The sequence below is a fragment of the Podarcis gaigeae genome (assembly GCF_964106915.1).
Source record: "Podarcis gaigeae genome assembly, chromosome: 10".
NCBI lineage: Eukaryota > Metazoa > Chordata > Lepidosauria > Squamata > Lacertidae > Podarcis > Podarcis gaigeae.
Window position 1 is genome coordinate 1162447 of NC_139686.1, and position 1131450 is coordinate 2293896.

At 48.8% G+C, this 1131450-nt stretch overlaps 45 protein-coding genes and 6 long non-coding RNA genes across 135 annotated transcripts in view; 22 read left to right on the forward strand and 29 right to left on the reverse strand.

The window, feature by feature from the left end:
• Window positions 1-3421: 3421 nt before the first annotated feature.
• LEP (leptin) lies at window positions 3422-13948 on the forward strand. The gene is made up of 3 exons (XM_083701027.1): window positions 3422-3444; window positions 8962-9118; window positions 10844-13948. Exons 2-3 carry the CDS (start codon window positions 8975-8977, stop codon window positions 11201-11203), a joined length of 504 nt encoding a protein of 167 aa, XP_083557153.1. The 5' UTR covers window positions 3422-3444; window positions 8962-8974; the 3' UTR covers window positions 11204-13948.
• An 18258-nt stretch (window positions 13949-32206) lies between these two features.
• RBM28 (RNA binding motif protein 28) lies at window positions 32207-60168 on the reverse strand. Of its 3 annotated transcripts, none has more exons than XM_083700210.1 (19): window positions 60007-60168; window positions 58292-58455; window positions 56076-56150; window positions 54906-54981; window positions 54472-54564; window positions 53114-53188; window positions 51612-51732; window positions 50764-50939; window positions 50297-50375; window positions 48226-48335; window positions 45033-45106; window positions 44744-44879; window positions 44397-44461; window positions 41752-41910; window positions 40054-40203; window positions 39784-39858; window positions 37125-37468; window positions 36229-36325; window positions 32207-32733 (listed from the first exon to the last, which is right to left on the reverse strand). In XM_083700210.1, the coding sequence occupies exons 1-19, from the start codon at window positions 60143-60145 to the stop codon at window positions 32587-32589; spliced, it is 2355 nt and encodes a 784-aa protein (XP_083556336.1). In that variant the 5' UTR covers window positions 60146-60168; the 3' UTR covers window positions 32207-32586. The 3 variants fall into 3 exon arrangements, with proteins under 3 accessions (XP_083556336.1, XP_083556335.1, XP_083556334.1); XM_083700209.1 differs by having other exon boundaries at window positions 50297-50372; window positions 56076-56170; window positions 58303-58455; window positions 60007-60162; XM_083700208.1 differs by having other exon boundaries at window positions 56076-56170; window positions 58303-58455; window positions 60007-60161.
• Window positions 60169-74564: 14396 nt separating this feature from the next.
• PRRT4 (proline rich transmembrane protein 4) lies at window positions 74565-102680 on the forward strand. Its single transcript, XM_083700150.1, has 4 exons — window positions 74565-74745; window positions 90220-90967; window positions 94089-94187; window positions 100336-102680. The coding sequence occupies exons 2-4, from the start codon at window positions 90271-90273 to the stop codon at window positions 102165-102167; spliced, it is 2628 nt and encodes an 875-aa protein (XP_083556276.1). The 5' UTR covers window positions 74565-74745; window positions 90220-90270; the 3' UTR covers window positions 102168-102680.
• On the reverse strand, window positions 95540-97171 carry LOC310826090 (adenylate kinase 8-like). Its single transcript, XM_083700661.1, has one exon. It carries the CDS (start codon window positions 97095-97097, stop codon window positions 95658-95660), a length of 1440 nt encoding a protein of 479 aa, XP_083556787.1. The 5' UTR covers window positions 97098-97171; the 3' UTR covers window positions 95540-95657.
• An 18737-nt stretch (window positions 102681-121417) lies between the features above and the next one.
• Window positions 121418-131646, forward strand: LOC310826179 (transmembrane protein 53-A-like). Of its 3 annotated transcripts, none has more exons than XM_083700890.1 (4): window positions 121418-121770; window positions 125944-126086; window positions 129019-129615; window positions 130533-131646. In XM_083700890.1, exons 3-4 carry the CDS (start codon window positions 129078-129080, stop codon window positions 130907-130909), a joined length of 915 nt encoding a protein of 304 aa, XP_083557016.1. In that variant the 5' UTR covers window positions 121418-121770; window positions 125944-126086; window positions 129019-129077; the 3' UTR covers window positions 130910-131646. The 3 variants fall into 3 exon arrangements, with proteins under 3 accessions (XP_083557016.1, XP_083557017.1, XP_083557018.1); XM_083700891.1 differs by lacking the exon at window positions 121418-121770 and adding an exon at window positions 124651-124778; XM_083700892.1 differs by lacking the exon at window positions 121418-121770 and adding an exon at window positions 124876-125160.
• IMPDH1 (inosine monophosphate dehydrogenase 1) lies at window positions 131636-195134 on the reverse strand. 7 transcript variants are annotated; one of them, XM_083700335.1, is made up of 16 exons: window positions 194739-194855; window positions 172063-172161; window positions 158315-158363; window positions 155125-155226; window positions 154537-154611; window positions 152618-152824; window positions 151325-151412; window positions 150212-150411; window positions 148649-148740; window positions 147110-147213; window positions 145081-145224; window positions 143914-144058; window positions 140873-141016; window positions 138326-138409; window positions 134205-134221; window positions 131636-132634 (listed from the first exon to the last, which is right to left on the reverse strand). In XM_083700335.1, the coding sequence occupies exons 2-16, from the start codon at window positions 172158-172160 to the stop codon at window positions 132534-132536; spliced, it is 1650 nt and encodes a 549-aa protein (XP_083556461.1). In that variant the 5' UTR covers window position 172161; window positions 194739-194855; the 3' UTR covers window positions 131636-132533. The 7 variants fall into 7 exon arrangements, with proteins under 7 accessions (XP_083556461.1, XP_083556462.1, XP_083556466.1 ...); XM_083700336.1 differs by having other exon boundaries at window positions 147110-147205; window positions 148650-148740; window positions 194739-194854; XM_083700340.1 differs by lacking the exon at window positions 194739-194855 and adding an exon at window positions 172477-172626 and having other exon boundaries at window positions 147110-147205; window positions 148650-148740.
• Window positions 195135-213524: 18390 nt separating this feature from the next.
• Window positions 213525-223716, forward strand: LOC310826379. The gene is made up of 2 exons (XR_014555807.1): window positions 213525-213619; window positions 223472-223716. It is a non-coding gene; the product is annotated as an uncharacterized lncRNA (long non-coding RNA).
• On the forward strand, window positions 217117-265523 carry LOC310826051 (uncharacterized protein). Its single transcript, XM_083700534.1, has 2 exons — window positions 217117-218811; window positions 265499-265523. Exon 1 carries the CDS (start codon window positions 217211-217213, stop codon window positions 218801-218803), a length of 1593 nt encoding a protein of 530 aa, XP_083556660.1. The 5' UTR covers window positions 217117-217210; the 3' UTR covers window positions 218804-218811; window positions 265499-265523.
• On the forward strand, window positions 238854-267321 carry LOC310826073 (uncharacterized protein). 6 transcript variants are annotated; one of them, XR_014555626.1, is made up of 5 exons: window positions 238854-239043; window positions 239855-240027; window positions 241224-241362; window positions 243016-245581; window positions 246654-247872. XR_014555626.1 is itself a non-coding variant. In XM_083700593.1 (5 exons), exons 4-5 carry the CDS (start codon window positions 243361-243363, stop codon window positions 244703-244705), a joined length of 1266 nt encoding a protein of 421 aa, XP_083556719.1. In that variant the 5' UTR covers window positions 238871-239043; window positions 239855-240032; window positions 241224-241362; window positions 243016-243360; the 3' UTR covers window positions 244706-246048. The 6 variants fall into 6 exon arrangements, 4 of the variants coding, with proteins under 4 accessions (XP_083556717.1, XP_083556719.1, XP_083556718.1 ...); XR_014555627.1 differs by lacking the exon at window positions 246654-247872 and adding an exon at window positions 266184-267321 and having other exon boundaries at window positions 238862-239043; window positions 243016-245526; XM_083700593.1 differs by lacking the exon at window positions 246654-247872 and having other exon boundaries at window positions 238871-239043; window positions 239855-240032; window positions 243016-243392; window positions 243472-246048.
• On the forward strand, window positions 241369-267321 carry LOC310826130 (uncharacterized protein). The gene is made up of 2 exons (XM_083700786.1): window positions 241369-241479; window positions 264185-267321. Exon 2 carries the CDS (start codon window positions 264366-264368, stop codon window positions 265533-265535), a length of 1170 nt encoding a protein of 389 aa, XP_083556912.1. The 5' UTR covers window positions 241369-241479; window positions 264185-264365; the 3' UTR covers window positions 265536-267321.
• Window positions 252750-315190, forward strand: LOC310825960 (uncharacterized protein). 13 transcript variants are annotated; one of them, XM_083700242.1, is made up of 6 exons: window positions 281116-281602; window positions 282585-282762; window positions 286403-286547; window positions 302592-302764; window positions 304190-304328; window positions 308869-315190. In XM_083700242.1, the coding sequence occupies exon 6, from the start codon at window positions 308992-308994 to the stop codon at window positions 311308-311310; it is 2319 nt and encodes a 772-aa protein (XP_083556368.1). In that variant the 5' UTR covers window positions 281116-281602; window positions 282585-282762; window positions 286403-286547; window positions 302592-302764; window positions 304190-304328; window positions 308869-308991; the 3' UTR covers window positions 311311-315190. The 13 variants fall into 13 exon arrangements, with proteins under 13 accessions (XP_083556371.1, XP_083556375.1, XP_083556369.1 ...); XM_083700237.1 differs by having other exon boundaries at window positions 281117-281602; window positions 282585-282757; XM_083700245.1 differs by lacking the exons at window positions 281116-281602; window positions 282585-282762 and adding an exon at window positions 252750-252951.
• Window positions 265792-311970, reverse strand: LOC310826286. The gene is made up of 2 exons (XR_014555678.1): window positions 311850-311970; window positions 265792-266013 (listed from the first exon to the last, which is right to left on the reverse strand). It is a non-coding gene; the product is annotated as an uncharacterized lncRNA (long non-coding RNA).
• On the forward strand, window positions 268393-425236 carry LOC310826021 (uncharacterized protein). 15 transcript variants are annotated; one of them, XM_083700452.1, is made up of 7 exons: window positions 268393-269560; window positions 275012-275184; window positions 365607-365747; window positions 405754-405926; window positions 406883-407021; window positions 422491-422635; window positions 423156-425236. In XM_083700452.1, exon 7 carries the CDS (start codon window positions 423274-423276, stop codon window positions 425086-425088), a length of 1815 nt encoding a protein of 604 aa, XP_083556578.1. In that variant the 5' UTR covers window positions 268393-269560; window positions 275012-275184; window positions 365607-365747; window positions 405754-405926; window positions 406883-407021; window positions 422491-422635; window positions 423156-423273; the 3' UTR covers window positions 425089-425236. The 15 variants fall into 15 exon arrangements, 14 of the variants coding, with proteins under 14 accessions (XP_083556578.1, XP_083556572.1, XP_083556581.1 ...); XM_083700446.1 differs by lacking the exons at window positions 268393-269560; window positions 275012-275184; window positions 365607-365747 and adding an exon at window positions 320353-320545; XM_083700455.1 differs by lacking the exons at window positions 268393-269560; window positions 275012-275184; window positions 365607-365747 and adding an exon at window positions 361806-362203.
• Window positions 305431-310111, reverse strand: LOC310826299. Its single transcript, XR_014555711.1, has 2 exons — window positions 308563-310111; window positions 305431-308478 (listed from the first exon to the last, which is right to left on the reverse strand). It is a non-coding gene; the product is annotated as an uncharacterized lncRNA (long non-coding RNA).
• On the forward strand, window positions 321566-372483 carry LOC310826057 (uncharacterized protein; the record flags this gene model as incomplete). 7 transcript variants are annotated; one of them, XM_083700548.1, is made up of 4 exons in its annotated part: window positions 321583-321647; window positions 367993-368108; window positions 368993-369131; window positions 370795-372483. In XM_083700548.1, exon 4 carries the CDS (start codon window positions 370918-370920, stop codon window positions 372481-372483), a length of 1566 nt encoding a protein of 521 aa, XP_083556674.1. In that variant the 5' UTR covers window positions 321583-321647; window positions 367993-368108; window positions 368993-369131; window positions 370795-370917. The 7 variants fall into 7 exon arrangements, with proteins under 7 accessions (XP_083556675.1, XP_083556674.1, XP_083556670.1 ...); XM_083700547.1 differs by lacking the exon at window positions 321583-321647 and adding an exon at window positions 367609-367785; XM_083700549.1 differs by lacking the exon at window positions 367993-368108 and having other exon boundaries at window positions 321566-321647.
• On the reverse strand, window positions 342836-491601 carry LOC310825931 (uncharacterized protein). 4 transcript variants are annotated; one of them, XR_014555569.1, is made up of 7 exons: window positions 491269-491601; window positions 488029-488531; window positions 487759-487840; window positions 487430-487512; window positions 486559-486685; window positions 482637-485488; window positions 342836-343221 (listed from the first exon to the last, which is right to left on the reverse strand). XR_014555569.1 is itself a non-coding variant. In XM_083700121.1 (5 exons), exons 1-5 carry the CDS (start codon window positions 488440-488442, stop codon window positions 483420-483422), a joined length of 2775 nt encoding a protein of 924 aa, XP_083556247.1. In that variant the 5' UTR covers window positions 488443-488526; the 3' UTR covers window positions 482235-483419. The 4 variants fall into 4 exon arrangements, 1 of the variants encoding a protein (XP_083556247.1); XR_014555570.1 differs by having other exon boundaries at window positions 488029-488277; window positions 491269-491597; XR_014555571.1 differs by lacking the exon at window positions 491269-491601 and adding an exon at window positions 491047-491088 and having other exon boundaries at window positions 488029-488277.
• Window positions 344087-349499, reverse strand: LOC310826270 (zinc finger protein 213-like). Its single transcript, XM_083701060.1, has 5 exons — window positions 349426-349499; window positions 346065-346541; window positions 345801-345882; window positions 345478-345560; window positions 344087-344742 (listed from the first exon to the last, which is right to left on the reverse strand). The coding sequence occupies exons 2-5, from the start codon at window positions 346476-346478 to the stop codon at window positions 344497-344499; spliced, it is 825 nt and encodes a 274-aa protein (XP_083557186.1). The 5' UTR covers window positions 346479-346541; window positions 349426-349499; the 3' UTR covers window positions 344087-344496.
• LOC310826297 lies at window positions 373280-526315 on the reverse strand. Its single transcript, XR_014555709.1, has 4 exons — window positions 526232-526315; window positions 446039-446568; window positions 390306-390388; window positions 373280-373366 (listed from the first exon to the last, which is right to left on the reverse strand). It is a non-coding gene; the product is annotated as an uncharacterized lncRNA (long non-coding RNA).
• On the forward strand, window positions 442037-526220 carry LOC310826028 (uncharacterized protein). Of its 11 annotated transcripts, none has more exons than XM_083700473.1 (4): window positions 442037-442084; window positions 460901-461073; window positions 462247-462419; window positions 472608-477798. In XM_083700473.1, the coding sequence occupies exon 4, from the start codon at window positions 472850-472852 to the stop codon at window positions 474629-474631; it is 1782 nt and encodes a 593-aa protein (XP_083556599.1). In that variant the 5' UTR covers window positions 442037-442084; window positions 460901-461073; window positions 462247-462419; window positions 472608-472849; the 3' UTR covers window positions 474632-477798. The 11 variants fall into 11 exon arrangements, with proteins under 11 accessions (XP_083556599.1, XP_083556607.1, XP_083556602.1 ...); XM_083700476.1 differs by lacking the exon at window positions 442037-442084 and adding an exon at window positions 454148-454330; XM_083700477.1 differs by lacking the exon at window positions 442037-442084 and adding an exon at window positions 454749-454861.
• On the reverse strand, window positions 481329-514729 carry LOC310826366. Its single transcript, XR_014555794.1, has 2 exons — window positions 514692-514729; window positions 481329-481524 (listed from the first exon to the last, which is right to left on the reverse strand). It is a non-coding gene; the product is annotated as an uncharacterized lncRNA (long non-coding RNA).
• LOC310825814 (uncharacterized protein) lies at window positions 491815-511752 on the forward strand (the record flags this gene model as incomplete). Its single annotated transcript, XM_083699635.1, has 2 exons — window positions 491815-492035; window positions 510636-511752. The coding sequence occupies exon 2, from the start codon at window positions 510778-510780 to the stop codon at window positions 511750-511752; it is 975 nt and encodes a 324-aa protein (XP_083555761.1). The 5' UTR covers window positions 491815-492035; window positions 510636-510777.
• LOC310826155 (uncharacterized protein) lies at window positions 497238-512047 on the forward strand. The gene is made up of 2 exons (XM_083700838.1): window positions 497238-498379; window positions 511847-512047. Exon 1 carries the CDS (start codon window positions 497273-497275, stop codon window positions 498272-498274), a length of 1002 nt encoding a protein of 333 aa, XP_083556964.1. The 5' UTR covers window positions 497238-497272; the 3' UTR covers window positions 498275-498379; window positions 511847-512047.
• Window positions 526316-532325: 6010 nt separating the features above from the next.
• SCO2 (synthesis of cytochrome C oxidase 2) lies at window positions 532326-536919 on the forward strand. Of its 3 annotated transcripts, none has more exons than XM_083699597.1 (2): window positions 532326-532415; window positions 535728-536919. In XM_083699597.1, the coding sequence occupies exon 2, from the start codon at window positions 535739-535741 to the stop codon at window positions 536708-536710; it is 972 nt and encodes a 323-aa protein (XP_083555723.1). In that variant the 5' UTR covers window positions 532326-532415; window positions 535728-535738; the 3' UTR covers window positions 536711-536919. The 3 variants fall into 3 exon arrangements, with proteins under 3 accessions (XP_083555723.1, XP_083555725.1, XP_083555724.1); XM_083699599.1 differs by having other exon boundaries at window positions 532354-532415; window positions 535713-536919; XM_083699598.1 differs by lacking the exon at window positions 532326-532415 and adding an exon at window positions 532516-532648.
• Window positions 536920-540646: 3727 nt separating this feature from the next.
• On the reverse strand, window positions 540647-573332 carry NCAPH2 (non-SMC condensin II complex subunit H2). Of its 6 annotated transcripts, none has more exons than XM_083700376.1 (21): window positions 573248-573332; window positions 570116-570302; window positions 569207-569308; window positions 569032-569087; window positions 567247-567328; window positions 565713-565784; window positions 563093-563172; window positions 562371-562507; window positions 562121-562213; window positions 559790-559911; window positions 559635-559700; window positions 556838-556904; window positions 554861-554968; window positions 552814-552867; window positions 551239-551312; window positions 549746-549854; window positions 549363-549431; window positions 547244-547299; window positions 544320-544421; window positions 543285-543434; window positions 540647-540922 (listed from the first exon to the last, which is right to left on the reverse strand). In XM_083700376.1, the coding sequence occupies exons 2-21, from the start codon at window positions 570236-570238 to the stop codon at window positions 540782-540784; spliced, it is 1863 nt and encodes a 620-aa protein (XP_083556502.1). In that variant the 5' UTR covers window positions 570239-570302; window positions 573248-573332; the 3' UTR covers window positions 540647-540781. The 6 variants fall into 6 exon arrangements, with proteins under 6 accessions (XP_083556502.1, XP_083556500.1, XP_083556504.1 ...); XM_083700374.1 differs by having other exon boundaries at window positions 559790-559914; XM_083700378.1 differs by lacking the exon at window positions 573248-573332 and adding an exon at window positions 573018-573205.
• A 207-nt stretch (window positions 573333-573539) lies between these two features.
• On the forward strand, window positions 573540-609881 carry LMF2 (lipase maturation factor 2). The gene is made up of 14 exons (XM_083700269.1): window positions 573540-573684; window positions 577937-578190; window positions 583621-583649; window positions 586293-586489; window positions 589157-589335; window positions 590259-590397; window positions 591840-591974; window positions 594541-594646; window positions 595973-596069; window positions 597797-597979; window positions 602390-602558; window positions 603415-603526; window positions 605531-605639; window positions 608495-609881. The coding sequence occupies exons 1-14, from the start codon at window positions 573585-573587 to the stop codon at window positions 608861-608863; spliced, it is 2178 nt and encodes a 725-aa protein (XP_083556395.1). The 5' UTR covers window positions 573540-573584; the 3' UTR covers window positions 608864-609881.
• Window positions 609882-610586: 705 nt separating this feature from the next.
• On the reverse strand, window positions 610587-629619 carry MIOX (myo-inositol oxygenase). The gene is made up of 10 exons (XM_083700911.1): window positions 629553-629619; window positions 625905-625985; window positions 624162-624242; window positions 623025-623187; window positions 620251-620318; window positions 618624-618733; window positions 618362-618429; window positions 618008-618057; window positions 612963-613075; window positions 610587-611437 (listed from the first exon to the last, which is right to left on the reverse strand). The coding sequence occupies exons 1-10, from the start codon at window positions 629568-629570 to the stop codon at window positions 611329-611331; spliced, it is 861 nt and encodes a 286-aa protein (XP_083557037.1). The 5' UTR covers window positions 629571-629619; the 3' UTR covers window positions 610587-611328.
• Window positions 629620-637325: 7706 nt separating this feature from the next.
• Window positions 637326-649928, reverse strand: LOC310826231 (guanylyl cyclase-activating protein 1-like). The gene is made up of 4 exons (XM_083700995.1): window positions 647873-649928; window positions 645332-645481; window positions 641239-641329; window positions 637326-638569 (listed from the first exon to the last, which is right to left on the reverse strand). The coding sequence occupies exons 1-4, from the start codon at window positions 648068-648070 to the stop codon at window positions 638439-638441; spliced, it is 570 nt and encodes a 189-aa protein (XP_083557121.1). The 5' UTR covers window positions 648071-649928; the 3' UTR covers window positions 637326-638438.
• A 7886-nt stretch (window positions 649929-657814) lies between these two features.
• Window positions 657815-746104, forward strand: GOLGB1 (golgin B1). 3 transcript variants are annotated; one of them, XM_083699696.1, is made up of 37 exons: window positions 657815-657933; window positions 662698-662802; window positions 664384-664536; window positions 666212-666355; window positions 667224-667343; window positions 668768-668890; window positions 669075-669188; window positions 671297-671693; window positions 673115-673212; window positions 673346-673436; window positions 676353-676426; window positions 679420-679513; window positions 679881-679954; window positions 680774-685596; window positions 687659-689567; window positions 692976-693133; window positions 694338-694473; window positions 696184-696333; window positions 697234-697392; window positions 697642-697739; window positions 697991-698125; window positions 700103-700208; window positions 709186-709269; window positions 711831-711904; window positions 726912-727041; window positions 727509-727619; window positions 728553-728607; window positions 731530-731640; window positions 732731-732841; window positions 733037-733092; window positions 733308-733377; window positions 734834-735015; window positions 736013-736138; window positions 737217-737577; window positions 740823-740873; window positions 743147-743445; window positions 743704-746104. In XM_083699696.1, exons 2-36 carry the CDS (start codon window positions 662713-662715, stop codon window positions 743281-743283), a joined length of 10905 nt encoding a protein of 3634 aa, XP_083555822.1. In that variant the 5' UTR covers window positions 657815-657933; window positions 662698-662712; the 3' UTR covers window positions 743284-743445; window positions 743704-746104. The 3 variants fall into 3 exon arrangements, with proteins under 3 accessions (XP_083555822.1, XP_083555820.1, XP_083555821.1); XM_083699694.1 differs by lacking the exons at window positions 709186-709269; window positions 711831-711904; window positions 726912-727041; ... (10 more) ...; window positions 743147-743445; window positions 743704-746104 and adding an exon at window positions 701283-702609; XM_083699695.1 differs by lacking the exons at window positions 709186-709269; window positions 711831-711904; window positions 726912-727041; ... (10 more) ...; window positions 743147-743445; window positions 743704-746104 and adding an exon at window positions 701283-702609 and having other exon boundaries at window positions 679423-679513.
• Window positions 746105-746303: 199 nt separating this feature from the next.
• Window positions 746304-747737, reverse strand: LOC310826152 (olfactory receptor 5T7-like). Its single transcript, XM_083700835.1, has one exon. It carries the CDS (start codon window positions 747435-747437, stop codon window positions 746415-746417), a length of 1023 nt encoding a protein of 340 aa, XP_083556961.1. The 5' UTR covers window positions 747438-747737; the 3' UTR covers window positions 746304-746414.
• A 4426-nt stretch (window positions 747738-752163) lies between these two features.
• On the reverse strand, window positions 752164-753129 carry LOC310825838 (olfactory receptor 5T7-like; the record flags this gene model as incomplete). The annotated part of the gene is made up of 1 exon (XM_083699660.1): window positions 752164-753129. Exon 1 carries the CDS (start codon window positions 753124-753126, stop codon window positions 752164-752166), a length of 963 nt encoding a protein of 320 aa, XP_083555786.1. The 5' UTR covers window positions 753127-753129.
• Window positions 753130-761865: 8736 nt separating this feature from the next.
• On the reverse strand, window positions 761866-762819 carry LOC310825815 (olfactory receptor 5T7-like; the record flags this gene model as incomplete). The annotated part of the gene is made up of 1 exon (XM_083699636.1): window positions 761866-762819. The coding sequence occupies one exon, from the start codon at window positions 762817-762819 to the stop codon at window positions 761866-761868; it is 954 nt and encodes a 317-aa protein (XP_083555762.1).
• Window positions 762820-769696: 6877 nt separating this feature from the next.
• Window positions 769697-770662, reverse strand: LOC310825816 (olfactory receptor 5V1-like; the record flags this gene model as incomplete). The annotated part of the gene is made up of 1 exon (XM_083699637.1): window positions 769697-770662. The coding sequence occupies exon 1, from the start codon at window positions 770657-770659 to the stop codon at window positions 769697-769699; it is 963 nt and encodes a 320-aa protein (XP_083555763.1). The 5' UTR covers window positions 770660-770662.
• Window positions 770663-779025: 8363 nt separating this feature from the next.
• LOC310825779 (olfactory receptor 5V1-like) lies at window positions 779026-779961 on the reverse strand (the record flags this gene model as incomplete). The annotated part of the gene is made up of 1 exon (XM_083699581.1): window positions 779026-779961. The coding sequence occupies one exon, from the start codon at window positions 779959-779961 to the stop codon at window positions 779026-779028; it is 936 nt and encodes a 311-aa protein (XP_083555707.1).
• Window positions 779962-784596: 4635 nt separating this feature from the next.
• Window positions 784597-791600, reverse strand: LOC310826165 (olfactory receptor 1f45-like; the record flags this gene model as incomplete). The annotated part of the gene is made up of 2 exons (XM_083700862.1): window positions 791540-791600; window positions 784597-785552 (listed from the first exon to the last, which is right to left on the reverse strand). Exons 1-2 carry the CDS (start codon window positions 791544-791546, stop codon window positions 784597-784599), a joined length of 963 nt encoding a protein of 320 aa, XP_083556988.1. The 5' UTR covers window positions 791547-791600.
• A 1033-nt stretch (window positions 791601-792633) lies between these two features.
• On the reverse strand, window positions 792634-793588 carry LOC310826674 (olfactory receptor 5B21-like; the record flags this gene model as incomplete). The annotated part of the gene is made up of 1 exon (XM_083701836.1): window positions 792634-793588. Exon 1 carries the CDS (start codon window positions 793567-793569, stop codon window positions 792634-792636), a length of 936 nt encoding a protein of 311 aa, XP_083557962.1. The 5' UTR covers window positions 793570-793588.
• A 17031-nt stretch (window positions 793589-810619) lies between these two features.
• Window positions 810620-811555, reverse strand: LOC310825783 (olfactory receptor 5V1-like; the record flags this gene model as incomplete). The annotated part of the gene is made up of 1 exon (XM_083699583.1): window positions 810620-811555. One exon carries the CDS (start codon window positions 811553-811555, stop codon window positions 810620-810622), a length of 936 nt encoding a protein of 311 aa, XP_083555709.1.
• A 3848-nt stretch (window positions 811556-815403) lies between these two features.
• On the reverse strand, window positions 815404-816354 carry LOC310825839 (olfactory receptor 5V1-like; the record flags this gene model as incomplete). Its single annotated transcript, XM_083699661.1, has 1 exon — window positions 815404-816354. The coding sequence occupies one exon, from the start codon at window positions 816352-816354 to the stop codon at window positions 815404-815406; it is 951 nt and encodes a 316-aa protein (XP_083555787.1).
• A 5340-nt stretch (window positions 816355-821694) lies between these two features.
• LOC310826167 (olfactory receptor 5T7-like) lies at window positions 821695-830484 on the reverse strand. The gene is made up of 2 exons (XM_083700864.1): window positions 829564-830484; window positions 821695-823217 (listed from the first exon to the last, which is right to left on the reverse strand). The coding sequence occupies exon 2, from the start codon at window positions 823203-823205 to the stop codon at window positions 822249-822251; it is 957 nt and encodes a 318-aa protein (XP_083556990.1). The 5' UTR covers window positions 823206-823217; window positions 829564-830484; the 3' UTR covers window positions 821695-822248.
• Window positions 830485-836730: 6246 nt separating this feature from the next.
• Window positions 836731-849556, reverse strand: LOC310826245 (nucleoside diphosphate kinase 6-like). Of its 2 annotated transcripts, none has more exons than XM_083701022.1 (6): window positions 849528-849556; window positions 846487-846667; window positions 844802-844904; window positions 841635-841674; window positions 838518-838678; window positions 836731-837847 (listed from the first exon to the last, which is right to left on the reverse strand). In XM_083701022.1, exons 2-6 carry the CDS (start codon window positions 846661-846663, stop codon window positions 837681-837683), a joined length of 648 nt encoding a protein of 215 aa, XP_083557148.1. In that variant the 5' UTR covers window positions 846664-846667; window positions 849528-849556; the 3' UTR covers window positions 836731-837680. The 2 variants fall into 2 exon arrangements, with proteins under 2 accessions (XP_083557148.1, XP_083557147.1); XM_083701021.1 differs by lacking the exon at window positions 849528-849556 and adding an exon at window positions 846150-846286 and having other exon boundaries at window positions 846487-846605.
• An 8-nt stretch (window positions 849557-849564) lies between these two features.
• On the forward strand, window positions 849565-865203 carry RABL2B (RAB, member of RAS oncogene family like 2B). The gene is made up of 9 exons (XM_083700969.1): window positions 849565-849779; window positions 852870-853012; window positions 854076-854105; window positions 854577-854656; window positions 857104-857183; window positions 858763-858874; window positions 862370-862467; window positions 862639-862722; window positions 864770-865203. Exons 2-9 carry the CDS (start codon window positions 852897-852899, stop codon window positions 864848-864850), a joined length of 681 nt encoding a protein of 226 aa, XP_083557095.1. The 5' UTR covers window positions 849565-849779; window positions 852870-852896; the 3' UTR covers window positions 864851-865203.
• Window positions 865204-868451: 3248 nt separating this feature from the next.
• On the reverse strand, window positions 868452-877503 carry LOC310825888 (uncharacterized protein). 2 transcript variants are annotated; one of them, XM_083699851.1, is made up of 6 exons: window positions 877357-877503; window positions 875174-875338; window positions 874037-874302; window positions 873166-873311; window positions 871582-872024; window positions 868452-871491 (listed from the first exon to the last, which is right to left on the reverse strand). In XM_083699851.1, exons 1-6 carry the CDS (start codon window positions 877428-877430, stop codon window positions 868542-868544), a joined length of 4044 nt encoding a protein of 1347 aa, XP_083555977.1. In that variant the 5' UTR covers window positions 877431-877503; the 3' UTR covers window positions 868452-868541. The 2 variants fall into 2 exon arrangements, with proteins under 2 accessions (XP_083555977.1, XP_083555976.1); XM_083699850.1 differs by having other exon boundaries at window positions 875135-875338.
• Window positions 877504-881969: 4466 nt separating this feature from the next.
• On the reverse strand, window positions 881970-893602 carry LOC310826100 (acrosin-like). Of its 2 annotated transcripts, none has more exons than XM_083700686.1 (5): window positions 893477-893602; window positions 891462-891679; window positions 887356-887627; window positions 885079-885227; window positions 881970-883057 (listed from the first exon to the last, which is right to left on the reverse strand). In XM_083700686.1, the coding sequence occupies exons 2-5, from the start codon at window positions 891593-891595 to the stop codon at window positions 882386-882388; spliced, it is 1227 nt and encodes a 408-aa protein (XP_083556812.1). In that variant the 5' UTR covers window positions 891596-891679; window positions 893477-893602; the 3' UTR covers window positions 881970-882385. The 2 variants fall into 2 exon arrangements, with proteins under 2 accessions (XP_083556812.1, XP_083556811.1); XM_083700685.1 differs by having other exon boundaries at window positions 891476-891679; window positions 893477-893596.
• A 16906-nt stretch (window positions 893603-910508) lies between these two features.
• LOC310826254 (struthiocalcin-1-like) lies at window positions 910509-916078 on the forward strand. Its single transcript, XM_083701032.1, has 5 exons — window positions 910509-910627; window positions 912317-912414; window positions 913213-913350; window positions 914544-914658; window positions 915770-916078. Exons 1-5 carry the CDS (start codon window positions 910561-910563, stop codon window positions 915829-915831), a joined length of 480 nt encoding a protein of 159 aa, XP_083557158.1. The 5' UTR covers window positions 910509-910560; the 3' UTR covers window positions 915832-916078.
• Window positions 916079-920252: 4174 nt separating this feature from the next.
• CPT1B (carnitine palmitoyltransferase 1B) lies at window positions 920253-955046 on the reverse strand. 5 transcript variants are annotated; one of them, XM_083700213.1, is made up of 20 exons: window positions 946059-946243; window positions 945731-945878; window positions 943799-943959; window positions 940496-940635; window positions 939606-939783; window positions 938424-938525; window positions 936483-936620; window positions 934737-934814; window positions 934229-934336; window positions 932738-932822; window positions 931138-931333; window positions 930374-930559; window positions 927589-927694; window positions 926917-927033; window positions 926131-926295; window positions 923719-923853; window positions 922486-922638; window positions 922173-922286; window positions 921277-921369; window positions 920253-920658 (listed from the first exon to the last, which is right to left on the reverse strand). In XM_083700213.1, the coding sequence occupies exons 3-20, from the start codon at window positions 943937-943939 to the stop codon at window positions 920569-920571; spliced, it is 2325 nt and encodes a 774-aa protein (XP_083556339.1). In that variant the 5' UTR covers window positions 943940-943959; window positions 945731-945878; window positions 946059-946243; the 3' UTR covers window positions 920253-920568. The 5 variants fall into 5 exon arrangements, with proteins under 5 accessions (XP_083556339.1, XP_083556340.1, XP_083556341.1 ...); XM_083700214.1 differs by having other exon boundaries at window positions 945734-945878; window positions 946059-946212; XM_083700215.1 differs by having other exon boundaries at window positions 945678-945878; window positions 946059-946212.
• Window positions 955047-956472: 1426 nt separating this feature from the next.
• Window positions 956473-958442, forward strand: LOC310826284 (lys-63-specific deubiquitinase BRCC36-like). Its single transcript, XM_083701078.1, has 2 exons — window positions 956473-956857; window positions 957304-958442. The coding sequence occupies exons 1-2, from the start codon at window positions 956569-956571 to the stop codon at window positions 957819-957821; spliced, it is 807 nt and encodes a 268-aa protein (XP_083557204.1). The 5' UTR covers window positions 956473-956568; the 3' UTR covers window positions 957822-958442.
• A 1248-nt stretch (window positions 958443-959690) lies between these two features.
• LOC310826039 (kelch repeat and BTB domain-containing protein 13-like) lies at window positions 959691-964877 on the reverse strand. Its single transcript, XM_083700506.1, has 4 exons — window positions 964542-964877; window positions 962707-963438; window positions 961446-961746; window positions 959691-960163 (listed from the first exon to the last, which is right to left on the reverse strand). Exons 1-4 carry the CDS (start codon window positions 964812-964814, stop codon window positions 959769-959771), a joined length of 1701 nt encoding a protein of 566 aa, XP_083556632.1. The 5' UTR covers window positions 964815-964877; the 3' UTR covers window positions 959691-959768.
• A 3269-nt stretch (window positions 964878-968146) lies between these two features.
• Window positions 968147-984896, reverse strand: CHKB (choline kinase beta). The gene is made up of 11 exons (XM_083700791.1): window positions 984530-984896; window positions 981281-981389; window positions 979893-980006; window positions 978481-978614; window positions 977411-977515; window positions 976110-976168; window positions 974732-974819; window positions 973254-973362; window positions 970842-970948; window positions 969778-969859; window positions 968147-969577 (listed from the first exon to the last, which is right to left on the reverse strand). Exons 1-11 carry the CDS (start codon window positions 984706-984708, stop codon window positions 969521-969523), a joined length of 1143 nt encoding a protein of 380 aa, XP_083556917.1. The 5' UTR covers window positions 984709-984896; the 3' UTR covers window positions 968147-969520.
• A 126-nt stretch (window positions 984897-985022) lies between these two features.
• Window positions 985023-997341, forward strand: LOC310826213 (uncharacterized protein). Its single transcript, XM_083700964.1, has 5 exons — window positions 985023-985158; window positions 986983-987138; window positions 990359-990460; window positions 994496-994621; window positions 996974-997341. The coding sequence occupies exons 2-5, from the start codon at window positions 986983-986985 to the stop codon at window positions 997115-997117; spliced, it is 528 nt and encodes a 175-aa protein (XP_083557090.1). The 5' UTR covers window positions 985023-985158; the 3' UTR covers window positions 997118-997341.
• A 5853-nt stretch (window positions 997342-1003194) lies between these two features.
• On the forward strand, window positions 1003195-1005542 carry LOC310826300. Its single transcript, XR_014555712.1, has 2 exons — window positions 1003195-1003694; window positions 1004469-1005542. It is a non-coding gene; the product is annotated as an uncharacterized lncRNA (long non-coding RNA).
• A 6455-nt stretch (window positions 1005543-1011997) lies between these two features.
• On the forward strand, window positions 1011998-1059773 carry MAPK8IP2 (mitogen-activated protein kinase 8 interacting protein 2). Its single transcript, XM_083700010.1, has 12 exons — window positions 1011998-1012130; window positions 1031438-1031543; window positions 1038513-1038737; window positions 1045031-1045148; window positions 1047137-1049425; window positions 1050954-1051029; window positions 1052889-1053061; window positions 1053874-1053983; window positions 1055208-1055327; window positions 1056628-1056698; window positions 1057113-1057211; window positions 1058078-1059773. Exons 1-12 carry the CDS (start codon window positions 1012066-1012068, stop codon window positions 1058148-1058150), a joined length of 3525 nt encoding a protein of 1174 aa, XP_083556136.1. The 5' UTR covers window positions 1011998-1012065; the 3' UTR covers window positions 1058151-1059773.
• Window positions 1059774-1064850: 5077 nt separating this feature from the next.
• The window catches only part of SHANK3 (SH3 and multiple ankyrin repeat domains 3), a 410336-nt gene continuing 343736 nt past the window's right edge, over window positions 1064851-1131450 (reverse strand). For 4 of the 9 annotated variants that reach the window (XM_083699822.1, XM_083699823.1, XM_083699827.1 and 1 more), the window contains 7 exons: window positions 1126455-1126590; window positions 1120847-1120927; window positions 1119433-1119456; window positions 1114253-1114380; window positions 1112615-1112708; window positions 1094270-1096583; window positions 1064851-1074494 (listed from right to left, as the gene is read on the reverse strand). In XM_083699822.1, coding sequence (XP_083555948.1) covers window positions 1073951-1074494; window positions 1094270-1096583; window positions 1112615-1112708; window positions 1114253-1114380; window positions 1119433-1119456; window positions 1120847-1120927; window positions 1126455-1126590 — 3321 coding nt within the window. In that variant the 3' untranslated portion in view covers window positions 1064851-1073950. Of the gene's footprint in view, window positions 1074495-1084065; window positions 1084660-1090808; window positions 1090862-1094269; window positions 1096584-1112614; window positions 1112709-1114252; window positions 1114381-1119432; window positions 1119457-1120846; window positions 1120928-1126454; window positions 1126591-1131450 lie in introns of all 9 variants that reach the window. The other 5 variants (XR_014555552.1, XR_014555553.1, XM_083699825.1 and 2 more) reach the window with 5 other exon arrangements.

Sequence of the window (1131450 nt, forward strand, 5' to 3'; positions counted from 1 at the left end):
CCCGGAGAGGCTTGGCGTTCTCTAAGATCCGTCTCAAATGTGACATTTCAAAGGGACGCAAAATCCCGATTCTGCCGATCGGAACCTGAGCACCGCTTCGTGACCGCGGTTGTGGTTGTTGTTGTTCATTTTCTTTGCTTACCAAAAGTCCGTGCATTGTCCGTTTTTTCAGGTTGTACAGAGCGCGGTTCTGAGCGGCCCAGATTCCAGCCCCACCTCGGAGAAAGTCCCCCTGGGCTCCTCCTTCCCGCGATCCAGTCTCAGTTATCCATCTGCAGAATAGGAATATAAAAATAACACGGCCGTGGGCAGGGGAGGGGGGGATCCAGGGGCAAGGTGTGGGGGCAGAAGAACCTAAGAAGAGCATGCCGGATCAGGCCACTTGGACCATCTAGTCCAGGATCCGAGTGCCAGACCCCCGCCCCCCGCGGCTTACAGCAAGGGACATTCAGAAGCGCTGCTGCCTCCAACGCGTCTAGGAGTCAACTTCCTCCAGAATTGGTCTTTTAAAAATAGTAAGAAGAAATAATAATGAATTTTTATTTGTATCCCGCCCACCCCGGCCGAGGCCGGGCTCAGAGCGGCTAACATAAAAAGCCATCCAAGTTCGGTGCCATCATTGGCTCCTGTGGAGGGGAGTTCCGTAGTTCATCTCTGAGCTGCGTGAAGAAGGACTTTCTTCTGTCTGCCCTGATTTCCCCCACATTCAGCTTCGTTTGGATGCCCACGAGTTCCGGGGTTATGAAACAGGAAGAAAAAACATTTCTCTCTCCACTTTATCCAGGCCAGGTATAATTTTATATACTTCTGACCTGTCGCCTTTTACTCGCTTTTTCTCCGGACTAAAAATTCCCAAACGCTGCCATATTTCTTCCTAGATGACCCCCTTCGATCACCTTTTCTGAACATTTTCCAACTCTGCAATATCCTTTGTTGTTGTTGTTTAGTCGTTTAGTCGTGTCCGCCTCTTCGTGACCCCCTGGACCAGAGCACGCCAGGCCCTCCTGTCTTCCACTGCCTCCCTCATGCTGGTAGCTTCGAGAACACTGTCCCACCATCTCGTCCTCTGTCGTCCCCTTCTCCTTGTGCCCTCCATCTTTCCAAACATCAGGGTCTTTTCCAGGGAGTCTTCTCTTCTCATGAGGTGGCCAAAGTCTTGGAGTCTCAGCTTCAGGATCTGTCCTTCCAGTGAGCGCAATATCCTTTAGAGACCACTGGAAACCTCCCCAAAAAACACGCGCTTATATTTCCTAGCCACGCAATAAAATCTAGCGTTGGGCAGGGATTGAAGGGGGAAGACCCTCGCTCCCATTTCGACGTGGGGCGGGGCGGGGCGGGGGGGATTCCTCCAGGCGGAGTCTCTGCAAAGGACGACCGTGGAAACTCGAGGCTTCCTGCCTGGCATATACTTGAAAATGCACCAGCGAAATTAAGCGTAGCTTCGTTGAAAGCAAAAAGTCACTTTTGTTCCTGGTGTTAATTTCTCCCTTGTTTTAACTTTGTGGGAGGGTCTTCGTTCACATTTCGTTACGCCAAAATTATCGCCCCCGATTGGGGGTTTATAAAGATTTTTTTTCAAGGGCGCAAGGGAACGTTTACAAAAAGGGACCGAGGCCGGATCAGCAAATCCGAAAAGAATGCTGTAGAGGTTTCTAAAATAATACTGTTGACCCGGAATGGCCGAGGAGGGGATTCCCCGGACCCCGTTTCTCCACCCACCCACCCAAAATTTGCGGGTTTCTACCGAGAGTAGGAGGACCCCGCGGCGCGCGCTACGAATTCGGGGTCGCCAGTCGAGCTGGAGTCTTAAAAACTTTCTGTCTTTTGGGTTGGGGCGGAGCTTGGAGTTTCGAATTTGTTTTTGATATATAATTTTTATATATGCATGTATATCGAAAGCCAAAACGAATTCTCAAAGCGTTGGCTAATTCGGTTTTATGCTGTATTTTGCATTTGTAGATCGCTCAGAGAACCCCGGTGGTCGGGCAGCGGATAAATATCGTTAATAATAATGGACAACGTTAATTATTAATAATAAATCATTCGTCGTCATTAATAATTTTAATTGTGAAACAATATAAAGAATCGAGTTACGGTTTTCCTCTGGGCGAGATACATGAGTTGAGGTTGTCAGCCTCGATGGCACCAGAACAGCAACTCAAGCACCGAGTGAAATCCAGCGACGACAGCACAGGAGGAGACCAGCGGCGGTGGATCGGGTCGAATCCCGGGTCCCCACGCAGCTCCGCCGCAGAGCGCGCCGGCTCCGGACCTTCTCCTCCCGCACCTCCTCAGCATCTGGCCTCAAGAAGAGGGAGAAGGAAGAGGCCCCCCCTCAGTTATGGCCGCTCTTCTAAAGCCGCCCAGGTTGGTGGGCATCCCATCTTCCTGCGGGAGGGAGTTCCGTGGGTTAACTCTGCGCTGCTGAATCTCCCGACCTTCCGTTTCGCGAGAGAGCAATTTTTACGCGAGCAAAACTTTTCTCTCTCTCTCTACTTTCTCCTTTTATACCCTCCTATCACGTCGCCTCTTCCTCGTTTTTTCTCTGTACTAAAAAGTCGTCGTCCCCCCCCCCAGCTGCCCCCTTCCCTCTCAGCGGAGTCGCTCTACCGGCTTGAGGATCTCCGACTGCCTTTTCTGAACTGTTTTGCGCCCGCAGCGGCGCCGCACCCCAGACTTGCCCATTGGAAGCCGGCGATTTCATTTTCGACCCCTTTCCTTGTGATAAATATTGTTGCTGGTATTTTCCCCTTAAAAAATCATTTATAGAGATCACCAGAACAGCCCCGAAGTCGAGCGAGGCGTGGAACCGGAGCGGCTTTGGAGCGAGCGCCGGATTTCACTCTGGACTGAATTCAAAACCGGGTGCGGGGATCCCCAAAAAATCTGGACAGAAGGTCTCTCCCCCCCACCCCACGACCAGCGCGCACTGCCCCGACCCTTGAAGTTCAGCAAACACAAATTCAGGAACCGTTAATTAAGCTAAAATATTTTTATTTTTTCCAGGGGTTAGTGGGTACATGCAAAAATACATTTCCCCTATTTCCTCTTTCTGATTTTTGATTCCCTGGCTATTTTCTTAGCAAAAGGCGAGGAAATAAACGTGTTTGGTTGCGGGAGGCATCATTTCCTACCTGGACGGTCCCCTTTTGACCCCTTTTCTCTAATACATTTGGGCGGCTCCTTTTCCCAAAAAGCCTTGCCCCACTCCCCTCCCTCCGGGGCAGCGCTCGGGGCTCCCGGGGTAGCGGCGGCGGCAGCAGGGGGTTTTGCGGCGCCGCGGGGTCCCCGCCTCCCGCGCCCGCCCGCGCCGCCTCCCCCGCCCCGGGCCGGGCAGGGAGGGGCCGGGCCGCGGCCGGGCGAGTTGTGCAACCCGGCGCGCCTTATAAAAGTGTCGCGGCGGCGATGGAGCCTCAGAAGGCCGGCGGAGGCAGCGCGAGAGAGGTGAGCCGAGGCGGGGGGGAGGTGCCTGAATATTGAGGGAGAGCGCAGGGGTGATGGGGAGCTTGCTCCAGGGGTGAACTTTCCTTATCGATCCGCTTTGGACTGTCAGGACTCCTGGAACCAAGCTGTCTGCTCGCGCGGCGCTGGGCGCCCCAGAGTGCCTCTGAGCGCATGCAGACATCCTTTGCTACAGAGCGCGTCGGCGCAGGTTACGCGTTGAGGCTTCCAGACTAGAGGAAAGCCGCTTAGCCGGTGGGGTACCCGTACCTCTTCCTTCTGTCCCCACAGATCCCCATCCCTCTGGGAGAAAAGGCCGAGGAGCTCAGCCGGCCTTTTCCTCCACGTGCGTCTAGCTCCGGCTTTTTCCTGACTGCTGCTTCCCTCACTTCCCAAGGGCGAGGTGGATTGTTTCCGCCTGGCCCGGCACCTCTTCCGAAGGCCAGCCCTGCAAATTGAGCGGTTGGGGTGGGGGGGGGGAGAGATCTGGGGCCGCTGGGGAGGGCGAGATTTCCCCGGATCCCCTCCCGTCTCCATCTCCCATTCACTGCGTCGCCAGGGGGACTGACCGGTTGAGGAGCGGAGGAGGGCAGGACGAGGTGTGTTGGAGTGGGGAGTCGGAGGGCTTTCCGGGGCCGAGGGGGCGTCCGCACTGCCGCCCCGGACTGACCCCGGCTTCGCTTCGCCTCGCTTCACCCCGGGAGGCCGGGCTGGGCCGGTTCTGGGAAGGAGGTGCGGGGAGAGGACCAACTCCCTCCCGCTCCGCTCGCTTTTGCGGAATGGGAAAGGCAGGTCAGCTGCCTCGGAGGGAGGGAGGGAGGCCGGAGGAAAGACCCCGAGAGAGCATGTGCAGAGCGCCTGTGCTTAGCCGGCCTCGCGGTGCTGCCGGACAAGTGTGAGCCTCGGGATCTCCTGGTTCTGAAGTAAAGAGTAGGGAGCGGGGGGGGGGAGGTCAGTCTGAAAAGGCAGGAGGGGAGCCCACGGGTTTTCCACAGGCTTAGATGCCCCCCCATCCTCCATCCGAGGCTGAGGATGAGCTAAATACCCCACCCCACCCCTCAAGCTCTGATTCTGGAAATTGGAGCAGGATGAAGCCAAGCAAGCGCCCAGATTTCTCCCTGGGGCACTGAGAACTGCTCTTCTAGACAAACTGGGGCTGGATGGGGAAGAGTGAGCAACGTGGGGTGTGGAGCCTCTGGACTGGGGCATGAGAATTTTTTTGGGGGGGGGTCGGGCTCTGCTCTCCTAGAAAATGGTCCCCCAGTCATTTGGGGAAGGTCAGTGGCTCAGTGCACTGCTGTGTATGTAGAAAATAAGAAGAGTCATGGAATGACAGAGCACCCCAAAGGCCATCTAGACCAACCCCCTCCAATGCGGAACCTCAACCAAAGAATCCCCAAAGAGCCTGGCAGGATCAGGCCCATATAGTCTACCCTCCTTTCCTCACAATGGCACAGAAAGGTCGCTGGCACAGTCTCCATGGGCAAGGCTGGGGGAGTTTCCCCACCTGAAATCCTGGAGGCTAGAACTAGACTGACCCCTGTGCTCTGCCTCTAGCGTAGGACAGCCGCTTCCTCCGTTCCTCATCTGATCTGCTGGCTCCGAGGTCCCACTTCCAGGCTCCGGCAAATGAAACAGGCCAGGGGGCAACCTGGTCAGCCCCAAATGCCAGGCTGGGCGGTGGGCACCGTCAGGTGGCAGTGAAGGGGCAGAACCCAAGTTGTGACCCAACTTTGCAGGCCAGGGGTTTGGGCAGCCTTCTGCTCAGGTAAGAGGGATCCTTGGAGACTCTGGGCTTCTCTGCAGTGCTCCAAGCACAGGCCGAGCATTGCTTCGCTTTCTTAGGCTCATGGAATTCTAGAATCGTAAAGTTGGAAGGGACACCAAAGGTCATGTAGTCCAACCAGCCCCCCATGCAGGAATCTCAGCCACTGCAGTCATGACAGATGGCCATCCAAGCTCTGCTTAAAAGCCTCCAGTGAAGAAGAATCCTTCCAGTAGCACCTTAGAGACCAACTAAGTTTGTTCTTGGTATGAGCTTCCGTGTGCATGCGCACTTCTTCAGATACACTGAGACAGAAGTCACCAGACCCTTACATATAGTGAGAGGGTGGGGAGGGGTATTACTCAGCAGGGTGGTGGGAATGGGTGATTGGCTGATAGGTGTGCTAAATCTTTTGACAACTGTTAAGGACTGCAACTGGTCTTACAGGAAAAAGCAAGGGGTGAGATGGCCAAAAATAGCTTTATCATTTATAATGAGATAAGAATCCAATGTCTCTATTCAGACCAGGTCTCTCCATGGTTTTAAGTTTGGTAACCAGTTGCAATTCAGCAACTTCTCTTTCCAGTCTATTTCTGAAATTCTTTTGTAATAAGACAGCTACTTTGAAATCTTGTGTAGAATGTCCTAGGAGACTGAAGTGTTCTCCTACCGGTTTCTCTAGCTGGTGCTGAGAACGCCAAGGTTTCAGATTTGGGGATCCCTGTAGGGAACAGCTGCCTATTCCTGCATTGCAGCAGGTTGGACTGGATGACCCTCAGGGTCCCTTCCAAGTCTACAATTCTAGGATTTTGCCAGGGGGCCCTGGGCTCTGCTGCTGAGCCACACCCCCTTTTGAGAGAAACAGCAAGCATCAAAGCCACCTATTCATGTCAGCCTCCGATGCCGACAAGTTGCCCCTTAGTGTCCTGAGTTCAGAGAAGCCTCCACTTCGCTGTGCTGCTGGCCCCAGATTCCTCATTTCGGCATCGTGTTTACCGCTCTGTTATCACGGCGGTCGGATTTATGTAACACCCATGTGTGTGGGGTGCAGTGCAGCTGGATGGCCACGGGCCTCGGCCCTGGGAAGGCAGGCAGGCAGGCAGGCAGGCAGGCAGACTCTGTTCCTGCTTGCCACTGACAGCCAGATGTTGCCAAAACTGTCAACGGCACTGCTTGAGATTCTCAGGAAACACACATGCCCAACGGGCCCTGCAGATTTGCTGGGCTGCCTTAATCTCCTTCCCACCTGGTGCACGGAGTCCTCCTTCCTTGAGATGTTTTGAAGTGAAACTCCAGAAACATTGGGATGCGGCCGGGATCTTGCCGTGGTAAACACTGTCAGTGGGAACTTTAGCGGGGGAGGCAGATGCGCCAGTGCCCTTGGTGTGGCAGCTGCTGGGCACCACGCCTCATGCCAGGCAGCTTGGAAGACGCTTCCTGGAGGAGTCTTCCCTCACCCCTCGCAAGGCCAGAACTCAGGAGAGCCATTCAGGCAGCCAGTGTGGTGTCCTGGTTAAGGAGAGTGTCAGACTGGGGTCTGGGAGACCAGGGTTCAAATCATCCCCGCTGACTTTGGGTCAGTCACAATGCCTCTCAGCCGAAGCTTCCTCACAGGGATGTTGTGTGGGGAGAGAACTGTGTGAGCCAGCCTGGAGAGCTCAGTTGGTTAGAGCGTGGTGCTGAGAACGCCAAGGTTGCAGCTTTGATCTCCGTACAGGACAGCTGCATACTTCTGCATTGCAGGGGGTTGGACTGGATGACCCTCGGGGTCCCTTCCAATTCTGTGATCCTGTTATGCTATGCCACCTTCAGCTCCATGGAGGAAGAGGCGGGGTGTAATTCTGCAGGGCCATCCAGGAAGCTGGATGTTGGAAGATTGAGGGCTGTAGACCCTGTGCGTATAAGCTAAACAAGCTATAGCTTAGGGCCCCACTCTCTTGCCCCCCCAAAAAAAAATTAAAAGGGAAAAAAACCGGATGTATATTTCAAAAATATAAGATAAGCAACAATAAAATAAAACCTACACCAGCAACAGTGTTTTGTGTTGTGTAGGCTCTTCTGATGTAAGTCATGGGCCCCGCCTGCTCGCCTGCTCCCTCAAATATCCCTGGTTTGCTCCTTTCTATATATAGGATGCCTACATTCTGCATGGACTGGTTGCATGGTAACATGGGCAAATGGCTTGAGATGCCTATTGGGTCCATAAATTACCATATAGCATATATTCAACACAAAAAACAGCGACAATTTGTTGTTGACAAAGCTTAGAACCTCATCAAACCTAAATCTGGCCCTGGGAAGACCCGATAAAGTCAGTGAACCAACGTTAGCCATGTCCAATAGCATCAGTGGCCCTACTCTGAGTAGGGCCAGCATTGGACACAAACTAGAGGGAAAGGAAATACTTTTTTTCCACACAGCACAAAACTGTACTGTTGGATTTTCTCCCCCAAGAGGTAGCAACTACAATGGATTGCGATGTGTTTTCGGTTGGCTTGGTGAACACCCAGAAAGGTAGCTACTTGCAGAGGCTTTGTAGATTGAGGGTCTTTGGTTTTGAGAAATGGGCCGGTGTGCAAGGGCCGGAAATCTCCCCTTGCTGCGAAATTTCACAACTTACGTTTTGGGGCCCAGGTGAGCCCCATCACTCCTCTCACCAGCCAGCCTGAACTTTCAGGTACAGATCATCTCCCTCTGTTGTTTTACGATGTCACTCATTTGCTTGGCTCTAATTTTAATTTGCTCTGTTCGTTAAGTTTGTGCTCGCATTACTTTTTGCACGCTGTAAGGAGGAGGGGGGGTGTATAAGGAAATTGATTCTCAAGAGCCTCTAACACCAGCTGCTTTGGCAGACTTCTCCTGCCCAAGTGGACTTTGCTAAGAGCCCTTCCGGGTAGGGGAGAGGAGTTAGGGAAGCAAGACCCCCACTGGGGGGGGGGGGGAAGTCACTCACTCCAGAGATTTGACAAGCTCAGCTCCTTTACCAACAATGTGATGAGCAGAGGAAGCTAAAGGAGTCTTTCCAGGGAAAAGGTTAACATGCAAGATAGTAAGAAAAGGGACATCTTTTAGGCCCATGGTGATGTTCAGTTCTGCCCATTTTGTTTTTCACTTGGTTTTCCTTCAGGGAGTGTCATGCACACACACACAAACACACACACACACACACACCCTCGCCCCATCTTTTATCTCCCAACAACAACCCTATGAGGTTGTTCACCTGCGCATTTGTTCCTAAAGCAAAGGTTAGTCTCTTTCCAAGTTTAGAAAGAGTGAGACATAGTGGAATGGAAGAGTTGTAGAGTTGGAAGAGACCTCAAAGGCTCCTCCTGCAATGCAGGAATCACAGCATCTGATCCAAAGTCAGACAGGGAGAGAGTCTGGCCAGGGGATCCCAGAAGCAGGATCCGAGCACAAGAGTCCTTTTGGGGATTCAGAAGCATCGGTGCCTCTGACCGTGGAGGGCAAGCCACCAGAAGCCCTCTCCTCCTCTGTGTCTCCTCCTCTTTTAAAGCCATCTAATTAGGTTACCTTTATTTCCTCCTGTGGGAGGGAGTTCCACAGTTCAACTCTGCGCTGCATGAAGAAGTCCTTTCTTTTCTCTGTCCTGAATCTTCTAACTTTTGGCTTCTGGTGTTACAAGACAGGAAGAAAACCTTCTCTCTTTCTACCCACGTTCCCTGTGAGGACGTACACCCCTTCTTCAGGAAACCCAGAGGAGCTCCCCTAACTGGTTTTCCTCTTTATCTGCACAGGCTGAAGGAGAAGATGCGCTGCCCCAACATCTCCTTGTGTGGTTTGCTATGGGTCTGGCTGCCCCTCTTCCACGGCCGGCCTGTGAAAATTGACAAGGTCGTAGCTGACACTAAAAGCCTCACCAAAACCATCATGGCCAGGATCCAGGAGCACCAGGTAAGAGGTGGGGCAAGAACAGGCTCCGTCCCCTCCTTCCCACCTACTCATAGAAGCAGCTGGAAGGGTCCCCCAGGGGTCATCTAGTCCAGCCCCACAAAAGAATCGTGGCCATTCAGGGTCTGATTGTGTCTTCCTGGAGCTCATTGCAGTCTGCAGGACCTTCTGCTCTCCTCCAAGCTGATGATAGCAAGCCAGGCTTCTCCTGCATTCGTACTAGCCACCCAGGCAGACGGCATACTCAGTATCATGGCACACAAACCAGACAGCCCAGAATGCCCCCTCCTCAGTGCCTGTCTGCGGCAACGGGCTATCAGAGTGGGGAGCATGGATGAATTGTACTGGAGCAATTGTACCAGGGCCCAGGCCTTCAAAGGGATTGGGGGCTGAGTTTCATTCAAAAAGAACTAGGCTTCCTAGAAGGAAGTTACACAACAAAATGTGCAGGCAGCCTTCTGGGTGGTTTCTGTGAAAAGAGCCAGCCTAGCTGCTCCTGTCATTGTGTTTTAGCCAATGAGTGAAGTCAGAACTGTGACTGATGAGTGAGTTGTTTGGAAACCAGCCAATAGGATTTCCTGGGGTCCTAAAGACATAGAGTTTTCCCCTTCCCCTTTAGTTCCCTCCCACCCACCTTGTTTTCTAGTCTTCTCATCCCCCTTCCCCTTTCCTTTCTCCCTAGCAACCAGGACACACCTTTCCTGTGGTAGGTTCACTGAGGTCGGGTACCCCCTAGAAGCTATTTTCTGCAAATACTACTGCACAATAAGTGCAGGTGGGTGTTACATAATTCTCCCCCTGCAAGCGGCAAATGCCAAAAAGTTGCAAAGAGGCCTAATGGCAGCTCTTTGGAATCCATCCCTTGTGCATGCTCACCTGGGAATATGCTCAACCGAACACCCGTGGTTCTCAGGCATCTGAAACATGCAATAACTAGGCCAAATTAAGACCAATTGAAGCCTTGGAGCTGTACTAATTTTCAGGGTTGTAGAATAATATGCAGGTGCTTTGAGAGTTTATTTAGGTCATGGGCCAGGACTTCTCTGCGGTAAACATTTCAACCCTCCCTGCCAAGCCTGCCACAATAATAACAACAACAATTTCTTGCACCCCGCCCATCTGACTGGATTGCCCCAGCCACTCTGGGCAGCTTCCAAGAGAGGATGGGTGTCTGTTTGGCATTCTGTGGCACAAGTGTTCAAGGCATGCGCCTGTCTCATGTGCTCCAGAGTGGTGTGAGCAGCACTGGGTGACACTCTTGCTTTGGGAAAGCAGCCCTTCCTCCTTCCTTCCATTTTCCTCAAGGCTAAGCCTTGCTGTCAGGGATGCGGGTGGCACTGTGGTCTAAACCACAGAGCCTAGGACCTGCGGATCAGAAGGTTGGCGGTTCAAATCCCCATGACAGGGTGAGCTCCCGTTGCTCAGTCCCAGCCAACCTAGCAGTTCAAAAGCACATCAAAGTGCAAGTAGATAAATAGGTACCACTCCGGCGGGCATTTCCATGCGCTGCTCTGGTTTGCCAGAAGCGGCTTAGTCCTGCTGGCCACATCACCCGGAAGCTGTACGCCGGCTCCCTCGGCCAATAAAGCGAGATGAGCGCCACAACCCCAGAGTCGGCCACGACTGGACCTAATGGTCAGGGGTCCCTTTACCTATACCTTTAAGCCTTGCTGTCATCTGCAGCAGAGCTTGGCTTAACCGCCTGTGATTTCCCTCTTCCTGTTGCAGTTTCCTCCAGTGAACCTGAAGATCAACGGGTTTGATTTCATCCCTGGGCAGCTGCCGGCAGAAAGCCTGGAGGCCATCGACGAGACCCTGCAGATCTTCCACCAGGTCCTCTCCAGCCTGCCTCTGGAGGCCCCCGTGGTGCAAATCTCCAACGACGTGGAGAACCTCCGCAGCCTCCTTCAGATGCTGAGCGCCCACCTGGGCTGCCTGCTCCGCAGACCTTCTGCGGCCGACAACCTGGGCAACCTCACAGAGCTGATGACCGTCTCCCCGTACACGACAGCCGTGGTGACCTTGGACCGGCTCCACAAGTGCCTAGAAAGCATCGCAAAGTACTTGGACCACGTTCAGAACTGCTAGGGTGTGCGGGCGCCTCTGTGTGCAAACGCACAGAGCCTCTTTGTGCCTCACCCACAGGGTGCGACACCTATGCAAGAAGCAAAACGCCTCAGGTTACGATATCTATGATGACAGCAAAACCAGCCTCGGAGCAAAACAGTCACACATTTACTTGCACCAGGAATTGATCTGCGAATGTTATTGGACTATCACTGTGTTCCTGGGCATCCTCTCTCAGGGTAGACTTGACTCAGTTCGGGGGCAGCTCAGTTTGCGGGGGGGGGGGGTCACTCGATTGTGTCTGGTTGTGGTTTGCATGAATGGGAGACTGCAAGGGAATCATAGAAGGGTAGGTAGGCAGGGACCCCTAGAGTCATCTAGTCCAAACCCGGGAGCTAAGCAGCTCCTGACAGATGGCCAGTCAACATCCATTCCACTGTTAAATGGTTCTTAGCACCAGAAAGTCCTTCCTAATTGAATCTCCTTCCTTGTCATTTGAATTCGATGGTTCGGGTCTTCCTCTCCAGAGCAGCAGAAAAGAAGTTTGCTCCATGCGAGATGCGTGGTTCAAAAAGGGGGGACTCCCTATCCTTTGGAGGGGCTTCTGTTTTTCCTTTTTCATTTTGGAGGGCTGGTCTGGCTCTCTCATGCTCCCTGGAGAGACTCAGACCAGGCAAAGTGAGAGGCAACCGCCCCCCAGAAAGCTGAATGCCAGAACACAGGAGCAGAAGTTGTTCCTCAGTAGCCCTCTTCTCTGCTGCCTCCAGCGACACAGAGCTCTTCAGTGGGGCAAGGCAGGGCAGGATGGGGCTGGTTCAGATTTCTATGGGTGGGGGGTGGTTTGTTCCAGGGTGGAGGTACAATTCAGCATGGTCCAAATCTTGCTTTTGGACAGGTTCAAGGTTATATACTGCAAAAAAGAAAAGAAAAAAAAGGAGCAACGCATTTGAAGAGCAGACCCCACTGTTAACTTTTCAGACCTCGGAATAACTGATGTAGCAATATCACCCACGTGGATCAAAATTAAGCAAAACTTGGGTTTGCTTCTTTGGCACACAGGGCAAGCCAGTGTTTCCTTCTCATTCGTCAGAATCACTCCTGGGCAAACGACACTTTGGTGCATGTAATGACAAAACCCATAATTTTTTTGTGTGTTTTTTTTGTTATTGTTATTTTCAGCAAAATGGCGCCTGGGGTGGGGGAGGGGTGTGTGTGTGTGTTTGTGTGGTTTTGAGCTGAGCAGCAAGGCCAGCCAGGGGGTGTGGGCGTGGGAATGCCTAGTGATTCCCAGTCCCCGTTTCACGCAGAACATGCCCCTACCACTCACTCAGGGCCCGGATTCGAGTTTACGGAGGAAGACACACTAATAAGCAGCAGGGCATTAGACGCAGGCCGTCAGAAGCAGAATTCCTCACGGAATCATAGAACTGGATAATGATCTGGTCCCAACCCCCTGCAAAGCAGGGATCACGGCTGAATTATCCCTGGCAGGTAGCCAAGCAACCTTTGCTTTTAAACCTCCACCACCTCCTTCAAATCAGAATGTTCTTCTTCATGCTCAGAAAAGTTCTTCTCCTGCAGATTGAGATTCCAGGAAATGCCCATCTCGCCCTCTGTGGATGGAGATGGTGGTTTGTGGAAGACTTCACTTCCCATGTGCAAAGTGCCTGCCTTCAGTTCCCACCCAGTCAAGTTTCGGAAAAAATGGGGAAGGCTGCAAACTGTGCTCAGCAGAGGTAAAGGATTCGGGGGGGGGGGAGAGGAGTATCCACCCTACAAGCAGCAGACCCCCCTTTCCTACTGCCTTCAACCCTCTAAGAAAAATGATTGCAAAGGGCCTCTGAGCTGCAAGGCAGGGGGTTGGACTAGATGACTGGTGGGTCCCTTCCCACTCTACAGTTCTGTGATACTAAGGCAAGTAGCACAAAGGAGGCAGAGAGGAGCTTGACAGCTTCCCTTCTGTGATTCTGCAGCAGGCGGTTTCCCTACATCAGCTGGGGGTTGGGCTGGATGACCTTTGGGGGATCCCTTCTGATTCTGTGATTCACTCTTACAGCTGTAGTGAGTGGGAAATGGATGGGCCCCATTGCAAACCTGCCTGCCCCGGTCCAGGCTTTCCGCTCTGCAAAGGTCTCTCCCTCGTCTGGGTGCTCATGGATTGAAGCACAGCTGGGGGCAGCTAGGGCTTCATCCTGACTCTCGCAAGGAGGCCTCTGTGCCTCTGCACACCAGGTGCCCTTGTCTGGCTCCCTTCCCTTTGAGGCAGGGGGAGATCCCCTCCTCCCTCTCCCCGCATCTGCTCTCAGCACCTGGGGGTTTCAGTGCAAGGATGGGCGGGAGGAATTCCGCGTCAAGGGAGCAGCTAAGGTGCTGTGCTCAGACTTCTTAGAAAGAGCCTTTTACAACTCTCCCATTTCCCCTTAGGTGGCATTTCAGTTGCAAGACCAAAACGTTTTTTCCGAGGGTGTGATGGGTCATTCAGGGTGCTGCATTCCTTCCCTGCTCTGTGAGCTGGAGGGCTCTCTTGCTGGGCTGTGTGTGTGTGTGTGTGTGTGTGTGTGTGTCTTGTGGGGAGGGCTGCTCTGAAAGACTCAAGTCAGGAAGAGAGCAGATCTTCCCAAGCAGACCTGAAAAAGCCTCCGTACTGTTAAACTCGCCGTTCTTATTTATTTTCGTTTCCCATTACGACGTTTGTTGGCAATTTTTGCTTTTCTTTCTGTATCTGGAATAATATTTATATTTTATAAACATGTGCTGCATTTTGAATAGTGACAGGTTTTTGCTTTGCTCACCCCCAGGATCCTGGGGGGGGGGGGAGCTGCTTTTCTTTCTGGTGGGTTATAATGGGGGGAGCAGGGAAAAGGAGGAGGAGGGGGGAGAACATTGACACATCCAGGGTCAATATATGAGGTGGGGGTCCTATTCCCACCCTGCGCTCAGCTCTCACCTGTGGCTCCTAGCAGCTGTCAGCATGCGACAGCGGCCACAATCCCAGGAAACGGCTTCGACTGGCTGGCTAAACCAGGTGAGGATAGCCAAGGGGTCTCAAACCTTTGGTCAGTTAGGGGCTTCCCCTGCATGTGAAGAGAGGATCCAGCAGATGGAGCAGAGGAGATCAAGTGTGGGTCCAACGGTCAAGAAGTCGGTTTCTACATGAGATGCAGAGGGAAGTGAGGGGCAGATGAGGTTCATCAACCTGGGAAGGGAGCCCATTTAGGAGAAGGAAAACTCTGGTCCTAAATCTCTGCTGCCTTTCTCATCAGAGTAAATCCCGAGTAAAAATCCGTATCCGCTGCCTTGTGGGACATCTTCAGCAGAAAAAAGGCTAAGGAGTAAACCAGACACAAATCTGGAGTAGAGCCCCTAAGGTGGTTGGATGGTGTCTTGTACACCCCCTTCTGACAACCTCTTCCTGGTACGTTTCCGAGCATAATTCAAAATGTTGGTGCTGACCTTAAAGCCCTAAACGGCCTCAAAGGCCCAGTAGACCCGAAGGAGCGTCTCCACCCCCATCATTTAGCCCAGACACTGAGGTCCAGGTCTGAGGGCCTTCTGGCGGTTCATCTCCCTGCGAGAAGTGAGGTTACAGGGAACCAGGCAGAGGGCCTTCTTGGTGGTGGCGCCCGCCCTGTGGAATGCCCTCCCACCAGATGTAAAGGCATTAAACAACTACCAGACTTTTAGAAGACATCTGAAGGCGGCCCTGTTTAGGAAAGATTTTAATGTTTGATGTATTTATCATGTTTTTAATATTCTATGGGGAGCCGCCCAGAGTGGCTGGGGAAACCCAGCCAGGTGGGCAGGGCATAAGTAAGAAATGATGATGATGATGATGATGATGAAGAAGCTGATGCCAAATGTCCCCCTTGGCTCTGCTTTCCTTGGGATCCCATCTGTGCCCCCCCCCCCCGGGAGGTCAATTAATGCTGCAAACAGAGCAAAAACAGTGTGTGGTTCTGGAAAGTGCCGTGTAATCCACTGACATGGTTATGAGAGGTAGACAAACAAAGGAGTGAAAAAGACAAAGGCTTTACAAAGATTCCTTTCTCAGTTTAGCTGGCGAGTCATCCAGAAATCTTCCTCCTTGCTAAGCCAGGGACCTCTGGGGTATTCCTCTACTTTCACGGCGGCTTCCAAATATTGTTTCCATCACAGCTTCTTAACGGTTTTAAAGCTGAACGTTGGAAGATTCAGGTCCGATAAAGAAAGTCCTTCATGCAGCACATAGTTAAACTATGGAACTCCCTGCCTCAGGAGGCAGTGGTGCCCACCAGGCTTTAAAAGAGGATTAGGCCAATTCCAGGAGGGCTAATGGAGGCAGCCAGCCATAATGGCGATGCACTGTCTCTATGGTCAGAAGCAAGCAGGCACCTGAATGCCAGTTGCTGGAAACAACGGGAGGGGAGAGTTGCTCTTGTCCTGGCATCCTGCTTGCTGGTTTCCCACTGGTATCTGATTGGCCACTGTGGGAACAGGATGCTGGACTAGGTAAGCCATTGGCCTGATACAGAAGGCTCGTCCTACCTTCTTATGTCCTTATAGCCTCCTTCATGGCTGATATTATCAGCTCCATCTGTTTATCAGCTCCACCTGGTACGCAGGCTGAGACCCTCCCTGCCCACAGACTCTCTTCAGAGTGGTGCATGCTCTAGTTATCTCCCGCTTGGACTACTGCCATGCGCTCTACGTGGGGCTACCTTTGAAGGTGACCCGGAAACTACAACTAATCCAGAACGCGGCAGCTAGACTGGTGACTGGGAGTGGCCACCAAGACCCCATAACACCGGTCTTGGCTCCCAGTACGTTTTCAAGCACAATTCAAAGTGTTGGTGCTGAACTCTAAAGCCCTAAACGGCCTTGGTCCAGTATACCTGAAGGAGTGTCTCCACCCCCATCGTTCTACCCGGACGCTGAGGTCCAGCTCCGAGGGCCTTCTGGCATTTCGCTCGCTGCGAGAAGCCAAGTTACAGGGAAACAGCCTTCTCGGTGGTGGCACCCGCCCTGTGCAACACCCTCCTACCAGATGTCAAAGAGAAAAGCAACTACCATACTGAAGGCAGCCCTGTTTAGGGAAGCTTTTAATGTTTAATAGGTTATTGTATTTTAATATTCCATTGGAAATTGCCCAGAGTTGCTGGGGAAACCCAGCCAGGTGGGCGGGGTATAAATAATTTTATTATTATTATTATTATTATTATTATTATTATTATTATTATTGCCATCGATTGTCCTATTCTCCATGAATTTGTCCAGTCCTCTTTTAAAACTGCCCCAAACCACTGGACTCCGTGGAGCTGTGGGGAAAAGAGACAGGGCCTTTTTGGTGGTGGTCCTCAACCCCAACACTAAGGAGAGCAACAGGCCCCTGCCTTGTTTTGCAACAACAAGCCTCCCCTGGTTCCTTTGTTATGAAACCAGCTGCCAGAGTCACGAATGTCTAAGGGGGCGGGTGTGCCTGTTTTTGTTATTCTGTGCAGAGCCTGAGAAGAAGTTGCTGGATCAGGCCCATGACCCATCATCCTGCTCTCAAAGTGTCCGACCAGATGCCTTCATGTTGTGGTGGTGACTCAATGCCCCACTTCCTCAAGATCCTCCCTTGTAGCTTTCTCAACCTCATATGGCTCCCATCTGCTCCACCCTGGATGCCAGAAGATCCAGGGACGGCTGCCCCAGAACTGTGCCCGATCTAGGGCATTCTGGCAGAGCAACACGGGGGGGGGGGTGCCAGGAGGCGGGGGCCCCAATCACCTCCCTGGGAGCTTTGTCTCCAGCTACTTATTTGTAAAAGCATTTATACAACAGGTATCAGTAGCCAGCAGGGGGTTATTCTTTATACTGCCTGGCTAAGACTCGGGAGGGATAAAAGAAAGAACTTGCTGGCTTTCAAAGAGCACTGGGTCATGCAGAAAAGGGCTATTGGCAGCTTCCTGCCATGATGGCTCTGCTCTGCCTTCGCTGTGGGAGCAGCAGTGCTTCTGAGAGCCAGTGTCTGGGAGCCACAGGAGGGGAGAGTTGCTCTTGCGCTCGGATCCTGCTCGCTGGTTTCCCATAATGGGAGAAGAGTCCCATTGGTGAGGAGGTGGTGGACTGGATGGGCCTTTGGCTGGATCCAGCAGCCTCTTATTCTGATGTTCTTATACGACATAGGTAAAGGTAAGGGGACCCCTGACTGTTAGGTCCAGTTGCGGACGACTCTGGGATTGCGGTGCTCATCTCGCTTTATCAGCCAAGGGAGCCAGTGTATAGCTTCCGGGTCATGTGGCCAGCAGGACTAAGCCGCTTCTGGCGAACCAGAGCAGCGCACGGAAACGCCGTTTACCTTCCCGCCAGAGTGGTACCTATTTATCTACTTGCACTTTGACGTGCTTTCGAACTGCCAGGTTGGCAGGAGCAGGGACCGAGCAATGGGAGCTCACCCTGTCATGGGGATTCGAACTGCCAACCTTCCGATCGGCAAGCCCTAGGCTCTGTGGTTTAGACCACCATTAACAATCAATGCAGGTGACTTGCTGATGAAACCAACCAGCCAGTGAAATTTAATAGCTGCTGGTGATGTTCTGGAGGCCTAAAGAAGCAGAACCGGTATGACTATTGGGCAGAGGGAGGCAACTGCTCCAGGTGGCATAGCTGAGGGGCGGCAGAAGTGCCACTTCCTTGACTGTTCCCCTCTCCTGGAGAGCAGGAACAGGAACGTCCTGCAGCCCCTAAACTAGCCAGACGCCATCAGATGTGCTGGGTGATGCTGCTATCCTGAGTCATCTCAGCCCAGCCACTTTCAGAACATGGAAGGGACACACACAGCATCTTGTTGGTTGCCTCCGGCAGCAAAATGTCTTGGGCCGGCTCTGGAAAGATACCTGAAGAAGAAGTGTGCATGCACAGGTATCTGAAGAAGTGTGCATGCACACGGAAGCTCATACTAAAAACAAACTTAAATGGTCTCTAAGGTGCTACTGGAAGGAATTTTTTTATTTTGTTTCGACTAATACAAATTAAAGTAAAATTAATAAACTAAATTAAAATAAAATACAGTGAAAGCAGCTAGTCCACTGAGGTACTGTACAAAGACAGGAGACCAGGCAGGTTTTCCTTCCGAGCCTAGCGCAGGGTTTCCTGGAGATATTTCCTGGGCCTCGTCGCACCTTCAAGGGGCGCATTCAAATGCAACGATCGGACTAAAAGCCATAGATAGATAGATAGATAGATAGATAGATAGATAGATAGATAGATGATAGAGATAGATAGATAGATGATAGATAGATAATTTCCCGGTAGAAATGCGGCTTGCTGAGGTTCTCCGTACCTGCCCCGGCCGCGAGCGCCCCCGCCTGTCCCGCCCCCTCCTGCGAGAGATCCTGCCTTGGCACAGGATCACGCGCTCCCTTCAATTAGGCAGGCGACTCCTCCTTAGCACGGAAGCCCCCAGGCGGCTGCTGCGAGCGAGCGTCTCCTTGCTTGCCCCGGCTCTGGGGACCCGGGCCCGGCCTTGGCAGCCGGCCAGAAATGTGGGGCGGGGGGCGCCCCCGACCTCCCTTCCCGGGGGCCCGGCAGCCCGCGCAGCTTTGCTGCTGACTTTGCAAAGGGGGTGGGCTTCGCTGGAAAGGCGCCGCCGGCCCCCAAACAGGAGCGGGAGTGTGGAGTCTGTTTCAAAGAGGGCCCGGGGCTTGGCTGCCCTCCAAGGAAGAAGCCGCCCCCAGCCGCGTCCTCCCGTAACCTCCTCCCCCCCCCCCCCCACGGCATCAAGGAGGCCTCTCGCGTGTGTCACGGCAAGAGGCCACGTCGGGACGCTCCTGCACCTGGGACTGGGGCGGGGAGGAAGAGGGGCTGCTGCTGTCACCGCCCTCTCCAACCCCAAATCAGCTCCCTCCCCGCAGAGCGCAGGATTCCTCGGGGATCAAGAAGCAGGCTGCGGAAGAGCTTGCAGGATCGGGCCCATCTGGTCCGCATCCTGATCTGGAGCAGGACCCCCTCTTCCCCTCCTGTGGTCTCCCCAAGAAGATGATTCTACGCTGGAAACTGCCCTGCGGTCTTCGGGTGATAAATAAATAAAGTAATAATTAAGAAGAGCCTGCAGGATCAGACCAAGATCCCATCCAGTCCATCGTTCTGCTTCTGGATTTCTGGATTTCCCAAATGAGGCAGCTTGTTGGCCACAGTGAGAACTCAGGATGGTGGAATAGAAGGGCCAGGGACCTTATGGGGGACAGTTGAGGGAGCTGGGTTGAGCCTGTAGAAGATAAGTCTTCTGAGATAAGTCTGTCCACCTTTGGTCCCTACCCTGCACTCAGTTCTCACCGGTCAACATGCAACAGCAGCCACAGCCCAGGAACAGCTTCAACCGGCCAGCTAAACCAGGTGAAGATAGCTGATGGCTCTCAAATCCTTGGTGGGTTGGGGAATTCTGCTGCAGGTGAAGGCAGGCCCTGGTGGGTGGAGAGGATGAGACCAAGCAGATGAGACTGTCGAGAAGGCAGATTCTGCAGGTGCTGTAGAGGGAAGTGAAGGGCAGATGGAGCTCATCAACCGGGGAAGGGAGCCCATCCAGAACTCTGATCCTAAAACTCCACTGTCTTGTGGGACATCTTTGGGAGAAGAGAAGGTTCAGGAGTAAATGCCACACAAATCTGGAGTCCCTCAGGTGCTTGGTCACACCTCATATGGCTCCTTCCCCCAAAGCCTCTCCTAGCCCTATGGCCACTGAAAAATCCAGGAAACTCTTAAATCGTGTGGTGGCACGCAAATGGCGCTATAGGTATGGCCATGTGATTCTGCATGCTGACACCTGGTTCAGCGAGTTGTCTTTGTTTCTTGAGGACGGTGTTCACCTTTCAGACTCGGCAATGATATTGGGCTGGCCGACAAAATCAGAAGCCTTAGGGATTGGTTGCAGCTGTGAGGGTATTGGCAGCGAGCCTCTTTTGGCTCCGGTGGCGGTTAGGCATTGGAATATGTTTGTGTATTGGAGGGCAGGGTGTGGCCATCGCCTACCCCTCCATCCGGGGGTCGTGGATCCTGTCCAAAGCCCTTGCTGGTGGCTAGGCACGACCCCCCTCCCCCTCCCCCGACCCCCCCTCCCCATGACATCAGGGGGAAGCTTTCAGTTGTATTTGCATCAACAGGCTCTTCCCACTGGTGGTTAACCCTTGTTAGACTCCTTGAGGGGGTGGAGTCACGCTCTGTTGTTTTATCCAATGCCTAAGCCAATACAGTGGTACCTCAGGTTACATACGCTTCAGGTTACATACGCTTCAGGTTACAGACTCCGCTAACCCAGAAATAGTGCTTCAGGTTAAGAACTTTGGTTCAGGATGAGAACAAAAATCGCACAGCGGCAGCAGGAGGCCCCATTAGCTAAAGTGGTGCTTCAGGTTAAGAACAGTTTCAGGTTAAGAACAGACCTCCAGAACGAATTAAGTACTTAGCCTGAGGTACCACTGTACCTCTCACATGCTGTAATCAATAAGGTTGTGGCCTTTTTTAACCCATTAACCTAATAGACTGTGTCCATGTGTCTTTCTTATTCTGAAGCGGGTGGCGGGTCCTTGAATCACAACCAGCCAAGCTGGTGCCAAAGGTCTTGCTCTGCTTCCATCAGTGAGGCCGGGAGAGGGGTCTTGTCTTCTGGGCAGCTGAGGACCTCCAGCCACACTGCCCAGGTTTTCGCCCTGGGGAGGCCACTTCAGTGCTGTTAATGCAATGGTTTGACTTCACCCCTGGAGGCAAATTCCACTGTCTCTCAGAGGCAGATGGATGCCAACAGTACGTCCCATGGAAGATGGAACAAGCTTGTTTTCTCCGGCTCTGGAGAGCAGCACCTGAAACGGTGGATTCATTTTCCAAGAAAGGAGATTCAGAGGAAGCGTTAGGAAGAGCTTTCTGAGCATTAGAGCTCTTTGACTGTGGAACAGACTCCCTCGGAAGGTGGTCAAAGGTGTCATGGATTTTGAAACAAAATTTAAAAAATCCTTCCAGTAGCACCTTAGAGACCAACCAAGTTTGTTATTGGTATGAGCTTTCGTATGCATGCACACTTCTTCAGATGCATGCTGAAGAAAGGATTTTGAAGATGCTCAAACTCAGGACAAAAGGGAGAAACCTGCTAAGAGGAAGGCTTGGCAAACCCTCATTTTTAAAGCCCTATACAGCCTAGGACCCTCGTATCTACGGGACCGCCTCTCCTGGTATGTCCCATGGAGGACCTTACGGTCTTCAAACAAAAACATCTTGGAGATCCCGGGCTACAGGGAGGTTAGGCTGGCCTCAACCAGAGCCAGGGCTTTTTCGGCTGTGGCCCCAATCTGGTGGAACGCTCTGTCCCAAGAGACTAGGCCCCTGTGGGACTTGACATCTGTCCACAGGGCCTGCAAGACGGAGCTGTTCCACCTGGCCTTTGGCCAAGGCACAGTCTAACCCCCTCCTTTGGTAATCCTCATAGAACTCTTGCCATTAATCTGATTTGAACTGATTTTAGAATGAATTGATTTTAGAAATGCTGTGTTACTTTTATTGTTGTTAGCCGCTCTGAGCCCGGCTTCGGCTGGGGAGGGTGGGATATAAAGAAAATTTTATTAGTTTTATTATTATTTATCTTAATCAACTCCCACTTGGAAACCAATGTCCCCACTGTGGAAGGACGTGTGGATCCAGAACAGGCCTCGACAGTCACTTACGGATTCACTTTTAAGACCGTGTTCATGGAAGACAATCTTACTCGGCCACGAGGGATCGCCAGAGAAGAAGACGTTGAGATTCCTGCATCGCAGGAGGTTGACCTAGAGGATCCCCTTCCAGTTCTACCATTCATTGAAACTTTGCTGCAGTTGCAGCTCCCGTGAGGAGCACCACGTGCTGGGAACCCCAGGCCTGCAGGGTGGAGATGGCGTTAAGCTGCAGCTGGCGTCTCCACGGCAACCCCAGGTCAATGGAGGATACTCAGAGTGTGAACACCGGCCAAGCCCTTGACTCCTCCGAGGAGAGAAAGAGAGAGTAGCTGGCAGGCAGCCAAACCAGGGCTGGGGGGAGAAAAGAGGGGAGACACACAGGAGGAGGGGCTGCCAGTGGCACACAGAGCGAGGAGGAGGAGGAGGAGGAGGAGGAGGAGGAGGGTGAAGAGGCAGGCCGGGGGCTGCTCCTTCTTGGCTGCCTTCCCAGCAGCATCACCTGAGCCAAAAACTGGTGGCACTTGGGATGACGTGGCCGGGGATTGCTCAGTCACCGACCCCACATGACCTGCTGAGGAATGAGAGAAGCTGCCTCATCATCTCTCGCCCAGAAGCCGCCGTCCCTCGGCCAGGCTCTCCGCTTCCCTCCAACCCCCCCCCCCCCGCTGTTCGGCTGCCTGCCCACAGCCCCACCCGGCAAGGGTGTCGTCACCATGTGCCGCTCAGCCTGCCTGAGCTGCATCCTCCATGGGAACTGACAGCTCCTAGGAATGTCAGAAGAGCCGGCTGGATCAGGCCCAAGGCCCAGCTAAGCACAGCATCACAGTGGCCAGCCAGATTCCTCAATGGGAAAGCATCAAACAGGATCCAAGCACAAGAGCAGTCTCCCCTCCTGTGGTTCCCAGAAACTCGGATTCAGAAGCACGGCTGCCTCTGGCTCTGAAGGAAAAGCAGAGCCGTCCATTAATTTGTCTAACTCTCTTTTAAAACCAATTAGGTTGGTGGCCGTGGCTGGAGTAGATGGGCCCCTGGCCTCATCCAGCAGATCGTCTTATAAGCAACTTCTTAACAATCTGTGTGGCAGCCAACTGAAGCCCCATGAGCTGCTTGCTGAGCCAAGCGCAGGACTCCGCCCCCCCCCCCAGGCATACACTTTCTCTTGCTGCGTTTCCAGGCAGACTTGTGCTGTTGGCCAGCTGCCTGGGGGGAGAAATTTGCCAATACATTTCCAGCATTCAGCCCCTGCTAAAGCTGAATGATCTGAGAGCGCCTCGGGGCAGGGACCCTGGCGTCCGTCCCCGCTGCTGCCTGCCCAGCATGGGTGTAGCGTGGGTTGCCGGTGCCCAGGGCAAGTGTTGTGGTCTGTCCCTTCGCCGGCCAGCGTCTCATCAAGGGCATCTCTCCTTGCAAACTAGCTCCAACCTAGGAGTAGAGATAAGGCAGAGAAAGCGCCGCTATGTCACCTCACCAGGGCCGTCTTACCCATAGGCGTTAGGGGTGTGGGGCGCTCAGGTGCCGGGCTCTCTGGGGCACCAGGCCAAGAGTCCGGCGCCTGAGAGCTGTCCGGGGAAGAGCCCACCCATCGGTCGGAGCGCCACGGCAGGCTCTTCTGCTGTGGGTGGCTCCGTGCCACGACTTCAGGGGCGACCGAGCCAGTGAGACGCTGAGGCGGCTGGCCGGCTCTGCCCGCCTGCGCGCCTGGAACTGGGTAACCTGGTGGGCGCATGGCGTCAGGTGGATCTTTTCACCCTGGTGCTGCATGTGCTTAAGACAGCCCTGCACCTCACCTGTCCTTGCAGTGAGGCGCTCTGGGCAACGCACATGGCTCCGGCAGTGCTTTCCCACCTTCCTCTTCCTCCCTTCCTCTTTGGGGGGGCAGTGGTGCTCTCCCCTCATCGGCAGAGTATGCGGGGGCATCCCTTGGTCACCTGCAAGGAGGCGGCACTGCAACCTCCCAGCCCCAAAGACCCAGCCTGGGTATGGCTTGCTTCCCTGCGGTTCTGGTCTCGACGAGGGAGCCTTTCCCGGGGGCGCTTGGTTTCACCCCCTTATAAATTTGCACTTGGGGTCACAGCCCCATGTTATTGCTACCCAGCCAGAGGTCTGGGCTTTGAGGTCAAGGCCCACAGCTTGCAGGGTCCCTGGACGCCCCCTGGGAGAGCGGGAGGCGGTGTGGGCAAAGGCAAGCGGGGCCAAGTCACCTCCTGACCTGCTGACCTCCGTAGCGGATGCCTCTGGTCACCACCGCACATTCCCTTGCTTCTTATTTTAAACAAGAGGTTTCAAGGCCGGAGGGTGACGTTTGGGCACGCTCGTGGTTGCAGAAGCCCCTTTCGTTCTGCTCGCTTGGAGAAGAGCCTTATCTTCATTTTGCTTCCTTGAAACATTCCGAGGCTGAATTTCCCGAGCAGATGCCCTTCGAAGGAAGCTCGCAAGCAAAACAAAAGATGATAAAAATAGAGCAAAATTTAAATCGGGGCAGGCCAGCTCTAATAGGAGGAAGGTTGAAACCGCATGGAAATGTGGGGAGGGTAGAGAGAGAGAAGGGGCATGTGAATGCATTTGTGCCCCATAACGGAAGGAATGCTCACGGCTGCCTACAGCCTCCCCCCACAACCCGTCCCAGCAACGCCCCCAGGCCCTGGGGTCTAGGACAACCTGCCCGCCCCCGTCACCCTCATCCTCTTTCCCCATGACGCAGAGCTTGGCTCTTGCCTGAGCCAAGGAGAAACGGCTCCCTTCCCACCTCAGGGTGAGGAAACAGATCCTGGGCTCCTGGCCCAGACTGCGTTGCCCGGGCCAGCCCAATGCGAGCATTTGGGGGGGCCTCCGGGAGCTTCCCTGGCAGACAGGAGACGGAGATTTTAATGAGGCAAAGCGAGAGGCATGAAATGGCGAAGGTGCTTGACGTCAGCTGTGACGCGAGGAGGAGATCGACCGGCAAGTCAGCATTCGGGGACTGCGCTCCCGTCTGACCGCAGTAGGTTTGTGTGTCGGGATGAGAACCGCTTCCCTGGAATTTGGGGAGTTAATTTGAAATTGAGGTGATCGGTCAGAGGGGTTTGGGTTTGACATGGCAGAGAGCTCTCTGTCTTCAGGCAAGGAGCGAAGGCCTCTGGGAAGGAAAGGCAAGAGTGACTGGGCATCTAATGCATGCAGAAAAGGAAATGAATAAATCCCACAAGATGAGCCTGCAAGACAAGGCCAATGGCCCACGTAGGTCAGCATCCTATTCTCACTGTGGCTGAACAGTTTATTTATTGAACTTGTGTACCCCCCTTCATTCGCAAATCTCAGGGGGCTTCGTGGCATAAAAATGCAAGAAAAGAACACAAAATAATAATAAAAACAAGAACAAAGCAAGCCACTATCGCTCCTCCTCCGCCACCACAACCTCCTCTGCACATTCGCCTCTGCAAAAAGCAGCAAGCAGGATTCGAACACAAGAGCAACTCTCCCCTCCTGCGGTTTCCAGCAACTGGGATTCAGAAGCACAGCTGCCTCCGGCTGCAGAGACAGAGCAGAGGTGGGCAGGAGACATCCATCGCCCTCCAAGAGTCATTTTACTGTCTGGAGGGGTCACTTTCTGGTTTGCATGGATAAGCTGTTTTTAACAGAGCCCAGAACTGGCCAGAAGAGTGCAGCTGTATGGAGGCAGCACCAGATGTTGAAATTTTGTGCTCCAAACAATTTTGCGCCCCTGTGGGACCCCCTCATGCTATGCCACTGTTCTGGTTCTCAGGTCTTCCTTGGGGGGTTTCCCATTGGGGCATCTGGTCAGCCACTGTGAGAGCAGGATACTACTACCACTAAATGTAAAGGTACCCCTGACCGTTAGGTCCAGTTGCAGACAGCTCATCTCACTCTATAGGCCGAGGGAGCCGGCATTTGTCCACAGACAGCTTCCGGGTCATGTGGCCAGCATGATTAAGCCGCTTCTGGCAAACCAGAGCAGCGCACAGAAACGCCGTTTACCTTCCCGCCGGAGCGGTACCTATTTATCTACCTGCACTATGACATGCTTTCGAACTGCTAGGTTGGCAGGAGCTGGGACCGAGAAACGGGAGCTCACCCCAGGGATTCGAACCGCCAACCTTCTGATCAGCAAGCCCAAGAGGCTCAGTGGTTTGGACCACAGCACCACCCGCATCCCACTACTACTACTATTACTTTATTATTTATACCACGCCCATCCGGCTGGGTTTCCCCAGCCACTCTGGGCGGCTCCCAACAGAATTAAAAGTACGATAAAACATCAAACATTAAAAACTTCCCTAAGCAGGGCTGCCTTGAGATGTCTTCTAAAAGTCAGATAGTTGTTTATTTCCTTGACATCTGGTGGGAGGGCATTCCACAGGGCGGGCGCCACTAGCGAGAAGGCCCTCTGCCTGGTTCCCTGTAACTTCATTTCTCGCAATGAGGGAACTGCCAGAAGGCCCTGGAGCTGGACCTCAGTGTTTGGGCTGAATGATGGAGGTATATCCTTCAGGTATACTGGGCTGCGACTAGGTGGGCCATTGGCCTGATCCAGCCAGCACATCAGAGTTCTAATGTACTTATTTGCATCTTCAGCGCCCCTTGGCTCTTAGCAACCCGGCAGGTGACGCTGTGGGTTAAACCACAGAGCCTAGGGCTTGCCGATCAGAAGGTCGGCGGTTTGAATCCCCGCGACGGGGTGAGCTCCTGTCGCTCTGTTCCTGCTCCTGCCAACCTAGCAGTTCGAAAGCACATCAAAGTGCAAGTAGATAAATAGGCACTGCTCTGGGGGGAAGGTAAACGGCGTTTCCGTGCGCTGCTCTGGTTCGACAGAAGCGGCTTCGTCATGCTGGCCACATGACCCAGAAGCTGTATGCCGGCTCCCTTGGCCGGTAAAGCGAGATGAGCGCCGCAACCCCAGAGTCAGTCATGACTGGACCTAATGGTCAGGGGTCCCTTTACCCTTTACTATGTAATCCTACTGCCCCCCAGGGGGGTTGTACCACCTGCAATGGGAACCAGGGCATTAGATCTCTCATGGAAGGCCTGCAAAGTGGAATAAAGGGATGTTTTATTTGTGTGCATGCACACAAAAGCTCATACCAATAACAAACTTAGTTGGTCTCTAAGGCACTACTGGAATGAATTGTATTTTGTTTCCAACACGGCTACCTACCTGTAACTAAAGCAATGCTTGTTCCTCCTACATTGCAGGTGGCTGGTCTAGATGGCCCCGGGGAGGGCCCTTCCAACTCTATAATTCTGCAATAGATGCTCAAGAACCACAGTGCCTCCAAACACCAGCACCCCGGACTTCTGAAGCAGGAGCATGAGCAGGATCAGAACTGGTGAGTGAGGGCTCTCTCCCACGTCCCCATCTCCCCCTGCATTTCTCTTGCATCAGCTTGCAGTTATAACACCGCCTGTCTCTGCTCTCCATTACCCAGCGAGGGAGAGCGGCTGGCCTTGCCCCTTCCCAGAAATCTGCCCGAGGTGCCAGTCCCCTCGGGACACTCTGGTGCGTAAGAGGCATCCGACTCATTGGGCTGGCTAAGCCTGCGCCACTGGCAGCCGCAGGGGTGACAAGGACGGCCGTCACCTCCCCGGGACACCCTGCTCTCCCACACCAGGCACAGCCAAGAGGGGATGGTGCCAGAGCCCGGGCCAGGGATCTCTCTCCCCGCCTTCTTGGCAGGAACGCATCAGGCCATCCGCCAGGGAGGCACAGCGGCTGGGGGAGAGACCCAGCCAGAAGGAGGCTTGGCTGGCAAAGGGCTTCTGGCAGCAGAGGACCAGAGGGAGCAGCCGCAGCAGCTGTCGCAAAGCCACTGCACTCTGTTGTTATCATTTCTTATTTATGAAAGTCTTTCTGTACCGCTAAATCACAGAACACACTGAAGCGGCTGACTACATTTACAAAGATTTTAAATGAAAGTGTTTTTTAAAGCCATTCAAAAGCAGAAACGCAGGAATCCATAAACCAAGATGCGAGATGCACTCGTTTGCCTGTGTGGGTCCTGGAGGAATGGGAAATGCTCCCAGCACTTGGCACGGATGGTGCTGTGGGTTAAACCACAGAGCCTAGGGCTTGCTGATCAGAAGGTCAGAGGTTTGAATCCCCGCGACAGGGTGAGCGCCCGTTGCTCAGTCCCTGTTCCTGCCAACCTAGCAGTTCGAAAGCACGTCAAAGTGCAAGCAGATAAATAGGTACCGCTCCGGCTGTGCGTTGCTCTGGTTCACCAGAAGCGGCTTAGTCCTGCTGGCCACATGACCCAGAAGCTGGACGCCAGCTCCCTCGGCTCATAGAGCAAGATGAGACCACAACCCCAGAGTTGGTCACGACTGGACCTAATGGTCAGGGGTCCCTTTATTTACCTTCACCTTTTACTTGGCATGGAAGGAGCCTGTTGTCAAATGAGCCTCGCCAACTTGGGGAACATTCCCTCTGAAAGCCGAAGGTGGGAAAGAGACTTTGCCTTTTGTGTTAAGCGAAGGGCTACCAGGCATGTGGTCCACACATACGGGGGGGGGGGGGAGAGAATCTGAATCTGTTTCACTAAGGACCACTGGACAGATTCCCTTTCAAGTCTGCGGTTCATAACGGCCCAGAAGTCACAGCTTTCCATGATTAAGGACTCGCATCCATAGAATTCATAAGAGTTGTAGAGTTGGAAGGGAACCCCAAAGGTCTTCTAGTCTAACCCCCTGCAATGCAGGGATCTTTTGCCCAACATGGGGCTCGAATCCACGATCCTGAGATTAAGAGTCTCCTGCTCTACCCACTGAGCCATCCCAGGAAAGATTGACGTATTAATTCAAGTTCAAGTTTCAAGTTCAAAAGTTTATTGCTCCAGCCAAAGGCCATGACAAACCTGTATTAGGCGATAGTATTAATAAAATAATAGAGAACATCTATCCATAATATAAAAACCCCTAACATTTACAAGACTTTGCCAGGTTCCTGAGCATTAAAATAGCTTCCTTTGTGCATCTCCAATAGCTCCCATTCTAATATTCTTTTGCCATTTTAAAATCCAATTTGCCAACAACCATGAGATAAGTTACTAGAGAAACCAACAAACTCAAATCCAGCTTGATTCCAGGTTATACCTATGAATCATCACAACTTAGTGTGATTTAATCTAACTCCTTTTTCCTGATTTTTTTTTGTTTGCTTGTTTTGCAGCCACTGTGTTGTGAAGCTCTTATACCCTCTCAAAAGAAACCAAACAGATTCTGCCAGGTGTGCCTGCTTCCTTGTGTGAACAAAGTTTTCAGAAAGCGATCTCTTGGTTCTCTATGTAAGGGGCAGGCTAGTGGGTGATGAGTCATGCCTTCCACCTGAGAAGGTTACGTTTAGCCTGGAGGAGAGGAGACTGAGAAGAGAATAGGATAACCATCTTCACATATCTCAAGGGCTGTCTCATGGAAGAGGGAGCAAGCTTCCCTTCTCCTGCTCTGGAGGGTAGGACTCGAACCCGTGGCTTCAAGGCACAAGAAAGGGGTTTCCGACTCAATGCCAGGAAGAGCAGAGGATGGACGGCCATCTGTCACAGATGCTTGAGCTGGGTTGGACTGGGTGCCCTCTGGGGGTCCCTTCTGACTCTACCTTTTGTGATTCTATGGTTCTGTGTTCTTCCCTCTAGCAGCTTTTTGTTCAATGGCACAGAGCAACATCTTCAGTTCTGCTAATCATGCCGCTTGGCTAGTCCTCCAGATGCTTTGGGACTACAACTCCCACCATCCCTGGCCACTGGTCCGTGTTAGCTAAGGGATCATGGGAGTTGTAGTCCCCAAAAACATCTGGAGGGCCGAGTTTGCCTATGCCTGGCCTAGACATAGGGACTGGTTGGGAAAGCTTGTTGTACCCCCCCCAGATATGAGAACCCAAGAACTGGAAGAGACCCCCACCCTGGAAAAAAAAAAACCCTATGTTGCTAGGCAGACACCCCACTGTTCTGCACAGATTTTCAAAATCTGACAGGCAGGCAGGCAGGAAGCAAGGAAAGCACCGCTGCCCTCAAAAATCTACGTGGCTGTTTTTCAGGCAGAGGGTGATGTCAATTCAAACAGGCCGTGCCTCTCTTGTAAACCCCAAACCTCCCCCTCAGATCTCCTGGTCAGACTCGCCCAGCCCTGCCAGTACGACAGGCCAACTTAAAAAACCGTAGGGATTCTGCAAACAAGTCAGCACACGGATCCCCATTTGCACAGTGGGACTTTCCACCTCTCCGCGATGGGAGTCCCACGCCCTCCCCAAACCTGCTCCAGGGGGTTGGGGAAAACCCCGGAACAGGTTTTTTTTTGGGGGGGAGGGAGAGGAGGGAGAATGTCCATCCGAGCAGCAAACCTCACACTGACTGTAGCGCCACATGGCATTAAACCCAGCTTTCTTAACCTTCAAAAATGCTTTTCCGATGTTTGCAATAGCTTGCAATTGGGTTTCATTCTTAACTGTACGGGTTTTTATTGCTTTGCTGCCCAGGGCTCCTGGGGGAGGGAGGGCAAGACGGAATTTTAATAAATAAGGAAGGAAAATGAGTCAGGAGCCTCGGAAGCCACAGCTGCCTCTGGCAGGGAAGGAAGGCCATTCACATCTCCGCTGAGAACTTGGCAGAAAAAAAGACCGTGGAATGTTAAGAGCGCAAGGAGAGCCCGGTGGATCGGGGCCATGGCCCCTCTGGCCCAACATCCTGTTCTCACAGGGGCCAACCAGATGCCCCAAAGGGAAACTAGTGGCAGGATCCGAGCACAAGAGCAACACTCTCCCCTCGGGGCAAAGAGGTCCCTTTCTCTCATCTGTCCTGGCTGAATGTGGTCAAGGATGGAGCAGCACTACCACCTTGTGGAACTGTAAGGAAACGAACCAGAGGAATTTGGAGACCCCTCCAATGCCTGGCTTTGGGAAAGGTTGGTATCAGGAGAGGGAGACTGTGGAAGTCATTAGAAGTTGCAATTTCAGCTGAATCTGGGCGAACCACTGGAAGCGTCAGTTGTGTTGGGCAGCTGAGCTATTTCCAAGCGCTTTTGTTTGATTTGCACATTGCAAACAGCTGGAGGACTGTAAATTTTGATAAGAAACCTGATTTGCAATGGGGGGTTGAATAGTTTTCGATTGCAACTGCATACAGGACAGCTGTCTACCAGCTCCATCTGGGACGCAGGCTGAGACGCTACCTGCCCGTAGAGTGCCTCTCCAGAGTGGTGCATGCTCTGGTTATCTCCCGCTTGGACTACTGCAATGCGCTCTATGTGGGGCTACCTTGGAAGGTGACCCGGAAACTACAACTAATCCAGAATGCGGCAGCCAGACTAGTGACTGGGAGCAGCCACCGGGACCACATAACACCGGTCCTGAAAGGCCTACATTGGCTCCCAGGACGTTTCCGAGCACAATTCAAAGTGTTGGTGCTGACCTTGAAAGCCCTAAACGGCCTCGGTCCAGTATACCTGAAAGAGCATCTCCATCCCCATCGTTCTGCCTGGACACTGAGGTCCAGATCCGAGGGCCTTCTGGCGTTTCTCTCCCTGTGAGAAGCCAAGTTACACGGAACCAGGCAGAGGGCCTTCTCGGTAGTGGTTCCCGCCCTGCGGAACACTCTCCCACCAGATGTCAAGGCCTGTTTAGGGAAGCTTTTAATATTAAATGCTGTATTGTTTTTAACACTTGGGAGCCGCCCAGAGTGGCTGGGGAAACTCAGCCAGATGGGTATAAATAAATTATTATTATTATTATTATTATTAGCACCTTGGACTTGGCCGAGTAGCAAATGGGCAACCAGGGGCAAGCACAGCTGTTTTCAGCTGTCAAGGCCTCCTGGCAGCAATTGTGCTGCAGCATCCTGCACTCCCTGTGGCCTCGCGGTCAAACGCACGGGGAGCCCCACACAGAGCGCATTGCAAGGCTGGGATTTAAGAAGCTGCATTTCTCAAACCCTTCGAATGTGGCAATGGCTTCCCTGAACCCCACGTACAGAAAGCCTGAGATACACAACAGCCTTAACTCCAGCCGGTCCCAGCTGTGCTGGCTGGGAGCTGATGGGAGCTGGAGTCCACAAACATCTGGTTGGAACAGATTTGGGGACGGGCAGTTGCCCTTGCAGCAATATTTCAGTGCGTGCAACCGCTGGAAGGATTTTGGCGCTCCACCACGCCCAGCCTTGGGTTGCTGGGACATCCCAGGAGAAATCGTTAAAGGTGCTGAAGGGTGGATTCGAACTCGTGCACACACGACCTCCAGCCAGCGTGAGAAGGAGCCCGCCAGGGCCAACCGGAAGAAGCTGCTCATTTATATATTCATTGCACCTCAGCCCTGTTCTGGGACTGAGTGAGGGAGGTGGTTCCCAGAGACTCTCTCTGTTCCTGGGGGGGGGGGGGGGGAGGTAGATTTTTAATAAAACCCTTTTATTAAAAAATGTTTGCGGCGATAACAACACAGGCCTCTCTTGTTCAGAGATGCCAAAAATATATAGGGCAAATTTTCACCCGCTGGTGTGTGTGTCTCTCCCTGATCCTGGGTCCTGCAAGCACTTCCCAAAAATCTGCCGACTAGCCTTGGCCAGCAAAGGGGGGCACCTTGGGGACCAGACCCCCCCCCTCTATGCACCCCTGCAAAGAGAGCTCAGGAGGCTCTTGGCTGCTTCCTTGCACAGTCCAGTAGTCCGAGATGGCAGAGATGGGGGTGGAGGGGTGGATGATGCCCTTGCCTGGGCTCAACCCCAGCCAGGCGTCCCTCTCCCCCCCCCCCAGTCTCCCCCAGGGCCTCCCTCAGCTCTCAAACCATTTGCTCCTCCTGGCTGACGCCGCAGCCTTGTTGCCGCCGCCGCCCAGGATCTTGCGTTTGTACTGCTCCACCAGCTGCTCAAAGCGGGTCTCCGCCTGGCTGCGCTTCCCCCGAAGGTGCTTCCTAGGTGCCTGTGAGGAGGAGGAGGAGGAGAGCTGCATCAGGAAGGGGGCGCCCCACGGTTTGGCCAGGGAGGTTGGGGGCAGGGGCACTCGAGCAAAGCCAGGGGGCAGGGGCAAGGGAAGGAGCGAGCCGGTGGAGAGCAGCAAAGGAGGTTTTATCTCTGGCATCCCCTTCCCCGGGGAGGAGAAATTTGTCGAGCATAACCTTCCTGCGTCGCAGCGGGTTGGACTAGATGACCCGAGGGGACCCTCTCCTCTGCAAAATTTTAGGGTTCTGCAAATGGATCAGAAGACAGGCATATCCACCAGGTTTTCCGAGCTTCTCCAATTTTTGCAGTTTCAGCTCCAGGTTACGGGGATCCAATGAGGACAACCCCCCTCCTAAAATCCCATTGGCTGGCTTTATTTTTCAAGCCAGGGATGGGGAACATGGGGCCCTCAGTTGGTTTCGGGAAGGTCTGGCGTGATGGTCAAAACACCCTTCTGCGTGCTGTTTGCAAGGAATAAACGGAGGCAAGCTTCTATCACCTCCTAGAGACCCGTCCATTCACAGAATCGTAGAATTGCAGAGTCAAAAGGGACCCCGAGGGTCATCTAGTCCAAGGACTGAACCCGTGACCGTGGCATTATCGGCACCAACCACGCTTCAACCAGCTGAGCTAACTGGATTCCATCAGGCATTAAGGGGCTCCTAAAACCCATCACGTGGGACGCGGATGGCGCTGTGATCTAAACCACAGAGCCTAGGACTTGCCGATCAGAAGGTCGGCAGTTCGAATCCCCGTGACGGGGTGAGGTTCCGTTGCTCGGTCCCTGCTCCTGCCAACCTAGCAGTTTGAAAGCATGTCAAAGTGCAAGTAGATAAATAGGTACCACTCTGGCGGGAAGGTGAACGGCGTTTCCGTGTGCTGCTCTGGTTCGCCAGAAGCGGCTTAGTCATGCTGGCCATATGACCCGGAAGCTGTACTCTGGCTCCCTCGGCCAGTAAAGCAAAATGAGCGCCGCAACCCCAGAGTCGGCCACAACTGGACCTAATGGTCAGGGGTCCCTTTTCCTTTACCTTAAACCCATCACACCCTTCTGTTTTATTGTTTAGTGATATCTAACTGGACCTTTTATTCTGTTTTTCCTGGTGCATTTCCTTGTATGTTTGATTCTAAATGTCTGCATGTTGATTTCTCTTTTGCTTTAAAATCTCTTGCTGTGCTTTCTGTAAAAACCACCTAGGGATTCTGTGTACTAAACGGTACATAAAATCACAGACTCCTCCTAGAGCTGGAAGGGACCCTAAGGGTCATCCAGCCCCACCCCCTGCAAGGCAGCAATCACAATAAATATCAGACGATGAGAATGGGCTCCAAAAATGCATGCAAAAATGTGTGTTCTATGAAAGAAACGCAGAGGAAATGGCTTTCTTTAGGGGAACAGCATGTACAAAATACGTGAATGGTTCCAATGCAGTTTTTTTGGGTGGGAGGCCTTTTTGTTTTTTTCCTGCAGAAAACCCAGAGAAGAGCTGATGGTTGGAGAACGCTGAAGGACCTCGCGATGTGGCCAGGAGAATACAGAGCAGAGCTGGTTTTACTATCCATTAGGTCTTCTAGGTTGGGAAGATTCAGGGCCGAGAAGAGAAAGTCCTTCTTCAAGCAGCACACAGTTGAACCTGTGGAACTCACTGCCACAGGATGGCTTTGACAGAGGAATAGACTTTAGGGGTGCAAATATCCAGAGTGTGTGTGTGGGGGGGGGGTGTCAGGTGGGATTGCTATGAGGAATTATGAAATACGGAGCAAGCCATTGCGTCGGCAGTGAAAGCACTGCGTTGACTGGGTTTGAATCATTGACGATAATTTCTGATCGAATCCCACAAGCCCCTGCACCTCTGCCATTTGCTTTCTCTACACCTGACAGGCACCTCTAAGCATTCTAAGCACAGACCACTTGCCAGGTGCTTCATCAGGCATCCTGGGTCATAAAGATAGAAGGTAGTTTCTTTGATGTACCTTTCTTTAGTTTTGTTATTCTAAGGGCCAGGAAGAGAGTTCACAAGGAGATACCTGTCAGTCTTCCTCTCCTGTTTTGACCTCTGGGGTTTCCTAAAGGCATTCCTCCTTCCTCCTTGATTCCTATTTTATTTACTCTCAACTATGTATGCATGCTCAAGTAGGAAATAGTTTCTTTGTAGTTTTAACTTTAACTTTGTCCCATGTGGGGTTTCTTGAAATGCTCAGAGGAAATCTGATTGGTTCTTACAAACACTGTGTACAGTGGTACCTCGGGTTGAGTACTTAATTCGTTCCGGAGGTCCGTTCTTAACCTGAAACTGTTCTTAACCTGAAGCACCACTTTAGCTAATGGGGCCTCCTGCTGCCACCGCGCGATTTCTGTTCTCATCCTGAAGCAAAGTTCTTAAGCTGAGGTACAATTTCTGGGTTAGCGGAGTCTGTAACCTGAAGCGCATGTAACACGAGTTACCACTGTATAAAGCTTTTTTGTGAATAAAACTACTTGGGCCACGGGGTGGAGAGGATTATTACTGGCACCTCCTCCCAGAGTCTTGCTGGTCAAGCCTCATGTGTATTCTATTAATCAGGGTCTAATCCTTCCTCTGCTTTTGGAGTGCAACAATAGACAAATTCATGGAGGAGGAGGAGCCTACAGGATGGCTCCGCCTCCACAGATAGAGGCAGCCAGGCTTCTGAATCCCAGATACTGGAAACAGCGGGGGGGGGGGGGGGGCTGCTTTTGTCCTTGCAAGCGGCTTGCAGGATTCCCGTTGGTGCATCTGGTTGTCCTCTGGACCGGACGGGCCGCTGGCCTGATCCGTTCATCTAATCTTGGGTTCTTATAATAAAAATAATAATAAATTTTATTTATACCCCGCCCTTCCTGGATCAGAAAACTGGGCTCAGGGCGGCTAACAACAAATTTAAAACACTTAATTGATGCAACAAAAACCAGCATAAAATACAATATAAAATCTGAATAAGAATAAATTCAGAATTCAAAAATCAATTTGGGGGGGGGGGGGGGAATCCATCCAATAAACATTAGATGATCCCCAGGGCTAGCTGGCTAAATTAGTCCTATTTGGGCCAGCGAGGAGACCAGGGGAGAATTAGCTGTGGGGTCCCAGAGCGGTTAATCTTCATAAAAAGGGGAGAGGGAGGGAAGGAAGGGGAATAAAAGATCAGGCTAAGGTCAAATTGAAAGCCAGGTGGAATAGCTCTGTCTTACAGGCCCTGCGGAAGGAAGTTCAATCCTGCAGGGCCCTGGTCTCATGGGACAGAGCATACCACCAGGTCGGAGCCATCACTGAGAAGGCCCTGGCCCTGGTGGAGGATAATCTGACTTCCTTAGGGACCTCTAAACTATGGTTATTCATGGACCTTAAGGTCCTCTGCGGGGCAGACCAGGAGAGGCGGTTCTGTAAATCTTGACAAACCCTTGGCTGTTGGCATGAAAGAGGCCGCCCCCCCCCCAATGTCCCCACAACCGACTGACCTGCTTGGGCCCCTGGCTGATCTTCTCCTGCCTGCGCGTTGGGCCGGAGGGGGCCATCTTCTTCGCGGGGGGGTTCACTCTCCCCTTGTCCCGCTTCCTGCCAAGAGAGAGAGAGAGAGACGCAGCTCAGCAGACGGAGGAAGAGGCCGGGCCACGGCTGCTCTCCCTGATCCGGGGGAGACCCAGGACCCCAGAAGGAGCTGCTGAGCCCCCCCCCCCGGGACCACCTCCTGAATTCCCCCTCCAGCTCCCTCTCCCTGCCCTTCAATGCACACCAAACCCCCAGGGAGACAGGCTCTGGGTAGCCCCCTGACCAGACCCTGCCCTGTGGTGATCCTGGAGCACAGGAGCCAAATGCGGCCCCCGAGAGACCCTCTCCTTCCAGTGCCCCCGCCTGGCTGCAACACGTCCCCCATCTGGGACGGCGCTTCTTCCTTGCTAGGAAGGAAAGGGCTGTGTGTTGTGTTGCTGCAAAAACTGCCGCTTTCCGAGTGGCCGGAATGCCCCCCCCCCGTGCCAGAACTGCCCCCATTGCTCCGTCCACTCCTCCACCTTGCCCCCGCCCCCCACGGGGACATGCCCCCCCCCCGAAGGAATGCACATGATGGAACATGGCCCCTTCTCTGTAACAGCTTCCCCACCCCAAGGGCTGTGCTCCCTTAGTGGGAAAATTCCTGGAAACAGGCGGGGGGGGAGATCAGAGCAGGCGAAGGGCAGCCGGGGGGAGGGGGCGGAAGGGCAAAGACGGAAGGGAAACCGAGGCAGGGGGCAGGCAGGAGGGGAAACTGGTCCTGAGGCCTTGACACAGAGACTCAAGGGGATGTTTGTGAGTGGCAGCGGCAGCACCCTGCCTTCCCCCCCCCCCATAGGCTCATATACTCCCCGCCCCCCCTTACCTGATCTTGGGGCCCCGTTTGGAGGGCAGAGGCAGAACTTTGCGCCGCTTCCTGCCGTCCGGCAGCTCCACCTGTTCTATTTCTGCCCGTGTCTGGAAACCCGCCCAGGATACGGAGCCCTCCGGCGGCCGGGGGGCTTCCGGACGCTGCTGCTTGGCTGCTGGGGAGACCCTGGGCTTCTTCTCGGGGGGCTCTGATGGGTCCTCGTGCCCCTGAGAAGCCCTCTCCGCTTCTTTCGCATTGGGGGGCTTCTTCTTCCGCCTTCTGGGAGGCTTTTTGGAGGCGCTGGCATTGGGCTGCTTGCCGGCCGCCTCCTCGGGGGGCTGCTTCTGCCTCAGCTTTTGCTGCACAGGAGAAAAGGGGGGCAGGGAAGGTTTGTCCCACTGCAGGAGCCCAAGGGAGCTCAGCGAGGGAGGCCACCCACTTCTCTTTCAAATAACATATATTCCCCTCTCCCCCTGAGCACCCATTATTTTTATTGATTATTGATTGGTAATTCTTTATTGTAACTGTTAAGTGTAAACTGTTTAATTATTATGTGCTGGTGCTTTACTGTTTAGGGACGCGGGTGGCGCTGTGGGTTAAACCACAGAGCCTAGGACTTGCCGATTAGGTCGGCGGTTCAAATCCCTGCGATGGAGCTCGCTCGCATTGCCCTGTCCCAGCTCCTGCCAACCTCGCAGTTCAAAAGCACAAAGTGCAAGTAGATAAATAGGTACTGCTCTGGCGGGAAGGTAAACGGCGTTTCTGTGCACTGCTCTGGTTCGCCAGAAGCGGCTTAGTCCTGCTGGCCACATGACCTGGAAGCTGTACGCCAGCCCCCTCGGCCAGTAAAGCGAGATGAGCGCCGCAACCCCAGAGTCGGCCACGACTGGACCTAATGGTCAGGGGTCCCTTTACTGTTTACTATTAGAATGGATGCTCGGGCTGCGAACGTGATCCGTGTGGGATGCACATTTGCAACCTGCGTCTGTGCGCTTCTGCGCATGCGCGACCATCAAAACCCGGAAGTAACCCGTTCCAGTACTTCTGGATTTTGGCAGTCCGTAACCAGAAAAAACACAGTATATTATAATGGGTTATTGAATATTGCTTTATTTGAGATATGGTGCTTATTTCGAAGTTATGATTCCAGTATGACTTTTTGTATGCTGGATCAGAGGTTTTGCGATCTTTGCTGCCTATTTAGTTGTTTCCCCAGCTGGTAGACTGCCTTGCACAAATATAGAAAGGCGGGATACAAACCGAAAGTGAAATGAAAAGAAAATCATGCATCAGGTTCACAGAGCCGTTTGCAATATTCCAAGAATCGTAAAACTGTAGAGTTGGCCGGGACCCCCGAGGGTCATCTAGTCCAACCCCCTGCAATGCAGGAATCTCAGCTCAAGCATCCCTGACAGATGGCCATCCAGCCTCTGCTTAAAAATAGGGTGGCCATACGTCCAGACATGACAGGGATTTAGCCGTCGTGAAGAGCGTCTGAGCGGGAATTTCTTTAATGTCTGGGAAAACCTGGATCTTAAATCAACAACTTTTCGGTCCAGATTTTCACTTTCTATTTAAAACCTCCAAGGAAGGAGAGTCCACAACCTCCTTTGCGTGAAAAGGGCAATAAAAGCAGCCATGGGCTAATAATTAAACCAATTCCTGACCAGTCAAAAGGGGAAAAAAGAGAGGAGCAACAGGAATTATGATTCAGAAGGAAAACGGAGCATTTGGTTCCCAGCTATTCCCTCCAGCCACTCAACTCCTCCACAGTCAAAGTGGGAAGGTAAGTCTGGGGGTGCAATGGCAGGACCCCACAAACAAAGGGGTTCCACGCAGGCTGAGGACGACTCCAGGGGCTAAGCAGAACTTTCCCACCTGCCTGGAGAGACCACTGCAGGGGGGTAGAATGCACAGAGCCCTCTGCCTTGCGGGTGAGGACCCCGGCCCCAAAGAGCACCCTATGAGACTTCCCAGGAGGCTGCAAAGCTGGTAAAAGGTAAAGGACCCCTGGATGGTTAAGTCCAGTCAAAGGCCACTATGGGGTTGCGGCGCTCATCTCGCTTTCAGGCCGAGGGAGCCAGCATTGGTCCACAGACAGCTTTCCGGGTCATGTGCCCAGCAGGACTAAACCGCTTCTGGTGCAACAGGACACCATGATGGAAGCCGGAGCGCACGGAAACGCCATTCACCTTCCCGCCAGAGCGGTACCTATTTATCTACTTGCACTGGTGTGCTTTCGAACTGCTAGGTTGGCAGGAGCAGGGACAGGGCAATGCGAGCGAGCTCCATTGCGGGGATTTGAACCGCCGACCTTCCGATCGGCAAGGCCAAGAGGCTCAGTGGTTTGGACCACAGCGCTACCCGTGTCGCAAAGCTGGACACCCCCAGAGCTGCAAAGACCCCTTTCCCAGGGCTGAGTCCCCACCGGTTCCTCTCCCTAGTGTAGGATTCCCCCTCCCCTCGCCCTCGGCAGCCATTCGCAGCAATGGCGCCGCCTTCTAAGAAGGCGGAGGTCGCAGGAGCATCTGACTGCAATTGCTTCATTGCTGGGGGTTGGACGAGATGAGCCTGAGGGTCCCCCCTCCAACTCTGCGGGGTTCTAGGGTACCTCCTGCTCCTCAGCCAGATGGGTGGAGTCCAAATAAATTATGATTATGATTATTATTCCTACCAGGCTGCGCTGGGCTCGCTGCTCCTTCAGCTTCAGCTTCCGGCGGTCCTCCAGGGAGAATTCCACGATGGGACGCTGTGGGGAGAAAGGGCAACCTGAGAAGACCAGGAGAGTTGGGCCACCTATTCTCACGGGGGCCACCAGGTGCCCCCTAGGGAAACTAGCAACGCGCTCCAGAAACTGATATTCTATAGCCCTCTCCTCTGTGAATCTGCCCCACCTCTTTCCAGTGCCCCATCTGGAAGGAACGGGGAGGGGGGGGGACCTTACCTTCTGGTCCCCAAAGACCTGGGGGTTGTTGTTGAGGTGTCGCAGGGCAGCCAGGGCCTGCTCGTGTTCCTGGAACTCCACAAAGGCATAGCCCAGCGACTGGCCCTTCCCCTTCCCAGCGGGCGCTTTCAGGTCCTGCATAACACGGCACTGGAGAGAGAGAGAGAGAGAGAGAGAGAGAGAGAGAGAGAGAATCGCAGAGCTGGAGGGGAACCAAGGGTCATCCAGTCCAACCCGAGTGGATTAAAAATCAATGGGTTTAAAAAAAATATCAGATTTTTTTATTTAAGTTGGATTTTCAAAATAAAATGCTTTTGGAGGAAAAACCTTTCTAAAGGTAGTTTTCCATTTAAGTTACATTATAGTCCAAAGGCTGTTCATCAGGAAATAAGGATTTGTTTTAAGTTTTTCATGTGGGCTAAAACTCAAGTCTGTTTTCTTTTCTTTTTTTAAAAAAAAGTTTAACCACATCTGTCAGGGGTTCAGAAGGAGAGACACAGGAGGGGGAGCAAATGGAGAGTGAGGAGGAGGAGTACGAGGGAGGCGCAGGCAGTGACAGTGGCCAGAGTTATTCCACAAGCCTCTCTAGCGAATCGGAGGACTCACAGAAGGGAGCGCCGGTGGCCAGAGCGAAGGGGGCTCCAGGGGGGAAGCCCCAGGAGGAAGGGGCTAGCGGGGAGTCCCTGAGCAGCAGCTGGAAATCAGGACCAGCTTCTCCACCAGAGCGCAGGGGGGAGGGGGAGTCCCAGGAGTCGGGACCAGTGTCCTCACCACCAGAGGGAGGAGAGGAGTCAGGTTTGGCAACGCCCACATCAGGAAGCGGGGAAACGGTCAGAAGGAAAGTCACCGGCTGGGCGCGCGCGCCAAGTTCAAATGTACAGGAGCGCGGCACAGCAGGGAGCCCAGAAAGGGAGCCGGTCTAGCGTCGAGACGTGGGTCTGCGCGCCCAGAGCTTGGAAATGGAAACTAAACTTTAATAAAGACTTTTGTATATAACATCCACTGGGCGTTGGTCCTCTGTGAGCTGGGACCTAGCGGCAGTCCTGACAACATCAGTTAACAAACACGGCTAAATATGCTATAAAGCTATTGTTAATAACAATTGTTTAAATTGTTATTAAGGAAATCACTATTTTTCTACTTCCAATAAAGTACAGCAGAAAGTTGTCCAGATATAAAAGGTTAACTTATTAAACCTCACAATAATTTCATAATTATCTCTCTGTGTATTTCTTAATAGTACAACAAAACCAGTGGTTTTTGATATAACTGTAATAACTACCCTGAACATTTATTATTCCAAAAATGAAACCTTCATCTGGTTGTAAATATTAAGATTATACCAGCAAGAATGAGTCTTTCTGTTAAAAAATTATTTAAATCGAGTCTTACGGACTAGTGATTTAAATCAAGTCTTACGGACTAGTGATTTAAGTCGAGATTTAAATCAATTTGCTTTAAATCGAGTCCACCCTGAGTCCAAGGCAGGAATCTCAGCTCAAGCGTCCGTGACGAGGATGAAGCCAGAAGCTCAACAGGTGGTTCTTGGCAGGAGATCTGAGGGACGGGAGCCGTTTTGTCATTTCATGCCCAGCTTTTCCTCCAGGGAGGCGATGCTGGTTCCCTCCTGCCCCTCCCCGCTTAATCCCTGCCACCCCCCTGCGGGGGGGGGGGGCCTGCAATGAGAGGCAGGCTCACCTCCTTGAGCCGGAGGCCGGGGCTTCCCTTGGCCGCCTGCAGCATCAGCTTCCGGAGCCGGACGTCGTCAACGCCTTTGGGCAGGTTGTGGACGCAGAGCCTGGTCCGAGACACGAAGATGTTCTGGTCCTTCAGCTTGTGACGCTTCAGCTCCTCAAACTGGGGGAGGGAAAAGGAGGGGTCAGCACAGCCTTGCAAGGTGGAGCAGGCAGGCAGGCAGGATGGCCGGGGGGGGGGGAGGAGGCAAGGGGAGAAAGCCAGCCCACCACTCTGCTTGGAAGACTCGCCTGCTTTTGCAGGTTATCTCCCGCGTCCATTGTGTTAGGCAGCTGAGCTATTTCACAGGCTTTTGTTTGATTTGCTCATTGCAAACAGCTGAAGGTCTGTAAATTTTGATAAGAAACCTGGGGGGTTGAATGAATTTTGATTGCAACTGCATACAGGGCGGCTGTCTACCAGCTCCATCTGGGACGCAGGCTGAGACCCTCCCTGCCCACAGACTGTCTCTCCAGAGTGGTGCATGCTCTAGTTATCTCCTGCTTGGACTACTGCAATGCGCTCTATGTGGGGCTACCTTGGAAGGTGACCTGGAAACGACAACTAATCCAGAATGCGGCAGCCAGACTGGGGACTGGGAGCAGCCACTGAGACCATATAACACTGGTCTTGAAAGACCTACATTGGCTCCCAGGATGTTCCCAGGCACAATTCAAAGTGTTGGTGCTGACCTTTAAAGCCCTAAATGGCATCAGCCCAGTATACCTGAAGGAGCGTCTCCACCCCCATCGTTCTGCCCAGACACTGAGGTCCAGCGCAGAGGGCCTTCTGGTGGTTCCCTCATTGCAAGAAGTGAGGTTACAGGGAAGCAGGCACAGGGCCTTCTTGGTAGTGGCACCCGCCCTGGAAATAGACAACTATCTGACTTTTAGAAGACATCTGAAGGCAGCCCTGTTTGGAGAAGTTTTTAATGTTTTAGTGTGCTTTAAATATTCTGTTGGGAGCAGCCCTGAGTGGCTGGGGAAACCCAGCCAGATGGGCAGGGTATAAACAATAAATTATTATTATTCTTTTACAGAATCACAGAACTGCCAGATGGGAAGGGATCCCTGATGATCATCTATTCTGACCCCCTGCGATGCAGGAAACACAGATCTCTCAAGGAGCACCTCGTCCCACACCCCAACTCGGCTGCAGGAGTTCATGCGCCGGTTACTTCACAACAGGATTCCTGCAATGTGCTCTATGTGGGGCTTCCTTCGTGCTTGAGCCAGAAGCTGCAGTGCCTGCAGGATGCTGCCGCCAATTGCTGACGGAGGCCTTGCCGATTTCCTACCGGGCCAAGTTACTGTTAGCGTGTAAAGCCCTCAATGACCCGGGACCACGAGATCGCCTTGCCCCATAGACAATCTCTGGACCACTTCTTGGAGTGTGGCAGCATCTCCACTTTGGAACTCCCTGCCAATTGATATCAGGCACCGAACACTTTTCAGCGCCTGCTCAAAACATTTGTGTTTAGACAAGCCCACCCAGATGTTTAGAAAGTGTGCGGGGGTTTTGATTTGTTTTAGTCTGTTATCTAGTGGCTGTAACTTTCTGTATGTTGTAAACTTTTCTAGACTTCTATTGTTTCGTAAATTGCTTCGAGGCTTGTTGTTTTTTTACACTCAGCGTGTGATTCATAAAGTTCGTATGCCGTTTGAGTGTTAAAAAAAACACCCCACTCAAAGCGGTTTACAAAAGGATAAAACAATAAAATCAAGAACTGTTTAAAGAATACAAAAGTTTAAAATAGTTTTTTTAAAAAAAAAATTTAACTCCCGTCAACTTCCTAAGCATCTGGGCAGGTTTTCCTAAGCAAGAATGGTTTTAGCAGTAGCTGAAACGAAGACAGTGAAGCAGCCTTCTGCATCTCAGCAGGTAGGGAGTTCCAGAGTTGTAAGGGCTGCCACAGAAAACAAATGCAGAACAGGTATCATGTGGGAAATAAACAGGAAAAAAGAAAGAGAGAGAGAGAGAGATTCGGCAAATTTATGGCTCTCCGCAACTACACAACATGATGTCCTCTTGCTACGTGGAGAGTCTGGGGCCTCAGGCGGGCCCTGCGTGCGAGGGGCAGGGATTCGTACGCAGCAGAGGGCTCCTGTCCATCAGAGACAGGCTAGATGGTCAGCAAACTTTTTTCAGCAGGGGGCCGGTCTACTGTCCCTCAGACCTTGTGGGGGGCCGCATTTTTTGGGGGGTGGAAATGAACAAATTCCTACACCCCATAAATAACCCAGAGATGCATTTTAAATAAAAGGACACATTCTACTCATGTAAAAACACACTGATTCCTGGACCGTATGTGGGCTGGATTTAGAAGGCAATTGGGCCGCATCCAGCCCCCGGGCCTTAGTGTGCCTACCCATGGGCTAGATTCAGCACACCCACCTCGACCTGGCCCAGCAGGGGTCTTCTGGCATCCTTAAGGAGGGAAAGCTTGGAGCTTCTAGGCCAGCCTTTCTCAGCCTTGGGTCTCCAGATGTTGGCCTACAACTCCCATCAGCCCTTGCAAGCAGGACCGGTGGTCAGAGATGATGGGAGTTGTAGTCCCAAGCTTGAGAAAGGCTGGGCTAGACACATACACACAGAAAGCGAGAACTTACCCGTGCCCTCTTGGCCAGGTCAGCATCGCTCATCCCCTCGGCAGCTTTTGTTCCAGCACGGATCACTGCAGAGGAAAAAGGAGCATTGAAAAGCAGTACAGAATCACAGACTGGGAAGGGACCCTCACAGCTCATCTAGCCCAACCCCTTGCAATGCAGGAATCGTGGCTAAAGAATCCCTGACACAGGGCCACCCAACGTCTGCTTAAAAACCTCCAAGGAAGGAGAGCCTGCCGCCACCTCCAGCCCCTTCCACATGGGAAGGAACATGCCCCCGTAGCCCTGCCCACAAGGCAAGGTGAGCCCAGGTGAATCCAGCCCCGCCCAGCCGCTTCCTTCGCACTCACAGCCTTCGCGTGCTAGGTACAAGTTCCGGGTGCCAGTGGGTTTCTTCGTCTTCTGGCTCCGCAGCTGCTGGGCTTCCTCCCGGCTGACAGCCAGGTCCACTCGCAGGCGGCGGCCCCCCAGGTGCAGCCCCCCGCCCTTCGGGGGAGAAGGAGAGACAGTGAGAGGAAGGGAGGCAAGGAAGGGGCACCCACAGGCACGGCCAGAGACAGGCCGAGCCAGTCCCGGTGGAGGCAGGGGGAACTACCACGCTCCCACCCCGCTGAGGGGGAAAAAACCCCCAGCTCTCACCTCGCTCTCATCCTGAGCCACCTGAATGCACTTCTGGGCAGCTTCCTGGGACAGGAACTGGGCAAAGGCACAGCCTGGTGGTGGGATTTTGGGGAGTGGGGAGGAGAGAGGCATGTTTAGGAAGCTGTCTTACAGTGACCCACGGCATCATAGAATTGTAGACTTGGGAGAGACCTCAAGGAATGCAGGAATCTCAGCTAAACAAATACAGTCATACCTTGGGTTAAAGCTGCTTTAGGCTGTTTTTTTGGGTTGCGTCCCGCGGCGACCCGGAATTACCAGAAAGGGTTACTTCCGGGTTTCGCCACTCGCGCATACGTTCAAAGTGACGTCACACACGTGCGCAGAAGTGGCAAATTGCAACCAGCATACGTGCAGACGCGGGTTGCTTTCTTTTCAGGTTGTGAACGGGCCTCCAGAACGGATCCCGTTCACAATCAGGGGTACCACTGTACCTTGTAACACAGATGCAATAGTTACAACATACAGTGGACACTCGGGTTGTGAGGGTGATCCGTGCAGGATGCATGTTCGCAACCTGCAGTGGCGCGTCTGCACAAGCACGGGTTGTGATTTGGCGCTTCTGTGTTTCGGCACGTCCGTAACCTGAAAAAACTCAACCTGAAGCAGCTGTAACCCGAGGTCGACTGTATAGAGTGCGAGAGGCTGCGTGGTCATGTTTGTAACAAATGTCTTTACTACTTCTTCCTATCATACGAATCAAGTCCAGGATGAACAACTTATACAATCCTTAAGCAAGGTATATAACCTATTTAATTAAATCCAAGGCAGATATATTCCTTCCTTCATACAGTGGTGCCCCGCAAGACGAATGCCTCGCTAAACGAAAAACCCGCAAGACGAAAGGGTTTTCCGATTTTTTAGCGGCTTCGCAAGACGAATTTCCCTATGGGCTTGCTTCGCAAGACGAAAGCCCATAGGGAAATCTCCGGGGACAGCGGGGAAGCGCAGCACGCCTTCTCCTCTGTTCCCGGACCTGTCCTAAGGCTTGCGGTGGGAGGTCCGGGAACAGAGGACAAGGCGCGAAGGGCTTCTCCTCTGTTCCCGGGGCTTGCGGTGGGAGGAGGGTTTTTCCTCCCCACCGCCAACATTCAGAACAGCCTTCTGAATGTTGGCGGTGGGGAGGAAAGCCCTCCTCCCACCGCAAGCCTTCAGAAGAGTTCCCGCCTAGGCTGCGGATAGAGCGCAGAGCAGGGGAAGTCCTGCAGGGCTCCCCAAGCTGCGAATGTCTGCCCCTCACGCGGGGCAGCAGGCTGCTATCCGCAGCTTGGAGAGCCCTTTGCACCTCTTCTGAAGGCTGGAGGGGGGCAAAAGTCTTTGTCCCCCCTGCCTGCCTTCCCGGGGGCTTTTAAATCGCCCTGGGACAGCGGAGAATTCATCCGCTGTCCCGGGGCGATTTAAAAATGCTGGCGGGCGGCAGCGCTGCCGCCCGCCAGCATTTTAAGATCGCCCCGGGACAGCGGATGAATTCTCCGCTGTCCCGGGAAGGCAGGTGGGGGGAAGCAAAGACTTTCGCCCCCCCCCCCCGCCGGCCTTCAGAAGAGGTCGGGGGACAGACTGTCCCCGGACCTGGTCTGAAGGCGGTTTCCATAGGAACGCATTGATTGATTTTCAATGCATTCCTATGGGAAACCGTGCTTCGCAAGACGAAAAACTTGCAAGACGAAAAGACTTGCGGAACGAATTAATTTCGTCTTGCGAGGCACCACTGTACAGTGGTACCTCGCAAGACGAATGCCGCGCAAGACGAAAGAGTTTTCCATTTTTTGAGTCGTTCCGCAAGACGAATTTCCCTATGGGCTTGTTTCGCAAGAGAAACATCTTGCGAGTTCTTGCGAGTTTGTTTCCTTTTTCTTAAAGCCGCTAAGCCGTTAATAGCCGCTAAGCCGCTAAGCCGTTAATAGCCGCTAAGCCGCGAATAGCCGTGCTTCGCAAGACGAAAAAACCGCAAGACGAAGAGACTTGCGGAACGGATTAATTTCGTCTTGCGAGGCACCACTGTACATTCTTGTTTGAATTCATATATTACAAAGTCCTTGAATGTGGTTAAGGAAAGGTACCCGGAATGTCACGGGCAATACAGCTGATGAGGTTGGCTAGCATGGGTAGCAGACACAGGCAGGCTGGCTCAGGCAGCTGGGGAGGGTAGAGGACAGAACAAGATTTCTGGATATTTCCTTGTTTCACCCCAAAGGGCTTCCTCAGCTGTTAATAGTTCTATATACAGTCATACCTCATGTTACATTTGCTTCATGTTATGTTTTTCAGGTTGTGTCCCGTGGCAACCAGGAAGTACTGGAAAGGGTTACTTCTGGGTTTTGTCGCTCGTGCATGTGCAGAAGCGCTAAATCGCACTTCGCGCATGCACAGAAGTGCCAAATTGCGCTGTGCACCTGCGCAGATACGGCGCTGCAGGTTGCGGGCTATTCATGTTGCGAACAGGCATCCGGAACGGATCCTGTTCGCAACCAGAGGTACCACTGTAATATAAATATAAACACTTGATAATACAAGGTTTAATATTTGATATGTAGATATTACAAATATAAATCTGTTACATCATGACTGAAAAACAGAGTTCATACATTATTAAGCATTATCAAGCATTAGAAGATACAGAGGCTGTACATACCATCGAAGTGTGTAACAGATTACGTAAGCCATGATTCTTGGACGGTTCTCAATAGTAACGGCCAAGAAAGGAAGAAATATATCTGCGTTGGATTTAATTAAACAGGCATCTCAGCTCAAGCATCCCTGACAGATGGCCATCCAGCCTCTGCTTAAAAACCTCCCAGGAAGGAGAGGCCATTATTTGGCACACGCTCAATTTCTACACCTTTTCTAATACCAGACAATTACCAATTCAGTGCTGTATAGTTCATGATAGTAGTGGCCTCATATAAAACACAGTTATTGTGCGAATGTGTTCTTGGCAAAAATAAAGGTCAAAATAAGGAGAATGATGTAACTCCAACAATGTTTATGTAAACAGATATAATACAGACACCCCCAGAAGGACAAAAAAAGAGATATTTTTTAGTTGCTACTTTTGAGGCGGAATCTGAACTCAGGTCCCCGAGGACTCCGCCCCTCCCCACCTAATACAAAATTATTCTGGCTCAGTCTGCCCCCCTCCCTTCCAACCCCCCCCCCGTCTCACCCCCATTACCTTTGGAGTGTTCCGTGTCTGGGTGAAGCACAATCCGCACGTACTTCAGATCTCCAAACTGCTCCAGCAGCTCCCCCAGCTCCTCCTCCTCGCTGTCGAAGGACAAATTCCTAGGGGGGAAAGCAGGGGGCACGTGAAGATGCGCCCCACACCCAGGGAGGACAAGAGCCGGTTTGGATCCCAGGGGAAAAACATGTCTGGGGGCCCAAAGCAAGGGCGGACTGGCAAAAAAGTCCTTGCACAGGATAAAAAACAACAACATGCTTTTGATTTCATGATAATGATAAATATGAAAATCTTATTGTTGTTGTTTATTGAATTTACTGTATGTTTCGCTTCATAAGACGCATCTAGTTTTTAGAGGGGGAATGCAAGAAAAAAAAATATTCTTTTAAAGGAGTGCTGAACAGAGCCTGTATGCATCGCAGGCTCTGCTCAGCGCTCCCTTTCAGGAGCCGCGAGGAGCATGTGTGCGGCGCTTGCAGGCTTTTCCTCCTCAGGGAAAAGCCCCCAAGAGCCGACCACACGCTCCACGTGGCTCTTGCGGGCTTTTCCAGGAGGTGGAGTCCCTTCCCCCACCTCCCACAAAGGCAGCAAGAGCCGCGCGAAGCCTCCTAAGGGCAGCGGGATGAAGGCATGGCGAAGCCAGAACAGCAAGAGGGAGCACTGCGTAGCAATCCCTCTCGCTGCTCTGGCTTCTGGCTTAGCTGTGCAGCCTGCATTCTCTCCATAAGACGCACACACACTCCCCCTTACTTTTTAGGAGGGAAAAAATGTGTCTTATAGAGCGAAAAATATGGTATATACCGCCCTATACCCAGAGGTCTCAGGGCAGTTTGCAGAAAAGGTCAACATAAAAACCACAATATATATATATAATCAAAATAAAAGCAACAACCCAATAACACCCTGTAGGGGTCAGATGGGATTACCATGAGGAATTATAAAATATACATCAAGCCATCGTGTCCACGATGAAGACATTGTGTTGACTGGGTTTGATATATTGACGATAATTTCTGATTAAATCCCATAAGATTCTACATTCGTGCCCTTTTCATGCCCTTTTGCCTCTGCTGCCCATTTCTCCCTGCTCTTCACGAATCACATACACACTTATAGACAGGCAGGAGTCCTGTGTCCTCAAAGACTGGGCAGTTTCGTCTTTGTAGTTTTCTGATAGTTAATCTTAGGGCCAGGAAACAGATCTCACATGAAGGTGGTAGTGATCTGGTCTTTCTGGCCATCCTTCTTATCATGTTTATTTCTCAGCTCTGGGGTTGCCAGATGCACCTCTTTGTAGTTCTCAACTTATTTACCACCCCTTTGTAGTTCTCAACATATTTACCCCAAAATATATGCATGCTAATTAGTGTTGTAGTGTAACTTTTTCCCCACGTGGGGTTTGATGAAATGCTCAGAGGAAATATGATGGGTTCTTACGAGCACTGTGTAAAAGATTCTTTTGCTAATAAAATGGCCTGGTGAGGGGTGTGGTTTACGGACTTTTCTCCAAGAGCCTTGCTGGTCAAAGCCTCGTGTCTTGTTTTTAATCAGGGTCCAATCCTTCCTTTACTTTGCAAACGCAACAACACCCTTTTTACCTGTTAAGAATATTAAGAACTTAAGGGCTAGTATCAACCACGGAAGCACTCACATGATTGCTGCTGAACGAACCTGACACTTGTTAAACTTGTGTTGATTTTTAGGAAAATATAAATATTTGCACTTGTTGAGAATGTTAAGATCCTAAGGGTTAGCATCAATGATATTCCAACCCCCCACGATGAAGAATGTTAAACGATATATTGATGCATGGAATGACCTCAGCCCATTTTTCCTTCCTTCCCATAAGGTATTACATAGGTCTACAGATGGATATGTTGCTGTGAGTCACTTGGAGACGTTCAGATGACAAGCAGCTAATCATCTTAAAAAGTAGTAAGGAGAAACAGCCATAAATGTACGTTGGAGCAGGGTTCTCTAAGCCCCGCAAGGATGCAGAAGGAGCAGGGCAGCAGCCTCCTGGCTTCTCTCCCAAGGCGATGCTGAGCCCATGGCCTCCACCCACCTGATGAAGACGGTCCTTCCTTCGGTGACGTCTGATGGGAGCTTCTGGACTTTTTTCCGCTTCGAAGGGACGTCAGCTTCTGGAACGGGAGCAGACCGGGGAGAGGAAAATCATGAGCAAGGTGTTCTCGAAAGGCCACAGAATGGCTGGAAGGGACCCCAAGGGTCATCCAGTCCAACCCTCAGCAAAGCAGGAATCTTTGGTAAATATTATTATTATGCCACTCTCACTGGGCAAGGTGGCAGTGCCCAGTCTCCAAAGACCAAGGCGGAGGAGGGCCAAGTTCCCAGCAGAGGCCATTAAATTTCACGTGGGGGCTGGCAGCTTTCAGAAAGAGGAATGCTGGGTTGAAATTGATTTTTTAACCAGACCAAACAGGTCTCTCCTGGCGCTCCTTTGAGGTGCCAGCTTTTTAAGGGTTTGCCACCTGCCCTGGCATCCAACCCCTCAGAAACTGCAAAACCAACCTTCTTCATCTTCCTCGTCACCTTCTTCTTCCTCCTCCTCCTCATCAGAGCTCAGGGCTTTGCCAGGCTCCCCCTCTTCCTCATCGGAGTCCTGCGTCTCTTGCTCTTCCTCCTCCTCCTCCTCCTCCTCCTCCTCCTCGCTATCCGCAGGAGGTGGAGCGACCTGCTCAAAGTACCTGTCCAAGAAATCATGCAAGGAAAGAGCTGTCAGAAGCAGGCAGCTGAACTCTGCGTCCAAAGGGCTTAATTCTGGGGTTCTGGAATCTTGGAGCTGGCTGGATTTGGGCAGAGGGAGGAAGCCAGAGGCAGCCCTGCCGCTTCCTGCTGGCAGAGACAGAGCAGGAATTTGGTGTTGGGATGCGTCCAAGGAAATGGGGGCAATTGGCAGGCCCCAGCTCACCAGCCAGCAGCGGGGCGAACTCTGGTCCTTGGTTCTGCATCAAACTGCGAGCTTTAGAAGCCTTTCAGAAGCTGAGCATGCAAGCCAGCAGAGATAAGAACTCTTTGCAATGGAAGGGCAGAGAGAGGCATATGTAAAGCATATTTACAAGCATTTTATTCAGCATCAGGACAAAGGAAAAACACGTCTGCTCCCCTTCCGTGTCCAAGCAAAAAGCATAAGCGAAAGCTATACACAACGGAAGTTCCCAGGAGGCTGTGCTGGAATGTAAACAGGCATGTGACATACAACAACTCCACATCTCTCTTCCTCTTAGGTGGAAGGGAACATCAATATCCTAACACACAGAGGGCACAGAGGGCGGCTTAGTGTGCCCGCCCCCTGATCCCCACGTCAGCAGCAGAGTGAGCCCGTCCCGGGTCCTCTGGAGCAAGCCCCTTGCACTCACCTGCCCTGCCTCGCTGGCTCAGCAGGCTCTGAACTTTCGTCTTCCAGATTGTCGTCATCGTCGCCAGCCTGAGTTGTGTCCGCTTGCTGGGCCTGGCTTTGCTTCTTCTTCTCCTGGACCCCTGGTTGGGGGAGAGAGGCAAAGAAGCAGGAGGGTGAGACGCCTCTGCCCAGTTTCTCTCAAGGAAGACGCCCATTTCTAGCTTCACCCAATAATCCTGGCAAATCTCGCCATTGCTGAGTCCTGCTTGCTGGCTTCCCATAATAGGCACCCGGTTGGTCCCTGTGAGAATGGGAGGCTGGAGTAGATGGGCCCCCTTTGGCCTGATCCAGAGGGGGCATCTTGGGTTCTCGCGAAAAGCCATGCCAGGGAGGTCCCTGCGGCCAGATCCCAAACGGGCCACAGAACAAAGAAACAGGAGTCCAAACGAAGGAGCCACACCTGCAAAGCCTCGACTGGGCAGGAATTGGAACAGAAGGAGGAGGCTTTCTAAGGGCACAACGGCTGGCAGGAGAAAGACCCTGTCGGAACATGGCGCTTCTGATGCCCAGAGATCTGCCCTGGTTGCCCAGTAGCTACCAGGCCAACGTCAAGGGCTTACTATTAGTCCGTAAGGCCCTTCACAACGTGGGACCCGTGAGATCACCTGACCCAGAGACACACAACTAATAATAATAATAGTTCATTATTTATACCCCGCCCATCTGGCTGGGTTTCCCCAGCCACTCTGGGCAGCTTCCAACAAAATATTAAAATATAATAGTCTGTTAAACATTAAAAGCTTCCCTAAGCAGGGCTGCCTCCAGACCGCTCCCATTCACAGAACTGGCCCTGTTCCAAGTGCCACGTAAAATCCATTCCATGTTTTGTAGGAACTGAAGCGTTGAGTGTGGCTCCGCCTTCACTTTGGAACTCCCTGCCTCTTGACACGTTGCGCTCTTTTCAGCGCCTGCTGGAAACGTTCTTGTTTAGACAAGCCCGCCCGGATGCTTAGAAATCTGGTGCAAATTTTAACCTGTTTTTAGTCTGCTGTCATTTCAGCTCGTCTAAAGTCATGAATTATTGCTGTTATTTTTTCAATGATGACTTTATTCTTTTATCCACTCTGATGGTTTTTTTTTTTTAAAAAAAGAATCAAAGAGTGCATACATGTTGTGAATAATAATAATTTATTATTTCTACCCCACCCATCTGGCTGGGTTTCCCTAGCCACTCTGTACGGCTTCCAACAAAAGATTAAAAATACATTTATGAAATGAATAAGCAAGAGGGGGGCCTGTTGCTTCTGAAGGTCAGCTCTGCTCTCAGAACCAGACAGTTTCACACACACAGGCAATTGCCTGGCTACAAAGACTCAGGACAGATGTCCCCCTGCCACTCTCAGCCGGTTGGCGTGAGGTCAAGATTGGGCCTCTTCACCCGCCACTCAAGAGCACACACAGAGCGAGGCTGCCTACCTGAGATGCCCAGAGCAGGATGACTCCTGCCCCGGAGCCACTCACCTGCCGGAGATGCCACTGCCTGCATCGCTTGGTACTTCTCCCGGGCCACAGCCCAGTCCACAGCCACCGGGCGCTCTGCGGAGGGAAAGAGAAGCTCTGAGGCTGGCTTGGCGAGGGGGCAGCGCAGCTACAAATCCCAGGGACCGAAATCCCATTCGTAAGAACTCAACTGTTTAGTGTGGCAGCCCCTACCCTCTGGAACTCCCTCCCTCTTGACACCAGCCTTCGCTGTACAATTTTTGGCACCTGCTAAAACTGTTTAGACAGGCCTGTCCAGATGCTTAGAAAATGGAGGCAATTTTAATCTGTTTTAGTATTTTAACTTTCCTATGTTTTAAAGGAGGGTTGAAATCCCCATGCCAAAAAACGTTCGTGTTTCATATTTTTGTAAACCACTTTGAGGGCTTTTTTTTTTTTTTTTTTTTTACAATCAAGCGGTGTGCAAATTATATGAAATAAAAAGTCATGGTTAACACTGAGTTAAAAACAAAAGAGGAATGTAAATGGGTAAAATTGATGGTAACTGCAGCCAAACAGGTTATAGCAAGTAATTGGAAAAATGCAGAAGAGCTAGGGGTGAACCAATGGAGGAAAAAACTGAATATTATTATAATTTTAGAATTTCTAACTGTGAAAATACACAGAATGAAAGGGTTTAAGGTCAGTGAGAAAGGGGAGGATTGGTTTGAGAAGATATTGAATTATTTGGGTGGGTTTGAACAATTTGGGGCAATTAAAATGTTAAAAGTTAAATAAACCTTGTGGATGGAGGAGCGTTAATGTATATAAAATTGTACATATGGTTGATTTGAATATGTTATTATGTATACCCAATGTATCAGCTGCCTGGCAGGTTTCACTGTTTGTGTTTTGGTTCTTGGTAAAAAAATTAAAAACCTTTTTTAAAAAGTCATGGTGTCTGTGTGTTTGCAGAGGAGAGCCGAAGTCAGTCTGCCCCACTGCCTGAACACCCCTGCATATTCAACTCTCCTGCGGATGTTCCAGCATCCCCAGCACAAGAGGACCAGCAAGGGAGTCAGTGGTGGGGAGAGCGTCAGACTAGGACCCGGGAGACCAGGGTTCAAACCCCTTCCGCTCGGCCACGAAGCTCGCTGGGTGTGACTTTGGGCCAGTCGCTGAATCTCAGCCTGACCTACCTCACAGGGTTGTTGTGGGGATTCAGCGAGGCGGGAGAGAAGCACGTGTGCCGCCTCGAGCTCCTTGCAGAAAAAGGTGGGATATCAAGAGCAATAGATGAACAAGTATTATCTCGCCTGACCCTCCGCACAGGCAGCTCCCATCCGACATAAACAGGACCTCAAATCACGCGGCTCCTTTTAAGAAAGCGCCAGACTCACCCTTGATCTCCTTCATGTTCATCCCCTTCAGGGCCTTCCCTGCTTCCAGGACATTCTTGAACTGCACAAAGGCAAAGCCACGCATCTTTCCATCTGGAAGCGACAGGAAAGCAACTTATTTCTGACTATTTTAGAATAATATTAGTAGCCTGCGCATGGGATTCCACTTATAGGGAGACAAGAGGAGCAGCCAGAGTCATAACCAAGAAGCCAGGTGGGACTTCATTCTTCAGCTTAAGACGGCGGACAGCAGAAACATGAGCCAGCCAGTGCTCCTATCTCTGATGTGTGGAATTCCTAGTTCCAAAGGGGAACGCAGTGATCCATGAATGGCTCGGGATAATCCAGGACAGGTGTGCAGTTTAAATGGAATGCTACCTTCCTCCTCCAGTAGCGCCCCACTGGCCCTTTCCCACCAGGCCACCTGGCCATACCTGGTTTCTTGGGGATGGTAGTCTCCAGCACTGTGCCAAACTGAGAGAACGAAGCCTTCAGGTCATCTTCTGTGCACTAAGGAGAGAAGAAACGAGACCAATGGCAGAAGTCATCACAGTGCTTTGTGTATTTTTCAAAAACTCCAAGTCTTAGGAAGGATCTGGGCTGCTGCTCCAATGTTCTGTGAGCAGACTGTGCTCTCTGGTGGGAAATCCAAAAGGGGGGCTTGGGGCTCCTATTACTGCTCCATTAAATGGAGCGCTCAGCTGTGATTTGCACCAAATTACACAAAACAAATGAAATACCGTGAAAATCCCTGAAACGAGAAGCAATGGTCTAGAAATATTATCTTATAGAAATAAACTAAATTATAAAAATCAAAAAGTTTAAGGGAAAAATTAGAAAAACCTAGAATTGAACAAAGCCTTAATGGGATGACGGCTACGAACCTCGTTTCACTGAAATATTCAGTTTCCTCAGAAGGAAATAGAGAAATAATAAACCTTAAATGACCAAATTCAAAGAAAGTGGGTAAAACTCCCCAAAATTCTGAAGTATTATAATCCTAGCTCGACCTAGGTGAAGCAAAGCGCAGTAATAAAGGATTGAGGACTCAAAGATACAGTTTCTAAAACTGAGTTTACAAAAAGGGTTTGAAAACCTAATTAGCAAGTTTTAGACACAGCCCAACTTGAAGAAAGCCAAGCACAATAAAAAAGAGTTGAGGACTCAGCTGTGAAAATTTTAGTATTGCCTTTACAAAAAGGTTTAAAAAACCTAAATGGCCCAAATTCAAAGAAAGGAATACCAGATAAGCTGTTTTAGATTTTAAACAAACTCAAGAACAGGGCTGAAACTCTCCCATGATCTAGATGTTACTGCTGATGTGAAAGACTGATTTACACCAAAAAGCTGCTAAGAAATGGACAGATGGAGGGCAATCTCTCAGGGAGTTGGACTAGATGGCCCTGGGGTGGCCTTTCCAACTCTACGATTCTGCGAAACAGCACTACGTCAGTGCTCTGAATCTCAGGCAGGAGTGCCGTGAAAGGTTAACCCTGCCAATCCACTTTTAACGGCCTCGTTCCAAGAAAAGAATGGGGGTGGCTCAGAAAGAGAACCCCAGCCCCATCAAAGAAGCAGGCGACTCTCCTGCCTTCGGCTCGTACCTTGAAGCTCAGATTGCGAATGATCAGCCTGGCTTTTTTGGAGGCTCCTTTTGCCTTTGGGGGCTTCTTCCCTCGCTGGGGGACCTCAGAGGCACCTGGAACCAAAGCAAATGGGACACGGCAAGGACAATGACACACTAAGAACACAGCGGAGGAATCATCACGAGGCCCAAGCGCTGATGCGCTCAGGTCACACCCACAAGCATCCCATGGGCCCAAGCATCTGGTTGGCCAGCCTGAGAACAGGAGGCTGGACTGGACGGGTCTGGAGTCTGCAAGGACCGTGGACTGTAAGAGGACTGAGCTTGCTTCTGTCTTAAGGACACATCTCTCTTACAGAGTCAGCACGAAGGTGGGTGAAAAGGGTGAAGGAAGTATGGAAAGTGTGAGGGGTTTTGACTAGCAATGCTGCTTCCCTGTGTTCTCCCCACAAAGCTGCTGCAGCAGCAGCAGCAGCTACTGCTTCTTCTTTTTCTTCTTCTTCTTCTTCTTATTATTATTATTACGATGATTTGTACACTGCCCTATACCCGGAGGTCTCAGGGCGGTTCACAAACAAAATCATCATATATAAAATCAAATTTAAAAAGAACCCAATAAAAGAATCCCAAAAGAGCCACATTCTAAAAGGGCATTGGATGTCAATCAGATCAACCAAAGGCCTGGTTAAAAAGGAACGTTTTTGCTGGTGCATAAAGGTGTATAATGAAGGCGCCAGGCGAAGTTCCCTGGGGAGAGCATTCCATACACAGGGAGCCACTGCAGAGAAGGCCCCATTCTCGTGTTGCCACCTCTGGACCTCTTGAGGAGGCGGCACACGAAGAAGAGCCTCAGAAGATGATATCAGGGTCTGGATAGGGTCATATGGAAAGAGGCGCTCCTAGAGGTATTGTGGTCCTGAGCCGTTTATTTATTGTGGTTTCTTATTAACCAGGTGTGAGAACCTTGCCATACCTACAAAAGACATTAACTTCTGTATGTAAGCTGAACAGTCTATGGATCAGCTCAGAAAAGAGTCTGGCGGGTGGAGGTCTTCTCCAACACAACTGCCTTGTCTTGCTCAACAGGGTCTTGAGCAGGTGGGAAGATTATTTTCTTCTGCAACTGGATGTGACCCCCTTTGGTCTGATCCAGCAGCCAGGCTCTTCTGATGTGCTTACGAGAACCTCCTGTCAAAAGCCCGGGAGATGCAGCTGAAGAACCCCGACACCATGCCTGGAGCAGGAGAGTCTGCTGTAGTCGAAACAAAATAAAGAAAATTCCTTCCAGCAGCACCTTAGAGACCAACTCAGTTTGTTATTGGTATGAGCTTGTGTGCATGCACACTTTTTCAGATACGTGTGCATGTATCAGAAGAGGTATCTGAAGATGTGTGCATGCACATGAAAGCTCATACCAATTACAAATTAGTTGGTCTCTAAGTTGCTACTGGAAGGAATTTTTTAATTTTGTTTGGAGCAGGAGAGAAACTCCAGCAGACAAGGCATCTTCTCCCTTTACAAGCAGCCAGGCAGGACAGGCAAAGCATAAAGATGCTGCTGGAGAGGCGAGTGAAGGCAAGGAACAATTGGCTCCTCTGCCAGCTCCGCCAACAGTCCTCCTCTTCATACATATAGGCCAGATTTGTATTTTAACAACTTGCCTGGTAGCCACAGCTGTCTAGGAATCCCATACAGGCCATTAAGTGGCAGTGAATGGACCCTTCCATCCCTCCTTGGCCTGCCAACTCATCTGGTTGCTCTGCTGGTGGGGGGGGGGGAGGCAATTCTTTCATAGCCAGCATAGGAAACAAGGAGGTTATTGGAGGGGAGGCAAGCGGCTGCATCCCTCCTACCTCAGTCCGCCTGACAGGAATCCCTTTTCTTTTCCACTGGCCTGTTAAGTGGCAAGGAGGCTACACTTCCCTGCTGGCTGCAGAGGCAGTTTGTTCGACTGCAGAGGTATAACTGGCAATGTCTTGGTCTCCAAGGTGCTACTGGACAATTTTTCATTTTATTTATTGGGAATGTCTTGGAATTGTGTACTGTAAGGAAATCAAAACCCATCTTCTGGACTGTGAGAACATGTCAGAAAGGGTGCTGGAAGCCTCGAAGGCAGCGCAGGTCATGTGGGACCAAAGAAAAGCCTCTTCTGTCTTTCTAACTGTGCTCAGCAAAACTGGTGCTAAGTGTCAACAGCAGCGCACAGAAAATCCTGGCACCCCACAAAAAAAAGACCTTGAACTTACCTTCTTTCTTCTTTCCTTTCTGCCGTGGTTTCGGATTAGCAAGGGCTACCGTGATCTTGCGTTTCCCAAAGGCTGTGATCTCCTGGATGGCTCTCTGAGCGTCTTCCGGCAAGGAGAAAGTGACAAAGCCAAACCCACGACAGGTTTTCTTGCCTATCCAACAGATTTAAAGGCATATTAATATTATTATGACTAGTTAAGCTTATTAAACTCCTTTTCTCACTGTAAGGAACTCAAGGTATCTTTCCTAACAACAACAACAACATAGAGCAACAGTCAGCAACTTGGCCAGGGAACGAAAAGCCATGTCACTCCACCCACCCTGCAATTCAAGAAAAAGGCTTGGGGGGGGTTAGGTAGATAACCCAAACCATACAAAATATTTTAAGCATGAGTTCATATGAAGATGCGTCATTCGAAGGAGATGCCATCACAACCTTATGCCAACTGGCTCTACAGTGGTAGCTCTACTTATGAATGTGATCCGTTTAGGGGTGCCGTTCGCACCCCGAAAAGTCCATAAGCATAGTGCCGCTACTGCGCATGCACGAAGAGTGATAGGGCGCTTCTGCGCCTGCACACGCGGCAAACCTGGAAGTAAACACTTTGCCGCGTTCGTAATCTGAAAATCTGCAATGTGCAGCACAGCCAGGAAAGATGCCTTCTTGGTGGGGGCTCATTCTGGTGCCAGGTGGGCTCCGTGATGCACAGGTGGTCCTGACTGGGGGTGGTGCCAGCGGTCAATAATAATAATAATAACCAGTGCTTTTTTTCGGGGGGGGGGGAGATGCAGGGGTACGCATACCCATAAACATTTTGTGACTCTAAGTTTGTCCTCATTGAGAGGCAGTATTTCAATATGAATAGGAAAATAAGAGTCCCCCCTAAACATTTTTTAAAGAAAATAAGAAATAATAATAATAATAATAATAATAATAATAATAATAATAGGGGTGCAGCACTACCAGGAAAGATGCCTTGCGGGGGGGGGGGGCTCATTCTGGTGCCAGGTGGGCTCCATGATCCAGTGGTAGTACTGACTGGTGGTGCTGTTGCCAGTGGTTAATAATAATAATAATAATGTTTTTTTTCTGGAGGGACACCGGGGTGCACGTACCCCTCAACATTTTGTGACTCTAAGTTTGTCCTCATTGAGAGGCAGTATTTCAATATGAATAGGAAAATAAGAGTCCCCCCTAAACATTTTTTAAAGAAAATAAGAAATAATAATAATAATAATAATAATAATAATAATAATAGGGGTGCAAGCACTGCCTTGTTGGGGGGGGGCTCATTCTGGTGCCAGGGGGACTCCATGATCCAGTGGTAGTACTGACTGGTGGTGCTGTTGCCAGTGGTTAATAATAATAATAATAATAATAATAATAATAATAATAATAATGTTTTTTCTGGAGGGACACTGGGGTGCACGTACCCCTCAACATTTTGTGACTCTAAGTTTGGCCTCATTGAGAGGCAGTATTTCAATAGGAATAGGAAAATGAGAGTAACCCCAAACATCCTTTTTGGGGGAAAGCACTGCCTAGAACAAGGGGTCCCCGCGGGGTCATCTAGCCCAGCCCCCCAGCCCAGCCTCAGAGGAGGGGCGAGGGTGGGGCAGCCCCTGGTGGGCCGCAGGGGGGGGTGGAAGCGCCCCTTCCCTCCCTCCCTCCCGCCCGGCCTCCCCCCCCCGTCCCCGCTCACCGGGCTCCGTCACGGCCACCGCCCGCCGCACCGGCCCCGCCCGGCCGAACTCCCTCTCCAGCTCGGCGGCGCAGGCCGAGGGCGGCAGGCCCCGCACCAGCACCGTCCGACCGGCGCCCGCCGTCGCCTTCTCCGCCATGGCCCCGCCGACCCTCCTCCACTCGCCCAGCACGTTAGGCCAGCCTGGGCGCCGCCATGTTGGGTCCGCCGCTGAAAAGGGCCCGGCCGGAAACGCGGCCCGGCGCGCGCGAGTTCCTTCCGGAAGCGAGATGGGCGCGGAGGGAGAGCGCCCTCTGACGAAAGGAGGAGGCGAGACAGGTTGCTAGTCTCTCTGCGCACGCGCGGAGGAGCCTCTGTCCTGGGAACGCGCCGCGCGCGCGCCCGCTTCGCCTTGCAAGCCACGTGCACGCGCGTTTTATTCAAATTATTGCAATACTGTAACTGTCTTTGGGCGGGGAAAACGAATTTCCAGTGTTCGGTGGCATGGAAGAGGGAGGAAGCTTGTGCTCTCCTGCTCTGGGTGGTAGGACTCGAACTCAGGACTTCCAGCTGCAAACAAGGGGGTTCCAACTAAATAGCCAGAAAAAAACTTTCTGACTGTAAAAGCTGTTTGGCAGTGGAACAGACTCCCTCAAGAGGTGGTGGACTCTCCTTCCTTGGAAGTTTTTAAACAGAGTTTGGATGGACATCGGCAGGCCAGATTTCGGCTGGATGAGGCCCTAAGCTATTGAAAGTCATGCGGCCCTTGATATGTCCAGCTGTCCTTTGTCCACAACAAATGCTCACTGTTTTTTGTGTGTTGAATATATGCTATATGGTCACTGATGGACCTAATCGGTATCTCAAGCCATTTGCACATGACAAAATACAGTGGTGCCTCGCTAGACAAAAAGAATCCATTCCGCGATTCTCTTCGTCTAGCGGTTTTTTCGTCTTGCGAAGCAAGCCCATTGACAGCTTAGCGGATTAGTGCTAGAGCTGTCAAGCGGCTTCCAGCGATCAGCTGTTAAGCGGCTTATCAGCGGAACAGCTGATAAGCGGCTTAGCGGCTTAGGAAAAGGGCAAAAAAAGCAAAAAAAAACCGCTGGGGGACGCAAGATTTTTTCGTCTTGTGAAGCAACCCCATAGGGAAATTCGTTTTGCGAAGCGCCTCCAAAACAGAAAAACCCTTTCGTCTAGCGGGTTTTTCGTCTTGCGAGGCGTTCGTCTTGCGGGGCACCACTGTATGTATTTTATCAAAGTAATTGTTGAAAAGTCCATGCAGAATGCAAAGTACATGCAGAATGTAGGTACCCTATATCTAGAAAGGAGCAAATTAGGGATATTTTAGGGAGCAGGCTAGCAGGTGGGGGCCATGACTTACATCTCAGGAGCCTACACAACACAAAACACAATTGCTGCATGTAGGTTTTATTTTATTTGTTTTTTATCTTATATTTTGGGAATGTACATCCAGTTTCCCCCACCCCTTTAATTTTTTTTGGGGGGGGGCACAACAACCCTGTGAGGTGAGTTAGGCTGAGACAGACCTGAAATGTCCCTTTATTTCTTTATTTTCTTCTTGCTTCCTTCAGCCTTTTAGGAATTATCGGTACCCAGATCCCAAAGTACCAGAGGAAAGTGGTGCTTCAGGTTAAGAACAGTTTCAGGTTAAGAACAGACCTTCAGAATGAATTAAGTTCTTAAACCGAGATACCACTGTATTTTAATGTTTTGTTGTGAATTATTGTATTTTAATGTTTTGTTGGAAGCCGCCCAGAGTGGATGGGGAAACTCAGCCAGATGGGTGGGGTATTAATAATAATAATAATAATAATAATAATAATAATAATAATAATAATTAATAATAATAATAATAATTAGTGTATGAATCACTGTTTATGGCTGAGATATATTGCAAATAAAGAAAAACACCATTTGTTTTATATTGCTTTATGCAGACTGCTTAGTGTGTTTTTCATTGATTGATTATGTGAAATAAATACAGGCCAGACTCTGATGAGCTGAAGGGAACGTTTGGGGGTTAAGGGGACAGCGGCCGCTAATGGCGAGGAATGAGCCTTCTATCGCAGCCTCTGGAGGGAGGGGAGCGTAGCCCCTGTGGCCGGGAGCTCCAGATAGCCTGTCTTCCCATGTCAAGCACACGGCAGCTGTCAATCCTTGAGGTTGCAAAGGAATTGATGAGCCGGGTGCAAAGGATCCCTCTTCTCCAAGGAACAGGTGACACCTGGCTTGAGAGCAGTACATGTGAAAAGGATCTGGGAGTCTTGGTTGACCACAAACTTGACATGAGCCAACAGTGTGACGCGGCAGCTAAAAAAGCCAATGCAATTCTGGGCTGCATCAATAGGAGCATAGCATCTAGATCAAGGGAAGTAATAGTGCCACTGTATTCTGCTCTGGTCAGACCTCACCTGGAGTACTGTGTCCAGTTCTGGGCACCACAGTTCAAGAAGGACACGGACAAACTGGAACGTGTCCAGAGGAGGGCAACCAAAATGGTCAAAGGCCTGGAAACGATGCCTTATGAGGAACGGCTAAGGGAGCTGGGCATGTTTAGCCTGGAGAAGAGGAGGTTAAGGGGGGATATGATAGCCATGTTCAAATATATAAAAGGATGTCACATAGAGGAGGGAGAAAGGTTGTTTTCTGCTGCTCCAGAGAAGCGGACACGGAGCAATGGATCCAAACTACAAGAAAGAAGATTCCACCTAAACATTAGGAAGAACTTCCTGACAGTAAGAGCTGTTCGACAGTGGAATTTGCTGCCAAGGAGTGTGGTGGAGTCTCCTTCTTTGGAGGTCTTTAAGCAGAGGCTTGACAAGCATATGTCAGGAGTGCTCTGATGGTGTTTCCTGCTTGGCAGGGGGTTGGACTCGATGGCCCTTGTGGTCTCTTCCAACTCTAGGATTCTCTGAGTCCTTCTTGCCATTAGCCTCTGCTTCCAGAAGAGGGCAGCAACACCTCATGGACCAGTTGCTAAGCAACACTCTCAGGTGGGTGCCCAGGTGAGTGTGAACACAGAGCATCCAAGGGCCTTTCCATCCACTGCTGCGTCCGAAGTAAATCTGTGACCTGGTGAAACAGTTACGTTTTTCTCATACAGCCTAAAGTTCTTTTAGGCTTTTGGGTTTGGGGGGGGTGTTTCCAGGCCATAAGATTAGGGGGACCCAGGTTCAGATCCTTCACTCGTTAAGCTCCCTGTGCCAGTTGCGACCTCTCAGCCTAGCCTACCTCGCAGAGGGCAAAACAGAGTCAGGCAATTGCTTTAAGCTTCCTGGAGGAAATGGAATGTGAATAATAATAATAATTATTATTATTATTATTATTATTATTATTATTATTATTATTTATTTATTTACACCCTGCCCATTTGGCTGGGTTTCCCCAGCCACTCTGGACAGCTTTCAATAGAACATTAAAAACAGAATAAAACTTCAAACACTGAAAACTTCCCTAAATGTTTATATTTCCGAACCTCAAATTTTATTGTTATTCATGTTTTTATACTGTATTTTATGCTGCTTTTACAATTAAGTGTTTTAAATTTGTTGTTAGCCACCCTGAGCCCGGTTTTTGAACCGAGAAGGGAGGGTATAAATAATTTTTTTATTATTTGTTATTTATTATTACCATTATTAAACAGGGCTGCCTTCACATGTCTTCTAAATGTCATATAGTTGTTTATTTCTTTGACATCTGGTGGGAGGGTGTTCCACAGGGCGGGTGCCACCACTGAGAAGGCCCTCTCCCTTCTTCCCTGTAACTTCGCTTCTCACAGGGAGGGAACCGCCAGAAGGCCCTCGGAGCTGGACCTCCATGTCTGGGCAGAACGATGGAGGTGGAGACTCTCCTTCAGATATACTGGACCAAGGCCGTTTAGGGCTTTCAAGGTCAGAACCAACACTTTGAATTGTGCTTGGAAACGATTACGGTAATTCATGTTCGCACAATACCTGGAGTTGCAGCAGGGTAGAAATCTTGGGGAGGGGTGCATACAAAGGGGCTGGGGGGGCTGGAACTGGCAATGGTGCACCCATTGTGTTTCTGACAGAAGTAGGGGAGAGAGAAGAGGTGGAAGAGAAAGAGAGAACTCTCCCTGCCCTCTTTTTCCCTTTCATCCCCCCCCCCCCCCAAGTGTGGCTACTACCCACAATAGCTCTGCCCTGCAATGATCCTGAATGGCAGCTGCTGGAAACCACACGAGGGAAGAGTTCCTCTTGTGCTCAGATCCTGACTACATTCCCTCCAACATTCCTCGGATGAAAATAGGAACATTCTGCTATACATCAGTATCCCTCTAATTAGTTGCATTTATTGATTTGGGGTTTGCTTTTTCCCTCGGGCTTCCCTAAGTGCAATAACATCAACTTCACTGGACTGTGAAATATACTCGGAGTCGAGAGTGGATTTCATGCTCTTTATTCAGCTCATAGTAGTCAGGAATGGAAGTTCCCCCAGAATGTCTGCTTTATATACATTATTTACACAATGGGCCCCACGTGATTGGCTAATTCCAGGATTCACCTGTAGCCCAATCAGGTTGCGGATTCACTTCCACCTGGAGCTGGATTGGGTGGCTCCTGTGGACCAATCAGACTGCTGCGTTCTGAATCCTATTGTTCCAGGACCAATCAGACTGCTGCCTTTTGGATCCTATTCAACTCAGTACATAACAGACTGGTCATGTTGTGTGGAGGCCTGATGATCGTCTTCCAAAGCAACTTCTCTATTCCCAACTTAAAAATGGAAAGCGTCATGCTGGTGGTCAACAAAAGAGGTTCAAAGACTCTCTCAAGGCAAATCTAATAAATGTAGTATAAACACCGACAACTGGGAAGCACTGGCCTGCGAGCGCCCCTGTTGGAGAACAGTCTTGACCAAAGGTGTCATGGGCTTTGAAGACACTCGAACTCAGGACGCAAGGGAGAACCATGCTAAGAGGAAGGCACGCTTGGCAAACCCTCATTGTGATCAGCTCCTGTCCGGAAACCAATGTCTCCACTGTGGAAGGATGTGTGGGTCCAGAATTGGCCTCCACAGTCACTTACAGACTCACTGTTAAACCATGTTTGTGGAAGACAATCTTACTTGACTTTGAGTGATCATCAAAGAAGAAGAAGACATAAGTTCAAAAATACCTCTGCAGTTCTCTGTGTTTCCTCTAATAACTTTGGCACTTGACCTGGAGAAAATGCTCAAGCCGTGATACTGACAGAGAAGAGAACGTCCCTATTTTCATCTGAGGAATGTTGGAGGGCATGTGCTTGTGGCTTCCCGCCACTGGGACGCCTGCCTGGCCACTGTGGGAACAGGAGACTGGACTGGATGGGGCCTTGGCCTGATCCTGCAGGCTCTCCTTTAGGTTCCAGCTACATCTCTGCTAGGAATGAAAGGAAGGCAGGGCAGGGGGGAGGAGAGGAAAGGAGAGGAAGGGTGAGCAGGCCTTCGCCCTCTGCTCTGGGGGGGGGGGGGGGGATTTAATTAAAGCAGCAGGCCTTGGCAACTCGTCCCAGAATGCGCCATCATCTCCTCTGCTGGCTCCTTCCCTCCATGCTCGGGCGGCTGAAGGAATCAGGGACTCATCAAGCCATCTCAATTAGCAGGCAGAAGTTTATTGCAGCCCAGAAAGTGATGGATGGTGACAGCAGCAGCCCTGCTGAGCTCTTGTGGGGTTTTTTGTTTTTTTTGCTGCGCCACAAGAGCCAGCCACCCAGGCAGCTGCTAGAGCCAGCATTGTGCCCTGTGTGATGGCCTGGGAATCCGATTCAGAGTCTGAACCGGAGGAATCCCAGCCTGCACAGGAGTCCCCGCCTCCAGGGCTTGCTGAGCTGGGGCAGGGCCTTGATTCTGAAGTGCCTACACCTGTGCCGGATCCTCAGGAGCAGGAACCAGGTGAATCCACTCTGGCTCCGGAGGTGGTTGAGGACTCAGTGCCTACAGGTGAGTCTCCCCCTGGGCCCAGTAACCCTTCAGCCTCTCCTGAACTGCAGAGGCTCAGGGCAGAGAGGCGAAGGGAACTGGTTTCTCCCAGGAGGAGTGCTCGCCTTAAGGCCAGGAGAGGCGGGGCTCCTGGGGGCCAGGACCGCCCCTGGCCTCAGAGAAGATAAAGGCCAGTCAGCCCAGTCCCAGGTTGCGGGTGCAACGTCGTTGAAGAGTTGTTTCGGCCAGCATCCAGTCCTGTTTTCCCCAGAGTTCCTGTCCTTGCCCGGCTTCCCGCTGTGGACCCCGCTTCGCCCGAGGAGGACTGTCTGCCGACCCTCAACTCAGGTCCTGGACCTTGCCCCACGGTAACCTCCCCCCCTGGACCAGCACACCTGATTCTGAGGTCTCTCACCTACTTTTTAAGTCTCTCAATTCAATTTTATCCATATGAACCCAAACAAGCAAAAAAAGAACCTTAGAAGACAAACGCATGAAGACCCAACCCAGGCTGGCATGAGATGTTCTATTCACAAAAAGAAAGGATAAGATTCCAGTTGTTTCCTTGTCTGGTCTGGAAACAACAGCAAATACCAGCAGTAGAAGAATGGCGACAGAAGGTAATGGAATATGCAGAAATAACCAAATTAACAAGGAAAATAAAACAACAGGGCAAGGAAACATTTCAAAAAAACCAAAATGGGAAACATTTATGTCGTATATAGGAAAGATAAGACGAAATAGTGAAACCAGTAGAATTGGAAATAAACCTCATAATGGGAAAGATTAAGAAAAGTGATGGATAATGAAAATAATAAGAAGCAAAATGTATAAGGAGATTAAATGAATACAGAGAACAAGAATTGTATAAACAGGAGGATTTATTTGTTTATGGATATACTATAGACAAATATGGAAAATGAATAACAATATACAAAATGGATGAAAATAATGCGATAAAATTATATGTGGTATAAAAAACCAGAAGAAGGAAGGAGGGAAGTCAGTGCTTAGGAGCAAGTATAAATGTAAAATGCAACACATTATGTGTATGTGGAGTATGTAACCGGAAAACTAATAAAGATTATTTGCGGGGGGGGGGGGGGGAGAGAAGAAGCAGCAAGGATGAGAAGCTGTTTATCTGGAGATTTGTGGTGCAGAGGGGGAAGAAAGGGGGGAAGAGGCGAGGGGCAGACATCTCTCCTGCCCCTGAAGGGAGCATCCTGGTGGAGTCCCCCCCTCCCCAAGGAGCAAGTTGCCACCTGAGGCAAACCAGAAAACGGCAAACCAGAAAACAAAAAAAATCACACCAATATTTCTGTTTTGGTGTGCTTTCTGGTGACAATCTCATCCGTCTATATTGCATCTTGCAAACAGTTTTTCCTGGCCTTGTTTATCATCTTTGCCTCCCACTTGCGATAAAGAGTTTTGCGCTGCCTGTGGACTGTTAACAAAAAAATAATAACAATGTTTTGTGTGTGGGAGTCTCGAGGGAAGGAGTAAACAGTCCTATTTTTTCTTCTTCTGGGTGTGCTGCATTCATCAGCCTTTCAAACAACTAACTGCCCCGGACCCAAAATGACATCTCTGCTGCCGAAGATGCTTTTGTGATTCTGTTGCTGGATACTATTCTTGGAAGTTGAAATATACAGTGATTTCATGCTCTTTATCGCAGCTTGTAAAACAGTGATTGAATTGCCCCCCAAACCTCAGGCTTTTATATACTGTACATTATTTCCACAGTGAGTCCCGTCTGATTGGCTGATTCTGCTTCCCTCCTGGAGCCTGATTGGTCTTCTCCTGCAAGCCAATCAGTTCTTGCATTCTAGGATCCTACTTGCCCATTGCTCTAGGATCCAAGCTTAGTACATAACAAAAGTGAATCAAAATAAACCCCCCAAATGGCACATGCACACCCCCCCCCGTCAACACCTGAGGAGAGTGCGTCAGCGAGGCTAATGGGCAGGGTGGCCTGACTCTGTGGCCACGGCTGTCTCCTACCAGTTTCATCTGGTTCTCCACCTTTTTAAATAATAATAATAATAATAATAATAATAATAATAATTAATTTTTCCATTTTAACAATCCAATCCAATCACATTAAATATTCCAAATTATACATATACATATCAAATAATCCAAATATTCTGCCGAATTATAATTTTGTTGTTGTTGGGGCTTCCCATGCTTCGAGTTCAGGGGGGCTGTGATCATCTCATTTCTCTGCTGCTTTTGATAGTCATTTCTAATAGTTCCTTTAAATCTTCCTGTTGTTTTCCTTCTTCCGCTGTCTCTAAGTTGTTTCCACAGGCGAGTTGAAGTAAAATGCTATGTTTCTGTGTGGATTCATCTGGTTCTCCACCTTTGGCTGTTCCTGGACAGGAACAACCTGACCACGGTGGTCCAGCCATGAATTGATTGGATCCCCTTGAGAGCTCCCTCCTGTGGCAGGGAGTTCCATAGTTGAACTGAGCACAGAAGATGCAGCAGGAGGGCACTCTGGGGTGGCAGAGGGGACCTCCACATGGGCTCTTGTGGCAGCCCTCTGCCAGCTGCTCCCCCCTCTGCACAGCCAAAGGTGACAGCCATTAGGCCCTGGCCTCATTTGCCGGCTCCGCTAATTCCCCTTGGCAGCCCTGCCAGGCTGCACGCTCCCCGCTCTCCCCCAGCCGCTCTCTTGGGCTGAGCTCACGGGGTGCTTCTCCGGCTCATCTGCAGCTTGGCTAAGCAGCCCTTTCATGCCCGAGTCTCCATTGTCCTGCTGCCTCCAGCCTGTCTGCCGAGCAGGAAGTGATTTCAGGGCCTGGGATTTGCAGGCTGTCCACCCCCCAGGCTGCCCTGGGGGTGCCTTTGTTTCCTGAAACAGAATGCAGGCCGGCCGCTTGCTTGGCAGCCCTCACCCTCCCAGGAGGGAGCCACAAATGAATGCCCAGCAATGGACTCTGCTTCAGTAGCCACAGGGAGGCCTTCCCCCCCCCCACCTGAGAATGTCAGAGGGTGCAAGGGGACGTGCGGAATTCCCTGCTGCAGGATCTGACAGTAGCCGTAACAGTGGTTGTTTTTAATTCATTCCCTCTCTTCTCTTTTTTCTCAATGTGTTATCATGCATTATGGGGGGGGGTGTCCCAGGTGGTCTCCCTCCTGGCAAACACCAGACTCTGCCCTGTTTAGTTTCTCCCCCCCCCCCCAATCTACCAATAGCTGCCCCACTTAATTTTCTTAGAGCTTGGGGTAGTTCTCTGGGCCGTAGGGCAGCGGCTGGTCGAGGTATTCAGTGGTGGGGGTTGTGAACGTCGCACACTTCTTGAAGGGGGAGTCACCGGTCCGGATATTGGAGACGCCCGGCACCTGTCGGCAGTGCTCCAACCAGAAGGTCTGCGGCTGCTCCAGGCGGTAGTCGTGGGGCTTGGTGGGGGCAGGGGCCACCGACACGAAGCCCTCCTTGCGATAGTGGTCGTGCGTCTTGGAGATGGTATCCATGGGCCCACATGGGGGGCCGTCATCGTCCTCCTCCTCCTTCAGCTCCTTGCTGTGCTTCTGGTACAGGAGCCACTCCAGCATGGCCTCACCCTGCCCTCTTATGGGGAGCGGTAGGCGTCCTTCATGGTGGTGTTGCTGCTCAGGCCAGCCAGCCAGTGCTGGGTGAGCAGCCCCCGGTGCCCGTGCCGGTAGAAGGAGGCCTCTGTGCCCCACTCGGGACAGGGCACTCATTAGTGGCTCTGTCCTCCTGCCAGTTGTAGATCAGGCACTTTCCCCAAATGGGGAGCCCCTCATGGGCTCGAGGGGGACGACGGGGATGGCCTCCTGTTCCGTGGCCGGCAGCTCCCCCAGAGTGGGTCCCGGGACCCCGTGGCAGGGAGGCAGCTCCACCGAGTAGGCTGGGGTGCGGACCACCACCGGGAGATCTTCTGCCCTGTTTAGTTTCAACATCCAGGGTTTCCAGACCCCAGAATGATCAAGGGGAAGGAGCGACGCTGCAATGAAGAAAAGAATTTGGGACATTTTAGTTTCGAGAAAAGGCAAGCAAGAGGTGGCGTGACAGACATTTATAAAATTATGAATGGCAAGGGGGAAAGTGGGTGGAGGAAAGGTTTTCCTCCCTCTCTCACAACCCGAGAAGTCAGGAACATCCAGGGACGTAGAAGGTCTTAGTTTGAACCAGGCGCAGGGCCTCTACTGAATGCTAGGACTCAGCCACTGGATATAGGAAGACAGTGCCTCTGAGCATGAGCAGAGTGCACAGGCAGTGGCCGAGTCCCTGGAAGACAACTCCTCCCACCTGGACTCTCTGGAGGCTTTTCCAGGCTTGCCAAAAGAGCTCTTCATGCAGCCCCACTTGTTGTGGGGGTTAAAAGAGAACGATGTACGCCACCTTGAGCTCTCTGGAGAAAAAGGCATTATATAAAGGCAATGAATAAAAATAAAATAAAATGAATGTCTGAGGCACAACGCATCCAGCACCCAAAGGATGGCTGTGCAGCACCTCCCCATATTTCCCCCCACCTGCCTGGTACCCAGAGATCAGGCAGCCAGACCCAAAGCAGAGAGAGAACCGCCTGTGTAGCATGAAGCCCTGGCTCAGAGTAAGCCCTGCGCAAACACAGGACCTCTGAATTTTCCTCCCCCTCAGATTGCTCAGGGCTGGCTGGTACGTTCTGGGGTACAAGCCTCTGCCCCTGCCCCAGGCCCCGCTCCGCACGCATCTCCCTGGCAACGCTTGGCAGGGAAAAGCGCCTGGCAACAATTACATCACCTTCCTCCTGGTTCTCCTGCCTCCCTCCCGGCTCATTGGCTGCTGCTGCTGCTCCGCAAGAGGCCAAGAAGGGATGCCTGCAAAGAGACCACTGAGCCTTTTAAGAACTCGAGCTGGCAGGATCAGGCCAGCGGCCCATACAAGCCAGCATCCTGTTCCCAAGGTGGCTGGAGAGGCAGCCCTGAAAAATCTCGGCTCCGGGTGCAGCAGCTGCTGCTACTCCTCAGCACGGAATGTGGGATTGTGTTGAGATGGAATAAGAGCAAAAGAATATGGGAAGAGGCCAATGGATCAGGCCAAGGGGCCCCATCCTGGCCCCGTCCTGTTCTCACAGTGACAGATCAGATGCCCCACTGGGAAGCCCCAAAGCAGCAACTGGTGTTCAGAAGCATCGCTGCCTCAAATTGTGGAGTCAGGAGCCATGATAGCTCTGCCTTCCTCCTCCATGAGTCTATCCCTCTTTTAAAGCCGTCTGGGTGGGTCACCGTCACTGAGTCATGGGGAAGGGAGTTCCATAGGTTAACTCTGTGCTGTGAATAATTGAATCACAGAATTAAAGTTGGAAGGGATCGTGATCAGGGCCAGATTTAGGTCTGATGACACCCTAAGCTCCTGAAGATAATGGGGCCCTTGATATGTCCAGCTGTCCTTTGTCCACAACAAATGGTCACTTTTTGTGTTGAATACAGTGGTACCTCAGGTTACATACACTTCACGTTACATACACTTCAGGTTACATGCTCCACTAACCCAGAAATAGTGCTTCAGGTTAAGAACTTTGCTTCAGGTTGAGAACAGAAATCATGTTCCGGTGGCATGGCAGCAACGGGAGGCCCCATTAGCTAAAGTGGTGCTTCAGGTTAAGAACAGTTTCAGGTTAAGTACGGACCTCTGAAACGAATTAAGTACTTAACCTGAGGTACCACTGTATATGCTAGATGGTGAATTATGGATCTAATGGGTATCTAAAGCCATTTGCAACCAGTCCATGCAGAATGTACTCTATATATAGAAATGAGCAAACCAGTGATATTTTAGGGAGCAGGCTAGCAGACGGGACCCGTTACTTACATCAGAGGAGCCTACACAACACAGAACACGGTTGCTGTTTGTAGGTTTTATTTTACAGTGGTACCTCAGGTTAAGAACTTTATTTGTTCTGGAGATCCATTCTTAACCTGAAACTGTTCTTAACCTGAGGTACCACTTTAGCTAATGGGGCCTCCCACTGCCGCCGCACAATTTCTGTTCTCATCCTGAAGCAAAGTTCTTAACCTGAGGTACTATTTCTGGGTTAGTGGAGTCTGTAACCTGAAGCGTCTGTAACCCAAGGTACCACTGTATTTGTTTTTTATCTTATATTTTGGAAATGTACATCCAGTTTTTTCCCCTTTAAATTTTTTTGGGGGGCCCAAGAGAGTGGGGGCCTAAGCTGGAGCTTGTTTAGCTTATACGCAAATCCGGCACTGATCGTGAGGATCAGCTAGATGGGTGAGGTATAAAATCATCATCACCATCATGTCGAACCCCCTGCAATGCAGGGAGCTTTTGCCCAAAGACACGGGGCTCCAACTCCAGGGGTGATATGATAGCCATGTTCAAATATATAAAAGGATGTCACATAGAGGAGGGAGAAAGGTTGTTTTCTGCTGCTCCAGAGAAGCGGACACGGAGCAATGGATCCAAACTACAAGAAAGAAGATTCCACCTAAACATTAGGAAGAACTTCCTGACAGTAAGAGCTGTTGGACAGTGGAATTTGCTGCCCAGGAGTGTGGTGGAGTCTCCTTCTTTGGAGGTCTTTAAGCAGAGGCTTGACAACCATATGTCAGGAGTGCTCTGGTGCTGTTTCCTGCTTGGCAGGGGGTTGGACTCGATGGCCCTTGGGGTCTCTTCCAACTCTAGGATTCTATGATTCTAACTCACAACCTTGAGATTAAGCGTTACACGCTCTGCAGACTGAGCTGTAGACTGACGGAGGATCTGTCCTGAATCTTCTAGCATTTGGCTTCCTTTGCCCAATGGGACTGGGGAGACCTCAGGGTGAGGTGGGTGCAGGGAAGCCCCCCCCCCAGCCACAGAAGGCAAGGCAAAAGCCCGGATGCCCATGGGGTGGCAAGAGACTCCCCAGCGCCTTCTGGGCTCTGGTGACATTTGGCTGCTCATTCCAGGACGGCAGCCTGGCTGGGAGATTCCCTGGCACCAAGGGGCTCTTGCTCACCCTGGCAGCTGCCCTTCCCACCACAGCAGGTGCTGCTGCATGCCAGCCATGGGCGAGGCCAGCTTCCCTGGGGGGGCAAACGAGTTTATCCAGGGACAGATTCCTCCCAGGAGAAGGAGGCGGCAGAGCTGGATCTTGAGAGTTCAGAGCGTGGCAGTGTGGCAAGGTCCCTGGCTCAGTCCACAGCATCTCCAGGTAGGGCAATGGAAAGACCCCCTTGCCCCCCAGGCAGAAGCTGCCAGTCAGTGTAGGCAATATTGAGCGAGATGGACCAAAGGTCCAGCTAAGTGGAAGGTGGCTGCCTGTGGTGTGTGTGTTGAACATCTCCAAAGCCACAATGGCTGGGCAGGCCTCCCTGGTCAGAGGCAAACCAAATGCCCCCCCCCAAGTGCTGTACAGTTAAAAGGGACTCCCAAGGGTCATCTAGTCCTACCCTCTGGAGCAGCAGAATAAAAGATGGTGACAGCCCCTCAGAGCTCTCATAGCACATCTCAGTCTCCTCTTCCCCAGGCTACACATAATTGAAATACAGTGGTATCTCGGGTTACGTACTTAATTCATTCCAGAGGTCCGTTCTTAACCTGAAACTGTTCTTAACCTGAAGCACCACTTTAGCTAATGGGGCCTCCTGCTGCCACCGCGCCACCGAAGCACGATTTCTGTTCTCATCCTGAAGCAAAGTTCTTAGCCCGAGGTACTATTTCTGGGTTAGTAGAGTCTGTAACCTGTAGCGTCTGTAACCTGAAGCATCTGTAACCCGAGGTACCACTGTACTTTATTGTCACTTGTACATAGCCAGCTCCTTCAACCACTCCTCATCAGGCTTGGTTTTCGGACCCTTGATCATCTTGGCTGCCCTCCTCTGCACACCTTCCAGCTTGTCAAAATCCTTCTCAAATTGTGGTGCCCAGAACTGGACACAGTATTCCAGGTGGGATCTGACCAAGGCAGAATAGGGCGGGACTATGACTTCCCTTGATCTGGACACCAGACTTCTGTTGATGAAGCCTAGAATAGGCTTAGCTTTTTTCGCTGCTGCATCTCACTGTGGGCTCATGTTCACCTTGTGCTCCACCAAAACCCATAGATCCTTTTCACACGTACTGCTAGTAATCCAGGCGTCCCCCATCCTAATCTAATTTTTCCTAGAATCATAGACTTGCCCAGGCTTGCGCCCCAGGGAGGTCACTTCAGTGCTGCTAACACAGCGGTTTGACTTCACACCCGAACAGACGAACGGCAACAAGAACCCTAGAGCTGGAAGGGACCCTGAAGGTCATCCAGCCCAACCCCCTGCAATGAAGGAATCTCAACAAAAGCATCCCTGGCAGACGGCCACCCAACCTCTGCTTAAAAACCTCGTGTTGAACCTTGGATTTCTTCCTACTGAAATCCATTTTGTGAGTTTGGGTCCAATCATATCCTCTTGAATGCTCACTCTGCCTTCTGCGGTAGCAAAGGTTGGTGGGTCTCTGCTGCCATGGGCTGGTGGTCCTCTGTACATGCTCGGGCACCCTTTCTCCTTGAGTCCGAAGCCCTCTCCCCGGTCCTCGGGCCCCCAGCGAGCCTGCGGCTGCGGCGAGGGCGGGGATGAGCGTCGGCGCGCGCGCCAGTGGATGCGCACGGAATCCGGAGTGGCTCCGCCAGGGAGGGGGCGGCCCGGGCGCTCGCCTGCCTCCTCGGCGCGCTGCTGCTGCTGCTGCGCGCGTCCCTCCGACGGGCGGCAGAGAGGAGGAGCCGCGGCCGGCGCTGCTGCTGCTGCTCGTCGCCTCCGCCTCGTCGTGCGCGGCGCCAGCCGAGGAGCCCAGCCCGAGCCAGGCGGCTGCGGCAACAGCGCGTCCAGGTGAGCGGCTCCGGCGCGGGGCGAGGAGCGGCCGGGGCCGGAAAGCCCCCCGACGGGCGGCCGCGGCGGGGCTGCGCGGCAAGCCAGAGGCGCCTTCCGTGGGGCAGGAGGGGGGCAGAGTTGGGTGCAGGCTGTGCCGGGGGCGGGCGGGGGGGGGGGAGGAGAGAAAGGCCGGCTCTGCTGCTGAAATGCAGGCTAGAAGAGGGGGGGGGGTGCTGAGTTGCCGCAGGCGCCCTCGCGGGAGGGGAGCGGGGGGCACCTCCATCCCTCCTCCTGCTGAAGGGCAGGAGCCCTCCAGGATCGGGGCCCTGGGTTGGGGACAGGGCTCTCCGTCGCCCGCCCCCCTGCTCGCCTGCCCGGGACCGTCCGCGGGGCAAGGAAGCCGACGGGGCGGACTGGCCGGGGCTGATGTGCGCGCGGCTTTTACGCGCCCGCTCTCGCTCTCTCTGGGTCAGCTGCGCTCCGCGGAAGATGCGCGCGGTGTTGTGCTGGGGGGCTATTTTTCCAAGAGGCCCTCTCGCTCTCTCCCCCTCCCGTACCTTCATCTGGCAGTGCCGAACGTTCAGACGAGACGGTGCAAGGGCAGTTTGGATTCTGACCTGATTCGAGGCGGCCAGAGTAGCCTTACCCTCCCCTCTAATGACTCTGGTTGCGTTCTGAGAAGCGGGCGCTGCTCTTCTCTTGCCTGCAGCTTGGCTGGCTGACTAGAGCCCTCTGGCTCACCGAGGTTCCGCAGGCGCCTTGCCCAGTGGCCTGGCCTTCTTTGGGGCACGTGTGGACGCCCTCAGTCCCCCCCCCCTTTCCCGGCATGTGGGTTGCTTTTAGGTTCTGAGGTCTCCTTCTCACCTCGCCTGGGTCTTAAGAGTTACTGCGAGGCGTTAAGGATGGCCGGACTCTGCCTCGCCAGTCGGAGGCGGCAACGCTTCTGAATGCCAGTGGCTGGAAACCGCAGGAGGGGAGATTCGCTCCTCTTGAGCTCCGATCCTGCTTGCTGGTTTCCCCACAGGCAGGCTGGAGGAGATGAGCCCTTGGCCGGACCGGGCAAGTTCTTCCCACGTTCTCCTTCTACACGCTGTGACAGAGAAGGAGAGGAACAGAATGGGCTTCAGATTGGCCGTAAGGGGGGGCACCAGCTGTCCTCTGGGAGGAGCAGGACAGCTTTTTCCATGGGGCAATTTGCACACCCACAAGCTCACATAGGGCAGAGGGAGAGGCTGTAGCAGAACAGCCCAGAGAGGGGCATTTAAAACGTGCAAAGATTCACTGGGGCCAAAAACGCATCTGACAGCCCCATGGCAGGGAGATCTCTCCATTCAGCCTGCAGGTAAGGAAGACAGCTCCCTCCCATCTCTGGGGCAGAGGGACTTGAGGGCTGGTTTCCTTCTTACTTGAGCCTCCTGCCACCTTTCTGCCTGGGTGTTCAAAGCTCTTGCAGGCAATTTGGAATCTGCAGCTAGCCCTGAATACAGTCAGGGCCATTAACATGGATGGACTTAGTCATGCCTCTTGATTTCAATGGGTATACTCTGAGTAGGGCTTGGGGGCAGGTGCAACCCACAGTATTTGCACAGACCTGGGGCCTGGGTCTCTTTGTGTGTGGCAGCTCCCAGTTTCTTTCCAGGCTCAACTCGGACTGCTGCTCCTTGTTGACCTTGAAATCCCTCCCCAGCTGAGGAGGGGGAGACCGGAGGGGCCCCCAAAGGGTCCCTGGGGTCCATGTCATGTGCTTGTCCACATTGCACCAGGATCCTGTCTCTGGCGCTCCTGCCCTCTAAGGGGTGGCTGGAGGGACGAAGAAGGGCCTTCTTGGTGGTGGCACCGTGACTTTGCAACACTCTCATTGCTTAGGAATCTTTCCCCTCATTTCCCCAGGCTTCCCAGTCCTGCAAATGCAGCTTTTCTCCTGCTGCTTCATACTGGAAGGTTGTGAATTTCCCCTTTGCAATTTAAACTGGTTGAAGGGAAAGGGCACATGAGCAGATAATAACATATGGTACTAAAACAAGGCAGGAAAGCAAAGTGCCATGGTTTGCATTGGGCGCTGGCTGGGGTCTCTTTCGGGGGGACTGGCAGCCTACCCTGCCCACTGCCCTCCCCATGGGCACCCAGGACAGGGAGAGGCATCTGCTTGCCCTGGCCGGTTGCCATGGGGGAGAGGGTGCTGGGATCACCAAGCATGGCCTCCCGGGCAGGCTCCGAGGACAGAAGGCATTCTGCACATGCCCCAAAGTGCTCTTGGTGCTCTGACTTCTCCTGGCCCTACTCAGGAGAAGAGTTTCACCGCCATTTGCCCAAAACTAAACCTGAAAGGTGGGCAGCTTTTCATACCTTCGGGACCCTGGAGCTGAAAGGAAGATGCTTCTGGGCTCAGGTGGGCCCCTGTCCCCCCCCCCCATCCTCACACGCCCTGCCTGGTGTGTTCGGTGAGAGCCAGCTCCTGCCTTGCCACGTAAGATCTTAACGATAATCCTGCTGGATCAGGCCAGTGGCTCACCCAGTCCGGCATTCTGTTCTCACAGGTGCCTGTGGGAAACCAGCAAACACAAGAGCTGCTCTCCCCTCCTACGGTTTTCAGCTGCTGGGATTCAGAAGCACGGCTGCCTCTGACTGTGGAGAGCAAAGCGTAGCCATCCCAGAATCGTAGAACGGGAAGGGACCGCGAGGGTCATCTGGTCCAACCTCCCCTGCAAAGCATGACTCTTTTGCCCAATGTGGAACTCGAACCCACAACCCTGAAGTGTTTCATACCCTAGCAACTGAGCTATGCGCAGGGGCAGAGCAAGGTGGGGGCGGTAGGGGGCGGACTGCCCCAGGTGTCATTGAGGGGGCTGACATTCGGCGCATCACCCGCCCGCAACTCCCGCCTACCCCGATCCATCTGGGGAAGGGCAGGAGCTGCGGTGTCCCCCCCTTCCGCCTTCGTTTATACAGCCCCGCGCTCCCGGGCTGGTGGAGAAGGCATGCAGGGAGAGGACGTGAAGGAGGCAGGCGAGCAAACAGGCAGAGGGGAGGGGGAACTCTGGAGCAAAAAGCTGAACAACTTTGGCAAACCCTGGAATCCCCCCAAAAAAGCTCAGCGAAAAGATTTCAATGTGCGGGGTGGGTGCTGAGAAATTTTCTGCACCGGGTACCACCTGACCCTGCTACGCCACTGGCTATAAAGGTAAAGGGACCCCTGACCATTAGGTCCAATCGCAGACGACTCTGGGGTTGCAGCGTACATCTTGCTTTACTGGCCGAGGGAGCCAGCGTACAGCTTCTGGGTCATGTGGCCAGCAGGACTAAGCCGCTTCTGGCGAACCAGAGCAGCGCACGGAAACGCCGTTTACCTTCCCGCCGGAGTGGTACCTATTTATCTACTTGCACTTTGAGGTGCTTTCGAACTGCTAGGTTGGCAGGAGCTGGGGCTGAGCAACAGGAGCTCACCCCATCGCAGGGATTCGAACCGCTGACCTTCTGATCGGCAAGTCCTAGGCTCTGTGGGTTAACCCACAGTGCCACCAGCGTCCCTAGCTATAGGTGGCTATAGGTGAGCACAACAGCTAGCAGCTACCCAGAGCTCTCTCCTGCTCCATGAATTTGCTCAATCCTCTTTGAAAACCACCCTCCTCCTCCTCCTCCTGCTCACTTTCTGCCATGGTGACTGTTGTGGGTTGTGGGTGTGCAGAGCTGTCCATGCGCCTCTTGTCGGGGCTGTGTTGTTTGCCACCCACCCAGCCCCGTGACTCAGACGGCTTGTTGTTGAGGGTTTGGCTGGGGCTGTTTTGCTGCAAGCTGCTTGGGGGGTGGGGAGAGGGGGGTGTCTCTGTGCTTACCCTGGGATTTAGGAGCCTTGCTGTCCCTGGGGCCAAGGCCAGCTCCGAGAGCCAGATGCCTCGGCAGGTCTGCTCCTGTCTCTCATATTTCCGCCCTCTCTCTCTGCAACCCCTCACCTCTTGCCTGGCCCCTCCAAAGAAGCAGAGGGTCCTGTCCCCCCCCCCAGACAAGCACAATGGGGAGTCGGGGCAGCTCACATGTGCTCTCCATTCCACATGCACACATATGCACCCAGCAGAGGGCATGCATGTCATAAGAACATTAGGAGAGTCTCCTGGATTCGGCCGCTTCTAGTCGAGCAAGAGAGGGGCTTCGGGTGCTGGCATTTGACTGCCTTCTGGGTGGCCCATCCTGGGTAAAAGGTAAAAAAGGTAAAGGACCCCTGGACAGTTAAGTCCAGTCAAAGGCAACTAAGGGGTTGTGGCACTCATCTTGCTTTCAGGCCGAGGGAGCTGGTGTTTGTCCACAGACAGCTTTCTGGGTCATGTGGCCAGCAGGACTAAACCGCTTCTGGTATAACAGAACACTGTGGTGGAAACCAGAGCACATGGAAATGCCGTTTACCTGCCCGCCGGAGCGATACCTATTTATCTACTTGTGCTGGCATGCTTTCAAAGTGCTAGGTTGGCAGGAGCTGGGACAGAGCAACGGGAGCTCACCCCGTCGTATGGATTCGAACTGATTGGCAAGCCCAAGAGGCTCAGTGGTTTAGACCACAGCGCCACCCGTGTCCCATGCTGGGTGTAAATTGCAGAGCAGTGAGGAACTCCTTTCTCCCAAGCCCCAGGTCGGTTCGATCAAATGGGACCGGAGGAAGCAGCTGCCTCAGACAGAGTCAGACCACCTTTATTTAATTTGTATTCTACCTTTCGTCCGAAGAACCCAGGGCAGGTTCACAGAACGAAACTGCAACGTACCTAATGATAACCAGAACAAACCAATGCCCTCACCTCCCAAACTGGTCCATTGAGCTCTGGGTGACACTTCCATCAGCTCCTGATGGGGGATCTCAGACAGGGGGCTTCCCTCAGCCCTGCCTGGTTTTGATAGGGAGTGAACTGGGGTTCTTCTGCAGACAAATCAGGGGGGCCCTACCGGTCTGTGATTCTGTCCCAGGGCTCAGCACCCCCTCTCCCAGGACTCCTCCAGCCAGGGAAGGGCTGCTGCTCAGCGGCAGGACATCTGCCTTGCATGCAGAATGCCCCGGGTTCAATTCCTGACATCTCCGCGTACGGCTGGAGGGACTCAGAGCAGACCAGCTTCCCACATTCCAAGCCTCACTCCAGGATGGGATTCCCTCGTCTCCTTTGTGAACGGCTCGCATGCAGCCCATCCGGGTGGAAATGGCCAGTTTTCCTGGCAAAACAGGTGGAGGAAGATGCCTCGCACCCAGTGCCGGATTTACGTATAAGCTAAAGAAGCTATAGCTTAGGGCCCCCTCTCTTGGGGGCCCACAAAAAAAATATTAAAGGAAAAACAAACAAGATGTACATTTCCAAAATAGAAAATAAAAAACAAATAAAATAAAACCTACATGCAGCAACAGTGTTTTGTGTTGTGTGGGCTCCTAGGATGTAAGTCATGGGCCCCGCCTGCTAGCCTGCTCCCTAAAATATCACTGGTTTCTATATAGAGGGTGCTGACATTCTGCATTGACTTTTCAACAACTACGTATTTTGTTATGTGCAAATGGCTTTAGTTACCTATAGCAAAAAAAGCCTGTGACAATTTGCTGTGGACAAAGGACAGCTGGACATATCAAGGGCCCCATGACCTTCAGGAGCTGAGGGCCTCATCAAACCTCAATCCGGCCCTGTTCTCACCCTTGCTTATTTCACAGAGTGGGGGACGTTCCCTCATTCACACTGGCACCCTTCCCCATCGATGCTGCCAGGCATGTGGAGTTTGTACTCGAGGCAGCAGACGGGCCCCGACTGGGTGCAAAACGTACAAGTCGCAGCCTATTTATTTATATATCGCATTTCACAGAAACGCATCTGTGCTCAAAGCTGTTCAGAAGCAGCCACCAGCTAGAGGCCTTTCTAAGCCTAGTTCGCATATGGATGGACCGAATGCATTTTCATTCCCTGATTTTTTTGCCTCTAAAGAGCTCAACGTGGCTTGCATAGGCCTCCCTGTTTTATCATCACAACAGCCCTGTGAGGTAGGCTGGGTTGAAAGAGGCAGTGACTGGCCCCCCAAGGCCCCCCAGCAAGCTTTGTGGCTGAGTGGGGAATCCTGGCCTCTCCCAGGTCCTAGTCTGACACTCTAACCATTACGCCACACTTCCCTTTCCTCCAGTCTTTCCAGGCATGGTCTGCACTTTAAAGCTCTGTGTCCGAGCATCCCCTCTTTTTTTGCTGCAGAGCTTTCCCCGTGAAAACACACTCTTTAGCGCTCAGTCGGAGCAAACATCAGTCTGTGGAAACCCTGAATTGCTGTTTGCTCCAGTTGAGCACTAAAGAGTGGAGGGGGGTTGTGGGAAAAGCTCTGGAGCAAAGACGAAAATGCCTTTAAGTGCAGACTGGAAAGAGTGGGGCAAAAAGGTATGTGATGATAAGCCCTGGCTGTCTGGTTCCTGACGTCTTTTGATTTCTGTATAGCTGCGACTATCCCTGGGCAGGTATAGATGGCCTGAATCTCACGGAGTGTGGAGCTGTCCCAGCCCAGCAAAACCACTGTCGTGGGCTAGGCTCCCATGGGACGCTGCATCCTGCTAGATGCTCGCAGGGTGTCCCAGCCACCCCGACCATCAGCTCCCCAGCTGGTTCCTGAGCCTTTGGAGAGCAGGAGCCAGGAAGGAGGGGGCTTTCCTGCCCTGGCCGCTGGGCCACTGCAATGCCAACCTGGTGCTGCATTGCACTGGAGGCAAACCTGCTGTCCTGTTCTACAATAGTTCTGTAAAGAAGCATTTTGGTTTCCCTGCGAATGTCCAGGTCCTCAAACACTCTGCACTTCATTCGGGAGAAAGCCATACTCACAGAGCTCAGGACCCTTGTGGGAAGACAGACGAACTAATGCCAGTGTACTGGAAGAAGCAAAGATCACCAGTGTTGAAGCAATGATTCTTCAACATCAACTTTGTTGGACTGGTCATGTTGGGCAGATGCCTGATGATTGTCTGCTGAAGCAACTACTCTATTCTGAACTTAAAAATGGAAAGGGTAATGCTGGTGGTCAACAAGAGGTTTAAAGACTCTCTCAAGGCAAATCTAAAAAAAGGTAGTATAAGCACCGACAACTGGGAAACACTGGCCTGCAAGTGCTCCAGTTGGAGAACAGCCTTTCCCAAAGGTGCCATGGGCTTTGAAGACACTCGAACTCAGGACGCAAGAGAGAAACGTGCTAGGAGGAAGGCACGCTTGGCAAATCCACACCGGGATCAACTTCTGCCTGGAAACCAATGTCCCCACTGTGGAAGGATGTGTGGATCCAGAATTGGCCTCCACAGTCACTTACAGACTCGCTGTTAAAACCGTGTTTATGGAAGACAATCTTACTTGGCTACGAGGGATCGCAGAAGAAGAAGAAGAAGAAGAAGAAGAAGAAGAAGAAGAAGAAGAAGAAGAAGAAGAGGACGTCCCATTCTGGCAGCCCTCTGTGCCTCAAAGGTGTGGCTGGCGGGGGACTTGGGGTGCTCCAGGGAGAAGCCTTTCTGCCCTCCCCCCGGGTCAGCCATAGGTCATGGGCTCAGGCAAAGAATCCTGACTTCCCGGCTTCTCTGCATGCCAGAGATAAGAGGAGCCCTGCAAAGATCTACAAAGATCTGAAAGGGGCGTTGGCTCCCCGGGGGGGGGGGGGCTCTTTGCCTCTCAGCGCCTCCCAGCTTCTAATGGGCCCTGTTGATGCGTCAATCCCAGAAGCAGAGAATCCTCGAGCTGGGAGGAAACCCAAATGCCGTCTAGTCCACCCCCCCCCCCCCGCAATGCGAGTTTTCTAAGCATGGAGAAGAAATGTGCAAATGTCTAGTGAGCCTTTAGAGGGCTATTGGATCATTTCTTCATTGTTTAAAACACTTTATGACCCGCCTGTCATCCATTTGGGTACCCAACTACCCACCCACGGATGGGGTGCAATGCGTAATACCTGCTCACTTTCGGCCATAAGAACATGAGACGAGCCTCCTGGATCAGGCCCATGGCCCCTGATCAGGGCCGGATTTGATGTGGCCCTCAGCTACTGATGGTAATGGGGCCCTTGATATGTCCAGCTGTCCTTTGTCAACAACAAATTGTCACTGGTTTTTGTGTTGAATAGATGCTATATGGTCATTGATGGACCTAATACAGTGGTACCTCGGGTTAAGAACTTAAATCGTTCTGGAGGTCTGTTCTTAACCTGAAACTGTTCTTAACCTGAAGCACCACTTTAGCTAATGGGGCCTCCTGCTGCCGCCGCGCTGCCACCGCACGATTTCTGTTCTCATCCTGAAGCAAAGTTTTTAACCCGAGGTACTATTTCTGGGTTAGTGGAGTCTGTAACCTGAAGTGTCTGTAACCTGAAGCGTCTGTAACCCAAGATACCACTGTACATATCTCAAGCTATTTGCATATGTTGTCATGCAACCAGTCCATTTAGAATGTAGGCACCCAATATATAGAAAGGAGCAAACCGGTGATACTTTAGGGAGCAGGCTAGCAGGCGGGGCCCATGACTTACATCCGAGGAGCCAACACAACACAAAACACGGTTGCTGTATGTAGCTTTTATTTTATTTGTTTTTTATCTTATATTTTGGAAATGTACATCCAGTTTTTTCCCTTTAAATTTTTTTGGGGCCCCCAAGAGAGTGGGGCCCTAAGCTAGAGCTTGTTTAGCTTATACGCAAATCTAGCACTTAAATCAGCATCTTAAAAAGCAGAGACATCCCCTTGCCAACAAAGGTCCGTATAGTTAAAGCTATGGTTTTCCTAGTAGTAATGTATGAAAGTGAGAGCTGGACCATAAAGAAGGCTGATCGCCAAAGAATTGATGCTTTTGAATTCTGGCGCTGGAGAAGACTCTGGAGAGTCCCATGGACTGCAAGAAGATCAAACCTCTCCATTCTTAAGGAAATCAGCCCTGAGTGCTCACTGGAAGGACAGATCCTGAAGCTGAGACTCCAATACTTTGGCCACCTCATGAGAAGAGAAGACTCCCTGGAAAAGACCCTGATGTTGGGAAGATGGAGGGCACAAGGAGAAGGGGACGACAGAGGGCAAGATGGTGGGACAGTGTTCTCGAAGATACCAGCATGAGTTTGACCAAACTGTGGGAGGCAGTGGAGGACAGAGGTGCCTGACGTGCTCTGGTCCAGGGGGTCACGAAGAGGCAGACACGACTAAACGACTAAACAACAACAACAAATCCAGCACTGGCCTCTGATCATTCTGCGCCCACTTTTGCACCCATGTGTGCCCCCATACCCATAGCTTTGGGTCATTCAGGGACCCGAGCAAAAAGCCTTGGGTTGCTATCTGGGTGCCGGCTGATGGTGCGTCAAACAGGGGCTGCAGAATGGGTGCCGTCGATTGGGAAGGGTGGGTCCTTGCAGTGCTTGCCAGACCCAGCACCACAGCAGCCGTGTGTGTCCCCCTCCTCCCCAGCCCCCACCACCGGCACGTCCAGACTGTGCCGTCCGCGTGAGGCCTCCAGCCGCTCCGCAAGGAACTGCTGCGCTCGGCAGAGGACTGTCAGCCCGATTGACGTCCTGCTTCTACACCTGTCGGCCGACCGGCCCCCTCGGGGAAGGGTGCCGCCGAGGTGCCAGCCTGCATTCTGCCCTGTCTCTTCACATCCCTGCCGAGCCGGTTTCAGGAAGGGCGTCGTGGCTGCGCTGATGCGACACTGCGGAAAGAGAGTTTGTCAGGGCACAAGTGCCCAGGGCTGAACTCTGCCGTGCTTCTTCAAAGAGGCAAGGATGGGCAGGTCAGCTGGCAGCAGAATACCCCAAAGAGCCTCAGAAGAGCCTGCTGGATCAGCCATTGGCCCATCCAGTCCAGCATTCTGTTCTCACGGCGGCCAAAAAGACACTCCTGAAGGAGTGTCTCCATCCCTGTCGTTCAGCCCGGACACTGAGGTCCAGCTCTGAGGGCCTTCTGGCGGTTCCCTCCCTGTGAGAAGCCAAGTTACAGGGAACCAGGCAGAGGGCCTTCTCGGTGGTGGCGCCCACCCTGTGGAACGCCCTCCCTTCAGATGCCACGGAGATAAAAAACTTACAGTCATACCTCTAGTTGCGTTAGGTTCCTGTTGCGGATTTTTGGGTTCTGAACACAGCAAACCCGGAAGTGTATACTTCCACACGCACATGTACAGAAGCGTTCTGTGCACTTAGCGCATGCGCAGGAACGCTCTATTGTGTCATGTGCAGAAGCGGCACTCAATTTACGGACTTTTCAGGGTGCAAATGGCACCGCGGAACAGATCACGTCCATAGGTAGAGGTAAAGATAAAGGTAAAGGGACCCCTGACCATTAGATCCAGTCATGGCCGACTCTGGGGTTGCGGCACTCATCTCGCTTTATTGGCCGAGGGAGCTGGCGTATAGCTTCCGGGTCATGTGGCCAGCAGGACCAAGCCGCTTCTGGCAAACCAGAGCAGCGCACGGAAACGCCGTTTACCTTCCCGCCAGAGTGGTACCTATTTATCTACTTGCAGTTTGACGTGCTTTCGAACTGCTAGGTTGGCAGGAGCAGGGACTGAGCATTGGGAGCTCACCCCGTGGCAGGGATTCCAACAACAACAACAACACCCCGCTCAGCCAGATGGGCGGGGTGTTGTTGTTGTTGTTGTTGTAAATCCGCAAACAGGATTCCAGCCCAAGAACCCTGTCCCCTCCTGTGGCAGTGGCAGACCTTGGGGTTTCAAAGTGGTTGCTCTCCCTTAAGTCCACCTCTTTGTGGCTTCCAGCAACTGGCACTCAGAAGCCTCAGTGCCTCTGACCACGGAGGCAGAGCAGATCCATGGTGCCTAGGAGCCATCGATCGCCCTCTCCTCCTCCCCCTCCTCTTGCCACCTTTGGGAGCAAGTTCCCTAGTTTCCTCCAAAGGCATGGCTTCTTCAGTGAGAGGTTTAAAACTCTGTATCCACTTGCTCTTTCTTTTTTGGCAGAAACCCAGCTCTTTAAAGCAGAAGCACAAAAATAAATAAATGGCAATTTGGTTTGCCCATGGATTGCCATTTCTTCCGATTCCGCTTTAAAGAGCAGGTTTCTGCAGGGAAGGCTCCAGAGAAAAGAAAGAGCACAGCGTTTTAAAGCTCTGGCTGTGCAGAAGGAAGGTAAGTGGGGATAAGTCCATAGTTGCGGAGCGTTCAGGACCATTGCTCAGGCTTTCAGGATTTTTAGGTTTTTAGGTTTAGATTTTTCAGGTTCCCCTGGGGAAGAGGAAGAGCCCCTCTTTGGACGCAGGTGGCTCACTCTTCCTACTCCAGTTAAGGCGGGGGTTGTGTGCTTGCCTGAAACCCAGGAGAGTCGCTGCCAGTCTGAGCAGGCAATACGGAACTAGATGGACCACTGATCTGGGTTTTCCGGAGAGAAGCGAGGCAGTTTGGCCGGCCTCAGAGGAGCAGCCTGTGCAAGACGGGGCGAGACTTGGTGACTTTGCCTTGTCTTCCTGCTTCCCTCCCAGCGCACTCCAACCGCCAGCTCAGCTCAGCCTGGGTGACAGTGACGACCCGCCACACTCCCGCTCTCGCCAGAGAGTGGCAGGAGGGTAGTTTCTTCTTGGCTGCGTGTGCTGTGCGCTCGTGCATGATCCCGTCTCGCTGGAGGGACCGCTCCTCACGTCCCTGCTCCAACTGGGACGCTGGAGCGGAAACCGTCACCTCCCGCGTCTCCTCGTCCTCTTGTCACATCGATTGCACGGGACGCTTCTCCCCGACTGAGCTCGGAGGGAGCTGGGCGCCTGGCGGGATCCACTTTCTAACTTGGTCACCAGGCTGTGTGGTGATGGGGGGTGGGGGTGGGGCGTGCGACCTGCTCCAGAAGCAAATGACACAACTCTGGCTTGTTGGAAACAGAAAGCTGCCTTACTGTGAGTTAGACTAATGGAGCTCACCATTCCCTAGGTCAGGGGTTCCCAAAGAGATGGGGTTCCCTGGGAGGGGTTGGCAAGGTGTGGGGGTGGGTAGGTGGGTGTTGAGGACCACCCGACTTCATAAAGAGAGCGTCACATGAACTGCAACATTGCTTGTTATTGGCATCACACTCCAACCAACCGAGCTATCCAGGAAGTTCCAACCACTTTGCCCATTGAATTAGGGCGAGATGTTTCAGGGCCAACTCTCTGGGGAGCATCACAACAACAACAACAACAACAACAACAACAACAACAATTATTTATTATATTTATTATTTATACCCCGCCCATCTGGCTGGGCTTCCCCAGCCATTCTGGGCAGCTTCCAACAAAATATTAAAATACAGTAATGGAGGCTCCAAGACCTTGGCCACCTCATGAGAAGAGAAGACTCCCTGGAAAAGACCCTGATATTGGGAAAGATGGAGGGCACAAGGAGAAGGGGACGGCAGAGGACGAGATAGTGGGACAGTGTTCTCGAAGCTACCAGCATGAGTTTGACCAAACTGTGGGAGGCAGTGGAAGACAGGAGGGCCTGGCGTGCTCTGGTCCAGGGGGTCACGAAGAATTGGACACAGCTAAACAACTAAACAACAACAATGCATCAAACATTAAAAGCTTCCCTAAACAGGGCTGCCTTCAAATGTCTTCTAAAAGTCTGGTAGTTGTTGTTCTCTTTGACATCTGGTGGGAGGGTGTTTCACAGGGCGGGCGCCACTACCGAGAAGGCCCTCTACCTGGTTCCCTGTAACCTTGCTTCTCACAGGGAGGGAACCGCCAGAAGGCCCTCGGAGCTGGACCTCGGTGTCTGGGCTATACTGGGCTGAGGCCATTTAGGCACCAACACTTTGAATTGTGCTCGGAAACGTACTGGGAGCCAGTGTAGGTCTTTTGAAAAGGAGATGACCTCTTGACTCTCCGTCTGGGATTTCTGAGCTGTGATCTCAGCATCGCAGGGGGGTTTGACTAGATGACACCCAGGGGTACCTTCCATGATTCTATGGCCCATGAGGAATGAATGCACGGGGGGGGGGGTGTCTGATACTGTGTGTCCCTCTAGGACAGGCTTTGCCAAACCCAAGCCTCCTGCTGTTTTTCGGACTACAACTCCCCCCATCTCTAGCTAGCAGGGCCAGGCGCCAGGGTGATGGGAATTGCAGTCCAAAAGCAGCTGGAGACCCAATTTTCGGAAACACGGATCTGGGAGAAAAGCCCATAAAGTGGGGGATTTTTACTCCTGCCCTCATGTGCATATCTGTGACAAATGATGGCAGAGCTGCAGTTCCCAAAAGGGGAGCCATAGGGAATTCTGCCCAAAATTTTCCATAAGTTTACTGAGGGTCAAGGAGTCCTTTTCTGCAATAGCTGGGGGCACCTAATGACCCTGTTTGTTTATTGCTTGCTCTTATCTCCCCACAACCCTCCGCTTAATTGCAGGCAAGCCAAGTCTGACCTTCCAGATTCGGCTGGACCAAGGACTGGGGCTGAAGGGGGACGGAGGCGGGGGTTTGCTTTTCTCTCTGCCTGTGGCCTCCCAGGGTGGCCGGGAGGGCAAGTGGGGGAGCTGGCCAGGCATGGGCACGGGAAACCCCCAAATCATGCCATAGAAACAGCCAAAGAGAGCGCAGGTACATGTGAGGAGGTGATAAGGATCAGACCAGACTCCAGGGTCAGGGAGAGGGAGCTGTGGTGCTCTAGAGCAGGGGTCAGCAAACTTTTTCAGCAGGGAGCCGGTCCACTGTCCCTCAGACCTTGTGGGGGGCTGGATTATATTTTGAAAAAAGTAGAACGAATTTCTCTGCCCCACAAATAACACAGAGATGGATTTTAAATAAAAGGATGCATTCTACTCATGTTAAAACACGCTGATTCCTGGACCGTCTGTGGGCCGGATTCAGAAGGCGATTGGGCTGGATCTGGCCCCCAGGCCTTAGTTTCTCTACCCCTGCTCTAGAGAGATTCCCCCTCCTAACTCTCCCCAGGAAGGATCACCTGGCGCCCTTCCTCAAACACCTTTAGGCACCAGGTGAAAACCTTCATCTCCAACCAGGCCGCTGGCTGATGGAGGTCTGATGCCCTTTGAAATGTGCTGGGTGTGTGGGGGGGGGGGACTCTCGGTTTGCTTTTGTTTTTATTTCTATTATGAATTTTGCGGTTTAGGGAAGTTTTTAATGTTTGACGTTTTATCGTGTTTTTAATACAGTGGTACCTTGGTTTAAGAACAGTCCTGTTTATGAACAATTCTGTTTACGAGCTCCGCAAAACTGGAAGTAGTGTTTGAGAACTTTACCTCGGTCTAAGAACAGAATCCGAATGGTGGAAGGGCACTGGTGGCGGGAGGCATCATTAGGGAAAGTGCACCTCGGTTTAAGAACAGTTTTGGTTTAAGAACGGACATCTGGAATGCATTGAGTTCATAAACCCAGGTACCAATGGGTTACATACGCTGCAGGTTACAGACTTCACTAACCCAGAAATAGTACTTCAGGTTAAGAACTTTGCTTCAGGATGAGAACAGAAATTGTGCGGGAGCGGTGCAGCAGCAGCGGGAGGCCCCATTAGCTAAAGTGGTGCTTCAGGTTAAGAACAGTTTCAGGTTAAGAATGGACCTCCAGAACAAATTAAGTACTTAACCCGAGCTACTACTGTATTCTGTTGGGAGCTACCCAGAGTGGCTGGGGAAACCCAGCCAGGTGGGCGGGGTATAAATACTGTTATTATAATTATTATTATTATTATTAATAATAATAATAAATGATTTTATGTTGCAAACCACCCTGGAGCCTATGGATGGAGGGTAGTATGCAAAGTTAATTAATTAATCAATCATCATCATGGAGCTCTGCAGCACCTTACCCCCCCCCCCCCCGTCCCCCGCTCGCCTTGGCACCCGGGGCCAAGGAACTGGTTGCCAGTGGTGGACTTTGGGGTGTCAGATTTCAGCAGCGCTCTACACAATGCCTCCCACAATCATTGCTTCACTCTCTTAACTTGGTGCCTAGAGTGTGCACAGTGGTTGCTGTCCCCTAACCATAGCTGTCAACATTTTCCTTTTTTAAAGGGAAATTCCCTTATTCCGAATAAGATTCCTTGCAAGAAAAGGGAAAAGTTGACAGCTATGCCCCTAACCCCACCTCTGTGGCCAGTGGCGTAGCAAGGTCAGGTGGTACCCGGTGTGGAAAAGTTCTTGTCTCCCCCATACACCTTGAAATTTTTGTTTTATTTTTGCCGGCAAAAATGGTTTGATTTTATTTCATATTTTTTGGAGGGGGACCAGAGTTGTTGAGCTTTTTTTGCACCTTGCGACAAGGAGTCTGCCGGCCACCCTACAGCTGAGGGGGACCTTTTGGCAACCAAAGCCTTTTGCGCACACCAAAGCCACAGTGTCTCTCCCAGACGTTAAATGCCACACAGCATTTCTTCACACACCTCAGAGGTGACACCCAGGGCAAACCGCACCCACCTTCCTCCACCCCCTCTGTGGCTGCCCACTGTGATGCCAGCCTCGTTGGCCCATCGGCAAGATCCGGCCCCCTCTTTTGACGTCTTCCCTCCCTCTCCCCGTCCTGCTGACCCACTTTCTCTTCTCTCTGTTCTCCAGGCTCCACCTGCAAGAGGCTGGCAGACAGAGCCTGCAACGAGACGGAGGCCAATGTGGAGGTTCCTGCTCCTCCTCTGCCTGCCCCCTCTGGGCTCCGGGACGCCCCCCGGCCCCCGCCAGCTGGCGGGGCTCAGCGACAACAACTCCAGCCATGGGCTCCAGGCCCCCGGCACGTCCCCCACCCCCCCACCGGTGACCCCCACCCTGCTGCCCACCCACAGTGAAGCCCCTGGTCTGTCCCTAAACCTGGGGCTCAACTTCAAGATCAAGGTGCGAGGCAAGGGCCGGGGGGGCGAGGGGCCGGCCAGCACAAAGCCCCCCGCCCAGCCAGCTGCCCCCACCCACTCCCACTCCCAGGCGCCGGGCGCCAGTCGCTTCTGGGCAGAGGCCCTGGGGGGCTCCGGGTGGCAGGCTAGCATCCCTGCTGAGGAGCTCCCCCCTGGGCCCGGGGGGTGGGCCTGGGGTGGCCCCCCAGCACCCGCTGACCCCAACCTCCCGGGCCCCGGACCCACCCCTCAGCACCCGCTGACGCTCTGGCCCAGGCTGACGGAGAAGGCCTTGGCTGCCCCCGTGGGCGAAGACAGCAAGGAGCTGGAATTCAAGATCGACATTGACCTGACGGCCGGGCTGGGCAAGGAGGGAGGCCTGGCGTCCAACAGTAGCAGCGGCGGCACTGCCAGGCGGTACCCGCTGCTCCCTGGGCTCCGGGTGGGGATCTCGGAGATTGCCAGCAAACTGGGGGGACCGGGTGAGTATCTGTTGCAAGGGGAGGGAGGCCAACATTAGGGGGCGCTGGAGCCCATGACTAGGAAGAGGTGCCTCCTCCTAGCTTTGCCCCATCTTCCACCTCCCTGCTGAGTTCCTCCAGAGTTGAACTGTGGAACTCCCCGCTGCAGTGACGGCCAACCCATTTGGAAGGCTTTAAGAGAGGGTTGGAGAAATTCATAGGGCAAAAGAGGCTTGCAATAGCTCTGCTCTGCCTCTCGGTCGCTCAGAGATGGAGAGAGTTGCTGCTCCGCTCGGATCCCTCTTGCGGGTTCCCCATTGGGAAATCTGGCCAGCCACTGAGAGAGCAGGTCTCTGGACTAGATGGGCCCTTGGCCTGATCCTGCAGGCTCTTCTTGTGGGTGGCTGGTGCCCCTTGGGAGGGGTAGTAAGAATACTAGTAACAAGTATATTTCACAATTTTTAAACAGGAAATCTATGAATAATAATAATAATAATAATAATAATAATAATAATAATAATAAATTGTATTTATACCCCGCCCTTCCTGGTTCAGAAAACCGGGCTCAGGGCGGCTAACAACAAATTTAAAACAATTGATGCAACAAAAAACAGCATAAGATACAGTATAAAACATGAATAACAATAAATTCAGAATTCAAAAATCAATTTGGGGGGGAATCCATCCAATAAACATGAGATGATCATAAGGACTAGCTGGCTAAATTAGTCCTATTTGGGCCAGCAAGGAGACCAGGGGAGAATTAGCTGTGGGGTCTCAGAGCGGGGAATCTTCATAAAAAGGGGAGGGGGAGGGAAAGAAGGGGAATAAAAGATCAGGCTGAAATCAAATTAAAGGCCAGGCAGAATAGCTCTGTCTTACAGGCCCTGTGGAAGGAAGTTAAATCCTGCAGGGCCCTGGTCTCCTGGGACAGAGCATTCCACCAGGTCGGAGCCATAACTGAGAAGGCCCTGGCTCTGGTGGAGGAAAATCTGACTTCCTTAGGGCCCGGGACCTCTAAACTATGATGGAGTCACAAATAGTACAATTCAATCAAAATTGCATGCACCAAATCAAAACAAGTAGTCAAATGATATCACAGAAGCAAACAAGCCTTTCAATTGAATTTTCCGTTTAAAAATTGTGAAATATACTTGTTACTAATATTCTTATTAGCCCCATTTTCCCTGTGATTGTTTAGAGTTTGTCTATTTTTGCAACACAGGGGATTTCCTTTGTTACACCTGGGGAGGGGCGGGAGGCTGGAAGGCCAACAGTAGGGGGCAGCAGAGCAGAGCCAAGCCATTATATCTTCCTCCTCCTCGGGGCCGTGCCACCCTCTGGACTGGCCGCAAAGGGGGCAGGTGGGGGCTGGCTGGGTTCCAAGAGGGAGGTTGGCAGGATGGCTCCCCGGTTACTCTAACGGAGCAGCCTCCACTGAGTTGGCACAGAATGACGCTGAACCCTGGAAGATCCCAGGGGGAAAAAAGTAGGGCAGATATTGACTGGCACCTTCCAGTGGTTTGCAGCAGCTGGTCAGCAGAAGGGTCATAGCCTCCGGCTGAGGAGGGCACTGTCAGCATCACCCTTGAGCCAGTGCCACCGACTGGACTCATCCACTTCAGCCCCGACCGAGTCAGGCGAGCTGGGTAGCACTTCCAGAGACCACCTTCTGCACAGGAACAGGTCAAAGTGCTGTGGACTCACAGCTCAGAGTTGTGAGCACCAGATTCACTTCCGAAGACAGTCGTTGCACAGCAGAGCATAAACCACTCGGAGAACAGCTCTGTAGAATGACTACTTTTATTCTATCTACAACAACTATTATACAAACTATATACAGAGCTAAATGGAGAAGCTGAACTGCACTGAGTGTCTGCAGCTGCTCTTAGCAGCAACCTTATCAATACAGAGATAACACTCTCTCTCTCTCTCTAACACTCAGTCTCTCTCTTTGATGTGAGGCTGGAGCGGAATAAGTAGTGAGCAGAAACCGTCCCCCTCCTCACTGGAGAATCAGCAGAGAACATCAGCAGATTCTTGGAATGGGAGGGGTGAAATCTCCTCAGGCACAGCTTGGCCATCCTGGCTAGGAGCCCTCGACAGCCGTTGGCCATGCCAGGCTCTATCTGAAGCCGCTGCTCCCTCTCCAGCTCGGCTGTGTGGCACAGCCATCTTTGCCCAGGCCTGCCGTGGCGCAGCGGGCAAGAAGCAAGACCTCTCTCGCGATGGAGCCAGGCAGAGTAGAGAAGCATCTCCTCCGTGGCCGGACAAAGGGGATCCCTTAGGGATTCTTCAGCCCTGATTCCTGCATTGTAGCGGGTTGGACTAGATGAGTCTTGGGGGTCCCTTCCAACACCACAGTTCTGTATTAAACAAAAATCTGGCCTTATTCCCTTATGGGGAATAGAGTCCTTTGTCGGTTCTCCATCGGTTGGAGAAAATAACAGAGGCCAACCAGAGAATACTGAGAAGCAAAGCAGCTAGTAAGCCTGATCTTTATTAATCTGTTGCAACAAGGTGCCCCCTTCACATGCAGGAAAGGAGGAGGACCCAGAACAAAGGTGTGCCCCCTCCTTATATAGACATTTTAAATTGCCCACCCTGGATCCAAGACCACCCCCAGGAACATCATACCTGCATCACAGAAAAGGTGGTCTACAACAGGACTCTAAGTGCATTGTTTACCTCCTGTCTGGCAGGTTACCTGTTCATGCTTACTTGATTGGATACCCTGGGGAGCCTGGCCAGTCTTTTGTAATGACAAATACTTAGTTCCTGAGCTGGGTCACAGGCTCACACCCTATTCACACACAGGCATACCCTTAAGACAGGATTTGTGAAGGGAAAGACAATGGGGAGGCTTTTCCATTTTCCTTCGACCTTGCAGAGAAATATTTGAGGTCAATTTGGGAGGGACAAAATGGTTTCAGGACTTTTTCTGTGGGGTTTCAGACATGCGGTTTATATATGCAGTTGTGAACATTTATCTTTTATATATAAGACCTTCAGTTTTTTATTTCAGTTCTAATCTGCCTGGGAGGGTCTGGCATTGGCCTAGGTGCCTGATGGCCTCGTGGCGGGACAGAGAGAGGGGAGCAGTGCCCCCCAACCCCTCTCAATTCTCCACTTCTCTCCTCAGGCCTATTTGGATCCACGCTGCCGCCTGAGCCTCCCGAGTGGAACGTCACAGGCAGCGCCGGGGAGCCACCTGGGGGCTCCTACCCAACCCCAGAGCAAGGTGAGAGCGTCAGAGAGGCAGGCGAGGGAAGATGGGAGGGAGAGAGAGTTGGTCCCAAGATGCTCACCTGAGCTCCAGGCTCCAAAGGATGGAGAGGCTCGCAGGAGCTTGGCGATCCGTGGCCAGGATTGCTGCAGGACGAGGGCTGGCCCAGGGGTTAAGAGCCTGCTGGATGAGGCCAATGGCCCACCTAGTCCAGCATCCTCTTTCCACAGTGGGTGAATTGTTGACTGTGGGAAACCCACCAGCAGGATCTGAGCACGAGAGCAACTCTCCCCTCCTGAAATGGTTTTCAGAAGCACTGCCCCCTCCAACTGTGGAGAGCAGAGCAGAGCCAAAATCTGACTCGCAGCCAGAATCTTTCTAATCCCCTTTTCAAACCATCCAGCTTGGTGGTCAATGCTGCCTCCTGCTGGAGGGAGTTCCATAGTTTAACAGCTGTGAACTTTTAGAGCAGATCACTACAAGACATGTCTCTGAAAAAATTTACACATCACTTGGGAGGATAGGCGAACTAATGCCAGTGAAGACGGGTGAACTAATACCAGTGTAGTGGAAGAAGCAAAGATCACCAGTGTTGAAGCAATGATTCTTCAGCATCAACTTCGTTGGACTAGTCATGTTGTGCGGAGGCCTGATGATCGTCTTCCAAAGCAAATACTCTATTCCGAACTCAAAAATGGAAAGTGTAATGCTGGTGGTCAACAAAAGAGGTTTAAAGACTGTCTCAAGGCAAATCTAAAAAAATGTAGTACAAACACCCACAATTGGGAAACATTGGCCTGCGAGCGCTCTAATTGGAGAACAGCCTTGACCAAAGGTGTCATCGGCTTTGAAGACACTCAAACTCAGGACGCAAGGCAGAAACGTGCCAAGAGGAAGGCACGCTTGGCAAACCCTCACCAGGATTAACTCCCGCCCGGAAACCTGTGCCCCACTCAGTGGTGGAGGAAGGGGGCAAGGGGAGCGAACCGCCCTGGCACCATCAGGGATGGGGGTACCAATGAGGTCGACACCCCCAGACACGCGACACGCCCCCCCCATGCGCCGGGCGCCACACCCTCAAGATGCATGCCACACCCCCGTGATGTGCACCAGCCATGCTCCCATCTGTTCTCTGCCCCTGGTGCCGAAGCATGCAGCTTTGCCACTGGCCCCACTGAGGAAGGACGTGTGGATCCAGAATTGGCCTCCACAGTCACTTACGGACTCATTGTTAAAACCATGTTTATGGAAGGCAATCTTACTTAGCTACGAGGGATTCCCAGAGAAGGAGAAAGGAGAAGGGAGAACACCCTGGAGCCCAGGAAGCCGCAGACGCATGTTTAAATGAAACAGAAACAAGGTCCACCTCGAAGCCAAAATACTTTTATTCTCTTAACTCTACAAATATCGATCTCTCCTCTGCCCCGCTGAGCCTCCCCGGCTGCTCTCTCCCATGGTGCAAGACCCGCCGGCCTCTGGCATTGCTCACCTCCTCTGGACGGGCAGTGGCTTGACCAGGAAGCTCTCGATGTGCTCGAAAATGGTGTAGGGGTCCTGGTCCGCGTTCAGGAAGATGGCTTCCTCGTAGTAGTCCTCCAGCTCCGTTACCTGCCGGTTGTAGATGTCGGCCTTCTTCTCCACCAGGCTGGGAGCGTCCCTGGGGTTCCGCCGCAGGCGCTGGTGGACGTCCTCGTCGGCCGGAGGCTTGAAGATGGTGTGGTACCTCTCTCCCGAGACGGGGTCAGTGGCCCGCTGGCAGATGCGCTGCAAGGCCACCTCGGTGGGCAGGTTGAGGAAGAAGACCCGGTTGGGCTCGAACCCCGTGTGCTTGAAGAGGTCCGCCTGGTCCACGTCGCGGGGGAAGCCGTGCAGCACCCAGCCGTTGGTCAGGCAGTCCCGCTCCGACAGCCGGTCCTTGAGGACGCTCAGAGCGATGCTGTCTCTGACGGGGTAGCCGCTCTCAAAGAAGGGCTTGATGAGCTCGCCCACCGCCGTCTTGGCCGCCACCTTTTCCCGCAGCAAGTCGCCAAAGAAGATGTTGACCAGCCCGTACTTCTGGGCCAGCAGAGCAGCCTGCAGGCTCTTGCCGCAGCCGGGTGGACCTAGGAGCAGCACTCGGGGGCTGAAGGGGGCGTCCGAGTGTGGGCGGCTCTGCACAAAATTCAGGACCTGGGCAAAGACGTCCACGCAGGGCTGGTCGGCGTTGATGGCCTTGTGGCACCCCTCGTACGCCTGGATGATGCCGGGCAGGTTGCGGTGGCTCTCCAGGAGGCGCCTGGCCGTGGCTGGTGCCGAAACGCCCTCCGGCCTCACCAGGCGCTTCTGGACGGCAAAGTCGACCGGCCAGTCGAAGGTGGTGTGGTAGACCTCCTGGGTGAGCGGGTCCAGCAGCTTGCCCAGGTTCCTCTCCATCAGGACGGTGTCCGGAGCGGAGAGGACCACCACGTGCCGGGGGGCGATGCCCGTGGACTGCAGCACCAGGGCCTGGCTCCTCGTCTCGGGGAAGCCGTCCAGCACCCAGCCCAGCTTGATGCAGTCCACGTCGTTCAAGCGCTCCTCCAAGAGGGCGGCCCACAGATCGTTGGGGATCTGCTTCTTCTGATCCCGCAAGGCCATGGCCTCGCTGGATCTCTTGAGAAGCTTGCTGCGCATGAGGTCCTGGGGACAGAGGTAGGTGGCGCTCAGGTGCTTGCAGATCCAGCGGGAGATGGTCGTCTTCCCAGAGGCTGGAGGCCCCACGACAAAGATCTTGGGCACCTCGTCGTTGTCCCTCTTCAGGTGGGCGATCATGAAGTCGATGGGGTCCTCGGGCTGATACACCAGGAGGTCCTCCATCAGGCTCTGCATGAGCTGGAAGATGTTGTGTTTCTCGGCGTAGACGGCCATCGCCGGAGGGACTTGGTGGGGCTTGGTCGTGACGTCCATCTCTGCCTGCTGGCGCCACTGGAGCAGAAAGCCAGGTTCTCAAACAGGTGTTGTGTTCCGAGGTCGCCCAGCAGCGACTGGTGACATCACCATCCATAAAAGCGGAACACAGAACGGCGCACAGCCCTCGGAGCGCAGAGCCATCCTGAGCGCAGCCTGGCCACTGTTTTTATTGATTAGGACCGAGTAGCAATTAAAGCTATGTTTTTCCCAGTAGTGATGTATGGAAGTGAGAGCTGGACCATCAATAAGGCTGATCGCCGAAGAATGGATGCTTTTGAATTATGGTGCTGGAGGAGACTCTTGAGAGTCCCATGGACTGCAAGAAGATCAAACCTCTCCATTCTGAAGGAAATCAGCCCTGAGTGCTCACTGGAAGGGCAGATCCTGAAGCTGAGGCTCCAAGATTTGGCCACCTCGTGAGAAGAGAAGACCCCCTGGAAAAGGTCCTAACGTTGGAAAGATGGAGGGCACAAGGAGAAGGGGACTACAGAGGACGAGATGGTGGGACAGTGTTCTCGAAGCTACCAGCATGAGTTTGACCAAACTGCGGGAGGCAGTGGAAGACAGGAGTGCCTGGCGTGCTCTGGTCCAGGGGGTCACGAAGAGGCGGACACGACTAAACAACTAAACAACAAGAGAGTAGCAATTTATCGTACTTGCTGAGCACAGATGCCTGTTTAGTTTTTAGTTGCTGATATTCTGTGAGTTGTTTTCATTTGTTAAAGTCTTTTCATAATACAGTAAGAGAAATTCCTCTTAAATAAAAACAAAACAAGGAGAGAAAGAGAAAACACCAAAGGGAAAACCCCCAAAATAGCAGAAGACAAAAGAGAAGAAGAGAAGAAAAATAAAAAGGATTTCTCGTCTGTCAGTTACATAACAGAAATTGTTCAAGATATTCACTCTAGAATGGCACCCAACTGATCTACTTTCTAGTAGGCAATATTTACCCAAATGGATTGATTCATTTCCCTTTTTACACAAAAAGTCCAAAAGGAAGGGTTCTGTTGTCGTTGTTGTTGTTGTTGTTGTTGAATGTCAGCAATACAGTCATACCTCGGGTTACAGACGCTTCAGGTTGTGCGTTTTCAGGATACGGACACGCCGAAACCTGGAGGTACTGGAACAGGTTACTTCTGGGTTTCAGCACTCACACATGCGCAGAAGCACTAAATTGCGCTTTGCGCATGCGCAGAAGTGCAGAGTCGCAACCCACACGTGTGCAGATGCCGCTGTGGGTTGCGGACATTGCGGGTTGCAAATGTGGCTTCCACACGGACCACGTTTGCAACCTGAGCGTCCACTGTAGTTTTTCTCTCCAGTAACTTCAACAACCATTCCTCCATATTAAACAGTAGTAAATCTTTCCATCTTTGTCCACACAAGACTCTCTGCATTTCCATTTCCTGTTGTATTTGCCATGGTTTTCCATCTTGATTTTTTTTGGGGGGGAAAGGCTCTTCCATTAACACTTCTCCCATTCTGTTTCCTAGAAAAGCTCCAGAGGCTTGACAGCTTTCCCCTCTAAATTCACTCCAAATTTTACACAGAGTCCTCCTTTCTTTCTCAACTCTATCTCTGCTGGCTCAGGGTGTCTTTTCATATAGCCATCCATGGAACACCTGTGTGAAGGACTTCTAAAAAAATAAGAAACCTGGGAGCTGTAGTTTGCTAAGGTTGCTGGGAACTGGAAGTCCTGCAAGGGATAGACTACAGTTCCCATGATTCTTGTGGGGAGGGGGATGTGCTTTAAAGAGATGATATTTGTTGTTGGTCCAGGAACAGCAGGAGCCTGGAGCTCAGTGAGCAGGACTGAGAACGTGGTGTTTGCTCTGGCTTCCTGTGTGCTTAGGAGAGGCCCAGGGCCTCTGCAAACAGCACCCGGCAGGGGCCTCTGTTGCTCCAGACGAGGCACCCCACCTCCTGGCTGACCTCCCATCTCAGCTCCCTTGAAAAGGGTTGCATTGCAGGAGACTTTGTGCAAATATCAGAAGTATCCCAGGACCATTGATTCAGGGGGTCAACCCCGTCCCCTTCTGCCTGATCTGTTGGGATGGATTTACTCAGTCCACAGAGGGGCTGATTCTCCAGTTGTCCTTGCCCACCTGCAATAGCTTCCCCCCCATGCTCTCTCTCCCCCCCCCCATGTTTCAGGCCAAATGAGAATCCTTTCTTCCTGTCTGAATTCCTTCCCAATAATCCTTCCCTTTGAGCCCTTAAAGGGTCTCTTCAAATGCAAATCTTCAAAAACGAGCCATCAGTATGGAAGAAGCAAAGTTCACCCCTGTTGGGCTGCCTGATGATCATCTGCCAAAGCAACTACTCTATTCCGAACTTAAAAATGGAAAGCACAATGCTGGTGGTCAACAAAAGAGGTTTAAAGACTCTCTCAAAGCAAATCTAAAAAAAAAATGTATAAACACTGATTGGCCTGCGAGCGCTCCAATTGGAGAGCAGCCTTTACCAAAGGTGTTGTGGGCTTTGAAGACACTCAAACTCAGGAAGCAAGGGAGAAACGTGCTAAGAGGAAGGCAGCTTGGCAAACCCTCACCAGGATCAACTCCTGCCTGGAAACCTCTGTCCCCACTGTGGAAGGACGTGTGGATCCAGAACTGGCCCCCATAGTCACCTACGGATTCACTGTTAAGATAGGGTTACCAGACATTCCCAGTTCCCGGGGACAATCCCCGGATTTGCAAATCTGTCTCCAGGAAACGTGGCAGCGGCAGCCTCAGAAACCTGGAGCCAGCCTGGTAGTGCAGTTGGCTCTGGCTGGCTCCAGGAGCTGCTTGCTGCCATAGCGCCCACCATTTTTCCTCACCAAAAGTCCCCATATGATGTGTCTTGTGCGCAACACATCCTATGGGGACTTCTGGCAAGGAAAAATGGTGGGTGCCACGGCAGTGAGCAGCAAGCAGCTCTTGAAGCCAGCCAGAGCCAACTGTGCTACCAGGCTGGCTCTGGGCTGCTGACTGCCGCTGCCACTGCCGCCATTGCTGAAAGGGAACTGGAGATGTCCGGTTTTTAAAATCACTGACCTTCTAAGTCCAGGATGTATGCATTATCCAATATAATCCACTCTTAACTAACACAAACAGGCTGTCTCATAATACATTTGCAGGTCTGGCAGCTTCCTTCCATCCTTTGGGTGGGATCAAAGATGGGGCTTTCAGGGACTTGCTCCCGGCGAACAAACCAACCTCTCAGTCCACCCGCTTTTCTCCTCCCCCCATAGGTTCCGAATCCAGCAGCCTCTCTGCATCTCCCGGCAGCGAAGGGGCTTTCGTGGCTCTGCCAGGCTGCCCACCTGACCTCCTGAACGACTGCGGTTCACCGCTGCCCGACCCCGGCTCACCCCCGGCCTCCTCACTGCTCTCGCCGGCCCTGCCCCTCTTCGTGCCGCTGCACGCCGACTGGGACGTAGCCCTGGCAGAGTGGGGCCTGGCCTGGGAGGCTCATGTCTATGGGGCAGGCTCCCTCTTTGCCCTCCTGGCCCTCCTCTCCCTGCTGGGCCTGCTGGGCCTCCCTTGCCGCTGTCCTGCCGGCTGCAAGACCCTGGCGCTGCTGCAGCTCCTGCTGCTGGGGGCGGGCGGCGGGCGAGCCACCCTCCTCCTGGGTGACGCCTGTGGGCACCTCGAGCTGCTGCCCGCCTTTGCCCTGCGGCTGCTCCATGACCTGGCACTGCCCTGCCTGACCTCGGCCCTGGCCGCCACCCTGCTGCTGCTTTCACGCCGCGCCCGCCTGGAGCACTCCTCGCCCTCCGGCCTGCGCCACCCTTGCCTGCTGGCTGCCCTGGTCCTGCTGCACTTCTCAGTGGCCACGGGGGCCGTTCTGGCTACTGACCTCCTCCACCAGCTGCCCTTCCTGCTCCTGGCTTCACGGGGTGCCTTTGCCCTCCTGGCTGCCCTGCTCTCCGTCTCCTTCCTCATCTTCCACTGCAGGGCGCGAGCCGAGGCCGCACAGATCTACGACCTCAAGAGCGCCACGCAGCCAGCCTGCCGCTGCCCCTTCGCCGACACCCGCCAGTGGAAGCAGGCTGCCCACACCGCCCTCCCGGCTGCCTTCTTTGGGCTGCTGAGCGCCAGCCTGCACACCTACGCCATCCTGCATGCCCTGGGCTACGGCCTGCGCCCCCAGCTCTTTGGGCCCTGGCCCTGGTGGGGGCTGCAGCTGGCCTGCCGCATCTGCGAGGCGGGCATGGGGCTGCCCTTGGCTTTCCTGGGGCTCTACGCCACCTTCTGCTCCTCTCCGGCCAGTGGGCCGCCCTGCTGCGCCCGCTGCTGCTGCCTCTCTGCGGACCCCGCTGCTGCCAAGGCCCAGCTCCTGCCCAACAACTTCCAGTGGGCATTGTCTCACCATGAGAAGCTGGTGGTCTGTGACACCATCGCCCGCAGCGAGTCCGACTACCTCCCGCTCTACGCCCTGCCTGCCGGGGAGTCTGACGACGCCAAAGCCGTCTCTGTGCTGAGTGTGGCCGTGGAGGCTGGCGACCCCACGGCCGATTTCCAGCCCCCCTCGCCCATCGACCTCCGGCGCAGCATCGACGAAGCTCTGTGCAGCGAGGGGCTCTTCCTCCAGGATGGGGGCTCTCCTTACGCCCCCTCCAGCACCCTGTCGCTCAGCCTGGCCCGGGAGCGGTCTGCAGAGAGCGAGCTCTACCGCACGGCCTCCTGCCTGGAGCTGGTGCCTGCCCGATCCTGGGGGGCCGGCGGGGAGGGGGCCAGCGGAGCCACCACCGCCGCCTCCTCGTCCCCGGAGCCTTGGGGGGGCGGCGAGGGCGGCAGCAGCACCTGCTCCACCTGCCCCTACAGACACTCCACGGACGACACCTCTCTCGTGCTCAGCTCCAGCCCCGGGAAAAGCCCCCCGCGGGGCTCGCCGGCCTGTGGGAGCCCCCCGCCTCCGGGCCGCCAGAGCTGGCCCCAGGCTCCCGTCTCCCAAGAATCCCTGGTGTCGTCGTCTTCGGGGCCCCGGGGGCCACACGCAGCCCTCCTGCAGGAGGAGTTCATGGACGTGTGCCGCCAAATCGACGCCCTCAGCGTCAGCAGCGACACCATAGACTTGTAGGCGTGCTGGGCGGAGGGAGGGGAGGCTGACCTTTGACCCCCCCAAAAAGGCACGTGCAATTCTCAGCCCGACTTTGCATGGGTCAGGAATCGTGGTGCGGCTGAGCATGGGGGGCTGCTCTTGTCTGCTCTGCTCCCCCCACCCCCAAGGGGAAGGAAAGACAAACGGACATCCCTGCTGGGGCACAGCCATATGCAATGCCCCCCCTGCCCCAAACCTGTGTCCTCCTCTGGTCTGCTGAGGCCGCAGGGTTAGAATAGAGCCTGCCCCACATCCCCCCCCCTCCGGACTTGCTTTCCCATCCCCTAAGGGTGGGGGCTGCCCTCCAGCAAGAGTTTGTTCCCTTTAGTAGCGATGAAAGAGGATGTCTTGCCTTGTTCCGTGGTGTCTTCGACTAAGAAGAAAAGGAAGCAGGTGAGGACCCCCCCCCTCCTCACCAGGGCTGGGGGAGGGAGCAGGGAAAGCGAGAGAGAGAGTTTTAACCTTTATTTATCAATAAAAGAGTTTTATGGAGACACGTGTCTGGGTTTCCTCTTTGGGAAGCGCAACGGAGATTCACCTGCGAGTTCTGCATCGCAAAGGGGTGGGATGGATGACCCTGTGGGGGTCCGATGGGACTGTGGTTCTGTGCCGCCTGGTCCCCCACTGCTACCCCTCTTATAGCAAACAGAGGGAGCTGCCTTCTGCTGAGCCAGACCCATGGGCCTATCTAGGTTGGTTCTTCCCGCACTGGCGGGCAGAGGCTGCCCAGGGTTTCGCTCCAGCCCTGCTGTAGCACCCTGCTTGTGGTTAACGCTTAGCTGGAATGAAATATTCAACGCAGCAATAGAGAAATTAAAATAATAATTTATTTGTCAGACAAATAAATGAGAGGCTCAGTGGTATATGGTTACCAAGCTCTGGCCTGGCCTCTTGCCATCCTGGCCAGCACTTATATTCCCTTAATCCAGCCCCCTTTGCTCCTCCTGTGGCTGCCTCTGTCCAATCAGCCTGGTTGAAATTCCTATTGGCTGTTTGGTAGAACCAATCACAAAAGATACACCCACAAAAGATACACCCACTTCCTTGCCCTTATAAGGGAGACAAAGAGCTATATATAAATGACAAATAAGTAATAATATATCTTACATGGAATCTTAATTACCAGCTCACCTCTTGCCCTCCTTGCCCTCCTTGCCCTATTGCCTTCTAAAACAAATGTTTAATCTTACATTTTTATGTTCAACAGATGTCAAGGATCTTGAGTTTCACATCAATATTGAAAGATTTCCTTCATTTGAAAGTTTCTAAACAAATGCCTGACAACCATATATATATCAAGAGTGCTTGGATGGCGTCTTCTGTCTAGCAGGGGGGCTAGGCTGGTGGCTGACTTAATTTCAGGATAAATACAACTCTTACAACCATATGAAATAAGAATCTAGCATTCCTTAAATCCTTTGCATAATTACATTTAAGCCAATATATTTAAGCTAATATATTTCATTCACTTATCATAGGTAGCCTTTTAAAAGAATAAAGCCTTTGTAAAGTAAAAAGGAACTCAGTAAAAAACAGCTTTTAAAAAGAAGCCTCTTCAGTTTACACCTCCCCCCTTTCCCCCTCCTTTCCCAGCCAGCTAGATGCTTCTCCCATTAGCTCTTCCCAACAGCTTTAGAAAATTTCCCAAAAATGCTCTTTTTTCTTCTAGCCAAGCCAGTTGCCTTTTTCACTGCTCTTGGCCTTTCAACCTTGGAAAGAAGATCTGGCTCATTTTACTGAGAGGCACATTGGTATTATTTTACTATTTACCCTTGCCTTTAATTGTGTTTTCTCAGCCTTGGGGCAGCATATGTAATTCTCCCTTTTTTATGACTTTGAGAATTGTTTTTCTACTATAAATCAATGGGGCCCCCTTGTCTTAGGAGAAAAACCTCTTGCCAAGGTTCTTTCTGCCTGGCATGAAACATTTGAAAATCTAAGCCCATTTAATTTAGGAACCTGATCAAGATATAAGCCAATATAAGTCTTGATTAAAAATGCAGTCTATATTCAAATGCCACATTCCCCCCTTTCAAGCTCAAGGACCTTCATCCCAAGTGTCCTTGATAGCTTGACCTTCATCATATTCCTGAGGTAAAGCTCTGTATAGGGCCATGATATGAGGTAGAGTTTCATTTGAAACCATCTTGCTAATTGTACTTCTAAAACATGAAATGATACATGGCATCATACACAAAACCATTACCACTACTGTCAAGAAAAACAAGCAAGACAATAGTATCCCTTTGAGTCCTGTGACATTAGGTAACCAATTGGTGAGCCATCCCATATCCCATCCTTCCCATGTTTGTACTGGGACATGTGCTATATTCTCCATCTTTGTGGCCAACACACGGATTGCCTCACCATTATCTGAAATGTTAAAGCAACAGGCATTCCCTGTCAAGTTCAAGACTCCACATAGGCCTCCCTGCCTGGCAAGTATATAATCCATTCCCATTTTCAGCTGCAAAATGGCGGCTCTACTTTCATCCAACTGTTGTGCAATAAGTCTCAAACTCTGTGCCGTTGCATTGGTTACAAGTTCCACTACTGCTTGCAATCGAATTATTCTGTTTAGATTATAAATAGGATCCCGTGCCCCTTGTATGAGCTCACCAGGATTCCAGGAGGCAGGATCATAATAGGCTATAATGCGCTCTGGCGGCCAATCATCAGTACCGCTCCAACTTTGGGTACTTCCTCCTGCTATATGAGAAATATCAGCATTCCTTCGTGTTCGCCTGGCCGAACTAGTGGGCATAATCCACATTGGTGGTAATACCCAACCCAAGAAACAAGTCCCACTCCATTTGGAAGGGAGCTTTTTGTATGCCCATTCTCCACATATCCACCACAACCATCGGGTCTGAGGTTTTTGGTACGTGGAGTACAGAAGGCGAAATACCAAAAGAGGTAGAGAGTTCACAGTGCAGTATGTTAGATTGCCTTTTTCTGTCACAGTTATGTTCCACACCACTTTCCATGCGTGAATAAAAGGAGGTGCACAGGGCAAGGTATTCCGAGTTCGATAGGTAGTACCGTGTGCCCAGGTATGACTATTCTTAATATAATCCCAAGTATAGTGACAATGAGAAGAGCCTATCATGGGAGAATCAGCTGCATCTGATGATTTATGTACACAGAATTCCCCTTGTACAGGTATAACTCGTAATGGTTTAGTTGAGTTCCATCCGGGGAAATTCTGTATTTCTGTTTGGTGTGGCATTTCGCTTACCATACCAATGGCATCTAATGGTATCGGTAATAAGGGCATACCTCCCTCTGAATCATCTGGCCCAAGAGAGCAAACAAGGCAATTGGTCCTATTTGCAACATTGGCTACCATCTCAGCTAAGCCTACCCACATATTGTGGTCATGGCTGAATCCATATTTAGCCAATTTGGTCAGATTCAAGGACCCTTCCCCTTCCCAAGGGATCAGGATTAATAATAAAATCATGTTGATGTCTAGTATATGCATTCCTTCCACAAAAGATTACCTTATTGTGATAGCAAATAATTATTAGCCCCAATATAATTCCCCCAGTGACAGAAATGGGGTACCACCAAGACCAAAACATATATCCCGAGGATCCCCAATGAGTAATATCTCTGATAATTGTTCCACAAGGGGGCAGTCAATCAATTGTATTAGAGAATCTTTCCGTTCACAGTCGCTGGTTCAGACGCTCCTCAAGCTTCAGGCGTGCGCAGGTCAGCCAGCTTCCAGGTTGTGGCTGCAGCAGGCCGGTCGTCAAATGTTGCCCGTGACCTAGCCCGTTCCCGGTAGGGCTAGATACAGGGGTTTTTGGAGAGAGTTAGTTTTAAAGGATTAGAGGGGTCACCTTTGCACGTCCAACTGCCTTCGGACTTCTTCAAACGAGAGTGATGAATCCAGGGGGTCACCTCAGCTACCTTCACCGCTGTTGGAGTAGAGAGCAAGACGGTGTAAGGTCCACGCCACTTTGGTGCAAGTGGATCACGTTTCCACTCTTTCACCCATACGCTATCGCCAGCCTGGAACTGATGAATCGGCTCGGCAATGCTGCACGGCGTGCGTTCGAGGGCCCACCTGTTAAGAGAAACAAAAACACGGGAGAGAGATTGCACTTGTCCCTGTGTCACATGATCTCCTATTTGTTTAAGGTCAGCTGGAATATCCTGAACAAAGGAGGGCGGTCTCCCATACAGGAGCTCAAAAGGTGACAACTTAAGTCTTTTTGTGGGTGCACACCGAACACGAAACAGTGTTATGGGTAACACATCTACCCATCCCAATCCCGTTTCCTGGGTTAATTTTGCCAATTGGGTTTTCAGAGTCCGATTCATTCTTTCAGTTTTCCCTGAACTCTGAGGCCTATATGCTGCATGCAGTCTCCATTTTACTTGTAGGACTCGACATACTTCTTGTACTACTTGATCAATGAACGCTGGCCCATTATCACTTCCAATGCATCTAGGTAATCCAAACCTTGGGATCAATTCAGTGAGGAGTCTCTTAGTTACCTCTCGTGCCTTTTCAGTTCGGGTGGGAAAAGCTTCAACCCATCCGGTAAGAGTATCTACAAACACAAGGAGATACTTGAATCCCTTAGAAGGGACCAGCTCTGTGAAGTCCACAATTAGACTTTCCATGGGGACATATCCCACATGTTGGATTCCAGGAGGTTGTACTGGTCCCTGCCTGGGATTGTTTTTAGCACAAAGAACACATTTCTGTGAAATGCAAGTTGCTAATTGTGATAGATTAATAATATACAACTTCCGACTGAGACTCTCTCTGGTTGCAGTACCGCCAAGGTGAGTAGATTCATGATAATTTCTTACAATTGTGCCTGCTAGATGATGAGGTACATAAATCCTATTGTCCGGCAGGATCATCCAACCGTCCTTCACAACCGCTCCTTCCTGTTCAGCCCACTTCCTCTCTTCTGGGGTATAGTGAGGTTTAACTTCTTCTGGAACTACCTCTGGTATGAGGGCTGCTATAAATCCTCCCACAGGCTTTTGGGCTGCCTCTCGGGCTGCTTTGTCAGCAGCATGATTTCCTCTGGTTATTGGATCCCTTCCTCGTCCATGACCTTTGCAGTGCATTACAGCAATCTGTTCTGGAGCCCATACTGCTTCTAACAGGATTTCTACTTCAGGTCCATATTTCAAGGCCTTCCCGTGGGCTCCTATTAGACCTCTTTCTTTCCATAGAGCTCCATGTGCATGCAGGGTTAAGAAGGCATATTTAGAATCAGTATAGATGTTTGCCTTACATCCAGCTGCCAATTGCAGAGCTCTAGTTAAGCCTATAAGTTCAGCTTTTTGTGCTGATGTGCCAGCAGGCAAAGCTTCAGCTTCCACAACTTCCTCATTGGTGACCACAGCATATCCTGCTCGTCTGGCACCTTCATGAAGGTAACTGCTACCATCCGTATAATATACAACATCTGGATTTTTCAATGGTTCATCTTTCAGATCAGGTCTACTGGAATAAACTTCATCCATTACTTGGAGACAATCATGTGATTCCTCATCATCTACCTCTGGTAGGGGCAGCAAAGTCGCTGGATTGAGCATATTCACTACTCGTAGATGAATCCTGGGATTTTCACACAATAGGCCTTGGTATCTAGCCATCCTTGGGTTCGTTAGCCAATAACTACCCTTATATTCCATGAGTGTCAGAACAGCATGAGGTACATTCACATACATCGTCTGGCCGAAGGTAAATTTATCAGCTTCTTTGACAAGGCTTGCAGTGGCCGCTACTGCCCTTAGGCATGGAGGCCATCCTTTTGCTACTGAGTCCAATTGTTTAGACAAATAAGCTACTGGGCGGTTCCAACTTCCTAATCTCTGGGTCAGGACTGCAGCTGCAATCCCATTCTGTTCATGTACATACAGCTGAAAGGGTTTTTCCGAATTAGGCAATCCAAGGGCTGGGGCCTCCATAAGTCGTTGTTTGATAACTAAAAAGGCTTGTTTCTGCTCAGGTCCCCATACGAATGGGTCCTTTTCTGCACCTCGAGTGCTTTCATGTAAGGGCTTGGCCAGACTGCTGAAATCAGGTATCCATAGTCTACAAAACCCTGCTGTTCCCAGGAATCCTCTAAGTTGTTTTCTTGTGGTAGGTTCCTTGATAAGGCAAATAGCTTCTTTCCTCTCTGGTCTCAATGCTCGTTGTTGGTGTGAGATGTCAAAGCCCAAATATTTGACCTTTTCTAAACATAACTGTGCCTTTTTCTGGGAAACTCGGTAGCCAGCTTCCCAGAGCAAGTGGAGCAGTTCCTCTGTCCCTTCTTTACAGGTATTAAAATCCTTTGCCGCTAGTATAAGATCATCTACATATTGCAGAACCACCTTTTCTCCCGGTATTGAGGGGTAACTTGTTAGATCCCTCGCCAAGGCAGTGCCAAATAAAGTTGGGGAATTTTTAAATCCCTGGGGCAATCTTGTCCAGGTTAGCTGGCCTTTTGTTCCTGTCAAAGGGTCTTCCCACTGGAAGGCAAATATAGGTTGGCTCTGTGGTGCCAGCCGGCAACAGAAGAATGCATCTTTCAAGTCCAATACAGTAAAAAATGTTGCTTCTGGTGGGATCAAACTCAACAAGGTATATGGGTTTGGTACATTTGGGTGCAAGGTCTCGATAGCCTGGTTTACGAGCCTCAAGTCCTGCACTGGCCTGTATTCATCTGTCCCAGGTTTTCGAACAGGCAAAAGGGGTGTGTTCCATTCTGATTGGCAAGGCTTAAGCAGACCATATTTTAATAGGCGGTCCAAATGTTTCTGGATGCCCTCTGCTGCTCGCCGGGGTAAGGGATATTGCTTTACAGATACGGGGGTAGCCATAGGTTTTAGGGTTACTACAATTGGAGCTATATTCTTAGCCATTCCTGGTGGGCTATTTTCGGCCCATACTCCTGGTGGCACCTGTAGAGTTCGGAGGAGCTTGTTTAATTCTGTATCCAATGTGGGTTGGACTTGCAGGGCTGACATTAGGCGCCATGATTGTTCCTTAGGTACTGAGAGGGTAATTATTCCTGCTGCTTTTGATGGCAGTTTCATTTCTGGACCTCGAGGAGTGAAGGTGATTTGGGCCTGCAATTTGGACAGCATATCTCTGCCTAAGAGAGGTATTGGACACTCAGGTATATACAAAAACTGATGGGTTAAACGATGTCCCCCAATCTGGCATTCCAAAGGTTGGAGGAAAGACCTCTTAGCTGACTGTCCAGTGGCACTTTTAATGACTACACTTTTGGATGCCTTTTTCTGCAATAGTTCTGGGAGTACTGAGTATTCAGCCCCAGTATCAATCATAAAGTCTATTAAATGGCTCCCTAATTGAATCGTGACCGTGGGCTCCTGGAAGCCTAACTTTATGGAGTCCGGTCGTTCCTAGTCTTGAGTAAAATCCTCTTCTGCCAGTCCAATGAAATTGTCTCTATTCTGTCCTTGTCCTGGTCTCTGATATCTTCCATTTCGGATCATTCCCCGTCCCCGTCCCTGGTTTCTTGGGCCGGAGCCTGGGCCTGGGCCTGGGCCTGGGCCTGGGCGTACTTCTTCCAACCTCAGGGGTTCAGGACACTCCCGCTTCCAATGACCCTCCTTCTTGCAATTTGCACATTGATTCCTTCCCAGTGGTGGATTCCTTCCTCGCCCTCTCCCTCCATTTAAGGGGCGGTGGTCTTGCTTCACTGCTGTGGCTAGCATTACCATCTTTTCCTTCTGCCACTTCTTCTTCTCTTGCTTCTCAGCCTCATCCCTATTCCGATAAACTCGGCGTGCAATGGCCATAATTTGGCTCATCAGCATCCCTTCCCATCCTTCTGATTTCTGAATTTTCTTACGAATATCAGAAGCGCACTGGGCCACAAATGTAGCAGTAATCATTCTGCTGTTTTCAGGGGCTTCAGGGTCAAAAGGAGTCCATATACGATAGGCTTCTTGCAGCCTCTCTAAAAAGTCTCCTGGACTCTCATTTGGTTTCTGTTCTACTTCTGAGACTTTAGACATATTAGTGGGCTTCTGGCATGCCCTGCGGATACCTTGCACAAGCGTCTGGCGGTAGGTGGTAAGTCTGGCCAGATGAATTCCATTGTTTGGATCCCAATTAGGATCTTCCAAGGGAAAGTTATCTTGGAGATGACGGTCAATATTAAAAATATTTCCCACTCTGGCCTGCTCACGCAAATATATCTGTGCCTTTTCAATTATGTCTCTCCTTTCCTCAGTGGTGAAAAGAGTATTTAGGAGCTGGCGACAATCTGTCCAAGTAGGGCTATGAGTATTTACTATTGAAGTCACCAAGTCCATCATAGCCTGAGGTTTTTCTGCAAAAGATGGGGTGTGTGTTTTCCAATTCATCAAATCTGTAGTTGTGAATGGAATATATTGCAGGGTCGAAGTTCGAGGTGGCCGTGGTCCGGGTTGCCCGTTAACCAGCGCAGGCTCCTCAAGTGCATCAAATACTCTTCTAAGAGGGGCTACTACGTGATCTTTCTCTTCGCTTTGCTCCAGGGGCCTCAAATCATAGGGGATGGTATTTGTCCCAAGGCGTTCTTTTAGCAGCTTTATACGCCTGGCTGTATTGCTTGCTGACCGATTAAGGTCTCCCTGTAACTTCTGTAATAATTCTCTAGGACTTGGATGTACAGGGGTTTGGGGTGGGCAATCAGTTGTTCCACTAAAGGAGACTGTAGATGCAGGTCTATTAGGAGTCACAGGTGGAATAACCACTTCTGCTTGGGCTTTATTATAGGACTCCAATGCCTCCTGAAGATATTTATCATAATCTATCAAGGAATCAAGCTCTGTGACTCCACTCCCATTATTCATTCCACTTTCTTGCCTTGGGGTTACAACTGGCGGAGTGTTTGAATTAAGCTCCCTTCGATGTGGAGCATAGGGTGGAGGTGGAAGCACCTCTTCCTCTGGTCCCTCAAAAATGGGTTTGAGTTTATTTGGCAAGATTCCTTTCCTAGCTTCAGCTTTTACAGCCAATAATTTGCATCGTTTGACTTTGCATTCCCTTATCCATGGAGGATTTTTATTTAATGTGCTCAGCCAGGAATCTATATATGGAAATTGTTCTGGGCACCCTCCAGTTTCTTTGGCGATATTAGACCAAAGTTTGCTTACTAAATTTATATCAAAAGTTCCCTGAGATGGCCATTCAGTATTTTGTTTCGGCCATTCTAGTTCACATAACGTTCTCAAGCACTCTGGCGTCATTTTGACTCCATATGCCCCTGAGAAGGCTTTCTTAAAATTATTTAACATACACTCAAGAGGTGTATTTTCCCCCTTTGAACCCCCAACTCCCATTGTATGGCCCTGTGAAGTATCCACTCAGTCACTCACACACACGCTTTGTGGGTTTCCTTGCCTAGTGAAGTCGCCTTACTAAGAACCGAAGTACTGCCCACTCCACACTCAGGTCAGCTACAGATTGCTCTGTACTTTCTCACACATACAATGCGCTAGATACTTCACCACACTCTACCTCCCAATTTTCCCTTTTCCTCCACCAGACCAACATCTGATGTACCCAACCACCTAGCGTACTCAGTTTCCCCTTACTGAGACGCAGAAGTTTGATCAAGACTTCTCTTCCTCCCAATTAATTGGAGGGCCAAAAATCCCTTTGTGCACTTACCCTTGGTTGGTTCCCTGTTTCCCCCGGTCCGTCGCCGCCAGTGAGCAGGGTATCAGACAGACGAGTCTTCTGCGTTCCCCCTGGAAAAATTTACCAGTGCGCGCTGGGTAAGCAGTGGTCCTCTCTCTTGTACCCTGCCCAGTAGGGCGAAGGGGCTGCGTTCCAGCAGACCACTTATCCGAGTCACAGTGGCACCATAAAATGTAGCACCCTGCTTGTGGTTAACGCTTAGCTGGAATGAAATATTCAACGCAGCAATAGAGAAATTAAAATAATAATTTATTTGTCAGACAAATAAATGAGAGGCTCAGTGGTATATGGTTACCAAGCTCTGGCCTGGCCTCTTGCCATCCTGGCCAGCACTTATATTCCCTTAATCCAGCCCCCTTTGCTCCTCCTGTGGCTGCCTCTGTCCAATCAGCCTGGTTGAAATTCCTATTGGCTGTTTGGTAGAACCAATCACAAAAGATACACCCACAAAAGATACACCCACTTCCTTGCCCTTATAAGGGAGACAAAGAGCTATATATAAATGACAAATAAGTAATAATATATCTTACATGGAATCTTAATTACCAGCTCACCTCTTGCCCTCCTTGCCCTCCTTGCCCTATTGCCTTCTAAAACAAATGTTTAATCTTACATTTTTATGTTCAACAGATGTCAAGGATCTTGAGTTTCACATCAATATTGAAAGATTTCCTTCATTTGAAAGTTTCTAAACAAATGCCTGACAACCATATATATATCAAGAGTGCTTGGATGGCGTCTTCTGTCTAGCAGGGGGGCTAGGCTGGTGGCTGACTTAATTTCAGGATAAATACAACTCTTACAACCATATGAAATAAGAATCTAGCATTCCTTAAATCCTTTGCATAATTACATTTAAGCCAATATATTTAAGCTAATATATTTCATTCACTTATCATAGGTAGCCTTTTAAAAGAATAAAGCCTTTGTAAAGTAAAAAGGAACTCAGTAAAAAACAGCTTTTAAAAAGAAGCCTCTTCAGTTTACACCTCCCCCCTTTCCCCCTCCTTTCCCAGCCAGCTAGATGCTTCTCCCATTAGCTCTTCCCAACAGCTTTAGAAAATTTCCCAAAAATGCTCTTTTTTCTTCTAGCCAAGCCAGTTGCCTTTTTCACTGCTCTTGGCCTTTCAACCTTGGAAAGAAGATCTGGCTCATTTTACTGAGAGGCACATTGGTATTATTTTACTATTTACCCTTGCCTTTAATTGTGTTTTCTCAGCCTTGGGGCAGCATATGTAATTCTCCCTTTTTTATGACTTTGAGAATTGTTTTTCTACTATAAATCAATGGGGCCCCCTTGTCTTAGGAGAAAAACCTCTTGCCAAGGTTCTTTCTGCCTGGCATGAAACATTTGAAAATCTAAGCCCATTTAATTTAGGAACCTGATCAAGATATAAGCCAATATAAGTCTTGATTAAAAATGCAGTCTATATTCAAATGCCACACTGCCAGGAGCCAGAGTCGTACCTAGGCTCCCTTGCACCCTTGAGAAGCAGCTGTGTCAGCACCTCCAGAGGCAGGAGAGACCGTGGACCAGAAACCCAGAAAAGTTTGCTTTCTGTTCCCTTTGTTATGACCGCCCACACACTTCCGCCGCGCTTTCCTGTTTGTGTGGTGGCACCTCGACAAAACCACTTCTTACTGTTTGTAGCAGAGTTTTCCCCAGAGGCAGAGGACAAGACAGGAGTCATACTCAAATTCACAGTCAAGAGCTGCTTCATTGCTTGACTGGTTACACAAGCATTTCTGTACCTATTATATACAGTGGTGCCCCGCTAGACGAAAGGGTTTTCCGTTTTGGAGGCGCTTCGCAAAACGAATTTCCCTATGGGCTTCCTTCGCAAGACGAAAGCCCATAGGGAAATCTCCGGGACAGCGGGGAAGCGCAGTGCGTCTTCCCCACTGTCCTCGGACCTCCTCCGAAGGTTGGCGGTGGGGCGGAGAGCCCTTCTCCCCGCGCCAGCCTTCGGATGGCTGTCCTGAAGGCTTGTGGTGGGGAGAAAAGCCCTTCTCCGCACCGCCAGCCTGGCAAGCGGTCTCCATAGGAACGCATTAATTGATTTTTAATGCATTCCTATGGGAAACCGTGCTTCGCAAGACGAAAAACTCGCAAGAAGAAAAAACTTGCGGAACGAATTAATTTCGTCTTGCGAGGCAGCACTGTACAAGCTATTTACATTCCTTCTCTATCTCTCCAGCACGGTATACTCTCAGTCCAGTAATTAACAATCCTGACACAGCAAAACTCACAGTATCAGCAGCACATGTTGTCTTACTTCCAACCTTGTTGTCAGCGTTCGTGCTGACTGTGTGTGTGTGTTTGTGTGTGTGTGTGTGTTTTCCTCTTGTGGAAATTGCAGCCTGCAGCTTCCTTTATTTGCACCTCTGGTTGACACCAATCAAATCTCAAGTGCCACTACTACACACTAAAGAAAACTCTGGAACCCTCTTTAAAGCTTCCAGGAACTTTTATCTGTTTCTTAAAGAATGTTTTCACCACATTTGTGACTTCTGCCATGGACATCAAGATGGGTTCTGCTCCTTCTCTTCCTCCTCCTCCTCCTCTGGTCCCTCGGTCTGCCAGCCACTTTCCGTTCTATCTCCCTTCCTGTTCCCTCCTCTTGCAAGTCCCTCCCCTCCCAACAACCTCTCCATTTTTCTTCAAATAATAATAATAATAATAATAATAATAATAATAATAATAATAATAATAATAATAATAATAATTTATTTCCCCCCTCCATCTGGCTGGGTTTCTGCAGCCACTCTGGGTGGCTTCCAACAAAGACTAAAAATACATTAAAATGTCACACATTAAAAATTTCCCTAAACGGGGCTGCCTTCAGATGTCTTCTAAAAGTCTGGTACGTAGTTGTTTTTCTCTTTGACATCTGGTGGGAGGGCATTCCACAGGGAAGGCGCCACCACCGAGAAGGCCCTCTGCCTGGCTCCCTGTAACTTGGCTTCTCGCAGTGAGGGAACCGACAGAAGGCCCTCGGAGCTGGACCTCAGTGTCCGGCAGAACGATGGGGGTGGAGACGCTCCTTCAGGTATACAGGACTGAGGTTATTTAGGCCCCTACTGAGCACCACTGGGGAGGGGGCCCTGCAAGGCTGTTGTGACGGCCCACAGCAGTGACTGGATTACTCCTCAGAGGTGCCCAGAGGGTCTTGCACACCTCTCCCGGCTGCCCAGGACAACAGAGGAGCCGTCCAAGGAGCGCACAGATAGGCGGTCAGGCTCCTAGCCCCACCACAAAATATGCCACAGAGGAAAATAGGATGTGCATCTTTCAGGGATACACTCCCGTGTGAGTCACATGACTTGCACAAGAGGGCGGTCCCCCGGATAGGGGCCACACTCTTTTTTTTAAAAAAAAATAATATTTATTAAAGTTTCCAGAATAAAAAAGGAAAGATAGAAAAAAGAAAAGAATAAAGTTTACACTTAATTTCGTTGACATCTTTCCCGGACTTCTCCCCCCTCCCCTCTTATATTCCCATTCCATAAAATTAATTCCACAAATTCTTACCCCAAATTTTAAAACCTTATTATAATTATAAATAACCCATTTATTCAAAATTAATTTATCTTATTTAACCATTTCTCCTTATGATTTTTATGCTTCCCTAAGCTTGACCCCAATTCCCTTCCACGAATTCCCCTATTTTCATAGAACAAGAAAAAATAAGAGAAAAGAAAAGAAAGAAAAAATATGTAATTTTACAGCCTTTGGATTCCAAATCTCCCTCCCACTTTTCCCGGTTCCGATCCCCAAAGTTCATCCATCTGTCTACTGCCAAACTGGAGAACCCACGTCCATGTCTCAGTTCCACTTTGCCGTCTTTTGATAGCTTTTGATTTCAGAAAGTCCAATCTCGGAGAAACTCTCAGAAAAGATCATTCTTCTTCCATCCAGACCTCTATGTTTAAGAGTATAACTCAAATTCTGTTTCTTGATCCTTTTAAAGTCTGGATGGCCCAAATGTTCCAACTTTGAGTTTAGTCCAGCTCTTATTCCTCAGGTTTCTTTTCCTGTTCTGCTGCAAAAACCTTCTAATTCAGAAACTTCTTGTTCTCCACAGAGGCTTTATTTATTCAGGAACATAAACTTACGTCAAGTCCCTTCCTTTCTTCAATAGATAAATCCATTGTCTCCTTTAGTGTAGAAACCTCTGTAGACAAAATAATGCTTCGTTTTTGCAGCTTTCCCAAGAGATAACAAATCCTGCTCAATTTCATAGTATTTTTCCACTTGCTGCTACTGTTGCAATGTCCCAACCTCCCTCTAGAGGGAATATGGTAACTTAATTTCTTTCCAGATCAGACCCAAAAGTCAAATAACTTGTTGCCTTTATTTCCAATAATTTATGTCCAAATTGTAACAAATCTAACCAGCAAAGCCATCGTAACAAAGTTCTCTTTTATTTTCCTGCTTTGACAGCTACTTTGACAGCTGTCAAAGTTTCTGTGTCTCTTCGCCAGTCTCTCATAATGGATCGCTCCCGGTTCCCGGGGGGGGGGGGGTTGCATTTTAGTTCTCACAAACCAATCTTCTGCTCCAGCACAATTATTGTAATTTCCCTTTGTGAAATTAATTTTTTTCAAATAAACAAGTTCATATCTCGATCTTAGTTGTCAAATCCTTGCGTTAAAACATCTACAACAGGGGGGGGCGGACTTCCTTTTTGCACCTCCCCCGCTCGCTCCAAATTCATAAATCAAATTTTTCCTTTTAAATTTACTCATGGGTTGTTCTTTTTAATCCAAATCCAAAATTTTCCAAAGAAGAAGTCGTTGCTCTCTGCCGAATGGCATGCGGCTTCGCTGGGCAGGGGAAGCAGTGGACTCATAGCACCACACACACCTCGTCACCCGCTCCGCAGCCTTTAAAAAGGCTCCTTCGCGGGTCTGGGGGGCGCAAACGGTGCCCGCCGAGTCACCAAGTCCATGGGCATCACCGCCCATGGTTTTTGAGGGTCCCCGCGTCGCCGGCGCGGCAGGACCCAACCCCTACCCAGCAGGCTCCCTCCGGAGCTCGGAGGGAGTCCGCCATTCGGCGATGGCACCGACCCGGAAGTCCCTATAGGGGCCACACTCTTATCACAGGAGCCAGGTGACTCGTGTAAGAGCACACTCCCCCCCAAAAAAAACTGCCATCTTTTGGGGTTGTGCTCTTGTGGGAGCATCCTGGGATTCAGCCGGAAGCTGGAATGGCTTCTGTAATTCTGGGATGTCCCGCTTGAAGCGGAACAGTTGAAGGGTATGGCCACCACGAGCCTGACTAGAGAGGTGCGGATTTCGCACATGCACCCTGGAGCTGTCGATGGAGGCGCAGGTCAATTGTTTGTCCAGGGCAGCTGTCTACCAGCTCCACCTGGGACGCAGGCTGAGACCCTACCTGCCCGCAGACTGTCTCGCCAGAGTGGTACATGCTCTAGTTATCTCTTGCTTGGACTACTGCAATGCGCTCTATGTGGGGCTGCCTTTGAAGGTGACCCAGAAGCTGCAATTAATGCAGAATGCGGCAGCTAGAAAGGTGACTGGGAGCAGCCGCCGAGACCATATAACACCGGTTTTGAAAGACCTACATGGGCTCCCAGTAGGTTTCCAGGCCAACGCAATTCAAAGTGTTGGTGCTGACCTGGAAAGCCCTAAACGGCCTTGGTCCAGTAGCGTCTGAAGGAGCGTCTGAAGGAGCGTCTCCACCCACATCATTCTGCCCGGACACTGAGGTCCAGATCCGAGGGCCTTCTGGCGGTTCCCTCCCTGCAAGAAGTGAGGTTACAGGGAACCAGGCAGAGATGGAGCCCGCCCTGTGGAACGCCCCCCCCCACCAGATGTCAAAGAGAAAAACAACTACCAGACTTTTAAAAGACATCTGAAGGCAGCCCTGTTTAGGGAAACTTTTAATGTTTAATGGGTTATTGTATTTTAGTGTTTTGTTAGAATCCACCCAGAGTGGCTGGGGAAACCCAGCCAGGTGGGTGGGGTATAAATAATTTATTATTATTATTATTATTAATATTATTATTATTATTATTGTTATTATTATTAGCAGGGGACAACCTGATCGACCCCTAGTTATGCCTCTGCCAGGAGCCAACGAGAATTGAACCCACAACGTTTAGCACAGAACACAGCCTCTCTGACGCCGTCTCTCTGCCACCGCTGCCTCCTCTGTGTGGAACCCGGAGGCATTGCAGAGGGAGGGTCTAGATGACCCCCCAGGTCCCTTCCAAGGCTGCTGCTCTCTGATTCTAAGGAAAGTGGTCCTCTCCAAGCTGTGGCTTCCCAGCCTGCCTGCCCCTTCCTGCAGTTCAGCTGTGCCAAACCCTGCTGGGGGTCCCTGCCCTGCTCCCTGCAAACAGACCCCCCCTTCACTCCCCCTTGCCTGCCTCTCCTCCCTCCAGGGCATACACAGCTCCAGACAGTATGACTGACACCCATCGATCTCTCTCTGCACACCCAGCTTTTCTCTCTCTCTCCCTTTTCGCAACATAATTTTTTATTAATTCTTCCAAGCCTTTTCACAGTAGTCTTCATCCCAAATAACTACATTGCTTCATAAACTGACCTCCGCAGTGCATTCTACCCAAACCCTTTCTACCGCATTTTATCTTTATCCAGTGCAAAAGGTGTCTCCATTTACCGTTATCTTAACATTTTTTCTTCCCCTGCCTTCATCATGAATCCTGTTCATGAAATTTCATTTGACTAGAGTGTTTTTTCCAAGCAGTCCACAAAAGGCCTTCTTCTATCAAAGCGGCTCATTCTGATCTCTCCGTTTCGCAGCCAGCCTTGCCATTTCTGCACAGTCCAGGGCACACACACGGCTCCAACTGGTGTGCCTGGCGCCCATCGATCTCTCGCTGCTCACCCGGCTTTTCCACTCTGGGTCAGACAGGCGCAGGAAAGGCCTCTTTTCTCCAGGCTGCAGAGAACTGGGTTGCTCCGCCTGCTTGCATCGCATGGCGAGTGAAATTGGGGCCGAGCCCTGTGGCCGCACCCTGACCCTGTGCCTGGATGGTTGGATAAGCTCAGTGCAGAGCTGAGCTCCTGCTGAAGAAGGGAGGGAGCATGTGCAGAGGGCCTTTTGCAAGAAGAACGAAAGCTGCCTTTGTTGTTGTCTAGTTGTTTAGTCGTGTCCGCCTCTTCGTGACCCCCTGGACCAGAGCACGCCAGGCCCTCCCGTCTTCCACTGCCTCCCACAGTTTGGTCAAACTCATGCAGATGGTCTTTAAGCAGAGGCTTGACAACCATATGTCAGGAGTGCTCTGATGGTGTTTCCTGCTTGGCAGGGGGTTGGACTCGATGGCCCTTATGGTCTCTTCCAATCTATGATTCCTCCACCTGCAGCTGCTGGGGGACCTTGGGCTAGTCACACTTCTCTGAAGTCTCTCAGCCCCACTCACCTCACAGAGTGTTTGTTGTGGGGGAGGAAGGGAAAGGAGACTGTTAGCCGCTTTGAGACTCCTTCGGGTAGCGATAAAGTGGGATATCAAATCAAACTCCTCTTCTTCATCATCCTGCCTTGGAGCCTTCATGTTGTGGGCATTTTGTGTGGATGCCTGATGATCGTCTGTCAAAGCAACCACTCTATTCTGGACTTGAAAATGGAAAGCATAATGCTGGTGGTCAACAAACAAGGTTTAAAGACTCTCTCAAGGAGCGGAGACGTGAACCCGGTTCCCCAGATTACGAGACTACCACTCTTCACCACTACACCCCACTGCTCGGCTCTGCCCTCCACAGTCAGAGGCAGTGATGCTTCTGAATGCCAGCAGCTGGACCCTGCAGGAGGAGGAGAAATGCTATCGTGCTCAGATCCTGATTGGAGGTTCTAGGGCATGATCCTGCAGGCTCTTTTGGGGTTCTTATTGTTTCCACACTATTGCCACCTATGGGCTTGTTAACGGAGAAATCTGAGGGCTCCCTTGGACAAAAAACAAGGAGACCAGCCAGGAATAGCAGAGCAAAAGAGCAGCCAGTCGGCTTGGTCTTGATTGAAGACTGTCGTAACAGGACTCCCACCTGCCACCAGGTGGAACAAGATGGAAGCCCAGAACAAGAGAGAACCCAAACTTTTATTAGCTGCTAATCCCCATGTTATTGGGACGCGGGTGGCACTGTGAGTTAAACCACAGAGCCTAGGACTTGCCAATTAGAAGGTCGACGGTTCGAATCCCCACGACAGGGTGAGCTCCCGTTGCTCGGTCCCTGCTCCTGCCAACCTAGCAGTTCGAAAGCATGTCAAGTGCAATTAGATAAATAGGTACTGCTCTGACGGGAAGGTAAACGGCATTTCCGTGCACTGCTCTGGTTTGCCAGAAGCGGCTTAGTCCTGCTGGCCACATGACCTGGAAGCTGTACGCCGGCTCCCTCGGCCAGTAAAGCGAGATGAGCACTGCAACCCCAGAGTCGGCCATGACAGGACATAATGGTCAGGGGTCCCTTTACCTTTAACCCCCCCAAAAAAACTACATCACTCATACATCATGGTTACATCATGAAAGGGGAGGTCTGGCGGCAGTAATCTGAGCATCCTGGACCCTGCCCCATGGTTCTCCTTGCCCTCCACCAAACACCCATGGAGTGTCACAAAAGAGATCTTTACATTTCCCCATTTCCCAGCCAAGTTAATCACACCTTTTTGTCTTCATCTGAGTTTGTTATTTCTGGCATGGCTACCTGTCTGGTATTCAGGTATCAGGATGCCAGGGATTATCAGTCAGGCAGAGGGGCTGCTGAGTAGCTGAGCTCACATGTCTATGTGGATTTCTGGAGTTTTCCCGGTGAGCCAGTACGGAGATACATTTATCAGGGAATTCTTACATTTGGTATTGTGCAGCAGAGGCCCTTTGAATAGAGAGGAAGAAACTGTGACCAAGTGTTTTGTGGGGACAAATCACAAAAATGATTGTGCTGGTTTTGGTAGTGGGCTGCATCTGCATGAGATCTGCTGGAGGGGCAACCCCCCCCAACCTATACATAAATTCTTGCCTCCTCCAGCTCCTCGATCTTTAGGAAGATCCACATGAGGGGCGAAGGGGAAAAGATCTGCACCCGGATTTGCTGCCCCAGTGGATCCTGCCGCCTGTGGCACTCACATTGCTTCATGTTAGGGCAGTGTTTGCTTTTGTCTGTTTGTTTATTAAATTTGCATACAGCCCTTCACCCGTACATCTCACGGCGGTTCATTGCATAACATTGCAATATATTTAAAAACAAAATACATAGTAAAAAATAAGAACAAAAGGAACATTCCTGCCCGAATTCCTGACCTAAGCTGGCTCAGCTGGCTGCCTGCCCGCTAGCAGCTCCCGCGCCAAGAAAAAGGGGAAGAGGCGGCGGCCGCTGCACCGGTTGAATTTCGGTCTGTGCCCGAACCGAGGTCGGGGGGGGGGCCGCCCCGCGGCGAGGCGGAAGCTGACCAGGCTGCTGCCCGAGCCTATTTCGGAGGCGCACGGAGCCCAGCCGGACCGAGGCGAGGAGGCGGCCGCTCGGCGGGGCGAGGCGAGCGGAGCTCCGGGCCGGAGGCGGCGGTGAGTCCGAGGCGGCCGGGGAAGGAGAGGGGTCGGCGGCGGAATCCCTGCGCGGCGCTCCGCTTCTCCTCTCCGCGCATTGCGCCCCCTCTCCAAAGACGCGCGGCCCGTCCGAAGATTCCCTCCTTCCCCAGGGTCAGGGGGGTTGTCTTCCCTCTTCCGAGTCTCGCTCCCCGTTGGCTTGAGACCCGCTGCTCCTTGCAAGGCACTCTGCACGCGCTCAGGGGCGCTCTGGATCCGGGCGAAGGAAGGTGCGCGCCGAGGAGACGGCGCTGAGCCGGGCACCTCGCTCAACCCTCCCCAGGCAGGACCAGCGGGACAGCCGCACCCCCGGGAGGCATACGGATGTGAGGTGGTCAGAATTGTCGAGTTGGACTGGGTCCCAGGGGTCATCTAGTCTAACCCGCTGCGATGGCCGCTCAGGCATCCCTGGCAGAGAAGCCCCGCAAGCTCTGCTCCGAGTTCCCCTCCTGGAGCCAGAGAACAGATGCGCTCGGCCGGTTGCAGCGCCATCCCCGGTAGGGGCGGAGGGGCTCGTACTTGGGGCGGGGTGGGGGGCAGGAGCCCGGCCAGCGCTGCAGGGCCACGCGGAAAGTGGGTCACCGATGCTCAGGTGGCTCCGCGGAGGTGGCCGGCCGCTCTCCGCCAGGGCGCGCCTTGCGTAAAAGCAGGCGAGCGCGGCTCCTTCCACCCAGGGCTGCTTCTACCTGGGGGGAAGACGGCCCCACTTGGGGGACCTCAAATACCCTCCTCTCCCCAGTACCCCCAGACTGAATTCACTGACCCATAGCCCCCTCTTGGGTGCACCCAGTTTCCCTAGAGCTCCTCGGAGGGGGGAGTGTTGGGTTGAAATAACGACAGACAGGTAGCGAGCGTCATCTGGGAGGCACTTCTCGAGCAAGTCTCGAGGAGTCTCTTTTATTGAATATTACAGCATTGCCACGTATGTGCTTATTGCTGATTGGTTAACACAAATACAAAGCAAAGGTTGCATATAGTCATTAATCACCAATAGATTAAAGGGTGGGAAAGGGAACACATCCGTAGATGTGGTCAACTATGCATTAAGAAGGGTCAGGTACAATGTTTTCCTGAACTCAATGTGAACTGAACGTTCTAAGGTGGTGAGTGAATGTCTTAGTATTAGAATGGTTTGTGCAGCATTATGTACAGAAGCGAAGCTTAGGAGCAAGACTTCCCATCAGGCCACAGTCATGTGCAAGACTCATAGCATCCCATCAGGGGAGCTTAAGGGAGATTTTTTTGGGGGGGGGGACACGCGGTGCAGAGACTCCTGGAGGAATGCTTGAGCGGCCCAGAGAGAGGGAAAGGAAGGCCCAGCTGTCTGGAGAGGGGCGCAATGGGGGCAGGGGGCTGGCTCCGCGTCACTGCAACAGTCTGCCGCCTCCTGCTCCCCCACTGTTTTTGCAGAGAGGAAGCTCAGAGCTCAAGCCCCCTCCCCCCTAGAGGAGGAGCCCTACCTGCGGATCTCAGGTGTGTGTTGGAGTGGAGGAAGTGGGACTGGCTGTGCTTACCTAGCGGTGCAAATTGGTTGTACTTAATTGGGGAGGGGGGGTGTTGGCCTGGCATGCGCTATCTGGGGACCACAGAACTGCAATTGGAAGGGAACCTCAAGAGTTATCTAGTTCAACCCTATGCAGTGCAGGAAGCACAGCTAAAGGATCCTGAACAGATGGACACCTGACCTTTGCTTAAAAACCTCCAGGGAGAGCCCACCACCTTCGGAGGGAGAGACTGCTCCACTGGCGAGAATCTCCTTTCTTGTACTGTAATTTGAAGAACTGAAGGAGGGTCTCAGAGCAAAGCATCTGCAGGAACTATCCTGCTTAAAAATAGCAGAGGTCACCTTTGGGACCTGAGCTGGGCTTATGCGCTGCTGATACGAAGCGTGTAGACATTGGAGAGAGGAGGAGAACAGCTCTGTTCCCCCGGAATCGATAAACAGGGGAAAGGTCTGTAGGCTGTCCTGATAGCTTCAGGAGGTTCATTTAGGGGAGAGAAAATACGGGCTATCTGAAGGCCTTTGTAGCACACATTCCACCAGCAAATCCGCAGCAAACCCCCTTCTTAGAAGGACAGGCGGCAGTCAAAATGGCAAGGTTCTCGATCTGAAAGCTGCAGTCCTCACAGAATGCTGCAGCGCGATTGCTGACAAGAGCAAGACCTTGTCAGCGTAGAATAATGGACTTGTAGAGTTGGAGGGACCAGGCTTCCTCAACCTCAGCCCTCCAGATGTTTTGAGACTACAGTTCCCAGCATCCTTGACCACTGGTCCTGCTAGCTAGGGATCATGGGAGTTGTAGGCCCAAAACATCTGGAGGCCCGAGGCTGAGGAAGCCTGATCTAGGCCAACCCTGCAGAGCAGGAATCTTTTGCCCAACGTGGGGATTGAACTCACGAAAGTCAGAGTCTCAAGCACAGGCGCTCAGAGATCTGCAGCGGGGTTTACTTACGAGATCACCTTGCCCCAGCTGTGCCCACTTGGCTGCTCCGATTGGAGGAATTGGCACTACCGCAGGGGCCAAATGAGACCCGTTCCTTTGGAACGCCCTGCCTATTGATATCAGGCAGGATCTTTCACTGTACAGTGGTACCTCGGTTTAAGAACAGTCCGGTTTAAGAATGATTTGGTTTAAAAACTCCGCAAAACCGGATATAGTGTCTTGGTTTGAGAACTTTACCTTGGAATCCAAACAATGGAAGGGCACTGGCGGCGGGAGGCCTCATTAGGGAAAGCACGCCTCGGTTGAAGAACGATTTTGGTTTAAGAATGGATTTCCGGAATGGATTAAGTTCATAAACCAGAGTACCCCTGTATTCTTTTAAGCACCTGCTAAAAACGTTCCTGTTTTGGCAAGCCTTACCCAGAAACTCAAAAGGCGATACCAATTTTAAGCTGTGTAAGTAGTTTAACCATGTGCTTTTCTCCTCGTTATCTTTTTGCATCCTGCCTAGAGGTTCTTAAACAATCCAGTGATGTATAAATCTCATGAAAGGAAAAGAAATGGAAAGGGTGAAAGGGTGCCAACTGATGCCAGGCCTGGGTGATCCTGGGCTCATCTGTGGCCAATAGCTCCCCCCCCCCCATTCTCGCTTCCTTTCCCCCCTGAGCAGGTCTTTGGCTCAGACAGGTGCCAGTTCCTGGCACCTCCAGGTCTGGAGAGGGAGGGGGCACAGTGCCAAGGGGTCTCCATAGTGACCGGGAGACTCCTCTGTGACCCAGACTCCGTGTGCCTTGATCCAGTCTGCTTCGATCTTGCCAGCCCAGGGAGCAGCTGCGGCGGCTTCTTGGTGTACAAAGTGCTCTGTTGTGATGGATTGCCCTTGTGACAACCATGTGAGGTAGGCGGTGGGGGGGCAGGGGTGGCCACCAACTTGGATGGCTTTTAAAGAAGATCAGACAAATTCACGGAGGAGGAGGGGGCTATGGGGGGCTACCAGCCACAACGGCTTCCCGGTTGGAGGCAGGAATCGCAGGAGAGGAGAGGGGTCTTGTGTTCCGATCTTGCTAGCTGGTTTTGCACAGGTCAACCGTTGTGAGAACAGGATTCTGGGCTAGATTTGGCCTGATCCGGAAGGCTGCTCTGCCCTCCTCCTGGGGATTTCTGGCTCGTTGGACTCTCTGGACTCTCCTCTTTGGTGTATACAGCGGCCACCCCTCAGATCTTCCCTTCCTCATTCTTGCTGTGGACTTTGCGCCCAGAGAGATAAACACGTCCCACAGGTGCTTAACCCAATTTGAAACTGGCTGCTTCTTAGCATGTCAATCAGATTGTCATGACATACTTTGTGTGTCATGACTCATAATGTTCTTCCTGATGTTTACAGAAACCCTATACGGCCTAGGACCCTCGTACCTATGGGACCCCTTCTCCTGGTATGTCCCACGGAGGACCTTATGGTCTTCAAACAAAAACATCTTGGAGGTCCTGGGCCACAGGGAGGTTAGGCTGGCCTCAACCAGAGCCAGGGCTTTTTCGGTTGTGGCCCCGATCTGGTGGAACGCTCTGTCCCAAGAGACCACGGCCCTGCAGGACTTGACATCTTTCCGCATGGCCTGCAAGACGGAACTGTTCCACCAAGCCTTTGGCCAAGGCACAGTCTGACCTCCTCTCTCCTTCTGTAATCTTCATAGAAATCTAGCCCGATGGTTGCCATTAATTTGATTCTGAATTGATTTTAAAATGAATTGATTTTAGAATGCTGTGTTACTTTTATTGTTGTTAGCCACTCTGAGCCCAGCTTTGGCTGGGATATAAATAAAATTATTATCATTATCATTATTATTATTATCAGGAAGAACATTCTGAGTGGAGCAGGCTCCCTGAGAAGGTGGCCAACTCTCCTTCCTCAGAGCTTTTTCAGCAGAGGCCAGATCTACCAGCGCTTATTCAGTTGAGATCCCTGCATCGCAGGGGGCAGACTAGATGGCCCCTGGGGTTCCCTTCAACTCTACAATTCTATGAGTGCCTTGCCTGGATGATCCGTGTATTTCTCCTTTTTCCAGTTCAGGCTGCCTTATTTTTTTGGAGAAATGTGCAAGGACGACCCGACATACGAAGTGATCTTCTCCGGAATGCGCTTCCACCCAAACGGGGCGGCGAGATCCTTTCCTAGGGAGCGATAAAGAGGGCAGCCCTTCAAGGAGGAGTGAGCAATTAGAGCTTGCGGAGGAAAAAGCACAACGTTTCTATTTAGGGCTGCATGCTTCAATCAATTGGTTAATTAGTCTAATTAATCAACCGAACTTTGGTTGCAGATTAAAGCTCCCCGCCCCCTCTCCTGTGTGTGCATGGGGGGGTAAGCAGAATTTGGGGTGCCCCGTGATGCAGAGAAGAGGGGGGGGAAGAAAGATGCAGGTGGGGGGCTCATGGGGCCCAGGGAGACGGGGGGGGGCTATTCTCTGCCTCTCTGCTCCTCTTGGCACTTTGCCACCTCTTCCTTTCTGGAGAGATTTAGAGCATTAGGGTCAGGCAGGGGGCAGGGAAGGGAGTTAGTCCCGGTCTGTTCCCATGGAAACGCAGCAGATCAGGTGGGGGGGCGGAGTGTCCTGTCCCCCCCAGGAAGTTCCCCTAGGGGGCCTCTCTTCCCCATCCCTCCCCCTGCAATTGCGCACTTCCTGCAGTTCCAGAGAACCACCCAGATGATCTTTGAGCTGAGCCCTTTCGCAATCCTCTTCTTGCCTCTGGAGTTTCCTTCGCTAGATCTCTTGCTTCTTCTAGGAATGGATTTCTCGTTTGTTGCCTTTCGGAATTGTGTTCCTCATAAAACAGCCTGAAGCATCTCTCCCCCTCCCCCCCTCTCTCTCTCATCTATATCTATCTATCTATCTATCTATCTATCTATCTATCTATCTATCTATCTATCTATCTATCTATCTATCTATCTATCTATCTATCTCTATTTATCATCTATCTATCTATCTATCTATCTATCTATCTATCTATCTATCTATCTATCTATCTATCATCTATCACTATCATCTATCTATATCTCTATCCTCTCTCTCTCTCTAATCTATCTCTCTCTATCTATCATCTTATCTATCTATCACTATCATCTATCACTATCATCTATCTATCTATCTATCTATCTATCTATCTATCTAATCTCTGTCTATCTATCTATCTATCTATCTATATCTATCTATCTAATCTATCTATATCTATCTATCTATCTATCTATCTATCTATCTATCTATAATCTATCTCTATCTATCATCTATCTATCATCTATCTATCTATCTATCTATCTATCTATCTATCTATCATCTATCTCTATCTATCATCTATCTATCATCTATCTATCTATCTATCTATCTATCTATCTATCTATCTAATCTATCTATCTATCATCTATCATCTATCTATCTATCTATCTATCTATCTATCTATCTATCTATCTGTCATCTATCTATCTACCACTACCACTACCACTACCTCTATCTATCTATCTATCTATCTATCTATCTATCTGGTCAAATACAGACAGGATCATATATTATTGCATTGCATTTATATCCATGATTCCGCAACCTCCTCCTTTAATCTCCACAACCCCCCTGTGTGGCAGGCCAGGCTGAGAGGCAGGGACTGGCTTTGTGCTTGAGTGGGCATTTGAACCCTGGTCTCTCCCAGGTCCTAGCCTGGCACTTGGAGACATCGGATGAAGCTGAAGGTTGGAAGATGCAGGAGAGATCAAATGAAGGACCGTGGAACTCCCTGCCACAGTAGGCAGTGATGGCCACCAACTTGGATGGCTTTAAAAGAGGTTTAGACCAGTTCATGGAGGAGGAGAGGACCATGGATGACTTTGAGCCAGGATCCGTGCTCTGCCTCCACCATCGGAGGCAACAGGAGACCCCTGGAGGGAGAGGTATCTTGAGTTCGAATCCTGATTGCAGGTTTCCCACAGGCAACCATTCAGCGCCTATGAGAAGGGGAAGCTGGACTAGGTGGGACAAGGGCCTGATCCAGCACAGGCTCTCCTTAGGCTCTTCTATTCTTACAGATAATTACAATAAAAACATGGGGGCGGGTCCAAGATGTTGCCCCTAGTGGCAGACAATGATGATATAAACATTGTCCAAAAATCTTCTCATGTGCTCCTTTGACATTTTCCTTCTTTAAATAAAAAAATCTTTTTTATTCAGTTTTACAATGCACGTTTAAATTCAAACATTAGACATCATCAGCAGCATTTAGGATTCTCTGGTTTCCATTTTCAATCTTTTTCAACTGCCTCACATATTTTTTCTATTTGTCTTAAATAATCCATTTTTACCTTAGTTTTTAGTACATTTCAAGCATCACTCAAATCCTGCCAAAGTTCCTCTCTTCCTGGTTTCTTATTTTCCTGGTCATTTTCGCCATTTTGGCATAGTCCATCATGTTCGTGATTGTTTCTGGTCAGGACTTTATATTCTTTCCATCTCTGGGCCAGTAGTATCCGTGCTGCTGTCGTCGCATACATAAATAATAGCAATAATAGCAACTTCTACATCTTATTCAAATTTTTGACTTCCATCAATCCTGTCTGAAAATTTCCCAATCTAATCTCTCAGTATGCATTTCTTATCTTCCCTATTACATTTCAAACTCATAACCAATATCACTATCTTTTTCTACTTTGTAACACTTCGTATATTTCTCCTTACAAAACTTCTTGTAGTCCTAGTGTAATTTGTTGATTACAGTTGCTCTTCAAATAATTCATATACTTCTCACAATCTTCTGTAAATCTCTGGTCCCTCAGGTTTCGAACCCTTCCTGTCATTTTGTCCAATTCTGCATAGTCCATTAATTTCATCTGCCATTCTTCTTTCATCAGAATTTATTCTTGCTTCCATTTCTGGGCTAACAATACTCTTGCCGCAGTTGTTGCACATAAAAACAATTTAACATCTTGCCTATCAGTGTCCTGGCCTATAATACCAAGTAAAAATGCTTCTGGTTTTTTTAAAAAATGTGTATTTCAACATCTTTTTCATCTCATTATATAGCATTTCCCAGAAGTTCTTTACTTTTTTACATTCCCACCACATATGACAAAATGTTCCTTCTGGTCCTTTGACATTTTCCAGGGCTGCCTGTCCTCCCAGGTGAAGCGCAGGTGGCAGACCTTGCAGGAGCGGCCCCTGTGATGCCTCCCACCGAAACCGAGGCCCCTCCTGCCATCAGACCCGAAGGCGCCTTGGTGGAGGACCCACCCGCGGGCAGCCCGGAAGCGAGCCATGCCTCTCTGCCGCCTGGCACGGCCGTGACGCCCATCTCGCGCACCATCTGCCTATACCGGCCTGCGGGCACCTTTGCCGACTCGCAGCCCCTTGTCCTGCTGCTGCCCTGGTTTGGCGCCCGGCCCGGTGCCCTGGCCAAATACCTCTCCCTCTACCTGGGCCGCGGCTGGGCTGTGCTGGTGGCCGAGAGCAGCCTGGGACACTTCCTGTGGCCGCGGTGGGGCCTGGCATACGCGGAGCAGCTCCTGGGGCTCCTGGGGGAGGGCAAGGCCCTGGGCACCCAGCCCCTCCTCATCCACGCCTTCTCCATCGGAGGGTACACCTTTGCCCAGATGATGGTGCACCTTGCCAGACACCCTGAGCGGCACGCCGGCATCGGAGAGCGCATTTGCGGCTGTGTCTACGACAGCCTGGTCGCAGGGAGCCTGGAGAATATGGCTCAGGGTGAGCAGTGGGCCTCCTGGGGTGGGGAGGAAGGGGATGGCGGGACCGGTTTGCTCGCCACGGGCCGTGCCCAAAGCAGCTCACAGCCGGCATTCGAAACATCAAAGTGCAGAATTCAGTAGCACCTTGGTCCTCAAACTTAATCTGTTCCGGAGGTCCGTTCTCCACCCCCATCGTTCTACATGGATGCTGAGGTCCAGCGCCAAGGCCTTCTGGCGGTTCCCTCCCTGCGAGAAGTGAGGTTACAGGGAACCAGGCAGAGGGCCTTCTTGGTGGTGGCGCCCGCCCTGTGGAACGCCTTCCCTTCAGATGACAAGGCAATAAACAACCATTTCACTTTTAAAAGACACCTGTTTAGGGAAGTTTTTAATGTCGGTGACGCTGTATTGTTTTTGATATTTGATTGGAAGCCGCCCGACAAGGGATGCGGTGGTGCTGTGGGTTAAACTACAGAGCCTAGGACTTGCCGATCAGAAGGTCGGCGGTTCGAATCCCCGCAATGGGGTGAGTTCCCGTTGCTCGGTCCCTGCTCCTGCCAACCTAGCAGTTCGAAAGCACGTCAAAGTGCAAGGAGATAAATAGGTTCCGCTCTGGTGGGGAGGTAAACGGTGTTTCCATGAGCTGCTCTGGTTCGCCCGAAGTGGCTTAGTCCTGCTGGCCACATGACCCGGAAGCTGTACGCCGGCTCCCTCGGCCAGTAAAGCGAGATGAGCGCCGCAACCCCAGTCTCGTCTGCGACTGGACCTAAAGGTCAGGGGTCCCTTTACCTTTACCTGGAAGCCGCCCAGAGTGGCTGGGGAGACTCAGTCAGATGGGCGGGGTATTATTATTATTATTCCTTCCCGCATCTCTGTCTCCTACCCCCCCCAAAAAAAACCTGGGATGCTTGAGCTGCCTTCTTTCTCTCCCCTCCCCAGGCGTGGCCAGGATGACCAGCTCTTCTGCGGCCGTTCGGCCTCTCCTCCGCGGAGGCGCCCTGCTGTACTTCTGCCTCTTCCGGCCGTGCACCGTGGCACACTACGAGGCCGCCCTGGGCGCCTTCCACCGCCCGCCCCTCCGCTGCCCCGTGCTGGTCTTCTTCTGCCACAATGACCCGCTGAGCGACGCCCACACCATGCAGCAGCTGCTGGGCGCCTGGCGGGCGCTGGGCCTTCGCGTCCAGGTGCAGGAGTGGCCAGTCTCTCGCCACGCCCAACACCTGCGCCTCTACCCCCAGGAATACACCCGGGCGCTGGGCGCTTTCCTGCAGCAGCTGGGCCTCCTGCCCGCCTCCGGACTCCAGGCGAAACTTTAGCGAGCGAGAGGGAACCAGAAATGCACACTCAGCAGAGGAGGAAGACATCGCCGCTGCCATCCCTGCGGCGGGCATGGAGGCGAAAGGCCCTTTTGCCAGAGCTGCTCCAGGAGGCTGAAACCGGGAGGGTGGCTGGACTTGGGGGTCCCAATGGAGCAACCCTCCTCACCCAAAAATACCCCTCACTTTGAGCACTGCAGCCTGTTGCAATGGAAGTGCCCAGGAAATAGGTGCCATGGATGGGTGGCATGGAGCTGAACTGCCACCAGCAGAAGGAGCGCAAGCAGCAAGGCTGTTCCCCCTGCCCTGCTACAGTTGTGGGGTCTTCTAACATGTCAGCAGCGGAGGCTGGGAAGCCAGGATTGCAATGGGGGAAGTAGGCAACGGAAAGTCTCCCCCCCCCCCCAAATCTGCCCTGCATCTTGAGTCATTGAGAGGGGCAAGCAGAGGGCACACCGCACACACCGGCTAGACCGAGGGACCTCCACCCCAGATGGCTTTTGAAAAGGGGGCTTGGACCGATCCACGGAGGAGAAGGATCTGCAGAACTTGCCGCTGCAGGAAGCCAGGACGGCTGCCAACCTGGATGGCTTCTGAATGCTGGAAATTATGGGAAGGGGGCGTTGCTCTTGTGCTCGGATCCGATGGTGGGCTCCCCCCACCCCGGGGCTGATCCAGCGAGGTTTTCCTTGCGTTCCTCACGCCAGACCATTAAACGAGGCTCCGTAGCTTTAATATTCTTTAATAATACACAGTGACACAAGAGGAGACCTTGAGCATGCGCAAGAGTTACAGCCTTGAGGTGGGGGGGAGGGAGGGGGCGACTCTGAAGGAGCCCCCAAGACCCAGCCGGGCTCTGGCCAGCAGCAGCAGCTGCCCCCCACCCACCCCCAGCGGCCAAGAGAAGGGCGAGGGTCTGCTGCCCCTGTTGCTTGGCAGGAATGAGACCCAAACGGGGCAGGATGCGGCCCCATCGGCTTTAAGGGGGAGGCTGTGACCCCAAACCAACTGCCTCAGTGCCCCCCAAGTGCAGCTGCCCCCGACTGCACAAACCTCCCGAGGGTCCTGAGATGAGATGGGGTGCAGAGTCCCCTGGGGACGTTTCCCTGGCTCTCCCCATTTCTCCCCCCCCCCCAATTAACATCAGTCGGGAAAGCGGGTGCCCCAGCAAGCCTGGCTGGGGTGGGGGCTGCAGCACCCCCTCAGCCCCAACAGCCTCTGGGAATTTGGGGGGCCCCGTTTGGGGTGGGGTTTGGGGGAGGTGCCTGGTCCCAGGATCCTGGCTCCCACAGCAGGGGGCCTGGCCACTAGTCCCCTCCTCCCCCCAACTGTGTGTGGGGGGAGCGGGCATGGAGGGGGTGTGCCGTCCCCCCCCCTCGTGGCTTCTGGCAGAGATCCGTGAGGCTGCCAGCAGGTCCTGCCCGTGGGGGGGGGGAGAGTCAGTCCCCCCCCTCCAGCGCTGGGGCAGAAAGAGAGAGAGAGAGATGGACAGAACGAGACAGAGAAGAGGAGGGTGGCACACGGCTCTGGCGCCAGCCAGGTGGTTCGTAGTGCAAGTCTTTGCCTGTCAGCGCGGCCAGAGAGGCCGGGGGGGGGGGGGCGGCGGCCGGGTGAGCCCTCCCCTTCAGGTGCGCTGGCAGCGGGCGACGGGGGCCGGGACGGTGGGGGCCGCTCGCTGGGCGCCGCTGCTCCGGAATCCGTCCTCAGTACAGCCGCTTCTCGTAACTGCGGAGGGAGGGGAAAGGAGGAATCAGTAGCGTCGGAAGGGGGCCCTGCGGTCATCTATCCCAACCCGCTGCGAGGCAGGCCCCGTTCTCTCTGACGCCCCCTGCAGGACAGGGCGGCAGCGCTCGGGCATCCAGATTCTGCCCGACCTCAAAGCAGGGGTCGCTTGGAGAGCATGGCTTCTGAGCCAGAGTCGCCCCACATCCCATGCCAGGGTTGCTCTCCCCTCGAGGTGGGGCAGGGGAGGACCCGCAGAGGGAACATGGAGACCGGCAGAGTCTGCTTGTTCTCCTGAAGACCCCTCCCTTCCCCAAAAGCCCCTCCACCCCACTGGCAGTGGACCCCCCCCCCAAGCGGCCAAACGGAGGACCACTCATAGACTCTGGGGAGGCAGCAAGGCATGAAAGGTGTGTGAGAGGAGGAGGGAGGAGGAAGCCAGACCATGCGGTGAGGGGTGGGGGGGTGGGGGGCGGGGAAAGCTTGGGAGCCAGGCAGGCAAGGGGCCCGGAAACCTCGGAGCCCCAGATGCCTCGGGGCCACAGAGCTGGAAGGGACCCAAGGGTCACCCAGTCCAACCCCCCGCAAGGCAGGGGAGTGCGGAAGGGAACCCCCAGCTGAAGACGGGTGCCAACGGCCGGGCACTGGAACTCCCCCCTTTCCCCACCCTGATCTCCCACCCCCATGGGCTCAGCTGTGCCCCTCTTTGCCACCAAGCGGCGCCAGGGGGCAGCCGAGGCCTCCGCGCGGCGCATGTGACCAGGACAGCATCTGCGCCCCCCACAGAACCTTGGGGAGCCAGGAGGTGCAGCAGTGCACCTTCCTGTGGGTCGTCAAAGCACCTCTAGGGCAAAGGGCAGGGCTGGCGGGCAGAGGGTGCCCATCCTGGTCCCCCTTGCCCTAAAAGCAGACTCCACTCCCGGGTCTTGCTGTACACATTCATGCTCCCTGCAAGGTGGGGAATTTAGTCATTCTTGCCATAGCGACGTAGCATTGCAGGGTTGGCAGGGACCCCCAGAGGCCATCTAGTTCAACCCCCTGCGAGGCATCCATGGCAGGGACCCCCCCCCCACCTCTGCTCAGGATTGTCTGGCCAGGGCAGGATCCTCGGACCACGTTGTTGGCCAAAGGTGGGACTCAGGTCAGGGCAACTGCCCCAGTGGAGAGAAGTAGAAAGGAATCCTCCTTCCTGCCCCACGGACTCTGTCCAAGGGCCCCGGGCCCCGATCCCCCGCAGCCCAGAGAGGTCGGGGGTGGGTGGGTGAGGGGCTCCGAGAGAGAAGGAAGCTTTTCTGGGTCTGGGGAGAACAGCCTGACAACACTCATTGCAGATCCACCATTTTTGGGGTGGGGAGGGTTGGTGTGGGGAGAGCAGGGGGGGGAAGCTTGCAAAAGCGGTGGGGGAGGTGTGGGTGTTGAGAGGGGGCTGCGTGTCGTCCCCCCCCTCCCGGCCGTAACTATCCCCCCAGAAGTGCCCGGGGGAGAGCGGAGGGGGAGAATGCAGCAGCTGACCCACATCCAAGACAGGCGGGGTGGGGACGGACCTGCGGAACTCCCCGCCCCAGTTACTTACATGGCAGAAACGTAAAACTACAGGAAGGCGGCCATGGGCGTGGGCAGGAGAGAGAGAGAAGGTCACAAGGTCAACGTGTTCCTGCCCAGGACACACACAGCCTCCGCACAGCCCCCTCCCCAAAAACACCAGCAGAGCTGCCGCCACCAAGCCTGGAGCCCCACAGCTGCCCGTCACTGCCCCCCAGCGTCTGCCGGGGCGTCCCACTCCCAAGCTAGCACTAGGCAAGACCTCCTAGGCCCCTCTATGGCCCAAGCAAAGCTTCGGACCCTCGCCTTCCGACCCACACGCAAAGGGGACACGGCCGAGAACGGGGGGCAGGGGCCCAGGAGGCCACCCCCTGCCAGCCAACACCCCCTAAGAGGGAGACGTGGTCTTGGCTGGAATCCCAAAATTCCAAAGCTGGAACAGTGCGAAGGTGAACTGCGGAACTCACTGCCACAGGACAGTGGCGACAAGCCACGATGGCTTAAAAAGAGGGTGAGACAAAATCAATGGCCCCCGGCCAGGCTCTTGTCTCCCGTGTCGGAGGCAGCGATGTTCCTGAATGCCGGCTGCTCTGGGAAACAGGAGGGGAGACAATGGCTCTTGTGTTCGAATCCTGCTTGCTGGCTACCCACAAGGGGCACCTGGTTAGGTGGCTGGACTAGGTGGGCCCCCTGGGGCCTGATCCAGCCTCGTCTTTCAGAAGCCTTTGATTTCAGATCAAAATGGAAAGCCAAATTTTTTTTTTTGGGGGGGGGGTGTTGAGATGGAAGGGAAGGCGAGGGAAGCCTGGGGGTTTCTAATGTTTTGCTACGTCCCCAGGGCCCCCCTGCCCAAGCAGGCACCCAATTTTGCGAGAGTAAAGGGGCCACGGGCATGATCCTGCCGGCTCTTCTGATCTTCTGAGTCTGGAATCCAAACCATCCAGGTTGCAGGAATCTGCTGCAAAGGTTGAAGTGCTGGACATCGCCCCCTTTCCCTGACAACCCCCCCATGCCCACCCAAACCCTGCAGGGGAAGAGGCGCCCCAGGAATACATAGAGCTGCACCCCGGGAAACGAAGAGCCAAAGCTCTCCCATCCCGTCCAATGCGCATTTAACACGCACTGCTTCGTCTGTGCACGGTTCAAGGCCGGCAGGCTGAAATTGCGCATGTGAAATCCAAGCATAGCAGAGAGTGAAAAAGCTCTTTTTTTTGGGGGGGGCACCAGGTTCGCTCGGGGTTTCCACAGCACCTGAAGAGCTTTTAAGCTCTCTGCCTTGTTTGGGGGGTGAGGGCACGGCCCGCTCAACGCGCCAGCTCTGGGGCGCTCGCGGGAACTCGAACCCAGAGCCACAGAAATCCCTGCAGAGACTCGCACAAATGCCCCTGGCCTCCCAGAGCTGGTCGCCCGATGGGTCTTGCCCCCAAAGCATGGCAGAGCGTGCAAAAGCTCTTTCTGACTTGGGGTACCCGCCCTGCTTGCCTGGCAAAGACCCCTTGGCGTGTGGGCTCTGGGAGGGTGGGGGATTTTCTCTCTCTCTCCCCCCCCACCCTGCAATTTTGGGGTACACATGGAACCCTAGAAACTGAACCTCTCACATAAGATGTGGCCGTGCCGCACTTTAGAGAGCATGGAGCCCAGGATGTGCCAAGAGTTGGGCTGGTACCCGTGAGGCTGCCCCACTCCAAATTGGGTTCAGACCTCTTTGCCTCTCTCTGGCGAGGGGGCCACCAGTGGAAGGGCCCAGCAAAATGACCCCCAGCCCACCCTCGAAAAGAAATAGGGGTCTGCCCGCCAGACTCATGAAAAAGCTGACTCGTTTTTGGGGATGATTCCATGAAGTTGCACAACTCTCTTTGTTTTTTCCCAAAGGGTTGCTGGCAAGGTCCGTGGGACTGGAAGAGGAGAGGGATGGGGGGGGGCTGGGGAACTGGGGGGGGGTGTCCAAGGGTCAGGGGGAAGGTCGGCCACCACTTCCCCCATGATTCTGGCCTTGGTTGGCCCCAAAATTTCTCACCAGGACTAGAAACCTGAGAAACCCCAAACCAGAAAGCCAATGGGTCCAGGGCTCTGCGAATTTCACCCCATTTAAAGAACCAGACTTGGGAGGTGCCCCCCCCCAATTCCCAGCTCAGTCACTGTCCATATTAAACTGGCCCAGCCTTCTTGGGTTTGCAGGGCGAATAGCACAGCAGCAAGAGAACTCTTGCAGAGAAAAAGACACAGAGCAGGTCTTTTGGGGGGGAGTTAGGGGGGGGGTTCCTTCCACGATTGAGGGACCCAGCTATGCAGCTGGTTCCAGGAAACGCCAGGAAAAAGGCTACTTTGGGGGTCTGTGAGCAACCGCCACCCTTACGCTAAACCCCATGAAGCAAGCGGGTGCCACACTTTCCTAGCCTGAGACCCCCCCCAAAAAAGATGCCTTCTGTCCTCATTGCTGCAGTGGGGGGGGGTTGGAAGATGGGGGTGGCCTTGGCCCCACATTCGCTCCAGATCAACTGTCCTGTGCAGTTCATAGCTGTCAACTTTCCCCTTTTTTAAAGGGAAATTCCCTTCTTCCGAATAGGATTCCTTGCTAGAAATGGGAAGAGTTGACAGCTATGGCAGAGTTTGATCCTGGGGGACCCCCACACCCCCAAGGAACCAACCTTTCTCCGATCTTGTAGGAAGGTTCAAGGCAGATCATAGAAAACCCTTCGCACACTGCAGAGCCGACCTGCGAAACTCCCTGCCACAGGAGACCGCGATGGCATTAAACTATTGGACAAATCCATATACGGATGAGAGGCAGCCCTGGTCCTATGCCCCAGTTGCTGGAAACCGAAGGGGAAATGGGCTCTTGGGCTCAGATCCTGCTTGCCCAGGGAGAAAAGGGGGCCTAGATGGGTGGTGGAGCCTGGCTCAAACGGCCGCAGGATGGCCCCCTGCGCTTCTTGGACCAGAAGACCCTTGGGATCCATTCCAGCTCTAGAATACAGTGGTCCCTTGGTTCTCAAACTTAATCCGTTCCCGAAGTCAGTTCCAAAAGCAAAGCGATCCAAAAGTGAGGCGCGCTTTCCCATAGAAAGCAATGCAAAATGGATGAATCCGTTCCAGACTTTTAAATAAAACAACCCCCAAAACAGCAATTTAACATGAATTTTACTATCTAACAAGACCATTGATCCATTGACTTCCCTTCCAAGATGGCGACGGGAGTAGCAGCCTCGTTAGAGCTCTCCCGCTCGAATCCATGGTTTTAACTAGCCTGTTCCCTTGATTTTTGCACTGAAATGAGGCTGCATTTTAATGTTTTAATGTTGTATTTTAATTTTGTTTTTTAAGCTGTGGTTCAATCAATTGTTTTTATATTTGGTGTTAGCCGCCCTGAGTCCAGTCTTGGCTGGGGAGGGCGGGGTATAAATGATGATGATGATGATGATGATGAAAGCAATAAACAATGTACTGCAGTCAATACCTGAACCGTCGCAAAAACAAAACGAAAAAGCCGCTGAAACAAAAACGCAAAATAAAGAGCAAAAAGAGACAGAGCTCTGCGTGGCACTCAAAACGGAGCACGTTCAGCTTCCGAAAAAGGTTCACAAATCGGAACACTGACTTCTGGGTTTGCAGCGTTCGGGTTCCAAGTTTGACTACCAAGCTGTTTGAGAACCAAGGGACCACTATATAGTTGGGACCACATAAAGGATCTTCATCGGCTCCCAGTATGTTTTCAAGCACGATTCAAAGTGTGTGTGTGTGGGGGGGGGGGGGTGACCTTGAAAGCCCTAGACAGCTTTGGCCCTGGACACCTGAAGGGCATCTAGCCCAACCCGCTGCAACGCAGGAAGAGGTTGGAGGGAAGAAATGAACCCCCCCTTAAAAAATGAACACCCACCTTCCGAGAAGCTGGGGGAGCAGCTGCCTCTCTCTCCGAGGCCGCCCTCCAGAAAGCCAAGGGCAGGCAGTGGGGTGGCCCCCTTCTCTCCCTAGACAAGCCCTTGAAAAGGGGGGGTGTGGGCGGGAGAGTCCTTTGGGGGGGTCTGTGCTCAGGCAGGAAGGAGGTTTGAGAGCAGGAACGGAGGCGAGGGCAGCACCGGGGAAAGCAGAAAGGGGGGGGGGAGGCCCAGATGGCGATGGATTTTCAGGGGGGCGGAAGAGGGGGTTACTCACGAGTGCAGGCCGTGGACGCCCCCCTCGATCTGGGCCGACATCGTCCGCTTCTCAAACTTCAGTTCACCGGAGTACATCATGGACCTGTAAAGGAGATGCAGCCGGCTAAGTGTCTGAGGCGGAAGGGGGGGTCTCCAGGGGGCATCTAGTCCACCCCACCCCTGCTCAGGATGTGACGACGGTGTCCCCGGCCAGCCCCAGTGAAGAGGAGGCTGCTGCGCACCCCCCAAACTGCTCCAGCTCAGTCCCTCTTCTACTGTCCAACAGCTCTAACCATTGGTCGGCACTTCCCCCACCAACAGGAAGCCACAGTCACTCCCTGGACCCACCCGGTCAAACCCCGACAGCTAAACCACCCCGTCTTTAACCACGGAGGCAGGGCAGAGGCAGCCTGGCTAGAAGCCATCCATCACCCTTTCCTCCAGTGGCAGGGAGTTCCACAGTTCCGCCACGCTTTGCGCAGAGAAAGGCCTCCATCGTTTTAGAAGCAGCTGTCATGCTCGCCTCTTGCTCGCTTTCCCTTCAAGCCAGGGTACCCGAAATTCGGATCTCCAGCGGTTGCTGGACTACAGCTCCCATCATCTCTAGGACCAGTGATCAGGGATGCTGGGAACTGTGGCCCCAAGACAATTTGGAAAACTAAAAAGAGACAGCCTGGTCCATCTGTGACAGACCGGCCACCGGCCCTGGAGACTTTTGAAGAGCCCTCTTGCGTGCTGACCCTTCTCCGAATGCGCCCTCAGAGGCTTTGTGTTCGAATCCTGCTGGCGGGTTTCCCATTTGGGGCATCCGGTCAGCCGCTGTGGGAACAGTATGCTGGACGAGATGTGCCTGATCCAGCAAAATCTCCAGCACCCAGGGGGCTCACCGATGCAATTCTGAACAGAATCATAGAATCTCAGTCAAAAGGGGCCCAAGGGTCATCTAGTCAAACCCCCTTCAATGCGTGAATCTCAGCTAAAGTCTCCAGGATGGTTGTTCTCTTTTTGGCAGAGTTGGCTTAAGGCCGGCATAGGCAAGCTCCGGCCCTCCAGATGTTTTGGGACTACAACTCCCATCATCCCTAGCTAACAGGACCAGTGGTCAGGGATGATGGGAATTGTAGTCTCAAAACATCTGGAAGGCCGGAGTTTGCCTAGGCCTGGCTTAAGGGATATTTTGACGTAGTTTCCAACAGCTGGGTTGGCATTGGCAGCTGAGAAAATGCTGCCGCTTATTCCCACCTTTCGCCCACCTTCTGCGCGGAAAGGAAAATAACTTTGCCAAAACATTGTGAGATTTCTGCCAGCAGGCAGAAGGCGCTTTCCCTACGGCGCTTGAGCAGCCACCCCACAGCGAGGGGCCTGGGATGCCCCATTCAGCCTCCTGGTCAAACCTCCTCCAAGTTTCCCGTGCCAGAATAAGGGAGAGGGGCCATCTCTCCCCTTACAGCGCAGAGCTAGACTGTGGAACTCCCTGCTGCAGGAGGCAGCGACGGCAACCAGCCTGGGTGGCTTTAAAAGAAGACTGGACTAATTTATGGGGTACGAAGGCGATCAGTGTCCGCTAGCGCATCCCCTCACTTCTGAAGGAGCGGCAACTGCAACGCAGGGGGCTGCGGGGAGACTGCGTCCCACACGGTGCCGAATTTACGAATAAGCTAAATAAGCTATAGCTTAGGGCCCCACTCTCTTGGGGCCCCCAAAAAAATTACAGGAAAAAACCCACTGGATATACATTTCCAAAATATAAGATAAAAAAGCTAATAAAATGAAACCTACATCCAGCAACCGTGTTTTGTGTTGTGTTGGCTCCTATGATGTAAGTCATGGGCCCTGCCTGCTCCCTAAAATATCACTGGTTTGCTATTATTATTTCATGTTATAGCAAGTTTCTAGAGGCTAATTATGAGTCTTTGCAAATGGTGTTTCTAAAGGAACTTTTGTCATTGCCCAATGCCAATGTGTTTGCATTGTTAAGTTCGTTATGAATAAAACATCATTTTAAGTTAGAGCTCAATAATCATTTCAGGATTAATATGCAGTGTAACCTTCGGCAGCGAACGTGATCCATGCGGGAGGCACGTTCGCGACCTGCAGCGTTCACAACCTGCAGTGCCGTGTCTGTGCACGCATGGGTCGCGATTTGGTGCTTCTCCACATGTGCAAAGCACAATTTAGCGCTTCTGCGCATGCGCCAAGTAACCCATTCTGGTACTTCCAGGTTCAGCGCAGTGCGCAACCCAAAATCGCTTAACCTGAAGCATCGGTACCGCTGTACTTCTTCTTAATTGTATTTCACTATTAACATACTTCAGTTCAACAATTACGTTGATAAAATACCTATTTTGTGATATGCAAATGGCTTCAGATACCTGTTAGGTCCATCAGTGACCATATAGCATCTATTCGACACAAAAAAACAGGGACCATTTGTTGTGGACAAAGGACATCTGGACATAGAAAGGGCCAAATTACCTTCAGGAGCTGAGGGTCGCATCCAGCCTGAATCCGGCCCTGATCCCGCACCCCCCTGCGAGGAGAGAGAGAGAGCACCCCAGGCACTCACCGCAGGATGGAGAGGCTCTTGGCGCCAATGTCTTGGCAGCCGTGCTGGATGCCAGCGATCAGGTAGGGCACAAACTTCTGGATGGAACCCTTGTCCTGGATGGATCCGGAGACGCCTTGCGCCACCTTGACCTTGTCTCCCTCGCTTTAAAGGAAGGAGGAGACGCTGCGTGGGTCACCTGTTCCCGTCTCCGGAGCCCCCGTTCACCCCTGCCAAACCACATTTTCTCCTCCCATCCATCAAACCTTCTGATGGCTAATCTGAAAACCTGCTAACGTACCAAACTCCTTTTTTATTTTAATTTTTTTTTTTTTTTGCAAAGTTTCCACACATACAAAGGGGGGGGGGGAATCAAAAGAGAAAAAATGAGCTTGTCTGACATGGGATAGTCTTAGATTGGAATAATGATTACAATGCACATAATAAAATTGTCGTAAGATCTAGACTAACTATATAAATGTGAATATAAATATGGTAACATTACAGAGAATAAATGGGGGGAGAGAGAGAAAAGGAGAGGCGGGAAAGAAAGAGAAAGAAAAAAGAGAGAGACAAAGAAAAGAAAAGAAGAAGAAAAGAAAACAGTAAAACCGAAAAACTATTAAAGAATAAAAATACATATCAATTGCTAAGTACAGTGGATGCGGGAGGCACGTTCACAACCTGCAGCGCAGCATCTGTGCTTTTGAGGGTTGCGATTCAGCACTTCTGCACATGCGCAAAGTGCGATTTAGCGCTTCTGCGCATGCGCCGAAACCTGGAAGTAACCCGTTCCAGTACTTCCGGTTTGGGCGCAGTGCGCAACATTAAATTCCGCAACCTGCAGCGTCTGTAACCCGAGGGATGACTGTACAGTAGAGCCTCTACTTACGACCACCACTACTTGGGCCCGATCCAAGTTTCGACTGCGGCAAACCCGCCGCGATTGGTTTGCTGCGATGTGTGCATGCGCAGAAGCGCGCTGCTGCCGAATGCGCCTGCGCACAACGGTGCTTCTGCCTTGACCCGGATCAACTTACGGACAGAGCTCCGGGATGGATTATGTCCGTTAAGTAGAGGTTCCGCTGTAGTGTTTAATTTATTCATAAGGACTCCTACTCCCCGTGGTGGGTTTTCCAAAGCTGACAACGCCCTTAGTTTGTACGTCTCTGATTAAATCCTTATTTCCGTCATTCTCTCCTAAGATCTCTGAGCAGCCCTTCCAGGGCCAAACTCAAGGGGGGGCACCTTGCCTTGCCCCCCACTCTGTGTATCACGGGTTTTAGCCAAATCCAAGCATTGCGCAGGATGGAAAACCCAAACACATCACAACGCCATGCTGGTGGCCATTACATAGCTGCCCTGAGACCTGCGGGTATGGGGCAGTATATACAAATCTAACAACAACAACAGCAACAACAACTTTTATTTGTATCCGGACCTCTCCGGCCAAGACTAGGCTCAGGGCAGCTAGCATCCAATATAAACATTGATATAAAATCAAACAATAATTAAATCACCTCTTAAAAACAAATCAGGACAGAATTAAAATCTGAATTCGATGGCTTTCCGCAGGATTTGGGTTGGGGAAAGTGGCTGCTCATCAGGCCCAACTGTGTACGCTGATCTTATACGGGCCTCTGAGAATGCTGGGAGGCCTCTTTCGTACTAATTCTTATACAAGAATTTGGAGACATAATTTATAATGAACTCAAAAAGATCTTTAAATTCTCGTTTCAAAAAAACAACAACACCTGAAGCCTTTGCATTAGGTATGATGCCCATTGATATACAAAAAAAGCTACAAAAACCCATTTTATGTATGCACCCGCAGCAGCGAGGATTTTAATAGCAAAAAAACTGGGAAGGTGACTTAATCCTCACAAAAACGGACTGGCAAGCGAAGATGATAGAATATTTAGAACTTGCGAAGAGGAATGGGAGAATAAGAGGAAACTCTAACCAGAAAGCCAGTAGAGATTGGACAATATTCAAAGAATATATATGAAAGCACTGTGATAACACAAATCTCCTGACAGATTTGGATTGAATCTTGAAGTTTAAGGAAATTATAAAAGCAAAAAAATTATCTTGATAAGTAACAGAAAAGAATAATAAATAATGAAGTGCGTATAGATTAGTAAGATATAAAAAATACAATGAGCTGAATTGGAATTCAAAGAGTATGTAATGTCAAATGATGTGATGTTAGTCAGTGTCTATGGTTTGTTTGTGTTCCTTTTGGTTTAGTTTACATTTTAAGTAAATTGTTTTGTAGTAAAGAATCTTTTCAAAAATTAAAAAATACAAATTTAAGGAACCATAACAAGCTTTGTGTATCGATCTCTACATTAGTATAACTTTCTCAAGTCACTTGTAATAAGATGAAGGAGGTTTTAAAATGGGTTTTGTTAAGAAAAAAAGGGCCTCATCTGAGTCGGGCTTTATGGGGGCTGCAGTAAAAAATAATAATCTGGAGGGCCCCACTTTGGGGAAGGTTTCTCTGCTGCGACACCCCTCGTCTGTAAAAATTTATTTTCAGTTTACGAAGCAATTCTATATGCTCCCACCACGCTGACGAAGAATTCTACAAAACAGCAGTCAATATCCGGAGTCACTGTTCAGCGTTGGACATCATATTTGCTGAAGACACAGAGCTTCACAGCTTGTCTGTCATAAAGCCTGGGACCTCGCTTCATTTAAAGATTTCCAGAGACTTTGAGACTAAAGATTTCATTTTAGACTTGTTATGGTTTGAAGGAACTCTATAAAAAAGATTGTTTATTGCATATGGACGTGGTCGTCGTGTCGCCTAGACATCGTTAGGCAAGGAGGATGATTTGCCTTTGATCAATTGTTATGTTGAAATTTTCAATCAAAATTATTCGAAAGATAAAAGGATATCACCTGGTGCAGCCAGTCCCCACCGCACGCCCCCTTGCTCCACCCCTGCCTGGAAGCCGCTGCCCCTTTGCATGCGCCCGCGTCCGGCCTGTGCAAAGCCAAGGCAGGCGCGCGCCCCCCCAAGCCCGCCCCTTGTCCCAGGTGCCCCCTCTCCGTACCTGAAGTAGCGCTTCTGGCTGCTGCTGTTCTTCTCCATGGCGTCGAGGGAGCCCATCCCCCGGTACTTCTTCAGCCGGACCCCGTCCGAAAAGAAGTATTCGCCGGGGGCCTCCGTGGTGGCAGCCAGCAGGGAGCCCATCATCACTGGGGGAGAGGGAGAAAGGGGGATCAGGGCCAGAGCGCATGGGGGGAGCCCAAGCGCAGGGCGGAGCTGAGGGACACCAAGCTGGACGGCTGGGGAAGAGGACTGGACAAACTGGTGGGCAGTGCTGCCCTAGGGCTGGAAGGGACGCCCAAAGGTCATCCATTCTGACCCCCTTCGATGCAGGACTCTCAGCTAGTACATCCATGACAGATGGCCCTCCAAGCTCTGCTCAAAAACCTCCAGGGAAGGAGAGGAGATGGGAAGACAACAGGGACCAGAACTGGAATAGACTCAGCTGGGCACAGATCATAGCTGTCAACTTTTCCCTTTTCTTGCGAGGAATCCTATTCGGAATAAGGGAATTTCCCTTTAAAAAGGGGGGAAACGTTGACAGCTATGGCACAGATTCAAGGATATAGAACAAGAAAAGAACGGCAGAATATTTAGACTTTAACACGGACAGGAGAATTTACAAATTCTCAATCTGGAGGCCTGGGGGTAGGAATTACTGGAGGCCAAGGGGACATTAAAGAAAAAACATGCCTGACATTTGTTGAGAATAAACCTAATTTGGGAACCCCTCTTGGATTTTCCATGAGAAAAGGAAATGAATGCCTTTGAGACACCTGGACATAAAAGAAAAATCAATTAACAGATAGCAGAGAAGATGAATGTTGTCATAGACTGAATGTCTTAAACAACCGGCAGATGGAAAATCAGAAGTCCTCTTTTTAATGACTTCTTTTTCCTTTCCTGCTTCCTTCTCTTCTCTTTCCCTTTCTCTTCTGTAGCTGTTTTTGCCTCTTTTTTCCATTTACATTAAGTTTTCTATTATGAATTGTTAAAAAAAAGAAAATCAACAAGCATCAGCGATGGAGACACAGAGTGAGGCGTCAACTCCTTCCCTGCTTAGCTGCTCAGCCAGAGGAGGAGGAGGCCACCAGCATGCATTTTATTATTATTATTAATAATAATAATGTAATTAATGATGATGGTGATGGCGACAGGATTCCCAGCTCACCTGTCGAGGCTCCCAAAGAAAGCGCCTTGACCACGTGGCCCACGGTTTGGATCCCGCCATCGGCAATGACCGGTACGCCGAACCTGCGGGCGTACTCGGCTACTTTATAGACCGCTGTCCCCTGGGGCCGGCCGCACGCCATCACTGGCCAGGAGAGAGAAAAGGAAGAGGGGCCGTCACTGCCAGGGGGCCAGCCTCCCGGAGAACCCCGAAATTCTGAGCTGCCAGCGTGTGGGGTTTAAATAGCGATTTAGTTGTATTGTTTCCGAGACACGACACAAAAGGGAACAGGGCGTGGAGGGAGAAAGAAAGAAGCAAGCTCAGGTTACGTGGCAGAGATCGCGAAGGGAGAAGCAGGGAGGGAAACATCTGAGACTCCCCAAATCCCAGGAGGTTACTTGGCCTTGAAGGAACTGCCCTCTGCATATGCTCAGAGGTGGCCTCTTTTAATTGCCTTACCCCTGGGAATGGAAATAGGTTCTGGGGCTTACGGGATGGAGCTATGAAGAAAGGTTGCAGCTGGAGAAAAAACTGCTCATATAATAATAATAATAATAATAATAATAATAATAATAATAATAATAATAATATATTATTTATACCCCGCCCATCTGGCTGAGTTTCCCCAGCCACTCTGGGTGGCTTCCAACAAAACACTAAAATACAATAACATGAAAAGCTTCCCTGAACAGGGCTGCCTTCAGATGTCTTCTAAAAGTTTGGTAGTTATTTTTCTCTTTGACATCTGGTGGGGGGTTGTTCCACAGGGTGGGCGCCACCACCGAGAAGGCCCTCTGCCTGGTTCCCTGTGACCTCACTTCTCGCAGCGAGGGAACCGCCAGAAGGCCCTTGGCGCTGGACCTCATTGTCCGGGAAGAACGATGGAAGTGGAGACTCTCCTTCAGGTCTACTGGGTCCTTGAGGCAATTTAGGGCTTTCAAGGTCAGCATCAACACTTTGAATTGTGCTTGGAAACGTACTGGGAGCCAATGTAAGTCTTTCAAGACCGGTGTTATATGGTCTTGGTGGCCGCTCCCATTCACCAGTCTAGCTACAACTAGCGGCTAGGATCTTGCCAGTGCAAAGATGGAAGAGCGTTGAAATACCAACCAAAGAGGAATGGCAGGGGAAAGCGATGGAATAATACGCGGAAATGGCAAAATGAATGGAAAGGCTTTGAGACAAAGACAACAGAGAGTTTAAGAAAGACTGGGAACCGTTTATGTCCTATCTGCAGAATCAACGTAAAGAAATGGACTCACTTGCGGGGTTTGATTAAACACTTGCAATTAACAAAACAAATGCAGAAATAGAAACACCACGTTAAAAGGCTAGGAGAATAATAATATATTTTTTTAAAAAAAATAAAGAATATGAAATAACCAATAAGCAGGGAGAGATAATATGCCCATAAACCAGAAAAGGAAGTCATGGTGGGGGTGGTTTGGGGATCTATATTATATTGTGGTTTTTTTTGAATAATAATAATAATAATAATAATAATAATAATAATAATAATAATTTATTATTCATACCCCGCCCATCTGGCTGAGTTTCCCAGCCACTCTGGGCGGCTCCCAATCAAGTGTTAAAACAGTACAGCATTAAATGTTAATATTAAATATTAAACATTACAATTAAAATGGCTGTGGTGATGACAAAATTGTAAATATAGATAGCTAAGATAGTATTTTTCGCTCTGCAAGACACACCAGACCATAAGACGCACCTAGTTTTTGGAGGAGGAAAACAAGAAAAAAAATATTCTGAATCTCAGAAGCCAGAACAGCAAGAGGGATCGCTGCGCAGAGAAAACAGCGATCCCTCTTGCTGTTCTGGCTTCTGAGAAAGCTGCGCAGCCTGCATTCGCTCCATAAGACGCACACACATTTCCCCCTACTGTTTAGGAGGGAAAAGGTGCGTCTTATAGAGCGAAAAATACAGTATATATATTTTCAAAGGGCGCAGCGTTTGGGAGCTTCCCTCCCTCTCTCGGTAACCTTCGAACCCGCTCCCAGCCGGGACTCACCTTCCTGTGTGATGCAGATGGAGCCACAGCCCATGCCCACCCGGAGGGCGTCCACGCCAGCGTCGATGAGGTTCTTGGCCTGCGCTGCTGTCACCACTGTGCATCCAATAGGGGAGAAAGCAAAGGCACCTGTGAAATACCTGGCCGGCTGGCCAGGGGGTTGGGCTAGATGGCCTTTGGGGTGTCCCTGTCCAGCTCTACGCTTGCAGGTCTACTCAGAAGTGGCTAGGGGAATAGGAATAATAAACGTGTGGCCAACTCTATAAATTCACAAGGTTCGTTTTGCTGCTCTACTATTGAGGGGACAATGTCCCCGTTCCCATTTTTAGCTATTGGTATTCTAGTGTCTATCAGATTCCAATCGAACCGGAAACTGAAGAAAGAATGGGAATGTGGGGAAGAATATATGACAAAACGTCGTTCAGAAACCACAGTAACAATATGTGTTGACTGAAGTTCGTAAAGTTAAGGATAAAACATGGAAAGATGGTTAAGGAGGGATACGCTAACAATATTTATAACACCTTAGCTGAGCTAAGGTGGAGAGAAGTCACAGGGGTAGGAATAAGATAAAAATATGTAATTAAAATGAGATGCTTATATTATATACTGTATAACTTGGAAGGTATGGTAAAGAATGAAAAAATATAATGATTGGTCTAAGTAACCAAAAAGATCAGGAGTTATTTTCTTTGAATAGAGGGCAGTACTGTGTTTTCCCCCCATGTTACCTCTATTCTCAATTTAGGGTTTTTCTTCTCTGGGAGATGCATTGTCTTTGTAAAACAAACATTGATTTCTCCAATTTTTCTGTTAACGGCGAAGAATGGAAATAGAATAAAGTCTTACTGATTTTGAAAAAAAAAGAAAAAAAGAAAAAAAATGTATATGAATGTATAACCATTAAAAAAATTGAAAAAATAAAAATAAAATTACCGTATTTTCGCCCTATAGGACGCACTTTTTCCCCTCCAAAAATGAAGGGGAAATGTGTGTGTGTCCTATGGGGCGAATGCAGGCCGACCCCTCTCGCTCTCCAGGTTTCAGGAAGCTATCCACAAGCCTCGCAAGCCCCTCCGGAGGACGCCCCGTGCTTTGCGCAGGTGTCCGCAAGCCTTGCGTGCCCAGGGGGAGTTCCCGCTGGGCTCGCAAGGCTTGCAGGCAGTAGCCTATTCTGGGGGCTGGGGTCAGGGGAAGCTTGGGCTGGGGGGGAAATAAATAAAAATCTAGGTGCGTCCTATGGGGCGAAAAATACGGTATCCTTATTTTCAGAAGCAAACCCCACTGAAGTCCCTGGGGCTTACTCGTGAGTAAACAGGGCCGCAACTGAACCTCTCTGTTTCGTACCGATTTCCGCCTTTATTTCCCCTGCCCCTCCGGAAATTTGACCAATGAGCAAAACAAAACAGCTTTTATTACCTCGGCTGAAACTCCCCATCCAACCACCCCAAGGCGGGTGTGTGTGTGTGTGTGAAGAACACTGTTTTTTTTGGGGGGGGGGCAGATCATGTCTCCCTGCCAAGGCCATCCAGATACTCACCATTGCCTCCAATGACCTGGAGATCTGGGTATTTGTGTTTGATGTAGTGGATCATGCCAATCTGATAGACAGAGTTTCCCTGAGATGAGTCCTTTTGGGGGGGGGGGGGAGGAAAGAGAAGAGAGGAGCCTGTTAACATTCCCACATTGCAGGGGTGGGGGTTGGTCTAGATGGCCTTTGGGGGTCCCCCCAAACTCTACAGTTTTAGGATTCTACGAGGGTTCGAATCCCCACTGGGCCTGCCTTCCTCCGCCCAGGCTACCTGGCAGGGTTGTGGTGGGGGTTGAATGGGAGAGGACAGAACCAGGCCCACCCCCTCCAGCTCCTGGGAGGTGCATATAATTAACATCTCATAGGCTGCCACCAATTTGCAAAGGCAGCTACAGCAGTACCTTGGTTCTCAAAATTAATGTATATACTCGAGTATAAGCAAACTTTTTCAGCATATTTTTAATGCTGAAAAAGGCCCCCTCGGCTTATACTCGAGTGAGGCAGGCGGTGGCGGAGGGACGAGCGGCGAGAAAGGAGCCCGTTCTCGCCCCTGGTCCCACCACCTGCCTCTCGCAAGGGGAGCAGGCACAGGAGCGGCGGCGGTTGGGAGAGGTGCAGTGCTCCTATGCTTGCTCTTGCGAGTGGCAGAGGCGGCGACGGAGAGACGAGCAGCCTGAAAGGGCTCCTTCCTCCTCCTCCTGCTGCTGCCGCCACCACCAGGTTTGTGGTTTGTGGTGTGGTGAACTGGCTTATACTCGAGTCAATAATTTCCCCAGTTTTTTGTGCTAAAATTATATGCCTCGGCTTATACTCAAGTATATACGGTAATCCGTTCCAGAAGTCCGTTCGAAAACCAAAGCGTTCCAAAACCAAGATGCAGTTTCCCATAGGAAGCAATGCAAAATGGACTAATCCGTTCCAGACTCTGGAAAACAACCCCTCAAACAGCAACTGAACACGAATTCTGCTATCTGACGAGAGCATGGATCCATAAAATGAAAGCAATAAACAATGTATTGCAGTCATGCAATCAATCAGTCAGCAGCTGAACTGGGTTCCACACAGTCGCAAAAAACAAAACAAAAAGAGCCGCAAAGACAAAAACGCAAAATAAATAGCAGAAACAGAAAGACCTCAGCGTAACACTGAAAATGGAATTTATCTGGAATTTATCTGAAGAATGCATGCACACGAAAGCTCATACCAATAACTAACTTAGTTGGTCTCTAAGGTGCTGTTGGAAGGAATTTTTTTATTTTATTTTGTTTCGACTCAAAACGGAAGTGCGGCACTCAAAATGGAGCACGTTTGGCTTCTGAATAAAGTCCACAAACCGGAACAATGACGTCCGGGTTTGCAGTGTTTGGATTCCAAGTTGTTTGAGTGCCAAGGTGTTTGAGAACCAAGGCGCCACTGTACTCGTTTTATTTTCAAGGTGCAAAACTGGGGTGCTGGCAGAGGGGGAGCCGGCCCTTCCGAAAATGCGCCTCTGCGAATTCAGCACAGAGGACCATCCTTGCCCCCGGAGCCACAGCCCTCCGGCCCCCTGGCCAGATGCGGCGGGCACCCACCAGCACGACCACGTCGACGCCCGCCTGCATGAGGAGGTCCAGGCGGTACTTGTCGTCTTCCCGGGTGCCAATGGCCGCCCCGCACAGCAGCTGCTTCCGGGAGTCTTTGGAGGCCAGAGGGTAGTCGCGGTTCTTCTTCAGGTCCGTGCGGGCGATGATGGCCACCAGCTCGTCCACGTCGTTCACGATAGGCAGCTTCCCTGCGCGGAAGAAGGCAGAGGGAGGCAGGGCAGCTGAGAGCCTGGCGGTCGGATCGGGCCCAAAACCGCCCAGCACCCAGAAAAAGAGGGAACATTTTATCACATGTGGTGGGAATGTAAAAAGGTGAAATGCTTCTGGGAGATGATATATAATGAGTTGAAAATAATGTTGGCATATACATTTATAAAGAAACCAGAAGCATTTTTATTGGGCATTGTGGGGAGTGACATAAATAGAAAGGAATGTAAGCTCTTTTTATACGCAATAACAGCAGCAAGAATATTATTGACCCAAAAATGGAAGCAAGAAGAATTACCGACGATTGAAAAATGGAGGATGAAGTTAATGGACTATGCAGAACTAGATAAACTAAAAGGAAGGATTTGAAACCGGCAAGATCAGAAATTCACGGAAGACTGGAGTAAATTTACGGACTATTTGAAAAGTATTTGTGAAGAACAGACGATGTTTGTAGGGTTGCAAGAAGTTTTGTGAGGAGTATTATTAGAAGTATTGTAAAAATAGACAAGGGGGAGGATGATTTGTTAAAGAGATGTAAAGGCAATATAAAGTTAAGAAATGCATAAAAAGTGGTTAAAACGGTGGATCATCAGAGGGGCTGATGGAAGTCTAAAAAGATTGTATAAGTGATAAGTTTTGTGGTATATTTTATAATTTATATGTTATAATTAATAAAAAATATTACATATATAAAAACCGCCCAGCACCCTGACTCTGGCTCCCCACCACCTGGTACCCAAAGGCAGACTGCCCCAGGGGGTGGAGGTTCTGCTCTAATTCCTGCAGCAGAACCGGCCCAGATTACCGGCTCCAACTGAGGAGGGCAGAGCAAAGCCAGCCTTAGGGGTCCATGGGGGGAAAGGGTTACCCCCCCTACCCCCCCCTGCGTACCTTTTTTGCTCCTCTGAAGGATCTCGTTGGCTTCTTTCAGCGTGACTCCGGCGGGGGCCACCACCAAGTCATTGCGCTTCGTCATGACCTGCGTGGGGGGCAGGAAAGGGGGCCGTCTGGGGTGAACTGGCCCCAGACACACAAACACACACAGAGCCAGTTTGGCCACCCCAGGAAAACTGGGACCGGGCATTTTGGGGGCGCCTCTAGATCTCCTGGATGCGGGTGGCACTGTGGTCTAAACCACTGAGCCTCTTGGGCTTGCCGATCAGAAGGTCGGCAGTTCGAATCCCCGCGACGGGGTGAGCTCCCGTTGCTCGGTCCCTGCTCCTGCCAACCTAGCAGTTCGAAAGCACATCAAAGTGATCATGCCTGACCTTCCTCTCGGCTGGTGGCCCTCGCGGCCTCAGGTGGGAGGGAATTCCACAGTTGGACTATGTGCTGTGCCTCCATTCCAGGCATAGTTTGAGAAACTTCCCTATGCATCTCCCAACACACTGCAACTAATCCAGAATGTGGCAGCTAGACTGGGGACTGGGAGCGTTCGCTGGGACCGCATAACACCCGTCCTGAAAGACCTACATTGGCTCCCAGTACGTTTCCGAGCTCAATTCAAAGTGTTGGTGTTGACCTTTCAAGTGCTAAACCTGGCCCAGTATCCCTGAAGGAGCATCTCCACCCCCATCATTCAGCCCGGACACTGAGGTCCAGCTCCGAGGGCCTTCTGACGGTTCCCTCACTGTGAGACATGAAACTACAGGGAACCAGGCAGAGGGCCTTCTCGGTGGTGGCGCCCGCCCTGTGGAACACCCTCCCACCAGATGTCAAGGAAATAATCAGCTATCTGACTATTAGAAGACATCTGAAGGCATTCCTGTTTAGGGAAGTTTTTAATGCCTGATGTTTTATTGTGTTTTAATATTTTGCTGGAAGCCGCCCAGAGTGGTGAGTCAGATGGGTGAGGTATAAATAATAAATTATTATTCTAATATTATTATTATGAAGAAGGACTTTCTTTCTCTGTCCTGAATCTTCTCAGAGGATGGAGGAAGACACAAGGGGTGGCATTTGAATTGGGCAGGAGATGGGAGACCATCCCATGAATTCAAGGCGGACGTGAACGGCAGTGGCAGAAATTCAAGAGAGAGCATTTTTTCGGCAGCTCTGCCCTCTTTCCCCCAGACCCACATTGCAGAGGGTTGGACTGGATGACCCCTGTGGTTCCCTCCCAGCTCTATGCCCGTTTCTTCCCTTTCGTCTGCTGCCAAGGGAGGCGGGCGCCCCGGCTCCTACCTCGCTGAGCGCGATGCCGTAATCCTTCTCGGAAAGGAAGTCGATGTCCCGGGAGGTGACGATGCCCACCAGCTTGCTGCCCATCTTGCCCGTCTCGGTGACCGGGATGCCCGAGAAGCCGTGCCGGATCTTGGCCTCGAAGACGTCGCCCACCGTGTGCGCAGGGCTCAGCACCACCGGGTCCGTGATGAAGCCCTGCTCAAATTTCTGCAGAAAGAGGAGAGAATAATTGGGCGCACTCTTCCCACCTTGGATCAAATCTATGCTTCCAGGTGTCATAAGAAAGCTGCAGAGATAGCGCAGGATAGTGCGCACCCCGGAAATGATCTCTTTCAGCTTCTCCCTTCTGGAAGAAGGTACAGGGTTATAAAGACTAGGACTAGCCACCTGAGAAACAGTTTCTATCCAAATGCAATTTTGGTTTTAAACACAGTGCAAGGTAGTCTTTAGACGGGGGTGGCGCTGTGGGTTAAACCACAGAGCCTAGGGCTTGCCGATCAGAAGGTCGGTGGTTAGAATCCCCATGACATGGTGAGCTCCCGTTGCTCGGTCCCTGCTCCTGCCAACCTAGCAGTTCGAAAGCACATCAAAGTGCAAGTAGATAAATAGGTACCGCTCTGGCGGGAAGGCAAACGGCGTCTCTGTGCGCTGCTCTGGTTCGCCAGAAGCGGCTTAGTCCTGCTGGCCACATGACCCAGAAGCTGTACACCGGCTCCCTCGGCCAATAAAGCGAGATGAGCGCTGCAACCCCGGAGTCGGCCACGACTGGACCTAATGGTTAGGGATCCCTTTACCTTTACTTTAAGGTAGTCTTTATGTGAGTATACTGTATTTAAAAATGGGGTATCAGAGTTTTTAGGGGGCTAACCAGGTTGGGATAGCTGGGATAGCAGGCTTGTTGGTTTTGAATGTCTTATGTAGATTTTTCTTTTCCAATTTCGTTGTTCTGTATGGGACAATGACAATAAAGATTATCGTATCGTAAACCTTGCTAATTCCTGCGCCAGGAGAATCCAAGGCCAGGGACACCCCCCTGGGATAAAGTGGTGTGGCACCAGGAAACACCTGCAAGCCCACCCTGCCTTCCTCCATAAATGTGTCCAGTCCTCTTTTAAAGCCATCCTTCAGCAAGGAGTTCCGCAGTTCAACTCTGCTCCGCGAAAAAGGGCTTTCTTTTACCTGCCCTGAACCTTCCAGCACTCAGATCCATCGGAAGCCTGATAATTCTGGCATTTTAAGAGAGTGGCTAGGATTTTACTAGCCAGAAATGGGAGGATGGCAAGATGCCAGCGAAAAAAGAATGGCAAGCGAAACCTGTGGACTACGCCAAAATGGCGAAGCTTATGGGAAAACTCAGAGGCAAGGAAAATAAAGACTTTTTAGAAGACTGTTTATAACTGTTAATGATGTGCTTACAGGAATACTGCAAAGAAACCCTCACTAGCGGGGTTTGAGTAAACACTTACAATTAAGGGGGGAAGTGTGCAAGTCAAGGAGCAATGAATGGGAAAACAACAAAACATAAGAAGTAATTTGGAAAGATATAGTATAAAAATGGCAAGAATATAAGAATATTTAGTTGGAAGATTTTTAAAATCAAGGTAAACAACATAAGCAGAAGGAGCAAATATTTAAAGAATCAGAAAAGGAGGTTGGTGAATTTTTAAATTGTGTTTATGATGATTGTCTTGAATATAAAATTATAAATCCTAATTTTAAAAAGAGAGCGCGAGAAAAACCTTCCCCTGCTGCCCACTTCCTCCCTGCCAGGCATCATCTTACAAACCCTTTCTTTGCTTTTTCGGCCAGCCAGGGGGGAGGAGTGGGCCTGCTCCCCCCAAGTACCCCGGGGCCTGCCTCGCGGCTCTGTCCCCACCCCAATACGGGGCCCTTCGCCAGCCCCAAATCCGGGCACTCACCTTGACTTTCCGGACCTCGTTGGCCTGGAATTCCGGGGTGCAGTTATGGTGGATGATCCCAATGCCGCCCATGAGCTGCAGGGGGGAGACGGGGGGGGGAAACAAAGTCACAGAAGCTGCATTCTCCCTGGTCCCAGCCCCCCAGATTCCCCACCCCACTCCAAAGCTCTGGGTGCTGTTTTCTCCCCACGCAGAGCCTCCTTTTAACCATGGAAAGGGCGTCATATCAGTAAATCTGTGTGTCTGTGCGAATGCCCCCAGGCAAAGTCTGTTTCGGGGGGCCTAATCCAGCCCACTGGTTGGTCTAATCCAGCCCCCCCCCCGTGGCAGTTTATTTCCTGGGGTAAAATCCTAAAATAAACCTCACCAACTTAAAAAAAGCTCAACAACCAACTGTGGGGTAAAATCCTTCAAAGGTCACCAATTTCAATCTGGCCCTCTTTGGAAAAAAATTTGGACCCCACTGCCCCAGACCTGTGGGCAAAACTGCCTCCCCGGGGCTCTTGCTGGGGGAAGACGTGGAAAAAGAGTGGGGGGACCATCCCCACCCCCTGGGAGGCCCTGCCCCCTCTCGGGGCGGTCACTCACCGCCATTGCAATGGCCATGTCTGACTCGGTCACCGTGTCCATCGGGGAGGAGATGAGAGGCGTCTTGAGGGTGATCTTGCGGGTCAAGGCTGAGGTCAGGTCCTGCGGAGGAGGGAGAGGGGGGTGGAGGGATGGAAGAGACACCAAGGCTCATCCGGCCCAACCCCCAGGGCGCCCCCAAACCCCAAAGAAACACAACAGGGCCAGGCGACATTCAGCACCAGAGGTTCTCCATGCGGGCACTCTTGCCCCCGGAACGCAACACAAGAACCTTGGTGGGGGTGCCAAGAGGCATGGGGGTGTCAGGGAGGTGCTGGGGGTGTCTATTATTATTATTATTATTAGTAGTACCCTGCCCATCTGGCTGGGTTTGCCCAGCCACTCTGGACGGCTTCCAACAAAGATTAAAAATACATCAAAATGTCACACATTAAAAACTTCCCTGAAGTTTTTGATCGTTCTCTTACTTTGAAAAACCAATATCCCTGAATAAAGTTCATCTGTTCTGTCAACTTCATTGCACTAGTTTCCATTGGGCTTTGAAGAAAAGGGAAACTCATTTTTTATTTTTATTGTGTGGTTATTCTCCTTAGTAGGTCATGTGAACCGCTGTTCTGAATAATGATTTTTGCATGCACTGGGGATGAGTTTATGGGCAGGCATTGCCAAATTTGGCCCTCCAGCTGTTTTGGGACTACAACTCCCATCATCCCTAGCTAACAGAACCAGTGGTCAGGGATGATGGGAATTGTAGTCCCAAAACATCTGGAGGGCCGAGTTTGCCCATGCTGGGGGGGGGGGCGCAGCAAAAAAACTATCACACACAAAAGGGGGGGGTGTTTGTGTGTTTTCAAATGATAAATTTTCACCATAGACATATGACTTCCTGTCCCGTCCAATTTCCCCCTTTTAATAAACTCATTGCTTAAATTTGTCTGTTTTATTATTACAAAAGTAATAATAATAATAATAATAATAATTATTATTATTATTATTTATTTGTACCCCGCCACTCTGAGCAGCTTCCAACAAACAAAGACTAAAAATACATTAAGACTAAAAATACATTTTTCTTAACATATTTGTTGTTGTTGTTTAGTCATTTAGTCGTGTCCACCTCTTGGTGACCCCATGGACCAGAGCACGCCAGCCCCTCCTGTCTTCCACTGCCTCCCACAGTTTGGTCAAACTCATGCTGGTAGCTTCGAGAACACTATCCAACCATCTCATCCTCTGTCGCCCCCTTCTCCTTGTGCCCTCCATCTTTCCCAACATCAGGGTCTTTTCCAGGAAGTCTTCTCTTCTCATGAGGTGGCCAAAGTATTGGGGCCTCAGCTTCAGGATCTGTCCTTCCAGTGAGCACTCAGGGCTGATTTCCTTCAGAATGGAGAGGTTGGATCTTCTTGCAGTCCATGGGACTCTCAAGAGTCTCCTCCAGCACCTTAATTCAAAAGCATCCATTCTCCGGCGATCGGCCTTCTTGATGGTCCAGCTCTCACTTCCATACATCACTACTGGGAAAACCAGAGCTTGAACTATACGGACCTTTCTCTACTTAACATATAGTGTCTACCAAAGTTATTCCAAGGCGGCTGCCGTCTTGAGATTGTAACAACTGCTTTTGAAATATTCCTTGAAGAATTCCCAACTGGAGACATCTCTCATTTCGTCCCTTGCAAAGAATCCTAGTTTTCCAGGGTCGTTGGGAACTGTAGCACCGCGAGGGAGAGGGCTCCGTCCCCAGCGTTTCTCGCCTCGGCCAGCTGTCTGACCTTCAACACCCCGGTCGGCCGATTAGGCGCCAACTCCATTCGGCCTAATTAGCCTTGACGAGCTTATCTCTGCAGGGCCGGCAGCCTCCCCACCCCCGCATGGGCTACACCACGCCAGCGCTCCCCAAACCGGCGCCCCCTCCCAGATGTTTCGAGGGCCCAGCCCTGGGCAGCACAGCTGGAGGCCAGGTGGGGAGAGGCTGGCGGGGTCCCCAAGAGCGCAAGGCAAACCCTGAGGGTGCCAGGTGAGCCCCCCTTTTATTAGAAGCCTGTTGCTGCTTTTTTTTAGAAAAATAAAGTTTGCCTATTTATATTAAAAAATAACATATACCGTATTTTTCGCCCTACAGGACGCACTTTTCCCCCTCCAAAAATGAAGGGGAAATGCGTGTGCGTCCTATGGGGCGAATGCAGGCTTCAGGAGAGCCGCAGCGCCAGTCCCACAAGGTCGGGGGACAGCGGGGAGGCGGAACGCCGCCATCCCGCTGTCTCCCGATGTGGTTTGGAGGCTGACGGCGTGCTTCTCCCCGCCGTCAGCCCCGCAAGCCCTGGGGACAGCTGGGAGGCGCAGCGCATCTTCCCGCTGTCCCCGGACCTGGTCTGCAGGCGGGCAGCGGGGAGAAGAGCGCTTCTCCCCACTGCGGGCCCCACAAGCGCCTGGGGGGGGGGAAATAATTTTTCCCCCTTTATTTCCCCCCCAAAAAACTTGGTGCATCCTATGGGGCGAAAAATACGGTGCCACTGTATCACAGAATGTACAACAATATCGTGTTTTAAATATTTTTATTGTGTTTTTAATATTTTTATCGAGTTTTTGATATTCTGTTGGGAGCCGCCCAGAGTGGCTGGGGAAGCCCACCCAGATGGGCAGGGTATAAATTATTATTATTATTATTATTATTATTATTATTATTATTATTATTAAATCACAAGAGAGCCATCTGGTGCTCCTTCCTTGGAGGTTTTCCAGCAGAGCTTGGATGGGCATCTTATGTCAGGGATGCTTTAGTGGAGATTCCTGCACTGCAGGGGGTTGGGCTGGATGACCCCTGGAGGGCCCCGTCCAACTCTACGATTCCACGAAAACCATATAGTAAAATCACAAAAATATTGCAAACGAGTGAAGAGCAAAATAATTCCCAACACCTACACCAGGGGGCTCATTTCTTTGGGAAGGAAGGAAAAGGTTAGAGATGGGAAGGTTCCCACGTGGGAAGAGGGATGGCTGGGGACTTTAGAGCGGGGAGCGAATGGCTTGTATATTTGTGCTGCTCTGCAGCTCAAAAAGGGGGTCTAGGGTCGCCGCCCCCCCAAGCACCCACCAAGGGGAGAAGGGAGCAGCCACACTCAGTCCCCTGGGACCCCTCAGGCAGCCCCACCCGACAAACGGCGCTGCCCGGTGGGGAACTCGAACTCACCACCTCGTCCGCCGTGAAGTCGATGAAGCCTGGGAGGATCAGGAAGTCGCTGGGGAGAAAGGAACAAACTGTGGTTAGCGGCAATTCGTGCATCATGCCAGGTTGGAATGCATGACCTCCGGGGGACCCATCCAGCTCTACTAATCTTTTCCTTTTTTTGCTAAAGGGTTTTGCTTTATTTTCAATTCCAGTGGACACTCGGGTTGCAAACGTGATCCGTGCGGGCGGCACATTCACAACCCGCAGCGTTCAGAACCTGTGACCCACACGTCTGTGCATGCGCGGGTTGCGATCGGCGCTTCTGCACATGCGCAAAGCGTGATTTAGCGCTTCTGCGCATGCACAGAAACCCGGAAGTGACCGTTCCAGTACTTCCAGGTTCGGTGCGGTGCGCAACCTGAAATCGCACAAGCCGAAGCGTCTGTAACCCGAGGTAGGACTGTACAAAAATCCAATATGCGCCATATTATATCAATAGCAAATAGCAATACCAATTCAAACACAAATCAATTACATAGCCAATTATATATTTTGTGTGGCTTCCCACGTGCTGGCCTTCAAGGTCTGATTCTCTTTAATTCTGCCTCCAGACTGTTGCTCAAACCAAATACATATCCAAGATGAATGTACTGCCAATAAATGCTATTTCTATTCTAATTAATCCTGGCAATAAGTAATATGGCATGTTTTAGGTAAAGGTAAAGGGGCCCCTGACCTTTAGGTCCAGTTGTGGCCGACTCTGGGGTTGCGGCGCTTATCTCGCTTTATTGGCCGAGGGAGCCGGCGTACAGCTTCCGGGTCATGTGGCCAGAATGACTAAGCCGCTTCTGGCGAACCAGAGCAGCGCACGGAAACGCCATTTACCTTCCCTCCGGAGCAGTACCTATTTATCTACGTGCACTTTGATGTGCTTTCGAACTGATAGGTTGGCAGGAGCAGGGACTGAGCAACGGGAGCTCACCCCGTCACGGGGATTCAAACCGCCGACCTTCTGATCGGCAGGTCCTAGGCTCTGTGGTTTAACCCACAGCACCACCCGCGTCACAATTATGGTACATCATAATTGGGACGCAGTGGTACCTCAAGTTACAGACACTTCAGGTTACAGACTCTGCTAACCCAGAAATAATGCTTCAGGTTTGCTTCAGGATGAGAACAGAAATCGTGCTCCGGGAGCAAGGAGGTAGCAGGAGGCCCCATTAGCTAAAGTGGTGCTTCAGGTTAAGAACAGTTTCAGGTTAAGAACGGACCTCCGGAACGAATTAAGTACGTAACCCGAGGTACCACTGTATTATGATATAAAAGCTAAAAACAGAAAGAAAAACAGAAAGAAAATGGGGTAATAATGAACTAAGAAGGAAACAGTTTACCAAAAACGAAAAGAGAACCGTGCTGAGGATGAAGGAAGTCAATTGGCAGAAAAGAAGAATTGAAATTATTTATCTATCTATATATGGGACGCAGGTGGCGCTGTGGGTTAAAGCCTCAGCACCTAGGACTTGCCGATCAAAAGGTTGGCGGTTCGAATCCCTGCGGCGGGGTGCGCTCCCGCTGCTCGGTCCCAGCGCCTGCCAACCTAGCAGTTCGAAAGCACCTCCGGATGCAAGTAGATAAATAGGGACCGCTTACCAGCGGGAAGGTAAACGGCGTTTCCGTGTGCGGCTCTGGCTCGCCAGAGCAGCGATGTCACGCTGGCCACGTGACCCGGAAGTGTCTCCGGACAGCGCTGGCCCCTGGCCTCTTGAGTGAGATGGGCGCACAACCCCAGAGTCTGTCAAGACTGGCCCGTACGGGCAGGGGTACCTTTACCTTTACCTATCTATCTATATACACATACATTGTTGACTATTTGATCTGTCTAAGTTTCCATGTCATTATGTTTTATTTGTATTCATTTGTATTTTGATTGTTTTTGTTTATGTATTGCTACTTTTATATTTAGTTTTATGACACTGTGTTTATGTGTTGTAAAATAAACTTAATAATAATAATATAAGACATAAGAACATGGGAAGCACCCTTTTCTCATAGTGACCCACCAGAGGCCAGTCATGAGAACCCCGCAAGCAAGATCCGAGTGCGAGAGCCTTCGGGATCCCCCTCTGCCGTTGAATGCTACTTTTTGATGTAGGTTGCCTATTTTAAAGTTATGTTTTATTATCACATTTTCGTATTGCATTAGATTGTTATAAGATGTACATTTTTTGCTTCTTCAGCTTTGAGTATTGTTAAGACAGAAAGACGGTATACAAATTAAAAATGATGATGATGATGATCCATTGTGGCTGGGAGCCTTTGAGAGCCCTCTCTGCTGTGAATTGGAAAAGGGCACCCCAGGAGGGGCATCACACACCCCGGGGGCAAGAGGGGGGCACTTAGAAGCGCGGCCGCTCCTGGAGAGAACGGGTGTGTGTGTGTGTGTGCTTAGGCTCAAGACCCCAAGGCGGGTGGACTCCCAAAAGCCAGACCCCGTGTGTTAATTCAGGGATTCGTTCCCCGGCAGCCTCTGCCCCCACCCCCCAAAAAAACAAAAGGGTCTGGAGGGGCCCCACAGCAACCGCTGCAAAGCCATTCATGGGCACCCGGCGTGAGTAATGGGGCTTAGAGAGGGAGGCCCAGGGCAGCCGGCCCTATTTTGGCTGGGGGACCGGGGGGGGGGGTCAGAGGAACAGGAGGCTGAAAGCTGGAGCACAGGAGCTCCACGCCCCCCCCCCCAGCACTGTCAACGTTTTCTGCCCCCCGACGGACAGAATTCAACCAAGGCCAGACCAGGGTTGCGGTGTTAGAAACTCAGATGATAGCAGTAGTAATAATAATAATAAATTATTTTTATACCCCACCCATCTGGCCGGGTTTCCCCAGCTTCCAGCAGAATATTAAAATACAATGATTCTTCAAATATTAAACAGAGCTCCCTAAACAGAGCTGCCTTCAGATGTCTTCTGAAAGTCCGATGGTAGTTTATTTCCTTGACATCTGGTAGGAGGGCATTCCACAGGGAGGGCGCCACTACCGAGAAGGACCTCAGAGCTGGACCTCAGCGTCCAGGCAGAATGATGGGGCTGGAGATGCTCCTTCAGGTCTACTGGGCCTTTGAGGCCGTTTAGGGCTTTCAAGGTCAGCACCAACACTTTGAATTGTGCCCGGAAACGTACTGGGAGCCAATGTAGGTCTTTCAAGGTGTTGGTGAATCATTGCTTCAACTCTGGTGATCTTTGCTTCTTCCAGTACACTGGCATTAGTTCACCTGTCTACCCAAGTGATGTGTTAAAATTTCCGGAGACCCCGTTGATGGAATCTTTCGAGGAGCTGGATGTTGAAAAGCTAGAAGGTATGCAGAGGAGGGCAACAAATATGATCCAGGGTCTGGAAACCAAGCCTAATGAGGAGCGGTTGAAGGAGGTGGGTAGGAGATAGGAGAGCCCTCTTCAAATATCTCAAGGGTTGTCACATGGAAGAGAGAACAAGCTTGTTTTCTCCTACTCTGGAGGGCAGGACTCGAACCCATGGCTTCAAGAACTTTCTGATGGTAAGAGCCGTTTGAAGGGACTTCCTTGGGGGGTGGAGGACTCTCCTTCCTTGGAGGCCGGATGGTGATTTGTCAGGGAATCTTTAGCTGCGATTCCTGCATTGCAGGGGGTGGGACTAGATGGCCCCTGGAGTTCCCTTCCAGCCCTTCACTTCTATGAATGATATCAAAAACAAGCACATTTTGAAGCACGAAGAGCACACCATGCCACCCGCTCGCTTGAGGGGAAGCAGAGCAAAGACCAAACACCCCCCTGGACTGGGAAGGGAATCCGGTGGCAATGGGGAGATCAGAGATCCCTTACGCAGCAGCTCCGCTCTCGGCCTCCGCGCAGAGAAGCCCAGGCAGCTCCCTTTGCAATTCCCACCCAGAAATGTCAGCCCACATGCATAATTGATATTTGCAACCGCAAGACCCATCAAAAAAACCTCGGTCAGCCATCCAGAGGGAGCTCAGCCCCTCCCAGGCAGGAGCAAAAAAGGAAATTAATTGCATTTGGAATGCATCCAAACTGGCACACGCCTTTGTGTAAAAATTAAAGGGGGGTGGGAGATGAGGCTTCTCCAAAAACTGAGAAAAATGCTTCACAGGAATAAAATAAAAATAATTAAAAGGGGGGGCTGCTAAAATACTTGCTGTAGTCAGACCTTCACATGAGACCAACTCTCTAACCAGGAGGCAGAAAGGGACCTAACCCAGCAAACACTTACACACCCCTCTGTAACCTGAAAGGTCCACAAAGTGTCTCTTGCTCTTTGCCACTTGCCCTACCAGGGCTCCCCATTAAAATTGGGGTGTCCTGCATATTTTATGTACCATAGACAGTAGGCCTCTTGCAGCAACCCCACTCTAAGGAAGGCATACAATGGCACAGTCCCGTGATTTGACCTAACATCGAACAGCTGCCAGTCGGGACACTCTGGGCCAAACCCGGACAAGACCGTCTCCGAATGCAGCAGACTGAAGCCTCCTGGGGTCCCTCAGCCATGCGCTGGGTGGTCTTGGGGACCCTGCAGCCAGCGCCACAACTCAGCACCTCCAGAATTCACGACTCTTTGGCACCGACAGCTGCAGTGGCCCTGAACAGGACCCAGGCCCAAAGGGGACAGGATTCTGTGTACATCCTTCCTCTAATCAATCCGGATCGATAGACAGCTGCTTCATGCGCAATCGTTTGTGGAGGGCGGAGAGAAGATTCAGAAGCACGGCTTCCTCTGACCGTGGAGGAAGAGCAAGCCGTTGAGAGGCCTCTCCTCCTCCGTGAATTTGTCCGATCTTTTAAATTGCGCTTTGCGCATGCGCAGAGGCACCAAATGGCAACCCGTGCGTTCGCAGATGTGGCACTGTGGGTTGCAAACGTGCCTCTCACACGGATCACATTCGCAACCCGAGCGTCCACTGTATTATTAATAATAATGCATTTCTTATAGCCCGCCCATCTGACTGCGATGCCCCAGCCACTCTGGGCAGCTTCCGGCAAAAATACAGAAGGAAGGGGGGTGGGGAACCATCAAGCATTAAAGGAATGGTGGTTTGGGGGGTACAGGGGGCGGGCAGGTGCAGAGGACTCCCTGGTCCTGAATGGGGTAACTGTGCCCCTGAAGGACCAGGAGCTCAGCCTGGGGGTCATTTTGGACTCAGAGCTGTCCATGGAGGCGCAGGTCAATTCTGTGTCCAGGGCAGCTGTCTACCAGCTCCATCTGGTACGCAGGATGAGACCCTCCCTGCCCGCAGACTGTCTGGCCAGAGTGGTGCGTGCTCTGCTTATCTCCCACTTGGACTACTGCAATGCACTCTACTTGGGGCTACCTTGGAAGGTGACCCGGAAACTACAACTAATCCAGAATGCGGCAGCTAGACTGGTGACTGGGAGCAGCTGCCGAGACCACATAACACCGGTCTTGAAAGACCTACACTGGCTCCCGGTACGTTTCCGAGCACAATTCAAAGTGTTGGTGCTGACCTTGAAAGCCCTAAACGGCCTCGGTCCTGTATACCTGAAGGAGTGTCTCCACCCCTATCGTTCTACCTGGAGGGTCCAGCACCGAGGGCCTTCTGGCGGTTCCTTCCCTGCGAGAAGCCAAGTTACAGGGAACCAGGCAGAGGGACTTCTCGGTAGTGGCGCCCACCTTGTGGAACACCCCCTCATCAGATGTCAAGGAAATAAACAACATCTGAAGGCGGCCCTCTTTAGTGAAGTTTTAAATGTCTAATGTTTTCTTGTGTTTTTATTATTTCGTTGGAAGCTGCCCAAAGTGGCTGGGGAAACCTAGTCAGATGGCTCAGGTATAAGTAAGAAATTATTATTATTTTATGATAAGGATGAGGAGGAGGATGGACTTTCTTTCTCTGTCCTGAATCTTCTCAGAGGATGGAGGAAGGCACAAGGGGTGGCATTTGAACTGGGTGCAGAGCGGGAGACCACCCCACGAATTCAAGGCTGATGTGAACGGCAGTGGCAGAAATCCAAGAGAGATCCTTTTTATGGCAGCGGCGGGGATCTGCCAAGATGAAAAGCCGTTTCTTCAATTATTAGCGTCAAAGGATGACAAGGTTTTCTTAAACCACGCACTTACTCATTCACCGCTCCTCGTTCCACGCCCACCAGATTTGCACAGTTTGGGGGGAAACAAGAGAGATGAGAGATTCTCTCCGCGAAGCCCCAGGCTGCATCCCTCCTCCTATCCTTGGCTTCAGGGAAAAGGCGGCGCTATTCTCTGCAAGGATAACCAGAAGGATCTTCCCATTCCTCCTTCCCTTCCTCTGATCTCCTTAAATTTCTGTGGTTTTGCTTCCTCTGCACTCAGAGCTTGAGGGCAGGAAGAAAGATCTCCACTACAAGGACCCAGAACAATCTGACACCCTGTCAAATTCAGATAATAATAATAATAATAATAATAATAATAATAATAATAATATAAAACTAAAATTTATTTATACCCCGCCTTCCCCAGCCAAGGCTGGGCTCAGGGCGGCTAACAACCAATAATAAAAACAAGTTGAATGAATACAACTTAAAAACAAGGCACACTCTCTCCAAGCCACAGTGTGCCCGCAAAATGGAAAAAGGGTGCTTTCAGAAATAAAGGGCCGGAAAGCTGGGAAACCAGTTTCTGCCAGTGCGAGAAACTCAAGATATATGCTAGCATTCGATTGATGTTGGAGAGAGACTGAGCTGAGAAATAAGACCAAGGGTACATATTGATATAGGAATGTATTAGATAAAATGGAAATACACAATAAGAAGAGTACATTCATTTGTAAAAAAGGAATATACAACGGGATAGACAGGAAGTCCAAAGTGTTGGTAGATATATGATTTTTGGAATAGTTTTTTGTCCTTGTTTCTTTTCTTTAGGTATATAAACTTTGTATATATGCTGGAAATTATATTATAATATGCCTTGTGATGTAATATGATAATGTTTGCCGATGTAACATTAGAACATTAATAAATAAATAAAACTCAAAAAAAGAAAAGGGGAAAAAAGAAACTCAGGTATATGAGCTAATTGCCAAATGACAGCTTAAACCAAGGTTACGGTCGCCACAATGGAGCATCTATGCACCATTTTTCCCCATAGTGAGATTTACTATTTTTATTACTACTATTATTATTATTTCCATTTCTATAGCACTTCATCTTTCAAAGAAAAAACCTCAGAGCTGCTTACGAACACATTAAGACGTCAAATAAAACTACCCCGTACAAAACAAATTCAAGCCTCAGGGCCAATATTTCAGAGCCTTCTCTAAGTGACTGCAAATGAGTTTATAGAACCCGGATGGGGAATGGGCACCAATGACTGAAACAATGGAAGTCCTGCCCGAAATGAGGAGAGAAGGAAGGAACACAAACTCTGGCAAAACAAATTCAAATTAAGAGGGAGGATTGGGGGAAGAAGTTACCAGAAGAATGAAGACCAGCATTAATACATTATTTTTAAATACATCAGAAGTGTGAAAAGGGGTGCCAAAGGGAGCAGAGGGAGACGGCAGAAAAGGGGAGTGAATTATTTCTGTTGGTCTTCACTGCAGAAGATTCTGGACAGGTGTCTGTGCCCAAACCAGTTCTGAGGCATGTCGTGGTGGTTATTTTTTATTTTTATTTTTTAAAGAGGGGCATCTGAAGAATTAAGTCAAGCAGGAATGACAAGAGACGAAGGTCTAGGGCCAAGTGACAAGCGAAGGACAAGTCGCTGAGTCCAGATGGAAGACGTCCAGTTCTAACAGAAATGTGAAAATGCTGATCTTCTAATAAAAAGGGGCGGCTTGTTGCTAAAAATCAATTTCCCTCTTGAGGGGCTGGAAGGCGGCCCGTTTTTAAATGAAGGAATTAGGAGGGAATTACAGACCCACGAGCCCACCACCTCTCTCTGGCAAATTTGCAGGCAGCATTGTTAAAATCCGAATAACTGAACATACGGAAGAACAAGCCTGGACAAAGAGAGAAAATCAGCATGGCTTTTGCAGCAGGAAATCTTCCTTCGCCGTGTCCTGAGCATCAGCAACCAGGGAGAGATGGGAGATAATCTGGTATAAAAATAGTATGCAAGTAGCCGCTCCTCCTGAGTCCAATTACTTGGACATTAAGTCCCGCTGTGCTTCCAGCTAAGTGTGCACAGGATCGTGACCTTGCAGCACAACCCAAAGCGTGTTTACTCAGAAGCAAGTTGCATCCAGTTAAGCAGCGCTTACTCCTCAGGAAGCATCCTGGGGATTAGAGCCTCTTTTCCCCAAAAAACCTCTAAATTATCCCAGGGGATGAGGAGGGGCCCTCCTTATAGGGGAGCCTCTGGCTATAGGAAAGAAAAACCAGGACCGCAAAGATACTCGGCCCATTCTCGCAGCGGAGGGGAGCCAGGGCTGGGGTCTTCCAGGGCCCGGCACTTTTAAACTACTTCCTTAAGTGATCTTGGGTGAACAGTAAGGTGAGTAAACTTGCACCAGGGAACTCAGGAGTTCCAGAAGGATCGCTTCAAACTGGCTGAACGAGTAATAATAATAATAATAATAATAATAATAATTTATACCCCGCCCATCTGGCTGGGTTTCCCCAGCCACTCTGGGCGGCTTCCAACAGAACACTAAAATACAATAACCTATTAAACATTAAATGCTTCCTGAAACAGGGCTGCCTTCAGATGTCTTCTAAAAGTCTGGTAGTTGTTCTCTTTGACATCTGGTGGGAGGACGTTCCACAGGGCGGGTGCCCCTACTGAGAAGGCCCTCTGCCTGGTTCGGTGTAACTTGGTTTTTCGCGGGGAGGGAACCACCAGAAGGACCTCGGAGCTGGATCTCAGTGTCCGGGCAGAACGATGGGGTGGAGACGCTTCTTCAGGTATACTGGGCCAAGGCCATTTAGGGCTTTAAAGGTCAGCACCAACACTTTGAATTGTGCTCGGAAATGTACTGGGAGCCCATGTAGGTCTTTCAAGACCGGTGTTATGTGGTCTCTGCGGCTGCTCCCAGTCACCAGTCTGGCTGCCGCATTCTGGATTAGTTGCAGTTTCCGGGTCACCTTCAAAGGTAGCCCCATGCAGAGCACATTGCAGTAGTCCAAGCAGGAGATAACTAGAGCATGCACCACTCTGGAGAGACAGTCCGCGGGCAGGGAGGGTCTCATCTTGCGTACCAGATGGAGCTGATAAATACATCAATACATCAAACAGAGATCAGTATCTGCAAGATGACGAAGGGCCTGATGAGGAGCGGTCGAAGGAGCTGGGGATGCATAGCCAGCAAAACAGGAGATTTGAGAGCCATCTTCAAATATCTAAAGGGCTGTCACATGGAAGGTGGGGGGGCAAGATTGTTTTCTCCCGCTCTGGAGAGTAGGACTCAAAGCAGTGGATTCGAGTTGCAAGAAAGGAGATTCCAACTGAATATTTTTCGGGCAGTTCTGAGCTGTCCGACAGGATTTCTCACAAGTACGGCCGTGATTCTGTATAAAGGGAGAACGGAACTAGGGTCCAGTACACAAACCCAGAGCCCCGCCTTTTGACTCAGGAAGCTTCCTCTTTGACCTCCGGCCCATGAACCTCGTCCGGCAGAAGGAGCACAGACAATCTCAAGGCATTTCTTGCCGCTTAGCGCGGCAATGGCCATGGGACATAGATTGTTTTTAAAAGGGGGTGAAGATGATATTCAAAGTGTTGGAGAAGAGGTCTATCCACGGCAGCTGGCCATGAAAGCGAAACGGAGCCTCCACAGTCAGCTGCAGTCTACCTCCGAATACCAGGGTAGCAATATCGGGAGACGGTTGCTGAACGCCCCCTGCTCTGATCCTGGCTAACAACCTGCGCAAGGAGAATATTTGCTGCAAGTTTTGCTTACATGCATTCTCTGTGTGTGGCCTTTTCACTGCGAATTCAAAAGAAGGGAAGGGGGGGGGGGACCACAAAGCGAGCAGAATTCTTTCGAGCCTCAACAAAATTATTTAAAAAATTAAAAATGTGGAGGCAACGCAGGGGGGGGAGGATGACCGTGGTAATCTGATTAATGGATCATCTTCCATCATATGAGGAGAAGCTTAAACTGTTGGGCTTTTATATACTGGTGGGCGGGGTAAGCAGGGGAACTCTCAACTGTGCCAGAGCAAGAATGCAATTTATAGGAGTGCACACAGCAGAGCTAAACCACGAGATTCAGTCCCAGTTTGGATCAGACAATTCCAAAAGCTTCTGGTCATGAAGGCTGAGCTCTGCCCTCCCTCTCTGGTCCCTCAGGATCGAGAAGATGCACAGCAAAGCATGGAGGAAGCAGGATTTTATGCAACGGCTCACTAAGAAGTCACACTATCCATCACAGCCTGCTTGTGGGTTTTCTAGGGGGGGATTCGGGTTGGCTGCTGCTTCTGCCCTGTAGACCTGAAGGAGCGTCTCCACCCCCATCGTGCTGCCCAGACACTGAGGTCCAGCTCCGAGGGCCTTCTGGTGGTTCCCTCCCTGCGAGAAGTGAGGTTACAGGGAACCAGGCAGAGGGCCTTCTCGGTGGTGGCGCCCGCCCTGTGGAATGCCTCCCTTTAGATGTCAAGGAAATGAACAACTGCACAACTTCAATATCTAAAGACAGCCCTGTATTGGGAAGTTTTTAATGGCTGATGTTATATTGAGTTTATATATATATTGATAACTGCCCAGAGTGGCTGGGGCAACCCAGTCAGATGGGCAGGATACCATTATTATTACAATCATTATTATTATTAGATGCTAGACTATGTGGGCCCTTATTGGCCTCATCCAGTTATGGGGCATTTCTTATGTTCTCAAGGAAAAGGAGAACCAACGGGGTTCTAGGATAGTTCTGTAGGTTAGAGCGTGACGCTGGAAGAGACTCTTGAGAGTCCCATGGACTGTAAGAAGATCAAACGGATCCATTCTTAAGGAGATCAGCCCTGAGTGCTCCCTGGAAGGACAGATCCTGAAGCTGAGGCTCCAAGACTTTGGCCACCTCCGAGGAAGAGAAGACTCCCTGGAAAAGACCCTGATGTTGGGAAAGATGGAGGGCACAGGGAGAAGGGGCTGACAGAGGACGAGATGGCTGGACAGTGTTCTCGAAGCTACCAGCATGAGTTTGACCAAACTGCGGGAGGCAGTGGAAGACAGGAGTGCCTGGCGTGCTCTGGTCCAGGCGGTCATGAAGAGGCGGACACAACTAAACAACAACAAGACCATTGATCCCTAAAACGAAAGCAATAAACAATGTACTGCAGTCACACAATCAATCCATCAGGAGCTGGACTGGGTTCCACACAGTAGCAAAAACAAAATGAAAAAGCCGCTGAAACAAAAACGCAAAATAAAGAGCAAAAACAGACAGACCTCAGCGTGGCACTCAAAACGGAGCACGTTCAGCTTCCGAAAAAGATTTGCAAACCGGAACACTGACTTTCGGGTTTGCAGCGCTCGGGTTCCAAGTTGTTTGACTACCAAGCCATTCAAGAACCAAGGGACCACTGTATAGCTGGGACCACATAAAGGATCTTCATTGGCTAGATCAGGTTTCCTGGACTTGGGTCGCCAGGTGCTTTTAGACTACAATTCCCGGGTTCTGTTAGCTGGAGATGCTGGGAGCTGTAGTCCTACAACCGTTGGAAAAGACCCAATTTTAGGACTCAATGATCCTTGGGGTCCCTTCTAACTCTTCAGTTATATTAATCTACATAAACGCAACATTTGGGAGATATCTGCTGAAGCTCCTACTCTTCAGATAAGAAGGACAAGAACTTAGGGAGAGGCTGCTGGATCAGGCCAGAGGCCCACTGAGTCCAGCATCCTGTTCTCACAGTGGCTAACCAGATGCAAGCAGGATCCCAGCGCCAGAGCATCTCTCCAGGCTTGAGATTTCCAGCAACTGGGATGCAGAGCCGTCCTGGCTGGGGGCCTCTGAGAGCCCCCCCTCCTTGAGGATTACTTCCCTGGACCAGAAATGGCCTGCTTGGAACTCACAGCCGTAGGATGTGGTCATGAACACTGGCACGACTTGCTTTTCTTAAAATAAAACGAAATGAGTATCCTAGGGGAAAGGGAAAGTCCATTCTTGGTTGTGAGCCCATCGCTGGCAGAAATGCAGCCTCCGCTATCTGAGTGACGGAAAACGCCAGGCAGCAAGGGAGCGTTTGGGGCCTGGGAGGCGGCTGGATTGCAGCAAAACCGAGGCTCCTGAAAGCCAGGCTGGATACAGTATTAAGGGCACAGGAATCTTTCTTTCCCTGCCATTGAACCAAAACGCAGACTCAAACCTGAAAGCTGAAATTCTTATTAATAGATCGCCTTTCCCCACCCAGGCCAGGACTCAAAGCAGCTACTGCAACTTAAAACGGCACAGGTAAAACCCAAAAAGCTAAAGGTGTGTCAAAGGTGAACGATTTAAAATGCAATGAAATGTAGAATTAAAACCACAGATCTGTTTTAAACGCAGGTGGCAAAAACAGCGCAGGACTATCAGAAACCCCTTTCTTTCCAAACAAAATGCAGTCAGTTCCCAAAGGCCTGTTGGAAAATCTTCACCGGCCAGTGGAAGGACAGAAAGGAGGGAGCCAATCTGGCTTCCCTCGGCAGGGAGTTCCAAAGTTTCCTGGGAGAAGCCACCACCGAGAAGGCCCTCTCCTGCACCCCCACCCAGCGGGATTGTGAGGGGGGTGGGACCGAGAGAAGAGCCCCCCTGAAGATCTCGGAGCCCGGCAGGTTCGCCTGGGAGAAGACAGTGGTTCAGACAGCCCAGGCCTGACAGTATCGGGCTCTGGAGGTTGTAACCCGAAATTTGGATAGCAGAAACCCTTTCCATGCAAATTCACTCCAAAACCCGCACCGTGATGGAGGAGGAAGATGCACCCAGCCAGACACAGGAAGAGGAGGCGGCCCATTCGGGAATATTTTTGCCCTCTACCCACCTCCCCGCCAACCCCAAAGGCTCAGCAAATTCCTTCTCCCAAGGCTGTCACCAGCTTCCTCAATTAAGAGTTGACCAGGAGGTTTTGAGCAACAAACCTGCTTCCCCCGAAGATTCGCTCTTTTTGCAAAAAAGGAAAGCGATAAGAAAAAAAAAACTTTGGAAAGGCAGGGAGGGATGACGCTTGCGTTGACGCAACACCGAGTAACCTCCCCACAAACAGACTGGAATGAAAATGCATTGAACGGACAACGCTGCCTAATGTCCCTGCACCCAAATCAGAACAAACAGCGGCGTCTCCTGGAAGCGCAGAGAGTGACAAGCAGCCCATTTCACAGATTCCCATGCAGGAAAAGCAAGGCAGGCCCTGTTGGCAGTTGCAGAGGTCTACAGGCCGGACTGTTCAGCAGAGCCAACCAAGGGGTCCCCCAGGTCGCTGCCACGTTTCAAAGAGGTAAATGAGAAGGACATTTCCGCCATGCGCCATCTGCTCTTTGCAGGGCCTGGTCAGAGATTCTGATCCGGAGATTCAGGTTGGGCACTAAGTTGGGGTTGACTGCTGGGGGGGGGGTATGCAGCGGACTGTGTGGGGAGGGTCCCCTTGGGGTCAGGAGGAGGACCCCCACCATCCATGCAGGGAAGGGGGTCCTTGCCATGGGGTGATGCCAGCCGTCTCCATCCGCCCCTGGCGCTTGGGCAGGTGGCGCGGAGACGCCCTTCCTAGCCAGGGACCCTTTTCCTGGGGGTGCCATCTGCTGGGGGGCCCCAGGCAGGGTGCCAGCTGGGAGCCACGTGGGGGGAGGCCCCGCCCCCTTGCCCCCCTTACTTGTAGGTGAGTCCGTCGGCGATGGCGAAGAGCTGCTGCGCCGTCAGGCCGTCCTCGGGGACGTAGCCGGTGCCGCCGCTGATCAGGTAGTCGGCCATGCTGCGGAGGCAAGGGAGAGAGGAGAGAGACCGTCAGCGCTCTGCACATGCTCAGGGGCCGCCTGCCCAGCCAAGCGGGCGCGGGCCGGAGCAGGAGCGCGGGGGCCAGGCGGCGGGGCTGGCCCTGCCTGGCGCACGGACGAGGGCGCACGGCGCCTGCCCGGGGAGTTGGGTGGGTGCTCGGGCACCCGGGGCGCCCAGGGGCCGCCGATGCCAGCAGCAGCAGCAGCAGCAGCAGCCCCGGCCCGGCCCGCTTCCTGCCTCCTCGCCTCCTCCCCGGCCGTGCGCTCCCCCTGGCGCGGCCCGGCGCGCCTACCTGAGCGGCTCGCCTTCGCCCATGGCGCCGCCGCAGCCGCCGGGCCGGGCTCGCCTCCGCCGCCGCCGCTTCCTCGTCGTCGTCGTCCGGCGGGCGGGCGGGCGGGGGGCTTCCTCGGTCCGCCGTTGGCTGCGCTCGGCGCCCGCCCCGCGCTCTCTGCGCCGCCGCCGCCGCCGCCGCGCCGCGGAGCCACCAAGCGGCGCCCAAGAGGAAGAGGAGGAGGAGGAGGGCGGAGCGCGGGGCGCGGACAGCCCGGGAGGGCGGCTCCTCCCTCCGGCGAAGGAGGGAGGGAAGGAGAAGGAGAAGGAAGGAGGATGGGGAGGAAGGGAGGAAGGAAAAGGAAGGAGAGAACGAGGAAAAGGAAGAAGGATGGATGGAAAAGGAAGGAAGGAGAAAGGAAAAGGAAAGGGAAAAGGAAGGAAGGAGGAGATGGAAGGAGGGTGGGAAGGAAAGAAAGGGGGGGAGGAAAAAGAAGGGAGGAGAAGGAAGAAGTAAGGAGGATGGGGAGGGAGGAAAAGTAAAGAAGGAGAAGGGAGGGAGGGGGAGAAGGAATGAAGATGGAAAGGAAGGAAGGAAAAGGAAGGAGAGAAAGAGGAAAAGGAGAAGGATGGAAGGAAAAGGAAGGAAGGAAGGAAGGAAGGAAGGAAGGAAGGAAGGAGAAAGGAAAAGGAAGGAAGAAGGAAGGGGTTTCCTGCTTCCTGGTGCCCGAGGAGGCCTCAGAAGGACCCCCCATCCATCCATCCATCCTCCGGCCACAATTGTGCTCCCCCTCCCCCAAAGAGGAAGCGCAGGTTTTGGGTCAGGCAGGCGCCGCTCTTTGGGCAAAAGCAGACTGGCTGACAAACAAAGGAAGGCTCTTTGGCATCCAAATGTGGGGAACCAGCAAAGGACTTAAGGGTCTGAGAACCCAGGTCGGAACGTCGGAGCGACACTGGTTTTAACTGGGGTCAATGGGCAGGCAGCTCCCGAGTGAATCCTAGGATTGGGGAGCTGGAAGGGACCGTGAGGATCATCTAGTCCAGGGATCAGCAGACTTTTTCAGCAGGGGGCCGGTCCACTGTCCCTCAGACCTTGTGGGGGGCCGGACTATATTTTTTGGGGGGAAAGAGAGAACGAATTCCTATACCCCAAAAATAACCCAGAGATGCATTTTAAATATAAGGACACATTCTACTCATGTAAAAACACGCTGATTCCTGGACCATCCGCGGGCCGGATTGAGAAGGCGATTGGGCTGGATCCGGCCCCCCGGGCCTTAGGTTGCCTACCCCTGATCTAGTCCAAGGCAGGAGTCTTTTGTCCAACGTGGGACTCAAACCCAGGAGCCATCTCACAGAATCCTAGGATAGGGTTACCAGACGCCCCCGCCCCGGTTTCTGGGGACAGTTCCCAGATTCACCAATCTGTCCCCGGACAAAATCTGTCCCTGGAATGTCTCCGGATTTATGCCTGGGGACTTCCGGTGGGCAACATGGTGGGCGCCATGGCAGTGAGTAGCACTGGAGGTCCCGGCCACATCAAAGTTCCAGCCAGCCAATCCGCTGGCTGGTGTTGGGGCTATTTAAACCGAGGCGCAAGCCAGAGAGCTTCGTTCTGGCTCACTTCCTTGATCAACGCTCACCCCGAACTCGCGCAGAGCCGCCCGCAGCAGAAGAGCCTGTGGCGCTCCAACGGGCTCTGAGCCACTCGGCTGCCTTGTTATGTACTGAAGTTCTCACCCTGGGCCAGCAGGGGGATACTGTAGATAGTTCAGGTCCACATATGCAAATAAGGGATCGAAAGTGACGTTCAGTGATTGGCTAGTTACAGAAAGTTGTTACAGTTACGTTGTACTGGAGCTCTATATAAGAAGGCTGAACCCTTCAGTTCAGTTCTGTTCTGGCCTGTGAATAAACAAGAGCTGTTTGAAGAATCGCTGTGTCATCTGATATGTTCACCCACAACTTAACATGCCTTGTGTGTGTGTTTTAATGCGTGTTTTCCCATGACCAGCGAGCGCCTCTATTCAATCTCTCTCCACACACAACCCGCCACCTTTTTTTTTTATTTGCATTTGTGTGTTTGTAGATGGGCTTCTCCGCCTGCCTTGTGTTGAGGTGTGTGCTTCACAACTTTGGGGATTCCCCCCCCCCCAAAAAAATAGGTCAAGAACTTTGGGCAACCCTTTTCTAAAACAATAAAGCATGGAATTCAGGAAAAAAAGGAAAGAGAAAAAGAAAGTGTCCCCGGATTCCTTGAAAAAAATCTGGTAACCATATCCTAGGACTCTGCCTTGCTTATTTTAATCCTTGGAATGTTTTAAATCGTTGGGTTTTTATATTAAAAAAAAACCCTTCTGCTGATAATTTTATTGCTTTATTCATTTGGAAAAGCGCTTTGAGGCTGTTGGGCCTTTTTAAAAACAAGTGGGATGTAAATCTTAAGGAGAAAATAAATAAACAATCAAGTTTAGAAATGCTTTTTAAATTTAAAAAACACACATCCTGTTGTTAGGCAGTGCTGCATTTTGCATTTTGGGACAATTGATCACCCCTCCCCCCCCCTTTGTGGACAGCTTGATGAAGTGGACTGCATCTTCAGCCGTGATAAAAGGGTTCCGGGTGCTGGAAATACTCTTTGTTGTTTTGCTGCAACGGATTTGCATGGCTGTTCCCCCACCCACCCCCGCCAATCTGATAATAGGGTTGACCTTCATTCCCCAGAAGCCATGACAACTGCCGGGAGAGTCTCTTTAATATTACTGAGAAGCGACATGGTAAAGGTAAAGGGACCCCTGACCATTAGGTCCAGTCGTCACTGACTCTGGGGTTGTGGTGCTCATCTCGCTTTACTGGCCAAGGGAGCCAGCGTACAGCTTCTGGGTCATGTGGCCAGCATGACTAAGACGCTTCTGGTGAACCAGAGCAGTGCATGGAAACGCCGTTTACCTTCCCGCCAGAGTGGTACTTATTTATCTACTTGCACTTTGACGTGCTTTCAAAGTGCTAGGTTGGCAAGAGCAGGGACTGAGCAACGGGAGCTCACCCAGTTGTGGGGATTCGAACCGCCAACCTTCTGATCGGCAAGTCCTAGGCTCTGTGGTTTAACCCACAGCGCCACCCTGTGTTCCAAGCGACACGGTAGCCATCACCTAATATCAGGTGGAGGACGGAGCAAACTTGTTCTCTCCTGCTGCGGAGGGTAGGACTCGAACCCATGGCTTCAAGTTACAAGAAAGGAGATTCCCACTAAACCCAGGATTGGGCTGGTGACCCTTGGGGGTCCCTTTGACTCTACAATTTCATGGTTCCATGAGGGTTCTTGTGATTATTATTATGCTTTCCTGCGCTCAAGTCATGCGCTTGTGGAGAGGCCAGGATCTCCGCGCAGTAAATTGGCCTAATGGACCACAAGGTGCTGAATTATTCCAGACTCGCTTCCTCTGCAGCTAAATTCCTTCCTCACATGATTTCAGAACTTGCCGCCATTCAAGAATCCCTTTAATTTCATTTACGGACGTCAGAAGAGCCTCGGGCTGGATCCTGCCAGTTGCCCCTCTTGTGCAACATACTGTTCTCAAAGTCCCCAAGCAGATGCCCATTCTGGGAGACCTGCAAGCAGGATCCGGGCTGCCCTTTGCAAAGGGCCATGGCTCAGGGAGAGGACACCTGCCCTGCATGCAGAAGGGCCCCAGGGGCAATCCCCAGCGGCAGGGGATCTCCAGGCAGGGCTCAGGGGAAACCCCTGCTTGGAAAATCCACTGCCAGTCAGAGTAAGCACTACTGAACTGGATGGATCAATTTATTACTCGTTCACTACTCATTATACACCTCTTGTCTTTAAGGTGGAGCCGGGGTGGGGGTGGGGACCCAAGCGGCTTCCAAAAACAATAATAAAAGTATCCGTAAGAAACATTAGCAGTAGTTATTTTAAAACTTTTCAAAAGTGGAACTAATAATAGGCTAAAAGTAGATTAAACCACGGACGCGGCTGGTGCTGTGGGTTAAACCACAGAGCCTAGGACTTGCTGATCAGAAGGTCGGTGGTTCGAATCCCCGCAACGACAGGGTGAGCTCCCATTGCTCTGTCCCAGCTCCTGCCAACCTAGCAGTTCGAAAGCACATCAAAGTGCAAGTAAATAAATAGATACCGCTCCAGCGGGAAGGTAAACGGCGTTTCCGTGCGCTGCTCTGGTTCTCCAGAAGCGGCTTAGTCATGCTGGCCACATGACCCGGAAGCTGTATGCCGGCTCCCTCAGCCAGTAAAGTGAGATGAGCGCCACAACCCCAGAGTCGGCCATGACTGGACCTAATGGTCAGGGGTCCCTTTACCTTTACTTTTAGATTAAACCACCCATCGAGTTTCTAGATGTCTGGACGGGCTAGTCTAAACAAGAATGCTTTCAGCAGGTTCCAAAAGGCTTACGGTGCTTGATCTCAATAGGCGAGGAGTTCCAAAGGGGAGGCGACTGAGTTCTTACAAATGCTGACAGGGGATTATGGGCACCTGTAGCAATGCCAGTTCCACTGATTCTAGCAGCCGCGTGGGCACATCTGGGGCAGCAAATTGGCAGCCCATCTGAGCAGCCCAGGTGTTCTGTGCTGGCAAGGCCTTGCCTGTCAGCACTTTTGCTGCAGCATCCTGCACTCACTGCAGCCAGACACGATGGCCTGGTAGCAGAAGGCAGCTCTGCTCCTGTGGTCAAGGAAACCGCCCTGAGCCTGACTGCAAAGCAAAGAGCAGAGGAAACCTCGGGGGACAGAGAAAAACCTTGGGACTCGGATCTTGAACTCGTGACTCAAGCCAGCTCTTCCCCTGACTCCTTTCCATCTGTATGAAAATAATAGAGGAAGTGAAATCAATCCAGCGAGCAAATTCTGCCCGTGTGGTTTGCATTTAATTTCCATTTCAAACTCTTGCAAACCACGATGGTTCTTTCTGGGAGAGGCTTCCTGGGCTTCCGACCAAACCTCCATCACACACTTCTTCCTTTTTTTCCAGCCAGGAAAAGCTGGTCAGGTCCAAAACACAAGGTTTTTCTTGGCATGCAAACAGGAGTTTCATTTATGTCCCCCGAGGAGAGTCTGGAGTTCGAGGGAGAAATCGAGGCGGGCAGATTGCGTGCCCGGTGCTCAGGCCAGCTGCTCCTGGGCTCAGCACCCCTTGTCAAAGGGGCTTGATCCTGCAAGGGGAGGCGCTGCTTTTTAATGCAGCCACAACTTTCAATGTGTGCACCCTGGCTGCGTGTACTCAGCACTGACACCAATGCACTCTGCGCATCCTCAAGAGGCCGTTCTCTTTCTTTCCTTCTTGGGGTGAGCCCTGGTGCTAAAAGCCGCTTTTTCCTGAGGGGTTTGTTGGCTGGGAATGATGGACTCAAGGGCATCCTGATCAAATTTGCAGATGACACCAAACTGGGAGGGGTGGCTAACACCCCAGAGGACAGGATCACACTTCAAAACGACCTTGACAGATTAGAGAACTGGGCCAAAACAAACAAGATGAATTTTAACAGGGAGAAATGTAAAGTATTGCACTTGGGCAAAAAAATGGGAGGCACAAATACAAGATGGGTGACACCTGGCTTGAGAGCAGTACATGTGAAAAGGATCTAGGAGTCTTGGTTGACCACAAACTTGACATGAGCCAACAGTGTGACGCAGCAGCTAAAAAAGCCAATGCAATTCTGGGCTGCATCAATAGGAGTATAGCATCTAGATCAAGGGAAGTAATAGTGCCACTGTATTCTGCTCTGGTCAGACCTCACCTGGAGTACTGTGTCCAGTTCTGGGCACCACAGTTCAAGAAGGACACGGACAAACTGGAACGTGTCCAGAGGAGGGCAACCAAAATGGTCAAAGGCCTGGAAACGATACCTTATGAGGAATGGCTAAGGGAGCTGGGCATGTTTAGCCTGGAGAAGCGGAGGTTAAGGGGTGATATGATAGCCATGTTCAAATATATAAAAGGATGTCACATAGAGGAGGGAGAAAGGTTGTTCTCTGCTGCTCCAGAGAAGCGGGCACGGAGCAATGGATCCAAACTACAAGAAAGAAGATTCCACCTAAACATTAGGAAGAACTTCCTGACAGTAAGAGCTGTTTGACAGTGGAATTTGCTGCCAAGGAGTGTGGTGGAGTCTCCTTCTTTGGAGGTCTTTAAGCAGAGGCTTGACAACCATATGTCAGGAGTGCTCTGATGGTGTTTCCTGCTTGGCAGGGGGTTGGACTCGATGGCCCTTGTGGTCTCTTCCAACTCTAGGATTCTATGATTCTAATGTGAGATTTGGCCTCCCTGCCTAAGGCTGATGTCCTCTGCCGTCCCCCCAAGAGCAAAGGCACCAGGAGTCCATTCGCCAGTTCAGCAGAACCGCGTCCAACTACATTTTGGGGTTCATGAGTCACTGGCCAAAGGGCGGCAGCGGAATTGATACAGAGGGAAAGCGATTTGGGCTCCTTTTGCTCCAGGGCCTTGCCTCGACGTCTGTCTTGAACACCGGGCTCTGCTTGGAGGAAATTATTATTATTATTATTATTATTATTATTATTATTATTATTATTATTATTATTATTATTACTCTCATCTGGCTGGGTTTCCCCAGCCACTCTGGATGGCTTCCAACAGAACATTAAAAACAAAATAAAATTTCAAACATTAAAAACTTCCCTAAACAGGGCTGCCTTCAGGTGTCTTCTAAAAGTCATGATTCTAGATTCAGGTAGGTAGCCGTGTTGGTCTGACGCAGTTGAAATAAATTTAAAAAATTGTCTGGTAGCACCTTAGAGACCAACTAAGTTTGTTCTGGGTTTAAGCTTTTGTGTGCATGTATCTGAAGAAGACAATTTTTTTATTTGTTTCTAAACATCAGATAGTTGTTTATTTCCTTGATATCTGATGGGAGGGTGTTCCCCAGGGTGGGCACCACCACCGAGAAGGCCCTCTGCCTGGTTCCCTGTAACCTCACTTCTCGCAGGGAGGGAACTGTCAGAAGGCCCTCGGCGCTGGACCTCAATGTCTGGGATGGATGATGGAGGTGGAGACATTCCTTCAGGGATACTGTTTGCAAGCCAAGAAAAATCTTTCTGCCATCGTAGAATCATGAAATACCCCAAGGGTCACCTAGTCCAGGCCCCTGCAATGCAGGAATCTCAGCTCCAGGATCCAACCTCTGCTTAAAAACCTCCAAGGAAGGAGCGTCCACCCCCTTCGAAGGGAGTCCATTCTACTGTCAAACAGCTCTCGCCCGCAGAAAGTTCTTCCGCAGGGTTGGTTGGAATCTCATTCCTCATTTGGATCTGTTGGCTTGGGTCCTCCCCTCCACAGCATCAGAGAACAAGCTCGCTCCATCTTCCATGGGGCAGCCCCACAAATATTTGAAGAAGGCCGTCATATCACTTATCAGACTCCTCTTTTCCAAGCTAAACATACTCAACTCCTTCAACCATTCCTCATCAGGCTTGGTTTCCAGACCCTGGATCCTCTTGGTCACCCTCCTCTGTACACCTTCCAGCTTGTCAACATCCTCCTTAAATTGGGGAGCCCCGAACTGGAAACAGTATTCCCAGTGTGGTCTGACCAAGGCAGAATAGAGTGGGACTATGACTTCCCTAGGGATGCGGGTGCCACTGTGGTTAAAACCACTGAGCCTCTTGGGCTTGCAAATCAGAAGGTCGGCGGTTTGAATCCCCACGATGGGGTGAGCTCCTGTTGCTCTGTCCCAGCTCCTGCCAACCTAGCATTTCAAAAGCACACCCGTGCAAGTAGATAAATAGGTACCGCTCTGGCGGGAAGGTGAATGGTGTTTCCGTGCACTCTGGTTTCCGCCACAGTGTTCTGTTGCGGCAGAAGCAGTTTAGTCCTGTCTGTCGACAAATGCCAGCTCCCTCGGCCTGAAAGCAAGATAAGCGCCGCAACCCCGTAGTCGCCTTTGGCTGGACTTAACCGTCCTTTGCCTTTTTACCTATGAAGGTAAAAGGTATAGGGATCCCTGACCATTAGGTCCAGTTGTGACTGGGGTTGCGGCGCTCATCTCGCTTTACTGGCCGAGGGAGCCGGCATACAGCTTCCGGGTCATGTGGCCAGCAGGACTAAGTCGCTTCTGGCGAACCAGAGCAGCACACGGAAACGCCGTTTACCTTTCCGACAGAGTCTTACCTATTTATCTACTTGCGCTTTGACTGCTTTTGAACTGCTAGGTTGGCAGGAGCAGGGACCAAGCAACGGGAGCTCACCCCGTCATGGGGATTCGAACTGCCGACCTTCTGTCTGTGGTTTAACCCACAGCACACCCGCATCCCCTTTTTTACCTATAGCCGGGGTTTATTTTAGGGGGACAAGCTTTATTGTAAGGGCAGAACCGAGTTACCTGCGATGCAATTGGTCAATTCGTTAAGTACTTTTTTATTTATTTGCTTGATGGGGGGCAACTGACCTCCTGCATTCCCCTGCCTTCACCCATAGTGCCCAGACCTGGATACAGGAGTCTTTGTGAAGTCTGACCAGGGCAGAATGGAGGGGTACCCTGTCTTTCCTGGAAGAATTGCATCTGGCAGGACGATTCGGATGGCCGTCCCTATGCAGACACTGGGTTAAAAACAGCAGCGCATGCCCCTCCCGACCTGTTTGCTCAGGGTCTCCTGCAATGTTGATTAACAGCTTCCTCCTTGCAATGTCTCCCCTCCTTATTGCTCCTGCCATATCAATGGGCAACCTCTGAACTGTACCTCATTTACAGGACAGTTCCTGCTCCAAAGAGAGGGCTTTCATCGCGGGGTTTTCTCTCATTTTTGTCCTCAGCAAAAAAACTAAAAACATAGCAGGTTTGTAGCCAGCATACATGTACCTTCTGACAGTACCTGCCTGGTTTCCAGAGACCCGGAGTTCCAAAGGGTACACAAAAGGTTTGCGCTCTTACAAATGCGGAGCAGGGTTTTGTGTGACCCCTGTAACAGGGCCAGTTCTGCAGATGGTCCAGCGGACACTGGTGGGCTAAACTGGTCCCGAGTTGTTAAGGTCTTCATATACCAGGGGTAAGTAACACCTTGGAGTTGGCTCGGTAGCAGCTCTGCAGCCTCTGCAGTGGGCAGTGGGCATCTGAAGACCTGAAGAGGCAAGAAGCTGCCCCTCGCAGCTCCTGGGGTGCTGTGCCCCAGGAATGCCAACCAGGCCAGGGTAGCCGGACAAGCGAAAGAGGACACCTCTGCTGCCCTCCAGTGGCCAGACGGGGAACCTCAGGCCCACTTACACCGGCCTGTTTCCCCAGTGCAATTGCAAAATAATAATAATAATAATAATAATAATAATAATAATAATAATAATAATACAGTAATAATAATAATAATTTATTTGTACCCCGCCCATCTGGCTGTGTTTCCCCAGCCACTCTGGGCGGCTTCCAACAAAACACTAAAATGCAATAACATTAAAAGCTTCCCTAAACAGGGCTGCCTTCAGATGTCTTCTAAAAATTTGGTAGTTATTTTTCTCTTTGACATCTGGTGGGAGGGCGTTCCACAGGGAGGGTGCCGCTACCAAGAAGGCCCTCTGCCTGGTTCCCTGTAGCTTTGCTTCTCGCAGGGAGGGAACCGCCAGAAGGCCCTCAGAGCTGGACCTCAGTGTCCAGGTAGAACGATGGGGGTGGAGACGCTCCTTCAGGTATACAGCGGGAAGGGACCCAAGGATCATCTGGCCTTGGCCGGGGAGGGTGGGGTGTAAATTATTATTATTATTATTAGTCCAACGCACTGCAATGCAGGGAGCTTTTGCCCGAAGTGGGGCTCAAACCCAAGTTCCTGAGATTAAGAGTTTTCTCTGCAGGGCTGCTGTTTCAGAAGGGGATGCTGGAGGCTTTTAAGCAGAGGTTGGGTAGCCATCTGCCAGGAATGCTTTGGTTGTGATCTCGGTATTGCCGGGGGTTGGACTAGATGACCCTCAGGGGTCCCATCCAACTCTACAGTTTTATGGTTCTTCACCATCTTATCTTGGCTGGCAGCCTGAAATAAGCAGGGCATGGGAAGGTGGAGAAATGTCCTCTGTTTGATTTCCACAGAGCAAGCTGCTGTTTTTGTCTGGGCTAAAGGGGGGAAGTGGGATAGGGGAAGAGTTTGCAAAGCTTCGCTGGCCATTTTTTATGGTTTCCTCATTTATATCCTCCAGCTTTGCTCTGGGCATCTCCCTTTATTGAAGCTCTTGCTGGTGACTCCATTGTGACCCACACTTTAAGCGTGCAGAGTGGCGGGGGGCTGCCCCCCCCCGTGGTAAATCTTTACTAATATTTCCTTTTAATGAGGTTCATCCCGACTTTTAAACTAGAGAATTGTATTCATGGCTGCCAGTTCCCTCCTCCCAGGGTACTGCCTTGCTGCTACTTCCCTTATGTTTATTATCGTTCTGTGAGGTGGTTTTAATTCCTTATTCTTAGCTGCCTTGAAACACTTGTAAAAGATGGGATTGGGTAAATCCTGGAATGAAAGAATGAATGACTCAAGCCAGGGTTGAATTTATGCTTCTTTTGTTTCCCAATTTAAAGTGAAGCTGTGTGTCCACACCCCCCCCCCAGCTTGCACCCCAACAAAAAGACTACATTGAGAATTTCTCTCTCTCTCAGAGGAGTTCACCATCACCCCGTTGTGTCTCTGTGTGCATAATCAACCTGGATGCGGCTTCTTCAGATAACTGGGCTGTGCCTCTGCATGGGGAGTGATCGGCCAAATGAGCCAGTTTCACCCGCTCCAGGGAAACAGCAGAATCATCTGCGTCAAGCACAGCCGGGGGGGGGGGGACAGGCTGGGGAGTCCAGCCCAGAACGGTGAATCACGCAGAGACAGAGCAGGCAGCCTCCTCTGAGGACCCTGGGATCTTTTCTTGAATCCGTTCTCTGGCAAGATGCTTGCTGGGCAGGGATCTCTGCTCCAGGGGGCAGCACTTTGCCTACAGAAACGCATATTTTCCGTTTGCAGAGCTGTTGCCTGTCTTTGAGTCTTTGGCAGCAAGAACAACAAAGCCGTCTCTCTTGGGACAGCGCAATTTATTTCGGCATCAACTTTCCTGGCCTCTCATCTCTCCCCTTCGTTGAATGTATCCTGGGAGTCAGGATCCAGCTTCACCAGGAGACGCGCACTGCGTCTTCTGAATGATGTCTCTGCCTGAGGTTCTTTCCTTTGTTCTTTGTGTAGGGCTGCCCTTGCACCTTGCTTGTGGGATGCTGCAGCCCAATTGCTGACAGCAGCGAGGTCTCGTCAGTCTGTGACACCTGCGCTCAGAAATCTGCGCTGGCTGCTGATTTGCTACTGGGCCAAGATTAGTATACAAAGCCCCTGGGACCAGTTTGCCTACGAGATCGCCTCACCCTGCATGTGGCCACTTCACCTCTTCAATCTTCACGAATTATGGGAACCGGATCCCCGTCCTCTTGCCAGACGGGTCTTGAAAGGTCCAGGAGAGCCAGGGGGGAAGGCAGGCAGCCTCTCAGGGTGCAGGCTTGCAGGCGGCAGAAGCTGGTTGTGGGCCACTTCCCATTAGGCGCCACTTCCCATTAGGTGCAAATCCCTGGCTGCAATTTTTAGGAAGGAGGAAAGAGGGTGAGCCCACCTGGCCATGTCCCACCCTCGGGCTGGGAAATAGGAGAAGAGTTTGCTTCTTGATCAGCCCATCCAGTCATCACAGTGGCCAAATACCTCCAGGGATCAAGATAGACTGCCCCTGGCCCTGCAGGTTCCATAAGAACACAAGGAAAACCCTGCCGGATCAGGCCCATCTAGTCCAGCATCCTGTTCCCACAGTGGCAAGCCAGGCACCCGTTATGGGAAGCCAGGAAGCAGGATTCGAGCACAAGAGTAACTCTCTCTCACACACACCCCTGTCGTTTCCAGCAACTGACATTCAGAAACATCGCTTCCTCCTGCTGGGGAGGCCCGGCCCAGCCGTGATGGCCAGGATCCACGGACCAGGTGGCCAACGCCTTATCTATGCCCCCACCTCCAGGCTGCCTTTCCTCTCAAAGTACCAATGAGGTGCCGTTCAGGGTTGACCTGTGCATGGCACAAACCACATGCATAGTTAACCTGTGGAACTCCCTCCCACCGGAGGCAGGGACTGCCACCAACTTGGGTGGCTTCAAAGGAGGGTTGTACAAATTCAGGGAGGAGGAGAGAGGCTGTTGATGGCTCCTAGACATGTTGGCTCTGCTCTGCTTCCGCAGTCGGACTGAGCAGTGCTTCTGAATGCCAGAGATGGCAGGAGAGGAGAGTCTTGCTCCTGGTGGAGTGCAGGATCAGGTTTAAGGTGCTGGTTTTAACCTTTAAAGCCCTATACGGCCAAGGACCCTCGTACCTATGGGACCGCCTCTCCTGGTATGTCCCACGGAGGACCTTACGGTCTTCAAACAAAAACGTCTTGGAGATCCCAAGTCACAGGGAGGTTAGACTGGCCTCAGCCAGAGCCAGGGCTTTTTTGGCGGTGGCCCCGATCTGGTGCAACACTCTGTCACAAGAGACCGGGGCCCTGCGGGACTTGACATCTTTCCACAGGGCCTGGAAGGCAGAGCTGTTCCACCAGGCCTTTGGCCAAGGCACCTCCTTTGGCAATCCTCATAGAACTCTAGCCCAATGGTTGCCATTGATTTGATTTGAGCTGATTTTATAACAATTTGATTATAGAATGCTGTATTACTTTACTGTTGTTAGCAGCTCTGAGCCCAGCTTTTGCTGGGGAGGGTGGGATATAAATAAATTATCATTATCATTATTATTATTATTATTATTATGCTCAAATCTTGCATACAGGTTTCCCAGATGAGAGCCCTTTGGCCTGATCAGCTTCTTCAGCCCTCCTCTCACACTGCAGGAGCAGAAAGAGAGTTTCCCTGTTCCGGCTCCCCTGCCAGCCTGCGCCCGCGGCTGAGGCTTGTGTACAGCTGCAGGCAGGCAGCTCCCCAGTGCCCAGAGCGGCCTGGCACAGTTAATTATGCCCCAGGAGAGGCAGGCAGGAAAACAGCCCCATGGCAGCTAGCCTTGTTTTCGTTCCAGAGAAGGAAGCCTCTCTGGCGGCAGCAGAGGCGGGTGAGCCTGCCAGCTAGCTAGCCGGCCCTCGTTCCCTGGCACCCGCTTGAGAAGAGGCTGCTGGATCACTTAGGGGCCAGCCAGATGCCCATGGTGGAAAAGCAGGATCTGAGCACAAGGGCCACACTCTCCCCTCCTGCGGTTTCCCACAAGTGGCATTCTGAAGCACTGCTGCCTCTGACCTCAGAGGTCAGAGCAGAGCCATTCTGGCCAGGAGCCACTGATATCCCTCCCCTCCATGAATGGGCTTAATCCTGTTTTATAGCCGTCCCAATTGGGAATCATTGCTGCCTCCTGGGGGAGCCATTCTATGTGCCCATTACCACAAGGCCTCCTCTCTCAGATGCTTCATTGATTTTGTTTGCCAAATACCGTATTTTTCGCTCCATAAGACGCACTTTTTTCTTCCTAAAAAGTAAGGGGGGATGTCTGTGCATCTTATGGAGCGAATGTGTGGTCCCTGGAGCTGAATTGCCCTGGGGCAAAAAGCAGATCATGCTTTTTATTTTTTATTTTTTTGAAAGAGGGAAGTGGGTGTTGAAACAAAGCCGCTGATCGTTTGCCCATCAGGGAGAGAGATAAGGGACGCTAGAGATAAAGGAGGCTGCCTGGGAGGGGGGAGGCAAAGACAGCAAACTTGCAAAGGGGGGGAACAGGAAGATGAAAGCAATAAGGAGAGAAATTAGAAGAAAAGGAGGAGCAAAAAACTGCTCCAGCTAAGGAAAAGACACTAAGGCAAACAAGAGGGAAGGGAGTGTTGAAAGGAAACAGCTGATCGGTGGGATCGGGAGGGAGATAAGGGACGCTAGCGGAGGCTGCCTGGGAGGGGGGAGGTAAAAGCCCATGGATCCTCAGGATTTTTACACTGGGTCACCCCGAATTCACCATCAGATCACATAGCATGCCCATGGCTTCATCCTGCACCCAAAAAATCACGCACCTGCTGTTGCGTGGGGCAATGGCACAAAAACATGGTTACAAAGCACGGATCCACATGGATCCTCAGGATTTTTGCATTGGGTCATCCCAAATTCACCATCAGATCACATGTCTTTGGCCACAGCATGAACCACAAAAATCATACATCCACTGTTTCGTTCAGAATATATTTTCCCCTTGTTTTCCTCCTCTAAAAACTAGGTGCGTCTTATGGTCAGGTGCGTCTTATGGAGTGAAAAATATGGTATTTGCCAAATGTGTGTGCAATGGACACACTCTTATTTAACACTAGGTGGCGTTTGGGATTATTGCTTTTGACTGACAGCTGACAGGCAGTGAGCGGCATTTGATGGCATTTGACAGTTTCTGAGCTCACCGGCCTTCCCCGAAAGCTGGACCAAATCTAGTCCAAACTGTTCAAATTCTGAGACGGGTATCAGATGCAAAACGGAGAAATCTGAAATGTGGGCTAATCTTCAAGGTGCTTCTGTTCTACCTGGAAACCTTTGCACCACAGCTCACAGAATCGCAGAGGGAGCCCCAGGGGTCATCTAGTCCAACCCCCTGCAATGCAGGGACCGCAGCTAAGCTCTTGGTGACCTATTACAGGGGTCTGCAACCTTTAAGACAAAAAGAGCCACTTGGACCCGTTTCCGGAGGAAAAATAAACTGGGAGCCGCAAAACTCGTCATTATAAAAATAACTTTTTTGTCATTTTTTTATTATTTCTTTCTTTGACCCCTCAGAATTACTCCTCCTCATAGAAATAAACGTTAAATTAACAATTTACCTTTGTGTGTGTGTGTGTGTTCTTCACTCCCTTCAAAACAGTGACCAGCGTACATGTCCCCTTTCAATGCAGTGACCAGCGTACATGCCCCTTACAATGTAGCGGGCGGAAAGGTGACGTCGGGACAGTGTGTGACTAATGCACGCACTGCCCCCATGCGACGTCACAGCCAGTACAGCACCCGCCACAGTGGGGAGTGTCGGGGTGCACAGTGCGCCTCCTCCCCTCACTAGTATCCGCCCCGGAGCCGCGGTAAAGGTGTAAAAGAGCCACATGCGGCTCCGGAGCCGCGGGTTGCAGACCCCTGACCTATTACTATGGAGGCAACCTGGCTGCTCATCCCACTAGTTCCCTCCTTTGACCTGATCTCCGTGGGGTCCCAAGTCCTGACGGGACACCACTTTGGGGGGCAAACTGCTTGGGATCTGAAGGGATTGGAAGCTGTCTGGTCCAGATTGGGAGAAGGGAGGCGAGACGCTCCCTGATCTCCAAGGACCACCCTATTCTTTTTTTATTACTATTAGCAAAAAACATAAAGAAAAAATAAACAGAAAACGCATATGTAAAAAGGAAAATAGAAAAAGAAAAGAAAAAGTAATCTTACAATAAATGTTCTTGGACTGATAAATATCTTATCTTATATATTGCGAAATTGTTTAGAAATCTAAGATTTATATACTAATGTAGTTATACAATAAGGTAAAGGTAAAGGGACCCCTGACCATTAGGTCCAGTTGTGACCAACTCTGGGGTTGCGGCGCTCATTTTGCTTTATTGGCCAAGGGAGCTGGTGTACAGCTTCCGGGTCATGTGGCCAGCATGACTAAGCCACTTCTGGCGAACCAGAGCAGCGCACAGAAATGCCGTTTACCTTCCCACCAGAGTGGTACCTATTTATCTACTTGCACGGGTGTGCTTTTGAACTGCTAGGTTGGCAGGAGCAGGGACCGAGCAATGGGAGCTCACCCCGTTGTGGGGATTCGAACCGCCGACCTTCTGATTAGCAAGCCCTAGGCTCTGTGGTTTAACCCACAGCGCCACCCATTTCCCAATCTTTTTTTTTATTATTAGCAAAATAACATACAGGAAAAAACAAACAGAAAAAGCATACGTAAAAAGGAAAATGGAAAAAGAAAAGAAAAAGTAATCTTACAATAAATGTTCTTTGACTGATATAGATCTTATCCTATATATAGTGAAATTACAGTGGTACCTCGGGTTACAGACACTTCAGGTTACATACGCTTCAGGTTACGGACTCCGCTAACCCAGAAATAGTACCTTGGGTTAAGAACTTTGCTTCAGGATGAGAACAGAAATCATGCTCTGGCGGAGCAACGGCAGCAGGAGGCCCCATGAGCTAAAGTGGTGCTTCAGGTTAAAAACAGTTTCAGGTTAAGAACGGACTTCTAGAACCAATTAAGTACTTAACCCGAGGTACCACTGTATTTAGAAATCTAAGATTTATATACTAATGTAGTTATACAATACAATACAATACAATACAATACAATACAATACAATACAATACAATACAATACAGTATCTTAAAAAGAGAGAAATTTGTTCACAAGATCAAGGGACTGAATCGGACATTGCCACGTCCTTCTGGAGCAAGACCAAAAGCCTTGACTCTCGTGTCCTGGAATAACCGAGATTGGTGACCACTTTCCCAAGTCAGCCCAAGACAGGCAGTCTATGGGCAGGAAACGGAAGCCCTCCAAGCAGCCCAGAGGTCTGGGGGCATGGGAAGAGGGAGGCGCCCCACCTTTGCCCAGGGGAACAGCAGCTGAGGCCACCCTGTATATGCCTCTTCCCTGCTGTCTCTGCTCAGCCCATCGCAGCCAGGCCACAATTAGCAGCATTTGCTACCTGGGAGATTAAGGTCTCCAACGTCACTCCTCTATCCTGCGGCAGAAATAGCCAGGAGCAGCTTTGCGGGGCAAGGGTGCGCCAGAAAAAGGTAGGCAGCGTTTCCGGAGGGGTCCACAGAAGCCAATGCCCTGCCCTGGTTCTCTTAATGTGTGTAGAAAGCAGAGCCAGAAGAATCATGAGTTTGTGTGCATTGGCAAGTCCATGTGGACATCCCAGTCTTCTGCTGGGCAGTAGATATTCTCTTTCTGCCTTCCTACTTTACACAGCTATAGGCTCCTGTTGATCTACCCAGAAACAGACCTTGTTAGCATTGCAGCGTCTGACATCGAGGAACTGGACCTCACCGATTTGCGCGGCTCCAAAGAAATTCTGGGCTTTTTACAAAGTTACTGAAGTGCCCTGTGCATTCGGCACCTTAAGTGCCCAAAAAAGGGACAAGGAAATTCTTGCTTAGAATGCTTTTGGGGCTGGGCATGTCACCAGACCTCATGGAGAATAGATAAGATAATCCTTGCAGGTGCTGGTGGACTCCATCCCCTGGTCGCCCTCCTAGTTTTCCATTGTCAAAGGCAGGAGGGACTGCTGGAGAGCCCCCGCCCTGCCTTTCCCTCCAAAAGACCCCCAATTCAGTCCTGCAAAGAACTTGAGGAAGAGCTCTTTGCCACTGGCTGCTATCTGAGGATCGCTGTGTATACTAGAGGCTATCTCAGGATTGAACCACCTTGTGATCTTTAGATGATGATGATGATGATGATGATGATGATGATGATGATGATGATAATAATAATAATAATAATAATAGGTATGCATAAGGTCCCAGGTTCAGTTCTGCATGGCAGGGCTAGGAGCAGACCCCGCTGCCTGAAGCCCTGGAGCACTAGCTGTGTTCCTACACTTGGGCCCAATCCACTTGTCTGCCCTCAATGGGTCAAGCCCAAGGCCAGCCCAGCTGAGCTGCTTTCCTCCTCAGCTACCTTTCGACAGACAATAGCTGAGGACCTCAGAGTGTAATAGATGGCTGGAGTCAATTCTCCTGCTCCCATCCTGCTATTCTCTGTGCTTTGTGGGGCTCAGGAACCCTTCAAAGCAGGTTTGACCAGGCAGGGCAGCTGGAAGAGAGGCCCCCCTCTTTCAAAGGGGGAGAGGGTCTCTGGGTGGCTCCTCGCCATGACGCCCACACTCTGCCTCCGCAATGAAGAAGCAGCAATGCACCTGAATAACAGCTGCTGGAAATGGTAGAATAGTGCTTTTCTGCTCAGGTGCCAATTGCAGGTTTCCCAGTAGAGACATCTGGCTGGCTACTGTGAGAACTGTGTTGAGCCACCGGCTGGATCTGGCAGCCAGGCTCTTCTCATAGTCCTACTCTCTGCAGCAGTGGCAGGATGGGGACAGGCTGGGTCTCACGCATCCCTTTTGGGTCCTCCTGAGCTCTGGAAAGCCCATGGGCACCCATCATTCAGGCAGCTCAGCTGGACTTGACCCAAGGGGGCTCCCTGCCTTCCACGAGTTTACGGCGTAGGTTTTCAGCCCCTCTGATTCGGCACACAAGTGCCGCCAGCAAAACCCATCCAGACCTGGGTGAGATGGCCCTGGGCCAACGCCCGCCCCCTCCCCACCGCCAGCAGATGCTACGCAGATCAGATGAGCACCTGCCAAATTCATATTAAGCCTTTAAAAGTCATTACGTAAGAGCTCAGACACTTTAGGCCAAAGGCAGATAACTAGCCCCCGAGCAGCCGTCCGAAAAGAGCTCCCACCCCGGGGTCACCCAGGGTCTCTGCTGAGCAGATGGAGACTCAAGCGCCACTTGCGGGAAAAATTAAATCATAATCGTCACCCACCCAGCTTAGGCAGCCTTCAGATTCGCCATGGAGCCTCAACTCCGGAGCCTCAGCCCCCAGCCCCTTTGGGGTCATTCCCAGTTCCTGGCTGAAGAGCTTGGGCACCCACCCTTCTGTGGGGATCCTCACCCCTGGAAAGGGGCTCAGATTCCTCCTGCAGCCCAGGCCTCTATGCCTTCTCCCTTAGGTGCCACCAAACTGTCTATGCCAGCGCTCTCTTAAGCCACGGCCTAGGACCCTCGTACCTACAGGACCTCCTCTCCCGTTATGCCCCACGGAGGACCTTAAGGTCCATAAATAGCAACACCCTTGTGGCCCCAAGGAAGTCAGATTAGCCTCAACCAGAGCCAGGGCCTTTTCAGTGATGGCTCCGCCTGGTGGAACGCTCTGCCTCATGAGACCAGGGCCCTGCAGGATCTGATTTCTTTCCGCAGGGCCTGTAAGACAGAATTGTTCCGCCTGGCCTTTGGCTTGGAATCAGTTTGATTCCCCTCCCCTCTTTCTTTTTCCTTTCTCCTCCTTTGATGAGGCTGCATTTTAATGTTTTAATGTCATATTTTAATCTTGTTTTTAAGTTGTATTCATTCAACTTGTTTTTATTATTGCTTGTTAGCTACGCTGAGCCCAGCCTTGGCTGGGGAGGGCAGGGTATAAATAAATTATTATTATTATTATTATTATTATTATTATTATTGTTATTGTTATTGTTATTATTATTATTAGCCTCCTGGTGGACCAGCTGGTCTTTCAGTAAACAGGTTGGATCAGTGATTTGCTCTTTGGCATCATCCCAGCTGGGGCCCAGTTTACCTGTGAGGTCACCTTACCCCTCAAGTGCCCTCTTGACCTCTTCGGGACGAGGCCTCTCTCCTGTCAGCAGCCTGTTTTTTTATTGTTTGAATCCTATTATAGTTTAACTGCATCTATAGTGGTACCTCGGATTAAGAACAGTCCTGTTTACGAACGATTTGGTTTACGAACTCCACAAAACCGGATGTAGTGTCCCAGTCTGAGAACTTTACCTCGGTCTACAAACAGAATCCAAGCGGTCAAAGGGCACTGACAGCGAGAGGCCTCATTAGGCAAAGCACGCCTTGATTTAAGAACGGTTTTGGTTTAAGAACGGACTTCCAGAACGGATTGAGTTCATAAACCGAGATACCACTGTATTTCAAATTATGACTTTAGTCTTCCCCATTTGATCTGTATTGTTTTGATTAATAATAATAATAACAATTATTATTATTATTATTTAAACCCCACCCTCCCTGGCCAGAGTTGGGCTCAGAGCGGCTAATACCAATAAAATCACAGTAAAAACATAAGGGGGGGGGACCAATTTAAAATACAGGTTAGAATGCAATTTAAAATGCACCCTCATTTTAAAGTAGCCGATAAATCAAAACCATAAGGGGAGGGAAACATAAGGGTCAGACTGAGTCCAAACCAAAGGCCAGGCGGAACAGTTCCGTCTTGCAGGCCCTGTGGAAAGATGTCAAGTCCCGCAGGGCCCTAGTCTCTTGTGACAGAGCGTTCCACCAAGTCGGGGCCAGTGCTGAAAAGGCCCTGGCCCTAGTTGAGACCAATCTAACCTCCTTGCGACTTGGGACCTCCAAAGTGTTGTCATTTGTGGACCTTAAGGTCCTCCGCAGGACATACCAGGAGAGGTGGTCCCATAGGTACATGGGTCCTGGGCTGCATTTGTGCAGGCTGCCTTCGTTCCTGGTCTGGGGAAAACACAGGATATTGATAAACATTAATTTTATTACTATGGCCCAGATACGCTCACAGGGACCAGCACACACTCCATGCCACATGCAGAGCTTTCCCCTCCATGATGATTCCTGTTTCAGCCGGGGAGACACACACACACACTTGTGTAGTTGCTTTGGGCAGCTCACCTTCCGTTGGGAATAACAGTGGCCTACCTTGCTCTGTGTGCATGTGCCAGCCCACAAGAAGGCCTCTGCCGGGTCAGGCCACAGGTCATTTCAACGGGACTTTTGCACAATGAAGACCTCCCCCTGCAGTTGCATCCCAGGTGATCAGGGGACAAGAAATGGGGCAGCCTTCAAAAACTGGCATGTCTGGAGCCTACAGGGCTGGCTGTGCAAGCGAGAAGCAGGGACCAGGGGCTGTCACAAGGATACTGGGCAGGGGCCCTGGAGGTCAGGGGTCCCTTTCCTTTGCACTGAGATGGACCCGGGTTCAAGCCCTAATAGTGCTGCTGTCTCCAGGCACGGCTGGTTATGGCCCCTGCCTGAAATTCTAGGCAGCTGCTGCCGACAGCGAGTGGAGAAGAGCCTTTCTGAACTTCGGGTCCCCAGAAGTTCTGGCACCCCTGACCACAGGCCATGCTGGGGTGATGGGATTTGTAGTCCTGCAACATCTAGGGACCATGAGAGGCTGATGCCGAAAATACTGAGCTGGGTGGGCTGAGCTCTGCCTCTGTGCAAGGCAGGGGGGTGTCTCAGGATCCTGCCCAGGGTTCTGGGTGCCCCCAGGTCACCTCTTGACTTGGCTTGGCAGTGGAGGGGGGATGTTGCAAATGTCTTCAAGGCCTCTTGGAGGTCTTGGGACCTCCGGGTGAATTCCAGGGACATTTTGGGAGGCAGTGGTAGATTTCAGGTCTGCAGCAGCATCTACTCTGTTTCTTTTTGAACCCAAAACACTGAAAGCTCTCTAAGCCCAGGGATTTGTTTTGAGGGTCAGGACTGAAGGGAGCTCCCACTTGGGGTTGGGCCTGAAGAAGGGAAGGTGTAGAGGTGAGACCGTAGGATGGAGCAAGCTGGTTTTCTTCTGCTCCAGTCGGAAGGATCTGAACCAGTGGATTCAAAGGACAGGAAATGCGATTCCGACTCAACATACGGAACAGACTTTCCAGTGCTAAGAGCTGTTTGGCAGTGGAACGGTCTCCCTCAGGAGGCTGTGGGCTCTCCTTCCTTGGAGGTTTTTAAGCAGAGGTTGGGTGGCCATCTGTCCTGGATGATCTAGTTGAGACTCCTGCATTGAAGGGCGTTGGACTAGATGACCTAAGGGGGTCCCTTTCAACACACACCGCCAAACTTTATTCATTTCAGTTGGTTAATGTAGGGAGGCAGAAGAGCCAGCTTGTTGCTACTGTTGTTATTGTTATTAATTCAGTTCCTCACATTCCCCTTCCCCAGGATGTCCCAGGGTGGCTAAACTCAAAAATTACAATATTAACGCCAATTAAAACCAATGTACAACTACTAAAAATATACCCCCTGTGGCACAGTCAAATGGTTTTGAGCCACTGGAAGTCAGAAACCCTTGCTGATCTACTTTGGGTCACCCAGAGGTCCACCAGTCGATTCCCGCCTAACCTCTGCCACTCAAGGGCTGTGGGGACAGTCGGGAACCTCCGAGAAGCAGAGAAGCCCCAAGCTGGGAGTGTCTCTCCTGGCACGGCAAGCGCAGCGACGGGGGGGGGGGGGTGGCTGGTGCTCTCCAAGGGCTACCCGGAGCCAGTCGCCCCCACTCGCCAGTCGAGCCCACCTCGCGGGGTAAAACCGGGATGAGCGCGCGTGTGGACGCGCACCTGGCGCCCAGGTGCAGAATAAGCAAGTGCGCAGCCCGTCTGAGTTCCGCCTGCGAAACTAAAACGACCCTTTTGCCAAGAACTGAAGTTCAGAAGCACCGCGATTGGTTCCGGAGTTAGTGGGGAGCGACCCTTTGGAAACCAGCCGTGGGGAAGGAGAGACTAGCTCTCACCCCGACCCCCCACCCGGGGGCTTCCCCGAATCCTGTGCCGCTCACCTCTCCGGCTCGTAACCGGCCTGCAGGAGACGAGCGTTGTACCTCTGCGCCGCCGTCTCGTGTCCCGCGTAGATGGGGGCGCAGCCGTTGGCCGGCCCGCCGGGGCGCCGCGTCCTCTGGCCGGGGGCCGCGGGCTCGCGCAGCGGCCCCACGATGCGGCTGTAGTCGTAGTGGGGCGCCCCCGACGCCTCTTCGCCCGCCTCGACGCCGCACAGCGCCGCCTGCCCGTCCATGGCGAGCAGCCTCGACGGGGCGCACGGCGCGCTGCGGCGCCCCGGACACTGCCCGAGCCGCGTCCCCCGAGCGGATGGCCCTCAACGGCGCGCTTGCGGGCGGCTCTCCCCGGCAAGGCGCTCCCGGCTCCTGCGCGCCCGTCCTCTGCCGCCGCCGCTGCCCTGCCCGCGCTGCCTCCACCCCCGCCGGGCAGAAGCGGCCGAGGCTCCGTGCCAGCAGCCGTGCCCGGAGACGCGCACGCCGAGGAGCGCAGGACGCCCTCCCGTGGACACAGGAGCTCTCCGGGGGGCCTCGAGGGACGCCCCTGGGGAGCCCTTCCGAGGCAGGGCCCCCTGGAGACCCCGCCTCGCCCCGCTCAGCCAGGTCCCTCCAAACCCCGCACCCTCTCCTGTTCCTCTGGCAAAGCGGAGGTGCCTCTGCACATGGGCAGAGGGCGATTTCTGTCCCGGCGAGTTTAGGGTCAGCCAGGGGGCAGGGAAGGTTTTTAAGCAGATCTTTAGCTGAGATTCCTGCATTGCGGCGGGTTGGACTAGATGACCCCTGGAGGTGCCCTTCCAACTCTACCATTCTATGCATGTGGATGCCCACTTTTCTCTTTAGATATTGGGTGGTGGTCTGGACAGGCAGAGCAGCTGGTTTCCTTGGCTGGGGACCCCAGCCTGGAATTGGGGGGGGGCACAGGGAAGGCGCTTGGGTGGGCAATGTACCAGCACGGTTTTTGGGTTTTGCCGTGATGCTGCCATCACTCATCTTCCTTTAAAACACACACACACTGCTTCTAGGGTGGCTGGTATTGATATTTGATGAATTATTGTATTTTAATATTTTGCTGGAAGCCGCCCAGAGTGGCTGGGGAAACCCTGCCAGACGGGTGGGGTATAAATTGCTGTTGTTGTTGTACCAATTGCCACATGCAGATTTTGTGCAATTTTGTGCACAAATGCCCCGAGATGGTCGCACCTAAACACATACCTAAACAGTACACCACAAAGTTAACTATGGAGAGGGAACCTCTGAGCATACCCTGAGTGGTTTTCACTCACCTCGCAGCTCACCCTGCCCCTGGGTTAAGGGGGAAGGGGCTTCCCGGTCCTGATCCCACGCTGCAGCACTGGGTTTCCTTTGGCCTGCACCAGAGATCCAAAGGCCACCGATGGAGCCCAGTCCCCAGCTGGCCAAGAGGGAGGAAGGGCATCTCTGGCCAGTGCCTCTGCCCGCCCCACCCCTCTAACATTCTCTGCCAGGTCATGATGAACCACAACGAAGGGGCCTTTCAGGACACCGGGCTCACAGTGACCCACGCCAAGAAGTCCAGCCATTGCACGCTGCATGGGAAAGGGCCCTCGCGTCCAACAACGAGCATCACCAATCCCCAGTCGCAAGAAGGGAACCCCGAGGGTCATCCAGTCCACCCCCTGCAATGCAGGAATCTCAGCTAAAGCATCCATGACAGACGGCCATCCAGCCTCTGCTTAAATACCTCCGAGGAAGGAGAGTCCACCACCTCTTGTGGGAGTCTGTTCCACTGGCAAACAGCTCCTGCTGTCAGAAAGTTCTTCCTGATGTTTAATCGGAATCTCCTTCCTTGTAACTTGAAGCCACGGGTTCGAGTCCTAACCCTCCGGAGCAGGAGGAAAACAAGCTTGCTCCATCCTCCGTGGGATAGCCCTCTAGATGACCCTCTACAAGTTGATGATTCTAGATCCCCTGAATTCTAGATCCATGGCTCTGCCAGCTTCCTCTCCAGACTCCTGGACCCTCAGCATGTGGTGCAGGCCCAGGCAGGCAGCAGGCAGCTCCGTCCCTTCTAATGCCCGTGAAAGCGCCCAGGGAGGGAGGCACAACTACAGCCAAGTCCAAGGAGCATCCGAGTGACCTCTCCTGACCTTCCTCCTTCCACGTGGACCATCCCAGGAGTCACTGAGTGCTAATATTGACTTTCCCTGCTTGGCCTGCAGCCGCCTGGGCTCCCAAGCTGTGACCTGTCATGTGCCGGCGAAGAGACAGCAAGCTTGCCAGGGCAATTCCTCTGTCCAGGCAATGGCTTTGGCAGACTTGAGAAGTACCAGGATGAGCCAGCGCCAGATCTGGCTTGGGCGAGCGGCTGGTGGTTGGTGGGCAGAAAGGCTCACCCTGAGATCCTGTGGTGAAGGGTGGTATATTATTATTATTATTATTATTATTATTATTATTATTATTATTATTATTAACAACAACAACAACAACAACAACAACAGTGGTAGTGGTGGTAGCATTGTTCCCAGTGCTTACTTATTAAATTATTAAATTTGTATACTGCCCTATGCCCGCAGGTCTCAGGGCGGTTCACAAGATAAAATCACAAGATAAAACATCAACTTCTTTTTCTTTGGCGATCCCTCGTAGCCGAGGAAGATTGTCTTCCATAAACATGGTTTTAACAATGAGTCCGTAAGTGACTGTGGAGGCCAATTCTGGATCCACACGTCCTTCCACAGTGGGGACATTGGTTTCCGGGCGGGAGTTGATCACAGTGTGGATTTGCCAAGCGTGCCTTCCTCTTGGCACGTTTCTCCCTTGCGTCCTGAGTTCGAGTGTCTTCAAAGCCCAGGACACCTTTGGTCAAGGCTGTTCTCCAATCGGAGGGCGTGCAGGCCGGTGTTTCCCAATTGTTGGTGTTTATACTACATTTTTAAAGATTTGCCTTGAGAGAGTCTTTAAACCTCTTTCGCTGACCGCCAGCATGACGCTTTCCATTTTAATAAAAATAAAAACAACCCAATAATCAGATCCACAATGAAGTGAAGAGACCCTCAGGCATACAGAGCAGAGAGGAGCCCAGTTTGCCTCTGAAGGATGAAGAGACACAGCTTCAGAAGAGGCCGTCCAAGATGAGTATGCCATCCTCGGAGCCACACAAGCAGGTGTTTTGGAAATATTTCGGTACGCCCCTCAAAGCATTGTAAAAATAAGTTTGCAGCATCATTTCCCCGAGAGGTTTCCTGTGCATTTAACAGCTGCATGGTAGCAGGCAGTCAAGTGGACCACTATTTTCCAACCCCAAGAAGAGGAAAAATGGAAATGTGGTGATCTTTCGTCACCACATCTCCATTTTTTCTTCTTCTGCAACAGGTTTTTCAGTGACATTGCTGTCAGCTTTGAGGTGAGATTTGACCGTTGGATTTTAAATCCGGACTCCGATACTTATTTTATCTTCAGTTATTCAGAATCTCTGGGGACGGGAAGGTGCAAACTATTTTTAATATTGTGTTTTAATGTCATAGCTCGCCCTGGGACCTTAGGCCGAAGGGCTGGTGAGAAATAAATTTTATATACTGTATTTGTGGGTCTGGGTGTGAATCCTGCATTGCAGGGGTGGACCAGATGCCCCCCCCCCCGGGTCCCCTCTAACTCTACAGTTTTATGATTCTAGGAATAAAGTGACTAAGTACATACAAACCTCCTGGGATTGCAAAACGCAACCAGAATTCATCCCAGTCTGGGGTGCTTGTAACAGGGTGCTCAGTAGTTAGTTGCAGCAGAGGTGACCAAAATAAAAAATCCTGGGTTTTAAAGTGCTGTGCACTTTTACGATATACGATATCTTTATTGTCATTGTCCCATACAGAACAATGAAATTGAAAAACTACATAAAACTACTACAAAACTACATAAGACATTCAAAAACCCCTAAAAACTCTGAAACCCCATTTTAAAATACACTATACTATAGAGACCCCTTATGCTGCGTTTAGAACCAGAATTGCATCTGCGTAGAAACTGATTCTCAGATGGCTAGTCCTGGCCTTTATAACCCTATACCTTCTTCCAGAAGGCAGAAGCTGAAAGAGATCATTTCTGGGGTGCGCAATATCCTGCGCTATCTCTGCCGCTTTCTTATGGCACCTGGCAGCATAGATTTGATCCAAGGTGGGAAGAGGGCACCCAATTATTCCCAGTCCCAGGTGCGCCAGGGCGTCCTTTTGCTGGTTGCAGCCATCATTTCAAGCCAAAGGGACCATAAGACAAGCCCCGCAAGATCCGGCCCATGGCCTTTCCAGTTCTGTCCATTGGGCCAACTAGAAGCCCCAATGGGAAGCCCGAAAGCAGAATTTGAGAGCAAGAGCAACTCTCCTCTCCTGCGGTATTCAGAAGCAGGGCTGCCTTCATCCTGGCTCAGAGCCATCCATAGTCCTCTCCTCCTCCTCCCCAAATCCTCTTTCGAAGCCGTCCCATTTGGTGGGATGCCTGAACTGACAGCTGATGCCTGAACTGAGCGGCTTCATTTTCTGTCTGCCACAACAGCTGCGAGAATATTGCTAGCAAAGAATGGGAAGAAACAAGATTTACCGACTATCGAAGAAGGGCAGATGAAGATGATGGACTATATGGAACTTGCAGAACTGACCGGGAGACTCCAAGACCAGAGAGAAGAGATGGTGGAAGAAGATTAGAAGAAGTTTAAGGAATATTTGAAAAAAATATGTTAATATTTAAATCTTAGAATAGCTTTGGAAGTGGATATAGGCTGTAGGGTTAGAAGTAGAAGATAGGGTATTTTAAAACAGTATTATTTGTAAGTGATAAAATGTGAAGTTATTTTAAGTGTGTTTAAAAAAAAAGATGGTTAGAAACTATGATATATGTAAACTGCTAAAGATGAAGTAAAATGAAAATCAGATAGGTGGGACTTGTTTCTAACAATGTTTAGAAAAATAAGGATAAGACAAGAATCTGTTTGTATTGTTTGTTTTTCTGTTTGTGTTCTTTATTTGTGTTATAAAATGAATAATTTTTTTTGGAAAAATAATAATGAACTGCGCAGCTTCAGGGAGAGTGTGTTGTTTGGGATCCTGGAGCCAAGTGTCTCCCAAGAGAGGTGAAATAGCAACAGCAGAAGACCAGCCCCAGATGGGGCCGCAGGATCCTGCCAGCTTCACGGAAAACCCACCCAGGTCCTCTCTGCGAATTATTACTGTTGCTGTTCATATTCATTGCGGCACAGAGTAACAGAGACCGAGCGAAAGAGGCAGGTTACAAACTGACGTCTGGAGAGATGGGGAAATAGCAGAGAGAGGGGAGACCCTGGAGGCAGCAGGGCGAGGGGAGGAACCCCACGATGAATCATAGAATTGTATTGGAAGGGACCCCGAGGGTCATCTAGTCCAACCCCCTGCCATGCAGGAATCTCAACTCAAGCAACCATGAGTGTCAGCAACTGTGGCCAATTGGATTCAGGCTTCGTGCAGCCTAGCTATGTTGCATGGTGGGTGCCGGGGGGGGCAAAAGGGAAGGGGGTGGAGTGCCCTTCCTTGAGGGCTTTTAAGCAGAGGTTGGGTGGCCATCTGTCTGGAATGCTTCAGCTGTGATTCCTGTGTTGCAGGGGGGTTGAGCTAGATGTTCTCCTGGGGTCCCTACAGCTCTGTGATTCTGTGAAACACAAGCAGGTCTCCTTTACTGTTAGAAGTTTATATATTAAGCCTGAATCATAATTGGTTCCCAGTGGCCTTTGCCCATTGTGCAATGTGGCCCTCAGTTCCATGGACAGCCATCACCTGCTTTGTGTTTCTTTCCTTTTTTAAACAAAATTTTATTGATTTTCCAACATTCTCAATCCAATATAATTAACAACAACAAAACCCAGATACAAGATTCCCTTGCATCCCTGGACCTCCCTCTACTCTTCCATGGGTTCCATATTTAACATTTCCTGCTGCATATTTTATGCCCTCCATTTATTCCATTTAACATTTGTACCTCAAGTCTCTGTTAGCTCACAAGTGTTACTGAAGTCCTGTTAAAGAGCTCAGCTCTTTACAGCAGTCTTCTAAGTACGATATCAATTTCTCCCAGTCTTTATTAAAATCTTGGTCTTCCTGATTTATTATTTTTCCACTCATTTTCGCCATCTCAACACAGTCCATCAATTTAACTTGCCATTCCTTGCCGTTGGGACCTTTTTGTTTTCTCTGGGCCACAAGCATTTTGGCAGCTGTCATTGCATATATATTAATCCTGAATCGTAATTGGCTCCCAGTGGCCATTGGCCATTGTGCGGTTGCCCCTGGCAATGTGGCGATCAGTTCCACGGACAGCCATCACCTGCTTTGTGTTTCAGACCACTCTTTTCACCCTGGCTTTTGCAAACTGGGTGGTGCTCAGTATTGCATGCGGCCCACGCTGCATATAACCAAGGGTTTTTAAGTTGCATTGCTGCTCTCAGTATTGTTCTGCAACATGTTCTATGGCAGGGGTCAGCAAACTTTTTCAGCAGGGGGCCGGTCCACTGTCCCTCAGACCTTGTGGGGGGCTGGATTATATTTTTGGGGGGCGGGGGAATGAACAAATTCCTATGCCCCACAAATAACCCAGAGATGCATTTTAAATAAAAGCGCACCTTCTGCTCATGTAAAAACACCAGGCAGGCCCCACAAATAACCCAGAGATGCATTTTAAATAAAAGCGCACATTCTACTCATGTAAAAACACATTGATTCCCGGACTGTCCATGGGCCAGATTGAGAAGGCGATTGGGCTGAATCTGGCCCCCGGGCCTTAGTTTCCCTACTCATGTTCTATGGGTTTCTGAACACTTTTGTTCCACACTTGCAAATTTTAAGCTGCTTGTATATGGTCATTTAAAAAGAAATCAGCTGTGATTCCTGATTTGGGTCCCTTCCAACTCTAGAGTTTTATGGTTCTAAATTTCATCCCATGAAGAAGAGGAGCATTGGACATGTGTGCAGGGAGATGAGGCACTGCTTTCTTTCACCTTTGGTGGACGTGCCCAAAGATTAAGACCTTCTGGGAGATGATCTATAATGAAATGAAAAAGGTATTTAAATATACCTTACAGAAGAAACCAGAGGCCTTTCTCTTGGGCATGGTCGGCCAATTGGTGCGAAAGGAGGATAGAACTTTTTTTATGTACGCCACAACAGCAGCAAGAATACTCATCGCAAAGTATTGAAAGACACAAGATCTACCCACCCGGGAAGAATGGCAGATGAAGGTGATGGAGTACATGGAACTGGCTGAGATGACTGGCAGAATCCGGGACCAAGAAGAGTCGGTGGAAGAAGATTGGAAAAAATTCAAAGTTATAATAATAATGATTTTATTGCATTAGCCATGCGGCCATAGCATAATATACATAGAAATAACAACATAAAATGGGGGTGGGGAGATAAAAGTGTATGTCGTCCTGGGCGAATACTTTGAGAAAATGCGGATAACAAAGGTAACGGGGGATTTATCTTCAGAAATATTGCAAAATTAAGGACTGTTAGAAAGATGTTGGGAAAATGAGATTATGTGGTTTTAGTAGAAATGACATAAAGGATTAAGTAAAAATGAGTTGGTGAAAGAGAGAATGTAAAATTATAGTATATTAAGACAAATTATTAAGATAAAAATAAGGTTGGAAGGATTTGCTGAAATAACAAATTGAATTAGAATACAAAAATGGGAGGTGTGAGGAGGTCAAGGAAATAAGTGAATGTAAGTAAGTGATGTACAGGTTTGACTTTTTTATCTTTTTTTCTTCTGTTTTCTGGTTTTTGATGATTTTTATTATTATTATTGTTATTGACTGTTATTATTTTCTTTTCTTTTCTGTAATCTTTAAAACCTTAATAAAAATTTATTTTAAAAAAAGGAAAAAAAGAGATGAGGCACTGCTATAAAACGCCCAGAGATGAGGGCGTTTCTTTCCTTCCAGCGCAAAGCAGCCTCTCAAACTGAACGGGACAAAGCTTCCGTTCTTGAGAGGATTAAATCGTAATCCCTTCAATTACCTCCTTATTTTATTCCTGACATTTTTATTCCACCTGGCCTCCAAGGAGCTCAGGGTCAGGCCCCTGGGTTCCCTGGCCGGGATGTCCTCGCATTCACGACAACCCTGCGAGGTGGGTGAGGAGGCAGAGAGAACATGGCGGTGGAAGCATTTGATAGGCAATGAAATAAGTGTTCCAGAACTCGTGCACATCCATTGAAGATTCGGGACAGATTAAAAAGAAAGCACTTTTTCAGGCAGCACAGAGTTAATCTCTGGAACTCCCTTCCACTTGAAGCAGCGATGGCCACCAACCTGGGTGGCTTTAAAAGATGATGGAAAAAATCATGGAGGGCTTTCCGTGGCTACTAGTCAGGATGCCGCAGGAAGGGAGAACTTCTCTTAATACTAATACTAATGCTAATACTACTACTACTACTACTACTAATAATAATAATAATAATAATAATAATTTTATTATTTATACCCTGCCCATCTGGCTGGGCCTCCCCAGCCACTCTGGGCGGCTTGCAAAAAAATATTAAAATACTGTAATACATCAAACATTAAAAGCTTCCCTAAACAGGGCTGCCTTCAGATGTCTTCTAAAAGTCTGGTAGTTGTTGTTCACTTTGACATCTGGTGGGAGGGCATTCCACAGGGCAGGTGCCACTACTGAGAAGGCCCTCTGCCTGGTTCCCTGGAACTTGGCTTCTCGCAGGGAGGGAACCGCCAGAAGGCCCTCGGCGCTGGACCTCAGTGTCCGGGCAGAGCGATGGGGGTGGAGACGCTCCTTCAGATATACTGGACCGAGGCCTCTTGCGCTCAAATCCTGATTTCTGGTTTCCCAGAATGGCCAGTGTGAAGAAGCGGGTGCTGGACTAAATGGGTCCCTTTGGCCTGACCCAGGAGGCTCTGCTTTCATTCTTCCGTTCCAGTTAAGCCCCTGCGGAGACCTTGTCGCTGCCTTCCTTGCCTGCCTCCCCCCTGAGCCCCAGCACCTAGTAACGGCCTGAGCCCAGAGGAGTGCTGCTGCTGCTGCTGCTGCTGCCGCTGTTCTGCTGCGTCCTCCGATCTGGGATTAGAGAGAAGCGCCAGCGCTGAGCCAGCAGAGGGCTGGCAGGCCAAGCCTCTTAGCAGCCGCAATCTGGGCTCAGCCCCTGCTGCCACTTGCAGGCCAAGAACACTGGCGGCGGGGGGGGGGGGGGGATTCAGTAATATCGGAAGGAGTGCCAGTTCTCGATGATTCTGTCCGCAGAGATCCCAGGTCAACTGGTGCTCCTGCAGTTATAACGGAGGGGAGGGGGACCTGGGTGTCTTGTAGCTGCAGAGATGTCTTGTTCCGCTGGAGCACCTGCCAGACCCTGGACCACCTTGGAGTAATAATAATAATAATAGTAGTAATAATTATAATAATAATTTGCCAAGTGCTGACTACTACACAGTTAATGTCTAGGCACCAGTTAAAAGCACGTGTCTTTTTGCAAACATTTGGCAGCTCTTGATAGGTATTTTGTTCATGTTTTCAGCCTATTTATTTATAATAATAATAATAATAATAATAATAATAATAATAATTTATACCCCGCCCATCTGGCTGGGCCTCCCCAGCCACTCTGGGCGGCTTCCATAGAAACCAAAAATACAGTAAAATATCACACGTTAAAAACTTCCCTGAACAGGGTTGCCTTAAGATGTCTTCTGAATGTCAGGTAGCTGTTTATCGCTTGAAGGGCGTTCCACATCTGCTGGAAGGGCGTTCCACAGGGCGGGTGCCACCACCAAGAAGCCCTCTGCCTGGTTCCCTGTAGCTTTGCTTTTCGCAATGAGGGAATTGCCAGAAGGCCCTCGGCGCTGGACCTCAGCATCCGGGCAGAATGATGGGGGTGGAGACGCTCCTTCAGGTATACTGGACCGAGGCTGTTTAGGACATTAAAGGTCAGCACCAACACTTTGAATTGTGCTCGGAAACGTACTGGGAGCCAATGTTGGTCTTTCAAGCCGGTGTTTAACCCTTGGTAGACTTGGCTCTGGGCTTGGCTTGGCTCTATGTCCAGCTGTTTGTTTTGGTGGATTCCGCTGTTTCGCCTTCCTCCCAGGAGAGCCTGGGTGGGGTCCAAAGGCAGGATATTGATCTGTTTTGTGTGTGCGCAGTGCCAGATTTACATATAAGCTAAACAAGCTGTAGCCTAGGGCCCCACTCTCTTGGTGGGGGGGGGGCAGGAAACTGTATTAATTGTATTTCAGTTCAACAATTACTTTGATAAAATACATATTTTGTGATGTGCACATGGCTTTAGATACCTATTAGGTCCATCAATTTAATAATAATAATAATAATAATAATAATAATAATAATAATAATGATGATGTATACCCCACTCTTCCTGGCCACAGCCAGGCTCAGGGTGGCTAACACCAATAAAATTACAATAAAGACATAATGGGGGGGGGGCAATTTAAAATACAGGTTTAAATACAATTTAAAAAGCAGCCTCGTTTTAATAATAGCCCAAGGATCAAAACCCTAAGGGGAGGGAACCATAAGGGTCAGACTGAGTCCAAACCAAAGGCCAGGCGGAACAGCTCTGTCTTGCAGGCCCTGCGGAAAGATGTCAAGTCCCGCAGGGCCCTGGTCTCCTGTGACAGAGCATTCCACCAAGTCGGGGCCAGTACTGAAAAGGCCCTGGCCCTAGCTGAGACCAATCTAACTACCTTGCGACTTGGGACCTCCAGAGTGTTGTCATTTGTGGACCTTAAGGTCCTCCGTGGGGCAGACCAGGAGAGGCGGTCCCGTAGGTACATTCAACACAAAAAACAGCGACCATTTGTTGTTGACAAAGGACAGCTGGACATAGAAAGGGCCCCATTACCTTCAGGATCTGAGGGCCTCATCAAACCGAAATCCGGCTCTGTTTGTGTGAGCAGACTGGAGCGGTAAGGACCTGAAATTGAGAGTCCCCTGCTCTACTGACTCAGTTATCACAGCAACAGAAGCCAACTGGTTGTTCTGCCCGTAACAAGATTTGCTGCATGCTGTGTGATCTTTAGCTGAATTTTGACAGATGGTTTCAGAACTTCTTACTTAGCAGTTCCTTTCGCAGTCTCCCCAGCTCCAGACCAGTTCAGAGATTTGGTGAGCAGCTGCCCTCGTGTGGCTTTGGGTGGCGCTGCAGCCGCTCAGCCCCCAATGCCCCTCCTCATCGCCAAGTCACGGCACAAAGCAGAACAAGCAACAACCCTCGATATACGATATCTTTATTGTCATTTTCCCATACAGAGCAATGAAATTGAAGAGCTACATAAAACATTCAAAAACCCCTAAAAACTCTGAAACCCCATTTTAAAATACAATATACTATAGAGACTCCTTATGCTGCATTTAGAACCAGAATTGCATTTGGATAGAAACTGTTTAGAATCATAGAATCATAGAATCCTAGAGTTGGAAGAGACCACAAGGGCCATCGAGTCCAACCCCCTGCCAAGCAGGAAACACCATCAGAGCACTCCTGACATATGGTTGTCAAGCCTCTGCTTAAAGACCTCCAAAGAAGGAGACTCCACCACACTCCTTGGCAGCAAATTCCACTGTCGAACAGCTCTTACTGTCAGGAAGTTCTTCCTAATGTTTAGGTGGAATCTTCTTTCTTGTAGTTTGGATCCATTGCTCCGTGCCCGCTTCTCTGGAGCAGCAGAGAACAACCTTTCTCCCTCCTCTATGTGACATCCTTTTATATATTTGAACATGGCTATCATATCACCCCTTAACCTCCTCTTCTCCAGGCTAAACATGCCCAGCTCCCTTAGCCGTTCCTCATAAGGCATCGTTTCCAGGCCTTGGACCATTTTGGTTGCCCTCCTCTGGACACGTTCCAGTTTGTCAGTGTCCTTCTTGAACTGTGGTGCCCAGAACTGGACACAGTACTCCAGGTGAGGTCTGACCAGAGCAGAATACAGTGGCACTATTACTTCCCTTGATCTAGATGCTATACTCCTATTGATGCAGCCCAGAATGGCATTGGCTTTTTTAGCTGCCGCGTCACAGGCGGTTTCTCAGGCGGATAGTCCTGGTCTTTATAATCCTATACAGTGGTGCCTCGCAAGACGAAATTAATCCGTTCCGTGAGGCTCTTCGTATAGCGGTTTTTTCGTCTTGCGAATCAAGCCCATTGACAGCTTAGCGGATTAGCGCTATTAGCGGTTTAGCGGCTTTTAGCGGATCAGCTGATAAGCGGCTTAGCGGCTTAGGAAAAGGGGGGAAAAGGGGGGGAAACCCGCAGGAACTCGCAAGACATTTCGTCTTGCGAAGCAAGCCCATAGGGAAATTCGTTTTGCGAAGCGCCTCCAAAATGGAAAACCCTTTCGTCTAGCGGGTTTTCCGTCTTGCGAGGAGTTCGTCTTGCGGGGCACCACTGTACCTTCTTCCCGAAGGCAGAAGCTGAAAGACATCTGCAGCTTTCTTATGGCACATGACAGCATAGATTTGATCCAAGGTGGGAAGAGGGCACCCTCCATGTTCTGCAAGCAGGACATGGGCAAGTGCAAAGCCACTCTGCACAAATGAGATTCCCAGTACTGTAAGTGGTAACCAGAGGCATGCAGCCAGGGGCATAGGAAAGGGGGCGCAGGGTGGGGGGCGACCCAGGTACCATCATGGAGGGGGTGAAAATTATTAAGGGATATAATAATAATTTATTATTTGTACCCTGCCCATCTGGCTGGGTTTCCCCAGCCACTCTGGGCAGCTTCCAACAAAACATTAAAATACAATAATCCGTCAAACATCAAAGGGCTGCCTTCAGATGTCTTCTAAAAGTCTGGTAGTTGTTTATCTCTTTGACATCTGATGGGAGGGCGTTCCACAGGGCGGGTGCCACTACCGAGAAGGCCCTCTGCCTGGTTCCCTGTAACGTCACTTCCCACAGTGAGCAAACCGCCAGAAGGCCCTTGGAGCTGGACCTCAGTGTCTGGGCAGAATGATGGGGCTGGAGACGCTCCTTCAGGTCTACTGGGTCTTTGAGGCCGTTTAGGGCTTTCAAGGTCAGCACCAACACTTTGAATTGTGCTCAGAAACGGAGCCAATGCAGGTCTTTCAGGACCGGTGTTATGTGGTCTTGGCGGCCGCTCCCAGTCACCAGTCTAGCTGCCGCATTCTGGATTAGTTATAGTTTCCAGGTCACCTTCAAAGGTAGCCCCACGTAGAGCACATTGCAGTAGTCCAAGCGGGAGATAACTATAGAATGCACCACTCTGGAGAGACAGTGTGTGGGCAGGGAGGGTCTCATCCTGCGTACCAGATGGAGCTGATAAACAGCTGCCCTGGACACAGATTTGACCTGTGCCTCCATGGACAGCTGCGAGTCCAAAAAGACTCCCAGACTGCACACCGGGTTCTTCAGAGGCACACTTACTCCATTCAGGACCAATTACTGCCCTACTAGGGCGGTTCATAAAAAACTTTTTTTACAAAAAAGCCTGCTCCAACGGTCTTATCTTACTACATTAGGGGTTATATAGCTATATATGGAATTTCATGCCTATCAGTTAATATCTTGACCCTCCTCCATGAAAATAGCTGTTTACTTGGCCATTTTCCTTATGTCGTGAAGGCTGAAATTTCAATTCAGTGGAGCAGGGTCAAGATATTAACTGATATGCATGAAATTTCAGATATAGCTATATAATCCCTAGTTTAGTAAGATAAGACCTTTGGAGCAGGCATTTATTTATTTATTTATTTAAGAAAAGTTTTTTATGAACTGCCCTACTGCCCTACCCTCCGCTGGGCTTTCTGAGTCCTGGAAAGTCAGCCTATGTGAAGAAAATGAGACTAGGCCAAGTAGATTAGATAATACAGAGCATGCTGAAATCACAATAAATGAAACGTCCCCTTCAAGGTTCAAGCACTACTACTGGTTCCACATAATATCTGTACTGCATTGTTTACTGTGACAGCACCTGCCCTTTGGAACTCCCTGCCTATTGCAACAAAGCACATGCCTTTGCTAAACTCTTTTCGGGCACCTGCTAAAAGCATTATTCTTTAGGCAAGCCTACCTAGATGCATAGGAAGCTGAAGTAATTTTAATCTTAATATTTTAGCTTTTGTCTGTTTAAAATAGGATTGTTAATTTTTCTTGATTTTACTAATGTGGTGTGTTTTTTGTTTTGGTAAACCACTTTGCAGGTTTTTTAAAATAAATTTTATTAAACAAACAAACAATAAATATAAATAAAATAACACAAGCCAAAACGAAACCCATCCTGTAGATTTAAGTGTTTGTCCATAGTCGCCTTCTTGTTACCAGAGGCCCAGAATCCACATTCCTTTGTAAGAAAATATGAAATAACGTAAAACCAAATAAATAAATAAATAAAAATTCAATGCGGTGGGGGGGGGGAGTCACAAGAAATTTTCTGCACCGGGTACCACCTGACGTTGCTACGCCTCTGCATGCAGCCCCCCAGCCAGGCCTGAGGGGAAGGGGGCGCAACTCAGTCGGAGCTTTAGTGAACTGAACAGAGCAAAAGGCTATAAGTCCCAGGGGGTGCAGAGACTGTGTGAATGAGCTTAGTGCTTAGCCTCTATTTCAGTTGCTATTTTGTTAATGTTTTTAACATTGTTTTACAGATTCTAAATGCTGCATTGATTTGTTAATCACACGACTTGCCATAATTGTGAGGTTCAGCTTATTTTTTAGTTACCCGTATTTTTCGCTCTATAACACGCACCCGACCATAACACGCACATAGTTTTTAGAGGAGGAAAACAAGGGGGGGGGGAAATATTCTAAACGAAACAGTGGATGTATGATTTTTGTGGTTCATGCTGTGGCCACAGACATGTGATCTGACGGTGAGTTTGGGGTAGCCCAATGCAAAAATCCTGAGGATCCATGTGGATCCATGCTTTGTAACCACGTTTTTGCACCACTGCGGCCCCAAGCAACAGTGGGTGCGTGATTTTTTTGGTGCAAGCTGTAGCCATGGACATGCTATGTGATCTGCTGGTGAATTTGGGGTGACTCGTCAAAGCGGCTCCTCTCCTCTCCCGCTTTGCTCCTTTAAAGCAAAAAGGCTCTCTGTCCCTCTCTCCTCCCCATTCAGCGGCTCTTCTCCCGCTTTGCTGTTTCAAAGCGAGCCACGGAGGAGGGAAGGAAGGGGAACCATGGATCCTCTGCTCATGACTGCAGCAGATCCCCCCGCCATCCGTAGGCATTCGCTCCGTAACACGCACAGACATTTCCCCTTACTTTCTAGGAGGAAAAAAGTGAGTGTTATGGTGCAAAAAATACGGTAAGTGCCTGAGAATACCTCCTTTATCCCGAGCAAATCGTTTTGTACGACTGGCTTTTTGGACTGATGAAGCGTGTTAGCGAAACCTGTAATATATCTGGAGAACGGGTCTCCTTTTGCCCACTTGCATTTTTCTCACCAGGGCGCTGGCTTTGAATTGCCTTCCCGTGACTGATCCATGCACATGACTTTGTGTTTCCAACTCAAGACCCACTGAAGAACATCTCGTCCAGTTCAGTCTTTGAAAAACAGCTTTGACAACCTTTTTCAGATTCTCCAGTGGGCTCCCCTTGCCGTTGTGGCGGCACAGGGTTGCCGTTCTGTGGCTGGACTTACGCTACTTGTTGAACGGTTCATTCATCCAGTCTGTATAACGTTTACGGCACATGTATCTTGTTAAGATACAGTTGTACATTTATCCACTCCATGTTTACAGTATCTCCGGGCTTTGTTTTGCACACGGCACCTTAGTATGTTTGTTGTTTGAATGGTTACAAGTCTATCTCTATTCTAGCTATTACTCTAGTAAATTTGGTTTTATACTTATAAGCTAGTTGGTGGTGGTGGTGTTTTGTATTATTATTACTGTCACCACATTTGATACTTTGTGTATATACTGTTCCTTATTCTCAGCCCATTAAGCTTCTCGAATGGCATTCCCAGCCTCTTGGCTTCTGTCCAAGCTGCCCTTGACAAAGATGCCTTCAGAGAAGCTTGGACAGAAGCCAAGAGGAGGAGAGAGATTCCTTGGGGGCCAGAGGCACCCTGGCTGCCCCACCCCTCAGCCCCCTTCCCCACAGGACCCCCTCCCTCTACCTGAGCTGCTTCCACAACCGCTGCTTCTCCTTCCCCACCAGGAATAGATGGAAGAAGAGGTCTTGCTGGCTTCATCTGGTCACCTGCAAGAGACAGAGGTAAGTGGGAAGCCAGGAGTGCAGCTGCTCTCCAAAAAGTCTCACCTTCCGAGTGCATCTGGACATTTGGACCCATTTCATAATGTTGTTGCTTTGTTGTTTAGTCGTTTAGTCGTGTCCGACTCTTCATGCCCCCCTGGACCAGAGCACGCCAGGCACTCCTGTCTTCCACTGCCTCCTGCAGTTTGGTCAGACTCATGTTTGTAGCTTCGAGAACACTGTCCCACCATCTTGCAGGGTCTTTTCCAGGCAGTCTTCTCTTCTCACGAGGTGGCCAAAGTACTGGAACCTCAGCTTCACGATCTGTCCTTCCAGTGAACACTCAGGGCTGATTTCCTTCAGAATGGATACGTTTGATCTTCTTGCAGTCCATGGGACTCTCAAGAGTCTCCTCCAGCACCAGAATTCAAAAGCATCCATTCTTCGGCGATCAGCCTTCTTTATGGTCCAGCTCTCACTTCCATGCATCACTACTGGGAAAACCAGAGCTTTAACTAGACGGACCTTTGTTGGCAAGGTGATGTCTCTGCTTTTTAAGATGCTGTCTAGGTTTGTCAATGCGATTCTCCCAAGAAGCAGGCATCTTTTAATTTTGTGACAGCTGTCACCATCTGCAGTGATCATGGAGCCCAAGAAAGTAAAATCTCTCACTGCCTCCATTTCTTCCCCTTCTATTTGCCAGGAGGTGATTTCATAATGTAGTTGGGTTAAAAAATACATCTCCCTTCCTTGGTACTCTTGGCCCCAAGTGTTCCCTCCCCCCAAAAAAGATGACAAGAACCCATGGATTCGTTTTGATATCCACAGAAAGGGACCAAACGGCTGCTGGTCCCTTACTTTCAAATCTGTAAGTTGACAGCTATGCGCCATGCAGCGCTGGGACCCCCGCTCTCCCTATGGGCCCTATCCTGGGAGAGAGGAGACTCACCGGATCCCAGCAGGCGCCCCCAGGCAGCCTCTGCAGAGCCGAACCAACGGGACCCCCACACGCCCGACTTCTTGCAGGAAAGGGAGGGGTTGAGCTTTCACACTGGAGGACCTGCCCCCCGTCTTACTTTCCTGTCTAGGAATCTAGCTCGTTTCCGTTTAACCCTTGGCAAGCCGAGCTCAGTCAACTTACGCCTCTCCCTCTCCCGAGAGCCGGAGCATCGCGCACCAATGGCATCCCGAGAAGGCGGAGCAGGAGAGGTTTATGGATTACTTCCGGAAAGGGATACATCCAGTTTTGGACAGCAGCTGAAAGGCCCCCTAACAGCTGGCCCCTGAACACGGGTCCTAAGAAATCTTCATTGGCTCCCGGTCCGTTTCCGAGCACCATTCAAAGTGTTCTGGCAGGTCCCTCATTGCGAGAGGTGAGGTCACAGGGGGCCTTTTCGGTTGTCGTGACTGCCCTGTGGAACGCTCTCCCACCAGATGTCAAGGAGACAAACCCTTATACGACCTCCCTAGACGCCTGAAACGCCTCCCCCGCCCCCCCGTGGATGTTGCAGGAAAGTACATAAGAATCCCGATGGAGGACAAAGAGGTAAAGGGGTCGGGGGGGGAGAGGGGAGAAAAGGACCAAGAGACCCCTGACAGCTCCCCAAAGCGCCTTCCGTGGGCCCCATCGGTAGTGATGCGAAGGGGGCTTTTCTCGGCCCCTTAGGCGCCTTGGCGGGGGCGGGCATGGGACCCCCACCCAGGGAGTCCCCATGAGGACCCCATCGCCCCGTGTCCCCCGCGCAGGCATCCCCAGAGCGCTGGGGGCTCCGCGCAGAGAGAGGTGGGCCACGAAAGGGTTAACGGGCACGAGGGATAGAGACCCCGTCCCTCCCCTGCTTGTCTTGTGGGGGGCGCCTCCGGCTGGAGAGATGGGGGCACAGGTTGTGGGGTGAGCGGAGCCAAGGGAGCCTCTGGATGCAGGGGAGACTCAGGAGAGAGGGAGGGGGTCAAGGAAGTGGGGGGGGGGAGGGAGAGGAGCATCCCTGGGGCAGGGAAGGGCAGCATTGGGGGGGGGGGGAGAGATAGGAAGGACAGTCTGGGTAGGGCGTCTCCATCATGACGCCCACGATGAATCTCCTGAGGTGCTGCCTTGGCTTCTCCCTCCTGCCAGGAATGCCCCCCCTTCAAGGCGACCAGAGAGGGATCCTTGGAAAGTGGGGGTCCTGTCCCCCCACCCTTCCTTCCTGCAAGCTCCATCCTCTTCCCACCCCATAAGTCCCTGCCCTGTCCAGACACAGCCATTCTGCCCAGTCCAACCACTGGTCCCCTGGAGAGGAGAGGAAATCCCGAGAGGAAGAGCAGCTCTTTGTTTCCGCAATCCCACCCAGGAAGCAGCCAGAAACCTTTTCCTCTCTCTCAGGCTTCCATCTTTATTGTCTTTTCCACTGCCTGGTTCATTGAGGATGAGGATAATGTACACCTGTCATCAGAAACAGGGGTGCAGAGTCTATGGAATGGCTCTTAGGATTGATATGGAAGTTGCACCTCAAAAGCATTTCTGTTCCTCTTATTCTTTGTAGACAATGTCAGAGTGACTGACAAGCTGAGATACAATCCACCAGCATCCGATGACAGCGACTGCATGAATCTTCCCAGTCAAAGGACCCATTTTCATGATAGAGAGTGCCTGTGGCTGGAGGCCCTACACACCGGGTGTTCCTGTGCAGGCCAAAGACTGCCAGTATTAGCACAGGTGAGATGTGTGACCTCCCCAGATTTACAGAATGTATGTGAATGAGCGTTCCTGGGTGGGATTATAATTTATGGCAACCCTGTGATTTTCTCTACCCATAACATTTTATGAGCTGATATTGCAGTACAAGCTCCAAAAAAACTAACAAAAACCCCACAATATCATCATCATCATCATAGTATTTATACCTCAGGCCTTAGTTTGCCTCCCCATGATCTAGAGAAAACACCAGCTGTGAGTCATACAAACTACCAGAACCTTCTTGAATCAATAGGTTAGGGATTATTGCTATACATTAGATCTGTACTTTTCTATGCCTGAGAAATGCAACCATGACACTGTGGGAATGTTCAAGGACGCAGGAGAGGATATATTGTTTGATTATATCCTTTTCAACTTGTGTTAACAAATTGTACAATTTAGCAGAGTAGCATTCCCCTTTTTAAACTTACGGCGGATGCGTTTCTGAGTCACCTTCAAAGGTAGCCCCATGTACAGCACATGGCAGTAGTCTAACCAGGAGATAACCAGAGCATGCACTACTCTGGCAAGACAGTCAGCGGGCAGGGAGGGTCTCAGCCTGCACACCATATGGAGCTGGTACACAGATGCACTGGACATAGAATTGACCTCCATGGACAGCTGTGAGTTGGAAATCAAACCCGAGGCTGCGCACCTGGTCCTTTAGGAGCACAGTTAACCCATCAGGACCAGGGAGTCACCCACACCTGCCCGCCTCCTGTCCCCCAAAAACAGTACTTCTTTCTTGTCAGGATTCAACCTCAATCTGTTAGCTGCCACCCATCCTCCAACCACCTCCAGGCACTAACACAGGGCATTCACCGCTTTCACTGGTTCCAATTTTAAAGAGAGGAAGAGCTGGGCATCATCCACATACTGGTAAACACCCAACCCCAACCCCCTGATGATCTCTCCCAGTGGCTGCATATAGATATTAAAAGCATGGGGGAGAGGATGGAGCCCTGGGGCAGCCCACAAGTAAGCATCCAGAGGTCTGAACACCACTTTCTGGACATGGCCCAGGAGGAAGGAGGGGAACCACTGCATAACAGCCCCCCCCAGCTCCTCTAGAGGGTCCAGAGGGATACCATGGTCAGAGGTCTCCAAAGCCACTGAGAGATCCAGCAGAACCAGGAAAGAGCTTTCTCCTCAGCCTCTAGCCCATTGGAGATGATCAAGCAGCACAACCAGGGCAGTTTCATTCCCATGATTAGGTCTGAATCCCCATTGGAAGGATCAGGGTGGAAGAAGTTTTCCTGGTCCTTCACCCCCAAGAGCTCCAGCCACAATACTTTAAAAAGTTTTCAAGGGGCCACCTGATACATGCTTGTCTTTTCTTCAAAAAACACATATTTTGAATACTTTTTCAGTGCCGCATAATGTAAAGTGTTTCTGTTTCCCTTGTTCCACATCAGAGAGACTTTGATAAACAGGTCTGAGCTCATTTCTCCACCTGAAACTTCTGTGTTAGCAGCACTGCCTGGGCAGTGTGTTTGGGGGTCCTGGGCTGCCTAGACAACAAGACCCCCTTCTCAGCCTGGCTTATATGGTCCCAAGGAAAGCAGAGCAGTACGTTAGGCACCAGCTTGGCTGCAGGAGTTTCTGGAAGGAGGTGTCTTAGAGAATCCACTCTGGATTTGTGTGGGTTTCCCTCCATAGCTTTTTCTTCTTCTGAAGATAACTCAAGAGGCAGTGAAGGTTTAGGACCAGAGTTTTCCTTCTCAATGGGCTCCCTTCCCCAGTTGATGAGCCCCATCTGCCCTTCACTTTCCTCTGCAGAATGGGAAGAATCTGCCTTCTTGACTGTGGGATTCACTTTTGGTCTCATCCTCTCCATCCACCAGGGCCTGCCTTCACCTGCAGCAGAATTCCCCAACCCACCAAGGGTTTGAGACCCATCAACTATCCTCACCTAGTTTTGCCGGCCGGTTGGAGCTGTTCCTGGGATTGTGGCCTCTGTTACACACTTACAGCTTCTGGAAACTACAGGTGAGAGCTGAGTGTAGGGTGGGGACCAATGGTGGATAAATTACCCCACAAGGTGCATGACATGTCCCCCACCAAAGGTACTACCGCTCCCCTAACACCCCACGATATCGTATAATTATGATATTTGAGACAGAACAGGAAGAAATTCATGTCTCTAGAAATAACACAGCTTCAGGCCATCAATAAATCAACACTACATATTCAAGGTTGAAGTTTTCACTAAGTACAGTTATCCATTTGCCTTGAATATCCAGCTTTTTCAGTGTCAGTTTAGGATAGTCAGAAGACAGGCATGAGATCAGGCAGCACATCATCATTATAAAGCACCATTGGGGTGGGTGTTTCCGCCTGGGATTCCCATGTGCCATCTGCTTCCCTTCTGCTTCTCCTGCTCTCTCCATGCAATGTGAGGCATGTAGACAGAGGTCCATCTCCAAGAACAGGAGCGTCCCTGAGCACCCATTCAGCTGACCCCAAGCCCCAAGCCTTGTCACTAGTTCTCTGACTGACCCAGACCACAGTCCCTGGAAAAGATGTAGACCAGGGTCTCACATAATGGTCCACATGGACCTCTTGTGGCCAATGAGACTGTGCAGGTGATTCATGATGATCTAGAGGTGGAGGGAGGATTATGATGCCGAGGATGGGGAATGTCCAAAGGAACGATGGACCAGAGAAAGAGAGGGCCTGTTCACGGACAGAGAGCAGCTGCCTTTCCTGTGAGGAAACAAGTGATTTGAAAAGGCTGTATTCCAAGATCATGCTGTGTTATTAACGATGATTGAGGATGATGAAATGTTGCTGATGCATTACTATCTGTCAGGGAACTGCCATCAGAGCCAAGAGTGGAGGTAAGGCTCCGCAATGATGCAGGAGAGGGAACCAGCAGGGGGAGAGAGAGCACTTCCTCTGGGGAAGGAAATCAGCGTTACGCCAGGAAGAAAGGGGAGTCTGAGAGGGCTTCGGAGGGAGGGCTCCGAGACTCTTCCACCGAGACCAGCGGGGAGAGCACCGGACCTCCGCTAGGGACGCCCACTCTGCGCAGAAAGCTTCCGCGCAGGGAGGCTAGGCGGAGACTTGGTGTCAAAGAACTTTTATGTTGGAAGAAGTTCAGGAAACGCCCACTGACGGATTCTGCCAGTGACTAGGACAGCCACGGAGTAAGGGTTGTCCAACCAGGGAAAGGTTGAGCCGGACAACGCAGTCTGGAGCAGTTGCGGCTTATGCACAAGCAACCCCAATTCCCATTACACTATCATTTGATGACATTGCATCTTCATTTCCAAAAAATTGGGAACATGGGTAGGAGGCGAGGGAATGTAGGAGATGTTGAAATAAGAGAAGGTTCTAACGGCGGTTGATGTGTTCTCTTTCCCTTTGTTCTCTTCCTTGAAACCTAAACAGGATTTCCTTTCCTTCCACTCTGAAGAAGGTGATGGAGAAGTCATTCAGAATTCCAGGGTATAGGCCAACTTTTGTTTCATTAGGAATAGAAATTAAAATGTGGAATATGTGGGATATGCTTCACTGAATGAGCACACATAGCTCACATCAATGACCTCCAACAGGGGAGAAACCATTTAAAGGTATGGAGAGTGTGAAATGTTTCATTGATAGTGGAAAACTTAGAACACATCAGCGGACTAACATGGGCAAGAAAGGATTCAAATGCAGGGAGTGTGGGAAGAACTTCAGTCAGAGAGGACTCCTCAATATACATCAGCGGACTCACACAGGAGAAAAACCATTTAAATGCATGGAGTGCGGAAAAAGCTTCCGTCAGAGTGGACACTTAAGTGCACATCTACGGACTCACACGGGTGAAAAACCATATAAATGCATGGAGTGTGGAAAGAGCTTCAGTCGGAGTGGACATTTAAGTTCACATCTACGGACTCACACGGGTGAAAAACCATATAAATGTATGGAGTGTGGAAAGAGATTCAGTAAGAGTGGACACCTCAGTAAACATCACCAGACTCACACAGGTGAGAAACCATATGAATGCAGGGAGTGTGGGAAGAGCTTCAGTCAGAATGCAGACCTTAAATTACACCAGCGAACTCACACTGGTGAAAAACCATATAAATGTATGGAGTGCGGAAAGAGCTTCAGTCAGAGTGGACACCGCAATATGCATCAACGGACTCACACAGGTGAGAAACCATTTAAATGTATGGCATGCGGAAAGAGCTTTAGTGAAAATGGAGCCCTTAGAATACACCAACGGACTCACACAGGGGAAAAACCATTTAAATGTATGGAATGTGGAAAGTGCTTCAGTCAGAATGCAGACCTTAAAAAACATCAACGGATTCACACAGGGGAGAAACCATTTAAATGTATGGAATGTGGAAAGAGCTTCAGTTACGATGCAGGCCTTAGATCACATCATCAGACTCACACAGGGGAGAAACCGTATGAATGTATGGAGTGTGGAAGAAGCTTCTGTCAGATTGGAACACTTAGAGTACATCAACGGACTCACACAGGGGAAAAACCATTTAAATGCATTGAGTGTGGAAAGAGCTTCAGTCAAAATGGATACCTTAAAACACATCAACGGACTCACACAGGGGAGAAACCATATAAATGTATGGAATGTGGAAAGAGCTTCAGTTATGATTCAGGCCTTAGATCACATCAGCGGACTCACACAGGGGGGAAACCATATGAATGTATGGAGTGCGGAAAGAGCTTCAGTCAAAAAGGAGACCTTAAATTACACCAGCAGACTCACACAGGGGAAAAACCATTTAAATGCATTGACTGTGGAAAGAGCTTCAGTCAGAATGGAGGTCTTAAAACACATCAACGGATTCACACAGGGGAGAAACCATATAAATGTATGGAGTGCGGAAAGAGCTTCAGTAAGAGTGGACACCTCAATATACATCAACGGACTCACACAGGGGAGAAACCATTTAAATGCATGGAATGCGGAAAGAGCTTCAGTTTCAATGCAACCCTTAGAAGTCATCAACGGACTCACACAGGGGAAAAACCATTTAAATGCATTGACTGCGGAAAGAGCTTCAGTCAGAATGGAGACCTTAAAACACATCAACGGATTCACACAGGGGAGAAACCGTATAAATGTATGGAGTGTGGAAAGAGCTTCAGTAAGAGTGGACACCTCAATATACATCAACGGACTCACACCGGGGAGAAACCTTTTTAATGCATTGGGTGTGGAAAGAGCTTCAGTCAGAATGGAGACCTTAAATTACACCAGCGGACTCACACAGGGGAGAAACCATTTAAATGCATGAATTGTTGAAAAAGCTTCAGTCAAAGTGGAAATATTAGAAAACCTCAGCAGACACACAGGGAAGAAACCATTTAAATGTATGGCATGTGGAAGGAGCTTCAGTCAGAGTGGAACCCTTGATTTACATCAACAGACTCACACAAGAGAAAACCATATAATCGTCAGGAAAGTATATTGAGGCTCAGTCCTAGTGGAAGCCCTAAATCAACAGACTCATGGCCAGGAAGAACTTCAACAGTTGACACCCTACATACCATCAATAACTCAAAGAGTAGAAGCCCTTTAAATGGAAGGATTGCAGAAAGTGCTTTAGCTATAATGCAATGTTTAAGAAACATCAAGGGACCTTCAAAGGGGAGAACCCATTTATATGTATGGAGTGTGGGACATGTTCCTCTCAGAGTCCACTCTTCTTCACAGCAAAGAACTCAGAGGAAATCTGTCTTCCTGCTTCAGGGCCAGCTGAGTCTGTTTCTCTTGGCATTTTCTCATAGCTAGGTAATTCCTCTCTAATCTGTTATGTGTCTGTGTCTCTCCCTCCTTCTGAGACCACTGGAAACGAAGGGGATGACTTTTCCCCCTCCAGCTCCTCTTCTGAGGAAAGCTGATCGGCCTGAGAATGGATTCCCCCCTTAAGGTGGGGGACCTCAACGGAGTCCCTTCATTATAAATGGACAGGACAGAAATGGACAGGAAATCTAGAAAAGGGAGACTACCACATGCATTTTTTCAAATGGTGGACAGCTTAAACCTAAGGGATGCATGGAGAGACAAAAATCCACTGGAGAAACAGTTCACACACTTTTCAGAAGCCTAACAATCGTCAGGGAGAATTTATGCAATGTAGATCTCAAATAATTTAATAATAAAAATTAAAAAACAGAGATTCACCCAAAGACAATAACAGATCATAATCCAGTGATATTAGAATTAGAAAATAAACAAAAGGGTACTAAAAGATGGCGATTAAATGAGAATTTATTAAATGATGAAAATTTGGTGATTAAAGCACAAGAATTGTTGAAATAATTCTTTGAAATCAATAAATCACAAGACACTGATATAAGAATAATTTGGGATGCCAGTAAAGCATTTCTTAGAGGCTTCTATATACAGCAAAATGCAGGGGAAAAGCTAGGTTATGAGAGAAACTTAGAGCAGTTAAGAAAAGAAATAGCGAGCAATGAAAAAATGCTAGCAAAGGAACCAAAAAATAATAAGGTAGCACCAAAAATCAAGTTATTACAAACACAATTCTCATCATTGTTAAGCGTTGGAATCCAAAATAACATAAGATGGATGAAACAGAGATCCTTTGAATTTGCAAATAGGCCCAGCAAAATACTGGCATGGCAACTGAAGAAGAGACAGAAAGAGAGATTAATAGATAAAATCAAAGATGGCGAGAAAACGAGAAGAAACAAACAAGTGTTTTATCAACCACTTCAAAAATTTATGTAATATAGGCAAGGAAACAGAAGAAGATATAAAAAATTATTTGCAGGGGAAAGACTTACCCAGAGTGGGAAAAGAAAAAATTGTGATTGCGATTGATACTATTGAATATCTTGACTGGAACCCAGGGAAGAAGGCTGCATCTGTTTTTGTGGATGCTGAGAAAGCCTTCGATAATGTATCCTGGAGGTTTGTGGATGAAGATAATTGAAAAGATGGAAGTGGGAACAAGGATATCAACTGGATTAAGAGCAATTTATCTTTTTTTTATAAAAAAAAATTATTCAAAGTTATAACAAAACATATTTTCCAAAAACATATCCTTATTTTCCCCCATTTTTCCTCCCCCTCCCCGCCACAAAACTCATCCCCCCACCCCACCCCCCGACTTCCCTCAGTTCCAGTCTTTGGTTTCTCCAATAATGCTATTTTCTGCATGTTACAGAGTTGTATAGATCCTCCAACTGTTTAGCTAATTATTATCAGTAAAAAAATTGTGAATGTTTATTCAAAACCTGCCAAGGAGTCCAGTTCGCTTTGTTGCGTCTTCAGATACTTTGTAAAGGGTTCCCATTCATCCTTAAAGTCACAGTTATCCTTGTCCCGTAGCTTGTGAGTCAATTTTGCCAGTTCTGCATAATCCATCAGTTTTTCTTGCCATGATTCTTTAGTTGGGGTTTCTTCAGTCTTCCCTCCTTGCGCTACCAGAACATGATGTTTTTCAACTTTTTTGGCAGGTCTTTCCCTACAATCCCCAACAAAAATGCCTCAGGTTTTTAAACAAATGTTAAATCGAACATTTTCTTCAGTTCATTGTATATCATTTCCCATTTTTTAAAATTACTTTACAATCCTACCACATATGATAAAACACCCCCTCCTTTTCCTTACACCTCCAACATATATTTGAACTAGTTTTGTACATTTTCCCTAACTGCACTGGTGTTGTATACCATCTGTACATCATCTTCATGTAGTTCTCCTTCAATAGGGAACAATCTGTAAATTTTAAGTCAGTTTTCCATAATTTAACCCAATCCTCCATCACAATGTTGTGATCTACATCTTGTGCCCATTTAATCATAACTGATTTTACCTCTTCATCTTTCGTCTCCCATTCTAATAGTATGCTGTATGCGGCCTTCAGTAGTTTCACTTTCCCTTCAATCACTTCTGTTTGAAACCTAGATCTAGTATAACTAAATCCTTTCTTACAGTCTTCTTTATATGTTTCATGTAGTTGTCGATAATGCAACCAACTCTGAAAGTGGTCTTTGATCTCATCATAATCTCTTAATTTCTATTTTCCATCATGTTCCTTTAATAAATCAGCATATGTGAGCCATTTTCCTTTCTTTCCAAGTGGTTTGAGCAGTAATGTTTCATGTGATGAAAGCCACCAAGAAGTCTTTTGTTCCAGTAAGTATATCTCTCCCATACTCTCATTAATGATTTCCTGATTATATGGTTGTAAAAGCTTCTATGAATCTTCCCTTTCCCCAGATTAAGAGCAATTTATCAAGACCAAAAGGCAAATTTAATAATTAATGGGGAGATGACTGAATACTTTAAAATAGAAAGGGGGACAAGACAAGGGTGTCCCCTATCTCCCTTGTTATTTATTTTAATATTGGAGGTACTAAATCAAGTTATCAGGTCAGAGGAGGAGATTAGAGGTATAACACTAGGAAGAGTCGAATATAAATTAAGAGCATTTGCCGAAATATGATTGTAATGATAGAAGAACCAAAAGGAAGTATAAGCAAGTTGCTGAGACAGATGGAGGAATTTGGCAAGGTGGCAGGATTTAGAATAAAGAAAGAAAAAACTAAGGTGGTGGTTAAGAATATGGACAAACAGAGCAAAAAGAATTTGGAGCAAGAAATGGGATTACGAATTGTACAAGAAGCAAAATATCTAGGGATAAATTTGACAATGAGGAATATCAATTTGTTTGAAGATAATTACAGTATAAGAAGACCTGGAAAGAAGTTAAAAATCAATTAGAGATTTGGCAAAGGTTAAAGTTATCAATATGGAGGTGGATTTCAGTGATTAAAATGAATATCCTGCCAAAGTTAATGTTTCTTTTTCAAATGCTAACGATAATAGGCAAAGTTGATTGAGAAAAGTTTGAGAAATGGAGAAAATGATTTAAGATTTCGTTAGGCTTAACATCTAATGACACCCCAGAGAGAAGAAAAATGTATTCCTTTACGCAACTGAATACTGATCGCAAAGAACTGGAAGGGGAAGAAAACTCATCATTATTAGAATGGCAAAAAAACTCTGCGAGTTTGTAGAAATGGCAAAATTGACGGCACTTATTAGAGGCCACTCAAATCAGAGAATAATCAAAGAGTGGGATGGTGTGAAGGAATACATGAAAAAATATTGTTCCGGAATTGAAATATTAATAGATAATGGGTAAAAAGTGCAGGGGTAAGGAAGAAAAGAATAATAGAATTAACTGAATAATTATAAAACTATAACAACACAACAAGATGGAAGAAGTAAAATGCTGAGATCACACATGGGTGAAGGGGAGTGGGGGGGGGCTTGTGGGAATCTATAATATTATTTATAATATTTTTTTTTTAACTGTGTTGCATTTACATACAGCAAGAGGAAGCCTAGAGTGATTATGTATATTTTAATTTAGGAAATCTATGTAATAGGCTTAGGGACGCGGGTGGCGCTGTGGGTTAAACCACAGAGACTAGGGCTTGCCAATCAAAAGGTCAGCGGTTCGAATCCCCAGAACGGGGTGAGCTCCCGTTTCTCGGTCCCAGCTCCTGCCAACCTAGCAGTTTGAAAGCACGTCAAAAGTGCAAGTAGATAAATAGGTACCACTCCGGCGGGAAGGTAAACGGTGTTTCCGTGCGCTGCTCTGGTTCGCCAGAAGCGGCTTAGTCATGCTGGCCACATGACCTGGAAGCTGTCTGCGGACAAACGCCGGTTTCCTTGGCCAATAAAGCGAGATGAGCGCCATAACCCCAGAGTCGGCCACGACTGGACCTAATGGTCAGGGGTCCCTTTACCTTTACCTATGTAATAGGCTTATGTCAGAATACTTGCTTGCACTTTGTTCCTTTTTGGGTTTGAGATTAAAAAAAGGAGAAGGGGGGGGGGGAGGAGAATATTCATCTTCAGACCATTCCCTGACAAAACACATTGCCCTGTGTCCTTCCAGCCTCTTTCCTCCCTTCCTCCCTTCTGCTGGTTTGTGTGCCTGACTTAGATATCCTGTGTGCTGTATTTTTCTATTGCTGAAACTGGATTTGCTCTCAGGAGCCAAGTTTTGTGTATCACTGGGGACCCAGTGAGAACTGTATGCTTTGAAAGCTCAGTAAACTATTACTGAAGAAGTCCTGCTGCCTCTGTGTGTTTTTGACCTCAGTGTGGGACTTGCTCTACGAGTGGCCCCTACTCTGCTGCTACTTGGCTCATGCCCTGCAGTTGCTCTACTCAAGCATGCATGATGGTGTGTCTGCGTGTGACTGTGTTATTTTGTACTTTTTACGGAAATGACAAGTGGGACCTACATCTTTAAAGTTGTTGCAATGTTACAAATCATCAAACCTTTATTGGCATCACTTACATTCAGAATAATCAGGCCAGTGCGATCTCGTCGCCATTTCAACAGTACAGTCATTTGCCAAAGGGAAGAAGAGGCAAGCAATCTACTTCATCTCTCCAGCAAGGGCAGGATCCTGTAGCGTACTTTGGCGACAAAAAATCAAATAGAGGAACTTAGCTACTGTCTTGGGGAGCTCCTGGTCTCTCCCCTGTAATAAGAAGCGTATCACCTCCTTCTCTGGTTTCCAGGTTGGAATGCATAGATGGTCTAAAAATTGTGGGCAGAGATCATCATAGATTTTACATTTAAGGGCCATGTCAGCTAGAGTTTCCACCAGGTGGGCATCGCATGGGCAGATCCTATCTCCTTCTGCCAAACCCACAAACCTACCCCAAAGGAGGTTAGAAGGATTAGAATTGAACCTAGGCAGAGAAAAAGCCCTTTTTTCTTACGGGTTAAACAAAAATGGTAAATAATTAAGGTTAAATTCCTGCGCCCAAGAGAGTCGAAAACAAAGAGCAGACCATGTTTTTTTCCGCAGCTGAGATGAGTTCCTGGCGATCTATGTCCCACAGCCTAGTTTTTAACATGGCCTTGGCAACTGGGAAAGCCATGATGATGATAAGGTTGCAAATATTATGCCTGAATGTATCCTTTCGACTTGACAGCTCGGGGAAGATACCTAGCTTTATAAATTTGTAGAAAATCTATACTTTAACTGATTCTCCTCATTCCAACGCCATTTTGACCCTTAAAGAAAGGGGAATTTGGGCTCCACCTCCCTCCGTGAACCAAGAAGCAGGAAATCAGATCAGCAGTGTCAGGTGCTCGTCCTATACTCGAGTAGGATCCTGGTAGAGACACATGCCCGACTGGCATGTTCTCTCCCTCCTGGTCATTCGTTCGGGAGCTTCAAAAGCTTCACAGCGACTGATGCCAACAGACATTGGCACACTTAGGGATCTGCAGAGTGTTTGCAGTTTGCGTAACAGAGCTCAGCAACTCAGCATTTTTGCTAATCTACTTTATTTACATATAAACACACACGGAGCACTGCAACACGGCTCCCTCTCTCTCTAGCATCAGACAGCAAAGAGAGAGAACAAAGGACAATAGTCTCACTTCAGGAACATAGTCTCCATCACTTCCCACTCTGTGGAGTCAAAAAGGCCATGACTGCAATCACGGAGCTGGAAATCTAACAGGCAGCAGGAACAGGGCATCCCGCCATAATCCCCCAAGCGTGAGAGCACAGACACGGCCCCCCCGTTCCCCAGTGACCAGGGGAAACAATGGACATCTGCAGAGGCAGTTGAGCAAGTCAGGTGTTCTGAAAGCCCATCTCCAGACCAGTCTTGAGGGCAAGGAGATGTCAAGAGTTTTATTGTTCTTCCGGTGATGGGGAGTTAAGAGGTGTTGGGAAAAGGGTCTGATAAAGAGACCTAATGTTGGACTTGTGTCACCCTTGTAGATAGATAGATAGATTCTTTATTGTCATTACACAAGTGCAACATTGCACAAGTGCAACGAAATTGGATTGTAGACCCCTCCCCCTTTGTGACATGGTAGTGATGATGTCTCAGTGATGCTGCTCCAAGTGTATTCTGGGATATTGTGGGAAGTTTTAAAAGAGGGGGGTCACCCCTTACTCGGGGTTCTTACTTCTGTGGGGACCTGTTGCACAACAATAAGGATCATGGTCTACTGACCGCTGTTTTGCTGGAGCTTCCTTCTTTTACTGACCACATGGACCTGCGGGGGAGCAGCATCCCAACGAGCTTGGCTGTTGAGTCGTCTCTCACCCCAGAATTTTTCATTACCAATAATGATCTTTTAAAATGTTTATATTTTTTGTTGTCTGCCACACTCCAAAAAAATTCACCATCTTTTCTATCCCCAGCTCTGCTATCTGTCTCTACTCATTTTTCTTCTGTTGTCTCATATTTTTACCAACAATTTATTTCCAATTTTTATTCAATTTAACACCTGCAACTTGGCCAAATTGATTAATCTTGTTGAACACCGTTGGTATACTTTCCGGTGGGTTTCTACTGTTACGGTAAATTCCGGGTGCGGAGTTGCCCTGCCACCCAGCTCGTCGGACTAAGTCCGCGGGTCCTAGCGGAAGAAATGAGTTCAGCCGGAGACGGAGCAAGATGCGGAGATCCGAGTTTATTGGCCAACAGGTTCAAGGCGTGATTGAACCCCGAGAATGGGGCGACATAAACTTTTAAAAGTTCCCTCCAAGTCCCAGGATACAGTGCAGAAAACGTCATGAATACATTATGGGAAGGTTGGGTTACACGGAAAAACGTCATGAATACATTACAGAAAGGTGGGGTTTCACAGATCAGCACTTCAGGAAGGGAGGGGGGAATATGCAGAGAGGGGAATATACATAGATAAGCATGGATAAATGTTTCCTGAGTACAGGTGATGACGGAACAATGGAACAGATATGCATCGTCTGCCACCCGGCATTGCCCGGAGGAAGGGTTTGGCAGAACGATCCGACCGGATTAGGGTCTTCCTGAGTACGTGACCTGTCGCTCAGGGGATTATGGAAGTGGGCAACAACATGGAGTCCAGAGAGAACGGAGTATAACGACGTCAAAATGGAGAAAATCGGAGCTTTGGTTGATTTTATATCATTTTCCGAAGCTTTCGGCCCCTTTGCCGGTCAAGTGTATATTGCATATTGAAAACGGAAACAAATGGATACATTGTAACAAGATTTTGACAGTTTTACGAGGTCGCTGGTTTCGGTTCCATTGTTCTCGCAGCGGGGGGGGGGGGCCGTCAGCAACTTGTCAGGAGGTTAAATGAGGCGTGCAAGGGCTCCCTGAGCTAGCTGCTGCAGGGGAATGCATGCTTCTGATTGGCTAAGGCGCGGCCATTATAGTCAATGGAGGACGTAGTTTGATACGGTCAACTCATGTTAAAATAGGGCGAAAGGAAGGCATAAGAAAGATGGGCTTATTTCGCCCGTATAAAGAGAAAGTGGAGGGGTATAGTGTGGTGCTTGTGCAACGGTGTAGGGGGTTTCAGGAGCTGGGCGCCGCCGAGGTCATCGCCTCGGGCCCCCTTTGAGGAGGAGGAGGAGGTGGGAAAGGTGCCCCCCCTCTCCTTCCGTATCAGTCCCCCATTCGGAGATAGATTTGCATCAAAGTTCTGTAAGAACTTGCAAATCCTTTCTCCGCACCCTATACCCCTGTGATTTCGTACTCTCCCTCCCCCAAGTGTCTCATTTGCACATATTCAGGGAAGACGGGGGCGTTGTGGGAACGGGAATAGGCTCGGAGAGAAAGAGGGGCGGATTGAGCAGGACAGCGGAGAAGAGAGCAGCAAGGAGAGACACAGTGTATAGTACAGCAGAGCACAGAGATGCAAAGGGCAACAATAAGGGCAGTAAGCAATATCACCTTAAGCAGCTGTCGGAGCCATCCGAGCTTGGGCAACCAATTCCATAAGTCCACATCGGACAGCCCCTCGTGCTGTATCTCGGTCAACCTCCCTGCCAGTTCATGGATGTTATTCAGATGTCCGGTGATATTCAGGGTCTGGTCAGTCACATACGTACAGCACTCTGTACCTATTAATGCACACGTCCCTCCTTGGCTGGACAGCAAAAAGTCCGTCGCAATCCTGGTCTGTAGGCCCATCTGTCTCACCTCTGACAGCTCCGACACCAGGGAGTCTGTGATTTGGGTTGTTTCTTGCATAAACTTAAGGAGGATGTCAGTAAGTCGGAGGATGTCGACGTGGTTAGATCCTGCCCCGTAGGCGGGGAAGAGTGCCTGACCTACGGTCTCTCCGTTTGCAGCGACGTCAGATAGGTCTGATAGTCCCTTCTGGTCCCTTTTATTCCTCTGTCTCCCCGGGGGCAGATGAGGGACCACCCTGATGCCCGGGACGATGTAACCCACGAAGCAGGAACCCGACATATGTGGACTTACCCAGGTGTATGCGCGATGGCCACATACCCAAAATAAGCCACTGAGGTAGGATTCCATCCTTCCTGAGGCAAAGGCTTGTAATAACAGAGAGTCAGTATGTTGAGGTTGCCAGGTCGGAGGGTGTCCGATGACATTGGCCCAAGCGAGAGTAAGATCTTGGAAAGTCCGGGATCCTGTCACATCGGTGACGGTGGTTTGGCCATTAGGTAGGAGTTCTAAGTTGGAGGTGCAGGTACTGGACCCGATAAATGTCCCTTCTCCGGTGAAGGTGCGGCAAAGGGGTCCCTTCGTAGGACCAGTCAGATAAAGGTATTGATGAGTCAAGTTCAATGCTGTTAAATTCCACGAGGCGACGTCTCCTGACTGGAACTGTTGTATAGTTACGGGAACCGGAACAAGGGGAAGGCTTTGCTGGAGGTGGCTGGGCGCATGGGAACAGACCCAGCACTCCGGATAGGGCGCCTCTTGGGCCACTCGGCTGAGGAGTTTGATGTAGGAGTTCTGCTCCCAGGAGGAAAGAAGGTCTTCTCCCGGGAGAGAGGCGTCGCCGCCAAGCTGGCGAGGTGCAGTGCCGAGGGGATGAAGTGGGTCGGTGGTATTGAGGAGTCGGCGATCCCTGGCTATGCCCCCGCATCTCAAAGGTCCAGTAGCATCCCACGTGGGGGGGCGAGAGGGGTGTGCCGGGTGGTACCAGCCTTCAAGGTACTCTGCCCCCTTCCAGTCGTGGGTGGCTCCGAGGTTCCAAAGGCAGCAGAACCCCCTCAGGCAAAGTCCTTGAAGCTGGGGCTTTCTGGGTTCCGGGGTCATGAGGAGGCATTGGAATCCGAAAATCAGGTTGTCCGAGGGGTCAGTCGTGTCAGTGTAGGACGATGTGGCCCCTCCCTTTTCGATTTCGGTCCAGTTAGGGTTTCTCCGGAGTTCCCCGCCTCCATAAAGGAAGTGAGTCCCGTTTTTACATTGGAGGCGGTAATAGGAGCGGTCAATGGTGACGGCGGCTGACCCAATTCGGTGTAAGTTTTTGTCTCGAACGAAGAGTTCCCAATATTCATTATTAGTTAGTCAGGGTACGAGGGAATGGCGCAGCAGTGTCCGAGATTCGGGGAGGCAGAAATCAAAGTCCCCCATTCGGTCAGGATTCGACTTCCCCCCAGTTTCCACTCGGTGGTAGTCTAAGAAGTGGTAGTCCGTGGGTAGTCCAATGCAGTGGTCCGTGGGTGTAGCTGCAGATTGGGTCAGGGTTCCGACGAAGAGGAAGCTGAAAAGGAGGTCCATAATCAGCCGTCAAACGAGCTATTAAAGGAGCTGTCAAACGAGCTGTCAAACGAGAGAAGCTGTCAAACGAGGGGAGCTGTCAAACGCGCTGTCAAACGAGGGGAGCTGTCAAACGCGCTGTCAAAGGAGCTGTCAAATGAGCTGTCAAACGAGGGGAGCTGTCAAACGCGCTGTCAAAGGAGCTGTCAAATGAGCTGTCAAACGAGGGGAGCTGTCAAACGCACTGTCAAAGGAGCTGTCAAATGAGCTGTCAAACGAGGGGAGCTGTCAAACGCGCTGTCAAAGGAGCTGTCAAATGAGCTGTCAAACGAGGGGAGCTGTCAAACGCGCTGTCAAATGAGCTGTCAAGTGAACTGTCAAACAAGGGGAGCTGTCAAACGCGCTTCAGGCGCAACTTGACAGCGTCGGGATCCGGGATAATTTCGGATGTCCAGTTGGACGGTGGTGTATCTGGTCCGGTCTGTTGGGCCCGATTCTGACCCCGATCTGGTCCGGTCTGTTGGGCCCGATTCTGACCCCGATCTGGTCCAGTCTGTTGGGTCCGATTCTGACCCCGATCTGGTCCGGTCTGTTGGGCCCGATTCTGACCCCGATCTGGTCCGGTCTGTTGGGCCCGATTCTGACCCCGATCTGGTCCGGTCTGTTGGTTGTCGTCGTCGTCTATGTATGAAGTTGGTGGGGTGGGCGGAGTCGAGAAGGTGAAGTCCTCGCCGAGACTGTCCTCTGGCTCTTGGGGAGGGGGCGATGACTTACACCTTGTGTGGTGTAGCCAGGAGTTCTTTTCACCTACTTTCACGGCGGTTGGTGAGGTCAAAAGGACCTGGTAGGGACCTTCCCACGCTGGTTGGAGCGGTTCCTTTTGGTAGACCTTGGTTAGGATCCAATCTCCGGGATGGAAGGAGTGGGCTTCGACGTCAATGGGTAGGTTCTGCCCTTCAATGGCGGCGTACTGGTGGAGGCGTTGTAGCTGTGTCTGGAGCTGAATAACATAATTAGTAAGTTCTGCTTCTCCCAGTTCCAGTTCTGAGAGTGGGAATAGAGTGTTGTAGACTGGAGGGGGTCTCCCAAATAGAAGTTCGAACGGGGAGAGTTTTAAACGTTCAGTTGGGGCACTACGTATGTTGTGGAGAACCAGTGGGAGTGCATTGACCCACTTCAGGCCCGTAAGGTTGCAAAGTTTTCCCAACTGTATTTTTATTTCTTGGTTCATTCGTTCTACTTGGCCAGAGGATTGTGGGTGATATGGTGTGTGGAGGTCCCACCTAATTTGGAGGGCCTTGGCCACTAGTTGCACTATTTCGGCAGTAAAGTGAGTTCCCCTGTCGCTGTCTAGGCGGCGAGGTATTCCATATCGGGGAATAATATCTTGAAGGAGAGCCCTAGCAACTACAGATGCGGTAGCTTTTCGGCAAGGGAATCCCTCCACCCATGAAGAGAATTGGTCCACTATAATTAAAGCGTGTTTAAAACCCTGGCATTGGGGCAGATCGATAAAGTCGAGTTGTAAGTTCTCAAAAGGGACAAAGGTCCATGGTCTAGCTCCTGGTGGTCTCCGGGGTTCGCGCTTGGGATTAAAGCGGTGACAGGTTATGCAATTCTTTGATGCTGCCGCTGAGGCGGCAGCTATCCCTGGGGCATACCAAGATCTAATAACATGTTCCATCAACCTCCCTTTTCCCCAGTGTGTCCGTTGGTGAAGAATCCTCACTAATTTTGGAGTCCAGGCCTTTGGAAGGACGGTTCTTCCATCGGGGAGGACCCAGATGCCGTTCTGTTCTGTGGCCCCTATAGATTGCCACATGGCCCTTTCGTCCTCTGGGGCAGATTTGTAAATTTCTGTTAAGTCTAGGTCAGTGGGTAGCTGCAATGCTTGGAATTCAGAGTCGTTGTTAGGGATGCGAAGGGCAGCTATTTGTGCGGCTTTATCAGCTCGTCTATTTCCTTTGGAGACCAAGTCCCTACCTTTGGTATGGGCCTTGCAGTGAACAACGGCTATCGCGGCGGGTAAGTGAATTGCCGTCAGAAGTCGTTCTACCAAGGCGGCATGTGAAATTTGGGATCCGGCGGCGGTCAGGAAACCTCTCTGAAGCCAAATTTGGCCGGTTGTATGTACTAAGCCGAAACAGTATTTACTGTCTGTATAAATGGTTACCCTTTTCCCTTCGCCAATCTCACAGGCGCGTATAAGCGCAATTAACTCGGCGGCTTGGGCACTGTATTGTGGGTTGATGGGATTTGATTCTAGTACTTCGAAGTCGGAGACCACTGCATACCCAGTCTTCCTTACCCCATCAATAACTTTAGAACTGCCATCGGTATACATTATTAAGTCCGCATTTTCCAGAGGAAGGTGATCTAAGTTTTCCCGGGGTTTTTTGGCTTGCCGGACTATGGTAGCGCAGTCATGATGCGGAGTGCCATCGTCAGGGAGGGGTAGCAAGGTGGCTGGATTTAGGGAATTGACACGCTTAATTTTGACATTAGACGGGGTTAATAAAAGTGCCTCGTACCGGTTGAGGCGGGAGTTTGAGAAATGGTGACATCCTTTTAGGGTTAGGAGGGTTGAGACCGAGTGGGGCACATGAATTGTGATCTCATGGCCCAAGACGGTTTCTTGAGCTTTCTCAAGGAGGAGTGCAGCAGCAGCGATAGCTCTTAGGCAACTGACTGCCCCCTTTGCTGTGGTGTCAAGTTGTAAACTGTAATAGGCTACTGGCCTTTCCTGGTCCCGAAAGGGTTGGGTTAGGACGCCTGAGGCAACTCCCATCTGTTCATGAATGAATAAGTTAAAGGGGACCTGGTAGTCGGGCAGTCCCAGGGCAGGGGCGGATCTCAGTTCTCGTTTTAAACGTTCAAAGGATTTATAAGCTTCCTCTTCCCAGACCAATGTGTCTGGGTGGTCCTGGCGGGTCATGGCGGTTAAAGGCTTCGTTATTTCGCCGTAGCCAGCAATCCATGCTCGACAAAAGCCGGCCATACCAAGGAAGCCGCGCAACTGTCGCTTTGTTTTTGGGAGGGGAATTTTTGTGACCATTTCAACTCGGTCGGTGGCGAGACTTCGGGTACCCACTCCCAAGATGTGCCCGAGGTACTTTACTTCTTGTTTACAGTATTGGAGTTTCTTTGGGGACACTTTATGTCCCTTCCTCGCTAGTTCAGATAGGAGGTGTTTAGTGTCTATTTTGCATGCCTCCTCACTAGTAGAGCATAGTAAGAGATCATCTACGTAAAGCAAGAGGGCGGAGCTTGCAGGGAGATGGATGTCCTGTAAATCTTGGTGTAAGATGGCTGAAAATATAGCAGGTGATTCTACATATCCCTGGGGTAGCCTTGTCCAAGTTAACTGACTGGGTCCCCAGGTAAAAGCGAAAAGGAATTGGCTAGCTGGGTCCAGGGGTATGCTGAAGAAGGCGGAGCATAAGTCCGCGGCCGAGTACCAGGTTGTTCCTGCCAGAATTGCGTTTAGGAGAGAGTTCGGGTTACCCACCACTGGGTGTCGGGGTATTACAAACTGGTTTACTAGTCTCAGGTCCTGGACAAAGCGGTATCGGACTGGGGCTCCCTCCTTCGAGGGCTTCTTCACAGGGCGTACGGGGGTATTACAGGGCGAGGCACATGGAACTAGGATCCCTTTCTCGAGGAAGTCCTCAATCATGGGTGTTAATCCTTCGATGGCTTCTTTAGGCAAGGGGTATTGCTTGGTACAAGGAAAGGGCAGGTCGGTTCTGTAGGTGATCTTAACGGGAGTGGCCGATATTAGGAGTCCGACAGAGGTTGATTCAGTGCCCCACAAGGAAGGGGGTAATTCGTTCTCTAATTCCGGGGGGAGTTCGGGAAACTGACGGTCCAATCTCGCTTCCTGTACGATACCCCGGAACGTGGGGATGGAGTCCTCAGGCATATATAGGTAGATGCCGTCCGAGGAACATTTTATGGTGGCGTTGAGTTTACAAAGGAGATCTCTGCCGAGGAGGTTAACGGGACTGCTAGTCAAAAGGAAGGTGTGTTCTGCTAGTAGGGGTCCAAGGGTTACTTTAGCCGGTTGTGAGAGTGGGCAAGTGCGGGGTATCCCGTCTAGTCCCATTACTTTCTTGGTCACTGTCCCTGGTTCCAGATGACTATCGGTTAGGGTGGAATATGTAGCCCCTGTGTCCAGCAGACATTGATAGGGGTGGCCATCGATCTCGATAGTGCAGACAGGATCTTCAGGTGACAATGTTATCACGGGGCAGATGGTCTGGGTTGGACTTTGACTGGGATCCCCTTCTAGTTGTCAATAAGTGTCTTGGCCATCAGGTGGCGGCTGGTTTGGGGGGTGCAAGGGGGGAGCCGTGGCGTTTGTCCAAGGGTGAGTAGGCGCGTCTCTGGCTGGCATTTGAGTTCTAGGGCCCAGTTGAGGTCGTTGGGTCTGAGGCATTTGGTTCGGATGCAATGGCGGGGTGTAGCCCTCCGGTTGGTGGTTAGCGTGCCCCTGGGTTAGATTGGATTGCGAGGGAAGATGAGGATAGTTCGTTCGGGTAGGAAATGGCTTGGAGTCCTGCCCCCCATAGGATGGTGTGTTGAGGTAGGGGCAGAATCTTTTTATGTGTCCCTCCTCTTGGCAGTAATAGCACCCCCCGGTACCTGGCCCCCATTGTCTATAGGGATTTGGAGGTCCTCCACCCCGGACTCCCCTACCTCGGTTGAGACCTCTACCTCGATTAGGGCCATAAGTAGTTTCCATGCTTAAGGCCAGAATTTGTTCGGCCTCGGATTTCGTTTCCTTTTTCCTTCGTTCATCTCGAGAGTTGTAAACGGATTTGGCAATGGATAAGATTTCGCTTACGCTCTTTCCATCGTATCCAATTTGGAGATTTAGAGCTTTCCTAATGTCCGGGCAAGCCTGATCCTTGAAGAAACCTTTAACGATTACTTCATGCTGTGTATTCTCGGGGTCTATCCCTCCCCACGTCTTGATGGCAGAAACCAATCTGGTATAATAATCAGACGGGTGTTCGTTTGGTCCCTGCATTATCGTCTGGACTTTGGTCCAATTTACGGTGCGTTGCCCGGCAGCCTTTACGCCGTCTAGAATGGCTTTCTTAAATAGGTTCAGGTACCAGATCCCGTTGGTGGTGTTGTAATCCCATGCAGGCTCTACTCGGAGGCATTGTGCTGTGAGAGCCTGCAATCCTTGGGGCCGTCCCCTCTGATAGTCGGGTGATTCTATTGCTTCCCCCGCTTTCGTTAGAATATCCGCCTTCTCTGCCTCGTTGAAGAGGGCGTTCAGAAGGACATGTACATCTGGCCAGGTGGGGTTATGGGTGGAAAAGATGGCGCTGATCTGGCGGTGGCATTTGTCGGGGTCGTCCCTTAGAGAGGGCATCTGGTTTGACCAAGTTACGAGGTCTGAGGTATAGAAGGGTTGATGTGTATAAACCATCCGCGGGGGTCCATCAGGTTGGAGAGGTGGAATCGGCAAAGCCCTTAGGGGCATCTGGACCGCGGTAGAGCTCACGGTAGAGCTCACCTGATCCGAGCTTCCTGGAGTTTCTGTACAGAGATCTAGAAGTTCTGCAGTGGGCACACGAGATTCTGAGGGGAGGGGGCTCCTTCTGGCCTGGGTGGGGTCCTCAACTGTGGTGCGAAGCGTTGAGGGGGGAATTTTAGTTTTTGCCTGTCCGGGGTCTTTCTGGTCCCTTTTAGCCTGTAGCCTTGTGACTCTTTTGTTCTCATTGCTTTGTGTCCCTTCATCCCCCGTATCGTCATCACTACTTGAGTTGCTACTAGGCGGTGGCGGTGGTGGTCCTCTATAGTAAAAGGGAATCAGGGCCTGTTGTACATCATCGTCTACGGAGTGCCCTTCGTAAGGGGGGGGCATGAGCTGTCGTCCGGGATTCAATATAGGTAGCTGGTAGGATGCAGTCCCTTCCGGGGCTTGGAGGAATCCCTTTACGGTCTCGAAGGTAGCCAGATATTCCAGCTGCCGGGGTTTTTCCTCCATCAAGTATTTATTTAGGTGGTTTAAGCGTTCTTCATTGAACGAACCCCCTGCCGGCCAACGCAATTCGGGCTTGGCGGAGGCGGTGCTGGCGGGCCAGATTTCAGAACAGAGGTCCTCTAATTTTTGCTTCGATAATAATCTGTGGCCAGGAATAATCCTCCAATACGTGATGACAAATTGGAGAGGAGAGTCAGGGTCCTTCTGAGACTGAGATGGCTTTCTAGAAGCCTTCTTCCCAGAGTGAGCCCGCTCGCGTTTGGAAGCCTGGGTACCCATTTTATGTTTTACGCGTGTCTAGACAGAAAGAGGGAAGAGAAAGGGTGGTAAGGGTTGGTAACTGATATACTTAATATAGGGATTTATAGTAAAGAGGGGTCTTTAGTCGCTTGGCAACTTCCTTAGAGGGTTTTTTAAAGAGCTCTAGCTATCCGGTATTCCTTCCTATTTCCTTAATCAATAACCTGGGGTCCCTTTCCACTCTGCCGATCCCTCCCAATTCCTCATGGGCTATCCCTCCTGGCAACCTCCTACCTATCGTCAATCTCAGGAAAAGGGGCCCTACTGAATGCCCGCGCCGTGCGGTGCCAGATCGGGTGGTCCCTGGATAGAATTTCGGGTCGAAAATCCCCCTTGCTTTCGGAAGCGGGCTTACGATACACGTGGTACGTAGCCCGACCGGTGCGGCTGGGATTAGGATAGAAAGCAAGACCACTTCCTGCCCCCTAGAAAGGACGCTTGGGAAGTTCGGAAAAAGAACTCCAACCCCTTGCTTTCAACTGGGATACCCGTTGCGGAGAGTCGGCTATCTTTCAAGTCGGGTCTCTCCGTCTTACTTTCGGGCCCCAATTGGTGCGGCTGGCTGGAGAAATATAGAGAAAGAGATAGAGCTCAGAACCCCCCTTTTGGGTCGAGCAGCGGTCCACGGTCTCTCTCACCAATTAGACCAAGAGACAGGCAAGAAGGAGCGATAGAGAGGAGGGCAGAGAATTCAGTTGCCAGGAGATTTCCACCCCCTTCCCACCAGTGCACTGGATTTACTTTTCCTATACTCACGCGTCTTCTACGGCGATCCCGGGATCGATGAATAAGCCGGCCGGATTCCCTTTGCTCCCCGGCTGAACCCTTGGGACGTTCGATTACCGCCCGGAGGATGGCCGGAGGTCCACAGGATCTTCCCGGGCAAAGTGGCCCGGAGCCGGCTGAAGATTTCGGGGCCCCCGGTCAGCAACACGGGAGTACCGCCCGCCCCACGTTGGGCGCCAAATGTTACGGTAAATTCCGGGTGCGGAGTTGCCCTGCCACCCAGCTCGTCGGACTAAGTCCGCGGGTCCTAGCGGAAGAAATGAGTTCAGCCGGAGACGGAGCAAGATGCGGAGATCCGAGTTTATTGGCCAACAGGTTCAAGGCGTGATTGAACCCCGAGAATGGGGCGACATAAACTTTTAAAAGTTCCCTCCAAGTCCCAGGATACAGTGCAGAAAACGTCATGAATACATTATGGGAAGGTTGGGTTACACGGAAAAACGTCATGAATACATTACAGAAAGGTGGGGTTTCACAGATCAGCACTTCAGGAAGGGAGGGGGGAATATGCAGAGAGGGGAATATACATAGATAAGCATGGATAAATGTTTCCTGAGTACAGGTGATGACGGAACAATGGAACAGATATGCATCGTCTGCCACCCGGCATTGCCCGGAGGAAGGGTTTGGCAGAACGATCCGACCGGATTAGGGTCTTCCTGAGTACGTGACCTGTCGCTCAGGGGATTATGGAAGTGGGCAACAACATGGAGTCCAGAGAGAACGGAGTATAACGACGTCAAAATGGAGAAAATCGGAGCTTTGGTTGATTTTATATCATTTTCCGAAGCTTTCGGCCCCTTTGCCGGTCAAGTGTATATTGCATATTGAAAACGGAAACAAATGGATACATTGTAACAAGATTTTGACAGTTTTACGAGGTCGCTGGTTTCGGTTCCATTGTTCTCGCAGCGGGGGGGGGGGGGGCCGTCAGCAACTTGTCAGGAGGTTAAATGAGGCGTGCAAGGGCTCCCTGAGCTAGCTGCTGCAGGGGAATGCATGCTTCTGATTGGCTAAGGCGCGGCCATTATAGTCAATGGAGGACGTAGTTTGATACGGTCAACTCATGTTAAAATAGGGCGAAAGGAAGGCATAAGAAAGATGGGCTTATTTCGCCCGTATAAAGAGAAAGTGGAGGGGTATAGTGTGGTGCTTGTGCAACGGTGTAGGGGGTTTCAGGAGCTGGGCGCCGCCGAGGTCATCGCCTCGGGCCCCCTTTGAGGAGGAGGAGGAGGTGGGAAAGGTGCCCCCCCTCTCCTTCCGTATCACTACCCTTATTACCAGGTTGTTTGCAAATGCCTTAAGTTCATATGATCTTCATCCCACTGTAATAATAATAACAATAACAATAACAATAAATTTATTTGTATCCCACCCTCCCTGGCCAAAGCCGGGCTCAGAGCGGCTAACAACAGGTAAAAATAGCCCAGTGTACAGAAAATTGCACAGTCAATTAATTAAAATACATTCTAGAATCAATTCAGAATCAAATTAATGGCAACCATCGGGTTGGGGTTCTATGAAGATTACAGAAGGAGAGGGGGGGGGGGGTCGGACTGTGCTTTGGCGAAAGGCCAGGCAGAACAGCTCCGTCTTGCAGGCCCTGAAAAAAGATATATTGATGATGCTGTGAGAACTCTATTCTGGGATATGGTGGGAAAATTTTAAATGTCAGTGTCGCCCCCTGCTCTGGGATCACTCGCTGTTGTTGAACCTGTTGCACAACAATCAAGAATCTCAGTCTACTGACTGCTGTTTTGCTCCAAATTGCTTCGCTGGAATTTCCTTCTTTTGCTGACCGCACGGACCCGCAGGGGACTTGGACCCCGATGAGCTGAGCTGTTGAGGAGACTCTCAACCCAGAATTTTCCTTATCAGAAACTTTCTGCAAATGGCCTTTGCAACACAACTCACTGCGTGGTTACAAAGTATACACATTTGCCTCTTTGCAACTGATGCTTCCGCTTAGCTCCGTTTCCTCAATGAATCCACCCATTTCGGGATGAAATAGAACTTCTGCCAGGAAAACCTGAGCTGAAATAGGAAGGAGAGCAAAACAGCAGCCCTGTCTGACCCCCGTCAGCCCCCAGACTCCCCCAGTCACGTGGCAGGAGATTCTTCCTGAGCCCCCCCCCTCCGTGAGATGGGTATGACATCATGGATGGTTCATATGATCCATTGGTGATCCACATGATCCTAGCAGACTGGCCCAAAGGGCAGATCTCTATGCCTGAATGAAAGGGGTCTGAGGTGATGGATTCTGGAGTCAAGAAATCCGCCCTTTCCAGTGATCTCTCCGGCTGGCCCGGAAAAGGCAGGGAGCAGGAATCCTCAGGGATCCCGACGGACAGACAGACTTGTCATGTTGCCAAAACCCGAACTCGGACTCTGATCTGATTTCCATGCAGAACTCATTTTGTGACTTCGCTGTTGGATTGTCGGGATCAGCCCCTCCCCCCTCTCCTGATCCCAGAAGGAAGACGGGAGGGGGGGATTTCCTCTCTCTCCCCCCCCTCAATTCTTTCCCTCCCCTCCCGGCACATCCTCCTCTCACCCCGCCCCCCAACCCCAGATCCCGCCCCCAAACATTCCTCCCCCTTCCTCCTCCTCCTCCAATCCGGCTCCTGCTCCGGGAATGAGGGGGGGGGTTGAGCCCCCTCCCACCCTCCCTTCTTCTCCCGGAAGTGGAGCTTCCACTCCGGATTGCTGCTCCGCCCCGTAGCTCTGGGGGGGCCGCTTTCTGAAAGGGGAGGGAGGAGGCAGGGGACCCCCCCCCCCGTGGATGTTGCAGGAAAGGAGAATCGGGAGCGAGGAGAAAGAGGTAAAGGGGTCCCGGGGGGGGAGAGGGGAGAAGAAGACCCAGAGACCCCTCCAGCTCCCCCAAGCGCCTTCCGTGGGGCCTGGATCCCGGCACGCGTGCTGCGAAGGGGCGGAGATGGGGCGCCCACCCACGAGGACTCCCTGGCCCCCTTTCCCCCCGCGCAGGCATCCCTGGGGCGCGGAGAGAAGCCAGGATAGAGACCCCCCTGTCCCCCTTGCTGGTCTTGGGGGGCAATAGGGACGGAGAGATGGGGGCGCAGGGCGAGGGGTGAGCCAAGGGGGCGTCTGGGTGCAGGGGAGACTCAGGGATGGGGGGGCAAGGGCAGGGAGAGGAGGAGGGAGGAGACGAGGACCCAGAGACCCCTCCAGCTCCCCCAAGCGCCTTCCGTGGGGCCTGGATCCCGGCGCGCGTGCTGCGAAGGGGCGGAAATGGGGCGCCCACCCACGAGGAGTCCATAGGGCGCGGAGAAGCGGGCCAGGAAAGGGTTAAGGGGTGCGGGAGGCGCCTGGATAGAGACCCCCCTGTCCCTCCCTTGCTCGTCTTGGGGGGCCCCTCCGAATGGAGAGATGGGGGCGCATGGCGAGGGGTGAGTCAAGGGGGCCTCTGGGTGCAGGGGGGGCCAAGGGCGGTGGAAGCAGCCAGAAACCTTTTCCTCTCTCTCAGGCTTCCATCTTTAATGTCTTTTCCGCTGAGGGTGAGGATAATGTACACCTGTCATCAGAAACAGGGGGGCAGAGTCCATGGAATGGCGCTCAGGATTAATACAGAAGTTGCACCTCAAAAGCATTTCTGTTCCCCCTATTCTTTGTAGGCAATGTCAGAGGGACTGACAAGCTGAGATACAATCCTTCATCATCCGATGACAGCGACTGCATGAATCTTCCCAGTCAAAGGACCCATTTTCAGGATAGACAGTGCCTGGGGCTGGAGGCTCTACACACCGGGTGTGCCTGTGCAGGCCAAAGACTGCCAGTGTTAGCACAGGTGAGGTCTGTGACATTCCCAAATTTACACACTGTATGTGAATGAGAGTTTGTGGGTGGGATTATAGTTTATGGCAACCCTGTGATTTTCTCTACCCATAACATTTTGTGAGCTAATATTGCAGTACGAATTCCAAAATAACTACAAAAAATCACAAGATGATAATAATAGTACAGTGGTACTTCGGGTTAAGAACTGAATTCGTTCTGGAGGTCCGTTCTTAACCTGAAACTGTTCTTAACCTGAGGTACCACTTTAGCTAATGGGGCCTCCCACTGCCGCCATGCAATTTCTGTTCTCATCCTGAAGCAAAGTTCTTAACAGAAGGTACTATTTCTGGGTTAGCAGAGTCTGTAACCTGAAGCGCCTGTAACACGAGGTACCACTCTAGACGTTATAGTATTAGTATCTTCCCCCAGCCGCTCTGGGCAGCTTACAGTACATATAGGTAAAGGTAAAGGGACCCCTGACCGTTAGGTCCAGTTGTGGCCGACTCTGGGGTTGCAGCGCTCATCTCGCTTCACTGGCCGAGGGAGCCGGCGTACAGCTTCCGGGTCATGTGGCCAGCATGACTACGCCGCTTCTGGCAAACCAGAGCAGCGCACGGAAACGCCGTTTACCTTCCCGCCGGAGCGGTACCTACCGTATTTTTCACTCTATGGCACACCTAGTTTTTTGGGGAGGAATCCAAGGGAAAAAAAATTTGAATCCCAGAAGCCAGAACAGCAAGAGGAATCTGGCTTCTGGGATACTGTGTGGCTGTTCTGGCTTCTGGGATAACAGCGCCAAGGGCAGCAGGATGAAGAGGCTAAGGCAGAAGCTGGGTCAGGCGCCTCGCTGAAGGGGTGCTGCGCAGTCCTCCCTCTTTGCGCAGCCGAAGACTGATAAGCATAACAGGATCCAAAAATAGCAAAAAGGTAACTCACAGTAAAACCCTGACTTAGCTTACCAAAACAGCACTCAAGTAAGAAACAGACAAGCAGAGTAGAGTAATATCAGAATATGAAGTGGGAGCAGGCGCATTTGAATACTGTAATTTATATATAATTCAATGTCAGAGTAACCCTGGGACTAGATAACAAGCCTCCAGGTGGACGTGCCCCCTCTGCCCTTCATGTTCCTCCTCTTCCGCACGGGCAGAATCTGCCTTCTGGACTGTGGGATTCACGGTTGTTCTCCTCCTCTCCATCCACCAGGGCTTGACTTCAGGTGCAGCAGAATTCCCCAGCCCCCCAAGGATTTGAGACCCATCAGCTTTCCTCACCCGGTTTAGCCAGTGGGTTGAAGCCGTTGCTGGAACCCCTGTTGCATGCTGACAGCTTCTGGAAGCCACAGGTGAGAGCTGAGTGCAGGGTGGGGACCAAGGGTGGAAAAATGACCCCAGCAGGTGCAGGACATGTCCCCCACCAAAGGAACTACTGCTCCCCAACACCCCATGACATCTCGATTCAGGTAGGTAGCCGTGTTGGTCTGACGCAGTTGAAATAAAACATTAAAAAATAGTCCAGTAGCACCTTAGGGACCAGCTAATTTTGTTCTAGGTATAAGCTTTGGTGTGCATGCACACTTCTTCAGATACACTGACACAGATGTCACCAGACCCTTGTATATCGTGGGAGGGTGGGCTTGGGTTTTTCTCAGAAAAGTACTCCTACCATCTCACACTACCCTTCACTATATGAAGAAGTGCGCAAGCACTTGGTCCCTAAGGTGCTGTTGCTGTTGTTGTTGTTTAGTCGCTTAGTCGTGTCCGACTCTTCGTGACCCCATGGACCAGAGCACGCCAGGCACTCCTGTCTTCCACTGCCTCCCACAGTTTGGTCAAACTCATGCTGGTAGCTTCGAGAACACTGTCCAACTATCTTGTCTTCCGTTGTCCCCTTCTCCTTGGGCCCTCCATCTTTCCCAACATCAGGGTCTTTTCCAGGGAGTCTTCTCTTCTCATGATGTGGCCAGAGTCTTGGAGCCACAGCTTCAAGATCTGTCCTTCCAGTGAGCACTCAGGGCTGATTTCCTTCAGAATGGAGAGGTTTGGTCTTCTTGCAGTCCATGGGACTCTCAAGAATCTCATCCAGCACCAGAATTCAAAAGCATCAATTCTTTGGCGATCAGCCTTCTTTATGGTCCAGCTCTCACTTCCATACATCACTACTGGGAAAACCATAGCTTTAACTATATGGACCTTTGTTGGCAAGGTGATGTCTGCTTTTTAAGATGCAGTCCAGGTTTGTCATTGCTTTTCTCCCAAGACCCTAAGTTGCTACTGGACTATTTTTGTTAATTTTTTACTTCAACTGTGTCAGACCAATATGGCTACCTACTATTAAGTACAGTTATCTCCTTGCCTTGAATATCCTGCCTTTCAGTGCCAGATTAGGATAGTCCTCTGTCAGAAGACAAGCAAAGGATCAGGCAGCACATCATCATTATAAAGAACCATTGGGGTGGGCGTTTCCGCCTGGGATTCCCATGTGCCATCTGCATTCCTTCTGCTTCTCCTGCTCTCTCCATGCAATGTGAGGCATGTAGACAGAGGTCCATCTCCAAGAAAAGGAGCTTCCCTGAGCACCTATTCAGCTGACCCCAAGCACCAAGCCTTGTCACTAGTTCTCTGACTGACCCAGACCACAGTCCCTGGAAAGGATGTAGACCTGGGTCTCACATAATGGTCCACATGGACCTCCTGAGGTCAGTGGGACTGTGCAGGTGATTCATGAAGATCTAGAGGTGGAAACGGGGGCAACCACTTGATTTGAAAGGCAGTCCCACAGGACAACGGTATTCCAAGATCATGCTGTGTTATTAAAGATGATTGAGGATTATGAAAGGTTGTTGATGCATTACTATCATTCGACATCATACCATTTACATTTTCTAAAAATTGGGAACATGGGGAGGACATGGGAGAATGTAGGAGATGTTGAAATAGGAGAAAGTGCTAATGATGGGCCCTTTTTTTCTGTGTTCTCTTTCTTGAAACCCAAACAGGATTTCCTTTGTGCCCACGCCGAAAAAGGTGATGGAGAAGACAGAATTGCAGGGGACAGGGCACCGTTCGTTTCATTAGGAATAGCCATTAAAATGTGTGAAATGTGGAATATGCTTCACTGAATGAGCACACATAGTTCACATCAACGAACACAAAAAGGAAAGAACCCATTTAAAAGGTATGGAGTGCGGAAACAGATTCTCTTTCAATGCAAAACTTAGAACACACCAGCGGACTCACAGAGAGAGAAAGCGTTTTACGTGCAGGGAGTGTGGGAAGAACTTCAGTCAGAGTGGAAACCTTACATTGCACAAGCGGACTCACACAGGGGAGAAACCATTTAAATGCATGGAGTGTGGAAAGAGCTTCAGTCAGAGTGGACACCTTAGACAACATCAACGGACTCACACAGGGGAGAAACCATTCAAATGTGTGCAGTGTGGGAAGTGCTTCAGTTTTGGTGCAAGCCTTAGATCACATCAACAGAATCACACAGGTGAGAAACCATATGAATGTATGGAGTGTGGAAAAGTCTTCAGTCAGAGTGGACACCTCAAAAGACATCAAAGGTCACACACAGGGGAGAAACCATTTGAATGCATGGAGTGCGGAAAAGTCTTCAGTCATAGTGGACACCTCAAAAGACATCAACGGACACACACAGGGGAGAAAGCCTTTGAATGCATGGAGTGCGGAAAAGTCTTCAGTCAGAGTGAAAACCTCAAAAGACATCAACGGACTCACACAGGGGAGAAACCATATAGATGCTCTGAGTGTGGAAAGAGCTTTAGTGTTAGTGGAAGCCTTAGACAACATGAACGGACTCACACAGGGGAGAAACCATATAGATGCACTGAGTGTGGAAAGAGCTTTAGTGTTAGTGGAAGCCTTAGAGAACATCAACGGACTCACACAGGGGAGAAACCATTTAAATGCATGGAGTGTGGAAAGGACTTCAGTAAAAGTTCACACCTTAGATCACATCAACAGACTCACACAGGGGAGAAACCATTTCAATGCATGGAGTGTGAAAAGAGTTTTAGTAATAGTGGAAACCTTAGAACACATCAACGGACTCACACAGGGGAGAAACCATATAAATGCATGGAGTGTGGAAAGAGCTTTAGTGGTATTGGAAGTCTTAGACAACATCAACGGATTCACACAGGGGAGAAACCATATAAATGCATGGAGTGTGAAAGGAGTTTTAGTAATAGTGGAAACCTTAGAACACATCAACGGACTCACACAGGGGAGAAACCATTTAAATGCATGGAGTGTGGAAAGAGCTTCAGTCAGAATGAAAACCTTAGACAACATCAACGGACTCACACAGGGGAGAATCCATTTAAATGCATGGAGTGTGGAAAGAGCTTTCGTCATAGTGGAAGCCTTAGAAATCATCAACGGACTCACACAGGGGAGAAACCATTTAAATGCATGGAGTGTGGAAAGAGCTTCAATCAGAGTGCAGACCTTAGACAACATCAACGGACTCACACAGGGGAGAAACCATTTAAATGTATGGAGTGTGGCAAGGACTTCAGTCGGAGTACGCACCTTAGACAACATCAACGGACTCACACAGGGGAGAAACCATATAAATGTATCAAGTGTGGAAAGAGCTTTAGTAATAGTGGAAACCTTAGAAGACATCAACGGACTCACACAGGGGAGAAACCTTTTTAAATGTATGAAATGTGGAAAGAGCTTCAGTTATAGTGGAAACTTGAGAAGACAACAACATGCTCACATCGGTAAGAAACAATTTAAATGTATGGAGTGCGGAAAGAGCTTTAGTGATAATGGAAAACTTAGAACACATCAACGGACTCAGACGGGAGAAACCATTTAAAGGTATGGACTATAAAAGGAGCTTCAGTCCGAGTGGAACCCTTGATTTATGTCAACAAACTCACACAAAAGACAAACCATATAAATATCAGGAAAGTAGATAAAGGTTCACTCTTAGTGGAAGTTCAAAATCAACAGACTTACGGACAGGAAGAACTTTAACAGTTGATACCCTTCAAACCATCACAATCTCAAAGAGGAGAAGCAGTTTATATGAAAAGACAGCAAAAACTGCTTTATTTATAATGGAGTGATTAAGGAACATCTAGGGACTCTCACATGGGAGAACCCATTTAGATGTATGGAGTGTGGGACATCTTCCTCTCAGAGTCCACTCTGAGCAATGAACTCAGCAGGAAATCATTCCTAAAAGCATGAGGTATATGTGAAGTTCTGGTGTTTATATGTAAAACTGCATAATAATGAAGGTAGCATCTCACAATAGTGAGTATAATTTTAGATGAAAGTACCTTTGGTTTTTGCACCAAACTCTGTTACTCCCCCCCCCCACCGCATGATCTCCCAGCACTGCTTCTTCACCAGAATGTCATCGCTGCCTCCTGCCCTGCGTGTTCTGAAGAAAACCTGAAATACTGAAATTGAATGGGAGATTTCCCCCCAAGCCTAATTTCAAGAGGGGGAAGGAGGGGCTGCAGGTACCAGGGAAGTCTTGCCCACCTTCACTCATGAACCCCATGGGGCAACCCCAGAGCTCCTGCTCATTCCGGGGTTTGAGGAAGATGGTCCCAGAAGTTTTGCTTCAATCATGCTTCTCAGGAGTTTTCCTACCAGAGGACCACAGTGCTGTGGCTGCTGTTGTTGTCATGGAGTGGCTGGTGAGGGGGGGGAGGCACAAGCTGGGGACCCAAAAGGGAAGAAGGCTCAGATCCTGGGGACTGGTGGTGGGATGAGCAGAAAGAGGGAGAAAAGGGAGCAGACCGGAAGGGGGGATGTTGCAAGCTGAGCAGGAAACAGGGTTTGGTGAGCGGGAAGAGTCTGGGGCAGAGAGCAGTTCAGGCTCAGAGGGAGGAGAGGAGGGGGCCAGGAGACCCAGAGGAGGCCGGCTGCTGAAGCATCCAGGGAGACTCCCCCTCCTGCTGCGACCAGCACATGCCTTTGAGTCTGGCGGTTAGAACTCTTAGAATGTGGGGATCCCATTTTTCAACCAAAGCAAAAACCCGCTAGCTTTTCCCCAGGTCTTTCCTGACCTGACAGTCGTTCATCTTCTCTACAAAGCCCTTCTCCCTCTTTATCACATGGGGTCCCAGCAACCTTTTCTGCCTCTTACACTCTAGAGAAAAGAGTCCCTTTCCATTGGACGCCTGGCAGCCCAGTGCCAAATCCGGCTGCTCCAGAGAGAACGGAAAGGAGCTGTAAATGCCCTTGCGCTCTGACGCGCACCAGTCACTTCCTCCCGGATCCTGGTGCTGCCGGTGCAGCTGCATTTACGAGAAAAAGAGGAATTGGAAACCGAGCCCAAGTCCCTCGCTATCCAAACTGGCCATTGGACCAGCCTTGGGGCGTCTTCCTTGGGAAAAAGGAAAAGTTTCAGATCTTAGGTTCCCCAACAGGGAATTGGAGCTTTGATTGGCGTTCTCCCCTTCCAGTTAATTGCCCCTCTAATTGCAGAACCCCAATTCTCCCCTTCTCCCCACCCCCTCCTCGCTACCTCTTGCCAGGAAGGCTGACAGTGAAGACCGTAAGCAAAAGAGACAGCAAAGGATGAGAATCTGGGTTGCTGGGTGTTTCAGAGAATCCCGCCCACAATCTTCTCCATTCCTAGACCCACGTCTGCTTGCGCTGCTCCTGGCCATCTCAGGGTCTTTTGCTAGATTAATTTATGGCCGGCCTGGGGCTGAAAATAAACTACCAAAAAAGTAAATTACTGACAAAAAGCCTCACAATGGAAGGGAAAAAAGAACTTCAAGAAAAAACAGGCCTGGAAATTAAAAATAAGGTTAAATACCTAAGAATCTGGATTTCAAATAAAAGTTTAAATTTATATGAGGATAATTCTAGTAAAGTATGGAAAGAATTTTTAAAAAAATATATGGAAACCTGGACCAAACTCCATCTCTCACTCTGGGGAAGAGTCTCGGCTGTGAAAATGAATATCCTCCCCAAAAAGATTTTCTTATTCCAAACAAGGCCCACTTTAGGAGGAATGAATTGTTCTAAGGAGTGGAAAAGGGAAATATCTAGATTTATATGGAGTGGAAAGAAGCCGAGAATTAAACACCAGTTATTAACAGATAAAAAGGAGAGAGGTGGGTTTTTCTGGAATTCTATCATGAGGCGGCAGGATTGGTTTGGATAAAATACACTAAAAGATACGGACATATTAGACTTGGAAGGCCACGAGAATCGGTCTGGATGGCACGCTTCTTTAATGTACAGAAAAGTGAAGGTCCACAGGGGATTTTTGAGCCATGTGAAATAAAATCTGGAAGAAATATAAAGGACTACTCGAGCCAAAAATACCCTTGTGGACATTACCAAGAGAAGCCATATACTCATGTTAGAATATTTACAACTAGCAAAACTGACGGGAAGAGTTAGTGTTGTATTGAACCGGAAAATATTTGGAGAATGGAGAATATTTAAGGATTATATAAGATCATATTGTACCAACAACGCCATATTAGCAGAACTTGAGTGATACTTGTAAACACAACAAATGCTGTTTGTGGAGTAAACCGGAACAATATTAAAGAATATAAAACTGTGCAGAAAAAACAACGACAGTATAAACAGTACAATGAGAATGATTGGAAGACTCATTTTGTCAGAATTCTTTTTTATTTAATTAAGAAGATTAAGTTTTTTCATGCACATAAATCTGCTGCTTCTTTCTTTTTCTGTATTTTCTTCTTTCCTTTTTTCTTCATTGTTTTTTCTTTAATTTTCTTTTTGCAGTATGAGATTGTAAATTCTTTGTATATATCTGTAATTTAAATCAATAAAGATTATTTTAAAAAAATAAATCAATTTGTGGCCGGCCTTATCAAGCGTTGCTTCGTCTGGTTAGCCCGGCTGAAACTCCAGTTCTTTCCAGACCCTGGGGTCACTAGAGGATTGGTGGCTCCTCCTGGCAAATGACCTGCTGCGTGCTGGATCACCAGTCCTTCCTTGCCTCCCTTGAATCCCATCTGGGGTGCCATCTGTTGTAAACAAAAGCTGCCCTTCTTCCAGTACATGTGAAAAGGATCTAGGAGTCTTGGTTGACCACAAACTTGACATGAGCCAACAGTGTGACGCGGCAGCTAAATAAGCCAATGCAATTCTGGGCTGCATCAATAGGAGTATAGCATCTAGATCAAGGGAAGTAATAGTGCCACTGTATTCTGCTCTGGTCAGACCTCACCTGGAGTACTGTGTCCAGTTCTGGGCACCACAGTTCAAGAAGGACACTGACAAACTGGAACGTGTCCAGAGGAGGGCAACCAAAATGGTCCAAGGCCTGGAAACGATGCCTTATGAGGAACGGCTAAGGGAGCTGGGCATGTTTAGCCTGGAGAAGAGGAGGTTAAGGGGTGATATGATAGCCATGTTCAATTATATAAAAGGATGTCTCATAGAGGAGGGAGAAAGGTTGTTTTCTGCTTCTCCAGAGAAGCGGACACGGAGCAATGGATCCCGACAGTAAGAGCTGTTTGACAGTGGAATTTGCTGCCAAGGAGTGTGGTGGAGTCTCCTTCTTTGGAAGTCTTTGAGCAGAGGCTTGACAACCATATGTTAGGAGAGCTGTGATGGTGTTTCCTGCTTGGCAGGGCGTTGGACTCGATGGCCCTTGTGGTCTCTTCCAACTCTATGATTCTATGATTCCCTTATGGGGGACACAAGAGCCCTTTATAGAGTCCCTTGTAGGTTCTCCATTGGTAGGAGGAAATAACAGAGACATCCAGAGACTATTGAGAAGCAAAGCAGCTAGTAAGCCTGATCTTTATTGATCTGCTGCAACAGGGTGCTCCCCTGAGGAGGACCCCAAACCAAGCCGTGCCTGCCCTTATATAGACATTTTAAATTTCCTGCCCTGGAGCTCCAGACCACCTCTCCATGCATCATACATACATCACAGAAGGGTTGTAACCCCAGACCACCCCCGCAAACATCATACCTACATCACAGAAAAGGCAGTCTGCAACAGAAATGTGAATGTTGTTTTTTTCCCTGTCTGCCAGGTTATCTGATAATGCCTTATCTGATTCCCTTTCCTGGTAGTCTGGTCGTACCTTTGAGATGGTGATTTCCCAATTCCTGAGACAATGGGAAGGTTCCCTCACCCCCTCCCTCCTTGCAGAGAAAACATTTGGTCAGTTTGGAAGTCAAAATGGTTTCAGGACGGTCTTCCTGTGCTGCTCCAGACATGTGGTCCACATATCTATGTATGCGCTTGGTTGGTACATTTATGAACATTTATTGTATATATAAGACATTGTTATGGAAAATCTAGGTGCGAGGCTGCTCTGCCACCCAGCTCATTGGACTGAGTCCGCGGGTCCCTGCGGAACAAAAGGAGCGCAGCCAGAGACCGAAGCAAGTTGGAGAAGATCCACGTTTGTTGTGCAACAGGTTCAAGGCGAGATTGAACCCCGAGGATGGGGTGACATGAACTTTCAAAACTTCCCACCATTACCCCAGATACAGTTCAAAAGCATCATCACTACATCATTGCTACATCACGATTACATCAGAACAGGGGTGGGTTCTACAGGATTAACATATGGAGGAGGGAGGGGGAAACATGCAGAGTTGGAACATGTATTGAAAGGCACATTCTGAGTACCGGTGATAAGAGAACAATGGGGTCTTAGTTTGCATAGTCTGTCACCTGGCTGAGCCTGGAGGAAGGGCTAGACTGGGTGATTTGGCATCAATGAGGTCTTTCCTGGGTGTACGTGACCGTGACCTCCCGCTTGAGGGATTATGGAAGGTACTGGGCAGTCTTGAAGTCCTGAGGAAATTGAGCAGTTTGGTATAGAAAGCAAGAGAATCGGTGGTACGAGTGATTTTCTATGAATTTTTATATTTTTTTTTAGCCCTTTAAAACAGTGGCAGCTCATTTTGGAAATGAATTGATACAATATCAATTTTGATGGGCTTAGCAAGGATACGAGGTGTCAGTCCATTCTTCTCAGAGCAGGGAGCTGTCCACAGCTTGTCAGAAGGTAAAGGAGGCCTGCAAGAGCTGACACTGCAGACCAAATGCATTGTCTTGATTGGCTGGAGGCTGCGCTCGGTGCAGGCTGATTGGTCAGGACGCTCCCGCAGGCAAATAGTCTGTTCATTCATAAAATACGCTCCTCGCTCCTCCAGTCTACCCAGGGAAATGAACGGGCGCAGGGAAAGGGCACTTTAAAAGCATGAGGTATATGTGAAGTTCTGGTGTTTATATGTAAAACTGTATAATAATGAAATAATGAAGGGAACATCTCACAATAGTGAGTACAATTTTAGATGAAGGTATCTTTGGTTTTTGCACCAAACTCTGTCACACCCACCCCACCGCACGGCTTCTTCACCTGCGCGTTCTGAAGAAAACTTGAAATACTAAAATTGAATGGGAGCTCAAGCCCTGGAGCTCAAGACCCCTCCTTACATCATAGAAGAAGAAGAAGAAGAAGAAGAAGAAGAAGAAGAAGAAGAAGAAGAAGAAGAAGAAGAAGAAGAGGAGGAGGAGTTTGGACTTGATATCCCGCTTTCTCACTCCCCTTCAGGAGTCTCAAAGCGGCTAACATTCTCCTTTCCCTTCCTCCCCCCCACAAACCCTCTGTGAGGTGAGTGGGGCTGAGAGACTTCACAGAAGTGTGACTGGCCCAAGGTCACCCAGCAGCTGCAGGTGGAGGAGCAGGGAATCAAACCCGGTTCCCCAGATTAAGAGTCCACTGTTCTTAACCACTACACCACACTGGGTCTTGACAAGACACTTAGGTTACCACCACAACTCCTCCCTCAACCCCTCCTCTTTGTGATGTGTCAATGATGTAGTCATGATGTAATCATGATGTAGTCCTGGGGGTGTAGCATGGGGGATTAGGAGCTAATAAAAGTTGGGGTCTTCTTGTTCCACCTGGTGGCAGGTGGGAGTCCTGTGGCGACAGTCTTCCATCAAGACCTAATGGCTGCTCTTTTGCTTTGCTCTTCCTGGCTGGTCTCCTTGTTTCTCATCCAAGGGGGCCCTCAGATTTTGGAATCCGCTTCTGGCTACAATTGTATCGGCTTGTTACGGAAATTACGGGGGGGGGGGCACATCTTTAAAGTTAAATATTACAAATATTATGCCTGAATATATCCTTCCAACCTGACAGCTCAGGGAATTCACCTAGCTTTAAAAATAATATAAAATCATCTCCTTTCCCAGTTCCCCCCATTCCAAAGCTATTTTCCCCTGGCAAAAGGACTCCAGGACGTTCCCAGAGGTGACAATTGCTGGGCTCATTGTTAGCCAAAGGAAGCCAAATCTCATCCCCTGACTCGCCTCAGGCTCCAGACATGCAAAGGAACTCCTATTGTACTTTTGGGTGGTGGGTACTTAAGACATATTTGTCTATGCTCATCTTATACCTGAGTCTTGCCCTGCCATGTCTGCTTATGCTAATCTGGTACCAAGGACTTGTCTGGACATGTTTGCCAAGGTTAACCCCTCCCTTTCGAACTGTATTCTGGGATGTGATGGGAAAGTTTTAAAAGTCTTTGTCACCAGTTATGGTAAAATCTGGGTGCGAGGCTGCTCTGCCACCCAGCTCGTCGGACTAAGTCCGCGGGTCCTAGCGGAAGAAAATGAGCTCAGCCGGAGACAGGAGCAAGATGCGGAGATCCAAGGTTTATTGCACAACAGGTTCAAGACGAGATTGAACAGAGAGAAAGGGGTGACATAAACTTTTGAAACTCCCTCCATGTCCCAGAATACAGTGCAAAATACATCATGAATACATTAAAGAGAGGTTGGGTTACACAGATTACATCATGAATACATTAAGAAGAGGTTGGGTTATACAGGTTACATCATGAATACATTAAGAAGAGGTTAGGTTACACAGGATTAACATATGGAGGAGGGAGGGGGAATATGCAGAGCTGGAGATATGCGCAGATAAACACTTCCTGAGTACCGGTGATGAGAAGACAATGGTCCATGTTGATGAGAAGACAATGGTCCATGTACTGGCATTGCCCGGAGGAAAGGCTTGGCAGAGTGATTTGACAGGATTAGGGTCTTGACACCTTACTTGAGGGATTATGGAGGACAGGGGAGGTGTCATGGAGTCCTAGAGAAATTGAGCAAATTGGCACGTTGATTTTCTATGAATTTTACAGATTTTAGTCCCTTTTGACATTGACAATTGGAAATAGATTGATATATTGGAGCGAAGAAGAAGGTGAAGAAGACATGCCCCCCCTTCCGTATCACACCCCATCCTCGGGGTTCAAAATTTGCTCTTTGAACCTATTGTGACTGAGCAGCCTCACACCTAGGTTTTTCCTTAACAGGCTGCTTTTCTGAGCCTCTTGGCTGTTGTGCCTGGACGGGGCCTGTGTCCAGGGTCCTTGTTCTGGCCTGAGTCAGAGGCTGGGGTGGGGAGCTGGGATTTGGGGGGGGGGGTCGTTTAGCTGCCCCCGGTTCCTGGTTCGAACAGACCCAAGACCTAAAACACGGAGGGATCTAGGCTCGTGGGGTGGGGGAGGGGAGGATCTTGCACTGCAAACCTGGTAGGCGGGACGGGACCCACTTGGCAGCTGGATCTCCGGAACCTTCTCCTCTCCCCCCCCCCCAATTCATTCCCTCCCCTCCCGGCACATCCTCCTCTCACCCGCCCCAACCCCAGATCCCGCCCCCAAACACCCCACCCCTTCCTCCTCCTCCTCCTCCTCCTCCAATCCGGCTCTTCTGTTCCAGGACTGGGGGGGTGAGCCCCCTCCCACCCTCCCTTCTTCTCCCGGAAGTGGAGCTTCCACTCCGGATTGCTGCTCCGCCCCATAGCTCTAAGGGGGGCGCTTTCGGAAAGGGGAGTTAGGAGGCAGGGGACCCCCCCCCCCCGTAGATGTTGCAGGAAAGGAGAATCGGGAGCGAGGACAAAGAGGTAAAGGGGAAGCGGGGGGGGGGGAGAGGGGAGGAAAGGGATTTGGGGGGGGGGAGTCGTTTAGCTGTCCCCCTCCATTCCTGGTTAGGACAGCACCAAGACCTAAAACACGGAGGGATCTAGGCTCGTGGGGTGGGGATGATGTTGCACTTGTGGGGGGGACCCCACTTTGCAGCTGGATCTCCGGGATCAGCCCCTCCCCCGCTCTCCTGATCCAGAAGGAAGAGGGGAGGGGGGAAACCTTCCTCCCCCCCTCAATTCTATCCCTCCCCTCCCGGCACATCCTCCTCTCACCTCGCCCCCACAACCCCAGATCCCGCCCCCAAACATCCCACCCCTTCCTCCTCCTCCTCCTCCTCCTCCTCCTCTAATCCGGCTTCTGCTCCGGAAATGGGGGTGGGGTGAGCCCCCTCCCACCCTGCCTGCTTCTCCCGGAAGTGGAGCTTCCACTCCGGATTGCTGCTCTGCCCCATAGCTGTAGGGGGGGGCGCTTTCGGAAAGGGGAGGGAGGAGGCAGGGGACCCCCCCCCCGTGGATGTTGCAGGAAAGGAGAATCGGGAGCGAGGAGAAAGAGGTAAAGGGGTCGCGGGAGGAGAAGGAGAGGGGAGTAGAGGATCGCGGGATGGAGTTGGGGGGAGATAAGGACCCAGAGAGCCCGCCAGCTCCCCCAAGCGCCTTCCGTGGGGCCTGGATCCCGGCACGCGTGCTGCGAAGGGGCGGAAATGGGGCGCGCACCCACGAGGAGTCCATAGGGCGCGGAGAAGCGGGCCAGGAAAGGGTTAAGGGGTGTGGGAGGCGCCAGGATAGAGACCCCCCTGTCCCTCCCCGGCTCGTCTTGGGGGGCAATAGGGACGGAGAGATGGGGGCGCATGGCGAGGGGTGAGCCAAGGGGGCGTCTGGGTGCAGGGGAGACTCCGGGAGAAAGAGAGGGGGTCATGCAAGTGGGGGGAGAAGGGAGGGGCATCCCCGAGTCAGGGAAGCGCAGCAATGGGGGGGTGGGAATAGGAAGACCAGTCTTGGGGGGGGGCGTCTCCCTCGTGGCTTCCTTGGGGAATCTCTGGAGGGGCTGCCTTGGCTTCTCCCTCCCGCCCAGCAATCGACCCCCCCCTTCAAGGCGAGCACAGAGGGATCCCTGGAAAGTGGGGGTTGTGTCCCCCCCACCCCTTCCTTCCTGCAGCCTCCATCCTCTTCCCACCCCATAATCCCCTGCCCTGTCCAGACGCAGGGATTCTGCCCAGTCCAGCCATTGGTCCCCTGGAGAGGAGAGGAAATCCCGAGAGGAAGAGGGGAGGGGGGAGGCCTTCTCAGAAGCGGCTCTTGCTTTCCGCAATCCCACCCAGGAAGCAGCCAGAAACCTTTTCCTCTCTCTCAGGCTTCCATCTTTATTGTCTTTTCCGCTGAGGATGAGGATAATGTACACCTGTCATCAGTAACAGGGGTGCAGAGTCCATGGAATGGCTCTCAGGATTGATACAGAAGTTGCACCTCAAAAGCATTTCTGTTACTCTTATTCTTTGTAGCCAAAGTCAGAGTGACTGACAAGCTGAGATCCATCAGCATCCAATGACAGCGACTGCATGAATCTTCCCAGTCAAAGGAGCCATTTTCAGGATAGACAGTGCCTGTGGCTGGAGGCTCTACACACCACGTGTGCCTGTGCAGGCCAAAGACTGCCAGTATTAGCACAGGTGAGGTATGTGACCTTCCCAAATTTACAGAATGTATGTGAATGAGCGTTCGTGGGTGGGATTATAGTTTACGGCAACCCTGTGATTTTGTCCACCCATAACATTTAAAGACTGCCAGTATTTATTTATTTTTTAAGAATATTTATTCGTATTTCAAAAATAGTACAAAAACAAAAAAAGAACAAAAATACAAAACTAAAAACAATTAAAAACAGATAAAATTTCAATTGCTTATTTTCTTTTAACTTATTTCCCAGACCTCCTCACACCTCCCCTTTTTGTATTCCAATTCAAATTATTAGCTCAGCAAATCCTTATTATAACTTATTATAACTTATTTTTCAACCTTTACATTCCAGCTGGGCACCACTTAATTTCTGTCCAACATCATTCTAACATTCATTAATTTTACAATGTTTCTGAAGATAGTCTTTGAATTTCTTCCAGTCTTCTTCCGCCGACTCTTCTCCCTGGTCTCGGATTCTGCCAGTCATTTCTGCTAGTCCCATATAGTCTATCACCTTCATCTGCCATTCTTCCAGAGTGGGTAGATCTTGTGTCTTCCAGTACTTGGCAATGAGTATTCTTGCTGCTGCTGTTGCATACATAAAAAATGTTCTGTCCTTCTTTGGCACCAATTGGCCGACCATGCCCCGGAGAAAGGCCTCTGGTTTCTTCAGGAAGGTATATTTAAATACCTTTTTCATTTCATTATAGATCATCTCCCAGAAGGTCTTAATCCTTGGGCACGTCCACCAAAGGTAAAAGAATGTACCTTCAGTCTCTTTACATTTCCAACATTTGTTATCGGGCAAATGATATATTTTTGTGACCTTGACTGGTGTCATGTACCACCTGTATATCATTTTCATAATATTCTCTCTTAAGGCATTACATGCTGTAAATTTCATACCGGTGGTCCACAACTGTTCCCAGTCAGCAAACATAATGTTATGACCAATATCTTGTGCCCATTTAATCATAGCTGATTTAACCGTTTCATCCTGCGTATTCCAATTTAACAGCAAGTTATACATTCTTGAAAGTATCTTAGTTTTGGGATCTAACAGTTCTGTTTCCAATTTTGATTTTTCCACCTGGAAGCCAGTTTTCCTATCCAATTTATAAGCCTCCATTATCCGATAATAATGAAGCCAGTCTCGCACTTTATCTTTTAATTTCTCAAAACTCTGCAATTTCAATTTGTCTCCTTCTTGTTCCAATATTTCCCAATATTTCGGCCATTTGGCCTCCATATTGAGTAATTTCAAAGCCTTTGCTTCCATTGGCGACAACCACCTTGGAGTTTTATTTCCCAGTAAGTCTTTATATCTTATCCAGACATTAAACAATGCTTTCCTGACAATATGATTTTTAAATGCTTTATGTGCTTTAACATTGTCGTACCACAAATATGCGTGCCACCCAAAAACATTGTTAAAACCTTCTAAATCCAAAATGTCTGTATTCTCAAGGAGCAGCCAATCTTTCAACCAGCAAAATGTTGCTGATTCATAGTAAAGTTTAAAGTCTGGCAGGGCAAGTCCCCCCCTTTCCTTTGCATCAGTTAATATCTTAAATTTTATTCTGGGCTTCTTGCCCTGCCAGACAAATCTAGAAATATCTTTCTGCCACTTCTTGAAACAGCCCATCTTGTCCACAATTTGCAATGTTTGAAACAAGAACAACATTCTAGGCAGTACATTCATCTTTATAGCTGCGATTCGACCCAACAAGGAAAGCTTCAAGTTTGACCAAATTTCTAGATCTTTTTTCACTTCCGTCCAACATTTTCCATAATTATCTTTCTTAACCACAGTCAAACCTGTCTCATTCTGAAACCTTTCTTTTTCAGTTGGTGTTAAATTTTTCTCTAAGACCTTAGTTTTTAACTTATTCAATTTAAATCCTGCCACTTGACCAAATTCTTGAATTAAGTCTAAAACCCTTTTAGTACTAGATTCTGGCTCCTGTAGCGTCAAAACTAAGTCATCTGCAAATGCTCTCAGTTTGTACTGTTTGGCTCCGACCTGTATACCTTTAACCAACCGGTCCCTTCTAATCATGTTCAGCAGGAACTCCAGGACCGATATAAAGAGCAATGGGGAAATTGGGCACCCCTGTCGAGTCCCTTTTTCTATCTTAAATTCCTCCGTCACCACATTATTTACAATTAATTTAGCTTTCTGTTCAGAATATGTTGCACCTATACCATTTTCAAAACCTTGTCCTACCCCCATCCCCTGTAGATTCTTTTTCATAAAACTCCAAGAGATGTTGTCAAAAGCTTTCTCCGCGTCCACAAATATCAAAACTGCTTTAGTGTTTATATTCACTTCTAATTTTTCCAAAATATTGATTATATTCCTCAAATTGTCAGACAAATGTCTTCCCGGGAGAAAGCCCGCTTGGTCTTTATGAATCTCTTCCATCAATACTTTTTTCAATCTTTTGGCCATTGATTGATTGATTGATTGGTTTATTACGGCCATTGGCCCATATCTAAAAACAATACATCAAAATTTATCCATAAACAATACAATTTAAACAGTTCCAAGTTAAAACACCCCTATAAAACCAATTTTACTTCAATTTAGTAAACTATACACAATAAGCTCCCTCTATGTCAACCGCAATTCAAATCCCTCAGATTTTGGGGGGTATGCGTCTTAGTTCTGGCACTTATTGATGGTTCTTAAGTTTGGCTAAGCTGTCAGAGTCATACAGTGATCCATTTCTCCTCTTATGAAATAAGACATTTATCAGGTATCTAGCGACTGCAAGGGATCTACTTGAGTCTTCGTCGTTTAATAAGTATATTATTTGGGCTTCCTGAGGTCTGTCAGCTATTCTCGATAAATATGGGGCCAGAAACTTGGACCGTGAAGCCGAATGTATAGGACAACAGAAGATTATATGATATAACGATTCTGTAGATCCACTTTTACAGTCACAGAGGAGTGAGTTCTGTCCATTGGAGAGTCTGTTACCCAACACATTTGATGGGAAAACGTTGAATCTAGCCTTTATAAAGGCGTACCTGTGCATCACCACAGATAAGGTAGTTAAATAAGATGGAAGCTTTGTTGGTGGTGTTAAGCCAAGGTTTATCGGCGAACAGGTGCCACCACCTGTCGCAATATTAAATTGTAAATCCATCTCCTCTAATTTGTGAGTTATAATTCTCTTGGCAGAAATTAAGTCCAATTTTAGTAGTTCAGATGGAGATAGTCCTAAGGACACAAGTTTCCCATGTATTATTTTTGCCCAAGGGCTAGGGAAGTCGTCTCTCCAGAGACACTGTATCAAGTGGAGATTTGGAAGTTTATGCCATAATGCCAACCAGTAACAGAGGATGCATTTCCATAATGTGGTTTCTAGAGATGTAACATTTAGTTCGAGACGTATAGCAGTATTGCCTACACACCTGGGTAATTTTAGCAACCTTCTTAGCAGCTGGTTTTGGATTACCTCCAATTGGGTTAGATTAACAAAGGACCCCCATATTGGAATTGCATATGCTATTGTTGCAATCACCTTTGCCCTGAAAACTTTTAACACTGATGGAATATGGAAAGCCCCATCTGAAAAGAAAAAACGCAGTAGCGCAAAGGAAAGGGCTTTAGCTCTATTTAATACATATGCCAGATGGACCTTCCAGCCCATGTTGTGTTGGAGAAGGACTCCCAAGTATTGAAATTTAAAGACTTGGTCAATGGCTTTTCCGTCTATTCTCCAATTATAGGTTTTTCGACTCTTGGTGAAAATTAGAACTTTGGACTTGGCATGATTAATTGTAAGAAAATTTGATTTGCAGTAAGCATCAAAGATTTTCAGTGCCCTCCTAAGGCCTACTCTTGAGAAAGATAGGATCACTGCGTCGTCTGCGTAGAGTAGAAGGGGGCAACGATATTGGGCAAGGCGGGGGGCATGGATTGTTTCTTGAGAATCTATCAGAGGCGCCCTCATATCACTTATAAATAGATTAAAAAGGGTCGGAGCAAGGATACATCCTTGACGGACACCTCTATTGATGGTTACTGAATTTGAGAGGTCGCCAGCCGGAGTGATTCTCACCCTTGCGGCTGATCCGTCATGCAATTTAGTTATTAGCCACAAAAGTCTTTTGTCTATTCCCCATCGTGCTAATTTTCCCCAAAGTAATCCCCCGGGGACGCTGTCAAAAGCGGCCTTTAAATCAATAAAGGCTGCACAAAGTTGGCCTCTATTTGGGGCGGAATATTTCCGGGCAAGGTGGTATAAAACTAAGACATGATCAACCGCAGACTGATTCGGTCTAAAACCAGCCTGTTCAGGCCCAATCAGGTTGTTCTCTTCGGCCCACTTAGTAAGCTTAGTTAACAAGAACCGTGCATATATTTTCCCAGTTATTGACAATAAACTGATATTCCTGTAATTTCCCGGGTCATCTGTCGAGAATCTTTTGGCCAAAATGTCAGCAAAAATTTTGTAATCCACATTTAATAACGATATGGGGCGGTAGTTCTTAAGTTGAGTCTTTTCAGTCTCTGTTTTCGGTATAAGTGTGATATATGCCTCTTTCCACGACTCTGGCGCCCTTTTCCCTTCCAAAATTTCATTGCAGACTTCCTTCAAAGGCTGTAATAAGCACTCCTTCAAAGATTTGTAGTACCTGGAAGTCAGCCCATCCGGTCCTGGAGACTTGCCAAATTGCATATTTTGGATGGCACCTTCTACTTCCTGTTCAGATATTTTATAGTTCAACATCAATTTACTTTCTTGAGAAATTTTTTGTAGTCCATTTGTCTTTAAAAATCGTTCTATGTCCATTTCTTTCTGTGGCCCTTGTGAATATAATTGTTTATAGTACTTCTGGAAACAGTTTCTAATCTCAGTTGGGTTGTGTATGTTTTTTCCTTCCACTTCTAAGTTTGTAATAGTGTTTAATTTTTGTCTTTTTCTCATTTGCCAAGCCAACAGTTTCCCACATTTATTCGCTGATTCAAATGTCTTTTGTCTCATTTGTTTAATTTTCCATTCTATTTCTTGATTCATCAATTCATCAATTCCATGTATTGTGTTTGATACAATTTTATTTCTTCAAGATCTCCTGCGACTTTGGTTTTGCTCTCAATTTCTTCTCCCCTTCTCTTATTTTCTCCAAAATTTTATCTTTCCTCTCATTTTGACTTCTTTATTGCATTCTGTTGTATCAGAAACCCTCTCATGACGGCTTTACTTGCGTCCCAGATTACTCTTTTTTCAACCTCAGTGTTCATATTTATTTCAAAATAGTCTCTCAAAGTTTTTTGGGCCTTTCTGTAAACTTCTTCATCTCTAAATAAGGTGTCATTCATCCTCCATTTAAGGAGCCAGTTGCTATTTGTTTCATCTCCATCCTTACAGCATTATGGTCGGAGCAAGTTTTGGGGCAGATTTCCACTTTCTTTATCTTTGGTGCCATTCCTCTAGTTACCCATATTTGGTCAATTCTAGTCCATGTCATCTTGGCTTCAGAAAAGAAGGTTCCCTCTCTTCCCAAAGGGTTCCTTATTCTCTAAATGTCCACCAAATCCATATTGTCAGTCATTTCAAAAAAAGTTTTTGGTAGTCTACCATCTTTGTCCATGTTTGTAGATACTACTCCATTCATGTCCCCCATCAAAATCAGATTGTAGTCTAGATGGTCCAGTAGGGTCTCATGCAACTTCTTAAAGAATTCAGATTTCCCCTCGTTCGGTGCATAAATTCCTACTATCAAAAATTTCTCTCCTTGGAATTGAATTTCAATTGCCAAATATCTTCCTTGCTCATCTTTGAAGATTAATTTCGGTAAAAGTCTCTCCTTTGCATATATCACCACTCCTCTTTTTTTAACTTTGTCAGATGAAATAAACTCTTGTCCCAATCTCTTATTAATAAGTATTTTCCTATGTAGCCTCATTACATGTGTTTCTTGTAGACAAATCAAGTCCAATTGTTCCTTTTTTAATATATGGAAAACACTTTTTCTCTTCCGAGGGGAGTTAAGACCATTACAGTTCCAACTTAGAAGTTGCAGAGCCATAGTGGGGTTACTTCGCTTTACCTCCAACTGCTCCAAGTAGCTGTTCTTGTTCTGTCGGTGGTGTCTCTTTCCCTGGACCAAGGAGTCCAAATGATAAGTTTGCTATGTCTAGTATTCCTTTTTCCGGTGTTCTTGGGTCTTCTCCAGATTCCGCTTCTTTCTGTAGGTCTTCTTCGTGATCTTTCAAAAACTTATCTTTATCGTTCTCTGTTCTTATTCTTATTTTCCTTTCTTTATATTTGAAAGATAGGCCTTGGGGAAATCTCCACCTGAAGAGTATTCTATTTCTCCTCAGTAGGGCAACTAGATCTCTGTAGTTGGTCCTTATGTCCAAAATATGTTTTGGAATGTCCTTGAAGATCTCCACAAATGAATCTTCAATTTCCAAGGTTCTTTGGTAGTGCAAATTCAAAATTTTGTCTCTTTCTTCTTTTGTTCGAAAAGTAATCAAACAGTCCCTTACCTTGTTCTTTCTTTGTCGTTTTCCAATTCTAAATGCACTCGCTGTCTTAAATTCTGTTGCCCTGTTGCCAAAAGTCTGTAAATTCCTTTGTAAGAAAGTCCGCCAGGTTATCCTTCTCACTTTCCGCTACCGTTCTAATTCTCAGATTCTTCTCCTTCCCTTGTAGTGCGATCATGGACAATGTCAGGTTGTGGTCCTCCAGTTTCTTATATGCTGGTAGTATCTTCTCTTGAGCGGCAATTGCAATTTCTTTTGCTTCCTCAGCTACTTTTCGGGTCGTGGCCGATTCCTCAATTAATTTTTCAATAGACTGTGTATTAGAATTCACCTTTTTCCCCAAGTCATTGATACTTGTAGTGTTCAAATCAATTTTTGCTGAAGCCTCAGCCACCTGTTTATTTGTCTCAGCCACTTGTTTATTTGTCTCTGCTACTTGTTTTGCTAAATTTTCCAAAGATTCATTAATATTACCAAGTGCCTGAGCCAATACATCTTCAGACGACATAACTTTTGATTTAGTTTGCAAAGCAGCAGCTCCTGATGTGCCTGATGCTCCAGATGTTGAGGCCCTTCATTGATATGTGATATCAGCCCGGTATTGTTTGCCAGACCTAGTAGTTTTTTCCTGTGCCAACTCTAACTTTCCTTTCTCATTTGCCATAACACTCTCATGAGAGTCCAAGGTCAAACCCACGCCTGAAAGATTTGTTTTGGAAAGGAATTTTCCAGTGGCTTAGTTATTGTTGCAACAATGTCAATGTTCCTCTAGGGGGACAACTTCAGTTCACAACTCTTTAGAAACAAAAGAACCTTACAAATCCCTTAAATCACTTAAAAGCCATAGTTTCAATGTCCCTAAAAGTTACTTTAAAGTCAGGAGAAAGTTGCTTTAAAATCAGAAGTCCAGAAACACTGTATCTCTCTCGCAGAGCTGATTCGAAAGTCTTTAACTTTTAGCTCTAGTTTGAGACAGGCTTCCGACTGATCGGCTTTTCCAATCTAAAGGCAGTCCGTTCCCAGGTTTTTGAGGCAGCGGATATAGCTTTCTTTCCCCCTTTTTCATGCAGGTAAAAAATGTTCAAATCTTTCCCCCTCCACTCCTGCAATCTGGAGGGGAAGCCCCTTTTTTGGTGATGGATTTTAAACCTTTACAAAACGTCTTTCAAGGTTTCCGCTTTACAGTCTCTTTGCTTTGATCAATCTACAGGCAGGGAAGGCAGACTTCCTGTTTATACCTTCCCGTTTCGGTGCCGAATTTATTCAATTTATTCCTCCAATTAATTCAATTTAAACCTACTCACGGGTAGCTGCTTGAGAGTCCAATTGCTCAGGAAAAAGTCAGCGCTCTCCGACAATAGCTGTGCGGCTTCACTCCACGGAAGAAGGAGTCGACTCTCAGCACCGCGCCACTCACTCCGTCCTGTTCCGAAGCCTTTAAAAGGGCTCTTTTGCAGTTTGGGGGGCGTGAATTGTGCCCGCTGAGTCCCCACACTCACAGGCTTCTCCTGCCTGTGATTCTCGAGGGTTCCCGCTTTGCCGCAGTGGCAGGACCCGATCCTGTGGAGCTAATCCCTACGGAGCTCAGAGGGAATCCGCCATTAGTCGCTGGCGCTAACCCGGAAGTCCCAAAGCCTGCCAGTATTAGCACAGGTGATGTGTGTGACCTCCCCAAATTTACAGACTGTATATGAATGAGTTTGTGGGTGGGATTATAGTTTACGGCAACCCTGTGATTTTCTCCACCCATAACATTTCGTGAGCTGATATTGCTGTACGAATTCCAAATTAACTACAAAAAAATCACATGATAAAAATAATAGTGCAATGGTACCTCGGGTTAAGAACTGAATTCATTCTGGAGGTCCATTCTTAACCTGAAACTGTTCTTAACCTGAAGCACCGCTTTAGCTAATGGGGCCTCCTGCTGCTGCCATGCGATTTCTGTTCTCATCCTGAAGCAAAGTTCTTAACAGAAGGTACTATTTCTGGGATAGCAGAGTCTGTAATCTGAAGCGTCTGTAACACGAAGTACCACTGTAAAAGTTATAGTATTCGTCTTTTCCCCCAGCCACTCTGGGCAGCTTACAGTACATATAGGTAAATGTATAGGGACCCCTGACCCTTAGGTCTAGTCGTGGCCGACTCTGGGGTTGCGGCGCTCATCTCGCTTTATTGCTGAGGAAACTGGCGTACAGCTTCCGGGTCATGTGGCCAGCATGACTGAGCTGCTTCTGGCGAACCAGAGAGGCGCACGGAAATGCCGTTTACCTTCCCGACAGTACAGTACATATATAAGACAGTAAAACATCAAACATTAAAAACCTCCTGATACAGCTGTCTTCTAAATGTCAGATGGTTGCCTACCTCCTTGCCCACAGAAGGGAGAGCATTCCATGGGGCAGGAGGCCCTCTTCCTGGTTCCCTGGAACTTCACTTCTAACAGCAAGGGAACCAGCAGAAGACCCTCGGAGGCGGACCTCCCTGTCCGGACTGAGCGATGAGGGTGATGATGCTCCTTGAGGTCCACAGGGCCGAGGCTGTTGAGGGCTTGAAGTTGCAGATCTTGCTCCTCCATAATGATCGATGTATGGTTAGCAGAGTAGGAACAAACACAGAGGCAGCAAAAAAATAATTCAGCTGAGAAATTTATTACTGAAGACAGATAAGCATAACAGGATCCCAAAATTAGCAAAAATGTAACTCACAGTAAAACTCTGACTTAGTATACCAAAACAGCACTCGACAAACAGAGTAGAGTAATATCAGAATATGAAGTGGGAGCAGGCGCATTTCAATACTGTAATTTATATATAATTCAATGTCAGAAATCATGCTGTTATTAAAGATGATTGAGGATTATGAAAGGTTGCTGATGCATTACTACCATGTGACATCATACCATTTTCATTTCCTATAAATTGGGAATATCGGTAGGACATGGGAGAATGTAGGAGATGTTGAAATAAGAGAAGGTGCTAATGGCGGTTGATGTGTCCTTTTTTCCCTGTGTTCTCTTTCCTGAAACCCAAACAGGATTTCCTTTATGCCCACTCTGAAAAAGGTGATGGAGAAGACAGAATTGCAGGGGACAGGGCACCTTTCGTTTCATTAGGAATAGCCATTAAAATGTGTGAAATGTGGAATATGCTTCACTGAATGAGCACACATAGTTCACATCAACGAACACAAAAAGGAAAGAACCCATTTAAAAGGTATGGAGTGCGGAAACAGATTCTCTTTCAATGCAAAACTTAGAACACACCAGCTGGCACACACAGAGAGAAAACGTTTCATGTGCAGGGAGTGTGGGAAGAACTTCAGTCATAGTGGACACCTCAATATACATCAACGGACACACACAGGGGAGAAACCATTTAAATGCATGGAGTGTGGAAAGAGCTTTAGTGAAAATGGAAGCCTTAGAAATCATCAACGGACTCACACAGGGGAGAAACCATTTAAATGCATGGAGTGTGGAAAGAGCTTCAATCAGAGTGGAGGCCTTAGAAATCATCAACGGACTCACACAGGGGAGAAACCATTTCAATGTATCGAGTGTGGAAAGAGCTTTAGTGATAGTGGAAGCCTTAGAAAACATCAACAGACTCACACAGGTGAGAAACCATTTAAATGTATGGAGTGTGGAAAGGACTTCAGTCAGAATGGACACCTTAGATCCCATCAACAGACTCACACAGGGGAGAAACCATTTAAATGCATGGAGTGTGGAAAGAGCTTCAGTCATAATGGACACCTTAGATCCCATCAACAGACTCACACAGGGGAGAAACCATTTAAATGCATGGAGTGTGGAAAGACCTTCAGTCAGAATGGACACCTTAGATCCCATCAAAGGACTCACACAGGTGAGAAACCATTTAAATGTATGGAGTGTGGAAAGGACTTCAGTCAGAATGGACACCTTAGATCCCATCAGCGGACTCACACAGGGGAGAAACCATTTCAATGTATGGAGTGTGGAAAGAGCTTTAGTGGAAATGGAAGCCTTAGGAACCATCAACGGACTCACACAGGGGAGAAACCATATAAATGTATTGAGTGTGGAAAGAGCTTTAGTGAAAATGGAAGCCTTAGGAACCATCAACGGACTCACACAGGGGAGAAACCATTTCAATGTATGGAGTGTGGAAAGAGCTTTAGTGAAAATGGAAGCCTTAGGAAACATCAACGGACTCACACAGGGGAGAAACCATATGAATGTATGGAGTGTGGAAAGAGCTTCAGTCAGAATGGACACCTTAGAAATCATCAACGGACTCACACAGGGGAGAAACCATTTAAATGCATGGAGTGCAGAAAGAGCTTTAGTCATAATGGAAATCTTAGAAAACATCAGCAGACACACAGGGGAGAAACCATTTAAAGGTATGGACTGTAGAAGGAGCTTCAGTCCGAGTGGAACCCTTGATTTATGTCAACAAACTCACACAAAAGACAAACCATATAAATATGAGGAAAGTAGATAGAGGTTCACTCTTAGTGGAAGTTCAAAATCAACATACTCATGGTCAGGAAAAACTTTAAGAGTTGAAGCCCTTCAAACCATCAACAAACTCAAAGAGGAGAAGCAGTTTAAATGAAAAGACTGCAAAAAGTGCTTTATTTATAACGGAGTTATCAAGGAACATCCAGGGACTCTCACCTGGGAGAACCCATTTAGATGTATGGAGTGTGGGATGTCTTCCTCTCAGAGTCCACTCTGAGCAATGAACTCAGCAGGAAATCATTCCTACAAGCATGAGGTATATGTGAAGTTCTGGTGTTTATATGTAAAACTGTATAATAATGAAATAATGAAGGCAACATCTCACAATGGTGAGTATAATTTTAGATGAAAGTACCTTTGGTTTTTGCACCAAACTCTGTCACCCCCCCCCCATGATCTCCAAGCACTGCTTCTTCACCAGAACTGCCTCCTGCCCTGCGCGTTCTGAAGAAAACTTGAAATACTGAAATTGAATGGGAGATTCCCCCCCAGCCTAATTTCAAGAGGGGGAAAGGGGGGCTGCAGGTATCAGAGAAGTCTCCTGGGGGCCCCATCTTCACTCATGAACCCCATGGGGCAACCCCAGAGCTCCTGCTCATTCTGGGGTTTGAGGAAGATAGTATTTTACCATAGTCCCAGAATTTTTGATTCAGTCATGTACTCTGGAGTTTTCCCACCAGAGGACCACAGTGCTGTAGCTGCTGCTGTTGTCATGGACTGGCTGGTGGGGGGGAGGCACCAGTTGGGGGATCCACAAGGGAAGGAGGCTCCGAGCCTGGGGACTGGTGGGGGGATGAGCCGAAAGAGGGAGAAAGGGGAGCAGACTGGAAGGGGAGGTGTTGCAAGATGAGGAGGAAACAGGGTTTGGTGAGCCGGAAGAGTCTGGGGCAGAGAGCAGTTCAGGCTCAGAGAGAGAAGAGGAGGGGGCCAGGAGACCCAGAGGAGGCCGTCAGCTGAAGCATCCAGGGAGATTCCCCCTCCTGCTGCGACCAGCTCCCCTCTCCCCTGGTCTAGAGCACACAGGGAAATCCAGTTCAGACCCCATGAGCCTGTACATGATATTAACAGGTGTTTGGTTTTTTTGTCCCAACATGCATCACTTTAATCTTATTGATAATGAACTGTATTTTCTGCCCATTCAACCCGTGTGGAGAAGTCCCTTTGGAGCTCCTTGCAATCTTTCTTTGTTTGAACAACCCTGGAGAATTTGCTGCCATCAGCAAACTTTGCCCCCTCCTAAGTCTAGATCACCTATGAACAAGTTGAAAAGCCACAGGTCCCAATACTGATCTTGAGGGGACTCCGCTTTCTGCTCCTCTCCATTCAGAGAACTGTCTGTTTACTCTCCTCGTGTTTCTGAAAGAGGGCTGCCTTCCTGGTGGTGGGATGGCGTTGGGCAGAAAGAGGGAGAAAAGGGAGCAGAGGGGGAGGTGAGGTGTTGCAAGCTGAGCAGGAAACAGGGTTTGGTGAGTGGGAAGAGTCTGGGGCAGAGAGCAGTTCAGGCTCGGAGGGAGGAGAGGAGGGGGCCAGGAGACCCAGAGGAGGCCGGCTGCTGAAGCATCCAGGGAGACTCCCCCTCCTGCTGCGACCAGCACATGCCTTTGAGTCTGGCAGTTAGAACTCTTAGAATGTGGGGATCCCATTTTTCAACCAAAGCAAAAACCCGCTAGCTTTTCCCCAGGTCTTTCCTGACCTGACAGTCGTTCGTCTTCTCTACAAAGCCCTTCTCCCTCTTTATCACATGGGGTCCCAGCACCCTTTTCTGCCTCTTACAAGGTAGGGAAAAGAGTCCCTTTCCATTGGACGCCTGGCAGCCCAGTGCCAAATCCGGCTGCTCCAGAGAGAAAGGAAAGGAGCTGTAAACGCCCTTGCACTCTGACGCGCACCAGTCACTTCCTCCCGGATCCTGGTGCTGCCGGTGCAGCTGCATTTATGAGAAAAAGAGGAATTGGAAACCGAGCCCAAGTCCCTCGCTATCCAAACTGGCCATTGGACCAGCCTTGGGGCGTCTTCCTTGGGAAAAAGGAAAAGTTTCAGATCTCAGGTTCCCCAACAGGGAATGAGAGCTTTGATTGGCCTGGAAATTGAAAATAAGGTTAAATACCTAGGGATCTGGATTTCAAATAAAGGTATAAATGTATATGAGGATAATTCTAGTAAAGTACGGAAAGAATTTAAAAAAAAAAAATATGGAAACCTGGACCAAACTCCATCTCTCACTCTGGGGAAGAGTTTCGGTTGTGAAAATGAATATCCTCCCCAAAATGATTTTCTTATTCAAAACAAGGCCCACTTTAGGAGGAATAAATTGTTCTAAGGAGTGGAAAAGGGAAATATCTAGATTTATATGGAGTGGGGGAAAAACAAGAATTAAACACTAGTTATTAACAGATAAAAAGGAGAGAGTTGGGTTTTTTTGGAATTCTACCTTCCGGCGGCAGGATTGGTTTGGATAAAAGACTGGATTACACTAAAAGATACGGACCTATTAGACTTGGAAGGCCACGAGAATCTGTCTGGATGGCACGCTTCTTTAATGTACGAAAAAGTGAAGGTCCACAGGGGATTTTTGAGCCATGTGATAAGAAAATCGTGATATAAAATCTGGAATAAATATAAAGGACTACTTGAGCCAAAAATACCCTTGTGGACATCAACAAGAGAAGCCATATACACATGTTAGAATATTTACAGCTAGCAAAAGTGACGGGCCAATCGGAAAAAAAAAAATCCGGCCAACCGAAGGTCCCATCTGGGGTGCCATCTGTTGTAAACAAAAGCTGCCCTTCTTCCCTTATGGGGGACACAAGAGCCCTTTATAGAGTCCCTTGTGGGTTCTCCATCGGTAGGAGGAAATAACAGAGGCCAACCAGAGAATACTGAGAAGCAAAGCAGCTTGTAAGCCTGATCTTTATTGATCTGTTGCAACAGGGTGCTCCCCTGAGGAGGACCCCGAACCAAGGCGTGCCTGCCCTTATAGAGACATTTTATATTCCCTGACCTGGAGCTCCAGACCACCTCTCCATGCATCATACATACATCACAGAAGGGGTGTAACCCCAGACCACCCCCCACAAACATCATACCTGCATCACAGAAAAGGCGGTCTGCAACAGAAATGTGAATGTTGTTTTTTTCCCTGCCTGCCAGGTTATCTGATAATGCCTTATCTGATTCCCTTTCCTGGTAGTCTGGTCGTACCTTCGAGATGGTGATTTCCCAATTCCTGAGACAATGGGAAGGTTCCCTCACCCCCTCCCTCCTTGCAGAGTAAACATTTGGTCAGTTTGGGAGTCAAAATGGTTTCAGGACGGTCTTCCTGTGCTGCTCCAGACATGTGGTCCACATATCTATGTATGCGCTTGGTTGGTACATTTATGAACATTTATTGTATATATAAGACATTGTTACGGAAAATCTAGGTGTGATGCTGCTCTGCCACCCAGCTCATCGGACTGAGTCCGCGGGTCCCTGCGGAACAAAAGGAGCGCAGCCAGAGACTGGAGCAAGTTGGAGAAGATCCACGTTTGTTGTGCAACAGGTTCAAGGCGAGATTGAACCCCGAGGATGGGGTGACATGAACTTTCAAAACTTCCCACCATTACCCCAGATACAGTTCAAAAGCACCATCACTACATCATTGCTACATCACGATTACATCAGAAAAGGGGTGGGTTACACGGGATTAACATATGGAGGAGGGAGGGGGAAACATGCAGAGCTGGAAAATGTATTGAAAAGCACATTCTGAGTACCGGTGATAAGAGAACAATGGGGTCTTAGTTTGCATAGTCTGTCACCCGGCTGAGCCTGGAGGAAGGGCTAGACTGGGTGATTTGGCATCAATGAGGTCTTTCCTGGGTGTACGTGACCGTGACCTCCCGCTTGAGGGATTATGGAATGTACTGGGCAGTCTTGAAGGGCTAAGGAAATTGAGCAGTTTGGCATTGAAAGCAAGAGAATCGGTGGTACGAGTGATTTTCTATGAATTTTTATATTTTTTTAGCCCTTTAAAACAGTGGCAGCTCATTTTGGAAATGAATTGATACAATATCAATTTTGATGGGCTTAGCAAGGATACGAGGTGTCAGTCCATTCTTCTCAGAGCAGGGAGCTGTCCACAGCTTGTCAGAAGGTAAAGGAGGCCTGCAAGAGCTGACACTGCAGACCAAATGCATTGTGCTGATTGGCTGGAGGCTGCGCTCGGTGCAGGCTGATTGGTCAGGACGCTCCCGTAGGCAAATAGTCTGTTCATTCATAAAATACGCTCCTCCCTCCTCTGGTCTACCCAGGGAAAGGGAAAGGGCACTTTATTTGGGGGCTTGGGTTTCGCGTGGTGTAGTTCAAAACAGTGAGGGGGCTGAGGGGTCCTTTGTAGGGCCGGGTGCCCTTGAGGTCATCGCCTCGAACCCTCTGAAGGCTTCTGGGAAGGGGGTTGACAAACATGCCCCCCTTCCGTATTAACATTAATTTTTTTATTACAGGATTCATCCATTCCAGCCTTTCACATGATGAATTCTGCATTTACGTTATATAAGCAGGGAGACAATATACAGCCTTGTCATACTCCTATCTCAATTTTGAACCAATCAGTTGTTCTATATCCAGTTCTAACTGGAGCTTCTTGTCCCACATAGAGATTTCTCAGGAGACAGATGAGGTGATCAGGCACTCCCATTTCTTTAAGAACTTGCCATCTTTGCTGTGGTCGACACAGTCAAGGGCTTTTGCATAGTCAATGAAGCAGAAGTAGATGTCTTTCTGGAACTCTGTAGCTTTCTCCATAATCCAGCGCATGTTTGCAATTTGGTCTCTGGTTCCTCTGCCCCTTCGAAATCCAGCTTGCACTTCTGGGAGTTCTCGATCCACATACTGCTTAAGCCTGCCTTGTAGCACTTTAAGCATAACCTTGCTAGCGTGTGAAATACTGCCCTTCTTTGGGATTGGGATTCATGTGTTGCAGGAAACACATGAACTCCTCTTTGTCCTCAGGAATATAATCATGGGGAGAGGAAAGGAGCAACCGGGCAGGTGACAAGAAGAAGAAGAAGAAGAAGAAGAAGAAGAAGAAGAAGAAGAAGAAGAAGAGTTTGGATTTGATATCCCGCTTTATCACTCCCCTTCAGGAGTCTCAAAGCGGCTAACATTCTCCTTTCCCTTCCTCCCCCACAACAAACCCTCTGTGGGGTGAGTGGGGCTGAGAGACTTCAGAGAAGTGTGACTAGCCCAAGGTCACCCAACAGCTGCATGTGGAGGAGCAGAGATGCGAACCCGGTTCCCCAGATTACGAGTCCACTGTTCTTAACCACTACACCACACTGGCTCTCGACAAGACACTCAGGTTACCACCACAACTCCTCCCTCAACCCCTCCTCTGTGTGATGGGTCAATGATGTAGTCATGATATAGTATTGGGGGTGTAGCATGGGGGATTAGCAGCTAATAAAAGTTGGGGTCTTCTTTTGTTGGGGGCTTCCATCTTGTTCCACCTGGTGGCAGCTGGGAATCCTGTGGCCAAAGTCTTCAATCAAGACCAAGCCGACTGGCTGCTCTTTTGCTCTGCTCTTCCTGGCTGGTCTCCTTGTTTCTGGTCCAAGGGATCCCTCAGATTTTGGAATCCGCTTCTGGCTCCCATTGTATCGGCTGCTTTTCTGAGCCTCTTGGCTGTTGTGCCTGGACGGGGCCTGTGTCCAGGGTCCTTGTCCTGGCCTGAGTCAGAGGCTGGGGTGGGGAGCTGGGATTTGGGGGGGAGTCGTTTAGCTGCCCCCCCATTCCTGGTTTGAACAGCACCAAGACCTAAAACACGGAGGGATCTAAGCTCGTGGGGTAGGGGAAGGGAGGATGTTGCACTTGTGGGGGGGGGCCCTCTTTGCAGCTGGATCTCCGGGATCAGCCCCTCCCCCGCTCTCCTGATCCACTAAAGGAAAAGGGGAGGGGGGAAACCTTCCTCCCCCCCTCAATTCTATCCCTCCGCTCCCGGCACATCCTCCTCTCACCCCGCCCCCCCCCACAACCCCAGATCCCGCCCCCAAACATCCCACCCCTCCTTCCTCCTCCTCCAATCCGGCTTCTGTTCCAGGACTGGGGGGGTGAGCCCCCTCCCACCCTGCCTGCTTCTCCCGGAAGTGGAGCTTCCACTCCGGATTGCTGCTCTGCCCCACAGCTCGGGGGGGGGGGCGCTTTCCGAAAGGGGAGGGAGGAGGCATGGGGACCCCCCCCCGTGGATGTTGCAGGAAAGGAGAATCGGGAGTGAGGAGAAAGAGGTAAAGGGGTCGGGGGGGGGGGAGAGGGGAGAAGAGGACCCAGAGACCCCGCCAGTTCCCCCAAGCGCCTTCCGTGGGGCCTGGATCCCGGCACGCCTGCTGCGAAGGGGCGGAAATGGGGCGCGCACCCACGAGGATTCCTTGGGGCTTGGAAAAGCGGGCCAGAAAGGGTTAAGGGGTGCGGGAGGCGCCTGGATAGAGACCCCCCTGTCCCTCCCTGGCTCGTCTGGGGGGGGCAATAGGGACGGAGAGATGGGGGGCGCATGGCGAGGGATGAGCCAAGCGGGCGTCTGGGTGCAGGGGAGACCCCGGGAGAGAGGAAGGGGGTCGGGGAAGTAGGGGGGAGCATTCCCGGTGCAGGGAACGGCAGCACTGGGGGAGGGGAGATAGTCTGGGGGGCCCGTCTCCATCGTGGCTTCCTTGGGGACTCTCCGGAGGGGCCGCCTTGGCTTCTCCCTCCCGCCCAGCAATCGACACCCCCCTTCAAGGCGACCAGAGAGGGATCCCTGGAAAGTGGGGGTCCAGTCCCCCCACCCTTCCATCCTGCAATCTCCATCCTCTTCCCACCCCATAAGCCCCTGACCTGGCCAGACACAGCGCATCTGCCCAGTCCAACCACTGGTCCCCTGGAGAGGAGAGGAAATCCCCAGAGGAAGAGGGGAGGGGAGAGGCCTTCTCAGAAGCGGCTCTTGGTTTCCGCAATCCCACCCAGGAAGCAGCCAGAAACCTTTTCCTCTCTCTCAGGCTTCCATCTTTATTGTCTTTTCCACTGAGGATGAGGATAATGTACACCTGTCATCAGAAATAGGGGTGCAGAGTCCATGGAATGGCTCTCAGGATTCATATAGAAGTTGCACCTCCAAAGCATTTCTGTTCCTCTTATTCTTTGTAGGCAATGTCAGAGTGACTGACAAGCTGAGATACAATCCGTCATCATCCGATGACAGTGACTGCATGAATCTTCCCAGTCAAAGGACCCATTTTCATGATAGACAGTGCCTGTGGCTGGACGCTCTACACACCAGGTGTACCTGTGCAGGCCAAAGACTGCCAGTATTAGCACAGGTGAGGTGTGTGACCTTCCCAAATTGACAGACTGTATGTGAATGAGAGTTTGTGGGTGGGATTATAGTTTACAGCAACCTTGTGATTTTCTCCACCCATAACATTTCGTAAGCTGTTATTGCAGTACGAATTCCAAATTAACTACAAAAAATCACATGACAACAATAATAACAACAGTACAGTGGTACCTCGGGTTAAGAACTGAATTTGTCTGCAGGTCCGTTCTTAACCTGAAACTGTTCTTAACCTGAAGCACCACTTTAGCTAATGGGGCCTCCTGCTGCCGCCGTGCAATTTCTGTTCTCATCCTGAAGCAAAGTTCTTAACAAAAGGTACTATTTCTGGGTTAGCAGAGAATGTAACCTGAAGTGTCTGTAACACAAGGTACCACTGTAGAAGTTCTAGTTTTCGTCTTTTCCCCCAGCCACTCTGGGCAGCTTACAGTACATATAGGTAAATGTATAGGGACCCCTGACCCTTAAGTCTAGTTGTGGCCAACTTTGGGGATACGGCGCTCATCTCGCTTTATTGGACGAGGGAGCCAGCATGACTGAGCTGCTTCTGGCGAACCAGAACAGTGCACGGAAATGCCGTTTACCTTCCCGACAGTACAATACATATGCAAGACAGTAAAACATCAAACATTACAAACCTCCTGATACAGCTGTCTTCTAAATGTCAGAGAGTTGCCTGTTTCCTTGCCCTCGAAAGTAGGGCATTCCATGGGGCAGGAGGCCCTCTTCCTGGTTCCCTGGAACTTCACTTCTAACAGCAAGGGAACCAGCAGAAGACCCTCGGAGGCGGACCTCCCTGCATGGAATGAGTGAGGGGGGGTGAAGATGCTCCTTCAGGTCCACAGGGCCAAGGCAGGGGCCAAAACAGCACTCAAGTAAGAAACAGACAAGCAGAGTAGAGTAATATCAGAATATGAAGTGGGAGCAGGCGCATTTCAATACTGTAATTCATATATAATTCAAGGTCAGAGTCACCCTGGGACTAGATAACAAGCCTCCAGGTGGACGTGCCCCCTCTGCCCTTCACGTTCCTCTTCCGCACGGGCAGAATCTGCCTTCTGGACTGTGGGATTCACGGTTGTTCTCCTCCTCTCCATCCACCAGGGCTTGACTTCAGGTGCAGCAGAATTCCCCAGCCCCCCAAGGATTTGAGACCCATCAGCTTTCCTCACCTGGTTTAGCCGGCCGGTTGAAGCCGTTGCTGGAACCCCTGTTGCATGCTGACAGCTTCTGGAAGCCACAGGTGAGAGCTGAGTGCAGGGTGGGGACCAAGGGTGGGAAAATGACCCCAGGAGGTGCAGGACATGTCTCCCACCAAAGGAACTACTGCTCCCCAACACCCCATGACATCTCGATTCAGGTAGGTAGCCGTATTGGTCTGACGCACTTAGACCAACTATGGTTGTTCTAGGCATAAGCTTTGGTGTGCATGCACACTTCTTCAGATACACTGAGACAGATGTCACCAGACCCTTGTATATTGTGGGATGGTGGGCTGGGGTTTTTCTCAGAAAGGTACTCCTACTTCCATCTCCCACTACCCTTCACTATATGAAGAAGTATGCATGCACACAAAAGCTTAGAACTCGAACAAACTTAGTTGGTCCCTAAGTTGCTGTTGTTCTTTTTTAGTCGATTAGTCGTGTCCCCCCACCCTTCCATCCTGCAACCTCCCTCCTCTTCCCACCCCATGAGCCCCTGCCCTGTCCAGACTCAGCGCTTCTGCTCATTCCAACCATTGGTCCCCTGGAGAGGAGAGGAAATCCCCAGAGGAAGAGGGGAGGGGGGAGGCCTTCTCAGAAGCGGCTCTTGGTTTCCGCAATCCCACCCAGGAAGCAGCCAGAAGCCTTTTCCTCTCTCTCAGGCTTCCATCTTTATTGTCTTTTCCGCTGAGGATGAGGATAATGTACACCTGTCATCAGAAACAGGGCTGCAGAGTCCATGGAATGGCTCTCAGGATTGATAAAGAAGTTGCACATAAAAACATTTCTGTTCCTCTTATTCTTTGTAGCCAATGTCAGAGTGACTGACAAGCTGAGATACAATCCTTCAGCATGCGATGACAGCGACTGCATGAATCTTCCCAGTCAAAGGACCCCTTTTCTTGATAGACAGTGCCTGGGGCTGGAGGCTCTACACACAGGGTGTGCCTGTGCACGCCAAAGACTGCCAGTATTAGCACAGGTGAGTGTTACTTGTTGTTGTTGTTGTTGTTTAGTCGATTAGTCGTGTCCGACTCTTCGTGACCCCATGGACCAGAGCACGCCAGGCACTCCTGTCTTCCACTGCCTCCCTCATGCTGGTAGCTTCGAGAACACTGCCCAACTATCTTGTCCTCTGTCTTCCCCTTCTCCTTGTGCCCTCCATCTTTCCCAGCATCAGGGTCTTTTCCAGGGAGTCTTCTCTTCTCATGAGGTGGCCAAAGTACTGGAGCCTCAGCTTCAGGATCTGTCCTTCCAGTGAGCACTCAGGGCTGATTTCCTTCAGTATGGAGAGGTTTGATCTTCTTGCAGTCCATGGGACTCTCAAGAGTCTCCTCCAGCATCATAATTCAAAAGCATCAATTCTTCGGCGATCAGCCTTCTTTATGGTCCAGCTCTCACTTCCATACATCACTACTGGGAAATCCATAGCTTTAACTATACGGACCTTTGTTGGCAAGATGATGTCTCTGCTTTTTAAGATGCTGTCTAGGTTTGTCATTGCTTTTCTCCCAATATCCTAAGGTGCTGCTGGACTATTTTTATTACATTTTTACTTCTACTGTGTCAGACCAATATGGCTACCTACCATTAAGTACAGTTATCTCCTTGCCTTGAATATGCAGCTTTGTCAGTGCCAGATTAGGATAGTCCTCTGTCAGAAGACAAGCACAGGATCAGGCAGCACATCATCATTATAAAGAACCATTGGGGTGGGCGTTTCCGCCTGGGATTCCCATGTGCCATCTGCATTCCTTCTGCTTCTCCTGCTCTCTTCATGCAATGTGAGGCATGTAGACAGAGGTCCATCTCCAAGAAAAGGAGCTTCCCTGAGCACCTATTCAGCTGACCCCAAGCACCAAGCCTTGTCACTAGTTCTCTGACTGACCCAGACCACAGTCCCTGGAAAGGATGTAGACCTGGGTCTCACATAATGGTCCACATGGACCTCCTGAGGTCAGTGGGACTGTGCAGGTGATTCATGAAGATCTAGAGGTGGAAATGGGGGCAACCACTTGATTTGAAAGGCAGTCCCACAGGACAACGGTATTCCAGGATCATGCTGTGTTATTAAAGATGATTGAGGATTATGAAAGGTTGTTGATGCATTACTATCATTTGACATCATAGCATTTTCATTTCCTAAAAATTGGGAAGATGGGGAGGACATGGGAGAATGTAGGAGATGTTGAAATAGGAGAAGGTGCTAATGGCGATTGATGTGCCCTTTTTTTCTGTGTTCTCTTTCCTGAAACCCAAAAAGGATTTGCTTTCTGCCCACTCTGAAAAAGGTGATGGAGAAGACAGAATTGCAGGGGACAGGGCACCGTTCGTTTCATTAGGAATAGCCATTAAAATATGTGAAATGTGGAATATGCTTCACTGAATGAGCACACATAGTTCACATCAACGAACAGAAAAAGGAAAGAACCCATTTAAAGGTATGGAGTGCGGAAAGAGCTTCTCTTTCAATGCAAAACTTAGAACACACCAGCGGACTCACAGAGAGAGAAAGCGTTTTAAGTGCAGGGAGTGTGGGAAGAACTTCTGTCAGAGTGGAAACCTTACATTGCACAAGCGGACTCACACAGGAGAGAAACCATTTAAATGCATGGAGTGTGGAAAGAGCTTCAGTCAGAGTGGACACCTTAGACAACATCAACGGACTCACACAGGGGAGAAACCATTCAAATGTGTGCAGTGTGGGAAGTGCTTCAGTTTCAGTGCAAGCCTTAGATCACATCAATGGAATCACACAGGGGAGAAACCATATGAATGTATGGAGTGCGGAAAAGTCTTCAGTCAGAATGGACACCTCAAAATACATCAAAGGTCACACACAGGGGAGAAAGCATTTGAATGCATGGAGTGCGGAAAAGTCTTCAGTCAGAGTGGACACCTCAAAAGACATCAATGGACACACACAGGGGAGAAAGCCTTTGAATGCATGGAGTGCGGAAAAGTCTTCACTCAGAGTGAAAACCTCAAAATACATCAACGGACTCACACAGGGGAGAAACCATATAGATGCACTGAGTGTGGAAAGAGCTTTAGTATTAGTGAAAGCCTTAGAAGACACCAACGGACCCACAAAGGGGAGAAACCATTTAAATGCATGGAGTGTGGAACGAGCTTTAGTGATAGTGGAAGCCTTAGAAGACATTAACGGACCCACACAGGGGAGAAACCATTTAAATGCATGGAGTGTGGAAAGAGCTTTAGTGATAGTGGAAACCTTAAAATACATCAACGGACTCATACAGGGGAGAAACCATATAAATGTATCGAGTGTGGAAACAGCTTTAGTAAAAGTGGAAGCCTTAGACAACATCAACGGACTCACACAGGGGAGAAACCATTTAAATGCATGGAGTGTGGAAAGAGCTTCAGTCAGAGTGGAGACCTTAGGAACCATCAACGGACTCATACAGAGGAGAAACCATATAAATGTATCGAGTGTGGAGACAGCTTTAGTAAAATTGGAAACCTTAGAGAACATCAACAGACTCACACAGGGAAGAAACCATATAAATGTATCGAGTGTGGAAAGAGCTTCAGTCAGAGTGGAGGCCTTAGGAACCATCAACAGACTCACACAGGGGAGAAACCATTTAAATGTGTGGAGTGTGGGAAGTGCTTCAGTTTCAGTGCAAGCCTTAGACAACATCAACGGACTCACACAGGGGAGAAACCATATAAATGTATTGAGTGTGGAAAAAGCTTTAGTTATAGTGGAAGCCTTAGAACACATCAACGGACTCACACAGGAGAGAAACCATTTAAATGTATGGAGTGTGGAAAGAGCTTCAGTCAGAGTAGAAATCTTAGAAAACATCAGCGGACACACACGGGAGAAACCATTTAAAGTTATGGATTGTGGAAGGAGCTTCAGTCAGAGTGGAACCCTTGATTTTTGTCAACAAACTCATACAAAAGACAAACCATATAAATATCAGGAAAGTAGATAGAGGTCCACTCTTAGTGGAAGTTCAGAATCAGCAGACTCACGGACAGGAAGAACTTTAAGAGTTGAAACCCTTCAAACCATCAACGAACTCAGGAGTAGCAGTTTGAATGAAAAGACTACAGAAAGTGCTTTATTTATAATGGAGTATTTAAGGAACAGGTACGCAGGTGGCGCTGTGGGTTAAAGCACATAGCCTAGGACTTGCCGATCAGAAGGTTGGCGGTTCGAATCCCCACGACGGGGTGAGCTCCTGTTGCTCAGTCCCAGCTCCTGCCAACCTAGTAGTTCAAAAGCACGTCAAAGTGCAAGCCGATAAATAGGTACCGCTCCAGCGGGAAGGTAAACGGTGTTTCTGTGCGCTGCTCTGGTTTCTGCTCAGAGTCCACTCTTTTCTTCACAGAAATGAACTCAGGAGGAAATCGGTCTTTAATACATGTTATGTATTTGAAGTTCTGGTACTTATGTGTAAAACTGCATAGTAATGAAATATTGAAGGCAATGTCAAACAATGTGATTATAATCTAGCATGTAAAGTACCTTTTGATAGAGAAGGGGTGAGGGTTTATCTGGACTGCTGGTGGTCAGTAAGGATTAGGGCAGGGCGATATAATGTTCTATACTGGTTTCTAGACCACATCGTGATAACCTTCCAAAAACAATGGATATGGCAACACCCCACAGATCACAGTGTCGGGGATGCTCATTTGCCTGGAAGCAGCCGGCAGAAAGCTTTGCTTTGTGAAGCCCCTGAATATGCTGAGTCGCTGACTAACCTCCCAGACGACAGGAAGCGAAAGACACACCTCCATTGCCCTGTGTCCTTCCAGCCTCTTTCCTCCCTTGCTCCCTTCTGCCAGTTTGTGTGCCTGACTTAGATATCTTGTGTGCTGTATTTCTTTACTGCTGCATCTGGATTTGCTCTCAGGAGCCAAGTTTTGTGCCTCACTGGGGGCCCAGGGAGAACTGTATGCTTTGAAAGCTCAGTAAACTATTACTGAAGACGACCTGCTGCCTCTCTGTGTGTTTTTGACCTCAGCGTGGGAATTGCTCTACACGTGGCCCCTACCCTGCCGATACTCTGCTCATTCCCTGGAGTTGCTGTACTCAAGCATGCAAGACGGCTGCATCTGTGTGCACTCAAAAGCAAATAAAGTAGGACTCGCCTTTCTATGAGAGTACAGTGGTACCTTGGGTTACAGACGCTTCAGGTTACAGACACATCAGGTTACAGACTCTGCTAACCCAGAAATAGTACTTTCGGTTAAGAACTTTGCTTCAGGATGAGAACAGAAATCGTGCAGTGGCAGCAGGAGGCCCCATTAGCTAAAGTGGTGTCTAGGTTAAGAACAGTTTCAGGTTAAGAATGGACTTCCAGAAGGAATTAAGTTCTTAACCAGAGGTACCACTGTAATGTGTTTTCAACTGTTTTTATTGGTTTTTTAAATTTTGTAATCTGCTCTAGGAGATTCGGATTACAGACAGGGAACTAACAGTAATGATGATGATGTTACATTGCTTAACACTCCCCCTCCCCAGTCATGAATACTTGAGGGCACTCCTGGGTCCATCATGGTCGCTTGAGGCCCATGTCCAGCTCAGGCTAGTTCCCCACCCCACAGACCTTTCGGGACAGAGAGGACATGGCCCTGGTCCTCCCTGCTCTGCACCAGATGGGATGGTTGCAACGCTCTCTGTGTGGAACTGCCTTGAAGGCGACTCGGGAACTGGCCCAAAACGCAGCAGCCAGATGATTGGCTGGGCTGCCTCTCTTTATGAATGGCATTTCTCTCCCACCTCTTTGTCCAAGGAGATCAAGGCGGCATCCATGGGTCTACCCCTCCCCACTGAGTCCCCCCACAACAAACACGTTGGATTCCTGTTTTAAAACAGTTGCACTGGTTGTTTCCTTTCCAGCAGGACCTCTCCTGCTCTGAATCCCCTGGCTTGTGAGACCTCCAGTGGTGCTTTCATGGGACTATAGAGGTGGATGTAGTCCATCCCCAGCAATAGTCCATCCCCAGCAATCTCAGAGGCCAGGCTTGCATCTGGAGGAACTGAGCACTGGAGGAGAAAATGAGCCCTGCAGGATCAGGCCAGAGGGGCCCCTCTTGAATCCAGGCTCCTGTTCCCACAGGGGCCAACCAGGGGCCCCTCGTGGGAAGCCCACCAGCAGGACTGCAGCACCAGAGCCACTTTCTCTGCCTCCTATGAGGGAGACAGAGCAGAGAAGCCCCCTATTGCCCTCTCCTCGTCCTCCACGGATTGGCCTCCTCCTCTTTTAACGCCACCTTGATTGGTGGCCTCCCTGGCTCTTGTGGGAGGGAGTTGCACGGGTTTTATTCTGCCCTGCAAGAGGAAGCGCTTTCTCTTCTCTTCCTTCCTTCCTTCCTTCCTTCCTTCCTTCCTTCCTTCCTTCCTTCCTTCCTTCCTTCCTTCTCCTTGCACAGGTGAGGTTTTAGGGACCAGGGTATATTTCATGTCCGAATGTTTCCATCCGCCTACAACCTCTGTTGTAAAAGGGGAATGATCCATACATCTGAATGGGGTTTCTCTGCATGCATTTCCCCGTTCCTGGCCCCAAGACCCCTCCCCAAGGGGCCAGCAGCGCATCCATGCAAAGGAAGAGCAGAGCTGCCGCCCTCCTGCGACCCTCCGTGCCCTGACTTGCCCCCCTCTCGCCATGCAGCCCTGGGACCCCCGCTCTCCCCATGGGCCCTATCCTGGGAGAGAGGAGACTCACCGGATCCCAGCAGGCGCCCCCAGGCAGCCTCTGCAGAGCCGAACCAAGGGGACCCCCACACACCCGACTTCTTGCAGGAAAGTTGGGCTTTCGCTCTGGAGGACCCTGCCCCCCCCCCGTCTTACTTTCCTCTCTATGAATCTAGCTCATTTCCGTTTAACCCTTGGCAAGCTGAGCTCAGTCAACTTACGCCTCTCCCTCTCTCAAGAGCCGGAGCATCGCGCACCAATGGCATCCCGAGAAGGCGGAGCAGGAGAGGTTTATGGATTACTTCCGGCAAGGGATACATTCAGTTTTGGAAAGCAGCTGAACGGCTCCCTAACAGCTGGCCCCTGAACACGGGTCCTAAGAAATCTTCACTGGTTCCCGGTCCATATCCGAGCACCATTCAAAGTGTTGGTGCTGACCTTGAAAGCCCCAAATGGTCTCAGCCCAGTAGAAGGGAAGGAGCGTCTCCACGTCCATCGCTTAGCCCGGACACTGAGGTCCAGCTCCGAGGGTCTTCTGGCAGGTCCCTCATTGCGAGAAGTGAGGTTACTTCTCGGTTGTCGTGACAGCCCTGTGGAATGCCCTCCCACCAGATGTCAAGGAGATAAACCATCATACAACCTCCCTAGACGCCTGAAACGCCTCCCCCGCCCCCCCATGGATGTTGCAGGAAAGTAAATGAAAATCCCGATGGAGGACAAAGAGGTAAAGGGGTCGCGGGGGGGGGGGAGAGGAGAGGGGAGAAAAGTACCCAGAGACCCCTGACAGCTCCCCAAAGCGCCTTCCGTGGGCCCCGTCGGCAGTGATGTGAAGGGGGCTTTTCTCGGCCCCTTAGGCGCCTTGGCAGGGGCGGGCATGGGGCCCTCGCTCAGGGGGTACCCATGAGGACCCCATCGCCCCGTGTCTCCCGCGCAGGCATCCCCGGAGCGCTGGGGGCTCCGTGCAGAGAGAGGTGGGCCACGAACGGGTTAACAGGCAGGAGGAATAGAGACGTCCCTGCCCCTCCCCTGCTTCTCTTGGGGGGGGGCGCCTCCGGCTGGAGAGATGGGGGCGCAGGGTGTGAGATTAGCGGAGCCAAGGGAGCCTCTGGATGCAGGGGAGACTCTGGAGAGAGGGAGGGGGTCAAGGAAGTGGGGGAGAGGAAGGGGAGCATCCCTGGGGCAGGGAAGGGCAGCATTGGGGGCGGAGAGATAGGAAGGACAGTCTATGGGGGGCATCTCCATCGTGGCAGCCGCGGGGGATCTCTGATAGGACCGCCTTGGCTTCTCCCTCCCGCCCGGGAATCGACCCCCCCCTTCAAGGCAACCAGAGAGGGATACCTGGAAAGTGGGGGGTCCTGTCCCCCCACCCTTCCTTCCTGTAAGCTCCATCCTCTTCCCACCCCATAAGCCCCTGCCCTGTCCAGACACAGAGCTTCTGCCCAGTCCAGCCATTGGTCCCCCTGGAGAGGAGAGGAAATCCCGAGAGGAAGAGGGGAGCGGCTCTTGGTTTCCGCAATCCCAACCAGGAAGCAGCCAGAAACCTTTTCCTCTCTCTCAGGCTTCCATCTTTATTGTCTTTTCCAGTGAGGATGAGGATAATGTACACCTCTCATCAGAAATAGGGGTGCAGAGTCCATAGAATGGCTCTCAGGGTTGATTTAGAAGCTGCACCTCAAAAGCATTTCTGTTCCTCTTATTCTTTGTAGGCAGTGTCAGAGTGACTGACGAGCTGAGATACAACCCATCATCTTCCAATGAAAGTGACTGCATGAAGCATCCCAGTCAAAGGACCCATTTTCAGGATAGACAGTGCCTGTGGCTGGAGGCTCTACACACCGGGTGTGCCTGTGCAGGCCAAAGACTGCCAGTATTAGCACAGGTGAGGTGTGTGACCTCCCCAAATTTACAGAATGTATATGAATGAGATTTCCTGGGTGGGATTATAGTTTATGGCAACCCTGTGATTTTCTCCACCCATAACATTTTATGAGCTGATATAGCAATACGAGCTCCAAAATAACTAAAAAAAACCCCCACAAGATCATCATCATCATCATCGTATTTATACCTCAGGCCTTAGTTTGCCTCCCCATGATCTAAAGAAAACACCAGCTTTGAATCATACAGAGTAAAACTACCAGAACCTTCTTGAACCAGTAGGTTAGGAATTATCGCTATACATTAGATCTGTACTTTTCTATGCCTGAAAAATGCAACCATGACACTGGGAATGTTCAGGGATGCAGGAGAGGATATTTTGTTTGATTATATCCTTTCCAACTTGTGTTAACAAGTTGTACAATTTAGCAGAGTAACATTCCCCCTTTTAAACTTACAGCGGATGCGTTTGCTCAGGCTCGCTAAAGCCTCTAAAATAAGTTTCCTTGGTAATTTCCCCTTTAGTCCCTCATAAAAAGATAAGACACGACACAGTCTTCTATAAAAGTATAAAAAGAGTTTACTCACACATTCTGTTCACAAATGGATCCCAGAAGGCAGACTTAGGTTACAAAAGTTACAAACACCTGGAAACTATCCCATAAGGAGACAGCCCAAATGAGCATCTTAGGCTAAGCAGATGTTGCTTCTTCGACGAATGTAGTCAGAGAGAGAGAGATGGCTGACCAGTCCTGCTCTTTTGTTACCTGGGCAGGTGAGGTCGCACCCACTTGTAGTCACATGCAGAAGAAGTCTGTCCCAGCCTAGGAGAAACCGGAAGTTCTGACTGGCTGCTCCAGACATCCCCTTTTATTTCCACTCTAGGGATGTTGTACTTGACTGCTCTTGTGTTTCACATCCCACAGACATTTTAAAAGCCAGCACCAACTGTTTGAATTGTGCTCGGAAATGCGCTGGGAGCCAGGGAAGATGCTTTAGAAATAGTGTTATGTGGTCTTAGTGGCTGCTCCCAGTAACTAGTCTAGCTCCCCCATTCTGGATTAGTTGCAGTTTCAGAGTCACCTTCAAAGGTAGCCCCATATGGAGCACATTGCAGTAGTCCAAGCGGGAGATAACCAGAGCATGCGCCAGTCTGGTGAGAAAGTCTGAAGGCTGGTAAATTCTCAGCCAGCGTACCAGATGGAACTGGTAAACAGCTGCCCTGAGCACAGAATTGACCTGCGCCTCCATGGTCAGCTGTGAGTCCAAAATGACCCCCAGGCTGCACACCTGGTCCTTCAGGGGCACAGTTACCCCATCAGGACCAGGAAGGCCCCCACCCTCCCCCAAGGGCAGTACTTCTGTCTTGTCAGGATTGAACCTCAATGTGTTACCCGCCATCCATCCTCCAACCACCTCCAGACAGCCACACAGGGCATTCACCATCTTCACTAGTTCCAATTTAAAAGAGAGGAAGAGCTGGGCATCATCCACATACTGGTGAACACCCAACCCAAACCCCCTGATGATCTCTCCCAGTGGCTGCATATAGATAGTAAAAAGCATGGGGGAGAGGATGGAGCCCTGGGGCACCCCACAAATAAGCATCCAGGGGTCTGAACACCACTCTCTGGACATGGCCCAGGAGGAAGGTGTCGCGAATTCCTCACGGCGCTTTTTAGCGAAATGCTCAGAGTCCCAGGTTTCTTTTCAGTGCAGTCTTTTTAATGTGAGCTATATACAAGCATTTACAAAAACAGTCCATACAGAGTACCTGCTCCTTTTGGCAAACGAATACTCTCCACCACAGCACCACCACACCTCAGCACAACCACCACAACATACTGTTGAACAGGCTTTCCTTTTAAAACAGGTGATAGCCAGTCACATCCCCGCTGAGTCACTCTGACCCAGCACTTCACAGAGTATTGCATCAGCCTGTTGAAGCCTGCAGACTTACTCAACATCCTGCGAATCCCAACAGAAGGCGGGGAACACTGCATAGCAGGGCCCCCAGCTTCCCAAGATTGTCCAGAAGGACACCATGGCCAAAGGTCTCCAAAGCCGCTGAGAGAACCAGGAAAGAGCTTCCCCCTCAGCCTCTAGCCCATCAGAGATCACCAACCAGCACAACCAGGGCAATTTCAGTCCCATGATGAGGCCTGAATCCCCATTGGAAGGATCATGGTGGCAGAAGCTTTCCTGGTCCTGCACCCCTAAAACTGCCAGCCACAATACGTTTATTAGCTTTCAAGGGGCCACATGATACACTGTGGTCTTTTCTTCGAAACACAAATAGTTTGAATACCGTACTTTCCGCCCCATAGGACGCACCGGCCCATAGGATGCACCAAGTTTTTTTGGGGGGAAATAAAGAAAAAAAATTTATTCCCCCCCCCCAGGCGCTTGTGGGGCAGGCAGCGGGGAGAAGCGCTCTTCTCCCCACTGCCCGCCTGCAGACCAGGTCCAGGAAGAGCGGGAAGACACGCTGCGCCTCCCCACTGTCCCCGGAGCTTGCGTCTCCCTGCCGTCAACCTCCAAACCACATCGGGAGACAGCCGGATGGCAGCGTTCCGCCTCCCCGCTGTCCCCCGACCTTGTGGGGCTGGCGCTACGGCTCTCCTGAAGCCTGGAGAGCGAGTGGGGTCTGTGCACACTCCAGGCTTCAGCGAAAGCCTGCATTCGCCCCATAGGACGCACACACATTTCCCCTTCATTTTTGGAGGGTAAAAAGTGCGTCCTATAGGGCAAAAAATACGGTACTTTTACAGTGCCGTATGATGTAAATATGGGACACGGGTGGCGCTGTGGGTTAAATCACAGAGCCTAGGACATGCCAATCAGAAGGTTGCCGGTTCAAATCTCCACGGCGGCGTGAGCTCCCATTGCTCAGTCATGCTCCTGCCAACCTAGCAGTTTGAAAGTACCTCAAAGTATAAGTAGATAAATAGTTACCGCTCTAGCGGGAAGGTAAACGGCGTTTCCGTGCGCTGCTCTGCTTCGCCAGAAGTGGCTTAGTCATGCTGGCCACACAACCCGGAAGCTGTACGCCTGTTCCCTCGGCCAATAAAGCAAGATGAGTGCCGCTACACCAGAGTCGGCCACGACTGGACCTAACGGTCAGGGGTCCCTTGACCTTGACCTATATCTACTGGAAGCTGCCCAAAAATTTTGTTTCTGTTTCACTTGTTCCACATCGGAGAGACTTTGATACACAGCTCTGAACTCCTCACTTGAAACTGCTGTGTTCGTAGCACTGCAAGCCTGGGCCGTGTCTTTGGGGGTCCTGGGCTGCCTAGACAACCAGACCCCCTTCTCAGTCTGGCTTATATGGTCCCAAGGAAAGCAGAGCAGTATGTTTGGCACCAGCTTGGCTGCAGGAGTTGAATGAAGAAGGTGTGCAGGACACCATCCACCGTCTTAGAGACTCCCCTCTGGATTTGTGTGGGTTTCCCTCCATAGCCTTTTCTTCTCCTGAACATAACTCACGAGGCAGTGAAGGTTTAGGACCAGAGTTTTCCTTCTCGATGGGCTTCCTTCCCCGGTTGACGATCCCATCGGCCCTTCACTTTCCTCTGCAGGATGGGCAGAATCTGCCTTCTTGACTGTGGGATTCACTGTTCTTCTCCTCCTCTCCCTACACCAGGGCTTGACTTCAGGTGCAGCAGAATTGCCCAGCCCCCCAAGGATTTGAGACCCATCAGCTATCCTCACCTGGTTTTGCCAGCCGGTTGAAGCCATTCCTGGGATTATGGCCCCTGATTCATCCTGACAGCTTCTGGAAGGCACAGGTGAGAGCATAGTGCAGGGTGGGGACCACCAAAGGTACTACCGCTCCCATGACACCTCATGACATCAGATAATAGCTATATTTGAGACAGAACAGGAATAAATTAATGTCTCTAGAAATAACACAACTTCAGGCCATCAATAAATGAACACTACATATTCAAGGTTGAAGTTTTCACTAAGTACACTTATCCATTTGCCTTTAATATGCAGCTTTTTCAGTGTCACTTTAGGATAATCAGTAGACGGACACGAGATCGGGCAGCACATCATTATTATAAGGAGCAATTGGGGTGGGTGTTTCCGTCTGGGATTCCCATTTGCCAGCTGCTTTCCTTCTGCTTCTCCTGCTCTCTCCATGCAATGTGAGGCATGTAGATGGAGGTCCATCTCCAATAACAGGAGCTTCCCTGAGCATCCATTCAGCTGACCCCAAGCACCAAGCCTTGTCACTAGTTCTCTGACTGACCCAGACCACAGTCCCTGGAGAAGATGTAGACCTGGGCCTCCCAAAATGGTCCACATGGACCTCTTGTGGCCAATGAGACTGTGCAGGTGATTCATGAAGATCTAGAGGTGGATGGAGGATTATGATGCAGAGGATGGGGAGTGTCCAAAGGAATGATGGACCAGAGAAAGAGAGGGCCTGTTCACGGACAGAGAGCAGCTGCCTTTCCTGTGAGGAAACAATTGATTTGAAAAGGCTGTATTCCAAGATCATGCTGCTTTATTAACGATGATTGAGGATTATGAAAGGTGGTGATGCATTACTATCATTTGATGACATTGCTTTTTCATTTCCAACAAATTGGGAACATGGGTAGGAGGCGGGGGAAAGTAGGAGATGTTGAAATAAGAGAAGGGGCTAATGGAGCTTGATGTGCTCTCTTTCCCTTTGTTCTCTTCCTTGAAACCCAAACAGGATTTCCTTTCCTCCCACTCTGAAGAAGGTGATGGAGAAGACATTCAGAATTCCAAGGAATGGGGCACCTTTTGTTTCATGAGGAATAGAAATTAAAATGTGTGAAATGTGGGATATGCTTCATTGAATGAGGACACATAGCTCACATCAATGACTCCGAGAGGAGAAACCATTTAAAAGTATGGAGTGTGGGAAACGTTTCACTGATAGTGGAAAACTTAGAACACATCAGCGGACTCACATGGACAAGAAAGGATTCCAATGCAGGGAGTGTGGGAAGAACTTCAGTCTAAGAGGACTCCTCAATATACACCAGCGGACTCACACAGGGGAAAAACCATTTAAATGCATGGAGTGCGGAAAAAGCTTCCGTCAGAGTGGACACTTAAGTGCACATCTACGGACTCACACGGGTGAAAAACCTTTTAAATGCATGGAGTGTGGAAAAAGCTTCAGTCGGAGTGGACACTTAAGTTCACATCTACGGACTCACACGGGAGAAAAACCATATAAATGTATGGAGTGTGGAAAGAGCTACAGTAAGAGTGGACACCTCAGTAAAAATCACACCAGACTCACACAGGGGAGAAACCATATAAATGTATGGAATGTGGAAAGAGCTTCAGTTTTGATGCAGGCCTTAGATCACATCAATGGACTCACACAGGGGAGAAACCATATGGATGTATGGAGTGTGGAAAGAGCTTCCATCAGATTGGAACACTTAGAATACATCAACGGACTCACACAGGGGAAAAACCATTTAAATGCATTGAGTGCAGAAAGAGTTTCAGTCGGAGTGGATACCTTAGAACACATCAACGGACTCACACAGGGGAGAAACCATATAAATGTATGGAATGTGGAAAAAGCTTCAGTTACCATTCAGGCCTTAGATCACACACAGGCAGGGGGAAACCATATGAATGTATGGCATGCGGGAAGAGCTTCAGTCAAATAGGAGACCTTAAATTACACCAGCAGACTCACACAGGGAAGAATCCATTTAAATGCATTGAGTGCGGAAAGAGCTTCAGTCAGAATGGAGACCTTAAAACACATGAACGGATTCACACAGGGGAGAAACCATATAAATGTATGGAGTGTGGAAAGAGCTTCAGTAAGAGTGGACACCTCAATATACATCAACAGACACACACAGGGGAGAAACCATTTAAATGCATGGAATGCGGAAAGAGATTCAGTTTCATTGCAATGCTTAGAAGTCATCAACGGACTCACACGGGAGAAACCATTTAAATGCATGAAGTGCGGAAAAAGCTTCAGTCAAAGTGGAAATCTTAGAAAACCTCAGCAGACACACAGGGAAGAAACCATTTAAATGTATGGAGTTTGGAAGGAGCTTCAGTCCGAGTGGAACCCTTGATTTACATCAACAAACTCCCACATGAGAGAAACCCTATAAATGTCAGTCCTAGTGGAATCCTACATCCACAGACTCATGGACAGGAAGAACTTTAACAGCTGACACCCTACAAACCCATCAACCCTCAAAGAGGAGAAGCTGATTAAAGGGAAAGATTGCAGAAAGTGCTTTAGTTATAATGGAGTGTTTAAGGAACATCTACGGACTCAGAGGGGAGAACCCATTTAGATGTATGGAATGAGGAATATGTTCCTTTCAGAGTTTACTCTTCTTCACAGCAATGAACTCAGCAGAAAATCCATCTTAAAAGCATGTTGTGTATTTGAGGTTCTGCTGTTTATATGTAAAACTGTATAGTAATGGACAGAGTGCCTGAAGAACTATGGATGGAGGCTCGTAACATTATACAAGAGGCAGCAACTAAAACCATCCCAATGAAAAGGAAATGCAAGAAAGCAAAGTGGCTGTCCAAGGAGGCCTTACAAATAGCAGGGGAGAGAAGGCAAGCAAAATGCGAGGGAGATGGTGAAAGATACAGGAAATTGAATGCAGATTTCCAAAGAATAGCAAGGAGAGACAAGAAGACCTTCTTAAACGAGCAATGCAAAGAAATAGAGGAAAACAATAGAATGGGAAAAACCAGAGATCTGTTCAAGAAAATTGGAGATATGAAGGAACATTTCGTACAAAGATTTCCATAATAAAAGACAAAAGTGGAAAGGACCTAACAGAAGCAGAAGACATCAAGTGGAAGTGATGATATTCCAGCTGAACTATTAAAAAATTTAAAAGATGATGCTGTTAAAGTGCTACACTCAATATGCCAGCAAATTTGGAAAACTCAGCAATGGCCAGAGGATTGGAGAAGATCAGTCTACATCCCAATCCCAAAGAAGGGCAGTGCCAAAGAATGCTCCAACTACTGCACAATTGCACTCATTTCACACGCTAGCAAGGTTATGCTTAAAATTCTACAAGGCAGGCTTAAGCAGTATGTGGACCGAGAACTCCCAGAAGTGCAAGCTGGATTTAGAAGAGGCAGAGGAACCAGAGACCAAATTGCAAACATGCGCTGGATTATGGAGAAAGCTAGAGAGTTCCACAAAGACATCTACTTCTGCTTCATTGACTATGCAAAAGCCTTTGACTATGTCGACCACAGCAAACTATGGCAAGTTCTTAAAGAAATGGGAGTGCCTGATCACCTCATCTGTCTCCCGAGAAATCTCTATGTGGGACAAGAAGCTACAGTTAGAACTGGATATGGAACAACTGATTGGTTCAAAATTGGGAAAGGACGACAACAAGGCTGTATATTCTCTCCCTGCTTATTTAACGTAAATGCAGAATTCATTCAAAATTGGGAAAGGAGTACGACAAGGCTGTATTTTGTCTCCGTGCTTATTTAACTTATTCAACTTATATGCAGAATTCATCATGCGAAAGGCTGGGCTGGATGAATCCCAAGCCGGAATTAAGATCGCCGGAAGAAATATCAACAACCTCAGATATGCAGATGACACAACCTTGATGGCAGAAAGTGAGGAGGAATTAAAGAACCTTTTAATGAGGGTGAAAGAGGAGAGCTCAAAATATGGTCTGAAGCTCAATATCAAAAAAACAAAGATCATGGCCACTGGTCCCATCACCTCCTGGCAAATAGAAGGGGAAGAAATGGAGGCAGTGAGAGATTTTACTTTCTTGGGCTCCATGATCACTGCAGATGGTGACAGCAGTCACGAAATTAAAAGACGCCTGCTTCTTGGGAGAAGGGCAATGACAGGCCTAGACAGCATCTTGAGAAGCAGAGATGTCACCTTGCCGGACTTCCGGTGGAGCGCGTCTTCCGAGCGAGAAGGGATTCGGCGGAGAGCGCGATCCCTGTCCGACAAGGGGGGGCGGGGGAAGGGGGTGCAGAAGGGCGTAAGCACCCCAGAAACACGTCCGGAGGGTGTCCGGAGGTACAGGGGGCCAGCAGAGACCGGACGCGGCTCACTTCGCTGTCAGGTAACCCTTAAAAGGCGAAGAGTACAGCGACGTTGAGCAGCAGGTCCTGGGCAGCCATTTCCTCCCTCCCCAGTATTGAACAGCCCAGTCCTCGCAGAAGGCAGCGCTCCGCTTCCAAGCATAGGAAACCGGGGAGTGAACTAAGCTTGAAGGAGCAGTAACATTGGAATAGAGAAACCCGGTAAAAAAGGAGAGAAGTTTTTTTTTCCGGGGTTCAGCCTTTATCAGGAATCAGCGAAAACGCAGAGAGACTCCAGAGCGAGGAAAAGAGAAAGTTACTACTAGTGTCCACTTTGTTCCCCTGAAAGATTCTCCTATTAAAGCATCAGATACCCTCTTAAGCAGAGGTGCCTAATACAGGGGACAGAAGGTGAAGTTATAAAATTGGAACCATCTGATAGAGTGAAGGGGGTGCCGAAGAACGCTCCCCCCTATCGTGCTGTTTTCAGTGGAAAAGCGGAAGAGAAGCGCCGACGCCATTAACTGAAGCAAAATGCGGTAATGACTAAAGTAAAAAGACTATCTTTTCTAACAGTACGGACTAACCTGGTTTAAAATTTGCGGCTGTGTTTTCATCCATCTGCTGGTGCCCGGGTGCGGGCTGTACTGATTTGCGATTTGCGAATTTTGATGACGGTCTGGCGACCGAAAGTAATCTTTAATCCTGTGCTGTGGGGCCCTTCGGCTTGCTGCGTAGAGAGTCTACCTCAAAAGCTGAACAGCGACGGAGAGAGCCATCTAGTGGACAGAGTGATTATCACGTCTGGGATTCTGTTCTGTTTTGTTTTCCACTCTCTCTCTTCTCTTTTCTCCCTACTTTCATTGTTTCATACCCCTTTTCCCCGCTTTCTCCCCCTCTCTTTCCCTCTCCCCTCTTCTTCCCGCTCTCCAGCTTACTCCAGGTGGAATCGAGGGGGCTTCGAAGTTGCAAATCCCCACCTCCTGCCTGTTAAAAAAACCTTCCAAAACGCTTTTTGAGTTGATTGAGAATATACTCCCCACTGCCTTTATACGAACCCTTGAACTTCTGAACTCTAAGACTTCATGGTTTCTACGGTTTTTTTTGATATCCCCAAAGTTACAATACGCTGAAAAGAAGTAAGTGGATCATCGTGTGCAACTTAAGGACTGTTAAAAGACTGTGGGCCGGGTCTAAATTAAGGTCAAATTAGAATTGGTTAATAAGTGTTAGCAATCAAACACTCTGATATATTGAGTATCGGGCATTGGGTATCGCAAAAAAAAAAAAAAGAATGTCAAACACTGGGAAAAGACCTGAAGGGGGAACACCAGTGGAAAGAAAGGGATCTAAACAAGAGGGGGGCTTTAGAGCAGAGATCCTTAGAATGTTTGCGGAGATAAAACAGAGTGAGAAAAATGTAGAGCACAAGTTAGAACAAGTAGAACACAGAATTGGGGAAGTGGACAAGAAGATAGATGTAACAGTAAATGAATTGAAGAGTCAATTGAAAGAGGTTTTTAGGAGGACGCAGGCAGTGGAGGAAGGTCTGAAAAAGACAAGAACGGAAGTGAGAGATGTAAAACGTGAGGAAGATAAGATAAAAGCTGAGATACTGGAACAAAAGCCAAGAGGACATGAAAGACTGGATTGCTTTGAATGAATTAAGACAGAGGGAGGCCAATCTTAGGTTGAGAGCCATACCCGAAGTTCAAGGCGAAAACATAAAAGAGAAATTAATAACAGAACTAGCCCTATGGTTAGAGACCCCAATAGAAGAGGTTGAGAAGACAGTCCAATCGGCTTTCAGATTGAAAGTCAAATCAGTAAGGAATAAAAAATTTGTTGGAGACTGTCTAGTTACATTTAAAGAAAGGGAAATGAGGAACAGGATCCTCCAAAAAAATAGAGAGAAAAGGTTAAACATTGGGGGAAATTACATAACTATTTTCAAAGACATTCCAGTTAGGCTCCTAAAACATAGGGACCCCTACAAAGAACTGGTACAGATACTGAAAAGAAATAATATTGAATTCAAGTGGGAGTTCCCTGAAGGAATTTCCTTCACATATAGGAGCAAGAGGCAAAAATTGACAAATCCAGAAGAAACAAGCAAATTTTTAAGAAAATATAAAGAACTAAAACCACAAAAAGAAGAAGACAAAGGAGAGGAGGCAGAAGGAGGGGAAAACCCAGAGGAGGAGGAGGGAGGGTTGGGGGAGGAGGAGGGGGAGAGGAGGGGGGGCAGAGGGAGGAGTCTAAAGGGAAATAGTAGCCGTTTTCTATCTTTCTCTTTAGGAAATCAATATGGCGTTAAAAATTTACAGCTGGAATGTTAATGGGATGAACAATAGGGGCAGGAGGAATAAAATTGAGCATATCCTAAAGAAAGAAGGCCTAGATATTATTTGCCTGCAGGAGACGCACATAGCGAGGAAACATAAAAGAGTCTTGACTAACCAAAGACTGGGGAATGAATTTGTATCGTCAGATCGGAGTAAAAAAAGGGGGGTGGTCATCTATATTAATAAACAAATTGAAGCGAAACAATTATTTAAAGATGAAGAAGGAAGGATAGCAGCAGTACAAATTAATTGGCAAGGAGAAAAGGTAATAGTAGTGGGGATATATGCGCCGAATGTGAATAAGTCAGAGTTCTTTAGGAGGCTAGAAGGAAAGTTATCTGATTACGCTGATCAGAAAATTATACTTTTGGGAGACATGTTGTTAGAGTTGGACAGGCAAAGGGACACGAAAAGTATAGAAGGAAAGCTACCTAGAACCTTTTTCTCTTTGGTCCAGAACTGCAATCTAGTGGATATTTGGAGATTTAAATACCCCTTGGAAAAACAACACACTTATCATTCAGAACCCAATGACTCATTTTCAAGATTAGACCAGATATGGATCTCGGCAGAATTAATCCCAAGAGCCGCAAGGGTGGGGATACAGGCCAAAACAATTTCCGACCATAACCCAGTAAAAATGGAACTGAAGGGGCTGGAAAGAAGATTAAATAGATGGAAAATGAAAGATTATTTACTGGACGACCAAGAGATAATAGAGAAAGCTCAAAACAGGTTAAAAGAATATTTTGAAGATAATTTAGGTAATGGTACAAAACCAAAGGTGGTGTGGGATGCAGGCAAGGCGGTGATGCGGGGCTTCTTTATCCAACATAATGCAATCAAGAATAAAAAGAGAGAAAAAGGGAAAAAAGAAATTTTACAACAAATATTGGAGAATGAACAGAAATTAACTAAAAATCCCAAAAATAAGAAAATAAAAGAGAACATTAAAGTTCTACAATCCCAGTACGCGATGTTGATAAATAGAGAGATAGAATGGAAAGTTAAAAAATTAAGACAAAGGAATTTCGAATATGCTAATAAATCTGGGAAGCTATTGGCTTGGCAATTAAAAAAAAGGAAGGAGCAGAATACAATAAACAAAATTGAGGTAGAAGGAGAAGAGATAAATAAGCCCAATGAAATAAGGAAGGCCTTTTTGGACTTTTACAGAGGACTCTTCAAAAACACAGAAAGGAATAACATGAGGAAAATAGAGAGATATTTAAAAGCTAAGAACATCAATAAGATTTCCACAGTAGAAAAAGAGAAGCTGAACGCTCTAATTGAGATAGAAGAAATCAAAGCAACAATTAAGAACTTAAAAAATGGGAAAGCCCCAGGCCCGGATGGGTTTACTGGCAGATACTATAAGGAGATGGAACCAGTTCTGCTGACCCCATTGCAAGAAGTAATGAATAACATCCTCAAAGAAAGAGAACTACCAGAGACGTGGAAGGAGGCATTGATCACATTAATTCCTAAACAAGACTCAGATTTACAGCAGATCAAAAACTATAGACCGATTTCCCTGTTAAATATAGACTACAAGATTTTTGCGGGAATCCTAGCAAAGAGATTAAAAGACATTCTGGTAGAAAGTATACACAAAGACCAAGCCGGCTTTTTGCCGGGTAGGCAAATGAAAGACAACATAAGAAACATAATAAACATTATAGAATACTTAACAGACAGGTGCGATAAACAAGGTTTGTTGTTATTCGTGGATGCCGAGAAAGCGTTTGATAATGTAATCTGGGATTTCCTGCTGAAACAATTGGAACATATGGAAGTGGGCACTGAATTTTACAACGGGATAAAAGCAATCTACACAGAACAAAGGGCAAGACTCATAATAAACAATGTAGAGACTGCAGAAATAATAGTAACAAAAGGAACAAGACAGGGATGCCCACTGTCCCCATTACTGTTTGTAATGGTATTAGAGGTCTTACTTAATTCCATAAGAGACAACAAAAAAATAAAAGGAGTAAGGGTCGGTCAGAACGAATATAAAATTAAAGCTTTCGCTGACGATCTGGTTGTAACAATGGAAGACCCAATAGACTCAACAAAAGAGGTACTTGAAGAATTTGATCAATTTGGAAAAGTATCGGGCTTCAAACTTAATAAAAGGAAAACAAAAATGATAGTTAAGAATATGCACAAGGACAAAGTTGAAGAACTACAAAGAGAAACGGAATTAGAGGTGACTAAGAGGGTGAAATATCTAGGAGTATGGGTAACGCCAAAAAATATAGATTTATTTAAAAATAATTATGAAATAGTATGGAAAGGAATTAAGAAAGATATAGAAACGTGGGGCAGGCTCAGATTGTCATTTTGGGGTAGAATAGCCACAATTAAAATGTCCGTACTTCCAAGAATATTATTTCTCTTCCAAAATATCCCAGTGATCAAAGGTACAAGGATATTTAAAGTCTGGCATAGGGAGATCTCAAAATTCATCTGGCAGGGGAAGAAGCCCAGAATAAAATTTAAATTGTTGACGGATGTGAAGGAAAGGGGAGGCTTCGCCCTGCCAGATCTGAAATTATATTACGAGGCATCATGCCTATGCTGGGTAAAGACATGGATCAATCTGGAGGACAGAGAAGTGTTGGACTTAGAGGGCCACGACAATCGATTTGGGTGGCACGCCTACTTGTGGCATGGGCGGAGGAGAACGCATAAGGAATTTGGAAATCACATATTTAGGGGCCCACTGATTGAGGTATGGGAAAGGTATAAAGACGTGCTAGAACCTAAAACACCCCACTGGCTGTCACCATTAGAGGTTATGTCCCTTAAAAAGACCAATATGAAGGCCAATTGGGCCACATATGAACAACTGTTCATGAAAGAGGAAGGAAAGTGGAAAATGAGGCCGTACGAGCAGGTCAAGAACCAAGTTTATGATTGGCTACATTACTTCCAGATAAATGACATGTTTAGGAAAGATATCAAAGATAAAGGATATGCTGATAAAAACTCTAGATTCCAAATTGAGATCCTGGAAAATAATATAAAAACTTTATCTAAAATGTACAATCAGTTACTGGACTGGAATCTAATTGATGAGGAAGTCAAGTCGGTAATTACACACTGGGCCAAAGACTTTGGCCGTAACATCTACTTCGAAGAATGGGAAAAACTATGGAAACAACATCTTAAGTTTACGGCTTGTGTGACACTTAAGGAGAATCTAATGAAAATGTTCTACCGTTGGTATATGACTCCTGTTAAATTAGCCAGAATGTACGGATCCTGTAATAAATGCTGGAAGTGCAAGGAAAGAGAGGGGACCTTCTACCATATGTGGTGGGAATGCCAAAAGGTTAAAGGGTTCTGGGAGAGTGTGTATAATGAAATGAAGAAAATTTTAAGCTATACTTTTGTTAAAAAACCCGAGGCATTCCTGCTGGGATTGGTAGGAAGGGAGATAAAAAGGAAAGACTACAAGCTGTTTCAGTACGCAACAACGGCAGCAAGGGTCCTGTTAGCTAAAAATTGGAAATTAGAGGGTTTGCCGACAATTGAGGATTGGAGATCAAAATTACTAGATTATGTGGAGATGGATAAGATGACAGGGAAAATCAGATATATAAAAGACCAGAGGTTTGTAAAAGATTGGGAAAGTCTTACGAAATATCTGGAAAACTTAAGCGATGGACAGATAACACTAGTGGGTTTTAAGGGAGCTCTGTAAGAAGCAAAGGGTAATGTCTAAAGAAAAACAGATGAACTAGAATGATTAACGGCACTACAAAATAAGAAATGCGGAATTATTTGCCTTTATTAATACGGATGATTTGTGGAAAGGTTGAAGGAAGTCACTTTTAAAATATGTGTGATATTAAGTGGAATATTATAGTCTGTCTTGTATTTTGATTTATGTAAACTAATAAAAATTACGCATAAAAAAAAAAAAGCAGAGATGTCACCTTGCCAACAAAGGTCCGTATAGTTAAAGCCATGGTTTTCCCAGTAGTGATGTATGGAAGTGAGAGCTGGACCATAAAGAAGGCTGATCGCCGAAGAATTGATGCTTTTGAATTAAGGTGCTGGAGGAGACTCTTGAGAGTCCCATGGACTGCAAGAAGATCAAACCTCTCCATTCTTAAGGAAATCAGCCCTGAGTGCTCACTGGAAGGACAGATCATGAAGCTGAGGCTCCAAGACTCTGGCCACATCATGAGAAGAGAAGACTCCCTGGAAAAGACCCTGATGTTGGGAAAGATGGAGGGCACAAGGAAAAGGGGGCGACAGAGGACAAGATGGTTGGATAGTGTTTTCGAGGTTACCAGCATGAGTTTAACCAAACTGCGGGAGGCAGTGGAGGACAGAGGTGCCTGGCGTTCTCTGGTTCATGGGGTCACGAAGAGTCGGGCACGACTAAACGACTAAACAACAACATAGTAATGAAATAATGAAGGTAACATCTCACAATAGTGATTATAATTTTAGATGTAAGGTACCTTTTGATAGTGAGGGGGAGAGGGTGAATCTAGATTTCTGGTGGTGAATGAGGATTAGGGCTGGGCGATATATTGATCTCATCCTATACTGGTTTCTAGACCACATCGTGATAACCTTTCAAAAACAATTGATATGGCAACACACCACAGATCACAGTGTGTGTTTCTGTGATGCCCTTTTGCCTGGAAGCACCCGGCAGAAAGCTTTGCTTTGTGAAGTCCCTGAATATGCTGAGTTGCTGACTAACCTCCCAGACGACAGGAAGTGAAAGACACACATCCTTTGCCCTGTGTCCTTCCAGCCTCTTTCCTCCCTTGCTCCCTTCTGCCGGTTTGTGTGCCTGACTTAGATATCCTGCATGCTGTATTTTTTTTTACTGCTGAAACTGGATTTGCTCTCAGAAGCAAAGTTTTGTGCCTTACTGGGGACCCAGTGAGAACTGTATGCTTTGAAAGCTCAGTAAACTATTACTGAAGAAGTCCCGCTGCCTCTGTGTGTGTTTCTGACCTCAGTGTGGGACTTGCTCTGCACGTGGCCCCTACCCTACTCCTACTTGGCTCATGCCCTGGAGTTGCTCTACTCAAGCATGCAAGATGATTTTTGCACCAAACTCTGTCATCCCCCCACCGCATGATCTCCAAGCACTAATTCTTCACCAGAAATTCATCCCTGCCTCCTAAATATTCAGAAGAAAACTTATAATACTGTGAGTTAATGGGTGATTTCCTCCCAAGCCTAATTGCAAGAGGGGGAAGGAGGGGCTGCAGGGACCAGGGAAGTCTCCTGATGGGCCCATCTTCACTCTTGAACCCCATGGGGCAACCCCAGAGCTCCTGCCTATTCTGGGGTTTGGGGAAGATAGTGCTTTTCCATAGTCCCAGAAGTTTTGATTCAATCATGCTACTCGGGAGTTTTCCTACCAGAGGACCACAGTTCATATTACCATCATACTGATTTTACTGCTGTGGCTGCTGTTGCTGTCATGGACTGGCTGGGTGCGGGGGGGGGGGGGAGTGCCAGCTGGGGAAGAAGGTGTCCACAAGGGAAGAAGGCTCAGAGCCCAGGGTCTGGTCGTGGGATGGCAATGAGCAGATAGAGGGAGAAAGGGGAGCAGACCGGGAGGGGAGGTGTTGCAAGCTGAGGAGGAAACAGGGTTTGATGAGCAGGAAGAGGCTGGGGCAGAGAGCAGTTCAGGAGAGGTGGGGCCAGGAGACACAGAGGAGGCCGGCTGCTGAAGCATCCAGGGAGACTCCCCCTCCTGCTGCGACCAGCTCCCCTCTCCCCTGGTCTAGAGCACACAGGGAAATCCAGTTCAGACCCCATGAGCCTGTACATGATATTAATGGGCGTAGGGTTTTTTTTGTTCCAACAGGCATCACTTTAATCTCATTGACAATGAGCTGTATTTTCTGCCCATTCACCCCGTTTGGAGAGGTCCTTTTGGAGCTCCTTGCAATCTCTCGTTCTTGAACAACCCTGGACAATTTGCTTCCATCAGCAAACTTTGCCCCCTCCCTGCTCCCTCCTAAGTCTAGATCATTTATGAACAAGTTGAAAAGCCACAGGTCCCAATACTGATCTTGAGGGGACTCCGCTTCTGCCCCTCTCCATTCAGAGAACTGTCCCTTCATTAATACGTGTTCCCCCCTCCCTCCTTCCTTCTGCGCAGTGAAGGGAACCCTGCAGAAAAGTTCTGGGGTGAATTTTGCTTCCCCACACATCCAACACTGGTCAGCATTCAGGGAAATGGAAGAGGAAAGCTGGCCACAATCCAAGAGACTGAGGTCAGCAGAAAACGAAGCAAAGCCTACTCCAAGGGAAGCCGCTTCAGCTTCCAGCCCGTCTGCTCCCACAATGGCTGAAGAAGAATTGCCCTTTGGGAACGGCACAGCTGAATGGAATCCCCACAATCTCTCCTGCTGGAGGAATAGGGGCATTGACCCCTATACTCAAAGGGGATGGCCAGTGATAAGGAAAATCCCGGGTTGAGAGGCTACTCAACAGCCCACCTCGTTGGGGTGCAAGTCCCCCCATGAGTCTATGAGGTCAGTGAAAGAAGGAAGCTCCAGCCAAGTACAGTGGTACCTCGAATTACAAATGGCTCATGTTACAAACGCTTCAGGTTACAAACTCCGCTAACCTTGAAGAGTTCCAGACCTCCGGAACAAATTAAGTTTGTAACTAGAGGTACCACTGTAATCTGGAGCAAACCGGTGATCAGTAGACCACGATATTTATTGTTGCACAAGAGATTCCCACATAGAGCAAGAACCCTGAGCCTGGGGTGATATCAACCTTTATAACTCCCCCCCCCTTCACTCAGATTTATTCATAGTAGCATCTTCACTAGTATGTCACAAGTGGGGAGGAGTATCAAAGGGTTACACAAGTTCAGCAGTTCATCCTTCTATCAGATACATCTCCGGACACCTCTCAAGTACCCACCACCCAGAGAACAATAAAACTATCGACATACATCCTTGCCCTCAGGGCTTCTCCTGAGATGGGCTTCCAGAACACCTGGCTTGGCCAGCTGCCTCTGTGGAAGTCTGTTGTCGCCCCTTGGTCACTCCCTGGGTGGGGCGAAGTGTAAGTGCTCTCACGCTCAAGGGATTATGGCAGGAGGCCCTGTTCTTGCTGCCTACCTGACTATCCGCTTCCAGGGTCATGGAGGAGGGTGAAGCCTAAATTCACCTTAAAATGGCGTTGGAATGGGAAGAATTGGTTAAAGAATGGCTATTATATGAATTTGCAAAGTTAGGTATCTTTCCCTGAGCTGTCAAGCTGAAAGGATACATTCAGACACAATCTTTGTAACAGTGTAGCAACTTTAGGCAATCGAAACCAAAATGGCTACATTTAATATACTTTGCCCATAGTCTGAGCAGCAAGAGGGCGCTGAGACAACCGTGCAAAGGCTGAGCTGAATGGCTGGTTTGCAGAGAGTTTCAGCCGTCTACGGATTCCCCCATTGGCTAGCTGTCAAAACAAAGCGCTCTTGATTGGTGAGTTTCAGTTATTCATAAATCCCATTCATAAAATACAGATGCCGTGTTTTCCTGTATTCATACGATGTGTGTGTTGTTCTTGTGCGACTGAGGGGAGAGGGGCTTTGGACCCAGGGGATAATGTCAGATGGTAAACACACACACCCTTGTAATTTCCGTAACACCAGGACGGAATTCCCCCACTCTTGTCACATGCAGCTGGGCTCACTTGCCAGAGCCACCTGGAGGGCCTGACGGCAATAGCCATCATCCCTGACCACTGGTCTTGCTAGCTCAGGGTGATGGGAGCTGTAGTCCAAAAGCAGCTGGAGACCCAAGTTTGGGAAACCCTGTTCTCCCAGGTATCTGAAGAAGTGTGCATGCACACGAAAGCTCATACCAAGAACTAACTTAGTTGGTCTTTAAGGTGCTACTGGAAGGAATTATTTTCCTGTTCTCCCTGAAGGACAAAGGGGGGTTCACTTGCATCAGAGCATCAGGTGAGCCCTGCAGGATCAGACACATTTCTTCTAGGGACACGTTTCTGGGGTCCCCACGGTGCGCCCCAGCCTGGCTCCACTCGGCCAGGGCAGCTGCATTTTGTTTCGCTGCAGGTGAGCCTGCCCCCTGCAATGTGGGGCTCTTAAAGGAACTTCGGGGGGGGGGGGCGCGGAGGGGCTGCAGCGCTAAGACCTAAAACACGGAGGGATCTAAGCTCGTGGGGTGGGGGAGGGCAGCATTTTGCAATGCAAACCTTGTAGGGGGACGGGACCCACTTGGCAGCTGGATCTCAGGGATCAGCCCCTCCCCCGCTCTCCTGTTCCCAGAAGGAAGAGGGGAGGGGGAAAACCTTCATCTCTCCCCTCCACCCCAATTCTTTCCCTCCCCTCCCGGCACATCCTCCTCTCACCCCGCCCCCACAACCCCAGATCCCGCCCCCAAACATCCCACCCCTTCCTCCTCCTCCTCCAATCATGGGGGGGTGACCCTGCCTGCTTCTCCCGGAAGTGGAACTTCCACTCCGGATTGCTGCTCTGCCCCGTAGCTCTAGGGGGGGGGGCGGCGCTTTTGGAAAGGGGAGGGAGGAGGCAGGGGACCCCCCCCCGTGGATTTTGCAGGAAAGGAGAATCGGGAGCGAGGAGAAAGAGGTAAAGGGGTCCCGGGGGGGGGGAGAGGGGAGAAGAGGACCCAGAGACCCCGCCAGCTCCCCCAAGCGCCTTCCGTGGGGAAGGGATCCCGGCACGCCTGCTGCGAAGGGGCGCAGATGGGGCGCCCACCCACGAGGACTCCCTGCGGAGAGAAGCGGGCCAGGAAAGGGTTAAGGAGGCGCCTGGATAGAGACCCCCCCGTCCCTCTCCGCTCGTCTTGGGGGGGCAATAGGGACGGAGAGATGGGTCGCACACCGAGGGGTGAGCCGGGCAAAGGGGCTCTGGGTGCAGAGGAGACTCTGAGAGAGGGGGGCCAAGGGCGGGGGGAGGAGGAGGGAGGAGACGAGGACCCAGAGACCCCCTCCAGCTCCCCCAATCGCCTTCCGTGGGGCCTGGATCCCGGCACGCGTGCTGCCAAGGGGGCATTCCTCGCAGGGCGGATCCCTCGCCTCGTTTCCCAGGCTCCGCGCGTCCCATGAAAGGGTTAAGGGGCGCGAGAGACGCCAGGATAGAGACCCCCCATTCAGTCGCGCTAGACTGCAGGGGAAACTGTGGGAGAGAGGGAGGGGGGAAGGGAAGAGGAGCACTGGGGGGGGGGAGAGAGAGATAGGAAGACCAGTTTTTTGGGGGGGGCGTCTCAATCGTGGCTTCCTTGGGCAATCTTCGAAGGGGCCGCCTTGGCTTCTCCCTCCCGCCCAGGAATGCCCCCCCTTCAAGGAGACCAGGGGTGCAGCGTCTATGGAATGGCTCTCAGGATTAATACAGAAGTTGCATCTCAAAAGCATTTCTGTTCCTCTTATTCTTTGTAGGCAATGTCAGAGTGACTGACAAGCTGAGATACAATCCATCACCATCCGATGACAGCGACTGCATGAATCTTCCCAGTCAAAGGACCCATTTTCATGATAGACAGTGCCTGTGGCTGGAGGCTCTACACACCGGGTGTGCCTGTGCAGGCCAAAGACTGCCAGTGTTAGCACAGGTGAGGTCTGTGACCTCCCCAAATTGACAGACTGTATGTGAATGAGAGTTTGTGGGTGGGATTATAATTTACGGCAACCCTGTGATTTTCTCTGCCCATAACATTTCGTAAGCTAATATTGTAGTAAAAATTCCAAAATAATTACAAAAAATCACACAATAATAATAATAATAGTACAGTGGTACCTCAGGTTAAGAACTGGATTCGTTCTGGAGGTCCATTCTTAACCTGAAACTGTTCTTAACGTGTGGCACCACTTTAGCTAATGGGGTCTCTTGCTGCTGCCACGCAATTTCTGTTCTCATCCTGAAGCAAAGTTCTTAACCCAAGGTACTATTTCTGGGTTAGCAGAGTCTGTAACCCGAGGTTCAACTGTAGAAGTTCTAGTATTAGTATCTTCCCCCAGCTGCTCTGGGCAGCTTACAGTACATATAGGTAAAGGTAAAGGGACCCCTGACCATTAGGTCCAGTCGTGGCCGACTCTGGGGTTGCGGCACTCATCTCGCTTTACTGGCCGAGGGAGCCGGCGTACAGCTTCCGGGTCATGTGGCCAGCATGACTAAGCCGCTTCTGGAGAACCAGAGCAGTGCACGGAAACACCGTTTACCTTCCCGCCGGAGCAGTACCTATTTATCTACTTGCTCTTTGATGTGCTTTCAAACTGCTAGGTTGGCAGGAGCAGGGACCGAGCAACGGGATCTCACCCCATCGCGGGGATTCGAACCGCCGACCTCCTGATCGGCAAGCCCTAGGCTCTATGGTTTAACCCACAACGACACCCACCTGTCTTCTAAATGTCAGATGGTTGCCTGTTTCCTTGCCCTCGGAAGGGAGGGCATTCCATGGGGCAGGAGGCCCTCTGCCTGGTTCCCTGGAACTTCACTTCTAACAGCAAGGGAACCAGCAGAAGACCCTCGGAGGCGGACCTCCCTGCATGGAATGAGTGAGGGGGGGTGAAGATGCTCCTTCAGGTCCACAGGGCCAAGGCTGATGAGGGCTTTAGGTAGCAGATCTTGCTCCTCCATAATGATCGATGTATAGTTAGCAGAGTAGGAGAAAACACTCAGAGGCAGCAAAGAATTAATTCAGCTGAGAAATTTATTACTGAAGACAGATAAGCATAACAGGATGCAAAAAAATAGCAAAAATGTAACTCACAGTAAAACCCTGACTTAGCAAACCAAAACAGCACTCAAGTAAGAAACAGACAAGCAGAGTAGAGTAATATCAGAATAGGAAGTGGGAGCAGGCGCATTTCAATACTGTAATTCATATATAATTCAATGTCAGAGTAACCCTGGGACTAGATAACAAGCCTCCAGGTGGACGTGCCCCCTCTGCCCTTCACGTTCCTCTTCCGCACGGGCAGAATCTGCCTTCTGGACTGTGGGATTCACGGTTGTTCTCCTCCTCTCCATCCACCAGGGCTTGACTTCAGGTGCAGCAGAATTCCCCAGCCCCCCAAGGATTTGAGACCCATCAGCTTTCCTCACCCGGTTTAGCCGGCCGGTTGAAGCCGTTGCTTGAACCCCTGTTGCATACTGACAGCTTCTGGAAGCCACAGGTGAGAGCTGAGTGCAGGGTGGGGACCAAGGGTGGAAAAATGACCCCAGAAGGTGCAGGACATGTCCCCCACCAAAGGAACTACTGCTCCCCAACACCCCGTGACATCTCGATTCAGTTAGGTAACCGTATTGGTCTGACACAGTTGAAAAATAAAAATAAAAAAATAGTCCAGTAGCACCTTAGAGACCAACTAAGATTGTCCTGAGTATAGGCTTTTGTGTGCATGCACACTTTATCAGATACACTGAAACAGATGTCACCAAACCCTTGTATATCGTGGGAGGGTGGGGTGGGGTTTTTCTCAGAAGGTACTCTTACTACCATCTCCTACTACCCTTCACTATATGAGGAAGTGTGCATGCACACGAAAGCTTATACCTAGAACAAACTTAGTTGGTCCCTAAGGTGCTACTGGACTATTCTTTTTTACTTCAGCTGTGTCAGACCAACACAGCTATCTACGATTAAGTACAGTTATGTCCTGCTTTTCAGTGTCACTTTAGGATAGTCAGAAGATGGGCTCGAGTTCAGGCAGCACATCATCATTATAAAGAACCATTGGGATTCCCATTTGCCAGCTGCTTTCCTTCTGCTTCTCCTGCTCTCTCCATGCAATGTGAGGCATGTAGACAGAGGTCCATCTCCAAGAACAGGAGCTTCCCTGAGCACCCATTCAGCTGACCCCAAGCACCAAGCCTTGCCACTAGTTCTCTGACTGACCCAGACCACAGTCCCTGGAAAGGATGTAGACCTGGGTCTCACATAATGGTCCACATGGACCTCCTGAGGTCAGTGGGACTGTGCAGGTGATTCATGAAGATCTAGAGGTGGAAACGGGGGCAACCACCTGATTTGAAAGGCAGTCTTAGAGTAAAAATTCTTGCTAAATGTTATCAATCTCTTTATCTCTTCATAAATCATGTTCCAAAATCTTTGTATCTCTAGAAAGGGCCACCACATATGGTAGTATGTTCCTATCTGTTCCTTACATCGCCAGCACTTGTTATTATTTGATTTATTTATTTTTGCAAGTTTTACAGGGGTCAGGTACCACCTATAGTACATTTTCATAAGATGTTCCCTTATAAGGAAACATGCCGTTAGTCCATAATTCGTTCCAAATATTGGGTTTGATCGTATGTCCCAGGTCCCTCTCCCATTTTACTGTAATTTCTTTGATATCTTCCTCCTTTCTTTGCCAATTCAAAAGTAGTTTGTACATTTTAGAAAGTGTCTTTTGATTATTATATAAAATATCCTTCTCCAGATAGGATATTTTTTTGTCAAATCTTTTGGTTCTTTTATCCTTTTCAAGGGCGGCTTTTAATTGATAATACTCCAGCCAGGTTATTCCCTTCTGTTTCAATTCGCTTAGGCCCTTTATTTTCGGATCACTACTTGTTTCCTCTACTAAATCCTTATATGTTAGCCAATCGCTGTTCATATTCATCCTGTGAACTGACATAGATTCCATTGGTGACAGCCACCATGGTGTTTTGGTTACTACTGATTTTTTTACTCCTCTCCCATACTTCATATAATGCCCTTCTCACAATGTGATTTAAAAATCCTTTGCGGGATTTAACCTTGTCATAGCCTATGTAGCCATGCCACACGTACACAATATCCCATCCGTCCAGATCTAGGACTTCCGTGTTTTTAATTAATATCCAGTCCTTAATCCATGTCCAACACACTGCCTCAAAGTACACTTTAAGGTCAGGGACCGCAAAGCCTCCTTTTCCCTTCAACTCTGTTAGTAGCTTAAATTTTATGCGTGGTTTTTCCCCTTGCCAAATAAACTTGGCAAGGTCTTTCTGCCAATCCTTAAAACACTTTACGCCTCTAATTATAGGTATTGTTTGGAACATAAAAATCATCTTTGGCAATACCATCATTTTAACTGTGGATATTCTCCCCCACAGGGATAAATTCAATTTCCCCCAAGTCTCTAATTCTTTTTTTATTTCCTTCCACTTCTTCTCATAATTGTCCTTATATAAGTTTATATTCTTATTGGTGATCCAAACCCCCAAATAATTTACCTTATTGGCTACCTTTAAACCTGTTGTATTTTCCAGTTCCTCTTGTTCCAACGTACGTAAATTTTCTGTTAATAATTTGGATTTACCTTTATTCAGTTTGAACCCAGAGACTTTCCCAAATTCTTCCAGTTGTGCACGCGTTTTTTGGATACTTTCCACTGGATTTTCAGTGGTTATGATTACATCATCGGCAAAGGCTTTAATTTTGTAGTATCGAGTTCCTAGGTTAATTCCTTTTATATTTTTATCCTTTCTTCTTGCTATTAAAAGTGGTTCCGAGGTGGCAATTTAAAGAAGTGGGGAGAGAGGGCACCCCTGTCTTGGCCCCCTTTCAATGCTGAACTCTTTGGTGATCTCGTTATTTATTAGCAATTTTGCTTTTTGGTTATCATATATCGCCCTAATTCCATTAATTATTTTCTCCAGACCTTTGAAAGTTTCCAATAGGAAATTCCATGATACTCTATCAAAAGCTTTTTCTGCATCAACCAATAACATGGCCATCTTTTTACTTGGTTTCATTTCCACATATTCCAACAGGTCAATTATTATTCTTGTATTGTCTTTTATATGTCTATCTGGTAAGAAGCCCACCTGGTCTCTGCTGATTATTTTGTTTAGAGTCTTTTTTAATCTATTAGCCATCACCCCAGCATAGATTTTATAGTCTGTATTCAACAGGGAGATTGGTCTATAATTTTTCATGTGTGTCAACTCCACTCCCTGTTTTGGGATTAGAGTGATGAGTGCTTCTTTCCATGATTGTGGTATATCTTTCCCTCCCAGTATATTATTCATTATTCTTTGTAATATAGGGAGGATTACTTCTTCCAGGTTCTCATAGTACATTAATGTGATTCCGTCAAGACCTGGTGATTTGCCACTCTTCATATTTTTTTAATACTTGTGCCATTTCATCTATTTCTATATTGGAGTTTAGGGCCTCAACTTCTTCTTTTTCAATTCTTGGTAATTTATTTTGTTGTAAATACTCTTCCATTTTATTGACCTCTAAATGTTCCTGTTTATATAAATCTTTATAAAAGTTTAAGAATTTTATTTTTATTTTTACTGGGTATGTTGTTTCCTCTCCTTGGTCCAAAATTTTATTTATAACTTTTTTTGTTTGCTTTTCCTTTATCATCCATGCTAACAACTTACCGGGCTTATTGGCGGACTCAAAATACCTATGTTTTCCCCATTTAATTTTATTTTCTACTTCCTTATTTAATATACTAGAGATATGGGATTGCAATATCTTTATTTTTTGTAATATTTCATGACTTTTTGGATTTTTGATCAACTCTTTTTCATTAATTCTTATCTGGTTATTTAGGTATTGGATATTATTGTCTTTTATCTTCTTCAGCTTAGCCATTTGTTGTATTCCAAGACCCCTCATGTACGCTTTACTAAACTACATTTATGTCTGCATTTTGTTTGCCATTTATCTCGAAAAATTCTGCTAACTTGATTTTTGCTTGCGTCACTCATTGGTCGTCTCTCCATATAATTTTTACTAGGAATGGTTTCAGATAATATTCCCAAAAACAAAACTAGGCTATTTATGTACGCAACGTCAGCAGCAAGGGTTGTAGTGGCAAAACACTGGAAAGATAAAAATATACCCACTAAAGAGGAATGGGTAGTCAAATTGTGTGAGTACTTGGAGCTCGCAAAGCTGACAGATGCAATAAGAGATAAACCTTAAAAAATGGTGAAAGAAGAATGGGAATATTTAAATAATTATGTAGGGGACAAGGGCTCAACAAGAAAGACCTGGCTATGTTTAGAATGATACCGCATAGAGAAATGCTCCCTGATACCAAGATGGGGGATTCCTTTGGAATGCAGTTAGAGGAATTGATAAGAATAATGATCTGTTTTGAGCTTGACGGAAGTGTACAATAGATGAGCTTTCCTGCTTTGGCTCATTTTTCTTTTTCTTTTTCTCTTTCTCTTTTTCTTTTTTCTTTTATCTTTCCCATAGTTGCTTATGTTCTGTGTCATGTACCTCAATATTTTTTGTAGACTTTTTCATTTTTTTTCATTACTATTAAGGAATTTTCCTTTGTAATTTTGGTTGTCGATATTTCTAAGTACCTGTTTACATGTACCTATTTAAAGCATTTCATTACTATTAAGGAATTTTCCTTTGTAATTTTGGTTGTCGATATTTCTAAGTACCTGTTTACATGTACCTATTTAAAGCAAAATAAAAGTTTTTTTAAAAAGAGAAGAAGAAAAAGAAAGGCAGGCAGTCTCAGAGGACAACGGTATTCTAAGATCATTCTGTGTTATTAAAGATGATTGAGGATTATGAAAGGTTCCTGATGCATTACTACCATTTGACATCATACCATTTTCATTTCCTAAAAATTGGGAACATGGGTAGGACATGGGAGAATGTAGGAGATGTTGATATAAGAGAAGGTGCTAATGGAGGTTGATGTGTCCTTTTTTTCTGTGTTCTCTTTCCTAAAACCCAAACAGGATTTCCTTTCTGCCCACTCTGAAAAAGGTGATGGAGAAGACAGAATTGCAGGGGACAGGGCACCGTTCGTTTCATTAGGAATAGCCATTAAAATGTGTGAAATGTGGAATATGCTTCACTGAATGAGCACACATAGTTTACATCAACGAACACAAAAAGGAAAGAACCCATTTAAAGGTATGGAGTGCGGAAAGAGCTTCTCTTTCAATGCAAAACTTAGAACATACCAGCAGACTCACACAGAGAGAAAGCGTTATAAGTGCAGGGAGTGTGGGAAGAACTTCAGTCACAGTGGAAACCTTAAAGTGCACAAACGGACTCACACCGGGGAGAAACCATTTAAATGCATGGAGTGTGGAAAGAGCTTTAGTGAAAATGGAAAACTTAGAACACATCAATGGACTCACACAGGGGAGAAACCATATAAATGTATTGAGTGTGGAAAGAGCTTTAGTGTTAGTGGAAGCCTTAGGTATCATCAACGGACTCACACAGGGGAGAAACCATTTAAATGTATTGAGTGTGGAAAGAGCTTTAGTGTTAGTGGAAGCCTTAGGTATCATAAACGGACTCACACAGGGGAGAAACCATTTAAATGTATCGAGTGTGGAAAGAGCTTTAGTAACAATGCAACCCTTAGAACACATCAACGGACTCACACAGGGGAGAAACCATTTAAATGTATCGAGTGTGGAAAGAGCTTTAGTGTTAGTGGAAGCCTTAGGTATCATAAACGGACTCACACAGGGGAGAAACCATTTAAATGTATCGAGTGTGGAAAGAGCTTTAGTAACAATGCAACCCTTAGAATACATCAACGGACTCACACAGGGGAGAAACCATTTAAATGTATTGAGTGTGGAAAGAGCTTTAGTGATAGTAGAAACCTTAAAAATCATCAACGGACTCACACAGGGGAGAAACCATATGAATGTATGGAGTGTGGAAAGAGCTTCAGTCAGCGTGGACACCTTAGAACACATCAACGGACTCACACAGGGGAGAAACCATATAAATGTATCGAGTGTGGAAAGAGCTTTAGTGATAGTGGAAGCCTTAGGTATCATCAACGGACTCACACAGGGGAGAAACCATTTAAATGTATCGAGTGTGGAAAGAGCTTTAGTGATAGTGGAAGCCTTAGACTACATCAATGGACTCACACAGGGGAGAAACCATATAAATGTATCGAGTGTGGAAAGAGCTTTAGGAACAGAGGATATCTTAGAACACATCAACGGACTCACACAGGGGAGAAACCATATACATGTATTGTGTGTGGAAAGAGCTTCAATCAGAGTGGAGACCTTAGAAACCATCAACGGACTCACACAGGGGAGAAACCATTTAAATGCATGGAGTGTGGAAAGAGCTTCAATCAGAGTGGAGACCTTAGAAACCATCAATGGACTCACACAGGGGAGAAACCATTTAAATGTATTGAGTGTGGAAAGAGCTTTAGTGATAATGGAAGCCTTAGACAACATCAACGGACTCACACAGGGGAGAAACCATATAAATGTATCGAGTGTGGAAAGAGCTTTAGGAACAGAGGATATCTTAGAACACATCAACAGACTCACACAGGGGAGAAACCATATACATGTATTGTGTGTGGAAAGAGCTTTAGTAACAATGCAACCCTTAGAATACATCAACGGACTCACACAGGGGAGAAACCATTTAAATGTATCGAGTGTGGAAAGAGCTTTAGTAACAATGCAACCCTTAGAACACATCAACGGACTCACACAGGGGAGAAACCATATACATGTATCGAGTGTGGAAAGAGCTTTAGTGTTAGTGGAAGCCTTAGGTATCATCAACGGACTCACACAGGGGAGAAACCATATGAATGTATGGAGTGTGGAAAGAGCTTCAGTCAGCGTGGACATCTTAGAACACATCAACGTACTCACACAGGGGAGAAACCATATAAATGTATCGAGTGTGGAAAGAGCTTTAGTGATAGTGGAAGCCTTAGGTATCATCAACGGACTCACACAGGGGAGAAACCATATAAATGTATCGAGTGTGGAAAGAGCTTTAGTGATAGTGGAAGCCTTAGACTACATCAACGGACTCACACAGGGGAGAAACCATATAAATGTATCGAGTGTGGAAAGAGCTTTAGGAACAGAGGATATCTTAGAACACATCAACGGACTCACACAGGGGAGAAACCATATACATGTATGGAGTGTGGAAAGAGCTTCAGTCAGTGTGGACACCTTAGAACACATCAACGGACTCACACAGGGGAGAAACCATATAAATGTATCGAGTGTGGAAAGAGCTTTAGTGATAGTGGAAACCTTAGAAATCATCAACGGACTCACACAGGGGAGAAACCATTTAAATGTATGGAGTGTGGCATGGACTTCAGTCAGAATGGAAATCTTAGAAAACATCAGCAGACACACATGGGAGAAACCATGTAAATGCATGGACTGTGGAAGGAGCTTCAGTCAGAGTGGAACCTTTGATTTATGTCAACAAACTCACACAAAAGACAAACCATATAAATATCAGGAAAGTAGATAGAGGTTCACTCTTAGTGGAAGTTCAAAATCAACATACTCATGGTCAGGAAGAACAGCCCTTCAAACCATCAACAAACTCAGCGAGGAGAAGCAGAACTCAGAGAGGAGAAGCTCCCGTTGCTTGGTCCCTGCTCCTGCCAACCTAGCAGTTCGAAAGCATGTCAAAGTGCAAGTAGATAAATAGGTACCGCTCCGGCGGGAAGGTAAACAGTGTTTCCGTGCGCTGCTCTGGCTCGCCAGAAGCGGCTTAGTCATGCTGGCCACATGACCCGGAAGCTGTAGGCCGGCTCCCTCGGCCAATAGAGCAAGATGTTCGCCACAACCCCAGAGTCGTCCGCGACTGGACCTAATGCTCAGGGGTCCCTTTACCTTTATTTAAGGAACATCTAGGGACTCTCACATGGGAGAACCCATTTAGATGTATGGAGTGAAAGTACCTTTGGTTTTTGCTCCAAACTTTGTCATTCTCCCACCGCATGATCTCCAAGCACTGCTTCTTCACCAGAACTTCATCGCTGCCTCCTGCGGGTCATGAAGAAAACTTGAAATAATGAAATTGAATGGGAGATTTCCCCCCCAGCCTAATTTCAAGAGGGGGAAGGGGGGCTGCAGGGACCAGGGAAGTCTCCTGGGGGACCCATCTTCACTCATGAAGCCCATGGGGCACCCCCGGAGCCCCTGCTTATTTTAGGGTTTGGGAAAGAGAATATTTTTCCATAGTCCCAGAAGTTTTTATTCACTCATTCTACTTGGGAGTTTTCCTACCAGAGGATCACAATGCTGTGGCTGCTGTTGTTGTCATGGACTGGCTGGTGAGTGGGGGGAGGCACCAGCTGGGGGACCCACAAGGGAAGAAGGCTCAGAGCCCAGCGACTGGTGGTGGGATGAGCAGAAAGAGGGAGCAAGGGGAGCAGACTGGAAGGGGAGATGTTGCAAGCTGAGGAGGAAACAGGGTTTAGTGAGCGGGAAGAGTCTGGGGCAGAGAGCAGTTCAGGCTCAGAGGGAGGAGAGGAGGGGGACTTCCGGGTTGGCGCCATCGGTAATGGCGGAATTCCTCTGATCGGGAGGAATTTGCCCCGTGGGAATTTGGGTCTGGCCGTCACAGCGAAGGCGGAGACCCGCTAAAACTCACAGGCGGGAGAAGCCTGTGAACGTGGGATTCGGCAGGCACCCTTTGCGCCTCCCCTACTCGCGGGGAATCCGGTTTCGGGGGTCCGGAGCAACGTGGGGTGAGTGGCGTGGTGCTTCGAATCGACTGCTTTTTCCACGGAGCGAAGCTGCATAGCTGTTGCCGGAGAGCACTGACTTTTTCCTGTGGACAATTTGATTCTAAAGTAATTACCCGTGAGTAGAGCTGAAACGGGAGAATTGGATTTTTAAACGTATAATTTGGTATCGAAGTGGGGAGGTTCAATACAGGAAGTCTGCCTTCCCCTTTTGTAAATAGACTGAAGCAATGAGGCTGCAAGCTGAAGCCTTGGAAAGCCTTTTGTAAAAGACTAAACTTTCAATGGTAAAGAACATTTAACCCCCCCTTGGGGGCAGGAGAAGAGGGGGGGAGTTGTGGACTGAGTATGCCTGCAGGAGAGAGCGAAGAGAGTTAGAATACTGCTGCTCTGACCCTGGAAACGGGCTGCTAGTAGGACTGATGTCTTTTGGAATGTCCATTGACAGCCTTTAGAACGTTCACTGACAGCTAGCTAAGTAAGAAAAATACATTGTTTCTACAGTCTCCGGCTGTTTCTAAAAAGGAGTAAATAGGAACAGAAAACTGAAACTAACTTTGGATTGTAGGACTAACACTGGTTAGGAACATGAAATATTTAGGGGTTAACATGACTGCCAAAAATGTGAATCTATTTAAGGATAATTATGAAAAATGTTGGATTGAAGTGAAAAAGGATTTAGAAATATGGACAAATTTGAAGTTATCATTGTTAGGCCGAATTGCTGTGATAAAAATGAATGTGCTGCCAAGGATGTTGTTTTTGTTTCAAACATTACAAATTTTGGATAAGATGGATTGTTTCAAGAAGTGGCAGAAAGATATTTCCAGATTTGTTTGGCAGGGCAAGAAGCCTCCAATAAAATTTAAGATATTAACTGATGCTAAAGAAAGAGGTGGATTTGCCCTGCCAGACTTCAAACTTTATTATGAATCAGCGGCTTTTTGCTGGCTGAGAGAATGGCTGCTTCTTGAAAACACTGACGTGTTGGATCTAGAAGGTTTCAATAATGCATTTGGTTGGCATGCATATTTGTGGTACGATAAGGTAAAAGTACATAAAGCGTTTAAAAATCATATTGTTAGAAAAGCATTGTTTAATGTTTGGATAAGATATAAAGATTTGTTAGAAAAGAAAACCCCAAGATGGTTGTCACCAATGGAAGCGAAGGCACAGAAAAAACTCAATATGGAGGCCAAATGGCCGAAATATTGGGAAATTCTGGATCAAGATGGAGACAGAATAAAATTGCAGAGCTTTGAAAAATTGAAAAATAAAGTGCGAGATTGGCTCCATTATTATCAAATAATGGAGGCATACAATTTGGACAAAAAAGTTGGTTTCCAGGTGGAAAAATCAAAATTGGAAACAGAATTGTTAGATTCAAAAATTAAGAATTTGTCAAGAATGTATAACTTGCTGTTGAAATGGAACACTCAGGATGAAACGGTGAAATCAGCTATGATTAAATGGGCACAAGATGTTGGACATAACATAATGATGGCCGATTGGGAACAGTTATGGACCACAGGTATGAAATTTACGGCATGTAATGCCCTAAGAGAGAATATTATGAAAATGATATACAGGTGGTGCATGACACCAGTCAAGCTTGCAAAAATATACCATTTGCCCGACAATGTTGGAAATGTAACGAGACTGAAGGTACATTCTTTCACTTTTGGTGGACATGCCCAAGGATTAAGACATTCTGGGAGATGATTTATAACGAAATGAAAAAGGTATTTAAATATACCTTTCTGAAGAAACCAGAGGCTTTTCTCCTGGGCATGGTCGGCCAATTGGTGCCAAAGAAGGATAGAACTTTCTTTATGTATGCAACAACAGCAGCAAGGATACTCATCGCAAAATATTGGAAAACACAAGATTTACCCACCCGGGAAGAATGGCAGATGAATTTGATGGACTATATGGAACTGGCGGAAATGACTGGCAGAATCTGAGATCAGGGAGAAGAGTTGGTGGAAGAAGATTGGAAAAAGTTTAAAGACTATTTACAGAAATACTGTAAAATTAATGAATGTTAGAAAAATGTTGTAATGAAGTTATATGGCTTTAGTAGAAACGTTATAAGGAATTAAGTATAAATAGATTAATAGAGTATTAAAGGAAAAAATAAGGTTAGAATGAGTTAAGATAATTCTAGGATAGAAACCAGAGGAAGATGGAAAGGAATTGCTGAAATAATTAACAGAAGTGGAATGCAAAAAGGGAGGTGTGAGGAAGTCATGGGAATAAGTGAATGAAAGATAATGAAATTGTTTGATTTATTTTATTGTTTTTGTTTTGTTTTGTTAGTTTAATGTATTGTATTGTATTGTCTTTTTAGTGTTTAAATTGTTGGAAAAGTAATAAATATTATTTTTAAAAAAACAGAGGGAGGAGAGGAGGGGGCCAGGAGACCCAGAGGAGGCCGGCTGCTGAAGTATCCAGGGAGATTCCCTCTCCTGCTGCGACCAGCACATGCCTTTGAGTCTGGGAGTTATAACTCTTAGAATGTGGGGATCCCATTTTTCAACCAAAGCCAAAACCCGCTAGCCTTTTCCCAGGTCTTTCCTTACCTGACAGCCGTTCGTCTTCTCTACGAAGGTCTCTACAAAGTCCTTCTCCCTCCCTTTATTTACCATGGGCTCCCAGCACCCTTTTCTGCCTCTTACATGGTAGGGAAAAGAGTCCTTTTCCATTGGACGCCTGGCAGCCCAGTGCCAAATCCGGCTGCTCCAGAGAGAACGGAAAGGAGCTGTAAATGCCCTTGTGCTCTGACGCGCACCAGTCACTTCCTCCCGGATCCTGGTGCTGCCGGTGCAGCTGCATTTACGAGAAAAAGAGGAATTGGAAACCGAGCCCAAGTCCCTCGCTATCCAAAGTGGCCACTTGGACCAGCCTTGGGGCGTCTTCCTTGGGAAAAAGGAAAAGTTTCAGATCTCAGGTTCCCCGACAGGGAATGAGAGCTTTGATTGGCGTTCTCCCCTTCCAGTTAATTGCCCCTCTAATTGCAGAACCCCAATTCTCCCGTTCTCCCCTCCCCCTCCCAGCTACCTCTTGCCAGGAAGGCTGGGAGTGAAGACCGTAAGCAAAAGAGACAGCCAAGGATGAGAATCTGGGTTGCTGGGTGTTTCAGAGAATCCCGCCCACAATCTTCTCCATTCCTGGACTCGCGTCCGCATGCGCTGCTCTTGGCCACCCCGAGGTCTTTTGCTAGATTAATTTATGGCTGGCCTGGGGCTGAAAATAAACTACCAAAAAACTAAATTACTGACAAAAAAACCTCACAATGGAAGGTGGGGGGGGGGGAGAACGTCAAGAAAAAACAGGTCTGGAAACTAAATATAAGGATAAATACTTAGGAATCTGGATTTCAAATAAAAGTATAAATGCATATGAGGATAATTATAGTAAAGTATGGAAAGAAATTTTTTTAAAAAATATGGAAACCTGGACCAAACTCCATCTCTCACTCTGGGGAAGAGTCTCAGATGTGAAAATGAATATCCTCCCCAAAATGATTTTCTTATTCCAAACAAGGCCCATTTTAGGAGAAATGAATTGTTTTAAGGAGTGGAAAAGGGAAATGTCTAGATTTATAAGGAGTGGAAAGAAACCGAGAATTAAACACCAGTTATTAACAGATCAAAAGGAGAGAGGAGGTTTTGCATTGCCAGATTTGGAATTATATCATGCGGCGGCAGGATTGGTTTGGATAAAAGACTGGATTACACTAAAAGATATGGACCTATTAGACTTGGAAGGCCATGAGAATCGGTCTGGATGGCACGCTTCTTTAATGTACGAAAAAGTGAAGGTCCACAGGGGATTTTTGAGCCATGTGATAAGAAAATCGTGATATAAAATCTGGAATAAATATAAAGGACTACTTGAGCCAAAAATACCCTTGTGGACATCACCAAGAGAAGCCATATACACATGTCAGAATATTTACAACTAGCAAAACTGACGGGAAGAGTTAGAGGAGTATTGAACCAGAAAATATTTGGAGAAGGGAGAATATTTAAGGATTATAAAAGAACATATTGTACCAACCACACCATATTAGCAGAACTTGAGTGATACTTGTAAACACAACAAATACTGTTTGTGGAGTAGACCGGAACAATATTAAAGAATATAAAACTGTGTTGGAAACACAATGGCAGTATAAACAGTACAATGAGAATGATTGGAAGACTCGTTTTGTCAGAAGTCTTTTTTATTTAATTAGGAAGATTAATTTTTTTATGCACATAAATCTCCTTTTTCTTCTTTGTTTTTCTGTATTTTCTTCTTTCCTTTTTTCTTAATTTTTTCTTAATTTTCTTTTTTGCAATATGAGATTCCAAATTCTTTGTATATGTGTGTAATTTAAATCAATAATAATTATTTCAAAAAATAAATCAATTTGTGGCCGGCCTGATCAAGCGTTGCTTCCTCTGGTTAGCCCCGCTGGAACTCCAGTTCATTCCAGACCCTGGGGTCACTAGAGGACTGGTGGCTCCTCCTGGCAAATGGCCTGGTGCGCACTGGATCACCAGTGCTTCCTTGCCCCCAGAATCCGGCCAACCGGAGGTCCCATCTGGGGTGCCATCTGTTGTAAACAAAAGCTGCCCTTCTTCCCTTATGGGGGACACAAGAGCCCTTTATAGAGTCCCTTGTAGGTTCTCCATCGGTAGGAAAAAACAACAGAGGCAACCAGAGACTATTGAGAAGCAAAGCAGCTTGTAAGCCTGATCTTTATTGATCTGTTGCAACAGGGTGCTCCCCTCACACGCAGAAAAGGAGGAGGACCCAGAACAAAGGTGTGCCTGCCTTTATATAGACATTTTAAATTCCCTGCCCTGGAGCTCCAGACCACCCCTCCATACATCATACATACATCACAGAAGGGGTATAACCCCAGACCACCCCCCACAAACATCATACCTACATCACAAAAAAGGTGGTCTACAACAGAAATGTGAATGTTGCTTTTCTTGTCTGCCAGGTTATCTGATAATGCCTTATCTGATTCCCTTTCCTGGTAGTCTGGCCATTCCTTTGAGATGGTGATTTCCCAATTCCTGAGACAATGGGAAGGTTCCCTACCTGCTCCCTCCTTGCAGAGTAAACATTTGGTCAGTTTGGGAGTCAAAATGGTTTCAGGACGGTCTTCCTGAGCTGCTCCAGACATGTGGTCGACATATCTATGTATGGGTTTGCTTGGTACATTTATGAGCATTTATTATATATATAAGACCTTAATTTTTTTATTACATGATTCATCCAGTCCAGCCTTTCACATGATGAATTCTGCATTTACTTTAAATAAGCAGGGAGACAATATACCGTCCTCCTTTCCCAATTTTGTTGTTCCATATCCAGTTCTAACTGTAGCTTCTTGTCCAACATGGAGATTTCTCAGGAGACAGATGAGGTGATCAGGCACTCCCATTTCTTTAAGAACTCACCATAGGTTGCTGTGGTCGACACAGTCAAAGGAGGGGGTTGGACTCGATGGCCCTTGTGGTCTCTTCCAACTCTATGATTCTATGATTCTATGATTTTGTATAGTCAATGAAGCAGAAGTAAATGTTTTCTAGCTTTCCCCATAATCCAGCGCATGTTTCCAATTTGGTCTCTGCTTCCTTTGTCCCTTCGAAATCCAGCTTGCACTTCTGGAAGTTCTCGGTCCACATACTCCTTAAGCCTGCCTTGTAGCATTTTAAGCATAACCTTGCTAGCGTGTGAAATGAGCGCAATTGTGTGGTAGGTGGTGTGGGATGTGAAACACAAGAGCAGTCAATTACAACATTCCTAGAGTGCACATGTTTGCACATGGGGAGGGATGTTTGTCCAGCCAGCAGGTAAACTTCCTGTTTCCCTCTGGGCTGGGACAGACTTCCTCTGCATGTGACTAGAGGTGGGTGTGGCCTCACCTGTGCAGGTAATGACAAAAGTACGGGGCAGGGGCAGCCATCTCTCTCTTGCCTCTCTTCCTTCGAAGAAGCAACATCTACTAAGCTAAAGATGCCCTCTTGGCTCCCAGCCAAGAGAGGAGACAGGGACTGTCTTATTATAAGATAGACTCCAAATGTATATTACTTCATTAAGCCGAAGTCTGCCTTCTGGGATCTGATTGTGAACAGAATGTGAGTAAACTCTTTTTATACTTTTGTAAAAGACTGTGTCGTTTCTTCTCTTTTATGAGGGAATAAGGGGAAATTACCAGAATAGTTATTAGAGAGGCTTAAGCGAGCCTGAGCAAACGCTGCCGTTGCAAACTTAAAATAAAGGGGAATGTTTTACTCTGCTGTTATTGGAAACTTGTTAACACAAGTTGGATAAGGATATAATCAGATAATATATACTCTCCTGCATCCCTGAACATTCCCACAGGCAGAGCATTCTTTGGCACTGCCCTTCTTTGGGATTGGGATTCATGTGTTGCAGGAAACCCCCCCCCCCCGCCCAATCATTCAGTTTGTACAAACAACACACACACACGCACACTCACACAGGACATACATGACACTTCTGTTATAAATTCATACAAAATCAGCCGTACATTGGATCTGCACTGTTCAACTTTTATTTTACACCATGAGTGAAGGACTATCAAAGGGGGGAGACTTGACACAAGGCAGCCAACATGTCTGCAGTGAGCCCTACCCAGTTGGCATGCCAACCTTGATGGTCCTAGACTCACAAAGGACCTGCAAATGGAAGTGGATTCAGTAGGGACTGAAACACAGGACAGTGACCAGCCCTTCCCTCTGGGGACAGGAAACAGTGAACTCCCCCCTTTGTCTTCAGGAATGTAAGCATGGGGAGGGGAAAGGAGGAACCGGACAGGTGAGAAGACCCTCAGGTTACCACCACAACTCCTCCTCCTTCAGAGAAGTCCCACGTCTCTGAGGTCTCTCAGCCCCACTCACCCCACAGAGTGTTTGTTGTGAGGGAGGAAGGGAAAGGAGAATGTGAGCCGCTTTGAGACTCCTTCGGGTAGTGATAAAGCGGGATATCAAATCCAAACTCTTCTTCTTCTTCTCCCTGAACCCCTCCTCTGTGTGATGGGTCAATGATGTAGTCATGATGCAGTCTTGGGGTGTAGCATGGGGGATTAGCAGCTAATAAAAGTTGGGGTCTTCTTTTGTTGGGGGCTTCCATCTTGTTCCACCTGGGGGCAGGTGGGAGTCCTGTGGCGACAGTCTTCAGTAAAGACCTACTGGCTGCTCTTTTGCTCTGCTCTTCCTGGCTGGTCTCCTTGTTTTTTGTCCAAGGGAGCCCTCAGATTTTGGAATCCGCTTGGATGTTGTGCCTGGACGGTGCCTGTGTCCAGGGTCCTTGTCCTGGCCTGAGTCAGAGGCTGGGGTGGGGAGCGGGGGATTGGGGGGGGAGTCGTTTAGCTGCCCCCCTCCATTCCTGGTTTGAACAGCACCAAGACCTAAAACACGGAGGGATCTAGGCTCGTGGGGTGGGGAGGACCTTGCAATTGTGGGGGGGAGACCCAACGTTGCAGCTGGATCTCCGGGATCAGCCCCTCTCCCGCTCTCCTGATCCAGAAGGAAGAGGGGAGGGGGAAAACCTTCTTCTCGCCCCCTCAATCCTTTCCCTCCCCTCCCGGACCTCCTCCTCTCACCCCGCCCCCCCACAACCCCAGATCCCGCCCCCATACGTCCCACCCCTCCTTCCTCCTCCTCCAATCCGGCTTCTGCTCCGGCAATGGGGGTGTGAGCCCCCCCCCCAACCTCCCTTCTTCTCCCGGAAGTGGAGCTTCCACTCCGGATTTCTTCTCTGCGCCGTAGCTCTAGGGGGGGCGCGTTCTCCAAGGGGAGGAGGGGCGGCAGGTAAATCCCCCCCCCCCCGTGGATGTTGCAGGAAAGGAAGGGAGGATCGGGAGCGAGGACAAAGAGGTAAAGGGGTCACGGGGGGGGGGCTGGAGAAAAGGACCCAGAGACCCCCTCCAGCTCCCCCAAGCGCCCTCCGTGGGGCCGGGATCCCTGCATGCGTGCTGCCAAGGGGACTTTCCTCGCAGGGGCGGAGGTGGGGCGCCCACCCACGAGGACTCCCTGGCCCCCTTTCCCCCGCGCAGGCATCCCTGGGGCGCGGAGAAGCGGGCCAGGAAAGGGTTAAGGGATGCGGGAGGCGCCGGGATAGAGACCCCCCTGTCCCTCCCCGGCTCATCTTGGGGGGCATTAGGGACGGAGAGATGGGGGGCGCAGGGCGAGGGGTGAGCCGGGCCAAGGGGGCGTCTGGGTGCAGGGGAGACTCCGGGATGGGAGGGGGGCAAGGGCGGGAGGAGGAGGGGGCAAGCAAACTCAGAATAGGGGGGGGAGACCAGTCCTTGGGGGGGACGTCTCCATCGTGGCTTCCTTGGGGACTCTCCGGAGGGGCCGCCTTGGCTTCTCTCTCCCGCCCAGGAATCGGCCCCCCTTCAAGGCGACCACAGAGGGATCCCTGGAAAGTGGGGGTCCAGTCCCCCCACCTCTTCCTTCCTGCAACCTCCATCCTCTTCCCACCCCATAAGCCCCTGCCCTGTCCAGACACAGCGCTTCTGCCCAGTCCAGCCATTGGTCCCCTGGAGAGGAGAGGAAAGAGGAAGAGGAAGAGAGGAGGGGGGAGGCCTTCTCAGAAGCGGCTCTTGGTTTCCACAATCCCACCCAGGAAGCAGCCAGAAGCCTTTTCGTCTCTCTCAGGCTTCCATCTTTAATTGTCCTTTCTTGAGGATGAGGATAATGTACACCTGTCATCAGAAACAGGGGTGCAGAGTCCATGGAATGGCTCTCAGGCTTGATATGGAAGTTGTACCTCAAAAGCATTTCTGTTCCTCTTATTCTTTGTAGGCGGAGTGACTGACAAGCTGAGATACAATCCTTCATCATCCGATGACAGCAACTGCATGAATCTTCCCAGTCAAAGGACCCATTTTCAGGATAGACAGTGCCTGGGGCTGGAGGCTCTACACACCGGGTGTGCCTGTGCAGGCCAAAGACTGCCAGTATTAGCACAGGTGAGGTGTGTGACCCCCCCTCCCAAAAAAAATTTACAGACTGTGTGTGAATGAGAGTTTGTGGGTGGGATTATTGTTTACGGCAACCCTGTGATTTTGTCCACCCATAACATTTCTTGAGCTAATATTGCAGTACAAATTCCAAAATAACTACAAAAAATCACAATATGATAAGAATGATTGTAGTATTTATACCCTGCCCACCTGGTTGGGTTTCCGCAGCCACTCTGGGCAGGTTACAGCACATATAAAAGACAGGAAAACATCAAACGTTATAAACCTCCTGACACAGGGCTGCCTTCAGCTGTCTTCTAAATGTCAGATAGTTGTTCATTTCCTTGACCTCTGAAGGGAGGGCGTTCCATAGGGCGGGCGCCACCACCGAGAAGGCCCTCTGCCTGCTTCCCTGTACCCTCACTTATCACAGAGAGGGGACCAGCAGGAGGACCTCAGAGGAGGACCTCAGTGTTCAGAGTGAAGGATGGGGGTGGAGACGCTCCTTCAGGTCTACAGGGCCAAGGCGGTTGAGGGCTTTAGGTCGCAGATCTTGCTCCTCCATAATGATCTCCAAGACTGACATATAGTTAGCAGAGTAGAAAAAAACACTCAGAGGCAGCAAAAAATCCATTCAGCAGATAAATTTAGTACAGAAGGCAAAGAAGCATGACAATCCAAAAACTGAATTTACAGTAAAACCCTAACATAGCATAGCAAAACAGCACTCAGGTAAGAAAGACACAAGCAGAGTAGAGAATAGCAGAATAGGAAGTGGGCCCAGGCGCCTTTCAAGACTGTAATTTATAAACAATTCAGGGCCAGAGTAACCTTGGGACTGGATACCAAGCCTGGCTCCACCCCAGTTTAAACCAGCTTCCTCTGGTTCCCAAAAACAAGGAAGGTTCAGCATAATCTCATTACAACTTCTTCCACCACCTGCTCTCAGCAGAAAGGAAACTCCCTGATCAGGTAAAATGTTCCAGCTGGAGAAAACACCAACTTTGAATCACACAGAGTAAAACCACCAGAACCTTCTTGAACCAATAGACTAGGAATGATCTCTGTATGTCAGATCAATACTTTTCTTGCCTGAAAGATGCAACCATGACAATTTAAAGATCAGCACAAACAGTTTGAATTGTGCTCCGAAATGCAGGGAGAGCGAGTGAAGATCCTTTAGGACAGTGTTACAAGGTTGAACTTTTCATTAAGCACAGTTATCCCTTTGCCTTGAATATCCAGCTTTGTCAGTGCCAGATTAGGGTAGTCCTGTGTCAGAAGAGGGGCTCCAGATCAGGCAGCACATCATCATTATAAAGAACCATCGGGGTGGAGTGTTTCCCATTTGCCAGCTGCTTTCCTTCTGCTTCTCCTGCTCTCTCCATGCAATGTGAGGCATGTGGATGGAGGTCCATCTCCAAGAACAGGAGCTTCCCTGAGCACCCATTCAGCTGACCCCAAGCACCAAGCCTTCTCACTACTTCTCTGACTGACCCAGACCACAGGCCCTGGAAAAGACTGAGACCTGGGTCTCCCAAAATGGTCCACTTGGACCTCCTGAGGGAATTGGGACTGTGAAGGTGACTCATGAAGATCTAGAGGTGGAAACAGGGCTGGATGGAGGATTATAATAATATAATCATAATAATTTATTATTTATACCCCGCCCATCTGGCTGAGTTTCCCCAGCCACTCTGGGCAGCTCCCAATCAAATGTTTAAAACAGTACAGCGTTAAATATTAAAAACTTCCCTGAACAGGGCTGCCTTCAGATGTCTTTTAAAGATAAGATAGCTCTTATTTCCTTCACATCTGAAGGGAGGGTGTTCCACAGGGTGGACGCCACAACCAAGAAGGCCCTCTGTCTGGTTCCCTGTAACCTCACTTCTCACAATGAGGGAACTGCCAGAAGGCCCTTGGCGCTGGATCTCAGTGTCTTCATGGTGCAGAGGATGGAGAATGACCAAAGGAACGATGCACCAGAGAAAGAGAGGGCCTTTTCATGGACAGAGAGCAGCTGCTTTTCCTGTGAGGAAACAATTGATTTGAAAAGGCTGCATTCCGGACTTCCGGGTTGGCGCCATCGCCGAATGGTGGACTCCCTCCGAGCTCCGGAGGGAGCCTGCTCGGCAGGGGCTGGGTTCTACCGCGTCGGTGTCGCGGGGACCCTCAAAAACCATGGGCGCTGAAACCCATGGGCATGGTGACTCGGCGGGCGCCGTTTGCGCCCCCGACCCGCGAAGGAGCCTTTTTGAAGGCTACGGAGCGGGTGCCGGGGGGTGTGTGGTGCTATGAGTCCTCCACTTCCCCTACCGAGCGAAGCCGCATGCCATTTGGCGGAGAGCGCTGACTTCTTCCATTGAAAATTCGGATTAAAAAGAACAACCCGTGAGTAATTGGAAACTGGACTTAAAAAGGGGAAAAATTTTAAATTCGGACCGAGCGGGGGAGGTGCAAAAAGGAAGTCCGTCTCCCCCCTGTCGTAGAGGATTTAAAGCAAAGGATTTAACAACTAAGATCGAGTGCTACCTTATTTTGATAAAGTCACTAATTTCACGATGGAAAATTATAAGACTGGGCTGGAGGAGAAAAGTAGAACGTGAGCTAAAATGCAACCCCCCCCCCGGGAACCGGGAGCAATCCGCGAGAGCGCCGGGAGAGGAGAAACAGAGGCTTTGACAGCTGTCAAAGGAGCTGTCAAAGCTGAAGAATAAAAAGAGAACTTTGTTATGAGGACTTTGCCGGTTACATTTGTTACAAATTAGATATAAATTGTTTAAAACAAGGAATAACAAGTTACTTTGACTGTTGGGTGCGATCTGGAAGGAAACTGAGTTACTATAATCCCTCTAGAGGGGCTGTGGGACACTACAAGTATTGCTGGCATGGAATTTGAATTGGACTTTTTATCTCCTGGGAAACTGCAGAAATGGAACACTATTTTGTCTACAGAGGTCTCTACACTAAAGGAGACAATAGATTTATCTATTGAAGAATGGAAGGGACTTGACGTAAAGTTTTGTTCCTGAATAACAAAGCCTCTGTAGGGGATTTAGAAGCTTTTGGAATTGGAACATTTTTGCAGGAGAGCAGGAAAAGAAACTAGAGGAAAGTGAGGAGAGAGAATAATAAGAACAACATGAACAACAAGAATTGGACAAAGCTGGAAGTGGGAACATTTGGGACATTCAGATTTGAAAGGTCTAAAGAAACAAAATTGGAGTTCTTACTCTTAAATACAGAGATCTGGATGGAAAAAATGGACCTTTTTGAGATAGAGCTTTTCCAAGATTGGATGCTTGAAACTAAAGATGATCAAAAAGACGGCAAAGACTATTAAAAAGACGACAAAGTGGACTAGTGAAGGATTTCGGCCTAGATGTGGGATCTCCAGGATGACAACAGGCATTGATGGACATTGGGGAACGCAACCGGGAAAGGGGGGAGGGAAATTTGGAATCCAAAGGGTGTTAAATTATACTTCATTCTTTGTTCTATTTTCTTTTATTTTAATCTGTTCTGCATATTTAAGAGGGGAACTCGTGGAAGGGAGCGGGGTCGATTTTAGGGGATGGAAAAACATTCTTAACATTGGGTTAGCTATACTAAGTTTAAAACTTGGGGTAAGAACTTGCTGAATCTATTTGAAGGAATTGGAATACAAGAGGGGGTGGGGTGGGGAAGTCCTGGCAAGATGCTAATGAAAATAAGGTTATAAAATGGATGTTTTATTTCTTTTCTTTTTTCTGTTATATTTGAAAATGTTCAATAAATATTATTAAAAAAAAGAAAAGGCTGCATTCCAAGATCATGCTGCTTTATTAACAACGAGTGAGAATTATGAAAGGTTGCTGCTGCATTACTATCATTTGATGACATTGCTTTTTCTTTTTTCTTTTTTTTTATAATAATTTTTATTAGTTTTCCAATTTTTAAAATAAAACAGCAACATCATATAACCGTCAATAAGATCAAACAGATATACACAATATCTTTTCTTAACCTCGTTTTCTTAACCCTCCTTTCTCGGACTTCCCAGTACCTCACCCTTTTTGCATCCTTATTTTACAATTTTTCAGCAATCCTTTTTGCCAATTAAATTAAAACTTATCTTTCTCAATTCCACCTTAAATCATAAAATAGTTTCAGCTGTAATTCTGCATCTTCCTTCCCCTTGACATTTTAGCACTCCTCAATTTTATAGCAGTCCTTAAGATATACTTTAAATTTCTTCCAATCTTCCTCCACCGTCTCCTTCTCTTGGTCACGGATTCTGCCAGTCATTTCTGCCAGTCCCATAAAGTCAATCACTTTCGTCTGCCATTCTTCCAGTGTGGGTAGTTCTTGCGTCTTCCAATACTTTGCTAGAAGGATCCTTGCTGCTGTAGTGGCGTACATAAAAAAGGTCTTGTCCCTCCTTGACACCAATTGATCGACCATGCCCAAGAGAAAAGCCTCTGGTTTCTTGTGAAAAGTGCACTTAAGTACCTTCTTAATTTCATTATAAATCATTTCCCAATAGGCCTTAATCTTTGGGCAGGTCCACCAAAGGTGGAAGAAGGTACCTTCAGCCTCATGACATTTCCAGCATTTATTGTTGGGCAAATGATAAATTTTCGCCAGCTTGACTGGGGTCATGTTCCACCTATAAATCATTTTCATAATATTCTCTCTTAGGGCATTACATGCCGTGAATTTAATACCGGTGGTCCATAACTGTTCCCAGTCAGCAAACATAATGTCATGACCAATGTCCTGTGCCCATTTAATCATGGCTGATTTAACCGTCTCATCTATTGTATTCCACCTCAGCAACAAATTGTACATTCGTGATAGATTCTTAGTATTGGGTTCTAACAATTCTGTTTCTAGTTTCGATTTCTCCCTCTGGAAGCCTATTTTCCTGTCTTGTTTAAATGATGACATTGCTTTTTCATTTGCTGTGCGTAAGAGGGGTGGGGTGGGTGTTTAGTTGGGTGTGGGAATTTGTTTAATTTAATTATGGTGTGTTTGTAACATTCTCTTTTTTTGTTTGTTTTATTGTTTTGTTAGATTGTTTTTTGTATAGGTTTTAATTTGATTTTAAGGGGAGGGGTCAGGGCTGCCTGGGAGTGGGTCCCAACAAACAAAATGGCTGGGGCAAGTTCCACGGGGGTGTGTGTATGTGTGTACTGGGGCAACCAATCTCAGTGATCACGGGTAGGAGGAGGAGTTACGCTAAGACCAGACCACGTCATTACCGAGGAAGCGGGCTTAGTCATTGTTTGAGGACTATCCCTGCCTCCAGGTCTGGTCTTCAGCGGGCGGATACTGGAATCAACAAGGGATACCCACATGACCTGAAGGTGCTGCTGTGCAATGCCAGGTCAATGATCCATAAAACCACTGTGATCCGTGACTTGATCGTGGATGGAGGACTTGACCTGGCATATGTGACAGAGGCTTGGTTGGATGAAGCAGATGGGCCTGTCCTTGCCGCTGCTTGCCCACCAGGTTTCTCTTACGCACAGCAACCCAGGCCTTGTTGGCGGGGAGGGGGGGTTGCAGTGATTTTTAGTCATTAGTTTGCACCAGGCGTCCTATTGGGAAGACCCAGTTTTCTGAGTGCATGTTCTGGAAGTTGGGCAATAGGGGCAGTACAGGATTGCTTTTGGTGTACTGACCTCCCCGCTGCACCAAGGATTCCCTGCCCGAGCTGCTTCAGGTCGTGGCGGATGTTCTCCTGGAGACACCTAGTTTGGTCGTCCTAGGGGATTTTAACATCCATGCCGACACGACCTTACAAGGGGCCGCTCGGGACTTCGTGGAAAGCATGGCCTCCATGGGGCTGTCCCTGAATAAGTCTGGTCCAACCCATAGCCGCGGACATGCCTTGGACCAGGTGTTTACCTCTATGGATGTTCATGATCTGACACTAGGTAAAAGCAAAACAAAAGAAGTGCCATGGTCAGATCACTTCCTGGTGCAACTGGACTTCTCCGCGACCCTTCCCCTCTGAAGGGAGGTGGGACTGATTTGGATGGTCCGCTCCCACCACATAATGGATCCAAATGGTTTCCAGAGAATGGTTGGGGATGCTTTATCCCATGTTGATGGCCTTTCAGCTGATTCCCTGGTGGCCTGCTGGAATGTGGAGTTAACCAGGGCTATTAATGTGGAGTTAACCAGGGCTATTGACTGTTGTTGTTTTTTCTTAAAGAATATTTATTAGCATTTCAAAAATAGTACAGAAACCAAAAATAACAAAAAATAACAAAAGTACAAAAATACAAAACTAAAAAGAATTAAAAACACATAAAATTTCAATTGCTTATTTTCTTTTAACTTATTTCCCAGACCTCCTCACACCTCCCCTTTTTGTATTCCAATTCAAGTTATTAGCTCAGCAAATCCTCACCATTAATTATAACTTATTTCTCAACCTTTTTTTTTTCCATATTCTCTTAAACATTACAGCTGGGAACCACTTAATTTCTGTCCAACACCATTCTAACATTCATTAATTTTACAATGTTTCTGTAGATAGTCCTTTTTTAAAAAAAAATAATATTTATTCAAATTTTCAAGATACAAAAACATTTAAAGCATAAACAAACATAAACAGAAAAAGGGCAAAAGAAAAAAGAAAAAGAGAGAAAAGTATACAAGATTCAAAATAACTTCATTTCATTATCTTGTGTCTTAGACGTCCTCATACCTCCCTTTTTTGTATTCCAATTTAATCATTGTTTCAGCAAATTCTTCCCATATTTATCAAAAAAAGAATAATTTATCTTAACAATCTATTTCAAATTTATTAATATTACCTTTAACTTTATCTTTACTTTCAAAACCATATACCTTTAAATTTAGACTTTAAATTATATTTATACTTATCTTCAAATCTTTCTACTAAAGCCAATTATATCCTTTCCGCCACAGTCTATTATTTCACAAATGTTACTCAGAAATAGCCAAATATATAAAAGAAAGTTCTCTTCTAGTTTTGTCCATCGTCCCTTTCTTCCTGGTTTCAGGCTGCGTCTACTTGCAGGTGTGTGAAGCCTTCTCCCCCTTCCCCCCGTAACTCCCGTTCCCCCCTGTACAGTGAGAGTAGGGACCTATGAAACACTGGGTGGATTTTCATGCTGTCTGGCAACTTGAGCCTGAATGCCACAGGGTTCAATTGCTGCATTACCTCAAAGGGTCCTAGCCGTTTTGGCCATAGCTTCTTGCACCCTCCCTTAAAGGATAGCCCTTGGGTGGACAACCACACCCGGTCCCCCACCCTTATAATGTCCCCTTCCCGGCGACACTTGTCTGCTTGCCTCTTGTAAACTTCCTTGGCCCTTTCCAAGTTCATCTTAAGTTGCTGGTGCAGGGCCTCCATTTCTTCCACAAACTGTTCTGCTGCAGGCACGCTCCCCCCTTCCTCCCCCCTCCCAGGAAAGGCCCTGGGGTGACACCCATAATTAGCCATGAACGGGCTCATCCCCATAGACACATGCTCAGCGTTATTGTACGCAAATTCGGCCAGCGCTAGTCTCTCTACCCAATTGTTCTGTCTCTCGTTGATGTAGCAGCACAGGTATTGCTGTAAAATACTGTTCGCTCTCTCTGCTTGCCCGTTGGTCTCCGGGTGTCTCGCTGTCGAGAATCCCACCTCCACCTGCAATAAGTTCATGAGCCTCCTCCAGAACCTCGAGGTAAATTGTTTCCTGCGATCTGAGATGACCCGCGAAGGAGCTCCATGCAGCCTGAAGATGTGGTCAACAAACAACCTGGCCGTTTCCTCTGCCGTTACTGCATGTGAGCAAGCTATGAAGTGGCACATTTTGGTTAGCAGATCCACTACTACCATGACTGCTGTCTTCCCTCTAGACTTGGGCAAATCTGTCATAAAATTGATAGATACCACCTCCCAGGGTCTTCCCGGTGTGGGTAAGGGTTCCAGCAACCCTGCCGGGGCAGCCCTCTCCCCTTTAGCCCGTTGACAGCGGTCACACCCACGTACATACTCTTGTACATCTTCCCTCACCCTTGGCCACCAGAACTCCCTGGTAACCAGCAACATAGTTTTGTGTTGACCAAAGTGCCCCGCTGTTGGGTTGTCATGAAGCTGTTTGAGCACCCTTTCCCTCAAGGTCTCCCCTGGTACGTACATCACCCCCCTTGTAGTACAGCAGTCCTTCCCTTTCCTCAAAGCCTCCCTGGTCTCCCCTCGCTTCCCTGAGTTCCCTGATTCTGGTTTGAGCGAATTCGTCGTGGCGAATCAGCTCGGTTAGTTCTCGTTTCCCAACTAACGCTCCCCCCCACACCCATCGTTCCTCTGGGAACACGTGTCTCACTTCCGGCGGTCCCTCTCCTTCCGTGTACTCCGGCTTCCTGGACAGGGTGTCTGCCCTCACATTCTCTTCTCCCGGCACGTACCGGATCTTGAAGAAGAACCTGGAGAACTCCTGTGCCCATCGAATCTGTCTCTGGTTGAGAACTCGAGCCGTTCTCCAGTATTCCAAGTTCTTGTGGTCCGTGCACACCTGTATCTTGTGCTGGGCTCCTACTAGCAGATTTCTCCACTGCCGAAAGGCTGTGTAAATTGCAAGCAGTTCGCGATCATACACCGTGTAGTTTTGTTCCGACTTGCTCCGCTTCCGCGAGAAAAAGGCACACAGTCTCCTGGCGTGCTGGGCCCCCCCCCGGCTGCAACAACACCGCTCCAATGGCCCGATCCAATGCGTCTGTCTCCAGCCTCATTGGCTTCTGTAGATCCACGTGCAGGAGTTGTTCCTCCGAAGCGAACGCCTTCTTTAGTCTTTCAAAGGATTGTTGGGCACTTTCAGTCCAGACGAACTTCCTCTTGCTGCTGAGACAGTCTATGATGGGCGCTGGTCCCTCCTCCTCACCACCAGTGGCTCCCACCATCCATTGCCAAGCCTTTCTTTGTGGACAAGCCCTGGCAAAGTGTCCTGGCCGTTGGCAGAGGAAACACTTCTTGGTGCTTTTGGCATCCTTTCCCTCCCTCTTGCGTCCTTCGCTGGCGTTTGAAACCTCTCTCGCGCGCGTGCGCTCCATCGATTTCCATTGGCTCAACGGACCGGGAATGCTGCTTTGGCATCTCAGGAATGCGGTAGTCAGGGCAACGCTCTCCTCTCCCTTCCCGCCTCTCCAAATCACGCGCTTCCTGTCTTGCTCCTATCGCAAGCACAGCTTTGGTCAATTCGTCCATAGATTGCGGGCTTTGCGCGCGGGAGAGCTCATCCTTCACAGCTGGGGACAACCCCTCATCAAACAGCATTTGTATAGGCGGGGAATTTAGGTTCCACTCCAGCCGGTGTATTAACATCGCAAAACGGGACCAATAGTCTCTAACTGATAGGTCCCCCTGCTTGCCAATCATCAGTTCCCGCTGGGTCACACTCTGTTCTACTTGACTTGAATACATCGCGTCCAAAGCCTGAAGGAACTTCCGAACGTCCCTCATGGCAGCATTCTGCGTGGCCATTAGGGGCCTGACCCATTCACACGCCCCATCCTGCAGATGCCCCACGATATACGCCACCCTCTCTGCATCATCAGCAAAGTCATCATGCTGCAGTTCCAAAGCATACTCTATTTCCGTTCAGAACGTGTTATAGTCCTGGGGCTTCCCCCCAAAATTGTGTACCAGTCCAGGCACCTTCCTTGCCACGGGGGTGGGTCTGACCTGCGCATCCTGAGCTCGCCTTTCATCCAGCCGCGCCGTCAGCAGAGCTAGATGCTGTTCCAAATCCTGGTTCCTTTCCACCAGATCCTGCACGCTCGCAGCTTGCTCTGCAGCGCTGGCACCTCCAGTCTGACTCATGGTCTCCTGCCTGTGCACAAGTAACTTCAGGGACTGACGGATTGCTGTAATGGTTATAAGGGGTTACTTGTGCATAAGTTGCCATCACTTTTGGCTAGATTCCCTGGCTAACCATGCCTTGGCTGACAGCCCTCACTCCGTGGCTGTTCAGTCGCTTGCAGAATCCGTCAGTGGGCGTTTCTTGAACCTCTTCCAGCATAGAAGCTGTTTGACGCCAGGTCTCCGCCTACTCTCCCTGTGTGGGACTCTTCTGCGCAAGGAAGGAGTAGGCAGAGGCGTGCCCGTGCTCTCTCCACTAGTCTCGGGTGAAGAGTCTTGAAGACCTCTCTCCGAATCCTCCATCTCCCTCCCTTCTCTACTGGTGTTACGCTGAATTCCTTCCCCCCTGCTGGTCCCCTCTCCTGCATCGCTTTGGAGCCTTGCCTCCACCTCTCGCTCTGATGTCAGTTCCCTGACAGGCAGGGTATAAATAATAAATTATTGCTATTATTATTATTATTATTATTATTATTATTATTATTATTATTTCCTAAAAATTGGGGACATGGGTAGGAAGCGGGGGAATGTTGGAGATGTTGAAATAAGAGAAGGTGATTGATTTGTTCTTTTCTCTTTGTTCTTTTCCTTGAAATCCAAAAAGGACTTCCTCTCTGCCCACTCTGAAGAAGGTGATACAGAAGAATGTCAGAATTCCAGGGGACGGGGAACCTTTCATTTCATTAGGAATAGACATTGAAATGTGCGAAATGTGGGATATGCTTCACTGAATGAGCACACATAGCTCATATCAACAAACTCACAGGAGAGAAACCTTTTAAGGATTTGAAGTGTGGAAAGAGTTTCACTGATAGTGAAAAACCTAGAACACATCAGCAGACTCCCATGGGTAAGAAAGGATTCAAATGCAGGGAGTGTGGGAAGAGCTTCAGTGAGAGTGGACAACTTAAATTACACCAACGGACTCACACAGGGGAGAAACCATATGAATGTATGGAGTGTGGGATGAGTTTCCGACGAAGAGATACACTTAGAATACATCAACGGACTCACACAGGGGAGAAACCATTTAAATGTGTGGAGTGTGGAAAGAGCTTCAGTTCTAATGCAACCCTTAGATCACATCAACGGACTCACACAGGGGAGAAACCATATGAATGTATGGACTGTGGGAAGAACTTCAGTCAGATGGCACACCTTAAGTTACATGCACGGACTCACACAGGGGAGAAACCTTATAAATGTTTGGAGTGTGGAAAGAGCTTCAGTTCCAATACAACCCTTAGATCACATCAACGGACTCACACAGGGGAGAAACCATATGAATGTCTGGAGTGTGGGAAGAGCTTCAGTTACGATGCAGGCCTTAGATCACATCAGCGGACTCACACAGGGGAGAAACCATATGAATGTATGGAGTGTGGGAAGAGCTTCAGTTCCAATACAACCCTTAGATCACATCAACGGACTCACACAGGGGAGAAACCATATGAATGTATGGAGTGTGGGAAGAGCTTCAGTCAGATTGGAAACGTTAGAATACATCAACGTACACATACAGGGGAGAAACCGTTTAAATGCATGGACTGTGGAAAGAGCTTTAGTGATAGTGGAACCCTTAGAAAACATGAACATATTCACACAGGAGAGAAACCATTTAAATGTATCGAGTGTGGAAAGAGCTTCAATTTCAGTACAAACCTTAGAAAACATCAACTGACTCACACAGGGGAGAAACCATTTAAATGCATGGAGTGTGGAAAGAGCTTTAGTCAAAATGCGCACCTAATTTTACACCATCAAACTCACACAGGTGAGAAACCATTTAGATGTATGGAGTGTGGAAAGAGCTTCATTCAGATTGGAAACCTTAGAATACATCAACGGACTCATACAGGGGAGAAACCATTTAAATGCATGGAGTGTGGAAAGAGCTTCAGTCAAAATGGATACCTCAAAACACATCAACGGACTCACACAGGGGAGAAACCATTCAAATGCATGGTGTGTGGAAAGAGCTTTAGTTATGATGCAGGCCTTAGACAACATCAACGGACTCACACAGGAGAGAAACCATTTAAATGCATGGAGTGTGGAAAGAGCTTTAGTCAAAATGCGCACCTAATTTTACACCATCAAACTCACACAGGTGAGAAACCATTTAGATGTATGGAGTGTGGAAAGAGCTTTAGTTACGATGCAGGCCTTAGACAACATCAACGGATTCACACAGGGGAGAAACCATTTAAATGCATGGAGTGTGGAAAGAGTTTTAGTGATAGCGGAAGCCTTAGAACACATCAACAAACTCACACAGGTGAGAAACCATTTAAATGTATGGAGTGTGGAAAGAGCTTCAGTCAAACTGCGCACCTAATTTTACACCATCAAACTCACACAGGTGAGAAACCATTTAGATGTATGGAGTGTGGAAAGAGCTTTAGTTACGATGCTGGCCTTAGACAACATCAACAGACTCACACAGGAGAGAAACCATTTAAATGTATGGAGTGTGGAAAGAGCTTCAGTTATAGTGGAAACCTGAGACTACATCAACAGACTCACATCAGTAAGAAATGATTTGAATGTATGGAGTGTGGAAAGAGCTTCAGTCAGAATGGAAATCTTAGAACACATCAGCAGACACACAGGGCAGAAACTGTTTAAATGTATGGACTGTGGAAGGAGCTTCAGTCAGAGTGGAAGCCTTGATTTATGTCAACAAACTCACACAAAAGACAAACCATATAAATGTCAGGAAAGTAGGTAGAGGTTCGGTCCTAGTGGAATCCTACATCTACAGACTCATGGACAGGAAGAACTTTAACAGTTGACACCCTACAAACCCATCAACCCTCAAAGAGTAGAAGCTGTTTAAAGGGAAAGATTGCAGAAAGTGCTGTAGTTATAATGGAGTGTTTAAGGAACATCTAAGAGCCAGTGTGGTGTAGTGGTTAAGAGTGGTTCATAACCACAAACCGTGTTTGCGTCTCCGCTCCTCCACATGCAGCTGCTGGGTGACCTTGGGCCAGTCCCACTTCTTTGAATTGTCTCAGCACCACTCACCTCACAGAGGAAGGGAAAGGAGAATGTTAGCCACTTTGAGACTCCTTCGGGTAGTGATAAAGCGGGATATCAAATCCAAACTCTTCTTATTCTTCTCAGAGTGGAGAACCCATTTAAATGTATGGAGTGAGGAACGTGTTCCTTTCAGAGTTTACTCTTCTTCACAGCAATGAACTCAGCAGAAAATCCATCTTCAAAGCGTGTCATGTATTTGTTCTGGTGTTTATATGTAAAACTGTATAGTAATGAAATAATGAAGTAATGTCCCACAATAATGAGTATAATTTTAGATGTAAGGTACCTTTTGATAGTGAGGGGGAGAGGGTGAATCTATTTCTGGTGGTGAGTGAGGATTAGGGCTGGGCATATATTGATCTCATCCTATACCAGTTTCTAGACTACATTGTGATAACCTTTGGAAAACCATGGATATGGCAATACACCATGAATCACAGTGTGTGCTTCTGGGATGCACATTTGCCTCAAAGCAGCCGGCAGAAAGCTTTGCTTCATGAAGGGCTTCCGGTTGATCACTCGCCATCACAGTTGGAGATCTCTTTATCGGAGGAGACCTCGGTATATCAAAGGCAGGGGAAACTCCTCCAGCGCAGCAGACCCCCGGGAAAAACTCAAATCGAGCATTTTGAGGACATGGAATCTGGCAGGTGTCAAAAGTGGGCTCCCCCCTCCCTGGAAAGTTCTGTTTTGAGCTCCGAGAACAAGGGGGTTGGAGCGGCGACACATCGGACAAAAAGCTTCCTGTGATTAAACGAAGCTGCGAGACTGTGAGGCATTAGCGGTCAATTCTTCCAACATCAAAAGGACTGTATTGTGTGTACCTTTTACGTTTGGATTATATATGGCTAATGTAAGGGTTGTGCTGACAAGCTAGCGGAGATAATGCTCCGGGCACACAGCCATCTCTGTACAAGAGATTTATTGCTAAGCTTCAAAGCAGTTACAAGAATTCAAAACACACTTCATCTCTCGGAGTCAGATGAACCGTCTGACTTTTTCTATGCCTCTCCCAGCAAGCCCATTTCCTGAGTCCACACCTCTTGCTTCCTCTGCTTTGTGAGTGGCTGGTTCCCAGTACTGGCTCCCCCCTCCCAGCTTCCTCCTCTGACATGGAAGAGAAACTGCTAATTACCGGTGTGGGCTCTGTACTTGCCTCTCTGCTTCCCCCTCAGCTCTTTCGCAGCCTCCAAATTCCCTGACATCCACCCCCTCCTCAAAGGCCCCCTCCCCCTCGGGAGAATCGACCATCCCCAATTTACCCTTCTCCGGAGTGGCGGGGGTGAAGCCTGGAAAACTACCCTCCTCCTCATCCGTATCTTCAAAAACCGTCCTCCAGTCCTCCCTCAAACCCACAGTTCCTCGTGTTCCCCAATAGACACTTTCCTCTTCCCCTTCCTCTTCGTCAGATGGTGGGAATCCCTCGAAATTAAAGCATTACAATCTTAGTCTTCACAAATAGTAAACCAAGAAATTGAATGGAAAATTATATTGATGAAACAAAAGACTTTTGCATCGGCAAATAAATGCAGAAAATTATTGGCTTGGGGACAGAAGGACAGTACAATAATTAATATTATGGAGGATGGTAAGAATATTGAGAACCCAACAGAGATTAGAAAATGTTTTCAAAAGTACTATAAGCAGCTTTACAAAAAGGAAAAATGGATAAAATGGAACAGTTTTTGGACAAAAATGGATTGCAGAAAATTCCAGCGGACAAAACAAGCCTACTAAATGAACTGGTTACAAGACAAGAAGTTGAAGAGGCAATTGCCCAAATGAAAATAGGCAAAGCACTGGGACCTGATGTTTTAACTTCCAAGTATTATAAAATATTTAAGGATTGGCTGATACAACCATTGATGGATGTTTGTAACAAAATATTAAAGGGGGACAAAGCACCGGAGTCCTGGAAAGAGGCCTTCATCACTCTGATACCCAAAGCAGATACAGATAGAGCTCAAGTAAGGAATCAGCGACCAATTTCCTTGTTGAATGTGGATTATAAAATATTTGCAAATATTTTGGCTACAAGATTGAAGAAGATTTTGAATAAGCACATACATAAAGATCAGTCAGGTTTTTTATCTGAGAGGCATATGAAAGATAATATTAGGAATGTGCTGGAAAGATTAGGGGCAAAAAAGAATCCTAAAGCAATGTTTATGTTTATTGATGCAGAGAAAGCCTTTGATAATGTTTCTTGGAGTTTTATGAAACAGAACTTGTGTAATATGGGGATCGGTTAAAAAAAAATTAAGTGGTATTAATGCAATTTACTTGGAGCAGAAAGCAAAAATTATAATTAACAATGTGGTCTCAGAAGAAATTAGGATTGAGAAGGGAACCAGGCAAGGGTGCCCACTCCCCCCCCTGCTTTCTATTTCTGTCCAAGAGGTGCTGCTGAATATGATAAGGAATGATGAGGAAGTTAAATGCATAGTAGTGGGAACTAAACAATATAAGTTAAAAGTCTTTGCTGATGATTTGGTATTGACTTTACAGGACCCTGAGTTCAGTGCAATCAAAGCACTGAAGATAATTCAACAGTTTGGACAAGTTGCAGGTTTCAAATTGAATAAGAATAAAACCAAAGTTTTAGGGGGGGGGGAATAATGATACATGAAAAACTTAATTTAGAGGAACCCACAGGGCTGAAGTTTGTGACAAAGGTGAAATATCTGGGTGTAAATATGACTGCAAAAAATGCATTTGTACAAAGACAACTATGAAAAGTTATGGAAAGATATCAAAAGAGATTTGGATATTTGTACAAGGTTGAAACTATCTTTGTTGGGCTGAATTTCTGCGATAAAGATGAATGTATCGCCTAAGGTGTTATTTTTGTTCCAAGTACTCCCTATCATTGATAAGTTGAATTGTTTTAAGGAATGGCAAAATATATTATCTAAATTTATCTGGCAGGGGGGAAAACCCAGAATTAAGTTTAAATTATTAACAGATGTAAAAGAGAGAGGGGGTTTAAGGATTTACTTTGAAGCTGCAGCCTTTTGCTGGCTGAAACAATGGTTTTTATTGGAAGATACAGATGTTTCGGATTTGGAAGGTTTTGATAATGTATTTGGTTGGCATGCATATTTATGGTATGACAAGATAAAAGGTCACAAAGGATTTAAAAATCATATAATTAGAAAATCTCTGGATGATGTTTGGATAAGATACAAAGTATCTTAAAATAAAATAAACAAAGTTTATTCGAATGTAAATCACGGCTATAGGGCTTTACAGCTGCCACATTTGGGCCAGTCCGACCATATGTCTCTGTTCCTGGTACCAGCATATATCCCACTCAGGAAACGGGCTCCCACAATATCAAGGACTGTTAAAATCTGGCCTGAAGGTGCTATCCATCAGCTGCAGGACTGTTTTGAGAGAACCAATTGGGACATTTTCGATCGTTCAGACCTGGAGGAGCACACGGCGGCAGTTCTGTGCTATATCAATCACTGCACAGACACTGTCACAGTAAATAAATCCATCCGGTTTTATCCCAATCAGAAACCCTGGATGAATAGAGAGGTCCAGTGCCTGTTGCGGGAAAGGAACAGGGCTTTTAGGTCGGGCGAGGTGCAGCTTTACAGTGTGGCAAGAGCAAACTTGAAGAGGGGTATTCGACGGGCAAAACTGGTCTATAGGCAGAGGATTGAGGATAATTTAAGGAGTAACAACACAAGACAGATGTGGCAGGGGATTCAGCATATTACCAACTACAAACCTAACCTTGGTGCTGTCGACGGTGACCCTTTGCTGGCGGAGGAGCTTAACTTCTTCTTTGCTCGCTTCGAGAAGGAGCCACCTGAGACGCCGGTATTACAGCCACCAGCCCATAGGGGCCCCTCATTCACTGTAGAGGAGCATGAGGTGAGACAGGTATTGAGGATGGTGAATCCGAGGAAGGCTGCTGGACCTGATGGCATCACGGGAAAGGTGTTGAAGGGCTGTGCGGATCAGCTGGCGAGGGTCTTTACTAAGATCTTCAACAAGTCCTTACACCAGTCTATTGTCCCACCCTGCCTGAAGTCGTCAACTATTGTTCCTCTGCCTAAAAAATCCACAATCAGTAGTCTGAACGACTACAGACCAGTTGCACTGACTCCAATCATCATGAAGTGTTTTGAGAAACTGGTGCGCCGTCACATTATTTCCTGTCTTCCATCAACTTTTGACAACTACCAGTTTGCATACAGGGCAAATAGATCCACGGAAGACGCTATCACTACCACTCTCCATGCTGCTCTGTTCCATCTGGAGCAGCCGGGGAGTTATGTGAGGCTGCTGTTTGTGGATTTTAGCTCTGCTTTTAACACTATCCTCCCCCATAGACTGGTGTCCAAGCTAGAGGCGATTGGACTCTCCAACTCCACCTGTCTCTGGGTTTTGGACTTTTTGTCAGAACGTTCTCAGAGGGTTAGAGTAGGGTCACATATGTCCACAGCCCTTAGCCTTAACACCGGCTCACCACAGGGTTGTGTGTTGAGTCCCCTGCTCTATACTCTCTATACGTATGATTGTACAGCCATTTATTCCAGCAACAAAATCATCAAGTTTGCTGATGACACTACGGTGGTGGGGCTCATTTCAGGAGGGGATGAGTCCGCCTATCGGGACGAGGTGGAGCGGCTTTGTGCTTGGTGTGGAGAGAACAATCTGGCTCTTAATACGACTAAGACCAAGGAATTGGTGGTGGATTACAGGAAAAAAAAGGCGGACATTCAGCCCTTGTATATCAACGGGGAACGGGTGGAGAGGGTGGCGGAATTCAGGTTTTTGGGAGTGACTATCGATCAGGGCATGACTTGGAGCGCAAATACCACTGCTCTGGTGAAGAAGGCCCAGCAGAGAATTTATTTCCTCAGACTTTTAAAGAAGAACAATCTGAGTGAGAGACTGCTGGTGTCCTTCTACCGAGGCTCCATAGAGAGCATTCTCACATACTGTATTTGTGCCTGGTTCTCCAGCTGTACAGCTAGGAAGAGGAAGGTGCTCCAGAAGGTCATAACCACAGCCCAAAGGATTATTGGTCATCCCCTCCCATCTTTGGAAGAACTGTACTGTTCCCGTTGTCTTAGGAAAGCAAACAATATCCTGCAGGATGCATCTCACCCGGGACACAGTCTGTTTGTACTACTGCCTTCTGGCAGGAGATACAGAAACATCAAGTCAAGGACAAATAGACTGAAAAATAGTTTCTATCCAAGAGCTGTGGCCTTCTTAAATGCAGTAACTCGATAGTGTGACCTGGGAGTTTGATGGGTGTGGGTGTGGGTGTGGCTGGAATGTGGTTTGTTTGGTTGTTGTTGTTGTTGTGTTGCTTTTGTTGTTTTTAAGGGATGGCATCCAATTTCGTTGCACTTGTGCAATGTTGCACTTGTGTAATGACAATAAAGAATCTATCTATCTATCTATACAGGGATTTGTTTGAAAGGAAAACACCCAGATGGATATCACCATTGGAAGCTAAGACCCATAAAAGGTTGAAGATGAAAGATACATGGTTGAAGTATAATGATAGTTTGATGGAAGTAGGGGACCAATTTAGATTAAAATCTTATGGTCCGTTGAAAGATAAATTAGATGATTGGTTCCAGTACATCCAGATAAATGAAATGTTTAAAATGGATAAGAAAATTGGTTTTCAAACAGAGAAATCCAAACTAGAAATGGATTTATTAGATACAAAAACAAAATACCTATCTAAAATGTATAATTTATTGCTGGAATGGCATACGAGAGATGAACAAGTGAAATCTGTAATGGCTGAATGGGCCAGGGATGTGGGGCACAATATCATGATGGTGGATTGGGAGAAATTGGGGAAAAAGGAATCGGAAGAAACAAGATTTACCAACTATTGAAGAATGGCAGATGAAGATGATGGACTATATGGAACTTGCCGAACTGACTGGGAGACTCCGAGACGAGAGAGAAGAGATGGTGGAAGAAGACTGGAAGAAGCTTAAGGAATAGTTGAAAAAATATGTTAATATTTAAATCTCAGAATAGTTCTGGTAGTGGATATAGGCTGTAGGGTTAGAAGTAGAAGATAGTGTATTTTAAAATAATATTATTTGTAAGAGATAAAATGTGAAGTTAATTTAAGTGTGATAAAAAAAAAGATGGTTAGAAACTATGATATATTTAAACTGCTAAAGGTGAAATGAAAATGAAAATCAGATAGGTGGGACTTGCTGAAGCCCACCTAACAATGTTTAGAAAAATAAGGATAAGAGAATAATCTGTTTGCATTGTTTGTTTTTCTGTTTTTGTTCTTTATTTGTCTTACAAAATGAATATATTTTTTTTGAAAAAAGAAGAAAGCTTTGCTTCGTGAAGCCCCTGCAGATGCCGAGTTCCTGACTTCCCTCTGAGACGACAGGAAGCGACACACACACCCCTCCATTGCCCTGCGTCCTTCCAGCCTCTTTCCTCCCTTGCTGCCTTCTGCCGGTTTGTGTGCCTGACTTAGATATCCTGTGTGCTGTATGATTTTACTGCTGAAACTGGATTTGCTCTCAGGAGCAAAGTTTTGTGCCTCGCTGGGGACCCAGGGAGAACTGTATGCTTTGAAAGCTCCGTAAACTATTCCTGAAGAAGTCCTTCTGCCCTGGAGTTGCTCTACTCAAGCATGCAAGACGGTTTTTGCACCAAACTCTGTCACCCCCCCCACCCCATGATCTCCAAGCACTGATTCTTCACCAGAACTTCATCCCTGCCTCCTAAGCATTCTGGAAAAAACTTGAAATGCTGTAATTTAATGGGAGATTTCCCCCCAAGCCTAATTGCAAGAGGGGAACGGAGGGGCTGCAGGGACCAGGGAAGTCTCCTGATACGCCCATCTTCACTCTTGAACCTCATGGGGCAACCCCAGAGCTCCTGCTTATTCTGGGGTTTGGGGAAGATAGTACTTTTCCATAGTCCCAGAAGTTTTTATTCAGTCATGCTGCTAGGGAGTTTTCCTACCAGAGGCCCACAGTGCATATTACTATCATACTGATATTACTGTTGTTGTTGCTGCTGCTGTCATGGACTGGAGGGGTGCAGGGGGGGAGGCACCAGCTGGGGAACACAAAAGGGAAGAAGGCTCAGAGCCCAGGGACTGGTGGTGGGATGGCGATGAGCAGAAAGAGGGAGGAAAGGGAGCAGAACGGGAGGGGAGGTGTTGCAAGCTGAGGAGGAAACGGTTTGGTGAGCAGGAAGAGGCTGGGGCAGAGAGCAGTTCAGACTCAGAGGGAGGAGAAGGGGGGCAGGAGACCATCAGAGGAGGCCATCAGCTGAAGCATCCAGGGAGAGTCCCCCTCCTGCTGCGACCAGCTCCCCTCTCCCCTGGTCTCCTAAAGCACACAGGGAAATCCACTTCAGACCCATGAGCCTGTATATGACATTAAGAGGTATTTTTTTTGTCCCAACATGCATCACTTTAATCTCATTGACAATGAACTGTATTTTCTGCCCATTCACCCCATTTGGAGAGGTCCTTTTGGAGCTCCTTGCAATCTCTCTTTCTTGAACAACCCTGGACAATTTACTGCCATCAGCAAACTTTGCCCCCTCCCTGCTCCCTCCTAAGTCTAGATCATTTATGAACAAGTAGAAAAGCCGCAGGTCCCAATACTGATCTTGAGGGGACTCTGCTTTCTGCTCCTCTCCATTCAGAGAACTGTCCGTTTACTCTCTTGGTGCTTCAGAAAGAGGGCTGCCTCCAACTGGGGAGGCACATTTCTTCTAGGGGCACATTTCTGGGGTCCCCACGGTGCCCTCCCAGCCTGGTTTCACTCAGCCAGGGCAGCTGCATTTTGTTTCGCTGCAGGTGAACCTTCTCCCTGCAACTTGGGATCTTAAAGGAACTGTGATGGGGGGCAGAGGGGGCGCAGCTTCCCCACACTTGTGAAGGAGCCATGGGGGGGGAGGCAGGCGTAATTGGGGGGGGGGAGTAGTGTGGAGGAATGAGCGAGACGGAGCTTCTGGATCCTGTGCTGCCCATCCCCGCCTGAAACTTTCCTGAGCCTCTCCCCTTTTCATTTCAAGGTTTGGGGGTCCCGCACAGCCCTCAGGGCACCTCAGTATCTTGGGGGGGGGGAGCTATTTTGTTTGCTGAGGGCAGGGACACATTCCTGTCTCATTGCAGGGTGTCAGGCTTTTAGGTAAGAGGCTCAGGTGGAAAAGCACTGAGAAGGAAAAGATCCTGGGGTGCTGATTTCCTCCGCTGCCCAGCTCCCCAGGGGGCCACCTCCCGCGGTCCCTCCAGGGTCAGCAAAGAAGGAGAATCCAGGCAAGTTAAAGGGGCAAAACAGTGGTCAGTAGACCTGATCTTTATTTGTTGCAACAAGGTTCAGCCACACAAAGAGTAGGAACCCCGAGAAGATGGTTGCGTGAACTTTTATGACTTTTACCCCCTTTCCCATAATAAATTCTCCAACAACTTCATCAATACATGACATGGGGCTTTTTCGGGGGTTGTTGCTGTTGGCATTTTGTATTTATATTTCAGATCTTGTTGTGATTCATGTGGAAATTATTCAATTTTTCAATCCCAGCATTCCAAACTAATCCTATCGCTGTCTAGCATTTACTCTTCTACTGTAATTACCATTAATATATTAATGTCATTGATACATGCGTATAAAACTTTAACTACAAACACCAAGACATTGCACTGAAACCTCTTGTCCAGCTGCATGAACTTCCTGAGTCAAGTCCTTATCAAATTCAATGAATTTGTTTACTGTTGAGTCCAGAATTACAACATTAGTAGCCAAAACATCAATTTGGCCTTGTAACTTTCCCAAGAGAAGAAAAACTCTGTCCAGTTTAGCTTGAATTTCCCCTCCTTCAGCCATTCCTGTAATGTCCCAAAACCCCCTCTAGAGGGCTTTTGGTTACTTAGTATTCCTTCCAGTTCAGATCCAAAAAATCAAGTTAGTTTGTGTCAATTCTTCCTTGTTTTCGACAAATTGTAACAGATAAAACCAGCAGAAGCAAAGTTCTCTTTTCCCGTCTTGACAGCTAATTTGACAGCTGTCAAACTCTTTAGTATCTCTTCAGCAGGCTCTCTCACTGATCACTCCCGGGTCCGGGGGGGGGGGGGTGGCACTTCAGCTCCGAAAAATAACTCTTATCCTCCAGTAAGATTACTTATACTGCCAAGTCGTGAAATTAATGTCTTTTACCCAATAAAAAGTAAGAAGTTCTCTCGACGTTAGTTAGCTGGTCCTTACTTTAGATTATTTATAAGACGGGGAGACGGACTTCCTGTTTGCGCCTTCCCCGATCGTGCCTAATTCAAGAAAAATTTCCTTTACTAATCCAATTTCCATAGTACTCACGGGTTATTGCTTTAGAGTCCAATTGTTCACAAGAAGAAGTCAGCGCTCTCCGACCATGGCATGCGGCTTCACTCCGTAGGAGAAGCAGTCGAACTCTCAGCACCGCGCCGCTCACTCCGTCCCCCGTTCCGAAGCCTTTAAAAAGGCTCCTTCGCAGGTCGGGGGGGGGGGGCACAAATGGTGCCGGCCGAGTCAGTGAACCAAAGTTCTTAACCCGAGGTACTATTTCTGGGTCAGCGTAGTCTGTAACCTGAAGCGTCTGGAACCTGAAGCGTCTGGAACCCGAGGGACCACTGTATGGGTGAATGGGATGCTAACCGTTCAAGACCAAGATGAAGGTCTATCAGGATTGTGTGTTGAGCAAGCTGCTTTGTGAAGTGAATTGTGGGCAATTGCAACCATCAGAAACAACCCCTCAGTGCCTTCCACAAGCTCTGTGTCAGGAAGATTTTGGGCAATACAAGGCAGGACAGTGTCAAACAAAGATGTGCTTTCCTAACCTCAAATTCCCAGCATGTTCCCACTCCATTCTCAGCAAGGTCTATGCTGGCTTGATCATGTCCATGGTCAAAACAGTTGATAGCCTTCCATTTAAGGTGAGTTTAGGGGGTATTAGAATCCCAGATGCTGCAAGTGACCCTGTAGAGCTCCCTCAAAACCAGGGAGGCTTATCACAGAGAGAGATGCATGGAATTTCCAAAGAGAGATTATGATCCACAACGGAGCCTTACTGAGAGAGGCCACGATCCCACGATTCTCCTCCATGACTTCCTTATGCAGAGCTCTCTGGTCAGGATCCAGCAATGCCCATTCCTCGTCTGTGAAATGAACAGTGACATCTTCAAAGCACACTGGACCCTAAGAGAGAAAGGAAAAGGTCCTCTTTAGACAGCACTAAGGTGGTCTGCTACACATTGCTCTGTTTCTTTCTGCTCATTAAATGGTGTTCGGTTTCAATGGGATCATCCCGCTGCAGATTTTAATTGTGGGTGCTGCTTTTAATGTCTTAATGGAATTCTTTTCTTGTGTGATTTAGTGATGGACATTAATCTTAGTGTAAATGGGTAGAATTCTACATTGTGTTCTTAAAATCCTTCTGTCTGTGCCAGATGGAAGGATCCCCTCTCTGCTCCCCATGTCCTGTTTTTTTTTGGGGGGAGACCCTTCTGATGCCCTAAAGACAACTTCAAGAAGTGCATGGGGGGAGGAGAAGGGGGGAAAGCCCCATTGTGCAACTGATGTGACAGGATAGGTGAATCCTGGGAACTGTTTTTTAGGCTTGATGAACTGCTTAGAAGTCTATTTTAGCATTCAATGATAACTCTAGAAATAAAACGTCAATGACTTATGAATGATCTTATTGACCTTCAGAAGGTGAGTTAAGGCAAGGTGGCTGTTCCTTATTCTCAGCACATTAAGTTTTTCGAATGGCATTCCCAGCCTCTTGGCTTCTGTCCAAGCTGCCCTTGACAAAGACACCTTAAGAGAAGCTTGGGCAGAAGCCAAGAGGAGGAGAGAGATTCCTTGGGGGCCAGAGGCACCCTGGCTGCCCCACCCCTCAGCCCCCTTCCCCACAGGGCTCCCTCCCTCTACCTGAGCTGCTTCCACAGCCGTTGCTTCTCCTTCCCCACCAGGAATAGATGGAAGAAGAGGTCTTACTGGCTTCATCTGGTCACCTTCAAGAGACAGAGGTAAGTGGGAAGCCAGGAGTGCAGCTGCTCTCCAAAAAGTCTCACCTTCTGAGTGCATCTGGACATTTGGACCCATTTCATATTTTAGTTGGGTTAAAAATACATCTCCTTTCCTTGGTACTCTCGGTTCCAAGTGTCTCCCCCCAAAAAAGATGACAACATCCCATGGATTCGTTTTGATATCCACAGAAAGGGACCAAACGGAGAAACAGACTCCTTCCTTACCCAGCAGCCTCTCTCTGGTGTTCAACAGAGTCCTTTTGGTCTCAGAAGAATCTGGGCCCATTTCTGCAAACAGATCCTGTCTCTGAAATAGCAACAAAGATTCAAAACAGAGAATATGAAGAAGAGTTAGAAAAGGAATGACAGAGGCAAAAACTGAAGGGCAATCTGATAGCATTCAATGGCCAAAAAAGGATGGAGAGTTTTCAGATACCTTCACTCATGTTCGGAGCCCCTTTGGAATATCCAGAGGAAAGTCTTTCTCACCTGCTGCTCTGCCTGCTTCCTCTCCTCTGCCTGACTCAGGAGAAAACCTTCGGCCAGGGCCACTGCCTGGGAACTGGTCTTCGCTCCGCATTCCCTCACCCAACGCTCCATCTCCCATGGGAGGACAGCCAGGAACTGCTCCAAGATCACCAGGTCCAGCATCTCAGCTTTCGTGTGCCTTTCTGGCTTCAGCCATTGATGGTAAAGGTGGTAGAGTCGGCTGCAAACCTCTCGAGGTCCTTTGGCCTCCTGGAAGCAGAACTGCCTCAATTGCTGGCTCTGCACCTCTGAGCGGAGAGTGTCCTCCTCACCCAGGATCTTCTGCACAGTTTCCCCCCAGAATCCTCCACTGCTCCCAGTTCTGATGGCATGGCTTCTTCCTGCTTCAGGGCCAGCTGAGTCTTGCTCATCCATCTGTGCTCTCAGGAAGCCTCCAAGAGATATGAAGGAATCCCTTGATCTTCTGCCAAGTTCTGTCTGTCCAAATTACAGGTCCTTGCAAATTCTACAAAGCAAATACATCGTTCTGTTACAAAACTGACCTATTGCCTGGAAGAGAAAAATGTTCCGTGAGGAAGTATGTATGAGTCTTGGAAGAGTCAGCTCTGGACTGCACCACAACCCAGACTCTTGAGGTTTTTTTAGAAAGGAGAAGGAAAACGTATTCTTCACTCCATAAAATGCACCTGAACATAAGACGCACCTAGTTTTTAGAAGGGGAATGCAAGAAAAAAAATATTTTTAAAGGGAGCTCTGAGCAGAGCCTGTATGCATCCCAGGCTCTGCTCCCAGGAGGGAAAAGCCCCCCAAGAGCCGCACGCATGCTCCACGCGGCTAGTGAAAGGGAGTGTGGCTCTTGGGGGCTTTTCCAGGAGGTGGGGGAAGGGACTGAGGGGCTGCCCTCTGTCCCTTCCCCCACCTCCCACAAAAGCCAGCAAGAGCCACACGCTCTTTAAAGGGTGCACAGCTCCTGCGGGCTTTTCTACGAGGAGGGAGAAGGGACTGACTGGCCACGTCAGTCCCTCCTCCCTCCTCGGGGAAAAGCCTGCAAGAGCCGCACGGAGCGTACGTGCGGCTCTTGGGGGTGTTTTCTGCCTGCCTCCCGCCTGCATTCCCTCCATAAGATGCACACACATTTCCCCTTTTTAGGAGGGAAAAAGTGTGTCTTATGGAGAGAAAAATACAGTAAGTCTCCAGCCCTCTTAGAGGGAAAGTTGCCATGCAAAATGTGCAGGGAACTGCTGGTCTTTCTGAGAGATGAATCAGCCTGGTTGCTCCTGCCTTTCAGAGTTTTCAGTCAAGGAATGAAGTCAGGACTGTGATTGACAAGTGAGTCATTTGTACTGAGTGTTATCTGAGCATTGGGTTATAGTGGGGGTCCTAACCCAGGGCTCCTCAAGAGTTGCTCTCCTGCCCAACCCCACTTCAGGGCCCATTTATTCCCTTATCGGCTAACTCCTGAGGGCCAAGTGGGTGAGGCCAAATGACATGTGGGTGGGGTCAAAGGACAGCACTCAAAAGAAGATAAATTGGGACCTGCCTTTCTATGAGTGTAATGTGTTTTCAACTGTTTTTATTGCTGTTTTTTATATTTAGCAATCTGCTCTTGGAAATTCGGATTACAGACAGGGAACTAACAGTAATGATGATGATGTTACATTGCTTAACGCTCCCCCTCCCCAGTCATGAATACTTGAGGGCACTCCTGGGTCCATCATGGTCGCTTGAGGCCCATGTCCAGCTCAGGCTAGTTCCCCACCCCACAGACCTTTCGGGACAGAGAGGACATGGCCCTGGTCCTCCCTGCTCTGCACCAGATGGGATGGTTGCAACGCTCTCTGTGTGGAACTGCCTTGAAGGCGACTCGGGAACTGGCCCAAAACGCAGCAGCCAGATGATTGGCTGGGCTGCCTCTCTTTATGAAGGGCATTTCTCTCCCACCTCTTTGTCCAAGGAGATCAAGGCAGCATCCATGGGTCTACCCCTCCCCACTGAGTCCCCCCACAACAAACACATTGGATTCCTGTTTTAAAAACCGTTGCACTGGTTGTTTCCTTTCCAGCAGGACCTCTCCTGCTCTGAATGCCTTGGCTTGTGAGACCTCCAGTGGTGCTTTCATGGAACTATAGAGGTGGATGGCACCCCAAGGATCATCTAGTCCAACCCCCCACAATCTCAGAGGCCACACTTGCATCTGGAGGAACTAAGTGTTAGAATATTTCCGTTCCATCTTAAGGGTCAGGCCTGACTGTTGTGTGTCACATGCCTGTTTACACTCCAGCACAGCTTGCTGGGAGCTTCTCTTTGTGTACAGTGGTACCTCAGGTTACAGATGCTTCAGGTTACAGACACCGCTAACCCAGAAATATTACCTCGGGTTAAGAACTTTGCTTCAGGAAGAGCACAAAAATCGTGCTCCGGCGGCGTGGCAGCAGCAGGAGGCCTCATTAGCTAAAGTGGTGCTTCAGGTTAAGAACAGTTTCAGGTTAAGTGTGGACCTCCAGAACGAATTAAGTACTTAACCTGAGGTACCACTGTATAGCTTTTGCTTATGCTGTCTTGCTTTGGACATGAAGGAGAGCAGACATGATTCCCTTCTCCTGTTGAATAAACTGCTTGTAAATCTGCTCACACATGCCTCTCCAACCACTACTGTTGTGCATTTACTCTGCTGAGTGTGCATGCCCAGCTTCTGAAGGCTGCTGAAGCTCGGGTCGCAGTTTCATGCTGATCCAAGGACTGGAGATCGCCCAGCACACGGATTCCTTGGATGCATCCCAACACTAAGCACTGGAGGAGAAAATGAGCCCTTCAGGATCAGGCCAGAGGGCTCCCTCCTATAGGGGAGACAGAGCAGAGGAGCCACCCATCGCCCTGTCCTCCTCCTCCTTCACGGATTGGCCTCCTCCTCTTTTAACGCCACCTTGATTGGTGGCCTCTGCCTCTTGTAGGAGGGAGTTCCACAGGTTTTACTCTGCCCTGCAAGAAGAAGCGCTTTCTCTTCTCTGCCTTCCTTCCTTCCTTCCTTCCTTCCTTCCTTCCTTCCTTCCTTCCTTCTCCTTGCACAGGTGAGGTTTTAGGGACCAGGGTATATTTCATGTCCGAATGTTTCCATCCGCCTACAACCTCTGTTGTAAAAGGGGAATGATCCATACATCTGAATGGGGTTTCTCTGCATGCATTTCCCCGTTCCTGGCCCCAAGACCCCTCCCCAAGGGGCCAGCAGCGCATCCATGCAAAGGAAGAGCAGAGCTGCCGCCCTCCTGCGACCCTCCACGCCTTGAATTGCCCCCCTCTCGCCATGCAGCTCTGGGACCCCCGCTCTCCCCATGGGCCCTATCCTGGGAGAGAGGAGACTCACCGGATCCCAGCAGGCGCCCCCAGGCAACCTCTGCAGAGCAGAACCAACGGGACCCCCACACGCCCGACTTCTTGCAGGAAAGGGAGGGAGAGGCTTTTGATCTGGAGGACCCTACCCCCCCCGCCTTACTCTCCTGTCTAGGAATCCAGCTCGTTTCCGTTTAACCCTTGGCAAGCCGAGCGCACCCAACTCACGCCTCTCCCTCTCCCGAGAGCCGGAGCATCGCGCACCAATGGCATCCCGAGAAGGCAGAGTAGGAGAGGTTTGTGGCTTACTTCCAGCAAGGGATACATTCAGTTTTGGACAGCAGCTGAACGGCCCCCTAACAGCTGGCTCCTGAACACGCGTCCTAAGAAATCCTCACTGGCTCTAGATCCGTTTCTGATCACCATTCAAAGTGTCGGTGCTGACCTTCCAGTAGCACCTTAAAGACTGATACGGATCGGAAAGGGGGGGGTACCTTCTTTGCCCCTCTCCCTTGAACAACCGAGGCGATGACCTCTAGGGTATCCCCGTTCACCCACCCTCAGTTCCCCTCACCGTCGCACAAGCACCACACCTTCCCCAGAGCCCCTTTCTACCACGAGCGAAATAAGCTCGAATATATGAATGTATTCTCCTATCTTTTCCTATGGCTATTTGCGCTCCATACTCAGAACGAGTAGACCGGGCGCTCCTGTATCTCCGCTTATTCCTATGGCTGCGTCTTGGCCAATCACAGCCATGCATTCGTCCTGCAGGAGCTAGCTCAGGCAGCTTTGCACGCCTCATTGAACCTACTGACAAGCTGTTGACGGCCCCCCACTGTGAGAACAATGGATCCGAAACTGGAGAACTCGTAAAACTGTCAAAATGTATCCATTCCTGTTACAATGTATCCATTTTGTTTCCGCTTTTGATTACCAATACCAAATAGACCGAATCACATAGGAAACCTTTAGAAATTCACATAAAATCAACTCCGATTTCTTTGCTCTTGGTGTCATTCAACTCAGCCCCTTCTGGACTCCATGATGTGATCCCTACTTCCATAATCCCCGGAGCGGCCAGGCACGTACACAGGAACTTCTTAATCCTGTCAGATCGCTTCGCATAACCCTTTCCCCGGGCAATACCAGGTGGCAGACGATGCATATCTATGGCCCTTTGTCCTGCCACCACCGGTACTTGATAAATGATTGTCTATGTGTATTTCTCGCTCTACATATTTCCCCCTCCCTTGTCTCAAATGTAAATGAGTGTAACCCCACCTTTTCTCTGAGACACTCATGACGTGTGTAATATATTCATGATGCAATCCGTGAAACCCAACCCTCCCATAATGAATTCATGACGTTTCGTGCACTGTATTCTGGGACTTGGAGGGAACTTTTAAAAGTTTATGTCGCCCCACTCTCGGGGTTCAATCTCGTCTTGAACCTGTTGGCCAATAAACTTGGATCTTCGGCAGTTTGCTCCTGTCTCCGGCTGAGCTTCTTTCTTCCGCAAGAATCCACGGACTCTGTCCGATTGGCTGGGTGGCAGGGTAAATACGCACCCAGATTTCCGTAACAGCTTGGCGCCCAACGTGGGGCTTTGAGCGGTTCTCCCGAGCTGCTGACCGGGGGCCCCGAGATCTTCAGCCGGCTCCGGGCCACTTTGCCTGGGAAGACCCTACTGGGACCTCCGGCCATCTTCCGGGCGGTAATCGAAAGCCCCAGGAGTTCAGCCGGGGAGCAAAAGGGATCCAGCCGGCTTATTCATCGATCCCGGGATCGGATCAACACAGAAGACTCGTGAGTATAGGAAAGAAATCCAGTGCACTGGTGGGAAAGGGGGTGGAATTCTCCTGGCAACCGAATTCTCTGCCCTCCTCTCTATCGCTTCTTCTCACCTTTCTCTTGGTCCAGTTAGCGAGAGAGACCGTGGACCGCCGCTCGACCCGAAAAGGGGGTTCTGAGCTCTATCCCTTTCTCTAAACTCTCCAGCCAGCCGCACCAATTGGGAGCCCGAAGGGTAAGACGGAGAGACCCGACTTGAAAGATAGCCGACCCTCCGCAACGGGCATCCCAGTTGAAAGCAAGGGGTTGGAGCTCTTTTTCCGATCTTCCCGAGCGTCCTTTCTAGGGGGCAGGAAGTGGTCTTGCTTTCTATCCTAATCCCAGCCGCACCGGTCGGACTACGTACCCCGTGTACCGTAAGCCCGCTTCCGAAAGCAAGGGGGATTTTCGATCCGAAATTCTATCCAGGGACGACCCGATCTGGCACCGCATGGCGCGGGCGTTCAGTAGGGCCCCTTTTCCTGAGAGTGATCGATAGGTAGGAGGTTGCCAGGGGGGGAATAGCCCATGAGGAATTGGGCGGGACCGGCAGAGTGGAAAGGGACCCCAGATTACTGGTTAAGGAAATAGGAAAAGGAAATAATACCGGATAGCTAGAGCTCTTTAAACTCTCTAAGGAAGTTGCCAAGCGACTAGAGGCCACTCTTATACTGCAAGCCCTTTATTGGCTCACCAAACTTTACCGACCCCTATCCCTCTCTCCTCTTTCTTGTCTAGACACGCGTGAAATATACTATGGGTACCCAGGCTTCCAAAAACGAGCGGGCTCACTCTGGGAGGAAGGCTTCCAGAAAGCCATCCCGATCCCAGAAGGATCCCGACTCTCCTCTCCAATTTGTTATCACACATTGGAAGTCGATTCCTGGCCACGAGTTATTATCTAAAGAAAAGTTAGAGGACCTCTGCTCTGAGATCTGGCCCGCCAGTACCACCTCGGCTAAACCTGAATTGCGCTGGCCGACAGGGGGTTCGTTCAATGAAGAGCGCTTGAACTATTTAAAGAAATACTTAATGGAAGAAAAACCCCGCCAGTTGGAATACCTGGCTGCCTTCGAGGCCGTAAGGAGAGTGCTCCAAGCCCCGAAGGGAACAACTTCTTATCAGCTACCTATAATGAATCCCGGGCGACAGCAGATGCCCCCCCCTTATGAAGACGAAGATATACAGCAGGCCCTGGTTCACTTTTACTACCAAGGACCACCGCCGTCTGACAGCGGTTCGAGTAGCGATGGAGAAGGGGGGGAAGGGACTCAAGACAGTAGAAGAGTCACAAGGCTACAAGCCAAGAAGGACCAAAAGGACCTCGGGTTTACTAAAACTAAGGACTCTGGACAGGCTAAACCCAAAGACCCCGGGCAGACCAAAGCTAAAACCCCTTCCTCAATGCTTCACAACACCATTGAAGATCCCGCCCCAAACAGAGATAGAGATCTCCCCTCCGAACCTTGTGGGTCTACGGCAGAGTCCCTGAACTATAACCAAGGAACCCCAGGGCCTTCTGACCAAGTGAGCTCTACTGTGAGCTCTACCGCGATCCAAATGCCTCTAAGGGCTTTGCCGATCCCGCCTCTCTCACCTGACGGAACCCCAAGAATGGTGTATACGCATCATCCCTTTTATACTTCGGACCTCGTAACTTGGTCCAACCAGATGCCCTCCCTGAGGGACGATCCGGACAAATGTCACCGCCAGATCAGCGCAATCTTTTCCACCCACAATCCTACCTGGGCAGATGTCCATGTCCTTCTGAATGCCCTCTTTAACGAGGCAGAGAAGGCGGACATCCTGGCTAAAGCCGGGGAAGCTATAGAATCGCCCGATTACCAGAGGGGACGGCCCCAAGGATTGCAGGCGCTCACCGCACAATGTCTCCGAGTAGAACCTACATGGGATTATAACACGACAAACGGGATCTGGTGCTTAAAATTATTTAAGAAAGCCATTCTGGACGGCGTGAAGGCTGCAGGTCAACGCACCGTTAATTGGACCAAAGTCCAAACGGTAATGCAGGGACCAAACGAACACCCTTCTGATTATTATACGAGATTGGTCTCTGCCATCAAGACCTGGGGGGGGATAGACCCCGAGAATCCACAACATGAAGTAATCGTTAAAGGCTTCTTCAAGGATCAGGCCTGCCCAGATATTAGGAAAGCCCTGAACCTTCAAATTGGATACGATGGAAAAAGTATAAATGAAATCTTGTCCATTGCGAAATCCATCTACAACTCTCGAGATGAAAGAAAGAAAAAGGAGAGTAAATCCGAGGTCGAACAGATCTTGGCCTTGAGCATGGAGACTACCTATGGCCCTAACCGAGGTAGAGGCCTCAACCGAGGAAAGGGGGTCCGGGGAGGAGGACCTCCTAACCCCTATAGGCAATGGGGACCGGGGACTGGAGGGTGTTACTACTGCCAGGAAGAAGGTCACATAAAAAGATTCTGCCCTTACCTAAATACGTCAACCTACGGGGGGCACGAATCCAAGTCCTTCTCTGCTCGAGCCAGCCACCCTCCTTTCCCCCCGCAACCCAACGTAACCCCAGGGTACACCAACCACCAACCGGCGACTTATGCTCCACCAACGCCCTCGAACCCGACGCCTCAAACCCGACCCCAGTCAGGACCCCGGACCCAGATGACAGCCATAGACCAGTCTGCTCACCCTTGGGCGAATGCCACTGCGCCTCCCTTGCATCCTCCAAACCAACCACCTCCCGATGATCAGGACACCTATTGACAATTAGAAGGGGATCCCACTCAGACCCAAACCATCTGCCCCGTCCTTGCACTGTCACCTGAGGACCCGGTCTGCACTATTGAGATTGACGGCCACCCCTATCAATGTCTGTTGGACACAGGGGCTACTTATTCCTCCCTAACCAACAGCCACCTGGAACCAGGGACAGTGACCAAGAAAGTAATGGGACTGGACGGGATACCCCGCACTTGCCCGCTCTCGCGACCGGCTAAGGTCACCCTCGGACCATTACTAGCGGAACACACTTTCCTTTTAACAAGTAGCCCTGTCAATCTCCTCGGCAGAGACCTCCTCTGCAAACTTAACGCCACCATTAAATGCTCCTCCGATGGCATTTACCTACATATGCCAGGGGACTCTATTCCCATGTTCCAAGGTATCGTTCAGGAATCTAAAGCGGATCGACAGTTTCCCGAACTCCCTCTTGACCTAGAAACCGACTTGCCCCCCTCCCTATGGGGCACTGAATCAACCTCAGTCGGGCTCTTACTCTCCGCCACTCCAGTCAAGATCACGTACCGAAGTGACCTACCCTTCCCATGTACCAAGCAATACCCTCTGCCCAAAGAAGCCATAGAAGGCCTAACACCCATGATTGAGGACTTCCTCGAAAAGGGGATCCTAGTCTCGTGCGCTTCACCCTGTAATACTCCAGTTCTCCCGGTCAAGAAACCCGCTAAAGAAGGGGAACCTATACGGTACCGTTTTGTGCAGGACTTGAGATTAGTGAACCAATTCGTAATACCACGGCACCCAGTAGTGGGAAACCCGAACTCCCTCCTAAACGCAATTCCAGCGGGAACGACTTGGTACTCCGCTGCGGACCTGTGCTCCGCCTTCTTCAGTATACCCCTGGACCCGACCAGCCAATTCCTCTTTGCATTTACCTGGGGGCCCGGTCAACTAACTTGGACCAGACTTCCCCAAGGCTATGTAGAGTCGCCCGCAATTTTTTCGGCCATATTACATCAAGACTTAGAGGACATCCATTTACCGGCTAGCTCCACCTTACTCCTTTACGTGGATGATATTTTATTGTGTTCTACCACTGAAGAGGCGTGTAAGATAGATACTAAACACCTCCTATCAGAACTGGCAAAGAAGGGACATAAGGTGTCCCCAAAGAAACTCCAATATTGTAAACAAGAGGTCAAGTATCTGGGACACATCCTGGGTGTAGGGACCCGAAGTCTAGCCACTGACAGGATTGAAGCAGTCACTAAAATCCCTCTCCCAAAAACGAAACGACAGCTGCGCGGCTTCCTTGGCATGGCCGGCTTCTGCCGAGCATGGATCGCTGGTTACAGCGAAATAACGAAGCCCTTAACTGTTATGACGCGTCAGGACCACCCAGACACTTTGGTCTGGGAAGAGGAAGCTTACAACTCTTTTGAACGACTAAAACGGGAACTCAGATCCGCTCCTGCCCTAGGATTACCCGACTACCGAATCCCGTTCAACCTATTTATTCACGAGCAAATGGGAGTAGCCTCCGGTGTCCTAACCCAACCCTTCCGCGACCAAGAGAGGCCAGTAGCATATTACAGTCTGCAACTTGACAACACTGCTAAAGGGGCTGTCAGTTGCCTGAGAGCCATTGCAGCCGCTGCAGTCCTCCTCGAGAAGGCTCAAGAAACAGTTCTGGGCCATGAAATCACCCTTCACGTTCCCCATTCGGTCTCAACCCTCCTAACTCTAAAAGGATGCCACCATTTCTCAAACTCACGCCTCAACCGGTACGAAGCCCTCCTCCTAACCCCAACCAATGTTACCATTAAACGTGTCAACTCACTAAACCCCGCTACCCTGCTACCCCTTCCCGATGATGGCACCCCACATCATGACTGCACCACCATAGTCCGGCAAGCTGAAAAGCCTCGTGAAGACTTAGATCATCTTCCCCTAGAGAATCCCGACCTAATACTATATACTGACGGCAGCTCTAAAGTAATCGACGGGGTTAGAAAGACTGGGTATGCAGTGGTCACCGACTTCGAAGTACTAGAATCAAACCCAATCAACTCCCAGTACAGTGCCCAAGCCGCTGAGTTAATCGCGCTACTGCGTGCCTGCGAGATAGGTGAAGGGAAGCGGGTAACCATTTATACCGACAGTAAATGCTGTTTCGGCCTGGTACACACAACCGGTCAAATTTGGCTCCAGAGAGGCTTTCTAACCGCCGCCGGGTCTCAAATCTCGCACGCCGCCCTAGTTGAGCGACTTCTCACGGCGATCCATTTACCTGCCGCTATAGCCGTCGTCCACTGCAAAGCCCATACCAAGGGTAGGGACTCAGTTTCTAAAGGAAACAGACGAGCCGACAAAGCCGCACAAATGGCTGCCCTACGCATTCCTAACAATGAATCCGAGTTTCAAGCCCTCCTGCTACCAGCAGACCTAGACCTTACAGAAATTTACAAATCTGCCCCAGAGGATGAAAAGGCTATGTGGGAATCGATAGGTGCCACCGAACAACAAGGCATCTGGGTCCTCCCCGATGGAAGAACCGTCCTTCCAAAGGCCTGGACTCCAAAAGTAGTGAGGATTCTTCATCAGCGGACACATTGGGGAAAAGGGAGATTAATGGAACATGTAATTAGATCTTGGTATGCACCCGGGATAGCTGCTGCCGCAGCAGCAGCATCAAAGAATTGCATTACCTGCCATCGCTTCAATCCGAAGCGTGAACCCAGGAGGCCACCGGGAGCCAGACCATGGGCCTTTGTCCCTTTTGAGAATTTGCAACTTGACTTTATTGATCTACCCCAATGCCAAGGCTTTAAGCATGCTTTGATTATAGTGGACCAATTCTCCTCGTGGGTGGAGGGATTCCCTTGCCGAAGAGCTACCGCATCCGTAGTTGCCAGGGCCCTCCTACAGGATATTATTCCCCGCTATGGCATACCCCGACGCCTTGACAGCGACAGGGGAACCCACTTTACTGCAGAAGTGGTGCAATTAGTTGCCAAGACACTCCAAATTAGATGGGATCTCCACACCCCGTACCACCCACAATCCTCTGGCCAAGTAGAGCGCATGAACCAGGAAATAAAAATACAGTTGGGCAAACTTTGCAAGCTCACTGGCCTAAAATGGGTGAATGCACTCCCACTGGTCCTTCATAACATCCGCAGCGCCCCAACCGAACGTTTGAAACTCTCTCCATTCGAACTTTTATTCGGGAGGCCTCCTCCCGTCTACAACACTTTATTCCCACTCTCAGAACTGGAGCTAGGAGAAACAGAACTTACTAATTATGTTATTCAGCTCCAGACACAATTACAACGTCTCCACCACTACGCGGCCATCGAGGGACAAAACCTGCCCATCGACGTCCATGCTCACTCCTTCCACCCTGGTGACTGGATTCTCGTCAAGGTCTACCAGAAAGAACCACTCCAACCCGCGTGGGAAGGCCCCTACCAAGTACTCTTGACCTCGCCAACCGCCGTGAAAGTAGGTGAGAAGTATTCTTGGTTACATCATACTAGATGCAAGTCCTCACCCCCTCCACAGGAGACGGAAGAAAGCAACGGTGAGGACTTCACATTTTCGACTCCACCTACTCCACCGACCTCATATATTGACGACGACGCTCAACAGACCGGACCAGCAGATCGGGGCCAAGGTCGGGCTCAACAGACCGGACCAGCAGATCGGGGCCAAGGTCGGGCTCAACAGACCGGACCAGACACCGCGACATCCAACTGGACGTCCGAAATCATCCCAGATACCAACACCATTAAGCTACGTTTCAAACGCGGTGACAGCCGCGTTTGACAGCTTCCTTCGTTTGACAGCCTCGCTTTTGACAGTTCATCTGACAGCTTCATTTGACAGCTCCATTTGACAGCTCCGTTGACAGCTTCCTTCGTTTGACAGCTTCGCTTTTGACAGTTCATCTGACAGCTTCATTTGACAGCTCCATTTGACAGCTCCGTTGACAGCTTCCTTCGTTTGACAGCCTCGCTTTTGACAGTTCATCTGACAGCTTCATTTGACAGCTCCGTTGACAGCTTCCTTCGTTTGACAGCCTCGCTTTTGACAGTTCATCTGACAGCTTCATTTGACAGCTCCATTTGACAGCTCCGTTGACAGCTTGCTTCGTTTGACAGCCTCGCTTTGCAGCCCTCATTCGTTTGCCCCACACGCATCTACACCATGAATCTGGCCTACGCCGTTCTTCTTCTCGCCGCCATATCCTGGGTCACTCTCACATCATCAGACCACTGCACAGGGTTGCAAACAGACTATCACTTCTTGGACTATCATGAGGTCGAGACGGGAAGGTCTAACCCTGATCGAATGGGGGACTTTGATTTCTGCCTTCCAGAGTCTCGAGTCTTACTGCGCCATTCTTTAGTACCCCGACTCGCCAACGACGAATACTGGGAACTTTTCGTCCGAAACAAGGACCTGCGCCGTATCGGGTCCGCGGCCCTCACTCTTGACCACTCCTCTTACCGGCTGACCTGCCAAAACGGGACTTATCTTCTCTACGCCAACGGAGAGATCTCCCACAACCCGAACTGGACCGAAATCGAGATAGGAGGGGCCTCCCACGTTTATACGGACTCAAATCACCCCTCTGGAAACTTGATTTTCGGGTTCCAGTGTCTCCTCTCCACCCCAGAAACCCGGAAGTCTCAACTCCAGGGACTCTGCCTGCGACGATTCTGCTGCTTATGGAACCTAGGGGTCACTCACGAGTGGAAAGGGGCTGAATATCTCGAAGGTTGGCATCATCCTATACACCCTTCACGCCCCCCCTCATGGGACCACGTCGGACCCCTGAGATGCGGCGGTATCGCCAGGGATAGGCGACTATTAAACACTACTGACCCACTCCACCCAGTCGGCACGGCACCTCGACAATTCGGCACTGACTCTGCACTCCCGGGAGAAGACCTCCTCTCATCCTGGGAGCAAAACTCCTACATTAAACTTCTCAGTCAGGTGGCAAAGGAAGCACCCTACCCAGACTGCTGGATCTGTGCCCACGCGCCTAGCCACCTCCAGCAGAGTCTCCCACTAGTCCCAGTGCCAGTGACCCTTGAACAATTCCGTTCCGGAAACGTTACTTCCTGGAACCTAACGGCGCTCAACTTGACACATCAATATCTCTATCTCACCGGCCCTACGAAGGGGCCCCTTTGCCGCAGCTTCTCCGGAGAAGGAACCTTCATTGGATCCAGTACATGTTCAAACACTCTCGAAATCCTGCCCACTGGCCTGGTCACCGTCACCAGTGCAAGAGAGTTCCGGACTTTCCCTAACCTTACCGTCGCCTGGGCCGCTGCCGTCGGACACCCCTTTAACTGGAGACCCCAACCCTCAGACTCCATGCTGTTGCAAACCTTTGCCTCCGGCAGAATGGAATCTTACCTCAGCGGCCTATTCTGGGTGTGCGGACACCGTGCATATACATGGGTGAGCCCACACATGTCCGGATCCTGCTTCGTCGGCTACATTGTCCCCGGAATTAGGATCGTCCCACATCTACCCCCCGGAAGACAACGGAATAAAAGGGAGCAAAAGGAGTTGTCAGATCTGTCAGATGTTGTCAAGGAGGCACCTGTGCCTTAATAGGCACCGAGTGCTGCACATACGTGACTGACCAGACCTTAAACATAACTGGGCATTTGAACAATATTCACGAGTTAGCAGGGAGGCTACACGATATCCAACATGAGGGACTATCCGATGTGGACCTGTGGGGATGGTTACCCAAGTTGGGCTGGCTCCGACAATTATTGAAAGTCATGCTGCTCATCGTCTTGACCGCTGGTCTTTGTGTGTCTATCTTATGTTGTACTGTGCACTGTATTAATCCCTGTTGTTCCCTCCTCCGCCTCCGCCACCCTGCCTCGCCTAACTCCTTCTCTCTTCGAGCCTATTCTCGTTCCCAACATACCCCCACCTTCCCTGACTATGTACAGATGAGGCATCTGGGAGAAGGGGAATATGAGATCACAGAAATTTAGCGTTCCTGTGGTGCGGAGAAAGGATTTGCAAGTTCCTTCAGAACTTTGATGCAAATCTATCTCCGAATGGGGGACTGATACGGATCGGAAAGGGGGGGGTACCTTCTTTGCCCCTCTCCCTTGAACAACCGAGGCGATGACCTCTAGGGTATCCCCGTTCACCCACCCTCAGTTCCCCTCACCGTCGCACAAGCACCACACCTTCCCCAGAGCCCCTTTCTACCACGAGCGAAATAAGCTCGAATATATGAATGTATTCTCCTATCTTTTCCTATGGCTATTTGCGCTCCATACTCAGAACGAGTAGACCGGGCGCTCCTGTATCTCCGCTTATTCCTATGGCTGCGTCTTGGCCAATCACAGCCATGCATTCGTCCTGCAGGAGCTAGCTCAGGCAGCTTTGCACGCCTCATTGAACCTACTGACAAGCTGTTGACGGCCCCCCACTGTGAGAACAATGGATCCGAAACTGGAGAACTCGTAAAACTGTCAAAATGTATCCATTCCTGTTACAATGTATCCATTTTGTTTCCGCTTTTGATTACCAATACCAAATAGACCGAATCACATAGGAAACCTTTGGAAATTCACATAAAATCAACTCCGATTTCTTTGCTCTTGGTGTCATTCAACTCAGCCCCTTCTGGACTCCATGATGTGATCCCTACTTCCATAATCCCCGGAGTGGCCAGGCACGTACACAGGAACTTCTTAATCCTGTCAGATCGCTTCGCATAACCCTTTCCCCGGGCAATACCAGGTGGCAGACGATGCATATCTATGGCCCTTTGTCCTGCCACCACCGGTACTTGATAAATGATTGTCTATGTGTATTTCTCGCTCTACATATTTCCCCCTCCCTTGTCTCAAATGTAAATGAGTGTAACCCCACCTTTTCTCTGAGACACTCATGACGTGTGTAATATATTCATGATGCAATCCGTGAAACCCAACCCTCCCATAATGAATTCATGACGTTTCGTGCACTGTATTCTGGGACTTGGAGGGAACTTTTAAAAGTTTATGTCGCCCCACTCTCGGGGTTCAATCTCGTCTTGAACCTGTTGGCCAATAAACTTGGATCTTCGGCAGTTTGCTCCTGTCTCCGGCTGAGCTTCTTTCTTCCGCAAGAATCCACGGACTCTGTCCGATTGGCTGGGTGGCAGGGTAAATACGCACCCAGATTTCCGTAACAAGACCAACTAAGTCAGTTCTTGGTATGAGCTTTCGTGTGCATGCTGACTTAGTTGGTCTTTAAGGTGCTACTGGAAGGAATTTTTTTTTGTTTTGACTATGGCAGACCAACACGGCTACCTATCTGTAACTGGTGCTGACCTTGAAAGCCCCAAATGATCTCAGCCCGAGGAAAACATTTCCGCAAAAAGACCAAAACATGTAGCCGCAGGTGATACAATAGGAGCCTTTCTTCAAATGGCCTTTGCAACACAACTCACTGGGTGGTAACAAAGTATACACATTTGCCTCTTTGCAACGGATGCTTTCGCTTAGCCCCGTTTCCTCAATGAATCCACCCATTTCTTGATGAAATAGAACTTCAGCCAGGAAAACCTGAGCTGAAATAGGAAAGAGAGCAAAACAGCAGCCCTGTCTGACCCCCGTCAGCCTCCAGACGCCCCCAGTCACGTGGCGGGAGATTCTTCCTGAGCCCCCCCCCTCCGTGAGACGGGTATGACATCATGGATGATCCAGTGATGATCCCCATGATCCAATCAGACTGGTCCAAAGAGCAGATCTCTAGGCCTGAATGAAACGGGTCTGCGATGCTGGATTCTGGAGTCAAGAAAGGATTTTCTGGAGTCAAGAAAGGGGAGGGAAGGATTTTGCAATGTAAACATTGTAGGGGGGGGACCCCGCTTTGCAAATGGATTGCCGGGATCTGCTTCCTCCCCCCCCCCCATTCCTCCCTTCCCGGTACATCCTCCTCTCACCCCGCCCCCACAACCCCAAATTCCTCCACCATGCGCTGCACCTCTTCCTCCTCCTCCTCCAATCCGGCTTCTGTTTCCGAAATGAGGGGAGAGAGCCCCCCCCCCAACTGCCTGCTTTTCCCGCAAGTGGAGCTTCTGAGCCGGATTGCTGCTCTGCGCCGTAGCTCTAGGGGAGCGCACTTTGGAAAGGAAAGGCGGGGCGTCATGGGAGGGGACCCCCCCCTGGATGTTGCAGGAAAGGAGAATCGGGAGCGAGGACAAAGAGGTAAAGGGCTCGCGGGGGGGAGGAGGGGACAAAAGGACCCAGAGACCCCCGCCAGCTCCCCCAATCGCCTTCCGTGGGGCCTGGATCCCTGCGCGTGTGCTGCGAAGGGGGTTTTCCTTGGCCCCTTAGGCGCCTTGGCAGCGGCGGACATGGGGAAACTACGCAGGGGGTCCCCACGAGGGCCCCCTTATCCCGTTTCCCCCGCGTAGGCATCCCTGGGGCCCTGTGGGCTCCGCATGGAGAAAGGCGGGCCATGAAAGGGTTAACGGGCATGAGGGACGCCTGGATAGAGACCCCCCTGTTCCTACTCTGTGCGTCTTGGGGTGTGGAAAGATGGGGGATGTGGAGTGAGCCACGCCAAGGGGGGCCTCTGGGTGCAGGGAAGACTCTGGGACAGAGGGAGGGAGTCGAGGAAGTGGGGAGGGGGAGCATCCCTAGGGCAGGAAAGGGCAGCAATGGGGGGGGGGGGGAGATAGGAAATCAGTCTTTGGGGAGACATCTCCATGGTGGCGCCCGCTGGGATTCTCCTTCCCACCCAGGAATCCGCCACCCCTTCAAGGCGACCAGAGACAGATCTCTGGAAAGTGGGGGTCCTGTCCCCCCACCCCTTCCTTCCTGCAATCTCCAACCTCTTCCCACCCCATGAGCCCCTGCCCTGTCCGGACGCAGCGCTTATGCCCAGTCCAACCATTGGTCCCCCTGGAGAGGAGAGGAGAGAGGAAGAGGGGAGGGGGGAGGCCTTCTCAGAAGCGGCTCTTGGTTTCCGCAATCCCACCCAAGAAGCAGCCAGAAACCTTTTCCTCTCTCTTTTTTTTAAAAGATATTTATTAAGATTTTACAAAAAGAAAGTACAAAATAAAAATAGTTAAAAAACAATTCCATCTTTCCATCACTTATTTTTCATATGCTTGTTTCCCGGACCTCCTCACACCTCCCTTTTTTGTATTCCAATTCAATTTATTAGTTCAGCAAATCCTTTCCCTCTTTGTTTATCTTAGTCTTTAATCTTAAAATATTATAACATTAAATTTTTACCTGTTAATAATCCATTTTTTCATATTCCTTATAGCGTTATAGCTAGAAACCACTTAACTTTTTATCCAACATCATCCTAACATTCATTAATTTTACAATATTTCTGTTGATAGCCTTTAAATTTCTTCCAATCTTCTTCCAGCGACTCTTCTCCCTGGTCTCAGATTCTGCCAGTCATTTCTGCCACAGAAACCTTTTCCTCTCTCTCAGGCCTCCATCTTTATGTTTCTCTTCCACTGCCTGGTTCCAGTACAAAGAAAAGACAGTAAAACATCAGACATTAAAAACCTCCCAAAACAGGGCTGCCTTCAGCTGTCTTCTAAATGTCAGAATGTTGCCCATTTCCTCGCCCTCTGCCTGATTCCCTGTAACTTCGCTTCTCACGGGGGGGGGGGGGGAAATCAGCAGAAGACCTTCGAAGGACCACCTCCCTGTCCAGACTGAGCGATTTTGGTGGAGATGCTCCTTCAGGTCTACAGGGTCGAGGCTGTTGAGGGCTTTAGGTTGCAGATCTTGCTGCTCCATAATGATCTCATCCAGCAAATAATTTTATTACTGAAGGCAAAGAAGCATAATAGGATTCAAAATATACAAAAACTTAATTTACATAAAACCCTAACTTAGCATACCAAAACAGCACTCAAGTAAGAATCACACAAGTAGAGTAGAGAAATAGGAGACTAGGAAGTGGGACCAGGCTCCTTTCGGCCTTGTAATTTATATTCCATTAAATGTCAGTAACCTTGGGACTGGATAACAAGCCTGGCTCACTCCAGTTTAAACCAGCTTCATCTGGTTCCCCAAAACAAGAAAGGTTCTTCATAACCTCATAGCAACTTATCCCACCACCAGCTCTCAGCAGAAAGGAAACTGCCGAGTTTCAGGAAGCCTGCATTAGATCAATATTTTCAATGCCTGGAAAATGCAGCCATGCCACTTAAAGGTCAGTACCAACAGTTTGAATCGTGCTTGGAAAACTGGTGGGAGCCAGGTAAAGTCCTTGAAGGGCAGTGATATGTGGTCTCGGTGGCTGCTCCCATGCAGTTGCAGTTTCTGGGTCACCTTCAAAGGTAGCCCCATGTAGACCGCATAGCAGTAGTCCAAGTTGGAAATAACCAGAGCATGCACCACTCTGGTGAGACAGTCTGCAGGGAAGGAGGGTCTCAGCCTGCGTTCCAGATGGAGCTGCTAGGCAGCTGCCCTGGACACAGAATTGACCTCTGCCTCCATGGTCAGCTGTGAGTCCAAAATGACCCCTAGGCTGCGCACCTGGTTATTTAGGGGCACAGTTACCCCATCAGGACCAGGGGGTCACCCACACCATCCCACCCCCTGTTCCCCAGGGACAGTACTTCTGTCTTGTCAGGATTCAAGCTCAATCTGTTAGCCACCATCCATCTTCAAACCACCTCCAGGCACCAACACAGGGCATTCACCACCTTCACTGATTCCGATTTAAACAAGAAGAAGATCTGGGTATCACCAACATACTGGTGAACACCCAGCCCAAAACCCCGATGATCTCTTCCAGCAGCTTCATATAGATATTAAAAAGCATGGGGGAGAGGATGGAGCCCTGAGGCACCCCACAAGTGAGAGCCCAGGGGTCAGAACAGCCATCCCCCAACACCACTTTCTGGACATGGCCCAGGAGGAAGGAGGGGAACCACTGCATAACCATTTCCCCAGCTCTCCTAGAGGGTTCAGTAGGACACCATGGCCAAAGGTCTCCAAAGCCGCTGAGAGATCTAGCAGAACCAGGAAACAGCTTTCCCCTCAGACTCTAGCGCATTGGAGATCATCAACCAGAGCAACGAGGGCAGTTTCTGTCACATGATGAGGCCTGAATCCCAGTTGGAAGGATCATGGTGGCAGAAGCTTTCCTGGTCCTGCACCCCCAAAAGCTCCAGGCACAAGTCTTTCATTAGCTTTGAAGGGGCCATCCGATACTTGGTGGTCTTTTCTTCAAAAGACAAATATTTTGAATACTTTTACAGTGACATATGATGGGCAGTGTGTTTGGGGGTCCTGGGCTGCCTAGACAACAAGACCCCTTTCTCAGCCTGGCTAATATGGTCCCAAGGAAAGCAGAGCAGTAGGTTTGGCACCAGCTTGGCTGCAGGAGTGGCTGGAAGGAGGTGTGCAGGACACCATCCAACCCTCTTAGAGACTCCCCTCTGGATTTGTATAGCCTTTTCTTTTCCTGAAGATAACTCACCAGGCAGCGAAGGTTTAGTTTTCCTTCTCGAGGACCTCCCTTCCCAGATTGACGAGCCCCCTCTGCCCTTCACTTTCCTCAGCAGCATGGGCCGAATCTGCCTTACTGACTGTGGGATTCACGGTTCTTCTCCTCTTCTCCATCCACCAGGGCCTGCCTTCACCTGCAGCAGAATTCCCCAACCCACCAAGGATTTGAGACCATCTATTCTCACCTGGTTTAGCCGGCCGGTTGAAGCCGTTCCTGGGCTTGTGACCCCTATTCTATCCTGACAGCTTCTGGAAGCCACAGGTGGGAACTGAGTGTAGGGTGGGGACCATTGATGGATAAATTACCCCATAACGTGCATGACATGACCCCCACCAAAGGAACTAATGATCTCCTAACACCCCAAGACACCATATAATTATGATATTTGAGACAGAACCGGAATAAATTCGTCTCTAGAAAAAACACAACTTCAGGCAATAAGTAAATTAATACTACTTATTCAAGGTACTACATATTCCACTAAGTACAGTTTATCTATTTGCCTTGAATTTCCGCTTTTCAGTGTCATTTTAGGATAGTCCTGCGTCAGAAGATGGGCATGAGATCAGACAGCACATCATTCTTTTAAAAATCATACTGCTTTATTAACATTGATTGAGGATTATGAAAGTTGCTCATGATTTACTATCATTTGTGATGGGGGGCGATTATTTGAGGGTGTACAAATTGCAGCACGCTTTACTTCTGGGCTGCTTCACTCCTTGCATGGAGGGGGGGCTCTGCCTGCAAACAGATCAACAGCTGCCTTGCTTTCTTCCTGGCCTCATTGTGTCACCTCTGACGGAGACACAAGGGAGGAATTGTGTTGGGGTGTGTGTGTGTGCAAAAGCCCAAGCCCTATTTTTTCCGTAACACAGGAGTCACAGAGTCCAACCCGCTACTCAATGTGCACAAATACCAAAAACATGGAATGGATCTAAGATCATGGTGTGGGTGGGGGGGAGGGAAGGATTTTGCAATGTAAACATTGTAGGGGGGGGGACCCCACTTTGCAGCTGGATTGCCAGGATCAGCCCCTCACGCGCTCTCCTGATCCCCAGAAGTAAGTGAGGAGGGGGAAAACCTTTTTCTCTCGCCCGCAAACAATTCTTTCTCTGCCTTCCCGGCACAACCTGCTTTCACGCTGCACCCACAATCCTCAATCCCCCCCCCCCTGTATGTCGCACCTCTTCCTTCTGCTCCTCCCTGCAATCCGGCTTCTGTTTCCGGAATGAGCGGAGAGAGCCCCCCTCCCGAACTGCCTGCTTCTCTCGAATGTGGAGCTTCTGCGCTGGATTGCTGCTCTGCGCCGTAGCTCGGGGGGGGGCACTTTCGGAAAAGGGAGGAGGGGCGGAAGGACCCCCCCCCCCCGTGGATGTTGCGGAAAAGAAAGGGAGAATTGGGAGCGAGGACAAAGAGGTAAAGTGGTCACGGAGGAGGGGCCCTTCTGGACAGAGAAATGGGGGTCGCAGGACGAGGGGTGAGCCGCGCCAAGGGGTGGGGGCCTCTGGGTGCAGGGGAGACTCTGGGACAGAGGGAGGGAATCGAGGAAGTGGGGAGGGGGAGCATCCCTGGGGCAGGGAAGGGCAGCATTGGAGGGGGGGAGAGATAGGAAACCAGTCTTCGGGGAGACTTCTCCATGGTGGCGCCCCCTGGGGATCTCCGGAGGGGCCGCCTTGGCTTCTCCCTCCCACCCAAGAATCAGCCATCCCTTCAGGCAACCAGAGGGATCCCTGGAAAGTGGGGGGTCCAGTCCCCCCACCCTTCGTTCCTGCAATCTCCATCCTCTTCCCACCCCATAATCCCCTGCCCTGTCCAGATGCAGCAATTCTGCCCAGTCCAACCATTGGTCCCCTGGAGAGGAGAGGAAATCCCCAGAGGAAGAGGGGAGGGGGGAGGCCTTCTCAGAAGCGGCTCTTGGTTTCCCCAATCCCACCCAGGAAGCAGCCAGAAACCTTTTCCTCTCTCTCAGACTTCCATCTTTAAGTGTCTTTTCCACTGAGGATGAGGATAATGCACACCTGTCATCAGAAACAGGGGTGCAGAGTCCATGGAATAGCTCTCAGGCTTGATACGGAAGTTGCACCTCCAAAGCATTTCTGTTCCCCCTATTCTTTGAACGCAATGTCACAGTGACTGACAAGCTGAGATACAACCCATCATCATCCGATGACAGCGACTGCATGAATCTTCCCAGTCAAAGGACCCATTTTCATGATAGACAGTGCCTGTGGCTGGAGGCTCTACACACCGGGTGTCCCTGTGCAGGCCAAAGACTGCCAGTATTAGCACAGGTGAGGTGTGTGTCATTCCCAAAGTTACAGACTGTATGTGAATGAGAGTTTGTGGGTGGGATTATAATTTACGGCAACCCTGTGATTTTCTCCGCCCATAACATTTCGTAAGCTAATATTGCAGTAAAAATTCCAAAATAACTACAAAAAATTACAAGATAATAATAATAGTACAGTGGTACCTCGGGTTAAGAAGTGAATTCGTTCTGCAGGTCCATTCTTAATCTGAAACTGTTCTTAACATGAAGCACCACTTTAGCTAATGGGGCCACCACGCCGCTGGAGCACAATTTCTGTCCTTATCCTGAAGCAAAGTTCTTAACTAAAAGTTCTATTTCTGGGTTAGCAGAGTCTGTAACCTGAAGCGCCTGTAACCTGAGGTACCACTCTAGACGTTATAGTATTAGTATTTTGCCCCAGCCATTCTGGGCAGCTTCCAGTACATATAGGTAAAGGTAAAGGGACCCCTGACCATTAGGTCCAGTCGTGGCCTACTCTGGGGTTGCGGCGCTCATCTCGCTTTATTGGCCGAGGGAGCCGGCGTACAGCTTCCGGGTCATGTGGCCAGCATGACTACGCCGCTTCTGGCAAACCAGAGCAGGGCATGGAAACGCCGTTTACCTTCCCGCCGGAGCGGTACCTACCGTATTTTTCACTCTATAAGACACACCTAGTTTTGGGGGGAGGAATCCAAGAAAAAAAAATTGAATCCCAGAAGCCAGAACAGCAAGAGGAATCTGGCTTCTGGGATACTGTGTGGCTGTTCTGGCTTCTGAGATAACACTGCCAAGGGCAGCAGGATGAAGGCTCCCCCTGCCTAGAAGAGGCTAAGGCAGAAGCCAGGACAGGCGCCTCGCTGAAGGGGCGCTGCGCAGTCCTCCCTCTTTGCGCAGCTGAAGACTGATAAGCGTAACAGGATCCAAAAATAGCAAAAATGTAACTCACAGTAAAACCCTGACTTAGCTTACCAAAACAGCACTAAAGTAAGAAACAGACAAGCAGAGTAGAGTAATATCAGAATATGAAGTGGGAGCAGGCGCATTTCAATACTGTAATTTATATATAATTCAATGTCAGAGTCACCCTGGGACTAGATAACAAGCCTCCAGGTGGACGTGCCCCCTCTGCCCTTCATGTTCCTCTTCCGCACGGGCAGAATCTGCCTTCTGGACTGTGGGATTCACGGTTGTTCTCCTCCTCTCCATCCACCAGGGCTTGACTTCAGGTGCAGCAGAATTCCCCAGCCCCCCAAGGATTTGAGACCCATCAGCTTTCCTCACCTGGTTTAGCCGGCCGGTTGAAGCCGTTCCTTGAACCCCTGTTGCATGCTGACAGCTTCTGGAAGCCACAGGTGAGAGCTGAGTGCAGGGTGGGGACCAAGGGTGGAAAAATGACCCCAGAAGGTGCAGGACATGTCCCCCACCAAAGGAACTACTGCTCCCCAACACCCCATGACATCTAGATGCAGGTAGGTAGCCATGTTGGTCTGACGCAGTTGAAATAAAAAATTAAAAAATAGTCCAGTAGCACCTTAGGGACCACTAATTTTGTTCTAGGTATAAGCTTTGGTGTGCATGCACACTTCTTCAGATACACTGACACAGATGTCACCATACCCTTGTATATCGTGGGAGGGTGGGCTGGGGTTTTTCTCAGAAAGGTACTCCTACTACCATCTCACACTACCCTTCACTATATGAAGAAGTGTGCAAGCACATGAAGTGTGCAAGCACTTGGTCCCTTTGTGACCCCATGGACTCTTTGTGACCCCCATGGACTCTTCGTGACCCCATGGACCAGAGCACGCCAGGCACTTCTGTCTTCCACTGCCTCCCGCAGTTTGGTCAAACTCATGCTGGTAGCTTCGAGAACACTGTCCAACTATCTCGTCTTCCGTTGTCTCCTTCTCCTTGGGCCCTCCATCTTTCCCAACATCAGGGTCTTTTCCAGGGAGTCTGAGTCTTCTCTTCTCATGATGTGGCCAGAGCCTTAGAGCCTCAGCTTCAGGATCTGTCCTTCCAGTGAGCACTCAGGGCTGATTTCCTTCAGAATGGAGAGGTTTCATCTTCTTGCAGTCCATGGGACTCTCAAGAGTCTCCTCCAGCACCAGAATTCAAAAGCATCAATTCTTTGACGACCTTCTTTATGTTCCAGATCTCACTTCTATACATCACTACTGGGAAAACCATAGCTTTAACTATACGTTGGCAAGGTGAGGTCTCTGCTTTTTAAGATGCTGTCTAGGTTTGTCATTACTTTTCTCCCAAGACCCTAAGTTGCTACAGGACTATTTTTGTTAATTTTTTTACTTCAACTGTGTCAGACCAATATGTCTACCTACCATTAAGTACAGTTATCTCCTTGCCTTGAATATCCTGCCTTTCAGTGCCGGATTAGGATAGCCCTCTGTCAGAAGACAAGCAAAGGATCAGGCAGCACATCATCATTATAAAGAACCATTGGGGTGGGTGTTTCCATCTGGGATTCCCATTTGCCATCTTCTTTCCTTCTGCTTCTCCTGCTCTCTTCATGCAATGTGAGGCATGTAGACAGAGGTCCATCTCCGAGAACAGGAGCATCCCTAAGCACCCATTCAGCTGACCCCAAGCACCAAGCTTTGTCACTAGTTCTCTGACTGACCCAGACCACAGTCCCCAGAAAAGACGTAGACCTGGGTCTCCCAAAATGGTCCATATGGACCTCCTGAGGTCAGTGGGACTATGCAGGTGATTCATGAAGATCTAGAGGTGGAAATGGGGGCAACCACTTGATCTGAAAGGCAGTCCCACAGGACAACGGTATTCCAAGATCATGCTGTGTTATTAAAGATTTTTTAGGGTTATGAAAGGTTGCTGATCATTACTATCATTCGACATCATACCATTTTTATTTTCTAAAAATTGGGAACATGGGGAGGACATGGGAGAATGTAGGAGATGTTGAAATAGGAGAAGGTGCTAATGGCGATTGATGTGCCCTTTTTTTCTGTGTTCTCTTTCTTGAAACCCAAACAGGATTTCCTTTCTGCCCACTCTGAAAAAGGTGATGGAGAAGACAGAATTGCAGGGGACAGGGCACCTTTCGTTTCATTAGGATTAGCCATTAAAATGTGTGAAATGTGGAGTATGCTTCACTGAATGAGCACACACAGTTCACATCAACCAACACAAAAAGGAAAGAATACATTTAAAGGTATGGAGTGCGGAAAGAGCTTCTGTTCCAATGCAAAACTTAGAACACACCAGCGGACTCACAGAGAGAGAAAACGTTTTACGTGCTGGGAATGTGGGAAGAACTTCAGTCAGAGTGGAAACCTTAAATTGCACAAACGGACTCACACAGGGGAGAAACCATTTAAATGCATGGAGTGTGGAAAGAGCTTCAGTCAGAGTGGACACCTTAGACAACATCAACGGACTCACACAGGGGAGAAACCATTCAAATGTGTGCAGTGTGGGAAGTGCTTCAGTTTCAGTGCAAGCCTTAGATCACATCAACAGAATCACACAGGTGAGAAACCATATACATGTATGGAGTGCGGAAAAGTCTTCAGTCAGAGTGGAGACCTTAGACGACATCAACAGACTCACACAGGAGAGAAAGCATTTGAATGCATGGAGTGCGGAAAAGTCTTCAGTCAGAGTGGACACCTCAAAAGACATCAACGGACACACACAGGGGAGAAAGCCTTTGAATGCATGGAGTGCGGAAAAGTCTTCAGTCAGAGTGAAAACCTCAAAATACATCAACGGACTCACACAGGGGAGAAACCATATAGATGCTCTGAGTGTGGAAAGAGCTTTAGTGTTAGTGGAAGCCTTAGACAACATGAACGGACTCACACAGGGGAGAAACCATATAGATGCACTGAGTGTGGAAAGAGCTTTAGTGTTAGTGGAAGCCTTAGAGAACATCAACGGACTCACACAGGGGAGAAACCATTTAAATGCATGGAGTGTGGAAAGGACTTCAGTAAAAGTTCACACCTTAGATCACATCAACAGACTCACACAGGGGAGAAACCATTTCAATGCATGGAGTGTGAAAAGAGCTTTAGTGATAGTGGAAGTCTTAAACAACATCAACGGACTCACACAGGGGAGAAACCATATAAATGCATGGAGTGTGGAAAGAGCTTTAGTGATAGTGGAAGTCTTAAACAACATCAACGGACTCACACAGGGGAGAAACCATATAAATGCATGGAGTGTGAAAGGAGTTTTAGTAATAGTGGAAACCTTAGAACACATCAACGGATTCACACAGGGGAGAAACCATTTAAATGCATGGAGTGTGGAAAGAGCTTCAGTCAGAATGAAAACCTTAGACAACATCAACGGACTCACACAGGGGAGAATCCATTTAAATGCATGGAGTGTGGAAAGAGCTTTCGTCATAGTGGAAGCCTTAGAAATCATCAACGGACTCACACAGGGGAGAAACCATTTAAATGCATGGAGTGTGGAAAGAGCTTCAATCAGAGTGCAGACCTTAGACAACATCAACGGACTCACACAGGGGAGAAACCATTTAAATGTATGGAGTGTGGCAAGGACTTCAGTCGGAGTACGCACCTTAGACAACATCAACGGACTCACACAGGGGAGAAACCATATAAATGTATCAAGTGTGGAAAGAGCTTTAGTAATAGTGGAAACCTTAGAAGACATCAACGGACTCACACAGGGGAAAAACCTTTTTAAATGTATGAAATGTGGAAAGAGCTTCAGTTATAGTGGAAACTTGAGAAGGCATCAACATGCTCACATCGGTAAGAAACAATTTAAATGTATGGAGTGCGGAAAGAGCTTTAGTGATAATGGAAGACTTAGAACACATCAACGGACTCAGACGGGAGAAACCATTTAAAGGTATGGACTGTAAAAGGAGCTTCAGTCAGAGTGGAACCCTTGATTTATGTCAACAAACTCACACAAAAGACAAACCATATAAATATCAGGAAAGTAGATAAAGGTTCACTCTTAGTGGAAGTTCAAAATCAACAGACTTATGGACAGCAAGAACTTTAACAGTTGACACCCTTCAAACCATCACAAACTCAAAGAGGAGAAGCAGTTTATATGAAAAGGCTGCAAAAACTGCTTTATTTATAATGGAGTATTTAAGGAACATCCTGGGACTCTCACATGGGAGAACCCATTTAGTTGTATGGAGTGTGGGACGTCTTCCTCTCAGAGTCCACTCTGAGCAATGAACTCAGCAGGAAATCATTCCTAAAAGCATGAGGTATATGTGAGGTTCTGGTGTTTATATGTAAAACTGTATAATAATGAAATAGGGCAACATCTCACAATGGTGAGTATAATTTTAGATGAAAATACCTTTGGTTTTTAAACCAAACTCTGCCCCCCCACCGCATGATCTCCAAGCACTGCTTCTTCACCAGAATGTCATCGCTGCCTCCTGCCCTGCGCGTTCTGAAGAAAACTTGGAATACTGAAATTGAATGGGAGATTTCCCCCCAAGCCTAATTTCAAAAGGGGGAAGGAGGGGCTGCAGGTACCAGGAAAGTCTCCTGGGGGCCCCACCTTCACTCATGAACCCCATGGGGCAACCCCAGAGCTCCTGCTCATTCTGGGGTTTGAGGAAGATGGTCCCAGAAGTTTTGCTTCAATCATGCTTCTCAGGAGTTTTCCTACCAGAGGACCACAGTGCTGTGGCTGCTGTTGTTGTCAAGGACTGGCTGGTGAGGGGGGGAGGCACCAGCTGGGGGACCCAAAAGGGAAGAAGGCTCAGATCCTGTGGACTGGTGGTGGGATGACAATGAGCAGAAAGAGGGAGAAAAGGGAGCAGACCGGAATGGGAGATGTTGCAAGCTGAGCAGGAAACAGGGTTTGATGAGCGGGAAGAGGCTGGGGCAGAGAGCAGTTCGGGCTCAGAGGGAGGGGAGGAGGGGGCCAGGAGACCCAGAGGAGGCCGGCTGCTGAAGCATCCAGGGAGATTCCACCTCCTGCTGCGCCCAGCACATGCCTTTGAGTCTGGCGGTTAGAACTCTTAGAATGTGGGTATCCCATTTTTCAACCAGAACAAAAACCCTCTAGCCTTTTCCCAGGTCTTTCCTGACTTGACAGTCGTTCGTCTTTTCTACAAAGGACTCTACAAAGTCCTTCTCCCTCCCTTTACTTACCATGGGGTCCCAGCAACCTTTTCTGCCTCTTACATGGTAGGGAAAAGAGTCCCTTTCCATTGGACGCCTGGCAGCCCAGTGCCAAATCCGGCTGCTCCAGAGAGAACGGAAAGGAACTGTAATCGCCCTTGCGCTCTGACGCGCACCAGTCACTTCCTCCCGGATCCTGGTGCTGCCGGTGCAGCTGCATTTACGAGAAAAAGAGAGATTGGAAACCGAGCCCAAGTCCCTTGCTATCCAAACTGGCCAGTCGGACAAGCCTTGGGGTGTCTTTTCTTGGGAAAAAGGAAAAGCTTCAGATCTCAGGTTCCCCGACAGGGAATGAGAGCTTTCTCCCCTTCCAGTTAATTGCCCCTCTAATTGCAGAACCCCAATTCTCCCGTTCTCCCCTCCCCCTCCCAGCTACCTCTTGCCAGGAAGGCTGACAGTGAAGACCGTAAGCAAAAGAGACAGCCAAGGATGAGAATCTGGGTTGCTGGGTGTTTCAGAGAATCCCGCCCACAATCTTCTCCATTCCTAGACCCACGTCTGCTTGCGCTGCTCCTGGCCATCTCAGGGTCTTTTGCTAGATTAATTTATGGCCGGCCTGGGGCTGAAAATAAACTACCAAAAAAGTAAATTACTGACAAAAAGCCTCACAATGGAAGGGAAAAAAGAACTTCAAGAAAAAACAGGCCTGGAAATTAAAAATAAGGTTAAATACCTAAGAATCTGGATTTCAAATAAAAGTTTAAATTTATATGAGGATAATTCTAGTAAAGTATGGAAAGAATTTTTAAAAAAATATATGGAAACCTGGACCAAACTCCATCTCTCACTCTGGGGAAGAGTCTCGGCTGTGAAAATGAATATCCTCCCCAAAAAGATTTTCTTATTCCAAACAAGGCCCACTTTAGGAGGAATGAATTGTTCTAAGGAGTGGAAAAGGGAAATATCTAGATTTATATGGAGTGGAAAGAAGCCGAGAATTAAACACCAGTTATTAACAGATAAAAAGGAGAGAGGTGGGTTTTTCTGGAATTCTATCATGAGGCGGCAGGATTGGTTTGGATAAAATACACTAAAAGATACGGACCTATTAGACTTGGAAGGCCACGAGAATCGGTCTGGATGGCACGCTTCTTTAATGTACAGAAAAGTGAAGGTCCACAGGGGATTTTTGAGCCATGTGAAATAAAATCTGGAAGAAATATAAAGGACTACTCGAGCCAAAAATACCCTTGTGGACATTACCAAGAGAAGCCATATACTCATGTTAGAATATTTACAACTAGCAGAACTGACGGGAAGAGTTAGTGTTGTATTGAACCGGAAAATATTTGGAGAATGGAGAATATTTAAGGATTATATAAGATCATATTGTACCAACAACGCCATATTAGCAGAACTTGAGTGATACTTGTAAACACAACAAATGCTGTTTGTGGAGTAAACCGGAACAATATTAAAGAATATAAAACTGTGCAGAAAAAACAACGACAGTATAAACAGTACAATGAGAATGATTGGAAGACTCATTTTGTCAGAATTCTTTTTTATTTAATTAGGAAGATTAAGTTTTTTCTTTTTTTCTCTCATTCTTTTTTATTAGTTATTTCCAAAAAGAACACAAGGTAACACACAAATACAAAGAAAATACACAGAAAAGAAAAATTAAAAATAATAAACAGCAATTATCATTTCCATATCATCCATAACATAGTTGTCTCTTACGGGGCTTCCTTCAGCCTGTCCGTAAATCATTCGAAGCAATAAATAAAATTACACGTTTCATTACTTATATTGTCATTATACCGATTCCTAATTCCTGTTTGCTTTGCACAATAACTCTTAGTCTTTCACAGTGCGTCTCTAAATCCCTTTAGCGTTATTTGCCCTTCACGAATACATTCCAGATAATCTACATACTTTTCCCAATCTTTGGTGAACACTTGGTCTCTTATGTATCTAACTTTTCCTGTTAATCTATCCAACTCTGCGTAATCTGACAACTTAGATCTCCACTCCTCCACCGTTGGGGTTTCCCGTAGTTTCCACTTCTGGGCTAATACTACCCTTGCTGCCGTAACCGCATAGTATACCAATCTGCGATCTTCCTTTTTTATCTCTTGTCCTAATATCCCTAGAAGAAAGATTTCTGGTTTCTTTATGAACGTGTACTTTAATATCTTCTTCAATTCAGTGTGTACTTTCTCCCAAAATTGTTTCACCCTTCTGCACTCCCACCACATATGGTAGAAGGAGCCCTCTATGTCTTTACATCTCCAGCACTTATTATCCACCTTATACATTTTTGATAATTTCATGGGTGTCAAGTACCACCTATAAAGCATCTTCATGACGTTTTCCCTTATCAAAGTACACGCCGTAAAGTTTACCCCCTCCTTCCAAAGTTTCTCCCAATCCTCATACTGTATACTATGACCTATATCCCTTGACCAATGGATCATCACCGATTTGACTTCCTCATCGCCTAAATTCCAGTCCAACAACATCCTATATATCTTAGATATAATTTTCACTTTATTATTTATTATTTCTGTCTGGAATTTTGAGTCTTTATCTGCATAACCTCTTTCTTTGATATCTTTACTAAACATCTGATTCACCTGATGGTGATGTAGCCAATCGTAAACATGTTCCTTTGTTTGCTCATACGGTTTTAGCTTCCATTTCCCTTCAACCTTAGTTAGTAGCTGATCATAAGTTGCCCAATTGCTTCTCATATTAATGGTTTTTGTACTCATTACTTCGAGAGGTGAAAGCCAATGTGGTGTTTTCGGCTCTAACAGATTTTGATATCTTTCCCAAACTTCGATTAGCGGCCCTCTAAAAATGTGATTCGCAAACTCCTTGTGTTCTTTCCTTTTGTTCTTCCATAAGTACGCGTGCCAGCCGAATCTATTATCGAAGCCCTCTAAGTCGAGCAGCTCCGTATTCACCAATTTTACCCATTCTTTTATCCAACATAGGCATGATGCCTCATAGTACAGTTTCAGATCCGGCAGGGCAAAGCCCCCTCTTTCCTTTACGTCTGTCAGTAATTTAAACTGAATTCTGGGTTTTTTGCCCTGCCATATGAATCTTGAGACTATCCTTTGCCATTCCTTAAAGATTCGACTCCCTTTGATTATAGGGATGGTCTGGAATAGAAACATCAACCTCAAGGAGGAAGATTAAGTTTTTTCATGCACATAAATCTGCTTCTTCTTTCTTTTTCTGTATTTTCTTCTTTCCTTTTTTCTTCATTGCTTTTTCTTTAATTTTCTTTTTGCAGTATGAGATTGTAAATTCTTTGTATATGTCTGTATATGTCTGTAATTTAAATCAATAAAGATTATTTTAAAAAATAAATCAATTTGTGGCCGGCCTGATCAAGCGTTGCTTCCTCTGGTTAGCCCCGCTGGAACTCCAGTTCTTTCCAGACCCTGGGGTCACTAGAGAACTGGTGGCTCCTCCTGGCAAATGACCTGCTGCGCGCTGGATCACCAGTCCTTCCTTGCCCCCCTTGAATCCCATCTGGGGTGCCATCTGTTGTAAACAAAAGCTGCCCTTCTTCCAGTACATGTGAAAAGGATCTAGGAGTCTTGGTTGACCACAAACTTGACATGAGCCAACAGTGTGACGCGGCAGCTAAATAAGCCAATGCAATTCTGGGCTGCATCAATAGGAGTATAGCATCTAGATCAAGTATTCTGCTCTGGTCAGACCTCACCTGGAGTACTGTGTCCAGTTCTGGGCACCACAGTTCAAGAAGGACACGGACAAACTGGAACGTGTCCAGAGGAGGGCAACCAAAATGGTCAAAGGCCTGGAAACGATGCCTTATGAGGAACGGCTAAGGGAGCTGGGCATGTGTAGCCTGGAGAAGAGGAGGTTAAGGGGGGATATGATAGCCATGTTCAAATATATAAAAGGATGTCACATAGAGGAGGGAGAAAGGTTGTTTTCTGCTGCTCCAGAGAAGCGGACACGGAGCAATGGATCCCGACAGTAAGAGCTGTTCGACAGTGGAATTTGCTGCCAAGGAGTGTGGTAGAGTCTCCTTCTTTGGAGGTCTTTAAGCAGAGGCTTGACAACCATATGTCAGGAGTGCTCTGATGGTGTTTCCTGCTTGGCAGGGCGTTGGACTCGATGGCCCTTGTGGTCTCTTCCAACTCTATGATTCTATTATTCCTTTATGGGGGACACAAGAGCCCTTTATAGAGTCCCTTGTAGGCTCTCCATTGGTAGGAGGAAATAACAGACATCCAGAGACTATTGAGAAGCAAAGCAGCTAGTAAGCCTGATCTTTATTGATCTGCTGCAACAGGGTGCTCCCCTGAGGAGGACCCCCAACCAAGCCGTGCCTGCCCTTATATAGACATTTTAAATTTCCTGCCCTGGAGCTCCAGACCACCTCTCCATGCATCATACATACATCACAGAAGGGGTGTAACCCCAGATCACCCCCCACAAACATCATACCTACATCACAGAAAAGGCGGTCTGCAACAGAAATGAGAATGTTTTCGTTTTTCCTGTCTGCCAGGTTATCTGATAATGCCTTATTTGATTCCCTTTCCTGGCAGTCTGGCCATTCCTTTGAGATGGTGATTTCCCAATTCCTGAGACAATGGGAAGGTTCCCTCACCCCCTCCCTCCTTGCAGAGAAAACATTTGGTCAGTTTGGGAGTCAAAATGGTTTCAGGACGGTCTTCCTGAGCTGCTCCAGACATGGGGTCGACATATCTATGTATGTGCTTGGTTGGTACATTTATGAACATTTATTATATATATAAGACATTGTTACGGAAAATCTAGGTGTGACGCTGCTCTGCCACCCAGCTCGTCGGACTGAGTCCACGGTTCCCTGCAGAACAAAAGGAGCGCAGCCAGAGACCGGAGCAAGTTGGAGAAGATCCACATTTATTGCACAACAGGTTCAAGGGGAGATTGACCCCCAAGGATGGGGTGACATGAACTTTTATAACTTCCCACCATCACCCCAGATACAGTTCAAAGGCATCATCACTACTGTCAGCGAAAGGGAGGCAGCCAGGGAAGGTGGGGGCTTGGAAGCACTTACCGAGAGCCTAAACAGCCCTTTTCCAGCTTGTCTTCCGAATCGGAGACTGAATTAGGGAGTGGCCAGTCTGTTCCAGGAACTAGCTACTTTCAGAGGAGAGGAAATAGGAGGCGTTCCCTGTCTCGCTGGGCATGCTGGTCTAGAAAACATCACGAAGCTTCAGAAGCGTCAACTGAGTAAGCAACACGGACGCATTGTTTGGAGCTCCGGTGTTGGCTTGGAATTTGCAGTAATAAATCTCCCGGACGGAAGTGGCTTGGTGCCTGGAATGTTATCTCTAAACTAGCTTGGCAGCAAACACATCCCTCACAGCTACATCATCACTACATCACGATTACATCACAACAGGGGTGGGTTCTACAGCATTAACATATGGAGGAGGGAGGGGGAAACATGCAGAGTTGGAACATGTATTGAAAGACACGTTCTGAGTACCGGTGGTAAGAGAACAATGGGGTCTTAGTTTGCATAGTCTGTCACCTGGCTGAGCCTGGAGGAAGGGCTAGACTGGGTGATTTGGCATCAATGAGGTCTTTCCTGGGTGTACGTGACTGTGACCTCCCATTTGAGGGATTATGGAAGGTACTGGGCAGTCTTGAGGTCCTGAGGAAATTGAGCAGTTTGGTATAGAAAGCAAGAGAATCGGTGGTACGAGTGATTTTCTATGAATTTATATATATTTTTAGCCCTTTAAAACAGTGGCAGCTCGTTTTGGAAATGAATTGATACAATATCAATTTTGACGGGATTAGCAAGGATACGAGGTGTCAGTCCATTCTTCTCAGAGCAGGGAGCTGTCAACAGCTTGTCAGAAGGTAAAGGAGGCCTGCAAGAGCTGACACTGCAGACCAAATGCATTGTCTTGATTGGCTGGAGGCTGCGCTCGGTGCAGGCTGATTGGTTAGGACGCTCCTGTAGGCAAATAGTCTGTTCATTCATAAAATACGCTCCTCGCTCCTCCGGTCTACCCAGGGAAATGAACGGGCGCAGGGAAAGGGCACTTTAAAAGCATGAGGTATATGTGAAGTTCTGGTGTTTATATGTAAAACTGTATAATGATGAAATAATGAAGGGAACATCTCACAATAGTGAGTATAATTTTAGATGAAGGTACCTTTGGTTTTTGCACCAAACTCTGTCACACCCACCCCACCGCATGATCTCCTAGCATGGCTTCTTCACCAGAACTTCATCATTGCCTCCTGCCCTGCGCGTTCTGAAGAAAACTTGAAATACTAAAATTGAATGGGAGCTCAAGCCCTGGAGCTCAAGACCCCTCCTTACATCACAGAAGAAGAAGAAGAAGAAGAAGAGGAGGAGGAGGAGTTTGGATTTGATATCCCGCTTTATCACGCCTCTTCAGGAGTCTCAAAGTGGCTGACATTCTCCTTTCCTTCCTCCTCCACAACAAACACTCTGTGAGGTGAGTGGGGCTGAGAGACTTCAGAGAAGTGTGACTGGCCCAAGGTCACCCAGCAGCTGCATATGGAGGAGCAGAGATGCGAACCCGGTTCCCCAGATTACGAGTCCACTGTTCTTAACCACTACCCCCCACTGGCTCTCGACAAGACACTCAGGTTACCACCACAACTCCTCCCTCAACCCCTCCTCTGTGTGATGTGTCAATGATGTAGTCATGATGTAGTCTTGGGGGTGTGGCATGGGGGATTCGGAGCTAATAAAAGTTGGGGTCTTCTTTTGTTGGGGGCTTCCATCTTGTTCCACCTGGTGGCAGGTGGGAGTCCTGTGGTGACAGTCTTCCATCAAGACCTAATGGCTGCTCTTTTGCTTTGCTCTTCCTGGCTGGTCTCCTTGTTTCTCATCCAAGGGAGCCCTCAGATTTTGGAATCCCCTTCTGGCTACAATTGTATTGGCTTGTTATGGAAATTACAGGGGGGGGGGCACATCTTTAAAGTTAAATATTACAAATATTATGCCTGAATATATCCTTCCAACCTGACAGCTCAGGGAATTCACCTAGCTTTAAAAATAATATAAAATCATCTCCTTTCCCAGTTCCCCCCATTCCAAAGCTATTTTCCCCTGGCAAAAGGACTCCAGGACGTTCCCAGAGGTGACAATTGCTGGGCTCATTGTTAGCCAAAGGAAGCCAAATCTCATCCCCTGACTCGCCTCAGGCTCCAGACATGCAAAGGAACTTCTATTGTACTTTTGGGTGGTGGTGTAGCAGGAACCCCCCCCCCCATCATCCAGTTTGTACAAACTTCACACACACTCACACACTACATACGCCACACTTCTGTTATAAATTCATAGAAAAAATCAACCATACATCGGATTTGCACTGTTCCATTTTTATTTTATTCCATATGACAAGGACTATCAAAAGGGGGTGGCTTGGTTCTGGTCAGCCATAATCCCTTCACCGTCTCAGCACATACACTGGAGCCCTGCCCATGCCAACCCTGATGATCCCAGACAGAAGACAATCAAGATCACAAAGAACTTCCATATGGGAGTGGATTCAGCATGGACTGAAACAAAGGACACTGATCAGATCTTCCCTCAGGGGGCAGGAAACTGCCAAGTCCCCTTTGTCTCCTGGAAGTGACTCAGGGGAAGGGGGGAAGGGAGGAACCAGCCAGGTGACAAGACACTCAGGTTACCACCAACTCCTCCCTCAACCCCTCCTTTCTGTAATGTATGCATGATGTTTCTGGGGGTGGGCTAGACCTAGAGGAGGGGAATTTCAAAAGTTTTTATAAGACCTTGCACACTATTCTTCTGGGTCTTTCCTCTCACCTGCAAGTGAGGGGGGCACCCTGTCACGACAGTCTTTCTTCAATAAAGACCAAGCCTACAGGCTGCCGATTTGCTCCAATTTACTCTGGTTGGTGTCTTTACTTTTTGTCCAAGGGAGCCCTCAGATTTTTCCGGTAACAGTGGGTACTTAAGATATATTTGTCTATGCTAATCTTATACCTGAGTCTTGCCCTGCCATGTCTGCTTATGCTAATCTTGTACCAAGGACTTGTCTGGACATAACAAAAAATTCCTTCCAGTAGCACCTTAAAGACCAACTAAGTTAGTTCTAGGTATGAGCTTTCGTGTGCATGCACACTTCTTCAGATACACTTCAGATACTTCTTCAGATACACTGTGTATCTGAAGAAGTGCGCATGCACACGAAAGCTCATACCTAGAACTAACTTAGTTGGTCTTTAAGGTGCTACTGGAAGGAATTTTTTTATTTTGTTTTGACTATGGCAGACCAACACGGCTACCAATCTGTAACTTGTCTGGACATGTTTGCCAAGGTTAACCCCTCCCCTTCGAACTGTATTCTGGGATGTGGTGGGAAAGTTTTAAAAGTCCTTGTCACCCCATCCTCGGGGTTCAAATTTGCTCTTTGAACCTATTGTGACTGAGCAGCCTCACACCTAGATTTTTCCTTAACAGGCTGCTTTTCTGAGCCTCTTGGCTGTTGTGCCTGGACGGGGCCTGTGTCCAGGGTCCTTGTCCTGGCCTGAGTCAGAGGCTGGGGTGGGGAGCTGGGATTGGGGGGGAGTCTTTTAGCTGCCCCCCCTCCATTCCAGGTTTGAACAGCACCAACACCTAAAACACGGAGGGATCTAAGTTCGTGGGGTGGGGTGGGATCTTGCAATGCAAACCTGGTAGGAGGGAAGGGACCCACTTGGCAGCTGGATCTCCAGAACCTTCTCTCCCCCCCCCCAATTCTTTCCCTCTCCTCCCGGCACATCCTCCTCTCACCTCGCCCCCACAACCCCAGATCCCGCCCCAAACATCCCAGCCCTTCCTCCTCCTCCTCCTCCAATCCGGCTTCTGCTCCAGGAATGGGGGGGGTGAGCCCCCTCCCACCCTCCCTTCTTCTCCCGCAAGTGGAGCTTCTACTCCGGATTGCTGCTCCGCCCCGTAGCTGGGGGGGGGGGCGCTTTCGGAAAGGGGAGGGAGGAGGCAGGGGACCCCACCTCGTGGATGTTGCAGGAATGGAAAATCGGGAGCGAGGACAAAGAGGTAAAGGGGTCCCGGGGGGGGAGAGGGGAGGAAAGGACCCAGAGACCCCTCCAGCTCCCCCAAGCGCCTTCCGTGGGGCCTGGATCCCGGCACGAGTGCTGCAAAGGGGCGGAGATGGGGCGCCCACCCACGAGGGCTCCCTGGCCCCCTTTCCCCCGCGCAGGCATCCCTGGGGCGCGGAGAGAAGCTAGGATAGAGACCCCCCTGTCCCCCTTGCTCGTCTTGGGGGGCAATAGGGACGGAGAGATGGGGGGCGCAGGGCGAGGGATGAGCCAAGGGGGCGTCTGGGTGCAGGGGAGACCCCGGGAGAGAGGGAGGGGGTCGGGGAAGTAGGGGGGAGCATTCCCGGGGCAGGGAAGGGCTGCACTGGGGGATGGCAGATTGTGGGGGGGGGGGTCTCCATCGTGGCTTCCTTGGGGACTCTCCGGAGGGGCCGCCTTGGCTTCTCCCTCCCGCCCAGCAATCGACCCCCCTTCAAGGGGACCAGAGAGGGATCCCTGGAAAGTGGGGGTCCAGTCCCCCCACCCTTCCTTCCTGCAAGCTCCATCCTCTTCCCGCCCCATAAGCCCCTGCCCTGTCCAGACACAGCCATTCTGGCCAGTCCAACCACTGGTCCCCTGGAGAGGAGAGGAAATCCCCAGAGGAAGAGGGGAGGGGGGAGGCCTTCTCAGAAGCGGCTCTTGGTTTCCACAATCCCACCCAGGAAGCAGCCAGAAACCTTTTCCTCTCTCTCAGGCTTCCATCTTTATTGTCTTTTCCGCTGAGGGTGAGGATAATGTACACCTGTCATCAGAAACAGGGGTGCAGAGTCCATGGAATGGCTATCAGGATTGATATAGAAGTTGCACCTCAAAAGCATTTCTGTTCCTCTTATTCTTTGTAGCCAATGTCAGAGTGACTGACAAGCTGAGATACAACCCATCAGCATCTGATGACAGCGACTGCATGAATCTTCCCAGGCAAAGGACCCATTTTCAGGATAGACAGTGCCTGGGGCTGGAGGCTCTACACACCACGTGTGCCTGTGCAGGCCAAAGATTGCCAGTATTAGCACAGGCGAGGTGTGTGACCTTCCCAGATTTACAGACTGTATGTGAATGAGAGTTTGTGGGTGGGATTATAATTTACGGCAAGAGGAAAAAACCATGTGACTTTTGTTTTGTCATCCGAGAGACACAGTGCATACCTCAAACCTCCCTTGGGCCACATAGGTCCATATACACAAGTTGGAATACTTTGTCAGATTTCCTATGTGAACTGGGATAGCTGCATCTATGAACCTTCGCCCTTTTGCATGCAATACAATCCAAATACTTAGTATATTTGTTCATTTTGCACCCTTCTGATAATTCAGGTTGCCTTTTAACATACTGAAAGTTAATATGTCCCAAACGGCGGTGCCATAAGTGAACACAAGAATTATGGGTGGGCGAGTTCACACAACCAGCATGAACCTGTTCAACTTCATCTGGACTTGTCTCAAAATAATATAACCCATTTCTGCATTCCACCTGCAAAAGAGATACGTTTTTCTTTGAAATAGTGCAAACCCCATTTTCAAACACAGTTTTAAACCCATCTCTATCAAGTTCTGACACAGACAAAATACACCCCTTCATTCCCTATAGGACATAGGCATCCATTTCTGTATGCAAACAATTCAAGAACACTGTGCCTACGGTCTCTAAGGAACGCTTAGTTGAATCTGCCATTGTCACAACTTTAAGGGTTTGCAAATGCCTGCCCGGATGGTGAGATGCACCACTGTCGATTAACCAGTGTAGATTGCTGCCTTGGCCACGCCCTTGCATCAATGCCATTGCTGAAGCCATGTGCTGTGTGCTGTGGGAGTAGCCACGACCTCCTCCTTTTCTCCAACGTCCCCTGGAACTCCTTGTCTGGTAACTAGGGGTAACTAGGGGTAACGGCCTTGGTGCTGTCTTGACCAGGTTCACGTGTGCAGTTCCTGATTAAATGGGAAGAGGAACCACAGCGAAAACAGTATCTAGCTGCAAAAGCATTTACTGTATTCTCAAACTCAGCATCCCCACTCTTAGGCACAGCACAACCCCCCTTTGATGACAAACCTCTTTCTCTTTGACTTTTATCCTGTTCATCTGCAAGCCGAGAAGAAATGTATTCAAGGGTTAATTCAGCTGAAGGCATAGCTTCCAAAGTTAAAGCTAGAGTCTCATAGCTTTTATCAAGAGAAGACAACAATATGTATGCCTGCTGCTCCATGGAGAAAGGAATGCCCAGCTGTCTTAGTTGATTAAAGGCAGACACCATTTTGGCAATATGTTCTTTTACACACGCTCCCGGTTGGAGACGTAAATCAAACAAACATCTTGTAGCATGGATCTTGGCCCCCGCAGTGTTTCTGGAATTTAGCCGCTGCAGAACCGTCCAGACCTCATGCGTGTTCTTTAACTCAGAAACGTAAGGCATTTGCTCTGGTCCCACTGCCAAAACTAATAGACCTTGGGCTTTCCTGTCACGTTTCTGTGAAGCTGCTGCTACTGCTTTGTCTTCTGCAGACGCGTCTGCAGCTGCCTGTAAAGGTGGTGCTTCAGTACAACTCCACAACTCTTTTGCTTGCAACCAAACCCTTACTCTAGCCTTCCAATCTTGCCAATTTTTCCCATTGAGTCGCGTAAACGGGACAGCAAAACTTTCCTGGGACTCTGCCATCCTCCCTGGGGCTTAGGAACGATACTCACACACCTGTAGACCGTCTCCCAGCTGCTGAGGTGGCTCCTTGAGGAATAGGACGTCTTCCAGTGAATACAAACTGCACAGTGCCTGCTTATTTTATTTTATTTTTTTAAAAAAGATATTTATTTAGATTTTATATAATATAACAGACATACAACATACAACAAAAAAACAACAAAAGAAAAAATACATCACAAAGAAAGAAAGAAAAAGGAAATACAAAGAAACTCCAATTTTTAACTTACGATCTATATAACCCTCTTTCTTGACTTCCTCACACCTCCCATTTTTGTGTTTCCCTTTACACAATCAAATTCAGCAAATCCTTACCCTCTTTCAGATCTCATTTAAGATTACATATTTCAACCTATTATGTCTCCTATTTTTCTTCTCTTTTCAGATCAATTTTTACATATTCTTTATAAATTAATCCCTTGTGTCATTTTATTAAGTTTGACATAATATTACTCTGGTCTTTGCCCCCCTTTTTTTAAAACAATTTTTGCATACTCCTTTTAACTATATCACTGATGCCCTATTCTCTTTAGATCCAACATCATTTTAACATTCAAACATTTTACAATGTTTCTGCAAATAGTCTTTAAATTTCTTCCAGTCCTCTTCCACCAACTCTTCTCCCAGGTCTCGGATTCTGCTGGTCATTTCTGCCATCTCCATGTAGTCTATCACTTGCATCTGCCATTCTTCCAGAGTGGGCAAATCTTGTGTCTTCCAATATTTTGCGATGAGTATTCTTGCTGCGGTTGTTGCGTACATAAAGAATGTTCTGTCTTTCTTTGGCACCAATTGACCGACAATGCCCAAGAGGAAGGCCTCTGGTTTCTTAAGGAAGGTATATTTAAAGACCTTTTTCAGTTCATTATAGATCATTTCCCAGAAAGCCTTAACCTTTCGGCATGTCCACCAAAGGTGAAAGAATGTTCCCTCAGTTTCTTTACATTTCCAACATTTATAATCAGGCGAATGATAAATTTTTGCAAGCTTGACTGGGGTCATGTACCACCTGTATATCATTTTCATAATATTTTCTCTTAAGGCATTACATGCCGTAAATTTCACACCAGTGGTCCATAACTGTTCCCAGTCAGCAAACATGATGTTATGACCAATAACTTGCGTCCACTTAATCATAGCTGATTTGACCGTTTCATCCTGTGTGTTCCATTTTAACAGCAAGTTATACATTCTTGAAAGTATCTTAGCTTTAGGTTCTAACAATTCCGTTTCCAATTTTGATTTTTCCACCTGGAAGCCTATTTTTTTGTCCAAATTATAGGCTTCTCTAATTTGATAATAATGCAACCAATCTCGCACTTTATCTTTTAGTTTCTCAAAACTCTGCAATCTTAATGTATCTCCTTCTTGTTCTAGTATCTCCCAATATTTCGGGCACTTGGCCACTATATTGAGTCTTTTCAGAGCCTTAGCTTCCATAGGTGACAAGCACCTTGGGGTCTTGCTTTCCAGTAAGTCTTTATATCTTATCCAGACATTGAACACCGCTTTTCTGACAATATGGTTTTTGAATGCTCTATGAGCTTTAACCTTGTCGTACCACAAATATGCATGCCACCCAAAAGCATTATTAAACCCTTCCAAATCCAAAATGTCAGTGTTCTCAAGAAGCAGCCAATCTTTCAACCAGCAGAATGCTGCCGATTCATAGTACAGCTTAATGTCCGGCAGGGCAAACCCACCTCTATCCTTAGCATCAGTTAATATTTTAAATTTTATTCTGGGCTTTTTGCCCTGCCAGACAAATTTGGAAATATCTCTCTGCCACTTCTTGAAACAATCCATCTTGTCCACAATCTGCAAAGTTTGAAACAAAAACAACATTTTTGGCAATACATTCATCTTTATAACAGCAATTCGACCCAACAAGGAAAGCTTCAATTTTGACCAAATTTCTAAATCTTTTTAAAATTCTGACCAATATTTCTCATAATTATCTTTAAACAAATTCAATTTTTTTGCTGTCATATTAATCCCTAGGTATTGCGCAGTGCCTGTTTAAAACTTTTTTCTCGGCACGTTGCAGGACTCAAGCTGCTTTGAAGGCTTTCGTTGTCGGCAACCGCTTCTGTCTTCGCTCCATTCCTTTCATAAATCACTCTGAACTGCACTCCTTATCTCCTTCTTGACGTACAAACACCCATAACCTGTCCATTAAACTTTAATTAGTTTAATGTTAAGTAAACGTCCAGTGCGCTTCCAACGCCATAAGTCTTATCTCAGCAGAGAATTTCGTGCAGCGGCTGAAGAAGGCAGGAGAGTCAGTACCTTTCAATGAAGAATCCTGGAGCAAGTACTTTGGAACTCAGGGAAAAACTTTATTCACAAAAGAAAAACCCTGGCGATAAAGCACACATGCTTTTATCTCCGGCATAAAGAAAACTTTACTCTAAACTTAACTCATATCAGCAAACACGCCCTTGGCCACAAACTGAGTCTGCGAGTCAGATCAAAGGGAGAAGAAGAAGAGAGAAACATGGGTGAACTGACTCTTTATACAAACTAACTCATATTCCTGGATGCTTAATGACTTCCAGCTGCTCAGTGATTACAACGACTTGTTACCTCTTAACCCTTTAGTATCAACAAGGATTTTGATAGTTGCTCATGAATTATTATTATTTGATGACATTGCAACTTCACTTCCTAAAAAATGGGAACATGGGTAGGAGGTGAGGGAATGTAGGAGACATTGAAATAGGAGAAGGTGCTAATTGAGCTTGATTTGTTCTCTTTCCCTTAGTTCTCTTCCTTGAAACCAAAACAGGATTCCCTTTCCTCCCACTCTGAAGAAGGAGATAGAGAAGGCAGTCAGAACTACAGGGGATGGGTCACCTCCCCCCCATTAGGAATAGAAATTAAAATGTGTGAAATGTGGACTATGTTCATTGAATGAGCACACATAGTTCACATCAACGACCTCCAACAGGGGAGAAACCATTTAAAGGTATGGAGTGTGGGAAACGTTTCACTGATAGTGGAAACCTTAGAGCACATCGACGGACTCACACAGGGGAGAAACCATTTAAATGCCTGGAGTGCGGAAAGAGCTTTATTGGTAATGGAGACCTTAGAAGACATCAACGGACTCATACAGGGGAGAAAACATTTAAATGCCTGGAGTGCGGAAGGTGCTTCAGTCTTAATGGAGACCTTAGAAGACATCAACGGACTCACACAGGGGAGAAACCATATAAATGTATAGAGTGCGGAAAGAGCTTTACTGGTAATGGAAACCTTAGAAGACATCAACGGACTCATACAGGGGAGAAACCATATAAATGCCTGGAGTGTGGAATGTGCTTCAGTCAGAATGGAGACCTTAAATTACACCAGCGGATTCACACAGGGGAGAAGCCATATAAATGTATAGAGTGCGGAATGAGCTTTACTGGTAATGGAAACCTTAGAAGACATCAACGGACTCATACAGGGGAGAAACCATTTAAATGCCTGGAGTGCGGAAAGTGTTTAAGTGATAATGGATACCTTAAATTACACCAGCGGATTCACACAGGGGAGAAACCGTATAAATGTGTAGAGTGCGGAATGAGCTTTAGTGAAAATGGAAGCCTTAGAAAACATCAACGGACTCACACAGGGGAGAAACCATATAAATGTATAGAGTGCGGAAAGAGCTTTACTGGTAATGGAAACCTTAGAAGACATCAACGGACTCATACAGGGGAGAAACCATATAAATGCCTGGAGTGTGGAATGTGCTTCAGTCAGAATGGAGACCTTAAATTACACCAGCGGATTCACACAGGGGAGAAACCATATAAATGTATAGAGTGCGGAATGAGCTTTAGTCATAATGGAAGCCTTAGAAGACATCAACGGACTCATACAGGGGAGAAACCATTTAAATGCCTGGAGTGCGGAAAGTGTTTAAGTGATAATGGATACCTTAAATTACACCAGCGGATTCACACAGGGGAGAAACCGTATAAATGTGTAGAGTGTGGAATGAGCTTTAGTGAAAATGGAAGCCTTAGAAAACATCAACGGACTCACACAGGGGAGAAACCATATAAATGTATAGAGTGCGGAAAGAGCTTTACTGGTAATGGAAACCTTAGAAGACATCAACGGACTCATACAGGGGAGAAACCATATAAATGTATAGAGTGCGGAAAGAGCTTTACTGGTAATGGAAACCTTAGAAGACATCAACGGACTCATACAGGGGAGAAACCATATAAATGCCTGGAGTGCGGAAAGTGTTTAAGTGATAATGGATACCTTAAATTACACCAGCGGATTCACACAGGGGAGAATCCGTATAAATGTGTAGAGTGCGGTATGAGCTTTAGTGAAAATGGAAGCCTTAGAAGACATCAGCAGACACACAGTGGAGAAACCATTTAAATGTATGGACTGTGGAAGGAGCTTCAGTCAGAGAGGAACCCTTGATTTATGTCAACAAACTCACACAAAACACAAACCTTATAAATATCAGGAAAGTAGATAGAGGTTGAGTCCTAGTGGAAGTTCTAAATCAACAGACTCACGGACAGGAAGAACTTTAGGAATTGAAACCCTTCAAGCCATCCACAAACTCAGAGAGGAGAAGCAGTTTAAATGAAAAGATTGCAAAAAGTGCTTTATTTACAATGGAGTGTTTAAGGAACATCCAGGGACTCTCACTTGGGGAACCCATTTAGATGTATGGAGTGTGGGACGTCTTCCTCTCAGAGTCCACTCTGAGCAATGAACTCAGTAGGAAATCATTCCTACAAGCATGAGGTATATTTGATGTTCTGGTGTTTATATGTTAAACTGTATAATAATGAAATAATGAAGGCAACATCTCACAATCATGAGTATAATTTTAGATGAAAGTACCTTTGGTTTTTGCACCAAACTCTGTCACCCCCCCCCCCACCGCATGATCTCCAAGCACTGCTTCTTCACCAGAACTTCATCGCTTCCTCCTGCCCTGCGCGTTCTGAAGAAAACTTGAAATACTGTAAATGAATGGGATATTTTCCCCAAGCCTAATTTCAAGAGGGGGAGGAGGGGCTGCAGGTACCGGGGAAATCTCCTGGGGGGGGCATCTTCACTCATGAACCCCATGGGGCAACCCCAGAGCTCCTGCTCATTCTGGGGTTTGAGGAAGATAGTATTTTTCCATAGTCCCAGAGTTTTTGATTCAGTCATGTACTCAGGAGTTTTCCCACCAGAGGACCACAGTGTTGTAGCTGCTGCTGTTGTCATGGACTGGCTGGTGAAGGGGGAGGAGGCACCAGTTGGGGGACCCACAAGGGAAGAAGGCTCAGAGCCTGGGGACTGGTGGTGCAATGGCAATGAGCAGAAAGAGGGAGAAAAGGGAGCAGACCGGAAGGGGAGATGCAGTATGAGATTCCAAATTCTTTGTATATGTGTGTAATTTAAATCAATAAAGATTATTTTAAAAAAATAAATAAATTTGTGGCCGGCCTGATCAAGCGTTGCTTCCTCTGGTTAGCCCCGCTGGAACTCCAGTTCATTCCAGACCCTGGGGTCACTAGAGGACTGGTGGCTCCTCCTGGCAAATGGCCTGGTGCGCACTGGATCACCAGTCCTTCCTTGCCCCCAGAATCCGGCCAACCGAAGGTCCCATCTGGGGTGCCATCTGTTGTAAACAAAAGCTGCCCTTCTTCCCTTATGGGGGACACAAGAGCCCTTTATAGAGTCCCTTGTGGGTTCTCCATCGGTAGGAAAAAACAACAGAGACATCCAGAGACTATTGAGAAGGAAAGCAGCTAGTAAGCCTGATCTTGATTGATCTGCTGCAACAGGGTGCTCCCCTGAGGAGGACCCCGAACCAAGGCGTGCCTGCCCTTATATAGACACTTTAAATTCCCTGCCCTGGAGCTCCAGACCACCCCTCCTACATCACAGAAGGGGCGTAACCCCAGACCACCCCCCACAAACATCATACCTGCATCACAGAAAAGGCGGTCTGCAACAGAAATTTGAATGTTGTCATTTTTCCTGCCTGCCAGGTTATCTGATAATGCCTTATCTGATTCCCTTTACTGGTAGTCTGGCCATTCCTTTGAGATGGTGATTTCCCAATTCCTGAGACAATGGGAAGGTTCCCTCACCCCCTCCCTCCTTGCAGAGAAAACATTTGGTCAGTTTGGGAGTCAAAATGGTTTCAGGACGGTCTTCCTGTGCTGCTCCAGACATTTGGTCGACATATCTATGTATGTGCTTGCTTGGTAAATTTATGAACATTTATTACAAATATATAAAACCTTGATTTTTTTATTACAGGATTCATCCAGTCTAGCCTTTTGCATGATGAATTCTGCATTTACGTTAAATAAGCAGGGAGAGAATATACAGCCTTGTCGTCGTCATTTCCCAATTTTGAACCAATCAGTTGTTCCATATCCGGTTCTAACTGGAGCTTCTTGTTCCACAAAGAGATTTCTCAGGAGACTGATGAGGTGATCAGGCACTCCCATTTCTTTAAGAACTTGATATAGTTTGCTGTGGTTGACACAGCCAAAGGCTTTTGCATAGTCAATAAAGCAGAAGTAGATGTCTTTCTGGAACTCTCTAGCTTTCTCCATAATCCAGTGCATGTTTGCAATTTGGTCTCTGGTTCCTCTGTCCCTTCGAAATCCAGCTTACACTTCTGGGAGTTCTCGGTCCACATACTGCTTAAGCCTGCCTTGTAGCATTTTAAGCATGACCTTGCTAGCATGTGAGATGAGTGCAATTGTGTGGTAGGTGGAGCATTCTTTGGCACTGCCCTTCTTTGGAATTGGGATTCATATGTGGCAGGAACCAACCCCCCCCCCCATCATTCAGTTTGTACAAACACAACACACACACATGACATACACAACATTTCTGTTATAAATTCATACAAAATTAGCCATACATCGGATCTGCACTGTTCCACTTTTATTTTACACCAGGAGGGAAGGACTATCAAAGGGGGGAGACTTGACACAAGGCGGCCAACCTGTCTGCAGTGAGCCCTACCCAGTTGGCATGCCAACCCTGATAGTCCGAGGCAGAAGATCATTCCACTCACAAAGGACCTGCATATGGAAGTGGATTCAGTACGGACTGAAACACAGGACAGTGACCAGCCCTTCCCTCTGGGGGCAGGAAACAGTTAACTCCTCTTTTTCTTTAGGAATGTAATCATGGGGAGGGGATGGAGGAACCGGACAGGTGAGAAGACCCTCAGGTTACCACCACAACTCCTCCTCCTTCAGAGAAGTCACACTTCTCTGAAGTCTCTCAGCCCCACTCACCTCACAGAGTGTTTGTTGTGGGGAAGGAAGGGAAAGGAGAATATTAGCCGCTTTGAGACTCCTGAAGGGGAGTGATCAAGCAGGATATCAAATCCAAACTCTTCTTCTTCTCCTCCCTCAACCCCTCCTCTGTGTGATGTGTCAATGATGTAGTCATGAAGTAGTCTTGGGGGTGTAGCATGGGGGATTAGCAGCTAATAAAAGTTGGGGTCTTCTTTTGTTGGGGGCTTCCATCTTGTTCCACCTAGTGGCAGGTGGGAGTCCTGTGGCGACAGTCTTCCATCAAGACCAAGCCGACTGGCTGCTCTTTTGCTGTGCTCTTCCTGGCTGGTCTCCTTGTTTCTTGTCCAAGGGATCCTTCAGATTTTGGAATCTGCTTCTGGCTACAATTGTATCGGCTGCTTTGCTGAGCCTCTTGGCTGTTGTGCCTGGATGGGGCCTGTGTCCATGGTCCTTGTCCTGGCCTGAGTCAGAGGCTGGGGTGGGGAGCTGGCATTTGGGGGGAGTCGTTTAACTGCCCCCCCGTTCCTGGTTTGAACAGCACCAATACCAAAACACGGAGGGATCTAAGCTCGTGGCTGGGGTGGGGGAGGGGAGGATGTTGCACTTGTCGGGGGGATCCCACTTTGCAGCTGGATCTCTGGGATTAGCCCCTCCCCCACTCTCCTGATCCACTAAAGAAAAGGGGAGGGGGGAAAGCTTCCTCTCCCCCCTCAATTCTTTCCCTCCCCTCCTCCTCTCACCCCACCCCACAACCCCAGATCCCGCCCCCATAAGTTCCACCCCTTCCTCCTCCTCCAATCCAGCTTCTGCTGAAGGAATGGGTGGGTGGATGTTGGTTTCTATTTCCCTCACTGAGCAGCAACTGCAGTCACAAGACATTGTTTTGCATTCCATAGTCAGAGTTACTGTTGGATTCCCACGGGAATGAGAGACTGGATGTGACGTTCACTGGTTTCCTATTTTTCACTGTGTCTCTTGGTGTTCTTTGTTTCCGAGAGGAGTTGCTTCTCTGCTCTCACAGAGGCAAGATGCATGTTTGTATTCTCTCAGCATAGAGTGAAAATAAAATTAAGAATGTGGCACATACTGCTTATCCTTCTGCTGTGTGGACTACTGTGTTTGGGCTCAAGATGAGATGAGCCTGTATCAGCTTCAGATGGGCCGAAGCTGGGCAAAATCTCACATTCTTGGTTATGGGCCCAGAGAAATGGAATCGGACTGAAGAATGGCTGCTAGCAGAGGAACAGAGAGGTACTTCATGGTTCTCATTGATGCATTTCCTGGAAAGGAACACAATTTTCTAGTCCTCGCTCGCCATGGCAGAATGGACTTTGTGAGAGAGCAAATGAGACATTGTTTCAAGGTCTAAAAACCTTGCTGCATGATACAGCATTATTCTTTAAGAACCTTTTTGATATCCTAGAAAGATACCATGCATTCCACAGTCAGCGTTACTCCAAAGGTTGCAAAGGTCCAGAAGATGACTAGATCTTTCTTCATGGTGGATTCAGGTGCAACACACCACTTATGCAACAACAAGCGACTGTTCGTGTCTTTTACACCACAGGAAGGTGCGATTCACCAGGCGGATGACCACACGATCCCCAGTCAAGGCTACGGAACTGTTGTTCTTCACAGTTTGGACTTATCGATACAAGATGTTCTCTACGTTCCAGATGCTTCACACAATCTACTCAGTGTTGCGCAGCTGAATGAACAGAAAATTGATGTTTCCTTCCAGAACAAGAAGTGCACCATCACAAAGAAAAACGATTATGTATTGCATGCTGAATTTGTTGATCGTTTGTCTGTTTTATATTTTGATGATGATGTGCAGGATGAAACTTGTTGCATTGCAGGTTCTAACAAAAGTTTGCATGCAGGATGTATTCATGAATTTCACAGGAAATTTGGTCATTTGCATTTTGAGGCAGTATCTAAAATGCCTGCCTTGGTTGAAGGTATGACTATTAAACCCTGCAGGTACCACAGGAAGTGTAAGGCATGCGTAGCAAACAAGGTGAAAATGGCTGTGAAAGGTAAGGTGTCTAGTAGGCAAGCTACAGAACCATACCAGGTTGTTCATGCTGATTTGGTTGGTCCACTGTCGCCCTCTTTGGATGGAAACAGGTACTTCATGGTTCTCATTGATGCATTTTCCAGGTATATTTATGTGTACAATCTCAAGCAGAAATCAGAGACTTTTCCAAGGTTCAAGGAATTCTGTGCTTCTCAGCAGTTTGAAGCTTTTCTAACTGAGGAAGGAATTCAACATGATTTGTCTAGTCCTCGCTCGCCATGGCAGAATGGACTTTGCGAGAGGGCAAATCAAACATTGCTTCAAGGGTTAAAAACCTTGCTGCATGATGCCAATCTTCCAGAGAGTTATTGGGTGGAATCTTTGGCTTGTTTTGTTTACAGTTATAATCGCAGGTTATCTTCAGCGATTGGTTGTACCCCCATGAGAAGATGTTTGGCAAGAAACCTTACATCAAACACATGAGAATTTTTGGTTCTGACATGTGGGTTCACACACCACAAAGCTCCAAGTTAGGCAAGCGTGGATTGCATGGTATCTTTCTAGGTTATCAGAAAGGTTCTTACAGAATAATGATGACTGACTCTAAGACACTTAGGCTCACAAGAAGTGTTGAGTACAATGCCAAGTGGGGGGAGAATGTGGGAATTTTCCAATGGTATCCTGATGACAGTGATGAGACTGAGGATAGGCAACAGCAACAGCAGCAGCAACGGCCACAGCTGCCGCAACAACCTTTTTTTTTACAGGATTTCCAGAGGTTCCTGAAGAAGAAAGGGATAAGACACAAAATTGCAGCTTCCGAAGAAGCATGGAAGAGATGTGTCTGTGTTAGGGTGAACAAAGAATTGCGAAAGGGAATGGAGGCACAATTGCTTAGTTCGCATCTGCCACATGAGTACTGGGCTGAGTCGCTAATGTCATATACTTATACGTGGTTAAGAAAGTTTTCAAAAGAGTTGGGAAGTTCTCCTTTTGAGAAACTGTTCCACAGAAAACCTTCTGTTGCCCATTTCAAGGTTTTTGGGTCTCATGTGAGGACAGAAGCTCCGGGTGGAGTAAAGAATGCCAGAGGCAGTTTTGTGGGTTATGAAAAGGGTCTCTACAGAGTAATTTTGTCTGAATCTAGTCAGGTGATTCTCAGAGTGCTCCTGAACAGGAGAGAGTGATTGCTCACACATTTCCCACAGGAGATGATGATTCTGATTATGATGATGATGTTGATTTTATTGAATTCAGTAGTACAGATGATGACAGCGATAGCTCAGACAGCTCAGTTGTCACAGTCATTGAGAGAAAATCTCACATAATGACTAGACCCTCAGAGGAGGAGGACGAACCACTGATTACGTTTAGTACTGGTTCTCCAGAGAGTTCAGAGGCTGAACCAGAAAGCAAAGAAGAGCAGCACCTCTTACGTAGGTCTGAGAGAGCAACGAAGGGTGCACCACCCAAGAGGTATTCAAAAGAGTTTGCCAACCTAGCTATTGCATGTGTTGCTGTTGAAAACGACCAAGGTCAAATTGAAGCTGTGTCTGAGTCAGAGACAAAGGCACAACAGAGAGTTGCTAACCAAGGTAATGCAAATGCACTCATTCCTTGGAAGTCACACAACCAGAGAGGTACATTGGTAAAACCAGTGGTGGGTAGTTCCAAGGGTGGAACTGAAACAACAGGGGAATGTTATACATATAACAACTGTTTGTTTTCTTCTCTGGATCATGCATTGCTCGCTGCACGCATTGATTCTTTAGGGGGAGTATGTTACTATAAAGAAGCAATGCGGAAGCAAGAAGCAGCTAAGCCAGCTGCTGCTGGCTGGAAAGCCAGACAGGATGTTTGTGACTGTTACCATGGAAATAAAGGGGCAGTCCTTTCTCCGTACTGAGCACAGGATATTAGCTCAGTGTGTCACCTGATATATGTACAGGATGTACATGGGTGGAGTTGGAGTTTCTCTCTGTTGTTCGAAGAGTGCAGACATCTTTGTATGTATGGCTGCTAAAGACAGAAATAAAGGCACGTAAATACACTTCTGTCTGTCTGATTCCCCTCCCTGGGGATATGCAGGGAGGAGGAGAAGCAGTGGTGTGTTTTTCTCACAGTCTGGGAAAAATTGCCGATACGGACCTCATCTGTTTTACCTGCCGGGAGTCCCAGGGGGAGGTCAAAAGGAATTCAGCCGGTGCCTGGACAGATAGGCACATACCTCTGACCGAGGCAGAATTCCAACAAGCTCAACTGAAAGAGCACTTTGACATGAAAGATCTTGGTGAGGTAAACAACTACCTATCTCTGGAAATAGAGAGAGATCAAGATGGTAACATTCTAGTACACCAGTCACGGAAAATTGCTGATGTGTTAAGCAAACTAAACCTGATGGATGCTAACCCTGTAGAGACACCGATGACAACAGGTTATCAGGTAGATGACACTGAAGGAGCATTTTCTGACACTACACTGTACAGAAGTGTGCTAGGCAAACTAAACTTCATTGCCAGATGTTCAAGACCTGACATTGCTGTTAGCTGTAATTTGCTAAGCAGACAAGTCAACAATCCTACTGTTAAGGATTGGAAAGCTCTGAAACGCATAGCACGCTATTTGAAAGGCACTATGCATTACAGACTAAGATTTAACAATCAGAAGTCTGTTGGTCTTGAGATATTTGCAGATGCAAGTGACACTACTGACAGGAAAAGTACGTCTGGAGTTTGCTACATGTACAATCAGGGTCTATTTGATTGGTCATGCAAGAAGCAAACAACAGTTAGCTTAAGTACTTGTGAAGCTGAACTGAATGCACTGTCTTATTCACTTAAAGATGGTGAATGGTTGTTACAATTGTGCAAAGACATGAAAATTCCTGTCATATGTCCAATCCAGGTTTACCAAGACAACAAAGCATGTTTGGCTTTGCTGAATTCTGAAGGTTGTAAGCAAAGCACGAAGCATTTGCAATTGAAACTGCAACATGCTAGGGAATGTGTTCAGAAGGGACTCGTAACGGTGTCCTATATGTCAGGTAATGAAATTCCTGCTGATGTATTGTCCAAGGTTGTATCAAGGGATCAACACAGTACCTATGTGCAGAAGTTGGGTTTGTACTGATATTGTACGAACACGCTGCCCAGTGATGTTCACAGAAAGGGGGAGGATGTTGGTTTCTATTTCCCTCACTGAGCAGCAACTGCAGTCACAAGACATTGTTTTGCATTCCACAGTCAGAGTTACTGTTGGATTCCCACGGGAATGGGAGACTGGATGTGACGTACACTGGTTTCCTGTTTTTCACTGTTTCTCTCGGTGTTCTTTGTTTCCGAGAGGAGTTGCTTCTCTGCTCTCACAGAGGCAAGATGCATGTTTGTATTCTCTCAGCATAGAGTGGAAATAAAATTAAGAATGTGGCACATACTGCTTATCCTTCTGCTGTGTGGACTACTGTGTTTGGGCTCAAGATGAGATGAGCCTGTATCAGTTTCTGATGGGCCGAAGCTGGGCAAAATCTCATAGTGAGCCCCCTCCCACCCTGCCTGCTTCTCCCGGAAGTGGAGCTACTACTCCGGATTGCTGCTCTGCCCCGTAGCTCATGGGGGGCATTTGGAAAGGGGAGGGAAGAGGCAGGGGACCCCTCCCCCATGGATGTTGCAGGAAAGGAGAATTGGGAGCGAGGACAAAGAGGTAAAGGGGTCGTGGGGGGGGGGAAGAGGATCCAGAGAGCCCCAGCTCCCCCAAGCGCCTTCTGTGGGGTCTGGATCCCGGCACGCGTGCTGTGAAGGGGCGGAGATGGGGCGCCCACTCACGAGGACTCCCTGGGGCGCGGAGAGAAGGGCCAGGAAAGGGTTAAGGGGTGTGGGAGGCGCCTGGATAGAGACCCCCTGTCCCTCCCCATCTCATCTTGGGGGGGCAATAGGGACGGAGAGATGGGGGGGGCATGGTGAGGGGTGAGCCAAGGGTGCGTCTGGGTGCAGGGGAGACTCCGGGAGAGAGGAAGGGGGCCAAGGGTGGGGGGAGGAGACGAGGACTCAGAGACCCCTCCAGCTCCCCCAAGCGCCTTCCGTGGGGCCTGGATCCCAGCACGCGTGCTGCGAAGGGGCGAATATGGGGTGCCCACCCATGAGGACTCCGTGGGGTGCAGAGAAAAGCGGGCCAGGAAAGGGTTAATGGGTGCGGGAGGCGCCTGGATAGAGACCTCCCTGTCCCTCCCCCACTCCCATTGGGGGGGCAATAGGGACGGAGAGATGGGGGCGCACGGCGAGGGGTGAGCCAAGGGGGCCTCTGGGTGCAGGGGAGACACCGGGAGAGAGGATGGGGGGAAGGGAAGAGGAGCACTGGGGGGAGGAGATAGGAAGACCAGTCTTTGGGGACACGTCTCCATCGTGGCTTCCTTGGGGAATCTCCGGGGGGGGGGCACCTTGGCTTATCCCTCCCGCCCAGGTATCGACCCCCCCTTCAGGGCGACCAGAGAGGGATCCCTGGAAAGTGGGGGTCCTGTCCCCCCACCCCTTCCTTCCTGCAACCTCCATCCTCTTCCCACCACATGAGCCCCTGCCCTGTCCAGACACAGCGATTCTGCCCAGTCCACCATTGGTCCCCTGGAGAGGGGAGGAAATCCCGAGAGGAAGAGAGGAGGGAAGAGGCCTTCTCAGAAGCGGCTCTTGGTTTCCGCAATCCCACCCAGGAAGCAGCCAGAAACCTTTTCCTCTCTCTCAGGCTTCCATCTTTAATTGTCTTTTCCACTGTGTGTGAGGATAATGTACACCTGTCTTCAGAAACAGGGGTGCAGAGTCCATGGAATGGCTCTCAGGGCTGATATGGAAGTTGCACCTCAAAAGCATTTCTGTTCCTCTTAATCTTCGAAGGCAATGTCAGAGTGACTGACAAGCTGAGATATGAAAGCGACTTTATGAATCTTCCCAGTCAAAGGACCCATTTTCATGATAGACAGTGCCTGGGGCTGGAGGCTCTACACACCGGGTGTGCCTGTGCAGGCCAAAGACTGCCAGTATTAGCACAGGTGAGGTGTGTGACCTTCCCAAATTTACAGAATGTATGTGAATGAGCGTTCGTGGGTGGGATTATAGTTTACAGCAACCCTGTGAATTTCTCCACCCATAACATTTCGTGAGCTGATATTGCAGTACAAATTGCAAAATAACCACAAAGAATCACATGATAATAATAATAATACAGTGGTACCTCGGGTTAAGAACTGAATTTGTTCTGGAGGTCCATTCTTAACCTGAAACTGTTCTTAACCTGTGGTACCACTTTAGCTAATGGGGCCTCCTGCTGCCGCCGTGCAATTTCTGTCCTTATCCTGAAGCAAAGTGCTTAACAAAAAGCACTATTTCTGGGTTAGCAGACTCTGTAACCCGAAGCGCCTGTAACCCGAGGTTCTACTGTAGAAGTTCTAGTATTAGTATTTTCCCCCAGCCGCTCTGGGCAGCTTACAGTACATATAGGTAAAGGTAAAGGGACCCCTGACCATTAGGTCCAGTCGTGGCTGACTCTGGGGTTGCGGCACTCATCTCACTTTATTGGCTGAGGGAGCCGGCATACAGCTTCCGGGTCATGTGGCCAGCAGGACTAAGCCACTTCTGGCGAACCAGAGCAGGGCACGGAAACGCTGTTGACCTTCCCGCCGGAGCGGTACCTATTTATCTACTTTATCTACTTGCCTGTTTCCTTGCCCTCTGAAGGAAGGGCATTCCATGGGGCAGGAGGCCCTCTGCCTGGTTCCCTGGAACTTCACTTCTAACAGCAAGAGAACCAGCAGAAGACCTTCGGAGGCGGACCTCCCTGTCCGGACTGAGCGATGGGGGTCAAGATGCTCCTTCAGGTCCACAGGGCCGAGGCTGTTGAGGGCTTTAGGCTGCAGATCTTGCTTCTCCATAATGATCGAAGACAGATAAGCATAACAGGATCCAAAAAATAGCAAAAATGTAACTGACAGTAAAACCCTGACTTAGCATACCAAAACAAGCCTAGATAACAAGCCTCCAGGTGGACGTGCCCCCTCTGCCCTTCACGTTCCTCTTCCGCACGGGCAGAATCTGCCTTCTGGACTGTGGGATTCACGGTTGTTCTCCTCCTCTCCATCCACCGGGGCTTGACTTCAGGTGCAGCAGAAGTACTCACCTGGAGTACTGTGTCCAGTTCTGGGCACCACAGTTCAAGAAGGACACTGACAAACTGGAACGGGTCCAGAGGAGGGCAACCAAAATGGTCAAAGGCCTGGAAACGATGCCTTATGAGGAACGGCTAAGGGAGCTGGGCATGTTTAGCCTGAAGAAGAGGAGGTTAAGGGGTGATATGATAGCCATGTTCAAATATATAAAAGGATGTCATATAGAGGAGGGAGAAAGGTTGTTTTCTGCTGCTCCAGAGAAGCGGACACGGAGCAATGGTTCCAAACTACAAGAAAGAAGATTCCATCTAAACATTAGGAAGAACTTCCTGACAGTAAGAGCTGTTCGACAGTGGAATTTGCTGCCAAGGAGTGTCTTTGGAGGTCTTTAAGCAGAGGCTTGACAACCATATGTCAGGAATGCTCTGATGGTGTTTCCTGCTTGGCAGGGGGTTGGACTCGATGGCCCTTGTGGTCTCTTCCAACTCTAGGATTCTATGATTCTAGTCATGATGTAGTCTGGGGGATGTAGCATGGGGGATTAAACGTAAAGGTAAAGGTACCCCTGCCCGTACTTGACAGACTCTAGGGTTGTCCACAGACACTTCCGGGTCAAGTGGCCAGCGTGACAAGCTCATCTGGCAAGCCAGCGCAGCACACAGAACGCCGTTTACCTTCCCGCTTGTAAGCGGTCCCTATTTATCTACTTGCACCCGGGGGTGCTTTCAAACTGCTAGGTTGGGTGATGGATGATATATCAATAGAAAAGGGTACACGACAGGGATGCCCCATGTCTCCCCTCCTGTTTATATCTGTCCTGGAGGTTTTGTTAAACATGATTAGAATGGACCCGCTGGTTAAAGGTATTCAGGTCGGAGCGAAACATTATAAATTAAGGGCATTTGCAGATGACTTAGTTCTAACATTGCAACAGCCAGAGGAGAGTACGAAAAGAGTGTTGGACCTAATTGAGATATTTGGTCAAGTGGCAGGATTCAAATTGAACAAACAAAAAACCAAAGTGTTGGGGAAAAATTTGATACCGGAAGAAAAAGATAGATTTCAAAACGTAACGGGTTTGGAAATTGTTAAAAAAGTTAAATATCTGGGGGTAAACTTAACATCAAAAAATGCTAACTTATTTAAGGACAATTATGAGAAATGCTGGACAGAAGTCAAAAGGGATCTAGATATATGGTCTAGACTGAAACTTTCCTTGTTAGGCCGTATAGCTGTTATCAAAATGAATGTATTGCCGAGAGTGTTATTCCTGTTTCAGACTTTACAAATTCTGGACAAGATGGAGTGTTTCAAGAGGTGGCAAAAAGATATATCTAAATTTGTCTGGCAGGGCAAAAAGCCCAGAATTAAGTTTAAGATCTTAACAGACGCAAAAGATAGAGGGGGATTTGCCCTGCCGGACTTGAGGCTCTACTATGAGGCAGCAGCTTTTTGCTGGCTAAAACAATGGCTACTTCTTGAGGACACAGACATCTTAGATCTAGAAGGTTATGATAATAACCTCGGCTGGCATGCGTATCTGTGGTATGACAAGGTGAAAGTGCATAAGAGTTTTAAAAACCATATGGTACGGAAGGCATTGTATAATGTCTGGATCAGGTACAAAGATTTAATGGAAAATAAAACCCCCAGATGGTTATCACCAATGGAAGCAAAAGCAGTTAAGAAACTTAACATGGACTCAAATTGGTTAAAATATGATGAAATGTTAGAAAAGGATGGAGAAAAGTTTAAATTAAAGAGCTATGAAAAATTAAAACATAGAGTTAGAGATTGGCTACATTACCACCAAATAAATGAAGTGTTTAAGCTGGACAGGAAAGTAGGATTCCAGAGTGAAAAGTCAAAGCTAGAAACGGAACTGTTAGAACCCAATACAAAAAACTTATCTAGAATGTATAACCTGCTGCTGAAATGGAATGTACAGGATGAAACGGTAAAATCAGCTATGATTAAATGGGCACAAGATGTTGGTCATGACATTATGTTTGCTGACTGGGAGCAGTTATGGACCACCGGTTTGAAATTCACAGCATGTACTGCTTTGAAAGAAAATATTATGAAAATGATTTACAGGTGGTACATGACTCCAGTCAAGCTTGCTAAGATCTATCATTTGCCCAATAACAAATGTTGGAAATGTAAGGAAGCTGAAGGAACCTTCTATCACCTTTGGTGGACCTGCCCAAAAATTAAGGCCTACTGGGAAATGATCTATAATGAAATTAAGAAAGTCCTTAAATGGACGTTTTCAAAGAAACCAGAGGCTTTTCTTCTGGGCATGGTGGGCCAATTGGTACCGAAGAAGGATAAGACTTTTTTTATGTATGCAACCACGGCAGCAAGAATTCTTTTAGCAAAGTATTGGAAGATGCAAGAACTACCCACTCTGGAGGAATGGCAGACGAAGGTGATCGAATATATGGGATTGGCAGAGATGACCGGCAGAATCCGTGACCAGAGGAAGGAGGCGGTGGAGGAAGATTGGAGAAAATTCAAATCATACCTTAAGAACTATTGTAAAATATCGGACGGTTAAGATGTCGAGAGGCTAGAAACAAAGAACTACAGCTGTAAATCGTAAATTAGAGGGGGAAACTTAATGAGAACATATAGAGAAATTGACTGAAGGGTTGCTGACACAATATAAAATAATGATGCAGAGAAGGGGAGGTATGGGGAAGTCATGTTTTATGTATTTGTTTGTGATTTGTTTGTTTTTCCTATACCCTTGTTCCCTGTTTTTTTTCGTTTTGTAAAAACAATAAAAAAATTATGATAAAAAAAAATCAAACTGCTAGGTTGGCAGGTGCTGGGACCGAGCAGCGGGAGCGCACCCCGCCGCAGGGATTCGAACCGCCGACCTTTCGATTGGCAAGTCCTAGGCGCTGAGGCTTTTACCCACAGTGCCACCCGTGTACCACGCATGGGGGATTAGGAGCTAATAAAAGTTGGGGTCTTCTTTTGTTGGGGGCTTCCATCTTGTTCCACCTGGTGGCAGGTGGGAGTCCTGTGGCGACAGTCTTCCATCAAGACCTACTGGCTGCTCTTTTGCTCTCCTCTTCCTGGCTGGTCTCCTTGTTTCTGGTCCAAGGGATCCCTCAGATTTTGGAATCCGCTTCTGGCTCCCATTGTATCGGCTGCTTTTCTGAGCCTCTTGGCTGTTGTGCCTGGACGGGGCCTGTGTCCAGGGTCCTTGTCCTGGCCTGAGTCAGAGGCTGGGGTGGGGAGCTGGGATGTTGGGGGGGGGTCGTCTAACTGCCAAGCACCAAGACTTAAAACACGGAGGGATCTAAGCTCGTGGGGTAGGGGAAGGGAGGATGTTGCACTTGTGGGGGGCACCCCTCTTTGCAGCCGGATCTCCGGGATCAGCCCCTCCCCCGCTCTCCTGATCCACTAAAGGAAAAGGGGAGGGGAAAACCTTCCTCTTCCTCTCCCCCCCTTCAATATTTTCTCTCCCCTCCCGGCACCTCCTCCTCTCCCCCCGCCCCCACAACCCCAGATCCCGCCCCCAAACATCCCACCCCTTCCTCCTCCTCCTCCTCCTCCTCCTCCTCTAATCCGGCTTCTGCTCCGGAAATGGGGGTGGGGTGAGCCCCCTCCCAACCTGCCTGCTTCTCCCGGAAGTGGAGCTTCCTCTCCGGATTGCTGCTCTGCCCCGTAGATCTAGGGGGGCGGCGGCTTTCGATGCTGCAGGAAAGGAAAGGAGAATTGGGAGCGAGGACAAAGAGGTAAAGGGGTCGCGGGGGGGGGGGGGAGAGGGGAGAAAAGGACCCAGAGACCCCGCCAGCTCCCCCAAGCGCCTTCCGTGGGGCCTGGATCCCGGCACGCGTGCTGCCAAGGGTCGGAGATGGGGCGCCCACCCACGAGGACTCCCTGGGGGGCCAGAAAGGGTTAATGGGTGCGGGAGGCGCCGGGATAGAGACCCCCCTGACCTTCCCCGGCTCGTCTTGGGGGGCATTAGGGACGGAGAGACGGCAAGGAGTGAGCCAAGGGGGCGTCTGGGTGCAGGGGAGACTCAGGGATGGGAGGGGGGCAAGGGCTAGGGGAGGAGGGGGCACCCCCGGGGCAAGGAAGCGCAGCAGTGGGGGGGACAGTTGGCGGGGCCGCATTGGCTTCTCCCTCCCGCTCAGGTATCGACCCCCCTTCAAGGCGACCAGAGAGGGATCCCTGGAAAGTGGGGGTCCAGTCCCCCCACCCTTCCTTCCTGCAAGCTCCATCCTCTTCCCGCCCCATAAGCCCCTGCCCTGTCCAGACACAGCCATTCTGCCCAGTCCACCCACTGGTCCCCCGGAGAGGAGAGGAAATCCCGAGAGGAAGAGGGGAGGGGGGAGGCCTTCTCAGAAGCGGCTCTTGGTTTCCCCAATCCCACCCAGGAAGCAGCCAGAAACCTTTTCCTCTCTCTCAGGCTTCCATCTTTATTGTCTTTTCCATTGAGGGTGAGGATAATGTACACCTGTCATCAGAAACAGGGATGCAGAGTCCATGGAATGGCTCTCAGGGCTGATACAGAAGTTGCACCTCAAAAGCATTTCTGTTCCTCTTATTCTTTGAAGGTAATGTCAGAGTGACTGACAAGCTGAGATACAATCCATCAGCATCCGATGACAGCGTCTGCATGAATCTTCCCAGTCAAAGGAGCCATTTTCAGGATAGACAGTGCCTGGGGCTGGAGGCTCTACACACCGGGTGTCCCTGTGCAGGCCAAAGACGGCCAGTATTAGCACAGGTGAGGTGTGTGACCTTCCCAAATTTACAGACTGTATGTGAATGAGAGTTTGTGGGTGGGATTATAATTTATGGCAACCCTGTGATTTTCTCCGCCCATAACATTTCGTAAGCTGATATTGCAATACGAATTCTTAACAAAAGGTACTATTTCTGGGTTAGCAGAGACTGTTACCTGAAATGTCTGTAACACGAGGTACCACTGTAGAAGTTCTAGTATTCGTCTTTTCCCCCAGCCCCTCTGGGCAGCTTAGAGTACATATAGGTAAAGGTAAAGGGACCCCTGACCATTAGGTCCAGTCGCGGACGACTCTGGGGTTGTGCCGCTCATCTCGTTTTATTGGCTGAGGGAGCCGCCGTACAGCTTCCGGGTCATGTGGCCAGCATGACTAAGCCACTTCTGGCAAACTAGAGCAGTGCACAGAAACACCGTTTACCTTCCCGACAGTACAGTACATATACAAGACAGTAAAAGATCAAACATTACAAACCTCCTGATACAGCTGTCTTCTAAATGTCAGATGGTTGCCTATTTCCTTGCCCTCGAAAGTAGGGCATTCCATGGGGCAGGTGGCCCTCTGTCAGGTTCCCTGGAACTTCACTTCTAACAGCAAGGGAACCAGCAGAAGACCCTCGGAGGCGGACCTCCCTGCATGGAATGAGTGAGGGGGGGTGAAGATGCTCCTTCAGGTCCACAGGGCCAAGGCAGGGGCCAAAACAGCGCTCAAGTAATAAACAGACAAGCAGAGTAGAGTAATAGCAGAATATGAAGTGGGAGCAGGCGCATTTGAATACTGTAATTTATATATAATTCAATGTGAGAGTCACCCTGGGACTAGATAACAAGCCTCCAGGTGGACGTGCCCCCTCTGCCCTTCACGTTCCTCTTCCGCACGGGCAGAATCTGCCTTCTGGACTGTGGGATTCACGGTTGTTCTCCTCCTCTCCATCCACCAGGGCTTGACTTCAGGTGCAGCAGAATTCCCCAGCCCCCCAAGGATTTGAGACCCATCAGCTTTCCTCACCTGGGTTAGCCGGCCGGTTGAAGCCGTTGCTGGAACCCCTGTTGCATGCTGACAGCTTCTGGAAGCCACAGGTGAGAGCTGAATGCAGGGTGGGGACCAAGGGTGGAAAAATGACCCCAGAAGGTGCAGGACATGTCCCCCACCAAAGGAACTACTGCTCCCCAACACCCCATGACATCTCGATTCAGGTAGGTAGCCGTGTTGGTCTGACACAGTTGAAATAAAAAATTAAAAAATAGTCCAGTAGCACCTTAGAGACCAACTAAGATTGTCCTGAGTATAAGCTTTCGTCTGCATGCACACTTCTTCAGATACACTGAAACAGATGTCACCAGACCCTTGTATATCGTGGGAGGGTGGGGTGGGGTTTCTCTCAGAAGGGTACTCCAACTACCATCTCCTACTACCCATCACTATATGAAGAAGTTGGTCCCTAAGTTGCTGTTGATGTTCTTGTTTTTTAGTCGATTAGTCGTGTCCGCCTCTTCGTGATTCCCTGGACCAGAGCACGCCAGGCACTTCTGTCTTCCACTGCCTCCCACAGTTTGGTCAAACTCATGCTGGTAGCTTCGAGAACACTATCCCACTATCTCGTCCTCTGTCATCCCCTTCTCTTTGTGCCCTCCATCTTTCCAACGTTAGGACCTTTTCCAGGGGGTCTTCTCTTCTCACGAGGTGGCCAAATCTTGGAGCCTCAGCTTCAGGATCTGCCCTTCCAGTGAGCACTCAGGGCTGATTTCCTTAAGAATGGAGAGGTTTGATCTTCTTGCAGTCCATGGGACTCTCAAGAGTCTCCTCCAGCACCAGAATTCAAAAGCATCAATTATTTGGTGATCAGCCTTCTTTATGGTCCAGCTCTCATTTCCATACATCACGACTGGGAAAACAATAGCTTGAACTATAAGGACCTTTCTTGGCAAGGTGTTGTCTCTGCTTTTTAAGATGCTGTCTAGGTTTGTCATTACTTTTCTCCCAAGGCCCTAAGTTGCTACTGGACTATTTTTATTACTTTTTTACTTCAGCTGTGTCAGACCAATATGGCTGCCTACCATTAAGTACAGTTATCTCCTCGCCTTGAATATCCTGCTTTTCAGTGCCAGATTAGAATAGTCCTCTGTCAGAAGATAAGCACAGCATCAGGCAGCACATCATCATTATAAAGAACCATTGGGGTGGGCGTTTCCGCCTGGGATTCCCATGTGCCATCTGCTTCTCCTCTCTCCATGCAATGCAAGGCATGAGGACAGCGGTCCATCTCCAAGAACAGGAGCTTCCCTGAGCACCCATTCAGCTGACCCCAAGCACCTAGCCTTGTCACTAGTTCTCTGACTGACCCAGACCACAGTCCCTGGAAGAGATGAAGGCCTGGGTCTCCCAAAATGGTCCATATCGACCTCCTGAGGTCAGCGGGAATGTGCAGGTGATTCATGAAGAACTAGAGGTGGAAACGGGGGCAACCACTTGATTTGAAAGGCAATCCCACAGGACAACAGTATTCCAAGATCATGCTGTGTTATTAAAGATGATTGAGGATTATGAAAGGTTGCTGATGTATTACTATCATTTGACATCATAGCATTTTCATTTCCTAAAAATTGGGAACATGGGTAGGACATGGGAGAATGCAGGAGATGTTGAAATAAGAGAAGGTGCTAATGGCGGTTGATGTATCCATTTTTTGTGTCTGTTCTTTCACCTGAAGCCCAATCAGGATTTCCATTCTGCCCACTCTGTAGAAGGTGATGGAGAAGACAGAATTGCAGGGGACAGGACACCTTTCGTTTCATTAGGAATAGCCATTAAAATGTGTGAAATGTGGAATATGCTTCACTGAATGAGCACACATAGTTCACATCAACAAACACAAAAAGGAAAGAACCCACTTAAAGGTATGGAGTGTGGAAACAGCTTCTGTTTCAATGCAAAACGTAGAACACACCAGCGGACTCACACAGGGGAAAAACTATATTTATGTATGGAGTGTGGAAAGAGCTTTAATGATAGTGGAAGCCTTAGAAGACATCAAGGGACTCACACAGGGGAGAAACCATTTCAATGTATGGAGTGTGAAATGAGTTTTAATGATAGTGGAAGCCTTAGACAACATCAACGGACTCATACAGGAGAGAAACCATTTCAATGTATGGATTGTGGAAAGAGCTTCAGTCAAAGTGGACACCTTAGACAACATCAACGGACTCACACAGGGGAGAAACCGTTTCAGTGTATGGAGTGTGAAAAGAGATTTAGTGATACTGGAAACCTTAGAAGACATCAATAGACTCACACAGGGGTGAAACCATATAATTGTATGGAATGTGGAAAAAGCTTCAGTCAGAATTCAGACCTTAAAATACATCAACGAATTCACACAGGGGCGAAGCCATTTAAATGCATGGAGTGTGGAAAGAGCTTCAGTCAGAGTGGAGACCTTAAATATCATCAACGGACTCACACAGGGGAGAAACCATATAAATGTATGGAGTGTGGAAAGAGCTTCAGTCAGAGTGCACACCTTAGAAATCATCAACGGATTCACACAGGGGAGAAACCATATGAATGTATGGAGTGTGGAAAGAGCTTCAGTCAGAGTGGAGAGGTTAGATCACATCAACGGACTCACACAGGGGAGAAACCATTTACATGTGTGGAGTGTGGAAAGAGCTTCAGTCATAGTGGAAACCTGAGAAGACATCAACGTACTCACACAGGGGAGAAACCATATGAATGTATGGAGTGTGGAAATTGCTTCAGTCATAGTGGAGACCTTAGATATCATCAACGGAGTCACACAGGGGAGAAACCATATGAATGTCTGGAGTGTGGAAAGAGCTTTAATGAAAGTGGAAGCCTTGGAAGACATCAACGGACTCACACAGGGGAGAAACCATTTAAATGCATGGATTGTGGAAAGAGCTTCAGTCAGAGTGCACACCTTAGAAATCATCAACGGATTCACACAGGGGAGAAACCATATGAATGTATGGAGTGTGGAAAGAGCTTCAGTCGGAGTGGAGAGCTTAGATCACATCAATGGACTCACACAGGGGAGAAACCATTTACATGTGTCGAGTGTGGAAAGAGCTTCAGTTATAGTGGAAACCTGAGAAGACATCAACAGACACACATCGGTAAGAAACTATTTAAATGTATCGAGTGTGGAAAGAGCTTCAATCAGAGTGGAGCCCTTAGAACACATAAACGGACTCACACGGGAGAAACCATTTCAATGTATGGAGTACAGTAACTGCTTCACTCAGAGTGGAAATCTTATACAACATCAACAGACTCACACGGGATAAACCATTTAAATGTATGGACTTTGGAAGGAGCTTCAGTCAGAGTGGAACCTTTGATTTATGTCAACAAACTCACACAAAAGACAAACCATATAAATATCAGGAAAGTAGATAGAGGTTCAGTCCTAGTGGAAGTTCAAAATCAACAGACTCATGGACAGGAAGAACTTTAACAGTTGACACCCTTCAAACCATCACAAACTCAAAGAGGAGAAGCAGTTTATATGAAAAGACTGCAGAAACTGCTTTATTTATAATGGAGTGATCAAGGAACATGCCGTGACTCTCACATGGGAGAACCCATTTAGATGTATGGAGTGTGGGATGTCTTCCGCTCAGAGTCCACTCTGAGCAATGAACTCAGCAGGAAATCATTCCTAAAAGCATGAGGTATATGTGAAGTTCTGGTGTTTATATGTAAAACTGCATAATAATGAAGGTAGCATCTCACAATAGTGAGTATAATTTTAGATGAAAGTACCTTTGATTTTTGCACCAAACTTTGTCCCCCCCCACCGCATGATCTCCCAGCACTGCTTCTTCACCAGAACTGCCTCCTGCCCTGTGTGTTCTGAAGAAAACTTGGAATACTGAAATTGAATGGGAGATTTCCCCCCAAGCCTAATTTCAAGAGAGAGAAGGAGGGGTGCAGGTACTAGGGAAGTCTCCTGGGGGCCCCACATTCACTCATGTACCCTGGGACAATTTACTGCCATCAGCAAACTTTGCCCCCTTCCTGCTCCCTCCTAAGTCTAGATCATTTATGAACATTTCTTCTAGGGGCACCTTTCCTTTTTTTTAATATAAATTTTTATTAAAATTATTCCATGAAAAACTCCAATCATACCAATTTACACATCACATATTTTAGCTTATTGGACCTCCCTCAACTTCTCTAACAATCATTCGTAGTTAGAATCCTATCTTCACATTCCTTAGTTTCAATATTGCCATTAGATACTATATTTCTATCCTTATTTACTTTCTTACAATATTCCTTATATTTTCACAAAGCTTCTTTAAAGCACACTAGCGTTGTACATTCCTCACATACAGTTTTCAAATACTCTGTAAATTTTCCCCAGTCCTCAAAAAACCTATGATCCTTTTGGAATCTAATTTTCCCAGTTAGTTTGTCCAATTCTGCATAGTCTGTTAATTTTGTTCTCCATTCTTCCAAAGTCGGTACTTCTTCTTGTTTCCATTTTTGGGCCAACAATATTCTTGCTGCTGTTATTGCATACTGAAAAAGTTTACAGTCTCTCCTATTTATGTCCGTTCTTGTTATTCCCAGCAGGAAGGTTTCTGGTTTCTTAACAAAGCTATATTTTAGCATTTTCTTTAGTTCGTTATATATCATCTCCCAGAACCCCCTTACTTTCTTACAATCCCACCACATATGCATAAATGTACCTTCTTTCTCATTACATTTCCAACATTTATTGCAAGTTTTGTACATTTTTGCTAGTTTTACTGGTGTCATATACCACCTATATACCATCTTCATAACATTTTCTTTTAATGTGATACATGCTGTAAACTTCAGGTTTTCATTCCATATTCTTTGCCAATCATCCATTTCTATGTTATATCCTTAAATCTTTGGCCCATTGAATCATTACCACTTTTACTTCCTCATCCATTGTATGCCATTCCAACAAAATTTTATACATTTTGGAAATTATCTTACAATCATTATTGACAATTTCTGTTTGAAATTTTGAATCCTTTTCTTTATACCCTTTTTCTTTCACATCCTTTTAAAACATTTCACTTATTTGATAGTAGTGCAGCCAGTCATAAACATGTTCTTTTACTTGTTCGTATGGTTTCAATCTCCACTTCCCTCCTTCCTTCACCACCAAATTTCCATAGGTAATCCAATCACTTCTCATATTGGTTTTTTTGACACCTATAACCTCTAATGGGGATAACCAATGTGGGACCCCCATTTCTAATATGTTTTTGTATCTGTCCCAAACTTCCAATAGCGATCTCCGGAAGATATGGTTTTCAAATGATTTATAACCCTTTTTCTTTTCTTTCCAGAGGTGCGCATGCCATCCAAATCTATTGTCAAATCCTTCCAAATCCAGGAGCTTTGTATTTTTAAGTTTAATCCATTCTTTTATCCAGCAAAGACATGATGCTTCATAGTTTAACTTCAGATCTAGCAGGGCAAAGCCTCCTCTTTCTTTTGCATCTGTTAGTAGTTTATATTTAATTCTTGGCTTTTTGCCCTGCCAGATATATCTCTAGGGGCACCTTTCCGGGGTCCCCACGGTGCCCCCCAGCCTGGCTCCACTCGTCCAGGGCAGCTGCATTTTGTTTCGCTGCAGGTGAGGCTGCCGCCTGCAACGTGGGGTCTTAAAGGAACTTCACACCCAATCGCCTCCTAGCTTCTCTGCGCGGAAGCTTTCTGCGCAGAGTGGGCGTCCCCAGAGGATGTCCCCTGCTCTCCCCGCTGGTTTCACTGGAAGAGTCCTGGAGCCTTCCCTCCGAAGCTCCCTCAGACTCCCCTTTCTCCCTGGCGTCACGTTTATTTCCTTCCCCAGCGGAAGCTTCCGCTCTCTCCTTGCTGGTTCCCTCTCCTGCGTCATCAGGGAGCCTTAGCACCACCCTTGGCTCCAATGGCAGTTCCCTGACAGATAAGAGATAAGGATTTGTTAGAAAAGAAAACCCCAAGGTGCTTGTCACCAATGGAAGCGAAGGCACAGAAAAAACTCAATATGGAGGCCAAATGGCCGAAATATTGGGAAATTCTGGAACAAGATGGAGACAGAATAAAACTGCAGAGTTTTGAAAAATTGAAAAACAAAGTGCGAGATTGGCTCCATTATTATCAAATAATGGAGGCATATAATTTGGCTATAATGGAGGCATGTATGTTGGCTTCCAGGTGGAAAAATCAAAATTGGAAACAGAATTGTTAGATTCAAAAATTAAGAATTTGCCAAGAATGTATAACTTGCTGTTGAAATGGAACACTCAGGATGAAACGGTAAAATCAGTTATGATTAAATGGGCACAAGACGTTGGACATAACATAATGATGGCTGACTGGGAACAGTTATGGACCACAGGTATGAAGTTTACAGCATGTAATGCCCTAAGAGAAAATTTAAAGAAAATGATTTATAGGTGGTACATGACACCAGTCAAGCTTGCAAAAATTTACCATTTGCCTGAAAATAAATGTTGGAAATGTAATGAGACTGAAGGCACATTCTTTCATCTTTGGTGGACATGCCCAAGGATTAAGACATTCTGGGAGATGATTTATAACGAAATGAAAAAGGTATTTAAATATACCTTCCTGAAGAAACCAGAGGCCTTTCTCCTGGGCATGGTCGGCCAATTGGTGCCAAAGAAGGATAGAATTTTCTTTATGTATGCTACAACAGCAGCAAGAATACTTATTGCAAAGTACTGGAAGACACAAGATCTACCCACCTGGGAAGAATGGCAGATGAAGTTGATGGACTATATGGAACTGGCGGAAATGACTGGCAGAATCCGAGACCAGGGAGAAGAGTCGGTGGAAGGAGACTGGAAAAAGTTTAAAGACTATTTACAGAAATATTGTAAAATTAATGAATGTTAGAAAAATATGGGAATGAAGTTATATGGCTTTAGCAGAAATGTTAAGGAATTAAGTATAAATAGATTATTAGAGTATCAAAGGGGAAAATAAGGTTAGGATATGTTAGGATAATTACAGGATAGAAAACAGAGGAAGATGGAAAGGAATTGCTGAAACAATAGAAGTGGAATACAAAAAGGGAGGTGTGAGGAGGTCGTTGAAATAAGTGAATGAAAGATAAGATAATGAAACTGTTTGATGTGTTTTAATTTGTTTTTATTTTGTTTCGTTTGTTTAATGTGTGTTAGTGTTATGTAGTGTTTTTGTATTGTATTGTATTGTCTAGTTTGTTTTGTAGTGTTTAAATTGTTGGAAAATTAATAAATATTATTTTTTTAAAAAAGTGTTCTCGAAGCTAACAGCATGAGTTTGACCAAACTGCGGGAGGCAGTGGAAGACAGGAGTGCCTGGCGTTCTCTGGTCCAGGGGGTCACGAAGAGGCGGACACGACTAAACGACTCAACAACAAATATCAAGATGTGGAAAAATGGAAACGAAATGTGGGAAATATGGAAACAACAAGGAGAAGCAGGACTAAGATGTGGGGATCTGCTTCAGAGATCCAGACCGTGGGGAGCCCCAAGAAATTAATAAATGCAATTTTGACTATAATTTGTTCTTTTTTATTTTAGTTTTTTAATTGAAATATTGTTGTTGTTGTTGTTTAGTCGTTTAGTCATGTCCGACTCTTCGTGACCCCCTGGACCAGAGCACGCCAGGCCCTCCTGTCTCCCACTGCCTCCCTCACATTGGTCTCTTCGAGAACACTGTCCCACCATCTCGTCCTCTGTTGTCCCCTTCTCCTTGTGCCCTCCATCTTTCCCAACATCAGGGTCTTTTCCAGCGAGCCTCAGCTTCAGGATCTGTCCTTCCAGTGAGCACTCAGGGCTGATTTCCTTAAGAATGGATACGTTTGATCTTCTTGCAGTCCATGGGACTCTCAAGAGTCTCCTCCAGCACCATAATTCAAAAGCATCAATTCTTCGACGATCAGCCTTCTTTATGGTCCAGCTCTCACTTCCATACATCACTACTGGGAAAACCATAGCTTTAACTATATGGACCTTTGTTGGCAAGGTGATGTCTCTGCTTTTTAAGATGCTCTCTAGGTTTGTCATTGCTTTTCTCCCAAGAAGGAGGCGTCTTTTAATTTCGTGGCTGCTGTCACCATCTGCAGTGATCATGGAGCCCAAGAAAGTAAAATCTCTCACTGCCTCCATTTCTTCCCCTTCTATTTGCCAGGAGGTGATGGGACCAGTGGCCATGATCTTCATTTTTTTGATGTTGAGCTTCAAACCATATTTTGTGCTCTCCTCTTTTACCCTCATTAAAAGGTTCTTTAATTCCTCCTCACTTTCTGCCATCAAGGTTGTGTCATCTGCATATCTGAGGTTGTTGATATTTCTTCCGGTGATCTTAATTCCGGCTTGGGATTCATCCAGCCCAGCCTTTCGCATGATGAATTCTGCATATAAGTTAAATAAGCAGGGGGACAATATACAGCCTTGACATACTCCTTTCCCAATTTTGAACCAATCAGTTGTTCCATATCCAGTTCTAACTGTAGCTTCTTGTCCCACATAGAGATTTCTCAGGAGACAGATGAGGTGATCAGGCACTCCCATTTCTTTAAGAACTTGCCATCGTTTGTTGTGGTCGACACAGTCAAAGGCTTTTGCATAGTCAATGAAGCAGAAGTAGATGTCTTTCTGGAACTCTCTAGCTTTCTCCATAATCCAGTGCATGTTTGCAATTTGGTCTCTGGTTCCTCTGCCCCTTCGAAATCCAGCTTGCACTTCTGGGAGTTCTCGGTCCACATACTGCTTAAGCCTGCCTTGAAGAATTTTAAGCATAACCTTGCTAGCGTGTGAATGAGTGCAATTGTGCGGTAGTTGGAGCATTCTTTGGCACTACCCTTCTTTGGGATTGGGATGTAGACTGATCTTCTCCAATCTTCTGGCCACTGCTGTGTTTTCCAAATTTGCTGGCATATTGAGTGTAGCACCTTGACAGCATTGTCAGGGAGAGGCAAACGGGAAAAGGTGAAAGGACAGAAACCAGCAGTTATAGAGAGCCTCAAGAGATTATCAGCAGCTTGTCGTCTGACAGTCAGTCTGACATAGAGGGGGAGGAGGATGAGCCTGGGACAAGTCAGGCTGTACACAGAGGAAGTAAGGGGGGGGGAGTTTTCGCAGACTTGCATGCTGGGTGCAGAAAAGGAGGAAGTAAGACCAGAGGCAGCAACTGCGCACAAAGGGAAGGATGCTAATTGTAACACTGGAGATGTACGTTTGAACTTTGTCAAATAAATCAAGTCGTTTGGAACTGACTGGGAGCCCGGAGTCTTATCTAAGCCAGCTGGCCAGCATAAGCTTTCTGACGCGTCCAGAGGAGGGCAACCAAAATGGTCAAAGGCCTGGAAACGATGTCTTATGAGGAACGGCTAAGGGAGCTGGGCATGTTTAGCCTGGAGAAGAGGAGGTTAAGGGGGGATATGATAGCCATGTTCAAATATAGAAAAGGATGTCACATAGAGGAGGGAGAAAGGTTGTTTTCTGCTGCTCCAGAGAAGCGGACACGGAGCAATGGTTCCAAACTACAAGAAAGAAGATTCCACCTAAACATTAGGAAGAACTTCCTGACAGTAAGAGCTGTTTGACAGTGGAATTTGCTGCCAAGGAATATGGTGGAGTCTCCTTCTTTGGAGGTCTTTAAGCAGAGGCTTGACAACCATATGTCAGGAGTGCTCTGATGGTGTTTCCTGCTTGGCAGGGGGTTGGACTCGATGGCCCTTGTGGTCTCTTCCAACTCTATGATTCTATGATTCTATGACAGCTTGCTTCCTCTCATCTCTCTTTCTGTGCTGGAAAAGGAGGTGGGATAAGGAAATAGCTCCAACATGGAGAAGGAGCTGTTGGAATTTAAAAAGGGATATGTCGCTCTGGAACAAAGATCGGGGCCGCCTATCATATTGGGCATGAGCTGGTTGGCGTTGCACGATCTGATGGTTTCCTGGCACCAACGGTCCCTGACATTTGGCTCGACGCACTGCATGGAGAACTGCTTAGCCCAAGGGTTAGATCGACAAAGTGAGGGCAGGAGGGCAGCAGCATGCAGAGTGGGGACGAGCGAGATTCCGTCGTGTTACAGGGATCTACAGGAGGTGTTCAGTGAGAAAGAGGCAGATGCGTTGCCACCCCATTGGCCGTATGACTGTCAGATCAACCTGGTACCAGGGGCCACATTGCCAGTGGGGAAAACCTATTCCATGTCGGAGGGAGAGCTCCAGGACCTAAAAGAGTTTATTGAGAAAAACCTGAGAAGGGGTTTCATCAGGGAGTCCAAGGCGGCAGGAGGGAGTCCCGTGTTTTTCGTTGACAAGAGATCGATGAAAGGGCGACGCCTGGTGGTGGACTTTCAAATTTTGAACAGCCAGACGGAACCGGTGGCCTTCCCGATGCCGAGAATCGACGATGTTTTGGCACAGGTGCGGAAGGGGAAGATTTTCACCAAACTGGATCTCCGAGGGGCTTACAAGCTTATCCGAGTACGAGAAGGCGATGAGTGGAAGACCACCATGTTCACCCCGATGGGGGCGTTTGAGTATTTAGTTATGCCCTTCGGTTTGCAGTGCGGAAGTCACTGTTTCCAAGCCTTCATGCACCACGTGTTAGGACCCTTACTCTACAAAAACTGCGTATGCTTTTTAGATGATCTTCTTGTGTTCTCAGAAGACGAACAACAGCACGTGAAGGATGTACGGCAGGTCCTGAGCAAATTCAAGGAGAACCACTTGTGGGTCAAGCTGGAGAAGTGTCAGTTCCATGCAAAGGAAGTCGAATTCCTGGGGTACCGGCTGTTGGACCAGGGGTTGACCATGGACCCGGGGAAGGTGAAGGCAGTGGTGGAATGGGAGAGTCCCCAAACCAGGAAAGGTGAAAGGACAGAAACCAGCAGTTATAGAGAGCCTCAAGAAATTATCAGCAGCTTGTCGTCTGACAGTCAGTCTGACGTAGAGGGGGAGGAGGATGAGCCTGGGACAAGTCAGGCTGTACACAGAGGAAGTAAGGGGAGGAGTTTTTGCAGACTTGCATGCTGGGTGCGGAAAAGGAGGAAGTAAGACCAGAGGCAGCAACTGTGCACAAAGGGAAGGACACTAATTGTAACGCTGGAGATGTACGTTTGAACTTTGTCAAATAAATCAAGTCGTTTGGAACTGGCTAGGAGCCCGGAGTCTTATCTAAGCCAGCTGGCCAGCATAAGCTTTCTGACAAGCATCATCGTTTAAAATTTTAAATAGTTCAGCTGAAATATCATCACTTCCACTCGCCTTGTTATTAGCAGTGCTTTCTAGGGCCCATTTGACTTCACTCTCCAGGATGTCTGGCTCAAGGTCAGCAACCACACTACCTGGGGTATACGAGACATCCATTTCTTTCTGGTATAGTTCCTCTGTGTATTCTTGCCACCTCTTCTTGATGTCTTCTGCTTCTGTTAGGTCCTTTCCACTTTTGTCTTTTATTATGGTAATCTTTGTACAAAATGTTCCTTTCATATCTCCAATTTTCTTGAACAGATCTCTGGTTTTTCCCATTCTATTGTTTTCCTCTATTTCTTTGCATTGCTCGTTTAAGAAGGCCTTCTTGTCTCTTCTTGCTATTTTTTGGAAATCTGCATTCAATTTCCTGTATCTTTCACCATCTCCCTCGCATTTTGCTTGCCTTCTCTCCCCCGCTATTTGTAAGGCCTCGTTTGACAGCCACTTTGCTTTCTTGTATTTCCTTTTCCCTGGGATGGTTTTAGTTGCTGCCTCTTGTATAATGTTACAAGCCTCCGTCCATAGTTCTTCAGGCACTCTGTCCACCAAATCTAAATCCTTAAACCTGTTCCTCGCTTCCACTGTGTATTCATAAAGGATTTGACTTAGATTGTATCTTACCGGCCCAGTGGTTTTTCCTACTTTCTTCAGTTTAAGCTTGAATTTTGCTATAAGAAGCTGATGATCTGAGCCAAAGTCATCTCCAGGTCTTGTTTTTGCTGACTGTATAGAGCTTCTCCATCTTTGGCTGCAGAGAATATAATCAATCTGATTTCGATGCTGCCCATCTGGTGATGTCCATGTGTAGAGTCGTCTCTTGTGTTGTTGGAAAAGAGTATTTGTGATGACCAGCTTGTTCTCTTGGCAGAACTCTATTAGCCTTTGCCCTGCTTCGTTTTGAACTCCAAGGCCAAACTTGCCAGTTGTTCCTTTTATCTCTTGACTCCCTACTTTAGCATTCCAATCCCCTATGATGAGAAGAACATCCTTCTTTGGTGTCACTTCTATACACTTCTTGTAAGTCTTCATAGAATTGGTCAATTTCAGTTTCTTCAGCACCAGTGGTTGGTGCATAAACTTGGATTACTGTGATGTTAAAAGGTCTGCCTTGGATTCGTATCGAGATATTGAGATCATTCTATCATTTTTTGAGATTGCATCCCAGTACAGCTTTCGCCACTCTTTTGTTGACTATGAGGGCCACTCCATTTCTTTTACGGGATTCTTGCCCACAGTAGTAGATATGATGGTCATCCGAACTGAATTCACCCATTTCCGTCCATTTTAGTTCACTGATGCCCAGGATGTCAATATTTATTCTTGCCATCTCATTTTTGACCACATCCAACTTACCAAGGTTCATGGTTCTTACATTCCTTTTTTTTAATTTATAAATATTTATTAAAAGTTTTTTCAATTTTATAAACCAAAAAGATCCAATTAACACAACAGAAAAACATAAACATAAACAGAGAACATAAATATACATTTAACAAAACAAAACAGATATAATTCCCAAATCTTATCTCCATTACCTTATATCCCGGACTTCCTCTCACCTCCTCCTTTTGTATTCCAGTTTAAACTTAAATTCAGCAAAGTCCTTATTACCACATTAATATAACTTATCTTAACTTATTTTTCCACCTTTACATTACAGCTGGTAACCATTTAATTTCTGTCCAACATCATTCTAACTTTCATTAATTTTACAGTATTTCTGTAGATAGTCCTTGAATTTCTTCCAATCTTCTTCCGCTGACTCTTTCCCCTGGTCTCGGATTCTGCCAGTCATTTCCGCCAATCCCATGTATTCAATCATCTTCATCTGCCATTCCTCCAGAGTGGGTAAATCTTGTATTTTCCAATATTTTGCTATAAGAATTCTAGCTGCTGTTGTCGCATACATAAAGAAAGTTCTGTCCTGGGGGGGGGGATGCACTTGAGCTGATGCCTCTTGAGTTGTTCTGTCTGTCAGGTTGCCCTCATGTGCCCCCCCTCCCAAGCAGGGCTCCCGTGCCTTGTTTGTCGTAATTGAAAGCAGGAGCTGAAGATTTTGCAAGTGGTAAACTATGAGATAAAATAAGAAACTCCTAGAAGTAATAGATGAGGCTAAGAGATAAAGATCAATAATAATGATTATTATGGATTACAATTGGAAGTAAGGAAAAGAAGTTTGTAATGAAAGAGGATATTGATGCTAAATATGTGTTATGATGGGAACTGCTAAATATGTGTTATGATGAAATTCAGATTGGAAGGTGTCAAGGAAGTCTTCTAGCAATGTAAATATACCAGGGAATAAGAAGAAGAAAAATTCTTTTATCTTTTGCATTTTTATTGTTGTTCAGTTTTTATGTTGTGTTAAATGTTGTGTTAAATGTAATGTTCTTTTCTGTGTTTATGTTTATGTATTATAAGAGCCTGGCGTGCTCTGGTCCACGGAGTCACGAAGAGCCGGACAGGACTAAATGACTAAACAACAAAACCAATAAAAAATGGGGCGGGCAGCACCTTCTAGCTTTGTCAGGGCAAACATATTGTTAGGTAGGCGTGAGCTCCGTCTTCCTTGAGGCAAGTGTTCTTTGTGGCAGCTTTGCTTCATGAGAAGTCAAGCAGCAATTTGGAGCTCAATACGCCAAGGAGCAAACCAAAATTTTTGGCGTCCTCAGTTTAGGGCTAATCTACTGAAGACCCTGCAATAAAACCCTGCATATGTTTGCCCAGAAGTATGCCAGATGGACGCTAGTGTAGACTTTCCCCCCGCAAGTGTGCTTAGTAAACTCTGCAGTTCTGCAGCCGAATCCCAATGCATAAATAATGTTGCAGTCCTGACCCCTGATTCCACTCTTTGTTTTATTCTTAATCCAATATCTTAATATGCTATAACTTTATATTTTCATCTATTATCAACCTATTTTTGAGAATTCATTCTAGCCTTATTGCTAAAAACCAATTCATTTCAATCCAACATCATTTTAACTTTCATTAATTTTACAATATTTCTGCAAATATTCTTTGAATTTTTTCCAAACTTCTTCCACCGACTCTTCTCCCTGGTCTCAGATTCTGCCAGTCATTTCTGCCAGTTCCATATAGTCCATTACTTTCATCTGCCATTCTTCCAGGGTGGGTAGATCTTGTGTCTTCCAGTACTTTGTGATGAGTATTCTTGCTGCTGTTGCGGCGTACATAAAAAAAGTTCTATCCTTTTTTGGCACCAATTGGCCTACCATGCCCAGGAGAAAGGCTTCTGGTTTCTTCAGGAAGGTATATTTAAATACCTTTTTCATTTCATTATATATCATTTCCCAGAAAGCCTTAATCCTTGAGCACGTGCATCAAAGGTGAAAGAATGTACCTTCATTTTCTTTACATTTCCAACACTTATTGTCGGGCAGATGATATATTTTTGCAAGCTTGACTGGTGTCATGTACCACCTGTATATCATTTTCATAATATTCTCTCTTAAGGCATTACATGCTGTGAATTTCATACCTGTGGCCCACAACTGTTCCCAGTCAGCTAACATTATGTTATGTCCCACATCTTGTGCCCATTTAATCATAGCAGATTTTAGCGTTTCATCAGGAAACAGCTTTTCCTCTCAGACTCTAGCGCATCCAAGATTATCAACGAGCACAACCAGGGCAATTTCAGTTCCATTATGAGGCCTGAATCCCAATAGGAAGGATAATGGTGAAAGAAGCTTTCCTGTTCCTGCCCCCCCAAAAGCTCCAACTATTCTGAATCCTTTTTAAGTGATGTATGATATAAGCAGCAGTTCTGTTTTGTTTATATATTCTACATTGGAGAGATTTTGATACACAGGTCTGAGTTCATCGCTCCCCCTGAAACTGCTGTGTAAGCAGTCCTGCCAGCCTGGACAGTGTGTTTGGGGGTCCTGGGCTGCCTAGACAACAAGACCCCCTTCTCAGCCTGGCTTATATAGTCCCAAGGAAAGCAGAGCAGTATGTTAGGCACCAGCTTGGCTGCAGGAGTGAGTGGAAGGAGGTGGGCAGGACACCATCCAACCATCTTAGAGAGTCCACTCTGGATTTGTGTTGGTTTTCCTCCATAGCCTTTTCTTCTCCTGAAGATAACTCAAGAGGAAGCGAAGGAGTGCACCAAAGTATTATGACCAGAGTTTTCCTTCTCAAGGAGCTCCCTTCCCTGGTTGACGAGCCCCATCTGCCCTTCCCTTTCCTCTGCAGAATGGGCAGAATCTGCCTTCTTGACTGTGGGATTCACTGTTCTTCTCGTCCTTTCCATCCACCAGGGCCTGCCATCACCTGCAGCAGAATTCTCCAACCCACCAAGAATTTGAGACCCAGCAGCTATCCTCACCTGGTTTAGCCGGCTGGTTGAAGCCGTTCCTGGGATTGTGGCCCCTATTCCATCCTGAAAGCTTCTGGAAGAAACAGGTGAGAGCTGAGTGCAGGGTGGGGACCAATGGTGGATAAATTACCCCATAAGGTGCATGACATTTCCCCCGCCAAAGGTACTACCGCTCCCCTAACACCCCGTGACATCGTATGCTTATGATCTTTAAGACAGAACAGGAATAAATTCATGTCCCCAGAAATAACACAACTTCAGTCCATCAATAAATCAATACTCCATATTCCACTAAGTACAGTTTATCTATTTGCCTTGAATGTCCTGCTTTTCAGTGTCCTTTTAGGATAGTCTTGCATCAGAAGATGGGCATGAGATCAGACAGCACATAATTCTTTAAAAAATCGTGCTGCTTCATGGACATTGATTGAGGATTTTGAAAGTTGCTCATTAATTACTATCATTTGACATAACAACTTCAATCCCTAAAAATTGGGAACATGGGTAGGAGGCGAGGGAATGTAGGAGACGTTGAAATAGGAGAAGGTGCTAATGGAGCTTGATGTCTTCTCTTTCCCTTTGTTCTCTTCCTTGAAACCAAAAGAGGATTCCCTTTCCTCCCACTCTGAAGAAGGAGATGGAGAAGACAGTCAGAACTCCAGGGAATGCAGCACATTTCGTTCCATTAGGAATAGAAATTAAAATGTGGAATGTGCTTCACTGAATGAGCACTCATAGTTCACATCAACGACCTCCAACAGGGGAGAAACCATTTAAAGGTATGGAGTGCGGAAAGAACTTCAGTCAGAATGAAACCCTTAGAACACATCAATGGACTCCCACAGGGGAGAAACCATTTCAATGTATTGAGTGTGGAAAGAGCTTCAGTCAGAGTGGACACCTCAATATACATCAACTGACTCACAGAGGGGAAAAACCATATAAATGCCTGGAATGCGGAAAGAGCTTTAGTGATAATGGAAAACTTAGAACACATCAACGGACTCACACCGGGGAGAAACCATATAAATGTATGGAGTGTGGAAAGAGCTTCAGTCAGAGTGGACACCTCAATATACATCAACGGACTCACACAGGGGAGAAACCATTTAAATGCCTGGAGTGCGGAAAGAGTTTTAGTGATAATGGAAAACTTAGAACACATCAACGGACTCACACCGGGGAGAAACCATATAAATGTATGGAGTGTGGAAAGAGCTTCAGTTTCAATGGAAAGCTTAGAACACATCAACGGATTCACACAGGGGAGAAACCATATCAATGTATTGAGTGTGGAAAGAGCTTCAGTCAGAGTGGACACCTCAATATACATCAACGGACTCACACAGAGGAGAATCCATTTAAATGCCTGGAGTGCGGAAAGAGCTTTAGTGATAATGGAAAACTTAGAACACATCAACGGACTCACACCGGGGAGAAACCATATCAATGTATGGAGTGTGGAAAGAGCTTCAGTTTCAATGGAAAGCTTAGAACACATCAACGGACTCACACAGGGGAGAAACCATTTAAATGTATGGTGTGTGGAAAGAGCTTCAGTTTCAATGCAACCCTTAGAACACATCAATGGATTCACACAGGGGAGAAACCATATAAATGTATGGAATGTCTAAAGAGCTTTAGTCAGAGTGGACACCTCTATATACATCAACTGACTCACACAGGGGAGAAACCATTTAAATGCCTGGAATGCGGAAAAAGCTTTAGCGATAATGGAAAACTTAGAAGACATCAACGGACTCACACAGGGGAGAAACCATTTAAATGCCTGGAATGCGGAAAGAGCTTTAGCGATAATGGAAAACTTAGAACACATCAACGGATTCACACAGGGGAAAAACCATATAAATGTATGGAATGTCTAAAGAGCTTTAGTCAGAGTGGACACCTCTATATACATCAACTGACTCACACAGGGGAGAAACCATTTAAATGCCTGGAATGCGGAAAGAGCTTTAGCGATAATGGAAAACTTAGAAGACATCAACGGACTCACACAGGGGAGAAACCATTTAAATGCCTGGAATGCAGAAAGAGCTTTAGCGATAATGGAAAACTTAGAACACATCAACGGATTCACACAGGGGAAAAACCATTTAAATGTATGGAATGTGGAAAGAGCTTTAGTGATAGTGGAACCCGTAGAAAACATCAACAGACTCACACAGGGGAGAAACCATATAAATGTATGGAGTGTGGAAAGAGCTTCGGTTCCAATGCGAACCTTAGAAGACATCAACGGACTCACACAGCGGAGAAACCATTTAAATGTATGGAGTGCGGAAAGAGCTTCGGTGTCAATGCAACCCTTAGAAGACATCAACAGACTCACACATCGGAGAAACCATTTAAATGTATGGAGTGCGGAAAGAGCTTCAGTCAGGGTGGACACCTCAATCTGCATCAACAGACTCACACTGGGGATAAACCATTTAAATGCATGGAGTGCGGAAAGAGCTTCAGGCAGAATGGACACCTTAGAAAACATCAGCAGACACACAGGGGAGAAATTGTTTAAATGTATGGCGGATGGTAGGAGCTGCAGTCAGCGTGGAATGCTTGATTTATGTCAACAAATTCACACAAAAGATAAGCCTTATAAATATAAGGAAAGTTGAGAGTTTCAATCCTAGTGGAAGTCCTATATCAACAGACTCACGGACAGGAAGAACTTTAGGAGTGAAACCCTACAAACCATCAACAAACTCAAAGAGGAGAAGCAGTTTAAATGAAAAGTTTGCAAAAACTGCTTTATTTACAATAGAGTGTTTAAGGAACATCCAGGGACTCTCACATGGAAGAACCCATTTAGATGTATGGAGAACGGAGGACTTCCGTGTTGGCGCCTCTGGCAATGGTAGAATTTGCTCCGTGGAAATCAGGGTCTGGCCACCACGGCGAAGGCGGAGACCCACAAAAATCACAGGCGGGAGAAGCTTGTGAGCGTGGGATTCGGCTGGCACCTTTTGCGCCTCCCCTACTCGCAGGGAGACCCAGTTTCGGGGATCCGGAGCGACGTGGGGTGAGTGGTGCGGTGCTTTTTTTTTTAATGATATTTATTAAAGTTTCCAATAAAAACATATAAACACAGACAACAATAAAAACATACATAAACAAAAGACCAAAAACAAGTATAATTTCAAACCTTATTTTCTGAACCTAATTTCCCCGACCTCCTCACACCTCCCCCTTCTGTATTCTAATCTCATTTATCTTATCAGCAAATCCATTCCCTTATTTCCCATAGTTTTGATAATTCTGTTCTTTTTCCTTAATCAGCGTCCCTGAAAACCACTAATTTTTAAACCCATATCTCTCTAGCCTTCATTAATTTTATAATGTTTATTAAGATAGCCTTTGAACTTCTTCCAATCTTCTTCCGCTGTCTCTTTGTCCTGGTCTCGGATTCTGCCAGCCATCTCTGCCAGTCCCATGTAGTCTATCATCTTCATCTGCCATTCTTCCAGGGTGGGTAGATCTGGTGTCTTCCAATACTTTGCAATAAGAATCCTTGCTGCTGTAGTAGCATACATAAAAAAGTTCTGTCCTTCTTTAACACCACATGGCTAACCATACCCAGGAGAAAGGCCTCTGGTATCTTCAAGAAGGTATATTTAAATAGCTTTTTCATTTCATTATATATCATTTCCAGGAAAGCCTTAATCCTTGGGCATGTGCACCAGAGGTGAAAAAATGTACCTTCATTTTCTTTACATTTCAAACATTTGTTATCTGATAAGTGGTAAATTTTTGCAAGCTTGACTGGGGTCATGTACCACCTATAGATCATTTTCATAATATTCTCTCTCAGGGCATTACTGTTGAATAATTAATCGTGACTAATTGATTTACGGCCCCAATTAGGTGCAGCTTACAGCGGTCCGGCACGTTTCCCCTCAAGCTGCGCCGATCTACGTCTCTCCGTCACGCCTTGCAGAGTAAAAACACAGCGGGGAAAAACTGTTGCTTAGATCCAGGGAAACACATCAGGCACTTGTGTGTCCATTTATTAGCCTTTTATTACAGCAGAATATTTACAGCTCAGCATTTCTCAGATTCTCCTGGGCTGCTAGCATTCATGGCCGCCCTTCTCTCTCAGAGACAAAAAAGAACAGTGAGTAGAACTCCTCCCTCCTTCCAAAACTGACGTCAGAATGTGAGGCATCACTCAGAACATCTTAACCCTGTAAGTTCTGAATCTCTACACCCCCTCTCGCCTTGCATTCTGACGAGACCTGTGGATGTACCTTTACAGACCTCTGTGAGATCAAACCCTTCCCCAATGCCTTGCGCCTTTTCCTGGCGTTTCTGTCAGGCACCTGTGGAACATCCTCACAACTCTCAGATTCGCATTGTGCGAAACCAACCCACACCCCTGTGGCCTGATACCTCTCAGGTGGAATGCCCTTTGTTGTGCGACTGGACCGCCTGGGCACAAACTCAGGTGTTTCCTCTGACTCACTGCGGCCAGTAGGTGTGTCCTCTGCATCACGGGATTCCCCCTCTGACTTAAAGCATATTCTAATCCTTTGCATTACGCTCACAGGAGACCTAGGCTCACTCTTGGGCTCTCCTTTTACAACTTGTGGAGATGCCCCATCTTGTTCCTGACTTTGGTCAGTGAGCTGGTCGTCATCAGCAGACTCAGCCCCTGGCTCTCCTTCCTCCTCATCAGAACCTTCCTGTTCTGAATCAGAAAGACATTCTGAGAGAACATCACGCCTGGCAGGAGTCTTTGACCTTTCATCCTGCTCATAGAATTCAGCGTGTTTACTGATCAGCAGCTTACTCTGATCACCTGCTGGGTACTCAAACCTCCATTCTTTAGAAACCGGCTCATACACACAGAAGATCATTTTCTGGAACTTGGGTCCACCTGGCCTTTGCAAAGCCTTAGGCACCGGCACAGATGCGGCTGCCCCAAAAGAACACAGAAAGTGAATCTGGGGTTTCCTGCCGTGCAGCATGAAAAAAGCTGTGTCACCTACCACTGAATTGTAGGTCCGATTCCAGGTGAAACTCACATACTTAATTGCTTCCATCCAAAAACTTGGAGGTAACCCAGAGTCTGACAACAACACCTGTGCAGCTTTGACCAGAGCCTCGCTTCTGAGCTCTGCCACCCCCCTCTCTTGAGGAGAAGTCACCTTGTGACGTATCCCTTTCTGGTGAAAGAACTTCTGCAAAGCAGACCCAGTAAACTTTGCACCTCTGTCACTAGTGACTGCTTGCACTTTGGTGGAGAACCTTAGTTCCACCTCCTCAACACAACTTTTAATCAGCTGTGCTGCATCTTCCTTGGATTTGAGAGCATGAGTCCAGGACTTCTGCGAAAAATCATCCTGCGTCGTTAGCAGAAATCTGGCCCCTCCCAGACTTGGCTCCTCCATGGGACCCAACAGATCTATGTGCACAAGCTCAAAAGGTTTTGTGGTTACCCTCTCCACCCTGGGATAACTGCACCCTTTTACCTTTGCCTTTTCGCAAGCCTTACAACGTAGGGTCCTCCCACATTCCCTGATTTTACAGCCTTTGGTGTACTCTGATAACACCTGGATTTCTTCAAGAGAACTATGAGCTGTCTTCTTGTGCCAAACACAAGCACATGAAACATGAGTGGGAACTGTAGCATGCAACGCTTGTGCTCTCTCAACCTTCCCCTCACCCTCCAGAGGCGTTCTAAGAATGAAGAGATCATTCTGCCCCTTTTTAACTTTGACCAGCTGTTTCTCTCCCTTGGAGATTGTGCAAGCATCATTTTCAAAAGAAACCTTAAACCCCTTTTTTAACAAATAAGGGACAGATAAGATACAGTGATGCATCCCCGGTACAGTGCAAACCTCCAACTGCTCCTGCAAAACAGAAAGAAAGATTTTTGCAACATTAGTTACATTTCTTTTTTCCCCCATCTGCAAACAGAACAGTTTTCCCAGCTGGAATTGCCTTGCAATTCCACATCTCGACAGCAGGGGTCTCTGGAACCAGGTTGCGATTAGCTCCTGAATCGATTACAAAGCAGAGTTCAGTGTCTCTCTCAGAGCTGTCCTTCAACATCGCCATAGCAACAAAAGTCTCGCTGCCCCCTCCCTCTGGGCGTCTGCAGCTGTTCTCTCTGGTTGCCACGGCAACCAGCTCCCCCTTGTTCAGGACCTTGTCAGCTTCAGTAGAAGCAACTTCCTTCGTTGTCTTGGAGACCGGACTGGTCTCTGCGTTCCCACGCAACTTTGAAGGGCTTATCTGGACTTTTCGCAGGTGGCTGGCCTTGAAGCGTCTAGCTCTCCGCAGCTTCAAAGAACCCAGCTGACGACGAAAACAACTCTTGGTTGCCTTTGGAAAACAAGCCGTTTCTGAGCTTCCACCGCTCACTGCCCCCCCCACTGCTCTCAGGGCGCCCAGGACGTTTTCCTGCACCCCCTCTGGTGGGTAAAGGGCTCCCAACGCTTGGCCTCTGGCCTGGCTCCTCACACGGGTACAGTGCAGCATTTGTACAGCTGCCAGCAATAGTCCCTTCGTCCCCCTCTGGGGGCTCACAGCTTCCCTCAGCTGTGTGTTGACTCTCAAGAATGTGCCCAGCGCCATCTTGCCTCTCCCCTTTGGATGCAGCCGCGTCTAGGCTCTGGCGTTCCACTCCTGCTTCACAAGCCTCACGGAGTGCCAGCCATGCAGCCTCAGGCCTCTTAGCATCTAGGACAATAGGCTTCAGTGCATCACTCACATTCTCTGCCAGGAAAGCTAGCACACACTCTTCAGCTTCACTCAGCTCTGTAGCTGCTCCAGCCGCTGTCTGTGGCGGCTGCACTGCCTCCCAAAGGTTTTCTCCGACCAGGACCAGTTCTACGTGGAGGCTCCACGTCCACCAGCCTTCCTGCGTCAGCTTTTCATATGGCAGCTTAAGCTCAAAGCCATGCTTTTGGGACTGCGTCATCTTCTCCCCCAGTGCCCCAGCTTACTCACGTTGAAGCAGCCTCCGGCACCTGTCTCTGGAGAAACGATTCCCTCAGCAAACTTCTTTGTCTCTCAGCATCAGGCAAGACTCAGCTTCTTTCAGCCAGCTGCTCTGCCTCAGAACGCAGACCTCCGCTTTCGGTAGCGTCTTCCCAGCTGACCCAGCTGACTTCAAAGCAACAGCTTTTATGGCGGTAATTAGTCCCATAACCTGTTGAATAATTAAGCGTGACTAATTGGTTTACGGCCCCAATTAGGTGCAGCTTACAGCGGTCCGGCACGTTTCCCCTCAAGCTGCGCCGATCTGCGTCTCTCCGTCACGCCTTGCAGAGTAAAAACACAGCGGAAAAAAACTGTTGCTTAGATCCAGGCAAACACATCAGGCACTTGTGTGTCCATTTATTAGCCTTTTATTACAGCAGAATATTTACACCTCAGCATTTCTCAGATTCTCCTGGGCTGCTAGCATTCATGGCCGCCCTTCTCTCTCAGAGACAAAAAAGAACAGTGAGTAGAACTCCTCCCTCCTTCCAAAACTGACGTCAGAATGTGAGGCGTCACTCAGAACATCTTAACCCTGTAAGTTCTGAATCTCTACAATTACATGCCGTGAATTTCATACCGGTGGTCCACAACCTTTCCTAGTCAGCGAACATAATGTTATGACCAATATCTTGTGCCCACTTAATCATAACTGATTTAACTGTTTCATCCTGCGTATTCCATTTCAACCGCAAGTTATACATTTTTGACAGATTCTTAGTTTTGGGTTCTAACAACTCTGTTTCCAGTTTTGATTTTTCCACCTGAAAGCCAATTTTCCTGTCCAACTTATAGACCTCCAGTATTTGATAATACTGAAGCCAGTCTCGCACTTTATCTTTTAGATTCTCAAAACTCTGCAATTTCCACTTATTACCCTCCTGTTCTAAAATTTCACAATATTTTGGCCATTTAGACTCCATATTAAGTTTTTTCAAAGCTTTTGCCTCCATTGGTGACAACCACCTTGGAGTTTTATTCTCCAACAAATCTTTATATTTAATCCAGACATTATACAATGCTTTCCTGACAATATGGTTTTTAAAACCTTTATGAGCCTTAACCTTGTCGTACCACAAATATGCATGCAACCCAAATAAATTGTTAAAACCTTCCAAATCTAAAATGTCTGTGTTCTCGAGAAGCAGCCAGTCCTTTAGCCAGCAGAAAGCTGCTGATTCATAATAAAGTTTCAAGTCTGGCAGGGCAAACCCCCCTCTTTCCTTTGCATCAGTTAAAATCTTAAATTTTATATTGGGCTTTTTGCCCTGCCAGATAAATTTAGAAATGTCTTGCTGCCAACCCTTGAAACATTCCATCTTGTCCACAGTTTGCAATGTTTGGAACAGAAACAACATTCTAGGCAATGCATTCATCTGTATAACTGCTATTCGACCAGACAAGGAAAGCTTCAAATTTGACCAAATTTCTAGGTCTTTTTTCACTTGTTTCCAACATTTCTCATAATTGTCTTTAAATAGATTCATATTTTTAGCTGTCATATTGATCCCCAAATATTTTACACTCTTAGCCACAGTTAAACCTGTCTCATTCTGAAACTTCTCTTTCTCAGTAACTGTTAGGTTTTCTCTAATACCTTAGTTTTTGACTTATTCAATTTAAATCCTGCCACTTGACCAAATTCTTGCATCAATTCCAAAACCCTTTTAGTACTAGATTCTGGCTCTTGTAATTAAGTACCAAATCATCTGCAAAAGCTCTCAATTGATATTGTTTCGCTCCGACCTGAACCCCTTTAACCAACTGGTCCTTTCTTATCATGTTCAACAAAACCTCCAGGACCGAAATAAAGAGTAATGGGGAAATTGGGCACCCCTGGCGTGTCCCTTTCTCTATTTTAAGTTCTTCCGTAATCACATTGTTCACTATAAGTTTAGCCTTTTGTTCAGAGTATATTGCGCCTATACCGTTTTCAAACCCTTGACCTACCCCCATCCCCTGGAGATTCTTCTTCATAAAGGTCCAAGAAATGTTGTCAAAGGCTTTCTCCGCGTCCACAAATATCAAAGCAGCTTTTGTATTTATATTAACTTCTAACATTTCCAAAATGTCTATTATGTTCCTTACATTATCTGATAAATGTCTTCTCGGGAGAAAGCCTGCTTGGTCACTATGAATCTCCCCCATCAATACTTTTTTCAATCTTTTAGCTAAAATGTCAGCAAAGATTTTGTAATCCACATTTAGTAAAGAAATTGGGCGGTAGTTCTTAAGTTGGGTCTTCTCAGTCTCTGTCTTCAGTATAAGCGTGATGTAGGCCTCTTTCCACGTTTCAGGTGCTTATTTCCCTTCAAGAATTTTGTTGCAGACTTCCTTCAAAGGTTGTAATATCCATTCCTTTAAAGCTTTGTAGTATTTGGAAGTCAGTCCATCAGGCCCCAGAGATTTGCCCAGTTGCATACTTTAAATGGCACTCTCTATTTCTTGTTCAGTTATTTTCTGGTTCAGAAGTACTTTACCCTCACTTGAAATTTCCTTCAGTCCATTTTTCTCCAAATATTGTTCTATATCAGAGTCTTTTTGTGGCCCTTGTGCATACAGTTGATTAAAGTATCTCTGGAAGCAACTTCTAATTTCAATTGGATTATAAATGTTCTTTCCATCCACTTCCAAATTTGTCACTATATTTAATTTTTGTCTCTTCTTCAATTGCCAAGCCAAGAAATTACCACATTTATTAGCGGATTCAAAGGTCTTCTGTCTCATTTGTTTAATTTTCCATTCTATTTCTTGGTTCATCAATTCCATATACTGAACCTGGTATAATTTACCAGGTGCTTTAAATTGACTGCTTCTTTCACGGAGTGAAGCCGCATTGCTGTTGCCGGAGAGCGCTGACTTTTTCCTGTGGACAATTTGATTCTAAACAACTACCCGTGAGTAGAACGAAAAATTGGATTTTTAAACGTCTTAATTTGGCACCAAAGCGGGGAGGTTTCAAACAGGAAGTCCGCCTTCCCCTTTTGTAAATAGATTGAAGCAAAGAGCTTGCAAGCTAAAGTCCTGGAAATTCCTCTGTAAAGGATTAAACTTCCATTGACTAAAAGCATTAAACCCCCCTTGGAAGCAGGAGAAGAGGGGGAAAATTTTGGATCGCATAAGCCCGCAGGAGAGAGTGAAGAAAGTTAAATTACCACCGCTCTGAACCTGGAAACGGGCTGCCAGCAAGACTGGCATTTTGGGAAAGTTCATTGACTGTGAATAAAATGTTTGTTGAAAGCTAGTTAAATAAGAGAAATATATTGTTTCCATTGTCTCCTTCTGCATTTAAAAAGGAGTAAAAGTAACTGAAAATTGAAACTAATTTTATTGCTTGAACTGTGCTTAAAAGGATTGATACAAATAGAAATTGTTTCCCTCTAGAGGGAGCCTTTGAAACTGTTACAAGAGTTGAGCTGGTGGAATCTCCAGCTGTAAGATAAAAAACCGTGAGAACCAGGGATTGACCTTGGATTGGTTAAGCATGTCGACAGAAGAAGCCTTAGTGATTGCATTTTGTAAGATAAGTGATTCATTGGAACAGCTCCACAAGAAGATGGATGTGATGACTATTAAAATTGATAACTTGGGACAAAAAGTGACTAATTTTGGACAAAAAGTGAATATCTATACAGAAACTATTCAGGAATCGACACAGGAATCTACTTTGACATGCCAAACTGTGGAGAAGGCAAGGGAGAAAGTTGTTGTTGTTGAACCTAAAGTAATACAAGTGGAGAAGGAGAGAGCCCCAGCCTTACAGAGGCAATTTGATGATTATAAGTTGTTGCCTTCTATGATTGAATTCAGAGAAAGTCAGTTTTAGAGGATTGGAGTCCTGCTTGGCCTGGAGAAGGAAAGTTGGATAGATCATCTCATGCAGGGATTTACTGACCTTTGGGACCTGGACCTGGGTCAGGAGGAGATTGGAGCTGTGGGGACTTTCAGATTTGGAGGGATTTTGAAATACGTCCTGAAATATCTTTTGGATTTTAGTTTCAACTACGAAGATTTGGCTGACCTGTCGAGAAGGAATAAAAACATTGCTAGGTTGGAGCTTCCCCGAGATCTACTCTTCAGTATCAAAGGAAGGAAATTAAGAACAAGATCAGCAGAAGACAAAGTAAAGTGCAGGTATAAATATGAAGAAGACCTGCAGAAGGGACTTGGAAAAGTTAAGAGCCTCGGACAGAAGATCACCAGGTTGATGGACTATATGGAACTGACGGAAATGACTGGCAGAATCCGAGACCAGGGAGAAGAGACGGTGAAAGAAGATTGGAAAAAGTTTAAAGTCTATTTACAGAAATATTTTTAAGTTAATGAGTGTCAGAAAAATGTTGGAATGAAATTATATGACTTTAGTAGAAATGTTATAAGGCGTTAAGCATAAATAAGTATTATAGTATTAATGGAAAATAAGGCTAAAATAAGTTAAGATAATTATATGACAGAAAATAGATAAAGATGGAAAGGAATTGCTGAAACAATTAATAGAAGTGGAATACAATAAGGGAGGTGAGAGGAGGTTGATGAAACAAGGGAATGAAAGATAAGGCATTGAAATGGTATGATGTATGTTTTTAAATTGTTTTTGTTCTGTTTTGTTTAGTTTAATGTGTTAATGTTGTGTTGTGTATTGTTTATATATTGTATTGTATTGTTTTTTCTTTTTTTGTTTCTTCTTTTTTCTTTCTTTTCTTTCTCTTCTTTTTTGTAAGGTTTAAAAGTAATAAATATTTTTTTTAAAAAAAAAATAGATGTATGGAGAACGGGACATTTTCCTTTCAGTGTCCACTCTTTCTTCACAGCAATGAACTCACCAGGAAATCAGTCTTAAATACACGACGTGTATTTGAATTTCTTGTGTTTATATGTTAAGGTGAACAGCAATTAAATATTGAAGGCAATGTCAAACAATGTGAGTATAATCTAAGAGGTAAAGTACCTTTTGATAGAGAGGATGAATCTGGTTTGCTGGTGGTGAGTGAGGATTAGGGCTGGGCGATATATTGATATCTGGTCCAATACCAGTTTCTAGAGCACATCTGAAGAACAGCTGATATGGTAATACGCCGCGAATTACAGTGTGTGTTTCTGGGATGTGCCTGCAAGCAGCGGCAGAAAGCTTTGCTTCGTGAAGTCCCTGCAGATGCCGAGTTCCTGACTTCCCTCCCAGACGACAGGAAGCGACACACACACACCTCCATTGCCCTGTGTCCTTCCAGCCTTTTTCCTCCCTTGCTCCCTTCTGCCGGTTTGTGTGCCTCACTTAGATATCTTGTGTGCTATATTTTTTTTACTTCTGAAACTGGATTTGCTCTCAGGAGCTAGGTTTTGTGCCTCACTGGAGACCCAGTGAGAACTGTATGCTTTGAAAGCTCAGTAAACTATTCCTGAAGAAGTCCCGCTGCCTCTGTGTGTGTTTTTGACCTCAGTGTGGGACTTGCTCTACACGTGGCCCCTACCCTGCTGCTACTTGGCCCATGCCCTGGAGTTGCTCTACTCAAGCATGCAAGACGGTTTTTGCACCAAACTCTGTCATCCCCCCACCGCATGATCTCCAAGCACTGATTCTTCACCAGAACTTCATCGCTGCCTCCTACGCTTTCTGAAGAAAACTTATAATACTGTGAGTTAATGGGTGATTTCCCTGCAAGCCTAACTGCAAGAGGGGAACGGAGGGGCTGCAGGGACCAGGGAAGTCTCCTGGGGGGCCCATCTTCACCCTTGAACCCCATGGGGCAACCCCAGAGCTCCTGCTTTTTATGGGGTTTGGGGAAGGTAGTATTTTTCCATAGTCCCAGAAGTTTTTATTCAGTCATGCTGCTAGGGATTTTTCCTACCAGAGGACCACAGTTCATACTGCTATCATATTGATTTTACTGTTGTTTCTGCTTTTGCTGTCATGGAACAGCTGGGTGCAGGGGGGGGAGCTACAAGGGAAGAAGGCTTAGATCCTGGGGACTGGTGGGGGGATGGCAGTGAGCAGAAAGAGGGAGGAAAGGGAGCAGACCGGAAGGGGAGGTGTTGCAAGCTGAGGAGGAAGCAGGGTTTGATGAGCAGGAAGAGGCTGGGGCAGAGAGCAGTTCAGGAGAGGTGGGGCCAGGAGACCCAGAGGAGGCCGGCTGCTGAAGCATCCAGGGAGACTCCCCCTCCTGCTGCGACCAGCTCCCCTCTCCCCTGGTCTAGAGCACACAGGGAAATCCAGTTCAGACCCCATGAGCCTGTACATTATATTAATGGGCGTAGGGTTTTTTTGTCCCAACATGCATCACTTTAATCTCATTGACAATGAATTGTATTTTCCACCCATTCACCCCGTTTGGAGAGGTCCTTTTGGAGCTCCTTGCAATCTCTCTTTGTTTGAACAACCCTGGACAATTTGCTTCCATCAGCAAACTTTGCCCCCTCCCTGCTCCCTCCTAAGTCTAGATCATTTATGAACAAGTTGAAAAGCCACAGGTCCCAATACTGATCTTGAGGGGACTCCGCTTCTGCCCCTCTCCATTCAGAGTACTGTCCCTTCATTAATACGTGCTCCCCCCTCCCTCCTTCCTTCTGCGCAGTGAAGGGAACCCTGCAGAAAAGTTCTGGGGTGAATTTTGCTTCCCCACACATCCAACACTGGTCAGCATTCAGGGAAATGGAAGAGGAAAGCTGGCCACAATCCAAGAGACTGAGGTCAGCAGAAAACGAAGCAAAGCCTACTCCAAGGGAAACCTCTTCAGCTTCTAGCCTTTCTGATCCCACCATGGCTGAAGAAGAATTGCCATTTGGGAATGGCACAGCTGAATGGAATCCCCACAATCTCTCCTGCTGGAGGAATAGGGGCATTGACCCCTATAATCAAAGGGGATGGCCAGTGATAAGGAAAATCCCGGGTTGAGAGGGCCCAGCTCGTTGGGGTGCAAGTCCCCCATGAGTCTGTGAGGTCAGTGAAAGAAGGAAGTTCCAGCCAAGTACAGTGGTACCTCGAATTACAAACGCTTCAGGTTACAAACTCCACTAACCTTGAAGAGTTACAGACCTCCGGAAGGAATTAAGTTCGTAACTAGAGGTACCACTGTAATCTGGAGCAAACCGGTGATCAGTAGACCACGATCTTTATTGTTGCGCAAGAGATTCCCACACAGAGCAAGAACCCCGAGCCTGGGGTGACATCAACCTTTTTAACTCCCCCCCCCCACCCAGAATACATTTCAAGTAGCATCCTCACTAGTATGTCACAAGTGGGGAGGGGTATCAAAGGGTTACACAAGTTCAGCAGTTCATCCTTCTATCAGATACATCTCCGGACACCTCTCAAGTACCCACCACCCAAAGAACAATAAAACTATCGACATACATCCTTGCCCTCAGGGCTTCTCCTGAGATGGGCTTTCAGAACACCTGGCTTGGTTAGCTGCTTCTATGGAAGTCTGTTGTTGCCCCTTGGTCACTCCCTGGGTGGGGCGAAGTGTAAGTGCTCTCATGGCAGGAGGCCCTGTTCTCACTGCCTACATGACTATCCGCTTCCAGGGTCATGGAGGAGGGTGAAGCCTAAATTCACCTTAAAATGGCGTTGGAATGGGAAGAATTGGTTAAAGAATGGATATTTCGTGCATGCACACGAAAGCTCATACATAGAACTAACTTAGTTGGTCTTTAAGGTGCTACTGGAAGGAATTTTTTTATTTTGAAACCAAAATGGATATGTTTAATATACTTTGCCCATAGTCTGAGCAGCAGGAGGGCGCTGAGACAATCGTGCAAAGGCTGAGCTGAAAGGCTGGTTTGGAGGCAGTTTCAGCCATCTACGGATTCCCCCACTGGCTAGCTGTCAAAACAAAGCGCTCTTGATTGGTGAGTTTTAGTTATTCATAAATCCCATTCATAAAACACAAAGTCCGTAAATCCCATTCATAAAATACAGATGCCGTGTTTTCCTGTATTTATACGATGTGTGTGTTGTTCTTGTGCGACTGAGGGGAGAGGGGTTTTGGACCCAGGTGATACAGAAGGGGGGGGCATGTCTTCTTCACCTTCTTCGCTACAATATATCCATTTCCAATTGTCAATGTCAAAAGGGACTAAAATTTATAAAATTCATAGAAAATCAACGTGCCAATTTGCTCAATTTCTCTAGGACTCCATGACACCTCCCCTGTCCTCCATAATCCCTCAAGCAAGGTGTCAAGACCCTAATCCTGTCAAATCACTCTGCCAAATCTTTCCTCCGGGCAATGCCAGTACATGGACCATTGTCTTCTCATCACCGGAACTCAGGATGTGCTTATCTGTGCATATCTCCAGCTCTGCATATTCCCCCCTCCCTCCTCCATATGTTAATCCGTGTAACCCAACCTCTTCTTAATGTATTCATGATGTAATCTGTGTAACCCAACCTCTTCTTAATGTATTCATGATGTAACTGGGATGTATTTTGCACTGTATTCTGGGACATGGACGGAAGTTTCAAAAGTTCATGTCACCCCTTTCTCGCTGTTCAATCTCGCCTTGAACCTGTTGCGCAATAAACTTGGATCTTCTGCAGCTTGCTCCTGTCTCCGGCTGAGCTCATTTTCCTCCTCAGGGACCCGCAGACTTAGTCCGACGAGCTGGGTGGCAGAGCAGCCTCGCACCCAGATTTTACCGTAACAATATGATCCATTGATGATCCAAGCAGACTTGTCCAAAGAGCAGATCTCTAGGCCTGAATGAAACGGGTCTGCGGTGATGGATTCTGGAGTCAAGAAATCCGCCCTTTCCAGTGATCTCTCCGGCTGGCCAGGAAAAGGCAGGGAGCAGGAATCCTCAGGAATCCCGATGGACAGACTTGTCATGTTGCCAAAACATGAACTCGGAGTCTGATCTGATTTCCATGCAGAACTCACTTTGTGACGCAACCGGGGATGTTTTTGGGGTGCTCTCTCTGTGACGGGGGTGGGGCTACTATCTTAGGCTGTATAAATTGCAACGCGCTTTAGTTCTGGGCTGCTTCACTCTGCCTGCAAACAGATCAACAGCTGCCTTGCTTTCTTCCTGGCCTCATTGTGTTACCTCTGACGGAGACACAAGGGAAGAATTTTACCTGGGTGTCGGGACTTTGTGTTGTTACGGCAAAAATCTGGGTGCGAGGCTGCTCCGCCACCCAGCTCATCGGACTAAGTCCATGGGTCCCTGCGGAGGAAAATGAGCTCAGCCGGAGACAGGAGCAAACTGCAGAAGATCCAAGTTTATTGCGCAACAGGTTCAAGGCGAGATTGAACAGTGAGAAAGGGGTGACATGAGTTTTTGAAACTCCCTCCATGTCCCAGAATACAGTGCAAAACACGTCATGAATACATTAAAGAGAGGTTTGGTTACACAGTGATACGGAGGGAGAAGGGGGGGGTACCTTTCCTCTCCTCCTCCTCCTCAAAAGCGGGCCCGAGGCGATGACCCCAACGGCGCACAGCTCCCGAAACCCCACACTGTTACACAAGCACCACACTATACCCCTTGACTTAATAAAAGGATATTCTTCCTTTCTATATACGGGCGGAATAAGCCCATCTTTTCTTAAGCCTTTCCTTCGCCCTATTTTATTATGGGTTGACCGTATCAAACTACATTCTCCATTGACTATAATGGCTGCGCCCCAGCCAATCAAGAGCATGCATTCCCCTGCAGCAGCTAGCTCAGGGAGCCCTTGCACGCCTCATTTAACCTCCTGACAAGTTGCTGACGGCCCCCTGCTGCGAGAACAATGGAACCGAAACCAGCGACCTCCTAAAACTGTCAAAGTCTTGTTACAATGTATCCATTTGTTTCCGTTTCCAATATACAATATACACTTGACCGGCAAAGGGGCCGAAAGCTTCGGAAAATGATATAAAATCAACCAAAGCTCCGATTTTCTCCATTTTGACGCCGTTCTACTCCGTTCCCTCTGGACTCCATGTTGCTGCCCACTTCCATAATCTCCTGAGCGACAGGTCACGTACTCAGGAAGACCCTAATCCGCTCGGATCGTTCTGCCAAACCCTTCCTCCCGACAATGCCCGGTGATAGACGATGCATATCTGCCCCATTGTTTCGCCAACACCCATACTCAGGAAACGTTTATCTATGTTTGTCTATGCATATCCTTTACTCTGCATATTCCCCCCTCCCTTTCTGAAGTGCTGCCCCACCTCCCTGTAATGTATTCATGAGGTCATCTATGTAACCCAACCTTCCTATAATGTATTCATGACGTTTTCTGCACTGTATTCTGGGACTTGGAGGGAACTTTTAAAAGTCTATGTCACCCCATTCTCGGGGTTCAATGTCATTTTGAACCTGTTGCGCAATAAACTTTGGATCTCCGTTTATTGCTCCTGTCTCCGGCTGAACTCATTTTCTTCCGCTAGGACCCGCGGACTCTGTCCGACGAGCCGGGTGGCAAGGGCAACTCCACACCCGGAATTTTTCCGTAACAACAGATTACATCATGAATATATTAAAGGGAGGTTGGGTTACACAGATTAACATAAGGAGGAGGGAGGGGGGAATATGCAGAGCTGGAGATATGCACAGATAAACACTTCCTGGGGATGAGAAAACAGTCCCAAATATGCATAGTCTGCCACCTGACATTGTCTGGAGGAAAGGCTGATCAGAGCAATTTGAAAGGATTAGGGTCTTGACACCTTGCTTGAGGGATTATGCTGGACAGGGGAGGTGTGATGGAGTCCTAGAGTAATTGAGCAAACTGGCACGCTGATTTTCTATGAATTTTATAGATTTTAGTCCCTTTCGACATTGACAATTGGAAATAAATTGATATATTGTAGCGAAGAAGAAGGTGAAGAAGACATGCCCCCCCTTTCCGTAACAGTGTGCAAAAAGCAAAGCCACTTTTTTTCCTAACACAGGAGTCACAAAGCCTAACCCGCTGCTCAATGTGCACCAATACCTAAAACATGTGTTACGGAAATCTGGGTGCGTATTTACCCTGCCACCCAGCCAATCGGACAGAGTCCGTGGATTCTTGCGGAAGAAAGAAGCTCAGCCGGAGACAGGAGCAAACTGCCGAAGATCCAAGTTTATTGGCCAACAGGTTCAAGACGAGATTGAACCCCGAGAGTGGGGCGACATAAACTTTTAAAAGTTCCCTCCAAGTCCCAGAATACAGTGCACGAAACGTCATGAATTCATTATGGGAGGGTTGGGTTTCACGGATTGCATCATGAATATATTACACACGTCATGAGTGTCTCAGAGAAAAGGTGGGGTTACACTCATTTACATTTGAGACAAGGGAGGGGGAAATATGTAGAGCGAGAAATACACATAGACAATCATTTATCAAGTACCGGTGGTGGCAGGACAAAGGGCCATAGATATGCATCGTCTGCCACCTGGTATTGCCCGGGGAAAGGGTTATGCGAAGCGATCTGACAGGATTAAGAAGTTCCTGTGTACGTGCCTGGCCGCTCCGGGGATTATGGAAGTAGGGATCACATCATGGAGTCCAGAAGGGGCTGAGTTGAATGACACCAAGAGCAAAGAAATCGGAGTTGTGGTTGATTTTATGTGAATTTCCAAAGGTTTCCTATGTGATTCGGTCTATTTGGTATTGGTAATCAAAAGCGGAAACAAAATGGATACATTGTAACAGGAATGGATACATTTTGACAGTTTTACGAGTTCTCCAGTTTCGGATCCATTGTTCTCACAGTGGGGGGCCGTCAACAGCTTGTCAGTAGGTTCAATGAGGCGTGCAAAGCTGCCTGAGCTAGCTCCTGCAGGACGAATGCATGGCTGTGATTGGCCAAGACGCAGCCATAGGAATAAGCGGAGATACAGGAGCGCCCGGTCTACTCGTTCTGAGTATGGAGCGCAAATAGCCATAGGAAAAGATAAGAGAATACATTCATATATTCGAGCTTATTTCGCTCGTGGTAGAAAGGGGCTCTGGGGAAGGTGTGGTGCTTGTGCGACGGTGAGGGGAACTGAGGGTGGGTGAACGGGGATACCCTAGAGGTCATCGCCTCGGTTGTTCAAGGGAGAGGGGCAAAGAAGGTACCCCCCCCTTTCCGATCCGTATCACATGGAATGGATCTAAGATCACGGCGTGGGGTGCGGGGGGGGGAAAGGATTTTGCAATGTAAACATTGGGGGGGCCCTTTGCAGTTGGATTGCCGGGATCAGCCCCTCCCCCGCTCTCCTGATCCAGAAGGAAGAAGGGAGGGGGAAAACCTTCCTCTCCTTCGCCCCCCCTCAATTCCTCCCCTCCCGGTACATCCTCCTCTCACCCCGCCCCCACAACCCTCAACCCCCCCCCTATGTCGCACCTCTTTCTTCTGCTCCTCCCTGCAATCCGGCTTCTGTTTCCGGAATGAGTGGAGAGAGCCCCCCTCCCACCCACCCTGCTTCTCCCGGACGTGGAGCTTCCACTCCGGATTGCTGCTCTGCGCCGTAGCTCGGGGGGGGGCGCTTTCGGAAAGGGGAGGGGGCGGCAGGGGACCCCCCTGGATGTTGCGGGAAAGAAAAGGAGAATCGGGAGCGAGGACAAAGAGGCAAAGGGGTCGCGGGGGAGGGGAAAGGGGAGACGGGAGAAAAGGATCCAGAGAGCCCCACCAGCTCCCTCAAGAGCCTTGCCTGGGGCCTGGATCCCTGCATGCATGCATTCCTTGGTCCCTTGGGTGCCTTGGCAGGGGCGGGCATGGGGCGCCCACCCAGGGGGTCCCACGAGGACCCATCTCCCCGTTTCCCCCGCGCAGGCATCCCTGGGGCCCTGTGGGCTCCTCACGGAGAGAGGTGGGCCATGAAAGGGTTAATGGGAGTGAGGGATGCCTGGATAGAGACCCCCCCCCGTCCCTCCCCTGCTCGTCTTGGGTGGCCCTTCTGGACGGAGAAATGGGGGTCGCAGGGCGAGGGGTGAGCCGCGCCAAGGGGTGTGGGGCCTCTGGGTGCAGGGGAGACTCTGGGACAGAGGGAGAGAATCGATGAAGTGGGGAGGGGGAGCATCCCTGGGGCCGGGAAGGGCAGAATTGGGGGGGGAGATAGGAAACCAGTCTTCGGGGAGATTTCTCCATGATTGTGCCCGCTGGGGATCTCTGGAGGGGCCGCCTTGGCTTCTCCCTCCCACCCAAGAATCAGCCATCCCTTCAGGCAACCAGAGGGATCCCTGGAAAGTGGGGGTCCTGTTCCCCCACCCTTCCTTCCTGCAAGCTCCATCCCCTTCCCACCCCATAAGCCCCTGCCCTGTCCAGACGCAGCGATTCTGCCCAGTCCAACCATTGGTCCCCTGGAGAGGAGAGGAAATCCCCAGAGGAAGAGGGGAGGGGGGAGGCCTTCTCAGAAGGCTCTTGGTTTCCGCAGTCCCACCCAGGAAGCAGCCAAAAACCTTTTCCTCTCTCTCAGGCTTCCATCTTTAAGTCTCTTTTCCACTGCCTGGTTCATTGAGGATGAGAATAATGTACACCTGTCATCAGAAACAGGGGTGCAGAGTCCATGGAATGGCTCTCAGGATTCATATAGAAGTTGCACCTCAAAAGCATTCTGTTCCTCTTATTCTTTGAAGGCAGTGTGACTGACAGGGTGAGATACAATCCTTTAGCATCCGATGACAGCGACTGCATGAATATTCCCAGTCAAAGGACCCATTTTCTGGTTGGGTTTCCGAAGCCCCTCTGGGCAGGTTACAGCACATATAAAAAACAGTAAAACATTAAACATTAAAATCCTCCCGATACAGGGCTGCCTTCAGCTGTCTTCCAGCTGTCAGGTAGTTGCCCATTTCCTTGCCCTCTGCCTGCTTCCCTGTAACTTCGCTTCTCGCAGGGAAGGAACCAGCAGAAGACCCTCAGAAGAGGACCTCAGTGTCCAGACTGAGCCATGGGGGTGGAGACGCTCCTTCAGGTCTACAGGGCCGAGGCTGTTGAGGGCTTCAGCTCGCAGATCTTGCTCCTCCATAATGACCTCCAGAGCAAGTCTGATGCATAATTAGCAGAGTAGGAAAAAACGCTAAGGCAGCAAACATTTTATTCAGCAAATAAATTTATTACTGAATGCAAAGAAGCATAACAGGATCCTAAACATAGCAAAGACCTAACTTAAATAAAAACCTAACTTGGCATACCAAAGCAGAACTCAAGTAAATAAAAAGAATTGCCCAGTAGCTCCTTAGAGACCAACTAAGATTGTCCTGGGTATAACCTTTGATGTGCATGCAAACGTCTTCAGATACACTGAAACAGAAGTCACTAGACAGACCCTTATGTATAGTGGGAGGGTGGGGTGGGGGTTTTATCAGAAGGGTAGTAGGAGATGGGTAAGGTAAAGCTGTTGACAACTGTTAATTACGCAATTAGTCCTACAGGAAAAAGCATGGGATAGTATGCCGATGTCCAAAACTAGCTTTAGTATGTGTAATGAGACAAGAATCCAATATCTCTATTCAGACCAGGTCTCTCCATAGTTTTCAGTTTAGTAATAAGTTGTAATTCAGCAACTTCTCTTTCAAGTTTATTTCTGAAATTCCTTTTTTATTAATTTTGACTGCGTCAGACCAATACGGCTACCTGCCTGAATCTAGCACTCAAGTAAGACGCTCACAAGCAGAGTAGAGAAATAGCAGAATAGGAAGTGGGACCAGGCGCCTTTCAATACTGTAATTTATAAACAATTCAGTGTCAGAGTAACATTGGGATGGGATAACAAGCCTGGCTCACTCCAATTTAAACCAGCTTCATCTCGTTCCCAAACACAAGGAAGGTTCAGCATAATCTCATAACAACTTATCCCACCACCTGCTCTCAGCAGAAAGGAAACTCTTCTGAAGTTTACTATACAGCGGAAAGGAGCAGCCAAGCATACTAGGACTCAATTTCTTGACTTTCAGAAAGCCGACTTCATAAAACTTAGGGAAGTGCTGGGTGAGATCCCATGGACAGTAATACTAAAAGGAAAGGGAGTTCATGATGGCTGGGAGTTTGTTAAGAGGGAGATAGTAAAAGCACAACTTCAGGCAATACCAATGAGACGGAAACATGGAAGGTGCCTAAAGAAGCCAGGGTGGCTATCTAAATAACTTTTAACTGAGTTAAGATTAAAAAAGGATGTGTACAAAAAATGGAAAAGGGGGGAAACCACCAAAGAGGAATTTAAACAAATAGCCAGCACATGTAGACACAAAGTCAGAAAAGCTAAAGCACAAAATGAACTCAGGCTTGCTAGAGAGGTTAAAAGCAACAAAAAAGGCTTTTATGGGTATGTCCATAGCAAAAGGAAGAACAAGGAAACAGTGGGGTCACTCAGAGGAGAAGATGGTGAAATGCAAACAGAGGACACAGAAAGAGCTGAACTCCTCAATGCCTTCTTTGCCTCAGTCTTCTCCAATAAAGAAAACAATGCCCGACCTGAAGAATCTGGAGCAAATGATTCAGCAGAGGAAACACAGCCCAGAATAACTAAGGAGATAGTACAAGAATACTTGGCTAGTTTAGATGTATTCAAGTCTCCAGGGCCAGATGAACTGCATCCAAGAGTATTAAAAGAACTGGCAGATGTGATCTCAGAACCACTGGCAGTCATCTTTGAGAATTCCTGGAGAACAGGCGAAGTCCCGGCAGACTGGAGGAGGGCAAATGTTGTCCCTATTTTCAAAAAGGGGAAAAGAGAGGACCAAAATAATTACCGCCCAGTCAGTCTGACATCAATACCAGGGAAGATTCTGGAGCAGATCATTAAGCAAACAGACTGTGAGCACCTAGAAAGGAATACTGAGACCAATAGTCAGCATGGATTTCTGAAAAATAAGTCATGTCAGACTAACCTGATCTCGTTTTTTGACAGAATTACAAGCCTGGTAGATGAAGGGAACGCAGTGGATGTAGCCTACCTTGATTTCAGCAAGGCATTTGACAAGGTGCCCCATGATATTCTTGTAAAGAAGCTGGTAAAATGCGGACTTGACTATGCTACCACTCAGTGGATTTGTAACTGGCTGACTGACCGAACCCAAAGGGTGCTCATCAATGGTTCCTTGTCATCCTGGAGAAGAGTGACTAGTGGGGTGCCACAGGGTTCTGTCTTGGGCCCGGTCTTATTCAACATCTTTATCAACGACTTGGATGATGGACTCAAGGGCATCCTGATCAAATTTGCAGATGACACCAAACTGGGAGGGGTGGCTAACACCCCAGAGGACAGGGTCACACTTCAAAACGACCTTGACAGATTAGAGAACTGGGCCAAAACAAACAAGATGAACTTTAACAGGGAGAAATGTAAAGTATTGCACTTGGGCAAAAAAAATGAGAGGCACAAATACAAGATGGGTGACACCTGGCTTGAGAGCAGTACTTGTGAAAAGGATCTAGGTGCCTTGGTTGACCACAAACTTGACATGAGCCAACAGTGTGACGCGGCAGCTAAAAAAGCCAATGCAATTCTGGGCTGCATCAATAGGAGTATTGCATCTAGATCAAGGGAAGTAATAGTGCCACTGTATTCTGCTCTGGTCAGACCTCACCTGGAGTACTGTGTCCAGTTCTGGGCACCACAGTTCAAGAAGGACACTGACAAACTGGAACGTGTCCAGAGGAGGGCAACCAAAATGGTCAAAGGCCTGGAAACGATGCCTTAGGAGGAACGGCTAAGGGAGCTGGGCATGTTTAGCCTGGAGAAGAGGAGGTTAAGGGGTGATATGATAGCCATGTTCAAATATATAAAAGGATGTCACATAGAGGAGGGAGAAAGGTTGTTTTCTGCTGCTCCAGAGAAGCGGACACGGAGCAATGGTTCCAAACTACAAGAAAAAAGATTCCACCTAAACATTAGGAGGAACTTCCTGACAGTGAGAGCTGTTCGACAGTGGAATTTGCTGCCAAGGAGTGTGGTGGAGTCTCCTTCTTTGGAGGTCTTTAAGCAGAGGCTTGACGACCATATGTCAGGAGTACTCTGATGGTGTTTCCTGCTTGGCAGGGGGTTGGACTCGATGGCCCTTGTGGTCTCTTCCAACTCTATGATTCTATGATTCTATGATTCTATGATCAGACTCACACAGGGGAGAAACCATTTAAATGTATTCAGTGCGGAAAGAGCTTTAGTGATAATGGAAGCCTTAGAAAACATCAACAGACTCACACAGGGGAGAAACCATTTAAATGCATGGAGTGCGGAAAGAGCTTCAGTCAGTTTGGAAACCTTAGAACACATCAACAAACTCACACTGGGGAGAAGCCATTTAAATGTATAGTGTATGGGAAAAGCTACAGTTTAAGTGCAAACCTTAGAAGACACCAACGGGCTCACACAGGTGAGAAACCATTTCAATGTATGGAGTGCGGAAAGAGCTTCCGTTTTCATGCAAACCTTAGAGCACATCAACGAACTCACAGAGGGGAGAAACCATTTAAATGCATGGAGTGCGGAAAGAGCTTCAGTCAAACTGCACACCTTAGAACACATCAACGGACTCACACAGGGGAGAAACCATATAAATGTATGGAGTGTGGAAATAGCTTCAGTCAGAGTGGACACTTCAATATACATCAACGGACGCATACAGGGGAGAGATCCTTTTAATGAATGGAGTGCGGAAAAACCTTCAGTCAGAGTGAAAATCTTAGAGGAAGACATCTACAGACACAGAGGGGGGAAAGCACTTAAATGTATGGCTTCAGTCAGAGTGAAACCCTTGATTTACGCCAACAAACACACAAGAGACACACCACATAAATGTCAGGAAGAACTTAAGGGTAGAGGTTCAGTCCTATTGGAAGTCCTACATCAACAGAATCACGGACAGTAAGATCTTTAAGAGCTGAGGCCCTACAAACCAACAAGAAACTCAAAGATAAGAAGCAGTTTAAATGTAAACATTGCAGAAAGTGCTTTAGTTATAATGGAGTGTTTAAGAAACATCTAGGGAGTCTAATGGAGTGTTTAAGAAACATCTAGGGAGTCTCACAGAGGAGATATCTGTGCATATCTCCAGCTCTGCATATTCCCCCCTCCCTCCTCCATATGTTAATCTGTGTAACCCAACCTCCCTTTAATATATTCATGATGTAATCTGTGCAACCAAACCTCTCTTTAATGTATTCATGACGTGTTTTGCACTGTATTCTGGGACATGGAGGGAGTTTCAAAAACTCATGTCACCCCTTTCTCACTGTTCAATCTCACCTTGAACCTGTTGCGCAATAAACTTGGATCTTCTGCAGTTTGCTCCTGTCTCCGGCTGAACTCATTTTCCTCCGCAGGGACCCACGGACTTAGTCCGATAAGCTGGGTGGCAGAGCAGCCTCGCACCCAGATTTTAGCCGTAACAATATGTAAAGTACATTTTGATGGAGGGGGAATCTAGATTGCTGGTGGTGAGGATAAGGGATTGAAAAGCAATTGATATGGCAGTACACCGTGAATCACAGTGTGTGTTTCTGGCATGTGCCTGGAAGCAGCTGGCAGAAAGCTTTGCTTTGTGAAGCCCCTGCAGATGCCGAGTTGCTGACTTCCCTCCCAGACGACAGGAAGCGAAAGACACACCTCCATTGCCCTGTGTCCTTCCAGCCTCTTTCCTCCCTTGCTCCCTTCTGCCGGTTTGTGTGCCTGACTTAAATATCCTGTGTGCTGTGTTTTTTTACTGCTGAAACCGGATTTGCTCTCAGGAGCTAAGTTTTGTGCCTCACTGGGGACCCAGTGAGAACTGTATGCTTTGAAAGCTCAGTAAACTATTTCTGAAGAAGTCCCGCTGCCTCTATGTGTGTTTTTGACCTCAGTGTGGAACTTGCTCTACACGTGGCCCCAACTCTGCTGCTACTTGGCTCATGCCCTGGAGTTGTTCTACTCAAACATTCAAGATGGTTTTTGCACCAAAGTCTGTCACACACACACACACCTCATGATCTCCAAACACGGCTTCTTCACCATAACTTCTCCCCGCCCCCTGTGTTTTCTGAAGAAAAGTTAAAATACCATAATTTAATGGGAGATTGTCCCCCAAGCCTAATTGCAAGAGGGGGAATGAGGAGCTGCAGGTACCCAACAGAACATTAAAAATACAGAGATTGAGGTCAGCAGAAAACAAAACAAAGCCTACTCCAAGGGAAGCCCCTTCAGCTTCCAGCCAGTCCGCTCCCACAATCACGGAAGAAGACTTAGAATCATAGAAGAGTTGGAAGAGACCACAAGGGCCATCGAGTCCAACCCCCTGCCAAGCAGGAAACACCGTCAGAGCACTCCTGACATATGGTTGTCAAGCCTCTGCTTAAAGACCTCCAAAGAAGGAGACTCCACCACACTCCTTGGCAGCAAATTCCACTGTCGAACAGCTCTTACTGTCAGGAAGTTCTTCCTAATGTTCAGGTGGAATCTTCTTTCTTGTAGTTTGAGGATGGCAGAGCTGAATGGAAGCGGGCAAGGAAGCCCCACAATCGCGTAGGCAGCCTAAGGCCCGGGGGCCAGATCCTGCCCATTCACCTTCTCAATCCGGCCCAGGGACAGTCCAGGAATCAGCGTGTTTTTCCATGAGTAGAATGTGTCCTTTTATTTAAAATGCATCTCTGGGTTATTTGTGGGGCATAGGAAATCGTTCATTTCCCCCCCCCCCTTCAAATACAGTCCGGCCCACACATGGTCTGAGGGACGGTGGACCGGACCACGGTTGAAAAAGGTTGCTGACCCCTGTGCTAGAGGAATAGGGGCAGTGACTCCTATACTCAAAGGCGACGGCCAGGAAGGAATTCCTCCCCGCCCTTGCCACATGCAGCTGGGCTCACTTGCCAGAGCCACCTCGAGGGCCTGACTACATTTCCCATTTATGTATATGGGAAACGGGGGGGGGGGGGGTCTCGGTTATGTTTCTGTGACTGTTATTAAGAAAATGTATGCTCCCAACAGTGTAAAGCCTTGGCTCTAACATGGTCATGTTGATACAAAATCATACTGTGTAATGCTTTGAATGTGCTACTGAAACAGACTTTGTAAAACTTTGTACAAAATAGCTGGAACTAAGTGAAACCGTTGCTGTCATGACAGACCCAATATAGACCACCCCACACTGCCATCCAGTGGCTCCACAGTGAAAAACACACCCATTCATGACTAAGGCACTTTTATTGAATAAGCCATTCTTCAAACAAAGTAACAACCTTTCACGAATAAAGACTGACTTCTTCCGGTGCCAATCAGACACAAAGCTGGGAACATCTTAGCACAACATTCTAATCATGGCTTCCAGTGCTGTTGACTCTGGCATGTCCATTCCTGCAACATCACAAAAGGGACAGCCATTAACAGAATGGGTTCAGCCCAGACACCGGCACCAGGTACTTTGCAAACACATGAATAGCAAACATGTCACTATCACCCTCCACTTCAAAAAGGATCCTTAGCTGTAACCTCATGCTGGGGCACCTCCTCTCTGACGTCCTCTGTGACAGAACTACGAGGGTGGGAAAAGGTGGGGTGGACAACCTTTTTTGAAATTTATAAAAGTATGGTCTTTCTTTTGTTCAGAGTTCCCTCCTTCTTCTTGCGTGAGTGCCTTGAGACTCTGCTGCAGAACGTCTATTAATAAAAGATCAGGGAGGATGCGGGTGGCACTGTGGTCTATGTGTGAATTTTCAGGGAGACAGGAGAGGATATATTGTTTAATAATATCCTATCTAACTTGCGCTAGGAAGTTCTATAAGAGTTTTGCATTCCCCTTTTAAACTCCCAGTCACCAGTCTAGCTGCCACATTCTGGATTAATTGCAGTTTCCGGGTCATCTTCAAAGGTAGCCCCACGTAGAGCGCATTGCAGTAGTCCAAGCGGGAGATAACCAGAGCATGCACCACTCTGGCGAGACAGTCCGTGGGCAGGGAGGGTCTCATCCTGCGTACCTGATGGAGCTGGTAGACAGCTGCCCTGGACACAGAATTGACCTGTGCCTCTGTGAGTCCAGGTGTGAGTCCAAAATGACTCCCAGGCTGCGCACCTGGTCCTTCAGGGGCACAGTTACCCCATTCAGGACCAGAGAGTCCTCCACACCATCCTGCCCCCTATCCCCCAAGAACAGTACTTCTGTCTTGTCAGGATTCAACCTCAATCCATTAGCCGCCATCCATCCTCCAACCGCCTCCAGACACTCACACAGGACCTTTACTGCCCTCACTGGTTCTGATTTGAAAGAGAGGTAGAGCTGGGTATCATCTGCATATTGATGGACACCCAGCCCAAACCCCCTGATAATCTCACCCAGCGGCTGCATGTGGATGTTGAAAAGCATGGGGGGAAAGGACAGAACCCTGAGGCTCTCCACAAGTGAGGTTCCAGGGCTCTGAACACTCATCCCCCACCACCACTTTCTGAACACAGCCCAGGAGGAAGGAGCGGAACCACTGTATGACAGTGCCCCCAGCTCCCAGGCCCTCTAGACGGTCCAGAAGGATGTTATGGTCGATGGTATCAAAAGCTGCTGAGAGATCCAGCAGAACTAGGAAACAGCTCTCACCTTTGTCCCTAGACCTCCGGAGATTCCTTTTGCTTTTAGAAGTGCTATTAAATGTTGCTTCCAGTGCACAAAATTTTATTCATTCAGCATAGGCATTTCTTGCCCTGCATCACTATCAAAAGCTATACTGGCCATCTCAAAATTCAAAAATATTCAAAATTTCAAAAGCTGTCAAAATCTCAAAATCAAAATAGCAAAAAATCTCAAAATACAAAACAGATCTTCACTGCCTTAGGTCACTGTGAACTCTGAGGGACTGGGGGGGTGCTTAATCCCCACTACAGTGTGGAACAAAGGACCATGTGCTTACCAGGATGTATGCTCAGAAAAATACTTTTCAGCTTAGGATCTCAATCCTTTGCAGTCCTTCAAAACTACGCAATGCTGGGGCCAATAACCCTTTGTGGGAATGTTCAGAGAGGCAGGAGAGGATATATTGTTTAATATACTTCCTAACGTTCGCTAGCAAGTTCTATAACTTAGCAGAGTTTTGCATTCCCCTTTTAAACACACTGTGGTTAGCTTGTTGCAAGCTTGTTTAAGCTTCTGAATATAAGATTCCTGGTAATTTCCCTTATATCTCTCTTAAAAAGAATAGATACGACACAATCTTGTGTAGAGTATATAAAAGACGTTTACTCACACATTCAGTTCACAGATGGATCCCTGAAGGCAGACTTAGTTACAAAGTATATACACGTGGATCTACCCCCATATGAGGGGTTGATCCCAGTGACTGTAGACTGTCACTCACTGCAGCTCACATGGCAAAAGCAAGATGGAGAAAGAGAGAGGGGGTGCTGCGTGCCCTGTGCTTTTGTTACCTGAACAGGTAAGGTCACGCCCACCTCTAGTCACATGCTGAAGGAAGTTTGTCCCAGTCAGGAGGAAACAGGATGTTTTCGACTGACTGGACCAAACATTCCCTTAGTTAGTCCACTCTAGACTAACTAGGAATGTTGTACTTGACTGCTATCTATGTATCACAGTCTAAACCACTGAGCCTCTTGGGCTTGCTGACCAGTGGTTCAAATCCCCATGATTGGGTGAGCTCCCATTGCTCTGTCCCAGCTCCTGCTAACCTAGCAGTTCAAAAGCATGCATGTACGAGTAGATAAATCAGTACCGCTGTGACGGGAAGCTAAATGTCATTTCAGTGCAGTCTGGTTTCCATCACGGTGTCCCGTTGTCCCAGAAACGGTTTAGTCATGCTGGCGACATGACCCAGGAAGCTGTCTGTGGACAAACGGCAGCTCCCTGGGCCTGAAAGCAAAATGAACGTCACAACCCCATAAACACCTTTGACTGGACTTAACAGTGCAGGGGCCCTTTACCCTTTTTACCTTAATAAAAGATCACTCTTAGCAGCCGCTTTGCTCCAGCATTACTCTGGTTGGTCTCTGTTAGTTTCTCCAACCTTTGGGAGACTTACGGTTTCCTAGGCGGGCTCCTCGTGCATCCCTTAAGGAGGAGCTGTTTGACGATCTTTTTCACCATCATGCCTGACCACTAGTCTTGCTAGCTAGGGGTGATGGCAGCTAAAGTCCAAAAACAGCTGGAGACGCAAGTTTGGGAAATCTTGTTCACCTTGAAGGAGAAAGGAGGGCTCACTTGCATCAGAACGTCAGATGAGCCCTGCAGGATCAGGCCCAAGGATCAGGCCCAAGGGGCCCCTGTGGAGGGACTGCAGCTTCCCCACATATGAAGGAGCTGTAGGGTGAAGGTGCCGTAGGAGCGATAGGGAGGCAGGCGGTATGTGTGTGGGGGGGTGGAGGAACCAGGGAGAAGGAGTTTCTGGAGCCTCTACTGCCCCCTCCCCACCTGCTCCCTGAAGGTTTCCTCTCCCCTTCTCATTTCAAGGATTGGGGCATCTCAGCCCCCGGGGTTGCTTTGCTTGGGGGGCGGGGAGCTATTTTGTTGCTGAGGGCAGGAGTCACAAACCTGTCACATTGTGGGTGTCAGGCTTTTAGGTAAGGCCCAGGTGGGAAAGAGTTGATAAGGAAAATATCCTGGGGAGTGGGTTTACTCTGCTGCCCAGCTTGTCAGGTTCGCACTCCAAGCAGGTCTCTCTGGGGTCAGCAAAAGAAGGAGCCTCCAGCCAAGTTAAAGATGCAAAACAGCAGTCAGTTGAGCTGATCTTTATTTGTTGCAACAAGGTTCGAACACACCAAGAGTAGGAACCCTGAACATATGGTTGCATGAATTTTTAGGACCTCTCCCCATTTCTCACAATACATTTTTCCAGAGCATCTTTGATGCATCGCAGATTTGTCACAAAGTAGGAGTCTTTGGCATTCAGAAACATGGACCCGTCACCCACCCCTGTCAACAGCCCCAGTTTCCCACACCTTTTAACTACCCTCTTCCCCTAAGAACCATAATAGTATTTACAGATCCCCCCAGCTGCAAGGCTTCCCTGGGCATCTCCTATCAGGATTCAACCCGCCATCTCGATGGATTTCTGCCTGGGGCATGTGCCTCCTGCCTCCTAAGGGATTATGGAGTCAGGGGGAGCCCTGGAGACCCCAATTCCAGAGGAGTCATTAGGCGTTGGAAGCCAGGAAATCCGTCAAACCGTTGAATGTGGGCGATTATTTGAAGTTTCTTCAGTTTTCTATACAGTATTGGGTAGTCGGAGGAAACAGTCCGATTCACGGTATCCGCTTACTGCTACAATTTTATAGGCTTCTTCTCTGAGCCTCTTTGCTGTTGTGCATGGAAGGTGCCTGTGTCCACGGTCCTTGTCCTGGCCTTAGTCCGAGGCTGCGTTGGGGACTTGGGTTTTTTGGGGAGTCGTTTAACCGCCCCCCCATTCCTGATGTAAACAGCACCAATACCTAAAACGTGGACGGATCTAAGTTCATGGCGTGGGGTGGGGTGGGGGAGGGAAGGATTTTGCAATGTAAACACTGTTTGTGCGGGACCCCACTTTGCAATTGGATTGCCGGGATCAGCCCCTCTCCCGCTCTCCTGATCCCCAGAAAGAGGAGAGGAGGGGGGAACCTTCCTCTCCCCCCCCCACTCAAACCTTCCCTCCCCTCCCGGCACATCCTCCTCTCACCCCGCCCCCACCATCCCAAATCCCTCCCCCAATACATTGCTCCTCCTCCTCCAATCCGGCTTCTGTTCCGGGAATGGGGGGGGGTGAGCCCCCCTCAAAACCTGCCTGCTTCTGCCGGACGTGGAGCTTCCACTCCGGATTGCTGCTCTGGCCCATAGCTCTAGGGGCGCGCTTTCGGAAAGAGGAGGAGGGGCGACAGGGAACCCCCCCCCCCATGTTGCAGGAAAGGAAAGGAGACTCGGGAGGGAGGACAAAGAAGTAAAGGGGTCGCGGAGGAGAGGGGAGAGAAGGATCCAGAGACCCCCGCCAGCTCCCCAAAGCGCCTTCCGTGGGCCCCCCCGGCAGGGCCTGGATCCCGGCACGTGTACTCCGAAGGGGGCCCCCACTTTGCTATTGGATTGCCGGGATCAGCCCTCTCCCGCTCTCCTGATCCCCAGAAAGAGGAGGGGAGGGGGAATCTTCCTCTCCCCCCCCAATTCTTTCCCTTCCCTCCCAGCATATCACTCTCTCACCCCTTCCCGCGCTACCCCAAATCCCGCCCCCAGACGTTGCCCCTCTTCCTTCTCCTCCTCCTCCTCCTCGCAAGTCTGCTTCTGTTGTGGAAATGTGGGGTGTGAGCCCCCCTCCCAAACTGCCTGCATTTCCCGCAAGTGGAGCTTCTGTGCCGAATTGCTGCTCTACACCATAGCTCTAGGGGCGCGCACTTTCGGAAAGGGGAGTTAGGAGGCAGGGGACCCCCCCCCCCATGTTGCAGGGAAGGAAAGGAGAATCGGGAGCGAGGACAAAGAGGTAAAGGGGTCCCGGGGGGAGGAGGGGAGAGAAAAGGACCCAGAGACCCCAGCCAGCTCCCCCAAGCGCCTTCCGTGGACCCCGTCGGCAGGGTCTGGATCCCGGCACGTGTGCTGCGAAGGGGGCTTTCCTTCGCCCCTTAGGCGCCTTGGCAGGGGCGGATATGGGGCCCCCACCCTGGGAGTCCCCGAGGGCCTCCCTGACCCGTTTCCCCCACGTAGGCATCCCCGGGGCGCTGTGGGGTTCGCAGGAAGAGAGTCAGGCCTTGAAAGGGTTAATGGGCGCTACAGACGCGTGGATAGAGACCTCACCCCCGTCCCTCCCTTGCTTGTCTTGGGGTGGCCCCTCTGGATGGAAAGAGGGTTGGGCCGGGCCAAGGAGGCCTCTGGGTGCAGGGAAGACTCCGGGAGAGAGGCAGGGGGTCGAGGAAGTGGGGGGGAGGGAGGGGAGCATCCCAGCAGCATTGGGGGGGGGGGGAGAGAGCTAGGAAGACCAGCCTTTGGGGAGACCGCTCCATTGTGGCTTCTGTTATGTAGTGAAGTTTCACCCTGGAAAAAACCATTACGATTGTAACTAACGCCTTATCTCGGTGGGGAGGGGTGTTATGTAGTGAAGTTTCACCCTGGGCCAGCAGGGGGATACTGTATATAGTTTCCACTCAGGTCTGTAGATAGTTTTCACTCAGGTCCACGTCAGTTATTTTAGGCGGGAACTCTGGGCTGTTGTTGCTACAATGTTGACAGCCGGCTGCCTATAAAAGCAGGCCGGCTGAGCTGTTTGCTGTCAGTTCTATTCCAGCTTACGAAATAAAGAGCTATTTGGAGAAATCGCTGTGTCGTCGGCTATGTCAACCCACAACTTAACACTGGCGACGAGGATGGGATCGATGGACATTAGAGCACAGCCAGATGCGGCCAGCCTCTGAACTGAGCTGAATCACTGAGCTGAATCACTGAGCTGAATCACTGAGCGAAATCACTGAACGAAATCACTGGACAGAACCAATTCAGAGCTGACTGTTCTGGCTAGAGCACTGTGTTCCATCCATCGCCCTTCACGCCGGCATCGGAATCATGGCTTCACTTGTGCCTCTACCGCCGTTTGCGCTAGCCTCTGAATCATGGGACTCCTACCTCGCTCGGTTCGACTGCTACCTCCAAGCCAACGAGCTGACAGCAGTATCAAAGGATCGTAAGCGGGGCCTATTCCTCAGCCTCTGTGGGCCTGAGGTGTTTGAGACGGCCCGAGCATTGGTTGCGCCTGAAGCAGTCCAGGCAACACCATGGGACACGATCCAAGAGAAGCTCCGCAACCACTATGCACCAAAGCCGTCCAAGATTGCTGCCCGCCATGCGTTCTACCACCGGAACCAGGCAGAGGGGGAGTCAATCAACAACTACACCACCGCCCTGCGACAGGCTGCAATGCACTGTGAGTTCCGAGACTTAGACGATGCCCTGATGGATCGAATCGTCTGCGGGGTCCGGGACATCCATCTGCAACGGCGTCTCCTCACCAAGCCAGACCTCACGCTGCAGAAAGCCATTGAGGAGGCTGTGGCCTCAGAAGCTGCTGAATGCTCCGCCCAGGAGATCCGCAAGTCCAGCAGCCCGCGTCTTGCTAGGGAGCCAGTTCTGGTGCATCATGAAGAGGCCAGCAGTGATGAGGCATCCTCCAGTGAAGGCGATGACGTGCACCAGACAAAGCGGGAGCGCAGGAAGTTCCAACAGAAGTCCAAGGGCCAACCGGAATGTGCCGGCTGCGGAGGCAACCATTCCCGTGCCAAGTGTCGATTCAGAGACGCCATCTGTAGGAAGTGTTCCAGAAGGGGCCACATCGCTAAGGTCTGCCGATCGGCTCCGTCTGACACCCCCCCTTCATCGAGTCGCAAGTCCAAGTCTTCACTCCAGTCTGCCAAGGAAAGTTGTTTCGCTCTCACCAACTGCCGCTGCCCGTCTGGAACCACGATTGGCCAAACCGACTCGCCTACGCGACGCAAGCTGAACATCACGGTGCTCATTGAAGGAGCTCCATGTGACATGGAGATTGACACCGGGTCTGCCCTGTCCATCGTGTCATGGAGCACCATCAAATGACTGGTACCCAGAGTGTCCAAAAGGCAACTCGACTCTCACCGCATACACCTGAGAGACTACCAGGGAAACGACATTCCCGTGGTAGGCGTTGGCCAGTTCCGGATCGCCTTCAAGGATTTTTCGGGCCTGCTCCGGTTGGTGGTGGTCGAAGGTCAGCGGCCAAGCCTCCTAGGGCTAGACTGGTTTGATGCCCTCGGCCTGGAAGTCACCGGCATTAACTGCATCTCTAACGCAGAGACTGAGGGTCTGGTCAAAGACTTTGCCGAGGTTTTTGACGGCACCTTGGGGCAATATACAGGTACACCCATCTCCTTTAGCCTTGATCCACAAGTCGCCCCCATCAAGCTAAAGCCACGCCGGGTTCCCTTTGCTCTCAAGGCTAAGGTGGACGAACAACTGGACAAACTGATCGCCCAAGGAGTTTTGGAGCCGGTTGACCACGCCAAGTGGGAAACCCCCATCGTCACGCCTGTCAAGCCAGATGGGTCGGTGAGAATCTGCACTGACTACAAGTGCACGATCAACAAGGCACTTCAGCAGCACGCTTATCCGGTTCCTGTTGTCCAACACCTGCTGCATTCCCTGGGTGAGGGTAAGGTCTTCGCTAAGCTGGACCTTGCCCAAGCCTATCAACAACTGCCAGTCGATGATGCCACTGCTGAAGCCCAGACGATCGTCACCCACCGGGGTTGCAGTTCGGGGTGAGTGTGGCTCCTGGCATCTTCCAAAGCCTTATGGAGCGTCTCCTGCAAGGGCTTCCGGGCGTGGTACCATATTTTGATGACGTCTTGGTGTCTGCAGACTCACACCAGCAGCTGTTCGAGCGCCTCCGTGCTGTGCTGACCAGGTTCCAAGAGGCCGGGCTCAAGGTAAAGAGGGAGAAGTGCCAGATCGCCGTTCCACAGGTAGAGTTCCTGGGCTATCATATCGATGCCTCCGGCCTTCACCCGACCACATCCAAGATCCACGCTATCCAGCAGGCCCCCACCCCAAAGAACAAGACGGAGTTGCAGGCGTTCCTGGGGCTGCTGAACTTTTATAACATGTTCCTGCCCCACAAAGCCACAGTGGCTGAGCCTCTTCACCGACTCCTTAGCACTAAGACGCCTTGGGCCTGGGGTCATCGGGAGACGGCGGCCTTCAACGCGGTCAAGGCTCTCCTTTCATCAGACAGTGTGCTGGTACAGTACAGTGAATCCAGGCCTCTGGTCCTTGCCTGCGACGCCTCACCTTTTGGCATCGGTGCTGTCCTTAGTCACCGTTTTCCAGACGGAAGAGAAGCACCGCTCGCCTACTTTTCCAGGACGCTATCTTCGACGGAACGGAATTACAGCCAGCTCGACAAGGAGGCACTGGCACTTGTGGCTGGAGTGAAGAGGTTCCATGAATACCTCTATGGCAGGACTTTTGACCTCATCACTGACCACAAGCCACTCCTGGGCCTCCTCGCCGGTGATCGTCCAACTCCACCGGTCCTCTCGCCACGCATGCTGCGATGGACTGTTTTCCTGGCTGCCTACCACTACTAGCTCATCCATCGCCCGGGGAAATCGATGGGCCATGCCGACGCCCTCAGCCGTTGCCCTCTTCCAGCATTTGTGGAAGACCCGGCTCCAGCTTCATCGCTCCTTCTGATTGAGGATCTTCCGGCAGCACCTGTATCGGCTGCCACTGTGGCCTCAGCGTCTGCCCAGGATCGCACCATCAGCCGGGTGCTCAACTGGGTGTGGAGGGGGTGGCCACAAGGGCCTTTTGCATCAGAGTTCCAGCCTTTCGCAACCAGACAACATGAACTCTCAGCTCATCGCAGCTGTCTGCTGTGGGGAGACCGCGTCGTGATTCCCCAGGGACTCCGTCAGCGCGTCCTGGAGGCTCTGCACGTTGGCCACCCGGGAATTGTCAAAATGAAGGCGTTGGCTTGGTGTTACGTCTGGTGGCCTAATATGGACGATGCCATCACTGCCTGGGTGTCCGCCTGTCAAGCGTGCCAAGAGTCGAGGCCTGCACCACCGGCAGCTAAGGGACACACCTGGGAGACGCCAAAGACACCCTGGTCGAGGGTGCACATCGATCTGGCTGGCCCCTTTCACGGCCGGACCTTTATGGTAGTGGTGGACGCCTATTCCAAATGGCTGGAGGTCACCCTGATGCCCTCCACCACTACCGAAGCTGTCATCCGGGTGCTGCGAGGCCTGTTTGCAACTCATGGGTGTCCTGATGTCCTTGTCTCTGACAACGGACCGCAGTTCACGTCAGGCACGTTTGAGCGGTATCTTTTGGGACTGGGCATCCGCCATGCCCTAACGGCACCCTTTCACCCATCCAGCAATGGGCAAGCGGAAAGAATGGTGTGCTCGGCAAAAGAGGCACTGGCGCGCCTGGACCGGGGAGACTGGCATGAGCGGGTCGCCGAATACTTGTTCGTGCAACACATCACCCCTCATGCGGCCACAGGGCGGAGTCCTGCTGAACTGCTTATGGGCCGCCGCCTCAGGTCACCGCTCGACCGGCTACACCCGGACTTTGCCGTGGTGAACCCCCAGGCTGTGCCAACGCGCCACGGTCATTTGTCCCAGGAAACCAGGTCTTTGCCCGAAACTATGTGGGGGACATTCCTTGGGTGCCAGCCACAGTACTGGGAGTCACTGGACCTTGCTCGTACCAGGTGGCACTCGAAGACGGATGCTTGTGGCGACGGCACATAGACCAGCTTAGGCGCAGGGTTGGGGACTTGGACGCTACCGAGGTGCCCCCAACTGCGCTTGCGGCTCCAGAAGAGACACGTACAGATGGCGAGGCCCCACCTACACCTCCCTCGCAAACTGCCAGCATGGAGCCGAACCAAGCCGCTTCAGAGGGTCTGCCAGACTTACCACAGACTCAGACCACTCCACTTGTGGAGGCTCCACCCACAGCAGCGGATCCAGGGGAGTTGGTTCCAACGCCACCTAGGGTCGCACCACAGCCTCAGCAAGAACTGTGTGGGCCTCCGGACTTGGCTACCAGTCCCCGGCGGTCTGGCAGAGTTTCCAAGCGCCCAACTTATTTAAAGGACTATGTTGTTGGACATGTATCACTGTTGGTCTAAGTATGGGAAATGTAACCGATATGCTTTTGTGCCTAATTGAACCATTATGCGTAGTGCTGTATATAAGGAAACCATTACGATTGTAACTAACGCCTTATCTTGGTGGGGAGGGGTGTTATGTAGTGAAGTTTCACCCTGGGCCAGCAGGGGGATACTGTATATAGTTTTCACTCAGGTCTGTAGATAGTTTTCACTCAGGTCCACGTCAGTTATTTTAGGCGGGAACTCTGGGCTGTTGTTGCTACAATGTTGACAGCCGGCTGCCTATAAAAGCAGGCCGGCTGAGCTGTTTGCAGTCAGTTCTATTCCAGCTTACGAAATAAAGAGCTATTTGGAGAAATCGCTGTGTCGTCGGCTATGTCAACCCACAACTTAACAGCTTCCTTGAGGAATCTCCAGAGGGGGCGCCTTGGCTTCTCCCTCCCACCCAGGAATGGGCCACCCCTTCAAGGCGACCAGAGAGGGATCCCTGGAAAGTGGGGGGTTGTGTCCCCCCACCCCTTTCTTCCTGCAATCTCCATCCTCTTCCCGCCCCATAAGCCCCTGCCCTGTCCAGACACAGCAATTCTGCCCAGTCCAACCACTGGTCCCCTGGAGAGGAGAGGGAATCCCAAGAGGAAGAGGGGAGGGGGGAGGCCTTCTCAGAAGCGGCTCTTGGTTTCCGCAATCCCACCCAGGAAGCAGCCAGAAGCCTTTTCCTCTCTCTCAGGCTTCCATCTTTATTGTCTTTTCCACTGCCTGGTTCACTGAGGATGAGGATAATGTACACCTGTCATCAGAAACAGGGGTGCAGAGTCCAGGGCTGATACAGAAGTTGCACCTCAAAAGCATTTCTATTCCTTTTATTCTTTGAAGGCAATGTCAGAGTGACTGAAAAGCTGAGATACAACCCATCAGCATCCGATGACAGCGACTGTATGAATCTTCCCAGTCAAAGAACCCATTTTCATTATAGACAGTGCCTGGGGCTGGAGGCTCTACACACCGGGTGTGCCTGTGCAGGCCAAAGACTGCCAGTATTAGCACAGGTGAGGTGTGTGACCTTCCTAAATTTACAGACTGTATGTGAATGAGAGTTTGTGGGTGGGATTATAATTTACGGCAACCCTGTGATTTTCTCCACCCATAACAATTCGTGAGCTGATATTGCAGTACGAATTCCAAAATAACTACAAAAAAATCATAATATGATTTTCTCCAGTCTCTCCCCCCCCCCCCCGTGGATGTTGCAGGAAAGGAAGGGAGGATCGGGAGCGAGGACAAAGAGGGGGCCACGGGGGGGGGGGGAGGCTGGAGAAAAGGACCCAGAGACCCCCTCCAGCTCCCCCAAGCGCCTTCCGTGGGGCCTGGATCCCGGCACACCTGCTGCGAAGGGGCTTTCCTCGCAGGGGCGGAGGTGGGGCGCCCACCCACGAGGACTCCCTGGCCCCCTTTCCCCCGCGCAGGCATCCCTGGGGCGCGGAGATGCGGGCCAGGAAAGGGTTAAGGGGTGCAGGAGGCGCAGGGATAGAGACCCCCCTTTCCCTCCCCGGCTCATCTTGGGGGGGCATTAGGGACGGAGAGATGGGGGGGCGCAGGGCGAGGGGTGAGCCGGGCCAAGGGGGCGTCTGGGTGCAGGGGAGACTCCGGGATGGGAGGGGGGCAAGGGTGGGAGGAGGAGTGGGCAAGCAAGCTCAGAATGGGGGGGGGAGACCAGTCCTTGGGGGGGGGGACGTCTCCATCGTGGCTTCCTTGGGGACTCTCCGCATGGGCCGTCTTGGCCTCTCTCTCCCGCCCAGGAATCCCCCCCCCTTCAAGGCGACCACAGAGGGATCCCTGGAAAGTGGGGGTCCTGTCCCCCCACCCTTCTTTCCTGCAAGCTCCATCCTCTTCCCACCCCATAATCCCCTGCCCTGTCCAGACACAGCGATTCTGCCCAGTCCAACCACTGGTCCCCTGGAGAGGAGAGGAAATCCCCAGAGGAAGAGGGGAGGGGGGAGGCCTTCTCAGAAGCGGCTCTTGGTTTCCCCAATCCCACCCAGGAAGCAGCCAGAAGCCTTTTCCTCTCTCTCAGGCTTCCATCTTTATTGTCTTTTCCACTGAGGATGAGGATAATGTACACCTGTCATCAGAAACAGGAGTGCAGAGTCCATGGAATGGCTCTCAGGATTGATACAGAAGTTGCACCTCAAAAGCATTTCTGTTCCTCTTATTCTTTGTAGGCAATGTCAAAGTGACTGACAAGCTGAGATACAATCCTTCATCATCCGATGACAGCAACTGCATGAATCTTCCCAGTCAAAGGACCCATTTTCAGGATAGACAGTGCCTGTGGCTGGAGGCTCTACACACCGGGTGTGCCTGTGCAGGCCAAAGACTGCCAGTATTAGCACAGGTGAGGTGTGTGACGTCCCCAAATTGACAGACTGTATGTGAATGAGCGTTCGTGGGTGGGATTATAGTTTACGGCAACCCTGTGATTTTGTCCACCCATAACATTTCTTGAGCTAATATTGCAGTACAAATTCCAAAATAACTACAATAAATCACATATGATAAGAATGATTGTAGTATTTATACCCTGCCCACCTGGTTGGGTTTCCGCAGCCACTCTGGGCAGGTTACAGCACATATAAAAGACAGGAAAACATCAAACATTATAAACCTCCTGACACAGGTCTACCTTCTGCTGTCTTCCAAATGTCAGGTAGTTGTTCATTTCCTTGACCTCTGAAGGGAGGGCGTTCCACAGGGCGGGCGCCACCACCGAGAAGGCCCTCTGCCTGCTTCCCTGTACCCTCACTTATCACAGAGAGGGGACCAGCAGGGGGACCTCAGAGGAGGACCTCAGTGTTCAGAGTGAAGGATCACATGATGATGATGATGATGATAAAAATAAAGTTTTATTTATACCCCACCCTCCCCAGCCAAGGCCGTGCTCAGGGGGATGATAAAAATAATTGCAGTACAGTGGTACCTCGCAAGACGAATGCCTCGCAAGACAGAAAACTTGCAAGACGAAAGGGTTTTTTGTTTTTTGAGCTGATTCGCAAGACGATTTTCCCTATGGGCTTGCTTCGCAAGACGGAAACGTCTTGCAAGTTTGTTACCTTTTTCTTAACACCGTTAATACAGTTGCGACTTGACTTCGAGGAGCAACTCATAGCACGCGGTGTGGTAGCTTTTTTTGAGGTTTTTGAAGACTTTGGTGATTTTTGAAGCTTTTCCAAAACTTTTCCGCCACCGTGCTTCGCAAGACGGAAAAAATCGCAAGACGACAAAATGAATTAATTTCGTCTTGCGAGGCACCACTGTATTTATAGCCTGCCCATCTGGTTGGGTTTCCCCAGCCACTCCGGGGAGCTTAAAGTACATAAAAAAGACAAGACCAAAAAAAATTTTCCTTCCAGTAGCACCTTAAAGACCAGCTAAGTTAGTTCTAGGTTTGAGCTTTCGTGTGCATGCACACTTCTTCAGATACATGCACACGAAAGCTCATACCTAGAACTAACTTAGTTGGTCTTTAAGGTGCTACTGGAAGGAATTTTTTTATTTTGTCTTGACTATGGCAGACCAACACGGCTACCTATCTGTAAATAAAAAAGACAGTAAAACATCAAACATTAAAAACATCCCAATGCAGCTGTCTTCTAAATATCTTTTTTTAAAAAAATAATAATATTTATTAATAATTTCAGAGTTACAAAAAAAGAAAAAGAATAAAGAACAACTGCAATACATAAAAAAAGAAAGAAAGCAAAACGCACAAACATAAAAACCAATACAACAATACGACAAAAAAGGAAAGAAAAAAAAACACAAATCCCAGATTACATATCTCCAACTTCCATTTGCTTGTTTCGTTGACCTCCTCACACCTTCCTTTTTGTATTCTAGTTTAGTTAGATTATTTCAGCAAATTCTTTCCATCTTTCTCAATTTTTGTTAAATAATTTATCTTTTCAATTTAACCTATTAGTTGACTCAACAGATCCTTTCCATCTTTCCCCATATTCTGTTATTCAAATTACCTTAATTTATTTAACCTTGTCTTACCATAAAGTGCCTTAAGGCTTAAAACTTAATACTCAGTTATCCATAACTCCTGATGTCATTTCTGCTAGAGTCATATATTTTCATTCCAACATTTTCCCTAATATTCATTCATTTTAAACTAATTCCCCAAATAAAAAAAATTCTTTATAAATTTTCTTCCAATCTTCATCCAGCGTCTCTTCTTCCTGGTCTCGGGTCGTGTCAGTCCTTACTGTGCATTCCATCTAGTCCATCAACCTGGAAGTCTTATGTCTGAGGCCCTTAAGTCTCTTCCATGCCCCTTCTGCAAATCTTCTTCTTTTTGTTTATACTTGCCCTTTTCCTTGTCTTTTGTTGGTCTCTTTCTTAATTTCTTCCCTTTCTCGTTGGGGAGCAGATCTCTGGGGGATTCCAATCCAAAATTGTCTCTGTCTCCCTTCATCAAAACCGCCCACTCCCCACAGTCATTGGTGTACTCCAAAAGGTATTTAAAAGCATATTTCAGAGTCTCTCCAAAATTAAGAACCTCCTCAGCTCCAGACTCCCCCTGACCAACTCCAACTTCAATCTTCGATAACAGCGGCTTATGCTCCTGTAGGGCCTCGGGTCTCTCCATTTGTATAGTTTGAGGTGCGACCGCATCCTCCTCCATTATCTTCTGCACTTGCCCAGTCAATACAGGTTCATAGGTCGGTCCTTGAATGGTTTCTGTCTCAATATTCCCTACTTGTCCACAGTTATTAACCACAACAGTCATCAAGTCCATTTTCTCATTCATCAAATCCATCTTTTCATGCATCTGTTCCAGCAAGGCATTTGTCTTGCATAAAGCAAGCACCCAAACTTTCTTCCAGCTCATACTTAGTCAAGGTCAAACAAGTCTGGTCCCACGATCTTAATCTGACAGCTGTTGAGTCCTCAAGTAGACTGTAGCAACAATTTAACATGCTCCCTCTAGAGGAGACAATTTCTATTTGTATCCATTTCTTTAAGGCAAGTCCAGCAAAAGAAAATTACTTTCATTTTTCAAATATTTTGTTTCATTAGAATGTAAAAGGCAACATTGGAATCAGTTAATTTTTCTTCTTTAGTTATCTGTCAAAGTATTCCATTCACAGTCAATGAACCTCTCCAATTATTTCTGTCTCTGACACCCCGTTCCCAGGTTAGAGACGGTGGAAACTTATCTTTCTTCACTCCCTCTCCTGCAGGGGTTAAACAAAGTCCCTCCCCCCTTTTCTCCTACTTGCAAGGGGGTTTCAGTAATTATAAATGAAGGAAATTAAGACTTTTTAAACGACTTTCCTGGCTTTTTTTTTAAAAAAATAATATTTTTATTCAATTTTCACAACAAAGAAATTATAAGACAGACCATAAGAAAAACAAGAAAAAACACAAAAATACAAAAATACAAACAATTGACATAAAATTGAGAAAGAAAAAGAAAAACAAAAAACCCTCTTTTTTCTTTTATCCGCTTTAGTTAACTTGCTATCCTGACTTCCTCACGCCTCCCTTTTTTGTATTCCACTTAAAAATTGATTCAGCAAATTCATATTCTATTGGTTAATCCTTAGTTATTTTTCCTCACATATTTTAACTTCAAACTTTCACCTAATATGAATCCACTCTTACGTAATCTTTTGCCTTATTTACTAGAACCCCTTCATTTCATTTCAATGTCATCAACATTCAAAAATTTTACAATATTTCTGTAAGTAGATTTTAAATTTCCTCCAATCTTCTTCCACCAGCTCTTCTCCCTGGTCCCGAATTCTGCCAGTCATTTCCGCTATTTCCATGTAGTCCATTACTTGCATCTGCCATTCTTCCAGGGTGGGCAGGTCTTGTGTCTTCCAATGCTTTGCGATGAGTATTCTTGCTGCTGCTGTAGCGTACATAAAGAAAGTTCTATCCTTCTTTGGCACCAATTGGCCGACCATGCCCAGGAGGAAGGCCTCTGGTTTCTTCAGAAAAGTATACTTAAATACCTTTTTCATTTCATTATAGATCATTTCCCAAAAGGCCTTAATCCTTGGGCACGTCCACCAAAGGTGAAAGAATGTACCTTCAGTTTCTTTACATTTCTAGCATTTATTATCGGGCAGATGATAGATTTTTGCAAGCTTGACTGGGGTCATGTACATCATTTTCATAATATTCTCTCTTAGGGCGTTACATGCCATAAATTTAACCCCGGTGGTCCACAACTGCTCCCAGTCAGCAAACATAATATAATATCCTATATCTGGTGCCCATTTTATCATTAGCAGATTTTACCGTTTCTTCCTCAGTGTTCCATTTCAACAGCAGATTGTACATTCTTGATAGAATCTTAGCATTGGGTTCTAACAGTTCTGTTTCTAATTTTGATTTTTCCACCTGGAAACCATTTTTTTTATCCAAATTGTAAACCTCTCTTATTTGAAAGTAATGTAACCAGTCTCGCACCTTCTCTTTAAGCTTCTCATAACTCTGCAATTTCAATTTGTCACCTTCCTGTTCCAAAATTTCCCAGTATTTTGGCCATTTGGCCTCCATGTTAAGTTTTTTCAGAGCTTTCGCTTCCATAGGTGATAGCCACCTTAGGGTTTTACTCTCCAAAAAGTCTTTATATTTTATCCAGACATTAAACAGTGCTTTCCTAACAATATGGTTTTTGAATGCCTTATGAGCTTTAACCTTGCCGTACCATAAGTATGCATGCCACCCGAATACATTATCATGACCTTCAAGATCTAGAATGTCTGTGTTCTCAAGAAGCAGCCATTCCTTCAGCCAGCAAAAAGCTGCTGATTCATAATAAAGTTTAAGGTCTGGCGGGGCAAACCCCCCTCTGCCTTTAACATCAATAAGTATCTTAAATTTTATTCTGGGCTTTTTGCCCTGCCAGACAAATCTAGAAAGATCTCTTTGCCACTTCTTGAAATAGTCCATCTTGTCAATAATTTGCAGTGATTGAAACAGAAACAGCATTCTTGGCAATACATTCATCTTAATAACAGCAATTCGACCAAGCAAGGAAAGCTTCAAATTCAACCAAGTTTCTAAATCTTTTTTCACTTCTGACCAACATTCCTCATAGTTATCTTTGAATAAATTCACATTCTTAGAAGTCATGTTCACCCCTAGGTATTTTACCTTCTTTACTAATATTAAATCTGTCTCCTTCTGAAACCTTTCTCTCTCAATCGGCGTCAAATTTTTCTCCAGAACCTTAGTTTTTAGCTTATTCAATTTAAAGCCTGCCACCTGACCAAATTCCTGGATAAGTTCTAGAGCCCTCTTGGTGCTGGATACTGGCTCCTGTAATGTCAATACTAGGTCATCTGCAAAAGCTTTAAGTTTGTATTGTTTAACTCCGACCTGAATACCTTGGATCAAGTGGTCCCTTCTAATCATATTTAGCAAAACCTCCAGGACCGAAATAAAAAGCAGTGGGGAAATTGGGCAGCCTTGTCGTGTCCCTTTCTCAATTTTAAATTCTTCTGTCATCACATTATTGACTATCAGTTTAGCCTTTTATTCAGAATAAATCGCACCTATACCTTTTTCAAAGTTTTGTCCAACCCCCATCCCCTGAAGATTTTTCTTCATGAAACTCCAAGAAATATTGTCAAAGGCTTTCTCCGCATCTACAAATATCAAAACTGCTTTTGTGTTAATATTCACTTGTAACTTTTCCAAAATATTAATTACATTCCTCATATTATCAGATAGATGTCTTCCAGGGAGAAAGCCTGCCTGGTCTTTGTGTATCACCTCTGCTAGTACTTTTTTCAATCTTTTAGCCAAAATGTCTGCAAAAAATTTATAATCCACATTAAGCAGGGATATGGGCCGGTAGTTCTTAAGTTGTGTCTTCTCTGACTCAGTTTTCGGTATAAGTGTGATATAGGCTTCTTTCCACGACTCTGGCGCTTCCCCCCCCTCCATAATTTCATGGCAAACCTCCTTTAGTGGTTGAATTAAGTAGTCTTTCAAAGTTCTATAATATTTGGAGGTTAACCCATCAGGCCCTGGAGATTTGCCCAATTGCATGTTCTGGATGGCACCTTCCACCTCTTGTTCAGATATTTTATAATTCAAAAGTAGTTTATTTTCTTGAGAATTTTTTTGTAGTCCATTAGTTTTCAGAAATTGGTCAATTTTAGTCTCAATCTGTGGCCCTTGTGTATAAAGTTGTTTAAAGTAATTCTGGAAGCAGTTTCTAATCTCCTTTGGGTTCTGTATATTCTTTCCACCCACTTCAAGGTTAGTAACGGTATTTAACTTTTGTCTCTTCTTCAACTGCCACGCTAGCACCTTCCCACATTTATTAGCTGATTTTAAAAGTCTTTTGTCTCATCTGTTTAATTTTCCATTCTATGTCCTGATTTATCATTTTCATATATTGTACTTGGTATAGCTTAATTTCTCACAAGATCTCTTGCGACTTTGGTTTAGCTCTAAGTTTCTTCTCACCTTCTCTTATTTTTGCCAAAACCTTTTCTTTTTTCTCATCTTGGATTCTCCTTTTTATTGCATTCTGCTGGATCAGGAACCCTCTCATTACAGCTTTGCTTGCGTCCCAGATTACTCTTTTTTCCACAGAAGTCTTCAAATTTATCTCAAAATAATCTTTCATAATTTTGGGGGCCTTCTTAATGATTTCTGGATCTCTAAACAAGGTGTCATTCATCCTCCATCTGAAGCAACCAGTCAATGTTGATTTCATTTCCATTTTCACAAAGTTATGGTCGGAGTAAGTTTTTGGGCAAATTTCCACTTTTCGAATCTTGGGAGCCATTCCTCTGGTTATCCAGATTTGATCAATTCTTGTCCAGGTCTTTTTGGCTTCGGAGAAGAAAGTCCCTTCTCTAACTATGGGGTTCTTAGTTCTCCAGGTGTCAATTAAGTCCATATTGTCTGTCATTTCAAAAAAGGTTTTCGGTAGTCTTCCATCTTTTGTTATTAGTTGTCTTTCTGACTTGTCCATATTTGTCGATACCACTCCATTCATATCTCCCAACATAATGATGTTACAGTCCATAAAGTCCAACAATGTCTCATGCAGTTTCTTAAAAAATTCCGATTTCCCCTCATTTGGTGCATATACGCCTACTATCAAGAGTCTCTCTCCTTGAAATTGTATTTCAATTGCCACAAATCTTCCTTGGTCATCTTTAAAAATAAATTTTGGTGATAAACTTTCTTTTGCGTAAATCACGACTCCTCTCTTTTGAACTTTGTCTGATGAAATAAATTCTTGGCCTAATCTTCTATTCATCAGTACTTTCCTATGTGTTCTGGTCACATGGGTTTCTTGCAAACAAATCAAGTCCAATTTTTCCTTTTTCAACAGATGAAAGATTCTTTTCCTCTTGTCAGGGGAATTCAAACCTCGGATGTTCCAACTTAATACCTGCAGAGACATTGTGTAGTTATTTTACTTTCCCTTCTATTGCTCCTAGTAATTGTTCTTGATCTGTAGGTGGTGTCGCATTCTCTGGTTTATCCGGTCCCAATGGAGGCTTTGCTAGGTCCAAAATTTCCAATGATGGTCTCTTTGGCTCTTTTTCCTCTGCCTCTTTTTGTAGATCTTCCTCGTGGTCTCTCAGAAATCTCACTTTATCTTCCTCTGATCTTATCTTCACTTTTTTACCTTTGTAGGTGAAAGACAGACCTTGGGGAAACTCCCACCTGAAAATGATGCTGTTTCTTCTTAGCAGATACACTAAGTCTCCGTAGTTAGCCCTAAGGTCCAATAGATGTTTTGGGATATCTTTAAATATTTCTATTCTTTTTTTTATTATTAAATTTTGACATAAATATATTTCACAAACGTACAAAAGACAAAATGAAAAAGAAAAAACAGAAAAAGAGGAAAAAAGAAGAAAAGAAAAAAAAGAGAAAAAAGAAAAACACGAAAAACATACAACTTTAAATGACATTGATCGACTTCCCTTTATCTCGATTTCGGAAAATATTACCTTGTTTATCTATCTGCTGTGTCTATTCCTTAATAAAACTTTTTACGTAGTAAGCGTTATCTCATGCCTACTGTGATTTCTGTAAGTACATATATGTTTCTGATCAACATTTTGATTTTCCCCTTGTCTCTATTTCCATATATATCCTAAATTTATCCCATTCATTGTTAAATTTTGCACTTCTTTGGTTTCTTATTTTCTGTGTCAATTTAGCCAACTCCAAATAATCGGATAATTTAAGTTGCCACTCCTTTAGTGTTGGGATTTTTGGTGTTTTCCAGTACTGTGCTATGAGGGTTCTGGCGGCCACCGTTGCATATTGAAAAAAGGTTCTATCTTCTTCTTTGATATCCTTACCAATTATCCCCAGCAGGAAGGCTTCGGGTTTTTTAACAAACGTATATTTAAGAATTTTTTTTAATTCATTATAGATGGATTCCCAAATTTTTTTGAGAATCATTGAGACGGCTAGAGCACCGGTGGCAGATGACCCATTCTGAAGCTGACCAGACACGGGTTAGAGCTGAATGTTGAGCCTACCAAGTGGCGGTAGTGACGGCGAAAACTACTTTCTTCACCGCCTCTATTACATCTGCAGAAAACAGCAGCAGGACACTTTTTCAGGTGGTTCGCAATTTAGCAGAACCACCTGCTCCATCAGGGCTCAGTGCAGCCCACATGATCTCCTGCAATGATTTTGAAAAGTTTTTTACAGATAAAGTTGCTCAGATTCACTCAGGTCGCTCAGGTAGACTCCACCGTGGCATCAGGGCCGGGGCAGGAGAGTGCTAGTCTGTCTAGTCAAGTTGTGTGGGATCAATTCCAACCTGTTACCCCCGAGGATGTGGACAGACTGCTTGGACGAGTGAAACCAACCACTTGTCTCCTTGATCCTTGCCCATCCTGGCTTATAAAAGCTAGCCAGGAAGGACTGGGCGATGGGCTTCATGGGGTGGTGAATGCTTTCCTCCATGAGGGAGCCTTTCCAGACCCACTGAAAGAGGCAGTTATTAAACCGCTTCTTAAAAACCATTTTTAGATGCGGACATGATGCCCAACTATCGCCCAGTCTCAAATCTTCCATTCTTGGGCAAGGTGATTGAGCGAGTTGTGGGATTGAGCGAGTTGTGGGATTCAGGCCTCATCATGGGACTGAAACTGCCTTGGTCGCACTGGTTGATGATCTCCGGCGGGCTAGAGACAAAGGTGAGAGCTGTTTCCTAGTTCTGCTGGATCTCTCAGCGGCGTTTGATACCATTGAGCATAACATCCTTCTGGACCGTCCTGAGGGGCTGGGAGCTGGGGGCACTGTTATACGGTGGTTCCGCTCCTTCCTCCTGGGCCGTGTCCAGAAAATGGTGTTGGGGGATGAGTGTTCAGACCCCTGGGCTCTCACTTGTGGGGTGCCTCAGGGTTCTGTCCTCTCCCCCATGCTTTTCAACATCTACATGAAGTCGCTGGGAGAGATCATCAGGGGATTTGGGCTGGGTGTTCATCCATATGCGGATGATACCCAGCTCTACCTCTCTTTCAAATCAGAACCAGTGAAGGCAGTGAAGGTCCTGCGTGAGTGTCTGGAGGCGGTTGGAGGATGGATGGTGGCTAACAGATTGAGGTTGAATCCTGACAAGATAGAAGTACTGCTTTTGGGGGACAGGAGGCGGGCAGGTGTGGAGGATTCCCTGGTCCTGAATGGGGCAACTGTGCCCCTGAAGGACCAGGTGTGCAGCCTGGGAGTCATTTTGGCCTCCCAGCTGTCTATGGAGGCGCAGGTCAATTCTGTGTCCAGGGCAGCTGTCTACCAGCTCTATCTGGTACGCAGGCTGAGACCCTATCTGCCTGTGGACTGCCTTGCCAGAGTGGTGCATGCTCTGGTTATCTCCCGCTTGGACTGCAATGCACTCTACATGGGGCTACCTTTGAAGGTGACCCGGAAACTACAACTAATCCAGAATGCAGCAGCTAGACTGGGGACTGGGAGCAGCCACCGAGACCACATAACACCGGTCTTGAAAGACCTACATTGGCTCCCAGTACGTTTCCGAGCACAATTCAAAGTCTTGGTGCTGACCTTTAATGCCCTAAACAGCCTCTGTCCAGTATATCTGAAAAAGCATTTCCACCCCCATCGTTCTACCTGGACAATGAGGTCCAGCACCGAGGGCCTTCTGGCGGTTCCCTCACTGCAAGAAGCCAAGTTACAGGGAACCAGGCAGAGGGCCTTCTCGGTAGTGGCACCCTCCCTGTGGAATGCCCTCCCACCAACTACCAGACTTTTAGAAGACATCTGAAGGCAGCCCTGTTTAGGGAAGCTTTTAATGTTTGATGTATTACAGTATTTTAATGTTTTTCTGGAAGCTGCCCAGAGTGGCTGAGGAAGCCCAGCCAGATGGGCAGGGTATAAATAATAACTAAATTATTATTATTATTATTATTATTATTATTATTATTATTTCATAAAAATTGGGAACTTGGGTAGGAAGCGTGGGAATGTAGGAGATGTTGAAATAAGAGAAGGGGCAAATGGTGATTGATTTGTTCTTTTCCCTTTGTTCTCTTCCTTGGAATCCAAAAAGGACTTCCTCTCTGCCCACTCTGAAGAAGGTGATACAGAAGAACGTCAGAATTCCAGGGGACGGGGAACCTTTCATTTCGTTAGAAATAGACATTGAAATGTGTGAAATGTGGAATATGCTTCACTGAATGAGCACACATAGCTCACATCAACAAACTCACAGGCGAGAAACTTTTTAAAGATTTGAAGTGTGGAAAGAGTTTCAGTGATAGTGAAAAACCTAGAGTACATCAGCGGACTCCCATGGGTAAGAAAGGATTCAAATGCAGGGAGTGTGGGAAGAGCTTCAGTCAGAATGGAAACCTTAAATTACACCAAAAGACTCACACAGGGGAGAAACCATATGAATGTATGGTCTGTGGGAAGAACTTCAATCAGAGGGCACACCTTAAGTTACATGCACAGACACACAAAGAGGAGAAACCTTTTAAATGTATGGAGTGTGGAAAGAGTTTCCGTCGAAGAGATACACTTAGAATACATCAACAAACTCACACAGGGGAGAAACCATTTAAATGTGTGGAGTGTGGAAAGAGCTTCAGTTCCAATACAACCCTTAGATCACATCAACGGACTCACACAGGTGAAAAACCATATGAATGTATGGAGTGTGGGAAGAGCTTCAGTTACGATGCAGGCCTTAGATCACATCAACGGACTCACACAGGAGAGAAACCATATGAATGTATGGAGTGTGGAAAGACCTTCAGTCGGATTGGAAACCTTAGAATACATCAACGTACACATACAGGGGAGAAACCGTTTAAATGCATGGAGTGTGGAAAGAGCTTTAGTGATAGTGGAACCCTTAGAATACATCAACGGATGCATACAGGGGAGAAACCATTTAAATGCATGGCTTGTGGAAAGAGCTTTAGTGATAGTGGAAGCCTTAGAAAACATCAACATATTCACACAGGAGAGAAACCATTTAAATGTATGGAGTGTGGAAAGAGCTTCAGTTTCAATTCAAACCTTAGACAACATCACCTGACTCACACAGGGGAGAAACCATTTAAATGCATGGAGTGTGGAAAGAGCTTTAGTCAAAATGCGCACCTAATTTTACACCATCAAACTCACACAGGTGAGAAACCATTTAGATGTATGGAGTGTGGAAAGAGCTTCATTCAGATTGGAAACCTTAGAATACATCAACGGACTCATACAGGGGAGAAACCATATACATGTATGGAGTGTGGAAAGAGCTTCAGTCACGATGCAGGCCTTAGATCACATCAACGGACTCACACAGGGGAGAAACCATTTAAATGCATGGTGTGTGGAACAAGCTTTAGTTATGGGGGAAGCCTTAGATCACATCAACGGACTCACACAGGAGAGAAACCATTTAAATGTATGGAGTGTGGAAAGAGCTTTAGTTATGATGCAGGCCTTAGACAACATCAGCGGACTCACACAGGAGAGAAACCATTTAAATGTATGGAGTGTGGAAAGAGCTTCAGTTTCAATTCAAACCTTAGACAACATCAACTGACTCACACAGGGGAGAAACCATTTAAATGCATGGAGTGTGGAAAGAGTTTTAGTGATAGTGGAAGCCTTAGAACACATCAACGAACTCACACAGGTGAGAAACCATTTAAATGTATGGAGTGTGGAAAGAGCTTAATTCAGATTGGAAACCTTAGAATACATCAACGGACTCATACAGGGGAGAAACCATATACATGTATGGAGTGCGGAAAGAGCTTCATTCGGATTGGACACCTTAGAATACATCAACGGACTCATACAGGGCAGAAACCATATAAATGTATCGAGTGTGGAAAGAACTTCAGTCAGAGTGCACACCTTAGACAACATCAACGGACTCACACAGGAGAGAAACCTTTTAAATGTATGGAATGTGGAAAGAGCTTCAGTTATAGTGGAAACCTGAGAGTACATCAACAGATTCACATCGGTAAGAAACGATTTAAATGTATGGAGTGTGGAAAGAGCTTCAGTCAGAATGGAAATCTTAGAACACATCAGCAGACACACAGGGGAGAAACTGTTTAAATGTATGGACTGTGGAAGGAGCTTCAGTCAGAGTGGAAGCCTTGATTTATGTCAACAAACTCATACAAAAGACAAACCATATAAATATCAGGAAAGTAGGTAGAGGTTCAGTCCTAGTGGAATTCTACATCTACAGACTCACGGACAGGAAGAACTTTAACAGTTGACACCCTACAATCCCATCAACCCTCAAAGAGTAGAAGCTGTTTAAAGGGAAAGATTGCAGAAAGTGCTGTAGTTATAATGGAGTGTTTAAGGAACATCTAAGAGCCAGTGTGGTGTAGTGGTTAAGAGTGGTTCGTAATCTGGGGAACCGTGTTTGCGTCTCCGCTCCTCCACATGCAGCTGCTGGGTGACCTTGGGCCAGTCACACTTCTTGAATTGTCTCAGCACCACTCACCTCACAGAGGAAGGGAAAGGAGAATGTTAGCCACTTTGAGACTCCTTCTGGTAGTGATAAAGCCGGATATCAAATCCAAACTCCTCTTCTTCTCAGAGTGGAGAACCCATTTAAATGTATGGAGTGAGAAACGTGTTCCTTTCAGAGTTTACTCTTCTTCATAGCAATGAACTCAGCTGAAAATCCATCTTCAAAGCATGTCATGTATTTGTTCTGGTGTTTATATGTAAAACTGTATAGTAATGAAATAATGAAGGTAACATCCCACAATAATGAGTATATTTTTAGTTGTAAGGTACCATTTGATAGTGAGGGGGAGAGGGTGAATCTGTATTTCTGGTGGTGAGTGAGGATTAGGGCTGGGCATATATTGATCTCATCCTATACCAGTTTCTAGACTACATTGTGATAACCTTTGGAAAACCATGGATATGGCAATACACCATGAATCACAGTGTGTGCTTCTGGGATGCACATTTGCCTCAAAGCAGCCGGCAGAAATCTTTGCTTCATGAAGGGCTTCTGGTTGGTCGCTCGCCATCACAGTTGGAGATCTCTTTATCGGAGGAGAAAGCGGTATATCAAAGGCAGGGGAAATTTCTCCAGCGCAGCAGACCCCCGGGAAAACCTCAAATCGAGCATTTTGAGGACAAGGAATCTGGCAGGTGTCAAAAGTGGGCTCCCCCCTCCCTGGAAAGTTCTGTTTTTGAGCTCCGAGAACGAGGGGGTTGGAGCGGCGACACATCGGACAAAAAGCTTCCTGTGATTAAACGAAGCTGCGAAACTGTGAGGCATTAGCGGTCAATTCTTCCAACATCAAAAGGACTGTATTGTGTGTACCTTTTATGTTTGGATTATATATGGCTAATGTAAGGTTTGTGCTGACAAGCTAGCGGAGATAATGCTCCGGGCACACAGCCATCTCTGTACAAGAGATTTATTGCTAAGCTTCAAAGCAGTTACAAGAGTTCAAAAACACACTTCATCTCTCAGAGTCAGATGAATCGTCTGACTTTTTTTACGCCTCCCCCAGCAAGCCCATTTCCTGAGTCCACACCTCTTGCTTCCTCTGCTCTGTGAGTGGCTGGTTCCCAGTACTGGCTCCCCCCTCCCAGCTTCCTCCTCTGACGTGGAAGAGAAACTGCTAATTACCGGCGTGGGCTCTCTGTACTTGCCTCTCTGCTTCCCCCTCAGCTCTTTTGCAGCCTCCAATTCCCTGACATCCACCCCCTCCTCAAAGGCCCCCTCCCCCTCGAGAGAATCGACCACCCCCAATTTACCCTTCTCCGGAGTGGTGGGGGTGAAGCCTGGAAAACTACCCTCCTCCTCATCCGTATCTTCAAAAACCGTCCTCCAGTCCTCCCTCAAACCCACAGTTCCTCGTGTTCCCCAATAGACGCTTTCCTCCTCTTCTTCCTCTTCGTCAGATGGTGGGAATCCCTCGAAATCCTCTTCATCGTCCGTCGGCCCGAACACCTGTTGGAAAAATGTACCCCAGGGTTTGGGTTTGTCAGGGAAGAAATTGTGGAAGTCCTCCACTAGACCCTCGTCAGTGATACAACTCTCTGGGACCCAGGTATTCTCTGAACTAGGGGCCCCTTCCCACACCACCAGATACTCTTGCCTCTCTGCTTCCCCCTCAGCTCTTTCGCAGCCTTCAATTCCCTGACAGCTAACTAAAGACCTGACCTCAAGAGTCACTAAATCAGAGATTTGCCCAAGGACTTGTTCTGGTCGTAATGCTGTGTTGACAGAGTTAAAATTGTCTCTACAGGGTACTTTTAGATGGCAGATGAATGATGTTTTACTGAGAAATGAATTGATCGTAAATAAAGCTCAAAAGACCCTAAAGGACTATTTTGAGTTGAACCTGAATCCTGGAATTGAAGCAAGGGGTGCAAGTAAAGTGGTAATGCCAGGTATTTTGATTCAACAGAATTCTATCAGGAAGGAAGCACAGAATGAGCAAAAGGAAAAAGTTCTGTCTCAAAGGAGAAAGAGAAAAAGCTAAGATGTAACCCAAAAAATCAACAGATTCAAAAGGAAATTAAAGCATTACAATCTTAGTCTTCACAAACAGTAAACCAATAAATTGAATGGAAAATTATATTGATGAAACAAAAGACTTTTGCATTGGCAAATAAATGCAGAAAATTATTGGCTTGGGGACAGAAGGACAGTACAATAATTAATATTATGGAGGATGGTAAGAATATTGAGAACCCAACAGAGATTAGAAAATGTTTTCAAAAGTACTATAAGCAGCTTTACAAAAAGGAAAAATGGATAAAATGGAACAGTTTTTGGACAAAAATGGATTGCAGAAAATTCCAGTGGACAAAACAAGCCTACTAAATGAACTGGTTACAAGACAAGAAGTTGAAGGGGCAATTGCCTAAATGAAAATAGGCAAAGCACTAGGACCTGATGCTTTAACTTCCAAGTATTATAAAATTTTTAAGGATTGGCTGATACAACCATTGATGGATGTTTGTAACAAAATATTAAAGGGGGACAAAGCACCTGAGTCCTGGAAAGAGGCCTTCATCACTCTGATATCCAAACCAGATACAGACAGAGCTCAAGTAAGGAATCAGCGACCAATTTCCTTGTTGAATGTGGATTATAAAATATTTGCAAATATTTTGGCTACAAGATTGAAGAAGGTTTTGAATAAGCACATACATAAAGATCAGTCAGGTTTTTTATCTGAGAGGCATATGAAAGATAATATTAGGAATGTACTGGATAATATTAGGAATGTGCTGGAAAGATTAGAGGCAAAAAAAGAATCTTAAAGCAATGTTTATGTTTAGTGATGCAGAGAAAGCCTTTGATAATGTTTCTTGAGTTTTATGAAACAGAACTTGTGTAATATGGGGATCGGTCAAAAAAATGTAAGTGGTATTAATGCAATTTACTTGGAGCAGAAAGCAAAAATTATAATTAACAATGTGGTCTCAGAAGAAATTAGAATTGAGAAGGGAACCAGGCAAGGGTCCCACTCCCCCCCCCCCCCCCCGCTTTCTATTTCTGTCCTAGATGTGCTGCTGAATATGATAAGGAAGTTAAAGGCATAGTAGTGGGAACTAAACAATATAAATTAAAAGCCTTTGCTGATGATTTGGTATTGACTTTACAGGACCCTGAGATCAGTGCAATCAAAGCACTGAAGATAATTAAACAGTTCGGACAAGTTGCAGATTTCAAATTGAATAAGAATAAAACCAAAGTTTTAGGGGGGGGGAAATAATGATACATGAAAAACTTAATTTAGAGGAACCCACAGGGCTGAAGTTTGTGAAAAAGGTGTAATATATGGGTGTAAATATGACTGCAAAAAATGCATTTTTACAAAGACAACTATGAAAAGTTATAGAAAAATATCAAAAGAGATTTGGATATTTGTACAAGGTTGAAACTATCTTTGTTGGGCTGAATTTCTGCGATAAAGATGAATGAATTGCCTAAGGTGTTATTTTTGTTCCAAGTACTCCCTATCATTTATAAGTTGAATTGTTTTAAGGAATGGCAAAAGGTATTATCTAAATTTATCTGGCAGGGGAAAACCTAGAATTAAGTTTAAATTATTAACAGATGTAAAAGAGAGAGGGGGTTTCTCCCTGCCAGATTTAAGGATTTACTTTGAAGCTGCAGCCTTTTGCTGGCTGAAACAATGGTTTTTATTGGAAGATACAGATGTTTCGGATTTGGAAGGTTTTGATAATGTATTTGGTTGGCATGCATATTTATGGTATGACAAGATAAAAGCTCACAAAGGATTTAAAAATCATATAATTAGAAAATCTTTGGATGATGTTTGAATAAGATACAGGGATTTGTTAGAAAGGAAAACACCCAGATGGGTATCACCATTGGAAGCTAAGACCCATAAAAGGTTGAAGATGAAAGATACATGGTTGAAGTATAATGATAGTTTGATGGAAGTAGGGGACCAATTTAGATTAAAATCTTATGATCCGTTGAAAGATAAATTAGATGATTGGTTCCAGTACACCCAGATAAATGAAATGTTTAAAATGGATAAGAAAATTGGTTTTCAAACAGAGAAATCCAAACTAGAAATGGATTTATTAGATACAAAAACAAAATACCTATCTAAAATGTATAATTTATTGCTGGAATGGCATACGAAAGATGAACAAGTGAAATCTGTAATGATTGAATGGGCCAGGGATGTGGGGCACAATATCATGATGGTGGATTGGGAGAAATTGGGGAGAAAGGAATCGGAAGAAACAAGATTTACCAACTATCGAAGAATGGCAGATGAAGATGGAGGACTATATGGAACTTGCCGAACTGACTGGGAGACTCCGAGACGAGAGAGAAGAGATGGTGGAAGAAGACTGGAAGAAGCTTAAGGAATAGTTGAAAAAATATGTTAATATTTAAATCTCAGAATAGTTCTGGTAGTGGATATAGGCTGTAGGGTTAGAAGTAGAAGATAGTGTATTTTAAAATAATATTATTTGTAAGCGATAAAATGTGAAGTTAATTTAAGTGTGATTAAAAAAAAAAGATGGTTAGAAACTATGATATATGTAAACTGCTAAAGGTGAAGTATGAAAATCAGATAGGTGGGACTCAGGGAAGCCCACCTAACAATGTTTAGAAAAATAAGGATAAGAGAATAATCTGTTTGCATTGTTTGTTTTTCTGTTTGTGTTCTTTATTTGTGTTATAAAATGAATATTTTTTTTGAAAAAAAGAAGAAAGCTTTTGTAATGGGATAAGGGGTTGCTTGTGCGTAAGCGCCAAAACGCTCCCAGTTGCGTAGTTGGTTTCAAACTCTCCCTAACCGGACAGCCATAAGTTCGTGGCTGCCTTAATCACTGGCAGAATCCGTCAGTGGGCGTTTCCTGAACTTCTTCCAACATAAAAGTTCTTTGACAGAAAGTCTCCTCCTTGATTCCCTGCGCGACAGCTTTCTGCGCAGAGTGGGCGTTCCAAGGGGAGGTCCTGAGCTCTCACCGCTGGTCTCGCTGGAAGCGTCTCTGAGCCTTACCTCCGACGCTGTCTCCTCCTCCCCTCCTTCTTCAGCGGAAGCCCTCCCTCTTCCCCGGCTGGTTCCCTCCTCAGCATCCGAGGGTCTCCCAGCATCCGAGAGCCTCTCCACCACCCTGAGCTCCGATGGCAGTTCCCTGCCAGGTTTGCTTCGTGAAGCCCCTGCAGATGCCGAGTTCCTGACTTCCCTCCCGGACGACAGGAAGCGAAAGTCACACCTCCATTGCCCTGCGTCCTTCCAGCCTCTTTCCTCCCTTGCTCCCTTCTGCCAGATTGTGTGCCTGACTTGGGTATCCTGTGTGCTCTATTTTTTTTACGGCTGAAACTGGATTTGCTCTCAGGAGCAAAGTTTTGTGCCTCACTGGGGTCCCAGTGAGAACTGTACGCTTTGAAAGCTCAGTAAACTATTACTGAAAAAGTCCTGCTGCTTCTGTGTGTGTTTTTGACCTCAGTGTGGGACTTGCTCTACACGTGTCCCCTACCCCGCCGATACTTGGCTCAGGCCTTGGAGTTGCTTTAATCAAGCATTCAGGATGGGTGTTTGTGTGACAGACTGGTTTTTGCCACAAACTCTGTCACCCCCACCACCGCATGATCTCCAAACATTACTTATTCAACAGAACTTCATCCCTGCCCCCTGCACGTTCTGAAGAAAACTTAAAATTTAATGGGAGATTCCCGCCCCCCCCCCCAAGCCTAACTGCAAGAGGGGGAAGGATGGGTTGCAGGTACCAGGAAAGTCTCCTGGGGGGGCCAATCTTCACTCATGAACCCCAAAGCTACTGCTTATTCTGGGGTTTGGGGAGGATAATATTTTTCCTTAGTCCCAGAAGTTATTAGTCAATCATGCTGCTAGGGAGTCTTCCTGCCAGAGGAGCACAGTGCATATTGCTATCCTACTGATTTTACTGTTGTTGATGTTGCTGTCATGGACTGGAGGGGTGCAGGGGGGGGAGGCACCAGTCTGGGGTACCCACAAGGAAAGAAGGCTCAGATCCTGGGGGCTGGTGGAGGGATGGCGATGAGCAGATAGAGGGAGAAAAGGGAGCAGAACAGGAGGGGAGGTGTTGCAACCTGAGGATGCAACAGGGTTTGGTGAGCAGGAAGAGGCTGGGACAGAGAGCAGTTCAGGCTCAGAGGGAGGAGTGGGGGGGGGGCTAGGAGACCCAGAAGAGGAGGCCATCAGCTGAAGCATCCAGGGAGAGTCCCCCTCCTGCTGCGACCAGCTCCCCTCTCCCCTGGTCTCCTAGAGCACACAGGGAAATCCAGTTCAGACCCCATGAGCCTGTATATGACATTAAGAGGTATTTTTTTTGTCCCAACATACATCACTTTAATCTCATTGACAATGAACTGTATTTTCTGCCCATTCAACCCATTTGGAGAAGTCCTTTTCGAGCTCCTTGCAATCTCTCTTTCTTTGAACAACCCTGGACAATTTACTGCCATCAGCAAACTTTGCTCCCTCCTAAGTCTAGATCATTTATGAAAAAGTTGAAAAGCCGCAGGTCCCAATACTGATCTTGAGGGGACTCCGCTTTCTGCTCCTCTCCATTCAGAGAACTGTCCGTTTACTCTCTTGGTGCTTCAGAAAGAGGGCTGCCTCCAACTGGGGAGGCACATTTCTTCTAGGGGCACATTTCTGGGGTCCCCACGGTGCCCCCAGCCTGGCTCCACTAAGCCAGGGCAGCTTCATTTTGTTTCACTGCAGGTGAGCCTGCCTCATGCAACTTGGGGTCTTAAAGGAACTTTGATGGGGGCAGAGGGGTCGCAGCTTCCCCACACTTGTGAAGGAGCCATGGGGGGGGGGAGGCAGGTGTAATTGGGGGGGGAGTAGTGTGGAGGAATGAGCGAGACGGAGCTTCTGGATCCTGTGCTGCCCATCCCCGCCTGAAACTTTCCTGAGCCTCTCCCCTTTTCATTTCTATGACTGGGGGTCCCACACAGCCCTCAGGGCACCTCAGTATCTTGGGAGGGGAGCTATTTTGTTTGCTGAGGGCAGGGACACATTCCTGTCTCATTGCAGGGTGTCAGGCTTTTAGGTAAGAGGCTCAGGTGGAAAAGCACTGAGAAGGAAAAGATCCTGGGGTGCTGATTTCCTCCACTGCCCAGCTCCCCAGGGGGCCACCTCCCGCGGTCCCTCCAGGGTCAGCAAAGAAGGAGAATCCAGGCAAGTTAAAGGGGCAAAACAGTGGTCAGGAGACCTGATATTTATTTGTAGCAACAAGGTTCAGCCACACAAAGAGTAGGAACCCCGAGAAGATGGTTGCATGAACTTTTAACACTTTTACCCCTTTCTCATAATAAATTTTCTAACAACTTCACCAATACATGACATGGGGCTTTTTCGGGGGTTGTTGCTGTTGGCGTTTTGTATTTATATCTTAGATCTTGTTGTGATTCATGTGGAAATTGTTCAATTTTTCAATCCCAGCATTCCAAACTAACCCTATTGCCATCTAGCATTACCTAAAAATTACTCTTCTACTGTAATTACATTAATATATTAATATAATATATATTAATGTCATTGATACATGTGTACACAACTTTAAATACAAACACCAAGACTGAAACTTTAAGTAAACGCGCATGCATGCACTTTCCAAGAGTCTCATTCGAGAGCCAGTGGGGTGCAGTGCTTAAGAGTTTTGGACTAGGACCTGGGAGACCTGGGTTCAAATCTCCACTCAGCCATGCAGCTCACAGGGTGATGGCTTCACAGCCCAACCTACCTCACAGGGTTGTTGTCAAGATTAAACAATGAGGGGGAGAACCACTTAAGACCACACTGAGCTTCTTGAAGAAACAGGTGGTATATAAAGGCATCCAATAAATTTCACTAAGAAGAATGGTAAGATTCTGCTCTTAGGCAAGATGAATCACCTGCACAAATATAAGATGGGACACACCAGGCTTGTCAATAGTACATATGGAAAAGACCTGCTGTCTTAGTGGACCACAAGACTAACATGAGTCAACATCAGCGAAATAGGCTGTTATTCTAGGCTGCGTCCAAAGAAGTCAAGTGTCCAGATCAAGAAAAGTAATAGTCCCACTTTCTTCTGCCTTGTTCAGACCACACCTGGAGTCCTGTGTCCAGTTCTGGGTGCCCCAATTTAAGAAGGATTTTGACAAGCTGGAAGGTGTGCAGAGGGAGGTGAGCAAGACAATTAAGGGTTGGGAAACCAAGCCTTCTGAGGAACAGGAAGGGCTGTCAGGTGGAAGATTGAACAAGCTTGTTTTCACCGGCTCTGGAGGCTGGCACCCAAATCAATGGCTTCAAATTAGAGACGCCCTTGGAAGGTTGTGGACTCTCCTTCCTTGGAGGTTTGTAAGGAGAAGTTTGAAGGCAATATGTCATGGAAGCTTTAGTTGAGAGTCCTGCAGTGGACTAGACGACCCAGAAGTCTCCTGCAGGTCTAAAATTCTATGATTCTCCCCTGTATGAACTCTTTGATGGGCCATGAGGTTAGTCCTCTTACTGAAGCTCTTTCCACATTCCAAGCACTGATATGGTTTCTCACCACTGTGAATTCTTTGGTGGGAAGTGAGGTTGTCCTTCCGGGTGAAGCTCTTCCCACATTCCAAGCACTGATAGGGTTTTTCCCCAGTGTGGATTCTTTGATGAGCCATGAGGTTAGTCCTCTTACTGAAGCTATTTTCACATTCCAAGCACTGATATGGTTTCTCGCCACTGTGAATTCTTTGGTGGGAAGTGAGGTTGGTCCTTTTACTGAAGCTCTTCCCACATTCCAAGCACTGATATGGTTTCTCACCACTGTGAATTCTTTGGTGGGAAGTGAGATGGGCTTTCTGGCTGAAACTCTTTCCACAATCCAAGCACTGATAGGGTTTCTCACCACTGTGAGTTCGTCGATGGGCCATGAGCTTGGTCCTCTTACCAAAGCCCTTTCCACATTCCAAGCACTGATAAGGTTTCTCACCACTGTGAATTCTTTGATGGGAAGTGAGACTTTGCTTTTGACTGAAGCTCTTTCCACATTCCAAGCACTTATAGGGTTTCTCCCCTGTGTGAATTCTTTCATGGCAAGTTAGATTGGCCCTTTGGCTGAAACTCTTTCCACAATCCAAGCATTGATAGGGTTTCTCACCACTGTGAGTTCGTCGATGGGCCATGAGCTTGGTCCTCTTACCAAAGCCCTTTCCACATTCCAAGCACTGATAAGGTTTCTCACCACTGTGAATTCTTTGATGGGAAGGGAGACTTTGTTTATGACTGAAGCTCTTTCCACATTCCAAGCACTTATAGGGTTTCTCCCCTGTGTGAATTCTTTGGTGGGAAGTGAGGTTGACTTTCTGGCGGAAACTCTTCCCACATTCCAAGCACTGATAGGGTTTCTCCCCTGTGTGAATTCTTTGGTGGGAAGTGAGGTTGACTTTCTGGCGGAAATTCTTTCCACATTCCAAGCACTGATAGGGTTTCTCCCCTGTGTGAATTCTTTGGTGGGAAGTGAGATCGGCTCTCTGGCAGAAACTCTTTCCACAATCCAAGCATCGATAGGGTTTCTCCCCGGTATGAATGCTTTGGTGGGAAGTGAGACTTTGCTTCATACTGAAGCTCTTCCCACATTCCAAGCACTGATAGGGTTTTTCACCTGTGTGAATTCTTTGGTGGTGAGTGAGATTGACTCTCTGGCAGAAACTCTTTCCGCATTCCAAGCACTGATAGGGTTTCTCACCACTGTGAATTCTTTGGTGGGAAGTGAGACTTTTCTTCAGACTGAAGCTCTTCCCACATTCCAAGCACTGATATGGTTTCTCCCCTGTGTGAATTCTTTGGTGAGAAGTGAGATTGGCTCTCTGGCAGAAACTCTTCCCACATTCTGAGCACTGATAGGGTTTCTCACCACTGTGAATCCTTTGATGGACCGTGAGAGTCGTCCTGTGATTGAAGCTCCGCCCACATTCCAAGCACTGATAGGGTTTCTCACCTGTATGAATTATTTGATGGGCTGTGAGATGGGTTCTCTGAATGAAGCTCTTTCCACACTCTCGGCATTGAAATGGCCTCTCCCCCCTGTGAATTCTCTGGTGTTTACGGAAGGTTTTGCTTGTATTAAAGCTTTTCCTACATTCCAAGCACTGATAGGGTTTCTTGCCTGTATGAATTATTTGATGTGAAATGAGATGTGCACTCTTACTGAAGCTCTTTCCACATTCCAAGCATTTCAGTGGGTCTTCCCCTGTGGGAATTATTTCCTGTGAAGTGAGGTTTTCATTCCAACAGAAAGTTCCCCCCCCTTCAGAGAACTGAGAGGGTTTCTTCCCAATAGCATTTCTTTGGTGGGTAGTCGAATGGGAGCTGTGACTGAAGCTCTCTCCACACTCCAAGAGTGGCAATGGCTTCTCCACTGTGTGGATTCTGTCATGGGCATCCTCGCTCTCAATTTCCAAATCATCACCACCTGCAATGAAGAAATGGATTAGAGCTGCATGAAGAAATGGAGTGCCACTGTATTGAATACTGATCTCCAACCCTTGTGATAGAGGAAGAATTCCATGCATCAACACTGCTGACCACACACTAGAGGTGGTCAGTGTTAGAAACAGAGATAGGACAGCTAGGACATAAAGAGGACCTTAAACCTAGGTTATGGGCTCAAAAATGGAATGTCCATATGCACTCTCTTATGACAAAAATACAAAGCTGAAAAGGAATGAACAGCAGCTAAAATAATATGTTCATTTTTCACATGGTCTTGTCCTTCCCCTGCCCCCCCCCCCCGATTTTTAAAGAAGGTCTCTCCTTCAGTCTTCAAAGAGTAGCTGGAAGTGGGGAGGCAGAAAAAGGTCCTCCTTTCCTTCCACTCTGCAGTTTTATTCTGAAATCTTAGGTGCAGTTCTGCACGCAGAGCTCAGAAACTGCTCGTGTCTATGACATTCCCTGTTGCAAAATGCGCCTAGAACCATGCGAGTTTCAGCCACTGGAGGTGGTGGATGATTGTGTCTACCTAAGAAACCAACAACCTCTTCGTTGATGCTGACCTGGACAAGTGTACTGGCGAGGCAGTTACGGCAACGGCTCACCTCTCCAAAAGAGTATGGGCGAATGGGATGCTAACCGTTCAATACCAAGATGAAGGTCTACTAGGACTGTGTGTTGAGCAAGCTGCTTTGTGAAGTGAATTGTGGGCAATTACAACCATCAGAAACAACCCCTCAATGCCTTCCACAAGCTCTGTGTCAGGAAGATTTTGGGCAATACAAGGCAGGACAGTGTCAAACAAAGATGTGCTTTCTTAACCTCAAATTCCCAGCATGTTCCCATTCCATTCTCAGCAAGGTCTATGCTGGCTTGATCATGTCCATGGTCAAAACAGTTGATAGACCTCCATTTAAGGTGAGTTTAGGGGGTATTATAATCCCAGGTGCTGCAAGTGGCCCTGCAGACCTCCCTCAAAAACAGGGAGGCTTATCAGAGAGAGATATGCATGGAATTTCCAAACAGAGGTTATGATGCGCAATGGAGCCTTACTGAGAGAGGCCACTATCCCACAATTCTCCTCCATGACTTCCTTATGCAGAGCTCTCTGGTCAGGATCCAGCAACGCCCATTCCTCATCTGTGAAATGAACAGCGACATCTTCAAAGCACACTGGACCCTAAGAGAGAAAGGAAAAGGTCCTCTTTAGAGAGCATAAAGATTATCTGCTACACATTGCTCGGTTTCTTTCTGCTCATTAAATGGTGTTTTGTTTCAATGGGATCGTCCTGCTGCACGTTTTAATTGTGGGTGCTGCTTTCAATGTCTTAATGTAATTCTTTTCTTGTGTGATTTAGTGATGAAGATTAATCTTTGTGTAAATGGAAGGAACTCTTCATTGTGTTCTTAAAATCCTTCTGTCTGTGCCAGATGGAAGGATCCCCTCTCTGCTCCCCATGTCCTGTTCTTGGGGGGACGGGACCCTTCTGATGCCCTAAAGACAACTTCCAGAAGTGCACTGGGGGAATGTAGGGAGGAGAAGGTGGGGAAAGCCCCATTGTGCAACTGATGTAACTGGATAGGTGAATCCTGGGAACTGTTTTTTAGGCTTGATGAACTGCTTAAAAGTCTATTTTAGCATTCAATGATAACTCTAGAAATAAAACGACAATGACTTATGAATGATCCTAGTGACCGTCAGAAGGCGAGTTAAGGCAAGGTGGCTGTTCCTTATTCTCAGCCCATTAAGCTTCTCGAATGGCATTCCCAGCCTCTTGGCTTCTGTCCAAGCTGCCCTTGACAAAGACGCCTTCAGAGAAGCTTGGGCAGAAGCCAAGAGGAGGAGAAAGATTCCTTGGGGGCCAGAGGCACCCTGGCTGCCCCACCCCTCAGCCCCCTTCCCCACAGGGCTCCCTCCCTCTACCTGAGCTGCTTCCACAACCGCTGCTTCTCCTTCCCCACCAGGAATAGATGGAAGAAGAGGTCTTGCTGGCATCATCTGGTCACCTGCAAGAGACACAGGTAAGTGGGAAGCCAGGAGTGCAGCTGCTCTCCAAAAAGTCTCACCTTCTGAGTGCATCTGGACATTTGGACCCATTTCATAATTTAGTTGGGTTAAAAAATACATCTCCCTCCTTGGTGCTCTTGGCCCCAAGTGTCTCCCCCCCCAAAAAAAAAAAGATGACAAGAACCCATGGATTTGTTTTGATATCGACAGAAAGGGACCAAACGGAGAACGGACTCCTTCCTTACCCAGCAGCCTCTCTCTGGTGTCCAGTGGCGTCCTTTTGGTCTCAGAGGAATCTGGACCCATTTCTGCAAACAGATCCTGTCTCTGAAATAGCAACAAAGTTTCGAAACAGAGAATATAAAGAAGAGTTAGAAAAGGAAGACAAAGGCAAAAACTGAAGGGCAATCTGATAGCATTCAATGCCTGCTTTCCAAAAAAGGATGGAGAGTTTTCAGATACCCTCACTCATGTTCGGAGCCCCTTTGGAGTATCCAGAGGAAAGTCTCTCTCACCTGCTGCTCTGCCTGCTTCCTCTCCTCTGCCTGACTCAGGAGGAAACCTTCGGCCAGGGCCACTGCCTGGGAACTGGTCTTCGCTCCGCATTCCCTCACCCAACGCTCTATCTCCAGTGGAAGGGCAGCCAGGAACTGCTCCAAGATCACCAGGTCCAGCATCTCAGCTTTCGTGTGCCGTTCTGGCTTCAGCCATTGATGGTAAAGGTGGTAGAGTCGGCTGCAAACCTCTCGAGGTCCTTTGGCCTCCTGGAAGCAGAACTGCCTCAATTGCTGGCTCTGCACCTCTGAGCGGAGGGTGTCCTCCTCACCCAGGATCTTCTGCACAGTTTTTCCCCAGAATCCCCCACGACTCCCAGTTCTGATGACATGGCTTCTTCCTGCTTCAGGGCCAGCTGAGTTTTTCTCATCCATCTGTGCTCTCAGGAAGCCTCCAAGAGATGAAGGAATCCCTTGATCTTCTGCCAAGCTCTGTCTGTCTGAATTACAGGTCCTTGCAAATTCTACAAAGCAAATACATTGTTCTGTTACAAAACTGACATATTGCCTGGAAGAGAAAAATATTCCGTGAGGAAGTATGTATGAGTCTTGGAAGAGTCAGCTCTGGACTGCACCACAACCCAGACTCTTGAGGTTTTTTTAGAAAGGAGAAGGAAAACGTATTTTTTGCTCCATAAAATGCACCTGAGCATAAGGCGCACCTAGTTTTTAGAAGGGGATGTGATGCAAGAAAAAAATATTTTTAAAGGGAGCTCTGAGCAGAGCCTGTATGCATCCCAGGCTCTGCTCAGCGCTCCCTTTCACGAGCCGCGTGGAGCGTGTGTGTGGCGCTTGCAGGCTTTTCCCACCGTCCCTCTGTCCCTTCCCCCACCTCCCACAAAACCCAGCAAGAGCTGCACGCTCTTTAAAAGGTGCACGGCTCCTGCGGGCTTTTCTACAAGGAGGGAGAAAGAACTGACTGGCCGTGTCACTCCCTCCTGGGGGAAGAGCCTGCAAGAGCCGCGCGGAGCGTGTGTGTGACTCTTGAGGGCGTTTCCCGCCTGCATTCGCTCCATAAGACGCACACACATTTCCCCCTTTTTAGGAGAGAAAAAGTGTGTCTTATGGAGAGAAAAATATGGTAAGTCTCCAGCCCTCTTACAGGGAAAGTGACCATGCAAAATGTGCAGGGAACTGCTGATCTTTCTGAGAGATGAATCAGCCTGGTTGCTCCTGCCTTTCAGAGTTTTCAATCAAGGAATGAAGCCAGAACTGTGATTGACAAGTGAGTCATTTGTATTGAGTGTTATCTGAGCATTGGGTTATAGTGGGGGTCCTAACTCAGGGCTCCTCAAGAGATGCTGTCCTACCCAACCCCACTTCAGGGCCCATTTATTCCCTTATCTGGCTAACTCCTGAGGGCCAAACGACATGTGGGTGGGGTCAAAGGACAGCACTCAAAAGCAAATAAATAAACCTTTCTATGCGTGCAATGTGTTTTCAACTGTTCTTATTGCTGTTTTTTAAATTTTGTAATCTGCTCTTGGAAATTCAGGTGATTGGCAGGGAACAAGCAATAACAATGATGATGTTACATTGCTTAATATGCCCCCTCCCCAGTCATGAATACTTGAGGGCACTCCTGGGTCCATCATGGTCGCTTGAGGCCCATGTCCAGCTCAGGCTAGTTCCCCACCCCACAGACCTTTTGGGACAGAGAGGACATGGCCCTGGTCCTCCCTGCTCTGTACCAGATGGGATGGTTGCAACGCTCTCTGTGTGGAACTGCCTTGAAGGCGACTCGGGAACTGGCCCAAAACGCAGCAGCCAGATGATTGGCTGGGCTGCCTCTCTTTATGAAGGGCATTTCTCTCCCACCTCTTTGTCCAAGGAGATCAAGGCAGCATCCATGGGTCTACCCCTCCCCACTGAGTCCCCCCACAACAAACACATTGGATTCCTGTTTTAAAACAGTTGCACTGGTTGTTTCCTTTCCAGCAGGACCTCTCCTGCTCTGAATGCCTTGGCTTGTGAGACCTCCAGTGGTGCTTTCATGGGACTATAGAGGTGGATGGCACCCCAAGGATCATCTAGTCCAACCCCCAGCAATCTCAGAGGCCACACTTGCATATGGAGGAACTAAGTGTTAGAATATTTCCGTTCCATCTTAAGGGACAGGCATGACTGTTGTGTGTCACATGCCTGTTTACACTCCAGCACAGCTTTCTGGGAACTTCTGTTTGTGTACAGTGCTAGCTCAGGTTACAGATGCTTCAGGTTACAGACAGCTCTAACCCAGAAATATTACCTCGGGTTAAGTACTTTGCTTCAGGAAGAGCACAGAAATCGTGCTCTGGCGGCGTGGCAGCAGCAGGAGGCCTCAATAGCTAAAGTGGCGCTTCAGGTTAAGAACAGTTTCAGGTTAAGTGTGGACCTCCAGAACGAATTAAGTACTTAACCTGAGGTACCACTTTATAGATTTTGCTTATGCTGTCTTGCTTTGGACATGGAGGAGAGCAGACATGATTCCTTTGTCCTGATGTATGTTGAATAAACTGCTTGTAAATCTGCTCACATATGCCTCTCCAGCCACTTCTGTTCTGCGTTTACTCTACTGAGTGTGCATGCCCAGCTTCTGAAGCTCCGGTTGCAGTTTCATGCTGATCCAAGGACTGGAGATTGCCCAGCACACGGATTCCTTGGATGCACCCCAACACTAAGCACTGGAGGAGAAAATGAGCCCTTCAGGATCAGGCCAAAGGGCTCCATCTTATAGGGGAGACAGAGCAGAGGAGCCACCCATCGCCCTGTCCTCCTCCTCCTCCTTCACGGATTGGCCTCCTCCTCTTTTAAGGCCACCTTGATTGGTGGCCTCTGCCTCTTGTGGGAGGGAGTTCCACAGGTTCTACTCTGCCCTGCAAGAGGAAGCGCTTTCTCTTCCCTCCCTCCCTCCCTCCCTCCCTCCCTTCCTCCTTGCACAGGTGAGGTTTTAGGGACCAGGGTATATTTCATGTCCGAATGTTTCTATCCGCGGACAACCTCTATTGTAAAAGGGGACTGATCCATACATCCGAATGGGGTTTCTCTGCATGCATTTCCCCACTATTGGACCCAAGGGGTCAGCAGCGCATCCATGCAAAGGAAGAGCAGAGCTGCCGCCCTCCTGCGACTCTCCACGCCTTGAATTGCCCCCCTCTCGCCATGCAGCTCTGGGACCCCCGCTCTCCCCATGGGCCCTATCCTGGGAGAGAGGAGACTCACCGGATCCCAGCAGGTGCCCCCAAACAGCCTCTGCAGAGCCGAACCAACGGGACCCCCACACGCCCGACTTCTTGCAGGAAAGGGAGGGAGAGGCTTTTGATCTGGAGGACCCTGCCCCCCCCCCCGTCTTACTTTCCTGTCTAGGAATCTAGCTCGTTTCCGTTTAACCCTTGGCAAGCCGAGCGCACCCAACTCACGCCTCTCCCTCTTTCCAGAGCCGGAGCATCGCGCACCAATGGCATCCCGAGAAGGCGGAGGAGGAGAGGTTTATGGATTACTTCCGGCAACGGATATATTCAGTTTTGGACAGCAGCTGAACGGCCCCCTAACACCTGGCCCCTGAACACGGGTCCTAAGAAATCTTCACTGGTTCCCGGTCCGTTTCCGTAAACATTGTAAGGGGGGGGGACCCCGCTTTGCAGATGGATTGCCGGGTTCAGCTTCCTCCCCCCCCCCAAATCCTCCCTTCCCAGTACATCCTCCTCTCACCCCGCCCCAACAACCCCAAATCCCTCCACCCCTCCGTTGCACCCATTTCTTCTCCTCCTCCTCCAATCCGGCTTCTGTTTCCGGAATGAGGGGAGAGAGCCCCCCTCCCAAACTGCCTGCTTTTCCCGCAAGTGGAGCTTCTACTCCGAATTGCTGCTCTGCGCCGTAGCTCGGGGGGGGGGGCGCTTTGGAAAGGAAAGGCGGGGCGTCATGGGAGGGAACCCCCCCCCCGCCCGTGGATGTTGCAGGAAAGGAGAATCGGGAGCGAGGACAAAGAGGTAGAGGGATCGCGGGGGAAGGAGGGGGGAGAAAAGGACCCAGAGACCCCCGCCAGCTCCCCAGAAGGGGAGGGCCTGGATCCCTGCACGTGTGCTGCGAAGGGGGTTTTCCTTGGCCCCTTAGGCGCCTTGGCAGCGGCGGACATGGGGAACCTACGCAGGGTGTCCCCACGAGGACCCCCTTGCCCCGTTTCCCCCGCACAGGCATCCCTGGGGCCCTGTAGGCTCCGCACGGATAAAGGCGGACCATGAAAGGGTTAACGGGCGTGAGGGACGTCTGGATAGAGACCCCCGTCCCTAATCTGCGCGTCTTGGGGTGGCCCCTCAGAATGGAAAGATGGGGGTGAGGAGTGAGCCGCGCCAAGGGGGGCTCTGCGTGCAGGGGAGACTCTGGGACAGGAATCGGCCACCCCTGCAACCAGAGGGATCCCTGGAAAGTGGGGGGTCGTGTCCCCCCACCCCTTCCTTCCTGCAACCTCCATCCTCTTCCCACCCCATGAGCCCCCATAAGCCCCTGCCCTGTCCAGGAAGAGAGGAGGGGAGAGGGCTTCTCAGAAGGATATCTTCGTTTCCGCAATCCCACCCAGGAAGCAGCCAGAAACCTTTTCCTCTCTCTCTCTCAGGCTTCCATCTTTAAGTTTCTCTTCCACTGCCTGGTTCCAGTACAAAGAAAAGACAGTAAAACATCAGACATTAAAAACCTCCTGAAACAGGGCTGCCTTCAGCTGTCTTCTAAATTTATTACTGAAGAAGCATAACAGGATCCAAAAAATAGCCCTGGACACAGAATTGACCTGTGCCTCCATGGTCAGCTGTGAGTCCAAAATGACCCCTAGGCTGCACACCTGGTTATTTAGGGGCACAGTTACCCCATCAGGACCAGGGGGTCCCCCACACCTGCCCACCGCCTGTTCCCCAGGGACAGTACTTCTGTCTTGTCAGGATTCAAGCTCAATCTGTTAGCCACCATCCATCTTCAAACCACCTCCAGGCACCAACACAGGGCATTCACCACCTTCACTGGTTCCGATTTAAATGACAAGAAGAGCTGGGTATCACCCGCATAATGGTGAAACCCAGCCCAAACCCCCTGATGATCTCTCCCAGCAGCTTCATACAGATATTAAATAGCTTCATATAGACATTGAAAAGCATGATATTAAGCAGCTTTCCCCTCAGACTCTAGCACATCGGAGATCATCAACGAGCACAACCAGGGCAGTTTCTGTTGCATGATGAGGCCTGAATCCCGATTGGAAGGATCAGGGTGGCAGAAGCTTTCCCTTTCCTGCACCCCCAAAAGCTCCAGGCACAAGACTTTCATTAGCTTTGAAGGGGCCATCCAATACTTGGTGGTCTTTTCTTCAAAAGACAAATATTCTGAATACTTTTTAATTGATGTATGATGTAAATAGCGCTTCTGTTTTCCTTGTTCCACATCGGAGAGACTTTAATACACAGATCTGAGCTCATCTCTCTGCCTGAAACTGCTGTGTTAGCAGCACTGCCTGGGCAGTGTGTTTGGGGGTCCTGGGCTGCCTAGACAAAAAGACCCCCTTCTCACCCTGGCTTATATGGTCCCAAGGAAAGCAGAGCAGTACGTTAGGCACCAGCTTGGCTGCAGGAGTTGAATGAAGAAGGTGTGCAGGACACCATCCAACCGTCTTAGAGAGTCCACTCTGGATTTGTGTGGGTTTCCCTCCATAGCCTTTTCTTCTCCTGAATATAACTCACGAGGCAGCAAAGTATTACAACCAGAGTTTTCCTTCTCAATGGGCTTTCTTCCCTGGTTGATCAGCCCCATCTGCCCTTCACTTTCCTCTGTAGCATGGGCAGAATCTACCTTCTTGACTGTGGGATTCACTGTTCTTCTCATCCTCGCCATCCACCAGGTCCTTTCTTCACCTGCAGCAGAATTCCCTAATACACCAAGGATTTGAGACCCAGCAGCTATCCTCACCTGGTTTTGCCAGCCGGTTGATAGCTTCTGGAAGCCACAGATGAGAGCTGAGTGTAGGGTGGGGACCAATGGTGGATAAATTACCCCATAAGGTGCATGACATTTCCCCCACCAAAGGAACTACCACTCCCCTAACACCCCATGACATCGTATGATTATGATATTTAAGACAGAACAGGAACAAATTCATGTCCCCAGAAATAACACAACCTCAGTCCATTAGTGAATCAATACTACATTTTCAAGGTACTACATATTCCACTAAGTACAGTTTATCTATTTGCCTTGAATATCCTGCTTTTCAGTGTCATTTTAGGATAGTCCTGCATCTGAAAACAAGCACGAGATCAGACAGCACACCATTCTTTTAAAAAATCAAGCTGCTTTATGAACATTGATTGAGGATTTTGAAAGTTGCTCATTAATTACTATCATTTGACATTGCAACTTCACTTCCTAAAAACTGGGAACATGGGTAGGAGGTGAGGAAATGTAGGAGACGTTGAAATAGGAGGAGCTAATGGAGCTTGATGTGTTCTCTTTCCCTTAATTCTCTACCTTGAAACCCAAACAGGATTTCCTTTCTTCCCACTCTGAAGAAGGAGATGGAGAAGACAGACAGAACTCTAGGGGATGGGTCATCTCTCCCCCCCCCCATTAGGAATAGAAATTAAAATGTGTGAAATGCGGAATATGCTTCATTGAATGAACACACATAGTTCACATCAACGACCTCCAACAGGGGAGAAACCATTTAGCGGTATGGAGTTTGGGAAAAGTTTCACCGGTAGTGGAAAACTTAGAACATATCAGCGGACTCACAAGGGCAAGAAAGGATTCCAATGCAGGGAGTGTGGGAAGAACTTCAGTCAAAATGGACACTTAAGTTTACATCAACAGATTCTCACGGGGGGAAAACCTTTTAAATGTCTGGAGTGCGGAAATAGCTTCAGTCAGAATGGAGACCTTAAATTACACCAGTGGATTCACACAGGGGAGAAACCATATGAATGTTTGGAGTGTGGAAAGAGCTTCAGTTTCAATGCAACCCTTAGAAGACATCAACGGACTCACACAGGGGAGAAACCATTTAGATGCATGGAGTGCGGAAAGAGCTTTAGTGATAATGGAAGCCTTAGAACACATCAACGGACTCACACGGGGAGAAACCATTTAAATGCATGGAGTGCGGAAAGAGCTTCAATCGGAGTGGACAGCTCAATAAACACCATTGGACTCACACAGGAGAAAAACCATTTGAATGTATGGAGTGTGGAAGGAGCTTCAGTTTCAATGGAAACCTTAGAACACATCAACAGACTCACACAGGGGAGAAACCATTTAAATGCATGCAGTGTGGAAAGAGCTTCAGTCAGAGTGGACACCTCAAAGTACATCAACAGGACTTCCGGGATAGCGCGAACGAGTAATGGCGGATTCCCTCCGAGCTCCGGAGGGAATCGGCTCCGTCGAGGACGGGTCTTGCCGTGCCGGCGACACGGGGACCCTTAAAAACCGCAGGCGCGGAAGCCTGCGGACCTGGTAACTCGGTGGGCACCTTAAGCGCCCTCCCCGACCCGCGAAGAGCCTTTTTAAAGGCTACGGAGTGGACTGGAGAGTGGCGCGGTGCTGAGAGTTCATCGCTACCTCGGCGGAGCGAAGCCGCGAGCCATTGCCGGAGAGCGCTGTCTTTCTTCCTGAAATTTGGACTGAAATAAGCAACCCGTGAGTAAAATGAAATTTCGGCACTAAAGTTTTCATCCTTGAATTCGAGTACGATCGGGGGACGTGTTAAAAAGGAAGTCCACACTCCCCCCCCCCACCAAAAGTTTTAAAGCAAGGAGAGGAGTATTAAGGCGGAAAGACTTTGGTGTTTAAACATATAACTTTTACGAATTGGACTAAGAAGTTACTGTGCTGGAGAGAAGGAGAGAGAAATTTCAGAAGTTTTCCTTGCCTGGCTAACCCCCCACCTTTTTGGGATCCCGGGAGTGCCCTGCGTGTGAGCCCGAGGAAAGGAATAAAGAGTTTGACAGCTGTCAAAAGAGCTGTCAAACGGCTGGCCAAGGCCTGGAACTGTGTAACAAATATCTTTTTGGATTAAAAGTGTCACAACTAAACTGAATTGACTGGAAACAAAGTAATCTTGATTAATAAAGTAACAGACTGTTGGAAAAGAATCATGATGGAAATCCCCCTGGAGGAAACTAAAGACATTGCAATGGCTGCTGAAGGAAAATTACTGGCAGAGATACAGAAAATGTTTTCTTTTGTGGGAATTCTACAAGAGCAGAGTATGGCTATGAGTGAACAGCTGGTGACCTTCAATCTTAAACTAAACAACTCTGTTGATGGCAGTAAGCGAATGGAAAAAAACTTTGCAGCTGCAGAAGAAGAGATAATTTTGGAACTGGGGGAAAAAGAAGAAGAAGGAGAAGAGGAAACCCAGGTGGAGAGCATCAATCCAGAGCCTGTAACCTTTGGGAACAAAGGAAATAAAGAAGATGACCAGTGGACTACAAATCTGCAAAAGGAGAGAAAGATAAAAGAAGAAACCCCTGCAATAATTGGAATAATGGACTATAAAAGAGTAAATAAGTATGATGGGGACTTCTTCTTTAGACTGGAGCATGGGAGATCGGTGGATCCTGGGCAGAAATTGTTTTTGACTGATTTGGAAGGAGGAAAATATGAGGGGCTTGTGACAGAACTTCCTCGAGAAGAAGGCCAACAAAAAGGACTACCAACAAAACTGGTGGAGAGAGACTAACTGGGGCTTAAGGGCCTCCGATGTGAGGAATCCGGGCTAAACTGTTTTTTTCTTTTGAGGACATTGGTCTGGGAAGGGACAGGAACCGGGCCAGGGGGGGGGAGGGGAGAATAGAGTAATAAGATCTGAGATTTTGAATTGAAATATTATGATTTTTGGTTAAATACAAAAAGGGAGGAATTCGTGGGAGAGAATTTGGGCCGACCTTAGAAAAAGGATTAAATGTGTAAAATTGGATAAGTAAAACCGGATCAAGTAAAAATGACAAATTGTAAGAAAAGATAGGAACTGTATTTAAGAGATGAGAAGAAATAACTTGCTGAGATAATTAACGAAATTGGAAGGTGGGAAGGGGTGTGTGGGGAAGTCAATGAAAGAAGGTAATGAAAATAAGGGTATGAAATTTGAGATGTTTTGTTTGTTTTTCTTTAAAATTCAATAAAAATTTATTAAAAAAAAATCAAAGTACATCAACAGACTCACACAGGGCAGAAACCATTTAAATGCATGATTTGCGGAAGGAGCTTCAGTTTCAATGCAACCCTTAAAAGACATCAATGGATTCACACAGGGGAGAAACCATTTAAATGCATGGAGTGCGGAAAGAGCTTTAGTGATAATGGAACACTTAGAAGACATCAACGGACTCACACAGGGGAGAAACCATATAAATGTATGGAGTGTGGAAAGAGCTTCAGTCACAGTGGACACCTCAATATACATCAACGGACTCACACAGGGGAGAAACCATTTAAATGCATGGAGTGTGGAAAGAGCTTCAGTCACAGTGGACACCTCAATATACATCAACGGACTCACACAGGGGAGAAACCATTTATATGTATGGAGTGTGGTAAGAGCTTTAGTGATAATGGAAACCTTAGAAGACATAAACGGACTCACACAGGTGAGAAACCATTTAAATGTTTGGAGTGCGGAAAGAGCTTTAGTGACAATGGTAAACTTAGAACACATCAACAGACTCACACAGGAGAGAAACCGTTTAAATGCCTGGAGTGTGGAAAAAGCTTCAAGCGGGGTGGACAGCTCAATAAACACCATTGGACTCACACAGGAGAAAAACCATTTGAATGTATGGAGTGTGGAAGGAGCTTCAGTTTCAATGGAAACCTTAGAAGACATCAACAGACTCACACAGGGGAGAAACCATATAAATGTACGGAGTGTGGAAAGAGCTTCAGTCAGAGTGGACACCTCAATGTACATAAACAGACTCACACAGGGCAGAAACCATTTAAATGCTTGAAGTGCGGAAGGAGCTTCAATTTCAATGCAACCCTTAGAAGACATCAACGGACTCACACAGGGGAGAAAACATTTAAATGCATGGAGTGCGGAAAGAGCTTTAGTGATAATGGAACACTTAGAACACATCAACGGACTCACACAGGAGAGAAACCATTTAAATGTTTGGAGTGTGGAAAGAGATTCAGTCAGAATGGAAACCTTAGAAAACATCAGCAGACACACAGTGGAGAAACTGTTTAAATGTATGGAGTGTGGAAGGAGCTTCAGTCAGAGTGGAACCCTTGATTTATGTCAACAAACTCACACAAAACACAAACCTTAGAAATATCAGGAACGTAGATAGAGGTTCAGACCTAGTGGAAGTTTTAAATCAACAGACTCACGGACAGGAAGAACTTTAGGAGTTGTAACCCTTGTTGTTGTTTAGTTGTGTCTGCCTCTTTTTGACCCCTGGACCAGAGCACGCCAGGCACTCCTGTCTTCCACTGACTCCCGCAGTTTGGTCAGGCTCATGTTTGTAGCTTCGAGAACACTGTTCAACCATCTCGTCCTCTGTCGTCCCCTTCTCCTTGTGCCCTCTATCTTTCCCAACATCAGGGTCTTTTCCAGGGAGTCTTCTCTTCTCATGAGGTGGCCAAAGTATTGAAACCCTACAAACCATCAACAAACTCAGAGAGGAGACGCTGTTTAAATGAAAAGATTGCAAAAAGTGCTTTATTTACAAAGGAGTGTTTAAGGAACATCCAGGGACTCTCACATGGTGAACCCATTTAGATGTATGGAGTGTTGGATGTCTTCCTCTCAGAGTCCACTCTTTTCTTCACGGAAATGAACTCAGGAGGAAATCAGTCTTTAATACATGTTGTGTATGTGAAGTTCTGGTACTTATGTGTAAAACTGCATAGTAATGAAATATAGAAGGCAATGTCAAACAATGTGATTCTAATCTAAGATGTAAAGTACCTTTCAATAGAGAAGGGGAGAGGGTTTATCTGGATTGCTGGGCAATATAATGTCCCATACTGGTTTCTAGACCACATTGTGATAACCTTTCAAAAACAATTGATATGGCAACACACCAAGAATCACAGTGTGTGTTTCTGTGATGCCCATTTGCCTGGAAGCAGCCGGCAGAAAGCTTTTATTCGTGAAGCCCCTGCAGATGCCGAGTTCCTGACTTCCCTCCCAGAAGACAGGAAGCGAAAGACACACCTCCATTGCTCTGGGTCGTTCCACCCTCTTTCCTCCCTTGCTCCCTTCTGCCGGTTTGTGTGCCTGACTTAGATATCCTGTGTGCTGTATTTTTTTACGGCTGAAACTGGATTTGCTCTCAGAAGCAAAGTTTTGTGCCTCACTGGGGACCCACTGAGAACTGTATGCTTTGAATGCTCAGTAAACTATACCTGAAGAACTCCTGCTGCCTCTGTGTGTGGTTTTTGACCTCAGTGTGGGACTTGCTCTACACGTGGCCCCTACTCTCCTCCTCCCCTGGAGTTGCTTTACTCAAGCATGCAAGACGGGTGCATCTGTGTGCACTCAAAAGCAAATAAAGTAGGACTCGCCTTTCTATGAGAGTACAGTGGTACCTTGGGTTACAGACGCTTCAGGTTACAGACACTTCAGGTTACAGACTCTGCTAACCCAGAAATAGTACTTTGGGTTAAGAACTTTGCTTCAGGGTGAGAACAGAAATCGCGCGGCGGCAGCAGGAGGCCCCATTAGCTAAAGTGGTGCTTCAGGTTAAGAACAGTTTAAGGTTAAGAATGGACTTCCGGAAGGAATTAAGTTCTTAACCTGAGGTACCACTGTAATGTGTTTTCAACTGTTTTTATTGGTTTTTTAAATTTTGTAATCTGCTCTAGGAGATTCGGATTACAGACAGGGAACTGACAGTAATGATGATGATGATAATGATGATGTTACATTGCGTAACGCTCCCCCTCCCCAGTCATGAATACTTGAGGGCACTCCTGGGTCCATCATGGTCGCTTGAGGCCCATGTCCAACTCAGGCTAGTTCCCCACCCCACAGACCTTTCGGGACAGAGAGGACATGGCCCTGGTCCTCCCTGCTCTGCACCAGATGGGATGGTGGCAACGCTCTCTGTGTGGAACTGCCTTGAAGGCGACTCGGGAACTGGCCCAAAACGCAGCAGCCAGATGATTGGCTGGGCTGCCTCTCTTTATGAATGGCATTTCTCTCCCACCTCTTTGTCCAAGGAGATCAAGGCAGCATCCATGGGTCTACCCCTCCCCACTGAGTCCCCCCACAACAAACACATTGGATTCCTGTTTTAAAACAGTTGCACTGGTTGTTTCCATTCCAGCAGGACCTCTCCTGCTCTGGGTGCCTTGTGAGACCTCCAGTGGTGCTTTCATGGAACTATAGAGGTGGATGACACCCCAAGAATCATCTAGTCCAACCCCAGCAATCTCAGAGGCCACGCTTGCATATGGAGGAACTAAGTGTTAGAATATTTCCGTTCCACCTTAAGGGACAGGCATGACTGTTGTGTGTCACATGCCTGTTTACACTCCAGCACAGCTTGCTGGGATCTTCTGTTTGTGTACAGTGGTACCTCAGGTTACAGAGGCTTCAGGTTACAGACAGCGCTAACCCAGAAATATTACCTCGGGTTAAGTACTTTGCTTCAGGATGAGAACAGAAATCGTGCTCCGGCGGCATGGCAGCAGCAGGAGGCCTCAATAGCTAAAGTGGTGCTTCAGGTTAAGAACAGTTTCAGGTTAAGTGTGGACCTCCAGAACGAATTAAGTACTTAACCTGAGGTACCACTGTATAGCTTTTGCTTTTGCTGTCTTGCTTTGGACATGAAGGAGAGCAGACATGATTCCTTTCTCCTGATGTATGTTGAATAAACTGCTTGTAAATCTGCTCACATATGCCTCTCCAGCCACTTCTGCTGTGTGTTTACTCTGTTGAGTGTGCGTGCCCAGCTTTTGAAGACTGCTGAAGCTCGGGTCGCTGATCCAAGGACTGGAGATCGCCCAGCACACGGACTCCTTGGCTGAATCCCAACATTAAGCACTGGAGGAAAAAAGGAGGCCTGCAGGATCAGACCATAGGGCTGCTTCCTATGCGGGAGACAAAGCAGAGGATTCCCCCATCGCCCTGTCCTCCTCCTCCTCCACGGATTGGCCCCCTCCTCTTTTAACACCACCTTGATTGGTGGCCTCTGCCTCTTGTGGGAGGGAGTTCCACAGGTTTTACTCTGCCCTGCAAGAGGAAGCGCTTTCTCTTCTCTGCTCTCCTTCTTTCCTCCCTCCCTCCTTCCTTCCCTCCTTCCTTCCTTGCACCGGTGAGGTTTTAGGTAACGAATGTCCGAGTGTTTCCATCCGCGGACAACCTCTGTTATACAAGGGGACTGATCCATACATCTGAATGGGGTTTCTCTGCATGCATTTCCCCGCTCCTGGATCCAAGGGGCCAGCAGCGCATCCATGCAGAGCTGCTGCCCTCCTGCGACCCTCCGCGCCCTGACTTGCCCCCCCCCTCCCCATGGGCCCTATGCTGGGAGAGAGGAGACTCCCCGGATGCCAGCAGGCGCCCCCAGGCAGCCTCTGCAGAGCCGAACCAACGGGACCCCCACACGCCCGACTTCTTGCATGAAAGGGAGGGGTTGGGCTTTCGCTCTGGAGGACCTGCCCCCCCCCCGTCTTACTTTCCTCTCTAGGAATCTAGCTCGTTTCCGTTTAACCCTTGGCAAGCCGAGCGCACCCAACTCACGCCTCTCCCTCTTCCGAGAACCGGAGCATCGCGCACCAATGGCATCCCGAGAAGGCGGAGGAGGAGAGGTTTATGGATTACTTCCGGAAAGGGATACATTCACTTTTGGACAGCAGCTGAAAGGCCCCCTAACAGCTGGCCCCTGAACACGGGTCCTAAGAAAACTTCACTGGCTCCCAGTCCGCTTCCGAGCACCATTCAAAGTGTTGGTGCTGACCTTGAAAGTCCTACGCCTGAAAGCAGCTCTGTATCGAGAAACTTTTAATATTTCATGTTGGGTTATGTTTTCTTCTATTCTTTGGGAAGCTGCCCAGAGTGGCTGGAGCAATCCAGTCTGATGGGTGGGGTACAAAAAACATGTTGCTGTTGTTGTTAGACACCCAGCTTTTGACAGCTAGCTAGGCAGGGATTAAGGGCTGCTTCGTTCTGTGCTTTTGGGCTCCTATGTGGGCTTATGCTTTTGGTGCTTGTGGATCTCATGGGATTTAATGTATTGCCATTATAAATGCACGGGGATAAGTGTATTTACACAGACACATTTCCGCAAAAGGACCCAAACTCCGGCATGTAGTCGCAGGTGATACAATAGGAGCCTTTCTTCAAATGGCCTTTGCAACACAACTCACTGGGTGGTAACAAAGTAGACACATTTGCCTCTTTCCAACGGATGCTTTCGCTTAGCCCCGTTTCCTCAATGAACCCACCCATTTCTTGATGAAATGTAACTTCTGCCAGGAAAACCTGAGCTGAAAGAGTAAGGAGAGCAAAACAGCAGCCCTGTCTGACCCCAGTCAGCCTCCAGACTCCCCCAGTCACGTGGCAGGAGATTCTTCCTGAGGCCCCCCCCCCCTCCGTGAGACGGGTATAACATCATGGATGATCCAGTGATGATCCACATGATCCAAGCAGGCTGGTCCAAAGAGCAGATCTCTAGGCCTGAATGAAACGGGTCTGCCATGATGGATTCTGGAGTCAAGAAATCCGCCCTTTCCAGTGATCTCTCAGGCTGGCCGGGAAAAGGCAGGGAGCAGGAATCCTCAGGCATCCCGACGGACAGACAGACTTGTCACGTTGCCAAAACACGAACTCGGAGTCTGATCTGATTTCAACTCATTTTGTGACGCAGCCGGGGATGTTTTTGGGGTGCTCTCTCTGTGACGGGGGGGCTACTATCTGAGGGTGTAGAAATTGCAACGCGCTTTAGTTCTGGGCTGCTTCACTCCTGGCATGGGGTGGGGGGGAGCTCTGCGCGCAAACAGATCAACAGCTGGCCTTGCTTTCTTCCTGGCCTCATTGTGTCACCTCTGACGGAGACACAAGGGAGGACTTCTACCTGGGTGTCGGGGCCCCATTTTCTCCGTAACACAGGAGTCACAGAGTCCAACCCGCTGCTCAATGTGCACCAATACCTAAAACATGGAATGGATCTAAGATCATGGCGTGGGGGGCGGGAGGGAAGGATTTTGCAATGTAAACATTGTGGGGGGGGGGACACCGCATTTTGCAAATGGATTGCCGGGATCACCCCTTTCCCTCTTTCCTCATCCCCTGAGCGAAGAAGGGAGGGGGGAAACCTTCCTCCCCCCCAATTCCTCCCTTCCCGGTACATCCTCCACCTCCTCTCACCCCGCGCCCACAGCCCCAAATCCCTCTACAATGCGCTGCACCTCTTCCTCCTCCTCTCCTCCTCCTCCGACTTTTGTTTCCGGAATGAGCGGATAGAGCCCCCCTCCCAAACTCCCTGCTTCGCCCGCAAGTGGAGCTTCTACGCCGGATTGCTGCTCTGAGCGTAGCTCTAGGGGAGCGCGCTTTCGGAAAGGGGATGAGGATGCGAAGAGGAGGGTCCCCGCCCCCCGTGGATGTTGCAGGAAAGAAATGAGAATCGAGAGCGAGGACAAAGAGGTAAAGGGATCGCGGGGGGCGGAGAGGGGGGGAAAGGACCCAGAGACCCTCGCCAGCTCCCCAGAGCGCCTTTCGTGGACCCCATGGGAAGGGCCTGCATCCCTGAACGTGTGCTGCGAAGGGGGCTTTCCTTGGCCCCTTAGGCGCCTTGGCAGCGGCGGACATGGGGAACCTACGCAGGGTGCCCCCACGAGGAACCCCTTGCCCCGTTTCCCCCGCGTAGGCATCCCTGGGGCCCTGTGGGCTCCGCACGGATAAAGGCGGACCATGAAAGGGTTAACGGGCATGAGGGACGCCTGGATAGAGACCCCCCCTGTCCCTAAATTGTGCATCTTGCAGTGGCCCCTCAGGATGGAAAGATGGGGGATGAGGGCTGAGGCGCGCCAAGGGGGGCCTCTGGGTTCAGGGGAGACTCTGGGACAGACGGAGGGAGTCGAGGAAGTGGGGAGGGGAGCATCCCTGGGGCAGGGAAGGGCAGCATTGGGGGGGGGGGGGAGATCGGAAACCAGTCTTTGGGGAGACTTCTCCATGGTGGCGCCTGCGGGGATTTTCTGGAGGGGCCGCCTGGCTTCTCCCTCCCACCCAGGAATCGGCCACCCACGCAACCAGAGGGATGCCTGGAAAGTGAGGGGTCGTGTCCCCCCACCCCTTCCTTCCTGCAAGCTCCATCCTCTTCCCACCCCATGAGCCCCCATAAGCCCCTGCCCTGTCCAGGAAGAGGGGAGGGGAGAGGGCTTCTCAGAAGCAGCTCTGCGTTTCCACAGTCCCACCCAGGAAGCAGCCAGAAACCTTTTCCTCTCTCTCAGGCCTCCATCTTTATGTTTCTCTTCCACTGCCTGGTTCCAGTACAAATAAAAGACAGTAAAACATCAGACATTAAAGACCTCCCGATAGAGGGTTGCCTTCAGCTGTCTTCTAAATGTCAGAATGTTGCCCATTTCCTCGCCCTCTGCCTGCTTCCCTGTAACTTCGCTTCTCGTGGGGGGGGGGGGGGAATCAGCAGAAGACCTTCGAAGGACCACCTCCCTGTCCAGACTGAGAGATTTGGGGGGAGATGCTCCTTCAGGTCTACAGGGCCGAGGCTGTTGCAGATCTTGCTGCTCCATAACAATCTCATTCAGCAAATAAATTTATTACTGAAGGCAAAGAAGCATAACAGGATCCAAAAAATAGCAAAAACTTAACTTATGTAAAACCCTAACTTAGCATACCAAAACTGCACTCAACTAAGAATCACACAAGCTGAGTAGAGAAATAGCAGACTAGGAAGTGGGACCAGGCGCCTTTCGGCCTTGTAATTTATATTAAATGTCAGAGTAACCTTGGGACTGGATAACAAGCCTGGCTCACTCCAGTTTAAACCAGCTTCATCTGGTTCCCAAAAACAAGAAAGGTTCTTCATAACCTCATCGCAACTTATCCCACCACCAGCTCTCAGCAGAAAGGAAACTGCCGAGTTTCAGGAAGCCTGCATTAGATCAATACTTTTTTTGCCTGGAAAATGCAACCATGACACTTTAAAGGTCAGCACCAACAGTGTGAAATGTGCTTGAAAATCTGCTTGGAGCCAGGTAAGATCCTTTAGAGGAAGTGATATGTGGTCTCGGCGCTGCTCCCATGCAGTTGCAGTTTTGGGTCACCTTCAAAGGGAGTCCCATCTAGACCACATAGCAGTAGACCAAGCTGGAAATAACCAGAGCATGCACCACTCTGGTGAGACAGTGTGCGGGGAAGGAGGGTCTCAGCCTGCATTCCAGATGAAGATGCTAGACAGCTGCCCTGGACACAGAATTGAGCTGCGCCTCCATGGTCAGCTGTGAGTCCAAAATGATCCCTAGGCTGCACACCTGGTTATTTAGGGGCACAGTTACCCCATCAGGACCAGGGGGTCCCCCACACCTGCCCACCCCTTGTTCCCCAGGGACAGTACCTCTGTCTTGTCAGGATTCAAGCTCAATCTGTTAGGCACCATCCATCCTCAAACCACCTCCAGGCACCAACACAGGGCATTCTCTGTCTTCACTGGTTCCAATCTAAAAGAAAGGAAGAGCTGGGTATCATCCACATACGGGTGAAAACCCAGCCAAAAGCCCTGATGATCTCTCCCAGTGGCTTCATATAGATATTAAAATACATGGGGAGAGGACAGAGCCCCAAGGCACCCCACAAGTGAGAGCCCAGGGGTCTGAACACTCATCCCCCAACACCACTTTCTGGACATGGCCCAGGAGGAAGGAGGGGAACCACTGCATAGCAGGGCCCCCAGCTCCCCTAGAGGGTCCAGAAGGATACCATGGTCAGAGGTCTCCAAAGCCGCTGAGAGATCCAGCAGAACCAGGAAACAGCACAACCAGGGCAATTTCAGTCCCACGATGAGGCCTGAATCCCGATTGGAAGGATAATGGTGGCAGAAGCTTTCCTGGTCCTGCACCCCCAAAAGCTCCAGGCACAAGACTTTAATTAGCTTTGAAGGGGCCATCGGATACTTGGTGGTCTTTTCTTCAAAAGACAAATATTCTGAATCCTTTTTAATTGATGTATGATATAAGCAGCAGTTCTGTTTTACATATTCTACATTGGAAAGATTTTGATACACAGGTCTGAGCTCATTTCTCCGCCTGAAACTGCTGTGATAGAAGCATTGTGAGCCTGGACAGTGTGTTTGGGGGTTCAGGGCTGCCTAGACAACAAGACCCCCTTCTCAGCCTGGCTTATATGGTCCCAAGGAAAGCAGAGAAGTGAGTTAAGCACCAGCTTCCTGCAGGAGTTGCTGGAAGGAAGTGTGCAGGGCACCTTCCAAACGCCTTAGAGAGTCCACTCTGGATTTCTGCAGGTTTTCCTCCATAGCCTTTTCTTCTCCTGAAGATAACTCAAGAGGAAGCGAAGGAGTGTACCAAAGTATTACGACCAGAGATTTCCTTCCCAAAGGGTTCCCTTCCCCGGTTGATGAGCTCCATCTGCCCTTCACTTTCCTCTGCAGAATGGGCAGAATCTGCCTTCTTGACTGTGGGATTCACTTTTGTTCTCATCCTCTCCATCCACCAGGGCCTGCCTTCACCTGCAATAGAATTCCCTAATACACCAAGGAATTGAGACCCATCAGGTATCCTCACCTGGTTTTGCCGGCCGGTTGAAGCCGTTCCTGGGATTGTGGCCCCATTTCCATCCTGACAGCTTCTGGAAGCCACAGGTGAGAGCTGAGTGGAGGGTGGGGACCAATGGTGGATAAATTACCCCGTAAGGTGCATGACATTTCCCCCACCAAAGGTACTACCGCTCCCCTAACACCCCATGACATCGTATGATTATGATCTTTAAGACAGAACAGGAATAAATTCATGTCCCCAGAAATAACACAACTTCATTTTAAAAAAATATATTTATTAAAGTTTTAAAAGTTACAAAAGGAAAAGAAAGAGAATTAAACATAACAAAACAATACAATACACTACAAAAAGAAAAATACTACATAAACATAACAAAAACATTTAAGAAAACACATCCAATACTTTCAATATTATCTTTCATTTTCTTGTTTCAGCGACTTCCTCACACCTCCCTTTTTTGTATTCCACTTCAATTAATTGTTTCAGCAAATCCTTTCCATCTTCCTCAATTTTCTGTCCTATAATTTATCTTAATACATTCTAACCTTATTTTCCCCTTTAATCCATTTACAATCTATTGTACTTAATTCTTTATAGCATTTCTGCTAAAGCCATGTAACTTCATTCCAACATATTTCTAACATTCATTAATTTTACAATATTTCTGTAAGTAATCTTTAAATTTCTTCCAATCTTCTTCCACCGACTCTTCTCCTTGGTCTCAGATTCTGCCAGTCATTTCCGCCAATTCCATGTAGTCCATCAACTTCATCTGCCATTCTTCCCGGGTGGATAAATCTTGTGTCTTCCAATACTTTGCGATGAGTATTCTTGTTGCTGTTGTTGCATACATAAAGAAAGTTCTATCCTTCTTTGGCTGACCATGCCCAAGAGAAAGGCCTCTGGTTTCTTCAGAAAGGTATATTCAAATACCTTTTTCATTTCATTATAGATCATCTCCCAGAAAGTCTTAATCCTTGGGCATGTCCACCAAAGGTGAAAGAATGTACCTTCAGTCTCTTTACATTTCCAACATTTATTATTGGGCAAATGATAAATTTTTGCAAGCTTGACTGGTGTCATGTACCACCTGTAAATCATTTTCATTATATTCTCTCTTAAGGCATTACATGCTGTGAACTTCATACCTGTGGTCCATAACTGTTCCCAGTCAGCCATCATAATATTATGTCCAACATCTTGTGCCCATTTAATCATAGCTGATTTCACCGTTTCATCCTGAGTGTTCCATTTCAACAGCAAGTTATACATTCTTGACAAATTCTTAATTTTGGGATCTAACAATTCTATTTCCAAATTTGATTTTTCCACCTGGAAGCCCAGTTTTTTATCCATATTGTATGCCTCCATTATTTGATAGTAATGGAGCCAGTCTCACACTCTATTTTTAATTTTTTTAATTTTTTAACTTTATCTGACGAGATAAATTCATGGCCCAATCTTTTATTACTCAATATCTTCCTATGTAGCCTTATCCCATATGTTTCTTGTAGACAAATCAAATCCAATTGTTCCTTTTTCAATAAATGAAAAACTCTCCTCCTTTTTTCCGGGGAGTTCAGTCCATTCACATTCCAGCTTAATACTTGCAATGCCATGAATGGATTACTCTGATTTTCCTCCAACTGCACCCAATGCTTGCTCTTCTTCTGTTGGTAGTGTTGGTATCACGTTCACTGGGCAGTCCAGTCCAAAGGATAATGTTGCTATGTCCACTATTCCTCTTTTTGGTGATCTTCTGTCCAATGGTTTTTGTTATAGTCCTCTGTCTGGTGATCTTCTGTCCGATGCTCTTGGCTCTTTTCCAAGTTCCTTCTGCACATCTTCTTCGTAGTTATTCAAAAACTTTACTTTGTCTTCTAGTGATCTTATTTTTATTTTCCTTCCTTTGAAACTGAATGTAATGGTTATAAGGGTTGCTCGTGCGTAAGTTGCCGCCACTCCTGGCTAGGTTACCTGGTTGAACCCTTTCTGTCTGGACAGCCCCTTCACTTCGTGGCTGTTTCAGTCGCTGGCAGAATCCGTCAGTGGGCGTTTCTTGAACTTCTTCCAGCAAAGAAGTTCTTTGACGCCAAGTCTCCTCCTACTCTCCCTGCGCGGAAGTCTTCTGCACAGGGAGGGTGTGGGCAGTGGAGCACCCGTGCTCTGTCTGCTGGTCTCCGGTGGAGAGTCCTGGAGCCTCCTCTCCGATTCCCCCATCCGCCCCCCTTCTCCACTGGTGTTACGCTGATTTCCTTCCCCAGCAGATGGGCTGCCTCTCTGCCTGCTGGGACCCTCTCCGGAATCCCTCTGGAGCCTTCCCTCCGCCTCTGGCTCCGATGGCAGGTCCCTGACACTGAAGGATAGACCTTGGGGAAATTCCCACCTGAAAATGATTTTGTTCTTTCTCAGCAGGGCAACCAAATCACCGTAATTGGACCTAAGATCCAAAAGATGTTTCGGGATGTCTTTAAATATTTCCACTCTTGACTGTAGTACTTCCAAAGGCTTCTTGTAATGCCAGCCCAAAATTTTATCTCTCTCTTCTTTAGTTTGGAGGGTGATCAAACAGTCTCTTATTCTATTCTTCTCTTTCTTCCCTCCTCTTCCCAGTCTAAAGGCCCTCACAATTTCAAAGTCCTCCTGCCCCAAGTCCAAGTCCCAAAAATCCGCATGAGAAAATCTATCAAACTATCCTTCTCCAGTTCAGGTAAAGCTCTGATCCTCAAATTCGTCTGTTTTTCCTTAAGCTCAATCATAGAAAGCGTCAACTTGTGGTCCTCAAGTTGCCTCTGTAGGACTGGCACTCTCTCTTTTTCCAGTTGTGTCATTTTACCTTCCACAGCAGCTACTTTTTCCTTGGCTTCCTCTGCGGTCTGCCGTATCAAAGTAGATTCCTGTATCAGTTTCTCAATAGATTCTGTATTAGTATTCACCTTTTGTCCCAAATTATTTAGACTTTCTGTATTTAGATCAATTTTAATAGTTGCAGCATCCACTTTCTTATTAAGCTGTTCCAACGAAGCATTTATCTTACTTAATGCAAGCGCTAAGGCCTCTTCTGATGACATTCCTCTTGGTTTGGGATGTGCTAGTACAGCCGCAGAGGAAGCAGAGGGGCCAGATGCTGAGGCTCTCCTAGTTTGTTGCCAAGTCTTCCCAGACCTTGTTGCTTTTTCTGGGATTGACGAATCTATTTTTCCCTTCCATCTGCCATAACACTTGAGAAATCCAAGGTCAGTCCCACAGTCAGACAGTTTTTATCTTTTCAGCTGGAAAGTCCCTAATCTAGCTCTTGTAGCAGTTACAATAATTTCCTCTAGAGGTAAACAGTTGCTATTTGTATTGATCCATAATGCCCGCCGAATCCCACGTTCACATGCTTCACCTGCCTGTGATTTTTAAAGGGTCTCCGCCTTTGCCGCGGCGGCCAGACCCGATTTCCACAGAGCAAATTCCTCCCATCAGATGAATTCTGCCATTACCGATGGTGCTAACCCGGAGGTCCTCAGAAATAACACAACTTCAGTCCATCAATAAATCAATTCTACATATTCCACTAAGACAGTTTATCTATTTGCTTTTAATATCCTGCTTTTCAGTGTCATTTCCGGATAGTCCTGCATCAGAAGACAGGCACGAGATCAGACAGCACATAATTCTTTAAAAAATCATGCTGCTTTATGAACATTGATTGAGGATTTTGAAATTTGCTCATTCATTACTATCATTTGACATAGCAGCTTCAATTCCTAAAAATTGGGAACATGGGTAGGAGGTGAGGGAATGTAGGAGACATTGAAATAGGAGAAGGTCTAATGGAGCTTGATGTGTTCTCTTTCCTTTAGTTCTCTTCCTTGAAACCAAAACAGGATTCCCTTTCCTCCCACTCTGAAGAAGGAGATGGAGAAGAGAGTCAAAACTCCAGGGAATGTGGCACCTTTCGTTTCATTAGGAATAGAAATTAAAATGCGGAATGTGCTTCATTGAATGACCACAGATAGTTCACATCAACGACCTCCAACAGGGAAGATACCATTTAAAGGTATGGAGTGCGGAAAGAACTTCAGTCAGAATGGAACCTTTAGAACACATCAACGGACTCACATGGGTGAAAAAACATATAAATGTATGGAGTGTGGAAAGAGCTTCAGTACCAATGGAAACCTTAGAACACATCAACAGATTCACACAGGAAATAAACCATATAAATGTATTGAGTGTGGAAAGAGCTTCAGTCAGAGTGGTCACCTCAATATACATCAAAGGACTCACACAGGGGAGAAACCATTTAAATGTATGGAGTGTGGAAAGAGCTTCAGTTTCAATGGAAAGCTTAGAACACATCAACGGATTCACACAGGGGAGAAACCATATAGATGTATTGAGTGTGGAAAGAGCTTCAGTCAGAGTGGTCACCTCAATATACATCAACGGAGTCACACAGGGGAGAAACCATTTAAATGCCTGGAGTGCGGAAGGAGCTTTAGTGAAAATGCAACCCTTAGAATACATCAACGGACTCACACAGGGGAGAGACCATTTAAATGTAAGGAGTGTGGAAAGAGCTTCAGTTTCAATGCAAACCTTAGAACACATCAACGGATTCACACAGGGGAGAAACCATATAGATGTATTGAGTGTGGAAAGAGCTTCAGTCAGAGTGGTCACCTCAATATACATCAACGGACTCACACAGGGGAGAAACCATATAAATGTATGGAGTGTGGAAAGAGCTTCAATTTCAATGCAAACCTTAGAAGACATCAACGGACTCACACATTGGTGAAACCATATAAATGTATGGAGTGCGGAAAGAGCTTCAGTCAGAGTGGTCACCTCAATACGCATCAACGGACTCACACTGGGGAGAAACCATTTAAATTCATGGAGTGCGGAAGGAGCTTCAGGCAGAATGGATACCTTAGAAAACATCAGCAGACACACAGGGGAGAAATTGTTTAATGACGTATGGTAGGAACTGCAGTCAGCGTGGAATGCTTGATTTAGGTCAACAAATTCACACAAAAGATAAGCAATTTAAATATAAGGAAAGTAGATAGAGCTTCAGTCCTAGTGGAAGTTCTAAATCAACAGACTCATGGACAGGAAGAACTTTAGCAGTGAAACCCTACAAACCATCAACAAACTCAAAGAGGAGAAGCAGTTTAAATGAAAAGATTGCAAAAACTGCTTTATTTACAATAGAGTGTTTAAGGAACATCCAGGGACTTTCCCATGGAAGAACCCATTTAGATGTATGGAGGATGAATCTGGTTTGCTGGTGGTGAGTGAAGATTAGATATTGATATCTGGTCCAATACCGGTTTCTAGAGCACATTTGAAGAACAGCTGATATGGCAATACACCGCGAATTACAGTGTGTGTTTCTGGGATGTGCCTGCAAGCAGCGGCAGAAAGCTTTGCTTCGTGAAGTCCCTGCAGATGCCGAGTTCCTGACTTCCCTCCCAGACGACAGGAAGCGAAACACACACACCCTTTGCCCTGTGTCCTTCCAGCCTCTTTCCTCCCTTGCTCCCTTCTGCCGGTTTGTGTGCCTCACTTAGATATCCTGCATGCTGTATTTTTTTACTTCTGAAACTGGATTTGCTCTCAGGAGCTAAGTTTTGTGCCTCACTGGAGACCCAGTGAGAACTGTATGCTTTGAAAGCTCAGTAAACTATTCCTGAAGAAGTCCCGCTGCCTCTGTGTGTGTTTTTGACCTCAGTGTGGGACTTGCTCTACATGTGGCCCCTTGTGAGATAAGATGGCGCCCGGCACGCTTCTGCTGTGCCGATGGACGTCTGTGCCAATAGAAAAAACGAGCTCCCTTAGCTCTCTTAGCAGACTGCTTAGCAGAGTTTTGCAGCGGCAGAAAGTGTTTCCTTGTGTGTGGATAATAAATCAGACTGAATGCAGGTTTCTTGCTAATCTCCAACAGCCTTTAATGAGAAGAAAAACATCATAAATCAGCCCGGCGAGAGAGCAGACATTCTTTCGTCTCACAGCCAAAAACGAAAGGAAACTCACACACAAAGTAAGATTCCCGTATGTGAACTTAACCACGCCTCAGAATGTGAGACGTCACACAGAACTGTTTAACCCTGTAAGTTCTGATTCTCCTCACAGCCCCTACCCTGCTGCTACTTGGCTCATGCCCTGGAGTTGCTCTACTCAAGCATGCAAGACGGTTTTTGCACCAAACTCTGTCACCCCCACCACCACATGATCTCCAAACATTGCTTCTTCACCAGATCTTCATCCCTGCCTCCTAAGCATTCTGAAGAAAACTTGAAATACTGTAAGTTAATGGGTGATTTCCCCGCAAGCCTAATTGCAAGAGGGGAGCGGAGGGACTGCAGGTACCAGGGAAGTCTCCTGATACGCCCATCTTCACTCTTGAACCTCATGGGGCAACCCCAGAGCTCCTGCTTATTCTGGGGTTTGGGGAATACAGTACTTTTCCATAGTCCCAGAAGTTTTTATTCAATCATGCTACTCGGGAGTTTTCCTGCCAGAGGACGACAGTTCATATTACCATCTGTCAGGACTGCCTCTAGGTCCCAGCTCACAGAGGACCAACGCCCGGTTGATGTAATGTACAAAAGTCTTTATTGAAGTTTAGTTTCCATTTCAAACCCCAGAGCGCGCAGCCCTACGTCTTGACTCTAGATCGGCGAAGTCCCCTCTGAGTCACTATCCCTTCCGCACCAGTTCAAGATCCTAGCCCGGCTCCACCTCCTGCGCTGTTCCTTCCTCCTCTGGGTCCTTCTGCCCCCTGGGGTTTCCTCCTTCCTGGACTCTTCTGACGCTGACCCCCCTGAGTCTTGCCCTTCCTTCCGGCGGGCTTTAGGACCTGGCTCCCTATCCGGGCTCCCTGCTGTGCCGCTCGCCTGTACATTTGAACTTGGCGCGCGCGCCCAGCCGGTAACCTTCCTCCTGACCGTTTCCCCGCTCTCCGATGTGGCCGTGGTCAAACCTGACTCATCTCCTCTCGCTGGTGGTGAGAACACTGGTCCCGATTCCTGGGACTCCCCCTCCCTACTGCGCTCTGGTGGGGAAGCTGGTCCTGATTTCCAACTGCTGCTCAGGGAGTCCCCGCTGGCCCCTTCCTCCTGGGGTTTTCCCCCTGGAGCCCCCCTTGCCCTGGCCATCGGCGCTCCCTTCTGTGAATCTTCCGATTCGCTGGAGAGGCTCGTGGAATGACTCTGGCCACTGTCACTGCCTCCACCCCACTCGGATTCCTCCTCCTCGCTCTCCATTTGCTCCCCCTCCTGTGTCTCTGCTCCTGAACCCCTGACACCAGCACACTGATTTTACTGCTGTGACTGCTTTTGCTGTCATGCGGGGGGTGGGGGGGAGCGCCAGCTGGGGAAGAAGGTGTCCACAAGGCTCAGAACCCAGGGACTGGTGGTGGGATGGCGATGAGCAGATAGAGGGAGAAAGGGGAACAGACCAGGAGGGGAGGTGTTGCAAGCTGAGGAGGAAACAGGGTTTGGTGAGCAGGAAGAGGCTGGGGCAGAGAGCAGTTCAGACTCAGAGGGAGGAGAGGAGGGGGTCAGGAGACCCAGAGGAGGCCGGCTGCAGAAGCATCCAGGGAGACTCCCCCTCCTGCTGCAATCAGCTCCCCTCTCCCCTGTTCTCATAGAGCACACAGAGAAACCCTGTTCAGACCCCATGAGCTTGTACATTATATTAATGGGCGTAGGGTTTTTTTGTCCCAACATGCATAGGGTTTTTTTGTCCCAACATGCATCACTTTAATCTCATTGACAATGAATTGTATTTTCTGCCCATTCACCCCGTTTGGAGAGGTCCTTTTGGAGCTCCTTGCAATATCTCTTTGTTTGAACAACCCTGGACAATTTGCTGCCATGAGCAAACTTTGCCCCCTCCCTGCTCACTCCTAACTCTAGATCATTTATGAACAAGTTGAAAAGCCCAATACTGATCTTGAGGGGACTCCGCTTTCTGCTCCTCTCCATTCAGAGAACTGTCCCTTCATTAATACGTGTTCCTCCCTCCTTCCTTCTGCGCAGTGAAGGGAACCCTGCAAAAAAGTTCTGGGGTGAATTTTGCTTCCCCACACATCCAACACTGGTCAGCATTCAGGGAAATGGACGAGGAAAGCTGGCCACAATCCAAGAGACTGAGGTCAGCAGAAAGCGAAGCAAAGCCTACTCAAAGGGAAACCTCTTCAGCTTCCAGCCCGTCTGCTCCCACCATGGCTGAAGAAGAATTGCCCTTTGGGAACGGCACAGCTGAATGGAATCCCCACAATCGCTCCTGCTGGAGGAATAGGGGCATTGACCCCTATAATCAAAGGGGATGGCCAGTGATAAGGAAAATCCCGGGTTGAGAGGCTACTCAACAGCCCAGCTCGTTGGGGTGCAAGTCCCCCATGAGTCTGTGAGGTCAGTGAAAGAAGGAAGTTCCAGCCAAGTGCAGTGGTACCTCGAATTACAAACAGCTCATGTTACAAACGCTTCACGTTACAAACTCCGCTAACCTTGAAGAGTTAGAGACCTCCGGAACGAATTAAGTTCATAACTAGAGGTACCACTGTAATCTGGAGCAAACTGGCGATCAGTAGACCACGATCTTTATTGTTGTGCAAGAGATTCCCACATAGAGCAAGAACCCTGAGCCTGGGGTGACATCAACCTTTATAACTCCCCCCCCCCTTCACTCACATTTATTCATAGTAGCATCTTCACTAGCATGTCACAAGTGGGGAGGGGTATCAAATGGTTACACAAGTTCAGCAGTTCATCCTTCTATCAGATACATCTCCGGACACCTCTCAAGTACCCACCACCCAGAGAACAATAAAACTATCGACATACATCCTTGCGCTCAGGGCTTCTCCTGAGATGGGCTTCCAGAACACCTGGCTTGGTCAGCCGCCTCTGTGGAAGTCTGTTGTCGCCCCTTGGTCACTCCCTGGGTGGGGCGAAGTGTAAGTGCTCTCACGCTCAAGGGATTATGGCAGGAGGCCCTGTTCTCACTGCCTACGTGGCTATCCGCTTCCAGGGTCATGGAGGAGGGTGAAGCCTAAATTCACCTTAAAATGGCGTCGGAATGGGAAGAATTGGTTAAAGAATGGCTATTATATGAATTTGCAAAACTAGGTATCTTTCCCTGAGCTGTCAAGCTGAAAGGATACATTCAGACACAATCTTTGTAACAGTGTAGCAACTTTAGGCAAGCAAAACCAAAATGGCTACATTTAATATACTTTGCCCATAGTTTGAGCAGCAGGAGGGCGCTGAGACAACCGTGCAAAGGCTGAGCTGAATGGCTGGTTTGCAGAGAGTTTCAGCCGTCTACGGATTCCCATTGGCTAGCTGTCAAAACAAAGCGCTCTTGATTGGTGAGTTTCAGTTATTCATAAATCCCATTCATAAAATACAGATGCCGTGTTTTCCTGTATTCATACGATGTGTGTGTTGTTCTTGTGCGACTGAGGGGAGAGGGGCTTTGGACCCAGGGGATAATGTCAGATGGTAAACACACACACCCTTGTAATTTCCGTAACACCAGAACGGAATTCCCCCACTCTTGTCACATGCAGCTGGGCTCACTTGCCAGAGCCACCTGGAGGGCCTGACGGCAATAGCCATCATCCCTGACCACTGGTCTTGCTAGCTCAGGGTGATGGGAGCTGTAGTCCAAAAGCAGCTGGAGACCCAAGTTTGGGAAACCCTGTTCTCCCTGAAGGACAAGGAGGGGTTCACTTGCATCAGAACATCAGGTGAGCCCTGCAGGATCAGACACATTTCTTCTAGGGACACATTTCTGGGGTCCCCACGGTGCCCCCCAGCCTGGCTCCACTCGGCAAGGGCAGCTGCGTTTTGTTTCGCTGCAGGTGAGCCTGCCCCGTGCAATGTGGGGCTCTTGAAGGAACTTGGGGGGGGGGGCGAAGGGGCTGCAGCACCAATACCTAAAACACGGAGGGATCTAAGCTCGTGGGGTGGGGGAGGGCAGCATTTTGCAATGCAAACCTTGTAGGAGGGACGGGACCCACTTTGCAGCTGGATCTCCGGGATCAGCCCCTCCCCCGCTCTCCTGATCCCAGAAGGAAGAGGGGAGAGGGAAAACCTTCCTCTCTCCCCCCCTCAATCCTTTCCCTCCCCTCCCGGCACATCCTCCTCTCACCCCGCCCCCACAACCCCAGATCCCGCCCCCAAACGTCCCACCCCTCCTTCCTCCTCCTCCAATCTGGCTTCTGCTCCAGGACTGGCGGGTGTGAGCCCCCCTCCCAAACTGCCTGCTTCTCCCGCAAGTGGAGCTTCTACATCGGATTGCTGCTCTGCGCCGTAGCTCTAGGGGGGGGCGCGCTTTCGGAAAAGGGAGGAGGATGGGAAGAGGAGGATCCATCCCCCCCCCGTGGATGTTGCAGGAAATAAATGAGAATCGGGAGCGAGAACTGTAGCAGGAGACCCCCCCTTCATTACATCGTAATGCACAAGCACCACACACACACCTCTCACCTCCCCGAGCCTGGAGATGCCCCTTCTAGAGGGGCATCCCCCAAAAAGCCTTCCGTAAATAAGGAAGCGCTAGCTTGACAGCTCCTCACAGAACCCCTTTATTTTCATGTATTTTCCCGTAACGCTGCACCTCGCCCTATCTTTATTATGGGTAGACCAGCCGCCTGAACTCTGGGTCAATAGGCTGCCGCTTCAGCCAATCAGCGTTACCGAACAGCGCCCCTTGTGGCGGCTCTCTGCCCCAGCCTCTTCCTGCTCACCAAACCCTGTTTCCTCCTCAGCTTGCAACACCTCCCCTCCTGGTCTGCTCCCCTTTCTCCCTCTATCTGGGAGGGGAGGTGCTGCAAGCTGAGGAGGAAACAGGGTTTGGTGAGCAGGAAGAGGCTGGGGCAGAGAGCAGTTCAGGCTCAGAGGAAGGAGAGGAGGGGGCCAGGAGACCCAGAGAGGGCCGGCTGGTGAAGCATCCAGGGAGACCCCCCCTCCTGCTGCGACCAGCTTTCCTCTCCCCTGGTCTCCTAGAGCACACAGAGAAACCCAGTTCAGACCCCATGATTCTGCACATGATATTAAGAGGGTGTTTCCCTGCCCCCCAACATGCATCACTTTAATCTTGTTGACAATGAACTGTATTTTCAGCCCAATCACCCCGTTTGGAGAGCTCTCCTTGCAACCTCTCTTTCTTTGAACAACCCTGGACAATTTACTGCCACCAGCAAACTTTGCCCCCTCCCTGCTCACTCCTAACTCTAGATCCTTTATGAACAAGTTGAAAAGCCACAGGTCCCAATACTGATCTATAGGGGACTCCACTTTCTGCTTCTCTCCATTCACAGGAGTCTCCGTTTATTACTACGTGTTCCTCCCTCCTCCCATCCTTCTGTGCTGTGGAGGAAACCCTGCAGAAAAGTTCTGGGGTGAATTTCACTTCCCCACACATCCAAAACTGCTCAGCATTCAGGGAAATGGATGAGGAAAGCTGGCCACAATCCAAGAGACTGAGGTCAGCAGAAAGGGAAACAAAGCCTACTCCAAGGGAAGCCGCTTCAGCTTCCAGCCCGTCTGCTCCCACCATGGCTGAAGAAGAATTGCCCTTTGGGAATGGCGGAGCTGAATGGAAGCGGGCGAGGAAGCCCCACAATCGCTCCTGCTGGAGGAATAGGGGCACTGACCCCTATACTGAAAGGTGATGACCTAGTCCTTTAGGGCAGTGTTTCCCAACCTTGTGCCTCCAGCTGTTTTTGAACTACAACTCCCATCATCCCTGACTAGCAAGACCAGTGGCAAGGGATGATGGGAATTGTAGTCCAAAAACAGCTGGAGGCACAAGGTTGGGAAACACTGCTTTAGGGGCACTGTTACGCCATCAGGAACCGGAAGTCCCCTACACCTGCCTCCCCCACACCTGCCTCCCCCACACCTGCCTTCCTTGTCTGGATTCAACCTCAATCTCTTAGCTGCCATCCATCCTCCAACCACCTCCAGAAAGGCACACAGGGAATTCACTGCCTTCACTGGTTCCAGTTTAAAAGAGAGGAAGAGATGGGAGGAGCCTCCCCATTGTCTTTTCCTTCACAAATCCTTTCTTAAGGGCACATTTAAGATATGAATAGGGTGTGAGGCTGTGACCTGGCACAGGAACTAAGTATTTATCATCGCAAAAGACTGGCCAGGCTCCCCAGGCAATCCAATCAAGTGACCATTAAACAGGTAACCTGGCAGACAGGAGGTAAACAAACCACTCAGATTTCTGCTGTAAACCGCCCTTTCCGTGATGTAGGTATGATGTATCTGGGGATGGTGGTCTTGGGTTACATTACATGAAAAATCCGAGGGCTCCCTTGGACAAAACAAAGACACCAACCAGGATAACTTGTAGCAAAACAGCAGCCTGTAGGCTTGGCCTTTATTGAACTGTTGCAACAGGGTATTCCCCTCATGTGCAGGAGAGAGGAAAAACCCAGAAGAATAGTGTGCAAGGTCTTATAAAAACTTTTCAAATTCCCCTCCTCTAGGTCTAGCCCACCCCCAGAAACATCATGCATACATTACAGAAAGGAGGGGCTGAGGGAGGCATACATTACAGAAAGGCGGGGTTGGTGGTAACCTGAGTGTCTTGTCACCTGGCTGGTTCCTCCCTTCCCCCCTCCCCCTGAGTCACTTCCAGGAGACAAAGGGGAGTTTGCAGTTTCCTGCCCCCTGAGGGGAGATCTGATCATTGTCCTTTGTTTCAGTCCATGCTGAATCCACTCCCATATGCAGGTTCTTTGTGATCTTGATTGTCTTCTGTCTGGGATCATCAGGGTTGGTATGGGCAGAGCTCCTGTGGATGTGCTGAGACAGTGAAGGGATTATGGCTGACCAGGACTAAGTCACCCCCCCTTTGTTAGTTCTTGTCATATGGAGTAAAATAAAAATGGAACAGTGCAAATCCAATGTATGGTTGATTTTCTATGAATTTATAACAGAAATGTGGCGTATGTAGTGTGTGAGTGTGAAGTTTATACAAACAGAATGATTGGGGTGGGGGGGGGGTTCCTGCTACAGTATGGGGAAGGGAATTTAAAATGTCTATATAAGGCCTTGTGTGCCATTGTTCTGGGTTCCTCCTCCTGCGTGTGGTGAGTGAGAACCCTGTTGCAATAGATCAATAAAGATCAGGCTTACTAGCTGCTTTGCTTCTCAATATTCTCTGGTTGGCCTCTGTTATTTTCTCCCCATTTCCCACAATACATTTTTTTTCACAGCATCATCCATACATCCCAAATGTGTCACAAAGTAGGAGTGTTTCGAATTTAGAAACATGAGCCCGTCACCCACCGCTGTCACAACCCCACTTTCCCACACCTTTTAACTACCCTCTTCCCCAAAAAACCAGAATAGTTTTTACACATCCCCCTATCTGCAAGGCTTTCCTGGGCTTCTCCTTTGAATGCATCAGGATTCAATCCTGCCTGGGGCATGTGCTGCCCTGGATCGCCTCCTGCCTCCTAAGGGATTATGGAGTCAGGGGGAGCCCTGGAGACCCCAATTCCAGAGGAGTCATTAGCCGTGGGAACCAAGGAAATCGACCAAACCGTTGAATTTTGGCGATTATTTGACGTTTCTACAGTTTTCAATATTGGATACTCGGAGGACACAGTCCGATTCATGGTATCCGCTTCTTGCTACAATTGTATAGGCTGCTTCTCTGAGCCTCCTTGCTGTTGTGCATGGAAGGTGCCTGTGTCCACGGTCATTGTCCTGGCCTTAATCAGAGGATGTGGTGGGGACTTGGGGCTTTGGGGGAGTCGTATAACTGTCCCCCCATACTGGTCTGAAGAGCACCAATACCTAAAACACGGACGCACGGCTCGTGGCGTGGGGTGGGCGAGGGAAGGATTTTGCAATGTAAACTTTGGGGGGACACACCCCACATTATCATTGGATTTCCAGGATCAGCCCCTCCCCCACTGTCCTAATATACAGGAGGAAGAGGGGAGGAGAAAAACCTTCCTCCCCACCCCGCTCAATTCTTTCCCTCCCCTCCCGGGACATCCTTCCCTCACCCCGCTCCCACAACCCCAAATCCCCTCCCCAATATATTGCTCCTCCTCCTCGCCATCCGCCATCTGTTCCGGGAATGGGGGGGGGGGGAGAGACCCCTCCCAAACTGCATGTTTCTCCCGGAAGTGGAGCTTCTGCGCCGGATTGCTGCTCCGATTGTAGCTCTAGGGTAGCGGTCTTTCCGAAAGGGGAGGAGAGGCGGCAGAAATATACTCCCCCCCCCCCATGGATGCTGCAGGAAAGGAAAGGAGATTCGCGAGTGAGGACAAAGAGGTAAAGGGGATCCAAAGACCCCCTCCAGCTCCCCAAAGCGCCTTTCGTGGGCCCCATAGGCATGGGCTGGATCCCTGCACGCCTGCTGCGAAGGGGGCTTTCCTTGGCCCCTTAGGCGCCCTGGCGGGGACGGACATGGGGCGCCCACCCTTGCCCCGTTTTCCCCACGCAGGGATCCCTGGGGCTCTGTGGGGTGCGCATGGAAAAGGCAGGCCATGAAAGGGTTAACGGCAGCGAGGGACGCCTGGATAGAGACCCCCGTGTGCCTCGAGTTGGGGGGGCGTCCTCTGGATGGAGAGATGGGGCGCGCAGGGCGAGGGGTGAGCCCCGCCAAGGCGGCCTCTGGGTGCAAGGAGACTCAGGGAAAGAGGGAGGGGATCGAGGAAGTCAGAGGGAGCATCCCTGGGGCGGGAAGGGCAGCATTGGCGTGGGGGGGGGGGAGAAAGGAAGACCAGTCTGTAGGGAGAGGTCTTCATCGTGGCGGACGCGGGGATTCTCCGGAGAGGCCGCCTTGCCTTCTCCCTCCCGCCCAGGAATCGGCCTCCCTTCAAGGCGAGCAGAGAGGGATCCCTGGAAAGTGGGGGGTCCAGTCCCCCCACCCCTCCCTTCCTGCAAGCTCCATGCTCTTCCCACCCCATAAACACCTGCCCTGTCCAGACGCAGCGGTTCAAATCCCGAGAGGAAGAGGGGAGGGGAGAGCCCTTTTCAGAAGCCGTTCTCTGTTTTAGCAATCCCACCAGGAAGCAGCCACAAACCTTTTCCTCTCTCTCAGGCTTCCATCTTTATTGTCTTTTCCACTGCCTGCTTCATTGAGGATGAGGAAAATGTACACCTGTCATCAGAAACAGGGGTGCAGAGTCCATGGAATGGCTCTCAGGATTCATATAGACATTGCACCTCCAAAGCATTTCTGTTCCTCTTATTCTTTGTAGGCAGTGTCAGAGTGACTGACAAGCTGAGATTCTTCCCAGTCAAAGGACCCATTTTCATGGTAGACAGTCCTTGTGGCTGGAGGCTCTACATACAAGGTGTGCCTACACAGGCCAAAGAGTGCCAGGATTAGCACCGGTGAGGTGTGCGACCTCCCCAAATTTACAGACTGTATGTGAATGAGAAGTTGTGGGTGGGATTACAGTTTACGGCAGCCCTATGATTTTCTCCATCCATGACATTTCATGAGCTGATATTGCAGTACGAATTCCAAAATAACTACAAAAGAATAACAATATAATAAGAATGGTTGTAGTATTTCTACGCTGCCTGTCTGGCTGGGTTTCCCCAGCCACTCTGGGCATCTTACAGTACATATAAAAGAGAGTAAAACATCACACACTCAAAACCTCCCAATGCAGCTGTCTTCTAAATGTCAGATAGTTGCCCATTTCCTTGCCCTCTGCCTGCTTCCCTGTAACTTCGCTTCTCACGGGTTGTGGGGGGGGTGAACCAGCAGAAGACCCTCAAAGGAGGACCTCAGTGTACAGACTGAGCGATGGGCGTGGAGACGCTCCTTCAGGTCTACAGAGAGTGAGGCTGTAGGGCTTTAGGTCAATGATCTTGCTCCTCCATAATGATTTCCAGAGCAAGATCGATGTACAATTATTAGAGTAGGAAAAAAAGCTCAGAGACAGCAAAAAATTCCTTGAGCAAATAAACTTGTGACTGAAGGCATAACAGGAATCTATGCCTGAAAAAATGCAACCTTGGCAATTTAAAGGTCAGCACCAACAATGTGAATTGTGCTCAGAAATGTACTGGGAGTCAGTGAAGATCCTTTCAGACTGGTGTTATGTTGTCTCAATGGCTGCTCCCATTCTGTTGTCTAGCTGCCACATTCTGGATTAGTTGCAGCTTACGAGTCACCTTCAAAGATGGCCCCATGTATCACATGGCAGTAGTCCAAGCGGGAGATCACCAGAGCATGCACCACTCTGGGGAGACAGTCTCCAGGCATGGAGGGCCTCAGCTGGCATACCAGATGGAGCTGGCAGACAACTGCCCTGCACACAAAATTGACCTGCGCCTCCATGGACAGCTGTGAGTCCTAAATGACCCCCAGGTTGTGAACCTGGTCCTTTTGGGGCACAGTTACCTCCATCAGGTCTAGGGAGTCTTCCACATCTGCCTGCCCCCTTTGCCCCTGGGACAGTATTTCTGTCTTGTCAAGATTCAACCTCAATCTGTTAGCCACCATCTATCCTCCAAGTGCCTCCAGACACTCACACAGGACCTTCCCGGGTTCCAATTTAAAAGAGAGGAAGAGCTGGGTATCATCTACATACTGGGGAACACGCAGCCCAAACCCGCTGATGATCTCTCCCAGTGACTTCGTATAGATATTAAAAAGCATGGGGGAGAGGACGGAGCCCTGAGGCACCCCACAAGTGAGAGCCCAGGGGTCTGAACACTCATCCCCCAACACCACTTTCTGGACATGGCCCAGGAGGAAGGAGGGGAACCACTGCACAGCAGTGCCCTCAGCTCCCCTAGGGGGTCCAGAAGGATACCATGGTCAAAGGTCTCCAAAGCTGCTGAGAGATCCAGCAGAACCAGGAAAGAGCTTTCCCCTTCGTCTCTAGCCCATTGGAAAATATCAAGCAGTGCAACCAGGGTTGTTTCAGTCCCATGATGAGGCCTGAATCGCAATCAGAAGGATAATGGTGGCAGAAGCTTTCCTGGTCCTGCCCCTCCAAAAGCTCCAGGCCCAAGACTTTCATTAGCTTTCAAGGGGCCATCAGAGTTGCTGGAAGGAGGTGTGCAGAACACCATCCAACCTTCTTAGAGAGTCCATTCTGGATTTGTGTAGGTTTTCCCCCATAGCCTTCTCTTCTCCTGAAGATAACTCACAAGGCAGCTTCTGGAAGCCAAAGGTGATAGCTGAGTGCAGGGTGGGGACCAATGGTGGATAAATTACCCCATAAGGTGCATGACATTTCCCCCACCAAACGTACTACCGCTCCCCTAACACCCCATGACATCGTATGATTATGATCTTTAAGACAGAACAGGAATAAATTCATGTCCCCAGAAATAACGCAACTTCAGGCCATTAGGGAATCAATACTACATTTTCAAGGTACTACACATTCCACTAACTACAGTTTATCTATTTGCCTTGAATATCCTGCTTTTCAGTGTCATTTTAGGATAGTCCTGCGTCAGAAGACAGGCACGAGATCAGACAGCACATCACTCTTTAAAGAATCATGCTGCTTTATGAACATTTATTGAGGATTTGGAAAGTTGCTCATGAATTACTATCATTTGACATGGCAACTTCATTTCCTAAAATTTGGGAACATGGGTAGGAGGTGAGGGAATGTAGGAGATGTTGAAATAGGAGAAGGTGCTAATGGAGCTTGATGTGTTCTCTTTCCCTTTGTTCTCTTCTTTGAAACCCAACAGGATTTCCATTCCTCCCACTCTGAAGAAGGGGATGGAGAAGACAGTCAAAACTCCAGGGAATGGGGCACCTTTCGTATCATTAGGAATAGAAATTAAAATGTGGAATATTCTTCATTGAATGAGCACACATAGTTCACTTCAACGACCTCCAACAGGGGAGATACCATTTAAAGGTATGGAGTGTGGAAAGAGCGTTAGCAATAATGGAAAACTTAGAAGACATCAACAGAATAGCACAGGGGAGAAACCATATAAATGTATGGAGTGTGGAAAGAGCTTCAGTCAGAGTGGACACCTCAATATACATCAAAGGACTCACACAGGGGAGAAACCATTTAAATGTATGGAGTGTGGAAAGAGCTTCAGTACCAATGCAAACCTTAGAAGACATCAACGGATTCACACAGGGGAGAAACCATATAAATGTATGGACTGTGGAAAGAGCTTCAGTGAGAATGGAAGCCTTAGAACACATCAACGGACTCACACAGGGGAGAAACCATTTAAATGTATGGAATGTGGAAAGAGTTTCAGTCAGAGTGCACACCTCAATATACATCAACGGATTCACACAGGAGAGAAACCATTTGAATGTATGCAGTGTGGAAAGAGCTTCAGTGAGAATGGAAGCCTTAGAACACATCAACGGACTCACACAGGGGAGAAACCATTTAAATGTATGGAGTGCGGAAAGAGCTTTAGTTTCAATGCAACCCTTAGAAGACATCAACGGACTCACACAGGGGAGAAACCATATAAATGTATGGAGTGTGGAAAGAGCTTCAGTGAGAATGGAAGCCTTAGAATACATCAACGGACTCACACCGGGGAGAAACCATTTAAATGTATGGAGTGTAGAAAATGCTTCAGTCAGAGTAGACACCTCAATATACATCAACGGACTCACACAGGGGAGAAACCATATAAATGTATGGAGTGTGGAAAGAGCTTCAGTGAGAATGGAAGCCTTAGAACACATCAACGGACTCACACAGGGGAGAAACCATTTAAATGTATGGAATGTGGAAAGAGTTTCAGTCAGAATGGAAACCTCAATATACATCAACAGACACACACAGGAGAGAAACCATTTGAATGTATGCAGTGTGGAAAGCGCTTTAGTGATAATGGAAAACTTAGAACACATCAACGGATTCACACAGGGGAGAAACCATTTAAATGTATAGAGTGCAGAAAGAGCTTTAGTTTCAATGCAACCCTTAGAAGACATCAACGGACTCACACCGGGGAGAAACCATTTAAATGTATGGAGTGTGGAAAGTGCTTCCGTGAGAATGGAAGCCTTAGAACACATCAACGGACTCACACAGGGGAGAAACCATTTAAATGTATGGAGTGTGGAAAGTGCTTCAGTGAGAATAGAAGCCTTAGAACACATCAACGGACTCACACCGGGGAGAAACCATTTAAATGTATGGAGTGTGGAAAGAACTTCAGTCAGAGTGGACACCTCAATATACATCAACGGACTCACACAGGGGAGAAACCATTTACATGTATGGAGTGTGGAAAGAGATATAGTGATAATGGAAACCTTAGAAAACATCAACGGACTCACACAGGGGAGAAACCATTTAAATGCATGGAGTGCGGAAAGAGCTTCAGGCAGAGTGGAACCCTTGATTTATGTCAACAAACTCACACAATAGCCAAACCTTATAAATATCAGGAAAGTAGATAGAGATTCAGTCCTAGTGGAAATTCTACATCACGGACAGGAAGAACTTTAGGAGTTGAAACCCTTCAAACCATCAACAAACTCAAAGAGGAGAAGCAGTTTAAATGAAAGGATTGCAAAAAGTGCTTTATTTACAATGGAGTGTTTAAGGAACATCCAGAGGCTCTCGCATGGGAGAACCCATTTAGATGTATGGAGTGTTGGAGGTCTTCCTCTCAGAGTCCACTCTTTTCTTCACAGAAATGAACTCAGGAGGAAATCGGTCTTTAACACATGTTGTGTATGTGAAGATGTAATATATCTTTCAATAGAGAAGGGGAGAGGGTGTATCTGGATTACTTGGTGGTCAGTGAGGGCTGGGCGATATATTGTCCAATACTGGTTTCTTGACCACATCGTGATAACCTTTCAAAAACAATTGATATGGCAACACACCACAGATCACAGTGTGTGTTTCCAGGATGCTCATTGTCTGGAAGCAGCCGGTAGAAAGCTTTGCTTTGTGAAGCCCCTGAATATGCTGAGTCGCTGACTAACCTCCCAGACGACAGGAAGCGAAAGACACACCTCCATTGCCCTGTGTCCTTCCAGCCTCTTTCCTCCCTTGCTCCCTTCTGCTGGTTTGTGTGCCTGACTTAGATATCTTGTGTGGTGCATTTTTTTACTGCTGAAACTGGATTTGCTCTCAGGAGCTAAGTTTTGTGCCTCACTGGGGACCCAGTGAGAACTGTATGCTTTGAATGCTCAGTAAACTATTACTATAGAAGTCCTGTTGCCTCTGTTTGTGTTTTTGACCTCAGCATGGGAATTGCTTTACACGTGGCCCCTACCCCGCCGATACTTGGTTCATGCCCTGGAGTTGCTGTACTCAAGCATGCAAGACGGGTGCATCTGTGTGTGACTGGTTTTTGCACCAAACTCTCTCACCCCCACCATGTGTGATCTCCAAACACTGCTTCTTCACTAGAACTTCTCCATGTCTCCTACACATTCAGAAGAAAACTTCAAATACTGTAATTTAATGGGAGATTTTCCCCCCAAGCCTTATTGCAAGAGGGGGAAGGAGGGGCTGCAGGTACCAGGGAAATCTCCTGGGGGGGCCATCTTCTCTCACGAACCCCATGGGGCAACCCCAGAGTTCCTGCTTATTCTGGGGTTTGAGGAAGATAGTATTGTTCCATAGTCCCAGAAGTTATTATTCTTCCAGCCCGAGGACCAGTGTGCATATTATTATTGTACTGAATTTACTGTTGTTGCTGCTGTTGCTGTCATGGACTGGCTGGGTGAAAGGGGGGGGAGGCACCAGCTGGGGAACCCCCAAGGGAAGAAGGCTCGGAGTCCGGGTCTTGTATGCCCCCAAAGGCTATCAAAACTCCTAGGTCTGGCCAATTAAAGGCTGATATGGGAGCCATTGGGGGCCAGGTCGGTTCTTTCATTTTCTCCTCTCCTCTGGATAAGTGCTCTTTCTTTTGGGGTTTGATTACTTCTGCCTCCTCCAGAGCCCACTGCACCATCAGCTCAGGACTGCTACCCAGTAGTCTGCATATGCAAACTGCTCTGAACATCCAGGGTGTTTTGTCATGCTTCTAAAGACCTGGTTGGTTAGGTCCAGGTCCTACGAGCCCCGGGGGGGGGGGGCTGTCCGCAGGGAGTTCTCACTTGTTTGGGGTTCATCGCTCCACCGTATTTGCATTTGAATTTGCCAAAATTGGCCATGCTAGAGACAATACGTAGACATTCACAGAGCTGGGAGCCTGCTGCTGCCTGCTTGAGACCCCCCACAGCTGGCCGAGACACACGGAGCCACAGCCCACGGCTCCCTCGGTTCAGGCACCCACAGCTGGGTGGGCTCAAAGAAAGCCTTGATTTATCTGAGTCACGGCACCAAATGTTGTGCAGTGGTTCCTTGGTTTGCAACCGCTTTGAATTACAAACGTTTTGGATTACAACCAAGTCAAATGCCAAAGTCCGTGTCCCTTTTTTTGGATTACAACCCATTTTTTTGGGGGGGAGTCCCCATTGGCAAAAGTGCGCCTTGGGTTACAACCTGTTTTGGTTTACAACCGGACCTCCGGAATGGATTACAGTGCTACCTCGGGTTACATACACTTCAGGTTACATACACTTCAGATTACAGACTCTGCTAACCCAGAAATAGTACCTCAGGTTAAGAACTTTGCTTCAGGACGAGAACAGAAATCGTGCAACGTGGCAGCAGCAGGAGGCTCCATTAGCTAAAGTGGTGCTTCAGGTTAAGAACAGTTTCAGGTTAAGAACGGACCTCTGGAATGAATTAAGTACTTAACTCAAGGTACCACTGTATGGTTATAAACCAAGGTACCACTGTATACCCCCAAAGGCTATAAAAACTCCTAGGTCTGGCCAATAAACTCAGGAGCCAGGAGGAGATAAGAGTCCAACGATTTTATCACAGGCAGTCAATATTGGGAATGGGAAAGGACTTTTCAACATGTTAAAGAATATTATGGGTTGAGAGACTACTCAGAAGCCCAGCTCGCCAGGGTACAAGTCCCCCGCGGGTCCGTGCGGTCAGTAAACGAAGGAAATTCCAGCCAAGCAATTTGGAGCAAAGAGCAGTCAGTAGACTTAGATCCTTTATTGTTGTGCAACTGGTTTAAACAGCAGTGAGGGAACTCTGACCCTGGGGCGACATAGACTTTTAAAACTTTCCCACCATATCCCAGGATATAGTTCGCACAGCATCATCAATACATCATTGCTACATCACTAAAACGTCAGAAAGGGGAGAGTTACAGAAGATTAGCATAGGCAGATATGTCAGGGCAACACCCAAGTATAAGATTAGCAGAGGCAAACATGTCTCAAGTACCCACCACCCAAAAGGACAACAGAACTTCCTTTGCATGTCTGCAGCCTGAGACAAGTCTGGTGATGAGATTTGGCTTCCCTTGGCTAACAGTGAGCCCAGCAATTGTCACCTCTGGGCATTTCCTGGGGTAGGAGGTGTGTCTACACATCTTCACCCTTGGGGAGGTGGTGCTGGTTTCTGTGTGTTGCCACTGTGCCGTGCTCTTGGAGTCACAGGACTCTGTTTTGCATTCCAGAGACATTCCAGACTGTTAGAAGTCTCACGGAAGACAGGAGACGGATGTGACGTTAGTGGTTTCCTGTTCCTTTGCTTTTCAGTTGCTCTCTGCTTTCACAGAGAGAGCATGTATATTTCTTTTCTGTCTGCGTAGTTAGAAATAAAACTCTTTAGCAATGTAGCTAATAAACTTCTCGTCCTTCCCTGCGTGCTGGACACTCTGCTGAATGGGGAGTGTGCCTGGAGCCTCATGAAAGGCTCAGGTCATTAATCATCATCGGAGGAGCTCGGTCGAATGCAAGTCCGACAGGTGGCAGGAAAAAAGAGTCCCTTTTCCAAGGACAAAATAGCATTGGAATGGAGGAAACTGGCAAAGGAGTTGATTTTATATGATTTTTAAAAGCTAGGTATCTTCCCTGAGCTGTCAAGCCAGGCATAATACTTGTAACATTTAACAACTTTAAGGATGTGCCCCACCCCACCTTGTAATTTCTGTAACAAATACCTTCCTGAGATTTTTTCTTTTGGGGTGTGTGTCACAGTTCAGCTTCAGGAGGGGAAATATAAAATGCACATTGAAAACAGCATAATCAGCAAGAATATTATCATAATCCTAGAACACAGACTATATCTTGCTTTTCACCACTTCTGGGTCTTAAAGCAGCTTCCGGGTTCCTCTCGCCTCAGAATTTAACTCCCTGTGTCCTCTTATATGTCACTCCCCTCCTATAGCACAAAATTGTCACATTTAAGAAATGTAGCAAATGGTATATGCAGAAAATAAAGATAAACTCACAGTCTCATTCTTAAATGCCATGCAGACATCATCATCATCATCATCATAATAATAATAATAATAATAATAATAATAATAATTTATTATTTATACCTGGCCCATCTGGCTGGGTTTCCCCAGCCACTCCGGGCAGCTCCCAACAGAATATTAAAAACACGATCAAACATCAAACATTAAAAGCTTCCCTAAACAGGGCTGCCTTCAGATGTCTTTTAAAGATAGGATAGCTGCTTATTTCCTTCACATCTGAAGGGAGGGTGTTCCAAAGGACGGGCGCCACCACCGAGAAGGCCCTCTGTCTGGTTCCCTGTAAGCTTACTTCTCGCAATGAGGAAACTGCCTGAAGGCCCTCGGCGCTGGACCTCAGTGTCCGGGTTGGATGATGGGGGTGGAGACACTCCTTCAGGGATACAGGACAGAGGCTGTTTAGGGCTTTAAAGGTCAGCACCAACACTATGAACTGTGCTCAGAAACCTACTGGGAGCCAATGCAGATCTCTCAGGAACTGTGTTATGTGGTCCGGGCGGCCACTCCCTGTCACCAGTCTAGCTGCCACATTCTTGATTAATTGCAGTTTCCGGGTCACCTTCAAAGATAGCCCCACGTAGAGTGCATTGCAGTAGTCCAAGCGGGAGATAACTAGAGCATACACCACTCTGGCGAGACAGGCGGTGGTCAGGGAGGGTCTCAGCCTGTGTACTAGATGGAGCTGGTAGACAGGCGCCCTGGACACAGAATTAACCTGTGCTTTCATGGACAGCTGTGAGTCCAGAATGACTCCCAGGCTGCGCACCTGGTCCTTCAGGGGCACAGTTACCCCATTCAGGACCAGGGAGTCCTCCACACCTGCCCGCCTCCTGTCCCTGAAGAACAGTACTTCTGTCTTGTCAGGATTCAACCTCAAATTGTTAGCCACCATCCATCCTCCAACAGCCTCCAGACACTCACACAGGACCTTCACCGCCTTCACTGGTTTTGATTTGAAAGAGAGGTAGAGCTGGGTATCATCCACACACTGATGAACACTCAGCCCAAACCTCCTGATGATCTCTCCCAGCAGCTTCATATTGATATTAAAAAGCATGGGGGAGAGGACGGAACCCTGAGGCACCCCACAAGTGAGGGCCCAGGGGTCTGAACACTAATTCCCCACCACCACTTTCTGAACACAGCCCAGGAAGAAGGAGTGAAACCACTGTATGACAGTGCCCCCAGCTCCCAGCCCCTCTAGATGGTCCAGAAGGCTCTGTGGTTTAACCCACAGCGCCACCCACATCCCTATACCCAGCCAGATAGGCGGGGTATTATTATTATTATTATTATTATTATTATTATTATTATTATTATTACCCACTCCCAGACATCACCTGCAAGGTCCCCCATCGCTCCTTTGCAAACCTGTCCAGGGGAAAAAGCCTTTCCCCCCTTCTCATTCTGTTTGGCCCAAGGGTTGAATTAACCAGGGCTTGTGCAAAACTAGACAAGGAAGGGGGTGGTTGTTGTTTAGTCGTTTAGTCGTGTCCGACTCTTCATGACCCCCTGGACCAGAGCACGCCAGGCACTCCTGTCTTCCACTGCCTCCCTCATGCTGGTAGCTTCAAGAACGCTGTCCAACCATCTCATCCTCTGTCGTCCCCTTCTCCTTCTGCCCTCCATCTTTCCCAACATCAGGGTCTTTTCCAGGGAGTCTTCTCTTCTCCTGAGGTGGCCAAAGTCTTGGAGTCTCAGCTTCAGGATCTGTCCTTCCAGTGAGGACTCAGGGCTGATTTCCATCAGAATGGATCAGTTTGATCTTCTTGCAGTCCATGGGACTCTCAAGAGTCTCCTCCAGCACCAGAATTCAAAAGCATCCATTCTTCCGCGATCAGCCCAGCCTCCCATAATTAGTTGTTGTTGTTGTTGCAGATTGGCTGTTGTTAAGGAGTTGCTGCACGCTTCCACTGTATTATTTACTTATTGCATTTGCACCGCCTTTTGTCTCTCAAGGTGAAATTATGCAAGGAAGGGGAAGAAACGGTGCAAGTGCAATAAGCTAATAATACTTTGGAAGCGTGCAACAACTCCTTAACAACAGCCAATCTGCAATAATAATAACAACAACAACAACAACAACAACAACAACAACAACAACAACAACAACAACTAATTCTGGGGGGAAAGAAAAAGAAAGAAAAAGTCAGCCCATTCCCCCCCCCTCGTGCGGCGCTGGAGCTCCCTCCGCTGGCCGCTCCGGGGAACAGGCAAGGCAGGGAGAAGGGGAGGGCCGAGGAGGTGGAGCCGGCGGGACACCCAAGCACGCATGCGCAGAATCGGCGAGGTCGAGCCCAAGGTGTCCGCCGGCAGGAGAACCCGGAAGTAAGGAGGAAGCACGTGGCTGGAGGGAGCAGATGCGGGGGAGGGGAGGGGGTGCATTGGGGGAGGGGATGCAATGCGTGGGGGAAGGGGGAATTGGGAGCCTGCAGGGGGTCCGAGCCCTGCTTGGTTCACGGGGGGGGGGGGAGGAGATCAGAGGGACCCCCCCCCCAGGTTTGAGTTGGGAAAAGGAGGGAGTGGATTAGAGGAAAAGGAGAGCAGGGTTCTGGTTCCAGGTAGGTAGCCGTGTTGGTCTGCCGTAATCGAAACAAAATAAAATAAATCAAGAAATAAAATAAATTCCTCCCAGTCTCCCCATCTGGAGAAGTGTGCATGCACACAGAAGCTCATACCAGTATCTAACTTAGTTGGTCTCAGGTCGCTACTGGACAGGTGTGTGTGTGGGGGGTGGAACTGGGCTAAATTTTACTTTCCCTGGTGCAGAAATGACTTCAAAGCAATCCCTGGCGAGGGTCAATCCCCACCTGCTGAATTTCTGCCTGCCAGAAGGTTGACAGGTGGAGAAACCCAGCCGAAAAGAGAAAGGTGGTGAAAGAGAGCAACAACAACTTCCGCTTCTCTTCCTCGCAGACCTTTGCCTGCCAACATCCTCACAGGGATCGCATGACCTTTGCCTCTTTCTCCTCAAAGCGTCCCAGGGAAGGGGTTAAATTGGGGGGGGCATTTTCACATTGCACCCCGCTCCTTCCTCCAGCAGGATCTGCTCCCCCTCCCAGTTCCCGAAAGACCTTTGAGGCTTCCCAGGGTTTTTTGAGTTAGGACCCTGTTTGAAGAGGGGGAGGGGAAGGGTCGCCCCAGAAGGGGGTCTTAGGAAAGAACAATTAATACAAATTTAAATCCTCCTCGCTAGATCAGGCTAATGGCCCACCTGGTCCAGCAGGATCTGAACACGAGCGATTCTCTCCTCCTGCCGTTTCCAGCAACAGGGATCCAGCAGCAGTGCTGCCTCCAACTGCAGTGGGCAGAGAATGCCCTCTGTGGAAAGAAAGGGTGGGTTTGGGGACTGTGCCTTGGTGGCTCTTGAAGTCGCCCGGAGTGACTGCCCTGAGCTGCAGAAGTGGAGATACGAGGCCAAGAAATTGGACTTTCTGAATCCACAGCAGGGGATAGACTTGAACTCACCACCCACAGGCCAGCTTCAACTGCTGTGCTACCTATGAGCTATTTCATAGGTAAAATCTCTCTGCTCTGCCTGCCTTTCTCTCCTGCCCCCTTCCTCACCCATAGTCCCTTTGGGAGAAGAGCGCTAGAGTGCTCCTTCTCAGTGGTTTCACATTCCATATTCCCAGATGAATGGTAATAATAATAATAATAATAATAATAATAATAATAATAATATCGTATTTATACCCCGCCCATCTGGCTGGGCTTCCCCAGCCACTCTGGGCGGCTTTCAACAAAATATTAAAATACAGTAATGCATCAAACATTAAAAGCTTCCCTAAGGAGGGCTGCCTTCAGATGTCTTCTAAATGTCATATAGTTGTTGTTCTCTTTGACATCTGGTGGGAGGGCATTCCACAGAGCGGGTGCCACTACCGAGAAGGCCCTCTGCTTGGTTCCCTGTAGCTTTGCTTCTCGCAGGGAGGGAACTGCCAGAAGGCCCTTGGAGCTGGACCTCGGAGTCTGGGCAGAACAATGGGGGTGGAGACCTCCTTCAGGTATACTGGGCCGAGGCCGTTTAGGGCTTTCAAGGTCAGCACCAACACTTTGAATTGTGCTCGGAAACGTACTGGGAGCCAATGGTAGGATCCTTGTACCCCTATTTCCCTTAACAGAAGGCTTCTTGTTAATTATTGCTATTAATTGTATTTATGGCCCACCATTTCCCTCCAGGGAGCTCAACCAGCATGCAATTGTTCTCCCCATTTTTATCTTCACAACAATCTTGCGAGGAGGTAGGATGGCTGAGAGGCAGTGGCTCCCCTGGGGACCTTCCCTGGTAAGGGGAGATTTCATAAAAGCTCCTGTTAGCATTTCCAGTCTAACATCGCTCCACTGCTCAGACGCTCTCCAATTCTTCCTTGCCTTTTTTGGAACTACCTAGCTTGAGGAAGAACCTGGTGTTTCACGCAAGCTTGCACACTGCGCCGGTGCGAGCTCCTGCCCGGCCGCAAACTTTGCTGGGGGACCGGGGACCAATTGCTGTGGCTCTGTCCAACCTGCAACATAGGCTGGTTGAGGAAAAAATGTAGGCAGGGGGAAACCCCTCTGCGCCCCACAAATGCAAGGGCATAAATTGAATTGGATCGAGGCGAGTTGGGACTGCTGATTCTCTTAGATTTGTCAGCAGCCTTTGACATGGTCGATCATGATCTTTTGGAATACCGCCTCGCCGATGTGGGGATACAGGGCATAGCCCCTAAATGGCTGTGCTCTTTTATCTCTGGTCGGGGACAGAGGGTGGCACTAGGGAGGGAGATATCATCGCACCAGGGCGCAATCCTTTCCCCGATGCTTTTTAACATCTTTATGCGCCCCCTTGCCCAGATTATCCGGAGCTTTGGGCTGGCTTGTTACCAATATGCTAATGACACTCAGCTCTATCTGTTAATGGATGGCCATCCCGCCCCGACCTGGCCACAGTGATCCATGCGACGGTCATCTCCAGGCTTGACTACTGTAATTCGCTCTATGCGGGGCTGCCCTTGAAGCTGTCCCAGAAACTCCAGCGGGTACAGAATACTGCAGCGAGGCTCCTCACGGGGTCTCTGCCATGGGAGCATATTCATCCAGTGCTTTTCCAGTTGCACTGGCTCCCGGTGGAGTACAGGGTCAGATTTAAGGTGCTGCTTTTGACCTTTAAAGCCCTTCATGGCCTAGGACCCTCGTACTTACGGGACCGCCTCTCCCGGTATGCCCCACGGAGAGCCTCAAGGTCCATAAATAGCAACACCCTAGAGGTCCCGGGCCCTAAGGAAGTTAGATGAGCCTCAACCAGAGCCAGGGCCTTCTCAGCACTGGCTCCGGCCTGGTGGAACACTCTGTCTCATGAGACCAGGGCCCTGCAGGATCTGATTTCTTTCCGCAGGGCCTGTAAGACAGAGTTGTTCCACCTGGCCTTTGGCTTAGAATTAGTTTGATTCCCTCCCCCTCTTTTTCCTTTCTCCTCCTATGAAGAGATTGCACCCTAATGTTTTAATGTTGTATGTTAATCTTTTAAATTGTATTTTAATCAACTTTTTTTATTATTAGTTGTTAGCCGCCCTGAGCCTGGTCTTGGCTGGGGAGGGCAGGGTATAAATAAAAAATTATTATTATATTAATTAAGCACATAAGGTTTTCTCCTTCCAGATTTGTCCGGGATGCTTCGGTCCTTTGTCAGCCCGAGCCTCTGGCATGTGGTGCCAGGCCAGACTTGCCACCTTTGGGGGAGAAGAAGATGCCTGTTTCTCTGCAAACAAGCCAGGTGCCGCTTCCAGGCAGCCTGGCACAGCCGGCTTGCATCTTTGGTTGGTGGCACAGGTTGGCAGGCATCTCTGCTGAATCCCTTGGAAAAGGGCGCTTCTGACTCCGCAGCCCAGGGCGCCTGTCTGGGAGCGAGAGGGGCTTCGCACCCCAGCAGGACACAGCGGCACGCGGCCGGCTGGAGGTCTTTCTCCCAGGGGACCCCGCAGAGCCCTTCGTCCGGCCCCCGCCTCCCGTTCAAGACTCGACTGCTCATCACGGCCCTCTTTGGTGGCGGCATCCTGGCCGGCTGGCTGTACCTGCGGAAAGAGAAGCTCCGGCAGGAGAAACTGAGGCGCATTGAGGAGCTGCGGAAGCTGGCCCTCGGGCAGGGGGATTTCCGGCTGCTGGACCACACGGGGCGGCCCCGCTCCAAGGCCGACCTGCGGGGCAGCTGGGTCCTGCTCTACTTTGGCTTCACCCACTGCCCGGACATCTGTCCCGAGGAGCTGGAGAAGATGAGCCGCGTGGTGGAACTGCTGGACGGCAAATCTCACCTGCCCAGAGTCCAGCCCGTCTTCATCACGGTCGACCCCGAGAGGGATGACGTGCCTGCGCTGGCCAAGTACGTCCGGGATTTCCACCCGCGCCTCCTGGGGTTGACGGGCACCCCAGAGCAGGTGCGGGAAGTGGGCCGGGCCTTCCGGGTCTACGCCAGCGCCGGCCCCAGAGATAAGGATGGCGACTACATTGTGGACCACACAGTGATCATCTACCTGCTCAGCCCAGATGGGCTCTTCCTGGACTATTACAACCGGAACAAGACGGAGGCGCAGATCGCCAAGAGTGTGGAGGGACACATGGACACCTACCAGAGCCTCTTTGGCTGAGAGGGAGGCCTGGCAGGCGGCTCTCTTAACGCTGCTCTTTTTGCGGGGGGTGCTGTTTCAACTTACAAGCTTCTGTCTTGGCACCTGGTGGCGGTGAGTTCTGGAGGCTATTTCAAGGGAGAAATTACATTGCTATTCACTGATATTGCGTGTGTTCATTTACTGAGTTACCTGGGGGAGAAGAGAGGCTTGCTTTGCTTCCTACAAAATATTTTGGGGTGCTTTTTAACAAACGCAAACATACTTCTTTGTCTGTCCGCTGTGGTTTCCAAGAGCTGCAGCAAAGGCTTTCAAGATTGCTTTCCAAAGAGCTACTGTTTGTGGATGGGCACCCCTGCTGCTCCGATTCTTTCCCTCTGAAGCACAAAGCCCCCAGGTTAAGCGCAGATGCTCCCCACTATAAAATGGGCGTCTCTGCTTGCAGCAGTTTGATTAATCTGGGGTACATTCAAGGGCTGAGGATTTGCTGTTCCCTCCCAGGCATTCTGGTTCATCCCTTGTCCTGCAGTCTGACACATAGCCACAGCAGCTAATAATAATAATAATAAAAAAAATAAATTTTATTTATGCCCTGCCCTTCCTGGCAGCTAACACCAGTAAAATTACAGTAAAAACATAATAGAAACAAAACCCCTAATTTAAAATACAGGTTAAAATGCAGTCTCATTTTAAAAGTAGCCCATAGATCAAAACCATAAGGGGAGGGAAACATAAGGGTCAGACTGAGTCCAAACCAATCTTGCCTTCCATTAAGTTTTAAAATACCTTTTAAGATCATCCGAATTGGGGACCATCACATCTTGCAACAGTGAAATCCGGCTTAAATATGCTGTTGTCTGGCCTGAATCTCCCCCGCCCCCATCTGAGCTGCAGTCTGAGGAAGAGAAACATCTGTCCCTTCTCCATACATGCATTTTATGCCCTCCCCTTTTCTCACCCCCCTTCTAAACTTAGAAGTCCCAAACGTCTTTGCTCTTGGCGCTGCTGCAGCCCTTTGATCAGCGCCAGTGTTTGAAATTCACCCGGGCGCATTTTGCACCTGGCTATCTACCATGGGACACGGGTGGCACTGTGGGTTAAACCACTGAGCCTCTTGGGCTTGCCGATCGGAAGGTCGGCGGTTCGAATCCCTGCGACGGGGTGAGCTCCCATTGCTCGGTCCCAGCTCCTGCCAACCTAGCAGTTTGAAAGCACGTCAAAGTGCAAGTAGATAAATAGGTACCGCTCTGGCGGGAAGGGAAACAGTGTTTCCGTGCGCTGCTCTGGTTCTCCAGAAGCGGCTTAGTCATGCTGGCCACATGACCTAGAAACTGTATGCCAGCTCCCTCGGCCAGTAAAGCGAGATGAGTGCCACCACCTCAGAGTTGTCCGCGACTGGACCTAATGGTCAGGGGTACCTTTACCTATCTACCACTTGCAGCCAAGTGAAGATGCCCGGGCACCAGGATGCCACCTGATGTCTTGACCGCCTGGAGATGTATTTCTGGGGATCCATGGATCTTGGCTGTTTTCACACCCTAGCAACGTATTCTGCAGAATTCTATTGGTTATATATGTTACCTCCACAAATTCAGAATGAATTTCAGGGACCAAAATGTTCTGTTTTCCAAGCCGCCTGGCCCCCAAATGGCATTCTGTTTTGGCGACGGTAGCCCTGGGTTAAGGAGCCATTTGGCGCCTAGCTGATATATCCGAGTTTCTAACACTTGAATGTCTTCCCAGTGTTTCTGGACTTTGACTTGATTTCCCACCAGCCCCAGCCTAGCGGCCAGAGATGATGAGTTGCTGTCCAGCCACGGCCAGAATGTCACAGAGAGCCTACTCTCTGGGCATCATTTCGACTGCCTTCTCTGGTGGCACGCATTGTGGAAGCCTCTCCGCAGTGGTTTGCTGGGTACATGCAGACATCCTTTTATTTGTATGCCAGCTTTCCACAGCTCAAACTGCGCTCATGGCAGCTTACAACATGGAACCCCCCCCCCCACATAACTACAACAAGAGTAGTCAAACAGTAAGCAAAATATTATACAGTAATACCTTGGGTTAAGGGACGCAGGTGGCGCTGTGGGTAAAAGCCTCAGCGCCTAGGGCTTGCCGATCGAAAGGTCGGTGGTTCGAATCCCTGCGGCGGGGTGCGCTCCCGTTGTTCGGTCCCAGCGCCTGCCAACCTAGCAGTTCGAAAGCACCTCCGGGTGCAAGTAGATAAATAGGGACCGCTTACCAGCGGGAAGGTAAACGGCGTTTCCGTGTGCGGCTCTGGCTCGCCAGAGCAGCGATGTCACGCTGGCCACGTGACCCGGAAGTGTCTCCGGACAGCGCTGGCCCCCGGCCTCTTGAGTGAGATGGGCGCACCAACCCCAGAGTCTGGCAAGACTGGCCCGTACGGGCAGGGGTACCTTTACCTTTTACCTTAATACCTTGGGTTACAGACGCTTCACGTTGTTTTTTTGGGGGGGTTACGGACTGCTGAAACCCAGAAGTACTGGAACAGGTTACTTCCGGGTTCTGGCGGTTACGCATGCACAGAAGCGCATGTGCATAAGCGCCAAATCACGACGCACATGTGCGCAGACGCGCTGCTGCAGGTTGCGAACACTGTGGGTTGCGAACGTGCATCCCGCACAGATCATGTTCGCAACCCGAGCATCCACTGTACAGTGGTACCTCTGGTTACGAACGCTCCAGGTTACGAACTCCGCTAACCCGGAAGCAGGTCCTCCTGGTTGTGAACTTTGCCCTGGGATGTGAACGGAAGTTGCACACCTGAGGTGCGTAGGCAGCGGGAAACCCCATTAGTGAAAGCGTGCCTCGGGATAAGAACGGTTTCAGCATAAGAACAGACCTCCGGAATGAATTAAGTTTGTAAACAAAGATACAAAAAACCAAGAGCAGCTCCCCCGCCCAAGAGTCTGTTCAGCAACCTCTGCTTTTGCAGCTGGAGTCAGGCCAGGTAAGGAAAGGCCTTCCTGGACTCACAGCCAAGGTGGGGGCACCCCTTACTGCTAGTCAGCCTTGCGATTTAGTAGCTTTGGGGTTCTTTTTTCTATTTCCTTTTTAATTATTTCTGTAGGCTTCCCTGCCAGTAGTCATACCTCGAGATAAATACGCTTCAGGATAAGTATTTTCGGGTTGTGCTCCGTGGCGACCTGGAAGTAACGGAGCATGTTACTTCCGGGTTTCACTGCTTGCACATGCACAGACGCTCAAAATGATGTCATGCGCATGCGCGGTAGTGGCAAAACACGACCCGCGCACACGTGTCTTACGTTCTATTCAGGATGCGAACGGGACTCTGGAACAGATCCTGTTCGCATCCTGAGGTACCACTGTATAACAATAGATTCCTGGTACACCTGGTGTCTTGTGGGAAGCTTGTGAAATTCTGTAGCCTCGAGTTAATGGCTGAAATGGTTGTAACTCTGGGAGTGTTGCCCGCTCTTTGCATTCCCAAGAGCAGCACTTACGTTGTGGCTCCTGGGAATGCATGAATCTTGGAGCATGAACCCTCAAAGGGCGGGTAGCTTTCCTAGTGCTCGAATGCTGCTGCTGCTTTCGTGGCCAGAAGAGAGACACTATACAGCAGACAACCTCCTGGGCGGACAAACACTTTGGCTGCACAGAAGCCTTTAATCCCATGCGCAGTAAAGCTTAACCACTGCAGAGCTGCCCTTCCTCAAACTGCGCTGCAAGGAACAAAACCAGCGTCACACAAATGAGTGCAGCTCTTGTTCCAGCCGGCCTCCAGGTTCCAAACAGCCTCTTTGCCGCCAGCAGAGGAAGGTTAGGCCTAAGGGCCGCAGAGACCAGACAGAGCAGGATCCCTCGGCTTGCGCATCTTGACCCATGGTCTCAACGGAAACACAATCCCACAAGGGAACAGATCCCGAGTTTTGTCCTTGTGGTTGGTGCCCGGTGCTCAGAAAGGAAACCCAGGAATGACTCCAGCGCACGAGTTTATTGTGGCAAAGAGAAGAGGGTCTAAGCAGAATGGGGAAAGGAGGGTGCAGAAGCTGTACAGAGATATATACACATATATACACACAAACACGCATGTGCGCAGGAGGAGAGGCGTCAGGGCTGGCTGAGCGAGGGAGCCGTGTAGGTGCGGAAACGGTCGTGTGCCTTGTCTTGGGTCAGCAGGCGCAGAGCCATGGTGTCCATGCCCTCCTCCAGGCCAGGCTTCTGGGAGATTTCCACTGTGTAGTCGTTGGCCTAGAGGAAGACGTGGAATCAGAGAACTGTAGAGCGGGAAGGGAGCCCCGGAGGTCCCAGGACGTTTCCAAGCTCAATTCAAAGTGTTGGTGCTAACCTTGAAAGCCCTAAACAACCTTGGTCCAGTAGACCTGAAGGAGCATCTCCACCCCCATCGTTCTGCCTGGACACTGAGGTCCAGCCCCGAGGGCCTTCTGGCAGTTCCCTCACTGAGAGAAGTGAGGTTACAGGGAACCAGGCAGAGGGCCTTCTCAGTGGTGGTGCCCGCCCTGTGGAACAGCCTCCCAACAGATGTCAAGGAAATAAACCACTACAGTGATACCTCAGGTTAGGTTACATACGCTTCAGGTTACAGACTCAGCTAACCCAGAAATAGTGCTTCAGGTTAAGAACTTTGCTTCAGGATGAGAACAGAAATTGCACAGCGGCAGGAGGAGGCCCCATTAGCTAAAGTGGTCTTCAGGTTAATAACAGTTTCAGGTTAAGAACGGACCTCCAGAACGAATTAAGTACTTAACCCGAGGTACCACTGTATCTGACTTTTAGAACACATCTGAAGGCAGCCCTGTTTGGGGAAGTTTTTAATGACTGATGTTTTCATGTATTTTTAACCTCCTGTTGGAAGCCGCCCCAGTGTGGCTGTGGAAACCCAACCAGATAGGCGGGGTATAAATAAAAAATTATTATCATTAATATTATTATTATTCCCAAGGCAGTTAACAATAAAAAGTAAGAATCTGTTCACCTTTTCCTATATCCCTACATCACTACAGAGAGATGATCCACAATTCCTGTGGAATCCCCTCCCATCAGATGTCAAGGAAATAAACAACTATCTGACTTTTAGAAGACATCTGAAAGCAGTTCTGCTTAGGGAAGTTTTTAATGCTTGAAGTTTTATTCTGTTTTTAATGTTCTGTTGGGAGCCGCCCAGAGTGACTGGGGAGACCTGGCCAGATGGGTGGGAGATAAGTAATAAATAAATCATCATCATCATCCAGTCCAATCCCCTGCAATGCGGGAATTCTTTTGCCCAACGTGGGGCTCAAACCCACGACGCTGAGATTTAAGAGTCCCGTGCTCTACCAGCTGAGCTAACCCACAGGCTACAATGTGGAACCAGGGAAGCTGCTTTCCACCATGCGAGTTCCTGGGGTCTGTCTAGCTCAGTATTGGCCACATGGGCAGGCAGCAACACTCTTGGGGATCCCAGACGTCTCTCTCCCTGCCCTACCTGGAGATGTCACCGGGGAATGAATCATAGAATCTTAAGAGTTGGAAGGGGCCCCTAAGGGTCATCCAGCCCAACCCCCGGCATTGCAGGAATCCCAGCGAAGGTATGCCTGGCAGGTGGCCATCCAACCTCTGCTTAAAGCCCTTTGTGGCTTAGGGCCCTCGTATTTACAAAACCGCCTCTCCTGGTCTGCCCCGCAAAGGACCTTAAGGTCCATGAACAACCATAGCTTAGAGGTCCCGGGCCCTAAGGAAGTCAGACTATCCACCAGGGCCAGGGCCTTCTCAGTGATGGCTCCAACCTGGTGGAATGCTCTGTCCCAAGAGACCAGGGCCCTGCAGGATTTAACCTCCTTCCATCGGGCCTGTAAGACAGAGGTATTCTGCCTGGCCTTTAATTTGAATTCAGCCTTATCTTTTATTTCCCTTCCCCTCCCCTGCTCTGAGACCCCACAGCTAATTCTCCCCTGGCCTACTTGCTAGCCCTGGTGATCATCTAATGTTTATTGGATGGAGTTTCCACCAAAACTGATTTTTTTATTTTATTGTTATTCACATTTTATACTGCATTTTATGCTGTTTTTGTATCACAATTAAGTGTTTTAAATTTGTTGTTAGCTGCCCTGAGCCCGGTTTTCTGAACCGCGAAGGGCGGGGTATAAATAAAAATTCATTACAGTGGTACCTCGGGTTAAGTACTTAATTTGTTCTTAGTTCTCAACCTGAGGTACCACTTTAGCTAATGGGGCCTCCTGCTGCTGCTGTGCTGCCACTGCGCGATTTCTGTTCTCATCCTGAAGCAAAGTTCTTAACCCGAGGTACTATTTCTGGGTTGGTGAATCTGTAACCCGAAGCGTCTGTAACCTGAAGCATATGTAACCCGAGGTACCACTGTATTATTATTATTATTATTATTATTATTATTATTATTATTATTATTAAATACCTCTAATGGGCCTGGGACCTTTGACCTCTACCCACCAAGCTGCAGCCCTTCCCCCCAAGGCTGGAAGACAACCTGGCTACGATAGGAGAAGGGGAAAGGGGTGGGTGGCACGCCCAGGTGGACCCCGTAACCCCCACCCACAAAAGGGCCCCCACCCTCTGGCCTTTGGCACGTCGTACTCACCAGCTGCAGGGAGGCCAGCAAGCAGCGGCAGACTTCGAAAGGCGGCTGCCCCGCCACCAGGCTGGCGAAGGAGTGCCACTCGCCCACAGTGCCCAGTTTGGACACCAGCATGTCCCCATAGCTGTGGATGTCTAAGGCTTCGTGCGATTCCTAGGTGGAGAGGGGGAAGCAGGTTAGGGAAGCAGGACAGTGCGCACCCCGGAAATGATCTCTTTCAGCTTCTGCCTTCTGGAAGAAGGTACAGGGTCATAAAGACTAGGACTAGCCGCCTGAGAAACAGTTTCTATCCAAATGCAATTTTGGTTTTAAACACAGTGTAAGGTAGAATCATAGAATCATAGAGTTGGAAGAGACCACAAGGGCCATCGAGTCCAACCCCCTGCCAAGCAGGAAACACCATCAGAGCACTCCTGACATATGGTTGTCAAGCCTCTGCTTAAAGACCTCCAAAGAAGGAGACTCCACCACACTCCTTGGCAGCAAATCCCACTGTCGAACAGCTCTTACTGTCAGGAAGTTCTTCCTAATGTTTAGGTGACAAGGGTGCACTTCCTAATGTTTAAGCGACAAGGGTGGCACTGTGGGTTAAACCACTGAGCTTCTTGGGCTTGCTGATCAGGTCTGCGGTTCAAATTCCCACGATGGGTTGAGCTCCTGTTGCTCAACCAGAGCAGCGCACCAGAGCAGCGCACAGAAACGCCGTTTATCTTCCCGCCGGAGTGGTACCTATTTATCTACTTGCACTTTGACGTGCTTTCCAACTGCTAGGTTGGCAGAAGAAGGGACCGAACAACGGGAGCTCACCCCGTCGCGGGGATTTGAACCGCCGACCTTCTGATCGGCAAGCCCAAGAGGCGGCTCAGTGGTTTAACCCACAGCGCCAACTGCGTCCCGACTCCTGCCTTACAGCTTCACAAAATCACTTGAGGGTGTTGTTGGCGGGAGATGGCAAGAGGTGTGGGACCTGGGAAATAGGCGGAGTCAGGCAGGCCTGGAGGGACACAGTTGCTGCCCCCCCCCCAAGCTGAGCCTCACCTGCTCCTCCAGCTTTGGGACCACCATCTCCTCCCAGTCCCGAACGCGCCGGGACAGAACGGTCTCTCGGGCGTATTTCTGGGAGTGCGAGATGAACACTTCCTGGGGAGAGAATAATAATAATAATAATTAACTTTTATTTATACCCCGCCCTCCCCAGCCAAGACCCGGCTCAAGGCAGCTAACACCAGGTATAAAAACAATGGATTAAAATACAACTTAAAAACAAGATTAAAATGCAGCCTCATTTCAGTAGAACTCAAATCAAAAAAATGTTGGGGATGAAAACATCAAATCAAGCCAAGTGTCTTGTGCTCAAGATCTGCAGAAGGTGGGGTTCCGATCCTGCTCTGAAGGAGCGCTCTGGTCGCAAAGGCCAACTACTGCTCAGAACTGGGGGGCTAGTGCAAAGCAGCCGTTTTTTATCCAACCACTCTGATTTTATTTATTTTTAATCCCAAACTGCTACTGCATAATAAGCCAGCAGAACACAACCCGCTTAGTAAACCCTCTCTTCTTCCTGGAGAGGAAAGTAAATGGGAGGCAGAAAGTGGGGCAGCATCACCCCCCCCCAAAAAAGAGGCTGTTTCCAGATACTGCTTTCCATACACTTTGTCCTGTCCTCAGGGGTATAGAATCATAGAGTTGGAAGAGACCACAAGGGCCATCGAGTCCAACCCCCTGCCAAGCAGGAAACACCATCAGAGCACTCCTGATATATGGTTGTCAGGGTAGACTGCATCTGAACATGGAGGGCTCATTAAACAAAGGTTACCAGATTTTTTTCAATGAATCCGGTGACACTTCAAATAAATAAATACTACATCTTCAGGACGTTGATGGTGCAGCCATGGCGGTGGCAGAGGGGCGGCTGCCACCTTGACCTCAACCGCCACGCTTCCCCTTCCTCCAAGGCTTCTATCTCCTTTCTCCCTGAGCCTGGGCAGCCCCTGAGTTGTTGGTTCTTTGGTGGTGGTGGTGGTGGGGAAGCGGTGTGTGGCGGGTCAGGCATGGAAGGCGAAGAAGAAGGGCTGAGAGCAATGGCGGTAGCAAGGCTCAGGCAGTGCGATGCCTCCCTTCCCATCAGAGCAAACCCAATCCCGTTCCCACTTTCGTGCAAGCAGCAGGGGGCAGGGATCTCTCAGGCAGCGCAATGCCTCCCTTCTCATTGGAGCAGCCCCAATCCCGTTCCTACTTTTGTGCAAGCAGGAGGGGCTGGGATTCCTCAGCTGGGAAGGGAGACTTCCCGTTGCCTAACTGAGAGTTCCCTGCCCTGCTCCTGCTTGCACACAAGCTCTGATAAGCAGCGTGAAGCCTCCCCTTCACAGCTGAGAGTTCCCTGCACTGCTCCTGCTTGCATGCAAGTAGGAGTTGGGAGGCTGCTCTGATAGGCAGCATGAAGCCTCCCTTCACAGCTTAGTTGCTGGCGTCAGGGAAGGTGGAAGCAGCCCGGAAGCTGCATCTTAGAGCCCCTGCACCACCATCATATGGGGACTTCCCAGCAGCTCCTGAAGCCAGCCAGAGCCAACTGCTCCGGGCTGCTGAGACTGCCGCTGCTGCGTTTCCCGGGGACATTAGATGAAATCTGGGGATGGAATTTGTCCGCAGACTTATTCGCAAATCTGGGGACTGTTCCCAGTAAATGGGGACGTTTGGTAACCCTACATTAAACTATCGTGGCCAATTGCCACTGCTAGGCCCTCTCATCCAAGATTATCTTGGGCAATAGCTGGCCCCTGGATGGCTGGGGCTCTGGCTGCCTGTCTCAAGGGGTCCCCAGCATGGGAGACTGAAATAAGGCTTTCTGCAACACCAGCAGCTAGGATTTTACTAGCCCAGAAATGGAAAGATGAGAAGACACCGACTAAAGAAGAATGGCAAGAAAGACTGATGAAATATGCTGAACTGGCAAAGCTAACAGGGGAACTCAGAGAGACACGAACAACAGAGATTTCAAAAAAGACTGGGAACCTGCTGCTAAGATTATAATAGCTAAAAGTGTGTGTTGGGGGGGGGGAGAGAAGAACATATATCCTACTATTTCTAAATAAACTGAGAAAATCAGGTCCGTAGTAACCATGATTAAGCTAACTCATTACAAAAGAATACATATAAACCAGCCTAACATATTTATGGAAAAACAGGCTTTTTTGTAATGCTTTGGAACAGTACGTTTAATTATATTGTTCAACCTTATGCTGCTTTCAACCTGCTGTAACGTTCCGAGTATTTACTCAAATTCTTTATCTTTGCTTTACAGTGGTACCTCAGGTTACATACGCTTCAGGTTGCACGCGCTTCAGGTTACAGACTCCGTTAACCCAGAAATAGTGCTTCAGGTTAAGAACTTTGCTTCAGGATGAGAACAGAAATCGTGCTCTGGCGGTGCAGCAGCAGCAGGAGGCCCCATTAGCTAAAGTGGTGCTTCAGGTTAAGAACAGTTTCAGGTTAAGTACGGACCTCCGGAACGAATTAAGTACTTAACCCGAGGTACCACTGTATTTTATTAAGAAGTAAATTTTGAATTTAAAAAAAATCCCAGGGGAAGCAATAAGACGTGCTAGTGTGGCACGGCTAGAGTCTAGGAGTAGGGCCTGACACCGTGGCTCAAATCTCAAGTCAGCTATGAAGTTCACTGGGTGACTTGGGCCAGCCATAATCTCTCGCGGCCTGGTCTACCTCACAGGATTGTTGTACGGATAAAATGGAGAAAGGGAGAACTTGAACAGGAAAAGGCAGGATATAAATTCAGTAACAAGTGGTGGGAGACACTGCGAGGCCGAGCGGCCACAGGGCAGGCAAAGCAGGCAAGACCATCACCTCACTAAGAAAGATAATCAGGTGTGAGTCTGGCCAGTGTTTTGATGGGGAGCTGCCTGGGACCCACCTAAATGCCACGTGACCAACACACACATGATACGCACCACATTTCTTTGCACGTATTCCTCGTAGTTGATGGCAGGGGTGATGTCACCAAGATCTGTAAGCAAATGCAGAAATTAAGAGGTTCTCCTAAACGCCTCAGATTAGCTGTGGGCAACTGCCCTGCCTACACCCCACAACACCAAAAGCACCCCAGAAACGGCTGCAGGGGCCAGAGGCAGGAGTCCCTTGCAGACGACCGCAGTGCCTGGAGACAGGCATAAGAAGAATAATTTATTATTTATACCCCACGCATCTGGCTGGGTTTCCCCAGCTAATCTGGGCACTGACTGGCAGCTGCTCCCCAGGTAGGGAGTCTCCCACTTGGAGATTAAATCTGTGACCTTTGAGGTTCAAAATAGGTGCTCTGGATCATCATCATCACCATAATTTATTATCTATACCCAGCCCATCTGGCTGGGTTTCCCCAGCCACTCTGGGCAGCTTCCAACAAAATATTAAAAACATAATAAAATGTCAGACACCAAAAACGTCCCTAAACAGGGCTGCCTTCAGATGTCTTCTAAAACTCAGATAGTTGTTTATCTCCTTGACATCTGACGGGAGGGCGTTCCACAGGGCAGGAGCCACCACCGAGAAGGCCCTCTGCCTGGTTCCCTGTAACTTCACTTCTCACAGGGAGGGAACCACCAGAAGGCCCTCGGAGCTGGACCTCAGTGTCCAGGCTGAACGATGCGGGTGGAGATGCTTCTTCAAGTATGCTGAAGGTGGACAAGTTGTGCGTTCATAGCCGTGACCAGAGGAGGAATGATGGCTGGGAGGAGCTCAGAGAGAAGAAACAGCATGGGGCATCTGCAGCAGAACAACCGGACGCCTTCACCTGCCCCAGCTCCAACAAAACATGTCTCTCCTGCATTCCCAAGGTGCATTCCTCCATTGTCTCCAGACAACCACAGGTCAGAGCCTTCTCTTGATGGGGCCACTCACTCACTGCACCCCCAACACACTTGAAGCCTAGGCTTCCCTGGTCACCACTTGGTGCAGGATATTCATTAGGTATCTTTCTCAACCCGCAGCTGTGAGTTGTGCAAAGCAGCCAAATTATTCGGCTATGCCCCACAGGGCTCTTGGGCACAAATAACAGAAATATCTGAAGAATATCTTCAGAAATATCTGAAGAAGTGTGCATGCACACGAAAGCTCATACCAAGAACTGACTTAGTTGGTCTTTAAGGTGCTACTGGAAGGAATTTTTTTTTGTTTTGACTATGGCAGACCAACACGGCTACCTATCTGTAACTAGAAATAACACAAATAACTCCCCTGCGTGAGTGCCTAAGGGCCCCGCTCCTGCCACTCGCCACCTGGCCCAGGGCGGGGCCGGACAGGCCTCAGAAGGATGGTTGCCACTGCTGCTGTTGCTGCCCAGGAGGACTCGGAGCGGCGCAGAGTTCTTTTTAAAATGTTCTTTTTTCCCTTTTGATTTTTTGTGGGGAGGGTGGGATGGATGTTTGGTTGGGTTTGGGGATTTGTTTGATTTTGATGTGTTTGTAATTTTCATAGCTTTTTGTTTGTAGAAAAATAACTACCAAACTTTTAGAAGATAGATAGATGATAGATAGATAGATAGATAGATAGATAGATAGATAGATAGATAATACTTTATTCGGCTATAAGCCCACAAGGTAAAACCAATCAATAAATAAAATAGCATTTTACATTCTAAAATATCAACTAAAATATTTCAACGCATAATCTCCTTCACATTACATACAATCTCTAGATGTACCGTATTGTGGCCTTGAATATAAAGATGGTGCATAGAGTTTACTAGATTTTTAAAAGACATCTGAAGGCAGCCCTGTTTAGGGAAGCTTTTAATATTTAATAGGTTATTGTATTTTAGTGTTTTGTTGGAAGCAGCCCAGAGTGGCTGGGGAAACCCAGCCAGATGGGCGGGGTATGTATGTATGTATGTATGTATGTATGTATGTATGTATGTATAAATAAATAATAATTACCAGCTGCTCAGTGCTGAACCAAAGATTTGCCCCCCCCTCAATTGCTCCACATTGCGCTGTGAGTTAACTGACCAGCTTCCAGCTATTCTTACAGGCCCAGCCCCCAGCCCAGCTAACAATGCCGCCTGCCAATTGTTACCTATCAGGCCAACTGGTGCCTCCTCTACGGCTTCCCCCTGGGGGGCGTCTTCGTGCTCCAGAAAGTCATCTGTGGACAGAGAAAGGTGGCGGTCGAGGCAAGTGCGACGGAGGGAGCGTTTGGGGAAAGGCTTGAGCACAACGGCTGCGGGCAAATGGGGAGCGAGATTGCCAAGGGGGCATGTTGGATGAATTGGCGTCCAGAATTGTGGTTCCTTTGCCCCACTGGTTGCTTTAAACCAGGGGTGGGGGACCCATGTGGAAGGAGCATCGTGTGGTCCCCCCCCCATTGCAACGGCCAATTCTGGGCTGTAAATGGAGGCCCTGGTTTTGGGGAGAGGCCCGAGAGATTCCCAGCGCTGAGCCCAGAAACTGTGGACAGACCTGCCCCTCCGACATCCATATCGCCCATGGCGTCATTGTCGTCGTCACGCTCTTCTTCCTCCTCCAGAGCTTCGGGCTCCTCTAACAGATTGGCCAGCTGCGCATCTTGCTTCAGGGGGAAAGATAAAAACAAAAACCAGGCCCTTTTTTGACATCCTGTTCTCGCTCAGGGTCAGTCACTTTTCATGAGGTTTTGAGCAAAGCTTGCCTTCCCAGGAGGGAGCAGTCTTATTCTAGTCATTCATTTGTTGCGGTTATATCTGATTTTTTTATTTCAAGGTGGCACACATGCTTCTCTCTCCCCACCTCATTTAATCCCCAACAACAACCCTGTGAGGTAAATTAGGCTGATAGAGGCAGCAATTAGTCCAAACATCACCCAGTGGGTTTCATGGATGAGTTGATGATTTGAACCCAGGTCTCCTGGGTCCTGAGGGACATAGGTGGCACTGTGGGTTAAACCACAGAGCCTAGGGCTTGCCAATCAGAAGGTTGCGGTTCGAATCCCCGCGACGGGGTGAGCTCCCATTGCTCAGCCCCTGCTCCTGCCAACCTAGCAGTTCGAAAGCGTGTCAAAGTGCAAGTAGATAAATAGGTACTGCTCTGGCGGGAAGGTAAACAGTGTTTCCGTGCGCTGCTCTGGTTCGCCAGAAGCGGCTTAGTCCTGCTGGCCACATGACCCGGAAGCTGTACGCCGGCTCCCTCGGCCAGTAAAGCGAGATGAGCGCCCCAACCCCAGAATCGGCCACAACTGGACCTAATGGTCAGGGGTCCCTTTACCTTACTCTTGGGTCCTAGCCCGACACACTAACTATTCCACCAGCACTGGAAATGAACTGATTGCTCCCAAATATTAGACAAGGGACAGTAGCTCCTCTTCTCAGCCTGGGCCTTAGAAGGCTCTAGCGAGCCTCACAAGCCTCTCCAAAACCTGGGATGAGGAGCAGGAGGGCACTGGGCAGAGAGTCCTCTTGCCAGAGCAACAAGACTCCTCTTGCAAGAAGAGCACCAAGTTTCTTGCATCAAATTTATGCGCTACAGCAGTGGTGGTGTACTGGTTAGTGTCAGGCTGGGACCTGGGTTCAAATCCCCGTCACTGACTTCTCTCAGCCTAACCTACCTCACAGGGTTGTTGTGGGGATTGAATATTGTATTATTTATATGATGTTAGCTGCTCTGAGCCCGGCTCTGGCCGGGGTACAAATAAAAATTTAAATGAGGAGGACAAGAACAATGCATGTCCCAGCTTGAGGAAAAATGCACTAGATAAACTTGATCATGCAGAGATGCTAGCAAACTGGACCACTTTTATGGGGATCAGAGAGGGCTCCCAACACGGACAACGCTCCCAGCTGCCACCCTTTTCTCCTTGCAAGTTGTGTGCCTATTAGATTGTGTTTCATCAGATTGCAAACTGCCTTGTCTGCACTGGCAGGAAATCAGGGGCAGCGAAGTTCAGCAAAAGCGAATGAAAGAAAGGTCTCTCTCCTCACCATCCTCATCCTCTGCAGCTTCTTCTGGGCAGCCAAGCGCTCCTTCGCATGTTTCAAGTAGAGGACTTCGAGATCTGTCCAGAAATGACAGGATCAGGAACAGGGTCTTCGACAAAGCCCAGCTTCTCTCCCCCTCCCCAAATCCCATTGTCCTGCTCCCAGGCTCTGGGAAGCAGCTTTGCAAGGAGCAGTGAAAAGCCACTCTCCGCCCAGCCCTTCTTCTGCAGAACTTGCTTTGCTGCTCCCCAGCTCCCTGCCCCGGATTCTTACGTGGCTGACTCCAAAACCCCTTCTCAAATCCTCCCCAACCCAGCTTGGCCTCAGCTTAGCTCTCTTCTCAACTGTCTATACCAGGGGTCAGCAACCTTTTTCCAGTCCACCGTCCCTCAGACCATGTGGGAGGGCCAGACTATTTTTTGGGGGGGAAAGAACGAATTCCTACGCCCCACAAATAACCCAGAGATGCATTTGAAATAAAAGCACACATTCTGCTCATGTGAAAACACCAGGCAGGCCCCACAAATAACCCAGAGATGCATTTGAAATAAAAGCACACATTCTATTCATGTAAAAACACACTGATTCCCAGACTGTCCGTGGGCTGGATTTAGAAAGCAATTGGGCCGGATCCAGCCCCCGGGCCTTAGGTTGCCTACCCCTGGTCTATACCCCCAACACCCAACTGTTTCCCACTGCCCTCGACAGAGAAACGGCGATTCCTGCCCCAGATGTTGTGGGACTCCAACTCCCAGCAGGCTGCATGGCCAAGGGTCAAGGATGATGAAAGCCTGTCGTCTCATCTATTTTCAAGCTCTCTGGGGAGGGGCTCCATTGCTGCTTCTACGTTTTGTGCACATTTTGGTGCCGAAAAGATGCTCAGCGGCTGTGGCAGGGTCCCGAGACGCCTGCCCGCCCATGTGGGAACAAGTGCAGGTTTTATTAGTATGAATGGGCACTTGGTGTCCCACAGGCTGCAAGGCCAACACCTGGGATCTGACTAACCCTCAGCTACCGTGTGTGTGTGTGTGTGTGTGTGTGTGTGTGTAGAAGGAAATGCTGCACCCACCCCAAGGAGAGGTCACATGAGAGCTACAGAGGGGAGCACCCAATGGAGTCACATGACAAGAAACTCCAGGAAGAATCTTCTGACGGTGAGAGCCATTTGACAAAGGAATGGAAAACTTCTGATGGTGGTGGACTCTCCATCGCAGGAGGTTTTGAAGCAGAGGTCGGGTGGCCACCTGTCAGGGATCCTTTAGCTGAGATTCCTGCATTGCAGGGGGTCGGACTAGATGACCCTTGGGGGATCCTTTCCAACCCTAGGATTGTATGAGAGCAACGCCCAAAGACTATAAACTGGACTGCATGAAGGAGAGGCGTCTGGAAGATGCCCAGAGTGGGGCCCAAAGAAGTGCAGAGAATGCTCTGGTATTTCTAACTTGCTCCCTGTGGCTTTGTTTGTTTCTTATTAAACGCAAAGTCAAGCATGAGCAAACTAACGAAGAAGGGAAGGCAAACCGGCAAAGGACCCAGGACAGTGACTTTCCCACCCACCCACGAGTTGCACCCACTCACCGGGGAACACTGGACCTTTCTTCCTGCTTCTCTGGTTGCCAGTTCTGTGGTGCTCTGGGGAGAGAAGAACATGCTCAGAGGGAGACGGCAGAGGTTCTCTGGCTTAGCGGCCCTCCCTGCTCCCTCCCTCTCTTCCTCGTCAAGGTGGCACAGAGGCACTTCCAAGGTCAGGCAAAGCTTCAGGTCAAAGGGCAAGATGATGCCATGCAAGAACCTGGCATTTTCCCACCTTCGCTGTGCTAAGCAGCTAGGCCCTTGCCTTTCCCGCCCCAACCTGGCCACAGTGATCCATGCGACGGTCACCTCCAGGCTTGATTATTGTAACTCGCTCTATGCGGGGCTGCCCTTGAAGCTGACCCAGAAACTCCAGCGGGTGCAGAATGCCGCGGTGAGGCTCCTAACAGGGTCCCTGCCATGGGATCACATTCATCCAGTGCTTTACCAACTGCACTGGCTCCCGGTGGAGTACAGGGTCAGGTTTAAGGTGCTGGTTTTGACCTTTAAAGCCCTATACGGCCTAGGACCCTCGTACCTATGGGACCGCCTCTCCTGGTATGCCCCGTGGAGGACCTTAAGGTCCAAAAATGACAACACTTTGGAGGTCCCAAGTTGCAAGGTGGTTAAATTGGTTTCAACTAGGGCCAGTTCTGGCCCCAACTTGGTGGAACGCTCTGTCACAAGAGACTAGGGCCCTGCGGGACTTGACATCTTTCTGCAGGGCCTGCAAGACGGAGCTGTTCCGACTGGCCTTTGGGTTGGACTCAGTCTGACCCTTAGGTTTCCCTCCCCTTACGGTTTTGATCTATGGGCTACTATTAAAATGAGGCTGTATTTAAATCAGTTTTTCTTTTTTCTTCTCCACCCCCCTATAATGTTTTTATTGTAATTTTGCTGGTGTTAGCCACCCTGAGCCCGGCTCTGCCCGGGGAGGACAGGGTATAAATAAAAATTTATTATTATTATCGCCATCATTATTATTTAATAGAATCTGTATGTTGCTCAGTTGTGATGAAACTTCCAAGTCCAACCCTTGGTCTACCTCTCTTGGTGTTGTTGACACTGGCAGCGGCTCTTTAGGGCCTCAGGAAAGGAGTTCCTTGTAGTCCTACCTGGGGATTCAACCCGAGATGCTCTGCTTGCAAAGCGACGACCCTTCCCCTATGAACTGCAACAGTGGTGAATGCTAAGAATGAGCGGTGAATACTAAGACAAGCAAACTAATGCCAGTGTACTGGAAGAAGCAAAGATCACCCGTGTCAAAGCAATGATTCTTCAACATCAGCTTTGTTGGACTGGTCATGTTGTGTGGTCGTCTGATCTGATGATCGTCTTCCAAAGCAACTACTCTACTCCGAACTTAAAAATGGAAAGCGTAATGCTGGTGGTCAACAAAAGAGGTTTAAAGACCATCTCAAGGCAAATATAAAAAAATGTAGTAGGAACACTGACGACTGGGAAACAGTGGCCTACGAGTGCTCCAGTTGGAGAACGGCCTTGACCAAAGGTGTCATGGGCTAAGAGGAAGGCACACTTGGCAAACCCTCACCTGGATCAACTCCTGCCTGGAAACCTATGTCCCCACTGTGGAAGGACATGTGGATCCAGAATTGGCCTCCACAGTCACTTACAGACTCACTGTTAAGACCATATTTGTGGAAGACAATCTTACTTGGCTATGAGGGATCACCAAAGAAGACGACTAAGAAGAGCTAGAACAGGATGAGACTAAATACCCATTGCTTGAAGAGCTCTTGTGCTCAGGTTCTGTTTGCAGATTTCCCACGGGTGCCTGGTGAGCCACTGTGAGAACAGGAAGCTGGGCTGATCTAGCAAGCTCCTCTTCGGTTCTTAGGCCTTACCAGAAGCAGCACCCTCTGACCGACTTGGTGGGGGGCACAGGGGTGGAACAAGCGCGTCCACAACAGAGGACCAGCTGCGTTCATGAAACAGAGACTTCTTGGATACAGCAAGCTAAGGGCTCCCTCAGCCTAGAGGTGGAAAGGTCACGTCCCACAGCAGCCCCACGCTCGCGCCCCATTGTACTCACCTGTGTCTGAAAACCAGGCCGTGAATTCCTGCAGCTTGCTGGGCAGCCTCCTCTTCCTCTTGGTGCCAGGCAGGTTCTCCAGGGCATGTGGCACTGTGAACGGCTTCCCTAAAGAGAGAGAAGCGGAAGGGGCTGCCCTCCTACATCGGGTCACAGGGGCAGAAACGGAGGCCTTCCAGTCCCCCCAAAAACCACTAGCAGTCAACAGCCAAGACTCCTCTCTTACAGGCTTCTAACACAGGCTTCCTCAACCTCGGCCCTCCAGGTGTTTTTGGACTACAACTCCCATGATCCCTAGCTAGCTGGACAAGTGGTCAGGGATGATGGGATTTGTAGTCTCAAAACATCTGGAGGGCCGAGGCTGAGGAAGCCTGTTCTAACACCTTCCTGGTTTCCCCTCCCTTTCCAGTATCTGTTGCGTCCCACAAAGGGACCAAGATAACGGCCAAAGGCTGTCATGTGCCACCAGCGTTCAAAATTTGCCAGGCACATTTTGCACCCAGCTGTTGGCCTTTGGGACCAAGGGAAGATGCCCGGGGGCCAGGACGGTGTCTGATGTCTCCACCATCTGGGGATCCTTGGATCTGGACCTTTTCACACAGTAATACCACATCCTCTCAAATGCTATCTGTTATATTTTATCTGCACAATCAGAACGAATTTCAGGAACCAAAAAGTCGTGTTGAAAAATGGACTTTCGAGTTGTCTGGCCCTCAAATGGCAATGAGGAATTCTGTTCTGGCGACGGTAACCCTGGTTTAAGGAGCCATTTGGAGCATGCAGTTGTACCTTGATTTGCAAACGCCTTAGAGGAGTTGAATGTTTTGGCTCCCAAACGATCAAAAACTGGAAGTGATTGTTCTGGTTTTCAAACGTCCGACGCAACTTCGTGGCTTCCGATTGGCTGCAGTAGCTTCCTGCAGCCAATCGGAAGCCATGCCTTGGTTCCCAAACGTTTTGGAAGTCGAACAGACTTCCAGAACAGATTCCGTTCGACTTCCAAGGTGCCACTGTATATCTGAGTTTCTAACACTTCCTGCCACAAACGGTGGACTCTCCTTCATTGAAGGTTTTTAAGCAGCAGTTAGATGGCCCTCTGTCAGGGATTCTTGAGTTGCGACTCCTGCATTGTAGGGGGTCAGACTAGAAGACCCCTGGGGTTCCTCCCAACTCGATGATTCTATGGAATAAGTTTTCTTAAGGAAACCTCAGGGGACAAATCTCTCGTCACAGCCCATTTGGGTCTAACTGATGGTTTTTCGGGAGGTGGGTTACCAGAGAGGGTTCTGCAGCAGCCAGCCAGGCAGGGTGGATAAAAATTAATGATTTTAAAATAAATAAATAAATAAATATATAAATTTGTAATTTTTTATTTAACTTGGATTTTTAAAATAAAATGCTTTTGGAAGAAAAATCTTCCTAAAGATAGTTTTCTGTTTAAGTTACATTATAGTCCAAAGGCTATAATCAGGAAATAAGGATTTGTTTTAAGTTTTTCATGTGTGCTAAAACTCAGCCTACGTTTTATTAAAAAAATATATTTAACCACATCAGATAACAAACATGGATGCAGATGCTACGATGTTAAATGTTTTGGTTAAATAAACTGTTTAAATTGTTATTAAGGAAATGATTATTTTTCTCCTTCCAATAAAGTACAGCAGAAAAGTTGTCCAAATATAAACAATAATTTCATAATTATCTGTCCATGTGTTTCTAGTAGTAGAACCATATCAGTAATTTTTGATATAACTGTAAAAACTACTCTGAAAATTTATTATTCCAAAAACGAAACCTTCATCTGGTTGTCAATATTAAGATGATACCAGCAAGAATGAGACTTTCTGTAAAATAAATGATTCAAATCAAGTCTTACTGACTAGTGACTTAAATCGTGATTTAAATCAAATCCACCCTGCAACCAGCCAACCCACCCACCCACCCACCCACCCAGCCTCCCTCTCCCTCTCCAGATACCTTTCCTCAGGGGTTTATCATCGGAGGAGCTGAAGGGGTCCAGGCTGCGCCAGGGGTCCAGCATCTCCTGGAAGAGAAACAGAGGCACAGAAACTCCAGCGGGTGCAGAATGCCGCAGCGAGACTCCTTATGGGATCCTTGCCGCGGGATCACATTCATCCGGTGCTTTACCAGCTGTACTGGCTCCCGGTGGAGTACAGGGTCAGATTTAAGGTGCTGGTTTTGACCTTTAAAGCCCTATATGGCCTAGGACCCTCGTACCTATGGGACCGCCTCTCCCGGTATGCCCCACGGAGAGCCTCAAGGTCCATAAATAGCAACACTTTGGAGGTCCCAGGTCGCAAGTTGGTTAGATTGGTTGCAACTAGGGCCAGGGCCTTTTCAGCTCTGGCCCCAACTTGGTGGAACGCTCTGTCACAAGAGACCAGGGCCCTGCGGGACTTGACATCTTTCTGCAGGGCCTGCAAGACAGAGCTGTTCCGTCTGGCCTTTGGTTCGGACTCAGTCTGACCCTTATGTTTCCCTCCCCTTATGGACTTGATTTATCGGCTACTTTAAAATGAGTCTTCATTTTAAATTGCATTTTAACCCGTATTTTAAATTGGGTCCCCCCCTTCTCTTTTCCCCCATTATGTTTTTACTGTGATTTTATTGGTGTTAGCCGCCCTGAGCCTGGCTCTGGCCGGGAAGAGCGAGGTGTAACTAATTATTATTATTATTAGTCGTAGTAGGAGGAGGAGGAGGTGTTGTGGGTCTCGGCCAGGGCTCAGCAGCGGCATTTGTTTATGCAGCCTGGCCTTGTAATGTAGGACAAGAAGTTGGAACGAGATTCAGACTGTCTCACTGCACACACAAAGAAGAGATGACAAGAATAGCCAACTCTGGAGCAGACCAATGGCCCATCTTATCTAGTACCCACATATGCAGTGCCTCATCGCTTGTCCCCAGCATCAGGTATTCACCGGTATACTTCCACTGCGCCTGGAGGCTCCACGTAGCTGCCATAGCTCATAGCTACTGACAGACCCCTCCTCCTCCTGCATGAATCTGTTCAGTGTTCCGTTCACCCCATCGAAGCCTCCGGGCCGTCAAAACATCTAGCAGCAGTAAGCTCCCCAAGTTAAAGCTCTATCATACCAATTTGAAACATCAGGGATCCCCCTCCAAAATAATATATAATAAAGATTCTGGGAACTGTAGTTTGTTCAGGGTGCTGAGGGTTGTTAGGAGGCTCCTTCTTCCCCTCCCACAGCTATAATCCCCCAGAGTTCCCTGTGTAGGATGGATCAATTGATAAACCGCTCTGGGACTGTAGCAGTGAGAAGGGGAATAGGGAGGGATTTCCTAATGACTTTCAGCACCCTCAACACACTACAGTTCCCAGGATTATTTGAGTGGGGGAGTGCCAATTGCTGTGAAAAGTGGCATCACAGCACTTGTAATGTTTGTGCCAGCAGGCGCAAAACAATTGTGGCTAAGCCCACGTTCCAATTTCCTCTGGCACATGCAGGACATTGGACAAATTTTCAACGTACGAGATAACCCAGCTAAAAAGACATCTGAAGGCAGCTGTCAGGGGCTCAGGAGCAGAGGCACAGGAGGGGGAGGAAATGGAGAGCGAGGGGGAGTGTAGGAGATGACAGTGGTCCGAGGGATTCCATGAGCCTCTCCAGCGAATCGGAAGATTCACAGAAGGGGGCGCCAGCGGCCAAGGGCAGGGGGTTCCCAAGGGGAACGCTCCAGGAGCAAGGGGGCAGCAGGGACTCCCAGAGCAGTAGTTGGAAATCAGGACCAGCTTCCCCACCAGAGCAGAGTGGGGGGGAAGAGTCCCAAGTATCGGGGCCAGTGCATTCCCCACCAGGGAGAGAAGACGAGGCAGAGCTGACCACGCCTCCATCGGAGAGTCGGACAACGGAGGGGAGGTCAGATCCGGCCAGTGTCACGGAAGAGGGAAGCAGTGACAGAAGTAGTGTAACGGTTAGGAGAAAGGTCACTGGGTTGGTGCGAGAGGCAAGTTCAAATGTACAGGAGCGCGGGACAGCAGAGAATGAGGATTGGGAACCGGGTCCTAAAGCCCGCCGGAGGCAGGGGGAGGAGCTAAGCGACTCAGCGTCGGAAGAGTCCAGAAAGGGCAATGCCCCAGCGGGCAGGAGGACCCAGAGGAGGAGAGAGCAGCGGAAAAGGTGGAGCAGGGCTAGGATCTTAAACTGGTGTCAGAGGGGAGGAGACTCAGACGGGACTTCGCCGATCTAGGGTTTAAGACGTAGGGCTGCACGCTGCGGCTTTGAAATGGAAACTGAACTTCAATAAAGACTTTTGTACATTACGACAGCCTAGCGTTGGTCCTCTGTGAGCTGGGACCTTGGGGCAGCTCTGACAGCAGCGCTTTTTAGTGAAGCTCTTAATGTTTGATCCATTACTGTATTTTAATATTTTGTTGGAAGCTGCCCAGGGTGGCTGGGGAAGCCCAGCCAGATGGTCGTGGTATAAATAATAAATTTATTATTACTATTACTGAGGGGTTTGCGCAAAGACAACCCTCTGCCCAAGTTTGTTTGCTTATATTATTGCATTTCCACCCCCACCGTGTCTCTCCAGGGAGCTCAAGGCAGCAGACAGGGTTCTCCCCATTTCATCCTCACAACAACCCTGTGAGGTAGGCTGGCCTGAGAGTCTGCGACTGGCCCAAGGTCACCCACATGGAGACTAGAACCGTGGTCTCCCAGGCTGTAGGCGAACGCTGTAGCCACGACCCCACCGTGGCTCTCATGACGCAGGGGCATTTCGTTCCCCTGACCTTGACGCAGGCATCCGGGGCAGGGCCTCTCTCCCGCAGCATGTAGCCTTTCCTCTGAGGGATGCTCTAGAAGGCAGAGGAACAAGACCGTTAAGGGTTTGTCCCCACGCCTAGGCAGCCTCCCGCTCTCCTCCTCCCCTCGTCCTGCCAAATACCATCTGATGCTCAACATGGACCTCCTCCTCCCGTGCTGGCGAGCCATCCAGGACGTCTTCGGGAAGCGCTGGCAGGAAGTTGTCGCAGTCGTCGTTATCGTCACAGATGGGCGCTGCTGCACCTGCTTCAGGGAGAAAGGAAGAGGAGGGATCTTCCAGCCCTGCAAAACAGCAGCGGCCGTGGAATGGGCTGCGCTCTCGCCGCGAAGCTCCCGGCTTTCCTTGGGAAAGGAAGTTAAACGGTGGAACTCCCTCCCCCATGATGGCCAACAACCTGGAGGGCTTCAAAAATGGATTGGAGAAATTCTTGGAGGAGGAGAGGGCCATGGGTGGCTTAGGGCCCTCGTATTTATGGGATAGCCTCTCCTGGTCTGCCCCACAGAGGACCTTAAGGTCCATGAACAACCATAGTTTAGAGGTCCTGGGCCCTAAGGAAGTCAGACTATCCTCCACCAGGGCCAGGGCCTTCTCAGTGATGGCTCCGACCTGGTGGAATGCTCTGTCCCATGATACCAGGGCCCTGCAGGATTTAACCTCCTTCCATCGGGCCTGTATTCTGCCTGGCTTTCAACTTGAACTTAGCCTGATCTTTTATTCCCCTTCCTTCCCGCCCCCTCTCCTTTTTATGAAGATCACCCGCTCTGGGATCCCACAGCTAATTCTCCCCTGGTCTCCTCGCTGGCCCAGATAGGACTAATTTAGCCAGCTAGCCCTGGTGATCATCTAATGTTTATTGGATAGATTTTCCCCCTAAATTGATTTTTGAATTCTGAATTTATTGTTATTCATGCTTTATACTGTATTTTATGCTGTTTTTTGCTGCATCAATTAAGTGTTTTAAATTTGTTGTTAGCCGCCCTGAGCCCTATTTTCTGAACCGGGAAGGGCGGGGTATAAACAAATTACCGTATTTTTTGCTCTATAACACGCACCAGACCATAACATGCACGTAGTTTTTAGAGCAGGAAAATCTGTAGGCATGCCACCCATAGGCATTCCCTCCATAACACACACAGACATTTCCCCTTACTTTCTAGGAGGAAAAAAGTGAGTGTTATGGTGCAAAAAATACGGTATTATTATTATTACTACTAGCCATTTATGGCTCTGCTCTGCCCTCACAACCAGAGGCAGCGATGCTTCTGAATTCCAGTTGACGGAAGGCACAGGAGGGGAGAGGACTCTTGCGCTTGGGTCTCCTTGCAGGTTTCCCTTGGGGGCACCCGGTTTGCCACTGGGAACAGGATGCTGAACGAGGTCATTGGCCTTACCCAGCAGGTGCTGGAGAAAATAATAATTTCATAAAACTGCATTTTGATTGTTTCGTTTTGAGTCTATTTCCTAGCTAAACTGAAAAGGCCCGTACCTGTCTTAAACAGTACAGAACTAGCTGCTTTTAGGTACTGTACGTGGTACCTATGAAAGAGTAAACTGTTAGAATCCATCGTAGCCGTTGTAAATGCATGAAAAGAGAATCAGCTAGGCATGGCAATTGCAATCAATCTTCAATTTTTTGTAGACAGATGAAAGGGGACATTGGAAGACTTAACGAACAGGAAAATCAGTCAAAGCCTTAATAAGGAAAGACAGCAGAAAATGGTTATACGTAATCACATGGTATTATGATGAGGGCTGATCTGAAGAGCCAAACGATTTAGATTGGTTCAGGATGATGACTTTGGGTTGCAACTAATAAGATTGCTGTGATTCTTTGACTGGGGAAAGGAAATGACGTCTGTAATCTGGAAGTGTACAAAAAACATGGCTTTGGATGCAGCCTCCTCCTTATTTCTGAGGCTGTCCCTTTGAGAATTTGTTTTTCAATGAAGGACTCTCGCTTGGAGCACGCGCCCTTTTCTTTTGGGTTTCTGGGAGGGATAGCTCCAGTCTAGGAACCTCTTTTTAAGCATCTCCAGTACGGGCTCTTAATTTTCAGATGCCCTCAGTTGCCTGCAGAAAGCCAGGCGCAACTCCCCCCCCCCCTTTTATAATTACACTTTCATCCAGGGACGTCGGATAACTTACAAAAAAAAATCATTCAGTCGGAAATCTAACAATAACATGCATCAAAATCATCCTCCTATTAGTTATGCCTAACAGTATATACTTTTGTCCCTACTCATTTATCCTAATTTCACCTCCCCTTCCTCCCTCCCCTTTGGACCCCCCCCAAAAATTATTCTCTCTTCAAATCTTTAACCATGTGCACAGATTATTCATTCTAATTTGGATGCTTGGGTTGGCTCCCCCCCCCCCCCATGCTATCTAATTCCTATAACTTGTCCATTTATTCAAAATCTTTTGACTTTTGTCTTGCCAGGCGCAACTCACCGCTTTCTTCGGAGAAGTTCAGCGCAGCGACAGGCGTCCGGAACCCGCAGACGTCCATGGGCGTGGAGCCTGCTGGAAGAAGGCCCTGCGCACCTATAGGGGAAGGAGAGGCAACTGAGAGGGTCACCCTAGAGCATGGCAGCAACATCCCCCTAACGACACCAAAGCATGTGGCCCCTTCTTATGCTCTTAACATCCCCCCCTCCAAGGGAGCAAAGGGAAGAGAGAAGCGCTGTGTGCCGGCCCCTACCTATAGAGCCGATCCCCCGGTCCCAGTTCCTGTCCTGTATCGGTGAGAGCCCCACCAGCTCCAGCCTGCCGGTGATTTGAGGAGTGCAGATGTTCATGTGAAAATCCTTCCGGCTCGCCAACTTCTCCCCCTTCTGGCTGCAAGGAAACACAGTGGCCCCTTCAGTCTGTAGGCCAGCCCTGTTAGAATTCCTGCTCCAGGTTTGCAGTCATAGGATTGTTGTCTTTCACATGATGGTGTATGTTTTGACTCCACAGAGTGGGAAGTGACGGAGACAGGATGTTTGTGTTCCTGTGTTCCGTGAAGTGGGACCATTGTCCTTTGTTCTTTCTCTTTGCTGTCTGATGCTAGAGAGAGAGGGAGCCATGTTGCAGTGCTCCGTGTGCGTTTATATGTAAATAAAGCCGATTAGCCAAAATGCTGAGTTGCTGAGCTCTGTTAGGCAACTTGCACAAACTCTGTGGATCCCTAAGTGTGCCGATGTCTGCTGGCATCAATGATGTTCGGGCTGAAGAAAGATTGTGAAGCTCCCGAACGATTGACCAGGAGGGAGGGAACATGCCAGTCGGACAGGTGTCTCTACCAGGATCCTACTGGTGTGTAGGCTGAACTCCTGACAAGCCCTAGAGAGCTGGGCAGCATGAGAAGGCACACCTCCCCCAGAGCGCATTGATAATCCCCTCTAACTAGGAAAATTAAAGGTTGGGGCAGGCAATCCTTACCTGAAGAGGGGATTGTCCGTCTTTTCTGCGTCATCTGGTGGAACCAGGGCCATTGGAGTCAAGGGGACAATGCCGTTCGCCTGGAAAGATAAGGAAGCGAGTTCCAACGTGTCTAGGGAGAGGGGCGGTGGGGGTCGTCCTCTGGGGCAGGAGGGGTGCTGAGCACCTATGGCCTCCTGGAGACTCGGCCATCTCAGGCTAGAGAGCTGTTGAGCTTCCCTTCAGCTGAGTGCTCCTCTTCAGCTGCTGGCGGTGCCCTATTTTTCTAGCTGGGAGTTGTGGTAAAGGGATCACAGGAAGACAGGAAGCAGCCTTGCGTTGTGCTAGATCATTGGGGCCCATCTAGTGCAGTTTTGCTCACACTGGCTGGAAGCAGCAATACACTAGGTACCTTGGTTCTCAAACGGCTTAGTACTCAAACAGGGAAAACACAGAAGTAAGTGTTCTGGTTTTTGAACGCTTTTCAGAAGCCCAATGTCTGATGCGGCTGTCGGCTATTGTTTCCGGGGCGCCTGCACCAATCAGAAGCTAAGCCTTGGTTTTTGAACATTTTGAAAGTCGAATGGAGTTCCAGAACAGATTAAGTTTGGTGCTTCTGTTTTTGCTATTTCTTTTGCATTTCTGTTTTTGAGGCTTTTTCGGTTAATTTATTTTTGTGACTGTGTGGAGCCCAGTTCAGCTACTGATTGATAGATTGTGTGACTGCAGAAATGGATAAAAGCCCCACTTCCAAACAACGTTCATCAGTGCAAGCAAGAATTTTTAAAAAAAATTTTTATCACCTAGAATACTGTCTTATTTATTTTATAGTACAGAACATTGATTATTGTTTTCATTTTATGGATCAATGGTCTCATTAGTAAAATTCATGTTAAACTGATGTTTTAGGAGTTGTTTTTAAAAATCTGGATTAATCCGTTTTGCATTACTTTCTATGGGAAAGTGTGTCTTGGTTTTGGAACGCTTTGGTTTTGGAACGGACTTCTGGAATGGATTGAGAACCAAGGTACCACTGTACAGAGTTTCAGAATCTTACCCCGCCCTACTAGCAAAATAGATGCTCTACTGTTTTTTAAATGATCTTTTCCATTAAAAGTTTTCAACATAGACTACAATAAAAGCAAAATAGAATGGGAAGAGGGAAAAGGAAGAGCATAAAAAAGGAATAAAATGAAGGAAAGTATAAAACCCTCTATCTCTAAGTTATATCTTTACCCTTAATCCACATAAAAGAGATGTTCTGCTATTGAGCCACAGCCCTTTTCATGCATCTCGAAGAGTGGAGGGTGGGGAAAGCACACGCAGTGCTGTTGGAGACCTTCCAGGAAAGGGGAAATTGGATGAGTCTGCTTGCTGATTAAAGGAGGCATAAACAAGCAGGGCCTTCTGGCTTAGGGGAACAGGAATGTGACAGAAAGACGACAGAGCTGGACTCGGAAGGTCAAAAGCACAAGAACGTAGGAAGAATGCTGTTTCCAAGAGTGGCTAACCCGACGTCTTGTGCCAACCACGAAGCAACAGATCTCAGTACGGAACTCACAGCAATGTGATATTTCAATGGCCACCAACATCCATGAGCAAGGGACTTGGGAGGGAAGGCTGTAGGTCATGCCTTGCGTGCAACAGGTCCTCCTAGCGATCTACAGCATCTCCAAGCAAGGCCGGGAACAGTCCTGGTCTGAACCCTGGAGGATCACTATTTGTCAGCGTAGACAAAAACTCTCTTAAATGCACCAAAGGTCTGACTCAGTATGAGCCAGCTTCCCACTGCTTCAGTTTCATCACCTTGGCTGGGAGCCCTGGAAGATCTGCTCCCTGCCCTGCAGGCTTCCTCCCATCTGGCCTGGGAGGGTGGGGCCCGGACTGACTCCAGCTACAAAAAGTCAATGCTGCTGAAGAGGCCAGAGACCATCTTGGAGAAGACCCAGGTCATCGAATCTGAGCTTCCACAGCTGCCCCTGGCCATGAACCACCATTGGCAGAACTGGCGGCGACAGCAGAAGTTATGCTCTATGCTTATAATATTTTATCCTCTTGATAATTATGCCGTTTGAAATGTGCACTTAGTATTTGACCTTTTTTAGTAATGTTTTCTTTTGAAATGAATTCAAGGCAATTATTTTTTTAACTTTGCTGCGCTCAAAGTGCATTCTGCAGTTGACCTTCTTTGCAACGCTTTACTTTGAAACCTTTTAAGATAATATTATAATTTCCTGTTAATTACTTTGCTTTGGATATCTACATCTGACTTACTTCAGTAATGTTTTGTTCTGGATTGTTTTATTTGATGTTTGAATGTGTGGTAAATAGCGTTGAGATTTTTCCCTCAAAGCTGGCTTTAAGAGGGGATATTGAGATAGATGGAGTTCTTTTCAGTCTCTCCCTCTCTTAATTAACCATTACATCTTCTAGTACCCAAACCACAGTTCCCTATGTTAAACTTAGATGTGTTATGACACACACCGAGCTACTTGTGGCCGAATTCACAATTTCAGCAGCAGGGCAGAGGAGGGGGGAGTCAAACTTGTATGAAGGCTCAACATACCCCCCTTGAATTCCTGACCCCTCCCATTCCATTCATCTTCAGACATCAAAAATGGTAACAGTAGAGGCTACTCACACTGTGCCTCTGGTTTTCCCTCATGTCATTGCTTGCTCTGCTGGTATCGTGGATGTCGTCCAAAGAGAGGAACTACAGAGAAACAGAGAATCTCCATCAATGGCGCACATTGCCCAGGCAAGCAAGGAGTGGGAGGGCAGAAGAAGAAAAGGGAGCCTGCCCAAAACTACATACTAAATTGCTTTTAATGGGAGGAGCCATGGCTGCCATTTAAAAATAAAGATAAAAATCTAGCCTGCCCCATCCCTAGCCCCTCAAGGCAGGCTACAATTTTGAAGTGACATTAAGTGTAACTAGGCAACATAAAAAGATATATGCACCTGATAAATTAGACTTTCATCCATATAACCTTATAATAAATAATAATAATATTTTTTTATTTATAGCTCTGTCTTACGGGCCCAACGGAAGGCGGCTAAATCCTGCAGGGCCCTGGTCTCATGGGACAGAGCATTCCACCAGGTCGGAGCCATCACTGAGAAGGCCCTGGCCCTCGGGGAGGATAGTCTGACTTCCTTAGGGCCTGGGACCTCTAAACTATGGTTATTCATGGTCCTCTGCAGGGCGTACCAGGAGAGGCGGTTCCGTAAATGAGGGCCCTAAGCTGCTTTATGCCATAAAGCATTCATTAGGCCAGAAGTGCTTGAAACTCAATCTCAAGGTCAAGAATCCTGCATTGCAGGGGGATGGACTACATGATCCTTGTGGTCCCTTCCAATTCTAAAAGATAATAATAATAATTTATTTCTACCCCACCCATCTGGCTGGGTTTCCCCAGCCCCTCTGGGCGGCTTCCAAAGAAAAATTAAAAATACATTAAAACATCACTCATTAAAAACTTCCCTAAACAAGGCTGCTTTCAGATGTCTTCTAAATGGCATATAGTTGTTTATTTCTTTGACATCTGATGGGAGGGTGTTCCACAGGGCAGGTGCCACCACCGAGAAGGCCCTGTCTAGTTCCTTGTAACCTCATTTCTCACAGGGAGGGAACTGCCAGAAGGCCCTCGGCGCTGGACCTCAGTGTCTGGGCTGAACGATGGGGGGGGTGGAGACGCTCCTTCAGGTATACAGGACCGAAACCGAATCTACAATTCTATGAGGTTTGAAGGAGCTGCAGGACTCCAATGTTGTTTCTACTAGAGCAGGCAAGCCCAGCAGCCCCTCTGGAATTTATACAAAGAGATGGCTGGCAGCATTTTCCTGTACGTTTCTGCAACTAGAAGAAGCCTGAAGTCATCACCAAGAGCAAAAATTAAAGCTTTTGCCAACCTGGTGCCCCCCAGTTAAACTAGGACATCCCCTCAGCTGATGGGAGGCTGTATCCCAGAATCTGAAGGCTGGCAGGTTGGCAAAGGCTGTTCTTCAGATGGATGAAGCAGAACAGCCACAGGCAAGAGCTGCTTTGGCGCTGCTCAGACAGAATCCATCTGCAGCCAGTTTCTGTTACTGCCTTTGGCCCTGTCAAGAGAACAGCTTTGCTTGCAGGTGGAGAACATGGGCACATTCTCTTGCACGATGACAATGGACCTCACCTTTTCCTCTTCTGCTGTTGGTCCATTGCTGACATCTCTGTCAACTCCATCTTCTCCTACTGATGAAACCTGCTTCTCACGCCTAATTGGCAGGAGTGGAAGAAGTCACGAGAGAAGGAAAATCAGAGCAAATTGTTGTTTTTAAAATTTTAATCCCTCTCTTTTTCAAGCAAATGAAAGTCCCCCCGAAGAGTGCAACCATGACAAACACCACCCCCGGGAGACCTCAGGACCATGCCAGCCAAACATGACCCACAACAAAGCTCATCAGGGCTACAGGGACAGGATCCTGGGTGATCTGAAAACGACCTCCCGCTTTTTCATACGGAGAAGCAATTTCCTGAACCTGCTCCGTGTAATAAGGTTGTGAGCCGTGGAGAAAATGGTTGGAGGGGCACCGTTTAATGGGAAATTTTCCCACTTTAAAAATGGCTGTGACTCAGCCTTTCAACTTTTTTTTATTAATTATTATTTATTCAACTTATACACCGCCCTGTACCCAGGGGTCTCAGGGCGGTTCACAACAAGACCACAACATATAAAATCAAACCAAAAGCAGTAACCCAATAACCCCCCCAGCCACATTCTAAAAGGGTGTTGAATGTAAATAATATCCACCAAAGGCCTGGTTTAAAAGGAACCTTTTTGCCTGGCGCCTCAAGGTGTATAATGAAAGCGCCAGGCAAACTTTCCTGGGGAGAGCATTCCACAGAGCAGGAGCCACTGCAGAAAAGGCCCCATTCTCGTGTTTCCACCCTCCAGATCTCTTGAGGAGGAAGCACACAAGAAGGGCCTCAGAAGATGATCTCAGGGACCGGGAAGGTTCATATGGGAAGAGGCAGTCCTTGAGGTATTGCGGTCCCGAGTCTTTGGTACCACAGAACTTTCTGCCTACTTACTGCTATAGTAATGATTGGTTGGATGCAGTCAGAAAAATAAGCCAGTGTAAAATTCTTTGCACTGATCATTTCTATCTACAAATGGTGTGTGTGAGGGGGGAGGGGTGGTTTCGAAGTACACAGACAAATGTGGTTTTATGTCAAAACAACAACAACACGTCTCCTTGCAAGCAATGAAGCTAGCACGTCAGGGGAGCTGTGTTTCTGGAATTGTTCTTATAATAAAACACACAGAGAGGAATGGTGGAAACACCTAGCCCCACGGTCAGAACACGAGGCAGCAGGAAACGAGCAGGCGAAAGACATGCCAGCTTAAGACAAATGAAGCAAACATGTGGAAGCAGCGAAACAAAATGGCTCCTTCACGATATGAGGACATAAACTTAGAGCTCTCTCAATGCCAGAAAACTTCCAGAAAAGGAAGCTATTCAGCTCCACTGACCAAATTTTTGCTGCCAATATTAGAAAAAAGTACACCTGACAACTTAAAAGATTTGTCTAAAGTTAAAAACAATGGAGAGAGACAAAGCTATCTTGGCAATACAACCTCTGATCGCGAACACCTCCGTTTTGGAACGTTTCGGTTCCCAAACGTCAAAAACCTGGAAGTAAAGGTTCCGGTTTTTGAATGTTTTTCGGAAGCCAAATGTCTGATGCAGCTTCCGCATGAGTGCAGGAAGCTCTTGCAACCAATCGGAAGCTGCACCTCGGTTGTTGAACAGGCTTCTGGAACGGATTACGTTCGACAACCGAGGTTTGACTGTAACTAAGTCAAAGGCAGCACAATGGGCTGAGGAAGGTGAGGGATTCCAGGACAGAAATATGAAGAGATCTAGCCACTCCGGAACTGAAAATCTTCCCTCCCCCTCAAAAAAGTTCAACTAACTTCTTATTGGAAATGAAATCAAGTGCCTGGAAGACCAGTGAGTAGAGAGATTCCACCTGAAAAAAGAGAAAAAAGGCAACAGGTTTAGAGGCAAGAATGGAGGTTTGCTAAGCCAAACAATTTTGTTGCAGTTCCATGGTCCATCTAGTTTGAGCATTCTTGACAGCCACCTCACCTTCTTACTGTAGATGCAGGCAGAACCTTGGATGAGCATTGCTGCTTCTGTAAAGTTCATTGTGGTTCTGCCATTATCAAATGAAATGCAGATCTGCGCCAGCTGCGGGATTAAAAATAAATAAATACATGAGGTGACAAGAGAATACAGGAATAAAAGATTCTGTTTTGGCAAACTAATTCTAACAGACAGCAAGAGCTTTGTTTGATTTTGTTCTTCAATCATATCACCATCAAAAAGCAACTAAGGGTACTGCTTATATCCCAATTTAACAGGGAACAAACGGAGACATGTTGCATCTCCCATAGCTTGCTTTCCTGAAACTTTGCTTCTTGCAGTGAGGGAACCGCCAGAAGGCCCTCGGTGCTGGACCTCAGTGTCGGGTAGAACGATGGGGGTGGAGACGCTCCTTCAGGGATACTGGACCGAGGCCGTTTAGGGCTTTAAAGGTCAGCACCAACACTTTGAATTGTGCTCGGAAACGTACTGGGAGCCAATGTAGGTCTTTCAGGACCGGTGTTATGTGGTCTCGGCGGCCGCTCCCAGTCACCAGTCTGGCTGCCACAATCTGGATTAGTTGCAGTTTCCGGGTCACCTTCAAAGGTAGCCCCACATAGAGTGTGTTGCAGTAGTCCAAGCGGGAGATAACCAAAGCATGCACCACTCTGGTGAGACAGTTTTGTGGGCAGGGAGGGTCTCAGCCAGCCTGCGTACCAGATGGAGCTGGCAGACAGCTGCCCTGGACACAGAAGACAGGCTCGACTCCTCCTTTAAAGCCCCGTCCACAGCTAGAAGAAGACTTTCACTCTGCAGAGGCAAAGACGCCATAGGTAGAATGAGATTCCCGTGCCAAAGCAGCTCCCTGCACACATACTCTCCCCCAAAGCAGGAGCAAATAGAGGCACTTACCTCCTCCAGGTATTCTCCCAGCTGAGCTGCCACATCCACCGCCCAGTTCGCAGTGAGGTCCCTTATCGGCTTGAGGAAGTGCACGAAACGTGACTCCACGTCCTCCATGGCAGCAAATCCCATCCAGAACAGACCCACACTCCAGGGGTTTAATGCATTTTAGGCATGAAGGTTCAGGCTCTGCCCGCTGTTCAAAGACCAAACATTTTAGCCTACTGTTCAGATAACAAATAACCAAAATAAAGGAGAGAGCGACTTGCATAATCCCACCCATTAAGAACTGGAGCCAGTGTGGTACAGTGGCTTTCCAAACTTCCCACGTTGGCGACATGCTTTTTACATATGCGCCATTTCACAACAAAGTAATTCAGTTTTACTAGTAAACCAGAGTTTGAGCTAACCCCTTTCCAGCCACGGGAGGAGTGGCAGGGAGTGTTTGAGTGTAGGGACTATGACCTCCTGGAAGACCAGGGTTCAAACCCACCATCAGGCTCCACACCTTGGCAAAACCAAGCAGCCTAGCTTCAGAACCCTCGGTCTTGTTTTCTACCCCATGCCGAAGACTCCCTCTTTATCCATTTATCATCAATTTACATATCAACTTTTACATGTGTCCCAAGGCGATTTGCAAACATGCTACATAAACACCTGAAATAATGTTTTAAAAAAATCTTTCTGTCCTAGAATGGGAACTTTTCACATATTACTCAAAAAGACAACAAAATGAATTGGACGCCTTGGCAGGTTTTGAATAAACATACACAAATTTCTTGATTAACATAGTAGATAGATAATATAAGGATTTATACAATTTTACAGTATGCAGAGAACAATATGAGTTGAGAAATCAGAGGGAGGGGCTGAGAGAAGTCTCACAGGAGGAGGGAGGCAGGGTTTGATGGGGAGGTGAAATGGGGGGGGGAATAATGAGATGTTCTGCTATTGTGTTTTGTTGAAATTGTTATTATTTTTTTAAAAAATATTTCTGTCCTGCTGGACAAGCTTGCAGAATCTACTATCACTTATCAATTCATGAGCCACCTGTTCCATGTGTCTGAAGGCAATTTCCAAACACACCACAGGAAGGCATGTATTTTAAGGGCACGCCCCTTTCTTCCAGTCGTAAACCATTCCTGTTCTCTTCCCTCCCCAGACATTTTATTGACAGTTAAAAAGTACATAATTATATGAGCACTGAACATGGTGAAACGTAAATAAGAGAGATAAATATAAAAAGAGAAACAGCCCCCGTGTAGAAGGGGGAGGGGGGAGAAAAAACACACCAAACTTTTACAGAGTTGCTATCCTGTTCTTTGCATGTGCTTCACGTGTGCCTCTTAGAAATTATGATTATCAGGCAGTACATAAATGCCTGAAATAAAGCAACTGTTTTCACTCCGGACTCCACCCCATTTTTTTACACTGATGCCAAATGCATCCTACTGTTATTATGTTTATTGTTAATTATCTGCTCCTTCCCTGGGCAGGTGGCCACGATTAAAACACGGTATATTAAAAGTAGAGCTTCAATTAGAGTCACGGGAATAAGGCGGGCTGGGAGGGGAGCGGTAAGGGAGTCCTAAGAGCTTGTGCACCAGAGGCGCCAAATGAAGGGAATCAATCAACCAATCAATTAAAGGAACAAATCTTTTGGAGTCGGGAGGGTTGTTTCCTTCTGGTTTTAATGCTATATCTAGGTGGCTTGGGGGGGGGTGTTGCTTTAGGTTGCCCTGGGCAAGATAAAAGCGGGTCACAAATTCAACGAATGAATAATTCATTGGTGGATTGGTGGACTGAACGACCGAATGCATGAAGGGAAACAACAATCAAATGAATTTGTAAAGGGAATGAAAAGATGGAGTATTTATGTTTTTTCCCCTAATACCGAGAACCACCCCATGATCCTAGGATGAAGGGGCGGTGTCAGTGCCAGATTTACGTATAAGCTAAACAAGCTATAGCTTAGGGCCCCACTCTCTTGGGGGCCCCAAAAAATTAAAGGGAAAAAAACACTGGATGTACATTTCCAAAAAGTAAGCTAAAGGAACCTTTCCTAAAGGAACTTTTGTTATTGCCAAATGCCCATGTTTTTGTATTATCAAGTTTGTTATGAATTAAAAATCATTTTAAGTTAGAGCTTAATTATTTCAATATTAGTATACTTAATTATATTTCATTATTAATTTACTTAATTGTATTGCAGTTCAGCAATTATAAAAAATATGATAAAATATGATAAAAAATATGATAAAATATGTCTTTGGTGATGTGTGAATAGCTTGATATACCTATGAGGTCCATCAATTACCATATAGCATATTCAAAACAAAAAAATTCCTTCCAGTAGCACCTTAAAGACCAACTAAGTTAGTTCTTGGTATGAGCTTTCGTGTGCATGCACACTTCTTCAGATACATGCACCCGAAAGCTCATACCAAGAACTAACTTAGTTGGTCTTTAAGGTGCTACTGGAAGGAATTTTTTTGTTTTGACTATGGCAGACCAACACGGCTACCTATCTGTAACTGGGACATATAGCATATATTCAACCCAAAAAACAGTGACCATTTGTTGTTGACAAAGGACAGCTGGACATATAAAGGGCCCCATTACCTTTAGGAGCTGAGGGCCTCATCAAACCTAAACCCTGGGCAGTGTGAAAATTTAACACCTCCGACAACAACGACTGAATGAACAAATTAATTTGATTCTGAACTGCCATTAATTTGATTCTGAATTGATTTTAGAATGTATTTTAATTGACTGTGGTTTTATGTAAATGGTGCTATTTTTACAGTGAGCCGCTCTGAGCCCGGCTTCGGTTGGGGAGGGCGGGATAGAAACAAAATTTTACTATTATTATTTTTAGATAAATAAAATATTTAAAAGCTTAGAAACACACCGATGAATAAAGGAAGGGAATAAATGAAGAAACAAATGAGACCCGCTAATACTTAAACGAAGGGGTTAAATGAGAGGGGGGGAAAGTGAGCGGCGGCGTCTCCTGAGCATGTGCAAAGTGCAATTGGCCTCAGCTCCGCCTCCCGCCCTGGGAGGGGGTGTTCCTACCTGCGCGGTTGCTATGGAGACGGGGAGACCCCCCCCGACCCCCCTCCTCTCCCCCGGACTCACCCTTCGCTCCCTCGCGCGCCGCTCCCAACGCTCCGCGAATTCGTCTTTCCCGCCCGTCGCGGTGCAGTGACGCCATGGAAGCCGCGCCGCAGTGACGCGATCCCCCGGCGACGCCTCCTCCTCTTTAAGCGCAGGCCCCGCCCCCGGCTCTCTTCCCGGCCCCGCCCTCCTCCTCCTCCTCCCCCGCGCCCCGCCTGGGCGCTGGCGTTCTAACCGCGCCCCTTCGCTGCGCCTGAGCCAATCAGCTCTCCGGTCCGGGCGTTCTGAGCCCGCCCCCTGGCGAAGTTGGCTACATTGTAGCGAGCCGCGAGCGCAGGCTGCTTCTTTCGCCGCCGCCATGGGAGCCGAGCCGCCCCGCCTGGCCCGCCAGCTGTTCCTGCGGGGCTTGGCCGCCGTCTACGTCGCCGCCTTCGCCTCGCTCTACGTCCAGGTCCCCGGTAAGCGCGGCGCCGAGAAGGGTCCTCGGGACTCGGGCCCTGCTGCTGCGCAAGGCTCGCCTCCGTCCCACGGGCCGGTGAGGGCCCCGCGGGCCGGAGAGAGGGAGGAGGCCGCCGGGGAAGGCGGGGGGAGAGGGCCAGGGTTTGTGCTAAGGGCCGCGAGGCAGAAGCGGGAAGCCTTGAGCCGAGCCATTGCACTCTGCACGCGCTCAGGTGCCCTCTTGCCCTCCTGCACGGGAAGTGGCGTTTTGAGGCTCCTTGCGGGGGGGGGGGGGAGTTTCGCTGGCTCTGCACGAAATGTGGGTAGCAGTTCTCGGGGGGCGAGCGCGTGGCGTGTGGGTTCAGGTGTCCTCGGAAACCGGGCCTCGCTGCATTGCAGCGGGTCGGACTGGATGACCTTTGGGGGTCCCTTCCGACTCTTAGCATTTTGTGATGCTCAAGATTCTAGGCATTGCAAGCTGGGGGCTGCAGGTGAGGCCGGAGGGAAGCATGCACGGAACCCCGCGTGTGGTGTGTGAGAGAGGGAGACGTGGCTGTCGGCTTGGGCCTGGAAGGACCGGGACAGATGCTGGCAACTTCGGAGGAGCTGGCCCGGGCAGCGGAGTCGGGTCTGTGCAGGGCGCCCCTCTGGCTCGGCAGGTGGAGGCGGGACGAAACGGCTGGGAGCAGCTTGGTACAAAGCAGGGGTCTCCAACCTGGTGCCCTCCAGATGTTGAAGACTGCAGTTTCCCCCATGCCTGACTCTTAACCGTGTTGACAGGGGTGAACTTTGGTGATATGGTAAAACAGCTAGAATCATAGTCCAAAACAGTTGGAGGGCACTGGGTGAACCTATTATTCATGTCTGTCCTGTTATTCCTCCTGTAGGAGCACAGGGTGATTATGCAATACTGTGGAAATATACCCTAACGTTGCTAACAGCTTTATTCAGGGCAGGGGTGGCAAACTTGGGACTCTCCAGCTGTTGCTGATGGGAGATGGAGGAGAACAACATCTGGAGTGCCACAGGTTCCCCATCCCTGGCCTAGAATTCTGGTCTTGATCCAAGGTGGGTTGCAGCAGGTGTACGACCCCTGTGCAAGTACGTGGTGACAGATTAAGGGGTCCCCAAATCTGTGTTTGGGTTAGAAGGGGGTCTTGAGTCTGCAAAGGTGGGAGGCGGCTGATCTGAGTCCTCTTCAGCTAAAGGGGTCCATGGCCCGGCCCCCTTCCTCACAGGGCCCTGTTGCTGGAAACCATGCCAGAGGAGAGGGTCAAATCCTGCTTGTGGGTTTCCTGTCAGGGCACCTGGGCTTGGTGGGCCAGTGGCCTGATCCAGCAGCTAGACTCTTCCAATTGAACCTCCAGGGCCAGTGGCAGTCTATCCAGCTTCCTAGGCTCCATGGGGGCATTAGGTTGCTATGGGATGCCGGGGTAGACGGACTGTCGGCCTAATCCTGCAGGCCTCCTCTCACGGTCCCATCCGCCCTAAAGAACCCACCTCTTACCTTCTCCCCCCCCCCCCAAACCCTGCCCCTTCTCAGGAAGTCCTGGCTGTGAAATGGAGCCCATTGCCCTCAAACACCCCCTTTCTCCAGGGCCGGATATCCTATGGAACTTTCCCCTCCCTCTGCTGCACCCCTTCCTCCCCTTTCCATGTAACACGTGGCATCCACATTGCAATAGTGCAAGCTCGGTTCAGGATTTGGGGGGGGGGGGTGAGGCTGTCAGTGCATGCGGCTTGCAGTCAGCTCTTGCACACCTTTTATTTTTGCCTTCCCCTTCGCCCAGCCCATCCTGCCTGCAGCTACTGTCGGACCAGAACCCCCCCTCCTGGTTTCTCTTCCCCTTTTCTGCAAGTTTCCTGCCAGGCTTTCCTTCCCCTCCGGCTTCTGGGCCCTCCGCCAAGGGCCTCTCATGCTTCCAAATCCAGCTCTTAATCTCCTTATGGCTGGAGGCTGTGCCGAAAATCAAGCCCAGGGCCCTGTTCAGCTGGGGGAAATTTCCCCCGCGCAATCCAAAGTCGCCTTTTTGCTTTCCTTGGCCCCTTGCGCACTCAGAAAAATCTCTCAGTTGTCCTTCCCAGGTGGTCCCCACTGGTGAGTTGGGGTCTTCCTCTGCAGGTGGTGGGTTGAGTGGATGAGACCCAGAGTGGGTCCAATGGTCAAGAAGTTGGTTTCTGCAGAGAGAAGTGTGGGGCAGGTGGGCTCAACCACCTGGGATGGGAGCCCGTTGAGGAGAAGGAGAATTCAGATCCTAAGCCTCTGCTGCCTTGCGGGACATCGTTAGGAGAAGATTATTATTATTATTATTATTAATTATTATTAATACCTCACCCCTCCTGCTTCAAAAACCAGGCTCAGGGCGGCTAACAACAAATTTTAAACACTTAATTGTAAAAGCAGCATAAAATACAGTATAAAAACAAGAATAACAATGAAATTCAAAAATCAGTTAGAAAAGGGTTATGCGTAAAGCCTACACAAATCTGGAGTCCCTAAGACTTTTGGAGGGTGCCTTGTACACCTCCTTGCAGCATCTCCTACAGCCGAGCTCTCCTTTCCTTTGGACCCCGTCAGCCAGGTCCAGAGGGGGTTTCTTGTCCTTTGGGCAGCCCCAGACCTCCAGGCACACACCCCAGGCTTGCTCCCCGGGGAGGTGGGTCACTTTGGTGCTTCTAACACAACAGTTTGGCTTCACCCTTGGAGGTGCACTCCATTGTCTTTTGAGAACAACAACAACTGTTCTTCCCAGGGAGGTGGGCTCCTCCACACATACTTTTTGGGGCATGGGACCATTGCAGCAGGGGAAGGGTTGTAGCTCAGGGGGTGGGACAGTTGCTTCAGATCCTGTATCCCTGAAGGGGCGTCTCCACCCCTCATTGTTCAGCCCAGACTCAGAGGTCCAGTGCCGAGGGCCTTCTGGCAGTTCCCTCCCTGCGAGAAGCGAGGTTGCAGGGAACCAGGCAGAGGGCCTTCTCGGTGGTGGCGCCCGCCCTGTGGAACGCCCTCCCATCAAATGCCAAGGAAATAAACAACTATCTGACTTTTAGAAGACATCTGAAGGGAGCCCTGCTTAGGGCAGTTTATGTTTGATGTTTTTCATCTCCGCCAAGCTAAGCAGCTGGTCCCTTACCTTTCTCGCCCTGATCTAGCCACAGTGATCCATGCGATGGTCACTTCCAGACTGGATTGTTGTAACTCACTCTACGTGGGGCTGCCCTTGAGACTGACCCAGAAACTCCAGCGGGTGCAGAATTCTGCGGTGAGACTCCTTACGGGGTCCTCGCTGCGAGATCACATTCACCCAGTGCTATACCAGCTGCACTGGCTCCCGGTGGGGTACAGGATCAGGTTCAAGGTGCTGGTTTAAACTTTTAAAGCCTTATACAGCCTAGGACCCTTGTTCCTACGGGACCGCCTCTCCTGGTATGTCCCACGGAGGACCTTACGGTCTGCAAAGAAAAACATCTTGGAGATCCTGGGCCACAGGGAGGTTAGGCTGGCCTCAACCAGAGCCAGGGCTTTTTCGGATGTGGCCCCGATCTGGTGTAACGCTCTGTCCCAAGAGATCAGGGCCCTGCGGGACTTGACATCTTTCCACAGGGCCTGCAAGACAGAGCTGTTCCACCAGGCCTTTGGCCAAGGCACAGTCTGACCCCCTCCTTTGGTAATCCTCACAGAACTCTAGCCCAATGGTTGCCATTGATTTGATTTTGAATTCATTTTAGAATGAATTGGTTTAGAATGCATTTGATTGTGATTTTATGTGAACTGTGTTGCTTTTATTGTTGTTGGCCGCTCTGAGCCCGGCTTCGGCTGGGGAGGGCGGGATATAAATACAATTTATTATTATTATTATTATTATTATTATTATTATTATTATTATTATTTGCCCAGTGGCTGGGGCAACCCAGATGGGTGGCATGTATATAATAAATTATTATTATTTGCCGAAAGACCTGGGTTCAGTCCCTAAAGGCATCTCCAGCTGGGAGAGCCCCCTGCCTCTGATCCCGCAGAGTGTTGCTGCCAGTCCGTGCCGACAACTCTGAGCTAAATGAACCAATGATGTTGGGCCTGCCAGGCTAGTTGGTGTTTTGCAGGGATGGGCATTGAAGTTCAAAGCATCAGGAGGGCGCTGAATTGGGGAAGGCTGGAGCGGGGGGATCTGTTGGGGTCGGAGGTGCCGTGCCCCCTATACAGGGGTGGGCGGGACAAGGTCTTGCCTGTGTCCGCTGCCACCAACTCCTCCTGCTTCGACCTCCTCGCAGGCCTCTACGGGAAGGATGGCATCCTGCCCGCCCGGAAGGTGCTTCGCTTCACTGGCAAGGGCTTCTGGGAGCAGCTGCGCGACTCGCCCACCCTGCTGTGGCTGGGGCCACGCCTGGAACTGGACACGGAGCAGGGCCTGGAACTGCTCTGCCTGCTGGGGACACTGCTCTCCTTTGGGGCCCTGATCCTGGAGCCTCTGCGAGACAGCCTGGTCTTCCTGGCCCTTTGGGCGTTCTACCTCTCCGTTTATCAGGTATGATGGGGCGGCAAGTGGCGCGTGGCCTTGGGGGGGTGTGTGGCAGCAGTAGGGGGCAGTCGGTGCCTCCTTGCTGGTGCTTTGCAGGGGGGGCGTGTCCTTGGAAGCCCAAATATAAACCGTAAAAGAGCCAAGGTGACTTGGATACCTTTCAAAGAAAGTTTTATTCACTCATCAGCTCTTTAAAAACCCACCAGCCTCTTGTCAGCCAAGCTGCGTTAATGCCACCCCCAGCAGCGGAGCCTTTTCTTCCATGACTCCTCATGTGCAAACCCTCGCCCCGGGAGCTCAGAAGGGCCGCTGCTTACTTTGGGGGGAATTAGGCCCTTGAAGAGCAAATCTCTTCCTTGCTGGGGGTGTCTTTGTATTGGAAATAAATGCCTCTGTATTCTTAATTGTTGCGCATCGTTTCGCTCGGCACATGCCTATATTTTCTGCCCAAGAGCTGAAGGCGGTTGGCAGTGCGCAGCACTGAAAAAAACTAAGAGGGCCAAGGCAAAACCCGTTGCCTGCCGTTCTGTGCTGTTGCCAAATGCAATTTAGGTTGACTGGACAGAGCCCACTTGAGTGTAAAATCTTGATTCTCAGCAGCCTTTAGGGTCTCTTGGGTGGGTGTTAAATGGTTTAAGCCAGCAGCTGTCAAAAATCCCTGTGTTGCATAAACTCTGCCCCAGTGCCCCCCTCCCCTAAGAAAAGCATTATTCAGGATAGCACAGTAAAATTGCATTCCTATCTGGGGAAGGTGAGGTATTACGAACTATATAACAATAATCAGTAAAATTCAAAACAATTGCACATTTATTCAAAATCCAATTAGAATTATGTAGCTTAAATCAATGCAATGGGTGAACTTGATCTGGTGACATCAGCTTTTACACTTCCAGTGCCCCCTTCTTGCCCCCTTGCTCTTAGCCCCCCGGCCAGGTAATCTCACTGCCCCCCCTCCGTGGGTAGTACCACCCACTATGGGAGCCGCTGCTTTAAGTCAGTGGAATAACACAGTTAAGTGAGCTCCCGCAATATTTTGTGTGGGGTTTGAATTGTTCCAACTTGGCTGTGTCGTGAAATGTGCTCCCTTTGCCTTCTGCACCGTCCCCGTCCCCGTCCCCCCGCTCGGCTAGGTCAGCTGGCAAACCTTTTGCCAGCTGACACAGAAGGAAAAAACAGAGCGAGAATTTCGTAGTGCGTTGTTCCAAGATCGGGATGACTTGGAGCGAAGGAGGGAGGCCGGCTTTGACCCCCAAACTGGAGGGAAGGGGCTTCAGATGAGGACCAAGCCCATAGTCACTGTTCATCCAGAGTTTTGGGTACCACTTCAGATGTTCCTGCGTTCTTCCCTAAGGTCAGGGGAGTCACAGCGTGGAGAGGGATTCCCTTGCTTTTAAAGCATCTCAAAGTGACATTCCAGTCTCCTCCGCCAGGCTCTCTTCTCCCTCCTTCCTTTTAAGGCTGTGAGTGAGCGCAAAGGATTCCAGCGGACAGACAAAACTCTGACCTAGATCTGGGGAGGGGTGGGCCGTTTCAGGAATCCTCCTGCGACCAGAATTGGCACTTGTCGTCGCATCTTCCTCTGGGCACAGACTCTCCGGTCTGTGTTGCGCCCTATTGATCCAGCCCCCAGCCCCAGATGTCTTCCACATCCCGGTTGATGGGAGAATCTCTGGGAGAGCTTTGGAGAGGTTGAGAATTTAGAAGGTTAGGAAAAGGGCTTCCAGAATTACCAAAGGGATGCAGGCGACTCCCCTGTGCAGTTTTAGGGGGGTTTTAATTTAACAGCGATGGGATAGAAAGCTTATAAAATTATTCTGGGGGTGGAGAAAGCGGATAGACAAAGGCTTTTTCTCTTCCATAACACTGGAACTCACGAACATCCAAAGAAGTGGAAGATTGAGGTCAGAGAAAAGAAAGTTCCTCTTAGTTAAACTGTGGAACTCCCTGCCACAGGAAGTATCAACAGCCATCAACATGGAGGGCTTCAAAAGAGATTGAGACATATTCATGGAGGAGGAGACGGCTGTCAGTGGCTACTAGCCAGGATGCTCTGAATGCCATTTCTTGGGAAACACAGGAGAGAGAGGTTTCATGCTTGAATCCTGCTTCTGGGTTTCCCCGCAGGCCCCTGGTTGGTCAGTGTCAGCAGTGCCAGATTTACATATAAGCTAAACAAGCTATAGCTTAGGGCCCCACTCTCTTGGGGACCTCCCAAAAAATTAAAGAAAAAAACACCTGGATGTACATTTCCAAAATATAAGATAACAAACAAATAAAATAAAACCTACATGCAGCCACATTGTTTGTGTGTTGTGGAGGCTCCTCTGATGTAAGGAATGGTCCCCGCCTGCTAGCCTGCTCCCTAAAATATCCCTGGTTTGCTCTTTTCTTTATATAGAGTGCCTACATTCTGCTCTTTATCACTATTAGTAGTGCAAGTAGATAGATCAGTGGCAGATTTATGTATAAGCTGAACAAGATATAGCTTAGGCCCCACTCTCTTGGGGGCCCCAAAAAAAATTAAAGGAAAAAAACACCTGGATGTACATTTCCAAAATATAAGATAAAAAACCAACAAAATAAAATCTACATACAGCAACAGTGTTTGTGTGGGCTCCTATGATGTGAGTCATGGGCCCCGCCTGCTAGCCTGCTCCCTCAAATATCCCTGGTTTGCTCCTTTCTATATATAGGGTGCCTACATTCTGCATGGACTGGTTGCATGGCAACATGGGCAAATGGCTCGAGATACCTATGAGGTCCATAAATGACCATTTAGCATATATTCCACACGAGAAACAGCAACCATTTGTTGTCAACAAAGGACAGCTGAACATATTAAGGGCCCCATGACCTTCAGGAGCTGAGGGCCTCATCAAACCGAAATCCGGCCCTGAGTGTGAGAACAGGATTCTGGGCCAGATGGGCCATTGGCCTGATTCTTCAGGTTCTCCTTCTGCTCCCATTGCCAATCCCCAAATCGCGAATCCTTTGCTCAAAGGTGGCAACCGCTGGGTTGATCCCGAGAGCTTGTCGTCCTCTGAGAAAGGGGCCAGGCCTGCGCTCTCTCTCCTTCCTCCCGGGTTCCTCTTCCCACGCCATTGTGCTGTCACGAGTTGACAGCCCCCAGGACCTCCTGGTGGGTGGTGGAGCGACTCTGGATCTGAGCCCGTGGCAAGGGAGCTGGGTTCAGCGCCAGCAATCTGCAGCCAGCCCTGATCCTTCTCCCCCGTCTTGGCTCCCTCACTTCGTGGGGGCGGACGAGGCGCAGCTCCAGTTGGCGGGCTGTGCAGCCCTCTGCGGGAAGATCTTGGTGGAGATTCACTGGGGGGGGGGGGGAGTTGCATGCAGCATCGGGGAAAACCCAAACCTGCACAGTTCTGCAGGGAACGGGCATGCGCAACGCGCTTGCCACTTGCATCCCTATTATTATTATTATTATTATTATTATTTATTCTCAGTTGGGTCTATTGCCCACCCTTCACCCCAAGGTCTCAGGGAGGGTCAAAGCAATCTATTGCAGTGGTTTACAAAGTGGGAACTAGTGCCCCCAAGAGGGGGCAGTGGGATTATTGGGGGGGGGGTGCTAGGGGGCAGCAGAGGAGTATTATTTATGAAATTTGTATACTGCCCTAAATTAAATGAAATTTGTATGCTGCCGTAATTTTTTATGCTGTATCCTAAATTTGTATGCTGCTAAAATCACAACAGGGACGTGGGTGGCGCTGTGGGTTAAACCACAGAGCCTAGGACTTGCCGATCAGAAGGTAGGCGGTTCGAATCCTCACAACGGGGTTGCTCGGTCCCTGCTCCTGCCAACCTAGCAGTTCGAAAGCACATCAAACTGCAAGTAGATAAATAGGTACCGCTCCAGCGGGAAGGTAAACGGCGTTTCCGTACGCTGCTCCTGTTTGCCAGAAGCGGCTTAGTCCTGCTGGCCACATGACCCGGAAGCTGTACGCCGGCTCCCTTGGCCAATAAAGCAAGATGAGCGGCGCAACTCCAGAGTCGGCCACGACTGGATCTAATGGTCAGGGGTCCCTTTACCTTTAAAATCACAATACACAAAATACATAATAAAAACGGCAACCCAATAATATCCCTCTCCCCAGCATATTTTTAGAGGGCGTGGGGAGTAAAGGACTGTTAGACTTTGAAAAGCAGGAATCGCCAGATTGAATTCGTCAGATTGGCAGAATTCATTAAACCAAACCATTTTTAGCTGGGTTTTGAAGAAAGGTGCAACTCGCTGTTCCTGCTTTGAATTTCATGGTGCTATTTATTGAAGCTGAAGCAGATGACGGGACCACGAGACTGGTGTAAAATACGCAAAGAAAAGTTTCATTACCACTACACAAAACTACAAACGCAAAGCGTGTGGGTGTTCTCTTTCTGCAGGCAAATTTGAACTACAACTTCTTCATTCTTTGTAAATATTGCCATCTGTCTAATCAGCCTAGAAAACCACACCCAAAACTCACAGAAAAAGTCCTTAAAGTTCTCTGCACCCTTTTACTGTTTCTTAACCTAATACTATTATCATCCTCAGTGGGTTGTGCAAATCGCTCTTCTGAATGATGCCTTTTTTAAAAAAATTAAAAAATAGGGCAGGGGGGTCTGGGGATGAGTTTAGGGAACAAAGGGGGCATAGCCCTAAATGGGTTTGGGAAGCACTGACTTAAAATAGAATCAGTTTAACAGATTGCAGTTGCAAGAATAGGAATATTCAGAAGTACCGTATTTTTCGCTCTATAAGACGCACCAGATCACAAGACGCACCTAGTTTTTGGAGGAGGAAAACAAGAAAAAAATATATTCTGAATCTCAGAAGCCAGAACAGCAAGAGGGATCACTGCGCAGTGAAAGCAGCAATCCCTCTTGCTGTTCTGGCTTCTGGGATAGCTGCGCAGCCTGCATTTGCTCCATAAGATGCACACACATTCCCCCTTACTTTTTAGGAGGGAAAAAGTGAGTCTTATAGAGCAAAAAATACGGTATTCAACTCGGGTGTCCACGGCCAGGGTAAACTGGTGCATCTTTGGCACTTGTTGAAAAGTGCTTAGTGACAGTTCTTCTGTGGGGAGGGAGTCCCACAGCATAGGCACCTTTTGGGCTGCCTCCACCCGAACCTCTGAGGACGGGAGGCGGGGGGGGGGGTCCACCAAAAGGGTCTCCTTTGCCAATTTCAGCACAGACAAGGGTCTGTAGGGAAGCAGGCGAAGCTTCAGATATTTGGAGCGTCCCGAGCCTTTTAGGGGCGCCGCGCTAGTGGGCTGGCCACTGAAATCTGCAAGCGGCTGTATCTAAAAACCGTGAGTTTTGCCAGCAGTGCTACAGCCGGGAGGTGGGTGCAAAGAAAATAATTAGTCGAAATGGAGTGGACGGTGTGGGTCTGAACCCTGTTTGATGTGTGCTCTCCCCTTTCTCTCCCCACAGGTTGGACAGGTCTTCCTGTATTTCCAGTGGTAAGTGGCACATTACATAAGAATAATAAAGGTAAAGGTAAAGGGACCCAAGAGCATTAGGTCCAGTCATGGCCAACTCTGGGGTTGCGGCGCTCATCTCGCTTTACTGGCCGAGGGAGCCGGCATACAGCTTCCGGGTCATGTGGCCAGCAGGACTAAACCGCTTCTGGCAAACCAGAGCAGAGCACGGAAACGCCGTTTACCTTCCCACCAGAGCGGTACCTATTTATCTACTTGCACTTCTTGTTTTCAAACTGCTAGGTTTGCAGGAGCAGTGACCGAGCAACGGGAGCTCACCCCGTCACGGGGATTTGAACCGCCGACCTTCGGATCGGCAAGCCCTAGGCTCTATGATTTAACCCACAGCGCCACCCGCGTCCCTTACTTAATAATAATAATAATAATTATTAATAATAATATTTATACCCTGACCATCTGGCTGTGTTTCCACTCTGGGCAGCTCCCAACAGAATAGTAAAAACACAATAAAACATTAAACATCCAGACTTTGGGTGTGGCGCTTCTTTTCTCTAACCTGCTGGGGACGGCAGGCTGCAAATGACATCCAGGCTGTGGTGTGTATGTGTGTGTGTTGCATGTCCTCTGCTCTCAGCCGTCCGTTTTAAAAAAGAGGGAATTAAAGAGGACAGAGAATTCATGCAATGCCCCTTAACTTCAGCCACTATTGTTGTTTGCCAAAACTGGGGGACGGAACGAGCACATCCAATCCTTGAGACAACGGATGGCTAAAATCTGGGACAACAGGGGATGCCTGGTTAAGCTTTCCTACGTGTTGAGGAGCAGAGAGGACGGACAGCTTTGCAAAGGGGGCTGTGGCGTCGCTGTGCGTCAGGAGCTGAGCAGCAGGATGTAGCCCCTGGGCTCTGCGCCTCCTGGCTTCATCCTGCAAGCTTGCCGTCATTTGTTTGGAAGCAGAATCTGGCATTTTGGTGCCGAGGACAGAATTTATATTTTTAAATTTTTTCTGTTGCGAACAGCCATGAGATCGACGGTTATAGGGTGGTGTACAGGTTTAATAAGTACAGCAGTACCTCGGAAGTCAAACGGAATCTGTTCCGGAAGTCCGTTTCGACTTTGCAAAATGTTCGGGTGCCAAGGCACACCTTCTGATCAGTTGCAGGAAGTTCCACGTCGGACGTTCAGGTTCCCAAGAACGTTCGGAAACCGGAAAAGTCACCTCTGGTTTTTGATCATTTGGGAGTTGAAACGTTCAACTCCCAAGGTAAGAAAACCAAGGTACGACTGTAATTAAATAATAATAATAGATTATATATTTGTTATTAAGTTTTACAATTTGATATTGAACACAATCATTATTGTCACAAAAATAATCTATAAATCCCTATCTCCCTCCCCTCTCCTGTGACTTCCCTCAACTTCCTCTTCTGGTTCTTTGAATATTTGTTTTTCCTCCCTGTTTTATTTTTACCTTAATTTTGTAATCTTTTACTTAAATATTTTTGTGATCTTATCATTTTTGTGCCGTATTTTTTCGTATTACGTCTTACCCTTTATTGTTTCCCCATTATTACCTCTTAACTTTTATGCTTGTTTTCTTAATTGTAAGTGTTTACTCAAATGCTGCTAGCGAGTCCATTTCTTTACAATGTTTCTGTAAGTACAACATAAACGGTTCCCAGTCCTTTTTGAAGTCTCTACGGTCCTTGTCTCTTAGTTTTCCAGTTAGTTTTGCCATTTCAGCAGGGCCGTGTTTAGCAGATGCGGCGCCGGGGTGCAAATATCCGCCCAGCTCCCCCAAATGACCACGGCTAGTGTTGGGGTGGCCGTAGCTGCTCACTGCCAGCCATGGCGGGGTGGGCGCAACTCTCCCCCATGCAGTTGCGGGAGAGCGATCCCCACAGAGGGAGGGGAGGAGAGTGATTCTCGCAGAGGCTTGGGAAGGAAGCTGCGTGCCCGCCAGCCGTATGGTTGGCGGGGCACAGCTGGCGGGTGTGCAGGGAAACGGGAGCCCCCCAGCAAAGCCGCGCAGCTCCCCCACTCGCTGGGACGCCCCTGAGAGGCTGGCACGCTGGCGCGACGCATCACTAAGCCCCATGGGAAAGATGGCTCTGCATTTCCGCCTACGCCATCAGTTTTTCTTGCCATTCTTCTTTGGTTGGTACAGTGGACGCTCGGGTTGCGAACGTGATCCGTGCGGGATGCAAGTTCGCAACCCGCAGTGGCCCGTCTGTGCATGCACAGGTTGCGATTCGGCACTTCTGCGCATGCGAAAGCACGATTTAGCACTTCTGTGCATGCGCCGGAACCCGAAAGTAACCCGTTCCGCTACTTTGGGTTTTGGCACGTCCGTAACCTGAAAATCACAACCTGAAGCATCTGTGACCCCCTGGCATGACTATATCTTGTCGTCTTTCTATCTTTGGGCTAGTAACATCCTAGCCGCTGTTGTGGCATACATAGTCTTTTCCACTCTTTTGGCAAGTTTTGACCTGTAATACCTAGCAAAAAGGCTTCTGGTCCTTTAACAAAAGTTGTCTTTTGTAACAAAATAATGAGACCCAGGCGTTGACCCTGTGTGTCTGTGTGTAGGGCGGCATCCCAGAGCAGGTGGCCTCCGCTGACTTCTCCCCCAACCTCCCCGTATCTTTCTCCCCCTCCCAGGGACAGCCTCTTGCTGGAGACGGGCTTCCTGGCGGTGCTGGTGGCCCCGCTGCACCTGCTCAAGTGGCGCACGACGGCCTGGCGGCCCCACGACGGGGTGACCTTTTGGCTGTTGCGCTGGCTGCTCTTCCGACTCATGTTCGCCTCGGGGGTGGTGAAGCTGACCAGCCGCTGCCCCACCTGGTGGGGGCTCACAGGTCAGTGGGGAACTCGCGGAAAAAGGGGTCGCAGCAGCGAAACGAAGAGGCAAGGATTTGAAAGCCGTAGGGTTATAAAGTCAGGGAGGGGCAGTAAACCTTGAACGGCTCTTGTTTGTGGGAATGTTAAGGCTAGTTGGAAAGAATATATTGAATAAGTATTATCCTTCTTTCACTCACGCGAGTGAAGTGATACAGGTGGAAGCTAGTTTGAAGATTTGTTTGAATCTCCTAGTTAAGATTATTTCCTGGTGTCCCCTTTAATCCCTCTTAAAAGAATAAAGAAATGAGAGTCTTTCTGAGTAAGGTAACAAAAGGTTTACTCACATTTCAGTTCACGATTTGATCCCTGAAAGTCAGGCTTTACTTAGTAGTTACAGAAAGAAACTGAGCTTCTCATGTGGAGACTGGACTCGTGTGCTGCTGGCTGAGAGCCGGCAGACAGCAAAATCACATTTAGATAAGAAAATGGTGGCAGCAGAGCATCAGGCAGCAAAAGAACAGCTTAGTTTCAATCATTGAGCAGAAGTCAAAAGTCAATGATGGATCAGAAACTAGGACAGGGCCTTGTTTCGATGTATTCACCTTCATCAGCTAATTTTTAAAGGGTCGTGCAAGTTTGAAGACTTTCGGATAAATGTATCCTGTTATCTCAGAGATGACAACTATGTGTGGGTAGATCAGAAGAAGAAGAGTTTGGATTTGATATCCCGCCTTTCACTCCCCTTCAGGAGTCTCAAAGCGGCTAACATTCTCCTTTCCCTTCCTGCCCCACAACAAACACTCTGTGAGGTGAGTGGGGCTGAGAGACTTCAGAGAAGTGTGACTAGCCCAAGGTCACCCAGCAGCTGCATGTGGAGGAGCGGAGACTCGAACCCGGTTCCCCAGATTACAAGACTACTGCTCTTAACCACTACACCACACTGGCTCCGGGTTACATAGATACATGTACTTTATAGAGCAAACTCTAAGTATGCAATCATTGTTTGCAATCATAGGCTGACATCATGTGCTCACCTAAACAGTCTACCGGCAATTATTCTGATAAGCAAATATAAGCTAGATCACACCAATCAGGGGTAGTTGTGTTGGCTTAAACTGTACTGTTTCACAGCCTGACTTTAATATTTAAGAGAAATCAATTTATTTCACACAGAAGCACATTACAAGCTACAGCTAGGTAGAATGCTTAAAATGGTCTGGTGATAGGCATGTTCAATCCACTACACTTAATTGTAGACACATTCTATAGTGTTTAACAGAGCTCAATCTGCAAAACAAAACCTCTTTTTATGCAGTTCCAAAATATAACAGCAAATTGTGTCTTTGAGTTTAAAATAGTTTTCACAGTCCTGGTCTGCAATGTAGTTACATAAATCCCATGAAAAGAAGAAAAGCAATGTTTGCATCAAGTTATTTCAGGTAACTGTTGGCTGCTTGTTAGTAACACGATAAGGCAAAGTCCGCCCTTTCTTCAGGATCTCCAACAAATGCTTTAACATGGCACTCAAAACTTCTCAGAAATGCAGCAGTCTATCAAAGTTATGTTCACCGGTTAGCCACAACGCGATTTTGCATTTATTTTGGCCTAGCAGAGATCAAGAGTTGTTCTCTCAGTAAGTTACAGATAGGTAGCCGTGTTGGTCTGCCATAGTCAAAACAAAAAAAATTCCTTCCAGTAGCACCTTAAAGACCAACTAAGTCAGTTCTTGGTATGAGCTTTCGTGTGCATGCACACTTCTTCAGATACACTGCAGTGTATCTGAAGAAGTGTGCATGCACACGAAAGCTCATACCAAGAACTGACTTAGTTGGTCTTTAAGGTGCTACTGGAAGGAATTTTTTTTGTTTCTCTCAGTAAGATTATGAATAACATCTTTCTGTCTCTCACTTTAATGCGTCAACCTCAGCGCTTCAGAAGCATTTCAGTTCCTTTTGACTTGAAGAATACACATCTATTTTCTTATCACTGACACATCAACATGTATCTTGAGCTTTTCTGTGCGTTTTCCATGAACTTACTGGTTTCTGATCCATAATTGACTTCTGACTTGCTCAATGATTGAAACTAAGACCTTCACGTTGAATCTATGGACTAACCTGAACTTGTCTCTACTCATAAACACTTATCTCTAATTCCGTAACGAATTAGTGTGTTATACATATCTTCATGAGTTTGAGTTTGTAATCTCTATTAGAGTTTGTAATCCTTGTCAGAATACATACTTTTGAATGGATCGGTTTTTGTTAAAATTGACTTTTGATTAGCGAGTAGGGACCACTCCCATTACTGAAACTTACATTGGCCTGAGTTCCTGGTGTGCTTTTTTCTTGGTATATTTAATAACAAGAACTCCAACTTATTTAACATTAGCAAAAGAACAGCAAGAAGAGAGAGACAAAAATTAGAAATCAAGGCTGAGAAATTGGCTGCGTGACTCGACTCTTATGTCGAGTCAGCAAGATCCATGTCCATCTCCCAGGTCACATGCCGTGAAACAGGATGTCCCCCTAATTGTGCCCATTCTAGGGAAAGAATGAATGTTGCATTTGACTGGTCCAATGGATTACATCCCACATTGTGGCCAGAATGTTTGGTCAGAGTCTCCTTTCTGAACCCCTCGTTCTGGATCCTTTTATGCATCCCAAAACCACTTGTCTCCCCAGCTTTAACCTACCACTATGAGACCCAGTGCATCCCCACGCCGGCCTCGTGGTTCGCCCACCAGCTGCCCGTCTGGTTCCAGAAGTTCAGCGTGGTGGCCACTTACGTCATCGAGATAGCCATCCCGGCGCTCTTCTTCGCTCCTCTGCGGCGCCTCCGCCTCTTCGCCTTCTACAGCCAGGTATCCACAGGCAACCTCGTTCATTCATTCATTCATTGAATTTATATACCGCCCTATACCAGGAGGTCTCAGGGCAGTTCACAGAAAAGATCACAATACATAAAATCAAAATAAGAACAGTAGCCCAATAACAACCCCCCAAAACGAACCACTTTTTAAAAGGACATAGGATGTCAATCAGGTTTGGTTAAAAAGGAAGGTTTTTGCCTGGCACCCAAAGGAGCAACAGTGGACGCTCGGGTTGCAAACATGATGCACGTTTGCAACCTGCAGCGGCTTGTCTGTGCACGCGCAGGTTGTGATTTGGCACTTCTGCAGAAAGCACGATTTAGCGCTTCTGCACGTGCGCGACCGCCAAAACCCAGAAGTAACCCGTTTCAGTACTTCTGGGTTTCGGCAAGTCCGTAACCCAAAAAAAGCAACCTGAAGTGTCTGTAACCCGAGGTATGACTGTATAATGAAGGCGCCAGGCGAACTTCCCTGGGGAGAGCATTCCATACACAGGGAGCCACTGCAGAAAAGGCCCCATTCTCGTGTTGCCACCCTCCGGACCTCTCAAGGAGGAAGCCTCAGAAGATGATATCAGGGTCCAGGTGGGTTCATATGGAAAGAGGCGGTCCTTGAGGTCTTGAGGTCCTGAGCCGTTTAAGGCTTCATAGGTCAAAACCAGCACTTTGAGTTGGGCTGGGAAACTAATTGGTAGCCAGTGCAGTTGGACCAAGATCGGTGTAATCCGCTCAAACTTTCAGCCGGGCTGTGGAGAGTCTCTTGCAAATACATCTATTCTCGGCCCTGATAAACGAGCTTCTTTATATAGACCCCTTCCCTGTTCCTTTGCATCTGGTCCGGTCGTGGGGTGGGTGAGTTGTCTTTTAAAACCTAGGTTTAAGATCATAACGACAGGTTTCCAAAACCCTTTCCAGGTCCTCCTGCAGCTCCTCATCATCGCCACGGGGAACTACAACTTCTTCAACCTTCTCACCATCGTGCTGACCTTCTCGCTGCTGGATGACGATCACCTGGGAATGTGGCTGGGCCACGGCCGGAAGAAAACAGCAACCGGTAAGCGGCTTTGGTCTCCGTGGCTCTGTAAAATGGGTCCAGCGCTAGCGACGGGTCTGCATCATCTGATACCCATGTGGGTGGTAGTGCCCTCTGGGAGGTTACTAAGAGGCAAGGGGGCACTGAGGGTGCAGAAAATTCTTAGAGTTCAAGAATCTGGCATCACCAGATCAAGTCGTCCTCCCCCCTCCAGTGTTGAATTAAGCCAAATAGTTTTCATTGGGTTTTGAATCAATGTGCATTTCATGGTTGCTCTTTCAAATGTTGTGTTACTGTCTTTCTTGGTGGGTTTTGGGTTCCTTCACTGCGAGAAGTGAGGTTACAGAGAACCGGGCAGAGGGCCTTCTCGGTGGTGGCACCCACCCAACAGAAGTCAAGTGTGCAACCTTTAGAAGACGTCTGAAGGCAGCCCTGTAACAGGAAGCTTTTTAATGTTTAAAGTTTTGTTAATGTTTAACAACAACAACAACAACAACTTCAACAATTTATACCCAGCCACTCTGAGCGGCTCCCAACAGAATATTAAAAACACAATACAGCATTAAACATTAAAAGCTTCCCTGAACAGGGCTGCCTTCAGATGTCTTCTGAAAGTAAGATAGTTATTTATTTCCTTGACATCTGATGGGAGGGCGTTCCACAGGGTGGGCGCCACCACCGAGAAGGCCCTCTGCCTGGTTCCCTGTAACCTCACCTCACAGGGAGGGAACTGCCAGAAGGCCCTTGGAGCTGGACCTCAGCGTCCGGGCTGGATGATAGGGGTGGAGACGCTCCTTCAGGTATACTGGACTAAGGCCGTTTAGGGCTTTCAAGGTCAGCACCAACACTTTGAATTGTGCTTGGAAACGTACTGGGAGCCAATTTAGGGCTTTCAAGACCCGGGGTTATGTGGTCTCGGCGGCCGCTCCCAGTCACCAGTCTAGCTGCCGCATTCTGGATTAGTTGTAGTTTCCGGGTCACCTTCAAAGGTAGCCCCATGTAGAGCGTGTTGCAGTAGTCCAAGCGAGAGATAACTAGAGCATGCACCACTCTGGCAGACAGTTTTGTGGACAGGGAGGGTCTCATCCTGCGTACCAGATGGAGCTGGTAAACAGCCACCCTGGACACAGAATGGACCTGCGCCTCCATGGACAGCTGTGAGTCCAGAATGACTCCCAGGCTGCGCATCTGGTCCTTCAGGGGCACAGTTGCCCCATTCAGGACCAGGGAGTCCTCCACACCCGCCCACCTCCTGTCCCCCAAACTTCTAGGAAGATAGATATTTTGAGTTCCCCCAGTGGGGGGTCCAGGCCGCTGAATCAGCCGTGAAACACTCTTCCCTCAAAGCGGGTGAGGATTTTGAGTCGGTCTCTACGCCCGCTCTGCCCAGTGACCCATCTATGACTCCATGCCCACCCCACCCCTCCGTCCTTGCATTGCTCCGTGTCGTCTCTTCTCCGCAGCTTGGCCACCCAGCTTGGCGTCCGTCATGTCCCTTCTGTCCGAACTGGGCGCCTATGGCTTGCTGGTCTACTGGACGGCTCTCTACTTCGACCTGAAGGTCAACTGGGAGAAAAAGCTGATTGAGTCCAAGGCAGGTATGGAAACGTAAGAATACTCACAACTTGCAAGGATGACGGGGAGAAGAAGAGGAAATTCTAACCAGAAATTTAGTAAACATACAATACAATAATACTGTAATCTCTATTGTCATTGCCCCACACAGAACAATGAAATTGAAAAAATCTACATCAGACATTCAAAAACCAACATGCCTGCTATCCCAGCTATCCCAGCTTGGTTTGCTCCTAAAAACTCTTGATACCTCATAATTAAATACAATATACTCCCATAGAGACTACCTTACACTGCATTTAAAACCAAAATCGCATTTGGGTAGAAACTGTCTCTCAGGTGGAAAGTCTGTACCTTCTTCCAGAAGGCAGAAGCTGAAAGAGATCATTTCTGGGGTGCGCACTATCCTGCGCTATCTCTGCAGCTTTCTTATGACACCTGGAAGTGTAGATTTGATCCAAGGTGGGAAAGGGGCACCCAATTATTCTCTCCGCAGTCTTTGCAACCTTGGACAGCATTGTTTTTCCCCTGACCGTGCAGCTCCCAAACCACACACACAGACCATAAGTTAATACACTCTCAACAGTACAATGGTAAAATGCCATCAACAGGTCCTTTGAGAGATTGTTTTTCCGGAGGATTCTCAGAAAATATAACCTCTGCTGTGCTCTCTTCATCAGGTATTTACTGTTTTCTGTTGGACCATGAACATTTGGACAATATTCAAAGAATATCTTAAAAAGTACTGTAATAGCACAAATCTCCTGACAGATTTGGACTGAATCTTGAAGTTTAAGGAAATTATAAAAATTCCCTCCCTGATAATTAACCGAAAATAATAATAAAAAATCAAGTGCGTATTGACTAGTAAGGTATAAAAAGCACACTGAAGTTAAAGGGTATATAATGTCAAATGAGGTGTTGTTAGTCTGTTTGTTGTTTTTCATTGTGTTTATGTTCTATGTAAATTATTTTGTAATAAAGAATTTTAAAAAAGAAACGTCGGGGAGCAAATTGCTGCCATAATCGTGGCAGAATGAAAATAGAATATGCCAGTGCCAGATTTATGTATAAGCTAAACAAGCTATAGCTGAGAGCTATACCTTAGGCCCCCACTCTCTTGGGGGCCCCCCAAAAAATTAAAGGAAAGAAAACCTGGATGTACATTTCCAAAATATAAGATAAAAAACAAAAGGAAACCTGCATACAGGAACAGTGTTTTGTGTTGTGTAGGCTCCTATGATGCAAGTCATGGACCCCACCTGCTAGCCTGTTCCCTAAAATATCACTGGTTTGCTCCTTTCTATATATAGGGTGCCTACATTCTGCATGGACTGGTTGCACGGCAACATGTGCAAATGGCTTGAGATGCCTATTGGGTCCATAAATTACCATATAGCATATATTCCACACACAAAAACAGTGACAATTTGTTGTTGACAAAGGACAGCTGGACATATCAAGGGCCCCATGACCTTCAGGAGCTGAGGGCCTCATCAAACCGAAATCCGGCCCTGAGAATATCCATATAAATAGTGAAGGGCTTTGCACTGTTTTTTTTCCTATGGAAAGAAGGTGTGGCTTTTACCATTGATGACAATGAACAGTAACTTCAACAGAAGTCTAGTGTCCAGATCAAAGGGAGTAATGGTCCATTTCTATTCTGCCTTGGTCAGGCCACACCTGGAATGCTGTGTCCAGTTCTGGGCACCACAGTTTCAGAAGGATGTTGACAAGCTGCAAGGTGGGTGGAGGAGGGCAACCAAGATGACCAAGGGTCTGGAAATCAATCCTGATGATCTAAGGTCAAAATGTGGCAATTTGGGCACCAGGAAAATTGAATACCATAAAGGAAATTGTTCAATTCGTGGGAACATTCTCTTTTTCATAAAATGTGTACACTGCTTGCTTGTATTTTTTTAATAATAAAAAACCGCTCAACACGGTTTACAAACATAAGATAAAGCAATGAAATTACCACTCAGAAAAAAGAGCAACAATAATTTAATGCATTCCTGAAGTTAAAATGATGATCGGCCGAAAACAGAGCTTGCACCAACTCTGTAAACATCAGGAGAGGCTTGTCTGAACGAAAACGTTTTTAGGAGGCCCCGAAAAAAGTGAAGTGAAGCTGCCAGCCTGCTATCAATAGGCAGGGAGTTCCGCAGTGTAGATGCTGCCGCATTCAAAAACTGAGTTATTTTGAATGCGGAACATGGGGATCTGCCTTGCATCGAGGAAGACCCCTGGTCCATCCAGCTCAGTATTACTGACACGGACTGGCAGCAGCTCAGCAAGGTTTCAGGTGGGGCCTGTGCTAGTCCTGCCTGGAGAGTCCATCAGGGTCTGAACCTGGCACATTCCTCATGCCAAGCAGATGCCCTAGCACTGAGTCAGGAATCTTTCCGAAAGGATGCATCTGTGGTTCTGTATTGGGCCCCTCTCTGTCCCGGGAGACAGCATAGGGGTGCCTACTGTTCTCTGATTCTTAGTTTGAAGTTCGCTGTCCTTCGGGATTTGGGCTGGGGGCTTGTTGCCCCTGCTCCCGGCTTTTTCACGTACGTGGACGACTTCTCTGTCTCTCTCCAGCTTTCACCTACCACGAGTTCATGCTGTGGTTACGGATGGTGACCCTCCCTCTGGCGGCCATCGGGCTTGCCTCTCTGGTCTGGGAGATCCTTCAGGCTGGATACAGGTGAGTGCCTCACAGGTAAAGGGGGAAGCGGTGTCTTTTGGGGGAAAGGCCTCGGCAGTGTCCCTGCTGCCTTCTTTCTTTTCTTTTTTTAAAAATAATTTTTATTACTTTCCCATTTAAACATATATAATCACATCATTCTTGTCCACTTCTTTGGCTCCTTAGAGCCTGTTGACGTCCTTCCCTCCCACCTCTTGGCTTTCAAAACTAACCTTTATATTATAGCATTTTATATACTTTTCAGTTCTAATGTACAGTGGTACCTCTGGTTGCGAACGGGATCCGTTCCAGAGGCCCATTCGCAACATGAAAAGCCCGCAACCTGAAGTGCCGTGTCTGCGCAGGTGCGCGGCGTGATTTGGCGCTCGTGCGCAAGCACGAAGCGTGATTTAGTGTGAGCGGCGAGACCCAGAAGTAACCCTTTCCGGTACTTCCGGGTCGCCGCGGGACGCAACCTGAAAAAACGTCTCATGAAGAAAACGTAACATGAGGTATGACTGTATCTCTTTACAAAATACCTCAAAATTTAAAAACAACCCCCAGAACAGCAATTTAACATAGATTTATCTAACGAGACCACTGATCCATAAAATGAAAGCAATAATCAATATACACAATCAATGAATAGCTGAACTGGGTTCTACACAGTCACAAAAACAAAAAAGAGCCACAAGAATGCAAAATAAATAGCAAAAACAGACACACCTCATCATAACGCTCAAAACGGAGCATGTTCGGCTTCTGAAAAAAGTTCACCAAACGGAACACTTACTTCTGGGTTTGCAATGTTTGGGTTCCAAGTTGTTTGAGTACCAAGGCGTTTGAGAACCAAGGCACCACTGTATATAGAATTAGCAAACATGACAGAAAAGGTCAGGGACCGGTCGATCCAAAAGTTTAACAAAGAATGGGACACCTGTAGATTATATTTCGAAGAACATTGTCCCCACATCAAATCCTTAAGATGCTTTGATTAACTCTTGTAATAACACAAGTTTAAAAAGAATACAAACAACATTTAATATAGGTTTAGTTTACTAAAAAAACCTGATGCAGTTAACAAGGAAATAAAGGAGGCAGAAGAAGTCATCAGGTGGAGAAGAAAGTTACTTTATTTTTTCCTTTTTCAGTTACATATTATCCTTTTTTTGGTGGTGGTTTGTTCATAATGCTTTTGTATTTTGGTGTTTCGAGGTGATTGGATGTATTGTTTATAAACCAATAGAGATTGAACTGTAAAATAAAATAAAAAAAGAGATGGCAGAAGTTAATATGCAGCCCTCTCTATTTGCCCTCTTTTTCTCTCCCCCCCCCCCCCCCGCATAGGAGTGCTTGCACCCGTGGCTTTTTCTGGAAGCTCTGGAGCGCCACCCAGTGGGCCATCTTCGCCACTGCGGCTCTCGGGATGTTTACCATCAGCCTGGTGAGTAAATCAGGCGACAGCTTGTGGATAGGGATGACGTCTTGTGTGGGCCTCGAAAGCTGCCAAGTGTGCCAACTCAGGAAAAAAAGAAAAGAAAAATGGCACCTTTGAACGATGGCAGGGGAAAGAAAAGTGGGAGGGAGGGGTGCTTTTTGTATAAATATGAACCTTGCATCTCACCGTGGAATGAATATATTGTCCTGTTGTTTCCTTTTAAAGCACATTGGGGGGCAGCAAAGCCCCCCCCCAACAGTTGCTCTCACTTGGAAAGGGATCCCTAGTGGTGGGGATTCCTGGTGTTATAGGAATTCTAAGGTCTTACATATATGAAAGGGGACGTGGGTGGCGCTGTGGGTTAAACCACTGAGCCTTTTGGGCTTGCCGATCAGAAAGTTGGCAGTTCGAATCCCCACAACAGGGTGAGCTCCCGTTGCTCGGTCCCTGCTCCTGCCAACCTAGCAGTTCGAAAGCACATCAAAGAGCAAGTAGATAAATAGGTACTGCTCCAGCGGGAAGGTAAACGGCATTTCCGTGTGCTGCTCTGGTTCGCCAGAAGCGGCTTAGTCCTGCTGGCCACATGACCCGGAAGCTGCACGCCGGCTCCCTCGGCCAATAAAGCGAGATGAGCGCCGCAACCCCAGAGTCGGCCACGACTGGACCTGATGGTCAGGGGTCCCTTTACATTTACATATATGAAATAAATGTACAAGGCAAACACATACATAAGTATATAAACCACGTCTCTGAAACAGTACAGGAGAACAATCCTGAAGCCATTTTGACTCTCCCAAATTGACCTCAAATGTTTCTCTGCAAGGAGGAAGGAGATGGGAAAAGCTTTCCAATTGTCTTTGGACTGTAGGGGCTGCTTACACCTCCCTGCGAATACAGTCTGGCAAGTATCTGTTAAGCTGAGCAACTCTCAATGTGTGTAAGAGATTCGGGAACTAAGTATTTACCATCTCCAAGGACTGGGCAGGCTACCCAGAAAAGGCAATCAGATAATAATAAGGCATTATCAGGTATCCTGGCAGACAGGAGAGAAGCAAAACACTCAGATTTCTGCTGGGGACCACCTCTTTCTGTGATGCATATATGATGTTTTTTGGGGGTGGTCTTGAGCTACAGGGGAGGCAATTTCAAAAGTATATAAGAGCTTGCACACCAATGTTCAGGGTTCCTCCTGCCTCCTGCGTGGGGTGAGTGGGGGACCCTGTTGCAACAGTTTAATAAAGATTATTATTATTATTATTAAATTTTATTTATACCCCGCCCTCCCCAGCCAAGACCGGGCTCAGGGTGGCTAAAAACAATTGATTGAAATACAACTTAAAAACAAGATTAAAATACAACATTAAAATGCATCCTCTTTTCAGTAGAAACTCAACTCAAAAGCTTTTGGGGGGATGAAAACGTCAAGTCTTACTAGCCGCTTTGCTTCTTAATATTCTCTGGTTGGCCTCTGTTCTTTTCTCCTACAGATAGGGAACCCAATTAAGGACTCTATATGGGCTCTTGGATACGCCATAAGGGAAAAAGGAGCAATTTTTTCTTATAACACTGGGCTTCATTCATTCAGAGACGGGGTTCCACATACACAATGCATGTTGTTTGGACGGCTAAGCTCTTGCCGCTCCTGTTGCTGCAACGTTGTCTCCAGGAGAGGCTGACTCCCCCCAAAAAAACCTTCTCCTCCTTGCTCTCTCTCTCTCTCTCTCTCGCCCCAGGTCCCTTTCACCTACATTGAGTATGAGTCCAACGGGAAACTCTGGCCCAGCGTCCACCAGCTCTTCAGCGCTGTCGACCGCTACCAACTCGCCAACTCCTACGGCCTCTTCCGGCGGATGACAGGGGTCGGCGGGCGTCCCGAGGTGGTCTTGGAAGGCAGCTATGACAAGGAAACGTGGACGGTAATTCTTGGAGATAGATAAACTTTATTCTCATTAGCCAACAGCCATGGCAACATAAAACAAGCCATATACTGTATTTTTCGCTCTATAAGACGCACTTTTCCCCTCCTAAAAAGTAAGGGGAAATGTATGTGCGTCTTATGGGGCGAATGCAGGCGGGAGGCTCTGTTCAGCGCTCCCTTTAAAGAGCCGCGCGGAGCGTGTGTGCAGCTCTTGGGGGCTTTTCCCCAAGGAGGGAGAAGGGCAGCCCTTCTCCCTCCTTAGGGTTAAATCCCCCAAGAGCTGCACACACTGCATGCTCTTTAAAGGGAGTGCGGCTTTTGGGGGGAGCCTTAGCCGCGCGCAGCCTCTCCTGGGCAGGGAATAATAATAATAATAATAATAATAATAATAATAATAATAATTTTTATTTATACCCCGCCCTCCCCAGCCAAGGCCGGGCTCAGGGCGGCTAACAAGCAATAATAAAAACAATTTGAATGAATACAACTTAAAAACAAGATTAGAATACAACAATATTGAAATATGAAGGTTCCCCTTACCCGGGAGTGGCTGTGCGCGGCTATCCCATAAGCCAGGACAGCAAGCAAGATCGCTGCGCTGCGATCCTGCTGGCTGCCCTGGCTTCTGGGATTCAGAATCCCCCCCCCCCCCCCGTTTTCCTCTTCCAAAAACTAGGTGAGTCTTATAGAGCGAAAAATACGGTATGCAGTTAAAAAGACAACAATGGGTAAAAAGGGCAATCAAATGACCAAGATTATTGTCTGATCCTTTTGATCTGATAACAGAAAGAACAATGTGGCCACAGAAGGGAGGCCTGAGATGGTGAGTAGGAGTGGCGTGATGATCTCAGTCCTCAGATCTTTGTAAAGGGGACAGGACAGGCGAACATGAGCCACTGCTTCCAGATTGCCATCTCCACAGGGGCAGAGTCGTTTCTCAGTTGGAATCTTTTTGGTATCTGCCCTCAAGTATGGCAGAGGGCATCACATCCAATCTGGCCAGTGTGAAGAAGGCACGTCTGTATTTTGGGATGGTTAATTGATACAGATATGGTGCCAGGGAATCAAACTGAGAAGGGGGGGAAAGGCAAACCAAGGACAGAGTTTCTTTATAATGGCCAGATTGTTCTGTTGCTCTAAGTCCTTCAGACGCTGTCCAGTTAGCCTTTTTGCTTTAATAAAGCCCGTCATGAGAAGCTGATGTGGGTGAAGTCCGCAGGAGAGGAATTTTTGGGGCACAATTTTGAACCACACACTTTTATGGGAGTCTTGTGTCACTAAGGGCAGTAGACCGGGTGGCTTTAGATTTAGATTTAGACGAATGGTGGAAGCACAGCATCCTGGGGGTTTGGGTGGTTTCATTTATATATATCTCATTCATATATATATATATATATATATATATATATGCAGGTTTTGGTGTCCTCGGGTGTCTTCCCGTGTAAAAGTTGGGGTGTCTAGGCGACGTTTCGACGAGGTCTCACTCGTCATCTTCAGGCTGGTGCTTTCGGCTTCTTGTTACTGGAACAGAGCGGGATCTCAATGTTTGAGTTCCTATAAATACTGTAGAGGGGGTGTGGTGTCTAGCCTCCAATGTTCTGGGCAGAGAGGAAGTTCCCAGGCTAGTGTGCCTTTTCTTCTTTTGTTCCTTAATTACTTGAGAGATACCTTGAGTGATTTCTTGAGTGATATCCTGAGTACCACTTAGGTGGGTCATTAGGTGTGGATTAGTTGCTAAAGTCTTTGTGTCTTGACCTCTTGAACTTTGTGAAGAGTTTTCCTGAGAAGATGGCTGTATTGCACTTAGTTGTGCTTTGGCTTGGCTTCGTGTATAGGGGCGAGCTGTGGTTTTGTGGCTTGTGTCAGCCAGATCTGTGTAGGGATTGCAGGGGGGTGCAGCATCCGGAGGTGCCACCATGGATTGGCTACTGGATGGTGTCAGTAATTCATCTGTGGAGAGGGTCTGGGTTTGGGTCTGGTGTGGTTGATTGGTGTTGGCGTTCTGTGTGCCTCTGGATCTGGTGTCAGTTTTTGTGGGGAGGGCTAATTTCCAGATGTCTGGCAAGCGGGATGTGTCGTCACGCTTGTTCATGTTGTGAGGGTGTTTCTCTATCTCGATGGCTTCCATGATTATTCTCTTGTGGTGATGTTCCGTGTTAAAGAGCAATTTGGAATCTGCAAAATTAATTTCGTGTCCTGTTTCTTTCATGTGTTGGAAAAGAGAGGAAGTTTTTTCTTCTTTTTTGACGGCATTCTTGTGTTCTGCGATACGTGCATTTATTCGTCTGTTTGTTTGTCCAATGTACGTGGCTGGGCAGACTTTGCAGGGTATTTCATAGATCCCTTGGTTTTCCAACTGGATTTTATCCTTGGGGTTTCTGAGGATATTGGCTATTTTTTGGTTGGTGCAAAAGGCTGTTTTGATATTGTGTTTATGGAGGATTTTGCTAATTTTATCTGTAGTGCCCTTGATATAAGGAAGGAGGGCCATGCCATTGTTTTCTTCTGTGTCTTGGTTTTTGGGGGGTGTTTCCTTTTGGATTAGCTTCGTAATCCTGTTTTGCTGGTATCCATTGGCAATTAACACATTTGAGAGATTCTGTAACTCAGTTGTCAAGTGGTCTTTGTCAGCCAGGCGTTTGGTTCTGGAGATGAGAGTCTTGGCTACGGAGTTTATTTGTGCAGGGTGGTGGTGTGATTGTGCATGTAAGTAGCGGTTGGTGTGTGTTTTTTTTCTGGTAGATAGTGTGTCCTAGGGAGCCATCAGGTTTTTTGTAGATTAGGACGTCAAGGAAGGGAAGTTGGTTGTTGGCTTCTATTTCCATAGTGAATTGTATTTTGGGGTGTAAGTTGGAAAACCAAGGGATCTATGAAATACCCTGCAAAGTCTGCCCAGCCACGTACATTGGACAAACAAACAGACGAATAAATGCACGTATCGCAGAACACAAGAATGCCGTCAAAAAAGAAGAAAAAACTTCCTCTCTTTTCCAACACATGAAAGAAACAGGACACGAAATTAATTTTGCAGATTCCAAATTGCTCTTTAACACGGAACATCACCACAAGAGAATAATCATGGAAGCCATCGAGATAGAGAAACACCCTCACAACATGAACAAGCGTGACGACACATCCCGCTTGCCAGACATCTGGAAATTAGCCCTCCCCACAAAAACTGACACCAGATCCAGAGGCACACAGAACGCCAACACCAATCAACCACACCAGACCCAAACCCAGACCCTCTCCACAGATGAATTACTGACACCATCCAGTAGCCAATCCATGGTGGCACCTCCGGATGCTGCACCCCCCTGCAATCCCTACACAGATCTGGCTGACACAAGCCACAAAACCACAGCTCGCCCCTATACACGAAGCCAAGCCAAAGCACAACTAAGTGCAATACAGCCATCTTCTCAGGAAAACTCTTCACAAAGTTCAAGAGGTCAAGACACAAAGACTTTAGCAACTAATCCACACCTAATGACCCACCTAAGTGGTACTCAGGATATCACTCAAGAAATCACTCAAGGTATCTCTCAAGTAATTAAGGAACAAAAGAAGAAAAGGCACACTAGCCTGGGAACTTCCTCTCTGCCCAGAACATTGGAGGCTAGACACCACACCCCCTCTACAGTATTTATAGGAACTCAAACATTGAGATCCCGCTCTGTTCCAGTAACAAGAAGCCGAAAGCACCAGCCTGAAGATGACGAGTGAGACCTCGTCGAAACGTCGCCTAGACACCCCAACTTTTACACGGGAAGACACCCGAGGACACCAAAACCTGCATTCCTGTACCCGTGAAAATCTACGAAAGCAAATATATATATATATATATATATATATTATGTACAGTCGTACCTTGGTTCTCAAACACCTTGGTACTTGTACGTTTTGGCTCCCGAACTCCGCAAACCCGGAAGTGAGTGTTCAGGTTTCTGAACATTTTTCGGAAGCCGAACGTCCGACACAGCTTCCGCTTGAGTGCAGGAAGCTCCTGCAGTCAATTGGAAGCCACGCCTTGTTTTTCGAATGGTTTCAGGAGTCGAACGGCCTCCCAGAACGGATTATGTTTGAGAGCCAAGGTTCCACTGTATATCATTTGTAAAGATATTTGTGCATCCCTGTGTTATAGAAATACGTAGCAAAGTGGTTTGCTATATTCTTAATTGTCTGCTTAAGCCTGGAGGAATATAGAAGTTTTCAGCAGGCATTGAAAAGTTTGCTTGGGAGACACCTGCTGGGTGTCAAGTGGCAGGGAGTCCCACAGGACTGGGCCGATGACACCCAAAGGCTCACTTTCCCGTGGTCGTCCAATGAACCTCACTGAGCTGGGATATAAGGCTTCAGGTGATGTGTGTGTGAGAGATTAGTGCCTCTCTCTCCCTCTTGCCCGCAGGAGATTGAGTTCATGTACAAGCCGGGCAACGTCAGCGCTGCCCCCCCTGTGGTGACCCCGCACCAGCCGCGCCTCGACTGGCAGATGTGGTTTGCCGCCCTGGCTCCCCAAGCGCACAGCCCCTGGTTCACGGGCTTCGTCTACCGCCTCCTACAGGGCAAGAAAGAAGGTGAGAAGAGGGAAAGAGTCAGAGAACGGCCATTTCCCACATTGTTCAGAATTCTGATATTGGGGACTTACTACACCTTCTCCTAATCAAGCTGTTTGTCTAATTCTGCCTTCTGTTATTATTGCTGTTGGTTCATTTGTTGCATTTAAAAAAAAAAAGAATATTTTTTTAATTTTCAATGCAAAATTACAACAGAAACTACAAACATTAAATCCAAAATAAAGCAATACAAACAAGAAAAAGAAACAACCAAAAAAAACAACACATCTACAAATAAAACCTTATCACCATTCTAATCATTACATACATATACACATATTGACTTCCTTCCTTTGTTCTAAGACCTCAAAATTTTTACTCTTTCTAAATTATTGTGTCTAATGTAGATTACCTCTATATACTTTTTGCACTATTTTCCCCTTTCTTTAACCCTGCAATGCTTCATTCGTTACATACCAATATACTTACTCCAGAACAATATTTTTTCATATACTCTTTAGCACAATCCCATTCTTTTACTAATTTTTGGTCCAATTGTCCCCTTATGAATGCTGTGAGTCTTGCCAGATGTATATATTCACAAAACTTAATTTGCCACTCTTTCATTGTTGGAATTTTTCTCCCTTTCCAATTTTTTGCTATGAGCATCCTGGTAGCTGTTGTCGCATAGAGGAATACTTTCCTAATAATCAGGAATGTCATTTGTGATTGCATTTGTATATCCCACCTTGTTTTCCAAAGGAGCTCATGGTGGCAGACACAGTTCTTATCCTAAATCCACAAAAGCCCCGTGGGTCTAAGTGGGTGGGACATCTGGACCCATTGGGCCTGAAAGAACTTCCTTTCCCTCCTACAGTGATCCATCTCGTGCAGGTGGACGACTCCAAATACCCCTTCAGCTCCAAACCCCCAACCTACATCCGGGCTCAGCTGTACAAATACTGGTTCACGGACGCTGGCCAGGATTGGTGAGTGACACGCAGCGCTTTCTGGGAGAGGGCGGGGAATCCTTTGGGGCTGTTTCGTCCTCTCCTCGACCATCTCCTGGGAATGTTCAGGGAGGCAGGAGAGGATATATTGTTTATTAATATATTGTTTCTTAATATCCTTCCTAACTTGCGCTAAGGACGCGGGTGGCACTGTGGGTTAAGCCACAGAGTCTAGGGCTTGCTGATGAGAAGGTTGGCGGTTCAAAGCCCCACGACAGCATGAGCTCCCGTTGCTCTGTCCCACCTCCTGCCAATCTAGCAGTTCAAAAGCACATCAAAGTGCAAGTAGATAAATAGGTATCACTCCGACGGGAAGGTAAACGGCGTTTCCATGCACTGCTCTGGTTCGCCAGAAGCAGCTTAGTCCTGCTGGCCACATGACCTGGAAGCTGTCTGTGGACAAACGCCGGCTCCCTTGGCCTATAGAGTGAAATGAGAGTCGTCCGCGACTGGACCTAACGGTTAGGGGTACTTTTACCCTTTTAACTTGCGCTAGCAAGTTCCTTTATGTAGCAGAGTTATATTCCCCTTTTTACATGCACAGCAGATAGCTGGTTGCAGGCTCATGTGAGCCTCTCACTATTATACAGTTCAGTCTGTCTCAGATTGAATTGTACATTCCTGGTAAGTTCCCTTGAATCCCTCTTAAAAGAATAAAGATGCCACAATCTTATTCAAAGTCAATAAAAGAAGTTTACTCACATCAGTTCAGAGTTGGATTCCTGAAGGCAGAGTTAGTTACAAATATGTACATGTGGATCTACCCCATATGGGGGGGGGATAATCCCAGTGCTTCTGCTAGTTGAGAAGCTAACAGAGCAGTCCTAGCTAAGAAGCTGGTTAAACGAAGAAGGAAGTCAAAAAGAGAGAGGTGCTGCGTGACTTGTCCTTTTGTTACCTGGACAGGTGAGGTCACGCCCACCTTCTACCAGATGCAAAAGGAAGGATGCTCCAGCCCAGGAGGAACAGGAAGTTTTGACTGCCTGGACCAATATCCCCTTGCATGTCCATTCTAGGCAAACAAGGAATGTTGTATTTGACTGCTCCCACACTTCTGCCACTCCCTCACTCCACCATTCCCCTCATCCAACCACAGTCCTTTGAAACACTTGCTCAACCCGTTTTTGTTTTTACTCTACTTGCAGAACCCTCCTTGTGCCGTTTCCCCCTCTAGCAGCCAACATTAGGCTTCCCCTCTGCCTGGTTCCTGCTAGTTCTTTGCTCAGGCTACGTATCCTCGCGTACGTGAAGCCGATAACAGATTTTGCAGAATTCTGCCTCCTGCCCCCAGGATACGGGTGCAGGATGGGTGGGGTTGTGGACCACGAACGCATCTGAACAATAACAATATGATAATCTTTATTGTCATTGTCCCATGCAGAACAACGAAATTGACAATCTACATCATACATTCAGAAATCAACAAGCCTGCTATCACAGCTATCCCAGCCTGGTTAGCTCCCTAAAAACTCTGATACCCCATAATTAAATACAATATACGCCCATAGACACTACCTGAAAGGTAAAGGTAAAGGGACCCCTGACCATTAGGTCCAGTCACAGACGACTCTGGGGTTGCGGCGCTCATCTCGCTTTACTGGCCGAGGGAGCCGGCGTACAGCTTCCAGGTCATGTGGCCAGCATGACTAAGCCGCTTCTGGCAAACCAGAGCAGCGCACGGAAACGCCGTTTACCTTCCTGCCAAAGTGGTACCTATTTATCTACTTGCACTTTGACGTGCTACCTTACACTGCGGTTAAAACCAAAATCGCATTTGGATAGAAACTGTTTCTCAGGCGGCTAGTCCTAGTCTTTATAACCCTGGACCTTCTTCCAGAAGGCAGAAGCTGAAAGAGATCATTTCCGGGGTGCGCACTATCCTGCGCTATCTCTGCAGCTTTCTTATGGCACCTGGAAGCGTAGATTTGATCCAAGGTGGGAAGAGGGCAGCCAGTTATTCTCCCCCTTCCTGCCCCCCTGCAGGTCCCTCCCTCAGCGGTGGTGGCGGCGGCAGTGGCAGGAGGAATTCTACCCACCTGTCTTCCTCGGCGACCTCGTCCTGGACAACCTCTTGGTCCAACATGGGCTTAAGGTGAGTCGAGGGGCAGGGAGCATCTGTGCCCTTTCAAGGGGGTGAGGAGGGACGCATGAGCACAGGAGGAACGGGGGAGCATCGGGCTTGGATAGCTCCATTGGTTAGAGCGTGGTGCTGATGATGCCAAGGTTGCAGGATTAATCCCTGTCTGGGGGAACTGCCTGTTCCTGCCTTGCAGAGGGCGGTGTCAGTGCCAGATTTACGTATAAGCTCAACAGGCTCTAGCTTAGGGCCCCACTCTCTTGGGGGCCCCCAAAAAATTAAAGGAAAAAAACCACTGGATGTACATTTCCAAAATATAAGGAAAAAAAAGCAAATAAAATAAAGCCTACATCCAGCAACCATGTTTTGTGTTGTGTAGGCTCCTGTGATGTAAGTCATGGGCCCCGCCTGCTAGCCTGCTCCCAAAAATATCCCTGGTTTGCTCCTTTCTATATAGAGGGTGCCTACATTCTGCTTTTTATAATTATTTGCATCTTATAATTACAGCTTTTATTATTTCATGTTCTAGCAAGTTTCTAGAGACTAGATTATGAGTCTTTGTAAACTGTCTTTCTAAAGGAACTTTTGTTATTGCCCAGTGCTAATGTGTTTGCATTATTAAGTTTGTTATGAATAAAAAATCATTTTAAGTTAGAGCGTAATCATTATTTCACTAGTAATTTGTACTTCTTAATTGTATTTCGCTATTAATATACTTCATCTTAATTGTTCAGCAAGTACTTTGATAAAACACATTTTTTCTTATATGCAAATGGCTTTAGATACCTATTAGGTCCATCAATGACCATACAGCATATATTCAACACAAAAAACAGCGACCATTTGTTGTTGGCAAAGGACAACTGGGCATATCAAGGGCCCCATTACCTTCAGTCACTTAGGGCCTCATCCAACCTAAATCCGGCCCTGGTGCTGTTCTAGATGATCCTCAGGGTCTCTTCCAACAGGGGCCATCCAGCTGTCCCAAAATGAAACCTGCAAGCAGGATTCGAACACAGGAGCCCTCTCCCGTCCTGTGGTTTCCAGTGACAGCGATTCAGAAGCATGGCTTCCCTCAGCTGTGGAGGCCAGGGCAGAGCCATCCTGGCTAGGAGTCACCCAGAGCCCCCTCCTCCTCCAGGAATTTGTCCCACCCTCTTTTAAAGCCGCCTTCACTGCCTGCTGTGGGAGGGAGTTCCACAGGTTAACTCTGGCTGCGTAAAGAAGGACTTTCTTTGACCTGTCCTGAACCTTTCAATGGGGTAGAATGTGTGGGGGGAGCTCTGTGTGGCTCCCCTTTGCCCCGGCAGAAGACGAGATTCCCTGCTGCCTTCCCTGGCTCTGGTGCCGGCCCTCCCCCATTTCTTTTCCCACCTGCCTCCCAGAAAAGGGGGGGTTCAGCAGCTTGATGATGGGAGATTGCTTCCTCACGCTTTGTGGGGAGAGCCCCCTGCCCTGCCAAATCCTTTTTATTGATTTTCCAAATTTTTACCAAATCACCCATGTTAAAACAAATTTAATACAATTTTTCCAAAAATTGGTTTCCCGCCTCCATTCTTGATGTGTCCAAAGTTTCTTTTTTGCTCCTGCATTATTTCCCAAGTTATTCCTAATTCGCATAGCATTACTTACAATTAACCTTATATTACAGTATTATTATTATTATTTTTTTAAAAAAACCATTATCAGCCATCAGCTATCCCCTTGCCAGTTCCTGCACGTACAGTCTTTTAACATTTGCAATACCTACAAGTTGAGTTTAACCGACTAATGATCAATCCACAATAAATCGATAATTCTATTTTCTAAAATAAATTATTTTCCTCCGTTCTGTTTGCGTGAAAGCCAAACCATTCGTGTTTGCTAGATGTTCCCCTGCTCATCCCACAGCAGAAGTGTAGCTAAACATCAGGAAGAACTTTCTGACAATGAGAGCAGAGATCCCTGTATTGCACAGGTTTGAATATTAAGAACCCCCACTCCCAAATTAGGCCAGTTTTGAAATCAGTAGCTGAAACCAGTGCAGTTTGGAAAAGTACAGCCTTGATTTAGCATGGTGTCCAGCTGTTTTCCAAGTTGCTCCTTGATCTTGAGACGACATGCAAAATTTTGTCACGATATTGTAAGCTCTACGTGGGGCTACCTTTGAAGGTGACCTGGAAACTGCAACTAAGCCAGAATTCGGCAGCTGGACTGGTGACTGGGAGCGGCCGCCGAGACCACATAACACCGGTCTTGAAAGACCTACATCGGCTCCCAGTATGTTTCCAGGCACAATTCAAGGTGTTGGTGCTGACCTTTAAAGCCCTAAACAGCCTCGGCTCAGTAGACCTGAAGGAGCATCTCCACTCCGATCCTTCAGCCCGGACACAGAGGTCCAGCTTCGAGGACCTTCTGGCGGTTCCCTCCCTGCAAGAAGTGAGGTTACAGGGAACCAGGCAGAGGGCCTTCTCGGTGGTGGCACCTGCCCTGTGGAATGCTTTCCCACCAGATGTGAAAAAATAAACAATGATCTGACTTTTAGAAGATATCTGAAGGCAGCCTTGTTTATAGAAGCTTTTAATGTTTGAAGTTTTATTCTGTTTTTAATATTCTGTTGGGAGCCGCCCGGAGTGGCTGGGGAAACCCAGCCAGATGGGTGGGGTATAAACAACAACAACAACAATAACAACACCAAGTGGGACAGACTCCCAGGAGAGGTAGTAGACTCTCCCTCCTTGGAGGTTTTTAAGCAGAGCCACCTTCCAGGGATGCTTTAGGTGAGATTCCTGCATTGCAGTGGGTTGGACTGGATGGCCTTTGGAGGTCCCAATTCTGTGATTCTCAAGCTATGGCCTTGCCTTGCCAACACTTTCTTCCCTCCCTCGTAGGACAAGGCCTCCCCGAAGAGGGCCTCGGGTGCCCCGCTATCGACGGCCCTGCAGCAAGTTCGAGAGTACCTCTACCCGTACAGCGGCCCGGCTGTCATCTGGTCCCTGTACCTCACGGGGGCTGCCATTTGCCTCCTGAGAGCAGCGGGGGGCTGGCTGCTGGCGGGGGGCACCCCCAGCGGGCCTGGGAAGCCCAAGGGCGCCAAGCGGGCGGAAGTGGACACCGGGGCCGGAGGAGACCAGGCGGCCGCCAGCGAGAAGAACGGGCAAGTGAGGAGGAAGGAGGCGGCGGCGGCAGCCGCGGAGAAGTCCAGGGGCCTGGCCGAGCCCCCCGCAGACGGACCCCGCAACGTCAAGAAGAAGAAATAATAATAGGTGCTGTTCCTGGAGGGGTGCCCCATTCTGTGCCCCCAATCCCACCTTCCAGGGGCTGGCGGATGCTCCCACAGGGCCCTGCCGCTTTCGGCCAGAAACGCCCGCAGATTTTTGGGGTGCGGGTCTCTTTGGGGATCTCTCTTGACCCTCGCTCCCCCGCTCCTCCTCCTGTTTGGGGGGCTCTGCTTCACCTGCACAGGGCTTTCGGGTCTGGGGGCCCGTTGAACCTTTTCCCTTCCCTGCACCCCAAAGCTTTTCCCAGATGCTGCCCGTGAAGTGGCAGAGGCCCCCCAAAGCCCTTCCCAAGGCGAAGGACGAGGCTGTTCTAGGCTAAACAAAAGGCCTCTTTGGCCTCTTAAGACACCTCTGCACCCCCCCCCCAAAAAAAACCCTCTTTTATTTGATGCTGCTTATTGAACGCGGTTTCATTCTTGGGGCTCTTCCTGCTCCTCACAAGGAGCTGAATGCCTGAAAACCAGGTGCGGGGGGAGTATGTTATCCCCCCCCCAAAAAAATCTTCATTTTTAGATAAAAAACACACTCTCCTCTGGATTTTTGGCTCTGCTGCTGGAGCTGGCATTGGGTGCGAAAGTCTGCTGGTCTTGGTGTGGGAGATTTACAAGGGAGCTCTCCCCCCCCCCCGGGGGAAAACCCTTTCTCTCTTGCTGAGCACTGTTGTGAGGTGGTGGGTGCCCCCCCCAAAAAAGGGGCAGCAGAAGTGGCCACCTTGCCTCAACCCGCAAACTTCTTTCTGGGCCAGCCCCCCCTATTTTCCTGGCCCTTGCCTTGACCTCAATTGTGCCTCCCTTCCCCCCTCCACCTGGGGGGCAGGTGAGATTGCCTTTGCTGCCCTTACCCCCCATGCTGCCCTCTAGTGGGAGGGCCCTGAACAGCAACCTCGGTGGGCCTGTTGGCTCTAGCAGATGCCCCCCCTCCCCAAGGAAGGAGGTGTGTTGCCAGCGCCCAGAGACAGAGTGATCTATAATTTTCTAAATAAAGCCTTTACATTCCAGCTCTTTTTCTCCTGTGTGTGTGTTTGGGGTTGGGTGGGTGAGGGGGTGTTTTGTATACCTGGGCTCCAGGAGTGGAAACGTGAGGAGTCTGGCGCCCCCAGAGGATTCAAACCCACGCCAGGTTTTCTGACCCTCTGCTTGAGTTTTGTGGCGCTCTACCAGTTGGGCTCCCGCCACAGTAAGCCGGATCTCATGCTGGTGCAGCCAAAACATGCTGTCAACATAAGAGCCTGCAGGATCAGGCCAGCGCCCATTCTGTTCTCACAGGGGGCAACCGGATGCCCAAATTGGGGGGGGACGGGACCAGCAAACAAGATGGCCACCTGCTTTAGCTGAAATACTTGCATAGCAGGGGGTTGGACTAGATGACCATTGGGACCCTTTCCAACTCTGATTTTGTGATAGGATTTGAGCCCAAAGGCAATGGTCTCTTTCTCCCCACCCCCCTTGCAGGTTCCAGCAACCTGGTGCTCAGCTTTCCTACCTCTAGCCATGGAGGAAGAGCAGAGAGCACAACCTGCCGATTTTGAAATAAAAAAAATTAAGGTCTTATGTATAATAAATGTTCATAAATGCACCAATCGAGCACGTACATCGATATATAAGCCACATGTCTGAAACCCCCCCCCCCCGAAAGTCCTGAAACCATTTTGTCCCTCCCAAATTGACCTCAACAATTTCTCCGCAACGTCAAAGGAAAAAGCCTCCCCATTGTCTTTTCCTTCACAAATCCTGTCTTAAGGGTATGTCTGTGTAGGAATAGGGTGTGAGCCTGTGACCTGGCTCAGGAACTAAGTATTTATTATTACAAAAGACTGGCCAGGCTCCCCAGGCAATCCAATCAAGTGACCATTAACAGGTAACCTGCCAGACAGGAGATAAACAACACACTCAGATTTCTGCTGTAGACCGCCATTTCTGTGATGTAGGTATGATGTATCTGGGGATGGTGGTCTTGGACTCCAGGGCGGGCAATTTAAAATGTCTATATAAGGGCTGGCACACCTGGGTTCTGGGGTCCTCCTCCTTTCCTGCGTGTGAGGGGAGCACCCTGTTGCAACAGTTCAATAAAGATCAGGCTTACTAGCTGCTTTGCTTCTCAATATTCTCTGCTTGGCCTCTGTTATTTTCTCCGACTGATGGAGAACCTACAAAAGGACTCTATATGGGCTCTTGGATACACCATAAGAGAATGAGGGCAGATTTCTGTTCATTACAATTTGAATAGCGTTTTATTGGTTTTTGACAGAGGGATCTTGTGCTGTTTCGAATGGATTTCGCCGTTTTTCGGAAAACGTGCTGAAACGGCCTGAAGTGTGTTTCCCCCTACCACGTGTTTCCTCGCGCCCTGTTCCTTGCAGTTGCGAAGTCATCGAGAGATTGGCACACGTCCATCCTGCAGCAGCGGCCGGGTCGGCGACAAGGAAGCAGAGCCCATTTTGAGCTTCACCAGGAAAGCTCACCTGGGCAGTACTTGTCGATCAAGCTCTGGTAGTACGGCTTCAGCTCTGACGGATTGGGCAACTCCCCACACTTGGTGTACAGGTCGAACTTGCTGCAAGGGGGTGGAATAAGGAAGGTGGGGTTGCTCCCTGGTACCCACAGAGTGCCGGCTGTTGTTGGACTACAACTCCCATCATCCCTAGCTAGCAGAACCCAGGGGTCAGGGATGATGGGACTTGTAGTCTGACAATAACTGGGGACCCAAGATTAAGGAACACTTGCCTGGCTTGGGGGTCCAAGGTGGGAGAGGGCAGGTTGTGATCCAGATTTTGAACCCCAAGGGTCCCAGATTTCATCTCCAGTGGCATCTCCAAGGAGGAGACTCCCTACCCGGGGAGCAGCTGCCAGTCAGTGCTCACTGCACTGAGTTAGATGGGCCCTCTGTTACTGATGGGTTTATATTAGTAACAGTGCAGATTGAGGTTGAATCCTGCCAAGACAGAAGTACTGTTTTTGGGGGTCAGGGGGTGGGTGGGTGTGGAGGACAATGGGATAATTGTGCCCCTGAAGGACCAGGTGTGCAGCCTGGGAGTCATTCTGGACTCACAGGTGTCCATGAAGGTGCAGGTCCATTCTGTGTCCAGGGTAGCTGTCTACCAGTTCCATCTGAGACCCTATCTGCCCGCGGACTGTCTGGCCAGAGTGGTGCATGCTCTGGTTACCTCCTGCTTGGACAACTGCCATGCGCTCTACGTAGGGCTAACTTTGAAGGTGACCCTGAAACTACAATTAATCCAGAATGTGGCAGCTAGACTGGTGACTGAGACCAGCAGCTGGGACCACATAGCTCCGGTCTTGAAAGACCTACATTGGCTCTGAGCACAATTCAAAGTGTTGGTGGTGACCTTGAAAGCCCTAGATGGCCTCGGTCCAGTATACCTGAAGGAGCGTCTCCACCTCCATCGTTCTGCCCGGACACTGAGGTCCAGCTCCGAGGGTCTTCTGGCGGTTCCCTCATTGCGAGAAGTGAGGTTGCAGGGAACCAGACAGAGGGCCTTCTCGGTGGTGGCTCCCTCTCTGTGGAACGCCCTCCCATCAGATGTCAAGGAAATAAACAACTATCTGACTTTTAGAAGGCATCTGAAGGCAGCCCTGTTTAGGGGAGTTTTTGATGCCTGACATTTTATTGTGTTTTTAATAATTTGTTGGAAGGTGCCCAGAGTGGTTGGAGAAACCCAGCCAGATGGGCTGGGTATAGATAATAAATTATGGTGATGATGATGATCCAGAGCACCTATTTTGAACCTCAAAGGTCACAGATTTAATCTCCACGTGGGAGACTTCCTACCCTGGGGAGCAGCTGCCTGTCAGTGCTGACAGCACTGAGTTAGATGGGCCCTCTGTTACTGATGTTTTTATATACCCATCTTTTCCTCTGAGCTCGAGGTGGCATCTTGGTCTTTGCTTCATCCCCACAACTCCTGCAAGGTAGGCCAGGCTGAGAATTGGCAACTGGGGACTGGGACCCTTGTCTCTCGGGTCCCGGTCTAGCACTCTAACCACTGAACCACGCTGCTTCCTGAGAAGAGACCCCAACGCCTCCATCCCTGCCCCTCCGTAGGCTTGCAGCCACGTACTTGAATTCTTTCACCCAGGGCAGCATCCGGAGGTCGTCCTCGTTGCACAGGTGCATGTAGTCTCCCCCTGTGTGCCAGGGATAGAAGGAGTGGAAGCGGACCATGTAGAAAGCCTGGAGAGAAGGGGGAGGAAAGCAAAACTGCATCGGCCTCCACTGCTTTAGAGCACAGAGGGGTGTGCAAAGAGAAAGCCATGCAGCCCTGAAGCTTTGGGGAAAACCCCACAACTGCCCCCCCCCCAAGGCAAGCAGGGTGACTTTTGGACACACCCAAGGCAAGGCGGAATCTCTGGGGTTGTTGTTTAGTCATTTAGTCGTGTCCGACTCTTCGTGACCCCCTGGACCGGAGCACGCCAGGCACTCCTGTCTCCACAGCCTCCCGCAGTTTGGTCAGACTCATGTTTGTAGCTTCAAGAACGCTGTCCAACCATCTCATCCTCTGTCGTCCCCTTCTCCTTCTGCCCTCCATCTTTCCCAACATCAGGGTCTTTTCCAGGGAGTCTTCTCTTCTCATGAGGTGGCCAAAGTCTTGGAGCCTCAGCTTCAGGATCTGTCCTTCCAGTGAGCACTCAGGGCTGATTTCCTTCAGAATGGAGAGGTTGGATCTTCTTGCAGTCCATGGGACTCTCCAGAGTCTCCTCCAGCACCAGAATTCAAAAGCATCCATTCTTTGGCGATCAGCCTTCTTTATGGTCCAGTTCTCACTTCCATACATCACTGCTGGGAAAACCATAGCTTTAACTATACGGACCTTTGTTGGCAAGGTGATGTCTCTGCTTTTTAAGATGCTGTCTAGGTTTGTCATTGCTTTTCTCCCAAGAAGCAGGTCTCTTTTAATTTCGTGACCCTAAGTCAAAGCAGGGAAGACTCCTTCATTGCACTGCCAACACAGATGCCATCAGAATTTAAGAACTCTGAATATGTTTCTTCGGCAAAAAAGCAAAAGGAAACTTATCAGTCGTTTGTGGGAGAGCTGTTGATGGAAATAAACCTGCTTATCTCACATGGACTTTGCTCCTTCTGCACCGCCTCTCCCTCCAGCAAACAACATGCTAATTAATTGCTGATAAGGAATTCGGTCTTAAGATTTTTCTTGCTGAAAGGCAGATTGGAAAATAAAAACAAATCTGCCCTGTGACCCATCTTGGCAGCCTCACTTTCCCCCTTTAATTTCTACCCAAAATGGATTAACTTGGAATAGCTATCGGCTCAGCATTGGATTGAATAGCTAACAGCGCTGTGAGGGATGTGGGTGGCACTGTGGGTTAAACCACAGAGCCTAGGACTTGCCGATCAGAAGGTCGGTGGTTCAAATCCCCGCGATGGGGTTAGCTCCCGTTGCTTGGTCCCAGCTCCTGCCAACCTAGCAGTTTGAAACCACGCCAGCGCAAGTAGATAAATAGGTACCTCTCCAGCGGGAAGGTAAACGGCATTTCCGTGCGCTGCTCTGGTTCGCCAGAAGCAGCTTAGTCATGCCGGCCACATGACCTGGAAGCTGTATGCCGGCTCCCTCGGCCAATAAAGCAAGATGAGCGCCACAACCCCAGAGTCGGTCATGACTGGACCTAATGGTCAGGGGTCCCTTTACCTTTACCTGCATTGGTAGTACAGCAGGATCGTATATTACGTGAGGGTTATGATCTGGCGACGGCTCATACATGCAAAAATGAGTATCCTTGAACTGCCCCTGTCAAGACCACCCATCTGCAGCCGGCGCACGAGGCAGGTCTTGCCCTCCAAGCAAGGGGCAGAGAGCTTTTAATAAGGTCTCTGCCTTCCTTCCTGGGCTAGTCCCACTTGGCAGGCAGGTTCTGGGATGCTCTTGCGAGATCTCTCCAGGCCGTCCAAGCTCCCACGACATCTCATGTCTGTGTGCCTTGCAAAGTTCTGGGGCAACCAGGAGAAATTGCTGGCATTGTTTTGAGGAAGAAAGTAGAGGTGTTTCCGTTCTCCACCAACCCTCAGGGCAACTACTGCTGCCTGAGCCCATGTCCCTCGCAGATGCTGCTGGCTCAGGGCTGCCACATGTTCTGTGCATTTATGCAGGAGCTGAGCCTTTCCTGCCCTGCCCTGCCCTGCGGTGCAGCTACTCTAACAATGTAAGAGAAATCACCAAAGGAAAGTTTGAAAGAATATTGGAAGCTAGATATTCAGGAACAGATTTTAGATGAAAATTGGGAAAGAATCTTTCGGCAACCACCCTTTGTTGCGACCTCTAGGATAATCCAGGAACAAGGGTTGAAGTTTGTACAAAAATGGTATTACACACCTGTAAGGTTATATCATATTACAAAATCTGGAAGTAAGAATTGTTGGAGGAAATGTGGAGTGATGGGAACATACAGTCATATGTGGTGGGATTGTCCGTTAGTTAATGAATTCTGGAAACAGATTGGTATAGAAATATCGGGAATTGTGGGTAGGAAGGTGGAAATATCTAAATTAATGGTTCTTATTAGCCTGAGTAGCACCGAGTTAGAAACAAAAGAGGAATGTAAATGGGTAAAATTGATGGTAATTGCAGCCAGACAGGTTATAGCGAGTAACTGAAAAAATGCAGAAGAGCTAGGGGTGAACCAATGGAGGGAAAAATTGAAAAATATTATAATCTTAGAATATCTAACTGTGAAGATACATAAAATGAAAGGGTTTAAGGTCAGGGAGAAGGAGGAGGAGGATTGGTTTGAGAAGATACTGAATTATTTGGGTAGGTATGAACAATTTGAGGCAGTTAAAATGTTAAAAGTTAGATAAACCTTGTGGGAGGAGGAGTGTTAAGGTATATAGAATTGTACATAGGGTTGATTTGAATATGTTATTATTGATTATGTATACCCAATGTATCAGCCTTCTGGGGGGTTTCACTGCTTGTGTTCTGGTTGTTGGTAAAAAAACCACATTTATTTAAAAAAAAAACCACATAAGATGAACCCTGCAGAATCGGGCCCATGGCCCTGAGCATCCTCTTCTCAGAGTGGCCAACTAGGTGCCTCTTCTGCTGGGAAACCTGCATGCAAGAGCCTCCTCTCCTCCTGTGGTTTCCAGCAGCATTGCTGCCTAAGCTGTGGAGGCAGAACACAGGCATTCTGGCTCGGAGCCACCAATAGCCCTCCATAGTTTAACTACACATTGCATGAAGTAAATCTTGAATTTTTCAGCATCATTGGATGCCCAGGAGTGGCAGCATTGTTCTTATGCTCTAATCCAGTGGTTCTCAACCTGTGGGTCCCCAGATGTTGTTGGACTACAACTCCCATCATCCCTGAGCTCTGGCTTTGCTAGCTAGGGGTGATGGGAGTTGTAGTTCAACAACATCTGGGGTCCCACAGGTTGAGAAAGGCTGTTGTCATCAATGGAACCAGCTGCACCAGGAAACACTTTTCTTCTTTCTTCTTTGGCGATCCCTCGTAGCCGAGTAAGATTGTCTTCCATAAACATGGTTTTAACAATGACTCCGTAAGTGCCTATGGAGCATAGCTGTCAACCTTTCCCTTTTCTTGCGAGGAACCCTATTCGGAATAAGGAAATTTCCCTTAAAAAAAGGAAAACGTTGACAGCTATGTTATGGAGGCCATTTCTGGATCCACACGTCCTTCCACAGTGGAGACATTGGTTTCCGGGGGGAGTTGATCACGGAGAGGGTTTGCCAAGCGTGCCTTCCTCTTAGCACGTTTCTCCCTTGCGTCCTGAGTTTGAGCGTCTTCAAAGCCCATGACACCTTTGGTAAAGGCTGTTCTCCAACTGGAGCACTCGCAGGCCAGTGTTTCCCAGTTGTTGGTGTTCATACTACATTTTTAATGATTTGCCTTGAGACCGTCTTTAAACCTCTTTTGCTGACCACCAGCATTATGCTTTCCATTTTTAAGTTCGGAGTAGAGTAGTTGCTTTGGAAGACGACCATCAGATATCCACACAACATGACCAGTCCAACGAAGTTGATGTTGAAGAATCATTGTGTTATGTATTAAGCTTGGATCCTAGAGCAATAGGCAAGTAGGATCCTAGAATGCAACAACTGATTGGCCTGCAGGAAAAGACCAATCAGGCTCCAGGAGGGAAGCAGAATCAGCCAATCAGACGGGACTCATTGTGTAAATGATGTATATAAAAGCCTGAGGTTTGGGGGGGCAATTCAATTACTGTTTTACAAGCTGCAATAAAGAGCATGAAATCGCTACAGGACTCTGAGTATATTTCACATTGCTTCGACACTGGTGATCTTTGCTTCTTCCAGGACACTGGTGTTAGTTCGCCTGTCTTCCCAAGTGATGTGTAAATTTTTTCGGAGATGCTGTTGATGGACAGCTTCAAGAAAAATGCAGAGAGCAAAACCAACCCCTGTATAAGGAAACACTTTGCACAGACCTCAGGCAGGTGTTAGCAATCTCGACTCTCCCTGTTTGCTTCCAATAGAGTTTCCTTAACCTCAGATGGTGCTTGTGGATCGAAGAATTCAGCAACAACCTGCAGTATCTACATAGGGTTTATGCAAAAGATGGAAGGGAAGGCAGCAAAGGCAAGGGAGGGGGGTCCCAAATCCTTGTGCATGTATTTGCATATACTGGAATCAAGAGAATCCCCCCCCATCATCTCCCTTCCTTTCCCTTCCCTTCCCTTTCCTCTTCCTACTCCCCCCCCCCCCCGCCTCAGAGATTTAATGCTGATGGAGGGCTCTGAAAATTGAAGAGGGTCCCGGGCATGCATGCAACATCCTTACCAACTTCCAAAATGCAAAACAGAGAGAGTGTTATCAGTGCTTTTTTTTTCTTTAAAAAAAATGTTTAGGGGTACTCTCATTTTGACTCAAGAAAATCACTTTATAGTGATTTTATCGTTTTATAGTTTGTTTTATAGTTCAAATCGGGGGAAATAAATGCAGTCACTGTATAAAACTACAAGGATTCACAAAATGTTTAGGGGTACGTGTCCCCCTGCGTCCTCCCCGGGGAAAAAAGCACTGGTGGTTGTTATTATTTTACCAGGAACAAGTAGGAACAAACAAGTAGGAATGCATTTGGGGCATAGATGGCGAGATCTCCAGCTTACCTCCTGAGGGAGAGCAAATTTGTTGTGCTTCATCACTTTGTACATGTACTCTGGAGTGGAGAGAAGAAGAGAAACAGAAGACAAAAAGGGGCTGGGTCTCCCCTTGGTGTACTTCTAAACTGCTTGTTGTTTTCGGGTGGGATCCAGTCACATTCCATGCCAGCAGATGAAAGTTAATGGAGAAATACATTTGATAGCAAGGGAGATCATTTGCTTGATCCAGTGCTATAGAAGCTCTCCACTGTTTCATAAGCAGCGGATGTCGTAAAACCTCTCCACAAGCTTAGTGCAAACTAACTTTTTAATTTAGCATTCCATAGCCTCCTGCCTCAGATGCAAAGCTGGAGCTCTTACCGTCGTGGCCCCAGGACATCAGGACATTCTCCAAACCACAGTGAGGCTGGTAGATCCCATACTTAGTGCTGAGGAGGAGAGAAAGAGAAGAGAAATCTCAAGGCTTGCTCCCCAACGTACCTCAGGCTCCTTCTTACGAATGGTCCAGGGATTATCGCAAGAGATGAGGACTAGACGGGCTTCTTAGGTTTTTGTCCCTCCAAATGAAGGGCTCTCTCTCTCCTGCTCACGGAACAAAACAGGGATGCGAGCAAATGCTTACTTGTACAAGGGGTTCGTCATGTCGGGGTTGTTGTGGAAAGTGGAGTCCCGAAAGACGACAGAGTCTTGGACCTTGCAGCCCACTGGAAAAGTGTCACCCACCACGGCCCACTGGAAGAAATGGAGGGGAAGGAAGGGGAGGTCAGTGAGGGTCCCCCCCCCATTCCTCTTGGTCGTCCAGAGTGCCTGCAAACCGGTTTGTTCCTTGACCTGTTTTGCTGAGCCTCCATCCCAGCCTTGTGTTCATTTTCAATAATAAATACGGCAAGGACTGGGTGTGTCACCTTTCTCAAGGAGATGAGCTGAGCCAGGCTCCCCGGAGAACCACAATATTGTCAATCCCCCAAACTCATCCCGTTTGCGCAAGGACTTCTGATGGTGCATTGCAGCTTCCCGCTCCTCTCCCTGAATGCCCCCCTGCAGCATCCCCATATCTGCCTCAAAGGCCTGGAGAGGGACCCCCAGAATAGATCTTCAAGGGCAAGGCAAGAGAGGGAAGGGAAGTTGTGTTATGTAAGTGGAGGTTCTTCCTTGAACAGATCACTTCTTTGGATATACCCGTATTTTTCACTCCATAAGGCACACTTTTTCCCTCCTAAAAAGTAAGGGGAAATTTGTGTGCGTCTTATGGAGCGAATGCAGGTGGGAGGCTCTGCTCAGCGCTCCCTTTAAAGAGCTGCGCGGAGCGTGTGTGTGGCTTTTGGGGGGCTTTTCTGGGAGGTGTGGGAAGCCAGCAGAAGAGGTGCTGGGCAGCTATCGCTCTGCTGGCTTCTCAGGGAAGCGGGATGAGGGACGGAAGGGTTTAAGGCAAGAAAAGCGAGAGCCGCTTACATGCTCTGCGCAGAATATTTTTTTTCTTGCTTTCCCCCTCTAAAAACTAGGTGCATCTTATGGAGTGAAAAATATGGTAATCTAGCAGCTGCAACAACATATTTTAATCATTATTGGCATTGGTTTGGGATGGAGGCTCAGTCTGGATAATGTGGCCCAAGAGGCTCCGTGGTTTAGACCACAGCACTACCTGCGTCCCGTATCCCTAATAAACCAGTGTCTCCGCTGACTTTCATTCCAAGGAAACCAAACCCTGGGGGTAACTGCCTGGACTCCCCTGAGTCTCTTTCTGCTCAGAGAGTTGAGTGGCGTGTAAAAGTAGCATGATTGCATATGCCACTTCAGACTGGCAGTTCTATGTAGCATATAGTACGTTTGTTGACTAAAATACAAAATTACAGACGTCAAATGCAGGTGAGGAAGGAGGGGGCAGGTGCAGTGGCGTAGCGTGGGGGGTGCAGGGGGGCCGGCCGCACCGGGCGCAACATCTGGGGGATTAGGAGGCGCATGTCCACGGGTTAGGGGGCGCAAATCCACGGGTTAGGGGGCGCAAATTACTTGCCTTGCCCCGGGTGCTGACAACCCACGCTATGCCACTGGGCAGGTGAAATTTTGCCTCGTTTGGGGTTCCCAGGCACCCCTGCTAAATTCCCTGATAGGGGGAGATCGGGGGGGGCATGGTCTCTCCTGCCCAGTGACCCAGGAGCTGAGCATAAGGCAAGGGAGCCTCAGAGAGGGCAACTTGCTTAACGGGGATCACGAGGGAGACTGGGCAAGTATGTAACCTTTCTGCTTACCTGTGGCTCACCAACGAGTGCCAAGATCTTTCCAATGTCATGAAGTAGCCCGACCAGGTGAAACCAATCTGCGGCAAGAAAAGAGAGGCGGCCCGTGTCATACGTTGAAAGAAAAATGTATTAAAAACGATGTGCCAATGGCGATTAGCTCCTAGCAAATTAGCAAAAAAAAGTATAAAACAGGCTCAAATGTATGCTGGGAATGTAAGGGAACAGAAGGCACCCTTTATCATATTTGGTGGAATTGTAAGGTAGCAAAAGGATTTTGGAAATGATATATAATGAGCTGATTTTTTTAAAAAAATAACCTTTTTTAGAAAAACCTGAATTTTAGGAATTCCAGGTGCTGAAATCCTAAGAGAGCAGAAAAGACTATTTATGTATGCGACCACAGCTGCATGGATGTTGCTGGCCCAGAGACAAAAAGAAAAGAAAGTCCCTTGCAGAGAAGAATGGCCTGATCCAACAGGCTCTTCTTGTGTTCCTATTGTTTCCAACAGTGGGAGAGGAATAGAAATCTATTCCCACTTTTCTGCAGCAGCAAGAATTTTGTTAGCCCAAAGACGGAAACAACAGGAGTTACCAACAAAAGAAGAGTGGCAGCATGTTATTTTGTAAGAGAAAACTACCTGAAAATGCACCATAGGTGGTATTTAACACCGGAGAGATTGGCTAAAATGAACAAATCGCTTAGTAGTAAGTGTTGGAGATGCACAAAGCAGACTGGAACCTTCTATCATATGTGGTGGACATGTCCAGAGATCAAAAAGTTCATGATCCATGAAGAAATAAACAACTTACTAAGAACTTCACATAGCAAAAGACCAGAAACATACCTTTTGGGAATATTGAATAGTGATATTTCTAGAGAAAATACTAAATTCTTTCAGCGGCGAGAATCCTGGTGGCTAAGTTCTGGAAGGGTAACCAGGTACCGACCAAAGAGGAATGGCTATGTAAATTATGTGAATATTTGGAACTGGCCAAATTGACGGACGTAATAAGACTAAAGCCAATGAATACAGTCAAGAAGGCACAGAAGTGCTTGATTGATTATTCAGAAAGACAAGGTTCTAATGTAAAAATTTGGCTGTGTCTAGAATGACCTCGTGAATGGAAAAGGGAAAACATACATATATACACATCTATATATTAAGACGAAAATAATACTGAAATACAGATAAAATATGAAATGTGAAAGGAAGTGTTGTGAGAGTGATGGAAATCTATTACTATTATTATTTTGTAAAATATTGTTTATTGTTTTGAAATATTATACTTTTCTTTATTCTTTTACTGTCTACCTTTCTTCACATTTTTTCCTTTTCTTTATTTTCTTCTCTTTTTCCTTTTCCTTTATATTATTTTTTATGTATGGCTTGTTACTGATGTATTTACTTTGCAATAAAATTTAGATGATAGATAGATAGATAGATGATGATAGATAGATGATAGATGATAGATAGATAGATAGATAGATAGATAGATAGATAGATGATAGATAGATAGATAGATGATAGATAGATAGATAGATAGATAGATAGATAGATAGATAGATAGAGGCAGATGAAGCTGATGGACTTTGCAGAACTGGCGAAACCAATGGGAAGAATTTGGAACCAGCAAGACCAAGCAATCCAAAAGGACTGGAACAAATTTATATTATATTTGAAAGACAAGTGTAAGCAATTAACATCACTGGCAGGGTTATCTGAAGATCTGTAAGGTGAAATTGCTGCCTATTCAGGTTGAGTAATGTAATGTTTTAGGCAATGATACAACGAAGTGAAATGTAAAGATGTAAAGTTTAATTTTGTAAGCCATCAGACGGGATGGAGGGAAGCCGTCAGGCTCAGTCGAGCCAAAGAGATAAAATAAGAGGGTACAATGTTATGTAATGTGGCTTTATGTAAAACCAGTAATATATATATATATATATATATATATATATATATATGCAGGTTTTGGTGTCCTCGGGTGTCTTCCCGTGTAAAAGTTGGGGTGTCTAGGCGACGTTTCGACGAGGTCTCACTCGTCATCTTCAGGCTGGTGAGACCTCGTCGAAACGTCGCCTAGACACCCCAACTTTTACACGGGAAGACACCCGAGGACACCAAAACCTGCATTCCTGTACCCGTGAAAATCTACGAAAGCATATATATATATATATATATATATGCTTTCGTAGATTTTCACGGGTACAGGAATGCAGGTTTTGGTGTCCTCGGGTGTCTTCCCGTGACACCCCAACTTTTACACGGGAAGACACCCGAGGACACCAAAACCTGCATATATATATATATATATATATATATATATATATATATACCGTATTTTTTGCTCTGTAAGATGCACTTTTTCCCTCCTAAAAAGTAAGGGGAAATGTGTGTGCGTCTTATGGAGTGAATGCAGGCTGCACAGCTATCCCAGAAGCCAGAACAGCAAGAGGGATTGCTGCGCAGCGCTCCCTCTCACTGTTCTAGCTTCTGGCTTAGAGCCTTCATCCCACTGCCCTGAAAAAGCTTTGCGCTGCTATCCCAGAAGCCAGAACAGCAAGAGGGATCGCTGCTTTCACTGCGCAGCGATCCCTCTTGCTATTCTGGCTTATGAGATTCAGAATATTTTTTTTCTTGTTTTCCTCCTCCAAAATCTAGGTGCGTCTTATGGTCTGGTGCATCTTATAGAGCGAAAAATACGGTATGTCCATATCTCACACTACTAAAAAAGAGGACGAAAATAAATCTATCCCCCAGGTGGAGTCGCCAGCCACTCACCTTTGTCGGGGTGTGCCCTTCGGATGCCCTCCGCTGTCTGATAGGCGTGATAGGAATTGGGGAAGTCGACGTCGGGGTCCGATTCATCAACCACGTTGTCCAGCAGGTCCGAGGCCTCCATGATGGTCATCCGACGGAGTCGGCAGCCTCCATACTCCTCGTTCTAGGGAGAGGGGACTGTGAGGACACTATTATTGAACCGTGGGTTGGGGGAGCTCAGCCAGATGGTGTAGATCGGTGGTTCCAAATAGTTGTGCATTCAATTGCTCCTGTTTTGTGTTGTTGCTTTTCTTAGTGGGCCATGCAAACCACCGTCCTGAATAATGCTTTTCTTATCTACAGTGGTACCTTGGTTCTCAAACGCCTTGGTTCCCAAACACCAAAAACCTGGAAGTAAGTGTTCAGTTTTTAAACATTTTTTGGAAGCCGAATGTCCAATGCGGCTATTGTTTCCGGGGCACCTGCACCAATCAGAAGCTGCGCCTTGGTTTTCGAACATTTTGAAAGTCAAATGGACTTCCAGAACGGATTAAGTCTGGCGTTTTTGTTTTTGCTATTTATTTTGTGTTTTTCTTTTTGAGGCTTTTTCGGTTAATTTGTTTTTGTGACTGTGTGAAATCCAGTTCAGCTATTGATTGATTGTGCGACTGCAATACATTGATTATTGCTTTTGTTTTATAGATCTATGGTCTCGTTAGATAGTAAAATTTATGTTAAATTGCTGTTTTAGGGATTGTTTTTAGAAGTCTGGAATGGATTAATCCGTTTTGCATTACTTTCTATGGGAAAGTGTGCCTTGGTTTTGGAACGCTTTGGTTTTGGAACGGATTTCTGGAACGGATTAAGTTTGAGAACCAAGGGACCACTGTATAGGATAGGGGGCACTGGGGATGAGTTGATGAAGCCAAGGGAGAAGGGGCCCCAAAACATTTGGTGTAGATTTTGGGAAATATTCGCAAAGTTTCAGGGGTCAGAGAGTCGTATGCAGAGAGATTCACTTGCCTTTGATGTGCATCTTTCGGAACTGTTTTGAGAATTGATACCTGAGCTGCAGAGAAGGACCCTCCATTGCTTGTAAAAGTTGGGCGTGATGAGCCTTCCTTACCACTGGAGACCCTCCCACCCCAGTAAACCCACCTTCTTCCGTACAAAATCCACCGTCTGGTTGGTGTGCATCTGCAAGTAAGTGTTGTACACTCGGTCCATCAGGGGCCCATCCTGAAAAAGACAGGATTGAGAGAGACCTTTGGCTGATCCATCAGCAGGGAGTGGTTCTTTTCTTTTTTTAATGTATAATAAATGTCTCTTTCTTTTTGGAAGGTGACCCAGAAACTGCAACCAATCTTAGTATGCAGCAGCTAGACTGGTGACTGGGAGCGGCCGCCGAGACCACATAACACCGGACTTGAAAGACCTACATTGGCTCCCAGTACGTTTCCGGGCACAATTCAAAGTGTTGGTGTTGACCTTTCAAGCCCTAAACGGCCCAGTATGCCTGAACGATCGGTGAAGGTCCTGTGTGAGCGTCTGGAGGCGGTTGGAGGATGAATGGCGGCTAACAGATTGAGGTTGAATCCTGACAATACAGAAGTACTGTTTTGGGGGGACAGGAGGTGGACAGGTGTGGAGGACTCCCTGGTCCTGAATGGGGTAACTGTGCCCCTGAAGGACCAGGTGCGCAGCCTGGGAGTCATTCTGGACTCACAGCTGTCCATGGAGGCGCAGGTCAATTCTGTGTCCAGGGTAGCTGTCTGCCAGCTCCATCTGGAGTGCAGGCTGGGACCCTCCCTGCCCGCGGACTGTCTGGCCAGAGTGGTGCATGCATGGTTATCTCCCACTTGGACTACTGCAAGGCGCTCTATGTGGGGCTCCCTTTGAAGGTGACCCAGAAACTACAACTAATCCAGAATGCGGCAGCTAGACTGGGGACTGGGAGCGGCCGCTGAGACCACATAACTCTGGTCCTGAAAGACCTACGTTGGCTCCCAGTAAATTTCCAAGCACAACTCAAAGTGTTGGTGCTGACCTTTAAAGCCCTAAACGGCCTCGGCCCAGTATACCTGAAGGAGCGTCTCCACCCCCATCGTTCTACCCAGACACTGAGGTCCAGTGCCGAGGGTCTTCTGGCGGTTCCCTCCCTGCGAGAAGCGAAGTTACAGGGAACCAGGCAGAGGGCCTTCTTGGTGGTGGTCTGCCCTGTGGAACACCCTCCCATCAAATGCCAAGGAAATAAACAACTATCTGACTTTTAGAAGACATCTGAAGGCAGCCCTGTTTAGGGGAGTTTTTAATGACTGATGTTTTATTGTGTTTTTCGAATATTCTGTTGGGAGCCGCCCAGAGTGGCTGGGGAAACCAAGGCAGATGGACGGGGTATAAATAATAAATTATTATTATTATTATTATTATTATTATTATTATTATTATTATTATTATTTTATTTTGTTTATATGTTTTAGCTGCCTGGGTGGTGTTAATATATTCATTTACTAGATTTATATCTCAAATTTTTCTCCCAGGAGCTCATGGTGGTGTTCTCACCCCTCCTCATTTCATCTCCACGACAACCTTGCGAGGTGGGTTAGACCAAGAGGCAGCCACTGGCTCCCAAGCTCAACTGGTGAGCTTTCTGGGCGAATGGGGATTTGAACCCTGCTCTCCCAGATCCTAGACCAACACTCTAACCACTATGCCACGTGGGCTCTCTTGTTAATGTCTCTGTTAAACAATTATTGTGCTTTCTCGATCTCGAGATGGAGCCTGTTTCTTCTTAACTGCTCTGGCAATTACATTTTGTGGGCGTCACCACCCGTCCCTCTCCCAGGTCTTTGTGAGGTTGCTTGGAAAATAGATCCCTTTCCGTTGCAGATCTGCACTCACCTTGAAATTCCTGTAGTCCTCCTTGGACTTCCCATTCTCTGTATCGCTCTCTGGCCTGTACACCTCTGAAGGGTCGCAGCCCTGAAGAAAAAGGCTCTGTGAGAGCTGGGACTTTTTATTTTTATTTTTAAATAATAAATTTTATTAGTATTTTCCATACAACAACAACAACCCAAAAAAATCAAAAAATAACAATACACAAAACACAAAAACCAGCATACTAAAAAAATCCATATCTTACAAGTTAATAATATAAACACTAAAAGAAAAACAAACATTGACTTCCACCAATCCCACAGCACCTCCTTTATCTCTCATTGTGTCTTCCTGTTTTCCTGTTTTCCTTATCATCTCTATCCTAGCATCTAGATATAAATCCCTCTTTCTTATCCTTTCACTTCACAAGGTTATTCCAGACTCAGCCAGATTTCTGTCCTTGAACCTTGGCTTTTAAGGTATTCATTTAGGCACTCCCATTCCTTTTTCACTTCACTTTTTGGTCTTTGTCTTATTATAAATGTCAATTTGGCTAATTCTAAATATTCTGAAAGCTTACATAACATAACCATTCTCCCCTAGTGGGTAACTGATTCCCTTTCCAATACTTAGCCACCAGGATTCTTGCTGCAGACGTCGCGTATAAGAAAATTTTAGTTTTGTCTTTTGGAATATCATCATTTAAAATTCCTAAAAGGAATGCCTCTGGCCTTTTACTATACGATATTCTTAGTATTTTCTTTATTTCTTTGTGGATCATGCTCCAAAATTTCCCTATTTCAGGCATGTCCACCACATATGGTAGAAGGTTCCTTTTTGTTTATTACATCTCCTGCACTTATTATTATGTTTTATTCGTTTTTGCCAGCGTTTCTGGCACCAGGTACCACCTGTGATGCTGTGATGGCCTGGGATTCGAACTCGGAGGCTGAACCTGAGGAATCCCAGCCTGCACAGGAGCCCCCACCTCCAGAACCAGCTGAGCCGGGGCTGGGGCCTGAGCCTGAAGGGTCCTCACCTGTGCTGGGTCCTCAGGTGCAGGCATCAGCTGAGTCTGCTCTGCCCTCTGAGGTGATGGAGGACCCATTACCTGCAGGTGCTCCACTCTCAGCCCCATCAGAGGAAGGTGAGGTTGCTTCTGGGTCTGGTAACCCTCCAGCCTCTCCTGTGCTGCAGAGGCTCAGGGCAGAGAGGCGGAGGGAACTAAGTTCCTGCAGGAAGAGTGCTCGCCTCCAGGCCAGGAGAGGCGAGTCACCAGAGGATCGGGGCTGCCCTATGCCTCGGGGCAGATAAAAGCCGGCCAGCCCTAGTCCCAGCTTGCGGGAGCAACATTGTTGGTAGCCTGCTCTTCTGCCAGAGATCCTGACCTCACCTGATTCCCTGCCTTGGACCCAGCTTCAGCTTTGACAGACAGCCTCCATACCGCACCCTCCACCTCGGACTGGACTCGGACCTTGCTGCACAGTTAACCCTTGGGACCAGCACAGATGCATTTTCATATAGTTCTCTTTATTAGGTAACACGCTGTGAAATTTACATGAGAGGTGGGACTTGGAAGGGGCAGAAGGAGACCTGAATAGCAGTCCAGCTCAGCACCGCCTCCTTATACTTCTATCCAGAGCAGGGGTGTAGGAAGGGGGGCGATGAGGGCGGACCGCCCTGGGTGCCCTCACTGAGGGGGGTGACTTTCAGCACACCGTCTGCCCGCCTGCAACTCCCATGCCTACCCCGAGCCGTTGGGGTAAGAGGGGGAGCTACGCTGCTTTGCCGGTGGCATTCCCTCTTTCCCCCTTCATTTTGACAGCTTGCAGGAGGCTTCGGAGTCGTGGGTGGGCATGGGTGGCTCGCTCTGCCCCTGGCTGCAGGGCAAGTGTGCCGCTCTGGGCAGCCGAGCAGCTATCCTGTGCTGCTGCCCACCACCTGTCCCCTCAGGAGCACACCCGCCCTGGGCAACGCGGACATATGCTCTGCCGCTGATCCAGAGCAGAATGAAGATTACTGTTGGGGTTTTTGCGGAGGGGTCAGTCTGGATGATGCCCTGAGTTCCTTCCAATCCCTGGAGTCCTGGACTCAGGGAGAGTTAGAATCCGAGAGAGAGAGGAGGTTGCTGAGCTGGCCAGACACGTTGCTTTGCAAGACAACAATCCTAGCTGGCCGCAAACAGTTAAGTGTCACCCTTAGCATCCCAAAAGAATGCGCCCAGTTGCGAGAGCTGCAACTAAGTGAGGGGGCCCTCCAGGCTAATGGGTGGGTCTTTCCTCCACCCCATCACCTGACCTCCACGTAGCCAGAGTTTTGGGATGTGAGCTGAGCTGGAAGCGGGCTGGAAGGCACAGAGACCTGCTTGCTCTGTGCTGTATCCATGGCTGTGATGAATGGAGAAGCATGATTAGTTGGGGTTTTAATGCTGTGAGCTCCTCCATGGGATGCTCAGGATAGCACAGTCAGTAGACCATGAGAATCTAACTCTCAGGGTTGTGGGTTCAAAGGATTCCTGCATTGCAGGAGGTTGCAGGCACGTCCAACTCCCAAGGGACTGCGATCTACTCACAGTATAAAAAAAACTGGCCATGATCTACCCAATGTCATTGGAGGATGGACCAGAGTTGTTCAGCTTTTTTTTTTTTAGGGAGCCAGAGTTTTTTAGGGAGCCAGAGTTGTTGAGCTACTTTTTATATGTGTACATAGAGACATACACCCTAAAACACCGCCGTGTCCTCTGACCTTCACTCCAAGGAAGCAGAACCTGAGTATAAGCGTCCGGAACCCCCTGGAATCTCTCACTGCTAAGGGTGGCCCCTAACATCATGATCCAGAGATTTTTCTCTTTTTCTTACCCCTCCAGGTCAGATTTGCTACCAAGACAAGTCCAAGATGCTGCTATTAGTATACAAAGCCCTTAACAACTTGCGGCCAATTGACCTAGGAGATCGCCTCACCCATATACATGCAATTGGCAGCTGCAATTTGCGAAACTGGCCCCGCTCCAAGCGCCACATAATATCCCTTCCACATTTGTAAGAACTTGGCCTTTTAGTGGAACTTTGGAACTCCCTGCCTATTGACCCCAGGCAGGCTCCTTCACTGTACTATTTTCCGACACCCACGTACCCAGAGGCTTAGAAAGGTGATGCAAGTTTTAATCTGCATTCAGTTTTATTGTTTTAGCTCTTTTGTAAATAACTTTGGATTTTGGGTTTTTTTTAAAGCAACCAAGTGGTATTTAAAGTTTGGGAAATAAATAAAAATGAATAATTGCATTTGTCAAAGAGCTAGGGAGATATTTTTGGATCTAATCCTAAAAGGAAAGGAGTAGGCCAGGGTAATAGGGGTTTTACCATCCCTGCATTCCCAGCCTTTGCTCTCTATCCTGGGGTGCCTGTCTCTGAATGGAAGCTGCTTCTACCAAGTCAGCATCTAACTCCACACTGTCTGCACTGATTGGCAGCTGCGCTCCAGGGTTTCTGCCAAGGAGCCTTTTCCAGCTGCACCGGGAGATCCCAGAAAAGTCTGAACCCGGGACTTTCTGCATGCGAGGCCAATGCTCTACCGCTGAGTTCCAGCCCTCCTCCAGACCCCTTTCCCATTCAGCCTTCTGCCTTCTCCCAACGGAGGAGCTTTGCTGGGAAAGAGGGGCTGCTGCTCACTCACCACGTTCACCACCTTCATCCTTGCAGCTGTGGGGAGGGAGATCTCTGGGGAGTCAGCAGCACCTGCCCTGCTGTTTATCGCCTCTGGTCTTATGTAAGGAGGAGAGGCTGAGCTAACAGGAGCCGGAACCGGGGGCAATAAGTCACCTGTTAACCTGCCAGGGGCCGAACTCTTTCCTAGCAGGGCATCCGAGCAAACGATTAATGTTTTGAAGTTTGCAGCATCCTGCGAGGAGGAGGAGGAGGAGGAGGAGGAGGAGGAGGAGGTGAGGACTCTGTAGTATCCTATGAGGGGGACAGACGCAACTCCTCCCTCTGACTTTGCGAACAAACAAGCCCTGGGCTTTCCCAGATCAGAGCAGAGGTTGATGTTGGTCAGTTGCCTTGGTGTTTGTGTCTCAGGTCTATGAAACATGGCCAAGCACACTGGCAGCAAAGCGGGACCCTGCACCCTGTTCCTTCATTGTCTGGGTCAAGGTGGATAATGTGATAGGAATTTTGAGGTCTGAGATAGATGTTAAATGTTCATAAGTGTACCAACCAAGCACGTACATAGATAGCACAGGAAGACCGACCTGAAACCATTTTTGATTCCCAAACTGTCCCAAACTGACAAAATGTTTTCTCTGCAAGGTCAAAGGAAAACAGAAAAGCCTCCCCATTGTCTTTTCCTTCCCAAATCCTGTCTTAAGGGTATGTCTGTGTTTCCATAGGGTGAGCCTGTGACCTGACTCAGGAACTAAGTATTTATCATTACTAAGTATTTATCATTGCAAAAGACTGGCCAGGCTCCCCAGGCAATCCAATCAAGTGACCATTAAATAGGTAACCTGTCAGACGAGATAAAGAAGTCACTCAGATTTCTGTTTTAGACCACCTTTTCTGTGATGTATGTATGATGTATGGAGGGGTGGTCTTGAGCTCCAGGGCAGAGAATTTAAATTGTCTATATAAGGCCTTGCGCGCCATTGTTCTGGGTTCCTCCTCCTTTCCTGCGGGTGAGATCAGACTTACTAGCTGCTTTGCTTCTCAATATTCTCTGCTTGCCCTCTGTTATTTTCTCCTACCGATAGGGAACATATGTGAGGACTCTATATAGGCTCTTGGATACACCATAAGGGGAAAAGGGCAGATTTTGTTTACAACAATGAGAACATAAGCAGAGTGTTGCTGGATCAGAGCAATGGCCCATCTAGTCCAAGCGGGGAGAAAGAGCACGGCCAACATGGCTAGTAGCCATTGATAGCTCTCTCCTTGTTGCAGGAATTTATGTGTAGGTTGGGGGGTTGCCCCTCCAGCAGATCTCATGCACATGCAGCCCACTACCAAAATCAGCACAATCACTTTTGTGACTTGTCCCCACAAAACACTTCATCACAGTTTCTTCCTATCTATTCAAAGGGCCTCTGCTGCACGACACCAAATGTAAGAATTCACTGATAAATGTATCTATGTACTGACTCACTGGGAAAACTCCAGAAATTCATATCGATAGGTGAGCTCAGCTACTCAGCAGCCCCTCTGCCTGAGTGATAATCCCTGGCCTCCTGATACCTGAGTGCCAGACAGGTAGCCATTCCAGAAATAACAAACCCAGATGAAGACAAAAGGGTGTGATTAACTTGGCTGGGAAATGGGGAAATGTAAATATCTCTTTTGTTTCACTTGATGTGTGTTTGGTGGAGGGCAAGGAGAACCATGGGGCAGGGTCCAGGAAGCACAGATTACTGCCGCCAGACCTCCCCTTTCATGATGTACCCATGATGTATGAGTGATGTACTTTGGGGGGGTGTAACATGGGGATTAGCAGCTAATAAAAGTTTGGGTTCTCTTTTTGTTCGGGGCTTCCATCTTGTTCCACCTGGTGGCAGGTGGGAGTCCCGTTGCAACAGTCTTCAATCAAGACCAAGCCTACTGGCTGCTGTTTTGCTCTGGTATTCCTGGCTGGTGTCCTTGTTTTTTGTCCAAGGAAACTGGAAGTTTTTGACTGGCTGGACCAAACATTCCCCCGTATGTCCCCTCTAGGAAAACAAGGAATGCTCTACTTGACTGCTGCTTATGGATCACATCCCACAGTGGGAAGGTCTGGCACAAACTGGTGCCCAACGCTACCCACCCCAAGATCGTAATGTGCAGCCCATATGCCTTTGGCTGCTTGCAGACCACCTGCTTATTCAGCTGCCAGCATGATTTGGTTGCAAAGAGGTTAGAAGGTGCTACGTCAAGCAAATGTTGTCCAACACAGTATATTTCCCTTATCTGAAAACGCCAACAGTTTGAAAGTGCCCTCCATATACCAGCTGATGGGAGCTGCAGGTGGGGAGAGCGAGGGATCATTGGCAAAAGAATTGAAAAAATAACGGCTGATATAATGTTGGTATAGCCATCTATGGTGTGAGTGTGTACAGTTCCTCAAACAAGATATTATAGAGATGGGAAACGCTCAGGAAAGGGCAGTCAAAAGGATTTGAAGCAACTGGTCTAGGAAGAACTGTTGTGATTGTGGGATGTGATACATAAGTAGCAGTCAAGTACAACATTCCTTGTTTTCCTAGAGAGGACATGCAAAGGGATGTTTGGTCCAGCCAGTCGAAAACTTCCTGTTTCCTTCTGACTGGGGCATACTTCCTTTGCATGTGACTAGAGGTAACAAAAGGGCAAGTCATGCAGCACACCATTCTCTTTGACTTCCTCCATCATTGTAGCAGCTTTTAAGTGAGAATTGCTCTGTTGGCTTCCAGCCAAAGAGGACACTGGGATTATCCCCATATGGGATAGATCCACACGTATATACTTTGTAACTAAGTCTGCCTTCAGGGATCCAACTGTGAAGTGATGATGTGAGTAAAGTTCTTTTTTATACCTTACACAAGATTGTGGAGTGTTTATTCTTTTAAGAGGGGACTTACCAGGCATCTAATATTGAGAGGCTTACACAAGCCTGCAACCAGTTATCTGCTGTGCATTGGAAAGAATGTAAAACTCTGCTAAGTTATAGAACTTCCGGTGCAGCGCGATCTCATCGCAAGCGGGGATTTTACCGTGAGGGAAATCCCGGGCTATTTTGGAGGATTAGGGGTGCTACAGGGCGCGGTGGCCCCCCAAAAATACCTCTGGTGGGTGTCCAGAAGGTCAGGTTCCCGGCGGGACCAGAAGCGGTCAGCCCGGCCGTCAGGTAGCTTCGAAAGAAGCGAAGAGAACGGCGGAGCGGATTCACAGATTAGGAAGGATGTTAATAAACAATACATCCTCTCCTGCCTCCCTGAACATTCCCCCCGCGATGTCTGCAACCTTTTAGTTTAGAGAAAAGGCAAGGGAGAGTCAACATGATAGGCGTTTATAAAGTAATGCATGGAGAAAGTGGCTGGACTCAAGAAAGGCTTTCCTTCTTCTAGCACTCGTTAGCATCCAACGAAGCTGAATTTTGGAAGATTCAGGAAAAGAAAGTCTATCTGCACGCAGCACATACCGGTAGTTAAACGATGGAAGTCACAGGCGGCAATGAGAGTGTCCCCAACTTGGATGGCTTTGAAATAATATGCAAATTCATAGATTGATGTAATGGCACTGTGATGTGAGGTTTGGGTGTGCCGGCCCTGCATCTTTTACCAGTGGAAAATCACTGGGATGCTTTGCTAGAGCACTAACATTCCTTTGCCAAGTGGCATCTGGGGCAAAGAGGTCATGGGGTGGCAGAGAGAGAGAGAGGCTCCTGCCTCTGAAAGCAACTGTTTGCCCAGCCTCTTTACCCAGTTGCTTTACCAACTGCAGTGGCTCCCGGTGGAGTACAGGGTCAGGTTTAAGGTGCTGGTTTTGACCTTTAAAGCCATATGCAGCCTAGGACCCTCGTACCTAAGGGACTGCCTCTCCTGGTATGCCCCGCGGAGGACCTTAAGGTCCACAAATGACAACATTTTGGAGGTCCCAAGTCACAAGGTGGTTAGGTTGGTCTCAACTAGGGCCAGGGCCTTTTCAGTACTGGCCCCGATGTGGTGGAACGCTCTGTCACAAGAGACTAGGGCCCTGCGGGACTTGACATCTTTCCGCAGGGCCTGCAAGACAGAGCTGTTCCACCAGGCCTTTGGTTTGGACTCAGTCTGACCCTTATGTTTCCCTCCCCTTGTGGTCTTGATTTATCAGCTACTTTTAAATGAAGCTGCATTTTAAATTGCATTTTAGCTTGTATTTTAACTTGGTTTTTCTTTTCTTTTCTCCCTCCTCTCTCATTCCCCCCATTATGTTTTTACTGTGATTTTATTGGTGTTAGCCACCCCGAGCCCGGCTCTGGCTGGGGAGCGCAGTGTATAAATAAAAGTTCTTCTTCTTATTAGTATTATTTAGTGTAGGTATGAAGCTAGGAAAAGAAAGCAAGGCAATGGGAGACTTGGATTCCCAGATTTCCATCTTGGTGGCTCCCCAAAACTTAAGAACATAGGAAGAGCCTGTTGCATCCGGCCAATGACCCATCCAGTCCAGCCTCCTGGTCTCACAGTGGCTGACCAGATGCCCCAGTAAGCTGAATTTGAGCACAAGAGCACTCATGCCTCCTGGGGTCTCCAGCAACTGGGATTCAGGAGCATTGCTTTCCCCAACAAGTGGAAACAGAGCCTAGTCATTGTGTCTAGTTGCCATTGATAGCCCTCTCTGTGAATTTGTCGAATCCTTCTTTAAAGCCATCTTTGTTGATGGCCTTCATTACCTCCTGTGGGAGCAAATCCCATAGTTTAACTACACATTCACAACATTCTCTCTTTCCTATCGCATTACTTATTTTATTTTAATTTAAAGCAGCTTGAATAGGAGAGGAAGAAAAATTTTGCCTGGTCCCTTCATGAATATTACAATTTAGGGAGCAGCCTGAGGAACACTGGCAGAACCGATGGGGAGGTCCTCCTAGATGTTCTCCAGCTTCATGGCGTCATTCTGCTCCCTGGAGAATCCCGTCCCTCCTCCAAGCATCTCAGAACACTCTGCAGCTGGAATCCAAAGCAGTTTCACATCCAGGCAGCTTACTAGGCCAAGTGCGCCCATCTGACTAGCTGCCTAGGCATCACACCCACAGCGTTCTGTTAAAATGAACCATTTGCTCTTCCACATTAAGCTCCAGGAAAGCTGGATGTGTGAATTTACAGAAGCCAGTTGTGCACAGCACTGCTTGCCCAGCACCTGTGAGGTCATGAACCTCCTGCCCAAGTTTTGCATCATGGACATTTGGACACAAAATGGAATCCTTAATATTGTTATGTTTGGTTTTTTGGGGGGCGAGGGGCCAGCCTGGATGATGCCCTAAGCCCATTCAAATTCTTGGGCTCCTCTATCTGTAGGGGTACCTGAAGTTGCTCTGGCCCAGGGGTGGGCAAGGTTTTACCTGTCTGGGCCGGTCAAGTCCCGTGCAGATCTCTCTGTGGGCTGGATCACGCGTGCGATTTCCGGCGTCTGGGCATGCGCAGGGGAAGCAAGTCCCCATGCCACGCCATGCCGGTTTAGCACAGTGCGTGGGGACTCGCTGAGTGGGCGGCTCAGTTCGGGGGCGGCTTGTGGGCCAGTTAAACTGCCCCCGTGGGCCGCTTGCGGCCCATGGGCTGCAGGTTGCCGACCCCTGCTCTGTGCCATAGGACAAATGGTTGGGCCTTTTCCTACTTTACCTAGCTGCTAGGTAGAAGAACAATAGCCAGTGAGAGGAAGTTGAGAGCAGACTGGAAGCTGGAGACACAGAGACCTTCTTACTCGCTGCTGGATCCAAGGCTGCTACTAATGGAGAAGGAAGATTGGGGGAGGGGATTTAATGCTGTGAGCCCCTCCATCTTATTTGCAGATTGCATACATGTGTAAATAAAACCATACATCCTAAAGACACCACAGTCTCCACTGACCTCCATTCCTAGGAAAGCAAACCTGGGTAAGTGCCTGGAACCCCTGGGGTCTCTCCCTGCTCAGAGATTGGGGTGACACATAACAATATTTATCCAAGGCCCGCCAGACTGAAGACAGCCAGCTGAATTAAGGGTTGGCATTGCAGGTTGCTAATTATACAGGGAAGTATGGGGAGAAGCTGAGCTTACCCAGCCAGAGAGAAAAGTCTGGCGAACACTGTTTTGATGCTATGTTTGCCATCGATCCTAAGGTAAAGGTAAAGGGACCCCTGACCATTAGGTCCAGTCGCGGGCGACTCTGGGGTTGTGTAGTGATCAGGTGGGACTGCTATGAGGAATTATAACAGAGTAAGCCATCTGTGCCAGCAATGAAAGCATTGCGTTGACTGGGTTTAAACTATTTTGATATGATTCTTGATCAATCTACACCTCTGCATCCCTGTTCCATTTCTCTCTCTTTACAAGTCACGTACACAGCCCAGTTGCTTAGACAGGCAGGCATTCTGGGTCATCAAAGACAGTGGACAGTTTCTTTTGATGTAGCTTTTCTGATATGTTAATCTTAGGATGTTAATCTTAGGGCCAGGAAGCAGAAGGTGATTATGATCGCTGTCCTCCTGGCCATCCTTCTTATCATGTATATTGCTTGTTTATCACCTCCAGGGTTGCCAAATGTACTCCTTTGTAGTTCTGTTCTTTGTTTACCCTGCACTTAATTAGTTTTAGTAGTTTAACTTTGTCACCACGTGGGTTTGTTGAAATGCTCAGAAGAAATCTGATTGGTTCTTACAAACACTCTGTAAAAAGCTCTTTTGTGAATAAAACGACCTGGGCTAGGGGCTGGAGGCGGAGATTTATACGCACCCTTCCCAGTGTCTTGCTGGTTCAAGCCTCTGTGTGTATTCTTATTAATCAGAGTTCAATCCTTCCTTTACTTTGTGAAAGCCTCAGGGTTGCGGCGCTCATCTCACTTTTTTGGCCGAGGGAGCCGGCGTACAGCTTCCGGGTCATGTGGCCAGCAGGACTAAGCTGCTTCTGGCGAACCAGAGCAGCGCATGGAAACGCTGTTTACCTTCCCGCCAGAGTGGTACCTATTTATCTACTTGCACTTTGACGTGCTTTCGAACTGCTAGGTTGGGACGTGGGTGGCGCTGTGGGATAAACCGTAGAGCCTAGGACTTGCAGATCAGCAGGTTGGCAGTTCAAATCCCCGCGACGGGGTGAGCTCCTGTTGCTCGGTCCCTGCTCCTGCCGTCAATCTTAGATCTCCTCTAAAGGATTCAGCTGGGGAAAGATAGCCTGTCTTTCCTCTTTCTTCCCTCTCTTGCTTCCTAATGTCCCCAGCAACCTCCGTGTCCCTTGTTGTTTTGCCAACGGCCAGTCGGTTAAGAAGACACCATTCCAACGAGCTATTTGCTGACGGGAATAAAAAACAAGCAACCCTCGGATTTCTCTCCTTTTAATTGCAAACTGTACAAAGAAAGAGCGCCAAATATTGCAAGAGCCTGGCCTCCTATTTAAAATGTTCTCCTTCCCCCTTTCCTTGGAAAGGCTTTGGGGAGCACCTTCGGGCTCCAGCGCTGGAGCCAGCCAGCACTCCAAGCTTCTGGCGCAAAAGAAAGGGAACCAAGGAGTCAGGGGGGGGCAGCAGCCCCTCACCTTTTGTGGGAAGAACCTCCTGTCCCTCTTGTGGATGCAGGGCTAGACTGGGGGCCCAATCCAAATCAGCAGCCACTCCCCTGTTGTTGTTTAGTCGTTTAGTCATGTCCAACTCTTGGTGACCCCTTGGACCAGAGCACGCCAAGCACTCCTGTCTTCCACTGCCTCCCGCAGATTGGTCAAAGTCATGCTGGTCACTTCAAGAACACTGTCCCACCATCTCGTCCTCTGTCATTCCCTTCTCCTTGTGCCCTCTATCTTTCCCAACATCAGGATCTTTTCCAGGGAGTCTTCTCTTCTCATGAGGTGGCCAAAGTATTGGAGCCTCAGCTTCAGGATCTGTCCTTCCAGTGAGCACTCAGGGCTGATTTCCTTCAGAATGGATCGGTTGGATCTTCTTGCAGTCCATGGGACTCTCAAGAGTCTCCTCCAGCACCAGAATTCAAAAGCATCAATTCTTTGGCGATCAGCCTTCTTTATGGTCCAGCTCTCACTTCCATACATCACTACTGGGAAAACCAGAGCTTTAACTATACGGACCTTTGTTGGCAAGGTGATGTCTCTGCTTTTTAAGATGCTGTCTAGGTTTGTCATTGCTTTTCTCCCACTCCCACTAAGAGGGCCCAGTTCATTCTGGACTCCTGGGCATCTCCCAGGCTTGTGCCAGGGGACTCCTGGACTAGGCTCACGGCTCAACTTGGCACCCTGAATGCCCCCCCCCATATTCACTGCTTGAGGCAGCCTCATCTCCTTTCTGGGGGGCTCATCCTCCTGGAAAGGAGCCCGCAGGCACCGCAAAGGTGATCCTTCGCAGCCAGCGGCCAAGGGAGGTGGACATGCACAGACAGGTGTGTTTGTGCTGGCAGAGGTGGCTTCACTCACCGTGCATCAAGAGCCCCATCGTGACCTGCCCCACCAACTAACCTTCTAACTGCGAGAGTCTTGAGAAAAGGAGAAGCGTGGCTGCCTAGAATCCTCACAGCGGAGTCTCCTACTTCTTCCCTGAAGATATCTAAAAGCTACTCTTCCACGCACGGGATACCCTAGTAGTGCATACAGAGTGTGCTGCATTCGTAAAACTAGGAGGTCCCACGCCCAGCCTGCGGTTCTGAGAACAGATTGGCTTAACCTCCCACTTCTAGGCAGTTGGGAGAGCAGATCAACGGGGAGAAAATGGCCTGTGGACCACTTATCCATTCAGGTCATGCTCTTTTGCTTGTTCTGCAAATGCACCTTGCTCCCATTCCACCAAACGCATCTACCCTCCAGGATTCCTCCTCCTCCTCCAGGTATTCTCTGCTGCTTCCAACACCTGAGGAAGCTCACTCCCCCCCCCCTGCATTCCTGCCCAGCCACTAGACACTGTTTCGCCGCCGGCTGTTGATCATGGACACAATATGATCCAAGTCCAGGCTCTTCATCATCACCTCCATGAACTCCTCGTCTTTCCTCGCGCCTTCGATGAACTCCTCCAGAGATAGCTCACCTGAGGGGCAGAGAAACAGGAGACAATGAGAGGAGGAGAAAATGGGCTTCCCCCTTCAGTCCATTTTCATTTTTTCTGGGAGGAGAGATAAAACTATGGAACTTGCTCCCACAACAGTCAGCGATGTCCACCAATCAACATGGATTTAAAAGAGAATGAGACAAATTCGTGGAGGAGAGGGCTATCGATGACTAGGCTCTGCCTCTAAAATGCTTCTGAGTACAGTGGGACCTTGGTTCTCAAACACCTTGGTACTCAAACGCCAAAAACCTGGAAGTAAGTGTTCCAGTTTTCAAACGTTTTTCGGAAGTCGAGCGTCCAACGTGGCTGTCGGCTATTGTTTCCAGGGTGCCTGCACCAATCAGAAGCTGCGCCTTGGTTTTCAAACATTTTGGAAGTCAAACGGACTTCTGGAATGGATTAAGTTTGACGCTTTTGTATTTACTATTTAATTTGCGTTTTTGTTTTTGAGGCTTTTCGATTAATTTGTTTTTGTTTTTGTGACTGTGTGGAACCCAGTTCAGCTACTGATTGACTGATTGTGTGACTGCAGAAATGGATAAAAGCCCCCCATCCAAACAATGACTATCATCAGTGCAGGCAAGAAAAAAAATTAATTTAATTTTTTATCATCTACAATACTGTCTTATTTATTTTATAGTACAATACATTGAGCAGTTCGAAAGCATGTCAAAGTGCAAGTAGATAAATAGGTACCACTCCGGCGGGAAGGTAAACGGCGTTTCCATGTGCTGCTCTGGTTCGCCAGAAGCGGCTTAGTCATGCTGGCCCCATGACCCGGAAGCTGTACGCCACAACCCCAGAGTCGTTCGCGACTGGACCTAATGGTCAGGGGTCCCTTTACCTTTACAATCCATTGATTATTGCTTTTCATTTTATGGATCAGTGGTCTCATAATTGTTAGATAGTAAAATTCATGTTAAATTCATGTTTTAGGGGTTGTTTTTAGAAGTCTAGAATGGATTAATCCGTTTTGCATTACTTTCTATGGGAAAGCGCGCCTTGGTTTTGGAATGCTTTGGTTTTGGAACGGACTTCCAGAACGGATTGATTTTGAGAACCAAGGGACCACTGTACCAGTTGCTGGAAATCCCAGGAAGGGAGAGGGCTCTTGTGCTCCAATCCTACTTGCTGGTTCCCCACTTAGGCACCTTGGCCACTGTGAGAACAGGATGCTGGAGTAGATGGGCCATTGGCCTGATCCATTAGGCTCTTCCTATGTTTTCAAGTATCTGGGACCTTCTACATGCAAAGCGAGTGCTCTACTCGCTGAGCCACAGCCCTTCCAGATCTGGTTGCAGCAAACTCAGTAAAGTAACTATGCGTCATTCTCCCTTGCAACTCTACTCTGCAGAGCTCTGGATCAGGGAAGGTTATCTTTGTTTTGCAGCATGACCTTTTCAGGGATGCTCCTGCGAGCTCCGGGTTTGCAAGGGTGTTGGAGCAGCCTTCTTGCAAAGTCTTCACTTTGGCCTAGCAAGCTACGCTTTGAGTCAGCTCCCCTGAACTCCCAGCCAGGAGTTGTTTAGGTGGTACTGCCTTGTCACACTGTCCTGTCAACTGAACTTTAGCCAGAACTCAACCGAGAAAACGTGGGTTACTGGTTAAAATACGGTTCAGCATTTTCAAAACCCAGTAGAGCAAGAAACTAGTTCACTGTGATCTGAGCCTCACAGCAAAACAAAAACCTAGAGAAGATGAATTCCCCAACCTGGTGCCCTCAAGATGTTTTGGACCAATTTAGTGGTTTCCAAACTGGATAGTACAGTCCCCGGGGAGGCAGTGGGTGCTGCACTTGTAAATGACTATCAGACTTTGAACAGCTGGTATCTCTAGCTCAAGTTCATCAATTCTGTTGAAAATTAAACTAAATAGTTTTTATTGGATTTTGAGTAAATGAACAATTAATTGTTACGGTTTTGCATTTTATTGTGTTATTTACTTTCCACGGTGGGTTGTGCAAACCTCTATTCTGAATAATGTTTTTTTTTAAATAGGGTAAGAGGCATTGGGGATGAGTTTATTAAACCTTCCACTAGCCCTGATTGGCATGATCTATGGTCTGGGATTATGTGGGTTGCAGGACACAGGCTGATTTAGACTCTTATCCTCTAACAAGTGCATGTAACAAAACATTTTTTAAAAAAGAAGTATTGAGCAGAGAAGCTGTGATTCCTGCACTTCAGGGGGTTGGACTAGATGACCCTTGGTGCCTCTTCCAACTATGACTCTATGAAAACAGGCTCTTCCTCCTTTTCTTCCTGCCTCTTGTCCTCAGTGCTAATCCCTCTTCCAAAAACAGTTTTCCTCTCCACAGAGCCCCAGATGTTATCAGGGCCCAGTTATGGACATTGGTGTGTAATGTGTAGTTCGCCCATCGCTGCCAGCTGGATGTGGGATAGGTGAGAGGGTTGCCTTCTATTCCGAGGCCCACGTGGCCCAGGTAGGTTTGGTGAAGGGAGGAGGGCCCTGTTCAGGGTTGGGTGTGTGTGTCTGTGTAATGGGTTCATGCTCTGCTCTTTTTGGCCCAGAGTTTGGAACCTGCAGAGTTCTAGGCAGCAAAGTTCGCAACGGACTGCGGAACCAGGGTGGGCCTGGGGAAGGGCTTCAGAGCCAGTGGGGAGGGTCTCGGGGGAGGGGGGTCTCACCGTCGCCGTTGACATCAATCCTGTTGAAGACACGGTTAGTGAATTCCTCTGCGCTCGTCTCGTGGTCGCAGCCGTTGATGGCACGGATTGCCTGAAACGGAAGAGTTTGGCGCTTATTTGGTTCAGTTCATAAACAACCGCTGCATAAAAATCATTGTTTACAATTGCTGTTTAATATCAGCAATTGGAACAGCTAATGTACAGAAACCCAGAATGAGTTGAGAATGTCCCCTGCCCCAGCAAAATGTCTCGTTAGTTAATTGTAACAGCAGCTGCAAACCTTGAGTTGCTCTGCGGCGTGTTTTAGGAACAAAGCTATTTTGTGGGTTTTATATATTGCCTTAGTTTTGTTTTGTCTTCTTGGAATCCTCCCTGTGTCTTGTGCAAAGGTTAGAATAAAGGAAAAGGTAAAGGGACCCTTGACCATTAGGTCCAGTCGTGACCGACTCTGGGGTTGCGGCGCTCATCTCGCTTTATTGGCCGAGGGAGCCGGCGTACAGCTTCCAGGTCATGTGGCCAGCAGGACTAAGCCGCTTCTGGTGAACCAGAGCAGCGCATGGAAATGGGGTTTACCTTCCTGCCAGAGTGGGACCTATTTATCTACTTGCACTTTGACATGCTTTCGAACTGCTAGGTTGGCAGGAGCTGGGACCGAGCAATGGGAGCTCATCCCGTCGCGGGGATTCGAACTGCCGACCTTCTGATTGGCAAGTCCTAGGCTAAGTGGTTTAACCCACAGTGCCACCCACATCCCTAAGGTTAGGATAGAAATCACCTAAATGAAAACCATGGCTGTCACCTTCTCTCATTACACCAGAACTCATGGGCCTTCAGTGAAGCTGAATGTTGGAAAATTCAGGACTGATAGAAAATTCATGCCATGCATAGTTAAACTATGGAACTCGCTGCCTCAGGAGGCCCTGATGGCCACCAACTTGGATGAACGGTGAAGGGTTGACCCAGAGCAAGACACACAAACCCAACACACCTGCCTGAAGGAATCTGCGAGGATGTGGAGAAGCTCAGCCCTTGCTTACAAGGTAAAATATACCAGTAAGATATTAACAGGCTGGGGAAGAAAAAAAGAGTCAGGAGAGCTTTTAAAGGCCATCCCTCACAGCTTCTGCTCTGCCAGCAATGTGGGATTAAAAGAAAACATTTGTTTCCAAACTAAGCATAGGTTCCATATGAATCTACCCGGACCCTGATATCATCTTCTGAGGCCCTTTCTCGCGTCACTCCTCCACGAGAGGTTCGGAGGGTGGCAACACGAGAACGGGGCCTTCTCTGCAGTGGCTCCCCATTTGTGGTTTGCCTGGTGCCTTCATTATACAGCTTTAGACGCCAGGCAAAAATGTTCCTCTTTAACCAGGCCTTGGCTGATTGACACCCAACACCCTTTTAAAATGTGTTGTGGGAATAACACTTGTAGTTTAATGGATTTGGATAAAAGATGCAGGAGAAAATGATTAAATAACAGGAGCCACAAAGGGGAGGAGGGAAGTCCAGGAGATTCTCTGGAACCTTGTCTTTATGTTGCGTGTTGTATGTTTGTGATTGTAAAATTTTAACTTGAGAACCAAATAAATAAATTTATTAAAATAAAATAAAATGAGTTGCAGGAGGGGGTGTTATTGGGGTTTTTTTGTTTTCGTTTTGATAATGTATTTTGAGTTTGTTTATTTTATTTTGCAGGTATAGGGCGGTGTGCAAATTTAATAAATAAAAATGGGGGGGGGGGAGAAAAATCAGGACATGGCTGTGAAGGGGAACTCTGGGTGGAGTTGGAAAAGGTATGGAAAATGGCCAGCAAAATGAACAAGATGATGGGGCAACCAGGGGTGCAGCAGGGGGGGCTGGGGCTAGGGAAAGAAGCTGCCCACAAGCGAGGATTGAAGGCCACTTACTATGGAGCCAGGCTCAAAGTTCTTGTATTACCGTATTTTTTGCTCTATAAGACTCACTTTTCCCCTCCTAAAAAGTAAGGGGAAATGTGTGTGCATCTTATGGAACGAATGCAGGCTGCGCAGCTATCCCAGAAGCCAGAACAGCAAGAGGGATTGCTGCTTTCACTGCACAGCGATTCCTCTTGCTGTTCTGGCTTCTGGGATTCAGAATATTTTTTTTCTTCTTTTTCTCCTCCAAAAACTAGGCGCGTCTTGTGGTCTGGTGTGTCTTATAGAGCGAAAGATATGGTAATTTACAATGCCTTGGACAACTTAGGGAGCTCTGGGGTTGCCTGAACCACCATATCCCAGCTCAGTTGCCAAGATAATTTGCAGGAGTGTCGCTGGACCATTCTCCAAGCTGTCAAGGCTCATTTGACAACAATGTAAGAACATAAGAAACACCTGTTAGATGAGGCCAAGGGTCCATATTGCTCAGCTTCCTGTTCTCACAGGGGCCAACCAGATGCCCTAATGGGAAACGCACAAGCAGGATTCGAACCCAAGAGCACTTTCTCCCCCTCCTGCGGTTTCCAGACAATGACATTATAAAACACCACTGCCTCCAACTGTGAAGGTGAAGCAGAACTCACCCCATGTGCTCTCCAAGAAACCATGGGCTCATCCAACGTTTCCTGTTTTTCTGCCGCTTTCCCCTGGGGAAAACCACTCTTTAGTGCTCAATGGGACCAAACGGCACTTTGGGTTTTCTTTGGACAGACGTTTGCCCTGATTTAGCACCAAAGAGCAGGTTTTCCCTGAGAAAATGGGTCGAGTGTAAAACTGCTTGGACCTGTGATTTCTAGACATGGGACAACCGGAGGTATGGACGAGGCCCAAATCTTTAGTTTCACCATCCCGGTTCTGCGGAACTCTCTGTCACCGGAGATGCAGCAAGCGCCTTCTTTGCCAACTTTCAAGCGCCTACTGAAAACTTTTCTATTCCGCCCGAACCCTATGCAGGCAGTAAAGGACTAATCTATACTTGTGAGTTATAACATTATAACTGCGATATAAAAAGGTGACACCAGGCAGTGCTGTACAGCAGTCAATGTAAACTTGCATTGAGAGCTAGCTATATAATGTATTTTTTCTTAGCTTTTTTAAATAGATTGGCGTAGACTCAGCCCCAGACACCATCCTTCCACAATGGTTAACCAATGTCTGTTTTTAGCTCTTTTGTGGTTCTTATTGTATAGCTTTGTTTGCCTTGGTGTAAACTGCTTTGATATACAGTGGTACCTCAGGTTACATACGCTTCATTTTTATATATATATATATATTTTATTAGTTTATAAAATACAGAAAAAAGAATAGGGAACGTATTATAAAAGTAAAAAAGAAAGGTTACAAATTTTTCTTACTCTTTTTTCCAAATCTATTGGACTTCCCCACGTCCTCCCAACCCTGCATTCTCTGTGATACATAACGTCTGCAATTTGTTAACTTATTTCAATACTTATTGTATCTTCCTTTTTATCATGTTACCCAATTTCAAATGTATTATAACCCAAATCATGTACCTTTTCATTTTAACACAATAAAGTTGTTTCATTATTCTATCTCTGACTCCTTGTACCTTAATTTCCATTTCTTTAATTTAACATTACTGAAGCTAGGATTCAGGTTGCATACGCTTCAGGTTACAGACTCCGCTAACCCAGAAATAGTACCTTGGGTTAAGAACTTTGCTTCAGGATGAGAACAGAAATCGTGCTCCGGCGGCATGGCGGCAGCAGGAGGCCCCATTAGCTAAAGTGGTGCTTCAGGTTAAGAACAGTTTCAGATTAAGTACGGACCTCCGGAACGAATTAAGTACTTAACCTGAGGTACCACTGTATTTTCTTATGGCACATTTTTATAAATAAATTACAAATTAAGAGCCGTCTCCCGTCGCTGCTCACCAGCAACTACTATGGTTGGGATCAACCGCCTCTCTTTGGGGATGTGAGTTTTTAGCCTTTGAGCATGTGAAGGGGCAATGAGAAGAGTGTGCCTCTGAGAGGGTGCAGAGTGGCATCTCCTTTGCTGCTCCAACATCCGGGATGAGGAAGTGGCTAACCTGCAAACACATTCTAAACTCTGGCTGCTCCCTCTCCAGAAATCAGCTCCGGCGCCCTTTGCAAGAAAACAGAGTTCCCCGTTACCTGGATGATATTGAGCAGCTCACTGCGGTCAATGCAGCCGTTTCCATCTACATCGTAGAGCTTGAAGTACCAGCGCAGCTTCTGCTCCATCTTTCCTCGCAGGATAAGGCTGAGGGCAGCCACGTACTCCATGAAGTCAATATGGCCATCCTGTGGAGGGGGAGCAGGGAAAAAGAAGAAGAAGTATTGAGGGCAGAAATAAGAAAACTAGGCAGGGAGAGCAGAGGCGGGTGCAAATTGTGACCTGGCTGGTTGACGTTGAAGATTGTTCAGATGTCAAGGAGATAAACAGCTATCTGACTTTTAGAAGACACCTGAAGGCAGCCCTGATTTGGGAAGTTTTTAATGTTTAATGTTTTATTGTGTTTTTAATATTCTGTTGGGAGTCGCCCAGAGTGGCTGGGGAAACCCAGCCAGATGGGTGGGGTATAAATAACAAATAATAATAAATTATTATTATTATTATTATTATTATTATTATTATTATTATTATTATTATTTAATATACAGGAATGTGGCAAGCATAGCTTACACCCTACTGAACTCATTGGAGAAAGGGTGGGATAGAAATGAAGCAAAGGCAGTCTTGCTTTTTTAACCACCTTAGTTGGAACATTGGAGAGGTCAGGGTTCCTGCCTTCCCCAGCCATGACCACACAGAATTGAAGGTGCACCTCTGGACTGTGTGCGCATGTGCTCTGGGACAGAGCTGATTCAGGTCTCCTTCAGAGACCCCCTCTTTCCAGTAGCTTCATCTAGTAGCTACTAGATTATGCAGAGATGACAAGACTGACATGGAAAATCAGAAAGATCGAAACTTCAGTTGAGATTGGGATATGGTAAATACAGATATTTATAAGAACACTGTAAACACTTGACCTCTTTGGCAGGCTTTAAATAACTCCTGCAATGTTACAAAGACTTTGGAAACGATGGAGAACTGAAATTTGGATGAACTACAATATGCAGTTGATATAGATATTTAAAGAATCCATGGAGAGGAGGAGGGAATTTCCTAAGATTCTGTTATGGAAATTACGGAAGGGGGCACATCTTTAAAGTTGTTACAATGATATATATGCCTGAGTGTATCCTTTTGACTTGACAGCTCAGGGAAGATACCTAGCTTTATAAATTCATATAAAATCAGTAGTTTGACCAATTCCTCCATTTCTCTCTTTCCACTGGGATGCTGGAGATCGTTGCAGCCTGCTATGCCCATCCCTCGTCTAGCGGAAGGCACTCCAGCCTCCTGCTGTCTTCTCATCTCTTGTCTCCCCCACCCCTACGGTTTAATCCTCTTTGTTCTTGGGTGAACACATCCAGTTCCTTCAGCTTGCCTTTGTAGGATTGGCCTGCCAGAGCTTTATACAACTGAGGTCGGGTGGGTGGTTCGCACGCAGGGGAGATTTCCAGAAGCCAAAGCAAGCACCTGTGACCTGTGAGCCGAGCTCAGAGAGCTTTAAGCCGTTGTGAGGGGCCAGCAAGACCTGTAGTCCAAAAGGTCTGGGGGGCACCAGTTGGAGAAGGCTGGGTTAGGCATTACAGATTGTGCTACCCAGAGATCTGGAGTCCTCATTCTCGCACTGTGCATTTTAACCAAATCAGTGGACCACAGGGGTGTCTTAGAGAGCTGGGCAGGAAAAGACCAGGGTCTTCCTGGCTTGCCTTTTATTCTTCTCTTCCTTTCAGGAAGCTCAAGGAAATTTGCATGTCTCCCAATGGATGTCCCATCCAGGCACAGATGAGATTCTCACCTCCTTGTTACTTTCTCCTAAGAATCTCATGCTGCTACCTGTTGCTCCCAGACCTAATCTTTCTACAGAGGAGGGATTTGGGGTGACAACACCCCGAGTTCCTTTCTGCTGCATTTTGCTCTTAAAGCACTTAAAAATAAAATAAGAAATCAAAGCAGCTAAATTGTGTTCATGAGCTTGGTACTAGTTTTTGATTGCTCACAGCTGGGTTTTCTTTTTCACCCACAGTGCGGGATGGAATTTGCAACTTGTGTTACAGGTAACGCACACAAAAATTCAACTGGAGGATCAGCACTTAGAAGATGAGTTATCTATATCTATTTGCAATTCTACTTCTATCTGTTATACTCGCGTAATGAAATATCTATAGCCACATTTCGTTAAAAGTGTGAAAATGTGGTATACAGCACACAATGTTATAATAGGAAAAATAAAAAAGCATCTACACCTTATCCCTCATATGATGCCGACCAAATTCACCAATGTTTAAAAAATCAGAGACAAAACTGCTGTAGCGAATACAAGGAAGTATTGGTGATGTTATGGGAGCTAGCCAATCGGCACCTGCTACATTCTTTTCACCATTCCGAAAGGTGTTTCCAAAGTAAGCTCCTGGGGGGCGGGGGGAATGAACAACCGTTTGCACAGTTTTGGGGGTGTCCTTGAGCTGCTTCTGCTACTCTTAGAATGTCACCGCTACCTCCAGAGTTGCTTTGGTGGCCACCACAGCTGGTTCATTGGCTTTGGAAAACTGGTGCAGCTGAGCCCAGCAGCCTTGGCCTACCTTGTTCATATCGAAGGTGTGGAACATCTGCTCGATGTATTGGTTGGCCTCTGGGTCCAGGCCTCGGAGTCCAAAGAAATGCTTGAATTCATGCTCCGTCAGCTGCCCAGAGGGACACTCCGTCATGAACTTCTTGTACCAGTGGTGAATCTCCAAGGTCTGCAGGTCATCCAGTGTCCTGCTGCCATTGCTTCCCATTCTGCGTGGAGGTGGACCACGGGGAGACCCTCAGCAGCCGCCGCCGCCCTCTCCCACTGGTGGTTGCTACAGCACCAGCTCCTGGCTCCCTTCTGTTTTCACAATAGACATCCAAATCACGTTAAGCAGCACTGGGGGAGATCTTTCCAAGCCAATTATAGCCTTCTAATCTGATCTCAGACCCATTTAGAAGCCTTTAAAGCTTCAACGATACAAAGAGGGAATGGAAAGAACGGGGAAGAATAATCCAGGAAAAGGTTGCTATTACGGGAGCTTAATCAGAAAAGGTGAAGGGGTTAATCAGATATTTGTACCAAAAATTGACCAGAGGCTGACCTCTTCTTTCTTTCTTGCATTGCTTCTTTTTACACACCATCTGAATTTTCAGAGATTGGAAATCCACCCTTTCTACAAGTTGTTCATGATTGTGTCTTACTAAAGGAGCATGAATTCAAGCATTTCTTTGGACCTGGCAGTCATGCAAGCAATGCTTTATTTCTGTTTGAATCCCAAGGCTGTGGCTATGGGAGAAACAAGACACTTCTGGGGTGTTAATGCTCCCTTGTAGGCTCAGGTTGTATATATGTGTAAATGAACCATACATCATAAAGACACCAGTCTCTGCTGTGCCTCATTCCAATAGAAAACACAAATCCTGGGGGAAAGCGCCTGGAACCCTTGAAATGTTACACTGCTAAGAGATTGGGGTAGCGTGCAACACTGGCGTCAGAAGTGGAATTCAAGTTTCCCAGAGGAGGACCTATGATCGAAGTGTTCCTGAGCCGGGTATATATACAGCCAGAGGATCAGCCCTTAGCTATAACCTGCCTACCATGCAGAATATGAGCTATCTCATATTCTCGTACCTCTATCTGTTATTACTTGTACGTTGAAATATTTCTAGACCACACTTTTGTATAAAAAGGCGGCATACAACACACAAAATGAGAATAAGATAAATAAAAAGCAATTTAAAACATTTGTGGGCATTTACACCTCATCCACCATCCTATGCTCACCAAATTCACCTTTTAAAAATCAATGACAAAACTGCTCTAGCAAGTGCAGGGAGGTATTGATGTTATGGGAGCTAGCCAATCAGCACCTGCTACATTCTTTTCACCATTCCGAAAGGTGTTTCCAAAGTATGCTCCTGGGGGGCGGGGGGAAGGAAGAACCGCTTGCACAGTTCTGGGGGTGTCCTTGAGCTGCTTCTGCTACTCTTAAAATGTCACCGCTACTTTGGTGGCCACCACAGCTAGTTCTTTGGCTTTGGAAAGCTGGTGCAGCTGAGCCCAGCAGCCTTGGCCTACCTTGTTCATATCGAAGGTGTGGAACATCTGCTCGATGTATTGGTTGGCCTCTGGGTCCAGGCCTCGGAGTCCAAAGAAATGCTTGAATTCATGCTCCGTCAGCTGCCCAGAGGGACACTCCGTCATGAACTTCTTGTACCAGTGGTGAATCTCCAAGGTCTGCAGGTCATCCAGTGTCCTGCTGCCATTGCTTCCCATTCTGCGTGGAGGTGGACCACGGGGAGACCCTCAGCAGCCGCCGCCGCCCTCTCCCACTGGTGGTTGCTACAGGACCAGCTCCTTTCTGTTTTCACAATAGACATCCAAATCACGTTAAGCAGCACTGGGGGAGATCTTTCCAAGCCAATTATAGCCTTCTAATCTGATCTCAGACCCATTTAGAAGCCTTTAAAGCTTCAACGATATGCACGGAACGGAAAGAAAAGAAGAGGGAAGAATAATCCAAGAAACTGCTGCTATTACGGGAGCTAAAGGTGAGGAGGTTAAGCAGATATTTGCACCAAAAGATGATCAGAGGCTGATCTCTTCTTCCTTTCTTTTTACACGCCATTTTTTGGGGAGACATATGTTGGATGAAACGACTAGCCTCCAGGGTCCTCCAGTTATGATGAACATGCCAGCAATATCATTGATGTCTTATAGTAACACGGAGTCTTCACATGGGAGCAAAGCATTTCGAGATCTATGCCCCAGACTCTGTGTGCATTCTGATAATTTCTGGAAGTTTTTGCTAGAAGAGACCCCCTAATAATAATTTTAAAAAAGGGTTTTGATAAAACAAAAGTTGCCGCAGGCCTGTGGCTTGCCCACCCACCCTGTCCTTAAAAGGTATTGCAGGAAACATATTATTATTATTATTATTATTATTATTATTATTATTATTATTTGTGGGTGGGGTGGTGGTGGACTGGCCGGATCCATGGGAGGAACCCAGCTGGGAATCCCCCAAGGAAGGAGGCTCCGATCCCAGGAAGGGGTGGTGGGACAACGATGAGGGACCAGAGGGAGAGCACTGGGGGGAGAAGGAAGTGTTGGAATGTGAAGAGGCTACAAGGCTTAGTGAGCAGGGAGAGTCGGTGGCAGAGAGAAGTCCAGAATAATAGGCAGAAGCGGAAGCAGGAGAGGAGAGGGCCAAGAGGCAGACAGGAATCGCAAGACCAAATTACTCTCGAAAATGTATAAATTCTTATTAGAATGGAATGCAATAGATGAATTGATAATAGCGGCTATGGCAAAATGGGCAATAGACTTTGGGCATAATGTAGAATATGATGCATGGATCAAACTCTGGAATGAAAATTTTAAATTTACTGCATGCTCTATTTTAAAAGAGAATGTAATGGAAATGGTCTATCGCTGGCATCTTACTCCTACCAAACTAGCAAAAATGTATAGGACGAGTAGTAAAATCTGTTGAAAATGTAAAGAAAAGAACGGTGATTTTTACCACATGTGGTGGACATGTGATAAAATGAAAGAGTTTTGGGAATTGATCTATAATGAATTTAAAAAGATGTTTAAAAATACGTTACCAAAAAAGCCTGAAGAACTACTGCTAGGTTTGATAGGAGAGGATATTAAGAAGATGGACCAAAGACTATATATGTATGCTACGACAGCAGCCAGAGTTTTGATAGCCCAAAAGTGGAAAATACCGACTGTAAAGGAGTGGCAGACAAAGTTGGTCGAGGAAGCGGAACTAGCAAAACTGACACATAGTATTCGCAGTCAGGAGGAAACAAAGTACCAAAAAGAATGGAGTAAATTTATGGTCTATATAAGTGAGAACTGTAGAAATTTGAAGACGTTAGCAGGACTGAAATAAATCTCATGTCATGGTTTAGTCTTTTACTAATGAAACTGTGAATTAAGGATTGGAATAAGAAAACCTGGGGAAGGGAAGGAGGGAAGTCAACGGCTCTATGGAGCATAAAGTAAGATAGATGTAAAAAGACTTGATATATTTGTTTGTTGGTGTTGGTGTATTTAAAATGAAAACTTAATGGTCGGAGTGAAACAATATAAATTGAAAGCTTTTGCAGATGACTTGGTATTAACATTACAGGAACCAGTCTCCAGTACTAAAAGAGTGTTAGAATTAATTTCTGATTTTGGTCGGGTGGCGGGGTTTAAGTTAAATAAGCAAAAAACCAAGGTTTTAGCAAAAAATTTGACAGTTACAGAAACAGATGAGTTCTCTAAAGAAACGGAGTTGAATGTGGTTAAAAAAGTAAAATACCTAGGGGTGTACCTGACCTCCAAAAATTTGAATTTGTTTAAAGATAACTATGAGAAATGTTGGTCAGAAATCAAAAGAGATTTGGAAACATGGTCAAGATTGAAACTTTCCTTGTTAGGCCGAATAGCTGCTGTAAAGATGAATGTATTGCCGAAAATGTTATTTTTGTTTCAGGCCCTACAGATCGTGGACAAGGTGGAATGTTTTGGAAAGTGGCAGAAGGATATTTCTAAGTTTGTTTGGCAGGGCAAAAAGCCCCGAATAAAGTTTAAAATATTAACTGATGCGAAAGAAAGAGGGGGATTTGCCCTGCCAGACTTGAGGTTATATTATGAATCTGCAGCCTTCTGCTGGTTGAAAGATTGGATTTTATTGGAGAACACTGACGTCCTAGATCTGGAAGGGTTTGACAATGCGTTTGGGTGGCATGCATATTTGTGGTATGACAAGGTTAAAGTGCACAAATTGTTTAAAAACCATATTGTCAGAAGAGCAATTTGGAGGGTCTGGATAAAATATAAAGACTTATTGGAGAGTAAAACTCCGAGGTGGCTCTCACCGGTGGAGGCCAAGGCACGTAAGAGACTTAACATGGAGGCCCATTGGCCTAAATATTGGGAAATAATTGAAAAAATTGGAGACAATTGGAGGTTGCTAAGCTTGGAGAAATTGAAAACTAAGGTACGAGACTGGCTGCACTATGCGCAAATTCAAGAGGTATTTAAAATAGATAAAAAAGTTGGATTCCAGGTGGAAAAATCGAAACTAGAGACTGAATTGTTAGAGCCAAAAAGTAAACTACTTTCGAGAATGTATAACTTGCTGCTTAAGTGGAATACACAGGATGAGACAGTCAAATCCGCTATGATAAAATGGGCTCAGGATGTGGGGCATAACATTATGTTTGCAGACTGGGAAAGGTTATGGAACACCGGTTTGAAATTTACGGCATGCACTGCCTTGAAGGAAAATATTATGAAAATGGTATACCGGTGGTACATGACCCCAGTCAAGCTAGCTAAGATATATCACCTGTCTGACAACAAATGTTGGAAATGTGGAGAGGCGGAAGGGACATTCTTTCATCTCTGGTGGACCTGCCCGAAAGTGAAGGCCTTCTGGGAAATGATCCATAATGAACTAAAAAAGGTACTGAGATTTACCTTACCTAAGAAACCAGAGGCCTTCCTTCTGGGCATGGTGGACCAGAGAGTGCTTAAGAAGGACAGAACCTTTTTCATGTATGCTACCACAGCAGCAAGGATTCTGATCGCAAAATATTGGAAGACACAAGATTTACCCACGCTGGAGGAATGGCAATCGCAGTTGATGGACTATATGGAATTGGCTGAAATGACTGGCAGAATTCGAGACGTGGGAGAAGAAACAATTGAGGAGGACTGGGAAAAGTTTAAGGACTATTTGAAAAAACACTATAAGCTGTATGAATGTTAAAAAATGCACCTTTCAGGAAACTCTAGCTTCAGCAAATGTAAGTTAATGAAATGAAAATTAAGACACAAGAATTTAGAGGTAAAATAATGAAACAACTTTATTGTGTTTAATACAAAGCATATAAGAATTGGGTTACAGTAAAAGTGAAATTAGGGAACATGATAAAATGGAAGTTACAATAAGTTTTGAAATAAGTTAACAAATTGCTGATGCTTTATAAGACAGGGAACGCAGGGTTTGGAGGATGTGGGGAAGTCCTTTAGATTGGATGGAAAAAGAATATGGAAATTTGTTATTCTTCTATTCTATTTTCTCATAACCACTCTTTATTCTTTTTTCTGTATTTCTAAAAAGCAATAAAAAATATTTTTTTTTTAAAAAAAGAAAACTTAATAAAAAGCATATTTTTTTTAAAAAAGAGGCAGTCAGGAATCAGTCTGGTGAAGAGACACAATTGTCTCATGCTGCTGCCGTGACAAGCTCCTCTCCGGCTTGGTCTTCCAGAACCAGGGGAGGCATGAAGAGGGCGGAGGAGAGGTGGGCTCTCAGGAAGGCGCAGCCTCCAATTGCTTGGGGGAAACTGCCCTAGAGAGGAAGAGACTTGTGGGTAGACAGGGATCTTCAGCCTCAGCAACTGACGACAGAGGGGGGAGAGGGGGCAGCTGGGGAAAAACCCAAACACATGTCAGTTCCTATTTGTTAATTTCACTCTCCACCACCAATAAAGAAACCTTTGCCAAAAAAACAAACCCTTCCCCATCAATAAGCCTGCCAAAAATGCTGTGTAATTTATTTATTTTTTAAATATAATTTCTTATTAGTTTTTTTTAACATATCATTTTCAACAGTAATTAAACAGACTTTTGCATCTTATTCAAATTTTTGACTTCAGTCAATCCTGTCTGAAAATTTTCCAATCTAATCTCTCAGTATGCAATCTTCTTCCCTATTGCATTTCAAACTCAATATCTCTATCTCAAACCAATATCTCTATCTTTTTCTATTTTGTAACACTTCGTATATTTCTCCTTCCAAACTAGCGTAATTTGTTGATTACAGTTGCTCTTCAAATAGTTCATATGCAGTGGTGCCCTGCAAGACGAATGCCTCGTACGACGAAAAACTCGCTAGACAAAAGAGTTTTTCGTTTTTTGAGGTGCTTTGCAAGACGAATTTCCTTATGGGCTTGCTTCGTAAGATGAAAACGTCTTGCAAGTTTGTTTCCTTTTTCGTAAAACTGTTAATACCCAGGGTGCATTGCTTGAAGAGGTGCAGTTGCGACCTGACTTTGAGGAGCAACTCATAGCACGCGTTGTGGTAGCCCTTTTTGAGGTTTTTGAAGACTTTGGTGATTTTTGAAGCTTTTCCAAAACTTATTTTGCAGCCATTTGGTAAGTTAAACTTTTAAAACTTTTTTGGGGGGTTTTGGATTTTGGGTTGGGGTGTTTGGAATTCAAGGACTTGGTGTTGGGGAGGGGTTTGCAAGAATCTGGGAGCTTGTGTGGTTTTTTCTGCATTTTTATGATTTTCTGTGACCATTGGGCCATGTTGGTTTTTTTAAAAAAAAAAATTCTGGGTTTGAATTTCTGTGCAGTGGGTGGCTGGGGGAACAGTTGGGGAGGGGTTTGCAACAGTTGGGGAGGGGTTTGCAATTTCTGTGTGGTGGGTGGCTGGGGGAACAGTTGAGGTTTTTGAAGACTTTGGTGATTTTTGAAGCTTTTCCAAAACTTCTTTTGCAGCCATTTGGTAAGTTAAACTTTTAAAACTTTTGGGGGGTTTTTTGGATTTTGGGTTTGAGTTTCTGTGTGGTGGGTGGCTGAGTGCTTTTGAATTTTTTGGAAGTGAAGCACTGATTTTTTTTTTCTTTTTCTGAGTTTACGAAGGTAGGAGCTGTGCTGCCATGGGACCCTAGAAGACTGCTGCTGCAGAGGCCGGCGAGAGGAAGAAGAAGAAGGTGACACTGGAAATGAAGAAGGAGATCATCCGGAAGCACGACGGTGGAATGCGTGTGACAGACCTCGCCAGGGAGTACGGGAGGAATCCATTGACTATCGGGACCATCCTGAAGATGAGGGAGAAGATCCTTGCGATGGATGCAGCCAAGGGAGTCACCAGGATCGTGAAGAACTGCCCAGCTGTTCCGGAGGAGGTGGAGAAGTTGCTGCTCATCTGGTTAGAAGAGAAGCAGCGTGCAGGGGACACAGTGACTGAGGCCGTCATTTGTAAGAAGGCCAAGGCCTTGCACGCAGACCTCATCCGGGAACAGCCAGGAACCTCAGGCGAGACAGAAGTCTTCAAGGCAAGCCGAGGTTGGTTTGACCGGTTCAAGGCAAGATCTGGAATCCACAGCGTGGTCAGGCATGGAGAGGCTGCCAGTTCTGATGTTCCTGCGGCTCAAGACTTTGCAGCGGAGTTCCTGGAGGTTGTGAAGACGGAGGGCTACGTTCCACAGCAGGTCTTCAACTGCGACGAGACTGGGCTGTTTTGGAAGAGGATGCCCAAAAGGACTTTCATCACACAGGAGGAGGCCAAGTTGCCTGGCCACGAGCCCATGAAGGACCGTCTGACCCTGCTCTTCTGTGCCAACGCAAGCGGTGACCTGAAGATCAAGCCCCAGCTGGTGTACCACTCGGAGAACCCACGGGCCTTCAAGAAACACAAGGTCGACAAGGAGCAGCTGAGTGTCATGTGGCGATCCAACAGTAAGGCTTGGGTCACACATGTGCTGTTTGTGGACTGGGTCAATCTTGCTTTTGGCCCTGCTGCCAAACAGTACCTGCTGGACAACGACCTGCCGCTGAAGGCTTTGCTTCTGATGGACAATGCTCCTGCTGATCCTAAAGGCCTTGAGGAGGACTTGTTGGAGGAGTTCAGCTTCATCAACATCATGTTCCTGCCGCCTAACACCACGCCACTGCTCCAGCCGATGGATCAGCAGGTCATCGCCAATTTCAAAAAACTCTACACCAAGGAGCTTTTCAGGCGATGCTTCGAGGTGACTGATTGCACCACCTGCAGGAATTCTGGAAGGACCACTTCGACATCGTCACCTGCTTGAAGATGATCACCACGGCCTGGGACGGGATCAACCAGAGAAATTTGAATTGCGCTTGGCGCAGCCTGTGGCCGGACTGTGTGGCATCAAGTGACTCTGATGCACCAGAACATTGTTGCCTTGGGGAGGACCATGGGCCTGGAGGTCACAGAGGAGGACGTCAGCGAGCTGGTGGAGGAGCACGACCACGAGCTGACCCCCGAGGAGCTGGTCAAACTGCAGGCAGAGGCTGCGCAGGAGCAGGTCTCGCTGGAAGAGGAGGAAGCAACTGAGGAACGGCTGTCCTCCAAAGAACTGAGGGACATTTGCATGAAGTGGAAGGATGTGCAGGCTTTTGCACAACGGCACCACCCTGACAAGGACCTGGCACATGACCTTGGGAACACTTATGATATGAGGGTCATGTCGTCTTTCAGGGAGGTGCTGAAATAGGTGGATGAAGCAGCTGACCATGGACAGGTTCTTCAGCAAGAAGCAAAGAGTGGAAGAGGAACCTTCTTCGAGTGGTCCCCAGAGTCTTAGAAAATGTACAGTACACTTTGTTGATTTTTAAATGTTTAGAAACTTAATTTATTGTTCCTTCAATTTTTGAACTGCTCTTTACAGTATGTGTGACTTTAAAGAGCACTTAATAAACTCTTGTTGTACCAAATTTGGCTTTGTTTGGACTTTTTTTGACCATAGGAACGCATTAATTGAATTCCAATGCATTCCTATGGGATTTCGTGCTTCGCAAGATGAAAAATTCGCTAGACGAAAAAACTCACAGAACGAATTAATTTCGTCTTGCGAGGCACCACTGTACTTCTTCCAATCTTCTGTAAACCTCTGGCCCCGCAGGTTTCGAATCCTTCCTGTCATTTTGTCCACTTCTGCATAGTCCATTAATTTCGTCTGCAGTTCTTCTTTCGTCAGAATTTCTTCTTGTTTCCATTTCTGGGCTAACAATATTATTGCCGCAGTGTAAAATGCTGTGTAATTTATTAGTTAATTGCTGTTAATTATTAACTGCCCTGGGACCGTGAGGGATGAAAGGTGATTTAAAGGTGAAGGTAATAAAAACAAAAGAATAATAATAAATCAACAACAACAACAATTTATTTTGATATGAGGATAAGAAATTATTATTATTATTATTATTATTAGCTAATTAATGGAATTTGAGTATAAATTTCACTTCAGAAATTGGCTCCTCCTCGCAATTTCTTTTTAATTCTACCTCATTAATATTAAGCGCATAATAGTTAAACTGCAGGCCGTGACATATTAACATAAATTACCATATGCAAAACCATTTCCCCGCCCCTCGGAGGGGGCGTGGCTTCCTCTCGGGAACTTTCCTGAGTGAAGCGGCACCTGGAAAGACAGCCGCCGTCGCCCGCCCACCCTGATTGGCCTACAACTTCAGACCCGCCTCCGCAGCGCGGCCGCTGATTGGTTCCCTGCGCCGGTGGAAGGGGGAGACCTCGCTTCCTGATTGGCTCCCTGCGTTTTGTTTTCGTGCGGCTCGCTTTGTGGGAAAGAGAGGGAGGAGGAGAGAGAATCCCGCCCTGCTGATTGGCGGACGCGCAGGTGGCGCGACGCGGTTGCGCCGGCCGCGGCGTCACCCCGGCAACGGCCCAAGCCCTGCGCTACGGTTGGAGGGGTGCTCCGTCCGTCTAGGAGCTTCCCGGGTTCTGATTGGACGAGAGGCGGGAGCTTGAAGGGAGCAACCCGGAAGCGCCGAGGGGACAGAGACCAGGGCACTTCCGGTGCTGATGTGGCCGGAACCCGGAGAGGACGCGGGCTGAGGAGAAGAGCGGTGAGTCTGCTGCCGGGCCCGGCCAGGCAAGGCTGCCCCTCTCCGCCCAACCCCTGAGGGAGCTCGCCGAGCCCTTAGGCTGCTCCTGCGGTGGGGGGGGGGGAGGGAGGCGCGCAGGCAGAAGTCCCCCCGGTGCAGCTCAACGGCCGTTGAACTTCGGCCTGCTGTGCGGCTGCTAAAACTGCAGGGGGCGGCGGCAGCAGCAGCTGCTTTTCCTCCTCTGTTGGAGGGAAGAAGGCAGAAGTCCAACAGGGGCAGCCTCAGGCCGGCCCAGGCATGGCTCAACCGGTAGAGCTTAATCTCGGCGCGTGGCTCAGAAAACCGGGGTCGGACTAGATGACCCTAGTGGTCCCTTCCAGCGCCACAGTTCTGTGGACCTGCGGCATCCTCAGGCCAGCGTGGCTGCACCTGTTGAACCTCGGCCTGCTGAAGCTGGGAACGGAGGGGCAGGGGTGGGAAGCCACTCTCTGTGACCCCCACCTTCTCAGCTGCCTTCTCAAAAGTGCCCACGGAACTGCCCAGCCTGGCATGTCCCTCACAGCAGATCCCTTCCTCTCTCCAGGCCAGGTTGCCATGAGCTCTGCATCCCTCTGCTCCTGTGTCTTTAACGGCGGCTTGGTCACCCTTCTCACTGCTCTGCTTGCAGGCGCCTGCCCATCAAGGCACAGGAAAGGCCTTACTGTTTGGGAGCGCCATTTGGGTCTCTGTTGCCTTGCAGGTGTTCTTTAAAGGCAGCCTTGCAGCAAGATTTACTACTACTACTACTACTAATAAAAATTTATTATTTATAATCCTCTCATCTGGCTAGGTTTCCCCAGCCGCTCTGGGCTGCTTCCAACAAAATATTAAAATACAGTAGTCCATCAAACATTAAAAGCTTCCCTAAAGAGGGCTGCCTTCAGATGTCTTCTAAAAGTCTGGTATTTGTTGTTCTAAGCAAACTCTAGCTTAGGGCCCCACTCTCTTGCCCCCCCCCCCCAAATTAAAGAAAAACAACACCTGGATGTACATTTCCAAAATATAAGATAACAAATTAGTAAAATAACACCTACATACAGCAACGGTGTTTTGTGTTGTGTAGGCTCCTATGATGCAAGTCATGGGCCCCGCCTGCTAGCCTGCTCCCCAAAATACCCCTGGTTTGCTTCTTTCTATGTATAGGGTGCCTGCATTCCGCATGAACTGGTTGCAGGGCCATATGTGCAAATGGCTTGAGACACCTATTGGGTCCATAAATGACCATGTAGCATATATTCAACACAATAAAACAGCCACAATTTGTTGTGGACAACGGACAGCTGGATGTATAAAGGGCCTCATTACCTTGAGTAGCTTAGGGCCTCATCAAACCAAAATCTGGCTCTGTCGCCACCCCTGCAGGTGCTGTTTAAAGGCAGCCTCCTCTTCTCAGTCTCTGCCCCTTCAAGTTCCCATAAGCTGGAAATTGTTAGTACCTCTGCTTGTCTTAGAGGGACACGGGTGGTGCTGTGGGTAAAAGCCTCAGCACCTAGGACTTGCCGATCGAAAGGTCGGCGGTTCGAATCCCCGCGACGGGGTGAGCTCCCGTTGCTTGGTCCCTGCTTCTGCCAACCTAGCAGTTCGAAAGCACGTCAAAGTGCAAATAGATAAATAGGGACCGCTTACTAGCGGGAAGGTAAACGGCGTTCCGTGTGCTGCGCTGGCTCGCCAGATGCAGCTTGTCACGCTGGCCACGTGACCCGGAAGTGTCTGCGGACAGCGCTGGCTCCCGGCCTATAGAGTGAGATGAGCGCACAACCCTAGAGTCGGACACGACTGGCCCGTACGGGCAGGGGTACCTTTACCTGCTTGTCTTGCTGGTTCCAGTGCACCAGTTTGACAGCTCTCATGTGACTTGGGGTTGCTTTCACACTGCATGGCATTAGCCTGGCTCTCAAGTAATGCACAAATGAGCAAATGTACTGGTTCCCTGAGAGCAGGTTGCAGCATCCCTCCCTCACCTGGGGCTAAGCCAGGAGTGAAACTAGCCATGAGCTGTAACTGGGGTTTGCTCTTGGTTTACCACCCATGGTTCGTCTTAAGTCAAACCACAAAGCTGGGTTCACACATCATGCAGACCCAAACCACGGCTTAGCCTCTGATAGCGTTGCAGCAGCAGTACCACGACCATCACTCCAGGAACCCGCACGTTTGCTTGCCTGCTCAAAGCCATGGCTTGGGTGAGCGTTATATGCAAACTGGGCAGCTACGTTTGAAACCAGGAAGTGGCTAAAATGTTCCTTAAGTTTGTAATCTTCCATTCTGTGCCAATGCAAACGAAGAGTGGGCTGTGGCCTCGGTTACTTTGACAAGCTGGAATTAAGCAAGGCGTGTTTTGTTCTATTTACTTATAAAAATATAGAGTGCTATTTCATTAAGAAAAAACTAAAAGCAGTTCACAACAGAAATAGCTAAAAACATGCGGTAAAAATGTACTAAAAAGTTAAAAACAGGCATCAGTTAACCAGTGTGGAAAGATGTATTCTTACTTATGCCATTTTTAAAAGGTGGGTTTTTGGGGAGAGGGTGGGTGTTATTGGGTTGTTTTTTTGATTATGTATATTGTGGTTTTATATTTTGATTTTATTCTGTGAACCACCCTGAGACCTCCGGGTATAGGACAGTGAATAAATTCAATAGATAATAATAATAATACTTGCCTGCTGAATCTCTGTTGACAGAGTATTCCGCAATACTGGGTGGGTGACACTAAAAGGCATGATTTCTCATTATCAAGTGATCTTTTCTTGATAACAAGGCATAAACATTCTGGAAGAGCAGAAGCAGGTGCCTCAGGCTTATTACCTTAATTAACCTTCTGCAGAGGAGTTGCCCCAAGGAATCTGTTTGGGTTGTCACTCACCTGGTCTGATGAATCGCTGCTTACTTGACTGAAGGGCTGCTTTGCAGAAGGCTCTGTGTTGGAAAAGCACAGGTGTGCTGCCATGTGAGACAAAGAGGTATCTGATTCACCACCTCTAAGTGTAGCTTTCCTAGAGTGAAGTGCCGTAAAATGCAACGTTTCCCAAGCATGCATTTGTTGTAATTCATACAACAGCCCAGTAAGGTCAGCCAATATTATTATCCCCTTAATACAGGTAGCTGGGCAGCGATGTGGGGCAGAAAAGAAATCCCAGTGCTTGCTTTTTCTGTGGAAAATTTTCCAGTTTGTTAGTTCATTAGTAACAATCAATGAATGGTAATTTCAAATAAACGTTAGACAAGTTTGGCAGTTTCAAGGTTTTGTAGTAAAACTGATGTGCTACGTTAGACCACTCTCTAGGGCAGGGGTAGGCAACCTAAGGCCCGGGAGCTGGATGTGGCCCAATCACCTTCTCAGTCTGGCCTGTGGACGGTCCGGGAATCAGTGTGTTTTTACATGAGTAGAATATGTCCTTTTATTTAAAATGCATCTCTGGGTTATTTGTGGGGCATAGGCGGCACTTGGTGAGTCTTGGCAGACTTGGACCAGGGACTTGCTGATTCACAGCACAGTTTCTTGGCCACACTCATGCCAGTGAAGTCAAACAGAATTAACAGCTTCTGAGAAAGTGCTTGTTGCTCTCATGCCCAGCAGCCCCACCCAAGGCAGTTGAGCAGGAAACTCTTTATCGTCAATGTCCGGGTAGCCTTTGCTGACGTTCTGGCTTGTGTTTCAGGAGCAGGCAGTGTCCCCTCTGCTTCCAGCAGGTCAGTTGTGAGTATCTGACCAGGGCAAGAACACCATTTATTGGAAAGTCAGGAAACTGTTTTTATAAATAAAGGGTGAGGCAGCAGGAACAGGGAATCCCCTCCCTGCCACCGTTTAAAGGTACCTTCAAGCGGCGGCGTAGCTGGGGCGTTCCAATGCTGTTGGATTGCTGCTTCCACCACCCCTGACCTTTCACAGTGGGTCTGATGGGAGTTAGATTCAGACCATGAAGGTTGTAAAGCCTGTCAGGATATTTGGTTTTGATTCTGCAGCACTTGAAATGGCCATGTTTTGACTGCTGTAGGGAAGCAGTGTGGGTGTTGAGAATGCAGGTGACGAGATCTGGGAATCTGTTCGCTCAAGGCCGCTGCCTCTGCCCATCCTCCCTCTGCCTTTCAGGGTTTCTTGGTTCTGGTGCAGCAAGTTCAGGCTTGAAAGTCCGTCTTTGGAACATCCCAAGCGTAGTGTGCATTCCTCACTCACACATTTCTGTTTTTAAAATAATTTGTGGCCCATGGTTTACCTGAAAGGATAAATAAAAGGATTTGATTCCTTTTTCAGCTTCTGCAAGCTTCCTAGCCTAGTTGCTTGGAGGTAACTCTGTAGGCTGCCAGGCAGGGGCCCATTTAGAAACCTGTGTGAAGAAAGGATCTAAGGAAATGTCCTTTACCCCATCTTCAGCTGTGAGGCACATTCCTGATTTCTGTAACCCAGTGAAGTGAATTTCCGGCTTCTGACCAAGGCAAACACTTGGCCTGAGGTGGGCGGGTTGTGTGTGTGTGTGTGTGTGTCATTCTGTTTCCACGGGGATGTTTCATCCTGGACAGCAGCAGATGGGGCTGTCCCTTATTCCATGCATGCTTGAGATGTCTGGATGCTTGATTCTGTGCGTGGCCTTGGGCAATAAGCAAGTTCTTCCTTGCCTCTTTTGGCTTTTGCTACAACAGCATGGCGGAAGCACATTCCCTGCACATCGACTAAACCTAGCCCCAAAACTTTCCTTTTTGTGTTTGTGCTGACATCCACTTTCTCCTCCTTCTTCTCTGTCCTGCAAGAGCTGGAGGCTCAAGATGCTGAGTCGCTTGTCGGGACTGGCCAACACTGTCCTGCAGGAGCTGTCAGGGGAAGGAGAGGCTACAGAGGCTGCAGATCTGCCTGATGTAAGTAGCTTTTTCCCAGCCGAGGCCTGCTGCACAGTGGGTGTGGGGAAGGAAGGGTCCTTGCAGCATGCATGTGCTTCTCCCGAGTTGCCAGCTGGGCTAGGAGGTCCTGGCTGCACACAGGCAGCCGAAAACAAGGAGGGCATTTGGGCTCAAAGCCTGTGCCTTAAATTGTCTTGGAAACAGGCAGAAGACAGCATAAATACTGGTGATGAGATGCCTGCATTGTGGGGGATTGGACCAGATGACCCTTAAAGTCCCTTTCCATGCTACAGCTATGTGATTCTATAATGACCTGCGCCATACACACTAATTCTGTGAGAAGATGAGCTGCCACCTTCTGCACTGGCTCCTGGCTCCACCATAGAGACCGTGGGGCATTCATTAGTAGATAAGCCTCAGCTCCAAAGCCACCAGTCCGGAGGATCCCCACCCCCAGCTGTGTTTTCAGTCCTGCAGTCCAAGCAATATCACACCATTTACAGCAGCTTCACACATGCACGTTCGCTGCCTGCTTTCACACCCATTGTGTCCTTTAATTACCGATGGTCCACAGCTGAATACAGTGGTACCTCTGGATATGAATGGGATCCGTTCCGGAGCCCCGTTCGCATCCTGACATAAATGTAGCATGCGTCTGCGCATGTGCGGGTCACAGTTTGCCACTTCCGCGCATGCGCGTGATGTCATTTTTTAGTGTCTGCGCATGCGCGAGCGGCGAAACCCAGAAGTAATGTGCTCCATTACTTCTGGGTTGCCGTGGAGTGCAACCCGAAAATACTTAACTTGAAGCTACTTCAGCCCGAGGTATGACTGTATGTGAATAGCGTTCTCTCAGAAGTGTGCCAATTGCGGTAGCCCGCAAGTTCTGTCTGTGGTGCTTGGTTTGGGATGGCGCATTCATAGATGCCATCACCTGGCGACCGCTGCATGAAGTGTACATCTTTGTGTGAAGCAGCCCTTGATTTCTCAAAGCTGTTTCTGATTACCGCCCTCCGGGACTCTCAGGGCAAATCCACACCATACGTTTAAAACACGTCCAGTGCACATTTAAGCCCATGACTACCTCCCCTCCCCACTGCCCCAAAATCCCGAGAACTGTAGTGTGTTAAGGGTGCTGGGCATCACAGCTTGGTGAGGGGGAACTATAATTCCCAGAGTTCTTTGGGGAAGTCATGTGAAATGCCTATGGCAACATGAGAACAGGCCTTATCTGTGGTGGCTCCCCATTTGTGGAACGCTCTCCCCAGGAGGGCCCACCTGGCATCTTCATTACATATCTTTAAGTGCCAGGTGAAAACATTTCTCTTCAACCAGGCCTTTGGCTGATTAAAGAGTGTGTGGCTTTTTTAAAAATGTGTTTGGGTGGGGTTTTTTGGTATTATGTTATGTGTTTTGCGCTTTTATTCTGTAAACTGCCTTGTGATTTTTGGATGGAGGGCAGTATGTACATTTTATAAACAAAAATAATAATACGGTGCGGATCTTCCGCCGCCAGATGTTTAGTCCTAGGGATGAAGCCAGATGTTGGGTCCTTTGGCCATGGAGTTGTTACACAGAGTTCTTCTTGTTACCCCGCAGGGGCCGGTCCTGGAGCCCAGCCAGCACAATGGGGAGGAGATGCCAGAGGACGTTCTGGAACGGCTGGGCCACATGGAGAGGCTGGTGGCGCAGCTGAAGGACCTGGTGCGTGAGAAGGATGCTCAGCTACGGCAGAAGGATGTCCTGCTACAGGTACCATTCCTCTGTGGGAGGCATCACTGCTCAACTCTTCCCTAACTGGGAACCTTTCGTCTGCTGCGACGCTTAAAATTGCAAAACTGAGATGGGGGTCAGGAGGCCATTGAGCCCAGCCTCTTGCCCCACTGCAGGGCCTTGGCTCACGTCAGCCTCTGTGGGGTTGGCCCACAGCAGCGTCCCAGTCCCACAAACTGCAGATCCTCTTCTGTCTCTAATTCTCCAGTGTCAGGCTCAAGGGATTCTCTCCTCCCCGGGCAGCCTCCAGGATCAAAGAAGAAGCAAGAAAGTTCATTTTTATGGTTTTATTCAATAACTGTGGAGCAGAGCAAAGAATCTAGTTCTGGGCACCATTAGGACATTGCTCACTCTGAGCTCCTCCCCTTCCTTCCTTCTCCAACAAGAGTCTGTAAAGCTACGGGATGCCACAGGGTTCAAACTCCGCAGTGTCCTTTGTTCTTGAATTCTGAGTGATCTGTGAGTCCTTGGAGGAGGAGGAGGAGTTCCCAGACTCTCTAAGGATGTGTCTGCTGGCTGCTCTCCAACTTCCCCTCGTTCTCCCACTATCTCGTAGCTTGGCAGTTCTTCATGCAGCTGCAAATCAGCCCTGTCTCCTTCTGCTCTTGAAACTGCTGGAGAAAGGGGTGGGGTGTGCCTCTTCCCACTCTCCCCTCCTCTTCCAAAAGCAGTTGAGGGGATGGAGGGGGCAATTCCCAGCCCTCCTCTTCAGTCCAGTCCCTGACCTCCAGTGGAGAAATGGTATCCTCAGCATGCCAGTGGCACTTTGTTCCTAATGGACACTCCTAACAGACACTCCCAGAGGTATCATATAGGTGCTGAATAGCCTTGGGGACAACATAGGGCCCTAGGGTACCCCATAGCATAGGCACCAGGGGCCCAAAGAGCAGTCTCTCAGTGCAACTCTCTGGACACAACCCTACAGATAGGAATTGCAAGAAAGGGGATTCCAATGGAGCCTTAGGAAGAACATTCTGATGGTAAGAGCCATTTGGCAGTGGAATGGACTCCCTCAGGAGGTTGTGGACTCTCCTTTCCTGGACGTCTTTAAACAGAGGTTGGGTGACCCTTTGTCCTGGATTCTTCAGCTATGATTCCTGCATTACAGGGGGTTGGGCTGGATGACCTTTGGGGGTCCTGTGAATGGAGCCTCCACCGTGTGATGCCACCAGTACCTATCCCACAGGGTTGGTCCAGGAAATAGCCATGAACAATCGTGTTGAAAGCTGCTTGGAGATTGAGCAAACACAGCAGGGTTGGGCTCCCCTTCTCCTTTTCCCTATAAAGGTCATCCATCAGGGCGAAGGAGGCTGATTCAGTCCCCAAAACCAGGCCTGAACCCAAACTGGTGTGAATCCGGATAAGCAGTCTCATCCAGGAAGAACTGCAGTTGTCCTGCCACGACTTTCCCAGAAAGGGAGTATTTGCACTGGGTTTTAGTGGTTACAAGCTGTTGGGTCCAGGGCTGGCTTTTCCAGAAGTTGTCCTTTTAAGGCGGCAGGTGCTACTTCCTCATAGGGCGAAGCATTCCTAGACCCCCTCATTATGGGTGTTAACTTCCCCCTCTTCAAACGAGGTGTGGGATGGGTGCCGTTTGTGGGTGCTCCGCTGCTTTGAACATGCTGTCACTCTATGTAAAAATTCCCTCCTCTAGGAAGAAAAGCAGGCTGCGGAAGCCAAGCTGCGGAAGCTGAAACTGCAGGCCAAAGCTAAGCTGGCATCTCAGAGCAAGCGCCTCGAGCAACTTTCAGAACAGGGAGCAGCATCTCCCGCAACGGACCCTCTTTCTTCCACAAAGGTGAGACTAGCCAGCCTCCTGGTCCAGAATCTCCTGGTCCAGAATGCTTATTCTGCTTTCTATATGGCACACCTTTTTATTTCTGGACCTCACCTGCCCTCTGTACTCTCAGAAGCCATTCTTTGCCCTGAGAAGTAGCTCAGCCATACAGCCGGTTGCTGAAACACTTTTGTCCCTATTCGCTGCTTGTGTCTCTTGTCTGCTAAGCCGTGGCGGACGCTAGTGAGCTGCATGGACCTGAGATCCTCCCACATTGCCATGAAGTCCTTGCTTAGGTCCCCTCTGGCTTCTGATTTGCCTCCCCAGGTACCTCTCAACAAACTCCTCTCCCCAGCAGAGGCAGATGTGCCTCTTTTCACATCTAAAAAGCTTTAGCTACAAGATTAAATTACGAAGAGCCCAGGGAAAACCCATGTTAGTGTCCTTTTAAAAAAAAAAAAACTTTTATTAATTTTCCAATAAAAAACACCCAGTTAACATATCCAATTATAATCCAATTAAAACAAAAAACTAAAATAAAAAAGACCAAGTTATAATCCAAATTGTATTTGTTGATTTTTGGGGCTCTGCATAGTCTGGACCTCTGAAGCATATCTCCAAATCTCATACCTGTCTCTCCTCGTTGTTTCCATATCTTCCACATCCCAATTTTAATGCTTTAAAGTTCTCCATCCCTGGCTCTACGATTCTCAATCATGTCAGATATCATATATCCTTTCAAAGCCATGTTTGTGTTCTAATAAAGCTAATGCGTTAAAAGATACTCAGAAGTGTTTGGCCAGTGGGTTGACCGAACCTCCTCTTTCCCAGTCAGAAGTATGCTGTTCACAGATCACTCCCTTTCAGTAACTTGCTGCCTCCTTTTCAGAGTGACCAAGGGACACGTGATGAGCGGGAAGAGGAGACAGAGCTTCTGCAAAGGCGGTGTCGGGAGCTGCAGGAAGAGCTGGAGGCAAAAACAAGAAACCTGGAGGAAGCACAGGCCCAGGTAGGGAGGAAACAACAACAACAACAACAATTATTATTTATACTCTGCCCACTCTGGGTGGCTCCCAACAGAATATTAAAAACCACGATAAAACGTCAAACATCAGGAGGAGGTTGTGGAGGCTTTTTGCGGTATCTTAGTTGCTTCTTTTGGCATTCTGGGACTCATTTGAGCAAGGGCAGAACTTGGAATTGTGGCATAGAGGTTAGAGAGTTGGGCCAGGACCTAAGAGACCAGGGTACAAATCCCATGAAGCTCACCGCGTCGCCTTGGGAGTCTGTCGCTTCCTCTCAGCCTAACCTACCTCGCAGGGTTGCTGTGGGGGTTAAATGAGGAGGGAGAGAAGCACGTACGCCACCTTGAGCTCCTTGCAGAAAAAGGTGAGATGTAAATGCAATAAATAAATAAATGGAACTCTCTGTACGTTGAGTTGGGTCGTGGCCACCTCCTGCCACTGGCTTCTCGGCAGCTTATTCTGAGATGCATTCAAAGGTAATGCCTCAGCGCATTGAACAGCACAGACATAAGGAGATACTTCTTCAAATGGCACATAGTTTAACTATTGAACTCCCATCTGCAGGAGGCGATGGTGGTCATCAACTTGGATGACTGTTGGAGAGGATTCGGCGATTTGAATCCCCGCGACGGGGTGAGCTCCCGTTGCTCAGTCCCTGCTCCTGCCAACCTAGCAGTTGGAAAGCATGTCAGAGTGCAAGTAGATAAATAGGTACCACTCTGGCGGGAAGGTAAATGGTGTTTCCATGCACTCTGGTTTTCGTCACGGTGTCCCTTTGCGCCAGAAGCGGTTTAGTGATGCTGGCCACATGACCTGGAAATCTGTCTGTGGACAAACGCCGGCTCCCTTGGCCTGAAAGCGAAACAAGCACCGCAACCCCAGAGTCGTTCGCGACTGGACTTTACTGTCCAGGGGTCCTTTACCTTAACCTTAGGCCACGTCAAAGTGCAAGTAGATAAATAGGTACCTTGCTGGCGGGAAGGTAAACGGCGTTTCCGTGCGCTGCTCTGGTTCGCCAGAAGCGGCTTAGTCATGCTGGCCACATGACCCGGAAGCTGTACGCCAGCTCCCTCGGCCAATAAAGCGAGATGAGTGCCGCAACCCCAGAGTCGGCCACGACTGGGCCTAACGGTCAGGAGTCCCTTTACCTTTACTAGCTACAAAGGCTATGTTCACTATTGGAGGGAGTTTGCCTCTGAACGCCAGTTTCCGAGGGATCACAAGCGGGGAGGATAATTTTGTTGCCTGGTAATTTTCAGGTCCTGTCTGTGGGCTTCCCATAGACAGGTTGCTGGACTTGATTTAAAATACTAACATGAGTTTTTTCGCTCCTTGAAAATCCTTTTTGACTCCCAAGGCACAGGGCATTCCTGCTAGCAGCTTTTTAACTTGTGTATTCTCTTGGCAGCTCAGCGCTCTGCAAGAGGAGGTTCAGAAGAAGGACTCTCTCCTCAAGGAACAGGCCCACCAGCACCAGGCTGAATTGCACCAGCTAGCCGCCCGTTCGGACCTGGAAGCAGAAATGCAGCAGGTGTGTTGGCAGAGGTTTGGGGGTGAGGGGTGAGATATGCGCTCCAATCTGGGCCAGTAAAAGGGATTGGAGGGCTCAGGCGAGGAGAGACAGAGACAAAGAAGCCCACAAGTGAAAGGTCCGTGCTGTGATCTCTGGATTTGTGCCTCTGAGCCTGGCAAAACTGGTGTTCTCTCTGTCTCAGAACCTGCGGCTGTTGCAACGGAAGCTGGAGGAGCAGGAGGCAGCCTTGCTGGGGCGGACACAGGTGGTGGAATTGTTGCAGCAGGAGCTGAACATTACTGAAGAGCAGAAACAGGTACTCACATTCAGGACGATAAGAGCTGGAAGGGGCCAGAAGTTTCCACTCCCTTTGCTGCAGAGCGGGACTGACCACCCATCAACTCTTCCCATCCTTTGCCTGTTGGTGGATTCTAACACTAAACCTGGAGCCCAGTGTGTGACAAGCTGTGATGCAGCACATTCTGGCCCAGGGGTCAGCAAACTTTTTCAGCAGGGGGCTGGTCCACTGTCCCTCAGACCATGTGGGCTGGACTATATTTTGAAAAAGAAAAATATATATGAATGAATTCCTATGCCCCACAAATAATAATAATAATAATAATAATAATAATAATAATAATAATAATAATTTATTTGTACCCCACCCATCTGGCTGGGTTTCCCCAGCCCCTCTGGGTGCCTTCCAACAAAGACAAAAAATACACAAAAATGTCACTCATTAATAACTTCCCTAAACAGGGCTGCCTTCAGATGTCTTCTAAAAGTCAGATAGTTGTTTATTTCCTTGACATCTGATGGGAGGGCGTGCCACAGGGCGGGCGCCACTACTGAGAAGGCCCTCTGCCTGGTTGCCTGTAGCTTTGCTTCTCGCAATGAGGGAACCACCAGAAGGCCCTCGGTGCTGGACCTCAGCGTCCGGGCAGAACGGTGGGGCTGGAGTCACTCCTTCAGGTATACTGGGCCGAGATAATAAAATAACTCAGAGATGTATTTTAAATAAAAGCACACATTCTACTCATGTTAAAACACCAGACAGGCCCCACAAATAACCCAGAGATTCATTTTTTAAAAAGGGGCACGTTCTACTCATGTAAAAACACCCTGATTCCTGGACCATCTGTGGACCGGATTGAGAACGCGATTGGGCTGGATTCGGCCCCCTCCGGGCCTTAGTTTGTCTACCCATGTTCTAGCCAATTGTCCACAGAGCAAATACCATATTTTCCGTGTATAACACTCCTATTTTTGGGTGAGGGGATTGAGCAGAGTTGTTGAGCTTTTTTGCGGGGTGGGGGGGTGGCACTGCCGCAACTCAACCTGCAGCCACCTCCATTGATCGTTTGAACGCACACCGCCAACAACCTGCATGCACACCAGATGCAACCGCAGCTGATTGCATGCACACCTCACCACTGCCGTAAATAGAATGCACAATTACCACAGCCAATCATCAGCAGGCCTTGCCACAGCAACCAATCACACGCCCATTCGGCGCTGCCAGTCTCCTCCTGGCTGCTGCCACCAATCGCACGTCCTCCCTCTGCTATCCGTGTATAAGACGGCCCACAGATTTGCCTGTTGTTTCTAAGGAAAGCATCTTATACACGGGAAAATACGGTAATCACAGCATATCAGCATTTCAGGGAAGTCACATACATCAGCGTAAAGGAGGAGACTTCCCCCCTCCAAGACTCCAGGGGGAGAATTCTCTATAGACTGTTGACAATGTCTCTGTGACATTTAATTCTGCAGTACAATACAATCGCATCTTACTATAGTGGTACCTCGGTTCTCAAACGTCTCCGTTGACGAATGTTTCGGAACCCGAATGCCAAAAACATGGTAGTAAATGCTTCCGTTTTCGAACGGCTTCTGCTGCGTGTTTTTCAATTTTCTCAGTGGAATTCGCCGGTTGCCCTTTGTGCCTCGGTTTTCGAATGTTTTGGAAGTCGAACGGTCTTCTGAAATGGATAACGTTCAAGAACCAAGGTACCAATGTATTCAATTTGTATGCCACCCTCCGTCTGTAGGTCTCAGGGCAGTTCATAGCATAAAAATACAAGATGAAACACAAAATGCACAAAACAAATTCACAAACCAATAACTCCCCTTCCACAAACATATTGAAAAGGATATAGGATGTCAAACAGCCAAAGGCCTGATTAAAGAGGAACTTCTTTGCCTGGAACCTAAAGGTGCATAATGAAGGCAACAGCTGAACATCCTAGGGGAGAACATTCCACAAACGGGGAGCCATTGCAGAAAAGGCCCTGTTCTTGTGTTGCCAGCCTCCAGACCTCTTGAGGGGGAGGCACACAGAAAAGGTCTTCCCAGGGTTCTGTGCATGCACAAAAATCGCTTTGCACCCCTGACAGGCGTGCGTTCTCCTCTTTTCTTCCCAAGGTCCTCTCGGAGAGACTCCAGAAGGTGGAGGAGGAGCTGGATTCCCTGCACAACGCCTCTGCTTCCGAGAGGCAGGAGTCCCAGTGCCTGGTGGAGAGGCTGGAACTGGAACTGGCAGAGCAGAAGCTGGCCTCCCACCGCTCACAGGAGGAGGTGCAGCGGCTCTCTCAGGAGCTCGCCCAAACAAGGGTGGACTGCGAGCGCCAGAGCCGAGATGCGGAGGAGAGACACGTGCGGGAAATGGCAGAGAAGAGCCAAGAGATTGCTGCGCTTCAAAGAGCAGAGCAGGATTTGCGCTCCAGCTACGAGGCGCAGCAGTCGGAGAACGCCCACCTGCGGCAGAACGCAGAGCGGACACCGGAGCACTCCTCTGAGGATGGCTCTTTGGCACAGCAAGGTCAGAAAGCAAGCCTTTGTCTGCAGAGATCGTGGGGGTTAATGGAAATAGGCCTGAATTCTTGAAAGGACAAATCCTGGAACCTTGGGAGAAGGAAGCAGTTTTTCCAGTTTTGCTTCTGTTCACTGTGTTGGAACGATCAGTCCTAGATACAGTGGTACCTCTGGTTGCGAACGAGATCTGTTCCGGAGGCCCATTTGCAACATGAAAGGAATGCAAACCGCAGCAGTGCATCTGCGCATGCGAGGATTGTGATTTGCCGCTTCTGCACATGCATATGATGTCATTTTGCGTGTCTGCGCATGTGCAAGCAGCGAAACCCAGAAGTAACCCTTTCCGGTACTCCTGGGTCGCCATGGGGCGTAACATGAAAGAATGTAAAATGAAGCGGACGTAACATGAGATTTGACTGTATTTGTTCTTCTGTTTTTTTTTTTTTTTAATTACATTTATAAACCACCTTTTCCTCTAAGGCGCTCAAGGTGGTGTACATGGTGCTAGGACCGTCCTACTCTCATGTAGGACCCTGGCAGAGACACATGCCCGACTGGCATGTTCTCTCCCTCCTGGTCGATCGGGAGCTTCAAAAGCCACCTTCAGCCTGAACATCACAGTGACCAAGAGGCATCAGCACACTTACAATCCTGCAGAGTATTTGCAGTTTGCGTAACAGAACTCAATAGCACAGCATTTTGGCTAATCTACTTTATTTACATATAATACCTTCGGAGCTTTCTGACTTAGCTCCTTCCTCTTTCTCATCAGACAGCAAAGAGAGAAAGCACAAAGGACAATAGTCCCACTTCACGGAACGCAGTAACATAAACATCCTGTCTCTGTCACTTTCCACTATGTGGAATGAAAACGTACACCATCATGTGATAGACAACAATCCCATGACTGCAAACACAGAGCAGGAATCCTAACACGCGGTTCACCTTCCCCCCTCCATTTTATCCTCACAACAACCCTGTGAGGTGAGCCAGGTTGAGACACAGTGGCTGGCCCAAGGTCGCCAAGCAAATTTCATGGCTGAGTGAGGATTCGAACCCTGGTCTCCCGGGACCTTGTCTGACACTAGTTACGCCATTCGAGGCTTGAGTTTGGCAGCATTTGGGGGGTTTGCTTGGGATGGCGGTGGTGCATTGGTTTGAGGAACAGGTCAGCTTGCAGACCCGCCATCCTGATTGCTGTGCCTGCTGGCAGCCTCTGTCTCCAGGCTTTTGAAAGGGGCCCGAGGGCAGCTCTCAGAATGGAAGCTTGTCCTTCTTTTACAGAGTGAAAGCTGAGTCCTGGTGACACCCACTCATTGACAGAAAAGCAGATTCCGCAAGTGTAAGGTGCAGGATGACACAGCCCTTTGTTGGCGCTGGGGCAGAAGAGGTGGCTGGGAAATTAACTTTCTGCATTTGTTTCCCCAGGGGAGCTCCCAGAAAGGCCCAAGGAGTCTGACCATTCACAGGCCGAACCCAAATCACTTACAGCTCAGGAAGCAAAGCAGTTGTCTACGCCGAGCGAGGTAACTGCTTCCCCGAAGGCCCCAACGAACCAGGGAGGGGGGCAGACCAGTCCCTTCATCACTCCATTCCATCTATTTCCCACATCAATCTGCAAAAGTTAATTTGTGTTCCATGTGTCTTTCTGCTCTCCAGCTGGCCACTGGAGAGGACGCAGCAGCTTTTGCAAGAAATGCCTGGCAAGATGAGGAGCGCAAGACTCTGGAAGCTCTGCAAGCTGAAAATGGTACCTTTTGTCCTCTTCTTTCACCACTTTCCACCTTCTAAAACCTGTTTGTGATCTGCTTTCTCCAGCCAGGGCTGTGTGGCTTCCCCCCAGGAATCCCGTATAAATAGATTAAGATAAAGAGCAACTGCTAATGGTTCCAGGGGAAGGGAGAAGACCTATGGGTTCAATGGGCTGGAGGATGTTGATACTCATAAATATACCACCCTTGATCCAAAGATCCCAGGGCGGTGTACAACATTAAGAACATACCTTACGCAGCAGAATAGTAAAAACATAGTACACAGTAAAACAATACACAGCATATTAATAAAATAATCATCAAAACAACTCCCTCCACCTATTCACAAGAAGAAGAGTTTGGATTTGATATCCCGCTTTATTACTACCCTAAGGAGTCCCAAAGCAGCCAACAATATCCTTTCCCTTCCTCCCCCACAACAAACACTCTGTGAGGTGAGTGGGGCTGAGAGACTTCAGAGAAGTGTGACTGTCCCAAGGTCACCCAGCAGCTGCATGTGGAGGAGCAGGGAATCAAACCTGGTTCACCAGATTACGAGTCCACTGCTCTTAACCACTACACCACACTGGCTCCACAAGATACACCACAAGATAGATAGATAGATAGATAGATAGATAGATAGATAGATAGATAAACTTTGTTCGCATTAGCCAACAGCCATAGCAACATAAAACAAGCAATATATGCAATTAAAAAGACAGCAATGGGTAAAAAGGACAATCAAATGACCAAAATTATCGTTCAGATAGTGGCCCTTAATCTCACTGCACGCTGGATAAACCTAGCAACCTTTGCTGTTGTCTGATCATTTTGATCTGATAAAAGAAAGAACAATGTGGCCGCAGATGGGCGGCCTGGGATGGTAAGTAAGAGTGAGGTGATGATCTCATTCCTCAGATCTTTGCAAAGGGGACAGGAGAACATGAGCCACTGTTTCCAGATGGGGCAGAGCCGTTTTTCAGTTGGAATCTTTGGGTATCTGCCCTCAAGTACGGCAGAGGGCATCACATCCAGTCTGGCCAGTGTGAAGAAGGCACGTCTGTATTTTGGGATAGTTAATTTATACAAATATGGTGCCAGGGAATCAAAATGAGAAGGGGGGAAAAGGCATACCAAGGACAGTGTTTCTTTATAATCTCCCTCCACCTTTAATAGGCAAGAGGTTATTTAAGGCCTGGGCAAAGAGGAATGTTTTTGCCTGACACCTAAAGACATGCAGTGATGGTGCCAGGTGAGCCTCCGTGGGAAGAGCATTCCACAATTGGGGAGCCACCACAGAAAAAGGCCCCGTTCTCGTCTAACCCTCTCTTGGGAAGGTGGAAAATAGAGAAGGGCCTTGTATGATAAGACGCTGAGTTTTTGTCCAGCTTTCCAGCCCCTCTCCTTTGCAAGGGCCCAGGGTTGTGGGTAGATGGCACCCTTAAAAAGAAACTAACCCCCAACAGTGTATTCAATGGAACACTCACTGAACCCAGTTAAAATTCCTGCCTGCTGGCTTGCATGTGGCCAACCAAAAGCAGACCCAGTTCTTGAGTCCTGTGCTCCAACTTGGACTTCGCCTCTTGGATCAGGGCCTTTCAAGGTCTCTATGCACACACACATCTCTTGTGTGTGCTGATCTTGTACAGGGTTTGCACACAGCCGGGATAATTCACAGTGTTCTTGGCAAAGATCTTGACACAGCTAGACTTCTGAGAGATTACGATAATCATGTTTGTTGCAGCGCAAGTGGGTGTTTGCGCTTGGAGGGGGTGGTACTGTTCTATTGTTAAGCTGGATGGGTTTTTAAGATTTCACATGCAGATGTGTGTGTTTTTAAGGCAACAGCTAAATAGACCCTTAACAACCTTGCAAGGGAGAGGCCCCCTGTTCTCCTGTGATCCGCCTCTTCTCTAGTTGAGAATTCAGGAAGGCAGGCTCAGGATCAGACAGAGCACCCCAATTTGAGACTTTTTTATCTTCGGGGCCAAAGAGCAGATCATTTCATAGAGGTTTATGGAGTGATGTGTGGCATGGAGAGTACAAGGACTCAGGGACATCCTAGGAAGCTGAATTGGGATGCGGGTGGCACTGTGGATTAAACCACAGAGCCTAGGACTTGCCGATCAGAAGGTCGGCGGTTCAAATCCCCGCGATGGGGTGAGCTCCCGTTGCTCGGTCCCTGCTCCTGCCAACCTAGCAGTTCGAAAGCACGTCAAAGTGCAAGTAGATAAATAGGTACCGCTCCGGCGGGAAGGTGAAGAGCATTTCCATGCGCTGCTCTGGTTCTCCAGAAGCGGCTTAGTCCTGCTGGCCACATGACCCGGAAGCTGTACGCCGGCTCCCTCGGCCAGTAAAGCGAGATGAGCGCCGCAACCCCAGAGTCGGTCACGACTGGACCTAACAGTCAGGGGTCCCTTTACCTTTAGGAAGCTGAATCTTTGAAGATTCGGGGCAGATAAAACCCCAACCCTTCTTCATAGTTAAACTATGGAACTTGTTCCAGAGGTGAAAGGGGATGGCCTCAACCTGGATGGCTTTAAACGCAATGCAGACAACTTCATGAAGGCGATTATGCTAATAACCCAAGTCTCCTTTAAATTGCGCCATTTCCCTGAAATGCTCCCCTCCCAGTCTTCCCGTCCTCATCTTTCCAGAGAGCCTCAATCCTGGTGAGCTTTTACTTTCCCTCGAGAAATCGTCGCTCTTGAGAAGCGTGTCCCGGTGCCATCACCTCTTCCAGGACATCTTGTAACCCTCCTTTCTCTAGAGAGGATATGAGCTCATGGCCTGGCCTGGCCTGACACCACTCCATTTACAGTTCTGACCCCAAACTCCGGCCTCCTTCCAGATCCCGCTTCCTCCTTGGCTGCTGCTTCTGATTAACACCTCTCCTCCCTCGTCTCCCTTTTCAGAGACCCTCCGCTCCAAAGTTGCCATGCTGGAAAAGAGGCTCGAATTCCCTGTGGTTTCGGCAGAGTCAAACCAGGTAACCTGCGAGCAAAAGTAGAATGGACGAAGAAGCCCTTCTAGTAGGCTAAGCACCTGGCCTGAGAACGGCTCCTGCTAAGCTGCCCTCTTGGCTGCACTCAGCAATCCTCTTTGCTGGGTTATTATTAGGAGGCTTAATATGGGACACACAGAGAGAGAACACTTAGGAATTTCACCTGGAGTTTTGCCCACCCTCTTAACTGGGCTTTCAGAGCACTGCTGTTGCATCCTCAGAGGTGACCCTTCTCCCCTTGTGTTTGCCTTACGTATTGTAATAATAATAAATAATAAATTTTTATTTATACCCCACCCTTCCCGGTTCAGAAACCAGGCTCAGGGAGCGGCTAACAACAAATTTTCCTGTTCGTTAAGTCTTCCAATGTCCCCTTTCATCTGTCTACAAAACAATTGAAGATTGATTGCAATTGCCATGCCTAGCTGATTCTCTTTTCATGCATATACAACGGCCACAATGGATTCTAACAGTTTACTCTTTCATAGGTACCACGTACAGTACCTAAAAGCATCTAGTTCTGTACTGTATAAGACAGGTACGGGCCTTTTCAGTTTAGCTAGGCCATAGACTCAAAACGGAACAATCAAAATGCAGTTTTATAAAATTATTATTTTCTCCAGCACCTGTTGGGTCAGACAAATGACCTCGTTCAGCATCCTGTTCCCAGTGGCAAACCGGGTACCCCCAAGGGAAACCTGCAAGGAGACCCAAGCGCAAGAGTCCTCTCCCCTCCTGTGCCTTCCGTCAACTGGAATTCAGAAGCATCGCTGCCTCTGGTTTTGAGGCAGAGCAGAGCCATAAATGGCTAATAATAATAATAATAATAATAATAATAATAACTTTTTATTTATACCCCGCCCTTCCTGGTTCAAAAAACCGGGCTCAAGCGGCTAACAACAAATTTAAAACACTGAATTGATGCAACAAAAAACAGCATAAAATCCAGTATAAAACGTGAATAACAATAAATTCAGAATTCAGAAATCAATTTAGGGGGGAAATCCATCCAATAAACATTAGATGAACACCAGGGCTAGCTGGCTAAATTAGTTCTATTTGGGCCAGCGAGGAGACCAGGGGAGAATTAGCTGTGGGATCCCAGAGCGGGTAATCTTCATAAAAAGGGGAGGGAAGGAAGGGGAATAAAAGATCAGGCTAAGTTCAAGTTGAAAGCCAGGCAGAATACAGGCCCGATGGACGGAGGTTAAATCCTGCAGGGCCCTGGTCTCATGGGACAGAGCATTCCACCAGGTCGGAGCCATCACTGAGAAGGCCCTGGCCCTGGTGGAGGATAGTCTGACTTCCTTAGGGCCCAGGACCTCTAAACTATGGTTATTCATAGACCTTAAGCTCCTCTGCGGGGCAGACCAGGCATACATTTTGCATGTGCAGAGTATCTTTCATGCTCTCAGCTTTTTCTCTTGGCAAGCCGTTGCTGTTCCCTGGCCCCTCTGCAGCCAGACGGTTCTTCGGGAGAGCCAAAATGCACACCTGCCTCTAATTTCCACTGGCAAAGAACAGCTCTCCTTTTCACCTGTCGTGAATGAGAAACTCCTGCTGTATTCGCATTAACGACTTCTCATTTTTTTTCTTGTAGCTCAGACATCATTCATATGTGTGTGTTTGTATATGTGTACACACACACACATATACCCTATTTTTCCATGTATACGACTAGATTCCTTCCCCTAAAAAATAATGTCAAAAATTAGTGGGCGTCTTATACTCTGGGCCATCTCCCCCCATTTTCTTAAATCTGAGTCCCCCAAAATAGGGGGCGTCTTATACATGGGGGGGTCTTATAGACGGAAAAATACGATATGTTTATCATTGGCATTTGAAGGAACACTTATCAAAATGACATCTTGGGGGTCTTTTTAGGAGCAAGTGTCCGACCAGTAGATTAAAGCGAACCATAAAACTATTATTATTTTGTTTCATAAAATTTATATTCCGCCTGATGGTTGTAAAAAACTCAAAGTGGTTTCCAAACAGACAATAGCCACAAATCTATGAAAGGAGTTCTGTAGAAATGACTGAGAGTGACGCAAAGATGTCTGAAAGTTATGCCAAGTGTGGCTTACTGTGCTGCAATTGGCTCCCCTGAACCCTGAATTCTGGCATCACAAACTTGCCACTGCTGTCGGAGGAAGCCCAGCTCTTGAGGGTTACTTGCCTTGTGGAGGGGTCTGCTGAGGTTTCCCCCCAGCCTGGTTTCCCCCCAGGCTTCAGGCTCAGCAGAGCAAAATATCCTCCTATCTGCAGGCAGGGGAGCCATGAGATTTGGTCAGTGATGAGTCACAACAGTCTGGAAGGGCAGTAGAAAGGCTTCTCGCGAGGAGCTTTGAGGGTGTGGCAAATGGTTGCTGCAGGAGGGGAACAAATTCACTAGGAAAAACAAAGCTGCGTTAAAAAGGGAGCACCAAGCTGAGGTTATGAGAATTCTTCATATACAGTCGGCTTGTCCCCTTGATGTGGGTTTTTCTGCAAGGGAGACAGTTTCTAGTGCTGAAGCCAGTCTGGTGGTTGGTAAAACTCAAGACCAGTTTACCTATGAGATCAGCTTACCCCACACATGCCTAGTCCTCCGCTTCAATCGGCAGAGCTGCCGCTGTTACAAGTGGGACAAAAAACTCGATATTTTAGTAAGGCAGCACCTACACTTTGGAACTCCCTGCCGATTGATAGCCGGTAGCGCCGTCACCAAACTCTTTTTGGCGACTGCTAAAAGCATTGTTGTTTAGACAAGCCTGCTCAGATCTTTAGAAAGTAGATACGAATTTTAATCTGCTTTTAGCCCATGGTTATTTTGAAAGTTTAAATTTATTGTTCTTAATTTATTATTTCTTTTTTTTTTTGTATAAGCTGCTTTGAGGTGTTTGGTAGTTGTGTTTTTTTTTACAATCGAGCAGTATACAAATTTTATAAAATAAATAATAATAAAACGCTTCCCTTTCTCTTCTCTTTTCCCCCAGAAGGTCAGCTGTGCTGAAACAGGCATTGAAATGCAATCTCAGGGGGCTTTGGGGCTGCCGTCTGGAGTTGATGACCCCTCCCCTGGGCCTGGCAGTAAGCATCTCGAAGCTGTGTGTTGCAGGCATTGAGGTGGGGAGGCACTCAGGGCGCAGGTGGAGGGGCCTCGGGTGGCCTGCTCTCGCCTTCCCACAAGTGGGGAGCCACCACAGAAAAGGCCTCGGGACCTCTCACGGAGGGAGCACACAAAGAAGGGCATCGGAGGATGATGGCAGGGACTGAGTCAGTTCATATGGAGAGAGGGGATCCTTGACGTATTGCGGTCCTGAGCCGTTTAAGGCTTTGTAGGTCAAAACTGTCACTTTGAAAAATCAATAGCAATAATTTAAAACTTTCAAATAGTTGAAAGTGCCACAAAGCTGGCTTTTTCTGCAGCTGACTCTCTCCTGTGTTCTTTGGCTAGGTGTGCCTGACGGTCTGGGAAGCAACAGCGTTGAAGGCCTCTGCTCACCAGATGATCCTGTTGCCTTAGCTCAGGTAGGAACCAGAACCACCCCCCCCCCGCCCCGCTTCCATCTCCTGGATTTGCTTTCTTGAATTATCTCTCTCTCTTTTTTTTTAACAAAAGCCCTGCAATACTTTTCCTCTTCCCTCCCTGTCCCTTTCCCCTTGTGTGTTGTGTTTGGTTAGCAAGGGACTGTCTTGTCTTGATTGTATGTAAGCCACCGTGGAAGCATTTCAGTCAACGAGCAGGGTACAAATGCTCAAAATAATAATAATAATAATAATAATAATAATAATAATAATAATAATAATAATAATAAATTTATCATTTATACCCCTCCCATCTGGCTGAGTTTCCCCAGCCACTCTGGGCGGCTCCCAATCAGTGTTAAAAACAGTACAGCATTACATATTAAAAACTTCCCTGAACAGGGCTGCCTTAAGATGTCTTCTGAATGTCAGGTCATTCTTTATCTCTTTGACATCTGGTGGGAGGGCGTTCCACAGGGTGGGCGCCACCACCGAGAAGGCCCTCTGCCTGGTTCCCTGTAGCCTCACTTCTCGCAATGTGGGAACCGCCAGAAGGCCCTCGGCGCTGGATCTCAGTGTCCGGGCTGAACGATGGGGGTGGAGACGCTCCTTCAGGTATACAGGACCGATATAATAATAATAATAATAATAATAATAATAATAATAATAATAATAATAATAATAAAAATAGGCCCCCTGTCATCCCCGTGCTACAGTCATGGGGGGAGGTGGCAGAGATGGGAGCTCTGATTCCCTCTGCTGTGCTCATTCCTCAAACTTTGCCTTGCTGGAGAACTAAACTCCCCCCTTTCCTCATTTCAGCCCAGCCCAGAGGCCACGGACAACACCCCCCCTGGGGTCCTGGACTACCTTTCTGCAAAGAAACACAAAGATCTGTCCGCCTTGATGCTGGAGATGCAGGAGGCGCAGGAAGAGATTGCGTTCCTGAAGAGGCAGCTTCAGGACCCTGCAGGAGTTGAGCCTCCGCCGCCAGGGGAGCCACAAGCCAGCGGCGGAGAAGAAGACGGGGTGGTCCTCATCCAGAGTGATTCGAGCAGCAGCTCGCTGGTCACCGTAGAAATTCAGGAGGAGTCCTCTCCCCTTCCGGAGACACTCTTGGGGAAAGACGACCTCTCCACAGAGGACAGAGAAGCAGCTAAGGAGCCTTCTCCAGCAAAGCAAGGACTGGAAAGGTTGCATCTCGAAATTGCCAGGCTGCATGCAAGCCAGCAGGAAGCAGAGGAGCTCCACAAGGGGGTCTTGGAAGAGAGAGAGACAGAAATCAGGCTGCTCCAGCAGCTGGCAGAGGGTTCCTCTGGGGCCGTGGACACTCTCCGTGCCGAGAGGGATCAGCTCCTGTCCCAGCAGAAGGAGCTGGAGGAGCAGGTGAGGCGGCTAGAAGGGGACCTGGCCGACTCGGAGAAGCGGCGGCTCTCCGACCACCAGAGCGGGGCGTCCCAGCTGGCCCTGCTGCAGGAGCAGCTCCAGAGCTTGCAGAACGAGGCCAAGTCCAAGGAGGTGAAAATTGCCGCTCTGCAGAAGGACCTGGACGAGACGCAGCGCCGCCTGGCGGAGCAGGACCTGCAGGGGAGGAGCCTGAGAGGCTGTCTTGAGGAGGGGGAGCAGGAAAGGCAGGCGCTGTCAGGACGGCTGCAGGAGGCCTCCGCCAAGGCCGAGGAGCTCTCCCAGAGCCTCGCGTCGAAGGAGTCGGAGGCCGCCTGGCTGCAGGGGCTCCTCTCGGAGAGCGCTGCCGAGGTGGAGAGGCTGCGGCTGGACGTGGCGGAGCGGGAGCAGCGGATGGCGGAAGTCAGCATGGGCATGTCAAGCCGGATAGTGCAGCTGAACGAGGAGAAGTTCTTGCTGGGGAAGGAGCTGGCGAGCCTGACGGAACAGCTGAGTCTGGTGGCAGAAAGGAAGGAGACGAGAGAGCAGGGCGTGGGGACAGAGGAGGAGGAGAAGGTGCCTGAGCAGCTAGAGGAGAGATCTTCACCCACCAGTGAGGAGGCGGAAGCGTTGCGGAAGGAAAACGAGCTCGTCCGGAAGAAGCTGCAGGCGGCTCTTGTCAGCAGGAAGGAGCTCCTGATGAAGGTCCACAAACTGGAGAAGGCACTGGAAGCGGGGAGCGGGGAGCCTGCAGGACCTGGGCCCAGAGTCCCAGAGGCCCGTAAGGATGGAGAGGAAGAGGCACCCCCCGAGAGCAACGTAAGCGCAGAAGGCAACGGGCACCCTGCAAGGCGAGGCAGGGCCGCTTCTCTGGGCCAGCTGGTTCCGGAAAAGGAGGCCGAGCTGCAGCGCATCTTGGGGGAAAAGGAGTCCGCTCTGCTTGCGCTGCAGGCTGCGGTTGGGGAGCTTCGGCAGAGTGTGCAGGAGAAGGACCTCCTCGTCGGTGCCCTGCGAGCTGAACTTGAGGGCTGCAGCTCAGCCCCTGAGAAACAGGCACCAGCCAGAGAGAGCACGGAGGTCTCCGCCATTCCTCCTGCTCATCCTCCGTCAGACAGCACTGCTGAACCCAGCCTGGAAGGAGAGCCGAGGGGTGCTCTGGAGGAGAGGATCTGTGCTCTGGAGCAGGAGAGGGAGCAGCTGCAGAAGAAGCTCCAGGAAGCCCTGGCCTCCCGCAAAGACACCATCAAGAAGGCCCAGGAGAAGAACCGCCATCACCGCGAGCAGCTCAAGCAGCAGAAGGACGACTACGGTCTCCTGCAGGAGCAGTTTGAGCAGCAGAGCCGAGAGAAGGAGAAGCTGCAGGGTCAGCTCCAGGATCTGAGCCAGGCCCTGGAGAAGGCCTCTCTCCCTCCTGAAGATCCGGCCCCCGGAAGCTCCATAGCGGCTGAAGATTTTGCAGCTGTGGAAGCACTCAAGGCAGACCTTGAGAAGCTCAAGGCTGAGAAAGGGGAGCTGGAAGCCCAGGTCAGGCACCTGGAAGGGGAGCTCAGGAGCAAGTCTGAGGCAGCTCTGCAGCTCCAGGAGCAAGTCGGGCAGTTGGTAGCTGAGTTGGAAACAGTGAAGGAAGCCTGCCGCCAGGCCGAAACCCGTGCAGCAAGCCTTGGGCGAGAGCTGGAGGAGAGCCAGGCCGAGGCTGCCAGGCAAGAGGGCCTGAGGCTTCACCAAGCAGCTTTAGAAGAGCAGAAGCAGCTGGCCAGCAAGGAAGAAATTGAACACCTCAATGCTCAGCTAGTGGACAAAAGCGAGTCTTTGTGTGGCCTGCAGGCGGTGCTGCAGGAGAGAGAGGAGGCCTTCAAGGCCCTGCAAGGACAGCTGGAGGAGGCCCAGAGCAAGGAGCGGTCCCAGCGCCTGGAGGCTGAAGCCCAGCAGAAGTCGGAAGTGGTGGCCGCCGAGGAGCAGTCCAAGAGCCAGCTGCAAAGGAAACTGCAGGCTGCACTCATCTCCAGGAAGGAGGTGCTGAAGGAGAGCAAGGCCCTGAAGGAGGAGCTGGCCGGCACCAAGGCTGCTCTGGAGAAGACGTCGCGCCTCCTCTCGGAGGCAGAGAGCCGAGCTTCCGAGCTGGGGAAGGAGAAGGAGGCCCTTGGGGAGAGGCTGGCGGCCCTCGGAGAGGAGCGGGAGAAGCTCATCACGGAAGTGGACAGAGCCCTGGTGGAGAACCAGAATGTCTCCAGCTCCTGCGAGAGCCTGAAGCTGGCCCTAGAGGGCCTGACCCAGGAGAAGGCCCGGCTGGAGGAGGAGGCGGACGCCTTGCGGCGCTCCCAAGCCCAGGAGCTCTCCGAGTGGCAGCGGAAGCACGCGGAGCTGCAGGCGGAATACGAGACCCTCCTGCAGTCGTACGAGAATGTCAGCGACGAGGCGGAGAGGATGCAGCGGGTGGTGGAGGGCGTCCGGCAGGAGAAGCAGGAGCTCTTCCTCAAGCTGAAGGGAGTGGAGGCGGAGAAGAGGGAGGCGGATGCCCGCCTGCAGGGGGCTGAGCAGGAGATGGAGGGGATGCGGGAGAAGATGCGGAAGTTTGCCAAGTCCAAGCAGCAGAAGATCCTGGAGCTGGAGGAGGAGAACGAGCGGTTGAGGGCGGAGATCCATCCTGCAGACGGTTGCCCAGAAGGGGCAGAAGGGGCAGGCGGCGACCTCCGAGAAGAGCTGGAGAGCTCCAGGCAGGACTGCAAATCCCTTTCCAGCCAGCTGGAGGTTCTCAAGGCTGAGAAGGACGCCCTGAGCCAGCAGATCCAGGACTTGAGGCAGGCGCTGCAAAGCAAAGCACATGTGAAAGAGGAGGAGGTGGTGGCGGCAACGAAAAGTGAGGAAGTCACTTCCAGCTCCTTGGTGGAGCCCCTAGAGGCTCAGGTAGATTCAGGATCACGTTGGCAGCCTCCAGAAGCCACTCCCACACAGGAAGACGAAATCTGCAAAGCCAGCCCTCCTCGTGACGAAACAAATGGGTCCCTGCAGCAATTCACTGAACAAGTTGCAGACCTGGAGGAGAAGAGGCAGGTGGCGGAGAAGGAGCTGAGCAGGGTCCGGAGGGATGTGGAGACCCTGAGCGAGGAGAAGAAAGTGCTGGAGGGACTGTTGGCTGCCAAAGGCCAGGAAGTGGAAGCTCTTCAGGAGAAGGTCCTCGAGATGGAGCAAGCTGGCCAGCAAACGGAGGAGCAGCTTGCCGGAGCCCTGAGGCTGAAGAAGGCCTTGGAGGCCGAGAAGGACGATCTGGAGGAGAGGCTCATGAACCAGCTGGCGGAGCTGAACGGGAGCATCGGAAACTACCAGCAGGACGTGGCGGACTTGCAGAGCAACAACCAGCAGCTCCTGAGCAAGGTGGAGAGCCTTCGAGGGGCCTTGGACCGCTTGGAGGATGAGAAACGGCATCTCTTGCAGGAGAAGGCAGATGCAGAGAGGAAGAAAGAGCACGTGGAGAAGCTGAAAGGTGCCTGGAAGGGCGACAACGGCCGGGCACAGGTGAAGGAGCTCCAGGAGCTGCTGAGGGCGAAGCAGCAGGAGGTGAAGGAGCTGCAGAAAGGCTGCATTAAAAGCCAGGAGAAAAGCAGCAGCTTGGAGAAGACCATCAAGGCCCTGGAGTTTGTCCAGAGTGAGTTCCAGAAGGAGCTGGATGCCGCCAGGAAGAGCTTGGCCAAGGCCGAAGAGGACACCCAGAAGGCCCAAGCAGAGCTGGCCGCCTGCAGAGTCTCGCTGGATGATACTCAGAGCGAGGCGGCCAGAGTCTTGGCCGAGAGCCTGAAGGCCAGAGAGGAGCTCCAAGCGAGCAAAGCAGAGGTCCAAGCGCAGCTGAGGGCGAAGGAGAAGGCCCTCGAGAGGCGGCTGGAGCGGGAGAAGGACAAGCACTCGAAGGAGGCGAGGAACATGGAGGAGAGGCTGCAGGCCCTGCAGAGGGAGCAGGCCCGCTTGGAGGCGGCAGCGCGGGACCTGCGGGAATCCCTGCGCCAGAAGGACCAGGAGGCCAAGCAGCTGCAAGGCAGCCTGAACCACACCTTGGCCCAGCTGGCTGCCTTCACCCGGAGCATGTCCTCCCTGCAGGACGACAGGGACCGCGTGATCGACGAGTCCAGGCAGTGGGAGAAGAAGTTCAGCGAGGCCATCGAGAAGAAGGAGCAGGAGGTGCGCGCCCGGGAGCAGGCCTGTGCCACCTTGGAAGAGCAGGCGAAGCAGATGGCAGCCCAGGTGGAGGACCTGCAGAGCCGCATCGCCAGGTAAAGAAGGGTGGCGCTGGGAGGAAGGGGGTGGCTGCCCCCTTCCCCAAAGACCCTGAGTGTACAGGGAAGGGTTGTGGTCCAGTGATTAGAGCTGTTCTTGGACTACAGCTCCCATCGTCCATAGCTAGCAGCACCACTGGTCAGAGATGATGGGAGTTGTAGTCCAACCACAGCTGTTACATTCATTCCCCCCATGTTGGCTTTATTCTAGTGTAAGAATATTTATTAAGATTTTACAAAGTCATAAATACAAAAATACATAAAAAAGCAAAAAGAAAAAAAAGTAAAAATACAAAATACAGAAAACGAAAAAATAGAAAAAAGAAGTTAAAAACAAATCCATTTTTTATAACTTTGAACTCATTAGCTTGTTTCCTTGACCTCCTCACACCTCCCCTTTTTGTGTTCCCAGTTTATATAATCCATTCAGCAAATCCTTACCCTCTTTCATTTATCTTAACTCTTTATCTTAACATATTATAACTCTATATTTTCATCCATTATCAATTCATTTTTGCATATTCTTATTAACTTTGTTGCTAATACCACTTATTTTCAATCCAACATCATTTTAACATTCATTAATTTTACAGTGTTTTTGCAGATAGTCTTTAAATTTCTTCCAATCTTCTTCCACCAACTCTTCTCCCAGGTCTTGGATTCTGCCAGTCATTTCCGCCAACATGTTGGCTTTATTCTAGGTCAGGGGTAGGCAACCTAAGGCCCGGGGGCCGGATGCGGCCTAATCGCATTCTCAATCCGGCCCGCGGACGGTCCGGGAATCAGCGTGCTTTTACATGAGCGGAATGTGTCCTTTTATTTAAAATGCATCTCTGGGTTATTTCTGGGGAATAGGAATTCGTTCATTTCCTCCCAAAATGTAATCCGGCCCCCCACAAGGTCTGAGGGACAGTGGACCGGCCCCCTGCTGCAAAAGGTTGCTGACCCCTGCTCTAGTTTCATCCGGAGTTCATAGAACAATAGCTGTAGAATTGGAAAGGACCCACAAGGGTAATCTAATTCCCTGCAACGCAGGAATATCAACTGAAGAATCCCTGACAGAAGGCCGTCCAACCTCTTTTTGAAAACCTCCAGGGAAGGAGAGCCCACCACTTTTTGAGGGGGGGGGGGAATGTTTAGCTGGAATCTCCTTTCTTGTCACCTGAATCCATGGGTTCAGGTTCTACCTTCCGGGGCAGCAGGAAACAAGCTTCTCACGCTTCCATTGACAGCCCCTCTGTGTCTTCTCCAGCCTAAACACCCCCAACTCCCTCAACCGTTCCTCATAAGGCTCAGTTTCCAGACCCTTCCATCTTCTGCACACCTTCCAGCTTGGCCCCATGGGATTCGTTGGCTAGATTACTTTATGAATCTTCTGTTAGCCGTGGGATCCTGTCTGCTTTTGATGGGGAGTGAGGACAAAACAACAACAAACCTCTGGTTACGTGAAACATATTCAACAAACACGTAAGATGTAACCAGCTGTATGTTTGAAAAAATGATATATACTATTTATTGTATTGAATTGTACATTTCAACAGAAGTAGCTCATAAAGGTCAACGAAAAACATAGAAGACCCAGTGGATCAGTTCATTCTCTAATCAGTTATGCATATGTGAAAGTGTCTATTCCACCTGTCTGTTCATGGAGTCCCAACAATCCACAGGAAAGGTTGTTGCAGTTCCACAGAATCCTTTCACAGAGTCTAAGACAAGGATTTTCGGAATATTAGTCTTGTTTTGCCATCTTGGGCTTCATCAGTAGTACAAACTCTAGGTAATGCAAATAAATACAATATTGCAATCTCACACATTTTTACAGCAAAAATAATATAAAAATTGTCAGCAACCGTACATACCATATATGATATCACAGGACAGTGGATCTTATAGCATAGTAGCAGCTGCTGTTGTTGAAATCTACAATACAATGAATAGTATATATCATTTTTTCAAATGTACAGCTAGTTACGTCTTGTGTGTTTATTGATTAGGAAGTGAGGACAGGCAGAGGACTTTCCTGCTTTGTGTCTGATCCTGCCCTTCTCTGCTTTCGCAGCCTGGAACACAGCAAATCGGCACAGGACTCCACAGCCCAGAAGGAGCACCAGCGTCTCCTGGAGGAAGCCGAGTCGCTCCAGGAGGAGAAAAGGGGGCTGGTGATGCAGCTGGAGGAAGCCCAGCGGCTGCTCCGAGACTCCCAGGACAAGATCCAGAAACAGGAAGCGCAGCTCCAGAGCCAGAGCGAGAAGCTGGCCGGCCTGCAGGACTCCTTCACGAAGTGCCTGGAGGAGGTGGACAGGCTGGCGGCCACAGCGAAAAGCCAAGAGGCCGACCTGCGAGAGAGCCGGCTGAGTCGGGAGCAGCTGGAGGCCGACCTGCGGGCATCCAAGGACCTGACGGACAGGCTCCATGTGGAGATGAGCGTCACGGACCAGAAGATCATCAGCCTGGTGGCCGCCAAGGAAGAGGCCGTTTCCTCTGCCATGTCAGAGCTGCAGCGGCAGCACCAGGAGGAGCTGAAGGAGCTGGAGGCCAGGATCAGCCAGGCGGGAGAGGAGAGGGCAGCCTCGGAGGCCGAGAAGGTAAAAGCCCTGGAGAAGGTGGAGCAGCTGGGCAGGAAGCTCCAGAGCACCCAGGAGGAGAGCAAGCGCCACAAGGCCCAGCTGGACTCCTTCACCAAGTCCATGTCCTCCCTGCAGGATGACCGGGAGCGGGTCCTGGCCGACTACCGCCAGCTGGAGCAGCGGCACCTGGCGGCCATCCTGGAGAAGGACCAGCTGATCCAAGAGGCGGCGGCCGAGAACAACCGTCTGAAGGGGGAGCTGCGGAGCCTCCACAGCCGCGTGGACGACCTGCACGCCGAGAACGCCAAGCTGGACGCCGAGCTGGTGCGCTACCGCCAAGACCTGAACCAGCTGCTCTCCATCAAGGACAGCCAGCAGAAGCAGCTGCTGAAGACCCAGCTGGAGCGCATCCGGGCGCTGGAGGAACAGCTGCGGGAGTCTGAGCGCGCGGCGGAGGCCCTGCGGCTGGAGAAGCGCAGCCTGGGGGAGCAGGCAGAGTTGCTTGCGGCCTCCCTCTCCCGGGCGCAGAGCGAGGTGGCGGCCCTGCGCGAGGATGGGCCCCTGCTGGAGCTGCAGGCGCAGCTGCTGGGCAAGGGGGAGGAAGCGGAGGAGCTGAGCGGGCAGCTCTCGCTCGCCCGGAGGCAGGCGGCGGAGCTGGAGGAGGAGCTGGCCCTGCTCCGGCAGAGCACCAGCCGCAAGATGCAGGAGGCGGAAGCCCAGATGAAGGCGGAGCTCAAGAGCTTGCACCACAACGCCGGGCTGATGCGGAACGAGACGGAGACGGCGGAGGAGCGGGTGGCCGAGCTGGCCAAAGACCTCCTCGAAATGGAGCAGAGCCTCTTGGCTGTCACAGAGGAGAACCAGGACCTGAAGGCCCAAGTCCAGTCCTTTGGGAAAGCCATGAGCTCGCTCCAGGACAGCTGGGACGAGTGCAACGAAGAGCTCCGCACCGTGGAGAAGAAGTATTCGGCAGACTTGGAAGAACAGCGGTTGCTGGTTCAGAGCCTCCAGGAGGAGAAGGCTCGGTTCCAGGAGGAGCAGAAGAGCCTCGCGGAGCAGCGAGACACCTTGGCCTCCGAACTGGCGGCCCTCCAGAAGTTGACGGAAGAGAAGGGTCTCCTGGCACGGCTGGAGAAGCTCGGCCACCAGCTCAAGGTCAAAGACGCCGAGGTGGTTCGCCTGGCCTCCGAGCTGGAGGGGGCCTCTGGCCAGGTCAAGTCCTTTTCCAAGGCCATGGCCAGCCTGCAGGGCGAGCGAGACCGACTGCTGGGCGAGCTGGAGAAGGCCCGCAAAGTGGAGGAGGCCAAGCTGCAGTCGGCGACCGGCAGTTCCGGCAGCCTCGCCGAAGTGCCCAGCCTCAAGAAGGCCTTGTCTGCTCTGCAGGATGACCGGGACAGGCTGGTGAGTCCCTGGTTTTTGCCGCATGCTGCTCATTTCACCTTTCTCAAGGGTCTTCCTTTAAGCTGAGGATTCTCAGCACATCCTGCTGTCTAGAGTAGAGGGAAAGGTACCCCTGACCATAAGGTCCAGTTGTGGCCGACTCTGGGGTTGCAGCGCTCATCTCGCTCTATAGGCCAAGGGAGCTGACGTTTGTCCACAGACAGTTTTTCTGGGTCATGTGGCCAGCATGATTAAGCCGCTTCTCCCGAACCAGAGCAGCACACAGAAACGCAGTTTACCTTCCCGCCGGAGCGGTACCTATTTATCTACTTGCACTTTGACATGCTTTTGAACTGCTAGGTTGGCAGGAGCAGTGACCGAGCAACGGGAGCTCACCCCGTTGCGGGGATTTGAACCACTGACCTTCTGATCAGCAGGCCCTAGACTCTGTGGTTTAGCCCACAGCGCCACCCACATCCTGCTGTCTAGAGTAGTGGATCCTAAAGTTTTTTGTTCCTCTTCTCCCTTGGTTTCGTAAACCCATCCCTGGTGCCACCACCCACTGTACCCTATAAAATGCCTTATTCCGAATAGTGGTTTGCACCCCCCACTAAGCAAAACAACACAATAGAATTCAGAACAGTAACAGATAATTGCACATTTATTAAGAATCCAATCTAGAGTCATAGAAAAAGTAAGTTAATAGGCATGAGTGTGACATTCACGCACACAAAATAAATATGTCCTCTGATCTAATCCTGAAGTTCTGGTTCTACGGGAATTTAATTCTGCCTCCCTGTTGTCTCGCCTATTCTCTAATAATACACATGCATGCCTTGCAGAGGGTGCAGACAGACTTGCCTCTGGGGGAGAAAATTCCCTTTAGGGGTTCAGTACAGAGGCTCAAAGCAGATTCCCAGTTAGTCAGCCTTTTTTCCAATAATTCATAACTGGACAGTGTCCAAAAGAGTCTGTAAGAGCATATCCATGAACACACGCCCTGTATGGGGAAAAATGTTTTGTCTTGGAGGTATATTCTCCAGCCTGCCACCTTCTGCAAGCTCAGCACCTCTTCCACCACAGTCCTTAGAAACCCTTCCCCAACCCATGTTGTTGGCTGTATGTGCAGAGCCCTCCTTGCGCCTGATCTGGAGTGGTTCTGCACCCTAAACTGGTTCTCCCTCTTACGTATCTGGCACTGGGATTTGGCAGAATTCCTACTCCACCTCTCAGGTTTCTTTTCACAGAAAAGTATATTATTGAGTGATTATTGGTAAATACAGTTTTTGTGTGTGCTGCTTAGGGTTTGTAATTATTATTATTTATTGAATTTATATACTGCCCTATACCCGCAGGTCTTGGGGCTGTTTACAGAATAAAATCAAACTATAAAACCACAAAATCCATAATCAAAATAAAAACAACAACAACACAATACCCCCCCAAAGCCCCCACATTTAAAAAGGGCATAGAATGATTAAACGGTTTCTACATAGAGAAATAGAGATTCTTCGTAGCCTAACACTTATTTTATTTTTTTAGTCAGACTCTGGGAGAACAATCAAAGGCAACTGGGAGAAATGTATACAAAGCTTTTGTAGGGGGGGAAATTGTAATGAGATCCACAGAGTCTCATATTCTGGGTTAATTTGGCTTGAAGTTCTGTGCCTGAAACCAAGAGATGCGCAGGTGTGGGGAACTTCTGGCTCTCCAGATGTTGATGAACTACAACTCCCATCAGCCCCGGCAAGCGTGGCCTGAGGCCAGGGATAATGGGAGTTGTAGTTCAGCAACCTCTGGAAGGCTGAGGGTTCCCCGTACTTGAGGTGGTGAGTTACAGATAGGTAGCCGTGTTGGTCTGCCATAGTCAAAACAAAAAAAATTCCTTCCAGTAGCACCTTAAAGACCAACTAAGTCAGTTCTTGGTATGAGCTTTCGTGTGCATGCACACTTCTGTAGACTGGAAAGAGAAGCTGCTGAATTACAACTTATCACCAAACTTAAAACCATTGAGAAACCTGGTCTGAACAAAGACCTTGGATTCTTATCTCATTATACATGACAAAGCCATTTTTCACCTTTTCACCCCTCCCTTCTTCCTGTAAGACCTATTGCAGTCGTTAAGAGTCGTCAACAGGCTCATCACAGCTATCTGCCAATCACCCATTCCCACCACCCTTCTGAGTAATACCCCTCCCCACCTTCTCACTATATAGAAGGGTCTGGAAACTTCTGTTTCAGTGTATCTGAAGAAGTGTCCATGCACACGAAAGCTCATACCAAGAACTGACTTACTTGGTCTTTAAGGTGCTACTGGAAGGAATTTTTTTTGTTTTGAGGTGGTGAGTTTTCCCCAAGGGCGTCACATGGGGATGGTCTGCAGACATCGACTCTTGGAGCCTTCCGAGTGGTGGGCTTCACCCGGCTCTTCTCTTTCCTTCTCTCATACACCTTATTTCAATGAACTGACTTTTGTGCAACTTCGGAAAGCTTTTACAGAGCTACGATTAAATATGATAAACTCTGCTTATAGAGATGGGAGACACAGAGGCAGACCAACAAACGAACGTGTTTGCTTTAGGGGATGTCCTGAAGCAGAGGACCTTATGCATTATATATTTCGCTGCCCCTTATATAATGAAGCAAGAGGACGATTTTTAGCACCTATAAGGACAAGGTCCCCTGGCCAGAACCCCTCTGACATGATTTTATATCTCCTCGCAGACATAGATAAGCATGTGACCTGGCCTGTAGCACTCTTTGCAACCGCCGCTAGGAAAATTAGAGCAAATTATATAGCCAAGATAGCCACCAACTGTAAAGGAGATGAATTTATTTGACCTTATCTGCATCAAGCTATATTCTATCCTTATCACCAAACTCTGAATATAATTGCACATTGTATTAAGTAACATTATTTTTAATATATTAGTGGCCATGTGGTGATTTTAGCCTTTAAATTTTATTGTTTAATGTCTTAACCTGTATATTAAGATACTTTTATAGCTCTGTTTAGAGTAGGTAATGTCTTGATAATATAAATGTTTTAAGTTTTTTGTATTAATCCAGCATACAGTGCTACCTCTGGATGCGAACAGGATCCGTTCCGGAGGCCTGTTCGCATCCTGAAGCGAACATAAGATGCGACTGCACATCAGCGCATGCACGGGTTGCGTTTTGCTGCTTCCGCACATGCACGTGACGTCATTTTGAGCATCTGCGCATGTGCAAGCGGCAAAACCCGGAAGTAACGTACTCCGTTACTTCCGGGTCGCCGCGGAGCGCAGCCTGAAAATATTTAAGCTGAAGCGTATTCATCCCAAGGTATGACTGTATATTCTTTTAATTGCTGAATGATTCTGTGTACGTTGTAGCAGCCTTTGGCTGCACTAAAACTGACGGACTGACTTTCCTTCTCTCCTGCCCAAGCTGGTGGAGCTGAAGAACCTCCAGCAGCAGTACCTGCAGGTTGGGGTGGACACAGCAGAGATCGCGCGCCTGAAGGCCCAGGTGGAAGAGCAGAAGCAAGAGGTGGAGCGTCTGAGGCAGGATGGGGCCTCTTGGCAGATGGAGCTCCACCAGCTCAGGTGAGTCCCACCCTGAGACAGAGGCAGGGGGGAAGCTTAACGCTGGAAGTTTCAGCACAGAGCAAAGAAACGCCTCCTCTAAGCAGTGCATACTTAAACTATGGAACTCCCTGCCACTGGAGGCAGGGATGGCCACCAACCTGGTGTTGGGATGCGTCCGGAGAGACGGGGGCATTTGGCAGGTCCCCCAGCTGGCTCCAGCCACTGGCCGGCAGCCGGGAGACCTCCGGAACAGCATCAATCAGCGACTCGAGCCTCCAATACATTCAGAAGCTGAGCACACTCATCAGCAGAGTGAATAAATCTTCACAACGGAAGTGGCGGACAGAGACTTGTGTAAGCATTATTTACAGGCGTTTATTCAGCATAGTCCAGGAACAAAGGAAAACATGTCTGCTTCCCTTTGTGTCCAACAAAAGAGCAATATAGCAAAAGCAATATACAACGGAAATTCCCAGCAGACTGTGCTGGAAGTAAACAGGCATGTGACACACAACAGTCATGCCTGTTCCTTTTAAGGTGGAATGGAACTATATTCCAACATCCTCCCCCTTTCCGTGTAACCTGTAGTCCCTGTGGTTCAACCCAATTGCAACCTCTGTACATAAACCTTAAGTTGTTTTCTGTTAACAACCGCAGACAACAGATCTCATTTCCTGGCATGTAGAACACCTGAAGGAGTCCTTTCTGAATACACTCTCTTGCACGATGTAACGAGGTATAAAGCTTGGGTGCTGCCACGGTAAATGCCAATTTCTTACAAAAGCAGAATGGGTATGATGTGGCCCTTTTCCTTTTTATTTGTTCTGACCTTTGTCAAAATTGCACCCCGTGCTTCTCTCAGGTTGGTGCAGCAGGGGTTGCCATTATCCTCACAGCTGCCTTTGACTCGCGATCAAGCAGCGAGTTTCGCGGCTGGCCAAGGATTTGAACTCGGGCCTCTTCAGATCCAACCCCAGCCTTCCACACCGGCTGCTGCGCACATTCATTTCTCTAGCAAATCTCCTCTGTCTGGAGCCTGGCCTTGGGGCACCCTCCTTGACAGTTCCCCTGAGCTCTCTTGACTTTGGTGCAACAACCGCTGTGCCCAAACTCATCACGGCCTCACCAGGAAGCACCATGTGAGCTTTGGTGGGCAGGTCGCCCTTTTCCCCCACCCCACCATGTGCCGCCTCTGCAGTTCCTCTCTTGTGATGTCTTGCAGGGAGGAGAAAGCATCTTGGAAGCTGGAGGCCCCATCGGCCACGGGGCAGGAGCAGAGTTCCTTGCAGAGAGCAGTGCAGGAGGGAGAGAGACCTGGTGCACGAACCGTGGTGGAAGAGGAGCAGCGCCAGAGACAGGTGAGGCCAGGGGTGGGACTGGGCAGCCCTTAGCCTGACGTTGCAATGGGGCCCTTTGCCCAAGCCTTTTCCAAAACGGAGGTAACAAGAACATCAGGAAAATCTTTCTTGAGAGTTGCTTGACAGACTCTGTGATGGCATGTGTATGCTCTTTGCAATAAGCATCCTCTGCTCACTCAGAGAGATATCTACAGTTCTTTATTTTACATATGTACAAGCAGCACATTACAATCATGTGTCCGAATTGTCCGGTTCAGATTCAGGGAGTGGTCTTCTCCGGCTTCTCCTCCAACAGAAAAGGCGGGGAAGTTTCATGGGACGTCTCTGATCCCTGTGTTTTTACCCTCTCCTGTCCTGTGCAGACGGCACAGGCACGGGCTCACCGTCTGTTCCTGAACTTCCTGTGCAGTGCTGGGGCTCTGCTTCAGCATCGGACAGCCTTTCCACCTCCTGGCTCTTTCCCTCTTCTCCATCCATCACTTCTTCTCTATCTCCCTCTGACTGTTTCCGCTCCTCAAAGGCGTTCCCTGGCAGCCCCGTGACAGACTCTCCTTCCTTGGAGGTTTTTAGGCAGAGGTCCTATGACCACCTGTCATGTATGATCTAGTGGAGATCCCTGCATTGCAGGGGGTTGGACTGGATAACTCTTGGCTTCCTTCCAACATGACAATTTAATAATAATAACAACAACAACAACAACAACTATAATTTATTTATACTCCGCCTATCTGGCTGGGTTTCCCCAGCCACTCCGGGCAGCTCCCAACAGAATATTAAAAACACGATCAAACAACAAACATTAAAAGCTTCCCTAAAGAGGGCTGCCTTCAGATGTCTTCTAAAAGTCAGATAGTGGTTTTATTTCCTTGACATCTGATGGGAGGGCGTTCCTTAGGGTGGGCACCACCACCGAGAAGGCCCTCTGCTTGGTGTTTATGCTTCCATGCCATCCTGTGTCTTTCTTTTTAAAAAGATTTTATTGAAGTAAATCAAATAAACATGCAGTAACCACATGGGGGTTACATTTGAGGGGTCCATGTGCAAAGGCAAAATCGGAAAGACCCTCAAATGCTCCCCAACCTCTGCTTGATTCTTCCTGCCTGTCTGGAGTGGGCTTTGCCTACTGGCCCTATAGGGAGGTTGTGAGAGTCCCGGGGCCCTCGTACAACCTTCCCGGAGCCTGGTAAGCCCTTTGGGTCCCTTCCAACACTCCACTTCCGTCATTTCTGTACATCTAGGTCTTGGCCTAGGGACGTGGGTGGCGCTGTGGGTTAAACCACTGAGCCTAGGGCTTGCTGATCAGAAGGTCAGAGGTTTGAATCCCCACAACAGGGTGAGCTCCCATTGCTCGGTCCCTGCTCCTGCCAACCTAGCAGTTCGAAAGCATGTCAGAGTGCAAGTAGATAAATAGGTACCACTCCGGCAGGAAGGTAAACGGCGTTTCCGTGCGCTGCTCTGGTTCGCCAGAAGCAGCTTAGTCAAGCTGGCCACATGACCTGGAAGCTGTACGCTGGCTCCCTCGGCCAATAAAGCGAGATGAGCGCCGCAACCCCAGAGTTGGCCACGACTGGACCTAATGGTCAGGGGTCCCTTTACCTTTACCTAGGTTTTGGCTGGGCTCTTGGGAGGCCCTGGCCCTTGGCTGTGCAGTTCCCCCAGGCCCAGCTGAGTGGCTGTGCACCGAGGGCTCAGGTATTTGTCTCCCTGCAGGCTGCTCCAGGAGTCACCGGTTCCAGCAAGACTTTGCAGGGAGCTGTGTCTGGTCAAGAGGCTGATACCGGCAGCCTCCAGGCCCAGCTGAGCAGCACTTTGAAGGAGCTGCACCAAAAAGAATTGCGGGTCCAGCAGCTGAACAGCAAGGTAGGAGGCGCCCTGGGAGAGGGCAAGGGTCAGTGGATGGGCTCCTCAGACCATGCATATTATGCATCAGTGACAGTGAGGGAATTGTCTGTCGTTCAAAGTGGATCGTCTCCAGTTCTTGTGCTTTCCCTCTCCTCGCAGTGACCGCCTCTGCTATCCCTCTGTCAAATGTGCCTCTTCCTCACAGAGGATTAAAGCCCCTCCGGTTTGTTTCCACAGACAGGACGGCCAGAAACTGACAGAATAGAATAGAATAGAATAGAATAGAATAGAATAGAATAGAATACAATAGAATTTATTATTTATATCCCGCCCATCTGGCTGGGTTTCCCCAGCCACTCTGGGCGGCTTCCAACAGAGTATTAAAATACAGTGGTCTGTTAAACATTAAAAGCTTCCCTAAACAGGGCTGCCTTCATATGTCTTCTAAAAGTCTGGTAGTTGTTCATCTCTTTGACATCTGGTGGGAGCCACCACCGAGAAGGTCCTCTGTCTGGTTCCCTGTAACTTGGCTTCCCGCAGTGAGGGAACCGCCAGAAGTCCCTTGGCACTGGACCTCAGTGTCCTGGCTGAACGATGCGGGTGGAGACGCTCCTTCAGGTGGCATACTGCCTTAGCTGACAACCTTCCCGTTTTTTGCGGGAAATTCCCTTATTCCAGCGCCGTTTCCCACTGCTTCCCACTGCTATCCCAGATTGTTAGATATCCTGTAGACTGTCCCCAGGACAGGTGAGGCTGCTGCTACCTTATTTTCAAATCTGAAAGTTGACAGCTATGTCTACCGGACTGAGGACCTTTAGGGCTTTAAAGCACCAACACTTTGAATTATGCTCAGAAACATCCTGGGAGACATGATGGTCAGCTGAGGAAGACATCTCAGCCCCACTCTCCTCTCTCCAGCTCTCTCAGGTCTTCGAGGAGAAGAACTCGCTCTCCCTGCAGCTGCGGGGGAGCAGCCGCAACCTGCGCGAGAGCCACCAGCGCTACAACGAGGTCCTTGCCCGCTGCGAGGCCCTGGAGAATCAGCTGCGGGAGCTCCAGACCCCAGTGAAGGACTCGGTAAGGCTGAGACTCGCTGGGTTGCAGAGGCTGACTGAAACCGTGCCGTTCTCAGCCTACGCGCAAACTCTGGTCCCCTCCCTATCAGAGCACGTATGTTTGCTTCAGGCCTGTAAGCCTGGCTTCCTCTGCCATGCAAGAATTGCCTGAAACCTGGCCATGGGGGGGGGGGGGGCGGCACTCTCGTGCAGGACCTGTAGCCTGTCGCAATCTGGTCCATGCCTTAATGTTTCTTTCTGCCCTGCCCAGGGCTCCCTCCCGACAGACGCTGCTCCCGGAGCCCCCCAGGAAAGAAGTGAGCACCCCAGGGAGAGCTACACGCCCGAGCTGCAGGAACTGCAGATGAGGTGAGTGCCAATTTTGTAGCCGGGAGGTGGTGGTTGCTCACAACAACCCTGTGAGGTAGGTTAGGCTGAGAGCGGCAGCGGCTGCCCCCCCCCCCCCCACAACACCCAAGGAGCTTCGTGGTGGAGCAGGGATTCAAACCCTGGTCTCTCTCGGGTCCTAGTCCAGCTCTAACCACTGTGCCGCATGGCATAGGCCGTGCAGCTGTGATCAGGGAGAGCCTTGCTCCTCACCGCCCTTCTCTTTGCCGCAGGCTCTCGGAGGCCAGGCAGCAGCAGAGCAGTGCCAGGCAGGGTCTCTTGCACCTGGAGGAGTTGCTGCAGGAGGAGCGGGACCAGCGCCTGGCGGCCGAGGAGGCCTTTGCCGCAGCCCAGGATCACATCCGCAGGTGAGTCACGGGCCTGGCTCCGGCTTCAATGACCAGGTTGTGTGTGTGTGTGTGTGTGTGTGTGTGCGCGTGTGTATACATATACAGTGCACGCTGGGGTTGTGAACATGTTTCGTGTGGGATGCACGTTCACAACCCGCAGCGGCGTCTCGGCACACTTGTGGGTTGCGGTTCGGCACTTCTGCGCATGCACAAAGCGCGATTTAGCGCTTCTGCGCATGCTCAACTGCCAAAACCCGGAGGTAACCCATTCCAGTACTTCTGGGTTTTGGCGGGTCCGTAACCCGAAAAAACGCAACCTTTAGTGTCTGTAACCCAAGGTATGACTGGTGTGTGTGTGCGTGTGTTTGTGTATACATATACATATACATACATACTATATTTTTCCATGTATAAGATGCCCCCATGTATTAGACGGCCCCTATTTTGGGGACTAAATTTAAAGAGAATGAGGGGAGATGGCCCAAAGTTGTTGCCCTTTTTTAAGGGGGAATTGCACCCCAGCAGGACCATTGCTGGGGGTTGGCAAAGTGGGCAGCCGCTCTCTCCACACCACTGCTGGTGGGAAGTTCCCTAGAGCTCGGGCCGCTAACCAGCTGGCTGGCAGTGCGCAGCTTCCTCCCCACACCAGTGTCCGTGTATAAGATGACCCCAGTTTTTTGACACTGTTTTTGAGTCAAAAATACACAGAAAAATATGGCAATCTCTGACACTCTCATGTTTGGGCATCCCAGCGGGCACTGAGCTGCATTGGGCAAAAGATTCCTGCATTTGAAGGGGTTTCATTACATGGCCCTCCTGGTCCCTTCCAAATCTGGATCAGGCCAGCAGCCCCTCTGTTCCAGCATCCTGTCCTCACACTGGCCAGCCAGATGCAAACAGGATCTGAGCACAAGAGCAGCTCCCCCTACTGAGGATTCCAGCAACAGGGATCCAGGAGTGTTGCTGCTTCCAGCGTGACTTGGAAGAGGCCAGTCGAAGGGACCTTCCAGGAGGGCTTCCGCAACCCGTGATAGGGGCCAGGGCTGACTGATCCACAGTTGGTTCATCCCTCCCCGCTAAACTGATGAATCAAGGAAGTAGATGCAGTTCTGAGGTGCGCAGAGCCCCGGTGGCAATGCAGATTCCCCTTGCCCCAGAGCTGATCTCCACCAATGAGCTGATATATACACACACACACACACACACACACACACACACACACCTCCCTTCCCGGTTCAAAAACCGAGCTCAGGACGGCTAACAACAAATGTAAAACACTTAATTATAAAAGCAGCATAAAATACAGCATAAAAACATGAGTAACAATAAAATTCAAGAATCAATTTAGGGGAAATAAGTATTAACTAATTCCCAGGACTGGCTGCTGAATTGGCCCTACTTGGGCCAGCGAGGAGGCCAGGGGAGAATTAGCTGTGGGGTCTCAGAGCGGGTGATCTTCATAAAAGGGGAGGGGGAAGGAAGAGAAGGGAAATAAAAGATAAGGCTAAGTTCAAGTGGAAAGCCAGGTGGAATAGCTCTGTCTTACAGGCCCAACGGAAGGAGGTTAAATCCTGCAGGGCCCTGGTCCCATGGGACAGAGCAGTCCACCAGGTCAGAGCCATCACTGAGAAGGCCCTGGCCCTGGTGGAGGATAGTCTGTCTTCCTTAGGGCCCGGGACCTCTAAACTATGGTTATTCATGGACCTTAAGGTCCTCTGTGGGGCAGACCAAGAGAGGCGGTCCCGTAGTTGGGGGGGGCGGGGGCTGTGTGCAATTTTGGAGGCCACATTCACCGCTGAAGTAGCCCCAAGGAGTTGGCTCCTTTGGACTGAAAGAAGGTTAGCCACTCTTGGTCTGAGGGGTATAGCTGCTTGTTCAAGCATCTTGGCTGCCCATGGGCTGGCCTGCTGCCTGTTAACCATGGGGCACTAATCCACATCTCTCTCTCTCTCTCTCTCTCTCTCTCTCTCTCTCTCTCTCTCTCTCCCCTTGCAGGTTAGAATCCAGTGAGTGGGCCCACTCTTTGGACACCAGCATTGAAATACCCACCAGCCCTGAGCACGCCCTGCTTGTAGGTCCCACAGACACCTCTTATAGCAAGGTAAGGCTCTTCCCAGCAGGTGAGGGCCCACCTCTCCTACAAGGGAGCCTCAGCTTCATCCTCTCCCTCCACCCCAGCTAGAATGATCAGCCATCAGTGGGCATCTTTAAGGCCAGGTCTGTCCACAATCTGCTTGGGTCATTTGAGCCTGAGAGCGGCCTTTCAACATGCTGCTTTTCCAGTTACAAACAGCATCTTCTGGTTCTCCCTGCTGCACCAGACATCGCGTTACTCTTCATTTATATGCCGCCTTTCAGCCGAAAAGCCTCCCGTCAAGAAATAAATGCATGCAAGTACAGAATAATGCACACAATACAAGTTCAGCAGTAGTAAAACACGTCTGTGAATCTACCAAAAGATGATGATGAATGCTCCCTACAAAAATGTTAAGACAAGAAGTAGCATCTTCGCTTTGTAAGGGTCCCATGAATCTGGGATAAGGCAAGGCAGGTGGGAAAACATTCCCACGATGGCTCCAGCAGACTCCCCCCTGTAGCAATATACAGTCGTACCTTGGAAGTCGAAGGGAATTGTTAGGAGTCATTCTGCAAAGAAACAGAAAAGATGATTGTAACTTTAAGAACCTTTTCTGGGTGTGGTTTTCTAGGCTGATTAGGTACAGCTGGTGATGAGTACAAAAGGAGGAGAAATTGCAGTTTGAATTTTGCCTGCAGAGATAAAAACCCCCCACTAACAGGAAAACATTCCTGAAGTCCATTCGACTTCCAAAGCATTTGGAAACCAAAGTGCGTCTTCCGATTGGCTGCAGGAAGCTCCTGCAGCCAGTCAGAAGCCCCATCAGATGTTCGGCTTCCGAAAATAGTTCGCAAACCAGAACACTCACTTCCGGGTTTGCGGCGTTCGGGAGCCAAAGTGTTCGAGAACCAAGGTACAACTGTATAGCCTCCTGCAAAAGTCAATGGCTTTGCTTCTGGAACCCCTAGATGGGCCCATGTTGCAGTCCTAGGCACCTGCCTCTCCTGTCGCCCTTCGCAATGGGACGTGCCTCGAGTTGAAGCCCCCCTGCGGTAGACTTGCCTCGTAACCTCTCCTCCCTCCTTGCTTTCTCCCCAGGCTCGAGGGGGCGTGGGGCTGCGGCGCATCCTGCACTCGCTCTTCTGTTCCCGCCGGCGCCTCCCCCTCCTGGCAACGCTCTACCTCCTGACGGTCCACGTGCTCCTCCTCCTCTGCTTCACGGGCCACTTGTGAGAACAGCCCCCCGGAGCGGGGTGGGGCACGTGAGTTGTCCGGGTTGCTGCCGAGCCCCTGTCCCTGGAGGACCCTGCCGTGCTGCCGACGGATGAGAAGGCTGATTTGGGAGACTCCGGCGCCTTGGGGAGGCTGGCTGGAGGCCGCAGGGAGTGTTGCAGAGAACTCAGGGTGGCCCCCAGCCCGCGGAAGGGCGGGGCCAGCGGCCCTTGACTGGGCCACGCGTTGGTTTTGTTCGTGTTCTTCGAGGGAAGCGATGGGGGGTGGCGGCGTTTACACGGTTCACTTTTGCACACTGAATTCGGGGTGAAGTCGCTTCGCGGTTAACCTGGTGCCTTCCAGATCTGTTTTAGACTATGATTCTCACCAGCCTTCATCAACGGAGGGGGCTGAGACTTCTGGGGGGGGCACCAGGTTTCCAAAGTTCATTTGGGAGGGGAATACAGGCAGAGGTTGTGCATAGGCCTTCCCCTGTTTTTAACAATGCTGCGTTGGTTGTGATCTACAGGTAAAGGGAAGTCAGTCTGTGGAATCGCAGCACACCTAGGGCCAGACCTGCTTTCTGTGCCGATTCCGCAGGTATTGGCGGAGCCTGGTTCTGGGGAAGGGACCAAGGGGAACTCGATCAACTTCCAGCTTGCCTTTTCTCTCTTTTATTTCTTCGTGCTCTGTGATTTTGGCACAGGGAGGGCTGGAAGGGTGGCATCGAAAGGGACAGAAGCCCCAGGCGTACATCTCTTATCGGCGGCTCCCCACCCGACAGAGGCAGAGAGAAGGGGGTGGAATGGCTTCATGCTCACCAGGGAAGATAAATCAACTTGTCTGTGGCCGCTGAGCCCGTTTCCTACACCATGCAGAGGAGAGGAAATCAGGGTAGATGTGGGGGGAGCAGAGTTATGAAACCCACCCCTCAGCTTCCCGTTGGAGTGGGGCAGGATGTCTTAGCCCTGCTTGGTGGGGTGTTTTAACTGTTTCCATCGTGCACAGACATTTTGGGATAGCTCTTCCCTTGCAGTTCAGGAGGCTGCTGGAAGCATCCTCTGTGGATCTCGAGCTGAGGCCCTGCCCACCATTTTTTGGGGGGTGTTCCCGGTGTGTGGTGTGTAGATTTCCTTTGTCTCTCTTCCTTTCAAATCCAGTCTTCTGATCCTCTTGAAATCCCATCCTTGTGCAATAAAGATTATTTTTTCGAGCGAGTCGTGTGAATGCTGTGATTGGGTCGGACTCTGCCTGCTGTGGTTCTCGCATTCGGCTCTGACACCCCTTTATTATAACTTTTCGACAGCAAGGTTGGATGCACTCCGGAATTTGGCAGCTCAAGGGTAGCAAAAGATAATTCAGAAGTAATTTTGCAATACTTATGTGAAATATACAGACAGCTCTTGGCTCTAAATGCAAACATGGAAGCACATAGAAATTTTTGGGTGCGCTAATATTAGAGAAAATGGGAATGTCGGGAAGAGCTGAGCTTTCTAAATATTTCAGGATAATAATAATAATAATAATAATAATAAAAAATCTTATTTATACTCCGCCCTCCCCAGCCAAGACTGGGCTCAGGGCAGCTAACACCAAATATAAAAACAATTGACTGAAAAAACAAGATTAAAATACAACATTAAAACATTACAATGCAACCTCATTTCAGTAGAAACTCAATCAAAAGCTCAATCAAAAACCCTGCGGACAGAAGCGTGAAGGGTAGCAGAAGGCGAAACTAGGCACATCTCTAATGCGTTTGCTACATTTTATGAAAACGTGCATATCTGATAACCCTGACCCTGAGAACATTGACAAATATTTGATTTAAGACTCGAGATCACAGAGCGGTATTAAAAGAACCTATTTCAGCAATTGAAATAGAAGACACTATTTTTTTAAAAAAAACCAAAATTGGTGGGAGGAATCCTTGGCATGGATAGATTTGGGGGTGAATTTTGTAAGTTCTTAAAAGAGCAACTTCTACCACAGCTGCATAAACCGTTCAACTTGGAGGGACTGTAATGGTTGTGCTGTTGAAGCCATGCAAGGTCCGTGCTCTTTTGGGATCCTACCATCCCATAATTTTCATTAACACGGACACAGAAGATTCGGGGCAGACAAATGAAAATCCTTCACAAAGCACGTAACCTGTGGAACTCCCTGCCACAGGAGGCAGAGGTAACCACCAACCTAGATGGCTTTAGAAGAGAATTGGAGAAATTCAACGGCCTCTTGCCACGATGGCTGTGCTCTGCTTCCCCACTAGGAGGCAGCAGTGCTTCTGAAAGTTAGTTGCTGGAAACCCCAGGAGAGGAGAGGGCTCTTGTGTTCGAATCCTGCTTGCGGGCTTCCCACAATGCATACCCTCCAATAGGCCCTAGAAGAAAACCAGGATGTGCATATTTTGGGGCCGTGATTTCTCAGGAGCCAGGTGACTTGCAAGAGAGCACAGCCCCCCCCCCCCCGAAAACGGGATGTCCCACATAAATTGGGACAGCTGAGGGGGATGATAATGAACATCTGGTTGAGCACTGCGAGAACAAGATGCTGGAATAGATGGCTAATTGGCCTGATCCAGCAGACTCTTGCGTTCCTATTTATAATCCTGACACTCGAGGGGTCTGAAGATGATTTTTCAGGTGTTGAGGGCAGTTCAGGTATTCTACATTGTGTGAGGAACTGTTCTCTTGGGTCTACTGTCAGTTTCGCTGAACTTTAACATGGGAAGAGGATGGGGGAAACAACAACAACAACATATTATTATTGTTATTGTTATTGTTATTAATATTCCGCCTATCTGGCTGGGTTTCCCCAGCCACTCTGGGTGGCTTTCAACAGAATATGAAAAACACAATAAAGTATTAAACATTAAAAACTTTCCTTAAACAGGGCTGCCTTCAGATGTCTTCTAAAAGTAAAATAGTTCTTTCCTTGACATCTGATGGGAGGGTGTAATAATAATAATAATAATAATAATAATAATAATAATAATTAATATTTATATCCCGCTCATCTGGCTGGGTTTCCCCAGCCACCCTGGGCAGCTCCTAACAAAATATTAAAAACACGATAAATACATCAAACATTCCCTAAACAGGGCCACCTTCAGATGTCTTCAGAAAGTCAGGTAGTGGTATTTCCTTGACATCGGATGGGAGGGCATTCCACGGGGCGGGTGCCACTACCGAGAAGGCCCTCTGCCTGGTTCCCTGTAACTTCACTTCTCGCAGTGAGGGAACCGCCAGAAGGCCCTCGGAGCTGGACCTCAGTGTCCGGCAGAACGATGGAGGTGGAGATGCTCCTTCAGGTATACAGGACTGAGGCCGTTTAGGGCTTTCAAGGTCAGCACCAATACTTTGAATTGTGCTCGGAAACGTACTGGGAGCCAATGTAGGTCTTTCAAGACTGGTGTGTGGTCTCAGTGGCCGCTTCCAGTCACCACCGGGCAGGCACCACCACCGAAAAGGCCCTCTGCCTGGTTCCCTGTAACCTCACTTCTCGCAGGGAGGGAACCACCAGAAGGCCCTTGGAGTTGGACCTCAGTGTCCGGGCTGAATGATGGGGGAAAACCCACCCTCTCCACTCTGCGTGATCTAAAAGCCTCGCGTTCAGAAGCCTTTCCTTCTATGGAAAGCAACGAGGCGCTTGCTTCCTCTCTGCACCCAGGGCTTGTGTTTGTGTGTGCGATGCAGCCCTGCTGGGGGTGGCTCTGCTGCGAAGCTTCTTCCTCCTGGCTCACAGGAAATGGAACAAGTTTTGTGCAGTTAAAACAGGAACTTGGGTGAGCTCAGCCTTGCAGCCGAAACCGAGGTCGAAGTCAGCGCAGAGGAGCAATCACGACGGGCTTCGGAAGTCACCTTTCCGAACCAAGGTACTGCTTTGGGGTGGGGAGAATTGTCAGCAAAGTTGCAATTGGGGGAGGGGAACCTTGGGGAAGGAGGTGCCTGGCCCTGTTCTGGTCTCCCACCCCTCAATTCACACTATGCATAGTTAGACTATGGAACTCCCTGCCACAGGAAGCAGCGGTGGCCACCAGCCCAGATGGCTTTGAAAGCGAATTTGACAAATTGATGGAGGGAGGGGAGGACTAGCGATGGCTACTGCCCACCATGGCTCTGCTCTGGAAACCCCAAGAGGGGAGATCTGTTCTTGCGCACTGATCCTGCTTGCGAAGTACCCCCTGGGACATCTGTTCAGCCACTGCGAGAACAGACGCTGGACCAAACAGGCCTGATCCAGCAGGATCTTCTTGGTATCTATTTCTCCTTTCCCCAGTGTGATAAGAAAAAACAGCTGCTCCTTTCCCTTATAGGGTACCCAAGAGCCCATATAGGGTCCTTATGTAGGTTCTCTTATCGGCAGGAGAAAATAACAGGCCAAACAGAGAATATTGAGAAGCAAAGCAGCTAGTAAGCCTGATCTTTATTAATCTGTTGCAACAGGGGGCCCCGCTCACCCCACGCAGGGAGGGAAAGGAGGAACCCTGAACATTAGTGTGCAAGCTCTTATATAGACTTTTGAAACTGTCTCCCCTGTAGCTCAAGACCCCCCCCCCCAAACATCATATATGCATCACAGAAGGAGGTGGTCCCCAGCAGAAATCTGAGTGTGTTGCTTCTCTCCTGTCTGCCAGGATACCTGATAATGCCTTGTTATCTGATTGCCTTTTCTGGGTAGCCTGCCCAGTCCTTGGAGATGGTAAATACTTAGTTCCCGAATCTCTTACACACATTGAGAGTTGCTCAGCTTAACAGATTCTTGCCTGACTGTATTCACAGGGAGGTGTAAGCAGCCCCTACAGTCCAAAGACAATTGGAAAGCTTTTCCCTTCTCCTTCCTCCTTGCAGAGAAATATTTGAGGTCAATTTGGGAGAGTCAAAAATGGCTTCAGGATTGTTTTCCTGTACTATTTCAGAGACGTGGTTTATATACTTATGTATGTGTTTGCCTCCTACATTTATGAAGATTTATTATATATTAGAATTCCTATAACACCAGATAAGGAGCTGCTGCCCAGGTTTGTAGCTCCCAAGTGGGCAGGATGAAGAAGCAATATCCTTTGCTCAGCTGGGTGTATTGGGAAGGAAATTTGCTACACATTCTGGTATGGCCAGAGATGAGGGACAGCCAAGCATTTTTGGCGCATTCCATTTTCTTTTCATTTCACTTTAATATGTGTTCTGCCTCCTTTCGACATGACTATGCACAAGGCCATTGACAAGCCGAAGGAACAACAGTGACCGCACACCTTACAGCAACCTGATCTAATGCAATAACAACAACAACAACAACATCAATTTATTATTTATATCCCGCCCATTGGCTGGGCTTCCCCAGCCACTCTGGGTGGCTTCCAACAAAATTAAAATACCGTAATACATCAAACATTAAAAGCTTCCCTAAACAGGGCTGCCTTCAGCCCTGTCATAATAAAAGTCACAATGATGTCATAATATCATGTCATAATAAAAGCATAACTTTAAACAACTTCCATCGAATAAAGTAATAATCAATAATCCTTTAGAATATGAAAGTACACAATAAAATTAAATACCAGCAAATAAGAATTACCGGTAAACAGAAATTCACTCTTAGTGATTGCTATAAACAATTTCTAAACTATGTCACCGGAATTTATGTAAAGGGGGGGGGTTGCCCCTCCAGTGGACATCACACACACACACACACACACACACACACACACACACACACACACAAAATCAAGACAATCACTCCTGCTGCTTCTTAATATTCTCTGGTTGGCCTCTGTTATTTTTTCCTACCGATAGGGAACCCACTTAAGGACTCTCTATGGGCTCTTGGATACCCCATAAGGGAAAAGGAGGAGGTTTGGAACTCCTTGGAACTGAACCCCAGTCAGTAAGCCCGATCTTTATTCAAGGAACTGTTGCAACAGGGTCCCCACTCACCACACACAGGAGGAAGGAGAACCCCGAACAATGGTGTGCAAGCCCTTATATGTTGCTGTCGAGTCATTTAGTCATGTCCGACTCTTCATGACCCCCTGGACCAGAGCACGCCAGGCACTCCTGTCTTCCACTGCCTCCGGCTGTTTGGTCAAACTCATGCTGGTAGCTTTGAGAACACTGTCCCACCATCTCGTCCTCTGCCGTCCCCCCCCCCCGAGACCTTTGCTGCTTCGCTTCATTCCTTCCAAGGCCTGCCACGCCCCAACCCACCCCCCCAGCAGCAAAGTGCTGGGTCTGCTCTCTCTGCTGCACGCATGGCTTTAACAAGCCACCTGGGCCATTACTCAAGTTTGAACCGGCAGGAGAAAAGGAAACAATAACTCACTCGATGTGCTCCACGTGGCCGGAGCCCTCAATGGTTTTCGCCCCCCACCTCTGCTCTTTCTCTGAGATGTCGTTCTGCAAGAGACACACACACACACACAATTGGTCAGGGATCTAAATTGCCATTGGCATTATTGCCACGGCCTTCTGCGTTATCCTGTGTCACAAGACTGGTTGGAAGCAGAGGGATGTGGGGAGGAAACAGCCAGTGAACCCTCAAGGGAAGAAGGCTCAGAGCCCAGGGAGCGGGACAAGGAAGAGGGAGAAGAGATAGAAGACTGGAAAGAGTGTAGTGATCAGATGGGATTTGTTGTTGTTGTTTAGTCGTTTAGTTGTGTCCGACTCTTCGTAACCCCATGGACCAGAGCACGCCAGGCACTCCTGTCTTCCACTGCCTCCCGCAGTTTGGTCAGACTCATGCTGGTCCCACCATCTCATCCTCTGTCATTCCCTTCTCCTTGTGCCCTCCATCTTTCCCAACATCAGGGTCTTTTCCAGGGAGTCTTCTCTTCTCATGAGGTGGCCAAAGTCTTGGAGCCTCAGCTTCAGGATCTGTCCTTCCAGTGAGCACTCAGGGCTGATTTCCTTCAGAATGGAGAGCTTGGATCTTCTTGCAGTCCATGGGACTCTCAAGAGTCTCCTCCAGCACCAGAATTCAAAAGCATCCATTCTTCGGCGATCAGTTATGGTCCATATAGACTTATAGCCTTTTGAAATTGCCCATCCTGTAGCCCAAGACCACCCCCCAAAACATCATGCATACATTACAAAAGCTCTACAGCAGAAATCTTGTTTGCCAGGATATCTGTTAATGAGCCAGTGTGGTGTAGTGGTTAAGAACGGTAGTCTCGTAATCTGGGGAACTGGGTTCGCGTCTCCGCTCCTCCACATGCAGCTGCTGGGTGACCTTGGGCCAGTCACACTTCTCTGAAGTCTCTCAGCCCCACTCACCTCACAGAGTGTTTGTTGTGGGGGAGGAAGGGAAAGCAGAATGTGAGCCGCTTTGAGACTCCTGAAGGGGAGTGAAAGGCGGGATATCAAATCCAAACTGATTGGGCAGTCTGGCCATTTTTTTGTGATGGCAAATACTTTAGTTTCTGAATCCAGGTCACAGGCTCACCCTAGTCATACACAAATGTGGTCTTAAGACAGGATATGCAAACAAAAAGACAAAGGGAAGACTTTCCCCAATTCCCCCGCCTTGCAGGGAAATATATTGAAGTCAATTTGGGAGAGTCCAAATGTCTTCAGAATTGCTCTTCTGTACTATTTCAGACACATGGTTTATACACTTACGTATGTGTTTGCCTTGTGCATTTATGAACGTTTAATTTGTATTTGGCACCTTAGAATTCTTATCACTATGTATCACAATGTATATTTAGAACTGGACTCCCAGGCAGAATAGAGCGATACTATGACTTCGATAGGGCAGAACTATTACTTATAATTTTTCTCCCTCTCTCCTCGAGATGTGGAAGTCCATGGTGGGACACAATGTGTCCGTGAAAGTGGAGTCCCAAGGAGACGACTGGGACACAGACCCCGATTTTGTGGTGAGTTTCCTCCATTCCCCTGGGATTGTTGCTTTTGGGGGTTTCTTGGGCTCTGTCGCTTCTGCGTCTTCCGAAAAGAGCAGGCAGGAACCTGCAGAGCCTTGTGGGAGGGAGAGAAGCTCATCTCTCAGGAACTGACGGAGCATCAGGACTCAGAGGAAAGAGAAAAAATGGAAGGAACTGAGAAGGGGTTTCAGCTGCACCCGCCAGGGTTGGCAGCTCTATATCCATGTTAGGGGTGGAGAGAAGCTCAGGCTTGGGGGACGAATGCACCCGATAGATCTCTCTACCTGCCTCCAGGACTTTCCTCCAGGTGACACCCTTGCCAGCCCTGCTTAACCTGTTTGGAAAAGCATCCTTCAACTCTGATTGTGCTTCTTTCTTGCCTGGATGGAGGCTATTTTATTTATTTATTTAAAAATATCTATGTTGTTGTTGTTTAGTCATTTAGTCGTGTCTGACTCTTTGTGACCGCCTGGACCAGAGCACACCAGGCACTCCTGCCTTCCACTGCCTCCCGCAGTTTGGTCAAACTCATGCTGGTAGCCCCGAGAACATTGTCCAACCATCTCGTCCTCTTCTCCTTGTGCCCTCCATCTTTTTGCTGACTATATAAAGCTTCTCCCCCCTTCATGGATCACTGCCTTGCTGTGGCGAAGGGGCTTGAATAACTCAGAGAAGCTATGAGCTATGCCGTGCAGGGCCACCCAAGATGGACAGGTCATAGTGGAGAGTTTTGACCAAACGTGATCCACCTGGAGCAGGAACCAGCAAGCCACTCCAGTATCCCTGCCAAGAAAACTCCATGGACGAAGAAAGCAGGCATATAAAAGTTATGACGCCGGAAGATGAGCCCCTCAGGTCGGAAGGTGTCCAACATGTTACTGAGGAAGAGCAGAGAACAATTACAAGTAGATTCAGACCTGATGAAGCAGCTGGGCCAACTCACTGAGCACCTGGCATCTCCTCTTTGTGGCATTCCCAAAGCAAAGGAAGGATTAGACTCTGATTAATAAAAGACACACAGATGCTTGATCAGCAAGACTCTGGGAGGAGTGCGTATAATAATAATTCCTGACCACCCTCCGGCCCAGGTTGTTTTATTCACAAAAGAACTTTTTACACAGTGTTCATAAGAACCAATCAGATTTCCTCTGAGCATTTCAAAACCCCCACGTGGGACAAAGTTAAACTACAAAAACTCATTTAAACATGCATACTTCTGGGGTAATTAAAACAGGACTAAAAAGGAATACATTCAGCAACCCCGGAGGTCATAAACAAGGAATAAACATGATAGGAAGGATGGCAAGGAAGATGGGGATCTTGATCACCTTCATGTGAAAAACTCATTTTCTGGCCCTAAGATTAACAAAATCAAGGAAGGGTACGTCAAAGAACTGCCTACTATCTTTTATGGCCTAGGATGCCTGGCAAGGCAACCAGCAACCAGCCTGAGTCCTAGAATGCTTATACGTGCTTGTCAGACAGAGAGAAATGGGCAGTAGAGGAAAAATGGCATAAATGTAGAAGCTTGTGGGAATTGACCAGAAATTATTGTCAATGAATCAAACCCAGTCAGCACAATGAATTCATTGTGGACACAATGGCTTGATGCATATTTCATGGTTCCTCATAGTAATCCCATCTGTTGTCTTTGTCCATGGAGTTTCCTTGGCAGGGATACTGGAGTGGCTTGCCGGTTCCTGCTCCAGGTGGATCACGTTTGGTCAAAACTCTCCACTATGACCTGTCCGTCTTGGGTGGCCCTGCACGGCATAGCTCATAGCTTCTCTGAGTTATTCAAGCCCCTTCACCACGAAAAGACAGTGATCCATGAAGGATCTACCTTGTCAACAAAGGTCCGTATAGTTAAAGCTCCGGTTTTCCCAGTAGTGATGTATGGAAGTGAGAGCTGGACCATAAAGAAGGCTGATCGCCGAAGAATGGATGCTTTTGAATTCTGGTGCTGGAGGAGACTCTTGAGAGTCCCATGGACTGCAAGAAGATCAAACATATCCATTCTGATGGAAATCAGCCCTGAGTGCTCACTGGAAGGACAGATCCTGAAGCTGAGGCTCCAAGACTTTGGCCACCTCATGAGAAGAGAAGACTCCCTGGGAAAGACCCTGATGTTGGGAAAGATGGAGGGCACAAGGAGAAGGGAATGACAGAGGATGAGATGGATGGTTGGACAGCGTTCTCGAAGTTACCAGCATGAGTTTGACCAAACTGCGGGAGGCAGTGGAAGACAGGAGTGCCTGGCGTGCTCTGGTCCATGGGGTTACGAAGAGTCGGACACAACTAAACGACTAAACAACAACAACAAATCCCATCTGATCACTACACTCTTTCCAGTCTTCTCTCTCTTCTCCCTCTTCCTTGTCCCGCTCCCTGGGCTCTGAGCCTTCTTCCCTTGAGGGTTCACTGGCTGTTTCCTCCCCACATCCCTCTGCTTCCAACCAGTCTTGTGACACAGGATAACGCAGAAGGCCGTGGCAATAATGTCAATGGCAATTTAGATCCCTGACCAATTGTGTGTGTGTGTGTCTCTCTTGCAGAACGACATCTCAGAGAAAGAGCAGAGGTGGGGGGCGAAAACCATTGAGGGCTCCGGCCGCGCAGAGCACATCGAGTGAGTTATTGTTTCCTTTTCTCCTGCTGGTTCAAACCTTGAGTAATGGCCCAGGTGGCTTGTTAAAGCCATGCATGCAGCAGAGAGAGCAGACCCAGCACTTTGCTGCTGGGGGGGTGGGTTGGGGGGGGTGGCAGGCCTCGGAAGGAATGAAGTGAAGCAGCAAAGGCCTCGGGGGGGGGGAATTCTAGCAATTATTTATCTCCTAGTTCTGTGCATTGTTAAAAATGGGTGTTGAGGACATGACATTTTGACATTTGTTTTTTTAAAAAAATATTTTTTATTAGTTTTACACAAAGTTTTCACAATAACTGTAACCATTCTAAAACATAAAAATAAAACAGGTTCTTTCGAATCTTCAGACCTCCTTCCCTCCCTCCATGAATTTCAATTTTATTTTTTTAAAAATTCCTTTTTCCCCTGCATCTTTTACCTTTATCCATCTATTACAGGGGTCAGCAAATTTTTTCAGCAGGGGGCTGGTCCACTTTCCCTCAGACCTTGTGGGTGGGCTGGACTATATTTTGCAAAAAAGAGAGAAGAAGAATGAATTCCCATGCCCCACAAATAACCCAGAGATGCATTTTAAATAAAAGGACACAACACATTCTACTCATGTAAAAGCACGCTGATTCCCGGACTGTCTGCGGGCCAGATTGAGAAGGCGATTGCGCCGGCCCAGGCCCCTGAGCCTTAAGTTTGCCTACCCATGATCTGTTATATAATCGTAGTAACCAAAGTTCATTTTGTAGCACCCTGCTTGTGGTTAACGCTTAGCTGGAATGAAATATTCAACGCAGCAATAGAGAAATTAAAATAATAATTTATTTGTCAGACAAATAAATGAGAGGCTCAGTGGTATATGGTTACCAAGCTCTGGCCTGGCCTCTTGCCATCCTGGCCAGCACTTATATTCCCTTAATCCAGCCCCCTTTGCTCCTCCTGTGGCTGCCTCTGTCCAATCAGCCTGGTTGAAATTCCTATTGGCTGTTTGGTAGAACCAATCACAAAAGATACACCCACAAAAGATACACCCACTTCCTTGCCCTTATAAGGGAGACAAAGAGCTATATATAAATGACAAATAAGTAATAATATATCTTACATGGAATCTTAATTACCAGCTCACCTCTTTGCCCTCCTTGCCCTATTGCCTTCTAAAACAAATGTTTAATCTTACATTTTTATGTTCAACAGATGTCAAGGATCTCGAGTTTCACATCAATATTGAAAGATTTCCTTCATTTGAAAGTTTCTAAACAAATGCCTGACAACCATATATATCGAGAGTGCTTGGATGGCGTCTTCTGTCTAGCAGGGGGGCTAGGCTGGTGGCTGACTTAATTTCAGGATAAATACAACTCTTACAACCATATGAAATAAGAATCTAGCATTCCTTAAATCCTTTGCATAATTACATTTAAGCCAATATATTTAAGCTAATATATTTCATTCACTTATCATAGGTAGCCTTTTAAAAGAATAAAGCCTTTGTAAAGTAAAAAGGAACTCAGTAAAAAAGCTTTTAAAAAGAAGCCTCTTCAGTTTACACCTCCCCCCTTTCCCCCTCCTTTCCCAGCCAGCTAGATGCTTCTTCTCCAGCCAAGCCAGTTGCCTTTCCCAACATTTAACCTTTTTAACTCTCTCAGTTTAAGAAAAAGAAACAGCTTTTAAAGATTTCTTTAAAATGCTCTCTTTTTCTGCCAGCTAGATGCCTCTCCATTGCTCTTGGCCTTTTTAACCTTGGAAAGAAGATCTGGCTCATTTTACTGAGAGGCACATTGGTATTATTTTACTATTTACCCTTGCCTTTAATTGTGTTTCCTCAGTCTGCAAGGGCAGCATATGTAATTCTCCCTTTTTTTATGACTTTGAGAATTGTTTTTCTACTATAAATCAATGGGGCCCCCTTGTCTTAGGAGAAAAACCTCTTGCCAAGGTTCTTTCTGCCTGGCATGAAACATTTGAAAATCTTTTTAAGCTCATTTTTAAATACAAGCCTTGATAAAATATAGAAGCTCTGATAAAAAATGCAGGCTTATGACTAGATGCCTCATTCCCCCCTTTCAAGCTCAAGGACCTTCATCCCAAGTGTCCTTGATAGCTTGACCTTCATCATATTCCTGAGGTAAAGCTCTGTATAGGGCCATGATATGAGGTAGAGTTTCATTTGAAACCATCTTGCTAATTGTACTTCTAAAACATGAAATGATACATGGCATCATACACAAAACCATTACCACTACTGTCAAGAAAAACAAGCAAGACAATAGTATCCCTTTGAGTCCTGCGACATTAGGTAACCAATTGGTGAGCCATCCCATATCCCATCCTTCCCATGTTTGTACTGGGACATGTGCTATATTCTCCATCTTTGTGGCCAACACACGGATTGCCTCACCATTATCTGAAATGTTAAAGCAACAGGCATTCCCTGTCAAGTTCAAGACTCCACATAGGCCTCCCTGCCTGGCAAGTACATAATCCATTCCCATTTTCAGCTGCAAAATGGCGGCTCTACTTTCATCCAACTGTTGTGCAATAAGTCTCAAACTCTGGGCCGTTGCATTGGTTACAAGTTCCACTACTGCTTGCAATCGAATTATTCTGTTTAGATTATAAATAGGATCCCGTGCCCCTTGTATGAGCTCACCAGGATTCCAGGAGGCAGGATCATAATAGGCTATAATGCGCTCTGGCGGCCAATCATCAGTACCGCTCCAACTTTGGGTACTTCCTCCTGCTATATGAGAAATATCAGCATTCCTTCGTGTTCGCCTGGCCGAACTAGTGGGCATAATCCACATTGGTGGTAATACCCAACCCAAGAAACAAGTCCCACTCCATTTGGAAGGGAGCTTTTTGTATGCCCATTCTCCACATATCCACCACAACCATCGGGTCTGAGGTTTTTGGTACGTGGAGTACAGAAGGCGAAATACCAAAAGAGGTAGAGAGTTCACAGTGCAGTATGTTAGATTGCCTTTTTCTGTCACAGTTATGTTCCACACCACTTTCCATGCGTGAATAAAAGGAGGTGCACAGGGCAAGGTATTCCGAGTTCGATAGGTAGTACCGTGTGCCCAGGTATGACTATTCTTAATATAATCCCAAGTATAGTGACAATGAGAAGAGCCTATCATGGGAGAATCAGCTGCATCTGATGATTTATGTACACAGAATTCCCCTTGTACAGGTATAACTCGTAATGGTTTAGTTGAGTTCCATCCGGGGAAATTCTGTATTTCTGTTTGGTGTGGCATTTCGCTTACCATACCAATGGCATCTAATGGTATCGGTAATAAGGGCATACCTCCCTCTGAATCATCTGGCCCAAGAGAGCAAACAAGGCAATTGGTCCTATTTGCAACATTGGCTACCATCTCAGCTAAGCCTACCCACATATTGTGGTCATGGCTGAATCCATATTTAGCCAATTTGGTCAGATTCAAGGACCCTTCCCCTTCCCAAGGGATCAGGATTAATAATAAAATCATGTTGATGTCTAGTATATGCATTCCTTCCACAAAAGATTACCTTATTGTGATAGCAAATAATTATTAGCCCCAATATAATTCCCCCAGTGACAGAAATGGGGAACCACCAAGACCAAAACATATATCCCGAGGATCCCCAATGAGTAATATCTCTGATAATTGTTCCACAAGGGGGCAGTCAATCAATTGTATTAGAGAATCTTTCCGTTCACAGTCGCTGGTTCAGACGCTCCTCAAGCTTCAGGCGTGCGCAGGTCAGCCAGCTTCCAGGTTGTGGCTGCAGCAGGCCGGTCGTCAAATGTTGCCCGTGACCTAGCCCGTTCCCGGTAGGGCTAGATACAGGGGTTTTTGGAGAGAGTTAGTTTTAAAGGATTAGAGGGGTCACCTTTGCACGTCCAACTGCCTTCGGACTTCTTCAAACGAGAGTGATGAATCCAGGGGGTCACCTCAGCTACCTTCACTGCTGTTGGAGTAGAGAGCAAGACGGTGTAAGGTCCACGCCACTTTGGTGCAAGTGGATCACGTTTCCACTCTTTCACCCATACGCTATCGCCAGCCTGGAACTGATGAATCGGCTCGGCAATGCTGCACGGCGTGCGTTCGAGGGCCCACCTGTTAAGAGAAACAAAAACACGGGAGAGAGATTGCACTTGTCCCTGTGTCACATGATCTCCTATTTGTTTAAGGTCAGCTGGAATATCCTGAACAAAGGAGGGCGGTCTCCCATACAGGAGCTCAAAAGGTGACAACTTAAGTCTTTTTGTGGGTGCACACCGAACACGAAACAGTGTTATGGGTAACACATCTACCCATCCCAATCCCGTTTCCTGGGTTAATTTTGCCAATTGGGTTTTCAGAGTCCGATTCATTCTTTCAGTTTTCCCTGAACTCTGAGGCCTATATGCTGCATGCAGTCTCCATTTTACTTGTAGGACTCGACATACATCTTGTACTACTTGATCAATGAACGCTGGCCCATTATCACTTCCAATGCATCTAGGTAATCCAAACCTTGGGATCAATTCAGTGAGGAGTCTCTTAGTTACCTCTCGTGCCTTTTCAGTTCGGGTGGGAAAAGCTTCAACCCATCCGGTAAGAGTATCTACAAACACAAGGAGATACTTGAATCCCTTAGAAGGGACCAGCTCTGTGAAGTCCACAATTAGACTTTCCATGGGGACATATCCCACATGTTGAATTCCAGGAGGTTGTACCGGTCCCTGCCTGGGATTGTTTTTAGCACAAAGAACACATTTCTGTGAAATGCAAGTTGCTAATTGTGATAGATTAATAATATACAACTTCCGACTGAGACTCTCTCTGGTTGCAGTACCGCCAAGGTGAGTAGATTCATGATAATTTCTTACAATTGTGCCTGCTAGATGATGAGGTACATAAATCCTATTGTCCGGCAGGATCATCCAACCGTCCTTCATAACCGCTCCTTCCTGTTCAGCCCACTTCCTCTCTTCTGGGGTATAGTGAGGTTTAACTTCTTCTGGAACTACCTCTGGTATGAGGGCTGCTATAAATCCTCCCACAGGCTTTTGGGCTGCCTCTCGGGCTGCTTTGTCAGCAGCATGATTTCCTCTGGTTATTGGATCCCTTCCTCGTCCATGACCTTTGCAGTGCATTACAGCAATCTGTTCTGGAGCCCATACTGCTTCTAACAGGATTTCTACTTCAGGTCCATATTTCAAGGCCTTCCCGTGGGCTCCTATTAGACCTCTTTCTTTCCATAGAGCTCCATGTGCATGCAGGGTTAAGAAGGCATATTTAGAATCAGTATAGATGTTTGCCTTACATCCAGCTGCCAATTGCAGAGCTCTAGTTAAGCCTATAAGTTCAGCTTTTTGTGCTGATGTGCCAGCAGGCAAAGCTTCAGCTTCCACAACTTCCTCATTGGTGACCACAGCATATCCTGCTCGTCTGGCACCTTCATGAAGGTAACTGCTACCATCCGTATAATATACAACATCTGGATTTTTCAATGGTTCATCTTTCAGATCAGGTCTACTGGAATAAACTTCATCCATTACTTGGAGACAATCATGTGATTCCTCATCATCTACCTCTGGTAGGGGCAGCAAAGTCGCTGGATTGAGCATATTCACTACTCGTAGATGAATCCTGGGATTTTCACACAATAGGCCTTGGTATCTAGCCATCCTTGGGTTTGTTAGCCAATAACTACCCTTATATTCCATGAGTGTCAGAACAGCATGAGGTACATTCACATACATCGTCTGGCCGAAGGTAAATTTATCAGCTTCTTTGACAAGGCTTGCAGTGGCCGCTACTGCCCTTAGGCATGGAGGCCATCCTTTTGCTACTGAGTCCAATTGTTTAGACAAATAAGCTACTGGGCGGTTCCAACTTCCTAATCTCTGGGTCAGGACTGCAGCTGCAATCCCATTCTGTTCATGTACATACAGCTGAAAGGGTTTTTCCGAATTAGGCAATCCAAGGGCTGGGGCCTCCATAAGTCGTTGTTTGATAACTAAAAAGGCTTGTTTCTGCTCAGGTCCCCATACGAATGGGTCCTTTTCTGCACCTCGAGTGCTTTCATGTAAGGGCTTGGCCAGACTGCTGAAATCAGGTATCCATAGTCTACAAAACCCTGCTGTTCCCAGGAATCCTCTAAGTTGTTTTCTTGTGGTAGGTTCCTTGATAAGGCAAATAGCTTCTTTCCTCTCTGGTCTCAATGCTCGTTGTTGGTGTGAGATGTCAAAGCCCAAATATTTGACCTTTTCTAAACATAACTGTGCCTTTTTCTGGGAAACTCGGTAGCCAGCTTCCCAGAGCAAGTGGAGCAGTTCCTCTGTCCCTTCTTTACAGGTATTAAAATCCTTTGCCGCTAGTATAAGATCATCTACATATTGCAGAACCACCTTTTCTCCCGGTATTGAGGGGTAACTTGTTAGATCCCTCGCCAAGGCAGTGCCAAATAAAGTTGGGGAATTTTTAAATCCCTGGGGCAATCTTGTCCAGGTTAGCTGGCCTTTTGTTCCTGTCAAAGGGTCTTCCCACTGGAAGGCAAATATAGGTTGGCTCTGTGGTGCCAGCCGGCAACAGAAGAATGCATCTTTCAAGTCCAATACAGTAAAAAATGTTGCTTCTGGTGGGATCAAACTCAACAAGGTATATGGGTTTGGTACATTTGGGTGCAAGGTCTCGATAGCCTGGTTTACGAGCCTCAAGTCCTGCACTGGCCTGTATTCATCTGTCCCAGGTTTTCGAACAGGCAAAAGGGGTGTGTTCCATTCTGATTGGCAAGGCTTAAGCAGACCATATTTTAATAGGCGGTCCAAATGTTTCTGGATGCCCTCTGCTGCTCGCCGGGGTAAGGGATATTGCTTTACAGATACGGGGGTAGCCATAGGTTTTAGGGTTACTACAATTGGAGCTATATTCTTAGCCATTCCTGGTGGGCTATTTTCGGCCCATACTCCTGGTGGCACTTGTAGAGTTCGGAGGAGCTTGTTTAATTCTGTATCCAATGTGGGTTGGACTTGCAGGGCTGACATTAGGTGCCATGATTGTTCCTTAGGTACTGAGAGGGTAATTATTCCTGCTGCTTTTGATGGCAGTTTCATTTCTGGACCTCGAGGAGTGAAGGTGATTTGGGCCTGCAATTTGGACAGCATATCTCTGCCTAAGAGAGGTATTGGACACTCAGGTATATACAAAAACTGATGGGTTAAACGATGTCCCCCAATCTGGCATTCCAAAGGTTGGAGGAAAGACCTCTTAGCTGACTGTCCAGTGGCACTTTTAATGACTACACTTTTGGATGCCTTTTTCTGCAATAGTTCTGGGAGTACTGAGTATTCAGCCCCAGTATCAATCATAAAGTCTATTAAATGGCTCCCTAATTGAATCGTGACCGTGGGCTCCTGGAAGCCTAACTTTATGGAGTCCGGTCGTTCCTAGTCTTGAGTAAAATCCTCTTCTGCCAGTCCAATGAAATTGTCTCTATTCTGTCCTTGTCCTGGTCTCTGATATCTTCCATTTCGGATCATTCCCCGTCCCCGTCCCTGGTTTCTTGGGCCGGAGCCTGGGCCTGGGCCTGGGCCTGGGCGTACTTCTTCCAACCTCAGGGGTTCAGGACACTCCCGCTTCCAATGACCCTCCTTCTTGCAATTTGCACATTGATTCCTTCCCAGTGGTGGATTCCTTCCTCGCCCTCTCCCTCCATTTAAGGGGCGGTGGTCTTGCTTCACTGCTGTGGCTAGCATTACCATCTTTTCCTTCTGCCACTTCTTCTTCTCTTGCTTCTCAGCCTCATCCCTATTCCGATAAACTCGGCGTGCAATGGCCATAATTTGGCTCATCAGCATCCCTTCCCATCCTTCTGATTTCTGAATTTTCTTACGAATATCAGAAGCGCACTGGGCCACAAATGTAGCAGTAATCATTCTGCTGTTTTCAGGGGCTTCAGGGTCAAAAGGAGTCCATATACGATAGGCTTCTTGCAGCCTCTCTAAAAAGTCTCCTGGACTCTCTTTTGGTTTCTGTTCTACTTCTGAGACTTTAGACATATTAGTGGGCTTCTGGCATGCCCTGCGGATACCTTGCACAAGTGTCTGGCGGTAGGTGGTAAGTCTGGCCAGGTGAATTCCATTGTTTGGATCCCAATTAGGATCTTCCAAGGGAAAGTTATCTTGGAGATGACGGTCAATATTAAAAATATTTCCCACTCTGGCCTGCTCACGCAAATATATCTGTGCCTTTTCAATTATGTCTCTCCTTTCCTCAGTGGTGAAAAGAGTATTTAGGAGCTGGCGACAATCTGTCCAAGTAGGGCTATGAGTATTTACTATTGAAGTCACCAAGTCCATCATAGCCTGAGGTTTTTCTGCAAAAGATGGGGTGTGTGTTTTCCAATTCATCAAATCTGTAGTTGTGAATGGAATATATTGCAGGGTCGAAGTTCGAGGTGGCCGTGGTCCGGGTTGCCCGTTAACCAGCGCAGGCTCCTCAAGTGCATTAAATACTCTTCTAAGAGGGGCTACTACGTGATCTTTCTCTTCGCTTTGCTCTAGGGGCCTCAAATCATAGGGGATGGTATTTGTCCCAAGGCGTTCTTTTAGCAGCTTTATACGCCTGGCTGTATTGCTTGCTGACCGATTAAGGTCTCCCTGTAACTTCTGTAATAATTCTCTAGGACTTGGATGTACAGGGGTTTGGGGTGGGCAATCAGTTGTTCCACTAAAGGAGACTGTAGATGCAGGTCTATTAGGAGTCACAGGTGGAATAACCACTTCTGCTTGGGCTTTATTATAGGACTCCAATGCCTCCTGAAGATATTTATCATAATCTATCAAGGAATCAAGCTCTGTGACTCCACTCCCATTATTCATTCCACTTTCTTGCCTTGGGGTTACAACTGGCGGAGTGTTTGAATTAAGCTCCCTTCGATGTGGAGCATAGGGTGGAGGTGGAAGCACCTCTTCCTCTGGTCCCTCAAAAATGGGTTTGAGTTTATTTGGCAAGATTCCTTTCCTAGCTTCAGCTTTTACAGCCAATAATTTGCATCGTTTGACTTTGCATTCCCTTATCCATGGAGGATTTTTATTTAATGTGCTCAGCCAGGAATCTATATATGGAAATTGTTCTGGGCACCCTCCAGTTTCTTTGGCGATATTAGACCAAAGTTTGCTTACTAAATTTATATCAAAAGTTCCCTGAGATGGCCATTCAGTATTTTGTTTCGGCCATTCTAGTTCACATAACGTTCTCAAGCGCTCTGGCGTCATTTTGACTCCATATGCCCCTGAGAAGGCTTTCTTAAAATTATTTAACATACACTCAAGAGGTGTATTTTCCCCCTTTGAACCCCCAACTCCCATTGTATGGCCCTGTGAAGTATCCACTCAGTCACTCACACACACGCTTTGTCAATTTTCCCTTTTCCTCCACCAGACCAACATCTGATGTACCCAACCACCTAGCGTACTCAGTTTCCCCTTACTGAGACGCAGAAGTTTGATCAAGACTTCTCTTCCTCCCAATTAATTGGAGGGCCAAAAATCCCTTTGTGCACTTACCCTTGGTTGGTTCCCTGTTTCCCCCGGTCCGTCGCCGCCAGTGAGCAGGGTATCAGACAGACGAGTCTTCTGCGTTCCCCCTGGAAAAATTTACCAGTGCGCGCTGGGTAAGCAGTGGTCCTCTCTCTTGTACCCTGCCCAGTAGGGCGAAGGGGCTGCGTTCCAGCAGACCACTTATCCGAGTCACGGCACCATAAAATGTAGCACCCTGCTTGTGGTTAACGCTTAGCTGGAATGAAATATTCAACGCAGCAATAGAGAAATTAAAATAATAATTTATTTGTCAGACAAATAAATGAGAGGCTCAGTGGTATATGGTTACCAAGCTCTGGCCTGGCCTCTTGCCATCCTGGCCAGCACTTATATTCCCTTAATCCAGCCCCCTTTGCTCCTCCTGTGGCTGCCTCTGTCCAATCAGCCTGGTTGAAATTCCTATTGGCTGTTTGGTAGAACCAATCACAAAAGATACACCCACAAAAGATACACCCACTTCCTTGCCCTTATAAGGGAGACAAAGAGCTATATATAAATGACAAATAAGTAATAATATATCTTACATGGAATCTTAATTACCAGCTCACCTCTTTGCCCTCCTTGCCCTATTGCCTTCTAAAACAAATGTTTAATCTTACATTTTTATGTTCAACAGATGTCAAGGATCTCGAGTTTCACATCAATATTGAAAGATTTCCTTCATTTGAAAGTTTCTAAACAAATGCCTGACAACCATATATATCGAGAGTGCTTGGATGGCGTCTTCTGTCTAGCAGGGGGGCTAGGCTGGTGGCTGACTTAATTTCAGGATAAATACAACTCTTACAACCATATGAAATAAGAATCTAGCATTCCTTAAATCCTTTGCATAATTACATTTAAGCCAATATATTTAAGCTAATATATTTCATTCACTTATCATAGGTAGCCTTTTAAAAGAATAAAGCCTTTGTAAAGTAAAAAGGAACTCAGTAAAAAAGCTTTTAAAAAGAAGCCTCTTCAGTTTACACCTCCCCCCTTTCCCCCTCCTTTCCCAGCCAGCTAGATGCTTCTTCTCCAGCCAAGCCAGTTGCCTTTCCCAACATTTAACCTTTTTAACTCTCTCAGTTTAAGAAAAAGAAACAGCTTTTAAAGATTTCTTTAAAATGCTCTCTTTTTCTGCCAGCTAGATGCCTCTCCATTGCTCTTGGCCTTTTTAACCTTGGAAAGAAGATCTGGCTCATTTTACTGAGAGGCACATTGGTATTATTTTACTATTTACCCTTGCCTTTAATTGTGTTTCCTCAGTCTGCAAGGGCAGCATATGTAATTCTCCCTTTTTTTATGACTTTGAGAATTGTTTTTCTACTATAAATCAATGGGGCCCCCTTGTCTTAGGAGAAAAACCTCTTGCCAAGGTTCTTTCTGCCTGGCATGAAACATTTGAAAATCTTTTTAAGCTCATTTTTAAATACAAGCCTTGATAAAATATAGAAGCTCTGATAAAAAATGCAGGCTTATGACTAGATGCCTCAATTTCACTTTACAACTGTCATTGTATCCCTGCCAATGATTTTAACTGTCTACAGTGCTCCTTTAAGTATATAATGAAGTTATTCCAGTCTTTTAAAAATACTTGGTCTTCCTGTTTCCTGATCTTACTCGTCAGTCTTGCCATTTCTGCATATTCCGTCAGCTTGACATTTTGACAATTGAACAGAGTGGCTTCTTAAAAGCATCACACACAGCCCTCCAAAAAGAGATGACCAAAAAAGGGGCATTTCATTGCTTCCAGCTGTATAATGTTGTGATTCTTAGGACACAGGTGGGCATAGAATTTGCAGATATCTATCTATAAAATATAAAATTAGATGCCAATTTGGAAATTATGACCATGCATTTCACCGTAGTGAAGATTAGACTCATGGCCAAAAGATCTGTCTGCCTGGCTCATGCTGCAAATTGGTGATGACATAAGCAAAACAAGAAGAATCCTCTGGTTACGTGAAACCTACTCAATAAACACACAAGACGTAACCGGCTGTACTTTTGAATAAATAAGGTATAATATTAATTGTATCAAATTGTAGATTTCAACGGAAGTCTTGTAAAATTCAACAACAAAAAAGCAGAAGACCCAGTAGATCAGTTCATTCTTTGGTCTGTTCATGCATAAGGTCCATACATGTTGTTGTTTAGTTGTTTAGTTGTTTAGTCGTGTCGGACTCTTCGCGACCCCCTGGACCAGAGCATGCCAGGCATTCCTGTCTTCCATTGCCTCCCACAATTTGGTCAAACGCATGCTGGTAGCTTCGAGAACACTGTCCCGCCATCTTGTCCTCTGTCGTCCCCTTCTCCTTGTGCCCTCCATCTTTCCCAACATCAGGGTCTTTTCCAGGGTGTCTTCTCTTCTCATGAGGTGGCCAAAGTTCCATACATGTATAAGTGTCTATTCCACCTGTCTGTTCATAGAGTCCAACAATCCACATGAAGGGTTGTTATAGTTCCACAGAATCCTTTCACAGAGTCTAAGACAAGGATTTCCGGAATATTAGCCTTGTTTTGCCATCCTAGGCTTCATCAGTAGAACAGGCTCATATGTAATGTTACAGGATAGTTGATCTTATGGCATAGTAGTGGTTGCAGTGATGGGCAACTCCCAGGCCCCTGAAGCAGCAGCAGCAGCAGCAAGAGGAGCTCTGGCTTTTGAGGGCTCTTCATCTTTCACATGGACATAGGCAAAACGGACGGCTGGGATTCGTGCATTGCAGGGGGTTGGACTTCTTCTTCTTCTTCTTCTTCTTCTTCTTCTTCTTCTTCTTCTTCTTCTTCTTCTTCTTCTTCTTCTTCTTCTATCCTGCCCTCCCCAGCCAGGCTCAGAGCGGCTAACAACAATAAAAGTAACACAGCATTCTAAAATCAATTCATTCTAAAATCAATTCAAAATCAAATTACTGTAATGGCAACCATTGGGCTAGAGTTCTATGAGGATTACAGAAGGGTGGGGTCAGACTGTGCCATGGCCAAAGGCCTGGTGGAACAGCTCCGTCTTGCAGGCCCTGCAGAAAGATGTCAAGTCCCGCAGGGCCCTAGTCTCTTGTTCCACCAGATCAGAGCCACAGCCGAAAAAGCCCTGGCTCTGGTTGAGGCCAGCCTAACCTCCCTGTGGCCCGGGACCTCCAAGATGATTTTGTTTGAAGACCGTAAGGTCCTCCGTGGGACATACCAGGAGAGGTGGTCCTGTAGGTACAAGGGTCCTAGGCTGTATAGGGCTTTAAAGGTCAAAACCAGCACCTTAAACCTGATCCTGTACTCCACCGGGAGCCAGTGCAGCTGGTATAGCACCGGGTGAATGTGATCCTGTGGCAAGGACTCCATAAGAAGTCTTGCTACACCTGCAAGGAGTTTCTGGGTCAGTCTCAAGGGCAGCCCCATGTAGAGATAACCCCTGTGGGTCCCTTCCAACTCTACAATTCTATTATTCCATGACCTTCAGGCAGAGTTCTCCTTCAGACAGTCCCCTGTCAAGATTGAGCAGATGTCTCTCCTCTGCAAAGTGGGTCCCAGGAACCCAGGACCACCCTGTCCTTGAACATGGGTGCAAGAATCTGCATGGGAGACTCTGCTCCCAGACACAGCAGTGCCTCTGGGCTGTGATTTGAAGAGGTGCAGGAAGCGGCCCCATCTGCGCGCTCAGGGCCAGTTGCAGGAGCTGGGCTGAGGTTCCTGCCCTGTGTCACGTCACCTTCAGGGGTTGCCATGGCTGCGCCTGATTCTTGCAGGAAAAGGAAGTGGTGTGCGCTCAGAGAGCAGCTTGCCAAATAAGGGCTTTTGCAGGTCAGCCACAAAAAGAAAAGTCTCTGGGAGAGGAAGGGGACGCTAATAGGTGCATTGGCTTGTTTGGGGTCCACCTGGCTGAAGAGAGATCATTGACTTACGTTGCACCCAACATCTATGTGCCAGTTTGGGGCAGTTTCTCCAACCATGTAGGAATGACGTCTAACTCCTTGTGATTTGCAGTGACTGGTTCCTTGTTCTGCCCTCAGAAATCTGAGTGAGCAAATGGTTTCCTTCCTCTTTCAAAAAGATCTCTGTATTCTTAGTATTTACAGTGGACCCTCTGGATACGAACTTAATTCGTCCTGGTGGTCTGTACTGACCCCGAAAAGTCCATATCCGGAGGCGCCACTTCTGCGCAAGCGCATGATGCGATAGAGCGTTTCTGCGCGACTGTGAAGCACGCAGAGCGCTTCTGTGCATGCGCGAAGCACGCAGAGTGCTTCTGTGCATGCGCGAAGAACGCAGAGTGCTTTTGCGCATGCGTACGCAGCAAAACCCAGAGGTATACACAGCAGGTTAGGTCTCAGTTGCCACAAAGCTAATCCAGCTGTTTCTTTGGGGTTCAGTGCACCTGCTGCATGCTCAAAATTCTAGCGCCATTGCATGGAGCCAAGACGCAAGACCTTCCTTCAGTAGCATATATGAGGAACCTGCCGGACCAGGCCGGTGGCCCATTTGTTCAGCATCCTGTTCTCACAGTGGCTGACCAGATGCCCCAAAGCGATGCTCACAATCAGGATCCGAGCCCAAGAGTCCTCTGGTATTCAGAAGCATTGCTGCCTTCAAACATGGAGACAGAATAAAGCCATTGTGGTTAGGAGCCATGAATAGTCCTCTCCTCCTCCTCCTCCTCTTTTATTTAATTTTTTTGGTATTTATTATTGATAACAATTTATTGATTTTCCAAAAATAACAATACAAAAAAGGGGGGGAGAGTTCAGAACCAAATTAAAGCATAAATTTTGATCGACTTCCCTCCATTCCCTCTCTTGGCTCCATTAAAATGTACTTGTTTATGCACATCCATAAAACCTTATATGATTAACATTCCAATTTTAAAACCTTCTCCATCTTATTACAAATGACTTTTAAAAGTTATACTAATGTCAAAATCTGTACACAAAGCTTTAAAGATATGCTTTAAACTATTGCCCTTTTTGTAATAATTTGTCCTGCACAGTTCAATATTATTTCCGGGTTTTGCCGCTTGCGCATGCGCAGAAGTGCTCTATTGCGCTGTGCATGTGTGCAGAAGCGGCACCTCTGGATACAGATTTTTCGGGGTTCACACGGATCCCCGGAATGAATGAAATTTGTATCCAGAGGGTCCACTGTACTTTCTGTACCAAGAAATGCAAACTGACACAGGGTCCTTTCCAACACTACAAATCTATGATTTTATAAATGCTTGTTAAATAGCCAACATCATTTAATCTCCCTGCTAACCTATCAGGGTGAAAGATAGATAATTGGGCCACGCAGAAATGACCTCAGTTCTGCCTGCAGATGGCTGCCCATTGAACCCCAGTATTTCTAGAGATGGGGGGGGGGTAGAAAAGGGAGCTGCCTTGAAATGGTCGCTGGGCTGGGGGCCATTCAGCCCTGAATCCTTTTTCAAACTCCCCCCTTTGTGCTTTGGCTCTGCAGCATCCACAAGCTCAGGAGCAAAGTGTCTGAGGAACATGAAGTTCTCAAGAAGAAGGAGTTGGAGGCAGCGCCCAAGGCGTCCTACGGTTACGGGGGCAAGTTTGGCACGGAGAAGGACCGCATGGACAAGGTGCAAAAGGGGGAGGGCACTGTTCTTTGGATGCTGCTAAGGTTTCGGGTTTGTTTGTGTATTTTGTGTGTGTCTATCCAAGAAGCGAGGGCCCATTTTTCACGGTAGTAACCTGGACCCTCACCTCTGTTTGGTGTTTAAAACATTTATTTATTAATTTGGGGCTCAAAAAAATAGGGGTCGTCTTATACATCTTATACACTGAAAAATACGGTACAAAGAGAGACAGCTTTGTCACGTCTGCAAGTGGGCAGTGTGGGGCTCGCTGACTGATGCTGACAACACCCCCCTTTGGAGTTGTCATCATCATGACGTCAGGTGATTAACATTGGGGGCCTCCTCCACCTGTCAAAGTGGTTTGGGGAGAGGGGTGGGGAGCTGACCAACCAAACAACCAGGGCACCCTCGGAATTATCTGCCCAGAATTATCTGGCAGGATTTGACACCACTCTGTCTTGATTTCCCAGAGTGCTCTGGGCCATGAGTATGTTGCGGAAGTGGGAATGCACTCGTCTCAGACAGATGCAGCCAAAGGCTTCGGAGGGAAGTACGGGGTGCAGAGGGACCGAGCAGACAAGGTGAGTGTTTGTGTTTACCTTTGACATCTGGTGGGAGGGCGTTCCACAGAGTGGGCGCCACCACCAAGAAGGCCCTCTGTCTGGTTCCCTGTAGAGCCTCACTTCTCACAGGGAGGGAACTGCCAGAAGGCCCTCGGAGCTGGACCTCAGTGTCCGGGCTGAATGATGGGGGTGGAGATGCTCTTTCAGGTCTACTGGGCCAAGGCCATTTAGGGCTTGAAAGGTCAGCACCAACACTTTGAATTGTGCTCGGAAACGTCCTGGGAGCTAATTTAGGTCTTTCAGGACCAGTGTTATGTGGTCTCGGCGGTCGCTCCCAGTCACCAGTCTAGCTGCCGAGTTCTGGATTAGTTGTAGTTTCAGGGTCAGCTTCAAAAGTAGCCCCATGTAGAGTGCATGACAGTAGTCCAAACGGGAGATAACCAGAGCATGCACCACTCCGGCAAGACAGTCTGCGGGCAGGGAGGGTCTCATCCTGCGTACCAGATGGAGCTGGCAGACAGCTGTCCTGGATGCAGAACTGACCTACGTCTCCATGGACAGCTGTGGGTCCAAAATGACCCCAGGCTGCACACCTGGTCCTTCAGGGGCACAGTTAGCCCATTCAGGACCAGGGAGTCCTCCCCACCTGCCCAACCTTTGTCCCCCAACAACAACCTCAATCCATTAACCGCCATCCATCCTCTAACTGTGTCCAGACACTCTCCAAACATTTTATGAGTCTTTGAATCTCATTCTGTGCCTCTGCAGCCCCCACCTCTAGGTTACTGCTAGGCTGAGGGATCGTGACACTGGCCTGCCCCACTCATAGCACATTGATTGCAAGCTCTTGGGGGCAGAGAGCTGTCCTTTTTATTTCCTTGTGTTGTTCTCTGTGGGTCTTTATATGTACCTATAACAACAACAACTTTTCTCACCTTCTATTCCCCACAGTCGGCTCTCGGTTTTGAGTACAAGGGCGAAGTTGAGATGCACACCTCCCAGAAAGGTAAGGTTGGAGAGATTCCTGCTGCTTCCTCTCATTCTCCCCTTCCCCCTTCCTCCCTTAATTTTTTTGTTTTTCAGAAAACGTTGGAGAGCTGCCTCACAAAATTTGGAGAAGTGTGATTTTTGAAGGGCGTTTGTGTTTTGGTTTGTTTGCTTCTTGGTTCAGGAAATGCGAACAGCCAAACAGATTCCTATCCCTGGTGTCTGATTGCAGCCATCCCTCTGCCTCTCTCTCCATGTGCTCCTGGAGAGGGAAGATGCATTTTGAGCATCTGGAGAAGCACAGGAGACCACATTTGTTCATGGCTGTAGGGCAGGCTGGAGCATGACGATAGATGCACACAGAGCTATGCGCCAGAAGGCAGTGCAGTAGAATGTTGTCTCCTACTGGAGTTCAGCCCACCATGAAACGCAGAGAGCATTCTCTATTTTAAGCATTTGGTGCACCACACTTTAGCCATAAAGACTTCCAGAACGTCTTACAGACAGTCAGAACAAGACAGTCCCTACCTGCAAGCTCACAGTCTAAAAAAAAAACACAACACACGAGGGTAAATGGTCACGGAGGGAAGAGGAAAACAAAAACCCAGTCACCAGTTTCTTTTTTTTAAAATAATATTACAAATTTCAACACAGTAATTTTAACAAAATACATCCTCCACATTGTTTGCCCCCTCCATCTTCCCCTCCCCCTCCCCCTGAACAGAAGCCTCCCCCCTTACTTCCCTCAGCTCCTTTCTCCGGTTTCTCAACACATCTTTCTATCTGCATGTTATAAAATTGCAAAGATCCTCAAATTATCTATCTATGTAATATAATACAAAGTTTGTGAATGTTTATTCAAAACCTGCCAAAGAGTCCAGTTCATTTTGTTGCTTCTTCAAATATTTCATAGAAGGTTCCCATTCATCTTTGAAGTCACAGTTATCCTTGTCACGTAGGTTGTGTGTCAATTTTGCCAATTCTACATAGTCCATCAGTTTTTCTTGCCAAAGTTCTTTCGTCGGGATTTCCTCATTCTTCCATCCTTGTGCTATTAAGACTCTTGCCGCCATTGTCGCATACATAAAAATGTTTTTTAGTTTCTTTGGCAGGTCTTTCCCCACAATCCCTAATAAAAAAGCTTCAGGCTTTTTCACAAATGTTAAATGAAACATTTTCTTTAACTCATTATATATCATTTCCCAAAACATTTTAATTTTGCTACAATCCCACCACATATGGTAAAAAGTCCCTTCTTTTTCCTTACATCTCCAACACACATTTGAGCCAGTTTTATACATTTCCCCTAATTGTACTGGTGCCCAGTCACCAGTTTCTAAACAGCTGTTCCTATAGGATGGCTGGAAGGTGCCTTATATGTTTCCTTCTAGCAACTCCTGTAGCCAAGCTGGTGATGAAGGTATCACTCTGTTTTTCTTTTGACCACATCAACAAGGAGGAGAGGAGGGTTTTGTCATCTAGGGAGCCCAGGACTTTCCAACACAATGCCCAGGCTTGCACCCCAGGGAAGTGACTTTGGTCCTGCTAATGCAGCAGTTTGGCTTCACTCCCAGAGGTGCACTCCATTGCCTCTGGAGAGCTGGGCCTTCAGCAAAGGTGATGAAATGCGCTTTCTGCTTCCCATTTCTCTTCTTCTGAGGCATCGTGAGAGCCCCACGGTGGCCGCTGAGGGGAGAGGAGGCCTGATGGGGCTGGCCTGTTTCAGCAGAGCTGATGGAGGGAGCTCTGCTTCCCAGCTCTATCTCACTCATGCCACTTCTGCTGAGATGGCCCAGCTCTTGTGGGTTGGAGCTGTTTCTGTTGGATCAACCCATCACCATCTGATGGATGATTTAGAAGGATTGGATCCGGCACCGCTTTTGCTTTGCGTGTGTGCCAGTATCCACACTCAGCAGAGTTACATCTCAACACAGCTCCTTCCTAGGAAGCATCTTCTGGGTTGAAGGTACACACAGGAGGCAATTGTGCTGGGCCCAGGGGTTAACCCAAGCAACGCAGTCCAGGTCCGGTCCCGAATCCAAGGATTCCACGAGGAGTCAATCCGACCAGGCCAAGGCAGGAAACCAGGATAGGTCAGGCACAGGGTAACAGGCAGGTAGCAGCAATGTTGCTCCCGCAACCTGGGACAGAGTCCGGCAGCCTTTTATCTCTGACAGGGTAACGGCTGGTTCTGATCCCCCGGTGACTCACCTCCCTGTTTTGCCCGAAGGCGAGCACTCCTCCTGCGAGTACTCAGGTCTCTCCTTCTCAGACCTCAGTCTCTGCAGCTCAGGAGACGTTGGTGGGTTACTAGACCCAGAGGCCGCCTCGGCCTCTCCTGACCCAACCGGTAGTGGAGCAGCTGTAAGTGATGGCCCAGCTGAAGGCAATGAGGTCATCTCCGCATCTGGAGCCAGGGCAGGCTCAGGCCCCTGACTCGGTTCAGCTGGTGTTTGCTGCAAGGGAACCTGTGCAGACTGGGGCTCTTCAGGATCAAGCCCCAGACTGGGTTCAGATGCCGCCTGAGGCAAAGGATCCGGTGCATGGATGCCATAAAGATTCAGTCAAGTGTAGAAGTTTACTTGACAGGCAAATATTGGTAGCAAATATATATAGCCATTCACCACTGCTGTGGTCAAGGCACGCTTAGAGTCCAACAAGAGTCCAAGATTCTCTCTCTGCTTCTTTCACTGCAAGGAGCAAGCAAGAGACTCACAACAACTTACGACAAGTTACACAGAACCGTTGTTACCCTCTGTGCATGTCCAAAGAACAGTTCCCACAGAAAACGTCCTGGCATAGGCTGAACAATCTCAGCCTTCTACTGCTTCTTAAAACTTCTTCTCTGTTTCTGGAACAAATGATTCACCCACACACAGAGAGAGAATATCCAACAGTCTCTGCAACTCTCTGAAATTCACTAGGTTTCACCTCCTTGCAGATTATGCCGTTGGCTTTGGGGGCAAGTATGGTGTGCAAAAAGACCGCCAAGACAAATCTGCCCTGAGCTGGTCGCACAAAGAGGAATCGAAACCCCACGAGTCCCAGACAGGTGGGTGTTGAATGCCTCCTGGTTCAGAGAATGATGTGGGTGGAGCCTTCACTGTGTTGTTTAGTTCAGCCTTCCCCAACTTGGTGAAGTCCAGGGATTGCTAAACTCCATCACCCCTGGCTCTTGGCCATGCAGGCTACGGGGAGTTGGGGTGCAATAACATCTGGAGGACACCTGGCTGTGGAAGGCTGGAGTCCTGTGTTGGAGAAGGATATTGGCAAGCTGGAAGATGTGCAGAGGAGGGCGACCAGGATGGTTGAGGGTCTGGAAACCCAGCCTGATGAGGAACGGTTGAGGGAGGAGCTGGGTATGTTTAGCCTGGAAAAGAGGAGGCTGAGAGATGGGAGTCAAAGATCTGAAGGGTTGTCCCATGGAAGATGGAGCAAGCTTGTTTTCTGCTGCTCCAGAGGACTCCCAAACCAATACTTTCAAATGACAAGAAATGAGATTCTGTGGAACATTAGGAAGAACTTTTTGACAGTAAGAGATTTTTGACAGTGGGACGGACTCTCCCTCAAAAGGTGGTGGATCATCCTACCTTGGAGGTTTTTAAACAGAGGTTGGATAGGTATCTGTCAGGACCTCCTTACCTGTGATTCCTGCATTGCAGGGGGTTGGAGATGACCCTTGAGTAATAATAATAATAATAATAATAATAATAATAATAATAATAAATTTATTATTTATACCCCACCCATATGGCTGGGTTTCCCCAGCCACTCTGGGCGGCTTCCAACCGAATATTAAAAACAATACAGCAATTAAAAACAATTTTATGATTCTCTGTTAACTATCCATAGCTCAGTTGTTGGGGAACAGAGGTTGCTAACCTCCAAACCACAGGCATGAAGTGCCCCCCATGCACATTTCCTTCCCATCCCACTATTTTGGGCACCCCTTGAATCCCAGGTGAGGGAAACAGATGCTGTTGTGCCTTGGTGTTGCTTGTGAGCTTCCCAACTGGGGTGCCTGATAGGCCACCATGAGAACAATGGATCCAGCAGCCAAGATCTTCTGATGTGGGGCAGACCACGGAGCAAAATGGGGTCAGCTCTTTCATCTTTCTGAAATTCACTCGTCCCCCTTGCAGATTACGCCGTTGGCTTTGGGGGCAAGTACGGTGTGCAAAAAGACCGCCAAGACAAATCTGCCCTGAGCTGGTCACACAGGGAGGAATTGAAACCCCATGAGTCCCAGACAGGTAGTGTTGAATGCCTCCCGGTTTAGAGAATGATGTGGGGTGGGGTGGGGTGGGGAGGGGGTTAAGCCCCTGGAACAGGCTGTCAAATGTATAGAGCCCATCATGGAGATGGGCTTGCCTTTGCGGAAAGGCTCCTATGGCCTGGTTTCTGGAGGGCCATTCATTTCCTCCCTTTCCCCCCTTCCCACATTGCAGATCATGCCAAGGGATTTGGGGGCCGCTATGGGGTGCAGAAGGACCGGGTGGACAAGGTAAGCAGAGCTCGCCCCTCCACCAAAGGCTCTCTATGGGGCACATAATCCATGCTGATAAGATCCTGTGAGCACCCATGATTGACCTTCTCAGAGTCTGGTTCTGGGAGGGAATGATGCTCAGCCTCTTGCAGAAAGACCTCCTGCATGGAGGTGAGGAACCTGTGGCGTCTCTGTCCTAGCCAGCTGGGTGTACTGTGGACCTCTCTTTGCAGAGCGCTGCTGGTTTCAACGAGATGGAAGCTCCAACTTCCTCGTACGAGAAGACAACGCCTGTGGAGGCCGGTAAGTCTTTTCCTAGGCCAACCTGTCAAGGTCAGTGAGTCGATGCCCACAATGATCCCTGAGTGATGTTGGAAAAGCCCCAGGAATCAAGACCCCCTGGTTGCTGAAAGGGAGCTATTTGCACCAGAGCCTTAGCAAGCATCCATAGAGGGTAGGTGCCTCTACGTGCCTCCTGCACTACGGGCTCTAGACTGAGCCAGGGGGCTGGAGAAGGTGCCCCCCAAGTCCCCCCAACTCCACAATCCACTATAAAGTCAAGTTGCATCATGCATGCATCTTGCTTCAGAGAATTCAGCCATACCCGCTTGGCTGCAGCTCCATTCTAGATCCATTCCAGCCTTTTTCTTCTGCCTTCATCTCTCTCTCTCTCTCTGCCTGCCTGCCTCCTCCTCCTCCCATCGACAGGTTGCTCACATGTGGAAGAGTGAGGGGAGGCAGTGGAGACGTTGTGGGGGGAGTTCCCCACGGGGCTTACACCCCCCACTTGCCAGCCAAGGTAAAGGTAATTTTGGCTATGCTCGTGACCCTCAGAACCAACCCTCTGCATATGATGAAACTTAACTGCGTATTTTGGAACGTTGTCGGTTGGTTCACTGTGCATTTATGCCCCCCCCCAAGATAAAAAGGTAAAGGGGCCCCTGACCATTAGGTCCAGTCGTGACCGACTCTGGGGTTGCAGCACTCATCTCGCTTTATTGGCCGAGGGAGCCGGCGTACAGCTTCCGGGTCATGTGGCCAGCATGACTAAGCCGCTTCTGGCGAACCAGAGCAGCGCACGGAAACGCCGTTTACCTTCCTGCCAGAGTGGTACCTATTTATCTACTTGCAGTTTGATGTGCTTTCGTACTGTTAGGTTGGCAGGAGCAGGGACCAAGCAATGGGAGCTCACTCTGTTGCGGGGATTCGAACCGCCGACCTTCTGATCGGCAAGTCCTAGGCTCTGTGGTTTAACCCACAGGGCCACCCGCGTCCCTGGTACAACTGTATAGCCTCCTACAAGAGACAATGCACTTCGCTTTTGGAACCCCTAGATGGGCCCATGTTGCAGTCCTAGGCACCTGCCTCTCCTGTGGCCCTTTGCAACGGAAGTTGCCTTGAGTTGAAGCCACCCACAGCGCCACCCGCGTCCCTAGATATTGCGTGTCCCAAGATATCGTAACCTAATTTTGCATGATGGTTCTTGAGATTAAGGAGCAGGTTTCCACCTTCCTTTGGATAAAACCGAGTCCCATTCTGAATCAAGATGGCAGACTGAACCTTTCGAAACTAATTTTAACCACTGATCTTGAAGCTGCACTGACTTCAAAACCGCACTGATTTCTTGTGTCTCTTTGAATTCCTGTGCTGCGTTGGGTACGAGGCTGTTAGTTTTATAACAAAGTGTGTTATTCAGTGGGTGGGTGGAGGGAGGCCCCCACTGCCAAGTCTTCACCCTGCCCCTTGTCATTGTCACCAGCTTCTGCTGGAGCAGGTAACCTGAGGCAGCGGTTCGAGAGCATGGCCAAGTCAGCCGAGGAAGACAACCGGAAGAGGGCAGAGGAAGAGCGAGCGCGTCGCCAGGCCCGGGAGAAGCAGGAGCGCCAGGCAGCCCAGAAGCAGCTGCAGGAGCAGGAGGAACAGCGGCAGCAGGAGCAGGAGGTGAGGCCAGAATTGGATAGATCTAAAGGATCTAAAGGTAATTGGATAGATCTAAAGGATCTAGAGGATCTGGAACACGGGTGGCACTGTGGGTTAAACCACAGAGCCTAGGACTTGCCGATCAGAAGGTCGGCGGTTTGAATCCCCGTGATGGGGTGAGCTCCCGTTGCTTAGTCTCTGCTCCTACCAACCTAGCAGTTCGAAAGCACGTCAAAGTGCAAGTAGATAAATAGGTACCACTCCAGCGGGAAGGTAAACGGCATTTTCATGCGCTGCTCTGGTTCGCCAGAAGCGGCTTAGTCATGCTGGCCACATGACCCGGAAGCTGTACACCGGCTCCCTCGGACAGTAAAGTGAGATGAACGCCACAACCCAAATCGGTCACAACCGGACCTAATGGTCAGGGGTCCCTTTACCCTTTACCTTTAAAGGATCTAATGATTCTTTTTTAAGGGCGGACGCACCACTGCCTCCTTCAATTCCCCTGGGAATGTCCCGGTGCCAAGGGACAAATTGATGATATCCCCTAGGGGGGCCCGCACCTCATCTGGACACGCTCTAATCAGCCAGGACGGGCACGGGTCAAGAGGACAGGTGGTGGGCTTTCCAGCTCAGAGGAGTCTGTCCACATTGGCTGGGGATATCAGGTCAAAGTGGTTCAATAGTGGACCCGAGGACATTCAAACTATATCCTTTTTCTTCCTGTGTATGGCAATTATTCTGTCCGTGTTGTTTCTTCCTGTCCTTGTGAAATATTATGTCTATCTTTTCCCAGTTGTTGCTGTTCTCCATCATGCCTTGGGCGGAGCTGTTATCCCATTTTAAACTCCTGCCTTTTATATGTTTCCAGCTTTTTGTATCTGACCTGATCTGTATAAGCTGCCTTGAGTCTACTCTCTGGGAAAAAGGCAGAATATACAGCAAAATAATAATAATAATAATAATAATAATAATAATAATAATAATAATAATAATAATAATAAATTTATCCTTTCAGGAAACCCAGAGAACTGAGGAGCCAAGGAGCAAGGCTGCAGCCCCCAGACTCTCGCCAGGGCCCATGAAAGTGGGCAGAGAGGACATGGGCTTGCCCCCTGTGCCACCGCCAGCCCCTGAGCACCAGGTAAGGGCTCACTCGTGCCCAAGATGGCGATGCTTTGGGGAACACCAATGGAGAGGTGCCACCCAAGAGGTGTAGAGTGGCCAAGGGGGCTGGACAGTTCCTCTCAGCTTGTGGACTGACCTCCCTGTCAGACGCTCGTCCTACACTCGAGTAGGACCCTGGCAGTGACACCTGCCCAATTGGCATGTTCTCTCCCTCCTGGTCAATCGTTCGGGAGCTTCAAAAGCTTTCTTCTGCCTGAACATCACAGCGACTGATGCCAACCGACACCGGCACACTTAGGGATCTGCAGAGTTTGCGCACCTTGCATGACAGACCTCAGCAACTCAGCATTTTGGCTAATCTACTTTATTTACATATAAACACACATGGAGCACTGCAACATGCAAACGAGATGAAATGTAAAGATGCAAAGTTTAATTTTGTAAACTATCAGATGAGCCAAAGAGATAAAATAAGAGGGTATGATGTTACGTAATGTGATTATATGTAAAACCAATAAAAATCATTAAAAAATACAGTGGTACCTCTGGATGTGAACAGGATCCATTCCAGAGCCCCGTTCACATCCAGAAGCGAACGCAACCCGCGTTCCACAGGGTGGGCGCCACCACCGAGAAGGCCCTCTGCCTGGTTCCCTGTAACCTCACTTCTCGGAGGGAGGGAACTGCCAGAAGGCCCTTGGAGCTGGACTTCCGTGTCCGGGCTGAACGATAGGGGTGGGCAGTGCTTTTTTCCTAAAAAAAAAATTAGCGGTCCTGCCATTTTCTTACTCATAATGAACTACTGCCCGTCAATAAGACCAAACTTAGACTGACAAAATGTTTAGGGTATGCGTACCCCTGCATACCCCCAGGGAAAAGCACTGGGTGTGGGACTTCTGCATGCAGAGCATCTGTGCATGCGCGAGTGGCGAAACCCAGAAATAACGTGCTCCGTTACTTTCGGGTTGCCGCACCGCGCAACCTGAAAATACTTATCCCGAAGCTACGTCAACCCAAGGTATGACTGTAAACTTAGATGAATCAGTTTGAGCTGGCAGGGCTCTCATTTTGCTCCCCATATTCCCCATGCCCAGGCAGTGCCAGCGGAGGAAGAGGAAGAGGAACCCCCTCCAGCTCTTCCTCCACGGAGCCTGCTCTGGGGTGAGGGCGTTGCAGAGCCACCCAAGCCATCTTACGTGCCGCCACCACCGCCACCTGCAGACACGGAAAGCCAGGACTATGGCGGTGACTATGAGGAAGTCGGGGGACTCTTGGATCGCCAAGAGCCTCCCAGCTTGGATGAGGATTATGCTGATGGTGGGGACTACGAGGAGATGCCAGGTGGCCTTGATGGGGACGAAACCATCTACGACAATGCTCTGGACGCCGACCAGGAGGATTACGAGGAGATCCCAGATCAGGTTCCCAGCAACCGTGGGGGAGCGCCCTTGGCAGGTGAGAGAAAGGAAGGCATTCATAGCCCTACCTGGGGGTGCCGCCATTGGGGATACTACTACTACTACTACTACTAGCAATAATAATAATAATAATGCAGTGGTACCTCTACTTACAAGGGACGTGGGTGGCGCTGTGGGTTAAATCACAGAGCCTAGGGCTTGCCAGTCAGAAGGTCGATGGTTCAAATCCCTGTGACGGGGTGAGTTCTCGTTGCTCAGTCCCTGCTCCTGCCAACCTAGCAGTTTGAAAGCACAAAAGTGCAAGTAGATAAGTAGGTACCACTCCGGTGGGAAGGTAAATGGCATTTCCGTGTGCTGCTCTGGTTCGCCAGAAGCGGCTTAGTCATGCTGGCCACATGACCCAGGAGCTGTACGCCGGCTCCCTCGGACAATAAAGTGAGATTAGCGCCGCAACCCCAGAGTCGGCCACAACGGGACCTAATGGTCAGGGGTCCCTTTACCTTTACCTTTACCTCTACTTACACACTCACCTCTGGTTACGTATCCTTTGGGATATGCACATGACATTCCCAGAAGTATTTTTCTGGGTTTCTACCACGCTATGCGCATGTGCAGAACAGGCACTTTCGGTTGTGAAAACCTCACTGGAGCTTTGGAACGGATCCTGTCTGCAACCGGAGGTACCACTGTAATAAATTATTTGTACCCTGCCCATCTGGCTGGGTTTCCCCAGCCACTCTGGGCAGCTCCCAACAAAATATCAAAAATACAAAAAAAATCAGACATTAAAAACTTCCCTAAAAAGGGCTGCCTTCAGGTGTCTTCTAAAAGTTATGCAGTTCTTTTTCTCCCTAACATCTGGTGGGAGGGAGTTCCACAGGGCGGGCGCCACCACCGAGAAGGCCCTCTGCCTGGTTCCCTGTACTCTCACTTCTCGGAGGGAGGGAACCGCCAGAAGGCCCTCGGTGCTGGACCGATTCGGGTGGGCAGTGCTTCCCCCACTAAAAAAATGTTTAGGGGTCCTGTCCTTTTCCTACCATAATGAACTACTGCCCGTCAATAAGACCAAACTTAGACTGACAAAATGTTTAGGGTATGCGTACCCCTGCATACCCCCAGGGAAAAGCACTGGGGGTGGGACTTCTGCATGCAGAGCAGGTGTTCTGCAGCTGAGCTGTGGCTCTTCGCATGGATATTTTCTTGCTGCCCTTCACCTAAAGATCTCAGGGTGGTTGAACAAGGAAAAAAAGACGGAATAAAGCCTAAATCATAGAAAGAAGAACAAAACTAAACTATAACCTCACCTGTCCCACAAACACATTCAAAAGGCTGCAGAATATTAATCATTCAAAGGCTTGGTTGAAGAAGAACGTTATTTGCCTAGCATCTAAAGATAGGCAATGAAGGCGCCAGGCAAGCCTCCCCGGGGAGAGCATTGCACAGATGGGGAGCCACTGCAGAGAAGGCCCTGTTCTCGTGTTGCCATCTCTGGACCTCTCGAGGAGGAGACACATGAAGGAGGGCCTCAGAAGATGTTATCAGGGAGATGAGCTTGATTTCTGTAGTTGGAGTCAGAGTGCTTCTGTTTAAAGGTTCATGTTTCAACTAAGTGTGAACGATACATACTTGCTCTTTTCTGCTTGTAAAGATTTTAAGATGCTTTTAAGGTGAAGGAGACAGAAGAGTTATTTGTGAAATAACAACTTTTTAGTAAGTTAGTGATGAAGTACAAAAGCCGCCTCTACAGATGGTGGGTTAAGGCATTCAAGTGCACTATTGTAAAGGGTAAAGAAACTGTTTGCCCAATGTTTGCTCTGTTTGCCTTACACAAAATGAAGAGTCTTGTCCCATAAGAAACTGCTATCGATTAATGCCATGCAGCAAACCCACTATTTGGAAAGGCTTCCCCTAGTCATGCTGTTTATTGCCTTGCAAGTGGAGAGGCGTGAAAGTGCTTTTATGATTATGCATTGTCCTTAACAAGGATCTAGCACTTGAAAGTAAAATGGATGTGTGTTGCATTCAAATGGAAATAAAATAGATTGCATATAAAAAAGGGGGGAAAAAGAAAGAAGATGATCTCAGGGTCCGGATAGGTTCATATGGAAAGAGGCGCTCCTTCAGGTATTGCAGTCCCAAGCTGTTTAAGGCTTTATAGGTCAAAAGCAGCACTTTGAATTGGGCCCGGAAGTTAATTGGCAGCCAATGCAGCTGGGCCAGGATTGGTGTAAGATGCTCAAACCGCCTTGCCTTGATGAGCAACGTGGCCGCTGAATTCTGCACCAGCTGAAGTTTCCAAACCGTCTTCAGAGGCAAGTCTAATAATAATAATAATAATAATAATAATAATAATAATAATAATTTAGTTATATCCCGCTCTCCCCAGTCAAAGCTAGGCTCAGAGCAGCTAACAACAGTAAAATAATACAGAATTCTAAAATCAATTCATTATAAATTCAGTTCAAATCAAATTAGTGGCAACCATTGGGCTAGAGTTCTGTGAGGATTACCAAAGGAGGGGGTCAAACTGTGCCTTGGCCAAAGGCCTGGTGGAACAGCTCTGTCTTGCCGGCCCTGTGGAAAGATGTCAAGTCCCGCAAGGCTCTAGTCCCTTGGGACAGAGCGTTCCACCATATCGGGGCCACGGCCGAAAAAGCCCTGGCTCTGGTTGAGGCCAGCCTAACTTCCCTGTGGCCCGGGACCTCCAAGATGTTTTTGTTTGCAGACCGTAAGGTCCTCTGTGGGACATACCAGGAGAGGCAGTCCCATAGGTACGAGGGTCCTAGGCCATATAGGGCTTTAAAGGTCAAAACCAGCACCTTAAACCTGATCCTGTACTCCACCAGGAGCCAGTGCAGCTGGTATAGTACCGGGTGAATGTGATCCCACAGCGAGGACCCCGTAAGGAGTCTCGCTGCGGCATTCTGCACCCGCTGGAGTTTCTGGGTCAGTCTCAAGGGCAGCCCCACGTAGAGCGAGTTACAATAATCTAGTCTGGAGGTGACCGTTGCGTGGATCACAGTGGCTAGGTCAGGGCGAGAGAGGAAAGGAGCCAACTGCTTAGCTTGGCGGAGATGGAAAAATGCCGCCTTTGTTATAGCTGCAATCTGCGCCTCCATGTAATATATGTTGCAATAATCTAACCTAGAGGATAGCAGTGCAGCTGAGGTGGAGGGGAGGGCAAATGGAGGGCTGCCTTTGAATGCACCTGGCCAAGTAAGTGCCTGGGGTGTCCTTCCATGCTTGGTGCAAGTTAACTTACCCCACCTTCTTCCCTTGCAGGAGCGAGCCAGGCAGGGCTGTGTGCTCGAGCCCTCTACGATTACCAGGGAGGTCAGTCAAATGTTTTGCATCCGTCTGGGGCTTGGGTTGTGAGGGTGGTGTGGATGGAGTTCTGGATAGATCACCCAAAGCAGACACCATAGAATCACAGAATGGTAGAGTTGCAGGGGACCCCAGGGGCGTATCTAGTCCAGCTGCCTATAATATTGTCATGGAGAGGTTGTTGAGAAGAGGAGATAAGTGGCTATATTATATTTGGGGAAGGGTTCCCTAGGGTTCAGAAAGGCAGGGACAGGACGAGTGGGGTCCTTCCCCCCCCATAAAATGTGCACACCACTTGATTGTCAGAAAACCTCAGAGCGGTTTGCAAAAAAGGATACTAAACTTATCAGTTGTCAGCAATAATTCCAGACATTCGAGATAACCATAGACTAAAAACAGGTGAAAACTCACACCAACTTTCTAAACAAAGGGGTAGGCCCGTCTAAACAGCTTTTAGCAGGCATACAGTGAAGGCAGCTACCTGAGATCAATAGGCAGGGAGTTCCAAAGATAAATAAATGGGTATCATGCGATACCAGTAGCAGTGCCAGTTCTGCCAATCCACACAAGTGGGCATATGTGGGGCAAGGTGATCTCGCAGGTAAACTGGTCCCAAGTTGTGAAGGGCTTTATATATTAATAGTAACACCTCGAACCTGTCCTGATAGCAAATGGGCAACTCTGAGCGCAGGTGTTATATTCTGACAAGGCCTCGCGCCCCTCAGCAATCGTGCTGCAGCATCCTGGATCAAGCGCAAAGGAAGCGCCGTGTGGAGCGCATTGCAGTAATCCAGCCTTGAAGTAAGCAAGGCACAAACTGCTGCAACCAGACTTTCCTGATGCAGGAATGGCTGCAGCTGTCAAGTGATGCATCACAGGCATATATTATGGGTTGGCACCTGCAGGTCCTTGACCCCCAAAGAGCAAGCTTGGTGCATGTCCAGGAGCAAAACTACACGGGTTCTGGGTGGGCTTTGTACTTGGAAAGACTGGGGGGGGGGGGGGCGCCAGACTGATACAACAGAGAGACAATTGGTACAACCAAGACCCCCCTTCTGTCTTCTTCTTCTTCTCTGGTGGTCCCTCGTAGCCGAGTTTGATTGTCTTCCATAAACACAGTTTTAACAGTGAGTCCGTAAGTGGCTGAGGAGGCCAATTCTGGATCCACACGTCCTTCCACAGTGGGGACATTGGTTTCCGGGCAGGAGTTGATCACTGTGTGGATTTGCCAAGCGTGCCTTCCTCTTGGCACGTTTCTCCCTTGTGTCCTGAGTTCGAGTGTCTTCAAAGCTCATGACACCTTTGGTAAAGGCTGTATAATAATAATAATAATAATAATAATAATAATAATAATAATAATAATTTATTTATACTCCACCCATCTGGCTGGGCTTCCCCAGCCACTCTGGGCAGCTTCCAACAAAATATTTAAATACCGCAATACATCAAACATTAAAAGCCTCCCTAAACAGGGCTGCCTTCAGATGTCTTCTAAAAGTCTGAACAAAAAAAATTCCTCCAGTGTATCTGAAGAAGTGTGCATGCACACGAAAGCTCATACCAAGAACTGACTTAGTTGGTCTTTAAGGTGCTACTGGAAGGAATTTTTTTTGTTTTGACTGTGGCAGACCAACACGGCTACCTATCTGTTTCTAAAAGTCTGGTAGTTGTTCTTCTCTTTGACATCTGGTGGGAGGGCGTTCCACAGGGCAGGAGCCACCACCAAGAAGGCCCTCTGCCTGGTTCCCTGTAACTTGGCTACTCACAATGAGGGAACCGCCAGAAGGCCCTCGGCGCTGGACCTCAGTGTCCGGGCAGAATGATGGGGGTGGAGATGCTCCTTCAGGTATACTGGTCCGAGGCCATTTAGGGCTTTAAAGGTCAGCACCAACACTTTGAATTGTGCTCGGAAACGTACTGGGAGCCAATGTAGGTCTTTCAGGATTGGTGTTATGTGGTATTGTCAGCTGCTCCCAGTCACCAGCACTCGCAGGCCCCTGTTTCCCAATTGTGGGTATTTATACTACATTTTTAAATATTTGCCTTGAGAGAGTCTTTAAACTTATTTTGTTGACCACCAGCATTACGCTTTCCATTTTAAAGTTCAGAATAGAGTAGTTGCTTTGGAAGACGATCATCAGGCATTTGCACAACACGACCAGTCCAATGAAGTTGATGTTGAAGAATCATTGCTTTTACACTTCTGTAACCCTTCTGCTCTGGAGAGGAGGGAATCCCAGCTGACTGACCCATCCTCTTTTTCTCTTCCCCTTTTTTGTCAGATGGGGACGATGAGATTTCCTTCGACCCTGGAGACACCATCACGGACATCGAGCAAGTGGATGAGGGCTGGTGGCGCGGATCCTGCCAAGGCAGGCATGGCCTGTTCCCAGCCAACTACGTGGAGCTGCTGCCTTGAAGTTCTCCGTTGTAATGTGGAAACGCTGCGTGCCCCAGCCCCACTGTGCCCCCACCCCAGCGTCCTTCTGTTTCACACCAATAGGCTCCAATCCAGCCCCGGAGTGGAGAAGAGCGTGGCTTTCCCCTTGCAAGAATCTCCCTATTCATTGAAATATATACCGTATTTTTTGATCTATAAGACTCACTTTTTCCCTCCTAAAAAGCAAGGGGAGATGTGTGTGCGTCTTATGGAGCGAATGCAGGCTGCGCAGTTATCCCAGAAGCCAGAACAGCAAGAGGGATTGCTGCTTTCGCTGCGCAGCGATCCCTCTTGCTGTTCTGGCTTCTGAGACTCAGAATATTTTTTTTCTTCGTTTTCCTCCTCCAAAAACTTGGTGCATCTTGTGGTCTGGTGCGTCTTATAGAGCGAAAAATACAGTATGTGCTTTTCCTTCCAAGTGCATTTTCCGAATTTGCTCAGGCTTGATGCTTCCTGTTCTTTCTTTCTGGGGGAACCGCAGCTGCCTAATTCAGCTCTCCACCAAATCACAGGACTGTAGAGTTGCAAGGGACCCTGCGGTCATCTAGTCGAACCCCTTGCAGTGCAGGAATCATAGCTCTTCTTGGAAACCTCTAGCAAAGGAAACCCCACCGCTAGATCGCTCAAAGCAATGCAATGATGCACACATGAAAAAACGCAGCTGGAAGTTTGAAAATTCTGGGAAGGAGCCAGTGAAGTTCAAGGGCTGGAGAGGCAAGCTCAGCTGCCTTCCTCTGGGCAACCTCAGGTGCTGCATCACCGGATATTGTGTTAAAAAATCAAAAAATCGTCCAGTAGCACCTCAGAGACCAACTAAGTTTGTTCTGGGTATAAGCTTTTCTGTGCATGCACACTTCTTCAGATACAATTGTCATGGAGAGGTTGTTGAGAAGAGGAGGTAAGTGGCTATATTATATTTGGGGGAGGGTTCCCTAGGATTCGGAAAGGCAGGGGCAGGAGGAGTGGGGTCTTTTTAAAAATTTCATTAAATGTACACACCACTTGATTGTCAGAAAACCTCAGAGCGGTTTGCAAAAAAGGATACTAAACTTATCAGTTGTCAGCAATAATTCCAGACACTCGAGATAAGCATAGACTAAAAACAGGTTAAAGCTCACACCAACTTTCTAAGCAAAGGGGTAGGCTTGTCTAAACAGTTTTTAGCAGGCATACAGTGAAAGCACCTGCCTGAGATCAATAGGCGGGGAGTTCCAAAGATATATAAATGGGTATCATGCGATACCAGTAGCAGTGCCAGTTCTGCCAAGCTAACCTTCAGGTATCTGAAGAAGTCTGTATGCACACGAAAGCTTATACCCAGAACAAACTTAGTTGGTCTCTAAGGTGCTACTGGACAATTTTTTTAATTTTTTATTTCAACTGCATCAGACCAACACGGCTACCTACCTGCATCCGGATATTGTGTGCGTGTGATCGCACAGACACACACGCTTTGTAACGTAGGTGGAGGGGAAGCCCTTCTTATCTTTTTGTGTTGCTCATCTTGCAATGCTCTACCAGGGGAAAAAACATGCATGACACATCATATGCAATGTGCATAAAAGGATAAAAAAATAGAATAAAGTCATTTATATTAATTCAAAACTCTTGCATGTGGTGGATAGAATATGTCAGCCTTCTGTTGCTCTGCAGTCATTTTGGACTACAGTTCCATCAGCCCCGTGTGGCTGTGATAGTTGGGGCTAATGGGAGTTGTAGTTCAGAGCATCTGGAGGGCACGAGGTTGGGGGAGGAGGTGCTCTGAGTTGGCGCCTCTCCATTTCGGCGGGTACAGGCTTCAGAATTTGCCACAAAGCAGAATTAAGTGCGTGCTTTCAAAAGAGTCCTCAGGGTTCCTAAGAATACTCACCCACATTGATCCCTCAGCTATTAAAAATGAAGAGTCACTTGCGAAGCTTCCATTACGCTCATTTCCGAAGGTCTCACGATCCCTACCTGGCTGTGGGCAGATGCACATTTTGCTTTTGGGTGGCCCTAAAACCTCCTTTAATTCTAGGGCATTGTTCATGTGCGACAGGCTTCCAGGAAGACCTGTTAGCCTGTAGGAAGGCAACTTTTCTGACTCCGTTAAACACACACACACACACACACACACACACATTGTTCACCATGCCTCCCCCTGGGGTCTCAGGGCCAGAAAGGAGATCTGGGGTGACCCAGTCAGATGGGCAGGGAATAAATAATGATCATCATCATCACCACCTCATCATAAAAGCCAAGCCAAAGAATCAAATCAAAGTTTACAGACACACCATATGTTTAAAGTGCATGGTTTGCCTCAAGGAATCCTGTAGTTTGTTAAGTGTGCTGGGGGTGGGTGGGTTCTGATATGTACAGTAAAAAACAACAACAATGGGTTGAGAAAGTTGTATTTCATGGGCTGTGGCTGGATGAGAGATGGCTAAGTGCCAGGGTGGTAGAGAGCAGTTGGGTAGAGACTAAACAACAAAGATGGCGTACATTTGGCTATATAATGTATGGAAATGCTCTTGCAGACTCTTTGAAAAAAATTTCATTTGATTTTTCAAGTGTAGAGTTATAACAATACCAAATACGTATCCATATTTAGAGATTTCTATGAATCTCCAGACTTCCCACCACTCCCTCCATGGGTCCTATTGTCAACATTTTCAACTGCATATTATTTCATCACCCTTATTTTATACCTCTCCATATTGTCCATAATATTAGTTGCATTCCAAGTGTTATTAGGATCCTGCTAATGTTTTCATCTGCTTACAGTGGTCTCCTAAATAAATTATAAATTTCGCCAATTCTATCTTGAAGTTTTCATCTTCTTGGTTCTTGAGCCTTCTGGTCAGTTTTGCCATTTTGGTGTACTCCAACAGCTTAGTTTGCCATTCTACTCTGGTAGGGACTATAACTTCTTTCCATATCTGGGCTAATAGCATCCGTGCAGCAGACGTTGCATACATAAAAAGTCTTTTCTGCTCCTTTGGGATTTTAGTACAGACTCTGGCCAGTGATGCACTGCTAAGTAAAGTCGGATCGTTTGTGGTGTGAGCCTCCGTGCTTGAACTCGCAAAGGGGAATTTCCCCAGGGGAGCTAGGCCCAAGAGGAATCCCTGTTAGTGAGGGAAACCAAAGCCCTTCTTCAAGCCCCCCAGAACCTTCCTCAGAGCTTCCTTCACCTCCTTGTTGCGGAGGCTGTAGATGACAGGATTCAACATGGGGATGATGATACAATAGAGAGTGGAGATCAGGGTGTCCACTTCCAAGGAGTAGCCTGCGCTCGGGCGGTTGTAGTTCACATCGGCCATCCCAAAATAGATGATGACCACAACTAGGTGGGCAGCGCAAGTGGAGAAGGCCTTGTGCCTGCCGGTGTTAGAGCGGATCCGAAGGATGGCCGACAGAATGAAGATATAGGAGATGACCACCAGGAGGAAAGGCGCCATGCCCATAAAAACGTTCGCTATGTGAAGAGCCATCTCGTTGACATAGGTATCACTGCAGGCGATTTGCAGAAGAGGAGGGACATCGCAGAAGATGTGGTGGATCTGGTTGGCCCCACAGAAGGCCAGATTGGTGGAGAGCGCGGTATGAATGGCAGAGTCCAAGAGGCCCCAGATCCAAGTAGCCGTGGCCAGAGGGACACACACTCTTCTGCTCATCAGGTGAGCATAGCGCAAGGGTTGACAAATGGCAGCATAGCGGTCGTAGGCCATGACGGCCAGCAGGGCACACTCGGACCCCGCAAAAGTCATCAGGAAGAACATCTGGGCCATGCACTGGTTGTAAGAAATTGTGTGTCTCTGGCGCAAGAAGTTTACCAGGATCTTGGGGACAGTGACGGACGAGTAGCAGACGTCCAAGCAGGATAAATGGCTGAGGAAAAAGTACATGGGACTGTGGAGGCGTGAATCCAGTTGGATGAGAGTGAAAATCATGGAGTTTCCCACCAGGGTGATGAGGTAGATGGTCAGAAAGAGGAGGAAGAAGAAGATCTGACCTTTGTGGACCCCAGAGAAACCCAGGAAGATGAATTCAGCCACAAGTAGCGTCTGATTGCTGCTTCTCTCCATCATGGTCAGCTCTGAGAGGAGAACCAAGAAGGAAGTGAGATGAATGGGGGCAAAACCAGGATTCATGAATACATGCAGGTGGAATCTTTCCTTCTTTGTGGAGCAGCCAAGACCAAGAGCCCCAGCCCAGCTCTTAGGTTCTGGGCTTCCCAGTCAGAAAGGGTAGCTCCCAAGATGGTTGGGCAACTCTGCTCCCCACTCCCACCCTGCATTTTAGATTCTATCAACTAACCTTGGCAGTAAGAGCAATTGGTGGTCAGGGTAACCTTGGAGGAGGTCTGGTCCTTGGGTAGGGGGCGGGGAATAACAGTTCTCTCAAGTCTTTGGTTTACCATTTTTGTCATAAGCCCTGGGCAATGATGACCTCCCTCTGTACAGCATTGGGTGGGCACCAAATCCTTTTTGCTGCTTGAACCTCCTGGCTGATGCAATGCAGGGCTCAGGTGTCCTGTGTTTACATACAAAGGTTCTCTCTTTCTGTTACCATTTTTGGATCTGTTAGCATTTCTGTAGCAGTCCGATAGGCTATGATTCTCAGAATTAAAGTACCGGTACTTAGCAAGAGCTTGTTCCGCTTTTTTTTGTAGTAGTAGAAATTGGGAGTTTCAAAAGATTCACTCCAGAAACACCTCCATATAGAACAAAATCACGGTATACAAGAATGACTCCACAACTGTCATCGATCTTCTGAATGTACACACTGGGCACAGAAACACCACATGGCCTGAACCTAGATCAGTGGTTCCCAAAGTATTTTGGGGCTAGTACCCCCTTGGTTCCATAAACTCGTTCCTAGTTTATCCTACCCTATTGAAAGCATTGTTCAGAATGGGACTTTGCACGATTTGCTAGAGAAGATAATAATGCAATAAGATTTGAAACAGTGACAACTACTTGCATGTTTATTCAAAACCCATTTAAAACTATCTAGTTTAATAAATTTAATTGACAAACTTGAACCAGTGATACCAGCTTCCCATAGTCTAATAGTCCTTTGCACCTGTAGTGAATGGTATGGTTTGCATTGGCCAAAAAGATGGCTAAACACGCCACAAAATGGAAGCGATGTCTTTGAACTGTCAGTGAACTGATCATGAACTGTGTTGTATAAGCGCTAATGAAATGTGGAAAACATCTTGATGTTGGGGCAAAAACAGAGTGTGCTGGAACGGAACAGCACAAGGAGGCTTGGTACTGGGCTGTACACCTTTACAAAACATTCAGATAAGTTCAGAGTTGTGAGATGATGCCAAGGACAAGGATGAGATGTCGTCAAGAGTAAGGATGTGAGATGCCAACAACAAGGAGTTGTGTAAGCATCAGGAGTTGCCATGTATCAGATGAATAAACAAGGTGTATAACTATCAAAGCCCTCCAGCCTCAGGTGTGTGCCGGACATATGACAGCGCTGTCTTCTGCCACCACGACTCTTACGGGATCTGATCCATCCAGTTGAAGAGTGGTGAGTATAGATGTGTGTGTGGTTGTGTGTGTGCTTGAGTGCATGTTCCCTGTCTTGTTATGTTTGTTAATCAATAAAGCAATGCTGTAGAAAATCCAATATTGGTTGTCTGAGATTTACTTGTGCTTAGAGTGCACTATTGGTCTCATTTATGCTAAACACTAAAACATTAAAAGGACCTATTGGTCACATCACAACAGCACAGCACAGCACATCTCTGCTGCCCACTTGCCTCTTAGTGCCCCCTTTGGGAACCACTGACCAAAATTGGAGGATGACCAAGAGAACCCTCTCACACCCCGTTCCTTGTCCAAGTGCAACGCAACAGCCCTGCAGTGGTGTCAGTGGACCAGTCTCTTCGGTAGCTGCTGTTGCCATCGGCCCACTTACTCTGGCAGTACTTTTTTGTGGTGGGGGAGTCTGTTGTAAATCTGCAGCCGATGAATAAGGTCGATGCATAAAACCACTCCGGACTGGGGATGAGCACTGCGTGAGTCTCGGATTGCATTGAAAGGCAAACCTCCCGAGAAATAGACACACTGCGAAATTCACTCTTCTCTGAATTTTGCAACCCAGTTCTCCAGTCAAGAATTATATCTACTGGGTCTGAGTGCGCACACAAATACATACCTTAGTTCAGATAGCAAACCAACAGGCATTCTGTTAGAGGAAATGGCTTTGCAAAGATGTGTATCTTGGGCAAAATCGCTATCAAATGTGAATATTAGGAGAACATTGCACTAAAATGCTGATGGACTCTCAAGAGGACATTAAAAAAGAAAGAAAAAAGATTCCCAAACTGATGTGGAAATGTATAGATCTGAATTTTGGAGTTGAAAAATGAGAAATGGAGAGAAACCTGAAACTGACCCAAGGAAGGTGCTTAACACTGTGGGAAAAAAGATGTCACAGGTTTGCTCTCCTGAATGTCAGCTGAACATCAGGAATCTAAGCTTATTTCTTCATTTTTCAAGTTGTTTTAAACATCAGGAACAGTATTACATAGCAGCAGATAAGGAGTTTGCCTGGATTTAAACGAACTGGTGCAGACAGACGAGTGATTCCTCCCCAATCACCCCAATGGCAAATAAAGAATTTCCTAAGTTTGGAGGTTACTTTGTGGCTCCCTTCATTTCTCTGCTCCTCACCTGGCATCTTCCTGCCGAATGAATTTGGATGACGGCTATGACAGCTGCTGCTCTGGGACAGGTGAGGAGACAGTTTCGGATGCTGATGCTCCTTCCAGGTGAGCTGGTGAGGAGAGCCAGGCAGGAGGATTCTACGGCCAGAGAAGGTGAGGGGAATGAAGAGGATGGGTGGGTTGCAGGATCCCTACCTTTCCTCCTGTCAGAACGAGAGACACACCTGGCTGTCACTCATTTTCTGCCCAAAGAAAGGTCTCCATTTCCTCCTGACCCAACACACCATCCTTCATGCATCCCCACATACCTTAAAACTGACCCAGTGTCCTGCCTGTATCCTGTGGGCCCCAGTCTGGAAGGTAATATGGCTTTTATTGTTTGAGGAGCCCCTGGAGAACATGCATTTGCATCACAAGGAATGAAGATCAAGGAGTCCAGGGGGAAAAAATAATCTCCCCTCTTGCCCTGGGCTTCCTTTTTCCTGGCAGAAAACACTGGCATCAAGGGTATGGGGTGGAGCCCAAGGGGGTTGCAAACAGCCGTGTTCAAACGAGGCCCTTAGGGACAATTCAGTTTGCAATTAAGGTGATCCTATCTAATTCACACTTTCTGGAACACAGGCTTTGAAATTTGCACTTGTCCAGATTTTGCAATAATAATAATAATAATAATAATAATAATAATAATAATAATAATAATAATAATAATAATATGCCACCTACCTAACTGGGTTGCCCCAGCCAATTTGGGCAGCTCCCAACAAAATATGAAAAACACAGTAAATGCAGTCAATTAATGTGTATAAAAATGCATGAAGTAGGAGAAAAGGTCTAGACAGAAAACCTAGACAGCATCTTAAAAAGCAGAGACACCACCTTGCTGACAAAGGTCTGTATAGTTCAAGCTCCGGTTTTCCCAGTAGTGATGTATGGAAGTGAGAGCTGGACCTTAAAGAAGGCTGATCGCCGAAGAATTGATGCTTTTGAATTCTGGTGCTGGAGGAGACTCTTGAGAGTCCCATGGACTGCAAGAAGATCAAACCTCTCCATTCTGAAGAAAATTAGCCCTGAGTGTTCACTGGAAGGACAGATCCTGAAGCTGAGGCTCCAATACTTTGGCCACCTCATGAGAAGAGAAGACTCCCTGGAAAAGACCCTGATGTTGGGAAAGATGGAGGGCCCAAGCAGAAGGGGATGACAGAGGATGAGATGGTTGGACAGTGTTCTCGAAGCTACAAACATGAGTCTGACCAAACTGCGGGAGGCAGTGGAAGACATGAGGCATATTACTATTACTATTACTATTACTATTACTACTACTATTATTATTATTGTTGTTGTTGCTGCAAAATCTGGACAAAATCTGGCATGCTCCGGTCCACGGGGTCACAAAGAGTCGGACACGACTAAATGATTAAATAGGAGAAAAGGTGTATTTATTGTTGCTGCTGCTGCTGCTGTTGAATTTATATACTGCCATACACCTGAAGGTCTGAGGACAGTTCATAGAATATTTTACATGGAATCGTGTTGGGAGACAGTGTATATGAAACAAAATCACATTCAAAATTACTTTGCACTAAGATACTAGCGATTTTTCAAGAAGATTGAAAAACAACAACTACACAAACTAACGTGGAAACAAGGAGATCTGAACTTAATAGTGAAAAATTGAAATATTTCCCATATTGTTCTCAAGGGGCTAAACAGAAACAGGAGAACACAACAAGAACAAACGTTAAAGGATTGGGGGACAGTCTGAGCTTTGAGGCTGGCTCCCCTTGTGACAGTGCGCCATGTTGAATCTGGCAGCTAAGCAGCTCTTCAGACTGGGAGACGATGCAGTTGCTGAACTAGGTGTTGGACACAAGACCCAGTGCAGAACCATGACCTAATTATTTGGAATCTGTCTAGTAATGTATTGCTGAATTAAGTCTAACCAATGGGAATATGGTGTTAGCAGTGGCGTAGCGTGGGGGGGTGCAGGGGGGCTGGGCCGCACCGGGCACAACATCTGGGGGTTAGAATTAGGAGGCGCAAATCCATGGGTTTGGGGGCGCAAATCCACGGGTTAGGGGGTGCAAATTACTTGCCTTGCCCCGGCTGCTGACAACCCACGCTATGCCACTGGGTGTTAGCCACTGTACTTTGACCCCCAAGGGAAATTTCTCCAAAGGCAGGAGACATTGTTAGTGAGGAAGATCAGAGCCCTTCTTCAAGCCCCCCAGAACCTTCCTCAGAGCTTCCTTCACCTCCTTGTTGCGGAGGCTGTAGATGACAGGATTCAACATGGGGATGATGATACAATAGAGAGTGGAGATCAGGGTGTCCACTTCCAAGGAGTAGCCTGCGCTCGGGCGGTTGTAGTTCACGTTGGCCATCCCAAAATAGATGATGACCACAACTATGTGGGCGGCGCAAGTGGAGAAGGCTTTTCGCCTGCCAGTGTTTGAGCGGATCCGAAGGATGGCTGACAGAATGAAGATATAGGAGATGACCACCAGGAGGAAAGTCCCCAGGCTGACAAACACACTTGCTACATGAAGGGCCATCTCATTGACGTAGGTGTTGCTGCAGGCGATTTGCAGAAGAGGAGGGACATCGCAGAAGATGTGGTGGATCTGGTTGGCCCCACAGAAGGCCAGGTTGGTGGAGAGCACGGTGTGAATGGTGGAGGCCAGGAGGCCACAGGTCCAAGAAGCAGTAGCCAGAGGGACACAAACTCTTCTGCTCATCAGTTGAGCATAGCGCAAGGGTTGACAAATGGCGGCATAGCGGTCATAGGCCATGACAGCCAGCAGGGCGCACTCGGTTGCAGAAAATATCATCAGGAAGAACATCTGGGCCATGCACTGGTTGTAGGAAATGGTGTGTCTCTGGTGCAAGAAGTTCACCAGGATCTTGGGAATGGTGACAGACGAGTAGCAGATATCTATGAAAGCTAAATGGCTGAGGAAAAAGTACATGGGGCTGTGGAGGCGGGAATCTAGCTGGATCAGTGTGAAGATCACCCCATTTCCCAGCAGGGTGAAGAGGTAGATGGCCAGGAAGAGCAGGAAGAGGAAGGACTGTCCCTTGTGGACCCCAGAGAAACCCAAGAAGATGAGTTCGGTCACCACCAGTGTCTGATTGCTGCCTTCCATGGACTGCATCAAGGTCAACTCTGAGAAGAGAACCAGGAAGGAAGAGAGAGTGGGCAAAAGCTGTGTTGGTGATGTGGAATCTTTCCTTCTTTATGAAACAATCAAGACAAAAAGCCCCACACAAGTTCTTAGGGGCAGGGCTTTCCAATCAGAAGGTGCAGTTGCTCAAGTGGTTAGGTTACTCTGCACAGAGACACACGCAGAGAGAGCTCTCCCCTTTTGATGCTAACTACTATCCTTTGCGGGACGCAGGTGGCGCTGTGGGTTAAAGTCTCAGCACCTAGGACTTGCCGATCGAAAGGTCAGCGGTTCGAATCCCTGCGGCGGGGTGTGCTCCCGCTGCTCGGTCCCAGCGCCTGCCAACCTAGCAGTTCGAAAGCACCTCCGGGTGCAAGTAGATAAATAGGGACCGCTTACCAGCGGGAAGGTAAACGGCGTTTCCGTGTGCGGCTCTGGCTCGCCAGATGCAGCTTTGTCACGCTGGCCACGTGACCCGGAAGTGTCTCCGGACAGCGCTGGCCCCCGGCCTCTTGAGTGAGATGGGCGCACAACCCCAGAGTCTGTCAAGACTGGCCCGTACGGGCAGGGGTACCTTTACCTTTACCTTACTATCCTTTGCAGTAGGAGCAATTGTTGATCCAGACATCACTGGAGGAGATTTGGTCTTAGGGGGCAGAAGTAATGCTGTACTGGGGAAACACTGAATGGAATACCCTGAACCGACCCCTTAAGCTATTCTTGTTGTAAGACAGTGGTGGCCAGACTTGGCCCTCCAGCTGTTTTGGGACTACAATTCCCATCATCCCTGACAACTGGTCCTGTTAGCTAGGGATGATGGGAGCTGTAGTCCCAAAACTGCTGGAAGGCCAAGTTTGGCCACCACTGTTGTAAGACCTCTGAGCAGTTATGACAACACTCTGTAGAACACTAGGGGGGCACTAAATACCTGTTTGCTGATTTGAACAAAGAATTTGCATTTCTCTCTCTCTCTCTCTCTCTCTCTCTCTCTCTCTCTCACACACACACACACACACACACACTGTATCTTTGCAGCGTTCATGCATCCAGCATGTGCATTTTGCTTCCAGAGTTGGATCTCTTAGCATCTCTGTAGCAATTATTGATCAGTCTGATAGGCTGCTGTTCTCAGAATTAAAGTGCTTAGCTCAACTTGCTGCTGTTGTATTTGGGAGATTTACTTCAGTAACACTTTCATATATAACTGTCAGGGGTTCAGAAGGAGAGACACAGGAGGGGGAGCAAATGGAGAGTGAGGAGGAGGAGTACGAGGGGGGCGCAGGCAGTGACAGTGGCCAGAGTTATTCCACAAGCCTCTCTAGCGAATCGGAGGACTCACAGAAGGGAGCGCCGGTGGCCAGAGCAAGGGAGATTCCAAGGGAGAAACCTCAAGAGGGAGGGGCCAGCGGGGAGTCTCTGAACAGCAGCTGGAGATCAGGGCCAGCGTCTCCACCAGAGCGCAGTGGGGAGGGGGAGTCCCAGGAGTCGGGACCAGTGTCCTCACCACCAGAGGGAGGAGAGGAGTCAGGTTTGGCAACACCCACATCAGGAAGCGGGGAAACGGTCAGAAGGAAAGTCACCGGCTGGGCGCGCGCGCCAAGTTCAAATGTACAGGAGCGCGGCACAGCGGGGAGCCCGGGAAGGGAGCCAGGTCCTAAAGCCCGCCGGAGGGAGGGGCAAGACTCAGGAGGCTCCGCGTCAGAGGAGTCCAGGAAGGAGGGAACCCCAGAGGGCAGAAGGACCCAACGCAGGAAAGAGCAGCGCAAGAGGTGGAGCCGGGCTAGAATCTTAAACTGGTGTGGGTGGAGCAGTGAGTCAGAGGGGACTTAGCCGGTCTAGCGTTAAGACGTGGGCATGCGCGTCAGCCACGGTGGACCTGGACGCGGTGCGCCGCGCGCTGCAAACGGACTCGTTCGCCCGAGCCAAGATGGAGGAGGTGTGCAGTGGCAAGGCGAGGGGCGACAAATTCCAAGTGCGAGATGGCCTGCTCCTACGCAAGGGAGTCCTCTACGTACCAGGAGACAGCCTCCGCGCGAAGGTCCTGCAACAGCTGCACGACGCGCCCAGCGCGGGGCACTTCGGCAAGGAGAAGACGGTGGACTTAGTAGCCAGAGACTTTTGGTGGCCTAAGATGCGGGGGGATGTCGCGGACTATGTCAATAGGTGCGACACCTGCCAAAGGGCTAAGCCTGTGCACCAGCCGCCGGCGGGCCTGTTGGAACCGCTACAGACACCGTTCGTACCGTGGGAGAGGGTAGCCCTGGACTTTGTCACAGATCTACCCAGCTCAAGGGGCAAGACGGCAGTGCTCGTGGTAGTGGACCTGTTCACCAAGATGGCCCACTTCATTCCGTGCGCTAAGGTGGCCACGGCCGAGCAGACCGCTAAGATGTTCATAGACCACGTGTTCAAGGTGCACGGCCTACCACGGTCTATTTTGTCCGACCGGGGGCGCCAGTTCATCTCCAACTTCTGGCAAAAGCTGATGGGATTCCTGAACGTCAAGGTCAGCCTGGCGTCGGCGAGACACCCGCAAACTAACGGGCAGGCGGAAAGGGTCAACGCCATCATGCAGCAGTACCTGAGATGCTACGCGAACCAGCAGCCATCGACCTGGGTGGACTATCTACCGTTGGCCGAGTTTGCCTACAACAACACGAAGCACGGGTCCACGGGGGTGACCCCATTTTTTGCCAACTACGGGAGGCATCCCAGAACCTTCCCGGGTCTGGACACAGTGCGGGAGGGGGAGCCACAGGGAGCAGAGGAAGTGGCAGCGGAGTTGCAGGAGATCCACGAGCAGCTCAGGAGGCAGTTAGAGTTGGCAAAACAGGCTTACAAAGTGCAGGCAGATCGACACAGGAGGGTTGGGGAGGACATCCAGGTGGGAGACTGGGTCTGGTTGGCAGCACAAGCAGTTCCAGCCAGATCGTTAGCCAAGAAGAAACTAGGGCACAAGCAGCTAGGGCCTTACCAAGTAGAGGCGCAGATCAACCCAGTGGCCTTCCGGTTGACACTCCCGGAGGGTTCCAGAATGCACCCGGTCTTTCATAGATCAGTGCTCACGCCCTACAGAGAGCCCCACAGGTTTCAAGCACCGGGGAAGGCGCCAGACCCGCTCAGAGAAGCGCCCAAGAAAGGGGGGTCGCCGAAAGGGGAGCCACTTAATGAAGCCACTGAGATTTTAGACTCAAGGTGGGGGGAGGACGGGATTGAATATCTTCTCGCCACGGAGGACACCCCGGCCAGCGCCAACAGGTGGGTGCCGGATTACGCAGTGGAAGAGCAGTTGCTCAAGGAAGAATTCCACACACTTTTCCCGCACAAGCCTATGCCGGCGGGCTTTTTCGAGGATTGTTTGTTCACACCCACACTCTCGGCCAGCACTTTCCGGGGTTTCTCGTCAGCTGAGGACTCGGCTCCGGGAGGCAGCTCTCCGGAGGGATCACTTTCAGGTTTTGGCACGGGGGGATCTTATTGGTGGGAGGACCAACCCGAAGTGGGCTGGCCCAGAGACATGCCGAAGGGGCCCTGGGAGGTGGACCCCCATCACACAACAGGGGGAGGAGGGCTCTTGGGTGATTTGGGGTCGAGCGCAGATTTCGAGCACACCGCGCAGGAGATGGAAGCGGAGGAGGTCGTCGTCGACGAGCCCATGGGGGACTTCCCGGACTTATCTCGATGGTTGCAAGCCTCAGGGGACGAGCTGTATCCTGGACTCACCCCTACAACAACGGAGCACCCGGAACCCGCACCGGAAGAGGGGGAGGGGGGAAGGGGGGGCTTCGAGGGGGGGATGGATGTCAGGGGTTCAGAAGGAGAGACACAGGAGGGGGAGCAAATGGAGAGTGAGGAGGAGGAGTACGAGGGGGGCGCAGGCAGTGACAGTGGCCAGAGTTATTCCACAAGCCTCTCTAGCGAATCGGAGGACTCACAGAAGGGAGCGCCGGTGGCCAGAGCAAGGGAGATTCCAAGGGAGAAACCTCAAGAGGGAGGGGCCAGCGGGGAGTCTCTGAACAGCAGCTGGAGATCAGGGCCAGCGTCTCCACCAGAGCGCAGTGGGGAGGGGGAGTCCCAGGAGTCGGGACCAGTGTCCTCACCACCAGAGGGAGGAGAGGAGTCAGGTTTGGCAACACCCACATCAGGAAGCGGGGAAACGGTCAGAAGGAAAGTCACCGGCTGGGCGCGCGCGCCAAGTTCAAATGTACAGGAGCGCGGCACAGCGGGGAGCCCGGGAAGGGAGCCAGGTCCTAAAGCCCGCCGGAGGGAGGGGCAAGACTCAGGAGGCTCCGCGTCAGAGGAGTCCAGGAAGGAGGGAACCCCAGAGGGCAGAAGGACCCAACGCAGGAAAGAGCAGCGCAAGAGGTGGAGCCGGGCTAGAATCTTAAACTGGTGTGGGTGGAGCAGTGAGTCAGAGGGGACTTAGCCGGTCTAGCGTTAAGACGTGGGCCTGCGCGCCCAGAGCTTGGAAATGGAAACTAAACTTCAATAAAGACTTTTGTATATAATATCCACTGGGCGTTGGTCCTCTGTGAGCTGGGACCTAGCGGCAGTCCTGACAATAACAAAATCAACTGGACTGCAAAAATGACTCTACAACAGCCATTGATTTTCTGGATATATACATTAGACCCAGGAACAGCACATTGCCTGAACCTAGATCCATGTTTCCCAAAATTATTTGTGTCCCTGCTCCCTTGGTTCCATAACCACATCCCTGTTGTTGTTGTTTAGTCGTGCCCGACTCTTTGTGACCCCCTGGACCAGAGCACTCCTGTCTTCCACTGCCTCCCGCAGTTTGGTCAGACTCATGCTGGTCTCCTTTTTAGCCTTATTCATAATAACAGTCTGCATGAACTGCTAACCATGAAATTTAAACCAGTAACATTAGGATTGCATGTCTAAATGTTCCATTAGACATTGTAGCACCACTTTTTTTCCCTCAAACATTTATTCAAAATGTAATTAAAACTTTTCAGTTTGATTAATTCAGTTTATGAACTTGATCCGTCAATGCCAGCTTTTCAATGTATGCTCATCATTTACACCTACAGCGCCTTTCTGCTGGCTCTTGGCCTCTTAGCGCCCCCAGGGGAAATTCCCACCAGCCCTCTTGGAGAATCACTCACCTGGAGGATAGCATCCTCCTCATTCTGAGCACTGCAGCCTCAAAGATTCTAAGATCCTCAATTTGGCATCCACACAGACATTCCAGTTGTCACATTAGGATAATTTATTAAAGAATAAAAAGGTTGGGGGTAAGCAGGCAGAAGGTCAAAACAGAATGCAAAATAAACCAATAGAAATAAAACCGGATGACTCCTAGCCTATCCACCACACTAGAGTCGTTCTAATTTACTCACAAGTAAGCAGCAAGGATGGGCAGCTCCCCTGGCCATGGGGAGGGAGGAAAGCTGCAGGGGCGTCTCAGCTTTTTAAAGTCTCTCCACACCCACACCCTGGGCCAGATTTAGGTTTGATGAGGCCCTAAGCGACTGAAGGTAATGGGGCCCTTGATATGTCCAGCTGTCCTTTGTCAACAACAAATTGTCCCTGTTTTGTGTGTTGAATATATGCTATATGGTAATTGATGGACCTAATAGGTATATCAAGCCAATTGCACATAACAAAATATGTATTTTATGAAAGTAATTGTTGAACTGAAATACAATTAAGAAGAAGTATATTAATAGTGAAAGAAGAAGTATACTAATAGTGAAATAATTATTAAGCTCTAGATTAAAATGATTGGGGGCCCATGACTTACACCATAGGAGCCTACACAACACAAAACACTGTTGCTGTCTGTAGGTTTTATTTTATTTGTTTTTTATCTTATATTTTGGAAATGTACATCCAGTTTTTCCCCCTCTAAATTTTTTTGGGGGCCCCCAAGGGAGTGGGGCCCTAAGCCATAGCTTGTTTAGCTTATACATAAATCCAGCACTCTGGGGTGCCAGAGCCAGTTGCTCAACACGCTCGTGTTGCTCAGTTAAGAATCTTAAGTTCCCCTTTTGCATTTGAAAAGAACGATGGAAAGATATGGGGGAGCTTGACTTAAAAGATGGGGGGAGGCTTTCTTTGCGCAGGTGACCTCTGGCTAAAGTTCAGCTACCCTGGTTAATAGCCACTGATAGACTTCCCCTCCTCCTTTAATTTGTCTAAGCCCTATTAAAAGCTGATAGGGCAAGGCTACCATGATATGTTGAGGCAGCTAAACCCTTCAATGTTTTCTGCACCGTGAGACACACTACTTTTTGGTGGGCGGGGGAAATGTCTGTCCTGAATCTACAGCCCATGAGTAAAAAAAGGTAAAGGTAAAGGTACCCCCTGCCCGTACGGGCCAGTCTTGACAGACTCTGGGGTTGTGCGCCCATCTCACTCAAGAGGCCAGGGGCCAGCGCTGTCCGGAGACACTTCCGGGTCACGTGGCCAGCGTGACATCGCTGCTCTGGCGAGCCAGAGCCGCACACGGAAACGCCGTTTACCTTCCCGCTGGTAAGCGGTCCCTATTTATCTACTTGCACCCGGGGGTGCTTTCGAACTGCTAGGTTGGCAGGCGCTGGGACCGAGCAACGGGAGCGCACCCCGCCGCAGGGATTCGAACCGCCGACCTTTCGATCAGCAAGTCCTAGGCGCTGAGGCTTTAACCCACAGCGCCACCTGCGTCCCTTGCCCATGAGTAAGTCTGATGCATAAAACCGCTTTTGACTAGGGAGGGGGGAGGGCATCAAATTCAGTTTACATTTAAAAACAGACTTAACTAATCTGCACTTTCTGAAACACTGGAGGGGGGGGGAAGGACCCTTCAAAATTTGCACTTCCACGAATTTTGCAATACAGGTCCCCCACTGAGGAAATGGCTGCCAGGATGCATCTACAGTGGCTGAATGTGTGCGCAAATAGATACATTACTCAAACACATGCATTATTTTAAGGGAAACTGCTGGGTACTAAAATGCTGGTGAATTTTTTGTGAGTACTTGGGAAAATAAAATAAAATCCCCAAACTGATATGGAGAACTAAACTTAAGAGCGGAAAAAGGAGAAATCAAAACTGACACATCACCCAATCCTTACACTGGACAGAATGAAGTCAACTGAAGCAGACTGCTTGCCACTTTGAGCATGTCAAAGCTCTGTCGTCTTGTAAGGAACATCAAACAGCTTTGCGCCCAGCTGTCAATCAGCCAGCCCAGACGATTCCTTCATTTCCCTGCATGCTTTAACCATCATATACAATATTACGCAGTGGCGGATGTGACATTTGCATGGTTTTAAGCAAACTGCTGCGTGCAGGTGAGCGATGCCTCCCTATCACCTTTGCAAACCCAGCCTTTCCTGGGTTTGGAGGTGACTTCCCAGGTCCTCTTATTTCTCTGCTCCTCACCTGGCAACTTCTGGCCTGTGGAACTCAGCTGGTTGCTGCTGGGCTTGGAAGGATGTAGAGATACTTGCTTTCAGACGCTGATGTTTCTTCCATGTTGCCCATTTGAGGAGGACCAGGCAGGAGGACCTGGAAGCAAGAGAAGGGTGGATGGGTAGCAGAGTCTCCACCTTTTCTCTTGTCAGAACAAGGGATGGACCAAGCTGGGGCTCATCTTCAGCTCAAGGAATGGTTCCAGTTTCTGGCTGACTCTCCTTGTCCTTCAGGCATCACCATACACCCTATAATTGGTCACAGTTCTGCCTGCATCTTGTGGCCCAAACTCCAGCAGGGAAGAGAGCTTTTATTGTGTGTTTGAACAGCCCTTGAGGAGGGAAGGAATATCAGGGAGTGCAGGAAAAGACATCTCTTTCCCTTGGGTTTTCCCCTTGATAGAAAATGCTGGTGCCAAGGGTACAGATTAGATCTCAAGGGGATCAGGGAATAGCAGTGTTCAAATGAGGCTCTCAGGGAGGAGGGGCGCAGGAAATGAATTCAATCTGCATTTGATTCACACTTTCCAAAAAACAGTACAAAGATAAAAACACAGCCAGCATTTCAAATTTGTACTTCTCCAGATCATACAGGACAGATATCCAGCACAAGTCATATTTGCAGAACTATACGGGCGAACGTAAAATATGGAGAAAAGGTTGCATTTGAAGGGGAAATGGTGTTTTAAAGAATGAATATATCAAGCAAGGCTGCATACAAGAATGTGTGTGTCAGGAGAACTTTGCACTAAGATGCTGATGAATTTTGGGGAAGACTTAACAAAATAAAGAAAACAGAAAAAGACGTAGAAATGTGGATCCATGAAATTAAAAGAACTTAACTGTGGAAGAATGGGAATTCTTTGTTCTCAGAGGACTAAACTGAAAAAATAGGAAACAACAAGAACAACTGTTTTTAATGTTTGGTGCTTCGTTGTGTTTTATATGTTCTGTGAGCGGCCCGAGTGGCTGGGGCAACCCAGCCAGATGGGCGGGGTATAAATATTATTATTATTATTATTATTATTATTATTATTATTATTATTATTGGATTTAGGTCTGAGGTCCAAGACCAATCCCCTTGTGACAGTGCGCCATGTTGAATTTGTCAGCTAAGCAGCTCTTCAGTCTGGGAGACAATGCAGTTGCTGAACTGGGTGTTGGACACAAGACCCAGTGCAGAATCATGACCTAATTCTTTGGAATCTGTCTAGTAATGTATTGCTGAATTAAGTCTAACCAATGGGAATATGGTGTTAGCCACTGTACTTTGACCCCCAAGAAAATTTTCACCAAAGGCAGGAGACATTGTTAGTGAGGAAGATCAGAGCCCTTCTTCAAGCCCCCCAGAACCTTCCTCAGAGCTTCCTTCACCTCCTTGTTGCGGAGGCTGTAGATGACAGGATTCAACATGGGGATGATGATACAATAGAGAGTGGAGATCAGGGTGTCCACTTCCAAGGAGTAGCCTGCGCTCGGGCGGTTGTAGTTCACATTGGCCATCCCAAAATAGATGATGACCACAACTATGTGGGCGGCGCAAGTGGAGAAGGCTTTTCGCCTGCCAGTGTTTGAGCGGATCCGAAGGATGGCTGACAGAATGAAGATATAGGAGATGACCACCAGGAGGAAAGTCCCCAGGCTGACAAACACACTTGCTACATGAAGGGCCATCTCATTGACGTAGGTGTTGCTGCAGGCGATTTGCAGAAGAGGAGGGACATCGCAGAAGATGTGGTGGATCTGGTTGGCCCCACAGAAGGCCAGGTTGGTGGAGAGCGCGGTATGAATGGCAGAGTCCAAGAGGCCCCAGATCCAAGAAGTGGTAGCCAGAGGGACACACACTCTTCTGCTCATCAGGTGAGCATAGCGCAAGGGTTGACAAATGGCGGCATAGCGGTCGTAGGCCATGACGGCCAGCAGGGCACATTCAGTCCCTGCAAATGTCATCAGGAGGAACATCTGGACCATGCACTGGTTGTAGGAAATGGTGTGTCTCTGGTGCCAGAGGTTTGCCAGAATCTTTGGGATGGTGACGGATGAGTAGCAGACGTCCAAGCAGGATAAATGGCTGAGGAAAAAGTACATGGGGCTGTGGAGGCGTGAATCCAGTTGGATCAGGGTGAAGATCACACCGTTTCCCACCAGGGTGAAGAGGTAGATGGTCAGAAAGAGCAGGAAAAGGAAGGACTGTCCCTCGTGGACCCCAGAGAAACCCAGGAAGATGAATTCGGTCACTGGTAGCGTCTGATTCCTGCTTTCCATGGCTCTGTTGAGGTCAGTTTTGAGTGGAGAACTAGAAAGAAAGAAAGAAAGAAAGAAAGAAAGAAAGAAAGAAAGAAAGAAAGAAAGAAGAAAGAAAGATGTGGGCAGGGAATGCATGGGACAGAGTATTTTTGACCCTAAAGATCTCTCTGCTTTCATCATTTTCATAGTCTTAACAAGAGCACATTTATAAATTTATAAATTCATTTTATAAATTATGTGCACACACACAAAAAACAGAGGATGTGTTACTGCCCCAGGCGGGGGCATATTTAACTTTTGGGGGTCTGCAACTGATGTAACGAATGTAGAGAAGCATTTTGTCATAAATTAAGCTGGCACAAATAATCTGGTGCTAATAGAATTTAAGATACAGAAATAGGCAGCTGAGCCTGAACCTTGCTCTCTATTCCCTGCTTGGAGAGGGGGTCCCATTGATTTGGAAGACACATCGGTTTCTCTAGGAAGGAGGTCTTCTACTTAACCTTTAGACCCATAAACTCATCGAATAGTTGAGTTGGAAGGGATTCTGAGGGTCATTTAGTTCAATGCAGGGATCTCCACTAAAGCATCCATAACAGACTGCTCTCTTCTATATTAGTTCATATTCTTTCTTAACAATAAAATTATATTATTTTGATCTCTTCCTGGTGGTGGTTTTTTTTTTGGGGGGGTGTTGTTTTTATAGCTGGGATACCCTCCCACAAACCTACCTCTGTGAAGAAGGAAAGGTCTTCTTCAGAAAGAGGATTAAATCAGAAGCAGAGCAGTGAGAAAGATTGGGCACATCTACATTTATGTTCCTTCCATCAAACCACACCTGGAATACTCTGGGACCTTTCTAGTTGTCACACCTTTAAAAATAAGAGAGAGTTGGATTTCTAGAAAAGCAATTTAAGGGATTTCTGGAACTAGAGCAAGCATGGGAGGTAGGGATTGAAGCAGCAAAGTGTATCAACTCAGCGCATGCCGTTCAAAGGAAAATCTCACAAGGCATGCAGGTAAAATTTCTAAGGTTAAAAGGAAAAGATGCCATACAGGGGGGGAAAGCTGATCAGGTATTCCATTTAAGATCAGAGTGAATAAAGCCAAATTCTTCTAGACTTACCTCCTGGTACAGTGATATCTTGGTTCTCAAACTTAATCCGTTCTGGAAGTCCATTCAAAAACCAAAGTGTTCCAAAGCCAAGGCACGCTTTCCCATACAAAGTAATGCAAAATGTTCCAGACTTTTAAAAACAACCCCTAAAACAGCAATTTAACATGATTTTTACTATCTAACGAGACCACTGATCCATAAAATGGAAGCAATAAACAATGTACTGCAGTCACGCAATCCATCAGGAGCTGAACTGGGTTCCACACAGTCACAAAAACAAAACAAAAAAGAGCCAAAAGAACACAAAATAAATAGCAAAAACAGACAGACTTCAGCATAACACTCAAAACGGAAGTGTGGCAACTCTCATCTCTTGTGGGGGTGCAATTACTGCTAGTACCGTCCGTTAAGAGTTTGGGTGTAATCTTCGACACCTCCCTTTCCAAGGAGGCGCAGATTGCACCTACAACAAAGGTGGAATTTTTTCATCTCCACCAATCTAAGCCGTTGGCTCCTTACCTCTCTCACCCTGACCTAGCCACTGTGATCCACACGACGGTCACCTCCAGGCTTGATTATTGTAACTCACTCTATGTGGGGCTACCCTTGAGACTGACCCAGAAACTCCAGCAGGTGCAGAATGCCACGGCAAGACTCCTTACAGGGTCCTCATTGCAGGAACACATCCATTCAATGCTATACCAGCTGCACTGGCTCCTGGTAGAGTACAGGGTCAGGTTTAAGGTGCTGGTTTAAAGTCCTATATGACCTGGGACCCTCGTACCTACGGTACCTCCTCTCCTGGTATGTCCCACAGAGGACCTTACGGTCTGCAAACAAAAACATCTTGGAGGTCCCGGGCCACAACAAGGTTAGGCTGGCCTCAACCACAGCCAGGGTTTTTTCAGCTGTGGTCCCGATCTGGTGGAACGCTCTGTCACAAGAGAATAGGGCCCTGTGGGATTTGACATCTTTCTGCAGGGCCTGCAAGACTGATTCAATCAGGCCTTTGGCCAGGGCACAGCCTGACCCCCTCTTTCTGTAATCCTCATAGAACTCTAGCCCAATGGTTGCCACTAATTTGATTTGAACTGATTTTATAATGAATTGATTTTAGAATGCTGTATTATTTTACTGTTGTTAGCCGCTCTGAGCCCGGCTTCGGCTGGGGAGGGTGGGATATAAGTAAAATTTATTATTATTATTAACGTGGCACTAAAGTTGAAACTGGAATCCCGGTATATGCTGACAGCTATGTTAGCATGGACAACCAGCAGACTGCAAAGCAACAAGTGCTGGCATTTGGAAAATGTTACATTAAAGAATGAAAATGTCACTTGGGACCTAGCAGACCTAGAGAACCTAGAGAATATTTCCATATCAATAACTCTGTAGAGTTGATGCAAACTACTATATGAAAGACTCTTGAGAGTCCCATGGACTGCAAGAAGATCAAACCTATCCCTTCTGAAGGAAATCAGCCCTGAGTGCTCACTGGAAGGACAGATCCTGAAGCTGAGGCTCCAAGACTTTGGCCACCTCATGAGAAGAGAAGACTCCCTGGAAAAGACCCTGATGTTGGGAAAGATGGAGGGCACAAGGAGAAGGGAATGACAGAGGACGAGAAGGTGGGACAGTGTTCTCGAAGCGACCAGCATGAGTATGACCAAACTGCGGGAGGCAGTGGAAGACAGGAGAGCCTGGCGTGCTCTGGTCCAGGGGGGCATGAAGAGTCGGACACGACTAAATGACTAAACAACAACTATATGGGATGTTTCAAAGGCAGTAATGAGAGGTCAAATAATTTTAAAAGACTCATACTTGAAAAAATAAAACAAAGGGAGAAGGCATGCAACAATTAGAAAGAAAGGAAACACATAGCTATGTTCTCTACAAAAAATTATAGAAAGAAAATATGATCTCATAAACTTCACTCTAACAGAAAAAAGCTAAGATTTGTTAGACAGTGTATCTTCAATGAAAGAAACAAAGCTGGCAGATTGTGACCATATTTGTTTGTTTAAAACTAAATAGTAGAATAATTGGGTCCAACAACAAAAGACCAACGAGGATAAACTGATAATAGGATCTGATAACGTCACAAATGAATTTTAAAAATTGTATGAGAAATTGCATGCATCTGATTGTCCCAAAAATGATGCTATTGAAGCATTTAATGATGTCTAGCCCAATCTGATTCTGATAAGCACCAGCCTCCCATAATGATCTCTGAGCTCCACAGTATTGTCAGTGAGATATTTTTTTTAAATAGCCCCTGGACCAGAAGGCTTCACAGCTGATTATTGTAAGAAATTTGAACAAGTCTCCTGCCCATGTAGCTGTAATGTGTTCACTGGGTACATCCAGAAGTTCTCCCTTTTGCTAAGATTGTTCTGAGAACCGCAGCTGGTCAGACTACAGAGATGCCAAGAGATCCAGCAATAGTAGCAAAAAGGGAGAAATTCTAGATGTGCATGAGGGACATGGTGTCAACTTGAAGGACCGTGGGAGCATTGCTTTCTTCCATGAATGAAGCCCTTCTGAGCATGGCAGCCTCAAAACCCTGCAATGACCACAACTGACAAAGCTGGAACCAAAATGTTCTGCTATAAAAATAAATAAATTCTGTATTGTATTCCCCTGTAATCAATATATGGTTTATATTTGCATCTTATCCTAAGAGCACCCAGTACAAATTTGTGTGAGTGCTGTTTGAGGCTCTCATGACCCTCTCTCTGACCAGCCCTGCCGGATGAGATGAAAGGTCTGTCTAGTTCAGAATCCTTCTCTTAGGGATACCTAAAGAAGTCAGTCTTGGCCCATTGTTCCAAGAAATGGCATGATGTGTTATGTATGTAGTTAAATATGTATTACGAGGGGTTTTTTCCTCTTTAAAGTTGCAGATTTCTGCAGAATGGAAGAGAATTATCAGTAGAAAACATGTGCAATCTACAAATTGCAAACCTCCCCCCTTTCACAAGTGGTCCTCAGATTCCGCCAGAGAAGTTGACCATCAGAGCACATGAGCACTAGCCCTCCAAAACAGATATTCCCCAGGGCCACGTGACCTCTGGCTAAAGTCTAGCTACTGTGGCTAATAGCCATTGATAGACTTTCGCTCCTCCCCATATCTGCCCAAACCCAATTTAGAGCTTTTTAATGTAGGGGAATTACAGCATCTCCAAGCAGCCAAACCCAAAAATTTCTTATGCACTGTGAGAAGCTGTTATTTTGGAAGGGTGAAGCGTGGCAAGCGACTGTCCTGAATTCACGGGCAATAAATAAGGCTGATACGTAAAATCACTCTGGGCTTGGGATGGGGAGTGCATTAGATTTGCATTCAATGGCAAACATACCTCATTTGCACAGTTTCCAAGTTTCTGAAACAGCCACCCTTTGAAACTCACGCTTCCCTAAATTTTGCAATGAAGTTCTCTGGTCAAGTAACACATGCAAAAATGCATTATACAGTGGTACCTCGGGTTAAGAACTTAATTCGTTCCAGAGGTCCATTCTTAACCTGAAACCATTCTTAACCCGAGGTACCACTTTAGCTAATGGGCCCTCCCACTGCCGCTGTGCCACCGCCACATGATTTCTATTCTCATCCTGAAGAAAAGTTCTTAACCCGAGGTACTATTTCTGGGTTAGCGGAGTCTGTAACCTGAAGCGTCTGTAACCCGAGGTACCACTGTACTAGGAGAAATTGCTTTGCAAAATTGCAACAAACGAACACTCGTGTATATACTGTATTAGGAGAACTTTGCACTAAAATGCTGGTGAATTTTCGTGAGGACTTAGCAAAGATTCCAAACTGCTGTTAAAATGTAGAAAAATGAACTTAAGAGTGGCGAAATGAGAAATGGGGCGGAACTGAAATTCGGAGATTTGCCCATCTTTGCTCTGGACAGAGCAAACCCAGCCCAAGCACATAGCACTGTGAGCATTTCAAAGCTTTCCTGTCCTGCATGGAAGAATGAATCATTTCGTTTTCAGTTTTAAACCAGCCAGCCTGGATTATTTCCCAGCATGATTTCTGGTTTAAACTTCTGGAATGATGTTAGACAACCTCCAGTTAAAAAATTCACCTGGTTTCAATAAAACTGGTGAGTGGAGACGATCAATTCCTATCCCACCTTTCCTGGGTCTGAGGGCTACTTCATGGACACCTTCATTTCCCTTCATTTCTCACCTGGCACCTCCCTGCTGCATGAATAAGGCTGTGGCACCTGTCGAGAAAGTCGGGATGTCGAGAAAGTCAGTTTTAGATGCTGATGCTTTGTCCCAGTAACCCAGTGAGGAGAGTCGGGCAGGAGTTCTTCCCAAAAACAGTCCCCAGCGCTTCAGGCATCAATCACAGGACCTAAAACTAAGCTGCACACTTCTTGTATTGTGTGGGTCCAACTCTGGCAGGAAATCAGGTTTATACTGAGTTCTTCAGCTGCCCCTGAAGAACACACATTTGCATCAGGAGAAAGAAAAATCAAGGAGTCCAGAAAAAGATTTCTCTTCTCTCTCTCCTACCCCACCCCCTTTGGGTTTTTCTTTTAATTGGCAGAGAAGTTTGGAGTCGTGAGCGAAGGGTGGGGACCCAGGGGGTTGGGGAATACCAATGTTCAAACCAGGCTCTTGGTTAGGGAAGGGGGAAGAAAATCTATTCAATCTCCATTTAATTTACACTTTCTGAAGCAATACGGGAATCAAAGCACAGCCCGCCTTTTCAATTTGCCCATCTCCAGATCTTGCAATGCAAATCTCCAGCCAAGTAACGTGCAGAAAAAATGTCTGAACTTGGGTAAAGCATGGATAAAAAGGCATAAGTGGCTGAAAAATGAGGAACGTTTTAGGGGAAATTGTGTGCATGTTTTTAATAATGTTTTTAAAAGATACAGAGTATCAAAATAACCGTACAGGATAGCTTACAAAATACTAAAAGCACTTAATTTTAAAATATAATATAATACAGAATGATGCAATAAACAAACAAAAGGTCTAGATGGGGATGGGAAGGGCACTGATTAAGGAGCTTAATTATACACACCTGAACAGTAAACAGAAAATCAAGAGTCTTGTCTTGAGCTTATACATTGGTGTACAATGCAGAACATATAGTCAAATCTGCTTCGTTTAATGGTTAAAGTGTGTATGTAACTAAGGATAAATAAAAATAAATAAATAAATAAATAAATAAATAAATATTTTTTTATTTATAACCCGCCCTTCCCGGTTCAGAAAACTGGACTCAGGATGGCTAACAACAAATTTAAAACACTTAATTGATGCAACAAAAAACAGCATAAAATACAGTATAAAACATGAGTAACAATAAATTCAGAATTCAAAAATCAATTTAGGGGGAAAATCCATCCAATAAACATTAGATGATCACCAGCGCTAGCTGGCTAAACTAGTCCTATGAGGATGAGGGAGGCATATGCTCGATTCATATTCTGTTTTAGCTGCAAGAACAAAGTTGTGCAAAAACATGTGTCTTTACACACTGCAAGTAAAGTAAGATAACTGCTAGAAAAACTGATTCTAAAAGGGCAAACCTATTTTAATAACTGGTGGAAGTCTTCTTGTAATCTTTGTAAACTTTCAGTGTATCTGAGGAAGTGATTTGCATGCTACTTGCGTGTCAATATTTTTGCACTTTGTACAACCCTCAGAGCACCTTTGGAACAGATGAACAAAGAGACCTTCCTGATAGAATAAGGAGCGGTGCTGCTAATGTACATTTCAAATGATTATCTAGTGGTCTGATTTCCACACCACTTGTTAGTGAGGGGAATTATATCCCTTCTTCTGACTCCCCAAAACCTTCTTCAGGGCTTCTTTCACCTCCTTGTTGCGGAGGCTGTAGATGAGGGGGTTCAGCATAGGGGTGATGATGCAGTAGAGTGTGGAGACCAGGCTGTCCACTTCCAAGGAGTAGCCTGCGCTCGGGCGGTTGTAGTTCACGTTGGCCATCCCAAAATAGATGATGACCACAACTATGTGGGCTGCGCAAGTGGAGAAGGCCTTGTGCCTGCCGGTGTTAGAGCGGATCCGAAGGATGGCCGACAGAATGAAGATATAGGAGATGACCACCAGGAGGAAAGGGCTGATCCCCACAAAAATGCTTGCTGCATGAAGGGCCATCTCGTTGACATAGGTGTTGCTGCAGGCGATTTTCAGCAGTGGTGGGACATCGCAGAAGATGTGGTGGATCTGGTTGGCCCCACAGAAGGCCAGGTTGGTGGAGAGCACAGTGTGAATGGCAGAGTCCAAGAGGCCCCAGATCCAAGAAGTGGTAGCCAGAGGGACACACACTCTTCTGCTCATCAGGTGAGCATAGCGCAAGGGTTGACAAATGGCGGCATAGCGGTCGTAGGCCATGACGGCCAGCAGGGCACACTCAGTCCCTGCAAAGGTCATCAGGAAGAACATCTGGGCCATGCACTGGTTGTAGGAAATGGTGTGTCTCTGGCGCAAGAAGTTCACCAGGATCTTGGGGATGGTGACAGATGAGTAGCAGACGTCCAAGCAGGATAAATGGCTGAGGAAAAAGTACATGGGGCTGTGGAGGCGTGAATCCAGCTGGATCAGGGTGAAGATCATGGAGTTTCCCAGCAGGGTGAAGAGGTAGATGGTCAGAAAGAGCAGGAAGAAGAAGGACTGACCTTTTTGGACCCCAGAGAAACCCAGGAAGATGAATTCGGTCACCACCAGCGTCTGATTGCTGCCTTCCATGGTCTGCATCAAGGTCAACTCTGAGAAGAGAGCAGCAAGGAAGAGAGATTAATGCGGACAAAAGAAGGTTCCAGAACATACACATGTGAAATCATGGGCAGAGGTGGGTTTCTTTGTTTTTTAAAAGATTTTTGGCAGACGGTAACTGAAAGCATCAACATAACTGTATGGAACAACCTAACATTTGCAGAGCAAAACATCCTCTTGAATTATATACCCAGCACATGGAACCTTAGAAAAGGACAGTTTGACTGGACTCTCTGTGGCCTTACCACAGCAAAAAGACTGATGCTGATGAATTGGAAAAATAAAATTGTGGTTCACTTCTACGACTCGATTGAAGACTTGTACAAACTTAGAACATATGAACAACTTGCATATAAATGCAGAAGAGAAGACTCCCTGGAAAAGACCCTGATGTTGGGAAAGATGGAGGGCACAAGGAGAAGGGGACGACAGAGGATGAGATGGTTGGACAGTGTTCTCGAAGCTACAAAGATTAGTCTGACCAAACTGCGGGAGGCAGTGGAAGACAGGAGTGCCTGGCGTGCTCTGGTCCATGGGGTCACGAAGAGTCGGACACGACTAAACGACTAAACAACAACAACAACATGATAGGTCTGTAGATGGGGGACCCTGCCTCCAACCACCTAACTGGGATTTACTATATAGGTTTCTTATATGAAAAAAGAACATTAATTGCAGGTTTGTTGAAAATCTTGCCTGAGACCACAATGGGGGAAACTTGGGGAAAACCTGTAAGGGTCATCATTTTAACGGAGGCCAAAAGAGACGGGTTTAGTAACTGCCTGAATTTGAAGTCTGATTTGAATTGGGAAATAACTAGTAAATATTTAGGATCCTCCATTCCAGCCACCTGGAATTCAGGAATCTTAGCTTAAACATCCCTGAACCATCCCTGAGGCCATCCAACCTCTGTTTAAAAGCCTCCAAAGTTGGAGAGTCCACTACCTTCTGAGAGAGTCCGTTCCGCTGTCTAACAGCTCTTGTCCTCAGAGAGTTTTTCCTAATGTTAAGTCTGAATCTCTTGCCATTTGTCCTATCAAAAAATATTACTGAGCTATGTAGCTGGAGGGGGGGATTTGTTTAAATAAAAAGCAGATTACTGCAGAACAGAACAGAAATATCGGCAAAAAATATAGGAAATTAACAGATGGGCTCATCCCAAAGCAGTCAGCTGGATGACACCAAATAAGTTGAGCATTGGAACACTAAGGCAATAGTTCTCCCCAGCAGATGTTTTTCAGTGATATGTAACATTTCTCTAACTTTTAACTATCCTGGCTAATAGTCTTTGATATACTTTCCCTGCTTCTTTAATTGCATCTAAGCTCCTTTTTGCAGTTGTTTAAGATAAAGCCATTTGAGGCAGCAAAGGCCATAAATTGCTTACGCACTGTGAGAAGCAGCCCTTTGGGGGTGGGTGGCATCTGTCCTGAACCTACAGCTGATGAATAAGGCTGAACCATAAAACCACTCTGGGCTAGGGGGGCGGGAGATACTAACATTCAGTTCCCCTCCCTCTCTTTCCTTTTCCTTCTGTGATGGAACCCCTATTTGGGGACTTCCCTGGCTTTTTTCTGGCTCACGTAGGACCAGTCTGGGTAGTTGGCCTTGGTGAAGACTTGACATTTGCTCCCCCCGAACAGTTTTTGATCTGGGCTTCCACTGAAATGAAGCTGCATTTTAAGTTGTATTTTAATCCTGTTTTTAAGTTGTATTTTAATCAATTGGTTTTATACCGGATGTTAGCCACCCTGAGCCTGGTCTTGGCTGGGGAGGGTGGGGTATAAATACAATTATTATTATTATTATTATTATTATTATTATTATTATTAGGCAAGCCTACTGAATCGGCTCTTTCTGAAACAGCATGCAAACTGAAATACAGCCACCCTTCACACTTCAATGCAGTTGCCCTGTCAAGTAATGTGTAGAAAAATGTGTATACTGGGTCTGTGGACACGGGTACACACACACACACACACACACACACACACACACACACACTGCAGATAACATGCAAACATGTGTTATACAGTGGTACCTCGGGTTACAGATGCTTCAGGTTACAGACTCTGCTAACCCAGAAATAGTGCTTCAGGTTAAGAACTTTGGTTCAGGATGAGAACAGAAATTGTGCTCCAGCAGCGCGGGGGCAGCGGGAGGCCCCATTAGCTAAAGTGGTGCTTCAGGTTAAGAACAGTTTCAGGTTAAGAATGGACCTCTGGAATGAATTAAGTTCTTAACCAGAAGTACCACTGTATTGGGGGAAATTGCTTTGCAAAAAGGTGTACATTTGGCAAAACAAAAAACACACACACTAACTTTGCATTAAAATTGTTGTGGTTGTTGTTAGAAATAGAATTTGTATACCACCACCCCCAGATCTCAGGGTTTTTCACAGCATAAACGATTTGCCCATCCCTATTCTGGACACAGCGAATCCGACTCAAGCAGGTCGCTGAACACTCTGAACGCTTTGAAGCTTTCCTGTGCTGCACAGAACATGGAATTGCTTGGTAAATCAGCCAGCCTGGATTATTTCCTCTTTTCCCATATTGATTCAAAAATCCTGCCCAGTGTTAGACAATGCCCAGTTTGCATGCTTTTAAACAAACCAGTGCACGCAGACAAGTAATTCCTCCTCCGAACCCCATTGCAGATGGAACCTGCGCAGGTTCCCTTCTGTTTCTGCTCCTCACCTGCCGTCTTCCTGCTGAATGAACTCAGGTGATTGCTGCAGAGTCAGACAAATAGTGGGGAGAAAGTTAGATCCAGGTGCTGCTTGCAGGTGACCCAGGAGGAGAGTCAGACAGGAGGGACAGAGAAGGTGAGGGGCGATCGAGGGGGTTTGTGGATTTCAGGGTCCCCACCTTCCACCGTGCCAGGACTGGAGGCAAACCAGGCTCATGTTCTGCCTAAGAAAAGGTCTCCGTTTCTGGCTGTGTTTCAGGCACCACCTCATCTCCTAACACCTGGCTGTGTCTTGCCTATTCAGCCTGTGGACCCAACTCTGGCAAGAAAGAAGGTTTTTATTGTTTGAGCAGCCCCTGAAGAACATGCATTTGCAACGAAAGGAAGAGAGATCAAGAAGCCCAGGAAAAGAGACCCCTCCCTCTGGGCTTTACGGTATTTTTCGCCTGGCAGAAAATGCTGATGGCAAGGGTATTGGGCACCACCCAAGGGAGTCAGGGAACTGCAATGTTCAAACCAAAAAGGACTGGCTCTTATTTAAAAATGGGGAAGAAAGTCAGTTTAGCTTTCATTTAATTTCACACTTTTCCATTTTGGGGGGGTGTCAGATGGCAAAGGTGGTTGCTCACAAGTAACCAGGCAGGACTCTGACCTGTCTTTTATTTAGGTATTATTTAGGTGCAAAAACTATTTACAGTACGGAACCCCAAAGTTCATGTCTGCCTCAATCGCTAGCAGAATCCGGGAGTGCTTGTTTCCTGGACCTCCCCCAACATAAAAGTCTTGTTACGCCCAGCCTTTTCCTTCCCTCTTTGCGCTTTAGACCTCTGTGCAGGGTAGGCGATGGAAGGGGCGTGCTTCCCTCCTGGCCGGCTTGGCCAGGAGCGGTGCTGAGGCTCCCACCAGCATCCTCTGGTCCTTTCACCTCTTCCTCACTGGAGGTGGGGCTTTCCTCATCAGTGGAAGAGGAACTGCTTTGCGAGATTTTCAGAGGCTCCCAGTAACACAACTGCCCCTCTGTTTCCTGCCCCTGTTCTGATGGCAGTTCCATGACAGGCGGGGATGCAGCTGTCCAGTCAGGGAATGCATACAAATACGCGTGGATAAGTAGGCATATATTTCCAGAAAAGAGATGGAAAAAGCATTTCTTTAGTGAGAAGGAGAGTATAGGAGAAATTTGCATTAACATACTGGTGAATTTCCATGAAGACTTTAACAAAACAACAACCAACCACAATCTAATGTGGAAATGTGAAGAACTGAATTTAAGGCTGAAAACTGAGAAACAGAGAGAAATCAAGAGTTTCTCCTGGGGAAGAACTTTGTAGAGACTCCATCCAATGGCAGGGAAGGTCGTCTGTGCAGCAGCCAATCAGGGACCTCGTGAGAATAACCATTGAAAGATGCCCTGCTTGCTAGTCTTAATCTATTTATTTAAGGATTTTCCTACTGTGGTAGACTTTCAAAGCAGATTCTTACTCTATGAATCACATTCAAGCAGAGAAGACCTTGGCAAGAAGAAGAAGAAGAAGAAGAAGAAGAAGAAGAAGAAGAAGAGGAGGAGGAGGAGGAGGAGGAGGAGGAGGAGGAGGAGGAGAAGAGTTTGGGTTTGATATCCCGCTTCATCACTACCCTAAGGAGTCTCAAAGCGGCTCACAAACTCCTTTCCCTTCCTCCCTCACAACAAACACTCTGTAAGGTGAATGAGGCTGAGAGACTTCAGAGAAGTGTGACTGGCCCAAGGTCACCCAGCAGCTGCATGTGGAGGAGCGGAGACACGAACCCGGTTCCCCAGATTACGAGACTACCGCTCTTAACCACTACACCACACTGGCTCTCAAGGAGATGTTGGCTGCCCAGAGGAGCAGCTCAGGGAGGGCACAGACGGGCAGGTGGGCTCCTAGCAAGAGTGGAGAGGCACAATTTTTGTGCTCCCCTGGGCCTGGGCCTTTGGCAGAGACCAACCTGGCCAACCCTCAGGTACGCCCCTACATTCAAGCGTGGTACCCAAAACAGAAATAACCTGGCCTTCATCCAGTGACGCTGGAGAGAGTTGCTTTCTTACGTTCTATCATAGGTGTTAGAATAAGTCAACAAGTGGAAGAGTGCAGGGGCCACTTGTGCCTCCTCTCTTGTTGACCCACTGTTGATTGATTGATCCCATCTTTTTCTCCAAGAAGCTCAAGGCCGCCTACATGGGTGTCAGGCTTCAGGGAACTGGCTTCCTCCCCCGTGGCAGTAGATAAGCAGAACAAAGGAAAAGGAGTCTTCCTACCAGTTGGAAACTTTAATAACCACAGCGAGAGAACAAAGAACCCATCTTCTAGGAATGGCGGTGCTCCCAATTAATGATCCCACCTCCTTACGTCCCTATTAATCTACGTCACGTCTATGTCTTGTAATCTGAGTTTGTACCCTCTGTACTTTCTGTGCTTTCTGTTCTGACCCTTTCTGACCTCTTCTTGACCTTGGGGAGAGTGGAGGAATGCTTTCCAGAGACAGTGAATCTGTTAACCCTCTCCCTCCCAGTGTTTTCTTCTCCTAGCTGTTCCCCATTCAGTATTTCCCAGCTTCTGCCTTCTGAACTATGCCACTTAATCTGGACATGCACCCCTGAAACAAGACACAACATGAAATGCAGATCCATACATTGAAATTTGCACCTCTACAAATGTTGCAATGCAGTTCTCCAGCCAATGAATGTGTGAAAAATGGATATACTAGAGTAAAATGTTCATAAAAATTCATGTACTAGTGAAAATAACACAGAAAGCATTAAGTTAGGGAAATCACAGAAATGTGCATATTAGGCAATCACATAGAGATATGTGTATATCTGCAAAGATTTGCACTAAATTCCTGATGAATTTTCAAGAAGACTTTTCACAAACTTGCAAACTGATGTGGAAATGTTGAGAACTGAAATTAAGATTGCCAAAGAAATGGAAACTCAGAGAATTGATCAAATTATTGCATAACATCTCTTTTAAGTCTTCAGCAAGACAGGTTGAGGGCACTAACTGCATGGTTAAATTCTAGTAACATGGAATACCCAGTTATCATCCAAGGCCGTTAGCCATCAAGGGTTTGACTATACAAGAAACCCCAAATATATGCACACACGACTAAACCAAAAAATAAATAAATAGCACTGTGGGTCTCAGTACTGGACTGGACTTATTTGTTAGTGATGCTGAGCACTGACATTTTTGAAAACGTGAGTGTTTTAGACATGAGACGCGCAACTATAAAAATGTATAAACTGATGGCAACTACATAGGGAAAATGAGCTCTTGTCAATCGATGGGCAAGAGATTTGTGTACCATATCAGGATTCCCAAGTTCCATTAAATATATATATATATATATATATATATTTGCTTTCGTAGATTTTCACGGGTACAGGAATGCAGGTTTTGGTGTCCTCGGGTGTCTTCCCGTGTAAAAGTTGGGGTGTCTAGGCGACGTTTCGACGAGGTCTCACTCGTCATCTTCAGGCTGGTGCTTTCGGCTTCTTGTTACTGGAACAGAGCGGGATCTCAATGTTTGAGTTCCTATAAATACTGTAGAGGGGGTGTGGTGTCTAGCCTCCAATGTTCTGGGCAGAGAGGAAGTTCCCAGGCTAGTGTGCCTTTTCTTCTTTTGTTCCTTAATTACTTGAGAGATACCTTGAGTGATTTCTTGAGTGATATCCTGAGTACCACTTAGGTGGGTCATTAGGTGTGGATTAGTTGCTAAAGTCTTTGTGTCTTGACCTCTTGAACTTTGTGAAGAGTTTTCCTGAGAAGATGGCTGTATTGCACTTAGTTGTGCTTTGGCTTGGCTTCGTGTATAGGGGCGAGCTGTGGTTTTGTGGCTTGTGTCAGCCAGATCTGTGTAGGGATTGCAGGGGGGTGCAGCATCCGGAGGTGCCACCATGGATTGGCTACTGGATGGTGTCAGTAATTCATCTGTGGAGAGGGTCTGGGTTTGGGTCTGGTGTGGTTGATTGGTGTTGGCGTTCTGTGTGCCTCTGGATCTGGTGTCAGTTTTTGTGGAGAGGGCTAATTTCCAGATGTCTGGCAAGCGGGATGTGTCGTCACGCTTGTTCATGTTGTGAGGGTGTTTCTCTATCTCGATGGCTTCCATGATTATTCTCTTGTGGTGATGTTCCGTGTTAAAGAGCAATTTGGAATCTGCAAAATTAATTTCGTGTCCTGTTTCTTTCATGTGTTGGAAAAGAGAGGAAGGGATCTATGACCAAGGGATCTATGAAATACCCTGCAAAGTCTGCCCAGCCACGTACATTGGACAAACAAACAGACGAATAAATGCACGTATCGCAGAACACAAGAATGCCGTCAAAAAAGAAGAAAAAACTTCCTCTCTTTTCCAACACATGAAAGAAACAGGACACGAAATTAATTTTGCAGATTCCAAATTGCTCTTTAACACGGAACATCACCACAAGAGAATAATCATGGAAGCCATCGAGATAGAGAAACACCCTCACAACATGAACAAGCGTGACGACACATCCCGCTTGCCAGACATCTGGAAATTAGCCCTCTCCACAAAAACTGACACCAGATCCAGAGGCACACAGAACGCCAACACCAATCAACCACACCAGACCCAAACCCAGACCCTCTCCACAGATGAATTACTGACACCATCCAGTAGCCAATCCATGGTGGCACCTCCGGATGCTGCACCCCCCTGCAATCCCTACACAGATCTGGCTGACACAAGCCACAAAACCACAGCTCGCCCCTATACACGAAGCCAAGCCAAAGCACAACTAAGTGCAATACAGCCATCTTCTCAGGAAAACTCTTCACAAAGTTCAAGATGTCAAGACACAAAGACTTTAGCAACTAATCCACACCTAATGACCCACCTAAGTGGTACTCAGGATATCACTCAAGAAATCACTCAAGGTATCTCTCAAGTAATTAAGGAACAAAAGAAGAAAAGGCACACTAGCCTGGGAACTTCCTCTCTGCCCAGAACATTGGAGGCTAGACACCACACCCCCTCTACAGTATTTATAGGAACTCAAACATTGAGATCCCGCTCTGTTCCAGTAACAAGAAGCCGAAAGCACCAGCCTGAAGATGACGAGTGAGACCTCGTCGAAACGTCGCCTAGACACCCCAACTTTTACACGGGAAGACACCCGAGGACACCAAAACCTGCATATATATATATACATAAACATTTCTGTGCCAGAGTTTGGAGTGTCCTTCCTTCCTTCCTTCCTTCCTTCCTTCCTTCCTTCCTTCCTTCCTTCCTTCCTTCCTTCTCTTTCTTTCTTTCTTTCTTTCTTTCTTTCTTTCTTTCTTTCTTTCTTTCTTTCTTTCTTTCTCTTTCTTTCTTTCTTTACTCAATTACAAACAGTTCCACTCCTGCTGTGGAAAGACAAGATGGGGGAATTATTCAACACTTGTGCCATGAAGGGAGCAGGTCTGCCCTCTGTGGTGGCCATCGTGGCCAGGCAAATGCCAGGGGTACACCTTGGCTCTGGCAGGGCTACCCTGGCACCATCTGTGATGGGTGGGTCTGCCTTGATCTCCATCCCACAGCTTGCTACCATCCAAGCATACCTGCAAGTCTTAAGCAGCCGGGGAACACTGAGAGTCTCATTTCTGACATCACTATCTGCTTGAAGAAGTGTGTCATTTCCTCTGGCTTTCCAGGAGCTTCCTCAGGGCTCCCTTGACCTCCTTGTTGCGGAGGCTGTAGATCAGGGGGTTCAGTGCAGGGGGGACGATGCAGTACATGGTAGAGATCAGAGTGCCTGTCTCCAAGGAGTAGCCCTGTCCAAATTGGTTGTAGTTAACCAGCCCATTCCCAAAGTAAAGGGTGACCACGATCACGTGAGAGGCGCAAGTGGAAAGGGCTTTCTGCCTGCCAGCATTGGACGGGATCCGCAAGACAGAGGAGAGGATGTAGAAGTATGAGAGGCCAATAGCCAGGAAGGGGAGTAGTCCTATAAATACGCTGGCTACCTGAGTCGCCATGAAATTCATGTACAGGTCTCCACAGGCAATTTTCAACAACGGGGGGACGTCACAGAAAATGTGCCCGATCTGGTTGTGCCCACAGAAGTGCAAGTTGGAGCTCAGAGCGGTGTGAAAAGCGGAATGGAGGAAGCCCCAAACCCATGCGGTAGTGGCCAGCTGGGCGCAAGCCTTGGCGTTCATGAGGCCCGAGTAGTACAAAGGCCTGCAGATGGCAACGTAGCGATCATAAGCCATGGCAGCCAGCAGCACAGCTTCTGCCCCCGTGAAGGACATCAGGAAGAACATCTGGGCCATGCACTGATTGTAGGAGATGGTGTGTTGCTGGTATAAAAGATTCACCAGGATCTTGGGGACTGTGACAGACGAGAGGCAAACATCTAAGCAGGACAGGTGACTGAGGAAGAAGTACATGGGGCTGTGGAGATGGGAATCCAGCTGGATCAAGGTGAAGATCATGACATTACCCGTGATGGTCACCAAGTAGATGGTGAAATATGCCAAGAAGAGGTATCTCTGGCCATCTAGCATGCCGGAGAAACCCAGGAGGACAAATTCCATTACCTGTGTGGTCTGGTTGTTGGCTTCCATCAAGGATATGGAATTCACCTGCAAGGAAAGGAACCTGTACAAGAATACATTTTGCCTATCCCTAGATTCAGCATCAGTAATGAGGAACACCAACTATCTTTTGCTGGTGCATTTCTGGGGATGGAGATAAATCTGATTCTGATTGCATTTAAAAGCTTGTCACTTTCCAGAACAACACACAGACTGAAACACAGTCATTCTTTGCTCAAAATTCAACAGCCCTGCTCTCCAGCCAAGTAATGTGTACAAAAAATGGACAAATTCAGCATACAAATGCATATATTGGTAAAACAGCATACAAAGGCAGGCTAAAGGAAGGGAAATTGCATTGCAAAAGGTGTGCATTAGGCATAATGGCATGCAAAAATATGTTAGGATACATTCATTGTAAAATGTGGATAAATTCTCACAAGGACAATTTACAAACTGATGTGGGGAACTCAATTTAAGACTGGGAAGATGAGAAACTGAGAGACCCTGAATGTGACAGCATCACCCATCCCTTTGCCAGTCCTTCAGGGGGAGCCTCCAGGCAGAGAGAGGGGGGCAGGTCAGTTGAAAGGCCACTGTCTTGCTTGTGGATGTCTTCACACGTCCCAAATCAGCGGCACTTGCTAATGACTTCTGTTCTGTCAATAGGTTAAAAAAAAAACACACAGAGAGAGAGAACATGTAGAGGTTTGGCTTAATAAACTCTGAGAAAATGCATGAACCTCCTGATTTGATTTCAGTGCTCAGATATTTGAATTACTTAATGAATTGTCTAAAGGCAAGAAAATAAAGCAGAGTCGGGGAGAAAGAAACCACGAGATCCAACACACCTAAGTGTCAGAGACAATAACACAGTCTTGATGTCTGCCTGAATTCTAACCAGCTTAGCATGTTGGATGATCTTGTTTTCCCATCATCTGCAACTGAAAAAGCAGCAGATAAGGAAGCTATGGTAACTTACCTCCATCCTGTGTCCCATTACAGTTAGAGCTTTTAGCATGCCATTCATCCTTCCCTCAGTGAGGTCCAGCCACCCCACAATATTCCTTAGGTTCAAACAAGTATTTCACAACCCATTCCCACCCCCTTTGCACAGCTTCACCTCCTCACCAGGCCCCACAGGGAGACATCTCCTTTCTTGCCTTTTTGTTCCTTCCTTGAACCCAAGTCCTGTTGCTCCCCGCTAGGAAGGGCTAATGATGCCGAGACCAGTGAAGACTTCTGACGCTCACTTTCAGCGGAGAGCATCTTCACTTAAGGTTGCTCAAGAACCTGCTGAGCTGCTCTGCCCTGGAGAAAACCAGCAGTCTGACTCTGTAGAAGGTCGCTCTCAGCTCCAAACTTCCCCTACAGATCTTGCATCTTGCGCCTTCTCATAAACTGCCTCGATGCCCACAGAACCTTCAGTAGTTCAGCATCATTGTCAGTACATCTCAGGGCTTATTCCCAAGACTACCTGGCGAGGAGTTAACTAGGGGGCATTAGAAACGCCAGCTTTGCACCTAGCCCAGGTGAGCTGGTTGGGCACCTGCCACCACAAGCATCGCCCCCATTTTCTGGAAGAAGGCTGCCAATGTTTCCTTTGGAGAGCCTGCAGCGGCTCCAAAGTTTCTGCAGTTGCATGGGGACAGAAGTGTCTCGGCAGGTGAGGATATGTTGCGAGGCAGGGGCCATGGGGACACCCCTGCAGAGGAAATCTGCAGGGAGTGAGGCAGGAGAGGAAAACACAAAGAAAACAGGAGCTACTGTGAGACTTTCAAGGAGGTGTGATGGAGCTGCAGAGAATGACATCAGAGCCAGAGAATGGCATCATTCCCCCTATTTTCAAAGTTCAGTCCTGGGCTGCCCTGATTGTGTGGCCTAAATGACACCATCCACATGAGGGAGAGATCAGCACAGACTTTGGGGGAACTCAAGGTGTGCAGAAGTTAGTGGTGGAATCTCCTGAAAATCTCAAGCTTATCCACACTGGTTTTATTATTATATATATTATGATACACATAAAACTCCAGGTTTCCAGTACATACAGCAATGCATATAACATTATGCATATAACATTTATGTATAACATACATAAAATTATGCAGCAGAAATATTGCATCACATGTTGTTTAGTTGTTTATTCGTGTCCGACTCTTCGTGACCCCCTGGACCAGAGCATGCCAGGCACTCCTGTCTTCCACTGCCTCCCTCATGCAGGTAGCTTCGAGAACACTGTCCCACCATCTCGTCCTCCGTCGTCCCCTTCTCCTTGTGCCCTCCATCTTTCCCAACATCAGGGTCTTTTCCAGAGAGTCTTCTCTTCTCCTGAGGTGGCCAAAGTCTTGGAGCCTCAGATTCAGGATCTGTCCTTCCAGTGAGCACTCAGGGCTGATTTGCTTCAGAATGGAGAGGTTTGATCTTCTTTCAGTCCATGGGACCCTCAAGAGTCTCCTCCAGCACCAGAATTCAAAAGCATCCGTTCTTCGGCGATCCGCCTTCTATTGCATCACATAGGATACTAAAATGCAGAGTTGGAGCGGACCCCAATGGTCATCTAGTCCAGCCCCCTGCAATGCAGAAAGCATGGGGTTTATGGAACTCCTTTTACGTATATCCAGGGGTTGCTCCCCGCTCACTCCCTGCTCACCAATCGAAACCCTTGCCCTTGCCCCACTTCTGCCCAACACCCTAGTGCAGGGATTTCCAACAGGTCAATCCCAAGGAGGTTTTGGTAGATCGCTGCCGATCGCTGGGTCTTTTTCCTTGCCTTGGTAAAATTGAATCCAGCTCTGCCCCCTCACCCCACCCTCCATCGTTGCACGATCTGAAGAACAGAAGACAGAGTTTACTCAGTGAGGCTGTTTGTTTCCGCAGCGACTTGTTAGTGAGTGGCTGTTCCTTTTTCTCCCAAAAACCTTTTAAATTGGGGCTTTCCTCCTCCCTAAAAAAAGCTCAACATTTTTTTAAAAAGCATTTTTTTATTAACAATTTCAGCAAAACAAAATTTCAAAACATATCATATTCATTATTCACCCCCCTTTCCCCCATCAAACCCTCCGCCCCAGAGACTCCTCTCTCTGATTTCTCAGCACATATTATTCTCTGCATGTTATACACTTGTACATATCCTTACATTATCTATCTATCATGTTGTCAACCAATAAATTTGTGTATGTTTATTCAAACCCTGCCAGTCTTGATAGCACAAGGATGGAAGAATGAGGAAGTCCCAGCGAAAGAACAGAGGCAAGAAAAATTGATGACTTACGCAGAACTGGCTAAATTGACATACAAACTGCGAGACCAGGACAACTGTGACTTTAAGGAAGAAGGGGAGCTTTTTACAAATTATCTAAAAAGACAACAAAATGAACTGGACTCACTGGCAGAAAAAGCTCAACAACTTTGACTTGAACCTCTCTTGGGAGTTGGCCACCCCTGCCCTAGTGGATCCCTTCACAGCTTAGAGGCTCCTCTGAATAAAAGTTTATAAAATAAAATGACTCCTCATTGTCAATACCTGTTGTTGGACCCAGAAATATTACAGGTACTGCTCCCAAAATATTTGGGAACCACTGACATAGCAGTTTGGCATTCTCTCCACAAGAATGCAGTGAGTGCTCTGGCATCATGAACCTTCCATCTCTTGCTCAGCCTCTCTCTATATGCATAAAGCTGTAGAGAAAATGCACCCAGCCATATAGTGGAAGCAGAAAGTCCAGGGAAACCCTACTATCTGAACCCAGCATGCCACACTCATCTGCATGTTGGAGAGAGTTGGGCTTTTACGGGTTTTACTTTGGTGTTCTTTCATATTTCCACTTTTGACTTTGATAAACGTGCTTGGTAGATCAGGGGAATGCTGTGGACATAGTGTATCTTGATTTCAGTAAGGCTGTGGACAAAGTCCCCCAAGAAGCAGGTAGAACGTGGGCTGGATGAGGTATCTGTTAGGTGGATTAGTAGCTGATTGCATGACCAAACCCAGAGAGTACTCATTAATGGTTCCTCGTCATCCCGGAGAAAAGTGATTAGTGGGGTACCGCAGGCTACTTTCCTGGGTCCACTGTTGCTCAATGTCTTTATAAATGATTTGGATGAAGGAACTGAGAGGATGCTCATCTAATTTGCAGATGACACCAAGTTGGGAGGGGTAGCTAATGTCGCAGAGGACAGAATTGGGATTCAAGATGACCTTAGCAGATGGGGAACTGGGTCATAACTGAATGAAATTCAATAGGAGCATATGCAAGGCAATTAAACAGGAAGAACCAGCTGCAAAAATACTCTATAGTCCTCTGGCCTTCTCCCTGTGATTATTCTCCCCCCCATTCTGCACTCTGCTTGGGCTCATCCTTCTCCTGGCTCTGAGAGCCCCTGACCAGAAATACTCTCCAGTGACAACGTGTCAGCTGGTTCCCCTTCCACATTCCCCCCCTTCTTCTAACACTCCCCAACTCTTCTGTTTACCTGTCTCTGAGCTGTAGCTTCCCTCAAACTCCTCAAAGCTCTGCTGAAATTCAAACATGTATTCCTCTCCTTCTGCAGCATCAGGAGAAGGGGGGTGGTGGTCTCACCATCAATTTTGCCAAGTTCAATTTCACTGTTTCCAGCAGACATGTTCCAGTGAAGCCCTGCCCTACAGAGAACCAGAAATAAGATTCAAACTGTCCTCTGGCAGTTCAGAACCTTCCTCAGGGCATCCTTCACCTCCTTATTGCGGAGGCTGTAGATGAGGGGGTTCAGCATAGGGGTGACGACACAATACATTGAAGAGAGCACTGTGTCTATCTCCAGAGAGTCACCGGTGCTTGGGCGGTTGTAGTTTACAAATCCGTTTCCGACGCAGAGGGTGACCACAACCATGTGTGAGGCACAGGTGGAGAAGGCTTTCTTCCTGCCAGTGTTGGAGTGAATCTTCAGAATGGAGGCCAAGATGTAGAAATAGGAGATGATGATGAAGAGGAAGGGAGCCAGGCCCACAAACATGCTGGTGATGTGTGTGGCCAATTCATTGATGCTCGTATCACTGCAGGCGATTTTCAACAGCGGAGGCACATCGCAAAAGATTTGGGGAATCTGGTTGGCTCCACAGAAACGAAGCTTGGTGGCCAGGGCAGCATGAATCGCTGAGTCCAGGAAGCCCCAGACCCAGGAGGCCACAGTGAGATGGATGCACAGCCTGTTCCTCATGAGACGGCTGTAGTGCAATGGCTGGCAAATGGCGGCATAGCGGTCATAGGCCATGACGGCCAACAGGGCAGGCTCACTACCAAAAAACCCAATCAGAAAGAAGGCTTGTGCCATGCACTGGTTGTAGGAGATGGTGTGACTCTGGCGCAGGAGGTTCACCAGGATCTTTGGCACGACAACAGAAGAAACACAAATGTCCAAGCAAGATAGGTGACTGAGGAAGAAGTACATGGGGCTGTGAAGGCGGGAATCCATCACGACCACAATTAATATCATGAGGTTGCCCGTGACGATGGCCAAATAGGCAGCTAGGAAGACCAAGAAGAGGAAGACTTGGTCCCCTGGGGCTCTGGAGAGACCCAAGAAGATAAACTCCCCAACCTGTGTTTGATTTTCTGCATCCATGAGGAAGGAAAGAGGAGGATCTGAGAGGAGAGAAAAGTGAAGTTGAGGGAAGCCCAGTAACAGTCATCCTGTTATAAACAGATATCCGTCCCACCCAACGTTCTTTTTCATGTTTTCTAGGTAAATATAGAGCCAGATCCATACCTTTAAAACACAGTTGGAGTGCATGTTTTCTTGCTTTACAGAAACAATCTACAAAAATGCAAACGCAACATGCTGGCTAATCATTGTTAGTAAATATGGCAGAAGAAAGAATGACAGAAGTTAAAGTGGAGTGGAGGGACAAAGGGACCAAAATTGTGGGTTTTAAGAAAGGGAGAGGTTGAACAAAGCAGGCATGGAGAGACAATGAGGGGGTTTTGTTTTTCAAAAACAAACAAGTCAATTTCTACAAGCAGAAATAGAGACTTGTAGAACACAGAACTGAACACCAGAAAACTCACAACACAGAGCGTTTTGAAGCTCCCTTTTCTCTGTACTCAACACTTCTTTTGAATTGCCACCTCCCTTGGCAGGATTTTAAGAAAAATTTGCAATATGATTATAAAAGATAGAACTCGATACAATAAGTTTAATACTATTACAGAAACATAATGGAAGCACAGGAAAGGGCCGAGGGGAGTAAGGGATTTGAGAAATCCCACATTTGGATGTTTTATTGAAATTGTAAACAGTATTGTAAGGTTTAATGTTTACTTTATTTGATGTGACTTTTCTTATACTGAAAATTAATTTAAAAATTATAATAAATAAAAAAATTGCCACCTTTCCCCACATCACCCCCTGATCACTCTACTCACACCTTTGCCCTTGTTTGAAATCACCACCCCAACCCCTCTGCTTTCCTCCATTCCTGTATTATTCTAACTTCTGGAATTATTTGAAAACACAATTCTGCATCCGTGCATCCTTGATTCACTCAGACTTCTGCCATTGTTCAAAACAGTCACCTTTTCCCTGTTCAGCGCCTGTCTCTTCTCAGCGTACTCCAATGTCTCCCTCTTCCACTCCACAGCTGCCTCTTGTGAGAAAGGCGATGTGTGTGAGCCCAGCAAGTGTTCTTCGGCGCTCTGAGACCTCTGGCTAAAGTTTAGCTACCTCGGCCAGTAGCCATGAATAAACTTGCAATTTTAGTTGCAGTAAGTATTGATCTTTCCTATTCTAATTCCAGAGGGTTCTGGAAGCTTCTCTATGTGATGCAAGCTGGAAGTTTCTAGGCAACAAGTAAGTTTTTATTCTGCCTGGAAACAAGCAGAAAGTTCCTGATGTTTGGCCTTTTCCTTCAGAAAACTAGGAGTTCAGAACACTACTAGGAGTTCTGAATACAACCAGTTGTGAGGAGGCAGCTTGGGCAAAATCTCTTCTCCAAATGTGACACCAAGAAAGGGCCTTGAAGATCTCATGGTGGCACCAGGGCCTTGTGGCTGGCTGCCTTTCCTTGTAGGGGAGCAATTGTTACCTTGTGTGTGGACCATGGGGATATCTGTGCACAGAGAATCCACAGAGAGGAAGGCTGCAGCTGCAGTGAATCAAAATGCCCCATGGGAGTAGGATTTTTTTGCAGGTATGATAGAGCCAAGCACAATGGATGGTGTCCTTTAATTGGGGCACCCTTAATTGCTGGTGGGGAGGGGGCAGGAGGCCAGCAGTAACCTCAGAGCTATTAAGTCATGTTACGGAAAGTGTGTCCTCCTGGCGAGATTGAAATTCCCTTTGAGACTCATTTTCACCATTGGAGCTCCTGTGTGGATGTTGTTAAGCCAGGTGAGAAAGCAAGGAAGGAACAGCTATGGGGAAATTAAAATTCTGTCTCTCACCTGCCAGCCACCAAAGTTGTAGGCAGTTAGCACAAAGAGGAGGCGACTCTAGTGACCGTGGCTAGTAAGAAGGTGGAAGCAGTAGCCAATGCAGGAGATGTGGAAGGGCACAGCTTTTGGGAGGCTGCCAGCGTCCTGGGCTGTGCCTGGACCAGAGGGGAAGAGAGTCTTCTTCCATGGAGGCAAACTCCCACTAGCAAGGAACACTTTGTCTAAGGCCACATTATCCCTTATAGTCCCAGGAGGTCACTATGTTCTGCAGGAAAGGCTATCCTTGAAGTCCCTAAAATATCCAAAGCCTAGTCCATGGCAGTTTGGAGCAGTGCCTTCAGAGTGGCTATCCCTGTTTTGTATAATAATAATAATAATAATAAAATTTATTATTTATACCCCAGCCATTCTGAGCACTTCCCAACAGAATATTAAAATCACGATAAAACATCAAACATTATAAACGTCCCTACAGGGCTACCTTCAGGTGTTTTCTAAAAGTCGTATAGTCGTTTATTTCCTTGACATCTGATGGAAGGGCATTCCACAGAGTGGGTGCCACTGCTGAGAAGGCCCTGCTGCTGGTTCAACATCCATGTTGAGATAGGGCAGATGCCCATTATTTGTATTTTCTGGGAACAACTGAAGATACTCTTATTCTGGCAAGCTTTTTCATGCAATTGGTGTGAAATATTGCTCAGGGTGAAGGTCCGGCAAGCTTCCGTCGTGCATCTCTGCTCCTTCGGACCTCTGAGCACAGTAGAGTAAAACACAGTGAATTGGCCTTATGCCCTCTGTGCTTGCATAGTGTGCATAAATCAAGAGTCCACTCAGCTTCTTTCTTCACTAGAAGCTTTATTTACAGCAGCAATAAATTCAGCCAGTGTCTGGAGAGAAAGACATCCTTCATCCCGGACAAAAATGAAAGTACAGACAGAACAAAGAAACAGATCCCGGATGTAGATCTCTCCGCCCCTCAGAGGTAGGACGATGGAACTGAGCTGGTTAACCCTGTAAGCTCTGGTTCCCCTTACACCCCCTCTCGTCCTGTGCTGCTGGGGGCTTGTAAGTATCACCACTTACTCCAAAACCAAAACCAAACCTTCACACAACTCCCCACGACGCTAGAAGCGCAAAGGTTTTGTGAACCCATCTGCTAAGTTCCTTTGGCTTGGACGGTACTGCAACTTCACCAAGCCTGTTTGAACACTCTGACACACATTCTGGAAACGTATGTCCAGATGTTTGGTTCTGGCCTTAGACTGCCCAGACGTTGCCAACTTCAGACAGGGTTGATTGTCCTCCGAAACAGTGATGGGCAAGCAACACTCCCCGCAGATTTCCTGAACCAGACACCTGTAGAACTCCCATTTCCGGCACAACTCCGACAGTGAGCTGAGTACAGCTTCAGTAGAGGACAGCGCAATGAGACTCTGCACAGAAACTGCATTGTGGTCAGAGCAGGTTTTAGGGCAAATTTCAGTTTTTAGTACCCTGGGAACCAAGTCTCTGGATAACCATAGATAGTCAAGTCTCAAAAATGATTGGTTTGCATCTGGGAAAAAAGTAAAGTCTTTTTCAGTTGGATTTCTGACCCTCCATATGTCTGACAGATCAAATTTATCAGTTATAGAATCATAGAGTTGGAAGAGACCACAAGGGCCATCGAGTCCAACCCCCTGCCAAGCAGGAAACACCATCAGAGCACTCCTGACATATGGTTGTCAAGCCTCTGCTTAAAGACCTCCAAAGAAGGAGACTCCACCACACTCCTTGGCAGCAAATTCCACTGTCAAACAGCTCTTACTGTCAGGAAGTTCTTCCTAATGTTTAGGTGGAATCTTCTTTCTTGTAGTTTGGATCCATTGCTCCGTGTCCGCTTCTCTGGAGCAGCAGAAAACAACCTTTCTCCCTCCTGTATGTGACATCCTCTTATATATTTGAACATGGCTATCACCCTTTAACCTCCTCTTCTCCAGGCTAAACATGCCCAGCTCCCTTAGGCGTTCCTCGTAAGGCATCATTTCCAGGCCTTTGACCATTTTGGTTGCCCTCCTCTGAACACGTTCCAGTTTGTCAGTGTCCTTCTTGAACTGTGGTGCCCAGAACTGGACACAGTACTCCAGGTGAGGTCTGACCAGAGCAGAATACAGTGGCACTATTACTTCCCTTGATCTAGATGCTATACTCCTATTGATGCGGCTCAGAATTGCATTGGCTTTTTTAGCTGCCGCGTCACACTGTTGGCTCATGTCAAGTTTGTGGTCAACCAAGACTCCTAGATCCTTTTCACATGTACTGCTCTCAAGCCAGGTGTCCCCCATCTTGTATTTGTGCCTCTCATTTTTTTTGCCCAAGTGCAATACTTTACATTTCTCCCTGTTAAAATTCATCTTGTTTGTTTTGGCCCAGTTCTCTAATCTGTCAAGGTCGTTTTGAAGTGTGATCCTGTCCTCTGGGGTGTTAGCCACCCCTCCCAGTTTGGTGTCATCTGCAAATTTGATCAGGATGCCCTTGAGTCCATCATCCAAGTCGTTGATAAAGATATTGAATAAGACTGGGCCCAAGACAGAACCTTGTGACACCCCACTAGTCACTCTTCTCCAGGATGAAGAGGAACCATTGATGAGCACCCTTTGGGTTCAGTCAGTCAGCCAGTTACAAATCCACTGAGTGGTAGCATAGTCAAGACCACATTTTACCAGCTTCTTTACAAGAATATCATGGGGCACCTTGTCAAATGCCTTGCTGAAATCAAGGTAGGCTACATCCACTGCGTTCCCTTCATCTACCAGGGTTGTAATTCTGTCAAAAACGAGATCAGGTTAGTCTGACATGACTTCTGATCGGGCTTGCCGATCAGAAGGTTGGCGGTTTGAATCCGTGCGATGGAGTGAGCTCCCATTGCTCTGTCCCACTTCCTGCCAACCTAGCAGTTTGGAAGCACACCAGTGCAAACAGATAAAATAGGTACCACTGCAGCGGGAAGTTAAATGGCTTTTCTGTGCACTTTGGTTTCCGTCATGGTGTCCCATTGCACCAGAAGTGGTTTAGTCCTGCTGGCCACATGACCCAGAAACCTGTCTGTGGACAAACATCATCTCCCTTGGCCTGAAAGTGAGATGAGTGCCTCAACTCCATATTCGCCTTTGACTGGACTCAACCATCCAGGGGTCCTTTACCTTTACCTTTTTTTACCTGCCTCTACACCTGTGTTTAAGCATGTCACATTCTCCTTGCCCCTCCAAGCATAAGTGTCTATTTGCTTCTGCTGCTGCTTATTTCCAGTACTCTCAGTCCCCCCTGCCTCTTGCCCTGGGGAATTATCCTCAACTCAATGTAAATTCCTCCTTAGCAGGAGTGCCAGACTGAGTTTTTGGGACTGGAGGGGTGAGGGTTCTGAATGTACAGCCAATGAATATGGCTGATGCATAAAATCACTCTGGGCTAGGGTTGGGGAGGATGGTATTCAATTCAGCCCACATTTAAAGGAAAACCTTCCTAATTTGCAGTTGCTCTAACAATATGGAAATCAAAACTCAGGCACTGGTTGAAATTCACACTTCTGTGAATTTTGCAAAGTAGTTCTCCATTCAAGTAGCGTGTACAAAATGCATATCCTGGGGTTAAGTGAGCCTATAAAGACACATCACGGTGCAAATAACATAGAGAGAGGGGGAGTTATATTGCAGGGAATTTCTTTGCAAAAATCTGCATATTAGGTAAAATTGCAGAACAAAAATGTATATTCTGGGAGAATTTTGCACAAAAATGCTGGTGAATCTTCATGTGGAGCTGAAGGAAATGATTCTCAAGCTGCTGTGCAAATATGAGAAATTGAGAGATTTGCCCATCCTTACTCTGGACAGAGTGAATTCAACCCAAGCAGGTTGCTTAAAACAGTGAGCATTTCAAAGCTTTGCTGTCCTGCATGGAAGATTGCATTGCTTTGCGGCCAGCTGTAAATCAGACAGCCTGCACTATTAACCCATTTCCCAGATTGCTTTCTCCCTTTCTCTTTTCTTTGATTCATTTAACCACCCTGCACTGTGTTAGACAACAGCGGGTTAAAATCTGCATGGTTTTCAACAAACTGGTGCCTACAGATGAGCGATTCCTCCCTCAATCCCCATTGCAAACGAAACCTTTCTTGGGTCTGGGGTCCAATTCATGGCTCCCTTCCTTTCTCGGCTCCTCACCTGGCATCTTCCTGCCGAATCAACTCAGAGGGAAGCTGTGGCTGCTCCTGGAAGGCTGGAGAGACCGTTGGTTTCAGATGCTGCTTCCAGGTCACCCAGCGAGTGGCCTTAAATAATCTAAAGGGGGGAGGGAATTCTATGCAAAATTATATATGGAAATAATTACATATATCTTGCCAGATACATGAACATGTAAGAGGTCATCAAGCTCTATAGGCTGTGTGTGTATACATATAATTTTTATTGGTTTTACACATAACCACATTACGTAACATGCTACCCTCTTATTTTATCTCTTTGGCTCCACTGAGCCTAATGACTTCCTCCCGTCTGATGGTTTACAAACTTTAAACTTTGCATCTTTACATTTCGCTTCATTTCCTATCCTAGTTATATCATTACCTAAAATATTATATTACTCAACCTGAATAGGCAGCAATTTCATCTTACAAATCTTCAGATAACCCTGGCAGTGATGCTAATTGCTGACAGTTGTCTTTCAAATATAATATAAATTTATTCCAATCTTTTTGGAACGCTTGGTCTTGCTGGTTCAGGATTCTTCCTCCCAGTTTCGCCAGTTCTGCAAAGTCCATGATTTTCATCTGCCACTCTTCTTTTGTTGATAACTCCTGTTGTTTCCATCTTTGGGCTAACAAAATCCTTACCGCAGTTGTTGCACATATGAACAATTTTTTGTTGGATATAAGAACAATTTTTTTATCTTGTCTCGATATCTCTCTACCCACTATACCCAATAAGAAAGCTTCTGGTTTTTTAACAAAAGTGTTTTTAAACATTTTCTTTAGCTCATTATATATCAAGCTCCACAGTTGGCATGGCCCCCTATTGGCAGCCACGTCAACTGCAGCAAGGTGTTTCATCTCTCAAAGAATTTATAAAAGAGTGGAGTCAGTTATAAAAACTTCATGGTTTTAAGATGTCACCATTCAAACACTTTGCTTGGAGGAGAAAGCAAGGCCTTCTTGATAGTGGCACCCGCCCTGTGGAACGCCCTCCCACCAGATGTCAAAGAGAAAAACAACTACCTGACATTTAGAAGACACTGTGGTATAGAGCAGCAGAAATGAGATTCAAACTGTCCTCCGGCAGTTCAGAACCTTCCTCAGGGCTTCCTTCACCTCCTTATTGCGGAGACTGTAGATGAGGGGGTTCAGCATAGGGGTGACGATGCAATACATTGTGGAGATGAGGGTGTCTATCTCCAGAGAGTAGCCGGCGCTTGGGCGATTGTAGTTCACCAATTCATTTCCTACACAGAGGGTGACCACAACCAAATGTGAGGCGCAGGTGGAGAAGGCTTTCTTCCTGCCAGTGCTGGAGCGAATCTTCAGAATGGAGGCCAAGATGTAGAAATAGGAGAAAATGATGAAGAGCAAGGGACCCAGGCCCACAAACATGCTGGTGATGTGTGTGGCCAATTTATTGATGCTCGTATCACTGCAGGCAATCTTCAACAGTGGAGGCACATCGCAAAAGATTTGCGGAATCTGGTTGGCTCCACAGAAGCGAAGCTTGGAGGCCAGAGCAGCGTGAATCGCTGAGTCCAGGAAGCCCCAGACCCAGGAGGCCACAGCGAGATGGATGCACAGCCTGTTCCTCATGAGATGGCTATAGTGCAATGGCTGGCAAATGGCGGCATAGCGGTCATAGGCCATGACGGCCAACAGGGCAGGCTCACACCCAGCAAAGCCAATCAGAAAGAAGGCTTGTGCCAGGCACTGGTTGTAGGAGATGGTGTGACTCTGGCGCAGGAAGTTCACCAGGATCTTTGGCACAACAACAGAAGCAACACAAATGTCCAAGCAAGATAGGTGACTGAGGAAAAAGTACATGGGGCTGTGAAGGCGCGAATCCATCACGACCACGATTAATATCATAAGGTTGCCCGTGACGATGGCCAAATAGGCAGCCAAGAAGACCAAGAAGAGGGGAACTTGGTCGCTCGGGGCTCTGGAGAGGCCCAAGAAGATAAACTCCCCAACCTGTGTTTGATTCTCTACATCCATGAGGAAAGAAAGAGGAGGATCTGAGAAGAGAGAAAAGTGAAGATGAGGGAAGCCCAATAGTAGTCATCCTGCTATAAACAGATATGTATGTGTCCAGTCATGTTTTCTAGGTAAATATAGATCCTGATCCATACCTTTAAAAGACGGCTGGAGTGCATGGTTTCTTGCTTTACGGAAACAATGACAGAAGTTAAAGTGGAGTGAAGTGAGAAAGGGACCAAAATCATGCGTTTTAATAATGGCAGAGGTTTGAATAAAGCAGGCATGGAGAGACACTGAGGGGGTTTTGTTTTTCAAAAGCAAGCAAGCAAATTTCTACAAGCAGAAATAGAGACTGGTAGAACACAGAACTAAACACCAGAAAACTCGCACCACAGAGCGTTTCGGAGCTCCCTTTTCTCTGTACTCAACGCTTCTTTTGAATTGCCACCTCCCTTGGCAGGATTTTAAGAAGTATAAAATCACTCAGGGCTAGGGTTGGGGGGGCATGGCATTCGATTCAGCCCACATTTAAAGGAAATCATACCTAATTTGCACTTGCTGAAACAATATGGAAATCAAAACTCAGGCACTGGTTGAAATTCACACTTCTCTGAATTTTGCAAAGTAGTTCTCCATTCAAGTAGCGTGTACAAAATGCATATCCTGAGGTTAAGTGAGCATATAAAGACACATCACAGTGCAAATAACATAGAGAGAGAGAGGGGTTATATTGCAGGGAATTTCTTTACAAAAACAAAAATGTATATATTGGGAGAACTTTGCACAAAAATGCTGATGAGCCTTCATCTGGGGTTGAAGGAAATGATTCTTAAACTGCTGTGCAAAAATGAGAAATTTAGAGATTTGCCCAGCCCTACTCTGGACAGAGTGAATCCAACCCAAGCAGGTTGCTTACCACCATGAGCATTTCAAAGCTTTGCTGTCCTGCATGGAAGATTGCATTGCTTTGTGGCCAGCTCTAAATCAGAGAGCCTGCACTATTAACCCATTTCCCAGATTGCTTTCTCCCTTTCTCTTTTCTTTGATTCATTTAACCACCCTGCAGCATGTTAGACAAAAGCCAGTTTAAAATCTGCATGGTTTTCAACAAACTGGTGCCTACAGATGAGCGATTCCTCCCTCAATCCCCATTGCAAACGAAACCTTTCTTGGGTCTGGGGTCCAATTCATGGCTCCCTTCCTTTCTCGGCTCCTCACCTGGCATCTTCCTGCCGAATGAACTCAGAGGGAAGCTGTGGCCGCTCCTGGAAGGCTGGAGAGACCGTTGGTTTCAGATGCTGCTCCTGCTTCCAGGTCACCCAGTGAGGAGAGCCAGACAGAAGGATCCCCGGGCCAGAGATGGAAGAAGGAGAGAGAGAGACTAGGTGAGTTTTAAGGTCTCCACCTTTCACCTTGGACTCATGTTCTGCCAAAGATAGGTCCCAAGTTACGGCTGGCCTCCCCACCAGAGACCCTCAAACATGGCTGTGTCCTGCCTGCATCCTGGGGGTCCAGCTCTGTCCGGGAAGAGCTTGGCTGTTCTTGAGTGTTTGATGAGCCCCTGAATGGTGTGCATTTGCGTCACAAGGAAGAAAGATGAAGCAGCCCAGGGAAAGACATCTCTCCCCCGGGTTTTTTTTTTTTGTCTTGGTAGAAAACATTGGTGCCAAGGGTGCAGGGTGGGACCCGAGTGGGTCAGGGAATAGCTATGTTCAAAGGAGAAATGGGTGAATCTTAGAGCAGGGAAGAAATTCAAGTCAGCTTGCATTTAAATCCACACCTCTCCAAATTTTGCAATGCAGCTTTCCAGTCAAATCATCAGGTCCAGCAATTCTGTTGAATTACTTAAACTAAATAACCTTAATTGACTTGGGAATAAATTTAACCAGCCGAGAAAGGGTGACCCAACAGGTCAAAGAGGTCATAGATGTTTGAATAATAAAGCGTAGGCTATAAATCTTAAATAATCTAAAGGGGCGGGAATTCCATGCAAAATTATATATGGAAATAAATACAGTGGTACCTTGGGTTAAGTACTTAACCCAATTTGTTCCGGAGGTCTGTTCTTAACCTGAAACTGTCCTTAACCTGAAGCATCACTTTAGCTAATGGGGCTTCCTGCTGCAACTGTGCCGCTGGAGCACAATTTCTGTTCTTATCCTGAAGGAAAGTTCTGAACCCAAGGTACTATTTCTGGGTTAGCGGAGTCTGTAACCTGAAGTGTATGTAACCTGAAGTGTATGTAACCTGAGGTACCACTGTACATATATCTTGCCATATACACGAACATGTAAGAGGTCATCAAGCAACACAGTTGGCATGGTCCTGAGTCTCACACACTTTCTGTGAGAATTCTGCCTTCCTTAGTGGGAGGATCCAACATGGCGGCGAAGGTAGTTTCCGAGTAATTTCGCTTACCCTTATCAGAGTTTTTAAGTGGTTTTAAGCGGTTTTTATCCTCCCTTGTTTTTATCCGTGAGTTTTAATGATCTGCTGGCTGTGCTGGCTGTCTTTTAGTATTTTTTAGTATCCCGCTGCTTGTGTTATCTTTGTTTTCTTTTTATCTGGGTTGCTCTGACGCCGGACTTGCATACTACGAAGTGAATTTTGCCCGACTGCTGGAACCGAGCTGTCTCGAAAATCCTAGGAACAAGGAAGAGGGGAAGGAAGAGGCTTGAACTAACTGCCTTACTGTGAGTAATTTTATGGCACCACTCTCCTGGAGGTGGTAGTATTCTTGTGAGGAAGACTAAAGGATTTAAGGAGCTCCCCAGCACAGTGCCCACGACGGTTCTCCTGCAAAATTGACTTATGGGTCATGGAAAACGTCCAAGAGACTCTGACGAGGCATTATCCTCTCCGAGGCCTAAGCAATTAAGAAAGGGTTCACCTAAAGGAGGGAGAGGCCCCGAGGAATGTACCTACTCAATAGCAACTCAAAATCGTTTCGATCCTCTAACTGCCCTTGAAACAACATCAGAAGATGAGGCCCCTGAGACGTTACAAATTGGAAACGCTAATGGTAACACAAATGGGGATGGTCCCTATCCGAAGGAGGAGTTGGTAGCCGAATCGGTCTGCACAGGATGCGAGCAACTCCATCTAATAATTAGAACTCTAAACTGTATATTTAAGAGAATTGACGGCCTATCCTCTCAGCTGCATAGCCTTCAGCAAAAACTGGATGACCAGCCGGCACAGACAGCCCAAGATGGGGCAGTAGATGTTCCATTGCGCCGGCAGGAAGCTCCACCAAACACTGATTGTATGAAGAACTGCAAATACAATCTCAACCCCGCACTGAATCGCCAATCCCTGATTCTACATCCAAGGAAGATTTCCCTAACCTTCCGGGAAAGGGACCTAAGTTGGACAACGCTACATGGGTCTAAAGAGCACCTCAGATGGCTTCTAAAACTCGAGACATCACAAATAGATCTTTGTGCTGTGCTTCCCCTAGTCCGCCAGAACAGATATCAGAGAATAATGCTGGCTTTCCGCTCTGCAAAAATCCATCTCTTCTTATTCAGCAAAAAGTGTTTTTGAATAGTCTTGGCATTTTTCCAACGAGAGTTTTCATGGACTCCATAATTAGACCCCTCCTATCGGAGAGATTAATCAGTGAGACGGTACAACCTTCCCATCCTGAACCACAAAAGAGGGCTGAGCTGTACACCTCATGTCGGGGCCAGACCCATAGTACCCCCACTCCTACAACTAAACACTATGATTGTGCCAGTAACTCTTTGACACCCCAGGAGGAAAGAGAGCTTATCGCATCCTTTGGAGAGTTACCAGCGATGGAACAACAAGAAATTATAAATAGGCTGGACTCACTTAAACTTCAGCTCCTAAGTATCGCCTGCAACGGAGTTATTATGAATAATACCCACTCTAACTTAGCGGTGCCATGCCCCATGGAGGTGGAAACAACAATCCCCCAATATCCAGCATATAAGGTGCCATCGGCATTGGATGGGAAGGTCTCACTGCTGGAGGCAGACTCTTCTCCTCCCCTTCACACTGGTAACTCATCCCTGCTTTTAATAGACTTATCTGTTCCCTCTGAGATTAACCGATCAAAGAATGAATCTCAGGATAACACTCCCCTGGATAAATCGTCGCCCCTGCACCCCTCCATGCCGGACTTGGAATCAACATACATCGAAGACCATCCACGACCTGAGACGGTAGTGGCCACTCCAAGTCAGGCTTCTCCACCAAAAATGCAAAAATTACGTGAGGAAGACACTATAGTGTCGAGAGTCAACACAGAGTGGACTGAAGACCCAGCAGGACATATAAATCAAATGATCACAAGTGTTTCGGTTAGATCCCCAAAGAGGACGGCTCCAGCGGACTTGGCAGGAGCCTCTTCAGAGCCTAGTTGGGCCCGACAGCTAAAATTGCCAAATATTATCTCTACTCACCAGGATGCTAACTCTTTTCTGCCCCCCAAAAAGTCTGGCCCTTGCGACTTGATCGTGCCACAACCGACTCGCACCAGAGCAAAAGACCCACCACAACCGGCGCGCACCAGAGCAAAAGACTCACCACACCAGGACGTCAACCCTCAGCAAAGGAAAATAACGGACTTCTTTAAGGGAGCGTCCTTGCTGCATAAGAGCTTCCCACAAGAATTTAAATGACGGTTAGCCGGACAACCCAAAAAACCACCAATATCGATCCTCTGTTGGAACATCGCTGGCTGGCGTAGGAAAAAATGTGACCCAGAATTCCAGTCGTATATCAATTCGTTTCATATCATTCTATTGCAAGAAACTTGGGAGGAGGGTGAAATTGTTATAAACGGATTCGACCTTCTATCTCTTCCAGCTTGCCCCTCCCAGAAAGGAGGACGGCCGAAAGGTGGTCTAGTAATAGATATCTCACTGAAGCTGCATTTCAAATTTCCATTAGTTTTGACTGCTCCCCCCTATGCTTTATCCGGGTTGATGTCGGGGGGGGAAGTATCACTGCTAATCTCCAATGTCTACCTCCCGCCAGGGGGTTCGTCCCTTGAACTGCATGATGGATGGGAAATATTAGAAGATCATTTAGTATCATGCCGAGTTAAATATTCCAATAGCCAATCCTTAATTGGGGGTGACTTTAACGCACGCATAGCAGCAAATTGGGTCGATTTAACTAAAGCTAAATGGTGGTCTGCTCCATGCCTCGACAATTATGATTTGAGACACGCCGTGAGGAGAACCTCAAAAGACTCTAAAGTAAACGAGGCGGGAGTACTTCTTTACCAAATGGCTATTCGCTTAAACCTAGTACCCCTGAATGGTTGCTGCCCTCCCGATATACCGGGGGAGTATACCCACCTAGGCATAAAATCAAACAGTGTACTAGATTACCTTTTAGCCTCGAGTGATCTGATGCCGAAAGCTCTCTCTTTTAAGATTGACAATATTCAGTTCAGTGACCACCTTCCACTTGCTGCTATGTTTGACCTAGACTGGCACGGGGACGAGTACAGTCATCCAACTCAATTAGACACTAACACAGAAAACCCGGTAGAGGGCATTAATACGGCATTACGAGTGAAGGGTATAAAGTGGTCTGTAACGCAGGCTCAAAAATATTCTCAATTTTTTCAGCAGGAGATCGTACAAACCTATTCAGCCCTTGTCATAACCTCATATGAACACGATCAAACTATTAATCTATTTGCCAATCTGTTGAATGACCTCACGTCATTCTTTACTGTCCCAACCCACCAGGTAAATCGGGCCCACTCCAAGACAGGTGCACTGTGGTTTAACCGTAATTGCAAAGAAGCCAAACAACATCTTTGTGCTATTTATAATGATTACAAATCCTCAGGGGCGACTATGCTTCCCAAGGAGTACTATCAGGCAAAATCAGCTTACAAATATGTGCAAAAAAAGGCCAAACAGGAATGGCAACTGAACCGCTGGCATGCACTTATAGCTGCCTCAAATACCCGTAATTCCCGAAAATTCTGGCTGTTGGTTAACAGAAAATCTAAAAGTTACCCACTAACCGTTATTCCTGCCCCAGTTTGGGAATCATTTCTAAGGAACTATTTTGCCTTACCAGACCTTAATATTAATAAAATCGATGGATTCTATGAGCAGCTCCCTCTTTGGCCACCCACTGACCCGGAAGAAATCAGGGGTCAGGGGTTCAGAAGGAGAGACACAGGAGGGGGAGCAAATGGAGAGTGAGGAGGAGGAGTACGAGGGGGGCGCAGGCAGTGACAGTGGCCAGAGTTATTCCACAAGCCTCTCTAGCGAATCGGAGGACTCACAGAAGGGAGCGCCGGTGGCCAGAGCAAGGGAGATTCCAAGGGAGAAACCTCAAGAGGGAGGGGCCAGCGGGGAGTCCCTGAACAGCAGCTGGAGATCAGGGCCAGCGTCTCCACCAGAGCGCAGTGGGGAGGGGGAGTCCCAGGAGTCGGGACCAGTGTCCTCACCACCAGAGGGAGGAGAGGAGTCAGGTTTGGCAACACCCACATCAGGAAGCGGGGAAACGGTCAGAAGGAAAGTCACCGGCTGGGCGCGCGCGCCAAGTTCAAATGTACAGGAGCGCGGCACAGCGGGGAGCCCGGGAAGGGAGCCAGGTCCTAAAGCCCGCCGGAGGGAGGGGCAAGACTCAGGAGGCTCCGCGTCAGAGGAGTCCAGGAAGGAGGGAACCCCAGAGGGCAGAAGGACCCAACGCAGGAAAGAGCAGCGCAAGAGGTGGAGCCGGGCTAGAATCTTAAACTGGTGTGGGTGGAGCAGTGAGTCAGAGGGGACTTAGCCGGTCTAGCGTTAAGACGTGGGCCTGCGCGCCCAGAGCTTGGAAATGGAAACTAAACTTCAATAAAGACTTTTGTATATAATATCCACTGGGCGTTGGTCCTCTGTGAGCTGGGACCTAGCGGCAGTCCTGACAGTAAGTCCCCTCTCCATTTTCACCAATTTTGCAACCTCGTGGAGTGCGGGAAAGCAGCGAGGGGTGAAGATTGGTGCTTCGCGAGCTCACGAAAAACAGGGAAATGACTACCGAAGAGAGGATAGCGAGTTTGCAAAACGCAGTGACGCAGTTGACTGCAGAAATTGCGGCTTCCAGAAAGAAAGAACAGGAAGCAGCTGCTGCCTGCCAGGATCTGCGAACCAGGTTAGAAGTGCTAAGTACACAGAGGCTACCCGCCACCAGACCAGAAGGGATTGGGCTGGGAAACAGAGGAGGGAGCCTGGTATCTCACTTCAATGGGGACCTGCAGGAGTATCCTAACTTCAGAGCAGATGTGATTTATGCATTGCAGCTGCTTGACAAAGACTTTAAAAATGAGGAAGAGAGAGTGGGATTTATTATTTCGCATTTACGGGGGGAGGCAAAATCGTGGCTGCGCAATCTATGGAGAGACAAGGATCCAGCCCTCCAAAATGCGGCTGCCTTCATTAAAGTGATGGATGCGTGTTTTTTATCTGAGATTGATGTGGATATCGCTAGGAGGGAGATTCATGGACTAAGACAAGGTAAAGCCACTGTGAGGCAATATCATTCACGTTTTTTCGGATTGGTGAATGTACTAGCCTGGGAGAAAGAATCGCCTGCCGTCAGAGACCTGTTCTGGGAGGGGTTGAGCGGAGCTGTGAAAGACGAGATCGCAAGGGGGGGAAGACCCCAAACCACCAAGGAAGTGGTGGAACGGGCACTCTCCATTGGGGTTCGGTTGGAAGGACGCCCTTGGGGCAGGGAGGAAGGGCATTTGGGACGCACGCCAGCGAGAGGACTGCCTCCCTTCCCCAAGGAGGCGGCGCGCGCTCGATCCATGCCTCCGCTGGGAGGGGGAGAGGAGCCGATGGAGATAGGTGGTGCTAAGGCTCACTCCACAGTCGGAGCCCTAACTCCGGGAGCAGTCAAGATGAAGCCTCCTAGAGGAACCAGGAAGTGCTACATCTGCGACAGTGCTCAGCATATGGCAAAAGAGTGTCCCCAGCGGTTTCACAAGCATACTGCAGCCGCAGCGACAGTAACAGACGCAATTCAGCAGAGGGAGTCGCAGCAGGAAAACTCCACTGTCTGGCTGGAGATGGCGTCTCTGGGGACCAGCCAGACAAGTCAGTGAAGCAATCCCCAGGGATCTTACAGCCCACCGACCCCCTCCCACCCAAACCAGTAGTGCAGCTCACCGCATCCCTTCAGCTCCCCAATGGGCTACTTGTGGAAATTCCCATCACCATCGACTCGGGGAGCAATGCAGATTTTATAGACATGCAGTTCCTCCAGCAACATGGCATAGCCCTTCTGCCAGCGGCGGTACCTCTGAAAGTCGTCACAGTGGACGGCAGGGAGCTACTGGGAGGGCAAGTGCTACAGCAGACGCCGCCAATGGTGATGCGCATTGGAAACCACCGTGAGGTCATCAGCTTCAACGTCACCCGCCTGTCAGACACGCCCATAGTGTTGGGAATGAGTTGGCTGGATAGGCACAGCCCGGCATTAGCTTGGTACCAGCGGCAACTGACCTTCGGCTCCTCTTACTGCGCAGAACACTGCATCCTGGCGGACTTGGAAGATGAGGGGCACGAGGATGGACCACAGCTGAACTTGGGCATGTTGCAAGCGGTGCCTAACAAATACAAGGAGTTTTTGGAGGTCTTCTGCGAGAAAGAGGCGGATAAGCTGCCACCCCACAGACCCTACGACTGCAAGATCGACCTCCTGCCCGGGGCGACGCTCCCGACGGGGAAACTGTACTCCATGTCTGAGGATGAATTGCAAGAGCTCAGGGAGTTCATAGATCACAACCTGAAGCGGGGATTCATCCGGGAGTCCAAGGCGGCAGGAGGCAGTCCCGTGTTCTTTGTAAAGAAGCGGGACACGCCCCAAAAGAGGCTGGTCGTTGATTTCCGCTTCTTGAACCTCAAGACCAAGCCCTCAGCCTTCCCTATGCCCAAGATCGATGACCTGCTGGCGACGGTGAGGAAGGGTCGCATCTTTACCAAGTTGGATCTGCGCGGAGCGTACAATCTCATTCGCGTACGGGAAGGCGACGAGTGGAAAACAACCATGTTTACGCCGCTGGGCACTTATGAATACAGAGTTATGCCTTTTGGATTAAAAAATGGTTCCCACTGCTTTCAAGCCTTCATGCATCATGTCTTGGCGGGTCTCCTCTACAAGAAGTGCGTCTGCTTCCTGGATGACATCCTAATCTTCTCGGAATCGCCGGAGGCTCACGAGAGAGATGTTAGGGAAGTTCTGCAGAGGCTGCGGGAGCACAGGCTGTACGCCAAGCTGGAGAAGTGCCAGTTCGACAAGACGGAGGTGGATTTCTTGGGCTACAAACTGTCCGACAAGGGACTGGCTATGGACGGTGCCAAGGTACGTGCAGTACTGGATTGGAAGAGCCCACGCAATAGGAAGGAAGTACAGAGGTTTGTCGGTTTTGCCAACTTTTATCGCAAGTTCATCAAGGGTTTCGCTATGCAGACAGCGGCCATCACCGACACCCTCAGTTCCAAGAAGAAGAGGTTCATCTGGACGGAGCAGGCAGAGCAGTCCTTTCAGAAGCTCAAGCAGCTCTTCGCTTCCGAAGAGAACCTACTGCACGTAAATCCCAGCAGGCCCATGAGAGTGGAGACGGACGCCTCAGACAGGGCCGTGGGAGCCGTTCTGTTGCAGCAAGACCACCAGGGGGACTGGAGGCCGTGCGCTTTCTACTCCAGAAAACTCAGCAAAGCGGAGCAGAACTACACCATTTGGGACAGGGAGTTGCTGGCCATACATGCAGCCTTCAAGGCGTGGCGGCACTTCCTCGTCGGAGCCAAGCACACGGTGCAGGTCCGCACAGACCATAAGAACTTGGAGTACTGGTGCACGGCGAGGTTCCTGAACCAGCGACACATCCGCTGGGTGGAGTTCTTTGCAGATTTCGACTTCAGAATTGAGTACATCCCAGGAAACAGCAACGTCTTGGCGGACGCGCTGTCCAGAAAACCGCAGTATCTGGAGGCAGAGGCACCGGCGGCGGCCAAGCACATTTTCACACCACAGGCGTGGGCATGCGCGTCAGCCACGGTGGACCTGGACGCGGTGCGCCGCGCGCTGCAAACGGACTCGTTCGCCCGAGCCAAGATGGAGGAGGTGTGCAGTGGCAAGGCGAGGGGCGACGAATTCCAAGTGCGCGACGGCCTGCTCCTACGCAAGGGAGTCCTCTACGTACCAGGAGACAGCCTCCGCGCGAAGGTCCTGCAACAGCTGCACGACGCGCCCAGCGCGGGGCACTTCGGCAAGGAGAAGACGGTGGACTTAGTAGCCAGAGACTTTTGGTGGCCTAAGATGCGGGGGGATGTCGCGGACTATGTCAATAGGTGCGACACCTGCCAAAGGGCTAAGCCTGTGCACCAGCCGCCGGCGGGCCTGTTGGAACCGCTACAGACACCGTTCGTACCGTGGGAGAGGGTGGCCCTGGACTTTGTCACAGATCTACCCAGCTCAAGGGGCAAGACGGCAGTGCTCGTGGTAGTGGACCTGTTCACCAAGATGGCCCACTTCATTCCGTGCGCGAAGGTGGCCACGGCCGAGCAGACCGCTAAGATGTTCATAGACCACGTGTTCAAGGTGCACGGCCTACCACGGTCTATTTTGTCCGACCGGGGGCGCCAGTTCATCTCCAACTTCTGGCAAAAGCTGATGGGATTCCTGAACGTCAAAGTCAGCCTGGCGTCGGCGAGACACCCGCAAACTAACGGGCAGGCGGAAAGGGTCAACGCCATCATGCAGCAGTACCTGAGATGCTACGCGAACCAGCAGCCATCAACCTGGGTGGACTATCTACCGTTGGCCGAGTTTGCCTACAACAACACGAAGCACGGGTCCACGGGGGTGACCCCATTTTTCGCCAACTACGGGAGGCATCCCAGAACCTTCCCGGGTCTGGACACAGTGCGGGAGGGGGAGCCACAGGGAGCAGAGGAAGTGGCAGCGGAGTTGCAGGAGATCCACGAGCAGCTCAGGAGGCAGTTAGAGTTGGCAAAACAGGCTTACAAAGTGCAGGCAGATCGACACAGGAGGGTTGGGGAGGACATCCAGGTGGGAGACTGGGTCTGGTTGGCAGCACAAGCAGTTCCAGCCAGATCGTTAGCCAAGAAGAAACTAGGGCACAAGCAGCTAGGGCCTTACCAAGTAGAGGCGCAGATCAACCCAGTGGCCTTCCGGTTGACACTCCCGGAGGGTTCCAGAATGCACCCGGTCTTTCATAGATCAGTGCTCACGCCCTACAGAGAGCCCCACAGGTTTCAAGCACCGGGGAAGGCGCCAGACCCGCTCAGAGAAGCGCCCAAAAAAGGGGGGTCGCCGAAAGGGGAGCCACTTAATGAAGCCACTGAGATTTTAGACTCAAGGTGGGGGGAGGATGGGATTGAATATCTTCTCGCCACAGAGGACACCCCGGCCAGCGCCAACAGGTGGGTGCCGGATTACGCAGTGGAAGAGCAGTTGCTCAAGGAAGAATTCCACACACTTTTCCCGCACAAGCCTATGCCGGCGGGCTTTTTCGAGGATTGTTTGTTCACACCCACACTCTCGGCCAGCACTTTCCGGGGTTTCTCGTCAGCTGAGGACTCGGCTCCGGGAGGCAGCTCTCCGGAGGGATCACTTTCAGGTTTTGGCACGGGGGGATCTTATTGGTGGGAGGACCAACCCGAAGTGGGCTGGCGCAGAGACATGCCGAAGGGGCCCTGGGAGGTGGACCCCCATCAAGCAACAGGGGGAGGAGGGCTCTTGGGTGATTTGGGGTCGAGCGCAGATTTCGAGCACACCGCGCAGGAGATGGAAGCGGAGGAGGTCGTCGTCGACGAGCCCATGGGGGACTTCCCGGACTTATCTCGATGGTTGCAAGCCTCAGGGGACGAGCTGTATCCTGGACTCACCCCTACAACAATGGAGCACCCGGAACCCGCACCGGAAGAGGGGGAGGGGGGAAGGGGGGGCTTCGAGGGGGGGATGGATGTCAGGGGTTCAGAAGGAGAGACACAGGAGGGGGAGCAAATGGAGAGTGAGGAGGAGGAGTACGAGGGGGGCGCAGGCAGTGACAGTGGCCAGAGTTATTCCACAAGCCTCTCTAGCGAATCGGAGGACTCACAGAAGGGAGCGCCGGTGGCCAGAGCAAGGGAGATTCCAAGGGAGAAACCTCAAGAGGGAGGGGCCAGCGGGGAGTCCCTGAACAGCAGCTGGAGATCAGGGCCAGCGTCTCCACCAGAGCGCAGTGGGGAGGGGGAGTCCCAGGAGTCGGGACCAGTGTCCTCACCACCAGAGGGAGGAGAGGAGTCAGGTTTGGCAACACCCACATCAGGAAGCGGGGAAACGGTCAGAAGGAAAGTCACCGGCTGGGCGCGCGCGCCAAGTTCAAATGTACAGGAGCGCGGCACAGCGGGGAGCCCGGGAAGGGAGCCAGGTCCTAAAGCCCGCCGGAGGGAGGGGCAAGACTCAGGAGGCTCTGCGTCAGAGGAGTCCAGGAAGGAGGGAACCCCAGAGGGCAGAAGGACCCAACGCAGGAAAGAGCAGCGCAAGAGGTGGAGCCGGGCTAGAATCTTAAACTGGTGTGGGTGGAGCAGTGAGTCAGAGGGGACTTAGCCGGTCTAGCGTTAAGACGTGGGCCTGCGCGCCCAGAGCTTGGAAATGGAAACTAAACTTCAATAAAGACTTTTGTATATAATATCCACTGGGCGTTGGTCCTCTGTGAGCTGGGACCTAGCGGCAGTCCTGACAGATGGATTCTATGAGCAGCTCCCTCTTTGGCCACCCACTGACCCGGAAGAAATCCACGGACTCATTTCCAATCTCAAAGTTGGAAAAGCCCCCGGTCCCGACCTAGTCCCAGCGGAAGCTATAAAACTTCATGCACACTGGTGGGCGAAAATCCTGGCCGTTACTTTTGATGCCGTAAACAACAGTGGGAAGGTTCCAAGAATATGGAAGGATGCGATTATTATTCCAATTCATAAAAAGGGCTCGACAGATGACCCGGGAAATTACAGGAATATCAGTTTATTGTCAATAATTGGGAAAATATATGCACGGTTCTTGTTAACTAAGCTTACTAAGTGGGCCGAAGAGAACAACCTGATTGGGCCTGAACAGGCTGGTTTTAGACCGAATCAGTCTGCGGTTGATCATGTCTTAGTTTTATACCACCTTGCCCGGAAATATTCCGCCCCAAATAGAGGCCAACTTTGTGCAGCCTTTATTGATTTAAAGGCCGCTTTTGACAGCGTCCCCAGGGGATTACTTTGGGGAAAATTAGCACGATGGGGAATAGACAAAAGACTTTTGTGGCTAATAACTAAATTGCATGACGGATCAGCCGCAAGGGTGAGAATCACTCCGGCCGGCGACCTCTCAAATTCAGTAACCATCAATAGAGGTGTCCGTCAAGGATGTATCCTTGCTCCGACCCTTTTTAATCTATTTATAAGTGATATGAGGGTGCCTCTGATAGATTCTCAAGAAACGATCCATGCCCCCCGCCTTGCCCAATATCGTTGCCCCCTTCTACTCTACGCAGACGACGCAGTGATCCTATCTTTCTCAAGAGTAGGCCTTAGGAGGGCACTGAAAATCTTTGATGCTTACTGCAAATCAAATTTTCTTACAATTAATCATGCCAAGTCCAAAGTTCTAATTTTCACCAAGAGTCGAAAAACCTATAATTGGAGAATAGACGGAAAAGCCATTGACCAAGTCTTTAAATTTCAATACTTGGGAGTCCTTCTCCAACACAACATGGGCTGGAAGGTCCATCTGGCATATGTATTAAATAGAGCTAAAGCCCTTTCCTTTGCGCTACTGCGTTTTTTCTTTTCAGATGGGGCTTTCCATATTCCATCAGTGTTAAAAGTTTTCAAGGCAAAGGTGATTGCAACAATAGCATATGCAATTCCAATATGGGGGTCCTTTGTTAATCTAACCCAATTGGAGGTAATCCAAAACCAGCTGCTAAGAAGGTTGCTAAAATTACCCAGGTGTGTAGGCAATACTGCTATACGTCTCGAACTAAATGTTACATCTCTAGAAACCACATTATGGAAATGCATCCTCTGTTACTGGTTGGCATTATGGCATAAACTTCCAAATCTCCACTTGATACAGTGTCTCTGGAGAGACGACTTCCCTAGCCCTTGGGCAAAAATAATACATGGGAAACTTGTGTCCTTAGGACTATCTCCATTGAACTACTAAAATTGGATTTAATTTCTGCCAAGAGAATTATAACTCACAAATTAGAGGAAATGGATTTACAATTTAATATTGCGACAGGTGGTGGCACCTGTTCGCCGATAAACCTTCGCTTAACACCACCAACAAAGCTTCCATCTTATTTAACTACCTTATCTGTGGTGATGCACAGGTACGCCTTTATAAAGGCTTGATTCAATGTTTTCCCATCAAATGTGTTGGGTAATAGACTCTCCAACGGACAGATCTCACTCCTCTGTGACTGTAAAAGTGGATCTACAGAATCGTTATATCATATAATCTTCTGTTGTCCTATACATTCGGCTTCACGGTCCAAGTTTCTGGCCCCATTTTTATCGAGAATAGCTGACAGACCTCAGGAAGCCCAAATAATATACTCATTAAACGACGAAGACTCAAGTAGATCCCTTGCAGTCGCTAGATACCTGATTAATGTCTTATTTCATAAGAGGAGAAATGGATCACTGTATGACTCTGACAACTTAGCCAAACTTAAGAACCATCAATAAGTGCCAGAACTAAGACGCATATCCCCCAAAATCTGAGGGATTTGAATTGCGGTTGACATAGAGGGAGCTTATTGTGTATAGTTTACTTAATTGAAGTAAAATTGGTTTTATAGGGGTGTTTTAACTTGGAACTGTTTAAATTGTATTGTTTATGGATAGATTTTGATGTATTGTTTTTAGATATGGGCCAATGGCCGTAATAAACCAATCAATCAATCAATCAATCAATGGCATGGTCCTCTATTGGCAGCCACATCAACTGCAGCAAGGTTTTTCATCTCTCAAAGAATTTATAAAAGAGTGAAGCCAGTTATAAAAACTTCATGGTTTTAAGATGTCACCATTCAAACACTTTGCTTGGAGGTATGTTGGATGAGCCTCGGATTAGGAGAAAGCAAGGCCTTCTTGGTAGTGGCCCCCGCCCTGTGGAACGCCCTCCCACCAGATGTCAAAGAGAAAAACAACTACCTGACATTTAGAAGACACTGTGGTCTCACTAAGCAAACCCCACCTCCCCTTCTTCCCCACTCTCTCCAACCTGAAATGTTTGCTCTGGTAGGAGTGAACTTCAATGATTGATGTAGTAGCTACAATGTGGACCCTGACAGCTGGTGTGGGGACATTCAGTTTGGGAATCTGCTGCTGCTTCCAGGAGATCCGGTGAGGAAAGCCAGGTGGGAGGATCCCAGGACCAGAATGTCGGCATGCAGAGGGCCGGATGGCCAGCTGGCTAGCCCCGGCTGGGCCGTCTCCTTCCAGCTATCCCGCTGCGGAGACCATCACCTCTGCCCCGACCTAAATCAGCGACCCGGGCTTGTGAGCCAGGGCACACTATCAGCAGATCGAACTGTGCACACAGAATAGGCGTGAGGCTTGTGGAAGCATACTACGATTTATTAAGCATAAATCAGGACAAAGAAACATGTCATCTCTCTCTCATGTTGTCTCAGAGAGAACAGCCAAAAGCAAAAGTTATACACACAACGGAAGTTCCCAGCGAGCTGTGCTGAAATCTAAACAGACATGTGACACACAACAATTCCACACGTCTGTTCCTTAAGATGTAATGGAAATGTCAACTGCTGCTTCCAGGTGATACGGTGAGGAGAGCCAGGTGGGAGGATCTGAAGGGCCAGAGAAGGTGGGTGGGGAGTAGAGAGGGTGGTTGTGTTGCAAGGCCGACCATGTCAGGAGAGAATACAGACCGGTCCTGGCACTCACGTTGCAAGGCGTTGCACTAGATGACTCTTGGGACGCCTTCCCAAGCTATGAATCTGCCTTAAGAAAGGTCCCAGGTTATGGCTGCCCCTCTGTGCTAAAGATATTGTCATATCCCTTAAGGAAAAAGCAGAAGAGGTTGGAGGCAAGGTTGGAGGGTGGGGCCTGTTAAGTATAACTGGTTTAATTGACACAGAAATGGGAAATGCCTGTGTATTAATGAAGGTTTAAAATGGAAAAATGGCTAAATATGTCTTGCTAACATAGGGTTTTCCCACAGTAGTTTTTTAAGGGATTCTAAGCTCCTAAATGTGCTACTAATTACCTGTTGTTTGTTTTACTCTAAACTGTGTGTAACCTTTGATCATGCACTGAATCTATGGAGTTGCAAATCCGCCGTCTTGAAAGCACAGTGGTTGTTTCTACGAATGCCGCAGAGAATTAAAAGGACGTAAATGGGTCTCTAAGAGCTGCACATTCTAAGGCCAATGGAGGCTGGAATGCAGGCTGTAGGGGAGAAACACAGTTTGGATTTTGGAATTATGTTGTATTTCTAAGATGTTTCATGGGACAAAGCATTGCTGGCTGAAATCACTATTGCTGAAATTTACATAGAAAGGGAAGCCTAGAGCAACCCTAGCAATTCCTATTGGCTTGACGCCACAGAGCCATCAAAGCTGCCCTCTGCTGCCACCTGCTGGAGTCTCCAAAAACACACCTTTTCCCTATCATCTCCCTATGTTCTATCTCTCAAAGAACTAACAAAAGAATGGAGCCAGTGGAAAAAATGTTCCTGGTTTCAAGATGCTACCATTGCCCCACTCCAAACACTGTAACCGGAGAGCTGTTAGATGAGATTTCTTAGCCTTGGGCTGGAAGCAAATGAGGTGCCCCCCTAAGCAAAGCCCACCTCCCCTTCCTCCCTCTCTTACCACCCTGACATTCCAGTCATGCCTTGGAAGGTGTTATCCACCCATAATAATAAGGAAAGTCTATCTCATTGGCTTTGTCAGTGTCTATACTTTCTCCCTCTTCATTAATTCCCACTCATCAATTTTGCTGTTCTAAGCAGATATGTTTCAACGAGACCTTGCAATATAGACAGCCAGAAATGAGATTCAAACTGTCCCCCTGCAATTCAGAACCTTCCTCAGGGCTTCCTTCACCTCCTTATTGCGGAGGCTGTAGATGAGGGGGTTCAGCATGGGGGTGACGATGCAGAACATCGCGGAGATCAGTGTGTCTATCTCCAGAGAGTAGCCGGCGCTTGGGCGGTTGTAGTTTAGGAACCCGTTTCCGACACAGAGGGTGACCACAACCAAGTGTGAGGCGCAGGTGGAGAAGGCTTTCTTCCTGCCAGTGTTGGAGTGAATCCTCAGAATGGAGGCCAAGATGTAGAAATAGGAGAAGATGATGAAGAGGAAGGGACCCAGGCCCACAAAGATGCTGGTGATGTGAGTGGCCAATTCATTGATGCTCGTATCACTGCAGGCAATTTTCAACAGCGGGGGCACATCGCAAAAGATTTGGGGAATCTGGTTGGCTCCACAGAAGCGAAGCTTGGAGGCCAAGGCAGTGTGAATCGCTGAGTCCAGGAAGCCCCAGACCCAGGAGGCCACAGCGAGATGGATGCACAGCCTGTTCCTCATGAGACGGCTGTAGTGCAATGGCTGGCAAATGGCGGCATAGCGGTCATAGGCCATGATGGCCAACAGGGCAGGCTCACACCCAGCAAAGCCAATCAGAAAGAAGGCTTGTGCCAGGCACTGGTTGTAGGAGATGGTGTGACTCTGGCGCAGGAAGTTCACCAGGATCTTTGGCACAACAACAGAAGCAACACAAATGTCCAAGCAAGATAGGTGACTGAGGAAGAAGTACATGGGGCTGTGAAGGCGGGAATCCATCACGACCACAATTAATATCATGAGGTTGCCCGTGACGATGGCCAAATAGGCAGCTAGGAAGACCAAGAAGAGGAAGACTTGGTCCCCTGGGGCTCTGGAGAGACCCAAGAAGATAAACTCCCCAACCTGTGTTTGATTCTCTGTGTCCATGAAGAAGAAAAGAGGGGGATCTGAGGAGAGATAAATGCGGCGTTGAGGGAAGTTAAAAGGCTTCAGGGGTCGCTCTGCTATAGAAAGATATCTGTACTATCAAGTTCAATTCAGAAGAAGATCCCCCCCCCCATTCTCATTTGCTTTCCCCAGAGTTTATTTCAAAAATAATACCAAGAGGCAACTATACATTCTTTCCCCCTTATCTCCTCAAATGCACCATTTGGTAAAACCCTAAATCCACACGTCTCTTATCTCTACCCGAAACAAGGAGGTGCATTTGGGTTGTCTTGAAAAATCCCAGTGTCCTTTTCCAAGTCTAAAACTTAGGGGTGAGGATGAGGGGAAAGAGGGGTGACTCTGATATTGTCCTGGGCCAGGAGTCAGCTTCACGTGCTGAGCAGCAGCCTGGAGGGGGAGATGGAGGAGTGACTCCACCTGCACCTGATCAGCCTTCCAGGTCACAGAGGAGAAGGCACTGATGAGAAGCAGCCGGCTTCAACCTTCTTAGGTAGAACTTCCAGCAGCACTTAGATCTGGCATAGGCAAACTCCTGCCCTCCAGATGTTTGGGATTACAATTCCCATCATCCCTGACCACTGGTCCTGTTAGCTAGGGATGATGGGAATTGTAGTCCCAAACATCTGGAGGGCCGGAGTTTTTCTATGCCTGACTTTGCTGGAAACAGTGCCTGTGATTCCTGGCCATTCTTTGCTGCTTCCTGCTCTCTGTCTGGACTCTTGGCTTCATGGTCATCCCTGACCTCTGGCTCACCTGACCATGTTGATTGCTGTTTGCCCGACCCTCAGAACAGACTTGACTTTGTATGCCAAGCATAACTCAGAGACTCTTCTGGTTTTATTTTTTTATTTTTGGCCACACACTCCACCAAGCTCTACATGCTGTTGTTTGGCAACAGGAGTATGACAGATATCAATTAGACAATTTCAACTCCCACTGATTTCAGTGGAATAATTAAACATGCCAATCTTTCACTAGAAAGTTCAGTACGATCCCCTGTGTGAATGGACTCAGTGGCAAAACTCAATAAAAAAGATTTTTTTAAAAAAAAAATACCACATTGACACCGGTGGCTTAAAGCTCTATTATGCTTGTTTTGTTAATGAGTACTTGCACATGCTTAGCTGCTAACTATGAATTTAAAAAGAGCAAATAAATGGAAGCATGCTGCAGGGACCAGGAGGGGCTTGTTTGCTGGTGCCCCCACCAACTACCACTCTCTGGGTGGTCATCTGGGAGTCCCCATGGCTCCAAAGTCCAGCCCGAGCTGCACAACTGACTCTGGCTGGCAGCAGCTCTCAGGGTTGGGCACAGAGGCGAGGACTTTCCCCCTGCCTGGTACCCAAGATGCTTTAAATTGGAGATGCCCAAAAGATTGACCCAAGGATCTTCTGCTTGCAATGCAGCTGCTCTGGCAATGAGCTCCAGTCCCTCTTTGAACTTCTCTCTCCTCATTTGATGGTAACACATTCCTTGCATTGCCCTCAATCAAAGAAGACTCCAGTCTTTTGGAAGGTGGGTAAATGACAGCTAGGCAACTCACCGTTTCTTGCTAACTAGTTAGCTGCTGATGGCTGGCCAACTCTGGATTCCTTCTCCTCCTCACCTTGGGAAATGGAGACCTTGAACTTCAGTTTACCCTGGGAAGAAGATATATTAAGGCCCTAATTTCCCACCACTAGGAGTTCTGAATACAACCAGTTGTGAGGAGGCAGCTTGGGCAAAATCTCTTCTCCAAATGTGACACCAAGAAAGGGCCTTGAAGATCTCATGGTGACACCAGGGCCTTGTGGCTGGCTGCCTTTCCTTGTAGGGGAGCAATTGTTACCTCGTGTGTTGACCATGGGGATATCTGTGCACAGAGAATCCACAGAGAGGAAGGCTGCAGCTGCAGTGAATCAAAATGCCCCATGGGAGTAGGATTTTTTTGCAGGTATGATAGAGCCAAGCACAATGGATGGTGTCCTTTAATTGGGGCACCCTTAATTGCTGGTGGGGAGGGGGCAGGAGGCCAGCAGTAACCTCAGAGCTATTAAGTCATGTTACGGAAAGTGTGTCCTCCTGGCAAGATTGAAATTCCCTTTGAGACTCATTTTCACCATTGGAGCTCCTGTGTGGATGTTGTTAAGCCAGGTGAGAAAGCAAGGAAGGAAGAGCTATGGGGAAATTAAAAGTCTGTCTCTCACCTGCCAGCCACCAAAGTTGTAGGCAGTTAGCACAAAGAGGAGGCGACTCTAGTGACCGTGGCTAGTAAGAAGGTGGAAGCAGTAGCCAATGCAGGAGATGTGGAAAGGCACAGCTTTTGGGAGGCTGCCAGCGTCCTGGGCTGGCCTGGACCAGAGAGGAAGAGAGTCTTCTTCCATGGAGGAGGTCCAGACATTAAGGGCTCTGCCATGGAAGATGGAGTAAGTTTGTTTACTCCTACGCAGGAGTAAACCCAAGGCTTCAAGTTGCAAGAAAGGAGATTCTGACTCAACATCAGGAAGAGCTTTCTGCTCAACAGTGGAACGAACTCCCTTGGAAGGTGGTGCACTCGCCTTCCTTGGAGGTTTCTAAGCAGAGGTTGGATGGCCATCTGTCATGGATGCTTTCGCTGAGATTCCTGCATTGCAGAGGGCTGGACTAGAGGACCATTGGGGTCCCTTCCAACTCTATGGTTCTGTGCTTCTGTGTGAGGCTACTCTCAAGGCTGCTCTGGAGGCTGCCGTTTGCAGCAGCTAAGCTGCTTGTGGGGGCAAACTCCCACCAGCAAGGAACATTTTGTCTGAGGCCACCTTATCCCTTATAGTCCCAGGAGGTCACCATGTTCTGCAAAAGAGGCTATCTTTGAAGTCCCTAAAATATCCAAAGCCTAGTCCATGGCAGTTTGGAGCAGTGCCTTCAGAGTGGCTGCCCCTGTTTTGTGTAGTAAGAATTATTATTATTATTATTATTTACACCCCAGCCATTCTGAGCAGCTCCCAACAGAATATTAAAAGCATGATAAAACATCAAACATTATAAACTATCCTAAACAGGACTACCTTCAGGTATCTTCTAAAAGTCAGATAGTCGTTTATTTCCTTGACCTCTGATGGGAGGGCGTTCCACAGGGCGGGCGCCACTACTGACAAGGCCCTGCTGCTGGTACAACATCCGTGTTCAGTTGGGGCAGGTGCCCCTTATTTGTATTTTCTGGAAACAGCTGAAGATACTCTTCTTCTGGCAAGCTTCTTCACGCAGTTGGGGAAGGGTCCCACAGATTTACACTTGCTCATGAACCTACCAATCCCACCTCTTCCCACCCACTGAACTCACCGCAACAGAGTACAAGATTTGGCGTAACTCAGCATCCAAGCACAATGCACAAGGTTTTGTTTGTGTATTTGTTTTTTATTGACAATATTTATTTGCCACCCAACAACAACATTTTCTGGGTCACTTAGATTAAGAAGAAACACAGATGTGAGCAACAAAATATAAAGCTTTAGTCATAACAAAAGATGTCAGCGGCAACGGAAAATAAATTAAGATTTTAAAATGAAGAGTATTTTCCAAAATTCTCTGGGGAAATAAAATGGCTTTATCTATTTATATTAACTGGCTCCAAAGGCCTGTTGAGTATCTTTTGTCTAGAACAATTTCAAATAAAACCCAAGTTTTCTTGGACTAACTCCTTCTTGTTTGTCTCCTTCCACTAAGGAGTTAACCAAGGTGTCTGGAAGGCCGGTAGCCTAGTGAGAACCACAGACAGAGGGAATCCAGCACCTCCTTTCATGCCCTGTTTTGGGGCCACTGGGCTTTGCAGGGAAGATGGCTGGCGCCTTCTCCTTCCCTCCCACTAACTCTCACTGCTTGCGAGAGGAAGTGCAGAACTTCCTTTGGCTTTCCAGAACCTTCCTCAGGGCGCCCTTCACCTCCTTGTTTCGGAGGCTGTAGATGAGGGGGTTCAGCATAGGGGTGATGACGCAGTAGAGTGTGGAGATCAGGGTGTCAACCTCCAAGGAGTAGCCTGCGCTGGGGCGGTTGTAGTTCACCAATCCATTTCCAAAGTAGAGGATGACCACTATCATGTGGGAGGTGCAGGTGGAGAAGGCCCTGTGCCGCCCAGTGTTGGAGCGGATCCGCAATATGGAAGCCAAAATGTAGACGTAGGAGATGACGACTACCAGGAATGGGCCCAGGCCCATAAAGATGGTGGCTATGTGAACGGTAATTTCGTTAACGCGCGTGTCCCCGCAGGCAATTTTCAGCAGCGGTGGGAGGTCGCAGAAGATGTGGTGGATCTGGAAGGCCGCACAGAAGTGTAAATTGGAGGCCAAGGCTGTGTGAACCACTGAGTCCAGGAAGCCCACGACCCAGACGATGGTAGCTAGTTGTACACACACACGCGGACTCATGAGGTGTGAGTAATGCAAAGGCTGGCAAATGGCGGCATAGCGATCGTATGCCATGGCGGCCAACAGCCAGCACTCAGAACCCGAGAAAGCCATCAGGAAGAACATCTGGGCCAGGCACGCGTGGTAGGAGATGGCGTGGTGGTTGTTGGCCAAAATATTGGGGACAGTGACAGATGAGGAGCAAACGTCCATGCAAGACAAATGACTGAGGAAGAAGTACATGGGGCTATGAAGGTGGGGATCCAGCAGAATCAGGCCGACTATGGTGAGGTTCCCTAACAGGGTGACCAAGTAGATCACCAAGAACACCAGGAACAGGTATGTCTGACCATGCGTGATCCCGGAGAAACCCAGAAGAACAAACTCCGTCACCTGGGTCCAGTTGCTGCTGCCAGCCATGGGAAATGTGGAGATTATCTGTAGAGAAAGTAGGTAAGTAAAGTAAGTAAATTTTTATTTATACCCTGCCATCCCCAGCTAAGACCGGGCTCAGGGCGGCTAACATCAAATATCAAATACATTGAAACACAATCAAACAATTGATTAAAATACATCTTAAAAATTAGAATCAGGATAAAATTTAATGATTGCCCATGAATTACAACCATAGTGGTCGGGAAACTCAAGTATTCATCAGGGCCAGCTGCCCATGTTGGTCCCACATGAGCCGATAAAAGGGCCAAAGAGGTAACTTAGAGGGCCCCATAGAGGGGCGTCAATCTGGGCCCGGACTGAAGGCCAGGCAGAACAGCTTTGTCCTGCAGGCCCTGTGGAAGGATGTCAAATCCCGCAGGGCCCTAGTCTTCTGTGATAGAGCGTTCCACCAGGCTGGGGCCAAAGCCAAAAGGCCTTGGCCCTGATTGAGGCCAGTTTAACTTCCTTGAGGCCCAGGACCTCTGAGGTATTATTTGTGGACCGTAAGGTCCTCCACAGGGCATACCAGGAGAGGCGGTCCCATAAATACGAGGGTCGTAGGCCACATAGGGCTTTAAAGGTCAAAACCAGCACCTTAAACCTGACCCTGTACTCCACCGGGAGCCAGTGCAGCTGGTTTAGCACTGGGTGAATATGATCCCGTGGCAAGGACCCCGTAAGTAGCCTCGCAGCAGCATTCTGCACCCGCTGGAGTTTCTGGGTCAGTCTCAAGGGCAGCCCTACGTAGAGCGAGTTACAATAATCAACCCTGGAGGTGACCGTAGCATGGCTCATTGTGGCTAGATCAGGGAGAGAAAGGTAAGGGACCAGCTGCTTAGCACGGTGAAGGTGGAAAAATGCCGCCTTTGCTGTAGCTGCAACCTGCACCTCCATAGAGAGGGAGGCATCGAAGGTTACACCCAAACTCCTGATGGAAGGCGCTGGCACTAACTGATCCCCCGCAAGAGATGGGAGTTGGCCCCCCAACCCCATGTCATCCCGACCCAGCCAGAGGACCTCTGTCTTTGAAGGATTTAGCTTCAACCGGCTCCCACGCAGCCATCCAGCCACAGCCTCCAAGCATCTGGTCAGTGTGTCCGGGGCCGAGTCAGGATGGCCGTCCATCAACAGATAAAGTTGGGTGTCATCAGCATATTGATGACAATCCAGCCCAAAATTCTTGACAAGCTGGACAAGGGGGTGCATAAAAATGTTAAAAAGCATAGGGGAGAGGATTACGCCCTGCGGCACTCCACACACCAAGGAGTGCAGCGATGACAACTCCTCCCCTAGCGCCAGCCTCTGTCCCCACCCTGAAAGGAAAGAGCGCAGCCATTGTAAGACTGTGCCCTTAATCCCCACATTGGCAAGGCGGTGGTCCAAAAGTTCATGGTCAACCATGTCGAAGGCTGCTGACAAATCTCAAAGAATCAGCAGTCCCGACCCGCCTCGATCCAGCTGTCTATGGAGGTCGTCAGTTAGGGTGACCAGAGGTGTCTTAGTCCCATAACCAGGATGGAAGCCGGACTGAAATGGATTCAAAGTCGATGTTTCATCCAGAAACCTACTAAGCTGTTTGGCAACCGCTCTCTCAATTACCTTACCCAGGTACAAAAGGTTCAAAACCGGGTGGTAATTGGATAGATCTACACGATCTGATGATGTTTTTTTTAAGAACAGATGCACCACTTCAGCTCCCCTGGGAATGTTCCCGTGCCGAGAAGAAGGATGGTGTTTGAGGGGAAGGCTGCCAGGCAGAAAAGGGAAACAGAGGAAATTCCTGCATGGCAGGGGGTTAGACTAGAGGACCTTTGGGAGACCCATTAAAATGCTACAGTTCTGTAATTCTATGATTGTAAGTGGTCTTCTACCCACTCAGACCATTGATCCATGAAATACGGTGTTGTTGGTGTTCATTAATCTTCTCAGTCTCTTGTCACCCGAAGTGACTTATGGCAAAGAAAAATGGTATGGGGGGAAGGGGGGGAATCATTAAATATATTGATGTTTCACATAACATTTTATTGGAGGGGAGGGGGAAACCAGCCATATAAACAGGAAGAAACAACACTGACCACACACAAATAATAAACTAACCGACACACTGACAAACTAATAAGCAAATGAGCCTCCATCTCCCCCTAGTCCAAAAATCATTCACATCGAAGTAATGGTTTTTCTCCTTTAACCTCCCCACCCAATAGTCTGGTGTCAAGGCCAGCTGCTACAAATCAGTGGTGGGTGGGTTAGGGTCCTTCAGGGATGGTCGGACGTCACTCCTCTCCCTTCAGGGGGGGACAGGAACAACCCTGCTTTGACGAATCAGGGGTGCTGTTGGAGACATCCCCAACTGGCTGGTGGCCGTGACATTTCCTCTCCAATCCCAGAATTCTCATCTCTAGTCTTCAGTCTCTAGTCTACATTGGCTCCCAGTACGTTTCCGAGCACAAAGTGTTGGTGTTGACTTTTAAAGGTCTAGGCCCAGTATACCTGAAGGAGTGTCTCCACCTCCCTCGTTCTGCCCAGACACTGAGGTCCAGAGCCGAGGGCCTTCTGACACTTCCCTCATTGCGAGAAGCCAAGTTACAGGGAACCAGGCAGAGGGCCTTCTCGGTGGTGGCGCCCGCCTTGTGGAACACCCTCCCACCAGAGATCAAAGAGAAGAACAACTACCAGACTTTTAGAAGACATCTGAAGGCAGCCCTCTTTAGGGAAGCTTTTAATGTTTAACAGACCACTGTATTTTAATACTTTGTTGGAGGCTGCCCAGAGTTGCTGGGGAAACACAGCCAGGTGGCCGGGGTATAAATAATAAATTATTGTTGTTATTATTATTCAGGACCTGTCTTGGTCAGGAAAGGAAGGCGGAGCGGAGCCTGGAATAACAAGCACCACAAGCAAGCTGATGTCTCCTCCTCTGCCTTGGAAGAGGCAACACAATGAACCTTTTGTTCTGCTTTGAGGATGTGGGGAAGCCAATGGGATGTGGTGGTTAGAGTGTTCTGACTGCTGGTTTCTGTTTGAGCCCCTGGTGCTGTGACACTTCTAGTTGGAAGAGACTGGAAATCAGGTGGGGGCAGCAAGATGATCTCTTGAGGTGTGCTGTCTGCTGAAGAAAGAGGGCTTGTTCGCCTCCACTTCTATTCTGCTTCTATATTTGCAGATAAAGCAAATGTTTCAGAGACCAGAGCACAGGTCTGAGTCAGCATAAGGCAGCTTCATATAGTCTTATATGTTCCACAGCTACTATGTTATGGTATGGAGATGGTAACTCCATGGTAGTTTCTCTCTCCAGTAACCTCCCATTCCAAGGAAAGTCAACCGTAAGTGAACATTGCACTCCAAAATATCTCACTGCTCAGGGATTGGGATGGGAAGAACAGAATTATAAACTCCTTTGTGCATTGAAAAGTGTGGATTGGATAAGATTTGGGGGAGGGGCAGTGGTGGTGGGGAGAAATCTCTTGCTGTGTCAGCTCCATATATAGGAAAAGGGTAAAGGGACCCTCACCGTTAGGTTCAGTCGCGGGGTTGCGGCGCTCATCTCGCTTTACTGGCCAAGGGAGCCGGCGTACAGCTTCCGGGTCATGTGGCCAGCAGGACTAAGACGCTTCTGGTGAACCAGAGCAGTGCACGGAAACACCGCTTACCTTCGCACCTGAGCGGTACCTATTTATCTACTTGCGCTGGCGTGCTTTTGAACTGCTAGGTTGGCAGGAGCAGGGACCGAGCAATGGGAGCTCATCCCGTCGTGGGGATTCGAACCGTCGACCTTCTGATCAGCAAGTCCTAGGCTCTGTGGTTTAACCCACAGCACCACCCACATCCCTAGCCCAATATATATTGTCCCATAAATGAATTTATTATTTATTGCATTTATAACCCACCTTTTTCTGCAACATTCAGAGAAGTGCTAATTTCGGCGGCTAGCAGAGTTCTTGTTCTCGTATCATTTCAGGAAGTCTGAATGGGGCAGATTCGCCTTCAAATGCAGACCAGACTGAATTGCTTCCCCATCCCCAGTCCTCTCCCTGTCCTGTGAAGCTACTAACCTAGAGGCCCCCCCACTGGTAGCCCAGTGAGGCTGGGCGCTTGCTCCTGCCCCCGTCAGAATGCTCAGCTCCAGGTCGTCCTTCCCCTTCTTCTGCACCAGCCTTTCCCTGCACCTGCCTGCTCCACCTTCATGGGGCCAGAGCACACTGGCATCCGAGTGGCAAGAGAGGGCCTGCCATCGGGGCTCTGGAAGGGAGATCCCTGCTCCTCAGGTGAGCCACGGATGAGCCGGGTGGCTCCCTCTGCATTGCCCTGGCAGGGAGAGAGGAGTTATGCCCAGGTGGGACCCAAGGGATGCTCTCGTTGCAACTGCAACGCGCAAGTTAACAAGGAGAGTTGGGAAAAGAAAGCCACTCTCCCCGGGGGGTTTTCTGGAATCAAGAGGAATGGAGCAATAGGAGTCCCATTGGAAGAATTGCTCAGTGGCTAGATGTTGATTTACACACTTGACGTATTCCTACCCCACCTTTTAATTCAAAGAATGCAGAAAGGGAATATGGAATGTTGGATGTGTCATTGAAAATTCTACTCAATATTCATCCAGAGTAGATTCCAATGTATAGTTAGCCAAGTAAAAACTTGAACACGTTGCAGGATTCCCCGAAAATAGACCAGACGCAATTGTATTTCACTCAGCAGAGCTTTACTGCTACTGAAGGCAAATGAGCATCATGGTCACAAAGTCCAAACTTTCAGGATTGGCACTGACCATAAGGAATCAAGTTGCAGCAGACTTAACTTAAACTTAGAACAACTTAGAATAAGTCTAAACCTTAACATTATGTACAGAACACCACACCATACAGAAAGAGAGACCGAAAGAGAGAAAAGTGAAACCCAGGCTCCTTCTGGCCTTATTATTATAGTCGGCATGATAAGACTTTGGCCACCTCATGAGAAGAGAAGACTCCCTGGAAAAGACCCTGATGCTGGGAAAGATGGAGGGCACAAGGAGAAGGGATGACAGAGGACAAGATGGTGGGACAGTGTTCTCAAAGGTACCAACATGAGCCTGACCAAATTGCAGGAGGCAGTGGAAGACAGGAGGGCCTGGCGTTCTCTGGTCCATGGGATCATGAAGAGTCGGACATGACTAAACGACTAAACAACAAATAAACCTGAAAAGCATAAATAAAATTTTAAAACAAAAATAACAAATATATTTAAATGGGGCTGAAATCTAAACAAGTGTAAAGACCCATTTATCCAGCTACCGGAAGAAAAATGTCTTTGTCCCCCCCCCCTCCGGAAAGTGCAGATAGCGGGCTCCTATCTTGACAGAAACGCTGTTCCACAGAACAGGGGCAGCCCCACTACAACCCCTTCACCTTTGAGTTCCTGTTCTTAGGTCTCCCAAAGTTTGTTTCTACTTCTCTGTCACCACTGTGGTGGCCCAAGCTGTGAAAAGAAACAGGCCTATGAAAACAGGAGAACATGCAAGGAAATTAGCATATATTGGCTCCTACAGAGCCAATTGTTCATGAAGAACCCTTCAATGTAAATAAATACAGCAATCTACAGTTCAGAGTCTCTGGTTGGAATAATGAGTTTTGACGGGTCTCACCAGTTGCCTGCAGTTCTCTGAATATGGGAACTATAGGCACTTGTGGTGGGCATGCCCAAAGGTGGCATATTTGGGGGAACAAGTGCTTAATGATGTAAGTAAAATTACCCATCAGCATGTCAGCAAGTCTTCAGAACTTGTGTTACTCAATCCGTATTTCAGGAAGTGGGTTTCTCTGTGGTCTTAGAGGATTACCTTGAACTCACTAAGGGCAATGGCAGGGTCAGAGGGGAACAGAGATGCCTTGGTCAAAGTCCACCTCTCACTTCCTCTGTGTAGAAGCGTATTCGTTCTTCTGCCCCCCCAGAACCTTCTTCAGGGCTTCTTTCACCTCCTTGTTGCGGAGGCTGTAGATGAGGGGGTTCAGCATAGGGGTGATGATGCAGTAGAGTGTGGAGATCAGGGTGTCAACCTCCAAGGAGTAGCCTGCGCTGGGGCGGTTGTAGTTCACGTTGGCCATGCCAAAGTAGACGGTGACAACGATCATGTGAGCAGCGCAGGTGGAGAAGGCCTTGTGCCTGCCAGTATTCGAGCGAATCTGCAAGATGGCGGAGAGGATGTAGACATACGAGAGGATGATGAGCAAGAAGGGACTCAGGCCCATGAAGATGCTGGCCAAATGGAGCGTGATCTCGTTGACGTAGGTGTCGCTGCAGGCAATCTTCAGGAGAGGCGGGACATCACAGAAGATGTGGTCAATTTGGTTGGCCCCACAGAAGGACAAGTGGGTGGCCAGAGTGGTGTGGATGGCCGAGTCCAGGAAGCCCCATATCCAAGAAGCAATGGCCAGTGGGATTCGCACCTGGCTGCTCATCAGGCTGCTGTAATGCAGAGGCTGGCAAATGGCGGCATAGCGGTCGTAGGCCATGACGGCCAGCAGGGCGCACTCGGAGCCTGCAAAGGTCATCAGGAAGAACATCTGGGTCATGCACTGGTTGTAGGAAATGGTGTGCCTCTGGCGCAGAAAGTTGGTCAGGATCTTGGGGACGGTGACGGTTGAGTAGCAGACGTCCAAGCAGGATAAATGGCTGAGGAAAAAGTACATGGGGCTGTGGAGGCGCGAATCCAGCTGGATCAAGGTGACTATTGTGGTATTTCCAAGAACAGTGACCAAGTAAATTGCTAGGAACACGACAAAGAGGTAAATCTGGCCATGTGGGACACCTGAGAAGCCCAGGAAGATGAACTCCTCCACCTGGGTCTGATTCCTGACCTCCATGGGAAAGTTAATCTGCGTAGGGAAGGAGAAACAAGGAGTGTGGAAGCAACAGGACGGAGGTTCCTCGCTCACAGAGAGCTAGGGATTGAGCGTCACCTCCTGCACTTGCTCTTATCACGGCAATTATTTTGTATTTATTGGATTTCTTATTCATCCATCACCAGGTGGTCCTAGGAGATGTAAAAAGACAACATGGAGGGTTACCTGTTTAGCGCTGTCCCAACGTCTAATGGAGAAAAGCAAGGGTTTTTTGGTGTTTTTTTCAGGAGGCTTATTATTTATTCAAGATTTTCTTGTTTTACAGAAGTATGTGTAATGTCTCTCGTATTTTTTCCATGTAACATTTTTGCAAATCAGTTTCATTTGTTGAGACATTAAGGGGGGAAAGGGCTGAAGGGGGGGAAGATGGGTAGGGGTGGGGTCGGGTGGCGATGTTTCTATTTTGCTTAATATATGTAGGGTTTGGTGTCAGAGTTGCTCATGCTGTTCGCTTGTGTTCCTTTGGTGGTGAGAGAGGTTGGGGCTGGCCTAGGGTGTGATTGTTTGTTTGTGATTGGCTGTGGTGGTCTTTGTTTTCATGTGTGAGTGGGATGGGTGGGTGTTTTGGATCAGGTTAGCCATATTGATTTGTATGCTGTTGGTAGATTATTGTCATTGTCCTGTTGGGCTGTGTATGTGATAAAGGGGAGCCATACCGGGGTGAAGGTGTCTTCTTCTGTTTGTCTCCGTGTCAGTTTCAGTTTATTGGTTAACTTTTCTAGTAGGGCTGTTTCCCATACTATTTGGTACCATTGGTCCATGCTTACTCCTGACAGGTCTCTCCAGTGTCTGGCTATGGTGTTTCTGGCGAGAAAAGCAAGGTTGTACATACAACTCCCTTGTTACAACAGCTCTGTTGCCTACCACTCTGTTTCTGGGCACAATCCAAAGTGCCGGTAATGATTCATAAACCCCCAAACATCTTAGCCCTAGACTATCTGAAGGGCTGCAATGTCCCATATGAACCTGCCCAGGCTCTGAGATCTTTGGGGTATTCCCTTGGTCAGACACACTTGGTAGGGACATGGAGAGTGCGGCATAGTCCAAAGTTAGTGGAAGTATAACCACTCCTGTCCCGCAACCCACCTCACAACCCCACACTTCCCAGAGATGTCCTGCTGGTCCCAGATATGAAGATCAGACAATCCTGCCTTTCCCCACAAATACAACAATGCAGTTGTTGACTAATAGCAATGGGGGGGGGGGTGATCCCGAGGGAAAATATACAAGGTGGTCATGTTACACAAAGCATAGCTATATCCCTCTCTCAATTAACATGCACACTACTTCAGCAAACCTTCCTTTCAGAAAAGCCCATAGGTTGGACAAAGGAGACATCCGCCACAAGCTCCACCGGGCTGGCAGGCAGCAATAGCTTGAATCTGCAGGAATACCCCAGTGTCTCCTTCCTTTGTTCCTCATTCGTCTTCTTCTTTTAAGTACATAAGAATCTAAGAAGAGCCTGCTGGATGAAGCCAACGGCCCATCCAGTCCAGCATGCTGTCTTTACAGTGGTCCACCAGATGCCCCAATGGGAAACCACAAGCAAGATCCAAGCAGAATAGCAACACCCCACTTCTTGTGGTTTCCAGCAACTGAGATTCAGCAGCATTGCTGCCTCTGACTGTGGAGGCAGAACATAGCCTTGGTGGCCAGCAGCCTTCCAAGAGCCCTCTCCTCCATCAATTTGACAAGGATATTGAAAAGCTAGGAGGTTTGCAGAGGAGGGCGACCAAGACGATCAAGGGTCTGGAAACTGAGCCGTGTGCAGAACTGTTGAGAGAGTTGGGGGGTGTTTAGCCTGGAGGAGAGGTCCTATGGAACCCATCTTCAAATATCTGAAGAGGCGTCTCATGGAGGACAGAGCAAACTTCATTCCACCTGCTCCAGAAGAACCAATGGATTCATAGAGCAAGAAAGAAGATCCCAACTAAATATTAGGAAGACTCTTTGGGCGGTGCGAGCTGCGTGAGAGTGGAATGGACTCTCTCAGAATAATGAGAATTATTATTATTATTATTATTATTATTATTATTATTATTATTATTTACTTATACCCCGCCCATCTGGCTGGGTTTCCCCAGCCACTCTGGGCGGCTTCCAACAGGAGATTAAAAATACATTAAAACATCAGTCATTAAAAAACTTCCCTGAACAGGGCTGCCTTCAGATGTCTTCTAAACATCAGATAGTTGTTTATTCCTTTGACATCTGGTGGGAGGGCGTTCCACAGGGTGGGCGCCACCACCAAGAAGGCCCTCTGCCTGGTTCCCTTCAACCTCACTTCTTGCAGGGAGGGAACCGCCAGAAGGCCCTCGGAGCTGGACCTCAGTGTCCGGATTGAACAATGGGGGTGGAGACCCTCCTTCAGGTCTACCGGACCAAGGTCATTTAGGGCTTTAAGGGTCAGCACCAACACTTTGAATTGTGCCCAGAAATGTACTGGGAGGCAACATAGTCTTTCAGGACCGGTGTTATGTGGTCTCGGCAGCGGCTCCCAGTCCCCAGTCTAGCTGCCACATTCAGAAGGTGGTGGACCTTTGCTGGAGATTTTCCAACAGAGGTTGGTCATGGACATTTTAGCTGTGATTCCTGTATTTCAGGGGGTTGGACTAGATGACCCTTGGATCCCTTCTAACCCTTAAATCTTCTTCCACATCAGCCTGCTTTCTCCCTTAGAGCTGCTGGAAGAAAAGGGGCTCTTCCTCATGTCCCACCTTCATTTGAACTTGGCAGGATGTGAGAGAGGCGCCTTTTCTGCAATCACACCTCCATTGCGGGACATCTTGCACAGAAGAGTCAGTCATCCCAACCCCCTTATTCTTTTCATAGCTTAACATCTATTTATGTCAGCAAGGATTTGCCTAGACAGGTTAAAGCTCTTAGGCTGGAGAACGCTCCTTTGAGCTCTTTTCATCTACTGCGCCTGTCTGTACTTTTCATTTTGCTGTTTTAGCTGACATTTTGTTATTGTTGCCTTTGTGGAATGTGGAATGAATGGGGGACTGGACCGGACACAATTTTAGAAAAGAATAAATGACAAATTGCATAAAGCAAACGATGTACACAACTTTTGGAACTCCTCTCAAATGCAAATATTTTGGAAACCTGTTGAGGCTAGTATTTCTGATATGTTAGGACATCATATCCCATTAGAAGCCAAAATATTTCTACTGTGTTACCCCAGAAAATGATCGAGAAATAGTAATCAGCATTATAACAGCTGCAAAGATTGTGATGGCTAAAAATGAGGGGCATGGGAATGGTTTAGGGGGAAACCTAGCATATAGTAACAATGATTAAATTAGCATAAATCAACCTAATAGATTTTTGGGGAAATTGATATATTTTGGGATGTTTTGGAACAGTAAGTATACTGATAAAAGCCTTATGCTGCTTTCAACCTGTTTTAATGGTATGAATATTTCTTTATGGATATATTGGTTTGCTTTACTGAATCTAAATTAAAAAATAAAAAAGAGGAAAGAGGAAATAGTCAAATAGTGTTTCTGTTCAAGATAAGATGTTATTTGCAATGAACAATACATTTACCATGTCACGACTAGAGGCAGAGGTAAGAAAAACGTGGACTGGGAAAAGGTTCAGATGCAGGATGTATTTCTAAGGCAGGGTCTCCAGCTGTTGTTGGACTACAATTCCCACCATCCCTAGCTAGCTGGAGCAGTGGTCAGGGATGATGGGAGTTGTAGTCAAAAAATGGCTGGAGCCCTAAGTTTGGAAAACCCTGCTCCGAGGCAGCCTTCATCCACTTCCATCATCCCTAGCTAACAGGACCAGTAGTCAGGGATGATGGGAGTTGTAGTCCCAAACATTTGGAGGGTGCTAAATGGATGAAGGCTGCTTCAAGGGCATCTCCAGACTATTGCTCTTTTGCAGGAGGGATTAAAGCACAGACCCTGAATTTAAATCTGTGCAATTAAAGTGGATTAAAGCACTTGGTTGCCCCAGCACAACTCATCCACTTTAAAGAAGATTATAAAGAAATTCTGTCCTTGGTATGCCTCCCCCCCCCCCCGTTTGATTTCCTGGCACCATATTTGTATAAATTAACTATCCCAAAATACAGAGGTGCCTTCTTCACACTGGTCAGATTGGATGTGATGCCCTCTGCCGTACTTGAGGGCAGATACCCAAAGATTCCAACTGAAAAACGGCTCTGCCCCATCTGGAAACAGTGGCTCATGTTCTCCTGTCCCCTTTGCAAAGATCTGAGGAATGAGATCATCACCTCACTCTTACTTACCATCCCAGGCTGCCCATCTGCGGCCACATTGTTCTTTCTTTTATCAGATCAAAATGATCAGACAACAGCAAAGGTTGCTAGGTTTATTGAGTGTGCAGTGAGATTAAGGGCCACTATCTGAACGATAATCTTGGTCATTTGATTGCCCTTTTTACCCATTGTGGTCTTTTTATTTGTATATATTGCTTGTTTTATGTTGCAGTAAAGGTAAAGGGACCCCTGACCATTAGGTCCAGTCTTGGCCGACTCAACGGTTGCAGCGCTCATCTCGCTTTACTGACCGAGGGAGCCAGCGTACAGCTTCCGGGTCATGTGGCCAGCAGGACTAAGCCGTTTCTGGCGAGCCAGAGCAGTGCACAGAAATGCCATTTACCTTCCTGCCTGAGCGGTACCTATTTATCTACTTGCACTTTTGACGTGCTTTTGAACTGCTAGGTTGGCAGGAGCAGGGACCGAACAATGGGAGCTCACCTCATTGTGGGGATTCTAACCGCCGACCTTCTGATCGGCAGGTCCTAGGCTCTGGGGTTTAACCCACAGTGCCATCCGTGTCCCTTATGTTGCCATGGTCGTTGGCTAATGCGAATAAAGTTTATCTTATCTTTAAAGAAGAAGCTGAGGTTTGGAAACCGATAGGGCAGTACGGGGGGGGGGGGGGAGGGGAATGAGTGTCTAACAGGAAGATGCATAAACACTCAGCAGGGAAGTCAGGGCGAATGAGCATTGCCATGCCAACGCCCTGCTAAAGCAAACCAGAACAAACGCTCCATAAAGACCAGCATATAATCTGACCTCTGCATATGCTTTTCTGCAGTCAAAGTAGGATGAACACACAATAAACAGCTTGTCTGGAGAAAACCCTTGATCAAAGATGTGCCCTCCGGGTGTTGCTGGACTAGAACTCCCATCAGAAGGGACGGCTGGATCAGGCCAATGGCCCGTCGAGCCCAGCATCCTCTTCTCACAGGGGCCAGCTAGATGCCTGTGGGAAACCAGCAAGCAGGATTTGAACACAAGAGCAGTCTCTCCCCTCTTGTGGTTTCCAGCAACTGGTGTTCAGAAGCACCGCTGCCTGCAACTGTGGAGGCAGCGCTTAGGCATCCTGGCTAGCAATCATTAGGAACCCTCTCCTCCCTGAATTTGTCTAATCCTCTTTGAAAGCCATCCAAGGATCCACCTAGATCAGTGCCAGATTTACGTATAAGCTAAACAAGCTATAGCTGGATGTACATTTCCAAAATATAAAAGCAAATAAAATAAAACCTAGATACAGCAACAGTGTTTTGTGTTGTGTAGGCTCCTATGATGTAAGTCATGGGCCTTCCCTGCTAGCCTGCTCCCAAAAATTTCACACATTTGCTCATTTCTATATATATATAGGGTGCCTACATTCTGCATGGACTGCAAGAAGATCAAACCTCTCCATTCTGAAGGAAATCAGCCCTGAGTGCTCACTGGAAGGACAGATCCTGAAGCTGAGGCTCCAAGACTTTGGCCACCTCATGAGAAGAGATGACTCCCTGAAAAAGACCCTGATGTTGGGAAAGATGGAGGGCACAAGGAGAAGGGGACGACAGAGGACGAGATGGTTGGACAGTTTTCTCGAAGCGACCAGCATGAGTTTGACCAAACTGTGGGAGGCAGTGGAAGACAGGAGTGCCTGGCGTGCTCTGGTCCAGGGGGGCATGAAGAGTCGGACAGGACAAAACAACTAAACAACAACTGCATGGACTTGTTGCATGGCCACATGTGCAAATGGCTTTAGATACCTATTAGGTCCATCAATTACCATATAGCATACATTCAACACAAAAAACGGTGACCATTTGTTGTTGACAAAGGATAGCTGAAGATATCAAGGGCCCCAGTACCTTCAATAGCTTAGGGTCTCATCAAACCTAAATCCGGCCCTGGCTTAGATCCTTCAGTTGTGTGCGCACAAAGACTTCCCCATTGCAAATGACACTTAAGAGGTGAGAACAGCATCCCAGCTTTCCCTAAGACTCCTGGCCAGAAGTTCACCTCAGCAGCCCCCTATCGCTGCCCTCGTCTTACCTGCACAAGGTCAGGAATCGGGTCCTGTGCTCCCTGAGCTGTGAAGCTGCTAAGTGCTGGAGCAGATATTTCATGCTTTGTGTGGCCCAGGGGAAACAGGCTCCCGTTGCCAGCGGAGGTGAGAAATCTGGGGAAACGTACACAGCCCAGTGGAATTGATGTCAGCGGGACCCATCACAAAGTAGACAAAGTTCTCCAGAAGATGTCATCATCCTTATCCTCCTCAACAGATTTATTACCCAGCCTTCTCCAGAAGGCCCCAGTGAGGGCTTCAGCAATATAAAATACAGCATTAAGAACAGTTCAAAATAAATTAAAGCAAATAGGAACATAGGAAGAGTCAACTGGATCAGGCCAATGGCCCATCTAGTCCAGCATTCTATTCTCACAATGGCCAGCCAGATGCCTCTTCTGGAAAATCAGGGAGCAGAACATGAGTACATGAGCACTGTCTTCTCCTCTGGTTTCCAGAAACTGGTGTTCAGAAGTAGTACGGCCTCCAACTTGTATGACAACCAGCCTCATATAACCAACATGCTTAAGTCTAATTAGTGCATGAAGGGGTTAATACCATAGAGTAAGCTGTCCTGCCAGGCTTAGCTCTGTCCACTTCCCCCTCACCTGGGGAGAAACTAGGTAATCAAGTTGTTGTTCTCCTTCAGTGTATCTGAGAATGTGTGAGGAGGTCTGAGCTGATTCATCTAGTTTACATCTCTCTCTCCAACCACTCTTGAGTTCCTATGCCCATCATTTAGGAACTGCCATCATTTTGTAGAAAAACCATTTTTTACTGCCTGTGTGACTTTTCTGGCTGATGTATGTAAAAGCACAGGAACCTGACCTTTTAAGAGTTAGTAAGTAAATCATTTTTTAAACGTACCAAACGTGTGGTCTTTTCCTATGCTGGGGGAAGAGGGAAGTTCTGGAACTCACTTGGCCCTAAAATATGGAAGAGCATATCAGGTATGTTTTATTGAATTAACTCTTTTGCTCCTTAGAATTAAGGCCTGTGGGTGCACTTTAAAAATAAAGAAAATCAAGACTTTTTGAAAACCAAGTTAACGTAACAGCCCAGTAAGAAATATTTAATAATTTGTATATTTAAACAAATCTAGGAAGCATCTTAAAAAGCAGAGACATCACCTTGCCAACAAAGATCCGCATAGTAAAAGCTCTGGTTTTCCCAGTAGTGATGTATGGAAGTGAGAGCTGGACCATCAAGAAGGCTCATCGCCGAAGAATTGATGCTTTTGAATTATGGCGCTGGAGGAGACTCTTGAGAGTCCCATGGACTGCAAGAAGATCAAACCTCTCCATTCTGAAGGAAATCAGCCCTGAGTGCTCACTGGAAGGACAGATCCTGAAGCTGAGGCTCCAGTACTTTGGCCACCTCATGAGAAGAGAAGACTCCCTGGGAAAGACCCTGATGTTGGGAAAGATGGAGGGCACAAGGAGAAGGGGACGACAGAGGACGAGATGGTTGGACAGCGTTCTTGAAGCTACAAACATGAGTCTGACCAAACTGCGGGAGGCAGTGGAGGACAGAAGTGCCTGGCGTGCTCTGGTCCATGGGGTCACAAAGAAGCGGACACGACTAAATAACAACAAATATTTAATTTCATAATCAGGGATTTTGCTGCTTAAGTCCTTCTTGTAAACTGCTTTGAGCTTCCATTGCAACCAAGCAATGTATAAATATTGTGAAATTGATCAACCAACCAACCAATCAATCAATCAATCAATCAATCAACCAACCAACCAACCAATCAATCCTTATAAATACATAGGTGAGTCTTTCAGGCACAAGATTTCTGGTGATGTGAACCTCCAATGCCTAACAGAGAAAGAATGTTGCATTCCCCCTGAAGCTGATTCTGCACCAGAAATTAACATTTTCATTAAAAATAAATAACATAAATGTGATTTTGCTTTGCTAGAGGCAACGTCCTTTGACTTCCACAATCTGGATCAGGCCAGTGACCCAACTAGTTCAGTATCTTGCTCTCAGTCACCAAGACGGTGCCCCAAAGGAGCAGGATTTGACCACAACAGCACCCTCCCATCCTGCAGCTTCCAGAAACTGGCAAGACTCATAGAATGATAGTGTTGGAAGGGGCCACGAGGGTCATCTAGTCCAACCCCCGGCAATGCAGGAATCTTTTGTTCAATGTGGGTTTGCTCAAACCCATGACCCTGAGATTAAAAGTCTTGTGCTCTACCAACTGAGCTAGGAGGATTGCAGGCTAGCCCTTTGTGGCATAGGGCCCTCGTATTTATGGGACCGCCTCTCCTGGTCTGCCCCACAGAGGACCTTAAGGTCCATGAACAACCATAGTTTAGAGGTCCCAGGCCCTAAGGAAGTCAGACTATCCTCCACCAGGGCCAGGGCCTTCTCAGTGATGGCTCCGACCTGATGGAATGCTCAGTCCCATGAGACCAGGGCCCTGCAGGATTTAACTTCCTTCCGCAGGGCCTGTAAGACAGAGCTATTCCGCCTGGCTTTCAATTTGACCTTAGCCTGATCTTTTATTCCCCTTCCTTCCCTCCCTCTCCCCTTTTTATGAAGATTAACCACTCTGGGACCCCACAGCTAATTCTCCCCTGGTCTCCTCGCTGGCCCAAAGAGGACAAATTTAGCCAGCTAGACCTGGTGATCATCAGTTTATTGGCTGGATTTCCCCCCTAAATTGATTTTTGAATTCTGAATTTATTGTTATTCATGTTTTATACTGTATTTTATGCTGTTTTTGTTGTTGCATCAATTAAGTGTTTTAAATCTGTTGTTAGCCGCCCTGGGCCCGGTTTTCTGAACCAGGAAGGGTGGGGCATAAATAAAAATTCATTATTTATTATTATTATTATAGTAGCCATTGATAGCTCTCTCATCCATGAATTAGTCTAATCCCCTTTGAAAGCCATCTAGGCCTTCAAAAAGTGCCATACTTTAACTGGGTGCTGTGTTTAAGCAGAGGTTGAGTAGCCATCTGTCATGGCTGAGATTCCTGCATTTAAGGGGGCTGGACTAGATGACTCTCGGATTTCCTTCCAACTCTGCGATTCTATGATAAAGGACTTTCTTGTACTCAAGGACTGAGTCAGGACATTGTCAAACGAAGCAGCAAACCCCACCACGTGAGCTTTCTTGACGCCCCCGACTCCAAATAGTCCAGGTGGTATCGCATCGAACAATTCATGCAACCAGTTCAACATTTGCAAATCAACCAGAAGAGTTTGCTGAACATCTTAGTTCTAAAAGTTCTTCCCCGGTGTCATTAACTGGTTATTCTAAATAGCAGTTTAATAGCTTTGGTTTCAGCATGGAATTTCCCATCGCTGAATCTCTCCCCTCGGGACCTGCACCCAAAAGCCGGGAGGTGTCTCTATGGGGCAGATCACTGGGGTGCGCTTATGGGGAGGAGCTGGCATCGCCGTCGGGGGTTCGTTAGCCAGGATATTTTTCCATAACAATCAAACGAGAGGCCAAGGGAGCCATTAAAAGTTTGCTCGCCAGAGACAGGCTGCACCGCTGCGCCTCTGTTTGGCTGCGCCCTTGTCAGAAGCACCCTTTGATGAGAGATGCAATTAATTTCATCATTTTCATCTTGCAACTGTGTGAAGTTACATTATTGCTCCCGTCGGTCATTCAGTTCACTCCCCACGGAGCAGAAATCACAGCAGGGCGTTCAGGAGACTGGAGCGCGTTCATTATTAAACCCCCTTGTGACCCACATCAGTGTTGACATAATTGACCCAAATCAATGCTGACATAATTGAGTTGTGCACCCTTGTTTCAAGTGATGAAATGTCATTTGCTTTTTATTACTTTTCACCCTGGAACTTCCAGATTTCTGACATGCCCCCGAAATCTCCATCAGCTTCTGGCAGATGCCATTCTAATTCATCCAGGCTGCCTTTCTCAGCAGCCTTGGGCCAAGCAGAATGGTTGTACTGCAGAACCATAATATCCAAGTGTTTGGAAACCATGGTTTTTGCAGCCCCAAGCAGTTAAAACCAGGAAGACATTTAATTTCGAATCTTTCTGAGCCCACCTTACATGTCAGTACCCTTCATGGATGGAGGCGGCTAATGGATTGAAGTTGAATCCTGACAAGACAGAAGTACTGTTCTTGGGGGACAGGGGGCGGGTGGGTGTGGAGTATTCCCTAGTCCTGAATGGTGTAACTGTGCCCCTGAAGGACCAGGTGCACAGCCTGGGAGCCATTTTGGACTCCCAGGTGTCCATGAAGGCGCAGGTTAATTCTGTATCCAGGGCAGCTGTTTATCAGCTCCATCTGGTATGCAGGCTGAGACCCTATCTGCCTGCAGACTGCCTTACCAGAGTGGTGCATGCTCTGGTTATCTCCCGCTTGGACTACTGCCATGCGCTCTGTGTGGGGCTAACTTTGAAGGTGACCTGGAAACTACAACTAATCCAGAATGCGGCAGCTAGACTGGTGACTGGGAGTGGCCGCCAAGACCATATAACAACAGTCCTGAAAGACCTACATTGGCTCCCAGTACGTTTCTGAGCACAATTCAAAGTGTTGGTGCTGAGCTTGAAAGCCCTAAACGGCCTCAGTCCAGTATACCTGAAGGCGCGTCCCCTCTCCCATCGTTCAGCCCGGAAACTGAGGTCTAGCGCCGAGGGCCTCCTGGTGGTTCCCTCCCTGCAAGAAGCCAAGTTGCAGGGAACCAGGCAGAGGGCCTTCTTGGTAGTGGCGCCCGCCCTGTGGAACTCCCTCCCATCAGATGTCAAAGAGAAAAACAACTACCAGACCTTTAGAAGACACCTGAAGGCAGCTCTGTTCAGGGAAGTTTTTAATGTGTGAGATTTTAGCGTATTTTTAGTGTTTGTTGGAAGCTGCCCGGAGCGGCTGGGGAAACCCAGCCAGATGGGTGGGCTATAAACAAAGAAAGAAAGAAAGAAAGAAAGAAAATTATTCATTAAGAACATAAGAGCACGCTGGATCAGGCCAGTGGCCCATCTTGTCCAGCATCCTATTCTTCTCACAGTGGCCAAACAGATGCCTATCATAGGAAACCTGCAAGCAGGATTCAAGCACAAAAACAACTCTCCCCTCCTGCGGTTTCCAGCCTCCAGCTGTGGGGCAGAGCAGAGCCATTGTGGCTAGTACCCATTGATTGTCCTCTCCCACTTCTCTCTGAATTTGTCCAATTCTCTTTTAAAGCCAACCAAGTTGGTGACCATCACCGCCTCCTGCTGCAGTGAGTTCCACAGTTTGACGATGTGCTGCTTTTACCTCTCCTGAATCTTCCAACATTCAGCTTTGTTGGGTGTTCAGGAGTTCTGGTGTTAGGAGTGAGGGAGAATGGCTTTTTCTCCATTTGCTTTCTCCTTAATTCATCCATAACACTGGGGAACAATTTTTTTTTTCTTTTTCTGTTGCATGAGATTTTTCAACTGTTCTTGTATGTTCTTTCAATGCTAGTTTCAAATCTGAAATCAATTTTCGTGTACATGCTATAGTTATCTTTAATTTTCCGACTTTTGCCGATATGTCATATTTACACTGGGGATAAGTGGACACTGACACGTTGATCTACCCTAACCACATGGTAATTATTGTTTTGCAAACTTAATTTTTCTTTATTTTTATAGTTTTGTAACTTAAAAATTTGTATTTTTCAGATCGGACCATGGCTTCTTCAAGTAGACAAAAATGTGTAAACAAGGGAATACATTTTTTTTGCATACCTCCAACTGTTCCTAGATAAACATGTCATTTTCAATGCTATACATGTCATGTTCAATGCTATATAAGTCATTTACATTTATACTCATATTGTACTATTTTGCCTATGTGTTTAATAAAATATTGAATACTTGCATTGTGAAAAACAAAGATTATGGTGAAAAGTGAAAAACATGAATTGCAAAAAAACTAGGGCTTACAGAACAAAAACCAACTTCAGATCTGAAATCAGCACGTCGAAATTAGAACTGCAGGTGTCAATGCAACAATTTTTTTGTTTCCCAGTGTAAACTGAAAGGTACCTAAATCAAAGCACTCTGGGATTCACTTCTTACAAGACGTAGCAGAGGCCGCCAACTTGGTCCGCTTTGAAAGAGGACGAGGCAGCTTCACAAGGGAAAGGTTTTATCAGCACTTACTAAGCACAGTTGGAGAGTTATGCTGGAAACCACAGGAGGGGAGCGGGCTCTTGTTGTCAGATCCTGTTGTAGGCTTCCGACAGGGAAGCCCCTTCGAGAACAGAATGCTGCCCTAGATGGGTAATAATAATACCAATACTACTAATAATACTTTATTCCCAGTGCATCTGGCTGGGCTTCCCCAGCCACTCTGGGCGGCTCTCAACAGAATATTAATAATAATAATGAATAATAAAAGCAATAAAATATCAAACATTACAAACTTCCCTGAACAGGGCTGCCTTCAGATGTCTTCTTAAAGTCAGATAGTTTTAATTACGTCAGTAGGACTACAAGAAGTTTTGTAAGGAGAAATATATGAAAGGTTACAAAGTAGAAAAAGAATGGAGATATCAGCTATGAGACTTAAATGTAATAGGGAAAGTAAGAAATGTATACTAAGAGATTAGATTGGAAAATTTTCAGGCGAGATTGATGGAAGTCAAAAATTGTATAAGATGTAAAAGTATGTTTAATTACTGTGGAAAATGATATGTTAAAAAACTTATAAAAAATTTATATAGGAAAAAAAGTCAGGTTGTTTTATTTCCTTGACATCTGGTGGGAGGGCGTTACACAGGGCGGGCGCCACCACCAAGAAGGCCCTCTGCCTGGTTCCCTGTAACTTGGCTTCTCACAGGGAGGGAACCGCCAGAAGGCCCTCGGCGCTGGACCTCAGTGTCTGGGCTGAACGACGGGGGTTGAGACGCTCCTTCAGGGATACTGACCCAACAGGATCTTCTTATACTTTTATCTCTGCATTTGTGTCCAAGCCGCTTCCACTTAACCTGGTTGCCAGCAGGACTTTCTAAGCATCGTGGAATAGCAGTGCCCCAGCCTCACCCCCAATGGCAGCAAGACTGCCTGCAATTCAGCTCCTGAGTTTTCCAGAGTTGGTTCTCTACCATGGAAAACAAAAAGGAAAGAGTGCGGCTGGGCACGTGCAGAGGATCTGCCTTTATCTTCACCAAGAAATGACAGGAAGCCGACACATGTTTTGGATCAAAAGTTGAGTTTATCACTATTAGGAATCATTTTTTCAGACAACCTTGAATCAAGGCACCTCTCCCTTTGGCAATGAAACCCTGATGACGCACCCCTCCCTTGCCCAGTAAATGTTACTGGGAATTTGTGGGTCACAGTGAAGACGGCACGTGGGCATGGGTACATAGTTTGGCACAGAGCTGTGGAAATGGCAGTTGCAAACAAGAGAAAAGGCATGCTTAAGTGAATAAGCAGAGACATCACCCTGCCAACAAAGGTCCATATAGTTAAAGCCATGGTTTTCCCAGTAGTGATGATCGAAGTGAGAGCTGGACCATAAAGAAGGCAGATCGCCGAAGAATTGATGCTTTTGAATTCTGGTGCTGGAGGAGACTCTTGAGAGTCCCATGGACTGCAAGAAGATCAAACCTCTGCATTCTTCAGGAAATCAGCCCTGAGTGCTCACTGGAAGGACAGATCCTGAAGCTGAGGCTCCAATACTTTGGCCCCCTCATGAGAAGAGAAGACTCCCTGGAAAAGACCCTGATGCTGGGAAAGATGGAGGGCCCAAGGAAAAGGGGACGACAGAGGATGAGATGGTGGGACAGTATTCTTGAAGCTACCAGCATGAGTTTGACCAAACTGTGGGAAGCAGTGGAAGACAGGAGGGCCTGGCGTGCTCTGGTCCAGGGGGTCACGAAGAGGCGGACATGACTCAACAACAAATAAGTCAATAAGAAATTTAGACCCCCATATAATGGGCATCCTTGAACCCAGCCTGGGTCTGGCACAGCCTGGCAGATGTCTGCTCTTATCCAGACGTACACACCTCAGCAGCCATCCCTGAGTAAGCTGCGACACGTTTAGTGCTGGCGCTCATTTTGGGGAAGAGAGGAGAGCCCCGTCTCCAGAGCAGAATCCCTGCATCCGTTCTGGCAGTGTCTCCCGTGCAAAGCGTCCTTCAGTCTGCCTCTGCCCAGCCATCTCTGGGCATGTGGTGAGGGATCGCCTTGGTGCCACGGCCAACCCCCCTCTCCCACAGCTGAGGCTCTTCCTGCTGGTACCACCGCTCTTCGTTGAAATCTGGGAAGAAGAAGGCGATTTCCCTGCTGGCTGATGCTGCCGAATCTGCAAGGGAGGAGAGAAATGTGAGCGAGTGCGGGGCCAGGCTGATCTGAGTTCAAAATCAGCTGGCCACACTGGCAGCCGATAAAAATCCCATTTCAATTTCAAGGTGCTAGAAATCACTAGCTGGCTGAATTGGTCCTACTTGGGCCAGCGAGGAGACCAGGGGAGAATTAGCTGTGGGATCCCAGAGCGGGGAATCTTCATAAAAAGGGGAAGTGGATGGAAGAGAAGGCGAATAGGAGACGGCTAAGTTCAAGCTGAAAGCCAGGCGGAATAGCTCTGTCTTACAGGCCCTGCGGAAGGAGGTTAAATCCTGCAGGGCCCTGGTGCATTCCACCAGGTCGGAGCCATCACTGAGAAGGCCCTGGCCCTGGGGGAGGATAGTCTGACTTCCATAGGGCCCAGGACCTCTAAACTATGATTATTCATGGACCTTAAGGTCCTCTGCAGGGCAGACCAGGAGGGTCCCACCTCCTGCAACGCAGGAATCTTATGGTGGATTCCAAAGGATCCCTTGGTACAATCCCGCTCCCTTGGCTATGACGATTCCTTAGCCCTCTTTGCTGGGACCAGACTTTGGGGCTCCTTTGCAAAGGAATCTTTTACAAGTTGCTTGGAGAGCTTGTCCAAAATTCTCCTGCTCCCCATTTCCCGCTCCTCCCGGACTCACCTGAGCCGTGGACGGTGTTCCGAGTGTCCGTGAGGCCAAACGACCCACGGATGGACTCTGGGTCTGTGTGCTGGGCACGGAAAACCCTGGTGGGACCCATCAGAGACCTCCAGAGCGAGATGGCTTCCTCGTGGGCAAGGATGTATGTCCTCATGGGGCCACTGGAAAAGAGGAGAGAGAAGGCGCAAGGAAGGTCAGGGGGTCGCGTCACACGGATCTTGCAAGCAGCCGGACTGGTGGCCAACTGGCTTCCATGCACAAGTCAAAAGCGCAGGCGATAAACCTTAAAAGCCCTAGGTGGCCTTGGCTCAGGAAATCTCCCTCCCAGTGTTCAAAACTGGCCAAGCGCCAGTGGCCTTTTGCCACTGGCACAGATCCAATTGCAACCAAGTGGAGATCTCTGGATGGCAGGCTGTTGACTGGGGAAAGCAAAACGTCACTTAAGAGAAGGCGCAGAAATATTTTCCTTGACGCTTGAAATAGTTTTAGTCTGCATGTAACAGATATAACAGGAAAGGCGTAAAGGTGAAGAATATGTAGAAAGCACAATGAGGTGAATCGGAAGTCAAAAGTGTGTGTGATGTTACACGATGTGTTGTTAGTTAATGTTTAGTTGTCATTGAGGTACTGTCTTGGTTTGTCTGTATTGACGCGGGTGGCGCTGTGGGTTAAAGCCTCAGCGCCTAGGGCTTGCCGATCGAAAGGTCGGCGGTTCGAATCCCTGCGGCGGGGTGCGCTCCCGTTGCTCGGTCCCAGCGCCTGCCAACCTAGCAGTTCGAAAGCACCCCCGGGTGCAAGTAGATAAATAGGGACCGCTTACCAGCGGGAAGGTAAACGGCGTTTCCGTGTGCGGCTCTGGCTCGCCAGAGCAGCGATGTCACACTGGCCACGTGACCCGGAAGTGTCTTCGGACAGCGCTGGCCCCTGGCCTCTTGAGTGAGATGGGCGCACAACCCCAGAGTCTGGCAAGACTGGCCCGTACAGGCAGGGGTACCTTTACCTTTACCTTTATTGTTATATGTAAATTGTTTTGCAATAAAGTTATAAAAAAAGGATGAATGCTGTGTCTCTGGAGATTCAACACGGGACCAGTGTACTGATGGAGTGTCTAATTCAGGGGTCAGCAAACTTTTCCAGCAGGGGGCCGGTCCACTGTCCCTCAGACCTTGTGGGGGGCCGGACTATATTTTGAAGGGGGGGAAATGAATGAATTCCTATACCCCACAAATAACCCAGAGATGCGTTTTAAATAAAAGGACACATTCTACTCATGTAAAAACACGCTGATTCCTGGACCGTCCGTGGGCCAGATTGAGAAGGCGATTGGGCCGGATCTGGCCCACGGACGTTAGGTTGCCTACCCAGGGTTTAATTTCTCTCTGCCTATGCTCAAGCTGTATATTTGCTAAGCATTTTAATGCGAGGAAGGAAGGAAGGAAGGAAGGAAGGAAGGAAGGAAGTTTTAGTCTGGGTTGTTTTGTTTGATGATTCCATAGATAGAATTGCAGGACCCAGGCATGTCCAAAGCCTGTTTTGGGGGCCTAATCCAGCCCAGTCTGTTTAATCTGGCCCCTGTGGCAGTTTATTTCCTGGAGTAAAATCCTAAAAAAACCTCAACAACTTCAATCCTAAAAAAAGGCTAACCACTTTGATTGGCCCTTTGGTCCGCCCTCACAGCCCTTCACTTCATCAAATTTGGCCCTCTTTGAAAAAAGTTTGGACACCACTTCTAGCCCAACCCCCCCCCCCCCAGCAATGCAGGAATATGCAGGGGTCCCATATGGGAATCGAACCTGCAAATTTGGGATCATCAGACCATGTTTTACCCGACTGAGTTATCGAGATGTTGCAAACCACGTTGAAATTTGTTCGCTAACGGCAAACCAAGCTGGTGGACTGTGCTGAAATGGCAAAGCTGACTGGAAAACTCAGGAACCGAGAGGACAAAAACTTTACAAAAGAATGGGGGGAATTTACAACTTTTTAAAGAGACCGCTGTAAGCAGATGGAAACATTGGCAGGATTTTGATTTCACTTGTAGTGTAATAATTACCATGGAAAACATGGAATGATATAATAGTTACAGAGTTTGGAGAAGATGCAGTTTTAAATGATTTAAAAGGGACTCCAGGGAAGGAGGGGGAGAAATCCTGAGACTCAGAGGAATCTCTTCATATGGATATGTAATTGAATTTTTAAAATATAATTTTCCATTGTAAAAACCAAATAAAAATGATTTCAAAAAATGAGAGATTTGTTCTTTAAAATATAAAGTGGTATTGAAATGGAAATAATAGTAATAGTAAGAATAGTAATAATAATAAATTAGGGCACTAACTTGGTATCATCCAGGTGTTTTGAACTACAACTCCCACCAGCCTCTGTTATGTCTTATGTGTTTTGTATTTTATGAGGCAATTTTTGTTTCCTTGAAAAATCTCAATTAATTAAAAGATACACCGTATTTTTCGCTCTATAAGACACACTTTCCCCCTCCTAAATAGTAAGAGGAAATGTGTGTGCGTCTTATGGAGCGAATGCAGGTGGGAGGCTCTGCTCAGCGCTCCCTTTAAAGAGCTGCGTGTGAGAGCCAGTGTGGTGTAGTGGTTGAGAGCGGTAGTCTCGTAATCTGGGGAACCGGGTTCGCGTCTCCGCTCCTCCACATGCAGCTGCTGGGTGACCTTGGGCCAGTCACACTTCTGTGAAGTCTCTCGGCCTGACTCACCTCACAGAGTGTTTGTTGTGGGGGAGGAAGGGAAAGGAGATTGTTAGCCACTTTGAGACTCCTGAAGGGGAGTGAAAGGCGGGATATCAAATCCAAACTCTTCTTCTTCTTCTGCGTGGAGCGTGTGTGCGGCTCTTGGGGGCTCTTGGGGGCTGCCCTTCTCGCCCCTTGGGGGAAAGCCCCCAAGAGCCGCACACACGCTCCACACAGCTCTTTAAAGGGAGTGTGGCTCTTGGATGAAGGCTTGGATGAGAGGCTGTGCGCGGCTAAGCAAAAGCCAGGACAGCCAGCGGGATTTTTTTTCTTGTTTTCCTCTTCCAAAAACTAGGTTCATCTTATGGTCTGGTGCGTCTTATAGAGCAAAAAATATGGTGCATGTGCCGTGGACGTACCTGGCCATGAATTCCACCAGCCTCTGGTAGAAGAAACGCCCTGAAAAAGAGATCGAGAGCCCTGAGACCAATGCACGCTTCTGGGAGAGGTCTTGAGAGAACCCTTCCCAGGAGTTAACGCCGTCCTTTCCCTATGCACACCAGGGGTGGCACACCAGAGTTGGACCAACTCCCATCTGCCCCAGCCAGGGCTGATGGGATCTGTAGTCCCAGACGCCAGAAGGACCATTGGGGGTTCTCTACCTGCACTGTGTACGAACTGCAAGAGCAGGGGTCAGCAAACTTTTTCAGCAGGGGGCCAGTCCACTGTCCCTCAGACCTTGGGGGGGGGGGGAGTGGCATATATTTTGAAGGGAAAAAATGAATGAATTCCTATGCCCCACAAATAACCCAGATATGCATTTTAAATAAAAGGACACATTCTACTCATGTAAAAACACACTGATTCCCGGACTTTCTGCGGGCTGGATTTAGAAGGTGATTGGGCTGCATCCGGCCCCTGGGCCTTAGTTTGCCTACTCATGTGCAAGAGCCTTCCTGTCTCGCGTGACTTCCAAGCCATCTCTTGAAGGACACCAGGGCCCCGAGCACAGACTCTTAGAGAAGGGCCCCAGTTCAGAGTGCCTGCCTTTAATGAAGAAGGTTTCAAATTCAACCTCCAGGTAAGGTCGCGAGAGACTCCATCGTCCAGCCCAAACACCAAGGTCCAGCTCCGAGGGCCTTCTGTCAGTTCCCTCCCTGCGAGAAGCGAAGTTGCAGGGAACCAGGCGGAGGGTCTTCTCGGTGGTGACACCTGCCCTGTGGAACGCCCTCCCACCAGGGGAGCTTTTAATGTTTGATTCTATTTTCAATATTCTGTTGGGAGTTGCCCAGAGTGGCTGGGGAAACCCAGCCAGATGGGTAGGGTATAAATAATAAATTATTATTATTATTATTATTATTATTATTCCTACCTAAAACCCTGGCATGCAAATGCTGCCAGTGAGGGTTGGCAGCTTTGCGTGAGATGCTCTGATGGTCTGACTCAGCAGCGCCGGGTTTATGTATAAGCTAAACAAACCATAGCTTAAGGCCTCACTCTCTTGGGGCCCCCAAAAAATTGAAAGGAAAAAAACCTGGATGTACATTTCCAAAATATAAAATGAAAAACCAATAAGTATAAAACCTACATACAACAAGTGTTTTGTGTTGTGTAGGCTCCTGTGATGTAAGTCATGGGCCCCGCCTGCTAGCCTGCTCCCTAAAATATCCCTGGTTTGCTCCTTTCTATATGGAGGGTTCCTACATTCTGCATGGACTGGCTGCAGGGCAACATGTGCAAATGGCTTGAGATACCTATTAGCACCATAAATGACCATATAGCATATAGTCAGCACAGGAAACAGCGACAATTTGTTGTTGACAAAGGACAGCTGGACATATCAAGGGCCCTTCAGTAGCTTAGGGCCTCATCAAACCGAAATCCGGCCCTTGGACTCAATAAAAGCCAGCTTCCTAGGCTCCACACGAAAAGTTTCACGTCTACCCCAGACAAGACACAGTTCCTACTTGGATGCATTAATTCCATGTAGGAGACTTCTCGTAACCTGTATGAAGGACATCGCCGTGATGGGCAGGAGGCAAGACCATGCGAGCTCGTAAGTTGTTCTAAACTATGTTCAAGAGCACAGAATCACAGAACTATAGAGTTTAACGGGACCCACGAGGGTAATCTAGTCCAACCCCCCGCCATGCAGGAGTCTCAACTAAATCATCCCTGACAGATGGCCATCCAACCTCTGCTTGAAAACCTCCAAGGGAGGAGAGCCCACAAGATTGCATTTCAATGTTGCAGCCTGGCCTGAGACCTTTGGGTGTGTGTGTGGGGGGGGGTGATTGATCATAATAACAGAACCACAGAGGTGGATTATTAAATGTGTTAATACGGGTAGAAGTTATAAACACTGCAGCTGTTGAGTGAATTACTATTACGATTGTAATACAACTGGTTTTAAACCAGTTTAAACCAGTTTAAACCCCATCATTCTGCCCGGACGCTGAGGTCCAGCGCCGAGGGCCTTCTGGCGGTTCCCTCATTGCGAGAAGTGAAGCTACAGGGAACCAGGCAGAGGGCCTTCTCGGTAGTGGCGCCTACCCTGTGGAACGCCCTCCCACCAGATGTCAAAGCGATAAACAACTACCTGACATTCAGAAGACATCTTAAGGCAGCCCTGTTCAGGGAAGTTTTTAACGTGTGATATTTTACTGTATTTTTGGTTTTTATGGAAGCCGCCTAGAGTGGCTGGGGAGGCCCAGCCAGATGGGCGGGGTATAAATAATAAATTATTATTATTATTATTATTATTATTATTATTATTATTATTAACGCAGTGTAAGGTAGTCTGTATGGGAGTATATTGTATTTAGTTATGGGGTATCAGAGTTTTTAGGGGGTTAACCAGGCTGGGATAGCTGGGATAGTAGGCTTGCTGGTTTTTGAATGTCTGGTGTAGATTTTTTTTCAATTTCGTTGTTCTGTATAGGACAATGACATTAAAGATTATTGTATCGTATCGCTTTGGAAGCAGAATATAAAAAAAAATAAACCTGTAATTCTAGCATGCGGGGGGGACGGACGGACTGACCAAAATGATACAACTGGATATTTGATTAATTGATATTTGATTTGGTATTGTGATTTGACATGGATATAATGAGGTGTCTTTTGGATTCTTGTCATTGGAAACTATTAAAAAGTATTGTTTTTTTAAAAAAATAAAACCATAGAGGTGGAAGGGACCCAAAGATTCATCTAGTCCAACCACCTGCAGTGCAAATATCAATAATAATAATAATAATAATAATAATAATAATAATAATAATAATATTTCCTTGTGTACCTGCAGTGGGCTCTTAACTTGCCCCGCTAGGGGCATGGACCAGTGGGTAACTGCCATGAGTTGCATCTGTCATGGGCGTCTGAGCTGACATTCCTGCATTGCAGAGGGTTGGACTACAGGACCTTTGGGGGTCCCTTCCAACTCTAAGATTCTATGGTTCTAAGTAAGGAAACAGCTTCCATGTTTCCCCTGGATTAGAGCCATCTAAGTGCCCCTTCCTGGATTCTCTGCTGATCCACCTACTTCCTGGGCTTAGCAATGGGGTATTTTTTGGGGGGTGGTCCTGACCTGAGTGTTCCTGGTAGAACTTCTGGCTCTCCTGCCTGCTCCACGTCACATCCTTGCTCCTGACGATCAATAACCGGTTGTCCAGGATGGTCTGGTGCACAGCCTGGGAAGAGAAGAGGACGAGTCGCTCTGAAGCCAACGCTAGAGACAAGGAGACGGACAGAAGGGGCAGTGGGGAGACTTTTTGCAGCCTTGGGAGCCAGGTTCGAATCTAGTGGCCACAACCTTGAGCGTATCTCATGGCAAAGCTCTCTGGAACATAGCTGTCAACTTACAGATTTGAAAATAAGGGGCCAGCAGCCTCGAAAATAAGGGATCAGCAGCCAAAATAAGGGATTTTCAGAGCACAGGTAGGTTCAACTTCTGAGCCCCTCCGAGCCAAAGGCGGAAAGCCCAGCCAGCAGCCAAACAAAGCCTCAAGCGGTGGTTCCCACAGCGCAGCAACCCGGCAAAGGGGATGCAGCAAGGAAAACCACCGTCACCTCTCCGCTGGGAAGCGCTGAGCAAAGGCGAGTCCCCAGGCAACACGGCCGATTTGATTGGCACAAGGCATGCAAGCTCCACCCCCCAGTTGTTCTTAGACACCTTATTGGGTGAGCAACGCAGCCAAGCAACACAGTTGGAGCCTCCCTCCTCCCTGGCCGGCAGGGAGGGAGGAAGAGGAGCTGCTTCATTTGAAACCTGGGAAATTTAAGGGACATCATCAATAGGGGACAGCAGCGGGACACGGCGCTGGGATAAGGGACTTTCCCACCAAATAAGGGACGGTTGGCAGCTATGCTCTGGAACTGCTCCATAAGCAGCTGCTCAGAGTTATTTCTAATGCCAGACAGTGGGGCAGCCCCAAAGGGAAAGACATAAAGGGCAAATTGCCCCTCTAGGTCTCTCTTTCGGGGTGTGGCGACTGTGAAATATTGGAGCAGCAAGCATCTAAAAGAACTAAATCACCTGTTCAGGCCTCTCCCCCCCCCCACCCCCAACTGTTAAGAACAGACCTCCGGAACGAATTAAGTTCTTAACCCGAGGTACCACTGTATAGAAATGAATAATAATAATAATAATAATAATAATAATAATAATAATAATTTATTACTACACGCTGTTCTTCTTAACTTAGCTCCAACTCTCGGGCCCTGGAATCTCAGCCTGGCACCCCTGAAAGCCCGGTGCCCGGGTGCCCCGCACCCCTGGCGCCTATGGTTAAGACGGCCCTGCTAATAGGCCCTCTGATTGGAAACTCAGCGGTTCAAATCCCCACAACGAGGTGAGCTCCTGTTGCTCAGTCCCAGCTCCTGCCAACCTAGCAGTTCGAAAGCACACCAAAAAGTGCAAGTAGATAAATAGGTACCACTGTGGCGGGAAGGTAAACGGCGTTTCTATGCACTCTGGTTATCATCACGGTGTCCCGTTGCTCCAGAAGCAGTTTAGTCCTGCTGGCCACATGACTTGGAAAGCCGTCTGCGGAAGAACACCGGCTCCCTTGGCCTGAAAGCGCGATAAGCGCCGCACCCCATAGTTGCCTTTGACTGGACTTAATCATCCAGGGGTCCTTTACCTTTTAGCTGTGTTCATGTCCTACTTGTGGGTTTCGCTTTGGGGCATTTGGTCGGCCACTGTGTGAACAGGAAGCTGGAAGAGCCATTGGCCTGATCCTGCAGGCTCTCCTTACCTTCTTTGGTCCTTACCTTGAGGAAGAAAGGGTGAGCCACGGCATCAGGCTTGATGATGGCAAGGGTGAGTTGCAGGACCTGCCGTGGAGCATGCAGAATGGCCCTCATCCTGCTCACAGGTTCCCCCTGCCCTGGGTGGGGCTGGAGGGTACTCTGTCTGTCCGTCTGTCCGGTGGCCCGTCCCCAAAGCATCGGCCTGGCAATACAAAGTCAGGTCAGTGGCGTGTAGTGGTTAGAGAGTGTCTGACTAGGCCCTGGGAGACCAGGGTCGAATCCCCGGCCAGCCATAATAATAATAATAATAATAATAATAATAATAATAATAATAAATGTTTATTTATATCCCGCCCTCCCCAGCCGAAGTCGGGCTCAGGGCGGCTAACAATAATAAAATAATACAACATTCTAAAATCAATTCATTCTAAAATCAGTTCAAATCAAATGAATGGGAACCATTGGGCTAGAGTTCTGTGAGGATTACCAAGGGAGGGGGTCAGACTCCGCCTTGGCCAAAGGCCAGGCAGAACAGCTCTGTCTTGCAAGCCCTGCGGAAAGATGTCACGTCCCGCAGGGCCCTAGTCTCTTGTGACAGAGTGTTCCACCAGATTGGGGCCATGACCGAAAAAGCCCTGGCTCTGGTTGAGGCCAGCCTAACCTCCCTGTGGCCCAGGACCTCCAAGATGTTTTCGTTTGAAGACCGTAAGGTCCTCCGTGGGACATACCAGGAGAGGCAATCCTGTAGGTACAAGGGTCCTAGGCTGCATATGGTCAAATCCAGCACCTTAAACCTGACCCTGTACTCCACCAGGAGACAGTGCAGTTGGTATAGCACTGGGTGAATGTGATCCCGCGGCAAGGACCCCGTAAGGAGTCTCGCCACGGCATTCTGCACCCGCTGGAGTTTCTGGGTCAGTCTCAAGGGCAGCCCCACGTAGAGCGAGTTACAATAATCCAGTTTGGAGGTCACAGTGGCTAGATCAGGGCGAGAGAGGTAAGGAGCCAACTGCTTAGCTTGGCGGAGATGAAAAAGCTCAATGGGCGACCTCGGGCCAGTCACTGCCTCTCCAGCCTCCCTCAAAGGGTTGTGGGGATTGGGGAGAGCTGTGTGTGCCACTTTGAGCTCCTTGGAGGGAAATAAAGACAAAAAAAAATGAAAATAAATAAAGAAAGGGCAAGATTTGGAGAGCACTGAACAGCCATCAAGAGGACACAAGTCTCAGCTGTCAGGTGCTCAAAATTCTGCCCTGGCTGCCCATGTTCTACAAGGCTAGGTTAAAGATTCCTGAATTAATATTGGAGCTGTTGAAAGGATGAAAACAGGGGGCGTATTAGGGGCACCCCATGTTCCTTGAAGGTGTGGGAATTAGATATTGAGGCACATGGAAGTCAATCGGTGCCTTCCGTGTATGCAAAATGTCTGGCTCATTTAAGACTATATGAAACATTTATTCTAAGTAATGATGGTACTCACAGCGGGTGGAAAATGCTTTTAGTTTTGTAAATCTTTATTATTTGTAAAAAGATTCTTTGTAGGAGCTAACACTTTATTATCCCTATGTGATTTTATGCTGTGGACTACCCTGAGACCTGTGGGTATAGGGCAGTATAATAATAATAATAATAATAATAATAATAATAATAATGGTAATGTTTTTTGTACTGTTGGTGGCAAGCAGGTCAATAGTGGGTGGGGGAGCCTACATTGCAAAAAATATTACCCTTCTCTTAAAATTGTATGTACTGAGTTCCTACATTTTGTACAAAGTACAGTGGTACCTCAGGTTAAGTACTTAATTTGTTCCGGAGGTCCACACTTAACCTGAAACTGTTCTTAACCTGTAGCACCACTTTAGCTAATGGGGCCTCCTGCTGCCGCTGCGCCGCCGGAGCACAATTTCTGTTCTCATCCTGAAGCAAAGTTCTTAACCTGAAGCACTATTTCTGGGTTAGCGAAGTCTGTAACCTGAAGCGTATGTAACCTGAAGTGTATGTAACCCGAGGTACCACTGTACATCAAAGTAAAGCAAGCAAAACAAAAACAACAAATTCTATTATTATTATTATTATAGCTCTTTTAGATGGGACATAAACTGAATAAATAAGTAATATAAAAAGCAATGGTGCACAGAGATGGGCAGTTCTGCTCCAGATATTGTGGGATGCAGAGGAGTCACCCAGCATATATAAAAGCATAATGAAACATTAAACTTTTTTTAAAAACACACACACACACTTCCAATACAGATTTGCTTTTAAATGCTTCTGAAGGCTGCTGTTGTTGTCTGAATTTGTCTACTGCCCTGTACCTGCAGGTCTCAGGGCAGTTCACTGATCCCCTTGGCATCTGGTGGGAGGGCGCCAGAAGAAGAAAGGAAGAAACAGAAAGGAAGGAAGGAAGGAAGGAAGGAAGGAAGGAGAGAGAGAGAGAGAGAGTAAGTAAGAGGAAGAGTGGCGTGGGAAGGGAAGGGAAGGATGGAAGGGCAGATGGGAGGATGGGAGGGAGGATGGAAAGAAGGAAGGAGGGAGAGAGAGAGAGAGAGAGAGAGAGAGAGGGAGGGAGGAAGAGTGGGGTGGGAAGAGAAGGGAAGGATGGAAGGGAGGATGGAAAGAAGGAAGGAGGGAGAGAGAGAGAGAGAGAGAGAGAGAGAGAGAGAGAGAGGGAGGGAGGGAGGAAGAGTGGGGTGGGAAGAGAAGGGAAGGATGGAAGGGAGGATGGAAAGAAGAAGGGAAGGGGAAGGAAAGAGAAGAAACGAAGGAAGAAGGGAAGGGGAAGGAATGGAAGGAAGGAAAGAAGGATGGAAGGAAGGAAGAGGGCTTTCCCCCTCCGCTCTGAAGCCAAGCCAGGGGGGTGGGGGCGCCCCAACTCCCCCCCCCGTGAGTGGGGCTGGCAGGGGGGTGAGGGAGATGGGGTGTCTCTGTGCTTCCGAGGGAGGGAGGGAGCGGGGGAGAGGTCTCTTGGGGGGCGAGAGGATCCTTCCCGGGGGGGGGGGGGAAGAAGAGGAGGAGGAGAGGGGAGGGGAGGGAGGGAGGGAGGAGGCCTCATCCTGCTCCGGTACCTGCCTGTCCCCGGCGGCGGCGGCGGCGTCTCCCTCCTCCTTCCTCCTTCCCTCCTTCCTTCCTTCCTCTTCCTCCTCCCTCCCTTTCCCCGGTCTCCTTGGCGACGCGGGGCTCCGTCTCTTCCTCCGGCGAGGCCTACCTTCCCGCGCGGGGCGCCCCGGCCTCGCCTAGCCTCTCTGCCCGGCGAGGCGGCGCCTGGGCGGGGAAGGGGGCGAAGAAGGCGCCTCCCTCTTCCTCGGGGGCTCGGAGAGGTGCGGGGGCGCAGCGGGGGGGGGGGAGGAGGCCCACTCCGCTTTGCCCACATGGGGGGCTGGGGGGGGACCGGCTCGGGGGGGGGTGTTTCGCTTTGCAATTGGGGGGGGGGGCTGCTGCTCATGGTCCCCTCGCCTTAGGAGGTGGGGAGATTACCCCCCCCCCAGGTTGGGGGGTGTCTCTGCTGGTCCCCTATGGGCAGGGGGGCTGCCCTGCTAGAGGCAGGCAAAGGGGGCGCTGAGCCAGGCGCGGGGGGGGTGTGTGTGCAAAGAAATAATAATAGTAATAATAATAAACAACAGCAGGGGTGCAGCACAGCCAGGAAAGATGCCTTGTGGGGAGGGGGCTCATTCTGGTGCCAGGTGGGCACTACATGCCTGTGCCCATGACACACAGGTGGTCCTGACTGGTGGTGGTGCCAGCGGTCAATAATCATAATCATAATTAATAATAATAATTAATAATAGGGGTGCAGCACAGCCAGGAAAGATGCCTGGTTTTTTTGGGGGGCTCATTCTGGTGCCAGGTGGGCACTACATGCCTGTGCCCATGACGCACAGGTGGTCCTGACTGGTGGTGGTGCCAGCGGTCAATAATCATAATCATAATTAATAATAATAATTAATAATAGGGGTGCAGCACAGCCAGGAAAGATGCCTGGTTTTTTGGGGGGGCTCATTCTGGTGCCAGGTGGGCACTACATGCCTGTGCCCATGACGCACAGGTGGTCCTGACTGGTGGTGGTGCCAGCGGTCAATAATCATAATCATAATTAATAATAATAATTAATAATAGGGGTGCAGCACAGCCAGGAAATATGCCTTGTTGGGGGGGCTCATTCTGGTGCCAGGTGGGCACTACGTGCCTGTGCCCATGACGCACAGGTGGTCCTGACTGGTGGTGGTGCCAGCGGTCAATAATAATAATTAATAATAATAATTAATAATAGGGGTGCAGCACAGCCAGGAAAGATGCCTGGTTTTTTGGGGGGGCTCATTCTGGTGCCAGGTGGGCACTACATGCCTGTGCCCATGACGCACAGGTGGTCCTGACTGGTGGTGGTGCTAGCGATTAATAATAATAATAATAATAATGGGGTGCAGCACAGCCAGGAAAGATGCCTGGTTTGGGGGGGGCTCATTCTGGTGCCAGGTGGGCACTGCATGCCTGTGCCCATGACGCACAGGTGGTCCTCACTGGTGGTGATGCCAACGGTCAATAGTAATAATAATCAGTGCTTTTTTCTGGGGGGACGCAGGGATACGCATACCCCTAAACGTTTGGTGAATCTAAGCTTGGCACATTGAGGGGCAGTATTTCAATATGAGTCGGAAAATGAGAGTCCCCTAAACATTTTTTTAGGGGGGGAGCACTAATAATAATAATAGGGGTGCAGCACAGCCAGGAAAGATGCCTTGTTGGGGGGGGCTCATTCTGGTGCCAGGTGGGCTCCATGATGCACAGGTGGTCCTGACTGGTGGCGGTGGTGGTGCCAGCAGTCAATAATCATCATCATCAGTGCTTTTTTTCTGAGGGGAAGCAGGGGTACGCATACCCCTAAACATTTGATGAATCTAAATTTGGCCTCATTGACGGGCAGTATTTCAATATAAGTCGGAAAATGAGAGTACACCTAAACATTTTTGTAAAGAAAAAAAACACTGATACTACTACTAATTTACAGTATTTATACTCTGCCCATCTGGCCGGGTTTCCCCAGTCACTCTGGGTGGCTCCCAACAGAATTAAAGGCACAATAAAACATAAAACATTAAAAACTTCTCAAAACAGCATCAGGCTTGGCTATTGGGACCCCTAGATGCTAATAATAATAGTAATAATGTTATTTGTATCCCCACCTATCTGACAGTTTATTTTTATTTATTTATTGAATTTATATACCGCCCTATACCTGGAGGTCTCAGGTCAGTTCACAGAAAAGATGAGCATAAAAACCACAATATATAAGATCAAAATAAAAACAACAATCCAGTAACACGCCCCCCCTGCCCCTGCCAAAGAAGCCACATTTTAAAAGGACATAGGATGGTGGTTGCCTCAGCCATTCTACCCAGGCAGGTTGCAGCAAATATAAAAACAATAAAAGGGCTGCCATTTGGCATTGGGTCTGCACCAGTGGCATGCCTGCAAAATTAAATCTGCTATAAATGCAGTAATATCATTTATTCAGTTTTATTAATGTGTGTGTATGATTGATTGTAAATTGCCTCCAGACTTTCTTAGTGGGAAAAGCCATGGGAAACCTAATCAATTTACCGTATTTTTTGCTCTATAAGACTCACTTTTTCCCTCCTAAAAAGTAAGGGGAAATGTGTGTGCGTCTTATGGAGCGAATGCAGGCTGCGCAGCTATCCCAGAAGCCAGAACAGCAAGAGGGATTGATGCTTTCGCTGCGCAGCAATCCCTCTTGCTGTTCTGGCTTCTGAGATTCAGAATTTTTTTTTTCTTGTTTTCCTCCCCCAAAAACTAGGTGCATCTTGTGGTCTGGTGTGTCTTATGGAGAGAAAAATACGGTAATTCGTTTCCCTTTTGTGCCATGTCTTTTAGATTGCAAAGCCTGTCTGTCTATTGCTCTTAGTAAGCTGCAATTTTCTTTAATTTCATTATCAATTAATATTGCCATTTCAAATAAAAAAATAGAGTCTAAATCGCTTTGAGGCTTTACAAATCCGGTAAAACCTAACCCTGACTGGAGCATTTGACATCCGCTTTGTCCTGTGGCAAGCTCCAGTCTGGGCAGGGAAAAGACGCCAGGGGTCAGCAAACTTTTTCAGCCTGGGGCCAGTCCACTGTCCCTCGGACCTTTTGGGGGGCCAGACTATATTTTTTTTAAAAAGGAAGAATTCCTATGCCCCACAAATAAGCCAGAGATGCATTTTAAATAAAGGGACACATTCTACTCATGTAAAAACACGCTGATTCCTGGACCATCTGCAGGCCGGATTGAGAAGGCGATTGGGCCGGATCCGGCCCCCGGGCCTTAGTTTGCCTACCCATGGAAAAGAGGTTTGCCAGGTACCAGGCCTAACAGGATGCAGAGTTCCACCATTGTCCCTCTGGCCTTACAGGTGTCGTGCTGATCCTGCCAAAGCCCGATGGCCGAGGAGATGGCCGATGGAGATGCCAGCCTGGAGCTGGATCAGGAGAAATACGACGCTGATGAGAACGTGAAGATTATCTGCCTTGGGGACAGCGCAGTGGGGAAGTCCAAGTGAGTGGCCGAGAAAAAGTCCCAAAGGATATCTGGCGTATCTGACTATTCCCGCCCAGAGGTTCTGCGGTTTGCTTCCGTCGCTGACGTTTCCATTGCCATTATGGAGGTCCAGCTCTACTAAAACTTGTTTTCCTTTGAACGGGCAGCATAGATGCATGGCACCCTCTCTGTGTTTTGGAGAGGGCTGGATTTAGGTTTGATGAGGCCCTAAGCTACTGAAGGTAATGGGGCCCTTTCTGCGTCCTGCTGTCCTTTGCCAACAACAATTTGCCACTGTTTTTTTGTGTTTAATATATGCTATGTGGTCATTTATGGACCTAATAGCTATCTAGAGCCATTTGCACATCACAAAATATGTATTTTTTCAAAGTAATTGTTAAACTGAAATACAATTAAGAAGTAGTACAGTGGTGCCTCCAGTTGCGGACAGGATCCGTTCCAGAGGTCTGGTTGGATCCCGAGGTTTCCGCAACCAGAGGGACCGCTTCTGCGCATGCACGCACTGCGAAACCCGGAAAAATACTTCTGGGTTTGCCGCACCTGCATCCTTGAAGGATACGCAACCAGAGGTGTGCGTATCCAGAGGTACCACTGTATATTAATAGTGAAATACAATTAAGAAGAAATATATTCAACCAGCGATATTTTAGGGAGCAGGCTAGCAGGCGGGGCCCATGACTTGCATCACAGGAGCCTACACAACACAAAAGACTTGCTGCATATAGCTTTTATTTTATTGGTTTTTCATCTTCTATTTTGGAAATGTACATTCAGGTTTTTTGCCTTTCAATTTTTTTGGGGCCCCCAAGAGAGTGGAGCCCTAAGCTATAGCTTGTTTAGCTTATACGTAAATCTGGCCCTGGTTTTGGACTACATCTCCCATTGGCCCCAGAGGTAGAGCATAGGCATTGTGGCAAGTAGCCAAAGAGACCTTATTCTCTGGCGCAGCTCAGAATGGAGGATGCAGAGTGTGGCCAAAAAAGCCTTTTTATCTTTACACCTCTTTGATTTTTCTGAACGGGCCCGTTCCTCACTAGGTTTCTGTTTCCTTCTCTTTCAGGTTAATGGAACGCTTTCTCCTGGATGGGTTGTATCCTTTGAGATCTTACAAACTTACACAAGCTGCAGCCCAGAAAGGGATGGGGACGGCGGTGGCATTTAATTCCTTTGCTTGTTTGAGATTAAAACTCACTTGCACTCACGGCAACTGCTCTTACTGGTTAGAGCAGTTTCCATACTTGGGCCTCCAGCTGCTTTATGGACTACAACTCCCATCATCCTTTGCTAGCACAACCAGTCATCAGGGATGATGGGAATGGAATTGTAGTCCCAAAATAGCTGGAGACCCAAGTATGGGAAAACCTGGGTTAGATTGCGATGCTGATAATGCCAAGGTTGCAGGTTTGATCCCCATATGGGAGAGCTGGCATGTAGCTGACAGCTGCATCTATTGCTTAACTGTGAAATGATGGCCGTCTGAAATCAGGATTCTCTGGCGCGCCCGCAGTTAGATTTAAAAACGGTGTCGTCGCTTGAAAGGCGCCTTGACTCGCACCCGCAGCAAGCCTCACCAGCTCTCCACCTTCGCCCTGACGCTCTACAAGCATACAGCCACCGTGGATGGCAAGACGATCCTCGTGGGTGAGAGCCTTGCTGGGCAGGGCAGCTTTGGGCCACGTGGGACTTGGGAACTGGGGTCTCTTCCACTCCCTTTTGGAGTGGCACCAGCTCTGGGGGAAGCTGCTTGCATCTTGCCCCTTTCAGATCAGGAAACCTCCCAGTGGATTCATGCAAAGTTGAGTGAGGTAGTAGGAGAGCTGGGAGGGAAATGACATGTGGCAACCAGTATGCCCCTTGGGTTTCATAAATGGGTAAAGGTAAAGGGACCCCTGACCATTAGGTCCAGTCGTGGGTGTCATCCGCATACTGGTGAACACCCAGCCCAAACCCCCTGATGATCTCTCCCAACGGCTTCATATAGATGTTAAAAACCCAGTTGATGCGAGTTTTAATATGTTTTCAGCCTATTGTTATTTTCACTTTTCGAAAGTCTCAAATTATTCTTAACTTCTCTTGATAAGTTTTTTGCAAGCCACTTTGAGGTTTGTTTGTTTGTTTTATCATCAAGCAGTGCATAATTTTTATGAAATACCGTATTTTTCCTTCTATAACACGCAGATTTTTTTCTCCTAAAAAGGAAGGGGAAATGTCTGTGCGTGTTATGGAGCGAATGTGTGGTCCCTGGAGCCAAATGGTGCAAGGGGAGGCAAAAAAAAAGCAGGCAAAAATCGCGTGTCTCCTAGAAGGGAAAGCTGAAAAGAGGAAGTGGCTGCTTTCCTGCATTCTGCCTCAGGGTCTTACTGCCCACCTACCTCTGTTTCCTTGCTGTGTTTGCTGAAACGGAACAAAGAGCAGGGAAAGCCCCTCCCCTTCAGGCAAGCAGAAGGGAAAGCTCCGTGCAGGAGGGAGAGAGAGCGAGCGCGTGCGAGCTGGCTGGCTTGGGTGGGTAGGTGAGGGAAAACTTTTGCCTTCCTTTCCTCCCTCCCGTTATACCCCTGTCCTGCATTCTTAGCCAGCTGCTTCTGTGCACACCCCTCTTGTGCTCCTTGTCCGTTCTGTGTTTTTCCTTCCCTCCCCACTTAAAATGTGGTTAAAAAGCATGGATCCACATGGATCCTCAGGATCTTTGCATTGGGTCAGCCCAAATTCACCATCAGATCACATAGCATGTCCATGGCTACAGCCTGCCCCCCAAAAATCACGCACCCACTGTTGCCTGGGGCTGCAATGGTGCAAAAACGTGGTTAAAAAGCATGGATCTACATGGATCCTCAGGATCTTTGCATTAGGTCAGCCCAAATTCACCATCAGAGCACATAGCATGTCCATGGCTACAGCCTGCCTCCCAAAAATCACGCACCCACTGTTGCCTGGGGCTGCAATGGTGCAAAAACGTGGTTACAAAGCATGGATCCACAGGGATTCTCAGGATTTTTGCATTGGGTCACCCCAAATTCACCATCAGAGCACATAGCATGTCCATGGCTACAGCCTGCCCCCAAAAAATCACGCACCCACTGTTGCCTGGGGCTGCAATGGTGCAAAAACGTGGTTACAAAGCATGGATCCACAGGGATTCTCAGGATTTTTGCATTGGGTCACCCCAAATTCGCCATCAGATCACATGTCTGTGGCCACAGCATGAAGCACAAAAATGATACATCCACTGTTTCATTCAGAATGTTTTTTCCCTCGTTTTCCTCCTCTAAAAACGATGTGCGTGTTATGGTCAGGTGCGTGTTATAGAGCGAAAAATACGGTACATAATAAATAAGAGGAGGAAACCGTGGGCAAGTTTTTTTTGGGGGGGGGGGACAGAAAGCAAAGCAGGTAAGGGGAAAGGTTTCACACCCAGTGAGTTTTGGTTTACTCAGGCTCTTCATCAGGGAGTAAATACAGAAGTTCAGTGAGATATTAAATTTTCTTTGCTTCCTCCTCCCCCCGCCCCCCCTGGGCCCAGTAGTGGGCTACCAGGGGTGGGCTAGCTGGGGCCAGGAAAATATAAGCCAGGCAGATCACAGACAGGAAGCCTTGTTTTCCTGTTGCCCTTGGTGATGGAGGAAGAGCTTCTACATCCTCCTTCACCTGCTGAACTCTCAAGAAGCATTCTGCGACCAGAGTGTGCTTGTATCTAGAGCAGCCTTTCTCAACCTGTGGGTCCCCAGATGTTGTTAAACTACAACTCCCATCACCCCTAGCTAGCAAGGTCAGAGCTCAGGGATGATGGGAGTTGTAGTCCAACAACATCTGGGGACCCACAGGTTGAGAACCGCTGATCTAGAGATTTATTCCTTTATTCATTTGCACACCACTTTGATCATCAGAAAACCTCAGAGGGATTTCCGGTTTCCAAGAAACGTAAAGCGATAGAATTATCACAAAGCAACCTCAGCAATAACTTTAGAAGTTAAGATAGGCTGGAAGCAGATTAAACCCTGCATCAACTTTCTAAACCCCTGTATATGCTAGAAGTGGAGCTTTCTTCCCTGCTATGGTTAATGCAGCCATGGGCCATTCCTGCTTTTCAGACTTCTGGGACACGGCTGGGCAGGAGCGCTTCCAGAGCATGCATGCTTCCTACTACTACAAGGCTCACGCCTGCATCATGGTAAGTGGGTGGGCTGCCTTTTGGGCCGGGGCTGCAGAGGGGGCACCAGGGGTGGCAGGCAGTAAGCGGGGAAGCCTGGTGTGGCTTTGAGAAGTTTGGGCGAGGCTTTGGCTCGGGCTGTGCTGTGTGTGCTTCGCCAAGCTCTCCCACGGAGCTGCGTCTTTGCCCCTGCTTGTTCTGGGTCAGCCTAGACTACCGTATGCGACTCGTGTTATGGGATGTGAGTATTCTGCAGAGCTGGGATTCTACAGTAGGAAATCCTGTGCAGAATTTTGCACATCCAATGCGTTATACATAGGGCTGCCTCTGAAGACAGTTCGGAAACTTCAGCTGTTGCAGATTTCAGCGGCCAGGTTGCTCACCAGAACAAGACAGTTTGAGCATCTTACACCAATCCTGGTCTGGCCGCACTGGCGACCAATTAGTTTCTGGGCCCAATTCAAAGTGCTGGTTTTGACCTATAAAGCCTTAAAACGGCTCAGGACCACAGTACCTCAAGGAACGCCTCTTCCCATATGAACCAACCTGGACCCTGAGATCATCTTTTGAGGCCCTTCTTCATGTGCCGCCTCCGCGAGAGGTCAGGAGGGTGGCAACACGAGAACGGGGCATTCTCTGCAGTGGCTCCCCATCTGTGGCATACTCTCTCCAGGGAAGTTCGCCTGACGCCTTCATTATACACCTTTAGGTGCCAGGCAAAAACGTTCCTTTTCAACCAGGCCTTTGCCTAACTTGATCTACATCCTATATCCTTTTTAAAAAATGCTGGCTCTTTTAGAGCTTTTTTTATTGGGTTGCTTTTGTTTTGATTTTATGTATTTGATATTTTATGCGAACCGCCCTGAGACCTTCGGGTATAGGGTGGTATAGAAATTAAATAAATAAATAAATAAATAAATAAATAAATAATATAAAACGGATAAATGAAGAGCTCCCAATAGCTCAGTTGCTGGGAGGGGGCACTGTTGCCCCAGCTGTGGGTCTGTTGCACTGTGGTTTCTCTTGGTCAGCCGTGGGGCAGGGGATCACTCTTTGCATGCTGCAAAGTACGACCTCGTTTAAGACTGGAGGCCTTTGGCAATCCTGCTAGCCTCCGCAGAGCATGCTTTTCCCTGGAGGCATTTGGACCCTGCACTTCCACCACCACCGCCCCCAGCCAGCCCCTCAAGTTACTGGTTTGGGTCCTACCCTCTCTTTTCTGCTGCTCCTGAGGGCGGGGGGACCCAAACCAGTGGCTTCAAATTGCAAGAAGGGAGATTCCAACTAAACATTAGGTCGAGTTGATCCCTGCATGGGACGGGTGCATATTTCTGCATTGCAGGAGACTGGACAAGATGATCTTCAGGGTCCCTTCTAACTCTATGATTCTGGCTTTAAGAGTCGTTCAACGGTGGAACGGGCTTCCTGGGAAGGTGGTGGACTCCTCCCTTGGAGGTTTTTAAGCAGAAGTTGGATAGCCATCTTTAACAGATTCTTTAGCTGTGATTCCTGCATTGTGGGGGTTGGACTGGATTCTTAACTACTTCAGGCCAGAGGGCCACCTGTGTCTGCAATGGGCTCTTTCCCTCTCTCATGCCAGGTCTTTGACGTCCAGAGAAAGGTCACCTACAAGAACCTGAGCAGTTGGTACAAGGAGCTGCGGGAATTCCGCCCCCAGATCCCTTGCATTGTGGTTGCCAACAAAATCGACGGTGGGTCTCCTCGAAGCTCTGGGGGATCACTGGGGGAGAGACCAGATGTGTGCTGGCCTGTAGTTGTAAAAGCAAAGCTCACAAGCTCCAGCAACCACATGAATTAGGAGCATCTGTTGGGCAGCGGGATGAGTTCAGTGGTTGGAGAATCCCATCCTTTCCCTCATAGGAAAGACAAGCAGAAATCCCTGCTGGCTGCCAAAAGACACACCGTGTGGTGGCCAGGCAGGCTTTCCTAAGGGACGGCTATTGAATGAATGAATGAATGAATGAATGAATGAATGAATGAATCTTTATTTGCGTCAGCCATCGGCCATAGCAATGAAACAACAATACGATATACAAAGAACAGAAAGAAAAAGTCAGTTATATAAAATGCATTTTAGGGTTTTGAATCAATGGTCAAATTTTGGTTCTTATTCCAACTGCCCCAGATAAAAACGTTGCAACATTTGCTGTCACCTGCTTCTCTTGATCTGCCAAGAGAAAGGACACTGGGGCAGTGGCTGGGCGACCCGGAATGGACAATAAAAGAGGGGTGAGAACCTCATTCCTCAAGTCTTTATAAAGAGTGCAAACCAGAAGGGCATGTGCCACCAAATTGGTACTGCCATCTCCACAGGGACAGAAGTGTTTTTCGTGAGGAATCTGTTGGAATCATCCCTCAAGTACAGCCGAGGGCAATACATTCAATGTTGCGAGAGCAAAAGCGCATCTGTATTTTAAAATCACTAGGTTATGCAGATAGGGGGCCAGAGAGTCGAAATGGGAAGGTGGTAAATAGTCTTACCACAGGCAGAATTTCCTTATTGTGGCCAAGTTGTTCTGATGCTCGATATCATGGGCGCTGACAAATTAGACAGTTTGCTTTACTAAAACCCAAAGTGAGTAGCTGTTGTGGTGAGGTTTTTGACAGTTTTAGTCCAGGCGCTCTTGTGACAATCTTGCAGCAAGGGAGGCTATTGCGCATGGGGTGCCACCACTGCAAAGGCCCTGCCGTGCTCCCCTGCAGCACACACTTAAAGAGGGGAACAGAGAAATCCCTCATATCAAAGAGAAAGGGGGGGAAGAGTGTACAGGAGTGTCAGGACACTTTAACATATTAGTTTTCAGCTGAGCGCTCAGCCTCTGGACTTCAGAATCCTTGACAGGCAGCTGGTTGAGGGCGGACTGGTTGGCAGGGCAGTGCCCCATTTGCCCGAGTTGGCCAGCTCCCACTGCTCCGCTGGCGTCAATCCTGCCCAGAAAGCCAGTTCTTTTTTTAAAAAATTATTTTTATTCAATTCCTTCAGCTCATCCGCAAATCTTCCGTTTTCTAATCTTCTGTCCACAATTCTAAATTTAACATTGCCTTTTATTTTGAATAAACCTATTCCCTTGTTCCCTTTTTTAAAGTGTTGCTAATATTATTTCTTCACAAAGCTTCCTGTAAACCCACAAACGTTATTTGCGTATCACATATGCTTTTCATATAGTCCACAAATTTACTCCAGTCCTTGGTAAATTTGTGATCTCGTCGGTTTCGGACCCTTCCTGTTAGTTTATCCAATTCTGCGTAGTCCTTTAATTTCATTCTCCATTCTTCTATCGTTGGTAATTCTTCCTGCTTCCATTTTTGAGCCAGTAATATTCTTGCTGCTGTTACTGCATATAAAAATAATTTATGGAAATAGAAATATTTATAGCAAAATAAAGGAAAATCACATAAAGGATTCACAAGTCACATCGTTAGGGGCTCTCTCTATGAAGTCTGGGAGAAAAACAAAAAGCTCCTAGAGGAAAAAACACCCTGGTGGCTTTCGCCAGTTGACATTTCAACGATTAAAAAAGTAAATATGGAAGGAAAAAGACTTACCTATGAAGATTTATTAATAAGATCAGAAAACAGATGGAAGATGAGAACATATGAAGAGCTGAAAGGTAATTTAACAAGTTGGCTACAATTCCACGAAATAAACGCAATATGGACAGATCACAAAAAAGTAGGGATGAACGAGAAGAAATCCAAATTCCAGACAGAAATAATTGAGGGTAATTGTAAGTTACTATCTAAAATGTACGACTTATTATTGGAGTGGGATACGAAAGACGAAGAAATAAAGGAAGTTATGACTAGATGGGCAATGGATCTGGGATATAACATAGACTATGATAAGTGGCGGAATTTATGGACTAACGGAATGAAATTCACAGCATGTGCAACACTAAGGGAAAACTTAGAAAAGATGATGTACAGGTGGTACATCACCCCGGCAAAACTGGGGAAGATGTACAAAACAGCTAGTAAGTCTTGTTGGAAATGTAAAACTAGAGAAGGTAGTTTTTTCCACATGTGGTGGACATGCGAAGTAATGAAGAAATATTGGGAAGGCATTTATAATGAACTAAAAAAAATATTTAAATATACCTTTATTAAAAAGCCGGAGGCCTTCCTATTGGGTATAATTGGGGACGAAATTAAAAAAGAAGATAAAACATTATTTCAATATGCCACAGCTGCTGCTAGATTATTAATTGCCCAAAATTGGAAAAGCCAAAGTATCCCAGAAATTAGAGATTGGCAAACAAAGTTATTTGAATTTGTACAACTTGCAAAAATGACACAAAAAATTAGAAACCAAAAAAATACAAAGTTTACGAATGATTGGAAAAAATTCATGACCTACATTGAAGAGAACTATAAGAACATAAAAACCACAGCAGGATTGATTTAGTTCTTATGATGTATAAGTCTATTATAATTAGTAACTGCAAGAGAAATAAATTATTTAATGTAAGCCTGAAACCAGTAGGGATGGAAGTCAATAGGTGTACAAAGGAAGGATTAAAGTATCTAGAGATATAAAGAGACAATTGAACAAGCAAAGAAGTGTAAAAAGAAATAGTCATTATGTTTAGAAATTTGTTTTATTTTATTTTGATGTAATGGCTGTAACCGTTTTTCTTTTCGTGTTTTTGTTTTTTCGCGCTGTCATTGTTTTTCTTTTTGATCATTTAAGCAAAAATTAATAAAAAGAATTCACACACACAAAAAATTTATGGTCCTTTCTATTTATTTCATTTCCAACCATTCCTAACAAAAAAGCTTCTGGTTTTTTAACAAATGTATATTTCAACATTTTTTTCAGTTCATTATATATCACTTCCCAGCCAGTTCATTTTCTGAATTCAGTAAAGGAAATAATCTGCTTTCTCTCCTGGGTCGAAGCCAGTGGAGGAAGGTAGTTCTGCAGAAGCTGGTTGGGCACAGCACTGAGTGGCTAGCATTAGTGACGTCAACCACCTTCCTTCCTGCCCCCTATTCATGGAGCAGTTTTGCAACATCATTGTACTAGACTTTGTATTTTAAACAATAGCAGTAACGGGGAGAAAGATGATTGCTTTATTAAACTTGCATGCCTTCCTTTTTTTAAATGATCAAGCGGGCAGTACCTAGGTAGTGTGCCTTCCCCACAATGGCTCCTTGAACAATGACCTCCTCTTTTGCTCCTCCAGCCGACATGAAGGTGACTCAGAAAGGCTTCAGCTTTCCGCGGAAGTTCAACCTACCCTTCTATTTTGTGTCTGCTGCAGATGGCACCAATGTGGTGAAGGTAGGAGAGAGCTTTCGCCTGGGAGGGAGGCAGGACCTGCGGCTGACAGTCTTCCTGGGGGGGGAGCTGATGAGTGGTGGAATCGGCTTGGCAGCCGCCCTCCTATGGGGTGGGAGAAACCCAGAGCCCACCTTCTTACCTTTTCAGAGGTCTCCCTTCCTCTCCCACCAGGTCTTCAACGATGCCATCAAGCTGGCTGTGGCCTACAAACAGAATTCAGAAGACTTTATGGATGAAGTCTTGAAGGAACTGGAAGTAAGAGCAAATCTCTCCAGTGTGTTCCCCCACCCTGTCCTTGTGAGGCACCCAAGCCCTTGGAGACTCGCGCCGCATTCCTTGGGAAGAGCATAGAACCCAGCACTTTACAGAGTTGGAAGGGACCCAGGGGGGTCATCTAGAGCAAACCCCTGCAATGCAGGGATCACAGCAACTGAACTTCCTTTTACCGTATTTTCCGCTCTATAAGATGCACCAGACCATAAGACGCACCTAGTTTTTGGAGGAGGAAAACAAGGAAAAAAATATTCTGAATCCCAGAAGCCAGAACAGCAAGAGGGATCTGGCTTCTGGGATTGCCTCTTGCTGTTCTGGCTTCTGGGATAGGCGCGCAAAGCCTCTTCAGGGCAAGAGGATGAAGGCTCCCCCTGCCCGGAAGAGGCTTCACGTGCGCAGCGATCCCGCTTGCTGTCCTGGCTTATGGGATAGCCACGCGCAGCCTCTCCTGGGCAGTGGGAGGAAGGCTCCCCCAAGAGCCGCACTCCCTTTTAAGAGCATGCGGAGCATGTGTGCGGCTCTTGGGGGCTTTTCCCCGAGGAGGGAGAAGGGCAGCAGCTCTTTAAAGGAAGCACTGAGCAGAGCCTCCCACCTGCATTCGCTCCATAAGATGCACACACATTTCCCCTTACTTTTTAGGAGGGGAAAAGTGCGTCTTATAGAGTGAAAAATACGGTAATTGAACTGCTTTGAAGCCCCCGCGAGCCTGTAGTGACCTCTGGTTTTGATAGCCCTGGCTGCGGCTGAAGAGCCCCTTTCTACCCCTCGCCTTGGCTCATGGGCCCAGCTGCCAGTCCCGCCCCTGCCGCACTTCCACTTTCAGCAGCTACAGGCTCCAGCTGCTTTCCTTTTCCTCTGTGGCAGGGGTCAGCAACCCATGGCTCCGGAGCCGCATGTGGCTCTTTTACACCTTTGCCGCAGCTCCGGGGCGGATACTAGCAAGGGGAGGAGGCGCATTGTGTGCCCCAACACTCCCCACTGTGGCAGGCGCTGTACTGGCTGTGACGTCGCATGGGGGCGATGCGTGTGTTAGTCACGCACCGTCCCGACGTCACCTTCCTGCCCGCTGTCAGATCGCGGCTCCGGAGATATATTTGTTTTAAATGTCGCAATGGTTTTGCGGCTCTTTTTGTCTTAAAGGTTGCAGACCCCTGCTCTGTGGCCATACCTGCTTTTCCCTGCTACTCTTGCTTCTGGCTGCAGGTGAGAGCAGCTGCTGTCAGGGATCGAGCAATAGAAAACAGCCAGAGCAGCAGGGCCCTTGTTTCTTCTGCGGCGGAAAAGCCAGGTGCTGCAGCAAGAGGAACAGGGTGATGACAACAGTGGCTGCCTCCTTACTGGGAAGGGTGGTAGTCATACTTAATAGTTAGTGTATGCCCTGTGTTCAAATGGCGCTTTGCAAAAAATAATAATACAATAACAGTAATTTAAATACAGTGAAAACAATCTCAAACTCATATTGGTGTTGTTTAGTCGTTCAGTTGTGTCCGACTCTTCATGACCCCCTGGACCAGAGCATGCCAGGCACTCCTGTCCTCCACCGCCTCCCGCAGTTTGTTCAAACTCATGCTGGTAGCTTCGAGAACACTGTCCAAACCTCTCATCCTCTGTCATCCCCTTCTCCTTGTGCCCTCCATCTTTTCCAGCATCAGGGTCTTTTCCAGGGAGTCTTCTCACGAGGTGGCCAGAGCCTCAGCTTCAGGATCTGTCCTTCCAGTGAGCACTCAGGGCTGATTTCCTTCAGAATGGAGAGGTCTGATCTTCTTGCAGTCCAGGGGACTGTCAAGAGTTTCCTCCAGCACCATAATTCAAAAGCATCCATTCTTCGGCGATCAGCCTTCTTTATGGACAAACTCAGATAGGCAGACGCAAACTGGTGCAGCGGAAGCCTCAATTGCCGCTGCCTGTAGTGGCTGTTGGAACTGAGAAGGACTAGGAAGGAAAGATTCCATGCTGGAGCCCCCCAAGAGGTGGACTGGGCTTTTTCTCTGATGTTTTGCTGTTCCAACTTTCTCTTGTCTTCTTTCAGAATTTCGAACTGGAGAAGAAGGGGGAGGACTCGACTGACAAAGAGGAGAACAGCCCAGAAGAAAACCCCCCATCAACCTGAGGCCAGGGAATGGGATGGCCTAGATCCGCTTCCTCAAGTAGCTAGAGGTGCCCAGTTTGCAGGGACTTTGGGGTGGGGAGCAGTGGTCCCTGCACAGAGGTGCCGGCCCTCCCTCCCTAAGGGAGGCAACCTGACAGAGATCAGCTCTGCTTCTCTGGATCCTTGTGGTGTGGGTGACCAGGCAGAGAACCCGTAGCAGTTCCCTCCCCTTAAGAATGCTGGGGAGGTGGGGGGAATATATGGTTTGGTGGGAGTTGGGCTCACGGATCCCCCTGCCCCACATCTTGGGGATCTTCAGCCATGAGCTATTGTGGATGGCGTCTGCCTTCAGAAATAAATATTTGAAGGACTTGCGGCAGAGTTTGGAGACCTTTTTTTGCAGGGACGTCAAACTTCTAAGAGACCGCAATCTACTCACATGATTGAAATCTGGCAGTGATCTACCCCAGGGGTGGGGGAGGTTCAGGTCAAAGTTGTTGAGCTTTTTTTAAGGGAGGAACGGGGGGTGTTTTCAGGTCTAATGAATGAAAAAAGGCGCTCAGGCGTCAGTTGCTAAGGAGACAACATCACTTCCGTTCTAGCAATCTACAGGACACGGGGAGGGGCCGGATGGAGGAGCCAGCGATCTACCAAAACCTCCAGGGGATTGACCAGTCAATCCCAATAAACCTGTTGGACACCCATGTTTCCTTGCATTCTCCCCAAGGAAGCAAAGGAAGTCAGGTTGGCGTAAGCGAGAAGAGCCCCGTGGCTGGATCAGACCTCAGGAGGCAGGGATGGCCACCAGCCCACACTAGCAGCCAAAACTGTGGGAACCTTTTTGAAAACATACATTTTTGAGGTTTGATGGCTCATAACACCACTTTCTTTCAGAGTGATACCATAGCATTATATATTAATGTAAAGATAATTTCGTGAAGAATGTAATGTTCAGTTATCTGTATTCTATCAAAAGTTATAGCCAAATAACCAGAAAAAGGAAGCACAACTTGCTTAGGTTGATAATGTGGTAGCTTTCCTTCATTTAAATGTAGCCAATGAGCATGTGTGTTTAGAGAGCCAATCAGGTGTCATCTTGTTTTGGCAATGATCCAATCAGGTCACAGTAGGATTCAGCTATTGATGTTACGTACTGAAGCTGAGAGGAGGACGTTTGTCAGTGTGTTATGTGATTGTTTTCATGTTGTTTGGGTTATTTTTTTGGTGTTCTTTCATATAGTGAGCTTGTAAAACACAATAAAATTAAAGAAATGGTGCAAAGAGTTGACTGGTTCACCCAGGAAGCGATGTAAAATAGTACTATTAAGTGAACAAGGCTACAGTTATGAAGAAATTAGAAGAAAAATTGGTGGAAACTTAACCAAAGGTGGCATTTCTAAATTTTTGAAGAGGTATAAGAAGACTCAATCACTACAAAATCAGACTAGTAAAGGCAGGAAAAGATGCACAACAAGTGATGATAGAAGAATTGAGATACTGTGCCTACGTGACAGAAGAAAATCATCTGAGTATATACAAGATGACATGGTGCAATATAATGCGAAGTTGAGTGCAAGGACTGTTCGGCGCATGCTGCAGGAATATGGTGTAAACACTAGAATTCTAAGGGAAAAGCCATTGTTATCTCTCAGACAAAGGTTGAAAAGATTAAACTGGGCTAAACCCATGTTATCTGGACAGCTGAACACTGGGACAATGTATTTTGGAGTGATGAGAGCAAAATCTCCTTGCTTGGTAGTGATGACATAAAATACGCTAGGAGAAGAATTGGAGATTTACATCTACCATGAAAGACCCAGTTAGTGTTATGATCTGGGGCTGTATGATAGCAAAAGGTGAGGGGAGAATTTGCATCATTAATGTGAATGTAAATGCCCAAAAATACATAGCCCAGACCTTTAACCCAACTGAAAATCTGTGGCGCTGACTGAAAAAACCTGTTAGTAGCAACCCAGCAATAAAACCCAATTAATAGAGGCAATAATTCAATCTTGGTTTCACATTATTACAGCTGCAGAACTAAAAAAAACTTGGTTCACTCCATGGGAAGGCTTTGTAAGCCTGTAATTGAAGCTAAAGGTTATCCAACTAAGTATTAACTGACATGGTGAGAATTTTTGTAGATCTCATTTTTTTCTATGTGTTTCACGTTTCTTCTTTATGACTGCTGTTGTAATAAATAATCCTTCATAAAAGTTATTGCACTACATTCTTCATTAAATTATCTTTCTGTTGATACATAATTTTATGGTATTGCTCCAAAAGAAAGTGATGTTATGACTCATCAAACCTTGGAAATACACTTTCCCCAAAAGGTTTCCACAATTTTGGCCACTAGCGTAGGTGACTGTGAAAGAGGGTTAGACAAAGAAAGGACCCCTGGATGGTCAAGTCCAGTCAAAGGCGACTATGGGGTTTCAGCTGAGGGAGCTGGCGTTTGTCCACAGACAGCTTTCCGGGTCGTGGCCAGCATGACAACTGTTTCTGGCACAATTGAACACCATGATGGAAACCAGAGTGTACGGAAATGCTGTTTACCTTCCCTCCACAGCAGTACCTGTTTATCTACTTGCACTGGTGTGCTTTCAAACTGCTAGGCTGGCAGGAGCTGGGATAGAGCAACGGGAGCTCACCCCATCACGGAGATTTGAACCACCGACCTGATGAGCAAGCCCAAGAGGCTCATTGGTTTAGACCACAGTGCCACCTGTGTCCCATATTAGACACCCACTCACTCAATCATTACCTTGTGGTGAGTGGGCTTGCATGTTCCTATGACCCTTGTGAGCGAAGCCATAGGGAATCTCGCACTCCCAGCAGGGTCACCCAAGGCGGTAAGGTCAAAGAGAAGGAGCTAGACAAAGAATGATCCAAGAAGTCCTCAACGGCAGAACAGGCGGATGATAACAAGTGGTATGTTACAACGCCTGTGAAGGCGGGTGAAGGCTGCAGCAGATAGGAATCTACCGGTTTGTCGTGGCTACTCCATGCCATTGGAACAGAGCCATGCTGCGAAGACTGTGTTGGTCAGCGTGCACTGATCTACACACATAAAACAAATTCACGCACAGGCGTCTTCCAAAAACCCATCCCAAACCCCAACAGTCCCATGGCAAATGGTAACGGGGGCAGGATTGTGAAATCTGGAAGCCCCTAGTCATGAACCGTGACATGGGCGGTGGATACAGATTCAGTCGTTCTGACTCAAGGAACGAGGCAGTTGAGCAGCTCGGCAGCTGCATCCATGACTGAGCAGCTCTTTTTAGGATCCACTCTGCTTACCCCAAAAAGGGGGAGGGGCTAGAAAAGGTGCCCTAAACATAGTCTGCCTCCCTTTTTCCCTGACTGGATTACCGCGCCCAGTGGGGTCAGAACGTAACGGTCGTAAAAGGCAACCCCAGTGGCTGCCTCTGTTTCCTCCTGTCGGCTTGCACGCAGTCGTAGGATTTACCCCCCCACACACACCTTACAGTTTACAATACAGCGAGGAAGAATACAAGCAGCCAGTTTTTCTGGTGACCAACAGCACCAGAGTGTGGTGCTGAGCAGAACTGGCCTCAGGAGGGTGGTTGTGTGTGGCAAGACGAGCATCACACGCAGGTAACAAACCTAAAAGTTTATTTCCTTCTGGATTCAATACAAAATCTGACACAAGAGTTCCTCTTAGGGGTACTATTTGGCAGTCACTCTGCTAAGACCTACTGACTTTGGTGAGGCACTCGCGTGCCAGGGGCGCTTTGGAGTTCTTCGCCTGCGCGCAAGGATTCCTTTTCTCCGCTCCTGAAACCGGGAGAGAATCTGCACCTTTCTTCTTGAGTTCCAGCTCGGTCAACTTCTCCTCCCTGGCAGCATGCAAGAATTTCTGAAGCAGTCTGAAGAAAGAGGCCACTGTGGTATTGGTATTTTTCTGGGGCTTGGGGCCAGCTGGGGCTTCTGGCTTGGGCTGAGGTGCTGGGGCTTTCGTGGTGGGTTCTGGTGGGGCTTCTGTCATGGGTTTTGATGGGGCTTCTGTGGATGTTGATGGGGCTTCTGTCTTGGGTTTTGATGGGGCTTCTGTGGATGTTGATGGGGCTTCTGTCATGGGTTTTGATGGGGCTTCTGTGGGTGTTGATGGAGCTTCTGTCATGGGTTTTGATGGGGCTTCTGTGGGTGTTGATGGAGCTTCTGTCATGGGTTTTGTTGGGACTTCTGTGGATGTTGATGGAGCTTCTGTCATGGGTTTTGATGGGGCTTCTGTGGGTGTTGATGGGGCTTCGGTTGTGGGTTTTGTTGGGACTTCTGTGGATGTTGATGGAGCTTCTGTCATGGGTTTTGATGGGGCTTCTGTGGGTGTTGATGGGGCTTCAGTTGTGGGTTTTGTTGGGACTTCTGTGGATGTTGATGGGGCTTCTGTCATGGGTTTTGATGGGGCTTCTGTGGGTGTTGATGGGGCTTCAGTCGTGGGTTTTGTTGGGACTTCTGTGGGTGTTGATGGAGCTTCGGTTGTGGGTTTTGATGGGACTTCTGTGGGTGTTGATGGAGCTTCGGTTGTGGGTTTTGATGGGGCTTCTGTGGGTGTTGATGGAGCTTCTGTCATGGGTTTTGATGGGACTTCTGTGGGTGTTGATGGGGCTTCGGTCGTGGGTTTTGTTGGGACTTCTGTGGGTGTTGATGGAGCTTCGGTTGTGGGTTTTGATGGGACTTCTGTGGGTGTTGATGGGGCTTCGGTTGTGGGTTTTGTTGGGACTTCTGTGGATGTTGATGGGGCTTCTGTCTTGGGTTTTGATGGGGCTTCTGTGGGTGTTGATGGAGCTTCGGTTGTGGGTTTTGATGGGGCTTCTGTGGGTGTTGATGGAGCTTCGGTTGTGGGTTTTGATGGGACTTCTGTGGGTGCTGATGGAGCTTCGGTTGTGGGTTTTGATGGGGCTTCTGTGGATGTTGATGGGGCTTCTGTCTTGGGTTTTGATGGGGCTTCTGTGGGTGTTGATGGAGCTTCGGTTGTGGGTTTTGATGGGGCTTCTGTGGGTGTTGATGGAGCTTCGGTTGTGGGTTTTGATGGGGCTGCTGTGGGTGTTGATGGAGCTTCGGTTGTGGGTTTTGATGGGACTTCTGTGGGTGCTGATGGAGCTTCGGTTGTGGGTTTTGATGGGACTTCTGTGGGTGCTGATGGAGCTTCGGTTGTAGGTTTTGATGGGACTTCTGTTGTGGGTTTCGATGTCGCTTCTGTTGTGGGTGTTGATGGGGCTTCTGTCACAGGTTCCGATGGCACTTCCGTCGTGGGTTCCAGTGGGGTTTCATGCTCAAGTGGCCCTCCAGCCTCATACTCATGCTCGTACTCATATGCATAAGGCTCTCCTGTCCCATGTTCATGCTCATATTCATGCTCATGTTCATGCTCATGTTCATGCTCATGCTCGTGTTCATGCTCATGTTGATGTTCATACTCATACACATTTGGTCCTCCAGGCTTGTGCTCATGTTCATCCTCATGCTCAGGTGATACATCTAGCTCCATCTCAGGTTGAGTTTCATTATTGGGTTCAAGTGAGGTGTTGGACACAGTTTGATGTTGGGACGGGGGCTTCACTTCCGGCGTAGTGCTGTTCTCAGGTTGAGGTGGAGTTGGGGGGTTGGGAGGTGGCTGAGATGCAGGTATGCCATCTGGATCTGTTTGAGGAGGGGATGTGGGCTTTGGCTGAGGTATGATTTCTGGGTCTGTTGGAGGTGTGATCTTTGGTTGAGTTGTGGTTTCTGGCTTCCTTTGGGGTGAGGCTGTGATATTTGGTTCAGGTGTGGTTGGTATCTTAGCCTGAGGTGGGACTTTGGGCATTGGCAGAGGAGGGGTCTCTGGCTCAGGTTGAGGTATGTGTTCTGGCTTTGCCTGCGGTGGAAGTGGGGGTCTTAGTTTGGGTGGGGTTGCAGGCCTCAAATGAATTGTGATTGTGGGCTTGGTTGGAGGTGTTGACATAGGTTTGGGTTGAGATTGGGTTTCAGGCTTGGTTTGGGTTGGGGTTGCAGGCCTGAAATGAATTGTGATTGTGGGCTTGGTTGGAGGTGTTGACATGGGTTTGGGATGAGATTGGGTTTCAGGCTTGGTTTGAGTTGCAGGCCTGAAATGAATTGTGATTGTGGGCTTGGTTGGAGTTCTGGGTTTGGGTTTGGGTTGAGATGTGGTTTCAGGCTTGGTTTCTGGTGTGGGTTGAGATGTGGTTTCAGGCTTGGTTTCGGGCATGGGTTTGGGGTGAGTTGTGGTTTCAGGCTTGGTTTCGGGTGTGGCTTTGGGGTGAGTTGTGGTTTCAGGCTTGGTTTCTGGCATGGGTTTGGGTTGAGATGTGGTTTCAGGCTTGGTTTCTGATGTGGGTTTGGAGTGAGTTGTGGTTTCAGGCTTGGTTTCTGGCATGGGTTTGGGTTGAGATGTGGTTTCAGGCTTGGTTTCTGGTGTGGGTTTGGGGTGAGATGTGGTTTCAGGCTTGGTTTCGGGCGTGGGTTTGAGTTGAGTTGTGGTTTCAGGCTTGGTTTCAGACATGGGTTGGGATGTGGTTTCAGGCTTGGTTTCAGACGTGGGTTGGGATGTGGTTTCAGGCTTGGTTTCGGGCGTGGGTGTGGGTTGAGATGTGGTTTCAGGCTTGGTTTCAGGTGTGGGTTGGGATGTGGTTTCAGACGTGGGTTGGGATGTGGTTTCAGGCTTGGTTTCGGGTGTGGGTTTGGGCTGAGTTGTGGTTTCAGGCTTGGTTTCGGGCGTGGGTTGGGATGTGGTTTCAGACGTGGGTTGGGATGTGGTTTCAGGCTTGGTTTCAGACGTGGGTTGGGATGTGGTTTCAGGCTTGGTTTCGGGCGTGGGTGTGGGTTGAGATGTGCTTGTGGATGTGGTGTCCTCTTGTGGCTTCGGCTGCGATGAGGCTGTGGGCTTGCTGCTGGTCTCAGACCAATGGAAAGGGTTTGTCGGAGGATGGAAATAGATAGTGACGTGAGGTGTCTTCAGCTTCCGGGGTGCCGAAGGGGCAGGCTCTGGTGTGGGTGGGGGCTGAGGCATGGGCCCTGCCCACCCTTTCACCCAGGCATACAAGGGCTGTGTGGCAGTGTAGACTCCCGGCCGGTGTGCTTTGCCACAGCCTTGGCCCCAGCTGGTGACTCCAATCACCCAAAACGGCTGAGCTGCCTCTTCCTTGCACATGAGGGGGCTCCCACTGTCTCCCTGAAGTGACAAGAAACGCAGAAGAAGTGGGGGGTGAGCAACCAATTGCATTTGTCTCAAAAGGAGGGAAGAAAGGGGTGGCCACAGGGGCGTTGTGGGGTTTCCAGAAGTGCTGGGCAGCTGAAGGGCTGCACGGGGTGAAGAGATGCTAACGGTCTCCCATGGGTGAGTCAGGGGTGTAAAATGGGTGCCTCGCCTTGTTGGTGGTGGGTGGGCAGCGAGTGCCACATTGGTCAATGCTCAGCTCTCCAGAGGCCTCATCTCAGCCTGCCTGTGGCCAAAGTGAGTGTGATTTTTGTAAAGGGCAAACTGAAGTATATTGGGGGCTCCCCAAACCCTTTAGATATCTCAACAGAGGAGTGGTCACTAAATAGAAACATAAGGCACAGATATATTTTCCATGGCTGACTGAGGATTCGAACCCTGGTCTCCTGTGTCCTAGTCCCACACTCTGACCATTACACCACCACTGGCTCGGATCTTATCACTTGTGCTTTGCCACTTTCACACAAGATTGTGTGTGTGTGATGCAGTGGCTAGGTGTGGGCTGACTGCCTGGTCAGCTGGGGGGCATGCGCTGGGGGCGTGCGGGGCCCATGCTGAGGGTGAACAAAGCCCACTTTCAACAGACTCCTCGCCCTCTGCCTCCATCCACCTGCCCACTGGACCAACCTGCCTGCTGCCACACCGTACTGGAGCCCCGGAGAACACGGCTGCCCTTCTCCTGCTTGCCTCTCCCTCCCCATGCAGGTGGTGCCTCTCACCTCTCCTGGGGGGGGGGCGGCAGCCCCTTCTCCCTCCCTCCCTCCGTCCCTCTTGGTTCGCCCATGGGCAGTGCATGCTCCAGCCAAGGGGAGAAGGAGATACCATCCCATCCCCCAAGGACCCAGCCTGGGTGCAGCTCGGCTTGCCTCCCCACAGCTGTGGCCCCCCTGCCGTGGGGGTGCCCCCTCAGAAATGTGCACATGGGGCCACCCACCCCAGCCCCCCAACACTACACCTCTAGGCTGATGACCCCAAATGATGATGTGAGCCAATGGAGCTGGGCCCCTATATCCTCAGAACAAGGCTGTTTCCTGCATCCTCGAATCTGACACCCAGTTCCACATATCTGAAGCTGCTGAGGATATTGGCACCTTACCTGGCAGCTGTCGGTGCCTCCTTGTTTGTACCCTGCGCAGAGGCTGTTCTCTCTCACGGTCCCGTTATACCAGCTGCTGCTGTTGCACGTCTGGGTGGAAAAGCGATTGACCTTTGCCTCCTGCATCATGTCTGATGCCTCCGCCCCTGTTGGCAGGGGAAGAGCAACTCTTTAGTCTGTGGTACGTGTCTCCCCCAGACCTGTTCCTAGACAGCTTGATGCTGGAACTTCAGCTACAACCAAAGCCCCACAGAGGAAAGGAAGAGCCCCCACCCCAGGATCCTTGAGGAGCAACATCGCCTGGACTGCCACTTTGGGGGTGTTGAACAGAGGCAATCAGATATAATCATCATCAACATCATCATAATTGTAAATTTTTATTTATACCCCGCCCTCCCCGGCCAGGGCCATGCTCAGGGCAGCTAACACAGAATATAAATTACAATAAAACGTGGAAAGAAGAAGAAGAGAAGAGAAGAAGAGTTTGGATTTGATATCCTGCCTTTCACTCCCCTTCAGGAGTCTCAAAGCGGCTAACAATCTCCTTTCCCTTCCTCCCCCACAACAAACACTCTGTGAGGTGAGTGGGGCTGAGAGACCTCAAAGAAGTGTGACTGGCCCAAGGTCACCCAGCAGCTGCATGTGGAGGAGCGGAGACGCGAACCCGGTTCCCCAGATTAGGAGACTACCGCTCTTAACCACTACACCACACTGGCTCTCAAGGGCATGCGGCTCCCAAGCTCAAATAGTTCCTTATCCCTGCTGTAAAAGGGGGCCAGCCAAGGTCCCCAGAGGAACCTCACAGCTGCCTTTCCCCACCTGCTTTGTCTACTCGGGTGCGGCAGAGAGGGCGCCTTGGCCAGGCTCTCACCTTTTGCTTTGCTGAGTCCCCAGCCACTGATGTAGCAGAAGGACAGAGCGGCCACACTGACGGTGCTGTCGGGCATGCAGGCCGGCTGGATGTAGTCACTGCAGATGATGGGCTGGTCCAGCTCCATCAGTGCCACGTCGTTGACCTGCGTGGTCGGCTGGTAGGCTTTGTGCACCACCACTTGTTTGATATAGCGCACGTGGACCTCCGAGCCGAGGACGGAGAGCTTCGAAGCGCCGATCACTGCGCGCCAGTGCGGAAGGCTCCTGGAGAGCAGAAGAAGCTGTGAAGCCGAGCACAGCTCAGGACTCCAGTACCCCAAGAACTGCCTCTCCCCTTACGAACTGACCTGAACCCAGGAAGTCCAGAGGGCGGCAACAGGATATTAGGGCCTTTTCAGTGGTGGCCCCCCTTTTGTGCAATGCACCCCCCAAGGAGGCTCGCCTGGAACCATCATTACATATATTCAGGCACCAGGCAGAAAGGCATTCCTTTGTAACCAGACTTTTAGGCATGGAGAACTTACTCGTTTATATTCAGTGGACACAGCTTGGATATTTTGTAATACTAAATTGTATGCAGGTATACTTATTAATCGTAGAATTATAGAATCGTAGAATTGTAGTGTAGGGTCATCCTAATCCAACCTTCATTTCAGAAGTCACAATTACATATACTATTATATATACAGTGGTACCTCAGTTCCCGAAAGCATCCATTATTGGAAGCCGAACACCAAAAACCCAGAAGTAAATGCTTCTGTTTTTGAACATTTTATGGAACCCGAATGTGTGATGTGGCTTCCGCTGAGTCCAAGGAGCTCTTGCAACCAATGGGAAGCCGCGCCTCGGTTTTCAAACGTTTCAGAAGCCAAACAGTCTTCCAGAATGGATTACGTTCAAGAACCAAGGTATCACTGTATTTCTATTGTATCACCTGTGGCTTTGTGTTTTTTGTTCCTTATACTTAGGGACCCACCCCCCTGTTTTCCCCATTGCCCCCTAGATGGCCTGGTTCCCAGTGTCAGGGCATATGGCCAGTCAGGGGCGGCATCTTCCTTCGCCTCGTCCACCCCCAACCACTTTGGCTCCTGCTTACTTTTTGCTTCCAAAGCAGTGGGCGGCTGTGAGGACCCACCGGGCAGTGATGAGGGCGCCTCCGCAGGTGTGCTTGTGCCCCGTCAACGTTGGCAGCTGCAAGCTGACGATCCAGGGCCAGGCCCCCGGCAGGGCGTCGGCCCCACCCGTAGTCCGCCCTGTGCCGCCACCATGGCCTGGCACCAAGGGGCGCCTTCCGCAGACTCTGGAAAGAGAGGTGGTGGTCAGTGCTTCCTCGCTCCCAGTGGTCCGTTCTGCACATCAAGAGGCAGTGTGGTGCAATGGTTAGAGCGTCAGACTGGGGCAAGAGCAGGGTTCAAATCCCCTCTCAGCCATGAAGCTCACTGGTGGTGACGACCTTGGGGGCCAGACACTCGCTCTCATTCTAACCCACAGGGCTGTTGTGGGGATTAAATGAGGAACCATGTTATTGCATCAATGCAATAAACATCTTGTCTGGTGCCAGCTAATGTTTTCACTGCAGAAAATGGCATGGCCCATGTTCACGCCTAAATTGCTCCCTACCATCCTTAGACACTGTTCTTCCTTTATCCATGAACCTTTGGGTCCATGCAGGTTTTGAACTTTGTTGCTGCTCACCCTTCTACATCCATTCTCAAGGTGGGGATATACTCTACATGGGGCTGCCCTTGAGACTGACGCAGAAACTCCAGCGGGTGCAGAATGCCACGGCGAGGCTCCTTACGGGGTCATCACTGCGGGATCACATTCACCCAGTGCTATACCAGCTGCACTGGCTCCCGGTGGAGTGCAGGATCAGGTTTAAGGTGCTGGTTTTAACCTTTAAAGCCCTATACGGCTTGGGCCCTCATATTTACAGGACCGCCTCTCCTGTCCCACATAGGACCTTACAGTCTTCAAACAAAAACATCTTGGAGGTCCCGGGTCACAGGGAGGTTAGGCTGGCCTTGACCAGAGCCAGGGCTTTTTTGGCTGTGGCCCCCGTTTTGGTGGAACGCTTGGTCCCAAGAGACTAGGGCCCTGTGGGACTTGACATCTTTCCGCAGGGCGGAGCTGTTCCACCAGGCCTTTGACCAAGGTACAGCCTGACCCCCTCCTTTGGCAATCCTCACAGAGCTCTAGGCCAACGGTTGCCATTGATTTGATTTGAACTGATTTTAGAATGAATTGATTTTAGAATTCTGTATTACTTTACTGTTGTTAGCCGCTCTGAGCCCAGCTTTGGCTGGGGAGGGCGGGATATAAATTATTATTATTATTATTATTATTATTATTATTATTATTATTATCTACACGCGTGTCTTTCCCCTTCGCAGGACATCCTTCTGTTGCCCTGAACACACACTCACTCACACAACAATAATTCTACAGCCATGGCCAAGTCTACTGACTTGAGATCACCTCTGTAACATTTGTCCCATGGGATACTCAGTGTAGAGATCTGAAGAAAAGGGTCCTCCTTTCCATAACAAAACAAAGAGAGCCTGCTGGATCAGGCCAGTGGCTCATCTAATCCAGCATCTTGACCTCACAGTGGACAGGATACCCCAAAGGGGATCCAGAAAGCAGGACCCAGGCACATGGAGCCCTCTCCACACCTGCAGTTCCCAGCAAGTAGTATTCAGAAGCATTGCTTCCTCCAGCATATGAGACAGAGCAGAGCCTTCCTAATAGCCATGAATAGTCCTCTCTTCCAGGAATGTGAAAGCCACCCAAGTTGGTGGCCCTCTCTGCCTCCTGTGGGAGAGAGTTCCATTGTTTAACTAGGCACTAAATGAAGAAGCTTAGTGTTGATCGCCAAAGAATGGATGCTTTTGAATTCTGGTGCTGCAGGAGACTCTTGAGAGTCCCATGGACCGCAAGAAGATCAAACCGATCCATTCTGAAGGAAATCAGCCCTGAGTGCTCACTGGAAGGACAGATCCGGAAGCTGAGGCTCCAAGACTTTGGCCACTTCATTAGAAGAGAAGACTCCCTGGAAAAGACCCTGATACTGGGGAAGATGGAGGGCACAAGGAGAAGGGGACGACAGAGGACGAGATGGTGGGACAGTGTTCTCAAAGCGACCAGCATGAGTTTGACCAAACTGCGGGAGGCAGTGGAAGACAGGAGGGCCTGGCGTGCTCTGGTCCAGGGGGTCACGAAGAGTCGGACATGACTAAACGACTAAACAACAACAACAACAACAAGTGAAGAAGCATTAAGCTTCCTGCTGGACTCTTGTCTGTTCCCGTCACTTACTCGCAAGTATCAACTATGGCACAGCTGGGCCAGACAGTGGCAAGGATCTGGAGTAGCAGGAGCAGCCATCTCATCCTCCTCTTGGCTCCAGATGCTACTCCTATCACCGCATTCTCCCACCGCTCTCGACCTCACAAATGCACTTCGCCGAGCCGCATCCAATCAGCAGGGAGCCAGTATGACATCACACGGAATGGATGTTCTTTTTTGATCCAGAATGCATTGCCAACATTAATAGAAGCGTCTGGGCCAGGTCCCCCGAGCCCAAGGGTGGAATGGTCCTCAAAGCATCACCCGTGGTCTGGGCTCCCAGCCTTGGGAGATGTGTCTCCAAGCAACCTTGGCTGCAGGCACAGCAGGAAGTGTGTTCTGCGCCCAACCTCTTTTGCATAAGAACACCGGAAGAAGTTCCTGGATCAGGCCGAAGGAGCCCTGTCTAGTCCAGCACTCTGTTCTTGCAGTGGCCAACCAGGTGCCATGGTGGGAAACCGGCAAGCAGGATTGGAGCGCAAGAACACTCTGTCCCTGCAGTTTCCAGCAGTTGCTATTCAGAAATATTGCTGCCTCCGGTTGTGGAGGTTGGCGGTTCGAATCCCTGTGATGGGGTGAGCTCCTGTTGCTCTGTCCCCCTCCTGCCTACCTAGCAGTTCGAAAGCACGCCAGTGCAAGTAGATAAATAGGTACTGCTGCGGCAGGAAGGTAAACAGCATTTTTGTGTGCTCTGGTTTCCGTCACGGTGTTCCGTTGTGCCAGAAGCAGTTTAGTCCTGCTGGCCACATGAGTTGGAAAGCTGTCTGTGGAAAAACGCTGGCTCCCTCAACCTGAAAGTGAGATGAGCACCACAACCCCAGAGTCGCCTTTGATTGGACATAACCATCCAGGGGTCCTTTACCTTTACCTTTTTACCTGTGTGCAGAAGGACTCTCTTTTATGCATCCTGAATCTTCCCACTTTCAGCATCATTAGATGCCCACAACCTCTACTGTTATGAGACAGAATAACTTTTTCTCCATCTGCTCTCTCTGTACAAACCTTTAACACGTTGCCTCTTGCAATGCCCCAGCCGCTGAAAACTCTCCTTATAGGACAGTCATTCCACCCTCTCAATTGTTTTGAATGCCTTTTTCCAAACCTTTAGCAACCCTCCAATATCCTCTTCAGGGTGAGGTGACCAGAACTCTACACAACACGCTGTTCTGGTACTCCAAGTCTATATGAGAATCCCCATAACCCATTGCTTTTTCCCTTGCTAGGGTACCCTAAGAGATAAGGTCAGACACATTGCCTGGCCCTCAGGAGAACCAAAGGCATCGGTTTGACACACCTGGCAGAATGAAGTGGTTAGAATTCCGAGACAGGAGGGGGGAATCTTCCTTTTCAGAGCTTCGGAGGTAGAGAGTGCCAGTTTCAAATGCTCACCCATATATAAATAATCCTCTGCATGTAAATAATAATAATAATAAATTCACATCAGAAGAGTGGTCTTCTAGCCCAGCTCATTCCCTGCCTGTTTTGCACTGAATTTGTCATGTGGAGGAGCATTTTTTTAAAAAGGGTTCTCCCCCCCCAGCTGTGATGCAAAGTGGTATATTCCATTCTCCACCAGATTCTGATTCCTGCACAGTGAGCCAGGCTAGAGTATAGAATATAGAGAGAGCTGCCTTCCCTGATCCAGATGTTTTGGACTACAACTCCCATCAGCCTCAAGGAGCGCCAATGGGAAGTGGCCTTTGTTGGGAGCAAAGCAACAGCTGCAATAAGTTACCTGGGTGGACCATTGGGTGGGAGGATAGACAGAAAGGCAACCTGTTCTTCCCTTGCCGGTTCCTTCTCTTTCAGCAGCTGTTTGTTGGCAAAGTAGGTGGCCTCCTTTCTGACTTGGTGTCCTCCCTCCCTCTTCCTTCTCAAGGTCAGCATGATTAGTCAGTGTGCGCTAGTGCCGCCATCTTGGCCGTGGGAGAAACCTGTGCTCAGAATGCCTTTGTTTGGCATGACAAATAAACCTCCAATTTCCTTTGTCCTTTCAACCTCACTGGGCTTCTTCTTTCTGCGCAACGCTGCGATATATTTACAGCAGGCCCACATCCTACATGTGGGGTTATTATTCCAGGGGTTCGTAAAATCGTGCAAAAGAAGGAAGACCCCTGGAACCACACATCCCGTTTAACTTTCCTTGCCTTCCGGGGATCTGGGAAGGCTGCATGAGATCTTGTTGGGACTTTGCAAGATCTCATGAGATCCCAGGCAGCCCCTTCTGACTGTCCCTCCCCCCCCCCGCCGCCAGCTCCCCATTTATTTATTTATTTGTCTCCTGTCTGTGCAAAGTTGAAATCACTTAAGTAAATCACACATAAGTTGCAGGTCTACTGCACCAAATTCCAACAACCATTAGCCTTAGAAATAAAGGAAGGGGTAGGGGTGTCCTGAGACAAAGTAAACCGATGAAGATGGTGATGATGATGGTGATTATTATTATTGATAATGATTATGATGATTGATGGTGATGACGATAATGATTATGATGATTATTTATACCCCGCCTATCTGGCTGTGACAAGGTGTGAGAGGCATGTTGAGAGAAGGTGCAGACAGATCTATCCATTTTCGTTTCTCTTTCTTCCTCATTTCCCCAGCCTTCCATTCTTCACATTTTGTACATCAGTTTGAGATTCTTTTATTTTTTAAAGTCCTTGTGAAAATTCATCACTGTGAATTTCTCCTAAGTTTGTGTGAAATTTTGCCTAATGTACACGTCTTTGCAAAGCAGGTAATCCAACATTTGCATGTTACTTTCACCAAGGCACACATTTCTGTGTATGTTTGGCTCCAGGATGTGCATTTTTCATGCACGTACATTGACTGGAAACCTGCACTGCAAAATTCAGAGAAGTGCAAATTTCGAAGTGCAGCTAGGTATCTGTTTGTGCTTTGTTTCGGGGGGGGGGATGCAAATAGGCCAGGTTCACTTTTAAATGCAAACTGTATTAAATTTCTGCCCCCATCCTGAGTTGGGTCAGGAGGAGGAATTCCCAGGAAAAGAGAACAGCGAGAGGGAAAGTGTTAAGACAGGAGCCGGTTGTCATGAATGGTGGGATGGAGGGGCAGCAATGACTTGACCTTTGGTCGCCTGCATTGCTGAGGCATGTCAGAATGGAGCGGGGAAGGGGTGAGCTGGGGGCAAGGCCAGCATGGTGCAATGCAGGGGGCAGGAGCCAAGGGACAGCTCTGCCAGCGTGTTTGCACCACGCTGAACTTGCTCCCTCCTTGTACCTGTCCTCTGTCCTGGTATTTAGCAGCAACTCAGGCAACCAGGAGTGAGTTGGCTCTGCCACACCACAACGCCACCTGCAGCTTACTCTGAATCAGGTAAAATAACCCAGAGCCTAGTGCAAAGGGGAATGCTGCCCTGTGCTCCTTGCTGAGGAAGGGCAGGAAATACCATACTTTTCCGTGTATAAGTTGCCCCCGTGTATAAGACGTCCTCTATTTTGGGGGACTCAAATTTAAGAAAATGGGGAGAGATGGCTTAGAGTTGTTGAGCTTTTTTGGGGGGGATTGCCAAAAATTGCTCACCCGCATGCGGCACAAAATCAGCCCCTCGTCTGTCCCCTCGCTGGCAGAAGCTGCCAATTGCCCACCCAATTGCCACAGAGTCAGCCAATCAACACCAGCCCTTGGTGCAGCAACCAATAACAAGCCCAATAGCCGCTGACAGCAACCAATCAAACGTCCACCCTATGTACTATCCATGTACAATACAACCTCCACTTTTTAACCTAATCATATACACAGAAAAGTACAGTAAATGCAATCAATCAATAAACGATGATGGTGGTACCAAAAAAAACGACTAGCAGAGCAGAAACAAGGAGCAGTAAATGGGTGAATATAAAAATACTGTATATTTGTAAACAATAAGGAGATGGAACGAAGAGTTGAATTTTATCCCATCCAAAAAATGGATTGGCTGGGGCAACCCAGCCAGATGGGTGAGGTATAAATAATAAAACTATTATTGTTATTGTTGAAAATGGAGTTGTGTCAGGGGAAAGAAACAGTCTGTGTGTTCCTCCAACCAAAGTGACCTTCCAGTGGCTCATTAAAAGTGAGTAGATATTATGATTATATTTATTCATGTCCCTCCTTTTTCCAAGTCAGGAACTCAAGGCAGCTTCCAGATAAAATAGAGACGGCTAAAATCATAGGGGGTAAACAATGCCTAGAAAGTACCAATGAAGGGTTAGAGCCCGCCACCTTCTAAGGGAGTTCATTCCACTGCCAAACAGCTCTTGCCGCCAGAAAACTTCCCAATGTTTAGTCGTCATCTCCTTTCTTGTCATTTGAATCCATTGGTTTGAGTCTGACCCTCTGGAACAGCAGAGGGCAGGACTTATTTTGCTGCCCCGCCCACTTTTGCCTTAGCCCCGCCCACTGCTGGCATATGGCCCCTGGGGAGGGGCTCAGAGGGAAGTGTGGCCCTTGAGCTGCAAAGGGTCCCTCACTCCTGGGTTTGATGGATGGAAGAAGACCTGACATGGCATAAGTCCCTTTCCTACCTACCCCTGCCTTCCCACTATGCACTGCCCGGAGACAAATGACCAGGATAAGCTCAGTAGAAGTCTGGCACCACTTTTATTTTTAATGTGCTTGTACAAGAAGTTCCCACAGGCGAGAAGGGGCTGGACCCACCCAAAGAAGGAAGAGGGTCTTCTCACCAAGAATGTGCCGTGAGTCGAGGAGCTTCCAGATACTTTGAGGATCTTGTCTGGTTCCTCGGGTGGGAATTCATTCTCAGGCTGACTCTGACATGAGCTCAGACAGAGTCGCGCCATCATCCAGAATCCTCCTGCCATCTTTTGCTTCCCAAGACGGTTGCAAAAGGGCAAAGTGAGGATTGATTCGTGCCGGAGTCCGGCTGCAATCTCTCTGAGTGACAGCAGCATGGCAACGGATGGGATCAGGGTCAGGCCCATAGCTGTGCTTTGAACCTGTGGCCAAGACCCTCTGGTCTGTGTTTGTGGTTGAAGGCCTATTTGCCCCAGTTACTGGGCCTGGTCCGGCGCGTGTACTGCCACGGGGTCTGTGGTCGCGCCCTGGTGGTCCAGGGCTGGTACTGCCATTGGGTCGTTGGTTTCACTGTGGTGGGCGGCTTCCTCTTGGGCAGCCTGTAAATAATGCTGGGCCGCACATTCCAGCCCAGGAACTTTGTGCTGGTGAGATACCAGGGAGTTGTCGGCTTATAGGGGGGGAAAGTGAACTTATAGGGGGGGAAAGTCCTCTTGGGGCCCGTGTACCAGCCCCACGTGCTACGAGGCCGTGAGGTCGTGGTTGCAACATAACCGGGGCGTTCAAACGAGTAAGTTGGCCGGGCCTTGCCCCCGTACCCGTAATACTTGCCGTTCACCAACATATGAGTGGGTCTCTTTAAATTGGGTGCCGTTGCCCAGGCTGGGGGTGAAAAGAGGGTGGAGGCGGTGCTGGGGGGCTTGGTCGGGGGCGGTGTTGGCTTGAATGGCGGGACAAGAGCGGAGGCAGGAGGGTTCTTCAGTATTCTCTGGATCCAGTAGTAGAAGTGCTGGGTGGCAGTGAAAACGCCCGGGACCTTCCCGACCGTGCAGCCTCTGCCCCAGCTGTTGAGACCCACGACCCAGAAGCGCTCGGATCTCGCTGGCCTGCACATGAGGGGGCTGCCCCCATCGCCCTGGAGCGGGAAGAGGGAAGTGGCGTGAGGAGCGAGGGCAGAGGCGATCCGTCTCATTTTGCCACCGGGGCAAAGAGGGGTCGTGCCACACTGTGTGTCCATTCCCACCCCCTTGATACCCCCACCAAAGCCTTGCTTGCTGGGGTTACCTGGTTGTAGGATGCAGTTTCTTTTTATTATTATTATTCACATAATATACATTCTTTACAATAGACAACTCCAAAATAAAAATCATATATAGCAAAACCGTAAGTCTCATGGTTTCATTTACACTGATCTCCTTTCCAATACCTTTACTTGATATTTCTATGCTGCTTTCTGCTTTCCTTATAGAATCTTTATGGAAATTTAAATTTCTTAAAGCCTATATCATTTACCATATATTTTGCTCTATAAGACGCACCCGTTTTTTAGAGGAGGAAAACAAGAAAAAAAATATTCTAAATCCCTGAAGCCAGAACAGCAAGAGGGATCACTGCGCAGCGAAAGCAACGATTCCTCTTGCTGTTCTGGCTTCAGCGATAGCTGTGCAGCCTGTATTCGCTCCAAAAGATGCACATACATTTCCCCTTACTTTTTAGGAGGGAAAAATTGCAACTGATAGAGCGAAAAATACGGTAATGCCTTCACCTCCCTCCCCCACAACCCGGTACTTCCCTCCACCCCTGTGCGATACTCTTTACCTTTATTTTTGTTATTTTTGCGTTCCTCACTTTATTTGTTATTCGATCCTTAATATAATATTATCCTATCTCCTTGCGCCTTTTATACTTTTGCATATTAATTTTTAAGCTTAAAAGGTTCCAGGCAGCATCACACAAGGACCCCACCAGATCACCCGATAGCCTCATGAGATCACATGGAGGCTTCCCTTGACCTTCCTGAGACCTGAGCAAGCAAGAGAAAGTGCCTAGTCTCCTGAGGTACTGCCAGAACCCAGAAGCTTCTCTTCCCTTATCTGGTGGTGGCTGTGCCTGTGGATTCTGCCAGCTGAGGCAGCCTGCCTCGTGGATGGGCCAGCCCTGGGCAAGGAGACTCAGCCATTCACAACCCCTGAGGAGCCAGGGAAGGGCTAATTTCACATGGCTGGAATCCACTGCCAGTGCCACCACTCTGCAAGCGCCCTTGCACAACCCGGTTAAAAGGGGCTTCTGGCGCGGAGGCCTGGCATGGCAGCACCTTCCCATTCTGCCTCAGGTGGCAAAATGGGATGCACCAGCCCTGCAAGGAGATCCTTGCTTTCAGGAACTGCAGCTGCAATGCACATCCAATGGCCTTCGCTTTCAATGGGATTTGCCCAACAACACTCTTACACGGGACAACGCACAGCCAGCCACAATTTTGCCACTGACAGGAAGGAAATGAATCAGGTGAGCTTGCAGAATCGTGAGATTGTACACTTGGAAGGGGTTCCGAGGGTCATCTAGTCCAACCACCTGTGATGCAGCAATCACAGCTAAAGGATCATGACAGGTGGACATCCAGCCTCCTTTGAAGAGAGTCCCCCAAGTCAAAGGTTAGTCTTTGCACTAGCAGAACTGCTATATCCATGTTGGAGCCCAAAACCAACTCCCTACTCTGAACGAATCTGTTAGCCAGGCACCAACAGACCCCTGCACATTTTACTTGAGCAAAGGACCTTTAATGGGAGCATAGGGGGGCACACCTTAGGCTCCTCTCCTTGTTGAGTGGCTCCTCCCAGTTTCCCACATGCCTGGGCTTAGCTTCTGCACCAGGGAGCCTGCTCTGAGCTTGCAAGTTCCTCCTTAGATCCCTGAACATCAAGAGCACCAAACTAGAAACCTCCGTTAGCTCCTGATCCTGGTTGCTCAGTGTGCAGTCTAAATACTCTCTGCTCCACAGCAAGCTTCTTCCTCACACTCCCGCTGGCCTCCACTGGACCTCCCCAGCAGGTCTTGGCTTGTAACAGGACACCTCAGTTTAGAAGACCAGGGTGGAGCTCGGAAGACCAGAACCTCCATGATGGGGAATGAGGACGCTGGGCTTTAGCTCGCACCTACCTTACATCGGTCCACCTTTGCCTCCTCAGATATGACACAGATGTTCTCCTGTATGATCTGTCCATCATACCACTTGCTGCTGTTGCAGATGTCGGAGGGCATTATGGTCACCCTGGCCTCCTGCATGATGTCAGCGTACGGGGCACGCCCTGTGGGCAGAAAGCAGGGAGAAAGCCCAGCTGGTACCTGCCTGCTGGAGCTTAATTTCTAACGCAAGAGGTCTTCTAGGCAAAGCTCATCAAGAACTGACAGCACCTGACCTGGTGAGAGCCTCGGTCCCAAAATCTTGGGTGTAAGGAGATGGGCTGAGGGTTTCTCTCCTCGATGAGAGAAAGTCACCCTGCTGCACCTACTCAAGAGATACCTGGTGATATCAACATACGCGCTGACCCAACTGCACTGGCTGCCAATTAGCTTCCGGGCCCAACTCAAAGTGCTGGTTTTCACCTATGAAGCCTTAAACGGCTCAGGACCACAATATCTCGAGCCAGGGAGAAAGCTTGGGAAAGTTTAGTTGGAATAGTTTAGTTGCTTGAGCATTTGACCAGAAATCCAGGCATCTGATCTGTTCTGCATGGGAAGGAATGAACTCGGCTGCTGAGTTCTGGTCCTTCCTTTCGAAGATGCCATGACAGAACTTTTTGGGGAAAGGGCTGTTGCAGGTGATGGGAGGCATCTGTGGAAGAGATGCTGCACAGCTGCTGCATATCAGGATAGAGGATGCTGGGCTGGTTGGGCCAACAGACAAGGCAGCTTCATGCATTTGCCCAGGGCAGCTGTTTACCAGCTCCATCTGGTATGCAGGATGAGACCCTCCCTGCCCGCAGACTGTCTCGCCAGAGTGGTGCATGCTCTGGTTATCTCCTGCTTCGACTACTGCAATGCGCTCTACGTGGGGCTACCTTTGAAGGTGACCCGGAAACTACAACTAATCCAGAATGCGGCAGCTAGACTGGTGACTGGGAGCGGCTGTTGAGACCACATAACATCGGTCTTGAAAGACCTACATTGGCTCCCAGTACATTTCTGAGCACAATTCAAAGTGTTGGTGCTAACCTTTCAGGCCCTAAACGGCCTCGGTCCAGTATACCTGAAGGAGCATCTCCACCCCCATTGTCCAGCCCGGACACTGAGGACCAGCTCCGAGGGCCTTCTGGCAGGTCCCTCATTGCGAGAAGTGAGGCTACAGGGAACCAGGCAGAGGGCTTTCTCAGTAGTGGCGCCTGCCCTTCAGGAACGCCCTCCCATTTGATGTCAAAGAAATTAACAACTACCTGACGTTTAGAAGACATCTGAAGGCAGCCCTGTTTAGGGAAGTTTTTAATGACTGATGTTTTGATGTATTAACCTTTTGCTGAAACCCAGCTAGATGAGCGGGGTATAAATATATTACTATTACTATTATTATTATTGCTATTATTATTGCTATTATTATTATTATTATTATTATTATTATTATTGGGATGCGGGTGGAGCTGTGGGTTAAACCACAGAGCCTAGGACTTGCCAATCAGAAGGTCAGTGGTTCGAATCCCTGCGACGGGGTGAGCTCCTGTTTCTCGGTCCTTGCTCCTGCCAACCTAGCGGTTTGAAAGCACGTCAAAGTGCAAGTAGATAAATAGGCAGGAAGGTAAACGGCATTTCTGTGTGCTGCTCTGGTTCGCCAGAAGTGGCTTAGTCATGCTGGCCACATGACCTGGAAGTTGTCCACCAGCTCCCTCGGCCAATAAAGCGAGATGAGCGCTGCAGCCCCAGAGTCGGTCACGACTGGACCTAATGGTCAGGGGTCCCTTTACCTTATTATTATTATTATTATTTAAAGAGCAACAATCAATTGACTAAGAGATTAGTACAAGGGTGTGTGTGTGTGTGCATGGACTTCCAGATGTTTTGGGGCCCCATCAGCCCCAACCAATGTCCAAGGCTGATGGGGATTGTAGTCCAAGAACATTTGGGGGACTGCAGGTTCCCCCACACTTGGACTTGTCCCTCCAATTTCTGCAAAAGTGCTGCCCTCTGTTATGCCATTTCCCCCTCCCCCAATTCCTGTGCTCAACCTAAGGACCTTAAGAGTCTCCAAAGCAACAATTCAATCCCTCTTTCTTTCCTCGCCTTCACTTCTGAAACTCCCAGCAGGGACGCATCCTGATCGCAAGAGGCTGGCTGACTCCCAGCCCTACCTCAAGACCTGAGGCTGTCAGGGTGATGGAGAATGGACCACGAGAGGCCCCTGCAAACCACGTCTCTTTATGGGGAGGGGAAGGGGGTGGTCCTCACACTTTATCTGTGTGATGCCCCAACCACAGGTGTAGCAATGGGTCAGGGAATCCACCTCCAGGTTTTCGTCCGGCAAACAGGCAGGCTGGATGTAGTCATTGCAGACCACTGGCTTGTCCATCTCAATCAGGGTGATGTCATTGAGATACCCCTCGTGGCGGAAGTGTTCGTGGTCCACGATTCTCTTGATGGAGCGGACCTGGGCATCAGGGCCGGGGTTGGAACGCTGCGTGACACCAATGTGCACCTTCAAATACTCAACTTTTACAAACCTGGGGGGCGGGGGGGAGGGAAGACTTAGAATGAGATTTCAGAGAATCACAGAATTGTAGAACTGGAAGGGACGTCAGGGGTCATCTAGGACAGCCCTTTGCAATACAGGAGTCACAGCTAAAGTATCCCTGACTGTTGGCCGTCTAACTTCTACTTAAAAACCTTCAAGGAAGGAGAGTCCATCACTTTCTGAGAAAGTCTTTTCCGCTGTCAAACAGCTCTTACCATCAGGAGGTTTTCCCCTGACGTTTAGTTGGACTCTCCTTTCTTCCAATTTGAAAACATTGACTCAAGTCCTCCAGAGCAGCAGAAAACAAGCTTGCTCCATTTTTCATGTGGCAGCCCTTCAGATATTGGAATACGACTATCCTATCACCTCTCAGTCTCCTCTTCTCCAGGCTAAACATACCCAGAGCCTTCAACCGTTCCTCATCAGGCTTAGTTTCCAGACCCTTGATCATCTTGGTTGCCCTCCTCTGCACACCTGCCAGCCTGTCAACGTCCTTCTTAAATTGTGGTGCACAGAACTGGACACAGGATTCCAGGTGGGGACTGGACACTAGACTTCTGTGGAAGTCTACATCACACTATTGTGGTCTACTAAGATACCTAGAAGCTTTCCACCTATACTGTTGGCAAGCCCAGTGTTCCCCCATTCTATATTTGTGGGTCTGCCAAGGCACAGTTGAAATTCATTTTGTTAAAGTTATCCTGAATCCTGATTCTGTGGTATTAGCTGCCCCTCCCAGTTTGGTGCCATGTGCAAATCTGATTAGCATTCCTTCAATTCCTTCATCCAAGTCATTTATGAATGATTGGTGCTAGGCAAAGCCGCTTCCGCCCTACAAAGGAGGTGGGGTTGCGGGCGACATGGCCCCGACACGCGCGCAGCGGCTGGAACCAGTTGCTGCGCAATTGGGGGGGATTCCCAGCCGCGTCATCACCTGGCCAGCCAATCGGCTGGCTCAGGGGGCATGGCCTGCCCTATTTAAACCAGGACGCGGCCGGGGGATCTCCCTCTTTCCCGCCTGCCAGCTGTTCCTGTTTTTCCCACCTTCCCGCCCTATGAGGTTTTCGTTCCTTGACCTTGCTATGGACCTTGGTTGGTTGCCCTTGAGGGGCCTGGTAGGAATTTTCCCACTTGGCAAATTGGCACCAGCCACTTGGTTTTCGCCTACCTTGTAGCAAATCATCAGAATTTTCTTGGTATTGGCGGTTAGGCATTGATATTGTTCTGTAGATGGAAGAGGGGAGGTAGCGCCATCCCCTGCCCCACCTATTGAAGGGTAGTCCGATAAAGGATTCTGGGGGGCGTGGCCCTGTCCGAAACCTAGGGAGGTGAGGGCCTAAGGCACGCCCCCTAACGATGACCCCAGGGGAGTTTCTAGTTGATGTGCATCAGCAGGGCTCCCCCTACTGGTGGTTAACCCTTCCTGGACTTCAAGTGGATGGGCTGAAGTCAGGTATAGTCGGTTAGGACCAATGCCTGAGCCAATACCGCTCATCACATGTATCCAATGAGGTTGTGGCCTTATTTAGCCCATTAACCTTAATAATTGTGTCACGTGTCATTATTTCCACGGGGGGGGGGGGGACTCACCACGCAGCACCAGGCTCAGGACAGAACTTTGAAGAGCATTCCAGGACTCACCCAAGGGGCTGAATGTTTTCAGGAAATCTCTGGTGTGTGGTTGTGTGTGTGTGTGTGTGTGTGTGTGTGGCACATTGGAAAGAATGGTGTGTTCAGAAAGTGGCCCTGGGGTCAGCAGCACCAAGCATGATGGAGTAAGAGTCCAAGGAACATGAAGCGAAAGTGCGGGAAGGGCCAAAAGGGACCACTTGGGGTCTGGAACAGGAAAGGAATAACAGCTGGTCATTGATCTAGACATCTCCTGTCTTCCCCAACAAATGGCAATGCTGGCTTGGGCTGGTAGGAGTTGCACAAACAAAAAAAGTGTAACCCCCCCCCCCCAAGAGCAAATAACAGGGTGAGTCCTTTAAAAGAGGCCCTGTGGATACAGAGTACACATGTTCCACTGGGCCTCTCTTAAAAGACTCAGCCTGTATTAGTGAAAGGCACACTCAAACAAACATTTGTCTTTGTGAAAATAATGTGTATGGGGAAATTCCTTGCCAAGATATGTACCGTATTTCACTCCATAAGACGCACCTAGTTTTTAGAGGAGGAAAACACACACAAAAAATAATCTGAACAAAACAGTGGATGTATGATTTATGTGGTTCATGCTGTGGCCACAGACATGTGATTTGACAGTGAATTTGGGGTGACCCAATGCAAAAATCCTGAGGATCCATGTGGATCCATGCTTTGTAACCACGTTTTTGTGCCATTGTGGCCCCACGAAACAGTGGGTGCGTTATTTTTTTGGTGCAGGCTGTAGCCATGGACATGCTATGTGATCTGATGGTGAATTTGGGGTGACCCAGTGCAAAAATCCTGAGGACCCATGGGCTTTTACCTCCCCCCTGCCAGGCAGCCTCCTTTATCGCTAGCGTCCTTTATCACCCTCCTGATCACTTGCCAATCAGCTGCTCAGCAGCTTCGTTTTGACACCCCCTTCCCTCTTTATATATATATATATATATATGCAGGTTTTGGTGTCCTCGGGTGTCTTCCCGTGTAAAAGTTGGGGTGTCTAGGCGACGTTTCAAAAAAGAAGAAAAAACTTCCTCTCTTTTCCAACACATGAAAGAAACAGGACACGAAATTAATTTTGCAGATTCCAAATTGCTCTTTAACACGGAACATCACCACAAGAGAATAATCATGGAAGCCATCGAGATAGAGAAACACCCTCACAACATGAACAAGCGTGACGACACATCCCGCTTGCCAGACATCTGGAAATTAGCCCTCCCCACAAAAACTGACACCAGATCCAGAGGCACACAGAACGCCAACACCAATCAACCACACCAGACCCAAACCCAGACCCTCTCCACAGATGAATTACTGACACCATCCAGTAGCCAATCCATGGTGGCACCTCCGGATGCTGCACCCCCCTGCAATCCCTACACAGATCTGGCTGACACAAGCCACAAAACCACAGCTCGCCCCTATACACGAAGCCAAGCCAAAGCACAACTAAGTGCAATACAGCCATCTTCTCAGGAAAACTCTTCACAAAGTTCAAGAGGTCAAGACACAAAGACTTTAGCAACTAATCCACACCTAATGACCCACCTAAGTGGTACTCAGGATATCACTCAAGAAATCACTCAAGGTATCTCTCAAGTAATTAAGGAACAAAAGAAGAAAAGGCACACTAGCCTGGGAACTTCCTCTCTGCCCAGAACATTGGAGGCTAGACACCACACCCCCTCTACAGTATTTATAGGAACTCAAACATTGAGATCCCGCTCTGTTCCAGTAACAAGAAGCCGAAAGCACCAGCCTGAAGATGACGAGTGAGACCTCGTCGAAACGTCGCCTAGACACCCCAACTTTTACACGGGAAGACACCCGAGGACACCAAAACCTGCATTCCTGTACCCGTGAAAATCTACGAAAGCAAATATATATATATATATATATATATATATATATATATATATAAAAGTACAATCTGCTTTTTGCCCCCGGGCAATTCGGCTTCAGGGACCATGCATTCGCTCCATAAGACACACAGACATTTCCCCTTACATTTTAGGAGGAAAAAGTGAGTCTTATGGAGCGAAAAATACGGTATATCCCTATAGATCGGAACATTAGATGAATCTTCGTACAGAAAACGCTTGCGAATTTTCATTCCGACTGATGTGGGCATGGGGAGAAGCTGAGTAAAGTCGAAATGGGGCGGTTTGTCTACCTGGCTTTGCTTACTTTTGGATCATAAAGCAGTGAGCGGAGGAAAGGATCCACTGGGCGTTGATGAGGGAGCCTGCGCAGAAGTGCTTGGGCCCCTGGCTCGTCGGAAACTGGAAGCTGACAACCCACGGCCATGTCCCCGGCAAAACGTTGGAGCCGCCCACGATCCTCAGCGAGTTGCCGTGGCTCATAGCCAGCGGGCGGCTTCCGCACACCCTCCTGTGAAGAAGGGAGCAGATCAGGGAGACAGACAAGGAAGGCACACTTTATAGGTGCAGGTGGGAGGAGGCAGGTGGGGCTGCACAGGTATCATGGCTCATGAGCTCCATTCCAGTGGATGAAGAAGAGAAGAAGAGTTTGGATTTGATATCCCGCTTCATCACTCCCCTTCAGGAGTCTCCAAGCGGCTAACGTTCCCCTTTCCCTTCCTCCCCCACAACAAACACTCTGTGAGGTGAGTGGGGCTGAGAGACTTCAGAGAAGTGTGACTGGCCCAAGGTCACCCAGCAGCTGCAGGTGGAGGAGCGGAGACGCGAACCCGGTTCCCCAGATTAGGAGACTACCGCTCTGAACCACTACACCACACTGGCTACATCAGAACTGCAGCCCCACACGACAGGGACCCTGTTAGACTTGGAGAAGTGTAGACCACAGCGCCACCCACGTCACTTATGGACTCATTGTTAAAACTGTGTTTATGGAAGACAATCTTACTTGGTCACGAGGGATTGCCAAAGAAGAAGAAGACTCAGAAACACTGCCATCCTGGCTAGTAGCCATCAATAGCCTTCTCCTCCTCCACAAATTGTCTAATCCTCTTTTAAAGCCATTGCTGCCTCTCCTGTGGCAGGGAGTTCCATAGTTTAACTATGCACTGCGTGAAGAAGTCCTTTCTTTAATCTTGCAGCAAAAAGATGGTATCTTGCCATTCCGCGTAGGCAAAATGGTACCGTTAACAGCAATCTGAGAGACTCTGGTGTCCTTTTACTAATTATATGGAACAGAAATGTGATTCTGAATTATTTAAAGCTTTCTCACTGAGGTTATAAATAGAAAGCATCTTCGGGATATCAAAACTGTAAATGCATTTTGAATGTTCATGCATAAAAATGCAATTAAAATAACTGCATATTCTGAGGATAACTACATTCTAATTTATGCTTATGCAAATTTCCACCCTGTCTCTCTGCCCCTCGGGTACCCACAGCAGCAACTAACAACATTGTTTTGTTGTGTTTTTTTTAAAAAAATAATAATCCAATAATGAAGCCAAATGCATGCAATGTCAAAACACAGAAATAGTTTTAAAAACAAGAGCAGATCAAGAGAGCAGCCAGCTCAAATGGGAAGCATCCACCATCAGCAGGAGAATAGTCAGGTCACCAGGACAGATTAAAAGGGTTTTTGCATTTATTTCCCACCTGTTCTTCAAGGGGCTCAAGTTAGTGTATATATAGCCCTCACCCTTTCCCCCTCACAACAACCCTGTGAGGTAGGTTTGGCTGAGAGACAGTGTGTGGCGCAAAATGACCCAGTGAGCTCGATGGCCAAGTAGGGGGTATAGCATGGGTAGGCAAACTAAGCCCCAGGGGCTGGATCCAGCCCAATCGCCTTCTCAATCCGGCCCGTGGATGGTCCGGGAATCAGAGTGTTTTTACATGAGTAGAATGTGTGCTTTTATTTAAAATGCATCTCTGAGTTATTTGTGGGGTTTAGGAATTCGTTCTTTCTTTCCCCCAAAAAAAATATAGTCCGGCCCCCCACAAGGTCTGAGGGACAGTGGACCCGCCCCCTGCTGAAAAAGTTTGCTGACCCCTGGGGTATATGAACCCCAATCCCCCAGATGATAGTGCAGCCCTCTAACATCGACACCACACTGACTCTCTGTTGTGCGCCCAGAAAAGGCATTATTTGTTCACTAGCGGACTGCCATGGAGGCTCCAGAACATCACTGGGGCTAACTGCGATGGACGGACGGGTCCTCCTCCCCCTCTCCCCGATTCTGGTGTCACTTACGTGCAGGTCTCATCCTCTGCATGCGTGGACCACAATGCGGAAAGAGCCAAAATGGGGAGAAGCAGCCACAACATCCTACATGGCGCAGCGCATGACGGGTTCCACCAGCGATTCCCATTGCTCGCGACATCACAAACTGTCCTTTTGGGGTCTGGCCAATCAGCTTGCAGCCAATATGACATCACACATGGTAGAATGACGTTCTGGGTTTTCTCTTTCCTCCCTGGAATGCATAGTGCTCAAGAGTCCGGGCCCAAGGTTCCCATATGCCCAGGGCCGGATTTAGGTTTGATGAGGCCCTCAGCTTCTGAAGGTCATGGGGCCCTTGATATGTCCAGCTGTCCTTTGTCAACAACAAATGGTTGCTGCTTTTTGTGTTGAATATAAGCTATATGGTCATTGATGGACCTAATAGGTATCTAAAGCCATTTGCACATAAAAAAATAGGAGCCCACAGCCCACACAACACAAAACACTGTTTCTGTATGTAGGTTTTATTTTATTTGTTTAAACCCAAACCAGAATTAAGATTGCCGGAAGAAATATCAACAACCTCAGATATGCAGATGATACAACCTTGACAGCAGAAAGTAAGGAGGAATTAAAGAACCTTTTAATGAGGGTGAAAGAGGAGAGCGCAAAATATGGTCTGAAGCTCAACATCAAAAAAACAAAGATTATGGCCACTGGGCCCATCACCTCCTGGTAAATAGAAGGGGAAGAAATGGAGGCAGTGAGAGATTTTACTTTCTTGGGCTCCATCATCACTGCAGATGGTGAGAGCAGCCACGAAATTAAAAGACGCCTGCTTCTTGGCAGAAAAGCGATGACAAACCTAGACAGCATCTTAAAAAGCAGAGACATCACCTTGCCAACAAAGGTCCATTTGGTTAAAGCCATGGTTTTCCCAGTCATGATGTATAGAAGTGAAAGCTGGACCATAAAGAAGGCTGATCACCAAATAATTCATGCTTTTGAATTCTGGTGCTGGAGGAGACTCTGGAGAGTCCCATGGAGTGCAAGAAGATCAAACTTCTCCATTCTTAAGGAAATGACTAAACAACAACAAAATCTTATGTTGGAAATGTACATCCAGTTTTTTTCCTTTAAATTTTTTTGCGGCCCCCCAAGAGAGTGGGGCCCTAAGCTATAGCTTGTTTAGCTTGTACAAAATCCGGCACTGCATTTGCCTCCGTGGGTTTGGCACGGTCTCAAGCCAAACAACTTTGAAAACAAGCAACAAGATTGCCTCAAATAACTTTCGTGATTGAGGCCTCTGGAGTTCAAATGTCTTCCAGTCAGAAAAAGGGTTTCTCAACCAGTCCCTCTGCCTTGGAGCCTCCATGAGCGGCAAAGGATTCTGGGTGCAGCACATTTCCTGGTGCCCATTACCGCTTTGAATTTGCAAGGTCATTGTCCAGTGGCAAGGAGAGAGTGAAGAGAGGGGAAAGTTTTTCTCCCTCTCTCCTAACACCAGAAGTCATGGGCATCCAATGGAGCTGAGTTTTGGAGGTTTCAGCACAGATAAACAGAAACTCCTTCACCCAGCGCATAGTTAAACTATGGAACTCCCTCCCACAGGAGGCTGTGAAGGTGTCATGAATGAGCCAACTCCCAGGGAAGGTTTGCAGCCAGATCCCAGGGAAGGTTTGCAACCAGCTGAAGAAAGCAGCCAGGAACAGAGAGGGTTAACTGCCAGGCAGGATGAGCATTGGCCAGCTCCCCCACCCCTTGGAGTGCCATTTGAAAAGGGAATGGCTGAGAGCAGGCCAACGCTCTTAAGATGTGCAAACTGGCAGGAACAGAGAAGGAAGCAGTTTGTCAGAATGGGAAGAGATCGGAGCTGAGCCAATCCCTTCTAAGACTAGGCTAAGGGGAGGGCTGTTAGACAGGAAACAAAGCAAGAGGCACAAAGTGAGAAAGTTCAATATCTTCTGTAAACGGAAGGGGTCTTTAGTGTTGGAAAAACGCCCTGGAAGGCCGCCACCTTCCCAAGACACTAGGGTGTCTCTCCAATGGTCACTCTCCGGCTGTAAATCTTCCGCAGTCCAGAGAGACTGGTGATAAGCAACCCCTCCCTCCTGAGAGGAGCACACTCGTCTTCTGGCATCCCATTGCAGAAGAAAGAGTCATTCAGTAGCTCTAAACTAAATTTATTTTATGGTCTATATACAAAGAATCCATCAGCATGTCTGTGGTCTCTCAGCATCAGTACAGAAAAACATCACACACAGAAGGGAAACTAAAGTTCCAACCGTATTAAGACTTCCTGTCTCACGCTCTCAGACACTCACATGATATAAACAACATAGTGCTACGTACTGGAGCAGCACGGGTGGATAAAAATCCTAACATCACTCCCCCATTTTTAGGTAACCCTCACTGTGAAAGCTACTGCAGCATCTAGAGACAGAAACATTTGTCATACACATAGTATACCCCTGTTGTACCAGTTCCATTCTTGGAACTGCCAGCAACTGGACTGACCAGTTCAAACCTCTGGTTACTGGTCTTCCATGGGACCAGAGCTCTTGCTCTATCTTGGTCTGAGGAAACAGTGTTGACTCTTGCAACCTTCAGGTGTGGCTTTGTCTCTCCTGTGGACAAACCTTGTACTCACTCAAGACCTCAGTGTCTGGTTTGAGCTGCTAGCCACAGCTATACATGCAACAGCTGTGTTAGCAAACTCTTGGGTACCTCTTGGGTGGCAATCCCTTTGTGACTCTCTCAGATCTACGTAGCAGGTGCAAATCCTCTTTGCTGGCTGGTTCTTCCTTGGGACTTTTGGGAGAACCATGACCAACAGTAAACAGTGGCTCTGGCAATTCCAGTTTGGCCTCAGACGATGGCCTGGACATCGCTTGTGTACCTCTCTCAACAACCGTGTCATCTGTACTAGAACTCTCAGTGGTGCTTTCAGCGTCACTCTCAATGTCATAATCTATATGTGTGTTGGCATTTATGGGGAAACTGTGGAGAAACTCTCCTGTCATGGAGTGCATTCTGCATTCCTAGTAAGAATCACTGTGTCAGAATCAGGCAATAAAACTCTGTATTGACCTTTCTCATAACCCATGAAAATGCCTTGTCATCATGACTGAGCCGTCTGGAGCTATCTGTTGTTTTGACAATAAATCATCCCTTTTAATTAACTTCGCTTACTGGAAGTGAGAGCTGGACCATAAAGAAGGCTGATCGCCGAAGAATTGATGCTTTTGAATTATGGTGCTGGAGGAGACTCTTGAGAGTCCCATGGACTGCAAGAAGATCAAACGCATCCATTCTGAAGGAAATCAGCCCTGAGTGCTCACTGGAAGGACAGATCCTGAAGCTGAGGCTCCAATACTTTGGCCACCTCATGAGAAGAGAAGACTCCCTGGAAAAGACCCTGATGTTGGGAAAGATGGAGGGCACAAGGAGAAGGGGATGACAGAGGACGAGATGGTGGGACAGTGTTCTTGAAGCTACAAACATGAGTCTGACCAAACTGCAGGAGCCAGTGGAAGACAGAAGTGCCTGACGTGCTCTGGTCCAGGGGGTCACGAAAAGTCGGACACGACTAAACGACTAAACAACAACAACACTGTGTGATCAAGCCAGGGACTGGACTCCTGACAGAAGGCCACCAACGTAGACGGGCTGTAAAGGAAAATCTGACAAATTCATGAAAGTGAGTGCTATTTATTTATTTATTTATTTATTTATTTATCATCATTCATTCATTCATTCATTCAATTTATACACCACCCTATCTATACCTGGAGGTCTACCAGCCATGATGTCTTTGCTTCTGCCTCTACAGTTGGAGGAACCGACACTTGCATTGTAGAAGGCATCTGATAAGGTATGCTGGCACCTCAAGATTCTTTGCCACGTTATTGCGGACCTCTATGGTGCTTCTGAGCATTTCAGCATTAGCTGAGAGACTGTAAGCTAACATAGCCTGGAAAAAACTATTCCTAAAGAAGAGTTTACAATCCCAAATGCTTGTATTTATTAGCAGACTATATAATCCAGGGGCCATCTAAGACTGTTTGATGGATCTGTGTGTGTGTGCATGCATGCACATATTTGCGCGTGTCCACAATGTGAGAGAGAACGCAAGGTGGGCACAGCAACTTTGGGGCATGCCCACTGCATTCATGCATCGCCCTGGGAGACTTGGCCAGGGGTGCCTGCAGTGTTGGAGTCAAGGGTTAGGGTTGAATTCAACCAAAAAAAGACCCAGTGAAAGTAATGCACCTAAGTTAGTCCATGGTGTCTCCTTGTTGTTGTTGTTGTTAAGTCATTTAGTCGTGTCTGACTCTTCGTGACCCCCTGGACCAGAGCACGCCAGGCACTCCTGTCTTCCACTGCCTCCCGCAGTTTGGTCAAACTCATGTTTGTAGCTTCGAGAACACTGTCCCACCATCTCGTCCTCTGTCGTCCCCTTCTCCTTGTGCCCTCCATCTTTCCCAACATCAGGGTCTTTTCCAGGGAGTCTTCTCTTCTCATGAGGTGGCCAAAGTCTCCCTTGTTCCTTTTCACCCTTGGGGACCCAAGCTCTCCTATTCAAATGTTCACCATGCAGGGACTCTCCAGATCTGTGGAGGAGAACGTGTGGGGCAGCAGCAGTTGCAGAAGAAGGCTGCGTGGGCGAGGAGGAATGGAAGCGGGTGCAACGGGCTCATGATCCACATGAAGCTGAGGTGTGGACAAGCCCCATTTGATGGACAGCAGAGACAGATCAGAGTCTGGTGATGCAGTGCCTTGGAATTCCACTGGAGGGCTGGAGCATCTCTCTGATGGGCTATCTCAGCCCCTAGGAATTGGCTCCTATACACACTGTGTGGGGTAGGTGTGGTGATGCCACCTCCTTGAATTCATCTCTCACAGGTGCAGATAAAAGAATCATTTTGCAGTGGACAAAAATTAATTCCTATTTCTTTTTGTGGATGCAGAGAGTGACGATGCAATCTGTCTCTTATGCGTGTCCTTTGGGGATGAGGGAAGAGGGACCCTGGAAAATGAGAAATGAGAGGGACAGGTAGATGAACCGCTTATTGATTTATGGCGTTTGAGTAAGAAAGACTCCCAGAACAGCTTACAAAAATCCCTATGAAGGTGGTGCTTACTTCTCAGAAAGACAGAGCAGACAAGGAAAAGGGAACAGGATGGAGAAGGGAAAGAATTTGATTTATTCGTGCTCGCTTCGGCAGCACATATACTAAAAGTAAGAATTTGATTTATTCATCAAATTCATGTATTTAATGTACTCAGGGTATTTATTCAGGAATGGGGAGGTGCACACATGGAGTAGATGTGCATTTTGGTTGGAGGATGGCAATGGGGGCCTTTGTGGTGGGGGGAGGGGGAGAAACTTCAGCCCCCAGCCCAGGAAGCCTTTCAGAGGACCAGCATGTTTTCCTCTGCAAAGTCCTTCTTGGGAGTGATGCCAAATGGAAGTTTCCAGAGAAAAGACGAAGGCCGCAATTCACCCATCTGGTGGGAGAGAGGAGACAGACCTGCCCTGTTAGGACCCTCATCAAAAAGTTCTCATGGAGCAACATTCCAGGACCATGGCTGACAGGAGTTCAAAATGGCGTCCACTTGCATTCGGGGCAAGAAAATAATAATAAAGCAATGGTGGAGGATTTGGACTGATTACAGGGGTGAAATTTGGACTGGTGGGGCAGTGGGAAGTAACTCACCAACCAGTTCTGGAGCTCATTTTGGTGAGCACCATTTTTCTTCCCAGTTAGCCTCCGAGAGCTGTTTGATGGTGGCAACGTGATGGCCGAAGTTCTAAGATTTGGTGTGTTGCTCGGGATTGCCTCTGGGTGACTACTGGCAGAGGAAGGCGGGTGTGGGGTGTGGGGTGCACACTGGTGTCAGTCGTGAGGGTGGGCGACATCACCGCACCACTCCCAACCCCACCCCACGCTCGCCTCATGGGAGGTGCCCCCGGACACTGGCTGGGTGGACAGGAGGCAGCTAGGGATGCTCATCATGCGGGTGGCTAGCCCCGCCCCCACGGGCCAGTTGCCCCACCCCCACACTGCTCCGGGTGCCGGGGCAGGTAGCTCCGCCCCTGTGGGTGATATCAAGTTTTTACATGAAGAGGGTAAGAATAGTCTTTCCTCCTGCCCCATGAAGACCACACTGTTAGGAGTTCAGCCCACACTCGAGTAGGACCCTGGCAGAGACACATGCCCGACTGGCATGTTCCCTCCCTCCTGGTCGATCGTTCAGGAGCTTCATAAGCTTTATTCAGCCCGAACATCACAGAGACTGATGCCAACAGACATCGGCACACTTAGGGATCCGCAGAGTTTGCGCATCATGCGTGACAGACCTCAGCAACTCAGCATTTTGGCTAATCTACTTTATTTACATCTAAACACACATGGAGCACTGCAACATGGCTCCCTCTCTCTCTAGCATCAGACAGGAAAGACAAAAAACAAAGGACAATAGTCCCACTTCACGGAACACAGGAACACAAACATCCTGTTTTCGTCACTTCCCACTCTGTGGAGTCAAAACACACACCGTCATGTGAAAGACAACAATCCCATGACTGCAATCACGGAGCAGGAATTCTAACGCAAACGTCCCAGTAGCCTCATTCTATTTCACTTCCATTGACCCCCCACTCATCTCTCTTCTGCCCTCAGAGCATTGCCTACTTAACTGAAGGAGAAATATATGAATAGATGACTCTTGGGGTCCCTTCCAGCAATACAATCCCTTGATTTGAAGGCAAAGGATCTCCCTGCATCTAGCAGCAGCTGAAAAACACTCTCTGACTAAAGGAGAAATCACCAGGGGAAATAAAACGTGAGAACCTCATTTTTTAACACTTCTTTGGTGAGGGGAGGGGCAGAGACAAACCCCAGAACCTGCCCAGTTATGCTAGAGAGGAGGTCTGCTGGGTGAGGGTGCACGTGAAATTCCCCCTTTAAAAAGCGCAACAACTTGGGGCCATCTCCCCTCATTTTCTTTAAATTTAGTCCCCCCAAATAGGAGGTGTCTTATACACGGAAAAATACGGGATGTGCTGTCCCATTTCCCTTGATGCCCTAAGCCTGTGCTTATTTTGCTACATGCTTCATCCAGCCCTAGTCTGCCATCAAATTTGCCTGCTATCAAAAACAGACAGTCATTCTCGCATAATGAACGCAGCGGCAAACCTGATGATCCTTCCTAGAGATTAACTCCACCTCCTCGGGGCATAGTTTACAACCTTCTGATATTCCAGGAGGTATTTCAGGTCGCTTATTCCTATAGATGACGTATTCTTCATTCAATGTGTACACCAGGAGTCCCTTTTTTTACCTCCTTTCCTCTCTTGATGATTTTAGCTTTCATCTTTCCTGACAGCTGGACAGATATCTCCTCCCTTCTACAGGAACATTTTACAAGACCTCTGGGAGTCCTCCTTAAACCACCGAACCTTTGATACACCTTCTGGTGCCATCAGCACAGCTGCAGAGTAGGTTCAGAAGAAAGCTTTGGTTCTGGAGAAAGTTTGGGTGGTATTAGTGTTATCAGAGAGTAAACACTAGGGATAAGGATTCCCATTGTCCAACAGACAGTTCTGAAGGAGCAGGGATGTTTGCTCTTCAAATCCCCAAGTAGCCAGGCCTTTGTTGACTGAAAGTGATATCTAGGAAACGTTCCCCCCCCCTTTCCATCTACCACCTGTAACTTCAGAGTTTAGAAGATGCACCTATTATGTCGGCTAGTAGCCAAGACGACTATGTTCTTCCTCCGTGGTTGGAGCTGATATGTCTCTGAGTAACACCAGCTGCTGGAATCTGCAGGACGAGAGAGGGGTCTTGGGTTTGAATCCTGCTTGCAAGTTTCCCATGATGGGCACCTGCTTGGCCACTGTGAGAACAGGACGTGGGACCACATGGGTCGTTACCCTCCTTTCTTATAGTCAAGAGTCCTTCTTTGTAGCCTGCCAGATGGTAGTGTCAGGGTACTGGAGCCAGTGTGGTATAGTGGTTAAGAGCGGTAGATTCGTAATCTGGTGAACCAAGTTTGCTTCCGTGATCCTCCACATGCAACTTCTGGGTGACCTTGGGCCAGTCACACTTCTCTGAAGTCTCTCAGCCCCACTCACCTCACAGAGTGTTTGTTGCGGGGGAGGAAGGGAAAGGAGAATGTTAGCGGCTTTGAGACTCCTTAAAGGGAGTGAAAGGCGGGGTATCAAATCCAAATGCTTCTTCTTCTACTGGGGAGGGGGGCAGAAGAGCACAGGGAACCTCCAACGTTGATGAGCAGTAGCACTTGGTCAGGCAGTGGAGAGAGTCACCTCGGAGGACGCAGAGGGGGAAAGGAGGGGCAAAGCGAGGCAAAGGCTCACAGATGTTACTGTGAGCCCAAGCACCTCACTCAGCCAGGCTGGTTCAAAAACTGACATGCTGCTTCCATCACCCAGTTTTTGCAAGGGGGTCAAACGTAAGGAGGGCAGGCAGAGATTTGGGGTGTCTACATTCTTATGCTGGGGGGGGGGACAGGAAGAGGCCACTCCTGGAATCTGCAAGTGACTGAGACAGACATGAACTTTGGGTTTCTGCACTGTACATAAAATGGTAAAGGGACCCCTGACCATTAGGTCCAGTCGTGGCCAACTCTGGGGTTGCGACACTCATCTCGCTTTATTGGCCGAGGGAGCCGGCGTTCAGCTTCTGGGTCATGTGGCCAGCATGACTAAGCTGCTTCTGGTGAACCAGAGCAGCGCACGGAAACGCCGTTTACCTTCCCGCCGGAGTGGTACCTATTTGTTTACTTGCACTTTGATGTGCTTTTGAACTGCTAAGTTGGCAGGAGCAGGGACCAAGCAATGGGAGCTCACCCAATTGCAGGGAATCGAACCGCCAAACTACTGATCGGCAATTCCTAGGCTCTGTGGTTTAACCCACAGCGCCACCCACATCCCTTTACACTGTACATAGTTTGCAGGTCGGAGTCCTTACACTGTAAAAAGCAGGTCGGAGTCCTGGCTGTTTACTCATGAGCAACCACCTGCAAACCTGACAGGTACCATGTTTTTTTGCACCAACTGTGACCTGGGAGGTGGCGCTTGACCTCAGCACACAGATATATCCCGGCCACTGCCAGTCATTCTGAGATTCACAAGCATACCCTCCAACATTTCTCTAAATGAAAATAGGGACATCTTACTCCATAACATCATCATCATCATCAACAACAACAACAACAATTTTATTATTCATACCCCGCCAGTCTGACTGAGTTGCCCCAACCACTCTGGGCAGCTTCCAACATATATTTTATAAGAATATATTTTATAAGAATTCCAAGGTCCCAAATATATATATATATAAAGTTCATAAATGTAAAAGGCAAACGCATAAGTATATAAACCACGTGTCTGAAATAGCACAGGAGAGCAATTCTGAAGCCATTTTTGACTCTCCCAAATTGACCTCAATATATTTCTCCATTGTCTTTTTGCTTGCAAATCATGTCTTAAGGCCACATTTGTGTATGGATAGGGTGAGCCTGTGACCTGGATTCAGGAACTAAAAGTATTAACCATCACAAACGAATGGCCAGGCTGCCCAGGTGAAGCAATCAGTGACCATTATCAGGTATCCCGACAAACACAATTTCTGCTGGAGACTGCCTCCTTCTGTGATGTATGTTTGATGCTTTAGGAAGGTGGTCTTGGGTTACAGGGTGGGCAATTTCAGAAGTCTATATAAGGGCTTGCGCACCATTGTTCTGGGTTCTCCTCCCTCCTGCGTGTGGTGAGTGAGGGCCTTGTTGCAACAGTTTAATAAATAACATGCTCACTAGCCGCTTTGCTTCTCAACATTCTCTGCTTGGCCTCTGTTATTTTCTCCTACCGATAGGGAACCCACTTAAGGACTCTATACAGGCTCTTGGATACCCCATAAGGGGAAAGGAGCAGGTTTTTTTCCTTATAACATATATAAAAACATAATAAAACATTTTATGAGTAAGCCATCTTGGAGATCCTTCTATGGCTAGGGAGCGATATCATCTGCCCTTTTAACTGACGATGACCTTAAGCTGCAGGCGAGTGACTCAGCTAATAATGCATGTCATTTCTTCACTTCATAGCTTTTTAGCCTGCATTTGGGGATAATCTCCCGCATGGCAACAATACAAAACACAGTCTGGAACTCTGAAGAATTCCCAAAGCCTTAAAGTTAGCCAGCACATCAAAACAAGGATCCACACAGTGCAGTCATGAAAACATGATATTAGCAGACCCAGAACGGCTCCACCGTATCAGCCGCCTGCTTAAAAACAACCTCATAAAAGCAGCAGAGAACAGATGCTCAGAAGAAGAATCTCCTTTGATCCTAAAGCCAGCAAACATTCTAGAAATTTTGTCCAATGCAGATATGGCTGGGAAGAGGGCACGGGGCTCCTCTTCCTCTTCTGACATCTTTGTGTTGTGTGTTGAATGTCTGTTGGGTTACCCCAGGTCCCCTTCAGGCCCAGGCACCCAGCCCAACTGTCTTCCCACCAAATGGATGCTTTAGCTGGGATTCCTGCATTGCAGGGGGTTGGACTAGATGGCCCTTGGGGTCCCTTCCAAGTACGATTCTGTGATTCTAGGAAATTGTTACTTGGAAATCAAAAGCAAACCAAGACCATAAGGTGTGGCCAAGTTTACGGGTGCTTCTGCCGACACCCCAATGTCATTCTTCAATATCTCAAGGCAAATGGCACTACTTCAAGGACCGCCTCTTTCCATATGAACCTACCCGGACTCTGAGATCATCTTCTGAGGCCCTTCTTTATGTACCTCCTCCAGAGGGCGACAACCTGAGAACGGGGCCTTCTCTGCAGTGGCTCCCCATCTGTGGAATGCTCTCCCCAGGGAAGTTTGCCTGGCGCCTTCATTTAGGCACCAGGCAAAACCGTTCCTTTTTAACCAGGCCTTTTGGTTGATTTGATTTACATCCTATGCCCTCTTAGATTGTGGTGGGGGTTTTGGAGGGGAGTGCTATTGGGTTGTTGTTTTTATGTATTTTGTGGTTTTGTATTTTGATTTTATTCTGTGAACCAGAATAAATGACAGGCAGGGCCACTGCCGACTACAAAAGGTTGCACGAAGATCGACAGTTTACAGAAGCAGAGAAATATTAATGGAAGAAAAGGAGCGTCGTGACACAACATTGCTGATCTATTAAGTTCAGAACCTGCCCTTCCTCCTCCCAAGGGAACCTCGGGTGACAACCCTTAAATGGTAAAACATATAACCAACTAGACAAGCAGGTGAACAATATTTCGGTAGCCAAACAAGAGAAATTCAAGAGGGTGAATAAGGCTATCGGTGGCTACTAGACACAACGGCTATGTTCTCCTTACCCAGTTGGAGGCAAGAAGCCAGGAATCCTAGAAGGGAAAAGTGCCACTGCTATGCTCAGGTCGTGTTTGTGGGCTTTCCCTTGGCATTGTAAGAACAAGATGCTGGATACCTGAAGGAGCGTCTCCACCCCCATCGTTCTGCCCGGACACTGAGGTCCAGCTCTGAGGGCCTTCTGGCAGTTCCATCACCGAGAGAAGCCAAGTTACAAGGAAGCAGGCAGAGGGCCTTCTCGGTGGTGGCGCCCACCCATCAGATGTCAAGGAAATAAACCAATATCTGACTTTTAGAAGACATCTGAAGGCAGCCCTGTTTAGGGAAGCTTTTAATGTTTGATGCATTACTGTATTTTAATATTTTGTTGGAAGCTGCCCAGAGTGGCTGGGGAAACCCAGCCAGATGGGCGGGGTATAAATAAGTTGTTGTTGTTGTTGTTGTTGTTTGATGGGTCCCCCTCTGGCCTGATCCTTCTTCCTTGTGCTCTTATTGTTGTGGGTTTGGCAGGGGGGTCAGTCTGGAGCTCCAGGGGCAGGGCGATCCGCCAAGGGGGGCATCACAGCGAACTGCCCCTGGAGTCCGCCTGGCTGACGCAAGCCCCACGCTGCCGTTTTGGTCAGTGCTGGGCCCAGAGCCATTGCCTCACTCCCAGGAGAGACGCCTGGCTCTGGCATGCTGCAGGCCAGGCCCCGCGGTAAGTGCTGACCCCCGCAGTGTGCCATTTTGTCACCCCCCTCAAGGATGACACCCAGGGTAGTACACACCCCTCACACCACCCTTCCCATGCCTAGGAGGGAATAGTGCCACTGTTATGCTCAGGTCGTGCTTGTGAGCTCTCCCTTGTGGATTTCATGGGTCCCCTCTGGCCTGATCCAGCAGCATCCAGATTGTGGGTTTGGCAGGGGGGTCAGTCTGGATGATGCCGGGAGTTCCTTCCAGTACTTGGAGTCCTGTGCTCTGTGTTGGACAATGACTTTCGGTGACCACTGGAGTGTCCTCCTCAGCATCCCAAAGGAATGAGGCAGTTTGCAAGAGCTACAACTAAGTGAGGGGGCCCTCCAGGCTCTCCTTCACACCCCCCCTCAACCAGCTGCTAGATAGGAGAACAACAGCAAAAGTTGGGGTGTGAGAGCTGAGCTGGAACCAGGCTGGAAGCTGGAGACACGGAAACCTGCTTGCTCTGTGCTGGATCGGACTACTGCAATGCACTCTCCGTGGGGCTACCTTTCAAGGTGACCTGGAAACTACAACTAATCCATGCTCTGCCTTCCACACGGCGCCTCTAGTCTTCTCTCCTGATCGGCCATTGAATGCCCACAATCATGAGATGTAGGAACTTTCCATGATAGCTTGTGGCTTTTAAAAAGAAAGTCTCCTTTGCAGCCTTGGAAGACCACACTTTGTGTTTGGCAATCGGTTCTGAAAAAATCCTTTTTAATTATTATTATTTTATTTATGATTTCCAGTTTTATACATTTCAATAATTTTACACTCATTTTAACATTTCAAAACTCGACTTCCTTCCCCCTCTTTCTGCCGTTCCTGAAATTAATTTTTTATATTTTCTGCATATTCCAAGTTAACTTAATTTGCTCATTTATTCATCTTCTTTAAATACATACTCTTATAAAACTGCAGGTTATTACAATAACCCTGCCAATCTTCTTATCTGTTCACAGTTTATTTGTAACTATTCAACAAACCCTTTCCATTCTTTTATAAATATGTTTGTTATCTTGATTTCTTACTTTTCCGGAAAGTTTTGCCATTTCTGCATATCCGATAAGTTTTTGTATCCATTCTTCTTTCTCTGGGACTTCTTCTTCTTTCCACTTTTGGGCAAAGTTTTCCTAAAATTTTCAATAAGGTTTAAAATAATAAAAAGAAATTGCTGGGTTATCTGATGGTGTTAGTCATTTGGAAATGCTTTTGTAAAAATAAAAAAAGCAACTGATGAATTCAAATAAGAATAATGGTGGCGATGGTGATGATGAATGGAGATGATTTTATTTTATTAATGCATTTGCACCCCATCTTTCCCCCCAAGCAGCTCATGGTGGAACCCATGGCTCTTCCCTTCCTCATTTAATCCCCACAACAACCCTATGAGGTACGTTAGATGAAGAAAGGAAGCATCTCCATTCCCATGGTCACCAAGGGAGCTTCATGGTGGAGGTGGCATTTGAACCCAGATCTCAGTCCGACGCTCTAACCACTACACCACCACTGCCTGCCCCTCTGCTGTTTGCTGTTCCACGAAACCTGTCTGCTTCCATTGAGAAGTTTCTGCAAGTCAGTACCTCACTCCTTCCAGATTATCAAGAATGTATAAGAATTTGGCGAATGCTTGTTGAAGATGTGGAGGAAATAACGGTGACATGATCCACATGTGGTGGACGTGTGAAAAGATTAAGATTTTGGGGGGGGGGAATATACGATGAATTAAAAAAATATGATGAGGATAACCTTTATTAAAATACCGGAGGCATTTCTATTATTTTAAGATAGTTATTCTTGTATGCAACTGCAGCGGCTCAAATACTTGTGGCCAAGGGATGGAAAGATTAGGAGGTTCCAAAACTAATAGATTGGCAAATCAAATTACAGGAATTTGTGGAGATTGCTCAATTGACTAGCAAACTCAGAGGAAACTCAAAGCAAAACTTTGCGGAAAAATGGGATGGTTATAGAAGATATGTTCAAAAATACAATAATAGTTTTAACTCCATGGTAGCATTCGAGTGACAAAGGAAGTAAAAGGAGGTGGATAACAATTAAGGATTTGTTATGTTTTCTGAATGTATTGGAAAATTTATATAGAAAGGTTTATTGTTTTGTGTACACTCAATTGTAAGATAAAACATATGCAAAGGGACTTGACAGGAAGTCAAAATTGAAGAAAAGATTTTGTAAGATAAAATATTTATTTTCATTATTATCATTCTTATTCTTTTTGTGTGTGTGTGTTTTGTATGGGATGTTTGGGAGGAAATAAGATGGTAAATAACAAATAAACTATTGATGTACCAGTATGTGATTTTTATTTCTCAGTTGTATTTTGTGGTAGTATGGCTATAATGTTTTTTGTAATATAAAATCATTCAATAAAAATTATTTTGAAGAAGTTTCTGCATGTTATGAATGTCCCTGGACATGTTTTAACTTTGCACAGTTCCTTTTATTTATTTTTTGAAAAAGCAGAATAGTCCTTTTTTGTGCTGCCAGCTGCTGGGCCCAAGAGGGAAAAAAAGGGGGGGTGAGACTGCAGTGACAATGCAGACCTAGAGAATCTCCCATCGCCTCCTTTCATCTCCAACTCCTGCCTTTGATCTCTCTGATAAGAGGACCATCCCTGTCTGTCCGGTTTGCTGAATCTCTCTAATCTCTTGTTTGCTTTGGGTGGGGGCTTTGGGGTTACATCTGCCACATGTCCTGCAAAGAGCCGGATCTCCCCAGGCGGAGGGGGTATAAAGGCGGCAGAAGCCACCCGTCCCCTCCACTGGCTGACCTGGAATCGCCTCCCTTTGGACGGACAGGTGAGTCTCACCCGCTTCCCCTTCCTTTTCTTCCCCTGTAGGCTAGAAAGCAGCAAGCTCTCCTTGTTTGATTGGTGGGTCTAGCCAACCGATGTTTGGCAGAGGATTAATATTTTTATTCCTTTTTTTGAAAAAATCATAGCCCTTTAGCCGGAGATTTGCTAGCCCCTTTCAGCAAATCTGGCACCCAACACCGAGCCAAAGAACTCACACGGAAGCATAGCTGTCAACTTTCAGATTTGAAAATAAGGGATCAGCAGACTCAAAAATAAGGGATCAGCAGCCTCACCTGTCCCAGGGACAGTCTACGGGATATCTAACAATCCGGGATGGCAGTGGGAAGCAGCAGGAAATGGCACTGGAATAAGGGAATTTCCCGCAGAAAAAGGGGAGGTTGACAGCTATGTACAGAAGGGAAACTTTCTGCGCTTGCCAGGCCGGTTGTTGGCACCTTGCAAGGAGGTGCTCAGCAGAAGAGCAGCACCTAGAAAGCACAAGGGCTTTGCCCTGTCCCCGCTGCTTCCCCCTGGAAAACCTATTCTTTAGGGATAGGTAAAGGTCAAGGGACCCCTGACCATTAGGTCCAGTCGTGACTGACTCTGGGGTTGCGGCGCTCATCTTGCTTTATTGGCCGAGAGAGCCAGTGTACAGCTTCCGGGTCATGTGGCCAGCAGGACTAAGCCGCTTCTGGCGAACCAGAGCAGCGCACAGAAACGCCGTTCACCTTCCCGCCAGAGTGGTACCTATTTATCTACTTGCACTTTGACGTGCTTTCGAACTGCTAGGTTGGCAGGAGCAGGGACCGAGCAACGGGCGCTCACCCCATCACAGGGATTCGAACCGCCAACCTTCTGATTGGCAAGTCCTAGGCTCTGTGGCTTAACCCACAGCGCCACCTGCGTCCCTTCTGTAGGGATAAATCAGAGCAAATGTCAGTTCAGAGAAAACCCTGTAGTTGTTTGCTCTGATTCAACGGTAAATATCAGGTTTCTCCCGGAGAAAGAGGTGGAGCAAGAGCAAGTCTGGATGAAACCATAGAATTGTAGGGTTGGCAGGGATCCCCAGGGGACATCTAGTCCAACCCCTTGGAATCACAGCAAGAGAATCCCTGACAAGGGCTGGCCCGGCTTCCGAGATGCTATTGAAATACTCAGATGAATACAAATGCTTACAAAGTGTAATAAAAAAAAATCTGCCCTTATTCCCTTATGGGGAACACAAGAGCCCTTATAGAGTCCTTTGTAGGTTCTCCATCAGCCGGAGAAAAGAACAGAGGCCAACCAGAGAATATTGAGAAGCAAAGCAGCTAGCAAGCCTGATCTTTATTGATCTGTTGCAACAGGGTGCTCCCCTCACACGCAGGAGAGGAGGAGGACCCCGAACCAAGGTGTGCCTGCCCTTATGTAGACATTTTAAATTCCCTGCCCTGAAGCTCAAGACCACTCCCCACAAACATCATACCTACATCACAGAAAAGGTGGTCTACAACAGAAATGTGAGTGTTGTTGTTTTTCCTGTCTGCCAGGTTCTCTGATGATGCCTTATCTGATTCCCTTTCATGGTAGTCTGGCCATTCCTTTGAGATGGCGATTTCTCAATTCCTGCGACAATGGGAAGGTTCCCTCATCCGCTCCCTCCTTGCAGAGAAAACATTTGGTCAGTTTGGGAGTCAAAATGGTTTCAGGGAGTCAAAATGGTTTCAGGAAGGTCTTCCTGTGCTGCTCCAGACATTGGTACATTTATGAACATTTATTATACAGTGGTACCTCAGGTTACAGACGCTTCAGGTTACAGACGCTTCAGGTTACAGACTCTGCTAACCCAGAAATATTACCTTGGGTTAAGAACTTTGCTTCAGGATAAGAACAGAAATCGTGCTCCGGCAGCAGCAGGAGGCCCCATTAGCTAAAGTGGTGCTTCAGGTTAAGAACAGTTTCAGGTTAAGAACGGACCTCCGGAATGAATTAAGTACGTAACCAGAGGTACCACTGTATATATAAGAGCTTATTTTTTTATTATTTCAAAAGAAACAAACAGCACTGGCCACCCCAAGCAGTCAGTTCAGGGATGGCAAGGTTGTCTCCAAACATTTCTGCTTCTGGCACTGAATGGGCAAGGACCACAGAGCCCTCCTCTCTTCTCCTGATTCCTCTTCCTCTATTCCTTCCCAGAGCTGAAGAAGCAGCAAGAAGATGGGTCTGGTTTCCTATTTCAGCCTCGGGCTCCTGGGATGCTTAGTAGTTGGTCCCTTCATGAGTGGTGAGTTCCTCCAAGACCCCAATGGGGATGCATGGTCCCCCACCCTGTCTCTTGCACCCTGAAGATTTTAAGGGGATCATCCTGGTCCAGTGCCCATTATTATTATTATTCCTGCTTTTTTCTTTAAGAAATGTTTAGGGGAACTCATTTTGATGCAAGAAAATCAACCTTTTATAGTTCAAATCGGGGGAAATAAATGGAGAAAAGTACAAAGATTCACAAAATGTTTAGGGGTATGCGTACCCCTGTGTACCCCCAGGAAAAAGCACTGATGATGATGGTGGAGGTGATGAGGATGAATTTATACCCTGCCTTTTTCCCTAACAGAAGGCATCTTACAGATAAAAATAAACACAGCTAAAACCCCCCTGGGGAGGGGATAACAATAATTTTTTAAAAAGCAATTAATTTTTGATAGTATATATGCATATACTGGTGTGTAAGAGAGAGAGAGAGAGAGAGAGAGAGAGAGAAATCTAGCCAAACATACAGATCATTGCGATAAAAGCAACACAGCGGCTGCGCTTTCCTTAAAAGCAGTCCGTTCCCAAAAGCCTCTTGGTGCAAGAAAGCCTTTGCCAGCGACAAGGAGGGGCAACAAGGAGGGAGCCAGTGTGGTTTCCCTAAGGAGGGAAAATCAGAGCTGCCTGGGAGTTTTGGTCCTAGCTTTTTGACTGTGTCATTTTAATTTCTCCACCTCGAGTCTCAATCTGGAGATCTGCACCGGGTTGTATATATAGAGTGAGAAATGTCAATTTGTTCTTGGGTTGGTTGGTTAGTGAAAGCTGGTAGTGGTGATGTGTGTATAGTTGCTCAGTCGCTTTTGCAGAAAGACTTTTAAGAATAAAAGCAGAAAGATCTCTGCAAGGACACTTTCCTCTTGGACTCTTTTATGCCGACAAGGGTCCAAGGACCAGGCTGAGGTGACAAAGGGAGGTCAGAACCTTCTTTTTTTTTTTAACAAACACTGACAAGATTGGCATACAGTGGTACCTCGGGTTACATACACTTCAGGTTACAGACTCCGCTAACCCAGAAATAGTACCTCGGGTTAAGAACTTTGCTTCAGGGTGAGAACAGAAATCGTGCTCCGGCGGCAGCGGGAGGCCCCATTAGCTAAAGTAGTGCTTCAGGTTAAGAATAGTTTCAGGTTAAGAATGGACTTCCGGAACGAATGACCGTATTTTTCGCCCTATAGGACGCACCGTCCCATAAGGCGCACCTATATTTTTGGAGGGGGGGGGAATAAAGGGAAAAAAATTATTTCCCCCCTAGGCGTGGGGCTGGGGCGGGGGAAGCCCGAGCTTCCCAGAACAGGCAACTCTCCGCAAGCCGTGGGAGCCCAGAGCGAGAGGGGTCGGTGCGCACTGACGCCTCTCGCTCTCCAGGCTTCAGCGAAAGCCTGCATTCGCCCCATAGGACGCACACACATTTCCCCTTCATTTTTGGAGGGGAAAAAGTGCGTCCTATGGGGCGAAAAATACGATAAGTACTTAACCCGAGGTACCACTGTATAAATAAAATAAGAATAACAAATAAGCAAATAAGCCTGCAGCCCAGACCCTTTGTGCCCACCATTGGAATGGGGCATGCTACCAGAGGTGCCCCTCCCTGTCCTCCTCTCTCCTAGGATGGGGGGCAACCAGGGGGTTCTGTATCTCTCACGATGACGCTCTGTGTCCCACGCAGGAGGTGTCCGTGCTGCACAATGTCCCAACAACTGGCTGTCTTTCCAGGGGAAATGCTACGGTTACTTCCCCCAGGAGGTGTCCTGGCAACATGCGGAGGTGAACAGCGTAAAAGGGCTCCCCCCAAGATGGGGTGGGAGGGAGCCCTCCCCCTTTGTGGGTCCCACTGGCAACATGAGCAGGGATGCGGGTGGCGCTGTGGTCTAAACCACTGAGCCTCTTGGGCTTGCTGGTCAGCGGTTCGAATCCCCGCAACGGGGTGAGCTCCCGTTGCTTTGTCCCAGCTCCTGCCAACCTAGCTGGAAGCTCCTGCAGCCAAACAGAAGCAGCGGAAGCCACGCAGACCGTTTGGCTTCTGAAAATTGTTCAAAAACCAGAACACTCACTTCCAGGTTTTGATTGTTCGGATGCCGATTTGTTCAGAAGCCAAGGCATTTGAGTTCCAAGATATGACTGTATTTATTAAATTTCTATAAGCTAAAAAGTCCCAAACTCTGCACCCTTTTCCCTGTATTTATTAAATTTCTGTATTTATTAAATTTCTATAAGCTAAAAAGTCCCAAACTCTGCACCCTTTCCCCTGTATTTATTAAATTTCTGTATTTATTAAATTTCTATAATCTAAAAAGTCCAAAACTCTGTCCCCTTTTCCCTGTATTTATTAAATTTCTATAATCTAAAAAGTCCAAAACTCTGCACCCTTTTCCCTGTATTTATTAAATTTCTATAATCTAAAAAGTCCAAAACTCTGCCCCCTTTCCCCACAGGGGAGTCTCCCAACCCCATAGATAATTTTGGTTCTGAACCTTCTCCAACTCCTTTTTGAGGTAAGGCAACCAGAACATGACTCAGTATTCTGAGTATCTTGGACTCACCTTTTCCCCCTCCCTCGGCCAGAATGAATGCCAGCGCCTGGGGGGACACCTGGCCTCCCTTCTGGACAGGAATGAGCACAGCGCCGTGGCCAGGTTCCTGCAGCAGGCCCAGAGGTGGGACGACGACGACGTCTGGTTCGGACTCTCCATCCCTGGCAGGGTAAGTGAGAAGCATCATCGCCCATCAAAGAATCGTAGCCTTGGAAGGGCCCCCCGAGGGTCATCTATCCCACCCCCTGCAGTCCAGGAATATGCCCCCATATGCCGCTGTTGCTTGTGGTGCGTGTTGACGTTCCAGCATCCATGTTTCCATGTGGGAGAGGCCAGAGCACTTGAGAAAATGCTGGAAGGGAGAATTCAGGCTCTCACCTGAATGCAGAATTTCCACAGCCCCAAACACAGTTATCCTCTGACAGGGCACTTCTGGGGGTTCCCCACACAGCCCCTGAGGTTTGGTCGGCCTTTACTAGGGACTAAGCCTTTGGTGTGGGAGGCTTTGCCCTGTGGAACTCCCTGCCAGGGGAAGTTCAGGGGGAACCATAGAATTGTGTGTTGGAATTCCTGCTCCAGGTTTGCAGTCATGGGGTTGTTGTCTTTCACATGATGGTGTATGTTTTGACTCCACAGAGTGGGAAGTGACGGAGACAGGATGTTTGTGTTACTGTGTTCCATGATGTGGGACTATTGTCCTTTGTTCATTCTCTTTGCTGTCTGATGCTGGAGAGAGAGGGAGCCATGTTGCAGTGCTCTGTGTGTGTTTATATGTAAATAAAGTAGATTAGCCAAAATGCTGAGTTGCTGAGGTCTGCCACACATGTTGCACAAACTCTGTGGATCCCTAAGTGTGCAGGTGTCAGTTGGCATCGGTTGCTGTGATGTTTGGGCAGAAGAAAGCTTTCGAAGCTCCCGAGCGATCAACCAGGAGGGAGGGAACATTCCAGTCGGGCATGTGTCTCTGCCAGGGTCCTACTCGAGTGTAGGCTGAACTCCTCACATTGTACAGTTGGAAAGGACCCTGACGATCATCTAGGCCAATCCCCTGCAATGCAGCTGTCCCATACAGGGATCAAACCTGCAACCTTGGCGTTATCAGCATCACGCTCTAACCAGCTGAGCTATCCAGGCTGACATCCCGACCTTCTTTCAGATGCCGTCTAAAAAAACGGTGTTATTCACAGAGTCCTTTGAGATGAGTTTCTTTCTACCAAGCGGTATTTATTTATGCATTTGTTGTATTTTATTTTATTTTTTAAAAATGTTACGTAGCGCCTTGTTGGGTTTTTCTGAAAGCTCGGCCCCTAAATGTTCCAAATGCCGGTTCCCAGATACATTTCTCATCTTCCCCATTTGCAGAGCACCACCTGGGCCTGGGCAGACGGCAGCCCCGTGAGCTACACAGCCTGGGAAAAGTACAAGAGCTATCCTGCCCTGAAAGGCGAGCATTGCGCTGCCCTGGATGAGTCTTCAGGTGAGGAAGTGTGCGAGAGAGGGGGGGGGGATTTAGGAGGGTCGCTCTGTTCTGGGCACCAGGCAGCGCTCTCGGCAGGAATCATTCACGCTCGGCGCTGTTCATCTGCGGAACTCCCTGCCGCAGGCTGTTGCGATAAGAACTCAACGGGGTGTGACACAAATGGAAATATAAAGGCAGTGCGGCATTTGTTAGGTGGGTTCCTGTGGCAACGTGCATGTTTGTCGCAGGGTCTGCAGTGAACAGGAGGGGAAGGAGCTATGGAACTCGCTGCCACAGGAGGCAACCCAGTCCTTTTAAAAAAGGACCAATTCATGGAGGTGATGGCTAGCAATGGCTACTAGCCACATTGGAAATTCACGGCCTAGGATCCTCGTACCTACGGAACCGCCTCTCCCAGTATGCCCCGCAGAGGACCTTAAGACCCATAAATAGCAACACCCTAGAGGTCCCGGGCCCTAAGGAAGTCAGATTAGCCTCAACCAGAGCCAGGGCCTTTCTAGTGATGGCTCCGGCCTGGTGGAACACACTGCCTCATGAGACCAGGGCCCTGCAGGATCTGATCTCTTTCCACAGGGCCTGCAAGACAGAGTTGTTCCGCCTGGCCTTTGGCTTGGAATCCACTTGATCCCCTTCCCCTCTTTCCTTTTTCCTTTCTCCTTCTGTGATGAACTCCTATCTGGGGACTTTTTTCTGGCCCACGTAGGACCAGTCTGGATAGCTGGCCTTGGTGAAGACTTGACGTTTTCATCCCCCAAAAGTTTTTGATTTGAGTTTCTACTGAAATGAGGCTGCATTTCAATGTTGTATTTTATTCTTGTTTTTAAGTTGTATTTTAATCCATTGTTTTTATAGCTGATGTTAGCTGCCCTGAGCCCAGCCTTAGCTGGGGAAGGCAGGGTATAAATAATTTTTAAAATATTATTATTGTTATTATTATTATTATTATTATTATTGCTGGAAACCACAGGAGGGCAGAGGGCTCTGGTGCTGGGGTCCTGCATGTTTTCCTTTTGGGGCATGTGGTCGGCCTCTGCAAAAACAGGCTCTTCGGATATTCTTATTGGGCAGGTTTCCCAGGACTGACTCCTCCCTCTCTCCCCTTTTCTAGGGTTCATGCTGTGGGACAACGATTCCTGCTATGACCGGAACCCCTTCGTCTGCAAGGTGTAGACAAGCACACCTGGTGGGCAGGAATCCCGGAAGCTTCAGCACAGACCACAACCTGCCCTGCCCTACCCTGGGCGGGTGCCTGGAGACCCCGGTCTCCTGTCTCCAGCCCTGCACAGACCCCCCACTACACATCCCCTTTCTCCCTCTCTCAAATCAGCCACCCCCCCAGCTCCCTTGCTCTGACTCTGGATGCCAACCCAGGCAGGCAACAGCATGGAAACCGCAATAAACTTCTCTTGAGCATGTAGAATGCACCGTCTCTGTTTGTTTTCTGTGGGGGACTACACTTTTTTAAGGGGATACATGGAAATTGGGACCCTCTAAAGCATGGGTAGGCAAACTAAGGCCCGGGGGCCAGATCCAGCCCAATCACCTTCTAAATCCTGCCCATGGACAGTCTGGGAACCAGTGTGTTTTTACATGAGTAGAATGTGTGCTTTTATTTAAAATGCATCTCTGGGTTATTTGTGGGGCATAGGAATTTGTTCACCCCCCCCCCCCAAAAGAATATAGTCTGCCCCCCCAAGGTCTGACGAACAGTGGACTGGCCCTCTGCTGAAAAAGTTTGCTGACCCCTGGTCGAGTCCAACCCCCTGCAATGCATTCATGCCAGATGGCCACCCAACCTCTGCTTAAAATCCCCCAAAGGAGGAGCATCCAAAACCTCCCTGGGCATGTTTGCTGTGTGGCCTTCAGGGGACGGGGAGACTTTTCCTCGGCACATCCAAAGTGATAGCATAGCTGAAGATAAAAGTCTTGCAGGAGTGTGGCCAGACGGTGTGCACAGGGTCAAGACGGCAGTTGAGGTAGCCCCAAATCTGAAAAGGCTTAGGCTGTTCTCATCTTTCAGTGGGGCAGCGAAAAGTATGGACAATGGCACTCTTCGAGAAACGGGCAAAAGAAGGGAGGCCTCTAGCTGGTACAGGAGGTGGTGGTGGTTTTCTGGAAACCTGGTATCTTTTCGCAACATTCTCCATCAGAAACTTCTTTGGCACCTTCCGGAATCACTCCTGCAACTGTGGCAGAAGATCTTTTCTTCCATAGCCTAGCAGGGTGGGGTGGTCATGGTATGTTCATGGGGAACTGTTGTGGAAATCCACGAGACACAAAGATATATGAAGGTGATGCAGTCTGGGAATCTGATGCCACACCAACCAAGGGTTCCATTGCCAATGGAAAATGAAGCCCTCGCTTCCTGGCAGCAGCCAAGGGGGACCTGTAGAAGATGCAGCTGCCCAGAATCACAGCATCCACAGTGGATGTGCCAAGACCAGAGGACCTCTCCTCCCCATTTCCCTCGCTGGGCAATCCGCGGTTGTTTGACAGAGTTCTTGGGCTTGGCCTGCTTCTCACCCTGCCTGTCCCTTCTTTGGAGAAGCTCCCTCATCCCAGCCCCGTCTTCATGCCCACCTTAAGATCTGACCTGCACTCAGCACACCTCCAGTGGCAAATCCTTTGAGGAAAGATGAAGGGACTGGCAGTGTTGGCCAAGAAAAATGTTGGGGGGGGGGAGGCTGCAAGACTCTTGGGGAAGCCCCGGTGGGCTCAGTGCAACTTACTCATGTGTAAGCACTCGTACGACTGGGCTGCTTAAGTGGAACCCAAGACTTGCAAATAATCTCCAAAAAGCTCTCCCAGCAGGGATGCTCAAAAACTGCCTCCTTTGGGGTTCTGAGATGAACACTTCTTTCTAAAGCTTTCGGATTCAGCTGAGTTTTCATGGCACTAAGAAACTGGGACCCATTAGGCAGCTTCATCGTGGACGAGAGCAGGAAGGGCCAGTGCTGCAATCGAGGGCCAGGGCATCCCTCTGTGGCCCCTTCCTCCTCTCCCTGACCAAGGCTATTGACTTGGGCCCAGCCTTGCGAATTTGGCTCCAAGGATGCGCTGCCAATAGCCAATAGACTGGGGGAGGGGGTCTGGAAGGTTGCCAGCGTAACTGAGTGTGGAAAATAAGGTTGTTTAGCAAGGTGTTCTGGGAAGGAGATGGGGGGAAAAAGACTGGGATCCATCTTGGGCCGGCCGGCTGAAGGCTGGCTGGGAGAGATGCCTTGGACTCTAAGGTTGCAGTGGTGTAGGGGACAAGCCCCTCTTGAAATGACCGTGCTGTAAGTTCTGGATGTTAGGATATAGTTCCATTTCACCTTAAAGGAGTCAGGCATGGCTGTTGTGTATCACATGCCTGTTTACATCCAGCACAGTCTGCTGGGAACTTCCGTTGTATGTTGCTTTTGCACTACTGTTGTTTTGCTGGACATGAAGGCAAGCAGACATGTTTTTTTTCCTTTGTTCCTGAACTACGCTGAATAAATGCTGTAAATATGCTTGCACATTTCTCTGCCTGCTTCTTCTGCTGTGAGAAGATTTACGCACTCTGCTGACAGAGCGTGCATAGGTCTCTAAACGTACCTGAGGCTTGTGTCACTAACCGATGCTGTTCCAAGGGAGACCGGCTGCCGGTCGGTGGCTGGAGCCAGTTGGGGGACTGCCTGATGCCCCCGTCTCCCCGGCAGTATCCCAACACTGGACCCCCTCCATGCAGGCTGAAGGTGCAAATAGGTGAATAAACCATATTTCTTGAAGCTATGACCGTTTCTGCCATGTCTCAGGACTCCAAAGGCACCACAGTGCTGGGAACCTCCTGGAGTCTTGCAGAGAGTTGGCACCCGACTTGTGTTACACTACTGCGCACGAAAGACCATTGGTCCAATAGAGGGGCTTTGCCACACGTCCAGTTGTGCTGTGCCTAGAAAGCACTGGCCCCAGGGATTTCTTCCCTTTCCTATCTGAGTGGTTTTCTGTTTGCCACGCTGCTCTCCCCTGGAAAACCAGCTCTTTGGGACTAAATCAGAGCAAATGTCAATCTGGGGAAGCCCCGATGTTCACTTGCTCCAATTCAGCAACACAGTGACCATGTGCATATGCAATAAACAATCTTTGTAGAATGCCTTCAAACCATAACAAGTCCAAAATGAAATCTTTAGTCTCAAAGTCTCTGGAAATCTTTAAATGAAGCGAGGTACCAGACTTTATGGGACGCGGGTGGCACTGTGGGTTAAGCCACAAAGCCTACGACCTGCCGATTAGAAGGTTGGCAGTTCGAATCTCCACGACAGGGCGAGCTCCCGTTGCTCGGTCCCTGCTCCTGCCAACCTAGCAGTTCGAAAGCACGTCAAAGTGCAAGTAGATAAATAGGTACCACTCTGGCGGGAAGGTCAACAGCGTTTCCATGCGCTGCTCTGGTTCGCCTGAAGCGGCTTAGTCATGCTGGCCACATGACCCGGAAGCTGTAAGCCGGTTCCCTCAGCCAGTAAAGCGAGATGAGCGCCACAACCCCAGAGTCGGCCACGACTGGACCTAATGGTCAGGGGTCCCTTTACCTTTACCAGACTTTATACGATGGCAGACAAGCAAATATGATGTCACTGAACAGTGATTCCGGATATTGACTACTAGAATCCTTCGTCAGTGTGGTGGGAGGATATAGAATTGCTTCATGAACCCATCTTATTTTGAATGAATGTATGTAAATGAAAATATCCAATGCTGTGAACTACATTATTACATGAGCATTGTTCCACGGGATTGGATGTTTTCATTTACATACATTCTATATGTAGTCTAGGGGACACAGGTGGCGCTGTGGGTTAAAGCCTCAGCGCCTAGGACTTGCCGATCGAAAGGTCGGCGGTTCGAATCCCTGCGGCGGGGTGCGCTCCCGCTGCTCGGTCCCAGCGCCTGCCAACCTAGCAGTTCGAAAGCACCTCCGGGTGCAAGTAGATAAATAGGGACCGCTTACCAGCGGGAAGGTAAACGGCGTTTCCGTGTGCGGCTCTGGCTCGCCAGAGCAGCAATGTCACGCTGGCCACGTGACCCGGAAGTGTCTCCGGACAGCGCTGGCCCCTGGCCTCTTGAGTGAGATGGGCGCACAACCCCAGAGTCTGTCAAGACTGGCCCGTACGGGCAGGGGTACCTTTACCTTTACCTTTTTATATGTAGTCTATATATAAAAGATTGTTCATTGCATATGTAGATGATCATCGTGTTGCCCAGACACTGCTGATGTTCTCTTTGCAACACAAAGGGGTCAGTGTGAAAGGATGGGCAGGTGAGCCCCCAAAGCAAGGCTTTGCCTCTTTTCTCCAGCAGCTATGTGGCAAGGAGGTTATGACTGCTGACCAAAACCTGGAGTAAGAAGCCTGCGATTTTTCAGAGAAAGATCCATTCTTTGTGCCTCGGCTGGGGCTGGAGAGGGATGGGCCCTGGGAATGCACACACCACCCAAGAAAGAAGCTGAGGCGGAGCCCCCAGCTCCTGCCACCCCTCTGCCCAACTTGCATTTCCTCTCCCCCCCCCCCCCCGTTCCCTCTTAAGAGACACCTACAGCAGAGCAGCTTAGAAAACAGGCTCAGCGCCAGGCACCCGCAGCCAAAAGTGTTCAAGTGTTCCTCCTTTATGAGTGACATCGTAAATACACCCTGCCCCACCCTCTTGCCCGTCTCCTGCCAGCCTCTGGGGTCCCTCCTTGGGGCACCTCCTCCGGGCAGAGAGGGCTGGGGGGGGGCAAGCAGCTGGCAGTGGGGCCCAGAAGCATCCTCTTGCTTTCCGCTTGCCAGGAAGGAGCCAGCTCTGCCGCCAGTTGGCTGGGTTTGTGTGTCTCTGTGTGTGTTCCTTGTGGCTCCGGTCAGAGTGGGCCCAGGACAGAGGGGTCACCGCCATTGGAAGCCCAGTCCAAGCTCAGTCGGCCACTTTCTTGGGTGGCGTTTCAAACAGGGCTGCAATGTCCAGCATCGCCCGGTGGATGTTCTTCCCAAAGCGCTTGGAGTCCTGGAGAAGGAGAGAGAGAGTTGGGAAAGGGGAGTCAAAATGACCAAGGGGGTGGAGATACTCCCCTGGGTGGAAAGGTTGCAGGGTTTCGGACTCAAGAGAGAGGCGACATGATAAAGGATTGTGTGATTATGTTTGGCATGGAGAAAAAGGGCAGATGGAAGTTTTTCTCCCTTGTGGATGTCCAGCGAAGCTGAACGTTGGAAGATTCAGGATGGATAAAAGAACTTCTTCACGCCGCACATTACCTATGGAACTCACTGCTGCAGGAAACAGGGATGCCCCCTCCCAAGTTGGATGGCTTTAAAAGAGGATTAGACAAAGTCATGGAGGATCATAAGGCTATGCTCTGTCTCCGCAGTTGAATCAGCAACTGAAATAACCAGTTGCTGGAAACCAGACGAGGGGAGAGTCCTCCTGCATTCGAATCCTGCTTACAAGGTTTCCCACAGAAATCTTGGTTGGCCACTATGAGAAGAGGATGCCGGACTCAATGGGCCATTGGCCGAATCCAGCAGACTCTTCTTATGACAAAGGGATGCTCAAGGCACTTTCCCAAATGGGCCTCATCCTCATAGCCCCCAGGAGACCCTAACCCTGCCTCCCCGTCACGCTCACCGTCTCAGGGCTGGAGAACTTGCTGGAGACGTGGAAAGTGATCAGGTTCTCTCCAGCGATGATGTAGGAGACGCCATAACCGTCGTCAGCCACCTGCAGGGAGCAGAGGGAGAGGTGCTGAGGCCCATGGCAGAAGTGGGGTGGCCAGTTCCGCCCCAGAGGGAACGTGCAGTAAAGGCAGAGGGGCAGTAGGGGCTAGCGGCACCGGCAGGTGTCAGAGGCTGCCTGCATTTCAATGCCAGCTTCCAGGGGTCTATCAACAACAACAACAACAAATTTATTATTTGTACCCCACCCATCTGACTGTGTTGCTTCCATCATGTATAAAAATATAATAAAACATCACACATTGAAAACCTCCTGATACAAGGCTTCGGTCTAGCTGCCACATTCTGGATTAGTTGTAGTTTCTGAGTCACCTTCAAAGGTAACCCCATGTAGAGCGCATTGCAGTAGTCCAAGAGGGAGATAACCGGAGCGTGCACCACTCTGGCGAGACAGTCTGCGGGCAAGTAGGGTCTCATCCTGCGTACCAGATGGAGCTGGTAGACAGCTGCCCTGGACACAGAATTGACCTGCACCTCCATGGACAGCTGTGAGTCCAAAATGACTCCCAGGTTGCACACCTGGTCCTTCAGGGGCACAGTTACCCCACTCAGGACCAGGGAGTCCCCCACACCTGCCTGCCCCCTGTCCCCCAGAAATGGGCTACCCAGTTTTCCCTGGGAAAGTCAAGGGTTCAACCTGGAACCTTCTACATGCCAAGCAGATGTTTGAGCTACGGCTCTTCCTTTTAAACACCTCCATTGCCCCCCCCCCGTTTCCCTCCACCCACCCTGGGGTCCCCAGAAAGCCTTTTCCCATTCTCCCCCGTCTTTTACACAGCTTCTACTCACTGGGCCAAAGCCCCCTCCTGAGGAGACGTGGTCCGGATTGGCTTCCATGTCGAACATTTTGATCTGCTGCTGGGGGGTCTGGCTGGTGGAGAGGCGCCAGGGCTCAGACAGCACCTACGGGCGGCAGGGCGGGGACAGAGTGAGTGGTGGTACCACCCCCCACCCACGCCCCTGCAAAAGCACCTGGGTCAGCAGCCTTCGCAGGACGTGCGAGAAGTCATGGGACGCCAGCTGCAGGGAGCCCCCAGCTGCGCATTGAGGCTCAACCTGCCCAGTCCAGGTGGCTGGGGAGGGAAGCCCCAAGTTGCGTCACCTTGGCGAGGAAGGGCGAGTCGACCCCCAGGTAGCGAGAGACCACGTAGAGGCAGAAGAGGTGCCTGTCGATGCCAGAGCCCGTCATGGCCAGGCGGTACATGTTCTGGTGCTTCTCAGCTGCCACCTTGAACAGCCGCAGGGACTCGGCCGGCTGCAAGGGGGAATCGGAAAATTATGGAGGAAGCGGGTGGAAGAAAAAGGTTTTCCCACCCTCTCTCGTGACACCAGAACGCGGGGACATCAACATTATTATTTTTTCTGGAGTACCATACAGATATATTTTCACACTTATTGTTTGTAGGGATGTGCGTAGAGGGGGTGCTTATTAGATATTATCTTTCCTTCCTCACGTCTGTGAGTTCGGCAGTGCATCCCTTTGCAGCTTAAAATTGAAATTGAAATACTTTATTGTCACTTATACAACTTGTACACAGTGAGATTACACAAGCACCCCCCACTCAGCTCTCTTAGTCCCCTCGTTTACTGATGCACACCCACCAAACCCGAAAGTCATTAAAAGGGAAGCTTTGATAGGCTAGTTTTAGCCTTTTAGTTTAAGTAATCTAGGATGCTTTTAGGCAGACTGTCTTCTCCCGGGGGCCTTATCTAGCAAACATGACTGTTGGTTTGACTGCATTGTAAATATCCTACAATAATAGTAATAACAATAATAATAGCAATAAATTTATTGATTTTTATATTATTATTATTGTTGTTGTTATTATTATTGTTATTGTTGTTGTTGTTGTTATTATTATTATTGTTATTGTTGTTGTTGTTGTTGTTGTTGTTATTATTATTATTATTATTATTATTTAGTGTTGCCATCTTTCAAGAAGTAAAAATCAGGACACAAAAAGTTGTTGAGCTTTCTTTGGGGAGATTTCAAAAATCTGGACATTTTGGCAATTTTCCAAATCCACCCCCCCACACACACACTAATTCCATCATTGCAATCACAGACATGTCCAGGAAAATCCTAATTTATGGGAACCCTATATAAGTCTATCACCCTTCATTTGCAGATCTTGGGGCAGTTCACTGTTGGGGGGCACCCTTTTGCTTTTGGAACGGACATCCGGAACGGATCAAGTTTGAGAACCAAGGTACCACTGCATAACAATATATAAGAGAGAGAGTGGGAGGGAGGGAGAGAAAGCACAAAGGGGCTTCTGACAGGCAGGAGGGAAGGGGTCAGGATGAGGGCCGAGGGGGCAACGATGAAACTCACACTGCACTTTGCGTTGGACATGCTGCGCACGAAGGCTGTGGACTCACTGGTGCAGGATCGAACCGTCTCCGTCCTCCCTTCCCTGAAGAGCCGTGTCATGGAGGCCTCGTAGGTGAGGCAGAACCGGCCCTTGTCCTGGAAGAAGAGGCAGTGAGGACGTGGGCTGGGGGGCAGGAGAGGAAGCCCACCTGACGGCCCCCATCACGGCTGGATTTCGGTTCGATGAGGCCCTCAGCTACTGAAGGTAATGGGGCCCTTTCTTTGTCAACAACAAATGGTCACTGTTTTTTTGTGATGAATATATGCTATATGGTAATACATGGACCTAATAGGTATCTCAAGCCATTTGCACATGTCTCCATGCAACAAGTCCATGCAGAATGCAGGCACCCTATATATAGAAAGGAGCAAACCCAGGGATATTTGAGGGCATAGCTCCCAACATTTCCCATTTTTTAAGGGAAATTCCCTTATTCCAAATAGGATTCCTCACAAGATAAGGGAAAAGTTGACAGCTGTGTTTTAGGGAGCAGGCTAGCAGGCGGGGCCCACAACTTACCGTATTTTTCGCTCTATAGGATGCACTTTTTCCCCCTCCAAAAATTAAGGGGAAATGTGTGTGCATCCTATGGAGCGAATGCAGGCTCCTTGGCTTCAGCGATAGCAACGCGAAGCCTCCGAAGCGCAGAGGGAGCGCTGAAGCCTGGAGAGCGAGAGGGGTCAGTGCGCTCTGAAGGCTTCAGGTGGCTATCCCTGAAGCCTTTGGAGTGCAGTGGGACCTCGCACTGTGCTCCGAAGGCTTCGGGTTCCTTTTGCTGAAGCCGGGAGAACAAGACTCTCCTGGCTTCAGCAGAGAGGGAGAGCTGCGCAGCGCCCCTTCAGCGAAGTGGGAGGAGAAATGGAAGGGGCTCCGTTTTTTCTGCCGCTTTGCTGAAGGGGCGCTGAGCAGAGAGGGGGAGATTATTTTTTTCTTGTTCTCCCCCTCTAAAACAAGGTGCGTCCTATGGTCAGGTGAGTCCTATAGAGCGAAAAATACTGTACATCATAGGAGCCTACACAACACACAAACACTGTTGCTGTATGTAGGTTTTATTTTATTTGTTTTTTATCATAGATTTTGGAAATGTACATCCAGGTTTTTTTTCCTTTAATTTTTTTTGGGGGGGGGCAAGAGAGAGTGGGGCCCTAAGCTACAGCTTGTTTAGTTTATACGCAAATCTGGCACTGGCCCCCACGCCCCCAACTTTGCCAGGAACACATCCAGACCCCCATCCTCTCCTAAGCCCCTTCTCAAGGCTTTGTGTGCCCTGACACTTCAGGAAAGGGTCCCAGCTAGTGGTCCCGCCCCCATTTTTTTTTTGGGGGGGGGGGAAATACCACTCCCTCCATTCCATAAACTCATCCCTCATACGACTCTATAAAAAGCATTATTCAGAATAGCAGTTTGCACAGCTCACTTAAGGGAGAACAACAATAAGATTCAACGCGGTAGCAATCAGTTGCACATTTCTTCAAAATGCTTAAAATAGCTAAAGCTATTTAGCTTAACAAACAAAACTGGTGGACTTTGGTGGGGTCTCCAATGGCCATCTAGTCTGACCCCATGCAGTGCAGGGGTCACAGCTGAATAATCCATGATGCAGGGAGGATAGAGAGAGGTATGTGCCAGGGTGGATTTGATTTAAATCAAATGGATTTAAATCTCTAGTCAGTAAGAGTTGTTTTAAAGCATATTTTTTACAGAAAGGTTCAATCTTGCTGGCATCCTCTTAATATTTACAACCGGAGGAAGGCTTCATTTTTGGAATAATAAATTTTCAGAGTAGTTTTTTACAGTTATATCAAAAATGACTGATTTGGTTATGCTATTAGAAATACACAGACCGATAATTATGAAAGTATTGTGAGGTTTAATAAGTTAACTTTATATTTGGACAACTTTTCTGCTGTACTTTACTGGAAGGAGAAAAACAATAATTTCCTTAATAACAATTTAAACAATTTATTTAACTAAAACAATAACACTATAGCATATGTATCCATGTTTGTTAACTAATGTGGTTAAACGATTAAAAACAACTTAGACTGAGTTTTAGCCCACATGAAAAACTTAAAACAAATCCTTACTTCCTGATGAATAGCCTTTGGACTATTATGTAACTTCAACAGAAAACCTTTAAAAAGGTTTTTCCTACAAAATCCGATTAATTTTATTTTTTTTAAAAAATCCGATTTAAATTTTAAAAAAAAATCATTTTTATCCATTTTTATTTTGTGCGCCGCAGCCGTGAAGAAACCCCTGCTTTTGCACGCGGCCAGTTGTGCAAAGGTGAGTGCCGCATCCTGCATGCCCTGGCCTCCGACCCCACCCACCAACGTTCATTGGGGAGGGAGGATGAGGGGGGCATTTACCCGGAAATGCGCCAGCTGCAGGGCAATCTGGATGAAGCTGTCCGGACTGGTCCTGCACTTCTTGATGCGACCTTTGCCAAACTCCGTGAAGCGGAAGGAGTGGAAATCCACGTCATCCGCCAGGGTCCTGGCCACGCGGTACGAAAGCTCGATGGCCTGGCTGCACTGCAGGGAGAAACCGGGGGGGGGGTGAGAGCTGGGAGGGAAGCCCCCCACCCTGCCCCACGCTCTCGAGGGTGAGGAGGGGGCGCAACACCTCTTGGTTAGGAGCCAGAGAGCAGCATGGACCGTGTGGCCCTGGAGATGTTCCGCACAGCGCCTGGCACTCCTCTGGAGCAAAAAATGGGGGTGCTGTTAACGGAGAAATCTGGGGGCTCCCTTGGACAAAAAAACAACAACAAGGACACCAGCCAGGAATACCAGTATTTTGGTATTTCTGGAATGGCAGCCTGTGTGGCACTCAAGTATCAGGATGCCAGGGATTATCACTCAGGCAGAGGGGCTGCTGAGGAGCTGAGCTCACATGTCTATAGGAATTTCTGAAGTTTTCCCAGGGAGCCAGTACACAGATACATTGATCAGTGAATTCTGACATTTGGTATCGTGCAGCAAAGGCCCTTTGAATAGATAGGAAGAAACTGTGATGAAGTATTTTGTGGGGACAAATCATAAAAGTCACAAAAGCGATGGTGTTGACTTTGGTAGTGGGCTGCATGTGCATGATATCTGCTGGAGGGGCAACCCCCCCAACCTATACACAAATTCCTACAACAGTGCAAAGCCTACCTCCTCAGAAATGTCCCACGTCAAGCGCTGTGGCATGGGGAGGTCTGTGTTGGGCACCCCGTGGCAATGTCCGCTGCTGCAGTATCCCAGCTGGAACTCGTCTGTGGCCAGCATGAACTGGGGAGGAAGGCAGAAAGGATGAGAGCTGGGGGGGGGGGGAGAAGTTCCTATAGAACAGGCACCCCCAAACTCGGCCCTCCAGATGTTTTGGGACTACAATTCCTATCATCCCTGGCCACTGGTCCTGTTAGCTAGGGATCATGGGAGTTGTAGCCCCAAAACATAGTCCCTTATGTTTCCCTCCCCTTATGGTCTTGATTGAGGCTGCATTTTAAATTGCATTTTAACCTGTATTTTAAATTGGGTTTTTTCCCTCCCCCCCTTTCCCCCCTATTTTACTGTGATTTTATTGGTGTTAGCAACCCTGAGCCCGGCTCTGGCCAGGGAGGGCGGGGTATAAGTAAAATTTATTATTATTATTATTGTTGTTGTTGTTATTGTTGTTGTTATTAAACACCTGGAGAGCTGAGTTTGGGGGTGCCTGCTATAGAATCGCAGAACTACACAGTTGGAAGGGGCACCCAAGGGTCATCCAGCTCACAGCAACCCTCTCTCACAGTTGTTCACATGGGGGAGTAAAAAAGGAGGGACCCCTCCCTGCCTGCCTCTCACCTCCCAGAGGTGCCCCATGATGGGCGCGTCGGCCCACGAGTGCTCAGCGTTGGCACCCAGCTTGCCGTTGCGATACACCACCAGCGTGAAGGACTTGTCAAACCACCTGCAGAGAGAAGGACGACCCGCGTCAGAACAGGGCAGAGGCTGGGGCAAGCCAGGCAGCCCCATGCAGGGCCGGATTGAGGCTGGATGAGGCCCTGAGCTCCTGAAGGGAATGGGGCCCTTGATATCTCCAGCTGTCCTTTGTCCACAACAAATTGTCACTGTTTTTTGTGTTGAATGTATGCTAGATGGTCATTTATGGACCTCATAGGTATCTCAAGCCATTTGCACATAACAAAATGTGTATTTTAACAAAGTGATTGTTGAACTGAAATACAATTAAGAAGTCTATTAATAGTGACATAATTCTTAAGCTCTATGATTTTTTATTCATAACAAACTTAATATTGCAAACACATTGGCATTTGGCAATAACAAAAGTTCCTTTAGAAACACAATTTACAAAGACTCGTAATCTAGTCTCTAGAAACTTGCTATAACATGAAATAATAATAGGTGTAAATATATGATGCAAATAATTAAAATATCCCTCCGGATCTGGCCCATTCGCCTTCTAAATCCGGCCCCCGGACGGTCTGGGAATCAGCGTGTTTTTAGATGAGTAGAATGTGTCCTTTTATTTAAAATGCATCTCTGGGTTATTTGTGGGGCATAGGAATTCGTTCTTTCCCCCCTCAAAATATAGTCCAGCCCCCCACAAGGTCTGAGGGACAGTGGACCAGCCCATGGCTGGAAAAGGTTGCTGACCCCTGCACTATGGGAATGTAGAGGTGCGATAGCCTTAGGAACATGGAGGAAGCCCAGGAAGATAGAGAAACGCGGCAGCCAGGTGTGGGGCACCTGCCGCTCCCCTGAGCAGCTGGCACCTGGAACAGGTGAGATCCCTCAGAGCAGCAGGTGGGCAGGTGTGTGTGCTGGGCTGCCAAAAGAGCTCTTTTCTTCCCTGCTCGCCGGGGGGGGGCATTTATGGGCTCTGGGCAAACAACTGGGAGCAGAAGCGTCATGCCAGGTGCCAACGGCTGCCCCAGGCGACTCGTGGAAGCGAACCAAGCTACGCCTGCACATTGCTACCCCGAAGGAATTCAAAAGCGAGTAATCATGGATCAGGAGTGAAAACTAGGCATATGCACGATATTGTTTTAAACCGATATTTGGAGAAAATCATGATAATAGTTGTTGTTTTAAAAAGAGCTGGCAATTTACCATGAATCAAGTGTGGTATTGGTAAATCTGGGGGCAGTCTATACTTCGCCCTTGCTAAATCTGCCCAAACTCATTTCTGCCTCCTGCAGGCAGAGAATCACCAGAACTGGCCATGGCTTAAACGACTGAGAAAACACAAGCAGCGTTTCCAGTTCCCCCTGCCTACGGCTGTAAATCTCAAGAGCTGGCTGGCAAAAAAAGTCAGAATCTCTCTGCAGCCAGTGGTCCGATAGGTTGCTTAGCAGTGCCAGATTTACATATAAGCTAAACAAGCTATAGCTTAGGGCCCCGCTCTCTTGGGAGCCCCCCAAAAATTTAAAGGAGAAAAAAACTGGATGTACATTTCCAAAATATAAGATAAAAAACCAATAAAATAAAACCTACATACAGCAACAGTGTTCTGTGTTGTGTAGGCTCCTATGATGTAAGTCATGGGCCCCGCCTGCTAGCCTGCTCCCTAAAATATCACTGAATTGACTATGAAACAGCGGCAAATATCTGGAATCACTGTTCAGTGTTGGACATCATATTTGCTGAATACACAAAGCTTCACAGCTTGCCTGTCATCCTACACAGTCTGGGACCTCGCTTCATTTAAAGATTTTCAGAGACTTTGAGCCTAAAGATTTCATTTTGTCCTTGTTATGGTTTGAAGGAATTCTATAAAGATTGTCTATTGCGTATGTTCATGGCCATCGTGTTGCCTAGACGTTGCTGAAGAATATGTAGAAAGCACAGTAAGGTGAATCGGAAGTCAAAAGTGTGTGTGGAGTTAGAAGCTTTGTTGTTAGTGTGTCAGCAGTTGTTATTGACGTAATGTTCTTTTTCTTTCCTTTGTGCTGTTTTATGTAAACTGTTTTGCTATATACAGTGGACACTCAGGTTGCAAACGTGATCCATGCAGAAGGCACGTTCGCAACCCGCAGTGTTTGCAACCCACAGCGCTGCATCTATGCACGCATGGGTTGCAATTCGGTGCTTCTGCGCATGCACAAAGTGCGATTTAGCGCTTCTGCGCATGCGCGACCGCTGAAATCCAGAAGTAACCTGTTCCGGTACCTTCTAGGTTTCGGTGGGTCCGTAACCAAAAAAAATGCAATCTGAAATGTCTGTAACTCGAGGTGTTAAGTTGTGGGTGAACATATCAGACGACACAGCGATTCTTCAAACAGCTCTTGTTTATTCACAGGCCAGAACAGAACTGAACTGAAGGGTTCAGCCAGCCTGCTTATATAGAGCTCCACTACAACGCAACAGTAACCACTTTCTGTAACTATCCAATCACTGAATGTCACTTTCGATCCCTTATTTGCATATGTGGCCCAGGGTGAGAACTTCAGTACATAACACGAGGTATGACTTTGTGTGTGTGTAAAATTTAGAGAAAATATTAATAGTAATAAAAAGATATATCTTGATGTTGAAAATCAGGTGCTGCCCAGGCCTAGTGAGGACCAATCGGTGGTGCTCGGAAGGGAGTTCCAGCTGGGCAGGTGAATAGACAGAGACCCCTTACCTGTCGTAGCATCTCCCGTGCAGGAGGCTCTTGGAGTAAAGGTCCAGGCTGTCCTCGTGGTCTGGGGAGAAGCCTTGCTCATCCTCATCCAGGGTCAGGAAGAAGGCGGCTCGCTCTATGCAGTCCAGGGAGGCCTTGTTCTTCCCTCGGCCAAAGTATTTCTTCCGGGCTTCGGCCCACGGACCCCTGGAATATAATCATAATCATAATCATAATTATTTATACCTTGCCCATCTGGCCGGCCTTCCCCAGCCACTCTGGGCAGCTTCCAACAAAAGATTAAAAATACCATTTTTTTGCTCTATAAGACTCACTTTCCCCCTCCTAAATAGTAAGGGGAAATGTGTGTGCGCCTTATGGAGCGAATGCAGGCTGCACAGCTATCCCAGAAGCCAGAACAGCAAGAGGGCTTGCGGCTTCCACTGCGCAGGGATCCCTCTTGCTGTTCTGGCTTCTGAGATTCAGAATATTTTATTTCTTGTTTTCCTCCTCCAAAAACTAGGTGTGTCTTGTGGTCTGGTGCATCTTATAGAGCGGAAAATACGGTACATTAAATTGGAAAAATACATTAAAATTGAAAAATACATTAAAAGCCCTAAAAGGAAGAGGAGAGCAGCCAAGTCATCTCAAAGGAGGCTCCTCCGTCTGGGGGGGGGGGGGAATAAAATTCTATTGGGGGATGGGCCTCCTCTGCTGAACTGGGTGTGGGGTCCTGACCCGGGAGAGTCCCCCCTGCCCCCTCCTCCTCCGGCCGCAGCGCTTACCGTTCCCCGGCGGTGAGAGCGGCCAGCCGCACCTCGTTGGGCTGGGGGGGCGAAGGGTCGTCCAGGATGCGCTGGAACTGCATCTCCAGGTCACGGGGGGAGAGCAGCTTCCCCGCCTGGTAGAGCCACAGCTTGTAGAAGCGGCCTTTGTGGAAGACGGCCAGGTGCCTGCTGTCCGACAGGTGCAGGAGGTAGTCTAGGGGCAAGAGAGAGCCAGGATGAAAGCAGGCCTTCCTCGTATATCATTTTTTATTAAATTTTCTGTTTTGCAATTTAAAATACAGTGGTCTTCTTCTTCTTCTTCTTTTTTGGTGAACCCTCATAGCCGAGTACTGTATTTTTCGCTCCATAAGACACACTTTTTTCCTCCTAAAAGTAAGGGGAAATGTCTGTGCGTCCTATGGAGCGAATGTGCGGTCGGTCGCTGGCTCCCTTTCCCAGGCCTCCATTGCTGAATGTTCTGCAGACGGAGGCCATTTCTTTCCCCAGCGACATGGGACTGGCTGATTAGATTATCCGTCTGGAAACTGTAGAAACGGCCCCCTTTCCTTTCCTAAAAAAGCTGCAGAACTGTGAGCTGAACCCCATAAAAACAGGATTTTTTCCCTTTGCAAAGTAAGCTCAACAACTTTGAGCTCATCCTCAAAAAGGGGGAGGTTTTTCCCCTTTGCAAAAGAAGCTGCACAAGTTTGAGCTGATCCTTCAAAAAAGGGTTTTTTCCCCTTTCCTTTTCTAAAAACTAAGTACATCTTATGGTCAGGTGCGTTTTATGGAGTGAAAAATATGGTAAGATTGTCTTCCATAAACACGGTCTTAACAGTGAGTCCGTAAGTGACTGTGGAGGCCAATTCTGGATCCACACATCCTTCCACAGTGGGGACATTGGTTTCTGGGCAGGAGTTGATCCCGGTGAGGGTTTGCCAAGCGTGCCTTCCTCTTAGCACGTTTCTCCCTTGCGCCCTGAGTTTGAGCGTCTTCAAAGCCCATGACACCTTTGGTAAAGGCTGTTCTCCAACTGGAGCACTCGCAGGCCAGTGTTTCCCAGTTGTCGGTGTTCATACTACATTTTTAATGATTTGCCTTGAGACAGTCTTTAAACCTCTTTTGCTGACCACCAGCATGACGCTTTCCATTTTTAAGTTCGGAGTAGAGTAGTTGCTTTGGAAGACAATCATCAGATATCCACACAACATGACCAGTCCAACGAAGTTGATGTTGAAGAATCATTGCTTCCACACTGGTGATCTTTGCTTCTTCCACTACACTGGTATTAGCTTGCCTGTCTTCCCAAGTGATGTGTAAAAATTTTGGAGATTTCGTTGATGGAATAATTCAAGGAGTTGGAGATGGTGTTTATAAGTGGTCCACGTTTCACAAGCATATAGTAAGGTTGGGCACCCACGACCCCGGGCACCCACAGTTGCGGGACCAAGCTGGCACTCCCGCAGATTGTCCCGAGGGCCAGGTAGAAAGGTCCACAAGGCTGCTTTTCTGTACCGCACCTGAGGAATTTCAGCGCATCACACCGCTGAGCTGGCAGTGGGCGCCTGCCCCCGCTCTGCCGTGCCACCTGCTTCGTGCAACCTTAAATGCCACCCACCTGTCTCTTCTCCAGGGATGCGGGTCGTGTTGAACATCCTCTCCATCTGGTAGGAGCACATGGGGACCAAGCCCAGCGCCATCACCTGGGGGCAGGGAGAAGGAGCGTTAGCTGCTTATCGGGTTAATCAGTTTTCGGTCCGGCTGCTGATGAGATTGCTAATGGTAATAACATAAGCCAAAAGTTAGCATCACATCTTTAAAAAATATATTAAAAACTACGGGCTAGGACCTGGGAGAGACCAGGGTTCAAATTCCCCCCCCCCTTGGCCATGAAACTCATCGGTTGGTCGTGGCCTCTCAGCGTCGCTGAGGGTTGTTGCGGTATAAAATGGGGAGAAGGATGAAACCCACCTTGAGCAACTTTGAGGAAAGAAGGGGGGGCATAAATATATGAGGGGAACTTCCACCTTGAGAAATGTCATGACGTGACATAAAAATTATTTTAACTTCTCTTGGGATCCTCAGGCAGGACCCTCCAGCGTGGCAAGAGTTGGCCTGTCTTCTGTCCAGAGAGCCTGTGAATCAGGGGCATGTCTTGCAGGCAAGCAGGCAGAGGGAGTGGAGTGGAGTGGTTGGAGCAGGGGTCAGCAAACTTTTTCAGCAGGGGGCTGGTCCACTGTCCCTCAGACCTTGTGGGGGGCCGGACTATATTTCGGGGGGGAAATGAACGAATTCCAGAGATGCATTTTAAATAAAAGGACACATTCTACTCATCTAAAAACACGCTGTTTCCCAGACCATCCGCGGGCCAGATTTAGAAGGCGATAGGGCCGTATCTGGCACCCGGGCCTTAGTTTGCCTTCCCATGGGTTAGAGTATCAGATGCCACAACATTCCCACTGTTCGCAGCCTTGACGGACTCTCAACAGAACAGTGTGTTAGATCTGATGCCACGCTGACATTCACCAGCAAATACCTTTTGGGTTTCAAGGTTTTGAAAATGGGGGAGTGCATTGGATTCGCAAAAATAGGATGACCTAAATTCCTGGATAGTGATGTATGGAAGTGAGAGAGCTGGACTATAAAGAAGGCTGACGGCCGAAGAATGGATGCTTTTGAATTATGGTGTTGGAGGAGACTCTTGAGAGTCCGGTGGACTGCAAGAAGATCAAACCTCTCCATTCTGAAGGAAATCGGCCCTGAGTGCTCACTGGAAGGACAGATCCTGAAGCTGAGGCTCCAGTACTTTGGCCACCTCATGAGAAGAGAAGACACCCTGGAAAAGACTCTGATGTTGGGAAAGATGGAGGGCACAAGGAGAAGGGGACGACAGAGGACGAGATGGTGGGACAGTGTTCTCGAAGCAACCAGCATGAGTTTGACCAAACTGCGGGAGGCAGTGGAAGACAGGAGTGCCTGGCGTGCTCTGGTCCAGGGGGTCACGAAGAGTCGGACACAACTAAATGACTAAACAACAAAAATTCCCAGATCCTTCTTTCGGAAGCCCCCCCACAACAACCTCCAACCCCCTTCCCTGGCCCTGACTCACGGGTGGAAGGTCCTCATGATCCAGGCGTCGTCGGTACAGCATGATGGAGTGCACGGCATTGGCTGCCCGGGCCGCCTGGTTGTGGGTGGGCGTCACATACAGGAAATCCTGGCCAAGGAAAGAGGGTGGGGTTGGAAGTTCGAAAGCACGTCAAAATGCAAGTAGATAAATAGGTACCGCTCCGGCGGGAAGGTAAACGGCGTTTCTGTGCGCTGCTCTGGTTCGCCAGAAGCGGCTTAGTCATGCTGGCCACAAGACCCGGAAGCTGTACCCCGGCTCCCTCGGCCAATAAAGCGAGATGAGCACCGCAACCCCAGAGTCGGCCACGACTGGATCTAACGGTCAGGGGTCCCTTACTGGGACCCCTGCCCATAAGAGCGGGGGGTGGCGGGGCTGGAGCCCCCCTGCACTCTGCCCGCTCAGTGGCCAGATTCTGGACGGTGGGACGGAGACCTGCCCCACCTCCAGGAGCACTCCCCCCCCCACGAGACATGCCCCCCCCACTCACCATGACGTAGTAGTTGCTGTTCACCATGATGGGGCTTCTTCCTCGGAGGTAGATGTACTCCTCCCACCAGTCGCTCACCTGCCGGAAGTACAACAACACCTGTCACAGCCCGGCCAGGTGGGCAGAGGAAGGGAGCGGCAGTACATAGGAACACAGGAAGACCCCACAGGATCAGGCCAAAGGGGGCCCATATGGGCCAGCATCCTCTTCTCAAAGGGGCCATATGGGGAAACCCACAGGCAGGATCTGAGCACACTTCTCCCCTCCCGTGGTTTCCATCCAAAAGGATTATCCCAGAAGCTAGAACAGAGCCATCCTGACAAGCCTTTTGGTCCTCCGTGAATTTGTCTATTTCTCTTTTAAAGGCATCCTCTTCTCCCTTGCCAAAGTCCTTTCTGCCCCCGTGACTTCATTCTGGAGAAAAGGATAGTGATTAGGGCATGATAGAAGTTTATAAAAAAAAATTAGGCACGCCATTGAGAAAGTGGATGGGGAAATAAAGCGTCAAAATCGAGATGTGGAAAATATGGAAACGACAAGGAGAGGCAGGACTGAGATGTGGAGATACGCTTCAGAGATCCAGACCGTGGGGAGCTCCGAAAAATTAATAATTATAATTTGGACTATAATTTGGTGTGTGTGTTTTTAGTTTTTAATTTTAATTGGAGTATTATGATTGGATATATTAATTGGGTGTTCTTCATTGGAAAATAAAAATGATTTATAAATAAAAAAAGAGAAAGTGGAGGGGGGAAAGCCCCCCCCCACTTATCATAAAACTAGTATTTGATGACATTCAGTGGAGCTGAGCATTGGAAGATTCAGGACGCATAAAAGAAAGTCCTTCTTCATGCAGTTAAACTATGGAACTCACTGCCACAGGGGGCAGTGATGGCTACCCAGGTGGCTATGAAAGAGGATTAGACAAATGTTGGGGTGGTGTTGGGCATATGTGCTGCGGAAGCTCAGTCAAGCAATTAAGCTCACCACAGAGAACAGTGGTTTGGCAGAGCTGTCTTTACTAGACCAAAACCAATATCCACCGCTACACCCACTATTTGCAGAGGTTACAAGTGATCTTCTCTCTCTGAGCCCAGAGAGGGCTCTTTAACTTCAAAGTCCTTGTCATGATAAGTCGGCAGCCAAGTCCTAAGTTCAGTCTCTTGCAAAGTCCTGCAACTGATAGACTTCTCTAGGTTCTGGCAATTTTCCAGCACCTTCCCCATAAATGATCTCTCTCTGAGCCCAGAGAGGGCTCTTTAACTTCAAAGTCCCTGCTGTGCTAAGGTCCAGATTTGGATAAGCTCAGGTATGGAACTCACTCCCATGGGAGGAAGCGACGGCTTTGAAAAAGGGTCGTATACATTCATGGAGGAGAGGTCTTTCGACGGCTCCTCACCAGGACGCCAATGCTTTGCCCTCTACAGTGAGAGGCAGCCATACCAGCCGGGTATGGGAAGGGAAGACAGCCCTTGCACTCGTGTTCTGCTTTCCAGCTTCCTACAGGCGTCCAGTGGCTTTACCCAGCTGGCTCTTATGGGAGGCTTTCGCCCAGGGAGCCACAGAAGGGGTGGGACGCCGGGTAAGAATTGGGGGTAGATGCCCAGGATGGAGAAGAGGAGGCAGGAGCTGCTCTGAGGTCTGGCAGAAGGCATGCAGGTGGAGACACCCCGGGGGGCTGCTCAAGTGCCCCACCCCCATTGACATGGGTCGGAGGGTGCGCTATGGCGGGGCAAGCAGACTCACGTAGTTGGTGGCCCACCAGGACTTGAGGATGAGGTATTTCTGGAGGCGGGGGGCAACGTTAAGCTGGAAGTCCAAGGCTAAGGCCTCCATGTCGTCATACTTGTCTGCGTCCAGCAGGGGGCGGACAGATTCCAGGTACTGCAGGAGAAGGAAAGCATGGGAACATTGGAAGGAATCCTGCGTCCTTGGGACCCCGTCGCCTTGCCCCAAGGCAGAGGAGATGCAGGATCCGAGCTTGGAAAGGGACTTGGCATCTCCTCTGCCTGAAGAAGGTCCCCGGTTCCATTCCTAAGAGGATAGGTCACTGGGGAGAGCATGAGACTCTTAATCTCGGGGTCGTGGGTTCGAGTCTCACCCCAAGCAAGCAGGGGGGTGGGCTAGATGACCCTTGGAGTCCCTTCCAACACAATGAATCTATGACCTCCAGCGTGGCATAACGGTTAGAGTGTCAAAATATGGTCCAGCAGAGAACAGGGTTCAAATCCCCATTCAGCCACAAAGCTTCCTGGATGTGACCTTGAGAGCCAAGTCGCCGTCTCTCAGCCTAGCCTACCTCACGGGGTTGTTGTGAAGAGAACGATGCACACCACCTCGAGGGAAAGGGGACAGATAAATGGAACAAGTGTACCAAGCTACCAAATAAAAAACAGGGCTGAGAAAGGCTCCCTGCCTGGGACCCCGGAGGGATGCTGCCAGTATGTGCAGACTGCACTGGGTTGCATGAACCAATGGTGTGGTTCGTATAGTGAAAGGACATGTTCAGTGGAAGAATATCTGTCTCTCCAGAGTGGTGCATGCTCTAGTTATCTGCCGCTTGGACTCCTGCAATGTGCTCTACGTGGGGCTACCTTTGAAGGTGACCTGGAAACTGCAATTAATCCAGAATGCGGCAGCTAGACTGGTGACTGGGAGCGGCCGCTGAAACAACATAACACTGGTCTTGAAAGACCTACACTGGCTCCCAGTACGTTTCCGAGCACAATTCAAAGTGTTAGTGCTGATCTTTAAAGCACTAAACGGCCTCTGTCCAGTATACCTGAAGGAGTGTCTCTCCCCCCATTGTTCTGCCCGGACACTGAGGTCCAGCGCTGAGGGCCTTCTGGCGGTTCCCTCCCTCTGAGAAGCAAAGTTGTAGGGAAGCAGACAGAGAGCCTTCTCGGTGGTGGCGCCCACCCTGTGGAATGCCCTCCTACCAGATATCAAGGAAATAAACAGCTATCCTATCTTTAAAAGACATCTGAAGGCAGCCCTGTTTAGGGAAGTTTTTAATATTTAATGCTGTATTCTTTTTAACACTTGATTGGGAGCTGCCCAGAGTGGCTGGGGAAACTGGCTGAGTTTGGGCAGGGTATAAATAATATATTATTATTATTATTATTATTATTATTATTATTATTATTATTATACCACGGGTTACATACACTTCAGGTTACAGACTCCGCTAACCCAGAAATAGTACCTCAGGTTAAGAACTTTGCTTCAGGATGAGAACAGAAATCGTGCTGCGGAGGCAGCAGGAGGCTCCATTAGCTAAAGTGGTGCTTCAGGTTAAGAACAGTTTCAGGTTAAGAACGGACCTCTGGAACGAATCAAGTACTTAACCTGAGGTACCACTGTATTATTATTATCTGCCTTGCATGCAGAAGGTCCTGCATTCAGCACCCAGCACCTCCAGCTACGGTGGAGAGAACCCTGCCTCAAACTCCACAAGAGCTGTTTCCAGTCAGCGCAGGCCATACTGGGCTAGATGTGCCAGTGGTCGGCTCAGATCAGAGCCTGGCTGCAAAGTGAGGATGCCGGTCTGAGCTGCCTTGGGGCTGAAGAAAGATCTTTCTCTCCCAAGCTGTCTTGACTTGGAGGAACAGAGCCCCAGTCCCGCTTCCCTGGCTGCCATTCCCCGCCCAGGCATTGAGCGCCCAGTGCTTTGCCCGTTCCTCTTACCCTCTCGATGGTGTCCTTCACGCAGGGCACGGGCAGCTTGGGCAGGGAGGTCTGGAAGCTGTAGAGCATGGGATTGCACCCAGACATCACCTTCACCATGGCCTGCCAAGAGAGGGGGAGGCAGATTTGACCGGTCAGCCCTGTGGGCCACAGTGTTCCGCATTCCCACAGACTGCTCATTTTAGGGGCAGTCGGGTGGCGCTGTGGTCTCAACCACTGAGCCTCTGGGGCTTGCCGATTGGAAGGTTGGCAGTTCGAATCCCTGTGACAGGGTGAGCTCCCGTTGCTCAGTCCCAACTCCTGCCAACTAGCAGTTCAAAAGCATGCCAGCGCAAGTAGATAAATAGGTACCGCTCTGGTGGGAAGGTAAACAGCATTTCCGTGCGCTCTGGCTTCTGTCATGGTTGCTCCAGAAGCGGTTTAGTCCTGCTGGCCACATGACCCAGAAAGCTGTCTGTGGACAAAGGCCAGCTCCCTCGGCCTGAAAGCGAGATGAGCGCCACAACCCCATAGTCGCCTTGGACTGGATTCAACCGTCCAGGGGTCCTTTACCTTATATGTGCAATCTCACTGTATACAAGTTGTAAGGTAAAGGTAAAGGGACCCCTGACCATTAGGTCCAGTCGCGGACGACTCTGGGGTTGCGGTGCTCATCTTGCTTTATTGGCCGAGGGAGCCAGCGTACAGCTTCCGGGTCATGTGGCCAGCAGGACTAAGCCGCTTCTGGCGAACCAGAGCAGCGCACGGAAACACCATTTACCTTCCTGACTGAACAGTACCTATTTATCTACTTGCGCTGGCGTGCTTTTGAACTGCTAGGTTGGCAGGAGCAAGGACTGAGCAACGGGAGCTCACCCCGATTGCGGGGATTCAAACCGCCGACCTTCTGATCGGCAAGTCCTAGGCTCTGTGGTTTAGACCACAGCACCACCTGGGTCCCTATACAAGTTGTACAAGTGACAATAAAGTATTTCAATGTGCTGCCTTTCTACAAATTCACAAAGAAAACGAGGGTGCCGTGCCAAAAATCTACATGCAAACAGTAAAAGTGCGGCTTGGAGAAAAATACCAATTCTGCCGTTTAAACTGCATGAGGGACAAAAAGTGAGGGAGGAGCATGTGGAAAGGTGCAACGGAATCATTCTCCGACCCCCCCTCCAGCCCCCCGCAATGGCCGCTCACCGCCCAGATCTTGGTGCTGCGGCTGGTCTTCCCGTGGGGCTCGAACATCCAGCCGTGGTAGGAGAGGAGAAGCTTGAGGGTCTGTCGGCAGAGCAGGATCCCCGAAATCCAGGCACCCGTGGAGAAAAGGACGACGCCCAGGAGGTGTTTGCTCCGGGGACTCAGGCAGTAATTGCAGCTGGGGGGGGGGAGAGAGGGTTAATAATGGGGGGGTGCCAGCGCCAGGGACGTGCTCCTCCTGGGTGTCTCTGTGGCATCCCCTGCCTCCTGGGGGTCCTCCTCCTCTTCTAGGCACCCAAAACTAAAAATTTTGGGGGCCCCAAGAGAGAGGGCCCCAAGCTATAGCTTCTTTAGCTTACGAGAGGGAGTTCTGTATACCTCAGTCCTGTATACCTGAAGGAGCGTCTCCACCCCCATCACTCAGCCTGGACACTGAGGTCCAGCTCCGAGGGCCTTCTGGAGGTTCCCTCCCTGTGAGAAGTGAGGTGACAGGGACCCAGCAGAGGGCCTTCTCGGTAGTGGCGCCTGCCCTGTGGAACGCCCTCCCAGCAGATGTCACGGCAATAAAGAACTATTTTACTTTTAAAAGACAACTGAAGGCGGCCCTGTTTAGGGAAGTTTTTTAATGTCTGACGCTGTATTGTTTTTAATATTCGGTTGGAAGCCACCCAGAGTGACTGGGGAAACCCAGATGGACAGGGTATAAATAATACATTGTTAGTATTTTTATTATTCTGTTGCACAGGCAAAAATCCTTGCTCCAGAGGATCTGTTTCTTCAGACGCCATCCATCTCTCTTGCTTTGATATCCCAGGAGATGAGGGAGTGCAGGCCTGGGATGGAGAGGTTCGGGGAGACCTGTGAGGGAAGGAGATGAGGTGGGCACTCACCTGCGCGGGAGATGCCTCTGGATTCTGAAGATCAGCCCCATGGAGACGTCGACATGGAATAAGCTGGAGCCCAGGGTTGTCGCAAAGATCGCCAGCCAGCCGGAAGGTGTTCCTGGGTAGACCCCAGTCAGGATGCTGTTCTGTGGGAAGCAGCCGTGTCAGAAGGGAGTGACAAAAACAAACCCCTGCATTGCAATACAGAGATATCTGCTCAAATACAGTGGCAACATGTGGCTAATGAATGTATGGTAATAGATGTGCTACTATTGGTAGCAGAAGGTCGCCCAAAATTTTCAATTTCCAACGTAATCAACGTAATGAGTTACTGGCAAGGAACACCACGATGCTGGCAAGGAACGTAGTCAATGTAATGAGTTACTGGCAAGGAACACCACGATGCTGGCCTTTCAATGTCCAAGAAGTATTGTACAGTGGTACCTCGGATTAAGTACTTAATTCGTTCCGGTGGTCCGTTCTTAACCTGAAACTGTTCTTAACCTGAAGCACCACTTTAGCTAATGGGGCCTCTTGCTGTTCTCATCCTGAAGCACAGTTCTTAACCCGAGGTACTATTTCTGGGTTAGCGGAGTCTGTAACCTGAAGCGTATGTAACCTGAAGCGTATGTAACCCAAGGTACCACTGTAGTGGGTGCTCCAACGTAACGAATACAATAGCAATCAGCAAACAAGCAGAACAGTATTCCGGAACGGGTTACTTCCAGGTTTTGGCGGTCGTGCATGCACAGAAGCGCTAAATTGCGCTTTGCGCATGCGCAGAAACGCCGAATCGCAACCTGTGTGTGCGCAGATGCGCCGCTGCGGGTTGCGAATGTGCCTCCCGCATGGATCACGTTCACAACCCGAGCCTCCACTGTATCCGGATTGGATCAACTGTTTCGAAGATGAATCTTTGTCAGCTGATGATGGAATTAAACACATTACATACAATGAATGACAACAAAAATAAACCTGCAACCTGCAGAAGGGAGGCCAGAGGTGAGGGAGCACAAGGAACCCAAGGGGTCAACCCCATCTGCATTGGGGGGGTTGGACTAGATGATTCTGTGTGTCCCCATTCCCCCCCCCCCACCGGCATTCATTTAAGCAAGGATTTGGGAACTTCTACAGCTCAGGAAGCACCTTCTCCTAACAGATCAAGGTTTGCCAAAGCTCTACAACCGGTATCCCGAATTCGGAGCAAGCAAGGGCTGTTTTCGTTGCACGAGAGGGTCCACCTCTGCACCTGACATATTGTTATAGATCCAGGTAAACCCTAGAAATCAATAAACTGGGATATGGATTAAAGTGCAGAACAGGGCCAGAGAGGGAATTCAGGGAATTCCGAGGCTGGCTTATGGAATCCAGTCTGACCAAGCAAGTGCCATTAAGGGGGGGGGGGAGAGATGGGCCCTTGAGGAGAGGAATCCTTTGGCCTGGGGGGTGATGGGGTGTAGGTCCGAGGGGGCAGGAAAAGGGAGGTTTCAAGCAGGGATTCCTGGGAAGAGGAAGGAGGAAGAGGGGGGATCCATCTTTGATTGATTGATTGATTGATTGATTGATTGAATTTGTATATGGCCCGATACCGGGGGTCAGCAAACTTTTTCAGCAGGGGGCCAGTCCACTGTCCCTCAGACCTTGTGGGGGGCGGATTATATTTTTTGAGGGGGGGTGATGCAAGAGCCCCACGAGCCCCAGTGGCTGCTTGCTTGTGTCTTGCGAGCGGCAGGGGCTGGCAGCGGTGGCGGAGGGATGATGAGTGGTATGCAAAGGGCTCCGGAGAGGGGCTGCTTAAAATGGCGGCCGCTCGAGCGCTGCTGCTGCTGCTGGCACCAACAAAGCCCAACCCCCTTCCTCCTCTAGGCAGGGCAGGGAGAAGCCAGGAGGAGGGAGGGAGGAGTCGCTGCCACCGCCATGGGAGGGAGAGGGAGGCAGAGGGAGGGAGGGAGAGGAAAAGATCGCATGCGCTGGCAATCCAAGCGGCGATTCCTGGACTGTCTGCAGGCCGGATCCAGAAGGCAATTGGGCCTGATCTGGCCTGCGGACCGTAGTTTGCCAACCCATGCCCTATACCCAGGCATCAGGCAGCGGATGCTGCGGCCTCTTGGAATGACTCTGCTGTAAGATCTGGACCCCATCCAGACTGAAGGTGTAAATAGGTGAATAAACCCTATATATTCAAGCACGACAGTCTCCGGCGTGTCTTCCATTCTCCAGAGGGACACAGACCCTGTGTGGATGCCCAAGACCCCCACAGGTTCTTGCCATGGCTTGGCAGTGAGAGAGGCTGGCACCGGGGTTCTGTGACAAAATAAAGCAGAGCCAGGCAAGCTAATACCAGTGTAGTGGAAGAAGCAAAGATCACCAGTGTTGAAGCAATGATTCTTCAACATCAACTTTGTTGGACTGGTCATGTTGGGCGGATGCCTAATGATCGTCTTCCAAAGCAACTAGTTTATTCCAAACTTAAAAATGGAAGGCGTAATGCTGGTGGTCAACAAAAGAGGTTTAAAGACTATCTCAAGGCAAATCTTTAAAAATGGAGTATAAACACTGGCAATTGGGAAACACTGGCCTGCGAGTGCTCCAGTTGGAGAACAGCCTTTGCCAAAGGTGTCATGGGCTTTGAAGACACTCGAACTCAGGACGCAAGGGAGAAACGTGCTAAGAGGAAGGCACATTTGGCAAATCCACACTGAGATCAACTCCCGCCCGGAAACCAATGTCCCCACTGTGGAAGGACGTGTGGATCCAGAATTGGCCTCCACAGTCACTTACGGACTCACTGTTAAGACCGTGTTTATGGAAGACAATTTTACTTGGCTATAAGGGATCGCCAAAGAAGAGCCCGATATATTTTGGCACCCGTGGCAGAGCCCAAAAGGATGCCTGCCCTCCCTGAGAGGGGAAATCTGCATCAGGAACAAAGGGGAAGAAAGACTGACATTGGGATCTGCTGCGCTGGAAAAACCTACCACCTGAGGTAGCCCCCTTCCCTTGCCTCAGTGCTACAGATCCCAGCATCCTTAACAAACTACAATTCGCAGGATGCTTCACAGCTGTTGAGTTTTGAATGGAGGGATGCCTCTGTGAAGGCCATGCACTGGCGGGGATTATCAGATATGGCACTGTGGAACAGATGAGGCTAACACAGGTGAAATAAAACCCAAGGTACACAGAAGGGGACTCTGAAGCTCTGGAGGAAATTGTAGTGCTGGAAAGGACCCTAGAGGTCTTCTAGTCCCTGCAATGCATTGGAAGGAAACAGATTCCGTGTTGCTCCCCTCGAACTCAGATCCTGCTCACCTTGATGCGGGCGAAACGCTTCTTCCAGGAGGAGAGGCCAGACAGGTAGATCTGCTTGAGGGCTTCTCGGCTCAGCTGGAAATCCACCCCTTCCGGGGTGACCGTGAACTGGAAGGCCACGGCCTGGTGGGCTTCCGCCATCTTGAAGGGTCCTCTGTCACCTGGACGTGGGGGAGGGGTGGGGAGGAGGGGTTGAGAACAGCACCCACAACCAGACAAATCCACTGTCCCCAGAAAACCCAGAGCGTTCTTGTAAAAGACTGACCCTGAAATAGGAATAAAAGCATATGCCCCACATCGCCGACCCTCCAAGTGTCCCTGTTTTCCCAGATTTACAGAAGCCGCCCTGCTTTTCCTTAAAAGCTAAAGGGACTCCTGACCATTAGGTTCAGTCATGGCTGACTCTGGGGTTGCGGCGCTCATCTCGCTTTACTGGTCGAGGGAGCCGGCATACAGCTTCCAGGTCATGTGGCCAGCATGACTAAGCCGCTTCTGGCGAACCAGAGCAGTGCACGGAAATGCCATTTACCTTCCCGCCAGAACAGTACCTATTTATCTACTTGCACTTTGACGTGCTTTCGAACTGCTAGGTTGGCAGGAGCAGAGACTGAGCAACGGGAGCTCACCCCGTCACGGGGATTCAACCGCCGACCTTCTGATTGGCAAGTCCTAGGCTCTGTTTTCTTAGGATGTCCCTATTTTCACTGGAGAAAGGTTGGAGGGTACGGAGTTATGCGACCCCCCCCCCCCACCTGCAAGGGTCTGGGCAACTTTCTGGGATGCATGGCAGTGGTGGGCGGGGCCATGGGTCAAGGTGGGCGGAACAAAAATGCAAATTGCACCCAGGTAAAGTGGGCTTGCTCCTCAACGCGCGCGCGCGCACACACACACACCTGAGTCTGGCAAGCAAGAGGGAGATCAGACTTCCAGGATAAGCATCCCCTGCCAGGCAGAAATAATCAAGGAGGAGTATTATTTATTTATGGGCTACTTTTAAAATGAGGCTGCTTTTTAAATTGCATTTTAAATTGGGTTTTTTGTTTTTGTCCCCCTCCCCCTTATTATGTTTCCATTGTAATTTTACTGGTGTTAGCCGTCCTGAGCCTGGCTTTGGCCGGGGAGGGCGGGGTATAAATAAATTTTATTATTATTATTATTATTATTATTATTATTATTTGGAGGGTCGGTGAGGGGTGTTGCCTGAAGACAGGGGGCGTGTCCCAGGGAGGATTCCGGGGGGCAAATAGAGAAATCTGGCCCCCAGGCCTGAGGTTCCCTGCCCCTATTCCTAGTGGTTAGGATTTCACACTCTATAGGGTCACATTTCCTGTATTTCAAAACACTTCACTTCACAACACAAGAAATAAACGATGCAATCAAAAGCAGCAGTGCTTTTTTTCTTTTTTCTTTTTTAATGTTTAGGGGGTACTCTCATTTTCCTGCTCATATTGAAACAATGCCCCTCAATGAGGCCAAACTTAGATTCACAAAATGTTTAGGGGTATGTGTACCCCTGTGTCTCCCCAGAAAAAAGCACTGAAAATCAGAACAGCACAACGTAGCGACGTAACCACTAAAAACCATAGCTCTGTATATCAGTCTCAGATTATCTAATGTACATCCCCCAAAGCCCATTGAAAGAGATACGCTTAACTGCCTGCCATTGCAAAGCCTCGGTGCCACTACAAAAAAGGCCCTGCACAGGAGTCTGCCCCCTGGGCTTCCTACGGCAAGGTACACAGGGCAGGGTCCCCTGCTTTGCACCTCAGTGTGGGGGCAGCTGTGTAGGCCAAGAGAAGGTTCCTGGGGTCTCCTTGCCCCACTGGGCCCTTTAAAAATTGCCCTTCTTCCTATTTTATTTTAAAGAAGGGGATAGCACCCGTTTAAGAAACAGTGAGGAGTTTGGCGCGCTTGCATCTGCTCGGAAAGTACCACCCAAAGCAGCTCCCAGGAGAGAGGCTGAAGCGAGCCAGGGTCAGAGCGGAAGGTCTAGCTTCCTCCTTCATCGCATCTCCATGCTGGGGAAAGCCCGTCCTGTTGAATTCCTGCCCGTCATGGAGCTGTCAAAGGCACAGCAGCCCTGCCAGAAGGGGGGAAGAAAACGGCAAAGTTGGAGATGGAAATCACCCCCTCTTGGGCTGCACGGCACCAAAGGCAAGCCAAGGGGTTTCTGCAGAAGCAAGGTATTTTGGAGTGCCAGGGGTGCGAGTGCGAGATCCAAGAGGAAGGGGCTTCACCCCTCCCCCTGCAAGATGCTCACCGGTGGATGTCTTCTCAGGGCAGGGGGAAGCCTCTTTCTTCTGAGCCCCCAACTGCCATGGAATCCCCAGACAGAGCCTCTTCCTCCCAGCTCCATTTAAAGAAACAGGTCTACTGTAGGCATCATCTTCATAGCAAGAAATGCGGTGCCTCTAGCAGCCGAGGAGCAGGCAGAAAGTCACCAGGGGGAACTTTGTGATAAGAATTTTAAGGTCTTAGCTACGTAATAAATGTACCAAGCAAGGTAAAGGTAAAGGTAAAGGTACCCCTGCCCGTACGGGCCAGTCTTGACAGACTCTGGGGTTGTGCGCCCATCTCACTCAAGAGGCCAGGGGCCAGCGCTGTCCGGAGACACTTCCGGGTCACGTGGCCAGCGTGACATCACTGCTCTGGCGAGCCAGAGCCGCACACGGAAACGCTGTTTACCTTCCCGCTGGTAAGCGGTCCCTATTTATCTACTTGCACCCGGAGGTGCTTTCGAACTGCTAGGTTGGCAGGCGCTGGGACCGAGCAGCGGGAGCGCACTCCGCCGCAGGGATTCGAACCGCCGACCTTTCGATCGGCAAGTCCTAGGTGCTGAGGCTTTAACCCACAGCGCCACCTGCGTCCCTCGTACCAAGCAAACACGTACATAAATATAGAAACCCCATGTCTGAAAAGCCCACAGAAAAAAGTCCTGAACACATTGACCTCAATTATTTCTCTGCAAGGTCAAAGTGGGAAACCTTCCCATTGTCTTTTTCCTTCACAAATCCTGTCTTAAGGGCACATTTAAGATATGAATAGGGTGTGAGGCTGTGACCTGGCTCAGGAACTAAGTATTTATTATTACAAAAGACTGGCCAGGCTCCCCAGGCAATCCAATCAAGTGACCATTAAACAGGTAACCTGGCAGACAGGAGGTAAACAAAGCACTCAGATTTCTGTTGTAGACCGCTCTTTCTGTGATGTAGGTATGATGTATGGAGGGGTGGTCTTGAGCTCCAGGGCAGGGAATTTAAAATGTCTATATAAGGCCTTGTGTGCCATTGTTCTGGGTTCCTCCTCTCCTGCGTGTGGTGAGTGAGGACCCTGTTGCAACAGATCAATAAAGATCAGGCTTACTAGCTGCTTTGCTTCTCAGTATTCTCTGGTTGGCCCCTGTTATTTTCTCCTACTAATAGGGAACCTACGTAAGGACTCTGTATGGGCTCTTGGGTACCCCATAAGGGGAAAAGGGCAGATTTTTGTTTACAACAACTTCTCCCTTCACAGCACCCCCACGTTGTTGTTTTTAAAATTGATTTCCAATATATAACAAGAGAGAGAGAAAAGAATACAGAACCACAATCCTCACTTGCCCCCCCCCTCACTCCAGGACAGATCAATCTAGTTAAGTTTGCCAAAGTCCGATCTGTGATTTCGGTCATCGCCATTCTCTGGCATATACCGTATTTTTTGCTCCATAAGACACACCTGACCATAAGATGCACCTGGTTTTTAGAGGAGGAAAACAAGAGAAAAAAAATTCTGAATGAAACAGTGGATGTATCATTTTTGTGGTTCATGCTGTGCCAAAGACATGTGATTTGACGGTGAGTTTGGAGAATCCATGTGGATCCGTGCTTTGTAACCACGTTTTTGCACCATTGCGGCCCCACAAAACAGTGGATGCCTGATTTTTTGGGGTGCAGGCTATAGCCATGGACATGCTATGTTATCTGATGGTGAATTTGGGGTGACCCAATGCAAAAATCCCAAGAATCCATGGGCTTTTACCTCCCCCCTCCCAGGCAGCCTCCTTTATCGCATCCCATATCTCCCTCCCGATCGCTTGCCGATCAGCGGCCGAACACCCACTTCCCTCCTTCTCTCCCCCAAAAAAGCACAATCTGTTTTTGCCCCAGGGCAATTCGGCTCCAAGGACCACGCATTCGCTCCATAAGATGCACAGACATTTCCCCTTACTTTTTAGGAAGAAAAAAGTTCATCTTATGGAGCGAAAAATATGGTATTTTATAAAAAGGATGCCATATTTCAACAAAATCATCTACACCACTTGTATTCTTCAACGCGTGCAATCTCTTTGTTATTTTTTTCTGATGCAGCAATAGCCCCTGCCGTCGGTTTCCAGCGAGAGACACACAGATGTTTCCTTCCTTTCCAATGCTGTGTCAATGCATCTACCTGGTTGTGCTGCTGTGGAAAGCTCGTCTCCACTAAGGAAAGAAAGGGAAAAGGCAAAGGGGGAGGACTTTCTAAATAGTGGCTCTCCTTTGCCTGCCCAGGAATCGGCCAGTTTACATGGCCTGCTGTTGCGTTCACCATAATGGCTATCAATCTGAAATATTGTTGCGGGTTTGGGAGGCCTGTCAAGATGTTGTCTCAAGTCCCTCTCCATTCTTGGGACCCTGTATCTGTGCAGGTAGAAAGACTCTCTCAAGGGAAATCTTTAAAAATGTAGTAGGAACACAGACATCTGGGAAACACTGGCCTGCGAGCCAGTGTGGTGTAGTGGTTAAGAGCGGTAGTCTCGTAATCTGGGGAACCGGGTTCGCGTCTCCGCTCCTCCACATGCAGCTGCTGGGTGACCTTGGGCCAGTCACACTTCTCTGAAGTCTCTCAGCCCCACTCACCTCACAGAGTGTTTGTTGTGGGGGAGGAAGGGAAAGGAGAATGTTAGCCGCTTTGAGACTCCTTAAAGGGAGTGAAAGGCGGGATATCAAATCCAAACTCTTCTTCTTCTTCTTCTTCTTCTTCAGTTGGAGAACAGCCTTTACCAAAGGTGTCATGGGCTTTGAAGACACTCGAACTCAGGACACAAGGGAGAAACGTGCTAAGAGGAAGGCACGCTTGGCAAACCCTCATTGTGATCAGCTCCTGTCCAGAAACAAATGTCCCCACTGTGGAAGGATGTGTGGATCCGGAACTGGCCTCCACAGTCACTTGTGGACTCACTGTTAAAACCGTGTTTATGGAAGACAATCTTACTTGGCTACAAGTGATTGCCGAAGAAGGGAGAAGAAGAAGAAGAAAAGAGCAAGCTTGCCAAACCAGTCCTTTTGTTGGAAGATCGGCAGTTCGAATCCCCGCGACGGGGTGAGCTCCCGTTGCTCGGTCCCTGCTCCTGCCAACCTGGCAGTTCAAAAGCACGTCAAAGTGCAAGTAGATAAATAGGTACCGCTCTGGCAGGGAGGTGAACGGCGTTTCCGTTTGCTGCTCTGATTCGCCAGAAGCGGCGTAGTCATGCTGGCCACATGACCCGGAAAAACTGTCTGTGGACAAACGCCGGCCAGTAAAGTGAGATGAGCACCACAGCCCCAGAGTTGCCCATGACTGGACCTTACGGTCCCTTTACCTATAAAGCAGGGAACTCTTGTGAGAGCCCATCCCCGGCTGCTGACCATCACCACTGCCTCCTGGGGGAGTGAGTTCTGTACATTAACAGGCCTCCTATACCCTTCAAATACGTACAACTGGGTGGGAGAGGGGGCTTTTTCGTCCTCCCTCTCTGCCAGCGCTTGCTGGGAGCAGCAATGCAAGGGAAGAAGGCAGGTCCTGAGCCAGGAGCCCCCCCTTCCAGCCTTCTCTGGCTGGCTCCTGCCACTCAGGACTCACTGTTTATAACTCCTGCTGGGAACAGAGCTCAGCCTTGGCTCAGGGAGGCTGTTTCCATCACGTGGGGCTGGCCTGGGGCCAAGAAGGGAAGTCTCAGCCTCTGCCCTCTGCGTCAGGCGCCCATGAGCCACAGGCATCCTCAGGTGTGTCACTCCTAGAAGGCTGCTGCCAAATGAGAAAAGGATCAGCTCCAGGAGCCATGAGAGAGAGGGAGTTCTTCTCCTGAGCACGTGCAAAGTGCATTTCTTTCGGCAGTGAGCAATCGTGCCACTGGAGGAGGCGTGCGGCGTGGCTTCTCCACCAAACGCCTGTTGCATTCTGAAAGTGGTGCCTAACCCAGCCTCCCTCCCAACTTCGTTCCAAAAAGGCAGCAAACTGGCCAAACAACATTATCTTTGTTACGGCTCGCTAAATGCAAAGAGCAGCTCTGTGCGACGCGGACGCTTCCTTTGTTATTTAAAAATGATTTGATAGCTTGAAGGCATACTCGTAGAATCATAGCGATAATAATAAGTAATAATAATAATAATTTATTATTTATACCCCGCCCATGTGGCTGGGTTTCCCCAGCCACTCTGGGCAGCTTCCAACAGAATATTAAAATACAATGGTCTGTTAAACATTAAAAGCTTCCCTAAACTTCCATCATGAATGTTCTACTTACTCGCCATCTACTTCTGGTTGCTTGCATACGCAATGAAATTTGCCACCAAAATCTATATACAGAGATGGAAGGGACCAACAAGGGTCAACCCCCCGCCCCCTGCAATGCAGGAATCTCAAACTCGAACCATGAGATTGAAAGTGTCAGGCTCCACCGACTCTGACCTGTTCTGTGAAAGACTTAACATTGTAAGCTGCTCTGAGATACTTTTGTAGTGAGCGGCAGGTAAACATAAATATGAATATGAATAGAAGCAGCATCGGACTATAACAAAAGTGCCTCTGACCACAAAAGAAGTGCCTTCTGGTTCCACTGGTCTGTATATTCAGGTACCGCCAGTGCAGTTCAGAAGCACCCTGCGCCTTTACAAAGCGATGCAAAAGGCATTGCAGGGGGTTGGACTAGATGACCCTCAGAGGTCCCCTCCCACTCTAAAATTCTAAGGTTCTTTGGGAATGTGGAGCCTGCCCCTCGGACAACCCTCCCCAACAGCAATCTGATCCACTGATGACTCAACAAAGTAACAAACGATGTACTTTACCAATAAAGGCAAAGCAGGGATCCCTTATCATCTGTATTTTTTCTTATCATTTTCTGGGTTTGTTTTGAGTGAGGGGGGCCTGGAGGGGGTGAACTGCTGCCTTGGCTGCTCCTCCCCAGCTGGCAATTCCTGCGTTTGTTTAAAAGGGGGATAAGACGTGGGTGGCGCTGTGGGTTAAACCACAGAGCCTGGGGCTTGCCGATCAGAAGGTTGGCGGTTCGATTCCCTGCAATGGGGTGAGCTCCCGTTGCTCGGTCCCTGCTCCTGCCAACCTAGCAGTTCGAAAGCACACCAGTGCAAGTAGATAAATAGGTATCACTCCGGCAGGAAGGTGTTATATTCTGGATTATGTTATGTTCTAATAGATTATGTCTGCATAGGATGAGAGTGTTGGAGATACATGCGAATGTGTATGTGAATCCGGTCTCGGGTGTTTGATTTTTGTTGTTGTGTATACTGTGTATATACGGACAATGACAATAAATTTATCTAAACGGTGTTTCCGTGTGCTGCTCTGGTTCACCAGAAACGGCTTAGTCATGCTGGCCACATGACCCAGAAGCTGCACACCGGCTCCCTCGGCCAGTAAAGCGAGATGAGCACCACAACCCCAGAGTCGGCCACAACTGGACCTGATGGTCAGGGGTCCCTTTACCCTTTACCTTTAAGAGCAGCGAGTGACACGCCCCCAAGGACTAGCATCTGGAGTCCCTTTGCTCCTGGGGTGTCTCTGCCCCTGAGCACGGAAGGCCTGGCCAAACGCCCCCCACCCCCAATTCCACCCATGTCCCCCTGAAGCTGCAAGACCACCTGGCTGCCCAGCCTCCTGATCTCACACAGATGGAAGATTCGGGACAGACAAAAGGACTTCTTCACGCAGCACTATGTTAACCGATGGAACTGCCTGCCACAGGAGGCTGTGCTGGCCACCAAACTAGGCCATAGCTGTCAACTTTTCCCTTTTCTTGCGAGGAATCCTATTCAGAATAAGGGAATTTCCCTTTAAAAAGGGGGACAGTTGACAGTTATGAACTAGGCGGCTTTAATAATAATAATAGTAAATTTTTATTTATACCCCACCCTTCCTGGTTCAGAAAATCGGGCTCAGGGCAGCTAACAACAAATTCAAAACACTTAAATGATGCAACAAAAAACCAGCATAAAATACAGTATAAAACGTGAATAACAATAAATTCAGAATTCAAAAATCAGTTTAAGGGGAAAATCCATCCAATAAACATTGGATGATCACCAGGGCTAGCTGGCTAAATTAGTCCTATTTGGGCCAGCGAGGAGACCAGGGGAGAATTAGCTGTGGGATCCCAGAGCAGGTGATCTTCATAAAAAGGGGAGGAGGGAAGGAAGGGGAATAAAAGATCAAGCTACGGTAAGTTCAAATTGAAAGCCAGGCCTAATAGCTCTGTCTTACAGGCCCTGTGGAAAGAAGTTATATCCTGCAGGGCCCTGGTCTCATGGGACAGTGCATTCCACCAGGTCGGAGCCATCACTGAGAAGGCCCTGGCCCTGGTGGAGGATAGTCTGACTTCCTTAGGGCCTGGGACCTCTGAACTATGGTTGTTCATGGACTTTAAGATGGGGCAGACCAGGAGAGGCCGTCCCGTAAATACGAGGCCTGGACAAATTCCTGGAGGAGGAGAGGGCTATTGATGGCTACTAGCCATGGCTGGAGGCAACAACGCTTCTCTGGTTTGAAACCAGAGGAGGGAAGACACAGGACTGGATGGCGTCATGGGCCTGATCCTGCAGGCACTTCTAAAGCTCTTAACCAGATGCAACCCCTCCCCCTCGAAGTGAAGAAGCCCTTCTCTCCCCTCCTGCGATGTGCAGCACCTGAGACTCAAAGGCAGCTTCCCTCTCTGGAACCACCGCTGACCAGGGGGCATCGGTGGGCAAGAAATGGGTAGGGGGGCACCAGCTGCTCCCGTGGACTTCAGTAGGCCCCCAATATTCAAATCAAGGGGGGCACGAGCACCTCCTTGCCTATCCTGACACCACACAGTGGCTACCTAGTGGCTGAGATTCCTGCATCGCAGGGGGTTGGACTGGAGTCGTCGTAATTCCCCTGAAATTGGCCGGGGGGGGAGGGGGACTGTGGGATTTTCTAGGGAGGGGGTCTGTCTTCTCCCCGTTGAAATATCGTAGCGTCTGGGTGATCCCTCCGGGGTGTCAGAAAAACCCATCGCCGCAGTCCATCCCTCGCTGCTGGGGGGGGGGGGGTTGTTGCGACGGAAAAGCACTCTGTACGCACTCAGAGACACCGGTGTTTTTCCTCTGGGAGAGGCCCGGCGCAGCGCCCCTCCCCGCGTCCGGAGCGCAGTTTTGCGCCGCGCCGTCGGGGAAGTCAGGATCCGGTCTCCACCCCGCACCCGCGCCCCGATCCTGCAAAAAAAAAGCAAGGCTCCAGAGCCCCCACCCCTGCCAGCCGGACGGTAGGCGCTGGTACCTGCTCGGGGACTGGGAGGCGAGGCAAGGCGGGGCGGGGGTCCCCGTCGGGCGACGGCTCCGCTGCAGCCCTTCCCCGGGAGACGGGACGGCTGGCCGGCGGGCTGGTTCTCTGGCGCGGCTCCCTGCGCGCCCGTAACCTGACACTGGCGCGGCTGCGGCTGCCCTACTTGGAAGGAGGGGCGGGCGGCGCCCCCACCTCTCCAAGGCTCTTCTGCGCCACAGGGCGACGGGGTGGGCTGGGGGCACCCAGGACGCTGCCTCGCTCCCCTGGCCGCCCCCTCCGATATTCAGCTGGGGAGACCTCCCCCCTTCGCACAAGAGCAGCGCCAGTTCCTTGCGCCCTCGCCCCTAGGCATGAAGACTCCCAGCCTGTATGTTGGGCGGTGGGGGGCGCGAGGTTCCCCGCAGGTTATTGGCTCATAGCTGTCAACTTTTCCCTTTTCTTGCGAGGAATCCTATTCGGAATAAGGGAATTTTCCTTTTAAAAAAAGGGAACGTTGACAGCTGTGTATTGGCTGCGCAGGCTGGGCTGATCGATTTATTCTACTTTTCTGACATTTGTATCCAACTTTCCTCCGAGGAGCTCAAGGTGTCGTATGTGGGTCTCCCACTTTTATCCTCACAGCAACACCGCGAGGCAAAGAATGGGCGTGAGTGACTGGCCCAAAGTCACCCCCTGTCGAACTTTGTGACTCTGACCACTAGGCCAGATGTTGATGGGAGTCAGGCTCCAAGAGCTTTTGGAGGGCCACAGGGTAGCCCTCCCGTGCCTTCGGGCACATACGCTTCCTGAGTGCGTGTCTCTGGCAGCATGTCCAACAGAACCCACTGAAAAAGCATTTGCTGTTCACATCAATTGCATTTTAACGTGGCTGCAATATATAGATATATAGATTAGAGGCACAGGTCGGACAGGGAGGCAGAACAGAGTAGGACTATGACTCCCCGTGATCTGGACACTGGACTTCTGTTGATGCAGCCCAGAAGAGCCTTTTTTGCTGCTGCGTCACACCGTGGACTCATGTTCAACTTGTGGGCTACCAAGACCCCGAGATCCTTTTCACATGTGAGTTCCGTAGTTTGACTCTGCACTGTGTGAAAAAGTCTTTTATCTGTCCTGAATCTTCATTGAAAACCCACAAATTCTCCTTTTGGGAGAGAGAAAACTTACCGGTACCTCTATCTGCTTTCTCCAGGCCATGGAGAATTTTATCCACTTCTGCTGTGTTGCCTTCTTACTCACCTTTTTTTAAAAGTCCCAAAAACCATGCAATTTTTCATCCTAGGGGAATCACTCCACAGACACCCCCCTTGGTTATTTCAGTTACCCTTCTCCACCCCTACAGTTATCCTTTCTGAGCCGTTGCAATGCCGCAGTAACTGTGTGATGTCTTGCACATTCTTACCTGTGTACAGTGCAAAGGGAACCCTCTCCAGGAATGAGTTCCCTGGGTCTCCTCCGATCACCTGCACCAGGATATGCAGAGATAAACCCTCCAGCATCCCCCAACAGCACCCAGGTGGCCAGCTTGTTTGTGGCTGCGCCTCCCTGCTTGCAAGCTCCAAGGCTTTTACCTGCAACCTTCTCCTGGCGTGGCTGACCTTCCTTCCTCCAGGTGAAGCAACTCAGCTGGGCCCAGATAGCTGCTGTTGCAGCAGGCTGCAAGCAGCAACCTGCAGCCTGGGACGGCCCCTTGCAGCCGGAAGGGCATTTGGAGGAGACTCCTGGCTCCCTGTGCGCCAGGCTGAGCCATCCCCCCCCCCAGGAGTCACCAGGCTGCGCGGATAGAGGAAGCAGGAGGGGCCAGTCCTGCTGCTTTTGCTAAGCAAAAAGGGGGTGTGAACAACAGGCATTGTTCCAGCTCCACCAACTGGACTCGCTCTGCAAGGTCTGTGCAAACTCCACTTGGCCTTCAGAGAAGAGTGTCTTCCCAAGGTCTTGGGTAAATGTAAGAACGTAAGCAGAGTGGCAAGGATCAGGCCAAGGGCCCATCTGGTCCAGCATCCTGGTCTCACAGTGTCCAGCCTATTATGGGAAACCCATAAGCAACATCTGAGCACAAGAGCAACTCTGCCCTCCTGTGGTTTCCAGCACAGTGGGACCTTGGTTCTCAAACGCCTTGGTACTCAAACAACTTGGAACCCAAATGCTGCTAAACCCAGGAAAGTGTTCTGGTTTGCAAACTTTTTTGGAAGCCGAATATCCTCCATTTTGAGTGTTACGCTTCCGATTTGAGTGCCACACTCCAGTTTGAATGTCACGCTGAGGTTTCTGTTTTTGCTATTTATTTTGCGTTGTTGTTCAGCCCAGTTCTGCCACTGATTGATTGCGTGACTGCGGCACATGGCTTATTGCTTTCATTTTATGGGTCCGTGGCATGTCTCGTGATTAATAAGCTAGTAGAAGAAAGAATTGCTATATATAGACCTGGCTGCCCCTTTGCTTCCCTTTGCTTGAAAGTGTATAGAATTCATAAACTCGTAAGGTTGGAAGGCACCTCAAAGGTCATCTAGTCCAACCCCCTGCAATGCAGGAATCTCTGTGCCCAACATGGGGCTCAAACCCTGAGATGAAGAGTCTTACGCTATGCCGACTGAGCGCCCCACCCCCCGCTTTGGTGTGCCACTCCTCAACTACCATATTTTTCCATGTATTAGACGAGGTTTCCCCCCTCAAAATGAACATAAAAAAATGCGGGGGGGGGAGCATCTTATACGTGGTCAGTGCATTTTTGTGACACAGGATGGCTAGCTTCTGCATAGGTGTGATTGTCATCGCTGTTATTTGTGGGTGTGATAAGGGCTGTTGTGTGTTTGCTGTTGCTGCGGCGGCTTCTTGCATTGGGGGAACAGCTGATAGGCGGGTTTAGCGGCGCTTATGCAGCAGCGCAGATAAGATGTGCCAATTTTCGGCAGCCCTCCCCCTAAAAAAAGCTGGGGGGGGCAATCATCCACAAAAAAACAAAACTGCAGAACTCTGGGCAATGTCCCCCCATTTTCTTCTAATCTCCCCCCTAAAAATAGGGGTCGCCTTATACATGGGGGTGTGTTATACACGGAAAAATACAGTACTTGCTGGTGGGGATTGTGTCTCACTGGCAACACCGAAATTAATATCTTGTTTGTCTCGTCTCTGTGCAGGCAGGCCTTGGCTGAAGGGATGTTTGGGGCTGTTGACTGGCACATTCGTCGTCTCTCGCCCTCCTGAACAGGAGCGGCAGGCAGAAAGTGAAGCAGGTGGCAATGGCGTTGCAGGCCGCGAACTTGGAGGCAGTCGCCTTCCTGGTCTGCATGGTCCACGCTCTGAGCACTCAGCGAGAAGAGGTCATGGGCCTCTGCCTCGGTGAGGTTGGAGCTGGCCGAATTGCTCACATTCGCTTGGTGATCATTCTGCTCCGCTCAGATAAGAGGAAAGATCAGGTGGAGATTTCCCTGGAGCAGTTCTTGGCTGCTTCGACGGAAGCGGAGAGGTTGGCTAAGTTAACGAGACAGCCCACAAGAGTTGTGGGCTGGTATCATTCCCATTTTCCCAGTAGTGAAGTATGGAAGTGAAAGCTGGACTGTAAAGAAGGCTGATCGCCGAAGAATGGATGCTTTTGAATTCTGGTGCTGGAGGAGACTCTGGAGAGTCCCATGGACTGCAAGAAGATCCAACCTCTCCATTCTGAAGGAAATCAGCCCTGAGTGTTCACTGGAAGGACAGATCCTGAACCTGAGGCTCCAATACTTTGGCCACCTTATGAGAAGAGAAGACTCCCTGTAAAAGACCCTGATGTTGGGAAAGATGGAGGGCACAAGGAGAAGGGGACGATGGAGGACGAGATGGTGGGACAGTGTTCTCGAAGTGACCAACATGAGTTTGACCAAATTGCGGGAGGCAGTGGAAGACAGGAGTGCCTGGCGTGCTCTGGTCCAGGGGGTCACAAAGAGTCGGACATGACTAAACAACTAAACAACAACAACAACATTCCCATCCCTATGTCACTGTTTGGCCATGGCACATCGACCTCTGCACGCAAGCGATGTATCGGATGTTGGACAGAGACTTTGTGGGGCTGATCTTCTCCTGTTTCGGCGAGGACAAAAGCACAAAGACGGGCCGGATTGTCTTCACCTGCTTCCAGTCCCTTCAAGCCCCAAAGAGCTCCGGCAAATATGAAAGGGTTGAAATTCCTGTTCACCTGATTCCTCACACTGGCATGGGGAAAGCATGTCTTGAGTCCATGATGGCGTTCCCCAGGATCTTGCGTCAAGAGGAGCAAGATGCCTTCAGGAAAATCCATAGTCTTTCTCATCTGGATCCTATAAACAAGATCCACAATGGATCGGTGTTTACTAAGAAGCTGTGCAGCCAGATGTTGATCATCGGTGGTCCTCTGATGGAGGGTCTCTTGAAGAGAAACGAAGAGAGATTGCAGGCACTGCAGCAGGAGAAACAGAAACTTCTGGAGGAACTCGCTGCCCTGGAGAGAGAAGAACAGAACCTCACGGCCTGAGAAATGAAGCAACAGCCCAAGAATTGTAAGCTTGGCTTCATCCTGTTTTGCTGCTTTTCCATCCCTTCCCATCTTGTTGGGCGTGTTCTGTGTTTGTGCAGCACAGAAGCTTTAAGCTCACCACACGAAACATTTGTTTAGCAGAGTTGTTGTTTACTGCACACACACAAACATGCACTACATATACATATGCTTTATATCCCGTTACAAGTAGGACTCTCTCTGTTCCCAGAGAGGGTCTTTTTGCTTCAAAGTTCTTGCTGTCCCACAGTCTGCAGCAAGTTCTGAGCTCTTTCAAAACCATGCAACTCAAAGCAGGATTTTCTACTGCGGTTCCAGTATGTCTCCTCCTGCTCAGATCTCCCACGCTTTCCCGACACTGAACACAGTTAAGCAGGCAAATAATAGTTTATACCAGTAGCAATTCAAAATTATACGTTTCAGAATCCATTCTTTTTGTCACTGGTTACAGATATCAAAATTAAATGGAGAAACAGCGGGGAATGAAGAGGGATAACCTACGTGCACCAAACTGTATTGTATAACCTTTCTACCATATGCTTCATTGTTTGTGAAATTAATAGTCACACCAAACCACAAATAAAATAAAATAATCCCGTATGACTGGCAAATGGTGTCTGGATTTTATGGGCTGCCCAGGCTGTGAACCCTAAGGGTATCGGGTACTGAACCCCAACACTTCTCCAACAGAAGCAGGCCACTCCAGGCACGGGGGTTAGACTAGATGGGATTTAGGTGCCCTCCTTGTGCCCTGCAATTTTGTGATGATTTGTAGTAAGCTTAACCCTGCAGCTCCTTTGCAGCAAAACGAGACGTTCTGAAGGACCCTGGGCAGTTGTGAGTTAGGGGGAGGATCTGGGTCAGAGAGAAGCCCCAGGTAGCTGTTTGGGCCTGGGGCGGGGGGAAGACACACGCCGTGTTGTGCGTGCAGAATCGGGAGTGGAGGAAGGAGCCAGACCACCCTTTTCGTTTGCAGCAGCAGCTGTTTTGCAAGCCGTGGTGCTATAAATAGAGGCCGGTATTTGGGTGAGAGGGCAAAGGAGGGAGGGGGAGGGTGCCCAGCAAGAAGGCTTGACCCAGGAATGGCCCATCTCAGCTGATAACATCAGACAGGTCAAGGTGCCGTGAGCCACCAACCGACTTTGACAGGTCACCAATAACCCTGTCCAAACCCCAGAGCTGTTGGACAGAAGGGAAAAGAAATTATAAGATTTTAAGGGATATCAAACAAGCTCAAGACCAGGGCCGAAAATGCTTCCTCGAGTTTACAAAGAAGGTATGAAAACCTCAATGACAAGTTTTAAACATAGCTCTATTTGAGATAATCCAGTAATAATAGTAATACAAAATTAAGGTTTGAAGTCTTTAACATCAGCACTCAAGAGTGCACTTCAGCCCTGTTTTTGAGTTTGTTTGAAACTTCAAACCTCAATTTCTTATTACTACTGCTTGGTTCTCTTAAATAGGGTTCTGTTTAAAACTTTTTTGAGTCTCTGCCCTGTTTTTGAGTTTGTTTGAAACTTTAAAACCTCAATTTCTTATCACTACTGCTTGACTCTCTTAAATAGGGCTATGTTTAAAACTTGTCATTGAAGTTTTCATACCTTCTTTGTAAACTTGAGGAAGCATTTTCAGCCCTGCTCTTGAGCTTGTTTGATATCACTTCAAATCTTATAATTTCTTTATTTCCTTCTGAGGAAACTGTTTAGTTCAGTGAGACGAATTTTGTAGCCGGCATCTCGTAAAGTCTTTGTTTAATTCTTGTTTATTTTTTGATTTTTGTTATTCTATAGTGGATTACTTCTCGTTTCAGGGATTTTCACGGTAATTTCTTTTGTGTAATTTCTTGGTTCCGCGACTGTCTTATTTTCACTGGACAGACAGGAAAAGACAGACAGACAAAAGGGAGGAGGGGAGACGCGAGACTCAGAGTCCCTGGAGTCCCCTTGACTCTGTTTCTTCTTCCCCACAGCCTTCCGGGGGGAAGTGGAGCAGGAAGATGGCCTCGTAGGACAGGGGAAAGGGTGGCGGAGGCAGCGGGCGACAGTCCGGGACCCCGAGTTCCACTTCCAAGAGGGTGCCCAAGTCAGGAGAGGCCATATAGAGGGTGCCGTCCAAAGCCAGGCCTTGCCCGGCCAGGCTGCACTTGGGCAGGGTCTGGGCAGGGCCCCACTGCTGGGTGCTGGGGCAGAAGGAGGTGACCACGTTGTCTTGGGCATTGCCCCCCACCACAAAGAGGGGCTCCGTGCCGCCCAGGAAGTACAGCCCAGGCAGGTCAGCGTCTGCCCGCGTCAGAGTTGGAAGCAGCTCCTGCCACGTGTCTGCAAGGAGAAGAGAAGGCGGGGATGTAACCACCCTCAGGCCGGACCCACAGCCCAGATCCCCTGCCCTCACACCCACTGCCAGCCCTTGTTCATACCCCCGTCCTTCCCTGCCCTCTTAACTCACAATCAGCCACCTCCGTCTTCCCCAGTATGTGCCCACTCGACCATGCTGATCAGTGGAACCGCCACAAAATATCTGTTCTGTTTTCGTGAGAACTCCTGGCATGGCTGCACCTACACTTTGGAACTCCCTGCCTCTTGATGTACTCTTCGCTGTACTCTTTTCGGCACCCGCCGAAAAGGTTCCCGCTTAGAGGAGCCTCTCCAGATGTTTCAAAACTTACAAGTTTTAACCTGTTTTTAAGGTAAAGGTAAAGGTACCCCTGACCATTAGGTCCAGTCGTGGCCGACTCTGGGGTTGCGGCGCTCATCTCGCTTTACTGGCCGAGGGAGGCGGCGTACAGCTTCCGGGTCATGTGGCCAGCAGGACTAAGCCGCTTCTGGCGAACCAGAGCAGCGCATGGAAATGTCGTTTACCTTCCCACCAGAGCGGTACCTATTTATCTACTTGCACTTTGACATGCTTTCAAACTGCTAGGTTGGCAGGAGCAGGGACTGAGCAATGGGAGCTCACCCCGTTGTGAGGGTTCGAACTGCTGACCTTCTGATCAGCAAGTCCTAGGCTCTGTGGTTTATCCCACAGCACCACCCGTGTCCCATAACCTGTTTTTAGTCTACAGTTATTTCAACTTTCTGAAAGTTTCAAATCATTGTTCGTTTTTCTGGCTCGTAATATTACTATCCAGGGCTTTTGGGGGGCCAGAACTCACCGGAACTCAGTTCCGGCACCTCTCACCCATGCCCTTATAAGAGAACAAGGTTCAAGGCTGAGTTCTGCCACCTCTTTTCCAAGAAAAAAGCACTGTGGTTATCTTTTTTTGTAAACCGCTATGAGGGTTTTCTTTTTTAAAAACAAATCAAGCAGTGTGTAAACCTTCTGCAATGAATAAAAATAAGTACTCACACCCCTTTCTCTTTTCTCACACATAACACCAACTTGCCTTCCCCTCTCTGCGCAATGCTGTGGCACATGCGTGCCAGCCTGGCAGCGCAACTGTGGGTGTCCGGGACGGTGGGTGCCCTGCAGCGTGCATGGCCCTGAATTTTGTGGGTGCCTGGCCAATTGATGGGGAGTTTTGTGGGTGCTCAGGCACCCAGGGCCCCAGGGAGTCAGCACCTATGGCGCGGCGCATTGGCTGCTTCATTGCTGCCTCCTCACCAGCGGCCACATCGTAGCACAGCAGAAGTTTCTCTCCGGTGCGTTGTATGCTGCCCAGGGCGTAGATGCAGCCACCATGGGCCGTGCAGAGGGGCAGGTCGTGGGACAGGGAGATGGCGAAGGAGAAGTCGCCCATGGGGAGGGAGGAGACGAAGGCCCAGGAGTCGGCCCAAGGGTCGTAGCGCTCCACGGCTGTGTACAGGCGGGTGCTGCTGTCCGGGGGCAGGAGCGAGTCCAGGAACCAGCCCCCCACGGCATAGATGTGGTGCCCCACCACAGCGCTGCTGAAGTGGCGCCGGCGCTGCAAGAGGAGCAGGAAAGCAGAGAGCGTCAGGAAGGAAGAGGCACTGCTGAAAGAGAATAAGATTGAAGGAATGGGTTTCTATGCAGTCAGTCTGAAACAGGACCTAAAATCCTAATTTTTCCTTCTCCAAGGGAGCATTTCTAAAATGCATTAACTTGAGCTCTTGAGTCAATGTATAAACTTATAAAGCCAGCTGTATAAACAAGTGCTCAAAGCCCCCTCCTTTATCAGTCTGTGACGGCAATGGATGGCCTTGCCAGTTCCGAGTGGAGCAGGGATGGCACATCTGGGTCTTATCTTACACACTGACACACAGATCTTGTCAGGTCTGACAAGAGACCCGGGAACGGCGCCAGGAGTGCCCTTAGAGTTGGTGATCTTCCTGCCCCAAGATAAGAGTATAGGAACAGGAACAGGAACAACCTTTTATGGTCAAGAGTACCGGAACAGGAATATCTGTTTATGGTCATGGATGTCAACTTACGTGTATAAGCTGACGTGGTTGGATTCCTGGGGAAGGGGAGAGAGGGTGCCTGGAGGATATATATACTGCATGAAATTTCCTATTTCTTTGGACTTGCTGTGAACTGACCACGCAAGTGCCTTCTGCTATCCAGAGAGCAGAATAAACTCTTTCTCTGAATCAACCTCGGTGTCATTTGACTTCCTTTCTCCCTCCCAGGAGCAACGCAGACACCACAAGTCGGTATAGTCTAATAAGGCTACAAGATGAAAATGATGTACCGGTGGTATCAAACCCTGGTTAAATTAGCAGAAATACATAGAACAAGAGCTAATAAGTGTTGGAGGTGTAAAGACCAGGACCAGGTGCAGAGTCTGAACTCCTATTTATGTGGAGGAAGCTACAAAGGCCATTCACTGTTAATAACTCATTCTCAAATTACCCCCCTTAAAAATCAAATCGCCCCACGTTGGGGTCTTAGAGCAGGACCTGACCTTATTGGGGGCGGCGGTGGGTGCCCACGTTCCCATCAAGGGGTTGTAGCGGAAGGCCGCCATTCGGAAGGTGAAACTGCGGGGCCCCCGCTTCTCCCGGTAGCCCCCCATGACGAAGAGGTAGTTGAGGAGCTGTGCTGTGCTGAAGCTCCACTTCTCAGCCTGGAAGGGCAGGCGTGTGGCACAGCGCCAGTCCCCCTCCTCGGGGGGCAGAGGGCGATGGTAGAGGCCCCGCAGAGACTCCAGGGGGACCCTGGGAGCCAGGCTGATGTTCTCCTTGCGCAGGGAGCACAGCATGGGGCGGCCCTTGAAGCGGAGCTGCGCCAGCTCCTCCCGCAGTTGGGGGTCCAGCTGTTCCGTGATGGGAGCTGGCAGCTCCAACAGGTGGGCACTCAGGTAGCCGGACACCAGGGCCCTCAGCTCAGGGCATCCCACAGCCTCCGCAAAACCCAGGTATGACAGACAGTTCTGGGGGCTCAGTAGAGAGCTCAGGGCCACCCAGCACCGGTCCAGAAACCCCGGGAGCATCAGGTAGCTTGCGGTCTGCACCGCTGGCAAGAGGTCTTCCTCTTCTAGGCTGAAACGCCCGGAGAAGACCCACTCCAGGATGGCGTGGAAGGTCCCCGAGGGCACGTGGCTCAGATCCAGCTGCCTCTCCGAGGCCTCCTGCATGCAGGATCTCGAGAGGGCCTCAAAATAGGCGCTCTCTGCCGCCAGGCGGGCCAGATCCACCTGCCAGGCAGAGAGAGAGAGAACATAAGAAAATTATGCGAGTACAGTGGACGCTTGGTTGCGAATGTGGTCTGTGCAGGAAGCACGTTTGCAATCCGCAGCGTTCGCAACCCATGGCTCGGTGCCCCTTGTGGTGGACCTGATTGCTCTTCCCTAATCCTGTCTCTGTTCCCGTGGTTGCCAAATGAGCCTCTTCAAATTGGGGGACGCTCTGTGACACTCCTGCATGTAATCTCAGTGACTGAGCTGAGCTGTAAGGGTTCAGACAGTCTCTGAGATATTCTGGACCTGAGTTGTCCAGGGCTTGGCAAATTGATACAAGCACCTCGACCCTGGCTGGGTAGCAGATGGGCAACCAATGCAGCATTTGGTGTTGCATGTTCTTCACCAGATGCTCCCATCAGACCACAGCATCCCGCACCTGCTGGAACTTCTGAACCAACCCCAAGGGCAGCCCCACATTGAGTAGTCCAGATTTGAGGTTACCCATGCATGGACTATAGTGGTCAGGCTTGTCCAGAAACGGTCACCCTTTGCTGCAGACATGGGATTGTTACATGTCACTTGTCTGTTTGCATTCCAGCACAGATTGCTGGCGTGAGTGGTACTTCCACTCTGTATTGCTTCTGTTTTCCTTCTCTCTCCGACGTTTTCTTTGTCCTGGTTTATGCTTAATAAATGCGTAGTTTAGTATGTGTCTGCAGCCTCAAGCCTCTTCTGTTGCGCAGTTTACACTGCTGAGTAAAGTGTCCTCAAGTCTGCAAGCTTGAGTCACTGAGCAGAGGTTGAGGGATCTCCGCAGCGGCAAGGCTGAAGGGAGACGCTCCAGCTGGGGCTGAGCCAGCTGGCCTTTTGACCCCCCGATTCTAACAGGCGTGACAGGTGAATTTGCACCTGACTCCCGGGGAAAGCCCCCATGCAGCCTGGATAGCTCACCATGGTTAGATAACCATGGTGGCGATAACACCAAGGTTGCAGGACAGCTGCCTATTCCTGCATTGCGGGCGGTTGATGATCCTTAGGATTACTTTCAACTCTACAGTTCTATGATTCTACGATTCCTGCCACCCCTTAGCACAAGAGAGCCCCCTGCCAGGTCCTACCTGGAAGCTGTAGGGCTGTGTGTGGACCGTGAGCAGCTCGGCCTCACCATCTCCTCCCCGGTAGACCCTCAGCTCGGGGCAGCTCTCCCACGGCTCGGGCAGGGACCCCTGAGCACCCTGCCTTTTCCAGGACCAGGCGATGAGGCCCCACAAAGCCCAGAGGGCACCGGCCAGGAAGTCGAACACCTGCTTGGCGAGGCGGGCCCAACCCAGCCGGGCGGATGCAGCAAGAAGCCCCTGTAAAGGGGTCGAGCGAAGACCTCCATGGGGCATGGCCAGGGGATCATTTGCAGGTCAGAGCGCCCCATCAGCCGTCCCAAAGCACACACAGGCTGCAGCACAGAGTTTGGTTCGGGCGCTAGAGCTATTTTTAGTCTGTGTTTACAGCATAGCAGTCATGTTGGTGCCCAGAGCTGTCGCCAGGAGCGGGGGCCACAGACGTCAGAAAGTTACTGGGGGGACTTTTGGCGGGAGAGAGGAGAGATCGTGCATGTTACAGGAAAAATCCGAGGGCTCCCTTGGACAAAACAAAGACACCAACCAGGATAACTTGGAGCAAAACAGCAGCCTGTAGGCTTGGCCTTTATTGAACTGTTGCAACAGGGTATTCCCCTCACTTGCAGGAGAGAGGAAAGACCCCGAAGAATAGTGTGCAAGGTCTTATAAAAACTTTTGAAATTCCCCTCCTCTAGATCAAGCCCACCCCCAGAAACATCATGCATACATTACAGAAAGGAGGGGCTGAGGGAGGAGTTGTGGTGGTAACATCATGCATACATTACAGAAAGGAGGGGTTGAGGGAGGAGTTGGTGGTAACCTGAGTGTCTTGTCACCTGGCTGGTTCCTCCCTTCCCCCCTTCCCCTGATGAACTTCCAGGAACTTCCAGGAGACACAAGGGGACTTGGCAGTTTCCTGCCCCCTGAGGGAAGATCTGATCATTGTCCTTTGTTTCAGTCCATGCTGAATCCACTCCCATATGCAGGTTCTTTGTGATCTTGATTGTCTTCTGTCTGGGACCATCAGGGTTGGCATAGCAACTGGGCAGGGCTCCTGTGTATGTGCTGGGATGCTGAAGGGATTATGGCTGCCCTGTATCAAACCTGCCCCATTTTGTAGTCTTTCCTTCATGGAGTAAAATAAAAGTGGAACAGTGCAAATCCAATGTATGGTTGATTTTCTATGAATTTATAACAGAAGTGTGGCGTATGTAGTGTGTGAGTGTGAGTGTGTGTGAAGTTTGTACAAACAGAATGATTGGGGTGGGGGGGTGGGTTCCTGCTACATGCAGAACACTAACGTTGTGTTTCGTTAGCCCCAAAATGGAAAACGAGCGAGGTCCCAACCAAAGAAGAATGGCAACTTAAACTGCTGGAATATGTGCAGCTTGCGGATCTAACTTACAGAATAAGAGAACAAGAAGCACATTCTTGTAACAAACTTAGTTGGTCTCTAAGGTGATACTGGACAATTTTTAAAATTTATTTCAAGAAGAACATTCGTTTAAAGAAGATTGGGAAATGTTTATTGAATATATGGGGGGCGTACACCTGAAAATGTGGGGAGCATTAAGATAAATTCAACAGTGTAAATAAGTTTTGATGGCAGTAATATACAGCGGATGCTCAGGTTGCGAACGTGATCCGTGCAGGATGCGCGTTTGCAACCCGCAGAGTTTGCAACCCACATCTGCGCACGCACGGGTTGCGATTTGGCGATTCTGCACATGCGCGACCGCCAAAACCAGAAGTAACCCATTCCGGTACTTCTGGGTTTTGGCAGTCCACAACCCGAAAAGACACTACCTGAAGTGGCTGTAACCCGAGGTATGACTGTAACGGAATACTGAATGGTTTTGTTTATATAAAATATGCAGGGATTTATGCAAAATGAACCACGGAACGAGAAGGGAAGTCAGATATTTTAAGGTTGTTTAAATGTTACAAATATTATGCATAAATGTATCCTTTCGACTTGACAGTTCAGGGAAGTTACCTATCTTTGAAAATCATATAAAATTAACTCCTTTGCCAGTTTCCTTCATTCCACCGCCAATTTGCTTCATTGGCCAAGGACTTGTAAACCACTCGGTCCCTGCCATAATCCCTCAAGCGGGAGGTCACGTATACTCACAGGAAGGTACTCATAGGTGTCAATTGCTGGGCAAAGGCACTCCTCTTGCCCAGATGCCAGACTATGCAAACCAAAGTTCTATTGTTCTTTTGCAGTAGGTGCTTAGAATGTACTTCCCAATACATATCCTATATCTATCTGCCTGTTGGCCCAACACATTCCTCCTATGTTCATCATGTATAACCCTCCCCTTTTCTGATATAGTGATGATGTAGCAATGATGCTGTATGAACTTTATTCTGGGATATGGTGGGAAACTTTTAAAAGTCCTTGTCACCCCATCCTCGGGGTTCAATTCCTCTTTGAACCTGTTGCACAATGAACTTTGGTCTACAGCTATTTGCTCCGGTTGGCTGGACTCCTTCCTTTATTCCGCAGGGACCCTCGGGCTCTGCCCAACAAGCTGGATGGGTGAGCAGCCTCACACCTCGATTTTTCCGTAACAATGATCAAGGGTCTGGAAGCCAGGCCTTATGAGGAGCGCTTGAAGGAGCTGGGTATGCCTCGCCTGGAGAAGAGGAGACTGAGAGGAGATAGGATAGCGACCTTCAAATATCTGAAGGGCTGGCACATGGAAGAGGGAGCAGGCTTGTTTTCTCCTGCTCCAGAGGGGAAGACCCAAACCGATGGCTGCGAGTTACAAGAAAGGAGATTACGACTAAACACCAGGAAGGACTTTCTGGCAGCGGAACGGACTCCCATGAGAGATGGTGCACTCTCCTTCCTTGGAGGTTTCTAAGCAGACATTGGAGGGCCATCTGCCATGTTGGATCTACTTGAGATTTCTGCATTGCAGGGGGCTGGACTGGATGACCTTTGAGGTCCCTCCCAATTCTACAATTCTATGATATTGGTTGCTGGGGGTGGCAAGTGGAGGAACATTTCTTTAAAAAAAGGGGGCGGGGAAGAATTGGTTTACTGCCAGCATAAACAGTACCATGCAGTTGCCAAATTTTTCAGAGGGAAAAACAAATACATGACCAATTGAAAAAGCAAGCTATTGAAACAGTGGAGAGAACGAGGTGAAACTTCTACCTTTGCTAAGAATTTAAAACGATGCCCTGTATTCTGCAGACAACATTCTACAGAAGTGTGATGACCAACTTTATTCCGAAGAGTCAGAAGCAATATTTTTACACCTAACCGGGGTGTGGGTGTGTGCAGGATAATACATTTGGCCTAATATTTCTTCCTTTCAGCCTTCTTTAAAACTCTCAGAGTCTTATGGCAGGAATCCCTTCAGCTCATATGCTGACCAGATATATTATCCAAATGGATGCACTGAACACCCAACAGGACGAGATAGCTTTCGATGTGAAAGGGAAAATTTCGATTGAGCTCTGGGTCCCGTTGTGGGGCTTCCCTCTAGGGGAGCTGGCTTGCAACCAATTCTATGACCTCTGACCTCCTCCCCTGGCAACAGACACCCCAAAGTGATCAAGCCAGGGACACGCACACACAGGATCCTAGTGGGTGGAGTGCCAGGCTTTTATTGGCAATTGCAGAGATTACATTCCATGGTTATCATGAGCCATGCCGGAAGAGAAGAGCAGCCCTGAGAACAGAGAGAGAGGGCAGGCTGCCTGCCAAAGGCTAGCTTGGGCCAGAGAGCCCACCACATCCCTGGCTCTCTCTGCTGGACATTCATAGAAATGCAGATACAACCAAGTTAACAAAGACCAAAAGGTGTCATTTATCTCCCATCGCCCCCAGCAAGCAAACCCATTCCCGGGGAAAGGAAGAAACAAGGTGGAAGCCCCCCCTCCCCTGCAAAATCTGGACCTCCGGCAGGTCCAAAAGCTTGTGGTGCCCCTGGGCAAGGGCCGGAGCCGCCCCCAAGTCCTGGCCTCAACTGCCTGTCATTCCGGAGAGGCTCCGGTGAAGTGGACTGGGATTACATCTGGGGAGGGAAAGCCTCCAGAGCAAACCCTGCCCCCCCCAGCCGAGGAGCGTCCACTGGGGTGACCTTTGCCCTCTGGCCCTGCCTCCGAAGCCCTCCAGCTGCCTCCCCAGTCCTGGCCAAGGCGTCTCCTTAGGGAAACCGCATGAGGGAACCGATCCAGTAATGGGAGACGGCAGCCAGAGCTGGGGGTCCCTGCAGAAGCAAGTAAGGCCTGGAGACCCTCTACCTCTGCCCCAAGGCTCACCGGAGTGGAGGTGGGGGGCTCACTGGTCCTTGGCCTTCCGCTGTGCAGTCTCGGTCCCCAAAGGCACCCCCCCCACCATGCCATCTGTGGCTGGCACTGAGGCAGACCAGAAGGACCCGTGAGGAGTCTAAGATCTGGAAGGGATGGGCTAAGAAGGGAAGGAGAGGGGTGAGCTTGTGCATAGATCTGGGGCAGGAGAGAATCTCTGGGGGAGAGGGCTGAGCATGGCCAAGGGAAGGCACAGTGGTGGAGGCAGCAGAGGGCATGGAGGGCCGAGGGCAACAGAAGGCGGAATGGAAGCAGGCGAGGGCCCGGGGGGGTGTCGCACATCCCCTCCCTGTCCCAAAGTGCAGTGATCTCCTCTTCCCACCTTCCCCGTGCCCAAGGAACCTTCATCACAGAGGGACCGCCTGCCGGAAGCCATGCCTGCAACATTTAGCTGCCTGGCATCCTCCAGGTGTGCTGCCACCCCACGGGGGCTCCTTGGCCCCCTTGCCCGGCTACAAACCAGCCCAGCCAGAAGCCAGAGAGTTTTTGCCGCTGCGGAACGAGAGCTGGCCAGCCAACCCTCCTCCTGCGTCCAGGGAGAGAGCTTTGGTCCACTGGCAACGGTGCCTCTTGAGGTCCAGGAGTTCGAGTCCAGGTCCCGTGATGGCGCCAGCAAGGCCGAAGCCTGGGCGCGGAGGCAGGACGGGCGAGGGTCACTCGCAGAGAGATTTCTGCTGGAAGTAGGCTTCGAAGCGGCACTGGGCATATTCCTGGGAGGTAAGAGGAGGGGAGGAAGGAGAGGAGGGCAGAGTCAGGGTCAGGCATGGCACCACCTTTCCCAGAACATGAGAAACCAAGCAGCACCCAGTTCTAGAGGGATGCTCTTGTTGCACAAGGGGTCCGTCTGCCTTCGCAAACCACTGGAAGCTCGCTGAAAGCATCACATGAGAAGAGCAATGCAAGGACTCACCAGGTAGCCAAACTCGATGGTGGAGATCTTGGCCTGCAAGATGGACCACAAGCCCCAGAAGAAGTGGGAGGCCATTGCAAATCTGGGAGAGAGAGAGATGGGGAGGAGAGGAGTCAGGGAAGGAGGAGGAAGAGGAGCTGGAGGCGAGGCAATGGGGGTCCAAAGCGGCCTCTCTCCATCGTATAAAGGGGTGCTGGCTCAGGGATGGGGCAACTGCTCTGCACATCCATGCTTCCTGACTCCATGTGGCGCAGTGGTTAGAAAAACGAGCGGGGACCCAGGAGACCACGGTCCACACTTGGCTACGAAGCTCACTGGGTGGGGCCTGGGCCTGTCGCTACCTGCCTGTCTCAGCCCAACCTGCCTCACAGGGTTGTTATGAGGATAAAATAGGGGCGGCATATGCTCAGAGACTTTGCGCCTGTTCATTGGGGGAGATAGGAAGCCCAGAGCACTTGTTCTTTAGGTGTCCCTTTTATGAAGAGGCATGTAGTGAGACCATTGATCCCCTGCTGGTGAGGCTCGCTGAGCTCCCGGAAAAGCAAAAATTTGACCTTTTCCTATTAGGGCCTTCTCAGTGATGGCTCCGACCTGGTGGAATGCTCTCTCCCATGAGACCAGGGCCCTGCAGGATTTAACCTCCTTCCGCAGGACTTGTAAGACAGAGCTATTCCGCCTGGCTTTCAATTGTAACTTAGCCTCATCTTTTATTCCCCTTCCTTCTCTCCCCCTCCCCTTTTTATGAAGATTACCCACTCTGGGATCCCACAACTAATTCTCCCCTGGACTCCTCGCTGGCCCAAATAATTTAGCCAGCTAGCCCTGGAGATCACTGAATGTTTATTGGGTGAATTTCCCCCCTAAACTGATTTTTGAATTCTCAATTTATTGTTATTCACGTTTTATACTGTATTTTATGCTGTTTTTTTGTTGCATCGATTAAGTGTTTTAAATTTGTTGTTAGCCGCCCTGAGCCCGGGAAGGGCAGGGTATAAATAAATAAAATATTATTATTATTATTTATTAATTCCCAAGGCGACTTTCCTGCGTTCCCAGACACTGACCGGCTGATCTCCAGAAGCATCTCCTCCTCGAGGTGCTCCTGCTCTTCCGGGGACGGGCGCGCTTTCTTCCCAGACGCCTCCTCCAGGTAGCAGCGGATAAAATGCAGCTGTGGAAAAAGTAGCCTCAGGGTGAGTTGGGAGAACAGAGCTGCGTCCTGACGCAGCAGGCTGCTCCACTCTCTGAGATCTCCTTGCTCTGGCCTGCTTGTCCGAACATGATCATTACTGATCCTCTTAATTTGATTTATAACCACTTCAAGGTCCCAGGGCAGGTCACAACGGTTTCAAAAGGCAACACTGGAAACCAAAAAGCTTTTGCTTTTTGGAGACCTACAGCTGTTTCTGCCCAATAAATATTTTCCTTTAAATAAAAAATGACGATTTATTGCTTTTCGGTGAAGCTGAGAGGCAGCTCAGAGAAACAGAAGAGGCTGCTAGACCAGGCCAGTGGCCCATCTAGTCCAGTTGTCCACGGTGGCCCAATCAGATGCCTGCGTGAAAATCTGAAAGCAGGATTTGAGCACAAAAGCAACTCTCCCCTCCTGTGGTTTCCAGCATCTGGGATGGAGAAGGATTGCTGCCTTGGAGACACAGCACAGCCATCCTGCCTAGGAGCCCTCAAAAGCCCTCTGCTCCTCCTTGAATTTGCCCAACCCTCTTTTAAAGCCTTCCAAATTGGTGGCCCTCGCTGCCTCCTGTGGCAGTGAGTTCCATAGTTCAGCTATGTGTGGAGGACTTCCTTTTCTCTGCCCTGAATCTTCCATCACCCAACTTCATCGGATGTCCACAAGTTCTGGTCTGACAAGAGAGAGAAAGACCTTTTCTCTACCCACTTTTTGCGTGCTGCGCATCATTTTATAAACTTCTAATGTGTTGCCTCTTTCCCACCTTCTCTCTGAACTAAAAGGTCGCAGGCATTGCAATCTATCTTTGTAAGGTCATTGTGCCATCCCCTTTCCTAAACTTTCCCAAACTCGGCAATATCCTTTTTGAGGTGAAGCAACCAGAATGTGGTTGTACCAAAATTTTGTACAGTGGTACCTCAGTTTAAGAACTTAATTCGTTCCAGAGGTCCATTCTTAACCTGAAACTGTTCTTAACCGGAAGCACCACTTTAGCTAGCGGGGTCTCCCGCTGCCGCCAGGCAATTTCTGTTCTCATACTGAAGCAAAGTTCTTAACCTGAGGTACTATTCCTGCTGAATTGTTTCCAAGTCAGGGACTCTCACAGTTTCCAATTGTGTCAATCTGTAACCCGAGATACCACTGTATAACAGCATGACAAAATTGACAGCCTTGTTCCGAATCTTCCAAAATTCTGCCTCTGTATTTTGGTGGAGTTTAGTGTGCTTTGGAAAGAACTGTGACAGATGAGGGAGGCAGGAATCAGTGTTCAAATAAAAATTCCTGTTGTCTTGCTGCTCTGGGCAGGGGCTTCTGAGAGACCCCCTACCCTCCAGCCTCCCTGAGCCTTCAGCCTCCAGAAGCATTAAGGCTACTCACCTGACCAGTTTCAAATGCACAGAGTCAGCTGCTAAGTCAAACATGCACCAATGGCTGGTCAAGCCAGCAGCAACTTAGTATAAGAGCCTAAGAGGTTTCTGCCAATTAAAATGACACCCTCCAAAAAAAACCATTACTTGATTGAAACTAAAACTCTTGTAATCCGTGATTTATAATGAAATGTTATGCAAATGTAAGGGAGAGACAGTGATACTCAGAGGACCCAGCTGTTGATATACTGGCATTTATTCTGGAACCCCAAAGGCAGGTCCTGTAAGTTAGAAATGGGTTTACAAAGCAATTATAATGCTTTATTTATAACTACGTAAATAAAATATCAACACCCCCGCCCCCCGCGCAAAGCCTGCAGGAACTACAGAACACAGGCATCTGCTTTCAAATGCAGTTACGGGGGAACCTAAATGCTTGTTGCAAACCACTTTTGAGATGTAAAGGCAGCCAAAATTTTCAGGTATTTGGGACTTTAGAGAAAAGACGAGTGAGAGGCAACCTGATAGAAGCTTATAAAAATTATGCATGACATGGAGAAAGTGAAAAGAGAAAAGTTTCCTCTCTTCTCTCACAACACTAAAAGTGATGCACAGCCAGCGAAACTGAATGTTAAGAGGACTTATTGCAAACTGCTTTTAGCCAGGGTTTCCTGTTGGCCTTGATATTAATTCTCCTTCTACCTACATTTACTCAAACTGTGATTCATCAGCTGTATGTTATATGAATGCACATGTGTCATTCTACTTCTCCCTTTTGCTGTGGACGCTTCAGCGCAACGGCAAGCCACCAACATGGAATAATTCGGCGAGAAACAAAAATGGGCCGTCAATGGAGAAACGGTCACTTCCTTCAAGCGAGAGGCACCACGTCCTTGTGGCGAGCAGAGGGCAGGCGTTACCTGTTGCTGGCGGCTGGGGTAGTTTTCTGGGCTGGCTTTGTAGAAAGGCCACTGGTCGTGGGCGTAGTTGTACACCCATTCGCAGAAGTGATTGGCAATATCGAAGCCCCTGCAGGGAGAGAGGGAGGGAGGGTGAAGCTCAGCCCACTGGACTCTGTGGCTGAGAATCAAGCCAGGATCACACCCGCCCCTCCAATATGGGCAGGTCCCTCCAGTTGGCCTGCTGCAGGGCTGGGGCATGGGACGCTTGCCAACGGGCTTCACTGGAATGAAACCTCTTTTGAGAGTTTCATGGTGGGAAAAAGCCCCATCGGTAGTGGGGCAGCAGGCCTGTCCCCCCCCCATTTTTTCTCGGCATAAAGAAATCCAGAGACCTGCCTGGTTAAGGGGTCACCATGCCAAGCGTGACCCTGTGGTCATTGCCAGGCTTCTTGACACTAATAAATAATAATAATAATAATAATAATAATAATAATAATAATAATAATAATCTTATTTATACCCCACCCATCTGGTTGGGTTTCCCCAGACATTCTGGGCGGCTTCCAACAGAACACTAAAATACATTAACCTATTAAAACAAAAAAAATTCCTTCCAGTAGCACCTTAAAGACCAACTAAATTAGTTCTTGGTATGAGCTTTCGTGTGCATGCACACTTCTTCAGATACACACTTCAGATGCACACAAAAGCTCATACCAAGAACTAACTTAGTTGGTCTTTAAGGTGCTACTGGAAGGAATTTTTTTTGTTTTGACTATGGCAGACCAACACGGCTACCTATCTGTAACTGGAAAATTAACCTATTAAACATTAAAAGCTTCCCAAAACAGGGCTGCCTTCAGATGTCTTCTAAAAGTTTGGTAGTCGTTTTTCTCTTTGACATCTGGTGGGAGGGCATTCCACAGGGCGGATGCCACTACCGAAAAGGCCCTCTGCCAGGTTCCCTGTAACTTTGCTTCTCACAGCGAGGGAACCGCCAGATAGGCCTCAGCGCTGGACCTCAGTGTCTGGGCAGAACGATGGGGGTGGAGACGCTCCTTCAGATGTACTGGGCTGAGGCCATTTAGGGCTTTCAAGGTCAGCACCAACACTTTGAATTGTGCTCAGAAACGTACTGGGAGCCAGCATAGATCTTTCAAGACCGGTGTTATATGGTCTCGGCAGCCGCTCCCAGTCACCAGTCTAGCTGCTGCATTCTGTATTAGTTGTAGTTTCTGGGTCACCTTCAAAGGTAGCCCCACGTAGAGCACATTGCAGGAGTCCAAGCGGGAGATAACTAGAGCATGAACCACTCTGGCGAGGCAGTCCGCGGACAGGTAGGATCTCATCCTGCGTACCAGGTGGAGCTGATAAACAGCTGCCCTGGACACAGAACTGACCTGCGCCTCCATGGACAGCTGTGAGTCCAGAATGACCAAGTCCCGATGTCTGCCACCCACTTCCCTCCCTGCCCTCTGCCCTCACCCCCAGCTCACCGGTAGTTGTAGCTGCTGTACTCAAAGTCGATCAGCATAAGGCGGTCAGAGGCAGCGGACTCACGCCCAGCCAGGAGCAGGATGTTCCCTGGATTGTGGGGAGAGAAGGAGGAAGAGGAGAAGGCATCAGCGGCCACTCGCCATGGCAGCTATGCGCTCCACACCCCTCCAGTATCAAGGGCAGCGTAGTGTAGTGGTTAAGAGCGGTGGACTCGTAATCTGGTGAGCCGGGTTCGCTTCCCAGCTCCTCCACATGCAGCTGCTGGGTGACCTTGGGCTAGTCAAACTTCTCTGAAGTCTCTCAGCCCCACTCACCTCACAGAGTGTTTGTTGTGGGGGAGGAAGGGAAAGGAGATTGTTGGCCGCTTTGAGACTCCTTAGGGCAGTGATAAAGCGGGATATCTTCTTCTCTTTTTATTATTATATTTATTTATATCCCACCTTCCCCTCCCCCCTGACAAGAACTCAAGGCAGCTCAGTTGAAACAGAACCTTGTGGGAAAGCAACTGTTAAACACATACATATTTTGTAGGTATAGGTAATTTTACATGTAATATATATGTGTAACAAAACATTTCTCTCCCATCGCCATCTGTATTTCTCCAATGGTTTGATTTCACTCCCAAAAGTGCCCCTGTACCCTGAGACAGATGGATGCCAACAAAAATTGTGCACAGTGTATGTCTCCCTCTGTGTGAGCTACAAAAACATACAGATAATTCCAAGAAAAACAGCCCTCTCGTTAAAAGCAACCAGTTCCCCAAAGCCTGTTGGAACAATGGCAGCACTCATCTGCTGAATAGGGATTCTATATCTGCTGCTGTAGGTATTCATCTGCTGGCGGAAGGAGAGCCAGGAGGGAGCCCGGCTGGCTTCCCTAGGCAGGGAGATCCAAAGACTGGGAGCTGCCACCAATAAGGCCCTGTCTTGCGTCCCTACCCAGTATGTCTGTGAGGGGGATAGGAACGGAAAAAGGGCCTCCTCTGGAGCTCTCGGAGCCCAGTCAGGTTCATATGAGGGAACAGGATCTTTCAGTATTCCTCTGGATACTGTTTCTGGGAGTCACAGGTGGAGAGAACCCTGTGTCACTCAGGTTCTGCTCCCAGAACTGGCCTCAATGGGCCCTTTGGGTCTGATCCAGCTGCAAGGTTCTTCGTATATGGTCTTCCATTCAGGGTGGCTGCAGGCACTGCGTTGATCTCATAGCAGAAGGTGTGCCTTGCCCCACTCTGCTCCAAAGAAGCAATCTCAGCATCATTCGGGGGGGGGGGGGAGTGGGACTCTGAGCACCACCCAATATTCACAGGCCCCTGGCCAGAACCTGGGGGAAAGATCACACCACCACCCCAGCTTCCCTTCCCCACTTCAGTGTCCTCACCTTCTTGCACGTCATTGTGGCAGAAGACCACGGGGGACGGGGTGGACTCCAGCAGCTCCCTGAAATTCCAGGAGAGGGAGAGAGGGAAGAGAGTTGGAAGAACGAGGAGGGTGTTTACTTTGCACAGGGGAACCCCCCACCCTGAAACAGAGCATATTTGCAGAGGGAAAGGGCCCCCGAAAAGAAAACACAGAAAATATTCACATCCACCCATCAATTCATGGGAGACAAGACGGAGTTTTCTCCTGTTCCAGAAAGCAGGATTCAACCCGAACCAATAGATTCAAATGCCAAAGAAGGAGATTCCAGCTCAACTTTTGGAATGACTTTCTGACGGCAAGAGCCATGGAATGGACAACCTTGGAAGGTGGTTGGAATCTCCTTTGCTGGAGGTTTTTAAACAGAGGTTGGATGGCTGTCTTTTGCTGTGTTTCCTGCATCACAGGGAGTTGGTCTAGATGACCCTTGGAGATACCATCTGTCTCTACAATTCTGTGATTATCTTGGCCAGAAATGCATCTTCCCTGTTTCGAAGCCGGTTGCCGCTTGCAGCCAGAAGCTAAAGGCATGTCGCTGCTTCAGACTGTTACGATATTGAAGCAATGCTGCTGCAAAGTCCTAGCTTGAAAAGTAAACATGATGGGAATGTTGGGACTGCCCGTGGGAAACAGAGGGACAGTCAATTCACAGTGCGAAGCACCGGAATTAGCTCAGAGTGTAATATGAGCTCTTCCGTTTCTTCCTGTTCAGGAAGTGCAGGAAGTGTTTGTCACTACACTGCTGGAGTTTGAAGAGAGCAGTCATGCTTTTTGTAATGCTGCAAAGACAGAAATAAAGGTATGTAAATACGTTTCTGTCTATCTCTTTCCCCTGCCGGGGGGTGGGGCAGGAAAGAGGGTGTGTGTTCTTCTCACATTTGAGAAGAATCGCCGATTGAGACCTAGCCTGCGCTTGCTGGGGAATGCAGCCAGGGAGGTCAACAGGGAATCAAGCCGGGTGCCTGTTGCCAGTTTCTCCTGATCTGGGCTTGACTTCCCAACACAGACAAGTCCAACAACTGGTCCATTTCCTCTGGCGCTGAAGTCCACCCCCACTGCTGCCCCAAAGCCTCCTGGCAGGAGAGGGGCTGAGGCATGCAAGGCACCTGCTCTGCCACTTAGAGCTATGGACCCTGACTTGGCAGGGGGCGCGTGATGGACAGCAAGGGGCAAAGGCATCCCATCACGGACTTGCTAATTCTGCCAGGAGGCACAGCCCTGACCCAAGGCTCCCGATCCTGTGCCCCTGTGCCACCCGCTCACCTGAGGCTGCGCATTTCCCCTTCCAAGTTGTACGCCTTGAGCTTGTTGAGCTTCTGCAGCTGGGCTTCTTGGGGGAAGGTCAGATCCGAGATCTGCTTCAAATACCTGCCAACAGGAAAAAAGGAGAAAAGGAGAATCGGTCAGTCACTGGCTTTCTCCAGCCACAACCCAACAGGCTGTGATGGCCTGGGACTTGGGCTCAGACTCGGAAGCAGAGGAGTCTCAGCCTGCATCAGATCCTTTGCCTCAGGCATCATCTGAACCAAGTCTGGGGCCTGATCCTGAAGAGCCCGGTCTGCACAGATTCGCCTGCAACAAGCACCAGCTGGGCCGAGTCAGGGGCCTGAGCCTGCCCTGGCTCCAGATGCGGGGATTGCCTCGTTGCCTCCAGCTGGGCCATCACTTACAGCTGCTCCACTACCGGCTGGGTCAGGAGAGGCTGAGGCAGCCCCTGGGTCTAGTAACCCACCGACGTCTCCCAAGCTGCAGAGACTGAGGTCTAAGAGAAGGAGAGACCCAAGTACTCGCTGGAGGAGTGCTCGCCTTCAGGCAAGACAGGGAGGTGAGTCACCGGGGGATCAGGACCGGCCGTTACCCCAACAGAGATAAAAGGCTGTCGGACTCTGTCCCAGGTTGAGGGAGCAACATTGCTGTTTGCCAGAACCTGCCTGAGATCCTGTGCCTGCCCTTGCCTGGTTTCCTGCCTCGTGTCCTGCCTTGGCCCTGTTGGACTGACTCTTAGCGGAACCTCCAGATTCTGGACTGGTCCTGGATTGCGTTTCAAGGGTTTCCCCCGGGCCCAGCACACTCCTTATTCCCTTTTTGTACTATATCTCCTCTTATCCTCCCTGTTAGTTCGGCAATATGGAAGTATTCCATCATTTTAGATAAACTGTTTTAGTTGGGACGCTGCTACTTTTCCAGTTTTTGGCAATGAATAATCCTGCCATAGTAGTTGCATACATAAAATATTGGTCTGACTGTTCTTTTTATTTCCTCTGCCATGATACCTAGGAGAAAGGATTCCGGGTTTTCTAGCCTGCAGCTTTCAAAAGCACAAGGAGCCTTACTTCTCCATCGTCCCGAACATCCACTTGGGCTGCTTATTGAAGGGCATCACCATCTCGTGGAAGCGAGCCATCTTTGTGGCGATCTCCCCCGAGATGCTGGGGTCGGGCAAGTCCTCCGTGGTCAGGCGGCGGCTCTGCGGGGAAGAGACATGGGCGGCATGAGAGCCTCTTTCTCTCCCACCCGACGGAAGCCAATTCCCACTGCTAGCAATAGCTCTGTGGGCACCTGCCCCAGAGGTGTGGGAACCCCTGTGCAACAGAGCGCAGAAATGGCAGGAAATAAAGCATCTGTTGAGAGTCTGTATCACAGGTGGGAGGAAAGTTGAGTGTGTGTGTCTGAGGCCACTAAACCACAGCCAGAAAATGAAGGAGGGCATTGGCTCGGACCCAGGTTCCAATGTCTGCATGCTGGCAACATCCAACCTCACAGGGCTGCTGTGGTGAGAACACTGGACAGCCAACTTGTACAAAGCATTACTCAGAATAGCAGCTTGCACAACCCACTGGCTCCCAGTGGAGTACAGGATCAGGTTTAAGGTGCTAGTTTTAACCTTTAAAGCCCTATACAGCCTAGGACCCTCATACCTACAGGACCGCCTCTCCTGGTATGTCCCATGGAGGACCTTACGGTCTTCAAACAAAAACATCTTGGAGGTCCCGGGCCACAGGGAGCTTAGGCTGGCCTCAACTAGAGCCAGGGCTTTTTCGGCTGTGGCTCTGATCTGGTGGAACAAGAGACTAGGGCCCTGCGGGACTTGACATCTTTCCACAGGGCCTGCAAGACGGAGCTGTTCCACCAGGCCTTTGGCCAAGGCACAGTCTGACCCCCTCTCTCCTTCTGTAATCCTCATAGAATTCTAGCCCAATAGTTGCCATTAATTTGATTCTGAATTGATTTTAGAATGTATTTCAATTAATTGATTGTGATTTTATGTAAACTGTGTTATTTTTACTGTTGTTAGCCGCTCTGAGTCCGGCTTTGGCTGGGGAGGGCAGGATATAAATAAAATTATTATTATTATTATTATTATTATTATTATTATTATTATTATTATTATTATGAAATTCAAAGTGGAAACAATTAATTGCATTTATTCAAAGCCCAATTAAAACTATTTAGTTCAGGTTTCCTCAAACTCAGCCCTCCAGATGTTTTGAGACTACAATTCCCATCATCCCTGACCACTGGTCCTGCTAGCTAGGGATCATGGGAGTTGTAGACCAAAAACAACTGGAGGGCCGAGTTTGAGGAAGCTTGATTTAGTTTAATTAATTCCAACAAACCTGATGAACTTCAGCCAGCTTTTCCCAGTCTGAAAGCCATTTACACCTCCCGTATTCCTTCTGCCAGCCCCTCAGGTAATCCCACCCACCCCATGAACCGCTGATCCAGGGCACAGCCAACAACCCACCGGGATATATTCCTCCAGGCGCCCCTGGGGGAAGATGCCGTAGAGTCGCGGTCCCAGCATCCGCTCGGCCAGGATGGCAAACATGACGCTCTCGAGAACCAGCGAGTCGACCCCCTGCGGGAGAGAGAAAGGCGATGGGGTCAGATTCTGCCCTTGCCCACTACCCCCCCCCAAAAAAAAAGAAGAGAGAGGGTGTTGCACAGCCCTGGCAGAGAAAGACGTGCAAATCATAGAATTGTAGAGTTGGAAGGGACCCTGACAGTCATTTGACAGTCAAACGGCCTCAGCAGGGAAGGCAGCAGAATTGTGGGGCTTCCAAACCCCAGAGGGACAGAGAAGGCCAAAAGGATTCGAGATCAGGCTGGCCACAAACGAGACCCTGAAGTGGCCTAAGAACAGAAGAAGAGCCTGCCAACGGCCCATCGAGTCCAGCATCCTGTTCTCACAGTGGCTGGCCAGATGCCTCTTTGGGAAAACCTGCAAGCCGGATTCAAGCAACCAGAGCAGCACTTTCCATTCCTGCGGTTTTAAGTAACTGGGATTCAGAAGCTGTCCTTCCTCCTGCTGTGGATGGCATAACAGAGCCATCCTGGCCGGTGGCCATTGATAGCCCTCTCCTCCTCCAGGAATCTATCTAATCCTCTTCAAAATCCACAACCCGAAGCCTCCGGAGCGCAGCGGGAGTTCCTGCTGCGCTCTGGAGGCTTCAAGCGGCTACGTCAGAAGCCTGAAGAGCGAGAGGGGTTGGTGTGTACTGACCCCTCTCACTCTCCAGGCTTCAGTGAAGGCAACCCGAAGCCTCCGGAGTGCAGCGGGAGTTCCTGCTGTGCTTCGGAGGCTTTGGGTTCCTTTAGACCTGCTCCCCAGGGCTGGTGGTGGGGGAAGCCCAGCTTTCCCCCGCCAGCCCCAAAGAGCAGGTCAGGGAGCAGCAGAAAGGATGCGCACAGCCTTCCCGCTGCTCCCCGAGCTTTTAGGGCTGGCGGGGGAAGCCCGGGTCCGCCCCAGTCCCAGGGACCACACATTTGCTCCATAAGATGCACAGACATTTCCCCTTAGATTTTAAGAGGAAAAAAGTGCCTCTTACGAAGTGAAAAATACGGTAACCAGGAGAGCTGCTCCTTTGCAACCAGAACTGGAGGATTGAGACCCGCCCACCCAGGCTGCCCCCAGTGGTAAAAAGCAAAAATTGCAGACGAGAGCCCAAGTCCTTGCTGGATGTTCAAATAAGGGGCAGGGCTGCATTTAGACACCTCCCTGTTCTTCACTAAAGTTTCCCACAAGGTGCTGTCAGTGCTACATCAGTTCCTCTTCAGCCCCTGGGGAGCCAGCACAGAGAAGGCCATGCCAAGGGGTTAGGAACCCAGAGCACCAGGACCAGAAGATCTCACCTGGAGGATGACTCCGTAGATACGCAGCAGAACTTGGCGTGGCTCATCTTCCGCAGTCACAATGTGATCGGGGAGGGTGCACTTGTAGAGGAGGTTGCTCAGCCCCCCGCTGTGGAGAAAGCACAACCCAGGAGGGGAGGAAGAGTCAGAAATGGGGAGGGCAGGTGGAGACGGAAGAACAGCAGATCTGGCAGGGAGAAAGAGCCTCCAGGCAGGTAAGCCAGCAGTAACTTCCTTCCTCAGGAGGCCAAACACCCCCCATCCCAAGTGTCGGTGTGCGAATGCTCAGACTTTAATAATGCAAGAAGAGCCTCCTGGATCAGGCCAATCGCCCACCTAGGCAAGCATCCTGCTTTCACAAGGGCCAAGCAGATGCCCCAACAAAAAACCTGTAGTAGTAGTAGAGAAGTGTAGTAGTAGAGAAGTAGAGTAGTAGGAAGTGAGAGCTGGACCATAAAGAAGGCTGATCGCCGAAGAATTGATGCTTTTGAATTCTGGTACTGGAGGAGACTCTGGAGAGTCCCATGGACTGCGAGAAGATCAAACCTCTCCATTCTGAAGGAAATCAGCCCTGAGTGCTCACTGGAAGGACAGATCCTGAAGCTGAGGCTCCAAGACTTTGGCCACCTCATGAGAAGAGAAGACTCCCTGGAAAAGACCCTGATGTTGGGGGCAATTGAGGGCACAAGGAGAAGGGGACGACAGAGGACGAGATGGTTGGATAGTGTTTTCGAGGTTACCAGCATGAGTCTGACCAAACTGCGGGAGGCAGTGGAAGACAGAGGTGCCTGGCGTGCTCTGGTCCAGGGGGTCACGAAGAGTCAGACACGACTAAACAACAACAACAAAACAGTAGTAGTAGTAATTTATTACTTCTACCTTGCCCATCTGGCCAGACCTCTCGAGCCACTCTGGGCAGCTCCTAACAGAATACTAAAAACACAATAAAACATCAAACATTAAAAACGACCCTAAACAGGGCTGCCTTCAGATGTCTTCTAAAAGTCAGATACAGTCATACCTCGGGTTACATACGCTTCAGGTTACATTTTTCCGGGTTATGGACTGCCGAAACCCGGAAGTACCAAAACGGGTTACTTCCGGGTTTCAGTGGTTGTGTATACGCAGAAGCGCTAAATCGCGCTTTGCGCATGCGCAGAAGTGCCAAATCGCAAACCGCACAGATGCATCCACTGTATATATAAAAAATGAAAACTGCAAGCTAGACTGCCCCAGTTGTGGGTAGGGCACTGGGAGAACATTACCAGTGGCTGCTTGACACAATGGCTCATCACTGCCTCTACAGCTGGAGGAGGCAATGTTTCTGAATCCCAGTTGCTGGAAGACACATTAGGAGAGAGTTGCTCCTGGGCTCAGATCCTTATGTTTTATGCTATGAAGATTAGGTAGTGTGTTGTGTACGTGTGTTGTGTAAATGTATATGTATGTGTTTTATATGTTAATAAAATAAAAAAAGGAAAAGTCGTCTCCACTGTGCGGGCAACAAAATGCCAATTTTAGCTACTCCCCAGAAGATATTCTGCCCTCCTTCACTGCCCTGTTGTTTGCCAATCTCACTGGCAGCCCCCACCCCAGCCATGCTCTGTGCTGGGCAGGGCTCTGGCAGTGTGGGAAGCGTTCCTGGAATGCCTTGAGAAGGAGACGGTGACCCGTGGGCCTGCTGTGACACATCCTAAGGAGAAAGGAACAATTGACCCATACCCCTCCTCCTCTGGGGGCAGGAAAGCCGCAGAGCCTGCAAGGAAGAAGTGAGTCATTTTCCGGAGAGCTGAGCTGTCCAGCTGCAGAAGCAAAGAATAATAATAATAATATAATAAATTTTATTTATACCCCGCCTTCCCCAGCCAAGACCGGGCTCAGGGCAGCTAACAACCGATAATAAAAACAAGTTGACTGAAATACAACTTAAAAAACATGATTAAAGTACAACATTAAAACATTAAAGAAGCAGGCCAGAGGGATTTATATCTCTCTATATATACAGGAACGTAATTGCAAGGGCTTACGGCTTCAAATATCTGAAGGGCTGTGATGTGGAAGATGGAGCAAGGTTACAAGGAGCAACGGCTTCAAGTTACAAGATAGGAGAATCCAACTCAACATCAGGAAGAGCTTTCCAGCGGCAAGAGATGTTTGACAAAGGAATGGGCTCCCTCTGGAGATCCTGGGCTCTCCTTCCTGGGAAGGAGGTTGGATGGCTCTGTTTGAGAATCCCTGGCAGATCAGCTACCCAACCTCCACTTAAAAAACCTCCAGCGAGGTCCCACTTCCGAACAGCTCTCGCCAGCAGAAGGTTTCTTCTTCCAGGTGTATTTAGTCAGGGTCTCGTTTCTTGGAACTTGAAGCCACTGGTTGGGTCCTACTCACCTGAGCAGGGGGAAGCAAGTTTGCGAAACCACACAACAACCCTGTGAGGTAGGTCAGGCTGACGGAAGACACCGACTGGCCCTCACAGGGAGCTTCATGGCACAGTTGCAGGGGGATTCGAACCCTGATCTTTCTGAGGTCTCTCCTCCCCATTTAACCTCTCCTCCCCATTTAACCTCTCCCACAACAGCCCTGCCAGGTAGGTTAGGCTGAGGGGCAGTGACCAGCCCCCAAGGCCACCCTATGGCCAAGAGGCAGAACTTGGAACTCTGCTTTCCCCCAGGTCCTAGTCTTCGTTTGACCCCCGACGCCAACCCTTCCAGGTAGGCTAGGCTGGGAGAAGTGGTGCCTGGCTCCAAAGGTTCATGGTATCAAGCCCTGCTTTCTCCCAGGTCCTGGTCCAGTGCTCTAACCATTGCACCGCACTTCCTCTCCTTCCCATTTCGCCCTCACACCAACCTTTCCAGGTAGACTAGGCTGGGATAAGTGGTGCCTGGCCCTCAAGGTTCATGGCATTAAGCCCAGCTCCCTCCCAGGCCCTGGTCCAGAGCTCTAACCACTGCGCCGCACTGCCCATTTCACCCCCCACGCCAACCCTGCGAGGTTGGCCAGCCTGAGATTCTAGCCCCATTTCACCCTCTCCCCCCCCCCCCACAGACATAGCAACCCTGCGAGGTTGGTTCACGGGCGAGACTCGAACCCCATCCCTCCTCGGGGCTCTTTCCTGAAGCCCAGAGCTGGAAGGCCGGTGCGCCGCTATTCGACGCTCTACGGCAGACGCGGCGAGAGGAGAGAGGCTGACGTCACCCGGCTCGGCGGCGCGGCTCTTGGGCGCATTACGGCGGTGGGGGCGGGGCTCACCTGACGGGGACGATGCCGAGGTCTTCGGGCGCCGCCAGGCAGCGCCAAGCGCCGGCCAGGAATTCCCGGCACCAGAGGAAGGCGCGGAGGCGCGTGGGCCCGGGCACGGCCGGGGAGCCCCGGGGCGAGCTGGGCACGGCGAAGTCCCCTCCGGACCCGTTTCCCTCAGGCGACTCCATCCCGCGGCCCGCTCGCCTGCGCTGGCCGGAGCCCGCCAATCAGAGCGCCGCTCGCCTCAGCGCCTCGGCCAATGGCGGACGCGCCGGGCCTTCGCCCCACCCACCGGGCCCCGGCCCGCCCAATCGCCTCTCCGTCGCTTGGACGGCCCCTTCCCGGCTCCTTTCGCTCTCATTCGCCGCGCGGTTCTCCTTGATTGGCCTCTAGCGGCGTCAACGTCGACGGAGCTCCTGACGGAGAGGTGGGCGCGGCCTTGGTGAGACCCCACCCCGCAACCCCGCGGCCAATCCGGAGCCGCCGCTCCAGATCCGCCTCTGGCGCGGGGGGCCAATCACAGCGGTCAGGGAGAAGGGAAGCCTAGGCGCGGGATACACGTGTTCGAGTGCTTGTGGGAACGCGCAGGCGGGTCGGGGTCGGGCTTGGGGGCTCCGGCCAAGCTTCTGGGACTGACGGTGGGTTCAGCTTCTGCAACCCCAGTGCTTGAGATATAGAGCATGGGGTGAGGTGGGGGGGGCAGGGCCGGATTGAGGTTGGATGAGGCCCTCAGCTCCTGAAGGTAATGGGTCCCTTCCTATGTCCAGCTGTCCTTTGCCCACAAGAAATTGGCGCTGTTTTTTGTGTTGAATATATTCTCTATGGTCATTGATGGGCCTAATAGGTATCTCAAGCCATTTGAACATCACAAAAGATGTATTTTAGCAAAGTAATTGTTGAACTGAAATACAATTAAGAAGAAGTGAATAATGAATAGTTAACTTAACATGATTTTTTATTCATAACAAACTTAATAATGCATACACATGGGCATTTGGCAATAACAAAAGTTCCTTTGGAAACACAATTTACAAAGACTCGTAATCTAGTCTCTAGAAACTTGCTATGACATGAAATAATAATTGCTGTAAATATATAATGCAAACTACTTTGTTGCTGTTGTTTAGTTGTGTTTGCCTCTTTGTGACCCCCTGGACCAGAGCACGCTAGGCACTCCTGTCTTCCACTGCCTCCCGCAGTTTGGTCAAACTCATGCTGGTAGCTTCGAGAAGACTGTCCCACCATCTCCTCCTCTGTCGTCCCCTTCTCCTTGTGCCCTCCATCTTTCCCAACATCAGGGTCTTTTCCAGAGAGTCTTCTCTTCTCATGAGGTGGCCAAAGTACTGGAGCCTCAGTTTCACAATCTGTCCTTCCAGTGAGCACTCAGGGCTGATTTCCTTCCGAATGGAGAGGTTTGATCTTCTTGCCATCCATGGGACTCTCAAGAGTCTCCTCCAGCACCAGAATTCAAAAGCATCCATTCTTCAATCAGCCTTCTTTATGGTCCAGCTCTCACTTCCATACATCACTACTGGGAAAACCATGCAAACTACTAATTTTTATAAATAGCAGAATGTAGGCACCCTCTATATAGAAATTAGCAAACAAGGGATATTTTAGGGAGCAGGCTATCAGGCGGGGTCGCAAAGGAAAGTCTTTCACAACATAGTGCATAGTTTGGACTCTGGAACTCCCTGCCACAGGAGCCAGTGACAACTACCAATTCCGATTGCTTTCAAAGAGGATTAGACAAATTCATGGAGGAGGAGAGGGCTATTCAGGCCCTATGCTCTGAGGCAGCCATGCTCCTGAGTCCTAGTTTCTGGAAGCTGCAGGAGGGGAGAATTGCTCTTGCACTCAGATCCTGCTTCCGGTTTTCCCACAGGCATCTGATCAGCCACTGTGAGAGCCAGATGCTGGACTAGATGGGCCCCCTTTGGCCCAATCCAGCAGCATCTTTTTAGGTTCTTAAATTTAGACAAACAGAAGCAGAGCAATGCTGGTGATGGGGTGTTAAAATGTGTCTGGAATGGGTCACGTTTATCCATAAAGTCCTACCTCACATTTCTGTTCCATGGGTGTCTGTTTTTAACTTCCTGATGGCTTTATGTTATGGTTTTATGGTTTTATTGCTGTAAACAGCTTTGATATATTTTTCTTTTATAATATAGCAGTATTCAAGTCTTTTTTTATATACAAATTCTTCCCCCTAAGGTTTCTAAGGTTGGTAGCCAGAGGGGGAATTTGCCAAACCCACCTGCCTTGGGGCAACAGAGAAACTGACCAGCTCCCTGCATACAATGAGAGAATTCTCTGCAATGCTGGTTCCATGGCAGACCTGTGGTTTGGGTAGTGGGGACACCTTGGTGTGCAAGGATTTGCAAAGAGTTTCCCAGGAGCTTGAAAGCACCTGCACTGGATAATCTTATTTGCCTCTTTTGAACGTCGCTGTTTTCTTCCAGATGCCAGCAAACGTGGAGATCAAGGCGCGAGTTCGGGACCGGGCAGAACTACTAAGGAACGCTGAGCGGCTGAGCGGATCCCCAGGCTGTGTCATTCTTCAGACAGACACCTTTTTTCCTGCCCCCAACGGGCGACTGAAACTTCGGGACTCCAGGGTGAGTGACACAGATGGGGGAATTTCCGTGCTTAGATGGAGGGCGTCTCTGAACTCTGATAATCTGCTTCTTTCTCTAGTCGGAGCAGTGGTTCTCAGAATAAAAATTAGCTCGCGCCACACCAATTTTTTAAATTGATAAGAAATACATGGGAAAACAAAAAGATACAAGTCCTAGCAGTGCTTGATTTATAACGCAGAACACAACTTCTTTAGAATATAATCATGGGGCATCCAGGGGTATAAAACAATGCAACTACATAAGAACATGACTGATTCCCAAAATATAATTATAAACGAGCCTCTTACGTATGTACCTTAAATATGCATACGTACTCAATGAGAGGTGTGAGTGAGCTTGCTTTTTTGCCGGATAATCTCATTTATATTAGGTCTAATTTGAGACAAATAAACTCTCTTCATCTACACAAAGAAGAATTTCTCTTTTCTATGGCCAATGCTCTATACACAGTGGTACCTTGGGTTACATACGTTTCAGGTTACAGACTCCGCTAACCCAGAAATAGTACCTCAGGTTGAGAACTTAGCTGCAGGATGAGAACAGAAATTGTGTGGCGGCAGTGGAAGGCCCCATTAGCTAAAGTGGTGCTTCAGGTTAAGAATAGTTTCAGGTTAAGAACAGACCTCCAGAACAAATCAAGTACTTAACCCGAGGTACCACTGTATCTATCTATCTATCTATCTATCTATCTATCTAAAATGAAACTATGCTATACTACATCGAAATATTTGAATGTTTCTTTGATTATCCTTGACTCTCCCTGCCACACCGATATGGCACACCACTCCCTTTGAGAACCACTGGGTCAGACAATAGAGAGGGTTGTTTTACCTGTGCCTATTGCACACAGGTAAACATCTCTTTTTATTGCCCCACCCACTTTCGCCTCTGGCTCCACCCACCATTGACGCGGGTGGCGCTGTCAGTTAAACCACAGAAGTCGGTGGTTCGAATCCCTGCGACGGGGTGAGCTCCCGTTGCTCGGTCCCTGTTCCTGCCAACCTAGCAGTTCAAAAGCACGTTAAAGTGCAAGTAGATAAATAGGTACCGCTCCGGCGGGAAGGTAAACAGCATTTCTGTGCACTGCTCTGGTTCGCCAGAAGCGGATTAGTCCTGCTGGCCACATGACCTGTATGCTGGCTCCCTTGGCCAATAAAGCGAGATGTGCGCCGCAACCCCAGAGTCGTCTGTGACTGGAGTGACTGGATCTAAGGGTCAGGGGTCCCTTTACCTTTAACTTTACCTTACTGCACACAGGTAAACATCTATTTTTATTGCCCCACCCACTTTTGCCTCTGGCTCCACCCACCATTGACACGTGGCCCTTGAGCTGAAGACGGGTCCCCAGCCCTGGCCTTGAACTTCCAACTGCTGCCCGATTTCCCCTGCTTTATTAGACTGACCTCACAAGCGAGCTGTCAGTCTCCAGGAGACCAAAGCTCAAACTCTGCAGGTGGGTGGATAAATTATTAGACAGGAAATCTATCGTCAGTCCAAGGGTGAGGCCATTCTGGAGTTCTCTTAGCTCAGAACGGTCGAAGTCAAGAGCCTGATAACCATCTCTAGTAGTACTTTAAATCCCTTTTCAAGGATCCTTTCAGTTTCCAGAGTGCTTTGTGGACTCGTATGATTTTTCTTCTGAAAGATCTTGTGAGGGAGAGGCCAGTACCCATTTTTACTGGTGGTGAGCTGAAAAGTCTCTGTCCCTTTTAGGTAGTGGTGATTGAAAAGCCACATTGCTAAGAGAAAGAAGGTTCTTTTTATCATATGGGGTGGTCTTGTAGTAAGGTTAAAGCTTACTGGGAAATGATGCATAATGAATTGAAAAGGATATTTAAAATAAACTTTGTAGAAAAACACCAGAAGCTTTTCTTTTGGGAATTATAAAGACAGAACTACCTAAAAGGTATAGAAATTTATTTATGTATATAATAATAATAATAATAATAATAATAATAATAATAATGATTATTTATTATTTGTACCCCGCCCATCTGGCTGGGTTTCCCCAGCCACTCTGGGCGGCTTCCAACAGAGATGAAAAATACACTAAAATGTCACATATTAAAAACTTCCCTGAACAGGGCTGCCTTCAGATGTCTTCTGAATGTCAGGTAGTTGTTTATCGCTTTGACATCTGATGGGAGGGCATTCCACAGGGCGGGCACCACTACCGAGAAGGCCCTCTGCCTGGTTCCCTGTAACTTGGCCTCTCGCAGTGAGGGAACGCCAGAAGGCCCTCGGAACTGGACCTCAGTGACCGGGCAGAACGATGGGGGAGGAGACGCTCCTTCAGATATACTGGACTGAGGCCATTTAGGGCTTTAAAGGTCAGCACCAACACTTTGAATTGTGCTCGGAAACGTACTGGGAGCCAATGTAGGTCTTTCAAGACCGGTGTTATATGGTCTCGGCAGCCGCTCCCAGTCACCAGTCTAGCTGCCGCATTCTGGATTAGTTGTAGTTTCCGGGTCACCTTCAAAGGTAGCCCCACGTAGAGCGCATTGCAGTAGTCCAAGCGGGAGATAACCAGAGCATGTACCACTCTGGCGAGACAGTCTGCAGGCAGATAGGTTCTCAGCCTACGTACCAGCAGCAAGAATGTCACTCGCCCAAAAGTGGAAAGAAGCAAAAGAATGGATACAAAAACCTAGGGAATATGCAAAAATGGCGAAACTTACCGGAAGAATAGGAAATCAAGATAATAAACTGTTTATAAAAGAATGGAAATGGTTTGTTGAATATTTACAAACACACTGTAAACAGATAAGAACATAGGCAGGATTATTGCAATAACCTGCAGTTTTATACGAATATATATTTAAAGTAGATGAATAAATGAATAAGTTAATTTGGAATATGCAGAAAATATAAAAAAAATTTAAGGAACTGCAGAAAGAGGGGGAAGGAAGAAATGTTAAAATGATTGTAAATTCATTGAAGTGTATAAAATTGAAAATTATAAATAAAAAGAAAAGAAAAGCCACATTTGCAAAAATGAGATTATAATAATAATAATTTTATTATTCATACACCGCCCAGGAGGGGAAGGGAATCCATTTGTGGAGGGTGGAGGGTGGAAAGAGGGTCCTGCTTCACATCCTGATGAATAAAAATGGCCATACCATGAACTTCCTTTCCTCTCGGGGAGGCGGCTGTTTCATCTCCCGTGGGCTGACGCCAAATCTTCTCTTCCCAGGACGGCCGTGGGCAGCTGGTCTTCTACAACCGCCCTGACGCCGAAGGCCCCAAGCTCTCGCATTATGCCATCTCACCCACGGATGATCCCACCGGGCTTACGGTAATTCCTTCTGGGGTGGGAGCTGTTTCTCGCTGTGCTTTCTAAGGGCTCCTGGATGCTGCCCAGCAGTCCACCTGGATGGGAACTCCCTCATAATAATTTATTATTTATATCCCCCCCATCTGGCTGGGTTTCCCCAGCCACTCTGGGCGGCTTCCAACAGAATATTAAAATACAATAACCTATTAAACATTAAAAGCTTCCCTAAACAGGGCTGCCTTCAGATGTCTTCTAAAAGTCTGGTAGTTCTTCTTCTCTTTGACATCTGGTGGGAGGGCGTTCCACAGGGTTGGCACCACCACCGAGAAGGCCCTTTGCCTGGTTCCCTGTAACCTCACTTCTCGCAGGGAGGGAACCGCCAGAAGGCCCTCGGTGCTGGACCTCAGTGTCCGGGCAGAACGATGGGGGTGGAGACACTCCTTCAGGTATACTGGGCCAAGGCCGTTTAGGGCTTTAAAGGTCAGCACCAACACTTTGAATTGTGATCGGAAACGTCCTGTGAGCCAGTGTAGGTCTTTCAGGACCGGTGTTATGTGGTCTCGGTGGCCACTCCCAGTCCCCAGTCTAACTGCCGCATTCTGGTTTAGTTGTAGTTTCCGGGTCACCTTCAAAGGTAGCCCCACATAGAGCTCATTGCAGTAGTCCAAGCGGGAGATAACTCTGGCGAGACAGTCTGTGGGCAGATAGGGTCTCAGCCTGCGTACCAGATGGAGCTGGTAGACAGTTGCCCTGGATACAGAATTTATTTCCACCTCCATGGACCATAAAGAAGGCTGATCACCGAAGAATGGATGCTTTTGAATTCTGATGCTGCAGGAGACTCCTGAGAGTCCCATGGACTGCAAGAAGATCAAACCTCTCCATTCTGAATGAAATCAGCCCTGAGTGCTCACTAGGAGGACAGATCGTGAAGCTGAGGCTCCAATACTTTGGCCGCCTCATGAGAAGAGTCCAAAATGACTCCCAGGCTGCGCACCTGGTTCTTTAGGGGCACAGTTACCCCATTCAGGAGTGTCTCCCCTTCTCTTGGAAGCTGTGCTCTTCCCATCCTGCCTCTTGAGGACAGTCAGAGGCTGTTCTTTTTGCACAGGACCCTGTGTAAGAAAAGCCTAGTTTCTGAAATCAGAAACCAGGAAGAACAGAGTTTCAATAAAGAATGGAGGAAATATATAACTTACCTTGGAGACTGCTGTAAACAGTTGAGCTCTTTAGCAGGATTTGAATAACACTTGTAACAAGAACTAGGAATACGTTGGATATTAAAAAGTTGGAGTGACTTGAAATATGCAGTGGGAGGGGTGGGGGAGAAGTCCACAGATTTGGTTGAATGTTCGTTTATCTTTTTACTGTTCATGATTTTGGATGCAAATTTTAATTTGTAAAACCATGATGTATGGAAGTGAGAGCTGGACCATAAAGAAGGCTGATCACTGAAGAATTGATGCTTTTGAATTATGGTGCTGGAGGAAACTTGAGAGTCCCATGGACTGCAAGAAGACCAAACCTCTCCATTCTTCAGGAAATCAGCCCTGAGTGCTCACTGGAAGGACAGATCCTGAAGCTGAGGCTCCAAGACTTTGGCCACCTCATGAGAAGAGAAGACTCCCTGGAAAAGACCCTTATGTTGGGAAAGATGGAGGGCACAAGGAGAATGGGACGACAGAGGACGAGATGGTGGGACAGTGTTCTCAAAGCAACCAGCATGAGTTTGACCAAACTGCGGGAGGCAGTGGAAGACAGGAGTGCCTGGCGTGCTCTGGTCCAGGGGGTCACGAAGAGTTGGACACAACTAAACGACTAAACAACAAAAATTCCCAGATCCTTCTTTCGGAAGCCCCCCCCACCCCAACCTCCAACCCCCTTCCCTGGCCCTGACTCACGGGTGGAAGGTCCTCGTGATCCAGGCGTCGTCGGTACAGCATGATGGAGTGCACGGCATTGGCTGCCCGGGCCGCCTGGTTGTGGGTGGGCGTCACATACAGGAAATCCTGGCCAAGGAAAGAGGGTGGGGTTGGAAGTTCGAAAGCACGTCAAAGTGCAAGTAGATAAATAGGTACCGCTCTGGCGGGAAGGTAAACGGCGTTTCCGTGCGCTGCTCTGGTTCGCCAGAAGCGGCTTAGTCATGCTGGCCACATGACCCGGAAGCTGTACCCCAGCTCCCTCGGCCAATAAAGCGAGATGAGCGCCGCAACCCCAGAGTCGGCCACGACTGGATCTAACGGACAGGGGTCCCTTACTGGGACACCTGCCCATAGGAGTGGGGGGTGGCGGGGCTGGAGCCCCCCTGCACTCTGCCCGCTCAGTGGCCAGATTCTGGACGGTGGATAGTGTTCTTGAAGCTACCAGCATGAGTTTGACCAAACTGCGGGAGGCAGTGGAAGACGAGTGCCTAGCGTGCTCTGGTCCAGGGGGTCACGAAGAGGCGGACACGACTAAACGACTAAACACCATATCGCGCATAAGAAGAGCCTGCTGGATCAGGCCAATGTTCCAACTAGTCCAGTGTCCTGTTCTTGCAACCAGATGCCTGAGCACAAGAGCCCTCTCCCGTCCTGTGGTTTCCAGAATCATTGCTACCTCCAACCGTGGAGGCAGAACATAACCACCAATGCCTGGTAGCCATCAAGAGCCCTCTCCTCCTCCGTGAATTTGTCCATTCCTCTTTTAAAGCCATCCACGTTGGTGGCCATCCCTGCCTCCTGTGGCAGGGAGTTCCGTAGTTTAGCTCTGCTTTGCATGAAGAAGGACTTCCTTTTCTCTGTCCTGAATCTTCCATCATTCAGGGTCCTTGGATGTCCACCAGTCCTAGTGTGAGGAGAGAGGAAGAACAGCTTTTCTCTATCCCATTTCCACGCTATGCATAATTTTATAAATGTCTATTGTGTTTTATATACAGTGGTACCTCGGGTTACATATGCTTCAGGTTACATACACTTCAGGTTACAGACTCTGCTAACCCAGAAATAGTACCTCGGGTTAAGAACTTTGCTTCAGGATGAGAGCAGAAATCGTGCTCCAGCGGCACGGCAGCAGCATTAGCTTAAGTGGTGCTTCAGGTTAAGAAGAGTTTCAGGTTAAGAACGGACCTCCAGAACGGATTAAGTACTCAACCCAAGGTACCACTGTACAGTGGTCCCTTGGTTCTCAAACTTTAATCCGTTCCGGAAGTCTGTTCCGAAACCAAAGCGTTCCTAAACCAAGGCGTGCTTTCCCATAGAAAGTAATGCAAAACGGATTAATCCATTCCAGACTTTTAAAAACAACCCCTAAAACAGCAATTTAACGTGAATTTGACTATCGAATGAGACCATTGATTCATAAAATGAAAGCAATAATCAATGTACTGTACAATAAAATAAATAAGACAGTATTGTAGATGATAAAAATTAAAATTAATTTTTTTTCTTACCTGTACTGATGATAGTCATTGTTTCCGGAGTCACACAATCAATCAACCAATCAGTAACTGAACTGGGTTCCACACAGTCACAAAAACAAATTAACCGAAAAAGCCTCAAAAACAAAAACGCAAAATAAATAGCAAAAACAAAAGCACCAAACTTAATCCATTCTGGAAGCCGGTTCAACTTCCAAAATGTTCGAAAACAGAGGCACAGCTTCTGATCGGTGCTGGGGCCCCGGAAACAATAGCCGACAGCCGCATTGGACGTTTGGCTTCCGATAAGCGTTCCAAAACCTGAACACTTACTTCCGAGTTTTCGGCATTTGAGAACCAAGGTACCACTATAATTGTAAACTGCTTTGGGCGCCTTAGTAGAAAGGCGGGATATGAACCCAGCGAAGAATAATGCTGCCCCTGACCTCTGATTGGCAGCTGCTGTCCTAGGCCTGAGATGCAGAGAAGGGGAGCCCTTTCCCACTCTCCTCCCTTGAGAGCCTTTGAACCAGGGTCCGAACTCAGGTTCTTTCATGTGGCATGCACAGGCTGGTTTTAACCTGGTGGAGAACCTGATATGTGCATGTGTGAATGCTGCTCTCCCTCTGCCTGACCCCCACTTGGTCTTCCCCTTGCAGGCTGTGCTGTCCCAGGCCCTTGGGGTGCAGGGGATGGTGAAGAAGGAGCGGCGCCTCTACCTGGTGGGCCAGACCCGTGTCCATGTGGACCGCGTGGAAGGGCTGGGCGACTTCATGGAGCTGGAGGTGAGGGTAGCTGGGGGTGCGTAGCACCTTTGGGAATCTTTCCAACGGAATTCCCAGGTGCTAGGTCAGCCGGCGGATGTGAAATTTGGCCCTGGAGGGAGGCATTGCTCAGACAAGAGGCTTGGGAGTTGAGACCGAAGGCAGGATTTGGCCTGGAGAAAGGAGCGAAGCAGGATAAAGGCCCAGTGGGATCTGCCAGGGGAGAGGAATCTGGTCAAGGTAGCAGATCCAAGGGGAGGTGGAAGAAATCTAGGCAGGTCAGGGGGACTGAACAGAAGTGCAGGCAGAGTTCTTCCAGCTTTTTTTGGCAAGGGATGCGAGGAAACTGGAAGCCAAGAAACCAAATCAAACAGTCTTGCTAAATTGGGTTCTAGTTATGGAGTTGGGCAGAGTGAGGGGGAAAGGTATTTGACCCCCTGCTAAATTTGCCCCTTTGCCCTCTGACGAAGAAATGACCAGTCCATAATTTTAATGGTAGCTTTATTGTAGCTGTGAGAGACAGAATAACAGCAGGAAAAACCCCAGAAACCCAGAAGACAAAAGTCAGAGATTGGTGTGCATTATAATGAGTGAAATAAGTATTTGATCCCTTTGCAAAAGATGACTTAGTACATGGTGGCAAAACCCTTGTTGGCAATTACAGAGGTCAGATGTTTCTTATAGGTGGCCACCAGGTTTGCACACATCTCAGGAGGTATTTTGTCCCACTCCTCTTTGCAGATCCTCTCCAAGTCAGTAAGATTTTGAGGCTGATGTGTAGCTACTTGAACCCTCAGCTCCCTCCACAGATTTTTGATGGGATTAAGGTCTGGAGACGGGCTAGGCCAGTCCAGGACCTTAATGTGCTGCTTCTTGAGCCACTCCTTTGTTGCCTTGGCCGTGTGTTTTGGGTCATTGGCATGCTAGAATACCCATCCTCGACCCATTTTCAATGCCCTAGCTGAGAGAGGGAAGGAGGTGCTCACCCAAGATTTGACGATACATGGACCCGTCCATCGTCCCTTCAATGTGGCGAAGGTGTCCTGTCCCCTTAGCAGAAAAACACCCCCAAATCATAATATGTCCCCCTCCATGTTTGACGGTGGGGGTGGGGTTCTTGGGGTTGTAGGCAGCATTCCTCCTCCTCCAAACACAGCGAGTTGCATTGATGCCAAAGACCTCGATTTTGCGTTGATGCCAAAGAGCTGACCACAACCCTTTTACCTAGTTCTCCTCTGGGTCATTCAGATGTGCATTGGCAAACTGCAGACAGCTTGAGCAAGGGGACCTTGCGGGCTCTGCAAGATCTCAGTCCTTCACGGCGTAGTGTGTTACCAACTGTTTTCATGGTGACTATGGTCCCAGCTGCCCTGAGATCATTGACAAGTCCCCCCCCCCCCCCGTGTAGTTCTGGGCTGCTTCATCACTGTTCTCCTGGTCATTGCAACTCCACGAGATGAGATCTTGCACGGAGCCCCAGACCGAGGGAAGTTGACAGTTATTTTGTGTTTCTTCCATTTGTGCATTATTGTACCAACTGCTGTCACCTTCTCACCAAGCTGCTTGGCAATAATCTTGTAGCCCAGCCCAGCCTTGTGCAGGTCTACAATCTTGTCCCTGACATCCTTGGACAGCTCTTTGGTCTTGGTGGCTACTTTGGAATCTGCTGGATTGATTGCTTCTGTTGACAGGTGTCTTTTGTACAGGTACTGTAACGAGCTGGGATTACAGGTAAGACCTCTCCCTTACAGTGGGTGCTTCCAATCTTAGCTCGTTACATACAGTGAAGATACCAGGCTGGTTGATAGGGGATCAAATACTTATTTCACTCATTATAATGCACATCAATCCCTGACTTTTGTCTTCTGGGTTTTGGGGGTTTTTCCTGTTGTTATTCTGTCTCTCACAGCTACAATAAACCTACCATTAAAATTATGGACTGGTCATTTCTTTCTCAGAGGAAAAACGGGCAAATTAAGCAGGGGATCAAATACTTCCCCCCCCCCCCCAATATTGGTCTGACCGTTCTTTTTATTTCCTCTGACATGATACCTAGGAGAAAGGATTCTAGTTTTCTAGCTTGCAGCTTTCAAAAGCAAGAACCAGTAACTTGGATGGCTTTAAAAGAGGGTTGGAGAAATTCATGGAGGGGGAGAGGGATGGTGATGGCTACAAGCCAGGAGAGCTAGACTCTGGCTCCATGGCTGGAGGCAGTAAATGCTTCTGAATTCCAGAGCTGCTCTTGTGCTCAAACCGTGCTTGTGGGTTTGCCTTTGGGGTATCTGGTGGCCACCATGAGAACAAGATGGTGGACTGGAAGGGCCCTTGTCCTGGCCCAGCCAGCTCTTCTTAGGTTCTCTTCCATCCCCGTAGGTGGTTCTTCAGGAGCAACAGAGCCCCCAGGATGGCGAAGAGGTGGCCCGGCAGCTGATGAAGGAGCTGGGCGTTCGCCAGGAGGACCTTCTGGCAGGGGCATACCTGGACCTCCTGCTGGCGGGAGGAGAGCCTCGCCCCTGACGCTGGACCTTCCTGGCCCATTGGAAGGTCCTCTTTCGGGATTGTGTCTCCTTATCTGCTAGATAAACAAATCAAAACGCAACAGGTGCAAGAAGGGATGGAAACTGAGCTCGGCTCAGCAGAGAAGGTGGCTTCTTTTCACATCTGCAGTTCATCTCACCTCTGTGGTCCAGACTTGCTCTTAAATAAAGTCAAAAATCTACTCCAGCTTCAAATGAACTGAAAAGCCCAGAGCTCATAGCTGTGTTGCCTTTTATATTGCGACTCATGCAACACGTTGGCGATGAATATACACACAACAATACAATTGTAATATACACAGAACAATACAATACAGAACAATTCTGAGAAAAATACAAACTATTAAACAAAGCCACAGAGACTTGTGAACTACCCAACCTAAAATGAACTTATAATGTCTTGTTTCAATAGATTTTTCAAATGCTTAACTCAGTCTTTTAGATAAGTTCATGAAGATACCAACAAAAGGTAAGTTCGGTGTCATTCACAATACTGAGAGATGCTAGTGGAGTTGTAGATAGATGTTAATAAAATTGTAGACGAAGTTGTAGATGACAGGGTACTGGTGTTTTGCACCTGTTTTGCCCTGGCAGTCCAAGTACCGTATTTTTCGCACCATAGGACGCAGTTTTTTCGTCTTAAAAACTAACGGGAAAAGTCTGTGCATCCTATGGAGCGAATGCAGGGGGGGGAGGCAGGCAGGAAAAGCCCCCAAGAGCCCCACACAAGCTTCGCACGGCTCTTGCGGGATTTTCCCCAGGAGGGAGAAGGGACTGACGCGGCCAGCCAGTCCCTTCTCCCTCCTCTAGAAAAGCCTTGCGCAATCTCTCCAGCCGCGGGAGGCTACGCAAGGCTAAAGAGGAAGCCCGGGCAGCGAGCGCGATCCATCACGGTCACTGCCCAGGCTTCCTCTTTTGCCTAGTATGCCTCTCCAGCCGCGGGTGGCTGTGCGAGGCTAAAGAAGCCAACTTTTTAAAAATCTCTCTACCTCTTTTTCTTTTTCCGTCCTTTCTCCACCCCCTTCTTTTCCTCTGGATCAGTGTTTTTATCTAGATTAACGTTTTAGTTTGGAGGGGGGAATATTGTAAAAAATATTATAATTTTCCTCCCTTGATTTCCCCCTCTAAAAACTAGGTGCGTCCTGTGGTCCGGTGCGTCCAATAGAGTGAAAAATACGGTAATCAAGAGGCCGCTGTTCGCCCCCAATGGGGCCCTTTTACTGGGGCTTGCAGGTAGCACACTCACACGGTAGTTTTCCAGGCTTCTTCAGTGGTCTAATCTCAAAATCTTGATACGTATGTGTCAGAGCTGCCCCAAGGTCCCAGCTCACAGAGGACCAACGCCAGGCTGTCGTTATGTACAAAAGTCTTTATTGAAGTTCAGTTTCCATTTCAAAGCCGCAGCGTGCAGCCCTACGTCTTAAACCCTAGACCGGCGAAGTCCCGTCTGAATCTCCTCCCCCCTGGCACCAGTTTAAGATCCTAGCCCTGCTCCACCTTTTCCGTTGCTCTCTCCTCCTCTGGGTCCTCCTGCCCACTGGGGCATTCCCCTTTCTGGACTCTTCTGACGCTGAGTCGCCTGACTCCTCCCCCTGCCTCCGGCGGGCTTTAGGACCTGGTTCCCAATCCTCATTCTCTGCTGTCCCGCGCTCCTGTACATTTGAACTTGTCTCTCGCGCCAACCCAGTGACCTTCCTCCTGACCATTACACTGCTTCTGTCAGTGCTTCCCTCTTCCGGGAGACTCGCTGGACTTGACCCCCCTTCCTTTGCCTGACTCTCCGATGGAGGCGTGGTCAGCCCTGACTCATCTTCTCTCCCTGGTGGGGGATACGCTGGCCCCGATACCTGGGACTCTTCCCCCCCACTACGCTCTGGTGGGGAAGCTGGTCCTGATTTCCAACTGCTGCTCTGGGAGTCCCCGCTGACCCCTTGCTCCTGGAGTGTCCCCCTTGGGAACCCCCTTGCCCTGGCCACCGGCGCCCCCTTCTGTGAATCTTCCGATTCGCTGGAGAGGCTCATGGAATCTCTCGAGCCACTGTCATCTTCTCCTATGCTCCCCTCGGATTCTTCCCCTTCGCTCTCCATCTCCTCCCTTCCCTGTGCTTCTGCTCTTGAGCCCCTGACAGTATGTTAATACTCAGTCTTATAGAGAATACTCTTTCTTGGCTTAAACGTAAGAGACTGATTTGCTTAGTGTATCAAGACTGAGAGAACTTACCTTTTGAATTTTTCTCAGAAGGTTGATAAAGTATGTATAATTGTTCTGTGCATATTAATCGCCAACGTGTTGCATGAGTCGCACTACTATCAGCAGCACACGTTGCATTTTTCTAGCAGTGTTGCCTTTTGTGGCCAGAATGTCCCTTGGATTTAGCCTCCCTGCCCCACCCCCAATATACTAGCAGCCCAGGCGATTCTGTTGGGCAGCAGCAGCAGTGCTGGGGCATGAAAAGTGGCGTCACGCAACCCTAGAGTCCTCTGTGGCATTTCAAGGGCACCCAGAGTGCACCACCCAGGCCCCAGCAAAATGCCTCTGCTGAAACGTATCTGAGAGTGTGACATCACATCACAATAAACCTGTTTATCACGAAGAGGCCGCAAGGGTCTTTGTTGTTTTATCTGCAAATGTGCCCCTCTGCAACCGCAGTGGATCCTGGGTGCTCTGGGTCCTGGGTGGATCCTGGGTGCTCTGGGTCCTGGGTGCTCTGTCTCACAGCCAGCATGGATCCTGGGTGCTCTGTCTCACAGCCAGCATGTGCAACTGGTTACCAGGCTCCGTGTGGTTTCGTTTCCGCTACCCTGTGGCTGGCTTAATGTGCAGAGCGGTGGCCACATAAGACAGGGGTAGGCAACCTAAGGCCCAGGGGCCAGATGCGGCCCAATCGCCTTCTCAAACCGGCCCATGGACGCTCCAGGAATCAGCGTGTTTTTACATGAGTAGTAATAATAAATAATAAAGAAAATTATACCCCACCCTCCCCAGCCATAGCTGGGCTCAGGGCAGCTAACACCAGTAAAATTACAATAAAGATATAATGGGGGGGGGGGGAACCAATTTAAAATACAGGTTAAAATACAATTTAAAATGCAGCGTCATTTTAAAAGTAGCCCATAGATCAAAACCATAACAGGAGGGAAACCTAAGGGTCAGACTGAGTCCAAACCAAAGGCCAGGTGGAACAGCTCAGTCTTGCAGGCCCTGCAGAAAGATGTCAAGTCCCGCAGGGCCCTGGTCTCTTGGGACAGAGCGTTCCACCAAGTCGGGGCCAGTACTGAAAAGGCCCTGGCCCTAGTTGAGACCAATCTAACCACCTTGCGACTTGGGACCTCCAAAGTGTTGTCATATGTGGACCAGGAGAGGTACGTAGTAGAATGTGTGCTTTTATTTAAAATGTATCTCTGGGTTATTTGTGGGGCATAGAAATTCGTTCATATTTTTTTTCAAAATATAGTCCGGCACACCACATGGTCTAAGGGATGGTGGGCTGGCCCACGGCTGGAAAAGGTTGCTGATCCCTGGCATAAGATGTCAACACAGGCGATGAGTAGTTGTGGTCTGCAAGCTCCTCCAGCTGTTCGCTAAGCTGTTCCAGGAAAGGAAGGAAGCTGGTTGGTTGGGGATGTGTCCTTTTCTGAACAGATGTTGATACAGCTTGCTCTCTTGCCCTAAATGGCACAGAAAAATCAATCCTAAGTGCGTTGCCTGAATAACAGAGCAGAGGCAGATTGCGACAGCGCCATCAGCGCCAGACCTACTTGGCAACAGTGAGCAGCAATTTCTTTAAACATCATAATTTGCAATCCCTGTTTTTAATCCTCAGTCTTTTCATTCGCCTATCAATTCTTCCTTGCACTGGGCAGCCACTCACTATTTCCACTATTTTTATTTCATAAAATCTAAACATCACTTCATTGTAAAAAAGAAAACAAACAAAACCCAGCCATCCCTCAAAGTGGTTTACACAAAAAGGATAAAACAATAAAATTATCAATAAGAAAAATAAAAAAACAGTAAGGCTTTCGCAAAGCTAAACAATAGGCTAATAATAATAATAATAATAATAAATTTTATTTATATCCCGCCCTCCTCAGCTCAGGGCGGCTAACAACAATAAAATAGTACATCATTCTAAAATCATTTCAATATAAAATTAATTCAAATCAAATTGATGGCAACCATTAGGCTAAAGTTCTGTGAAGATTGCCAAAGGAGGGAGTCAGGCTGTGCCCTGACCAAAGGCCTGGCAGAACAGCTCTGTCTTGCAGGCCCTGCAGAAAGATGTCAAGTCCCGCAGGGCCCTGTTCTTTTGTTTCAGAGCGTTCCACCAGATCGGGGCCACAGCCGAAAAAGCCCTGGCTCTTTTTGAGGCCAGCCTAACCTCTCTGTGGCCTGGGGCCTTCAGGATGTTATTATTTGCAGACCGTAAGTTCCTCTGTGGGACATACCAGGAGAGGCGGTCCCGTAGGTACGAGGGTCCTAGGCCATATAGGGCTTTAAAGGTTAAAACCAGCACCTTAAACCTGATCCTGTACTCCACCGGGAGCCAGTGCAGCTGGTATAGCACCGGGTGAATGTGATCCCACGGCGAGGACCCCGTAAGGAGTCTCGCCGCAGAATTCTGCACCCGCTGGAGTTTCTGGGTCAGTCTCAAGGGCAGCCCCATGTAGAGCGAGTTACAATAATCCAGTCTGGAGGTGACCGATGTGTGGATCACAGTGGCTAGGTCAGGGCGAGAGAGGTAAGGAGCCAACTGCTTAGCTTGGCAGAGATGAAAAACATTTTAAGACTTGCATCAACTTCCTAAATATCTAGACATACTTGTCAAAACAAGTATTTATTAGCAGACGCCAAGAAAGGTGCAGTGAAGGGGCCTGGCTGATATAAACAGGCAAGGAGTTCCATAGTGCGTTTGTGCTGCTGTACGAAAGGGCTGAGTTCTTAAAAATGCAGAGCGATTATTATGGGGCACCTGTCAAGTTGGCACCTAGGGACTAATGTAATCTTGTAGGTAAGCCATTTCCAAGGACTCTATATACTAAGAGTAACACCTGGAACTTGGCACTCCTTTATGATCTACGAGGAAACCCCAATACCCCAGGTGGCTTTCTCCCTACATAGCAGTGCTTATTTAAACTTGTTTACCTAGAAAGTTGGGCTTTGTAAATTCTTTTTTTAAAAAATAGTTTTTATTAAGTTTTTCTAATTTACGTTTCAAGATAATCATTTAGACAACCTTAAATCAATGATTTCCCTCTTTCTCCTTCCGCGCTTCATTTTGCATGTTGTACATCCCTGTACTGTATATTTTACATGAACTAAAGCATTCATTCAGTAATCCATTGTTACACCATCAAAACATATTTACACTGCTGAATTTATCTTCATGCTACCAGTGTTTTTAAATGTACTTTCACCCAAATAATCAGTAAACATTTCCCAGTCTTCTTTAAACGCATGTTCTTCTTGTTTTCTTATTCTATATGTTAATTCTGCAAGCTGCGCATATTCCATCAATTTAAGTTGCCATTCTTCTTTGGTTGGGACCTCACTAGTTTTCCATTTTGGGGCTAGCATGGGCCGCAGTAGTAGAATACATAAACAACCTTTTTTGACACCTGGGAATTTCCGTCTGAATTATCCCCAACAGAAAGGACTCTGGTTTTGTTTTTTGTAAATGTATTTTTAAACATTTCCCCCCAATTCATTGTGGATCATTTCCCAATACTCTTTTACCCTTTCACAAGTCCACCACATATAGAAATAGTCTTGTTGGCAGGATTTAAATACAGTGGTACCTCGGGTTACAGACGCTTCAGGTTACATATGCTTCAGGTTACAGACTCCGCTAACCCAGAAATAGTACCTCGGGTTGAGAACTTTGCTTCAGGATGAGAACAGAAATCGTGCGGCAGTGGCGCAGCAGCAGCAGGAGGCCCCATTAGCTAAAGTGGTGGTTCAGGTTAAGAACAGTTTCAGGTTAAGTACGGACCTCTGGAACGAATTAAGTACTTAACCTGAGGTACCACTGTAAACATTTACAACTTTATTTACAGAGAACAAGAAGTTTAACAATGTGATAACATAATATTGTATATAAACAGCAGAATGTATCATCTGATGTTATAAACCAGAAATGGTAGTTGAGAGAACTCAACAGGGGGGGGGGGGGAATTGGAAAATGGATACTTATTTTGAGAAAATAAAATCCTATTCATATATATAAACAAGTCCACCACATTTGATAAAACATACCCTCTACCTCATTGCACCTCCAGCACTTATCTGATTCAGACATTTTAGCAAGTCTACTCGGGGTTAGATACCATCTATAAATCATTTTCAGGTAGTTGTGCTTCAATGAAGAATGTGCTGTGAACTTCAGATCGCTGGGCATTTTTAAATTCAAGCAAGGGGGAAATCTGAGCCACCCTCCTTCAGCCTGTTCCACACACAAGTGCTGAACTCACAGATCTGCTTGGTTGCTTACCTTCCTGTTTTTCCCACTGGAGCAGAGACGCTTGCCAGCTGGGCCTCCTCCCCTCCCACCTGTACAGGTGACTTTCCTTTTTTTTATAAATGATATTTATTAAATTTTACAACAGATAGAAAGACAACAAACAACAAACATCAAAGGTACAAACAACATCAAAAATCGTGGAGAAAAAAAAGAAAACAAAAAAAAAGATTAATAAAAAATTAAAAAGAAAACTCTGGTTCATTTTAATAGTCTTCAAAACCTTATTTTCCTTACTTCCTCCCACCTTCCCTTCTTGTATTCCACTTTAAAAAAAAATTCAGCAAGCTCATTCATATTCATTTTTTATCCTTTATCTTTCCCTTTGTATTCTTACTTATCTTAATCACTAGAACCCCATCATTTCATTTACACTGCCTTTAACACTCATAGATTTTACAATAATTTTGTAAATAAACTTTAAACTTCTTCCAATCTTCTTCCACCAACTCTTCTCCTTGATCTCGGATTCTGCCAGTCATTTCTGCCAGTTCCATATAGTCTATTACTTGCATCTGCCATTCTTCCAAGGTGGGTAGATCTTGTGTCTTCCAGTGCTTTGCGATGAGTATTCTTGCTGCTGCTGTAGCATACATAAAAAAAAATTCTATCCTTCTTTGGCACCAATTGGCCAACCATACCCAGAAGAAAGGCCTCTGGTTTCTTTAGGAAAGTATATTTAAATACTTTTTTCAGTTCATTATATATCATTTCCCAGAAAGCCTTAATCCTCGGGCAGGCCCACCAAAGGTGAAAGAAAGTTCCTTCCGTTTCTTTACATTTCCAACATTTATTATCAGGCAGATATATACAGGTGACTTTCCTAACCACCAGGCTGCTGTTTTCTCCTAGCAGCAAAGCGATGCCCCACCTGCAAAAAAAAGGGGGGGTTCAGTGAAGCCAAACCGCATCAGGGGAAAGTGCAGCCAGGCATTGTGTGTTGTGCATTGATAAAAATCACAGAATTGCAGAGTTGAAAGGGACCCTGAGCATCAGTCTAGTCTATGGGTAGGCAAACTAAGGCCTGGGGGCCGGATCAGGCCCAATCGCCTTCTCAATCTGGCCGCGGCGAGTCTGGGAATCAGTGTGTTTTTACATGAGTAGAATGTGTGCTTTTATTTGAATTGCATCTCTGGGTTATTTGTGGGGGATAGGAATTCATTCATCCCCCCCCCAAAAAAATATAGCCCGCCCCCCCCCCACAAGGTGTGAGGGACAGTGGACCGGCCCCCTGCTGAAAAAGTTTGCTGACCCCTGTAGTCAAACCTTCTGCAATACGGGAATCACAGCTAAAGACTTCATGACAGCATACCATCCAACCTCTGTTTCAAAATCTCCATTGAGGAGTACCATTCCACTGCTGAACAGGTCTTAGCAGATCTTGCCATCAGAAAATTATTCCTAAGGTTTATTCAGAATGTTTCATGTCATTTGTTTTTCTTTTTTTATATTTTTTATAAATTTTATATAAATTTTCTTTTTTACAATTTCAAATACTCAATTTACATCCTTAAGATGTCAATGACTCCCCTTCTTTTCTTTCCATGGTTCATTTTACATATCATAAACCCCTTCATATTTTACAAAAACTATACCATTCAGTATTCCATTATTGCATCCATCAAAATGTATTTACATTGTTGAATTTATCTTAATGCTGCCAGCGTTTTCAGCTGTACAGTTATTTTCCACATATTCAGTAAACCTTTTCCAGTCTTCTCTAAACGTATGTTCTTCTTGTTTTCTTATTCTATATGTTAAGTCTGCAAGTTGTGCATATTCTGTCAACTGAAGTTGCCATTCTTTGGTTGGGACCTCACTCGTTTTCCATTTTTGGGCTAGCAAAACACAGACTGCAGTTGTTGCATGCATAAATAACCTTTTCTGACACCTAGGAATTTCTGTCTGAATTATCCCCAACAGAAAGGACTCTGTTTTTTTTGTGTGTTTTTTTGGGGGGTAGTACTTTTAAGCTTTTGCCCCCAATTCATTAAAGCTCATTTCCCAATACTCTTTTACAAGTCCGCCACATATGATAAAACATACCCTCTACCGCATTGCACCTCCAGCACTTATCTGATTCAGACTTATACATTTTAGCAAGTCTAATTGGAGTTAAATACCATCTGTAAATCATTTTCAAGTAGTTCTCCTTCAAAGAGCAAGATGCAAATTTCAATTCGCTTTTCCATAATTTCCCCCAGAGGTTGAAATCTATATTGTGTCCTATCTCTACTGCCCAGTGTGTCATTGAGGCTTTAACTAGCTCGCCTTTGGTTTCCCCTTCTAATAACAGGTTATACATTTTATTTATTTATTTTTTAAATAATTTTTTATTAATTTTCCACACAAATAAAAACAAAACAGTCAACACACACAAACAAACACCAACATATAAACATGTATAATTTCAAATCTTTTTCTTTCATAACCTTACTTCTCAGACTTCCCCCTCCCTCCCCTTCTCTGCTTCCCTATTTTAAATGTATCTTCAACAACCCTTCAGATCGGTTAATTAATCACTTATTGTCTTTTTAAATTTCTTCTGATAATTAATCTATCAGTCAATTACAGCTGTAATTCCGTATTTTCCTTTACCTTGACATTTTAACATTCATCAATATTGCAACAGTTCTTAAGATATACTTTAAACTTCTTCCAATCTTCTTCCACCGTCTCTTTCTCTTGGTCACGAATTCTGCCAGTCATCTCTGCCAGTCCCATATAGTCAATCACCTTCGCCTGCCATTCTTCCAGCGTGGGTAGTTCTTGTGTCTTCTAATACTTTGCTAGGAGAATCCTTGCTGCTGTGGTGGCATACATAAAGAACGTCCTATCCCTCCTTGGCACCAATTGGCCGACCATGCCCAGGAGAAATGCCTCTGGTTTCTTATGGAAAGTACATTTAAGTACCTTTTTAATTTCATTATAAATCATTTCCCAGAAGGCCTTAACCCTCGGGCAAGTCCACCAAAGGTGATAGAAGGTACCTTCAGTCTCATTGCATTTCCAACATTTATTATTGGGCAAATGATAGATTTTTGCAAGCTTGACTGGGGTCATGTACCACCTGTAAATCATTTTCATAATATTTTCTCTTAAGGCATTACATGCCGTAAATTTTATCCCGGTGGTCCATAACTGTTCCCAGTCAGCGAACATAATGTCATGACCCATGTCTTGTGCCCACTTTATCATAGTTGGTTTGACTGTCTCATCTAGTGTATTCCACTTCAACAGCAGGTTATACATTCTTGATAGGTTCTTAGTATTGGGTTCTAACAGTTCTGTTTCTAGTTTTGATCTCTCCACCTGGAAGCCAATTTTCCTGTCTTGTTTAAATACCTCCATTATTTGATAATAATGAAGCCAGTCTCGTACCTTAGACTTTATTTTCTCAAAACTCTGTAATTTAATTTTTCCACTCTCTTGCTCTAGGATTTCGCAATATTTTGGCCATTTAGAATCCATATTAGGTTTTTTTTCACCTCCTTAGCCTCCATTGGTGATAACCACCTAGGAGTTTTATTTTCCAGCAGGTCTTTGTATCGAATCCAAACATTATATAGTGCTTTCCTGACAATATGGTTTTTAAAACCTTTATGAACTTTTACCTTGTCATACCATATATATGCATGCCAACCAAATCTGTTATCAAATCCTTCCAAATCCAGAATGTCTGTGTTCTCAAGAGGTTATACATTTTAGAGTAATGTTTATCTTTTTTTGTGGGAGTTCTTTTTCAAATTGTGAGCTTTGGTCCGAAAAACCAGATAGAAAATCTAATTTGAACATTTCATGTAACTGATGGTATTGTAACCAATCCGCAACATGGCTTTCCTGACATTTTAATCCATTGGTTCAGGTCCTACCCTTCGGAGCAGCAGAAAGCAAGGTCACTCTGTTTTCCAGGTGATAGCCCTTCAGATTCTGTGATATTCTGTGATTCTATGAAGCAGCTAATGTGGCAGTGTGCTTTTCAACATCTACATGCAGCCGCTGGGAGAGATCATCAGGGGGTTTGGGCTGGGTGTTCATCAATATGCGGATGATACCCACATCTACCTCTCTTTTAAATCAGAATCAGTAAAGGCGATGAAGGTCCTGTGTGAGTGTCTGGAAGTGCTTGGAGGATGGATGACAGTTATCGGATTGAGGTTGAATCCAGACAAGACATAAGTACTGTTCTTGGGGGACAGGAGGCGGGCAGGTGTGAAGGACTCCCTGGTGCTGAATGGGGTAACTGTGCCCCTGAAGGACCAGATGCGCAGCCTGGGAGTCATTCTGGACTCACAGCTGTCCATGGAGGCGCAGGTCCGTTCTGTGTCCAGGGCTGCTATTTACCAGCTCCATCTGGTACACAGGCTGAGACCCTACCTGCCCGCGGACTGTCTCGCCAGAGTGGTGCATGCTCTGTTTATCTCCCGCTTGGACTACTGCAATGCGCTCTGTGTGGGGCTACCTTTGAAGGTGACCCGGAAACTGCAATTAATCCAGAATGCGGCAGCTAGACTGGTGACTGGGAGCAGCTGCCAAGACCATATAACACCGGTCCTGAAAGATCTTCATTGGCTCCCAGGATGTTTCCGAGCACAATTCAAAGTGTTGGTGCTGACCTTGAAAGCCCTAAACGGCCTCGGTCCTGTATACCTGAAGTAGCGTCTCCACCCCCATCGTTCTGCCCAGACACTGATGTCCAGCACCAAGGGCCTTCTGGTGGTTCCCTCACTGCGAGAAGTGAGGTTGCAGGGAACCAGGCAGAGGGCCTTCTCGGTAGTGGCATCTGCCCTGTGGAACGCCCTCCCAGCAGTTGTCAAGGCAATAAACAACTATTTTACTTTTAAAAGACAACTGAAGGCGGCCCTGTTTAGGGAAGTTTTTAATGTCTGATGCTGTATTGTTTTTAATATTCAGTTGGAAGCTGCCCAGAGTGGCTGGGGAAACCCAGCCAGATGGGAGGGGTATAAATAATAAATTATTATTATTATTATTATTATTATTATTATTATTATTATTATTATGCTCTTTGAGAGCGGGAGAACTTTCTGCCCTGATGCTGCCTACCTCCCCTCCTCCCCGAGTGAAACCTCCTTTCAGCCAGCTCCTTTCAGCCAGTGTGGTGTAGTGGTTAAGAGCGGTAGTTTCGTAATCCTGGGTAACCGGGTTCGCGTCTCCGCTCCTCCACCTGCAGCTGCTGGGTGACCTTGGGCTAGTCACACTTCTGTGAAGTCTCTCAGCCCCACTCACCTCACAGAGTGTTTGTTGTGGGGGAGGAAGGGAAAGGAGAATGTTAGCCGCTTTGAGACTCCTTAAAGGGAGTGAAAGGCGGGATATCAAATCCAAACTCTTCTTCTCTTCTTCTCCACCAATCTCAGCAGATCCCAGTGTGCCACCAGCAGAGAACCACAGGAGGGGCTCTTTGGAATGAGACTGCCAGAACAGATTGTCCCAGGTGGTTCAAGATGGTGAGCCGATGTATAGGGAGAGGAACAGTGAGCGGAAACAGGTCAGCCTTACCTGGGGAAAACTTCCTGATGTCAAATATAGTAATTAAATTCCAAATATAGTTGGAAGCATGATGCTGGGCTTAGATGGAGGTTTGCCTGGTGCAGCAAAGGGATCCTTGTGTCATTGGATCCAAGTACCTCTCCCAAGGCAGGGTCTTCTTCTTGGTGGGCCCATTTGACCAGATGGGGCACTCATTGCCCATTTGAGGCAAGGCCCAGGAGTGCAGAAATCCCTGCAAAGCAAGGCCATCAAGCAAAGCGGCCAAAAGGGCAAGAGAAGCCAGAAAGCAAACACTGATGCTGAGCGAACGACTGGGACATGTTCAAGGTACTGATGCTAACACACAAATCTGTGCTCAGCACCAGGTGACCCGAAATACCTCCTGCCGCTGCACAGACCTGCGAAGTTCATATGGGGAAATTCTCGTGGCACCACCACCGCATCAGGGTGGTGACCTGAAAAGGGACGTTCTCTGTTTTTGCCCCTGCACTGTGGAGTGACCTCCTTCCCTCTGCCGTACAGGAAGCAGCAACCCTCAGCAGTGCCTTCAAACACCCTTGCGAAGGGTTAACCTTCTGCCCAGGTCTCTGTTCTACGATTCTAGAGCTCCTCCAGCCTTGCCTCATAGGATTTGGTCTCCAGGCCACCTTCTGTCACACACATTCCAGGCTTTTTTAATATCCGTTTTAACCTGTGGAACCCAGAACCAGGCACAGATGTTTTAATGTATTTTTAATCTCCTGTTGGGTGTGAGGGTCCCGGGGAAAACCCAGCCAGATGGACGGGGTATAAGTAATAAATTATTATTATTATTATTATTATTATTATTATTATTACTACTACTACTACTACTACTACTACTACAGAACTTCAGGGGACGTGACTAAAACACTAAATAACAACAACAAGACTTTAAAATTATTATCACAACTAGTTGCCCCCTGACCCTGCAGGATCTCTCCTCATATCCTTATGGAGGACTGGTGTACACATTCCTTAAAAGGTAAAGGGACCCCTGACCATTAGGTCCAGTCGTGACCAACTCTGGGGTTGTGGTGCTCATCTCGCTTTACTAGCTGAGGGAACCGGCGTACAACTTCCGGGTCATGTGGCCAGCATGACTAAGCTGCTTCTGGCGAACCAGAGCAGCGCATGGAAACACCGTTTACCTTCCCGCTGGAGCAGTACCTATTTATCTACTTGCACTTGACGTGCTTTTGAACTGCTAGGTTGGCAGGAGCAGGGACCGAGCAACGGGAGCTCACCCCGTTGCGGGGATTCGAACCTCCAACCTTCTGATCAGCAAGTCCTAGGCTCTGTGGTTTAACCCACAGCGCCACCCGCATCCCTTACACATTCCTTACACTGAAGTAATTATGAGTGTGTGCTTCTGGGACTACTGCCAGGTGTCTTTAGAGCATCAGGTGCTGCTGTTAAGAGACAGGGTGCTGTGTGGGCAGACACCTCATCCCATTCCAGCGTTTCATCCAAACTGACAGCTCTGATGACCCCATCATTTGAGCGGTGATGAGATCAGTGTTGGCAGCCGAGGAGGCTGGTCGGCATAAGGTGCAGGTGGGCCATCGCATGTGTCCGTCATGCCGCCAAGAGCAGCCTATCCGCTGCCCCAAGGGAGCAGCTGGTGCCCTTCCCTGGATGTAAGGGCCGCTCGCCTTGCAGCCACCAAGCACCACCTTGGCAACCCGGAGACGTTGCCTGAGGCTCCTGGGAGCTCTGCACAGACAACCGAGCCTGAGGCCACAAAGCATGCCTCTCATCCAAACAGCCACCCAATGGCGCTTGCCACGAGGAGGCCAGTCCCTTCAGCAGCCGGGCTGGCCCAGATTCCTCCAAGAGTTGTTTGGTCCTAAAATACCCCACCCCGTATAGAAAACCACGGGGCGTGAAGCTGGCTTGCAGATACATCCCTATCCATCGGCTGCATCACTATGGCAATGCGCCCGCCTCCCCCGGCCTCCGGGGAGGAGTCACGGGGCAGCTGGGACGCCCACATTGCCACCTCTCTCCAGGAGAAGCTGGCAAACCAGGGGAAACCAATTAGTGCCCAGCCCTGGCGGTGGGGGTACGACACCCCCCCATTTTTAGCTCTTTCCCCTCTCTGGGGGAAATGGAGACCCTCGCTGCGCACACAGAGGCATAGGAGACCCAGGCCTGTCGGAGGTTGCCCTTTCGCCCACGGTGGCGCGCGGTCCTTCCCACTTCAGCACCGGGCACACGGACAGCTCCCCACGGTCGTTTCAGCACCAGAGCCGGCGGACAGCTCCCCATCCTCCTGCTAGGCTCCGCGCGAAGCGGTTGTTGGCGGAGAAGCGGGGAGGTTGCCAAGTGGGGTGTCCAACTCCCAGAAAGGGGGGGGGGGACAGAGGAGAGGTTCCGTAGACTGGCTCATCCAAAGCCTTCCTTCCTTTGTCTTCTGGGGAGGCGGGGATCGGAGGCTCAGGGCGCGAGTCCTTCTCTCCTCCGCCCCTCGTGCGCCGCCTTTGCTATAGCGGCGCCGCATCTGCATTGGGGGGGGGGGGGCGCTGTTGAGCCTCGCCCCTCCTCCCCCGGCGTCGTCGAGCCGGAGAGCGCCGGGCTGGTGGGTATTGGCTCAGGCCGCCTCCCTCCGCTCCTCTCCGCAGCCAGCGGCCCCCCCTCCTCCGCCCCCCGGCCGCTGTTTACGCGGGCCTTGCCGGACGGAGCGCGCGTGATGGCTGCAGTGGCGAGCGGCTCCGGGCATCAGCATCAGCAGCCTCCGCAGTGACAACCCCCGCCCGCCCGCCCGCCTGCCCTCTCCAGCAGCCCGGCCCTCGCCGCCGCCCCGCCCGGCCCCCGACAGCCTCGCCCTGCCGTGCGCCCCGCCAGCCCCAGCCCCAGCCCGGCTCGGCTGCGCCGCGGAGAAGATGGCGGATCGGGCGGAGATGTTCTCGCTCTCCACCTTCCATTCGCTCTCCCCGCCGGGCTGCAGGTAAGCCGACGCGCTTCGCTTGGCGCAGCCCCGCCCGCCCGTCCGGGCTCCGGGGTGCCCGGGGGTGGGGGAGTGGGGGCGGTCGGTCGGTTGGGCGCGGAATCCCCCGCACGGCATCAAACCCCACCCCGGATTGATGAGGTTGGGGGCTGGAAGGTTTCCTTAACCTAGAGCTGGGAGCTCACCCTGCAATGAGTAGGGGGTGTCTTCAGGTTGGCCTCCCCAGATTTTCCCCCAAGGCCTTCTAGGACGTAGAGACAGGCTCTCGACCCCAGGAGGACACAGTGGGCAGGGGGAGATATACCCCCCCCAAGGCCTGGCTGTTTTCTGCTCTCGCCCCCCTCGGAAGAGCATCTGTTGGGCTCTTCCTCGTCCCCGAGGCCTGGGCCGGCCCCTTACCTCTTACCGCCAGACTCTGGGCCTGCTTTGGGTCGCAGGCAAGCCCCCCCCCGCCCCCACGGCCTACCCTTACAAAGGGTTGGCCTCATTCCTCTCGTCCTGAGAACCCCCCATTGGATCCATCCCTTGCTGTTTTCGGGGGCTGGGGGGGTGTCCCTTGGGGAATTCCCAATTCAGAGACTGCTGCAACACTGGAAGCCGCCACCCCCTCTGCCCCGCCCCATCGTGCCCTTGGGATCAACACCGTGCAGAGCTTTGCAAGCTCCCCCACATATTTTCTCTCTCCCCCTCCCCCTCCTCCCATCCATCCAATCCTTTAATGTGTTTGTTGCCAAACCCAGCAGATTTCGCTTGATTAATCTCCTTGCCCCGCTGCTTTGCAAGCAAAGTGGATCCCTTGGCAAAGCCCCAGCCACCCCTCGAACCTTCTCCCCCCTTCTCTCACGCTCCAGGCTTTTATCTCCTTCTTCCCTTCCTGTCCCCACTGGGGGCCTTGGATCCCATTTGCATAGATGGGCCTCCTTCAGATGGATCTGGGAGGCCGTGGGAGCAGGTTCTTCCTGGCTTGGCCTCCTGCCCTCCCAAAGTACTGGTGCAGAAGAGGAAGGGGCCTGACCAGGCCAAACAGTAGCTGTGCCCACTGCCCAGGGCTCTATTAAGGCAAGAACCACACCTGGTTCCACGGGCAGGTGGCGGCAGGTGGCTGATGTGAGGCCCCACACCTGGAGAGTTGCATCAGGGAACAAGGTCCCTAACTGCACACAGGGCATCAACGTGGCCTAAAAAGCATTGGTGATGTTCAGGGTACCTGGGAGGCGCCAGGTAGTCTCTCCTCACCCCCATCTCTTGAGTCCAGGAAGCCAGATCCACCTTGATGCAGCGATGCCACAGGGGATCCTGCTGCCTCCCCCCAGGGGCGGGAGATCCAGCACATTCCTCCTGTAACCCCTGGTAACTGCTGCAGAGCTGGTATAGTGATGTGTCGCGTTTGCTGCTGCTGCTTTTAGATCCTACCTCTCCATCATCAGTGCTTGGAGAGGCGTCACCCTGGAAATGGGGAAGCAAAGCTTGGGCTTCCTGAACAAGGGAGAGGAAGTTAGGAGTTGGTGTCTGTTCTGTGGGGCTCTCTAGAGCTGGAGAGATGGAGCTTCCGGGTGTGAGGGTCCCGGGGAAAAATGAGGGATGCTTTTCCTTGCATCAACCTCCAAGGTTGTATCGGGTGAGGACTGTGCTGGACTCCAGCAACCATCGCAGGTCAGGTCAAGGGGAAGAGATGATGTCCAGGGGTCCCTGGCGGTTGTCACATGGGCCCGCAGGGAGCATTTGGGGATGGTGGGGTGGCCAAAAGGTGTGGACTACGTTGAGGAGAGAGATGACTGGCTGTCTATGGTTCTCATCAGCTGTTTCTCTGAAGGAGGAGGTGGGAAGGGGGTCTATCACCATGTCTGCCATTCTCATACTCAAATGTGAAAGCGGAGGAGCACCATATCCCTCTCTAGGTAAAGCAGGCTCTGGGATGACCTTCCTTTTAACAGCAGTTACATTTCGAGACTTTTTCACTTATTGTGGGAGAGGATGCACCTACCAAAGGAATGGACGTTTGTGGATGTGCTGCGGAGCGACTATGGAACTCCCTGCCTCTTGAGCCACCAACTTGGGTGGCTTTCAAAAAGGATCAAACAAATTTGTGGAGGATAAAGCTATTTATTGTTGGCTCCTAGCCACAATAGCTCTGCTCTGCCTCCACGGTCAAAGGCAGCGATGCTTCTTAATCCCAGCTGCTGGAAACCACAGGAAGAGGAGAGTGTTCTGGTGGTTGAATCCTGCTTGTTGGTTTCCCACAGGCATCTGGTTGGCCAATGTGAGGACAGGATGCTGGACTCGGTTGGCCTCCTTTGGCCTGATCCGGCAGGTTCTTACTTAATTTCTCCAACACCTCCAAGAGCTCACATAGCAGAATAGACTGCCCCTTCCCCATATGAGGGCTAAGAAAGCAGCAACCTGGTGCCCTCCAGATGTTTTGGCCTTTTACTCCCATCAACCCCAGTCCCCATGGCCAGCTTATATAAAGTTCAGCTCTGACAATGAAGTCCACCAAAAGCCTAGCTAGATAACCAATGGGCATCTTAAGGTGAAAAGGAGAAGGCAGAGTGGAGGACGTTCCAAGGATTGAGCCTGGCGACTGAGGAAGCTCTCCTTTATGCTGCCACGTGGTAGGCCTCAGCTATTGACGAGCAGAACAACTAAGAGAGTCTCCTTTGTAGATCCTGACAAATGGACAAATAATAATAATAATAATAATAATAATAATAATAATAATAATAATAATAATAAAATTTTAATTATACCTCACCCTCCCCGGCCAGAGCTGGGCTCAGGGCGGCTAACATCAATAAAATTTCAGTAAAAACATAATAAGAAAAAGAAAAAGAAACAATTTAAAATACAGGTTAAAATGCAATTTAAAATGCACCCTCATTTTAAAAGTCAAAACCATAAGGAGAGGGAAGCCTAAGGGTCAGACTGAGACCAAACCAAAGGCCAGGCGGAACAGCTCTGTCTTGCAGGCCCTGCGGAAAGATGTCAAGTCCCGCAGGGCCCTAGTCTCTTGTGACAGAGTGTTCCACCAAATCGGGGCCAGTACTGAAAAGGCCCTGGCCCTTGTTGAGACCAACCTAACCACCTTGTGACTTGGGACCTCCAGAATGTTGTCATTAGTGGACCTTAAGGTCCTCCACAGGGCATACCAGGAGAGGCAGTCCCGTAGGTACGAGGGTCCTAGGCCGCATACGGCTTTAAAGGTCAAAACCAGCACCTTGAACCTGACCCTGTACTTCACCGGGAGCCAGTGCGGTTGGTAAAGCACTGGATGAATGTGATCTCACCCAGAGCTGCCCAGGAGAAGCCATTCTGTCAGGTAACCAGGCTTCAGGCAGTGTCGGGCTTTGTAAGCCAGTATTGTTACACACCACCCAAATCTCCTGGTGGCAGGAGATTCCAGGCATTCCAGAAGCAGTTACCCAGGTCCTCTTTCCTTGGAAAGAAGGTCAACAGAGATTGTGTGGTTTTATCTACACATATATACAGCCTGAGGCTAAGGAAGAGGGGTTCTCAGGATTAACACCCAACAGATCTTGCTTCTCCATTAGTCATGGCTTTGGGCCCAGCGTAGAGCAAGCAAGTCGCTGTGTCTCCAGCTTCCAGCCTCTCCACAGCTCTGCTCAGACTCACTCCTTTAGCTATTGCTGGGTGAGGGCAGGCTGTGGGGAAAAGGCCCACCCATTAGTTTGGAGGGCCCCATCGCTTAGTTGTAGCTCTTGCAGAGTGGCTCATTCTTTTGGGATGAAGATACTTCAGTGGCCAGTTCATGCCATCGCCTTGCAAAGAAACTTGTCTGACTAGGTTTTGGCAACATCTTTGGCTCCCAGTCTGTTTCTGAGCACAATTCAAAGTGTTGGTGCTGACCTTTAAAGCCCTAAACGGCCTCAAAGGCCCAGTATACATGAAGGAGCGTCTCCACCCCCATCGTCCAGCCCGGACACTGAGGTCCAGCGCTGAGGGCCTTCTGGCGGTTCCCTCTCTGTGAGAAGTGAGGTTACAGGGAACCAGGCAGAGGGCCTTCTCGGTAGTGGCATGTGCCCTGTGGAACACCCTCCCAGCAGATGTCAAGGCAATAAAAAACTATTCTACTTTTAAAAGACATCTGTAGGTGGCCCTGTTTAGGGAAGTTTTTAATGTCTGATGCTGTATTGTTTTTAATATTCAGTTGGAAGCTGCCCAGAGTGGCTGGGGAAACCCAGTCAGATGGGCGGGGTATAAATATTATTATTATTATTATTATTATTATTATTATTATTATTATTATCTGCAAAGACTCGGGAGTAATGGGAAAGATAGGCTTGGGTATGTGGGGCCAAATCTCCATGTGCTGCCCCACCTGTGGCCTGTGGCTGGCTCTGCTGCATTACGGACCCAACCAGAAGCGAATGCAGATGTGCCCCGGCGCATGAGCCAAGAGAGCATAAAGGCATCACTGTGTCTGTATGGGTGGGCGCAGCACATAGCGGCCATGTTCTGGTGGGCCAGGAGCACCGGCAGCCAGAGCAGGACCCCCCACATACACACATCCCAAGGGAAAAGAAAGTCCTTCTTCATGCAGCGCATAGTTAAACTATGAGGGCCCACCCTAGATGGCCTCAGAAGAGGATTGGGCAAACTCATGAAGGAGAAGAGGGCTGCCCATGTGTGGTGTGCAAATTTTATGAAATAAATAGAATAAATGAATGGAAAGGACAATAAGACCTTCCAACTACATAGTAGTTGATGGTGAATGTTTATCTGAAATAAAATCCTTCCTTTGGATTCTCTTCATATCAAATCAGTTCTCCCCCTTTAATATTTTTGAAGCTTAATTACAAAATGGGAACCCTGTCGGAAGCTTCCCTGCCCCCCACCTTCATCATGCAGCTAGCTAGGCCAGCCCCTCTGACTGCTGTTGACCAGCCCCTGCTGCTCACTTCTGACACCATGTTGTGGAGGGAATGGCTCTTGGGTCCTTCTCCCTACCAGTCAAGTCATGACCATGAGTGGGATCTTGTAATGTCCTTGAGAATGCTCTGGGCGCATGGGAATGTGGGGAGGTTGTCTTCTACCAGACTGGACCCTTGCTTCCTTCAGCTCAGTACAGTGGTCCCTTGGTTCTCAAACTTATTCTGTTCCGGAAGTCCGTTCCAAAACCAACGCATTCCAAAACCAAGGCACTTTTTCCCATAGAAAGTAATGCAAAACGGATTAATCCGTTCCAGACTTTTAAAAACTACCCCTAAAACAGCAGTTTAACATGGATTTTACCATGGGTAGGCAAACTAAGGCCCGGGGGTCAGATCCAGCCCAATCGGCTTCTAAATCCGGCCCACGGACTATCTGGGAATCAGTGTGTTTTTACATGAGTAGATTGTGTCCTTTTATTTAAAATGCATCTCCAGGTTATTTGTGGGGCATAGGAATTTGTTCATTCCAACCCCCCCCCCCCAAAAAAAATATAGTCCAGCCCTCCACAAGGTCTGAGGGACAGTGGACCAGCCCCCTGCTGAGAAAGGTTGCTGACCCCTGGATTTTACTATCTAACGAGAAGACCATTCATCCATAAAATGAAAGCAATAAACAATGTACTGTAGTCACACAATCTATCTGGGTTCCACACAGTCACAAAAACAAAACAAAAAGAGCTGTAAAAACGCAAAATAAATAGCAAAAACAGACAGACCTCCGCGTAACATTCAAATTGGAAGCGTAACACTCAAAACGGAGCACGTTCGGCTTCTGAAAAAGGTTCGCAAAATCCAGGTTTGCAGTGTTTGGGTTCCAAGTTGTTTGAAAACCAAGGCGTTTGAGAACCAAGGTACCACTGTACTGTCTGTACTGACCGTGGGGTCCTCAGACTGGTGGCGGGGGTAGTGACCCATCAGGTCTCTCCAGAGATCTCTTTGGACTGTTGTCCCCAGTCCATGCATCTCACTGGCCAACTTTTGATCCTCCTTGCATGATTTGGGCCAGCTGTGATGCTTCTTGCTAGTCTGGATAGGGGTTAGAGCTGTTTAGGGTGTGTGTGTTTGTGTGTATCTGTGGCTATAGATTTACCAGTCTACTATACAAAGAGTTTTTAAAAATATATATATCACATTTGTTGCTTTGCCACTGTTTCTTCTGGCTCCCAACATGGGGCCCGTGCAAGGCTACCCAGAAGGAACTGTGGCCCTCAGTCTCAAAAAGGTTCATTAAGCCCAGTCTCTGTGGACTGGAAGATGCTCTGCAAAGCCTCCGTTGAAAGTCTTTCCTGGTCCTACATGGAGATGACAGGGATGGGAGAGACCTTTCTCTTGGTCCCACCACCCTCACAGGTCTGCTAGGTGGGGGTGAGCAAGAGGGGCCTTCTCGGTGGCTGCTCCCAGGCAACTTTGGAACTCCCTGCCTAAAGAAACCAGCAGGTTAAGACTTTTCTTGTTCCAAGGGGTTTTTTGGGAACCGGCTGCTTTTAATGAAAGAGCTGGCCGCGGTGCTTCCATGGTATTAACTGTATCCTTAACAGATTGTGTGTGTCTTAAATTGCTTTTTAATTATTGCCTTTTCCATGGTTTTAGCTCTTTCTGTTTTGTCTGTAAACAGCCTTGAGTCCCTGTCTGGGGAAAAGGTGGGATAATAAAAATAAAAATCAAGTAATAATAATAATAATGCATTCCACTGTCAAACACCACAACACCCATCAGCCACAATCCGCATGGTGGGTTGATGGGAGCTGTACCCCCAAACAGGTTGATCCAACCTCAGCATCTGGGGCCTTCCTGGAGTAATTGAACTCCTTGCTGGGGTTTCATGGGAGTTGTAGTCCAATAACACCTGGCATCCACCACATGGACTGCCTCTGATCTAATGGTACATGCACACTGCGCATGGCAACTGGCCTCCACCACCCAGAGTTTCCAACAAAAGACCCCGAGAACTCATCTCTGCAAAACATTCAGGGGCTTCAAACGATTCATTCCTGGCAATATTTCCTGGCTCTTTTCATGCAAGGAGCTGTTATGAGTCTTGGTAGGAGGTTAACTCACACGGTTGGCAACAGCATGGCTGAACGGACCCAGGGCTGACTCATGTGGTGAAAGGCCTTGGGAGGGAAGGAGAAGAAAGCAGGGAGTAGAGTTTTGGAGCTGGTGGTCCCCTGGTGGCTCTTTGTATCGTTAAATGCCACCCTGATCTCCAAGTGCTGAGAGATTCCCAGGGTTCCAGGTGCATACCCGGGTTGTGCTTCCTTGGAATGAAGGTCAGCAGAGACTGTGGTGTCCTTAGGATAGATGGCTCTATCTAAACACACACCCACATATATAACCTGGGCATAGGACTGGGGTCTCAGTGCATTAACCTCCCAACAGATAGTGCTTCTCCATCAGTCACAACTTTAGATCCAGCACAAAGCATGCAGGTCACTTGTGGATCCAACTTCTAGCTTGCATCCAACTCACTCTCACACACCTCTTTGGCTATTGTTTTCCAGCCTAGCTAGGTGAAGGGGGTGGAGGAAATGCCCACCCATTAGCTCAGGAGCCCCCCTCAATTAGTTGTAGCTTTCCCAACCGAGCCCATTCTTTTGGGATGCTGATGAGGACACTTAAGTGGCCAGCTAAGGTCACTGTTTTGCCAAGGGATGCGGGTGGCGCTGTGGTCTAAACCACTGAGCCTCTTGGGCTTGCTGATCAGAAAGTCGGCGGTTCGAATCCCCGTGATGGGGTGAGCTCCCGTTGCTCTGTTCCAGCTCCTGCCAACCTAGCAGTTTGAAAGCACGCCAGCGCAAGTAGATAAATAGGTACCTCTGCAGCGGGAAGGTAAACAGCATTTCCGTGCACTCTGGCACTCATCACGGTCCTCCATGCACCAGTAGCGGTTTAGTCCTGCTGGCCCCGTGACCTGGAAAGCTGTCTGTGGACAAAGGCTGGCTCCCTCGGCCTGAAAGCGAGATGAGCGCCTCAACCCCATAGTCACCTTGACTGGACTTAAGCGTCCAGGGGTCTTTACCTTTTTTTACTGTTTTACCAAGAAACTTGTGGGTTGGTTCAACAACAGAATACTCTATTAGATCCTAACCACCACTCCTCACTCAAGGATCATCTTGTCCAACCCCTCAATGTAGGAAACATCTAAAGAACTCATAATAGATGGCCCCCCAACCTCTGTTTTAAAATCTCCAGCGATGAGGAGTCCGCCGCCTTTCAAGGGAGTCCGTTCTGCTCTTACTTTCAGAAAGTTCTTCCTAATGTTGAGCTGGATTCTCCTTTCTTATAGATCATGTGCTTTGCCTCTGCACTGAATGTGCTTTCAGCATATGGCGGGGGTCTGCCCCCTAGGAACTGTTTTGCTTGTGCCGGGAATATTGTTCTGCAGGAGTTGAATCCAAGAACATCCTTGCATTAGTTGCTAGCAACACTTAATGGTGGAGAGCAGAGAGAAATTGTTCCCCAGGGACCGGACTGTACCTGCTTGTTTTCACCTTCGCCTCGGCTTCTTCCTTCGTCTGTTGGCAGAGCTTAGCTTTTCTTTTCCTTTTTAAGCAGATGGTGCACATGCCCGTCTTTGTTCCACTCTTTTCCTGATTCATTTCTGATCTCGTTTTTTTTTAAATTTTTTAAAAAAAATTTTCATCATATTTTTAAACATAACTTCCGACTTACATATAACATAGCAAACATTTGGCTACCCTAGCCTACGGCTTCCATCCTCCTCGGCTGATGGTTTTCCAACTTACTCTCTGATATTGCATTTTATTATTATAGTGTTTACTATTAAATCCTTTTCATAAATAAAAATTATACATTATACTTTGCGATATTTAATAAAATTATCCTTAGAAAACTTCTTGTAAACCTACTATGTCAGTTGTTTACAGTCGTCTTTCAAATATACCATAAATTTATTCCAGTCTTTCAGGAAAGTTTGGTCTTGCTGGTTCCGAATTTTCCCAGTTAATTTAGCCAACTTGGCATAGTCCATCAAATCTTCTTTCATAGGCATCTCTTTCTGCTTCCATCGTTGGGCTGATAATAATCTTGCTGCAATTGTTGCATATAAAAACAGTCTTTTATCTTGCTTATGTATTTCATTACCTACAATAATAAGTAGGAAGGCTTCTGGGATTTTTTTTTTACAAATGTATATTTCACTCTTTTTTCCCTTTTCTTTTTCTTTTTGCACATCTGACCCTCTCAAAGTTATGCCTGCCTAGCTGGGTGTGCATCTATTTAGCATTAGGCAGATTTTAAAATAACAAAAACCCAGCCAGACCAAAACAGTTTACCCGTAAGGTCGCCTTCCCCACATGAGCCCACACAACTGCTTGAATGCGTGGCATTCTTAATGACGACACATAGTGCCCATTCCGTATTTGCAAGAATTTGATCGTTCCGCGTGGCAGCACCTGCGCTTTGGAACTCCCTGCCTGTTGAAATCAGGCAGTCACCTTCACCCTTCTCTCTTTGGCACCTGCTAAAAACCTTCCTTAGTCAAACTTACCCAGATGTTTAGGAAGCTGTTGATTTTAATCCATTTTTATATTTTAGCTTTTGTCTGTTTTAAGGTACAGCTGAGGGACGTGGGTGGTGCTGTGGTTTAAACCACAGAGCCTAGGGCTTGCTGATCAGAAGGTCGGCGGTTCAAATCCCCACGAGCTCCTGTTGCTTGGTCCCTGCTCCTGCCAACCTAGCAGTTCGAAAGCACGCCAAGTGCAAGTAGATAAATAGGTACCACTCCGGCGGGGGAGGTAAATGGCGTTTCTGTGCTGTTTCTGGTTTGCACTGCTGGCCACATGACCCGGAAGCTGCATGCCGGCTCCCTCAGCCAATAAAGTGAGATGAGCGCCGCAACCCCAGAGTCGTCCGCGACTGGACCTAATGGTCAGGGGTCCCTTTACCTTTTTAAGGCACAGTTGTAATATATATTTTTGTTTTATTGTTTGTATCTTTTTGTAAACTGCTTTGAGGTTTGTTTGTTTTTAAGGTCAAACTGGGCATAAATTTTATGAAACAAACAAACAAACAAACAAACAAACAAACAAACAAACATACCCTAAAGGGGAGGGGACATTTACCTAGAGCCCTAGATCTTTTTCACATGCACCCTTATCAAGGCAGGTGTTTCCCTATCCTATATCTGTGCATCTGGTTTTCCTTGCCTAAGGGCAGGACCTTACATTTGCCCCTACTGAAATTCATTTTGTTAGCTTGTGCCCAGCTCTCCAGTCTGTGAAGGTCGTATTGCAGAATCTTGTTCAAATCTCTCACACAGATCTCAGGCATCCTTCCATCCATCCGTCAGGAGACCCACAGGAGAACTCAGAGTCAATTCCCTGGGGGTCAATTTCTTTTCTTATCCACAAGGCTAAGCTTATCAGAAGACCTGAGCCTTGCTCGGCTGCCAGAGAAAATGAGCCTCTTTTCCACTGCCGAGTCATTTAAGCAACTTTGGCACTGCTCCCGCTCTGCCTCCCTCCTTCGCCAAGCGGGCAAGACATCTGACGGAGGGTCAGAATTTGCTGGGTGGTCACAAATGTGCAGCTCGAGAGACTGTGGTGGTGACTTGGCAAGCTGAGAAGGATTTGCTTTGCCTTCCCGTTACATCAGCCAGCCTGTCCTCACCCCCAGACAACAGAACCACCTTGCCCAGCTGGTGCCAAGGACTGTCCTGGCATGAGCGGACTGGTGGCATTTTGGATTACATTAATGGGAACCTCTTATCTGGGACGCGCGTGGCGCTGTGGGTTAGACCACAGCGCCTAGGACTTGCCGATAAGAAGGTCGGCGGTTCAAATCCCCGCGACAGGGTGAGCTCCTGTTGCTCGGTCCCTGCTCCTGCCAACCTAACAGTTCGAAAGCACGTCAAAGTGCAAGTAGATAAATAGGTACTGCTCTAGTGGGAAGGTAAACGGCGTTTCCGTGCGCTGCTCTGGTTCGCCAGAAGCAGCTTAGTCATGCTGGCCACATGACCCAGAAACTGTATGCCGGCTCCCTTGGCCAATAAAGCGAGATGAGCGCCGCAAACCCAGAGTCGGCCACAACTGGACCTAATGGTCAGGGGTCCCTTTACCCTTTACCTTTTAATGGGAGCCTCTTATCTGGGACTTGGGGGGGGGCAATAATAATGATGTGGGTTTGGGGGGGTCTGTCTGGATGACACCCTTGGCTCCCTTCCAATTCTTGGGGTCCTGCGCCCAGTGAGAGTTAGAACCCAATAGAGGACTCCATAGCTGAACTAGCCAGAAAAGTTTCTTTGTAAGAGAGTGACCTTATCTGGCCACAAGTGTCCTCACCAACATCCCAAAAGAAGGAGTCAGGTTGCAAGAGCTACAACCAAGGCTAAGGGGTGTGCCTTTACTGCCCCCATCACCTAATTACTAGATGGGAGAACAATAGCCGAAGGGTTTTGCATGAGCTGAGCTAGAAAGTGGTGAGAAGATGGAGACACATGGAAAGCCTGCTCTTTGGTGGATCGAAAGCTGTGTGTAATAGAGAAGCAAGATCTGTTGGGGTGTTAAGCAATCATTCATTTTATTTGTATGCCGTCTTTCCAAACATAAAGAAGAAGAAGAAGAAGAAGAAGAAGAAGAAGAAGAAGAAGAAGAGTTTGGATTTGATATCCCGCCTTTCACTCCCTTTAAGGAGTCTCCAAGCGGCTAACATTCTCCTTTCCCTTCCTCCCCCACAACAAACACTCTGTGAGGTGAGTGGGGCTGAGAGACTTCAGAGAAGTGTGACTGGCCCAAGGTCACCCAGCAGCTGCATGTGGAGGAGCGGAGACGCGAACCCGGTTCCCCAGATTACGAGACTACCGCTCTTAACCACTACACCACACTGGCTCTAAAACCATCCTCAAGGTGGCATACAAAATATGAACAATTACATTATTACAAACGTAGCAAAAGTAGTCATAAACAATAAATATAATATCGAAAAGCACACAACCAAACAGAATGATTTCCACATAAATCATAAGATCTAAAATAAAGACACTGAAAATTAATACAGTCCTACCTTGGAAGTCAAATGGAATCCACTCCGGAAGTCCGTTCAGCTTCCAAAATGTTCAGAAACCAAAGCGTGGTTTCTGATTGGCTGCAGGAAGCTCCTGCAGCCAATCGGAAGCTGTGGAAGCCCCGTCGGACGTTCGGCTTCCAAAAATAGTCCGCAAACCGGAACAGTCACTCCCAGGTCTGCGGCATTCAGGAGCCAAAACGTTCGAGAACTAAGCTGTTCAAAAACCAAGGTACGACTGTACCAGTAACAGCAACAATCCCTGCCCAACAAAACCCCCTAAACAATACCCTAGCCCAAACTCGGCCCTCCAGATGTTTTGAGACTACAACTCCCATCATCCCTAGCTAACAGGACCAGTGGTCAGGGATGATAGGAATCATAGTCCCAAATCATCTGGAGGGCCAAGTTTGGGATGCCTGCCCTAGCTCAAGAGTCTGTTCAGCAGCCTCAGCTTTTGTAGCTGGAGTCCGTCTGGGCCCCTCCCTCCCAGGCCACGTGGGGAAAGCCTGCAAGGCAGGGAGCAGGTCTTAATGCAGTGAGCTCTATCTTATGTTCAGGTTCTATATATTTGCAAATAAAACCAGATCTCCTGAAGACGCCACTGTCTCTGATGAGCTTCATTCCAAGGAAGCCAAACCTGGGTAAGCGCCCAGAACCCCAGGAGTCTCTAAGAGATTGGGGTGGCATGGAACAATACTAACAACACAGCTGTGCCTGGAGTCCTGCCTCTGGCCTGTCTTGTCAGTTTGTGTTTTCCGGTCCCTTTCAGACTCTAGTGGGCAGTTCCTTCTCATTTTATCCTCCTCCCCAACTGAAGAAAATGACTTCAGAAGGCTGGAAACAGCCAGGGGCCCAGTCCTCTTTGTCAAGCTACACCAGTGGAAACCAACATTTTTGGGGGGAGGGTCCCTCACAGTTCCATAAACCCATGGGGGGGGGGGGTTTCAGCCGGAACTCACCAGAACTCAATTCTGGCACCTCTCAGGTGGGCACCATTGCCATTCTAAGAGAACAAGTTAGGTCAGGGGTTGGCAAGGCTTACTGGGTATGGGCCTGCGGAGATCCTCCGTGGGCCGTACTGGCGCAGCGCAAGACCAGAAATCACATCTGCACATGTCCTCGGTGCCGGAAATCACTTCTGCGCATGCCCAGATGCCGAAAATCGTGCCTGTGCAGAAGTGATTTCCGGCGTCTGGGCATGTGCAGAAGTGATTTCCAGGGCCGCTGAAGAGAGTCCCCACACTGCGCTGTGCCGCTTTAGCGCAGCGCAGGGAGACTCATCAAGCGGGCAACTCATGGGTTGGTTAAACGGCCTCTGTGGCCACTTTTGGCCCATGGGCCTTAGGTTACTGACCCCTGAGGTAGGCGTTCTTGGTGAGTTCCAGCACCTCTTTTTCTAGAAAAATAGCACAGCATAAACCCATCCCCAGGGCCCCCATCGTACCCGATAAAAAAAGAATTATTCCAAATAGCGGTTTGCACGACCCACTAAGGAAGATAATAACACAAAGAAATTCAAAATAGGAAGAATCAATTGCACCTTTAGTCAAACTCCAGTTAAAACTATTTTGTTTAATTAATTCAGCTGAACTGAATTTGATCCAGCGGCACCAGCTATTACCAATAATTGGCTATCTTGTGATGACTCAAAATCGTAAATGGCCAAAGGAAATGGTTTTGAAAGCGACGAGGGCAGAAAAACTTTCTTTCTTTTTATATATATATTTATTGGTTTTACATAATTTTATACATTTTAACTTTCACCATTTCAAACATTAAATTAAAAGGTTCATTTGAACCTTCGGGCCTCCTTCCCCCCCTCCCTGGGTTCCGTATTTAAAATTAGATTTTCTGCATATTTTACCATTATCCATCTGTTACATATCCATAGTTACTGTAGTGAATTCCACATCACAAGTGCCATCACATCCCTGCCAATGCTTACGGTGGTCTTTTGTGTAAATTAGGAATTTACTCCGGTCTTTTAAAAATACTTGATCTTCCTGGTTTCTGATCTTCCCCGTCAGTTTCGCCATCTCTGCATACTCCATCAGTTTCGTCTGCCATTCTTCTCTGAGCAACAACAAGCAACATGTCAGCTAATAAAATACTGACACCTTGGGTACCACAGGCTCCACTGACCGCCTAATTCACTAAATCCAGATGTGCAGTTCAGTACTCAGTGGTAGCGAGTGACATACACTCTGCACATGCTCAGCAATGCCCTTCTTTGCCATCGGGTCCCCTTTGTTTTGCCAGTGCTGATTCTGGCCCTGAAAACCGGATTTGAGCCATGGCTTAAATGAAACCTCGGCACTACTGCTGCTGCTGACCGTTTGACGTCGCAGGCTAACGCTTTTCTCTCTCCAAGAGGCTGGAAAGCACTGCAAGCTATTAGAGGAGGCAGAGCAAGCACAGAACAGAGCTTAATAAATCAGGAGAGGATCTGGCACAGTTCCCATTGGGCAGATTCTTACCTTTGCCGCTAACCTCTGCAGCATCAGATGCTGGATGAGTGAGGGAGCTGAGAGGCAAGATCTTGTTTTGGACTATATATGTAGTTCATAACACCTGGAGGGTGTCAGATTGTGGAGGACCTCCAAAGAGCCATGATGCCCAAAGATGGAAGCAGGTCAGCCAAGGTGGGCCCTTTCTCTCAGGCCTCGCCCGTCCACTGCCACCTGATTTAATAAGAGCATGAAAAGAGCCTGGTGGATCAGGCCCATGGCCCATCTCAGTACATATAAGCTAAACAAGCTATAGCTTAGGGCCCCAGTGGGCCCCCCCAAAAAATTAAAGGGGAAAAAAGAACTGGATGTACATTTCCAAAATATAAGATAAAAAACAAATAAAATAAAACCTACATATAGCAAGAGTGTTTTGTGTTGTATAGGCTCCTCTGATGTAAGTCATGGGCCCCACCTGCTAGCCTGCTCCCTAAAATATCATTGGTTTGCTCCTTTCTATATCTAGGGTGCCTGAGTCTAGGGCTTGCTGATCAGAAGGTGGTGGTTCAAATCCCCGCGACGGGGTGAGCTCCCATTGCTCAGTCCCTGCTCCTGCCAACCTAGCAGTTTGAAAGCACCTCAAAGTGCAAGTAGATAAATAGGCACCGCTCCGGCGGGAAGGTAAACAGCTTTTCCATGCGCTGCTCTGGTTCGCCAGAAGCGGCTCAGTCATGCTGGCCACATGACCCGGAAAAACTGTCTGCGGACAAACTCCGGCTCCCTCGGCCAGTAAAGCAAGATGAGCACCGCAACCCCAGAGTCGGTCACGACTGGACCTAATGGTCAGGGGTCCCTTTACCTTTACATTCTGCATGGACTGGTTGTGTGGCAACATGTGCAAATGGATTGAGATACCTATTAGGTCCATCAATTACCATATAGCATATATTCAACACAAAAAACAGCAACCATTTGTTGTGGACAAAGAACAGCTGGACATTAAGGGCCCCATTACCTTCAGTAGCTGAGGGCCTCATCCAACCTCAGTCTTGCCCATCTCTTCCAGCATCCTGTTCTCACAGCAGCTGAACAGTTGCATGTGCTGTGGGAAACCAGCAAGCAGGATCTGAGCGCAGAACACAGCTTTCCTGACTAGCAGGCATCCCAAAATCCAACTCTTCTGGACATCAATCATACCAGAAATATGCAAAATAACTAAGCAAGTGTTAGAAGCCAGCCCAGAACTGGCCCTACTGAACATCTTCCCAGACAATAATGCCCACTCACATCACAAAGAACTCATAGCCCACCTACTCTCAGCAGCCAAAAGCATCATAGCCAGACACTGGAGAGACCTGTCAGGAATAAGCATGGACCAATGGTATCAAATAGTACAGTGGTACCTCGGGTTATGTACTTAATTCGTTCTGGAGGTCCGTTCTCAACCTGAAACTGTGCTTAACCTGAAGCACCACTTTAGCTAATGGGGCCTCCTGCTACCACCGCAGCACGATTTCTGTTCTCATCCTGAAGCAAAGTTCTTAACCCAAGGTACTACTTCTGGGTTAGCGGAGTCTGTAACCTGAAGCGTATGTAACCTGAAGCGTATGTAACCTGAGGTACCACTGTATGGGAAACAGCCTTATTAGAAAAACTAACCAGTAAACTGAAACTGACATGGGGACAAATAGAAAAGGATGCCTTTGCCCTGGTATGGGTCCCCTTTATCACATATGTAGCCCAACAAGACAACGACAAGAATCCGCCAACAGCATACAAATCAATCTGGCTAACCTGATCCAAATACACACACACACACACACACACACACACACAAATCTCACTATAGCCAACCAAAGACAACCAACCACACCCTAGGCCAGGGGTCAGCAAACTTTTTCAGCAGGGGGCCGGTCCACTGTCCCTCAGACCTTGTGGGGGGCTGAGCTATATTTGGGGGGGAATGAACGAATTCCTATGCCCCACAAATAACCCAGAGATGCATTTTAAATAATAGCACACATTCTACTGACATAAAAACATGCTGATTCCCGGACCGTCCGCGGGCCAGATTGAGAAGGCGATTGGGTCGGATCCAGCCCCTGGGCCTTAGTTTGCCTACCTCTGCCCTAGGCCACCCCTAACCTCTCTCACCACCAAGGAAATACAACAAGCGAATAGTAAGAGAACCCCCACAAGTGACGCTGACATAAAACCCCAAACATATGCTAAGTAGAAGAATAGATACATTGCCAGCCCACCCCACTCACCATTCCCCTTCCCCCCTCTTTTCTTCCTAACCTAACACTGCATGCAACACCAATGCCTCACAACAAATGAAACTGATCTGTAGAAAGCACAACTTGAAAAAAGAGACAATGCACGTATTTTTTGTAAACTAAGAAATCATATATATATAGCCCATTCCTCCATGAATTTTTCCAATCCTTTTTTAGGTTGGCAGCCATGACTGCTCCCTGTGGCAGTGAGTTCCATAGTTTATGCGCCATCCAAAGAAGTGCTTTCTTTTTAGCTGTCCTGAACCCCATCAACGTTCAGCTTCATCAGATGTCCCTGTTCTGGTGTTATGAGGGAGGGAGAAAGACTTCTTCTCTCTGTCAATTTCCTCCATGCCACGCAGATGGGTGCCCCTTGCCCCTTGCAGGGGAGGTCTGCAGCTGGCATTGGGGCTGCCCAGCTCCACTGGAATCTCTGGCACTTGTACAGCAGCCAAGCATTTCTCTGGTTATATAAAGCCTGTGGTTAAGATACGTGAGGATTTGCGGGAAAATCGTATTACAACTGTGAAAATGTTAATTGCAAGAAACATTAATGACGGCATGTTGGGCAATTAAGGCCTGGCTGGTGCAGAGAGCCCAAGGCTTGGCGAGGAGGTGTGGAAGGCAGATGAGATAACGGGTTTATCTAAGGAGCAGAAGAAATGCCAGATGTATCAGAAACAGTACATTCTGATGACTGTTTTTTTTAAAGACCTGTGGTTCCCAAACCTTTTGGAGCCACTGCGTCGTTGCTTCCATAATCTCATCCCAAATGTCCCACAAAAAAATAATAATTCAGAACAGTGCTTTGCTTCAGACCTACTCAGGAAGATAACACCCCCAAGAAATTCAGAACAAGAAAAATGCACATTTATTCAGGATCCGGTTAAAACTAGTTACCTTGATTAAGGCAACAAAATGGATGAACCGGGTGCTTTTCGATGTCTGATAGCCATTTACACCTCTAGCGCTTCCCCCCATTGCTGCCACCCCTTGCCTCTTAGAGCCCCCCCACTTTGGGAACTGCCGGCTCAGATCGTAAGCTGCTCAAGTTGTTCTGCAGGGATGCTGCAAGCGCGATGTACTTAATAACACATGGGATAATGAAGGAAGATGGAGGGCGGCTGCTGTTTTGTCTGCAAGGAAGAGAGCACAGCTGGGGGTCTCCCAATTGCTTTCCCCACCCCACTGAGCCAGTGAGTTGGGAGAAAGACGGGCGTATAATTATTTCGCCCCCCACAAAGGACCACTATTTCTCTCTGGGTCCACCACCTGGGAGAGGATTGGGAGAGACTTTTGCTGCGTGGGCAGAGAGATTTTGCATTTGTGCAAAAGATGAATTATCCTTCTAAGATAAAACAGTGTGGAGAACCACCACAGAAGCCAGCCCGCAGGTGGGTAGGCTCAGCTGGTTAGAGCATGGGTAGGCAAACTAAGGCACGGGGGCCCGCGGACGGTCCAGGAATCAGCATGTTTTTACATGAGTAGAATGTGTCCTTTTATTTAAAATGCATTCTGGGTTATTTGTGGGGCATAGAAATTTGTTCATCCTTTTTTTCAAAATATAGTCCGCCCCCCCAATGGTCTGAGGGACAGTGGACCGGCCCCCTGCTGAAAAAGTTTGCTGACCCCTGGGTTAGAGAGTCCAGGGAGGGGTGCGTCTGTTCCGCTGCCAAACAGCTTTGGGAGAGTCCCCCCAGACCTGAGTTTCTTAGATTTGGAGGAAAACGCTTGGCTTATTTTATGGAAGAGCAGGGAGGGAGATTGGGCTTAGGCTGTGAGTGAGAAGGCTGATTGGGTAGAGTATGAGGCTGTTAATCTCCAGGGCTTGGGTTCAAGACCAGTGTTGAGCAAAAGATTCCTGAATTGCAGGGGGTTGGACTAGATGACCCTCGTGGTCCCTTCCAGCTCTATGATTCTTCTAATTTATGAAGCAGCATCTTAAGAACACTTTTTGCAGGGGGTTAGACTAGATAACATTTGGGGTCCCTTCCAACTCTGCAATTCCATGATTCTATGATCCCTTTTGAATTTAACATTGGGATGCCTGGAGCCTTCCTGGTGGTCCCTTATTCCACTGTCCTGCCCAATGCCGGATTTACGTTTAAGCTAAACAAGCTATAGTTTAGGGCCCCACTCTCTTGGGGGCCCCCAAAAAATTAAAGGGAAGAAAGAACTGGATGTACATTTCCAAAATATAAGATAAAAAACAAATAAAATAAAACCTACATACAGCAAGAGTGTTTGTGTGTTGTGTAGGCTCCTATGATGTGAGTCATGGGCCCCGCCTGCTAGCCTGCTCCCTCAAATATCCCTGGTTTGCTCCTTTCTATATATAGGGTGCCTACATTCTTTATGGGCTGGTTGCACGGCAACATGTGCAAATGGCTTTAGATACCTATGAGGTCTATCAATTACCATATATTCAACACAAAAAACAGTGACCATTTGTTGTGGACAAAGAACAGCTGGACATAGAAAGGGCCCCATGACCTTCAGTAGCTGAGGACCTCATCAAACTGAAATCCAGCCCTGTCCCTGCCCCTGCCCCCCCATCTTAAAACGTTCCACTAACAGGCACCCCCTCTCTCCTTTCTCTTCTCCAGGCCTCCTCAGGACATCAGCCTGGAGGAATTTGATGACGAAGATCTGTCTGAGATCACCGACGACTGTGGCATCGGCCTTAACTACGACTCGGACCACTATGAGAAGGTGAGAGGGGCAGTGGACGGGGTCAAGGAGGGATCAGTCTAGTTTGGACACCAGATCTGTGAGCGGCGTCCTCTTTCTTGCAGAAGCCCCGGAGCCCAGCTCTGTGGGAGCTCCACAACTTGCAGCCCCTCTGCTCCAGAATAAATCTCAAAACTTTGTTTCCTGGGTTTTCCTTTTGCTTTCAATGAAAATAGGAATGTCAGAATTTTCCTGCTGGATCAGGCCAGCTTCCCTTTCTCATACGCAAGCGGGATGCAAGAGCGATAGCCTCCTCCCCCTCTTGCTGGCTGCCATCCTCAAGTAGACTGGCTCTGTCCATGGAGGTTCCATTCAAGAATCACAAGAAACTAAGGAGAGCCCTGCAGCAGCTTGGCCAGGCCAAAGGGGGCCCGTCTCGCAGTGGCCAATTGGATGCCTCAGACCCTGCTTGCGATTCCTAGTCATAGAATTATAGAATTGTAGGGTGGGAAGGGACCCCGAAGGACATCCAGTCCAACCCCCTGCAATGCAGGAATCACAGCTATTTAGGGCCAACACTGCCTTAGATAGATGTTTGGTGCCCTTTACAGTGAGACTTGGGAAAGGGCGTCTAAGGAATGTCTTTTGCCATGCACACACAGAGAGAATTTATTTATTATTATTATTATTATTATTATTATTATTATTATTATTATTATTATTATTAAACCAGTTGAACCAGATCCTGCAACTGGAGGTGAAAATTCCTGTTTATTTCCTTGCCAATCAGAAGGTCGGCGGTTCGAATCCCCGCGACAGGGTGAGCTCCCGTTGCTCAGTCCCTGCTCCTGCCAACCTAGCAGTTCAAAAGTACGTCAAAGTGCAAGTAGATAAATAGGAAACGCTCCGGCGGGAAGGTAAACGGCATTTCCGTGCGCTGCTCTGGTTCGCCAGAAGCGGCTTAGTCATGCTGGCCACATGACCTGGAAGCTGTATGCCGGCTCCCTCGGCCAATAAAGCGAGATGAGCGCCGCAACCCCAAAGTCGGTCACGACTGGACCTAATGGTCAGGGGTCCCTTTACCTTTTTTAAAGGTACAGGAGAAGCATTAAAAACTACCCTAAACAGGGCTGCCTTCAGATGTCTTCTAAATGTCAGATAGTTGTTTATTCCTTTGACATCTGGTGGGAGGGAGTTCCACAGGGAGGGAGCCACGACCGAGAAGGCCCTCTGCCTGCTTCCCTGCAACCTCACTTCTCGCAGGGAGGGAACCACCAGAAGGCCTTCGGACCTGTCCAGGCTGGACGATGGGGGTGGAGATGCTTCTTCAGGTCTACTGGACTGAGGCCGTTTAGGGCTTTAAGGTCAGCACCAACCCTTTGAACTGTGCCTGGAAACGTACTGGGAGCTAATGTAGGTCTTTCATGACCGCAGTTATGTGGTCTCGACGTCCACTCCCAGTCACCAGTCTGGCTGCCACATTCCAGATTAGTTGCAGAGTTAAGAGCAGGGGTCAGCAACCTTTTCCAGCAGGGGGCCGGTCCACCGTCCCTCAGACCTTATGGGGGGCCGGACTATATTTTCAAAAAAATATATATGAATGAATACCCATGCCCCACAAAGAACCCAGAGATGCATTTGAAACAAAAGGGCACATTCTACTCATGTAAAAATACGCTGATTTCCTGACCGTCCGTGGGCTGGATTGAGAAGGCGATTGGGCCGCATCCGGTCCCCGGGCCTTAGGTTGCTGACCCCTGGTTAGGAGGGTCTGGAGACCTTCCCTTCCTTGTTTAGCCCATGTGGGTCTCTCTCTGGGGCTGGGAGGCCACCTTCAGCTGAGCAGGCGGTTGACAGGTCACCTGCGGTGCGTTTGCTGAGTCAGTGCCCAGTCCCTGCTGCTGAGTCAGGGAGAGAGACTTCCCTGCCAGCTCTTTCGCACCCTGCGAAGGCAGAAGACGGTCAGCACTTTCCGTCTTGGGAAACTGCGGAGCAGAACATCCCATAAGGACACAAGAAGAGGCTGCTGCTGGATCAGGCCAGTGGTCAGTATGGTCCTGCATCCTGTTCTTCTCACAGAGGTGACCCAGATGCCCATCATGGTAAGCCTGAGAGCAGGATCCGAGCACCAGAGCAACCTCCCCCTCCTGGGGTTTCCAGCAACTGGGAAGGCAGTGAAGGTCCTGTGTGAGTGTCTGGAGGTGGTTGGAGGATGGATGGCGGCTAACAGATTGAGTTTGAATCCTGACAAGACAGAAGTACTGTTTTTAAAGGACAGGGAGAGGGCAGGTGTGGAGGATTCCCTGGTGCTGAATGGGGTAACTGTGCCCCTGAAGGACCAGGTGCGCAGCCTGGGAGTCATTCTGGACTCACAGCTGTCCACAGAGGTGCAGGTGAATTCTGTGTCCAGGGCAGCTGTCTACCAGCTCCATCTGGTACGCAGGATGAGACCCTCCCTGCCTGCGCACTGACTTGCCAGAGTGGTGCATGCTCTGGTTATCTCTCGCTTGGACAACTGCAATGCGCTCTACGTGGGGCTACCTTTGAAGGTGACCCAGAAACTACAACTAATCCAGAATGCAGCAGCTAGACTGGGGACTGGGAGGGGCCGCCAAGACCATATAACACCGGTCTTGAAAGACCTACATTGGCTCCCAGGACGTTTCCGAGCACAGTTCAAAGGGTTGGTGCTGAACTTTGAAGCCCTAAATGGCCTCGGCCCAGTATACCTGAAGGAGCGTCTCCTCCCCCATCGTTCTGCCCGGACACTGAGGTCCAGCTCCGAGGGCCTTCTGGCGGTTCCCTCACTGCGAGAGGCCAAGTTACAGGGAACCAGGCAGAGGGCCTTCTCGGTAGTGGTGCCCGCTCTGTGAAACACCCTCCCACCAGATGTCAAAGGGAAAAACAACTATCAGACTTTTAGAAGACATCTGAAGGCAGCCCTTTTTAGGGAAGCTTTTAATGTTTAATAGACTATTGTCTTTTAATATTCTGTTGAAAGCCGCCCCGAGTGGCTGGGGAAACCCAGCCAGATGGGCGTGGTATAAATTATTATTATTATTATTATTATTATTATTATTATTAAGATCCAGCACCGAGGGCCTTCTGGCAGTTCCCTCATTGCAAGAAGTGAGGTTACAGGGAACCAGGCAGAGGGCCTTCTCAGTAGTGGCGCCCGCCCTGTGGAATGCCCTCCCTGCAGATGTGAAGGAAATAAGCAGCTATCTTCTTTTTAAAAGACATCTGAAGGCAGCCCTGTTTAGGGAAGTTTCTAATATTTAATGCTGTATTGTTTTTAACACTTGACTGGAAGCCACCCAGAGTGGCTGGGGAAACTCAGCCAGATGGGTGGGGTATAAATAATAAATTATTATTATTATTATTATTATTATTATTATTATTATTATTATTATTGCCTCTGACTGTGGAGGGCAGAGCAGAGCCATTCTGGTGAGTAGGCATTGACAGCCCTCTCCTCCATGAATATGGCTCAGGGCCGGATTGAGATTGGATGAGGCCCTCAGCTGCTGAAGGTATTGGGGCCCTTTATATGTCCAGCTGTCCTTTGTCCAGAACAAATTGGCGCTGTTTTTTGGGTTGAATATATGCTATGTGGTCATTTGTGGACCTCATAGGTATCTAAAACCATTTGCACATCACAAAAGATGTATTTCATCAAAGTAATTGTTGAACTGAAATACAATTAAGAAGAAGTATATTAATAGTGAAATACAGTTAAGAAGAAGTATATTGATAGTGAAATAATGATTAAGCTCTAACTTAACATGATTTTTTTATTCATAACAAACTTAATAAGGCAAATACATTGGCATTTGGCAATAACAAAGGTTCCTTTAGAAACACAATTTACAAAGACTCGTAATCTAGTCTCTAGAAACTTGCTGCAACATGAAATAATAATAGGTGTAAATATGTGATGCAAACTACTAGTAATTATAAAGAGCAGAATGTAGGCACCCTATATATAGAAAGGAACAAAGCAGTGGTATTTTAGGGAGCAGGCAAGCAGGCGGGGCCCATGACTTGCATCATAGGAGCCTACACAACACAAAACATTCTTGCTGTATGTAGGTTTTATTTTATTGGTTTTTAATCTTCTATTTTGTAAATGTACACCCAGTTTTTTTCCTTTAATTTTTTTGGGGGGCCCCGAATAGAGTGGGGTCCTACGCTATAGCTTGTTTAGCTTATACGTAAATCCGGCACTGAGATGGCTGCTCCTCTTTTAAAGCCATCTGAGTGCTTGACCATCACTGCCTCCTGTGGCAGTGAGTTCCATCGTTTCATGCTCCCTGCGTGAAGAAGGACTCGTCAGTCCTGAATTTTCTGATGCTCAGCTTCATCTCATGTCCAGGAGAAGCAGATGGCAGGGATGAGGCTGGAAAATTCATGTTGAGTCTGGACTATTATTTATTATTTTATAATTAAACAAAATAAACCCAAGGCCTTGAAGATATATCTTGCAATATCTCTCCGGTCTGGTTTTTTAGTTTTGTTTTTACACAGAGTTCTGGCATCTACCTACCCTAAGGCTGTTTTCCTGCTGCATAAAACGTTATATCAATCGCTGCCATTTTGACAATATTTCAAATGGGACAACTAATGGAATGTCTAGTATTAATAAGATTCAGAACACGACGCTCCTTTTTACTGTAGATATTCTCCCATACTGTGAGATAGGTAAGGAATCCCAAAGGAAGGAACTTTTTATCACATGTGGTGGGAATGCAAAAAAGTCAAAAGCTTTTGGGAAATGATATATAATGAGATGAAAAAGATGTTGAAATATACATTTATTAAGAAACCAGGAGCATTTTTACTTGGCATTGTAGGAGAGGATATTAGTAGACAGGATTGTAAGTTGTTTTTATATGCAAAGACAGCAGCAAGAATACTATTGGCACAAAAGTGGAAGCAAGAAGAACCGCCGATGAAAGAAGAATGGAGGATGAAGATGATGGACTATGCAGAGTTAGATAAATTAACAGGGAGGATTCAAAACTTGAGGGATCAGAGATTCTTAGAAGACTGGAGTAAATATATTAACTATTTGAAAAGTAATTGTGATGAACAGATTACGCTAGTAGGATTGCAAGAAGTTTTGTAAAGTGGATTATTTGAAATATTGCAAGAAAGACTATGAAATGAATTATTAGTTAAGGATAATTATGGACAACAATTTTTTACTTTTTGAATGTTGTCTAGATTTCTAAAACTGATTTAGGGTATTTTTGCAGTGCTGAATCAGGAAATGGCATCCATTTCTCTCCATCAGGTCAGGTTTACTGTAAACTGAATGGTGGGCATTGATAAAGGTAAGTACACGTAAATTGCATGTTGCTTCACCATTTTTCAAACTTCAGGGCTTGAACTTCCGTTTCTTGGAACTCCTGGAATGCTCAGCGGCAGGGAGGTCTCTCTTCAGAGTCCAACAGTAGTCAGCCACCATGACTGCGTCCCAGATACCCGGATACCTGGTCTCCATCTCTTTCATGTCCTGATGGAATCTCTCCCCCTGCTCGTCACTCATTGAACCCAGGTTCTCAGGAAACCGGTCCATATGTGAAAATAGGTAGTGCATCTTGACGCTCATGTTGCAGCCCAGGTTTCTGAAAGCAGTCAGCATGTTGTTGACAAGTTCTGCGTAGTTTCTGGCCTTATTGTTGCCAAGAAAGTTCTTCACTACCAGAACAAATGCCTTCCACGCTTCCAGTTCCACTTCGTTCATTGACTTTCCAAACTCTGGATCTCTGATGAGCTGACGGATCTGAGGACCATCAAAGATGCCAGCTTTCAACTTTTCCATGGTCAATCCTGGAAAAGCCTGGCACAAGTAAGTGAAGCAGTCACCATCCTTGTCCAGAGCCTTGGTGAACTGCTTGATTAAGCCGAGCTTGATGTGCAGCGGTGGGAAGAGTATTCTGTCTCTGTCCACCAGAGGGTCATTGATGACGTTCCTTTTTTTTGCAAGGCACCAATTCCTTCTGCACAGGCCAGTCCTTCTTCGTGTAATGCTGAGCATGGTCCCTACTATCCCACATGCACAGAAAACATGGGTACTTGGTGAAGCCAGACTGTTGTCCCAACAAAAAGTTCACCATCTTCAGGTCAACACAAATAAACCACTTATGCTGATCATAACCAATTTTCTCCAGCACATACTTCACCGCTTCATAGTTTTCCTTCAGTGTACTCGAGTGAGGCAGGGGTATAGAGGCAAACTGGTTGTCGTTGTGTAGCAGAACACATTTCAGTGATCACTTGCTGCTGTCAATGAACAGTCTCCAATCTTTGGGTTTGTACTGTGGCACTCCAAGCTTGAACAGAAGCTGTGCAATATCTGCACAGTACACCAAGTCCTTCTCTTCCAAGAAAAAACGGAGGTTTTATGACTTCAAACTGATCCCTTTTTGATATAATCACCCAGAACTATCGGACCTGAATACTTCTTGTCATTAAAATAATCATTTCCAATCAAAACAATTACTCAACATGGCATTTTACCCCCACCAACTTCTTCTAAAATGTTCCACACAAGCGTACATGTGAACAAAAACGTAAAAAACCGACATGTGGCCATAGCTCAAAAACTTGACCCGATTGAGCAAAACCAATGTGATTTTTGGATTCAGCGCATCAGATTCGTCCTAAATCAACTGAAAAAACGCAGACAACAAATTTGTTGTTGACCAGTGAAATGTAATAGGAAATTAAGAAATGCAGAATAAGTGATAAACAACAGAAAATCATCAGAGGTGTTGACGGAAATCAAAAATATTGTATAAGATGTGAAGGTATGTTGCATGACTATTGGAATTGATATGTTAAAAAATCAATAAAAATGTACATAAAAAAAGAGATAGGTAAGGAATCCCAAAATTCCAGCTCTTTTTCCAAGCCACAAAACAGATTGACTACATTTTTTTAATTTATTTATAGCCCATATTCCCAAATATATCCAAATAGGATTTTTTTTTCTTCCCCTGCCAGGACTGCCTGGTGCTGGAGAGATGTGAGCAGCCCAACCCCATCTCCACCTTCCAGGATGATTTCCAGGAGTTTGAGATGATCGATGACAACGAAGAGGAAGAGGAAGGGAACGGGCTGGAGGAGGTGCCCCCCTCGCCCTCGGGGTCTCCAATCCCTTCGCCCACCCCAGAGGAGACTCAGAAGCATCGCCCCACCACTCTCAACCTGACCGTGACAGGCACACAGGTGAGTCCAGGAGGAGAGCCTTGGGCACCCGGAGTTTTGCAAACGCAACTCCTGGGAGCAACTTGGTCCCAAAGCATTCTGCGACAGCAGGTTTGTTGTTGTTGTTGTTTAGTCGTTTAGTCATGTCCGCCTCTTCATGACCCCATGGACCAGAGCACACCAGGCACTCCTGTCTTCCACTGCCTCCCACAGTTTGGTGAAACTCATGCTGGTAGATTCGAGAACACTGTCCCACCATCTCATCCTCTGTCATCCCCTTCTCCTTGTGCCCCCCATCTTTCCCAACATCAGGGTCTTTTCCAGGGAGCCTTATCTTCTCATGAGGTGGCCAAAGTATTGGAGCCTCAGCTTCACAATCTGTCCTTCCAGTGAGTACTCAGGGCTGATTTCCTTCAGAATGGAGAGGTTTGATCTTCTTGCAGTCCATGGGACTCTCAAGAGTCTCCTCCAGCACCAGAATTCAAAAGCATCCATTCTTTAGCAATCAGCCTTCTTTATGGTCCAGCTCTCACTTCCATACATCACTACTGGGAAAACCATAGCTTTAACTAGACGGACCTTTGTTGGCAAGGTGATGTCTCTGCTTTTTAAGATGCTGTCTAGGTTGGTCATTGCTTTTCTCCCAAGAAGCAGGCGTCTTTTAATTTCGTGGCTGCTGTCACCATCTGCAGTGATCATGGAGCCCAAGAAAGTAAAAAGTTAGGAAGGATATTAATAAACAATATATCCTCTCCTGACTCTCTGAACATTCCCACATCCTGAGCCATCCAAGCGAGAGAGAGAGAGAGAGAGAGAGAGAGAGAGAGAGAGAGAGAGAGACGGACTGACTCCAGGAGCATTTTGCATCATAAATAAACCAGGAAGGAGTCGCTCTTCATCTGCATTAAAAGCTGCAAGCAGAGAGCAGAGTCCTGCTTTGCACCCCCCAAATGAGGCTGGGGGAAGGGAGTCTTCCCTGCCTGGCAACTGCTGCTCCCACCACCACTGGCCTATTTGATGCACAGATGGGTTTCCAGATCTGACAGGATGTCCAAGAGTTTGGATGGCAAGGCCTGCGATGCCCAGAGAGGCAGTGTGGCGTTTCTACGCATCCCCCGGTGGTCTCACGGACTATTGACCCGTACACCACTAATTCGCTGCCACCAACCAGGTCTTCCCTGGTAAATCACTTCGTCTCAGTCAGGTTCTTAAGTTAACAAAGAAGAGTGTAGATTATTGCAGACGCAAATAAACTCTAAAGGTAAAGGTAAAGGTACCCCTGCCCGTACGGGCCAGCCTTGACAGACTCTGGGGTTGTGCGCCCATCTCACTCAAGAGGCCAGGGGCCAGCGCTGTCCGGAGACACTTCCGGGTCACGTGGCCAGCGTGACATCGCTGCTCTGGCGAGCCAGAGCCGCACACGGAAACGCCATTTACCTTCCCGCTGGTAAGCGGTCCCTATTTATCTACTTGCACCCGGGGGTGCTTTTGAACTGCTAGGTTGGCAGGCGCTGGGACCGAGCAGCGGGAGCGCACCCCGCCGCAGGGATTCGAACCGCCGACCTTTCGATCGGCAAGTCCTAGGCGCTGAGGCTTTAACCCACAGCGCCACCTGCGTCCTAATAAACTCTAACTGCATTCAAAACGTTGCTACTCTTTACCTTCTTAGTCTTATTTTTATCCTGCCTCTAACTCTTCTACCTCCTCTCACACAAGAACCAACTGCTCTAACTGTCTCTCTAATTCCAACTGCCTGCCAACTGTCCATCTTCACGTAGAGCGCAATTAAACTATGGCGCTCACTCCCCCAGAAGGCAGGGATGGCCACCAACATAGCTGGAAATATAATGTTTTAAGTGCATTGTTCAAATGTGCCATTAGATGGCAATGTTGAGCTAATGGCAAATTCAAGTGGACTTTTGAACAATGGGAAACTGATAGCAACTCAAACAGGCTGAGCTCTGCCTGCAGGGGGTTGGACTAGATGATCCTCAGCCCCTTTCCAAGTCTAAAATTCTCTGATTCTCCGATTCCTTCTTCCAAAAGGCACCCAACTGGGTGTTGGATTGGGGCATCTTTAGTCTTCCCTCCTTTCCCCACGGAAGCAGCTGCTTCAAACCATCCCCCCCCCTCTCGTGTCAGTTCATGTGCTTGTCACTAAGCCCCTTTTGGAATTAATCTTTCCCAATCTCGCCCCCCCCAACTTTAATCTGCTGTGTCATTAACCCTCCCTAGAGGGCTCAGTCGGCAGGGCCGTAAGTGCAATTTTCCGAAATATGCGTTCCAAATAATGTGCCGTGCGGAAGAGAGGCAGGAAGGCAGAGGAACGGCAAAGAGGCCTCGCTTTCTGAAAGCACCTTAGCATTCCAAAAGATGAATGAAAACATCTTAAACCACCAATGCCCCGGGTTTTTGTCAACATCGAACGGACGGGTTCCGATTCATTCACATAAAAACCCTTTCCTAAAGCCACTCATGGCGGTGCACAGATCAGGCTGGAGTAAACCTGAGGACACTTGCAAGAACTCAGTTATTTTCGCACAGCTGGCAGCGCCTGCACTGCGGAACTCCCTGCCTCTTGATACCACTGCACGCTTTTTGCAGCCTGCTGAAAACATTTTTGCTCAGACAAGCCTGTCCAGATGTTTAGAAAGTTGGCACGAGTTTTAATTCTGTTCTTAGTCTGTTAACTTTTAAAGAGTTTTTAATTATTAGCTTTTCCTTTTAATGATGGTCATCTGTCATAGATAATTTAGTTGTGATTTCTGCATTTCAGAGAGTTGGGCTGGATTACCGTATTTTTCGTCCCATAGGACGCTCCGTCCCATAGGACGCACCTACTTTTTTGGGGGGGAAATAAAGGAAAAAAATTTTCCTTTATTTTCCCCCCCAAAACCTGGTCGGGGAACAGTGGGATGGCGGTGCTGCGCCTCCCCGCTGTCCCCCGAGCTTGTGGGGCTGGCCCATGTCTGCCTGGCGTGAGGGGCGCTCTGCTTCAGGGCGCCCCGCGCGTCGGGCGGCAGGCTACAGTCCGCAGCATGGGGAGCCCTCTGTTTCAGGGCGCCCCACGCGCCCCCCGGGTGCGCAAGGCTTGCCAACACCAGCGCGGAGCACGGGGCGTCCTCCGAAGGGCGCCCCGTGCTTCGCGCTGCCAGCTGCCGCCCGCAAGCCTTGCGCTCTCGGGGGGAGATCCCCCGGGTGCACAAGGCTGGCCAACACCAGCGCGGAGCACGGGGCGTCCTCCGAAGGGTGCCCCGTGCTCTGTGCTGCCGGCTGCCGCCCGCAAGCCTTGCGCTCACGGGGGGGGGGGATCCCCCGGGTGCGCAAGGCTTGCCGACACCAGCGCGGAGCACGGGGCGGCCTCCGAAGGTTGCCCGTTCTCCGCGCTGCCGCCCGCAAGCCTTCGGCTCCTGGGGGGAGATCCCCGGGTGTGCAAGGCTAGCGGACACCTGCGCGAAGCACTGGGCGTCCTCCGGAGGGCGCCCCGTGCTCCGTGCTGCAGGCTGCCGCCCGCAAGCCTTGCGCGCCCGGGGGAACTCCCTCCGGGCGTGCAAGGCTACGGATAGCTTCCTGGAGCCTGGAGAGCGAGAGACGTCGGTGCGCACCGACGCCTCTCGCTCTCCAGGCTTCGGCGAAAGCCTGCATTCGCCCCATAAGACGCACACACATTTCCCCTTCATTTTTGGAGGGGGAAAAGTGCGTATTATAGGGCGAAAAATACGGTACCTTACAACTCTGCATTTCTAAGATAATTTTATTGATTTATCCTTTTTTGTAAACCTCTTTGAGGCGTTTTTGTTTTGTTTTCAGGAAATCATAGAATTGTAGAGTTGGAAGGGACCCTGAGGATCATCTAGTCCAACCCCTTGAAATTCATGATAGGCGGTCATCCAATCCCTCCCTATTAATGGGGGAATCCCTATTAATGGGGGGAAAATTGGGAGGGTTTTTTTTTGCAATCAAGCATTGTGCATATTTTATGAAATAATTTAATCACGCAGAAAAGTTTGGCATTGTGGCAGTTTTCTCACCAAAAACAGGCATTCCCAAACACATTTCACCTGGAAAGGTACTATTTTAAATTCCCTTGGGTACTTCTCCAGTTCAAGAGTTGCTCCACAAAATTCATCTACATTCTGATCTGCACGTTAATCCAGATCAGGTAAACTCATACCAGAATTTGGAGTCTTTGTGCTTCATGCGGCAGCTAGACTGGGGACTGGGAGCGGCCGCCGAGACCATATAACACTGGTCCTGAAATACCTACATTGGCTCCCAGTACGTTTCCGAGTACAATTCAAAGTGTTGCTGCTTACCTTGAAAGCCCTAAATGGCTTTGGTCCAGTATACCTGAAGGAGCATCTCCACCCCCATCGTTCTGCCCGGACACTAAGGTCCAGATCCGAGGGCCTTCTGACGGTTCCCTCCCTGTGAGAAGCAAAGCTACAAGGAACCATGCAGAGGGCCTTCTCAGTGGTGGCACCCATCCTGTCGAATGCCCTCCTGTCAGATGTCAAGGAATGAAACAACTATCCGACTTTTAGAAGACATCTGAAGGCAGCCCTGTTTAGGGAAGTTTGTAATGTTTGATGTATTTATCGTGTTTTTAATATTCTGTTGGGAGCCGCCCAGAGTGGCTGGGGAAACCCAGCCAGGTGGGCAGGGTATAAAAACCAAATTATTATTATTATTATTATTATTATTATTATTATTATTATTATGCTAATTCTTGAGCATAGCCATCATGGCTGGTGACCCTTGACAAACCTGCGCCAGTCCTATCTGGAGAAGCCAACACTCACCTGGGGCTTTCTGCAATCAAAGCAGGTGCCTTCCATTCCCACTGCTAGAGCTGCCAGTTAAATGCCTTAATCTGATATCCAGTGGCACAATCTTTGCGGCTCCATCCACCTGCTCAGTCAACCCACTTCGTGCCCCAGATCCTGCGAGTCAGGCGGGACTCCAAAAGGAGCAAGGGCTGCTCTCATTCTTTGAGGCAGCTCCTTCTGTGCCATCGTGGCTTTGGAAATGCCCCTTTTCCGGTTCAGTGCTGCAAAAATGCTCTCAACTGTAGGCTCCAAAACAGAGGTGGATCCTCTCTTGGAACGGTAGACTGCAGCAATCCCTGACTGAGCAGCTCTCTCCTTCGGCACAGTTTGTTGTGATCCCTTCATTGCAGGGGTTCCACTAGATGACTCTTGGTGTCCCTTCGAACCCTACAGTTCTATGATTCATTGGAGGGTTGCAGGCCCGTCTGTTAGGGCTTCCTAAGCTGTTATTCCAGCATTGCAGGGGGGTGGAATAGGTGAACGTTTGGGTGTATGAACCCTAAAATTCTGTGATTCTTCTTATTAAATTTATTTTTCCCCCTTGTTTCCCCCCGAAAGGCTATATATTGTTTAACTAGCCAAAGGCCTGAGAGAAGAGGAATGTTTTTGCCTGGTTCTCTTTTTTATATACAGTGGACGCTCAGGTTGCAAAGGTGATCCATGCGGGATGCACCTTCGCAACCTGCAGCGGCGTATCTGTGCATGCTTGGGTTGCGATTCAGTGCTTCTGCGCATGTGCAAAGCGTGATTTAGCGCTTCTGCGCACATGCGGCCACCAAAACCCGGAAGTAACCCGTTCCGGTACTTCTGGGTTTCAGCGGGTCTGTAACCCAAAAAAACACAACCTGAAGCATCTGTAACCCGAGGTATAACTGTGTATATATATATATATTTATTAGTTTCCATTTCATCACATTTAAACACATCCTCATTACTGTATACTCTGTACATATTTGCTCTATCGAGCTTCAGCTTCCCTCCATCCTGTCTCATGACTTTCATAGTTCGTTATTACTTCATAGCATTTACACATTTTCCAGTTTGCGTTTCACTCCTTCCGTTTATCACAAAATTTTAAATAAATATACAGAAGGTACAAATCATACACCTTGCAAGTTTTCTTACAGCAACCCTGCTAGTGTTGTTAATTGTTTACAGTTATCCTTCAGATATTGTACAGATTTACTCCAGTCTTTTTGGAAAGCTTGGTCACGCTGGTTTCGGATTTTCCCGGTCAGCTTTGCCAGTTCTGCGTAGTCCATCATCTTCATCCGCCACTCTTTTTACAAAGCGATTTCCTGTTGCTTCCATTTTTGGGCCAAAAGAGTTCTTGCTGCTGTTGTCGCATACATTAACCATTTAATGTCTCTCTTTGGGGTCTCTTCCCCTGCTACAGCTAACAGAAATGCCTCTGGTTTTTCCCCACAAAAGTACTTTTAAACATTTTCTTTAACTCACCTGTCTTTTCCTCCCCTGCGTGACCAGGACTCCCTGAACAACAACAGCGGCTGCAACCCAGCGCCCCCCTTGCAAAGGGCCACCTGGCAGGAGACTCTGCTCCACACTTCTTCTTCCTCCTCCTCCTCTTCGGTGCCCCATGGCGGTGAGTGCTCTCCTGTGCCCCTGGCCCCCTGGGGAGAACTGGCTCTCCACAGCAAGGAGAAACTGTGCAGGAGGGTGGAGGTACAGAGACTTTCAGCCCACAGGTCTAAATAACCCCAGTGCGGGTCCCAGTTAGATCACACGGCCTCCCCCCCCCCGACAAATCACATTCTGTGTGGTTACAAGTAGGTAGCCGTGTTGGTCTGCCATAGTCGAAACAAAATTTTTAAAAATTCCTTCCAGTAGCACCTTAAGGGTAAAGGGACCCCTGACCATTAGGTCCAGTCGTGGCCGACTCTGGGGTTGTGGCGCTCATCTTGCTTTACTGGTCGAGGGAGCCGGCGTACAGCTTCCAGGTCATGTGGCCAGCATGACCAAGCCGCTTCTGGCAAACCAGAGCAGCACACGGAAACACCGTTTACCCTCCCGCCGGAGCGGTACTTATTTATCTACTTGCACTTTGACGTGCTTTCGAACCGCTAGGTTGGCAGGACAGTAGCACCTTAGAGACCAACTAAGTTTGTTCTTGGTATGAGCTTGGTCTCTAAGGTGCTACTGGAAGGAATTTTATTATTATTATTATTCTGTGTGGTGTTGGGTATGTAAGAGGCTGCAAAGGAGCAACTGAGAGCTGACAATGGTTCCTTGCAAGCAGGGCTCACTGATGGTGATGATCAGTCGACAGGGAATCCTGCTAGTGCCAGGAACTCCATAGCGCAGCCCTGATTTGTTGGGGTCGCTTACTCCATTTGCAGGAAGCTGGTTGCTTTCATTCCCGGCCCCCTCTGCATTCTTCCTTCTGCAGAGGAATCTGCCTGCATGGACACTGCTTCCTCCATCCCAGCTGCAAGTCCCCTTCCAAGGCGCCCTCTCAGTGCCAATCAGCTGATTGGTGCAGAAAGTGTGTCTCCAAAGAAGGTTGCTGCAACTGCCAATCAGCTGAACGTTGGCAGCTGTTAGTCACCTGTTGTTAAGGCATCAGGCAATTGAGTCACAGGTGGGAGGTCCCATCCCCTTGTCCAGGTTGGTGCACAGCAGAAGTTGCTGGGGGGGGGGGGGAAGTAGGGATGTGGATCCAACTCCCCACTTCTGCACTAGACTGACTCAAGGGATGGGCTGTGGAGTTCAAGAGCTGCAGGACTTGCCAGTCAGGGTCTGGGCCATGGAATGGCAACAGCAAAGGCCTTTGGAGGTCTGGGATATATCACACTGTGAAACAGGACTGTTCATGGTGTCCCAACTATAAAATTGAAGAAATCGATATATATATATAGCCGCACTGGCAGCATATTTCTTCTTTCTCGTATCCAAAAATGCAAGGAGGGCTTTTACACTCGCCAGAAGCTCGGCTCTGCCCTCGCCAGTCCTGGAAGGATCCTTTTAAAAAATCCCATATGCTCATTAGGGGAGATAGGAAGCCCAGAGCACTTGTTCTTTAGATGTCCCTTTTATGAAGAGGCACGTAGTAAGACCATTGATCCTCTGCTGGTGAGGCTCACTGAGCTCCCGGAAAAGCAAAAATTTGACCTTTTCCTGTTAGGCAAAGGTCATAAGATGACCCGGATGGTCGCCAGATTCTGTGTACAGATCTGTAGGCGCAGACCCTCCCCCGACCCAAACTAGTTCATTAAGAAAACCCCCAAACTCAGTTCCATGGATGACTCTGGGTGATCTCTCTGCGGTAGCTTATCTTAAAGTCTAAAGTGTTTATTGCATTTATAAATCTTAAATTTATTGTTGTACATTGTTTTAAATGTTTGTTTTCCTTCTGGGATTGTACCCCCAAGTGTGTTTTATAAGCTGGTCTCCGACCGTAATAAATTATCTATCTATCTATCTATTGCACGATGATAGGTTGGTCCAAGTAGATAAGGCCCAGGGTGAGACGGTTGTGTAGACTCCCCCAGATTGCTGGCTTTGACCTCACTAGAGTGTTGTCGGGATGGTTCCTGAGTCCTGAACTTTGCCATCTGCTCCTTCCCCTTGCAGAGCCATCCTCCCCTGTGCACCCGTGTCTCCAGGACGGACCGTGCTCAGACGCTCGGAGTGGCACAGGCCCTGGCCGAGCCCAACCTCCTTGCAAACCACCGCTTTATGATGCCGAAGGGAACAGCCAGGAGCTGCGGGAGGCCCCGCCCCCTGCCCGACCTGGGGAGGACTACAACATGAACATCGTCTCCTCCATGCCCTGCTCTCAGCCTCCTTCAGATTCATCTGTCCAGGCCCCCAGGGAGGTTGCAGAAGATCCCCAAGGTCCCATCACACGCCTGGCATCTAAGTCACCCGTCTTCAGCCCCCACAGGTCACCGGCAACAGAGATTTACTGCGCTAGGTTCCAGAGGGATGCGGCAGGATGCCAGGAGGCAGAGAAGGTAGCTGGGGGCTCCCCCGTCGTCTTTGCTGGGGGAAAATCAGGGCACGGGTCCCCCATCTCACTGATTGACCAGGGAGGCTCCCCGCTGTCGGACGATGAGGCTCCCAAGGGCCGCCGAGATGCTGGGTCTGGAAGGAGCCAACCCACGGGAGACCATGCCGCCCCGACCAGAACGGCGACGGAATCCCTGAGCTCCGAAGGAGAAAGTGGCCACAGGGGCCGGGCGCCCAGCGTGCGAGGGCCACCTTCTGCCTCCTCAGACACCACGTCCCCCTCATCAGACCCCGGTATTGAGGCGGACCTCACCAGCCGCAACTCCAAGTCCTTCCCGCCTTGCAGCCGGCACAGCGAGGACCTCAGCTCGCCTGGCTCCGACTCGGACGTGGAGGGCGAGATCGAGGCGGCCTTTGCCTGCAGCGGGAATCGCCTGGCCAGCAACATGATCTCCAGCATCTCGGAGACGGAGCTGGACCTGAGCAGCGACAGCAGCAGTGGACGCTCCTCCCACCTCACCAACTCCATTGAGGAGGCCAGCTCCCCAGGCTCAGAGGCCGAGCTGGAGGCAGACCTGGAGTCCCGGGGAGTGCTGGGCCTGAAGGACACCCTTCTGCTAGACGTGGGCAAAGAGGAGGAGGACGGGGTGGCGGTGGCCCCGGAGAACGCAGTGGTGAGGAGGGACAGCTTGACAGCCCTCAAGATAGAGGAGTTCTATGAGGACCCGTCCGCTCCTGTTGAGCCAATGGACAGGCCCCTCTCGGACTCGCTGGACCTGGAGATCGACCCCGACCACAGCCTGGAGACCCTGCGGCGCTCCTTCTACTTGCCGGTGGGGGCCAAGCTGGTGCCCAAGGGCCGCAGCGACAGCGATGACCGAGCGGGGAACAGCGAGTACGACTCCGATTCCGACTCCGAGTCGGAGCCGGACCTGAGCGAGGATTCCGACTCCCCGTGGCTGCTCAGCAACCTGGTGAACAAGATGATCTCAGAAGGCTCGTACCCCATCAAGTGTGCCGATGAGTGCTTCCCAGCGGCCCACTCCCTCTCGGACACCATCTCTCCCGCCTCCGACCTGGAGCCCGAGATCCCCAGCGAGGCCCTGGGGGAGGCGCAGCCCGGCCCTCCGCAGAGCATCGAGCTGGTGGACATGGAGACCCTCCGGTGTTCGCTACGAGAGGACGAGAAGCCCACCGAGCCAGGGGGCCCGGCGGACGAGGTGGGGCCCTACCTGTTCATGAGCAACCTGACCAACGATACCATTGCTCCCGTCTTTCCTGGGAGGCCACTCTCCGGCTGCTGCAAGAGCAGCGGCGGCACCCCAGCCAAGGGCTTGCCCCCCAGGGAGGTAGCGGTCAAAGCCGACCCAGCCACGGGGCCCGAGGACTGGGCAATTGACGGGGACCTGGACTCTGGCATCTTGGAGGACAACGACATGATTGACGACGTCCGGTTAGAGGGCAGCAAGGGGCTGGACGTCTCCACCGCCAAGACCAACCGTTGCTTCAGCTTCGCCTACTCTCCCGAGGAGGAGGAGGACGGGGAGGCCCCTTCCCTAGGCAGCCTGAAGGGCTCCCCCTTCTCCGAGGAGATGCCCCTGCCCCCGCCCACCATAGCCCTGGACGACTCCCTGGCCTACGACTCCGTCAAGTACACCCTCGTCGTGGACGAAAACACCCAGCTGGAGCTGGTCAGCCTCAAGCGTTGCACGTCGGTGCTGAGCGACGACAGCGAGCTGCTGAGGGCCTGCGACGCCGCCGACCTGGAGGACGTGGGCAGTGACTTTGGGGAGGGGCTGGTGGCTCCAGACGGGCGCAGCTCTTCCTCGGAGGACTCCTCGCCTGAGGCTGACCTCCACTTCTCAAAGAAGTTCCTCAACGTCTTTGTCAACAGCACCTCCCGTTCCTCCAGTGAGTGCCACCCCCTCTGTGGCTGCAGGGAGCGGGGTGGGAGGGAGGGAGGGCACTTCCTGCGACCAGCACACGACTGCCTGTTGCCACCCCAGTCACCTGGATGCAAGATCCAGGGGCCCTTCTGCGTTGGTCTCCTGGCTCCCAAGCAACAGGGACCCCTTCAGGGCCTCACCTGCTGCTGCCCCATTGTGGCCACAGACGGTCTTGATTGGTTGTCTTCCTGCCGAGAGGCAGGCCTCTGTAATTGGCTTCCTATCTTTAGAAGAAGAAGCCCTCTGTTCTAACAGTTTGATTGGTACAGATGCCACACCCTGCCTTTGATTGGTAGAGGTGCCCCATCGCATCCCTGATTGGTACAAGATGCCACATCCTGCCCTTGATTGGTAGAGGTGCTGCACAGCATCCCTGATTGGTACAGATGCCCCATCCCATCCCTGATTGGTACAGATGCCACACCCTGCCCTTGATTGGTAGAGGTGCTGCACAGCATCCCTGATTGGCACAGATGCCCCATCCCATCCCTGATTGGTACAGATGCCACACCCTGCCCTTGATTGGTAGAGGTGCTGCACAGCATCCCTGATTAGTACAGATGCCCCATCCCATCCCTGATTGGTACAGATGCCACACCCTGCCCTTGATTGGTAGAGGTGCCCCATCGCATCCCTGATTGGTACAAGATGCCACATCCTGCCCTTGATTGGTAGAGGTGCTGCACAGCATCCCTGATTGGTACAGATGCCCCATCCCATCCCTGATTGGTACAGATGCCCCATCCCATCCCTGATTGGTACAGATGCCACACCCTGCCCTTGATTGGTAGAGGTGCCCCATCGCATCCCTGATTGGTACAAGATGCCACATCCTGCCCTTGATTGGTAGAGGTGCTGCACAGCATCCCTGATTGGTACAGATGCCCCATCCCATCCCTGATTGGTACAGATGCCCCATCCCATCCCTGATTGGTACAGATGCCCCATCCCATCCCTGATTGGTACAGATGCCACACCCTGCCCTTGATTGGTAGAGGTGCTGCACAGCATCCCTGATTGGTACAGATGCCCCATCCCATCCCTGATTGGTACAGATGCCACACCCTGCCCTTGATTGGTAGAGGTGCTGCACAGCATCCCTGATTGGCACAGATGCCCCACCCCATCCCTGATTTGTACAGATGCCACACCCTGCCCTTGATTGGTAGAGGTGCTGCACAGCATCCCTGATTGGTACAGATGCCCCATCCCATCCCTGATTGGTACAGATGCCCCATCCCATCCCTGATTGGTACAGATGCCCCACCCCATCCCTGATTGGTACAAATGCCACACCCTGCCCTTGATTGTTAGAGGTGCTGCGCAGCATCCCTGATTGGTACAGATGTGAAACTCCTTACCCGATTGGTGCAGCAGACGCCCCCCTTCCTGACTAGTGCAGCCCCCCCCCCATTCCTGATTGGTCAGCCCCTTGCTTTGGGTAATCCTCTGTCTGCAGCCTGCTGTGATCCTTTCTCTGCCCCCTCAACCAGGTACAGAGTCCTTTGGCCTCTTTTCTTGCATGGTGAACGGGGAGGAGCGGGAACAGACCCACCGAGCCGTCTTCAGGTGAGAAGGGAGAGGGGAGAGGTCTGAGGTTTCCCCAGCCCTTTGTCTTGAGGCTCCTTCAGGCCAGGAGATCAGTCCTGCAGGGCTGTCTTGGGGAGGGGGGGCTCCCACACTCCCCAGCAAAGCAGAAGGGCATACGAGAAACCCCCTTGAGAAGAGGGAACCCGGCCCCACCTACGCTGTTTGCCATGGACACGCCAGTCAAGGCTTAACCATGTCTCCAAAAGAGGCTTTTCAACACCGTGGATCTCAGCAGCACTCCAAGATGACAGAGGGTGCTGCCAGGATACAGGGTCCCGAGTCACTTAAAAACACCAGCCCCTGCTCAAAGGTAAACCACCACACCACCTGCTGGTGTACAGACCAAGAGGGGTCCAGATTCAGGAATCCAGGGAATGAGGCCATCCCCTGCTAGAAATTTAAGAACCTCGGAAGTGCCTGGATCAGGCCAAAGGGGGCCCATCTCGTCCAGCATCTTGTCCTCACAGCAGATGCCCCTTTGGCCATATCCAGAAGCAGGATCCGAGCGCAAGAGCCCTCTTTCCTATTGTGGTCAGTAGCCACTGATAGATTATTCCCCCTCCATGAATTTGCCCAATTCTCTTTTAAAGCCATCTAAGTTGGTGGCCATCGCTGCTTCCTGTGGCAGGGAGTTCCGCTGCCTAAAAAAAGGGAGGGGAAAAAAAAACTTTTACGTCAGTAGGCTCAGTGACCCAAGGAGTCTAAAGTAGTGGGCTTGGAGCCAGAGTAATTTCCCAGTAGCTCACGCCAACTCTTGCAGTAGCAAGAGTTATCTAAGGATTGCAGCAATAATTATCATGTAAATCCCAGGATCCCAAACTTTTTGGAGCCTCCTGTTCCATAACCACAGCGCCCCACTGCCTTTTGGAAAGCAGCACGAACACACACAAGAACTAATAAAGAACTGAGCTGGAAAGAGGACAGAGAGAAGTTTATCTCCATCTCTCATAAGGCTAGAACCTGTGGACACGTGGTGAAGCTGAATGCTGGAAGACCACAGAGTTAATCTATGGAACTCCCTGCCACAGGAGGCAGGGGTGGCTACCCACCTAGATGGAGGATTCATGGAGGAGGAGAGGGGTATTTGGGGCACTCCTGCTTGGATCCTGCTCCCAGTAGGTTTCCAAGCAGAACTCAAAGTGTTGGTGCTGACCTTGAAAGCCCTAAACAGCCTCAGCCCAGTATATCTGAAGGTGTGTCTCCACCCCCAACGTCCAGCCCGGACGCTGAGGTCCAGCTCTGAGGGCCTTCTGGCGGTTCACTCATTGCGAGAAGCAAAGTTACAGGGAACCAGGCAGAGGGCCTTCTTGGTGGTGGCTCCCTCCCTGTGGAATGCCCTCCCACCAGATGTCAAGGAGATAAAGAACTATCTGACTTTTAGAAGACATCTGAAGGCAGCCCTGTTTAGGGAAGTTTTTAATGTTTGAATAATAATAATAATAATAATAATAATAATAATTTATTATTCATACCCCTTCCATATTGCTGGGCTTCCCCAGCCACTCTGGGCGGCTTCCAACAAAATATTAAAATACAGTAATGCATCACAAGTTTTAGTGTGTTTTTAATCTTTTGTTGGAAGTTGCCCAGAGTGGCTGGGTAGAAATAATATATTATTATTATTATTATTATTATTATTATTATTATTATTATTATCCTAGTGCTTCTGAGATAACATCAAGAAGCTGCGTTCTACTGAGTCAGACCCATTGGCCCATCTGGCTCAGTCTAGCCTACACTGGTTGGCAGCCGCAGCTCTCCCAGCCCCACTTGGGACCCTTCCCCTGCTGAGCTGCTGCCATGTTCCTTCCCCAACTGGCTCCTTCTCCTGCCTCCAGGTTCATCCCTCGCCACGAGGATGAGCTGGAGCTGGACGTGGATGACCCCATTCTGGTGGAGCTGGAGGAAGATGACTACTGGTACCGGGGCTACAACATGCGCACGGGGGAGAGGGGCATCTTCCCGGCCTTCTATGCCCACGAGGTGGTGAGCCAGGCCAAGGAAGTGACAGGTGAGCCAGGGGGGGTGCCGGTGGTGCTGCCGGGCCGGAAGGTGGTGGCAGAGGGGGGCAGAAGAAGCTTCCTGGCTGCCCAATGTCAGAGGTTGGCTGCACAAAGGCCAGAAGAGGGAGGAGGAGGAATTGGTTCGAGGGAAGTATGGTATAGTGTGGTGCAGAGGTTAAGAGCGGTGGACTCGTAATCTGGTGAACCGGGTTCGCTTCTCCGCTCCTCCACATGCAGCTGCTGGGTGAATGACTAAGGTGGGCCCATCTTTCTCATAGCTGCTGCTGGGTCTCTGGAGTGGGGTCTTCTCCAGACCTGTGTTCTTTTGGGACGTGGGTGGTGCTGTGGTCTAAACCCATGAGCCTTTTGTGAGAGCCAATGTGGTGTAGTGGTTAAGAGCGGTAGATTCGTAATCTGGTGAACTGGGTTCGCTTCTCCGCTCCTCCACATGCAGCTGCTGGGTGACCTTGGGCCAGTCACACTTCTCTGAAGTCTCTCAGCCCCACTCACCTCACAGAGATGTTGGGGAGGAAGGGAAGGGCTTTGGGGTGTTTCGTGATGGGCGCTGTAAGTATTTGGGCCAACTGAGCTCAGCAGAGAAACCCATTTACTGGATCCCATTTGGGGAAAGTTCTTCCAAACTCTACTGTGAGAGAATAGAATAGAAAAAGGTGGTTTGGGGTGGAGACTGGGGGTATATGGGTGTCTCTGGCATGCCACCCAGCCTAGTTCCCTTGGGACGGGGGAGCCAGCCTGCCCTTTTCTGCAAGTGGCGAGGAGAGAGGAACTGCACCTTGACTCTCTGCTGGGTTCCTTGCAGGCCTGAAGCGGAATCCGTGCTGGGTGGAGCGCTTCAACGTCCAGTTCTTGGGCTCCGTGGAAGTTCCTTACCATCAGGGCAATGGCATTTTGTGTGCCGCTATGCAGAAGGTGAGGCCGGGAAGAGGGGCTGTGTGCCTGTGCCTGTCTGTCTGTCTGTCCATGCAATGCTGTCTTGGGGCTGCGACCAGGACAGAGAATCTGACCTGCTATGTGTGGGAATGTTGAGGGTGGCAGGAGAGGATATATTGTTTATTAATATCCTTCCTCACTTGTGCTAGCAAGTTCCTTTACTTAGGAGAGTTACATTCCCCTTTTTACATGCACAGCAGATAGCTGGTTGCAGGCTCGTGTGAGCCTCTCACTGTTATACAATTCAGTCTGTCTCAGACTGTATTGAATTGTACGTTCCTGGTAAGTTCCCTTGAATCCCTCTTAAAAGAATAAAGACACCACAATCTTATTCAAAGTCAATAAAAGACGTTTACTCACATCAGTTCACAGTTGGATCCCTGAAGGCAGACTTAGTTACAAATATGTACATGTGGATCTACCCCATATAGGGGAATAATCCCAGTGCTTCTGCTAGCTGAGAGCCAGCAGAGCAGTCCTAGCTGAAGGCTGGTCAAACGAAGGAAGTAAAAAAAGAGAGGGACGTGTGCTGCGCGACTTGTCCTTTTGTTACCTGAACAGGTTAGGTCACGCCCACCTTCTATCACATGCAAAAGGAAGGATGCTGCAGCCAGGAGGAACAGGAAGTTTCGACTGGCTGGACCAAACATTCCCTCGCATGTCTTCTCTAGCATTTCAAGGAATGCTGTACTTGACTGGTCTCAGTGGATTACCGTATTTTTCACTCTATAAGAAGTACGTTTCCCCTTCCAAAAATTAAGGGGAAATGTGTGTGCGTCTTATGGAACAAATGCAGGCTCCATGGCTTCAGGGAAAGCAACGCGAAGCCTCCGGAGCACAGCGAGAGTGCTCCTGCTGCGCTCTGGAGGCTTCACGTTGCTTTCCCTGAAGCCAGGAGAGCAAGAGAGGCGCTGCACAGCGGGAGGAGAAATGGAAGGGGCTCTGTTTCTCCTGCTGCTTCGCTGAAGGGGCCCTGCGCAGAGAGGGAGAGATTTTTTTTCCTTGTTCTCCCCCTCTAAAACTAGGTGCATCTTATGGTTGGGTGCGTCCTATAGAGCGAAAAATACAGTACATCCCACACTACGTCTGCCTGGTGCAATGTCCCCTTGCCCTTTCCCTTGGGATATGCTGTGTAAACTTGGCGGACCCCTTCCTGTCTGAACCCACACCCCTGCATGCGCACCCACCCTCTGTCCTTCGCAGATTGCTACCACCCGCAAGCTCACGGTGCACCTGAGACCCCCGGCCACCTGTGACCTGGAAATCAGCCTGCGGGGCATCAAGCTTATCCTGACCGTGAACGAGTACAGCCGGGACGAGGAGGTGAGTGGCGGACGCAGGAGGAGGCGGCACTGGGGTGGGCCTGTGCAGCTGAGAAGGCCTTTGGGGTCCACGTCCCCAAAGACTTTGGCGAGGTGCCCAGCCGAGCAGGAGGCAGGATGTGTTCAGGGCACTTGTGTAAGCTTGGACTTGCGTCCCTATGGTCTCACTTGGCAGAGTCTGCTTCTGCCAGAAGAGCCCCCTGCCCAGAGGGAGAACTTGGGCAAGGAGGGGGCAGGTGCAGCCGTCGGGGCCGTAATGGGGACGTGGATTTAGAGGGGAAGGGGGGCCTGCTCCTGCCCCATTTTCCTCTGGCTCAGTCCTACAAAGGAGGGAGTGGCGTGATAGACCCACATTGCAGGGAACAGGTTTTGAGCACCCAGTTTGAGACGCAGATGGCTCCCCTCAGCCACATGCAGGCATTTCCTCTCGTCATCCCTGTAAAGGTATCATTTCTTTCTTTCTATGTATACCACCTTGTGATGGTTTATTGCCTTCACCTCTTGCCATAAATCACTTCCGGCAGAGTTAGTTGCCGGTGGCAGTTGCTCTAAGACAGCGGTTCTCAACCTGCGGGTCCCCAGATGTTGTTGGACTACAACTCCCATCATCCCTGAGCTCTGGCTTTGCTAGCTAGGGTTGATGGGACTTGTAGTTCAACAACTGGGGAACCACACCTTGAGAAAGGCTGCTCTAAGAGATAACTCTCAAGACACAGGAGCAGTCCAGGCCATTAGCTCTTTATGGACGGTACGAAGCATTAACGGTTGCAATATACGCAGAATAGTCCATTTAAGCTACTGGTCCCAGCAGCAAGGCATCTCATACAAAATGCAGCCGCCTATGGCATTTGTCCATAGCTGCAAGCGGTTGTAGCAGCAGGTTCATCAGTTGGCAGGCGAAGAGAGAGACTTAACACACTCACCGACTCTTTCTCCTGCTGAAAGAGAAACCAAAAAGCCTTTTTAAGGCTACAAGTTCCTGACACTGTGCGAAAGAATCCAGTTAACTCCTGAACCTTACCTTGCTCCTGTGTAAGCAATTAGGCTTCTTGGGTCAGTTTCTGGAACATGCTCCACTTCCAATTAACAGAAACTCACTCAGACAGTTTTCTGCAAAACAGCCTTCATCCAAAGACCACAGGGTGGTTCACAACATGCTGTGATTGGACTTGTTCTATGATTCTAGACTGGAGGGGGCCCCTGCTGAAGATTTCGGGAGCCCCTTGGGACAAGGCCTTGAGGGGATTGGGGGGGTGGTTCTTCCTGGGGTGTCCTTTAAGCCCTCCCTCTTCTCCTTCCAGTTTGAGCGCTGCAGCCACTTCTTCCAGATGAAGAACATCTCCTTCTGCGGCTGCCATCCCCGCAACAGCTGGTGAGTTGGACCCCCCCTGCCCCTAGGGAAAAAACCCAGTTCCGGGGGCAGGAGGGCTGTTTGCCCCCAGGACGTGAGGTTTCCTTGCTGCAGCACCTCAGGCAGGAATCCCCTCCTTGGCTGTAAAAATACAGCAATGGCAAAGGAAAAGAACTAGCCTGTTGGCTGTTCTTTCCTGACACCCCAAAACCACTGCTGGGGGCTCTTCTTATATTCTTACTTTAAAATTTTAGGGCTACCTTTAAAACTGTGATGCATGTGAGATGGTCAGCTGAGGGTGGGCCTTGCAAGCTGGCTGGCTGGAGAGGTCCTACCGGTTCCTGGATTGATGACCTTTCAGGCCCCTTCTAACTCTAACATTTTCACGATTCTACGATTCCCACTTTTGGTGCTGACCTTTCCCTTCCCTTCCAGCTACTTTGGCTTCATCACAAAACACCCCGTGCTGAGTCGCTTTGCCTGCCACGTCTTCGTTTCCCAGGAGTCCATGCGGCACGTTGCAGAGTGTGTTGGGTGAGTGGAGGGGGTCGCAGAGCTTTTTGGCTGTAGACTGATGGGAGCTGTCCAAGGTATTGAGAGCACCCTTGAAGCTGACCCAGAAACTCCAGCGGGTGGAGAATGCCGCAGCGAGACTCCTTATGGGGTCCTTGCCACGGGATCACATTCATCCAGTGATTTACCAGCTGCACTGGCTCCCAGTGGAGTACAGGGTCAGGTTTAAGGTGCTGGTTTTGACCTTTAAAGCCCAATGCGGCCTAGGACCCACGTACCTGCGGGACCGCCTCTCCTGGTATGCCCCATGGAGGAGCTTAAGGTCCACAAATGACAACATTTGGGAGGTTGCAAGGAGGTTAGATTGGTCTCAACTAGGGCCAGGGCCTTTTCAGTACTGGCCCCAACTTGGTGGAACACTCTGTCCCCAGAGACTAGGGCCCTGCGGGACTTGACATCTTTCCGCTGGGCCTGCAAGATGAAGCTGTTCCACCTGGCCTTTGGTTTGGACTCAGTCTGACCCTTATGTTTCCCTCCCCTTATGGTCTTGATCTATGGGCTACTTTTAAAATGAGGCTGCATTTTAAACTGCATTTTAACCTGTATTTTAAATTTGTCCCCCCCCCATTATGTTTTTTACTGTAATTTTACTGATGTTAGCAGCCCTGAGCCCGGCTCTGGCCGGGGAGGGCGGGGTATAAATAAAATTATTCATGATGGTGATGATGGTCGGATCCTGCATGCTGTTTCCCATTGGGGCACCTAGTTGGCCTCTGTGAGAACAGGATGCTAGCCTAGCTGGGCCATTGGCCTGATCCAGGAGAATCTTACTATGTTCTTTGCTCCCACGAGTGCTGACTCTGGCTCTTCCTCCCTTCCCCTTCCAGCCGCGCCTTTCAGGAATACTACCAAGAGCACCTGGAGTTTGCTTGCCCCACAGAAGACATTTACCTGGAGTAGGACCTGAGCCCGGAGTGCCTCCAGCTTCTGCACCCCCTCCAGAGACTCTGACCCAGTGCCCCAGGACCCTCGACTCCGCCAGCCTTGACACCACCCATGCCACCATTTTTCAACCCGGCACCCTGCTGCAGCAGAGGGGAGGTGGAGTGGGACAGGCGAGGGGGCAGAGAGATGGGGAGGGCGGCAGGCGCTGGCTGTGTGCAGTTGCCCCCTGCCCTCCCCCTCTCCTGGAGCCCCTCTCCCAAAACACCCGGGAGCAAATCTCTGGGGAGGGAGCCTTCCTCCTTGAAGCAGGTTGAGACCAGTGATGGGGCTGGAGGATGAATTTGGGAGTGGCGAAGCCAGGAGTTGGGGCTTTCCAGGAAAGCTCCAGCCTTTGCATGCCGCCCCCCTTCTCAGGGGCTGGGAGGAAGGCTTGGGGCACAATGGAAGCCATCACTCTGCCCCCACGCCCACCCCGGTCCTCTAGAAACACACTCTGGGGCTGCGGGGAGCTCCCATACCTCACCTGCTTCCAGGCTAAATTCCTTTTTTCTGTGTGAGAGGTGTGTGTGGGGAGAGGGAACAAGGAACCCCCCTCCCTGCCCCCCCCCAAAGTGCGTGCCCATCCCTGGGCCAGGGCACTCTGCTCTCCCTTCTCAGCCCCCATTGCCTCAGCTCCACACTTGCCATGTGGGCTGCCCCGTTGCCATCCCCTGGGGGGGGGGGAGCAGTGCATGCAACTCATGCAGTGCCATAGGAAACTACACCGCCCCCGCCCCACCCTTTCCCCCAAATCTGCATCCCTCACTGCTATCACTCACCCTGCCAGAGACGCTGTTGGGTTGCGGGAGGCGGAACAGCCTGCATGCTGCTTGGGGGGCGGGGTGCTGGGAGCTGAAAGGGCCCCCCCCAGATAGGGCCTTTGGGGTGTGTGTGAGCGATGAGCATGTGTGGGGCAGGGCTCAGCTGGTAGGCTGCCCACCTCGCAAGCAGAAGGTCCCAGGTTCCAGTCCTGACAGCATCTCCACGCAAAGACTCCTTGCCCAAATTCCTGCAGAGCCACTTGATGGGCCAGTGGTCTCAAAATGTGCCAGCTTCCTACCGCTTGTCCTGCCTGTGGAGGAATCAGAGTCAATGTGCCCCATGGCATCGACCATTCATAATCTGGTGAATTCCCCTGGAGGATGGGTCAGGGAACGGCTGATCTGGCTCCGTGGCCCATGGCCAGCTGGGGTCTCGCCCCACAGTCCCGTGTCCTTCCCCAGCGTTGCCATCTTCCCGTTCTTCCTCTGTCGCTGAATCAGAGCATATCTGGGGGGTTGCTTGTCCGGCTCAGGCGCCCTCTCCTCTTTCTTGGCCTTCTCTCCCCCCCCTGCCCTGGCTCTCCTTGCCGCCTCCTGCCTCGCCCCCCACTGCTGTGCCTGGTGACCTCCTTTGCTTGCCAGCCCCGCCTGTTTCCACTCAGTGCTAGCTGACTGACGTAGCGCTCACTGCTGTCCATGTATGTAACGACGATATTTATCCGTAACCTTAACCGAGCAGCGAAGTGACCTGTACAAACCCCGATTCAAAGGCCCTTCCTTCTCACTGCCTTGTCATGGAGTTGGTCTTTCAATAAAATATACGCTTGGTGTCACCACAGGTCATGCCTGGTCTGCTCTGTCTTGTTGTTGGTTTTTTAAATATATTTATTTATTGTTATGCATCACCCTGATCTGTGGGTGGTGAGAGAATCCAGGAGTTCATGGCGCTTACACCCAGGGTTTGTTTTCCTTGGAACAAAGGTGCGTTTCAGACTGTGACGTCTTTAGGATGTATGGTTTTATTTCCACATATATATAACCTGAGGGGAGTGGAGTCCCGAATTTGGCACCTTGTACGCTCTCTTCTGGCAACTCCTGCAGCCAAGCTGGTGCCATTGCTCTGTTTTCTTTCGACCACATCAGCGAGCCCAAAAGGGTGGGGGTCTTGTCATTTAGGCAGCCCAGGGTCTCCAGACACACTGCCCAGCTCTCAGCCTTTGGGCAATCGTCTTCCTCCCCCATGGCAGTAATTAAGAGGCTCAAACAAAAGCAACATCTTACCAGTTAGATTCTTTAATAATCACAGTGAGAGACCAAAGACCGCGTCTCCCTAGAAATGGCGGTGCTCCCAATTAAGGTCTACACCCCCTCCATCCCTATTAATCTATGTCACTCCTACGTCTTGTAACCTGAGCTTGTACCCTCTGCACTTTCTGTTCCGAGACTTTCTGAGCCCTTCTCGACCTTGGGGAGGGCGGTGGAGGAATGCTGTCCAACGACTGTGACTCTGTTAACCCTCTCCCTGCCAGTGTTTCTTTTCCTAGCTGTTCCCCATCCAGTATTTCCCAGCTTCTGCCTTCTGAACTATGCCCCTCTGCAAGCCACTGTTCCAAATCTATGCAGTCCTCCTGCTCCTGGGAAAATTCAGGATCAGGGGGAATGGGTGGCTCCCACCATCCCTCCTCGGTTCAGTCCTCGTCAGCCTGGTCCCAGACACTAGCCTTGTGCCCTAGGGAGGTCATTTCAGTGCTGTTAAGGCAGCAGAAACAACGCAGGAGGAAGCTGTTATAAGTTACTAGTCCCTGCAGCCATAGTGCATGCTGCAACTTCACCCCCGGAGGTGCACCCCATTGTCTCTCAAAACAGATGGGTGCCAACAACAGCAGCAGCAGCAGCAATAACAACCTGAGCATAGGAGGAAGCAAGAGAACTGATCACTCCAGGAAAGAGGGATATTATTATTGTTGTTGTTATTATTATTATTATTATTTATACCTCGCCCATCTGGCTGGGCTTCCCCAGCCACTCTGGGCAGCTTCCAACCAAATATTAAAATACAGTAATACATCAAACATTAAAATCTTCCCTAAACAGGGCTGCCTTCAGATGTCTTCTAAAAGTCTGGTAGTTGTTGTCCTCTTTGACATCTGGTGGGAGGGCATTCCACAAGGAGGGTGCCACTACCGAGAAGGCCCTCTGCCTGGTTCCCTGTAATTTGGCTTCTCGCAGGGAGGGAACCGCCAGAAGGCCCTCAGCACTGGACCTCCGCGTCCGGGCATAATGATGGAGGTGGAGACGTTCCTTCTGATATACTGGGACTCCTCAGGGTCAACCCTGATGCTGGAGGATGGCACTGGGGAAGTATAAGTTTTCCCTCGCTCATGGCACTAGAACTCTTGGATGTCCTGTCATGGCTAAAAATTGGCTGCTGTTTCTTTAATGCTAAAAGAGCTAAGTCAGCATGAGTCAGCGGCCTACAATGCAACAATCAATGTTAGTGTTTGGTGTGGGTTGGTTGGATGGTAGAAAGCTGGTTGCGTTTGGTGTGTGTAAAAAGCTGTCAGTCGTAGTTGGAGAAGAAGACTTTTTAAGAATAAAAACAGCAATACTCTGCAAGAATACTCTTTCTCAAAGACTCTTTTGTGCCAACTAAGGTCTGAGGACAAGGCAAAGGAGTAAAAAGGAGGTCAGAACCTCTTCTTTTTCAAACACTGACATGTCCAATGAAGATTCAGGACAGATTTTTAGGAAGTTCTTCTTTATGCAATGCCTAGTTAAACTATGGAAGTCTCTCACACCCGAGACAGTGATGGCCATCAGACTAGAAGACTTTCAAAGAGGGTGAGAGAAAATCCTGGAGGAGGAGAGGACTACCCGTGGCTTCTAGCCACAATGCTTCTGGAGAACCACAGAAAGGAGAGGGCTTGGATCCTCTTTGTGGGTTCTCCATGACAAGCATCTGGCTGGATCCTGGACCAGCTCGGCCATTGGTCAGATCCAGCAGCCTCTTCTTATCCTGGACCAGTGTCCAGTTCTGGGCCCCACAGTTCAAGAAGGACACTGACAAACTGGAACGTGTCCAGAGGAGGGCAACCAAAATGGTCAAAGGCCTGGAAACGATGCCTTGTGAGGAATGGCTAAGGGAGCTGGGCATGTTTAGCCTGGAGAAGAGGAGGTTAAGGGGTGATATGATAGCCATGTTCAAATATATAAAAGGATGTCACATAGAGGAGGGAGAAAGGTTGTTTTCTGCTGCTCCAGAGAAGCGGACACGGAGCAATGGATCCAAACTACAAGAAAGAAGATTCCACCTAAACATTAGGAAGAACTTCCTGACAGTAAGAGCTGTTCGACTGTGGAATTTGCTGCCAAGGAGTGTGGTGGAGTCTCCTTCTTTGGAGGTCTTTAAGCAGAGGCTTGACAACCATATGTCAGGAGTGCTCTGATGGTGTTTCCTGCTTGGCAGGGGGTTGGACTCGAGGGCCCTTGTGGTCTCTTCCAACTCTATGATTCTTATGTCCTCCTCCTCCTCCTCCTCCTCCTAATTTATTATTTATACCCCGCCCATCTGGCTGGGCTTCCCCAGCCACTCTGGGCAGCTTCCAACAAAATATTAAAATACAGTAATGCATCAAACATTAAAAGCTTCCCTAAACAGGGCTGCCTTCAGATGCCTTCTAAAGGTCTGGTAGTTGTTCTTCTCTTTGACATCTGGTGGGTGGGCGTTCCACAGGGCGGGCACCACTACTGAGAAGGCCCTCTGCCTGGTTCCCTGTAACTTGGCTTCTCGCAGGGAGGGAGCTACCAGAAGGCCCTTGGCGCTGGATCTCAGTGTCCGGGCAGAACGATGGGGGTGGAGACGCTCCTTCAGGTATACTGGACCGAGGCCATTTAGGGCTTTCAAGGTCAGCACCAACAATGATGGGGTGGAGATGCTGTTCAGGGGTACTCTCATTTTGACTCAAGAAAATCACAATTTTATAGTTCAAATCAGGGGAAATAAATACAGTAAATGGACAAAAGGACAAGGATTCACAAAATGTTTTGGGGTATATGTACCCCTGTGTACCCCCAGAAAAAAGCACTGGTTTATAACTTGATTCTAGCAAGACTCCTTCCTCAGGCCATCTCTGCACAGGCCTTCCTCTGCATATTTTGAATTTATAGTACCTATCAGTGGCCACATTATATGGCCATGCTGCCCGTGGCTGATGGAACGTGGTTCAAATCAGAAAGCCCCAGCTTGGGGAAGACACCCTTCTCTGAAAACCCTGCTGCTAATATGTGCAGCTCTGCTTTGCTCTCGATTCTGACAGCGCTCTGTGTGTGTGTCTGCAAGCTGCTAGTTCATATTGACAAGAGAGGTCACAACAATCTTTTTAGGTCGAAAAGGCAACTGCAGTGCTAAACTACTTGCTGCTGGAAGTACCTGTTGCTACTGCCGAGTAAGGAACAGGAAGCACACCTGAAAGACCTGCACAACAGACTCTGAATCTTTTGTTTGCAGCTGGGAGGTCATGTCTGAACCAATCCTGGCTCGTGCAGAGTTTGTCACTGGAGAGAATGCAAGATTCATCTTGGAGCCGTTTGCATCAGACTTATTCCTCGCATTTCCATGAGGGTTGCTGCCCAAGCCTTCAGACCACAAACCAGCCTAACAAAATAGCAGAAGAGGCAATCGTAGAAGGGAACCCAAAGGGTCGTCTAATCCAACCCCCCCCCCCCAGCAATGCAGAAATTACAACTCAATAATTCATGACAGGTGGCCATCCAACCTCTGCTTAAAATCCTCCCATGAAAGGGAGTCCAGTACCAGCTGAGGGAGTCCGCTCCACAGGCAAACAGCTCTTACCTCCCGGAGGTTCCTCCTAATGTTTGGTTAGAATCTCCTTATTTGTAATTTCCATCCATCGGTTCAGATCCTACCCTCCGGAGCAGCAGAAAGCAAGCCTGTTGTGTCTTCCACAGGTCAGTCCTTCAGATATTTGAAGATGGCTATCACATCACCTCTCAGCCTCTTCTCCGGGCGAAACAGACCCATCTCCCTCAACCGTTCCTCATAAGGCAGCGGTTCTCAATCTGTGGGTCCCCAGATGTTGTTGGACTACAGCTCCCATCATCCCTGAGCTCTGGTGATGGGAGTTGTAGTTCAACAACATCTGGGGACCCACAGGTTGAGAAAGGCTGTCATAAGATGTTGACTCTGTATTGGATTTCTGTTTATAGTCTCTCCATTTCTGTGGAGCTCTAGGGGGCATACATGACTCTGCCCCCCCATCCCAATTAACCCCCAAAACAACTCTGCTTTGAGGTAGGCCAAGCTGGGAGGCAGTGGCTATCAACAAGGTCACCCAGTGAGAGCTTTATGTCCAAGTGGGCATTCGAACCCTGGTCTCCTAGGTCAGTGGTGTCCCAACTTTTTTCAAAGAGGGCCAGATTTGATGAAGTGAAGGGCCGTGAGGGCCGACCAAAGTTGTTAACCATTTTTTAGGATTGAGGTTATTGAGCTTTCTTAGGGTTGAAGTTGTTGACGGTTTTTTAGGATTTTACCCCAGGAAAGAAACTGCCACAGGGGCCGGATTAAACCAACTGGCAGGCCCCCAAAACAGACTTTGGACATGCCTGTCTTCACACTGGTCACCACAACAACCTTGTGAAGTAGGCTAGGCTGAGAAGCAGCGACTGGCCTCCAACGCCACCTAGCAAACATCATGGCTGAGTGGGAGGATTTGAACCAGGCCCTGGTAGTCCACTAGACTCTAACCACTACACCACACTGTCTCAATGGCTGCATAGATGTATTTGCATATGCAAATTTAGGATGACCCCTTCGACCGCACCTCATCCAAGGTACAAAACACGCAGGATTATATTCCTTCTCCCCTTGATGGAACAAAGAGCTAAGAAGCAGCCAATAGATTTCTTATAAATTTATTACATAATAATAATTGTCATAATAATAATCATAATAATAATCATAATACTAATATAAGAAACATAGATCTCTCTGTGTGGGGGGCGTATCACAAGGTCAGGGGTCAGGAGGTGTGTGAGCTCCCTCCCCACTCCCTTACTCTGCGGAAGGAGAGATCTCCTCAAGAAATCCATATAAAATAAGGGGTGAATTCAAAGAGACCCTGTCAATAAAAAACAATCAAAGAAACCAAAGGGCACAGGTGGGTGGGTGGGTGGGGTGACAGACAGGGGAGGGTGAGACCGGGGGCTGCTTTGGGTGAGGGTGGGTGTGCCTCTTCTGCGGACATGGGTGGGTTTTTCCAGGGACGGGAAATTCAAAACCGCCCTTAAGTTTCGGGGCAGCAGCCAAAACAGCATCTCACCTCGGACGGGTGGGGATAATGGCGAGGTTTTGATGCCTTGCTTGCTTTAAAAGTCTAGAGATGGAGGAGTACAGAGAAGTGATGGATTTTGAGTCAGGACCAGAAACCCAACACCCTGAAAATGAAATAAAAATATTCCAGAGCAAAAAAACGAAAACCCTTGTCCCTAATTTTGTACAGAAGGTAACAAAAGTCATTGAGAAGCCAATGAGAAATCACAGTTAGCTCCGTGTGCAGCTGTTGTTATCGCCTCCTGCGGCCCCCTCCCCACTGCTGCATACTGGGGAGGGGGGGTTGTGTTGGTTCTCAGGACGAGCCTCACCCTCAAGGTGTCCTAGTCAGGCTCTCTTTTCCTGCCTTCCCCAAAATGGCTTTTTGGAATGGAATGCTCTGGAGAGAGATTTGGGGTCACCTCACCCAGGAGGGCAGAATAAATTCCAGACAGATCTATCTACAAACAGAGACCAGTCAAAGGGTCCTTTTGCTTCAGCTGGGAATGAAACAGGAAGGGGACGTCAAGCCACTGAGCTGTAAGAGCCTCTGCAGATGCAAAATGGTTCCTTCTGGCAGAGCTGCCATCTTGGAGGGAGTACATGGGAAAGGAACAGCACAAAAGCCTTTCTTCCCCACTTACGTGGTGCGAGACTCACAAGAGACTTACAAGACCACGGAACAAGGAACTCGAGGCAGAGTCTGCGGCTCCATGGGACACTTTCTTCCTTTTGTCTCCCATCTCAGGCCACAAATTCCCTCTCCTGTCAGTCCCTCTTGCCAGGACAAAAGTGGGAAAGCTCCATATTGGATGCAGCCTCGGTTTCCCAAGCCAACCTAAAAGCAGCCTGGGCTGGCTGAACAAGGGAGGCCTGGGAGGCAAGGGGTCTTCCAAGGGCAGTTGCTGCCTCTGGCTGTTCTCCCTGGCCCTTTTCATTTGATGATGGGACCATCTGAATTTTTTAGGTCTTTCCCCATCAAAGGAGAAGAGGGCCTTGTGCCCCTGATCTTTCGCTCCTGCTGGAGGCAAGGGCAGGAGAAGGATGCTGTTTCCCACCCAGGCGAGTGAAGTTCCAGCCTATAAAACTGTCTCAATAATTTAATAACAATATTATTATTTATACCCATTTGGCTTGAATACTTGGAAGTGGCGTTTTACCCTTTAACTATGGCCAGATCAAAAGGGCTGGTTCAGAGAGACACCTCTTTTCCCCGCAAGACACTTTTTGTGCTCACGGCCAGACAGAGCTCAGCTGACCAGAGCTTCCATTTGCTAGATGCAATGGCCCTACTTTAGGAGCTGAGTTTCAATGACTTTAACACAGAGTCAAACGATGAGCAATGTCCCATCATGAGTGGAGGGAGATGGAGCCTTTAACCTTCCCAACTGTGCAAATGAAAGAGTGAAAATGAGGAGAATGTGAAGAACTGAGGGCTTCACTCTAAACAACCTTGAAGACACGTTGCCAAGTCTGGAACCATGATTCTAACCTGCTGTAGGATCGGTGCACAGCTATGCATGTTGACTTGGACCCAAGTCCCATTGACTTCAGTAGGGCTTACTCCATGGGAAACGCGCAAAGGGGGTTTCACTCTGAGACAGCCAAAACTCTGGGTGGCATTTATTTCAGGGGTATTAATCTTGTGAAAAGGGGAGGCCCTTGAAGTGCCCCCATACGATTTGGCAGGTAAAATTGGCCAAGCATTTGGACTCTACGTTGTTTGGGGTCAGTGGGAGAGCCAGGAATTCAATTCAAAAACGTAAGGAGGGAGGAAATGATTCAAAGTCTCCTTCAGCCCTTGTGTTCAGTGGCTCGAAACTCACCATTGTGTTTCCCTATTTGCTACCTTACGAGAGCACGTTCTGGACTAGGCACCCAAGGTTGTTGGGTACCATGGGAGAGGAGAATGCTCTTGCCCTTGGGTCCTGCTTCCTGGTCTCCCCCACCGGGAAGTTTCTGGGGCCCATGAGAAGAGGATGCTGGACTAAGATGGGCCATTGGCCTGATCCTAAAGGCTTCTTCTGACCTTCTTAGGTGGTCTACATCGGATTCTAATGTCTTCACAATGAGGTGGACAGCAACCAGTATCAAGAGGGGGTTCAGAATCAGGTTACAATGTGGCAGGTGCAGGATTTTGGTTGGGCATCACTTTCCTTTGTGCTATGCCTGACCAGGACTTAGCCGTGGTGTCCCCAAGGCCAATGGCGCAAGGCCTCAGGCTGTGCATTGAGGGGATCACGCAGTGTTCGCAAACACAGTTACGGCTGCAGCTGCTTAGTGGGGAAGAAGCTGAGCAGCCTCCGCCCAAGGGGAGGCTCAGCTGGCCTTCGAGAGGAGCAGCAGGAAGCAAGAGCCCTGAGGTTCTCCAGCCCTCATGAAGAAGGGACAGAAGCGTTGCAGGGTCAGAGGGCTTTCCTGAGGAAGGAAGCAAGAAGGCGTCCAGCTTTCCCAGTCCTGGAGTGAACTTCCTGCAGACAAGTTCCGTTCTGCAGTCTTCAAGCCTCCATCCGCGGGATGAGGCTGTGTGCAGGTGGGCGGGTGGGCAGGGTCTCCTTGTGTCATCCCAGAAGCAGCTGCAGAAGGGACAGAGACCCAGAGCCCACGGCAGCCACGGGCTGCAACAAGGCACCTGCACTCAGGCAAATAGACAACCAGAGAGACTCCAACCGGTCTCACGGGCGGCAGATACCACGAGGGAGGGAGTAGGGTGGTGGCAGTAGAATGGAAGTCAGTTTCCATCAAGTGAGGTGGCCATAGCCATCCTAGAGCAGTGGGCTGATCACAGTTTCTCTGCCCATGTGAGGGGTACAAGCTGGGCTGCAGGGTGGGGATGATGGGAGGAAAATGCTGGCTTGCAGTTGGACGGCAAGCATGCGGCGGGACTGAGCAGCGCAATGGAGCAGAAGCCAGAAGGAAAGAGCCAGGAATGGGATAGTTGGTGCCCCCTTATTACCTGGAGATGGCACTCGTTTCTGTAGGATTGCCAGGCATGAGACCATAAGTCTACTGGCTCAGGCCAATGGCCCACCTAGACTTAGATGCTGTTCTCACAGTGACCAATCAGATGCCTGCAGGAAACCATCAAGTAGGACTCTTCCCTCCTGTGGTTTCCAGCAACTGGTACAGGACATTAGAGGGAAGCAACCAAGGTGGCTGCCTCTGAGGAAATATTGTGCGCCTGGGGTGTCTTAGAGAAGCAAATGCCATCTCTGGCTTTCAAGGCAGCAGAAACAATCCCCTCACATGACCATAGCACTGAAACATTGGGAGGGATGCAAAGCATCCTCTAGTCCCCCCTCTGTGATGCAGGGATGTCAACGAAAGCATTCATGACAGATGGCCAGGTTGGGCATTAAATGGGTTGGCATGTAACTCAACTGTGAAGGCAAAGGTGATGTGGGGACCAGGGTGAGTTATTGGGGTGGACGGAAGTAGGCAAGTGCAGGGTAGCTGGTGGGAGAGGAGAGCACTTGACCTTCTGTGCTGCCATTCTCCAGACCTCTGTAGTGATGTGATGGGAGCAGAGGACCTTCTCAGAACATGCTTGTCCTGCATCAATGTGGAAGGCAGAGAGGCACCTTCTGGTCAGGGAAGTGGTGGGTGGCCTGACGGTGAGGAGAGGGGTTTGGGGGTGTAGCGGGATCAATGAGACACTGATAAAGCATGAAGGTGGGTTAGGACTAGGGAATGAGCAAATCTCTCAATTTTTTCTTTTTTCTTTTTAAAGTAACAAAGTATGCATGAAAATTCACCACCGTTATGGTGCAAATTTCTCCTAACAAACACATTTTTGTATACAATTTCCCCCAAAATTTTCAAATGCTATTTTATGCATAGCAAGCACATTTTATGCATGCTTTACCCTAGCACATACATCTTGACACACATTACTTGGTTGGAGAACTACATTGCAAAATTTGTAGAAGTTCAAATTTCAAAGGATGGCTGTGCTTTGGTTGACGTCTCATTTTGGCAAGTGGGACTCGGGTAGGTCTGCCTTTAAATGCAAACGGAAACCAGAGAAGGCATTGAGAGAGAATTGCTTCATGAAGTGCCACCTGCAAAAACCCCGAGTTGCAGTATATTCGCATGCTAGAGTATGCGAATGCAAAGGGCTTGGGAAGCGTAGCAGGGCATGCATGGATGATGCAAGAGTTAGGTAGACCAAGGCAATGTATATGGGTTATTGTCATTCCACAGCTGGGTATCTGAGGACAGTTTCGCAATGAATGCCAATGCCAATGGCAAACCAATGTTAAGACGGTATGATATGGTAGTGGCAGCACCAGAAAACAATATATGATGGTGGGATGTTGGAACACAGCGTATGTTTGTGCTTTATGGCAGCCTTCCTTATCCTTGTGCTTTCCAGATGTTTCGGAGTACAACTAGCCCCACCAGTGCTGCCGTAGGATGCCAAGTTAGAGTTCAAGGCCTCTGGACAGCACCAGGTTAGGACTCTCCACAACAAAATTGTTCTAGGTTTTAGCAACGTCAGAGGTGACGCTGGCCATGCCTTGGATCAGGGCCACCTTGCAATGCCCTGTTTGTGGAACTCTCTCCTGCCTAGATTGTAAGAATGGAAGATGAGCCCTGTCAGATTAGGCAAGTAGCCCATTTAGTCCAGCATCCTGTTCTCACAGTGGCCACCAAGATGCCCCATTGGCAAGCCCGAAAGCAGGGGCAGAGCGCAAGAGCGCTCTCCCCTCCCATGGTCTCCAGCAAATGGTGTCCAGAAGCATTGCTGCCTCCAACTGCAGGAGCAGAGCCATAATGACTACAAGCGACCAATAGCCTTATCTTCCTACATGAATTACTCCAATTCTCTTCCAAACTTCTGTTTTACTCCAAACAAAGTAGGGCGTCAGTTGTCAAGATTATGGATTGACAGAGATGGCAACACTGACCTGGTGCTTTGTGGGCTGGTAGTTCTCAGTGCTGGGTGATGTGGCTTTGCATTTCATAGCTCAATGTCCTGTTTGAAAAGGAGAAACTGACACCGGACTAATTCCGCAATCCTAAACACACCATGGAGTAAGCTCTAATGAACACAGTGGGATTTGCTTCTCGATACCCACACAGAAGATGGTGCTATAAATGCTCGACGATTCAGCACTAGGTGATGGAGCATGATGTGCAAGATGGTGCTTATGCTCTGTGCTCGGATAATGCTGTGGGTAGCAGAAGGCATGATTCAGCTTATAGCAGGTGAGTATGACAGGTTACAGTCTGGGAACAAGCTTGGAAGGATTAGATATACCAGGTCAATTCATATTCCCTTTTCTCAAATGTGCTCTTTAGAAATCAGATGTGAAAAAGTGAAATGTGTAGCTAAGGCAAACACAGACAAAAAAAAGCCCACACATAACTTTGAGAAGTGGGGTGGTGGCAGCGGGAGTGGGGGGAAACCACCACCTGTGTTAAGTCAAACTTTTCTGTGGTACGATATATTCCATTGGCAAGTTGGGTTTCATTTGGTTTAGAAAGGTTCGAAATTTTGGATGGAGCACAATTGTTCCATCTTCCTAACTTCCCACTATTGTGAAAAAGTGTGTGAGTGAGAGGGAGGAAGCGAGCTAGAGTGTGCAATTCACATTCATTGCCCATTCAAGTGAGTCGAATGCCTTCCCTCCCATCATGGCTATGGAGGCAGTGAAGGGGCAATCACTGTGCAAGGGCCACTGTGGATAGAATTGACAGCCCCCTTGAAGCTCAGAAGAGGCTCCTGTGCTTTTAAGAGCTCTATGGCACGGAAGTCCACACAGGTGCAAATACCTGTTGAGCTCCTTCCTGATGTTGAGTTGGTTCCCCCTCCCCTCGCACACACAGACCTCCCCACCAGAGAAATTAGCAGTTCTACTTGGTAGTCTTTTACTAGGCAAGTATTTAATCCCAAGTGGTAGTTCCCTGCTCTGAAAGGGCAAGAGGGAGAAGCCCCCAGACCCTCAGGCTCTGCCCTAAGCCTTGACTACAGAGAAGAAACTTGGAACAGCAACCCCATCCTCGCCCCGCAGCAGGAGCAGTTTGCAAGCGAGGATGCCCTGGGGTGAGGAGACTGGCCAGCTCTGACAGCTTGCTCACTCCTCTACTGAAATAAACTCAGAAAAGTTCAGAGATGTGTGAGGGTTGGCGAGGATTTCTCTTCTCCTCCCCTCTAGCACCAGAAGAAGTAATGCCTTTTACAGAGGAAACTGACACGGGGGTTGGCAGTCTGCTTCCCAAAGCCCCATACCCTCTTTGGAGGGGAACCATTCCCAACCATTCTTGCATGGACGGGGCCATTTGGCGCATGGGTTGGAAAAGGGCCTACATACAGCCACGGTGGAATGATAAAGGACATGGAGATCAGCACCCACGGGTGGAGCAAAAACGTCTCTGGGGGAGTGGGCTGTCTCTGGTTAAAAAGCTACCCACTCCCTCCTTCCCTCCTCCTAGGCCCCAAAGAGGGAAGGCAGTATGAAAAGTGTGTCGCCAGCAAAAAACTGTGGGGCCCCCCTCCAAGCTCAGTGTGCTGGAGGAAGGCAGCTCAGAGCAGCCTCACCTCTAGGTGGGAGCAGAGGTGCAACTCCAGCTGTGCAGTTAGGGCCAGACAGAGTGCATAAGGACCAATAAGAGGCACCCAGTTGCACAGGTGACAACAACCCCTGTTTCAGCTGTGCCAGCCCCCTCGTTTGCAGTCTTCACTAGCAGAGACCAGCAAGAGTGTTGGTGCCATCCCCAGATGGTCAGGGTGTTTCGATATAGGTAGAGCAATCTTCCTACCTTGGCCCCAGTTCAGAGGGCTTCCCTTTTGCTGCCTCCTCCAGCACCTGGGCCTGGATTTTTGGGGGAAGGGGCTTTGCGACCACCCACAGCCTAATCACTTTCCCAAAGGTGCGGCTCCACCTCGGACTTTTCCCGCCTCCACAGCGGGGACTTCCAGGGCACTTTGAAGGAAATGCTAAAGGGTTAGGTGTATCTATCTCCCCCCAGCAAAGAACAAATTGGCAGGGGCATTTTTTGGGGTGCGTGTGGCCACTCCCCAGGACCAGGACCAGCCCTGCAGCTCTGCCCAGCAAGAATGGAAGACTTGGTGTGTCCCCAAAACCAAGTGCAAAGTTGTCTTTTTTTAAATCACCCCACCCCCACCCCACCCCCGGCAATTCTTTAAAATTCAGAGCGCCTGAAAGGAGCTTTTAAAAAGACTCTCTCTCTCTCTTCTTCTTCTTCACATTCATTGTCAGTCACTAAAAACTCCCATAAGTGTCGCAGGAAGGAGCAGCGAGGGCCCCTCCTCCTCTAGCAAGATATAGCTTTAGTAAACCATAACAAAACAAGGTGGCTATAGAGATATAGATATATAGATATTTGTTCTTTTTTTTTTCCTTTTCAAATATATAGCTGATTAAAAAGATGCAAAAGATGAGTGACCAGGACGGAGTGGGCGAGATCCCCTGGCGTTGGCATCTCCTCGCTTGGATCACCAGCAGATCTATGGAAATGCACAGAGATTATAGAGACTCCCTTCGACGCATCCCCACGACAACCCCCCAGAGAAAACGTGACCTCCCCCCCTCCCCCACGAACGTTGGCAAAGCAGGAGCTGCTGGGTTCCCCACTTGCCTCCCTTGAATGCCCCAAACATGCTTTCCTATCCATGCGACTTCAGTCCCCCTCTCCCCAGGGCAAAAGGAACAGAGTCCTCAAAAAGGCAGGTCCTTCTCATCTCTCTCTCTGCGTGAACGTTGCGCTCTCTCTCTCTCTCTCTCTCTCTCTCTCTCTCTCTGAAAGTACATCAATCTTCTGGTCTTCCTGGCAATGAGATGACCCTCTTGGGGGGCAATATGTACGCATGTTGCGTGGGGGAGAAAGGCCTGCTGACTCAGCCTAGGGCAAAGGTCTCCTTTCCTGCCCTTCCCAACAGGACTCCTGGTGGCCAGGGCAATGCCCCGAGAGTGCACCCTGGGCCTGTCCCAACATTGTCCCTGCTCAGAAGCTGCTGTCCAGCAAGAGCTCCAGCGCTCTGCTCAGCTTCCCAGGAATCCCCAGGGAACAGCCACTGATGATGGTCTATTGGTACCTGCAAGATGCACACCTGGCCATGAAGATGCCTCCAAGCTGGCAGCTGACCTCTGGAATGGCCAGTGAAGCCACCCCAGAGCCACTAGCGAAGAGCTCTTCTGGGACACCATCTCCACCCGCCTCAACCCAGCGAACCTAAACCAGTGGGTTCCTGTCCTGCTAAATAGCCCTCTTCCTCCTCCTCTGTGCCACCTGCCTGCCAGCCTAGGCCAGCATGTTCCACATGGGTGCAAAATTTCGGGAGGAGCACCCCTTCCTGCACCCCCCAATAACAGCCCGTCCTGCAGCAACTCTCTTGGGCAAAGGTGCATCAAGCGATGTGCAGCCCAGGCTTCCCTACCCTGCCCAACAAAAGGGCCGGGCATCTTCATGCAACATTCCTGCTCCCTGAGGCATCGTGGCTCTGATCGCACGGATGCCAGGGACCCCACCCCACCCTGGGGTGTCGAGAGAGAGGGAAAGAGAGAGTCGGCGCTCACCAGTTTCCCGCCCTTCAGTGCAGTGGCCAGAGTAGAATAGAAGCCATTTGGTTCCTGTTTGCTAGTCTAGTGGTAGAAATGCCCCACCCCACCCTCTAGGGAGTCAGCCCCGGCGGAGGAGGCCAGCAGCGCCACCCGGGACGGTCAGCTGTCCACCAGCTGCTTGAGCGCCCGCTCAATGTTCATGCGGTGCCCGACCCGCGTCACCCCCAGCTCCACAAAATCCTCCTTGGTCAGAGCCGGCAGGTGGGTGCCCTCGATCTCGTTGTCCTCAAATTTGTCCCGGTGTTCCACCAGGTTGATGCTCTCCAGCCAGTCCCCGACGTCGTACTTGTTCCACAGCTGGAGGGGCTTCTGCATGAAGGGCCGAGGCGGGTGGAGGGCGTGCAGGGGCCCCCCCGAGGAAGGCGAGGGGGACGGGGACCGGCTCCGGGCGCTGACGCTCCTCACCACAAAGCGCACCTCCTTGGGTTCGTGCGGGATGGAGAGGCTGGAAGATTTGAGGATGGTGGGTGGGGTGAGCCCGTAGGGACGCACGGAGCTCAGCGGGTCTGTCCTATCCAGGGTGGGCTTTACCGGGCTGGGGGTGCGGCGGGTCACAGGGTAGCGGCTGCCGGGACGGACGGTGTAGGTGGTGCCCGAGCTGCGCTGCGAAATGGTGCTCAATTCTCCTAGACTACTGAAAAGTCTGCAGAGAGAGAATGGGACAGACACACACAGAGAGAGAGAGACAGAGAGAGAGAGAGAAAGCAGTGGTGAGGGAGAAGTCCTCAGACACCAGAACACACACAGACACACACACACAAGCACACACACACAAGCACACAATCTACACAGGAGAGTAGGGTGATTGTGGTTCTGCAGAGCCCACAGCTGATGCTACCTCAGCAACTCCCATGGCAGTCAGAAGCCCAGCGGCCTCAGACTCTCTTCTTGTCCAGTCACAGAGACAAACCTCTCAGGTAGTTCTCTAGAATGTGCACCTCCTATCTCTAAATCGCTGGCCTTTCCTAGGGTGGTCCAGGTAATCTCCTCCTGCTAGCCCCCAAATCTGCCCAGAGATCAAGAGGTCCTGGACATGCCCAAAGCAGGAAATCTATCATGACTAGGGCACCTGTTATGTCCCGTTATGTCCCACAGAGGACCTTACAGTCTTCAAACAAAAACATCTTGGAGGTCCTGGGCCACAGGGAGGCTAGGCTGGCCTCAACCAGAGCCAGGGCTTTTTCGGTAGTGGCCCCGATCTGGTGGAACGAAGTGTCACAAGAGACTAGAGCCCTGCGGGACTTGACATCTTTCCACAGAGCCTGCAAGACAGAGCTGTTCCACCAGGCCTTTGGCCAAGGCACAGTCTCACCCCCTCCTTTGGTGATCCTCACAGAACTCTAGCCGAATGGTTGCCATTAATTTGATTCTGAATTGATTTTAGAATGAATTGATTTCAGAATGCTGTGTTACTTTTATTGTTGTTAGCCACTCTGAGCCCGGCTTTGGCTGGGGAGGGCGCGATATAAATAAAATTGTATTACTATTACTACTACTATTATTATTGTTGTTGTTGTTGTTGTTGTTATTATTATTATTATTATTATTATTATTATTATTATTATTATCTCTGAGGAGCTTGACATGCAGCAGAGCTTTGCACAGGGGGTCGATCTTCAAGGAAATGTGATTTGGGCAAGGGAGAGCATTCCTTGCTTTTCTGCTATCCACCCAAGAGTGTAATTGCTGGTTTTCTAAGAAAAAAAAGTCTGTAACATATTTTTTAAAAATAAACAAACAGGATCTAGGGGGGCTGGGATATGACTGTCCAGTTCGTTTTGTTCCTGAAAAGAATGGTAGAAAGCATTATGAAAGGCAGAATTACCAAGCATTGATAAGAGCAAGTTTTGCTCCTGCAAGCGCAAGTCCTGTCTCTTTAACCTTTTAGAATAGTTTGTCAAGGAGTGTTTAGACAAAGGTGGTTCACTGGAGGTAGAAGACTTGAATGTTCAAAATGCTTTTGACAAAATGCCTTGCCAAAGACTCCTGAAAAAGTCAAGGAAAAAGAGGAGAGGTCTGCTTGTAGACCTGGAATGGGTTAAGTTGCAGGAAGCAGAGAGTTGGAATAAATGGACTGTTCTCCAAATGGAGAGAAGTAGGAAGTGGCGTCTCCCAAGGATCGGTGTTGGGACCTGCGCATTTTAACTTGTTCATAAATGATATAGGAGAAGTGAGGTGGTCAAGTTTGCTAATGACCCTGAATTGTTCAAACAAAATGGGGCTGGGACACACAAATGGGGCTGGGGTCTGAGCTGGTGGTGTTTGGCCAGGAATGAGAACTCAATGAACACCCTGTGGAAGAGGTGAATTCCGTGCCAGGGATCACCAGAAAAGGAACCGAAGCTAAAACTGCCAATGTCATAATGCCATTGTACAAATTTATGAAGTGTCCACACTTGGAATACTGCACACACTTTTGGCCCCCTTAACTCAAAAAGGATATTGTGGAGTTGGAATGGAGAGACTCTCCCAAGAGGAAAAGTTGCAGCATTCAGGAATTTTTAGCTGAGGAAAATGTGAAGTGGAGGCAAGAGAGTGGTGTGTATGATTCCACACGATGTGGAGACGCTTTTCACCATCTCATAACCCTATAACCTGGGACCATCAAATGAAGCTCAATGCTGGGAGATTCAGGACTGACTGAATGAGCCACTTATTCACTCAGTACTTGGCTGAACTATGGGACTCATCCCAACAGGACTTAGTGAAGGCCACCGGCTTAGGCAGCTTGAGAAGAGGATTGGGCAAATTCATGGAGGGGGGCTACCAGTGGCTACTAGGCTCCCCTGTCAATGTCAGAGATTCTCCAAAAAGAAGATCAGTAATTCAGACGAGCCATACAGCTTCAGGGTCTGTGTCTGTGCATACGTCAAGCAAAAGACCACAAGCAGCTGCTAAAGTGCCAGATGGTGAGTTGCTCTGTCTCAGTTCAAAAGAAGAAGAAGAAGAAGAAGAAGAAGAAGAAGAAGAAGAAGAAGAAGAGGAGGAGGAGTTTGGATTTGATATCCCGCCTTTCACTCCCCTTCAGGAGTCTCAAAGCGGCTAACATTCTCCTTTCCCTTCCTCCCCCACAACAAACACTCTGTGAGGTGAGTGGGGCTGAGAGACTTCAGAGAAGTGTGACTGGCCCAAGGTCACCCAGCAGCTGCATGTGGAGGAGCGGGGAATCAAACCTGGTTCACCAGATTATGAGTCTACCGCTCTTAACCACTACACCACACTGGCTTCTCTAAGGAATCCGACAAAGCAGATTCAAGTACCAATTATGATGCTGGCCCTGCCTCTTGAGTGGATGTGGGAGGGCTCAGAGAGCCCACAAAAACCGCTGGGACAGGGAGTGGTGCAGCTTGGTGGAGGAACGAGGGCTGGGTTTCTGAGATTGCAAGGGACACGCCTGCCACTCTCTGAGCGCACAGCTCCTTTACATGCTCTCATCTCGGGAGAGGACTTCTCGTCTTCAGGCTACGAATCCTCAATGCTTCATTGCCCATGCCCCCCAGGCTAACAGAAAGGCTTGGGCCGCCACCACATTCCCAAAGGTTGAACCAACACCCTCGTTGCACCAACACCTTCCATTGCTAATCTGCATTATTTTGCTGAATATGACAATGTGCCTTGAGGCTCACTCATATCTGCGTTCCCTGGATGTTCCTTTGAACAGGAAGCCACCTGCTCACCTGGTCCCTCTGCTGCTGAGAGCCCCTGCCAGACCCCAGGAAAGGAAGGGTCAAAGGGCCACTTGCCTCTAGGCCAGGCTTCCTCCCCAGTGTAGGGATCGGGGCTGAAGTGGGATGGACTTGTCTTAAGAGCTCGCGCTTGGTGGGCATTGGGGTTCCTCTGGGGTGTGGGGTGGGGAGGGTAAATGGTGGCCACAGGCATGAAAGCGGGAACAAGGGCAAGTGTTAGTCGGGGAGCTTCAACCAACGCTTCATCTCCTGGCGAAGGGAATGGGTGATGCTTTAAGCACCATAGCAGTACATGTGAAAAGGATCTAGGGATGTTAGTAGACCACAAGCTTCACATGAGTCAACAGTGTGATGCAGCAGTAAATTAATAATAATATTAAAAATAATAATCTAGGTTGCATCCACAGAAATATAGTGTCCAGGTCAAGAAAGTGATAGGACGGCTCTAGTCAGATCACACCTGGAATACTGTGTCCAGTTCTGGGCACCACAATTTAAATATATTATCAAGCTGGAATGTGTGCAGAGGAGGGCAACCAAGATGGTCAAGGGTCTGGAAACCAAGCCTGATGAGGAATGGCTGAAGCAGCTGGGTATGTTGAGCCTGGAAAAAGAGGAGGCTGTGGGGAGATATGAGAGTCATCTTCAAATACCTCGAGGGCTGCCCCATGGAAGATGGGAGCAGGCTTGTTTTTTCCTGCTCTGGAAAGTAGGACCCAAACTCATAGCTTCAAGTTACAAGGAAGGAGATTCTGAACTCCCTTGGAAGGTGGTGGTCTCTCCTTTCTTGGAAGGTTTCAAAGCAGCAGTTGGATGGCCATCCCTCAGAGATTCTCTAATTGGAATTACTGCATTGCAAGGGGTTGGATTAGATGACCCTTAGGGAGGTTCCCCCAACTTAACCATTCTATGACTAAAGCCTAAAGCAGATGCTTTGGGATATGTGGTGTGCATGGGTGGAGATGGGTGAATGTGGAAAGCATTCCATTGGCTTCTTCATGGGGCTGCCATCTAGCAAGAGCTGGCTCTGGAGGACCTGAGAGACAGCCCTGAGCTCAGCCCTTTACCCTACCTTATGGGAACCATGTGTCATAGCATTTTTAATCTCCTAGTTTTGCATTTCTCAATCTACCTGCTTGGCCTTCCAGATGGTGCTGCAGCTTCTAGATGTTCTACTCTAAGAGCAGCCGGCAATCAAACCCTCCCGGAAAAATTCTTGAGAACCTGCAAACGTTTCTCAGCAGCTGTGCCAGGAAGGCCCTGTACTCTTCAAGTCAAGTGCAGGAAAGGAAGAAGAGCTGGGCTGTTGGCATGATCCGGCTGTTATGTTATTACAGCTTTGCTAATCTTGGCAGCCACTTCAAGACAACTTATTCTGGGATAGCCAAGGATTAAAGTGGACTGTCTGTCTTTCTGCTTGCAAACACTAACAATTATTTAAAACCCCTTTGCATCGAAAGCACCTGTGCATTGTACTGGCATGGAAAGTCTAAGAACTCGTTGCTTTTTATGACTGCCTGCATTGGAGACTGATCCTGGCAGTCAGGAACTGTCCTTGGCAAGCGGCAGTTCAGCAGAAGCCATGGGATGCGTTCAGAGGGACCCTTACAGCAGGGTGGTCCTTCTTTTCATGGGTGGGCTGTGTGACCAGCTCAGTGCCCAAAGAGTGGATTCATTTCCTCACACATCTCCACGCATGCCGAGCAAGTGACCAGGGCAGATGGTGTAGCATCCAGCCAGCACCTGCCATGCTGTCCTCTCAGAATACAAGCTCTGCTGAGAGTCCATTTGAATTGGCCGTTGGGCAGGAGAAGGACCTGTTCTTCCAGAGCTGCAGGGAGTGTCAGGATCACGACCTTCTACTCTTGGAATTGGCTTGGTTGGAAGGAGTGACCCATGGTGGGGTGGTCCACAGCACAGGGACAGCCAACATGGGACCTTCTTGATGTTGCAAGAACATAAGAAGAGACTGCAGGATCAGGCTAAAGGCCCATGGGGTCCACCATCCTGTTTTCACAGTGGCCACCAAGCAGGATCAGAACACAAGGACGCTCTCTCATCCTGAGTTTCCCAACAACGTGGCCAGCATGGCTAGCAGCCCTGGATAGTCTTCTACTGCATGAATTTGTCTAATCCTTTTTTAAAGCCATCCAGGTTGGTGGCCTCCTGTGCACTACACTGGCCAGTTTAGCCATTGGAGGACACCATTTTCTAGACTGCATCCACAGAAGTCTAGTGTCCAGGTCAAAGGAAAGTAATAGCCCTACTCTATTCTGCCTTGGTCAGACCACACCTGGAATACTGGAATACTGCGTCCAATTCTGGGCACCACAATTCAAGAAGGTTGTTGACAAGCTGGAACGTGTGCTGTGGAGGGCAACCAAGATGGTCAAGGGTCTGGAAACCAAGCCTGATGAGGAATGGCTGAAGCAGCTGGGTATGTTTAGCCTGGAAAAGATGAGACTGAGAGATGTCATAGCCCTCTTCAGGTAACCGAAGGGCTGTCAGATGGAAGAGATTTGTTTTCTCCTGCTCTGGAAGGTAGGACCCAAGCCAGTGGCTTCAAGTTACAAGAAGGAAGGTTCCAACAAAATATCAGGAAGAACTTTCTGACAGTAAGTGCTTTTTGACAGTGGACAGGTGTCCCTCGGGAGGTGGTGAACTCTCCACCAAGGTTTATAAGCAGAGGTTGGATGGTCATCTGTCAGGGATGTTTTAGCTGAGATTCCTGCATTACAGGGAGTTGGGACTAGATAACCCTTGGGGTCTACGATTCTATGATTCTGGCCGTAGCACATGGTGTGGCCCATTTTTGAAGCCTGTTATACAAGAAGACTGTGAAGGCAGCTGTGGAACAACATGGACCCAGCTTAAGGGCTTTGACCTCACTCTAGGAATCTCTCTTCAATCTCCCCTGCCCACACTTTACTCAAATTATGTTGCCCAAGGAGAAAACCTTGGGGAACCCTAGGTAGCACAAGGGCCTTTTGAGAGGCTTGTGTGTTTGGATGAGGCCCTGGGTAGGCTGCAATTGCCACGGGCAACTCGCTCTTTCTCTCCCACCCCAAGTCCTGCTTTGCCACCAGTAACATGCAAACAATAGCCATCCTATTCAGAAGTCAACTGTGAGGACTCACAGCGTTGTTAAGTGGTTTGCGGCCTGTCAAGTGCTGGGAAATGATGCCCATAATAACCCCCATCTACTCTGCTGACCCCCAATCTCTGTGCTGGCCTTGCCAACTGAGAGGTGGGGCTGGCTCTTCAGGGCACCGCCCCCCCTTTCGCTTCAGGAAATCAGGGCAGAGAACAGCTGGCAGAGAACTGGGCAGCCCCAGAGTCACAGGGGAGAGAAATGTGGTTGTAAGCCAGAGCCGGTGGTGGTGTCATGGTCAGAGGGCTGGGCTAGGATCTGGGAGAGACCAGAGTTCGAATCCCAGCTTGGCCATGAAGCTCGCTGGGGGTGTAAATTTGGAGGACAGTCCCCTGCCTCTCAGTCACAGGGCTCTTGTGGGCATTAAGCGGTGTTTGCTTGTGTGTTTGTGTGTGTGTGTGCTTCACCTTGAACTCCTTGGAGAAAAAGGCGGGATAGAAATGCAATAAAATAAATGGACAAAGTGGCTTTCAGGGCCAAAAAGGGTTTTGCATTCGATCTTTGCTGGCTCTTGCTGACCAAATGGAGACAAGGTGCCAGGGTGGGGGGAGTTTTCCTTGGAGCCCGAAGGTGTTAATGGTGGTTGGAGGAGAGAATCTTCTAGGTGCCTCTTTCTGAGCCGGAATGTGGAATCCGACACACGCCGAGTGCTCTTCAGTTAAGTGAGCATCATTTTCATTCCCACTAGATCCTGAACAGATCAATATGGACTAGGGAGGTGTAATCCTCAAACCACAAACATTTAAGTGCTCTCTCTATCTCCCCCACCTTGCTTTCGCTAAACAGAATTTAATAAGAGAGCACGATCGTGACAAAATTAAGCACTTTCAAGTCCCAGCCGCTTCAATGGGAAGCATTTGAGCATGTGCTTAATGTTCCCAGTGGAACACAGATTGGGGAGAGTCAAAAGTGCTCAAAAAGGTAAAGGTAAAGGACCCCTGACAGTTAAGTCCAGTCGTGAATGACTCTGGGGTTGCGGTACTCATCTCACTTTACTGGCTGAGGGAGCCAACGTTTGCCCACAGAAAGTTTTTCTGGGTCATGTGGCCAGCATGACTAAGCCGCTTCTGGTGAAACCAGAGCAGCATGCTGAAATGCCGATTACCTTCCCACCAGAGCAGTACCTACTTATCTACTTGCACTTTGATATGCTTTCGAACTGCTAGGTTGGCAGGAGCTGGGACCGAGCAAGGGGAGTTCACCCCGTCGCAGGGATTTGAACCACTGACCTTCTGATCGGCAAGCCCTAGGCTCAGTGGTTTAGACCACAGCGCCACCCACATCCCTCAAAAGTGCTTAGCTGGACCTTAAACATTCTCCACAGACGCTTTGCAAGAGAAAATGGAGACAATTCAATGAACCAGATTTATGTCACGTTAAAAAGGATCTCTGCCTGAGTGCCATCTATCATGGATGCCTTGCAGGTGGTTGGACTAGATGACTCTTGGGGTCCCTTCCAATTCTATGAATCTATGAGGTCTGGAGCCTGAGTGCAGAGCCTGGGTAGCTGACCTTTTCAGGATCAGGATCAGGATCAGGGTGGGGAAGAAGATGACTGAGCCTCAGGTGCTGATTGCAAGTGCCTTGTTTGAAGGAAAGGACTCAGGAGAACCTAGAGAAACTGTGGACAGGGACTTCCAGGAGCAGAGGGCACCCTCTTGCCTATTTTTTCAACCTCCCTGGAGTTATTAAAAGTTGAAAACTATGCTAAGGTTGCCCTCATCTGTGCTAAGGACTGCCTTTTGCTCTCCTTGGGTGCTCGTCCATCACGCCATCTCCCTTTCTGCGCTCAGGGCAGAAAGTGTCGGGACCAAGCCAGGTTTGCCCAGCCAGGCCTGCCGGAGGTGAAAGGGCCCTGGGGCAGGGGTGGGAGGGGGCTATTTCCAGGTGTGTGGAAGAAACAGCCAATGAGAAGCCTCAGCACCGAGACAACAGCCAAGTGGACGTTCGCTCGCCCCAAGCAAAAGTGCTGCCACAGCCACGGATGGGATGGAGACAAGACGCGGTTCCGAGATCACACATGACTGGATGTGGCGGACATGGGACAAAATGAGCTCATGTTTGCAGCAACATGGACAGCAAAGTTTGGGGGGGGGGGACCTGAAAACATTGCCAGGTGGCATGGGCAGAGGGATGGAACAGGGTTTGGGGCAGGTGGGTTTCAGCCGCTTAGTGGAGCTCAGGTGGGCTCATGTGGAAGCGGAAGACCAGCACTCTGCGGACCCGAGAGGTGGTCCGCTGAACTCTTGAGTGACCTGGAACATAATCCATGCCTGATGCTCAAGGGGGCGGCAGCCCCCGTAGGCCCTACTTATAAGGCCCCTTGGCTCAAGCTCTCCTGGCCCTTTCCAAGACTGCTCTCAGCAGAAGGATGAACATATCACACCCCTCTGGCTTATAAATGGTGGGCCCCATTTGTGGCCTATGGGAGGGAGGGGCTTCGTGGCCATGATTTTGTGGGTCTGCGTTGGGCAGCGGGAGGAGCGTGAAGAAGACAGTGTGCACACCTTATTTCCTGGGAGCTGCCTCCTCCAGCTGGCGGACCTCAGGTTGGCTCAACTGATCAACATCACACGCACACACACACACACACACGGAACAGCAGCAACAACACACCCAGGATACACACCTACACTCGCACAACTGGAGCACAAGAAGTGCTTTTGGGTGGGGACAGGCAGACCCCAAGGTGCTCCTGAGGGCAAAACGCTTGGCCAGGGACTCTGGGTGGCCACAGAGGGGCAAGTGGAAGGCTTCGCAGGGCACGTCAGAAAGCCCTGCGGGGCACCGGCACCCCTTTTAGGGGAACAGCCACAGGAGCGAGGGTCCACGCAACCCTACCGAGCTCCCACCATCCTCTAAAGCACAGAGTTCCTTCCTGGATGTCAGAAAGAGGATGCAGAGTAGTTTGGGAAGCCTGCTTGCCTCCCCCTCGTGGGTTGGAGGTCAAACTTCTTCCTCGAGATGGGAATTGGGTGTGGGGGGTTGTAAAGAAGGGGAACCCCTGGCCACCACCCACTGGTGGTGACTTGCTTTCCAGACCCTCTTGTTCCCAGCTTCCCTCCCCACCAGAAACGGCTCTCCTCGGCCACGCTCCGCGTCCCTCGGGAGGCTGACGGGGGCTTCCTCCTGGGACTCGGTGGCACAGAACATCACGAGACAGGGAGACAGACATGCTAAGGGGGCACAGAGGGGCAGGAAGGGGACAGACCCACACTGCACAGCAAGCGTTGCCGCCGCCCTCCTCCCGGCACCCCAAGCCCAGCCCAGCCCATTGCACAAAGTAGCAGCAGCAGCAGCGGCGTCGGCGTCACAGACAGACGTACGGAGGGACGGAAGACATGGGGTTGCTATGAGATGAGAACATGCTCACTTACACAACTCGCCCACCCTCCTGAGGCCTGAGGCGGTTCTAGACAGAGCAGCGGAGACATGCAGATGGGAGAGCAGGAAGAGAGGCAATGAGAGAAATGTTAGCATCAGTCCAAGGCGCCAGGAACAACAGAGAAGAACGAACAGACGTCGGTCACAAACCAGGCTGGGGCCGCTGCAGCTCCCAGAAGCCAACATGCCTCCTGGCTGGGGGGCCGGCTGGGGAACGGGAGGGCCGGTGGGTGAGGTCAGGAGGAAGGCCTTCGAGGGCAGGGGTGCTGCGGAAGACACCCCTCCTCCTCTCTGTGATAGGCCGTGCGGAGAAAGCTGCTGGGGTGGAGAGCCAGCTGGACTCTGACCCCCCCCCCCGGTACTGGTCACCTGCTCAGGTGTGCCTGTCCGCCCCAAGCTGCTCGCCTTTCTCTCTGGGGATGGAGCTGATCTGCCACCAGGCTGGGCAGTGGATAACCGGCCAAGTGGGGGGGCAGGGGGTCAAGCCGCTTGGGAAGCAAGATGGTCAAGGGATCCAGGCCAGTGGCACCAAGGATTCTGGGAGGCAGCTCAGTTCTGGTCAGTTCCTGGTATTCATTGAGTCACATCTGCTAGAGGAAATGACACATTCATCATCGCATGGATTCAACAGCCAAAGCCAGAGACAAAGCAAAACAAGGGGGGGGGGAGGTTCAGGGTCGGGTCATGGATGTGGGGTCAGGCAAATGGGTGGAGGGAGGAGGGTTTGGGGGCAGAGTGGGGGGGAACAGAGACAGAGGCTGGGAGAGGGGGAGAGGACTCAAAATGAGAAGGGTGCGTCACAATTTGGCACGACACCTGCTTACCCCAGGAATGTGCAGAAGTGTTGGAGAGCGCATTTGTATGCAGAACCAGAGGTCGGAAGAGCGAAAGGCTCTGGGAGAGGATCATGTGCCCCTGAGAGAATCAACTGTGGGAGGTGGCGTCTATTCCCTGGGGAGAAAGCAGCAGCAGATCCCCCTCTCCAGAAAGGAGGAAGGGGCTTTCGGGAAGTGAAGGCTGAAATCCAACCTCCTTGAATGCGCAGAGCCAGCGGGCAACTCGGAAGCCCAGAAGGGCTTTGCCAGACCCTCCCTCCCAAGAGCCACACATCCTAAGATTGCACCTGCCATCTTTGCAGCTCCACTATTGCATGGGATGCTCCCCGGCAGGGCAGCAAAGCTCTCGCAGTGACAGCAAAGACCGTATTTTTTGCTCTATAAGACTCACTTTTCCCCTCCTAAAAAGTAAGGGGAAATGTGTGTGCGTCTTATGGAGTGAATGCAGGCTGCGCAGCTATCACAGAAGCCAGAACAGCAAGAGGGATTGCTACTTTCACTGCGCAGAGATCCCTCTTGCTGTTCTGGCTTCTGAGATTCAGAATATTTTTTTTCTGGTTTTCCTCCTCCAAAAACTAGGTGCGTCTTGTGGTCTGGTGCATCTTATAGAGCGAAAAATACGGTATCTCTAAAAGTTATTGGATGCCAAAGGGAACCTCCCCGCAAAAAAAAAAAGGCAATAAGAAAAAGCTGGCTGCCCCCATGCCCCATTGGGTTCACACCAATTGCAAAGTGTGAATGGAGAAGTTTACTGCTTTGCAAAATGGAGGTTGTGGTCCCGGACTTGGCACTTAACCTGGGAATAAGGGGACTGACTTCTGAGTGGGAATTTGTAGGGCTGTGCTGATCGTCTGGTGGTCAAAGGGAGAGGGGCACATGAGTCTAGAGGCCATTGGGAGCCGCACTCCTGACAATGCTCTGGCTCCTGAAACCCATCGCTTACCCTCCAAATCCCTCTCTTACCCTCTAGCTTAGCGGTTCTCAACCTGTGGGTCCCCAGATGTTGTTGGACTACAACTCCCCTCATCCCTGAGCTCTGGCCTTGCTAGCTAGGGTTGATGGGAGTTGTAGTCCAACAACACCTGGGGACCCACAGGTTGAGAAAGGCTGCTCTGGTTCATCTCTTAGTCTCCCACCTGGCTCTGGAATTTCACCTGCAAGGGCCAACGTTGCATTCAAGCACATCATCTCTGCAATCATGAGGACCAGAAGCAGAATTCTGAAGCTTTTTGGAGCCTCTGAGGATGCCCAGGCCTGACCGGGAGGCTTGTACAGGCCACGTTTCCTTTGGACGAATGGGGACGGCTTTCTCTTTCAATGCAAAGCAGTGACAGCCCCATGTCTGCTAGAGCAACAGTGTGATTGTCACACAAGCACAGTGGATATGGCCTTGGTTTGGTTGGGATAAGATGATGTTTGCGTGATTGTGAAAACCAGTTTGCTCTTTTGGGAAGAGCGTGTGTGTGATTTTGGGGGGGAGCGGGACGCCCAAACAAAATTCCAGCGATGCACCTTCTTGCACCAGACGGTGGAGCACACATTCTTTAAAAAATAAAAATAAAGCTCTCTAAATGTGTGGGCTCAGCCGTTAACTGTCCCCTCTCTTTCCAAACAAAGCTGTCTGCACTTTGCGGCTCCCATGGATCTTCACGCACCTTTTGGGGAACCCCCAGCTGCCCTTGGAACCACATCCAAAACTCCCCCCCCCAGCACTGCAGTCTCTTTTGGGGGGCACAGCCAGGACCGCCCTGCGGATCCTCTTGCAATGGTGGTGAAAGGATGGCTGTGTTCCTGAGGATTTTGCAGAGGGTTTCCCAAAGCACCTTCTGAGGTTGGGTGCCAGCACAGGAAAGCCTGTGAGCCACTGGCAGAGGTGGGGCTCGCAAGGCAAGAGGGGCTCACAGAACATGGGGAAGGTGAGCACATCTCCAGGTCCCTGAAGACTCACTGTCTGCAACAGCCCATCACTGAGGTCCTGCTCTGAGGGTCTTCTGCTGGTTCCCTCACTGCAAGAAGCGAAGGTACAAGGAACCAGGCAGAGGGTCTTCTTGGTAGTGGCGCCCTCCCTGTGGAACACCTTCCCTTCAGATGGCAAGGAGATAAAGATCTAAACAACTTCTAGAATACATCTGAAGGCAGCCCTTTATCAGGAGGTTTTTAATGTTTGATGTTTTGTTATGTTTTTATATATGGTGTGAGCCACCCAGAGTAGCTGGGGAAGCTCAGACAGATGGGTGGAGCATAAATGATAAAATTATTATTATTATTATTATTATTATTATTATTATTATTATTACTACTACTACCCTGTCTCATCAGCCACCTTCTCTGGGTTTCTTTCCTTCTTGGCTGCTTCCAGATGCTCCCTCCCTCCCTCCCTCCCTCCCTCCCTCCCTTCCTTCCTTCCTTCCTTCCTTCCTTCCTTCCTTCCTTCCTTCCCCCCTTCCGAAAGGCTTGTCCTTCCACGCTGAACCCCTGCGCACCCCAGGCCATCCCACCCACCTCTTTACACAAAACTTCTCTCTGGCGATTCCTTTCCTCTATATTTGCAAAGCTTTCTAATGATGATGCCCACAAATTTAGAGAGACACACACCTTTCCAACCCCTCCTCCAGGGTCACTCATTGAATTAAGAGGCCGCAAGGTGGATCCCTTAAATCAAAAGTTGGTGTGTTGAGGGAACCCTTCTGAGCATGGCCCAGACCCAGGCCCTTAATCCATGGCACACTGTTTACTCACTGGGTCACCGGGCACAGCAGCAGGTCGCCGGTGGGTCTTGGGCATTGGTTCAAGAAGGTGCTTCACAATGTTGCCTCCTGCCACTGCAAAAACCACACCTGAGCTTAGACATCCTTGCCCTGCTGTACCTGGGGCTGAGATGGAGAAGCTGTGGGGTGCATTTAACCCTTGCTGCCCTCTGCCTGCCAGGAGACAGTTTTCTCCTTCTGGCAAGAGAGGTTTTCTGCTTGCTGCATCCCCTCCACTTGCCCCACCCAGCTCATCTTCTGAGGAACAGAAGCCAAATCTTCTAGTTGCCATGGCAGCTCGACTACCATCTCCTTGTCAGCTCAAGAGCCTCACACACGAAGCAGGGTGCGCATTGGAGAAAGGAAGGAGGAAGGCAGCCTTTCAACCTGGTGCCCTTCGGCCTGCAAATGACGGCCAGGGCTGTTAGGAGATGGGAGTCCAAAGTGTTTGGGAGGCTATGGGATTGGCTGACGCTGCCTTATGGCCCTCCCCTCTCTGCCATTCAGCTCCCACTGGGTGCAAGACATCCAGAGACACATCTGGAGAAGTTCTATGGGGTCACCTGGGAAAAAAAAATATTTTTCTGGATTGGGGATCTTGGCAAGGGTGGTGTGGGGACAAAAACAGCTTAGTCTTAGGCTTCAACCTGCTCCTAGTGTTTGCAAACACACATTTTAGCTGTGTGCCAAGATTCCAGGAGGAGGTTGCCACACAAAAAAGCCACTTTGGACACAGCATTGCATGTCACAAGGTTGACTTTGAGAAATAGAGTACGGCTGCATTTTACGCAGGGTACAGCGGCAATGGTTTTGCATATGCATGGAAACGGGGGAAGAGTGAATCCGCAGTCGTCCCAGAGCCCAGGCACTGAGTGGGCGCTGCTTGCTGAGTGGCAAGAGATGCTCCTGCAAGATCTCGCAGGAACTTGGATGGCTCCGCAAGGTCCTGCTAGAGCACCCCAGGGCTGACACGCTAGGCGGGCCCTGTCCCTACCCCCACCTACAGCCTGGACTTGGACCGCACAGCGGAAATCAAAAGCTCCTTACGCACCAGGTAACCCCAAGCAGACCTGGTGCAAAAAGAGCTTTCTGGCTTCCATGGATTTACTCGCGCGATTCCAGCCAGCCAGCCAGCTGTCATCGGCGCATGGTTGAAACAGCGCAAGTTAAACACGTACGAGATGCCATCGTACTGCGCTCTGCTTCAGCATCATTTCCAGGGATGCTCCGGTGAACTGAGACTCAGCATCAAGGCGGAGTCCCAAAAACGGTACATAGCTGAAGCACCCTCACGTAATCCCAGGGTGGAGGCACGCTCAGGAGACGACGTCCAAAAGTCGCTGCAAGAGCTGCGCAAGACGCACCGGAATAGTTTGAATGGGTCAGGCCTGTCAAATGTCTTGTCTCTGAAAAATGCCCTCAAAACCCGGGAGCACTGTTTGGAATAATTATTTTGCTTGCTGCCTCGGTTTCCCTGGAGGGAAACCACGTTCTGTTTGGTTTTGCACCCTTTCAAAATTTAGAGCCATCTCTCAGGGGCACAGCGCTGTGAAAGAGACACTCCTAGGGAACAGATGTAACACCGCCCCCTGCCCCCCAGGCCCAACTCCACCCCCCTCCATGAACATGCAGGAGCCAGAGGCCACAACCCATTGCTCATCTCCCCACTCGCCGGGCTGAGCAATGGGGCACATGAGCTGGGAACGGAGAAACGTTAGTGAGCGGATGAAGTGAAGCTGTCAGGGGTCGGTAGGTTACGCATGCATGCTGTGATTTGTTACCCACAATGCCCCTGGATCCTTGTAGGCTATGTGCCTGCAAAATCAGGAAGACGCCTCCTCCTCTCTCTGGCAAAGAGCCCTTCCCCTCCCATTGGCTGCTTTTGGATCGGGGCCTCTCTTGCATCTGCTCGGTTGCCTCTGAGTTCTGCAGAAAGTGAGCACCCAGTAACCCACAATCTCCAAGAGGCATTTTCTCTCTTCCCCGTCCCATGGCAACCACCAGGCTCTGCCCCTCAAGACTCTGTGTTGCCCAAAAGGTGGGGAACGGCTTGGCACCAGCCTTGCGGGTCCCTGCTGTGACTTGGGATAAGTTTGGCACCCTCTCTGCCAAAGTTCACTCTGCCACAGAAAGCATCGGCAGACCACACATCTGTGGCCAGGGTGGGAAGTGGCATGGCATGTAATTAAATGCCATTGCCAAGGAAGGCACTATGGACCAGATCTGATTTAGGATCTCACATTCTCAGAAAAAGAAACAAGGAAGTAAGTAGCTAAGTAGAGTCTTAGCCCAGAATCCTCTTCTCACAGTGGCCGACCAGGTGCCTATTATGGGAAACCCACTAGCAGGATCCCAACACAAGACCCCTCTCCCCTCTTGCAGTTCAGAATCATTGCTTCCTCTGACTGTGGAGGTGGAGGAGAGCCACTGTGGCTTGTGGCCATCGATGGGCCTCTCCACCTTTGGCATACACTGTGCCACAAAACCACAGCCCTTCTCCTCATTTCCCCTTTGATATCTCAAGGTTTTCCGGAGACTGCTGTTTGTGTGGGCTGGGTGCTGCAAGGCAGTAGCCCCAAGAGTCAACCTTCCGCACTGGAAACCAATCTTGTGAATACTCCCAACATACCAGCCATGATAATAAAAAACAAGGCTCAGGAACCTCCTGGCTCAAGCTACATGATGATGGCAAGATGTAAGAATGCCAAAGTTGGCTTGCAGGGGAGTAATCGCAGCATCGGTCGCCATACCCAAGAAGCCTGCTCTTTTGCCTCATGGCATAACTACTGCCATGACAAGCAAAGGCTGTGTGGCACACCCGGGCACCTCAGGGGGTGGTGAACTCTCCTTCATTGGAAACTGGATGGCCACCCACTGCGATTCTTTCTCTGGGATTCCTGCCTTGACCCCAGGGGGTCCCTTCCAACTCTGAGATTCGATGATTCTTCTGTTTCTGTGCACCTGTCCTTGCCTGACCTGGGGCCTGCCGGTCTGTTTTGGCTCTTTGCAGGAGATGGACGCAGCAGCAAAGCCTACAAGGAAATGGGGGGTGTTGTTAACCTCAGCAGTTGGAAGCTCACGTCAGGGACATGGACGCCTTTTGACCGAAGACAGAATTAATTGATGAGTTTATATAGAAAGAGGAAGCGTTACCCTAGGAGCTAAATGCCTAAAAGGCTTATTTCTCTTCACTCTCTTTTTCCGATCTGTAGGAATACAAAGCAATTGCGGGTTTTCCAAACAGCACACTGAATATATAAATAAATAGATATAGATATAAATCCTCCTCTTTTTTCTCCACATTTAGGAACTGACTCCAAAGTCACACATTCAGAGCACCCAACTGTTGCTTAAGAGAGAACAAATTGTGAAATGGACCTTCGCTTTGGGGATGAGTCGGCCTCAGGCGGCACTGTGTCATGAGCAGGGTTCCCTAGTGGGAGGCGAGGGCTCTTCTCTGCGCCCTTTGACCTTGGGACCTGGACCGGAGGATATGGCTGGGCTCCTGTGCTGACCTCAGCCTCGCCCCCAGTGCTCTGACACAGTCCTAGAGTCAAAGGGAAGGTGATGCTCTGGCCTGGGCAAGATGTCTGCGTGGCAAGGAAGGCCGGTAAAGGCAGAATCCCTTTTGCTTCAGAGCTCTTGGGACTGGATAGCCAGGAAAGGGCAGAAAGGTGGGAAGGTCGGGATGGAGGGAGGAGGTCAGTCTTAGGGAGGTTTGCCTCTTTGAAGTTCCATACAGAACTCACAAAGGATTTGCAATATCTATACAGACACACAAACACAGAAATCGATAAGATATATTTACCACGGCATGCGGCATGCGCTTTTAGGGACCAGGGAGAAATAATGTGGGCATTGTTTTCAAAACATTGCTGTCACTCATGTCATGATGTTGATGCTCTCCTGCCTTGCAGAGGGTTGGCTCAGATGCTACAATTCTATGACTAGTCAGAAATCTTGCCAGTTCACTGTCAGTAGCTCAGTCAATATGGCAATATGGGTCTGAGCCCCACGTTGGGGAGATTCCTGCATTGCAGGGGTGGGACTAGAGGACCCTTGGGGTTCCCTTCCAACTCTACAAGACTATGATTCAAAGGGCTTGCTCTTGCCGCCCTTCTTGGTGACACCAAGCTGTGACTCTGAAGCTTATAAATGGATATGAAATGAACCACGCAGCAGCATGGAGTGTGCTGAAGAGCCTTATCAGCAAAGGGGGTCGATTTCAATTAAAAACAACCCACGGGAAGGTCTGAAGTTTGATGGGAAATGGCAAAGGAGAGGGTCATTTGTAGGAGGGGAGAGTCTGTCCAGACAAGCAACTTCTGTGTAATCTGCTCCTCGGAGGCACTGTCCTAGCTGCATCCCATAATCCCACTGCCTCCAGTGTGTGGCACATGGCCCTTTTTCTAGCTGCTGTCTCGCATTTCCTCCTTCCCTGCCCAAACTTTTACGCACTGCACTCAGACTTTCTCTTGGAGAGCAGCTCCACATCTAGTCCATCCTTAAAGCAGCCGGAGGGCCCACAATGCATGTGTGCAGGGGTTGACAGACAGGCCATGTGCAATCTGTGGGGCTTCCCTTGCACATGATCCAGAGGCTACAGTTGGGGCAAGATGCTGCAGCATGAAGTTGTTAGCAAACAGCACTTGTGCTCAAGAGACCTGCACTGGCCTGCCAATTTGCTAGCAGGCCAGGTTCAAGGTGCTACTGCTACTATATAAAGCACTTAACAACTTGGGACCAGTATACCTGAGAGATTGCTTTGCTCCATATAATCCCATCTGACTGCTTCCATTGGAGGAATTTGTACTATTGCAGTTGTGACATAATACCCATTCTGCCTTTGCAAGCATTCGATCGATTAGAGTGGCAACACCTAAACCAGGCATAGGCAACCTTGGCCCTCCAGATGTTTTGGGACTACAACTCCCATCATCCCTAGGTAACAGGACCAGTGGTCAGGGATGATGGGAGTTGTAGTCCCAAAACATCTGGAAGGCCGAGTTTGCCTATGCCTGACCTAAACTATGGAACTCCCTGCCTACTGATCTCAAGCAGGCGCCTTCACTGCATTCTTTTCAGCGCCTGCTGAGAACATTATTGTTTGGGCAAGCCTACTTAGAGGCGTAGAAAGTTGGTGCGAATCTTTTCCTGTTTCAGTAGCTTAACCGTTTGCATGCTTTAAAGCATTGTTGTGACATTTTCTTCTCGTAAATGGCCTTGAGGCCATTTACCTTAAGCAAAAAGGAATCTCTGCTGCAGGAGCCGGCAAGGCGACTCTGGCAGGCAGGAGGAGGGGCGAGGAGCCCTGCCCCCTGGCCGCACTGGCTTCCAGGGCTTTGAGCCCAGCCTCATTTGGTGAGCCGAGGTCTCCTCAGCCTGGGCCAAACCTAATGCGACCTGTGAAACTGGTTTGACTCCCCACTTTTCCCCTGGGCAGCACATGGGTGCAGTTGAGCAAATGTGTAAGTTGCTTTAGATTGCCTTGGGCAAGATAAATCAACTAACCAATGTAACAAACAAACAAATACGGGTTTTGGTTTTTTTTAAGGTGAGAACAGACACACCCAAGTGCTAGGAATGCACCCAGGCTCATCATTTTGGGACAGTGGGGAAACAGGGGATGGGAGCATGGGAGGAGAAGGCTGGTCTGGACACACTCCAAGGGCAGGGGAAGGAGGGAGGGAATGCCCGACTGGGGGAGGGGATCAGCCTTTCCCTCATCTCCCCCTGCCTCTGCCCCCACCATCTTCGAAAACAACTCCCAGGGGTTCTGTCTGCTGTCCCCCAGCCCTACCATGCTGGCTGGAGCCGTGGAGAGCTTCTGCCTTATACTGGCACCAATGCCTCTTGGCGCATCTAGCTGAGTATGGTACGATCGCATCTCACACGGGGGTTCGGTTCCAAGTGTTCTGCATATGCGCATAAACACGTATACTGCGCACTTGGACCCACCTCCCCGTGCGAGCACCCCTGGTTTAGGGTTGCCATATTTTGAAAAAAGACAACACATTTTCCGACTTCTCCTTATAGCTATGGATTGCTATGATGGCTCTACCCATGAAAAAGAGAATGTGTCCTGGAAAAAGAGGACGTATGGCAATCCCACCCAAGTTCCCTAGAGCTGGCGTGCTGGGAAGACCCTGCCCGCCAAGTGAGGCAGAGAGCTTAAAAGTTCTTTTTGCACCGGACAAACCTAGCACAAAACCTTATGGGAATTCAGATGGCCTCGTGAGAGCATCCCATAAGCAGTGCGCCAAGAGGGCCTTGCCTCTGCCCGCCCTGCAAGCATATCAGAGAGTTTTAAAGATGTGGCATTTCCCGGAACCACAAGTGCTGTCCAGCTCTCCTGACTTGTAACCCGCACAATTCCAACCATCCAGCCTCCAGCCGCGTATGGCTGAAATGTCACGGGTAAAACACGCGTGAGATGCGATCGTACTGCATTTTCTACACCGGCCAGCAGCCGTGACTCTCCAGAGCTTCAGGAAGCAGGTATTCCCAGCTCTGCCTGGAGGTTATGCCACTGGTGAATCGAATCTGGGATTTCCTTCTGCCTGCTCTCCCACCCCCTTCTCCCGCCTCCTTTCCCGGCCACCCCTCTGGCTTACCGTGCTGCGACCACGGGGGACTTCTTCCCAGGATCCAACACGCTCCCAGCAGGCTCCTCCCCCAGGGAGCGCGTGTCCTTGTTCAGCTGCTGGAGCCGGGAGCTGAGCTCGCTGATCACAGTTGGTTTGTCATCCTCAGCCCCATGCGTCGGCCTGCTGTCCAGGGGGTCCCCCCACAGCTTGGACCTTCGCTGAAAGAGGTAGCGTGGCCGGCCGATACTGGCGGAAGCCAGCATGGCCGCGTGTTGCTGGGAGATGAGCTCGCTGTCCGAAGACTGCTTCAAGAGAGGGTCCCTGAAAGTAACCGGCCCCTTGCTGAGCTGGGACTTGAGTTTTGGCTTTGGAGGCACTGGTGGCTTCTCGAGTATAAAAGTTTGTCCGTCCGCAAAGGAAGTGTAGGTGTCGGTGGGCTCCCCGCTCTCGGAGGACAGCGTGGACATGCTGGAGACGGTGGAGATGGTGCTTGTGGTCTCCAGGTGGTGATCGCTCGAGCTCCTGGTGTCCACCTCTTCCACTCCAGAGTCCGCCGCGGACTCCGGGGCCGTGGGGGCATCAGAGGGCTTCCCTGAGGGTGTTCCACCAGTGGTAGAAGGTGCTACAGCGGCCGCTGGCATGGATGGCGTGGCGATGACGGGAGAGGCCAGCTGGCTGATGGGGGTGCCGGGGGTGGTGACCAGGACCCCGTTCGCAAACTCGTCCGGCGGAGGAACCAGACCGATCTTGGCCAGCTCCTCTCGCGTCTCCTCGTCGCTTGAAGACAGCTGGGCGGGTGGCAGGGTGACCGTGTAGGGCTCCACCTCCTCCTCTGAGCTCCCTTGACCCAGGGTCTTGTCAGAGACTGGGCTAACGGGTGCCACCCCAGCCACGGGGCTGGGCTGTGCCTCAGCCAGGGATGCCTCCGTGGGCTCCAGGCCCCCCTCGGGAATGGGCGGTTTCTCCTCTTTCGCCTCGAGACCGAGGTCCTGACCATTGCTCGTGGCGTGGACCATGATGAGGCCGGCCGTCTTCTGCTGCGACGTGTCCACGATGCTGATGATCATTGACTTCCGGTCCTCCGCTTTCCTCTCCTCCTTGGCAGGGGTCTCGGCCCGTGCCTCGCCCTCTTTCCTCGCCGCAGCTGGCATCCCCCAGTGGCTTTGCGCCGGGGACAAGACTCCCGGTGTGGGTGCCTTGACCCCGGGCGAGTAGGCGGGCGAGGCGAGGGCCCCTCCCTCCAGCTCCCCCCTCTCATGCTCTTTGGTTTGGATGTCCACAAACAGGGGCGCCGCGCGGTCCGCGTCCGGGCTGTGGATGGGGGTGGGCGCCCTGGAGGGGACCTGGGTGGACAGCGCCCGCTCCCTTGCGGCCAGCGCAAGCGCCAGAGGCGAGTTGGGATCCAGGGGCTTCCCCGTGAGAGGGTGGATGAACGTCGACGAGGAGCTGCTGATCAATGGCTTTAAAGCTGAGACGGGGGAAGGCAGAAGGACGTCCCGGCTGCCCAGGAGCCGCTCGTCGATCGACCTCGACTGCTGAAGCGATGGCATCTCGATGGTGGGGGGGCTGCCTTCAATTGCCCCGACCGAGAGGAAGACAGTGGATTTCCGCTTTTCGTCGAGGCGCCGATCTCTGTCCTTCATGACGCTGGCGATGGCAGTGGCGAAGGGGAGGCTGGAGGTGTCCACCTGCTGCGGCTGGTACTCCATGCCCAGGCGGTGGCTGCGCCGGGTGGGGGACGGCTCCCGCGTGAAGCCCCCCATGATGGAGAGGGCCGCCCGCTCCTGAGCGTCCTCCACCTGCAGCTGCTTCACCAGCGGGCTCTTCTTCCTCTGGGGCTTGGCGGGGGTGAAGAGGCTGACGTTGAACTGGCCCATGTTGGCGTAGGGGTTGTCCACGGCGCGCCCCTTCCGCTTCAGCTTCTCAGGCGGGGTGGCCGAGGGGGCGGGGCGGGGGATGTCGGTGGGCTCCACGGGGACGTGCGAGGAGTCCTGCAGGATGATCATGGAGCGTGCCCGCTTCTGCCGCTCGGGGTAAGGGAGGGGCGTCCTCGCCTGGTCGTACATCTCGGCCGCGCTGATCACCTGCGGCAGCCCGTGGAGCTTGGCCTCCAAGCCCGGCTTGAAGCTGGAGCGGATCGTGTCGTAGACCCTTCCCGGGGGCGGAGGGGGGGAGAAGGACGGGGGAGGGCCCGTGTCAAAGTAATAGGGGGACGGCGGAGGGGGAGGGGCCGTCTGGGGCGGGGGCGGGATGCCGTGCCCTTCCCGGACCGTGTCTTGCATGGAGGTGCTCCGGGGGAACTTCCCGTCCAATAGGGAAGCGGCAAATTTCTCATCTTCACCTGCAAACCAGCACAACAGGAAACGTCAAGGATTGCTCAGCGGGAGAGGAAACAACGGGTTGGCAAGGCAGGAAGTGAGTCACAGACCCCCTCATAGGCTGCCCCTGGGCCTGCTGGCCACTCCCCCTCCTAGGGCTCAGGTTGAACCAGGGATGGGCAGCTTATGGTGACCCCCAGATGCTGTTGGACTCCACCCAATGGCTGTGTAGGGCATCCGAGTTGCCACTGAGACCATATTACACCGGTCCTTAAAGACCTACATGGGCTCCCAGTACACTTCCGAGCACAATTCAAAGGGTTGGTGCTGACCCTGAAAGCCCTAAACGGCTTCAAAGGCCCAGTAGACCTGAAGGAGCATCTCCACCCCCATCATTCAGCCCAGACACTGAGGTCCAGCACCGAGGGCCTTCAAGTAGTTCCCTCCCTGCGAGAAGCCAAGTTACAGGGAACCAGGCAGAGGGCCTTCTTGGTGGTGGCGCCCACCCTGTGGAACGCCCTCCCATCAGCTGTCAAGGAAATAAACAACTACCTGACTTTTAGAAGACCTCTGAAGGCAGCCCTGTTTAGGGGAGTTTCTTTTTAATGTTTGAAGTTTTATTCTGTTTTTAGCGTTCTGTTAGAAGTCGCCCAGAGTGGCTGGGGAAACCCAGCCAGATGGGCGGGGTATAAATAATAAAATTATTATTGCTATTATTATTATCTGTGTTCAGCGGTGGATACTGGCTGCCAGTAGGCAAAAGGGAGCCCAGGTGTGGTTGGGCTTGTGCCTTCATGCAACCCCCCACTTGTGGGCTTCCATTCAGGCATTTAGCTAGCCACACTGGTCCTGGATGATGAGCCCCCTTTTGGGGGGGGGTTGTTCTAGAGCACTTTTCTAGGCAACACCTCTCCTAGTGCCTCTTTTAGAGAAGCCCCAGTGGGATTTGGACTGGCCTGGCTGCCTCTTTAGTTTTTTTCCCAAAGGGTTTTATGGAACTTCAAAATATTAACAAATGAGTTTCTCAGACATACAGGCAACGACCATTTTGAGCATATCCAATTGATGAGGGGGTCCTTGGAAGAGGGCGATTTTAGGAACTAACATTGTACAGTCATACTTCTTGTTACGTTCGGTTCAGGTTACGTCTTTTCAGTTTGCGTCCTGCGGCGACCCGGAAATAACAGAACGTGCATGCACAGATGCTCAGAACGACATCATGGGCATGCGCAGAAGCGGCAAACCGCCACCCACGCACGCGCAAATGTCTAGATGTGGGTTGCGTTCTGCTCATGTTGAGAAGAACCCTCCAAAACAGTGGCACCTTGGTTTAAGAACAGTCCGGTTTAAGAACGATTTGGTTTACAAATGCTGCAAAACCAGAAGTAGTGTCCCAGTTTGCAAACTTTACCTCGGTCTAAGAACAGAATCCGAACGGTGGAAGGGCAATGGCGGCGGGAGGCCTCATTAGGGAAAGCGCACCTCGGTTTAAGAACAGTTTTAGTTTAAGAACGGACTTCTGGAACGGATTAAGTTCGTAAACCAAGGTACCACTGTAATGCCAAGACAAATTATACTAAACTTTACCATTAACTTTGCAACGTTTCACTTATTGCATAGACTTCTTTGCTGCTACAGGATGCAGATGGTGGGATAGAATGATGATGATATTTTTAAAAAACCAAAAAAGGAAGAAATCCTCTTGTTTCTGTAAGCCAAACCATCCCATTACATGGGGATACTTTCCAGGCATGTGCTCCACTATTTGTATATGCAATAAAACCATGCCAGACATCATGCAAATTGTCATGTTGTCATGTTTCTCTTGTCCCCTTGATGCTTTTAATTTGTGCGATAGCTTTTCCAGTAAGGCTGTTTGCCAAACTATGCGATAGTACTGCAGTCCCCTGTCCCATCCACCTAAGGCAAGGACGTGCTACCCGTCTAAAATGCTCAAACATCCCATTGCAAGTTTACTGCGGCTTTGTTTGCTAAATCTGTGGGACGATCCATTGAAAAGTTTCAGCTCCCTGGAGTTCTCGACATGGATGCTGGCAGCTGCCCAGATCCTCAGTTGCCCCAGCTTTTGCTTCAGTATAAAAATACACGGAGCTTAGCATTAGCTAGGCGGGGAAAACAAGTCACAAATTATGTGTTGCCAATGGCTTGGAGAACCTTGAAAAATCTTATGCTGCTTGATGGGGGTTTATCTTCTATAAAACAAACACAGCCCCAGGACTCCATCTCTACAGTACAATGTGAAATTTGGCTTTCCTAATCGTCTTAAGTACCCTGCCAACCTAATATTAAGTCTCTTCTGGATATAATGTGCTGCTTTCTTTTTTGGCATTCTATTATTTTTATTGTATCCTTTTTTTGATTTACTTCAATAAAGACTTTGAAATAAATGCCGTCAGTGTCCCAGTCCTGTAGGACTCTGGCCATGCACACAAAAGCGAGAGCATAGAGCCAAGGAACACGGCACATTCAGGACTGACAACCTCAACAGACAAGGTGCAGCAGGAGGAGCCCCAGAGAGGGGCCACCAGGGAGCAGGTTCCCCAAAGAAAAGGCCAAGAAGAGACAGTCTCTTTCCGCCACTCGCTCGTCCATGTGGTCGTCCTGTTCTTCAACTCCAGCTGGCCTTGTTAATGAGAAGTTGCTATTGTAGATTCAGGCGTATTAGGTGACTGGGCATATAAGATGACCCCCAACTTTTGCTGTTCAATTTTAGAGTTTTAGAGTTATAGAGTTTGAGCACCGCCAGGGGCAGAGCACACACCCCTCTGCTGCCTCTGCCATCGCAGCAGCAGCCCAAGGTGAGGCGTTAGGCGGGTAAGCGCCATGCTCGGAAAGACTTTCCGTGTCCCCTTCTGTGGGGAGGGAGGAGAAGCGACGTCTGCTCCCTGTCTCCCTCTCCTTCCCAACACGTATACCCGGCATATAAGACGACCCCCAACTTTTGGGGTGATTTTCCAGGGATAAAAAGTCGTCTTGTACGCCAGAACATACGGTACTTAGAACTTAACTACTTAGCCCTCCCCAAAACAGCACACGAAATTCAGGCCACTGCCCTTCAGAGTTCGCACTGCTCTGAACTTTGCAGTGTAGTTTTCCACCTACGTAAACACCCAGGATAAAGTGTGCAGGAAGAGGAAGAAGAGGAAGAGGAAGAGGAAGAGGAAGGAGAAGAAGAAGAAGAAGAAGAAGAAGAAGAAGAAGAAGAAGAAGAAGAAGAAGAAGAAGAAGAAGAAGAAGAAGATGATCTTGGTGAAGAGAACATACAAATATATTATGGGGAACCGCTTTGCAAAAACGTGCATATTAGCAAAAACTCCCACTAAAAGGCTGATGAATTTTCATGAGGATGTTTTTAAAGAATATATAAAACGGCTAGCTGATGTGGAAATGTGGAGAACTGGATTTCAGATTGGCAAAACGAGAAACTGTAAACTGGCCAATTTGCACACCCCTTGCTGCGATTGCATTTCAACACATGCCGGAGCCTCTACAAGTGAAATCGAAGCACCTCAAAATCCCCTATAAAACCGTTGGCGTTGGAAGCCCCCCTACAAGTGGAACTGTCCTGAGAGCCACCAGCAGGAGGTGTATTTACTAATTCAGGCCCCAAAGCCCTCAAAGCGAGGCTCACAAGACAGCAGTTACAAACCCCCTCTTTTCCTGCAAACTCCCCTCCATTATACTGTCTATCGTGCTCCTCTTTCTGGACAGGCCGGTGGCATTTCTGCACCACCAGAAGGTGGGGTCTACTCCGCAAATAAACCTGTAAGCCCAAAGCGAACTGCCGAGTTTCACGCAGCTCATTTGGGGCACAGAGCCGCAGCCCAGCCACCCCAACCTTCTGCAAGGGACTGGAGAGGGGAGGCAATTTGACCCTTGGGTGCAGTGACCCATTTACCCCTGGCATCCTGCCTGCTTTGCACAGCAGATGACCAGGTCACTTTCCTCCACAAGCCTCCTCTTTGCAAAACACTTGCTGCCATTTTTCTTAGGAAGCTACACCGCTGGCCCGCCTGGCTTGGCATCACCCACTGGCAGCAATGGCCTGCCGGGATTTCGGGATGTTGTCATTGGGGATTGGGAGCTTCTGCATGTGAAATTCTGGCACTCTGCTACAGAGCCATAACCTGAGGCATAGAGGACTCCCAAGGCCAGATTCTGTGCCACAATGAGGCAGTCATTCATCCCATTGTTTATGTGGCTTTGGAAAAATCAGACAAGACTGGAAACAGCCTTCAAAGACACCACTCCTCAGTCCAGCCTACCAGTCCGGACACTCAGGATCCACTGCCCAAGGAAAAGACAAGATTTGGGGAAAATGTGGGAAATGATTGTTGTATAGGACTTGATGGACTTATAGAGCGAAAGGCTTTGTCCTGGCATCTGAGTGTCGATGCCAGGCCAAGATCAGCCCATCCCTATAGAAGGTAGAAGCCACTGTCAAAGAAGATATGAAAAAAAAAATTAATGAACTATGCAGGACATATTAGTTAATTTGAAACCAAAGAAAGAAAGAGGACATTGGGTTTTCGTTGTTGTTGCTGTTGTTAAAAAGGGAAATGTTTAATGCATACTTTTTTTAAGGGTTGTGTATAGATTTTTACATTAGTAGAACTTTCAAAAATCACTTGTATGAAGATGAATCAGGTTTTAGAATTGGATGGTTAAGAATATAAGGCTTTATGGACATGCATGAATGAGCTCATATAATGGAACCAAGAAGTGGAGTGGAGGGAAGTTAAGATTTAGGATTTGAATTTGTATATTTGATTTGTTTTGCTTTAAATTTGTATTGTTTTTGTTTTGCTCTTTGTTGTTGTTGTTTGGTTTTTTTGGAAAATTAAAAAAATGTTATCAAAAAAAGAAAAGGGGGGGATCCATTGCCCAAGGAACCCACTGGCAGAGCCACAGGAGGAGATGGGGGGGGGGAGAGTTTGAAGGTTGCATAGTCCCTGAAGCTCTGTCCCCTTGAGCTGGTTTGGAGGTTCTAGCAGGGGAGCACAATTATTGTATACTCTTGATTGAAGAACGGTGCACTCCTTCTATGTGGAATAGTTGTCCTCTTACATAGAGCGTGCAGCTTCGGGAGGGAGGGAGGGGATACCTGCCTAGCCAGCCAGATCAGCTGAATCAACCCTGGTGATCAATGGGGTGACAGATGTGGCAGCCAGATTGCCCTCACGCCCAGAGATGGGAAGAAGACAAAGTCCCTACCAGAGAAGAACGGCAGATGAAGCTGACGGACTATGCCGAAATGGCTAAAATGACATGGGGAACCAGAAATCAGGAAGACCAAAATTTTAATAAAGAATGGGGGGGGGGCATTGATAACTTATCTTAAAGACCACTGTAAACAGTTAAAATCGTTAGTAGGATTGGAATATCACTTGTAGTTTAAGGGAGAATTTTGGGCACAATGGGAAAGGTAAAGGGTTTGGATGATCATAAAAAATGCAGGAGGAAATGATTAACAGTAGGACCCACAAAGGGGAGGATGAAAGTCCAGGAGATTCCTTTGAATCTTGTTTTTATGATTTATGTTTGGTATATCTCTGTTAAATTGTAATTTGAAAAAACAAATATATATTTTTTAAATAAAAAAAGCTTTGCCCTGCCCGGTGCCCAGTTCCCATTCCTTCACCAGATGCCCTGACCAGCCCCACATGGTAGTTTTCCATTTCAAAGCGCTCCCTCCCTCCCTGCTGTTTTCTGCAGAGAGGCTGTGACTCTTGGGATCTTTTCGTTTAGAGGAATGGCAACACCATAGGAGTTTATAAAACAATGCCTGGCATGGCAAAAGCAGATGGAGGAAAACTTGTCTCCCTCTCTCCTAGTGGTAGAACTCGTGGACACCCAAGGAAGCGGAATGTTGGAAGATTCGGGACAGATCAATTCTCATTCATGCAGCTCAGCGTTAAACTACGGAACTCCCTCCCACAAGAGGCAGTGATGGCTATCAGCCTAGATGGGTATGCTTGTGAAACATGGACCACTTATAAACGCCATCTCCAACTCCTTGAAAGATTTCATCAACAGTGTCTCCGAAAATTTTTACACATCACTTGGGAAGACAGGCAAACTAATACCAGTGTAGTGGAAGGCGCAAAGATCACCAGTGTTGAAGCAATGATTCTTCAACATCAACTTTGTTGGACATGTTGTGTGGATGCCTGATGATCGTCTTCCAAAGCAACTACTCTATTCCGAACTTAAAAATGGAAAGTGTCATGCTGGTGGTCAACAAAAGCGGTTTAAAGACTCTCTCAAGGCAAATCTTTAAAAATGTAGTACAAACACCAACGATTGGGAAACACTGTCCTGCGAGCGCTCCAGTTGGAGAACAGCCTTGACCAAAGGTGTCATGGGCTTTGAAGACACTCGAACTCAGGACACAAGGGAGAAACATGCTAAGAGGAAGGCACGCTTGGCAAACCCTCACCATGATCAACTCCCGTCCGGAAACCTATGTCCCCACTGTGGAAGGAGGTGTGGATCCAGAATTGGCTTCCACAGCCACTTGCGGACTCACTGTTAAAACCGTGTTTATGGAAGACAATCTTACTCGGCTCCGAGGGATTGCCAAAGAAGAAAAAGAGAGCAGAACTGGGCATATCCTTCTTGGCAGCTGTTTTTGGGGTATGTATGCAGACTCTTCTCTGCCCCGCTTGCCATGCAATTCAGTGGAGAAAATCTCTCCACTGACCTACATGGGGTGAGAGAATAAAGAGTTTGAATCCCCAGAAAAGGAATCTTAGCCCCTCAGCATGAACTTTGTTTCACACCAAGGCTCCTTAGCAGGGCAGGTGGGCTTCCACCCTCACCTGTCTCTTATGGGGAGGGGTGCACTCTATTCTTTCTCCTCATGCAAATTAATTGAGAAAGCAATTCCGCCATTAACTTGAACGGGGTGGAGAGAGAGGCTGGATTGCCAGGGCAACGACTGTCCTTGGTTGACCCCTGAGTTGGCGAGGTTCATTGACAGAAACATGAAATAGAGCCTTCAGTGTCATTGGCGCAGTCTTCGGGGAGCTTTGCCAAGGGAAACCGAGAAGGCAACATCTGCCTCAATATTGACACATCTGCCGAAAACTTTTTCATTCCATCAGGCTTTCCACAATAGCTCGTTGATGGGCCTCTGAATTTAAATTTTTATGTGTTTTCATTATATATAGGTATTATTGTAAACCACTTTGATGTTGCTTATGACATAGTGGTATGTGCAGATTTGCATAAATAGTAAGAGGGGAAAAAATGGCTGCAGTATTTGGAAATCTCTTATTGAAAATAATAATAATAATAATAATAATAATAATAATACCCATCTCCTCACTGGGTTGCTGCAGCCTCACTGGGCTGTTTCCAACAAATATAAAAGCATAACAAAACATTAAAAACTTAGGTCTAGATTCAACCAGAATCTTCCATTCCCTTTGAAAAAAGAAACAGCATAATTTTTGGCTGCATGCTGAAGGGGAGTGAGTTCTGTGCAACTTTGGAAACCCTGACTTGCTTGCTCTGTGGGATCAAGACAGACCAACCCCACTGGATAAGAATAAGAATAAGAATTTATACCCCACCCATCTAGCTGGGTTTCCCCAGCCACTCTGGGCGGCTCCCAACAGAACACTAAAAACACAATAAAACATCAAACATTAAAAACTTCTCCAAATAGGGCTGCCTTCGGATGTCATATAGTTCTTTATCTCCTTGACATCTGAAGGGAGGGCATTTCACAGGGCAGGCACCACCACTGAGAAGGCCCTGTGCCTGGTTCCCTGTAGCTTCACTTCTCACAGGGAGGGAACCACCAGAAGCCCCTCGGAGCTGGACCCCAATGTCCGGGCTGAGCGATGGACTTATACCAACAGAAGATAATTATTAATCTTATTTTGAGACATTTCCATGTTGCAGAAGGGGCAAAGACCAGACTGGGAAATGGTCCTTGCTGTATGGTCCTTTTTTCTCACCATGAAACTTAATTGAGCGATCCCTCTACTAAACTTGCATTAACTGTCTGCACAGGTTTGGCGATCATCGAGTTGAAATGGACCACTAAGGGTCATCTAGTCCAACCCCCCACACGATGCACATATGCATACCTGAGTTTTAACACAGTGTATGACAAAGACAAGATGGCACACTTGACTTAAGACTCTCCTGCTTCTCTTTTACTATTGTCAAAAATGGCCTCTTAACCAAGTGAGATACATCCATGAGCAGTAACATGCGCAGCCATATTGAGAGGCTGTGCAGAGGAGGGGGACCAGGATGATCAACGGTCTGGAAATCAAGCCTGATGAGGAACGGTTGAGGGAGTTGGGGATGTTTAGCCCGGAAAAGGGGAGACTGAGAGGAGATAGGATACCCATCTTCCAATATCTCAAGGGCTGTCCCACGGAAAACGGAGCAACCTTGTTTTCTCCTGCTCTGGAAGGGAGGGCTCAACCCAATGGATTCAAGTTACAAGAAATGGGATTCCAACTAGCGTTGCCATATTTTGAACAGCAAAAAAAGAGGACACATTTTCCGACTTCTACTTTTAACTACCGTATTTTTCGCTCTATAAGACGCACCTAGTTTTTGGAGGAGGAAAACAAGAAAAAAAATATTCTGAATCTCAGAAGCCAGAACAGCAAGAGGGATCTGGCTTCTAGGATAGCCTTTTGCTGTTCTGGCTTCTGGGATAGCCGTGCGAAGCCTTTTCAGGGCAGCAGGATGAAGGCTCCCCCTGCCCGGAAGAGGCTAAGCGAGAAGCCAGGACTGCAAGCGGAATCGCTGCGCAGCTAAGCCAGAAGCTAGAACAGCAAGAGGGAGCGCTGCGCACCCTCTCGCTGTTCTGGCTTCTGGGATAATAATAATAATAATAATAATAATAATAATAATAATAATAATAATAATAATAATTTATTTATATCCTGCCCATCTGGCTGGGACCCCCCAGACACTCTGGGAGGCTTCCAACAAAACACTAAAATACAATAACCTATCAAACATTAAAAGCTTCCCTAAACAGGGCTGCCTTCAGATGTCTTCTAAAAGTCTGGTAGTTGTTGTTCTCTTTAACATCTGGTGGGAGGGTGTTCCACAGGGCAGGCGCCACCACCGAGAAGGCACTCTGCCTGGATCCCTGTAACCTCACTTCTTGCAGTGAGGGAACCACCAGAAGGCCCTCGGCGCTGGACCTCAGTGTCCGGGCAGAACAATAGCCCGGGATAACCGCGCAGCCTGCATTCGCTCCATAAGACACACACACACATTTCCCCTTACTTTTTAGGAGGGGAAAAGTGTGTCTTATAGAATGAAAAATATGGTATCTGTTGCTATGATGACTCTCATTTCACATTCCCATGAAAACGAGGACGCGTCCTGGAAAAAAAGGTCACATGGCAACCCTAAACAGGAAGAACCTTCTAGCTGTGAGAGCTCTTCAACTGTGGAACGGACTCCCTTAGAAACCTTCCTTGGAGGTTTGCAAGCAAGGGGCTGGACTAGATTCGCCCTGGGTTACCCTCTACAGTTCTATGATTCTGCTGCTCCACAAATCTTGCCATCGTGCCTCTTCCCCCGAGTGTTTTGCGACTCTGTCGAACTGGATTCCAGGAGTATCTCGGAATACCAGCCCTCGGCTCCGAAGTGAATCACTGGCGGATTGTTGCCATTGTCCGTAATTAACTCTTTGGGAATCCCTGGAGGGAAGCCGTGGTGGCTCACAATGCCTGGCGACGGGGCTGTTCTCTGTGTTGTCCAACATATCATTAAAAGCGCGCCAGTGACTAGCAGGGTGCTAATCGGAGGCAATTAGTCCTTTTTAATACCAGCAGAGCTGAGTCAAAGTGGGTCAGAGGATGCGCAGGGGTCTCATGAAATCACAGAGCCAGAGAGGAAGAGGCCATGTGTTCTACTCTCTTGCCCTGTGGTACGAATCACTGGCAGAAAGAGCCCGTGACCTACGCTTTTATACACCTTCACAAGTTTCTTTTCCAGGGACAGCGCTTGGGTAACTAACTCAAAAAGAGGCAGGAGGGTTGCTGGATGAGGCCAGTGGTCCATCTAGCACAACTTCTCAACAGTTCCAAAAGAGGAAATGTCCCCAAAATGAGGAGGTTGGTAAAAAGGGAAGTTGAAAGGCAAAGTCAAGAGCTTTAAGTCACTCCCAAAAGCTTGGGTGTTCTTTACAAAAACACAATACAGTCAAACCTCGGTTGTCGAATGTAATCCATTCCGGAAGACCATTTGACTTCTGAAACATTCAAATTCTGGGTTTCCGGCCTTCGGGAGCCGAAACGTAAGATAACGGAGGCGTTCGGAAACCGAGGTTTGACTCAATTGGAGTGTAGATCAGGTACTGTGAGGGCTAGGGGGACATCGGAGTGGTTGATGAGTTTAGTCAAAGATGCTGTTAGAGGCCATGAGGCTTCCTTCAAAAAAAGCACAGAAGACTTGCCCAAAGGAAGAGAACAAAAAGAATACGAGGAAGTGACAAGAAAACTGCCAATGTCCTAATCCCAAGTAAGTAAGAAGTGACATGATAGAAGTTTCTGAAATCATGCATGGCATGGAGAAAGAGGATACAGAAGAGTTTTTCTCCATCTCTCCTAACTCTAGAAGTCATGAGCATCAAATGAACCAAGCTGAAGGTTGGAAGATTGAGGGCAGATAAAAGAATAGTCCTTCCTTGGAGGTTTTTTAGCAGACGCTGAATGGACGTCTGTCATGGAAGCTTTAGCTAGAATCCCTTTATTGCAGGGGGTTGGACTAGATGACCCTCGGGGTCCCTCCAACTCTACAATTCTAGGATATGAAATAGGACTTAATTCTAAAAGAGCAGCTACAACAGTCTGCAACAGCCAACGCAAAAGAGCCCCTTCAGGCCCCACAGAGGTCAAGGTATATTGTGGCAACTGCTCCCTTCTTCAAATGCAGGTAATTTGCTTTTGGCTCATCAGCCTGGAATAAAAATATCAGAGCCTGATGACTGCCCTCTTCCTTTGCCCTCCTCCTCAGATCCTGCTGCAGCCTGCTCTGAATCCACTTCCTTTAAAAAAAATAATGCCAATCATTGCCTTTTAAAATTCTAATTCTGTGTCTACCTGGAAGGCTTCCACTATGGAAAGCCAATCTTGGATCTCTGCTTCCCCATTCGTGTGCCTCAGCGTCACGCCGAGGAGGAACAGTTCGGGAGATGCTGGGCTGTGACTCACAGCCATTTATTCATCAGCGCCTCCAGGACATTTCCAGGCGCCCAGAAATGTCTCGCATCATGAGGTCGCCCTTCCTCGCTTTCTCAATGGGAGCAGTGCTGTGGCCACAGCTTTGGCGTGATGGGGAGAGAGCAGAGAATTCCTCGGGTCTCCTGAATGCCACCAAATACCATTTGGGGTTCTCCATCTATCTGATGGGCATTTGCTTCTCAAGGTCCTCAACTTCAAGAATGCTCCAGACCAGGGAGAGGCAACCAGCAGTAGAAAAAGCTGGATGCTATTCTAGGCTGCATCAAGAGAAGTCTAGTGTCCAGATCAAGGGAAGTAACAGTACCACTTTATTCTGCCTTGATCAGAGCATGCCTGGAATACTGTGTCCAGTTCTGGACAACACAATTTGGGAAGGATGTTGACAAGCTAGAAGGTGTGCAGAGGAGGGCAACCAAAATGATCAAGGGTCTGGAAACTAAGCCTGAATGGTTGAAGCAGCTGGATATGGTCAGCCTGGAAAAGAGGAGACTGAGAGGAGATAGGACAGCCATCTTCAAATATCTCAAGGGCTCTTCCATGGAAGATGGAGCAAGCTTGTTTTCTGCTGCTCCAGAGGGGAGGACCCAAACCAATGGATCCAAATGACAACTAAACAACAATAACTTTCTGAAAGGACAAGCTGTTCGGGAGGTTGTGGACTCTCCTTCTTTGGAGGTTTTTAAGCAGAGGTTGGACTGTCATGGATGCCTTAGCTGATATTCCTGCATCCCAACTCTACAGTGAGTCCATGATTAACCTGGTCCCATCCAGATGTTGCTGGACACAGCTCCCATCAGCCGCTGCCAGACACCCTGGCCCTAGGGACTCTCAGCTGTGGCATACAAGTGCAGCCGTGTTATAAATCTCAGGCTTGCTGTGCGAGCTGATGGGACATCTGGAGCCTGAAACATCTGGAGGGTTGGTGAAAGTTGATCCAGCAGGTCACTGAATTGATTTGGCAGGGCTACACAGATTGCTTCTCTTTACAGGACACTGAGTTATTTGGGGCTGTGGAAAGAGAGCACCCCAGCATTCCTCCAGCCTCTTGAAATATTTCACATCCATCTGGAAGTCATCTGTTTGTTCTCTTCTCCTGCCAGCTGCAGGCAGGGCTGCTTATACTCTTCCTCTGCAATGTTTGCTGTTTGAATGAGCGATAGCTTCAATTCTGCAGCACAATGAACTCAGGGCAAACCCAGCTTCTTCTATATATTTTGAAACGGATTGTAGGAAGATTCAGAACAGATTTTTTTTTCCATGCAGCACTTAGTTAAACTGTGGAACTCCCTCCCACAGGAGGCCACCAACTTGGATCTAGCAAGACTCTCCCTTTGTTCTTATAATTGCACTCCAATTGCACACCCATTTGAGCCCTGGTTATAAGGCCAGAGGTCCTTTAAGCTGCCACTGTTTCCCTCCTGCCCAAGGCATTCCGAAGAGACCATTTCATTTCTGCTAAGACAAAGGCTTCTGAGCCGTGTGAGTGAGCAGGGCTGGTTTTGTGGTCTGCGAATCAAACCTGGCTTCCAAAGGACTGACCGGGCAGGGACACCCTTGCCGCGCATATGCTCCATCAGGCCACAGACCAAAGCATGGAGCTCTCCGCTACAAAAGCCAGGAAAAGATTTGCCTCGACAGTCACACAGACAGTCACACTGCCACATGCCAAGTCTCTTATTACACCAGAAGGATGGCAAGTGGCTTGGCTCCCAGCTGGCTCCTTGTCAGGAGGATGAACCTTCCTCAAAAGGTTCTTCCACCTGCTGAGGTCTCAAAGGTAAAAAAAAGAAGAAGGTAAAGGTAAAGGACCCCTGGACGGTTAAGTCCAGTCAAAGGTGACTATGGGGTTGCGGTGCTCATCTCGCTTTCAGGCCGAAGGAGCCGGTGTTTGTCCACAGACAGCTTGGTCATGTGGCCAGCAGGACTAAACTGCTTCTGGAGCAACGGGACACTGTGATGGAAACCAGAGCGCACGGAAATGCCATTTACCTTCCCACTGCAGCAGTACCTATTTATCTACTTGCACTGGTGTGCTTTCGAACTGCTAGGTTGGCAGGAGCAGGGACAGATCAACGGGAGCTCACCCCGTTGCGGGGATTCGAACTGCCAACCTTCCAATCGGCAAGTCCTAGGCTCTGTGGTTTAGACCACAGCGCCACCTGCATCCCTATAGTCTCCAAGATACAAACATCTCAGCCACATCATAGATGGGCCAGATTGTCCCTTGAGCTCTCCCTGCATCCTAACCCCACAGGGCACCATCTGCCACAACTATGGGCTGCTTGTAGTGGTTCTGGTCAGCAGTGGATGGCATGGGAGGGCAGAGGTGCCCCATCAGACGTCCCTGTCGATGAGTCACAGCTGCTTACTGGGCGGAGGAGAAGGCGGCATAAGATCACAGGAAGAGCTTGATGTGTCAGGCCAATGGCGCATCCACGCCAATATCCTGCTCTCACAGAGGCTGAGCAGCTCAAGAGCCCTCTCCCCTCCTGTGGTTTCCAGCCATGGGTATTCAGGTGCATTGTTCCCTCCAGCGGTGGAGGAAGAGCTGAGCCCTCACATCTAGGAGCCATGGATGTGTCCATGTCCAATCCAAGTTGGGAGCCATCACTGCCTCCTGCCACAATTTCACTCTGCGCTGCCTTAAGAAGGACTTTTTTTTTTGACTACGCGGAACTGACCTGTAGGATCTGAAATCAGGAGGAAACAAAATTCCAAAGAGACTGGAGTAAATTTATAGGATATATAAGTAATAACTGTAGAAATTTGAAGACTCTGGCAGGAATGAAATAAATCTTACGACGTAGAGAGGATTGGATACAATAAGGAACTGTGGAAAAGTAACTGAAGTAAGAAAACCTGTTGAAGGGAGGGAAGGAAGTCAACGTTGGGCAGAGTGTGGGGGAAGAATGTGGAAAAATGACTATTAAATTTCACTGCATTTTGTTTGTCTGAATTAAAGGAAAAACCAATAAAAAGCACTTTTAAAAAATGAAGAAAAGGGACTTTCTTTTGCCTGTCTTGAATCCCCCAACAATCAGTTTCATTGTATGTCCACGAGGCAGGGAGGGTGGACAGGCGCAGAGCCAAATTCCCACATGGACAGATGAGTGTGGAGGCAGCGACAACGGGAGACGATGGGACACAAGCTGCCTCAGACCAGGTCAGGTCTTTGGTCATCAGGAGCAGCTATGTCTACCTTGACTGACAGCCGCTCTCTCCCCCTTATCGTATTGTGGCCCCACAGGTCTAACGCACAGCAACGGCAAGGGAGACATTTTTGATGACGGCGAAATGTAGAACCATTGCAATAGCAAATAGTAGAACCACAGACGTTGACTGCACTGCGCTGAGCCCAAAAGACTCGAGGGGAACAAAAGGGCTGCAAGCTGCCCTCTGGGACCCAAACACAAAAGCACCCTAGAGAAGCTGCCCTGTACCGAGTCAACCCATTGGCCCATCTAGCCCAGCTCTGTCCGCACGGGTTGGCAGCAGCTCTCTGGGGTTTTAGAAAGGGGCCTGTCCCTGCCTCACCTGCCGAGGATCAAACCTGTGGCATTTTGCATACAAACCATGCACTCCACCACTGAGCCACACAGCCCTTCTGCCCCTGCAGATTTTTCAGTGGACAACTCAGTTAAAAAACCACCAAGATGCCAAAGTATTTGTCTGTCTACGCTGCTCTTGCTAGAATCCGAGGGTTGGGCGTTCGGGGAACACAGATGACAAACATGAGATACACATTCCAAAGGGCAGCTCCTTCTCTGAGATAAGAGTGCGCAGAGGCAGCGCTATGGCAGGTGCATGAACCACTGTTTCTTTTCTGGCATTTTAAAAGGGCCAGCGGTTCTTTAATGACAAGAAGGCAAAGCAGGGGAGATACAGAAGGCCTCACTAATAGCTGATATTCCTATTTTTCCTCAGAACCAGGGGGAAAAGAGATGCTGGTTTTTAAAAGAGAAGCTGAGAGACAGGGCAGCTGAATGCCAGAGAGGAGTCAGTAGAAAAAAGACAGTCACAGAACCAAGAAATTACACAAAACAAATGAAATACCGTGAAAATCCCTGAAATGAGAAGTAATCGACTAGTAATCTTTAACATCAGCAGTAACATCTACACCATGGAGCGTTTCAGCCCTGTTCTTGAGTTTGTTTAAAATCTAAAACAGCTTATCTGGCATTCCTTTCTTTGAATTTGTGCTATTTAGGTTTTTAAAACCTTTTTGTAAAGGCAATACTAGAGTTTTCACAGCCGAGTCCTCAACTCCTTATTACTACTGCTTGGCTTTCTTCAAGTTGGGCTGCGTCTAAAACTTGCCATTTAGGTTTCCAAATCTTTTTTGTAAACTCAGTTTTAGAAACTGTACTTTTGAGTCCTCAATCCTTTATTACTGCGCTTTGCTTCACCTAGGATTATAACACTTCAGAATTTTTGAGAGTTTTACCCCCTTTCTTTGAATTTGGTCATTTAAGGCTTAGGATTTCTCTATTTCCTTCTGAGGAAACTGAATAGTTCAGTGAAACAAGGTTTGTAGCCAGCGTCCCATTAAGGCTTTGCTCAATTCTAGGTTTTTCCAATTTTTTCCCCTTAAACTTTTGGATTTTTGTTATTTAGTTTAATTCTATAAGATAATATTTCTAGTCGGTTACTTCTCGTTTCAGGGATTTTCAGGGTATTTCATTTGTTTTGTGAATGCCAGAGAGGAGTCTCTGCGCCCCTGGAAGTTGTGGCGCAACGGTCTGGCACACAAGGGAGAAGCCTGGGGGTCGTGGTCTGGGGTCAGGTAGAAGCATCACACCTACCTACGGATTTTGTCCGCGGAATTCCTTTGCGCAGGGAAATGTGGGGTTTCTCTGGACCAGTGTGGGCCGCCATCCCCTGCCGCTCAAACAGAGACTGGAAAAAAAGAGAGAGGGACAAGGGTCACTCTTCTGCCTGGCCGTAAAAAGGGATAGCCCTGCATCATAGTTTTGTGGAGGTGGAAGGAACCCTAAGAGGTCATCGCCCCCCATGAGATGCAGGAATCCCAGCTCAAGAATGCCTGGCAGTTTGAGGGCCAGGTCTCAGGCACATAGCTGTCAACCTTCCCTTTTTTTTGCAGGAAATCTCCCTATTCCAGCGCCGTTTCCCACTGCTATCCCGGATTGTTAGATATCCCGTAGACTGTCCCTGGGACAGGTGAGGCTGCTGATCCCTTATTTTCAAATCTGAAAGTTGACAGCTATGCTCGGGCATTCGTGAGCTGGGATCCTGGCACTGCCGGCGGCTGGGCTAGATGCCTCGTCTGGCTCCTTCCCAATCCTACAATTCCACAATCCCTGGGACTTTGGTTTCCGCCAGCTCTGGAGAAAGAACAGCAAGGCTTTGAAGGGAGGCTGCTCTCCACCTCGACAAGTGCTTTTACTATTTAGTAAAAATAGTGAGTGCCACACCTCCATTTTGATTGTTACAGTCTGTGTGACTGCAGTACATTTTTTATTGCTTTCATTTTATGGATCCATGGTCTTGTTAGATAGTAAAATTCATGTTAAATTGCTGATTCAGGGGTTGTTTTTAAAAGTCTGGAATGGATTAATCCATTTTACATTACTTTCTATGGGAAAGCACGCTTTGGTTTTGTAACGCTTTGGTTTTGTAACTGACTTCTAGAATGGATTAAGTTTGAGAACCAAGGTACCACTGTACTGCAGGTACCCCATAACACCCATTCCATGTTTCTAAGCACTTTATAGTTTAGTGTGGCACCACCTTTGGAACTCCCTGCCTATTAATATCAAACAGGAGCCTTCACTGTGCTCTTTTTGGTTCCTGCTAAAAAAACCCCCAACATACTTGTTTAGACAGCCCAGAAGTTTAGGAAATCGATGTAAATTCTAACTTGTTTTAGTACAGTCATATCTCATGTTACGTTTGCTTCATGTTACGTTCTTTCAGGATACGCCCCACGGTGACCTGGAAGTACCAGAAAGGGTTACTTCCGGGTTTCGCCACTCGCGCATGCGCAGACGCACAGAGTGACATCACGCACATGCGCAGAAGTGGCGAATTGCAACCAGCGCGTGTGCAGACGCGCTGCTGCAGATTGCGTTCCTTTCATGTTGCAAATGGGCCTCCGGAACGCATCCTGTTCGCAACCAGAGGTACCATTGTATTTTAATTTTCAGTATGTTGCAATTTCCCACCTTGATTTTCTTGCCTTATCTTTTTGTAAACCTCTTTGAGGGGTGGGTGTTTGGTGTATAAATTTCATGAAATAAATAGACATCCCCCCCCTTCCTTCCTTTTCAACCAGGGCAAAGCATTCCAGTGAGATGGGCCGTGTCTTTAGCTCTCTCTGTCCCGAAAGGCTGCTCCCTTCCAACCCCTGGAATCCTTCCCAGTTTGTGGCTTTCCTTGCCCCACCCCTGCCCCCCTGCCTGCTGTGCTCCCATATCTCTCACACTGATCTCCGCAGGGGTGATCCTTCTGCTGGTGGGTCTCTGCTTCACAGTGGCTGCCCTGGAATCTGCCTCCACGATGTCCGCTCTCAGCGAGGGCTCGGCGGCTGCCAAGATCTCGTCCAGCTTCTCTGCAAAGTCAAGACACAGCATCCCCGTGAGCCAGGCTTGGCCTCTGAAAGCAGGAACTGGACACAGAGAAGGGCTGGGTGTGCTGCCAGGGGGAGGGTGCGCTTGCATGCCAGCAAGGGAGCCCTGCGGCCTTCTGGGTGGCTGGCGAGGCATCGCTCCCTTCGCCTTGTAGGAGAAAAGAGCCCCCCACCACCACAGGAACCCCACAGCACCTTGAAAGGATCAGCACCCAAAGGGCCACAATTGGGTCCATGAGATCGCCTATGCACCTGTTCCATGGAAGTGAGAGCTGGACCATAAAGAAGGCTGATCGCCAGAGAATTGATGCTTTTGAATTCTGGTGCTGGAGGAGACTCTTGAGAGTCCCATGGACTGCAAGAAGATCAAACCGATCCATTCTGAAGGAAATCAGCCCTGAGTGCTCACTGGAAGGACAGACCGTGAAGCTGAGGCTCCAAGACTTTGGCCACCACATGAGAAGAGAAGACTCCCTGGAAAAGACCCTGGTGTTGGGGAAGATGGAGGGCACAAGGAGAAGGGGACGACAGAGGACGAGATGGTGGGACAGTGTTCTCGAAGCTACCAGGATGAGGGAGGCAGTGGAAGACAGGAGTGCCTGGCGTGCTCTGGTCCATGGGGTCATGAAGAGGCGGACACAACTAAACAATGCACCTGTTCAGCCACTTTGATTTGGCACTATTACAGGTGCAACTTAATACCAACTCCACATTTGTAAGGACTCAGATCCCTTAGTATGGTGGCATCTGTACTTTGGAACTCCCTGCCTCTTGATGTCAGGTGGGTGCCTTCACCGTGCTTTTTTCAGTGCCCAACAACAACAAGCCTACTCAGAAGCATAGGAAGTTGATGCGAGTTCTAATCCTGACCTCTGCCTACTGTTATTTTAATTTTTCAGAAGTAAATAGTAAAAATGTAAAGTAAAAATGCTTGTTCTTGGTGTCAATGTAATTGTTGTATCTTTTTCCATAAACCACTTTGAAGATTCCTCCTCCCATTAAAAAACACCAAGTGGCGTACAAGAATTATGAAATAAATAAATAAATGAAAAATGGGCCCCTCCCCACCTTTGTTCTTTCAGGTCACATACACATGTGTCTCCGTTTCACCCTTTCCAATCCTTTTGTTTCAAAAAAAGTGCTCAACAACACCTGGACATGCTACTTTGGGCTCAGCTATACAGCTGCAAATATAACATTTTAAGGATGTTTTAAGTGTGTTATACAAATGTGACACTAGGGGTCCTTTTACCTTTACTCCCATAGAAAGACTACCTTAAAAAGGTAAAGGGACCCCTGACCATTAGGTCCAGTCACGGACGACTCTGGGGTTGCGGCGCTCATCTCGCTTTACTGGCCGAGGGAGCTGGCGTACAGTTTCCAGGTCATGTGGCCAGCAGGACTAAGACGCTTCTGGCAAACCAGAGCAGCGCACGGAAACGCCGTTTACCTTCTCGCCGGAGTGGTACCTATTTATCTACTTGCACTTTGACATGCTTTTGAACTGCTAGGTTGGCAGGAGCAGGGACCGAGCAACGGGAGCTCACCCCGTCACAGGGATTCGAACCACCGACCTTCTGATTGGCAAGTCCTAGGCTCTATGGTTTAACCCACAGTGCCACCTGCGTCCTTGAGCCAGTGGTTGGGCCAGTGCAAAAGGCTGGTTTCCCCATGATTTCTCATCTCGGCCTCCCCTCCTCCTCTCTCCTCCTCTCAGACCCCTTCATCCCTCTGGATGAGACCGTATGTTACACCCACCACTTCCTGCCAGGAGCTGCCAGCAAACATCTCGCTGCTGCTTGTTTGGGCACATTCGTCTGCTGGCCCTGATTTGGGCATCCTTTCTCTGCCTGAAGCCCCTTCCCCCTTCGAGTCTCACTGCTGCCCGGTCTGATGGGCTCACTTTCATGCCCAGGCTCTGAATCTAAGAGGCGCCTCTGCCCCCAAGGAAGATGGCAACACACCTGCCAGCCACCTCACTTATGCGATCAGGGAGTTGCTTTCACCATTAGAACCACGGCAGTCGTAAAGAAAGAAACAGCCCGTTGCTTCATTGCTTGAGGACTACTGATGAAAGCAAGCACCCAGGACAATCCTTTAAAAGCTTGTTTTAATAATAATAATAATAATAATAATAATAATAATAATAATAATAATAATATATTTATACCTCGCCCTTCCCGGTTCAGAAAACCAGGCTCAGGGCGGCTAACAACAAATTAAAAACACTTAACTGATGCAACAAAAAACAGCATAAAATACAGTATAAAACGTGAATAACAATTCAGAACTCAAAAATCAATTTGGGGGGAAATCCATCCAATAAACATTAGATGATCACCAGGGTTAGCTGGCTAAATTAGTCCTACTTGGGCCAGCGAGGAGACCAGGGGAGAATTAGCTGTGGGATCCCAGAGCGGGTGATCTTCATAAGAAGGGGAGAGGGAGGAAAGGAAGGGGAATAAAAGATCAGGCTAAAGTTGAAAGCCAGGTGGAATAGCTCTGTCTTACAGGCCCTGCAGAAGGAAGTTAAATCCTGCAGGGCCCTGGTCTCCTGGGACAGAGCATTCCACCAGGTCAGAGCCATCACTGAGAAGGCCCTGGCCCTGGTGGAGGATAGTCTGACTTCCTTAGGGCCCGGGACCTTTAAACTATGGTTATTCATGGACCTCAAGGTCCTCTGCAGGGCATACCAGGAGAGGTGGTCCCGTAAATACAAGGGCACATGAGAAAAATCTCCTATGTCGCACATTAGCCGGCCTTGCTTGTCTCTGGGTGGTTCTAGACTGTTGCCTTATGGCGTTTAAAATCCTCTGTTGTTGTGCCGTTAATTGCAAGTGGAATTGGAGTTGATTTTCAATGCTTTGCATAGGGTATGCACTTTCCTTGGGAGCAACCCCTGCTATGCTCTGCCCAGACCAGCGTGTGATGGCAGGATAAAGGTGGACATCTCTCAGCACACCAGCGGACATGTTTGCGCATAACGCCATGCCAAAACACGGCTTATGGCCGATGCGCACCTGAGCTCTGGCTTGGATTTCTGCTCTTTAAAGCTCCATGCTTGAGTGCCCTTTTAATTTCTCCGGAGCGTTCCCTGGTGAAAACCTGCTCTTTAAAGCTCAGCTGGAGCAAATGTCAATCCGCAGAAAACCCAAATGGATGTTTGCCCCGATTCAGCTTTAAAGAATGGGTTTTTGTGGAGAAAGCTTGGGGCAAAGACCATTCGGACACAGAGCCTTAATAAATTGTGGACCTCTGCCTGGGAAGAACAGGACAAAAGCTAAGTCTGGAGAAGCCCTTAGTGTGATATCTGAACCCGGGGTCATGGGGACCAATATGATGAAGAGTCTGGAAGCTGAGCCTTATGAGAAGCAGTTGAGGGAGCTGGGGATGTTGAGCCTGGAAAAGAGGAGACCGAGAGGTGATGTGAGCCCTTCTGAAGGGCTCTCACATGGAAGATGGAGCAAGCTTGTTTTGTGATCCTCCAGGACCTGAAGTGATGGGTTCAAGTTACAAGAAAAGAGATTCTGACTCAACATCTGGAAGATCTTCCTGAGGGCAAGAGATGTTTTTACTGCCATGGTCTCCCTCGGAAGGTGGTGGACTCTCCATCATTGGAGCTTGGCTGGCCAGGTGTCCATGGATGTTTTAGATGTGATTCCTGCATTGCAGAGGGTTGGATTAGATGACCACTGGATTCCCTTCCAATGCTACAGTTCTGTGATTCTTTGATTCTACTGGATGAGGCCAGTGGCCCAGCTAGTCCAGCAACCTGTACTCACAGGAAGCGACCAGATGCTCATTATGGGAAATCCTCAAGGAGGATTAAGTGTGCGAAACCACCCAGTTTCTGAATGCCTGAGGACTCCAGCCTGAAGCTCGCAATTGGCGTGGCTGAAGGAGCTGCTGTTTCACACATTCTTGATAATTTTAATGCCTGTGGAATTTGCATTTGGCTATCAGCAACTTCTAGCCATCTATGTTTGGGAACCTGGAAAGGAGCAAACCCAAGAACTCCCTCGTGGTGTGGTTTTAGGCCACGATAAGGTCGCGCCGATCTATTTATGTAACTCTTTTATTGCACTTTACATTTTATCATGTGGATACGGAGCTCTGGCAATAGAAACAGCCATTAAAAAGCTATAAGAAAGGGGAACAGGAGCCTTGAGGCAATTGCTCGGAGGCTGAGGAAACGGTGTCCCCAATTAGTTTAGTGGTTCCTCTCATCTTGCTGGCTTTCGGAGAGCGTGCAAGACCTGAAAGGCCCAGGGCTGCTGCTGAGGGGTCACCATGGCCCTGAGTTACCATAGAATTGCAGATCTCAAGGGATCGCTAGGGGTCATCTTGTCCACCCCTCTGCAATGCTAATGAAGGCGCTGCATTGATGACTGTTTTTAACTAATTGCCATCGCTGTTTATTTTCTGCTGGAATGGAGGAAGCCTATACATGGGGGGTGTCGTTTGGATATACGTTTTGTGTGCGTATGTGGGTGTGCACACAGATCTTTGCACAACGCAGCCACAGTCATGCAAGCAAACAAAACACCCTAAGCCCTCGTCGTTCTTTGAACCTGAAGCGGTGTCTGGAGGGGTTGCCCCTGAGCTCAGCAAGAGTGCTACATCCAGAAATCCACACGGACACACTGGCCGGTCTTCAAGGAGCTGACCTCACAATCCCTGGGAAAACTTTACAGAGGCCTCATGCATGGACACTCATTCCACGGGCTGCGCTGCCGTCCTCCCCACCAACAAACAACGTGAACTTAGGACGTGGTTTGCCACGCTGGCACGAAGCCCTCCTCTACCGAACCTCCCTCCTTCCACAAACGGAACCGTGTATTGCAAAGACCAGAAACGGCTTGGGAGAGTGAAAGGTCTACTTTCCCATGTGTCCTGTGGCAATTAGCATGGACTGGGGTCCCAGTGCACTTTCCCATCATGCTGGGGAGAGAGGGAGGGGGGAGGAAGGGTGGGAGGGGCAGCTTGGATCAACAGGGGTTTGGATGAGCCCTGGAGACGGGAATTTGAACTCACCCCCTTTCCTCCTCCGCATTGAGGCTTGGAATCAAGAAACAAAAGTACAGGACATCAATGGTGTGCAGGGTGCACTCCCCCCTTGCCCCCACACCCTTGGCATGCTGCGCCCCCTTCTCTGCTGCCTCTGCCAAGGCAAGACAGCTCTCTAGGGAAGGGTCTTGGTCTGTCCCCAAGTTTTTTGGGGGGTGGCAAGCTGCATTCTGTGATGCTTCCCAACATGCAAGCCCCCACCCTGTCATGCACCCTCTCACCTTGGGGGGGGATGCCTTCCCATCCTCGAATAGCCCCCCCCCCCAAATTGCCGAAGAAGCCATGGCTGGCAATTTTCCTTACGAGGCCTCCCCAAAGAGCACTCTGAGCAAAGACAGACTTTGCCACCCCAAAGGTGGGAACAGTGACCCCCCCTGGGATGCCAAGACTTTTCTCTGGAGTGGGGTGGAAGCAAAGGGACACAGGAAACCATGGTTCTCTCCCCCCCCCCATAGGGCACCGACTTTCGCACTCCACCAAACCTTCCCTGCTCAGAGAAAGAGCAAAGTATTCCTGAGTCTGGAGATGGTTTGGGGGGGCATTTAGTGGGGTGGGCACAGGGGTACAGCCCCGTTAGCCCAGCTAAGCAGGTCCAGGCCTGGTCAATGCCCGGGTGAGAGACCTCTTGGGCACCCACCCAAATCTATGCCACCTTGACGTCCGGGGAGGAAGGAAGGTGGGAGAGAGCAAGGCTGAGAATGAGTCGAAAGGACGACAGGCTTGGAGGGGGGGTGGCTGTGCCTGGGCACCATGAGGGCAAAGGCCCAGAGCTGGCCACAGAGAGGGAAGTTCTGCTGGAAGCGCCAGGGAAAGCAGTCTGGCATTAAGCAGGGAGTCTCAGCAGCATGTTGCTGGCGGCAGGAATGGGCACAGCGACACAGGACCAGGAGGGGAAACTGGGCCCCACAAGGACCACGCCAGGGAAGTCGGGAGAGGGGAAACATTGCTGTTTGTGCAGGGGGGGGGAGTGTTGGGCCAGGACCCGGGAGAGGCCTGGGTTCAAATGCCGCCCACCCACTCTCAGCTCACCGGGCGTGACTTTGGAAGCCAGTCACTCCCTCTCTCGGGCCAGCCCACCTCACAGGGTTGTTGTGCTGGTTAAATGACATGGGAGAGGCCAGGGTTCAAATCCCCCCACTTGGCCAGGAATCTCACTGGGCGTGACCTTGCTGCACTGCCAGTCTCACCTACCTCCAGGGTTCTATTTGGGAGGGCAGTGGCCTTGAAACAGCCTCGGAGCTGGAGCCGAGGGCAGGTGGGTGTGGCCAGGGGAGGTGGTGCGTGCCTGAGGAGTGGGGGCAGCCACCTTCCGCCCCGCCCGCCATGCATGCTCTCCTTTGGGTCCACCCCCTCGACCCCCCGCCCCCTTGCCAGGACTCACCCAGCTCCTCCAGCTCGGCGGTCATAGACTTGGATCGCAGCGTCAGCGTGGTGCTGGGTGCCCTCTTGGGCGGTGGCGGGGCTGAAAGGAAGAGGGAGGGCATTTTGCACTTGCGGTCCAGCAGCTTCCTGGGCGTTGCCAGGTGCAGGTGCCACTTCTTCTCCACGGCCTGGATCTCCTCGTACTCGCGGGAGGAGGAGGAGTCGCACTGCTGAAGGATCTTGTTCAGGCTGCGAGTGGAGGCAAACTTCTTCATGGTCCCGCGGCCGGCCGGGGCGGGAGCAGGGAGGGCAATCGGGGCAGGGGCAAGAGAGCGTTCTGGCTGGGACCCTCAGCTCAGGGGGCTCCCGGGCATGGTCTGCCCAATCCTGCCGCTCAGCAGACCCTCTCCCTGGCCGGCGGCCCCCTCCCTGCCAGGGAGGCCATGGGCAAAGCGGGCACGGCACCAAGGTGATATCGCTGGTCCTAGGTCCTCGTTCCCATGGCCAGGCCCTCGTACCCCTGCCTGGCCTGGCTCTCCATTAACTCTGGGGGCTGACACTGCCCTTGGGGCCTCTGCCCAGTGGCAGTGCTGCCAAGCGGCTTGGGCACGTGGAGACCTCGCTCCGAGGCGGCAGCGGCAGCGGCAGAGGGCAGGGCTGGTCCCCGGCTCTCCCTAGCCAGCCCGTCCGGCGGCGGCGATGCCAGAGCGAGGCTCCATCTGCCATGGGGTTTGTGACAGAGCGGAGGAGCGGAAAGGCTGGCTCGTCGCTCCGCTCTCCCTCGCCCCGAGATCCGTAACAATGCGGGCTTCAACGCTCCCCGTCGCCATGGAAACCGGAGCTCCGAGCTGCTGCCGGAGGCGCCTGCATCAGAGACCCCCAAAACAGGGGCGGGGGGGGGGGAGCAGAGAAGAAGCACAATTCCCACACAAGGCGAGCCGGGGAGGAAGCTGCGGGCCCAGTCGGGGTGGGGGCAAGGCCAGAGAGTCGAGGGGGGCAGGAGGACCTCTGTCCGCCACGCGATCCTGCCCTTGCTGAAGCGACGAGCAATTGGGCTGTCTCCTGCCAGGAGATGGGTGCCAGCCGGCTCGTGGAGGAGGTGCCCGGGGTCTTCACTGCCGGAGAAGGTCTTCGCGGTGCCCAGCCCAGAAGGTGCACTTTCTGAAAGCAGGAGACAGGTGCTTTGCTGGGTGCCGGCCACCTGGGTGCTCAGGGATGGATCCCAACGTCTGCAGGAGGTGCCGAAAGCTCAGAAACGTCTCTTTCTCTCTCTCTCTCCCTCCAGCCGGGGAATGTGCAGACCCCCCAGGAGGCAGTGAGCAGAGTCAGCAGCCTGATGCCCACCGCACAGCTCCGTCTTCCCCACGACTCGCACTCGCGCGCTCTGGCAGCGCGCAGGATAATTACAGCTCTGGGTGGCAAGTTGCCTCCCTTCTTCTCCCCGCTGCTGGCTCTCCAAGCTGCCTGGCTCCCTGCCACCCAAGCAGGCAAGGAGGGACCCTGGAGCTCCCCCCACAGCCGTCTCCTCCTTCCCCACAGCACAGACCCACGGGCTAAAAATAGGAGCCGAGCCCACCCTCCCCCTCGCTCTGTCTCCGCTGTGTGGGAGGGAAGCTGCCTCCCTTTCCCAGCTCCCTCCCCACTCGCCACAGGCGAGGCTTCGGTGGCACCAGGGAGTGGGGGGGGGGGCAAAGGCAGCCACTGCCCCACCCCATACCCGGAAGGAGAGGTGGTGTGGTGTGGGGGGGCCTCAGCCAGAAAGGAGAGCTTGTAATGGGCGGGTGCTGCTCACATGGAGCATGGGAGGCGCATGAGTGTGACTGGTTCTCATGCCAGAACTACAGCTTCACTTCCCACCCAGTCCTTCCTCAGGGTTAGCTTCTTGACAAAGCCAATGGTAGAGTCAGAAGGGACCCCCAAGAGTCATCAAGTCCAACCCCCTGCAATGCAGGAATCTCATCCCCGACAGAGGGCCACCCAACCCAACCTTCTGCTTTAAAACCTCCAATGCGCGCGCACACTGAGCAATCCTCATCAGTCTATTTCGGGTGGCGACGCCTCTGGCACAACTTTTGGGAGGGGCAGATGCCTGCTTCTTGGCAGAAAAGCGATGACAAACCTAGACAGCATCTTAAGAAGCAAAGACATCACCTTGCTGACAAAGGTCTGTATAGTTAAAGCTATGGTTTTACCAGTAGTGATGTATGGAAGCGAGAGCTGGACCATAAAGAAGGCTGATCTCCGAAGAATGGATGCTTTTGAATTCTGGTGCTGGAGGAGACTCTTGAGAGTCCCATGGACTGCAAGAAGATCCAACCTCTCCATTCTGAAGGAAATCAGCCCTGAGTGCTCACTGGAAGGACAGATCCTGAAGCTGAGACTCCAAGACTTTGGCCACCTCATGAGAAGAGAAGACACCCTGGAAAAGACCCTGATGTTGGGAAAGATGGGGGGCGCAAGGAGAAGGGGACGATGTAGGACGAGATGGTGGGACAGTGTTCTCGAAGCTACCAGCATGAGTTTGACTAAACTGCGGGAGGCAGTGGAAGATAGGAGTGCCTGGCGTGCTCTGGTCCAGGGGGTCACGAAGAGGCAGACATAATGACTAAACAACAACAATGAGGTAAATCATTGTTGACACAATGAGTAAACAACAACAATGAGGTAGCTCTATGGATGGTGGGCACCCCCATCCATATTGATTGATCAAATATTGGCCTGTTTTTCAATCACAGTTGAATCCTGTGGACCATCCCAAGGGGCCAATGCACAGCCAGTTTCCTAGAGTGCTGCCAGGTTGACCTTTGCTTGCGATGGAAGCCTGGGTCCCCCTCAAAAAAAGCCTCTCTCACTGGCTGGCCATGAGAACCAGAGGCTTCACTTCACACAAGGAGTCCTTCACAGCAAAGGTCACTGCCTGGTGGGCAGAGTCAGGGGCAGAGGAAGGGGGGTGTGGTGGGGCGGACCACCCCGGGTGTCTTCGCTGAGGGGGGTGACATTTGGTGTGCTGCCTACCCATGACTCCCAAGCCTACCCCAAGCTGTCAGGGGAAGGGGGGGTAGCTGCCCCACTTTGCCAGTGGTATTCACCCCTTCCCCCTTCGTCTTGACAGCTCGGGGGAGTCTTGGGAGTCACGGGCGTGCAGTGCGCCGAATGTCCGCCATCGCTGGCTCACTCTGTCCGTGGCTGCAGGGCGCATGTGCCGCTCCGTGCACCCGAGCAGCTATCCCGCGGCCACGAGGGCACCCTCCGTGCCACGCCTGCCCTGGGCAGTGTGGGCATATGCTCTACCGCTGGGCAGAGAGCCTGGCTGGCAGCACGGGGGCCTGGGTTCGAATTCCTACCCACTCACAAAGCCCATCAGATGGCAGACAAAATTAATGGGCTACGCAGAATTGGATAAAATGACAGGCAGGATTCGAAACCTGCGGAGCCAGAGATTTACAGAAGATTGGAAGAAATATACGAATTTTTTGAAGAGCAACTGTAATCAACAAATTACGCTAGTAGGGCTCCAAGAAGTTTTGTAAGGAGAAATATATGAAATATTGCAAAGAAGAGAAAGAAGAGAGATATTAGTTGTGAGATTTAAATGTAATAGTGAAAATAAGAAATGTAAATTAAGTAAATAGATGTGAACATTTTCAGATATGATGGATGGAAGTAAAAAAAAATTGTATAAGATGTAAAAGTATGTTTAATTGCAGTGGTACCTTGGGTTACATACGCTTCAGGTTACATACGCTTCAGGTTACACACTCCGCTAACCCAGAAATAGTGCTTCAGGTTAAGAACTTTGCTTCAGGATGAGAACAGAAATTGTGCTCCGGCGGCGTGGCAGCAGCAGGAGCCCCCATTAGCTAAAGTGGTGCTTCAGGTTAAGAACAGTTAAGAATGGACCTCCGGTACGAATTAAGTACTTAACCTGAGGTACCACTGTATTGTTGAAAATGATATGTTGAAAAATTAATTTAAAAAATATAAAATAAAAGAAGCCCATCAGGTGACAAGAGGCCGGCCACGTGGACTGAACTCTGCTTCTTTGGCCAACAGCCCTTCGAAGCCTTATTGCCCAGGAATCAGCTAATGCTCCTTTCAAGCCATCCAAGCGAGTTCCAAAGTCTAACAGAACGCAGTGCAAAGAAGGGTTTTCTTTGGTCTGCCCCCGACAGCCTTGTGCACCCCATGGAGCCCCCAGAGCCCATGTTAGGCTGGCAGGGGTTTGCCAGGAGGTCCCTGGAGGCTGATCCTGTCGAGTGCTTGGTCTGCACACCTGCCAGAAGTCAGCTCTGCAGGTACAATTTATCCCTGCTAGGAAGCTTTCAAATTAGAGTATCAGAAGAGCCTGCTCCGGATCAGGCTCTTGGTCCCTCTAGTCCAGCAGCCTGGCTGACCAGATGCCCTCGAGGGAAGCCCAGGAGCAGGATCTGAGCGCAAGAGGAGCCCTCTCCCCTCCTGCATTTTCCAGCCATTGGTATTCAGCAGCATTGAGAAGGGACACCATGAGCGTCATCTAGTCCAACCCCCTGAGATGCAGGAATTCTTTGCCCAGCGAAGGAACTCGAACCCATGAATCAGAGATTAAGAGTCTCGTGCTCCAACCACCTTCTCCTCTATGCATTTGTCTAATCCTCTTTCAAAGCCAGCCAAGTTGGCCCTCACTGCCTCCTGTGGCAGAGAGTTCCACAGTTTAAGAATGATTTCCCCCCAAAATTTGGCTTCATGGAATGCCCACGAGTTTTAGTCTTTGGAGAGGCAGAGAAAAGCCTCTTTCCACGCTCTCAATACCATGCTGGAACTTGCAAACTTTGATCATATCGCCTCTTCCTCGCCTTTGCTCTGAACGAAAACGTCCCCAGAGGAGGAGCTCAGAGCTATCCTGTCGACGCGGCTCCTCTCTGAAGCTGCCACAGCCCTGTCCTCAGCGCAGCATCTCCCGCAGGCTAAAATCCACCCCCAGGCGCTCTGCTCCATCCCAGCCAGCCTTGGGGCATCACCCTGCACTCTTCTCTCCAGCTGAGGTCCCAGGGAGGCTTCCGACTCTCCAGCGATGTGGGCAAGTTGGGCTGACCCCACTGGGCACCCATGCCGGTGCGTCTCCCTCCTGCTCCTGAGCAAGCAGCTTCCGTTGCAGTGGATCCCTCTGAGGTCCTGGGCCTTGCAGCCTCTCTGCAGGATCTTGGGAAGGCGGTCCGGGGTCCCCCGGATCTGGTCCTGAGCCACGTTGCCCCTCGGCCAGCCCGTTCCACGAGGGTTGTGCATTGCACGCTGTCTTCTTCTCTCTCTGCTCTCTTGGTAGGGCTTCATCCAGCGCACCTTTTGACACTTCAGGCCTCTCCTTGGAAGTGTGGGCAGCTATGTGTGAGCCACCCCACATGACGTGGGTCAGCGAGGCTGCTTTCCTGACAGGCCCTAGGGCGGCCGGATGGTGGGATGTACGAGGGGGCCGTTGATGGCCCCCAGAGCCACCCCAAAGATGGGGGAATGAGAGCCAGGATATAGGAAGGGGGCACGAGAGCCAGGCTGGGCTGGGTGCCAGGGGGAGAAGCAGGAGACCCGGAGAAGAGAGGGGCAGAGAAGGGCCAGGGCTGGGGTGTTTTTTTTCAGGGGACACGCTCTGCACTCACCTTTCTTCCGAACAATGTCCTCCGACTCTGGCTTGCGGCTGACAGAGACAACTTTCATCACCAGGTGGTTTCCCCCCTGGCGGATCAGAGACACCACTTGCTTGTGCCCAACCTTCACCACGTTCACACCGTTCACCTGGGGAGGGAAGGAAGGAACAGTGAGGAGGAAGAGGAGGAGGAGGAAGCTGCCCTGCGGGGCCACCTGGAGGCCTGTTTCGTAGACTCGGCAGGGACCCCCAAAGGTCATCCAGTCCAGCCCGCCGCTTAGGAAACGAAAGGTCCAGCAAGATGGGAGAGGAGATGGCCGGGATTATTATTATTATTATTATTATTCATTTCATTTCGATACTGCTTTGTATTTTTAAGAAAAACGTCAAAGCGGTTTACAGCATATTAAAACAATCCAAAATCAAAAATTTCTGAAGAAAGGCAAATATAGAGTATACAGTCAAAGTAACATAATTAACGGAAAACTAAGATAAATGTTATCTTAAAAGATTTCAAAATAAAACATTTCATAGGAGGCCAACTCCAGAATACATATTTAACAGAAACGAAGTTAACAAACAAAAACTCTTAAACATTTAAAAAATAAAACCCCCAAAACTATTGCTAAGTGAAGTCAAATATAAAATGCTCGTTTAAAGCAGCATAATTAACAAGAGAATAACGGCTGAATAATCCAATATTTATTTATATTTTTAAAAAATATTAAAGGGGGGGGAGTTGACAAGCTCATATGAGCAAAAATGTATGGTGAGTAATATGGATGTTGTTTACCGTATTTTTTGCACCATAGGATGCACCGGACAATAGGACGCACCTTGTTTTAGAGGGGGGAGAACAAGAAAAAAAAATCTCCCCCTCTCTGCCCAGCGCCCCTTCAGCGAAGCGGCAGGAGGCGCAGCGCAGAGAGGGGAAAAATTTTCCCCCTCTTGTTTTCCCGCTCTAAAACAAGGTGCCATTCAGGCAGCTACCTTGGAAGCCTGGAGAGCGAGAGGGGTCGGTGTGCACCGACCCCTCTCACTCTCCAGGCTTCAGGTTCCTTTCGACCTTCTCTTTGGGGCTGGCGGGGGAAGCCCACCACCGGCCCCAAAGAGCAGGTCAGGGAGCAGCGGAAAGGTGCAGCGGAGAGGCTGCTGTCATAGTCGCGCATCACCTCTCCAGCTGGGAGAGGGTCGAGGTGCTATGGCTTCTTTAGCCCCTCATGCGCTCTCCCAGCTGGAGAGGTGGCATGCGGCTAAAGAGGCTCCAGCCATAGCCGCGCGTCACCTCTCCAGCCCGGAGAGGGTCGCGGGGGGGCTATGGCGTCTTTGCTCCATAGGACGCACACACATTTCCCCTTCATTTTTGAAGGGGAAAAAATGCGTCCTATAGAGCGAAAAATACGGTATATATTATGAAGTGGAAACTTAATAAAATAATAATCCAGTATTTAGGCCAAAGCGCCACTTTCTGTCCAATTAATACCCCCCCCCCCCAGTCCTCGAGGCAGAAAGATGTTCCAGGAGCCGCAGTTTGCTTGAGAAGCTTCTGCTTATTTGGGGGAATAACTGTTTACAGGTGGAACAGATGGGAGGCAGGTGCTCAGGGAGGGGGGTGTGAGGGCCAAATACAGCACCAGCCCCCCCCCCTGGGACCCCCCCCCCTTCCCAGACTGCTCAGACTTCTTTCTCCATCCAAACTCAGGAGGTTTCTTCTCTGCTCCAATCCCCCCCCATCTTTTTTTGTCCCACACCCTCAGGCCTAAAGACAGGGATGGCAGAATCTCTCATTTTTTTGTTCCACTCAATTTCTCATTTTAACAACCGTAAATGTGGCTGTCCATTTGCAGCGATTTGTGCTTTCTCTCTCTCTATATATAAAGAAATCCTCGTGAAAATCAGTCAGTGTTTCAACGCACATTTCTCCTAATATGCACATTTCCGTACACCGTTTTGACTAATATGCACAGTTTTTTGTACACAGTTTTCCTTAACATGATGCGCTTTGTATGTTGTTTTCATTAATACAGTCATACCACGTGTTGAGTTTGCTTCAGGTTGCGCATTTTCAAGTTGTGTCCCGTGGCGACCCAGAAAGGGTTACTTCCGGGTTTCACCGCTGACGCATGTGCAGACACACAGAATGACGTCACGCGCATGCGCAGAGGCGGTGAATTGTGATCCATGCACGCACAGATGCAGTTTGCATTCTTTTCAGATTGCAAACAGGCCTCTGGAATGGATCCTGTTCACAACCAGAGGTACCACTGTATATGTATCTTTTTCGAACACTAGAGAACCACGTCAAAAAATTCAATTTGCAAAGGATCGCTGCTGCCTCTGTGCTTGTGTGTTGGTTCAAAAGATGCAAATTAGGCAGTTTTGCATTAAAATTCAAAATTTATCCTCTGTCCCTATGCCTAACCCTGCTCAATGGTTTCAAAAAATGGCTTCAAGTGACAAGTAAGGAGATTCTGACTGAACAACTGGAAGAACTTTCTGATAGCAACAGCCATTTGACCGTGGAACGGTCTCCCTTAGGAGGTGGTGGACTCTCCTTCCTTGGAGGTTTTTAAGCAGAGGATGGATGGCCAACTGTCATGGATGCTCTAGCTGAGATACATGCATTCCAGGGGTTGGACTAGATCAATGTCCCTTCCAACTCTACAGTTCTGTCGTTGTTTAGTTGTGTCCGACTCTTCGTGACCCCCTGGACCAGAGCACGCCAGGCACTCCTGTCTTCCACTGCCTCCCGCAGTTTGGTCAAACTCATGCTGGTAGCTTCGAGAACACTGTCCCACCATCTTGTCCTCTGTCATCCCCTCCTCCTTGTGCCCTCCATCTTTCCCAACATCAGGGTCTTTTCCAGGGAGTCTTCTCTTCTCATGAGGTGGCCAAAGTCTTGGAGCCTCAGCTTCAGGATCTGTCCTCCCAGTGAGCACTCAGGGCTGATTTCCTTCAGAATGGAGAGGTTTGATCTTCTTGCAGTCCATGGGACTCTCAAGAGTCTCCTCCAGCACCAGAATTCAAAAGCAATAATTCTTCGGCAATCAGCCTTCTTTATGGTCCAGCTCTCGCTTCCATACATCACTACTGGGGAAATCATAGCTTTAACGATAAGGACCTTTGCCTACAGTTCCATGATTCTATTATTCTAAACAGCAAACATATTTAAATTCATCCAGGTAAGTGAAGAGCTAATGCAAATCTGGATTCTTAGTTTCAAAAGAGAAACACTGGCAGGATGATAATCTGGAACACCGTTTATAAAGCAGTAGAATCGCAGACTTGAAGAGCTTGAAGGGACCCAAGGATCATCTAGTCCAACCCCCTGCGCTGCAGAATATCTGGTTGATCATTGTGACAACAGAGTGCTGGACCAGATGGGCCCCTTTGGCCTGATCCAGCAGCCAATCTCTTCTTATGCTCTTAGCAAGGTTGGAGCTTCAGTTGGGAGTAAGGCGCCACTTTCCCCCTCCTTTTTTAAAACTTTGGGTCCTTTGCTGCTGACCTGCCTCTTACGCTAATACCCAGCACTAGCCAGGAAACCCATTTTCTTCAGCGTTCCTTATTATTTGCTTGCACAAAGTTTGCGGGGAGGCTAGACGGCATTCCTTCTGGTGGCTTGCAGGTAATTCACATGACCCTGCACTAAGCAGCAGTTCTTTCGCACTTCTCACCGCAATTCCCCTTCATTGCAAAAAGTCCCACCTTTGAGGGATGTGAGCATGTTGTGCAAAGATATGCAACAACAGCAGCAAGGATACTCATCGCTAAGCATTGGAAAACCCAAGATCTACCCACACTGGAAGAATGGCAGACGCAACTGATAGACTACATGGAATTGGCTGAGATGACTGGCAGAATCCGAGACCTGGGAGAGGAGACGGTAGAAGAAGACTGGAAAAAAATTAAGATTTATTTGCAGAAATATTATAAATTGTATGAATGTTAAATAGGATGCTTGATTATAATCAACCTGGCACCACTTAAACAGATGAAGTGAATTATGAAGATAAGTTAAATTTAAGAAAAAACAAACTTTTAGATAATGATTAGGCTAAATTTAAATTTTTCTTTTAAGGAGTGAAACAAATGTATCTAAAACTTGAGAGATAATATCGGAAAATCAGATAGAAAGGATAGAGACAAGGTGATAAATTGCTGGATTAATGTCTATAACTTGGAACGCAGGAGCGGGAGATGCGAGGAAGTCCAAAGGAATTAAGAAAATATGTTATGATATGCAACACTTTTGTTTGTTTATTTATATTGTAATTGAAAAACCCTGAATAAATATTTATATATATAAAAAAGAGCATGTTGTGCAAAGAGCTCCAAGCCAATGTTTAACTGCATAGCCTAAATTTGCAGGTATATAAGTGAATCCCACCCCCCACGAAAGTGGCAGCTTGGAAGTTTCCCTTGTTCCACCACCCTAAGTAAACCTAATCTCTTCTTCCAATGTGATTACCACATTCTTCGTTCCATAAGACGCACCTGACCATAAGACGCACCTGGTTTTTAGAGGAGGAAAGCAAGAAAAAATATATATATTCTGAACAAAACATTGGATGTATGATTTTTGTGCAGAAACATTGTAAAATTAATGAATGTTAAAATGATGTAGGATTGAAATGAGACGGCTTTAGCAACAAAATTAAAAGAATATGTAAGAATGGATTGATAATTAGATGACAACATGAAGCTCAATATGTTAAGATATAAAATTAAGATAAAAACAAAGAGGGTAAGGATTTGCTGAATTAACCATGTGAACTGGAATACAAAAAAGGGAGGCGTGAGGAGGTCAGGAAAATAAGTAAATGAAATATAAGACATGAAAAGATTGATTTGTTTTTAATGTTTTTTATTTTTCATCTTTTTTAATGTATTTTGTATTTGTTAACTTGTATTTTGTATCTTTGCTTCTTATTTTTATTTTTTCTCTTCTTTATTCTGTAACCTTTTTCTGTCTATAAAATTTCAATAAATATCTTTTTTTTAAAAAT

Coding starts and splice junctions, on each gene's coding strand:
- IMPDH1 (XM_083700338.1), bottom strand. CDS start 194,971: ATGGACGGGCAGGCGGCGCTGTGCGGCGTCGAGGCGGGCGAAGAGGCG. Junction 152,825..154,536: donor ACGAGGTCCGGAAAGTCAAG/GTGAGTGCCCGG, acceptor CTCTTTCTGCAG/AAATTTGAGCAGGGCTTCAT. Junction 132,635..138,325: donor GGCGTCCACGGCCTGCACTC/GTGAGTAACCCC, acceptor CTCCCTCCGCAG/TTACGAGAAGCGGCTGTACT.
- LEP (XM_083701027.1), top strand. CDS start 8,975: ATGCGCTGCCCCAACATCTCCTTGTGTGGTTTGCTATGGGTCTGGCTG. Junction 9,119..10,843: donor CCAGGATCCAGGAGCACCAG/GTAAGAGGTGGG, acceptor TTCCTGTTGCAG/TTTCCTCCAGTGAACCTGAA.
- LOC310826231 (XM_083700995.1), bottom strand. CDS start 648,070: ATGGGAAGCAATGGCAGCAGGACACTGGATGACCTGCAGACCTTGGAG. Junction 645,482..647,872: donor ACACCTTCGATATGAACAAG/GTAGGCCAAGGC, acceptor CCCCCTCCACAG/GATGGCCATATTGACTTCAT. Junction 638,570..641,238: donor GATTGATGTCAACGGCGACG/GTGAGACCCCCC, acceptor TCTGCCCCTCAG/GTGAGCTATCTCTGGAGGAG.
- LOC310825888 (XM_083699850.1), bottom strand. CDS start 877,430: ATGAGATGGCTGCTCCTGCTACTCCAGATCCTTGCCACTGTCTGGCCC. Junction 875,339..877,356: donor GCCATAGTTGATACTTGCGA/GTAAGTGACGGG, acceptor CTCTCTTTCCAG/AGTCTGCGGAAGGCGCCCCT. Junction 874,303..875,134: donor CACTGCTTTGGAAGCAAAAA/GTAAGCAGGAGC, acceptor TCTGCTCTCCAG/GAGCCTTCCGCACTGGCGCG.
- LOC310826270 (XM_083701060.1), bottom strand. CDS start 346,478: ATGGATGAGCAAGACTCAGCTGGCCCTGAAGCAGGAAGAAGCCATGCC. Junction 345,561..345,800: donor CACCAGAGAGAGGCTGCTGG/GTAAGGAAGGAG, acceptor TGTCTCTTGAAG/GTGACCAGATGAAGCCAGTA. Junction 344,743..345,477: donor CGGCTGTGGAAGCAGCTCAG/GTAGAGGGAGGG, acceptor TTTCTCTCTTAG/GGTCCAGTGTGCTTTGAAGA.
- RBM28 (XM_083700208.1), bottom strand. CDS start 60,145: ATGGCGGAGAAGGCGACGGCGGGCGCCGGTCGGACGGTGCTGGTGCGG. Junction 58,456..60,006: donor GGTGGCCGTGACGGAGCCCG/GTGAGCGGGGAC, acceptor TCTGTTGGATAG/GCAAGAAAACCTGTCGTGGG. Junction 54,565..54,905: donor TACCATCCCCAAGAAACCAG/GTATGGCCAGGT, acceptor TGTCGCTTCCAG/ATGGAAAGATGCGTGGCTTT.
- LOC310825960 (XM_083700245.1), top strand. CDS start 308,992: ATGAGCACACATAGTTTACATCAACGAACACAAAAAGGAAAGAACCCA.
- LOC310826130 (XM_083700786.1), top strand. CDS start 264,366: ATGGAGTGCGGAAACAGATTCTCTTTCAATGCAAAACTTAGAACACAC.
- LOC310826284 (XM_083701078.1), top strand. CDS start 956,569: ATGGCGTTGCAGGCCGCGAACTTGGAGGCAGTCGCCTTCCTGGTCTGC. Junction 956,858..957,303: donor GTATCATTCCCATTTTCCCA/GTAGTGAAGTAT, acceptor ATTCCCATCCCT/ATGTCACTGTTTGGCCATGG.
- LMF2 (XM_083700269.1), top strand. CDS start 573,585: ATGGGAGCCGAGCCGCCCCGCCTGGCCCGCCAGCTGTTCCTGCGGGGC. Junction 578,191..583,620: donor TCTACCTCTCCGTTTATCAG/GTATGATGGGGC, acceptor CTCTCCCCACAG/GTTGGACAGGTCTTCCTGTA. Junction 586,490..589,156: donor CACCTGGTGGGGGCTCACAG/GTCAGTGGGGAA, acceptor TTGTCTCCCCAG/CTTTAACCTACCACTATGAG.
- LOC310826039 (XM_083700506.1), bottom strand. CDS start 964,814: ATGCCCCATGGAGGTCTTCGCTCGACCCCTTTACAGGGGCTTCTTGCT. Junction 961,747..962,706: donor CCACCGCCGCCCCCAATAAG/GTCAGGTCCTGC, acceptor CTCCTCTTGCAG/CGCCGGCGCCACTTCAGCAG. Junction 960,164..961,445: donor GTGCTACGATGTGGCCGCTG/GTGAGGAGGCAG, acceptor TTCTCCTTGCAG/ACACGTGGCAGGAGCTGCTT.
- LOC310826028 (XM_083700473.1), top strand. CDS start 472,850: ATGGGTAAGAAAGGATTCAAATGCAGGGAGTGTGGGAAGAGCTTCAGT.
- LOC310826090 (XM_083700661.1), bottom strand. CDS start 97,097: ATGGACGTCACGACCAAGCCCCACCAAGTCCCTCCGGCGATGGCCGTC.
- LOC310826245 (XM_083701022.1), bottom strand. CDS start 846,663: ATGCTTTGGGGACGGGCCACCGGACAGACGGACAGACAGAGTACCCTC. Junction 844,905..846,486: donor CTCACCCTTTCTTCCTCAAG/GTAAGGACCAAA, acceptor TTCTCTTCCCAG/GCTGTGCACCAGACCATCCT. Junction 838,679..841,634: donor CTGGTGGAATTCATGGCCAG/GTACGTCCACGG, acceptor CCTCTTTTCCAG/TGGCCCCATGAGGACATACA.
- CHKB (XM_083700791.1), bottom strand. CDS start 984,708: ATGGAGTCGCCTGAGGGAAACGGGTCCGGAGGGGACTTCGCCGTGCCC. Junction 981,390..984,529: donor CTCGGCATCGTCCCCGTCAG/GTGAGCCCCGCC, acceptor CTTTCTCCACAG/CGGGGGGCTGAGCAACCTCC. Junction 976,169..977,410: donor GGGGAAATGCGCAGCCTCAG/GTGAGCGGGTGG, acceptor CTGGAATTTCAG/GGAGCTGCTGGAGTCCACCC.
- LOC310826254 (XM_083701032.1), top strand. CDS start 910,561: ATGGGTCTGGTTTCCTATTTCAGCCTCGGGCTCCTGGGATGCTTAGTA. Junction 910,628..912,316: donor AGTTGGTCCCTTCATGAGTG/GTGAGTTCCTCC, acceptor TGTCCCACGCAG/GAGGTGTCCGTGCTGCACAA. Junction 913,351..914,543: donor GACTCTCCATCCCTGGCAGG/GTAAGTGAGAAG, acceptor CCCCATTTGCAG/AGCACCACCTGGGCCTGGGC.
- NCAPH2 (XM_083700374.1), bottom strand. CDS start 570,238: ATGGGATTTGCTGCCATGGAGGACGTGGAGTCACGTTTCGTGCACTTC. Junction 565,785..567,246: donor CAACAGCAGAAGAGGAAAAG/GTGAGGTCCATT, acceptor GTTTCTCTGTAG/TTCCTCTCTTTGGACGACAT. Junction 562,508..563,092: donor ACGGACAATCCCCTCTTCAG/GTAAGGATTGCC, acceptor GTTTCCTTGCAG/CCAGAAGGGGGAGAAGTTGG.
- CPT1B (XM_083700217.1), bottom strand. CDS start 943,939: ATGGCGGAAGCCCACCAGGCCGTGGCCTTCCAGTTCACGGTCACCCCG. Junction 936,621..938,423: donor TGAAGGACACCATCGAGAGG/GTAAGAGGAACG, acceptor CTTCTCCTGCAG/TACCTGGAATCTGTCCGCCC. Junction 921,370..922,172: donor CAGGAGGGGGCTTTGGCCCA/GTGAGTAGAAGC, acceptor TGCTCCCTGCAG/GTGGCTGACGACGGTTATGG.
- LOC310826021 (XM_083700452.1), top strand. CDS start 423,274: ATGAGCACTCATAGTTCACATCAACGACCTCCAACAGGGGAGAAACCA.
- LOC310826073 (XM_083700591.1), top strand. CDS start 243,197: ATGGAGTGCGGAAACAGATTCTCTTTCAATGCAAAACTTAGAACACAC.
- LOC310826167 (XM_083700864.1), bottom strand. CDS start 823,205: ATGGAGGTCAGGAATCAGACCCAGGTGGAGGAGTTCATCTTCCTGGGC.
- LOC310826213 (XM_083700964.1), top strand. CDS start 986,983: ATGCCAGCAAACGTGGAGATCAAGGCGCGAGTTCGGGACCGGGCAGAA. Junction 990,461..994,495: donor ATGATCCCACCGGGCTTACG/GTAATTCCTTCT, acceptor TTCCCCTTGCAG/GCTGTGCTGTCCCAGGCCCT. Junction 994,622..996,973: donor GCGACTTCATGGAGCTGGAG/GTGAGGGTAGCT, acceptor CCATCCCCGTAG/GTGGTTCTTCAGGAGCAACA.
- MAPK8IP2 (XM_083700010.1), top strand. CDS start 1,012,066: ATGGCGGATCGGGCGGAGATGTTCTCGCTCTCCACCTTCCATTCGCTC. Junction 1,051,030..1,052,888: donor ACCCACCGAGCCGTCTTCAG/GTGAGAAGGGAG, acceptor TCCTGCCTCCAG/GTTCATCCCTCGCCACGAGG. Junction 1,055,328..1,056,627: donor AGTACAGCCGGGACGAGGAG/GTGAGTGGCGGA, acceptor TTCTCCTTCCAG/TTTGAGCGCTGCAGCCACTT.
- PRRT4 (XM_083700150.1), top strand. CDS start 90,271: ATGTGGAGGTTCCTGCTCCTCCTCTGCCTGCCCCCTCTGGGCTCCGGG. Junction 90,968..94,088: donor CAGCAAACTGGGGGGACCGG/GTGAGTATCTGT, acceptor TTCTCTCCTCAG/GCCTATTTGGATCCACGCTG. Junction 94,188..100,335: donor CTACCCAACCCCAGAGCAAG/GTGAGAGCGTCA, acceptor CTCCCCCCATAG/GTTCCGAATCCAGCAGCCTC.
- LOC310826051 (XM_083700534.1), top strand. CDS start 217,211: ATGGAGAGTGTGAAATGTTTCATTGATAGTGGAAAACTTAGAACACAT.
- LOC310826152 (XM_083700835.1), bottom strand. CDS start 747,437: ATGAATCCTGGTTTTGCCCCCATTCATCTCACTTCCTTCTTGGTTCTC.
- RABL2B (XM_083700969.1), top strand. CDS start 852,897: ATGGCCGAGGAGATGGCCGATGGAGATGCCAGCCTGGAGCTGGATCAG. Junction 854,106..854,576: donor CGCTTTCTCCTGGATGGGTT/GTATCCTTTGAG, acceptor TCGCACCCGCAG/CAAGCCTCACCAGCTCTCCA. Junction 862,723..864,769: donor AAGTCTTGAAGGAACTGGAA/GTAAGAGCAAAT, acceptor GTCTTCTTTCAG/AATTTCGAACTGGAGAAGAA.
- LOC310826155 (XM_083700838.1), top strand. CDS start 497,273: ATGATTTGCGGAAGGAGCTTCAGTTTCAATGCAACCCTTAAAAGACAT.
- LOC310826100 (XM_083700685.1), bottom strand. CDS start 893,550: ATGTTGTGGCTGCTTCTCCCCATTTTGGCTCTTTCCGCATTGTGGTCC. Junction 885,228..887,355: donor GGGCATCACACAGATAAAGT/GTGAGGACCACC, acceptor TTCTGCCCACAG/GGCGTGCCCCGTACGCTGAC. Junction 883,058..885,078: donor CAAAGGTGGACCGATGTAAG/GTAGGTGCGAGC, acceptor TTCCCGCTCCAG/GGCGATGGGGGCAGCCCCCT.
- SCO2 (XM_083699597.1), top strand. CDS start 535,739: ATGCTTCGGTCCTTTGTCAGCCCGAGCCTCTGGCATGTGGTGCCAGGC.
- MIOX (XM_083700911.1), bottom strand. Junction 623,188..624,161: donor TGGATTTTGTACGGAAGAAG/GTGGGTTTACTG, acceptor CCCTCTCCCTAG/AACGAGGAGTATGGAGGCTG. Junction 611,438..612,962: donor CCCTGGGTGAAAGAATTCAA/GTACGTGGCTGC, acceptor ACCCCCTTGCAG/CAAGTTCGACCTGTACACCA.
- GOLGB1 (XM_083699696.1), top strand. CDS start 662,713: ATGCTGAGTCGCTTGTCGGGACTGGCCAACACTGTCCTGCAGGAGCTG. Junction 685,597..687,658: donor CTGCAGAGCCGCATCGCCAG/GTAAAGAAGGGT, acceptor CTGCTTTCGCAG/CCTGGAACACAGCAAATCGG. Junction 736,139..737,216: donor CGCCAGCCCCTGAGCACCAG/GTAAGGGCTCAC, acceptor CCCCATGCCCAG/GCAGTGCCAGCGGAGGAAGA.
- LOC310826179 (XM_083700890.1), top strand. CDS start 129,078: ATGCCTCCCACCGAAACCGAGGCCCCTCCTGCCATCAGACCCGAAGGC. Junction 129,616..130,532: donor CCTGGAGAATATGGCTCAGG/GTGAGCAGTGGG, acceptor TCCCCTCCCCAG/GCGTGGCCAGGATGACCAGC.
- LOC310825931 (XM_083700121.1), bottom strand. CDS start 488,442: ATGGATGAGAAAAACTCAGCTGGCCCTGAAGCAGGAAGAAGCCATGTC. Junction 487,841..488,028: donor GGAAGCAGGCAGAGCAGCAG/GTGAGAGAGACT, acceptor TTGCTATTTCAG/AGACAGGATCTGTTTGCAGA. Junction 486,686..487,429: donor CGGTTGTGGAAGCAGCTCAG/GTAGAGGGAGGG, acceptor TTTCTCTCTTAG/GGTCCAGTGTGCTTTGAAGA.